General features: G+C 38.7%; 4 protein-coding genes across 7 annotated transcripts; 2 read left to right on the top strand and 2 right to left on the bottom strand.

Moving 5' to 3' along the window:
• Nucleotides 1–23770: 23770 nt before the first annotated feature.
• On the bottom strand, nt 23771–85110 carry ELAVL4 (ELAV like RNA binding protein 4; the record flags this gene model as incomplete). Of its 3 annotated transcripts, none has more annotated exons than XM_084290902.1 (7): nt 23771–24098; nt 28377–28415; nt 29809–30034; nt 30430–30583; nt 41142–41245; nt 63348–63588; nt 84994–85110. In XM_084290902.1, 7 exons carry the CDS (start codon nt 85108–85110, stop codon nt 23771–23773), a joined length of 1209 nt encoding a protein of 402 aa, XP_084147028.1. The 3 variants fall into 3 exon arrangements, with proteins under 3 accessions (XP_084147028.1, XP_084147027.1, XP_084147029.1); XM_084290901.1 differs by having other exon boundaries at nt 23771–24119; XM_084290903.1 differs by lacking the exons at nt 28377–28415; nt 84994–85110 and having other exon boundaries at nt 63348–63582.
• Nucleotides 85111–119797: 34687 nt separating this feature from the next.
• BEND5 (BEN domain containing 5) lies at nt 119798–702798 on the top strand (the record flags this gene model as incomplete). 2 transcript variants are annotated; one of them, XM_084291495.1, is made up of 11 exons in its annotated part: nt 119798–119844; nt 137692–137810; nt 167511–167635; nt 344662–344756; nt 487771–487987; nt 609824–609863; nt 684560–684693; nt 686387–686762; nt 693322–693470; nt 698049–698262; nt 702197–702798. In XM_084291495.1, 11 exons carry the CDS (start codon nt 119798–119800, stop codon nt 702355–702357), a joined length of 1677 nt encoding a protein of 558 aa, XP_084147621.1. In that variant the 3' UTR covers nt 702358–702798. The 2 variants fall into 2 exon arrangements, with proteins under 2 accessions (XP_084147621.1, XP_084147622.1); XM_084291496.1 differs by lacking the exons at nt 119798–119844; nt 137692–137810; nt 167511–167635; ... (1 more) ...; nt 487771–487987; nt 609824–609863 and adding an exon at nt 671521–671762 and having other exon boundaries at nt 702197–702784.
• A 363319-nt stretch (nt 702799–1066117) lies between these two features.
• On the top strand, nt 1066118–1102787 carry SPATA6 (spermatogenesis associated 6; the record flags this gene model as incomplete). The annotated part of the gene is given in 13 exon segments (XM_084290751.1): nt 1066118–1066242; nt 1071398–1071535; nt 1073077–1073125; nt 1074046–1074087; nt 1075452–1075576; nt 1080623–1080703; nt 1082867–1083148; nt 1084754–1084835; nt 1085787–1085827; nt 1086768–1086946; nt 1096076–1096175; nt 1098852–1098940; nt 1102607–1102787. Coding segments are annotated over 13 exon segments (1437 nt in total). The 5' UTR covers nt 1066118–1066194.
• Nucleotides 1102788–1115771: 12984 nt separating this feature from the next.
• On the bottom strand, nt 1115772–1136449 carry SLC5A9 (solute carrier family 5 member 9; the record flags this gene model as incomplete). The annotated part of the gene is made up of 14 exons (XM_084290855.1): nt 1115772–1115980; nt 1117643–1117790; nt 1122984–1123199; nt 1123739–1123907; nt 1125110–1125260; nt 1125442–1125549; nt 1126463–1126598; nt 1127403–1127608; nt 1128368–1128448; nt 1128670–1128775; nt 1131090–1131254; nt 1133151–1133255; nt 1135647–1135718; nt 1136321–1136449. The coding sequence occupies 14 exons, from the start codon at nt 1136447–1136449 to the stop codon at nt 1115772–1115774; spliced, it is 2001 nt and encodes a 666-aa protein (XP_084146981.1).
• Nucleotides 1136450–1153433: the final 16984 nt, after the last annotated feature.

Raw genomic sequence — 1153433 nt, forward strand, 5'->3', positions numbered from 1 at the left:
AGCATTTAATCCTCGGTTTAACATGTGATAGAGTTCAGAGGTGGATTTGCATTTAAGTAGAAGCTTAAGACAAGTGCTTTTCCCTCTAGTACAGGTGTAATAGGATGCTTTTGTCATATATAGTCCAGAAGAATGAGTGGCAAATGATACGTCACCCCAGAGCATATCTAATATATACTTAATATCAGGAATAGAATGAATTAGTATTACGAACAGCGATATTAGAAATACATTAGTTTTCTCATGAAACAAGATCTGTAATGCAGTTAAGACCACTTGAAAGTTTTTAGGTCTTGCTTTTGTTGTGATACAAATAAACTGGGAATTCATGGGATCTGAAAACCGGTAATGCTCCAGAACTTTGCACCTTTCTAAGGATGACTGGAAGAAGGGCTTTACAAATGCACAGCCTCATGGTTTAACTTGAATCTTTGACAAGTGTATATTTTAAAGTGTTGTTTTTCCTTCAGTCAACCCCATAATATACTTGTATGCTCAAAGCCTTACAAAATCAAAATTGCTATGGAGAAGGGGATGGATTGCCATATCCCTTCTGCAGTTTCAATTAAAAGGCCTGATCATCAAATGAACTCACTCTTTGGGCTTTGCAGCAGGTCCTGAATTGTCATTCACTTGCTAATTATACAGTCTGTGGTGCTGGTGATTAGGGAGAAGAAAATAAAGGCTGAGTTTGACTGCAGATCTGAAAGTGAGCTTTCAAAGGTGACAATTAGAGAAACCCTCTTTTGACTTGCAAAGTTGATACAGAGTCAGAGAAAGATTAAATCTGGATCCAGTAGCTTTGTTTTGATTGAGGGACATTTCCAGCTGCAGCTACACTTTGCACGGTTACATTTTTGCCCAATCAATATGCATAGCGGGTGGGCCATGCAGAATCCGCGATATCAACTGCTTACAGGGTTAGAAGTTTGCTTTCCAATCAGACATGCATGTTAGGCTTCAGTAAATCTACTGTACTGAATCTGTGAAGCAACACTTTCAAATATAAGGCACTATTGAAGTCAGTAAGTATAAAGAAATTGCGTTATACCGTATAATGGGTAATAACAAATTTTGGCAATGCTTTAGAATAAATGTTCTTCTGATATTGTTCCATTGCAGGTATTTCTACTGGAAGAAAATTCTGAAATTTCAAAATGGCAGAGTCTTCCAGAAGTGGAAATACATTGGTCGAGAGGAAGCGTAAGATCCCAAACTGCAGAGGTAAAATGAGAATCGATGCCAGCTTAGAAGTTGCAAAAGAAGTTGAAACAAACAGTAGGGTTTTTTAGGCATGAAAACTAGATAAGAGCGAGGAAAGTCACCGTGTCATTGGGTAGAGGGAGGATGAGTTTAAGGGTAGTATAAATGCTTTCAAAAAATTAGATGATTTTGTGCCTCAGTGTTCAATTTGGACAATGACTCTGAACTTGGATGGGAGAAAATTGGCTTTATGGGAGTGAATTTGGAAGGATGGAAATGATGCCTTTTGAGGTAGAAGTAAAAATCAAAATCAAGGAGTGCTGTTTCAGGGGATCTGCGTCACTGTAGTCAGAAGAAATTGGCATTTGAAACTGCATTTCTACTTGAAGGATATTTAGGAATATGTTAAAGTGGGAGTGGTATGCGAAATTTCAGACATGATTCCTATATTTAAGATAGGAGAAAACTGTCATCTAGTTAAGCATAGGCATATTAGCGTGACATCAGTAGCATGCAAGGCATTGCAGTGATTTTGGAAAGAAGAGCAATAGAAAACACAGCAAATGGAAGACGTGGGATAACACAGTATCAGTTTACCAAAAGCAGATTTACTGGATTATCTTGATAATCTTTCTTTAGATTATCCTGATCTTTTTAGACAAATAAAATGGCAATAGATGTGATGTATATACACTGTGAGAGAAGCATCTGACACAGAGCTACACGGAGAATCATTTGACTGGAAAAGATGAAGATTAGGCCTAGAATTGTAAAATGGGTAGGAACTGGCTAAAGCAGATAACAGATGATGCTGAAAGAAGAAATACCAAGTTAGAGGGAGATAAAAATGGAGTTTCTGAAGGCACAGTCTGGGGACGCATATCCGTTAATATTTTCATTAATCAACTAGGCACAAAAAGAATAAGAACCTGCTAGAGAAATGTGCTGATGGCTGAAGTTGGGAGGGATTGTCAATAGCAAGGAGGCTCAGAGCATACAGAAAAATAGAATATCCTAAAGGATTGGGGAAATATAAATGGGATTACATTCAACGGTTCAAGTAGCAAGGTCACGTAGCTTGGGACTAATGACAATTTCTAATATAAGGTAAGGCTTGTCAGTTGGACTGGTACAGGAGAATTGGGCATATATTTTGGCACTATTTCAAAAGAAGGATTTCTAGTTGAGATAGGGAAGAATTAATGACCCGAAGAAAGCTGTGGTAAGACTTCTGCAGGAATATGGTGACTACCTGTGACCACCTGTGTTTGAAAGAAACTCATCCTAGAAAGGTGAGTAGTTTGATGTGTTCACGGATTGTGCCTTAGCGTACTGAAGGCTTCAAAGAAGCAGCCATAAACATGACAGGAGTGAAGAGGAACATTTTAAGCTTTGACAATATTGTTACATAAACAAAGAAGTGCAAACTGCTCATCAGTAATTTACCCTGTATTTAAGAGAAGGGTTATTAATGAAAGATACGAGTTTCTGGAAAAGCCTTCAACAGGAGCAGTGGCGAGAACCCCTCTGACTAATTCAGTGATGGAAATGGGTTTGTCCGAGGGATTCAGCAGCATGTCTGCATGCTGTAGCTGCTCCAGTGGGCTGTTCCCATTCATTCTGATTCCACATTAATACAAAACCATTTCAGCTTTTAACCCCATATAAACCTCTGATCCAGAGCAGGATTATGACAATTCTGCAGCTTTAGCAAGCAGACTGGGGTGGCAAGGAGATTCTCCAGCCCTAGCAGATTTGGGATCTGGGGAAGAATGTTTTACCTATGCCCTTTGCACTGAGAAGCAAAGGGAAGCAATCAGCTGTACTTCATAACAAGCTGAAATGGAGCTGCTCATAAATAAGAGGTGGGTTTCCCCAGGTGTTCGGTTGACTAGTCGTTACTTTAATCCAAAATGTTTAGCTGAAAATATTGGCATCTCATTGACAAATTGAATGCCTTCCCTTCCCCCAGTCATTATGTTTTCTGGGTTTCTGCTCATATCTCTTCCATTTCCCTTATTCAATTTGTCTAGCAGAATGAAATGAAAACATGCTGACATTTTCAAGGAAATCAGATACTTCCCATGAAAGTTTCAATGGAAAATTTTCAGAGAGCCCTGAGGCTCAGGGGCTGGTTGCATCAGGGTGTGGCCAGCTAAATCTGCTGCCTGACTCACTGGGGGCAATGCCTTAACGTCCCTTAGACCTTTCAGGTGATTTACTTCTGAGAGGGAAACATCTTTCATGGGGAGCCCCGTGCTGTGGGTGGCACCAACTGCTCTCGCAGCGGCTCTGGCTGACCTTGCTGCGAGTGGTGCAGAAGGCTGAGCCCTGGCTGCTTCCACCCTCCCTTCCCTCCCCCTCGCACTGCGGAGGCACATGAGAACTGACCACAATGTAGCCCTAAATGTTTTATTTTTAACTTTTGCCAGACAACACGTGTATCCAAGGCCAAACAAAAAGAGCCGGAGAATGGGGTATAAGTGCTTGTCAATGTCAGACCCGATCATTGTCAAACAGGGGCTGGATTCTGCAGCTACGCTGCATACAGCGCTCCTGTTTCCTTCAGTGGTGCTCCCAAGCCACAGCGAGGAATGCCTAGAGAGATGGATAAAGGCAGACAGACATAGATACAGACTGACAGAATCAACCCCCAGATGGAGGTTGCTTGAATTTACCAGAAATTAAGATGCTGTACTGCTTAAGAAAGAGTTCCATGATCTCATTAAGTCTCTTTTGTGTCTCTCTTTTCATTTTATCCTCCACTTTCCTCCTAAAAAAGAAAAAGAAAAAACCCACATACACACACAAAAAAAAAATCCCAACAACTTTATGTCATTTGCAGATTGAATTAGAGGAAAATTGCCTATGGACTAAATAAATTGTTTGTGTACTTTTCTACTAGCAAAGTCCTGTACTGACGGCTTGTGTTTTTTAAAGGAGACGAAAATGCAGCATGTCACAGTAATGGCACATAGTCTAACTTGCTCTTGCAAATCAGGACTTCTTAATATTTTCCTTTTAAATAAAAATGCCATTTATCATTATCAAATGAAGTGTTAATGGAATCAACTCATACACAAACTCATGCATATATGTCTATAAATAAATATAATATATACATAAAAAAATCCTTACTGCAGAGAATGATCAAGCACCTTGTCAGCAATCCATATTATATTCGTTAATTTGATTCCTGCCAAAAAATCACTTAAGTGAGACCTTCTGATTTCTTTCTTTAACGCTTGAGGCTCCTTTCATCCAGGCAGTGTTTATTAACCTATTTCTGGAAATCAGCATAAGCACAAGCTATATTTAATCTGTTCTTTTCATGTGCTTTTTTTTTCTTCTTCCTTTTATTTTTATTTTTGTTTTGTGTGCATGTTTGTGTTTTTGTTTTTAATTCCAGTGTAAGAATTAGATACTGAGCATTGGCCACTGTTAAAAAACAACAACTTCAAATAGTTAGAACTGAAATAATAAATACTAAGGTTCATTATGTGTGTTTATATGTTTGGGGGGAGGAGGGGGTTCTGAATCCAGTTTAGTTCCAGGACTAATGGTAATGGCAGCAGGAAAAGTATACTCACCTGAAGAGTAATACTGGGACCTCATGGCTGAGCTTTGGGGTGCAGCTTCAAAGCTCTGCACTCTTCTCCCAGCTTTACTGGTAGCCCAGTTATTTTCCAAGGCAGATCTCTCGCTCGTATGCCTCTGGGTCCCCATCTGAAAAGTGGGTGTAAAATATTAAACTCCTTACTTAATTTGAAGTCTGGGATGACTTGTTGAATGTTAGAGACTGAATCAACCCCAAATTCTTTGGCAGAACCCAAAATAAGTATGGGTTTCTCGAGCCACTCGGTTCAAGCACATTCCTGAAAGATGTTGTACCTCACAAGAATCACTTGGATTTGTATATGTTGGTAAATAGAGTGAGTAATAAATCTTTGTAGTATTTATTGCTCTGCCAATATGTCTGTCTTGGCAATATTAAAAGATATGCATGTATGCTTATGAATTTTATTTCTCTTCAAAGGAGCCAGCTCCTTGCACTAACAATCACAGCTATGACTTGATAGACTCCTCTTTACCTGTCATGCCTGTAGAAATCTCCAGAGAATTAGAATTCTCATTAAGTGCTCTGGAAAGCAGAATTTAATCAAATGTATGCCAAAGCTCACAGTTAAAAAATATGCAACTATAAATTGCATTTCTGTAGAAGTTGTTGCAGTCCTACAGTGACCACTGAAGTCTTTTTTATTTATCGTACTATGAATACAGAATAGATAAAATTAAATCCTCCATAATCAATGGCTCCAATTTACATGCTTTACTTGTCAAAGTGACTTTCTCCAGTCCCCACAAAATGCTATATAATGTGACATCTCGCAAGTCTTCAGGAACACCCTAAGATGAATCTGAAAGATAAATATTGCAGTTGTGAGTCTTTCTGTCATGACTCAAATAATTTTAAAATTGCTAAGATGTATTCCTCTAACAATGTTAAAATTGTTCTAATGCAGGATAAAATGGTAGTTTTAGTCTCTGTAATTTTTATAGCAGCTTGTAATTTCCTTGCACTCGTTACAATTCTCAGCTCAGGAAAGATTACAGGAGAAAACATTTTCACTGGAAAGTCTGACTCTGCTGCTCATCTTCCCTGTGAAGAATATACCCAATATTTAGAATCTAAGAAGGCTTTTACAAGTTGTTTGGTGCTGTAAGTGTCAAAGTTAGACCATTTGGTTTGGAATAGTGTCATTTCTGGAGTCCGTTAAAGGCATAAGTATGAGCCCACCTCCTGGTTTCTCCCCCAAACAGCCTTTTATGAACACTGATGCACTCATCTGTATCTATTCTGTTTGGGGCCACTCACCAGCAGGCTGGGAGATTTTTGAGAAGTGTGAAATATCAGAGTGAAACATTCGTGTTCTATGTTTCTGCTTTGAATCAGCTTTAAATCCCCAAATTAGAAGAGCTGTGATTGCCAAGGAAGAGGTTTTTAGAAGTGCTTGAACAGTAAAAACCCTCAAAAAGCAGGTACCTTATGTGTACTGAGATCTGACAGAGTGCTGTTGACATATGTCACTATCGTTAAATACACGGCGCTGAAGCTTGGGCTTATTTGTAGATGTGTAACACAGTTATCCTTTCAGGCTGTCTTTGGGTTAGGGTGCTGTTTTGACTGTAGCTGTGGTGACATGACAGAGGGGAAGAACAGATATTTTCTAGATAAGCTGATAAAGGAGGAGAAGCAGAGTCATCCTTCAGGCTCATGCAGAGATGGGAAGAGGAGGAGGACAAAGTGGTGTTCAGAGAGACAAGGGTGAAGTTGTTGCACCAAGTCACACTGAGTCTGGGTCACGAAAAAGTGTCTACAGATGATGGTGTTCTGTCAGGCTGCACACCTACAGCCACTGAACCAACACTGCCTTTTTCCCGTGGTTGAGCTGGTGAGGATACGTTTCAGAGATGGGTACCTGCATGGGCTTAGGCGTGTCATTCTGGCATGCACAAAGGACTGTGCTCAACTGTATTGCTCCAGGGTGAATTTGTGGAAGACCCTGGGCAGATTGTGAAGTAGGAGGCCCTCTGGATTCCTGCCAGCATGCAGGGGAACATTTTGGCTTTATATCCATGGGGACAAACAGGCAAAGTCTCTGATTTCATGGGAGCTGATTTCACAGGACCTGCTGACTGCCCTGTGCCTCTCACTGTCCATTTGGGAACCACCTGGGTTTCCTGGACGGTGAGGGGTCAGTTTGCTTCATGTCAGTGGTTGGTGGAGAATTTCCTGCACCCCCCTCCCATCTTATCTGTCCCCAGAACATTCAGGACAATAACCTGTGCAGCCACTGACCTTTTCTCATTCTCCGGCTGCCAGGACTGGCTCTGAGACACAGGGCCCTAAATCACAAACCTAGAGAAGAACAAATCTGGCCTAACGCTGCCTGTGCCTTTGTACCCCCAGCTTTCTTGGAGGCAGAGCCCAAACACACACCTTCACTTTTCAAAGGCACGTTGCTGGTGCGCCAGTTCTGCAGTACCCTAGGGGCCAGCCGGATGGAGAGCCCAGAGCTAAAGTCAGCCTCTTTGTATGAGATCATGTCTTTTTAACTCATCTTCCCCATCCTTAGTGCCCGAAATTCTATAATTAAAAATTAAGACAAGTGGGTAACACAAACTTTTGAGCTAGAAACTGAGCGCTAGGCCTCCCTCCCCACCCACTTAAAAATGCCGTATATATTTTGTTCTTGTAAAGAGCTGTGGGATACAGCATCACCTCAATTGTAACGAAACAGCAAAGAAATTCCACATGGGGAAAGGTTTTCTGAGGGTATATTCTCAGTTACTGCTGAAGATTAAAAATAACTTCTCAAGCAATAAATTGGTTGAGACAGTAACAGGACCAAAATCATAGTGAAATCTAGTAATGAAATATTAATGCTACCATGTTAAGCTGGGAAAATCATAAAAATTCATTTTGCAGAGCTGCGTAGATCCTATTTCTGGTGTCCTGAGCTGGCTGGATTTTAGCGTGCAGCGCTTTCTACTTGTGTCCCATTCCTCTACACGGTTCTTATTAGCAGAAAGATGACCAACCTCTTAAGCCATGTAACAAGAAACCCTGTTGGAGGACATGCCAGCAGCTCTCTAGAATTGGAAGGCATGTTGCGAGTGACACAAAGAGCTGCACGTACCTGGTGCTTCGCTTTACTGCGCCGCTAAATGGCCATTGTAGAGCCGTGGCAGACGTATGGGGGGGATTTTATTTCTAGGGCAACATTATTTTGCGTGAAACTGAAATTAGATAAAAACTAGGTGTAAAGGTGTGTTTGAATTTCAGTTCCTGCTTGATCTTTGTGTGCCGAAAGGACCTCCCTCGGATACTCAGTCTAGCTGCAGGCTTTCTTTCAGGTCCTGGAACCTGCAGCTTTCAGAAGTCAGGCCAATTTAAATTGTGTAGATTTTGCTGCTTTACATAACCTGTTTGAATTCTGTGGGTTTAAAAACCTGCAAGGTAAATAGCTACATTCTGCATGTGCCTGTCCTCCTGGCTTGGGCTGGAGCTTTCATGTCACACCGTTAAACAGGGTGGAGGGAGGAAGCCTAGCAAGGTGCAGGCACGTGCCTTGAACCGTGCGTGGGGCTTTCCAGAGCTGAAGGGGTGGCTCATTCACTGTCCAGCCAAGGCAACTGCTTTGTTGGTGTCCTTTGTCCTCCAGCTTGTGTCAGCCACTGTCCCTTTCTGAGACACTACATTATTAGCAGTGGCCATAGCTCAGCTGGAGGTGGCTGCTTTGAGCTCATAGATGTAACGGGGACTGCATTTTGTAACACTGCCTGGAGGGAGGGGTATGAACCTCGCAGTCAGACTGGCACCATGTGCCCAAGAAAAATCATGCCTAGAGTCACACTTGGGCATGTTGAGGCACCAAATGGAGGAGCCCAAGTAGCTTCCCTTGGAGAGAAAGGGGCACCCCCAGGGGTGAAAAAGGAGTCTGGATCTGAGCAAGACAAGCCGGAGAAGCAGATCTCACCACAGCATCCACACCTAATGCAGCTGGTGGAGAGACAGAGGTGTGGTACCTCCAGAAAACAAAACCTGGATGAAGCTGAACCTGAGATGGAGTCTTCAAAGGGGTACCCAAACCCACAGGACTGGCCTCGTGCCCAGGACAGATATGGAGGCCTGGAACTGAGCTGCTCTAAGGGAACAGGCTGCATACACCAGCAGCCTGTGGCCAAATCCCCCTTCCACCCCTCACCCCAGGCCTGGGCCTTTCGTAGTACCTGGCAGCCACTGAGTTTCATGGCCAAATTACCTCCAGGACATCAATGTGCTGTGTGTGTGTGTGTGTTTTTTTTTTCTCTACTGAATCCAAGGGTTTGCTCCCCTTGAAGTCTCAGAGGAGGACTCATTCAAATCAAATACCGAGCTGCTTTGCTGCCTGCGTGCCAAGGATAAGAAAGCTAAAAAATAAAAATCCCAGCAGCATCCAGCACTGTGCCCGTGAGCATCACCTCACAGCCCTGGTCCCTGGGCGCACACGGACCTCACTGCCCTGGGCTTTGCCATTTGCTGCAGGCGCGAGCCTTGTGGAGCTGCCGAGGGGACACTGCAGGGTGGCTTTGCTGGGCGCGTGTGCCCTGGGGCAGCGCCTCGGCACGCTGATGCTCTCATGTGAGTACTGAAAGGCAGCAGAGAGCATAATCTGTTTTAATGGCTCCTTCTGCTGCTGCCGAATAGCTCCCTAGCTTGGATTACTTCTGCTGCAGGCACGATTAGTCAGCAGTTGACGGGGCAGGGGGTCTCGGTGGGGAGTCCATCGCTGGCTAAGAATAGGAGCCAGATAAACATTATTTTCTGGCTTATTGGGAGAAAAGCTTGCAGAGAGCAGAAAGTTTGTCCCTCGCTGTTTTCCTGGGTAGGGGTGCAGTCTTGAAGGCGATGAGACAAACACTTGAGGATGGCTGATAGCACTGGAGTGCAGCATAAACAAGGAAATGATACTGGATCCCAAGGCATGGGGGAAAAAAAAAAAAAAAAAAAAAAAAAAAAAAAAAAAAAAAAAAAAAAAAGAGAAGAAGAGGCCTGCTAAAGAGAGCTCAATATCAGATATATTTTGGAAGAAAAGCTTCCTGAAAATATGCGAACTCACTAAAACAAGATCTGAAAGGATGCACAAATGGTTCTCACCTCCTTCGCTGGAAAGAACTGGGCGTGTTGTGGGAATGCTTGTTCGGTGTTTGCCTTTGAATAACGACACAAAATGTAATGGTCAGTGGAGTTAAGCCATTAAGGGTAAATCAGCTCTGTTTCCACCGGAAGGCAGCCTGGATTACCCTGCAACACCGAAGCCATCTGTAGTTCCCACATCGATTTTCTTCTCCACGGCACCGAACACACAAAATCAGCAGGCGCCTTTGAGTGCTCTCTCAGCCGCATGGAGAAAATAGATAAAAGCCCTCTGGGCCTCCTGTATGTCCATGTGCGGCCTCACCTGTGTGACACCTGGCTGTGCCCGGCACAGAAAGAAGCACAGGCAAGCTGGGAAGCCTGCTGAATCGGCATATTTGCCGTGGAGGAGGAAAGACTGCCAGGAAGCAGTGACCTGCCTCCTTTCTGCAATGCACCGGCGTGTAGCCTCCCAACAGGAGCAGCTTTGTTTTGTGCCAGCATCTCGGAGACAGAGGAGGCTGTGCCCAATTCAGTGGAAATAAAAGGCAACCTCCTCTTTTTGTTATTTGCTGCTCTAGTGGAAACTCTGCTTCCCCTGATCCACCGCAAAATACTGTTTTCGTTTTCCAGGCAGCTACAGTGTTGGCCTTTGCAAGAGAAAATACCTGTTTAAGTGCCTTGGAAGGCACAGCAGCTTCTTCACTGTGCCTGATGTTTCATTGCATCTGACCTTGCCCTGACCAGGCGATGGCAGCAGCTCCGGTTACACCAAAGGCAGCCCACAGCGCTTCCAGATGCTGGAAAGCTCCATTTTTATCAATCAAGCAAAGGCCGAGCAGCACACGGCGGTGCCTGTGTCCCTCCTTTAATTAGACACTCCAAGAAGTGAGAATAGCATCAAATAAGGTGAGGTCCCGCTATTAATAACTAGCAATTTATATAGATGCTTTAAAAAAAGATCCAAATAAAAACCTGCCAGCTTCAGATCAGAGACAAAAAGAGCCTTTTATGTTTCTGAGCTCATCTGAGCTCTCAAGTCGGGGAGTAAGTCCACTTCGCAAAGCCACGACTGAGCTCCTGCCGGCCTTTGCATTCAGCATCGCTGCGACTGCTCACGTAGCAGAGGGTGAGGCTGCCACAAGCTGCCCATCCTGCACAGCACCCACGGCCCCTAGAAAAGCCACCGCCTTTATGAGGGGGCAGAAAACCCATCGGGACCCCCTGCCTGGTGGAGAAACCCACAGGAGACTGCATGCTCCTTCACTTCCAGTGCTGGGAAGAAAGGCAGCGTGCAGAAAGCCACAAATGTCAGAGGACGATGACGAAGTATGAATTCAAAGGTTAGTCCCTTGTTCCCCACAGCTGTAAAGGAGGGAATCACTGCCTTCCGAGATGGATAGCGCCATTCATCAGACACAGAGAGCTCAGTCCCTCGTACGGTGCCAAATCATCTGGACCTTTATCTCCCCGTCCCTGTGCGGGAGACAAATCCAGGCCTGCTGGTGCTTGGGATGGGGGATGGGGAAGAAGTTATTAGGAGGAAATTTTTGAAGCATAAACAAAATTTCAGCAAAAGGTTGTTCCTGCCATGACACGATTATAAATGAGATGATCAACCACAAAGAACATTATTCTTCATGGCTTTAGCAAAATGATACTTCTGGTCTGGTGGTAGAAGTAAAAAATTTAAAGGGAAAGGGAAGGGGTTCCTTTAAAAATTCCAGATATTTTAATTAATGCCAATAGCATTAAAATATTATGGCTTGAGATGCTTATGAAAAGTCTCTTTTATTCATTAAATTTCCCAGACCCAACATAATTAGAATTCTTAACATTCGTGATCTCTCGGCGTTGGCTTCCAAAATTAATGGTCTGAGTAATTCCTTACAGCAGATGAACTGAGTTTCAAAATAAATGTATTGTGGTAGTAAACATCAGCTTTTTTGTAAAGGTAGGGTGCATCATCTAACAACACTTTTGGAGAAGAAGAACACCCTCCATTTTCCTTCACCCAGATTTCCATATTCAAAGGACATATTAAAAGACTGGAAATTCTCATATGCAAAATTTAGGAACTCCCTGAACAGAAGCTGCCTGCACCGCTACTGCATGCAAATCCCGTTGCAGTTTTAGCACCACAGGTTCTTACTGCAGGTTGCTGCTTCATGTGTCGGGGAGGTTGAAGGGGCTGTGAGGCTGAAGCGGGCACGGGAGGGGTCCTGGTTCAGGCGGCTGGATGGTGCCCTGCAGAGCTGGCTGCTGCCCAGAGCCTGTGCTGTAAGCCCGGGAAGGTTGGTTAACCCAGACGTGTTGCATGGCGGTGCTCAATGTGTGCTGTTCTTTTTTGGCATCTCATTTCCAGGACGCAGAGCACTCCCAGCTGCAGCTCCTGCTGCTGGGATGTGAACCCAGAAGAGCCACACGGTGCTGGGGGCTGGAGGAGCTGCTGCTGCCTGCTGAGCAGGGCAGGATGGCACAGATCTTCTGGCAGCCTCCTGACGGTGACACTCAGGATGCAGGAGCCCATTCCCGGTCCTGGAAAGCCAGCAGGGATGGTGGGTGCAAATCACTTCACCTTCTCCTCTGCATCTCATCCTTGTTCCAGGTTTCTGTCTTTGCCTGGCTGGTCCCGATCCCCACCATTCAGGTTCGTTTCCCAAGGCTCAGCCCCCTTCTCTATGCAGCACCAGGCTTCCCACCCTGCACTGTTGCTTGGTCCCCCTGTCTTTGCACAGCCCATCAGTTAACATGTCCTTGATAATAACCCATTGTGGCAGGTGCGTGAGCCTTTGCTGCAGGCAGTGCTGCAAGGGGACAAGCAGCTCAGGCTGGGGCTGGAAGGGGCTCCCCCAGTCTGGATGAGCCAAAGGGCAAGATGAGGACAGCAGGACAGCATCTGCAGAGTTTTTAGAGTTCCCATGACAGAAAGTCTTTACTGAAGAAGTCAGGTTGGATCTTTATTTTTATTTTTCCAAATGCGTTCACTTGGCCACACTTGCTTGGACTTCCACAGCAGTAACGAAAGGCCCATCCTTAATGCAAAGGTCACAAGTTGACTAAATTTCTGCTCCCCTATCCAAAGCACGAGGAGACGTGGTGCATCTTAAAGAAGCGGATGTCAGTTCTTTTTCTCTTTTACCATTACAAAACAGTGCATTGTTCCCTGGCCTTGCCCTTGGGAATAGCTATATTGTTTTGGCTGAAGCTTTCCAAAAAAATTCAGCCTGAGGCAGATGCCCGGGATGGAAAATGACAAGTTACTGGTCAAAATATGACAGTTATAAGCAGCTGAAAGTAGGGGCTTGTAATTGGAAATGTCAGATGGTCTTGACAATAGGCAGTGCTACCAGCCCACCAAGCTCAGGAAGTTTGCTTAGGATTTCATGTGCAGGGAGAGGCAGCGTGTGCTCCTCCTCATCGTCTCGGTAATTTCATACATCACAAAAAGGAGCAGCTGCCTTTCCTGGGTGTGAAAGCACGGCAGGCGCTGCACTCCTGCTGCCGCCACCTTTGTCCTCTGTTCCCTGTCCCACAGCCCCATCAGCGTCGCTGGTGCTCTCAGCACCCCCACTGCAAGTCCCCTGAGTTTCTGCTCGTTTCTGGCCCTGATACCTGTGGGTTGGCCACTTGCAGCTCTCTGCCAGCTTTATCACCTGGCCCTTTGCCTTGAGAGGAAAATTTCTGAAGGCTCCAGGCACTGCTCGCCCCGACCCAGCCGGTCCCTCCCCGCCACTGAGCCACCTCCTGGGGGCAGATTCCCTCTCCAGCCACCCCGCGCTGCAGGCAGTTGCTTCACTTTCATTAAGTTTATATTTAACTTCCCCCCAGCAGCTGGGACCAGGAGGAGCAGGTTAGTGTCTCAGAGCTGGAGCATGACATTGAATTACCTTGTTGGTTTACCTGGCCGTAATAGCAAAAACATCCCAGCGCTATAGTTAAGGGTTTGTCAGCATTTCCATTACAAACCTCCTCTTCTCAAGAGGTTTTAAGTTAGCTGTAAAAATCTGTTCCAATGCACAAACTTAGTTTATAACTTGGTGTAGAACTGTATTTTATCTTTTAATATTGGAAAATACACACAGTCAGTTCAGAGTGAAGTACATACGCATTTACCAAAGAGATACTGGTCTTAGGTGGAGAGAGCAACCTGTTCAGCATCTTCTGTTTAATTTAGCTGACAAATACTATTACTCTGGCCATTTTCATGGGTAAGATATTGTAGTCTGACATTCTCTTCCATTACGGGCACACAAACTCCTCTAATATATGTTAATGTGATCATTCACAAGTGCAGCACAGTCAGTGTGGAGGAAACGTAAGAGGCCCGGCACATAGGCTGCTTGCCCTTCGCTTCCCTTTATTCCACGCACTGATTCAAGGACACTTCACTCATGCTCTGAAAAAGCAAAGCCTTTGACCAGCTGCCTGGCAGGGAGGACTCGGCAGCTGTGTCGTCACGGGTCTCTCTGCCCTGGCCTGCAGGGCACGCAGGCACCAGAGGCACAGCCTCCTTCGGGTGCCTTCTCCTGCCTGGCCCGGTCCCCAGGGCCTCTCCTCCCCTCCTCCCCCTCAGCCTGCCAGGTGCCGTGGGCAGGAGAAGGGCGGTGGAGAAAGAGCTGGCTCTCAGGGGTCCAGCTGATGATCTGTGGTTTCTCTAATCAAAAGTTGCTGTCTTGGTGCAAAAAGGCTGGGTCAGTGCCCTTCGGAGGAGCAGAGGTAGTTCATGTCACATAAGGATCTAACCCAGGGATGACATCTTTGGCTTGTGGAGGGGGTTGAACTCAGTACCAAAAAGCACCACGTGGTTGGCATGGGAAGGCAGCCCCTTGTCCCAGAGCCTCCATCCTGCTGAGGCGAGGTGGGGACTGGGGTGAGTAGGATGTGCCGTGCAGGGAGCCTCCACAATCACTGTCAAATAAACGTTTTCCCTGGAAATTTCTTTCAAATTTATTTATTTATTTATTTATTTATTTATTACGGACAGTTTGTTCTGTATGTGTTAATGAAAAGTATTTGTTTCAGAAGTATTTGTTTCAGCCTTTCTGGCTTTAGAAAACTTGTGGCAAGGCAGTCCAGGCCCTGGAGGCCCAGAAGTACTCCCATTTCCCCGTCGTGGCTGCACTACTGCTGCTGAAGTGACTCTGAGAAAGCAACTTGTTGTTAGCTAGGCTGCCTGGTTGCTTTTGCTTCCCCTCCCAGCCATCCCACCTTCCCCTTTTCTTGCTGCCCTCTCCTTGGTGCTACTGCTGAACGCCAGACGTGGTTTGCTCAGGGTGGGATCTGCCTTCAGCCACAGCTCAGCCCGGGGCCTCCGGCTGCCCTCGCTGCAGGTGGCTTCCAAGTGAGTCAGGGTTCTCTTGCTCACAGCTTTCCCTCCTCTTCTTCTCAGCTCCGCTTCCTTTTGATGCTTACCTTTGGATTCCCTTCCCGTACGCACACTTCCACCCCCGTGACAAGGCTCATTTTTCAGGACAGAGGTTCTATTTCTCATCAAAATGCTGGCAAAGATAAGGGCCATATAGGTCTGGGGACCAGCTGATGGAAATTCATCTAAATCCCTGCTTCCTGTCGATAGCCAAGGCTATGCAGGCATGGCTGCAAGCCCATGATTCAGCAACTTTAACTGATTAATCAAGTCACTTCATTTTTTATGCATGCAAGTTTGCCCAAGGCAGCTGTGTTCCGTCGGCTTCTCGTCAGCGTGTTAGCAGTGCTGAGGATGTCAAAGGGTTTGTGATACTGATATAAATATATATATATCTGCGTAGGTTTCTGATTAGGTTGTGATTTTGAATGCTCTTCAGTGGCATGCGTTTGGTTGATAGAATCCTTTCTGCGCATTTACATGCACGTTGTACCTCTGATGCTGCGTTTCTTAATTACCGATGCACTTTATCTGAGTAAAACACATAACAGGCCCCTTAGCATAAATTACACTCGGTGTGTGTGCACTGAGAGTCCTCCCCAGGTGTGTGAGGGGATAAAGACGTGTTACGAAGCACACGCGTCTCGGAAAAGGTTCAGGAAATCTTGCTTTCCCCAAAAAAAACAAAACCAACCTCGCAGCTAAACCTCATAAGAACAGCAACACAGAGCAGTTTTGGGCTGGGGTGGAGGAAAGCTGTGTCTTGTATTTCCTACCTAACCTTGTGGCACTGGGGGTGTGCATGTAGACTGCAGCTGATGAGGGACCTGGTAGCATCGCATTCTACTTTAAGGGAAAAAAAAAAAGGGGAAAAAAAAGGGGAAAAAAAAGGAAAAAAAAAAAAGGAAAAAAAAAGGAAAAAAAAAAAGAAAAAAAAATGAGAAAAATGAAAAAAAGGAAAAAAAGAAAAAAAGGAAGGAATTCTGTATTTTGGGTATCAGTGCTCATTGCAGCAGCCATTGCAATGCTGCAAAAGATGACTTTTTTGAGGTTTACAGCTGGTGAGGGTGTGGGGAGCGGGTGCTGGGCTCACAGCCCACAGCTCCCCGCGAGCACTTGGCCATCTCGGCTGCTGGGGCCGATTTGCTGAGCTCTGCTTTGGGGCTGTTCTCGCCTTCTTGTACCTAACCACGCAGTGCCCCAGTGCCTACTAGGTTTCATCAAAGAATTCATCGCCTTTCTTGGCTACGAGTGGAGATTCACCTCTGTGTTACAGCCCAGATGCTGCATCAAGGTGCTCGCCACAGCCCAGCAGCTCAGGCTACGGGACTTGGGATCGTGTGGCTCTACCAGGTGTAAAATTAAGAGCACAAATTAAGTTGGTATGTTAAAAAAAGGAGGAGGGAGAATTAGAAAATGAATGCTTGGCTTCAATGAAGTCAAAGGGATACAGATAGCTCTGTTTGTTAGATTTTTTTTCATGGCAGCAGTAGTTGTTGATGTTTATTTTCCCTCACTTCAGTAGAACAGTGTTTGTTAATAATTCTAATAATAAAACATCCACAACAATGGCGAGATTTGCCAATTTTTCAAAATTGTGGCTCAATGGAATTAATAAAAAAGGGATTCTTCCTTTTTCTTTCTTTTTTTTTTTCCCCTAAACATAGAATACCTGGTGTAAAGTGGTGATGCCCGCTGTGAGTGCCTCCATGAGCAGCTCTGGCCAGGAGAAGAATTCAAGTAACTTCATAGACTTTGCATTGTCAGTTGCAACAATTATTGCAAAAATACCCCCATCAAAACAAAACAAAAACCCAACCCTGCTAGAACTGACTCGCAGATGGACAAATTTGTTATTGTTTGCATGATCTTTAGCAATGTGTTTGCAGGTTTCCACAGCCTTGTTTAAATTCAAGCAAGGACCTTTTTGCACCAACTTTGCAGGATTTCATTTGTGAGTTGTACATTTAATTCTCCACAGCAGATGGTGATGTGTGGGTGTACTGCTGTATATTTGCAACAGATTCCTTATCCTACAAAATTAATTAAGTGTCTCATGTGCTGATTTAAAATCAGAATTGTATTGTTCGTAAAAAGCTAATTCTTGCATATCATTTTGCTGGGACCTGTGCAATCCACGCAAAACGTAGCAGACAAGAAGTCTAAGTGCTTCCTTAAAGCAAAGGGATGGTGGCAGCACCCGGTAGCCCTGACGCGGGCTGCCGAGCTCGTGCATTTGTGTGTTTAAAAGTCACTTAAAGAAAAATGAGGGTTTGGGGCCTCGGTGCCAGTTTCCCAGATGTTGCTATGACAAAGGCTGCTGGGGCTGGCACCCAGCGCTCACGAACACCCTGCACAGACACGGCTGCCGATTTCAGCCCCTTTTCCTTTGGTGTGTTCCTTTCCTAGGCAGGGATTTATCTGAAAATGATTGCTCCTTTGCTGGCGCTGCCTACAGTCACACACAAAGTTGAGGGGCTTTTTGGTGTTTTGCTTCCTCCCTGTCTGACCATGTCGCGTGTCTTTATGAACGCTTTCCCTGAGGCCTGCAGCTGCTCAGCGGCCTGTCTGGTGCTTTGGGGTCTCAGAGGAGAAAGAAACCGAGAGGGTGGACGGAGACACAGGGCAGCGGGAGGCTGCCTCGGCAGCCCCGTGGAAAATGGGGCTTCCTTCTCCATGGGGCCTCCGTCGGCAGCCTCTAGGAGGAAGCCCAGCGCCTTGGAGGCTGTGGTGCTGAGCAGGGACGTGGCTGGCAGGGGGGCACCCAGCACTGTGCCATGCAGGACCTGTCCGTGCAGCTGTTGTGGCAGCTGAGTGGGGTGGTTGTGTGGGGCACATGGTCACAAGAGGCTCCCCAGGACTGGCAGCTGAGGCCTGTGGAGACAAAACGTGTTCTGGTGACAAAGGACACCAGGACTGTCCCTCATGCCTGCCCCAAGCAATGTGCAATGTTGGTGGCTCCTGGCGTAGCAGGCCTGCCCTTGGCATGGTGTGCCTTAGCCCTGGGGGGAAAGAAAAGAACCGGCCTTGGGTTGTGTTTGCCTGTGGGCGAGTGAGGGGCTGTAGCTGGGGCAGGGCTGCTGGCAGCTACAGACCCTGTGGAGTGGAGTGGGTAAATGATTTAGGGTATTATTTCGTATGCTACTGCCCAGGAAAAAATGTGCAGCCCCTTAATATTTAAAACTGAACAAAACTGGATACGAAATAGTGTGGGCCCTTCAAAGTGTGCTGGCTCGGTGTTTACAAATGTTACTGGCTTGAGGATAACAAAATCTCAAACTTTGTCTGAAAAGCAGCTGTTTACTTGTGTGTAGTGTACAGATGTGTCCATGTCAACGTCTTCTCAGTTTTTCTACTGAAAGGTTATTTCAGAAACTTGCTAATCTGATCGTCAGAACGAACTGGTCTGCCTTCTTGCCTTCAGATGTGGAAGAATTAAATTAATTAGAGTGACCTGTCCGTGTAGTTGCTTTACTTCCCACAGCCCTTTTGAACAGTTGTCCCGGGTAGATTTACAGCAAACAGGCTTTTCTAAAGGCAGGTTTTGGGTTTGTGAATATAGAAATGATATAAGCTTGGTGACTCTTTCAGTAGAGTTAGGTTTCCATTCTCCCAGCATGTGGTTTCTGGTGAAGGCCTCAGACGTGTCTGCACAACAGCCTTCATGTTCTCCTGACTGCTACAACTACCTGGGACGTCAGTGATTTTTTTTTAGCACGGGGCTGGGAGCGTGCTTCTGGGTTCTGCTTTTTGTTTCCTTCCTGCAGAAGTTGTTGTTCTGCCCCTTTGTGATCTACTGAAGCTCACCCGCATTGGCTCCATCACCTCTGTGATTCAGAAGTCAGTTATTTTTAGACAAGAGATACTGGATTAGTCTGAGATGTCAGAGATTTTGTAAAGTTATGCTGGATTTGACCTTTCATTTTGCTCCGTACGTACAATGAATTACTGCTGTGCAGTGAGCTCAGGCTGAGAGATCTTTAGGGCAGGGAGCAAGTCTTTCTCTGTCCCCACAGGCTGACCTGGCTTTACCTCAGCTACCTGCAGCCACCGAAGTGGGACGTATGAGGTTTAACAGCCTTGCCTGCTACAGGAGATGGCAAAGGTGGTTCCTGGGGGCATCGTCTACGTGTGCCTCTTGCCCATCCTCATCCTAAGGCTGATCCCACACTCAGGTAACACCCAGGCTAGGTGGGGAGCATCCAGCCCTGCTCCAGTGGTACCAATGGAAACTGCTAAGTGTCAGAGCATTTGGCTGTGTGTGATTGCTAAAAACCATCGTCCCTGTGTGAGCTGAGTTCCCCATGTGAACATCCAAAGTCACCCGCTGCCCTGTAAGCCCCCCACCAGCCAGCGCCTGTCCCAGACCCCCCACGCTTCCACCCCAGCGCCCAGGCTGAAGTGGGAGACTTCAGCACTCTTCAACCACCCTCCCCCAGGTGATTTTCCATTTGTGCAGCAGGCTCACTAATTGCAGAAAGAGTGATTACCCTTTCATGAAAGAAATATAAAACTTGATTACTTTGAGTGAGTGCAAGCGAAATACGGCTCTGATCCCAGCTGGGCAGAATTGGTGTTTCAGTAAGAATTTTTAGAAACACTCAGGCAGGATGGGTACAGGGAGCAAAGGAACTGTCTGTGACCACTTTTATCTGGCACGCAGTTGTGGTGCTCTCCTAAGCAGGTCAGAACTTTACGTACCGGATCCTAACAGTGGCAGAAGCTTTTTGCCTTTGTTCTATGTGCATGTGAGCTTTCTTACAGCTCACATAAGCTCACTTGTGAGAGCTGTATGGAACAGAGAAATAGATACCTTATGTTAATGAGATGCTGAAGAACAGCTGAGCTGGGATTAAGTGGAAGTACAGAAATTGTCTGGATCAAAGTTCTGGCCCCTCCACAGTCAAAAAGAAGAGGACCGAGTGTCCGAGTGTCCAGACGTGGCTCTGCCTGAAGAGCAGCTGCAGTGTCCAGCAACTTCCACCTCCTGTCCTGACTGTGTATAGGACACAGAAGAAAGGAAAGGGTGGACACAATAGGTGAAGCTAACAGATGGTGTAGCAGACCCAGTGGTATTCCATTACAGGCACTATTTCCTGAGCCCTCCCCCCTCCTTTCTAAGAACAGAAAGTTTAGTTTTAATTAAACTCACTGGTGCATGTTATACTATTTCCTAAAGTGTGCCTATACGTGTATATACAGATAGATGGATGGAAGACACTTTTCAGAGCCAAGTCTTCAAACCGAACAATTGATTTGTGTATTTTACTGTGGAAGGGTCAGATTGATTTAAGGATTAAGGAAGCCATAAATTTAAGAACAAACTCATTTTGTGGCCAGAAATTATTATAACCACCATGGTAACTTAATCTCACAAAAACACAAGTTTATTAATAGGTGAAGGAGCTGAAGAACTGCACAGCCCATCCAGCCCACTGATATATTTTTCCTAATCTGTTGAGATTCAATGCTGCAGTTTTACAAGGTACACATTCTCAATCAGTGAGTGTTACAGAACATAAACATGAAGTGAATATTTGTATTCATGGGATTCAAACAAGTCAACTGAAAGAAATATCAACTCTAGTTATAACACATGGTGAAAAGAATCAAACTGGGAATGTGGTCAAATATACTGTTGTACAGCAGATATGTACACTTTTATATCGCGTGACATTCATAGCATGTTCATAGAAAAGTCAAACTAAATGACTTAAACTGTATTAATGTTGAAATTTTCTTATTACTTTTGTTTAATGTTGATATTGACTGAGTTAATATTCTCATTGTGTAAGAACACTGTATATGGTAGAAATCCTTCAGTATCTCCCACATTCAAATAAAGGTATTTTACTCACAGTTACAATTTGGTATTTGGTGTCTTAAATGGTACCTTAAATGGCAGATTCTTTCTATCCTTCAGAAGGAAAAACCACAAATAATGAACATGCTTAGTCTGGTCTGACTAAGACATTTGTCTCCAAGACCTTGCTTCTGAAATCATACTAACATCTCCCTCCTTTGAGGTGTGGCTGGGATCACTAAGACAGCTGAACACGGTTAAAAAGGTGGAAAGTCCATAGCCATTCTACACACTTTCATTTATTGTCTGGACAATTAAAGTACAAATAATTCAAACACAACAAGGTTATGAAAAAAACATTTACAATACTTTCCCTCAGAAATGATCTAAACTAGCAAGGTTATAACATGAAGTCATTCATTATAACTAAAGTATACAACTGCCTGGTCCTAAGAAAGATTTTTTAAATTATTATTATTATTCAGATAGTAAAACACATCGTAGAGAAAAGATTCTGACATGCCTTCCCCACTAATGCTTAGCAAATGCATCAAAACTTTCCCAGCAAACTGCGCTCATTCATAGCAGATGATGTATAAAGGTTTCCCTGAACATTGAATGAGTGTTCCTTTAAACTAAAATCTAACATTGTTAAAGTAAAAAACTGATAAAATTATGATGCAGCCTTTGCTTTAGTTATTTGTCTACTACAAAAGTTTGCCTCTTCAGTGTGAAAAAACAATACTTAGTCTACATGCAGTTAGTGGGTATAGCATGGAAAAAATGCACAAAATAAGCACAAGTTATAAATAACCATAACGTTTTATTACCATTAAGACTAAACTTGTATTGAAAAGATTTTATATAACAAGACAAGAAAAGCAATAGCAAATTTAACTATCAACTAGATTATGCATAGCGAGTAACTGTTTCTAGTACTCAGGGAAGAGCATGACCCTTTTTTGTTTTAAATATATAACCGTACAAAGCACAAACATACTAAAATGATCAGTGCACTGGACATGGGAGAGCACCCCCCTCAGTCATTTTGTTCCCTTAGCTCTGTTTTCCCCAATCTGAATTACATTAAAATAAAGACCCAGTTGTTTTCTTTTCTACTGTGCAGTAAGAAAAAATATTCACAACAAACATGACAATATATCAAACAATATTTCTACACAAGTTACCTTGATACCTCTGTCACTTAAGTATCATAAGAAAACATTTTAAGACATATACAAACAAAACTAGCAAAGTGTTACAACTTATAATAAATTAACCAAAAGAAAAAATAACTTTATATATATATATATTTATATTATATATACACATACACACACAACAAAATGACACAATAATATGCTTCTTCCCATAGTTTAAGTAAACAAATAAGTAGACTAGCCAAACTAGCTATATTTGATTTTGGCCATATGCATCACATCGGCAATTAAATAAATAAGTGTTTCAAGCAACATAAACAGTGTTCCAAATGTGCCAACACAGCCCAATTATATTAGCATGGGCTATAAAGTGAATTTGAAAATTCTTAACAAATTTAAAGCAAATGTATTCTTTCTAAACACATTACATTTAACTATGATACTAAGATATGTAAATAATTTCGTAGCACCTACTGCTCAAACCAAGGAAGTTTTTGATCAAAATTAATTTTTTTTTTTTTAAACTTTTGTTCTGCTGATATCCCATACTGATGACTTAAAGAAAAACCGTCTTGCAACTCATCTCCTTGCTTTTGGGTTTTGACTGTGGGTAACTGCGTGCCTGGGAAGAACACTCTCCCGTACTGTATTTAATATTTTTTATTACATGCTATGAAAAGATACGAAGATCATCTGTTTGTAGCCCATCCTTCAAAAAACAATCTACTAATCCAGTTTAAAACACACATCTTGATCTCTAAAAAGTTACCAGTGCAGTATGAACATGACAAAGTTGTCAATTTCCCCTAAATTAGCCAGTCAAAATATTTTTTCTCAAATCCAGATTCTCTTGTAAAAATTCTTTATATTTTATAAAAATAGATTTTTCTTGAAACCCATTTTCAGCAAAGAGACCACCTCTTTGGCAACATTGTTAATGTTATTTAAATTGTTATGTCATCAGGTATCCCCCTTTACCCCATTCCCTTAACAGAAGACTGTTTAGTTCACATGATATAAAAGAAAAAAGGAAAAATAAAAAAAGTTGCAAAATTATGTTCTTTTTTGCAATTTTTATTGTTCCTCTTTAATTTTTATGTGGGGGGTTTACCAATCTGATTGGATCAATGTTTTGAAAAGAAGAAAAGAAAAGAAAAAGTTTTTCTCGCTTTTAATCCCATTAGCTTGTAAAAATTGTTTTTTGTTTTCTTATTTTTTCAAATGAGTGAATGGTCATCTTAAAAAGACCCACCTTCAAGGAAGGTAGTAAAACTAGCTGGCCGGGTAAAAATCCCTGCACATTGTTATCTATGTATATTATATTCAACAACGACAGCTATGAAAGAACATTCAATGCATCAAAGGTTTTTTTTTTTTTTCTAAGCATTATAAAATCCTTTCCTGTTCCTCACAGGATATCCAATGTTTTAATACTTAGGCAACACTGGCTTATAAAGTCCATGGTTGAATATAAGCCTTGAAGAGTTTTTTTTTTGTTTTGTTTTGTTCGTATATATATTTATATATATATATTTTAGTAAGTAAGGATATGAAATTCAGGATTTGTGGGTTTTATTGGTTTTAAAGGAAACTTGCAATACTCTGTCTCCTAAACGGTATCCATTAAGGCTGGCAATCGCCATGGCAGCTTCGTCGTAGTTGGTCATGGTGACAAAGCCAAATCCCTTGCACTTGTTGGTGTTGAAGTCGCGGATCACCTTGACATTATTGACCGCTCCGAAGGGACCGAACAGCTGCCACAGCACGCTCTCATCTGAGTCGGGAGACAAGTTGTAGACGAAGATGCACCATCCAGTCCCAGTGTGACCGGGGATATTCATTCCAACAAGGCTCGTCATACCATCAATTGTGATCGGAGAAAACCTACCAAGTAAAAAGAGGGGTCTATTCTAAATATATCTCTTGGCACAAGCTACATGGAACCAAGATTTCAAAATAATCAAGCCAGTGTTAATTTAGGTTCTCAGTCCTACCTAGCCACCTTGGTCTCTAACTCTTACTGGAGTGGAAGGGAGCTACACTACATATAGAAGACCAAATCTGTGCATAAATGCATTTCCCTTCAAGAATAAGCCCTATTTAAAGGCATACAAATATCTAATAGAGTATCCTTCAGCATTTAAGTTAAAAAAAAAGAGCCTGTGTTTATGGCAGCATATACGAGTTCATTGAAAAAAGGCCTATAGGAATTTGCCATGTATTTCCACTACAAAATATTGTTTCAGAGCAATGGAAACTAATGCCTTACTTTTCAAAAGTGTGCTGTGGGAAAAAAAAACCTTCAAAGTTTATTTTAAAGATTACCATGAAATGCCATTGTCAGGATTCAGGTGAAACAGTAGCCTCTTTTAGCTGAAGATACTACCAGAGAGATCTAAGTGGTAGGTTTTAATTCTCCTCCTAATAGTCCTTAATTGACATTCAGTGAGAAAAAAATCTAGTTAATAAAAAAAGTCCTAAAGCCAGCCAAATATATTAAAGATTTATGCAGCAGTCGTAGAGTAAGTAAACAGTGTGTAGATATAATTAGTGAGCATATGTCAACTAATACCTTCATACCACGAGACTCCATGTCCATGACTCTTCAGGTAGTGAACGTAGAGAGATAAGCTCCTAGAAATCTGACAGAACCCTAACTTCTCCCCAAGTCTTGAGGGGTCTGTTTTGTTTATTTGAATGCCTGAATTAGAAAGCTGAAGCCAGGTAGTGTGTTTATAAACATGGAATAGCATTGGCTGGGCAGGACCTGTGGAGGTCATTTAGTCGAGCTCCAGATAGCCTCATTTCAAGCAGAAGTCAAATTGGCTGCTCAGGGCTTTGCACAGGGAAGTTTTTGAAGTCTCCAAGGATGGGACTCCACTCCTGGGGCCACCTGCTCCAGGGTTTGACCATCCTCACTGTCAGTGACTTTTCTCTTACATTTGGCTGAATTTCCCCCACTGCAGCCTGTTACTGTTGGCTCTTGTCCTTTTGCAGTTGACCTCGGAGAACAGCTTGGCTTCTTCTTCTTCTAACGCCCTTGTAGGTAATTCAAGACAGTCAGTGGCTACACTCTACATTTACCCTTCCTGAATTTTGCCAGGTTTGTTTCTGGCTTGTCAAGGTCACCCCAAAGGCAGCCATGGCCAACAGCATGCAGAGTGCCCCTACTCCCCCACATCAGTGTCATCCATTAACGCAAGGAGGGCGCACTGCAGCCCGTGACTCAGGTTATTAATGAAGATGTTAAGCAGTATCAGCCCTCAGGATCAACATAATTTTCCTTTCATCAGTTTGAAAAAAATATGACATGATTTCTGAAGCTACACTTTGGGATATGTTTTAAAATAACAACTGCGCAGAGGAAAAGTCTTAATAAAAATCCAGTTTCACATGTACCTTCAGTCTGATGAGTTTTAATACCAGAATTGAATAATAATTCCTCTGGATCTTCTGAGTGATGACTGAGGGAATAGAGGGGGGAAATCCACAGTGTAGCTAAGAGAAGACAGCTCTTATGCATTCCAAAGCTTCTCCTTTTATACTTCTTGTGTTTCCACACAGTATTCTGCACAATATTAGTGTATATTAAATAACCATAAAAGAAACTACACACTTGATGGCTGCTTCTTTGGACTCCTTTCCTCAAATATACATATAAAGTGCTATCAGATGATACTTGGAACATCCATCTCAAGCTAAGAAATATCACTGGAGTGTAGCTACACGATAAACAGTTTGTGAATGCTAACAGCACTGGATCCTCAGACATACATAGAGGTTTGCAAAAAGATTAAGAATATATGATAATCTTCCTACTGAAGTTCACTTTCACAATTCCTACTCTCAACATTCTTTAGTTCCCAGTATGTGGTGGAAAAACATAATTGTTCAGCATTGCTCTGCTAACCTACGGCATTTCTGTAGCTCTGAAAACAGAGGTGGCTGGACAGGGCTAATTTATTCTGCTCCTTCCAAAACACACCAGCATGGAACTGTAAATAGGGCAGCTAAGACTGAGAGCTTGTACAAGCCAACAGCTTCACATTCCTTTGAAATTTGGAAGATAGGACTTCAATCCCATTGCTGCCAAGTGCCAACTGTGCTAGTACCATGTGTAAGCCAGCAAACACTCGTTTTCTCCAATGTTGAAACTTAACATGAAGTACAGCACTAATACATACATTTCCTATAAGTGGTATTAGGAAAATCTGTACAATGCTCAAAGCTGTGCATATCAAGTGGTATTTTATAGCTTTGTTTTTCAATAAATGCTGCACTGATACAAAGGGTTAAAGTTTCATACAGTTCATTGAAGAGCAGCTTTTCCCTGGAAACCTTTTGGAGATATGCAGCTTTCAACTACCTACATACCATGAGCACAGGAGCTACTATAAATGCAAAAACATATGCATGAAACTAGTAGGTTACTGACAAATACAACAAAAGCTACTGCTAAGCAGTAGCACTGACTTATGCACATGATCTGAAATTACTGATCAATAAAACCTTCGTCCCACACCTGCACAGCTCATTTTCTATCTGTATTTCCCCACATAACATGAGGAAGGAAGACTAACCACCAACCCAAAAACAATACACTACAGGTATTTTAGAAGCAGCTTCCAAAGTTTTGATCAATACAGTATTTTTCTAGTGACCCTACGCCTGTAATGTGAGTTTGCTATCAAAGTTTAAGATTTGCTGGGAGGAGTGAAAAGCTAATTTAAGATGCCTAAACAATAACTGTTCAAAAAACAAACAAACAAAAAGCTGTTGTGATTCAAGACTAACACTGCAGAATCAAAACACTAAGGCAGACAGCCTAAAAAGGCAGGTAAGTCACTTTCTTTTCCTCTGCAGGTGATAAAAAATCTGAACTCAAAAGTCTGACAGTTAGGACCAAGCACTGTTTGTCCTACACAACATGCCAGCACAATTCTGGGGAAGAAATTAAAAGCCAAGGACAACTCCCTGAACACCACCACCTTTCTGAGAGCTTCTTGCACCTGACAGATACTTGATGCTAAGTTTTGCAATGTTTTTGGCATATATCAAGAAACAAGTTGGAGGGCAGAACACAGGAGGAGCAGAATGTGATGAATTCAGGTGATACAGTGACTCAGAAATTACCATCACCACTAAGTATATTGCAAATGAAACACAACGAGTGCTTTAGAGAAGGTATGCCACCTCTGTCTTGACCATTGCCTTCGGTTTCGTAAGTAGTCTTAAGATCTGCAATTTATTCGTACGGCAGCTACCACAGCAGTAGTTAAAATGTACATTACAGTCCACTACTGGCTAAAGATATACTTACCGTACCATTTACAGGATGAGCTTTGTTAAAAAAAGCTCAAACAATTTTCAACTGTGGTGAGTAGACCATTTCAGAAGATTAAGTGTTTTCTCATCTTAACTGTGGGGATGGCTGGACATCTTACATCAGGAGTAAGCCTGCCTGTATTGTGCTGTAAGGTTGGCTTGTGTTGATGTGTGCCATCCGAAGAAGCACTAACAATACGTCATTTTAGCTATCAAACATTGAACGTACTGATGAAACAGCATAAACATTTATAAATCAGCTGAACATTCACACATACAAGTACATACACAAACACACATTGCTATTTCAAACAAAAAATAAATCCCAAGCACCAAGAAAATGTCAACAAAGCATTAAACCTGTAACAAAAGAAACTTAGGGCTGATTAAGGTGCACACAGCTATATTTTTAAGTCAAAGTTGTGAAGCCAGATGTAACAGAATGAAGGTCTTAACAGCTGCAAGAAGAATTAGGCTGCTGTTGTCCAGTTAAGTTTTTAACTAATATCTGATCTAATAACATACAACTTAAGTTAATAGTTCTGTTTCTGGACAAAGTGCCATGTGGCACGACAACTGGAGTTTGAATGCTTGTAGCTGTTGCACCTAAACCATTTGAGAGCCCCACCTGTAAATAAAAAAAAGTTGAAAAACCCACAGAATGTGTGTGTGGCCTTTAAAGTAACAAAACCAACTGAAGTCCAAACTTAAAAAGAATCTGACATGCTGGTGGAAGAAAAGAAGGAATTAAAAAAAATAAAGTTAGTGAATTAAAAAAAATTGTAGCACCAATCTGTGCCAACACGGACATCTGGCAATCTGTGGAATTCTAATTACCTCTTTACGCCATAGGCCATATTAAGCAAATTGTCCAGCCTGAAAAGAGAAGGAGGGTCTTTGGGTTAATGTCTCACAGATGGCAAGATCGCTCAATGGAACTATTATTAATAGCGTTCCATTTTCAAAGAAGAAATGTTCAACAAGTTTCCCACACATCTAAGGAGTCTAACAACTTGCGGCCTGCTTTGTTAAGCTTGAGATTGTGCTTAAATTTCCACCACAGCATTTCAAGTAATTTTCATTTATATGAAGTCTTAAATAAAGCCTTAATTTTCATGGTTTGTTTTTACTTTTAAAAAGATTCACGTTTGGTTTATCTTTTAAGACAGCATTATGAAATTTTTGCAAATAATTCAGTTGTTTGCCTCATACTTACAGTTAACTTTGAAATAAAGCGCTACAGTCCAAAACTGATGGAGCTAGAAAATTTCCCGACTTTCAACTACTTTAACATAATACATGCTCACCACTAGGATGCATTCAGTAATTATCCTTAGCAATACATCGATCTAAATGACCACCAAGTTTCGCAAAATGACTAATCAACTGCTTTCCATGGCAGTACACTAAATAAGTCCTCTTACTGATGGACTGATAAAAAAAAGATAACCTCAAGGGACACAGCTGCATGCCAAAGATGTACTAAATTTGTATTTGCTTTTATATCAGTCAGACGATTGACTTTTTGCTATGATCTTATTTAATTCATTAGCACTTTGTCACCAAAAAACTAGAATCACTGTTTAATAATTCTGTAAAGCCAGTATACAACTCAGTTATGCAAGTATACACATTTTAAAGAGACCTTTAATTGAACGCTAGGTTGCCTGGAAGTTATTATAAAGCTAACAAGGACACAATGTATTGCAAACACTAGTTTATGGATCAGATTGAAATGGTATATTCAGAATGTGTAACAAAACACCTCCCAAAAGCATCTGAGGGATCATACCAAACACTAATACAAGGTCTCTTTATAGTAAGAGCAGATCTCAGGCTAATAAATTTAATGATACTGCTGCTGACTGGAACACACTCAGCTTTTTTCCTGCTACGAATCCACTGTCATTAACATCAAAGTCTAGGCTGCATCAAAACTGTAATAACATAGCAGAAAATAAAAGCATTACCAAAAAAATTGGGAAGAACAGAGTAGTCACTGCTCATTTGATTATCAGTGTAACTCTATTCTGTCCTCCCTTTTTCTATGAGGCTTCAAGAGATCCGATTGTACAGTACTTCATCTGTTTTAGTAAATACAACATGACTACTGCTGTCAGCAGATTTTCCTCCTCATTCTCCAGGAAAGAATATTTAATTTTACAAAGAAAATCAGGTCAGCCTACACAACTAAAAAGTATTTTCCTGTGCAGCACCTGCCCCACATCGTCATCACTGGTAGAACTTCAGTTCTTTTCCAGGTAATTACCTGAATCTCTGAGCCTGGTGGTGAAGTGGTCCAGGGTAGCGTCTGTTGGGAGACTGATACAGCTGTGAAAGGAGTGCCTGGCTTGTTTTCTGGCTGGGATTATTGGCAAACTTCACAGTAATTGGTTCTGTAGCACCACTAGGCTTCTGGCCATTTAGTCCCTTTATGGCTTCTTCTGCCTCTATTCTCTTATCAAAACGGATAAATCCCACACCTCGAGAAACACCTGGGAAGTAAGCACATGTGAACAAATGAATGAATATATGTAGGAACAGCTTCATCTATGTAACGATGAAACAATGTTGGTTTGACTTAGAAAACACACAGCTTGCAAATTCAGAGAAGTCCTATAATAAAGAAAAATGCTATTCCCCAGCTGTGTTCTCCATAATCAGACCCTACCATATACACAATCGTTTTAAGAAAAGTGACATTCTGCATTTTGCAATCCCTCATTAAAAAAAAGCAGGTACAACCCCAAGCAGTTATACCTATAGAGAACTGGGCATGCATTTTACATTAAAAAAAAATCACACCATCTTAAAACCCAACTGCCAGCAAGCATTTATAATTCTGCTATTTCCAGAAACACAGAGGCATCTAGGTAAGATTTATTTTAACCTGTGACTTGATCAACCAGAATCCGTGAGGTGATGATGCGTCCATATTGTGAGAATAACTGCTCTAATTCTTTCTGGGTCATTGTTTTCGGAAGGCCGCTGACATACAAGTTTGCATCTCTGATTGATGCTGAACTTGGACGGGCATATGACACCTATGGATTTAAGAAAAGGAAATGCATATTAGTAAGCAGAGCTGCCCTTTACATTTTAAATGGACAGATTGTTTTCTTTTTCCACAAGCAAGAAACATTAGAGTTCAGTTGCTTGAATAACCCTGGAGTTCAGATACTACCTGTTCGACAAAACCAGGAGAACCAGGAAAGGTTAGAAGAACAAAGGAAAAGCAAGAGAGACGCAAGAGAGACCTTGAAAACAAATGCAAGGGTTCTTTAAGTGCAGGCACAAAATAACTATTGTTCAGAGGTAGATTAGTGTGTGACTTCCTACGCACGGCTTTGTAAATTTACCCCTATGGGTTGTGGGTGTATGGATGATTTACTGTATCTAACATGTAATAACCTTAGAATATACGTCGCATTCTAAAGTTCCAGGATGCTTTTCTTCACAAGTCTGAAACAGATCAGATTATTTGCAGAGTGATCTTTTGTGCCATCTCTGTGTTTTCATCCTGAGCTGGCAAGATCTGTTCTGGATGAACAGCAAAGCACTGGTGAAATTACACTAAATGAACATCTGCTCAGGGAACTGTATACTGACACTCATTGTCGCATCTGCAATTTATCACAAGAAGTTCCCTTGCACTGTAAGCCCAAAACCAGACCATAAAATATTATGACCAAATAAACAAGGAAAGCAAGCTGAGGCATTTCATGCATGCTGTCAAGAAATTATTAAATCAAATCTTTAACTGCTCTTCTACCTATGAAAATATAAACCCAGACCTAAAAGAAAAATCAGATCTATAATTACAATATGTGCATAAAAAGCCTTCTGCACTATTAATATATTCGCTTAGAATAACACAAATTTAACAAAAATACTTCCCAGATAAGGCCTAATTGCAAGTATTCAGCACAGATCACGAAGAATTACTTCTCAGCACATCTGAAATAGCATCAGATCTAAACCTGAATATTTTGCACTTCATCCTGATTTATTTAAATATAAACAGATTGGTATGTTACTGTATCATGTCTTAAAATGCCTCTTGGAAGAAATAGGGGGGTCTTGTCATAAAAATAACGTTATCGGCAATTGTATTCCCCTCTTCCCCAGCCTTAGCCCAAACACAAATGATGTCAAATGGATGTCTTTGTGTTTTATGTGTCAAAGAGTTGTCTTTATGTGCTCCACACCTAAAAATAGATGTTGACTCAACACAGAAAATGATGTGAATGACTAATATTTGCTTCTACAATCTTCTGCGCATAATAGCAGACAAACTCTAAAGATTTTAGATTTTAATGTTTTTGGCAACTTCTTTTTAACTTACGTGCTTGTACATAACCTTTTAAAACTAACATTTCAAGAGAAAGCTAAAGAGAGGAGGTGGAAAGATTTAGGGGAAGAGATGTGCAAAAGGAGGTTAACTAAAACATTTGCATCAACTGAGGCAGGCTCAGGCGAAGCACACAGGCACAGGCAGGCCTAACGAGCAGGGAAGCATCCAGCAGCAGACAAGCAATGAAAGGGAAACGGATGGTGTGGAACTGTCCTGTACCACAGTGACTTGGGGCCACACAGCCCACAAGCTCCCCATGAGCTGCAGCATCCACAGCACTCACAGGCCCCAAGCATCTCTCTGAGGCACCAGGGCCAGAGCTCAGGTGGCACCACTTGGCTTCTAGCTAATGAACTGAGTCAGGTGCTTGCGGACACAAAACCAGGGGTTTCATCTACAGATACCGTACCTAACATCACTGCATTGCTGTGCTTGGTTAAAAAGTTACATGATTTTGAGCAGGCTCTGGAAGACCAGCAAGCCCAGCTGAAGTCACCCAGAGGTGAGGAACAACATGGCCGCCAAGCGTGAGGGCTGCATGCGGCCTGGGCAGTTCAAGCATCACCTCACAGCACCAGCCAGGCCTGGTATGATCACGATCAGCCCCACATGAAGAGCACGTCAGGACTGAATCCCATCTCCTGAGGCCAGGGAGGTGCCACCCATTTCACGCAGCCAAAACCACCCTGGAGTGTGTGCATTTCCACAATGTCCCCATGCTGTGCAAGCGCCTTACACTGAGAGGGCGCTACCAGGGCTCAGACACCTACAGCTTAACCTATTTCAGGAATAAGAGTTTAAAAAACACTTAAGAGCCTCTCTGGAGTGAAGGTAGGGACCTTACCTATTCCTCAAAACTGAGAGCTGCAAAATTAATAAAGTTCCTGGGAAAACAGCCAGGGGTTTCCTTTGGGTTTTCTCACTCTGGCACATTCATTAACCAAATGCCACATTACAGGGAAGATGAAAAGTACTGGGATATGCAAAAAACACCACTTCCCAGAGCACTGAGTGCCTGACATTTTATATATAGATATACACACACACTTTTACACAAGAAAGTAAAAAAGCCCTGCTCTGTTCTTGTGGGCCATACAGATACGAAGCAGAAGGAGTCTGCACAGTCTCAAATTCATCTACTCACAGCACATGTAAACATGCATCACCGCTCAGATCTAATTTTTATTTCCTCCTGAAATCAAATATTCAGGTTGCAGAGGAGCCTGGGCCAAAGAAAGAAGCTGCCAAAAGCAACTCAGCTGTCTTTAATATCAAGGAGAAAAGGTTGTGAGCTGAATGGACACAAGGCTAGTGGTGTCAATTATTTATCTCCTTTTGAATCTTTTTCATCTTCTTTCACAGGTCAGCCAATGACAAATCGATTGGTTAGACCATGCCATCCTGCTTTCAAGCTATTATTCAGTTAGTACTAAGGACGGGATGTCTTCCCATGTATAAACTATCAAAGGAAGAAAACATCCATCCTGACCCTCCACCTGACCAGAAGCAACTTGCACTGTGAAAGTTAAAATGGGAGCCAACACCAGCTCCCATTTTATCACTGAACTATGAAGCACTCAGGAAGGATACTGCATTAATTCTTTATATTCACAGTTAAGAACAATTTTTTTTTTTTTTTTTTGCTCACAGCAGTGTTAGTGCTGTATAATGAAACTGCTTGTTGAAAACAAAAAGAATACGGAAATCCCAGCCACTAGAAGAAATTCAAATAGATGAGCTAGAGTACGCCAAGCTGTCATTTGACTTATGCATTTTTCAGCACTGAAGTGTTTGTCCACTTGCATGCCCATTGGAGGTCTAACAATATTTCATTTCACATAATAAGTTTAGTCCTTCGCAGGGAAGATATTTTAATATTTTCTAATTCATTTCATGAATTATTTTTTATTAAATAGTTTATTATGGCTTACTGTATATATATATATTTATAGCAACTAACATTAGAGGTCAGTAATTCGGGAAAACATGCTAGCAAGGCTATTTCTCATGTGACATTGAACATCAGCCTGTGTAAGCGCTTCTCCAAAGTATGAGCAGCCCTCCCTCAAGAGGCTGCGCTGCTACTGCTCTCACCACACACTACCAGAGAATATGTAGGGTCCAGAGTTTCAGATTTTCCATGGTAATGAACAATTATTTTTGTTCATGAACACAGAAAAATCACCCAGTTAAAGCAATTATCTTCCCTATTGATTTCCTACTCATTTTTCCAATGCAGAAAACTTCTTGAAAAATTTTTAACCTCAAGACTTTTCAGAACATAAATTGATGCAGTCTGGTCTTTCCAAGTCAGAGAGCCCACAAAGGCACCTAGAGGCATGAATGCATCCCATTTGTCTTACAAGACAAGGTTCTGGATGTTATCGGCCACAACTTCAACACTGACACTCTTAACCATTTCACTGCTTCTCTAAGATGCCTTCATCTCACACATTAATCCTGGACTTCTAAGATGTTAAACCCATTTTCAGGGGTCTTCTAGAAGTTTATTTATTTATTTTTTTAAAGTAAGCCAAAACAATGTCTCAATTGCTGCCTGCTCCAGAGAGGTCAGGCATAATCTTTGCCTGGAGCAATGCCTCTGTGAGCAGAGCCACCCTGCCCTGGCCATAACGTCTCCTGACAAGCCACCTAACAGCTTGTGTCTTTCTGAAAACTTTTCCAAGATGATATACGCCTCTCACTCGGCACCTAGCATTGCTCACCTGGGGAATGCGAGACTAGACAGGAGCCTTTAATTGAGTGCAGCACAGCAGCACAGGCATCCCCAGCCACTGGGCCAGCAGCCGACAGTTCCTGCAGTCCCCAGGACATGTCACCAGCCGCCACCACATGAGGTGCAGTCGCTGTTAAGCAATGCCCTGGGCATCTTTCAGAAAATCCTTGTGTAACATGTTCAAAAATACTAAGCTTCACTGTGACCTTAAAAGTAATTTTGGAAGACTTTGCTTTGTCTGCGTGATAAGCTCAGATGTAGGATTGCTTGCGTGATTTTGGGTGAGTCACTTCACTGTTTTTTCTGTCCAAGGTCCAAACACACAAAATGGGAACAAAACTGACCTGTGCCAGCTGCCTCTTATTCAGTGGTATACACTGCAAGTGCTTGAGCACAGCTGGGCAAAGAGCTTCTTCACATGTGTAAGCACCATCCCACTTTTCCCCACATACAAGCAGATCAGTAAAAATGCACTACAGCTAGAAGAGGCAGTTTCCTCAGAGCCTCTTCCAGGCCCTCATTCGTGCTCTAATTCTGTGTAAAAATTCAGAAACCCTTCCTTAGAAAGCCACATACTTGGTCAAAACAAAACATGCACAGTCCTCTGTTCCACATGCTGAAGATGGAAGCCTAGAACGCCTTCACATCCCCAAGGGCACTACATTCTTCTCCCAGCCCAGGGCTGGGGACAGTAGGGGAGTGACAATGCACTTTAAAGCAGCATTGAATCTCTCCATGGTACTGGGACTAATTATGATTGCAGGTAAGATAAAACAGCCTGTCCCATCGTTTTAGGGGAGACATCCATAGATAACAACCTAGAAGCCCTCTGGCTGTAGCAAGAGCCGGGCTAAGAAATAATTGCTCTGGCTCTGTAGAATGAAAAGGAAGCTCATTGGCAAATGTGAAGCAGTTAAAAAAGACATTTCGATTAAGCGCAGATGCCCAAAACTAACAGGTAAAGACTCTCTGGTGCCTGCTGAAAGCAGCAGAACCAGATTTGAACCTTCAAATGCTCTGCTGAAAGGTCCTGTGAGCCACATCATCACTACAGGCAAAGGGATTTGTTAACCAGCACTGAAGTCCAAGCAGGTACGCAGACAGTACACAGACAGAGGCTCTTAAAGAGCGCTGAAGAGCAAAAAGTCAGTTTACTTAAGAGTTTCCAGATCTGTGGCATCCTTAAAGACTCCTATCCAAGGCTTTATCCCAGGGTGCCACAGTCACAGCAGACACCTGTTTATGAAAGATCCTGATTTATGAGAGATCCTGAGCTACCACACAAGCCATTACCTCGACGACAAGAGCTACCAAACCATATCCCAAACCTGCAGCTCAAACACACCTGCAATGTGAGTTTTCACAGGAGGAAGGAGTGCAGCAGGAGCTGCCCCCTGGAACTGCAGATGTGGGTAACTCCACCAGCACATACACTCAGCTCCTCCTTGCATCTTTCACACACGCACCGCTCCATCACAAAGTATGCATGCCTGCTCTGTGCCTCCTCTTCCTTTTGTTCACCCCATCTCCCTGTGTCAGAGCATCCCCAGACCTCTCCGCCCAGCCTGGCAGTACACCCCATTACCCTGATGGGAGAAGCTCCTGAAGGCAGGCTTGGGAGAACATCGGTAAAAAACTCAGAATTACATCTTAGGCAGAACATCACACTGAGGCTGTGCAACACTCAGACTCTGCTGCTTTCACTACCAGCGAGCCACCTTTTCCTGGCTAGAACTTGGATTGTTGGGCTGGTGTTTTTCCCCAGCAAGCCCTGAGCTCTTTGGGACTGGGTACAGATCCTCTTCCCACAGTGTGCTGCTGCAGCCTTCCTCCTCTTCTCCCTCCTCCTGCTTTTGCTTCAGCATCCTCATCTCATCGGGACCGAGAGGCAAGCTTTTGAGAAATGGCTTTGTAGGACAGAGGAAATCTGCAGCAGCTGTTATTTGGCTATCCTATAGCGACAGGATAGGCTGTAGCTTTGCAGACAAGCACAAAAGCTAGCATGGACAGATTTAGAGCCTGAATTTTGTAGAAATACTTGGTCTTTAGAAAAATACCAGAGCAACCAAAATAGAAAGTAGTACCGTTGCTACTTCATCTCCAGAAAATAAAGGAGTGTTTTCTCCCAGAGAACTATTCACTGTATTTTAAACTAGTGCCATCCAGTCCTATTGATCAGAAAATATGAGAATGGAGTACAAGTAAACATTTGAACTAACAATTGAAGAGTAGTTATATTCCACAGCAGTTATTCATTTAACCGAAAATTAGAAATAACCCAAGAAGCAGAAGCAGCCTCTGACAGTAGAGGAATGATCCTATTTGTTTGTTACTAAATCCATCAAACCTGTGAGATAAGAAGAGGGAATCAAGGGCTCACAGAACCCAGATTCCTTCTCCCCTCATCAGAGGCTTTTTCCTGCTCTAGTGGCTGTCACAGCATGCTACCTGCTCCTGCAAGAGAAGAACAGAACCAACCTACTTCTCAGGCAACAGAGGAGGAGAGGGGAACACAAAACCACATTTCAGGTGGTCATTTGCTGTTGTTTCATTTCAAACTTGCTTTTAAAATTCTGTTCTGTCCTTGTTCCAGTGTCCCCTAATGTGAAGCCAGGTCACCTGAATCAACCTGTAAATTGCAGAACATTTCCTTTCACTCCTTTCAGATGCCGGGCATTTTTTTTCAGGGCAGAGCAGCAGAGTTTAAGCAGTCTCTGCCCCATGCATCACACACCTTGTTTTCTTTCAGATACTTGATGCAACTGAATTGCTAGGCAATCTTCAACAGCAGCAGTGACCTTTCATATGCTTTTATGGATGGGCAAATTTAATTTCTAAAAATAGATTCAATTTCTGGAATATATATTTATTTCAACACATGCTGTATCATCTCTCATTCTAGACTATTTTGTAGAATTATGTCAAGCTTTAGCTGTAAAAATACAGTGAAGCCCTTTTTGCCTCACAAGATGAGGATGCCACGAAATGGCATAAATAAAATATGCACTATGATCAGCTGAGGAGGAACATAACGTGTATAACCTATTACCACCAAACACATAACACTTCCTTCAGTGCTTTCCCCCAAACGGATATTCTGTAAATAGTCACCTCTCGACTTTGACTTGAAAGGGCATCATTGACTTAAATAAAATGCACATAAATATTTTAGCTGCTTCAGTGGAAAGGGATTATTTATTGTAACAATGAAATAACAAAAAGAACATTTCTTCAGTTATTTTAGTCTGCACATTTGAGAGCAGACTGTGCCTAGCTGTTTTGCTGATCCTGCTATAAAGCAGTTCCTCTGGTGCCTGCATGGCTGCTTTGCAAGGCATCAGGAGCGGGAGGGAACATTCGGCTGCCACGAGACATTACAGAAGCAAAAAGGACAGGATTTGGGGACACATGCAGAACCTGGAGCTATTTAAAATCTTTTTTTTTTTTCTTCCATAGATAGGAATTAAGCTTTATGGGTCAAAAAACCAAGTGCAGATATGAGACCCTGGAGCCAGCTCACGTCCAGCCGAGGAGCAGGGGCCCACGACAGCTGGAGCAATGAGATGGGAGGGAGCTGGCCAGCAGCACCAAGGTGACCTTGGGGTGTGGAAGCAATCTATGTCTGTAAAAGGCCTCAAAAAACTTTTTGTGAGCTATCTATCCCAACAGCTCCCAAACAAAACACAGCCAAGGAAATGCTACCGCAGGGCTGTGGCTACCGAGCACCCGCAGACAGGCAGAGGCCAAAGGCTCAATCTATCCATCAACATGGCATTAGATTCGTTCTGCGCACAAAACCAAGCCATGCTCGTGAAGAAAACAGCATAAAGTAATGCTCGGTACTTTGCAGTTCAACATTACTTTAGCGTTTAATTAAGTATTTTTGTAGGCTACGAACTATATGCTACCAAATCCCTTTCTATACATTCTTTGTGAGGCTTTTTTAATGCAATGGAAGTGCATTTTTAATAACTGTAAAGGGCATCTAGCTAGAATAAAGTAATCAGCTCTAATAATTAAATATAGTAATTCCAGGAATTAGGATGCTTCAGAACAGGGCAATGAATCACAGCGAGCTGCTGGTAAGGGCTGTGTGGGGGCACCAGACAAGCTCGGGGAAGGCGGCGGCGCCGAGCACGGCTCCGCAACAGTTTGGGAACCGGGGACATCTCCTCCAGCAACACTGACACTGCCGGGAACGGCAAAAACATGATTCACTGCTTGGTTTGTGCAACCATGGGGAAAGCCTCCTTCCCTACCACACAGTACCAGGGCAAGCAGACCCAATTTAGGAAGTTTTTTTTTTTTTTTTTTTTTTTAAATAAAAAGGCAATAAAATTTAACCAAAAACCCAGTTGGGTAAGGTGAGAGAGTCACATGCAATACTGGAATTAAAAATTGAGTTAGAAATTGCTGATTTGATCTCGCTGTGTTTAAAGCTTGGCTATTTGAAGAGAAGGCTCCTTTAGGCATGGTTTTAGGTGACTCTTAATATTTACTTGAAAATACTTAAAGTCTACACAGTTCTTCCCAATCACTGAGGAAATTATGCAGCTCCTGTGCATGTAGGTTAGGTTAATCTCTTTGCTTATTATTAAATTTTAACAGCTTTCAAGAGCCCAACAAAATGTCATGTGTTCTATAAAAGTCTAGTAGCTATTAATAATCATGAAATAAACCCTAACCTAATAAACTATTGGTATTCATAAAATTTGAAGTGAATAAAAAAGTCCTGCATGAAATGCTTCGCATGGTAAGTTCCTGCCTAAAACAAAAAACTCACTACAAAAGGTAAAAAAAGGAAGGCATAATAGTTAATTTTGCTATTTAATTCAGTGCAAAAAGAAACGTAAAATAATAATGGGGGGAGGGTTTGGAGGATTATTTGATTTTTTTTTAAAGCTTCCAGAGGTCCTGTAAGTCTGGAGTGTCACAGCAACAATAACATTGTTGTGACTCAAAAAAGTCAAGAAAATAGGTGTGGAACACCACAGGTACTTATTCAGGACAACAGCTGTACTATATATACTTTTGCTAATGCTGAATATTATTCACAGTACAGATCAGTTTTTAATGCAACGCTTCATTTAGGTTTTTAAAGTTCTAGAGAATTTTTTAAAATGCATTTAAGAGATAGGCAAGTAGTTTCCAAATACTGTATTTTTTCCTGACAACAAAAATACTCTGGAGAGCAACTTACTGCTCAACTTTTAACCGTAAGCAGAAACTGCCGAGTCCAAGTGCTGTATTTCCACCTGCAGCAGCAGATAAGACATTAGATTCTGCTTCTTTTGCTGTACATATTCCTCTGAATTTCTCTATTTAACTGTACAAAATCATACTGTGAGCATTTAGATGCATGGCCCACATACACATCTATGGGATGAACCTGTTTGGTGTAAGGAATGCTTGGAAGTAGCCCTTTTTACGTGGTCCTTGTAACTGTTCCACTCCTAACCCTCAGCTCAGACTCTCTGCTCCTGCCTAGTCGGACCAGGAAAAAATTGCTTGAAATGGTCCTTAGAGATGCAAGAGAATTCAAATAATTTTGCCTTCAGGAAAAAAAAAACAACAATCTTTAGTAATAAAAAGGTAAGTACAACTAAGTACTGATGACACAGTATCTTCGACAAGACACAAATGTCAAGTTTTATACAGATGCTTTCAAAAGCAAAAATTCTATATTTATATTCTGTAACATTTTTTGCTTTGAAATACAAAATGAAGCATCAAAGGCCAGCAATCTTAAATAATCGAAGCCTTTTCACATAATTTGAGTCAGATTTGCTGTTTGTTCCTCTTCAGTTTTTTCATTTACATTCCTTAAGCTGTACTATTTTTTAGAATTCAGAATGTAGAAACCTTCTATAAGCTTCTTTAAAAAAAGCTTCATCAGCCATGCAGCAACAAACGTGACTGTAGAAATTTGCTTTTCTTGTGAGACCACTAAAAAAGGTCGTTGAATAACTAATGGTCTATTACAACAATGAAATGAGAGACTTCAGTGGGATCTCTAATCCCTCCAGTTTTTAAAAGAATAAATCAAACTAAGCATGGGGAAATGGAGGTTTTTTTAAATAACATTCTAACTTGAGAAGTGTACTTTCAATACCTCATCCTGATAGTGACATGAGTATCACTGAAGAATGATTCCTCGTCAAGGTACTTCCCATTAAAACACAGGAAAACATGTAATTTATGAATATATGGTCCTGTATTTTATACCTGTTTATGAATAACTGTATCACTGTGGCTATTTTATTCTAAATAGAAGTCCTACTGCAACATTTTAAGGAGCTTTCTGTTACTTCCCCCACCTTAACAATAGTTTCAGTTTTAGAGAAGGGTTTTAATTTTAGAGAAGGAGAGATTTGTCTTCTGCTGTTTCAAGGAGACTGTGGCTGAATGCCCTTTGCAATAGGTGATTAAAGTAGTAATGAAACTGCCAGAAACTGTTTTAACTACTTTCTCCTCTTCCAAATTGAGCAAGAGGCTTTCTGCATTATCTTACCTTTATGGTTTTGGTCTGGAGTCTGAGTCCATTTAAAGTGTTAATGGCTTTCTCTGCATCCTTTGGATCAATGTAGTTAACAAATCCATATCCTAAACTCTGCCCTGTTAAAACAAAAAACAAAGAAAAAAGGACTTAGTACTTTTTGTAAACACTTTCAAGTTCCTTTCATCACTGCTTTCCCCTATGGTCTTTATGCCATTCTTCCCCATTTCATTATCTTAAATTTTTACATTGGCTTCCCACCGTTAAGAACTGTTTTTCTGAAGATCCTACTTTAAAAACAAAATGAAGCAAACCTCCATGCTTCTCCAAGAGAGTTTACTGAAAAGTGTACAAGGCTTGACATCAGAATTACATAATGGTTTTGTGCCGAGCTCCCAATAAATATAACTGCTTGACTTGCCAGAACAGGAACGAGGTCACTGCTTAGAAATAAACACACAATCTTGCCACTGTTTATAAACAAATCCATAGGTGTTTAAAATGCAAAAGTTACGGAACAATGTTTGAACATGAACCTTAAAGCAGCTGACTGAGAAAGACAGCCAGCCACCTTTCTATCTGGTTTTATTGCTCTGTGAGCAGTCAGGAAATGGGAGGAGAAAGGACAGCTCAAATTGCACTAGGATAGGAGATTGCATTAAAGCTTTCCTCAGTGTATTAGAGATGACGGCAAAAGCAAAACAGCACAACAACTGCTGCTGCGCATGGGATGGCAGGAGCCCACTTCAGCAGCCAAAATCATTTCAACAGCTTCTGGTTTGCTAGCAAAATCTGTGTTTGCAGTAAAAGAAGAGACCTGGTTAATAACTGGTAATAACACGGCGCTAAGCAGCGCCACCGCTCTTCATTCACACAGAGCAGGGACAAAGCTGCGCATTTCCAAATGCTCTAAGAAAGCCTGTACTGAAAAGGCAGGTTTTCCCAAATCCCAAGTACCAGTTTTGCAGCATTGGTTCTATTAATGCTATGTGAGAGACCACAGCTTCCCCCATCCTTCCTCTTACAAAATAAATTCAGGAGGAGGTGCATGTTCAGAAAAAACAGGAGTCACTTTTTTTTTCCCCTTAGGGTACACGTACATAGAAGTACATAAACAGAGATCATCTTACTCCAAAAAGAAGCAGGCAGGCAGTGTCTCCTGCACCTCGACCACGCTGCTGCTCATGCCCCTCTAGGCACGGATGTGCAGGGGATGCAAGTGATCCTGTGAGCAGGCAGCGAGCAGGAAAATCTGAAAAATCTTTCCTGAGGAGGATGGCAGCACTTGTGAACATGGCCTGCCAGGAGATTTCTATCCACAGCAGCAATGAACAGTGACCCAGCTCCTTCTCACCAGGAGAAAGCCGAGGTTGTGAAAGCAGCTGCACATGAAGTGCCTTGATGTACCCCGGAGGCACGGATCCTGCCTCCCTCCCCAGCATAAGGCTTTGTTTCTTTGTCTCCTGGACTACAAAAAAGCATCTGTCTTTCTCAGACACCACCAAAAATGGTGTTTGCAGTAACACAAATACAGGGAGCACTTCTGTCTTACAAAATCAGATCAAAGCACTAAAAGCTGCTAACTATGCTATGGAATACCTTAAAAATCCATGGAAACACTGCAGTTCATTCCTAAAATGCCCACATGCAGGCGTTTGGGTACGAAATGGCTGTTTCAAACTACAATATATCGAGGGAGCAATTCCATCCAATCAATTTAACTTCAGACCAAAGTATAAAAACATACCCAGTTCTCCTGGAGAGCTGAATTAACCCCAGCAAAGCTATTCTTACCCGAGTTACACGACATTAACCAAGGAAGAACTGGAGTCTGACTGAGCAGAAATAGGGTAAAGATGCTTCTCCTGCTATGCCTTCCCCCTCCTCTACCTAGGATACTTTATACAGCCCCACTCCTGCACAGCTGAACTTAACCACATCCTTTGTGTATTTTGTTCGGAACAGTCCTAGGGAGAAGGGAGCCATTCTCTAGGAGACTAACCCCGTTTGGTGGGAGACAAAGGGAGGCAGAGGCAAGGATCAGGGCCTGGATACCCTGACCTCCTGCACTGTGTACTGACCTTCAGAGGTACGCAGCTACTACGAGTAGCAGTGAGGCACTGGGACTTACATCAACCTGTCTGAACACAAGCTTCGATGTCCTGACACTGCTATTCCCAAGGTGCAGGGACAGACCAACCTCTAAAATAGAGGATTCTTAATTACAGGAAAACAGGGGAAAAAATTTGACTTATTTCCTTGGACTTCTCCAGTCACATTGTTCAAGTTACTCAGGTATCACCATCTCCGATTCTCCCTACCAACTACAAAATCCTCTCTCCAAGGTGGAGGATAAGGAGTACCAACACTAACAAAGCTGTTTGCAAGCCAAGTTCTGCAGGCACGCATGAAGAAAACAATGACATTGTCATGAGTTCTGCTTATAGTAACAGGTACATGGAGATGACAATCTTTAGAGTATATACTCATGAACACTGAAATACCTAACACTTGACAGAACTGAAAGTTTGTGATCCAGAAGGTATTAGTTGTGATTTCGTATCAAATACATTAATTGCAATAATGGCTGTATTACATTCTTAAACAAAACCAGGATGAGTCTATTCAGCATTCTGAAGACTAAATTTCTGTTCATTAAAGAAAGCTTACAATAAAAAAAAAAAAATCCAAACCCTACACCCTTTGCAGCCTGCTGAAGTCCTGGTGCCGTTGCTTCAATTAGCAAATTCCTGTTGCTGTGTGTTGCCATATGCTTCACTTTGTACCGGTGAAGCTGAAGGGAATAAAATCTTTCTGTTAAGAGCGTGTCAGTTCAGAAAGATCTCTTGCTTGGTTTACTTTTTGTTCTTAGGTACTCAATATGCAGTGCATCTCCCCTAAATGCCAATGTTTAATGAAGACAGGTGTTGTTTTCCCCTACCCCCAACCTTGAAAATTGAAAAGAAAATAAACCCAGAACAAAAAAAATATTTTATGAAAAAGCTTTACGACTGCTGGCAGACATCATAAAGTTATAGAGTGCTAAACATTTACTGCTAAGCAGCAACAAAAAAAGATATATCCAGCTAAAAATATTATTTTCAAATTACTCTCAAGAGCAACACACCTTATGTCAGACAGAACAGACTCTAGATGTGAAAGAGCTAAAAATTGTTACTGGGAGAGAAAGGAAAGCATTTGTTCCAGAATACAGTGAAGAAATACTAACTTTCAGTGCATTCCCCCCTCATGTACTCTTATTGCATGCACTCGAAAAGGGTAACATTTCTTTGGACGCAATCTGGCAACACGAAGCAAGCAGCTGGACCTCTCAGTGGGATGCCACACAGACACTGAAGTTCATTCCCATGCTACACTTCCCAGGAACAGCACCGTAAATAGTAAATATTTTCTGTTATTTGGAATCTAATAGGTCATCGCATGCTGTGATTCAGTACGGTAGGCAAGAGATATTTCTAGATGATCTTAAAACACCACCTTTTTGTAGCACTAATACCATTGCTCTTTCAGAATGTTTTGTGTAATTTGAAGAAAATGTGCAGGAGACCTCCTACAATTTGGTAAAGAAACAGGTCTACAAGCTACTGATAACAGGATAAAAAATGAACATGTTTTGACCGACTTAGTACAAACAGACAAAAAACCCAAACACACAAAGACAAGTCCAAGCTTGTAATGTACATATTTCATATTTTCAAAGGCTCCATTTCGGACTTGAAAACCGTAAGATTAAAAAGAACCAAGATAAGGAATGCAGGAAAACATATCATGTTTACAACATTTAATCACACACCCCAAAACATGCAACTATAAAATAGGCTGTGCCAGTTCAAGTCCTGTACCTGCCTCGCTCTATAAGCCAGTCTGCTTGAGCCAATTCCATACTTAAAAGAGATGAAGAGGAAACAGATGGCAATATAAATTATAACAAAAATCCTCAGAAAAGAGAGAAATGAACCCAGAGAAGTATCTGACTAGCAAAGTTTAGAATATTCAGAATAAAAAACAACAACTTTTCATCTTTTTTAAAGGCTACAGGGGAAAAGATACTTTCACTCACCAATGGATAGTAAGAGTAATATAGCAGAGAGCTTGGTGTATAACTAAAGTGCATGAAGTACTAACTAGTAACTCAGGTGGACATTAAACAATAGCTCCTAGCATTGTATACATTTAAATGAGATGATCTGGACTACTTGCACAGAATAGCCCTCAAAAGTAAAGGGCAAACAGCTCCCTTGTGATTTTTAGTAATTCTTAAAGCACCGAGCAAATTCCAGGAGCTTGAAGGAAAAATTTTTGCACTGAAATTCAAGAAGAGAGGACTGGATAACCCAAGTAATTACAGGTCCGTCAGCCTAATGCTGAGCAAGACAAAATTACAGAATATTCGATACTGGACTCTAATAATAAAGAATTAGAGACGGGTAATATAATCAATGTCAATCAAATTAGCTCTATGGAAAATAGATTCTGTCAAACTAAACTGACATCCTTCTTGATGAGATTACAAGTTTGACTTATAAATTTTAAGAATGTCGATGTAATAGCATTGATAGACTTGGTCTTCTATAAAGCACTTGATTTGGTACTGCTTATTAATTGACTAAAAATTAACATGGTACACATTAAATGGATTAAAAGTCAGCTGACATACCTCAAACTGGGAATTGTGAATAGGAAATAGCCAGAAGAGGCGAATATTGCAGACAGCAGAAGAACGGGGTGACAGGAAATGATCCAAGAGGACGAAGCAATTTAAGCTCCTCAGCAAACTGCTCCAAGTAACTACATCCCTTTAGGTAGCACACACCCAAGATTACATCCCTACAAACCAAGAACTGCAGCATATTTTCCAAACATGGACTTATATTACTAGTGAAGAACTCAAATATATGGTGATAGATAATCAACCACATCAAGCTTATAATGCTGCCAAAAGGATTAAGTGATGCTTCATGGCTTAAAACATGCATTTCAATGGAGGAAAAAACAAAAATCACTGTATCTGAACTAGCTGCATACTTAGCTGCTGTACACCAGGCCTGGGCATGGAGCTTCGTGTATCATGAACACTGATGCCTTGGAGATTGTGAAGAGAAGAGCCATGGGAATGACTACAACTGAAACTCTCAACTGATCAACTGAAAGGTGATGGGCATCAGTCTGCCTGATCAGAAAAGGTCAAGATGAACCTTAATAGCACTGTAACAGTATTCACCTGACATACATTATCTTTTTTTTTTTAAATAATGTCTGTACCACAGACTGCAAAGTCACATTAAAACTATGGTCCCCACTACAAAGAGTTACTCATGAGAATGGGACAGTAACAATAGTAACTCAAATTGTAGTCTTGTTGTCTTTTGCCCAAATATAAAACCTAATTAAAGCTGCCTGTCTGACAGCCATAACACGACCGCCACTGAGTGCTGATGCTTTTCTTTGTGACACGGTATCTTCCTCTAGAACTAGGCCAAGTCTGACAGCTCATCTCGTATTAGCCAGGCAGAAGCCGTCAGACTGTAACAGCCTTCAGTCACTCTGGGTTTGGGACCAAAGGATAAAACACTCACCATGAATTCTCCAGGGCTTCCAGCTCCAATTTTCACCCATTTAAACCTCAACCAACATTTAGGGAAGAAACTGCTGCGAGGGTGAACATGTCAATTGAAACACTTGAGCACAGCCTACATGCAACTTCATGCATGCATGTCTTCACATGCTCTTGAACCTTCTCCCATGACTCTTAATTAGGGATGTTCCTAAAAATACTATCTACAGAAGTATAGCAAGAGAAGCAATCAAGTGAGATTCCACAGCGAAGTCTACCACTTTCCATCTTCTAAAGAAGAGCATAAGATGAGACTCTGATGTTCAAGGCAAGTCCCACTCCAGCTGGTAGCCCTGTTTCAAAGCACAACCTTGGAAGCCTCCAAACCATTTCAGAAGTGTTTTAAACACGTTCCTGGAAGGACAAAGAATGACTACGACTCATATGAAAAGCTCTATGAAGCAGGGGCTTTCAGAGAAGGTTACATAAATACCACTGAGAGGATGTATTTAAGACGTACAAAGAAGGTCAAGTGAATTGCTTTTTTTTTTTTTTTAAATTTCTATGACAGTTACCAACAAATAAAGCTGTTTACCTAAAAAAAGAAGGTAAACTAAGTAGAGAAAATTCAGAGTATCAGAAAATGCAATCTAATCATAGGGCTGATGCTTTTCTGTAACAGTACCACCAGCCTTACTCATTCCTCATCACTTTATGAAGGAGAAAGACCTGCTGTCACCCCAGAAATGCACACTGCAGTCACAGAAGCAAAACAGGAGGGAAGTAACCTCAGCACACAGCCCTGCTCAGACCAGATGGTCAAAGTAAGGCCATCACCATTAGCTTGTTGTAATTCAGTTATGAAAGCAACTTGTTCTGTGCTTAGTGCAGAACTGTCATAGTACCCATCTAGTCTACAGTTTATTTAGAACTAATACAGATGCTTTGTTTGCACTGACTAGGATTTGTTCAAGAAATGTTGTCTATGAAGAGAAAGCATCTCCCCCCATCACAATACAGCTATCACTTTTGTAAGAATTAAGGGAAAAATATACAGTCTCTTAAAGTACAAGTTAGAATTCTTTCAAAGAGATGCTCTTCTAGATTAGGTTAGCTGCATTTAATACAATCCAGCCTAGAACCTCAGATGTGCCTTGATGCTACAGTGCACCTATAGCTAAGAATAAATAGGGCTGCTTGGTTGAAAACAGTTATGAGCAAAATTCAAGTACCAGTAGATGCTTTTTCTAAAGGCAGAGAGGAAAGGCAGGTTCTATATTTGCATGGGAAAAACCCTTGCAACAGACAAAAATGACATTTGGAGTTGGAGTTTTTGGAATAAATAAATAAGCAAAATTTAACCCAAACCTTCATGGAAAACCCGTCTGCTACATAGGCTGAAGCCTAAGATCTAGCTAGAACACCTGTGAACACGCACATGCTGCCCTGCTCAGAAAGGAGAAGATCCCTCAGGAAACGATTCCCCTAAGGCCTCAAAGCCCTCATCCCCAAATAGCAAAGCTGGGCCCTCCCTATAGATCTGTAGGGAGAAAGTTTCCATCACTGCCTTAACCCTGGCAAAGCCAAAGAGACCCAGATAAAAGCTTGTTTGTCCTGGAGACAAGTTTTTTTTTGGGGTGTGTGTGTGACAGGTTCAGTGAGGAGTCACACACACTCCTGGGAGCTCTGTGCACTGAGGGCTTCACAGGCCCAGCCCCAGAGGAAGGGGCTTCCTCTGCACCAGGCCTTCACCAACCAGCACACTGCTACACGACTGAAATCCCCCAAAGGAAGCCCTTGCAAATGGTGTGCTACATCCCACGTAAAGCTCTCCCTCAGGGAGAAGATATGAGGGAAAATGAACCAGACGTACAGACACCACTCACTCAGTTTTAATATCTGAATGGGAAGTGCCAGATACCATGACAACAGGACTCGAAGAATAAAAGGGAAAGGAAAGAAGTGGTGCCCAAAATGTGAAAACAATCCTATGAACGCGGTAATTGTTTAACTGCTTTAACTACTACTGTACCTACCTGAACCTTGGCTCCATTTGGAAGATAACTACTGGGCCCTGAATATAGTGACCTCAAAAATGAAACTGAGCCTGCACAACCCAAAAAAAGCAACTGCAAACTCCCCACAACAGAAAACAAGGTCACTCAGCTAACACCCTGCCAAGTTAGAAAACTTGATTTCACCAGGCAGTGCCAGCGAAGATTAAAACAGCAGTTCTGTCCTCTCGTAGTTCTGACAAATCCCTTAATGCTAGACAAAGTCATTTCATGTCTTGATTTTCAGAGGTGCTGCTGAAGCAGCAGCTCTTATGGAAGTTAAATACCAATTGACAATAGTTGGCATTCTTCAAAATTAGACATCAAAATGGTGTTTATTGAGGTATATGAGGTTCATTTTCATTCTGAACCCTACATGTCCTTCCAGAAAACACGAAATGGAGCATGTTTTGACAGGCCCTGCTACTGTCTAGGCACCACTACTAGATCCTTCCAAAAACCCTGCTCCCACTGAAATTTCAAGAGCGCTTTCGAAAACACAATTACTGTTTTAAACTTGACTGCAACAGCGATATAAAACATGCCTACTCTTGCAAATAGTGCCTTAAAAGTATTTCTAAAGGATCCTAGCATTTGTAGCATTTCAGATATTCTGCATCTCATCTGAAAAACAACCTTGCTCTTACCTGCTTCTATACAGATTTCTAACGAAGTCAGCTGTGTAATTACTGTACTTGAGGACTTGGACTAATCTGCATGCAAAGCTTAAGTGTCAGTTTGAGACAGATGCTGCTGACTTGACTGGAGTCCTCTGTGGTTCCCATTACAGTAGCATGGAAGCATTTTTATCTCTACAACGCACCTTTCCAACACAAACATCACTTTCAGCAAAGTACTTTTATTCCTACTTCAGAGAATAGAAACTGAAAGACATGGAGATCTTCACGGAGAACTTGGACCATGGATGGACTAGCATTTAGCAGAACAGGAAGCTAAAGCTGTATTCCCCCCTTCCAAGACAGTAACCTTATTATTGGACGTCAGTGCTTTTGTGCGTTGTGCTGGGCTCGAGATATCTTGTAAACAACGCACACATTTCATGCTGTAGAATATATTAGCCTCTTTTGTTGTTTTCCTGTTTTTATCAAGTTTCTTTAAATGTAAAAATGGATTTTAAGCATGGGTGCATTCATAGTACTGCAAGCAGCTGATTAAGTGTGTTTTCAGAAGCCACTGCTCCTGACACACAGGACAACTGGACTTCGATTTCTGAACAAATATTTGGATTTTCTCCCCCGAGTTGACATCTCCTGCTTCCCTTTTTTCATCTTCTCCTCTGCCTTCCTTTAAGGAGCGCACAGCCTCTGAATTAGCAGCTGTTCTGAGAAGAGCAAGGCTGCACTCCTCCCCGCTTTGTCCCCGAACAGAACAGGGACTGTACTATAAAAATCCACTGTTCTGGAGACAGGCATGAATGGACAAGCAGCAGCCATGACTTATCTATCCCAAACAGTACATTCAATGCTGAAGAAGGGACGAATTGAACAGAATAATACAGAAGTGTGCAGGCTAAATTATAACAATATTCAGTAAGAAGTGAAAACATACTTAGGGAAAAAGTGAAAAACAGATCAACGCAAAAAATGGGAAGCAGCAGTGTGGAAAGAAATTTGCAACAGCAATTAAAGGAGTCACTGAATTAGATGATATATGTTATTTGTGGTAGGAAGCCTTCCACATCCAAAATAGGCTGTTGTCACATCACGGAGAGAGGCTATGACACTGCTGGACCAGTGGCACACTAAAAGAAATAGATCTAGCTACACTCCACTGCAATCACAAGTGTATTGGAGATGAGAGACAAAGCAACAAACTAAAGACAAGAGTCAGTTACCAGCATTTTTAAATCAGTTTTTAAATTTTCAATTTAAATTTAAATCATATTTAAATAAAAAATGACTTAAGGCTGAAGAACAACTTAAGATGCAAGATTAGAAGTGTCCAGCATAAAAACAAGTAAATACTATCCCTTGGTTCAACAGTGACTAAAAATGCAAAAGCCTACAGATGTTTCAAGTATGTAAAAATTATGACTGGAGAGGAAATACTAGAAGCATGTTAATTTCTCTTACACGTAACACCAAGAAAATCCAAATTTTATGGTCCAAAACCTAAGATAAAAGGAGGAAGAACCAGGCAGTCAAAGGTACATGCTTCATAACAGCAAATGCATCTTCCCTCCTGCATTCCATTCCAGAAGCTGTTCTCTGAATTCGAGAACAGAGTGGATGGCAACTCAGAAACTTAATACTGAGCAAGGGGGCAGGAACTGGTAGCAGAACTGACTTTTCACTGGTCAGGTCTCAAGCAGAGGTGCACTGTCTCCAGAGTACCATGATCCTACCACATTGTGCATGTGCACAAAATGGTGATGTCTGGCATCCAGAGGCCAAGTCTAGGTGAAAACCTGCTGCTGTAAAAGGCAATGGCAGCGAGTGGTGGGATGGTGCGGAGAGGAAAGACAGTAGAGAACCATGACACGGACCAGTCACGGAATAAGTTTCCAACTTTCATGACAATTGGAACAGCATTAAGGACATCCTGCCTTAAGACACAGAACTCAGTTTACAGGAGAGATTTTTGTTAGAAGGCAAGAACATGCTCTCCCATAGATGAACTACGTAACCGGAGGAATCAGGAAAGAAAAGGCACAGCTGAAACATGCAGTGAATCTTCAGGCTTGGGAGCATTTTGTGTGGAAATAACAGCCATAATGCTGAAGTCTTAAGAAAGTGGCAGAGGCACATAAAACCAAAGGGAAAATAACGTTTTGCAAAACAGGAATATTATGTAGGACATAAAATGCAGCAGCAATACATGAGACCTGGGTGACTGAAAGTTCAAAACACCTTGGTAATTTTGTCATTAAATGATTTAATTCACCAATGTTTAGGGTTTTGTACCTAAATAGACTGTCAAACAACAAAAAACAAAAGCCACCACAACGCTAAGAAATCTCACAGTAATTCTGAACAATGACTCAGAATACCTATTCTGTCTCAAACAGCCCACTAATTAAACTCTTTAAGCTCTACTAACCAGTTTTTCCAATGCACAGAGGAAAGTCATTTATTACAGACCGGAATACAAAATTTAATATTAACAACACAACCTGTGTCTGCAGCATTTTTAATCTGATCAGCGAAAACATAAATAAAAGCTGCAACCTGACATCTAAAAAGGTTAATCCATAATAGTTAGATTTACGTAGATTACTTCACATAGCATCTGGAAAGATGCTGAGAAAAGTAAAGCTACTTCATCATGTTCCAAAATGCACCACCTATAAAATTTTGCTATCTGTAAGTACTTGGACTGTAGCAAGTCTACTTAAATTTGCTTCAGTGTTAAAGCAGACCTTTCAAGACCTTTAAAATGAAAGGATTTTTTTCCAAGGTGTTTCAAGTGGTTATAGTATTCTACATAGATACTTGCAGGTAATAGAAGTAATGAAAAAGCAAACTGCTTAAAGCAGGAAACATTATGACTTCGTTGTGTGCATATACCAACTAGTTCTACCTGTTAAATTTATCGATGATTTCATTGAAAAGGCAGCCAGTTCTCAGTAATTGCCTTTTTTGGTCTAAAATGCAGGTTTCAACATACTGTTCTCAAGAATATTAGAATTATATTAGAAGGAACACATTCATCACTTAATTTTCCCCAGACTGAAAAGCAAACCTTTTCCTTTTTTAGAGGTGGCACACTGTCTGTATCAGCCAATAGCTTCTTCTATATGTCTATTTATGTGGCACTAGACATACCAGGTGTGGATATCACGACTACAAGCTGTTCTTGCTGGCTGACCACCACAGAATATGGTATAGATTTCAATACATGACTTCAGTAAGGAGACATTAGCTTTCAATGTTAAACATGTAGGTGGGTAACGATGGGGGATACACACATTTTTCTCCTTCCTTTTGTTCTCAGTTCAGCAAAGTACTTAACCTGGAGCAAGTACGTACCATAATCCTACAGATAACATCCAGATAACAAATCAGCTATTCCAATGCAGTGGAAAGCTCCAGGGCAAATGCTCTATCAGTCTGGCTCCAGAGCCGTTCACATTAGGGACTGTGGTTGTTTAAGACTGAAACTTCCAGAGCAGAAAAAAATGAAGTAGAGAAATGGGGAAGAGAGATGCATGGGTAAATAGAAATGACACAGATACAGCATGTAGGAGAATAGGAGAACAGAGGAATCTAAAAAAGGAACTGCTGGAGTATACTTCTTCCTTGCTATATGTCCTATCTTACCCTGCCCTACCTACCATCCTCCCAACAGGGAAAGTAAAACCACCCCGTACATCTAACCAACAGCATCCTAAGGAAGAGGAAGGCATTATAGGATGCCATAGCAAGAAGCCTGCTGATAGCTAATTTCAGGTGCTTTAACGCATGTGCAAACATGGACTATCTGTTCAGGACAGCAGGGACACTACACCTTTTACTGCAGAAACAGCAGCCCCTCCAGAACAGCAACAATTAATCATACTGGGGATGCTGCCATTTGTTTGCTTGCAGGTGAGCATGATACAGCTTCTCATCCATCTGCTTTTGCAACACCCCTTAAAAAACATCTAATTGAATAAATATTCTGGGCTCTTGTGAATGAAAATAATGAGAGTTCAGTTTTTTTTCTTCAAGCTGATATATTCCACTGATTAAACAGATGCTGTGAGAGCCCTAAGAACTGCAGTACTGGGTCAGAGCAGAGGTCTGCCTACTCCAATATCCTGCCTTCAGCAGCACCTGCAGATCAGTAACTTGTACTGAAACTCCTAGGGGGGAACATAAGCAGAAACACCTGCAAAGTCAGTGACAAATCCTGCTCAAGGTGAACACATCCAACAAACCAAAGTAGTGAGTCAGCCAAAACAGAACTGGTGAGCAGAGGCAAAGAAACAGCATCACATCACAGAAGTCCAAGTCTTTCTTCTACTTTCTCTGCATTTTTCTTCTTAGATTCAAAAGTCTCACGGTGAAAAGAAGAACCCTGAGACCATGGAACCACAGAGATCTGAAGCCTTGTATCTCAGCGAAACCTGAAATAGCAGGCAGAGATACCCCAAGGCCTGAACAAGACTTGAGCTTTACCATCTGTAGTTTAAGTCAGAGGCTGCAATGCCCTTATTTATCAAGGACTGTTCTAGGAGAGAAGATTGTGAATGAGGAGTCTCGAGAAACCCAAAGACATGCTTGGCTTTTGTCAGCTGACAAGCATCAGAGCAACTTCAAATAGACAATGGATTACTGAGCGTTATTGGCACTGACTACAATCACAAGACTGCTGTTGAGCTGCACACAGAAGTTGCTGGACATCCGATTCAGCTAGCAAGAGAAACTATCCTTTAAGAATGAGAAAAGATGGTTTTGTACCATTAAGGATGCACAGGTGTAGAGAACAGCGGTAAATCCTCCTTTCCAATGTATTATTGTAGATAATGACATAACTTGATTAGAAATTAACCCCTCTTAGCCGTAAGTCAAATTAAGATGATATCCTAAGTTTCAAAGCATTGAGTTTGAACCACTGAAGTTTTCTGCGAGCAAAAGAGAAGGAAAGGATGTAAAGCATGTCAAGGCCTCCATTGAGCAGATATCCCAAAAGGAATGCTACCTTCTGCAGAGGGCCCCTCACTTGAGAAGCATGGGGTAAACAGGTTAGCTTGATCACATAAATGGGTCCTCACTCAAGTCAGACACAGGGTATTCCAAAATCAGAGAAGACTCCAAAAGCAAATATCTGATGGATGGCATCTGAGCGGATGGAATCTGAAGAGGCAGTTTGCTTCATTCACTTTGTACATGTAAACTGGGCTAGCAGAAGATACAAAGAAGAGGATGAGAAAGCTGAAGATGCAGACTCCCATAGGCAGAAGATCCCAATCTGGATTGGAAGGTCTCAGGGTGACTATTTCCAGAAGCTGAGGTGAAGATCTTGCAGGGCTCTTCTGGCTGTGGGAAAAAGCACCTGCACTCTAAGTAGTCATATCATGATGATCAAATCATGATGAATCAGCTCTGCAACAGAAAGCGGCAAGTACTTTCTGGCTCACCAAGTCTGAGAAAAAACTATTGCAGGTAGGTCAAATAATCCTGGTCACAAATGTATAAAACACCATCTTATAGCCAAGAAGAAACTCCTACCAGTGTTAGTAAAAAGCAGAGTCTTGGAAAAGAGAGAGCAGGAGCTGAGAGCAGGAGCTAAGCCAATTTCAACGCCATTTAGAGTGGTTTTGTACAGGTAGTTTTTGTTCTTGAACAAGTTGTCTAGCAAGAGAACTAGGGAGATGGGCAGGGGTAACAGCTGCAGCACAGCTCTGTTGAAGGGCAGGTCTTGAGCAGAAGTGAACAGATGAAATGCTGGTAAAGCCAACCTTAGTGCCCTGAAAGGTGAGGTATCTCCTCATACGCTGTCTACTGCTGCCACAAAAGGCCCTGCCTCAGCATAGCTAGTAGAAACTGCTGCCAATCTCCCAGTGCTTTCCTGGAACTTTCCTTTCCTCCCCTTTGTCTTTGTCCTCCTTGGGCTAAAACGAAAGAAAAGGAAGTGTTAGGGACAAGGGACTCTGGGCTCTGTGTTTCCAGATAGAGGGGCACAATGGGTTAGAAAAGGGGCAAAATGCTGGAGGCAAGGATGGACTGTCATCAAACAGAGGGCTCCACCAACAGATCTATTTCAGCTGGCTCTTTCATGGTAGATGATCTTCACACAGACAGAAAGGGCTGAAAACATCTCAGACTGTCAGCAGATGCACTGAAAAGCCTCATAAATAGCCATCTATCTGGAGGTCAGATTCAGACCTGTAGGTGTGCTTGTGCTGTTGAGAAAGCCATACCTCTAATCCTTCCTCATTAAACATGATGGGAAGGTAATGTTACTTACTCAAAACTGTGAAGTTAAACTGTGAAGGATACACTAAATATGCATTAAATGCTTTTAATGCACTCCAGAACAGGTCTCAGAATTGAAACTGCTACAAAGTTAATTAGAAAGATTTTTCTTAGCACCAAGGGTCGTGCCTTCTTGCTTTCTGCCTATTTGCCCCAAAACTCCAATTGCTTTTTTTCTCCAAATAATCAAGAAATCAAAATTCTTTTGTTTGCCTGTGCAGAAAATGCACCAGACATCTGCAGAGAGGCAATAAAGAAAGTGACGGATGCAAATTCAATCTTTTTTCTCTGCGTTTAGAAGAGACATCAAATCATACCAAACATTTTAGAAATCCACTAAGGCACTCATTACTATTCCTATGTTCCTTACCCCACAGTGCTAATGAATTTAGTTCAGGTACTTAATGCAAACACTGATTTAGATGATCAATATTTGGCGATCGTCTTCAATCTGCAGCCCTTACAAAAGGATACGTGACATTGAAATTAGGTTCTTTGCTCAAGAAGTGAATGTAGTTTAGGAAATAAGAAGCTATAAAAATAAAATAACTAGGCCAGCAAATTAAGATCAACTTATTCAAAATCTTTAATGACATTCAGAACCACATATTTAGACTTAAAAAATAATTCTAGATTTTAGGTTTAAAAAAGACTGACACATCTGTTTTTACCATCTATTTTTTAATCTTTCACACACAATTGGAATTACCAAACAAAAGGATTATAATCAAATTAAAGCATGCTCTGTATTCCATCTGAATCAAGGAAAGACTCTTCCTTTTTCAGCTCCAGAACATGTTATTGCAAGACTTCTTGTTTTCTGGGCACTTGACTTTCAGCTGCAGTTACACTACTGTATCTGACCACTCCTTCCTCACTGCATTTTGACCATGGACTCAACTCAAAATACCACTCATACAAGTCTCCTTTATTTACTTAAGTACAGTGAGACCAATCTGCAAGTCAGTTCCTGAACAACCAAAGGTAGGTCACTGAATTTAGCATTATTTTCCAGCTAAAAGCACTCTAGTGTGTATACACACCCACCCCATCTATATAGATATGCAGAGCCAGCACTATCTATTCTTCTACCTGTATTTCAGGAAATAAGTCTGAGCTTTCAAGGAAGTGAAATACAGGAAAATTAAATACTTGCAGGCATTTCATATCCAGCCATACTTTCTGTGCATGTGCTACTAAATACTGCCTTTAAATGCAAAAGGAATTAAACACCAGAATTGTATTCACTTCGTAAATGGTGAATACCACAGTACCTAAGTGCTTTTCTATTCTGAAGGATTCTGTTAATTCTCATCTACCACTGGAGCAAAGCAATTGCTTTTGATGCTGAGACTAGTCTAACAAGATCTGTACCAAATAAGTGAACAGAGATCAGTGACTAGTTATCACTGCCTCAGAGAAGTACAAAAAAACCCCTTCCAAGTCAAGAAGGGAATAAACTACCTCTACAAGTTATTTCTCTCATAAACCCTCTTATTAGGCAGGCTTATGCCATGAGGCATGAGTTTACATACTTTCTAAACATTTTATAAATCTTATCTAACATAATCCCTACATTCTACAATCCTATCTGTTTAATGTTTAATTTTGAGTGGGCAAAACCGCTGGAACCAGTAATACCTGAAAATGGAAGGAACTTTCAGAGCACCACCAGTGAATAGGACAAACATAGAAGTAGTTTGTACCCAGATTAGAGTTAACCACTTCGGATTGGGTAACTTAAAGCTGGGTTTCACAGTGAGCTATACTTATCTGCGGATGGGTCGTACACTTAGTTTTCCTTCCCAACAGGAAGGATTTTTTGGTATACTCTTTTACTGAATTCTTAGAAACTTATAGAAAACACTGACAGTCTTTGTACGTGAAATTTTCAGTGAATAAATGTTCTGTCTGCAGTTTCTGAACATAAATAACTATTTCTTTTGAATGAAAAAATAGATATTCCTCCAATGATAAAGAAACACAATTTTACTAATAACTCAGCAATTTTCAACTTGGGGCTTTCAAATATAGACTTCACCATCTGTTACCTATTGTCATGAACTGTATTACCTCAAGGCCTCTTTCATGGATTTTTTTCACCTCAAGACCTCTTTCATGGATTTAAATTTAACCATTAATCTTGATTTTGCTTTGCAACTTTTCATTATGATTTTGGTTTTGGAGCTTTCAGAGTCCCCTCTTGATCCCAAGACGGGCACTGTGACCTCTCTCCTATCTACACTATCAGACAGCAAAATCTCACATTGAAATAAAGCTTAGCTGTTGCCTGCTGCAAGCAGCAGGCCAATACTAGAAGAGGTTGGTTTACTAAGGTAAGATTAAGTAGCATTTTCTTGCTACTGCACACTTTGTCAGACTCAAAAGCTTCCCTCCTGGAGAGCCTTACTGTTAGGCAACATGATTATACCTGGCTTTCTTCCCTCCTGCCTCCTAGGGTCACTGCCACAGTTTGCAGTGCCAATTAATGGCTTCTCCTGAGGATACAGACCTCCTCCAGGCAAGGCTCTCAGAAACAGCCACTGATTCTGGATGCTGAAATTAAGACTGCTTAAACAGGCCCCAGATTTCAGAAGGGACCAGATAAGCAACCTCTGAACAGAACAGTCCAGACAGAACCACCAGTTCAGCACCATTCACCGCCTACGCTTGGTTAAATAAATATCTGTGCCATGATTTTTTACAGCAGTACCTCTTAGTGCATATTGGTAAGCCACTTCTTATGCACAGAGCTAGGAAGAAATAATTTTTAATACACAGGGACAGAAGATGCCAGCTTCACCCTTCACAGATATAATTCTGGAGCAAAACGGGTACATTTTCAGCTTGCTGGGAGCAGAGGCAGAGCATCCACCACTGCAGGCTAGGAATTGCCTGGTGCCTGGAGAAGCACACAATGAACACTGCTCACATGGAAGACTCCTCCTGCACTCTCATAATGCTGCACTGTTTCTCATTCCGACATTTTGCTAGCTTCTGGTTCTGGGATGATGTGGTTCAACACCCGGAGAGTAAGGAACGGACAGACAATCCATTACTTCTAGACAGGACTACAGGCAGTCAGTACTTTTTCTCTTCCATAACACGCTAACACACAGATGCTACTGCTTTAAGTAGATTGTTTGTCTTTTCTGCCTTTTCACTGGGATCATCAATATTTATATTACATTTACGATGCCACCATTATTTCTGAACTACAATCTTAATTCAAGTCTATATCAGTCCTGTCATAATTACTTGAAATGAAAATGAAAGATGTAAATCTTTGTGTATAATCATAAAGGAATTCAAAAGGAACAATTTAAAACAGTTGCTTTTTGGGGAGAAGAGCAATGAAGTTCCTGATTATGCATGCAAAGAACATCAAATTGCACCACACAGCAGGAATATGCAAACTGTCATATGTTAAGTGATGCACAGAAATCCTGTATCAATAAATATTCTGCTTTACAGCGTGCCCGGATCATTTTAAGGTATGAAAGATTTTTATAAGGTATGAAATATTTGAGATCCAAAAATTTTAGATAGTGCTTATTTGAAGATCAGGGGCTACAAATTTGTGTAAGCTATAGAGAAACAGAAGTGTAATTCTAAATAGCTCAGATCAGGTTACCAAACCAATTAAGTTTATAACAGGCGTCCTCTTTTCCCCACCTGCAAATTTAGTCAACAAGGACAATGCGCTTGGCCAGCAGCAATCACAATGCTTCTGATGGCCACTATGCTGACTATATCTTTTGTTCAATCTTTTGACAAAAGAAGCTCAGCATTTCTCCTCTGAAAATTTTCTAATGAATTCAAGCTGTTCCCTTCCTCAGCTTAAGTCAGTGAGATTTATTACTAGCTTTCTTTGGGCAAAAGAAGAAATGGAGTGCATCTGCAGTGCTATACAGTTTAACGTCACTTGTAAGAACTGAGCCTCGCATCCATCTGAAGACATAGTCCTCCTCCGTAAAGTCATCTCCTTTCATCTAAAACTGTTCTAAAATGTTTGTGTCATTTAGTTTTTTCTAAAACTCAAATTCCTTCTCCTCATTTTTTTTTGAGAGCAGCTGATTAAACCTGAACAACTGGGTTGTTGGACGAAATATGCTGTAGCTATGAAATGGTACAGCAGGGACCAGTTTCACTGTTAATTTAAAATGCTAGAATTAATTAGGTAGTGTAAATGAAGAATTTAATAAGCACACTTTACAACCACAAGTTCTGCTTTTATTAAACACCCCTGCCAAATGAAGGCAACTATCTTCAGTCTGTTTTTCCTTGTCTCATTACCTTAAAATCTCTGCAGCGAAAAAAAACATTTTTCTATTGCAGCCCCTCCCCCATAATTAAAATGTATGCCTGACTTCTATCTCCTCTTTCAAGTCATTAGCATCTTTTAAAAATGCTACTGTATATCCTGCCTGTTCTGAGAAGCTACCAAACAAAACCGAAGTTTACAATTTTGGTTTTGAATACCAAATTAAAGGCTGTCTTAGAAGCTGTCATTCCTATTCAACTCAGTACGGTGTACTACCAAATTAGCATATTTTTTTTAGTAAAGGAATATGCTTGTTTAAACATGTGTCTTTCCAAAGCGAGGGGTAACATCACGAATCAATTTTCTTAAAAAAACCCTGCTACTGTTCTAAAAGACCTGCAAAAAGACTTGGAGCAGGTGATTACTGCTGACATATAATGTTTAATCCATTTGAAAAATAAAACAGTTCAGATCAAATTCTCTCAGAGGGATCCTATATATTTAACAGACTCTGCTTAGCTTTGAAATCCTTGAGAAAGTATTTTTGAGAGCCTAAACATTTCACAAGATCTGCACACTTGCATAGCAGGGCAGGGAATATAGAATTTAACTGGTTCATGTAAAGGATTCAGTCCAGCCTCTGAAATACATTCAAGGTTTGTCTAATATGGTTTTGCCAGGCTAGCTATTTAACATGATGATTTGGTCTGTGACCTTTTCTATGCCTCTAAACAGATGCTGAAACATTTGCTTAGCAGCACAAAACAGCATACACTTAGCTGTGATTTATTAAAAGAATTTCTGAACAAACAATGAAAAATTCAAAAGCAGACAAAACAAAACTAATTGTTTCAGACCTCCACCATCTCAGCTCAAATAGCTTAAGAACGCTATTTTTTCTGCAACACAACTTTACTGTTAAATAAATCTACAGTGATTTTTAATAAGGAAAAGAAGCAAAGAACCCTGAAAAGGTGGTCATTCCTGTAACAGCCTGCTAACATGCTTTGCCAGCCCCAACCCCCAAAATGCAAAACAAACATGAAATCCAATAAGCCTCACTTACATTATGACCCTGGAAGATGAGTTGGGTATGACCTCAGTATATTTCCATTTTATTACTCCTCATGTTCTAAGACCATCAAAAGATTATTAACTGCTTCTGGCTGACAACTCCATTCAATTTAGTAACTCCAATTTAGAGTGAGGAACACATACCCTGAAATGTAGTAATGTTGCACAATACCTTGATAATAGGCCTGAAGCTTTAACAGATTAAGTTGTTTGCAAAAATAAATGGCACAGAGACTTTGGAGGACAATTGTTTTTTTTCCTTGGTTTGGTTCTTATCTGCTTGCATCATTTCTTAAAACATGCAGGCTCCGAAATCATTTAGGGGTGGTGACCTCAAAGCATTTTTTATTTTAGAAGAATAGTTATGAAATATTTTACTGATCATAACCATTTATGTACTTGGTATGGAAATAAGAAATATAGGCAAAAACTACCCAAGAATATGTCTGTAAGATCATATAGGCAATTTCTCACATCTTCAAATACAGAGACAAAAGCCCAGAGATAAAATGGAACAAGAAGAACGCTGTTCCTAGCAGATGAAGTAATGGTTCCACTTACAAAGGCTGCCAATTCTACATGAGAACACAATATATAAAATCTCGATGTTTTATTTCAAGTAAATCCCCATGAATTTAAGGCATATGGGAAGAAAAAGCTACTGAAACATAGGACCTCGTAGGATCAAAACTCAAGCTAGGCACACTAGACTTTTGCAGACAAGGGTTAGTTGTTCAGTTCCATCTGAAATAACTGAAGTAACCTACGGTTCAATTTCTAAGAGCATATTCAAACTGAAAAGAAAAAAAATATATGGACCTAGTCTGGTAGCAGGTATCAAGGACAGTATGTCATATTGAGATATTGAGTCAGCTAGGCTTGTAAGATTCAGCTCTTCACATGGAAATTTTTGGAGAGGGATGACTATGACCGATTTTTCTTTTAAGTAAAAAAAAAAAAGTGAAGAATAAATAAAAAGTCCATTTTTCAATCTGTTTTTTTCCATACCCCCGAAGCTGCGTCCCAATCAGAAAATATATTGAAATAGATACATCATGGTCAACGTGCAAGAAGAAAGCTCTGCTGGACTACACTTCTGAGGACTTGAGCTGCCCTGGGGCTACTGCCATTTATTATGTGCCTTGCGTTAAACAAGAACATTGCTGTATGTCAGGAAGTAAATAAAAAAGAAACATTGCATGTTTAAAAGCACTAAGCAGATCTTCCTAATGCTGCCAATAAAACAGCTGCCAGGCTATTACAGAGGTAGGTATGAAGACTTGTCTTTCAAATTCCTTATCTTTGCACAGTGCCCCTTTCCCACAGAATGCACACCCAAGCTGCCTGGAGTGCATCCTTGAGAAGAGATGGCTCCTGTTCTGGAACCCTTCACTTCCCGAGGCTGCTGCTTTTCTTTATGCTAAACATAACACTGGTGATGCACTGAACAGCAGTGAAATTTCAGCTGTTCCCCACCTACAGTGCGAGTAGACACACAGCCTATAAAACTAACCTATAAAGCAAGCTATAAAAAGTCATTGCTCATCCTGCTGTTGTCTCGTGCATCAGTGATTTCCTGGTTGTGGCAGCAAAGATACAGAGCACATTAGGCACACTGGCACCTGTCCACACCTTTAGTGATGGTGCAGACACCTCTCCCCTCTTTGAGATTGAGATAAGATCTGTAATAGGAAACTTCTCTCATTTTGACGACACCTACAAACGGGTGCCATGTCATGCAGGAAGGGGTCTTCACAAATTAAGGTGTCTTCAGGGAACAAGGCTAACATTAACCAACATCCACAAGCATCCAAAAGAAATTGAGAGCAGTGGCCCCCAACTACAGACCACTACTGCTCCAGAAAGAAATGATAAGTGGGCTGTGAGGGACACAGCCATCGTGACTTTGAAGTGTTGCTAACAGGCAGAAGTTTCATGAAGGACGATAAGGTTCAAAAGAAATAATCAAAGTTACGAACTGTCAGTTTGCCATTTGGACTATGCTCTGCCATTCTGTGAATGATCAGGAATGCAGTATCACTGTCTGAGCTCTGCTGCAAGAAGTTGCATAGGAAGCATGTACATGCACACTGGTAATGTTTGTTCCTCCTCTCATTTCTGTGCACAGGCTAGAAACACAAGGCTTCTCTTAGAGTTGTTCTAGATCTGATGTGCATCACTGAAAACTGCAGGCCTACCGCATGAAGAAATTTACTGTGATATTTGCAGTAAGTCCCATGCTAAGCACTTGTAACATAAGCACTGGGATTTCACTGACCCTAAATGTAAACTGACCCTGATGTATGTGAAGGTGAACAATGCTCGAGAGCTTACCTGTGATTTTGTCTCTCACGAGCTTGCAGGATTCTATTTCACCGATGCTCCCAAAGAGGCTCCTGAACTCCTCCTGGGTCATGTTCTGGGGTAAATAGTTGACTATGAGGTTGGTTTTGCTGTCATCTGTGGCAGCCCCCGTCTGCATGGGGGAAGGGCAGTTTCTACTGTTGCTGGAGGGTCCATTGGTTGTATTGGAAGTAGGGCCATTCGACACCTGAGGCTCCATGGTGCTAATTATCTAAATCAAAATAAGAGGAAAAGAGAAAAAAGCCTTAAGTTTCATAGATACAATTGCTATTTTTAAAGATACTTACAAACGAATGAGTAGGTAGCATTCATGGCCAATTTAGATACTTCAACAAAAAACCCTGCTTGATTCCTCTGTTATTGTTGCAAAGTAGGTCATGCTAGTCTTTGGCTGTGAGCATATACTAAGATGCAGTTTAAAAAACCCTTCTTTTTTGTTAATGCGAAGCTGATTTCTGCTTTCATCACACAGCCATTTTCACAAATGTATATTTAAACCACATAAATTTAATTATAATTTAAGGTAATAATCATAATTAAAATTATAGTTCCATTAAATCAGATTAACTAAGTGTATGGCTCTATATGAAAAGGTAAAATATTTTACCTATTTAATAACGGTATCACAGAGTGCAATGACAACAACATTAACCAGGCACAGTCAATCTGCAAAGTGTCGTCATTTGGACTGCCTTGGGTTAATAAACTTTGTGTCCCAAGACATAACACTTCCTGGTTCCAATGATGACCTATATTCTCCAGTTATTTTTTTCGCTAACGAACTGACACCTCTTTAAATAATAAAGCCCTGAATTTGCAATCTTCCAAGATACAAAGGTCTTTAGATATTTACTGGAACCAGAAAGGTTTAATCAGAAAGCTTATCAGGCACAGACTAGAATTTTAACAAGTGGTTCTATCTTGAAACACGGAACTCTGATTTTCACCAAAGATACTCAGATTTGTACTCCGATTTTTCCAAAACATCATGCAAGAACCCATCCCAGCAAAGCAGACGTGTGACAGTGGCCCTATTGTCACCAGTGCTCCCTGCCGCATGGATGCAGATGTCTGCAGGGTACGGACCAGAGAACCAAAGTCTACAACACAACACTGCAGAGATGTCGATGAAGAACACCAAGAGCCTGGGCACTGCCCAAGTACCTGTCTTACAGCGCCCAGGCTGTCTGGGGCTGCCCACGGGAGGGCACCTAATAACAGATACGGATGAACCAAAGCAATGCAAATGGCAGCTTTTGCTGTCTGCTGTAAGATTGGCACTAGTGCAGCTGCACTAGCATCTGTCAAAGCCCATCCCTAGGACAGGACAGACAGACAACAACGGACTGACAGATGATGGTACAGGCTGGAGCCACAGGAAGGTGCACTGCAGGGATGGGCACAGCAGAGAGCGACCGACACTGAGCCTTGCGCTCGTCTCATCCTGTAATTATTATAATCACTCATGACTTAATTAGCTTTCTTTTTTAAAGCCAGGGAGGTACATATTGCAACAAATTAGGCTTGTAGTTTGGGGGGGATGACACTGAAACAGAGGAGCCTGTTCTAAAATTAACTGCATCACAGGTTAAGTTTCTAAATAGCTTATATGCTGGTCAATGGTGTTTTCTCTTTAAAATTGAAATGCTTTGGTGTTGCTTTAAAGCTTCATTTATAGAATAACCCCCCTTTTTAATCAATTGAAACAAGTTTTGAATTACTATTATTTTTGATTATTTGACCCAGAATTACCTACTTGGCATAGCAATTTCCAAATAAAAAATAAACCTTGCCACATTGTGTAGCAACAGAAAGGCCTTCAGCCACAAAGCCGAATCCTTTTGAACACAAATTCCCCAGGAACAGTAACCTCCTGGAAGCAGTCAGCAAGCCCACTGCCAATCTGGCCAGCCAAGCACCATCACCTACACCTTCCGTGAGGCAGCACCAACCCCACGCACTCGGCGTTCAGGGCCTTCTGTCTCACCCGCTATTAGCCACATTCCCTCTTACAATCCGATTTCATACATGTATTTACTCACACATACTAAGTCCTTTGGATGCTACTAAATCTGTTTAGCTCAGGAGTCCATCTGGAAGATAATCTTTTGATCTCCGCACCCCCAGCCTTACAGCGGACACTAACTCCAATCCTAAGCTCGCTAATAACCTGCTGCCCGGGTATGCTCTCCTCACTGTAAGGGTAACACTTATCCTGTGAGGCACTGCTTAGCATGCTCATATATACCGTATCAGTTTAATTAAAACAAAAGAAATCCAGTTCAGGTTTTCCCTGAGCACCACCCTTGTGCGTATGAAGCCTGGCATCCCTCCCTTGAGCCAAGCAGAAGATGGAGGCTGCCACCACACGGGATCAGGCCTGCTCCAGCGCTACGGCTTGTCCTGCACCGCTGACCACCACCACCACGCTGTCATTGCCTTTTGGCTGAAGGTGATTATTTCATACGCTGTATCAAATTTTCACCCCTTCTGCATTTCATATAGTAGCTTCCACACCAGGTGCTCCAGCAGGACAGTGCATATTTTCCTCTAATGTCTGTGTTCAAACGCCATTCTCTTTGCCAGTGAAAGCCTCGCAATTAACAAGGTACAGTCAGAAGGTGACAGGAAGACAGGTGATACGGTTAACTGCAGCTGTGTATTTAAGTCAGCTGATCAGATCATTTCTATTATAAAAGCAACACAGCAAACTGCAATTCTGGGGACTGGTCCTGCCCTTCTAAAGCAAACTAAATACTGTACCTGGTTTCAGTTACAGCAGAAGCAGGACTTCAGCACAATTCAATGAGAAAGGTACATCACCTATTATTAGCAACGGGAACAAAAGCTACATACAGTTTCCCACAATAAACAAAACCCCATGATCTTTTAAAAAGAAGTCTGTTTAAGCAAACAAAATTCAAAGCTGGCTGGTGTCCTACTTAAGCATTTTGCAAACTCTTTTTGGTTGCGTTTTAAACATGCTCACCTTCCACTCCATGCAAATAAATACAATTTAACTAAGATATTTAACAAATACTGAATATTAGACGTAAGCTGCTCAGAGAAAGCCTGTTCTTGAACAAATATATACTAGTATAGTATTTCTGAGTACCCTGGCATAAATCTGTGTTGTACCATGTACCAGGTTTTCTTCCTAGTTACTCAGCTCCAATTAGGTTTTCCTAATTATTAGATATTCAATAGTAGAAAGGAAAAAAAAATCACTTACTTGACCTTCAAATTATTACAAAATTGTAGGTTACTAAAAATTGATTTTCTATGTAAGAAATATTGATAGAGAAAAATTGTTAAGACTTACTAGAAAGGTTTATTATTTTTTTTACTGAATAATTTTTAAGTCTGTGCATAGTGATTTCTGTGTAAAAACAGGTAAGTACCAGAGCATGAATTCTTGTGGTCTCAAAGGAGTAATGTTTCAGCAGTACATACTGATTTTTATTAGTAAAGACTTAATGGTAACAAAAAGGTTAAGTCCCAGTCCCTTTCTTTGAGCATTGTCTTCTCCCCTACACATCCACCTCAAACTGTTCGGAGTTCAACATGCATTCACAAGGACACTGATGGTTGATGAGTGTGTAATATTAAGATGTTGTTGATCCCACATCAGTCAGCACATTACATAAGAGTAACTACATTATTTATTCAGAGGGTAAATTTTTAACATGCCACTCACTTTTTTTCTGATTTATAACACTAAGATTTAGATTGTTAATTCAATACTATTATCACAATATGGACATTTCTGAAATTGATACTGAGTTTCCAGGAGCTCCCTCTGATTATGCTTTAATTACTGGTAATAACATTATTTTATTGTTTTATAAAAAGAATACTGTGCTGCAATTAAATTACAAAAAAAGTATGAAAGGAGGCTATAAATCTACCTTTAGCTCACCAAGAGCTTATTTGGATACTAATAAAACAAATACAGAAACAGGACAGTAATCTAACACAGAAATGTTTTTAAAATATAAAATATACTATTATTCCTTTTAGATTAGTATTACACCTCTATACATGCTATATAAAATTGTTTTCATGATTTTCGCATTGCTTTCAGCGTTTTCATGGTTTTGTAGCCCTTCCTGAACCTCATTAGGTAGCTACTACTGGTCTTGAAATATTGCAGAAGATATGTATGCTGATATGCATTTGCTACTGATATAGCATCACAGGTTTTCTTTTCCGTCATTTTTTTTTGCCAGACTTCCGATACTGCAACATTATTTTCTATATACAGGTTAACAGTATCTTTGAAGAAAAAATAAAGTAGTTGCAAAAATACATTAGTTGCTGTTTTTGGACACTGATAATTTAAGCGCCAATATTTGAATATTCTATCTTCACAATGTTATTACTATTACTACTTTTAATCTGTGACTTAGGCAGAATTTCAAGACTGTGATTTTGTCAGTTAAACAAAAGCAACCCGTACCTCAAATTGTGGATATGTTTCATCACACTGCTGCTTATAAAAATTGCTGCTTGGTGTACTACTTTTCTCAGTATGGTAATGCATCAGCCAAGTAGAAGGTATTTTGGTTTGACAGATTTCACAAAGAAAAGCTTTGCTGCTCAGGAAGACAGCATAAGCTTCGCCAGTGTTTTGCAAAACACTGCTTACCAAAAGGCTTCGTATAACCCCTCCTACAAAATATCAGCAACAAATACCCATTTTAGCAACTCCTACATTCCAAATAATGTTTCAGAAATACTCCTGCCATATCTTCATATACATTTTTTCCAATTAATTCAATTAATTTCAATTTATTCCTGCTTAACTATTAGCTGCAACAATAATGCAAATACCTGTATGTATAAACAAAACTATTACAATGCTTAAACAAGCCACAATAACTGACATTAATCTTCAGTTGCTATTACAGTAAATGTGTGACATCCATCTACCATTACAAAGCACAGTTAATGAATCATTTAGAAAACTACCCACAGACTGATTAAGACAGTCTTATCTTCCTATTGCATGCATAAGCAATAGCCAATGGCTCCATAAATGTAAATATACATGTTGTATATTTACAAGATTTGTTCTCAGTAGTCTAAAAGAAGATCTGCACATTGGACTGAAAAACTGTCACATACATGCACTGTGAGAAGCTTGCATTCAGCAAATAATTTAACACCCTTTCTTGTTATCCGAGTTACATATGCTCTGCTGCCCATTTTCCACAATGAAGAGAAATGAATTTGAGATGGGGAAGAAAATCCAGTAGCAATTACAAATCTTAAAAAGATGTATAGGCACCAAAGAGATGTGTTTGAGACAGTCTTCCTAAAAAACACAACAAAATGAACAAATTTCTTCAGTCTACGAAGGATTCAGGAGTCCTTAAAATGGAGCTGTCCACATAAGTCAGAAATGTTATCTATGAATAATAAACTGTTCACAGCACCTAAATGCCAAGAAATATGATCATGGTAAATTACACCTCATGAACAATTCATGAGGTCTAATTTTATATTATTTCTAAGTGTTCATTAATGAACAAACTCAGAACATTCTCCCATAAAAAAGAATTTAGATAAATAATGCAAAGCTCTTACTTTATCTAAAAAAGCTCTTTAATTAGCATTGCAAGTTGTTTGCTTGTACATGGGAAAACAAATGGTGCCATGGCAGAGGTCCCATAGCCATCTCCTGAATAACGATGACAAAAGGAAAAACAAACAAAACCTCTCCAACAAAATAAAGTGTTTTTTTTTTTTTTTTTAAATCTCTCAGCATCTCTTCTTCTGAAGAGAAGGAAGTCAGGATGGCACAGAAATCTGTGTCCCACATCTTTCCTGCAGGTGGGAAAGGCAGAATTGTAGGAGCTGCCTGAGAAATCCAGCCACAGGCCTCCCATCTGCTTGCACACTTGTCTTTGACATGGCTATCCCCGTAAGGCTGACCCATACGTATCGCGTGGAACAAAGACCTGCACGATCAGGCCCCTCGGCCCAGGACCAGCAGCTGTATGCCCTTGCCCCAGTTTAATGATGCCACTTCTCACTTCAGTGGGATTAAGCCCATCGTGTGTTTTGGCCTATTTTTGCTGGATGGTAAGATCTTCAGGACAGATCGTCTTCCCACTGGAGTGTTTAAAAACAGTGATTTTTAACTATTCATTCGTTGAAAGCCTCAATTCCAGCAGGAGCAAGCAAGTGGTACACCTGAACCTTGCAGGCATGTTGTGTGCGCTTCCATCAAAACTGACCTTCAGAGAGGCAGATGATGCTGTGTGCAGCTCCAGCACAGATTTTCTTCTAACATAACTGTCAAATTTCACTGTCAATTACGTTTTTTATTAAAGCTTATGTACCACACAACTAGGCTTTGCTATTATTTACCTAATAAATACATCATGAACATGAAATAAAGAAGGAAAATGAAGCTTTTGAGCAAATCTGCCGGAAGGCAAATCCAATATCCCAGAAATGAATCGTTATCAAACCCTCCATATTTTGACATACTCCCCACTCATACACACTCTTAAATGCTCTATCTTTCCCTCCCTTCCAGGGGAAGTCATATTAAATATCTTAAATATAGATATAGCTGAAAGTCTCAGCTCAAAATGAGCAGTCACCAGCTCTGGCAGCAGGGCTACAGCCTTACAGAAATCTGTTTCAGAGTGCACTACACTCAAGTTGAAATAGTGTTTTAACATTTTCAGCAAGTTCAAATTCATTGGGTGCTCCAATAATTGTACAGAGCATCCAAGTGATCCAAATAGAGAACAAATGCATTCATTTTAAAGTTTCAGTTCAAATAAATGAGAAAATTGTTTTCTTTAAATTTTATCTTGATCTAATCCATTATATGCTTTTGCATAAATATGCTGAAGCAAAATATTTTGTCTCCGATTTGCAGCACAATGAACGTAAAGTCCACTTCCACTGGCAATATTACTTATTATCACAGCAATGCCTGAAGGATAGAACTGATGCCAGCATCAAGTCATGCTGGATGCTATAGGAATGGGTAGGCAGGCCAGGGACTTCCACTGCAGCAGCACAATAAGAACTAGAAAGGCAAACCCTGTTATTTTTATTTCAATTTTTGCAGAAGGTAAAAAACAAAAGGAAGACAAACCCGAGGAAAGCAGACCACTGAAGTCCTATCATGAGCTGTGACAGCTCTAGGAGTGTAACGGCCTATGCACAAACCTGACCTAGTCATAGAGTCACCTTCCCTCACAATATCAGAAAAAGCAAAACAGCATTATACACTAAATCACATTTATTTGAAGCTTGAAAAGTTTCAAGTTCCAATGAAGTATGGGATCAACAACTGTAGACTTGCTTTCAATGACAGAAGGGACTAGGTTAAAGAAAAAGAGGTATGTCACTAAAGTAACTTAAACATTTCATCAATAGCTAAGATGCAAGTAGAGGAAGCCATGCTCAGAACTCCATGTCCAATAACCACTAAGAGACAGTAAACATGTCACATACTTTGTATGGTCCCTTACTCTCACTGCAGGTATTCTGAGGCTAAGAAATTGAGAGGGGAGCACCAGTTAGGGTACTGCTGTTTGATCCTCCCCAAGCCTACTGAAAACACATAGAAATGGAGAGCAACGTATGGGCGAGCACTTCATGTGCAGCGATTTTTGGGCAGCACAGTATTGTTACAGATTTATCATATTTATTACCTCAACTCACAGTATTTGTTGTTCTTTATGAACTTCTATGAGGCTTCATTGCTGTTTCCAGCTTCTTCACTCATTGAGATGACTACGGAGAAGCCACGCATCCCATAAACCTCAGTACTGTCTGGCTATATTCTTCAGTGTTGTCCAAACATCTAGGAAAGTCTACATTAAGTGGGCTCAACAGCCCTGAAGCGATCAGGCAGTTGGACTTCATCTTTATAGGTCCCTTCCAACTGAAGGAATCCATTCTATCAGCACTAAGAGAAAGTAAAATGAAAGAACTAAGATAACAGGCAATGGTCACAGAAGTTGCCTACTACCCCTGCACCAGGTTAAGTCCTTTCACGAAGGCAAACCAACTTCTTGTAAGCCTGTCACTCAAAGCTTCTTTATTTAGACTGGTTTCACTGGAATTTGCTTGCAATCATTTCTGTCATTAAACTTGATTTACATATGAAAATATAGGAGAATGCAGCCTTGATTTCGCAGTACTCAGCCGCAGCTCTGGCATGCAGCTTTGGAGAGAGGAGTCACAGACAACACCCAGCAGAAAATGGACGCATCCCTGGCCTACTTGGTAGACCTCACCATCAGCTCAGGTCAAAACCCCTTGTGATTCCTTGTCCCCCCACACCATGGACCTGAACAAGAGTGGTGGCAGGGAGCTGTCCTACTTCTGTGCCAGGACAGGGCCACCAATGGCTCCTGCCCAACCATGGCCCTAGGGTGGCCTCTGCTCAAAGGCCTGTACGTGTCTGAAACCAGAACAAAGGCAATGCAGTCCAGCTCTGCCTTCTGAAGGAAGATTTACTTCTTCAATCATCTTATTTCTGCCAAATTTGTGTCAGACCACTCATAACAAAAGTTTCACGAGTCTATTTTATCGTTCTGTATTGTTCCTTATTCCCTCCTACGTTTTTTAAACTTCAGTCACAAGCTACTACTTAATTCTTTCAAGATGCATACAAAGGCCAAAGGGGTCTGAAGAAAAACAAAAACCAATCTCAACAGTAAGATGACATGTTTTTTTGATTGATGCTACAAGCCAAAGTTTGATGAAAGCATCTTTTTCCACCATGGACAGCATTTTATCAGACAGATGCCACAAAGGCAAGAGGTCTCCCCCTGACTGCCTAGTCATCTCTTTTTCAAGAGGGACAAACAAAAATGGTATTTAAATGTCTGTGTTATCAGGGTGATAAGAAAACCCAAAACATTAAGTATTTGAGACAAACCCTGAAAGATTGGAGAGGTTCTCAAAAACCTCAATACTAGACAGTAATAATACATAGCATGCTAGAGAAACACCTGAAACAGCTTTTCAGTGTGAAGGAGATACAACCTAAAAATACACTGAAGCAAAAGGAATGTAAATTAAGAATCTTCCTATGTTTTTTCTTACTTTCTGGATTTTATTTCAGCTTGGAGTTGTTTCCTAATCACCACCTACTTTTTTTTTTTTAGTTTACTGACCATATTACCGAGTTGCACACTGCTAATCTATATCTGAACTATATTACCAACCTGGGAATATGTGTGTCATACTGTGTACTCATGCACAGATTCCCACGGGTACGTATATGTAAGTGTAATAAGCAGACAGCAAGTCTTCAGCTGCTGTAGACCTGTCACAATTCCACTTTGTTTTTCCCTTTAAGAAAATAATCTAGAATCATTCGCAACCTGAAAGTTTAGACAGTGAAAGCTGTATTACAAGCCATGCTGTACAACCATGCTACTGGATCAAGATTAAAAAACCTAAAGAAGTCTACTTACCAGAAGCCAAGGCAAAGCAAGGCCAAAGCAGGCTCTCCATGAAGCCCAGGAACATCCAACCCCCACTGCTGTTATTACTAGCAAAGTTCTAGAAACAAAAGCTATAATTTTCAAAAGCCCTTAAGTAATTTAAGAATCTTTAATGTTTGCTGCAGTAGGATTTCAGCTTCTAAGCCATATATACACACTTTTTTTTTTTTTTTAAGTGTTGCCTATACATTTTTCATACAAAAAAGTGCTTATATTACGCAGCAATTCATAGCTTCACAAGACACACACCACAACCAAGGTATTTTAGGCTCCATCCTCAACAGGACCTTAATGAAGACACACTGGTAAATGCAATTAGGAAACACTAATCAACATGTGTACATCTCAACTGCTGGCAACAACATCTCTATGGTTACTGCTGCTCGCAGGTCTGAGACAGACCCTAAAATAGGACTTAACAGAACACAGGAATTTCCATCCCCTTCATCTGTAGTGTTAGCTCACTGCGAAGTAACAACTTATTTCCTCTCCTGATCTTAAACTGAACTGGACTAGCAATAAAGATGAAATTTACAGCTTTTCTGCAATTCACCTGCAAATCTACAGCCCTGTACCACACTAATGTTGAGGATGGGAACAACATCTTCATGAGAATAGGGATTCTTGCTTCTGTAACATGCTCTGGTAGAGCAAGTTACAATGAATTACTCCAAAGTAGTATGTCCATCACTATCTTAAGGGTCACGAAGAGAAAAATTAAGTTGAGGATTTGAGAAATTTCTGGGGGAAGAGTGATAAGGAATGACCTAATATACAGAGGTAGGTGTTTACTTTGATGGTATCACAAATATCTACACAATGGCTTAAACAAAATATGTTAAATGTATGGAAGGGACAAATATCAGTAATATTTATTTGAATTAGATCTCATGCAGAAAAGTACCTATGCTGAGATCAAAGACCATTACCCACAGTTTAATTATGCATTATTCATCAATAAAGGACAAAATATCAAGGACATACTCATCTGTCACAGGTCAGGCTAAAAGACCAATCCTGATGGTTTATCCTAGACAGAAACAGTGTTTGAAATAAGAAAGACACATACCCTAGGCCAAACCAAACATCTTCCTTATCCCTGGTACTAAAATTCTTCCTGAATTCCTGAAGTTTCCAAATAAATTCATATTCAAGTTCACCAAATCCTTACTCCAATAAACAAGTATACCCTAGACACCAACGCATTCAAAGATTTCAGAACTCCTCCTAAAGTAAAGGAATGGGCCCATGGTTAGCAATCCTGACTGTGATGTGGTTAGGCTAACACTCCCTGCCAGCAGCCTTAGCCCCTGCTCACGGGCAGGGCAGGTCCCAAGTCACCACGAAATAGTAACTCAAACCCCATACAACACATTTTGCTCAGAGGGCAAGAGGTAACCATTAAAAAATGGCAGCAGCGTTAAGATTATTAGGCAGAAGCATCTTAATATCCCAAACACAGTACATGTTACTCAAGTGCTTCAAAATAAAGAAAAAAATCAAAATAACTATGCTAATGCTATTTCTGTTGCCTAATTTTTCCTTCCAATATTCACCAGTCAGACTTAAAGCTTCTTTAGAGCTGAATTCAGTCCAGTGTTTTGCCTCAAAGAAGAGCTCAAAGAATCAACAGAAGGTTGTTTCATTACTTGTGTCATTATTAAAGCAAAAAAAAAAAAAAAAAAGAAAAGAATCACCTAAGCATCTCTGGTTGCTGGAGCATTCAGCTGAGGTGCCACAGTCCGCTCTGGGGTGGGAGCCTCGGAAGGGAACACAGTGGCTCCTGCCAAAATGGCTGTAAAGCTTCTCGATAACCACATATCACACAAATAATGTTTGATTTTTGCATATAGCAAAGACTAATCATGGAAATTAAACTCAATTTCTATCCCAGTGAGCATCTACATTTATGAACACTTCTTTCAGTAGTTTGGTAATGACAAGCAGAGACAATAAAAAAGGATTCTAAAAATACACTACTCTTTTTCCTGGATTAGTGTGTCTACAGTTAAATATAAACTGTGCTCTATAAATTATCAAACACAATGTCAAATTCTGAAGTGCACTCCGGAATCTCTCACAGAGCACACGAAATAGAGAAAATGGTAATTTTGTCCTGGCCCAGTTAGGCTGAAGAACAATATGCTACTGTGCTGGATCATGGCGCTACCTTCCATCGGTGGCCACTCTAAAAATGGCCACAACCACCACAGCAGTTGCGCACTGCATTTTTCAGGACCCCTCTGCATTGAGTAAAGAGATTAATTCCCTGAACAGCTGCTATTACAGGAAGGAAATCAACAGCAGTACTGCTACAGAATAGCTGGCACACGCACATTAGGAAGAATTTCCAGCGTTCACGCTTTCTGCTAAAAATCAACTTCCCCCTACTCATCTACTGCCAGTAACTTCATTTGGAACAAAGATATACAGGGAGCGGTATTGGAACTATTTTTATTTAAGGAGTATTTGTTTATGTGCATTATTACTTCCACGGCATCGTGACTGCGCCTTCTGCTCTGCAGAAATAAAAGGGGCGAGTCTGTGCCCACCAGCTCTTCTGCACACTGTAAGCAAAGAGGCACCGACCTCCATCTGAAGCTCCAGGTATACCAGCAGAAGGTGAGTACAAGGACAGCAGGTAACAACCACATTTACAAACTCTTCAATTGAGTGAAGAACTCGGTATCCCCAAATATCTGCTCCCAAGTACAGAACGCGTTAACACTTCACCACGGTGTAGGAGTTTAAACATGGGTTAACTCTGTGGAGTGGTGAATTTTGCATGACCAAACATAGAACTGCTCAAGCCTATGGAGCCCACACCACACCAGCTCCAAACGATGGAGAACAGGCACAGCCTCCTCCCCACAAGTCAGTGTTCAACTCAAATAAACCTATTAGTATTTTGCCTGTGTGGTTTTTACCATGAACCTCTCAAACCTGAGCTGCTATGAACAGGTTCATTTCCTACTCGCTATAAGCACATAGCACACATTTAGAGTTTAAATTAATCTGTTTATTAAACAGAAAATCCCCAATGTGAAAATTTCCAAGAAAGTTTAGCTTAATGATAACTCTGAGTCAAATACCAGTTTCGCTTTTAATAGCCGTAGAAAAATATGGACTTCTGGCAACTGTACTCATCTGCACCACAAGAGATAACGTGACAGTCGGCTCCTGGAATTCCACGTCCTCATTGGGCAGCCGCACACAACACTACAGGATGAGTCAGATCCAGCTTAAATTATGAATTGAGTATTGTTGTCTTTGCCAGTTTTCAAGTATGCAATTATGAAAGATTCATAAGGGAAGGAAAAATAAAAGAGGACAAGCTTCCTTCATCCCTCATGTACCTACAAAAGCTTTTAAGGAGCACTCAACCTGGGAGTGAATACAGAAGAGCCATCAGCTCCTCCAACCGAGCATGCACGCAATCACAAGCTGGCGCACGGGGCCCAGGCGCAGTGCGGTGACCTTCCCATCTTTTTTGGTCTCTACACAGGACAATGTCCTCACCAAGTGTCCCTGAGGACGCGAGACCCAGAGGGAGCCATTGGTTTCCCTTCAACAGCTCAGCCAGGTGCATGGCTGAGCAATGGGGTAGAAAGGACTGGCACTACTGGAAAGGCTCCAGTGGCACCAGTGCCTTCTGCCAGCACCAAAAGGCACCGATGCGGGCAGAAACCCGTTACGCAGAGAACCTTCCTGAAGCACTGAATTACAGAGCAACTTCCAGTATTCATTCGCATCTGCTCTGAAACAAACACACCGCATTGCCTTTACCTCCAAGACTTCTGGATGCTCAGAAGTCAAACACTCTACAGCCCCCATCCTAAAAAATGCTGGCGCACGATCCACGCGTTGGGAAAAACACCAACTGTAACATATGAGAGATTTCATAGCAATAAAAATGAATTTAGTATTAAGAAAAATAAATGAACCTGAGGAAAAGTATTTTTTAGAATTCAAGGACGCATAATTTCCCATCACAACAGCATTGCTGACGCAATTGCGTGTGCCTTAGCAACAAAGGCGTACTACAGCATCTTATATACATCACGACTCTAAATATTGTCAAAGCCAGGCTTGCATTTTATCGTGCAACTAACCCATTTTCAGAAAGGACACACAAAGGTTTAGCCATCTATCTTTTTCCCCTTAAGTGTTTTCTCTTAATATTCTATTTTTACTTCCCATTTAATTAAGGATTTGTTGCTGGTTCACAGCATTTCCTGACTTTTACAGATTTTCTTCACTGAAGGAGAAAGTCCTCACGTAAGACACAATCAAGGGTAGAACAATAGATAAAGATGCTCAGCTTCCTTCTCTCTACTTTATGGGGCCCTAAAGCAGCGATAATGCATTAGGAGACCCAAAACTGTTAGGAAAAACATGGATTACCATTACTGAAAATAAAGATAAACCTAACACCAGTGCTATTGAGCTAATTCTTAATGAATACATGCAAGCAATGTAACTGCTACCAACAAGACAGCGTTAGGTAGTTGCAAAAATTAATTGCATTCTTATTATAATCTCATCTGAAAGTATTTGATTTCTTACAGTGATGTTCCAACGCTATTGCAAATTGTCTGAATACTCAAATAAGTAAACAACAAACAGAAAGGTCTCATCTTCAGTGCCCCAAGCTATCATCCAAAACTGGTTATAATTAAAGGTGTGAACAACAAAGTAAGTAACAAACCTGCAAAGTCAAGGTTCTGAGAAATTAATGGGCATCACACCACTGCACCAGTTCAAATTTATCACTCATTATCTCCCTGACTAGCACAGTGCAGTTTCACGTATTTGTGCCTCATTCTTTCCTCCAAGCCTTCCCTTCCTTTTCTAGATGGCTAATTTTAGACAATTACTGCCTCTGACACATTGAGACCTTTTCTCCCTCCTTTCTTCTTGCTGTAAAGCTAGTGACCTACAAAAGCCCCCTGTACCCAAAATATTCCAGTATTTTAACAAGTAAAGATGGATCATTTGAGGGAAAGAAAAAGAGCAAGCAAGCAAATAGGATCTGAACGCCCATTTCTCCATCATCTTCACTCTACATTATCTCAAATGGTTAAATGTACTTAAATGCAAAGGCTAAGTCCGCATTAGATACCGATTTTATTACAGTTAAATCTATTTTACTTGTTGAATTGACACGTAACCCTACTCTTCACAAAATTCTCTGGAAAAGGAAAAATGTGTCCTGCTGTCTGAGTTACTCAGAAGTCCTACGCTTTCGGTAACCGGACATTCACACGCACAATTGAGGAGTATTACCTTACGGGAGTGCCCTTTCCATTCTCATCCCAATCCCAGTGTTTTCTTTAGCATCCGCTCAGATGCGAGAGAAAGATGCACATGCATGAACACACACACAAAATCCATGCACACTCATCTCTTCTTCCATCCTGCTCGGAAAGAAGAACAGAAAGAACGAGGGAGAGAGGAGTGCAATGGGGGAGGGGTGACTTCCCACCACGGATTAGCAAATTTTGCAAAATCTGGCCCATCGGTTACAGAGGTGCCATGCTTTTTATCATAGTCTCACTTGCAAAAAGGCTGTTTGCGCCCACTTCTCCCCCCAAACCCCAATGACATTGAAAAAAAAATACTGCAATGCAGTATTTGCCAGTGCATCCAAGTGTATCCAGTCAGCTGTCCCACAGACAAACAAATGTACATTTTAATGTGTCCAGGCATGTAAATTAGTTGTCTAGTGGACGCAGATTGCCAAAACAGACAAGTGGATTTGTCAAGTTATCAGCATCTCTCTCCCTCCCTGCTCTAATATCCTCTCTGCCACTGCCCATTTCTTGCCTGGGGTTCTTGCTGAAATATTTTGAAAGTGCAAGTTCCCACAGAAAACAACAAATTCCCCTGCCAGAACATGGGACACGAGCAGACTATTTCTTTTGAAAAACCTTTGGGTGTAGAGTGGCTCTAGGTTATGTACCAACACTATGACAATTACACACAAAATAACCTGCATTTAATTAATACATTTGCAGCATACCAACTAGAAAGGTTGATGAAAAGATAATTAAAGAAAAAAATCACTGTAACCTAGAAGATAATAAAAAACAATGCATTAAATATATGTAAGGTTGATCCATTTGGATTTTTCTTTCAGTAGAGTCAAAATATTTAACAGGACCAAATAAAGATGAGGAAGACTATTCCAAACCCATTCAAATGGGATTTTTAAATATACCCCTTCTAATTCAGTGTAACCATCCTTTGTCACAACAGCTCAGGCTCACTTTCAGAGAGCTCAAAAAAGGCAAAATTAATAAAAGAAAGCAAAGGAGGCAACCAAGCCAGTCAACAGTGGAGAGGCATCTCTGTATCTAACATGGGAACTTGATCAGCAAAGTACATGGAGACAGGATTTTAAACTGGGATTCACATTGCATCGATGTCTAATTGTAAATTTCATCCTGACTAGTTGTTCACCAAGACAACAATATTTAAAATATACCCTGTCTAAGGACAGCTACACTTCCTCTACCTTTTTATCTAAAAAGAAAACAGTTTTGTTTTAATCTTTGTTTGGTATTCCAAGCTATCTAGCTATTAATTTCACCAACTTAATGGCTATTTTTTTTCTATAGGAGGCTCTACAATGCGATCTCTTACATGCAAGAAGAGAATGTCACCATGTACAGGCAGGCTGTATTCATTAATATCTTCTTAAAACAAAGAAAAGAGGAAGATCGGGGCAGGAACACGTGCGCCATAAAACAAGGATTACATTATTTTTAAATCTTTGTAAAAATACCAAATTGAACAGAAAATGAAAATGTAACTACTAGCTGATGACTCTTAAGGCAAACAATGCAGCTGTGTATAATAAAAGGCACCCTTATTTATTGTCATGACTAAGTTAGCAGATTTAGAACACAGTACCTCTGTTTCAAATGGAAGAAAATCATTTGCACTCTCACGTACAACTGTTACACATATCAGAATATAGCCTGTGCATGTGCACAGATATAAAGCACACAATTTCACACTTGCACACACACCCTGAAGATTTTTCTCCCCTTTACATTGTCAAGCAGAGCAGTTTTCAGAGGGCCATTCAGCTACTTCTTTACAGGCAGGATTGCAGCAGAAACTATACATAAAACAAAGCAAATTAGAAGGGGTTTTTTTCTTTTCATTCCTATTTAAACCCAGCACTAACATCCCTGCTCCGATTTGCATTCGGAGTAATCATGCATGAGAGAAAGGAAAAAAAAGTGAAAAAATATCTGGAAACGTGAAGACAGAAAGAAAGGCGTGTTCTGTATTCCTGCTTTGCTTCTCTCGTGCCTCCTGATGTGTGATAGATGAGCATTTTCTGGGCAACCACATTTTTATATCTTTTACGCTACCGTCTATCACTTACTAGTCTACTACGCTTTTTAACACTTGAGCACCAATAGCCTCCCTTAAAGATGCACTTCTGCAATTTCACATTGTTCGCCACCACAATGAAAGACCAGCACAATTAGCGAAATATTCGGCTGCAGTTTAAGAAGTAAAGTTGCCACAAGGAGCCTGCCATTGAAAGTGGGTATTGCTACAGCAGATGGAGAATAGACGGTGGCTAAAGGTGGGGCTGGAGACGAAGAGGAGAATAATCTCGTTATTTTCGTAAATTCCGCTCAGCACATAAACCGTAGGATATGGTGAACTCCCCTGAACTGATTATTCTGCCATATAACCATCTGATTTTGTAAAAATACCAATATCACTTAACACAAAATCACTGCTTAGGGTAAATTCATTCTACCTACTGTTCTCATAGGGACATTTGCTGGAAAATTCTAAGAAATGATTTGCAGAAGCTATCAGCTGTGGGAGTTCACTATTATACCTCTGTCAACTTCATTCAATATAATTTACATTTTTTTTTTTTATACTGCCTCACAGGATTCCTTGCCATTTTTTGCACGTACAATTTCACAGCAGGGAAGGGGGAAAAAAAAGAAGAGGGAAAAAAAGATACCCCTCTTTCGCAGAGAAAGAACAGATGCTTAAAAACAGATTTCTAGAAATCACTGTAAGCCTGAGCCAGAAATGTAATTAACACCTATTTATAAAGAATAATTAAAGTTGTGACTGCCACAAAGAACAGCAAAGATAATCGAGGTAGCCCCTGCTTTTTTTTTTCTTAGATTTTTTTTTTTTTTACACTGTTTGCAGTATTCCCACATGATTGCCACCTGCTCCCCCACTCAGCTTCCCCTATGCTCGTTTCCCCGGCAACCTTTCATTGGCTTTTCCTCCCAGCTATCGCTTTCAGTTCGGCTGCTCAGTCTAATCTTATTTGTTTTACACCCATCACAACAAGCAGCGAGACAAAGACAATCCTGTAAGAATGGGAGAAGGCCGCCGCTTTGTTCCCCGCTCACACCGGGTACCCGGGGCGGGGGGGGGGGACCGGGGAGGGGTGGGGGGCATCGTGCGGGCGGTGCCCCCCGCCTCTCCCCCCCCATCCCCGCTCGGTGCTGCCCCTGCCCCCCGCCGCTGCCCCTGCCCTGCCCGTGCCCATTTTGCGCGCACGCTCCGCGGGTGGGTGGGGGGGGGGGAAAAGACGAGCACAAAAGAGCGAAGCGAGCGGGTCGGAGCGCTCTAAAAATAGAAATACTATTTTCACAGAAATGCCTCCGGGCTCCTTCCCGGCATACTGAGGATGAAAAAAAAAAATCACGAAAAAAAAATCCACAACAACAAAAAAAAGCCCCCCCATCCTCCTTGCTTCCCCCCCCCCCACACACACACCCCTCCATTCTTTCCACAAAGCCCCCCGCGCTACCTGCGCCTCACCGCCGGGTCCGCGCCCGCCGCCGGCCGGGGCCCCGCAGGAGCGGTGGTGGCGGTGGCAGCGGTGATGATGGTGGCGGTGGCGGAGGGGCCCGGCCGGTGCCATCGCTCGCTCCCTCCCTGCCTCCTCCTCGCTCCGCGGCCGCGCATCCCCCGCGGGCGGCGAGCGCAGCGCGGCGGGGCCGAGGCGGTTCGAGCCCCACCGCCGCCACCGCCGCCACCCCGGACAAAGGAGCCCCCGAGCCGGCCGGCCGCGCTCACTTACCATCTTCAAGCCATTCCACTCCATCTGTGCTCACCAAGATGGACCCTCACAGCCCCTCACCGAGTCGGAAGCAAAGAGAGCGTTATGTAAAAGCTGACATTCCTTCTTACAGCGCGGCTGCCCAGCGATGCAACAAAATCGACATATACTAGGCGCTGCAACACACACAAGCCTCCTCCTCTTTTTATGAGGTCATGACAGGAAACTCTTTGAAATACAATATGCAGCATTTACTGAAGCTCATATAAATCACTCGCTTTTAAAATTACCATACCTATTGCGCAGTCCACCAAAAGAAAATTACCAATCTTGAGGCTTCCCCCCCCCCTTTTCTTCTCCTCCCCCCCTCCCAAGGATTTTGCTCCGCATTTGTATCTCCAAAATGTCAATGTGGAAATTAACTCCCCCCCCCGCCCCTTATAAAAAAAAAAAAAAAGCCTCTTCTTCCTTCTGCATTTCGGTTAGCCACATACCAGCCTCGCATCAGAAACGAGCTTTTCTCTTTATTCTGGGAGAAGCCACAATTACCTTAAAACGACCGAGTACATCCTTTATTAAAGGACACGCACACATTAAATATGAAAGGGAGGGAGGGGGAGAGAGGAGAGGAGAGAGAGAGAGAGAGAGAGAGAGGGGGGAAAAAAGGGAGAGATCATGTACAAACACAGCAGCAGCAAGCCAAACCCATGTGAAAACACAGACTGAGAATGATGCAGATCTGGGGAAATCTGTATGTTAGCCTCTACAGCTACCTCTAGAGCAAACCGCTACGATCGAGCTTAAATCTACCAATACCTACCATAACCATTCTTAATGGCAAATATTGGGTCTTGAAAGGCTTCAACTCTTCTACAGACTGGCTAAGGTTTCAGGGAACTGATTTTTATTGGTGTTTGTTAGAGATCCACCACGCACAGCGCGTGTGCGGCGCGAGGACGCGAGCGGAGCCGGAGCGCGGGGGCGCGGAGCGGGCGCGGAGCTGCGCGGAGCGGAGCGGGCGGGCAGGGACGGCCAGGGCCGCGCTCCCGCTGCTGGCGCTGCCTGCCGGCGGCCCCGCGCCGCGCCCCTTTATGGCACCATCTGTCAGCGGCGCCCGCGCGCTCATTGGCCGCCGCCGCGCGGGGAGGCGCCGCAACATCAGGTGCTATTGAAAGCGGCCGCCGCCAGATTGACAGCGCCCATGGTTTCCCTGACCCCCCGCGCCACAAGCGCCCGCGCCCCGCGCCTCAGCCGCTCCCGGCCCGCGTGAAGGGAGCCGAGAGCCGATCCTCGGCCCGGCCCCGCCAGCCCCGCCCGGAGCGGGTGGGCGCTGCCCGCGGCATGGAGCGGCCCGGCAGCCTCGGCCCCTCAGCCCAGGGCGCCCCAACGGCGCCTTCTCGCCCGCCCGCACCTCACAACCCCGCCCGGCACCGCGCCCCCGGGCTGAGGGGAAAGAAGGCGCCCGGCCGAACAATGCGGGCTCGCCCTCGGCCGGCTGCCGCGGACAAAGTGCAACAACTTCGGCCCCCGGCTGCGGTCCCGCAGCCCTCTCCGGGCTGCTCGCCGATCCCGCACACCGCCACCCGTCCGCTCCTTCCCCTCCCCGAGCCGGAGTTGCTCTCCTCAGGCACCCACTGGCCAAAGTCACGGGCACGGCACCCCCCGTGTCACAACTGACCGTGCCTTCACGTTCACCTCCACTACAGCCGCCCGTACCGCGCTGCCAGCACGGAGGAAACGTTTAATTTCATCGCTCGGGTGTCCGTCTCCACACAGCCTGAGACGGTTCTTAAAAATTCAGTATTACTGCAAGCGGTTTTAAGCCTGGGAGCTAGAAGCTGAGGAAGCTAGGATGGGCCATGTTACAATCCCACCGAGCTCTGTTTGCTAGAGAAAGAAAACCCACTTACAAACCAAGCCCACTTAAACACTTGTGAAAATATGTAATCAAATAATTGCAGTTCTTGAAGTTTTATTTTTTTTCAAACATACAAATATGCCCTCAGAACCGTTCAGCTCAGAACTGACATTCTGTACATTTTAAATTTCTTTCAGCCACAGACACGCTCAAACACACAGACTAAACACACCAATAAAACGTATGAAATATAGTAAGGTTATAAAATCCAGCTACAAACAGACCAAGCCAGGAGAAAATCGCATTTAAAAGACATCATACAACCTATTTGTGGAACGAGCATTGAATTCAATTAAAATATGAACAATGTAAAAGGGCTGCAGAGAATTTCTCTTACCATACGTCTTTTTGAGCACATTTGTAGCTTAGCAAAAACTAGCAAAGATTAAACTAGTTTGGAAGACAGATTTCCTAACTCAAATATTTAAGTGACCTATTAGGCTGAACACACCAGCATTGAAACGCTACAGAGCTAGCATATTACCATTCATTCACGTGCAAATATACATCGAATATTAAAGTTAAATTTGTAATGCAAATTTTTTTAAACCCGGTCTCTTTCTGGATTACAAACATCGAAGAAGGAACCCAGAATTTTTTTTTTTTTTTTCAAGTCTTTCCAACTTCAGCCTACTTTGTTGCTATAAATTTGTTATGCATATCAAAAGATTCAGCCATTTTTCTGAAACAATAATTGCAAACTGCTCTCCTCAAAAACCAGCTATTTCATCACTCTATAAATCCAGGTACTCTGCACACTGACCACTTTCCCAAAAAGCACCCCACACATGCAGGCTTTCCAAGGAACACTAAAACAAACGCTCAAACATCCTCAGAGGCCTCCCTCTGTAAAGACAAAGGCAGAATCCTATTGTTGAAAAAGTCAACCTTATTCTCGTGTTTCCAATAGTACCATTTATCTTTCAGGGTAAGTGCCTGACCACAGCATCACAGTTGTGACATATTTGTAAAGCATCAAATTCTCAATACAGCCTCTCCAGAATCAGCCAGCAAGCCCCTCAGCAAAGCGTATTTTAAAACGCTATCTTCCATCCCCACAAAAAAAAGAAACTTGTCTTAAACAGCTAATCCAATATCAAAATGAAATCCCAGGGTTGTTTCCCAGCCCCCCCTCCCTCTCCTTACCATAAATGAGCAGTTTCTTGACTCATTAATGACAGTTTCCCTTAAAAGAAGTGATCTCATATCACTGAGCCCCTCTCCACCACGCATACATCCCAAAGGTTGCGGGTATCTTAGCATCAGTAGCCGCTAGCAAGCTCTCTCATACAGAGCCCAGATGGACTATACCAGAAGCCAATTCAGCGTTAATAACTACCTACTCTGTGCAGTTTAGAAGCCTTACGTGGCATAATGTCCTAGGCAACAGCAGCCGATTGAAACCGCAAATAAAAGACAACCCAATTCTCCAAAAGCATCAAAAGGAAAAGAAAAATGATAAATTGAAGAATGATTTTTTTAATCTCTTACTTTCAGAAGATTAAACTGAATCCTTCATAAACATATGAAAAAGGAGAAAAAACAGATGCTGCCCAGAAAAAGTGACAAAATATTACCTCATTATTTAACAAAGCAGCATTAAGCGTCCTGCTGATTTCAAACATCTTGCCACAGATTTTGGTTAAGAGAAACAGAAAGAATCCTTTGCAAGCCCTCTGTCTGCAAAGGGTTCTTCAATTTTCTTGCGCACAACAGAATAGTCAATATGTTATTTCCCTAGAGTTCGCACATTAAAACATCTAGTCAGTGAGCTGAATTTTCCCCTTATCACACAGTAGACTCCTGTTATATGTACTGCTCTCTTTGCAAGATTAGCCTGCCCCAAACATGGCTGTTGTTTAAACTATTCTTTAAAGTAACAGTTCACTCCATAACCACCAGGTGGGCAGTGTACACAGATTCAAGTAACCATCTTAAAGATTTTTCTTGGAATAGCTTTAGGTTGTGATATACAGCGTAACACCCCCCCCCCACCACCACATGCTTATCAAGCAGGGAAAAAAAAACGTATATATTTTGCACTCTTCTGTGGTCTTTCCTTCCCAGAAAGAAGCCCAAATAAAAAGAAAAAAATGAAAGCACTTCAACTTTTACCATTGATTTTTTTAAAGGGACCTTAACATTTGTGCAGGAGCAATTCATTCAGCAAAAATGAACTAAATGGTAAAATCCAATCAGTTCCGAGAACAAAATGAAATTAAAAGGGAAACACACCCATTGGAATGGTCTGTACTGCAGAAGAAACAAAATTAGCATCAAGTTCAGCATGACACTGTTGTTTCACAAAAACACAAAATTCAGCATACAAGTAATTCACATGTGGGGAGAGTCTGTTAGAAAATACGAGCTATACCTTCAAGCAAATTTGAAGACAACTTGATAAGATACTGCTATGACGTATTTTGGCTTAAATTCACTTATGAAATCACTGTTGCACGCATCAAAGCACAAGACAAATACATGGGAAGGATACACTTTTCAACAGTGCATAAGCCTCCTGATTTATCAAACTCCCCCCATTCCCACATCTGCAAGCACTTTTTTTGTCCTCCTCCCCTCTTTAAGGCCAAATACCTCAAGGAATACTTCTATTACTATAAAATATTTATATATAAACTCACCCAATGCTCTACAGCAACACCCAGAGGCTTGAATGAGATTGGGATCCTTTGTGCTAGGTGCCATACAAACATTTAAAGAGTCATTTCATACCAAATGATTTAGAAACAACACTTACAAGATTAGAACATAAACCAGAGGTGTGAGAAGGAACAACGAGCCAAGATAATCAAGCGTCTTCATGAGCCAGGATAGATCGCTATGAGAATTACAAGATCTCTGGCAACTACCTGTGCTAAGGCAGAACCCAAGAGGTTATTTACTGAGGTTAAAGAATGAAAGCATGATACAGACAAGGGCTTCTTTGGATTTTTCCCCTACAAAGTACCATCAAGTTAATTCTTTCATATATAGCAATCCTTGCTGAGTAAGTATATGCAGAGTAGTGATTTTCTTTGTTGGCCTTTAACTAATATTAAAGTGATGCAGTAATGACTTAACCTTCTTGAATATGTATTGAGTTTCAAGTCATCCCTTTTTATACAAGGAGAAAGGTTATTTGCATCGATTTCTGTTTGCATGAAATAAGCTTATTTTCTCATTCACCATATGCCTTGAACACTAATTAAAAGTGTCACTTTCTTCTAATGTAAAAGCGTAATCATTTAGTAAATAAGTACTCTTGGCTTTCTGGTCTTTGTGATAATCTATTTAAGGACTTTTTATTTCCAGGTAACTTCAGTGCTTTGATTACCACATACTCCTCTGATTTTGAGAGAAGTGTTTTATAAATATACATTTCCCCCCCCCTAAACAAAAAGAAAAAAAGCTAGAAGTGCATCTTTAAAGCCCCACACTCCTCTTACCCCGAGGCAAATCCATCCAATCAATATGAAACCATTCACATGCCACCATCTGCCAAGCTGTAGAGCAATGTGGCTGGAACAGACCTCTTATAAAGCAGCAGTAGTCTCATTTTCAGTCTATTAGGAAAGCACCAGAGCTCTCATGTGCAAGGGCACAAAACTCCAACTCCGACTCTTTCACACCAGTTCCTCCGTGCACTGCTGCAGAACTCCTGTAATTTTTGCTGCTCAAGTTTCCACACTAATCATCAAAGCAAGAGGGAGGAGAAAATGATCAGTAACAGTCCTATTTCACTGCAGTACAAAATAAAGAATTCAGTTTAATTCTATCCTAATATGATTATAGCAAACCATTTAAGTGCTGCTGCCTGTGAACCACAAGCTGGCATTTTCCATCTTCTCATTTCCCACTCTGGAAGAAGGCTAAACATTTATACCTAGGACTACGTTTATTCTGTCCTCAGACATTTCTATCATAAAGTTCATATTTTATTCTGATCAAAGAATATTTTGTTGTTCGACAGATGGGAAGGTGCAGGTAGATGAGGAACAAAGGAGACGCATGGGAGAATAGGAGGTGGATTTAAGCGATCAAGTGATTTAATAGAAAACAACAGGCTAGGAAAGGACATTACACGATCCAAGCACTAGGGTTTGCCCTATGCAGTAATTCAAGAACCTCTGCAGAAACAGTCTCCAGTTCAAGATATCACATCAACACTATCTTTAACAACACTGAGCTCACACGTAGCATTTTCATCAGCAGATCTCATAGTAATTTAAAATCTCATCCACCGCATACACCACTGGAAACCTCACTGCATGAGGTCTAGCTAAAAAAGAACAACAGAACACAGAGGGAGTTTATCAGGGTGCAAGCCCCTTACAAACATACAGGGAAACTATTTTGAAGCCATCCACAAAAATCACAGGGAAATATGAAGCTAAGCACGCAATTCTGGGATGTTCAAAGCCCTAACTCAGGTGGAAAAAGCTTGGCTGAGATGCAATGGACAATTTGGCCCGGAGTCAGACTTCAGAACAGGAAAAAAAATCAGTCCAACACATCAGATTGCCATTCTCTATGGCATGTGTGCAGGAGGTGGGATGGACCAGGGACAGAGGAACAGTGATCACTGAGCAGCGTACTCACACATACACAGCCTCCTCCTTATTTGAACAGCTTAATATCTGCTGTATAAACAAACAAAATCAGCTTATTTAGCTACTGAACAATTTAAAGAACTACCACCGAAATAAGACACCTTACCAGCTGCCCCATGGAAATGAAGCAGGAGTGTGTGATCAAGACTAATGTTGCATGACAGTGCAATTTTCTCTGGGCAACTGCTCTTTGAGGTTAGTAAATTCACATATTTGAGAGAGAAGAGTTAAATTTAAGGTTTCTCTATGATAAACATAAAATGCTAGTCACAATCAAACACTACCCACAAAAAGTTTAGAGATCCACAGTTGAAATAGTGCACATTTTGAGGCGATAGATGAAAAAGGATGACCAATGTGGTTTGGAGCTTATTTATTTCTTTCATTTGAAGAACCTCTCGGGAAAGCAGAAACCCATCCCTGCCTCCCGTTCTGCCTGTCATGGACCCACTGACAAGCTGCACAAGCCCTGGGCTGATGCAATGTAGTACCAGCTGTGCTGAGATTCCTCCTGATGCTGGTGAGATTAAATACATCATGAATCTACCTGGCAAGCCTGTCACCTTTTTGATCTGTGCCCAGAAAGAAAAAATCCAGGAGTAGCCGAGATCTAGCTCCTCAAAGATGCTGGAAGTAAAGACACAAGCAGCAAAAAAAAAAGAAAAACACAAAAAGAACAAAAAAAACTTTCCTACATACATGTAAGACCAACTAAATGAGGAATTCTGATACACAAAACTTAGGCAAGCAGTCCCTGTTCCCACAGAAGTCACAATTCAGCTGCTTTTGTACAAATATGCTATTTAACATTGCTTGCCCACTTTCTTTTTCATGCCTTATGAGATGTGTAATTTGAATGCTGCATAGCTGCTCTAAGTATCACACACCAATTTTCCAAAGATGTGTGTATTTGCAAATCCCACTGTGGATACTTATGTTCAAATGCTGGGAGACTGGAACAAAGCTCTCAAGGGCACAGCAGAGCACAGAGGTAACCAAATGAGTAGATGTAGATGAGTAGCTCTGATCAGGAGAGAAGTCTCACTGATATGAGATATCTCACATTCAAAGCTGGAAACTGGGCACCCACACTGATATGGACGTGCATGCATGGCAGTGAATAAGCACACACAGATCTAGGAAATTGGTGATAACCTAGAAAAGCTCCTCGAGTAGTTGTGCAAGAAAGAGATGCTGTTAACAACCCCCCTGGTCCTACATGCTCCTGACATGTAAAATCTTACAGGGAAAAGCAAGGAGGGGTCACTAAGGGGAACCGAGCAGGCAATGCCAAGAAAGGGGACAACAAACAAACCGGAGAATTTGTAGAAATACTTGGCCTACCTAGTAGGAAGAGGAGAAAGGCAAGAGGAAAAAGAGTCTACTCCTCACATAAAAGCACCTGCCATGCCAGCAAAGCCTTCCCATGAGGGTGAGCACCTGAGCCACCTGAAAAGGTGGCCAGTGCCCCACAGCCAGCCCCAGCCCTGCGCTCTGCTCCAGCTCCCAGCCAACACACTGCATCCCTCGGTCACATTGCTCATCTTCTCTGGCCAAAATTCAATACATTTTGGAGAACCAGTCAGCACTGCAAAACTGGGAAGTGAGATGCAGCCGATATGCTAGGTTCATGCAGCACTGAGAGATGCAACTAATTCTTATCCCCCCAATCCCTGGTTACTTTAGTCTCAGGAATACACATTTCAATACTTTTGGTCCCCTGATTTTGCTTTCCTCCTTTTAAATTTAGAGATATTAGAACTTGGATTCAATAGCAGACATCATGAATTCTGCAGCTTGCTTTGCGATTGCTATAAGCAGGATCCAACCCTACCTACGGAGAGAGTTAAAACATTTCTATGTGCTGCCAATTTTGCGTAATACAGTTAGCAAAGTTTCTACTGAGCACAAATGAAGAAGTTTTCAAAGATTTATGACTGCATTTTTAAAATGTATTTACTTGTAAATAATGAAAGGACCTAGACACTGTAGAAGTCTAGACTTACCATGGAGATTTACATGAGTTCAGCCATTTTTAATGCGTCTGTGTGAGCACAAAAACCCTCATAAAAATGTGAATAAGGTCCTTCAGCCAGTATTGCCTAATTTTAGAAAAGTTGATGGATCTAGCTTAAACTCATCTGTAATGGTGCTCTATATGCCTCGCACTCAGGCCAAATAATATCAATAGCAAGAACAAAGCTAAGAAGCTGAAAGGGGGATTAATGAGGTGATGTTTCCAAGCTTTGAGACAGCGATCAGAAGAAGATCTGGGGAAGAACGCGAGGTGGCTGGTAGGAGAACGGATCAGAGAAGAGGTGCAGCGGGAATCAAAGGAGCCTGACAAGCAGCATACAGAAGGGTTACGTCTCCTGCAACTCGCAATTACACAGGAAGGATGCAGAGCCAGGGAAGATACAAAAGAGAATAAAGACAATAAAAAGTGTCAAGAGCTATTAATTGTCCCAATTACTTCTCGTTAGAACAGCTGGCACTTATAGACTATTTTAATAACAGTAGGCAGAATGTAAACAAGCCTTACAACTTCACATTCAAAAATCTCAGTCTCACCTGGGTCAGACCCATCATGTACCTAGCAGTAATCACCATCCTACCCAAACACAAGGTGCTTAAAAGGAGAAAAAAAGTTTTAAGTGGCTCAGCTACATAAATCAAGCCCTCCTCATGTCCCGGAGCTTATTCTTGTACTTGCAAGCGTCTCTGCAGGAAGCTTCTCAACTAACCCATTTTATTCTACACCTTTCATTTTATGATAAAAAGTTAAGGGTTAAATAAATTGCTTCAAGTGCACCCCAAAACCAAAACTCAGGAATAAATAGCTCCCTTATGAACATGACTCATCTTTTTATTGTATAATCTGGATTCCAGAAGTGACAGTTTTATAACAGTAACAAGAACTAAGACAGTGAAGTACAGAGGGGGGAAAAGGTGGAAAAAACAAAGCAGGCACAGAACTGCAGAAAGGACCAAGGATGACTCTGAACTCTCCGCACTGACATACAAACAGGAAGGGGCCAGAGGAAAGCATCTACAAGAAAAAAAAATCACACGGGGCTCTTCTTGCTCTCTACAGTTTATGGAGCTCACGTCTTGGGATCTGGATGACTCTTACCTGTCAAAAAGCCTTCAGTCTTTCCTATCCAACTCCTACAAGTTTCCAAGTGCATTTATGATCTTCATTACACTACTTTTTACAACATCAGACATATCTTAGCAGGTCATTTTCAGCTTTCTTTAAACCAAGGCACATGAACAATGGGTATTTTAACATACACTTAACAGAAACCTATTTGAAATTCATTTACGGCTATAAGAACTTGTCTTAAGGCTTAGTTTACTAATAAGAAGGCTTGGATCACAATTCCCAAGCAATCCATAGTGTGCTTGGATTTCCAGGGATCCATGGGGCTGAGCTGCAGAAGCTGTCAGGTTAGCACAAGGGCTGGTTTATGTTCTGATCAGCAGCCCTGGGGTACTGCAGAAGGACTGACCTCACCTAACAATGCAGGTCCACAGCTGGGCTCTTCTCTCTAAACCTCCTCATACAGGCAATTACGACAAATGGTCTCACTTTCAAGGCACTCTTCACCCACCCTGCTCTAGGCATCTTAGGTTATCATGCTCTGGACCTCACCAGCAATGCATCAAGACAGTCTCCAGGGACTATCAGGGGAGCCTTGCTCAGCCAGAGCCTCTCTCTGGTCACACCAATGCCACCACAATATTTGGTGCAATTCAGCACAGCAGTTTTTAAGTACAAGCCGCAAGGAATGTGAAGCAAGTTTCAGACAGCCCAGGGAACCAGACACGGGATTAGGAAGCACCTGCATTAACAGCACCTGTATCAGCTGAACAAAGCCAATTGTGCAAGGCTGTGTTGGTCCACACTTGTACAAGCCCATCTCTGGAAGCACACAAAATAAAAGAGCCCAACACTTAGCAATCTTCATTGAGGTTTGTTTCATGAACTCCAAACTAGATGCTTCCTAATAAGAAAAGCTTCGACTCTGGACCATGACTCAAAGCCAATTCCAGCACTCCAAGCAGCAGAAGCCCAACAACAAAGTTCCAGCACATACAATTTATAACTGTTGAGAAAAGCAACAATCATATCAAAACAGCTACTCAAAATCTATCCAGCTACAGGCCATCACCCCGCAGTTTAAGAGTATTTCATTCCATTGCTTGAACACATTTATATTCTTCCAGGCAGTTTTCCTGATGTTTTATAAGGATTCCCCAATGCAACAACAAACAATCTTTCTTTTAATAGTATCACTGGATGCGTTGTAACCTGCATCTAGGGACACCCTGCTCTGCTCAGATAAAACTTAATTGTTCTTCTGACATCGAACAATGAAGGAACTTTAAACTCACCCAATAAGCTAACAGACCTCTATTTTTTACCATTTTCCATAGCCCTAGTGCCAACAGAAGTAGGTATCATGTAAAAAAAAACACTTAATTAAAAAGAGCATGAGTGACCAAAAGAATGTATTTACGTTGTTAAACTGTGTTAATGAAGAGACTGGATTTTTTTTCTGCTGTTGCAAAGGTCCTGTTTCCGTAAATAGAGGCAAAACTAACAAATGCAGTGATGCTGCATAAGATTTTAAAGTTTCAACTGTTGAGTCCTTAAAAAAAGCCTTAGAGCATGCAACTATTTTCTCTTACCCTTGATTCTCTCCTTCCTTTTCTATTGTCTGGATGATCTTTTCCTTTCTGTTAAAATATCAGGTAGCAAATCCATATGCCCACCATAAAACAGTACGGTTTGTTAGCAGAGATCTCAGCTTCTGACCTTTCAGGTTAACAGCACTATTTGAATTTAAGGCACAAATGAAACCATTAACCAGTAACCCCCACTGACATTGCTGATGACCAAAGGTGCTCAACACTGAAAACGAGGCCAATTATTTAGGTGCTGTCATCTGTGCAGGAAGCCACCCACTTCAGCTGGTGAGGAGAGCATCCCAGGCTGGTGGATGATGACATGGCTTTATTTATTCCTGCCTTTGTCACTTTTCATCTACCATATGCTAGGGCACAGTCTTCAATGCCACCAGTGCAGAATGTGGCAGTGTTTCCTCGGCACACAGATTACATTAAGCACACCAAACCTCTTTTCCTCTTCTTCTGGGATGAGATCATGACTTCAGATACTTCACATGCATAGCCTGTGCCCATGACACTAGGAGCTACAAGAAGACCCATGACAAGACTGCACTTCTGCACATGTTGCTGACAGATGCAGAATTTCCTGAAGCAAGGAATGGCCTGAATCCCATCACTCACTGCTCCATGTGGAAAGCAGGGCCAACCTTTCCATTATATCATAAAATCATAACAGCAATTTATTTAAAAAATCTGACAGAACAAGACAGTATTACATGTTTCCCAAGCTTTTAAGTAATGAATGAAGGAAAGACATCTGACATACAGTCACACCAACTATGCAAACCAAAATAAGAATAGATACTAAAAATCAATGTTGGAGGAAAAAACACAGAAGTGAGCATTAATATCTTGCTCCAAATGCTTCCTTAAAACTGAGGGAAATAGTTTTAAAAACCAACACCAAACTTAGTAAAAGCTTCACTTTACGCAGCTATTTTAAAACCCATGAAAACTTCAGTTTCTACACAAGAGACTGCTTGTAAGGTTCATATTAAGATGGACAGGCCAGATGCTCTGGTGTACCTAATTTGTCCATCAGCACTTCCCTCTCCTGTCCATAAGCTCAGCTTAACCATTCTGCTAGAGTGCGGCCACTGAGCAGCAGGGCTGACAGGTTAACGGAGAGGAGAACAAAGCACGTCAGCTGATGACAGTCCCGTACCACAGGAGGATCCCAAAAGCATCGTTTGATGCTAAATACACAACACAGCCTGGCAAAGTTTCAAACAGGTTTCCAAGAGAACAGTCTGCAGGGCACAGCATTAGGTTCAGAGACAAGCAAGCAGGGAAGCCTCAGGTCATGCTGTGAGGGAGCTCCCTGGCCTCACCTGCCCCAACAGGCCTCACCTGCAGCCTCCACCTGCACCAGGAGCATTTAAGCTCCAGGCCAGGGCAGGAAAGGCAAACTCCCACCTCTCAGTCTGTGAGGAGACCACTCTGTTTGAGAGAATGGATGGGAAGGACACAAACCCACACACCTACATTGTACTGACAGTGCACTTTCCAGGAGGACAGGGTGGGCTTCGACATCCCTGTAAACATCTGTAGGGTCAGATCAGCAAGAGGAAGACAGGCACACAGATCCAAGAAGTGCCTGTGCTGCACACAGCATCCTGGTATTACAGGGATTTCTTTCAACTGTGTGGTTTCATAAAGGGTAGCTAGTTCTGGGTGCTAATAACCCTGATTCAGAACTCTACTCAGCAATGTACTCTCATTAGCTAGACCATCTGTGTAAAGGGAACAACCTACGCTGTCACAGCACACAGAGCCTGGGGCTGACCTTAATATCTTCCCCCACATACCAGCAGAGGACAAGAGGAGAGAAGTCTGGCACCCATTTCTTTCCTTCCTCCGCCAGAGGAATACGTCTGGGCTAGCAAGAAAGTTTCGCACCCCTCCAGTCTCACTGCCAGATGTGGGGAATGTGGAGCAGCAGCTTCTCTTTCTCTAAGGTCCCACTGGCGAGGTGGGAAATTTGGATGTCCTGTGAGTGTGAAGGCATCACAAGGCTCTGACTTACTGGGAAAAAAAGAGAGGCTTCACAGATCATGTGGAATAAGCCTCCTGACATTCACAGCCACTGTAAGTTAGCTGATGGACTGGAAAGCACCCAGCATGACATGGAATCGCATGACAAACAGCACTTGCTGCTTTTGATCTTCTTGCTCCTTCCTCTGTACCACACACCTGTCAGCTTCAACAAGCCACTGCAAACTGCAGTGGGCTTTCCTGTAGGTTCCCCCTTCCCACATCCAAGTCCTATTCAGGACTTGGACCCCTCACACAACTACTGCAGGAGTAACCTTTCCAGCAAGTGTATATGGATCCCAGGGACTTCAGAACAGCAAGGACACATCCCAGCAGCACATGAAACACATGTCCCAAGACTTTTTTTCTACAAGTTCATTTTGAGTCATCCCTTTTTCATTAAACATCATTCCTCTGCAACTGCAACAGCCAACCACTCATCATATCCCTTAACAAGCTGAAGCAGATTAACTGCAGGTGTTAATACTTCCACAAAACAGCAAGCACGAGGAGTAAAGTAAGTCTTCTGTAACCTACAGCTTGGCCTGCAGCAGTGGTGGGCTTTAGGTAGGAGAACCCTCCCAGGAGGGCAAGGTTTGAAAGTCTTAGTGGGCAATATGCACTGAGGTGGGCAAGTCTTCCTTGCCCCCAGGGTGCCAGGCCATCTCTTTTGACCTAGAAAGCCTCTCCAATGGAAGCAGTTCTACTAAGTGATAACCATTTTTATATACCATGGAGGATTGGAATTCTGCTTAAGCAGTGAGCAACAGCTTAGCCAAATGTAGCTTCACGTGGTTACTGCGACTAGAGGCTATCAAGGATGGCAAAGTGCATGAATTGAGGTGTAAAAACACTCACTACAGGAAATTTGCAGTTATGCTTTCTTAATCAAAAGTACATACAGAAAGGATACACCATGAACAAGCTTACTGGAAAGGTTAGAAAACCCACCACTTATGTATTACCCATAAGAAAGCAGCAGGTGTATTTTTGTTTTATAGCAAGCCTAACTGAAGATAAAAATAAAGACAAACTTCAACAAGATGCAAAGACTCTTTAGCTATACATCGCATAGAAATATGGAGCACAACAGTTCACATAAAGTCAACTGTGTTGGAAATAGTGCATGAAATCCCCGAAGTGACAAAACTACTAGTCAGTGAAGAAAATGAAAGGAACCAAGTGGAAGAAATCAATCATGAAGAAAAGATGTTTTTTTCTTCTTTAAAAGGCAGGCAAGGGGCCAGATAACATAGGTGGACACACATGCAAAAAAAACATAGGGAAGCATAGGTTTAGCTAGGAGTACAGCAAGTGATATGTTTGATAATAAACCAGGAAGCAGGGACAGACTTGCTCTAAACTAAGGAATGACAGCAAGCACCGAGGGGTGCAAACAATTTTTCTTGCACTGGAAAAAAAAGTTGTTCTAATGCAAATGGATGAGCTGATTAACAAAGCTTGCAGAGACTGTTGTGAAAGATGGGTGAATGGAGAGAACCCAAGGGAGACACTAAGAGCATGTAAACCAAATCAGGGAGCAGCTGACTGCATTTAGAAGGAAGAGGCTATAGGAGCACTTAGAAACACAAAAACAAGAACATGACCTAGGCACAGTAAACATGCTGAAGTGGACAGGAATAGAAGGCATCTGTTCAATGTATTCTTAAACTGGAAACATACAAGTGCAGTTTCACAAATAATACATTTGTTATTACTTTTGATAATCTGAAGTGGGTTTGGGGGTACCAGAATAATTATTTCTTACCGAATTCTTACCAAACCCATGTAGAATCTGTATTTTTTTTTTTTCAGCACTAAAACCAACTGTTGAAAGGTGGGAAAAACCCTTAATTTATGGAAATCCCAAACTCACTCCCCCATGCATTAACTTTAAATCATTAGGGGAACAAAGGCTGCATATTTTCTCTGTTATGAGGACATAAGTACATTTTTCTTTAAAAATAGTTTACTATGTCATTGAAATTGCAGATGCTTCTGTGCACTTTGGGGACTTCAAACACTGCATCAATTATCTGAATAAATAATGAAAAGACATTGTGAATAAAATGGTTCATCAAGCCTGGTTCACAAGTCAATTGTTTTTTGAATCTGGTAATATACTATAATATTTGACAATATTTGACATTTTTGTTTTGCAAGAGGTCAAGTGTTTTCTGTGCTTCTGTACTATACGTGCTATGAACAATTTGTGAAGAAAATCAAATTGATAAAGTATAGAAGGCTCAAACTGTAACACACATTTAGATTCTCCACTATAAGCCTCTTTCCACACCAAAAGAAAGAAAACCACCAAAACCAGTAAATGCAATCAAATGGGACACATAAAAGCCTCACCAGCAGTTCAGGCCAGTGACCAGCACTTAATGCTTTAAAATTTAGTCTCTGACAAACCATGCTAGGTCAAGGCAGAACACAAAATGCCTGTTTGTTGAGCTATCGTTTCCAGAGAGTCTTACTGGCACCTGGAAACAGCACAAGCATAAGGCTGATTATCATTTCCGTAACCCCAGAGGAAAACTATCATGCAAGATGTTTGAGTAAGAGCAACGCTGTTCGAAGGCAGCATTCATAAACAGAACAAAGACTAAACAAAAGGCTAAACAAGTACATCATAATTAACAACAACAACCAAACTTTTAATTAAGATATGCAAGAAAAATCAAGGAGAGCTAATTAAAAAAACACAAGCGTATATGCTTTCTTAGAAAAGTCTGAATTGGTACCGTGAAGTAAACAGGCTAATTGTAAGTGATCACAATTATTTTGTCACCATTACAGAGTTCAGTCGTGATTTTTCTGCTTGCTGTTTAATCCTAGATCTTGTTTGTACTCCTTTGTTGTTTTGATGTAGGATTCTTCTACCCAAATTTTTCAAAAACACCTGAAGAAAACACTACAGAAACTTAACTCTGCATGACAGGCATATTTGGTAATTAGTTTTGAGGAACTTTCTTTCCTGCCTAGGACAGTATAATTCTCACAAGGCCAGAATTATAATTACTGTACACTCCCCCTATTCACCCTGAACAAATCCACAGCTAACTGCAAATGGATCCCGATGCATTGCCACATCAGTAACGCCACACTCCGCCTGTTTTCCTTTTATCCAGGCAGCTAGACCAATATAAAAATATGATGTGATTTCACACAGATTTAACTGTTAGGTATGAACTTCCCCTAAGGCCAAAAAGCAGTTACAGATAATAGGAATCTAACTCGCAGTATTAAGGTTTTACTTCTTTCCTCCTGTACTACCCTTCCATGGAAATACATCCGCTTGGATTACTTCTGCAATTCTTCAGAACTGTTACCAGGCTGATTTGAACACTAGGAGTTGGCTAATGCTGATAGAAACAAGCTGAGAAGAATGCTGACACAGAGTTATTTAAGAACTTATTTGCCATGCATCTCTTTCTAGAAAATTAATAAAGTTTACTGACTTCCAGCTACAGTAACCCCAGGTATGCAAAGGAAAAATAAAAACAAGTATAATAGAAGTTCCCACAATGCCTGAATCCAAACACCCAACTGTCTTGCAGTTAACAACTCCCATGTCTCCCTAAAACCTTGCTGATAAAACCCCATGCCCTGCCTACACAAATGCTGACTGTTTCTGTGTAGCAAGCCTTTAGCAGGAGCCATCCTTCGGAAAGTTATTTCTGTGGCTACGCTGCAGAACCAGAATTCTACATCTTAAAACACGCTCTTATATTCAATAAGAATTGACAGGCTTTCCAGGGATGCCCTGTTGGGGCCTATCTCCGCGCATCAGCCCAACGTAAGCCTTGAGCTGCCTGGGGATAGCCATCAGCCACAGGCAGCACACCCCGGGCCCCTCTGGAAGGCAGTGGGGGCACCCCGGGCTCTCAGGCCACAGATTGTCCCCTTCCCTCTGCCACGTGGCCTGGCCAGCCCAGAGCCTGGCAGCGGTCTTGGCTCAACCAGAGCTACTGCACGTCTTAACGTCAGCCACACTAAGCTTCTGAACTCAAGGGATTTCTTCCTCAGCAGAGGACTAATACATATAAGTACATAAAATCACATATATAAATGTAAATGTTTAATTTTGTATATAGTCTCTTCCATACGAGGACAAGAGGTGTTACCCACATTTAGAAAAACCCTTTGAGGCAGAAGCATGCATGCTGGTGCCACACAATCAGCGTGGCCCTGAGCCATGGTTCAAGATCCGCCACCTCCTCAGGCCACCCCAAGGCACCCCTGCCACTGAAGCCAGGCACACATTTTTCCCTGGTCCGTGTTTTTCTGTTCAATAGGTGGAATAAAGCAGAAGGTTTATGTCTATGCAAATGGTTCTTCCTCTGCATAGCAATAAGCCTCACATCGTAATTGATTTTTTTTTTAATGTCATTTAAATTATTTTGGTATGATTTATCTTTCCTTACTTTTTCCTAAAACATCTCAGAATATTAACAATGAAATAAACGTAATAATACTCTAACACCTTCAAACATTACCTAATTTAAAAATCTAATTTACTTTCTATCATTTAGGCTTCCTTACTATTTTGTATGTCACTCAGGGTGGATAGTAAAATTAGACTATCAGTTTCATTTCTGCTCTGAATACATCCCAGCTTGCGCTGCTCAGCCACTAGCACGGTGCTCCCATTTAAGCTTTCCAATATTCAGGAGGTTTTAAATAAATAAGCGGGAATAGGTTTAGTTTTATTAATATACGTATCAGGTGCTCTCCCCAGTTATTTTTATAAAAAAGGCCAAGCGCTGGCACACTAAAACTCACTGTTAAATAGAACTACGCGGCCTTCCACTAATATACAGAGGCAACAGAAGCCTCAACCTTGCCTTTTTTGCCCCATTTACGCCTTATTTACACATTGTAAGGAAAGAAAGCGGTGCTGAGCTTGGAGTAAACCGCTGCAGGAGCTGGCCGCTATTTAATTACACCCCCCAACACACACACACAGAGCCCCCCCCCCGGGCTCACCGCACACTGCACGCGCATCTTCCGCCGCGGCGTGCAGGAGGCGCGGGGGCGGCGGCGGCCGAGGCAGCAGCAGCAGGAGCAGCAGCAGCGCGAGCAGCAGCACCAGGAGCAGCAGCTGCAGCACCGCGCGCGACGGCAGCACGTGGCGGCGACGGGGTCTCCCGCTCTGCCGGGCGGGGCGGGACGCGGCACTACGCAGCGGCGTGAGGCGGCGCCGCCATCTTGGCAGCGGCAGCGCCCGGGCAGACGGGGCTGAGGGGGAGCGGGGACGGGTTTTTTATCCCCGTCAGGCGCCGTGGGGAAGCAGCTGCGCGCTCGGCGGCGGCGGCAGCCGGGGGAGTTCGAAGGGGGCAGCTGGGGTGGGGAGGAGCGGCGGTGTGAGATCCATGCAGGGGGAGCGTGGAGGGCGGGTGAGGAGGGGGAGAGAAGCCAGCGGGGGTAACGTACCCGGCAGGTCTGTGGGATCTGCTCCTTCCCAGGGCTGTCACACACGCAGGTGCCTCGCAGTTTGGAACTGTCAGTAAACAAAACGCAGCCGGCAGGAGACAGTGTGTGTGCACCCCCTGCTTGGAGGTGCTTCCTTCCTTGTTTCTCACCGGGTCCGTGACCCCCTCCAATAAAGATGTGCAGGGAAGAATTCTGAGTAGGTTAAAAAGCCTCTTTTTTCAATCAATGCTCGAGGAAAGGATAAGATGATGTGACACAAATGTATGATCGTGTGCCACAAATAGAACATTGTGGGAAGCTTTCCCTTAAACATAAGCTTTGTCCTATATTTTTTCAAACAGTTTATTTCCTTGCAGTGTAGGTCATTCCTAACATTAGGCTAAATTTAGCTGAAGATGCACCAACGGCAGAGACAGACTGCCTCAGAAAACAGGCCCACGGTCTCATTGCGTGGCCTGGTCAGGAGGCTGGATGCAAAACTATTTACATTTTTATTGACTTCCTCAGGGAGCTTGATTAAAGGTAATAAAATCGCAGCCATTTAAATAAAATATCTTTTCTCTAGAAAATTAAAAGTTTACAGTGTGGTATTCTTGTGCTGCAAACCATATATCCAACCTGCATTAATTTCAAGGGTATTTCTACCACACAGTGAGGAAATTCTAGCCCTAACATCTCAGGCCGTTTGAAGATCTGTACCTGAAACTTCAAAACAGGGGTCTAATCTCTGCTTCCACGAAGGATGGCAGAATTTGTACTTGTTTATGCACTTTGATTTTCAGTTCTTTGTGTATAAATTTAGCCGTGGGTGGGGTATCCTGATCCAGATTTTTCCCTATATGCTATACATACAGAAAGAAAGACATACACGGTTCTGTGCTAGATTGACAATGAATTACATTTGCTAGCAAATACTGGATCAGATCCATCTGTTTCAGAAATTAGCATAGCATCAATTTGTTTGTTTGGCTTCATCTGTCTGTTAGTTTGGTCAAAATTCTCATTTTAGAGAAACTAGCACAGACAGAAAGGACCTGTGATACTGTTTGTGCGGGCCTAAAATACATAAATACTCTAAAAAGTGGAGATACGAAATGCAATTATCAGAAAACCAGACAAAGCTAAATTAAGATTTATTTATTTTTATTTTTTTTTATTCTGGAAACAAGTTTGACTTTTTCGGTACATTCTAACAATCTTAGGATATGAACAATCTTCTACCCCTTATCACTATACTGATAACAAAGTACTTCTCTCTGAACCAGAGTTGAGTTGCTGTACTTGTAGGCGCACTGTGCCTTTTCTTTCTGTATTTTTTGACAGAATTATGGAAGTCCTTCCTGACTATGCAGCTTTGTTTTCAAGGGGTATTGGTATTCTTACAATTCCAAAACAATAGCCAAACTTAGAGCTCCAAAAAACAGCCAAGAAAAGATCATCATCAATCGATTAAATGATAAGGCATCACCCCATTAGACAACAGCTTTTTCTCTAAGCAGTTCATTCTGAAGTCCTCTATACTTGTAGAAAATGATATCTCTTGGAAAATTTATTATTTGATGTATATTGGGTTTACACTATTCAGTATTTTAATTATTTCCCTTTATTTATTAGGACTCTGAAAAATAATAAAAATCTACTTAATACTCCAGAACCTTATATCTACCACTTAATAGTTCATATCTGGTTACAGTGCAAATATTTCTCCACAAGCCTAGCAAAAGGTCTGCATTGTACAAATAATTATCCTTATATGGCATTTGCTTGATGATACAAGTTTAGATTCATATGATATTCCTCACTGCCTTTTAAAAATATACCAGAAAATAGTCATAGGAAAGTGTTCTGTACTCTTGAGAAGAGTACAGACTGATACTGCTATACTGAAAAGAGAATTCTAAGTAGATCTGTTCAAATATGAAGAAATGTGAATTGTAATTGTGTTTCTCACAACTGAATACTGCTAATGCGTGATCTAGGTATGTACAATGCAAAGTAAAAGATTTAGTTCATTTTCATGTTACATCTCTTAGTTACATCTCAAAACCAACAACACAAACACCTTCTAAAATAAGAACTTACGTTTCTCCTTCAGAAAAATGAGTCCTATGTTGTAGGCAATGAAAATGATGTGTAGTCTCAACTCAAAGGATGTGAGGGCTCATTCTACATGTGAATTAGATGAGCACCTGTGTTGCTTTGTCTATGTGCATCTACCTGAGCATCTAATTCATATTACTCCTCCCACAATCCGCCCCATTTCTTTGTCTAATCTGAGCAACCAACAATAGGATCTACAGAAGTTTAGAAACCTGCACTGAATGGAGGGGGCGTGATTTGCTAATGACAAATGGTTTACCTAGTTCACTGCTGAAATCATTACACCAAAGCAGAATTTTGCTTGTAATACTTTGCAACGAAAGAGAAAGACTGAAGTCAGATGGTGACAAAATCTAACAGCGTCTAAAGCTTATCTATATTTATAGATAATAAAGTTACCTATTTAAAACATAGCATTCTAAATCAATATATTGTTAATGGATACCACCATTTTTAGAATAAATAGCAAATGTTGTCAGAAGTAACTATGTATTTTAAGCAATGGAAAGAGAGTACAATTCCTTTTCAAGGTAAATCTAGAAACCCATTACAAAGCTTATCTTTGCAACTGACCTATAAAAGCTATAAACACATCAAAGGCATTGAGGACATCAGATACAAACTTTAATTCTTTACACCATCAAAACTCCCATGAAGCTAGTGTCCCAAGATCACAACAGTGAGCATGATCTAAATGCTAATTAACTGCATGGCTACCTTCATTCAGAATTTTCTTTTAAATCATGTTAAAATTTATTGAGTAGTAGTCTTTTTTTTTTTTTTTTTTTTTTTTTTTAATGTTGAATGTAAGGCAACACAGATTTTTAGAATAGGATTTCTTAGAGGTTTTCTTAGTACAGAAGAGAAAACCTGTAAGAAATGTCACTGAAATATATCCCTCTGCTTCAGGACAGCAGCTTTTTGTTTACAGTGGGCAGGATAACAGGTTATACTCGTGTCAGAAGCAAAGATGGGTGAAATTTCTTCCAGGTAAAGAAAGTAAAGATTCTAGACTTTCATACCAATTTCAGATATTAGAGGAAAATGTTTGTTGTTATCTTTTTGTCCAGCTCTAGCCATTAGGCTTTTAGTCAATCACAACACTACCAGTTTTAGTTAATGTTTTTTTATTTTTTATTTTTAAGAATACTTTACAAAGATGTGGCTTACTATAAATACTTAACAAGACATACGATTATCGTAAGCTACTGAATACAGAGGGGATGAAAATGCCAGTGGGTCCTGCTGAATGATTTAGCCTTAAGGTTCCTGCTGGTTTTACTCAGATTCAGAATGGTAGGAGCGGAGAGGAAGAGATAAATAAAACTTTTTTTTTTTTTTTTTTTTTTTCAGAAAGTAGGTGACATTGTCAGGATACTGATTTAAACCATGAAGACTCATCTCTGATCAGTCCTTTAGCTGATCAGAAGAATATTGTTATGAAGTGAGGCTGGTTAAGAACACTCAACACCGCCCCCCAAGTGGCATTTATCAGTAAATTTCTGCTTTTCTGTTAACTATTATTGCACCTTCTCTGAAGTTCTGTACATAATTTAGTCAGCGACTCCCACTGATTTATCACAGTCACTCAGACATGTTTTTACACCATTCATTGAATATTTCGGTAGAGGTCTAATCTCATTTGGATTTATTACGATTTATCTTGGATTAAGCATTTATCTGCTAAGGATTATGACCTATGCTATAAGGTGCTGATGAAACATAGGAGTTCAGGAACTCCTAAGCACATTAGAATGAATCAGCAATGTTCTTTTTTAACACAGACTTCGCACATTATCTTTTTTTTTTTTTTTTCAATCAACTTTGCAACATTCATACAGACACATTGAATAAGTATCTCATTTTAATTTAATACAGTAACCTGGAAAACTTAGCATCCAGTAGGAGTAAAGCCGCATTTAATTAGGAGCAGCTTAAAAGATCAGGCCTCAGACCCACATGACTTCATATTCACTCTGCCTTCAACAGTCAGTATAACATTTTTTTTTTCATTTTTTATACCAATTTAAATGTCTTTCATTTTTGAACTGTATTTTGGTGAGCCTTCCACTCCTACCCCAACTTTCTGCAATTTCTGATTTGCACAGATGGAAGCAGAAAAACAACAAGGACAAAGAACAAGGATAAATTCCTCATTTATTGCCTTTCTGGACTTATAAGATTTTTTTTTTCTTTCTTATTTGAATAGGTTCAAACTGCTTCCTCTGTTGATATACATGGTTCTGCACCAGAAGAAGTTGAGTGCAGTAATATTGTGTGATTAAAAGAAGTTGGTCTGTAGCTTTAGTTTGTGGCAAAGCCACCAACATATTCAATAGTTGCCCAACAATGGGCAATAGCTTCTAGCTATTTTCATGTTTAATTATTTGTATATTTATCATATTTTAGAAATCATATTTTATGCCATGTTCACTGACAAGCTTTAGAGATTTCCAGTGGCCACTTTAGTTTTGTATGCACGTTTCTGTTATAGCTTGAGTTTTTACTTCATGATCTTACAGCACAAAGAGTGTTTAAATACCTTGAAGCAGTCTCTGGTAATATTGGAAATCAGACCTCGGATATGAAACTGCACAATTTAACATGTTTACACATTCTTACTAAAGGAATTAGGAAGAAAATATATGATTCATTTCCAGTATATGTTTCTACAATTTGCTAAATACTGTCACATTTAGAATGTTCAATTATGTAACAAATGACTCTGCTGTAGTATTATTGTTCATTTTGAGGACTCCTCTTGCTAACCAGGGAGTTTACAATATGAACGTAACTGTAAAGAGATGAAACTTAAGGCTATAAAATGACACTAGCTCCTCTATGTCTGACTTCATGAAATGAAGTAATGTAAGTTGGTTTTGTTTATTATGAGAACATTTCAGAATTCACATTTCTTTACAGTGCTGGGATATAGCATGTTTTGTTGCCAATTGTTTTCTTATCCAATTGTTTTCGTATCCAATTAATATTCAGGAACTGCAGATTTATGGACGCAGCAATGTACACGAGATCATAGCTCATATTTCAGTTTTGCAGGGGAAATACTCAGCTGATAAAAAAATAGGTGAAACAGAAGACTGAGAAATGGATGGGCATAGAAGAGAATCCATTTACCATAAATAAAAATATCGATGAATATGCTGTAAAGATAAAGAAAGATAAAATTATTTTTCTGTAAAATATCAAATAGAAAACCATCTGGATTTCCAGAAGAGAAAGGTTCCATGGTGCAATGAACTCTTTACCCACTTTCACATGGGTACAAGAGTACAAGTGTGAGAAAGCAAAAAGCAAGTAAGAGGTATATAATGGGGTACATTTAAGTTGCAGTGGAATTTAGGATCAGAGTGTACAGGGCATTGATCCTAAAGTTGCTTCTGAGGTATGAGGATAGTAATGTTAGTTTACTGTCTTTTGTGTCTAAATTTGGTGACCTCTGCAAGCCCAACAAAATTCTGGTCTGTCTTCTCCTCCAGGTCACTGATGAAGACATTCAATGGCCTAGGCCTAAGGGTAGGCTCCCAAGGAACGTCCAGGCGGATGTTCACCCATCTACACTACAATGTTCCAACTTGGATACAAGTATGCATTGTGAGAGTTTGCTAAAACCCTTGCTGAAGTCAAGGTAGATGTTGTTTACTGCCCTCCCTTTGTACATCTTGCCATTTCATTGTGGAAGGCAGTTGTACTTGGTCAAGCATGGCAAACCTTGGTAAATCCATGCTGACTACTGTTTCTAGTTGCCTTCTCTTCCTTCTTCTCCAGAAATTGCTTCTGAGGATGTGCACCGTTATTTTCCCACAGTAGCAGATGCTGACGAGCCAACAGTTCTCTGGATCATCCTTCTTGCCTTTCTTTAGCATTATGGGCTTTTGGGTGGATTTGAGTGTGAAATCTGACTTTCACGTCATAGTTAAGAGATTTGACATAGTCCGTAGTTACATGCTCCCTATAAACTGGGACTGAAAAGTCTATAAACAGTTATTGATCTCCATGTGCTACTGGGGAAATTTTCCAAGATTGGTGACAGCTTGGAAAGCACTGGCATTTTAGAATCAGATCACTGCTTCACTTTTTTGGCATTTACAGTCTTGCATTGTGGCAATGAACATGTTAGATGTGTGTATAACAAAACAAAATGCTTTTAGCATTTTAGTATATTTTGTTTGAGCAATATGAAAGATGGAAATTTCCTGATACAATTCAAAATAATGGTTTTGTTTATTAAAGATCATCATGCATTAAGATGAAGTTGGGATGAGAAAAATGCTTGTTTGTGTGAAAATAATATCTGCTTTCTCAACACAAGCATCTCCTGAGGTTTCTTTGATTCATACCTGATTATGTTAATGACTAAACCAAGTTTTTACTCCTGTTAACACTGCAGAATGCCTACAGTTATACAAGAGTAAAAAGAATTTTAGACCCCCCTCCCCCCTTTTCAGTCCCCAACTCCCTTGGCAATACAACTCTCAGTTATTTTTTTATTCTAGAATTACTTACAATGATGAGGATTGATTTCAAGTTACTGTCTTCTGTAGAGATGGTCAAAGCCTTGGTGGTCAGCCACTGAACTTTCATTATCATTCAGGATGTGCTGTGCACTTACCTACCAAAGGGCACATATTACATGACAGCAAAGGGTGTGTTTACAATGTGTTAGTTAACATGTTATGTGTTAGCATGTTAACACTTGCTAAAATCACCTCTGCTGTTGGAAATCCCAAGCTTGTTTCACGCTGCCCAGGGCGGGAAGGACCTCATGCTCTTCCCACAGTGATTCCTCCAGCTGGTTAAGGACCTGCTGTGATGTATTCTGAAGGATGTTACATATGCCTTGCTTGGAAAGGTGATGTTTTCTGTCTATTGGCTGGAGACAGATGAGAAGGCGAAGTGGTGGGAGTGGTGCCTTGGATGATCTCTAGAGAAAAAATAAGGCAAATATGAATTGAAGATGAGCTGCATATACTTCTAGGTATAAAACTAATTGGCAAATCCAGATTTCTAATTTCATAATTTACTGTATTAGATTCCTGCACCACAAAAAGACACATTTTAAAATAGGTTTAAGAATGGACTAATAAGATTAGCTGGCTAATAATGTTTTAAGGCAAAAAGTATGTCATAGAAAATACCGTTAAATCTGAATCTGGAAAGAGGAAGCAAGCATTGCAAACAATAGGCTGCTTTGAACTAAGAACTTTGAGTACAGGCTGAAATTGTTCAAGATACAACAGGTTTTACTTAATTTCTATGACAGCATCAGTCATCCACAGTCTCTCATGACATGGGATATGTGAAGGTATCTTTATTCTGCCCTCTCAGCTTCCTTTAGGGAATGATTTGTGATTACTTATCTAGAATTAGGAGTACAGACACTGTTTCAAATGTCTCTTAAAATATGTGGTATTGCAAACAACGGATATAAAATGAGATTCACACACATAGCTTTGCTGGTGGCCAAGAACTGTGTTGCAATATGCCGGAAATCCAAACATCCTCCTACTCCCAGAGCCTTGCTGACAGATCTGCAACAACTTCTTTCTCTTGAAAAAGCTACATACAGAATAAGAATAAGAAATTGAGAAGCCTGCTTTTTCTGAGAAGCTAATTTAATTTATAAAATGGAAGGTTAAAGATTCCTCATCAGTATGAAAATCACATTCCTTCTTGATAATTTTACAGTTTCAGGTAACACATAGATTATCTAAAATCCCCCCAAAAACAGAAAGAGAAAACGTTGTCATCCTTGAAAAAGCAACAACAGCAATCCTTGGGATTAGTGTCATTGTTTTCTTATATAGCCATTTAGACCAACAAATCATTCAGCTTCTGCATAAGTACAGGGGTGTGCATTAATGGAACTTGATACAGAAATAGAGCCTTAGTTCAGCAGATCCTTCTATGTTGAAAAACCAATTAAAAAGCAAACACAAGGGAATGGAAAAACAAGTAACTTTTACAGGAATGTATTTTTTAAACAGAGCATACTTTGCAAGAAGTGCTCTATTAGATGCTACATATTTTAATTAGCTGTTTATAAAATCAGGTTGACAGTGTCCTTTAATTAGTAGACATTGACTTATTCCACATGTATTATGGCATAGTGAATCTTATTAAGATAAATGTTTCTCTCTGAAGATATGAAAAAAAATCCACTATCATTTGTTTGCCTACCAGATTGCTCACCATCAATATGTCTGTTATTTAAAATGATGAATTTTAGTCACATATTTAATTAGCTAATAGCTGATCTCACTGTAAGGTCTTGATCCTCCTTACATGTGTTCTTTCATCCTGAAAAAGTCTTTGGTTGTATCTTGTTTTTGAAGTTTTCTTTTGAAATTGTCTTTGCTACTTTCAAACTTAAAATGCAATAAATTAAATTATTAAAAGTAAAAATCATTGTGAAAACATTTACCATTTTGTGTAGTTTTATACCTACCGTTCATATTAGTAGAGGCTATGGATTAAAAAGAAACATTAAAAAAAATTAAAGTTAGTTTTTCCACTTGGGTTGCTGTAGATCCTTGGTTTCTGAGAAAATTATGTGTGCTTTTAAAGGCTATTAACCTGTTTAAGGTTTCTGTGCCTTTGCATATGACTGCTCGGTATGCAGCCTTCTCACAGATTGAGGTTGTTTGATGGCAATAGTTGGAAAGTACGGCGAACGTGCTTTAGCCTATTCTGAGTCAAGAGAGCTAATAAGAAAAAATGATGTCTTAACACTGTTCACATGAAAGATGGTAAAGCTCTCATGGACATTGTTGGTTGGGAAAGGGACTTTTGGGGAGATAATTTGTTATTAGTTGTTCATGGTACTTCATGGTACAAATGGTACTTCTCAATCCCTATGGATTATATCAGTGCACAGAGTAACATTCAAGGGAAAACACTCCCCTCTCTTTACAGAAGAGTATATGCCTCGCCTCTAAACCTCTTCTTTTCCTTCCAGTTTGCAGTGATGTATCATGCTACCAGTACCAAGAAGATAAGAAAGAAGAAAGCTTCTTCTTTATGGAGGTTGCAGTAGAATGGGTTATTGTGGCAAGTGTGGTGCTGCCAAGTAGAAACAGAGCCAGAGATGTTGCAGAAGTTTGAGGCTTTCCTACAAAAAACCTGGAGGCAATCTGTGGGGTTTAGGTAAGCCCAGGCTGCCAACAATTACAAAAGTTCTGAAGAAGCTCTGCGAGATGCATTTGTCAATGAACTTGCAGCTACATGGATGTGTATGCGACTGCCAATAAACTTGCATTAGCTTAACAAAATATCTATCTATCTATTTATGTATAGATATATAAATACCTGTATTACTTTTGAATGAACTTTCATTAAAAGGAAACTCTGTGATAATATGTGGTCACTGATACGAGTTCCTCAGAAACTACTATAGGCCAGATGGCACAAAATCAAACAATTTGCACTGTGAAAACAAAGGGCATGAGGGTGCCGAGTGCTTCACAGTGACAGACTAATAGCGTACTTCAGAGTAGGGTGGAATATCCATCAGGCTGTTTTTGCTGCTTTCAGCTTCCTCACAAACACTGAACAGTAATCAAGCTTCAATCTCTATGGAAAACTGGCAATATTACTTAAAGAAAAAAGTATTCTCTGACCTCTGGAGCATGTTATTACTAAGAGAAGGGCATAATTGACTTTTTGGATAGACAATTATTTGTTCTTGCTATTGTCCCGTAACAGCATGGTTTATAAACCTTATATCCCAGTCATGCAGGCAAAACTCTGTTACCTTAGCTTGCTGTTTAATTAGCTTTTACAATTGGACATTGTTTATATCCTAATAAATGTTGCCTGAGTATAGACTTCCCCTTAACCAATTATACCAGATGTTTTTCTGTGAAGGTCCTAATTAAATAGCATCTATTCTTGTGTTTGCTTTAAATCCTGCCTATTGTGTAAATCTCTGTAAGAGCACAATGCTATACTGGGACATTTTACCAACATTTCTATCACTTATTGGTTTGCTGACTGGTTGCAGCTGCTCCTTTAAAAGTTTTTGCTTACTGTAAATCTCGAGTTTACCCCACAAACATCAGGACTGCACATCAGGAAGGTCTTGATGTTTGTGGGGTGAGCTTGAGACTTGGGAAACCAAATCAGTTCTTTGCTCTGCAAAGTGGGCTTCTCAAATGACACAAAGTCAGGTATGACCCCTGTCAGGATGGCATAACGGGGTGGCTGGTGTGGTTACCTGCTGTTCAGTCCTGCAGTTTTCAGTACAGAATTTAAAGAAAGATGGAATTGACTTGAAAACCCTCCACTATAGAGAATGTCACATTGCAGATACTGCATCTGGTTTATGAGCAACTCTGCCACCTATTTTAATTTTGGTACAGTTTCTGGAACGATCAGCATCAGCTGTCCCAACCAGTGCTGTCTCCATTCTTTAGTCAGACTTTCAGTATACTTGGACTTCATCTGTCCTGTATAATGGAATCTTACTTTCTGACTTTTAGGTCAGATTTTCAGGTAGGATTTTAAGAGCTTTTATATTCCAGGTGCTGTTTCTTAAGAGCTAAGTTGCCACTGTTGTGTGTCCTCAAAATATGTAAAGGTGTAGAAGCCTCTGTCCTAGGTGAATCAGTGAGTTCTCAAACATATTATTTCAATGCTGTGTAAAAAAAAGTAGAAGAGAGAGATGTATTAATGAGAACACTGTCTCAATGCCAATCCTTATGGGTCAGAAGATTAAGAAATACAGTAGCCCATCTGCACTTCACCAAATATCTTAATTTAGGAAATAAACTAATTTATTTATTTTTATTTTTTTTTACTATGTGCTTCCTCCATCTAAACTTAGTCACTCTAATGTCATTACTAATGTCTTCATTTTGAAATTATCCTTTATTTTTAGACGCATTAGGTAGTAATTACATGAAATAATAGCAGCTTCTGATCAAATGCATACATACCTGGTCATTTTCTTAAGATCTTATTTTGAGGATCTTTTTCTTCTATAGGGCCACTAAATCTTGCAGGGAGGGAGGGCTATAGAATCACAGAATATCCCAAGTGGGAAGGGACCCAGCTCCTGGATCCACACAGGACCACCCCAAAACCAAACCATCTGTCTGAGAGCATTGTCCAAACACTTCTTGTACTGCAGCAGGATCAGTGCCATGACCACTGCCCTGGGGAGCCTGTTTCAGTGCCTGACCACCCTCTTGGTGAACTGGTGAAGATATCACAGATGCAAACTTTAAAAAGTCCTTTTTTTTTTTTTTTTTTTCCCAGACTATACCAAACTCTACCTAGAATTTGATATTACCTGGAGAAAATACCAAAAACTTAAAGAAAAGATGCTGTATGATTTATATCCTGAAACACATAAAATACTGATTTTAAAATGTTATTACAGACATGGTCTTGAAGCTGGACTTTTACCTGTCTCGAGATGGTCAGGCTGGAGTCTGCATGGGGGCACTAATCCCTGATTATCTTGCTAACCATCATCACTTACCACATTGTCCTTAGAGGCATAATGACCTTTTTCTCTTGAGTTCACATTCTTCTGCCATAGCAGAAGGATTTAGTATTTAGTATTAGTATTTAGGACTATATTAACCAAAGAACCTATACTCTTGAGGGAAGGTGGTTGGATTTGATAGGCCCCATATTTTGGTTTACTCTGTACCCTGGATTCCAGTGGGAATGGCTCTGACTTGCTGTTACCCTGTTTCTAAGCTGTTTAGAGTGCAGCTATGGACTTGAGTTTTCTTTATTGCACTGTTATTAAGGCTAACATTGCTAATATTTTGCACTAAAAGGACTTCTTTAGGTGGCACTACATGATTTATGGAATAATTGGCAAACCAAAAATGTTCCTGCACAAGTACAGCACAAAAACAAAGCACAAGGTGAACTAGGAGCTTGATAGCTGACCGCCTTGAACCTCTTAGTGCACTGATCTCAAGCCCACACGTGAACTTAACTACCACAGGCAATCTACCTGCAGCCTTTGAATTCATTCCTTGGATTCATTTAAAATAAAATAATAATAAAAAAAGACCATTGCTAGTCCATGTGGCTTGCATTAGCGTAGATCTACTTCACTACTATGTGAGTACTCATAGGCCTATATGATAGGAGAAAATGATAGTTCCTAGTCACTTAGTATGTCAAAAATATCCTAGGGAAGACAAGTGCACATTGGGGTGTGCCAGATGTTTACCATGATCTGGTGTATATCACAAATGTGAAAACTGAAAAAGGCCTTTTTGTACTGGGATTTTATTGTGTCTGTTGCCATGCTTAAGCTAACATAAGGTTATTGTGTTCTTAAGTAAATTCCTCCAAGGACTGTATCAGAATCATGTCAAACCTTCAGAAACATTGACAAAGTACCAGAGTATACATTACACTTAAGGTTTGAAAATTATGCAGATGTTCAAATGCCAAGAGAACTGATTTAACCTTTCATCTTTCCCAAATAAAGTTCACTTTTCTTCTGTATATGTATATACCTTTCCAACAGGAACTTAAAAATGAAGGTTCTTTATTTCCTGAAAATAATTCTAAAATATCGATCTTGCAATAATAAGGGTTTGCTCCTGTCCTCGGGTAACATTTCTTTTTCTGTTCTGTACCCAAGTGTCTGACACCAACCTTTCCCTTGGACGTCTTTCCTTTTCTCATCAAACGCAGGGCATACATTCAAGCCAACCCCTCAACATAGCTCCGCACCACTTAGAGGGACAGTAAAAAGCTATATTTGAGAAAGTGCTACGTGTTGGTGGTACCCTGCTTTTACAAGCTCAAAAGCGCTTGTGGAAGAGTGTAAAAGAATCCCAGAGTCACGAGTTGCTCACTGTCTGTACACAGTAGGGTTGTAATTTACAGAGTGGGTTCCTTCAGGCGGACTGTTTCCCCATGTAATTACACGATGCTGATGCACATCCTTGAGGACAACCATTAGGAACAAATAGTTCAAAGTAGCCATAAAATGTAAAATTAAAAAATATTTTCAGGAATGAAATGAGATGGTGCTTTGCCAGCATGGGCACAAATTGATCCAAGTTTTGTGATCACGATGTCTCATGTTTCACATCAGTTATCTCAGGGTAACTTTTTGATTATTTCTGAAGTCACGCATTGAATGAGGGGAGACACACTTTGACCTATCCAAACGAGCTGCATTTTAATTTTTCCTATGCTTAGAAATACTACAGAAAAATGCAAGAGGTGATATTATTTTAATACATTAATACATTAAAGATACTGTCCTGATAGAAGAAATTACAATCTGTTTTTATACATTACATAAAAATTGCAGTAATAAATGCTAGGGGAACAGAAAGAGTGGATTGAGTTTACAAATAATAAGATTACAGCACTTCTCTACCATGTACACATACATGTTTTAAAATTCACTTCAATTTTGTTGCCTCAATCTAGGAATCTAGGTTTTGATTTTTCATTTCGTCTCTCCCTCTTTTTTATTTTATTTTTAAAAATCATATTATCAGATTATAATTTCTGTCTGAATCCTGCAGACCATAACATCCTGGCTAAAAACTTGAACAGACTTTTTTTTTTTTTTTTTTTCCTTTTCTTTGATTTGGACTGCACCTACTCTACTGTGCCTCCACAGCCAATGTTGATGGCCTATTTCTAGCAGAAACGTTGTTGAGGCCTTTTATCTGACCGAAGTCAAAGCTGAAGTACTATATGTACACAAATGCATGCACTGCTTTATTCTACACTAGGAAAATAGTGTAAAAGAAGTATTATATGACATAATTACACCTGGATTTTTAAATCCCTACTTTGAAGAACATTACCTTATCATACACTGTACTATATCTGGGGCGTGTGAAAAGCATGCAAAACTTCTGCATTAATACTTTAATTTTCTATTCTAATCCAGCCTTAGCAGTTACTTAAAAACAATTCATGAAAAATCCATAATGCAACTTAGTGGGTTTTTTGTTATGTATAAAAAGTTTTCTTACTTTCCTTCTTTTTTATTTGCAAATTTTTTAAACGCTCTGAAATTATCAGGATTGTAAAATTGGATTTTTATTGATTTTCCTGGAAGATCTTTGAGGTTTCAACAGATATATATTGACAGCAGCCACCTCTAGTTGAATCGAAAGTATTGAATACATAATGCAAATCAATCTATTGTCAACATATTTGAATTATCCTCATGTTAAAAAAAAAGAAAAAAGTGATCAGATTTTTTTTTTTTTCCTGTCAGTCTTTGCTCTCGTGGTATTACGTTTTCTTATATTCTTATGGGCTGCAACAAAAGATAAACAAAACAATGGAATATCTAATATTTTAAATACAAGTAAGAATAAAAAAGTAAAATATGCTTCACAAGTCCCTGTAGATTATAAATAAATAAAGATAGCACAAATCCATATTTAGAAAAATAATTTCTTTCTCAATATTTGTAATGGAGTTGTCAGTCACATTAATTTTTATGTAAATTTGTCTAAGCTGATGAATCATAACTGAATAATTGCTTAATCTTCCCGGGTTTGGCCAGCATTTCCATTTGTATTTCCATTATCTCAATTTATTTTTATTTGTTTATATAATGGTTTTTAAGAGTCCACTCCAGAACCCATACCTAACATGGCAAAACAGGGGGCCTGACTCAAGTCACTTTCAGTCCAGCACAAGACGTGGATGCAAGAGACAGACAGAGATCAGAATAAGACAACACTAGTCACCATGACAGACAGTAATCTTGGCACACAGCTGACTATTCATTATCATTCCTTCAGTAGACATCACAGCATAGGAGATTTTTAGGGAGGGATTTGAAGGAGGAAAATTAGGTGAGTGGGAGTGAGAAGCAGCAGTGAGGGAAAGCATGAAGGTGCTGGTTTGAAAATGTAACAAGTAGAGAGTTATTACTGAATGAAATGTGTGGGGGGAAGACGTTGATTTCTCTATAGGATATTAAAAGATGATAGGGTGGGAATAAGCTGTGAAGAGCCATAAAAGTGAAGCAGCTTTTGCTTGCTGAGATGTTGAAGGAGGAAGGATACATTGAAATAAGGAATATGGCTGAAACAATGAATGTGAAGGTAACCAGTGCAGCAGTGTTTTGTAATGGTGTTCTGTTGTTTTGTGATATTCAAAATTAGATTATTAGCTCTGGAAGGGCAGTGACCAAAGACATCTTTGTAATAAAGAGCACCCTAACGTCTTTTCAGATGCTCTAAAAATGTGCAAATGAAAAGGAGCAAGTGTTTCTCCTGATTACTCTTTCCCTCATTCTTCAGTCCTTATTCTTGAAGTTACACCATTGAGGTATACTTCTCTTTTCAGATGAACTTTCTATATGAACTTTCCAGTTCTTTTCTCTAGTCAAATTAGCTTACTGTTTTTGGAAAGACTGCATATCATCTATATTTAACACCATTTCAGCTTGGTGAGGTGACTATAACATAGCATTAAACTCAGACTAAAAAAAACCTGACTGTGGCATTTCTGGGTTTTTCAAGTGTGTTAACTCAGAAGAGCTAATTTGACTGAAAAAAATGCTTTCCCCCAGATGTCTTTGAATTCAATACACATTCTTGCAGGTATCTGATAGAATGGCAGTTGGATGCAAAAGACCTTTGGATTAATATTTGTGGTCACCACAGAAGGAAGTCTCTCAGAAAAATGTGAATAAAGAGGTCATGTGAAGAACTGATATGGAAGGTTTCTCCACAGGCACTTAATTCTTAGAAATTTGCAGATGAAAAATGCTCTATGTGTATTAATAGATAGGAATGAAATATGGATGAGGGGACACTAAAGCTGGAATAGCAAGTAGAACAAAGGGGATAGGGGACTTGGGGACATGATAAGAAACCAGACTAGAGTAGCAGACAAAACTGTGTAAGACCTGGGAAAAAAAAAAAAAAAAGGAAAGTTTAGATAAAAACAACGAACAGCTGAGTATTATGAAAAAATATTTTAAGGTCTGGGACATGGCTACCAGGGAACCTAAATAAAAGGGGTTGTAACAGACAGGGTAAAGGATGACCATAAACAAAAAAGCATCCTAACTACTGAGATAGATATGGTCTGTATCTTCTCACAGACAAAGAGAAAGCCAGACTTGATAGCAGCTAGGCAAATAAAGAGGAAGAGAAGCAATCAGGTTAGGTCTATAGTTTCTGCGACAGATGTGCAGGAGGTACTATAATGTGCATACACGGAGAGGTCCAGAAGATAACATAAAGATGTTTTTGTCTATGTTAAGCTTGAATTGGTGCTGATGTTTCTCAACGGACATGCAGAACAATCAGCCATGAGGTGTGAATGAACAGAAGAGAGTACATGCAGCATATTCTGAAGAGAGGTCTCCCAGGATCATTTGCCAAGCAACAAACAAGGCCTGGGTGATTAGCTAGCCTGGGGAAACGGTATGAGGGAGAGGATGGGGGGGCTCACTGTAGTTCTCTGTCAGCAGTGAGACAAATCAGGCTTTGCAATATCCTAGTGTCCACCCACAGCTTATGAAGGCTGAAGAGATAAAAGTATAAAAATTATTTTCCAGAGCTTGAATCTCGGTGGCCCTTGATGACTTTTAAATGCTGACACAAAGCAAAGAACAATATGCTTGCTCCAAAAGATCTTCTGACACCATCACAAAGTGTCCTTAGTGCAATACTTCAGATAGGTGTTTCACGTCATTGGCATAGGAACATGGCTATATTTGAAAACTTGTGACTGTGGCCATCATACAGAAATATACCGAGTGAAAAGAACTAGATGAAGAGACCTAAGCACCACTGAAAAAGAAAGGAAACAGCAGAAGAGAACCTAAAAAACAAATGCTGTAGAAACAACCAGAGAAGTATGAACTGAAAGAAGGCTGGGATGCTGCAAAGGGCAGGGAGAAACAGAAATGATGAGGAGGTAACAGACTCTACAGAAAAATATAGGTGTGTAGAACCTGCAGGCATTACCCAAGTCAGTACCTTGTTAAGAGGAGTTACACTGGAGCAGAAAAAGCACATGCCCAACAGGAAGATAGGGAGGTGAAGAGATGTTTAAATAACAACATGTTAGATGGAGAAATATACAATTTCACTTCCCCTGATTTTTAGGCTTGGAGTGTTTCACTAACTGGTCATTGGTCTCTGTGAAGTGGTTATGTTAATTTACTAGATGTAAATAAACAGACACATAAATGTTTCCATAGCCATAAGCACAGCCCTGTCCCAGTCCAGTGGGATCGGGTACACCCTCAGCAAGTTTGCTGATGACACCAAGCTGTGTGGTGCAGTCAACACGCTGGAGATAAGGGATGCCATCCAGATGGACCTGGACAGGCCTGAGGGCTGGGCCTGTGTGAACCTCATGGAGTTCAACAGGCCAAGAGCAAGATCTGGGCCTGGGCAATCCCAAGTACAAATACAGGCTAGTGGGAGAATGGATTGAGAACAGCCCTGAGGAGAAGGACTTGGGGGTGATGATGAGAAACTTGACATGAGCTAGCATTGCGTGCTTGCAGCCCAGAAAGCCAACCTATATCCTGGGCTGCATGAAAAGCAACATGGCCAGCAGGTTGAGGAAAGGGATTCTCCCCCTCTACTCTGGTCTCATGAGACCCCACCTGGAGCCTTGCATTCAGCTCTGGGGCCCCCGGCACAAGAAGGACATGGACGTATTAGAGCAAATCCAGAGGAGGACATGAGGATGATCGAAGGGCTGGAGCACCCCTCCTAAGAAGACAGGCTGAGGGTGTTGTGGCTGTTCAGCTCAGAAGAGAAGGCTCAAGGGAGACCTTATAGCAGCCTACTAGTACCTAAAGGGGGCCTACAGGAAAGCTGAGGAGGGATTTGTCAGGGGGTGTAGTGATAGGCAAAGAGGAATGGCTCCAAACTAAAAAATGGTAGATTTAGATTAGATATTCGGAAGAAATCCTTTACTATGAGGGTGGTGAGGCACTGGAACAGGTTGCCCAGGCAAGCTGTGGAGGCCCCATCCCTGGAGGTGTTCAAGGCCAGGCTGGATAGGGCTTTGCGCAACCTGGTCTAGAGTGGAAGGTGTCCTGGCCCATGGCAGCGGGACTGGAATTAGATGGTCTTTCAGGTCCCTTCTAACACAAGCCATTCTATGATTCTATGATCTCCCCCCACGTCTGTCCATGTATGCAAATATACATGATTCTAGGACTTGATGATTGCGCTTTTAACACCATGCTCGTCCGATGGCTAGCCTTGCTTCTGAGAGCTTGGAGTTTGTATGCGCTGAGGACATACGATGGAGCTTCCATCTCAGCCTTGCATTAGTGAGACATGCATCATCAAACCCAGCACGCTAGGTCTTTTGGGAAACACACACATAATTAGCCCCTTTGCACCAAAGACTTCATCGCTGTATTCACCACATGGTGAGTGTCACCCAGTGGGCCTGCGAACACACACACACACAGGCAGAAACCCTCCCGTCCCCTGGAAGCCTCACTGTATTTGCCATATGGTCAGATTCACCTGCTAGGTCTGGGGGATGGAAACAGACGGGTAACACACACACACATAATGAAGCTCCCCACTGGGCTGCCTTAAAAAAAAATGAGAAAAACATAAAAAAAAAAAATCGCCATAACTTCCACATGATCAGACTCATGCGCTGAATTTTGGGGCGGGGTGGGGTGGCCACACAGCTATGAAGGCTGCCTTCAGGTACTGCCCGCGCTCCACCTGAGCTCATCACCCTGAAACCAGGAGCGGGCGGGCTCTGCCCCTATGGGGCGATCCAAACCCTAACCCCCCGCTGTCCCCGGGGCCCCCAGGCTGTAATTGCTCCCCCGTGGAGGCGGCGGGGAGCCGCGCACCTCGGTAACGAGCCCCCCTCAGAGCCCAGCTCCCCCCCGGGGCAGCGGGCAGGCTTTCCCCGGGGCGGGGCGGGGCCGGGCCCTGTCAGCGCCGCAACATGGCGGCCTGCGGGAGGCATGGGGAGGGAGGGAGGGAAGGAGGGAAGGGGGGGGGGCGCGGGACTCCCCTGGCGGTGACGTGTGTTGCCATGGCGACGCGCGGGCAGCGTCTCGCGCCGGGTGGGGGGGAGCGGGGGGGATGACAACAAATATGGCGGAGAGGAGCAGGACGGCAGAGACGGGTCAGTGCCGGCCGCAGGCGCCTGGGCGGGGGGAGAGGGGAAGAGAGGAAGAGACCCCCCCCTTCCATCCCTTTCTGCAGGGGGTGAGGGCTGCTGCTGGCAGCAGAGGGGAGGAGAGGGGCTGCCTGGCTCGGAGCCCTGTTCTCCGGGGAGCGGGAGGGGAGCGCCTCCTGGCTGAGGGGAAGAAGGGGTCCGGGGCGGGAGCCCCCTGCCCAGGGAGCCGGGGAAGGAGGGGCAAGGCCCCGTGCCTTGAGGTGAGGGGCACCTTCCAGGGGGTAAATGGTAGTGGGGGGTGATCCTTCAGGCAGGGGAAGGGGGAGAAGCCCCAGGCTCTCAAGCCCTGTCAAAGGGGGGAGCCCTGTCCCAAGGAGAGCCCCCCAGCCAGCCCACACGAAACGTGGGGGGCAGCCCTGCAAGGGGCTGGTGGGGCAGCCTGCACCACGCACCCGCCTGCCTGCACGGGGCAAAGGTGGTGGTGGTGAAGAGCAGAGCAGAGCGGTGGACAGGGGTTCCCCTCACGTGAGAAACCTCAATCTACTTTGTCCAGAGTGGAAAAAAAAATAGATATGAGGTTGGAATAAAAACTGCACCATGAGGCTGATGGCTTAGGGGGTGACCCACAGGTGCTGCTTGACCTGTCCCCGGAGCCCTAAGGAGTCTGGAGGCTGCAGAGGGACAGCCTGCTGCATGCCTTGCATCTCACATGTGCTATTCTGCCAGGGTCTCTCTAGCGGAGGTGCCAAGTGTTGTTCTTCCTATTCAGGACATATTAACAATGGCTCTGACTGTGTGTGTATGTTGAGATAAGTTTGTCATGAAACTCAAGTTTTGTGTTTCTTCCTGAGTGGTAAGAATCCTCTAGGTACAGGGGTCTTTCCTATTGTAACAAAACACTGTGAAGGTCTTTTCCACCCCACAAGAAAACAAAACCACCCAAATAATTTATGAAAATTCAAGTTATTAACATTGTGAGGATGAAACAAAGATAATGACAGTTTTTCTGAATATTTAATATCCCACAGCACCATGCATAAATTATCTAGCTTCCTGAACCAAAAGCTCATTTTCCTTGCCTGCTGTTAGCTGCTGTGCATGTGCATTTCTACCTCAGAAGTGGCTCCATGTTTAATGAAGATGCATTATCTGTAGAACTGACTTTGGATTTTAGGACCATTCAAGGTGAAAAAAAGTGATAACTACATGAAATGCTCTTGAACTCTGGAAAAAAAAAATACCATGAAGGCTATGTCTGAGTAGATTGGCTTAAGGTTCTTCAACTCCCTGTCTGTTTCAAGCTTGCTGTCTCTGAACACCCAAAACCACACCAAGAAGTTTATTATACATTAAACTCGTCTACAAGGCAGGTGATCTGTTTCATCTGCTGTGCAACACTGTGCTAAGCACAGCTGATCGGCTCTGACTGCACCACGGAACAGGGAATGCATCTCCAATGGCCACCATTCGACTTCGTCAACTTTCCTACGGACTTCATCCACCTATGCCTATGTCTTTGTCAGTAACTTTATATAAAATGTGATGGAACTTACCCACTGTTTCTGTATTAGTACATAAAGTTACATTTATATTGTGCTCACTGCTTTAATCTTTAAATTTGCAGCCTTACAGTATTTGCTTTTTATTTTTAACCTTGACATGAGCTTATTCACATCTGTCCATTTCAGCTAGGTAGTCAGTCACTTTCTCATAAACGCATCAATTCCATGAGATTGCGCTGAAATCATGTTTCATTGCGTGTCCTGATACATATCCATTTAAATTTTGCAGTGCCTGTCTAGCCATTTTGCAGCTGTAATCTGTGGGTCCCTCCTGTTTGGAGAAACCAGATGAAGAATTAAAACATAAAGAGTCAAAAAGATAACACCAAAAATTTTCAGAGATTCATGGGGCTTGGGGAAAGCGAGTGAAACAAATTTATGGTTCCCATTTTTAAGAAAGGGCATAGAAGGTAGGGTCTGGAAAAAGTTTCTGGTTTTCCCCCTTAAACTTCGGTTTCTGATGCTGTTTGAAGTGCAGAGAATGTAGTAGCTAGGGAATATTCTTGCTCATGGTGCATCCTGTGTACTTCCTATGTCCTCATGCTACGTCAGATATGGACTACTCTTGAGGAGATCCAGGAGTCTAGCTCCAGAACCTGCATTTTCCACACATCTAATTTTTTCTGCATTCATGCAGGGAGAGCAAAGCCATTACAGGAGGGCTGAACATTGTTCAAACCACATAAGCTGATTTAGCTGGTATGACGATATTATACTTGCTGTTTCAGTTTTGCAAAAACACCATGTTTTTATTCCTGGATTTGTCAGAGAAACACAATTCCAGAATACACAAACAATAGCTAAGTCTTATCTTTCCATTTTGAAATACTGTTATTTCTAATTTTCAAATGAGAAGACTGCATTAAAGAGATATTAAAGGTAATTTACCCATGCTTTATAGCAGCACAGATTACTGGTATGGAAGTGCAATTCTTCTCCTTGTTTGCTTATAAGGTATTTTCAATCTTTCTAAACTCTTAGCTTTGAAAACATGCTATGTCAAGTGCTTCTGTATATTAATTATGCTTTATGGAAAATGTATCTTTTTATCATGTAAAAATTTTGCATTTCAGTTTACCTTTCTTACACTGGTCATTATATGTACTGTTTCCATATAAAAATATCTTTTAATGATTTTATTCCTTTTTCATGTAGAAAATTTTTACTTCTGTAGTAGTTTCTACAAATTTTTATTTTTATTAATAGGGAGGGGTGTTAGGACACAGAATTCTACAAAGATAGAATGCTCTCAACTCTTACTGTACTGTTATACTTAGCTTTATTTTCTAGATTATGGTTTAAGCCAATCTGTGTGTTTCAAATGAGATTGAGATTTAATATGGAAGGTAGATTACTTCACATCTGTCTACTGCAGAGCGCATTATGTGGTATGATGCATGCTGGACTAGGCAGACATCTGGTCTAATCCATTAAAATAGTTCCTCTGTGTTCTGATGTTTGGTTAGAGCACTACAAAACATCGTGTTTTATTCTGGATTAATCAATCATTTCTCCATTGCACTTGGCTTCTTATTCTTACCTGCTTCCTTGGAACTGCTCAAATCATATTTCTGCAATAGGCCATAAGTTTGTTTGCTTGCTTCCCTAGGTAGGTTCTTCACATTGCAAGCTTGGAATCTAAATTAAAAGCCATTTAACCTTCACTAATGAAGTCTGCAGGAGAATGAAAGGGATTAAGTTCAGGTGCTTCTTGGTGTCCCTTCCTCATATTACGCTCAGCTGAACTTGATGTCTCACACCTTCAGAAATGCAGCATATAGTGAGATGGCCTGCTTAGTTAAGTTTCCTCCAAAAATTTAACATCATTTTTCCAATTCTGTAGCAAAGATGACCTTGTTAATTTATCTAAGGAAGGTTTAGGAATAGATCAAAGTGAGCACAGGATACCTATATTTGATATTTTTTTTTTGACTCATGAACCACCCTCTATCAAGATGTGACAATAACTGCATAATTGTTTTATCTTTCTGATAAATAGAAAATGAAGATCAGATGAAAGTATTTAACTTTTCAGACACAGATCTAGCTAAACTACATGGATCTTGCCTAACTACTGTGTTTTCCTCAAGTTACTGTTCTTCTGTTGGTCTGTGTTGTTACCAGAAGACTTGCCTCTTGGGGTCTGGCTGGCCAGAGGGTGTGGGTTATTCCTGGGCTTTGTAACAGTTGTCCCTCTTGGGATAGGTGTACGTTAGCCTGGATTGGAAGCTTAATGTATTATCCCATAGTTGCTAGTCGTTTTGTGGGTATTAGTATTTCTGGTGTTTCATCAAGTTCTTGTTGCTGAACTAATAGCGAAAATAAAAAGAAGATACTTATTCATGGTCCTGGATGGGGTATGAATGTGTCTTGAAACCAAAGGTCCTTGTTACTGGGACAGATTTCTCAGCTGGATGAGTAGGTGTTTCATGTTCAGGTACGTGTTGTGATAGTTACCCAACAGAGCCGTGTTAACTCACATTTCATATTAGAACTGGTAAGGGTTTTCAAAAGTGTTTGCAGTTGGGCTGGCCTGGCTGCAGTGAGGACAGCTTTAAACTACTGTTGAATGCTGAAACATTACTCAAAGTTTTGGTAGTAATTAAAATTTTTAAAATGCTTAGGGTTGAGATCATTGTTTCACCGATCTGTGTGTGGAGAGCCTGAGTGATGTTGTGTAAGTTCAGCAGTGCTTTCTAACTGATTTTAATGTGATAATGCTGAGCTAGACTGCTTTGAAAGAGAGCTTTTGATTATTCATTCTAAAAGAATAATTATTCTCTTAAAAATACTTAATCACATATGGTACAAACGCATTCTAGTATCAAGAACATACTGCTTTCTTTTAGGTGGCAGCAGCTGCTAAATAAAGAGCTGAACTGAATTAGACAACCAGTTCCATGGTCTTTTTTTTTTTTATTTTTATTAAATATAGGCCTTATGGGTAACTAGACTCTCTCATTCACCAGTTTTGTCATGAGGAAATTTAAAATAGGAGAAATCTCTTAATTATTTTAACAGTAATACTTGTAATCTCAGTCTTTAAAGTAACACCAAATGTCGCTGGCATTTCTGGTCTCCTAGGCAAATTTAATTTCTTAAATTTAATTCTTTCTTAAATTCCTTCTGAATGTTGAAGTGTATATAAACAACATAGCTTATTTCCTAATCTACGCAACTACATAGCTTTGCACTTTACTAGCCTGTACGCATAGCTGAATTCCAGTGTTGGGGAAAAGAAGTGGAACCTTGGTGCTGAAAGGGATCTGTCTCCTGTATCCTCCTATCAGCAGGAAAAGGTTTCAAGTCATGGAAATTGTAAGGGTAGTGGGCCCAGACTTGCAGATGTTCCCACACCATAAAGAGCTATTTGCAGTTGTTTATGAAATGCTGCAGGATGTATTTGTAAACAAATTGAGAATGTGTTTTATTCAACAAACTCATTTGCCAGAGCTTACTGACAGCATGGGCATGTTTTAACTTAAGCAGTTCAAAGTCAAGGGGATATTAGAGAGGTTTATTAGTAAATTTGAAGCACTCTAAGACCATTAACTACTTCAGCTTTTAGTGCTTAAGTTGGAGTATTTATTGAAGTAACTCACAAAAATTAATTATAGTTACTACAGAAAAATAATATAGTCATCATTGTACTATGTTGCTGATAGACTGATATTCAACTTATTTCCAACTTTTTCAATTATCTAGTAGCAACAATTCCAACTCCCCACTAGAAGAATTTGCTGAAGAGCTGCTAGTGTATTTTTGGTGCTGATAGCTTTGATCATGTTTCTATTGCATAATTTGCCAAATAAGGAGACCTAAAAAATATTAATGAAGGCTTTATTCAGCCAGAAGATATAATTTAAGAAAAAGAAAGAGAAACAGCAATGCGTTGAGTATTCCGGTTGCCACCTCTTAATGGTTTACCATTTCCTAGCCATGTTTCAAACAGTTTTTCTCTGACAAATAATCAAAGCTTTTGAAAGTTACTTACCTCAAGCCTCCCAACATTTTTTCTTTCCAGTGAAGTTCAAAGCACCCTATTAATTATTAGCGCTTGTGAGAGGAGGTTTCTGAATTTATAAAAAGTAAAATGAGACATATTGAGAATTTTAATAGGTTTTATACTGAAATTTGTAAAACAAGTTTCTGCAAGTTTCTTTAGTGTTTCTGTCACTGTATTTTCTAGGCAGAAGTCTCATGCAAAAAAAAAAATCAGATCAGACTCACAATGCATTTATATGGCCTACATTGCATTTCTGTCTTTTGAAGTTGAACTTTATAGATACAAAGCTCATTAAAATAGGTTTTAAATTCAACTTCTTGTGTTAAAAGGTAGCTGGCTAGATCTCCACATGGGACCACTGACAGGACTGGAAAACATAGATCTGCAGCACAAGCCCAATTATCAAATGGGATATCTAATAGCAATAGCTGTTACCTCTCTCAGAAGAACTGGACAACCTGTCTACACTCAGGCTGTTTTCCTTCCTGCTGCTCTTCTTTCCTCCACCAATATCTGCTTAGGAACAATAGCTATAAGGTGAAATGATGATGTAGTTATCTTCACTTAAAAAACAAACAACAAAAAAACCCTAGGATACCTCAGTAACAGAGAACACCAAACTCTGTGTAAGTGAGGCGCTACAGGATGCGGAGTGGAATTTGGCTCAGGTACTTCTTGCTGTCACTCAGATCCAGCTGCTGCCCAGCAGCGTTGCTGCAGGGTGTGGGCTGGCTCCAGCAGACCCCCCTGGGTGTTTGGACCATGCTACATCACTCTTGTTTCTGGTGGATTAACTCTGCTGCCCTTTTCCAGAACTGCATGATTCTATAGAAACCAGCTCAGATTTCTCGAGTAATCCCCCAAAGTAGTTGGCACGCAGAGCCATGACACAGCATTGCTATGTTTAGATTGCATTGTACCTGAGATAAGTCTTTCCAGGCTCAAGCTGTGTCTGCAATTAATCTACAGTAGAGGTAAAACCAAATTACAAGTAAGTGAGAGTTGGCTATAGGTACACGTTTTTGTGTTCATATTCCAGTTTCCTTGTTACGGTGTCTCTGAAACTCCTCGTTTTCTTGACATTACCACAGAGGCCAAGTTTGTCATTTAAGAGCTTGGAGTGCTCTTGAATTGTGGAGTGCTCTGCTTTTTTTTTTTTTTTTTTTTTTAACCTTAGATTTTTAAATATATTTTTTAAAGCATTTGTACTATTTGTCAGTCAGATGGTTTGTGAAACTCTACCAAGTAATAATCATGATTCTGATTTCATTTTGTGAATTGTGCAAATTGAAAGATGTGGACTTCATATTAATTCTAGGGCCCTGATCCTGCAAGTGCCTGTAGATGTGAGATTGTGGATTTTTTTTCTTGATGTCGCTGCTTTCATGAGTAAATCTATTCATGTATATATGTGTATAGTAAAGTGTTTTCATGATTGATTCTGGTTTAGGATAAGTAATGTATTAAGGTTAAAGATAAAATTTATACAGTGTGATACATATGGTTTCTAGTATACATATCTGTCTCTGTTTTTGCAGTATGGTTAACTGGCCTGATTCATAGAATTGTGGTGGCAAAAATCAACCATAGAAAAGGTTGTGGGAGGAGAAAATAAAAAATATATATATTTTAAGTATTATTATTATTACATAAATTTGTTATCTGACTTTATTTCACTTGCTAATTCGCATAGCTATTTACTTAGCAGTTGCTCTCCCAGTTGCAAGTGAAAACGGGCAAGATTTCGCTTTTACATATTGTTTCATAATCACCTTGAAAATGTGTTGAATTTCAATCTCTACAAAAACAAGAGGAAAGTCAGTTCCTGTGAAACACCAGAGCAGAACAGCAGGAATCCATTCCAAGGAAAGCCCAACAGGAATTATTACAGGTTTGCTGATGTGTTTTTGTTTGCAATAAGCAGTGAAGTTACTGTAGGATCACAGCAAACTTTAGAGCTGGATAACACCTATCAAATGGCTGTCATGTTTTCATGCATGTAACCTGCACATGGGGTAGCGTATACTCGATTAATGAAATATTCCTCAAATAACATATACAAATCCCGAGGCAGTAATTTTTTTGTTCTGTTTTGGTGGTGGTAATTCTCCATGTAAAGCAGGACTGTGAGGTAAACTTGCCTCTGTACTACTTACTTGTATCTGCAGTCTCTACTACTGCTGAATCACAGATGTTTTGTAACTACGCAGAATAGTGTTATATCTGCTGGTTATTTTATTTCTAAGCAGAACAAATAATCAGTAATTTGATCTCAGCTTTCTGTGTGTAAGTCTTCTAGTAGGTAGAGTTTTGGTTTGTGTTCTGAATACTTGAAATAATTTGTATGCATTTCACATTCCTATAAATATTGTATCAACATAGCATTTGCTTAGTTAAAAAAAAATGCTGAATATGGTGTATTAGTTAGCAGTGTTCTCTGTAGTTAAATTCCTGTTACTCTTGCATCAGCAATGTAGTTAATGGATCAAATGTGCTTTGCTGACATTTTTATATCAGGAAACAGGAATTCTGAAACAATATTTAAACCTTTTGCTCTACTGTACTTTGTGAATAAAATAAAGCACCACAATGATCTAATGTTTGATATGAAATTCTAGATTATGCTGAAGTGTTTATTATCTAGAGTAACTTCAGTTGTGTGAGTAAGCAATGCTTGGGTGGAAGAAATCCACAGTGGCTTAAACTTGTAGTTTGGAATGGACTGTTTCAGAAAGCAGAGGCAAAGACACTATTTGCAACTAAGAATTTACAGGAGTTGTTTCAATGATTAATTACGATTATGAAAGTAACAGTGTAATTAATTTCAGCAACAGGGTAAAAATATTCCAGAAGTAGTATTAAAATCCCTATGTTATTTTAGATGTATTCTAGTAGGTAAGATTTTTAACTCTTAAGTAAATAAATTAACATCTTCCTTGATGTGTCTGAGACTATTGTTGACTTGGCTGACAGAAGACATGCCTATCGCTAAATGAAAAATTAACAGGAAGCGAGGATAAAACCGTATTTCTAAGTTACACCCATTCAAGAGTCAAGGAAAAATAGAAGTGTGACCCTAAGAAGGATGCATGAATTAAGATGCATCATACATGGGATAGAAATTGTCAATTAACTTGCATCACCCTTACGTGAATCCACTATTACGTGTGAACTTGCAGGCAATCATTTTTATTTGTTACACCTAGCCCTAGCAGTTGCAGTGCTGTGCAGCTCTTTCTCTTCTAGTCATTTGTGAAAAATGGTGTTGAAGAGAAAGACACTGCTGTGTGGAGCTGCTGAGGTGCCTCCCCACAGGATTTTGCCTTCTCTGGGGCCATCACAGAGGGCCTGGTCTCCCCTGGCATGAGGATTCATTGCCAGTTAGTGGTTGAGTCGGGAACTGAAGTCATGCATTGTGACCACTAGACTTAGTGATATTCAAATACATGTTTCTTTGGACAGGTGCATCCCCAACAAACCTACTGTAGCTACTTGTTAAAAAACAAAAAATCAAAATACCACTGAGTGGTGGGTTTGGTGGAGTACCAAAGTTGTCCCGAGGGCAGGCTCACCAGGCCTGAGGATGAGAAAAAAGCCTGATCCAAGCTAGAAGTCACGGCTATATTACCTCAGCGCTGAACCTGAATTAATTTGCATAGTATAGTTTATTATTGCTGGCACTGCATTACATTTATAGCTGGCTTTATTTGACCCTTTTTTGGATCACAGTACAGCAGCTGGTGTTGAGTAAAATATGGTATGGGCATCTCTTCAAAGACAGGTCTGGAAAGCCCCTGCTAAATCAGCAGACGTAAGGATGTCAACGGTACTAGGAACTCAGTGTGAAAGGTGTAATTTTCATAAAGAGCAAAAACACTGTTTCTAAGTTTATTTAACCTAGGCAGTATCCTTGAAAGACTTGCATAGTACTTTGTACTTACTAAGGGACAGCTTTTGTGGGCAAGTATTTTAAAAGTGATTGTCAGGACTGGAGGGTATGAGACCTAGGACAAATAAAATAAAATATGCTTCAGCCTGTTGATAAAGCTGACATAAACATGTATCTCTGTTGTATCAAGAACAATTATCACCTGTTGGGTTGTCTTTGGTTTCCCAGCCCACAATCCTAATGAAGAGAGGCACACCAACTTAATGATTTACCTATTAAAGCTGAAATCTCTGTATTAAAGGCTATGTAGTCACAGGTCAGGATCATTGCATTGTTTGGTACATATTAGATGTTTTAGTTGCATCTAGCTGGCCCCAATGTGAGTTATTTTTAACATAAATATTCATTTTGTCATGACTTCTTTTTAGTTATGCTGTCATTAAAACAATTTAATTACGCTGTTCTCTTAGGATAAAGATGACCTGATTGGCATAGTGCACACTCCTGGTTAGGATATCATGAGCTGCTTGTTGCTTAATCACATGGCTTTCTTGTGGTCTTAAACCAGAAAAAACATTTATTCTATAATATAGAGCGCAAAACAAGGAAAAAAAAACAAAAACCTCTGAGGAAGTAATGTTCCAGTTTTTGGAATAGAATATGATTTTACTGCATAGACTGGAAGTGGGCAAGGTGTAGTCCACAGGACAGATCTGCTGTTGCTTTGTCAGTGTAAGTATGGATTAGGTATGGTGTGCTTCAGACCTTCTGTGCTAAACTGAATCTGCACCAACTAGAACTAACTGAACCATCATCTCTTGGCTGGTGCTACTGAGGTTATTCAGAAATATCTTTTAGTAAGCATATTGTAGGCAATCATTTTGCATTTAAAAACCTTGCCAAATAAAGGTTTTTGAATATACCCAGGATAGATGTGGGTCTGATTAGTGTACCTAACAGCCTAGGTTCGATATCCTGCTTTTGTTAAGTCAGTGCTCCGTACCTGGGCAGCTGCTGGAACCGTGGCATGGATATTTCCTTCCTTTCCTCTCACTTCTTCCATCTTCTTCTGTGTTACTATGAAAACAGGTGAATTTTTTTTTTGTAAGCTGTTTTTTTTTTTTTTTTTTTTTTTTCTTTTCAACATTATGCAGCATGGGAAATGTTTGTAGCATTTTAGGATGCTTCCAGTGAACAGTAGTGCATGACTCAACCACCTGCCTCTTTTTCCAGTTTTGCGGATAGTATCATGAGCTTTTGCCCTTACTTGACATTTTCTACTGACTGCAATTCCAAACCCTGCAATTGTCTGTGTATTTTGACTCAGTGTTTTTTGCAGGTCATGGGCATTCCTTGTCTTTGGGAAATCAGTTGCTTACAGGTTTCAAAAATGCATGGGATCTGGAGGAAAAAACGTTTACCTGTTGAGCTTCTGTAGTACCACACAAAGCATCTGCTTTAACTCTGACATTCCTCTCCTGCCTTAGAATCCTTAGACACAAAATTTCCTCATGCTTGGTGGGAAACACTACTTCCCTCACAAATCTTTTGGTGACCTAGAACTTGAATTTCTATGCACTCTTCAACTGGCATTGTGGCATCTCACATTATTTATATGCAGACCGAAAACTGAGCCATCTCTTATCTTCAAGAAAGGATGGGCTTGCTGATACAATTACCTTTTTTTCAGATGCAGCTGGGAGGACTAGCTGACTTCTGGAACTATTATTTACTGTTTTCTGCTAGTTGGGGATGTATGTCACGCATCATATTTTTGTTTAGAGTTTATATGTTTTATGCTTTTGTTTGAAGAAGTATTGCTACTATAGCAACTGTTGCATCATGTGATACCTTTGATATTATCAAATGCCAAATACTTGTTAAGGAATAAATATGTATATCAGATGAAATTGACTGATTCTTACAATATTTTTTTAAGTAAACTTATTTTTCAGTTAACATATCCAGCACTACTAACTTTTTTCATATTTTTCTACTTTCTGGTGATGAGTGTTTTAGTGGAGAGGTTAGAGATTATAAGTACAGTAAAAAGAGTAGTGAAATTCATATTTTTCTTGTTATTGAGTTTGCAGCACCAGTCGCTTTTTTTTTTTTTTTCTAATTTAATTTGGAAAAATCTGTTTATACCTTGCTGGACAATTTTGGTTTCACTAAAGGGATACAAAAAATTCCATTTGAATCTGAGAAGAACGTATATCCTTGGAGAGAGCTCACATTGAGGTAATAAATAAATATTCATGAAGTAAAGCTTGAAGTTATGCTTTTAGGTTCAAGACAGGAAACAAATATTACACATAAAACAAAAAAAACATCAACACAAGTTGACTTATTTTGTTTTCTTGTAAACTTATAAGATAATGCCGGCCACTGGGAGTGAGGAATCATTGTTCAGAGCTGTATCTGTCTGCCAGATGTTGCCTTCAGTTCAATGTTCTTCACTGGATTTTTGAAAGGAGTTATAATTGACCTCGGATTGGTAATTGGATCTCTATCTGGATCCATTTTTTTTTTTTTTAAATGGACTGGGTGGTAGAGGTTTATTGTCATCTTTTCATACTTAATCAGCCAGTAAATTGATGGCTTTGTCTTGAGCTAAGCACCTTCTGTACTTTTTTTTATTCCTATTTCCCTGCAGGCTGCCTACTATCTGCTCAGTATAAGCATTTAAGCACAGTATTCTTTATAGTACTGCCAAGCCTTTTGTAGAGACGCCTGCAAACATTTTTACTAATCATTGTGCTTTGATGTATCTGCATAGGAGAACAAGGCTTTTTCCACTCTCAGGTTTGATTGAGACACCCGTGCCATGCCTTCTGCATGAGTATATCGGTTTGGACATGTATATCTAAAGAAGTCTGAGGTATTTGTTTATATGTACCTTGCCGTCTGACCCAAAAGAAAAAGTTAATGTCGCATTACCCAAGGAATTGCATTAGGAAGGTTAAAAGGATAAGTTGTCTGGTAGCCTCTGTAGAAACGGTAACTTGTGCAGTAGGAGTTAAATGGCAAGCTTCCTTCCTATTTATGCAACCTACTGTAAGCTTTCTCCAGATCATAGAAGAGAGAGCTAGCAGCCTATTTTTCATGAGTAGTTTCAAAACTTCTGCAAAGCTTAAAAAGTACCTCGTAATCTCTGCTGAAATGGTGCTTGTCTTTTAGTTTGCATGTTTTCTTGGTTATGAATATCTTAGTGCTGCGAGACAGTCTCTTGACAACCAGTCTGTTGGTCAAACTGTGGGAGGAAAGTAGCTGAAGAGACACTTACTGTAAAGATGCTAAATCTCAGATTCTGTTTCTAAATAACAATACAGCATGTTACTATTTTTTAGAACTAGATTGTATGAGAATGCCACGTGATAATTAACATTCCCCTTTATCTGCTTGACCTGTGAAACAGGTTAAAAGTGACAGTATGGGCACAGTATCTGAATGTGAAGCAGCAGGTGTGGTTGGTACCATGTAGGGTATTCTGGACCCTGGAAGGGTTAAGACCCTAGTCTTAACATAATTTTTTTCCATTTCCTTTCAAACGATGGTGACCCTGAATTAAGTCGATTTCAGGCTGACAACACTCTGCAGTGTGTGTAGATTCTTAGGGTCATTCCTAATCCTTGCTGCAGGATACGTGGTTGTGAAGATCAAAATGACACTTGTTCTTCTTAGCATTTTTGAAGCCAGTGAAATTTAAATTCCAAGTTCTTGACTGCTGCTGCCTATAGGATTTTTAGGATAGCTCTAGAGCTTTCAGAGCTCATAGCAGGCATAAGTTCTCTATATTGTTGTTGCTGAAGCTTATGAACATTGTAATATAAATCTGTTATTAAAAAGATTCAAAGAACAGCAGAACATAATGAGTTACTAACAGTTCTTGGACTTTTCCCTACAAATGCAGATATAAAGTAATTTTGTGTTTTTCTGGTTGGTAGAGAAGACAGTTAGTGGCAAATCCCTCATAAGAGTTGCTATTCCAAGACATGAGTTGAGCAGTGTTCATTCAGAGACTAGTCACATTTAGGAGCTAATAGGAGATGTGTTGCCATCTGAACAAATTTCTGCTTATTGCTGAGTTCAGATTCACTTCTTCGCATGGGTTTGCAATAACTCTACTGCTCATGGCTGATGAGGGTCTTTGCTGGGATACTCGGACACTTTCCACCTCCTGGGTGATGAGAATTTTGTTATTAGATCTTTACATGCCAACTTAATCATTAAGTTTCATGATGTCACTGAAAATAATACGATTTCCCCAATGCATTTTGTAGACCTAGTGACTTGATTTTGGTATGTTATTCAGAAATAATTTTTTCTTCTGAACAGTTTGACCCGAAGTAGAATATCTGGATTGATCAAAACCAGTTAGAAGAGCTAGCCTACACTAGATTCACAATCAAAGCTTGATTCATTTCCTGTAAAGAACAGTGCAGCAGCAGTTATTTGACCATACAGAAGAGGTGAAGTTAAAATGAAAATTATCAAATTCAGAAACTGTATTTCATGTTTGTTTGCCCTGATGTAAAGGGTGGTGCCTTATCAACAGCAGTAGTAGTTCTCTAGCTATTGACAGAAGAATCAGTAGTAAGATGTATAATATTTTTGTTATAACAGAAAAGAAATTGAGGCATATGAATGCCATTTGTAATATTTAAATAAACTCTTCTACAATGTTAGTTGCAGTTATTGTATCTTTTCGTGTTACCTTACCTTTCTAATTGGCTATCCATATTAGGCAGTAAATCTGATTATAAGAATTATGCAGGTTTACCAGGAATTTTTTTCTGTGTCTGTTTTAATGTAGCTGTGCTCTCCTTCTACTTAATGTAGCATGAGGGTAGCTGCTGGCTGCCACCTCCATAGATCCTGAAGTTCGTCACAGCTGGAAGTGGGCTTGTTGTTTACTCAGTTCAGAGAATGACTATTATTTACTTCCTCCAGAAGCTTTTTTTTAAGAAAATGTACCTAAATTTGCATGATGTTTACTGTAGCAAATACTGTTTTCATCTCTGCTTAAATAAAAAAAAAAGTGTTTGCTTTATCATTTGAACTTAGGAGTAGTAAGAAGCTCTGAAAGTTTCTAAACTTTTCCTCCTAAGAATCCCAGTCCCTTTTAACTGATTCTGCTCATTTTTACTACTTTGATATGAAATATTTCCAAAGTGGCAATCATGAAGAGTGCAGACACCTGAAGACTGTCCAACTTTTATAGTTAGTTACAGAGATTTCAGACACCTACAGATTTTATACTTGATAGAAAATTGCCATTAAAGTTTAATACTGTGGTAAAAGTAAATCCTAGGAATTTGCTGTAGACTCCGGGAGTTTAAGCTCTGAAGAATTAGAGTAAAGTAGCCATGTGTCCTACAACCTATAAAAAAATATTTGACAAAATAAGACCTGTAGTATGAGAAAAATTCTTTGCCAAGTTACTCTTGCCTTTGCTTGTGTTATCTAACCTTTTTCAAAGGAGAACAGGTTCTCCTTAGGAGCAATGTACAATATGTTCTTCAGTTAATTCTTTTCTCCCCCTTTCTTTTGTTTGAGATTGAGCTATCTGTTGCATCTCTGCCTTTGGTCAGGAACACCTGCACCAGCTGAGGGGACAGGATCTCTTTGCTGCTCTGAGGGCTCGCAGCTCGGTGTAACGTAGCTCTCCATCTGAAGGCGGTGATGTATTCTCAGCAACACTTGCTGCATCCGCTGAACAGAGGAGCGTGAAGCTGTGCCTCTCGTAATACAGTAATGCGGGTGCAGTTTAGGCCTTTCCTTTATCACCTGAGGAGGACATGCCAGCAGGGACATATGCTCATGTGCTATATAGCATGACGTTCAGAGGCTGCTGTTTCACAGGTTTAGTGATTAGATGGTAACTCAAAATAACAATAAAATAGCTCAGAGATAACTCAAAATATAACAATACATTCTGCATATTCAAAGTACTGTGTAGTAAAGAACCTCAAAGGACAGGCTAATACTGTTAAATGACTATGAGGCCAGGAAGAAGAAAGGAAAACTTTTTGCTAGGACACAGTTTCTTGACAGCTTCCTTCTGCACGATGTAAAGATTGTCCAATTTGTCAGTTAGGTGGAAAGGGAGACGTAGCTGTATCCTACCTGCTTGTCCTACCACTCTTACGGTGGCAGTATTATGAATGGCATCTCTTCTGATTTCATCTTTATCTAAGTGGTGTTTACCAGCTATCTTTTAAGAATTAAAAGAAACCTATTATTTTTAGCAGAGACTTGACAGTGAGCATTTACCATCAGAAGCTCAGTCTCTAGTCTGTTGGCTCTCCATCTTCTATTCTTTCACTTTGATCCTTGACAGCTCATGTATTCTTGGTGGAGATCTACAGGTTTTCCCTGAGTTATATTTTTTTTGTATCCTTGTTTCCATGTGTTGGATTACAAATCATTATCTTGACTAGTTGCACCAGGTATATGGAGGCTCTTAATCAAAGTGGCACTGGACTGGAACTTAGGAAATGTTTTTTTTCTGTGGCTGTTGTTCCAAACTGCAGGCTGCATGATGCAGTGGGATGAATTGTATTGAGTGACATGATCATGGCTATACAGAGTCCTTGCTCAAGTCTGTTTGCCTCTGGTGTTACCAGCCTTTAAGCAAAATGTAGCAGCACTGCTGCCAAACTCTGCAGGGTAAAATACATATAGCTAAAAATACCAGAAGTAAGTAGCAATTTTACATTTAAAGAAAACACTTTAAATGCCCTAGATTGCTATCTGTGGGTAATTATTCAGTCTAAAACAAATAACTTTGAGGTGGCAAATAGTAATTTTGCTTAAAAAAATAAATACATGGTGTTTAATTTCTATTTTTTTTATTTTTTATTTTAATTATTTTTTAAATATGAAAAGGTCTAAATTGTCCTGGTTCTGTTACAGGACTTCTCAAAGAAAGTAAGTTTCAGATTTCTTCCCTGGGAAGACTATGAATTTATATGTTAAGTGTTGAGGTGGATATACATATTTTTTAATCCAGGATTTATATACCTCTTAAAATATAGGTGGATAATAGAAAGGCTGACAGACCCTTTAGCTGTGGTGTCACATACAATGATATAATTTGTTACCTCAGCTAAGGTGTTTTGCCTCAAGAGGTAGAGTACATTTATGTATGGAAAGGTCAGTTTTAATTAATAAGCTGTTTTCATCATTTGGGGTGATATGAATTGCTTGTAACATTAGTGTGAAATAGTTTTCAATATAAAAATAAAACAAATTGAGCTTTATGTCACATTCATCATCCCCCATAACCCATTTAAATGTCAAAAAATCAGTACAGACCAAAAGTCTATTTCTAGAAGCCTCAGTAGCCCTATTTATCAGAGTGAAATAAGATATTATCATCCCATTATTCCATCACATGCCTTATGCACTTGAAGACATACACATTACTTCTAGTTTTCTCTAACACAGAAGATAGTTTTTCTATTGTTACACATTTTTTGTCCAAACAGTAAATAGTGAAGAGACAATGTCAGAACGTACAGCTAGTTATATTATTATGTATCTCTTCCATTAAAATGTAATATTCATGTATAATGTAATATATAAATATTATTTTCTTCTGCATTTCTCAAATGAAAAAAAATCAGTCTTCTTTCATCGCTACTTGGAAACAATTTTTTTTCACACTGCAATTTGCTAGACAGTATAATTTGACTGTGAGAACAAGGTTTTCAATATATACACTAATGATGTATTTTGACAAAAATCATGCAGTAGTATTGAAAATTTGTCCTCATTTAATTATGAAATAAAAAAACAATTTAATTTTTTTCTCTAAGTTCATTTTCTGAGCTTTGTTTGCTGAGCAAGCAAGGCTTGCATCATCACATCTCTGTAAATGTATGTCTCTCCCTTCTAATAACTTTAAATTTTCAATTATGAGTGGGACTTAACAGTTTCAGAGGTTCTTAGTTCATATAAGATGCATGAAAATGGGCAAAATGATAGAGGAAAATGATTCTCTTAGAAAACATAGCGAGGAAGATGCTGCTGTAGGAGTTCAATTCTAGAGAATCCATGCAAAATATCAGAGAGCTCTCCATGTCAGAGTTCCAGTCAAAAGAATTAGATTCAAATGCAGATCAGGCTTCATTGCATGAGTGTTCAACTGCCAGACATGCAAGAGCAAGAAACCAGGCTGTGTGATTTGTTAGAGAAGCTTTAATATATGAGGCCATTCTTTTATGCAAATTCTTAAGCAAATCTTAACAAGAAATTTCATTTACCGGTGTATATTTTAAATTGTGCAAATTCTGTGTTATTTGGAAAAGCATGGGGAGAATATCCTTCAATTTTTTTTTATTGTTTTTCTTTTTCATTCTTATGCTTTATTTCTGCTTTTACTGCAACAGGTAGTGACATAGGAGGTGATGATATCATAGCAGGGAACGTGAGCAAGTACACTGTTCTCCCAGCTGGTTATTGTGGACAGCCTAAAAAAGGACATCTTATATTTGATGCCTGTTTTGAAAGTGGTAAGCATTTTCAGCATTACTTTATGTAACAGCTGCCAATATATTAATGCTTATTACTGTATTGCTAATTTTTATATATAAAAAAATATGTCTTAATGCTAAAGGTTTGTATTAAATACTGTTTTACGTGCTGATTCACTTCAGAGTATGACATAAAATCAGACTGCTCAAATGTTTAAAAAAAAAAGAAAAAAAAGAAAAGGGTATGTGAAGTTTGTCATTACCTGTAATGTGCTTTTTATCAGGTACATCTCTCTTACCCCATGTAGATAAATTAATGGGTTTTATTCTATTATTATATGTATTATTATCATATACAGTGCTTATTGTTAACTAGTCAAAGATGTAGGATATAAAAATGTTATTTTATACTGTAATTTTCCAGGTTAACTCCCTCAACAAAGTTTCAAAGCATTGTCTATCCTTGCATAGCTGGAAGACTTTAAAAATGTGTACTTAGTGTCTTTAAATATGGTTCTTATTTGTGTTTCTTGTGGCCAAATTCTATGCTGCTGAGATTATTGGAAGTTCTGCCTCTGATGTCAATAGGAGCAGAATTAGTTTTTGGGAAACTACATCAAATTGAAAGAGAAACTATTTTTTTTGCAAGTGTTATAGTTAGTATATTAATTTGAAGAATATTTTAAATCATGTATGTTTATATGCATGTTGGAGGTATGTAGTTAAATATATATATATATATATATATATATATATATATATATATATATATATATATATAAAAGTATGTGGCTGCATTTTGTGTTACATATATGTTTGTCTCCAGATTGTTAGCTTGCATCTATTATTATTGGCTTACAGACCTGCAGAGCACTGTTAAACACCATATGTACAAAAGGCATTTGGCAGGAAAAACTAGTTTCCAGCGTGGTTTATATGAGAGGTGCTGGTAATGCCAAAACTGCTACAGTGTTGTGTAAAATGATTTTCTTATAAAGAGCTATATCCCTAAGGGGTAGAATAGTGGCTGACAGTTCCTGGAAAAATATTAGATTAAGTTATTTAAATCTTCTGATAGCATTGTGTAAAAGGTGTAAATGATGCAGTTGTGTAGTAAAGAGTATTTTATTTTTAGAGTGTATATCTGAAAGTTCAGACAATACTTACATATTAAAAAAAAATACTTTGGATGATATTCATAATGATTATGAATTTATGATTTTTTGCATTAGAAAACGATTTATGAAATTAATCAGTGGGCCAAGCTGAGAAATTTACTTTATTCTGTTAAGCTGCCATGCAATGAAAAGGATCAATTGCAGCTATCAAATGATTTGTGAAGCAATGTGAATCATTCCATTATGGTTTAATTCCAATTTTTAAGCAACAGAATTAATTATATTTTTAAATTAAAATACTTCTGTAGTTCAAAAGTAATGCTCATACTTTGACAAGTACAGCATGTGATAGAGACAGGTGCTATATGAAATACTTAGTTTATTTACACAGTAGCGTGATGAGTCTCTGATGTTGCTTTGCATATTCAGACACCTCCAAAATACAAATATGAATAAAATTAATAACTTCATTTATTTTCTCATAATGACAACGTATTAGCAAGAACAATAATAATGTGTATACTTCATTTGTAAATTCACTTTAACTATTGTTTATGTCAGCCAAGTAATTGCTTACAGTACCTTAATGGGTCAAAGCAAATTAACCGATTATTGGATATTTTATTAAATTGTTAATAACTCTGTAATCTATCTCTTCCTATCTTCCAAACCGTAGAGTAAGACACTTATACAAAAATGTATTGATACGCTTTGAGTACCACCTTAAAATTGGCAAATAGCTATACATGATATACCCTATTGGATTTGCCTTTTTCATAGAACATGTTTTTTTTAATAGTTGACATTAATTCTGTAATAATTCCAAGTTACTGTTATCTTATAGACCTAAATATACTTGAAGGAAATACCTGAAGATAGAGTTGTGCTTCATTCATTATGATGATGATATTATTAAACGTGTCTGAAATCCGAGATCCCTCATACTTAAGAGGTGTTACAGGTTTTTTATAGTTAAATTTTCGTAAGGATTTATTTAATATGTATAAATAAATGCAATACAATTAAAAACAATAGTTATAACACATGATGATTGTAGCTCTCTATCTAATGTAATGTTAACAGAACTTGTCATTGTTTTATATAACGCTTTCACTGGAAGTGATCATGATCCTGATGAAACTATGATAGAGTGGAGCAAAACTGCCTGGACAGTGGTACTCGGGGAGTATTTGTTGATGGTCTGTTTTCAGGATAGAAGTTCTGTTAAATGTGATTCCACAAGTGACTTTCCTGTCTTTGGCTGCATTCCATGTTTTCTTGAAATATCTAGTTGATAGAACTGAAGGCTCCCTTCCAGACCAATTTTTCAGCAACTCTTTTATTTTGTCTTGCAGAAAGGGAAGTGCCTACCTTTTCGGAACAGATAAAGAATATTAAACTTGCAGAAAACAGGAAAAAAAGCATATAGATGAAGTGCTATGAATGCTTTATTTTTGTAATGGCTATCATTGTTCTATTAAGTAGCGTTGAGGAGTATGAATTTGGGATGGAGGTGTGTTTTTATGTAGTCCGATACGTCTGATATGAATGTCCATTTTGCTGTTTAGAGGGGCCTATTTTTTTTTTTTTTGATTTTATCATTAAAAAAAAACAAGAACAAAATAGACATAGAGATTTCTTTTTAGTCCACCATCCTGTTGAAAAGCAAAACATACTACTTTTGCTATTCCTGAGAGATACTTATTTTCCTTCCTCATAGAGACTTTCAGTGAGGAAAGTTTCAATGAGAAAGCAGTAATCCATTCTAATGCTGTAGTTTGCTCATTATATGAAACTTTTTCTTTCAGTGTAGAAATGTTCTTACCAAAAATGCATTATTTTCCAGTACTGTAGGTATTGACAGCAGATTGGTCCTTTCTTCTTTGACTTAGTGGAAAGCTATAATATCTTGCCTTGACCTTTCCCTCCTCACGTTAAATAACTGCTATTTTTTTCAATTGTTCCTCAGTGGTTGTATTTCCCAAATTTCCTATCATTCTTTATTTCCTCTGGACTGTGTCCAGCTGTTCCATGCCTTTCTTGACATGCAGTGATCCTAGGCAAACATGATACTCAGATATGCTGGTGCCAGTACTATGTATCGTATATTACATGATATGCCTTGCAATCTATTTACTTCTGCTATGTGACACAGTCCAATCTTTTTCACAATAGCAGGACACTGTTGACTTCTTTTGAATTTGTGATCCCTTATGTTCTCCAGATTCTCTTCAGAAGAGCCAGCTAACCAGTTTGTAGCTTGCACCTAACTTACTCTTAATTAATTTAACTAGTGAAAGAATGTTTGCGGAAAAATAAATACTGTCATTGTAAATGAAGAATGGTGGTTGAATCCTTTATCTTATAAATAACAGATGGAGGAGTAAAGGAGAGAGAGAGTAATTGACTTGCAAGTATAGTTCAAGCTAATGTTCTAACAACTGGAATCTTTCTTGTCTTTATTAATATTTAAGAATATATGAGGCCAATAGAAACTTTTCTTATACACTTATCAATGGCATAAAAGTAAGTGCTGAAAATTGAGATTTCTTGTATACCACAATGTAATTTTTGGATGCCAGTTTTCACAAGAAATATGAGTTACCTTCAGGGGAGAATGGAAGCATGGTCATCTCTGCATAGTATCAATTTGAAGGGAATAAATGTCACATTTGAAATGTGTAAATTTGTGTCAGTTATAATTCTTTTTCTTATTATTCATTAAAACATTAAATTTTCAATGTAGTATTGGTTTAGCAGCAATGCAGCGCTCTACAAATGTTTTTCTGACGTCCTATCTCCTCTGGCAAAACTGGGAATTTTGCAAAATATGGTGCTTCTAGGAAATGGATGTATTCACTCATGCTATATGAAGAAATACTTCCTCAGTGTGTCAGGCCCAAACTTTCATGGTGATTCAAGGTGAATTTGTATTTCAGACATTAGAAGTTTTGTGGATCTAAATGACTTTTAGTTTAGCTAGTTGCCTGTACTATCTTGTATTGTTGTGGTGCGTGTATTTCTGATGGTATCAATTTAGTCAGCAGCATCTTTGGTGTTGTGGTGACTATTTGTTTTTATTTGCTTAATCATGTTTGGAGACAATACCTCCAGAGCTGGAAAACTTTTTTTTTTTTTTTTTTTTTTTCTGTGTACTTAAATAACTGCTTTGCTTTCCTTTGCAGGAGGTCATACCATTTACTAATTTTAAGTAATAGACATGAAACCTTTCAAACGTGTTTTGCAGAGCGAGCAAAGAAAACGTGAAGCAAATATCTTTAAAGAGAAACTGGTATTTTTATGGTGCTGATGCCAGTTCAACCTTTCATGAAGAGCACCAGTCTCATCTTCTGGCTCTACAAAAGGGAGGATTTTCATAGTGATCCCAAAGCATGGCAACTTCAAGGGTTTGACCATAGCTTATGCAGGCTGCAGAAGTGTCTTTTATGTCAGGAGACAGAGAAAGGGAAGAACTCATAGCTGACAGTGACATAACTACTTTCTTCTAAGCCCCCAAACATGATGAAATAGGCCAGAGTACAATGAGTTGTAAGGTACTAGAAACACAATTGCAGCTATCCTGGAGCTCTGAAATGGACCACAAAACCTGAGAAGCTCATGGTCATTGGGGATCTTTTTTTTTTTTTTTTTTGTTCAGAAGACTAAAATCTATAGACTGTAGATTCTCTGAGTGTTCAAACAGTTTGAGTTCCTTGCACAATCATCTCATAAATCAGAAGAAACCTCAAGCATGCTGGATTCTTGGAGTACTCTAGAGGGTGCCACCAGACTACATGGATGACATGTTCTTTAAAGTGCCTTGGTCTGACTAGTCTGTCAACCCCTGTTCTAGGAGGGTACAAAGCATGGCACACACTGTCATGCATTCAGGCTGTGTTACTACTGCTACAGAAGTATACCTTCAAAAAGTCCATAAGAGATGCCAACCACTCAGCACCCATCTTGTTCACTGCACTGGTACTTTGATAGGACCAAATTTCCTCTGAGTTGAAAATACATTTATACTTGCAGAGGCTTGCAGACATTTCTTTCACACGGTGCAAAGACGGTATTTACAGGGTGTTGTTGCCTTTTCATCTCAGTCATTGAGTGCTTTCAAGATGGGCTTAAGATGGATATACCTTTTGCTTCCCCTGGCTCTTGACTTAAAGAACTGGCGTGTGGAAGAACATTGATGCTTCCAGCTGTGGCTTAACTGAAGAACAAAGCAAGAATTCAAATATTGTTCATTTTGTTTGGTATCATCTAGATTGTCAGTCACCTTGGGAGTGTTGGTTAGTAATTCCGGCCTGTGCATACTTCTGGATCAATCCCACCACCTTCTGTTTTGCATGGCAGGATGTCATAGGGAACATGGGAGGAAGCTGGAGTTAGGTGGTAGACTGTTACATGTTAAGTTGCAAGGGTGGTTTTTGTAACAGAAGAAAGAACAGAAAATAAAACCCTAAAAACCCAAGTCTGACAGTTTCTGCAGCTTGTGGCTCAAATTACTTGTTTTATAATTTCATTTGAGGATTGAAGGAATAAGGTTGGCTCAGAGAGGTTCTTAAATCTCAGTGTTCATACTGTTAAATACAGGGGCTTTTTATAAGGTTTTGAAAATACATATTTTGGCTTGTTAGTCAAATATAATGCTGTTTAAATGTTAAAAATACTGTGTTTCTTGAAATTAGAAATGAAGCTGCCGTCTGCTTTTATTCTCATTTCAACCAGAAAGTGGAACTCCGCCAAGAGTCATTAAATCTTCCATCCTTTGGATGAATTCTTATTTTTTTTTATGAAAAAAATGTTATGATTGGGTAATTTGTGTATTGTGGTTTATGTTCAAAAGGTTGTAATTAAAGTTTTGTAAAATTTTAGATTTGACCTCAATTACTGTAAACCTCATATTATTATGTTGATTGATACACAACCACCTTGCAGTGAAAATGTTTGACAAACATTGGTTTGGCTTTTCCTATAGTATATTTATCAAAAATTTCATATCAGAAGCCCAATTAAAAGAATTCAGTGCTGATGGATTGCAAATGATTTTAATCAGCTGGAAAAAGTTAAGATCTACAATCTATTAAGATATCTCATGTGACTGAGAAGTACTCTTGTATCATTTTTGTTAAGGTTTTAAATATCTTCCTATATTTCAAAAATAGGGTAATGTACTTATAAAACACTTTACACAACACTCAAACTTGCAGTAAGTGATTGTAATTCCGCTGATCTCTTTGTAAGCGCTTACAGGCATGAAATAGGCCATTGAGCTTTACCATGAAAGATATCTTTTGAACAAAAGCAAAGATAGTATAGGATGAACTGCCCTTTGGGGATGCCCGTGTCCCAGTTGCTAAGACCTAACATGTAACTTTAGGCAGCTAAAATTAGATGAGATTAATCTTACTTGTGATTACTAAAGTATTGTAAAATTTGAGTTCAGGCATTTATGAAGTGGGTATTTTTGTTTGTACAAAATTTAAAAATGAAGAATACAGATGTGATGCTGTTAACATAATGTTCAACAACAACAAAAAAGTGAAATTGACCCTACAAAATAGTTAAGTTTTAGCCATTTAATGTAGTATTGTAATATGCTTCCAAAATTGTGAATGCAAGCTGATCCTGAGTGTGTGTACGTTTAGGTGAACAAAAATAACCTTCTTCATCTTATTTCACTGGCACTACTATAATATCATAGAACAGGAATAAAGCAATACAAGCAAGGGTAATAATGGTAAAGTAATAGAAATAAAGAGTGGGGAAAAAAAACCACAAATATTTAAAGTTACTTTCTTCTATTGTATCTAAACACAGTAGAATAAATTATTTTTTTTGGAGCAAAAAACTAATTTTTGTTACAAATTTCCTGGTAGGCGGTGTTTAGCCAGAATCACTAAGTCATGTAGACTGTTTTGGCTTTCACTTCTATGTGAATACTCACATGCAATGTAGAAACAGAAGAAATGAGTATTGATATAATCAATAATGAGGTCTGTTTTCAGTCTATTTTTGTGGCATCAAGGTATGTCTGATTAATGAAACATTTTCATTATTTTCTTATATGTTGGCAGTTATTTATGCTCTATTTCACGTAAAGGTATTAAGTAGTTATTGCTACCACTAGGGATAATTTTACAAATGCTTTCCTTTTGTGAAAATGTCTGTTCCCAGTTCAGAGCAGTATTATTCTCTTGTAGTATCAATACTTGTGGACTACTGCAGGTTAGAAGTCACAAAAAAAATTAAGAACAAAAGATTGATTTTTTTTTTTTTTTTTTTAATGATGACCCTAGGCATAGATTAATGGATGTAGCATGCACAAAGTGATATCAGTTAACATATATGACATTACTCAGATGTCTCAAACTCCGGAAAAAGCATGTGAATGATTTATGGAATTGATATTAATCTCTTTCCAGTAAATGCATTACTAAAGTTACATGGGAAATTGATGTTACTACTGTAATGCCAAATTAATTTATTTCTTGCTAGGTCAGCATTTCAAATAGAACTAAATGTTAACCTTTTAAATATCTAAGCAGAATATAGCATGGAAGACAATTTTACAAATGGGGCAGTGCTTAGTGTTGGTGTGATATCAGCTAACAAATACAACATTAATCAAGTATCTTAACTTGTGGGAAATGAATATTAATGACTTACGGAGCTAATGACAATGTGATAAGAATTAGTATAATAGCATCAGTACAAAATTAGTGTATTAATTGTAGTTGGTGTACTGATTGTCATTTTCACAGTCAGTTTATCTTCTGATGTTCATGTTACCTTCTTTTTCAAGACCTAGCCTTTCCATCCTCCCTCTTTCCATGTTTGTACCCCTCAGCAAGCATAAGCACGGAAGAGGTTGATTTGCTGTTTGGCTGACCTAAAGAAGGAGCAGAATAAGCAACTGGAAATAGAAGCAGTCTTAAATGGGATAATTTTAAGTTCAGAGCAGATTTGCACTAGCCCATGTATGAGGAACAACCAAGTGAAATAGAACTCCTTGGTCTGGAAAAGAGACAATTGATGAAGAATGTCTCGGAGATCTGTAAAATCATAATTCTCCGTCAAAATTACAATGAATAGGGAACAGTGTTTCCCTCTTTTCTCTATAGAAAAACTAAGGACTAGCAGATGAAACTAGCAGTTGACAAGCTGAAAGAAAACAAAGGGAAATGGTTCCTCACATTTTGTTTAATTAAGCTGTAGAGCTTCCTGTTGTATGTTGTGGATGCTAAAAGTTTATATGTGTCAAAAACAGCTGACAAGACCAGGAAAGAAAAAATCAGTTGAGAGCTACTATACACTGACAACATTTCTGGCTTAGAAGTTTCATAAACTGCATGTTGTAAATTGAGGGACTGTTCTGGGGAGGTATCTAAATGATTGCTTTGTTCCATGGCCTTCTCTGGGGATCCATTTCTGGCACGGTTGCTGGGCTAGACCTTGATCTGACCTGGTACGTCTGGTTAAATGCTTAATATTTTTTTAGTTCGTACTTAGTAATCTTTTACATTTTAGTGTTTTCTAAAAATAGATTACAGGTTATATTTACAACATCATGCAAAGCTGTAATTTGGTCAGATAATAGGAAGGAAAATCTTACAGTTAATTTTTCCATTCAAAATAATTTTCTTCTGAAGGTAGTAGTTGAAGATGCTATTCTAACTTTAACAATAGATGTCCACAATCACACCTGATGCAGATCCTTTCTTAAGATCTATTTCTATACATTCTTGGTATGTATTTACATTTCCATCACTTTCATTTTTTTGGTGGGATTTTTCTAAACTTGCTCTTTGTCAGAGAATGAATAATAATCATAATAATCACCTTTGTATGAAATATTTTTATTATTAAGTTATTTTTGAGAATAAGCAGAATGATTTTCACATATACTAGGTTTTGAGATAAATTTTCCAGTTTCCATTTTTCTGGCTCTGTTCAAATTTTTCCATCTGGAAAAATGATAGTGGGAAATATAAGAAAGAATAGCAATGTCCCTGCCAGTATGAAGGAACATTACATTACACTGAACAAATATACTTATCTGAATGTACAATCACTGAAATAAATGCAGCTGTGTTTATTTCAGCATAATCAGATATATTTGAATATAAAATCATTGACATAAATGCAGCTGTGTTTATTTCAAACTGCACATGTTAATATGAACATGAATGTGACATCGGTTAATCACTTGTGAATGTATAGAGGTAGGTATATATAGTGGCACAATAGAGGCCTGTGTCTGTTGAAAGTAGCAGAAAAAAAATCCAGCTGAGTTTGTGATTTACCTAAGGATATTTATAACAGCATTGGAAGTCAGTGATTAGGAGAAGCAAAATTCCCCTGTAAAATCTGAATAAACCTATAGTTAATCTATAGAGAAACAGGTGACCTATTCTTTAGTTACTTACTTAATTGCTTTGAATAATTGCTTCTTAAAATAGAAAATCATGTTAGTTTTCAGCAATTTTTGGGTCCAGGTCAATCACTTCTGATGGGTGTAATTGGTAACATTGAAGATACTATCTTAGGTTTTTCTCCGATTTTGAGCGTTGAGAAGAGCTGCCAGCCACTCTTCAGAATTTCATGGTACTTGCTGGGTACTCACATCTAGGGAAAATCCAGTGAAGAGCAGAGCCAGTGGGAAAATTTTAGGATCATTTATTTTGTTAGGGATGCTTCTCCTTCCTGTTTCTCCACAGTAGTTCTGTGCCTTCCATGTCCTGTTTATATCCTTATCTCTGTCTTTTTGAATTAGAGCTATCCAGAATTAGAAGAAATTTGTAAGTGTTCTTTACTCTGCTTATGCAGACAGTGCTCTGTAGATAGATCAGAAAGAATGTCTGTACTCAGAATAGAATGTCAAGTGGCACCAGAACAGTAAATATTTTGGACCTAAGAGGTGGTGGAAAGGCTTTATTTCCTCCTTGGAGAAGGCTGAAATAGTCTGCTTGACTAAATAGCTGTATTTTGTTCAGTTCAATAACCTGCATTATTATTTCTCTTTTGGAGAAGACAGCAGCACAAAAGACTTGGTTCTTGACTGCCTTGCACCTTCTGCAGTGAATTTCAGCTTTGTGAAATGAGAGCAAAATGGTTGAGAAATGTTGAGCACTTTGCCTCAGTTTCATATGAACCAAATAATGAATGAAATTTAGGAAATTTCACATCCTGTATTATGTCTACTAAAATTTGGTGATGTTATAAAGAATAAGGAAAGAGGCTGAAGCAGTGAAAATAAAGGATGAATTGAGACATCTGCATCAGGTCCTGCACTCAAAGGCTGCATTGGCACAGCAGTGTGGTGCTGCCATTGCTCTGCTCTGAGCAGAGGGGTTGGACTAGGTCATCTCCAGAGATCACTTTGAAGTCATTTAGAAGATAACCATTTTATTCACCCTGAAATTAGAATATACTTCAGATAGGTTCTTTTTGTTCCTTTTTTTTTTTTTCTTTTTTTTTTCCCATCCTTTTTAATTGTTTATAAATTCTCAGCTACCTACTGTTCCAAAGTTAACAATCCAAATTAAGATCTTTGCTTGCTTGAGCTACCACTGTAATGCATGAAGAGGCAAAACTCTCTGAAATGCATCATGGTCTGTTATACTGGCTGAAAAACATACTTCAGAAGAGGTGCTTCTACATCAACTATAATTTTTTATTTTCTGAGTGATACTATTTGATTTTTAGGAGAAAATATTTTGCTCAGCTTAACAGTACTTTGGAAACATTTTGAATACATGTAGAGCTTTGTTTTTTATTGATTCTGTTTTGTAACCTAATTGCCTTCTAGGTCTGGCCTTTAGCATGCTAATTTTGATTTAGTGTTTGTATTTCTGAAAACAAACTGGGAACAAACCATATATTATCACTGTGTGTTCTTTAGACAGCTACTGGGATTCCAGATCTGCTGCCGTAATATAATGTGAAGGTAAATTACCATAATGCATTAAGGGGCTATTATTATATTCTAACAATTTGTGGTAAAATCACATCTCTGTTTTTCTCATCTGAATCCGTAAGATAACTTTTTGTTCATAAGAACTATGATTTAATCTCTTCTAAAAAAAAAAAATGTTTATTGGTGCTACTGTACTATATTATAAATAATTCATTATTAGTAGCCTTTTCAAAGATGGTAAATGAAAGTCAAATTTCTGATGTGAAAAATTTTAATCTTTTTTTTCGTGAATACAATATAAAAATACATAGAGCTAAGGAGTGATACATCTAGATTTTTTTCTTTTGTTTCGCTATTATGATAGCTTAAGAAATTATGTTTACAGTGACTTTTGAAATGATTGACTAATAAGTTTTGGAGATTTATATCCCTTTTCTGTCTTTTTTTTTCGTTCCATTTATTTATTTAATTATATTAAAGTTCATTTATACAAAGCCTTTCATGTATCTTTCATGTTGTTGTGAAGTTGTATGGTGACATTCTTTAATGTTGATCATATAAATGCATATATACCTGCACTGAGCTGACTGCCGCTTGTGTAGACATTCACATTAGGTATGTAGTAATGGTAGCGTTGCCCAAAATGTGTTTATACTGGATAAATACTGAGACAGTTAGCCTACACTGAGTTTTGTGCTGCTATAGGTACATTGTTGTCAGAATACCTGAGCTAGTCAACGTGACATATAATGATGCACTTATTCCTCTGAAATGCATTGTAGATATAGTTAAGACAAGGAATAGAATAGCAATGTAGTAATTAACCTATGCTTTTATCTGAAAAATAAAAGATGATGGCAAGTTGAAAACTTGTCTTTTGGTTATTACTCTGTGTTTCCTGTTATTCTTCTACATCAGTAGCTTCAGAATTGATCCATTCTCATTTATCCCAAACACTTATCCTCTTGCTTGATTATCACAACCTTATCCTGCCTGTTATTTTTCTTTCTTCTCTCAATTTTTCTAAATGATACTGTTGCAGTATCTTCTTTTCTATGTTGAGAGAATGTTGAGCTTCACTTTTTGAATGTGTACACTGAATGCTATATCAAATTAATGCTTGTTATCCTCATCTCCAGGACTCTGTTATCTTCCTTCCATTAGCATCTATTTTGTTTTTTATTATTCCCATCTGTGTGCTCTTCTTTATCCCTTTGGATTTAGTGATCCATTTATTTCCTTTCCTCATATTTGCATTTTCATCTAGAAACATCTTTGTCCCTTTTATTTCAGTTATGGTTTCCCGTTTTCACATAACTTCCCCTCTAAATATCTCTACTATTGCACCTGGAAATATTTTCCTAAATCCATCTTTCCAAAATTTTCCCTTTCATTTTTTTTAAATGATTTTTTTTTTAATTCACTTTTTTTTTTTTTTTTTTTTTTTAAACGAACCAGGATCAGAAACTGTTTGGTGTTGTCCTTAATCTGTCTGCATGTCTTAATCTGTCTACATTCTTTTGGATAGTAAGTGTATTTCTTACCACAAGCTTTGACTGTGCATGATAAATCTTTTCTCAAGCCCAGGCGATCTATGCTGGCAGATGCTCATGCTAAATCTTCAGGGCCTAGTTCTGGACAGAAATCATTGGGAAATTTCAGCAAAACTGCAGGGATTCCTGCTGCCTTGGATGAATTCGTAAGTTTGTGAAACTTTCTATGAATTAATAATCATGTGGCAATTGGGAAGATGCTCTTTTAGTCTGAGGGCTGGAGGTCAATAAGTGAATGCTAGAAGAAAGATACTGATTGGATCACATGAATATAAGAACATTTTGAGTGATTACAATCAGGTTCAATTAAAAGTGTCTGCTTGATATATCTGTAGTGTAACAATCATTTTGACATCTATGTACTTTTTAGGGTGCTTATGCTTATAATCTCTACTGCAGGAGATTGCTGTGCACTTTACAAGGCACTTGTTTTCATTTTATAGTTCAGAAATCAGATTTACAGAAGTTAAGGGAGTTACTCGGAGTTGCACAGTAGAATTGCTATTTGAAGCATTTTGACATAATCTTCTTTGAAGTACACTAATTGGATTTAAGCACACACCTTTGATTACTCTTTGCAACTGAACAAAGTATGTGTCATTCTGAATCACGGTGGATAAGATGGACTTCCCTTTGTGGGGATTCAATTTTAGATAGTATTTCAGATATAACAATAACAGGTTTTTTTTTTTTTTTTCAGTATTACAGGAAAACTTTAGTGTTGGAAAATTGTGCTAGGTTATCTACATTGACTCAGACTAATGATGAATGAACCAGCTGAGTAAAGAAAGTAAGGGAGAACAAGCATTATCTTTTGCAACCTATTCAATTTTGACTATTTTGATCTAGAAGAGAAGATAAGCAATACTGTGTGTTTGGAGAGGACTGTAATAAGCTTTGTTAACTTATAATAATAGCTGGAAGACTTACATTAAATTGGTGATTCACTTACAAAAAGAATGCCTAAGACAAAGTTGTATTACTATAATCTGATAATTGTAATTTAGTCTTTATTATCTATGTGCCTTCGTAGTGAACAAGCAAACGTAGGATAGTGTATTTTAGCAAAATCAAATTCAAAAGTGTATGAATTAGAAAATGTAAAGAAAATTAAAGTATAGGCTGATTAATGCAATCCGGTGTGATTAATGTTGGTTTTATTTCAGATTGGGTTCCTTGCTGTTAACATACAGCATGTAAATGCAAAAATTATAAGAGAGAAAGAAAGGGAGAAAAGAAAGATACTAATATCAATATGACTGTGTAATCCCTGGTTCTTCAGGATTTTGGAAGTGAACCTACATATGGACCAAAAAAACTATTAGCTTTAGTTTTTAATTAAAATATGCCTGATAATCCTTCCGAATTCCTGATACTCATTATGTTTTTATTTATAGAATAAAAATTTTTATTAATAAATTAATATTTACACCACTCCTACCCTCCTAGTGAACTAGAGCAAGCTGTCCACCTGTTCAGAATTATAAGTTTTTAATTTTAGTTATAATTTTTAAATTGTAAACTATTTCCGGCCTTACAGTGAACAGTGGGACTGCTGTTTTTCTTGTTAATCTGGGATGTTCAAAAGCAGAAGGCCCTTCTGTTGCTGACTTCCTTGCGTATCACCAGTATAACAGAAAGTTATACTTCAGAGAGGCAATGTTTTGATGTCAGTATGGTAAGAACATGAAGATGAAGACTTCTTAAATTCCTGGATTTGAAGATTAGCTTTTGAAACCAGTATATTTTTCCTTGTCTGTTTGGTTAAAACTAGTGTATGTTAATATATCTTTCATTTAAAGATTTTCCACTATTAATAGTAACATTTAAAAAGTGTACTATTAGTACATTAAATATGCACATTTTTATTTCTAAGTAAATAGAGAAGCACAGTTTATAAAAGTTAGATAGACTATTATTAAAATTAGCAAGCAGGAATAATTAATTACTTCTTAAGGTGATAATTGTTTTGTTATGCAACTGCTTACACAGCGTTTCCTAATGTAATAAATGTTTCTAATGCATTTAATAGAGAAAAAGATTTTTGTGTATCACAATGAACATGTTGTAATGTGCATGCATATAGATCCAAACTCAAAATTGAAATTAACCTTGGATGTATTTAAACAACAATTTTTTAATTAACCCTTTTATCTTCTGTTTAATATGCTTTATGTGTCAAAGGACGTATATTAATACCCAAGTAGCTTCTTATATACAGAGAATTATTTTAAGATTAAATTTTAGTATAAAATGACCTTGCTATGGATTCACTAACTGTACTATTACAATACTGTATATAAAAAAAAGTAGTGTTTTTTGTTGTTGTTTTTAATTGAAAAGGTTTGATACACTTTCAGGTTCTTACATAAATAGAGGTAAATTGGCACCTCTTGTTAGAAATCCAGGAAGACTAATTTTGAATAGAAATACTGCTGTGTGTATGTCATTGCTTTTGAAGACTTAAAAGCAAAATTGATCAAGGTCACTTCGTGTCCACAAGAAACAATAATACAGCTCAACAATCACTGTATTTTTATTGCTTTATGTTATTGATTTATTTTCTGTTTTTGTCAAATATCTTGTATGAAAACTTGGTTTGTTTTTAAAACACGTTTCTTTTTTTTTTTCTTTATGGATTATGGTGATCCTACCAAACACAGACCCAGAAAGAATAAATTTGGAGATACAATCAAATAAAAGATATATATTTTTTTAATTAGTCCACTTAATTAGAATCCTAAATAGAGCTTAACTGGACATGCTTATAGGCTGGAAACCTGTGGATAACAAAGAATTGCTAAAGAGCAGAAAAGTCACTATCTTATGTGATTTGCTTTGTCTATTAATGTAGGAGTATCTCTGCAGATCATGCCCATATAAAACCTAATCCTCTTACTGAGTTGTCCATCCCAAATTTTGCAAATAGCTTCTTGACTCAAATATGCCTCTGACTGTACCCTTCATTTCAGCCTATATATAGACATAAGTAATAAGAGAATAATCTGAATGCTCATCTTACAACTTCTTTCCTAATACAGAATAAAAATTACACAGATAAAACATTTCAGCTAAAGACCTACTGTAAAGTAAACATTATGTGCCTCCTCATTAGGAACCAACTGGTATCTGTTAGACCAGGTGCTACCTGTCTTTCTTAACAGATGGATGGAAATCAGACCTGCAGTATGATGGAAAGACTCAGAAAGTGAAGCTGAGAACACAATTATGAGTTGTGAGGCCACACATTCTCTTCCACATAAGTTCTGGGCTTCCTATTAGCCTAGTTGGAGGGAGCTGACTTGCTCCTATCTGTGGTGTTTTTACCGTGCTGGGCAGCTAAACACCACAACCGCTCTCTCACTGCCCCTCCTTAGATGAGGAGGGGAAGAAGTAAAGCCAAGAACAACTCACAAGTTGAGATAAGGATAATTTAATTAAAGGGAAATAATAATAATTATAAAAGATTATTATGAACTAAACAATTTAACTAAAGGGAAAAAAAAGGGAGGGGGGAAGGAGAAAAGGGAGGAAAACAAACAAATAAAACAAATGAAGGCTATGTGGAAGTGCAGAGGAAAGAAATTACTCTCTACTTCCCACAAATGAGTGATGCTTGACCATGTCTTTGAAGCAGGGCCTCAATGCACGTAGCCAGTGTTTGGGAGGAGGACCAACGTTTTCATGACGAGAGCCCACCCTCTCCCCTCTTCTTCCTGTTTCCACCTTTTATTGCTGAGTGTGACATCATATGGTATGGAATATCCCTTTGGTTGGTTTAGGTCAGCTGCCCTGGTGATGTTTCTCTTCTCACTTTGCCCATCCCCCTAGGAGGGATAGAGAGAGGCCCGATGCTGTGCCAGCACTGCTCAGCAGTAGACACAACACTGGTGTGATAACACTGCTGTTCCAGCTACAAGTGCAGAGCACAGCATTGTATGGGCTGCTGCAGGGAAAGTTAACATCCCAGCCAAACCCAGTACACTATCACATGGATGTAGTGAAATACATTCTCCTGTATCTGCATTGTATATCCTTTCAGTCCCCTCTGGATCCTCTAGCATCTGTTAGTTGCCTGCTAGCTGTAATATAAAGAACTGTTTTCTCAGAATGTTTCAGTTATAGTAATTCCCAGCCTGGACAGTCAAAAAGGCATTGCTTTGTTGACACTCAGTTGGCAGAGGTGCTGTGGTTTTATTCACTACAGTGGCAGCATTTTTTTTCCTAATTTGCCAAAGTTGAAAAAAGACTTAAAATAATAGTTGTATTTCATAGAAATTTTAAAGTAATAATTTCATGCATTTTTTGTGCATTGAAGATAAGCATGAAAAGTAACAGCAAAAATAAAAACAAAGGTAGAACTTGTTGGCCTATACAGTAGTATGCAATTTGCACTCTTTAGATACCTGCATGTCTGATAGACAAGGCAAATTACATTTCTTTCATGACTCAGGCACGGGTGCCTCTATCCAAGAGGACATACACATGTGGGAACTACCTTTTAACCAACACAGGAAGCTTCCTGTCAGTGTCCTAGAGTGTGAGAGGATGGAAAAAATATTTTATTTTATATTTTTGTCGCACTGTTGCCTCTTTGTTTAGATGCATATCAGACCAATTTTCGTATGTCTCTTAACACTGTAGAATCCAATTACTTTTGCTCATTGTACAACTAGTGTAACCAGAAATTTTGGGAGCATTTGATATACATGTAACCTGCCACACCCTGCAACCAAGCCATCAAGCCATTAATTTGGAAGTATTTTGGTGTTTACAGACATGGCTTTAGCAGCTTGCTTTGGTGGAGAAAATAAGGTTAGAAGATAAAAGCCTATAAAGGAAAGTAGCATACTTTTAATATACGTAATGATATAACTGAAGCTACAAATATACCCGAATGGTTACATATAAACACACTGTATGAATATAAATGTGTGTTCCTGAAAATTCCTGTTTGTATAGATGTAGCTATTTTACAAATCCCAACTGATTGATATTTAAAATTAGCATTTACCTTTAACATAATACATCCAATTGTGTACATCTGTCCAAGAATACGTTTTTGTTGCCAACTTCCTCTTTCTAACAGTTTCCTCCTGTTTCTTTACCTTTTCTTTTCCTTGCCTTCCACTCACCCCATGCTTTAGGCATTATTTGCTGATGAAATCCTCAGTTTGTGTTAACTCAGGGAATAAAATAGTATGTTGATGGTTTGGATTCCTGTCGGCATTCTGATGATCCCTGAGCAGAGTAACGTGCTGTCACTTTCACCATAACTGTCCAAGGTTGAGAATTTTATTACATCTTTAACATACTTTCATGTGAAAGTGAAAAGGAGCTGAATAAAATCCAGTTTGTTTGAGCTGGGCTGTGTGTTCACTTATGTATATAAGACTCCTTAGGAAACCAAGTTTAATTTTATTTGTTAATACAATTTTGTTCCTGCTTTATGACAATTATCATATATGACTTTTTTTTTTTTTTTTTTTTTTTTAACTGCCACAGTTTGAAGTGAGAGCATTAAGTTAAATTAATTTGACTTTGGTTGGCAAACGGTAATAGTAGTACTTTAACAGCTGTTTGCTTTCCTGAATTGTCCTTGGTGCTGAAATTGCTTTTGTATCTAAACAGCAAAATGTGTTTATAGGGCTACAGAATATGGAGATAAATTTAGCCTGTCAAACAGATATTATTGGGGCTTTTTCGTGCAGTGTTTCTAGGAGTGGATCCTGACTACAGTGCTTTAATTCCAAACCGTGCCTTTGGACATCTTACAGAACTGTTTGTGGAGCTTTTCTGTTTGATTTATGACCTTGCCTGTATGGACTTCTGATCAGATTTTATTCTCATTTAGTGCAAGAGGGGCTAATTATGAAAGTGACAAAGACTCTTTCATTGTGCTAAAGCTTTTTGAATGACAAAAAGGGGGCTTTAAATTAAAATGAACTTTAACAAGGCATTTTCACATTGAAGTGATACACACTCTACCACTGATAGAGTAATTCATTTTCAACCCTTTCTGATTCTATAAACACATTGTCTCACAAGATCAGTAATTTTTTACCTCTTGGGCTAATGAAGAGTGGATTGTAGACCAATGAATTCTCTTTTTGCAGAGCTGTTTTGACATTCTTAATTTTTTCTTAAATATCAAAGAAAGGACAAAGAGCTGTGATTTTATTGCATTAATATTAATAATCATTTATCTGCCAGAAAAACATTTAAATATCACTTGACATTTGCAGAGAAAGATTAATGTTTAATTTACTACAAACATAGAAATACTTTGAAATAAAAGGAAAACGCTTTTGGATTTGGCAAAATGAAAAAAGAGCCTAAAATTAAGAAAGACATTCAAATATAATAAAATATTCTAACAACAGCAGAAGACAAAAGCATGTTCTTGCCATTTAAATGTCAATATTTAAATTATCACTTAAAGTTAAAAAATTAAATCAACTAGATTGTTTAGTTAAAGCTTAAATTAGATATTAAAAAACCTAAGATGAGTGAGGGCAAGCAGTTGTTTTCTGTGTACATCCATGTTGATACAGGTAAGAAGGCCTGCTATAATTTTGATATAGAAACTCAAATTTTTGAGTATAAAAACAAACCAGCATAGTGTCATTTCTTACTTACATACAGTGCATTGGAGTAAAGTTGTGTTATAAACACTATGTTATAATTGGTGGTAAAACTGGAAGTCAGGGAGGGCTTCCAGAACAAGCTGATGACCGAAGGAAAGGAAAGGAAACTAGCAAGGCACAGGGGTCTGAAAATTATACATGAACAAATTGTGTTCCTGAAGGATCAAAATGCTGTATAGTAAATGGAAACACAGAAATCTCCTTGGTGTGGAAAAAGCATGTCAGACTGGGAAGTATGGCAGATGAGTAGGTGAATGGTGAAATTGTTCATCAATCTAATCTGATGACATGGCTGAAAGTGTATCTAGATTTTAGGGAAGTATATGTGTAAATTTTATCATGGAGATTGTAATATAAATATTTCACTTCTAGGCAATGAAGTACCGAGATTAGTGTATTAAATGAGAATAATATTTCTAGCCCCCAAACTGGTTTTGATTGCTAATGGCATAGAGAATCAAATTCAGTTTCAGTAGAAGCTGTATATAGGACTGACATCTGTAATGAAAGGCTATCTTTACATTAGAGCAGCATTCAAAGAAACTTTTGCTTAAGATACAGAAGGAAAGTTTTAGCAATAATATCAGCAATTTCTTAGTTAAAGAGAATTCAATTCAGAATCCATCTCAAAAAGCAAGATAAGACAATACCTGGAGCATTTCCATTAATACTCTTTCTTTATATATATATGTGCATGTATGTATGTATATACGTGTATACATGTAATAATAATGAAGTAAATATATTTACTGGTGACTTTGGAGAGGTCCTTCAGAAAATAATTTAACTATAGGTTTTGATTTGAATCTTGACTGATTGGGGTTTCTATCAATTAATTTTCCTCAAATGTCAGTTTGTAATTACCTGGAAAAAGTGGTGGTTCTGTGTATCAGGCACCGAACTAGGCCAAATGCAGGACTACAGTGTTGACATACAGTAATAAATGAACTGAAAAATTCTTGCTTGTAGTATGAAAGAGCTGTTTTCCCTTTATGTTATTATAATGTTCAGAGTCTTTGCAAAATCATGACTGTATTGAACAGAAAACATTAGAGAAGTTAGGGCTGCTGTAATGTACTTAAGAGTAAAGAATATGCTGCTTTTAATGTTTTTAACTACTTCCAATGTGTTGTTTGCACACCTGTGATGTCTAGGCAGCAGATAAATAGGACAGTGTTTTACTTTAGATACAATAGGTAGCAGTGGACTTGAATGATGTACATGTATATTGAGCATCAGGTCCTCACAAAGCAAGTAGGTACAAGTTTTTCCCTGCTACACACAATGGTACGCCCTATTGTGGTACAGTAGTTATTATTCTCTGATCTGCCTTGGTAGTTGCTTGCGTGGTTAAGGCTGTTGATGTTATAATTTATTTATTAGCTTATTAATTATTTATTTAGGCTAGCACCCATTATATGCTAAGTGACTTCCAAACAGAAATTTCCCCAAATGCTTTTCCTTTAAGAGCTTTGCTTTGAAAAATGTAATACATACACAGTAATGAGGTACCAGTTCTGATGGCATAGATTTTTTTAAAGAAAGCTGCGTTTCATGACGCTAATACAAAATCTCTTTGTATTCTGATTTTCCTTTAACAAAGGTTCACTGCCATGGATAAATAACTGCCCATCTGTCATTGGAGGCCTTTGGGGATTTGATAAAGAGGGAGTGGAGAAATCAGTAGTCTACTGTTTTTCTGTGGATTTGATGGTTTTGGTTTAGTGGGTGTGCAATGGCTGTCTTAGGGTATGGGTCTCTGATTTTTGTTCTTGACACTTCCTACTAAGTTGATGCATTTCTCCATTACTGCTTTCGGTTTCTTCATTTAGATTATTTCTTTTTTTGGAGTATTTATGCTGCAGTCTTGGGCTCTGCTGATATTTTTTCTAATTCTTAAGAATCTCACAGATGCTGGAGAGGGAGTCAAAAGACTGACACAATTTTTTTCATTCTTTACATTTTTTTCTACACAATGAGCATTGACATTTTATTCTTTACAGCACCAGATTTTTAGCTCCTTTAGCTGAAAGCATTAGTATTTATTGATAATGCCAATTCTGAAATAAGGTTCTTTTACTGCAAGTGATTAAATATCAATCAGATTTCATCAAAACTATAAAATTCCTTTAATGAGATTTTACAATATGATTTCTTTGTATATATTTGTTTCTGCTGTTTACACAATAATACTTGCTATATATTGGGATGTCCATTGCTGTTTTGCTCATAGTGTTTTTTTTGAACAACAACGATTGCTAAATATTTAAAACCGCTTGCTGCTGTTTTTCATTGTGCTCTGAACTGGCATCAGGACTGGTTCTCTTAATGAACATAAAAAGACAGGAAATATTTCAGTTCTTCTAGTTTTAGCTGAAAACCATGTGGTTAAAATAGGACATTTGTATCTCACGCCTTTATAAAAGAGATGTAGGCCCTTGTGTATCTTTTCTGTATATTCTTCCTACTTATACATATTTCTAATCCACTTTCACTAATTTTATTTGAAACACTTGTGCTTGTGTTGTCTTTCTAAACGGTATCATTTACTTTCCTTTTCTTTAAAGGAAACCTTCAAGTAGTGGGAGTAGGCTGCCTTTGGGACATGCTAGAACTTAAAAAAGATATTTATACTGTGGAATCTTTAATAGTATCTCTTCATTGCAAGAGAAGCCTTAAAAATACTGCCCAATAAATTTTAATGATGACGAGTTCTTCTCTCTTAAAGGCTTCTAATTCCCTTAATTTTCAGCATTTAAGACCATTCTTTGGCCTGTTTAAAAATGGCCTTCTACCTTTTCCACTTCACTCAGAGGCTAATTCTACAAGGTTATTTTAATCTAGTGATTCAGATTAGATGCTGCCTAAATTCTGCCTAAATTCTCATTCAGATAAAAGTTTCAATTTTTAAAACTGGTGGTGTGATTGGAGTGATATGGAGATTGGTGTGATATGGAGAAGCCATACTATTCACTAATATTTCCACAATATAACTTGATAAAAAGAATTATAGGTTTATTTATTACTCTTCTTTAGGTACTGAGAAATAGTAAATATAATCCCAGACAGTGTGGGCAAAATGCTCTTGGGAAATAGATCTACTGTACCCATAAGTTCTACTTATATCACTTGTGGGGAAAAATATTGGAAAGAGTAGATATCAGAGTAGGATCCTGAAAATGTATGGGAAATCAGATCGATATGAAATTATTCAGCAACAAATAAACAAATGGAGACCCGTAACTCATACACTCAAAAGATCAATAAGATTTATTTTATGCTGTATTTATAGATAAATAAGAAAAGTGTTAATGCTAGAATTTTCATGTGCTGTCAGTCACAATTAGATTTTATCATGTTGTCTAGTTATAATCAAAGCCCAATCAGAACGGTTCAGCTTCTGTAAGTTATGCATTAATATGTACATCTCCCTTTCCAGTGATGGGAGCTGGCCTTTTACCAACAGATGCTAAGAACTATGTTAGTGCTTTTTCCCATAAAAGTCTTTTTCACAATGAGATTCACAGGCTACTGATTTACTGTCCTTTGGATGTCACTATTGATAGAAACTTAAAACATAATGAAAACACAGCAATTTAAACTTGCTTAATTGAGGTGAGAGGACAGAAAAGAGACTACCAATACAAGTCTGAAGCATCCAGCTTCTCAAGCCAGGTGCTTTTGAAATGCTTTGCCTGTTTGACTTCCCTAAAGCAGTCTGGATTTTCATCGAATGTTATGGGCATCACTATTGTTATATGTATAACACCAGATATTTAAAAGAGCACTATATTCTTGAAGAGTGTTGAAATTTTTTTTAAAAGCATTGATATAACTAAAGCAGTGTAAATATTATTTTGTTTGGTAGATCTTAAGTGCAATTTTAATAATTTAAAAGTACTTAAATACCGTACACTTAATTTATATATGTATATGTGTTTTTTAATTGCATTTGTTTTTATTCAAATCATGTTCTTTGCAGTTTCAGGAATCTTGATTTGACATATACTTTGGGCAGGAGTCCAGGAGATGATACAAAAACAATCATAGGTTTTCAAAGATCATTGCTATTTCATTAGATTTCTTCCTATTTAAAAATCAAATGCTGTTTAGTTGTTGTTTAGGGCTATTAAAACCAAGCTTTTTTTTTTTTTTTTTTTTTTTTTTCCCTTCTTTTATGAATTCTTTTCACAGACAAAAAACATAAAGCTAGTGGGAATTTACAGCTGGTATTTTAGATGCACTTCTTTCACAAGAAATCTAATCTTTCACAGAAGAAAGTTTTTACAGATCTTGGTCCCTGTAGTTCTACTTCCATTTAGGACATATCAGTAAAATTTCTTTGCATTATCATCTCAATGTCTTTTGTGATCTTTAAGTATGAATTCCACTCAGAGTATTCCACACTCTACCTTTCACTTTATTTTATAAAATGCAGAGTTGTATGAAAACATAGATTAATACTGTTTGGCTGTCTTTGGACTTGGTCCCAGGATCAACTGGTGAAAATGATGTATATTCCAATCTGTTTCTTGGTTGTTTTTGTTTAAAGAATTTGTATAGATTGAAATGCAGCTGCAAGTGTATTAGTGATTTTTCTATTGCTTACTTGTCAAGATTTTTATTGTGTGGATGAAAAATAGTATTTCAAAACCTGGCAGCATATTGACAAAAACAGAAGAGCACTTTGTGTAATTCTCTTTTTGAAAAACTACCTCTTTTAGAGACAGAGATTGCCTCAGCTACTTCCATTCATATGTAACTTGATCAATAGATTTATTGATAGCTTTTAGCCAAGGTTTAATTCTTCCCCCACCCCCTCAGTTCACCATGGTGCTCACTTTTCTGAATTAAGAAACTAGAATTAGGCTCCTATAAGCAAGGCACATAATATGCAAGTGCTCTAGGTGTAAAAGGAGGCATTTGACCTTTTGTTGCTAATCTGTGACAGGTGCAGGCTATTTTCTTCCAAATGGTGTTAATTTTCATGTGCAAATCCACCCCCTGAAACCTGCATTCTATATATCCACCACAGGGGAATTGGTGGTCATCATAAGTACTGTAATGGACAGCTGAGAGGGATAATCACTGATATTTCAGCACATTCATGCTTGCAACTCAGTCGTTTTTAGTGCACTTCTGTTTTCACTGCTTATTAGGGAGGCTGAAGTTAGTTATTCATTGCTGGACAAAAAAAGTGTCTGAGAAAGTTCATGTGCAGGGAACAGCACATTGTTACAAATTAGTTTCCTTTACCATTTCTGGCAAACTCATTACAAAGTAATCGCGCCCTGCGCTGAAGTGCACTTCCTCTGGGACCAATAACTGTAAATAAGCAGGGCTGCAAGCTGGCTGATAAGTTGTTGTTCTGAAGATAACGGTCCTTTTTAGCAGAGTGTTTGACCTTTTTCTTTATATTGCCTCAGGCTTGTCTAAGACCCTCAAGGTCTATTTTTCATCTTAAAATTCTCTGTAGGAAAGCACAATGTGTGGTTTAAGAAGATTTTAGGATTGCTTAACATATCTATATTTTCTAGCATTTTTATGATAATTGTTAGAATGCTTAGTAAGTTCAGCTAGCATTTTCTTAAGCAGGTTTTCTTTCTTTGTGTAAAGTATACTTTTTATTGATGCAGGAAGCAATATATGTTAATATTTTATGAGGACTAAGTGTATGTTGCATGATTAATAAATAGTAAAGTTTTTTTTCTGACTTTTAAGGAAACTTGAAACATGCCACTGACCCCTTTTACTACTCACATTTTGAGATTATTGCACTAAACATTACTCTGTAAAGCAGTTTAAGCAAATATAATTACAAATTTCAGCTTGAATGATTAAAGAAAGGGACGTCTCTTCTTTTCTCAGTATGCTAAGAGTATTGAACAGAACTGTGACTGAAAATTGAGCATGTCTTAAAAACAAACCTCAAGGCTAAGTGAAAGTCAGTTTATAGACATTTTGGAATCTAATTTGTTCACATCTTCCCATGAGTTTAAAAAAGATCTGTACCAGTATATTTGTAAAGTAAAATAATAATAGAAAAATCATCTATTTTCAGAGTGAATAGGAGAAGTCCATAATGGTTTCTAAAGTGTTGGCTATGCTAACAAATTGTTTATTTTACTTTAAGATATAGCCAGATAACTATTTGTTATCTAGACGTGCATCCAAGCTGTAAAAAGAAAATTAAAACAAGAAATGTCTTTCAATGTTAAAGAGTTCAAATCTTTACTGCTTTTTTTTTTTTTTTTTTTTTTTCTCCTGCAGATCACATTACTTGATCAGTTCATTAATTTTACATATACCTTAAATAACATTATTAATATCTTATGCTTTTATGGTGTTATTCCACGAATATCATGCAAAACACAAATTATGCAGTATTGATGCTTAAAAAATCTTAAAATCTCATAGATCCATATTCTTTGTTTGTTGAATGGTGTGGTGTGAGCATGAAGTAAAGGAAATCTGATGTTCTAGTAGTGTGATTTTTTTTTTTTTTAAAAGAAAGTACTTGAGCAATATAGTTATGAACAAACTCTCTTACTCATATCATGGATTACTAGAGCAAGAATGTACACAACAAAAACTATGCAAGGGAAGGCATTGTCAGTCATGATACAACTACTGCGAACTACTGGTAGGTAGCTTACACAATATTGGTATTATCTAGCTAATAAGTTTATCATGCATTACATTAAAAAATGAAAAGACAAATCCTAAGGAACCTTATATAGAGAGTAAACAAATACAGTTTAAAAGTTTTTACTTGAGAAAAAAATGTTTATAGTAATTGTTAAAATATTAAAACGGTTTAATGGTTAAATGGAATAGTGTAATCCATGTTTAATTCCCGTTTCATAGTTTCTAATGCATTTCATTGTGTTACCTGTGGTGCTGGAATATGATTGTCACACATTAACATAAATGTATTTCCCGTGATTACAACAATGTGAAGGCAGCACTGAAAAATTATTTTTATTTATGAGATTATTGTTGGGAGGTTTATATACTTTCTTTGACACACAAAAAAACAAATTTCTGTGGTACTGTCCATTTTCTACAAAGCATGCCTTAAAGTGAGGAAGTGTTTTATTCTTAGAGTTCTAGGCTTCTTTGTACCAAAACTGCCGTCTTGTTTAATGACCTTGCTGTGTGGGTTGAAATTAGGCTGACAGATTGTGAGCAAAGGCTGTGGTACTACAAACAATGGTCTATTGAGCACGAGGAACTTGTTGAATTGGTTACCAAAGGCATCAGTGTTAGGTCCAGCCTATTTAGCATCTGGAAGACAGAAAAGAAATAGCGTGCTAATGAAATGTACAAACGATACTAAACTGCAAATGGCTGCAGGTGACTACGGCAGCTGACATATACTATGAAGAAGGCTAGTAAGAGGCAGTTCTGTATGCAAAAAGCAATAAAGTGAGGTACAACTCACAAAAGGAAAAAAAAAAATAATTAAAGGGGCAGGTGAGTATTCAAATCAAGTATTCGAGATAAAGATTAAAAGCAGTGTTGGGAGTCCTAGGGAATCCTGCACACAGTGATTAAATTGTTAAGGCTGTTGCTGGGTTTGAGATAGCTATGTAGCTCTTCCAGAGCAGACTGGCTTCCAGTGTACCAGCACTTCACCATCAGTGATTTCACTGACATCAGTAGAATTCTCCAGTGCTAGTTCAGGGATCTTACGGACTCTGCAAAGAATTAGTTCAGAGTGAGCCGTCTGCCTCCAGAACAGTTCAGATTGATATTGAAATAGAAACTGAAATGTTCAGTAGGTCAGAAATTAAGATTTCATTTTGCTTGCAGTTTGTTTTTAATGATCTGTGAATTTAAACTGTAAATTTAAATGCTTTTGCTTCCTCATTTGGAAATACTTCCATCAGAATTTGCACCTTCTGGTCTGTGCAGCAGATAACTTACTCCTTATGTGGAACTGTTGGGATCATTGGACACACGTATACCTAACAGTTTACATGCTGGACCTAGTTCACAGTCTGTGTTCATCCAGCTTGCTGCCTTAATATTAGAGGATCCACCAGTTTCACATGTGCAACTCAGGTTGCAGTGACTCTGGGTGCCCATGCATTAAGCTATGTCCAGAGAGAGCTGGTGACCCGTGACCTGAACTGTGGCCCGTCCCTATTATTATTTCCATGTAACCTTATTATTATTGTTTTGCGAGGTAATTGGAATCCAACCTATACTGCTAAACAGCTCGGACCACCCAGCTGGTCTCTCAATCTTCCTTCTCAACAGGAAGGGGGGAAGAAAATAAGATAAAAAAGCTTGTGGGTCAAGATAAGATGGGAAGATCACTTACCAATTACCCATTTAGTTCCTGGGAAAAATGAACTGAAAGGGGGGCTATTTTATTTTAGTTTTTATTTTATTTTATTTTTATTTTTATTTTTATTTTTATTTTATTTTATTTTATTTTATTTTATTTTATTTTATTTTATTTTTTTATTTTATTTTATTTTATTTTATTTTATTTTATTTTTTAAATTAAATTATTGCTGATTGAAATAGGGGTGAGTAGTGAGAAACAAAGACAAATTAAAATCAACCTTTCTCACCCTTTCCTCCTTCCCAGATCAACGTCACTCTTTCATTCCTGCCCCCGCAACAAAGATCACAGGGACCTAGAGAGAGGGCAGGTGGTCAGTCCCGGATAGCCCCTCTCTGCTGATTTTTCTTCCTCACATTTTTCCCCTGCTCCAGCATGGGTCCTCCCCAGGTCCTTCAGGAGATACCCGCCTGCTCCAGCACGCTTCCTCCCCAGGCTGCAAGGGTTTCTGGCCTGGAGCACCTCCTCACCACCTCCTCTGACCTTGGTGCTTGCGGGGCTGCTCCTCAGCTTTCTTCCCCGCCTGTGTGCCATGTTTTGTCTCGAATACACCTTCACAGAGGTGTCACCAGCGTCGCTGAGGGACCTGGCCGTGCCCTACAGTGGGGCCATTGGAGCAGGCAGTGACCAGCATGAAGCACTCGGCCTCTGCTCACAGCTTCTCCTACAGGCCTTGTCATTGCCTGGACATGGGCACCCTGTATGGCAGATAACTTTATTTATGTTTGGAAAAGCACTCACTGTACAATATTGCCATTTTTTCAAATATTTCATATTCCAAATGTATCCTTCAGGCAAGTGTTTAGGAGCAGATTGTTAGCATGAAGTGGTTTTCTGCAGCGGGAAACAGTGAGGAGAATTTTGTTCTGAAAAGAAGGCTGTGGGCAGGAAAGAAGAGTGTAACATTAAAAATAGGGAAGATTGGAAGTGTTCACTGTTCAATTGGTAAAGCCAGAAACAATTTAGGATAAGAAAGACATCCTGAAAATATATTGATGAACACATTTGAAAGTGCTTTTTTTCCCTGCTTCTCCACTCCAAGATAGCTGATCAGCCAAATTTTGCTACTTTTGCTTATATTTAGTAGTGTGTTACCAATGAACAATCATACGAACTGAAATGTGACTTGCTGAGGAGGGAGTTGTTTAGCTCCAGTAATGTTACAAATAACTATTTAATAACTATTTGAACCCAACACTATATATCCTACACCCAAATATATCAGGAATCATAAAAACAGGTTGTCTTAACACTGCTAATCTTTTTCTTGCATGTAAAGCAGCATTTGGGAATGACCCTGTCTTACAAGATCAGATAGGATGGGTTTTGGGTTGGATCAGGAAAATGTGAAATCTTATTTTTGTAGTATATAGATGAAATGGACAGTCTAAGCCTTGTCTTTAGATTTCTGGGCACATTTCAAAGGCGAAATGGCAAGTTAGCAATTTAAAAGCACTTAGCATGTTTCCTGGTGCTGAACTTTGCTTCTATAGCCAGTTTGGTTACTTGCTAAGTAATGCCATGGGGAATAGCTCTGACCACATTTAAAAAATTTATTCCATGAAATTCACCAGGAAAAAGCTAAAGTGAAACCTTATAGCCTCATTTGTTTCTGTGGAAGGAGGTGATAGTGGCCCCAAATGGTAAAGGAGATATATTAAGATGGCTTTTGAATAACAAAAGAGATGGAGTCCTGGCCATCTGTGGACACAGCACTGGCCAGATGTGCCATGTGAAACTCTGGGAAGTAATTTTAGAGGTACTTGAACATGAGCAGAAAATGAAAACTTTTATCAGAAAAGTGGGGAAAAAGTGGAATAATCAAGGAGGACGCTGAACTGAAATAATAAGATTAGAGAAGACAAAAAGTCAAATTGATTGAATAATAAAAGCCCTTGCAGACTTTTTTTTTTAATATGTATTCACATATATTTTGCATACTGATATGTATTATATATATCTTACTTTGTGGTTACTTACTTTGTCATTTAAAAATTATTCTGAACTTTTGTAAAGTCTCTTATACACATATATATTTTAAACATTGGAGGTAATTTTAAAAAAACTTTTCTCTGTATAGCTCCTGTTCTGGATTTTTTTCATTTATTGAAATACGTTCTTTTTTGTATGTTCTCATTAGGTAATCTTGGACGAGTGGACCACATCACAGAGTTTGAGTATGACCTGTTCATTAGACCAGATACCTGTAACCCACGCTTTCGAGTTTGGTTCAACTTCACTGTCGAAAATGTAAAAGAATCACAGGTATGTACGTAATAAATTAAATAGTACAACAACTTTAAGAAATGCTTATTCCAGAATATAAGATACTTTCATTCTTAAAAAAAAGAGATGCAGTTCAGGGATTGTAAGTGTTGCTTTGCTGTAAAATATGTTTCCTTCCTTCAAATTTTTATAAGTAAAAGCAGGTATCATCCTGACTAGATATCACCATATTTTTCAACTAAGATGTAATATAATTACAAAGATAATGTAACGGTTGAATTAATGGGTAACAGGTGTTGTACACTTCTGTTAATATACACAAACCAAATATATTTGTTAATGTATGAAAACGAAGTCCACTGTAGCTGTTCAAATACTATTACTCAAAACTTCATTTAAAATATCTAGAACATGAGGTAGCACTACAAACAGACATTACTCTAGTGTACTATAGAAGAAGCAGCCTGTCAATGTGACGCCTGTGAAAGAGGTTTGTCATTAAATGTGAAAGACCGTGATAAGCAACTGATTCAACTACTTCTAAATAACACTTTTTTCATAAAAATCCAAAACAAACAAACCAAAAAAACCCACAAAACACAAACAAATAAAAAGGGAAAGAAACTTCCTTGCTTCATTTATTTTAATTGTTTTAAAATAAGAAAAAAAAAAAATCTGTGCTTTCACATTGACAAATCCACAAAGATTTAATTCCACTTTTTGCATGTACCTTACATTTTATTCTGGCATCCTGTCATAGTTTGTCATAACCAGACTGTTATTTTCACCTAACGGGAAAAACAAACAAACAAAAAAAACCCCAACACATGTTTGGTAAGAAAAAAACTGTAGAAGCTTGATATTTGTGTTCCTATGAAACTAATATCTTTATATCCACCACTGTACCATTCCTGTTACAACTAGAAATCATGAAATTGTTTATCTATCTTCCTGGAGCCTGATACTTTATCAGACAGACCCTTTCCCCTGCTGTGCCTTAGTCAACTATGATCAAATTATATAGTCATGAGATGAATGGGAATCTGTCTCAAGGAGGCAAAGAGATCTGGTAGGAAGATACAATATATATCTAGTGCTTACAGGATATTTGTTTTCATGGTTGTCTACATGAAAGAGAACGGTTTCACTATTAAGTTTGACTTGTGAGGTCTGTTTTTATAATGTGTCTTCCTGTAATCTTTTTTTCATCTCTCCAATTTCCGTTAAAACAAGACCTGCATGAACGTAATCTAGTCTGGAACCTTATTTAGGTCTTTGTACTAGCGGACACGGACAGTATTAGTCACTGCAGCTCAGCTATATTAAATGAACGTTAGAAATTGCTATATCAAACATACTGTATAACTTGGTTTGTGCATTTTGATTATTTTCTTTTATGTTTTGCTAGAAAATAATAACAACCAAAACCATACTATTCAGTATTGCCTAAAAATGTTGCACAAATGCAGAAGTAACTTCAATCGCTTTATTTGTAAAAGTAGATATCTTACTAACTATATATAAATAATTATCTGTCTAATATTATACTTGTTTTTAGTGTGTCATATGTGTGTCATGTGGGGGGGTAGATATATGTATGCATTTACATGTCCCATCTGGTTTCAGCCATTTAGATGAAGACTCAAAGATAGTAGCTAAATTTATTAGTTTTATTCATTGTATACATTACATTTCCTTCTTACTGTTCCTCTTTTTTCAACCTCAAATTCTGAACTAATATACTTTGACTTTAAAAAAAAAAAATAAAAAAAAATTGAAAATGTTCTTATGCATATCTCTCCAGTCTGGCTTGATATTCCATACTAAAGACTTTAGTCACAATGAAATTAATTTCAAAGGTATCATGAGAAAACAAGCAACCTCCTGTCATCATCTGACTAGGAACACATAATTGTACTGGATACATTTTTGATTTAGTTTTCAGTTCTACTACCAGTTAGTAGAGATTTTTACAGTATGTTCAGTGCCCTATATTGTGTGATGAATCTAGAGAGAAGTGTTAAGAAGAAACTTCGAGATAGATATTCTTGTCAAGCTAACTACCCCTGCATTGTTCTGTAGAGTACTATTTTTTTTACAGTGCAGTTTTTATTGTCTTAAGCTATTGAGCTTCCATCACTAATGTCTAGAAACCCCTTTTCATAGACTTTTCTCACTGAGACTGTTGCTTGATATTTAGCCTAAAGCTTTCTTTTAGTTAATCACATTATTCCTTCTTGTAATTCTGCTTGTTAATAACTCCTCTTGGTACAAATAAATCCTCTTCATCCTTGACTAACATTTCAATTTCTGTAGATTATCACATTCTTCATCATTTGTCTTTTAACCTAGCTATCATGTATGGTTCTTTCAGTTCTCTATCCAATAGAGTACTTTAGCTTTAAGTGTTTAAGTATTTTTCTGCTTTGGGGCCTTTGGACTTTCATCATAAGTGAATCTTTCCAGACCTTTGATAATTAGCCTAGTTTCCCAGGGAAACAAGGCTTATATGATCATACTGTCTATGTTACACTTGCTAGCCTAGATTTTTGTGTGGCTAATGGTCTTTCTCCTCTTCTTTCTCCCTCAATAGCTTTTTAACTCCTGGCCAGTTTCAACCCCACTGGACAGGAATTTCTGTAAATTTCAGGAGAGCAGACTGCCAGATGGGCAAGAGACCCCATTAGTGTTCCCAATGGCAGAAAGGCTGTAGTATGAGATCATTTCTTATTCAACATCAGATAATCCACAGAGGAGATGTGCAGAAAAAAGTACTCATTGGAATTTGCATTTTTAAGGTAACATGAAATCCAACCAAGAAATCCAAATCCATAGCACTTTACGTTTTAGCGTCTTGCAGAACTTCTTGGTATTATTATTATCATTATTTTGTATTATTAATTATTATTATTATTCCCCTTCCAATTCCTTCAATATTTTCTTCGTAATGTGGAACTAAAATTGAATGGGCATTTTTGAGTACAGTGACATCCTGGTTTTTGGAGAAGAGACTGTAGTCCCTTTGCTCTGTAACTGTCTTACAATAGACAGCTGAAAACTGCAGCAGCCTTTTGTTGCTTTTATCACTATGGAAACCCATGCCTAATTTGTTGTTCACTATTGTACATAAGTCTTTTTCAGAATGATTGCTTCCTTCCTCATGTTATGTGTGTCTTAGGTTACCATTGTGCTTCGGCAAGAAGGGCAGGTAAAAGAACTAAGTTATGTAGTATAGAAATGGGAGACCCAGTCTTTTCAGAACTATTTTTAGCATTTGACAAGTTTATTTTACTTCATATTTGCTACTTTTCCCTACACTACAGCAAAATCAGTAGAACTTTAGTTTCATCGCAAACTGGCAAACAAGCTTCTTCCATATGACTTGGTCTTTCAACATCATACATTTCATTATCTTTTTTTTTTTTTTTTTTTTTAGCAAAGAAAAATTATAAAAAAAATAGCTAGTGGTTTGTATTTATGGGAAGAAAGAACTATCATATAAGATGCCTGTGAGATGTAACATTTGGCCTTTTGGTCTTCCAGTATGTTTTCTAACTTGCAAGTCAGTTGGTCTGATAAGATCTGAAATGTAGATTTCTTTAGTCACTTGTTCAGTGAATTCAATTAACACTGATACTGGAAAGAACAAAAAAAAAAAGAACTGATATGTTATATATAAGGCCTGTAATATGTAATCATGCATTGATTACTCTTACAACAACCATGAAAGGAAAAATGAAGAAAAGAGGATTTGCATGTATTCTGATGGGCAAAGCCTCCAATTTCTCTAATTATTCATGTGTTGCAAGCTACTGTCTATTTCTAGGTAATGCTCTATATTGGGCAGAATTTATTTCCTCTTAACATCAGCCTTGGCCCCTACAACACTGTCTACAATTTTGCTAAACTCCTTCTCTGTGAAATCAGAAATTGGATGAACAAATGTCACATTCAGTTTGCATTTCAAGTATTTAAAATAGACAGTGCTCCAGGTGAACAATTACTTCTAAGCTATTATCATTAAAGGTTTTAGTAGCAACAGTGATTTGTCTGAGAACTGAGAAAAAAAGAAATGTGTGTACCACGATAAATTATAAATATACTAGGATACCAGAATTGGAGGATTTTATAAATGAAAATAGTAATTATTTCTCCTGGGGGTCATATCCAAAAATTCTACCAAGTAGTAGGCATTCATTGTTCCAGATACTGTAGTCACTCTAGAAAAAGTTGATCTCTGTACTGGAAACCTTTGATAAATTTGAGAAGAGTTGAATAAAGCAATGTGATTAAAATATTAAAAATGTCTTTGAGGATATTAATTACTCTAAAGAACAGCAACCATATTATAGCATTGCCCATCTAGGTCATACAGTATATTCTGTATGTGTATGTATTCTGAAAAACTCTGCTGTCTGATGAATCATATTCAGAAATGAAATTTTCACTGAGATTAAAAAAATAATTTTCAACATAAGGGGTTTCCCAACAGTGTCAAATTTTGTTCTGAAAGTGTCAATAAACACATTATGAGTTCTTAATCACAAAGGTGACAAAACATACTGAGAAGGATAGAGGAGAAAAATAGATATTTGGCAACTAGGATGTGATCATTACCTACAGTTATGAAATCAATCCAAAACAAGGTTAAAATCAAAGAACAAAATGGTATCTACTTAAAGGAATTCTCTCTGTTCAACTTCAGTTGCACTTGGATTGAGAATAGAATATTGTTTGAAGATACTTTGTTTGCTTTTTTGTTTTTGTTATGTATGAATATAGATCAGGAAAAATAATAACCTTTAGAAAGTTATGCAAGGCGCAAATGTAAGACAGATAATAACATAACTGGACCTTATAAATGCTTAGAGGACTTAGAGTTAGTTTCTCTCTCTCTCTCTTCCTTTTTTTTTTTTTTTTTTTTTTTGGTTTGTTTTTGTTTTCCACACTTTTTTTGTGGGGGTGGTGGAGGTCTGGGGAGATGATGAGAGAAAAAAGCTGTAAAATCTCTAGTGTCTTTATTTCATTAGATTTTCAGTAATTATTTATTACTGTTACTGGATTTTTTAGTTTGCTCAGGCCTCTTATTACAGTCCTAAAAAAAACCACAGAGATCCTTAGTGGAGAATTGCTGGAAATACATATCTGTCTGTCTTGATAACATGAGATACATAGATAGTTGGACAACAACTTTTAAGTAAGTTTAGTTACAACAGGGTAAGTAAACTATTTTTTCATATGATATATGCCATTCTACTTCAAAAAATTGTAAGAATGGCACAGCCAGATTCATGATGCATATTTTGTAGATCTCATGGCACCATGATACATTGATATGCATGTGATACATTGGATACATTACTTTTTTTTTGTTTGTTTGTTTGTTTGTTTTGGGGGGAAGTGCTTGCATTGTCTGAAATGTATATTAAAAAACATAATGGATTATTTAAAAGGAGCCTTGGGAATATATAAAAGTAGTTTCACTGACCTCTACTTTGGAAAGTGATATAAGTTTGTTTTAACTTGAAGGTGCATAGGGTTAGACGAAATGTATAGTGATTGAAGTAATTATTTATTTACTGAAGAAGCTGTATGAAATGTTAATTAAATAAAAACAAAAGTGATGACATTTAAAATAGATTGTATGTTCATCTCAACATTTAAAAAAAGAAAAATCAATTGAACATACTGCAGTTTTGAAGAAAAATAATTTTGCCATTTTGGAAGCTTGTGCCTATATTGGTCATGTATAAAATTAGATTTATAAACGATGATTCTTCCAAGTTGGAATCCTTTCAAGTACATATAATTTTATTTTGGATCAATAATTTTGTTGTGCTTGGAATAGATTGAGGATGTGTGTGAAGCTTTGGTAAGTACAATATACTGTGCATCTCCATGAAATTATCCAAAGCTGTCATGACATGTATTATCCTTTGAAAAGTAATGAATACAGATAGGTTAGTAGACACAGACAATATTCAATACTAGTAAAACAAATGCTGTCCTGATGAAATATTCTCTTTTGGCATGAGAGTGTTAAATTCATAAACTTATTTTATTCCAGTTGTCTCTAAGAAAATTTTAGATGTCAGGGTTTTATAATTATTGCAAGCATACTGTATGTTTCAGATTTAACACTTGTTTTTTGCTTGCAGGAAACTAATGGCCAGGTGTGTTTAATTTCCTATTATGGTGGCATCTGTCACTCCAAATGTCAAAAATACATTATAAATGCCATAAACAAAATCAGCACTGTGATGATTTTGATGTCAGTGATGTGACACACTTGCTTTTCTTTCATTTTAAAAACTTATTTATTTATTTATTTACGATTAAATACCTACGTTTTTAGTTCCAGTGTTAATTGTCTTCTGTACAAATTTGATTTAATTCTGCTTTTATGATTGAAAAGTGTTAACATCAGAATGTGGAAACATAGAACTAAAGTAAAAAGAAAAAAAAGTCAAATTGAAGAAATAAAAGTGAAATCTTTAAACTTTCCTGCTTCTAGTTTTTTTTTCTTTCCTTTTTTTTTTTTTGACCTTTCCCATGCAGAATATTCTATACTTGAGCCACGTTGAGATACTATGCAAAGATTGTTGAAACCTGAAGATAAAATCAAGACAAAATATATGCAGATTAATTCACGTTGTGGGGAGAGGGAAACCATTTCCTGTGTAAATGACAGGGCAGATCTTCTCAGATCTTCCTGGGAAGATCATGGAACAGATCCTCCTGGAAGCCATGTTAAGGCATATAGAAGATAGGGAGGTGATTCAAGACAGCCAACATGACTTCACCAAGGGCAAATTGTGCCTGACCTTCTGTGATGAAGTGACTATATTAGTGGACAAGGGAACAGCAACCGATGTCATCTACCTGGATTTCTGTAAGGCCTTTGATCTGGTCCACTACAACATTCTTTTCTCTAAATTGGAGAGAGATGGAATGATGGATGGACTATTCAGTGGGTAAGGAATTAGCTCTCTGGCCACATTTAGAGAGTTGCAGTCAGTGACTGTCCAGGTAGAGATCAGTGACAAGTGTTGTCTCTCAGGAGTCTGTACTGGGACCAGGACTGTTTAATATCTTTATTAATGACATAGACAGTGGACTGAGTGCACCCTCAGTAAGTTTTTGGATGACACCAAGACAAGTGGTGCAGCTGATATGATAGAAGGAAGGGATGCCACCAAAAAAGAAATCTAAGAAGGAAGTAGTAGTGATATTCCATAGAATGTAATTAGTTGACAAATAATTTGGAGCTGAATAATTTGGCTACTGAAGTAGCCAGTGTTATGGCACCTGATTGTGATTGAGTGTATTAAGAATGTGCCTCCAGTAATTCCATATTCTTTTACCTCTTGGAGTTAGGATTAGAGAGATCCTGCAATCCTTCATTGCTCTTGTTTGCTACCTGTAATTCTAACAAGAGAACCCAATATGAACCCAATGACCGAATGTTGGGTCACTGTGCACAGAACGTCTTTTACATTTCTGACATATTACAATAAACAGGGAAAAAGTAGAGAAAACTTGAATTTTGATGGTGAAAATGGAAAAGTAATATAAAGAGGATAAGTAAATTCTTGAAAGTTAGTGTAGTGCTGTGTTATACTCAGTAAGTGCTTTTCACTTTGCTTGTGTGAAAGCAGTTAGAGAGATCAAAGGAATTGTTAAGAGCGGTAAATCTTTCACTGATCCTAAGCACCCATAACCTCCTTCAGAACAAGTGCCACAAGGATGTAGTAATATTATTGCACTTTGTTGAAAAGACCATGCATTTGATAAACCCTTTTAGCCAGTATGGATTAATTCATCAACCAGCAACTCATTTTTAATCCCAGTGTGTAGCACATTTTTCTGCAAGTGTCTTGGAAAGCCAAACATGACTCAGGGCTTTTGAGTCCAAATCATGTTGTTCTTGGATTGCACAAGAGAATCATGAGCAACTGGTCCTACTCTTAACTTAACTAGCCTAACTCACTAAATGACGGAAACTTACCTTCTTCAAAGCATGTAGTGTCACTACTGTTTATTCCAGGAAATAGCCTGGAATATAGCTCCAGAACATGGCATGTTGCGATACCATGGAGTTCCCACCAGTCTAAATTAGGTACAGGCTGTCAGAAGTCACCAAATTTGTTGTAGTGATTGCCTCCAGATTACTTTTTCAGAGCAGGGATAGATAGACTATATGAAATGTATCATTCTTATCTAATCTGATTGTACTTTTCGTAAACTTGAAGCAAGGAGTTCTACAGATTAATTATGCAGTTTGTATGAAGAGTACTTCCTTTTCTTTTTAAGATATATGGTTAAGATTTTGTGTCATTTTTGTGTTATAAGAAATTATCTGCTCACTTTCTGCATATATTTGTGATTTTATAAACATGTATTTCCACTTATACAGTTTATTCAAGTTAGTAACTTGTGGTCTAATTCGTCCCTTCTTCTGCAATCCTAAAATCTCTTCCTACAGAAGCTTTAAAAAGCCTGGGTATGCCCTATATTTACCAGTAATTTTGAAGGGCAGGTAAAAGAGATTTTTCTAGGAAAACAGATGTACAGCGACCCATCAAATTCAACCCTGTATAAAAGATATTTTTATTTTTGCCAGTGGAATCTGAAAAAAGCATTTGTCTCTATGGTAGAATGAGGTAGAGTATCTCCCATTGATTTTAGTGGGAGCAAAGTTAATACAGGGTTAAATGTCTCAGAAAATCCCATCCTAGTTACAATTACATATTTTGTTCCATTGCTATACCTCTTATAAACATATGCTTTATTTATAAAATTCTGGACGTATCAAGCTTTAAGTTTCATTTTTTTAAAGGAGGAAAGAAATTAAAAAGGTATGGTTTGAAGCTAATCTATTTTCTTTTCTAATGTTAATTGAAACTGAAGATTCTGCACTGTATAGGTCACCCAAGATATTACAATAGGTATAATTAAATCATTATGTTTCCTGCAGCCAAAAATATTTTAATCTTCCTGTTGAAGATACTGTGAAGTTTTCTGTAAGACAAAGGGAATGTGCAATTTTTTGCTTTAAGAAATTATGAAAAATAACATGGAATTAAATATTGACCCTCAATGTATAACTACTGTGTTTTTCATACATAACACTGTATCATCAACTGATTATAATTATAATGATCAGTACAATTTACATCAGTTTAAGATCTGGCCTGTAAGCATTAGATAGGCAATATCTACTGTTACACGGCAGCTCATGATGGCTTTGATAATTTTTTTTGTGAATTGAGAAGCTCCATGGAAGCTTCTAATTTTCATAGTGGCACTACCATGATGAACTGCAGCTCATTACAGTAAACTGATGGCAGCTGTTAATACTATTACAGGCAGAGACTTTTTATTTAAGGGAAACATTAGCCAGTGACTGGTAGATTTCTGACACAGTATTACATAAACTTCCTGTTAGGAAGGGGAGCAAAGAGAAATGGATTTGAACCCATTAGTATCAGAATTACGTGTCAGAAAGCTAGAGCAGAGTTCAATTTATTTCTGCAATAAACTGTAAGCGAGAGATTGACTTGACAATTATTTTACCTTACATTGCTCTGGTTGTTCTGAGATGACTATTCCAACATCAAATCATCTTGTTTGGACATCTTTTACTAAATAACATGCTAGTCTAAATATGCATTATGTTATGTAGGAGCTAAAACTCAGAATGCTTTTCAAGTAGAAATGAGTTTTTTATTACTATTTTTACTAAAGGATGTATATACAGCGGAACTTATTCAGTATAGATTTAAAACAACTGCATGTATTTCTGCTAAATCTAGTGTATGTTGCTGAATATAGTTTACATAGTCATTGAAAGGATAATCTTTCTAAAGCTTTTAGTAGCTTGGTGTAAGCAATATAAATAATCTGCCCCCAAACATTTGTCTTCTCTAAGCCAGTCACTGTGCAGGATTATTGCTTCTGTTTGTGGTCTCCTTTTTCCCCACTAGTTTCCCAAGATAAGTGACAACAAATTAATTAACCACTTCCTTACTATATTTTTCAGCTGTAAGAAGAGTATTTTATCATCATTTTTTCCTGTTTCATACATTTAACCTCCAACTGAACACTGAGGTCTGTGAATCCAGATTCTTGAATTTACACAATACAATGGTACAACAAACTTTTATTGGAATGACAAATACGACTGTATTTTTCTTGCCTTGAAATGATGACTTTCTATAGAACGTTTATTTAATTTTCTACAAGTGTAACTTTTTCTTTTTTTTTCTTTTTTTTTTTTTTTTTGGTACAGAGTTGTGTTCATTGTCCTCATACTACCTGGTGAAAACTAACATGAAGCTTCACACAAAAGATTTACTATTTTTTTATAGACTGGGGTATTTTTTATAGACTGGGGTATGGATTCTCCTAGCAGGTTTCCATATGCCTTTGCACACTTTAGTGCAAGACTATTGTCAGGAGTGATATAGGAAGTAGAATGTGGCTTATATTGCATCATCTTGGATGTTTGTATTCTGTTCTGTGAACTCTGGGGACAAAATTAATGCCAACATCAGAGGACTACAGAATATTGTGATTTATGGTAGGACATGCTTGCCCCTGCAACTTTACATTGATGTTGAGTGCCTTGTGTTAGATTTAAATTGCTTCAATATCCAGATTAAACAGAATGTCCTTCCTGGCAGGCCTGTGGGATGGCAATTCCATGGGTTTGGAATAGCTAGGATTCAGATACAGTAGCCATTCCCTGTGGGCCATCTCTTCCCTATGGCCGCAAAAGGACAAACAAATTTCTGTGAAGTAAAGGTTAATACAGCTACTTACAGAAGTAATTTGTTATTTTACATGAAGTCTACCTGTTTTTATCACAAAACTAATTTGAGTTTTAAATAAATATATATATTTATTTTATTATAAATACAGCCTGTATTATAAAAATCAGCCTACAAAAAGAGATTATATACATGTAGGAAGAGAATTTCATTTTGCCAAGAATTTCACATGCATAAATACAAATGAATATTCTAAATGTAAATGTTTGGCTAGATTATTCCTCAGGGACGCATATTGATTTCTGTTGTCACCCTTCAGTGAGATTTATTGTGGAGTACCAGGAAGTCCTTTCCAAACACATTCTGAAAAAAATGTAAAATATGATTTCCCTGACAGTCAGTGAAAAGAAATGGAGTGAATGTTAACAAATTAACTGTGTTTACTCCATCTTCACCAGTGTAAGAGTCTTTCAGCTTTTAAAAAAGTTACTTATTTGATGCTTATAATATACAGGTCCATATTGTGCTTGATGTACTAGAAAGTATGTTTTCAAATTTATAGCTTAGCAAAAAACAAAGCTTTGCAGTTCCTGATTTTTCTTTGTGTATCTAAAAGTAGAATTGTGTCTCTGTCACCATAGTGGGAAGCACTGTAAAATTTTGTAGCTTAGACTGTTCTAACAAGCAAGTAGTATGGGTCTCATGGTATGTGATGGCCAATTTTGATCCTAAAATAATTTTTGTGTTACCTTCAGCTTTCTAATAAACCTGACATTTTAAATTGTTGAATGTTTTTGTGTGTTTTATAATTTTGGATTATACTAATTTTACACTTCAATGGTTAAATACATATATTGTTCTACAAATAAGATACCTTTTTTTTCTTCTTTCTATTTAGAATGTACAAAATATATTTCGATGGTTTAGTTGGACTGAAGGGTAACAATTTTTTTTTTCCCACAAACTATATAATTTTATAGCTATCTAAGAAAATACCAAGATTGCTCAGTCTTAGTCTTAGTATTTTTTGAGCATTTACTAGAAGATTAGAGACTATGGGAATATTAGATTAATTGGAAAGAACTTTGCAAACTGTATCTGATAGAGCAATTTTTTTTTCAAGAATTTATCAAAAGTTTTAATAAAGCCATTTAAACTAAAACAAAGAGGACCCAGGCAGTTGCAAACAGTTTCGTTAATGTTATCTTTCACCTCTTATTTCTTCTAGTTATAGTCATTTGTGTAATCAGGATGTTTAGTTTGCAAGTAACACATAGAGCTTTATATAAGAAATGCAATAAATAAAATGCAGTCATTCTTATGTGTAAAAATAAGAAAGAAAACATCTATAATAGGAACAAATACTGGCCATCGTAGTTAAGTTGTAGTTTTAACTAATATTGATTGTGTGAGTAGAAATTAAACTTATTTTTAAATAACTTTATTAAATTTAAATTTATTTTTTCCTACTTTTTTACATAATGTTTTTATGTCTTGCGAATACTGTTAGCTTTAATTGTTGAACTCCTTGATAGTAGATGAGTGATAATAAAAATCAAGAACGTCTGCAAATTCAGAGCAAATTAAATTTGAGAGCTACAAAATTTGAACAGTTTTTGCTTTCTTGATAGTGTGATATTGTTAACTTGCCTTCATTTGTTTTATAAATAGTTAAAAACTATTAATATCATGTCACTTAAAGTACTGTCAATAAATTTGGTTTACCAAATATATTTTAATATATAGGAGATGACACTGCAACATTCCTGTACATTACTGTATTGCAACAAGATTTAAATCATATTTTCTATCCACTGCATTGCTTATTCTATAGGTGATAATAAATGTACAGACTTGGAAGCAAAACTTTGCTTCTGTTCTTTCAAGGGAGCAGTGATGCTTGTGTTGTATATAGATAGTAGTAAGGTTACAAATATTGAAATTACACACCTATGTATTTGTATTTCCTCAAAACATTTTGGAGTGTTTGGAATTTGGCTTTTTTTTTTTTTTTTTTTTTTTTTGTTTGTTTGTTTGTTAACAATCTTTCTCTGATATACTTGAAGGAAACAAAGCAGAAAGACTTTAGGAAAAATATTAATCTTTGTGGTAAAACTGGCTTTATAGAAGTCAAACAAGCAGAGGCATTTTAACATAATTTTCCCCTGACTTAAACAATCTTTATTTTATCACTTTGCCTCAAACTTCCTTTGCATGAAGTATGTGCGGGAGATACTTCTGAATTTGCATTTTCATTAGATTTAGCATTCAGCACCTAATGCCATAAATTTGTTTTTGAAACTCTTTAGTTCCCCTGAGTGTTCCAACATATTGAATGCTATTTGCTTTGTATTATGTTGGCAGCAAATCTGCAGTGAAAATGCTGTCAATATATATTCATAGCTAACATTGTTAACTAAAAGCAATATTGTTTTTCTATTGTAAGCTGTCACAAATGTTTGGCACCCTGTTGTGCAAGCCAAAAATATGTCAAAGAAAGGAATGAACATTTTTGAAGAAAACTGCAGTGATAGTGTCAAGTTTTCTGTATTAAAATACGGTCATGTTTGTAGAGACCTTTACAATTTTTAAAAATTGTGTTTTGTAGTAATGTAAAGTCAGAATATTGTGAGAGCATGCATGCTGTTACAGATATTATATTACATGATAGGAACACAGTAAACGATACAGCCATTTTGCTTTCTGATATAATGCAATGCTAATCAAGCTGTAAAGCTGTTCTATTGATCCCAAAGATTATTTTATTAAAAGACGTACTATTTGTGGAAAATGAACAAAATTTTTACCTATACCTAGATGTATTTTTACTTCTTTTTGTAGGTGAAGTGTATTATTAACAAGAACAACCACAAAGTTTGCAACATTTTCCTCGGGCAATTCTCTTTTTTTTTTTTTTTTGTGTGTGTGTCTGTGTGTGAGTTATACTGATTTTGTTTATTTGACTTTGTTTCCTTTTTTCAAACATTCATTCTTTTCTAAATAAATTGCTATTTTTTTGTATTTGGATGCATCTCATGCATAAGAACATCTCAGAATGAAGTACTTCAGAGAACTTCTGTGGGGAGAAATGAGGGTAAGATTAAAAGGAAAAAAATGTCTACCACAAAAATAACTGTGTTAGTGATAATAAATAATATATCTCCATACGTTAAAATAAGACAAATGGAGATCTTTTATGCTACTCTTGCAAATATGTTAAGTCAGAGAGCTTGTGACCTGAACAATGTAAATAAAAATTTTCAGATAATGTAGTCAAACAGGCTCAATGAAGTTTCTTTGCCATGAGCTGACGTACACTGATATTAGTCACAATTCAGCTGAGATCAGTGGAGAGCAGTGATAAATTAACACTCCAGCCCTGTACATTGCTCTCACTGAAGTATCAGAGCTTTACAAAGATGCAGATTTTCTCGTACTCTCATTTGTCCATGGTAACATTTTTCTATATTCACTTAGGTGAAAAGATTAATCCATAAGTAGTGAAATACTGAAAAAAAAACCTAAAATGTTCTCATTCATGACACCTTTTGTCAGTTTTTAGAAACCAATGTCATTTTCTGAACTTGACAAATCATAATGTGTTAAGTTTAGGAAATGTTTCTGGGAAAACCTCAATACACTGAATGTTTGATATGTTGTCCAAAACGAAACTTAAGTATTCTAATCCAGTGTTCAAATACAACTATTGGTAAGTCTGGTTGACCACTACTTTTTATCCGGCTATATACTGGTGATACATATACATTATCTATGATTTTTACACATATCCCAAGTACACTGATCACATGGCATGCTGCCAATAATAATTTAGGTATTCCTCTCACCCTTGTACTTTATGATAACCTTCTCCGATTTCTGCACTTATATGTACTACCATGTACAGATATCGTGAATGATTTCACAAAGTCCCTGTTATGGAATCACTGTTTTCAAACATTTTCTAAGAATTGCAAAATAACCCCAGTTTCCAATGAATTTAGTGACATTTCAATACAATCAGCGTGTTGGAAAATGGGACCTTTTATTCTCTTGCACCAACTTCTATACCTTTGCAAATGTATTTTCTAATAAGATTGCATAAACTTCAGAGCTTCCTGCAGTGAAAATGGATCAATGTATGACAGTGGCTTAATTTTAGTGTATGCTGCAAATATCTTATCATGAGGCATTCCAAAGTAAGTCTCTCTGACACTGGTTTTCTTTTTTATTGTCTCCAGTAAAAAAAGTTGAGAGAGATTCTTTCTCATCCTGTTCAGAGCTCATCTTGCTGGGATCATGTTCCTATGTCCATTTTGAGAAGGCACAGGGGAGTTGCTGAAGAAATGACAAATATAATATAATAAAGATTATAATATATAAATAAATATTATAATATATAAATATAAATATAAAATATTATAATATATAAATAAATAATATAATAAAAGAGACTAAAGGCACATACTGATGACTCCCTTTACAACTGGTGCTTATGACTTAGTTCTAAAAACTGTATTTTGGACATGAGCCAAATTCTTATTAATAAAAAAGACAACACTTAGTATTCACTTTATATGCAAAATCATAAGGTTTTCCCACTTCAGTTTTTCTTTGTTTCTTTTTTAAACTTGGATGTATTAGACGTGACTTGTGACTTCACTTCTGAAGGTTTTTTTAGATTAGAATGAGAAACAGTTAAGTGGACTCATAGACTGAGGGGACAACTGTATCCACCCAAGGAGATTCATAGTAGTTCCTAGAATAGTGTATGTGACAACGTCAAGAACCCACACGCTTGAAACACAAGCAAGGAAGAAACAAATCAGAGACAGGAGCATCTGACATTCAGATGCATCTGACCATCAGATAGTAAAGTACAATATACTGAGTGTGCCATCTCTAATAGTTCAGTTTTGCTTATTTTAACAGCCAGTGTGGTCTAACTTGGAGACAGAGAAGTAAACCTTACCTGCTCATGCTTCTGAAGCTTATGTTTCAATTATGGGAATGTGAAACTTGGAGGGAAATTCTACTGGCAATTCATAATGGTAGACACATATAGCATTCACTTTACAGAGAAAAGTGATTTTTTTTTTTTTTTTTTTTTACAAAAGAATATGCCATTAACTATACAAACGACACTGCTCTAAAATTAAGGTGATAACTTTGCATAGTGAATTTCATTACCACAGCAAGAATATATATATACGTGTATGTGTGTGTATATAGAAATCTAGAAAATGCTTTAATTTTTAGGAGTTATGCAGCACTTGGAATATGAAGTTAGTGCTGAGAGACTATCCCACTTTAGAAAATGGAAAGTAGATATTTCAATTCTGGATGAGGGCATTGAGTGCACCCTCAGTAAGCTTGCAGATGACACCAAGTTAGGTGTGTGTGTCGATCTGCTCGAGGGCAGGAAGGCTCTGCAGGAGGATCTGGATAGGCTGGACTGATGGGCTGAGGCCAACTGCATGAAGTTCAACAAGGCCAAGTGCCGGGTCCTGCACCTGGGGCGCAACAACCCCAAGCAGAGCTACAGGCTGGGAGATGAGTGGTTTGAAAGCTGCCTGGCAGAGAAGGACCTGGGAGTGATGGTTGATAGTTGGCTGAATATGATCCAGCAGTGTGCTCAGGTGGCCAAGAAGGTCAACAGCATCCTGGCTTGCATAAGAAGCAGTGTGGCCAGCAGGTCTAGGGAAGTGATCGTCCCCCTGTACGTGGCTCTGGTGAGGCCGCACCTCGAGTACTGTGTTCAGTTTTGGGCCCCTCACTACAAGAAGGACACGGAGGTGCTCGAGCAAGTTCAGAGAAGGGTGATGAAGCTGGTGAGGGGCCTGGAGAACAAGTCCTACGAGGAGTGGCTGAGGGAGCTGGGCTTGTTCAGCCTGGAGAAAAGGAGGCTCAGGGGTGACCTTATTGCTCTCTACAGGTACCTTAAGGGAGGCTGTAGCGAGTTCGGGGTTGGTCTGTTCTCCCACGTGCCTGGTGACAGGACGAGGGGGAATGGGCTTAAGTTGCACCAGGGGAGATTTAGGTTGGATGTTAGGAAGAACTTCTTCACTGAAAGGGTTGTTAGACATTGGAATGGGCTGCCCAGGGAAGTGGTGGAGTCACCATCCCTGGAGGTCTTCAAAAGACGTTTAGATGTAGAGCTTAGTGATATGGTTTAGTGGAGGATTGTTAGTGTTAGGTCAGAGGTTGGCCTCGATGATCTGGAGGTCTCTTCCAACCTAGAAATTCTATGTGATACTGCGTGTGAAATCATTCAGCACCTTGGCATGTCATGCCTGATGAATATGCTTAGATACTATCGTAGTAAGAGATGGTACTAGAAGTAGGCATTTCTGATTCTATATTTCATTCTATACAGCTTTAGCTAGGTTATGTTAGTTTCCTAACTTTCCTACTAATGTCCAAATTATTTTTTTTCTGCCTTTTAGTTCCTGATATTCTTTCCTTATCATCATAAATTAAAACAAACATGCAAAAAAACAAAATAACAGATCAAATGTATTGCTTTTGGAGTCCTTGACTGGCATTGTGTAATAAGATCAATTATAGTTCTAGCTGAATGTCCAACACATTCAAGTCTGAGAGAGAATGTGTTTTTCCCTGTATTCATGGTTTTCTAGGTTCTTCCAAGACTGTGGGGATGATTGAATGTAATGTTTCTCTGGAGAGGCAATATACTTGGACAATTACATTCACAGGGGAATGGTATGTTCTTAATACAATAATAAACTTATAAAATTCTTGAATAGCTCACAAGACAGGGCTAGTGAATATCGAACAGGAAATAGTGCATTATATAGAGAATAGACAAAATAGACTTTTTTGTCTTTAATGTGTCTTTTTGCTTCAGTGACAGAGAGATGCAGGGTCTTTCTATCATTGTTTAAGTTATTTTGGAAAAACAGATTTTATCATGACTAATATCCATTTTCCACAAAGGTGGTGTCTTGTGTCGTAGAATGTTTAACTTTTGTGCATATGCGAAATTACTATGCTCAGCTCATCCTAATGTAAAGCTTTGGACTTCAGAGCGTCATGATTGCAGAGCATCATTCTGTGTCCTTACAGAAATTTCTGAAGCATTTCTGAAGCTTTAGAAAGCTATGTGTCAATTTATCTGCTAGTTAGAGTTGATGTTCATTATTTCTTTCACTATATATTGTGAAGGGGGACCTTCTATTTTATTTATTTATTTATTTATTTTTTACTGTTGCTTTGTTAGATAAGAATTGGTGCTGCAGCAAGAATGAAGGTGTGTGAGCTATTAATTGTTTACAAATCCTTATTTCTATGGCTTTTCTACGTGTATTTATTTTCCTTCTATTACCCTTACATGAAATTAAATTGTATCTTTCTTTTTTATGCTTTAGAGTTTAGCCTTTATAAATGATGAAGGCCTGTTCCATGTGTCCCTTTGGAGAAGTGATGTCACAAAAATGATCAGGACATTTTTTTTAACTTTTTTTCTGGTAGCTACAACAGTGCTTACCTCTGCTGAGGAATTTATATGAAGGACTCCTCCATGATGTTACCCTCTTTTTCTACTAGAAGGAATGACTCAGAATTCTCCCGTGGGTGGCTGTTGCAACAGTGGAGCACGAAGACTAAGAAATTAATAAAGTAAATAAGAAAGACAGTAAATATAGACCAAAACATCCTCATTTACTGTTAGAAATCAGAGAGGAACAGTATTAAGGTACATAGATGAAACAAACCAGCATTTATCTACGGTGAAATCTATAAAATGTCTTCGATTGCTCAAGGGATCTTTAGATATAGCATTATTTTCTCTATCTTATGGATGACTTGACCACCTCCGCTATGAATTTTTCATGATTTTCCTGACCCAGCAGCTCTTGCCTGTGGAGAGAGTAATACAGTATTGATTTGGGTGTTAGGTTTCTGCCTTTTTTGCCACAACAGGATTTTTCTAGCCTAGAAACCTCAATCCCTGATTACTCATTAGAGACTACAACAACTTTTCTTAGATCTGGAATGTAAAAGAAGAATCACTTGGTTACTTTTGTCATGGGTAGCCTTTGTAGTAGCATTTCATCTCATCTTATCTCAATCAATAATTAGTATTGTAGTTATTAAACTTTCCTAATTGAATAGGCACTACTAGGCCTTCAGATTACAAAGGTACTGTTGTCTGTTTAACAATTAGTGTGTTTTCAGCAGAATTATACTAGTGATTTTGCTAATTTAGAAGCATATTGCAAAAGAGTACAATAAGTAGGGGTCGGTCCTCCTGCATTCATCTTTGCATTGATGTCTTGGTGACTTATTTTCTGTGCCTCTCAGGCATATTAGAAAATTGAAAGGAGGCCGTGATGTTGCTATTTCTCATTTAAAGTGTTTTTTTTTTTTTTTTTTAAATAAAAAAATCCATATCTTACATCCTCTGAAAACTTACTCTCACCATTGCCATGGAAACAGATTTTTAAAAGAGACTTAACTGAAATTTAGCAGCAGTTTTTATTTCTTTGTGATTCATACTTCATAAAAATGCAAATGTCAAACTAATACATGTTTTACCTTAATATTTTATATTACCATTTAGTCTTAATTGGTCTAAGTTTTTCTTAATTAAATTTTGAGCTTCTTTGAATGATTTTAAAATTGTACTATGGACCTATCCAGCTTTAAATTTTGTGTGACACACAATTTAAGATATTGTCATAGAGGAAAATCAATCATTTCGACCTGTAATCACAAGCACAACAAAAGATCTAGATTTAAAAAGCCTTTTGTCCTGATGGGAAATTTCTTGGCCTTTATAATCTTCATTTCCAGTGAAGTATCACAGCAAAAAGCATTTTATCATTTCTATGTTTTCCACTTTATTCCATGCTACTATGTGAAGTTGATTAGGGGATAAATTATGCTGTTCTCCTAAATAAAGCTTCTATTCATTAATCTCTTAAGAGGTGTATTTTGAATATCCAAAGCCACAGTGTGTGCACTGGTATGCATTCATATCAACAAGCGTAAGCTACATTAATTTAACATTTTATTTATTTAACATTTTATTTTGGTATAAATGTACAGTTGATGTTAGTAGTTTGATAATGAAAATGTATCTGGTGGTCTTCTCTGAGTCCCTGAGTCTTCTCTGAATTGAGATATCTGGTCAGACCTCACATAACATACCGCATCTTGCTATTTTAAAATGAATATTCAGACAATTAGAGCGGGCATTTTATTGATCAAGATGGAAATGCAATGATAATATAGAAAGACAAGCCTGTATTCTTTTGCTTTCAGTGTGCTCACCTGAAAGAATACTAAGGTACAGACTGAATACAACTTTGAAATTGTTTAACTTTAGCTGGTTTAAAAAGCTAGTTTAGTTAAACTTGTGCTACTGTGTGTTCACAATCAGACTTTTTTTTTTTAAAAAAAAAAGACTTTTATTTAGACTTCAATTCAATTAAGAATTTCCACATAAGTTTTGTATTTTTTAAAAAATGGTTTTAAAGTCTTGCTTTTATGTAAGCCACTGTATTCTTCATTATAAACAAGGTCCATCTTTGTTGATACCATATAACTCTAGCAAGACAATCTGAGTTTTACATAAAATATTCATGTGTTAAAAGCTTATTTGATCAGAAACACTTGAAATTTACTGCATGTTTATTGAATCATATTGAATCAAAGCTTTACGTATTCAGAATCCATTTCTGAATTAATTAATTAATTAATATATATATGTATTTTTTACCAGGATTGAAACATTCACTGGAAAAAATATTTTGTGTGAGTAGCATTTACTGTAAAGAGGATAATCAAAAAGCACATGCTGTGTTCACCCTCATTTGTGTACAAATTTTCATGATAAAAAATAACAATCGAAAGTTTTGCAAAATAACTCTTCTAGAAAGATAAATTTGCGTTACATTAGAAGATGGTTGCAGTGGAATCCCATATTCTTAAAGAAATATAGTGTTCCTTTTGAAGGAGATTTATACAATCCTCTAAAGTAGTGCCACAAATGTATTTTGAAATTAATCTTTGTTTTTGAAAATGTAAACATCAGAAGTTTTAACACAATGTCTTTTTTTAATTGAAGAGAATTTTGGACTATTGTAAATAACTGCTGGATATTTTCCTCCCTGCCAGTATCTTACTTGTGAAAAACTTGGAAGCCAACTACTTACCTTGTTCAAAATTTCAAAGTTTATGGAAGGTGAAAATTAGTTCCTTTTTTTTTTTTTTTTTTTTTTTAATTTTATACTTTCATGTTTTGTTGGTACACAAACCAACTTCTGTTGTGTTGTAGCTAGCTACACTGGTTCTTTGCTGGTGTAAAAAGAATTAGTTCACTACTCTTTTTTTTTTTTTTTTTTTTTTTTTTTTTTTACAACAAAGTAAATTAGTATCACTGACAAAAAAAAATTGTAATTAGCCTTCACTTTTCAAAGTGAAGCTAACTTTGTTATAGCCATTTTTGGCAAAGAGACTTTGGTAAGGCATCCAGTCAAACCTAGTTTTTTTCTTTTTTTTTTGGTGATAGGACTTTCAGCTATGCAACAACAGGATTTTGTATCACTAATATTAGAAAGAAAAAATTGGTGTTCAGCATATACACTCATGGCCTTACTCAGAAATTGTGAGTGCTTACAGCTTGATCAGTACTTATGGATGATAGATCCCTCAGTACTAAAATGTAAATTAGCTGCATTTCCCCTTTTTTTTAATTGTATTCTAAGACATTTTGAAGCAAAGCAGAAGGAGATTCCAGTTAGATTATGCTTTACTGTGGAAAAAGAAGTGTACTCACAGAGTGTATGCTGGAAGGCTTCTACCTTGATGATATACTTTTTGTATTAAGTAACTATTCTCTAACATTTCTATGTCCTTTATCTTAAAACTTGCATTATATATGCTCAAGATTTATAGATATATATTTACTTTCCGCAAACACCTTATTGAGATTATGAGGGTTATGGATGTGTGCTGAATGATAAAAGAGTCTCCAACTATATTTGAAGCTAAATTTAATGCTAATTTTCCCTGAGTTTAAACAGCATTAAATATTTATAGTAACCTGCTGGGTAAAAGGTAAGTTTTTTCCATCAGACAATGGTTGCATGAATTTGACCACTCAGTAGGGTCCATGGAAAAATGGTTTAAATATATTTGTGGTATTTAGTGCAAGTGAAAGATAAGTAAGTTTGTTGCTGAAATTGTCTATTATTTAAATATGTGAACCTGTAAAAAAAAAAAAAAAGTATCATTATTGTCTATATTACAACTTAATTTAAAAGCTTAGAAACATGTTGGTCAGGTTCCCAGGGCTGCCCACTCATATTTAGATGAGTGTGTGTAAAAGCTTTCTTTGTAAACATAGCAAGTCCTGCAGTTTGAGCAGTGTGTTTGCCCATTTTTGCATGCTCAGCCTATGTGCATTTTTCTGAAAAATAATGTGACATTCTGTATGGGTTGTGCTTACCACAATGAAAGAGAAAATTCTTCAAAATATAATATTCAAGAACATGCTCACACGTGCACTTACAGGAACAGTACTAGAGAACCAAAAAATACATATTTGAAAACTAATCAAATCTCACTTTTGTACTGAAATGAGCAAATAACAATGTTCAACAATGTCTTTACTTACAGACATTGTTGGTTCTGTATTAATAATCCCACCTAATCGTCACTGTCCCTATTTATAATATGTGTATGGTGCTATTTAGAATGCTCACTTTCTCCTTTTTTGAGTTACTGTTTTGGCCTCTCTGTAAAGATGAGGAATGTTTTTCCAAGTTAATGACAGTCCTCTTCTACACAAGTAAGATACATATTTACAAACCGTTGTTTTGAAATGTAATTGATATGAATGTGTTTAATAGTTAGACTTGAGTTCCTCATCCTGTACTCCTTAATTGAGTGAATTAATTAAGAATGTGTTTGCCCATAAAAGAGTGGATGATCAGACTCAGTGCTTGGTGTCACAAATAAAACTGAAAGTGAACATAATTATGTTTCACCTTCCTATTTACTCATTTGTTGTGTGCATAAGCATTCAGTTAGTTGTATGCAATATAGTATCTTAAACAGTTTCATTTGCACTTTGCTTTTTAAGAAGAGAGGAAGGGTTAAAGAAAAGTTAATGACTAGATAATGATCTCTTTCTGAAAGGCTGAGCACCACTTCTAATTTTCAATTTGCAGAACATCAGGGCAGAAAATACATTTCTGACAGTTTTTTTTTTTTTTTTGGTAACTATACTTTATTCAGATTGAAATTCTCAATGCAGAAAAACAGAAGTAATTTTGAGTATAGGTGTGAGAGTGTTATTCCTACATACATATATATTTATGGTATAGAGTAACGGCTGTAAGAAACATGATATGCAAAGGTATCTTCTACCTGTGTTGTTCTTTAAAATCAACAGACACTGATGATGTGATTTGTGATGTGATGATGTGATTTGATGATGTGATGATATGATTTCTTCTAAATCAGTCCATATTGTTGAGTCAAAATAGCATGGTTATTGCCCTAAAATTTACATAAGAAATACATTTTTTAAAAATTATTATTATTATTTATTATTTTGACTGCAAACAGTATGGAAAACTAAAAGCAGTTCAACCAGCACATTGCTTGATATAATTGTTCTTTCTGTGGGATTGTTTTTCTCGTCCCCAGAGAAACCCAACATTATATTCATGATTTGGATGAGCTTATTGAACAGTAAGCAATTGCTTTGTCTCCATGAGGGATTTTACTACCCAACAGCATGATCAGATAGAAGAATAATTCTGCACTTCTATACAGAAACATTGTGTTGCTACTGAATCAAAAGAAAACTTACGTGATTATAGACTTTTGATAAACATCAAAGAAAAGAGCTGTAACTGTGAATGCTGTATCAGTTCATTCAGAACTGATTCAAATTAAATTAAATGATGAACAGGAAGAGGTGCAACTAAAGATTTTAATTTTAAAGGGCTAAAATTTGAGAAAGGAGGGAAAGTAGGACATAATGAGAACTTAGGGGTTGAATGTTACCCCACCATCCAGCCCTCTGCACCAAACATATGGAAGTATCAAAATAATGGATGTGAAAGGGGCTTCTAACCTAGAGAGCTGAATGCTTTGTTATCACAAATTACTAAATTTAGCCAGCTAAGTTGTAAAATTAAGTATTCCTTTAAGAAGCGTGTTCCAGATAGTAGACTTCTGAAAGGTAGAGACTCTTGAATTTCTTAAATAAATCTCTTTATAACCACTTAATAACCATTTGTTCTTTTGTCTATATTATTCTTAAGAAGGCAGTTCTGCCTTCCTAATGTTTCTTGCTTCTATATATTTATGAAGAATAGTCATATCCATTTCTGGACCTCCTTTAGCCCTACAATACAGTCAGGCTATTAAATCTACTCTAAAGATAAATGCCTTCTTCTTACCTGCTTATGGAGCTTGGATTTATCATTTATTGTTTCTGTTTGAATCCCTCTTTCTTGAGCATGTATGACAAGGGATGAGATTTTTTTTTGTTTTAATTTTATTTTTATTTGGACTATGTCTCTTGCGATTTTTTTTCTCTTTGCTTTAGATGCAAGTTTCTGAAATTGTTTCAATTTTAAATTAAAGGTCTTTTCCATATTTAAACTGCGAGTGTTTTCAGGAAAGCTGACATTATTAATTATTTTCCATAATTTCTCACCAGGCCCTTTTGAAATATAGGATGCTGGCTGCTAATCTGTTATCGCATGTCCTTCTGGTTTCTGTGAATAGATTCAACTCATGATTACTTTCCTTAAGGTATTTTTTATGACCACTCTTCTGTTACATGTCCTCATAATTTGCAAAACACTTGTCTTAAACTGTATAGATTACCTACTTTTGGTTCCATCAATATTGTTGTTCATAATTCTGCTGTTTGTTTAGCCCTTAATATGTTCACGTTTACATGATTTTCCTATGTATCAAACCCATGTCTGCCTTAGTTTTGAATTATAGATCTTTTCATCAGCTATTCACCTTCAGAAAGCTTGTACTTCTAGAGCTCAGCTGGTGCCATTTCCACTATCCTGTCTATGAATATCTCACAGTAACTGAAAATCCCCCAAATTTCCTCAAAATTCCAGTCTTTGAATCATCTTTGATGTTTCATCACCCTTTTCACGGTGACTTAAATAATTCCACTGAGGATCACTTTTGCATCTGTGTCTTCAACTTCCTTTTCTTGTCTGGTGGATTTTTCTGTAACACATTCTCACAAGGAGGGGGCGATGTTGTTTGCCCTGACATGAAGAATAATGTGTGGAATTTTCCCCACACCCAGCAGGGTTCTTGTTGCCCTCAATTGTGTCATGCCATCTTTGTTCCTGGCATGCAGACAACTTTTCTCTTGTGCCTCTTTGAGGACAAACTCTTTCTCCACAGCCAGTTCTTTCCAGTGAGAACCCTTGTTTGCACGGTATTTTCGCATTCTAGGCTTAGTGCCAATCACACGATCTGATATTTCTGACTGAAGGTGTTTGAATTAGTTTTTATTTTTTATTCCTGCACTTATGCTCATTGCTTTCTTGGTATTTTTCAGTATATATTTCTATACATACCCTTAGTATCAAATCATTTTAACATTTAGTTTTTAGTGAAAGTAGTGAATAAATTTATAATGACGTGTGCTTATAAATGTTGATGAAATTAAAGGAGTTATGAGAATACAGAAAACAAGAAATGTTAAACTGAAAAGGGCGAAGACCATATCTGAAAGCAGTAAATGTTACTTTGTGAGTACCCATATAGTCACACCAATCAGGTTTCTGTACATGCATTTACAGGTTCACATAAAATAGCAGGTGCAGATTTTCAGTATCTCAAGCTATTTTACAGGACTAGAATTGTACTTCAAGGTGTAAGTGCACTGTCAGGACTGTAAAAAGAGTTGTTTATGCCAGACCTGTACTTTAGTTAGATCAATACATTAATTCTTTACTTCCATTAATATCAACTTTGGTTTCAATATCATGAGATATACATAAAATATTAATGCATTTAAATTGTGACTCTATATTTTCCTCAGATAGTCTGTGAGCAATGAAGTATTGGTGGAAATAGGGCTGTAAGTGTGGCTGTCACAGAAGTATTATATCAGATTAGTACTCAGCAGGAACTTTATCAAATCTTGGAAATCTGTGGAATGTGTTTCTTTCTTCTAACACCAGGTTTCAGCTGACATTTTTCTGTATGAATCCTGAGACAACCAAAATGCATTACAGCCAGTAACAGTTGTTCTACTAAAAATCCTTAAAGTCTCTTTCTTTTTACATTGCAATTCACTAATCCATTCTGCATTTTTTTCATGCAGAATGGTGATATGAGTAACTCATGAAAGGCTGAGCATGGTAATGTTATAACGACTGCCAGCATTTTCCATCTACTTGTTAGGGATTGATAAGTAGAATATTAATAGTCAAAGGTGAATATCATAGCAGATGCATGAATAGTAAATAGAAACAGGTAATGAAGTACTTGTTAAGCAACCTAATACAGACATGAAAAGTTACTTTTTAATGTCATATTAAGATAGAAAACTTGTGAATTTATCTACTGCTGCCCAATGACACAGCATAATGTTTAATGTGTGTGTGTGGTTGGGAAATGGTATATCATAAATGTGTTAAAGGAAAAAATGTGACTGCCCAAAATAGTAGGCTAAGTTTCACCTGTGTTCTACTAATAGAAAAAAACAAAACAAAACACCACAATGATTTTGGGATATATGAGGCTATTATTTTCTTGACCTTTAAGGTTTCTCAGAATAGTAATAACAAAAGATAGGAAAGACATATTAGGCATGCCATTGGCTCTGTCCCCTCAGACAGAGGTTGTGTATCAGCAAGTCTAAATTTGATAATAACATTTAGTAACTTATACTACACTGAAATATTATGTATTTCTGGTCTCACCTGTCCTTTTTTCCTCCAGGACTGAGACTCAGTTTCAGCTTGGTAATGGTAGTGTTAAATGATATATTGATGGTTATTTTGCTAGGTATTTGTTTTCATTGCCTTTTTTTTTTTTTTTTTTTTTTTTTTTTTTTTTTGTGAAGAATAGATTTTCTGTAATAATAAATTGTACTGAGAGGATTTGAAATTTATTTCCTCTTAATTTTAAATAATTTCTCTAATGTTAATTTTATTTAATGATTTAAATGTGAAATATGTTTATTTTGTGACAGGAATGTCAGGAGTTGCCTCATATACACAAGATTTTCATAATTTTAGCCCACAGCATCTCCATTGCGAATGGCAGTTCTTTTGCCTTATGAACAATGAACAGAGTGCAAGACCCCCTCTCAGGGTTTCAGACTTTGATTTAGATGAAAGGAATTTTTCAGGGATACGCAAATAGATTTTATTGCAGACTATTCTTTCTTCAGGAAGCAAATTCTTATAACTGCTGAATAGGTGAATTTTCAGCACAAATCAAAATTTGGACCAATGAAATAAAATGTTATAGCTGGATCTATAAATAAGAATCAGATTTTCATAATAAAAGCTAAAAGCTGAAGAAAGTGCTAACACAAGCAGTAGCATTTTAATAGTAATTATTAGGAAGTAACAAGAGTGGGATGTTCCCTGTGGGCAGTGGAGCTGGGAGCTGAGCATGACAACAGAGGCGGAGGTCTCGCTGAAAAGGGAAACAGGGCAAGCAAGCCTGGGGATGGTAGGCAAGTTCAGCCAAGTGTCTGAATTGCCATAAAAGTCCATGGAGACAAGCCAGTGTTAAGACTGGGTGAGAGTCTTGGCCAGTATCTAGCCATGCACAGGCATAGACGGTGTATAGCTCATGAAATGGTCAAGGTTGGGAGCCTGAGCTTAAATGCAGCTCCCAAATGAAGGGGGGCAAATCCCTGCATCTCTGAACAGCCTGAAAGAATACACATCAGGTCTGGCCTTGTCTGGGCTTGGGAGCTGAAACCCTGACATTAAAGTTTTACTCTTAATAAAGGAAGAAGCTCAGAAAAATTAGAGCATAAACAGCAATATTAATTTTTTATTTATTTATTAGGCCTTTTCCCAACTTTGAAAAGAATATTCAGATTATTAGGGACTAAGTAGCTGATTTTAATAATTGTTTGTAAGTTAATAGTCATTGTATTATCAGAGATTACAAATATTTTTTTCTCTAACGCTGATGGATTTTTACCCTCATGTATTAAGGGGTCTTATAACTATACATTAGGAAAACAAACAAACAAACAAAAAACACAACAAAATCAACAAATTAATTAAGGAAATAAATTCTGTCCTTTTAAAATGTCTGACTTTTTTCTTCTGGTTTAGATGAGCTGAAAGTGGAAAAATGAAGTGTTATTTTGGTAAAACTGCACAATCTTTGAAAAGACCTCTTTCAATCCGGAATTTTATGTTACTAAGGCTTTAATGGCAATTAAAAAATATACTTGTGAAAATTTGATAATTTTATCTTAAAATGCCCCAACTGCCAGGAAAGTACCAGGAAATGTGAAACAACAAACTCTGTAAAGAGAATAATAGAGTAAGGGCAAGAGAATCACCACACTAACTATCCTGGAAAGCCTTGTAAAATAATGGAACAAACGTTAAGGCAATAGTGTGTGTAACAATAAGGAAACATGAACTAAAAAGTAACCAGTTGTAGTCAACAAGTGTAACTGGAAGCATTTTGTTCCCGTTGTAGTAATTGGCAGACAAAAGCAGTAACGATAACAATAATAAAAGTGATTTAATAAAATTAATTATTTCTACAATTTTTTATACGAGTGTAAAACAACATATGTATTGTAGAATATAGAAATTTCAAAGTGAAAATAGAAAAACATGATTTCTATTTAGTCAAATGTGAAAATATTTCTGAGGACGGGCATAGAATGAAAATTACTGAATATACACAAAGAAAAAATAATTACAACCAAGATGAAACTGCTCACTAAAGCACTTCTAGATTTGGTGATAAGTCTAATTTTATTTGGCAATTTTACAAATGTTGTGGAGGAGGAATAGACCTTGAATTACATTCTTACATTGTGCTAAACAGGAAAGTGCTGTGTATTAATGAGGACAATAATACTTCAAACGTACTGAATGATTTTAGAAATATGAATGTGAGGTAATAATATTATTTCAGCTTGGATAGAACATGAGAGTATGAAAAAAAGAATCCCTTAAAAACAAATTAAACCATAAATAAAATATTTGTCATATATTTGAAAACTGAAAAATGGAGACTTCAGAAACAAAAAACAAATTATATGTTTTTGCTGAACTACATTACTGATGACTTAGATACGGAAAATATGTTCTTTTAAAAGGCCTTAAAAAAGAAGGGTATATTATTTTCGTGAATAATTTCATTTCAAAACTCTTCTTTCATTCTAATAAACAATATTTCCTGCAAAGTAAGAAATGTTTACTTAAATAGCTCTTACTCTGCTTTACGATGCAAATTATCATAGTACATTAGATATTGTAGAGTGAATTTCTCTCCAAATCTGTGTGATTGTTTGTATCTGCAAAAATGTGTTCTCAGTCAGTGATACTACTCTCTTTGATTCTGTAGAGATTTGTACCTTGATTAATTTTAAAATGAGTATGTCTAATGTAGGTAAATATTAAAAAGTTAGGAAGTGTGTGACTTTCTAGGACTGTCTTTATAGACTACTGTATTAAAAATATTCACAAAAATTATATCTGAAAATATGTTGAAGTACTATTGAAGTTTTGTGTAGTACACTAACTTTGTTTTTGCAGACTTTTAAATAATAATGTCTTCATGCATGAACGTGTCCAATTTTTCTTTTAGAAGGTTTAGAAAGAGTAGGCAGACTACAGGATGACATTTAGAATACTGTAAGTTTCTTGTGATGAGAAATAGTCATTTTTGCCATGAAATGAACTGATTTGTGAAGCTTGAATTTCAGTCCTGTAAGGACTGTAAGGACTTATGTTCAGTCCTACGTAAGTAATCACTTAAGGAATATTTATTAATTAAAAGAACTTTAGCTGAATGATGAAATAATATCAAAATGCATACTGCATTTTAATTTACTCAATTTACTCAATTAAAATAAATTACCACATTCTGCTTTCATTAAGTGAACACATATTATTGGCTTACTTCCTTTTATTGTTCTGAACTTTTACTTCTCTAAGTGTATTATCTTAACAAAGAATAATTTTCTTATATCTCTGTTTCTAATTTTCTTGTATTTCATTGCTTTTAAGTTTATCATATCTGTCACTGCCAAAGAGTGCTACATTTTTTAATTCAGTTTTAATTCAGTTTCCAAAAATACAAGAATTTTAGGAAGTGATCCTGATCCTGCAAAGCATAATGAAGCTCATGGATGACAGATTCTTATTTCATATTATATATGGTGCCTCACTCAAGCTCCAAAGAGTCAGTTTTGTAATTCCAGTTCTTACTGTCTCTATCTTGTACACTACTTGCTTTATTTTCCCACCACATTTGTGTGCAGGCCTTTGAGCGTGTTTCTTCTTTGCCTGTTGCCATGTAGTCAGAGATGTGGATGCTGATTTTTATGAATGGATAGTGCACAAAAGTGCTTTGTCAATCTGCAATAATACAGAAATCTATTTGCTGTTCAGTAAACAAAAATTTCAGCCATAGGCAAAATTTATAATTCACATCCCAGGTCTTTATCTTTGAACAGAAATATGTTGGAAATCCTGTTTTCTCTGGCATATTCAAGGGTATTTTAGGCTTCCTTTTAATGGCATTAGGAAAAATTTCATACAAACAATTCAGCAGTTTCTTCAGTGGAACACAGCTTTCATTTGCTTCTGGTCTGCTTTGGCATTTTCATTAGTAGCTTTGTCATAATTGTATTGTAACAATGACATTTCAACCGTAATATGAAGATAGGAAGCATTGTTGTTACAGATGATGGTCAGACTTATGAAGATAGTCTGTAGAACTTAAGCAACATAATTGAAGTAAGGTATGACAGTGTGAACTACAAGATTTAGCAGTTAATAAAATGCAATTTTGTTATAAAATGGAAGTAATTGCAAAACACAAAGCATGAGTTATTAAGTATATTCCTCATCAGCAGTGACTGTGAGGCATCAGTATGATGTATTTATAAACATGAATTTAAATATGTCAAATGAGGATAAAAATCAGGCATCAGCAAGATCTGTTGTCTCTAGTTCTGGTTACCAGTGTTGAGAAGGGGTTCATAGAGTAACCAGTGCAGAGAAATTCTGTTACATTTACAGATAAGTACAGAAGCTATCTTACAAGAAATAACAAATGCTTTCTTTACCTAACATCTATAAATTGTGAAGAAGTTTTCCCAGTTAATGAATAAGTTGTTTTATTTTTTAATTATGTTCATTAACATAATGTTTTTTTTTTTTTTTAATTAATCAATTATTTTTATTTGTCCAGTTGCAGCTTCTAACCGTTAGGTATCATTATGTCTTTCTTCTGTTAGAGAAAACAACTGTTTATAGCTCTCTGGCATTTTCTACAAATCTTCAGCCACAACACCAGTCTGTTCTAGTCAAAAGAAAATTGGTTCAATCTCCTCTTAATTCTTTTACCAACCCTTTTAATTGTTTGATTAGTAAGGGAAAATGGAGAATTTTGCTGCTTATGTTGTGCTTTCAGACTTCCAGAAAAAATCCAGTCTCTGCATAAGAATTGTGGCTGTATAGGTACATTTCTGTCTTCAGACATATTTTCTTTTATGTAGTTGGGTATCTTTACCGACTCTTTAATCTTATAACAGAGAGCATACAGAGCCTTTATAACATTATAAAAAAGTTCTCATGGCCTCAAAGTTTTGGACAATATTTACATCAGATAACCTAAAATTTAAGGGAAGTTGTTAAAACATAATTACATTACCATTCACATATTAAATGTGTTTACAGATATCTATATTGTGTTTTCCACCAAATGACACTAAAGTTACTGTGGCTTAGTGAATTGGGGTTTTAGAATTACAAGGCTATTCATTCCAAAGCAGTTTTTAAAAATTCTTTTATATTCCAGCTCATGCTGGTAAATCAGTAGATGATTCTTTAATCAGTAATGCCAGAAGAACTGCAGATGGAGACATTATTCTCTGAAGGTGCATATGAAGTCAAGGTTCTGATCACTGATGAGCATTAAAGTTTCTGGCATGCTTTTCAAAGATAATAGTATTGACTAAATATATTGACTAGATTGCATTTTGGCCTTTGTTTCTCATCTTATTTCTTATTTCCATCTTATTTTCTACTTTTGTTGTTAGATAACGTAAGTTATTTATCTGCAAACATATTCATTAGTAATGGTGGACAATGACAGTTTTAACGTTAAGCTCAAAATATTTATCAGCCAAACAGAATTACAGAACAATTGAAGCTTAATTTTTGAGGCTTAATTAGATTTCTGTGTTTCACAGTCTAGAGTTACATTCTGTAGCATTTTAGCCAGAAGATAGTTTTAAGTGGACAATGGAAGATGAATAAAACATTCATCCATGTATTTGTAATACTCTCCTGGTTGCCTGTCTTTCTTATCTGAGTATCCATCTACAACACTATCATTCACATCAATTTCACTTTTGATTTGTGAGTCCCTCTGTTTCAGCCCCTGTATATTATGTAAAGCTTGTATATATAAAATGCAAAGTTAAAGAAACTTTGGCTCTAAAAAAGTTGGAAAAAAGAAAAAGATCTAATGAATGCAATTCCCAGCAAAAAGAAGGCTCTCTTTTTGTCATTTAACCCAAAGTATGTGCATGCTTGTAAATATATAGGAGCAGAGAACTACACTTTTATCAATAATCAGTGTGTAGAACAAATAATGGAAAGCAGAAAGTTCAAAAAGGTTTATTTCATCTTTAACTTCCTTAGCAACAACTATTAACTTTTAAAATCTTACTGTAGTCTCTGGTGATTACCACAGAACCTTTCCACTCAGTGACAAAATTTGTGGAAAATCTCCCATGTAAACACAATACTTTCCAAATGCCAGGTCTTTGCTACCACCAGAGATTCATCAAGAGTGGTATAGGAGGTTATACTTCAAATAATGAGGAAGTATGCATTAAATAATTTTGGATTGAGATACTTGATGTAAAAATTACTGGCAGAGCAAGAGCTATTTCTGTTTGTTTATACTTACCAGTCACAAAAATGTCAACTGTAGAAAGGCAGGTTAGAATATGTAACTAGACGACGTACTGCAGGAAGTTGACATAATTGCTACCTCAATTATAAACAGGCATACGTATGGAAGTAGAAATAGAGCCTTTTTTCATAACTCCACCAAATGTGTACAGCTCTGAAGCTGAAAACACTTTCTTTAGTTAGCTGAAATAGCAGGTTGCATGTTATTTTCTCTTTAGGCCAGTATCTGTTAGAAGAAACTAAACAATATTCAGTCATAGATGTAAAGCCAATGCCAGGCTATCTAACATTCACAACACAGGAAATGCCATAGTTCAGGACTTCATGATTTCTCTCTCTCTCTCTCTTCTCCCCCCCCCCCTTTTTTTTTTTTTTTTTCTTTTTCTCGCTAGATTTTAATCTATGTTTTCCAGTTTCCGTGGACATTTGGTTCCAAAGATAACTTTAAACAAACACCAAAGAGGGCTAACAATATTTATATTGCATGTTTTTTTCTTGCCTGCCAGTATGGCTACGTGAATTAATAAAATATCTAGGTAATCAGGCTTAATCATCCTTAGATAATAGAAAATTTACAATTACTAAAAAATCTATCCTGCATATATCAAAATAAAGTGTGTTAGAAACTTTTAAAAACCACAGCATATCCAGAAAGAAAATAGCTTTTAGCTGAATTCTGTTAGTGGCTTTGAGGAGTATGGCTTCAGCATACACCAGAGGGGTATTCCAACATCATGGAAAGCTCAGAGATCAAGGCTCAGAGAAGTTGCCTCTCACACTGTGGACACAGAAGAGAAGACTAAAGAATGTAAACAGTTACACACTGAAGGGTATAAAGACAACATCATCAGTTAATCAACTTTATAAAACAGTGAATTACTTAAGCACTAAGTACATGTAAGATAAAAAATGAGGAGGCTAGGATGCAACACATAGTTGTATAGATCTGGTTGCTTACTTGTAATGCAACTTCCTAAAATTTTTCCACTTCTGCAGCATTTTCCCCTTAAGTAATCTTTTTTTTTTTTCTTTTCTTTTTTTTTTTTTTTTTCTCTCTTTTCCATTTACAGTTTAATCCATTTCATTTTTCCTTTCTTAAGCACTTCTGAGATCTTTTACCTTTTTCCTCTTTGACCTGGTCTAACAACTGTGTCCTAGCCTATTTCCCAGCTAAATAAAGCTCAAGAGTATTTGAATTCAATTTGGGCCCATCTTTATTCCAACAATGATGTTGCTAAATTAATATCATTATAGGTCGCTAAGAAACTGTATAAGGAAACAGAACATGGCTAATAAATGCTATTTCTTTTCTGGACAAAGTAGCAAGTGCATTGTTGTAATTGATGTTCAAAGAGATTACTCTGTCATACTGTAAATTCCAGGCACTGTGTTATATTCTGCAAAATGCTCATTTGACTTTTCTTTTTAAAATTGTTTCCCTTTAAGGGGAGTTTTTTTTTTTTTTTTTTTTTTTTTTTTTTTTTTTTATGATTCATTTAAACTTGACACATCTTAGTAAATGCTGAAGCACTGGGGACAGTATTTTTTCCCCATTTGCGTTTTTACCAGACATCTGTTTGTCTCTTAAGAGGAAAGATTCCCCACAGTAAACTGTAAAAGCAATGTGATTCTCTTTGTTTTAAAAAAAGAGAGTTAATGCTTTTAAAGTTTTTCTTATAGTTAAAACGTAGATGATTTAACTTTACTTTTTGTATAAAACAATTGTGAAATGAAGCAGCTATGTGAAATCTAACAGAAGCAGAGGTAAAAATTCAGCAGCAAATACTGTACAGTTTTAAAAAAGAGTATTTTATAAGTTTTATGGATAAAGAAGAAACAGTAGATACTGTATAATCCTGACTTAGAGGACTTTTGTCCCTAATAATATTATCATTAACAAAATGTGGAAGTAAGTTCTAGATAAAATTATATTACGACAGAATCTATACTGGTAGGGTATTGCTTTGAATCCAGAGGGTGGTTTTTCATAGTTCACAGTCAAAACATAAGAAAGTATTGTGTGGAACTGTGGTGTTCTGTTTCTCCTGTTAGAATTAAATTTTTAATTGATGACACCATTCCGGGAGAGATTAACGGTATGCTGAGGGACAAAAATAGAATTCAAAATGATCTGACAACTGGAGAGGAGAAACAGCATCCTGGAATGCAGAAGCAGAATCATAGCCTACACCACATGTGGAGTGATTTTTGAGCTCTGCAAAGCATGAGTAAGGCCAAGCTGTATCCAGTTTTGCATATTTCCCTTCAAGGAAACTCTGGACTGACTGTAGACAGCTAAAAGAAAGTGAAGGGAATGATCTGAAATGTAGTAGGTGACCTGTAAGGAAAAATGAAAGAACCTAAGCTTGTTAGCCTAAAGGAAAGAATATAACAATTGTTGTTGAACAAAACAACAATTTTCAATATCTGTTGTCATTTGTGATTAGGACAGTAAGTAATGGACTTAAATTGTTGCAGTACATTAGAATTGCTGAAGGAGAATTCAAAATAATTAATAGGTGTCTAACTGTGGAGGCAGTGATCCACTGGAATGGCCTTGCCTAGGAAAATTACAGGGTGTCCATCATTAGATATCTGTAATATAGATTAGAGAAGAACCTGTCTAGGGTGGCAAAGGTAGACCTGATTCTTCTGTGTGGTAGCGTGATGCAGTAAATGACATCCGAGGTCATTTGCTTAGAACAATGCTTATTTTATTGGTAAGTCAGACTTTAATTCATGTTACATTCATACTAGCAGAATCTTGATTTACATCTTGATTACCTCCTTTACCTTCTCATTACCTAGGGGAAATTAAGTAGTTTGCATTAAAATTGGCTTGCATATAGAACAATGTAAAATATTCACAATGAAATATGTACAAACTAGATAGTGCAACTATACTTGCATTCAAATTAGCAGTTTCACACCCCCCTGTTGACAAATGATAATCATAGGAATTAGTATGTAAACCTTAATGCACATATGGAAGCTTGATTTGCACAAGCAACTGAAAAATACTTGGTTTTACAAACACTAACTAATAAGTTTCAGAATTAAGTTATATTTTGGATCTGTCCTGAGAAACTGCAAATTGGGGCCCACACTTAAGCTAATTGCATCCAACATCAGTGAAAGTTGCCTTGTGTTGAGAATGAGGAGTTGCTTTACTGGATGAAGGCCAGAATATCCTGGTTGACTGAGTCTTATTTGATCAAAAGATCCCTTTGTTACATTCTAAATTTGAAAATCATGAGGTATGTTATGATTTGAGATGATCAGAGCATATCAATATCTTCAAAAAGTGGTGTGAGCCCAAAATGTTATTCTGTAGAGAAAAGGATTGGAAATAAGGAGGTTCTTTGCTCAGATAATTTCTTTACTCACTATCCAAGGCTATGTATATCTTTACCTCAGCTTTACAAGTTATAAAAATAAGACAATAGTACATATTGTATTCCATAAATAGAATATACATGTGCAAAATAGAACATGAATCATTGATATTATTATTAATAGTTCTTAACTTTTATTACTATATCTTAATTATTTTCCCCACAAATAAACACATCTGATGTAGAACTGTTGGTGCTGTTTCCCTCTAGGTTTGAGATACCTGTAGTGAAGTAATATATTTAAGGTTCTATTTTTTGTGTGAAATATAATAACTTAATGAAAGTCAGATGAAGAAATATTTGTATTTGTTGCATATAGAATAAAGTAAACAAAGTAGTCTATAAAATCCTTAGGGCTGTAAGCATCTAAATTAAGCCTTTTGGCAGAAAGATAAAGTTTGTGTACATACATGTATATATATTGATTTAAATGGGTCTTACTGCCAAGGCATTACAAATGGGACTGTCAGTGTAGCAGCAGAGTACATCAGCAGTATCAGGCAGACCAAGGAGACTTGGACAAAATTATAGTGGACAAATCTTATTTAAGAGCTAACGTAACTCACTTTTCTTCAGTGTTAAATAAGAAAAAAAAATACAAACTATAATTTTGAGGTAAATATGGTATATTATTTTTTAACTGCCACTAAAAATGAATTAAATTTGTGGTTTGCTCTATCTTGGGTAAGTATGTTGCTATTGCATTTTTTTTTTAAATGTCTTTTGAGGGCCTCTTTGCCAAATGGATAAGTTCTACTTATATTAAAGTAATTGAGAAATGTGCTTGTCTAACTTAAAGTAAAATATATTTGTAAAGTAAAATCTTTGTCCTGTTTCTTTTGCCCATTTCTTTTTCTTTCTCTCTGCTTTCAGTACTCATCTTTCTCCAATCAATCCTTCTAGTTTCAACCCCACCCCTCTTCTCTTTCACTTTGCTTTTAGATCTTTATAGATCTCTCTTTCTTTTTCTCCACTACTACCCAGTTATACACGCTTTTATGTTACAGTGGCATAAAATCTAATTGTTTTCTATTTAAAATAAATAGAAAAAAGCAAAATCTAAACCAAGTCCACTAGCCTTGAAATATATTTATTTTTTAAAAACACAAGCTGTTATATTTTTTAGCCATACAATAATAGACATCCTTATGGATGATGCTAAATACTCAGTGATGTACTTGAACTATTTTTATGAACCAGGTTTTTATCTTTAGATTTTTTCTTTTAGAAATGGGATTTTGTTCTAAGTTCATGAGATGAGAAGTGTTAAATGACACTTGTCCTTGATTCAGTTTGCTGCTTCTTCATGGTCCAAATTGCCCTTCATGCAGAGCTGAGCTTGTAATATGTACTCGAGATGCTGAGTAAATGCTTTCACTGGCTGTCCCTGGCTTACTTACTCAGCCAGTCTGAGTCACCTTCAAAACATCAAGATTATGTGTATATACACTGTAATAAATAACCACCTGCACTGAGGTAATGCAAATTGAATTTGTTGAAATATGGCCTATTATATTAAAATTTATGTTTCTATTATAATTTTTATTGTATGAAAAAAATTTGTCCTGTATAGAATTACTGAGAATATCTGTAACCATATATAGGAAAGCTTATCTTTTCTTGTGAACTGTTTAATAATAGAAGATACGTGCATGGTAAGAATCTAAACATCTATTTTTTATCTCTTAAAAAATTCATAGCTGGATTTTGTCATTCTTAAAGCAGGTCAAATAACTTAATCATATAGTACTCATGTACATACCCTAAATTGTGTATACATGATTAGAGAGTTGGTTTCTTTTTATACTTGAACTAGTTATTTTCTAAACAACGTCAATAGATTAGAAATAAATGTAAAACATTCATTAAAGGTATTTCAGAGAAAATTCAGCTGTAGGGGTGTTTTAATTCTGAATCTGTACAGAAGATAAAGATATGGTAAAAACAGAGGGACCATGCAAAACACAATTCAGAAGTTGGCACACCTCTAGCTTTTACTGGATTGAAACAAGGTACTTAGTGAACTGTGTAACAAACAGGTATTTTCCTCAATGAGAGAAATAATCATTAAAGAAAAAATCTGAAATCAATTGGTAAATATTCAGGCACTACATTAGCCTTATTTCATGCTAATTCAGCTTTATTGAATTCATATCACCATCCATAAAGCTGCCTCTGCTGTTCAAAGTAATATCCAGTATATCTCAATTAACAATGTGTTAACCTTTCATCCAAGTTGGCAACAAGAGTGAAGCTAAATAGATTAACTATCAAAAACGGAAATAAAAACCTAAGAACAAGAAGAGAAGTTAAAAATATTTTTATATCTTATAATCATTTTAAAAATATTATTAGAACAGACAAAATAATATTAAACTATGAATATTCCTGTCTGATAATACAGATAGTACATATGTTTGTTTTTAGATATTTAAACTAGTCTTATGAATATTACAAGAATTTAAAAAATGTTTGGAATAGCAGTAGGCCATACATTATATCTGAAGAGAATAAAAGCCTGTTCCAGCAGACAAATGGGAATTTTGACTGAGTCTGTTCTTGCCATATTTTGCGGGTTATTTTGCATTAAATGTCTGTGGTTGCTGTCCATTGCAAGAAATTAGAATCTATGATCTGAGCCTTCATTGCTATAATAGTGGCAATATTTTTCTATTTAGTTAAAATTCAAATTCAAATTGAATTTGTTTATTTTATAAAATGTACCCTTCTGCTAGAATAGTTTATAAAACTAAGGGTAAATAAAACCATTGTCACTCATATTTTCATTATTTTTAGTTCTGATTTTTTAATCCTTTGCGATGTGAATGGGACACTATCTTATCGGATTTGATCTTTCTCTCTCTCTCTCTCTCTCTTTTTATTATATCTTGTGAGTTAAATCAGTTCAGTATGGAGATGTTATTTTTTATTAATTGATCTTGTCTTAATTTAAACCTAAGAAACTACATGGCATTATATTTTTTATCACATGTAAAAGCACAAGTAAAGAAATCTTTGAGGTTCCAATAGCATATCAAACAAATGCATATTATAGTGAATTTAAACTTGAATTTTGTTGCTGTTGTTGTTAAATATAGCCTACATATCTCTACTATGTATTTTACTGCTTTAAGGTCTAAATATATGCTATAAATCATACAGGATGGGCTATATTTCTAAGTTAGTGTTGCTATTGATACCTTCACTCTTGAATCCCAAGTTTGGTTTCAGGAGTTTTCCAGTGCAATCTGATTATGGCATTAACACTTTTTCTCCTTTACTCACTAATAGAAATTGTGACTCATGAATGGAGGGACCATATGCTACTTTGAAAAGGCAGCAGGGGCCACAGAGACAGTTTATAAATGATCTGAGTAAGAAATGAACACAGAGCAATTAAGCTAGTTAGGAGTCCAAAGGTTTTGGGAAGTGAGGATGCTAAAATTGGTTCCCTTTAAATATGAATATAGAATTAAAAATTAGTAAAAAAAAACAAACAACAACAACAACAACAACAACAAAACACAAAACAAAACAAAAAAAATATCTTTTCCCCTAATGATTTCTTCATTCAGTAAAGCATGGTTTGTCTTCTCTTTTTAATGTGGGACAAGGAGTTTAACACTGGAAGTTGGTGAATGGCAGTGAAACTACAAGGACAGGAGTAGTGGCCACTCACATTAGGTCTTGTCACTGAGGAAAGTCTGTGCATTAAAGAATGCATACACAATTACCACATTAATCAGGCTGGTCAAAATAGGTGATCCACTGAATATCTTTGTGCCCACTGCCATTTAATGCTATTCACCCATATATCTGTTATAACCATTTAACACCACAGGTGTGCCAAGTGCTTTGCAGATAACCTGAAGATGAAGGTTCCTTTCTTAAAAACTTAAATTCAAAATATCCAGAATACTGATTGGATGGTAATAAATGCTGGAAAAAAAACTCAGTGTTTCTTTTACCCATACTTCTATTAATTTCCTGATTCTTATTTAGCTTTTGAGAGCTATTTTGGGAATATTTTTTATTCTTTATCGGGTCTCTAGAAAGCAGCCAATTAGTGATAGAAGAGGACATAGCCAAGGAAGGCTTTCCAGATGTAAAAGGCAAGATGAAAAAGTGCCACAGAAGAGAGCTAAGGTACAATATGAGTACAAAAAACAGACGGATTAAGATACAAGTGGTTTATTATAGTTACTATTTCTTTTGTAAATGAAAAAAAGTAAATTCAGTATTCTGCCTGTATTAATTACATACAGAGAGAAGAACATGAGGGACATAGTGCTGACTTAAATGCATGGGGAAAATTCATATTGAAGACATTTATTTTATTTTAAAATAATAATAATAATAAAACATCTTCAGAAAAGAAAATAAAGTTTCTGCTACTTCAGGGAACATCTGAGTTCTCTTAGAGAACCTGAGATGTTAAAACACGACACATATCTTTAAAAAGAAAGCTTCCACAGATAGCTACCTCATATTTAATACTGCCATGTATGAATAGAGGTTATTTAATTGACTGCTTAGTGGTAGCAGTCACAAAATTGATCCATTATTCTCTTTTCTTTTCCTCTCTTGCAAAACTCTTCCCCCTTCTCTATACAGAATATAAAACAATGTGACAAGGGCTAGACTGCTGGTGTATGGGGACCATACAATCATTCAGGCTGGCCAGAGTTGTCTCATTGTTTCCTTGTGCTTTCCCATATGTCTGCATCTATCTGTTGTCTTGTGTCCTGTACACAATGCTCCTTTGACACAGACCATTTCTTTCTTCTGTTTTCTGGCAGCACGCAGAAGAAAAGAGATGCTGATCAACATCTTAATTTCCTATACATTAGGGTAATATAAGCAATACACAACAGTAGCAAAATAATGTGAATAATGCAGATTTCGTTTTTGCCTAGATAAATGGAACAACATAACATCGAGTATCTGAAGTGCACTGCATATCTAAGTACCTCAAAATGCTTCAAGATTATTGTGATTCATTGTAATTGCCTCATGATATTGCCATTATATTGCAGTCATGTTATCATTTAAGTAATAAACATTTATCTTAGGAATGTTTGTGTGCACAACATAATTAGCTCTAGAATAAAGTGTGTTAAACATGAGGTGTGATTCATTAGAAGAATGATAGAATTTGATTTTTAAATTCTAACAACTTATTTTAACTGTTGCTTGTTAAAAGTGAAAATGAACAGTGAAGTTTTGTTAATTACAAAACTCTCATATAGAAGTTTAAGTAGTGATTGAAAGCTAGTATTTAAATATTTAAGTATATTATAATATTTAAGTATTTAAATATTAGTACAGTATGCAGTATAAATATTACTTAGATATTGTTGAGCTTTCCATTTCCTACCACTGAAAACTGTAATGAGTAGGTTGACATCTGACATATTTGTGATTCCAAGTAGGACTGACTGGTCTGAGGTCTTAACTAAGAAAGTCCTTTGTGTATCAAAAAATGAACTAAAAGAACAACTTAAACCAAATCTTCTTGGCTAAATATGACCTTTAGATTCACTACAAAAGTAATTAAGTAGCTGTAAAATAAAATAAACAAAAACATTCAGTTATGAAGATGCCAACCATAAAGAGAAGCTGAAAATCTTTATGTAAAGTCAACTGTAGCTTAAAAGTATAGTATACTGAGTTGTAAATTGATCGCTTGATTATTCCATTCATTAAAACTTTTGTGCTCTGAGGCCTATCTGCAAAAGCCAGTGATCTAACTCTAACTTAATTAGCTTGGTTACTAGAAGAAATATTAGCTCAAGATACAGCACTGAGTTATGTTGTGAAGACAGTACCCATGTCTTCTGAGTCTTGGGGTATCATTTCTTTGTAAGTATGACACCTAAAACCAAAAGAAACAAGCAAACACTGGAACTGTTAAAAGTGTAATTTTTGCAACAACTAGTAATGTTTGAGGTCAGTGCAGTGGACCATATGTAGAACAATCTAGTCTAATTGCCTTTCTCACTGCTGTTTTTGGGATGCTGTTTCTGAACAGTGTTAAATTTGAAGTACACTTCTATACTTACTCTTTGGTTACCTGTGCAGTGTCCTATTGGGTACATTCCTGCTGAGCTGCCTGAATTTTGTATTGATCTAATGGCAATTGCTAATTTAGGTGTAATTATATAATGTTTTCCATTGAAAAGAATCTTTTAAAACAATAGGGAAGAAATAAAAATATCAAGATATATATTATAGCATATTTCAGCAGATATCTAGATTTTTTGACTTTTTATGACTATGTTTTAACATATATTTGCAACTTTTAAAGTTATGCAGAACAAAATATTTAGTTTTTAATGTGGTTTGCCTTGAAAGTAAATTTTAAGGTTAAATCCTAATTTCAAATTGAGGTTATTTTGAAGGAGATTTACTCTTGTTATGAATGGGTTTTGTGTGGTTGGACTGTGTGCAAATGACGAAATCCCAGGAGAGTTAATTAGAAGTAAGATAAGCTTCATATAACCACAGTATCTGGACTGAGAGATTCTGAGAAATTTTAAAATGTATGGTATCACTGTTATACATTAAACTAGCATGATACATACTAGTATACATGCTAATTACTAAGATATGCACTAAAGTTTTATATATATATATATAATTTAGATTAAGTTGTACTAGGGAGATAATTTTTATGGATGGTGAATTGCAAGTTAGTTTCATTCCACTTTTGCTTGGTCAAAAATAATGCTTGTAATGAGTACATTTGCAGATCTCAGTATGCATAGCAAAAGTGGTAGCTTTTGTTTATGAAGATATTTAAGGACAGAAAGGATCTACAGAGAATGTTAGAAAATGACCTAGTTCTTTTCAATGCCACAGTAATGACTGGCTTCTTGCAAAGAAAGTTCTTATCAAAATTAACACCTATCAGCCATAACATTTTTCTACAGTGCTTTATCCATTGTATTATTTGTCTGCAGGTTTTAAAATTGGTAGTCAACATTGAGTACTCTGCAGCTTTGTGGGAAAAATAACTATCAGCTCTTTACCAGTTATTGTAGGTTAGTCACATTAGAACCAAATAAACATTAGAAACCTGATCAGGAAGGGACCTATCCATATTATTTTTGTCTGAGTGCAAGTCTATCCTGTATTCAAATTAAAACTCCACCCATCTTTCTGAAAGAATAAGATCATATATTCTTCACTTCAAAGTGATAAATGATCACTTTGAAAAGTTTTTCTGTGTTATGTTCTCTAAGTAAATGATTAAAGTAGTTAAAACCCAAACCACTAGAGACTATGAGGTGTCTGCTTTTTATTTTTATGTTTTTCAAAAGATTCGTGCACATAAACCCAAATTTTCCTTTATATGATAACTTTTTATGACAACTTAGATTGTTTCAGTATGGTTTGCTACAAAATGTAATTACTACCATTTCTAACTCTTTTGGAATTAATTTTAAAATTCTGTTAATCCAAATTAGTCCAAATAATCCTGTTAGTCCAAATAAACCCTTAGTCATGATCTCCTATCTTTGACAGAGGAGAATGTTGTCAAAATTATCTGCACTTATTTTAGCAATTCCTCATGTACTCTGAAAACATAAGGCCAGAATGTGAGCCAGAGTATTCTCTGGTTTCCTATGATCCATGTAAATTGCATTTCCCATATCCTTCTTGTCTCGACATAGTATCTCCTTTTATTGAGACAGAAGAAAATAAGGGAAAAGGATATGAGAACTCTGTATTACGTCAGCCAAAATAACTAGATTTGATACAGAGAAATGAAAATGCCACAGTTTCTACAAGAAGTTTGGTCTCCTGTTTAGAGTTATCTAAGTCCAGAGAAGGATGGAAAACTATGTGAGAAAAAGTATCTGGTTCATCAAGTTCTCAGTGAATAAAAAATAAATGTCAATGTCCAATATGTATTTATCAAAATCTGCCTAGAGGGTCAGAATTATATCTTAAGCTCACCAAATTTCATGCAAAAAGAAAAAAAAAATCATGAAAGTAATTTAATGTGTTTAGACTTTTTATCTGACTGGTAAATCTTTTGGGATGTTTGAAAATATAATATTAATGTAATCTCTGTAAAGCTGAAGTTTTTATTACATATTGTACTGTAGTAGTCACACAGGTGATGATCAAATAAAGCTTGGTAGATGTGAAATAAAGTATTACTGTTCTGGTTGATTTTTATTTTTTAAGAAGAAAATATCCTTATCTTCTTTGGAATTGGTCTCTGAATCTCATGATATTTTTCTCTGAGGAAATTTTATAGAGATGTGAGATACTCATAGGAAGTGGTACTCAATACGCTTTCTATTATTTGTTTGTTTGTTTGTTTGAATCTATGTATAGATATATTTCTTCACATTTTCATGACCAGCAGAGAACAGCTTCCTTCAGTACCGGGTAATTTTTGAATTCTTAGACCTATAGCGCTCAGCATTATTATGATTTTAAAGGAAACATAAGGTGTTGATAAAGGTCACCATAACAAAAAATTGTGAAAGTAATAAATAATGAAAAGGACAAGTGTGCATGCCCATCTAGGAGGGGAGCCTTCATCACAGGAAGAAAGACCATGAAAGAAACTAGTGTGAAATCAAGATGAATTAAGAACTGAATGTGGAGTCAGGAAGGGTCTGTATTAATTGGAAATACTCTAGAAGACCCAAAAGAATGAGTAAAACAATGCTTTGATAATGAGCTTTTCAGTTCAATAAATAAGAGTATAAATAGGATCACTGGAAATTGAAGCCGAGATGAATTCAGACAGGATTTTTTTATAACCATTAGGTTAATTAGTGTTGGAATGATTTACGATAGTCTGGTTCATTCTCCATCACTGGCAATTGATGGGTGTTTTCACCCTCAAATATATACTTTAATTCAAAAAAGAATTAGTACATGCCTGTATTATACAAAAGGTTAAATTAGATGGTCACAATGATCCCCTCAGGCCCTTAATCTATAGATTTATGAAATTCTCCAGATGCTTTGGTTGTGTTGCACTAGGCCCCTGCTGTTGGCCACTGCATCATAAATGCATACTAAACATACTAAAGTTTGGCTCACTTATGTGTAGCTGACGATTCTGTAGTCCTGAAGATTCTGAGAAGTTGTTCACTAAAACCTTCCTGAGATATGGTACTTTCCTGAGATAAAGTGGATATATAAATAGAAAGCTTGTCCTAGGGAAATGCAAAAAATCAAAATTTGTTGTCATGTAAATGAAGTGGAAATGAAGCTTGCATGACTGCAAACTCTCATATTTGAGAATATGCTAGAATCAGTAGCAATTAAGAAAACATTTCTTGTGTTAGGTTCTGTCTCCAGAATTTTATGTATGTTTCTTTGAATCAGCTTGTATTAGCCCTTGACTAGGGGTGTTGGACTGGATAGATTTAAAAAGGAATTAATTTTTTTGTGAAACTGGATTAAAGTTTCATATAGGCCAGTATCATTTTCTCCCTTTTAACACTTCAGCAACAACCTCACTGGTGTGTGTCTTGGAGATAACAATATTATTAATCATAGAGCTATTAATCATCATAAGATTTTGGCAATGAATTTGCTTCTTTCTTTGAAGCTAGAGCTATCTCAATAATATTGGGAAAAAAACTTGATTAGCAATGCAGTCACTCAATAGTAGCCAGTGTGCTTGAGGTATCTTGGCTCATGCGCTTAAGTGGTCTTTACAGAGTTTGCGTGAGTAGATATTGCCAATTAATAACTGAGTAGAAAACTCAGAAATAAGATCAAAACTGAAAACACCTTCACACAACTCTTCACCCTGTTCTTCACTGGCTTAATGTCACTCCTGATTCTTCTTCTTTCTTTTCTGCTGCTAGCAATGCAGGAGATATGGAGAATGGGGGTTGTGGTCAGTTCTCTGCTGCTCCTTCCTCCTCACATTCTTCCCCTGCTCCATCATGAGGTCTCTCCCATGGGATACAGTTCTTCACAAACTGCTCCAACCTGAATCCCACTGAATACAGTTCTTCAAAAACTGCTCCAGCATGGGTCCTTTCCATGGGGTACTGTCTATCAGAAACATACTGCTCCAGTGTAGGTCTTCCAAGGGCCAGAGTTCCTGCCAGAAAACCTGCTGCACTGCCTTGGGGCTGCAGCTTTCTTCACGGCATGTCAACCTGCTGCAGCATGGGGTCCTTCATGGGCTGCAGCATAAATATCTGCTCCAACATAGTCCTCAATGGGCTGTGGGGTAGACCCTGCTTTACCACATTCATCTCCATGGCCTGCAGGGGAATCTCTGCTCCAGCACCTGCAGCATCTCTTTCCCCTCCTTCTTAACTGACCTTGGTGTCTGCTGAGTTGTTGCCCAAGAGTCACACTAAACAGAATCCTAGTAGATCCAATGGTCTGTGGAGCTTCTCATGGCATATTCCCTAGGAGAGACCACATCAGTGTTCCATTTTGTTTTCTGTCACGTGCTTGTGTGTGAACATAATGAGGAGTTAAAATCTTCCCTAAGACGATCTTGCAAATGTCTTGCCGCATTTTAGCCAGTAAGAGCCTACTTTTATTTATATGCATGGTGTCAGAGTTAGAACACCTTGGAAGGACAAAAATATCTCTTCAAACCCTCAGATACAAATCTTGTAATAATAAAAATCCCCCGAAGAATAAATGCTACAGAAAGGAAGTTAGTCATTTTGCTATTAAGAGCTATATGCAAAGGACAGAAAACTGACTTTCCAGAAGGACTAACATCTTCTTGACAGATACAATTGGCTGATTTTGTCTATCCCCTACCTTAATGGATGACACCTGTAAAAAAAAGTAAATCTATTTTTAATAGGATAGTCTGCTTAAATGACCCAATTTCAAGAAGAGTGCACTTTCATGAATATTTATTTAATATGAAAACACTAAAGTAAACTAGAAACTGCATTCTATAAATAAAAACAGCCTGGAGGGTCAAACAGTGATAGACTGTATGATATGAAAGGTAATTTAGTATTACTTTATGTGCTAGGTTAGCAAAACAGATCTTAGTACGTACCTCACAACAGCAGCCAATATCTGTATTCTTACCTTTACACAGGCAGTAGGCAGCTTCTGGACATTAAAGCATTGAGATCATAGACCAACGAATGGATGAAGCAGATAATATGTTTGAAACATGTATTCTCATAGCTTGCTGTAAAAACACGTGTGCACACATGCAATTTTCTGTTGTCTTTCTATGCAGTTCTTAACATTCATTGTTAGTGTGGGTTGACATTCCAGTTTACAATATGGTTAGGCAGGAGGTGCTTTTGAGAGGGCATGTAGAGATGAATCTATGGTTATTATCCAGATTCCTGTCAGTCAATTTAATTCCATAAGTTGTTCCTATTTAGTGCAGATTTAGTTTTTTATTTTTTATTTTTTATTTTTATTTTTAATAGCAAAACAGCAACTAGTGTTATCGGATAACCTTGGGAGGTGAAATTAATACCAATTAAGACAGCAACTGGGCACATACGATTATTATGTTCTGTAAATATATTCACAAAATAACTAGCACAGTGAATCATATATTATACCAATAGGATCTAGGAATGAGCCACTAAGTACTATTCATTAGAACTACGTATTTGTTCTTGTGTCTGTTATGCTTACACAGGAGAAGTGATCTAGATAATGGGAAGACTAGTATTAGAGCAGAGTGAAGAATCCTACTCAGGTATTCTGACTCTTTCAAATGAACACGGGGAATCATTACAAAGAACTATTATTTTAATAATTTTTAACATAAAATCACAGAGTCAGAAAAACAACACATCTATACTGTTTATCTTTGTTCAAATTACAAGTAATTATATCAATGTGATTCCTATATAATTTTGTAATTTTTTAAAGTACGTTTGTCTTTTTTTGTGTAAGTGCCATCATGCCTTCTAGTTGCCCAATGTTGAATTTGATTCTTTATCCACTAAATCACTTGTAGTTAACTGTAAGATTTATTTTTGCTTTCTTTCAATACAGTACTATACCTTCATTTATGAAATACTCAGCATTTGAAACCAGGCAACATGATATCACTTTTTTTTTTTTTTTTTTTTTTTTTTTTTTAAGTAACACCAAATCATCACTTTTTTGGATTAAAAAAAATACCAGTTTGAATGACAATATTTATAGGAAGTGTGTGAGAACTGCTTTCCTACACAGAGACAAGCTATATCCAAACCATCTGGTTCCAGGGAGGCAGCAACTCCTGAACCCACCAAATTCTTGCAGGTTCTGTGTAGCAGGCTGGCCTGGGAGCCTTTTCTTGCAGAAACACAAGATATTTCCAGTTAGGTTTTCATTGGTAACTTGCTGCGTGGAAGCTAAAGCTCTGCATAGTATCTGTGGAAACTCTCAGACCCCTGGAGCCACTTCCTCTTAGGAAGTGTCTGTCTGGGTTCATTTTTTCCTTATCAGGTAAGCATTCCAAGCTCAAGTTATTTTAATATCCACCTATCCACCTAATATAGTAACTCTCATTGTCTTTGTCTTGCCTTTAGGATGGTGAATACTTTTTACAGTGTTGTTCTCCACTTTTTTAAAACTGCGGGAGGTACAGGAAGAAGACACAAACATTTTAAGAGCTGGAGAAAAAGCTTTATAGTGGGAGATTTAAATAGCTCAATCTGTTTATCTTATCAAAAGAAGATTGATAGGTAAAATGATTACAGTGTGCAAGTAAATTCACAGGAAGAAAATACTGGATATTAAAAAGCTTTTTTTTTATTAAAGCATAGAAGCATGGTGGAAACTAATGCTGGAATCTTACACCAGATAAATCAAGTTGGATTGAAGCACAAATTCTTACTGGTAGGTATCATTAACTTCTGGAGCAAACTCTTAAATTGAGGCTCTCTGTCTTGTGATTATCTTTGAAATGGGACTCTATATGCACAGGAAAAAAACATGTTATTGTACTAAATATGAGGGTGAGTGGCATGTTTAGTGACCTATGAGCTGCAGGAAGCTAGCTTAAACATCTTATGATACTTCTGGCCTTACCCTTTATAAAATCTATGAAGTGCCAAAATTCTCTTCTGTTGGAGACATATTGAGCCCACATGCTGAGTTTGTAAAAACACTTATGCACATGGTGAACCTTTGTGGGTTCCAAGATACTCAAAACCAGAAACGGGAATTTATTATTTGCCAGGACTTTTTAATATCATTTTGCATGACATTTTGCAGCAAATATCCTCATGCTGCGGTTCACTAGATGTCTGCTCACCTCTTGCAGCTGGTCATTTACAGAGGGTCTTGTTTCTCTGTTTTTGTCTAAAAATGTGTATTAAAAAATAAAAAAGGCAAAATACTCTTTGACTCCACAGAAGTCAAAGACAAGGTTCTAGCAAGCTGTAACAGGGCTAGGATTTCAACCTAAAATTTAACTAATGCTTTTGTCTTGATATGCACAATTCATATCTTCTCAGAAAGATTTTAAGATTTTATACATTGGTAGATCTATACCTTGGTAGATGTAGACCTTGGACTGCACGGTTGTGAGTGAAAGGAGAGTAGATTATGAAATTACCTCTGTGAATGCAAGATGGATTGCTATGAAGAATATTATGGGATCTTATTTTGTAGTATGTGGTATTTTACTTATTGTCATATTTTATTGTTATAAGGTTATGGCGGCACATTAAAATGTAGGACTACATCAGAATAAACTGGAAGCATCCGGTATGTCTTTATAAATACTGTAAATATTTTTATTTAAAAAAATCAATAAAATAAGAGAATGACTCTTATTTTACCAGTGTGCAACTTTTTCCTAGATTGCTACCAGTTTTTCATTTTCAAGTCCCTATTCTGCATCCTTTCTGTCGTACATCCTAATCTCCCTTTTTATAACACTGTCTCAGAGTGATTCATTTGTGACAGTCACAGAAGCATGCACTCCAACACCCACACGCAGGTAAATCTGCTGCGGTGATATATTTTAATTACAGATTTAGTCAGAAGTAATTAAGGTTTTATGTCACAGGGATAGCGGAGAGTTTTAAAAATTCATGCGGTTTCAGTCTTTGTGAGTGTGCAGTTTGTGACACAATGGCTTGCAAAACAAGAACGACCCCTTAGTGCTGTTAGATTAATTAATAGAAAGAGAATAAACTTAATGGAGCTAGAAAAGTGCAAAAAATTGTGTTTTTTCCACTGTATATCACACAGATGGAATGGTCGTCCTGGGATTGCAGCGGGGGACAGTAATTGCATTTTAATTACAGTGCTGATGGCTTCTGCTTCCTACCAGATGGAAGGCCCTTTTAAAATAGAGGCACAATAGCAAGCCTCTGCTTATTTTCTCTTCTGATGCTGGCTAACATAAAGTGACACAAGACAAAAGCTATTATGGTATGGTTTGATCAGAAAGACTTTATTCAGTGCTATAATACTTTCTAGTATGAAGCAAATCCATTCTATGCTGATATTAAAAAGACACTTCTTCTGTCTAGAAACTAAAATGAAAATATGCAGGAAACACCTACTGCTTTTATTAGTAACAATCATAGTTAATCACATTGTTGCTAGGTTGGTAATATTTATAGAAAGAAAGACAGACAACTGAGACTTCCTTTGTTTAGAATGCTTAGCAAAGATGGTTCTCAGGATGGCACCATACAGAACAAGGTATGGGTTAGACTGAAGTTAGCAGATGTAAAGTTTACTGTGTGTCCTTTACTTTACAAATATTATTGGGAGTTAGCAAACATAAAAGTGCTGATTGTGGAGAAACTGATGTTGCAGAGAAGGGTCAGATCTGTAAATAGTGTGAAAATTACATTCAAAGCTATTAAATTGCATTAAGAAGCATACCTTTGTAGATGCACATACAGTATTCATAAGTGAATAAATGAATTATATTTAATAATATTTCACCTCTTTGTCATAGTTAAAGTGCTTTATATATTAGTTTTCTTCAGCAATATGCCCTTTCACTGTCATTGCATCTTCAAGACTACAGTTTGTTTCATTGTAAAAATACGTATAAGAATCTTCTAACTGTGCTTTGAGTCTTAAAAAGTGCAGGTAGCAATAAATAGATTTGCTTCATAGTTAGCGTATAACTGATTTATTAAGCTGCTGCTTTGAGCCAAGGGTCATTCTCTTTAATCTTTGTATAAGAAATGCAGTGGGTACCTGGCTATAATAGTAATATTATTTAATACTTGTAATAATTAATAAAAATTAGCACATTGTAGATCAGAAAGATTTGACTTTTAGTGCTATGTTGCCAGCAACTCAGCTTCCTTCTGGGCAGTTTCCAATTAACCCACTGGAGTCATCTCTGTATTATCAAGGATTTATGCTTAAAAAAGAGACAGTGAGCAGGCTTCCCAAGGCGCATGCTTCAGAGGATGTGAAAATGTGGGGAATGCTTTGAAGGAGATTGGAAGGTCCAGCCAAATGGTTCTTATTGCCCATTTTCTAGCTCTGTGGAATCTGAATTCTGGTAAGAATGGAACATCTCTAGGCTGATTATTCTTGATAAAAATATTTTTGCATAAGCATTTACACAACCAGTATTTTTACAGCTGAATAATACGCGTACCATTTTCTTCTATAATAAATTTATATCAAGTTTATACTACTGTAGGCCAAAAGGTCACTTTGAGTATTACAGTAAAGGTTCAAAAAATGAATTACAAAGCAAGTAAAATATTCAGTGCTTTCCTCACTTTGGTCTTCATGAAATTGTAATCAGTTAATTTTTTTGTAATCAGTTGAAGTGGAACAGCTTGCAAGCCTGTTGGAAAAAGGTCTCAGAATTCTAAGTGATATTGACAAAACTGCAGGAGTGATTCAGTAAAGATAAGACTAAAGTGTGGTCTAACATCTAGGAAGGACAAGCAAGTCTTGAGAACAAACTGCAAAATCACTGGTTAGGGAGCTGCACCATCTGAAAGGAGGAGGGTGATAGAGAAATAAAATCTGAATTTGAATTGTAACTGAGTGGAAAAAAAATCTCCAAACAAACAAAAACCATATTACTCTGAAATGTGTAACTAGGAGTGTTGTATTTAAGACATAAGATAATTATTATGATTTACCTCAGGCATGTGAAGTTAAGATGAATAACATTTCTTACTTTAGTGTTTACTTCAAGAAAGATATAGGCCATTTGATGAAGTTTCAGAAGGAAACAGTCTAAAGGGATACCAATCAATCGTTCTTCATATCTTCATGTCATAGGATTTTACTCACAGAAGATTTAAATTAGATTGTAAAGGGTTTTTCTAACTACAGGGATAATCAGGCATTGGAACAGACCGTCTAGGGCATGAAGTCTCTTTTATTAGAGACTTTAAAGACATTCTTATAATCTAACCAGAGATGTGTGGTCAAGATGAAATTGCATTTATTTGAATGTACTGGATAAATATCTGTGAAGAGTAGTTTCTAGTCGATACAGTCACTGTTTAGTATTACCTCTTACAGTCTCACAATTATCTCCTGTTGTCCCATGCAAATTTTATTACTTGTGGTTCTTGCCTTTTTTGGTCTTGGTCATTGGTCTCTAATTACCTCTGTATTTTTTTATTTTTAGAAATGTAAAACTACAGTAACAAAACCATGCATCATATAAGTTAGCAAAACCATGCCTAATGTAAGATATGAAAATTTCTAGTATTGAAAATGACGTCTCTATTGGGAGTTGTGAAAGTGGTATAAAATGTGAATTTGCTTTTAGAGCAACTTTAAGTGTGGCCACAATTTTTTGGACTTCACATTCAATTCAGAAAAACAAAACAAAACACATTATGTTTAAGATGTCAAAAGAAAAACTACAAATGTGAGAAGGAAATGGCAAATAATTATTTGCTACAGTGTACTTAAAGATCTAAGGCCATGATGCAGCAAAAGAAACCACTGAAAGTTATAAATAGTTACACTGACATCAAGGTTAGTGCATCACTTGGTTAAATGCTCCCCTGGGTAAGATATGATCAAATAGTGTCTAAGGTTGGGAAAGGTACATGATAATGTACTGTAAAAATCTAAAAGCTAAAAATCCTGAAGGAAGAGAATTTTGTGACAGTGAAGGCAACTATTAAAAGCTAACGGAGTAAAAGAAAATACTAATTTTGTGCAGTATCTGGAAGTTAAAAATATCCAATTACATTTGAGATTGAAGATAGGATCATGAAATCAATATAATTTAGAATAGTTTTCCAAGAGGAGTGGTACATAAAAACATAAAGGTAGTATGAGGTCAGAAAAAGGTCATCTATAACAATCTTTTATGGCCATCAGCAGATGCTTGTGTTAGCAAATAAAAAGACAATGAGAATAAATAGGAGCTGCAGTACTCAACATTTACAAATCAGAAACAGAAAAAATATGGTAAAAACAATGCAATTTTTATGTAGCTAATTGTTGGAATGGGGTACATGACCTACATGTTAGAGGACAAAGATAATTCTTCATTTATCTGGTATATATGCAAATTTTTGCTTATCTTTATACATGTAGATATGCCGTTAAATACATGTGCTGGGAAGACATCGTGTTGACACCAGCTTCTTTGGAAAAAACAGAAATACTTGCTAAGTAGAAATTAAGTTTAGACTTATTTCTAAAGAATAAATAACGGTAACTATTAGTATGAGATGAAATTTAGAGTGGTCCCATAAGGGAATAACTCAGCAAAATGCATAACAGTTATTACGTTATTTCATTATGATAATGGGGTTTACTATTTAAAATCACTATTTGCAAAAGTCTGAAATGCCTAAGAACTTTCCAGTGTCAAGCTCCATATTTAAAGACATTTTTCAGGTACATTATTTCTGGCATTAAAGTTACAGAATTCTCTCAGGTGTTATGCACAGACTAGAGGACAAAGATGGCTTTAAACTTGGAAAAACTAAAATGCAGTTCTTTATGTGAAAATTGGTACTGATCATCACAACACTTGTAAGTTTTTCATATGATAAATATGCTTTCTGTATGTATACTTTTGTACTGATGTGTATGATAATCTGGCCTTCTAGATTTCAAAATATGAAATCATAAGTTTCCTTTCATTCTTAGATAGAGTGCAATTGCACAAAGAATATTTAGATTACAAGGAGCTGTACCAATATTGGCAGAGATGATGGACATTCCTATTAAATATCTACTTATTGTTTATATTATGTTTCTAAGCATAAATAATAGAAGATTCATCTAGATACCATGGTAATAGGTGCTATAGAAATTAGTTAAAAGAAACAAATATTTGACATGTGTATATCCATATTTAGGCAAATTGATGAATTTTGGCACTGTTATAAATTTCTACATTGTAGAGAAAGTTTGCCAGCAAGGAACAGAAGGAATATTGACTTTTTACTATAATGACATTTCTATCATATTAATTATAAACTCAGGAAATATTAATTTAATTGAAATAATACTGCTAAAAGAATTTTTTTCCCTAAGTTTAATAGTTTAAAAAAAAGGAAGGACTTGAAATACAGTAAAAATTAGAGAAAATAATTGCTAAGATTATAATAATTAATCTGAATATTATTGAAAAGTTTTTAAAAAATTCTGTTTACCTTATTATAACTCCATCTGACCACAGTGGAAGTAATATATTCTTAATTATCAATAAAAAAAATATAAATAAACAATAAATAAATATATATTATATTCATTAATTTATTTTCAAGACATGTCAATCAGCAATCCATCATATTTAATTTATTTTATTGATGCAATAGAAATGACAATAACCAAACTAAAATGGGATTCACAGTTCACTTGCCTTCCACATTTGCATTTGACAAACTAAATTCTAAAATAGATTACATTGTTTAAATTTAAAAAATTGAAGATACTGAAAGATTCTAGTGATGTTACTCTTAATGAACAAAAGAGACTGTTTGCCAGGTTAGTAGAAGCCTCAGGCATATGCCTCAGGCAGATGTTCAGCTGGACTGTGCTAAATCCAGGGTAAAAGCCAGAACCTGAGGGAAAGCTGCCTTGACTGAGAGATGAGAAGTTAGGAGATGCTCAGCATCTATTAGACACAGTATTTAAGTATAAAATGGTTTAAATGAACACTTGCATTAAAGCACACTATACAAACACACACTTGGAATGTTAGTTTATGCAAAAAAACATTGACAAAAAGGCTATAGCATGTGCCTTGTTTGCATCTGTAGTGAAGCTGATAATGATGTGAAAACACTGACTTCTATTTGATGTTGACGTGGTCTTCTTTTTAGGTGCAGAATTGGATTTTGATGCATCTGGCACATGTAGCACTGAGTGCTCTTGACCTGAAATGGTTTCCTTCAATATTCATGGCATCTTCCACTTCATATAAGAACATTTTCTTAGCAGTCTGCAAAGAGATGATACAATGGCCTTTATTGCCTCATTTTGTACTGATTGTCTAAATAATGTGTTTTACAAGTCTAGTAAGTGGTAGATTATTGAATCACGTAGTTTGTTCAGGGGTGCAAAAGAGTTGCTGTGTTTTTAACTTCTGAATAATTTGGGAGATCTTGTTTATTTATAATAATAATAGTAATTATTATTAAATTATTTGCCTAATAATAATAAACCACTACTTGGTTTACTGAAGAGTTATTGGTGGAAATAACTCTTTTATTTGCACCATTGAAAAAACCACAGAGCCCCTTAGTGGTTGTCACTACATACTAATTGCTATACCAGCATGCATATATTAGTTTACACATTTGTGAGAGATTTGGTGTGTGCACTACAGCACTGTTTCAGTTCCAGTATTGTCCCAGTGTTTATCTTTCTTACTGAGCACTCACAAGTAAAAGAGAGGAATGTCAGAAGGAAGCTTCTCTGAAGCACAGTGGCCTAAGGTCATCACAAAAGGGCTTCCAAACCTGGATCCTTCTCTTACATCAGGACACCTTTGAGTTTGTGAAAGGGGGCAGAATTTTCATTTTAAACAGGCACGAGATGTCGTAAGCATTAACAGTTCCTACTTTTCTGGACTAGCGATTCAAAAACAGGTTGAAGCATAATGTCTTACTCTCTGAACAATAACAACAGATTTTGAGTGTTGTTCAAAGTTGCTTTGGACTTGAGAAAATGGTTGGCCAATTCTTAAGTAGAATGGCTTTTCTATGCTGTAACTATATTAGATTCAGGGGGACTTAAGGTATCTAGAACTTGAGCAATTTCTCTGCAGGTTCTGGCTCTGACCGTGAGAAAAAAATTTGCACCACTGGTGAAGCCAGTGTGAAGCTTGATTTTGTTGTTGTTGTTAGATTTACAAAAAGTAAAATAATTGGTGCTGCTTTGTATCTACAACTTTCTTGTGAGAGACGCGTAGTAGCCACAGGGAAAAATTTCTTTTTCTATTTGTGAACAGTAGGTAGGTAAAACTGAAGAAATTTGGTTCTGGTTGTTAACAACAAAATAAAATGAACCCACTCTAAATTCTTTGCATTATTCCAAAGTTGGATTTTGGAAGCAGAGCTCTTTTGCACCAGTGGCATGCAATGATGAGGTCTGCACACACCTGTTCTCGTGAGTCTTATCTTAAATCCGGGCTTTCTAAAAATACAGATACACTTGGTTATTTATCCATGTTCAGGAGTTAGCTTTCTGCACATTCTTTCTAAATAACAGTTCTTATTTTTGTTCTGAAAGAGCTTTGTGTAAGGATGCAAAGTAGCATAGCAGGGCATGGTTTTAAAAGCAACTGATGCTTCTGAATGATATGTTATAGAGAAATGTATTCCACCTGTAATGGCTGTATTAACTCTGCCTTTATATAAAATATTTGTGCTTTTGTTAAAAAAGTATTACAAATTTGTTTCTCCCATTGTATGTGTAAAATTTATTACTGTATCATCAAATATATTATGGCTACATGTTGTTTGTTTTTATTATCTTTATCACATAACAAAGACAGTGTGAGAATTACACAGAAATGTATCTCTTTTCCAGAAATGTATTTATTTAGGCATGCATTTGCATTTTCTCCATATGTTGATTCGTCACTGAAGCAGGCAACTTTTATCTAAAGGAGGCCCACATATATAATACTATGAATATAAAAAAGACATTTATGAGAAAGTAGATAAATAAAACCTGCATAATAATAAAATGATAATCAACTCTGTATTAATTGCTAAAAGCGATGATTATGTTTGATAAAGCACTGAACTGAGACTCGGGAGATCATATGGACTGGTTAGGAGAGTCTGTTTGCCTCATTTTCCACACCTATAGAATGAGAAAAATGCTATTGACTTTCTTTGTAAAGTGGTTTTAATATTTAATGCTGAATAATGCCATAGATTGGATATGTATTGTTTATAAACTACAGAATACATAAATAAAAAATAAAAGTGTTGTTTTGTGTTTAGAAATTATCCAGAGTAAGGATTTGAAAGTATTCTGGAGAGTGTGTTAGAGCTATTAAAAAGTACTGATAGAAATTTAAACCACTTAAACTGGGGAATCAGTGGTATCAGGAACCACATAACTATGGTATCCATGACAGGACACATGAAAGAAAGGACTGCAGCACTGTAGCAGTGCCCTGAATTGCTTCCAATTTATTCTTCAGCCCCCCAAAAGAACTGTTCATTATATAAATCATGTTTAAGTTCTACATAGGTTGTGAAGTGTTGTCTATATTTTAATTTGATTTATGTATGATGAAGAATTAAGATGTGCATGTCTGTTTTATAGTCTGTATGTAGGTAAAAACAACTTCAGAAGATACCTATTTTTCTTCTTTCATCATTTATTATTGGTACTCTGATTCTTCATTATATTGCAGGAGATGAGTAGGATTGCATGTGAATCCTTTTACAAGTATCTTCTCCAGCATTACAGGTGCAATATATCATTTTCTTTTCCAACAACTCTACATAGATTTATTTCTAAAAATAGATATTCCCTGAACAGAAAATCAGTTCCACACCGCTCATTCGCATGTCCTAGCCCATTCAGTCAGGGTGGTTATTTAGAACATCTTCCACAGTATAGCTCACAAACTCAATGAGCTTGATGAGCACAGACAAAATAGAAATTATGACTTATGAAAGGCCATGGAAGATTTCTTTCCTGCCACAACAGCGTCATTATGCTTTGACAGTTCCTGTTTGAGTTCTGCTCTTCCTTAGCTTCCTAAGCCACTTTCTAGGCCAATCTATCACTAATAGTTTTCTGGTATGATTGTCTGAAAATATGTTCATGTAGGTCAGCTTCTTGAAATATAAAATTTGAGAAATAGTAGGAAAACAAAGTGTGATTAAAGTTCGTCTGAAAACCAGCTGTGCTTGTTTAGATAAGAGTGTTCCTACAGTTTTTTTAGAATACATGCCTCTTTCAATTTTTTTTGATTAATAATCAATATGGTTTAGTAAAAACTTTTACTCATAAAGGAATATGTTTTATTAAAGATAATTATTGAGGAAAAAGGTTTGATGATTCCTGACAGAGAAGCCGTTTTTCAGTCAAACTTTTTGTACATAAAAATATGTTTTTATCTCCAAGAATGCATGTGCATTTATACTACACAACCAGAGTATTTCTTTATAGACTGCTTCTGTTCTTGTACACCTCAAAATTTTCCACTAAGTAATATTTATTACTATGAATGCTTACAGAAGACCTATTCAAATATGATATTCATCTAAGGGAAGAGTAGCAAAAAAACTAGTATCATGATCTGAACAATATTTATTTGGTACATATCCATAACAAAGCATATAAAAAGAAGTTACAATTATTTATGTGAGAAATGGTCTACAAATGTAGCCTTCATTAGACCATCATGTCTACAATGATGCTACAGTGAGACTTTTTTAGCATTCATATAGAAAATTTCTTTTTACCAATTAAGTTGTAGCCAGTGTCAGTGAGATGGAAAAAAAAATGGGGGAGAATTATTTACAATAAATGGGGGAGAATTAAGTACAATCTGTAGTCATAAATCTACTTTTCTGACATGGGCCAGCTTGTGTTTCATTTCTTCCCCTCTAATTTTTAGGATAATACACTATGTGAAGCCAGGTTCATGTGCTTCAAACCAGAAACATGATTTTTATTTATTTATTTATTTTTCCACCAGCATTTGACACATACCTAGAATCAAAGACTGAACTTCTGTATTTCAGCATTTATTAGGGATTAATGTATAGGTGTGGTGAATTTTGTCTTGGATAGAATGCTGAGCATCTGTGTCAATATTTATACCAGTTAGGTTATTCATATGCACCAGTTCATATGCAGAGCAATAATTGGAAATTCATTTCTTGATTTTGCTTCATTAAAATTCTCAGCTACAGTGTTTTGTTAATGGGTTTATTGCCCTAATAAGTTTCAGTGAACACCAGTAAAAGAATATTAACTGCTATAAGGAGGTTTCTAAAGTTTAGATAAATGACCTGCTGTTAAAATATTGAATTACTGTAGTATCATGCACCTTCCAGAGACTATAAGGCATCAAGAGGAGTGAATTTAAGGTAGTAAAACAGAAAAGACTGATATTCTCTTCACAGGGTCATATATACAAAGCTTGACTGATCATGGTCCTGCAAAACCTGCTTTAGCTCACACTGTCTGAGTAAGGGGCTTGGACTAGACAACCTCCAGAGTTCTCTCCAACCTCAACTGTTCTGTGAGTCTGTGATTCTATGAATACAAAAACAATTTATTTGTTACATCAAAAATGAAAGTATTAAATATCACATTGCCCAACTAACAAATACTTTAGTCAAATAAAATGGATTACTGTCCCTTTCCAAATGCTGCCCCAGATTAAGAAGAACTATTCTTAATTAGGAATATTAATTGAAAACCTCTCCTTTCTCTACTGTTATTTGTGGTAGTGTGGGAGAGTGTTAATGCTTATAAACTTGAAAATGATAGTGCATTTTAAAAATGCTTTGCCTAATTTTATGTTTGAAATTTTAAACTATTTAAAGATTTTATTTCACTCACATACAGAATTTGCATGAATGTTCTGAAGTAAAGGTTAGTAAAAAACAAATATATTCTTCCCCTGCTCTTCAAAGCAGGGGTTCTGTCGTGCATTCTACCAGCTACTAGGAAGAAAATTAACTCTGTCCTAACTGAAACCAGGACAACATGCTCTTCCTAACATGTTACTTCTTCATGAAAATGTTATTAACATGAACAAAAATTTGATGAGATCAGTAGTGACAATCAATTATTTGATCACACTATAATATAGATTACATGAAGGCTCATGTACTGTTGCATTTCCAATAATAAACAGTTATGGAAATTATTTATATGAAATGTCCATACTGAGTAACTTTCAAAACAGTAATTTATCATCAGGTTCCCACAGAGATGAGACAACAAATGTAAAATTCAAAAATTCATACTGGATTTTGTTAGAAAGCATTCAGGGACCTTCAGCATTTTGACTATGTTAAAATACTTGGTCTATTCTCTCTGTGTTTACTGAGATTAATAGCCTTTGTTGTGATTCAAAGAACTTTAAATGTACTGTGTCTGTATGTAGATTTTCTGTATATGCATGCTTGTGGCACAACAGTAAACAATAAATTGTTTTGTCCATTGTGCATAATTTTCAAGGCTTATAATAAATCCCAATGTATTCATATCTCCTTAAACGGAAGTTGAAAGGGACAACTTTTATTTTATTTTATTTTTTTTCATAGCATCCATATGTTTGTTCTGATGTCTATTTTGCAACATAGAAAAGAATGGAAGGATATTTGCTTTGCTTGTATGGGTTGCAGGCATCTGGCTTGGTTATTCATTAGTTTAAGTAATATGTACATAATTAATGAAAGTCTAGTAGACATTAATGATTTTTTAATTTAATTATTACTTAAAATTTAACTGGTTTCTTATATTCTTACCAATATTTTGGCACAGATTTCATGGAGATTTTGATCATTACCTCATTAAAATGAGTGAGAATTAAGAGGTCAGCAGGTCTTTCCAAAGACAACCCTAAATCCTCAAAGATTCTTGTATGATAGAATAAAAACAATTAATTCAGAAAGTAAAACAGTCTGGTGAAAATGGTGCTTTTATTTACCTTCTGTGTTGTAAAAGTAAAAAAAGCGCATAATAGGCAAGCCTTTTAGTACTTTTAGTTCATAAAATATACATGAACTGATGGTGATCATGTGGAAAAATCCACTGTGTAGTCTTATTAGAAATGATAAAGAGTTCTGGGTCTTGTGCTCAAACCAGTAGGTCATATTGCCTCATTTAACTTATGAAGGTACTAAGATTATTTAAATCAATTACTTGGCATCTCAGTCTGAAGGCTAGGAACAAGACTGTCTCAACTGTGTCTATAAACTTCATCACCAAATTGAGCCAACCATGTAGTTATTGATTCTATTCTCTTGAAAAATTTTATACGGTAATATTCTAATGTTTCCATATATAAATAGTATGTATACGTTGCTTGTGTGTTTATGTCAATTTGTTTGATGTACAGAATATTAGCAGGCCATGCAAAGTGGTGTATTACTTGCTGTTAAGAAGTAGACAATTATTATTGGTTACTACACAGTGAAGTACCATAATTTCCCTCTATAGTTAGTTTAGGCACTGAAACAGAGAACAAGGTAACATTGTTGTCAAAAGGTGGTTGTGTAATTCATCAGGTATAGAGGCACAGAACAAGAAGTTTTCTGTTGATTTTTGGTTTGCACCTGTGTGGTCATAGTAGCAGCTGAGCCTGGGTTTAAATTCAGACAGATGAAGCAGTACAGTGTCCACAGGTATGGGCTAGGCTGTATTTCTGCATGGTGCATATTAGTAAGTTCAACTGCATTTTTTTTTTTTTTCCCTGTTGTTTGTTTTATTTTGCATGCATGAGCCAGGAAGAGCCCAGCTTGTCATTCAGACACCAGGTTGTGTTTACTTGGCTGGCAGTTAGAATGATTATCTCTTCAGTAGTAATTTAAGCAATTAGATATGGACATCATGGAAAGACAATAAACGTGGAACTCTAGAATGTTGTGTTTACTACCATTTTTTTCACTATGGGCCTATACACAGAAAGCCACCAGAAAACTGCTTATGGAGGTCAAAAGTTACTCTTCTCATTGTAAAAGAGCAGAGAACAATTTTAAAGCTTTATCTTTGACATAAAGACTGAGTGCAAAAGAGGAAACTTTTTGCTTCTTTGACTTCAACTTGTGATGAAATACACTGAATTTCAAAATATCACTGTCTTTTTGTACTTTAAACCCACCATACTTTCTAAGAAAAGAAAATTTATAAATATATGGTGTCTCACATTTGAAAGTTAGTCTGCCTGCAATTTTTATGTAAAGGTGTAATGGGATATGGTTTTGTTCAACCAGGGACGAAAGAGCTAATCAGTTGGTTTTGAGAAATGTGCATTTGAGCATCTTCATGAGACTGATATAGTAGGGATTGACAACTGGGTGATATGAGGATTAGTTTTAGGATTACAAAACAGGGTGTTCTGCTTTTATAGTCCATTGGGTAGTTAGTGGAGTTTTTGAGACTGTGAGGGCTTAATGATAGGAATTTGTGTAGTTATCAGAATTTTCTGTCTTGTTAATGCTGAGTCACTTCAGGATTGTAAAAGCTCATAACAGATAAAAGGAAAATATATGCAAAGCTGAGATACAACAAATGCTTGAGATACAACAATTGCTGCACCTCTCAAATGCATGAGGACTGATTATGGGCTACTGTTCTGCTGGAGTAGTTGTTGTGCTGTTGATTTCCCATGCAGGTTTCCTTGTGAGCATGCATGGTTGTACAATCTCTAAATACATAATGTCACATTGTTTTCAAGTACAAGATAATAATTTAATGAGTAGTGATCCAATATTTGGTTTTATCATGTTCACTGTGTCCCAGGCTACCGTATATGCTGCCTACTATACAGTATTTAAATGCTATGCTGAAGGCAGAATAATTAACTTCCTCATGGGCTTTTCTGAAGCATTCATTGCTGTAAGATTGGAGTGTCTTACAATGTGAAATAAATCGACACCTTAATGTGTGTTTGTTGAGGGGAGGCTATTTCTGTTCTCAAGCATATATAAATGTCAGGCATATTGTATATGCCCAGTTTGAAACATCTGAAGCTTGATTTCTTTGAGGACTCACTGGTATACAATGCTTTGTTTGTTTGATGTATAGCTCCCATTTTTCTTCAGTTGCAGCTGAGACTGCTCAGCCGTTCTGCAAATCACAAACTGGAAAGATGATATAAATAGGGAGCACCTGGGAGAATGTGCTGTTTAAGTTTCTTGCACTGTGTTTGAAATTTCTGGAGAAGAAAAGGGTTACATGTAACTCCACTTTGTATGAGGTAGATCTTGTGCACTCCTGCTGTTATGTTGAGGCTTAGGTGCAGCAATTTACAATGCTCTGAGGAGGCAAACGTTTGGAATTATTTATGATCTTTACTCAGTTGAGGCAGGTGGGTAAAATCATGGAAAAAAAACTCAAAATTGCTTAACAACATAGATGCCCAACTCCCATTTTCAGAAACACATAAATTGCTCATGAGCTTAGGTGCTTTTGGAAAATTACTTTGCCTTTTTTTTTTCTGGAATAAAGATGATAATATCTACATCATTGTGGAAAGACAAAATTTCTAATCTGAAAACTTTCTACAGGTAATTTCTAACAATACAAATTTAGTTGAAAGCTATTAAAGAAGAATAATGACTAAATATCTCATGAACAATATATAATAATAGTCTTTTTTATCTGTTATATAACAAAATTGAATCTTTAGATAAACTGCATCCTTTTGAGGCAACATCCTTAACTTTGCTGATGCTACCACCATCAGAAATTTTCAGTCTTATATTCTTACTTGAAGTACTGAGGTAAATCAGCTTGTCTGACAGATAAGAATACTTATTGGACTTGCAAAAACAAATTTGCAACATGTAAATGAATATGTCATACCATTTAAAGCTCTATATTGAATACACTGCAGGCAAAGGTATACCTGCTAAAGATGTACTATAGGACATCATGAGTATAACAACACAGTACAATTTAAAACTGATTATTTCTTAAATTGCTGTATGTAATTTAGTATATTAACATCGATTACTGCTAACAGCCTAATATAAAGAAAATACTTAAATTGCTTCTCAAAACTACATAGCAAAGGATGAAATAGTACAGGCAATATCACTTCTGAAACTGAAGAACATTTTCATAATTAGTAACTAATTCATATGAAGCATAACATAAAAATGCACTTGATTATAATTTGTTCTTTCCTTCCTTCTTTCCTTCTTCCTCTATTCCTCTATTCCAGCTTTCATAGGTTTGCTATTTCCCTTAAATACTTCTGTTTTCTGTAATGCTTCTCAAGGTATCTGAAGAAATTGTAATATAAAGTGTAATGTTTTATCATGAGAATAAATACATTACATTAACATAATGCTCAGTTTATCCAGGTTTTGACTGTGAACTGACCTGAGATCTCCAAACTGAGTTTTGCTGTATTTTACAGAGCTTGAGGTACTGATCTAATTACCTTTGTGCTTTTAGTCTCGTAAACTTATGAAATGCAGTCAGCAAATCAGGTATCTGGTATAGTTGTGACTAAAAGTTTTGAGGAAATTCTTCTTTTTTTTTTTGGGGGGGGGGCGGGTTGGGGGGTTGGGGAGTGAGATGGGAGCATGGTTAAAAACAACAACAAAACTGTAAGTCAACAGGACTGAATTCATCTGGTCTGTCTTCTTAAGTGACATCAGTCTTGTATTTTATCTGTTAATGTTAAGCTGAGTTGCACCAATATATTTTTCCTGGAAACATACCTGAACTTTATACAGTTTTCAACACCCATTCTGAAATAGAAACACTAGAATTGTGTATGCAGCCCTAGTATCAGACTTTCTAATGCCTTATATAATTTTTATTGTATTTCTTTTATTTATTTCCTTGTTTATACATTCAAGAATCAATACCCCTTTGTCACAGCACTGTATGGTTTTCTAGTGTTAAATTGCTTGTCCAGGATGAACCCTCAGTATTTCCTAGGTCTTTCATTTCTATGAAATATGTAGCGTAAGGCTTGTGTTTTCCCCTCCCCTCCCTTCCCCTCTTCTCCTCTATGTATATATATATATTGTACATGCTTATCTTCTAATATGTGCACAGGAGCCAAAATAGGTGATTCAGTTGACTTCTATGGCTGTCCTGTCCTTTGCATTATTTACTTGTGTTACCTGCAAATTTTATTAGTAGACTGAATCCCTGCATTCTGATGTATGGGTCAATATGTTCACCGTCAGTCTGCCTATCAATCTTTCTGACGCTTTCTTAAAACTGCTGATAGGTTTTTCCCTATTGATAACTATCAATAGGGAATCACTATCAATTCAGCAAGTTCTTATATTCTTTGCCGATATTCTAAAAAGTTAATTTTAAAGTTAGTCTCATGCAGTATGGATTGAAATATTTTATAAAAGTGCAAGTATATTACATCGGTGAGATTAACATTTTCAAGCCCACTTTTAGTTTAAAATAATAAAATTATTTTTGACAAGTTTCATTTTCTGTAAAATCATTTTGTCTGGCATTATTTATGTCCCCTCCTTTAATTCTTTATCAATTGAATCCCTTATCAGCTTTTTCTTCTAACCTACTCAGGATTGATAGTTACCCGGGTCATCTGCTTTGCCCTTTATGAATATTTGCATAATCTTCTAAGACTGTAAGAATTTGTATTTTTTCTCCAGTACTGCCAGATTTATTAAAAGCATTACCCATTGGTAGACAATTTCAACATCTCTTTAAGGTTTCTGGTCATAAGTTTTTAAGAGTAATTGACTGAAAAGACAGTTATCCAAATTAATTATTATTTAACACTCTGAAGCACAAGAGGTGAATCATTCAGTTAGATATAGGCAAAACTGTGCAAAACTCCAGAATGGCTTCAGATTGTCTGGCCTTCATGCATTGTAATTTATTTTATTTTATTTTTTTTAAACCTACTGTGACATTCTTGCCCTGATGGTTCCTTATGGTTCTCCCTACTAGAATAAAATAAAATGATTTCCAGCAACTTACATCTTAGATGACAAATGCCTGTTATATGTTCTGTTATCTCTATATCTGCATTTACAAGATTTATAATAAACAATTATTAATTTTGTTTGCTGCAACCAACTTTCTGAAGAGAACTTCATATAATGGAAATAAATGCTCTGTTTGTTGCCAAGTAAAGAAAGTGCAAGAAAGTACAATTTCAATGATCTTTTGTCATTGAGTCCACTGTGCTTTGGCCTTAACATCACTCATTGCTGTCCTGACAGTGATCATTCTTCTTTTTGGATAAGGTTAAATTTATTGCATCTTTAAGCTTTTTTTTTTTTTTTTTTTTTTTTTTTTTTTTTTTCCCAGCCCATTAGGGAATTGCTATAGAAATAAAGCTTATAATATTGCTTTTACATGCAATCCCTGCAATAATATTATCTTACACCAAATGAACATCTTGACTCTGTCTGTGTTAATGGCAAAATCATCATTTCATTTAAGTAGGGAAAGGATTTTTGTCTAAATCTTAATTCATTGTCAGACCCTTCCATTATCAAGGAAGAAAAGAAAATGGTCCCCTAATGAAATTGAATCGACTTTTTTTTTCTTCTTCAACTACAAACTGTAATTGCCACTGAATAGTCTTGAATATATTTTTCTAAGCCATTCACAATTAAACTGGGAAAAGGATTGCTTCTGCAACACTTGCAGGGACCCAACCTACAGAAGAAGCCAAATAGGGATTTCAGCCTTAACTTCTAACTTTTCATGTTGTGACTCCTCTTTTCTTTTGTGTTTATATGTAAGTCTTAAGAGAACATTGATCCAGTGTGTTAGTAGTGGGCATATTTCTGTCAGATATGGTACAAGTGGGATTTGTGTTGAACTGCAATTTATTTTAAATAGTGCCTTCTTATGTAAAATGACTTTGAAAACATTAGAGGCTCTTAATGAGTTAAATACTGGAATTAAGTACTGCATAAGCGCTCCAAGTTACTTTTTGTATTCGTAATAAGAGTTAAAGCAGAATGCTGATAATCAGAACAGCACTGAGAAAATGGATGCTTTTCAATGCTGAAATAGAACTTTGATCTCCTATTCTTTTTTTAATATTTGGTCAGCTATCTTTGAGCCCACCTGAAATGTCACATTCTGAAGCTGTGATTCAAATTGCATTATAGCCAAGTCTGGATTTTGTCTAGATACATGATGTATGTGTGCTTTTTCACACAGTTCTTTTTTATCTACTTTTCCCACTATGCGTGTTTCTGTTTTATTTTGGCATTGATTCTGCAGTACTACTCAGACATGCTCATGTGAGCCCACACAATGTGAGGTAGGTGCAGCAAATTGCACAATCAAGCTCATTAAATAGAATTTCACTTCCATAACAGAATATGACAGCTGTCAGTTAAAACTGAGAATTCCTTTTCCCAACAAGCACATTTTATTCTGATACAACATCAAAGGAGTTCTTGCTCCTTCAAAAGAGATAGAATAATAGAGATTACAATGGAGTTTATTTTAATCTAGTTTAATCACCAGAAAAAAGAAAAAAAAATGGTGTAGATATGAATTGATTTGCATGTTTGAAGCCACAAGGTGGGGAGAAGAAAATTCATAGCAACTGACCCACTCTTCTTTGGCATTCCATTTGAAAAGTAAAATGGGCTTGATAATTTTATTTTATTTATTCCATCTGGTTCATACAGAAACTCTTCTAAACTGAAAACTCTGTGCAGCATAGGCTTCAAGTTCTGTATGACCATTTTTGCTATGTTTGGATCATTGGGACATATTCCAGCACTGATTTGTGCCTGAGTATTTGCCAGAAAATCTAAGATAATCATAGGTAGAACACAGAAAGTGAACTTTCCTCTTCATTATGGCCTTTTTATGCAGTCTATAAATAAAGTAATTCTGAAGGTTTTTTTATGAGTTTTTCTACAGAAAAACTCATAGAACTTCCAGAAATAGTCTGACATTTTTATTCTGTCCTAAGTATGCCTTTTATGAATAACCATTATAATATGCAGATATAAAAAACAAAACCAAAACACAAATGAATTAATAACAACAACAACAAACAAACCTTCAAAGAACAGAAATATTGTATTTGGCCCTAGGACTAATTTATATATTTGTATATGCTTTTGATTGAAGTACCAAATTTTGCTAGCAAGTTAAAATTTCACACAGCAAATAAAGACTCTGTAGAATATATTGCTGCAACTTGAAAATGACCTCTTGAAGTTATTAGACAAATTAACGGTGGTTTCCACTTCCAAGGGCTAATAAAGGTGACCTAGATGCATGAGCTATGTTACATGCTTGTGAACTATTTAAATACTACTGGAACATACTGGGACAAATACCATTCTGTAACTGCCCTGAAATACGATGTCCATAATGACCACCAGAAACAGAATGACATGCTAGAAGGACCTCTGTCTGATTCAGTCCTGCTCCTGCTACATTACTTTTACAAAGGAGACATGTTACAGTGAGAAAGTGTTTGAAAGTCTGGCCAACGTCACAGAATAGCTGGTTTTATTTATTTATTTATTTATTTATTTATTTATTTATCGAGACCACATGTAATGCTCTGGAAAGAGGAGAAAGTTTATTAGGACTTCAGTCAAAGCTCCCACTGGATTAAGCTTTAGAAATTTGTTCTACAAAAGTGACATTATTTCTTCAGCTCTTCAGTGTTTCCTCAAAATTTGCCAAGTCAAAATGGCCTGTATTCATTATATTAACTTCAGTGGGAAGAGTTGCTTGTGTGGACTGTGCTTTACAGAGGTTGTCTCCAATAATAGAAATTATTCATTCCTCTGGACACATTCAGAATCATAACGAATTTCAACATCTGTTTGCATCTCTCAGAACAATACACAAGATCCGTGTACTACTGGTACAATTTGACCCATCTATTTAATGGCTTTGTTTTACTGGGGTTTTCACTGGTCCTCTACTATGGAGTAATTTTTGCTTGAATGTGTGAAAAAAGTTTTTCATGGATTATACAGAACTGTTTCACAATAGTAGAGCTCAGACCCTTGGAGGCCATGCTCTGATATAAAAATTGGAATATGAATTGACAAGTATTTGGAGAGAAATGTCCAAGTTACACAATTTATAGAACCTTTAGCTTTGTTAAATAATATTTTATTTAATAATAAACTGTTGCCTGGCTGAGATTAGAAAAAAATATTTTGATGTGGTTTGTGTTATACCCACTTCAAGCAGCTGTATATTTTTTCCTGTCACTCTCCTCAATATTAAATTTCATGTCTCTAAATGGTGTGAGTTGGCTTTATTTTCCTCAGTCAGAGCCTTTAATGTTTATGTTATTGATTCATGCTAAAAAAAGGAAACGATGAAAGGCTTCTTCAAGATACGTGAAATTTGATCAATTTTCTTCTTTTAAATTGGAAATACAATATGCCTAGTACTCAAGGATATGTGTCTCTAAGTGCAGGCGGTTAGAGCATACAGAATAATTTCCTGTTGTATTTGAATGTACAGGCTCAGCATCCATATTTTATAAACGCTGATGCTCTAAAGTTAAGTAGGCTAACATGGCAGTTTTGAAATAGTAATTTATATTGCAAGTAAGACATTATTAAAGTTAAATAAGTGTTTCACAACTAACTTTATCATGTATATTTTTCAAATACTTGGAGTGATATCTGTAAGTGTGGTTCTAGCACACAACTGTAGTTTTTGAAACATGGTTAGAATCTCTATCACTTTATCTTCAATATTAATTTTATCCTGGTGCACATGGTTATATCAATGTTAATAGGTGAGTGACAATTCAAGAGGGAGAATATAAACAAAAATGTATTTCTTCAATCACTATCTCAAGACTGTTAGAACTTGATTCTACCTTTGTTTTAATTCAATTTTAATCATGAGGGGAAATAACATTAAAAAAAAAAAAAGATCCTTATTACGTGTGACATGAGAAATCAGATAGGTAGAAAACTAGGAAACAACTTTAAGAAAAATCTGTCAACATACTACTTCCCAGCAGGCAGAAACAGCCACTGTGGCTCTTTTTCATACTGAAGACACAGAAAGAAATCCATACAGATGCTTTAAGGGTAGAAAAATATATTTTGGACCCTCCCCCCCCCCTAAAAAAAAAAAAAAAAAAAAAAAAAAAAGAATATGCAGGTAGAACTAGCAGTTATTAATATGCAGAGGGAAGGGAAGAATGAAGAGTGCAGAAGTGCCAAAATACATGGCTGTTTCTGCCTGCTGGGCAGTAGTATGTTGACAGATTTTTCTTAAAGTTGTTTCCTATAAGCAACTAAAAACTGAATGTTGTTTTTGACTTTTGGTATTGAAGGTATGGGCTAGGGGTTTTGTAGGGTGCTGGTACACCTCCTTTGGTTGCAAGATCTGGCCTGTGTTATAGGAAGAGGTATGTGTGTGTTTGTGAGGAGTGTAGTGCACTGGGAAGGATGATAATTCTGAGCAAGGAAAACATTGCTTTTTGCTAAATATAGGTGGCTCAAAAGTAGGAAGAGGGAGCATTAAGGCAGTGGGTAGTATCATACAAAAGAGAAGAGAGTTGTGGGGAAAGAAGACCCTTGAAGTTTCATACAACAAATTTATAAGTATCAAGATATCTAAATTGATATTACTGTGCCTCTGAATTATCCCTTTTTTAAATTTGAGGACAGACATTGGCACTTTAATACTTGGTAAATTAAATTACATAACAGAAAATCTCTGTCATTTGCTTTTTTGAGGACTATTATGTAAAAGTTGGCATTTCATGCTTTGATTTTTCCTTCCAATAACCTACATCTTGATCCTCAGAGTGTCATGTTTTACAGATTGGTACCAGAGGAGACGAATTTCTAAGAAGATCATAATTAGAGAATGTTCAAAGCATAATATCAAATAAATAAATAATGTGTATCTTTCTTTGTTTCACAGGGATAGATGCATTTTATTGCATATTCTTACTCAATTTATAAATTCTTGTCAGTCTTAATGGCTTCCTTTATCCATTTTAACAGAACTACACGTTATCCCTATTGTTCCTCATACTTGTTTCATTCTCGTCTTCTCTGTTAATTCCCTTCGTAATTGTTGTTCTATCTCCTCCCAGGTATTGACATAATACCTGCTGGTGAAATTTGCACTTAGCCCTGAAACTAGTAATCTGGACAGCATTGCTGTTTTCTTTGTTTGAAAACTTATAGGTTTTTATATTCACTTTAGTAATAAAGACAAATTCTATTTTTTCTTTAAAATACAACAACATAAATAATTAAGTCAAGAAATTATTATTAGATAAGCTCTTCATTATACAGGATCTAGTGTTCTTTATTCAAATTAATTAATGACAGTATTAGTACCTAAAAAGGTCTATAAGGTCTGTAGCATCCCATTCCGTTTTGTGTGTGATATTTCTGTTTTAAAGTGATATCATCCAACTGTTGCTAGATGAACATAGAGTTGAGTGACTAAAAGTCAATTTGCCTTAAAGAACTTCTATTAAACTTTTAATAAGAACATTAGTAATTTGCACGAATGACTTCTGTTTGTATTGGAGATGACCAAACTGTGTAAACTAGGAACTGAATGAATAAATGTAATAAATAACTCAGAGATAGTGCATTTTGCTGTGTTCTTTATTCTGTAATTGAAAAGGGTACTTTAGTTTAATTAATTATGGTGATCATGCAGCAGAATGTGTTTTGGAGTGTGTTTCTTTGTAACGGAAAAAAATCTGAGCAACATGAGAGGAACCTTTCTTCAACACAAAGGGGCAGGGCAAGAATCATTTTTTCATCTTTGAGACTTTTAGGATATGTAAATTATAAAACCTGAAAAATAAATCTTATTTTAAGAAAAAAAAAAATTAAGAAAAAAAAACTGAAAAAAAAATCTTATCCTAAGATTTGTTTGTTCTTTAGAAATTTAATTCTTTTTTCTCATTAGTCAAGTTTATCAAAATCTTCTCCCCAAGCTGTTTTCATCACTTGAATTGACATTTATTAGAATAGTTAGAATCACTGCCAGTGTTTGTCCTGAGAGGTGTAGGATGCTACTAAGGGGTAGCATGTTCACGTATACTTTAATGGGGAGTTGGCCTAAGAGCATTTTTTCTGCTAGTTCTTACAGAATTTATCATTCTTAAGGCTTTAGTTTTGCATCTCCAGGAACCTCAGAGCAAGTGAGTGATTTAGCAGTGCTCATTGTGTCCCAAATGCTCTCATGAAGCTCATTGTGTCCCAAAAAGAAAGGATGCTACAAGCACCCTGGAGATATAAATGGAGAAGATTCAGAATCCTTCCAATAAATCTGCTGGGCATTGTCATTGTGCCCAAACTTCTGAATTTTATTTTTACTTTTTTTTTGAGATCTAAACTATAAAGATTATAAGCTAGCTGAAAGAAATCTTACTGGAGCAGTACAGAGGCAAACCGATTACTTTAATTCATCCAGACCTAAAATAAGGGTGAGGATGATGTATTGCAGCTTTTTGTTTCATCTGAGTTACATTGTTTTTAGTTAGAATAATTAGCCCCAATTTCTGAGTAGGTATTAATTATTTAATATAATTTAGTTCAAACTTTTAAATCAAAGGTAGGCTAACTATGAGTCACATGGTCCTTTTAGTATTTTGTTTCTTTTTTTTTTCCCATTTCTCAAGCTAAACTACAGGCACCTGGAAGTTTCCCTGATAGGCTGTCTATGCCTTTGGCTTTAACATTGATTTCAGACTACGCTATATCTACCTCTGCCTTCATTTTACCTTTTCTGATGTCAGGGACATCTTTCCTTCCCTCATGAATATTCAGCAAGACCTGTCTACCAATAAAATGTATGTATATCTTGAAAAATGCAAAATCAAAACCTATACAAGCTGTGTTCTGTTCTTAGTAGCACTGCTGGCATAGCAGAGTGAATTTATTGAAGACAGCAGAGACAATCTTTACTGTCACCAACTGAGAGCAGAACTAGACTTGTTTTTGTCCTGTGTTTCACCAGTTGTTCTTCTGTATAAAGTGCTTGTTGTTACCTTGAAGAAAGTAACAAATGGAGATACAGTTTATGTCACCCAGTGAACTTAGAGTTTTGTTTTACCAGTGTATGCATTGCATGGCAATGGGATGTATGCTAGGACTTATGCCAATGTAACATGTTAATGACTTAGATTTTTAAGCTTTACTTATGTTTGTAATTGATATAAATTTAGTAGAAGGAACTCAGCCTCAGACAGACTTTAAAGGAGTCTTTTGTCTAACTTAACATAATTTCTTCTGTACTCCCAAAGTCTCTCTATTCATTTTACTCTGGTCTGTATTTTCAATGATTTCTTCTAGTGAGCTCCCTTTTTGAGTAAAAAGAATTAGCAGTTTAATTGCCACCTGATTTCAGAACTTTGTTTCCTTGACTGAAAATATTTCCTTTAAAGACAGCAAACCTTTCTAGAATAACTAACAAACTGATGTATAAACCATGTATGCACAAGACTCTGTTTATAAATTATAGATCTATCTAAGCAATAGTTATTGTAAACAAATCATTTTTTCTCTTTTATTTCCATATTTAACACTTTTTTCTTTATTCTTGCTTCCCCCCCCCCCCTTTTTTTTCCTAGAAGAGAAATTACAATAATAGTATTACAACAGTAAACTGTGCATATATTGGCCAGAATTGTCATCATAATCTTTAAACTTCTTTCAAACTTTTCTTTCTGAGAGAAACAATGTATCTAACTGCCACAAAGACATTTCAGCTTCTTACCATGTGGTTGACACAATGAGTCTTATCTAAGAATAAGAAAAGCTATAAAAAACTCTGGAGGGTTGTCTTTGTTTTGTTTTTGTGTTTTGAATAATAGGTGGCAAGACATGTTTGACATAAGACTACAGAATGATTAGACTAAGGATTTGGAGTGCAGCTGCACTGATGATATTTGGCAGCCTTATTGACACATTGTATTGCCTCGGGCTAATGATTCTTTGCAGTTTTTCAGTCATTTCTTGCAGTCTGTTTAGGGAGAAAACACTTCATTATATCTACTTTTGAGCTGGTTTCTATCCAGCCTCTGTCTCTCTCAACTTGTTGTGGCAAGCTGAGGCAAGTGACTGCAGAGTTGACTAGTCTGGTTCTGGCAGATGGGAGTAATTCTTTCTTGCAAAAGGCCCTTCATTGGCAACCTGCTCAAGACTTAATAGATAGATTATTTACTAGGTGATAGTAGTAGAAATCTTTTTCCACATTTGACTCAAGCATCAAGCATGCTTTATCTGCCAGTCATATTATAGCACATCAACAGTGATTTCTAATGTATGTCTGGGCATGCAGAATTATCTGATATTTGCCTACCAATGGCTTCAGATTCTAGATACTTACCTTTTTCCTCTTAGCTAATTAGTTTGTTTACCCATTCTTTGTCTTCGTTTTTATTTCAACTGGGATAAGGCAATCTCTCTGTCTTGTATTTGTAAACTCTGTTAACTAGCTACTTTTAACATACAGTGAGATAGTATTTCTGTTACCTTGGACAGAAGAAAAGCAAGAGCCCAGATGGAGCATTTTTTTTTTTTTTTAGTGCTTTACCTCAGGTGTTATCAGGTCAAGCACTGTATTTCTATAATTTTATTTCATAATCATTCTCCAAATCCCACAGAAATTCAGATTGAGAGGAAAAACATATTTGAAGTGTAATAAAGGCATTATTCTGCCAAGATGCATCTAGTTTATGATAATTAGATAATTATCATAATATATTTATAGCATTTGTAAAGCAAATTCTGGTGCAATCCATCACAGGTGTGACTTACCCAGGACAGGTTCAGGAAGCTGTATTCCCTATCTCCCTGTCCTACTCCTTTCCTTTGGAGTGACCTAACACAGTGTGTGCTATTGATACATAATGTGTTACAGTCAAGCCTCCCATGCTGGTCATCTGGACACAACCCAAATAATATTGAAGTAACATGTATAACAGTAATTGCTACTGAGTAAGTTGTTTAATGGCTTATAAATTACTTTTCACAGTTAAATTTTTTGGCTCTCTGACATATGTTGCTCACATGAATTTTATGACCCAGATACTGTCCTTACCACCTGAGATACATATTGGGTTGGAAGTAAACTTGTTTGGATTCATGACACCTGTGGCTATGCTGATTATGAGGCCACAACTGAACCACAGAGTGCTGTTAAAAATAGTTCAGTCTTCTGCCATGAGGCACATGCATATGACATATCCAATAGAAATCACAACAACTTGAAAAATTAGTATTGCTAGAAGATATGTAACTGTTCCTGAGGCAAACTTGCATCCTTAAATATATAATCATATTACACGTTTCATCATTGTTCTATAAAATGATTTTTTACTCCATGGTAAAAACAACAACAACAAAAAGTTAGCTTTGTAGGAACTTAAAGGTTTTTCATTCCCTTAACTTTGGTGCACCTAAAATAAATGTTTAGTCTGACGTCCAGACTTTATGAGCAATTTTGAGGCCATTTGGTCTAATCTGAATTTTAGAAAAGCAGCTGGGCGCTGCTGTGTGACAATTGTCACTGAGCTTTCCTGTCTCCTTGAAATGTTGCATTCATTTATGTTGATAACTATGCAGTCATCTGCAAATTAATCTTTACCTGCCCCTCCTCAGTGACACGTGGGTTATCCATTAGCTTGTGAATAATTACATTGGAGGCAATTTTGTTTTCCTGCACATAGTGCTAACTATTTGAGTATTCTCTTCTAGAATTCTTATAGGCTCAGACTTTTTTGGTATTCTCCCTAAGGTGAATTCAACAAACCTGGTTTGTTTGGGAAAAACAAACAAGCAACAACTTTTTTTTTTTTTTAATATATATATATATTTTCTTCAAAGTATTAAATTATTTTTTCAGAAACATTTCAAAACCATGATTCAAGATGCAGAGAAATGCAGGATATATATATATATATATATATATATATACACACACACATATATATGAAATAGTTTGCAATATTACTGTTATAAGTGACTTATAGAGAGGAATGAAAATAATAACATTTTGATAAATCATCTTTTACCATATTAAAACAAAGCAAAAAGACTTTTTGATTATTTGGAAGCAATGAAACAGACTTGGTTAGCAGTAAATTATGTAGATGTTTTTGTGGTTGAAGGGAGAAGAAAGTAAGACCAGAAACTCTTAACTCTGCACTAGCAATGTTGTTTGTCTAAAGCTTACCATAACTTCCAGTTTAAAAGAGGTTTAGCTGTAGCTGGCAATACATCGTGTATAGCAATCATGCTATAGTGCCTACATATAACAAAAAATAATATGAGGAAAGATGTATTCCACTGGTCAGCTTGTGGAAAATAGTTACATCCTTCTCCCTCTTCCTGACCATTGTTTGGGGAACAGAGGGGACCGAGAGAGGGCCTACATTCTACTTCTTCCTTTTTGATCATGAAAGTAGAATGTAGAAGTGGAGCAGAAATAGAAATGGAGAGCCTTATTGAGATTTACAGCCTTATTGAGAGAAAGAGGTGATGAACTTTGAATTAAATTCTTCTCCATTTGTTCATGGACTGGGAATTATGGCAATACAGCTTGGGTTTCCAACGCCCTTTTATTGATACATTTAGACACCAAAGAGATGTATACAGGTACAGTAAGCTCAGCAGCTGTAGCAGGATTGAGAATCTGATCATACTGTGAATGATTTGAAGTCAGTTTGTGTGAAAATATTTTTCCCTAATGAGAAAACCTGTTTGTTCATCAATAAATATTATCAAGGGTAACACAATACAGATTTTCCAAGCATTCCAATATATATATATATATATAAAGTACAGTTTCTGTTATGACAACACTATTAAATTCACCCACTTATAAATGTATGAGTAATCCCAAAGTTGAGGTATTTCATACAGAACAATTTATACACATATAAGTGAGTAGTACAACTACTTTTGAAAGAGCAGTCTGTATTTTTTTTTTTTTTCATTTTCATTGGCAATATCTTCACTTGTTTGCTCAGATATGTCTGACTACATATTACAAATTCTGAAATGTCAAATAGTTGAAAAATTGCTATCTACTTGAAGATTTGGTTGTTGGTTGCTGCTAAATAGGATCAGTTTTATGAACTGGATGTTTGCTTTTCCTCCCTCCACAGCATAGCTTAATCTTAATAACAAGATCAGTACTTTAATAGTGGGAAATACTTTGCTTTTGCTGTGATGTTTTCTTCATTGTAACCAGTCACTAAAGAACATATACTATACTAATGTGTGGAAACAAAAACTCTCACCTTTATTAGATTACAGTAGGAATCACATTGACCTAAGCCACAGCTGTATTTCATCTGATGTATTTTACTTGTGGCAAAGCAAAATGTACTTGTCAGTATCAATTTTATTTGAGGCCTAAAACCTGTGCTAAGTTCCCTAACACAAAAAAGATATTGGGTAGTTTAAATATAACTTTCTTTAAAACTTTTTAAAAATATCTCACAATTTTTGTACTTCAATCGAAAAGTTTTGGTGGTTTCTGTATTTTCCAGATTTGTATATTAATTTCTTTTTGCATTATACCATTGCTCCAGTGAAATATTGAAGACATGGAAGTATCTGCTACAGTGCATTTAGTTATTTTATAGCTATATAAAAAGTTGCAATGTGCAAAGAAAATTTATGTGACTTTTTCACATGATATATCACAAAGAGTACATTTTATAGTATCTCATAGAAAAAACATTATAATTAGTGCATAATAAAAACCATTTCCCTAAGAATAGAAATTAGCATTTTGGTCAAATGCAGTTCCTTAAATAAGATTAAAAAAGAACAAAATGAAATAAAAGAAACCTGCCTCAGTTTCTTCATCTGAATGAAAAATGAGTCAATGGCAGCAAACTTGCCATGAACATTATTTTTTCTAGCAGTCATTATATTTTTAGGAATTAAGTATAAGATTAACTAGATTTAAGGGTAGGAAACCAGCAAGTGTAAGACGTTCACAAAGCAGAAGTCTGCCACATTACAGGGCAGATGTACTTAATTTATTTGGTAGAGCAAAACTCTTCTCAGTAAAATATTTGGAATAAGATTGTTTCACTTTTAAAGAAATTAAAATTATTCCATCTCAAATCATAAGAATGTATTAACTAAAATTAAGTTAAGAACTTTATTTTAATTTTTAATTAATAATTTATTTTATGTAACAGGATTGCCTAGGGACTGAAATTTAATCACGATAATTATTTTACTTTGTATTTCTAATATTCTTTCTTGTTTTATTTAACTCGTGAAGTGGTATCTACTGTCAGTTTTTTTAGATTTCTCTTTCAGAATTAAAAATATATTATGCCTTGATTTGCTATGGCAATAATATGTCATTTAAGGAGTTTAGAAAGTTTCAGAAAGGTTTAAACTTCTACGTCGCTCTTGTTGAGAGTGGGTATGAAGGAACTCTGTTGAAAAAGTTCGTATAAACTTTAATTCACTTTGAAACAGTGGAAGCTTAAAAAACTGTGCACTGCGCTGACAGGAGCGGAAACCTCACTGATGTGTATTTTACACAGCAAAGTCCTATATTGCTGATGTTTTGACCAGTTAATGTTTATTGCATTTTTATTGTATAAATAAATGTTTTACATGTTCAGTTAGACAGATACCCTTAATTTAAAATTCTCAGTCACTTGCATGCTATGATCATTTGGAGCACTGTTTTTGACATTTCTCATCAATGCTTTCCTGTGCTTCCACAGTGACGTGATAATTTCTGGCTTTGTGTTTCTTTCAGGGGACTAAAAAGAGCATTACAAACATGTTTTTTAAGGGATTAATGCTTTTACTTCATAATGTCCATATCATCATGAGTCCTCAGTAACTGAGAAAGAAGAAGGGAAATGTCTGAGGGTTGTTTGCTGTGTGAAGTTGCATAATTACTGTGTGACTAATGGGGAGAATTGTGCTCAGTAGGACTCATTTCACAAAAACTGGAGCTTCTTACGGCTTATTTACACAAAATGAGTTAACTTGCCCTGACTTTAATGTTTGTCTGAAAAGCTATTATTTCTCCCCTTAGTACAGCAAGTTACTATGTTATGATTGACAGAATGTGTGCTTTATGTAGTTTTGGTGCCAGTGAACATTAAAAAAGTTATCCAGAAAGATTTTAGACCTAGAGGATTGTGCCTGATGGACTATAGGAGGACTACTGATGGCAATATCTTTGAAAGGTCATTAAGAGGATTTCAAGGATTATACCCCCTCTTTTTGTCTGGGTGGAGATTAGTGGAGGAACCTGCACCAGTGGGCATTTGGTGCAATCAAACCTGACTGTGGAGTTCTCTTTGTGCTGTGAAGGCAGCTGGACAAAAGGGGGCTTAACACTGAGAGCCTTGGTGTTGCTGTGCTTGGCAGAGGGAACAGGCTGCACAGAGGCAGGGCGAGTGACTTCTGGAAAAGGGCTTGGGTACAAAAGCGTAATGTCAAATAGGAGACAAAAGGAAACACTGTTATGTGCAGTTATTGAAGCAGAAGCTTATAAGGAAAGTCAGAGGGGGGATGAAAAATGTATAGGGATGTATATAGGGAAAAATGTATAGGGATGTATGTTCATGTATAGGGATAAAAAATAACAATGTTCATTTTTCTTACTTGCAGCTTTCCCATTTTACAAATCCAGGTTTAAGGTAAATAGGAGAGTGCATCTTGCAATAACACAAAAAGTACAAGAGGAACCGTAGAAGCAAATAAGATCAGTCCCTCACGTTTAAGATCATCTTTGATATTTGAGGAGAGGGAGAAAATTTGCCAAATTATGAAAATACTGAAGGAGGCACTAGAAAACCATAAAAAGGTCTATAAAAACAAAATCATCTGGAAATAAAAATGTCATCTATGATACTGAACACAAAAGGCTGAACATGGCTGTAGCTGATCTCCAGTTAAAAAGGAGTTAACTTAAGCAGGGGCTAAACAGGGAGGAGTCAGGCACTTCAGGATGTTTTGCAATAGCCTGTGCTCCTGGAGATGAATGTTGGAAGGTTCTCCTGGTGATGTCTGGCTATTGGTGGATGTATCTACAAGAGAGAAAAGGAAGAGGACCTTTCCTTTCCAAGTTAATCTGTCCAAACTGTAGCTGTATAAAACTTTTACATAGAAACCAGTTTTGGGAGAAAAAGGTCAAGTGTCTCAAGTTTTTCACTGATATAGGTTAGTTCCAAATACCTTTTTGTCCAAACTGAATGTCCCTACAAATTAAGCTGGAACAATTTGAATAGGATTTTATTTAATACCTGGATAAAATATTTCCTTTTGGAATTTGTATATGAAACTTCTCTCTACTTCTTGTTTTTTTGTGAGTTTAATACAGAGGGTCCTACAGACTTGCATGTCATGAGACCCAGATACTTTTTTTCAGCAAGGGACTCTGGTGTATCTGGGTTACTGGAACAGTGATAGAACTGCCAATGTGTGTTGACTCTTTTGTCAAAATATTTTAGATGTCTGCTGCTGCTGAAAATTCATCTAAAGCTGGATGCCAGTGTTTTATTCTGACTTGGAGTGAAAACTTCAGCACAATTCATATGAAATTCTATAGATTTTGTGACTGAGATTGAATTCTAAAATAACTTGTACCTAGAAGTGATTTTTAAAATGTACTGTAAAAAACAAAACAAAACTATCTTTGAGAAAATTATTTTGTGAAAATACCGATTACCTGATAATAGTGCTGATAATACTTGCTGACTTATTTGAAGTTAGGACTTCGGAAAATTTGTTATGAATGGTGTAAATTAATATATTCTAAAGTAGTTCTTGGCAATAACTTCTGTGGTGTATGCATGGGCAGAATCATAGAAAAGTTCAGTTTTTCAATTTTTCTTCTGAATGTCTTGCCCCGAAAAAGAGCCAACTTCTAAGATGGGTGAAGTTGCGCAGCGCCTTGTCCCATTGAATTTTACAAATGTTTTAGGATGGAAAAACATCAGAAAACAGGGAATGGTGTGTCAGGAGGCAGCAAGAACTGGCTGCTCCATCAGGTATGGGTGAGTGTCAAGGACGTCAGTGATGTTACAATAATTCCAAGGGTGACAACATGACTCACAGTACTTCACGGAGGTGATTAGTACAGGTATGGGGGTGGCATCTGGGTGAGCCCTGAGTCTAGACCACAGAGCCGACTCTGATGTTGATGAGGCAGGTCAGGTCCCTGTGGGGACCCTAGGATGGGCAGAGAGGGCTGTGGGGATGGGGACCGGTTTGGGATGCCAACCCAAATCTTGGACATAGCTAAGCAGGGAGAAAGGGAGGCAGCCCTCATTGCTGGGTCAGGAACTGACAGTCCCATTCAGGGCTGAAATGGGGTTCCTGGGCCTTGGGCAGGGGTGGAGAAGACTTTTTTCTTCCTCTAGGAAATTGAATAATTTAATATTTTTCTTTTAATGTTGTAGAGCATATCTAGTAGTGATATCTATAAGACGAGCTGCTCACGTCACTTGAAACTAAACTGTATGTGCATGTGTGTGTAGTAGAAGGCTGTAGGTTCGGGTAAGTTTGGTCTGAACATGACTCTCTGAGTCTGTAAAATATACAACAGATTTTGTCATTAAACTTTGTGTGTGTGTGAGAGAGAGATAGAGAGGAAGTTTCTATAATCAACTCCCCCCTTTTTATTTAGAGGTGATATTTTAAAACTAGAGAGGAATTCTATACATTGATATTCACTAAGGTATCGTATTTATATTTCATCCTTTTTTTTTTTTTTTTTTAATCCACCTTAATAGAATGGAATTTATGTGTTGTGTGTGTTTTCCTGTTAAATGAAGTGCTTTTTTTATTTTTATTTTTATTTTTTTTAAATTATATAAACCAAACTGAGGTGTTTGGAACTGAATAATTGTCTGTTACATCCATAAACTTCGTAAGGATTTCAGGAAGAACTGATGCAGTACTATTGCTTTAAAAGAGCAGTGATGCTTTGATGTGCATCCTCAAAGACTTAATGGAATAACCCTAGAAAAAAAGAATAACCCTAGTCTGGTGATGTATTTATTTATTTATTATTATTATTATTTTCTAAGTCTTTGTAATTTATATGTTGAATGGAAATAAAGTAGTCTCGATGAAATTAGTGTTGCTTCGGCCATTTTAGGTTTGTGTTTTCTTTTCCCATGTAATAGGTAAAAACATTATAATGGGAAATAAATATTAGAGAAACAAAAGACTTTTATACAGAAGGATTACACCAAAGTGTCTGCTAAAAGAATGAAAGAATTTGAGATATAATTGAAAAATAAAAATGAAAACACTTTCCATAGAATACTCACGAAATAATGTTCATGGCTTTGGAGTACACGAAGCAATAAATGGCTTTCATGGCTGATTAAATGCTGAAACGAAGCTAAGATGTTTGATCACTGTACAAGTAATTTATTTCAACACTATGAAACATGATTCCTATCATAAGACAAGATAAAAGAAGATACAACAATATTTCTCTTTGCTTGTGAAGGTCAGTTAGAACAATTAATAACAGGGAGACCAGATGAGTCAAGGGACAGACAATGGGCTCTAGACTGTACTTTTAAATGTGGGACATATGAATACTAAATAACCATTATTATAATCTGTTTTTCTACCATATGCAAAGTCATGCAGTTTTTTCAGTCCATTTCTCATGAAAAGTGTTTGCAGCATCAAAAGTCACAGTCGTGGTTGGCACATTTGATCCTGTTTCAGCAAAAAGACTAAAGAATACATTGACAGTGTCAACTGGGAGTGAAGTAAATGAATTTATAAACTCAGATTTGTGGAATTAGGTGTGCACAGTTGCCCACATATATTTGCAGACTAACAGACCATGTGTAAACACAGATGTATTCCAGGCTTTGGTTCATCTCACTTAAAAAATTTGGCTCATATCCTGTTCTCCTTGGGCATTTAAATATTTGAAAGTACTCTTATACAACTGAGTATTCAAATACCTTAGAAGTGAAATAGAATAAAAACAATGAAACTTCAGCATCATAAATCATGTAGTTTAAGATTAACAGAAAGATATATAACTTTATAAGAAAACCTATTGGGGGATTTTAAATCAAAAAATAAAAATGTTAAAATTACAAAGCTTTTTGTCTCTGACAGTCATTTAATAAATATTTTAATACTGTGCATTTGATATAGTTCCTATTATTAAAGAACTTTTATGATGAACTTTCCAAATTAAAAGGATAAAGACTCTGCACAGAATCTTAATGGGCAATTTTGTACACACTGATGTTACTACTTGAGATATTGCTGAATATTCTATCATATTTACATTCATATCACTAGAAATTTTCTTTTACAGGAAAACATGTTAGAAGGGCTAGCAAATTTCCTTTACCTATTGCTTTTATGAGGCAAAGAAACAAATTTTCTTGCTTTTGTGTAGTTCATTGTATTTTAGTTTGCCATTATTTTAAATATAGAATTTCTTCATGCCTACTCTATTTGCATTGTAGACATCCCAAGATTATAGTGTCTAGGCTTTCCAGGGAAGTAGTCAGGCTACCTGAGACAGTGGTCATGGCACCAAGCCTGACAGAGTTCAAGAAGCATCTGGACAATGCTCTCAGATATAGGGTCTGATTTTTGGGTGGTTCTGTATGCAGGCAGGAGTTGCACTTGATGATCCTTGTGGGTTCCCTCCAGCTCAGGACATTTTATGATTCTGTGTTTATTTCTATGAAGAGGGAATAGAAATTTGTATGTCAAAAACTCTTTTTTTTTTTTTTAAGGAAATTTTTCTCCAAAGCAACAAGCTTTGACAGTTACAGTAAGCAACATTTAATCAAAAAAAAAATCAGCAGATGAAATTTTCTTTTTTTTTTTTTTTTTTTTTTTCTCCTCCTGCTTAACCCCTATTTGGGCTAACTTCTATTTTGTCCATCTTCTTTATCCTGATAATTTCCAGAACCCAAACTGCTGGAAACAATTCCTCACTTCTTATCTATTTCAAAACTTACAGAGTTGCTTAAAACTCACTATGAATATAATAGACGATAGGTGTTATAGATGAGTCATGAATAAAAACCCTGTGAGATGGGATACAGACTGCTTCCATGCACAAGGTCCAACCTCTCCTGAAAGACATAAACACCATAAAGAAAATAAAAGCAGAATTAAGTTGAAGAAATCCCAACTTAATTCTTCCTCTACAAAATTCCAATGTAAACAAATGGGGCTCAATGTCAACCTCAGCAGGTAATAGTAATTTATTTTGTACCTTTTCTTATATACTTACTGTGTTTAGTTGCATTTGTATAATTCTTAATTTTCTGTCACCTCTGGCTTTGACAATTTGTCTGTACATTGTGTAGCAGTGACAGATTCTACTGCAGGATTGTACTTTATTACATCTCAGTGATCTGAGTTTTTAATTTTGTAGGTTACATGACATCAAGTGAAAAATGGCAGAATGAAGTATAGGAGTACTGAATATAGGCTTCCCTATACAGTATACAGCAATATTGATGAATTCTGGGAGTATGCTTCTACCACCATTTTTCAGTTGTGTAATTCTGGCATACATTGAGAAGAAACATATAAAACACTACTTCTGTAACATTTACACAATACTAAATAATTTACTTAATGATATAAAAATATTCAAAATACTTGCAATAAGTTTAATACATGTAAAAGGTTGTAAAATGTAAAATCCAGTTCTCACTCCTCCTGAAGGCTGAGATAAAAGTAAAGGGGCTGTTTTCCTTTTGCATGGCAACATATTTATAAACACTTGCTTTTGAACAGAAAATAAATTATTTGAATAAAAAAAAAAAAGTATTTTACTGTCGTGTGTCCTTTGACAAAAAAATCTGTTCAACAGCCTATAGAATAATTTTCTTAGACAAGTATAGGAAGAAAGCAAAGTGTCAAAGAATAATGAATAATTATTCATTATTGTCAATAATTGGTGAATAATGTGGTGAATAATCATACAGATGATGTGATATCGCAGAGGGAATCTGGATAATAGGATCCTCATATTATCCTCATCCTTACTGCAGGTTTTCATGGGAAATGTTACTTGGTTGTCTACCTAAAGTATCTTTCATTTCAGTGAGGTGTTGTAAGCAAGTTAATATCTAGGTAAATGGTGTTTGATTTGATTGGGAAGGTATGCTTATAGTCCCTTCCTCAGAGATGTACAGTTTGCACAAAAAAATTAGAAAGTACAGTGAGCCACAATAATATAATAGTTGTCTTGAATCCAAAATTTCACAGGCTCCTGAAGCATTGGAACAGATTTTTTAAAATTAATTAATTATTATTATTATTATTTTTATCATAGAAAGGAAGAGCGAGAAGAAGGGAAGACCTCAGTGACAAAATAATGGGTGGGAAAGAGCAAAACTTTGGACTGTATGTAGCATTTGAAAGTTTGAGTTTGTGGCATTTGCAGTTGCTTCATACTAATTTCTACAGGAAACTGTAGCAATGTACCATTGCCATTTGCAGTGCATGGCTTTCTGTGAAGCAGTCAGTCTTGGAACACTGTTTTGCAGCAACTCTGATTTAGGCAGATTGAGATCCTAGTGCTGCAATCAGGATCCTGTACTAGATTGGTATCTCTGCTAGTTTTAGTGCTCAAGGACATCTTGGCTTTCAGCTCTCCCCTGTAGCCTCTAAACAAAGATGACATTCATACTTGGGGAGTTTTGACATTCAGATTTATTATGAAATTCTAATTGGAAATGACTATTTGTTATAAAATAGTAACATTCACAAAAGTAATAATAAAAGAGAATAGTTAAGCACTGTGATGGTTTAATTAATGTTAGGCTAATCTTAGAATATCGTAAATGTCATTTTCTGTCGGCTGTGTTCAGGCTGAGCTTGGGTTTTAGCCCACAGCTCTGTGTGGTTGGTGGGTGGGCAGATCCTTCTGCCTGTGGATCATACTGTAGTACTTCAGTGCCCCTTCTTCTCTTTCCTATACCCCATGGATCAGTAAACATTCTATTTTCTTCTTTTTCTTCTCTTCCTGTTTCCCAGTGTCTGCTCATGGTTAATGCAGAGGCTGACAGATAGGTATGCAGGGAAGTCTGAGTACCTGAAATAAATACATATGTTTAATTATAATATCTATTTTTTTTTTTGTCTTACAGAGCTCTTTATTTTCAGTACCTAATAATAATACTTAACGCTGTTACAGCATTTACGATTTTCACAGCACTGTACAAACATTGTCTAATTTGCCCTGTCTGCTTGCTACAATACACATGTTAAGAGAGTTGAAGTGGAAGTTCACGTGAAAGTTCAGTACCTGAGGGCTTTCTTTTATGCTTTGCCACTTGCCCTCAGAGACTTGTATTTACCACAATCCCCCACAAATGTGGTACTTCCATTCTGTAAAAAATACAAAGACAAAAATTTGAGATAGTGCACAAACATTCTTATTTTCCCATTCTCATTCACCTGATTTAGATGCTCTACTGTACTCTTTATTTTTAGTCTATGCTTCTGATGTATTTTCCACATGAAACCTAGACCTAATCCCAAGTATTGCTTGTAGTACTGCAGCAGTCAAAGTATCCCTAACCCTGATTAGTCTGTAAGGAGAGGATCAAACTTTGAGATAATGCAAAACCCCGTGCAATGTTTCTTCTGGTGCAGCACTTCCTGTAAGACATGGGGAAGGATGACAAGGCATTCCTTATCATCTGGATGAAGGAAGGATGCTATAGGAATCTCTGTGGATCAAAAACCACAATTTATGTAAATCATAACAGCTGCCTCCCTGAAATTAAACAAATGGATTTGGTCCAACATGCAGTTCTTAGTGGCCCTTTCTGGTTTGGGTATACAAAAAGTTTCTCTTTGAACAACTAAGAAGAAATCTTACTTCACCTTGGGACTCTGGCAAGTTAAGAAGTGTAACTGCCTGTTTTTTCTCCTTACATGCAGCTTAGGTCAGAAAGTATCTACTGCAGTATCATTTGGATTAATTCATTCACATTTTCCAGTGCTGTTTTGTCATCTTGCCCATAAAAGCAGGGCTTCCCTGAAATCTGCAGTAAAAGATGAAACAATTTTACATGCCATTTCACTCACACCTCTAATAGGGACAATATTAGACAGTCACATTGTATTTTGCAACTCATTGTATTTTTCAGCTTGAAATTTCATATTTGATTTTAAGATAATATTTTTGTGAAAGTGCTCACATCTCTGGTTCCACCTTTTCTCAGTAAAATTATATATTTTACTGTTAGTGGAATAAGAATTTTTGGAATAGCACTTGAAGGCTGCCAGGAACCAACAGTGAAACTTTGAGGTATTCAGTCCTTTTATTTTACATAATATGCTGAAATAAATTTTTGTAGGCTTTTCTTACAAATTACAGTAGTTTTCCTATTATTTTCTCCCAAACTGATGTTTAAGAATAAGATCTTAAAATTTTTCTGAAATGCTAAGTATGACCCTGATTTTAATAATAATAAAAAACAAACAGACAACAACAACAACAAACAAAACAACATCAACAAAAAACGCTTATTCTACCTTACCTTTTCTTAGGTAAGAAAGTGTAATACAAAGAAGAATGTTTGCAATATGACTGGAGAAATGTTGAAAATATTAACTTTAATACTTAAATGCCAGGTGCCTAGAGCTCTCCAGTCTAACTGAAATTCATGGAAAGTAAAAAGCTTCCTGAAGAGGAATGACCTTCCAGGGATGGGCTGGGGAGAGGGGGAGAAGTCAAGTTGTTTGCTTTATTTTTTGGTTCTTAGCACATCAGGCTTCTTCTTTTTTTTTTTTTTTTTTTTTTTTTTTCCCCTGGAGAGAAGAATAGGTTAGACTACTACCAAAATGAAAGCTCAGTAGGGACTTGAAGGCACAGAATGGTAGCTATTCTTCATTCTGATTGGTAAATATTTTTTAGTATACATTTAACATGTAGTTGCTAAAGATGACTTAGATGATTTAAAGAATAATTTTTTTTTTTTTTTAATTTTTTTTTTTTCCCCTGTGGATATTCTGCTACTTTTGCAGGTGACATACAACTTGGAACTTATCTTCTTTTTTATGAATAAGAATACCATTTGAAACAAAAGTGATTACAGTGTTTTTCACTAATAAAATAGCACAGGTGTATGTTTTGCTTTTAAATCACTTATTAGACTTTTTTTTTTTTTTTTTTCCACAGCTGGGCACTAGGAGACAGTGTAGTTTAGTGAATGCAGGAGTGGACTGGTAAATTTTGTTCAGCCATTGGAGTATGGTATTGTTTGTGAAATCGTATTTTTTCAGACAATTTATCATCTTCCCCATTTTGGATTGTTTTACCCTCTCTTGTTGAAAGTGTGGAGTTAGACTAAGGTATGTAAACCATGACTTCCAAAGAATGATTTATCTAACTCATATTTTCCAAAGAAGCCTAAGACAGGACACAGTAATAGCCTTGAGGTTTGGCAAAAGCAATATCAGAATTTCTGGTTTCTCCACTTAAGTATGAAATGCTTCTGTCATCTGACAGGGCTGAAAAACAAATGTAATATTTTGTGGAAACACAACTAAGTCCAGCTCATTTTGTAGCACTGATCCTTCCTGGAATCTGATCCCCATCCACATCAAAGCAGTCTATCTTCTCTGCAGCAAAACCAGATTAGCTCTCTTATGTATATTAAAGAGAAAACAAACAAGTTCCTTTTCCTTTTACTGAGGTTAATGGCAGTCGCTCCCTGCTACTGTACTCCCAGAATTATGATAAAGACCCAGAAGAAGGTAAACATCTCCATTCCAGTGACTGTCTTGGCTCTTCTGAGATTGAATCCCTGCTCTTCTTCTTTTTTTTTTTTTTTTTTTTTCTTTTCCTCTTTTTCTTCCTTTCCTGCCCCTCCCTCCACCCCCCCCCCCCTTTTTTTCTTTTTTTTTTTTTTTTTGGCTGTTGATGTTTCTGTGTCAGATTGCATTTTATGATGCTCTTCATAGTCTTAAACAGTACTTAGTTTATTCTATCTTACACATGAGGTCATTCTTGGAGTCCATTTGGACTCATGTACCCACTACTGTTTATTTATGGATTTCAGATAGTTCAGATGGCAGGACTGAGAAAATATGTAAGGCTGAACTTATGATCTTCTTGAGCTGACAGTCCTCAACTCATCTTGAAAAATCTCTTCACTGTCTCCTAGTAACAGTGTATTCTGTGCTCGGAAGATTTTCTGATTTCAGGATCTGAGATAAACCTTTCTCCTAGCCCATTCTTTTGTGCCATACAGAGAACTCACCTAGTTTTGATCCTAGGAAGTCTGCCAGCGCTGTTTCCTTAATATATGTATATATATTATATATATATATATATAATATAATCTGTTTTTTTACCCCTTGCATACCCCTTGCACCCTGATTTCGAGTTTTATTGTTCATAATTAGAAATACACTGGGGAGCAGACACAAGTTTGATTTTACTCCCTGAGGCAGACCATTTCTAGGCAGCAATTTTTTTCTGTAGATATTGATAAAGACGTACATGAGGAGGGACAACTCATGTTTAAGCCTGAGTGAGGGTGACTTCAAAGTTAGCCTTAAGTGACTCTGTAGATATATATTAAAATAACTTTAAGGAATACACTACAGAGCATGGAAAGTGTAATACGTCTTGAAAATAACTTTCAAAAGTGCAAGAACATAACACAAAAGTAAGATAGGAATCATATAACTCACAGAATCTAGGGTTCTGCTATTGCAAAAAAACTCATAAAAGTCCTTTCATTTGAAATGCCATCTTAAAATTAATTGGAATTTTTCAAATATTTGCTTAGGGTGTGTATTTTTTTTTGTTTTCAGAACCGAATCATGTGAATAATAAAATAAAAATATGTGGAAATATTATAAAAATAACAGTAAAATTGCATTTATGTTTAATATAAAAAAATATATCCAACAAAGAAAAAAACAACATTGATTATTCTTATACAAACCTAAATAGTTATTAAGGTGCTGAACCTTTTAATAAAGAACTAGATTATTTTTAGAGCAAACGCAAAGTAACAAAACCCCTTTAACAAATTATCCTTAGGAGATTGTTAGAGTTTTAATCGGTTTCTTGTACTTAAACTCATTTTCCCAGCATGATGTACACTATCTATGGGAGCTTTTCATAAGAAATTCACACTATGATTACGGCACAAGCTATTTCAAGTAAAACATTGTGAAATGTTACTATTGTTTGGGCAGTTGGAACTGAAATGATTGAGTGAAGGATGATAGTTATGCTGCAGGCTAATTACATGGCTAATGTCTTTGCTTTACATATCAATAGATGCTTCTAGAGATGAGCAATAACTGCGACTCCATTATCAGTCCGATACAATGCACTTAAATTAGCCACCATTTATGAATACTATTAAAATAAGAGCTGGCTAGTGCTTAGTGATGTTGCACTTGACATGTTTTTTGTTGTCAGTCTGTAGATACTGCATATGGCATACTAGAGAGTTTTGACATGGACAGAGAAGATGTTTTTAAAATATTTTGCTATTAACTACACATTGATTAAAATCACAGATTTTTTCAATAAAGTATGAGATCCCAAAGGTCATTAAAACAATGGAAAAGAGGCATTAGATCTGAATGTTACCTTTCCAAATGCAGTAAGCTAACTAGAAAAGTGTTACACCAGTGAGAGGCTCTATAGTCAGCCAAATGATGAAGCTCACTGGAGCAATGCTAAGGAGTGCTCTGTTTCAATTTTTGATATGGAAGATCATGAGTTTACCAATTTTTCAGCTTTAAAGCCAAAATGGAAGAGATCATCCAAAGTCTTAAAGTGGTTGCCATAGAACTTCATAGAACTTAATGGATACTTAAGGAGCTATTTTACTTGAGTGCAAGGCTTAACACAGATTTTATGTTAAGCAAGATATTGTCTCTTTGGCATTCCCTCTGTTTTCAGTGTGTGTGGGAAGAATGCACTGGAATGTCATACAGGCAGCACATGGATTAAAAAGAATTAGGTTTTGCTGACAATATGCCTCTTCTAAGTGGCAGCTTAACTATTTAAACACAAAGATTAAAAAGGTGGGATTAATTATTAATCCCTATTAATCACAAAGTTCTCGTTAGACTGTTGTTGTCCCCTGTTCCTCCTCCCCAGCCCTCTCTGCACTTGGACAGCACAGTGCTTATCAGATGGTTATCAGTGCTTCTCATCTTTTGACAGTAATGTTGAATCCAATGGTAATATCCAGAACTGATTAATATCTGGTGACGGCAGGCTTTTTTCACTTGCTTAAACAACATCTAGTCTTCTATAATCTCAAATTTATAGACCAAACTATCAATCTTCAATACACATATAATTTTTGCTGTGCTATATAGCCGCAGAGGCTAGAAAATATGTAAATCGTACAGTCAAATTTCAAAATGCTTTCAAAAGCTCAGGAAAATATTATTTAATTAAGTGGAATCTGTTTATAGCAATCGTTGAAATTCATTATATTTCAGCTTTCCTTAAAATAAACGAAAAGATATTGGAGGTATCTAAGATGTGTCTGAAGAAAAAGATCAGTGTGTTTCCCTTGCTATCCATATTCTAAAGCAAAAAAACCAGGATCAGGTAAGAAAAAACGACTCAAATAATTGCTTCATGACACAAAGCAAAGGTATATAGGGTAAGAATATGCAAATCATAGACAAGGATTCGGAACCTTTCCTTAAGGAAAGAAACTGAAGGTTACATGCAAAGAATTGCTATGTGTATAATTGATGCATTATTCTTTAACTGAAATCTTCACTGAAGACTGAAAGAACAGAGAGATAACTATCTAATCTTTGTAATATATATTTATATACTGTGATCAATTCTTGCTTTTTTTTTTTTTTTTTTTTTTTTCCTTCACACTACGATAGACATGCTTCAAGGCCTCAGGGATGTTAAACGTTTGCCAGTTAAATATTTACAGTTATGATTATCTTGTTTCACTTATGGGAGTTGATATTAATATCAACTGTTTTCTTTGTTTCTTCACATCAGTCATATTTAAGAGATTGATTTTGTTTTTAATCAGCTTCATGTTGTAGTTATAGATACTATTATGGTTTGTGCATGTAAGCTTACTTGCTGGCAAAGTAAGAGCAAATTTTTGAACCTCCTCTGATTACTTTCCTAAGAAAGACTTCCCATACTTTTTTAAACTACCATTTCAGTAGAGGAAAAGTATTCCAGTATGGCACCATGTTGGAAAAAATCTTGGTAACTGAACACTAACAGACACTTTACCAACTTACAAGTTCCAGAGGAAAAAAAAAACAACAAAAAAATAAACGTGTCACTCTGACAGAAATGGTTATACAATTTGTTCAATAGCAAGTTATTCAATAAAGACCATGACTGATTTACTGGAAGAGCTAAACAGTGGAGTAAAAGATCTTTCTCTGAGAAGATACTGTGATATTGCCCTGATTGCTCTCGAGACTGGTATGCCTTCTCCATACTTGTTAATGATTATTAGAATAACATCTTCCTAAATTACAATAGTGATGCTGTAACTCCTGCTGTAGTTTAAGATGGTTTCCTAATAATGGTCTCAAACCAAAATTAGGGTCCTTTGAAGACACTTAGTGACCTTTTATACCTTCTTAATTTTTGAAGAGCATTTGCTAGTGGAGAATGAGAGACTAGGAAGTGGAGAAAATACTCATAGCAATCAGAACACGAACAGCAAAATGACAACATGGTTGAAGAGCTAATATATTTGTCCACAGTGAAAACTCAGTTACTTTTTTATGTTGCATTGTCTCTGCTCCTTATTTCTACTTAGAAAACAACTCTTTAGGTTAAGATATTTTATATTTATTTAGCATATCCAGCAAGTATTTTGATGGTAATTTTTGCTTATATTAATATAATATTATAATAACAATGCTTTGTGAGCCATATGGAATCAACAAGGACACAAAAACAACTTGAACACATGATAAAATGTTGTGCAGATGAACTTCATAATTTATTAGGCTCTGGAAACTACTGAGATCAAGGCAGTTTTTCCTGTGCTGTAAATGTTAATGAAGTGCTGAAGTATCCCACTAGACAGCTGTATCTTTTTCTTGCTGAGTAATACTGAGTTGAGGAGGGTGGAGTGTTGCTGCAACATTTTCAAAGTCCTATCTTAAGTACAGTGAAGTATTTTCTCCAGTGCTGTGTAGCACAGTTTAAATTAAAGATTAAGAACTTCTTTCAGTCCACAGACAAGTCTGTTATTACCCGAGCTAATGTTGAAAGATGCTCCTTTGACTCACATCAGAATGGATTGTGGATTGTTTTTACTTTGTTGAACCTTCATTTCTGCTCAGTCTTTTCCCAAATGGCAATATAACCTGTACAGATCATCTTTAAAATCACTAGGGATTATTATTATTATTATTTTCCCACAAAATCAGTCAGAGTATGACCTCTGCAGTCCTCTGGATTTGGAGGTTCCTAGTGCTAATTAAATGTACTTACTCCTTATCTCTGTTTATCTCATATCTGGTTGTTCTATGCCCATGAATCTGTAGTTGTTCAACCCTGTGCATCAGCTACTCTTTCATAACACAGAGGTGTCCTATATCTTTTCCAGATGCATGTTGAAAATTTTTCAGAATGTCTCTCTTAAGTTATATTTTCCCTTTAGAGCAAGATTTGTACCTGGATTTGCCTCTTAATTTCCCTGGGGAATCTGGGAAGTGCATAATTAGAAAATCTTACTTGGTTTGATTTTCGAATGCATTTTTCCCTTGAAGACTGCTAGGTTATTCTCTTAAATACATTTATAAGTTTCTTGCAATGAAGTATGCATAATGCTGCTATAGAAGTAAAGCTAGGCACATACCAAAAATATCTCCCCAGTTCTCAGAAAAATCCAGCAAACATAGGAAATGAGTACTGTTGTATTATGTATTAAAAGAAAAATAGGAGAATTTAATGCAACTTTCTTGATGGCCAATTATAGCCAGATTACCTTGATACCTATAATTTGGTTATATCACTTCAATATGTAAGTAAATACACTTTATTATAGCTTTATAATACACTTTATTATAGCTATATGATTTTTAGACCTTTTTTAGCAGTCCAGTCACAGTTCTTAATTCTTTGACAGGTGGAAACAATGTGTCTTATGATCTGTGCTTATTAATTTACATTTGCATGACGCTAAGTTCACTAACTTTTTGCTTCTTTTCTCTCTCACCAAAAATGTGAGTAATTGTTTTATTATGTGTTTCACAGCTTTTGTTATCTAAATACAATTAGATAAAATTATAATTTTAAATTTATTATTTTTAGTAAAAATAAATAATTTGATGGTCTCTGTAATGCTTTCTTAGATTAAAATACTGTTTTTAAATTAATGTTCAATGCAGCAAAGTAGCATTATATTGAAACATGCAATAACATTTCAAAGAATTTCACAGGTGGTTACATTATGCACATACCTTGGATAATTTAGTAGAAATTTATCTATGTGATTATCATCACATGTGATGCAACTTAACATCAATTTTTTTTTCTTGTGCCTATTATGTTTTCAAACATATTTCTATCCATCCCTTCATACACCTATGAAAACGATTACTCACGTCATCCTATACAGCTGTGAGGAAAGTCCTGGCATGGGTAAATGTTTTGCATTATCTGAAAGATTTTTGAAAAATTATGAATTCTATATGAGGCTCAAATTTGTCCAAATTGATTTTTTTTTTGACAGCACTGCCAATAATGAATTTTGTGAATTTTGTAAGTTTTAAGTTATCTTTTTGTTACTCTCTTTTCTGATTAATGCAAATGTGGAGAGTATTATTGTTTCTACTGGTTAAGTAATGATCAGTGCTCCATTATTTTAAAGGGTGTGATACTTAAATTCAAGAATAGATTATATTTTTTCTATACAAAACTATGTGCTAAATTTAAGTGTTCGGATATTCCCATCCAAGCTATCAAGAACAAAAAGCCTCATCATTAATGATGTTTCTCCCTATTCTACATGTGTATCAAAAGTCTTCAGGTTCATGGAAGAAAAAATGATGGTGTTCCAAATCAGAGGTGGTTTTAACCAGCGCAATTTAGCTCTGCTTGTTTAGTAGACAGTTTGCTGTCTTTTCAAAGAGCTGCCCAGATATCAGAATTTTTATACTTTGTCTACCAGCTTTGAGGATCAATTCTACTTTTTTCTAGTTCCATTGTCACTGGGAAATGGATACCAGAAAGAATATGAAATTACCTTAGCCAGCAGCAGAATATCTATCCCTTCTGTGAAACATTTTCAACATACTAACTCAAAGGATTTTCTCAGAACAGTTTATTGTGATAAGAGATTCAATCTTCTCTGTGTCCCAGAGCAATAGGGAAAGCTCCTGGCCAGTTTCTGGTTAAAGCATCCATTTAATGACAGACAACAGCATAGGAGTGTTTTGCATGAAAAAGCAAGGAAGTGTCACATCTGTTTCTTAATGCAAAGGGATGTTTTGTCCAGTGAAATAGTGCATCTTACAGGATAACAGTATCCATGACTTATCTCCTGTTCTTTAGAAATACATTGGCAAGTCATATCAGCAAACATTTCCCACAAAGTCAAAAATGGACAGTAAAGGATTTGATCTTTATGTCTCCATTTGATCAATGTGGGGTGGTTTTACTCAGGTGGGCAGCTGAGCTCCACCACAACCGCTCTCTCACTCCCCCTCTCCTCAAAGAGGAAGGGGGAGAAAATACAACACAGAGAACTCGAGGTTTGAGATGAGAAAGGTTTAATTAAAGGGAAAGGGAATGGGGAGGGAAAAGAGAGACAAAAGAAACAATCAGTCCACGTGGAAGCACAGAGAGAGGGAAAAAAATTATTCTCTACTTCCCATCAACGAGTGGTGTTCGGCCACATCTTGGGAAGCAGGGCCTCAAATGCGTAGTGGTTGTTCAGGAGGAACAGCCCCCTCCCCCACGAGAGCTCCCCCTTTTATTGCTGAGTGTGACATCAGGTGTTATGGAATATCCCTTTGGTTGGTTTAGGTCAGCTGCCCCGGCAATGTCCCCTCCCCATCACTTGCCCACCCCCAGCCTGCTGGCTCTTGGGGGCTTGGAAGGAGTCCTGATGCTGTGCCAGCACTATGCAGCAATAGGCACAACACTGGAGTGGTATCAGTGCTGTTCCAGCTACAAGTGCAGAGTACAGCACTGTGTAGGCTGCTGCAGGGAAAAGGTGACTCCAGCTCAGACAGACCCAACACACAATGGCATTGGATATTTAAATGCACTAAAGGCCTTTCTTGGATTTCTTACACCTTATAATGTTCCAGAGGAAGGTTTTTAGGGAAATACCTTTCTAACACCACATTCGGTAGAATTAAGATCCATCAAAACATTCTTCTTGTCAGCCTGACAGCTGCAGCTTTAGTGTAGTGGTGGTATTGTGCACTGCTCTCAGACCTTTCTCTAGGCTGAAAAAACCCAAGGCCTTCAATCTTTCTTCATCTGTTAATTTTTCCAGGCCCTTAATCATCCTGGTGGACTTCTAATGGAATTTCAGCAGATTTTCAGTGTCTCTTATGAACTGTGGGGGACCAAATCTGGATATGTTATTTTTAGTGTGGTCAAACAAATGCCAAGCGGAGTGGGATTTTTGTTTCTTATTTAAGAATTGATAAGAATCCCGTTCTTTGGCTAAATCTGTGTATGCTGACTAGCTCTATTGTAGATGCTTCTCAAAAGTAAATCTTGAAGGAGTTTACTTATGTTATAATAAATATTATTACCACTTTGCAGATGGGAATCTGAAGCATAGTGTGGTGAAATTATTTTTGAAAGGTCATCTCACACGGTGAGTCTGGGAAGAATCCAGGTATTGGTTTTAACTGAAGTTGCACATAGAAAAGGTGTTAAACCATGTAAAAAAATCAACCAAGCTTCTGACTTATTTGTAAAACAATTTATTTTTAAAGCTATCTGACACAGACAGTCACTGCAGAATAGCCTGAAATCACAAGCTGATCCTTTTGCTTCGGGTGTATGTTACTATATGAGTTCCTATCACATCAGATTTACTTTATCTTGTCACTGTACTTACAAACTCAACATTTTAAAAATTTTAACATACAAGAACCATCCTTCTCAAAACACCTTATTCTAACATCTAAGAAATAAATTGTGACAATTTAACAGTTGCTGCTAGCCTTGCTTTTGTCTTAAGGGTGTATATAGTGTGTTCCATAAATTGCATTGATTCAGGATTAAATTCTACTTTTATAATATACTGAGATGAGAGAGAGAGAGATACGCACATAGTACTTCATGTGATTGACTGTGAAACTTTACTTTGAGTTATCATTGTCAGTTTGGTGAATTACTTCACTTAAAATAGAAACAGGTCACATGGATTATAATAAGATTCTAAATGCTTTAGAGACAAGTACTGAATGGAGCTTCACCCTACAGAAATATACTTCTCTACCAAGAAATAATTAGTTTCTGATTGACCAGAACTCAGCCTTCTGGACTGCAGAGTAATGCAGCATGTGAAAATGAGCGTGGAACATACCAAAACCTCAGGCATAACTCCAATATGTTTAATTCACTGTAGCCTATTTTCATGGGTTTAAGCCACATCTTATTGCTCCCTAAACTGATAAAATGTAAACACCAAAAACAATGTTAGCAAATTTTTGCCTTGCCCTTCCTTTCCCTATTGTTATATTCTCAGTGAAGTATAAATGATTTACATTGGTAATTTAGGTGAGTAGGTAGAGTTTACAATACTTTTTCATAAGTCTTTCCTGAGGTCTTCCTATTGTGGTTTTTGGTTCCTCTTCATGCTCAGGTGGGCAAGAGGCACAAAATTGCCTCTCAGCTTCACCTTTACTCTTAAGTATGTTTTCTGATGTACACAGTTTTAGTCATCATCATTTTTGAGGATATCCTGTTCTCACAAAAGAAGCTGCCTTTTTTAATGGAAAAAAAACCTATTGTAACAGTGAGGAGAGACCAAGACCATTAAGGAGAGAGGAATAACAACAGGAAATTTTTTCAAGGGTGATCAAATGTGAAAAAATATTCCAGTTATTGAAAAACATTGTCATTAAATATAAGCTTGTGAGACTCAATAAGATGTATATAATACTTCAGAAATAAAGTCAGCTTGCAATGGCTGAACCAAATAAATACATATTAGAATGGCTTTTCTATTAATTTAATTCATATGAATTAAAAAACTAAATAATCTTCATATGAATTAAATTAATAAGTAAATTTCCTATTTTTATTAGGTCTAGCAATATTTTATACCAAGGAATTACATTTCATCCAGTATTTCAGAGTACTTTGTGGAGGTGGAAACTTATTCCATTTTCAGAGATTGTGTATTTCAAGCAAAGGGTTCTGGTTACTCAAGGTTACACAGGTAATGAATGGTAACTTAGGAAGCATATTTCTTGATTCCCACTTACCTACTGTTTTCACAAGAGAAAGGTAAACTATAGCTTCAAAGCCCTTACAAAATGATGAGAGCATTGTAAAGGCTTTTTTTTTTTTTTTTTTTTCTCTTGGCACAGAAGAGAGGACTTTATGTTATAACATTACTATTTTTGTTTTCCCTGATAAAAATATTTCTGTTAAAATAAAAATATTTATGTTAAAAATATATGTTAAAATATTATGTTGATATATAATTAATGTTAATATATGTTAAAAATATTTTCTGTTTATTTAGGAAACTAAAAAAAAAAAAAAGCTATATTCAGACCAACTGTCTTCAATTGTAGACTACATTCTTTAGTTGCTTTGCTGAAGTTTTCATGTATCTATGCAGTGTATAAAAACACATTACATTTATGGTACTCTGTGTGGCATGAAAGGATTATATAAGAGGAATGATATTGCTATAACAAAAAACATATCTCCTGAACATGCTCCTCTGTTTAATGTGTGAACTGATGTGCTTGTGTAAAATTAATAATCACTTGAATTTTTAACAATGAAAACACTGGGAAAATTACAACAGAATGATGGAAAACTATGCAAGTGAAAGTATCAGCTGGAAGAATAATAGCTTCATTTGACAGTGTTTTGACATCACTGATGTACTGTTGTCACTGGAGACCTTCCTTTCTGTGTTTGTGATATACTATTTCGATCCATATTATCCCAATAGAATCGCAAACATTGAAAAGATGTGATATGTGATATTCTCACTAATGTGTGAGTTGACATGTTGATTGTTCTTTCATATCTGGGTTTTGTGAAAATACTGTTTAAGTAGTATTCACCAATACTAATAAAGGATATACAGTTGACAAAGGGGATACAGGTGTTTTGGAAGTGATTAGCATGTAAAGAAGCAAGGTGGATTATCTACTCTATTTTGTACAAAGTGAAGAAAAACAAGTGCAGTAATAAATATGCTTACTGCAGTTCCTGTGTTAAACTAAAGACAAGTTTATCATCATCATTTAATAGACCAGTAATACAAGACTTCTTGCAACCTAAAACTTCAAGGTTCCTATTTTGAGGTGATGGCACATTATGGTTATAATTGTCTCTGATTTTTTGCCCCTGATTTTTATTTATTTATTTATTTATTTTTAAAGATAGATTTTGATTTTGTATTTTTTTTCTCCCAGAAGATAGAAAATCATCAAAACAAACAGGTGTGGGGAAAAGGGAAACAATGAAGCAAAGGAAAAGGTAAAAAGTCTGTGGTCAATGCAACTGTTATCAAAGAGTTCTCTCTGGTCAAGGCATCTATTTCTGGCTGAGTCGACAGCTTTAAAGTTTACAGTTTTTTTTTCTGGTATACAGTTCAGGTGCTCTTGAGTAATTCTGGGCAAGCATTCTTTTCTGTCTTGTTGTGCAACTTCCAGTTTTCTTTGGGTTGTAGGCTTTGTGGAGCACAATTTCATAGTCACGGTAGACACACTGGAGCAGGATGTAACAGCCTCATCAGGTTTCAAACTTCTTGCTGAGATTTCTCACCTCATCAAGTCTGCATTGTTATAGGCTTAAGCCTGGGAACAGTGTAGTGCAGAAGACCCTCAGAAACTTGGACTGAGCAGGAGGGAAACTGCTTAGGCCAGGTTAGCTGCCACTCAGGCACCATGTTATAAAGCAATGAGAATTAGGAAATACTGGTGAAACAATTCAGTAGAATAGCCCCCCCAAAGAAAGACTATTAATCTTCTGCTGTTATCTCATCTCAGAAGCCAAGTGATATGAGAAAACAGTAAGGAAAGATGAAGTGCTCCTTTCCTACAAAGCCTAATGAGTAAGTTCTCTTCAAGTTTATTATACAACATTGGTTGAATGAGAGAAAACATGGGTTTGAATTTCAGAACAGCACACTGATAGGGATTTCCATATGCAGTGATAACATTTGCAGGAGTTTCTTTCTTGCAACAAATGTGTATCTCTAATTCAAAAAGAAATACTCTTCTCCTTAAAGCTGCTGTGTCTTGGCTTTATCCTAGTTACTTTTCTCCATCCCTGACAAATAATTCCTGTTTGGATTACCAATATGGATTAAAGGTATCAGTATACATATCAGTATATATAGATGGGGAAAAAGATTTGGTTAGCTATCTACATATTGTCTCTGGAAAATGGGCTCAATTTCTTCATTTAGTTCACTAGTTACTATGTTTCTGGTAAATATTTCAATCCTAGGCATAAAGCAGCAGATGGGAGTAAAAATTGTGGGTGCCAGGATGTGTGGGAGAGGAAAGGACTGTTAAATTATGAAAGGGAATGCAGTATTCAGAGAGAATAGTCTTTGGAGGGAGAGAGTGGACAGGACAAAATCAAGGACAGGAATTAAAGTGTGTAATATAAGCAAAAAAAGAGAAAAAAGTGGGAAGAATGAGGAAATAGCAGACTACAAAAATCAATTAGATGAAGTTCACTGTAGTGCTTTGGAGGAAAGAGGAAGCACAGCATGAACGTAAAAGCTAACAGTGGGTGGAGAGCTGGCTAATGCTCCTAATCTGCTTCTCACGCCCTTTTTTTTTTTTGTTATCAGCGAGCTTGTATCTTTGACATCGTACCATGGGGAATTACATTTTTTTTTCCCCCAGAGGCTGAACCTCATAGGTTATTATGAGTTAGGTTATTAATCCAGCATTCATAGTAAAACAGGGTTCCACAACTTTGTTTGTCAAATGGTTAGAAATCAACATCTAACTCTCAGCCTAAATTTATTCATGGCTGTTTTCTACTAGAATGGTTGTTTTCTATACTTGGAATAATATATATATATATATATATAAAATTATTATATATATTATTATATATATATTTTTTTTTTTCAGAACACTTTGTTGCCTTTCTTTACACTCAACTTTTCTAATATATTTATATACACAGGTTTTAATTCTACTGAACCTTCATTTCACTATACAAAGTCCCATGTGAAGTCCATTGCGCTTAGCCCCTTTCCATGGTGCTTGAAATGACCCTACTGTTTCATAGTGGCTCTCTAAGAGCTCTGTTAATAGCAACCACTGTGAGTTCAATGCAGCATCTTCCTAATCTGCTGCCTTTAACATGCCCTGTCCCTTGGTAAAGCTTGAAACTCTTGACAGTTCCTGACATCCTATATATAATAGAAATAAAACAGGAGTTGACAGTTTGCAACATTATAAATAAATACCTCATACTGTGAGTGATACAAGAATGTTGTATTCCTTTAAATTGTAGAAGATGAGGCTTTTAGAGTATGTTACCACTGGCATTTTTTCCTGTAACAAGGGGCTTAGACTGGAGGCTAGGGAATGTTAAATAAATTTCTCAAGCTCTAATGACATCTATTTTTTAAAAAAACAATGTTGAATTGGAACCAGTGACCTTGTCATTGCAGGCATCACAAAATTTATTTTACAGTTTTCTCTGCTAGCGTTAGTAAAGAATATATTGTGAAGGAAGGCAGGCAAAAAAAAATAAAAATTGCAGCCGTCATTGTGTTAATTTAAATGTATATTTTTTCATGTCCAGTCTAATGAAGATAATTCCAGCACTCGAGAACCATTTAAGTGATAATAAACAAAATAGTATCTGATAATACAACTTTCTATTCATTGACATGAGTACAGTTAAATCATATTAAAAAAGTATCAAACAGAATTACCTATGCAGAATAATTTTAGTTTGCAATCTCCAAATTTCTCTGTCTTTTTTTTTTTAATGACAACCTCTTATTCTTCTTAGAGTGTTACTGTAAGCTACTTTAAGCACCCTATCATTAAACCTGAAATATGTATATATCTTCCTGCATTGTTAGTCAGATGAATGTGCTGTAGCTCTTATGATCACCTGAAGAAAATTATAACTTTGAGAGAAATATTGATACTGTAAATTTGCAAAATGTAATATGATCTGAAGTGCAAATATATAATTGTCTCCTATTATAGCTAAAAAGGATTTGATTTTCAAAAAATACTTCAGGGAACTTGGGAACAAATGATCCCTAAATTTGGATTTGAATTTATGTACCTAGTTTGTGTAATCTTTGAAATCACTCCACCCATTAGGTGTCTGAAGTCTGGCAGGTACCTGGGATTTTGCCAGAGAGGTTTTTTCTGTTTCTTCAATTCAGTGCATAGCCATAGCTGCCTAAGTCATATGCAAAGATGTAACTATGATCCTTATTCTGCAAATAAATACTCTTTCAGTGGTTCTTTGAATCATTTTAAAATGGGGGCATATATCTTACGCTCATATATCTTTAGCTCATAGCTAAATGATCCTAGAGGAAAACATGTCCTTTCAGTACTACTTGAGTTTCAGCATCCCTGGTTTCTCTAGCCTCTCCAATCAGTGACTCCCTGCTGAGGATTGCTGGGGTGCATAGCTTTTTCCAAGATATTTCTGGGGAGCTGTTTTCCACCTGAGGTGCATGTGCCTGCTCCTTAGGTACAGCATAGCATTAAAATTCCTTGGTGGCCCCAAACTTTAATTGTTGTTTAAATTTTTGGGGAAACTGAGGCTCTTAGACAATAATTGCACCAAGCAATGTTTTACATTTGCAGCTGCTAAACTGAATTAGGAAAAAACAAACTTGTAAGTTCAGTACTTCCAGTAGTCTCAAAATATCCATTCAGTAGTCTCCAGATATCTATTTTCCATGTGGACAGGTGCTAAAACTGTTTGGTGACTCACCTTTTTTTTATTTATTTTTTTTTGTAAATTACTTTTCATATTCTCAATCTCCCATGGAAATAATAAACAAACCTGTACCTGAAAATCATCCTAGTTCAAAAAATCCCTAAGCATGTAACCATGACCTAAGTAAGTAAATACTTCATTACTTATTCCACTATATGTTTCCGTATTACAAGATATAGTGATGTTGTTTTTACTAATTTGATAAAGTAAACTAGTAATTTGGTGGGAATAAAAAGGAAATGAATTGCAGTTTTAGTTTTTCTTTCATTTGTTATATAATAGATCTGTCCAATTATATGAGGTTTTATACTTTTTACTGAGACAAATCCTGAAATCCTCATTTGTCCCTTCCTCAGGACAATCTTCTTTTAACTTCAATGAGATAATAAGGCTTATGTTGCTTTGTAAAGTACTTTGAGATCTATGGTGAAAAAGATTTAAATAATATTGAAAGGGAAATTTGATTGACTTCAAATTAAATAAGGAAGTTCAGGATCCAGTTTATGGAGATTGCTCATTTTTCATCATGTGTGCCTTTATGTATTCATGAACTCTTCTTACTTCTGTTACATGTGTAGTGAATTAATCTGCCTTCAAGTAGAAATGTGTAGGAGGGATAGTTGTGTCTGTCCTTGGAGCAGGGGCTATCCTCCTGCTCTGGTACACAGTCTATCTCTTAATGGATATATTTGCTTACAGAATTACTTGTTTAAATAAATTACTTTAACATGTGGCTGAAGCATTACAAAGAAAATAGTTTCTTTATTCCATCTTGAGTAAAACCTGTCTTGAATAACAGTTTGTTCTATTTGCTAAGGCCGGGTAGGTCAGAACTTTAAAGAAGCCAATCAAGGTAGATTACAAGCAATTTTCAGTTTATAAACTTAGTAAAATTCATGAAACACAAATCATAGAATCAAAGAATGGTTTGGGTTGGAAGGGACCTTAAAGATCATTTGTTTCTAACCTCCTGCCAAATAATGTAGGTTATAGAAATAAAAAAAATAAAAAAAAAAATAATGAAAATACAGGCATATATTTTGAGAGAAAATGATAGATGAAATGGAAATACAGATGGAAAAAATATAATCATATCAATTTCCTATTGATTTTATTGAATTAGTCATAACTACCACTTAAGCATTTTGCAATCTACTAAAAATGATTTTATAGTGTAGAGATTTCATTTTATGAGTTTGAGAGTTTGTCATAATGCAATCAAAGCATTTAGGCTAACATCTTCATACTAGGAAATATCATCCACATAGTATTATATAATTCTTTTTGATTAAGGGTAATATTTTTAATGTAACTCTCTAGTTATGTATAAGTAACTTGATAGAAAAATATCAGTTATGTAAAAAGACAATATTGTGCTCTGGGACTAGAAAATAAATCGGTGAAAAAATAAGTTAAATTTAAGTAAGCATTGGAATATATATTGACACAAAGAAGATCTACTGCTACTTCCTCTGATGTTCATGGAAATCTTATGATTGACTTAAAGGAAAACCATTTTTGCACTGAAACAACTGATATAAGATTTTTGTGATCCTCTCTCTCTCTGTAAAATTTGTAAGGAAGAGGTAACTAGAGGATTAGAGCCACCCATTTCTGGATCATACCTTACATGAAACATCACACTCTCAGCCATTTGGGAGAGGAGGAGGAGGGTGGGTGTATGGAGGGGTGTGTGTAACTCAGGTACGAGTGGAGTAGCCAAGGAACTCTGCTTTAACAGAGGAAGAAAAAGATGCATCTTACAAATCACACAGTGATTTGTAACTTCTATGCCCCAAACCTGTTTTCTCTGGCATTGTGAGGGGATTTTCTCATGTAGGCTGAAGCAATATCATTTCTATTATATCTGCTATGATACTGACACTGCACTGTCAGCTACTTTTTGTACAGCCATTTCAGATTGAATGAATTTAAATGAAATAATTGTCTTCTTCTGAAAACAGTTGAAAATGGTTAGATTCACTGTTGCTTTAATGTCAAAACAGATTAATTTAGTAAGTGATCAGACGATAGATTGCATTGGGTTACACAGACCAAGGCTGGAAGGCACTTGAAACTCTGTTTCCATCCACCTGTTGGTAGAAACCTTCTGTTTTTACTCTATAGCACAGCCTCCTTAGGGATGATGATCTGAGAGCTGGATTTTGTGGTAGAATAATTCTTGCAAATGCTCATTTGAAAATTTCTAAACACTTAATGTGTTTAACATTTCAATGTGTATGCTTGCAATATTTGTGGAAACTGCAATTCAAGCTATATTGGATTCCAGTACACTTATTTGGAAGAATTTGATTAAGTATTGCTGGAATGTCTAAACTGCAGGCTAGTAAATTATATAAGACACTTTAGTCTGTCACTCTATCTATTACGGATGCAGTCAGAATTCCTGCTCTAGGTATTGACAGAGGATGATGCTGTGGTTTTGAATACTACAGCAGATTGCCATGTACTGACTTTCAAAGCTATTGTATCCCAGTTGTGGCTTTCATGTAGGGAGAAACATCTGGTTTCTTAAAATGTTCTGAACCGAGCAGCTGTATAATGGCTCTTTGGAGGTCAGATAAAGGTATCAAAGAGATCTTTCTCTTTTTTTCTTTTTTCTTTTCTTTATTTTTTCCTTTTTTTTTAAAAAAAAATTATTAATTATTATTATTTTTATTTATATTTTCTTTGTATAAAACCAAAGGTGTAAGATGTCATTATTTAATGAAAAAGAAAACACTTATTCAATGTTGGTAAGGAACAACACTTTGTAAAAGGAAAAATATGAAAATATGGATATGTCACAGTGGAAGCTTTGCATGGAGTTACTTAACATTTGCTCAACAGGAAGATTTGTTCTGTGAAGTCTATATACATGTCTTTAGCTGCTTGAGAACAAAATAGGAAAGAGAATCTGAAGAATCTATTAGAGAACGCCCTGGAAGTGCATCTTTGTGTGAGGAGGAGCAGAGGCAAAGATATTGTAGAATTAAGGGTTGTTCTACTTTGTGTTCAGAATACTTCCCCTTATTTTTAATTAAAACATTTTTAAATTATAAGCGTAAATATTCAAGAACAATATATAAATTTATTTCAGTAACATGATTGAATAAAATTGAAATTAAATATTTAGCATACTTAAATATGATCTTTATTGGTTCAAAACCACCTTTTTATCTTAAATTTTAGGGAGTCTATTTAGTCCTCACGAAACAAATTTTCTGTTTCTCAAACATTTGAGAAATGAATGCAAACAGAAAGTCATCCTGAAATGAGGGAGAGTTTACCTTCATGTACTCAAAGCATTAAATACTTTGTGCTCAAATAGAATATTTACATCAGTAAAGCAGATAGCTGAGTGTACAAATGAGCACTTACCTGGTACCTAATCAGCTGCTATGCTGAATTCCTGGGGATTGAGGTTAGCAGGTCAGTGCATACTAACTAAATACAATTTTAAGAATTCTCTTTAGTGTTTTAACTTAGGAGATGAAGAACAGTTGTAGGACTAATGTACAATACAGCTTTACACGTAAAGCCACGAGTAACAGGCTCTGTTCTAAAGCTACTTTAATTTGGTAAGAGTCTTTCTATTGACTTGGATGGACTTTGGATTGAGCTCAAAATGAGTATTTTTGCTTAAGTAAACAAGAAACATATGGTAGACAGCTGATTCTCTTTCTGTTGTTTGTTCAGTTAACAGCTTCGTTAGAATCACTACATTTATTACTGAGAATATAGAATAGGGATCAAATTAAATAATTTTCAAATTGCTTACACAAATTTATTGGCTTCTTGGAGGCAAACTGAGTAAATTAATCCCTGAGATTGGTGACTAAAATATCTTTATTCAGAATATTCATCCTTTGTCATCGAGGCTTCTTTTTAGAGGCTGTGGCTTTTTTTTTTTTTTCTTTAATTAGTAAACAGCTACTGAATCGCTAGAGACATTTAAAAATAACCTTATAAAATTCAAAATGTAAATGCATGTTTTGTGTTATTTAGCAAATATTTATTTATTTCTTTATGGAGTTTGCTGCAGGTGTAATACATCTTTTTTCCCCTGTATCTACAAAACATTGAAGACTTTTCTCCAAGAAGAATGCTTATTTCTGATTCTTTTCTTGCCTATGGCTGCTATTACAATATGGCATTGGTTGCTGATTGTCTTCTTCTAAAATACATTCTAATTTGCTCAAATATTAATATTAATATTAATTCTTTATTTTCAGTTTTTCTTGTCATGCTCTGTTCTTTCTTTTAATGTTTCTGTCTTCCTCCCTCCTCTCTTCCAGGATACATTGTGTTTCATACTGCTGTGTTATTTCATACTGTATGCACAGACAGCAGACCTCTGCTTGCCACAGCTTGCAGCACCATGAGACTTGACTTTTGTGATCAGTTCAGAGAACCAAAGGCTCTTTGATGTATTGTGGGGAGTGGGGTGGCAGGGAAGGTTTGTGCAAATTCCATTAAATACATGGGCCTCCTCACTGTCTTCCACATCATTGCTATTTATCAGTTTGCTGATACATGGATAGAAGCATTCTCTTTTTATGTTAAGCAGAGACATTGGAAAGCAATAGATACACCACTGAAGCTCATGGTAACAGCAAGGTATTTTTATAACTTTGAGATATTTTCACTTAAATAAAACAGGGTGGGGATGAGAATGAACAGAGAGGAAGAAACTATAGCACTCACATATTTTTGTAAGGAGAAAGATAACACACAAAGTGTATGTTGCAAGTTAATTAGGTAAAATGTATATAGTTGTAATACCTGAGGCCACAATTGGCAATGGCCAGCAAGGCACGTTACTTTGCAATGTGTAGACTTACCAACCTATGGAAAGACTTGGCTCTGTCTCTGCCTTGTCGAAACCATCTGTGACATGAGGTTTTAGACAAGAATAATACTCAGGAAGTTAGGAAAAACTGTGCCAAACAGCAAAGCATTTATCTACTTACTTATAGCTTGTTTTTATCCTTCACTATGGCTTCAGTGTTGATATTTATATCAGCAACATGATTTGTGTTGATATTGCTTCAGTCCAAGACAAGATAAGGGCCTAGACCGACAAAAGAAACATAAATGCATATGAATTGAGTATGTGTTTTTTAGTTTGTTTGTAAATATGTTAATGGTAGAATTCAACAAATGCATTGTGAATAAAAATGAAGATACCTACACTTAGATTCCTCCCTACAGCCACAGGTTGCATTTACATCTGCAAAGTGTACACCCTTGGCTTGAACCTGTAATTATTTTGTTCATGATGCTTCTGAGTTAAAATGTGAGTGCTAATTGAAATACTTACACCACTTTTTTTTTCTTCCTTTCTTTCTTTTTTTTTTTTTTTTCTTCTGTTGGTGTTACTGTAAATTACACCCACTTAAAGATGAGTTAGGCTACAGCTGTTGAGAATCTGCTGTACAACGCAGCATAGATTCTTTAAGGATATATGTTTTGGCTTTCACTAACAAAGGCAAGCTATAAAACTTATTGAAATATAAGAATATAAATCTGAAGAGATGTGGGGGTTTTATGTTTCTTGCTCTCCCATACATACTGATTTTATGTATGTACAATCACTTTCTTTGTTTTAAATCTTGAATGAAACTCATCAGTATCTATCAGAGGAGATAAAAAAAAAAAAAAAAAAAAAAAAAAAGATAGAGGTGAGGTGCTCATTGGGCACATAGAAGTCAAAACAAAGCTGTCCAGAAAAATAAAGCATCTCATAGCTCATACAGCTCATCAGCAGGCTTGACCCTAGGCAGCCTGAGAGGCAAGTTTGGCAAGAGCTCATGTAGACACAGCAAACAGGTTGCAAGAGATGTGCTGGGAGTCTCAGGAGACACCTGTCTTACAAGGCATTTGCTAGAGTATGGGTTCTGCATCTGCCTGATGGGCTGTCTAAAGTTACATGGACCAATGGCTTTGGTGTTAAGGCAATTATAAAAGGAAGGCAAAACTACCAGTTTCCATAACAATCCATACAAACTGCTGATTTAGTTTTATAATGCTATACGAAATGATAAACTCAATTTTGCCCATAATTAGTTTCACTGTTACTAGCATGTTCAGTGTCCCGAGTAGTCTGTGCAAGCTGGGGTGGAATGTAGCCATACAGTGAATTTAAAAAAAAAAAAAAAAAAAAAAAAGTGATTTGACAAATACTACAGCAGAGTAAACCTCATGTTTACATGATCAATTTTATTTAGTCGTTTCAACATTTTTTTTCTTCCAGAGGGATTTAGGTCTGAATTTCAAGCTATGCATCTGTTAACAACACTCATATATGTATAAATCTTGGGTTTGTAAAAATGTGTACTCCTGTATACATTGTATCAGTATCTAACATATTTGTAAAGCTTTAAGTTTGTGTTTAAATGAGACAATGGGAATTTACCACCAAGTGTAATCATCTCATCACCATCTATACATCTCCATCTCTCTATATTTTCCTGTTGTCTTGCATGTGGTAAGCAGTGCAGTGCAGGATCTATGTTTTTGTTCTATGCTTATACAGCATCTAATGCATAGCACTTGGCACAATGGAGTCCTGGCCAATGACAAAAGCTATGAAGTTTTATGATGATACAGCAAGTATTATTGTCAAATCCATATCTGTTAGAAAGTTCAGTTACATAAATGACTAGTTTGCCCAAGAGTTTTATCAAATATTTTATGTTGTTAAATTATTTATGATATGCTCATTGTCATACTGCTCAGCATAAATTTAAAATACAGTTTTAACAAGGAAAGAAAATATTTATAAAGGAAAACCAGAGGCAGAAATAAAAGTAATAAGTTAATGAAAATATCCTGGTAATGGCAACAATCCAGATGAAAATTAGCTCTAAGGTCATTTGCTGTTGTAAGGATGATGTTGCATTTGTATATACATGTATTATGTGTTGGATTTGTCCATCTTCGTGAGCCATGGGAGTAGTGGAGGACATAGACATTCTGAAAAGATTTTGAGGAAAAATTACCTTGAAGTACAATAGCCAGTGAGGAACATGTATACAGTAGTGCTGCTGGGAGGTGCTAATACCATTTCAAATTTCACTGGGGACTGGAAGAGCAAGGGAGAAGAAAACAGAAGCATTTAGGATGTAATAATAATGAATAACCTTTAAAGAATTGCTAGAAGACAGAGGCAGCAAGAATACACAGAAGAGTCCATGGCCCTGAAGCAAGAGCCCATTCATAGCAAGGTGTGCCATTTTTGACTGCAGAGAGCTATAGCTGTGCCTCAGGGAGAGGTCCCTCATGGGACAGGAAAAGGTTGTAATAAGTTCTTTCTATACTGTAAATATCATATGTCAACTCCATATTGGATCTATCCTTTACTAGTTTATGTAGACTAAAATGTCAGCAACATACTTCCACTCAGTTTTATGTCACCTTCACAAAGCAACTATTCTTGATAGCTATGTTGGTAAGAAAAACTGGATTATATGTGCTTTACTAAAAATGATCCAGAATATTATGGACTCTTGCTTTTATTTTATTATTCCATATTCTTGCAGGTGTTTTCTGGTTGTTATTGTTTTTGTTGTATTTATTTATTATTTTGACAGCAATTATCGTAAAATTAGAGCAGGTAGCATTGACTATGATCAAGGAGGCTTTTGTTTCAGAAGGGCATTGTTAAAAAGGCAGGGTCTTCTTTGGTCTTTGTAGCCAGTGAATTTTTGACAGTGCCACCAGACTTTCCAGACAATCTTTCTCCTGGGACATGGAAAACTTCAGAGAATTGGTGCCCACATGTCATTATTTTCATATGCTCAGCAAATCTGGCTGGAGATTTCTGATCGCTTTCACATCTATGGATAAAACACATTCAAAAACATTCAGTGACCAAATACTAAATTACTTATGGTAGCAGACACCAAGATTGGATAATATACTTGACATTTTTATATTTCATTTATGAAACTAAATTAAAGATGGCAAACAGGTGAAAAAATCTCAGGGTTGGTATACAGGGTCTTTGTGAAGCTCCTAGCTTTTTGCCAAATGCAAACATCAAATCTGCCTTGATATGAAGTGATGATTCCATCAAGTTCCTCAATATATATAACCTATATTCCCCAAGGTTTGAAAAAAAAGAAAATAATTGGCAAACCTAAAAGCTGCTTACCACAGAGATAAACATAAAGCAGAAGCAAATGTTCATATTGTAGCAGATAACTGGTCAAAAAAAATGTAAAAACTTCAACATGCTTCTGTTTGGAAAAAAATTTGAAAGCTTCTAAGACAGCTTGAAAACAGTCTCTGGCTGTAAAATCAGTGGTGTTATGCCATTCTGTAGTGAAGATGGTCAAATGCTGTCAAATTGAATGAAAGGAAAATCCTCTGTCACTGGCACAAACATTTCAACAGTTTAATATAACCGTCTGCCTAAAGCTCTAAATGAAGTTCTGCTCTCCCCCACATAGGAGCAGCACTAAGATCTACAGAGTTTTGTTTTTTTAAAGCTCTTGTGTAGACATCACAAGGTGAAGCATTAGGTCTCAGTGATATGCTTCCCCAGATATTCAAATGCAGAGGTCAATGCTTTGTCAAAAAGAAGGCAGAAAAATAAAAATGTTACACTTGTTTGCTAGCCTATGGGGTAAGGAGAAAATTCTTGGAGTTCAAAGACAGAGAAAACATTTGCCTCTGGAAACAAACAAACAAGACCACCTGTACTGTGTTAATTATGAAAATATCTTTTTTCTTTAGCTGTTGGACAAATCCTTTTCTGAGAAATGTCAGGCATACTATTGAGTTTGCTGAATTTCCAGTCAAATTAGATTTTGATCTAGATGAGGTGCAACCAAGTGTACTTTGCAGTCAAATATTTCTTGAAGTAAATGAGATGAACACATTACAGATTTATACAAATGCTTTTGGAGGTTTCTGTACAAATTCCTCTTTCTTCTAATCTTTTCTAACTTTTTATTTTTATTTCTTTTTTTTTTTTTTTTAATTTAAAAAACAGTAAGGATTTGAGGAACTTCAGTGCCTCAAATATTCAAGTATATATTCCAGCTGTTAATTGCACATATCCATTTGTTTTCAAAGGATCACATCGCATTCTATATTTTGCCCTACAGTACTTTGCTTACATGTCAGGTGATAAAATCCAGAGTTCTAGATGGATTTTGTTTGTGATAAATTATACAGTAGGTAATTAACCTCTTCAAAAATCAAAAATAGGTAAAATTAACCCCAAAGAGGATGCCACATAAATTCCTGAAATAAATCTATTTGCACACTTTCCTCCTTTTCTTGATGAAAATTTAACATAAGAGTTTCCAAATACAGCCTATTCACATGTCATGAAGTCAACATATCCGGAAATCAGAAAATATGTATATTACTTCCAAATTATTAGTCCTCAGTGATTTCTTCCATGCTCAGACTCTGCATACAACACAAAATGGTTTGTAATTTGTTCATATGTATTTATATATGAGTTTGCTCTGAGAAGCAAGGCAGCCCCTGTAAAATATAACTATTCATTGGTCTTGAAGTTCCCCTGTGCTTTGACTTCACCTTCAAAATGGGTTAATACAGCCTTCCTGAAAGTGATGGTGTGATTAAATTTCCAAAATATTTTTTCTGTTCCTAACAACTATTAATGAGAAAGAACGTTTAATGAGAAATATGAGTCCAGACTGGGACCACAGGTGACTGTTCTCTCTCACTTGTGTTACACTCCTAGCTAAGGCAAGTGCTAGGAGTATTTAAGAAGTTATTTAATTGGTTCCTAAGCACCTTACTTTTATGAGTGGGGCTTAACTGTGGAAATATAGGAAAGCACATTTCCTTGTGTTTGCTATCAGCACAGTAGCATATAAATGTATTTTAGAGAAAATCCTTGAAAGCCTCCTAAATTCTTACTTCTTTGGAAAACGGAAGACATTACCCTGTAATCTTTATTTTTATTAGAGAGCATTTCCCCCCCCCCCCCTTTTTTGAAAATTACTTTGTTCATGTCCCAATGTCCCATTAACTTTGGTGAGAGGTTCACAGATGTCTGAAGGAAGAATATATGATTTTTTATTTTTTTTATTTTTTCAGGGGGGAAGGAAGTCTTGAAAATAATGCCTAATATCTCATGAGATATGAGTGCTGTGCTCTCATAGTCAGTGTCACATAGTGACACTTCTAACAGAGTAGTGGGACAAACTGAGCTGATATTGTATCACCATCTTCTTCAGCCTTCTACTTTAAATCCTTATAAACAGGTTGGTTGACTATGTATAATAAAATGTGAAATGTGTCTGTAAAGTAAAAGCAAAACATTGTTTTCCATCCTCCAAATACCCCCCAAAAAGACAAAACAAAACAAAACAAGAATATTAAACAAAAAACTATACATTTGTTATCCAGGCAAGATTTATTCTTTACAGATTTATTCTGATGTGTCTTTTGTCCCCTCTTTGACATAAATGTTAAAATAAAAGGAAGAAATACTTTTCACATTACTTAATTTTCTTCAGGAAGCAGAATAATATGAACTAAAAATAGTTTGGTTGCTTTTTCTTGAAATGTAGTACACTTCTATGAAGTCTTTGTACTAGTCTCTCTTGTTTGAATCTTATTTTCATGAAAAGAATAGCCTGCAGAATACCAATGATGGTATTAAAGTAAATGGAATTTATTAAAGCTTACTGTTAATAAGAGCCAAATCACATCAGATTACCATGGATGAAGTTTACCAAACACTATATCAGTTTAATGAAAAATGTGTCATTGCTGCTATTATTTCTCAAAAGAAAAAGGGAATATCTAGATACAAAAGTATGTTTTTTGTTTGTTTGTTTGTTTTTTATGTAACACAATTTTTATAAGTACATTTTATCCATACAGACTTAATTTAATGATTATAACGGTTTGGTGTAATACTCTGAAATTATGCTTTTTCTTCTTTCAGAGGACAGAGTATGTAGAGGCAGAGGCACAGTCAACATTCTGTCTTTTAACAAAACTGAACATTTGACAGTGTAGAATTGAAGATGGTTGATGATGTAGTAGTACTTGTTATTAAGGCAGCTGGCTTCTGGGGGAAAATCCATTGGGTATTTATTATTGCTTCCTCTCTTTGTATAATGGCCTATCAGACAAGTATTTCTTTCCTTTTCATAATTATTTGTTTAGTTTATTAAGGAAAAAAGAATTCTGGTGACCATTAAAACTGAAAAAGTTTCAATTTCTTACACAAGTGGGAATGTAGTTCTTTTGAAAACTTTCTTTTTATATATTTATGGAGATTAAACATAGACCACATAGATTTGTTGGGAATACTATTATTGCAGAGTGCACCATCTGTTTTCTGTCTTCTAAGTCTTCTATGGCCTCTGCTTGAAGCCTGTCTGCAAGGATAGCTACATAGACCAAAAGTAAACACAAATGTTTAAGAATTGTCCGGCTTTCAGAAGCAGTGGCCATACCTGTTCTTGGCATTCCCTGATGCTTTTGACACCTATTAGGACATAGGGAATGTCTGTGTAGTTGACTAAGGGATGCTGCAAAGCACATTTCAGTTTTCAGTTCTTTTTACTGTTGGTGATGGTAATGTTTGAAACTGGAATCATTTGAAGAACAAGATTTAGAGGGACAATTGATATGTGAGAACAACATAGCTAAAAACCAAACCAAAACAAAACACAAAAACAACATGCAAGCTTTCTGAAATACAACTGTCTTGTTTTTAAATTTAAATCAAAAAGTAGTTTGTTTTACATAAAACCCTTAAGGTGGGGAATCTACTAAAAGCCAGGAAATTCAAGATGAAGGATGACCTCTTAACTCTTCCTCTTGTATGCATCTTTCAACAGTGTCAGTGAAGTATAGTGTCATCTTCCACCTTGAATTTTTTGGCTTTTGTCAGGTTTTCTCACAACTTTACTGTATTACGTGTTCTTGTGGTGTGGAGCAAGATAGAACAAATATATATTGCATCCTGAAACAGATCTGTATAAATTGTACGTCACTTAGGCTTGACATGGAGAGTAAAGAGATCAGTTTGTAGCTCAGCTGGAAAAGAGGAAATTATTCCATCCAAGCAGAATCCTCCTTAGAGAAAATCTTGAAGAAATTTAAGGATGAAGAAAGTGAGTTGATGTCCATAAGGAGGATATGGGTTCTTAAATTCTTTAATACTGTAATAATTCTTCTACAGGAAGTTGGCCTGCCATGTTAGCAACCCAACCAATGGTTCAGGTTTTGTTGATTACTACAGCACAGATATTTCTAATGACGATAGAATTGTAGAAAGCACTGTTGTATGAAGAAATCCCTCCTCACAAAGCAGATGGAATAAAAGATAAAAATAAAATATCAAAAAAAGTAAATTATGGGTTTCTAATCATGTGAAAGCCATGAGACTAGAAATTAGTACTGTAAAGTTAAAGTAACTTTAAAAAAGTAATTAAAGTAATTTTCATAATGTAAATTTTATAACAATGCAGTTTTACTGACCTTAGGATAGGTACTTCATAATTGCATGATTAAAAAAACATATATATTAAAAAAAAATTCTTTCCCCCCCCCCGCACTGTGTTTTAGGGCTTTAGGGATGATTTATTTATTTATTCATTTTTAACATATTGGACATTATTTGAATTTCAAATAGTGCTTTGTTAATGACAAAGTCTTTAAAAAGTAAAGACATTCACATTTAAGGTTCCAAATAATAGTAAAGTCCAATAGGAGACATTTCCATCCAACACTGATAGAAGATGGTAACTAGATGTCCTCGTCCACAGCAGTGGAAATAAAGAAGAGATTATGGCTTATAATAAAAACTTATGTTAATGAATGAACTTCAGTATTCTGAAGTGCTAAATCTACCTGCCAAAAAAAGATGTTATAAAACTCTTCTTTTTGCAACCAATGAGAAAAGATAAAACAACTGAAAATTGAATGTCATATTTTAAAAGCACTTCCTCCAAATACTGTACACATAAAGGTATCTGCACAAATTATTTAAATATTGTATCTGTTAAATAGCTGTGTATCTATGGCACAATTCTCTTTCTAAAATGCACAAAAATCCCACAGCCTTTGGCAAGGTATTTTAGCTCTTGATTCTCTCTCTCTCTTATGTTTATGTAGCTTAATCTGCCTCAAAGGTCTTGTTCACTTAAGTGTATGCTGTGAATTATTTCCTTCCTATGGCGTGCATGCCATTTCCGACCTACCCAATGGAAGACAAAAAATGTTTCCTCAAGTGTCACTGTTTTTTTCCAAATGGTGATTTTCATATTCTATATTGCAAAAAAAGGCTGTAATACATTCTAACAAATAGGGTATTTTTTGTAATTTTAAAGGAAAATGAAAAGGAAGTAAAAACTTATGTACCATCTGGTAGGATATAGGAGCTGTAGGTAAGCACACTAATAGTAGCTAATGCTACCATAACATGCTGTGTTTTCAGCTCTGGAGGCATCTAGTGATGAATTCTCAGAACATTTCCTGTGCTCAAGGTAAACGTTATTAATCTCTTTAGGGAACTTGCTTGGTCTTGCTGAGAATAATATCCATGTGCTTGCCAGCCTTGGAACCCCTAAAATCTGCTTAACATTGTGTCTGCTGAAGTTTGTTTTTTCTCTGTCCACCTTTTCTTTGTCTTGCCCTTTTGACCAACTCAGATTATGCTTTCCCAGAGAACCCACAGGGAAAAAAACAGTCAAGTAAGCAGCCTATTTATTCTGAGAGATCTGGGTGAACACAAGGAAATAGTAAGCTCCCATCAAAGTGTAAAGAAAGGCAGCTTTCCTTACAACTGCCCAGGCATTACCCCATAGAAATAGGAAATGTTCTCTGCAGTTTGTTATCATTGTAAATATACATACATACTTCCTAAACTGGAGTCTCTGCATGTTGCAAAGTTCTTATTAGCTGAAAGAGACAGGCAGCAGAAAGCGTAATATATTGTTACAATTAATGCTGTAGTCTGTGACTGTGTTTAATTAATTATTTGTATCACACTAGCAGTATGTTTAGTGTATAATTAATTAGCCTGGAAGCAAAAGAGTAAGGAAGAACAACTTGAAAACTGGTGGGGAAAAGGTTTCTGGCATATGATAGTTAGGCTGGTTCATGCTGTCTTTATTCATTGTGGAAGCTCCTTAAGGATTTTTTTTTATTTATATATTTTTTAAATATACCAAATAAATTCCTATACATTTGCTAAGGAAATTCAATACATTGCTTGCTCTATATGGAAAAATATATTAGTCCCAAATTAGTGCAAGATGTATAATACAGTTGCATGATTTTTTTTTTTTTTTTGGATATCTGTGTTACCTCTTAGGCAGGAAAAACATCAGCTCCTGTTCAGTATCTGTCAATGCTCCTAGTGGATGTGTTACATTTTTCTCACTTCCCAACATGACAGACACTGGGACTACGTCTGCGTCTTGGTCCTTCTAGTTCTGGCAGCTGAATTCTAATACTTGCTTGGGGCTTTCTCTGACAAGTGCGCTCTTTGGTAAGGATGCAAGGAGCTTCCCCTGCCTTTGCACTTAAAAGCACTGCAGAGAAAGCTCTGCTCCTGTTCCCTGGGGCAGGTGGACTGTGAAGCAGACAGAGGGGAGGCAAGTCATGCCCTTGTTTCTCTCCGTCTCTCCCTGGGCCCTTGGTACAACTCACCTGAGTTGGTGGAATTAGGGGAGCTGGTTGCATTGCACCCTTCCTGGCATGCAAACCAGTGCACACTCCGTGGAGACATGTAGGGGAGCTCAGCACAGCTCTGACATTTCTTCCAGGAGTGCTTAATACACCCTGCAATCCTGCCACCTGGCACATGTGTCTGCTGAGGTATTAGGACTGTAAGTGTGGGAAAACAGACCTTTGTGGAAAGATATGTGACGCAAAATGCACGTAGGTTGGGAATGAAAAAGAGATGACTTCATTAACTCTGCTTAGTCTAGAGTATTGAGACTACTGGAGTCAAGGAGAAATGCCCCTCTACAATTTGCTGTTAAAGTTTTTGCACCATTAACAGTAGGATTCAAGTAAATTAAAGCTAATTTGACTTATTGCAGTGTCTTTCACTGCATTTATCTGGCTTGCAAATCAGTGCCACAACAGGATGAATGAGTCTGTCATGATGACAGTCACACACATAAAGCATGACGTAAGAACAATGTACTCTGTAAGATTTCTACAGCGAAATGTTACCTAGTTTTGTAGCTTGCTCAATGCTACTGAAATCAGTGAATAGCATTAATTATTCAAATCAGGCATACGTTTTTCTGTCTCCAAATGGAGATCCCTACAATACTTACACTCTCTAAATGCAGATAATTAAAGACTGTGGTATGATTCTCTCCTCCCTTGACCCAAAAGCAGTCATGAGTAAAGTCACTAAGGCAATTGGTTACTGTCACATAAAACTAACAGAAGGTGTTAGGCATACAGTGAGATTCTTAACTTGTATATACTTGCATTTATTTGGGTGGCAACTTCTTTATATTAGTTCATATATATACGTACATATATTTATATATATATTAACTTAAATGGAAAAGTACCATGGCAATTCTTTTTTCGAAGGATAACAACAGCAAGTCAAGAGAACAGTTATGTTAATGTCTAAACAGTGGGAAGGAGTGGGTCAGCAATGCCAAATTTTATATATTTTTTTCTTTGTTTATTGTTACGGGTATAAAAGAACCTACCTTGCTTATAATTCACTAAAATGGGTCAATGACTGAGCTAGCAGTTGCTCTGAAATTACAATGACTGACTGTAATTAAGAACTAATTTGTAGTCATAAAAAAGCCAGATAAGGGGCTATCCACTTCATAAAAGATGAATATAATCAAGATAACTGGCACAGCTGGTGGCCATATTCTGTCCTCAGTGAGCACATACAATTCCCATAATTCCTAATAGGACTTATGTATCTGCCTCAGAAGGTGAATACTTTAGAAAATTTCCTTTAGATCAATGATTTGAAGTGTTAAAGCTTATAGAGTGATGGGGATGTGGCTTGGGAAGCACAATGCAGCTGTTTATTAATTATACAGCATTAGCATTCTGATTGATGTCATGTAAATGAATCAGGTAGATGTATTTCACTTTGCTAGAAAAAGTCAAGTTTGTTTCAGAGAGAAAATATCAAGGCTGAATGTGCCATTTCATAAATGTAAGCAGGAATTGACTTTAACTCAAGCCATTCTTCAGTCACATTTGAATTTGTGGACTTATTTTCCTTGATATCACAGGGAGACCTAGCAGCGATACCCTGTAACCTTTTCATCTGTGATAGTCAACTAACTTCTGTATGAAAACAGTCAGCTGTAGTTTTACTGCAGAAAATATATCTATAAAACCCTGTTAACTGTTTTCCTTATGCAAAACAGCAATTATGACCTCTTCGACTTAGCGCTTATTCTACAGAAATAAGCAATTGCCATTTGGCTCTATTCATTTTGTACTTTGTTTCACACTTTCTTAAGATGTATCAGCAGACTTTTAATTATCCTGCAAATGATTCTATTAAGCATTCTCCTTGCATATTAAACGCAGAAGACATTGTTTTGAGCTTCCTTTGCCTCCTGTGAATAGAATGTGGGCAGACATAGAAAAATCAAATTATTTTACTAAATGAAAACAACCTGAGCAGAAGAAATCATTTTGAATAATGACAGCTTGGGTGAGAGTGTCACCATTTTCTATCAGTTTGCTCTGCATCACATAGGAGCTCACTTGATGGAATGTTAAAAAAAAAAAAAAATGTGTCTAGTAAAAATAAGCTGTGACAGTCTCTAAGTAAATGTAATAAATCAGGAGGATTTTCAAAGGGAATAAAAAGTGTCATTTATGATGGTTACAGCTTATACGCCCACTATGATTCCTGTACTGGTACAGTTTATACTCTCCCATGGTAGATAAAATTATTACTTGATCTGTCAAAATGGAGTGACAAAATTTTTGTGGGTAGACAGCTTATTTAAGAATAGTAAAGTTCTATTGTGTATTTGCTATCCTAACTCAAAGTACTGTAGGAAACAAGAAATGAGGGAAAGCAATCTTTGTTCAGAAAGTTGATACAAAATTGGAGAAAAGAGGTTAATAGAAAAAATCTTAATATTTTTCCCACAGGAATCTGGAAAATAACAAACATATTTTCATCTGAAAAGTTATTATTTCAGTAGCATATGAGACCTAAATTCTAGCAGTTTTCCTATAATATAATGCATTTGTTAATGCTCAGATTTCACTCTGCAGAAAGTGGACTGGGTTAATCTCTCAGATCCAGGTGTTTACAACCCAATAACAGACTGATTTCTTAGTGCTATCTCAGAGTACCCCTTAGGTTTGCCAGACACCCATATTTGACCTGAACATTTGGAGTTATGAAATATTTATGCAACCTCAATCATTAAATATAGGGGCAGGTGCATTTCATTGCAGTTGTGGTGTAAGTTGTATATACATGTAGGTGGAAAACTGCTCTGAACCTTGGAAATGTGAACATTAAGTGGACTTCACAACATTTCTTTAAAGACAGAGGCTTGCTTTGCTTCAAAGTGTGATTAAAGAGAATACATTAGATTTACAAATCATTTCCATTTACAGTAGTACTATTTCTCTACTTTTTGAACGCAATCAAGAAGTAGCCAAGTCACAGTGTATAGCTGCTTGCACAGGTAAATGCACTAATTGAAAAAATCTTATGGCTAGAATTAGTCATCAAGGTACCAGCAGTAAATAAAGTGCAAATATTTTAACAATGGGAATACTTAACCTTTGGGATGGATTGTGAAAGAACATAATGAATTTGCCATGATTTGAAGTCTCTAAATTTTGATTAAGAGTCCTTCCAGCTCCTTAAACCCAGCACGAGCTACAGCTGAGACCTAAATAAAGGCCAGACATACTCTTCTGTTCCCTTTTTTTCTATGCTTGCACATTTCAAAAGCAATGTTATGGAGTTAAACTTCCTGTGCTAAATATGGAGTTGAAGTTATGTGCTCTGTTAAAAAAACATTTAGAGGATGAATGCATTTGCATATTTTCTGAAGATATATGATCACAGTTGAAAGGAAAGATGGTTCCAACATAAGGAATAAGTCCCATATTTCAAACTTGTTACTAATTCCCTGATAACAGATACTACAAAATCCCTCTGGACAACTTAAACCCCAAGTGCTCTGGAAGGAACATGGTTGTGAAAATTTTGGTGGTGATCTATCTACAGTGACTAGAAGAATCTTCACTTACAAAACAACTCCTTTCTCTCTGCTATGGCTAATTATTGAAGCTATTTTCTATTCACACAACTTAATAAAGGATTCACATAGCTTTGTTAAGGGAGAAAAGGAGTAAAGAGAGACAAAGCAATTTGAATTGTGAAGCTATTACCTTCCCTTCAGATGAAAGAAACGTAAAGTGGGCATCGTGATCTCCAAAAATGCCTAGTGAGATACTGGTTTGTGGTTACCTGTAGCAAACTTCAGCTTGGTGCTGCTTTTGTGACTGCAAGAATACTTGTTTCAGTGCTTGCTGAAAGTAGAGTAAAATTGGACTTCTCCCCATGAAAAAATGGGCATTCAAGGAAACAGAAAACATTTCCTTATTCCAACAGAAAAGTCAGCATAGAGCAGTCTCACTAGGCAAACAGCAAAATTCATGACAAAGGTAAGCAGAGGACATCAAACACACCATATATACTTTTTTTTTTTTTTTTTTTTTTTTCCAAGAGCAGAGTCTTCTAAATATAGATTATAGTAATTTACTTTCAAACAACTCATTTTCAGCATCTGACATGTTCATTAACCCCAGGTAGAAAAATTATTGTGGTGCATTAATTTTTCACCAATGAAGACATTAGTCATATTTGCAAGTATCATTAGTGTCTGCCACCGAGGTGGAAAAGTCTTACTGTCTCTCTCCAAATGGAGGATGCATTAGAATGTTAACTAGGGTCTGCTGAGTTCTGTGGGTTATCAACCCTTGCATACTTTTATGCATTGAATTTTAATTAGACTTTTCTAAAAGTACATCATTAAAAGGCATGTTTTATAAGTGAGTGGGACAGATATGTAATCCTTTAGTAAAATAAGGTAAAATGTACAAGGATTTAGTGTAAGTATTCAGATAGTTCTTCTGACAATATGAAGGGTACAAGTTCATATATTAAACTGTATGTGTGCTCAGCAATTGTAAGGAAATGAGATACAAGGTATTAGACTCCACAGAAGGGGAGGGAAGAAGGTTTCAAAAGGTGCTAACATCAGTGGGTGTCTCTGAAAGTAAGTGAGGTCAGAAAGACTTGAGTTTCTCTTCCCACTGTGTTGTGAGAAATTCCTTACATTATTTCTTTTTCCCTTCTTGTTAACATAGGTAATAGTAAAAGGTAGACTGTCATTAGATTATCCTGGGAGAGAAAAACCCTAGGAAGAACCATTAAATCTAAAAATTAATGTAAAGCTTATATGAGAAGAAATGAACATATGCAGGAGGATACAAAGAACAAGTATGATCACTGTCATGTACAGTAGTTGTATAATTTGTGATTCTGCACTAGATTTCAATGAGGTAACTACGGGTAAAGTTGGAAGAGACCTCTTGGGTAATGCTCATGTTGAAAAGTGTTTTTGATGGTTTTTCACATTGGATAAACAATGTAAAGAACTGGATCACATATACATTTGAGCAATATTTACTGTGTCAAACTGGATCACATGTAAATGTGAGCAATATTTACTATATCATCATTTCTTCTGTATTTAATTTCACACTGAGATGACAGTGACTCTGTGGAAACTGCATAAAACTTACGTGGCTACCCATTTTCAAGTCCAGTAAAGTAGTGAATCTATATGTTTAAATGTTATAATTGGGAACACAATTGGGAAATAAAGTCAAGAATGCTTTTGAACTTCATATATCAAAATAAGAATAATCCTTTCAGGGCTTTGTTGTGTTACTCTTGGGCTTGCCTTGCTTGTAAAAATTCAGTTTAACTGGTACTTAATTTAGACTTGCTATTTTATTTTTTTTTGCTAATGGTTTAAAATCTTATTTCTGATTATATTTAAGGAAGGAAACTTTGGACCAAACCTGTTTGGTCCTTACACTTATTATTTTTTGTACATATGAATGATTATTCGACCAAAAATTGTATGATGTTCAGATAGAAAAAACATAGTTTCAGGTGTTGCTTTTTTAATTTTGGTGATCTAATTTGGATGTTCGGTCTATAATAATAAGTCCATATATGAAACATTTTGTATAACCATTTTCAATACAGTTTTTCCTCTTTAAAGAGTTTATAGGAAATAGAGAGCTAGTTGAATAATTAACCCTTCTGTTATTTACTTATACCTAATTTTATTTTTTTAGCTTTTACACAATACAAAAGCTACGTATAGCATTTTCATTTATTTGTCTTTGAGCTCAGCCGCAGAAAGCTATTCTCATCTCTAGATACTTGTATTATTTAAGCACTTTTTGTTTTGATGGAAATTACTTTTGTAGGAAGAAATTTACCACTTTGACTGTGATCAGGGCCACAGCTCAGTCTGTAACATTCACTGCTGACATGCCTATTTCCTACCTGTCAGAATGAAATACTAATGGTAGGTCCTATCAATTCTGACATTGCTTTCTTATTTTTTATAACCAAGGTCACTTTGCTTCAAGTTTACATATGCCATGCAAATATAAATGAAACTATAAAAAGGATTTTTTTCCAACAAATTTGTGCTGATTGTGCCTTATTTTAATATATATATATATATATATATGTATTTCAAGGAATAAAGCTTTTGAAAAATGTAAAGCAATCGATAAGACACTTATTGGAAAATGGCAAAAAGGTGTTTTTAATCTTTATTATTAAATACTCATGCAAAATCAGACTGGCTAATCAGCTGGTTCTTTTCTCAGCATTTATGTTATTACATTATATTTAAATGAACTTTTGAAAGGTGCTTAAGGACTACTGTCTAACCCTTACAAAATATCTGTTCACAAAGTCTAAAAGAAGCTTTAGTCTCTGTAGGAAAGGGAAGTGATGATTTTTTAGTGTAAAAGACATTGAACACACCAAGGGAAACTTGCATTTAAATTCCCAAAGCCTATTTTTCACCAAATCTTTGTTCTTTAATCATAATTTTCATTATTGTCTGCTTAGTATCACATCCTTATATTTACACTCAGAAGTGCATTTATTTTGTCTATACTTCTGAAGATGTTAAGAATAGCACCGTGGGAAACCCTTGTTTTATCTGCATGCTCAGGTGTAGCACAGGAAAAGCTTCTAACATTACACTGCCAATGACCTCTATCATAATTTAATGGACTCTTTCAGTAGCCTGGCAGAAGTAATTTTGCCTGTTTAAAGCTAATATTTTGGGGAGAGTATTCTCGCTGTTATATGTTTCCAATTGCATTTGTCATATCTCATTCAAAATTAATCTATTTGATTTAGATGATTTTGTGTGCGACTTGTTAGCTTTTTGTTTGTGTTTTATCTCTAATGAAAAATTAAAATTCTGAATTTTTAGCCAACTGCAATAAAACTATTATAGCATTGCTCTGACAGAGACAGTCTTGTCATAACTTAAGGCAATATAAAGGTTTTGCATAACAAACTTCTTATTTATTGCAAAACTACGGAACATTGTATTTCTTTTGTTAAGAAATGTCAAAAAAAGGAGCAGTTTTCATGGTATTAAACAAGCTGCTCTTGTGATGGAAACAACACCACAGCACCTGGAATTCTCTGGAGCATCAGAATAGACCTTAATAAATAGTTTCTCTTGTGTAGTTTTTGCAAGGGAAGGAGTGGCTTCTAGACTTCTCCACTGCAATGTACACAATTTTCGATCTATTCCAGTTTTGAAATAATAAATTGATGAAATGTTACAAGAAAAGAGACTGGGATATTCAGAAAGAAACACTAGACTTTATAAACTAATGCTTTTTCATACTAGACAGGACAACGTTCCTAAGTTATATTCTTTCGCAGCCACCCTCATCCTTATTGTCTTTTCATATGAAGCAGAAATATTTTAAATTTCCCACAAAATAGTTTGTAATTTTGGTCTAGTGGTCACCTCTCTATTAATTATTCTTCTATTATTTCTCTCATCATGCTACTGTTACATGTAGTATTTGATGCTTGTAGTGTTACTTTCTGTCTTATAATTCCTACTTTCCATACTTGCTAGTTTCCTACCTCTTCCACAACTAGATTAAAGGTTTCAAAGCAGGTGAATTTTTCAGAAGGATTAAATATTTTTATTTTTGCCAGTAATATCAAACAATGAGTCATAATGCACAAACTTAGTCAAAGCTGCTTGGTCATATTTACCTTTATAAGATTTTCTAATACCACCCTGTATACAATCTGAGCAATTTCCCCTTCCATGAAGTAGAAATATAAATTTATTCCTACATTATAGAGCATTGTTGAAAAAAAACCACAATAGTTGTAGAGCCTTTCAAATGCTCATATGAAAGGTTCAAAATAGATGCGGAGGATTATATAGTTTAATAATGAGTGTAACTACTACTACAGGCTATATGCCTTGCTTGAGTAAAATATAAAACAAGTCAAGATTTTTCAGCAGCAATAAACCTTAATAGAACTGCCTACTCAGTGGACAAAAACAGACAATCCCCTGACTTTTAAAGCATGTAAGCAATTCCCCTGAATTTTAAAGCATTTTTTAAGGCATGTAAAGGACTGTTTAGACTATTTTCCATGTTGATATCACAGAAAAGGTCTCAAGTTATTCCCTTCTTGAGTAATAAGCCAAAAGCTCCTGTTGTAATGTGTGTATCCAGCATTGTATCTTTTCTCTTTCAGACAGAAGGGAATAGACTTATTTATTTAATCAATCAATCTAACCTATGCATTTCTGATGTACACATTTACCAGAGGTCTGAGCATTGTTTGTGTTGCTCTGATTTATAGGGAGTTCTCACTGATATATGGCCTTGATGTTCTCCCTCGTCTGTATTTTAGCTGTTGGTGGCTCTCTTTTGACTCTATTTGTTAAGTCTTGTTAGTACTAGGGTCTAAGTATAGCTCCCATTATTTTTAAGAAAATGTTGAAACACAAGCTCAAAAGGGGCTTTAGAAGTGCATAAATGAGAACTAGTGATGTGATAAGCACACATCAATTGGCTACTGGGGCTTTTTACTTCCTATCAAATAATAATTAGAATATTTCGAAGCTAAGTACAGACCTGAGACAGAAAATAAAAGAGAAAGTTATATAATAAATATGTTAATATAACATAATTAATATAATAATATGGATCTTCACTTGTGTTGCTTCACACACAGTATGGAGTTATGTATGCTTTTCCTTTGTTTTGCAGAACTGTTCTTTACAGGAAGTATAGATTGCTTTTTATAGTAAATGAAACTACTAAATATGGATTATGTAGGAGGTGAATTGGTAAAAGACCTGCAGAATGGCTACGTATTTAAATAAAAAAAGGAAGTGAACAATCTAAATCCTTAGGGTAGGGACAGTCTAAAGCATTATTTCAATCTGGTTTTGACCACAGACAAGCGTCAGGGAGAACTTCTAGAAACAAACAGCTTAAAAGAGAGGATATTTAGTAATACAAATACAGACTATAGTGGTGAATAACAGTAAATAAAATGCTAAATAAACATTGCCTAGAAATATCTGGACCAGCCACCATTATGCATATTTCTTGTAATCCATGTGTGAAAGCATTGACTTGAGCCCGTGTTTTAGGACCAGAAAGGGTGTATGGAAGATATACAGTTAACTATGGCTGCAAAAAATCTGATTTTGCAAAGATGGATCTAATATTCTTGCCATTTCTGCACACATATTGGAAACAGCAACAATGTCACTGACACATTGATGGTAAGACCAACAATTTACTGTAAGATATTTTAAATCCCTGTCCTACAAAGCTTTTAATATTTATAACTGAAGCCTTGCTCTCTTGTGACTATTGACTCTCCATGAGGCTAATTCTGCCATAAATATTTTTTCCTTTACCAATGTAAATGTTTTTGATTTCTTATACTCCTCACCTCCCTCTCTATATGCCTAGTGATCTTCTCTATAGATCCCTTCTGTCTGGATGACTGTGTGCATCAGATGGCAAGTAGTCGGCTGCTGGTTTACGTGTTGCAGGGATCAGTCCTTCACTGTTAGGGCAATGGACTGGATGACCTAAGATATGTCTTTCATCTTTATTTTATCACTGCAAAATGCAAGTGGGCGTGCAAATCCTAGCTCTTAGCCAAAGCCATCTGCTCAAAAATATTATACAAACAGACAAGGAAGGTTTAAACTAATTACAACTTTCATCTGTTTATAAAAACGATTCACTGCAACTACATATATCTGGGCTTCCCCTAGTTGTGTCATCTTCTAAAATACAAAAATCTCATCAGGGCACAATCTGAATACTCTGGACATTTTTTGGAAATATATGCACATTCCCCAGCCCAGCAAGAACACCAGCAGATTCTCTGCTGGCCGATAAGTTCAATGTACTCATTGTACAAAGACTGTGCATGTATATATATATATACATAGATATATATTTTATTTTATTTTATTTTATTTTATTTTATTTTATTTTATTTTATTTTATTTTATTTTATTTTATTTTATTTTATTATTTTATTTTTTTCCTTAGAAGATCACTGATAGCAATGTGGAAGCCCTACATCAGGCTATTTTATTTTTGCCCTTATCTTGTTTTTGCACATCAAAAGGCTTGTGTTTAGGGAATAGTTAGGGCTCACATTGATATACAGTTTTCTGTCTGGCCTAGGAAAATCTCTGCATGCACAAAATGATGCCTATGTGAGAACGTATTGTTTCACATAGGCTGAAGAAATTGCATTGAACATAGTTTACTTCTGGGGCTCTGAACCAACCAGAGTGAAACAGTCCTTCTAAACTTCCATCATCTCCTCTTTCTTCCAGTGCTCCTTCCATCCTGTGGACTGTCATATTAACAAAGCTTCTGGGGTAAAGTGAAAAGTTCCCCTTATTAGAACAACTTGTTCACTTGTTGCATTGCCAGGCTGTTCTGGACAGCCATTTTCCATCCTCAGCTTTGCAGCCAGATAAGAACTGCTGCCTAGCCCCATTCAGCAGGTCACTGAGCTCAGCACTGAGGCTGTACAGTGTTACTGCTGGCTTTCTAAGTGACAGATGGAAAGCCATAAGTTTTGTCACTAAGTGTTGCCTGAGCCAGTAACAGTTGTATGTGCAGTTCAGGGTGTTGGTGTGTTCAAAGTTTTATTTGTGTGTTTTTGTTGTGTTTGTGTGATATTTTAAAAAAAGAGGGAAAAAAAAAAAGGATCTCTTCAGTCATTGAAAAGAGCTCCTTTTAAAAATTGTATAGAGAAAAAAGAAACCCATTTACATTTTATTTTTTGTTGACAGAAAATTTCAACTTAAGTATTTCTGTCTATTATTATTATTATTTATTTTTTATTTACAAGGTTTTGGTCAGCTACGGCTTTTATCCATGCAAGTCGTAACTGCAAGATTTTTTTAGACACATTTTTTTTTAGAGGTATCAACTGCAGTGAAACTGTCTATCTAAATAAAAGGCAAATTGCTCATGGTATATAAGCTGAGAATTTGATCACTTTCAACATTCTCTAAAGTAATTACATTAGCCTTCTGTTCCACTAGTTTGTTTTTCAGCATGTAGAAATCTTTTGCTTTGAAAAGTTTTTTTAGGATGGTTAAACTACATATTCCAATTATGCATATTTATGCTGCCATTTACTTAGACTTTAGTCTCATATTAGCAAAACAGTAGAATAATGCTAAAGGTTTAACTTAATGCAAGATATGAGAATATTTGCTTAGAATTTGTGGGGTTGGTTTATTAGGAAAAAACAGCCACCATATTTAACTAATTATTGGAATTTTTAGCATTATAATAGTCAATAATTAACAATTTTACAACTGAGTTAATAAAAAAAATAACAATTAAACTTCCACATATGGCTTACTTTGTAAAGTTACCCTGCCATGCATAACTAACAGGTTTGCTACCACATGCCAAGGATAATACTGTTAATGAAGTTTAATGAAGCTGGTGGTTTGCCTGTTGCAAGAATAACATAAAATTCTTATTAAATATCAAATACAGTATAGGCTACAAATTATCTTGTATTTCCTTCTAATAGGCTAAGAGAAGAAAGACACCATGTATTGAGATTTGTTGAGAATTCTGGTTTCAGTGAGCAATTTCATCTTACAGTTTAAAGTGGAAGATTAACTGAATTTGGAGGGGAGTCACTACATTGCATAGGCATCTTAGTGCTATGACTAAATACTTGTCACTTTACGAGCAATATATTCTGATAGTAACGATACATCACCCTTATCTTCTGCATGTTTCATGTCAGTCAAATATTATTCAACCTGAACACTCAAAAGGTCTAGGTAACAACCTGAGTTTTCATGGTCATAAACTGTTTTACAAGCTCCAGGCTTGTACGGCTGAAATGGCACTAAGGGCAGGACTGTTTGTATCCAAATACAACCTAGTGGAGTCAGCTGAGCACAGTGATTTCTGCTTGCATGGGTGCTGTTATGATGGCAGGGTTCTGTAGAAGTGGCTGATGAAGGAGCAGAAGTTTCACTCATCACAGCCATCGTAGGTGAAGGCTAAATGCTATACAAGTTTCTCAGGAGCTAATGTTACCCAAGAACTGTCTAGAAAAGATGTATAATAAGGCTTGTCTAGAAAAGACATGTAATAAGGCTGAACACAAGGTTCTGTGAACCGGCAGCCCTTGGTAGTTTTTGGATAAAATGCCTTGCTTTTCAAAATTGCAGCTGTGTGGAATTTGCAGATGCTGTGATTGCAAGCCAGAGAAAGCAAAGGAGGGGGAGCCCAGAAGCCAGCTGTGATGCTTCAGTCATGGCTGAGTGAAACTGCATTTGTGTGCATGTCATGCTAGTAACATACAGTGTTGCTGCCCAAAGAACCTCCACATTAAGGAATTTTTCTGACTTCATTCACTTTTTAATTATAACTAAAATCAAAAGATCATGTAGATACTTGCAAAGACTTTAATACATTTGAAATGAAGTTTGATGGATATTTCCATAGTAAGCTGATGATAATCGCTTTCTTATCTGATGTCAGTGTTTTTACGTATTTTTTTTTTACATTTTTTTACTGTTCTTAAAAAAAAAGTTGAATTATTTTGAAAAGAGAACCTTTTCATGAGGAGATTTTCAACACAAATTGTCTATATTGTTTCATGTGCAAACTTCAGCTTTACCTTTTCAACTTCCCTGTAATGTTTTATGCCTTATGACATTTGTGTCAGATTTATTTTTGTTTCTCAGTGCAGGGTATATTCTTGTACAATTCAAACTGTATGTCATCCTTCTACTGCTAAAAAGAACTGGACAGAGGTTAGGATGTTATCTTTTTCAGACTAATTAAGTTCCAGCATAATCATTATACATAGGCTATATTTGCTTATTGAATACAAAACCTGTTTTGAGCAAGAGTTGGATGAGATAACCTCCCAAGGTTCCTTCTAACCTGAATTATTCTGATTCTATGAAAAGAAAAGGCGTGTGTTTCATTGTCTAAAATTCTGTTTCTGAAAAGTCAGAGGTCATTTTGATTTAAGGTAACAGAGCAGCAGAAATGGGAAAAATGAGGTTTTCCAGGAGAAAGCTGTAACTCTACTGTGGACATAACTAAACACATGCTTAAAATTCCTATCCTCCAGCCTCTAGGACCTCCATCCTACAGAAAATACCTGTTTTTTTTTTTCCAGATCATGTAGTCCACAGAAGGCATACTTGTTTTTCTCAAATGCAGTCTTATCTTGTTTAAAAAAAAAGATTGAAGTGGAAGACTATAATTTAAAAATAAAAGTCCCCACAGTTGCAGGTTGTGGAGAGCTCATACTGTATAAATTTTTTAGAACACAAATATTTCAGTGGCTGAGTTGATGGATGAACTTGGCAGCCTGTCCTCAAACGATCTGGGATTTTTAGAAAAACAAAAAACAACACCCTTAATGCCAGGCTCTAAACTGTATTTAATAAAAAATAGAGCTGTGTGCAATGTGCTTATTTTGCCTTTTTTTTTTTTTTTTTTTTTTTTTTTTTTTTTTTTCCCTTACGAGGCCCATTGCTGCATTCAGCCATTAGCCTCTACCTCATTCTGTCAATATCTAGGAAAGGAGAGCCAATAAGTTGCCCTGGCAGCCTTTAGGAAGATGTATGCTAAGGAGAGAAAAACAGCTACAACTTCCATGACTGTTTTAACTCTTTTTCATCTGGGTTGGTTGATCATGTTTATGATCAACCATTTAATTGAGAGAGCCTTTTGATATACCTCTAATGGGTATAGTGCAGGTCATGTGCCAATTCTGTATACAGAGAATGTATACAGAGAAATTTGAATCTATCTCCACATCTAAATTATTGCCCAATAACATAAGTTACTGTTTTCTGTACACAAGATTCTACAGAACTAACTGAGCAAATTATTAAAGCTCTATATAAAACTGTATAATGCAATTTCAAATAAAATTGTAAGTATTGAACTTCACAGTTTCTTCTCCTGCAGTTTCTATTGCCTTTAAGATTGGGAGCTGGAAGAAAAAAGTGCACGAGGCAATGCTTTAGTAAATATGCAGAAAATTTAAAACCAGGAGACTGGTCTTTGATTGTGTATCCAGCTGTGCAGTAGTTTACTGACTTGGTTTCTTCCTTTCTTAAATTGCTCTGTGTCACAGGCAGTTTCAATACAAAAATACACACAGCTGGCAATAAACCCACATGCTTCCTTCACTGCACCAGTTATAATATGTCAGATCTTGTGCAGTCAATCAACTAATGTTAAGTTACATAGCTTTATTTACCGTTGAGTTCTACAAACCAGTGCTCCATGTCATAACTCAAAAATAATTAGAAAAATAGTTTGGCAGGGGCTAGGGTAAGAAGAAAGCAATTTAATTTCTATACAGCTCAGGATTCATGCTCAGTTAATTACAGAATCATAAAATCACAGAAAAATTGAGGTTGCAAGGGACCTCAGGAGATCTGTAGTCCAACCTCCTTCTCAAAACAGAACCAGCTGTGAAATCAGACCAAGTTGCTCAGGGCTTTAGTGAGTCAGATCTTAAAAACCTCCAGGGATGGAGATGGCACAACCTCTCTGTGTAGCCTGCTATACTGTTTCAGTGTCCTCATGGGGAAAATGTTTCTCCTCCTATCCAGTGAGGTCTTCTCTAATTTCTAATTTATGCCAGTTGTCAGTTGTCCTCCCGGCATCCACCACTCTGAAGAGCCTGCTCTGTCTTCTGCATAACCTCTTTGTAGGTACAGGGAGCTTTCTTACTGTGGGGCCCAGAACCATCCTCAGTAGTTCAGTATCTAGTGGGCTGGGTAGAGATGGCTAGTTGCTTCCCTAGGTCTCCTGGTAATGCTCTTGTTCATATAGCCAAAGATGCTGTTGTCCTTCTCTGCTGTCAGAGCACATGACTGGCTCACGTGCAGCTTGCTCTCTCCCATCTAGTCAGTTCCCAGCTTGTGCCATTGCCAGGGACTGCAGAACATTGCATTTCTACTTGATGAGTTTCATAAGGCTCCTGTCTGCCCAGAACACCAGCCTGAATGGCAGTCCTGCCCTTAAATATGTTGATTGGTCTCTTGAGTCTGGCTCCATCAATCTGTAAAATATTGCTATACATTTCTAGTGTAGCCATATCTGCTATATTTATTATGGTACAAATGAAGTAAATAGCATTTGGACTCAGTGTTTTAACATAAATTTCTATTTATATTGTAGTTGCGAAGATATGATACAGAAAGCTTAATAAAACTAAACTAAATCATATCAAAATTTGAAATAAAATAAATGTATGGGTCAAATATCTATTTTATTTGGGTTAAATCTTAATTCTGACATCATGCTGTTGACATTCAATTACAATAGGACCCTCAGTGCTAGACATGTTGTTGAAAAAAGGATCATAGGTTAGTATCTGTTTCCTGAGTATGTTACTAAGTCAGTACAGAGGCTGTAAAATGTATGATGATGTCCATTTTACAAATGGTTATAAAAACTCTGAAAAATAATGGTTTGGTTCAGTGTCCCATGGGGCTGGAAAGAGAAGCCAAATCGCAAGTCTCATTCCACTGTCCAGGCATTAGATTAATCTTCTTTCTGGCAGGTATTTAATTCAGAATAGATTTAGATCAGAACTTTTGTTTGAACACAGTGGCCATTTAATCATGCCAAAATGTTTCCACTGTTCCTACTTTTTCTTTCATTATATTGTGTGCAAAAGAAATTATAATCAGCAAAGCACTAGAACTATCACCTGGCTATCCTGAATCATAATGAAATACTGTGTGGCATTTTACTGTTCCAATTCCTGATTTGTGGTTAAATTTGATATGCAGCATACTGAATTCACATTATTGTGTAAATATTCTCATTATAAGCTATAATTTGCTTTTGATCTGAGAAGGTCATAAACATGCCATCAGTTATTTCATAGTAGTATATAACAATTCATTGTTTTTTGCTTCACTTCAAATGAGAGGTATCTGCAGTAACTGTGTGGTAATGGCTGGCAAATGTTGACTTTTATCAATGGCTTGTGTTCACTTCATGCCTTCAGCTCCTACATATTACAGCAGTGATTGCTGTTTCTATTTTATTCTGTGGTGGTTTAGTATTATGCTGGATATACTACTTTGCATAATGTTATCAAATTCCTACTATTAGTCCTTGGAATATATTCATCTCAGATTCCAAGCTACTCTGAAATAATGGCAAGTTTAAGTCTAATTTGCAGTCAATCATTCAAGGTTTATAAATGATTGTCAACTATCAATTTCATGTTTCTTCAATTCTGCTCTGAAAAACAAACATTTACATTTTATCTGGTTTCTCTCCTGTCCGAAACTCTGTTTTTCACTCTTTTTTTGTTTTGTTTTGTTTTGCTGTTCCTTCTGGCCCTGTCACAATTTCTCCATGAAAATAGAGTAATGAATGTAGCACAGAAGCTTTTCTGAGAAAGTGCTTCAGCATTTCATGAGACTAAGAAGAGGAATTTGTACTCATACTGAGCCAGAAAAGGAATGAAGTAACAAGTGGCTCCTTTCTCATACAAAATCTTGTTGATAGGGAAGGTACCAAGGCAGCAAGAACAGAAAATAGTGTTATTTTAGTTCCAATGCCTGCAAATTAGAGCTAAGTACTGGTTGATATTGCCCCAAATCTGAACGAGTGCTTTGTAATAAAGCAGAAATACAGAACAGGGTGACTTGTTAAATACACAAGGTCTTTGGAGGCATGGCAGAAGTGTTCAGAAGTCCTTTGGACTACATAGTTCAGTTTAATTAGTCACCAACATTGCATGTCTGTGCTAAAACCCATGCAATTAAGGAAAAATTAGCCACCAGCAACTACTGTTTAAACCTACCTACAAGTCAGGTTTTCACAATACTGCAAGTAGCACAGGAGGTAGCTGTACTGTGCAAAGAGAAGAAGCCTATACAGTGAGTTCCTAACACAGAGCAAGGAAAATGACACTTCCCACCAGCAAGGTGCAATGAGAATCTGAAGCCCGGTGCTGTGTGTGTATTCTCTGGATTATGAAAGTGCATGAAATGATACCTCTGAGTTGAACTTCTAAGTGAGGTTGTGCAACTTGTTGACTCATGGCTTTTTAAAAGTTCCTCTTTGAGCTGTGTGTTAGCTCACAACCTTTTCATTTTGGTGTTACTAGTCCTTTATTGGGGCAATTTGCAAGAACAAGTGCAGAATGTAATCTAGGATTAAGAATCTTGATGATCAACTTCCTTTTTTTTTTTTTTTTTTTTTTTTTTGACACTGTTCTACTGGTGGAGTATATTCGCTTGTTCACTGTACTTAAGGCATTTTCTGAAAACCATCAAATAATACAGCCTTTATTATTTGCATTATGAGAGCATTAACATCTAAATCATGGATGATGAATGACCACACTGATGTCTGAAGCTGGTGTATCAAAGCTGCTTGAGCAGTCATGTTAGCTGAATGAACGGGTTCTTTCTTACAAATTTACTACTCAGAACCATTGTTACATGCCCCTTGAAATGTATAGTGAAATGATGAACAGGCTTTTGGTATTATTTGAACTCTTCATATCTGGCATCAACTGACTGATCCTCTTTATGTATTGATTGACTTATTGATTGATTTTCACCATTACAAACAGCATGAGCAACACTCATATCCTTTTTCTTTATGGAGAGTCTGTTGAAAAACAGTTTTTGTGACTTTAGACAGATACTTCTATGCAAGTTTCTCCTGCAGAGTCAGAATATTGATGGGATCTTCAGGGATGTGCTGTGTATTTAGCCCTGCTGACACTGAATTTATTCCAGCCAAAGGTGTTTTAAAATGACAACTAAATATGTTTCTGGAAAAATACATCACTAATAGTTTCTCAGTAATTTACATAAATATTCAGGATGCCCTTCACTGGGATACTCAACTTTTTCACAATAGGTAGGTGTATTTACTACCTAAATTACAGCTGAGATTCCTAGCCTGCATTTGCTGTGTGTTGTTCTAATAATATTGGAGATTAAGCAAAGAAAGCCCAAATTTTTCTGGCAAACTGCTTTTGGCATCAGTTTGTCTGGAAAATCTTCATGTGGTTCATAAAAATCCATTTATTTCCACTGTTGCCTCACCTGGCAGAATAACCCACATAACATCCTCAGGCATTCATTATGTATCTGGATAAGAAAGTCTCATAGTTCCTTGTGAACATTTTTTTATTATTTCTACCTTGACATATAGGTCAGATAACAACATTCACTTTTTTTCCCCTGACTTTTATTGAGAAAAGGACACAAATTAACTCTCTTATTTGCATTTATATTTAATTGGTGAGAGATCTTTTCTCTTTTCTGAAGACCAGGGAACAGATTCGTATCCAGATAAATAGTTTACCACTGTCTACTTTTGAAGACCTGTTAATTAAAATGTGGATATATGCCTTTCAGGATCTGTTTAAATATGCCTTAAATGTCATAGTATGAATTTTTGCTTTTAGACCAACAGCATACAAAAATGATGAAAATAGACATTTGTAAGGCAATTTTTGTAATAGAAGAAATTATTTTTCAAAATTAACAAAGAATGTAGAAACCATAATTTTTTAAAACTTTTGTCTGTGAATGCTTCTTAGTAATTACATAATACTGTAGAGAAGTCCATTACTAATATGCATTGTTATTGTTTTTGCTGTTTCTTGTTAGTGATAGGTCTGTACATAGCTATCCTTTATATACCATACTAATTCTAAAACAAGTATTTGCTTTTGCTGAAAAGACGTGAAACAGAAGACTGAGGTAGAGGATCGTGTCAAAATATCTGAAAGTCAGCAGGAAATTCCTTTCTAGGAAAAAGTTCAACATTTCTATAGTGCCTTATTTACTTCACGATACAAGTGGGGATTAAATACTGCCTAGAACTACATGTAAAGCTTGCATAATCCAAGAGGAGGGTGAAACAGAAAAAAAGGTTATGTATAAGTGTAAAATTGAAGCTGGGACTAACTTCCCTAGCATTCAGGATAAGAGGAGGTGGTAAAATTTGTTAAAGGAAGATGTCTTTATGCTTAAACACGCTGGTTAATATTCTAGCCTGAATAAGTCAGGAACAAACTCCCACCGATATCAGTGGCACTGAGATTTCACACTTTAGCTGAGGGAAGCAGTAGATCTTCTTTATTTCCATCTTTCTTTAGAACTCTGGATAATAAAATAACTCCAAGGAGCTATTTGCTTTGCATTTGACTTTGCCCATGGGAGATTTGCTTTCCACTTCAGTAGGTGTACATCAGTCCCTTCCTGCCACTGCCTAGCATCAAGAAAGGAGGTTTCTCCTGTGTGTGTGTGGAGCTGCATCCAAGGAATCATAATTTTTCTTTCCATGCTTTGTGATTACATCAAGAGGAGGTGTTTATAAACGTGTTATTTTTATTTGAGGTTTTACTAAGGATGTGGTGTTCTGAATCAATGTCTATTTTAACATTAGTCACTGTACTACAGATAGTACTGCCAAGTGACTAGAAACAGAGCCCAGCAGAAACCACAACTGCTGGGAATCCATGGTGGTCAGTATTTATGCTCATAAGCCGCAGGAGAAAAAAAAAAAAAAAAAAAAGAAGGAAAAAAGAAAAAAAGAAAAAAAACAAAGAAGGAAAAAAGAAAAAAAGAAAGTGGCGTGAGAACAAAACTCTCTTGGTTTTGATTTTTTTTTTTTTTTTTTTTTTTTACATTACAAATATGTTTTTAAAATTTATTCATGGGTGATATTTAAGCTTTCCATCCCTCCCCTCTCCTCCCTCCTCCCCTTCCATTCACAATGGATTTTTTTTTTTTTTTTTTTTTTTAATTCCTCATTTAACATTTTGTTTGTGCATGATATTGCATTTCTCTTTAGGAAACACCAACAGTCAGTATTCCACAGCTGCAAAGTTACTACTGTCTTGAGGCTGATACAGAAACAGATACAGAGCTATAGTCTGTTTAAATGGAGATTAAAATTTTATGTAGCAATTAATGGTTAACTGGGGGTAAATGATCCAAAATTACCCAGCAGGGTCTTTGTTGAACAGAAACACTGCTTAAAGTTGCTTGTTTACTAACAGTCTGATGATGAAGAAGACTTTTCTTTTTGTATATTCTCAGGTCCACTTAGAAGCTAGGATGTGCTACTTTGGTGCAGTAGGACAAAGATCAGAGGTATTGTAACTTGCCCTGGACACATTTACACTCCTTGATACACCATGTTAATGCTTTGGGATCTATGACCACCCATTGAATACAGCTGACTGTTGGAAAGTGCTTAATCTCCCAGCTCAACAGAGACCTAATAAAACTGTGATAGTTGAAATGCAATGCAGCCTTCACAAAGTCATCTTCCTACTTCTCGGCACTACATGGAATGTATGAAGGCCCATGCATTTCTTTGCCAGTTTGATCACACAGGAAAATTATCTTCCTGTCCAAAAATGTATGTTCACCCACATTCTGTACATCAAAAGTGATGAAGGTACTGGTTTAAAGCTGACAACTTAGGGATGGGCTCCTAGTTTTTGGAAAAAACTTCTTTTGCCCCTTTGTCCATACTTTCGTGTCACACTGGGAAGGTGTGACAGAATATATCTCCTGGAGGTGAAAAGAAGATGAAAAGAAGAAGGGAAGGGGGACACGAAGATCTGTCCCATCTCTTTCGAGCAAGCTTATTTGTTTTGTGAAGTTCACTTAAATAGGCAATAACTACACTTGTGACTTTAGGTTACTTATTTACTATGCTTTTTTTTTTTTTTTTTTTTCAACCAGATTCCCCACATACTCTATGGCACTGAGTATTGGTACTGTAAATACTGTGAAAAGGTAAGTATTGACAGAAAGTGTTACAGAGAACCTAGGTCAAATGCTTACAGATGGTGATGACCTGGTTGTCAGCCTTGAGAGAGTGTATGAAATAGTATAATGTATGAAATGGTAAAATTCCCCCCCCCCCCCAATTTCCACTGCAATCCTCCTAAGTCATCCACTAAAATAAGACTTCAAACAAATAAAAGTAGCGGTTAAATCATTTGCTGTGCATTAAATGTACAAATACTGAAAATTAAAATCCTTCTTGCAGCATGCATCCCAAAAGGTTTAAAGATTGTTTTGTATGGAAGAGTAGGAAGGAAAATGTCTGTCAATGCATGCTATATATGTTAGCTGTGAAAAATATTTCATAGACTTGAAGAATAGAAGGGAAAAGAATCCTGAGGAGTGATACAAAGTGCTGATTGGTTTTCAATACACATAGATCAATTTAAAAATTAAAAGAGGGGAATATCCAATAAGTATTTTATTAGATAACAATTACCAACATTTTCTGTAAAATTAGATTCATAATGTACACAAGTATCCCCCCAAAACTGGCCAAAAATTACAAATAGCCACTGATACAAAATTCAAGCGTAGGCAGATTAAATTTCAAAGCGACAAGCCATTTTGCATTTGCTGGCAGGAGCTGGCATCTGTTTTTAGATGTAACATCCTCAGTGTAGCTGAAGAGCCTCTCAGAAAGAACGTTGCTGGGAAGAGCTCCAAGCGAAGACAAAGCCAGGTTTGCAAGATGTGAAAGTGAGCTTGCATTAGACTTCCACCACTCAGCAAGACCTACTGTGTGTAGTGAGCTCAGCGAGGTACAGAACTAGTTCATATTTGGCAGAAACGGGAGTCACTTGAGCTTGAGGTTGTCATGATCTTTTCCAAATAGCTCATTACATTTGCAGCTTCCAGGTGGGCTGGATGATACTCTTTGGTCTTTATTGCTGCTTTTTGGATGACTGGGATTTTCCCCTGATGTTCCTCAGCTTGACTGTGTGTGACAGTTCTGGCATTGTCTTGGCGAAATCGAAATCTGGCAGAGAAATGCCAGAGCTAAGGAATCAGATCTCATGTTACATGGTGTCTTTACTGACACCACACTGTTAAACTACTCAGAAAGACAAGATAACACTTTCTTTTTCTTGGCCTTGTTGCCTTGATCCAGTACTTGCATGCTGAAGTGGGACTGTCAGAGCCCTGACAGCTGGCATGATGACACACATAGAAGCATCTCCAGAGCTTATTTTTCAAGCTAATTCTTTAAAGGGGTTGAGGATGTGAATGACAGTGTCTGCCAGGCTCCACTGTACCTGAGTCAGCACCAGCTGTTTCCAGCCAGAAAACTATTCATGATTGTTTGTTCTTCACCAGGCTCTTCAACACGTAATATGTGGCCTTCTGTGTTGTGACTATGCCCTGGGAGAGCATAGTTTGGAAACAAAATTGTTAGTGTATTTATAGTTTCCAAGTATTCAAGTGGTAATAAACCTGTCTTCAGTCCTTGAGAGAGATTTCGGTAAGAAGACTCATTGGAATGATCTTATTAGGAATGATATGTCATTCATGTAAACACAAAGGGATATGTAGAAAGTATCTGTCTAATCACTTTGTAGTCATCAACCAGCTACAGTAACAGCATAGTATAAGGTCCTTTCTGACCACTGTGTAAAATTCTCTCATTTCTATTATTTGGGCATGTCCAGAAAGGCATGCTCTAACCATGTCTCAGCTGCTGAAGGCGAGGTCATGCACAGCACAGGACTTAAAATATTTAATAACTGAGTGAAAAGAGAGTCTGAGTGGTGACATTTGGACACCACAGACATGCTGGTATTTTCTGGTTTTAACATGACTGCTCTTCATAGGTAACCTTGTCAATGTACTAGGGAAAATGAGGACAGAATCACAGAATCATCTAGACTGGAAGAGACCTCTAAGATCACCGAGTCCAACCTCTGACCTAACACTAACAAGTTCTCCACTAAACCATCTCACTAAGCTCTAAGTCTAAATGTCTTTTAAAGACCTCCAGGGATGGTGACTCCACCACTTCCCTGGGCAGCCTATTCCAATGTTTAACAACCCTTTCAGTAAAGTTCTTTCTAATATCCAGCCTAAACCTCTCCTGGTACAACTTTAGCCCATTCCCCCTTGTCCTGTCACCAGGCACGTGGGAGAATAGACCAACCCCACCTCGCTACAGCCTCCTTTAAGGTACCTGTAGAGTGCGACAAGGTCGCCCTGAAGCTGGCGGAGTATTTACAGTGGGAAGGATGATACTGAAGTTCTAACAAGCACAGCACTGACCCAAAGTTCAGGTACACTATTATAGGTATTCATGCTTTCTCAGACAGTGTAATTTTCCTTTGGGAGAGGAGCTGTCTGATGGCACCTGTTGTATCTAACATCCATAGTCTTCATTCTTTTGCAGATAATGACCTTATCCTTTGCTTTGATACTTCTATGACTTTGCACAGTTTCAGCATACTTTTTTTTTTTTTTTTTCCTGGCTGACATACAGCAACCAATATAACAACCCTTTGAGCAATGTTGACTTTCTTCTTCTCCTTCTCCTTCTCCTTCTCCTTCTCCTTCTCCTTCTCCTTCTCCTTCTCCTTCTCCTTCTCCTTCTCCTTCTCCTTCTCCTTCTCCTTCTCCTTCTCCTTCTCCTTCTCCTTCTCCTTCTCCTTCTCCTTCTCCTTCTCCTTCTCCTTCTCCTTCTCCTTCTCCTTCTCCTTCTCCTTCTTCTTTTTTTCTTTTTTTTTTTTTCTTTCTTTTCTTCCCCTCCCCCATCTGTGTCTAGTTCACTAAGTCCCCTTTTTTTCTCTTGGACTTTATCTAGCTGGATCCAAAGGGAGGCATCTCTTACACAAACAATATTTTGGTCATTACAGTATTTAATAAAGACAGTGCACTTAAAAAGTGTTGAACATCCAAATGATATGAGGCTAAGACTCCTACATTCCCAGACTTCAGTACCCAAACAGTGAAAAAAATAGTTCAGACAGACAAGCTTTACAGAAAAAAAAAAAGAAATAGGTCAAGTGTTTTTCACATCCTTGTGAAACACTTGTATCTGTTCTTATAAAAATAACTTGTTGAAAAAAATATCTCATTTATATCCTATAGAACGTGATGAAGGTTGGTTGCCATGCAGTGGGACTCTACTTAAATAAATCGACTGTATCATGTATCCCAATTACTTTCACCCTAAATGCTTTTCCAAAGAGTACTTAGGAAAAAAAAAAAAAGTCACTTAAAAGCATGCAAGTGATCAATGCCTCTTTGATTCTAACTGCCAGATAGTGAGTTAGGTAGTTATTTTTATCTAAAAGTTTTCGATCTAACCATACAACCTAGAAAAATTGATGTTTGTGATCAGGAAATTTTACCTTGGAAAATAAAAAGGAGTCTACAACAATACTGGAAACATTTTCTGAGCTGCAATAATTTTTGGCTATAGACTGTCCATAAAGAAAGTATCTAATTGTACTAGACGCACTTTGGAAACTTTCCCAGAGGAATAATAGATAAGTTAACGGAGCACTTTTTAATTTTGCAAAGTGCACTCTTCCTTATAATTTACTTAATATAGAAATTTAATGTACTGCAGTTTACTGAACAAATTACATTTAAAGTATTTTAGAGTTAGCTTGAAAGCTTTGCTTTGGTAGCCAGTTGGACTTTTTTATTTGATTATCCAGATAAGGACAAGCAGTAACAAAGTTCTCTGTCTTAAGTGGTTCCAGGGATTATCTCTCAACCATTACCACTGTTAAATGCAGAATTTAAATTCCCAGAATAAAATAAAGGAGTACAGTACAGTGCTTTCCTGCGTCTGCTCTAGTTAATACTTAGTTTCCATTTGACCAATTCGAGAGGACTTCTTATTTATTCTGTAACAGCTTTCATGAAAGAGCTATAACTTTATGTAATAAAAAATAAAGTTATGGGAAAATATGAGAATGCTGGAAATGGATATGACCAGAATCAAATGTCTTCTTTGCATGCGCTGCAGTACAGATAACCAAGGCTCTTCTTCCATTTATTTGAGAACTTCCCCAAAAGCACAATTCTGAATTAGAAACAACAACATATATAACTTGCTTTCATTGAATCTTGTTATAGACACGATTCATCATAAATGATTATTCAGCCCTGCCCTGCTTAGGGCAATCATATAGTTAAAACAAACAAAAAACCAAACAACCACCACCACCAAAAAACATAACACAATCTGTTTTAAAAATTATGTTATGGTTTTGTTATCAGACAGAAGGTCAAATGACTGTTTATACTTGGAATGCCATAGACTATGGCACAAATTATCATAGGCTTTAAATTAGCATGTTAAAAAATTTCACCTGTTACCTGAAGGAGTAAGATAGAATTGTGACAGAATCCTCTGTAAAATCCTCATTCCAGAGGATTTTGCTGTCTTCTGGACAGCCTGGGATGGTCACAGAGAGCACTTGGAGTACACAGACTTAAACTTTATGAGAAGCCAATGCAGAGAGCAGAGTTTTGATGTGTTCTTGCAAATCATTGTGGCTGAAGCACTGTTGCGTACTGCATTGTTTGAAATTTCCTATGAATGGTTTCTCTATCAGGAGGAGTCATAGAAAAGACAGGGCATCAAAAGAAAGGAAGTATATCTGTACCTTTTGGTGTCTGCTGCTGTTGTCTTCTGCAAATGGGAGTTTGAATTTGTACAGAGATGGCTGTGGCTGGGAAGAACCTCATAGGATGTGGGAGAGGATGGCAAGATGAAGAATGGATGTAGGAACTAGCATGACAGAAGACCTCGGTAGGCATTAATGAAACTTTGTCATCACATTAAGCATGTGATGTAAGAGATCACTGAAGTATTTTATTTTATTTTATTTTGTTTTGTTTTGTTTTATTTTGTTTTATTTTATAACACTCAGCACTGGGCAGGGCTGTTGTCTGCAGATAGATTGTTGATATGCTTCAGAGCTTGAATAGCTTTTTGGTGTTAGACTTGATGGCTGGAGATGAAGAATTAAGTTTTCTTCATCTGGAATATAGCCTCAAGATAACCTCAGAGAAATATTTTATGCTTCTTTTTCTTTGAAAAACATATATATGCTGTTTGCTTTTAGCAAAACATATAAATGTTTGAATTATATAGATGTTTATTTAAATTTATAGATAAAAACACCACCATGGAAATGGCCTCATGAGATTAACATTCAATTAATGGATGATTTTCTCTACACAAAGATTTTATATTATCGTTATTGATACTGAGAATAATTAGTCGTAGAAGTCTCTACTATCATCAAGTTGAAGAACATGACTGTATCTAATTAACACTGATGTGTAGATTTGAGTATTGCATTTTGCCTAGGACAGCAATGCAAAATCCCATGTTCTTGTGAAGTATGAGCTTCAGTGACATCATGTGGTCAGGACACACTTTGTTTTATCTGAAAGAAGGTATTTTCAACACCTAAAAATGAAGGCATACTGCTTTCTGAAAACCGTACGTGTTAAATATGAGTATATAACCTATAGCTATAGCATGCCATCTACAGACCTTAAAGACTGTGCTAATGACATGGACCTAGTAGAAAAATTATGGTGAGAAATTAGAGAGAAGCTGAAAAAAAATATCAGTTTGGATCTATCTCATAAGGTGGTTCCTGAGTTCAGAGAAAAGCTAAAACTACTCTTTTAAACCAGGGAATGGCCAGCTGGGAAAAGTAGCAGTCTGTTTCCTTATAGGTCCTTGGAAATATAATTTTATCATTTGACTGCTGGATGTCATTTCTGCCTGCACTTGTGGATTGAGTCAAAAACATAGTTTAGATATATCAAGTTGTTATTAATTGCAGACATAAAAAAGATATTAAAGGTAAAGATGTTCATTAATTTCCTTGCAATAACTAAAGTTTTTATATTTCCAGAGGCCTACCCTTTCTTTGATGAAGTACTTTCCATGCTTTGGCTCACTCAGAGTTTTCTGCCATCTCAATGAAACTGTACTTCCACAGGGGAAAAAATATCTTGATAATGTTGGCATAATGCATGCTAAGTTGTTATAAAGGAAATGAGCTGGGTGGGTACATAAAATAGTTAAGATGGATCACTCTCCACAAACAAAAAGTTTTATTTCATCTGTGGTCTAAAAAGGCTTAGGTCAATGTTTTATTTTCTACCTTTTTTATTTTCTGCTTTTTTTTTTTTTTTTTTCACCTTTAGCAAATTGTTGTAAGAGACAGTCTTCAGCGTGTCAGGCAATAGCAAGTGAAATTAATGTGGAATAATCTCACAAATAAGGAAGTATGTAGATTTAGTGTGCAGATTGACTTTTTGTTTAACAGCTTATATTCCAAGCCATTATGCACACTGAATTTAATTGCAAGGAAATTAATATACAATGTCTAAAGCAATAGCAAAAAACAAACAAACAAACAAAAACAACAGCAACAAAAACATATAAATTTCTGTTGTTTCTTGCTTCCTTTCAGCTTTTCTCTTTTGATGTGCATGTAGTTGATACAGGTCATCAATTGTTTTTGTAGAAAAATAGTAGAAGACATTTGATAAAAACAACTTTAATAGTTTTCTGAAGATGATAAAATGTACATCCAAGGAAGTTTGATTTCACAGAATCACAGAATTCTGTGATTCTGTCATTCTGTGATACATCCAAGGAAGGTTGATTTCTGCCTTTAATTTATACATTAACATTTTATTTTATATTTAATGAGTGTAGTGTTGGGACTAGCAATTTGAGTGAATTTTGTTTCATTTTTCTGTGTAGGATGTTACTGCTGCTGAGTGTTAGCAAGTGCATCACTAATATACATTTAGAAGTTTTTAGAAAAATTTTAAACAATTTGTCTCTTTTCTAAATAACAACTGTTGTCATGAGCTATTTTTCTGCCGTATTTTTCTCACGGATCTCTAGGGAAAAATTAATATTTTCTCTTAATGTGTACCAAGACAGAAAGGTCTGAAAGACAGACTTAGATGTCTAGGAATACAACTCATCTCATGAGTATTTGGTATTAAAATCTACATTAAAGTGATGGTAGGAAGGGTGAGCAGATTTGAAAGCTCACAACCCAGTAAATTCTAAAAGTCTTAAAAATATGCTGTTTCTTTGTTTAGATGGAAATTTCAGAGACTTGATAGCACATCAACTGTGAGATAAGTTGGAGGTGTGAAACAGCACAGTCTATCTAGCTCCTTTTTTTTTTTTTTTTTTTTTAACTCCTCCTTATTTTATTCAGGTGCATTTGCAGTCAGAAGCCTCTTATCAAATGTGTGCTTACAGTTGAAAATGACACACCTGCCCAGTATCTATGGTAACAAAGGCTCTCTTCAATCTCAGACTTCTTGGTGCTCTTTTCAGCCTTTTTATCCCCTGAAAGAAAAGATAATAACAAGTATTTTTAACAGTTAGTTTTAATTTCTGTTGCTAATTCTTTGTAAATTTTCTGTAGAAATCTGAGCATTTTACCACTATAAGCTTTTATCCACTGATTAGAATAGATTGGCCTTTTGCAATGATGCAGGGTTTTTGTTTTTGTACTTGCAGATATAATTGAAAAATGCAAGCTAGAAATGGTAAAATAAACATTCTATTTTTGGAAAAGAAGAACTCCAGTTAAACGAGAGTTACCAATGATACTTATTACTGCAACAAAATCTTCCTGCTTCTATAGATTAACATAAAAAACTGCATATCTATGCGGTTGCTTCTAATCAAAATTATAAATAAACTATTGTGGTTTTTATTTTTATGGAGAACTGATCTTGCCTTCCAAAAATGTACTAAGTTTTTCCCTCCTGTTGATATTGATTAAAAGGAAGGGTGTAGTTTCTCAAAATATCAGTTAGCTTGGATGACTACACTGAATCAACACACCATGGAAAATAATCAGATTAATAACTATCTCTTTATTTATAAACCCTGACAATTAAAAGAAAAAAATCCCAAACATAAGGTCTGTTTATCCTCTTAAAACCTCTCTCACTCTTTTCAGTGTTATAAGTACAGTCAGTATTAGCTAAAGAAAAGGGCTTCAGTACCATCTGTTTTGCCTGGTTCTGAGATTCTTTCAGCAAAATCAGAAGACAGACTGGGCATATTTTGAGTTTAAGTGGTATTGTGTGTACGTTCTTTTAAATCAAGGTGAAGAGACAAGTTCCCCTGTGGAGTTCAAGAATCACTTAGCAAACCAGATCCTTGTCAGAAAACATAACAATATTCTTTCTTTATAGTGCACTCTATTCAAGGCTGCCTTTCATAAGACTACCCATGACATGAGGCTGCTATTCTTCAGTTCCACCTGTACTCCTATTTCTTATTTGACAAGCACCTTCCAACAAGTGCAAAATCCTTCACTTCTAAGAACTGTCTTTTTATTAAAATGTGTTATATTCCTTGTCTGTGTCCTACCTATGAAACCTCATAGACCTAATCTACTTCACAAAGGACTATGGGTCATATTTGTCTCCAGAATAACCATGTAAATCTCAGTGAATTCACTGAAGCTACTGTATATTTATACTCATGTAGCAGAGCAGTGATCTGTTCCATTCATTGAATGATTTCTTAACCACTGCATCATTTTATTAGCATGGTTGAGAATGTGATGATTTATTATTTTGTTTTCATTAAAGCTCATCAGTTTTGGATACCCAATGCACAGTATCACAGAATCACAGAATTGTAGGTGTCGCAAGGAACCTCAAGCGATCATCAGGTCCAATCCCCCTGCCAAAGCAGATCTAGGATGCCAAAGCATACACTAGGATATGTCTAATGTTTTAGGCATGGAATTGTTTCTTAAACAAAATTACTGAAATGCAAATTTTTATCTGAGCCTGTGAAAAGTGTTGCAGATGAAGGTGAACAACTTGCATGTGTCTGTGAAGAGAAAAACAGTAGATGGATTCAAAGAGTAATAGGGTCAAAGTATCTGACTGGAAGAAGGAACTTTGCAGGAGCATCTTGAAGAGCTATGAAAAGTCATGATCTATGATCAGAAAAGACCTGATGATGGGTGTTGTGACATTATATAAAACATTATATATAAATAAATATATATTATAAAATATATAAAATAAATATATATAATATATAAAACAGTGGCTGAGAGGATTCACAGCTTCAAATGACCTCTAGCTCAGTTGCTGGACACCCAGATGAGGTAGGAGGAAAATTTGGAATCTGTTCTGGTTGACAGTAGGACAATGGTTATTGATATGGGCAGTAGGGCAATGGGTACAGTAGGGAAATGGATACTGATATTTCCTGAGATTTAAGACCAAGATTTAATAATCTTATTTCTTAAGTAAAGAAAAAACACTTTGAAAACAATAAACTTTGAAACCTTTTGTTCTACTATTTGTTTGGGAAGTCAATTATTTGAACATGTCTGTTGCACATAATTCATGCCTTATATTTCCTCTCTACCAGCTAAATCTAAGCATTTTCCATTTTTGCTAGTTTTTCAAGTGTGCATATGGTTTTTAAGTGTATGCATTGGCTATGCAGAAAAGGGTTAGGGCAGTGCTTCGCTTCCATGGAGTTGGACATGCTTATAAACCACTCAGCTGGACCTCCTGGAGGGAATCCAGAGCTGAGAGGCAAAAGTGGGACTTCATAATGTTAAGGCAGCAACAGCAGCACCAGAAGTGATGCTGCCTCTCTGGTGAGCAACTTAGCTAACGCGGTGTCTGTTGGAGGCAGAATAGGTTAGACAGGACAGCACAGGATCTCTGTAGATACTCTACTGGGTATTTTGCTTGCCACCTATGAGAAAACCTCTCTGTTCTTCTATTCAGACTCTTCTTTGGATGTGAACAACACTGCTTACATCTTGATGCTTAACTTCAGGAATCTGCTGAATGGTTGACCTTCAAATGAAGTTCAAAAAAGGTTGACATTCAGGACTGAAAACCATAGGCAGTTTGTGCATATACCTGTATATGAACATGCATATATTCATATATAGAAATACGGGTGTATTGAGTATTTATATATTTTTTATAAGTATATTTAGACACTGCACTTTATTCCTCTCATTTAGTGTCTACTTCTCTATTATGGAGTCTATGCAGGGTAGTGACAGCAGGGAACAGAGGTCAAAAATATTAATAGGATTATTTAATATTATAAAATAATTATACTTTTCAAGGTTATTCTTATATCCTAGTCAATAGCAATATCATCACTGTGTCTTCATGTAATCAGATTATGCTTAATAAAATATAATGCTGAATACTCAAAATTAAAATGAAGATGAAATAGGAGAAGAAGATTGTGATAAAGAAAGTAAAGTTGTCATTGTCTTCATTTTATCAAATAATATCTACTGAACAATGGTAAGGCTCCACATTGGCTCTGTGGCCTTGTGCACAGAGGTCATCCAGAGATAACACATCTTTTCCCATCACCATTTCAATTATCAGGTTGTTTTCAAGTTTTTACAGAGCTGACATGAGCTTTAAAAGCCATGGAGCTTACTGCTTGGAGGAAGGCAAATTTCTCCATTGAAAATATGAAACAAAACATAATGACCTACTTAGTTTTACCCAGTTCGGAAGTGTGGGTGTAAATACTCTTTCTTTCTTGAAGAAGATGCTTGAGAGAAACTCCTTCTTTCGCTTTTCACAGCCAAAGGAGAGAGCAATGCACAAAGAAATCCGTAAAGGAGATAAAAATGACTGGGGAAGAAGCTGAAGGCTGGGAGAACAAAGGAATGATAGTTAAGGGGGAGAGAATGTGATTGCTCAAGAAATAATTAGACTTGTTACTTAATAAATAGTGTTTCTTCTATTTATTATGCAGTTAGAGCTTGTTTGGTGTCTGTGAGGAAATAATTGATTTGACTTTTAACAGACACTTAATGAGTTATAGAATAGCTTAGAAATCTTCTTCACACTGTGAATGGAATTGTTTTCAGAGCCGATTTGTGAAATTTGTGAAGACAGGCCCAGAGTTCAAAACCAAAAGTGAACTCCTACATGGAAGGTTTATTTGGATCATTCTTCATGCTCAGTCTACTTGTAGAAATTGGGTTAAACCTTTAAAACTATTTTTTTCTTCTTAACTTAAGGGTGTTTGAGACTGAGATGCTGTTGTGAGGTTCCCTTTGAAATTTTGTTTTACAAGTTGCTTCATGGTGATTAACAATATCATATCTGTTGCATAAAAGAAAACAAAGGCAGGGTAACTTCATTTTGCTACACAGTAAACTTCTTATGGATGTACTGAGAATCATTAATTTTGGCTTAATTTTATTTTAGATCGTTAATAGCACATAGAGATTTATTTGTTTGTTTGTTTGTTGTATGGAGATTACTACATGCAGAAGTTATCACTTTTACTGCATTTCTACTCTACCTTTAGCCTTGTTACTTTAAAAGAAGGTATAAAATATCTCTTTTGCAGATTCAAGTGCTTAAAATTTACTAAGGAAAACGTGACTGTGATCAGTTACCAGGCTGTGGTTAAAAGCTGTTTCATTTAAAATTGGAAAGAAATCATCCCTTCTCCTTTACTCCAAATATAAGGGATAAACTGGACATATGGTCTTTAGAGTCCAGGTGGGTTGTTGTATTGTCACTCAGTTGATTAAGGCTGATTTGTAACTGTAAATTTTGGGAAGGAAATATAAAAAATGAGATTGCTTTTGCAGCTTTTGATAAGAACCTCTCTGGTGAACAGATAAATGAAAACAAACAAACAAAACCAGAAACATTCTACCATTATACAATATGAATATGTTGTGCATAATTTGGTAGATGCTATGCCTCTCTGTAAGTCAGTATACATTTTTAACAATGAGAATAGATTTTTTTTTTAATAAAAGGAAATTCCTTTCTAATAAAAGACTAATAAAATATAAGACTGACTATGGGTTATTTTTATAATAGAAGCCAAGGATAATGAAAGTGAGGGATACAGAGAGTTGAAGAGACTGACTGAAGGAACCAGTGTATTCAGCACATATAAAAAAAACTACAAATACCAAAAATGTCATGGTTACTCACTTAACATGGTTTATTACTTTTACTGCTGCAGCATTGAATGAGCTGAAGAACACTGCTAAGACTCATAGAGAGTATTTGCATAGTCTGGGGACAGCCAACATCCTTAGTCTTCAGTGACCAAAGGCATAGGGGCATCTAGTGACTGGGAACAAATTCAGAAAGTATTTGCAGCAGTGGGAGATATTCAGCATTTGGATCAACTTAGTAGCATCATGGACTTCATCATTTTAAGCCTTTAATCAATATGATATCTTTTGTAAACATACACTGTCTAACAGAAGTCTCAGGTTTGATGAGAGTAATGGGGTGATGATATGTGCTCTGTGGAAGGCTAGGTAATCATTTTTTATGAGAAACAAAACACAGATTCCATAGCGTTTGCAAATTCCACTTAGTCATCCTTCTGTAGCTCTTCTTTTTTTTCAAATTAACCAATATTTTCTTTTGGGTAAGGCCAGAAATGAATGTAGTAGTCCAGCTGGTAGGTTGCAGATAAAAAAAAATCATAAAAATTAATGTTATACTTCAGGTAATTAGGAAGTTTGCTTATTCTATCATTAATTGTGCAGCTGTTTAATTTAAATATAATCTGATTCATAGTGTTAAAGTTTATTCCAAGCTGCATGTTACTGTTTTCCCTGCAGTCTGCAGCATTTTGTCAGGGAAATATAAAATCCGGAAATAAAAGGAAAACACTATTTTTTGTTTGCAAAATTACATGTTATGCCTATGTGTAATTTTTTTTTTTTTTTTTTTTTTTAATAAAAGGAACTTGAAGTAATGCAATTATTTCTACTGGGAAAACCCCTCAGGAACAAGTTGTACACAGTAATTATGATTTTAGACCGAGCTGACATCTTTACTAAGTTCTGTGTTATCTTACCCTCTATTAAGTATGTTCAGTTTTTGAAGTGGGTGTTTCAAATGTCTTCTCTTAATTATCACTGTGTAACCGAAGAAAAAGTACAAACTCACAGCCCCCTAAATGTGAAGACTGTTTTGATTTGTTTTGTTTTGATATTGCTTTTCACATATAAATCATATAGACACATCTGCGACTGAAATGGGGATAAGCCTCCTGGTGTTATCTTATTTCTTAATTGTAGGCTCTCATTTTACAAGGCGTGTGTTGACTCGGTCCTTTCCTTATCATGCCCTCCTCTGTTGTTTACTTGCATATTTACTGGCAAAGCTGCTTATATTTTAAATCTATCTAGGCAGAGCAAGCTTTAAAAATGAATGTCATATTTGTTTTAATGCAGAAACCATTTTCTTTAGCTGCACATGTAGGTGTTTTTTTTTTTTTTTTTTTTTTTTTTTTCCTTTTTCACACTAGAGTCATAGAAATACCTCCTCCAGATAACAGAAGGAGGCAGGTGTTACTGAGAATAATCTTTGTGAAGAAGTGGAACCATTATTAAAAATACTTTCAGATAAATGTCAGTTTTTATACTTTCTGATATTTAACTCACATTTCAACTTTCTTTCTTTCTTTCTTTCTTTCTTTCTTTCTTTCTTTCTTTCTTTCTTTCTTTCTTTCTGTGCATGAGGGGGCTCTTTGAAATGAGACAGTAGGATACAAAACAGAGCTGCTTTTGCTGTTATGCTACTAGTCCTGAAGTCCTGCACTGAGAAAGCTTTGCAGGACTTTGAATCTAAGCAGTGTATTTTTCACCTGACTGTAATATTATTAGGAATAAAATCCTATTGCATGGCCTGTGGTTGGATGCTCTTTCACCTTAGAACTTAATAGTTCTTTGGCGCTTTCCACTTTATTGCACAAAATCGCATGCCATTTCATTTGCAAATATAAAATGGATACTTTATAATAGTAAAAAGGTAATAAAGTTATAATGTTCTGTTTATAAAGTAGATACCTTTTTTCCACTGGTGGAAAAACTGAAAAACACAGTGTTTAAATCAGGAAGAACTAAAGACAGCAATAAGAGAAAGCTGCTGCATTGGCAATGAAGCTGCTCTTCCCTCTCTAGATATTCTTTCCTGTTTATCCATTATCGCATGTATAACAGTAAGTGCATTTATAAACGTTTCATTTGGTGATCCTGGTGTTTTATAGATATTAATTAGTTAAGACTAGTAATAATGTGAGGAGACAGGTAAGTGCTACTATTTCTGTTTTGCAGGTGAAAAATGGGGTTCAAAGAGGTCATGTGATTTTCCACAAGGTTATGAAACTTATCAGTGTCAGAATCAGGGCTAAAACTTGCGACTGAACACTGCTTCCTAATAGTGCTCAGAGACAAATCAGCCTCAGATCTCTGTCACAAATTTGAGAAAACATTTTTCCTGCCACAATATCTTGATTAATCGACTTCTGCTTGGCAGTACATGTGGCAGCAGTGTCTCAGATTCCCAGTATCCTGTTTTGTGAACCTTTTAAAGGTCTTCTTCATTTTGCACAGCCGTCATATCCTGTCACAGTTATTTAATGATTAAGTAGAAAATGCATTTTGCACCTAAAGTGTGCCAAATAAAATGGGCAAATGTGAAATACAGCTGGATGAAAAAGAAAAGGTCATACCTTGTAAACAGTACTGAAAAGAATCTTCCAGATGTGACAGATCCTGACTTTAGATTGTCTTTATATACTGCAGTTAGCTGTGCATCCACACAATGAAAAATTAATAGAACATACCCTGAAAATTTTGGAAAACAAACAAGAAGCAGAAGTATTTGGAAACATAGAAAGTGGTATCTACCACAAAAGTAAGCTTAAACAATTCAGTTCTGGTAATTTAAAATATTCTGAAAATAGAAAGCAAATTCAGAAGACACTGGGTCTAAAGAAGCAGCTGGAATTTGTAGCTGGAGTTTAAAGGAACTACCTTCCTCAAATATTTCTGTATATGTTTCTAGAAAACTTATGGTAAATTATGCATTTTGCTGAAATTTATCTCAGTTTATATACAGAGCAAGAGGAAGAGGCAAATGAGAATGATATAATCCAAGTTTCCAACTAATCTAAAAATCTAGTCTCAAAAAAGGAAGACAATGTGCAGTCCTTTCAAATTTTTAAGGCATGTGTCTCTGAAATAGGTACTAAATTCAGAGATCCATTCTGCCTGATTTCAGAAACTCTTAGAAACATTGTTTTGCATGTTATGTCTATCTACTAGACCAGCAACAGCAAATAAGTAATAGAGAGTTTTGAGAATTGTGCTCTGAGTTTACCCATTGCATCTGAAATGTCATTTAATGCATATTTTTTCGTAATTTTGTTACATTTACAAAAAAATAAAATAAAATTATTTAGAATGACTTGTGTCTGTGTTTTTTCCACTCTTGATTTATCAATCTTTTAGGAGGAGAGAAAAAAAAAAAAAAGGAGAATGTGCAAAGAACACCTTATTTTGCTGACTAGTTCATGAATAATTATTTTTATTTTTTTTCCTAGTAACATCTTCATCATGAAGTTATTTTTTCTATGATACTTGTCTTTCTAATTAGTATAGATAAAAAATTAAAAACAACATTTCCCTTTTGGATAGAAATAATAGGCTGGCATACTTATTTTTTTTGCACTGTAACACATTTAGAAAAATTATTTTCATACAGTTTTCTCTGAGAGGAGTATTGTGGTCACTATATATGATTTTTATTGTGAAGACTAGAGTTTAAAATTGATCTAATATAATCCCATCACAACTGCATGTATTTTCATTAACTGGTATTTTTTATGTACTCTTTAGAAAGCCAATTTGCACTGTCTGAAATTTTAATACTATTTTAAACTCTGTATGAAAAAAGGAAAGACAATGTCAATGGCAACTGAATGGCTAAACTAAGGATTAAAAAGAATTAACAAAGGATCACCTGGCAGGCCATAAATGCTCACTTTTGGATGCTGAACACTAGCAGAAATCTGTGGTCAGAAATCTCAATGGGTGTCACTTCTCCTCTTGGAGCCCAGAACAGTGTGAACCAAACTGCCTCACTTCTCTTGTCTAGACAAAGTTTTACCTGGCTTTATTCAAGGATCTTTTCCTCAGGCCTCTTGATACTTATAGCGATGATACTCTTGAGCCTGCAGCCATACAGAATCTGTAATAAAAAGAATGAGATACTAGGTATGGCCCTGGGAATTTCCTGCACTGTGAAACAATACAGGCAGATAGGTGTAACCCTTTGAGAAAACACTTGTGGAGGCTTCTGCAAATGAATCCTACAGGCTTTGTGGCACTGCACTTAAAACATTTTACCACTGGGAATACCTCTGGAACTGGTATTTTCACCCAGACTGGAAGCCACCATTTAAAGTGTAATTTTACATCCTTTTTTCTTAGTAGCACCTCGAGCTGTTTATATGTCATTGAATTTAATAGTCTGTTTTCATGCTGCTGCAGATTTGCACAACACTCCATTAAATAAGTATTAAAAAAATGTTGCCAGGTTTTTGCAAATGGGTTGAGGAAGCTGGATTCTTCATGGCTTGAAAGATTGCTTTTTGACTGTTAGATAAATTTGCTGGGTGTTTGTGCTGACATTATCCACAGTGAAATGGTTAATAATAGTAATATCAGTGAAATAACAAGTGCAGGTCACTCAGCTCACTTGTCACCTTTACATGTTTGTAGACAAGGGAGGAAATAACAGTGTATTGGATTGTATTCTGTACATATTTTTAAATTGTTAAAAGTCATAAAGGAGGAATACTTCATCGTGATCATGCTGGTTCTGTAGCAAAGGGGAAGAAAAACAGAGTACTTAAATACCAATATTAGAGCAAGAACAACACACTGAGTTAACTCTAATTAAAATCAGACTGTAACACAGATAAATCTGTCATTACAACATGTGCCTTTCATGTTTCCCTTCTCACTGCTTCTGGGTAGTTTTAGAAGACAAAGTATAAGAAGATAATTTATGAATGTGTCCAAGTCTTGCTATTTTGACTAAAAGTTTTGTAAAACTTTATACAGTCCTGGACCACTCACATGGGACTCCCATTTACATCTTTACATTGTTTTACAGATAGGACTAAACCTATTTTTTAATTAATTAGCTTGTAAGCTTTTTGTGGCAGGGACCAACGCATTGCTACATCTCTGTACAGTACTTAGCCCAATGGGATCATAGCTTATTATTCCTATCAGAGACAGCTTAATTCTTCTCAGCAGCGTAGGCAAAATTGAATTTTGTTGTTCCCGGGAGAGCTGACAGGGTCAGGCAGGTTTTCAAGGGGATATGGTGTAGGGGACATGGAAAGCTTTCAATGTTGGGAGTGTTGATACATTTGAAATTGTGAGAAGTTCAGGAATGCTGCAGAATAAGGCTGGATTATTACAAACACTCAAAATCTACATGAAGGTCATCATAGTATAGTTAATGTCCCATTTGTTTGGGCATCTTTGGCTTTGCAAAAACCAACTCTGCAAGCAACAAATACACGGCCTAAAATGATCAAGTAAGTATTTATTGTCCATCACACACACAAAATAGCTAGGATTTAATGAGTTTATAAACTTACTGCCTGGAAGGGTCTTTGCTGCCTAGAAGGGTCTTTTCTGGTCAGCAACATCTCTGATGGAGTCAGGAAGGGAAGGGTTGCCCTCTGTGTCTTGTTGGAGCTCCTCCCTGGTGTTTCTGAGTTGCCATCTTCCACCTACCCTGACATGAGCATGGATACACCCAGTACCAACAACTGAGCAGCACGGGACTCTCAGCTCACCCAGGACCAGAATAATGCTAACTCAGACTGCACTGGGGCTGGGATGGTTTCTGGCAGAAGTTATGGTATGGATGTTACCCAAGCTCAGCTGTCTCCAACATGGGATGCATCACAGCATCAAGTGTAGAAACAAGGGCTGTGTTATGTGGGTCAGTGAATCACGGAGTGAAACAAAGGTAGAGGAGATGGAGACTTTCCAATGTGAGAGAGTGAGTTGTTTTGCGTAGGAGGGCCCAACAAGCATGGCATCTTGTCCTAGTTTCTTAAGACCTAGTCATGCTCCCCAAAAGTACAATGTCAAGCAGGAATTGTCAGAGGAATGCCAAAATAGAAACAGTATGGATCATACATGTAAATATAATTCTAGCATAGCTTCCAAAACCAGAACTACTCCAACTTTTTTAGTTGCTAAGAAATATCAAAGTATGAAAAATGATAAGGTAACTGCAGCAAACTGTGTTATACATAGTCATTCAGATAGGTCACCTGATTGTGAAGGAAAATAGCATTGTCCTTCAGGATTCAACCTAGCTAAAATAATATACCTTACATCTGAATAGGATTTTATTGCCAAAAAATGTGCTAGTTCTTTTCTTCAGTTGAGGGAAAAAAATTTACTAAAGGCTTGGTTGAAAAGCTGTATTCTTCTCCATGGATACAGATATTTGAAAACAATATCAAATGTTTTTAACACTTTTTCATTCCTGCATGGTTATTTGATTACTTTCAAGAAGAAAATGAAAGTGTCTTAGAAATATCTGGAAATATAAAAGGCAGAGTGTGACCAAATGGTTTGAACTTTGAAAGTGTGTTACCCTTTGCAGCTGATAATGCTAACATTAACTTAGAGGCACCAGTCTGCTTGCAGACTAACAGAAAATAAGAATAAATATTTGCTTTCAGTTGTTGCCCTTTTCATAATATTCTGCATGGTATAACAAAATAGTAATTATTTATAGACATGAAACAGAAGTCTTGATAATATTTTTCTTGCAATATTACCAGCATCTCTGTTGGTCAGCCATTAAAATATGGAAATGATGAGGCTTGTCCACTGAATAATTATCATTATATCCTGCAGTAGAATGGGTCTTTTTTTTTTTTTTTTTTTTTTTTTTTTTTTTGGTGTTGCTTTTTCAGTGAGAAATGCCCAATTTCGATCTTAGAATTCTTTAAGAATGAAAAAGAAGATCATGATTCAGAGTTGGTTAAATGTGACTGAGGCTTCTGACAGAATGTTTTAAAACATTTTCTGTTTCTGATGCTGTCTAAAATTGGATCTTTGCTCAAACTTGACATAATGCCGTAATTAAAGAATGGGTTACAACAAAATATTTATGACAAGTTCTTCTGTCAGAAATGTAACTCATCTGAAAACAAATCCTGATAGAGTGGAAAGAAAGGAATAAAGTTGTATTCAGTAACATGTGTTTGATTTCAGAAAAGGAAATTACCATGGCCTGTAGTTTTCCATGCATGCTTCTGGAGTCTTTAACTAGGAAATGTTTGATCTTGAAATACTTTTTTCTCAATATCTTAAAATTTGTGGAATTGATGTCTGGTTTTATCTTGAAATACATCAAGACAAAGAGTAGCTCTTTCAGTAATGCATGTAAAGGACTTTATAGATTTATTAAATCAAGACACATTAGTAAGTTCCAAAAATGATTGTAAATCTGATTTAAATAACATGTTCCAGCTTAGGGTAACTAAACTGAATACTCAATACCAGTAGTAATGTGCATCTGAGAGAAAAACATGACACACTATGTAAAATGCTGTTTATCTGAATGGTGTTATAGAATTTTCTTCCTGTGTTAGCTACCCAACAGCCTCTTATCTAACCATGTGTAGATATTTTACAAGTTTTTTGTACCCAAACCAGTGACCTCCCCTTCTACTAATACAGCAATGTTCTTCAAATACTGATATTCTAGCTGTCCTTGTTATTTTAGCTGTCATTCCTTACTTGTTTGCTTCTATGAATGTGTCAATGAGTCCCAGTCAATCTACTTGAGCAGAATAATGCCAGTGAGACCTAAAACATGGCAGAATGTTGTAGTAGAACAACATAACTTCTAAGATGTAATAGCTAGCATGCTAATAGTTACTTAAAGAGAAAATGTTTTCTCTCTGATAAAAAAAAATATAATTTTGGGAAGTGTCAAAAAATAAACCTTTTCAAAAGACCCCCCACTCTCACCTTTTGTAAATTTGAATCTCCAGTAAGTTGAAAATGTTTTGTGCTTCATAAAGGGAACATTTGAAGTAGAAGCATTAATTTCTACCTAATATATGGGCTACGTATATTAGATACAATATAATAAATATAAAATACGCTTTGAAAATGCAAGACTTTTGTCTGGCTGGAGCATATTAATAGGCTATAAGAGAAAAATGGTGTACTTGAGATTTCAGGGAAACTGGATTTAACTTGTTTCTGTTCAAAATGTATATGTTTTCCTTGGAAGACTGTTCATGCTGTATTTTGTACATGTTTGTCCTGTAGAGTGGTAGGGGCTGTGCTTTTCTTTTTGGGAATGCCTTATAAATTCAATCTTGTTGCTGTTTTTAATTTTTAGTATTTAATTGATCATATGTATGAAAAAGAATGTGCATTCTTTTCTTTTTCTCTCTCCTCTCACTTTTTGTACGATATAGACAGACATAAATCTGTTTCTATTTTCAGATACTTAGATTTTTAAGAAAAAAGCACCAGTACAAATTCTACACTACAAGTTGTGAGATAATAGTATTAGAATCTTGTTATATAATGACACTATATAATGATACCATAATGATACACATATCTGGATCTTACTATTTGTATAAGAAAAATAAATGAAAGCTCTGCAAGTATTTAATTAAATACTGCTCAAACTACTTTGGTGAGAAGATGATTGTCTTGATAGTGGAATTTAAACCCTTATCTCAGCTTTATGACTTTGGACATTACTTTCTAGTTGGCAGCAAATAGGAAATTTCAGCAAAAACAGCTACAAGCAGGCAAATATTGTAGACAAGCTCACTTGCTGCTGCAGTACTGTGTAAAATCTTCTGAGATATGATTAAAGTTGAAGCCTAAATGGAGATAAAACAAATAGGACTAAGCTAAATCTAAAAGGTAAAGCTGAAGAGGTTTATTTATTTTTAGGCAATGAGATTACTGTTTAAATTGCATTTCACCTAATTATGTGACCATTATGTCTGTTACCTCTCTGACATTAAGTTACTATATACCACAGATTCCACCAATGACTTTTTGTAGAACACATTTAGGACATTTCGTAGAAGAGTTTGTATTTATTTTTCTACTGCACAAAATGATTTAATTTCTTTTTGAACAGACCTGTGAGTTAATTTATCTGATTAAGGATTAATTATGATAATATGTTACCAATGATTATCTATCTTCAATGTAAAAATCGAAAATATATTTCATATATTACAGAACTCTAGACTAAACAGCTTGATAGCTTTTGATCTGGTATTGACCTGACATTTTGAAAGTGTATTTTTGATGAAGATGGTGGCATTATTTATTTATTTATTTATTTTGTTTATGTATAGGGTCACCATTAAATGGTCATATCTCTGCAAGCAAATGTTGTGTTATAGAGCACATTTTGCTCACAGATGAAAGCTGTTTTTCTTTTTTTTTTTTTTTTTTAATCTAAGAGAGCTAATCTTTTATACACAGTTCATAAAAGTTAAACTGACCTTTTTGTCTTTTTTGTGGCAGTAAACTGTGCAGCTTAAACACTTATTAAACCCTTTGTAAGTGATATGACAGAATTCTGTCACAACAGTTTGAAGCATGAAAGTAAATTAATGTTTATACCAGCTGAAACCATTCCTGGTTTCCCAATGAGTACTTCAGTACAGCAGATAGCTTACTTTTCATATAAATAAAAATACATATCAAGGATAGGACTTTCAAAATATTCTGACAAATTCAGTGTTTGTAACAGAATGTCATGCAAAGGCTCAGAGCTGAATTTTGACACTACAGACCAGATTTAATTTTTTATTTTATTTCTAGAATGTCACAGCTTCTATTTTTTTTTTTTTCTGTAGTTTATTTCCTTCCCTTTGTATTTACTCCTACATAATCATTCCATAATCAAATAATTATCCATTAGTACAGCTGAGGGAAACATGAGAATGCTGAGACAAGAGCAAATTAGTTAATATCATCAGCAAAATCCGTATTAAGTGTCTAGTTACTTTAACACGTTCAGTTTAAAAGAAACAGAACCTAGCTGTACTTGACTTAAGGGAAATTAAAAAAACAAACAAACAAAAACAACTTGAGGAGGAAATCTCTATGTTAATATGACCATATTTAAATGCATCCACTTTCACCTTTTGTAAGTTCTAAATCACAGTAAGTTGCAAGTATTTCCCACTTCACAGTAGGAGCTCGGGAGGGAGAAACATTTATTTCTCCCATCTAATGTGATTAAGAAAAAATACTGGTGAATGTATGACTTTTGTCATGATATATATCAAGGGACAAGAGGAAAAACACATATGCTCCAATTATGATTTTTAGAAAGAAGAGTTTTTTGGTTTTCTTTGAATTTAATTTGAATTTCTTTGAATTTAATTAATTTGAATATTAATGAAAATGATGATGATATCTGATAATGATTTATTTGGGGATACTCCATCTAGATTTTTCAGGATTGACCATACTGTCTGAGGAGAAATAGGCTTTCATTTAACTGTGTATATGTAGGCTTATGTACTAAGCTGAGCAGAAATGACATATAATTGAAAAGAACAGCTATGTGGCTGAGAGTAATGGAGATTAATTAATGTAGTGTTATTGCTAGAGAATTGTTTGTGATAAATTTTGCAGTTATTTTGTATACAATGGAAATATGAGAGACTGGATTATAATTGTCATGGGGTTGAAGGATGTCCCAGTTTATGGTCTCTCACTATTGCATTTTTCCTCCCTAAATTGTTTTTTTCCCGACCAGATGTTTCTTCCTGTACTTAGTTTTAGTAAATGGTTTAAACACTTGACATCAAATTCTGTCATTGTGTTTTATGCTGTTTTAATGCTGTTTTCAGTAAAATTTTTCCCTATGCATATCAGGGCTGCAATTGGCTGGCCAAACAGGATTTGTTCAAGACAGGATTTCAACCTGGAACAATAATGCAGCTTTAGCATCTTTCCTAAGAAAATCCCAGTTAATATCCTTAATTTATTCTCTTATGTCAGTTTTGATTATGTTACAAGTACTATACAGTTTGAAGCATTGGCATAATAGTAATATTCCACATTCATAAAGTATTAGAATTTCTCTATAATTAGTTCAATTTGTAATTTAAAAATATTAAGAGAGAAAAACAGCTTTTTTTTTTTTTTTTTTTTTTTGGGAGGAATTGCATGTAAAGGATGACTGCAGCAATATTAGTAAAAGGCAGGAAGCTATATCATTGCTAATCAATCTAGAGAGCTCTGTCTCTTACAGATGTCAATACAAAGTTAAGTGCTAAAATAATTGTAGTGTAGGCTTCCTCATAATTACTGTTGTTCATTTGGTATGTTGTGCAAAAAAAGAGAAAAGAGGAATTTGCTTTGCAGTCAGCAGTCACTAATCTCTAAGGAGAAGGAAAGAAGATAGCAGAAGGCTGATAGTCATCCATCATTCCTGACAATTTCACAGCCTAGAATAACTTGACAGAGACCCAGAACAAAATGTTGTTGAGAATTGAATGCTGCTAAGCTGAGTGAATTGACTTTCTGATGTCAAAGAAGGACCTGTTTGAAGTGGCTGATGATTTTCCTTTTCTGATTTCAGAAACACTGATGTTTAAACTGCTTTGTGGTATGAATGCTCAAAGCAGATTTGGAAACTGGGGAACAGTTTTGAAACTTTCTCTCTAAGTATTTGTAAGGACTTTATTAGCTAATATGATTCTGGTCAGAAAGTATGTGAGTTTGATCACAATAGTAAAGAGGATTTGAACTTTGCATCTTCTTGCTCTAGACAGTCAAGAAGTGGGCATAAGGGATCCGAATTGTTCCTAATGTGTCTCAAAATAAGACATTTTTGAAGGATGTGGCTCATGTCACTTCCATCTCTCTTTGGGGCTGTACTAGCTACTCTTCCACTATCCTTGGAAAAGTCTTTGATAGCAATTTATTACTGGTCAAACTCTGTCTCTTTGCAGAATGTGGGAATGAATTAAGTGTCTTTGAATGCCCATTGTTCCCCCTCCCCCCCCCCCCCCCCCCCCTTTTTTATATTAGTTAAAACACTCTTGCATTGTGTTTAGAATAGGTAGAAATTCTTTGCATTAAAACATCAGAATGAGGTAAGTTGTGACACAGTTTCCATTTAAGTATGTAAAGGACATATTTTTCCAGCTATTTATTTAGGAAAAAAAAATGAGGTTGTAAATGTTCCTAAATTATGATAATTAAACATTTATTTACCAATAAATATTGCCGGTTTTATCTAGTATTGAAAGACTAACCTTCTAAATTGCTTACAGCCATTAAAATGTATGAAGAACACAGACTGCAAAGCTTAAGTGGAAAAACTCTTATTTTGTAAAAGACACTTTATATTTTACAAGTATAAAAGAAACATAGTGTAAATAGGATGTGTGGGCTAAACATGCCATTACTGATCAATAATGTAAAAGGTTTAGCAGGTTTATTTGTAAACTTAACAGCACAGATTTAGTCAGAATGGGGCCCTGCACTGTGCATCCAGGCTTTTAAATGTTAGGAACAAGGAATTTCATTAGTATGGAAAACACTCTGCTGCCACTCCCCAATCTCTTTGAATTGTTTGCCAATATATTCTTACATTTCTGTTGTGTATGCCTTTAAAAAAAAATAAAATTATTATTATTATTACTAGTGTGATGATTAGATGAATTACTAGTACAGTGCTTCATTATTTATTTAACTTTACTATAAATTAGCATAAGGAACAGATATTTTCAAAATGCTTTGATTCCTAGTAATGGTGTTATAGCTACTATATTTATGATCACATAGTTATAGCCAATATAAAAAAGTTAGAATATGAAACCTACTAGTCTACTACATTTTGCCCTTCTTTCTATTTCCTTAAAAATATAATATATGATGCCTAATAGACTGAGGCATAGCTCTATGGCTTCTCTTACAAGATATAAGCAGCAATGAGAAATATAAAGAAGAAATTGGTGAGCTAGTTTTATTGTATCTTGGTGCTAGAATTAAAACACCAAAATGTTGTGTACCACATTGTTATCCCATTTCTTCTCCCTTCCCTTCCCCTCATCACAAAAAAGAAAAAAGCCTGAACTTTCAAAAAAGTTAAAGACTTTCTGCCATTTGAAGTTTAGGACAATTTTATTCTGTATTTGTCTAGAACTCTTACCTAATCAATACAGTACATCCAAGAAGAGGTTTCTAGGGATAAATGTCATTGTCATATTCTAATCAGAATATACTTCAAATGATATCAAATATTTTGTCTGTCTTTCTTAGTTAAGCTTTTGTTTTACAATAATTCAGATATGAGAGCTTCACTGAAGACAGTTTTCTATATATTATTTACTGACAGTTATGCTGAATATTACTGTGGTATAGGAATAGAAATCTTTTTCTCTGGGACTAAATGTTTCAATGAATGGACATATTTGGGCTATTATATAGATTTTGAAAAAGAATATTTGAAATTTTAATAATTCATTCTTTAATTTATTTTTTAGTTTCAGGTTGTAAATCAAAAGTTTGTTTGCAGACTGCAGATTCTACAATTGATTTTCAAGTTATCTGAAGTTGTCATCTGTCCGACAAAGATATTTTGTTTGAGATATTCATCATTTTGTGACGCTTGTGTTTTGTTTACACTGCTCTGGTCTTTCACTTCTGGGACTAAAAGTTGCTTTTGAGGTTTAGGCACACCGCAGGATGCCAAAAAAAGCATCAGATTCTTCTGTATTTGAAAGATTTTGGGCCATCAAGAGAACAAAAGCTGCCAGAATCAAACCTGAGATCTGCCATTATAAATAAGGCACTGAAAATTCTTACTGTGAGAGGTCGTCCCCTGGGTGAAAGAAATGAATTGCCCTGTTTTTTTTTTTTTTTTTTTTTTTTTTTTTTTTTTTTTTTTTTTATATAAGTAAAATCTGTATATGCAATGATATATTTATTTGAGAAACTCCTTTATATGGAACACATGGAACACATGTATTACATTCTGGTGCTAAAATAACCATTTTAGCTTACTTATAGGCTATCAAGATAAAAATAAATCTTAAAATCCAGTTGTAGTCAGCAATATGAAATTCTTTGGACAACAGCTGCCCTGCTTTTGAACTATAATTTATTCTGCTAATCTTGTATTTATATATGTAAGTTTATGAAATGCAAAGATTTTTTTTTAATTTATTTTTTTATAAACACTAAAATTTTAAAATTTATCCAACAATTTGACTGTTTCCAACAATCTGATATCCAACAATCTAACTGTTTCTCAGAATTAAATTAAATGAAGATATAAATGATCATTATTTAAAAAAAAAGAAATCTAATAATTAATACAAGTCTTAACAAAAGGGAATAACTACAGTAATTTAAAATATTTACCATTGATTATATTTGTAATACATATGATCAAAACCCTGAAACAATTTACAGAAGTCTTCGTATATGAATATTTATATATGAATGTCTTTGAATTCCTATGCTTGTTTGCAGTTGGTGAGGACATAATGAAAAACTACTATAGTTACCACCTTAAAACTTAGCAATAAGATCATACAAGCAAATGTCTATACCTATGTTATTTCAAAATGATCTATAAGAATTGTTCAATAAAGATGTTCCTTACATGTATAATTCTGCTTTACTTGTACAGTGGTTTTTTTTTTTCATATTTTTAATAAAAAAGTTACAAATTTGGAAAAAACTTCTATAAACATGAGCTGTGATACACAATGTGAGAAAAGTAATTGTTCTCTCTGAAAGAGGGTATCTGACTGCCATATAATTTTACAAGGTGGGCAGTGTTTAGTAGGAACAAACCTCATGGTCACATTTTTATCAGTGTTTCATAAAAGTTGCCATGGTACAGACAACAAACACACAATTACTATTAAACTGCCTTTATACATAAAGACAGCCCAAGCTACCTGTTATGAATGGATTATTTATACATGGATACTACTCTGAGTTTGTTGTGTTTACAGATTCTGCAAGCTGTGCTGAATTGTCACCTGAAGAAAGAAGATCCATGTTTCAGGGAGTTTTTTGGTGGCAAAGTTGGTACTCAGTGCTATCACAGAGAGTGAATGACTCAGCTTTCCCACGCTGGGGATCACAGCAGCTGGGGTGAACACAGACTGTTAAGATTACTTTGATTTATGCCAAGGAAATCCCTAATGATCTGGAACTAGGGCAGAACTAAACTGTGCATTTTACCCTCTTGAGACACATTGTGTGCTCTTCTTGCAGCTGACATCCCAAATCTGAATCACCACTTTATTTCTTACAGTCACATTAACATCTTGAATCTTCATTGCTGGAGTAGCTAAAATTCCAGTTGACATCAGTGTCAAGTGTGTAAGGAGCACAGAAAAGTGTTCTCTCACCTGATAGGTATTTGTGTTTTGTTGACAGAGCACTTGCAAAATCTTGTAGGAAACTTCATTATTTTTGAAATTCATATTACTATTTACTATTTGTTGAATTCTTCTAATCATACCACTGCATACACTTACTTTTATTCATATTTTTCTGCCTCTTTTGTGATAAGTGGATTCTTCCTCCTCCCTATGCTTGGCCACCAAAGTAGTTTTGCAGATTTTTGACTTTCTGATACATAGTTATAGGCTGGCTCTTGGTGCAGCATAAGTGATATGATAACTATAGATAAAAGTAAAATCAAAGGAAGTCTAGTCATATACGCTAGAGTTTAAAAAAAAAAGTCTATGTAAACTGCATTAGCATTTGGGGATACCATGGTTAGATTTTCAGTCAATTCTGGAAAAGTAAAGGTGGTCAGTTATAGTTCCCAGAGGCATTGAGAATGTCTCAGATCTCTAGTCAAAAATACTTTTCCTAATGTAATGTTGATAATCTGTATCTTCCGCTGTTATGACTTTTAACCTCTAGGAAATATTAAAGGAAATGTCTTTAAATATTGTTTCCTAAAAACCTCCTCTAACTCTTTTCCAACAGTCCAAGATTGAAAAACATAAAGTGTGAAAGGTCTTTTGCATTACTATGGCTAATATTGAGATATGATATAAAGATACTATGTTATGAAGAAATATTATCAATTTTCTAAGTTCCTCAGAATTTCAGCAACTTTCCATATTACATCAAAGGGGCATATTAACAAGTGTAGATTTAAGATGTTAACATGCACTGAGCATTTACAGTAGCCTCATAACTATAATCTGCTGCAACTGTTGTTTTGCAGAAGAATAAGAATAGAGATGATATTTTCTCTACCAAGAGGACACTTTGAAACAGATTTTTACAATAGCTTTTGGAAGTGAGCGGAGGTAAAATCAAATCTGTAAGATATTGAAAGGGGCCTTGGTCAAATATGATGTGATTTCTTCTGAGAAGATGTTCAGCACTGTACCATGTTTATCTCTTTTTGGAGACTCATTTTTGGTGGAAATTTACCAGAATTTGTGCTGAGACTTGCTCAGTATCGAAGAAATGTTTTCGATAACTTAATATAATGGTTTGAGCAAAGTACTTCAAAGCCAATAAGTATGAGTGATCCACTCTCAAATTCCTTTTATTCATACAAATTTCAGATTGATTTACATAAACTACCCGAAAAATATTACATTTAAAGTTGATCTTTACCAGTAATAAAAATGTCCCTGCATCCCAAAGCTGCAGAAATGTCACTTCCAATCTACGGTGATTAGTTGTGAAGTATAAATTGTACCTATGGGATTTTGGTAAATCCAGCATCTTTTTCCCATATTGTTAGACTGTTTTAACACCTGAATCAGAAATCCACCCTTATTCAGGAAGGAAGTATGGGTGTTTACTTAACTTGAAGTCTCCAGGAATGCTTAAAAATGCAGCTAATTATACATGTTTGAGAGTTTTTCTGAATGTGAATGTACTTTAATCCATGTTCAAAGCTCAGTCAGGACAAAATGTAAGTTTTATCTATGGCATTAAACAAAAAAAGAAAAAGAAAAAAAAGACCAAGTGGCCGGACTGCAGCTATACTGCATGCCCCAGGAATAATAGTTATCTTTGTTTTGTTGCAGTTGTTGTATGTTTGGTTGTTTGCTTGTTTTCCCCTTGAAGGTGGGGTTAGTGCCAGAAAGGAAAGACATTTTTGTTATGCAACTGCAGCACAGGGCACATGGCTTTGGACTCTGAACTGTCATGTTCAAATCCTCCCACTTTTGTTTAGCTGTTCTCCTGTTTGTGACATTGCCAAAACAAATTTTTTAACAGACTGCAAATCACCTTTGCAAATGGACAGAGACCATCATTTGAATCCAACAGTTGGCATTTCAGCATCAGAATGGGAATTTCAAAGCCAGGAGGACATTTTAAGTATCTCCTTACTGTTATGGTTAGTTAAGCGAGCTGTGAGGTCTTATTCTAAATATCAAATAGACAGGTACATGAAAATAGCAGGAATTAGATCAGATTTCCTTCTACTTAGCCCTGTTACTAACCCTGTCTACTAGCCTGTTACTACAGAAGCTGGACACTTAGGGTAGTTTAAGCAGTGAAAATTGAAAATACAAGAAATTATGTACTGAAATACTTTAGAAATCAAGCAATTTTTCAACTCAATACTGCAAGTTACTAGATGTTGATGTTAAAATCGCAACATATACTAACATATCAATTACGTTTTCTTATAGAAATAGGTGTATGTGTAAATGTTGCAACGTTACGAAAGGATTCAGCAAGAAAGAGAACAACAACAAGTATTTTATCTTTGCTGTGAGAATAGCAAAGATTATTAATTTTATGAAAGAAAACAAGAGGTTAAATGTCATAACAATATCCCTTATTTTTATGAAATTGATTACATGATAGGTTGTATTTTCCACAAAACACTTATTTATTTATTTATTTATTTCAGTGGCACTGCAGCTTCTCCAGTAAAGATCCCATTCCAGTTTTGTCTCAATATAAGAAAATCACAGAATATGAGGAAACCTTTAGTCCATTACTATTCACAACCATGCATGGCTGAACATAGAAGGTTCAAAGGTTTCATTGTAACAGCAATAAAAACACTTGAATTAAAAAGAAGAGAAAACCAAGGACCTCTGTGAATAACCTGGACACAAAGCCCATCTGTGCTTAGTTTCTGGAGAAGTAAATAGAGAGGTTTTATACATTTGCAAGGCTAGGATCCCAGTAACCTAACCAAGACCACTGTCAGTAGTAACAAGTAGTTCTAGATATCAAAATGTCTTTGTTTTTGCAGCCCTTCAGAGAACACTGAGGCAAATATATGTTGCTGGTTTTGAGCTCTCCCATATATTCTGTCTTTCTGCTTTCTATGTCTTGTTATGTCCTTCTTTTCCCCCACAGGTTTTTCCCACAAGCTCCAAACAAACAGTAGCTTTTAACTGTGAAAAATGCCAGCTGCAAAAATCCAAAATAAACAATTGCTGGAAAAGCTTCATCCAAATTTCTTTCTTAACAGGGCTTTCTTTATCTTCCTTTTGCTTCTTGTAAGGACTCATACATAAAAAGAATTTTCATTCTCATCTTTCAGCCTGGGTATCAGACAGATTTCTGCCTTTGTGTTTACATGCTATTTAAATTGTGATTATTACCTTCTGTGTTTTCAGGGGTTGAGCAAAATCATGATCCATACAAATATTGCTACCTGTCTGTCATCATTAGTGCCACTCTCACCTTAAAGTATTTTAAAGTCTTAAAGTATTTCCGTGGGAGTGTCAGTTGTCAGCACTCCACCTGCATGCTTTGAGTACTTATGGCTGTTTGGTTATCCATCATAAATGGCTAATTTGTTGATAAGCGTATCTCTTGTCCATAAGAGAGGCTTTAATTCTGGATCATAGGCTGACTGTTGTGCTTCAAGAATGGCCTAGAAATATTGAAAAGAGCAAGTGATCATAACACTCCTATGAGTAAGTGCTTTCCATTTCATTGTCCAGTCTACAGTAGCACACCTTATACCTGTGCTCGTAGGCTTGTATTTATTTATTTATTTTAAAAACAGCGGTTCCCTCAAACAATGACGCAGTCGGTATTCCTGCTCCTGTTCCCTTTTTTCAGACCGGTCTTGTTGTTTTGAAGCCTCTTGTGAAAATTGTGAAAATATTTTATTCATAGCATTGTCCTGTGTTTTTTTTTTTTTTTTTTTTTTTTTTAATCACTAGAAATATTTAATTATTATTTTAAAATCCAACCAAACATTGCAGAATTTCTTCTCGCTGGATAAAAAATATTCTACCAGGAAAAGGAAAACTTAAGTCTTTTCAGCTGCTTCCTCTTGAGGGATGTAAGATATCAGCAAATTTTGCAAACATGTTCCAGAACAGCCAGCTGTTACTATCCACCTGCAGCCATAATATTGATTGAAAAGAGTATGGAACCTAAACACGGATAGCTTTTGTAATTATGTAGAAAGAGTTTAATACATGACTATACTTCAAATGTCATCTGGCAATGGTTGCTACATGGCATGGAATACATTAGGAAATAAGATAGCCTGTTTAGAAAGTCTCAGTGAAAGACCACCCACTGTTTCCTTATTTTCTATTTCAACTGATTCCTGAAAATACCCATATGTACTGAGAAAGTCAATGACAAGACCAACAGGGCTCAGGTGTCCAGTCAAATACAAGATAAAATGTTGATTACATATTCCTGCAGCACTACAATTTGCTAGAAATGGTTCTTTGTCTAAAGATTGTGCATATATGAAAAGAGAAGAAACTGAAAAGTTTTTTTTTTTTCTTTCAGAGCTGATTAAATAAAGATACCTTATGTTTATTTCTATTTCTATTTTTTTTTATTTAAAAATTAAAAAAAAATATATTTTTTTTATTAAAAAAAAAAAAAAGAGTGGAAAATGTTTGGAAAGAAGCTTTCAACTTCAAATCTGCTTTCAGTACCTCTGCAGCCTGGATATACTCCCTGTCAAGGCCCTTACTACTTTCTTTTTGATGAATCAACATGATGCAATATATGTCTTGTGACAGAATTGCAGTTCTTTTAGAGATTTTGGCCCAAGGGAGCAAACAACCCAAGTTGGTCTAATCACACCACTGCTGGCTTTCTAAATAGACATTTCTGAGTTTTCAGCTGAAAGCTTCAGATTATCGATGTTCAGATGAAAGTAAAAACATTACTAGAAAGATGACTTCTGTTGCTAGGGAAGGGTGCTGAATAAAAAGTTTGCCATTTTCCCAAAATATGTTGAATGGTGACTCATTTCAGCACTTTGAGTGACTCTTGCCCTCTTGCCCAATATTTAGTTTTGACATACCATGCAGAGAAGCCAGATTAGTGGTATATAACATTAAATAAACACACAGAATAACACTAAACAAGGAAGAGTAATTTCTCCTGAGATGCCTTTGAAAGCTTTCTGATAGAAGATGACCATCTGCATAGTATCCTCTTCCCCATACCTAGGTGAGGTAAGACTAATATGAACAGTAACATTATGCACGTGAATTACTTCCATATGCAAGTGTTACATTTGTGTGTGTGGGCTTAAGTGTTATAAGGAATATCTGAAATACACAGACAAATACAATGATAAGCAAATTTTATACTTGGCAGAACAACATATCAAAGGTTTTACTGCAGTAAAATCCTTTGAGTCTTATTTTAATGCTGCTCTTTGTAACATAGCATTTCTCTAAGTAACTAAATGAGGACCTCTACCAAGGGAAAAAATCCTATAATTCACAATCTGTAAGCCATTTTCTGCATCACTTTCATAAGACTTTGTTATTTTACAAGGACTTGACAATTTCCAGTTAACAAGACACAGGTGCAACTGATTAGTGAGTCTGGTGGAGCTCTAGATGGTCCCTAACATCCTCCCTCAGTAGGTGAGTATTTATTTTCTCCTTCTGAGCACCAGCAGGTTTTGAAGACTCCTTAGCTGAAAAAAAAAAAAAAAGCTGAATGCTATCAATGTTAAAAGCTTTTCCATTTGAAATGATATATATTTCTGCAAAGGGAAGAAGGAAGTTATTTTATTTTATGGGTTATTTTAAGATGTTAGTGGTAATGAACGATTTAAATTTAAAAAGGCTATGAAAGTGACCTTTGTAAATCTTCATTGTGGATTTTGCACAAGACTTGATAGTTGTATCATTTGTGTTCTTCAGCATCTATAGTAAGTGTAGGTAATGCTTTTTTGTTGTTGTTGTTTGTTTTCCATTCTCTGTTTTGGAGTCCCTCTAGTATAGTTTATTATTATATAACTTTATATAAGGTGCTTTGTCATGAAAAATCCCCAAAACCTCCTGACACAAATATGGAAATACCACCCTTTTTTGAGAGAAGACACTAATCTGATGTCATTAGTTTCTCACGTTCAGAAATAATGAGTCGTAATCTCACAACTCATCGTAATCTCACAACTCTCACAATTTAAGAAGTTCATTTGTTTGACTTCTGGTTTTATTATTATTATTTTGATAGAATATAATTCTGAAGTAGATATGCTCTTACAAGGGAGGAAAACTTGCAGTTATAAAAAAAAAGAGGAAGGAGATTACTTTTTTTTCTCTCTCTCTTTTTTTTTTTTTTTTTTAAAGTATATCCTAGCTCACAAAACACTGCAGGTTTCAGGAATTCCCCAAACACCATAGTATGTTAAAAAAAATAAATAAAAATGACAGAAGAGGAAGTCAATGGGTGAAAGTGAAGTAAAGCCCCATAGTATCTGGAATCTCTGGATCTTTAATGCTTATTCAGAGTGCAAGAGGTCAGACTTGGTTTCAGCTGAAAGGTCTTAGCATTGCTACTTCATGTCCAGCTCACTTTAGTTGGTTGAATGATGAAATTGTTCCTGCCTGACTTTGAATTCTTAGTCCTTATGCACTTTATCAGCTTATAAGGAAAGTTGTATCACACTTGTAGCATGCAGCGTTGTCCTGTGCATTGTTGTTATGTTATTAAAATCAAATACATGTATATATAGTCCTTAAAGCGTGTTACTTAAATACAAATAATGCTTAATGCTTCCTATTATCAACCCTGTTCCCAATTAGTTATAATTTCTCATATTTGTAAGAATTTGGCAAGAAATTTTCTGTGCCAGGTGTCTTCCTCAGGCTGAATTTTGTGGTGTTTTTTGGTTTGTTTGTTTTCTTCTTATACTGTCAACCACAGAAACTCTGTTATTCCTAATCAGTTTGCTAGGGAAAATCATACAAAAATCAACTTGGCAGTATTTTTAAAAGGACCACGTGTGACCTTCTCCTGGGGGAAGGCATTTAGCCTTCGGTGGAGTGATGACTTGTCTGTTGGAGATCTGTTTCAGTTGGTAGGTTCAGATGAAAAACCTGCCAGAATGAGTGATTTACAGTGAGTTTATAAGTTTTATCTTTAATGTTTACATGGACCTGTTGGAATACAATGTCCAATATGACCATCCATGCTTAACACTTCCAGCTCTGATCCCAAACCATCCTGACGTGTGCTATTCCCCTCCAAAAATCAGCAGTTTCTTCCAACTGCAGTCAGGAAATTTTGCAAAGTTGTGGCAATGAGAAAATGTGTGATAATCTATAGTCATCTTTTTTTGTTTGTGTTCAAGGTTTGTCTTTATCTCCCTTATGCTAAAATAAAAAACACAGAGCATCCCTTAACACCTGATTATTTTTAATTCCTGAAATAACTTTTCAAAGGTCTACTGGAAAAAGAACACTTCATCAGTAAATATTAAGGCAAAGGCAAGACCAAGTCTTCTCTTTTCTGTCTTAGTGATTTTAACCGAAAGATACCTCCAAGACACTTAGTGCGGGCGTTATGGAAAGAAGACGTCATCCTTCTTTCAGTAGGCATAATGTATCTGTGCAGTCTCATGTTCTTCAACAGCTGTATCAGACCTGACAACCCGTGCACACAGCCTGATACTGCAGCAGACACCTTCATGTTGCTATACCTTCAGTACAACCTGCTGTATGCCCCAAAATGGTTTGGTTGTACTTGGCAGTCTCCTGGGAGGCTTTTCTGCATTGTGCTTGTTCCACCTACTGTTGCAACCGTTTGTCAGAATGATGCTGTAGATTGAAAATACTGCATAACTGAAGTGAAATCACATAATTACTGTTTTTGGTACAGTGTAAGTTAGTATATTGCTTCTTTTAGTGGTATTCTTATGCTCTAAAGTGAATACAAGGAAGTATTTTTATTGTAAATTTCTTTGTTGTTTTTCTCTGGATTGGTACTCTGGAGACCAGAGCAATTTCTAGGGAATTTATAAGCACATTTTATCTAGTTTTAGTTTCTTAACTTCACGCTTCTTTTTTTTAAAAAAAAAATCTTTTTTTTTTTTTTTTTAATTTATTTTTTAACACCTAGATTATATTGTTCATTAAATGTCACATATTGTCAGTCTTTATAATTCATGAAAAAGTACAGGGTGAATATTTTCTTAGGAGAGTGTTTCAATGTAGATAGTGTATATCTGGCGTTGTTGCTTTTAACAGTTTATAACTGGCATGTTAAGAATGTCTGTATAGACAAAAATTAGACTAAAATATAGATTTGTTCAGCAAATGTTTGCTTGCTGTATCACAAACTTTTATTATAGCATTCGGGTCAAAGATGTTTGCATACCTTATTGAGCAAGCTGCATATTTTTTCTGGCTGAGGTGTGTATACTGTAGCCATTACATTTTTGCACACTTCACTGACTGAGCTGCATGGACTACTTTAACTATCACCTGGAATACTTGACTGAGTTCAGCTGCTTATTTGAGCGCTTCAGTTTGTCTGCTTTATTACTTCAGTGGTGTGTGTTGATAAAGTTCTGTTCTGTGCTGCTAAATTTTTGGTTCTGCCAATCTAACTATATACCGTGCTGAGAGAAACGCACACATTGCTAACTGCTTACTCTGCAGTGAACATGAGTGGTGGAAATGTTATAATCTGCAATGCTTTGTTAAATGAGCTGCATATTTTTGTTTTTATATATGTTGCTTACCCAGTTGTGTACATTTGCCGAACTCATTATACAAAATAAGCTTGATTGGAATAAGAACATTCTCTACCAGCTGTCTGCTCTGAGTCAGTATGTAACAAAATTAGCAACTTTCTCTTTCCAACAGTGGCATGATTGCATCCAAAGTTTAAGGCAATTGGTTTGGAGATCTTGTTTGTTTCATTCACTCTGTGCAAACATCAAGATTAACAAACCAATGTGTTGCAACTTAATTTGTTTTCACAAATATGAACAGAGTTAAGTAACAGGAAAAATTCAGTATTCTAATACAGAAAAATGATTCCATATGTATTATGAAATTTATGCATTTATATATAGATCTAAATATAATTATCCAACTTAAAGCTATATATTGTAAACATAAGATGGAAAATAACCAGAGACCTCTCAAGATGTATATTTCATCAAATAAGCAACATCTTAAATACATACAATAACAAATACAGAGTTCTGTAAGTCAAATGCATGTGTATATCAAGAGTTATAAAAATAAACCAAACTCATAACCCTTAGAAAAACTCAAAATACTGCTAAGCACATGAAAACTCATGTGCACAGATATGTAGCTTACTCATTAAAATTGATTCAAAATTGAATCAACAGCTTCAAGAGAGTGTTTTTCTCAACTTCGTAATTTTGAGTCACTTCCAGTGAAATCTACAGATTATTAGATGTTGTTTGACTAATTTGCAGAGTTTGCATATGTAGCAGCTTTTTCTTCCATTTACAAACACTTCATCTCTTCTTAATTTTTCTCAAATACAGAGATGCTTAATTAAAGCTATATAGTTTGCCTCGATTCTTATCTGCCCCACATACAAATGTAACTGTACCTGGCACCTGTTAAGTGGAAGCAACCAGTAGAGGAACATTAAGTTTTAACACGCTATTGTCTGAACACATTGGCTGGAAAGTCCCAGATTTGTTTTTGTGAAACTTTACATATAAAAGCTTAATTCAATTTTGTTACTTCAGTCAAAATTTCTTGATTCTAAGATGTGGCCATTTATTTCTCAGTCTTCTTATGAACCATTATTTAACTGTAAATATTATAATAGTTCATTTTAAAAATAAATGTGTGAAAACAAATATAATTTTTGGCAGTCTTTACTGATACCAGTGGAAAATAGATTTAGTGAGAGAAATACAAATGGAATGTATTAGTACATCCTAGAACATTTTATCAAATAAACCTCAATGATTCTATGATCTATGAAAATGAATTCAGTGTTCGTTTTAGTTTTTCTGTGTACATTAATGTTGGATATCAGAACTATATGAGAAACCAGGTATAATGGATTTAATATCTCTAAAGTTAATAGATGAAATGAATTAGGTCCCAGCCAGACTTTCTTAACAGAAAAAGCAAAAATAATTATCCATAAAACAATTTACAGTAGATAGATGGTAAGGAAGAAGGCTTTGTCTGTTTCTTCTCTCAGCATGAATCTACTTTTGGTGTAAATCCATTACCAGTAAGGATCTAGATTTTTCTCTTCCTTTGAAACGTTAAGTACCAGCTACAGACTCGACTAACTAAAGTTATCAATGTTTGCTAAGATCAGAATTGTGCCTTTTTCCTTATCTATGATATTCAAACATATGATGGCTATGTGTAATTTCTGGTATACTGTGCAGTTTTTGCTGAAGAAAATTTTTCCTTTTATCAGGGGGCATGAAGAGAAATATTATTTTCTCTGGTGAAGGAAAATCAGATCTAACTTTTCCTGCTGCTTTGGCAGGTAGAAAGAGGTAACTAAGAAGCTTTAAGAGATGAAGGAGTTGGAAGCTTTTCATGAGGACCATTTTCCTGTCCCTCAGATTTCCACCAACCTCTCTTACATTAACTGCAGCAAACTGGACTTAATTTCTGTTTTCAAATCTGAGTAAACTATCTCTTTGTTTGGCTAGAATACCTATTGGAAATCAAGCATACTAAATTCAAAATATATGTTCCATGTACATTACTCCTGTAAAACAACATGGACTATCAAAATACTGGGAACAGACATGGTATCTGTTATGAGATCTACTGAAACTAAAAGTACCTTGAAGCATAAGATACATGTCTATGCCATGTATTTTCTGTATGTTTTTATGCAGCTGGCATATGCAGTATGCATTAGTATTTCATAACTTATACCTGAACTTTTTTTTTTTTTTTTTTTTTTTTTTTTTTTCCAGAGGGTAATTTTCAATGTTGTTAACTTCAGCAAAACAAAAAGCCTTTACAGAGATGGGATGGCTCCAATGGTGAAATCCACAAGCAGACCAAAATGGTAAGTTATTCTTTCAAAGGCTTGCTTGTTGGGAGAAAAGCACATTTTACTTGGAACTATTCTGTAGCAAAGACCTTCTGGCTCAGGTGCAGCTTTTGATAAGAATGGGAACATATTTTGATGCACCAGTGGCATCAAAGGACTGGTCTCTGTGGAGTGTATGGACTGGGTGAACTCTGGAGGTTTCTTTCAGCCTTGCTGTTATGGTGTGTGTTAGCAGCTTGTTTCAAGTAGTGTGACTGAAGCATGACATTGGAGTGAACTGAACATTTGGGGCTTGAGCCAAATTGCTGTTCAGTGACATCCTCATCACCTGTTAGCACAGTCCATTGGCCCAGTTTTGGCTTGTTTCAACTTGCATTCACAAAGGTAATGCCCGCAAGCACTCTGGGAGATGGACTATTGGCTATTTGGATTTGGTCCTGCTGTTTTGGGGAGAGTTTTGTCAGAGTTAAAAGGGAGAATGTGAGCTTTGCCATCTGAGTTGACCTCATGTGAATGTGCAGTCTCTGGTCTATTTTATATTCTAAGATACCTGAAGGCCAAACAACTTGGTCATAAGTTACACAGTATATACAACACAGAAATTCATGCACATATGACACCTATATAGATGGTACATTTTCTCAAAATGTGATGAAATGTCTGCTGTGAGCAATAATATGTAAATCTAATGAGTCCTAATGCATGCAGGACTCCCAAGAATTATATTATTTGCCTTTAGCTAGGTTTGTTTGAATATGGAGGTTAGGCTGTGTACAGCAATGTATCCTTGTAAGCCTTTGCAGCTGGTACTCTCTATTGGTTAATTAATAAAACATTTAATCAATCTCCACATAATTTGAGTCTTATAAACTTATCTTCTTAAAATACTTGAACTATCACAAAATCTCCATCCACACAGTCTTAGTATTGGTGGTCATAAAATCACTTTTATTGTATCACCTCCTATTTGTCTGGACAACAGATATGGCTGCCTGTCTTTTCAACTAGATGGTAAGGTCATTTGGAGAGAATACAATTAGTAGATGGAGTCAATTATAGCTCAATAGGAGCATGTAATAACATTGAAAATTAATTAAAAAAAATCCATTGTGTTTAGTGTTTTTGTAGCAAAAGTCATGTTAATTCTGTTTACTGTTTAACTTCAGAAAAATCTTTTGGGGGCATTTCAGGGCAATGTTTATCAGGCATACTTTAATCATCTTTCAGACCTCTTCCTTCTCTCACTGGGGTCTGTTATTTGCAGCTAAGTATATATTGTGTTAAGTTTATCTATAAATCAGATATTGCTTTCATACAAATTTTATGCCTTAATTTGGTTTCAAATTAAAGTGTAAATCTTAGAAAACAATGCAAAGTGGGCTTTTTTCCTTCCCCCCCCCCCCCCGAACATATAGGCTTGTTCACTCTTAAAACTGATTTCCCTTCCACTTCCCAGGAAGCCTATTTATTTTTGTACTTTATATTTTTAGGGGGTGTATTTTGCTTCTGTAAAAGTGAGGAATGAATAGCATTGCCTGGGGCCAGGCACAGTGTAGGCAGCAGGTGCCGAGAAGCTTCCTTTTACATGGCTACAACCATACTTTAGTTTTAGTTCTGTTTCAGAAATCCTAGCTCTAATTTATTTCTTTAAAAAATCGTAATATTAAAATACATTTTTTATTAGTCCATGTATGAAAGCGTTGTTCTGAACTTGGAAGGTGTGTTTTAATTCATGTTATTATCAGGGGCCTCAGTCATGTTGGTGTCCTCAGTATAATTTTGTCTTGATGTTAATAGGAGTTATATGTATATTTTCCAAGTGGGAAAACACATGCATTATTTTTGGATATGTGTTTTCTATTAAAGATGTCTTCCACTTGGATTATGCTTTTTGCAGTTACTTCTGTATCTGTTTCCATGGTGTTCCAGGGAAATCTGTAAATAAAATTTTCTGCTTCTCTGTTTGCTGAAATGAAATGGGATTTCCAAGTACTTCTTGTACTTCCAAGTTCTTAATACAGCATACAGGTACTTGTAGTCTTTAAATGTGAGTAAGGCAACATATGGCTTGCATTGATTTGGTCCTGTATGGCACTTTGTATAAATTAGTCTAGTAAGCAATACTGAATTGTTCACTGCTGTAAAAGTCCTGAGTTTTACATGAGGATACTCAAGATTCAGGATTGAGGATACTCAGGATTCAGAACTGTGGAAAAAGACTAACTCTTCACCTTACACTTGAAACTCTTCACCTTATGTTAAGTTTTAAATCCACATAGTATTTATATGGGTATAATGTAATTAAATTAGAAAAAATATTTTTTTATTTAATGTAATTAAATTAGAAAATGATATATTAATTATGGGAAGATGAGGAAACACAACAAATTTTAAAATCAAGTTTAAAGAAATAAAACTACGAGAAGCTAGGCTCTACAAATATTCTGTAACAGAGCTCAGTCCTTCATCTATGAACTCTCCTGTACTAAATATTTGAAGAACGCATCATTATTGTACCTGCCTGTGGAGGCATGTGATCTGTAGTGAAATTCTCCCACCTTCCCCTAGCCATGCTGACAGAAGCAGTGCTGTGTCACACACAGCTATTCCACTCCATTTTTAAATACAATCAGGTTTAAGTTTTATGATGTGTCAATTTTTCTTTTTGCATTTGAGCAGTGTTATGCACCTCTTATTTAAATAAAAGTCCCCACTATATTCAGGATAGAATTTGGCCATATATCTTGAAAAGCCCTGTGTATCAGAAGTAGATTGGCCTCCAGGGACTGTGAATTTTAATGTTTGTTTTGAATGTGTTCATGGCTCCAAGCTTTGCAACGTTTTGTGAGTTTGATTCTTGACTCTGGAACAAATCACTGCAAAGTGCTCTTGAAATAGAGAGTGTGTCAAACACAGATCAACATTTTTGACCTGTATTCTCTTGCCCTGTGGGGTAAGATCTTTAAATGCAGTCAGCATCAAGGTTCAACTCAGTGTTACTGATGTAAATGGAGTATATCACTGTCATCAAAGCACTCTATGTGGACACAGATGTTCTGGTGTTGACATATTCTTCTCTTTTGAAGTAAGGCCAAACATTTCCAGTAATGAGCTACTTAAAAAGAGGAAGCAGTATGCTGAAGGATAAGGAAAAAACAGATTTCATGGTAAAGAAACAGATTATATTTAAAAAGAAAACCAGAAAATTTGATTGAAAAGATATCTATGTTCCACACACACAGTGATGGTTTTACTGAATATTCATTCCCAGAGGGATAGAGGCAAAAAATAAGAAGTTGATTTCTGAGTCCCTCTTCCTATTCTTCTGTGGTTTTTTTTTTTTTTTTTTTTTTTTTTGTGGACATACTTTTTTGACATTAAATAGTATGGGGCTGTGTCAGTTATATCACTCAAATCTCACTGCATTGAACTGCAGTTCATACATAGAAATGCAGTGTTGTCATATGATGTTACATCAGTTGTTTTTTTTTTTTTTCTTTTCTTTTTTTTTTAAGACAAAAGTTTAAGTTTTATTTCAAGCCAATGGAATGTGCTGCAAGTAGTCACTTAGCATTTTTTCTTAAAAGTATCTGGTCATGTGGAAATATTACACCAAGATTTTAGGTATTTAGTTTATTTATTTTTTTTTCTTGGTAATGACTAATACAAATATATAAACTGAATGTAAACCTGTTTTGCTTGGGTCTTTTTGGATTGTTTAGTGGAGATGAAGTATTTGAGGGGAGATGAATTAGATGACATTAATTTTTTACTATGCTAATACAGTTTCTACTTTAATCCTTTTTTTTATGCTTCATTCAAACATGACTTTGGTTGCAGTTTCTTAATCATTTCACACCAGAAACATCATTCGTGGAAGCTATTAGTAAAGCCTACCATGTGGGTATGGCAGTGGAAGACCATTTAAGTACATGTACTGTACTATTATATTGATTCTGTGAAGTTTTACAACTTTCTCAAAGTGAAATAGAAGAGTGACTCGTTCGAGAGGCAGCAGATTTTCCAAATGATGAAGTGAGCAAATATTCCCTTTGGGCAGAGAACAGCTATAACTCTTGATTATTCAGTGTGAGCATTGCCTCATTGGGGACATTAGTTTTTCAAATTGTGCTAATCTTTTAAAAGTAACAACTGGCCACTCATCACCTTAGGTATTTCAGCAAGATCATGTGCAAAACTCTAATTAGTATTTATAGAACAGCAACTCCTCCCAGTAGAATAGTAGCAGTAGCTGGCAAATATCTGGTTGACACCTGTTAAGTCTTCAGACATCCATTGTATTTTATTCTGCATTTCAAATGAGCAGAGAGCAGTAGGTGAGGTCCCCATAATTAAGGGATAAAGGATAATAAATAACATGATTCCTGAATGGATGAACACAAGGTTAAAGGCTGTTCTGCACTAGTGATGCTGTACTTCAGGAAATGTTTGTATGGAAGTAACAATAGCTAAAATATTACAGAGCCTTCAGCATACAAGAGAGGATTTATGTGTAGATTTACATGTGTGTTGTTTATAATGTCATATTTCAAACTGCTTCTTGGCAAAGTAGTCACTTTCTTTTCTGTCTTTTATCTCACTCAGCATCGATGGTTTTTAACTGGATAGCTGCCTTTGCCAGCAAGCACTCCACTACCTCTGTTGCTATAACATCTACTGTTAAATACTCACAACACATTGCTTCTGTAGCGTTTTTCTTTTCCAGTAAACCTGGGAGTACAGAAAAACTTTTAGGTAATTAATTCAAATTTGAATCTATATGTATCTTGGTAAATATTGTCATGATGAGGAACTTTGGTAGACATTGAGAAAAGCAATGCAAGTTTTATGAACAATACTCCCATATGTTCCATTCATCAGAAGGGGACAAGACTGAGAAAATCTGAATTTTGAGTAGCTAGATCGTGTTGATTCTTGCCAAGTTTCTTTAACATTTGTCTACAATGCAGTGTTACAATCACTACCATGTCTACCAGGCTGCATAATACATTCAGAGACTTTCAGCAGCATTTTTAGTATGTATTTATATATCTTTAGCCATAAGATAAGCTGTTTGTGAAATGAGCTGTCATTTGTGGTGAAACAGTTTGAGAATAAAGCACTAAATATATATATGGCTTGCTAATCCGAAAGACTAGTAGTGCTTACTATAAGATGTGAAGTGAGCCAAGGTTAGTGATAACATCAACCTGAATTTAGGTAAAGAAAATGAACGTGCTGTTGCCACTACCCAATTTCTTCCTTTGCCTATTTTACAACCTTGGCTGCTCTCTGGAAGTGTGTGCCTTTGCCAGTTTTTTAATGCAATGTGTGCTTTTTATTTTTTTTTTTTTTCTTCTCTGAGAGAGCTGGTAGGAATGCTTTTGGAGTTTCAGAAATATTTCTCTGAAAATACATAGGCTTGTGTCAACACAGGTTTTGGCAGGTGCCGACCTGGTCACTAAGAAACTTCCTCCACTGTTCTGGTGTAGTTCTGTGAAGGGTCATTATGTTGGGAGCTGGTTCTGGTTAAAAGTCTTATTTCAAAGAAGAGAAAGAGGGTTTAGTCTTAGTCTAGTTCATCATAGATTGAGCTGTATGGGTGCAACTGGAGGAACAGAGGTAGGTGCGAATAAGTGATTGTAGCAGTGTCAGGGGAATGAGGTTACCAGAAACTAGAAAGATGCCTAGGCAATTGTTTGTGGAACCACAGGCTCAATTTCAATAGTCTGTAACATTTTACTTAGAGAAAATAGGGAAAAAGAGATTGCAGTACTGACCACTTAAAATCCCACTTTGATAAGCTGGAGGCATTTTGTCTTGGTCTTACTGCAGCTCCTTGAAAGACAGTAAGGTGTTTTCAGGTAGTTTTGAGGTTGGCATGTATATGAAAGTAAAATAACTGCCTCTGAAGTCAATCCCTGGGTAAATTAACATTTGTGTGTATATTGTAAAATAACAAAACAGACCCAACCAATCTATAAACACATAAATAGCAAATACTTCTTTCTATTTTCCAATCCAGCAAAAGTACTTATTCCCGGGTATATAAAGCAAGTTACATCTCTCTCTTATCAGCAACAGCTTTTGTGGATATAGATGAAAGGTTATGTACTGCTGACACAAGGTATGAACTGGATCCCTACACTAATGTGTTTATTGTGTAAACTAAATTGGAGTAGTCTACAGCAAGAAAGAAAGTTACATGTTATCAACTGGATATTTTACTGGAAATTTAAGATGCATGGAATTATATTGGGGAAAATTAATAACAAATAAATTAGATCAATATAAAAGAAGCAAATGAATATTAAGATTCAAAGAAAATAAGAAAGAAGCTCCAAATTACTGCTAACCCATTGTTTAAAAACCCTCGATAATTTATGTGTTTCCTCATCATTTATCTGACTGATCTCCTATAAATCAATTTATTTAGATTACAGCAGAGTCCAAAGGCCCCAGTCAGGATCAAGACTCATTGTGCTTAGTGCCATGGAAACATATAAATAGACAAAGCTTTCTTCCGAAGTTATGAAAATTTTATGATTGATTTCAGTAAGAGCAAAGTTAGGCCAATACTGAGCACTTCTGAAAATTCCATCCTTAAAGATTTATTCGAAGCAGTAACTGTTTAAAAAATGACATACAGCTTACATAAGAGTCTAAATATTTGATGTTTATAGTATTTACATCTAAAACACCAGAGGCTATGTGCTTTAATACCTCAATCTGTTTCCCATATACTCTGTCAACATGAGTTCCCTGCATTGATTGAGGGCACTCTGTGATCCCTAAGGTTGTATTCATGAAAGGTTACCCTTGGTACTACTTTATTCATGGAAGGTTTGAAGCACATAGGAAACAAATGGGTCTACTCTTGCTAGGTGCATTTTGTCATCTATAAATACTTAATTACTGGTGTATTGAAGGAAAATTAAAAATTTCAAAAAGATGCTGTTGCCTGAAAATAGTTTTCCCCATCCCCAGTGCAAACCACAATGAACTTTGCAGCTGGGAGGATTTGTGGCAGTTTAAAACAACTGTAGGTTCTTCCCATTACAGTCCATGGAATTTAGTTTAATGGCTGCAAAATATGACCAAAAGCTTTGCACTGGATCCCATCCAGTCATTGTTTTTTCTTAGGTGATTGGCATTTAGCAGAACTGATTTCATTAAAATTGTTCACAAAATTGTGACCCTGGAATGTTTTCAAAAAAATAAAATAAAGGTGTAAAATTAAGGTGCTTTCCCCCCAAATAAGTTTGTAAGTTAGATAAATATGGGCAGCAGTGAACCCAAAGAAGAGTCAAACTACCAAGAGGACACTGCAGCTTTTCATTGCAATTTTGTACTTTGAACTAATGGAGTGACACAGAATGAAAATCACCTCAGTTAAGAATGGCATTTATCAGCTATAAGTACTTAGTAGTAAGAGCCCTACACATACAAAGCTGAGTGTCACCAAGAAATGTACTTGAAAATCAGACTGTTAACACAAGGCTATACAAATAAGAGCCAAAAACTGTAATCAGAAAATGTAACATCTCTTTAAGAATGTTTTAATGGTCTGAAGAGTGCTAGACAAGTTGAATTTAGCAATCATGACAATAATTTAGAATGCACCAGGACACAGCAGTCAGGTTATATTTTGGCTTTCCTTCACTTGGCCTTGCAACTTCAAAGATCTTTCAACATATTTTAAGAAATACATAGCACTCCTAAATTTACATATAACAAAAAAGCATAGGATATTCTTGTATATAGGATAATATATCAGAAATAAAATATTAGGAAATGTTAGGGCTGAAAAATCCAACTTAGTATTTTTAAACGATTGAATCCTTACCTTGCTTTTCATTCACTTTCTATGAAAAAAAATATTTAATACAGAGGAAAGGGTAATGGGAACTGTTAATTCGGAATTTCTGATGGGTGAGATCTCACCTGATATTTGCTGTGCCATGATAAAAGCCAAAACAATGGATTCCATTTCTCTTAATGTGATGGAAAATAAGACAAACGTTTTTAATGTACTGTAGAAATTGAGAATGGTAGAAAAAGGGGTAAATGAGTAAGTCAGTTGATAATGCAAGAAAAATGTTAAAATATTAGGTGCTATGTCCTGAATTTTGTCTCATGTTTTGACAGTGGTATATAGAACCAAAATATAAAACTCTATTTTTTACGCTTTGGTTAACTAGGTTAATTTATGAATTAACTTTTGTATGACATGCCATTAGCTAGAAAGAATTACAAATTTAATGATAAAGATCTTTCCTGCATCTCTAGATGACTGAAGCAGCAGTTAAAACTTTTTTTTGAACTGCTTCAAGAAGGATTATTGAATTCTAGCTTGAAAGTGAAACTTTGTCTTCCTGCTTCACTCTATTAACCTAGCAAGTGTTCCCCTAGTGTGTGTGAGTGTTCCCTTGCATCTCAGGTACCCTTGCTGTTGTGTTCTCAGAACCAATTCTTATGGTGATATAATGCTGCTAGGAAAAAACCTTCCTGTTCATATATTTTTGTCAAATGGGAGCTGAAACAAAGGTGATGACCCAGTTGAGAAAACGCATCCCAGATAACATAATCAACAGATTAAGATGTTGCGGTCCTCTGCTATGGTTGTGAGCTGTGGCAGGAGAACTGCTTTGCATCTTTGGGGAAGAAACGCTGTGCTAGGAGAGGACAGGGCTCCTCTGTTTCCTTTTAAAAATAGAAACATTTAAAGCACACATTTAGGTGACACCAATGAATGTCCATGAATCTTAGAAGTAATACAACAAAGACACAAAAAAAGATGCCTGCATCTATCGTGTGTGCTACAAATGGGAGACAGATATGTCAGTGTGCTCTGTTTACAATGACCATAATGGTGTTTCTCCAGCTCCCAAATCCAAGTAAACCAAACTATTTAAATGAAGCTGCGTAGCGTGTATTTCAGCTGGACTGCCCTGTTGAAGAGCTAGGCTGAGGGGGCGTGGGTTAGGCCTGGATGTGGCAGGAACAGCTCCACCCATCTTCCCTCAGGAGCTGCCCATGCTCCCCTCTTGCACTGTTCAGGCTGTCACTGGCAATTTCAGAGTGCTTCTCCCCTCCTTTTTTTTCCACTTGGTTCCCACATGCTACCACCTATTAAGCCAGTCCTTAATGCTGCCAAGTCTGGAGATGAAATGGTAGATGTGGGTGGCAAGGCAGGTCAGGATTTGCTGTCATGCGTGTTCTTTCTGAGGCACCTGCAGGTGTGTAAGTGTGTTGTGGGGTGTCTGCTCTGCCACCATCTGCACACAGGCACTGTGGCTGAGGGAATCACATCACAAGAAGGACAGTAACAAAAAAATTGTCTTAAAACAACACAAACTATGGCAAAACAAGTGTCAATAAGCAGTTCAAGAATTAAACTGTGATTAAATGTAAATTTGTTGGGGAATTACACTGGGTAACTGGACTCAGTGAGTTCAAATGGTGGAATTAGGAACTTGACAAATTAATTGGGAATTGCTATTGAGATTCAAGAATAAAATTGTATTAGCCTTTTATTTAAAATTTCACTATTGTTCAGCCTTTTTCAGGTGCAGATAAAAAAAAATTGTTCTTATTCTACAAAGAATTTTGCAAAACAGTTTTTTGGAAATGGGGTACCCTTCAGCAAATTTATGGGAAAGGCCATTACAGCTCCAGATAAAAAGAGATTCAACTTGAGAGGGTGAATTCACCGTAGTAAGAAATTGAGGAATATCCAAGCTAAAGTAGTTTGCCCTGTCTTTTAATATTAGACAAAATCCTCTCCTAGTATTTTTCTTAACATAGTTAAAAAGCACCAGTACTTCATAACTTTAAGACGAGCACTGAGACAATAATTTAACTTTGATAAGGAAAAGAAATTGTACCCGTTTGCTACTCTGCTGGATAGTTTTATGCTCTAATCATTGTTTTTCAAATATCATTCATTGTGATGAAGCAGGATACGTAAGTTTGTGTGTAGATTTTTGTTAGTCCAGGAACACAATTCTCTAGGCTTTCGTGAGGGATAGCCATTGTCCTGGAAGTGTTGGTGGAAGGGATTGGGGTACATCATGCTTGTAAAATGGTTCATGAGATTTGTGAACTTGGAAAGTGACTCAGCAAGGGTAATAGTACAGCTGCAGGTGCTGTTCACCTTCAGGAGAAGCTTCTATAACTAAATACAAAGTAAGACAAGATAAGCAGGGATGGAAGTGTACTGTTTCACTGCATATTAACCCCTGTGGTCAGAAATCTGATATTTTTTTCTAAAAGGATAAATCAATTAGAGTATATATTGTTTGTGCACCAAGTGAAATGAAGGAATTGATTTAGATGGGAGTCATGGATATAAATGGGCAGATAATTATTAATAGTTCAGTCTTTTGTAAAAATAAATTAGTCTTGTGTTGCAGTACTGTATGTTAAACTCCTTGTGCATATGTGGTTATGGCAACCATTACCTTTGTCTGCAGAGCGCATTGGCTTTAAGACTGTTAAATACATGCAGTCTTGTCCTTTCATGATACTGTAATGTGAATGGTCACCAAATGATCATCTGGAGGAAAGCTGTTTGTAACTTGCACTGTTGTGCAATTGCAAACTTAAACTTTTTACTCAGAGCACAGAGGTATGTGAATAAAAAACCACCAGGCGTCAGAAGAAAGCACAAGTAGCTTTTATTTTAAGAGTATTTGAGAGATATAACCCTGCTTTTCTGCCATTATCTCTTAGTAAACATGGGTCTTGAAGTTTGTACATCAGCCTGAAAGAGAATGCTAAGCTGCAGGTCTGCCAGTAAAGAACCTAGTTGTACAGTGTATTGTGCATATCAATATTTGAAAAATGTCTCAAAGCAGTGTGTAGGAGTCAGTCATTGTGTTTTTCTATTTCTGTAAGTGTGATCTACTGAGAGTTCTTACAGATCTATTATAAGTATTCCCTCACCCACCCTGATGTGAGATACCCATACTTTAGAAGTTAGTATCTGTGATCTGTGTGGCTGGTGTTCTTTGACAAGAGTCTCCCAGTACCATGAACATGAACAGAGTGTTCTGGATTTGTCATTTCTAATACTCTTCAATGTGTATCTGTGTACTATGAAAGTATAGAAACCAATAAGCTAGATGATTCATAAATGTCTGGGGTGTGTGTATTCGTGTGTGGGGGATGCTTCTTTAGTTTGTTTACTTTTCCTTTTATTTTGGCAAAAATTCCAAGTTTACACTAAGACTGGGCTTCAAAAACATATCTGAAGAGAGGAAATGAAAGACTGGATAAAAATGCAGAGAAAATAGTAGCCCAGAGTGAAATGTGTGACTAACTCTGTCTGAGGACTCTTGATACTAAAATTACAGAAGGAAATAAATTACATGTTGACTGCATGGTTTTCTTCCTGTCTTAGAACCATAGAAACCAGGATGTCTTCTATATAAAGTAACAGTGAACTTAACTGTAACCATGCATAGGAAACTGTATTTTAGTTCTTAAGAGACTCTTATCTTGCTTCACAATAGAGCATACATTTACATTCACAGTACTGCCACTGTGTGGCTTTCCCTGAAATTCTGCGGTTGAGGAAAGCTGTTCTCTACCAAAGCGTCAGGATATTCAAAGCATGTGTGCATGTGGGAAAGAGTGATTTAGTGAAATTGCATGGTTGCATTTCAGAGGACTTACTCTTCTGCTGTTTGTTTTGTTTTGTTTTTCCTGAAAGGGGAATTTCATGTTTGTATATTTGGACAGTAGAAATTTTGTTGTTTCAGTACCTTAATATTTACTGTCGAATCCAAAGGGTTTTATTTATTGTTTTAAAAGCTGGTAAGCATGTTTAGGTTCAAACCTAAAAGTTGTCATCAATTTTCTTTTAAGGTTTTAATTCTTTAAAAGTACAGTGCAATGAGAAAATACATCAACTGACAATCCTGCACTAACATAAATAAAGGCTTTCATCACTGTAATTTAAAAGATATTTCTCTTCAAGCCACCTAACGTGGATTAAGGCTTAGAAAGCCTTCTGGTAAGTGAAGCTGGGATACTTTACAGATAATGCACAAGTAGTGTATATATTCACAGACATTTACAAGTATCACTAATATATTCTGTCTGACAGTGTGAGACACATGCATGAGAAGTTAATGGTCACCTCAATAAAAGCTATGTATTGAAATGTTTAAGATTAACTTTTAAGTACAGATATTTTGAATTCTACTTTCCAAACGAACTCCCTACTCACTTCTTAAGCTGGTATCCAAACATTTTTGTTTTGTATTTTTATGTAAATGTCATTTTATAAACTATTTAAAATGTCACAATCCTCTGACACTTAGCACAATACTTATTGAAGTTGAGCTTAAACAATTTAAAAAAAAAATCCTTTAAGTCAGTTGTATTAAAATATCTTTTTACCATGTTACTTATGGTAGAGGAGACTTAAAGCTCAGGACATACTAAACAATACTCATTTACCTTCACTTTCTGCAAGGCAGTGTTGGAAATCTTCAGTCTTAATTTTGAATTAAACAGCTGTGTTCTTGAAATGATGATTAATGAGACTTTCTTTTGCAGAATATAAAACTGGAAATATATTGACTTTTTTTTCTTTTTGTGTGTGTGTCAGATGTAAGTGTGGCTATGTAGGCCAGAGTAAGAAAATTAGGAAGCTAATAATGACTGCTGTTTTTGACAATTTGACTTCTGTTCTTCTTGTTTGGAATTTTATTTTCTTGAATGCAAGATACAAGCTTCTGAGAGAACAGCGCCTTGAGAACGAGTACAGTATGCAGACATGGGAAATCAGCTGTACTCAGAAACTGAAGCCACATTTCACTTGCACAATAATAATAAGCTAATTGTGAAGTTTATAATTGCAGAGGAGGAAACTATTTTTATTCAGTAAATAAGACTTCTATAACAAGTAAACGAAGAAAAATTACTGCTACTTTAAATGATGATACCACACTTGGATTGTACAACTGAAGGTGATATCTCAAAGTACTATCCAGTCTAATAGCTTAGCCTTATCATATCATGTATATGGATGTATATGTATATCAATAGCCTTATCATCCATGTATATGGATGGAAACAATTGCCTTGGGATAAAATGGAAGTCAACTGAGGTAGAACAGGGGATTTAAAAATAGTGAGATCTTGACAGGTTTTGAAGACTAGGATATCTTTGCTTGGGTGTTTGTGGGGCTTGTGGAGAAAGCTAATTTTAGGAAATTGGCTAGCCCTTACCAAGGTGGTTGTAACATTTCTTTGTCTTCCACTCTGTTCCATCCCAAGATAAAAATATAATGCTTATTATCACATTTTACAGGAGGAGAGATAAAGGCAAAGGATAATAGATTTTTTTCAAGGTCATTGTAAGGATCAGCTTTGGAGCAAACTCAGATTTTTTTTTTTTCATTCTGTTTGCTTCTCAGTTCAGTGATCTGAAAGGAAGAAAAGGCTACTACAAAATTTACTGCATTACACTGTTACGTTATTAAATTAAAATTTCATCCAATATGGAGCCTGGCTATAAGCAGGTCCAACTTGGTTTGGGGTATTTGCTTATTTTTATTTTCTTCAGAGTTATCTCTAGGAGTTTTAAAAAATAAAGCTATAAAGTTTCAAGGCCTTCACAGTGCAGATTTTTTTCCAAAAACAATTAATGCTCCTATCAGGATTTAGCAGATTTTTATTTGTAAAGGGATGTTTATATTCATTTATTTTAATTTGAGACTTAGAATTTGCATCGCATATTTGTAGCAGCAAACTTCTATATATTTCTGAAAAATCACTCTTTTACCACCTCATAATGCATGCATGACTTTTGTGTTTTAAACTTGTCTGAAAATATATCCAGGCACGAAAGAAAGGGGGGGGGGGGGGGAAAAGGGGGCAGCAAGAAACTTGCCATAAACTCCAGAACAATTAAACTCAGAGCTCTCTTCCAAATAAACCATTCACTGGGTCAGTAGAGCCCGCTAAAGATGGTCATCTAGATCCACTTTAGACCCACTTTTTGCAGGGCTTTCTGCCATAGGACTTCTGCAAAGCTGTGAACCATGTCTCAGTTCTAACTACCCAGAAAACCTGGACATTGAGTAAGTTTTTGTTTTCAGAAGTTTCCCAACTAAGTTTGAGCAACTCAAATGAAGGTTCATAATAGAAAGGTTGCCATACCCTTCGTTGAAGTGATGTCACTATAATGTGGCATATTAAATATTTAACGTAGTTTGCAGTAGATAAAAAGCAATTTTGTTTAATTTTTCCTAAATATTAATGCTATCATGCACCTTAATCCTTTCATTATAATAAAAATTTGTTCAAGCTCATTCTTATTAAACATTTTCTAATTTATAGGATATGGATGTTTTGCTTCTGATTCTAATAAGTAATAAGGCCAAAATGCCATTGTAAAAAAAAAAAAAAAAAAAAAAAAAAAAGACAATGCTTATCTTCCAAGTAACCCAGCTCAAAGTCTTTGAGTTGTCAAGGAGTAAAATCAAATACCTGCAAAACACTCAGTGAAATGACCTGGAAAATAATTTATAAAGAGGTTGCTATTCATTTCAGAGTGAGGAGCATTCTTTCCTCTGTATCTCTGAACTGCAGAAAAATTAAGGACAAACGATTCTCCTAGATTAGAATTAGTTTCAAACCAACTTTTCTGTGAACCCTAGAACAAAAGTGCAGATGGCAATTATTTATGATGCTAATTAGACTTGTTCCTCCAAACAGTTAATAGGATGGCTAGAGGCAGTGAACACTTGATACAATAGCATTTCCCATAACCCATCTGTTTACATCCAAAAACAGTGGCAAGGTATAGTGTGCACATGAAAATTTGCAAAAGGTAACCTTAAGACAATATAGTTTTGAATTTTAGTATATGTAGGCAATATTATACTCAGTCCACATATATAGATGTCTCCACTAAGTGCAGTAAAGTCATAATTGACAGCCAAGGAAGGTCTAGACCATGTTTTGTACTGGGTCTGATGTCTCCAGCGTGCTTCAGATACTCTGTTTACTTTTCTTTCTTTCTTTCTTTCTTTCTTTCTTTCTTTCTTTCTTTCTTTCTTTCTTTCTTTCTTTCTTTCTTTCTTTCTTTCTTTCTTTCTTTCTTTCTTTCTTTCTTTCTTTCTTTCTTTCTTTCTTTCTTTCTTTCTTTCACATGTAAAAAGATGTGGAAATTCACATGCTTGCTTTAAGACCACATTTTTCTAATTACGCAGCTTGTCTTTCTTCATAGAATGACTTTTTAATTTACAATGTCCACAGGCCTTAGATGTACAGAAAAAAAAATATTAGCTTGTACAAACTTTTTTTTTTGCATGGCAGAAGTAATTTTCAAAAATTACAAATTCATTTAAATATTAAGCTGATTTAAACAGTTTTTCTTTTGGTAATTCTTAGGCCTGCTGAATCTGATGTTACTTGATTTTCTGAGCCAATATACCTCATGCAGAATAAATACATAAATATTTCTGTTGAGAAAGCAAAGAATGAACTTTCAATATAAAGAACTGAGTATAGTGGCAGTAGAGATTTTGAATACAATAGGTCAGTGATTGTTTTCATGTCAGTATAAATCTGGAGAAACCTTTGGATTTAGCTGAAGTTATTTTAGATTTATACAACTATAATGCAGGCTACTTACCTCTGCTGTTATATTATGGGATATTGTGATCTCGGTCCAGCAAAGCACTTGCTTAATCTTGAAAATGTGAGTAGTTTACTGGAATCAAAGTTAAACACAAATTTAAGTGCCTTGCTGGTTATAGTCTTCTCCTCTCAAATGCCAGCAATGTTCAGGCTGAGGCCAAACTAAAAGGGAGGTTATTCTTCCTCTCTACTCTGCCCTTGTCAGGTCCCACTTGGAACCTGAGGCCCCCCTGTACCAACTGCTCAAGACACTATGCTTTTTTCTTCGTGTCCTCAGAAAATACAGGGAAATTTTGTGCTTAATTTTACAGGTGAAATAGTGATGCTATTAGTCTTAAAAGTTGTCTATCTTGGTCTAAGATGATAAGTGTTGCCTGTATTTCGCAATTGTCAAAGTGGCACTTCTGTTCTCAAGTGCTCTGGTCAGAGCACTTGAGTAGCAGAGTTCAAGTTGATAAAATACAATTTTTCCATGGTATTTGTGACTTTGATTTCTTCTACTGGAACATATTAGAGCAAGGAATCTTACTGTCCTCTATAAAGAAATGGAGAACTTTTGTCAGTGACTGTGATGAAAACCAGTAAAAACTGAGAGAAGAAAGATCAAGAAGAAAAAAAGAGATTTGTAATAGTAGGAGAAGCTTTAGAAGAGGGAAGAAATTATGCTAACAAATCATCTGTCCTAACAGAACCATAATGCAAAACAGAATACCTGCCTTTGTGAAACTGAATATTTACTTTATAGGTTCCGTGGCAGTGTCACATGATGGATAGCTAAACTCTCTCTGAAATCAAGCGCAAAATGTTTTTCCTAATTCTGGACAACAAACAAACAAAAAACCCTACTATGTCCATCTAAGTAGAAAATGCAAAGAGCAACTTGCAGTTCTTGTAGATGAGATTAATATGGTAATTAACTAGAGGCAAAGATATTAAGACATCCCTGATCATACTTGTGCCTTTAAAATTATACATTATTATACATTATCAAATTTAATGAGAATCCCAGAAATCTCATGCTGGATTTCTTTCTTGTGCTTTCATGTGCTTGAAATAAAAATTCTCAGGAAAAAAAAAAAATGTGTTAGCCTGAACATTTGTGCAAAGGAAGCAGTAGAAGCCTTACTATATAGAAGACTTGAAATACTGCTCAGTGGGATGGAATGAAGAATCCTATCAGGACAAGGAGCTAGACTCCCACAACTTCAATCTTTGTCCATGTGTAGTTTCTCTCCAAATATTTAGCTTTACAATGATGTGAATATGGGAGTGTTTGATCCTAGTTTAGACCTCTGTGAAGCAGAGCATACATGTCTTGACAGATTCTACTAAGGACTTGAGGAAAATTATTTGTTAAGATTATACAGTACACATTGCCAAAGTGTTCTGCTATATCAGTGACAAAGCTATGAATGTTTTGTCTGTAAGTGTAAGGTTAGTCATTATAAACCAGCTTTTTATTCAAATTAATAGGGGTTGACTTCAAGTTAAAACTGTAAATGAGGTTTGCTATTTCTGATCAGCATCTTACTGAAATCTACAGATGCTTTGGCCAACATTTCAAATTATTTCCTATTTATCTATTTCCCCAAGTAAGGGCATCAATACAAATTTAAGTGCTTTTTCATTTATTATAGTGTTCTATAATCCTTTTAAACATGAAAGAAAGGAGGGCCATGTTCTATGTATCCCACAGTAATTACAGATGAACATAAATACAACCTATTCAAAGAACAATAAAAGTGAAGGTTTGAGTCTAAAAGTGAAATTAAGATTTGTTATGGCCTAACAATAATTATAGTGGTTTTTTTTTTGTTTGTTTGATTGTGTTTTTTTTTTTTTTTTTTTTTGTTTGTTTGTTTGTTTTTGTATACCTGGATGAACCTCAGGACAAGAGGCTGAGTCTGATAAATCTCAGTAGCTTCCTAAATGTCAGGAAGTACCTGGCAAATTTGCAAGAAAAATGTTAGTAAAGGGGAAGAAGTTGACATCAATGTCATATGTACATAAGGTACCTTGATTTAAATTAGATATGTATGTTTAGACCTCAAAAATAAGTTGTTTTTCAAATAATGAAGTCCTTAAAGTTCTTGAAGATTTACTAAATTATGACTGTACTCTTTCTGTAACGGAAACATTAATTCAACAGTTTTGCAATGGATTGGTAGAATGTTTTATAAGACATTCATGCCCTTCTTTGCAAACACCAACTTAACAGTAATTTGTCTTGAACCTGTAAAGATCTTTGGAGATGAAGAAAAATAGTTACAAAACCCATGGTGCTGTATGTGAAAAATATTGGAGCTCTATTTTATGTATTGCTTGGCGTATCAGAAACTTTGCACCGGTAATTGCATTGTCAATCATGTAGTGTCCCATTGCTAAAGAAATGGTGGGTAAAAATATAACCATTCATTTTTTTTAAATGGATAAAAAATTGAGTTTTATAATCAGAAAATAATGCAAATAATTTTCTCAAAGAATTAATGTGTATTGCACTGCAAGATTACCATAAGCAAATTAAATCATGAGTTGTGCTCAACTTCTGTATTTTCCATATTTCCAGTCTTTTCCTTAAACAGTCTGAGCTACAATAATGTCGACTGCATACAACTTGAAACCTGTAGAAAGATTATAGTTGATACAAGCTGATGTGTTGTTGATGATCTCAGTCTGCAAGCTGTTTAATGTTAAAAGTTCTACTCAAACTGTCAGTAGAAAGTCTATGAATAATTTCAAAAACTATCCCAAGCTTATCTGTTCTCTTGCTTCCAGCATGCTGCTTTTAGTAATGAAACTAGTGGTCTTATAGATGCTTGGCTAGTTGAAAAGTGAGTTGGAAGCAGTTTCACCACAGCTGTGAAAGATTGAGATGCCTCCCTTTTTCTCTGCTGGAACATTTAACACTCATTACCAGTAGTAGTGAGACTCATATTTCAACAGACAGTAGTGGAAAAAATGTGTTTGTTTTTTTTTTTTTTTTTTTTTTTTTCTTCTGTGTGTGGATGAATGCAGCATGGTACCCAGATTTTGATCTCATTCAGGCAATCCACCTTTTCTTGGAGCCTTGCTGACTTGCATGCTTGCTGCATCTTACAGCGTTGGTTTGGATGTGCTTGCATGTGCTGTTTTAAAAACATCTGCTAATTTATTGTGAAGAATTATTTTAGTCTTAAATGCTTAATTATTTGTTTTACATAGCTTTTTTAGTACTAAGCGCATACATGAAATTGGACTTTCTGCTTTACTCAAAGTTCATTTGTATGGATGGTTTATTCTGTAATGAAGCATGATTCAGCCCAGGCTTTTAACCTTGCCTGTTGGAAGTTTTGAAATACCAGTTGATCTCCTGAGATATTTGCCAGTGTCTTGAAAAATCCTTGTGATTTTAATAATGTGGTCTCAACTAAGCTCAAACTAGATAGGCTTCTTCTAGTCTTGATGATAGTCTAGCAAAAAAGAGTGAGGAGATTAGGTGATTATTTCTGATAACCACCCAATAGAATTTCAATTTCTTTTTCCATCTAGGAAAATGAATGATATTTAACAAAGGTTATTATTGTAAAGGGCTATTTGTGAAATCATTATTAATTTATTGGGATTTTTTTTCAGTTATTGAAAGGCAGATAAAGAAGCAGAAAGCATAAATGGGCAAATATTTTAGCTAATTCTTTTGGGCCATAGGTGTACTTCAGCAATGCAGATGCAAAAGAAGATATTTGGGGTTCTTAGTATGCAAAGTTCATGTTGCCTTAAAAGAGTCTGGTCTGTAAGCATAAAATAAGCACTCTAAATAAGCTTATTAGAAGCAATACTCTTTGAGGTGGACTGTTACCTTTTTAGTAGAAGGGTGGTTAAGTAAAAGGTGATCTACTGTTGTAGAGTCATTACTTTTGATACTTACTATGATACCATGGCAACATCAGAATTAGATGCAGAAAATGGGGCAAGCAGTCTGGTAGAAAGTAACGAAGAGTACAGAGTGTTACAGGGCATCTACAGAAGGACTTATTAACAAGAAAATATGCTAGGGTTCTGGGGGGGAATTGGGAGAACTGTAGAACCCTTTTGGGGAATGGCTTCAGTAAGGTATTTGTTAGTAGGAAATGCTGAAACTAGTGAAAAAAAAAAGTCTTATCTAGGTTGGTAAGAGAAGTGGGAACATTAAACTGCTACTATGGAGGGGTAAGTGACTTCTGGGATGGGAAGTGTTAGAGACCAGATAGCTTTGGGAATCCATGAAAGCTTCAATTTATTTTAGGTAGAGGGAATGAACAGTTCACTACTGCTGTGCACATAAGTTCAACCATCAGTGTCCTAATTAGGTCCTTTTTGTTATTTTTTTGAGTGTCTGAAAGCAGAGTATAGTCTTCTGAATTGTAAGAGCTGTTTTGGGTAATCTGTTCTCTGATTTACTATGTAATCCTAACAGAAGACACAGTTATTCACTAATATTGTTTGCAGTGCAGAAAAGCATAGCTACTGTAGTTTTGATAGACTGCAATTATGAAGAATAACACTACAGAAGTGCAATGAATATATGTTTCCAAATTGAAAATATTTGATGGTCATGCTGTCTCAGTATTCGTGTCTGAGAATTCAGCAGACACAGATTATAAAAATACAAAAAATGAGATTAATGCAAGATCATAGGCATCATTACATATGAGACATATAGATGTAGACCATAGCAAACGTGTTTTTGCTTCTCACAGGAAGTGTTTGTGCTCTGTTTCAAAGGGTTCATGTACACATTACAAATGTACTACAACAATCTTGTTGGTTTTGTTCCTTGGCTCTTCTGTGTTGCATGGGTATCTATGTACCACTTGTACAGCTGGAGGTCCTTATGTCAGCTGATCACAGGTAGCAGGTTTGGATGCTCTCAGCTTAACTTTATGAACTGTTGGGTATTCTCAACAGTTGAGACCTGCTGAAAACACCTTATGACCTGTCAAAATTGTTGTGGATGACCATCTCGGGATTACGGAGTTGGGAATGCTATCCTACCATTTAATTTCAGAAAGAAAGGTTGGAAGACATTGCTTATACAATTGGTTGATCCCTCTGGTGTGAGGAAATAACCTTGTGAGAAGCAGACAGCATAAAAATATTTTGTGTATGACAAACACGTTATGCTTACTGCCCACCTTTACGTTATGATGATTGTATTGCTGGTATGACAGCAGCCTCAGTATAAGCCTGAATTTGACTATGGTCTATAATCTCATTATCAGTCATTACGTCCTTTTCCTCAGTCTTAACGGACAAGATTTGCCAGGTTTCTATGTTCTGTTTAGAGTCAGGGTTCAAGGAGAGCTATCAGTACCAGATGAGGATTGAGCTAGGGATTGCTTGAGGGAGCTTGACCCACTCAGGGAGCCAATGTGTAGCATCCAAAGTGATGAGAGTTGGCAGATGTCCTAGAGAGACCACTGTCTCTCCACCTTTGAAAGTTTATGAAAATTAAGGGAAATTATTGGTGACTAGAGAAAGACAAACATTTCACCCATCTTCACAGACAGCCAAGAGGTCTACACAGGGAAACGTATGCCAGACAACCTCACTCTGGTCACCGGGAAAATCATGGAAGGCATTTTTGGGCATGTGAAGGGGATGGTGTGTGAATTTACCAAAGGTAAATGATGCATAACCAACCTGATTGCCTTCTCTGATAAAATATCAGGAGTTCCAAATGTTGGCGAAAGTGATAATTTATCTCAAATTTAACAATGCTTTTGACATTGTCTTTGAAAATATTACTGTAAGTTGATTTGGTATGAGTGGGTGGACAATTAGAGAATCCTCAGACATTAACTCAGTTATCGGAATGTCAAATAAAGACTTTGAAATATGTAAGGGAATTCAGTTAGTCCAGAGAATTATTCAAAAACATTCTGTATATTTTCGAGGGATGAAGTCGGCTACTCTTTGCAAGAATCCAAAGCATAAACAGTATTTAATTTTATTTCTTAGAGGACATGCAATTTCACTTTTTAGTGTTCAAGCCACCAGAAGATAATGAAGAACATGCATTAAAACTACAGTAATTGTGTTTAATATTAACATTACTATTTTTGTTGTTTATTTAAGGTTATACCCACTCTATATTAGGATGTCATCAAACACTGGCAATGACAGTCTCTTTGTTAAATAGGAAATTCAGAGCTATGGTTGAAACTCTACTATTCTCCTTTGTAATTGACAACAGCATATTTTTCATTAAACCATTTTTATATTATAAAGATAAATGTTTTAAAAATATGCAGTATATTAAAGATTGAACCAAACTTTAGATTCTTAACATGTGATTGTGTGGTGACCTTTTGTCCTAGTTATATAGCCTATTAAGTCTTCTCAAGGTTTCTTTCTCAGTCTGAATGGGGAACTGTGTGGTTAAACACAGTCATGAAAGTCAGAAAATGTGTTCTGTTTGCAGCTGTGAGTGAATTAGAAAAAAAAAAAAGGCAATAACACTTCTTGTTATTGCTTTGCTTTTAATTGACTTTATTGATAGGTGACTAGTCTATGAGCTGGGAGGTCTCTTGGGAGAAGGAAACTCCTCTCAAATCTGGAGCATGTGCTATGCCTTCCTTAAGCAGGCAGTGGCCAGCTGGGAAGGTGCCAGACACTTCTGCTTTGTTCTGATTTTCTCCTTTCTTGTACAATAGCTCACTGAATACGTGGGAATATACTTTCAGCACAGGCTTTCAGCCACATCATCTTGCAATGACTAGTTGCTTATGAGAAACTACATTGCATGAGGATGCGGACGAAGTTCAGTCATAGACCAAAACAACTTTTGTCATCTTTTCCTGGAATTTATGGGCACAATGCACTCTTAAGTGGCACCTATGCTGTTAGCAGCTCTTGCCTCTAAAGCTGACGTATCGTCAGACTTAAAGTAACACTCTATAGAGCATACATGGTTTATTAGGGCTTAAAAGTAGTGCAATCTTAAGAGGGTGGGATGTGGGGAATTTGTAAACTTGTGTTTAATTTTAATTTTTTCTCCCTCATACTTAACAGAATACTGTTGAAGAGAAAATTTTGGAATGTCCTTTCTGTCTTAATGCTACTTTTTTGCCTTGCAAGTAACTGCACTTCTATGACAGAAGATATAATAGTAAGTGGAATTTGAGCTGGTGTAAGATGCAACTTCCTGGGGAGTTGCACTAAAAGCAGTTTCATATAGACAAAGGCATGTGGATCTGGTTAGAAAAACAACTGTTTGATAATCAATTTCACATAGTGGATGAATTAAAAAATAATCCTGATTTTCTGGACTTGATGGGGGAAATAAAAGGTGAACATTTTACTCCCCTTTCTTAAAAGCCAAAAGTGGGGATTAAGACTGTGAGAAGAGCAGACACTGATCTAAAGGATTTAAAGTCCAGAAGAGTGAAATGCATACCTGCTGAGTAATTGAAGGAGCTGGTTAACACCTATTCCCGCCTACTTCACGGACTACTTCAGCCACTTCCAGAGTCTCCCCAGCCCTGGGCTTGTCAGTCACTTGAGCTCTGTTCCTCTTCTTCGTCCTGTGGTTCATGGCTGCTCTGTGCTGCCACAGGACTTGGTACCTGGCAAGTGAAAACAGCCGCACTTCAATGGCAGGGCCTTGGGAGTTTTGTGGGAGATTATCATTACCTGTAACTGTTGCTTTTTGCACATGCCCAACATTGTTCCTTAGCTTTCTGTCAATTTGTTTTTGACTATATTCATCATATTTTTACAGACTTTGATGTACTGTTTATTGTCTGCATATGAGTTTGTTTGGATGTATTTTGAGCTGTTTCAGCATGAAAGTTCTCCCATAAATATAGAACTTAAAATGAAAAGCTGTAAGATGTTACAGTATTATAAATGAATTATCTTGAAATAGACCAAAAGAAAAGGTGTGATACAGCCAAAGCATATGGGATGAAAACAAATGCAGTCCTTACCTCTGCATTTGTATGTGAGCCATTACATTTTTTTTCCTTTTTTTTTTAAATTGCATTAACAATTCCAGATAGACATTTAGTCTCTGAAAGAAAGGCCCTTGACATTAAGTATACTGAAAGGTCATTGAACAGTCATAGCTTTCTTTTAATTTTAAATGCATTTATCCAAGAAAAATCAGCACTGATGTAACATCTGTTTTTCAAAGGGATTCTGTCTTCTAGCTGAGCTGACCGAGGTTTACAGAGGTCAACTGAAATGCCTAAGGTCACTCAGAGTGTCAGAGTAAGGGGTGAGTATCTGAAAACATACTGGAAAACAAAACTATTCCCCCTTCCCCCCCCCCCCCCCCCCAGGAATTACAGGATTCTCTTTTAAACTTCTAGGTAAACAACAATATGGTTCTGAAAAAAAAAAAAAAAAAAAAGAAGAAGAAAGGAATGTTAAAGATGGTGACTCCTGTTGTGCTGACTACTATTATTACTATTGATACTGTGAATTATTTGTAGAGGTTTCTAAATTCCTGTCTGGAAAAATAAAACAGTTAATATATTGCAAAAGCAACAAATACTGTTAAGGCAGAGGACTGAGATAGTTCACTGCTTTGTGGCTACACATCACCTTTTCTAATTTGTTTCTTAATACTTTTTCAGAGATTGACTTCAGTTAAATTACACTGTCTAAACTAGCTGATGAGCACACTTATAAAATCATAGCTATTTTGGGAATGAAAGATCCTCTACCCCGTCATTCAGCAGTGAAGGAGTATGTTGTGATGACTGATTAGCAGAATACATGCATTCTTACAAGGAAGAAAACATTGCACTGAGGATAAAGTACAATTTTAGCTTTGAAAATCTGTACAAAAATGTTTTCAATATTGTAGTGATATCTTTCACTTGTGTTTTCACATGCATTTTAATCTTCCAACTGTAAAGTCTTGCAGTTTTGTTCAATTCAACAAATACTACCATAAATAAAATTAAGAAAATGCAACTGATTTAAATGAGTGTTTTGCAAAAGCAAGTTCTGCTGAGAAAGTATGGAGTCAATACAGTATGTTTGTGTTAAAAACTCTGAAGAATTGGATTAAAAATAATTAGTACAATTAATTTTATTCTCCATTCAGTATATACCCAATTCCTGTTGACTTCTGTGAACGTGGAAGTGTGTAATGTACAAGGAATACAAATTATAAAATTTAGTGTCAGAAAATGAATGCAGTTCATAGTAAGTTTTAAGAGGCAATCTTAACAAATTAAACGATTTTAAAGGTTGCCAAGAGTACCAAGAGTAATAACAAAAAACTGTTTTTGAAGGAGTACAATCACATTAGTATTGTTCACCTTCATTGCTAGCAACCTCCCCCCCCTCCAATACCATAAAATATATATATTGTAAGGCTATCTTTGTAAGTTCATATGGAAAAAGAAAATGTGAAGAATATATGGGAAATATGATATCCTTTGCATATGATAGGATACCAAAGAGTGATTAAAAGAAATGTGACCTTTTCCCAAAAGTGATGTACTTTTAACTTATTCTGCCAATTTTATGATGTTTTATTTGCTATTCTATCCCACAAACACTCAATTTGTCAGAGGAAAAATAAATAACAATTAGAAATTCCCCCCACCCACTCTTTTTTTTTTTTTTTTTTTTTTTTTCTGGGAAATTTGGTAGCATACAACTCTGGGAAAAAAAAAAAAACAAAAACAAAACCCAATGTTATTTCTCAGAAGCACTCTAATGTTATTTGGTGGGACATTTTACAATCTTATTAAACATTACAGTTCTTTTGTTCTGTATTACATCTGCGTTGGCCAATAAAATGTCTGGGTCAAATATTTTTCTTCTGCTTTTAAACTGCATGTATGTGTTTGAAAAATGATTTTGCTGAAGTAAAATGCAAACTGATCAATCATACAAACAAGACAAAACTCCCACAGAGCACATGGGGAAAAGAACAAAGATTATTTTTGTCTGTCTAGTTAGAATTTTGCATATGCTTGAATATATCTGACAGGTTGTTTGTGCCTTTTGGAAGATGAAAAAAGATAAATATATATATAAGGAGAGGAAGAAAGAAAGAAAGGTGCTGATGAGTACAATAGCAATGTTGATTTTCATACATTTGGGGTGCTGACACAATTCGCAAGTGGGAAAGCAGACTGAATAAGTTGTGTTATGTCATCCTTGCAAATGAAGATAAATGTCTTGTGCTTTATCACTCTGGATTATATTCCGCAGAGGAAGATTTCTTAAATGGATTTTTATCTTTATACTCCTTTTTTATTTATATATGTGTTTAAAACATAAAGGAAGTATTTGAAGATTTGAGTTAGAAACTGTAATGCTCAAAAGCTTGCTGGGCTTCAGCCATGTAAGTCTCTGAAATACTGCTAGTATCCTGTAAAAGGGAAAAAAAAAAAAAAAGTTCTATTCCTTCTACAATATGTAGAGCTACAGGGATTGTAAAACTTCTGCTGAATGGGAATATAACATGTTTATGGGAGCAAAAACACAGGCCATAAAAAGATTTGTCTTCTTTTGCTGTAGTTAAGAACTTTAAGGAGATAGAAAATGAGTTTCAGTACCTGATTTGCCATATAGAATTACACTGCTAGATTTCTTTTGGCTCCACTGGAATCATATTTCCTTAATGTGGCTTTAGTAGTGAACCTCTACCATATTTGGTTTCGGTGTTCTCTTGCAAACCTTTTATATGGCATATTATGTCTTTGTTGGTATGTGTGCCCATTAAAAACAAGATCCAAATTTGCACATCCAAATTTTAAACAAGTACAGAGAAATATTGAGTGGTCTTGCTTAGAAATGCTAACATACAAATTTTCCTGAATAGTTCTAAAAACCCACCCTGAATCCAAAGCTTGAAGCAACTCCACTGAGAGAAAACGCACACCTACCTAGACAGTGGTCTGTTTCTATGCCTTTCTGACTATTTAGATTTATAAAACAATGCATTTCACATTGTATCTGAAGCCTCAATGTATAGGAAGGTTAAAGAACAAAAAATACTAATGATGGGAAATAGAAATTAGGTGAGCAAATTCTATGTATTTGTATACATTATTAAGATGGGCTTAAGGACTGGACTGAATGAGCTTTACTATGGGAATATCCAGAGAGCTCAAAACTGGTGGGTGACTGGCTCAAGACTGACTGGGTGGTCTCCAGAGAAGGGAGAGCAAATCCGCTTATTTTACATCTACAGAAAACGAAAGATCTGAAGAAGGAAGGAAGAGATGTCAGGTCCTACTCTCACGTGTGGAAGGATGGATTGAAGAATTATGTTGAATGAGAAGCTTGAATGTGTTTTGTTGTGGAGCAGAGTTATGAGAAGATTTGTGTGAGCATTTGAGCTGCTGTTGGGTGCTAACTCTGAACCCCAAACCGTTTGAATGTCTAATGAAATGAGCTTTGTGTTCAAAATGTTGCTCAGACTTGTTAATCTTTGATGGAAGAAATCAATCCTTGTCTAAATTCATGTGACCCATTTTGAACACTTTTGGGGAATATATGTGGTGAGGTCAAGAAATTTCACATGGTTCTTCTCATTAGCGTATGCACTGAATTTCTGCAGCTTGGGAGACTATATATTTTCTCCTCTGCAGTGTAAGGCTCTAGAGATATAGCCTTTAAACCTTTCTGTTTCCCTGATTTATGTAGAGCCCTAATATCCAACAAGGTCAGTAAGTGTCCCTGTACACCCACTATAACTGAGGAAGTTCTGCCTCTCCCTACCCCAGGGGAAATTTGCAGCATCAGGTGCTTCCTAGCTAGCATTTGTTTCCAGGGTGTTCTTCAAAGAGAATTTGCCAGCGCAGATTTAAAAACAAACGCTACTTACATTAATTCTTCTCTGGCTTCAGGAGGGAAAGTTTGGCAGCATACCTGCCCTGTGCCCATGGCCAAACTCCTCCCAGTTGCAGATCTTCAGACCTGTAGAGAACCTCCTGTGCAGTCCAGCTGCCTGAGCCATGGGGCACCTACCTTCCATTGCTGTGTAGAGAGAGAGAGATTTGGGTGCAGAGACCTCTTGTTTTGTGGAGATCAGTATGATTTAAAACTACTACGTCTGTGGCAAACAAGTTACTCTATGAACAATAACCTTTGGTTTTGTAGAGCTAGCTGAAACAGAGTCAATCGAATGTGAAAGAAGCTAATTAAGAAATGGTAGACCAAAGTAGTCATAACAGTAATTTCTTTGGCTTCAACGAGCTTATTGCTTGGATGGGTTTTATTGGAGTTTTTATCATTAATACAGAAAGTATGCCTAAAGTTAGGAGTTCTGAAGTCAAAGTTGTATTCCACCTCTGTATACTATTTGGGATATTCACAAAATGCTTAAAACAGTTGAACAAACTTCTACTGGGTCCCTTACGTTCGAGCACTGAGACTTGTTGAACTTCTAAAAAAATATCCTACTTAGTCAAGTCAGCTGGTTGCTCTGCTTTTGAGAAGACAGAGTTCCCAGAGTACTAGGTGATGTGCTGAGGATGTTCTTGCATTAGTGTTTGTTTCTGAATGCAGATGGTCTGTGTTTATAACATACTTTCTCGGTCAGAAAAGGATGGAAAAAGCTGCTTTGTGTAGCTGCTTCTGCATCTTCTATTTAAATGGCATTGGAGACTTTGTACCTTACTCACACTGAGATGGCAGAGCCCTTTTCAGGTTAATTGGTTTGCCTCTCCCTCAGTTTTCCAACTGAGTCTGTTTATGAGATTCTAGAAATTATATTGTGAGTCCCTCACAATCAGAGCTCTGCAGAAACCAGGTGTGCAGTGCGAGTAGCTACTTGAGCTGTTCCATTGGGCTGCAAGCCTGAGTGGTGCACTGGCTTCCAAGACCTCTGGCCTAACTGAGAGGAGTTCATCAAGGGTACTGAGCAGATGCATCTCTAAGGTAATCTTGACATAATTAAAAACAAAACAAAACGAAACAAAAAAAAACACAAACCAAACCAACAACAACAACAAAAAAAAAAAACAGAAACAAACATAAAAACCCTCTTGTAATGCCAAGTACTGGGATGAATAAGATAGTCTTGGTATTTGTCAGGTTTGGCTAAGGTCAGATCTGGAAAGTTTAATTATTTGGAAATCTAAATGCTGTTGAAATCCTTGGAAATTTGGTGTCTGCCTCATGGGGATCTGGGCCTGAATGATTTGCTTACAGTCACAAATGGAGAACAAACAGGAACTGAGCAGAGAATTCTCAAATCCCAGTACAGAGCCTTTACCATTAATCCTTGACTAATCTGGTATCCTATGATCTAGGTTTCACTTCAGCCAGCTGCTTTCATCAAGTCATTAGTGTCATCTGACACTGGGGCGGCTGGCCAGAGTTTAATGCATAAGTGTCACCTGCATGCTTCTCTCATTTATACCCATGGCATCGTGTGATACCTGCTAGCAGCTCAGCATAAATACAGATTACAAAATGGGAAGAACAGAGTTTGTGAACTTCAAGAAGAAAAGAGAAGGTTTTGGATCAGAGATGTTGGAGTCTGAAAGATAAAATCAAAACTGCCAGAATCGAGCACTGTTTATGTAGATAACAGGAAGGTTACTTACAGGGGACATACACAAAGCATCTGCATTTCTGTATTATACATGCTATGGAGAGGTCCAGGTGAATTAATTCAGATGACTTTTTTTTTTTTTTCTTTTTTTTTTTCTTTTTTTCTTTTTTTTTCTTTCTTGGCTGGTAAAAGCTCAGAATGATTTGCAAGGAAATCGTTTCTAAAGTGATATTATAAGTAATGAAATGGAAAAAAATAAAAGTATCAAAAGAATTTGAAATACTTATAATACAACCCTGATATTTGAGAAGAAAATGCTAAGCAATAAAGGGGTTGAGTTTCCACACCACATATTGCATAGGAAATTTGGACACACAATCTTTTATTTGTTTAATGGATTTTCTGTGAACATCTCCCATTAATGTTTGTAAAACTTCAGCCTGAGAAATTTAGCTATGGAAGGGAAAGCATTTATATTCATTAGATGAGAGCAGACTTTTTGCTCATGATTTGGGTGGAATTTAAAATGATTAATGCAGCTTAAAGTAGTTAGGTGATAGGAATTTTCTAAAACATTTTATCTGAATCTAATAAGCCCTCATGGGGATACAAGAGTGTATGATGCATATAAGGAAATTTAGAGTCAGTTTATTAAAAACACATTTCCACTTTAATGGCGTTCTTCCACTGTATGTTAAGATTACCAGATGTTTTACCATCTACTGCAGCCAGTCTGTAGAGACTATAACCATATGAACCCCTTAATCTGAGAGGCCCATCCTTTCATTATAGAGATTGGAGTTGCTGTTTACTAAGGATGAAATAAATTAAATATTTATAGGCAAAGTTCAGAAAATCCTTCAAAGAAACTTAAAATGTCTTAAATTTCTGCAACAAGAATCTCTCTCAAGAACCTTTGTCAAAAACAAACAAACAAACAAAAAAAAAAAACAACACAAACAACAACAAGAAAAAACAATCAATGAAACCAAAAACTTTCCTTTTAAATTGTGGCCTCAAAATTCATAATTAAGAACTTATGTGATTTTTTGTAACTATCAGGATGCGGAAAGTGGCTGTTTAGTCAAATTTTATGCAGAATGGTAATTTGTACAACTCAGAATTACCTGAAAATAAATGAAATTTCTTTTCGAAGTTTTCATCCTCATAATGGTAGAAATGTCAGTGTAAATGCCTGTAATAAATCTTTTACTGTGTTTATAGTGGCAATTAAAGTGGTACACTTACTTCTTTAGGTCATTGGTAAATCAGCCTTTGCAGCATCACTATTGGTGCATTCAAAGCCAAACTCACTCTTAGATTGAAAAATAGTATAATAGTGTTTCAATTATCCCGGCATAGGTTATCCAGCTGATGGATGGGAAATAGGCTGCAGGTACCAGGACACTCACTCCTGCTCTGAATGAGTCATTTTGGCACTGCTGTGTGAAGTGATGATACCAGCTTGGAGGCTCAGGAGGTCTGATTCAGCATTGCTACTGACCTCTCTTTTCACCATTTTATTCCTGCCATATTTTTTGCAGAGTAATTTCCAAGTGAAGGGTGACAACAGGCAGTAAGGTAGCAAGTTAATTGTTCCTTAATCCAAAATTTGTTGCACACCCTTCCATATCATGTTTACGATGACTTGCAGATATTATTTGACTGATCTACTTTGAAGAGTGTATTTTACCGAGTGAGAGAAGCTGAAATTTTAAAATTAGAATACAAAAAGATGAATATGATGAATAACTATTCCTTTAGAATTTGGTATGGTGAATCTAGTTCAGAGTACTAGATCTACATCTATAGTAGAAACTTTCTCAAGATAACATTACACTGAAGTTGTTATGCTTCCTGCTTATCTGTAAGATCTAGATTATAAAAATGCTAGGGAACTCTTCATGTAGTAGGTAATTTTTCAAGATTTTACCTGTTCTTTTCCATGATCATTGCAGCTATGCTGGCAGAAATCTGTAGTCTTGACATAGCCTGAAACTATATTCACCTCTGTTCTTCTTATACCCAGTCTCCTTCTTCTCATAAGGGCTTACTTTAATGTGGCTATAAATTTTCTGAAGGAACATTCTGAACTGAATGCCACAGAAAATAAACCACTGTGATATAATGCAGTAGTGCTTTGTTTCTCAAAGGACATAATTCAGGTCAAAATCTAGTATAATTTGTTTATTGTTAATCCTGTCTTGACTGTAGAGCAGATAATTAAAAAAAAGGACAGGGATTTTTGGCTTTTAAATTTAACTGCTGGTTACATTAGGAGAGAACATGAAGGGATTGGCAAAGTGGTATGATGCTGTTGGTGAGGCTCTTTATTTCAGATCTCAGTATCACCATGAAGCAGCACTTTGTGATGGTACTCAGCAGTGCTTACCCTGCTGTACTGGCTACCCAGGTTGTTACAACTATGATGTACAGCTGGCAGTATGGTGTGTACGTGGATGTACCTGTGGAGACAGATGTTGGGATGTGACAGTGAAATCTGAAATTATTCTGGGCCAGTCATAACAAGGATGGATGTTTTTAGACAGGAGACATAGGAAAATAACATATTTTGGGGGGAATGGGAGGGTGGGATGGAGTAGGGAGGACAGACTGAATAATTTTTCAGGGAAATAGTCCTCTACTTATTCAGTCAAAATACAGAAATAGCAATTTTCATTTTTATTTGCCTTTTCACTTGCTATTTTTGTTTTTGTTTTTGTTCATTTATTTTGTTTTCAGTGGTCTACTTTAGGCATAATGTAGTAAGTGTTTAATGGATATTTCCACGTGGAGCAGAAGTCTTCTGTAGTTTAAAGTCAAAGTGTGTGTGTATGTGTTTGTTTTAGAATTTTATTAAAAGGACATCCACTCTTCAGGTGGAGAGATTTCTACCCACTTTTCTGCTGTCAGACTGTGCAGTTCTAAACATCTCCTTGAAATACACACTGAGTACTTCTTTGTAGGTGCAGATGCTTTTAAAAAGTGCCTTAAAATAAGCACAGAATGAAGAAATTGCCACCAGATGAGTGAAACTTGGCTGGTCTTCTCTAATTTCATCTACATATGCACACCTCTGCAATCATAATAAAATATCATTTGTATAACCTGCAACGATCCACCGATACTCAAAAAAATGCCATGTTATTGTGAGGCTGTTGAGGGTTTTTATAGCCATGTAGTTCTGTCTGTACTTCTGGTCAGGCTATATGTGCAGGCAGGCAGAAGGTTAGAGAGTGAACCAAAATTAATCTGTCCTGCTTGGCAAAAAGTAACTTTGCTGCAAAAGCATGGAGGCAGAATAAAGATTTGTTCATCCTTAACTGTTTGAGGCAATGGACTCTATTGAGGAGCCAGCAAAGCCTGCCTTTTGAGGTAGAGGATGGTAATTAGTAGTAACTATATAGCTTGATAGCAAATTACAGAAAATATTCTGGAAGAGGATTAACTGACGATTCCTGATCCTTGCCTTATGAATATACAGGAAATATACTATTCTGGCTTGTAGAAGAGTAACGAATCTGTAGAAGTAGAAACAATATGCACCACACCAGATCCATATTCACAACTCCAAATGCTCCTTTTCTTTGCATTCCAACATCCCAGATGGCAGATTAGCACAGTTTAAAATTTTCAGCGTGCTTACTGAACTGGTTTATATATTATTTTGTCCTCCCTTCACCATCTCCTTCCCACTTAAGACCCCACCATTTAATTACCTATGGGTTCTTATGGAGAATGAATTGACAGGATGAATGACAGTATACATGTACAGGGTGAGAGATTTCACTTTGTAACCTTGTTGGCATACAGTCCATAGCATCTCTAATAAAAAGTCATTATAGCTCTCCAGGCTTTTCAATTACTGTTTTAATTTCTTTGCCGTGTTTATTGCTTATCACAACAGGGGCTGTTACTTGGATTATCTTTATTGTTACATTTTTAATGATACTGAAAGACACCTTAAATTTTTGTTCTGTAGAAGAGTTAAACTAACTAGAGGAGAAAAAGTCCATCTGTCATGGACTTTGATGGTCTCCTAGTCGTCCAGATTCAAAAAGAATAAGCAGAGAGGTCGGTTCAGGTGGTATTAGACCCACCAATCTGTAACTGTTTTCCTCAGATGAAATAGTCATTCTTATTTTAGTATATGACAAATCACCGGTGAGTGAATCAGATCTAATGAAAAGAAAGCTGAGCTTACATGTATTTTAACTGAGTAAGAATTTAGTTGTTTCATACAAAGACAAACGTAACTATCATAATTTACTTTCAGCTATACTTAACGCTTAGGTCAATGGTGTCTTGGAATGTTTCTTGGAAAGTCAGCAATGTGTCGAAGTATTTTCACCTAAATATATCAAGGTTCACCTCTTGCAAGTGGGATTAATTTAGTGTTCTGGCCACATTCCAAACCAGCTAATTATATTCTTCCAAAGTTTTCCCTCAAAGTTCCAATTAATTATCTTCTTCACTTCCTCTTCTGAAGTACTGTTGTGTCATGTTGTTTCTATGAAATGCCTGATAGTGTCTTGCATGTAAAGTGGCTGTATTTCACTTATGAAGTGTTGCTGTAGATAGAGGGTTGTATCCATGACCAGAAAGTTTCAGTATGATGCATTGATTATAGGCAAGGTATTTTAAATATAGTGATGATGAAGCTGGGTCCCAATATTCATGCTTAGATTATAAAATGAGGTGTGAGTTCTTTTTTTTTTCATCAGATTATCATACATGTTAATCTGCGCTCAAACTGTATTCACCTTACTCATTGTGAATAATATCTTAAAAAAAAAAAAAAAAAGAAAAAGAAAAAGAAAAAAATCCTTCTATGGAAAGGTAATTGATACCAACACATGTATTGCTTAAAAGGTTAAAAATGGATTTTTCATAGATCATTCAAATGCATACCTGTATATCAGCTACTCTCAGGTTACCAGGATTTCTGTTCTTCTCAGTTACGCTTGAAATACAGGGGTTACAAATGTTTAAAAAGTTGATAAAAAGTGTGGTTTTATTCTTCCTTCAGGAAAATGGTTAAAACACTTCTGATTCCAAAACAAACAAATCTTCAGGAGTTTGGTATATTTCAAATCCTTCAAAGTAGGGCTTTATAGGAAACATTAGGAAGTTTTAAAGTTAACATTAATAGGGTTTGCATATTAAAAATGACTTTTGGGCATTTGGTTTATGCCCATAGCTGTCTTTAAAGGATTACAGAAAGAGTGATGGGGAACATCAAAACACATAGATACTATGTAGTGTTATAAAATTATTTCACTGAATCAATATCATATTGTGTTGAAAATGTAGTGGAAATTGAGTCACTAGCTTCAATTTCAAGTACGAGAACAATAAATTATAAAAGTAGAATATAGTATAGATAGATTTTTCTACAAACCGTAGCTCAAGGTGCACCTCTTTCTGAGATGCTGATGCATTAAGTAGGTATCATTTCTTATTGTATCTGAGTTTTACATTAGTACAATCCTGAGCAATAATTTGTGACATGAGTCTACGTTTAGTTGAAAGAATGAGTAGAGAAGAGAGGTTGTTGTTGGGAGATACTTTTCACTGTCTTTCACCTGCATATTGATAAGCTGGCTTTGAGGTATCTTTCCTGTTTGTTTGCAATTGCCAATTCTTACTAAATTGTTAAATTGCAGCAGAACATCTTGACTGCATTTTATAAATTCACAGCCACTCTACTTAAATACAGTTCTCACCCACACAGAGTGGGTGAGACAAAAGTCATAGCAGCAGAATATCAGCAGTTCCCACAGAAATGACAGCCCAAGCCGTTAGTTCATAATATTGAAAAATTTCCCGAACTTGCAATGTTTCCTGAGGGAATGTCAGAGTTGGCATAGATTTCTGCTGCTTTTCTCTAATTTTTAACCTCTTATTACAAATGAAAGCTTGTAGGGCTTTTTAACAGGTGTTTTTTGCCTGGAAGTACATGACAGAGGTAGAAACCCAGGGAACTGTGATGAAAATTAAACTCAGCAAATCTAACCAGTCTTAGTGAGAATGCAGCAGGGAATAGCAAATCCTTAGTGAAAAGAGTTGATGATTTCTTAATTAAACAGGGTTGCAGAATTAGATCTAACTTTAAACTTGAAATTTAAATGAATTTCTTTGGTGAGGAAACTCTGGCTTCTTGAATGTCATCCTAGGTTTATTTCTTTTTCAGTGCTGGCATGAAATGTCATAGTGTTCTGTTTCAAGTCAAAGTAATAGTTGCCTATTTCACACAGAAGTTTTCAAAATCTGGGGGGATAGGCTTTTACTCCCTTATTTTGAAACTTTCTCAAAAGAAAATACTAATTAGTGATTTTATACTCTAGACTGCAATTCAGAATGAAAGCACATAACAGGAAAAGAATTTACATCTTTGTGGGTTGTGAGTACTCAGTTGTTGCACTGAATTGAGTTGGCAATATTTAACATAATTGATTTTCAAAAGATGAAGTGACAGCAAATTTCACAGAAGATCTTGGAGGCCCTTGAAATCAAAGACTAAGGTATTATAAAAATCAGTTAAAATCAAAAGAACTGTTATTAGGGAGGCAGATAGAGATAAATGCTTCTTTTGAAGAAAACTTTGGAGTAAATATATGAAAATAAATGTGATGTCCCCATTCCAAGGGGTTGCATTTACACCTTATTCTCTCCTTTGCAACTCAGGATCTCCCTTATTGTAATTCTAAAAACTTTTTAGTTTGTGTGGTGGGGTTTTGAAATGGATCAAAGTGCATTAACTGAAGTTTCATGAATAGCCTGATGATTTTATTTTCAGTCTTTAGAAGATTTGCTGTGAGTTGGAGGTAAGCAGGATTAAGTGAGCTTTTAATATCTTGTCACCATCACCTGAACATTTTTGGCAATTGTCAGCTGTCCAAATTTTTATGAATGTAAATCTCTACTTAGTTAGCATCAAAGACTGTGACAAAAAGTTTTAAGACATTGTGCTTCGTGGTTTCAGAGGTCCTTGGCATAGATCCTCCAGCAAAGGGCCCTGAGGCACTTCATCTGAAAATGCAAAAGTGATGCTGACTGGGGACGTGGCAAGGCCAAGGTGCCTTAGGGAAATGATGGTTCACTGCTTCTGCAGGACAGCTTCCCTTGGATGATGCCAATTAAGCTGTAGCTGTCATTTAAAGTTGCTGTCTTCTGGACTGTGCCTCCTGTGCACAAGCAGGAATCAATCAGTCACTTGTTCAGTGTTATAAATAAAAATGAAGATTTGTGGTTTTGTATATGTACAGAAAAAAAAATAATAATCCAAACCCAAAGCAACAAACAGACAAAATCTTGCTCATTTCCAATAGTGGCAATGATTTCTTGGGCTGTTTCAGGAAATATGTAAGTCAGTCATCTCAGAAGTTTCATTTATTAGATAAATTAAACTAATTCCACCACTTAAAAACCTTTATAAAGCTGTGAATTATTTTTAAATGAAGGCAGTATCATATCAATAAACAAACATGTAAAAAGCTATAGAGTAATCAGGTTTATTGTTTCATAATAGGTTTATAAAATTATGAATACCAGAGTTTTATTAATGGGACTTTTAATTATCCACTGTAGTGAAGAGTGATGTAAAATATCTAACAGCTCTGCTCTGCTAATTAATATGGGGATTCAATGGTTGTTAATTAAGGGCAAATGGGACAGGACTAACACAATCCACTTTTGACTATGATGAATAAAAAGTCAAACCAATAGCTTATTTCCAAATTAAAATGATTGATAAAAAGTCAGCTCAGAGCACAAGTCATTCATCCTAAGGGAGCTACAATTTTAATGTTTAGACAATACAAAAAAGAACATGTCTTTAGGCCTTGAAATAAAAGTAAAAGCTGCAAAAAGCCTCAGAGGGCTAAAATACAGATATGCGAAACTTGCTGTTATATATTTAACTTTGTGCACAGAGATTATTTTCAGATCACGTTCACTTCTAACAGATTTTTAAAAAGCTGACATATGAATGAGTAACTGTTTGCAATATATTCAAGTGAAATTATCCATTATTTGACTTTCTTCTCTATTTATCAGATATTCTGAACAGCACTTTACGTACTGAAAAAACAGGCAAGGGAGAAGGGAGAAGCAGCTTGCCAGGAATTGGCTTATCAGTCTTGCTCTCTGCAATAATAGCAGTCCATCCTCTTCTGATTGCTGTCCATTCCTTGCTTTCCTGTATATGCCTAAACATAGGAAACTTCTGTTTAAAATCTTCAGAAAGTTAAAAGTAGTATGTATATCATACATACATATATATGATACATATATCATAGTTAAAACTAGTATGTATAGCAAAGCCTCCAAGGTAGAATCTAGAATGTCTGGTCATGTGCTTATGTGACATAATACATGAAGAGACTGTAGAACTTCAGTAAGGGCATGCGAACTATTCAGGGGACCTGTAGACAGAGATTCTCAGGTGGCTGTTTTTAGAAATCCTGAAAATCTGTGGATTTAAATCTTTCTTTCTTGCTACCCATCCCTTTTGATACCTTGCCCAGGACACTGGGGAGCTATTCCCACCTGCTCAGCTTCCACAGTCCAGACCCACCTCCAGATACTAACATATGCCTCCTATCTCCTCTTAGGTCACTCCTTTAAAAAGTTTTCTTTTTTTATGTGTTAAATTAGATATATTCACATGGGGTGTATCAAGAGTTTTGATGTGGTATGTAAAGTCTCAATCTTCATTTCCCCTTGCCTTAAGTTGATTAAAACTTATGTTTCTTGTGAGGAATATCTTGCTACCAAGATAAAGGCTACTGTGTTTTGGGATTGCTTCTAGCTGTTTTGTTACAGCAATGGAGTGTAATCAGAGCAATGAGTACATTTTATGAGAAGTCAGATGTCTTAAATGTGGTTTCATGGGCAAAGATTTCAGGAAAGCTTGGGCCTATTAGGAAAAACAAACAAAAAACCGTATAATTGAAACATGCATAAAAACAAACTACGGAAAATCAGGAAAACATTTTGTCTTTATGAGAGTGAAAGGTATGTGTATGCTATTTGACATACTGTGAACATAATTTGCATAGTTTAATATTAATTTTTAGATTTTGAGATTGGAAGAAATCTTCTACAGCACATTGTCTTGTCCTCTTCTGTCTCAGGCAACTATGTCACACAAACTTTTCTCAACCTATTTTGTATTAGAAATAGCTACCTTGGGATGATATTTCAATGCATTGACTCTTTATGGTTAGAAGCCTTCTAATTTCTAGTTTAAATTTATTCATAATCATTTATTTTTTTTATTTTGTTCACGGCCACTTCTTTTTTTCTATTCTAGCACTGACCTTTAGCTTCTCTTCCTCCTTTGTTTTGTATTTACCAATAAAGAGTGAGTGTTTTGCATTTTTTTAGCAGTTTTATTATTATTATTATTATTATTACTATTACTTTTCTAAGCAAGCTGATTCTTACAGGTTCTGTTTATTTATACGATTTTCCTTCCCAATTATTTTGATATCTCTTCCTATTTATTTTTCTACACAGGAATCCAGCTAGGGCCTTGTCGGTGTTTTATGCAATCCTTTGAAAATTTTCTTAATCTCCCCTGGAAAAATACTGATTGCATCCTATCTGTGATCATATTTACCTTTTTCTGTTTGTTTATCCATATCATTTTTTTTTTTCTTCCCCCACTTTCCTGTTTGCAGCATTTGTGATTTATAGTATAATTTCATTTTAATCTCTAGATGCATAGCAATTGCAGTTTTGAATTTCATCCTACCTCTATTGATTTACTCATCAAGATTCTCAGTTTCTTTAAATGTGATATCCTAATCGTATGTGTTGACATAAGATTAGAAAGTGTCTCCTTTTTGTTCATTAGTAAATTCCATTGTATTCCTACCTTTTTGTAGTGAATATGAAAAGCTTGATTATGAAAAGCTTGATTCTAGTGACTTTCATTTCGGTGATGGTAAAGCAAATTATTTATTTTTATCATTTGATAAAACTGTGGGGAGTGGGATCCACCATACTTTGTATTTCAACAGTATCATAATAAATGTACAGTTTTAAAGTTAATATTTGCTAAAGTATCATGAAAAGGAAAAAGTTCATGGTACGAGCCAGGAAGTACATCACGAGCACTTTAGGTTTTAAATGTTTAGCTTTATTATTGCCAATACATAAGAGCACATATATGAAAAGCTATATTAGCAATAACATTTTCTTTAATTAATTTTTCCATGAATGAATTCCTATTAGAAATTCATTCTTACAACATTGTATTGTGTTGTGATGCACTTTGGTGAAATTAACTCGAAGAGCTGCTCTTTGCAATTTTAATATTCCACTGGGTTTTCCATTCTAGAAAACTCATTATTATACATGTACAAAGCTGAAAAGAAACAAGAGAGAGGCATATTGTGTGAATAACAGTCAGGGAAAAGAGACAGCTGGCATGATAATTTTCTAATAAAGCTTAGAAAAGGCTGCTGTGTCTTGAAAAAATGAAAGAGTTTTAATTTGAGTATTCCTTTTGTTTGGATTTGCTTTGTACTAAAAAGTTCTGAATCTTATTCACACCTTTTATGAATATTAACTGAAAAACAAATATATCTTGTCAAGTCCTTCTACTTGGTAGGTGCAAAAGAATCAGTGGTGTGTAGCCAGAGGGGGGATGGTATTTCTTGTTCTTATCCACTTTTATTCTCCTCCAACCAGACTGTACAGTTTGGATTTTGATAAATAGAGATCTTCTGAATCATGGACAAGTTATTAACACATGGAGCCTTTAACTATCTATGTGCCGAACTGCAGCCTCTAATAGGTATTTGCATTTTTTTTTTTTTTTTATTCTTATCACATTGAAAAATGTGATTTTTGGAGATTGTGCCTAAAAGCCCTTAGTCAGCTGTAGTTCTGGGCTTTGATTAAGGAAGATACTGGACAATGGTCATAGGAATTAAATGTTTCATCTGTGACCTTCAAAGTCATGCAAATCTTTTTACTTTAAGTAATTTTACCCCCATATATAACGTATTAAAGACTAGATGCTACCCTCTTACAGGCTTTAAAAAAATAGATGTATATGTATATTATGAATATATATAAGTATTTCCAATAAATTACAAAACTCAAATGCACTCCCAACTTTGAGAGGCTCTTAAGGTGAAATTTTATATTAAAATGGAGGGAGAATAATTAATCTGTTAAAGTGAAATTAGAAGCACCAAATTCTGTGGTTACTGCTGCCTTTCAGCAGTGGATTGGCAAGATACTAGTCAGCATTGAGTAAACTGTACATTTCTGTCTGGTCTTCTCTTTTGTAAGGCTTTTAGAAAACATAATGAATACAGTTTTGAACACATTTTCATAACAGTGTTTTTAAAATGTATTAGTCTAGTAAAATCCATTTTTCTATTATTGTCTTGATATATTTTTCTAATGCATTGCCCTAATATTAGATTGTCCTAATTCTTTTCTATTTACATCCATTCATCCTTTTTATACAATATAATATTATTGAAATTAATGAAGTTACTGCTAATTTATGCCACAGTAAGAAAGGAATCAAGCTATCTGGTATCACAGTTCACAAGAGAATCAGTTAATTGCATTCCGTTAGTAATTAATATAGAGGAATACGAAATACTAATGTTTTGTAAACCACATATTTAATAGCCCTTAGTCTCAGTGGCTATAGGGCTATAAGTGACAGAAAAACAAAGGCCTTGACGTATAGATAAAATTTTTACTGTTAAAAACACTGACAGAATTTTTGAATTCTGTGGTACATAGTCACTGAGTATGTGGCATTGATACTGAACTCCAGATATTTCTGATATTTAGTTCAATGATTAAAATGAATTATTGTTCCATTTCTTCTGTTTTATTACAATGTAGGTTGTTTATTTATTTATTATTATTATTTTTTTTTTTCCCAGTACCTGAGCTATTTTTTTAAACCCATTTTTCTGTAAAACCTCGTCCAGTGAGCTGTATGTATCGCAGTGGGTTGCAGTCACTGGGTTCAGTTTCCCAGAACACCACGTAGGTAGTTTCAGCAGGTTCAGTGCTACAGGTGGCAGGATGTCAAAAAAAGGTTCAATTAAAACTACACACCAGCTCCACTGGAGGCAGAGATCGAGTGACCCAGCAGGAAGAAATCCTAATGATAAAGCCAAGAGAGTTCATGTTAAGAAATCTTTCAATTTAAATCAAGCAGTATGAGCTCTGTCCTGCTAGGAGTGGGATAGAAGCTCCCCACTTAGAGCTGGAGCCAGAAAACACAGGTACACAAGGTAAACAAATGCTAGTACTGTTTTTCCCCTTGGTCTGTAGGCCTAACACCTGCAGCTTCTCCATGTAGGCAAGGCACTTTACATCTAAAAATCCCATTGGTATATCTGTTAAATTCATTAAGTCGCATCTATTCCTTCATTTCATTCTGTCTGCTGGCACATGGATTTTAACTGGATTGTGATGATACTGGGTCTGATGGCACTGTGGAAGACATGAATTTCATTTGCCAGAACACGCAGATTTTGAACGCGAGTCTGCTAAAAGGTGGCTTTGCTGTTCTGAAAGACATGTCTGGGAGACTCTGAGATTATTTTCTTTTTCATGCTTATGTTTTCAGTTAATTTCACCTGAGAACATTACTTTGTGTCTGTTTTTGAAAAGGTATGTTTCCAAGCTCCCCCATTTCATTTGTTGCTGAGATGCAACTGTCAGCCCTAGAGCCATTCCCTTACCCATGCTTTTCTTAGCCTGTCTAAGCAGTTTCTTCACTGATGCACAAAACAAAACACCATACATTTAGTGTACGTTGAGAACTGATTTAGCTGTCAATAGATGATAGAGTTTTAAAATACAGCATATAAAACCTATCTGCAAAGTTGAAAGTGTCTTGCAAAATTAGCATTTTAATGCCAGTTTTTTCTTAGTGGAGACTATATAGAAGTCCTTTGAATTTTAGGATACATTTAAAAATAAAAATTGTCCTGTAGAAAAATCCAGTCCAAATCAATCAAGAGGAAACAAGTTAACCCATTAGTCCTAGTTTCGTTTCCTGGAGAGTGTTTGAGTAAAATATCATGGAACTGACATTACCTCTGTTATCTCCTGGTGATAATCTAATGAACCATCTTACATGGGAAGTTTGGAAACACAGCCTGTGTCAAATTGTTTGCCATGATAACTAATTCTGGAATGATTTTAGTTATTACAACTGTTTTCGGGAGCTTACAGTTGTGATAACTGTGACATGCTTGAAATAAGGGGGCTCAGCTTTGAGAATTCTCATTTGGGAAACAGCATTAACTCACAACTATAGGCCCTTCTCCAGTGTCCCACTTCATTGAGAGTGGATGGGGCTGGGCCAAGAAGGAAAAGATATGTCTGAATATTGAATTGGGCCTGACACTTCACAGGTAGCACTTGCAGTTGAAGTAATACTGCACCCAATGTATTTCCTCCCCGCTTCATGATTTATTGCTACCATAAAGTCAGGCAAGAAGTACATATTTAAAGTGTTGCCTTTTTTTTTTCTTTTCATTTTTTTTTTTCCACCAACTAATTTTAATCTTTGACTTTGAATGACAGTTTATTTGTAAATTAAGAATAAGTGTGAGTAAGAAGAAATGGATAGCCCAGGTGATAGGTAACAGACACAGTCTTTCATTTGTAGCTTGCCAGTTCAAATTTGGCCCGGGTCTGTATTGACAGAAATTCATTATCATCTGATGGTTGTTTGTGAGTCTGTGTGAAAGGAACTGATGGTATTCACATGCAAAAAAAAAAAAAAAACAACAACAAAAAACAAAACCTGTCACAATTACGTTCTTTTTGGCAGCCTCAGTGAGCATGAGAATGAACTTCCCTCTGACATCTTAAAGCAGTCTTTGCAGATTACGCTTGAGGCAAATTGGCAGAAGGATGTTGAAATTCGCAGACACTCTCTGTCTTTTGTCTAGTCAAAGGACCTTAAGCCTATAAATGAAAAGAAACAGAAGTGTCTTCTACATGGCCTCTAACTTTTACTTTTTCAGGTGCCCAATGTGCAATTGCTGTCCTGTGATTGCTAGAGAATACCAAACATCCACAGCGGCTTTAACTGGATAATGTGGGTGAGGCCACTCTCCTTTTAAAAATGTTTGTTTCAGAGATTTGTCCTTGGGCACATGTAAGTCTTCCAGGCAGAAATATAGTGGAGTCATTTTTGTCCCTTAGCCTTGACTACAGTTTGGCAAAAAGAACTGCCAAAAGCCAACAAACTACCAGAATCCTGTAGCAAAGGTACAGACCAAATCTCTCAGCAAAAAGCATTTTCTGGGCTTGGTGATATTTAACTTAATTGGGAAAGTGCAGTATGTCAGTATGTACTTTTCCCACACCCTATTCTGTCTCTTTTTGAGATAGTCATACCATTTCATTTCAGCAATACAGAAACCTTCAACCAGTAAAGGATGTGCCAGCCAAAAAACATCACTGCCAACAATTATATGCTAGATGTGTGTGGGCAATAACATATGCACTTAAAAGGACTGAAAAAGAAGGTATGCATGGTTCTTAACATTTTATCTCGAGTTTCAATGTCTCCCTAAAATTAGAATTAATTTCAGACACCAAAAAACCTCCGGGAACAGAAAATATAGGAGCCCTGTGATGAACCAGGAGATCTTCAGACCACATTTTTTTTCTGTTACAAGGACATGCATAAACAGAACTGTATTTGTTACTCCTTTAAATAATTAACGCTTCCAGTATATTTCAGACATTGATTATCTGACCAGTTGTTAATGGACAAAGCTAGAATGCCTTATGGTATTTTTCCTTTATTTGTACTTGAAATATCTAATAACCTGAGCATATGTCAAAACACACGTAGGTACAAGAAGTAGGATTTCAGTGGTGACTGGAGTGTGACATGACTCATCTCCAACATATAAAAAATAGACAAGCTGTATTATAAGGAAAGATTTAATGCAAAAACTGGAGAAAACTGGAGAAACACTGTATAGGATACTTTTATATGCTTGTATAGGAATTAAGATAATGAGATCGAAAAGGTTATTATCTACTGAGGCAATTTCTATTGTATTTTTAAGAATATATTTCACCCTTAGTCCGGCATTAACTAGATTCACTATTGTCTGTTGGAAGTCAAATTCAGGTCAAATTTTATTTTGGCTAAGATGTAGTTTTTAGTTCTTAGGTGTGTTTTTTTGTTTTTTTTTTTTTTTTTTTTTTCTTCAGTTCACATACTGAAAAAGTCCTTCTCAAGGCTGAATTTGGATATAGTATGTATTCATTAAAAACAAAGGATACTCAGTGGAGTGCTGTGTACATCTTTCACCATATATTTTCATAAAAGGTGACTAGCCTTGGCACAGGTGCACAGAAGGTCAGGGAAGAAAAGAACAAACATACCAGAAAAGCTTTGTTTGTTTATTCTAGTAAAGTGAAGCCTGAAAAAGGTTAAGATTTGCCTTATAAATATATCATAGGATTGATGTTCAAGAAGGAAATTTGGCATCGAACTAAAAACAAATGGGTAACACTGTCAATGAACAAATGTAGACTGTAAATTAGAAGTATTTTTGAATACTAGAAGAGAAAGATTTGAAGCAGACTTTCAATAGTAGGTGAATTCCAATTCATTTTTAGTTTGAGACAATTTTGAAATCGATTAAATGGTATGCTTTTTCTTTGGAACTGTGATTTAACATGATGCAGGAAGGTTTTTCTAGTCAGAAGGCCCATAAACCCAGAATGGGAGGGTAGTAACTGGCTTCTGACTCCTATTGTAGCTGAACAGCTTGAACAAGAGGCTATCAGTTTTTCTTTTATGGGTCTTTCACACTAGAATATGAAATATCTTTGGAAAAAATCTTTTAGATCACATCCTTGTCATGACACAAAATGAAGAGGTTTTTGACAGCATCAGTTCTATGAGTAGCAGCATTTGCTGTCTTGTTCTGAGTGTGGGTGTGCTTGGGCTCCCCAGCTGCAGAGCTCACAGCTGCTTGGGAGCAGCTCTGAGTATGGTTTCCATTAGGGGCATCAGAGGTCCTAAGACCAGTCCATCTGCAAGCTTGAGAGAAGCTGTTGGCCATTTAGTCACTGCTGAGGGCTAGTTGTAGTCTGTTGTAATCAAAGATATATTGGGTATTTTTACAGAGCATCTATTTGCTTGGTTTTAGCTCTGGCTTTAATGCCAGAGTCATTTTTAGCTACACGCATAGCAAGGAATTCAAATTAATAATCAGGTAATAATCAGCACTCAAATGCTATGTAATTATCTATAATGTTTAAGGGTTTAGCATGTGCTGTAAATGTTTTTATTTTTAAATGTGATTTTTTTTTTGTTGTTGTTATGTGAAATAACTGTTTTCTTGATTTTCGTTTTTCTGTTTTATTTATTTATTTATGCTTCTTGAATACTGTCAGTATATACAAAACTGAGATTTTACATCTTACATTTGCTTGTATTCTACAGTTATACCATATGTTTGTAAAAGTAAAGCCTACCTTTGGAACTTGTAGCAATATTGCAAAAATTAATAAATATCATATATGGCTTACTATTGCAGCTGTATATTACAGAAAAATGTATTCAGATTGTCTCTATATTACTGTTGGCTAAAAGAAATGTTATTGCCCAATATTTTACAAATGATGCAATTTATCCTGTTACTACTATAGCTGCAGCAACAAATACCTTCCTTGAGCATTAGTCTGAAAGTTGTGTACTACGAGTCTGGTTAGTATCATTCATGAGCAACACTGATCATCAGTCACATAACTGCGAGTTATTGATAAACATCCAAATCTGTAAATAAAAAGTGCCTACTGTTCTACTCTCCTGTCTTTGATTGGAGACACATTTCCCAAAAAGACTGTGTACTTGATTTTACACTATTGGATCAGGTGATTCAGTTACTTACAAGCTCGCTAGTATTCCTTTGGGGGAAGCAAACAATAAATGTTTGAAAGTAGCTGTGGTACAACAACTAACCTGTATCAATTTCATCTTGGTGTTCATCAGAAAATGAATGTTTGTGTCTCGCTTTATGCAAAAGTCATTTTAATGATGGATTCTCAACAGTATGTTATAATGTTTCTTTTATATATATATATTTAATTTATTTTTATTACCTAGATCGTTATTATCAGGGTAGCACATGCTTAATCAGAAAATGTAGTTCTTGTTTGTTCTTAACTTTGTCTTAAAGTGTAAGAAAAGTCACCATTTTGTACTTAGAAAAGAGGGATCACACTTTGCAGTTCTTTTATGAATAATCCTTATGATACCAATGAGCAAGAACACCATTCAAATGACTTAATGTATGGTGTACTGAATACTGGTTATTGGCTATTGCAATGAGGTTTTCCACTCTGTGATTTATGTAGGAACTAGTTTAAAAATTTCTTGAGCAAAGCTTGAAACCTTTTATATATTTAAATTTATTTTTTTCTTGAGGTAAGACTTAGGATTGGGGCTCTTGCTTATATGTCAACACAAGCCCTTCTTCTAGTGCTGATAGTATGGAAATTTCTCATATTTCTTGTCACTGAAAGATGATACTCTGCTGGTTGTGTATGGTGAAGTGTGCCCATACCCTTAGCCTAGGGACAAGAGAGGGACAGCAGTGTTAGCTTCCAGGAGAGGTATGGGCAACTTAACACTGTCTGTTGCCCCCTTGTTGAGGTGGTCATCCCCAGCTGCAAACGGAGCCTTAGAGCCCTCTCACTGTGCAACTTTGTCTTTACTGACAAAGGAAAATAGTATTTTTTTGATGCTAGGGCAGATGAATGTGAAGCTTAGTTGGCCATGATTCATGTATTTGATTATATATTCTGTTTTGATAAAATCTTGTCATTATTGTATTTGAATATAGTTAGCTAAAAGTGTTGAATTCACTTTGTCTTGTTTTATACTGACCACAAGGTCATGGACAGCATGATGTTAGCTAAGTTGTTTCCTCACAATCATGCTTTAAATTCTGTAGTTAAACAAATCCGAGTACAGAATAAGGGAAGACTGTTCCCACACTTTCATTCCATGGGGACCCTTTAGTCCTTTGTCCTGCTGATTTCTATTTTGAAAATAAATTGGAAAAATCTTTTAGAGGAAAGACTTTAGGATATGAAGCCTTTGGGACTTTCCAGTTTGAGAGAAGCATAGTTTTATTTGCCTTTAAATAATAAAGTTTATTTTTTCTCTTTAAGTATTTATAACAAGTGAGACTGGGATTTACAGTATGAAGTACAGAATTCCATTTTCCAGAATGTCCTATTACTTTTTAATTACTATATGCTTTTAGAAAGTGATAATACAGAGTGCTTAATCATTCAGATTAATGAAATAATATTTGTAGAACAGGCAACTGCTTTTTATGAATGTTGGTTTATGTGTTATGTGTCTGACTAACAGCTGTGCATCTCATGGCTAACCATTTATTCTGCAAATTGAAGAAGAAAACAGAAACTGGAGTAACTAAATATGCATTCTTGTGAATTTTCACAATGTTTTTTTTTTTTTTTTTTTTTTTTTCTCATTGTCTTATTTTTTTGAACTCTTCCAGCATTAAACACAGTTTTCATTGACTTTTTTTTTTTTTTTTTTTCAATCTTAATCTGGAAGTCTCAAAGCACTTGATTAATTTTAATTAAATTTTTATATTACCTTAAAAAGTGACTTTTGAAAATGGCGTTTGGGGAATACTCTAACCAAGAGGTCATTTCACAATATTATTACTACTCTGAAGTGCTGCCGAGATTTGGCTTTCATTTCCTCTGCCTTTGGTTGAAATGTAAGATTTGAAATGAACTGATTTGAAATGTCAGAAATCAAAATAAGTTACAGGAACTAGAAAGTTCAAAAATTATATATTTGCAGTCTCATAAAATATTATAGTGAGTCACTTTTAAAAGGAATATTATATTGAAAGGCACAAAGCACTTAGCTGAATTAGGGCTTTTTGGTATCAATGCAAGAAGTTGCTTTGCTGAGAAACAGATATGTAAATCTGTCTTGTTTTCCCAGTGGGCAGTTGCTGTTAAAGTATGCCCCAAAATACTGGGAATAAAATAGGTGAATCCTAGATCCAAGTGAATTCCTCACACAATTAGCATATAGACTGACTGTCTCTCCCTCTCTCCTTTGGGGAGAGAAGTTGCAAAGGAAGAACAGCAGTCTGGATTAGGAGTGCTCTATTAACTTACCTTTTTCACTTTTTCGCTAGTCTCTTATTCTGGCATGGACTCTGAAATGCATTTCCTGATCCGTATATCACTTCTCAAGTAGTGAGCTTAGAATCCCAGGTGCAGTTTCTGCATAAAGCAGCAAACGCCAGCTTTGGAAGATCAAAAAGAATCACTTGTGACTCATCAGTATTTTAACACAAAGGTGATTATTGATGAGATGTTCCTAACATTCTTGGCTAGTCATTTCTTTAAACCTTACTCATTATACACATATCCATCTTCCTGACTGAGCCCAAAAATGTTTGTTTCTATTGGCATCTTTCGCCAAACACTAATCTTTTACTGTTCTGATGCTGTGGAGGTGGTGGTGGTGTGTGTGTTAAATTTTAAAACTATATCATTGGAGATACAAAAGAAATCATGTTAACATTAGTGTGAGTGTTGATTTAGCCCACTGAATCACCTGTTCCCTCTGCTTGGACTCCTGGGCAAGTTCATAATCATTACCTTTTAGGCTAAAAGATAACAAATGATTTTTTTACCATTGTAGTAGGGGCTTCATCTTTTTAAAAATGGAATGCCCAACTGTATTTCCCCCCCCATTCCCCACGTGCCGGGAGGGCACTCAACACAGGGTCTTGCCCTCAACCTGATGTTTGGTGTGTCTGTTTAGCTTTCTGCTCTTGTTGAATTCTGATTTTGATGGAAGTTGCAAGGTGGGAGTTGCTAGCTCAGAGATGCTACATCTACCTGCTCCCTGCCCTGCTGCAATTCAGGGCCTGCCCCTGTGCTGGCATTGCTGTGCAGACTACAGGCTGCATATCCCTGATTTAAAACCTGATGTAGTTTTCATTAGTGCTTTTCAGACAGAATACCTTGAAGATATTCTAGCCCTCAGTCGTAAATTCATGAATTAAATGGTCTTCTGAAAGCCTAGTCCTAATTTTTCGAAAGGTTTGTCCTTTATCAAAAAATACCACCTTGATTAACATTCGGCTCAAAAGGGACCCAGGACTTGAAGGTAAGATGAACAGTGTGATTCAGACTGCACACTGCGAGTGCTGTGCGTGGAGGCTTTCACAGTGCCTGCCTGCAGTAGGGAGAAGAGCCTTGCTGCAGAGAGAACAGATGCATTTCAGAGTCGCCCGCCAAAGGGAGTATATTATGCTCCCTTTTTAAACTTTCCCAAACACACACCATCTGTTTCACACTAGATACTTATAGGGTTTGATCAAATTAGAAGTCATGCTGAAAGGGAAAACTAAGGTTAGCATGGACAGCTTTCTTAAAGCTACAGAAGTTGTGGCTCTGTTGCATTAAAACTTGAGTACTATGCTTAGTAAACTGGATGAAACATTGCAGGTTATTGACATTGTCATATGCATGTGTTCAGTAGAGGATCAATATTAGTAAATGTGAAATTCAGAAAATATTCTATATAGTGAGAAAAGACAAGTGGTGGACATTACGAGTGGCTGTTAAAAATGAGAAAATAGTGAAGCAGATGTTGACTGGTTCAGAGTAGCTAGTCATATATGCCTGACTGCAATAACTTCTGAAAACACTGGACTTCAAAATCTTCCTTCTGGCAAAGGAAGGTAGGACCTAGTCTCAGAATCCATGCTAAGGAAGTCACCTAGCAATGGTATGACAGTGATGTGAAACTGAAACTAGCAGAGGAATTTCAAAGTAGTGCGAATTGAATAAGGGTAGTTTTTGTAGTTGGAAAGGAAGGGTATGGGAAGGGAGCAGAGGCTTACAAGTCTTTCACAGGTTTAGTCAGGCAACAGGCTTATGCTTGTTTCATTTCTGAGGCTCTGATTTGCAAGGGAATTTAGTCATTGCCTTGTTCAGCATTACAAAGTGTGGTTTCCATAGCTAAAGCCATGAGACTTCAGGAAATGGCATCGCTTCTGAATATAAATGCTGTGGTTGGATCTTAGTGTCCGTGACTGCGTTCAAGGTGTCAGATCTTATGACCTGTGTGGCTTTAGCCAAATCCAAAGTGAACTTCCTTCCTGTCCTTAACCTTGGTCGGTGTTCCCTGTCAGGGTCTGGATACCAACACATAAACCTTGTGGGGAAAACAAAGTTTTGCCTCAAGCTGCTGTGGTCCTATAACCACTGAAAAAGCTCAATAGGCATTTAGAACCAGCACAGTGGTCCTAAAAATTTAGGGCTGAGCTGTTAGTAGTGTACAAGATGTGGTACAAGTCATCTCTTTTTCCTGAGACAAAACAGTATAAAGCCTGAGAAGCAACTGAAGAAAGCATTATCAAAAACTTTGTTTTTGCTGTGTTAAGATTGTTTTAGTTAAATCTCAGGCATAATCACAAAGAACATATGTCACAAATTATCTTGTTTTGAAGTGTTGTTTGGTTTGTCTGAGACAATTCTAAAACAGAAGTATAGACACATAAAACACTTCTAAAATAATGCCAAAACACCATGGAAAAGGCTGTGTTGAAGACATTTCCAAGCCATCTAGCAGTAGGAAGTTGAGGATTTCTTTCTGTTTTGAGCATCCAAGATCCAGTCATCTCAAAAACAGTTATCCTGCATCAAAATGAAGTTTCTTGTATGATGGTCCTATAGTTGAGTAAACTGCCAGATGTAGGTGCTTATTTATAACAAATCTCAGAACTCTGATCATCCATTACTACTCATTATAACCATTCATTTAATGCATATTTTAGTAAAACAAGAAGTTTAAGAAACACTTTTAAATCATAAATGTTTATACTAGCCCTTTGGGCAAATGGGACAGAGCTGAGAGGGCAAATTTGGTATAATATTTTGAGTTGTTACTCCAGTAGAATGTTGCTTGCTTCTTTACTTACCCTTCGTGTTCCTCTTCCCTCCCACCCCCTTAGCCTTCCCCCAAGTAAAAATAGGCCTAAGACATCTTGCAAGAATTTTAATTATGTATGTAGAACTTTTCAACTTAATAGCAGAAACTCTAACTTAAAGGAGATTGTTCTGTTCACTGCACTTGTGAAACCAGTAGTCATTGCAATTTTTACGCAACATCTTGATTACATTCCTTTAGATGATAGCATTTTTCTAAAAATGAATTTCCTTTTAAAAGATAATTTCAGAAGCCTACACTGACATTCTACATAAGTGGAATGTGATATTGTCAAACCAGATAATCTATATCATCACAGTCATCACAGTATCTGCACCAAAAGACTTCCAAAGCAATTGCTGTGGTTATTCCTGAGCTAAGGGTATTTAGATGAGTAATGTTGCCAGGATATTCTTTGCTGATTAGAAATTAATTTCAGATCTTCAGGTCCATGATACAGATTCACATAGGTATGATCTAGAATATTCAAATACTATAGTGGTATGGTGGAAGAGGAATTGGTGAAAGAACAGCACACATCTGTCAAAATTTATATCTTTACCTTGAATTATTTTTGTTTTAACCTTTCCTTTAATCTACATGCTTCTTGCTTGAGGCAAAACAGTCTGCCTTACAAAACCATCTGTGTGGTTTCAAGACTTTCATATCAATGGACAGGCCTAGAATAAGGCGCTATGTAGCAATAGGCAATTTGACAGAAGCTTTGACAAATTGAAGGTAAATTACAACATAAGTAATGTACCATTGAGTGGAGTAATATACTAATTATATTTTTATGCCTGATGACTGAGAGACAACTAAGAAAGAAGGCAAAATCACCAGTCACACTTGTTCAGAGATGCCTTGAGAACTCCATCGTATGTTCTGGCAGTTTGAACATTAAAGCTTTAAGGAACAACAAGAGATACGGTTACTCAGCAAAAACTTTCTTTAATGTTTGCATACGCTTCAGACAAACTAAATGAATGGATAATAAAGTTGGTTCTATGTCAGGTTGCAGTACCTGTGTAGTACATCAAGCAAAGTCCCACTGTTGGTATTGTTGGTTGTCTTTTTTATGGTATTAGAAAATATATCAACTAGCCGGTGCAGCATTAGCAACTAGACCTTAAATTCAGTGCAAAATATGGCACTTTTTCTTAAATTTTTAGTAGGTCTGAGGAGTGGCTGTGTGATCTAGAATCAGTTTCTGAACAGTAGGGAAGAAAATAGTGTGATGGCAAAATTTACATATTAGTACCAGAGCTAAGCTTTAGACAAAGTACTCTTCCTCCAAAACAAGTGCATCTTTAGTGAGGTCAAACACATGGGTCAGCATGAGCTATTATGGTACCACTGGTGAATTCAATAGGACATTACAAATAGCTGGAACTCGATGGAAATTGTCTGAAATGAGAAACGTTAAAGTAAAGATTGTAACACAAATGTAAACAGAGTATATCTATAACATTCAGATCGTCTATGCTTTGTTGCTGGACAAGTCTTTTGCTGCGTTTGTACAGCACAGAATCACAGAATCACAGAATTTTCTAGGTTGGAAGAGACCTCAAGGTCATCGAGTCCAACCTCCAACCTAACGCTAACAGCCCTCCACTAAACCATATCCCTAAGCTCTACATCTAAACGTCTTTTGAAGACTTCCAGGGATGACAATGAGGTCTTAGTTGATAATAGGAGTGTCTAAGTACATACAAATATTGGTAAGCATTTTTATTCCTAGCTGAGCAAATTTAACTAAGAATGCTTTCTTCAGAAATGCAATATTGAGTGAACAGACCATGAAATCTGTCACTTGGCTTTTTTCTATAATCTATCAGGTTTTATGTGCTTTTCCTATAGTACTTGGTTTAGTTATAATGTCTCACAGGGGCACTTTGCAAAGATACACCCTGTTTTTATTTGCAATTAGAGCTGTTGTCACTCTCCTTAAATAATGCATTTCATAATTTAAAGCAGACAGGGAAAACTAGACAAACATGAACTTAAGTGTATATCTACAACACTCCTGTATGGAATTTTAAAATGATGGTATTGTCATTACTTTCATTGCTAAATCGATGTTCCAAATACAGTAATCAAATTTAAGACAGGGGTTACCAAAAGAGTTTTCACTGAAAATTGAAATGTTTGACATTATGGGCTTGTTTATAACTTACCAAGTAGCTGACAAAACACAAAAAATATGCATATTTTTATATTACTTTTCAATTATAATAAATTTGCCAGATCTGTAAATCTGGCAAGCCATTCCCATTAGTTTAAGAGAAGATAGTGATGGATAAAAATTGGAAAGAGAACAAAGCCTCTTAAGTATAGCTCCAGTCACTATGGTATATAGGTTCTTATCTACAGGTCACTAGGGACAAGCAGAGTTCTTTCAATGTTTTCATAGAGATTTGGATATTGCCCACAGCAAAAAAGAGCATAAGCAAAAAGCCAAGGATTTTTGAGAAAGTACAAATCTGGATGTAAACAGTTTGAAGAGCTTCTTGCCTGGCTTGATGGCAATTCCAGGTATAAGCTTCTCTTTGATGGGAGAGAATATAAAAAATAGCATTACTAGAATATGAATAAAATATCAGAGGCTAGGCTCTTTTCTTCTATTGACAGGTGTCTCATCTTTGTTAAAAATAATTTGAATGATATTTAAATATATATTTTATAATGAGTCAGGGTCTAATTTAGTAATTTTTATCTGAACCACATGTTCATGGTCAATGTTTAGTAATGTTAAATAGATTTATCTATTATTATTGTTATTTTTATTTTAACTTGCAATAATATTCAATGCTTGGCAATGGAACTTGCTTTTTAAGGTTCTATGAAATATATTGAACTGATTAGGGTTCCCTTAAGGCAACATTTCAAATACTCTTTTGAAAAACATTCACACCAGCAGGCAGACTGCATGTATTTAAGTTCACATAATTTTTTGGTTTCCTTCTTTAGTCACTTGGATCTTATAGCCTCAGTCAGTGAAAAATCTGGTCTAGGTCTCTCTTACAGAGATCATTGTAAGGGCTTTCCATAGACTTCAGCTGGAGATAAGTTGAACTGCATTTACCTATTTTGCAAACAGTTGTAGACTTCTCAGTGATATTTCTTGTACTTACCTGAATGGATCAATTAATAAATAAGAACTCCCTGAAGTCCTGTTCCTTAAAGAAATGTATTCTGACCTGTTGCATATTCTCACCTGCTCAACAATCAAAGCACTTTAATTAAACAAATGAGCATAAGTGCCTTCAAGAGTCAAAAAAACATACCTGAGATGGAATCTGGGGAAACTTCCTTCTGAAGTCAGAGAACATGACACAGTAACAGCTAAGCAATGGGGATATGGGAAAGGAACTTAGGATTCAGTTCCATTTGTGACACAAATGTGTGCTTAATTATCATACAAAAATAGTGCATTTCTAACAAACCTAGATCGCAGTATATGGGAGTTACTAACATTTACTGTTAGACAAGATTTTTAATGTACTTTCCTTTCATTCTTTTAAAGTTAATACAATCATATTGTTCTTATCTGTTCTGGAAATAGTATTCTCATGTATTTATGCATTTTGCTGCTGTGGAGCATAGTCAGGAATCAGTCCATTTCCATTGCCCTTCATCCTGTCATCCTGTCATCGTGTCATCATCAACTGCTGTGGCCTCTCATTAAACAAACCTGGCATCTGCAGGCTCCAGATGTTGATCTCTGGGAAGAATTTTTCTTACCGTAACATATGGACTTTAGCATCCCTGTCTGCTTTGTTTCCTCCTTTTTGGCTTTTTCAACTTGTTTGCAAGATGCTGATACACTCTTAGTTTTTTTTTGTTTTGTTTTCTTTTGTTTTGTTTTGTTTTGTTTTGTTTTGTTTTGTTTTGTTTTTTTTTTTTTTTGTTAGGTTCTTTATATATAGCTATCCATGCTTTCTTTATATTTGTATTTATGAATGTGTGGAGAGTTCTTTAGTAGTTGGAAATGTTCTTCTAGCAAAATTTCTGGATCTTCATAGTAAACTACAGCTATGGCAGCACGTCACTTCTCTCTTGCAGCATTCTGGGAAATTGAATATGGCATAATATAGATCTCTTTGTCATGATACTGCATCAGTTTTTGCTGTGCATTATCTAAATGTGAATGTAACCTCCAGAAAGTAGATGTTGGTAGCATCTGAGAGTAGCTAGGCAGTCTTATAAGTAATGTATAGCAAAAGGAATAGACAAAAAAGCTGCCCCACTGATTGGAGTATCAAATAATAATAGTCCAACAAACATACTGCTATGTTAGTGGGGTAATAACACAAGAATATGGAAAACATGAAAGGTATTACTGGTTAAAACTGAAAGATTTTAGCGAGTAAATTTTCTAGAATAATTTGTTTTATGGAAAGTTTTTGCTGAGATCATGCTAATTCCTTTTTAACTGCTGTCATTACCACTACAGTGCTGTATTTTAACAACTCCCAGTTTTGTTACGGCTGTGAACCTTTCATAGTTTCTTTGTCCTTAGGATGTCAAACATGAAAGGGAGGCAGTGTCATGCTGTTCATGAATTCTAGGTGTCTTGATCCTTGATCACTTTGTTAAATCATTAGAGGGAGGTCCCTCTGGGAATTATCAAAAGTCTCTGAAGAGTCACTTATGAAAATGAATGTACATCTCACATAACATATATCACTTCCAATTCTGTGTAGAGTCAGGCTTCTCTCTGAAATGTTTCCGAATGTTAATCAGTAATCAGGGCACAGAAATGGCACATGCTGCTGGGCTTTGAAGCTATTCCTATCACATGACTTGTCACATCCTTAGTAATACTTTGCATGATTTTTATACATATCCTATTAGGCTTTCTTGCTTAAGGACTTTAGATTTCAGCAAAATACTTGACAGCACCCAACTGTTGGACATTCTTGAGAGTTTCACATCAGCAAAGTACAAGGTGCCACTTGACAGCTCCAATTGACTAGAGGATTTAGAAGTAGGTTGTACTACTTGTCTCTGTTGTAATGGCATTGCTGGGTAGCTTTTCAAAATGTTGATGCATATCTGTATTCCCCAGCCTGGATACTGTTAGATTGTACCCCAACAATTCTTCTCATTTGTTTGAGAGGAGAGATCCCAATACTGTATTCTCTGTTTTGTAGTGCTCCATAAAGCTGCAGCCCATGAGTGGGCAACTATTTCCCTTATAATGTTCTGAATTTGCTTCTCTGATGGAAAATATATCATAAAAGTAGTACGTTAGACCAGGTTGATGTTTCTTGATGAAGTGATTTTTCCTGCAAAAGAGCAGGATTATTTTTTTTTTAATGAACATTTTCATGTACATAAAAGGACCTTTTTCAAGGAAAGTTATTTAATTTCAATCAATATTGTTTTAGCCTTATATATTTAGTTGCTCACTATCTGTGTATGTTTTAAACTGCTTAAGGAAAAAAACTAAATTGTTTTAATGTTAGGGAAAAAATAATAATTTCCTGTGTTACGGTAATTCATCTTGGCCAGATTCTTTGCAATTTTTTGACTTGCTCTCTGATTTAGAAAAAGAATCTAGGTATAAATTACAAATTATTCTAATTAGAAGTCCAGTGTTTCTGTAGGTTTAGTTCCTATTCTGGAAATGAGAAAGGGAGTCATACAGTAACCAGAGAATCTAATAAGTGTTGGGGAGACTCTTTGCTCTGTCCACTGGCTATAGGGAATGAAAAGTGGAACCTCACTGAAAACTCAGCTGAACAAAATATTGTAATTAAGACTAGATTTTTAAGCATGTATTACAAGAAACAGAGTGAAATGGGATGAGAAAATACAAAATTTCCCTTTAAGTACTCTAAATATTCTTCTTCTGTCTCATCTCTTGCTTGGGGCGAGCAGAAGTTGTTTGGGGTTCTTAAACCCATAATGTAGCTATAGAAAGTGAAGTAGAAAATAATACAGCATGATTATAAAAAGTTGGTGAGGTTAGGTGGGTCTTTATCCCCTTGCAAAACTTACTGTGGTATATGTTAGCAGTACAAAATATCAGAATGTGATCCAGATTAGCAAGAAACCATTTATTTAAGAAACAGGTTCCAATTCAAATATATATAAATAAAATAAAGATCTTTCTTGTGGTACTAATTCTATGTTGGAAAAATAAAATTTTCAGCAATGTGTTTTGAAACTTCAGTTTTAAGATTTTATACTCATCTTTAATAACATGCAACTGAAGAAGCAGTTGAAACTACCAGCTGTAAATTAGTGTTTATGATGATTCTAATATAACTGAGAAATCAAATTAGTTTTTAGCAAAGTCTAAAGCAGACTTTCACTGCATTTACAGCCATTATTTCCTCTCACTTGCTGTGTGTGTATATGCATGGGGCTTCACAATATTTCTAGTGACAGAAACTGAACTTTTTATGACTAATGCTTGAAGTGAATTACCAATACCTTTACTTAAGTGGTGGTGTAAATGTTGCATGTTAAACAGATGTTTTTTGGTCTTATATAGGGTCAGGGTAAAATTAAAATTAAAAAAATGCATAAAAATTCCTAAATCTTGTGGCCAAACTATTTTGAATGAATAACTAGATCTATTCTAACCTCTAGAGTCTATCACAAGTTTATACCTACAGTCAAAGCATATGGAGAATTTCTAAAATATTTTAAGTCATTGCATAACATGAACTGAATTTAGTGTCAGTAAACTGATCTGATCTAGCATATTCTACATTATTCTGCTCCTCTTGCCCCTTTGGTAGAAAATCCTTCTGATAAGTTCCTCTCCGATAAACCCCTGTAGGAGTGTAAAAGAATATTATAGAAAGAGAAATTATAGAAACATCGGCAGTGAGGTTAGTTGCGCTCTTATTGAGGAGCACAATCACTTCACTTTTGTGCCAGGCTAGCCAGAAGCTGAAAAGGGAATGTGTGGTACCATTTCTTATCACACTCAGATAAGGAGATTGCCTTCCACAGTTGGATAAGAGGCATTTACTGAAGAAATTATTCTGTAAGGAAATAACTAATGGGAAACAGACCTGCAGTGGACATAAGAAATATCTAAAGATGCTCTTGGGAAGAACTTTCAGCTATGCAACGCTAGCAGATACAATTATAGAGGATTGTGAAACCACATCTGCCAACTGAAATAACTGGCAGTGAACAAAAGATGATGAGTGAAAGAAAATAACCATTGGCATGGTTGTGAAATGCATTATCTAGTCATTTCCAGCATCTGTAACAGCAAGAGCATTCCTATTTTATTTGTGGAAGCACATGCAAGGTTCAAATCTCATGGTACAGAATGAATTTGTAGAGTTACAATATTTTCTTTTTCCAGTTTGCATTGCATCTCATAATATTGAAGAGGAAAAAAAAAGGTGTGTTTTTATAGTGTCTAGAATCACAAAGAAAGAATTGTATACTCTGGAACAGGTTTTCATTTCTCTTTCATTCCCTGGAGTATATATTGAAGAATGATTACTGGTGCATAATTTTGTCACTGGCTAAATCCGACCTGACCCTGTCAAACTGCCAGAGTCACTTTCTCTACTTGAAGATCCAGCTTCCTCACAAACAAAAAACCCCTTCCAATAAGACCTTTACCTGTCATACTAGTATTATTTGGGCATACTAGTTTTATTTCTGTCATAAGTGGCACACTATAGCCACTACTTTATATATATACATATATACATATATAAATAAATAAATAAATATATTTTTAGAAATGTGTATGGAGAGGTAGACTAGCCAGAGGTGTGAAAGGGGGAAAACAATTTAACTTGTTTGCAGACACAGTGACCTCCATACACTGTTGTTGTATTGGACACAAGTAACAAAGTAGAACTATGGAAGGCCAAATCAATTCATAAAGCAGCCAATATCTTCAAGTATGGGGCCACATCTCTGGGTACTCTGCCTGCAAATGAGTTTCTCTTAAGGTAGCTACTTGCCACCAGAAGGTCAGGTTAAGTTTGGATTTAAACATGTTGTGTGATATCATAAGCAAATATGTGCTAGGAAAAGCATGTTTTCTTTCAGGCTGGAGCTTAATCTGATGAGTATGTCTGTCTTTCACAGACAATGAAAACACATGAGCAAGCTTTCCTAAATTACAAACTAATCTGCTTTCCAGTGACTCTAAAATATATTTCTGAAAGTACAAACAGCTGTCTGGACTAATTAAAATGTTAGGATTAACCTATGGTGTGCTGTTGTCCACGCTTCTAGCAAATGAGAAAGGCATAGCAGAAATAAAATGGCCATTTAACTGGTACTGCCCTAGAATGGAGTTCTTAAGTAAAATATCAGATGACTTTACATGACACACTTAACCTCTGAAAGCTTCTGACTGCTGCATCCATTCCTTAACTATAAGTAAAAGTAGTGGTCCACATTATCTGAAGTAATGATGTTCTTAGCAGGAGAAGTTCAAATCTGCTACTTCTGGTTTATAAAATCAAATGTTATTTTTAATGTGGCATTTTTTAGTAGCTGCAGTAGGTGAGGATTGCTTCACCCCTACAAGATCACTATGTAGTGATGTAATCTAGTGGACTGTGTTTATATATATATATGAAATATATGCATATAACCATACATCAATTTATAAAAATAAAACAGTATTAAGGTAGCAAAATCATCTCTGTGAAACCAGGTTTAAGGATATTGGACAATCTTGTTTTGGATGCCTTTTTCCCTATAAGCATAACACCAGACTTCTGATTTGTATATGCTTCATGGGCAATTCAGATGCATTTCTGTTTGGCTAGCAGCATGGTGTTTCTGAGGCAGGGACTGTTGGGTATCTAAATTCCCACCTATGAGGCAAAGGTTTGCAAAGGCTGACATTGCTAAGCCATCAGCTGCAAATCCAGTTCAGCTCTGTTACACAGTGGAGGCCCTTGAGGTCAATCTGCTTTCTTTAATCTACTTCTGGGCCAGCTTGTCTTTTTCCCTTCTTCCTTTTTTTTTCCCTTTAATTTCTTAGGTCTAGCTCTTGTCTTCTGTCTTCAGAAGGCTTTCTCCTCCACAGTGCTTCATCATCAGGAAGAGAGAAATCAGAAGCATGGGAGGAAAAGCTTCTCGCTTATTTTCCAGATCAGCAACTGAACCTAAGCAGAAAAAATGACAGCTTCCACAAATCAACACAATTTTTTTTTGGTGGATTTTAGTTGGTAAATTTTAACAAACTTGCACAGACATGAGAAAATTGTGATTTAATGAGTTTGTAACCTGTCTAGAACTCATACAGGAGCCATGGGAGAATCGCAGAATCTGAACATCCATTGCGGGAAGTTTTGTCTTAGATTGTTAAATGTAAAACATTAAATCATTAATTTTAACAACTGAAAACCTCTCTTAGTGGGTAAAGATTCAAGAACCTTGAAAAGCAGGTGCTTTCAATGATATCTTTAAGTCAGCTAGTTTTGCAGCTAGAGAGAACGAGCATACTGTATTTAAAATCAAATTTTGTTTTCATTTGATGGCTCTGTCCATTACCTGTTCAGTGGTTTTACACCTGCAATATGTAGTTATCACAGTTAGCTTATACTAAAACAAAATTTTGTATTTTTCTTTAAAAGCTGAAATGTTTTTTCTCTGTTTCTATCTTAAAGTTGTCCTGCTTCATTGATAATGTAATTGATTTCTGTGGAAAATAATGAGTAAAACAATGGTTTCAAATGAAGGCAAAGAACAAATGAAATTCCGAAAAATGAAGAGCTTCCAAAAAATATATGCAAGAAAATACCAAAATCTGGGTTTTGTATAAACAAGCAGTCTAACCAAAATGTTTCTCAAACTTTCCCATTAAGTGTGAGTGGGTCTATAAGTTCAGTGTGCTGATGTGCCTAGATGCATGTGGTAAAAAATAATAGGCTAATAACCTATTAGCATCTGCAATGCATTTGGAAAAAAAATGGAAGCCATTCATCGTTGGTCTGAGGGGTACTGTAAAACAAAATGAAAATTCTATGTTATTTCTAGAAAGATGGGGAATTGAACCTCACTTTAAACTATTGTATTATTACCACAATGGAACTATCAGTCAGCCAGACAGACATATTAACCAAGCAAGCCATAAATTCCACAAGATCTTTCAATTGTACTTTTCAGGTTTTTACTTGTAGCTTTCTTAAAAGCTATTGCTCTTCCACTGGCATCTTCCCATGTATATAAAAGTTCTGCCAGCTTTGACCTTCAAAGTGGACTTTTTCCAGTTGCTTTCTATCACTTTCTGAAGTTACTGTGCATATCATTTGCACAGTGCAGCCATCATCAATCAAGCACATGTCACTAAACACTGTCCCTATCTATTGCCCAGTGTCATCTTGGCTCTGAAAGTTTCAAAAACTATACACTTGACTTCCATTGATCTGCATTTTAAATCCATATTTAGAAAGAGCCCCAGCACAAGTTAGCTGGTATTTCCATGACATGAATGATTTTATCACCGCTAGCCACTCTTGCTGGTCAGCTCTTTAGGTTTGATAAGCCTGTTGACAGGACTGCATGGCTTATTAGGGAAACAGCTTGTGCGTACCCCTTCATTACATTACCAGAGCTGTTATGGCTTGGATGGACTTTGGTTACTTGGCTAGTGTAGGAAGGTTATTGCAGACCCTCAGAATACTCAAAACAACTGATCTCCTGTACCCTGTTACATGACTACCAGCTTTTGGGAGCTTTTCACAAGAGGGAAATAGGATATATTGACATTAAAGCAGGAAAATGTACCCCACCAATATTATCAGTCCTGGTGTGCATAGATCATACTTACCAAAAAAAAAAAAAATCACGATATTGGCTGAAAAATTGTGAGACTGAAATAACAATAGTTCTATGATGAAAAAGGGCCAATGCAAAGGGTAAAGTGGGAATAAAGAGAGCCCTCAAAGGGAGATACAACTTCCAGGAAGGTAGGACCATTGATGGGGTGTCTTCACCCCTTTAGATTTCCACCAGCTTTCAAACACCAAAGGTTTTCCGTGATCTTGGATCTCTCCTCAAAATACTCGTAGCTCCTTTTTCCTTAGTCTCTAAAAGTGAGGACAGTTGGTAACAAATTCAGCTAATGCTAAGAGCTTAGCACCTAACTCAGTGCCAAGCAAGTGTGTATCCCTTCCTTGTAACCTTGCATATGAGAAACCATACTGTACTAAATGCCTATTTCCATCCCCAAATCTGTGCTGCTGTTGTCCTTCCTTCCTTACTGCTGCTGTGTAGTAGCTTACTATTTAGAGCCTTTCACTTAAATATGGGAAACTTGACTTCAGTTTCTGTCTGACGGGATTCAGGATCTCATTCCTGGATGAGGTCTCTAATCTAGAGGCAATTTGGAAGGGACAGGAGAATAATCTTGCCTATCAGAGCTTCTTAATTTTGCCAGGAAGTGAGAGCAAATGTAGGCTTGATTGTAACCTTGTGACTCTGTCTTGCCACTGTGCAGCAGAATGGTCTAGTTTCCAATAATTTTAACCTTATTAAATGGCTATTCAATGTAAAATGCAAAACAGTCTTTGGGAGCACAGACCACCATAATAGGTGAGTGTCAACCCAAGGACTAGCACTGAGATACTGCCTTTCCCTTTTCTTCTGTCCTGCTTCTTGGAGCCAAATCCGTTTCAGCAGAAAGAACCAAAAGAGCCTCCTATGTTACTCTCTAGCATTAAGGGGTAATGTGCTCTGTGAGGGGTGGGCTGAGGTCTCCTCAGAGAAGTAGGCTTTGGAGGCAAGCCTTGCACATCTTTAGTGTGAATACTTCAGCTGTAGTGCCTTTCTTCATGATGAATTTTGTGAGGAAGAGCTTGTCTGGGGCTCACAGAAGAGAATCCCAGCAAAATGGGGCTTATGTGATGTAATTTAGAGGTTGAGGACTGGCTTCTGGTCTTGGCTCCTCCTCTCCCATTCTTCATTTAGTGGTGGCAGTCAACGTGTTTCATCTTGCGTGCTGGCTGATAGTGATGCTGCCTCATGCATTGGACAAGGCTATGTTTTCCCAGTAGGTTTTCCGTAGATCTGTAACACTTACGGCTTTTTTTTTTTTTTTTTTTTTTTTTTTGTACTAGTCTCATATTTATAATACAAATTTTGCTGCTGAAGAGAAAGTGTTGTGCAGCTGTGTTCTGTTACCCAGACATTCATTTGAGCCTTTCTGTATTAGAGTGTAAATTTGGAACACACATGCATAAGCAATAATGCATTAGTAATTGCTTAATAACTTATTAGAGTCTAGCTTCTATTGAGACGCTAGGGAAAAGCTACAGCCAATTAGTTGTAAGAGGGCGGTGGAACAAAGTTAAACTTTAAATTATTGTTGGAAAGGTGAGCTGATAAACTTTAGACTAAACTAGTGTATTAGCACTACAATAGAACTATCAGCTCTGTATAAAACATTAGTATGACAAATTAGTGCTTTGATCGTGCTAGATATAACCATATTCATTTGTTTAATTAAACAATCTAGGCTTTTCTCGGTATGGGTCATTTTAAAAAATGTTAAAAATAAAATTAAACACATAATTAAGCTGACAAGAGATAAAGACCCTTGTGCAGCAAGTTGAAGGCAGTTAATTTATAAGGAGCCTGGTCCCTGAAGGCTGTGTAGTTTATTAAAGCTACTGAGGCAGAGATGTGATAAAATATTTTATGTAGTTCTTTAAAGGCTAAATTGCTCTGACACTTTTAAAGTCCATGGGATACAGTCAATTAGGATGTCTTGTTATCATGTTTTTTCCTCATAAAGTAATCTAAACAAAATCCATGGTTATGCTGATAATTTCTTATAGTTGCTGCAGTAACCTTTTTTCAAATATTTTACTGTGATACATGTAATGACCCTCATTGCCCACTCTGGTTGTGATAAAGCACGTTGGAAATGTTGCGTCTGTCCCCATGTGACTAGGTAGAGATGGCAGACTAACAAGAAGAGGGAGGAAAGTTGGAATTTCAGTCAAGATCTAAAAGCCATCTGGTCCTAGAGGTTCCAAGGTTCAGTCCTCCAAAGATCACCGTAGACTTATCAAAGCAAATGCATGTGAAGGTGCTGTATGAGGAGAAAGAATGTCCTCCCTTAGATGCCTGGAGCTGGAAGAATATTGATTAGGTATTTTCCAATACTTTGGTCTGGATTTGAAAATAAAGGGTGTTAAAATGCCTATGAGAAAATGTGTATTGCATAGTTCAGTTTCTTTTCATCAGCTGATGAGTCTATTTTACCAACTAATGATCTGCTTTCTCTTAGGGTTAGAAATATGAGTGTGGGGTTAGAAATGAGTTTTAAGAGGTAATTGCAGTAATACTCTTATTTTTGGCAAATGTTTGGCAAGTATTCTCTCTGATATTTCTGAGGATTGAAGGTGTTATTTTTCCTTTCCCTTTTAATGGGATACTTCCAATTTCTGTCGCTGCTGCCTTTCAGCAATCTTATGTCAATTCAATCTTTTATCAAGATCACGGGGGCAGCTACTAAACTTCTACTGGACTTTAGAGAGGTTTTTTTTTTTTATATCACCCTCCACTTCTAAAATGAACAGGAAGAGGTGGAAAAAAAAAAACAACACAAAGGATATCAAGCCATATTCTAGAGAAAGGCTAAGCACTACAACTATCAGAAAGGGATTTAAACCAAAACGATTACTTATAAAATCTCCTCATTTTACACAGGCAAAGATTTCCAAAGGATATCTCACTTCATAGAATAAATCAATTAAAACCATTCCCCACCTTTTGTACTCCTGGTCATCTCACCTTCTGAAAAGATTTTTTTTTTTTCTTATCTGATGAAATTTCTCTGAATGACAAGTCCTGTATTTGTCATACTGTGCAGTGTGATAAGGGGGGTTGGATGGGGATCCCGTTATAATTCACTGAAGTATTTTTACACACCCATAAGTGTCTAAAAATGCCCACCTTTAATAGAAGTATATTTGCAAACATCTTTATAGAAATTTCTTCATCAAATAGAATTTTATCTGGATTTTGCAGTGTCTGTGGGAGTTTTAGAAGCATCACTTAAATCAAAATTGAAAATTCGGGAGGGGGACGCGGTTAACCATTTGTCCATAGCAGTGAGGTTTGCAACTGTCAAAGCTGTATTAAAGAACTGCAGCCAAATACTCCGTTACAAAATATCCTTATAGAGAGACAGAGGGAGTGAGAGGGGTTGACTGCTCAGAGATGGGTTATTGTTTGTTCTGTAAGCAATGGACCAAAGCAATGTATAGCTTTATATCCATTTCTGAAGCTTCTTGTGCTGGGTATTGTAAAGCTAATAACAAATCACCTGAGACTTAAATTCACTACTGCTCAAGATTTGCTTCTTTCTCATGTTTTAGAGTGGACCTATCAAGCACTGAAAACAGAAAGAGATGCACAGATTTTCTACTAAACTTTTTTTGGGGGAAAAGAAGTCATGCAAATGGATTGATGATATTAATCTAGAGCTCCTGCCAGGCCTTATAGCCTGTCATACTCCAGATTTCAGAAATCTGCATTGCAGATCTTAAGGACAGCCTCAGATCACAGAAAAATAACTAGCAATGAGGGATTCCCAAATGAATTTTCGCTGTGTCTGCATATTCCTTAGCTTTCTGAACTTCTATTGCTTTTGACTGCAGGTCAGTTTTGATTTATCATTTCAACTATAGTTTCTATATGAACATAAAAAGAATACAAATTTTTCTTCTATCTTATTTGAGCCTGTTAGAGAAAAAAACTCTTTTTGACTGAAACTTTCTCACTAGTTAATTACATTCAAGTACTCTGAAAGGTTGTATTCACTAACCCATAAACACAATATTTATGAAAAAGATGATTATACCATACTTTAAAAAGATGTATGCAGGGTAAACAAATTGTTGTAAGTAAATTTTCCTTTTGTTTAGCATAGAAATTTTTAAAGCATTGGAAGTTCATGCTTGAATGCTTCTATTTTTTTTTTTTTTTTCATAAAAACTACTATGGTAGATGAAACTGAATATTCAGTATTTGAAAGTAAAGGGAGAGATTTGGTTCACTGTGGGATAATGAAAACTGAAAAACAATTGTTACTGCAATCAAGATCTTAGCTACAAATAACTAATTTCACTTCTCCTCCAATGCTCCAAAATATAGTGCTTATTGTTCTTAAAATATTTATGTTTTTGAATTATTTACTGAGCAAAGGACGCTTGCAGTCCTTTAACATAGAAGGAGATGAAAGATTATTTCATGTCAACATAACAGAAGACAATAATAAATCCTTAATGTAAATAACATGCCTCAGAAAGAATTGTGTATTATTAGTCTTTGACTAGGTTGCAGCTGGGCTCTCCTTGTGATAATATTTTTTTTCTAGCAGTGTGGAAATACTTGGTTTGAGTGAACAAAGTAATCCAAAGTCTTTCTGTAGTTAGTTTATTTTAGAAAGATACTTGAGATAGTCACCTTGTACTAGTTTTAGATTTGATTGCAGAGAAGATATGAGAACATGAAAACTAGAAAACAATGATTTTTTTCCCATTTCTTTATTTGTGGATTTGCAATATTAATGTGAGCAGTGTGAATTCTGAGATGTTCTGTTGTTTTGTTTGGGAATAGTGGGCAAGTATTCCTGTTCCTGTCTAGCCAAGTGCCACCCTTCTTTCCTTCTAATTTTTTTCACAAAATTTCTTAATTTTTCAGTGATTCTGTCTTTATTTCAAGTATATCAAAGAAAACCAGCAACAATGAAAAGCATTCCTTAAGGGGGAGGGGGGGGGGAGGACGGATGACAACAACAAAACAAAACAAAAAACAACAACAACAAAACAGAAACAGGATATTTCTATATGGAATTACTTATACTTGAAAACATTTTACCTGCTATGTATTTCTCCTTCTCTTGTTTCCATGTAATTGGCATAGTCCCCTCCTTGCCCCAGTTTTGTCTTGAGCTTGTACTCTTTTTCAGACTGTAAAGAGCTCAAAATGAAGGGAGTCCTGGACACTCCTATGTAGGAAAATATTTAGTTTCAGGATGTTGAGACTGAAGGTTGTGTTTTCCTGTGTTTCTTTAAACTGTTATATGTCTGAACATTATTAGATGCAATCAGAAATCAAACTTGTACTGTGTACATCTTGGAAATTCCCTCAGAATGTGAGACAATTTAGAATACACTTTCTGAGAATGTGAGAATTACTAGCTTCATACAAATCCAAGTATCTACAGTCTGGCCCTCATTTTGTAAAACCCTAAGTTTCATGCAGATGGAAATCCTCTTTCTCTAGCTTAATCTCAGAGGAAGTGTGTACGGCCATGTAGTCTTCCACAGGCTGCAGACATCCAGGCCTACTTATGACAGAGTAATGCAGAATGCTATGACAGGGTTGAGGTCAGTATGCCAGCTTTTGAATTTGTATTCCAGCACTTCCTTCCATCAAAATCTAACCCAGGTAATCTAACATTTTGCATCTTCAAATTCATATTAAAATCAAAAATAAATAAATAAATAAAAAGGCAGCTCTATTTTTAATTCAGAAGCCAAATATAATTCTGTACAACTTTCCAAAAATGAACAATATCCAGCATAGAAATTGACACTGTGGAACGGAGCAAGAGTATAGCTAGCCAGTAATCTCTGAGAGCTGGCAATTTAAAATCATTCATAGGCATTTAGGCATTAATGGAATACATTTCTCACATGGTGGTTTCTTTCTAGCCCCAGCAATGATGACTAAGTATTTTAAAAATCTGAAATATGGGACAAAACAAAAAGAAAGGGTAAATGTTCATAGAGAGGGGATAATGATCACAAATGTTTTCCTTGTGTTTCCTGCAGAAAGGCCTGTGAATGGGGCCTCAGACTATATCCTGCTGTCATTGAAACCAATTAGATTTTTTGCATTAACTTCAGTAAGAGCAAATGCAGGCCCCTGGAGATGAAGATTGCTGTCAATATAGTATAAAAACTGTTTCATTTCAGGTCATAATGGAGACAGAGATGTGATTCTGTCTTCTAATCTGGTGTAGAGTTTATATAATGGAAGGAGAAAGGCACTTTAATCTGGGGGTTACAATGATTATAGTTTGTGTCTTCTAAAAAAATCACATGGGAATTGTTCTATTATAAAACTATTGAGAGTCTTTCCTATACTAAAAGAACAATCATATGATTTTGCAATTACTGATTTTGTGTGGTCAAAGAGTAGCTGAAGCACATTCCTTCTTCTCTGTTACAAAGAACAGATACTTTAACAAAGCTGCCAATTTTTTTTAGCATTTTTTAGGGGTATGTGAAATTTCAAATGCAAATGGAGACTTTGTTCCCCCAGCCCCTGCATAGAGGTTCAGGGTCTTGAGAGATGTGGGAAGACTGACTGGTGGTGAAGGCAGGCAAAGAGGTTATTGAGGACCTCAGCTTCTCATGTCTGGTGTTACCAGTTCTCCCCTCTCTTTTACTGGAGGTGGTACGCTCTCCTTGGCCTTTATTTTCTGTCTAATGTCAGAAAATCAAGAATCCCTTCTTGTTATTCTTTGCATCCATTGCTGAATTCAGTTCCATCTGTCCAGACAGCAAATGGGTGCTTCAGTGCTTGTCAGCAAGGCTTCTCCAATTACTAACACCCTTCGTGCTTTTTTGGTGGCACTGGTTCTAATACAGGTGGCCGGTTGGTCCAACATTGTATAGTTGTCCTTTCCTGGGTCTTGATTCATGCACTCTCCTTTTTCCAGTCCCAGAGAATTGTGTCTGTTGTGTAGGGGCACTTCGGGAACAAGGAGGGGGGGGGGGACTCTTTCTGCTCTGAGCAAAGACAAGTCCAGTTTCCCTTCTCTTATGAGTCATTCAAGTCTGTCAGCTCAGAGATGGAAGCTAGCTTGCCTTCTGGAAGGACTGAAGGCAGGGCTATCGGTCTGTGTCAGCGCACAGTATCACGAATCAACCTCATGTTTGGATTGCTGGATACTATATTGCTTGGTGATCTCCCCTTGCATCATGGCAACTTGCTTGAAAAGTTTGTTGAGCTGGGTGCACTTGCACTCATGACACTTACCTCTGCCTCCCAGCCCTAGGGGAACTTCCAGATTCTGGAGATCCCTGCAGTTGCGGGTCTTGGCAGCTTTTTCAGTCTTGGGAGAATCTAAACAAACATTCTTTTGTTGCTTTTGGTGCACAACCTTTGTATGACTTCGTGCAAAAATTTTGTTCTGCAAAAGTGCTTTGGGTATATTTCTTGCCTATTTTTCCCCTCAAGTTAGGAGCAAAATTAAAACCAAAAATCAATATTTATTTTTGGAAAAAAAAAATCCTTCATTGTGTTCCTTTTCAAAGACAACCATGCTTCCTTCAGAAAGGAAATAGATACTCTGCAGCAAAGCCTATGACCTTGGGAACTCCTGTAACCACAGGCAGAAAATAACATGATTCTTGTTAGCCATGGTTGAACACTATTAAATAACGTCAGCACAACTGACCAGCTTGTTTAAACCATGTCCTAAAATAAGAAACTGAAAGGAATTGTCAGCTTTGTTCTTCAGTGGCCAGAGTTTGCTTTCTTCCAGCCAAGCAGGCTTCCAGAAGACGTTGGGCTTCTGGCTGGTTGGAGAGAGGCTGAAACCTGCAAGCTTTTAGGAATGTTGGCATCCTGCTGACCCGGGAGGCACCATAAGCTAAGCAGCAAAAAATAAGGCTGGTCTCTGGAGCTGGTAGACAGGCAGGAGTCCACTAAAATTCTGCCTGACATTTGCTGAAAGATTAGAAATGGAACTATTTCTACAAAGTGCCTATATTTTGATATTCAGTGAAAATCATACATGAGATTTCTGAACAGCTTTACCTAGGTATATTCAGAAGCATAAGAAGTGAGGATGTAACACAGTGTAGTCTCTACTAGCAGTGTTACTTCTATGAAATAAGCTTGATGGGACCTCTGTGGACAGATGGGGCAAATACCTTAACTCTGACACATTCAGGGTTTCATTTCTATCATCCAAAGTTGCTGGGACAAATGGACCCCTTTCTGAAAAACGTGTCTAGAGGCTACTGATACTATGCACAGATAATCTGCCTTGTTTTGCTTCACAAATCAGAAATAGATACAGTAAGTGTGCTATAAACTAGCACATGATATTCAAAATAGGCAAATATCAGGTGATGCACATGAGAAAAAATAAAATCCTAACTTCATGTACTTATGATAATATGTTTTGATCTTATACTGAATGTTTTGGAACAACGTATTCTAATTACAGTAGGTAAGTTTCGAGGGTATCTATTCATTAATGGTCAAAAGGCAAATCAAATGTTAGATATTAGATAGGTAGATATATAAGGAGCATAACAAAATGGAGAATTACACTATTATGTGAAAATCCATGATCTGCTGGCACCTTAACTAAGAGAATCTCTTGTGTCGTGTCTTTATCGGTCCCCTCCGCACTCCGCCTGGCCCAAGTCTTCAGAAGGCCATAACTGAACTAAAAAGGGCTCCATGGAAGTTCCTAAAAGATAAGCAAAGCTTTGGATGAGTTTCTGAATTAGAAATGATTAAATAATTGAACATCTTTCAGTCTTGAAAAGAGAGGACTGATGGTTATGATAGTAGTCTATAAAATCATAGAGAGAACAGATAAGACTTGGTTGTTCATATTCTTTTCACAGTATCTTGTCTAAGAGCCAGGGGAAATCAGATGAAGGTAGCAAGAGCCAGATTCAAAACAAATAAAAAGACATGGATTTCATGTAGTGGGTAGTTGATCTTGCCAAAAGAATGATGGATGCTAGAAGTTTGTATTGGTCTAAGGGGAGACAAGGCAAGTTCATGGAGGAGAAATTCACAGAAGGTTAACTAAACACGTAGGTATCATATCTAGTTCAGGAAGTCCCTAAGTTGAAAATAAGTGGAGCCTGGGTGAATATTAGGGGAAATATCATTTATACCTGTCCTGTTTCTATACACTTCCTTAGTTGTGGCCGCTGGTGGAGACAGAATACTTCACTAGAAGAGTCTTTGGTCTCACTCTGTATAGCTGTTTTTGTGTTCTTAACTACTTCCCAAATTTACCTGAATTTGAGGAATTATGTATTCTGTATCCTCAAAAATGCTATTAAACACTTCATACTTGGAACAGTAAGTCTAAATCCAAAATGCAATTTCTGACCTTGATGTGAACCTTTTAAAATGTGGATGGGAACAGAAATTCCCTGGTAGTAAAGATATCGTAATCAAACCAAAACTCTACCTGAAGGTGCAAAATATAACCCCAAAATTTAACACTGACTTCCCTTTGCTGGTTCCCCTATACTTGTTTGCATTTCTAAGTTTTTAATGTATAGATTAGTGATTTGCAGAAACTGTTAACTTTATATTGAACAAAGTATAGGGCCATTTTAGACAATGTGCTTTCATTACTGACTAAATTGTCATGTAAAGTCATTGAAATGCACTCTGCATTATTAAAAATAAATCTGGCAATTTATGCTAGTGATATTTCAAATGAGAAGTACATCAAGAGGCACATACAGACAGACAGAGACTGCACTGTATCTGGTGGGCCAGGTGTCTATAAGATAATTTTTATTGAAACTTTTATGTGGGGTATTGCTTTCATTACTTCTATGAAAAAAAAAATCCTTACATCCTTACAAGGCATGTTTATTTATATTTTTATATTAAAAACTTGAGGTAAAATATATCTCAAAAAGCTTGCAAAAGTAAACCTGGATCTTGACATTATTCTTATGATTTGACACAGGAAAAAAGTGGAGTCTGGAAAAGGGGAAATATTTGTAATAATCTGTGGAATGTTTTAAGAATTACTAATGCTTGTTTTTGAAATTGTAATTATATAGATTTTAGAAATTATTCTTGGAAGTATTTGAGAACATGAAATTATTCACATAGAAAAAATATTTGAATGCTAAGTAATATATGTAATTGTAAATAGGCAAACAAAAATTCCAGATGAATTTGAGTGACTAAAAAAGCTTTTTCAAGACTGCTTTACTAAAATGAAGGATCTGGAAAGTGAAATGTTGATCTCTGTCAGTTTCTCATTTTATGCAATTTGTTAGTGGTATACTGGGTGTAGCCAGTGTGTGAACTCAGGGCTAGCCATGCAGTGATGAAACCCTTGCCAAGCTCTTCTGTGAGTTTTCCTGGCTGGAGATTCCCTGTGTGATTTTCAGCAGTGGTTGCGTATGATCTGCATGGAGCTGGTCATGACCCCTTCCCATCCATCTCCATCTTCTGGCTAGTAAGTTGTCTTAAGCACAGTTTTGAAAATGAGTTCACAGGAAGTGCTATTTTTTCCTTGAAAAGCAAATGCTGCATATTCCACATAGAAGATAGGGATTACGAAGAGGAGAAAGGGAAAATGTCCATGATGATTGACGGAATGGGCTATGAAACCACTGCTGTTAACAACGTAAGGTTCGTTTAATAAGGCATCAGGCTCCAATTCATAAAACAGCCATTGCCACTTTGCAGTACATCCTGGGCAGTCATCACACAGCCTGTCTGCTCGTGCCTGACAAATGAGGTGAGACCAGCCCCTGTTAAGACAGATGCATGTGGGAGCCATCATGCTAGATCTGGGAGCACTTCGTAAAGGAAAAGGTGGCATTGTCTACTGTTTATGCTGCAGATTTGTTTAGAAACATCTGTGGCAGGAAACAAAACTAGAAGTATTTTCCCTGTCTTTAGCTCATAGCTTGCTACTGATTTTCCTATTATTTTATGAGGGTGGACGAGCATGAGGTAAATAGAACCCAATGTTACCATATTACATATACAGTTATTACTATTTTAGAAAATAGTGTAATTTCTTTTCATTCATTTCTACCACTTATTATGGAAGCCTTTTCTTTTGGCATCCTTGAAGCATAAGTATGCTGTGATATCTTGCACTAAGAATCATTTTTCCCTGTAAAGCTTTTGAAGCATTACAGAATCTCATTTTTTCTAATCAGCACTCTAGTTTCTTGTGGGCTAAAATTAGGCTTCCTGTCTCTGGCATGCGAGGCGTCAGTGTGTGTGACCTTCAAGCTGCCATCCGGCCTTGAAGTGCAATTTTTGCATCGGGAAATCTAGAGGCAGCAGCTTTACCCTTTTTTTGCAGCAGCAGCAAGATCATCAGAAACAGTCAACTGAGCAGCAACTGCAGGCGTATCACTCACGGGGAGCCATGTTACTGTGGTGCACAGAGAGCTCTCTAGCACTGAAGTGCTGACGTAAAACAGGGATGATTCTCCACTGCTCCCTGCATTCTTGCAAGGTGACCAGCCCAGAATCTTTGCCATGAATATTAATGGATAAACTATAGAATGATGAAGAATCAATACTTTAATCTGCATGCAGATAATGTGCATTCCTTATGCATTACAAGACTGCTGCACTACAGTGTGTCTGAATTCCACTTATACGCTAAACTCATCTGTGAGCTCTCTCCTTTTGAATTATGCATATATTACACAGCCTGTTGCCTACAACAGATTTATGACAATCTCATTGCACCTATGCAAATCTTTTTTAGTTTTAAGAATCAAGCATTTAATGTCTTTTCTCTACTGAAGGAGAAAAATCATTGTGCAGAAGTGGATACAAAAAGGTTTTATTACTCACGCTATATACTCTTACTAACTTTCATATTAGTTCCACATTGTGTCTGGTCAGTCAAATGACCGTGTTTGTGATTTTCTCAGCACTTTGTTCACTGCAACTACAGAAAGGCTTTTTGCCCTCTTTTTCTTTCACGTATCAAGCACAGCAGCTGATAATAACAGAACTGAAGTTACAGCTTGGTAATCAGCTTTTTAGGTGATTTTAATTATGATGGATGAAGAAGAAAAATGGCAAAAACATGCTTTTGGTAGTACTGAGCAAATATGACATGGAACCGATACACAGAGCTTATATTACAGATCTGTCAAATTACCCAAGGATAATTTGGGTAGCTGGCAGATTCCCAGCTCATCAGTTCAGTAGCACAGGCAGCACATGCTGGTTAGTTTTGCTTGGGCCTGACATATAAATGTCTGACCATCACCAGAGCAGCTTAATTGATAATGGACATCTGATTTGAAAATAGGTGTGTTCCCCTTTAAACGGTGGCTGTCACATTACATCACGTCACATCACATATGTCACGTCATGTCCCATTAAATCACATTAGGTGCTGGCATGATGCAAGATAGCATGATGAGGGGCTAATGCGATGTGACAGCTAATACCTGCTAACAATTTGAGTGGGGGGTGTTCAGACCTGAGCGTGTGCCAGGCTTCAGCCAAACGTGTGTGAAAGTGTGCGAGGTCTTTACTCAGAGGTTTCTTCGAAGGGTAACCGTGGCAGCTGCCCAGCTCCATCCTCATAAGCAGCAGTGGCATGTCGTGTCAAGTGACTTACGGCACCTTAAGGGACAGGCTAAGGAAAAGATTAAGGGCTGTCATTCTGACATACAGAAATTTGACATATATGGCTTTCATTTCGCAGCTTCTGGCCCATTTTAGGTGCCAAAGCACTCCGGTGGTTTGCCTAATATGAAAGATTAATTTATAAATCAGATGAAGCCTTGATTAACGCAAGAAACTTCAGCTAAGTGATCTACTAGAAAATTTTCAATAATCTGTAAAACATGCTATACTGTTTTAATGATCGGGTTAAGTTTTCACACAGTGTTTATACAGCACCCTCTGGGATCTCCACAGGTTAAATTACAGTATATGCAAGAGTGAGTTATGGCTTGAGTAAAGGCAGTGGGGAAGGAACAGAACATGCAGCTTCCATTTTTCATCGCTTGCACTACATTTGCAGCAATGTCAGTAACATAGACCTTGGGGAATCGGAGTCATTGCGAAATCACAGGGGAAATTTCTCATGTAGCTCTTCCCAAATATTGATTGTTAGGCAATCTTTGAAACCTGCTATGTAAAGAATTTTTTTGCTTGTAGACTGCAGGGATGCAAAGGTTTCTAAGTTAAACATAACACAAGATAAAAAGTCTCCTAATTGGTGAGGTTTTGCCTCGGGACTGTTGTTGTTGCTTTCTGCACTAAGTCTTATTAAAATCCTGAATAATTCCTGTGTCCTGCATTATCTATTTAAAGACCTGATTAGGCTGTGGGATATTTTTATTTTATTTATTTTTTTGTCCCAGTCCATTCTTTTTGGACCTTAATTTAATGGGAAAAAGACCAGTCATTTTCTGGAATTGCTATGACACGATCATTTAGAGTATAATTTAAAAACCCAGAAAAGTCTGCATCAATCATGCATGTACAGTAATTGCTGTGATAGCTGTTTCTGGGTTCTTAATTGTTATGAAACATTAGGACTGTATGTCCTTTTGTAATCCTTCTTGATAGCCTTTTAGCTTGCACCATATCTATGTCATATCCTCCACTTCATAGAGCATATCAGTCTCTGAACAGGTAAGTCCTTTCAAATGCTTTACAATTCTGGTTTCCTTAGGTACTTCAGGAACAGTTAGAATGGTCATTATACTGAGAATAACCATTTTTCAACTAATTAAATTGATTCTGATAGCTCTCAAAATGTCATGACTTCAGCTGTCCGGAATCACTTGTGGGAAATGCTAAACTGGCACTAATCATTAATGACGGATTTTCACCCCTTTCTAGGGTTTACTGTAATGGGATATGGTTAAGATAATCTTTTGAGAGTAACTTGGAGTCTGCATCTGGTGCAGAGTCCAGCAGACCCAGGCCCCTCTTGGTGCTGTTGGTTAGACTGAACCTGTTTCAATCTCGAGTAACCTAACCTCTGAAATTTTAGAGATGTTATTTGTATATTCTTTTCCTTGTTGGCTGTGTAAGATTTGTCCAAGTTGCTATTACATAGATGAGAAGCTGCACTGGCTTTTAGTGTTACAGAACTCCAGACTCTCTTAAGGCGATGTAACTTGATGGAACAGTGGGATGAGAGCAGCATTGCTGCTTTGGGGTATTGGTGTGCTAAAAGCCAAGCCTTCCTGTTTCATTGCAGTGATGGAATTAAGTTGAGCTACTTCCTTACTGCTGTATTCAGATGGTGTAAATTCCACAAGTCTCTGGTTCTTGTGCTTCCATTTGACTTAGTCACCCTGAAAGCCTGGAGCCAGTGAAGATGATATTCCAGGTGCAGTGCCTGAGGTGGAGTCTGAGCAACTCACAAATGGCACCAGATGTAGGTGCACAAGAATGCTGAGGATTTTTGGTAAAGCATGTACAACTCTCACCTTTTGGTGACCTACCAAAATCTGTACATGGTGCAAAATACATCATTTTGATTGAACACTCTTCCAGTGATTCATTACTTTGAACGTTTTTCTTCATTGAGCATGGCTGGTGTAATTTGTTCATTTAATCCAGTAATTTATTTATTTTCACTTTTAATTTGTTGTGTTCCTAGAGACTATGGTTTGTGGATGCATCAAATAACTGAAAATATGTTATCACAGCTGTTGTGTTACAGCATAAACAAAGAATGAGAGAACAGTGGCTTGTTATTTTAAATATATAATAATTTAAAAATATATTAGGTTAAAATATTCAATTAACATAAATACCAATAAATCCCTTCCAGACTGTAATGCAGATGTACAGGCTGTATAATATTTGAGTTTACCAGTAGCAATACTGACATACTGTTCTGGTTCATATCACCATCTATGTATTATCTGTCCAGTCTCCATTATACATTTTTTGTCTCCACAACTCTATGAAAGCTTGCCATCCCTCATCTCCACTCTTATCTGCTACTGTACAACTAGATCCTGCTCCTTGCTGTGAATCAATGTGTCTTTTCCATCATCCTTTTCTGAAATAACTGATGTTTATGATTGTCACTTTAGTTTTGTTTTTTATTCATTTCCTATCCAAATGGTCTTCTTTTCCCTGTTCTATACATTCTAATTCTGCTTATTAAAGTAGGAGGATTTCATCTGAATACTGTATTTTCTTTAAATCCCCACCAGACCCTCCACAATGCATTCCTAGTTTTTCCTTATTCCACACACCAGTATAGGTTGCATATGGGTAAAGGCAAAAATACACATTAGCATAGGGAACTTAACTATTGAATGGATAATCTTTAGGGAGAAGTTTTGATGGTATGGTAATTTAGACACCGTAGATGATGTAACAGGCTAAATTCTATGGCACTCTCGGACAAAAAAAAAAAAAAAAAAAAAAGGCAAAATAATTCTCTTAATTTGAGTGGAATGACAGTAAGGAGGGATGAAGTTGGCCTCCTGAGTTATTTTTATAGAACTGTTTTAAAGACATTCTCTTATATGTCAAATCGGCACGCGAAGACAACAATCCCAATGTATGGTGTCATCTGATAATGTGACATGGGTTTTGTTGTTTTGTTTTAAATGTCTTTTGTTCCTACAGCAACTTGAGCATCCCTTCAAAAAAGAATTTGTTTTTTTATTCTATGTGGAGATAAGTATATGGAAAATGAGTACTGTGGGCCAAATGGTCTTTGCCTGTTCCGATGCTATTTCATGTTCTTCATCTCAATTACAGTAGGTCCTATGGAGATAACTGTGCAGAGGATCACAGTAGCAGTGGGATAATGATGAACGTGAATGGCTGCCTGTAGTAGAAGCCCCAGGTGATGGGGATTTGTGCAGTATGCAAGCGTTTTGTTTCTAGATGCTAACATTTATGCCAGTGCTTACCAGTGTGACTGGTTATAACCCAAAAATTATTGGAAAAAAAAGTGCAATAGCAAAGGTGCGTAATAACTCAAGTACTTTTGTGTTTCAGTTTTAAAATATGACATATTAGTGTATTTTTTTTTTCTTTTTCCTTAGTTTAATCATTTTTTACAGTGCAATTTGGAATAATCTTTTTCTTTTCCAATGTGAGACACACAGGGTTGTGAATGAGTTAAGAAATTTTTGTCCCTAAATTGAAGGAATGGATGTGTCATTATTCAGCAAATTATGGAGTTCATTTCCAGCAGCATCAGTGTGACATCAGGGCTTTTCATGTGGTGTATCATTTCATCAGACAGGAGTTAATTTCTAAGAGTGATCCAGCTCCAATGTTGGTTTCACTTTATACTGCAAAAGCTTTTTCAGTGTTGGCTGAAGGCTCAGTAAGAGCAAGAACAAAAAAATAAGCAGAATGACACATCAAATTATAACATAATTCACTGAAAACAGAGTTATGCAATATATTACATTTTACATATTTTACAGTAATCTTATTATTTTTAGCCATGGAAAATGTCAACCAAAATGCTATCATTTTTCCCTTAAGAGAAGGACTTTTACTTGAGCCATGTTGACAAATGTTAAGTAATCTGTGAGTGGTCTAGCACTTTAGATTTTTGGTGTAAGGCCTTAGAATTCTCCACAAAATACATAAAGATTGGTGTTTTGTCATCTTGACAGAAAGGTTCAATCTACTTACATATTTTGAAAAACGGGAGTTTTCACATTCTCTACATGTCCCAGGTGGTGCATTGTCTCATATCATTCCTTTCCTATCTCTGGAAGAAGCAGCCACCACTGCATTCAGATCAGGGAGCGTCCTCCACCACCCTTCAGAAATAAAGACTTCATTGTTTTGCCTATGCAGAAAGGGGGTGAATTATGATTTATACATTCAAATAGTTCACTTTGCAAACTTGCTGCTATTTTGACATACCCTTTATTTTTCTACCCACTGTGCGTGGCTATGGTTTCCCATGTGTTATGTATGGCACATGAGCTGTCCAGCATGTTAGTGGGCATCTGTGCAAAATTGCAGTTTTAAACACAGCTGCTGGACTTTTGCCAGCTTCTATTACTGGTTACATGCAGAGAATGACAGTAGCAGACAAAGCACCTACCACAATCTTTCATTGATTCGCACTTTTCTGTATTAAATGTTTCCCTTTAGATGTTAATTTTTTTGTTGACTGGAACACAAACATGCTTCTAGAATTATGTATCTGTAGTCAAAAACAAGATCATCCCGAAAATTAGTATTTTATGACTTATTCCTGTGCTCATTTTTATGTTTCAGCTGTAACAGTGGCTGTGATGCTAGTGCTTGTCATGGTACAACACAAAATTGCTCTAAGATATTCTGTCAGTTTAAGTTGTTTAAATTAGGTAGTGGTAGTGAGCTGAACCCAGAAAAATTGAAAGTAAGTACACAATCGAGTTAAATAACCTTTCTTACACTGCATACTCAGTAATATAGATGCAGCTTATATCTGAACATGTGTACATACATGCACATTAACAAAAAATGACTAAATACCCAGGTCTATAGGCTTGTGAGTTGTTTCTTTACAGGGGATGTCAAGAAAATGGTGTCTGCTTTTAAAATGAAGCAAATATGCACAGGGAAGAATAATTGACAATTATGCTGCCACCTTTTGACTGTATTCAGTAGTTACAAGCGGTAGTTGCAAGACATTTAATCCAAAGTAGCAAGGCTGAAAAAAGTACATATATACCTCTATAGAGGAATAGTTATTATATAGAAATAGAAATGTATTGATGCTAGACATTTAGCTGAGCAGGTGACCATATCAGGTACTATATTTGATGTACAGCTTTATTAAGCAATTTTGTTCAAACTGTGTAATAACTTATACATTTAAAATGAGAGGACTGACAAAAATGATAAATAAGTAATGAATTGCAGCTATGGTCTATTCATTTTCTGAACGTATCAAGTCTTTACTGTAATACATTTTTATTAAATTTACTTTAAATCAGGGTTGCCCACCTACTCTGTTGTTAACCAGATCTAGCTCTTTTGCTCTCTGCTACCCTATTTCCTAGAGGTTGCTCAGAGGTTCCTCAAGTGTCTGCAAGTCACCTTGTGGGACTGAAATGTGAGCATCTCCTCTCACACTATGTGTGAACATTCTACATGACAAGGTTTCATACGTATGTCAGACTGTGTGATCAGGCTCCTTCCTGGACACAAATGCCAACATAGGGGGAATGTCTCCTTTCTAGCTAGGTAGCTAGCTGGTCTGTAGACAAGCATATGGTGGTGTGTAGTCCCCATGTGCCATGATAAAGTAGTAGATAGCCTACCTGGTTCATAAGTCCATGCTGTGAAGTCAGATGTTATGCCCACTGAAGTACTTTTTTTTTTTTTTTTTTTTAAAAAAAAAAGCTTATGAATACTAGATTCTGAATTTCAGCATGGAAGGTTGGTATATGACTGTCAGGTCTGATGCTTATTTCTTCATTAATCTTGAGTGTTTTCCTAGATTGTCACACCATAAAGCATAGTGCACTGTGCCAGAAAAATGTTTTACAATTAGTTCTTCGGGGATTAAACAGTCTAATAATAAGGTGATGGAGGCCATATAAATAACTAGCCATATTAAAAAAAAAAAAAGTTAAAAAAAAAAAAGTGCATTCTGAGAATAATTTGAATATTCAGAACTGTTGCCAGTAGGGAGATATTAAATTACTATGCTATAGAGATCATTTTGTAATAAATGAACATTTTCTTCACAATGAAATTCTGTAATGTGAGAACACGGATATATGCTTCACTCAATCATAGGCCAAACTCACTGCTGCCATAGAAGACAGTATTATCCTGGCAATACAGATGTTTGAACTCATTAGGGAGCTAGTATATCTTTTTCAAGTTGAAATTTATGTAGGATTGCATCATACGAAGGTTGACTTTCAGATTAATGATATCCTTGGGCCTAGATTTGTGTTTAGAGTAGTGGGCAGCTGAGAGCCACAGCTGACTCAATAATGTGGTAGCAGGCAATATATGTGAAGGGGCTGCCAGCAAGGGAAGTGTGGCAGGAACAGGAGCTGCTAGAAAAAGCAAGCTGTGTTTGAATCAGTGACCCATACTTGAAATGTTTTTTAGCATGCTAACAGGTAGAAATGTATACTTTCCAATTCTCACTAAGAGTGGGAAATAAGGACCTTGGAGTGCTGGAAGTTATTTGTCAGGAGTGATTAGCAAGAGATGAGACTTATAGGAAAACCATTTGAGAGGGAAGCCATGGTCCCCCCTGCAGATAGGTCAATTATGTAGCAGCGCAACTGCAGCAGCAATACAGGGATGGTCACACAGAGCCCAGAACTCATCACTGGGGTTAGCATTGCAGGTAAGCGGTGGTGTTATTAAGAGCTGTAAAACTTGTTTCAAAGCCAAAGGCTGCCAGTGGGTGTGAAACACTGGGTGGGAACTCTGGAACAAGCTGGAGCAATTGGAGAAAGGAGGCAGAAGTCAAGTTTAGATGGTCCTTTGTTTTCAGGCACATTCTCAGACTGATACACGAGAAATCAGGTTTCTAATTCCTGATAATGGGTGATGCGCCTGATTGCTAATACTTCAAGCAAAAATATAATGCACAGAAGTGTTCAACTATTTCATAAGACTGTCTCATGAACAGATTTTGCTCATTTGCAGTTGAGTTGTTTGTGCTTCTGTTTATGTCAGATACCCATTACACTTTCATTTACACTGTGACAGTGTTTGGCTATATCAGATTCTCACCAACTCAAGGCAATTAAAACTGCTGGCCCAGTGTCACTTGTCTCAAAACATACTCAAGCATAATATGATTACTGCATCCTGGCTTTTAAGACTGAAATGTGTATTTAATGGAATAGACTGATTATAAAAAGGCTAGATAAGTGCAATTGTTGAAAATAAGATGAAAAACTAAGTGTGATGTCATCTAGCCTGATACCTGCACAGAAATTTCCAGAGATGAAGTAATATTGAGCTCATAATGGTAAAGTATCGACCTAAATGATATACGCACACCCAATTCTAATATGCTGTCTTCACCCATTGGTAGTTGTCCCCCATAACAGACTAAACTCCTTAGAAAACAATAAGAGCCTGGATTTTTTTACTTTTATAGGGGAATAGTGTATCTTTAAGTGAGAAAGTGAGAAGTGAATTATACAGCCCAGAAATGTTAATGTTGACTGCTTAAAGGTGAAGTAGGTCAGCTGGGTGAAACCCTTATCACCAGTCAGTTTTTTGTTTTTATTTTTATTTTATTTTTTTTTTAGCTTATGCCTTATTTGCTGTTGTTGTTGACCCCAATTCTAACACATTAATTTGTTGCCTTCTGGCCTGCCTGAATGGACTTGAACTTGTTTTCAGTGTGCAGCCATTGGGGGAGTTTACACCATGTGTAGATCCTATGGTAATTCATAATTGTGAGGCCTACCAGGCCTAGACCCTATGGTAGTTGATAATTGTGAGACCTACCAGGCCTAAACCCTACGGTAGTTGATAATTGTGAGGCCTACAAGCAGAATAATGGTCTCTCCAGAAGTCTGACTCCAGGACCTGAATTGAATGATATGTCATTTCCAGAAGGCCATGACCTAATCTTTTTTTTTTTTTTTTTTTTTTTTTTTTTTTTTTTTTTTTCTTCTCTAGAAATACTTGTATGTTTTACTGACGTTTTACTGTTTTCCTGTCTCATCTGCTTCAAAATGACAACTGTATGTGTAGAAGAAATACATAGTTTTAATCAAAAGTGTGGTAGTGGTAAATTCTATTGATGTCTGGTGCCAAATATATCAATAACGTGCTTTTTAACTGATTATCATCACTGCTGGTCCAACCTTGGTATCTATACCAACCACTTTGTTATCACTAGAATAGATGAAAGTCGATAACTTGCCACAGAAAGTGTGAGAGGGTAAAATAGCTGTTGACATCCCCTAATTTTACAGCTGCAACTATGAATAAATTGGAATTTTCAAAATCTTTCCTTGAAGTCTTTGTTCAGTAAAACTTGTAAGAACAGGGTTAACTTTATGTGTGCATTTAAATTCCAATAAGTTTTAAATATATCTGTGTTCTACCGTGCAGAGTTGAACTAAGAAGTGACCAGTTTTTTGCTATGCAGGCTCAATTTAGCAAAGCTTTTAAATATGCCAAACAGCAAACATCTGGCCTGTGATTGCACTTGTTTAATAGCTGCCCAAAAAGAATGATTTTAGGCATTCTAAATCTCTGTAATTTAGTACAAACTTCAGGTATCAGTGAGATTGACTACAAAACTTCCTGAATTAAAATTGTCCTGAATTAAAATGGAATAATCTCTTTTACCTGTGGCAGATTTTTTTATTATATTTTTATTTTTATTTTTTTGGTCTATCAGGGGTAAAAATATCTACTGAAGTACCTTAGTCATGGCATTTGTTTGTTGCAACTCTTAATTCTTTTAATATCCTCATAAAAATGATCTGAGCAGGGGTAAATGCTATGCCTGAGTTAATTTTCTAACTGTCTTCAGAGCAGTTTTTGTTTGTTCCAGCTCAGTGTTTAATACCAGAATTTTATTTCTGCTTATTGAATGTTATTAAATATAGCTTGGGTTTTCTACCTTCAGTTTTTGCTTTACCAGTCTTTATGGATTAACATTAGGAATCTTTTTTTCCTATGTGTGCATTAATGAAAGTTCTCACAACCTTCACATTCAAATAATTTAGTTCAGTAGATGATGACTCAGATGTATAAACCACTTGTTTCTTTCCTTGCAATTGCCCAGCTTCCGGGACATACCAGGATCGTTCCCTTGGATGTTTCATTTTAGCTTATGCTCCAGTTTGGCAAAATAGCCGTATCACTTGCATTGCATATAATTTCTGACAATGCAGCTAAGAGGTGAATCATTACAAACCAAAAGGCATGCTTAAGGACATCTGTAACTGTTGCCAGCTTTTTGGAGGGGGGCGATATGCGTGTATGCTTGGAAGCCAGCGAGCCCATCTATCAGCTGCTTCAGATGACGTAACTACATCAAGGTTAAAGCTTGAGCTCTTGATTCCTTTCTTCAGCATGGGATTTCTTTTTATTATGAAGTATTAGAACGGGCTCACAGTAGAAATCTATTCTGAGTGTATTGTAGTTGAGGGTAGGGCAACACTGCCTCAGTCACATTAGATGTTCCCAATCATGTATGTTTTACTCATCATCAGTCACCTCTACATGTTCCTGCTTGTAAACAATAGCTAAGGTAAGTTCTTAGTAACAGAGGGATCTTCCTTGCTCCACATGGGGAAGAGTTAAGGGTGCACCTCTCTTCACTCTCTCACCCTTAAAAAAATCTTCCCAGGTTCATCCCTGCTCAGTCTGTCTGCTCCATTACCAAGAAGGCAGAAAGGTTCTACCGAGTTCTAGAAATTGTGTGCTAGTTCTGGTTTCAGCTGCGATAGAGTTATTTTTCCTCTCAGTGGCTGGTATGGTGCTGTGTTTTGGATTTAGGATGAGAATAATGCTGATAACACACTGATATTTCAATGTTGTAGAGCGGTGCTTACATGGAGCCAAGGTGTTTTTCAGCTTCTCACACTGCCCTGCCAGTGAGGGGCTGGGGATGCACAAGGAGCTGGGAGGAGATAGGGCCAGGACAGCTGGCCCAAACTGGCCAAAGGAATATTCCATCCCATATGGCATCATGCTGAACAATTAATACGGTGTTGCTGGCCAGGGTGTGTGTGTGAGGGGGGACTGCTGCTTGGGCACAAGCTCCGCATTGGTTACTGGCTGGTGAACAACTCCAATGTTCGTTCATCACTTTGCTTTGTACATTCTTTTATTATTATCATTATTATTATTAGTCCCTTCCTCTTCTGTCCTATTAAACTGTCTTTACCGAATAGCTTTTACTCCAACTCCTGTGCTGGGCCCTGCAGCCACTACAACTCCTACGCTGGGCCCTGCGGCCACTCCAAATCCTGTGACAGGCCCTGTAGCTGCTCCAAACCCTGTGACAGGCCCTGTAGCCCCTCCCACCACTGTGACAGACACTGCAGCCACACCACCCCTTGTGACAGACCCTGTAGCCACTCCAACCTTTGTGCTGGATTCTGTGGCGACTCAAACACAAGTGCTCGGCCCTGCAGCCATTTGAATGCCTGTGCTAGGCCCTGTGGCCACTCCAACCCCTGGGAGAGATATTACAGCCACTCCAAACCTCGTGATGGGCCCCATGGCTGAGCCAGAGAATCAGCCTTGGCCAGTATCATTACCCCTACATGCAAGATGAAACAATGAATGTGAAAGTTTATTTAGTAAGGAAGGAAGCTCCTACTCAGACAAGGAAGGAGGAAGAAGGTGAGGCAGGCTACTCTGAAGTAGCACCATCATGGGAACAGGAGAATAAAAAAGAAGATACTGTACAAGGAGATGAGCTGTGAGATATTTAAAAATATTTAAGCCATTGTCCAGGCAAGCACATTGTCACCTGATTGCTCCAATGCTGGGTTAATGGGGCCAGTAGCCTAGAATTGGAGTGCAGGGCAGCCAAACAGCTTGGACCCCTCTCCAGGGAAGGGGGTATTGACAAGGTGAATAGAAAAGGGGTACGAAAAAGTCAGCAATCTCCTGTAAAGAGTCCAGTGAAGGGCCACAAAGATGATACAGGGCCTGGAGAATCTCCCCTATGAGGAAAGGCTGAGAGACCTGTGTCTGTTCAGCCTTGAGAAAATAAGATTGAGAGGGGATCTTATCAATGCTTATAAATACCTTAAGTGTGGGAGACAAACAGATATGGCCAACCTCTTTTCAGTGGTTTGTGGGAACAGGGCAAGGGGCAGTGGCCACAAAATGTAGCACAGGAAGTTCCACACCAACATGCAAAATAACTTCTTCACAGCGAGGGTGTCAGAGCACTAGAACAGGTTGCCTTTGAATATCTCCTTCTCTGAAGATATTCAAGACCTGTCTGGATGCCTACCTGAGCAACCTGCTCTAGGGAACCTGCTTTGGAAGGTGTGTTGGACCTGATGATCTCTGGAGGTCCCTTCTAACCCCTACAATTCTGTGATTCTGTGATTAGCAGTAATGACCTGGAAGGACTGAGAGGAACCCACAGTGTGTGAATTGGCTAACCGGCTACATCTGTATGAAGAAAGTCTCTCTTCTTCTCTACAGGCTTGCTTCTTGGCTGTAAAGAAACTTTCTCAAGAGGTCCCCCAACTCAAAGAGAAAGCTTCAGAGAAAGTTTTTCCCAAGAGGTCCAACAGTTTAAAGAGAGTATCTCTTCTTCCCTAACTATATGAACAAGTATTGCATGTTAGAACTTCAATACAAACTGGAGTCAAAGGCAACCAGGTGGTACACCATGGTCTGTGCCCCTAATGCATTTTTCTTGATCCCTTTGGCAGCAGAGTGCAGGCCACAGTTTGCTTTCACTTGGAAAGGTCCTCAGCACACCCGGAATTGACATCCCCGGGGATGGAAACATGACCCTACCATTTGCCATGGACTGATCCAGACTGCACTGGAACAGGGTGAAGCTCCTGAACACCTAAAATACATTGATGACATCATTGTGTGGGACAACATAGCAAAAGTTGTTTTTAATAAAGGGAAGAAATAGTCCAAATCCTTCTGAAAGCTGGCTTTGCCACAGAACAAAGTTCAAGGGACCTGCACAGGAGATCAAGTTTTTAAGAATAAAATGGCAAGATGGATGTTGTCAGATCCCAGTGCAGGTGTTCAACAAAATACTGGACAGTACTGGAAAATGTGAGACCCAAGCATGATGTAGATGGTAAGAATAAGGGGTGAGTGGGTATATTGCCACCCCAATAGGCAGCTCATTTAGTCAATGAGCAATTTTGATCATACTGTACAATAGTTAAAAACACTCCAGGGCCCCAATAACCTTCTGCCTCTGAGGCCTGATCTCTGTTACCTGGCCTCATTTTGAAGTGCCAAAGATGAAAATGGTGATTCTGAGAGATGCAACCAAAGCCCAAAAGCCTCTGTAACTGATGGCAGAAATTTGTGAAGGAAGCTGCTTCTCTGACGTGCCCATATAGCTTATCATAGAATCATTAAGGTTGGAAAAGACCTCCAAGATTGTCTGGTCCAACCATCCCCCTAACACCAATATTACCCACTAAACCACGTGCATAAGCACCACATCCAGCGTTTCCTTGAACACCCCCAGGGATGGTGACTCCACCACCTTCCCAGGCAGCCCGTTCCAATGCCTAACCAGTCAGTGTAATATAATTCTGTCAAAGCTTTGGCTTGTTAATTTTTCAGGATGAGATCTGATACACTTACTGGACAGGACATGATCAAAATATTTTGTTTCTCTTGCTACAGTAATCTAATTGTCAAAATGTAACACGTCCCTTTTTCTGGAGCATAACATCCAAAATGGCATAATTTGTCTAATTAGGAACTCCTGGTTATTTCATGAAAAGAACAAAACTTATGAGTCTAATTTTATTGCTTAGGGAGATAAATACCTTGTTTAATATGGTTTTGGAAGTTTTATTTGTTTAAATTTTATGCTTGACTAACCTGCACTCTATTGATACCAGTTAAAATTACTCATTAACCCATATAAGAATGTGGAGGTGGGTATTTGGACATTTTTCACAAATGTCCCTGTGAATTTTCACATGTAAAAAATGCCAGAGATTTCCGAATTCGAATGTATATGATTTGTCTGGTGGTTGTTAATGAAAAAGAAGATAAATGGCAATCTCCTGGATTCTTTAATGTTCTGTTTTAGATTGCATGAAGAATACATTTAAATATAGAAACATGAAAGGAAAGGATGGATGATTTTAATAGTTTTAAAATGACTACAGTGGCAATAGTTGCGTACTCTGTATTTAGCTAGACATGGCAAATTCCATGTATAATGCATAGCCTGTTGGGGTTTTTCATCTACAGGCTAATATAGATGCTAAGAAGGGGGGCTCCTAAAAAGGGGGTTATATGCTTTTCTTCGTTGCATCAGATTGTTACAAGCATCTTTCTTCTGACTTGGGAGACTCTATTTTCAGCTGTTCTTCCCAACAGTGTCTTCCATGCTCTTCTTTGAATGGATCAACACTGCAGAAGTATTTGAGAGATATTCTCTATGTCAGTCTTTCAGTTAGGCACACTCAAGGTTATGTCAAGGTTAAAATCCTTATTTTAACGGTACCAGGATAATATTTTACCATGTATGATTTAGCAAGGAGAATATGCTTTCTAGACAGCTCTGCATTAAACTATCAATGGTTTCTGTGGTCTTGCGTCGTGGCTAATTCAGGAACTAGTTATTAGTGTGGCCAGAGAAGGAGAAAGAACTTCAGAGAGACTGCTTCGCTAGCAGATGTTGCTGTGACTGTCATGCTGTGACACCCTAATGGTGTCTTTACATGTGTAATCATGTAAATGAAGGCTGGAGCATAACGGATGGATATAAAGGAGCTAAACTGATTTCTTCACTTTCATATTCAACTTTTCCAAGTTGATGATGCTTTGAGGAAAAGCGATGTGTTAGGAAAGTAATGTGCAAGTGGCAGACATGAAATGCATCTAAATAAAAAGCCTTTTAGTACTTCTGCTTGCAAAACACTGACTTGAGATATGAAGTCTGATATGATTTTATGTCTTTGTACCAGAGAGATTGCAATGTCAATAGCTGCTTGCTGTATAGGTAGCTCACTGAAGCTAATGGCTGGATTTATCCACTTCTCTCAGGCTCAGTGAGCAGCAATAGTGTCCTGTTGTTCAGAGATAGCAGCAGCAGTAGAAGCTGTATTCGACTGCAAGGAATGGCCTGGGACGCTGAACCTCATGAAGTCTGAGTCAATACAGTAAGATGTGTTTTCCTGAGAATGCCCAAAGCCATCACTTTTAAAACTGTCTGTACAAGGAGCAACAGAGAAGGAAGGTCAGGGTGATCTATAGGGGTTCCACAGTATCTGCCTGGAAAGGGGAACTATATTCTGCTGAATATGAAGAATTAAATTTAGCACTGGTATTAGATGACAGAGACCATATCAATCACTTGAAGAAGGTAACTGGAACCTGGCATCTCCCAGATCCGTTACACATGATATTTTTATTATGATATTCACAAGTAAATTATCATTGCTGTGTTGATGGAAGTCTATGAGCAGTCAACATAACTGATAATCTACAGTTTGAGTGCATAAATATATGCTTGAAATAAAAATTGGCACTGAAACAGTGGAATGCTGAAATTACGTTGGGCACCAGTGGCACTATTGTGTTCATAGTTTGCTCATGGTGAGCAGTGGAGAAAATGAGGGCTGGCCATATATTAGCAGAAGGTGAAATGCTGACCAGCTGCACCTCCATTTGCAGGGGTGACTCCTGAATAAGGAAGGCTTGGGAAAATCAGTAGTTAGTAGGGCCAGACACATGGGTGAAAGAACTGGGGGAAGGCATTGGAGAAATACCTATGTATGGGTAGTACAGGTGTGCAAACATGTACTTCTGTTGATACCATAAATTTAAGGTGCACCATATGCTTTCCCTAGGTCCTTAGCCAAGTATGCTGGCACAGCTTTAAAAAGAACATGAATACATAGGTAGGGGTTCATGTGTAAGTCGTAGAGGGGATCACAGACTGCAGCTCTTGTTGCATCCTGCTGCTAGTGTGCATATCAGATGTGTGAAGAGTCACTGAAATGAGGACTTCCCAATTAAGAATTTGTGGATGCCTCCGTGCAACAAACTGGTTTGACCTCACCCTTGCTGTTGATGACCAGCTTCAATGTGGCGTTTGAAGCACCAGGGATCAACTTCTGTGTGCTCTGTGCATCTGGAGTAGATTTCCTTGCCTATTTCTCTGTTCATCTTATGATCTCAGAAAGAAACAGCACCTGTCCCTCCTTAAACAAAAACAAACAAACAAAACAACAACAACAACAAAAAAAAGTATGCTCTGGAAGGAAATGTGTTGTAAAAGAAACTCAGTAATTCTTCCCCATAACAGCAGCACTGACGGGTGTTGCTGTAATTAAGAAAATGGCATAGTCTGTTGTACAATAATAATCTCCTGCTGCTTCATAAGTGTTGAAGAATTTATTTTCTAAGCTGGAGACATTGATCCTGTGGCAGTGTTTTGTTGCCATAACTTTGTTTACATCATAAAGGAAAAGTGATAGATGTAATCATTTAATTTATGGCACTAAGAAGTGCCAATTGCTCATTCTACCAGTATTGATCCTAAGGCATTCCAACTGGCTCACACATCAGACCTCTTAAATTTTCAGATAATTGGAGACCCAAGTAAAAGTATAGTTTGGTCAGCATGATATTTCCCAAATCCCGTTGTCTAATTGGTTGCACTTTTTAATATGACCAACATGTTAAGTAGTCATTATTAAGTTAGTTTTTGAGACAGCACTTGGTATAATAAACTAACTTTATAACAACAACAGAAAAAAAATAATTGAAGCGTTTGAGTACAATTCTTTGCGATTTTTTTTTTTTTTTTTTTTTCAATGGGAAGTGTCTGGATGCTCTTTAGGGGCAAATATCCATCTTACTAGAATCGTTTTCAGAAATAGGATCTTGCGTGCTTTTATTTATTTCCATTTTAGTTTACATTTTTATATTTATAATATAGGGTTTCTGTGAGGGTATGTGAATATCCATGATCTATCAAGAAGGCAAAATAATTAACATTAAAAGAATATGCAGTCTCACAATAAGAAAGAGTTATAAAACATGAAAAAGAAAGTGTAAACCTTTTTAAAGATTTCAAAGGAGTAGCATTTAGTATTTGTAAATTCAAATTAGTAGGATCTAAAATTAGTGAAAACACTATTCAGATAAAGTTTGTGTTTAAATGCAGCTGTGTGGGAGCATTAACCTTCACAAAGTTTTAAATATATTTGAAAAGAAAACCCACCAAAACCTAATTATACACCATTTTACTTCCCACCAGCTTCACTGAAGAATGAAGAAATTGCCCTCTTTAGGTCCTTTTCTAGTTTATTCCATTAAAAATAGGTCTTTCTTCTGCACAACAGGAAACACTGAAAGCCTGGTTTAAAATTTCAGGAAACTCCCTTTATTTTTGATCCTTTGAAATTGTAATGTTAATACATTTTCAATTAAATATGAACAACTCTCTGTGCATCTCAGCATGAAATACAAAGGGATTTTGGGACCCTTCCAATTACTAAGGCTTGAAGATTTTTCTTAATTATTTAACTTTTGCAGTATTTCTTTTTATTTAAAATAAAAGTTGTGCTGTGGGGCTCCCTCTAAAACAGAGATGAATATGACAGTATTCTTTTTGCCCTTTCAAGTAATTTATCATTTGAAGTCTGGATGGAAATTTGTCTGGTCCTTTTACTCTATTGTGCTTTTGCTAACTTTTAGTATCTACTTTGCTGTCCAAGACAGAAGCTTTTTTATGTTCCTGAAGAAAGGACAAAGACTTATTCAAAATGATAATAAATATATGCTTGGTTATTTTATCTTCTGTAAATAAATATGTTCATTCGATTGCCACAAAATGACTTGGACATCTCCCCAGCCAATTTGGGCCATTAGGATCCAGCCCTGACACTGCACTACAAAGTGTTGATGAGTGAGAAAAACATGCTACAGTGTCTAAATATGACTTTTGCTGACAACAGTTCAGAGAGAACCTCAGATTGACAGATGTTGGCTATACATCTAACTGTGCCCTAACTGTGAATAGCAGAGCATGGGGAGAGCAACTAACACTTAAATATAGGTGACAGCATCAGTAACAAATCATTATATTTGATTGATACCATTTAACAGTTATTGCTTTCTATCAGTTGCATGGAAGAAACAATGAACTAATAACACCCAATATGGACTTCTCACTTCATGCTCTTAAAATGCTGTTTCATTAAGTAGCTGTCATCTGCACAGCTGGGTGAAGTTGGGAGTTCAGGGTGCTGCTTCCACCTAACTGTGACTGCCTGGGTTGTGGCAGGTGTTGCTGAACAGCCAGCTGTGGGTGGATTCTGTGCATTTCAGATTCCTATTTTTTAAATTGTTTTCCTAGAAATGGGATTTTTTTTCTCTCCTCATTTTGTTCTGTCATCTTAACAAACATATTCTGTTATGTTACAGATGATGTGTTACAGAGATGATCAGATTTCAGTTTTGGTGACAAGTGCATCCATGTCTCTGAAAATGGTATCAGTTGCTGCAATCATAAAGCAAGACAGTATACAAATAGTTTTGTTGGCCTATAACATAATGCCTGAGAGGTTTTATTTGTGTTTTTCTCTTATGTTCATTAAAAAAAAAAAAAAAGGTTGTGAAAATAACATATAAGCATAGACAAGTGATATCTTCTGTTACTTCACTTTCTTTTATACAGTATCATGTCCAAGGTGGTCCTGGAACTGTGTCATGTTATTAGCCTGAGTTATATGTTATATAACTCAGAATATAGGTTAATTGTTTTCACACTTGCATTTCTAATCTGTTACTTCAAAGCTGTATGTATGGCAATAGCATGGCATTTGATTTTCAGTCAGAAAGCCTCAATTCTTGTACTGAAATAGGTATGCAACATCTTTAGGTGATCCGTAATGGATTTATCTTTCTGGCCTTAGCTAGGAGTGAAAATCATGATGGTAGTGTTGGAGCTTTGACATTCAGACTCTGGCATTGACATTTGTTGTTTTAGGAAGTCTCGATATGGAAGTCAAAGTTCGTCATATTTAGTAGTAAATCACTGTATATGTCCCATTCTCTATTGGGGTATGGGGAGTATGATCGGTTTTGTAAAGACAATATTGCTGATATTTTAGTATAGCCATAGATTTTTTTTATTTTTTTTTTTTAATTCAGAGAAAAATGTACAGAGCTGGCAAGCAATTCACTATGGAATTTGGAGTTTTGTTTCCTGGTACAGCAGTGTGTTTCATATAGTTTTATTAACTTTTGTAGTTGGATATTCTGTCCTGCCCAGGTCTGTATTATCCAATTATACAGACTGTATAATGTCCAATGTCTGTACTGTCCAATTATCAAACAGTTGAGATTTCTGCCATATATAACAGCTTGTTGAATGAGCTATATGGTCAAAGTAACATTTATGCCTATTTCTTTATTTTTTTCAACTTCTTTCACAAAGGTGGTGGTATGCTAAACAGGATTCAGTAAGTTCATTACTCACTCGCACAGGAACGAGACTTAACTTTCTATTCATTCTTAGCTGGATGGCAATGAGTTGTGCAGATCTGTTCCAGCAATGAGGAGGTGGTACCTGTGCATACAGAGTTCATTAAATGTGTTTCGTGGCTCTTTAGGAATGCAGCTGTTGGAGGAAGAGGGAGCACAAAGGGGTGGTGGTTCCTTGGGGCAGTCCACCAAGGGCTAGGAGAATAAAAGACTCTTTGATACTGCATAGATAGCTTATGGAACAAGTAATGTGAAGATATGATGTGTTTTTGTTGAACAGTTAGCTTTATGCTCAGCCCAGCAACAGCTTGTTCTTCTAAAATACACAATATTTTAATTTATTTATTTTATTTATTTTTTTTTATTTTCTTTGCCAGTGAAGCAGTAATTTTTGAAGTTAAACTTCAAACAAGAAGTTCTGAAGGTATTTTGGAGAAAAGAACAGACAAAAGTAAATGTTGAATAAATATGTCCTGTGAAGACTGGGATCTTTAATCAAGCATTCTACCTTAATTGGTGCTTTTTAAAGATTGGCTACTGTACTTTTATAGATCACGTGTGCTGAATATCCTTGAGTTACTCTTGAGAGCTTTCATTGATGACAGTTTGGTTTAATTTAGCTACCACTACAAAGAGATTAGGTTGTCAAGAAGATATCATTGGAGGTTTAGGGATTGCTGAAATCCTTCTGAAATGAAAAGTAATATAAACTGTAACTTTCTTTGATAGTTCTTTCATGAAGAAACTGGATGAAAATCAACCACAAGGGAACTTCTTCTTTTCTGGACAAAAGAGAGAAAAAAATCTTCTCATGTTTAGCAGTTAATAAAAACTGAAAAAAAAAAAAAAAGTAAAAAGAAAAAAAAGTAGCTGCAGTTACTAACTTAACTCCTTAATGCCAACAGCTAGGATTATAATATATATATATATATTTATTTATGGTAATAGTCTATCCAATTTTCTGTAACTGTAATTATGGTAGTTGAAGGTATCTTTCTATCTAAATATTATTTTTGCTTATTTCTTTGTTCTCTTTGCAAATGCCACTGGCTTGATTCTTCTTTTAGATGTAATATGAAGTTAGAGATTACGAACAATGTGGAACTGGTAGCTTGAGAAATGGTGCCAGAAGTTAGAGTTCACATGCCAAGTCCACTTACTGCGTGACTCTGCAGAAAGCTATCAACATCGCCTGCAGCTAATGTTGGTGATTTTAATAGGATATTTGATGAACAGAGGCAGCCAAGACAGACACACATTTTGGTTAATGAAACAACATAAGCAAGGGACCCAACACTGAAATACTCTGCATATTTTTCTTTTCTAGGTCCCCTGATAACAAACATGGTTGATTCATTTGGTTGATCTGTATGTGAAACTGTTTGGGCAAGCTTTAATATGTACAGTCACTTCACTTTGTTTGAGCACTCTGTTGTTGATGGGAATATGCCAAGAAAACCTGTGAAACTTTTTTTACTTTTTGTAATTTTTAGACAGATTGTCAATAGTATATAGTTTTGTGCTATAACAAACAAGAAAATAATCAAACAATAAAAAAAATAAAAAGGTCAACATCGCACTTTTAAGCTAAAAGATTTTAAAGTGTTTTTTTTTTTTGTGTTGTTTTGTTTTGTTAGCACTAGGTATAATCATAGGCAAATGATAGGATGAGTATGTCTGACTTTTCCTTAGTTTTGTTTTTGCAGCTTACATTTAACTGAAGAATTCAGACCCACTTTCCCAGTGCTAAAATGAGCACAATCCTTCATTTCCTGTAAGGAGACCTGGATTCAAAGTCATGTATTGTACTTTATTTGAGAGTAACTAATTGTCCACTTTCTATTCCATTTCATTTTTCCACTTCAAATGATGCTTTCTTGTGCTGTATCTGAATTCCAAGTAGTTACAGTTTTCCAGTATACAAACTGTAATAAGGCACAGTTGTAATTAATTTCACCTTGCAGGATGGCCTTGTGATGTGCTCAGTCTTCTAAAGTCACAAGTATGAAAACTGAGCTCCTTGTCCACATAAATGGAATATTTTTTTGAATGCAATTGTAGGAAGATATTGGCTAGTTGGAGGGTTACTGAAACTATGAACCTGCAATTTCTGACAATTTTTTATAATCTCTAGTGGTTTTATCTGTCTTGAGCAGCATTCTAAAAGTTGTTTCATAGAAAATTGTTTACGCCACTTTGTATTTTTTTTTCTTGAATAGCTGTGAATCTTTAGCTGTATGTGCTGTTAGCCATCTTGTGCAGTGAGCTGCATTATCTTGTAAACATTTAGCTTTATCCTGTGAATTTCAGCAGATTGGTACCAAACAACTATAATTCAGTTGGCATAGTTTCAAGCAAACTGCATCATAAGTGGCTACAGAGGGTTTTCATTTTATGTCAGAATGTGTGGCTTTTGCCCGCGTAATCCCCAATAACCTTGTCTCCCCCTGCCACCATCATGATCATGCTTTCTGCTCCTTCGTTTTGGATGGATGTCATATGCTGAGAAGCAGGAATGCCAGAGAGAGTCTTCCCCTTAATTGTTCATGGCAGTATGAAAATACCAATATATTAGCCATTGATGGAGGGGAAGCTGGTTGTGTCCTTGAGTTTGACAGTGCTCTTCCTGTGATTAATTCTGAGATTATCTTGTTTTGGTCCTTTTCAGAAACTAGCTTAGATCAGGGGCTTACTTATGGCATGCAGGTTAAGAACAGCTGGATGCTGGGATACAGGTTTGTACATAATATTCCTTCAGGTGAGGAACTGCACTTCATACTTGTTTGCAGATCAAAGAAAGCATCAGAATGCAGCTTTGTTTAAAAGTAGCTGTAGGCAGCACTGAATTTGAAAAAGTAAACTTGACCCATCAGAGAGCTACATTTGCAGCTTTCTAGCTGACTGCTATTTATTGTAAAACTGAGCAGTCTGTAAATTTCTAATCTTAAAATGGCATGGTGTAGTTTGAGCCTGTGTTTCTAGCACAATATTTGATCTTGATCTGCTCATTCTGAGCAGCAATATTTTAAGCCTTTGCCGGCTGCTGTTGATATTAAAATGTATGGAGGACTGGAGGAAACATTGTAGAATTCAGTGGTTGGTGTGGTAGCTGTCTCTGATTAAAACCCCTGAACAGCACAGGAGATGCTTGAGAAATTCTTTATTGTAACTGGAACATAAAATGAGCCTTCTTCCTACATAAGGCAAATCCCAAATCTCTCTGGAACTGTAATTGACTCAGAATGTGATTAATGTAACTTAATTGTCTTGACTGTACATACATCAGGCACATCACCACCATCTGAGTCCAGGGTGCATTGAATCGCTGTCTAATTTCCAAAGGCACTTTAAAGGATGTCATCCTCTTTGTCTAGACACTGACACCTTTTAAGATGAGGAATACCATGTTCAGCAGGAAGACTGAAGTGTGCGTTGCACCTTGTTTATACCAAAGATCTGATTGCTGCCTACAATACATTAGGTACATCAGAGTGGCATTTTCATTCATCGGTGCCTATCTGAACTGTCACTTGCAGACAAATTGAAGAGACTGACAAAACCTTCTTCTTTTTTAACCTGAAATGAAAAAATATATTAAAAATATTGTCCATTAATGGACAGCAGCATATGGCAATAAATTGCAAAGCTGCTCTCTGATACAATCTTAAAGAATAAAGTAGAAATACACTTATTTCACTTAGAAATTCTTTGTGTAAGCTCAGCTATAAAGTTTCAAACTGAAAGTCATTTTTGTACAGCTAGTGAGTTAGCTTCCTGGTCCCTACAATTGCAGGTCATTAAGTAGGTGGTGATGTGGTTTAGTTCATCTGTTTTTTTAATATGTTTGTGCAATAAGAAGGTAATAATTTCATTTCTTTGTCAGTTTGCCCCTGAAAAGGAGTATAAATACATTGAACCATGAGCTAGAGCATGGTACAGGGATTCAAATTGGTGATAAAAGCAGCATATCAATAGGAACATATACACATGTATACATTTAAAAGGACATTTGAATTTTGACAGAAAACATTAAAGACATGAAATTCATGGTTACAAGTGAGGTGTGCCATATGTCCTCCAGCACTTAGACACAAAGATCACATTAACAGAGTAATTAAAGGGCACCCTGTTGTGGCTAGGTGGTGAAGGACATATGGTGTATCAGGACTAACCATGAATTTTGAAGTTTGTATTATTTTTGGTCATAACCTTGTTTGTTTGTAGTTTCTGTGCAATGGTATATGTTTCAGTTGTGTTGGATATTTTGCTTTCAGTACAGATTTCTTTTTGAAGTAGTCACCCTGAAAATTTCATGTTATTTATGAATCGTCTATTTTAATCTAAAGTGACTTAAAATATTAGTGTCACAAAACACTGACTTTTGATAATGGGGTATCATGTGTTTGCGGCTATCCTCCATTTCACACTTGTACTTCTCTATTGCCAGTGTAAAATACAACATGTGGCAAGCAGACACTTGGAAAGTGTCGATTGTTGCAGGCAGATTCTGCAGATTCCACCTGCACTTGAAAAAAGAGCAACTAATTTTTTGCCTCTTCTTCTTCCTTTGTCACTAATAGCATGTATTTTGCAGTCAAAATTCAGCTGAGAATTTTGCTGATGATGTGTAAAGCAAAATAGGATCTACTTTGCACAAATTCAGGTGAAAGATATCCAGCTGGAACATTACAAAAACATTGATTTATCTGTAAACATACGTTATTCAGGGACCCAGACAGAGTTGTTTAAGGCACTTTATTTACATAGTTGAATTTCTAAACATAGCCGTCCTCTGTAAATACAAGTCTGGTGGAGATTGAAAATCTGCGTATAAATAAGCCTATTGTTTTTGAGCAAACAGAACAACTCTGAAAGTTTTACTCTAAAACAGCAAAGTCAACTAGCTGTCTCAGCATGAACTGTTAGTTGAAACCAGGCATTTGACATGTTTTTCTACCTGGATGGAACTGATCAAGGTGAAATGTGAGGTTGGCCTAGGGGAGAAACTACAATGGGGGGCTGAGCACCTCAGGAGATTCAGGCCTACCAAGATTTAGGTCTGAGGGCACTGGTTGCACCTGAGATGCCTGGAACTTCTGGATAACTGCAGTCACTAATGCAGCTCAATACGTAAACTTCAACTGGCAAAAATACCCTAACACGTAGTTTTTGATGTGCGTGCATGGCACAACGAGCAAAAAAAAATCTTGTCAGGAGTTAATTTGGCAGATGTCCTCCATCTGCTTCCAAACATATAGTAAAACCATAGTTTTCTCCCTCTTATTCTCTAATATCTCAGAAATTAAAGCTTTTACTTAGAATGTAAGGTGATATTCAATATTTTTCTTCTGCCTCAGTCCTAAGAAAGTTCCCTAACCAACCAAATTTTGATGACAATCTCATCCTGTGGATTCCAGTTGGTTCCACTTTGCATCAAATATTTGAACATTACCAAGATTGGAGACATTAGCTGTGCTATGGTAGACTGATCAGAGCTCTGAATCCAGTGCCTCTTGTTCACAGTGTGAGTAATCCAATCAATGCACTGCTACAGAAAAGTGGGGCCATGGCACCAATGAATATAGGCCTGACCACATCTAAATTTCCAAGTGTCTCCAGGAGACTTCAAAGAGATTCAGGTAGCTGACTGCAAAAATCAGATCGTGGAGAGTCAGCACATGACATTAATGCCTAAGTCCTTTAGCCTTTGAGCTGTCTGATAGTTTTTAGTGACTTCAAGGTTAGGTAGCCCAGAAAAGTCAGTGGACTGGAGAGTTGCTCAGCACTCAGGTGGGCTTCAGATGCCTAAACAGACTGGATTCAGGCTTCATGGCTCAATTCCTTCTTGTTCCTCTTGTACAGAGTTCTTAATGCTCATTGCAGCAGAGGGTGGGGAGTGAGAGCAACTAACCCGAAAAGATATCTTACATCTTGAGCAGTGAAGATTTGAACTGAGATACACTCAGGCAAAGAAACAAACAATGTGTTTTGCACTCTCCAGTAGTGTTCTGTCCCATGCTTCATTGTGTAGAGGGGGAAAACTTCATTGCTGAGCATAGTCTCATTTCAACTTTGGCTCTTAGAGATGGTTTTATGTGCCCAGTTCCAGCACATGCCTAACCACTACTGCATCAATTGTTAAGAAACAAAAGAAGATACAGAACATGTCTTTCCTAGGTGGGAAACCAGTTTTCTCTGTGTAGTGCACCTTTGTGTTTGGTACTACTGTCAGCCTTACGCTGTGTATCATGAAGGGACCTGAACTAGCAAAAGTTTTCAAACCTATATTGCCATTCATAGTTACATTTCTGTTTTTACTTTTGTTTGAATGGGTGTTAAGCCTGCCATTTTACGTAGAAAAACATTTAATTTAGCTGTGGGATATTTTTTTTTTTTTGTAGAAATAAAACACCCGTCTTGGCCTAGAACAATTATAGTCTGTAATATCTGAATAATGCACCGTAGCCAACTATAACCTTTAATTAGGTTTGCCTTCAGAACATTGCCAAATGAGAATCTGAATGCAGACAAGTGTCCAGATCTCCTTTTTGGCATCTTCTTTAATATCTGTGGGAGCTTATTTTGAGCTTGTTATGCTGTTAGCGCTATATGCACCATTGCTGTTAGTAGCTGTTGTACAGAAAGGGCTTCAGTTCTGAAAGGTTGTTTTACAAACTGACTTTGCTGGAATCAAAATTTCCTCAGTGGATTTTTTTATTTTTTTTTTCCCCTGAGGGTAATAAAAAGAAATGTGCAAGTTAGCAAAAAGGTAAAAGAAAGTTATAATCACTTAGCCCACCAAATCAGGGGAGACTTTTCTTTATGATATCTTATTCTTGGATTTTCATATACTCTTTTGTGTTTGAGAACAAACAGAGGACGTCTTAGAGCACAATTATCTGGAAACCTCTTCATTAAGAGTTTTAAGAGACAGAGTTTTTTAACTCAGGAGGTTTTGTTTGTTTGTTTGTTTTACTTCTACATTTTTTTTTCAATATTTCTACTTTTTTTTTTTTTTTTTTCAATATTTCTCCAAGCTTTCACTGTCTTAAAATTTCCTGTGTTCAGGATGGACTTTCCAGAGAGAAAATCCATATCCCCGAGACTGGTTCTTGATGAAGATATGGAAGACAGTGGTCCAAATATTTTGTTGGCTTTATCACAGCCAGAACTTCAAACTAGGTTCTGTTGTACTGTGTGCAGGAACAGCCATTGCCAAGCTGCTTGGGAATATATTGTCTCTTGTGGTGGTTTCCCGAAGAAGGTTATGTTTAAATAAGTATTTATTAGATGGGAGTATGACTTAAGTCTCTCTGCTTTCCAATTGCTGAGCAAGGAGCTCCTATTTTATGTTTGTAGATTTTTTTATTCTCTATTTCCTGTGGGGGGAAAAAACAAACAAACAAAACACAACAACAACAACAACAACAAAAACCTGTTTATCTGTAGGTGTAATGACAAGTGTAGCACTTCACAAGTCAAAGGAGCATTTCCATGACTTTTAATAGGAAAGACCTCTTGTGATATTTTTATATGCCAAACTATATGCATTTTGTCCTTTAGTGATTCGTACCTGTTTTCTTCAGTAGTGCTTTTTTTTTTTTCCTTTTTTTTTTTTTTTCCTGCTACCTATTGTTGTATTGCAGTAGTGATCCTTTATGGTGGACAGGAATACTTCATAACTGCTGCTCTCATCCAGGAACTGACTGGGATGTAATCTCTATTTTGTAGCTCCAATCCTAGACTGTACTTGAACATAAACTCTCTGGCATCAGGTGTTAAGTCTTATTCCCTTGCTCTTTGGTTTTAGTCCCACATCCCTCAATTCTCAAGCCTGTACCAAGTTTTTGAAAAGATTTCTGTCTTTTGATAGAAATTGAGGAATAAAATGTTGTATTCTAAAGCAAACTCGTAGTGATTCACTTGCTAAATTATTTGTGTAGTTAACATTCTAAACACACAAAAATAGAAAAACTGGCATAGATAACTTCAGGGAATGTGCTATGTAAAACACATCTCCCTGTTGAATGCACAAGGCAGTGGTCAAGGTTATGCTAGTCACATATTTTGCTGATCCCAGGGTCTGGCCAGCCAGAAATAAAGCATGAGGATATATCTTCAGGATGTCCCTTTGGCTTAACAAAGAAATATGCTGATGCTCCGCAGTGTTTCATTGGGATTTAATCAAGGACATAAAATCTGAAAAACAAATAATGTTTTGTTTAGGGAAGTTTATTGCTGAAGCCACATTTTTGCCTGTTTTTTTCCCCTTCTACTTTTTTGTTGAAAATGGTTCTAGGGGTAAGTTGAAAATTTTACGGGCAAATGATCATGCTGAAATGATAACAAAGTCATCCTTTCCCTGGCTGTGGGGACTAAACAGGAGTTTGGCAAATTTCAGCACTACTTAATTCTGATGCTGATTTTGCTGTTTGCCTAACTTCCACTTAAGGAAATATAAAAGACTTTTCATTTAGTAATGAGATGTGATTGAAACAACTAACATTGTTAAATTGTTATAAATTGAAGATTTAAAATAGAAATGCACAAAAAATGTGAATAAAAAAAAAAAAAAAAAGAAAACTTCAATTTCATTTCCTTCTTTGCAGTTATTCAGTTGTATTATTCAACCTATGTGCAAATGCAAGGAATTGTATGTCTGAAGATTCAGACCTTTCACACACAAGTTCATTGCTTTCAATGTTGTTCTGTTTAAATCAGTGCCTAACATTACTTTTAAGTCCTTTGTATACTTTGGGGTATTTACGTAGGCTGTTTGTGTTGGAACCATCTACATGAAAGAAGCAAAAGTGGAGCACTGTGACCAAGACCACATCACACAATACACAAACATACCACAGGGGTTGATGTCATGGTAGTGGCGTGTAGGGCATTAGGACTGATACTAACATTTTCTCACATTTTTCCCACTCTTACATGCCCAGCTCACATTAAGCCTGCATTTGTGTAACTCCATCATCTATTCTGGGTATCTCATCTCAGCAAATGAAACTCAGACTCAATATGTTATCAATGAGACTCTGTTAATTGCTGATGTTCAGTAAAGGGGTTTGGAATATTGGCTTCTTGAAGACGTAGGCAGTATTTAAGAATGCAATGACTGGATCCAGGAAGTGTTCAATTAATTTCAACCTAGCATTGAATATTTCTCCCATCCAAGTCAGAGTTTACACAGCTCTAAATATTAACTTCTCATTTGTGTTTAGGAGGCAAGTCAGATACTGTAAATGAGCAATGGCAAAATATTGGAATAACAGTGATATACTATGATTTTTTAAAAACATCTATTTATAGCATGCTTTCTACTCTGAAGATTGGGGGAAATTAAGCTGGGATTTTTATTTTTTTTTCTGTTCCTTGATGAGTGTTAGTGAAACACATTTGCTAACAGACATAGAATGTATTTCCGTGTTTATAGTACCTTATGGTAGGTACTCCTGGTACAGTACCTTATGGCATTTTATTTAATGTTTGTGATGTTTTCTGATTGCTTCCCAGATAATTTATTTTTATTGGCAGCTAGCTTAGTGCACTCATATGGAAATGAAGCTGAACCAGGATAACTTTATATATCTACAGAATTTCCAAACTGTTTAAAAATGCTAATACATTGTTCAGTTCTTTACTGCTAACAAATATGATTTTAATCAGTTTAAATATTATTTTAATCAGTTGAAAAATTCTCATTGAGAAAAAATACATAGTATGTAATTAAAATAATACAAATAAGATACAATAGAATTATTTTTTTAGCTGAAAATTTTAAGAATCTAATGTTCCTGGAGTCATTTTCAGTCCATCTGCACAGGTTCAAAATAGCATGTTTATATTTAAGCCATAAAGGGCGGACTCAGCACAAGTTATAAATGTTCTTTCTTCTTTTCATTAATAAAATATTTCTCAGGTATCTTTCTCCATTTTCTTTAGATGCATCAGTTCATCTGGGTGTTCACTCCTGTAGCTCCTCTTTGCTGCCAAGTATAATTGCAAGTCCCAGAGCCATTGGCAGCTCTGGCTTAACAGAACCTTATTTAAATCACAGTTAAAATAAAATCTGAAGCAACACTGCTATTTTGTTTTTATAGTGTTGTGTCTCATGTGATGATAAAAAAAAAATAAAAAAAAAATATATATGACTTATTAAATAACTCAACTTTGTAAGGGCCTTTCCAGCTTACAAAATACACCACAGTTGTCCCTGTTTTAACGTAGAAAATAATTGCAGAATTTCATGTAGGATTATTAAGACAGAAATTCCTTCAACTGAAAATATACTATAAAAGTGTAAAGCATTATACAGCATTTTCTTCAGCAGATGTTTTGCTGTTTTGTCACTGATTTTAATTAAGAATCATGTGCCTACCATTGTATTTTATATTGTCTAGTCACGTACAGGGTTACTTTTTAAACTCCTTCCCCTCTGAGGAGCAGATGGTTTGAAAAGCAAGACTTAGTGTGACAAAATCCAGCCTCTCACTCCTCCATTGTTCAGAGCTTTGCCCTTGTTCCATGTGGCATGCTATCTAATGCTCTGCACAGCCCACTTTTAATTTGCTCAAATGGAGTATTTTTTGTTGCATTTCTTGGGAAACAATATGAGAAACCATATCAAACTAGCTCAGTTCTATACTGAAACATTTCTTTTTCTTTCTTCCTCTCTACCTACCTATCTATCTATCTATCTATCTATCTATTGCTACAAAGCAAGATGTTGTTTTTGTAGTTCTTACTTTTAGTCGTTATATTCCAAGTTAGTGCTAAGATTCATAGAGTCTCAAGACAGTTGGAAGAGGGTAGGTAAACAGACAGGAAAGGCAAGAAAGGGGTAACCACAACAAGTAATACCCAAAGTAATAAACTGGGGTTCTTACAGACAATGGGTTAAATGTTGGAACACAAAGAGACATCTTATATATTTTGCTCATTCCAAATACATTTTAAATGCCAAAATAATCTCTTCTTCTATCCTTACAAATTGATTCCAATTTGCTAGTCAAAGACTGTAATGAAATGACTCAAACCATAATCTTATTTCACCAAGGAGTTTGCTACAGCGTTTTTTATTAATTACATTCAGACTGCAAGAACTGTCAGAATGTTAAAATTCCTAAGGATAGTTTGCCAACATCTATCACTGGATTAGAACCAGCTCTGCAAAACCTTCAGCAAAATAGATAATATTCCATCATAAAATCAATAGAACTAAGCAATGTCAGCACAGTGCTGACAGTTCCAGCTAAAACAATTTATAATTTTTAAAGAAGATATATCTTAAATAGAAGATAAGCAGCTTTTTTTTCACTTGGTCCATCTTGAAAAATACAGCCACTAAACAGAAATCAAATGTAAACATTTTGCTACTGCTTTGTGTTTGTCAGCCCTGCTTGACCTTTCTCTATTTACCCAAATCTTCCCTACCACAGTTTTCTGAGTTGAACAAATACTTTATCTTTTGCAAACCGTATAGTATGCTATACTGATCACCTTACTAATTGCATTTGCTGTACGCAAAAAGGTGTCCAAGATGCTGTTTTATCTCCTCCTTCCCTGGAATAATGGCTTCTAGGAAGAATGAACAATACCAGGGGAATAAAATGATATCTGTGGTGATAAGAATACAGAAAGTGCTGCTCTTCTAGATGCTAAGAATATCATGTGGTCATCTGGTATTGCTTCTCGCAGAACACAGATTTCAGAATAATACTCATAAATGCTTCAGTGACCCCAAAATGTCAGTCTGGACGTATCTCTAAGAAAGGCTTCCAGTCTTGATTTACAGATGCTGGGTAATAGACAGTTACTCTCTCTTCAGATCTTTCTCAGTGGTCAATAATCTTCATGTTTGAAAATATCCACCCTGTTCTTAGTTTGAATGGCTTTTGCTTCAGCTTTCAATCTGGGCCTTTGCTAGCCTTTTTTTCCCCTCTTCCTCTTCCTGTTGAAGTGCTATAGTTGGGACTATTACCTTCTTGTAAATGTAGCATCCTTTTTGTTAAACTGATAAGGTCATGTTTTTGCAGGTGTGTCTAACAGCAGCAGCTGCAGGTCACCTACAGCTACTGCAGTGTCACAGGAAGTTAGCTTGGGTACTGCTGGTAATATGATCACAGAGGCAGTCAGTGGGAGCTCCTAGGCATACCCATAAAGCTGGAGAGGATGAGCATGACCATGCTGTCTGACATCATTCAGTTACAGCCAATTTGTGGTTATCTCCACAATCTCCAGGATCAGCTGTGATGTTATGTAGACATGACCTGTCAGTGAGGGGCAGACAAGATGCAGTTTTTACCTCTTTTCTGAGCTTTTTTTTTTTTTCCAAATTTTCTTTCGAAAGGTGGCTAACGAAACTATTCTGCCCGGTGGTAAAGACTTGAACTCATTGTGTATATGTAACCTACATTCTTTCTTGCCGTTCCTTGTTTGTCCGTTGAAAGACCCTATTACCCTAGTTCTTTCACCCTGTTCAGTGTCTCCTTATTCTAGAATAAAATTGCTTTGTGGTTTGCTGTTATTTCTTAGTTCCAAGATTTTGCATTTCATATCAAAAAGCACTGCTGTGTTCTGCAGAACAGGTATTTACGAAATGCAGAGACACATAGTTGAGCTAACTGGACAGAACTGGGCAAACCTTATATTAAAATATGTAGTGGTGTTTTCTCCATATCATTATTTTCAAACTTTGGTGTCTTATGAAGATGTTACCAGGCAAATTGCCATGTTTCCTAGTTTATTGGTAAAGCTATCAACTAAGAGCAAAATTCCATGAAGCTCAGACTAGCAATATTTTGTGGAATGATTCTGTATGTAAAGTAACTTCTCTGGCTCCATCAATGTAGTCAGTTTAATTAAAGTAAATGGACATTCATGACTTTTGTCTAGTGCTGTTTTCATTCTTCATTTTATTCAAGAGAAAGCTAAACATTTTGAAAAAGCTGAAGAACAGTGTGTTGACAGAGTGCCCGTCTGTCCCATAGACATGCCGAGCTAGCTGTAGGACTGAAAGCAGTACTTCTGCTTTGATGTTGTGCTGTCCCTTGCCTGCTTTCCTGAGAAGTGGGGTTTGTTCTGTTCGAGGTCCTTTGCTAAGGCACTTTCCAGGACACGTTAGGATTTCTGTAGCCTCACTGTTACTTCAGGGATCTCTTAGCTGGTGTTACTTTGTTTTGTGTAGGTGTCCTGTAATCTTTATGAAACTGTAGAGTCATTTGTTTGAAATGACATGTCCTCTGCAAATCATGTTGCTTGCTAGTGATTATCATACTGTTTTCTACCTTCCTGCTTTTTGCCTGTCACCTATATGTTTATCTGTGGATTGCACATAAGGAGATCAGTTGTTTGAGTCTTTCTGTACTTCAGCTCTTCATAATATATTTATTGATATCATTATGTGTACCCACAGGACTTGTTCCTGTTCAGTATTAGTGACTGGATACAAAGTTGGATGAAACCGGGCTGTCTTAATGCATCAGCTCTTACACAAACACATACCTACTCAATGTCTTATTTTCTGTATTTCCTGTCGTTGGGTATTTGACCCAGCTGGAAAAGTAAATATTTGCAAATCTGTCATACCTTGAAGTTTCATCCAGGTTCTAGAGAGGAGTGTGATGGATGAGTCAGTCTGTGAGAAATCCATGCTTTTGTTTGGATTTAGACTGTAGCTGTGTGTAGTTGTTGAAATAATTTTCTTCTGCAACTTGAAGGCTTATTTTTCAGAGCGTCTTTGAACAAACAGTTGGGAGCAATGATTTGCCAAACTATAATTAAAAGGAAATAGACTCATTCTGGGAAGTGTAAACAATGTGCTAAAGATAATAAAAATAGGGTCTTTAAACTGATCAATCTTGAACCCAGAACAGGACTTAAGTTTGCAAAGAATTTATTTGCTGGGGTGAGACTCAGCATCTCAAAGGACTTATGCATTTAGTGACCTGCAGAAGCATGTGCAGTTTTTATGGGTTTGCCAACAAATTTGTGGAATTTTTGTCCTCAGCTGTACCAGCTCCTTGTTGCTCATTGACATACTGTGCCAGCAAATTCATAGTGTTTTTTTTTTTTTTTTTTTTGGTCTTCAGCTGTGTATTAATCAACTCCCTATTGCTTGTTAACATACCTCCTTTTTCCTATCTGTGATCACAATTTATTCTTTATGAATAAAATTTGAAAGTAAAATCTTGTCCTATCCAAAACTAATGTCAAAACTTCATTTCTCTTAAAAGCAAAGCAATAACTGAAGCCCATGACTGATAATGCTGTGGTTTCCTGTAACAATGTCCTCAGAACAGCTTTGCAGAATCTGTTATCTTTAATCTGAGAACAGTGGGCCATATTTCCATACTGAACTCTCATCTCATGTTTTCCACTTGTCTTCTCTGATCTTGAATTCTTTGTTAAGAGCTTACAATAATATCCTTGTATTTTCATTCATCCAAGAAACTCATCAGATACCAGAAGTGGTAGCAGCGACATGTCTCTTGGGAGGAACATAGAGATACTATTCAAGCATGCAGGGATGGGGTTAGGAAAGCTATGGCCCATCTGAAGTTGAATCTGGGGAGGAAAATAAAAAGCAAAAAGAAAACTTTGGTATTTCAGCTGTAGAAAAAAGACTAGGGAGAATACGGACTCACTGCCAGTGAGGTGGGGGATCTGGTGAAAAAGACATAGGCTGAGGGACTCAATGCCACCTTCTTCATAGCCGTTATGGTAAGACCAGCTTTCAGAAATCACAGGTCCCTAGTATCAGAGGGACAGTCTGGAACAAGGAACAAGGAATACTTACCTTTGTGGTGAAGGACCAGGTTAAGGAACATCTAAACAAGATGGACATGCAGAGGTCCAAGTGCTGCCATTCAGAGGGACCTCGACAGACAGTGGGCTGACAGGAATCTCCTGAAGTTCAGCTAAGGGACGTACAAAGTCAGGCTCCTGGGTGATGCCATGCAGTATGGGCTGGGGAATGGCTTGGAAAGCAGCTCTGTGGAGAGGGATCTGGGCGTCCTGGAGGACTAAATATTGGACGTGAGCCAGCAACATGTCTTTGTGGCAAAGAAGACCAACAGCACCGTAGGTTGAATTAGGACCAGAATTATCCGAAGGATGAGGGAGGTGATCCTCATGTACTCAGTGCTGGTGAGACACACCTGGGCTGCTGTGTCCTGTTCTGGACTCTTGAGTACAAAAAATACATTTGCAGTGCTTGGCCACTAAGAGGATTAAAGTCACAAAGTATCTGTAACACAAGGAGAGGCTGATAGAGTTGGACTTGTAAGAATGGAGAAGAAAAGGCTAGGGGGGATCTTGTCAAGTTCTACAGACACCTGACATGGGAGACTAAAGAAGGCAGGCAGATTCTTCTTGGTGCACAGTGAAAGGAAGAGGTAATGGGAACAAACTGAAATTCAGGACATTCTATTTAAATGTAGCAAAAAGCTTTTTTGGATGGTGAGGGTGGTGGACCAGTTTGCCCAGAGGGGTTGTGGGGTCTACATCCTGGGAGACACAGCCTGTAGCAGGTGAACCTGCTCTGAGCAGGCGGTTGGACCACATGATCCCCAGAGGTCCTGTCCAACCTCAGTCATTCTGTGTCTCTTTAAACTCCAGAAAGAAAAATGAATGAGAAGTGGAAGATTTTCTTGGTTAGACTAACAGCTTGCTGTTTAACTTAAAATATGTACAGTCATTTTTCTCTGAATCACTTTTATAATTATTTTGATATATTTTGTCATGTATTATCATTTTGAAATATTGGCTCATTCAGAGACAATTTTTTTATTGTTTAAAAAATGTGTCTTTTTGTTATATTTCCAGGATGTGTAATGAAAACATAAAAGAAGATTTGCCTATGTAGTTTCTAAATATCTCTTATATAAAATTCTTTGCACTATGAAAGAAATTCTCTTATAAAGAAATATTTATCAATAAGTTATTTTTTTTTTAGTAAAACTGCCAGACAGATATAAAGTGTTTCTTCATAATTGATCTCCATGTTCAATTTTTGATTTTATTTTATACTTTTGCATGAATGCTGGGCTTACCAGGATCTTTTGATTCAAATGCACTAATGCTGGAAATACTAAAAATAAATAATAAAAAACAACAACAACAACAACAACAACAAACAACAAAACAAACAAACAAACAAAAAAACCATTTTCCTAGGCATGTTTTTGGTGTGAAGTTTATAGTGCTTACAGGTGAAAGTTACTGCAGTTAATTTTCAAGGCTGTAAACTTTTGATGGGCAGTGTAACTTCTGTGGTCAGTTACGGGAAGGACACAGGTGTGGTTTCACATCAGGTGTCTCTGCAGGCAGGACCTGTCTGGAAGAGTCTTTCAGCCTTTCCCCTTCCTAGGGGTTTGTTTCCTCTCTTTGTTTCTGCACCTGGTGTTGAGATCAGGTTATAAGATGACAACAGAGGTGATTTAAGAGGAAATTTGAAGGTTTTTTAAATTTTTATTTATTTATTTATTTATTTATTTTACTCCTGGATCACTTTACTGGTTAGAATCCAGTCCTGACAACAGACAGAAGGATATAGTTGGGACACCTTATTTTAACTTCACTACTTGATAGCTTGAGTCAAGGGTTACACCACTTTTATATTAACTTTTTTTTTTTTTTTTTTTTTTCCCCAGTAAGCTATACAACTCTGTGTGTAAGAGAATGCGTAAAGATCTCTTGGTAATCTGATCAGTACAAAAAATGTTTCCACTTATTTATTTTTATTTTTATATTATATTCTTATATTATATTATATTATATATTATATTCTTATATTATTCTTATTTATGTTTATTTTTATTTATGTGTGGAAATCAATCAGCCAAGCTCAAATTTGCAGTTTGTTAGCTATACTGAATAGAAGTGACCATGCAAAGAGCTAGCAGTGGTCAAGCTCCATCAAAGTGAGTTTTAACACCTAGGGTAATGGCACCTTTTTTTTTTTTTTTTTTTTTTTTTTTTTTTTTTTTTTTCAGTGAAAGGATCTGTTTACCATTTTACCTTCTTGTTTCTGTCTGCCGGTTGGTAGTAAAACTAGTTGAATCTCATTCTGCAACAAATTTCTTTTTGCTTCAGTCAAAATCAAGGTTTTTATTTTTAGTTTTTATAAATCAGAAAATATGTTTGACAAGATTGGTTACAACTGTGTTTACAAGTCATAATCTTATAGGAATCAGAGCTTTCAACAATTCTTACTTTTGATGCAATGTTTGCTTGCCTTGGTGTGGAGCACTGTGGTACTATGTGTTTGTATTACGTTATACTGTGCTATGAAAATGATCCTTGGAACAGGAGTTGTGTACATAGCAGGAGGGCTTGTTTGCTGCCTTGGATTGTGTTTTATTGTGTTTTGTTAAAGGAATGAGTTGCTTTCTGTGGTCTTGATGTGAAGATGATATTTCTGAAAGCATTACCCTACACTGAGCTGGTTACATTATTTCAGGCCTTCAGAAATGTGAGAATAAAAATGTTACATCTTCCATATATGCATATCCTACTCTGGAGAACTACTTTCTTCTCCAGAATTCACACAACCATGAGGTCCACAATGTCTGTTTCTAGTAAAAAAAAAAAACAGATTAAAAAAAAAAAAAAAGTTGAATGACAGCATCTACCAGCATTATTGGTTGTTGTTATTGGCAGCTGCAAGTCTTCTAGGATTGTGAAGGTGACCTAGGTGGGACTGTGGTAATTTTTGGAGCATATTATACTACCTGTATTCTTTTTCCGGGTCACTGTCTAAGACATTCCAAATACCTACAGAGTGCCTGGATTTGCATACTAATTAGTCTGAACCAAATATTCATCACATCCACGTTGAAGTGATTGGTTGAAGATCTGATTAACCTTTAAGTAGCTCAGTCACTAAACAGATTCTTGTCTAGCTGATGGGGTAATATCCCTGCTGTATATATTTCTTCTTCTTCTAACACAGAATTATTCCAAAGAAATGCCCAGTGCCTTCATTGACCTTAGTTTTGCACAGTGTAAAAATCTAACGTAGAGCAAAACTACCACAAAAGAAACAGTAAGCCATACTACTAAGCTAAAGGAAGACTTCCTTGCCTTTGAGGGAATTGCTGAGACTATGAAAATGATGAAGGTTTTTTTGTGTCTTATTCTATTGCTATGGTTCACTAACATTAATCTTTAAAGGCTATGGTTATGTTATAATAGAAAGAAAGTCATGTAGAAATAAAAACAAGTTTGCAGCGGTGTGGGAAGGGCTCAAGTCACTTCCACTAAGCATACTGAGGCCTGTTGAAGGGACAGCCACTGTACTGCAGATGGACCTTTTGGTAAAATCCATGGCCAAGGTTATTGGAACACTCCCATAACCTATTCAAAGATTTTAAACTGGCAAAATACTCAGAGTAGAGGAATGAGCATAAGGTCTTGTGTGCACTCCTGAGCAGACAAATATGAGTTCTGTAAGCTTGACAAAACCCAAGCAATAATGCACAATTTGTTAAATAAAATCATTAAAAATGTTGTAGTAGTATATTGGCAACATGCACTTATCAAGAAAATGTACCTAAAACAATAAACTGCTTTCAATAAATGAGTCTTTAATATCTCTAAGCATTAGAATATTTAATTTCAATTTTAGTGTTGTGATGGGGAAAGTAAATTAACTTGTGAAATTAATCATTTTATTTTTAATGAAAAAATATAAATACAGAAGCAATTCTCTATCTATTATATGACTTGAGGGGATGATGACTTATATTAAAAATACTATTTCGCTGGAATTTCTGTTACTATTTGAGATAATTTAATTTGTGTCATTTGCATATGAAAATATGCAGTGAACTAGCAGCAAAATAACCTTTACACAATTCTATAATAGCATAAAATAGAATACATTACACTTTCAATTATTAAACATAAAAATGCTCCATCTAATTTTGCAAAGAAAATACTTGATATAGTTCAAAAAAACTGAAGTTAAAATTCTCTATACAAACTTGCATCAGATCTTTGCAATTTGTCTTGCTTTGTTATCAGTCAGACATCTGAATTAGTTAAAGGTATTTTCAGGTATTTTATTCTGTAGCTTTTCCTTTTTAATTAGCTTGCTGAAGCAGAGATGCATTCTGTGCTTTGCATGCTTTCCAGTAAGGTCATCTTCACAATAGCTCATATAATTTACTAGAGATGGACACAATAGAGTGTCTTATACCTGTGTGTTACGCTCCTGTCATATGTTGTAGTGCTCCTGTGGAATAGACATTTTCTCCAACAACCATTTTTCACTGCCATATGAGTATCTTGCTAATAGATCAACCATCAGCATTCTTAATTAATGTTTCCTTTGTTACTATCATTGAAGACTCTCAGCTGATTAGTGCCTTTAGCTACAAAAAGGGTGGGCTCTGTTTCTTTTTCATCATTATTTTGTCTCAACTACTGGTACATCCATCATGATAAATGGATTTAGAGTGTAAGAATTCTCTTGGAATGGGCCAGGATGTGGCAAACATCAAAAATATGCCACTGAAAAAACTGATGAATGGCCATCTGATCTGATGTGATTTGGGCAGTTTTCCTAGACCCCCAAATAATGGTTAAGAGTTGTTCTAAAGCTCCTCCCAAATTCATCCCTAATTAAATGCACTATATTATTATAATATTCTTTTGTTTGTTTGTTTTTTAATATGGTTCAGTCTGTCCTTTCATCTCTGACAGGTTAAAGAATAAATCCCAGGTTACACACCAGTATTCTAGCCAAAGGGCCATTTTTCTTCTTAATTTCAAAAATATTAATTAAAAGATTATTTCTGCATTCTGATAGCCAGATTCTTTACTCATTCTAAAATTATATATCTTATTTTCTCTAGCTTCTGGCCAGATAACTGAACCCAGATCTACCTCATTGATTCAGATCATACACTGACTAGATCTTACTCCCTCCTCTTGAGAAAGCCACCGCAGGTTTTTGCTCCCATCAGCAGTCTCTTACGCAGTCCTTCCCTATCACGTTTATTAAAAACAGCCTCTTTCCAAAATGTTGGCACTCTCCTCCTGTGTTTACAGAAAATTTCGCAAAGCATTTGGCCTACATTTTAATTGGCTTCTGGAAGGTTTTTCTTTTTCTTTTTTTTTTTTTGTTTCTTCTTTTTCATTTTTTTTTTTTTCATATATATATATATATACATACATATATATATATTTGAGGTACTGTGGAGGCGTATCTCCTTTAGTGACAGCATGAAATTTTGGTGAAAGCCAAGAAGAAACAGTGCAAGACGAGGAATTGCTTCCTGCTCCTCTAGTTCTTTGCACGTGACTATCTCAGGATGTGTAGCCCAAAGCAACAGAGGAAAACTTCCTTGTGATTTAACCCTGCTGTCCTTTGTCTATGAGGGCTGGCACAAGCACAAATCTATGCTGAGCCCATGGGGTGCAATTCAGCTGCTGACAGTGACTTCCTGGAATTGCAGCTAGTTCCCGTGGGATGCCAGAAGCTCTCCCGTGATTACTGGGCTCCCCTATCTCTTACAGTAATGTTTTTTATTCTATGAAAAGAACACCTCCCTCCAAATAATACTCTCCCTTCCTTATCAGTTCTCTTTTTCCCTTTGCATGTCTTATAATCTTGAAATGGCTCCATTCCTCCTTTTGAAACTGTTCTAGGCTCACTTACAATATGCAATATGTGCATCTCCTCTTCTGAGAGTGCCAACTGTTAGGTCTTCTCAAATGGCCACTAGTCTCGATGTCCCAGTAAGACTGCCCAGTGCTTTCTGCATAATTTTATTCAGAGTGTTTACTTTTTAGATACTCATATTTTCTTTTTCAGTACTTATTTCTTTTGGAAATTAAATCCCAATACATTCGAAAGTAGTTGTTTTAAGACGGTCTGAGTGTTTTATTCTGAATAAATCCAAACAAAGTTTTTCTTACTTCTAACTCTTCCTTATTTTTTTTCTTCTCTGGGATAAAATGTGTTTGGAATAGTTTCAGGCATTCCAAAGTTACAATTTTACATAAGCACCGTTATTTTCCAACTGTAAATAAAAGTTGCTCAGTTCTAATAGTGTGCCTTTTAGTAACAGTTATTAACAAGTATTTGCTTTGTGTTATTCTTATTCTGTAAATTTTAGACAGTAAAGAATGAAGGATAACTTCCAAGAAGGAAGCAACATAAACGAAAACTTTTTAAAAAAAGAATTATCATGAAAGACTGAACAGAAACATATGCAGATCAGATATAATAACAAGGAAAGGTCCTTATTTCTCTTACTATCAAGATAAAATGTAAGAGGAGATATGCTAGCTCTATTCTGATGTTGATTCTTCGTCTTCCCATTTTATATTACAGAAGGGTTTCATTCTATAGTGCAGGCAGTTTACCTCTGCAAAGAGAAATGGATTACAAACCTTCACATTTCTCAGCTTTTGACAAACAAGAAATCAAATCAAAAAATCTATTAAAAGATGAATTAGCTTGATGCTCCTGCACTTTCTCAGAATAGACACACACATGCAACAAAAGCTCATTATCTCTATCTAAAATCATAAAATATGGGTGTTAGTCTTTTAAAAATAAAATTAAAATGCCATTTTCTATACTTTGTAGAAGGTACTAGAATTTCAGTATGTGAGTAATACAGTTCTGTGTAGGATTTATACTGTCTACCATTGTAGCTTGGAACGGAAACTTTATTTTGTAAAAGAAATACTTTCTATAGAAAAACAATAGGTCAGGAAACCTATAGTAATTCTGATTACCCCTCAGGTGTGATGTCTGTCAATTTTGTGGGTTAATCAGGAGTGAGATAGAAAACAAATCCAGTTGAAAGAGCCGAGAGGAGGCAAAACAATTTTTCCTTTATCTGGTGTATCTCTAGTGAAACTTTAGCCTGAAGAGTTCAGAATAAAAATTGGAAGAGTCTGCTGAGAAGAACCAGCAGTGTCGCAGGTGGCCACAAAGTTGAGCCCTCATGAGAAAACTCCCTGGACCCAACTGCCCCATGACTCAGTATCTCCTTGTGATTTTTAGCAAGCTCTAGACAAAAGACCTTTCTTGTACCCTAGGCAGGTGGTCTTTGGAGGGTCCATGCTGTCCTCAAGTCTCCTCTTCTTCAGAGAGTTTGAAAATCAAATTATTTGTTTTTCTCTCAGTTGTTCCCATCTCCATGTTTATTGCCTTATAGACCAGTGCTGTAATTTCATAGATTTATTGTGTATAGATTTATTGTGTAAAGTTCTGAGTCTGTGTGTGATTGCTAAATCCAGTACCTCAGAGTTCTCTTTTTTTTTTTTTTTTCTTTTCTTTTTTTTTTTTTTATAACAAAGGCTAACCTGTTCTGTCTTCTTCATGCCTCAGGTATAACACTTCCTTCTCATCTAAGTCTTATGGATTTCTGTAAAATACGTGTTTTGTTTTAATACTTATTGTGACTCTCTTTTGTGCATTGATCTTTATATCTTTCTGTGTATAGTTTGGAATTATTGTGACTAGCAGATTTCCTGAGGACAAAAACTGAAATCCAGGTTTATGTACCGGAATCATAGTCCTGGCCTCCAGAGTGTAAGCAGACACAAATCTTTTATCTGAACTGCAATAGGGCCCAGAGATCTCACTGTAAGAGTAAGTTAACTTTTTTAAAGATCCATGGCAGTCAGATGAGGGAAAGCAGGCCCTTTTTTGATAAGTGCACAGAGTACCAACAGATTAAGAGAACTGACATTCTCTTAAGAGAGAATGTCAGCAGACCAACACTTTTTGTTATTCTCATTTCCTTCAAGAATGGCATGAGGCAGAACTATTCAACAAAATTGTCAATAGTTCTGGAATAATTTCCATCTGTGGCCCTTCTTTAGTGGCCAGATGCTGATAACCAGAGCCGCGTGGTTGTGAATACTATGAATACTGAATATCCTCTGTGTTTTTAGTGACAGTGGAGCTGTTTGAGAAGAGATGACAAAACATAACTGGCGTATACTAAAAGACTTGCATCAGACAGATACTTTCAATGTCACATATCTGGCATTTACTGGAATACCTGTTCTAATGAGTGTCACTCACCATCTAGCACGTGTCATTGCATGACTCTATGCCAGTTCTGTTCCAAAAAACGTTGACTGCTGCTCTATTCTGGGCATTGATAGGAAAGAGAACATTTTAATGTTTCTGAAAAGGGATGTGTAATTAGTTTTTGCTGTGGGATGGTATTTCCTTCTGCAGAAATTCCAGGCAGGTTAAATCCTTCAGACTGCTGATGGCATGCTGAAACCATTGCTTTTTTACTGTCCACATATAGATCATACAAGGACTTTATGCCCCCTGAGGAATGTAGTACCAAGATGTCTTCTGTCTTCTCAGGAACATTAGTGGGAAGAGCAGGATGAGTGAATGTATCCCATTGGGTCAGTTCAGCACACAACTCAGATTCATAGATCAGAATTTGCACATGGGTGGCCTTCCTTAGAGACATAATACAATATTGCTTGCATTCTCTGTAGCATTGAGAGTATGCTACACATAGGTGCAGGAAAGTGCAGATTAGAGTATAAAAGTCATTTCTCAATCTAGTGGGGGTCCTGTGTTTATTCTCTGAGGCTCTTGAAGAGAGTCACCAAATCAGTAGGTCCAGTCCTGCCCTCCTCCTGGCTGGCAATACTGCCTTTCTGTAGCCTCAGTCTTTCAAGTAGAATAAATGAATCTCACCATCTGTATTTACACCAGTTCTCTCACCAGTTCCCAGAAAGCTCTTATATTGCTTATATATGCAATACTTTAATTATATGGAAATTCACCAGTCACAACTTTAATGAACAACTTTTCTTGTATTCAAATGAATAAGATGCTGATGGCTGTTTCTTTGTACACAGCAAATGGTACTCATATGAAAGCCATAGTAAATCAACAGCATAAACTGATTTAATCACTAATTTGTTGCAATGACTATTCCCATACCTATCATAACGCTGTGTATTTAATTATCATTTACCCTAATGCAGGTATGCTTTTTGGGTTATATCTCCAAGTAGGAAAACTGTTTAAACTGTTTTTGAATTTTTTTTGTTGTTGTTTCTGGCTTTTTTTTTTTTTTTTGGGGGGGGGGGGGGGTCTTTTTCTTTTCTTTTTCCTTTGCAGCTGGTAAAACTAGCAGCAACTAGCATGTGTCTAGTGATTAAGACTTTTTCTCTTTGTAATTGTCAGATTGATTGGGACAATTGAATGATAATGAAAAACAGCTTGTTCCCTCATTTCCAGAGGTGACACTTTCTGCATAATACTGCAAAATATAACAAAAGGGTTTTCTTGGACGCTGCTTAAAGTTAATTGACAGCATCTGTTGTTTGGAACAACGGAGAGAAATAGCATTCCCTTGGCTCTTGGGCACGTTACTCAGGATTAGGCACTGTCATGCCAGCTGATATCTGAATACACTGTATCTATCCACAGGGTCTTAGCTGGGCTTGCTCTTATGTTGGGGTGTCCCTTTGTAGATATCTGAGTTGAAAAAATATATACAGTTGAATAAATTAATGATAGATGTCATGAAAAATATATGGTCCTCATAAAAAAAAAAAAAAGAAAAAAAAAGGATAAGCCAAATAACAATAAACAATGGGGTTTGAAAATAATTTAATGGTTATGAACTGTCTTTTTAAAAGTATCTTTATTTCAAAAGTCTAACCACAGACTTCCAGTGGCATTTTATAACTGTTTGGGGTCTATATATCTATAACAGCAGTAATCACTGTGAGCACAGTGCTTATTTGCCCAGGCAGATAAAATTCTAAATAGATTTGAAAGCATGTGAAAGATTTTTCTTTTTCATTCTGCATTTCTCACAAGAAAAAAAAAAAAAAAGAAAAAAAGAAATGCAGGCTTAATTTTGCTCTTACACTGGCTGAACACGTTCTGAGAGCCTGAACATCATTAAATATGTACATCCTTATATCTTTTGGCAAACTTTTACATTGCTGCTCTTCAGTCAGATGTGCATTTTTCTTTATGAGATTTAATATTTCTCTTCTAGAACATTGATCAGTGTCCAAAGTCACTTAAGACCAGTGGAAAAATCAATAGGGAGTGCTGATTGGCTGGCGTGGAGGCTGCTGCTGCAGCTGATCACCAAGAAAGCAGTGATTTGATTTGATTTTGCATTTTCAAGTCATTCTCTTTCTCTGTACTCTCTGTCAGTAAACTTTGAAATTGCTGATTTGAAAATAAATGAACACATGTTACTGTTTGAATCTGTTTCTTTTACTGCTTCTGGTACTTAACACAAAATGGCCTACACAAATATTAGCTTTATTATTGCTTAGATGGCTGCAGGGGTGTGGCAAACTCCTAGCTGAACTCAAGGTCAGATACTTTATGATGTAAACTCTTGAAGTCGAGATTTGTGTTTACATGGAGGGTTCATCAATCATCATATGTTAATGAGCCAGTTTTGTCATCTAATTCTGGCAAGTAATTTGAAATTTTGTAGTTTTACTCCTTTGTTGAACTCAGTTCTGTAGACAGTCTGATATCGAACTGATTGTAATCAGAACCAAGAAAATATTTCCTATTCTATGCTGTAACAAACAATATGTTCTAACGTAAGATATGCTTTATAGTGTAAAATATAACAAATTGCCTTTTTTATTATTCTGATCTCTTTAGATATTGGTACAATTACTGAATTGAAATACCCTTGCTTTTTCTGTTCTATTTAGCTTAGATGCTGCGCTGTATTTCATGTGTCTGTGTGTGTACATAATGCTTTGGAGAGGAAAGGACTAGAAATGTTAAATGTTATAATAAAGCTTGCCATGTCTTGTGTTAAATCAGTTGATTTTAAATTATGTCTATGCCTTTAAAATATGTCTCTTTGTATGTATATACGTATGCTCACATGTGGCTATTACTGCATGGTGTATATAATAATTTATAAACTAATTCTTAATTCATATTTATCATTAGGAATAGCTATACCAAAACAGAGCACCGTGTTCTGTTTCAGAATTAAACAAAGCTACACAGGCAAGGATCATGTTCTTTTTAATATCAACTGAATTTTAACACTTGTTGTAATATAAATGATGCAATACTCACTTTCCTGTACTCACACCTCTGCAACAGATCCAAATGGTGTTTTAAAGAGAAACTGTAAAGATGTTAAATATTCATAAAATGTTAACGATGCTACTACAATATTGAGAATCGTAGATTTAAAATTATGTAATTTGAAAATGCTTAATGTAATTGAAAATATCTTAATGCTATAAATACTGATATGAAAGTCCAGGAAATACATTCCTCCCATAATACTTTCTCTTCCCTTTTGGACTGGTTAGGGCTGATCTCAGCAGTGTCAGTAATTATTATTCTGATGACTTGCCCCTGAAAGGCATTCGCTTGTACCTGTGGGGACAGAGAATCCATTTGCCTGGCGCCGGGGAGTCGGAGGCACAGGCTGGCGCCAGTGAAGAGAAGGGAAAGATGATTAATATGTCTTATAGATTCACTGCCTCTTCACTTGTCCTAGACCTGCCAGTAATTCCACTCCCCTGTGGTTCCACCTTGATCACAGATAATGGAGGCAGATTGAAAGTTTGAAGACACAAGCCTTTCTCTCCTCCTGAACTGACATTACTCACCCGGGCTAAATGAGCTGTACAACCACTGGCACCTGCCTATGGGAAGATGGGAAGGCATCTCAGTGCACTTAGCAGTAATGCTGCAATAAAGCAGCAACTGTACTCTAATTAACCACCAGGTTTCTTTGCTTTCCTCTTTTTTTTTTTTTTTTTTATTTCTTCTTCTTCTCCTTTTTTTTTTTTTTTTTTTTTTTTTTTTTAACTACACAGCAGGCTACCATTAGCAAACCTATGATATTGCAATGGAAACAGGAACATGTGTTCCTTCACCTTTGCAATTTATTATTTCATACCTATTCCTTTTTTTTTTTTTTTTTTTACAGAAATGTATAATACAAGGTTATTTTGTACCAATAAGGTAGCTGTAGCATTCTAAGAAGCCTGACTATGAATTTCAATGAAAACATAACTGTATAAAGAAAATCTGAAAAAATATTCTTACATAGGTATGTCTTCTTAAAGATAAACCCCTTTTATTTATTCATTTTTTTTTTGTAAAGCTTACTGGAATTTTTAGGCCAAATGTCAAAGTATAATAATCTCATGAGACTGTCTTTGCCAACCAACTTTTAACAGAAATATGTATATGTGTTCTGGTAAGAAAATGAGGTTTATTTTGGAAAATACAGCAATAGTAGAAAATGAGGTAGTTATCTGTGGTGGTGGTGCTGTATTTTTTAGGTGATGTGGCAACATCGAGGACTATACATGTGTATATGCCCATTTTGCATCTTACTTTTAGATACCTTATTCTGAATCAGAATGTTATAGAGAAAATGTTTTCTTTTTTTTCTTTACAAAACCAGACTGAACAGGACATATAAAAAGTTTTTGCAGTGGGAAAAGACATTGTCTTTTATATTCTCCAGAGAGATAAATCATAACAAGAACCTCTGAAAATAAGCTTTTTTGTGTGTGTGTGTGTGTGTCCACGAAGAACTTTGCTCCTTAGTTTTCTGTGTCTTAGGGACTGAACATTTTAAAAAAGATACCTGGTTTATTTTAAAAAGTCTTTGATTTCTTGGGAGGAAGCCTGACAATCCTTAATGGGCATAGTAGTTTTTATATACCTTTGGATTGTTTTTATTTTGTAGATTTGTAAAAAAAAAAAAAATAAAAAATAAAAAATCTGTATTGTCTGAGTAGTGCATAACTGTTTAAATCAAGTTAAACAATATGGCATATGTAACTGTGCTTCTAATATAGATGCTCTAAGAATCTGTACGTAGTTAAAATGTATTCCAGTTAAAAGAAGAGACCCATACTTTCTAAATACTAAATATTATAGAAGACCTGAAGGCCAAGCTAGAGAGCTAAATTTCAGAACTGGGCAGAAAGCCTGCTTTCATATAAGAAAAGTGATATCAGTTTTAAGTATCTAGGGTATTATTATGAGGAAGGAAGAGAAGAATGAATAGAGCAGTCCAATATATTTTCAAATGCAGTACAGCCAGGAGTATAAATTTTAAAAGCCTTTTTTTTTTTTTTTTTTTTTTTAGCAAAATAACTGCTAGGATGCTGTATAAAATAGGAAGTGTTTACATGCTACAAGGTCATAAAGAATAATTTTGTCAGCAGCAGAGAATATAAAATCTATACACAAAAAAAGAAAATCTCTTTGTCATTGCTCATCTCATGTAGCCACTGGGGAGATATCAGTTTGGGGCTGACCTTTGAACTTCCAATTCCTGGTCAAGCTAGCTGGCTTCTTGAAAAGATTAGCTAATGCAGCACTAGGGGCAACCATATTAACAAGGAGAGAGAATTGGGGTTATTGTCAGAAAAAACATGGCCCATTCATATGGAAATTCTGAGCTCAGAATTTGTAAAGGTCACCAAGCTGGTTATAGGTAAAGGTTGATTTATCATAACAAATAATGGGGAAAAGTTTTACTGTTTTTTCAAGGGAAAAATACTAATATTAATTTAAAAGAAAAAAAAAAAAGAGAAAAAAACATGACATATTAGAATTTCATTATCTGGTTAAGCCCCATTAAGAACTTCATAGCTGTGGTCATTGTCAGATAGAAGACAACTTCCACTGGTCTCCCTGGATCAAGGACTGACATAGAAAAGCACAGAAAGCACCTTTTAAAACAATACTTTTTATTTTTTATTTTTCCAGGAATAGTTCCTTGACAAACTCGGTTTTAAATATAATAGATGTGATAATACATCTGGTTATAGGTAACTGAAAAGGTGGCAGTGTTATAATTTAAAAGGAGGAATTTAACAAATGGAAAGATGAAATTACTTTCAAAATATCATAAAACAACATATGAGTACTGGACCAGAACTATTTAATATCTTAATCAATGACATAAACTGTGGGATTGAGTGCATCCTCATCAAATTTGCAGATGACACCAAGCTGAGTGTCAGTTGATAGGATAGAAGGAAATGATGCCACCCAAAGGGACCTGGACAGGCTTGAGAGGTGAACCTAATGAGGTTCAAGTCTAAATGCAGGGTGCTGCGCCTGGACCAGGGCAATCCTGGACATGAATACAGACTAGGAGAAGAATTCATTGAGATCAGCCCTGCGGAGAAGGACTTAGGGTTCTGATGGATGAAAAGCTTGACATGAGTCAGCAGTGTGCACTTGCAGCTAAGACAAGTTAATCAAGAGCTAAGACTGGAGGCAGTCCATTCTCCCATTGCAGCCACTGGAACACTTTGCTTTTTCAGCAGTATCGGCTTTGTGAAAGGCATGCTCAGAAATGCAGTCACCAATTTGTAGTAGTCAACCTGAAAATACTTGAGAGCTATTAAGAAATAACCTGTACTTCACTTGCTATGTAGGGCATAGAGCCTTGTGTGAAGATGTTTTCTTTTTGTTGTGGGTGCCATCTGCATGGGGTGGTATGTAGGCTAATTAGCTATTTTAATTGAAGGAAGATCCATGACACATGATTAGCTATTTCAGTTGCCAAGAAAAGCAAGGACACTTCTCGATTTTTGAGCAATGGAGAAGTGTAATTTTTCTATTTAACCAGACCTACAAATTCTCAGAAAAAAAAAAAAGAACAAAAAAGCATACATAAAAATATTGTCCTTTTTTAAAAACTATTTTTTCTAATAATAAAATATTATTTTGATGTTCTTAATTGGTTCTTTATTGCTAAGCCAAAAGAATAACTACAATCATGTATGTGAGTAGAAGTGCTGATCTAGCAAGAGATAGTATAGGGCATAAAGTATGTGGGAGGGTAGACTTCATGACTGCATGTTACCTAAAAATCACTTACCAGTGGTCAACAAAATCTATAGAATGAAAAAATATGCTATTTACAACATCAGTAAATCTGCTTTATTACTCACAGAGTTGTGGGGAACAGACTTATGTTTCCTCATTGGATCTGAATATAGCACACATGCAAAAAAGAGAAAGGCAAAGTACTTTCACAGAACCCACATAAATATTCACTGTATATGTACAGTTTGGTACTTTATTATTGATACGTTTAGGGGAAAAAAAGCATAATATGTTTATTTATTTATTTATTATACTGGCAGCCATAAACACTTCTAGGCATAGTGCTGATTGCCATCAGCAGTTCCTGGTTTACTGTGGCAAGCAGTTCTTTTAGATCAGTGCTACTAATGACAGCAAGCATTACATGTGGGGGGAAATGTTTCAGATTTTTTTTTTTTTTTTTTAATAATGCTGGATAATAATGGAATACTAGATACTAAGTTTAGATGTATAATTTTGTACACAGTGCCACCTGGAGAATTTGGGAATAAGGTTTTGAATATGGGATTATTTTTGCTCCAATTTTTTCTCATATTAATTTAATCTTTTTAGGACTATTAATGAACTTTCTCTAAGTCTACTGTGTACTGTTACCATTTGATATATTAAATTTATGTCTGTATGTCTGATCTAGAAGATGGATATTTGCAAGGGCTTTTGTGAGCATCCTGACTGTAGTTCTTGAAACCTAATTATAGAAGTTGTCAAAGTCCTTACTGAGCTTTACAAGCATTTGTGGTCTTTAAGATCCTATGTTTTGACATCTGAATTTCCTGTTTACTTAAAGATCCATGTCAGTACTTGTCCATAGGTACTTCAGTTGTAGTCAGTAGCAGAGTCCTAAGCAATGTGTCCTGACAAGATCTATAAACTGAGCAGTCCTCAGCTAACTGTTGTGCCTGATCTGATGAGTGTGATTGGAGTACAACTAACTTCCTAAACTTTTTAGAAAACAAATTTTAATATGGTGATTGGGGAGAGAAACTTACCAAGGTCTCCATGTGCAGGAAATCACCACTGGGCTGCTGAGACCTTTTTTCCTCAACAAATCACTTAATCGCTTCATGTAGAACAGAACCATGCATGTAAGGAGAGAGGCCATTCCCATCATAGTCCAGCTGACAGCAGACTGGCTAGTCCATCCCCTGAAGGGAAACCACTTGGTCACAAGAGAGAATTAGTACAGGTCTCCTTCACGGTGGATGAGCATCCCAATTATTGACATAACTACTGACATGATGCATAACAAGTGATATAGCCATTGTCTCCAAGGTCTGCATGTTGGAAGAAAGGAATAGTTTCCAAGTTTCTTCTTTAAGTTGGAAGTGTCTAATCCCATTCAGCTGTAGAGAGATGTGATTCATATTAGGCAGAAGAAAGTAGCATGTGATATTAAGGTTGACTGTCTTCATGGTGAAAACACTGCCAAGCATAGGAAAAGGCTGTTCAGAGACATTGTACAGTCTCCATCGCTGGAGGTTTTCAAGACTTGATGAAGTAAAGCTCTGAGCAACCTGCTCTGATCTCATAGTTACCCTGATTTTGAGCAAGAGGCTAGCTTTGATGATCTGCTGAAGTCACGTTCCAACCTGAATTATCCTGTCATCTGTTCATAGAAGAGAGAAGTGTGTGAAATGCACTTGTCCTTGATATTTTCTGCTGCTTCTTACCATGTGTGCTGACTGTAGTGGATCACATTCAGACATGTCTAACTCTATGTACTGGATAAGCAGCAAATACACTTTATTTAGGTTTGTGAATTTTGTTTTTAGACTTAGCTTTAAACAACCAGCCAATGTACTAGGAGTCTCTCATACAAAACCACTTTGATCTTACAGCTATACAAAGAACGCTGGAAGAAATTCAAAGTAACTGCAAGCATTCCTGCTTCATTACAATTCTGGGCAGACTTATGGAGGCTTTCAAGAAAACTTGTTCCTGTACTGAACAAACCTAGGGCTAGGTTTTTGGGAAGACTTACTCAGTTTATGGCTTACATCAAGGTCATAAGAGATATTTGAACTATGCATATTTTCTGCATAAATCATTATAGTTTTGAACAAGTGTTGTTTTGAGAATTTGTCTTTATTTATACTTATACAGGTGTTTTGCAGTACCGAGATTCACAGGTCAAAATCTCTAATTTTGGAATAATGTCACGGTAAACAAAATCACAATAGACAAATGCAAAGCAACATGAAATATTAATATTTCTAGTGTTTTTCAATCTATTTTCTGGGTTTCTCTTTTTTTTGTGTGTGTGTGTGTTTTGTTTTTTTTCTAATTCAAAGGACAGTTTTCAAAGGTTCTGCAGGAGATTATCTCACACTGCAAACAAGATACTCAAATAGAGGATTTTTAATGTTCTTAGCAGTTAAAATCTTGATATTCAATTTTGTCCAAAGATCTTATCATTCTTCAAGAGCACTTTACAACTGAGCAAAGTTGGTGAAGCTTTCGCAGTAGAGTGTTATCATCAGATGGCCATATTTTTTAACTATAGTTGAAATCAAAGAGATGGCAGATAACTCGGTGTTTTAAAACTGTGAAACTTAGTATAATGCACACTTGAAATAGGCGATGACAAGAATGAACTAAAAGCCACTCTCACTCCTTCAGTGGAGCAAGGTAGGGCAATTGCTTTGGTCACTAGGTTTATTTGGTTCCCAGTACAATAGGATTCCATTGGCTCTGAATCAGAGAAAGGAAGAGAATGAAAGCTTCATAATAAACATATGGCAACTAAATAATCTCTTTCTTTGTAAATTTGGATGTCTACTAGAACTGTCAAGAGCTAGTATGAGGATTTTTAAATTGCCTTTTCTTTCGAATATTTGCTATAATGTTTGCTATCCTGAGGGGGGAAAAAAAAATGTTTTCCTGCACCTATATACAGGTTTTCCAAATCATAGTAAGGACCATCTCTTAGAGAGGCTAGGGGTCCTGATTAGAAAGTTGGGATTTTCTCCAGCAGTAAGTTTCCTTCACCTTTCAGTGATGACCTATATAATTTCCCCTGAAGAAACATTCTGCTAAAATCTGTAGGATCCTTTAACAAAGTGGTTTGTTCTGGTGCATAATACTGTCTCTTGATTTCTGTGATGTGAGGCAAGAAAAGGACCAGAGAGAAAAGTGGGCATGCTAAGGTTACCTCTTCATCATCATGCAATTTTGTTATGGGGGCAAGGTGAAGTCTACCTGCATCAGTAATCTCTGTGTAGTTCCAGAACTCATTTGTTTCTGTCCATGATTTTTATTTTATTTTTTATGCAGAAGGGGAACATATGGCCCTAACTCCCTCACTTGTTTGGAGAAGAATGGCAAAGCAGAAAATCTAAACTGCTTCAAGTCAAAGCCTTTCATAAATTAAGTCTTTTTTATTCCTCTTCTCCTCTGACTGGCTTAGCATTTTCCTTCCTGTATGTTGTTTTGGTGTGTTTAGTGTCTACATGTGAGAGCGGTGACATTTATATGAAGTGAATCTATTAAATTCTTTATAATGAATAGCATGTAACTGTAAAACATATACAGTTTTCTCATTTTACCCTCCTCTGGGAGACTACGACAACATTTTGGCAAGTAGGAGTAAACAGCTTTGTGTTGGCATGCAGTAAATTAAACTGAGTAATTAAAATCAATAGCAAAACACTAGCTAGGCAGAAAGGTCATATAACACAACAGAAAACTGTTGGGTAGCATATTGCAGGAAATCAAAATAAATTTCTGAACTTTTCATTATTCTTTACATGCCTGAAACTAGTCTTAAAAGGCTTGTGAGACACAGCAAGGTATTGATAGAAACAGGATCATTCTCTGAGATGAAATAAAAATATTTAAATGCTAATGTATGAATATTTGCAGCTTACAAGGCTGACAGGCACAGTGGAAAATATAAAAGAGGTCTTTAATTTTACCACTATTATCCAAAGTTTTATTTGTTTAGGTTGGCTTAGTGCACGACTTAGTAATACCTGAAAGAGCTGAAGTCAGGTATGGGTCTCTGTCAGTACAAGTGTCAGTTACAACATTTTTGTTAAATTCTCCTTGGTCAGCTGGCTGACCAGTAATGCTCTGCTGCCGAGGGAAAAAAAAAAAAAATACACCAATGATTTGTGAGGTGTTTCAAGTATTTGTCTTGCAGCTTGAGAGAGGGAAGTGAGTCAAAATTTGTAGATCAAAAAGAGCAGTAGTCCCAAAGTGAGCAACAGCTGCAGGACCACGGCCTAAAAATTTAGGGGAGATGCCAAATTTTGAGGTACACATCAGGTCTTTTCTCTGAATGTGATACTCTACTAACTAGAGTATTTTTAAGGTGCTGTTCTCAATGAGTGTACTTCACTAAGGGCCATGGGTTCCAAAGTGAAGCCTATTGTAGCTTTTTGCTTTCTTTGCTGAATAAATGTGTTAGCAAAGGAGGTGGTGGAAGGAAAAGAGATCAAAGGACTTGGTTCTGGGAAAACTGGAGATATAAGATGGGTTGTTTAGGAGTGGTTTCTTGGGACAGTCTGGAAAAGAATCAAAAGCATAGCTAACCTGGTAAAAGTATTCTAATTCATGAAGTCACTGTAGCGGTGTTGTTGCAACTATGGTTATGAAAAGATATAAGAAAGTAGATGTAGCTTAAAGGTAATATATTTTATAAGACAAACTGATTGAGTTGGTAAAAGCAGAAAGCTTTATGGTACATGACCACTTCTGACTGGCCTTGTTTCCTTTTTCAAGATCCATCTGATGTTGTAATAGACAATGATACACTGCCTTTCTTATGTTTCTTGAATTTGCCAAATCCATTGACTCTCTCTGAAGCAACTGACAGAGAAGATGTCTTGTTGTGTCATCATTCAGAAAGTAGGAAATTTTGCATTTACAAGTCTTTCCTTGGGTCTTTGTTTTTGGGTTTGCAGCAGTTTTCCTTTGCAATTTTGAAGAGCTTTCCCTTACTGTGCAACCCCTGGGATGCTACGTGGCTACTAACTCTCAGCTGATCAATAGGTTTTATGGGGTAAATTCTGAGTGACAGTGCATACATCTGACAAATCAGAGCCTTCAGCCAGTCACGTGCTGCACAGATAACTGGGAAAAAAAAAAAAAAAAAAAAAAAAGCACTGAGTTATTGTTGGTGCATGTATTCCTATGTATTTCTGAGATCATTTAATTTCCATTGTTTGTAATTTCATTTTTTTTTTTTTTTTCTGCATCCATTTATATTGTCTGTTTTGAATTTAGTTCTAGCAATTTTAAAATAATTACAGAGATAGGCAGTTTTGTACTGGCTGCAAGATAGCTGTGTCTTGTCGTTTAAAAGCCATACTGTATTCTAATAAATGAGTGCTAGCAACTGGTTGAGAACAGCAACTGTGCAAATGGATCTGTCGCTTAAAGTTGTGTTCAGATTTGGTTTGAGTTATGAAAATGACTTGGCCTTTTACCCTATTCCCTTGAGAATACGTGTCCACATCCTACAATCAACACAGGCTGAACACAAAACAGGCACTCTCATCTCCTGATGGGAAACTCCAACGATCTGGACAGCAGGAATATTGCAGGTTCACATTAGCTGTATTAGCGGTACTGCGTGTGGAACATGTATTATATCCACCATAAATGGTTTAACTAGTCAGGTCCTCATGTTCAGTGAATATCAAGCTTCATGTTTCTGAGACAAAGACGCAGAGAGAAAAATGACCATGATCATATCCAGTTGAAAATGTTGTAAGATATTACATTCAATTTTTTTTTTTTTTTTTTTTCCCAGTTCTAATCCAGGTAAAGATATGTTAAGAGCTATTTTTTTATTATTTATTTTTTGGGGTATTTTCATTTTTAGATGTATGGGACTTATATATGTTTATGTAGAGATATATATAAATTGTATGAAAACGATCAGAAATAATTCTTGTCCTTCTCCTGCCATGTGTATTAATGTAGTGTGTGTGTTTGCTTTCTAAAAGTTAGCTGTTAACTTCTAAGACCTTTCACTATATTTTCAACTGACCCTGAATTTTTATAGTCATTGATGGAATAGGAAATGACATCTACCTTCCTGTCTGTTGATTAACCCTAATTTATGAATCTTATTTAAATCTATGGCTCACATTAAATAGGACTGCATCTGCTTAAAGCTAAGCTAATATACAACTGTAGGCAAAATGAGATTGATGCAGTCTTCTACAGAATTTTCTAACCATTCTTTAGTAGTATGTTATGCAATAACTTGATGCAATTTTAATTAAGTTCATGTGTGTCTATTTTTCCCTGTTATCACAGTTAAATTTTTTTAATCTTAATTCAGTATTACATAGCTAAATTTGCTAAAATACTAACTGTTATAGCTAACACACACATGTATAGGTGTGTATAACACCTCAATATGTTCTTGTCACATTAAAGACCAGAGGGACAATGTTTGATACATGGTACAGCCTGAGAAGGCAATAGATATGAAATTGTGACTCTTACTGAAAGCTTTTAAATATATAAGGTTACTACAACCTACATTTTCACCATTTGTGTGTTTCGCTTGATAGCTGTATAAATTATATGTCAAGCACTCTTACAAATATTTTTTATAAGAATATTGACAAATGTTCTGTCATTCACCTGGAAATACACAGTATATGGAACATTTTGTAGACAACTTGCTTATAAAACTTTTTGTATCCCATGTTGTTTCCTGTTACTCACACCCCCCATTCTATTTGTCTAAACATAAATATTACTGCTTCTTGATGCTATCTGGAAGGTTTTCTAAATGTTTTTGAGATACTTCAGCCTTATTCAAAGAATCGCAGAATGTTTTGGGTTGGAAAGGACCTTAAAGATGATCTAATTCCAGACCCCTGTCATGGGCAGGGACAACTCCAACCAGACCAGGTTGCTCAAAGCCCCATCCAGCCTGGCCTTAAACACTTCCAGGGTTTGGGCAGTATAACTGGAAATTAATGTTTGGGTCAAACCTTCAGAAATGTGGAACAGATGAGTTCCTGAGGTGTCATAAAATAAAACCCCAGAAAACTTTACTTCAAATAATAGTAAAATGCTGTGACAGTCCCACTGGTTTTTCTGTAGGTTAATATTCTGTAAGCAGAGATGTAGAGTTATCTAACATGTTGATAGTAGTAGTAATAGCGTAAAACCTTAAAAAAAAAATAAAAAAATAAGAACATTATTTCTGCCTACTTTGCAAAACAGAAAGACCAAGCTGACAGAATCAATGGTATCTTGTTTTACACAGTTTTTACTGAAGACTGGTATGTATGGCTTGAATTACATCTTAGATTTGTTAGTGCTTATCAGTACAGGAAACACAAAAGACTGTCCAAATATCTCAGGATCTTTTCTGTATTTCATTTTCTTAATTTTAACATTAGAGATTGTAACCTAAAATTCTCCAGGGTTTTGTCTGCCCAGTTTCTCCTCATCTGCATCACACACAGTATTAGGAATGTGTGATTATGGGCCTGGACTAGCCACAGTTGAAGCATCTGCTTAGATAATCTCATTGATTAGGCCCTGGAAATGCAAACATTTGAATAGTGATTTCAAGAGTAACCACTTTGGAGCCTTACAGTGTGTACCTAGAAATCATTGAAGGCACAGTTTTTGCAGGTGCATTTGTCACTTGGATCTCAGACTCCCTGCTATAAATCACCATGCCTCTTCCCAGAGTATGCTGAAGATTTGTCTCAAAGAATATTTGAGTGGTGAAGAAGGGAAAGGGTCTTCTATTGTTTAAAATGCTTATGTTTCCTGAAAGTACAGAAAAAAAAACACTTTTGTTGACAAAATATGAAGTTCTGCATTGCACTGGTGATCATTGACATGTATGAGTCATGTTGCATTTGCAGTTCATAACCATACCCTCCTGATATATCAGCCTCTTCACTGACCTCTAAGCAGTATGTACATTCTTCTGCTATGTTTTATAGTGGTGTAAAAAGGAAGGAAAGTGTATAGATCTGTCAATACCTTTACCAGCAAGAAAATGTAAAGAGTCTTTCAAGATAAAACTAAATAAAATTTTGTGTGATTTATCAAAGCGAATCCTACATTCCCTTTCCAGTCCTCATCAAGTCTAGTTATATTTCAGAAGAGGGTAAGGGAGGTAATGCTCTTGTATTCTAAACAAACAACATGGTGAGTGGGACAGTGCTTTAAAATATGCATAAGGCCTGCCATTACTGCATTTTGTGACACTGTTCAGGTAGAAGGAAAGGAAAGGAAAGGAGAAAGGAAAGGAAAGGAAAGGAAAGGAAAGGAAAGGAAAGGAAAGGAAAGGAAAGGAAAGGAAAGGAAAGGAAAGGAAAGGAAAGGAAAGGAAAGGAAAGGAAAGGAAAGGAAAGGAAAGGAAAGGAAAGGAAAGGAAAGGAAAGGAAAGGAAAGATTTTTCCTCAAATGAATATATTTTTTAATGCTATCAAGAAAAATGATGCTGGAACTATTATTGTGAAAAATTGAAGTGGCCTGGTTGATATCACGCATCCAGTTTGGGAAAACAAGATTAGTGCAACACATACCATTTTTCATTTTATCTCGTCTTCAACAACACCAACCACTGCAGCATCTCATTTTTTAACTTGGTGTTTAGGATGAGAAATCCCATGTGTGTACAGTTGCTTCTGGCTGCCTGGTCCTCCACTCCTGGCTTTCCATCTGCTTATGTGTTTCCTTCTGTACCATAAATAAGAAGTGACTGAGAGGGCAAGATACTTAGTCTCTTCAGAGATCAATAGTACTCCATGGGTCAGTAACGAGGAATGTTTGAAAAACAAAAGAGGGAGGGAACTGTGTTTTATTTCCCCTGTAGACTGAGGCCAACAACTCTGGTGTGGGTTCGTTTCTATTACCTAGGGAAGAAAGCCTGATAAGATTATTTCTGAACCAGTGTCTTCTGGTAAAAAGGACCACTGTGAATAATCTTGCAACGAATTAAGTATAAAGAGAATCTTTTTGTTGTTGTTCTTATTTAAATGAACCTTTTAATGTCTAGGTGGCCATCCATACGCTTTCATCCTGGAGTTGAACTTAGTAGGGAGAGAAGTTGTAACTGTCATGTGTTGGAGTCTTTTGGTTTGTGAGCCAGAGCACTGCTGTGCTGTTGCACGTGTCCACTTTCATCTTTGAAGAGAGAGGCTTTCTGTATTTGTTGTTCCTTTTTTAGCCAAGAAAACTGAACCTTTTCATTCCAGGCTCCTCTATTTTCCCCTCTGTGTTTAATATGATAGCTCTGAGTGCTGTCTCTGCAAGGGATAAATGAAGGACTCAAAGGGTGGGTCTGCAGAGCATAGTGTGGGTTTAGCCCTCGAAGTATTGCCATTGTTAACAGCAGCCCATGTGCTGCTGGTGGTGGGGAAATGTGAGACCTACAGGCTCTCCTTGTAGAAGGAGAAAAGTGAGCATGCTTGGAGATGGTTACTCTGTAACACCCTCAAGAGTAGGTTGTTTTTATTTTATTTTATTTTATTTTATTTTATTTTATTTTATTTTATTTTATTTTATTTTATTTTATTTTATTTTTATTAAATAGAGGAAAGTGGAAGGAGAGAATATGAAGGAGCTTGTGGAGGAGAATGGAGAAGAGAATGTGTCTGTGCAAGATGGGTAGCCCAGGGGAAAAAATAAAAAGTTTGCAATGCTGAATTTAAATTATTTGCCCTCGCATTGTCACATCTTGTACATGTTTTAAAATGATGTGCTTTCGTGCAAAGAAATCAGGTGGTTCTACATCATAAATCATCCTTTATAGCAAACAAGTTTTTGGAGGTACCTATCTTAGACCTGTTATTTTCTGGGAATAAAAATGAAGAACTATCAGAGACTGAGAAGATGGGGCAAATTGATTAATTAAAAAGTAGTAAATCACCATCCCCACATGATTTATGTGTAAAAGAATTCTGAAGAAGCTTAGGAATGAATTAGCTGAACTGCTAAGATTTGCACTCTCATTAAAACCAAGCTCTGTTCCAGAGGGTTGGCAAGTATCTGGGGTTTATCCTATATTTAGACCGGTAAGCATTACATCTGCACATTGCAAATGGTCAAAACAGGAATTTAAAAGGGAATAATAAAACACCTGGAAGATCACATTGTTAGAGACTTTAATGAGAACAGCTTCAGCAAAGAGAAATCATGTCTCAGCTTAGAACTCAGTGAATGTGCCCGTAAAAAGAAATAGGCGAGGCCATCCAGATCAGACCACAAGTACCTCTTGTCCAGTGCCCTGCTTTTGACAGTGTCCTGTCATAGCCACGTGGGAAAGAGAAGAATAAAAAGGCTCAGATAACCCTTTTCCCCTGGACTTGATTGACAGCAGCAAGAGCCAGCTTTGAATTTAAGGGGGTCACTGCAGACATGCTGACATCATCTCTTTCCCAGGGAAACCAGTACTGCCCTTCCTGTTGTTTAGAGGAGTTTTCCCCCATCAAAACAGGAATTAGATGGCGTAATAAACATTATATTCTTAAAAGAGGAGTTGAGTCTGACAAGGTAGATGCACAGAATAACAATACCACTTAATGAAGTATAACTATAACTATAGTTTTTTCATCTAACAAGGCAATTGCTGGTCTACCAGCTCATTTTCAACAACCATGATTCACAATTTAAGATTACCTGGTATTGCCAGTTAGCCAAACCAAATGGGATGTGCTAACTTGCATGTATTTTAGCTGCTCTTCACTCCTCCAGCCATACATTTCCCTGCTAGCCATACGTAGTGCTTCTGCTGGCCCCAGCTCCTGGTGCTCTGCAATCTGTGGCTCTCACCCAATGTTCCAGTTAGCTCCCACCCTTCTTGATGCCAGGTTTTCTTCTTTGAGCCTTTGGAAGGGTAAGGACAGTGCCGAGAACCAGGGAAAGCTCTTAGTCCATGGGAGAGGCTTAAGCAGCCTCTGGTACCCATACATCTTGCAAATGACTTTAACTAAAGCATCTTCCCTCTCTCTCTCCCCCTCTTCCCTCACCCCCCAGGAGTAACCTTGGTATTTTAGTGCTTTTGCCTGAATTGATTTACTTGGATAGAATTAGTTGACCTAAACTTCCCTACACTTTCTCTGCATAAGCAAGTAACTCCCTTTCTAACATAAATGCCTTTCAAAAACATAATTACAATGCATGGAAAAGGAAAGTGTTTCTGGCTTGTTTATCAGTCTTTTCTGTTTATCTTTCTTTGTTTCCATTAGATGCAAAGATATCCTTTTCCTTCCCATTCTTGGGAAGGTATGCCTCACCTTTAAATTTCAGTTACAAGGCTTAGGGGGAGAGCTGCCTTATATAATGTATTTTGACTTTTTAAAAGCTTGTGACAAACTCTATCACAGACACTGCTACAAAGGCTAAGTAGTCACATATGGAGACAGGGCAAGTATCATCATAGATCAAAAAACGACAAGGAGACAAAAAGGCAGAGGGCTAAGTGGGCAGTTTTCATCACAGTAAAAGGCTAGCAGCTGCGTTCCTTAAAGTTACCTATCAGGTCATATGCTAAATATATTTATTAATGATCTAAGGAGAGAGGTGAAAGATTGGGTGTAACACTTACAAATGATGTAATTACTTAAGTAATTTAAGCCTGTAACACAGTGTTAGAAACTTCTGAGTGATCTAAAGAAGTTACTTGAATAAAGAAGTTCAGGCTCGATAAATGAAAAGTTAATATGTGGAGAAAGCTAAACAAAATCCTTATCCTTTAAGTGAAGGGCAAAAACAGAATATTGCTGTTGGCAGTTCCATAACAGAAACTACTTGAGATGTGGTTATGGTGGAAAAAGTGAACAAGGTGCTAGAAGGCGTAAGAAATGGGACATTAAAAATGGATTACTGAACTCAGGCTTCATTGCGTGGAGACAGAGGATAGGATAAAGCACAATATTATGGGTAAGTTTGCCCAGCTAACGAAGTCTGATGTCTGGTGACAATTTCCTGTTTTCTTTTGTCTTTATCCTGTTCATACATCATCTACTCTCAGAGATACTGTGATCCTTAACAGGAATAATATGCATTGAGAAGGCTCAGGCTTCCAGGAGGCTTCAGGTCTTCTTAAAAACAGCTCAGTAAACAAGCTACAACTGGTAAAAACTTATTTCATGTCCATTATCCTTCCTTTGGTAGTGTAGTCAAATTTCACATCAAAATGACATAAATTAACAATCTCAGCTTTGTATTTAGACTGTGAAATCATCAACATTTTTAACATGGATTTTAAAATTCAGACATTACTGAAATACTTCCTCAAATTGGGGCTCTTAAGAGACCTATAAATTATTCTTGCATAGAAGAGAAGTCACCTGAGAATAACCTAAATGAAGTTAACATAGATTTTAAAAATTATTCTTGCAGAAGAACAGGGAGTGGTGGGAATAGATGAGCAGATGGGAAAGAGAGAAGAGGAAAGTGAAGAAAAAGCTAATTAGGTAATTGAGGCTAAGAGGCTATTAGAGCTGACCCAGTGGTCTACTAGTTGTGCAGTCCAGGGACTTGAATTTGGGATTGAGGTTGATCCCTTGTTCCCAGGACAACACAGGCTCCAAACATTGCAAGAACTCAATTTTATAACCTGTATGATCCTATAAATATATGTTTTCCTGTAAACATAATCTGGAGGGATTATATGTCAGATTATAGTGGAGGGAAGAAAGAATGATGGAATAAAATGCTGAGTTTGGACATGAAAAGACAAAAATAGTATGCTGATGGGTGATGATCATTTAGTAAAAATGCTATTCTTGTCTTCTTTCAGTCTCCTAACCTATCTTCATTGACATGCTTTTTTTTTTTTTTGTATGGTTATTTGTCCCTGATGTTGGTATATTCAAACTGTCTTCTGAAGTTGTCAGTAGACTTCTTATTTTATGGCCAGAGTCTGGTGTAGGTCATAGCTAGGACAAGCATTGCCATGTGGTTTTCAGATTTATATGCTGAGGTGGAGCATTTCTTGTCCTCACCTTTTCTAGTACAACATTATTTATGCTGACTTAATTCTTTTAAATCTCTCCACTCGGACAGTATTTGTGGATATTCTGTTTTGAGTTGCTTCTGAAAGACTGATTTTTCTTTTCCACATGTTCCAAACTCTTTAATGGCAGTGATGCAACATTCTGAAATGGTTCTCCCCCCAGCTTCTTTCATTACCTTATCCAGTACTACCGATCAAAAATTCTCAATTTTTTCCAATTTAAATCCTTTAATTTATTTAGCTTAACCCTGTGTTTCTTTCCCAGCAGCTGAATTTGGGGACAGAAATGCTGGCCCCTGCTGGCTCCTGTCTCCTTGTCTTGCTTTTATGACCTCTTCAAAAGATTGCAGTGCATGTATGGCTGATTCCACCATGTTCCTTTCTTATTTGAGTATTTGTGTGAAAAGTCGGCTTTTCTCCCTCTCTTTCTTCTTTCCTTTATAAGTACTGCATAGAGATACTGCTATTGAAGCAATACGCCTGTGGTCAGTAGGCAAATCATATTTCAACAGCAGAAAAAATCAACACTATTCATTATCCCTGTGGTTTAAAACAGAGTTTCTGTACTATAATTATAGTATTAGAACTACTGGTTTGGAGGAAAGTCACTGCAGTATGAGCTTTAGCCACTGGACAGAATACACAAAAGATGGAAGAGGGAGTATAGTTTTGGCTATAATGTAGGCAGGAGGGAGAAAAGAAGGTAAATCTGCTGCTTGTCCACTGGAAACCTCATTTGTACCAGCTTCTGGCAAAAGGTTTTGGAATTCACTGACAACTGATAGCTTCCCTAAGACATATTATAGTGTTTATGGCAAAAGAGGACACTGTGCCAAGTCTGAACCTCAGTAAGCATGCTTTGTATTTAGAGTATATAGACTATTACCTCACACAAAACTATGTTAAGGTTTGGAGAACTTGAAACAACACTTCTCTTCATCAGTGTTGCCCTGTCTTACATGAAGATGTTTAAAAGAGTCATTCAGTCATTTTTTAAAGGAATTATTTCAGATCATAATTTAGTTAGGTCATAATTTAACAGCTGTCACATTTATAATGTTATGCTTATTTTTGTGAGTCAAAGGGTGATGATTTCATTTTTGGCAGAATCCAGGAACAGGATTTAAGCGTTGCTTTATATCTCATGATGGTGATCTGCTAGTAGGGACTCACTTCCTGACCATTCTACACTGCTTCATTATTCTTCCCACAAAGTACACCCTTTCCTCAGCCTTTTCTTGCCACTCTTTTGAATAATGACTTCTACTGATATTCCGTGGTTTTATGTAGAGTAGTTTCATTATGGTTTTCTTACTAGTATTATCATAGGATCTGCAAGACTGGCCCATGGACAAGCACTATGTTTCTGGGAGATATTCTGCAAACACAAAACAAAGGACATTTCCCATTGCTATATTCCATTTATTGTTTCTCCTCACCACTGAATTTTACTTAAAACTGCACTGTGTTGAAGATACAGTTTTGTTTAAAAACAAACAAAACATAAATACAAACAAAAAAAAAAACATTCTTAGCAAGTTCTCCCAAATGTATCCAAGTGTGTAAGAAATACGGGGAATTATTCTCACAACATTTGCTCACATAAATCTGTTTCTCAGCTCGAGCTTTCAAGCTCTAAAACATATATTTTCTACAAACATTTAAAATGCTGATATTCTTTCCCCTACCCTTCAAATTAAATGTGCCTTATTATTGTGCTCACTTATTTAAGAAAAAAGGACAGTTAAAACTCAGTGTTTTCCCTTTGAAGTTGTAAAGAATACAGAAAGCTTACAAGCAATATTTGTGTAATTCATTATTATTTGAATTACCAAGCAGTCTTTATAGGGGTCACTTAATTATTTCAATTAACATTAACCCTTGAAAGCTGTGTTCTTAATGTCCAGATTCTCTCAGTGTTGTGAAAATCATCGATATGCAAAAAAAAAAAAAAAAAGAAATCTTTTTTTTTTTTTTTTAATGTTTAATAAGAAGAAACCAGCTATCTGTATAGGTGAAAAACCTTGAGTTTCACAGTAGGCTGTGCAAGATGATAAAAATATTCAGAGAACATTCTAATAAATATTAGCAAGAATAAAAGCAGGACTTACTCTGCAGTGTCTAAAACTGAGTTAGTTGTGCCAAAACCCATTCAGCTCTCCGCAAAAAATATTTAACACCACATGACATATTCACTGTCACTCCATGCTCTGTGAATCAAACATAAAATTCTGTGCAAGAAAAAAGAGTATAAACTTATTTTGTCACAAGTAAGCTAGGAATTTTGAAGATGGTCATCTCCACTTGTCAACAAGAATAAGCAAGAAGAAAGATAACATCTTAGACTAACAGAGAAATGAGTCAGTAAGGCCTTCAATTTGAAAGGGCTGCCTCCCAGAAGAGGAGTTTGCAGTGCATGATTAACTTCCTTATATTTTCTCCAGAGTTTGTTGGATTTTTTGCAGTTATAAATAGGGACATCTAGCTTTAAGAATAAAATTTGAACACTTGGAAGGAACAGCTATATCTAGTATTTTGGGTAGAGTCAATAAATACCTTAAGGTTATTTTCAAAATCAGAATTACATTTTGCGCTTCAGATCTCTTTAAAATTTAGATATAATTTCCTTTGAGGTAGTGACTTAGTCCCACCCTTACGAATAATATAAGAAAGCCTGGGAATTAGTAAAAACTGTGAAGTTATATCCCTACACCTGCAAACTGATGACAATTGAAAATGATCACCACAGTGTGTCACCACAGCTAGCACTACGTTTCAGTCAGATCCACTTGAGCATTTCTCTGCAAGTCCGATCACTTAATTTTTCTTTTGGCCATTGATCTTTTACAGCACCTGCAGCTTTTTGTTTTTCCTCCAAAGATCATCATTTTACTTTGAAGTCTACTGACTGTGATATGTCTAACCCAATCCTGCAGAGGCAAGGAACTGAATAATTACTTCATGAGTGCCATACCAAGAGCGGTCCAAAGACTGTTTAGGCTGCTCATTAAAGTCATTGAGAATTTGGCTGGGCAAGAGCTCTCTGCTTTAGTCATGCAATAGGGGAAAAAAGGCCCTCTAAAAATTGTTATTTTCTAATTAGTTGTGTTGTGATATCACACAAAGGCTCTAGTCTTTGATTAACACCCCTATGTGTTTAAAACCTCGAAAAGTACTGACACCCACTCACATCACTCCCCAGTTTCTTCCTTTTGAAAACTGGGAGTTCAAGCAGTAGAAAGAAACAACAACAAAGGACATAAATTTTAGGTTTAAGCTCAAAGATGTGCTAATCTAGAGATAAAATGAAAATTATTTTCAAAATTGAAGTATAGTTAGGATAAACTTTTCAAAAGTCACTTATGTGTAATGCACCTTACTGCCTATTGTAGTAGCAAAGGGTAAAATCCTGGGACCTCTGAAGTTATCAGGCTTTTGACTCTGACTGAGGGCTCCAAATTTTCCAATAAACTAAAAAATGATCTTATTACACTCTACCAAAAGAGAGTAAATGTCCTGACTGCAGACAGCAATGAAGCAAGCATATAGAAAGAAAGAAGTGTGTGCACACTAAAATTACCAAATATGCTAGGTTGAGAGTGTATGCTTGTCAGATACTCAAGAGAAGAGAAGACACTCAAACCCACTGGGTCAAGTTTTGACTGGCACTGGACTATGAGAGTCAAAAATAGAGGGAAAATTTCCATTCTGTGCTTCCTTCTTCTTTCTCTTGTATTTATTTATTTATTTATTTTTGACAGAAATAATTTTGTATTTAAGACCAAACAGCCTGAATTTGTTTCAAAAGGAAGTAAAATACTAAGCTTCATTTTTGCAAATATATTTCTAAAAACAGAGTGGAAATTAGTGGCCTGCATGTTGTGCTCTGTGGCTTTACTTAAGAATCAGGCTGGTTCTCCTTTAAATAACTGCTCAGAAGCAAGGAAATTCAGGCAGTTGTGTATCAATTAACAGGGTGCAATTCTTAGTGTGAGCTGCCTGGAAATGCAAAATGACAAATCTGAGTATTAAGCTTTCTGCCACAGTTTTTCTTTCTTACCTCTAACTACAAATCAGCTTCATTGTGACTTACACTGTAAGAAGTTGGTGCATTTCTGCAGATCCATGATAAGATATTTTTCTCTGGTAAGAAATGCAGTTAAACTCCACAGTCTGAATCTGTCCCTGCCAGGCCCAGATGCATTAGTATTCTACTGGCAGCTGCCTGTAGGTAGGAATATTGTTTTTGTCCATAACCAGAGGGAACAATCAGACTAAGCCGTTCCCCGGCTATAAACCAGCCAAAGTAATTGGGTTTAATTTTAATTTTTGTAATAGCTTTAAATTAATAGGAGCAGCTGCTGCCACAGTGTGTGGGTGTCCTTTTCCAGAAGGCATAGAACAAAAAAGGGAAAGAGTAAACAATAGTGCGTCTAGGACACAAAGGTTAATTCAAGAACTGAGCAATGTCTTTTCGTTATCAAAAACTCAGTTGGTGATATCTAGCACTATGTCTCATTTTTTTCTTTTTCTTCCTCTTTTTTTTTTTTTTTTTTTTTTTCTTCTTTAATTCCCAGATAAGATCTCAATCTGATTAGGCTTCTCTGTGTAAAGATGTGTTGTTGGTATCTAAACACTAACTCTCTTTCTCTATATGACTCACAAATAGATTAGCAGTGACAAAGTGCTAGGAGAGATAAAAATAGATTCACAGTGACAGGAGTACTATTATAATTATTTTTGGAAGATATGGTTTGAATTAAGAGTTAGGGCACTTTCTGCCCTGAGAGGGTGAATTTAAGCCTAGGAACTGAGGATGGTTTCTGCTGTTGTGTCAGACACCAGATAGTGAAATGTCAATACCAGATGTCCTAGACATCAAGATTAGCCATAATAGCCAAATGCAGCCATAAAGTGATGTGTCAAAGTGGATAATAAAACAGATGCTTAGCTTTTATAATGAAGGGGAGAGGGAACAAAATATCAAAAGTGCCTTTAATACATTAACAAAGTTGTCTTCAACTTGCTTAAAAGTAGAAAGTTATTGAACCAAGGAGAACTATGTGTCATTTAAACATTAACTATCAGCAAATGAATTTCAATTAACATTAGGCTTTCTAAAATCTTGACTTTCCTCCTATTGGTCTAATTTTACATGAAATTTTTATTTCATAAAGTGAGGCTTGTCCTTTATTACTTCTCCCATGCTAATTTGGAAACAAATAAAGTTCAACAACTCAGCAACATACTGTTTAAACTTGCATTATAGTTTGAGGATTGGGAGCTGGAATACATTTACCCACTGCCATATCATCTGCTTGATTTGAGATTAAATGAGGGATGTCCTATAGCACTCCAGAGTAAGGGTGAACGATAGAAATATGTTAAGATACTGGAGAAACCTATTAGGTTAGGGTACTGCATGCAGACGGTTGGTGGCATTTTTTCCATACTACAGCTACTTTAAAAAAAATAAATGTAAAGAACTATTTTATTTTATCCTTGATATTTGTGGCTTAAAATTCATTTTCAGATATTAATGATAAGCAAGTGTCTTATTTAACCGAAAAATGCTGAAGCAAATTATTGAAACTCTGAAAGTTCAAGAACCAGGGCAATAAAAGGGGCAAATAAATTCTTATTTCAAGTCTAATTAACTGCATCACTGGCTCTTTATTGTACTTTTTCAAGAACATCTCAATTCCTTTCTGTTTCTCTTTGTAGCTTCTGAGTCTTGCTGATCAGACTCCTTAACTGCTGCTAATTGGCAAACATGTACTTCTGCATAATGAGAGGGTTTTGTCCTCTATTTCATATTAGCAATGAAAGGCTAAAACTGATGCTCTGCAGTAGACCAGTTTCTCGGAACTATTACAAAGAGGCACATTACTACTGCTATGTCTGTAAATCTTATTATGTTTTCCCTCACCAAGATGCTAGTTCAGCTGAGATCTGCTCCAATCATTAGATGAGACCTGTTTATAATGTTGTGTAATTGAATCAGTTAGAGTCTGCAGGACCATAGTGTTTTGTTGCCAAACAGGACTGGTAAGTTAGTTACATCAAATTACAAGTACATGGCATGACTAGAGAATCTCCTGTCTAAATAAAGCTAGAAAATCCGTCTATGAAATGGCAAAGGGGCACAGACAGAAACATTGAACACCTCTGGTCCATAGAATGTTTGTGTCTCTGAAATATTACTCATTTCTGTTTAGAAATAAAAGAATGGCTGAAGTTGGGTGGAAGATATCAGGCTGAGATTTTTTATTTCTTAAATAAATACCATCTTAATAACAATAACATAAATGTCTCTGCTGTAATTATTTACCATCATGTATATTCATTTTTATCATGTCAGCACTATATGCCAGAACTCTTGAGGAGGGCAGCAATTCAATTTGGAACGGGACCAGATAACCTTTTCTCCTTCACTTTCTAATTCAGGACCAGGTTATTTTCTGTACCCAAAGATTTTTCATTGTTTTCCCTTAACAATTTATCTATTCCTCTATTCATTGGATACATCCTGTATTGATATTTATCCATGTTATTGATATTGATCCATGTGTTGATACATCCTGACTAATAAGGGTAACAAAGATATCCTGAAGTTTTTTAACAGTTGTGTCAATGTTGCCTTGTACTGACATTCCTTCACAAATTATGCCTTGTCTGTGCACTGACTGATGAGTCAGTCCCGTATCAAAGGATGTAGCCACACTCCAACCAGAGGTTTGGCTGAAGCCTGTAAGCTATGAGGCTGCAGCAGCTTGATAGCAAAAGAGATGGTATTTTAACTGCCTGTGCATCCAGCTTGCAGCTTGGGAGTGGGTTTCTGTGGCTGTGTGAAGCTCTCCCCTGCTATGGTGACCCTGCAAGCTCAGGCACTTGGAGAGAGAACTCCAGCACAGTAGCAGAGCTCAGCATGGGCCGCAGTATGGAAGTCCTCTCCATAAGTGCTCTGAAACCCAGTCTCTGGAATCTGCTCACAAGCTCCTGCACTGCTCAAGTTAATTCATTTTGTTTACTTGAGAGGAAATAAAAACCCCACATAGCTTTTTAATTCAGATTTCTTATGAATGTGTGTATGTATGTCAATGTATATATGTTGCTTTTGTTTTTTAGGCAAAGAATACCCTCTAAAAATGTGTATTACTATCACTGCCCGGACCACAGGAAGAACTATGTCATGTCATTTGCATTTTGCTTTGACCGTGAGGATGACACTTATCAGTTTGCTTACTGCTACCCCTACACCTATACTCGCCTTCAGCACTATCTTGACAACCTACAAAGGAGGAACATGGACTACTTTTGCAGAGAACTGCTAGGACTCAGTGTGGTAAGTAATAGGCACGTTTGCCAACTAGAAGGCTTCATTAGGAATGTCTACCCTTAAATGCTTACAGAGTATAATTCATCATCCCTGCTAAGGTAAATGCTCACAAACATTTGTTTTTACTGCTATCAATGACACATGAAGTAGCTTACATGGTGAAATAAAGACAAATGCTAATTTAATTTCACATAAAATATTTCCTTTGCGATATGTAAGACAGTGCTACAATTCCCATGTAGGATCAATACACCTCTGAAAACATTAAAGGAAGAAACTGAAACAGCTTTATTGAAGAAATGTGATTTTTATATTTCCATTTGTCTTTATCAAAGAGCTTTTCTCTTCGGAAAGAAATAAGTATCTTTGGAACCACAGTATAGCTTTTTCTAGTAAAATAATGCAAAAACATTTTAAAAACTACTTATTTACTCTCTTAAGAATGTCTGCTTTACTGGTTTTAATTAAGAGAAGTTTAGTGATCTCAATATAGAACCTAATGGGCACGTGAAAATGACGTGATAATTTTGGTACAGGAAGGAGGGTTAATGGTCAGGTTGAACTTGTGCTCGCTTTGCTGTAACCTTTCTCTGAAATGTTTCCTGTCCTGAGGATTTGGAAATCATGACTCAGCCACTCCCATACCAACTCAGAAATCATCAGAGAAAACAAAATTTCAGCAATATTTTTCTTATTCCTCTTTTGCTTTCTCAGACTTTGTAATGCACTTGTTCCACAGTTTTAATCTCTTCTCTGAGATTTGATTTGGTCTAAACTTGTACCGTGTGTGTGTGTGTGTGTCTGTCAGAAAAAGAAAAGATGCAATTCTTATGAAGGTTGCTAGTCTGAGCAGCCAGGGCTTTGAATAGAATCTCAGTATATATTGTGAAAATCAGAATAAAATCATATGAATACTGGAATAAATAATAGGCTTCTACCATTAGAACAGGTCATTGTGTTTCCTTTGGTGGCATAAAACTTTTAGGAAAAAATCAATTTATAGTGAAGAGTAAAACCGAATTAACAAAAGAAAGCATGTTCTTAACCCTTTTGTCAGTTAAGTACAATTCTTTTTCTAAAAATGACTATTAAATATCCCTGAACCGACATTAATTATTAATCATTCCAATTAGGGGAACAAAAAAAAAAAAAAAGAAAGAAAAGTAAAATCTTCAGAGGGTATGAGGAAGGAGCATTTTAATGTGTGTAGGGTTTTAATTATTAATCTTAGAGGACAGAGCTATCATTAATTCTATGACAAAACTGAATTTGTTTCCTTTCACTCTGAAAACAGTGTATAAACAGTCACATTTGCATATTCATCAAAACCAGATCTGATTGATTAAAACACTGAGATGGAAGGATATGTCTTTTATCTGCATTTTGACAGACAGTGCTATAGTCTTAAATCTTGTTAACATTGTGTTACCAGTAGTTGCTAAATATTATTTTTCATATTTCAGCAAACTAAACAAACAGATGCCGTTCAAAATGTGGCAGGAAATGTGCTGTGTATAAGTCCTGATTTTATATCTATATGTACACACACAGTATGTTTTGCAGAAATTGATATAGTAACATTTTGCAGCTCACCATGCTGATATGTATAAAAAGCTTCTGAATCAGGCTTGCACTGTAATCTTTGTAAGTAACATTACAATCTCAGAGCATTTCTGGCTTTTCTCCACACACAACTGTCCTTGAACAGCTTGGTAATTTAATGTCTTTGCTGAGCTTGAATAGACAATTTCCATAAGTTCTCTGCGAGTTAAATATTTTAACATAGAGCTTTGTTGCTATCATACATCTTTAAATGGTGAAAAACAGGATCCTTCAGTCTTCACTGCACAGTGCTTCATCAAAGCAGAAGCTGGCTGTACTTTAGAGAATTGCGTGCCATATAGCATAGATTTAGAGCTAAGAAAGGGAGCTCCATCCCTACTCTGGCCCCTTATGTAAGATAAGAGGAATGAGATTGGCATAAAGAGGCCCTTAAAAGCTCTATTCCCGGTGAAGGGACGATACCCCTGGTAGTACATGGAGAAAACAAACTTAAAGATGCCTTCTGAGGACAGACTCTGAAGTCCTCATGCCAGGTGTAGGGCTCAATCAGGGTTAGCATGCTGGGAAAAGGCTGTGGCATATCTGCCAAGCTGCCATGTAGCCACCAATATCCTTTGTTTCATTCCAGGGGGATTTTATAGCTCCCTGCAGCAGTTTAAGATTGTGAGGATGGAGAATGATTTGAAACAATTTCAGTTCTGGATTATGAAATTTTGAACTGTGCCTCTTAGAGACAACAGAATCTTGCCACTGATCTTTGTGGTTATTTTTTTCTTTGCAGTGGAACAGTAAAATGTGAGTCACAAGAAACCATGCTTAGATGATTGCTCCTGAAGGCTTTCTGAGTGCACATTTTCCTGCATGTAATGTTTTCAAGGCAATCTAATTTCTAATCTAATTTCATATTTTCTCTAAAGAAAGTACTATGCCTCCATTAACTCCTTAAATGCTTTCACTAATTCTATGAAAATTGAAAGTGAAATATCAGTATGGGACATGTAATTGTCATTAGGATGCAGAATGGCAAAGTGGTTCAGAGCCAAATGGCAAAGATTCCCATTGCCGGTGTGAATGGATAACTTAGCTGTTCTATTTCTGACCTTTTAACGCTTAAACTCTTTACTTCAGAGAGCTATCCCACATTCTAGATGTGCCAAATGATCTTGAAAATAGTCTCTCCTGCAAGCCAGCTATGATGGCCATCCAGGTGTCATTTAAACTGCTGTATTCATTCTGCCATTGTTGGCCTTAGGTAACTTCAGACTTGGTGAGGATTGTCTAAAGAGATCATAAGTTTTAAATCTGTGAGCATTTTTTAAAATTGTGCAATTAGTTTTTTGCATATTACAGATGTGTCTGTCATCTTGGCAGATATTAGGTGATGCTATACAGCATAATATATTGAAAAATACTTCTTATATGTCTGTGAATATATAAGCAGAGGCTCCTTTTATGATAATTATACGATCTTATTTGCAGTAATAGTATGTGCATCATTATAAACTATACTGCAGAGTTGGCAAAATTTTTGTGTCATCATTTGAAGATGGTGGTTTAAATTAGTTGTGTATATTTGAAGTATGTAGACAATAGATGAGACCTGTACCTCTACCAGCATTTCACTATTACACATACTGAATTAAATGAGATTTGGAGAGCCTTACTTAGCTCCTACAAATTGCCACTTGCTTGGCAATATTTTTATTGCTCTCTCTAAAAACAGACAAAATTGGAGACAGATACTTCCTTTCACCCCATTAGGCAATGGTGCCACCAAATTATGCTTGAGGAGTATTGCAACTGTACATATAAACCACAAGCCTCAAAGGGACTTCCACAGTGCACAGAGACTAGAATAAGGAATCCTGTTAAATTAAATATTAAACATACATATTTTAAAACAAGTAGGCAATATGTCTAATGTAGAGCTCTGTAAGTGAGCCAATCTCTAAAGTCAGACATGAGATACTGAGTGAAACAGATTGGAACACAAGGTGCTTCATTCTGACTCCCCACCACCTCAGTGAATGCTTTTAATTTACATAAGTTGCTCCTAATTTATGCTGGTATCAGAGAGATCAGAATCAGGCCCTAAGACTGTGAAACTGCACACCAGATGTCATATTGCTGGTTCATTGATCAAATATCCCTTATTTGCTGTCTAAATGACTTGGTACCCCAGTTAAAACAGCTAATCAGTTCTACTGATATCTACTGGTCCATTTTTAACTGCTCAGTTATGACTATTTTAAAGCATGAAGCAAAGAAAATAGACAATTTTTCTAAGGTTAAATTTCCCATTTTTGTGTTCAGTGTTAGGTTATGTAATAACTGTTCTATAAAAGAAAAGTAGACTCTTCATCTCAAAAAAGAAAAAAAAAAAAAAAAAAAAAAAAGGAAGGTACAGGCTTCAGTGTGTTGTATCAAGCCTTGGAAATCATGTTGGTATCAGATTCTGTACTTTCCAATGGATCTGATTGCAAATAGGTTGAAATGTCATCTAAATGTAATTTGTGGCAATTTACTCAGCCTGAAAAAGGCCACAGAGATAATGATAAAAAGAAGTAAACTGAACTTCTCATTTCTCTAAAATGCAAAAGTGCATCTACACATACATTCAGGGCACGTTCTTTCTATTCAGTGGTATATCTATTTACTTATATAGTGCTGCTGTTTCCATATGATTCATAATATGGATGTTATCCCAAAACTAAAAACGAGATTTTAAGTATTTCTGCGAACATTTTCTTAGCGGGTTTGGATATCAGTAGAAGCAGAGTTGGACCTAAAAATAATACCACCAAAATCTCTGTCTGAAATAAAACATGATTTATAGTATATAATACCATAGCACATGCTAACAGCAAAATTATATAAATAACATGAAAAATAGCAGGGAACTATTCTGTATCATCAGTTCTAAGGCAAATTTCTTTGTTAGAATTTAAAGGAAGTTCTGAAAGATAAACTGGCTTGTGGAAATCACAGAGAAGGAAAGACAGGCAAAAATGTTGCTATTGCAAGTTGCCATCTGTCTTTAGAATATATACAACTGCTCATGGTAAAAACAAGAAATGCTTTGGTTTAAGTTGGCAGCAAAATATAGTTTTAGAAAAAAACAAATGCAATAAAATCAACCTGTACAGTTAATATTGTGCAAGGTTAATGCATGTATAAGCTGGTTCTCTCTTAAATTCCAGAAAAAGCACTGCTTCCTATAGAAAAATCATTTCCAGAAGGATCCACATATATTGCTGTTTATCTAATGCTAAGTAATAAATCTTAAAATCATAGAATATCCTCAGTTGAAAGGGACCCATGCCAGTCACAGAGTCCAACTCCTGGCTCCACACAAGACCATCCCAAAACGAAGCCATCCATCTGAGAGCAGAGTATGAAGTGTATGAAGAACATACAGATATTTTGAAGATATGTGGCCCTAGAAACCATCAATCTCCCTGGATTATATTCATTCTTTCACTCCCATTAAGAGAAATTTGTTTTCCTTCTTTGTGGCACAGCATTAGGCAATAATTACCATGTAGACTTTGATGCTGAATGTACTTACATGTAGGGGAAATCGTGCTACATGGAGCTATTAGATACATTTGCCCAGTAGCACTTTACTGCATTGACTCTGCTGGGATTTTGACTGTGTTTGAGTTGGCTTCTATTTAGATCTCCAGAGTAGTGACAGTGTAATTCATCTGTGAGACCAGAGTTCTATTTTAATGTGTTCTTTAACTGTAGACCCAGAAGATTTTTAGCCTGGCCTTCTTTACCTGTAGGGGTGAGATCTCGGGATTGAAGGCTTATCTAACAATGTTAAAGTATGCTCAGGCAAGAGGATTTGTATTTATGCCTTTTAATTTAAACAAAGAAAGAAAGAATTATTTATTGATTTAGTTTTATACTTCCTATATAATGTAAATATAATGTATTAAAATCTCTAAATACCTTAGGCAAAATCTTATTCACATAATTTGTGTAAACTGTACATTGTTCTGATGCAGAAAAATATTTAAACAGAGAAATAAATCTAAGCCTGTTAAATAGTCCTGGTGAAGTAATTAGCACAGTTCATGGGATCAATTTAAATGTGTGTAAAAGTACCTTTGGATCCAAGGTCAGAACAATCAACACTTTGCAAGATCAAGTGCCCTAATGTTTTGCCATTTTCTTGCACTAACACTATAACAACTTGAATAAAGCAAAGAAAAACAAAAATACAAATCTTACACTTTAAATCCAGGTTTCTGGCCAAACATACTTCTTATGAAATAAAAAAGAATAATGATGTTTTCAGTCTCTTATGAATGAAAATGGGTCTGCTTATTGGTTGATTTATATTTCAGTTATTTTTAGGTGTGTGTTTCAGTAACCTCACAGGGTCTTGCTTATCTAACATGTCACCTTTATGTACAATGCACTGAGGCTGAGAGCTAAGTAAGAGATCTGGTGGTAGGATATGGAAAAAATTATTTTTACCTGTCATTGGTAGACAATGGACTTGGCCAGTGGCTTCATTCACTCCCTGCAGTGTAGCCATAAAGTAGATTTACAGTGAGGTACATGTCATTTGAAATAATATGACATGTTATTATATGACAATATTATAAAATTCCCACTGAACAAGATTTGTAAGACTTTTATCCAAGATGGTGAGGTACTTACAGGTTTACAGGTAGTTACTCCCCCTTTAAAAATAATGTAAAAAATAAAACATTTAATAATCAACTAAAAAAAATATTTGTCACAGTCAGGATTTTAGTGTTTTGCAGAACTTTTTCCACACTCTCTTGAAATTCATCTTTCCTCTTGTAAGGGTATATAATAGAAAATTATATATATATATATTAAAACAAAACAATACAAAACAAAACAACAACAAACAAACTTGGTTTAAGAAAGCATTTGTCTACTACTACATTTTTGGATGTTTCATTACTTGACCACATTTTGTTGGAGAGAAGATGGTTCAGGTAATGTATTCTGCAACCCTTTTTGCAGCTCTCTATAAATATGTTGAATGCCCATGTGTGAAGTGAATTCCACTACTGCTCCCTAGTCTTTTTTTGTAGAACACCTGTCAGGTGTGCACTTCAGGCCTTCTGCATCAAGGATCAATGCTAATCCTGGTGTTCTTTATCCCTGCCTTGCAGATGCTCAGTAAGACTTTATCTTGGTTGTCCTTAAGCCTTGAAGGCTGAAAGCTGTCTCTAAAAAAACCACTTCACTTTCTATGTCAGAAGGGAATCTGGGTTATAACTTTATATCACATAGGAATGAGAAAATAAAGAAATAAGAGAAGATTTTGATACAGATAACATAGACCAAAGAAAGTATAGTTCACATGGCTCAGACTGGCTAAGCGTTTCCTTACTCTTGACACTAAGCATTTGAATATGTGTACTTGGAAAGAAGAAATAAGGCTCTCCACAAACTAATATATTTATAGAAAGCACAGTTGGCTGATACTGTTTATAGCCTTGATTGCAGTGTGGGTTTAGTGGCCCTTACTTTTCTGCATTATTAGGAAACTGTTTCTGAATCAAAGAATAGTGCAAAGAATACGAACATCAAGCTATCATGTAAGGGAAGCTATTGTTATCTTTGTTTAAAGACTTCAAGTATATTCAAATTTATTTTAATTTAGAAAAATGTATTTACAAAACACATACAAAGCAACTTGCAAATAACACGAGGAGACTAGATTTTCAGTGCAAAGCAGTAGGTACTTAATTAAAAGCTTTTTGTTTGTTTGCATTGTTTTTAACTTAAGAAATATAAGATGCAATTTAAAACATTTTTATTACTCCTCAAAAGAGATCTTACATAGCAACTAATGATATTGTTACATGAAAAGAACTGCATTCCTGATAAGAGTTTCTATTTCATGTTTTCAAACAGCAGCTGAGCACCATACTGTGGCAGCAGAGAACAATCTGAGAAATGAAGAAATGAACACAGATTGAAAAGGTTTTGGTTACATGACACTTTCAATTAAAAAGAAAAAAAAAAAAAAGTCACCACTAGGCCCACATTGAAAAGTTTTCACTCAGAATTCCTTAGAATTGTGGACATGCCTTTTTAGGGAAAGTTCATTTTTTATGAAGTAACTTATCTGGTGTTATAATAAATATGTTACATGGAAGAAGACAATGGATGTATATAATCAATTTCAGGAATTTTCATAGGTACACCTAAGAGAAAACAGTTCCAGAAATGAGATTTCTCCCACTTGTTTTAAGTTTCCCATTAGTTGCATCCAGTTTTGCAGTTATTCTTAATTAGTTAAATTTTAAGAGGAATGTTACTTTCTCAAAATCAGACCTAAAGAATGTTATATATATATATTTAGTTAGTTAGTTAGTTATTTTTCACTTAGACTTGATGCGTTAAGGTAGATTATACTAATGCATTAATATCCATCATGATATATTTCATCAGCTTCCTAGTTCATTAGTAACAGCTGCATATTGTTTTTATTATTTTTAATTATTTTCAGAATTAAAATGTTAACTAGTCTCCATATTTATGAAATCTGCAGTTTTGAAATATGGAATGGGAGAAATTCATAGGTCTATTAGAGAAAATCCAGGCTTGTTTTTAGAGCTTTTGCTATGATAGCCTCAAAAATTGTGCATAAATGTCACTGAGTTAAGGTTCATAACATTCTTCTGATGATAGTGTCATTAAGCCACTTAATAGGTAATGAGATTACTGCAGAAACTGAAATAAGATAGAATCTGTATGTGATGAAGACTGATATTCATTTTCTGAGCTTATCCATATTAAACAGAGTTTGTTTATAAGGAGTTCCCCTTCAGAATCCAGTCATTTGATTAGAACATCGTGGTCAGGACCATGGACAGTGCATCTGATTTGTCTCTTCAAGGAACTCACACTTTTTCACGTACAAATTTTTAAAAAATGATAATACAAACCTGTTCTTTCAGAAGTTTTGACAGACAAAACTAAAGGCAAACTTTTGATAGTTACACACCAAAAAGTAGTTTGATGTTTTGGAAACTAGGCCGCATTCACAACTGCTGAGGTCTTCAAAGTGTGGTCCACAGTGTTCAAAAAATAATTAAAAATGAAGACTGTAAGTTTGCACAGTTCATGCAATTCAAGACCTAAGGTCTGTTTTTCTTATTGGCCTTCTGAGAGAGAAACACGACCAGTAAGGTGTTATGTCTGATGGAAAACTTATAGGAATGTTGGAGATGACTGATTAAGGGCACTTTGTAGATTAACAGATGAAGACTAAAACAGAGGTTGATGGTACTATGCTGAGAAAAATAGGAGGCTTTTTTGCACTACAGTGAGATGCCTCAAGATTTATTTTAAACTTGGAGATTGATATTAATCCAAACTGTGAATATTTCAAAATCTGAAAGGCGACGGATAGGGCAGGAATAGTGTTACTACTCCCAACAGAGTGTTCAAAGGCATTAAATCTTCTTTGTCTACAGTGAATGGAAATGCATAATTTCCATATTGCCCTGTAGTCTAGCTTCCTCTATAAAGGTTAAGGGAAATGGTCTGTACCTTTACCATGCTCTAGTCAATCTAGTTACCAACGTAAAGTATCTTCTGCTTGAGGACCTCTTATAGGAATTAATGGTATTTTGGGGTTCCAGAGAATTTGAAAAAGCTTTATTGTTATTATTATTATTACTATTTTTTATTATTATTTTTAAATTGCAGTGGTCTCTTTATAAAGTATCCAGACAGTATATATTCTCACTCTAATAGAACAAACTGCTCAGCGTGTGAACTCAGGAAAGAACATGTGTTTCAGTGGTATACTTTTATGCAGTTGTCATCATCCTTACACAATACTGTGGCAGCACCAGATTTGCTTTCATATCCTGATGATTTTGAAATCCTTCAGAGTTTTAGAAATAAAACTGCACTTATCTACTAGATTTCATTTATAGAAATAGATAAGATTTATAACAACAAATAAAACTGCAGAGCTTCCATGGCTGTCCTCCCATAAATGAGACTTAGGTGCACTCAGACCAAATAACATTTTAGACTCATATTATGCAGACTCATGGAAGGATAAAGAAAAAGATAACATATTCCACATGGTCAAACAGAATTCTTATATGTCCATCTTGGCTGAAATTCCCATTAGCCATAGCAACCAATGAGAGAAATATGCAGCAACATATAACATCTAATTTAATGCTGACAAAGATGTGGGATGTATTGATCTGTTTGGCAGAAAACTTCATTCTTTTTCATTCCTATAATTCAGATTTTCTCATTACTGGACACAGATGGCAAAATATAATTTTATTAACTATAACCATTTGTTTTGCAGTTCATCAATTAAATTCCAAAGAGTACAGAGACTAGTTCATGCCAGCCATTAACAAAAAAAAGTTAGTATCTAGAGCTATAATACAAATGGCTATAGATGTTGCATACAGTGCTTCAAGATCATTTGTTGCTATGACAGTAGTGAAGAAGAGTAGCTGGGGTCTCTGGAATCTCAGATTTTCCATGTTCCCAGAGAGTTAGAGGTAAATACAAACTCTCTTAGAGAGCTGAACTTCATTCCTTCAGAACTACAATGAATTAAATATGTGTCTGTTACACAATACAAAATATACTCTCTGTTCATTTGAAAAAAAGGAAAAAAAATAGTTTGCAAAGGTCCTGGACAGCAACGACCTCTACTCCCAACATTAATATTAAGCACCAGGTAAATGCCAAGCAAATAAACTGAAGACTTTCCAAAATCTCCAGTATCAAGCACAATTTTGGTAGAACTGAACAAGAAGCACATTTCAAAATCCTTCCCTGATCTCATGTATCTTTTTCTTCCATTTACCTGATAAGATGTGCACTTTATATTCATTTATTTATTTTTATTTTTTTTCAATATCTGGTAAACGAATTAGATTTTGGAAATTATTAATTGTACCAAAATTGTACCTAAGAAGTTTCTTGACTCTTTTGATACTCCAACCAAAATTTACTCTGAAAGGAAGTTCTTTCCTGTAGCTGCTGACCACTGAGTAATTGCTCCATAATCCCTCTTCCACTCTCTCCCTAGAGAATGCCTGTTTTTTATGTCTCTCTCTCTCTATATATATATTTAAAAAAAAATGCAGATAAGCTCTTTTCTTTCATACTGGCACTGGTTTACAGTGCCTGTGATAATGCCAAATCACATCAAGACATTTATGAAGATCATGGACTGGTGGTGATTAACACTGATAAACTGCTAGCTCACAAAAGGTACCTTCTTAGTTTCAGAAGTTGCTGAATTTAATTTGAAATCCAGTCCAAGTGCTAAGATATAGCCTGTGCTCTGATAGCAGCCCAGACTATATAAGCTATTGGAAAACAATGGATGTATCTTTGATAGAATAGGGAGCCCATGTGCAAAACAGACAATACAGAGCCTTTAGCTTCTTCAAGAATTGTTATTGAAGACAAATTTGCTAGAAATAACAAAGGTATTTGGACTTTGAATGTTTCCTTTCTTTGACTCAAAAGGACCCTGTAATGATTGTAAGATGATGATCATTGCCTACTGCAAAATTTATGTGTTATGACAGTAAATCTGTAGTAAACCTCTGGAACTGATCACACATCATCATATCTCCCTAACCACACTTAACTTACCAGTGTACCACTGATGGCAGATGTATTTCAACAATGATTATGGATAGGATTCCTTACATACTATGTTCTGTTTGCCGGGCCTACCCATCTGCATCCCTGTTTGCAGCCAACAAGAATACAAAATTTTGCAGATTTTGTTCCACGGACAGTCGGAGTCAAATCTCTTTAGGAGCCACCATCACCATGTCACAGTTGGGTAAACTGATTGTTGTTTACTACCGATGATGTTGAATGCCAAAGGAGTAAAACAGTTCTTGCATAAACAGATTACGCATAGCCAAGACTTGATTTCAGATGTCCATTCTCTCTTGTTCTAACATAGGATTGGCATGAAAAAAAATAAATCTCCTGCACCTTAAAACATTACATGGATGTATCCTGATTTCATAAGCAAGTTCATTGCAAGTTTAAACATGCTACCTAACAATAAACTGGAATCTACTAGAATGGCATGAATTTCTATTAGGAAAAAAATATTGTGTGATCATTTTCAATTTTTCTATCTACTAGTCAATACTACTGTTGCTAATTTGGAAAACCTCCTTTTTTTTTTTGTTTTGTTTTGTTTTGTTTTTGTTTACAATTTCATATAGCATCTGAAAACGCCACAGTCAAGTACAGTTTCATGATATTGCATTCAGTTTCTATAAAATCTGTCAAAGGCCTTTACAGTTTTTTTTCACTATTATCAAATATACCTCCGTTGTTTCTTTCATTTCTCATGACACCTACATTGAAGCATTGGTCACAGTCTCATTACTCTCTCTCCATCAAAGTTGCCTTCCTTTTGAGTGTAATGTCTGTTACAGAAGCAGTGGTGCAGGGAGAGCTATCTGACCTCTCCTGTGCAATGTCTCATTGTAGCAATGGTCCTAGATTACATTCAAAAAGTTTTCTCTCTTTTTTTTTTTTTTTTTTTTTTCCAGAATTAACAAAATTATTAAATTGTCTGTGTCTTTCCTTAAGCTTTGGGCTAGTTTCGAGAGTGTCATTCACTGATAAAATTCTAGAACAGCTTTAAACTTCTTCTTTCACACAACTAAATTCTTCAGTAATCAGCTTGGTTTTATTATCTCATTATGTGATTTCCGTAGAGGTCTCTACTCTTAACAATATCAAAAACCAAAAAACAACAAAAAAGAAAGAACACAGAAAATACAGACAGCAACTGTTCCAGTATTACATTGCAGATAAATCCTTACTATCTGTTGGACAAATCAGTAGGGGACCTATTGGAGTATTTTACTTGCATTATGTGTTTAGTTTTGGTTTCCATTCTGTATTTCTTGTTATAGGACAGTTCTGCCATAGTTTTTTCTTCAGCAGAGTAAGCCTTCATTTATATGGTTTGCTATTTGGAAGTCTATCACAGTATTGTGTGTACAAAAGCAACATTGCCTAACAAATTTTAAAGTTATGTACAAAGAAATGCCTATTTCATGTACAATCACCATGCACTTATTTGTAGCTCAGGTTCATATAATTTAATATGTCCAGATAAAGCAGGAGCACCAGATCCATGGCCAGGAGTAAAATCCAGGGAAAATTGGACATAAGTCTTTGAGAAAAATAGATGAGATCATCAAGTTGCTGTAAGATACGCATAGATGTTTTCAATTGCTGTTTGTCTTTCAGTGTCACCTATGAGCCAATGATGACATACAGTCTTTGTGCTTTCCTAACATTCTGAAGACACTTGTGACAAATAGGGTCACATAATGATGGTGCTTACCAGATTTAGGAATATGTATTGCTACCATTACTTCAGAGGTCACTTTTAGCTTTTTGAACTTCAAATTAGGGTCCAATCATCTTCAATCCCACTGTGTGTTTTGGAATAATGTCTCTGATGAATGAAAGATATGCAAAACTGTTTTGTTTTTGTTGTCTGTTTGTAAGGTTAAGGTTGTAAGGAGCTAAGGTTATTCATTTTCTTTATAGATCATAAATAACTGTGAAATAGAAGAGCCTTATCAGAACTGTGTATATCAAACAACTTGAATGTGACCACGTATCTGTAGAATAGAATTGAAATAAGCAATAGATATCTTTATTCTGAAATATTTTGCTATGTTAAGACAAGCCAATGGTATTTCACAACAATAGTTTCAGAGGCCATTTTTTATTTATTTTTTTTTCATTCCTGTACATTATTCTCAGCAGGTATGCCAAGGAATACTCTCAGAAGTGCCTTCATTCAGTTTTAAGTCACCTGCAAGTCCCTACTACATTCAGTGAACTTTCACAAGAAACAAGATGATTGAAAGCTTGCAGAATTTATATATAGTGTTGCATTTCCAGAATGAATTTCCATCCCCTTATGATTTGCAGTTTATGAATCTGAGACATCTATTTTAATAAATCCCAAAACAGGATTATTTCAGTCATCCTGATCTTTATTGAAACTTTCTGAGCACGTCCCTTGGAAGACAAGAAATAGTGAAGAGCTACTGTTGGAATTCAGGAATATCAGAAAGGAGTAGTGTCTCATACGAAAAATCCAAATGTCTGAAAAAAACTTGCTTAAACATATCTGCCATTGTTAAGTTTCTGTCCTCTTGAAAGTCCCTAATCTGTTCTGGGAAGAGAAGTGTGTGCATTTGGTTTCACTCATCAGAGAGCTAAGAGACAGAATAATGTTCAATAGTGATGTTAATCACAGCACAACAGTTTCCACTGAAATGACTCTATAGAGGATTTATTCTCCCATCTATGCAGGTGCATAAAGAATTCTCTTAATGGGTGGTGCATATACTCTGGTAAAGAATAGACCTTTTTGTATTAAAATTATATGTCTTGGGTTTTAACATAAAAACTGAAAAATCCCACTGTGCAAAACTGACTTAAACTCAATTTTCATCTCCCCCTCTTACAATGTCAAGATGCCTGAGTGCTCAAGTGACTGAATAAGTACTAAATATTTAATGCATGGAGGTTACATTAACTGAGTCTTTGATCTGAAAATTCTTAAAAACATCTTAAAAGCCCTTCAAAAACGGGTTAGTATTTCATTACAGTCACTTAAAATAGATTTATTTTATCAAAACATCCTGTCAGAAACCTCAAAGCTGTGATTAATAACCTACAGCATTTTGACTAAAGCATCTCCTAATACTAGTTTCTTAGTGTATCAACAGATTGCCTATTGTGGGGAAAAAAAAACACAACAAAAAACAAACAACAAACTATCCAGCCTTGTCACCTGTGTTTGACACTTGCATGTATTCAGAGTTTCTCTGCTTAGTTTCAGCAGTTATGGACATAAGAATTCACAGTGGAATTCTTCATATTGGCACTGTTCAAACAGAATGTATTTAATTCTGACATTAAATTACCTTATGTATTTGTTTATTTTTCTTCATGGAGTTATGTCTGTAGGGCAGTTTTCTACAAGTGTAGAAAGTGTATGGTAAAACTTGCAAGTGTTTGGGCAATAACAATGAGATAGGTAAATAACTGATAACATTCTGAAAAAATTCTGCTTCTTTTTTCATCTGTACAGAGTAATTTGAGAGAAATCCTGGCTGTGCCATGACTGTTATTTTGTTATTTAGATTTTTTTTTCTATTATTATTAGTATTATTTAGTTCTCATTTAAAGGCAACAGACTACAGTATGATATTGCATGACTGTTTGCTAGACATGTAGATGACAGGAACATACACAGATACAGGTTTCTATCTGATGAATTTCCATTGCATCCAGCAGACCTGTTTCATAAGAGAACTTGAGCCACCCAAATCTGTCTTTCCCCCTTGTTCTTTCCCATTGGGTTTGTGCATCTGTAGATCCCATTCTGTAATTCCCACTGTCTTTTTCATTCTAACACAATGTGAGCACACAACCTATGTGTTCACACAAGTTCCTTGAATGGTTTCATCACAAACAACCTGGACACTCTGCTTTAAATTTTGAAATGCAGTTCATGAATTTTTAGCTCATTTCTACCTCTTAATTTCATACTAAGCAGTGGAAAGAAAGCTGAAAATATCAGTTTAGGAACTGGTCTGATTCTCACTCCTTAGGAACTTGTAGATTAAAGACAAATGTTAAGCACATTCTGGAATACTAAAGGAAGTTAAGCACTAGATTTTGAGCTCACTAGCATCCTGTGCAGTCATATGCTATTACTTTCTCTAAGCAAAAGGTAAGAATTTCTTCTTTAGCCTCCCCCCAATACTAGTGAAAGGCACATAGCTAAATCGTCAAGAACCACTTTGAAAATATATTCCTTTTTTCTTAAGGGAAATGTATTTTTGTCATTATATAGCTTGTGTCAAGCATGTTTTGCATATAAAAACCATGTGTAGATTGAATCCTGTTATATAAAACAAGGCTGGCTTTCTGTGGAGTTCTTTTGTAGTACTAACATTAAAAGGGTTGTTATAAATAAAAGTGGAATATAATTATAAATGCCCTTCTGAGGAAAAAAAAAATCCTTGATTACCTTTGAATTCTTTTGCCCTTTAAAAAGGTTATATTTAACTGGTTCAGTTTCTTACTTGATGTTTCAGTTCCCAAGGGAAATCAACCTCCAGTACGAACTATTTCAATTGGGTTACATGACTTTACTTTGTGTCTTGCATTTGTTAACAGACAGGTTATATAACACTGCAGGCTAAATATACAGTGCTCTGTTTTCAGCTACCATTGTTACTCTGTGTTTGGAGGGATGGTCAGTGAGGTGGGAAGTGGTTTTCAAAATTTCAGCTTCCTTCCTTCCTTCCTGCTCAAGTAACTTGACAGTAAAGACCCAGAAGTCCTGTGTAACTATAGATCTTAAACTATAAAAATCTGCTTAATATTTTGACATGCTACCTATTATCCATGACCAGAAAGAAGTGGGTCAAATTCTGCTTTTACTCACGGTGGTATGAAATATGTTAGCACTGTTGACTGGTAAAATTTCCTTGAGTTTCCGTGTTGTTTTCCATGTTGAGTTTCCATGTTGTTTCCATGTGTGTGCTACCTCACTGAAATGCTGGGGGCTGAATTATAGGGGGATATTTTCCACTTCTAGGTAGGTTGTTGTTGAATGCTTTTAGATTCATTAATTTTATATTTCCATCAAGTAGTATGTTTTTCTGGTAGAGGAAATATGTTTTTCTGGTAGAGATGAAAGGACCTTTAAAGATATATCAATAACAAAAGAGAGAAAAGAAAAAGGGTTTTCATCCAGGGTGTGTTTTTGTTGTTGTTGTTGGTTTGGTTTGATTTTATTTTGGTGGGGGTTTGCTTTTCCTTTTAGTCACTGATCAATATGCCCATGAGGGTGCTATATTTAGAGAAGAAAAGCAAGCAAACAAGAATCTTAACTAACTAGCTGGAAGTTGATTGTAGCATGCTGGTGCTCAGACAGTTGATAAGAGAGGAGGAAACATTTATGCTGAGAATCAGCAAAAGCAGGAATGTACTTTACCACTTTGCTTATTTCATGTCACAAATCCAACATACTATACATAGGCCCTGGAGATAAATTCAGAGTAGTTTTTTAAATTGCATGGCATAAAATTTGAAATAGGATGGATAACGAGATATGGCAAATGATATTTTGATTCAGAAAGCAATAGTGTTTGTATATGAGAGACTACATTCATGGCAAAAGTAGGAGTAAATTAGTGAATAGCATAACAACAATCTGTAGATCCCTTGTGCAGTATACGTGGCACAGTGGATGCATCCACCAGCTGTTCTGGCAGCTAATTCCTTGCAATAGATATCATGTATATAGTACTGTCATTTTTACCTATATAAATTCAGAGAGCTCAGTTAGAACTTTATTATTATTATTATTATTATTATAAATTATTTAGAAAGGATATTTTAAAAATATGTACTAGTAGATCTGAGTTGGTAAAGACTTTAGGCCTGGTTTCTGTTTTGAATTGATTTGGGATTTTCTTATTTATTTATTAAAAATGTATATTCTATCCAGAATGATTCCATTCCTAGAGTATTTCAGAGCACTGCTGAGTAAGTGAAACTAGCTGTGTATTTCTTCACAGTCACCAGCGCTCTTGGAAGGCACCCTTATTTTTACACTTGCTTACTGATTGATTTTATATATATGCATATATGTATATTTAAATAAAGCTTTTGTGCTTTTTAGTGTGATTTTAAAAATGTATTTAAAACAATCAGTTTAAATTTGAGGATCTCATAAAAGAACAGGATGTATTATAAGTTCTTCTGGAACATTTTTTCTTCCCCCTCCCAGAGCTTATTCCTTTTATTCTTTTATGAGCATGTCTTGTCTTGTCTTTATGCTCAATAAAATGCTGTACCACATGTTCTGTGTGAAAACCATACACTGACAGATTTACATTAAATGAATTATTTCCATCTTTTTTTTTTTTTATTATTAGTATAAATTGCTTGCAAGCCTCTTTCTGTAACTTAAGTTTATGTAAAGTTTTTCTTTAAATTAATCCAGCTCTTCCTTCTCCAGTCTGGTTTACTGGATGCCTGAACTTATTCTGTGTTCAGGGCTAGCAGTTAGTGAAGTTAGACTTCCAAGAGGAAGGAATTTTGAATTGTATTTGCAGTTCTGTGGTGTTTTTTTACATTATCATACTTTGTTATTTTTTGGGGGAGTTCTATTAATATTTGTAAAGGAAGTTTGAATTAGACTTATGAAATATTCACTGACGCCTAATGGACCTAACCCCTTTAAAAGACACAAAAAATGTTTTTTGCTCATACTCTTTTGCATATAACTATTTATTATGCAATAGGTTGAATTTCTTGTTTACTGTTCCTATACTCTTAAGCATTCATATACCTGCAGGGCTGATGTTGCTCTTTTTAAATTGTCATGTATCTAATTTATTTGTTACAAGTCACTTTAGATATGACACTTTTTAATTATTAGCTAAATTATTGTTATGTTTTAAAATGTGATAGTGCAAAACACTCTGAGAATTAGCTTCAGTCTTAATGTATTGCTTGTGGTATCTCTGTATGTCTTACGTCCTAGAATGCACTTGATTGTGCAACATATTCGGATAGCTAGGGAAGAATGGAAATATGTCTTGAGAAAAATGTCCCCCTCCATAGCTTTTTGCGTAGTTGTTACTTTAATCAATATCAGTAGTAAAGACCCAGTGTGATCAAAGTCCTGTTTTTCTCAGACTCCTCCTGCCTGTAAAGGCACTTTCTTATCTGCATTCAGTAAGTGCCCTGAAGGTCTCCAACAGCATCCAGACTTTTTATTGCCTTTAGCTTATCCCCCAGCTCTTTCTGCCATGTCAGCCAATGTGTTTACAATTTACCCTATTCAGCATCACCCAAAATCAATCTTGCCCACTTATTCCCTACTTTGATTTGCTGTGTTAGCAGACCATGTATCCTAATATGCAAATTGCTTCTTTGGTTTTCTTCAAGCTTTTGGTATTTGGAAGCAGATTTCTGCAGTTTATTGCAGAAGGAACTGGTAAGATTAGCTTTTGTTTTGTTTTGCTTAAAATTGTTGTCATGACTATGTTACTCAGAGCAGCAACTTGGGAACAGGAGCTCTCAACTGTTCTTATTCTCCACCATCTTCATTAATATTGCTCTAACATCCAACCTGTAGCCAGAATAATAGTGCATACACTCTGTGGTTTTTAATGTTCTTTGCATCAGTGTTAACTTTGTGTGTGTGTGGTAAAGATCATCTAAACCTCGTACTTCAAAATGATTTTATCCACGGACGTATGAGAGTTAAACTTTCTTTCCCTTACAGTTTTCATTAGACAGAGACTTACTGGTACCATGGCAGAATGCTCAAATAAGCATTTTAATGTTGAATAAAGGTCAACGCACTGAAATTTGAAACCATTAATCCTTTTGCTCTTAAAGAAGGCACAACTTTAACAGACTAAATAACACATTAAATAGCAGACTTAAAGTTCTGAAGAGAAAAAATGTACCTTTAAATTACCAATTTAGATTTCTAGAACTTTTAATTTTCTGTTGTTTTAAGCAACATAAGGTTATTTTATTCTTCTCTTCTCTTCTCTTCTCTTCTCTTCTCTTCTCTTCTCTTCTCTTCTCTTCTCTTCTCTTCTCTTCTCTTCTCTTCTCTTCTCTTCTCTTCTCTTCTCTTCTCTTCTCTTCTCTTCTCTTCTCTTCTCTTCTCTTCTCTTCTCTTCTCTTCTCTTCTCTTCTCTTCTCTTCTCTTCTCTTCTCTTCTCTTCTCTTCTCTTCTCTTCTCTTCTCTTCTCTTCTCTTCTCTTCTCTTCTTCCGCTCTTTCTTTTCTTTTTCATTGTTCTGGTTGAAGAGGATGTTCCTGAATTCATAGAACTTTGGAAAAAAAGTCCCCAGAGTATGAAAAGACCATGTGCAATGGGGATGATGCCAGTGCTTTCAGGTCACAATGATTATATCAACCTATGAATTTAGGGGCCCTCTTGTTCAGAGGGAAAAAAAAGTTCAGGCTCACTTTAAATTAATTTTTGGAATTTGAACAGTTGTAGCAGCCTTCTAGGACATCACAGACAGTTAAATTAAACTTGTATTGCCTTGTGTTGAACTTTTAACCTATGCATGACTGAAGCTTGTCTTTTGGGAAGGCACGGAGTGTCTTGATTTCAAGACAGCAGGAAACAGACTATCTGCTCCTTTGGTAATTTGTACCAATGTCTGATTACTCTCACTGTTAAAAATGTAAATCTAATTTTTGAGTTGAATTTATATTGGGTTATATATTTATTTGGTTTCCTCTGGAAGCTAATTTTATACTACAAGATTAAGAAATCATTGCTTTTTGGAAGATGAAGGGAAGGAAAGTTGATGGTAATGCAACAGATTATAGTACTTGATTCTCACTTCAAGATTCACTCACTTCTCTCCTCAGCCATTAAGTAGTTCCTTTTTGGTTTGTGATGCATGAACTTCAGTTTTGTAGTACTCTTTTTTTTTTTTTTTTTTTTTTTTTTAAATAGGGGTTTTAGACTTCCATCATTTTATTCAGCTATACAAACCCTATCTTTGGAAAAAAAAATATGTATTACATCCTACTCACTGATCCCTCAAGAGTACATGCAAAGATCTCATTGCCGAAACATTTCAGCTCATGGAATCAGGGAACTGCAGAAGACTATTGGGTGATCTTGATCACCTTTTCTGCATGGAAGGATCAGCTTTTCTAAAATCTACCTTCAGTCTCCCTGGTTGCTCTTTAGGTTCCTTATGTCTTGCCCTATCAAAAATCAACACAGAGAGCATTTTTTATTATTATTTATTTATTTTGCTTTTTGCTTTGCAGAAACCTTTTATTTATATAATTTCTTTTTATTATTTAACAACAGTAATTCATTAATTTTTTACTGATAGGTATATTTTCAAGACTTTCATTGTTTTAATCAATTTCTTGTGGATTGTCACAAGTTGATTCTCATTTTTTGATGGTGCAGAACCTGAGACTGGATTAAATAATGCAGTTGCAGCTTTACGAGTGCTGAGTGGAAAGATTCCTTTTTGACTTGCAATCTATACCTAATTAATACATTGCAGTAGGACATTTGTCTTTTCTGGAACAAATATTATATTGTTGATTGATTAGCCAGCATGTGATCCAAAACAACTTCTCATTTTCTACAGAATAGCTACCAAGTCAGTTCTTCATCACAAGCAGTTAATTATTCTTGGCTAAATACGTACTGTGCATTTATGCCTATTGAACAAGCACTATGGCTTCCAAATCAGCTCTTTCAATTCAACCAAGGTTATTCCAAATTCTGATCTGTTGTACAAAGCGTTCAAAGTGTTCCAAGGAGGACACCAAGAGAGACTCTGACAGATTCTCACTTTGAGGTAATTTTCATGTTGATTGTAGTGGTATGTTGGTAACTGCTCCTCAAGCATAATCTAAGACAGTGTCACACCCCCTTGGTACTGTTTTCAACTGTATCATGCTTCAGTGGTTTACTTAGAAGAATACCATGTGGAAGAGGGTCAGAAATATTCCTATGTACACATGACATCTGATTCTTTTCCTATGTTCACAAAGTCTGTTAACCTATCAGGGAAGAAAATTAGATTGCTTTGACATGATTTCTCTTGACAAATCCATGTTGGATGTTAGACATATCTTCATTGTCTTCCAGGCACTTTGGCTATCTGAGTATTTTTCCATGAATTGAAATAAGCTGTTTGTCCTACAATTCTCAGTTTAGCTTTTCTTTTTTCTTTTCCTTTCTTTTTAATCCTCCTTTGTAAAGATAGACATTACTATTGCCCTCTATTTGTCTTCCAGTTTTTCCATTGTCCTTTATAAGTTCTCAAAGGTAAATCTTAATGACTTTGAGATTCTTAGTTAGCTTTTTAAGTACTGTTGGATAAAGTTCATTACACTCAGCTTGTTTAAAAACATCTACCTTACCTAAGTACTCTGAAAATTATACCTTACCCATTTGAGGCTCAAGTCTCAAGTCTGGCTCTTTGTCAGCAATATTAATTGTGATAGCTATGTGACTGCAATTGACCTTATAATAAAGACTGAGGTGAAAAAAAGATATTCATTAGTCTTTTTAGCATCATCCATCATGTTCAATTCCTTTCTTAAGGAGTGGACCAATCTGCTCCTTGATCTCCCTCTTACTGAAGTATCTATAAAGTGATTTTTCTGTGCTTCTTGTCCCTTGGTGTTTGCATGTCATCTTATACCTACTCATTTGGATTTTTCCTTGCACCTAATCATATAGAATTTGAACCGGTCCAAATAGTGACCCAGTTTGTGTAACTAACCTGCCCCTCATAATCCTCAGAATCCTTCAGTGCATTCAGTCTGTCTTGTCCACAGATGACAGCTATCACCTTTTCTTCTAGATCCTAAAGTAAAGGATTGGACAGTGTGAAGGTAATACCTATTTTTGTGGATTTCCATCAAAAATACCTGCATTTTATGATAATTCTTTACTTCCTGGTTCTTGGAAATCACCTTTAATTGGTTCTTAAGCATTGAACATATGCTTTATTGAATTTATGGAATTACTTTTCTTGTTTGAACTGAGATTTTTAATCTTGAAGAAGTGGAAATCCAGAAGTACAAATGGGAAGAAGGTAGGACCAGAAGGCTGGATTAGGATGAGTAAATGATTAAGAATATAGCAATATACCAAACCTTCCCTCTTATCTGTAAGAGAATATAGAAATATATATAGAAATTCATTTGTGAATCTGGGGGAAAACAAAGCAAAACAAAACAAAAACAGAGAGGACAAGAAAGAGACCTCTGCATGTGCAGCTTCCTTTTAAAACATATATCCTTAATATGTCCTTTTCTGGTTTCTCCTCTTTCTATGTCTCTGATACAGACACACAAAGCTCCACCAAATGAATGTCCTAACACTTACACCTACAGCTTGTTCCAGAAAAATACCTAAGCCCATGGAGCTCAGTTTATTCCTAGCCTTTGAATCTGCCAAATGTTTTGGATGGTGGCTTCCATTGTTTTGGTGATCACACTTTATAATGCAGTACTATTGCTTTTGACATTTATACTGAATGAAGAGCAGATTCACAAAGGTCTATGATTGCTCATAGATCAAAGACAGATTTGCTAGCTGTCACCAGCCCTGTCCAGTATAATGATATGCATTGACAATTATGATGCTAAGTGCATTGTGATTGTTTATAGATCATTTCTTGATTTAACCAATTGAAGTAGCTATAATATCACTGGTGATACAACAAATATAAGGAGAGAATAAACAATTTGATTAATATTGTGAACTAATGAGATAGGCCATTTGCTTACAAGGAAACTTGAAGGTTAATCATTCATACTCTAACAAAAAAAAAAATCAGACTTTCTGAGATCATATTATAGTTAATTGAAGAAGGCAAATTCTAAGTATGAGTCATCCATTACTTACTTGTAGCCTTGTTTATTATATGACTAGATCTGACTTGCCAGTTAGGATTTCCTCATGTAGAAATGCATTTCTCTCCATATTTGGAGGATAGCAGTGAATGTGGCTCTGTCACATTTCATTACTTTAGACTTTACTCTGTTTCATTTCACTCTGCAGTAGGACTGCTTCTGAAATGGGATTATTGACCCCTACCATTGATCATGCTGCCCCAGTATGTGTGAGTGTGTGTGTGTGTGCAGTTAGTATTACTATCAAAATATGAACATCTGAAGGTAAAAATAATACATGATCTGCAGTGTAAATAATATCTATGGATCTTTGCTTTTTCTTTCTTTTTTTTTTATCCCCCTTTCTTCTGAGGCTAGCTTAGTCTGTCAGCAGGATGAAAGGAAAAATTGCTACACTTGTGCTAAATTTCCCCTGGGAAAGTAAATTATGGACAAGCCTCCAAGGACAACCCAGAAAGAAAGGGATAAGATATTGATGCACAGCATACCTCTCACTCTTTCTTCCTTGTCCCACAATTGAGCGCTCCTTCAATGAAAAGTTACGAGTTCCTTGTTAAATTGAATTTCTCTCCTCCTTGTCTCACAATTTATTGTGATGCTGAAAATTTTATAACTTGGTAAAAACTGGCGGCAGCCTCATTTGTCCCCACAAGAGGTGATCCAGGTTTGAATAGGTTTTGAAACAGAGCTATGAATGCTCACACTTAAAGACAGATAGACATGTCAGTTCCTAGTTTAAAGGAACTTTTTTAGTTACTGTATTTTTTTCACCCATTTTGACTGTAATGCTTTTTATTTTTATTTTATTTTATTATTTTTTTTTGGGGGGGGGAAGACAATAAGACTGTGGAAGAAAGAAGAAAATTTTAAACGGCGAATGAATATAATTTTATCAGGTCTCTCTAAGCATTGTCTTTTGATTTTTTAAAGAGGTACTGACAAACTTTGCCTCTTAAATTTCAACATTTTGGTGGCCACCAGAATCTCAAGGGACAGTTTTAAAGAGAGCTTTTATGGAGATATTTTTAGCCATGTTCATGGATGCTTTGGTTGTTGATTCTCATATTGATACGCATCCTTCTTGGTTTTACTCCAAATGTTGTGACTAATGGCATTGAAAATATGAACCATACAGCTTTGATGAAAGTGCATTCTGGAAGGGGTTGCACACTGGGCACCCTGTGACTCACCAAGAGATGGATCAGTACAGAATTTAGTCAACACATAGAATCAGAAACAGACAAAAATTAGTTACTGTAGCACTGCAGTAGCGTCCATTGTATACATGTATTGATCCAACTAAATATGCCTGCATAACTTTTTCCCTAAATGCAATTTAATAATGGACAGAAAAGGGGAGATGTTAGATTTGAATTCTTTGGGGATTTGGTAGCGGTCTCTCTCTCTCTCATACTCATGAGAAGAAAATGGAGCCAACAACAAAAACAAAAAAAAACAAATGTAAATGCTGGAATTGTTCCACTGAAAGTAATGGTGAGGGGAGGGAAGAATGAGTCTGCTTTCATCCTCAGATACTTTGATACACCAATATTTGACTGTTATGTCCTACAGCTCCCACAGCCTCTGTTGTAGCATGGCTCTTTCTGTCCAAAGGAGTACTGAAGTTGTTAATGCTTACAGGTTTCCTAAGTATTTCCATTTTTTTCTTGTGTCTTCACAGTTTAACTGATGTGAACTGACTAGTGTGTTGCTGTCTATCTGTCTTTGTAAGATTTGCTCATGGTGGTGATAAATCCCAGCTTTCACTGACTCTTGATAGCATAGTGGGGTGTGTCTGCATTTTGGTTGGAGATACAGCAAAGGAAATAGTGCTGTGAAGGGACTGTTCTTTTGGATGTTCAGGAAGAGCTGAAGTGATGAATTTTCCTGATGCTGATGGAGCCTGATACTGCAATGGATCAGAAAAAGCCGTTAGTAGACTGGCTACTAGACACATTGTCTGGTTTCTCAAAATGGACAAATCTTTTGAGACCGACCTCTGATAGCCTTACCAGTCCTTGGTATGGTTCCTGTTGTGTTGTCATATAAGCCACAGCAGAGGTTTGGATGGAAAAAGGGCTTCTAAAAATTTGTTAATACTCTAAGTGAACGGTACCTCTCGTATCAAATACAAATGTTGGAAAGAAATTGCTTTGTTTTTTGTTTGGTGGTTGTTGTTGTTTCCCCAGGAGCTGTAGTGATGCCAGGTGCTTAATTCTGGTAAAACAGAAAAAAGAAAGACTGACGTGCTACATGACATTCCAGTTATGGAAAAAAAAGAAATGTAGCAGATTGACAGGCCAATAAAAATACACATTAGGTTTTTCTTCCTTCCAGGGTTATGTGTGTGGAAATGTGGGACAAGAAAAGGATGGGGAGGGTGAAATATGTATGTGATTAAATATACAAGCATACACATATATGTACTCATATGTCTATGTACACAAACATTAATTCAACAGGTAATGATGTATTTTCTAAAAAAAAGTAAAAAAAATGCATCACCATAACTCAAGTTGGGCCTGAACTGATGTTACAAGTGAAGCAGAATTTCTTCTCTGTAACTTGTTGTAAAGTAGAGAAGCCCAGGATTTTTTTCCTTTGTGCTATAGTTTTAATTCAGAAATATGAGTAGCACTTTGCTTCTGTTGAACTGTTTGCATGATACAAAGACTGGGAATGTGAGGATACTAAGAGTTTAAGTTATGAAGAAAATAAAGCTCTCTAAATGCTTAAGATGGATTTAAGAATATTAATCAAAAGTTTTATGTAACTTGTAAAAATGATCTTGAAGTTGGCAGTTAAATTATATAATATTATATTTCATTATATTTCAATATTATATTTCAATAATATTTCATGTTGCATTTTGGATTTGATATCTTGGTTTGAGCTCAACACATGAAAAAGGGAGCAGTATTTTGGATGAAGTCACCCTCGTAAGAATGTCTGCTAGTCTGAATTTGCAGAGATTTAAGAAAATAATGCAATTCACAAGTAAAGCTTTGGCTTCATTTCTTGGATGAGAAGATTGAGGATTGTGTCAATTTTGTGCCTTGGAGATAGTTCTACCATTTTCTAGATCCTTGAAACACTTTTATTTTTATTTTATTTTATTTTATTTTATTTTATTTTATTTTATTTTATTTTATTTTATTTTATTTTATTTTATTTTATTTTATTATTTTATTTTATTTCATTTTATTTCATTTTATTTTATTTTATTTTATTTTATTTTATTTTATTTTATTTTATTTTATTTTATTTTATTTTATTTTATTTTATTTTATTTTATTTTATTTTATTTTATTTATGTAGGAACACATTGTAGTGTGGCCCATTGGAAACTACCTTGTTTGCAAGCAAGTTTAGATTTCTGATAGTTCTTTCTCAGTTATTTTTCTTAATCACCTGGTTTTCTGTGTTGCTAGGTGCTACCCAAAGTATTTATAGAAGTCGAAATGAAAAGACTCTAACCAAAATGCAGCACCTATTGTTGTTTTCTCTGTTACTCCAACAGCACTGTTGCCGTATTCAGTCTTTTTCCTGGCTTCTTATTCTTACCATCAAACTCAGTCTTCCTTTCCCTCTCTCTGCCTCAGAGATTCTCACTCCATATTGCTGGTCTCTGCTGCTGCTTTTTCCTAGCTTACTTTTATTCTAAAAATCAGTCCAAAGTGATAACTGACTTTGCTGACCATTGCCTTACACCTGGCCTCCACTGTGCCTGCAGTGCCCCTGTGGGTAAGCAGTGGAACCAGGAGTTCCAGCAAGTCTGATAGTGTTTGGGGTAAACAGTGATAATATAGGAGTGCCACACACAGAATAAGGAAAGATCTACCTTTGCTACAATTTATATAGCTTTGCCACAAATCTGTCATACTCAAGAGCACAGGTACCTTTGTAACGTGTAACAGAGAGAAAGGAGGCACAAAGGAAAATGTCAACCAGTTCTGTATGCCTTCCCCCTCCCCCCTTCTCCTTCCCTTCCCTCTCTTTTCCTCAGGAAGTTATTTAATTGCCTGCAGCACTGTGAATAATGTACCATTTACCTGTAGGCAATTGGGAAAAGAAGAGAAAGGGTGAGTAGTGGCAGAGTGGCATTGCTGGTGGTTGGGGTGCAGAAGAGGTTTTGATTATTTATTTTATTTATTTATTTATTTATTTATTTATTTATTTATTTATTGAGACTGGCAAAAATAGAGTGGATGGTGGCATAACCATTGGAAGAGACAGTTTTAGATGGTTTTAGGACAGATTGGGAAGTGGGATATATGTGTACATTGTGAGAGAGGCATTAGACACAACTGTTAGAAAAGAGAATCTTTAGAAACAGTGCCCTAAATCATTAGAAATAACACTTCTGGCTGCAGCCTGTAAATAATTCTAGGACAGCCTTTAAAATTGCTGAGTACACTGTCCAAATATTCCTTCCAAGCATACTTGGAAATGATTGACTGCCAATAACAAATAGTAAATAGCCTTAGTGATACATGCCTTATGATTTCTTTTTCCAGTTAAAGAGCACGTTCGTTTTTACATTCATAAGATGAAAGTTTCATCTATTATAATATAAAACTACATTACTTATGTGATATATTAGACACCTACATCTGTACCTCGTGACTATAAAAGTATTTTACCATGGATGAAGAGAAAAAAGTATGTAGATTTGGATTCTACTTTACAACTTTTGTTGTTGTTGATGGTGGTGGTGGTTTGGTTTGGTTTGGTTTTCAGTATGTGATACTGGGAATACTTTTCAAATAAGACACTTTTGTTTTTAAACAAATGTACTTCTGTGTGTTTTCTGTCTCCCATGAGTTTGAAAGAAGATGACAAAGACCATAGATCTACCCTTGTGCTGTATGACTACAGTATACACAAATGGCTTTTGCCACAGTTTTTCTCTTCTATATAGTTTTTCTTGCTATCAGTTAAATAATCTATCTATCCATCTATCTATCTGTATATATATATATATTTTTTTTTTCAAAAAAAGGCAGTTCTTGTACCTCCTGTTTTCAAATGTTCTGCACTATTACTGGTTAGCCAGAGAGTCAACATGAATTGCAACAAGAATTTAACTTTTCTAGCACTGACATTACATGAGCATGAGAAAAATAAATTGTACATACACGAGTATACATCCTGTTTATTAGCTAAAGCCCCTCTTTAAATACTTTTTTTTTTTTTTTTTAATGTTAGTTGTTCATCAAGCAGCTGTTTGAATATGGTACATTTTATGTGCACTCTGTGCGTATTTATGAGTATGCAACCTAGCACTGAGGATGGGAGAATCCTTTCCCTCCTTTGGACCTGCAGAAGTCCCCAGATACAAATGGACCTAAGCCAGCTGCCCTCTCAGTTTCTTACCTGGGGTTGGAAGTGTTTTTAATTACTTTCTCTCCTTTCCTGCTCTTGGGAGAGTAATCTTTCCCAGCTTCATTCAGCCAAGCATCCTAGTGTGGTTAGCCAAGGAATGACATTTAGTCTATAGCACTACTTAACATTCCCCCACAGTGTGAGGATTCATACTTGAAAGTGCTTGAAGGAGAAAGAAATGTAACAGTTCTTGTTCAAAATGTGTGGTTCATAACTACCTTATCACACTTTTACCTAGTGCCTGTCCCTCATCTTGCCTGATGGATTTCCAGGGAGGTTGAGAGGAAATGATACTGTAGGATGTGCAATTTTTCTTTATGGTAATATGACTGGTTTACTTCAAGGTACTCATGTGCCCTGCAGCTGTTACTGAGGTCAAATACATCAGTAGCTACTTTCCAGTGTTTGTATGCACACTTATAGAATCATATCCATCTGATTGCTACATCTCAGAGAAGAACAGTAAAGTTCAGAAACCTTTTCCCTCATATTTATTTATTCATTTATTTATTTATTTTCTTTTTCTGCCTTGTACTATTAAAATGAATAAATGCTGTCATTGCTTTCAAAAGAAGGAACAGGTATCTACTTTCCAGTGGATGTGATTTTTTTGTAGTTTGCTTTTAAATTTGTATACAGAATTCAGAGTCAAACAAGGGATATTGCTCTGTGACAAAGGAAAAGCAAATGACAATTTTCTGAATATCATTCTTCTGACATCCAGTCTGAATCTCTTGTGATATACTTTGTTAAATTTTCAGGCATTCTCAGCTATACTGGACTTTCTCAGAAACTTCAAATATTTAGCACCATCAGACCTGGAGAGGGTTGTCTCCAAAACACCTCGAAGGTGAGAAAATAGTGACAAAGTTTGAGTACTTTGAGACTGACAGTTTTGGGTTTGCTTTCTAATGCATGTTCTAACTTCCTATGTCTGCAAAAATACGCATATACACAAACACTTAGATTTTGTGTACTGATGTGCTCCAGGAGGTAGATAGTGATATATCATCATACAGACATAATTTCATCCTGGGCTACTTTAGCATAGCTGCCAAAGTCTGGTGCAATTGTGTGCATAAAAAAACCAAGGTCCTTAATGCAATGGTCAAGCCATTTTGTACCTCTGTTAATTATTAGTATTAGTCTCTTTCAGAAAAAAAAAAAAAGTGTTCTCTAAAACCTATTTTCTTTGTCATCAGCAATGCCAAGTCTCCTTTTGCCTGGCTGGGTTAAGAGCCAAGCTGCTCAGCTCTGTCAAAACGGAGGCATTTCTGTATGAGTGCCAATGCAGAACTTGCTAGTTTCTAGTTAGCTTTACAGCCACAAAATGCCGAATGAACGGGATACAAGTGGCAGCTGAGGTTCACAACTCAGGATCGCAGCTCTGGGTTTTTGTACCAGAATTCATCCTGATTTCAATTTTATGCCTTCAAGTCCTTTTTTAGACAAAGTCCCAAGCAATGTGGTTGACATTGCTGTCAGAATATAAGCTCACTTTAGGGAAGATTGTTTCTTTCCTCACTTAAAATGGCATGTATATATATGACTACATAGTCAGAATAGATCATTTCTGTGAGGACATTCTCAGGACTCTGTATGGTCTCTGTGATCTTTTGAATAACAACAGTGAATATTTACTCTCCAAGTATGTCTGCACTGCGCAACATGCAAACAGTTCTGATTTCTGAGCAAATTTTGAAGCAGACTGTGTGCTACATGCAATGTGATTGCTATACTGTTGTTTATGTTCAGTAGCCACTTGAGCTCCTGTGAGCTCTCTGTGCTTTGCTGCCTGGTGGCACGTACCCTCTGTGTCAGACCCTTTGGTGGGCTGCAGTCTCTGAAGCTGCGCAATTTGTCAAACTGGGAATACCTAGCAGGAGAGGCATACATCAGAGACTTATCTGGTGTGTGCCTCCTCATTGCTTACTGCTGTGTGTAGTTAAGAAAAAGGGAGTATGATGGAAACACTTATACAGCAAATACTTCCAATGCATAGAGTGTCATGGGAGTCTGCTTTTATGGCAGAATCTGATCCAGACCCATGGTGCATCCAAGGATTGTTGCTATAAGACTAAAGGAAAGCACAGGAGAAGGTACTGTCTGTTTTTCTCATTGTCAGGTGAATATACCACCACCAGCATCTTGAAAATAGTCCGTTTAAAGCTTAGTTGCCAAATCAAGTGGGTGTCACTGTAATCAGCTCTGTGTTTACCCTAAACAGTGCGTGTCCTTATTAGTGCCTTTTCAGTCCCTTCAGACATGCTGATATTGATTGAATAAACACTAACGATAATCTCAATCAGCAGAAAGACATGATACGCACACACACCGTAACCTCGATGTTACTGTCAATAATGCTGGAAGATTTCATTTGCATCCAACACCTCTGCACCCCTACCCTTGGTATAAACATCATAGCGTTGTTTTCTCAAACTGCTTTTACATTCTCTTGAGTGTTGTGCTTGCTCTGATCTGTTCTCATGTAGAAGTTAGGTGTCTGTTCTTTGTCCTGTTCTCTGTTCTACAAAAGTATCTTAAAACAGCTTACGAATGCTAATAAAGACAACAGTCATTTAGCTGTGCACAGCCATGCTGCTCTGCTCAGGACAGAACATACACTATTCCCTATCCAAATGAAAGTGCAGGAGGGAGTTGAGGTAGGCAGAAAGTACCAGACTTGGAGTTTGGCTGGGACATGCTCCTATTACAGGAAGAGGCAGAGCACCTTTAATTATAAGAATGGTCAGGACTACAGTTCTTGCACTGTAGATGAAAGATGATATTTTGTACCTTCTAACACCATTTCAGAGACTTAGTTCTGACTCATAATAGTGGTTGGAAAACTGTGACCTGCTGAGTCATAAGCATCTTAAAGAAATATTTATTTATTTGTATTTTAAATTCCATGATGCTTATATTGCAACATCAGAAGGCAGTGTGGGAACAGATATGAAGACTTTTGGTTTGGTCATGTTAGAAACTAAGGGAAAGTCTCAATAAAATGCCTCCATCTTTGGTTTACTTAAAATGTCTGTTTTGTTGGAATGGCACACAGAATAACCAAGCTTCAAACTCTGAACTGTACAAGAGCTCGTGAGCTCTGTTTTGATTCTTTCTTACATGGGAAGAACTCCATTCCATGTGTGACCCACTATATAATAAAAGCAGAGAAAGCAAACAAGATCTGTTTTCTTTGACTTCTCTGCCTGCTATCTGCCTGTCTTTCATGGTTTCTTTATGCAAGCAAAAATATTTTGTGAAGCATGAAGCCCTGTGGCAAATGCTAATCTAACCAACAATCAGGAGAATAATTGTTTTGCAGGCAATATTCTCATTCTGTAATAGAGAACAAAAGCCTTGCAATTAAGACAACAGAACATTAATAACACACATTTATCATTCTATATGAGCTTATTATTTCCAGTTCTTTGCAAATAGTTTTAATTTATATACCATTCCTTACAAAGCTGTACATTAATGTGATCTGCATTGCTGGGTTAGTATCTAGAAATATTTTTAGCAGCTTGCACTATAAAATTTTCTTCTCTGGATTCTTTGAAGGACAGATCACAACCTTGAAATCAAAAAAACAGTCTTTCTAGCCTGGTACTCTCTGTCATCCTCTTCCTTGGGTCTAAGAACTAGATTCTATTTTCCTTTTAAAACAGAAAAAAAAACCTTAATTTTCATCTCAGTGTTAGCATGTTTGTTCTTCTCACCCATCTCTTTTTGCCCATTATTTTCAGACTTATACGGTGCCGTCATCTAACTGCTTATGCCTAGCTGTTCTTTCAGCCCTCTGCTTTTACAGGAGAGTCTGCATGATTTCTTCCTATGCTGTCCCATACGTCCAGGCTATTTTTTCCTTCTTGGTCACTGTGGCTGGGTTACTATACTTGTTTCTCATGCATAATCCCAATGTTACTTTCTCCTTTGGTCTCTGAACCAGATGAACTTCCTGGGAATAGAGCCATGACTTCACACTGGTGTCTCACAGCTGAAGAACCATTTACTGAATTCAGAGAGAAAAAACTGCATACAATAAAATGTTGCTGCTGATTTTCAGATGCAGGTACTTAAGACAGAATTCTTATTGAAAGGGCATCTTTATTCTATTTTAGCTACACTCCATTGCCAGTGGTCTAGTCTAAAAGCTTGTGTAGTTACCACAGTCCCCCACCTCTATGCATAGAGAGCTGAACAGTGGTAGAATGCTTCAAACACTAGTGAATGTTATGCTTACATTCATACATACTCTTTAGAAATATACATGTTTTGTAAATATTGAGGGAGTGGGTGTCAAAGGATTGCTTTAAAATATTGTAAATCATATATACGAATATAGCTAGGTTGTGACTAATTTTTGTCTTGCTTTGGCTGTTACAATTCGCTGGCTGAGATCAAGGGAATGAGCATGTGAATAAATTACTAATATTTAAACAGAGGTGTTAATTTGCAATGCATGAGCTGCTCCATAGTAACTGCTTATGTGCATGCTCTGACCTGGTGATAAATGAAAGATATTGTCAGTTAGTTTGCATCAGTTAAAGTTAGCCCAAAGAGAACAACTCTTCTTCAGAATTACTTGTCTCTTCTCCTTAGAGAGTATTTGCAGTGAACTACTCATGCAGCTATGCTGTTAGGAAAAATATAAAAGATAATGGAAGATAAAAAATGGAGTTAGAAGTTTGAGAAAAATATTTGCTTATTGCATCTAGAATTGCAGCCATCATAAATTGAATGAGATAACTTTCCCAACATAGTTATTGGCTTTGCAGAGTGAAAAGTGTATAACATCTGTGAGATCAAGCCCTTCTATTTGATCTTTCTTATATTTGTTTAACTCCAGTTTGTTGGCATTTTTTGAGAACAGATTCAATTGTCCAGAAGTGTTTTCTAGAAATCTTTTAGATACCCTTTACTATCTGAGTCATTTGCATTGGTCTTGCAAATATGACACAGATCTATAGGAGAATAGCACCTTTCCAAACTGGCAATGGGAGGCACTTGCAGTCATACAAAGTTTCTATGTTCAGGCCTTTAAATTAATCCTTGCTGTCCATGAATTTATCCTCTGTATTTCTCCTAATCTTAAAAGTTTAGTGAGCTGAATGGCTATTTAAAGGCTTTGATATCTGATGGTCTTTCAAACCAAAATAGAAAAATATTTGATATAATCATTTTGAAATATATGAACTTGTATCAGAAATATCATAAAAAGCATTAATTTGGGAAATTTTTCACTGGTTTTACTCATTTTACTCGCTTTGTTTACTCAGTTTACTTATCACTGGATCTGAAGAATTCACTGTTCTTCCTAACCAGTATTGTCAGCTCTCTATAAACTGGTGACACAGGCAACAACCTTTAAGAAACAGTTAATGAAGTAAAAAGAACCTTTTAACAATCATTAATAACAACCAATGAAAGATTTAGTGTTCTAACTTGGATTCCCAGATCAGTTTTGCCTAATTTCAGTCTCTGTGGAAACCCCTTTATCTTTGCCAAGGTGCAGGGTGATTTATAGATGGTGGGTTACTAGGCTTCAGAATTAGTATTATTTATCCAGGTGTGCTGCCCTGATTTTTAATACTTACCATTAAATGTATATATACGTATTATTTCATATGTTCTTATGGTAAAAGGATGTACAGGTTAGATATAGTCCCACAAAAGAAATTGCAAAGGATGAAGATAAACAAGGGAAAGACAAAGACATCAGAACATGGTATAAAATTTTCATAAATCTAGACACTTGCAGGAAAAAAATTAACTCAAAGAATAATATGTTATGCTGCTAGAGACACAAATGCTATAGGAATATAGAGAATGAAAGAGAAGGACAGGAGTAAGGGGAGTATACCATTTTGTTTCATTTTGCTTTGTTTTTGTACTTTGAAAGACTGAGTTCAAATTTGGGTTTGACAGTGAGATAAATATAGCAAATATATTTTCCACTGTTCCTTTCCCAAACCAAAACAAATGTTTTGCTCCAGGGTATGTTTGGAACATACAATAAATCAGTAGTAAAAGGAAAAAAATATTTAAACACTACCAAAGAGTTCTTGCACATCCATTGCTATAGCATAATGGTATTCTAATGCTAACACATAATGTGGAAGGAAAATAGGACACTTAGGGAAAGTAGCTTCTGTGATAAATTTGATGTATTTATTTTGGAGGGAAAGAGTGGGTCTTATGACATTGTTTTATTTTAATGATTTGAGTCTATAATAGCAAATAATTTCTTATCATTATACAAATGTGATGTGAGTAATTTTTTTGTGCTTCTCTAAACTACATGGTGAAACGTGTGTGGAGAAAGATCCTCCATTGAAGCAGTGAGATTTATTTATTTATTTATTTTTTAATTAGAGTAACTTCAAGGGCTCAGTGTATGTAATTTCATTTAATCCAATGCTAGTCCAACCAAACTATATAATAAAAGCTGTTTTGAATTGTATTTTTTTCCATTTGTCTTTTATCTGAGTTGTTGAAAAATTGTTGTTAGTTCAGGCACATTCCCAGTTTGGTCTGTTGATATAACCAGTACATTTCTGTTTGAGGGAAGCAAAACAGGCTTCAGTAGGAGTTCACATACTGTTGGGATCTGGAATCATTGCAAATTAAATGGCGTTATATAAATTTGCCCTTCAGAAATTTGCTTTGGGAATTTCTAAATCCAAATAAAAAAGTCCTTTGTTGCCAGTTAATGGAAAAGTTGCAACCAAATGATATAAAGTACATGCTGTTAGGTATTAGTGCACAGCCTCCGCAATGTTACTAGGGGGCTCAAAAAGCTGGATTAACTATCTTTTGGGAATTAATTTTTTTATATCGCTAAATATGTGGTCAACCATACAGCAGTGTGATTAGCTGCCATGGATTTCTGTTGGCACAGTATCACTTTTACTCAGTATTGTAATTATTGTATTTTAGACAGGTTAGCAAAGCAGAAATCTTAGCCTGTAGTTACTTATTCTCCACTATCTTTTTGAAAAGTAAGAAAATAATAATAATAAAAAAAAAATATATAATAATACCTCTCAACACTTTGTATAATTTCCCATTACTGAAAATGTTCTCTATCTCAGAAAACACATAAAGACCAGATTTTGCCCTCTGGAGGCCTGTAACTTAGTGGTCAATCCATAAAGCTTCTGTTAAGTAACACAGTGACTTCTAAGTATTTCTTTGTCCTTCATCTCTGTTCCATTTAAAGGAATTTAAGTATCTGAGTAGAAACGAAATGAACTACAAAATGAGCCATTGCTGATACTTTTGTTCTCTGAAGTCTGGATTATTATAACTTTGTTTGGTTTTCTCATGTATTATGGGCAATTTGTCAAGTAGATAACATTAGTAGAATTGTAGTTTTAAAACACTTCTGATCACAATCTATTTGGCTGCAGTAGGAATGTGAAAAAAGTTGTAAATTGGTTATTACCCTGAGTGCATTTTCAATATAAAAAATTCCTCCTAAAGTGAGACAGAAAAATGAGAACTTAAATCAATGAGAAGGTGCGTGCTTACTGTACAAACACAAGGATTCGGCGGTTTCTGTGATGTATTCTGTGGAGGGTAGGAAAGATCACAGACCATTCCCTTGCAAAATAATCAGTTCCAAATTAAAGAAACTGCTCTGTCCTAATGTGCGAACTATCTGCAGTAGCCTGAGGCTTGTTTCCTGCCACATGAGGAGTGAGAAAAAGGACAAAAAATAAGCATTGGTGATTGGCCAAGTTCTCATCCCTAACTACAGAATGTCAGGAAGACCATGGTTGAGACTAAAGCTTTTATATATGTCTGTTTTGACTTTACCACCTGTTTTGTACAGAATGAGGTCTCCTCGAGTGTGAATTGTAACCGTCTTTAAAAGGACAAGGTGACATCTGACGAACAAAGATACGGATGTTAATGTAGGACCTACACATTCAGCTAATTACATTGAACACAGTTGAGTATCCTGAATATACGGTGTCCAGGGCTGCCTGAATTCTATAGCATATTGTGTGTACAGTATTCTGCACAGCCTGGCAAATGCTAGTGAATTCAGTAGCACTTCTGTGGCAGTAATGACATGTAACCATCTGTGATTTCACACCTGCAGAAGCCAGTGTCAGCTGTTGAAGTTCAGCAGCCCTGGCTTTGCATGAATTTAATGGGAAAAAAAATAATAATAGAAAAATCACTCGTTTACTAGCCGTGGAATGCAGGTGACCCCTTCAGTGAACTTTAAGGTCTTACATATTATAGACCAAAACTGTTCTCCAGAGAGAAAACCCTACCAGACTGCCTCTCTGATTAAATACTGTTTGTACACTGCAGTGCTTTTATAGAGTAAATAAGAAGTTTATATAAAAATAATATCACTGGTGATACTAGGACACTGTTTAATGCTCCCACTAGCACTGGGGACTTTTTGTGCAGGTGTTGTGTGAACACATGCAGGAAGGCAAAACTCTCCTCTGAAATACAGAAAGTGGAAAAGGTAAACAGAATCACAGGACTGTGAGCTGGCCCGACAGGCTGTACTGCAGCACCATGGGGAATCCAGGAGTAAAATCTCTGTCTTGATTTTCCCACCAGTGCCTTAAACACTGCTTTATACCATCTGTCATTAAAATGAACACGTTTGGTTTGCTTTCTCTAGCTTCAGACTCTGCTATCACGCACTCGCATTATATGATTTTATATAACTAACCTCAGAATAAATACAAACTTTGTTTATTCTGCTAACAAGAGAAGTAGTTCTATTAAATGGGAACAGATTTCAGCTGTTTCTTACCAGAATGTGTGCTGAGCTTGGTGTTTCTCACATGACCACTCTGATTCATCACAGATGTCGATGCATTGTTTTCTATATCCTATAACAAAAGACTTTTGTGGGCATATGCAGGCTCTATAGTTGGTACACACGCCACCATCCTTTTCACTGAAGTACTACTGGTTAGGCAAAACATTATAAAAGGAGATCTAAAGGACTGTGGGACCACAGAGCTGTGACCTAGTATATCATGTAGTTTCTATAACATAAATATTTGGTATTATAAAAATTGCTTTCTGTAGATAGATGCATATTTTTTTTAGTTTTCTACAATGAACTTGACCTAGTTGCTTCCTTGCTAAGTGCTAGGTAACAGGACATTAAATGCTTTAAATTCTAAGGTGGACAAAGAGATAAAAATATTTTAAAGATCTTGCTAACTTTTCCAGACTTAAAAGCACATAAGAAGTGTGAGAAAAAATGTCTGGAAAAAAGATTTTTGCTAGGAGGAACAGAAATAAGTTATATTTTAAACCAAGATTTTCCCATACTGCATGCTCTTTCAGAATTTTAAAAAGCCACATCACCAAATCTTACTTTTTTTTTTTTTTTTTTTTCCCACTTGTTCTACTTTTCAGTGGAACAATTAAAAAGGTTCAAGGATGATTATGATTTTTTGAATAGTGAATGAGTCAAAAAATATTAGTGGCAAAAATTGCCCTAATGTAATGGCAGTTTCCTACATGATGACAAATGTGATAGATTTGCCCAACTTACTGACACCAGATAAATGATCATTTTTCCCAATTTTTGCCATTATGTGATTTAAACAGGAAACATACATTGCCAAGAACACACAAAATGAGTGAATGATTTTCTTTATCACAGAGGCTGGGGTGAGATCAATTTCTTTAATAATAGTTTGGTAAAAAATGATAATACTTTAAAAATTTTGGTAACAGCCTTTGAAGCCGTGCTATTTCAGATGCAGAATGGGAAATGATCTATAGCCATTGGAAGGCAGACAGTGTAGAAAGGAAGAGCTGATAGAAAGCTGAGTCTCCGTGCTGTGAAAACTCATGAACAATTTAGGGAAAGTTAATTATAAAGAATTCACATTAAGTTATTTAAATCTAAGTCTGTTCCTTTAGCCCTAATTAGGTTGTTTGCAGTGCAAGTTACAAGTTACAGTGCAAGTTACTAGTGGAACTATTAAAAATATTAAGGCTTGTGTAAACCTGTAAACAGGTGAGTGGTCCCTTAGTCAAAAAAAAAACCTAAGGGACTTATTTTCTTAGACTAAGAAAATAACTCTTTTCTAAGACTTATTTTCTTAGAATAAGGAAAATAACTTGCCTACTTGCCTGCTCTAGTATCAATGCACTTACATAAAGCATGCTTACAGACTCACAAGGCTGGAGGCTTAATTAGTAGTTAACCAAAGCAATGAAAAAACTATTACTAGCAACTAAGAACTGGATCCCATTCTCAGTTTGTTTCCAGTACCGTAAGAAAAACTTCTTTTGAGTAGTTACTAGAAAACTTCTTCTCTGGCTTCTCTAAACTAATATTAAATAAAGATGCTAATGGATGTGATGAGTATTTTTAATTTCTTTAATGAGTTTACACAATAACAGTGCATAATTTATGGGATTAACATAATTAGGAAAAATCAATAACAATAGTAAGATTCCGATATGCTAGCATTTAAATAGTACGTGATCGGGCCAGTCTCTATTTTCAAGATCAAATAGAATATTTTTCAATGCTTATGATATGGCTGCTGTATTTTATTTATTTATTTATTTATTTTTGCCAGTTGATTATAGTGTAAAATGAAAACCATTCTATGGTATTGTAAATTTATTTATTTGTTAAGAATGTGACTTTCGGTACTACCCTGTGTGTCTTCTGCTGCATTTAGTGTATTAAACTGTGTACAAGAGCATAAGGGCTGTACTGAATAAGGGAAGTCAAAGAACCTTTCTTTCTTTCTTGACTACAACTTTCTTATCACAAATTATCTCTTTTAAAAATATTTTTTTTTCCCCATATGCAGTAGTGTACAGTGCTTTTGTAATCTCATTCTACTTTTAATGAAGTTAGAGAATTCTTTTGTATAGTGCTTTGTGGACCTGCCTTGCTGCTTCTCATTGTGTGTCTTAACCTCTTTATTTGCTTGTTTTTCTTTTCCACTCTCCATAGTATACTTATTATGTTTGTAAACTGTTCTCTCCTCCCCCCTTTCCCTCTCCCCCCCAAACCTTTCCAGGTTCTATACCATTTCTTAACTGTGTTTTAGATCACCAAATTGTTAGTGATTTCACAAAATTTATCTCTTATGGAAATGAGCATTCTTCTTGCATGGTGGCATAAACTGTACTTGTGTCCTAAATAGTTTTTCAACACTATTGCTTTACACTTGCTTTCTATTGTGTCTAACCTTGTAGTTCACTGTGTTTATTGATCTTGAAGGAACTCCTTTGTCTTAATTTTTCTCTTCTCTGCCTTTCTCTTCTCAGAACCTCTTAACTGATCGGTGTCCTTTTCGCTGCTCTCTTCTTTCCTGTTGGTCATTATCAGACCCCAGCCAGCCTTCCTATGCTTGTTTTCTCCCAGTCTTGCTGCTTAACAGAAAGGTGCTTAGCAAGGAAGGAGACTTCCCAATGAACTCTCTCATTCTTTATGTTTTCCCTCACTTCTCCAGCTTATTTCCTGTCAGTCTTGCATTAGAACACAGATTTCTAAGATGTGCCTTAGACTGACATGCCGTCTTCATTTTTGTGCATTCTGTCATCCCTGAAAGAAAATCATATGAGTGCCTGACTACTTTCTGGTTGTTCCTAGAGTTTTATGTCATTTTACATGATTATGCAGAGACTGAGAAAAAGGTTTGATTTGGGAGTTCTCATTTTTCTTGCTGAATATGCACAATAATTGAAATCACCTAATTGAAATTGATAAACAAAGAAATTACATGCTGTGTTTTATTTCTTTTTGTCTGATTTTTTTTTTTTTTTCCCCCAGGGGTAAGAAAACTTAGTTGCTGACACTAGTCTAAGCACTGTCTTCTTGAAGTAGTTGAGGTAGCTCTTTTATGAGAAACAATTTTATCCCTTGTTCCTCTCTATTTCTTTCAATGGCTTTTGTGTAACAAAATCAAGGGGCAAGTTGAACCAATTATCACCCCCTTTTTGTCCATTCCTTAAATGCGTCTTAGTCACTTGCTCTGAAAAGGAAGTCAAGAGGTAAATAGCTGAATTTATTCTTGGATGCCATATAAGAGTTTAAAGGTAAATTCTTTGCTCATATTTTAAGGTTTCTTCAGTCCTTTACTACAAGACATTTGGTTATTATGGTTATTCTCTGAGTCACAGTTATTTTAGATGAATAGTGTTCAAATAGGACATAAAAATAATATCCTGGGAGATAATGAGGTAATCGGAAAAAGTTAATGCAATGCAGTTGAAAGAAGCGATCCACAAAATTTGGACAAAATTGCTTCTTGACATGGGTTGTGTAACTCATCAGACTTCTTAATATCTAGGTTTCCTTTTAAACATCTTAAGTATTTACTAAAACAAAATTATTGAACTTTTAACTAAAACATGTGCATCATTGCTGTAATACAAATCTAGTAAAATAAATTGCCAGTTGCAGGGCAAAATCATGAAGTAGCTTGTATTTGTTGTCTGCACAGGTTTTTAACATATCTGCTAAGTAAGGTTATCTCAAGTTTTCAACAAGAAGGTATGATGAGAAGAGACCGAGGGATACATCCCCAGAAAAATGCTTTCTTCTGTAAGACTGTCAACATGCACTCTGAATGAACACCAAAATAAATAGTTTTATGAAACCTTTCAATTTTTTAATAAGTCAAAATACACTTTTCTGACAGCATAATTTCTTTTCATAGTGGGCCTTAAATCTGCACCACTATAAAAGAATAATGCTACAGTAGATCATTTGTGAAAACTTAATGAAAACTGAGTTAGTGAACCTCGGAGTCAGTAGACCTTGAAATTCACTTCCAAAAACTAATTTGCAGTAAAGGTATGAGAAACATATTTAGACATGATGAACTTTCAGTCCTCTGTTAGCTAGGTGCAGAAGTTTATCTTGATTAATTATTTTTTTCTTTTAATTAATTATCCATGTAGGTAACCAAAATGTTGTGAGTTACACTTCCATTAGTGACACTCATCCAGCAAAAGCAGAATTATTTTTTTCTCAACTTGCATAAATAATCTAATACGCCAAATTACAGTATTTCTTCGCTCACCTTCACTGTGTATCTTATCTATCATTGAAGATTGATGGGCTACTCTAGATATAATTCAGGCAAGTGAAAAAATATAACCTTTGTTGGCAAGTAGTAACTATTTAAAAGCACTAAACATTAATTTTATGTGAATGTAAATGCTTCACACACCTATCAGTATATATATATATATATATATATATATATATATATATATATATATGAAATTGTAACAAGCGCAGTCAAGAGATCTTTCATTGTCACTTCAACTTTCTGCTTTCTGTGTGTAATTTATGTAGATACAAGTTAGTAGCAACAGATTAGCCCCTGTGTTGAAGAAAAAGGAGGGGGACCTGCACTGACTTCAGTGGGAGATCCACAATAAAGAATGGTATTATGTTTTGATAACGTCAATTTATTGTCCATTAAATAAGAACAGGTTAGCGTAGATAAGTTTGTACTCATAAGCTCTGCAGTAGTGCAACCTCTTAAGTGAGATTCCTACCTCAGAAAATGAAAAATATTTTATTTTTAAAAACAATTTTTATAAAATAAAAATTTCATCTCTTTTATCACAACTTCCTAGTGAGTAAACTTTTTTAGCCTTGAGATGATTGGTCTTATGACTGGCAGCTGGACATGAGTCTTCTGTATTACTTTCCAAGAATCAATTCCTCAGTTCTTTCTGGGACTTACATCAGTTGCCCCTATAAATTGCAAAGTATGGTTTTGTTGATTTTAATGCTATTTCTCTCTGGTTCACTGTGAATAGCTTTTAAATAGGCTGTGGGAGTTTTTAACACCGTAAAGTCACTGTTCTTGGAATAAGAATGATGTTTAAAAGATACCAGGCTGATTAGTTATTACTTTCAGCTTTCAAAATCTGGTTTGCAGTATATAAAAGAAATCTAAGCTCATGAGACACTGGAACTCCAGGCTTACAGGCCAGTAGACTTTGATGGTAAACTTTCTGCACATTCTTTTTCTCAATAGCTTTTCTAAATCTAGGTGAGTGCAGATTACTGAGAGAGAGGGGAAGCACAGTTATGTTAGTTCTGTTACAACAAAATCAAGTCCAGCTTAGTTTGGCTCACTGAAAAACAGAAATTATTAGATTTTGTTTTGTTATCTCATCCATTGCAAAGCTTTAAATTCTGATAATAACAAATAATAGTGAACAGTTACGTAGCCATTTTTATCAATAACTGAGCCCTGCTTGAAGATGAATAATATATATTTTTCCTGATTTTAAAGATGGAGTAAATAAGATGAGTACTTTCCCATGGTCAAAAAGAAAGATAGTGTAAGGTTGTTTCTCAGACTCATTCTTCATCCACAAAGTCTTTATGAATTTCTTGGTTAATGCTGAAATATGGTTTAAGGTACTTTGGCATTTCTAGATGTAACAGGTAATTGTCTCTCATTCTGTAATTCCATGTATCCAAATCAGTTTGCTCCAAACCTAAACTTTTGAGAACTATCTTCTAATTTATATTGTCTCTTATATTTCTGCTTGGAAATTTCTTTTTGAATGTCAGCTGAGAGTTCTTCTATCTATCAATACAGTAATGTACTCTGATCAGTATCTGGTGTCTGAAGAAGAGTGAGGGAAGGCCTGTGCACTCTACTCTTTATGGCAAAGGAAGAGAGATTGGTGTTTCTAGTGTTTTTTGTTTGTTTTTGTACAGATTTTAGCAAAGTGGACTGTATTCTTAATAAATAAATAAATAAATAAATAAATAAATAAATAAATAAATAAATATAAATATATGGGGTTTATTCAGTCATTTTTTAGGGAAAAAAAAAAGGACTTTCAGGCATCTACTTAAAGACAGTTGGTGGGAAATATAGCCAGGTAGAACAACTAGAGTAAGGTTGCCACAGAAGACAGTAATAATTCCTTGGGTCTGACACAAGTATAAAATTCAGGGGGTTATTTTTGCTCCAAGCTATTTAGAGCTTTTCCTAGCTCTAAATAAAATGTACATTTTTTTTTTTTTTTTTCCTTTCCAGTGATGGCCTGATTCATTCTAGAATACAATCGTTCCCTGTTTTGTTAGAGTTCTTAGAGGTGGTTTGCAGCCCAGTAGTCCCATCCTCTTCCCCTTAAAGTCATTGACAAAATTCTTGTGTATTGTAGGCAGTGAGACTGGACCACTAGCCAGATCCACAAAGGATGTAAATGTGCTTACCTTCAAAGTAAAGTACCTCCAACCTGTTGCCTCCCACCTTCAAGGAGGTGAATAGTGACTAGTTTATTGAGATGAGATTGAACTACCACTGAGTAAAGTGCTTTAATATTTACAAAAAATAAAGTTTTATGGGTACAAGTCATTTCTTTGTAATAGTAAAGAAAAAAATAGTACACAAAAATGCATTACTGGACAAATGAGTTGAGTGTTCCTTTTTCTTAATTAGATAGATAATGCCCTAATCTGTTTGGTATTGTTTCATGTCTCTCTCTCAGTCCCTTAAAAATACTGAGATGAAGTTATCACACAACTCCAGATTTGCCCAGCTTTGTAGTCCAAATGTAAATCATTTAATGAGAGTGCTTTTCCAATCATTGCACTTTAATTGGCTCAAGTGGAAATAAATGACGCATGTCAGTTGCAGTCTTTTAAAACTTTTCAATGCAAGGTATGACAGGCTGATAAAGTGTGTATTATTGAGCAGGATATATTTTAAATATTATGCATTAGTAAAGACTACAGATGGCCTCCTTTCACTGGCTGCTGTGAAACTCTCCAATCAGCCTTTGCCCACTGTTTCTCACAATTAACATTATGAACCAAAACTATTTGTCCTTTGAAATTATTTTTAGTTAATATTAGAGCTTATTTTCTTAAATGACTTTGTAAAATGATAATAAAAAGGTAAGTTTTCTTTTGAGAAATCTAATTGCAGAATTAGGACTGCTTTCTCATAAACTGGAGTTAACAAAAATGTCTTCCCATTTGAAGGAGTGAGGGAGAATGCAGTTAATTTTACTATGGAGTACTGATTTATTTCAAAATACTTTTTCAGTTATGTTTCCATATTATATAAAATCTCAAGAAAAAAAAAAAAAAAGTTTTGTTAGAACACTGTTGCTTATGTGCTTGTATCTACTAATATTGAGATAGTATATTATAAATGTATGTATCAATCACTAGGATCCTAGAATCTAGAACCCTTCACATTTTACAGAGTTGAAGACATTCCAGTGGTCTTGCATCACTTGCACTGGAGTGGTTTCTGCTGCAATCAGCAGGAGTCTTAAGTGTGAGTCCCAGGAAAGAACCAACCCTTGACATCTCCATTCTTTGCTTCTAGAAGCATTTGGAAGAAAACAACTTACCAGTGTGCATGTGATAAATTCAAAACACAGTAGGGTTAAGATATGTTTGTTATCAATTTAATCTAGTTAAGCATAGATTCAAAGTACAAAATAAGATTAGTTTAATTATTTAGTAAACAATACATCACTGCAAATACCACATCAGAGTGGTACTCGCTGTCATAAGCAGAGGTTAAATGCAGAATGTGAGGTGAAGAAAGATTTATTTTTTTTTCCTGTGAGAAATTTTGTTTGGCACCTTCAATGATGTCACAGAGAATGGATAATACAATAAATAGTGATATTTAATCTTCATTTTTAAAAAAGCAACAGTCCTGCCATTTGTATAGCACCATTATATTGCTCTAGCAGAGCTTAACAAAGACTTGAATATGCAAAACATCCTTTTACACCTACCTGCTTCTCCTGCTGCCTCAGGTTTAGAGTCATTGCCCAGATGCCTGAAGTACAGGGCATTTTTACGGTGTCCTTTGACACATATAATGCTGACATATCCTGGAATTCCTTCCAGACAGCATCAGCCACAGTATGCAATGCTGGCCTTTAGCTGGTTTATCTTGCTATTTGACCGGGGATTTAAAGCCTTTATATGTGGCATATCCCAGATTTAAAATAAGAGACCAGGACAGTGCTCAGTGAAACAAGCAGTGGGGAAGAAAGCTGTTTGCTGAGAAGTAACATGTGCATTGGGATCCAAATTATGTCACTGTGACTCTGGATATAAAAAACTTCCAGTCCTAACTTAAACTGTCTGAATCATCCTTCCAGATCCAGGAGCCTAGTGTGCAGGTGTAGAAATTAAGCAGCTTGGTTCTTAAAATAGCATGTGTGAATATGGCCTAAGTGCCTTAAAGGCAACTCATTTTTGTTCATCACTGCTAATTGCTAAGTGAATTTTAAGGTTCTTCACTGTGTTAATTACAGGATACTAAGAAATCCCGGAATGAATCTCTGTGAATTCAGAGAGCATTGCTATTGCTATATGCCTCAGTCTTTAATTATGATAAAATTACAATGGAATTGCCTAATTTTAAAACTTCAGTTTTTAAGGGGGAAGAAAATAGAGCCAGCTCCTGTCCCTTATACAGCCATAAAAAAAAGCTATTACTGTATGCCAGCATTATACCAGCCTGACTCATCCTTCAGATGATCATCTTCATTACAGATGAGGATAGATGAATCCAGTGTGGAGGCGGTGTTTGGCTCATATAAGATTCCCACACCTCTACAAGTCTTTTCTCTGTGGCCTACATCCACCGATACATAAATACATGGCTAACTCATATTTTGGGATTAGCTTTATTAAGTCAGGAAACACAAAATACTCTTTTCTCTATTGCAAAAAGCAGACATTGAAGAAGAGTTTTGGAAGGGGAACTTCTTTGCATTAGGATAGAAGGAAACATGCATTTTGATTGCTGTACAGGGAGTTATTTCCACGAATTCATAGAAAATGATCTGTGGCCGTTGGTTCCTTCAGGCACATGTGCAAATAGAATCAAGTAGGGTAAATAAGATGCCAACCAACAATATTAGTGACCTTGCAAATATTCTTCCAAATCATGCAGGGACCTTTCATATACAAAAATTCTAAGCTACATTTTTCAGTAAGTCTGTAGCCCTGTGGGTCAATTAAAATCATGTTGTTAAGTTAATGTGGCAAAGAAAAAGTATCACTGCAAAATAAAGCATATTCTAGCATATTCCATGATAATAATGAGCCCTGATCTTTCTTCCCTGTTTTGAGCAGCTGAGTAATAAACCTTGTTGAGACTTCACTTGATTGATAGATGGCTTCTATCCAATGACTCCAGATAAGACAGTAGGGAAAAAGCAACACAAAAACAAGAGGGAAAAAAATAAAACCGATCTCAGGCTGTTATGGTCTGATGGCTCAACGTGCTATTTGTGTCTGCCAGCATATTGATTCTTTGCATTTGATAGCACTAAACTGGCACTTCTACCGACTGGAAGGATAGGAGCACGAATGACAGAGTGGAGAGAGTTGGTGCCTAGTTTTTGTAGCTTCAAGGCAAACAAATATCAGGCAATTGTTTACTTTTGATAGGGATAAAAGAAACTGGTGAAGTTGACTGTTGGCTACTAACATCACATTTTTCAGGAAAACCTTTGAATGGTTTTCTTCTTATTCAGCTCTAGAGAGATATTGTAATGCTGAATGACCTTGTGGGCTTCTCTGTGTGTGTTACCAGCAAACTCACCAGATATATGTGTGTGCATGTGGCAGCACTGGGCAAAGCAAAGTGATGTAAATTAGTACTTACATATAGAAATAAAATAAAATTAGCAATATAATCTATACAAACTAGTGGTTACTTTTGAAAGACTGTAGAATAAAAATATTTAATAATTTTCTGAATAAACATTACAAATAATTTACAGGGAAAATCTTATTCACAGTTCTACATGATTAATTTGGATTCAGTTTTCCTATATACTCAAACTCCTCTTCATATCACTAGGTGCCCTATGCATGACGAGAGAACAAAATATTACTAAGAGGATCTTAGGATCTTCCATGTACATGACACGCTGTTTTATGTTCAGGATTTATAGAATAAATGAATTGAAATTCTTGGATCACTTTATTTTGATTTATGTTGTCTTTTTGTATTTTTTTTGACTGGGTGAACATTGCTTGGAAAATCCACTTAGATGACATACTAGAAAATCTGATGTATTATTTGCAAGGGGTCATTCCTATTTATTTATTTATTCATATTTTTAAAAGAAATGTCTTTGTGCTCCATTTAAGCATAATGACTAACATACACAGTAAAGATCTTTGAATTCTTCCTATTTTTTTCTCATTAATAGTCTAGATTGCTGCTTAGAAATGTATTATACTGTTGGACACACAGTTGTGGAAGATGTAATCGGCACAGATACTTACATGTCTGAAAAATACCATTCAGACAACATTTTTCAGATGTTGCACATAGACAGATTTTACTAGAAACAAACAATATCTAACAGTGTGTGGGAACATTACAGAAGTCTGTATTTCCTGTGTGTGGGTTAAAGATTTAATCCTTTATGTAATATGAAAGGCACTGTAGGTTCCTGAAAGGGTGTATGCATTCACTGAGCCAGAGAATAATTATAGCACAGTGAGTTATAAAATTGATGTTTCCATGTTCAGTTTCATTGTCTTGTTGTAGCGTGTGTCTTAATGGATTAATTAGCCTTCCATTAGTGTGTTTACTCTGGGAGGTTGAGTAGTACCTGCTTGCATTTATCTGACTTGTTTTTTAACTATTTTATGAAACTTGGTCTTATGCAATCATTTGATTGCAAAATTCATTCCTAAATGGAAAAAAAAAAAAGATGAGGGCAGGAAGGAACAGGTGTCAAAGTATCAAGTCAGATGTCAGATTTTTGTAGAGTCACCAATCTGGGTATTTAGCAATTAACTTTTATTTTATTAAAAGGAATTGATATACGTAAATTGGTTCACATTTTTGTCACAAATGCTACCTTTGTTTGTTTTGCCACATTTATTCTTTCCCTAACTCCTACTCAGCCAATGTTGCTCAAGAACACAAGCTGCAGGTTTTCATGGTGTTGATCTCAGCAAATTGGTATCTGATGTTTCAGTCTGTTTTTGCCTTGGAAACCTTTGAGGACTTTTGGCCTTGTTGGGATGATTGCTTTTCCCCTTTGTCTGTCCTTCCAGGATAAATGCCATCAGAGTGAAATTATCAAAACAGCTGCCTGAGTATTGATTCAACAAATATAGCCAAGGCTTCAAATGAGCTGTAAAGAGTAGCAGATCTAAAAGGCTTGAGTGTTGCTCTGCTTATACAGCACCATCTCCATTCCTTATCCTCTGCAAATACACTTGGTAAAAAGATGTGGGGAATTCCAACACCATTCCAGGTTATTCTCACTGATTTCCTCTAATTCTTTATACCTGCTCTCTGTTCCTTATTTCTGATGGTTGGTTATATTTAGTATTTATGTCAAAGCCAGTCTGTGAATCATAAAATAACCAAAATTTCCTTTCCTACATGGGATGAAGTAAGGACTTACAATGAGCAATTACTGTACCAGTTGCTCTAAACCAACTGTAGGTTTTCTGCACATGGTTCTAACATGCTGTACTGGCAACTTTAACAATATTGACATTAATTATGGTAGATTTCAGTTTTGTGCTAAAAGGAGGGTTTTGATGTGAAAGTAGATCGTGTAGGGGCTGATTACACCAGGGAAAAGTTGTGTAATTGATAGCTTTTACAAGCTTTCTTTTCTGCCAGAGAGTGTATCTTCTGTACTTGCTATACATCAGGAGTAGCAATAACTGTCCTGGGTAATGCTCACAGCACGGCTTTACTGTGTGACTGGCAGAGTGCAGTGGGGTAATGATTCTTGCACTTTTCAAGACACTCCTTAGAGCAACAGAAGCAACAGAGCTGGATTCTCTCCTGGGACTTTTCCTTCCTCCTCTGCTCATCCCACCATTTTGCAGACACAGCCAGTGCACAGTGTGAAGGACACTCTGATATCGCATTTGATTTAATCGTATATCAATATTCGTCCTTTAAAACAGCCAAGCTGTTGATGAGGAAAGAAGCATACATTCCATTATTTCTTTAAATAACAAGAATGAACTCTTCAGCACAAGTGAAAGCAGACCATATGCCTTCCCTTTGGGTATCCCTTGGCACTGAGGTTCTGGCATCGCACTCCTTCATGTAGAAGCCAGCAAAAGATGTTTAATGGCTTTCAGACTCTGAAATGAGTTCTGTGGCCATGTGTGTCCCTCTCCAGTTGTCTGAGAAGATGAGCTTGAATTACAGCTCAGCCACTGCTGCCAAGCACTCTCCATTATTCCAGCAGACCAGGTTGCCAAGCAGGATTTATGGTCCTTTTAACTCAAAATCAAGCATGGAGCAGCAGTATACAGACTGTATACCAGAGATTCTTATCAATGGAACAGGACTCTCTAAAATCAGGGAGATAATCAAGTCTGGAACTATCACATTGGTAATTGGCACCACTCAAAACATAGTTAAACATAAAAATACAAACTAGGAATGAAGAAGAAATGACTTTGGTTTTGCTGTAGATTAAATGCACTATGCAAATAATAAAATTTTCTTTCACATTAAGATTTTCTAACCTCCTTCCCTGCCCTCTGTCCATGAAGTTTTGAATATACTTGCAATACAGTAGCACTTGTGATTGGGTACAATCTTGATAATTACAATTATTTTTAATCGATTGTGATCTGAGGCAAAGCAGGCTTGTCTGTTGCTAGTAGCAATAAAGCTCTGAATATATTAAGCTTTATTTTTCATTCCTATGAACAAAGAGACAGTTATGCTATGGAAGTAAACATTGTCATTCAGATCTAAAAGAACAGTTGGTTTCTTCTGTGATATTCATAGTTTAAGATTCAGTTTTAGCATGAACCACAAGTGTATCTTTTCAGTTATTTATAGCCAGGGGAAAAAAAAAAATCAAATCATTTTGCAGTGTTCTACATATATTCACAGAAAAGATAATCTACATAACTGCCTATGCTTTTGTATCTCTGCTAATTTGAATACAATGTGCAAACACTCACCTTGGAAAGATTGGGTCCTGGGGGTTAACATATTAGCTCTTTGTTTCCATTGCTATGAAATGTCATTGCCACTCAATAATTATATTAAATAGTTACACATATAAATTATGTGGAAATAGTTGTTTAATAGGCAGACAGAAATAAATGGCATAGCAGCTATAATTTTCTTGATTCTGTTTTTCCAAAATGTTACCAATTTGTAAGAGTCTCTTGAATGCCCCTGCCAGAGCTACAAATGGTGCTGTTGACCTTTAGTGTAAGCTCAGAAACAACAGCTGTAAAACACAGGTAAATTAGAACATGGTTTATGTCAGTATAATTACAGTATCTTTGTACAACCCAATAAAAATAAGAAATAGTGAAAGAAAGAAAAACATTTGCTCTTTACCATTCAACATAAACTATTCAAGTATTCAAGCAAATTAGTCTTTTGTGATATATAACTGCTGGTGGATTTTACTGGGTGTTGGACTCAGCTCCTGTAAACAGCTTATCTAGTGAATCCTTTAAAAATGTATCTCTCTTCCTGTGACTGTGCTAGACACAAGCACCAATACCTTACATGTTATATGAGAATCTGCTCAGATGTTTTGGTAAAAACTACTTTTAGCTGCGTATCTTGCCCTGACTATTGTGAACATGTATTTTTTTCTTCTTCTATTTCATCTTGTTGCTGAGAACAAAGGCATTACATTTATGTTACGAGGCAATCTAACTAATGGCTAAATTAGTGGTATTCAGAGGATACCAACTAAAGCTAAATTTGTATTGATGTTTACAGTTTCCATTAGACTTCTGGATGACTAAAGAAACCAATTATTAAGCTGAAATAATGAGACCTGATATTCTCATGTTATTCTGCCATCTAAGGCTTTGCTGAGAGAAGCACTACAGAAGTCATCCCAGGTTATTAAAAAACATCCATGGAAAATATGCTTCCAAATGTACTAAACCCTTAGATAAATAAAACATGACTTGAACAAGCCTATAGTAGAAGCTCAACTGCTTTGTCACAGCAGTGTCTGTCAGTCCTCACTCAGTGTGTTCATGGTTTGCTAGTAACTCCATTTTAAAATCTGTTCCTTTGGTTGACATTAGCTGGTTTTAAGCATAAAGAAAACCTAAAATAACCTAAAAGGAAAGACTGTTTTTATTTCAGTTCAGTAGGAAGGGAAACAGAGGGAAAAACGAGGCTCTGGTACTGTATACTGTGGTTGAAAATGAATGTTTTCCCTCAGGAGGTCTTTTGGGGACTGGTCCACTTTGGATGAGCAGGATTTGTTCCTGTAGGACACAACTTCTTGGAGATGGAGGGCTTCATTTCTAAATTCCACACAGCAGTTTGGATCTTCTATGCCATGTTTAATTACCTTTCAAGAGAGGTTTAATATGAGAAGGAAGCCATATTAAAGGTGAACAGGCTGACCTGCCTGTAGATTTTGGAAAGCAATGATATGACTTTGTGTCTGGTGATTTTCTTCCTGTTCCCTCTCAATCTTCCAGCACATGGAGTGCAACTGCCTGGAGCACCTGACAGTGCCTGGAGGGTGGGTGTCCTGTGTGGGGTACTGCCACAGATGGGACAGCTCGTGGGGTGGGAAATCTCTTCCTCTTAGTGCCAATTTACTGGCAGAAACCATTATGTGAGAGGATTCACATCCCTAATGTTGGCAGATCTGTGGGGACAATTGAGCCTGTGGAAATCTCTGGCTTTGTGCACGCTATTCATTGTGCTCCTTTGACTTAAAGGCTGCTTTGGCTTGTGTAATTTTACAAGCTGCTGAACCAGGACCTATTGATATTTTAAAAATAATTAAATCAGAGTATTGAGTATTAAAATGCTGCCTTTATGCAGTATCTACTTTTCATATTACAGCGTAAGATTTTCACTCTACTTTTGCTATTATGAATCCATTACATGTAAATGAATGAATACTATTGTTAATAACCATTTACAGCATACAGTGTAACAGCTCCAAAGGAGCTATTAGAGTTTACTGTATGCTGTGAATATATATGAAGAACAATACACAGACCTCAGCTAAACTGTAATGAGTGCATTGACATAACATCAGCTCTGAAAGAATCTAAGACTCCATAGCATGTGAATGGCAAAAAAAAGAAATTCAAAGTCCAGACTCTTCTCCTTTAAATCACCCAGCTACAACATTCTGTGATGGGTATCATTACTGGTAGCAGTTCTGCAGTGTTGCTTGTAATGGAGAACACAACGATTACCGCTTGTACTACAGAAGTCAGTGTTTAGCTTACAGTGTCACCTGTTATAGTTCTGGGATAGCCCTCACATTTGGGTTATCTTGCACATCAACATACAGTTTCACTGCAGGAAAATAAAATTTAATGAGAGATTCATTCCTTTACATACTAGATTTGCAGTATTTTATGAAGAATGCAGTCTAGGTTTGTGTAGGTAGGTGCGCTCTGCCCAGAACAACATTACAAGAAAATGTTTGTTATATATGTGCATGTCTCCATATTAATGGTAGAGCTTTGGCCACACCTTCAGTACAAATGCATTTGAGTAAATACAAATATGTCTTAAGTTTAACCCAAGCCACTGCAATATAAAATTATTCTTCTTCTAATATAAACCCAGAGGTAATTTTTTTTTTTTCAGAGGTAAGATACGTTTTTGTCTCCTTGCTAATTTGATTCTAACACTTCTGTGACAAACTTTATGGTCTACTGCCTCGTCATCGATGTGGTAGTGGACTGTTCAGACAGAACTGAATGAGTGCTCACAAATTGCTTCAGTTCCTACATCCATTAGGCTGACCAAGGACTTGCGGTTCCTACTTTTTCAATTATGTTTTGTGTTTTAGTTTATTGCTTTTGATTGTAGCTTTAATCTGTTCTGGAGGTAATGTACTGAAATTCTTCATGTTCATTGACCACATTTAGGAATTAGTGGAAATTGAAAATTAAATGGCTGTCCAAATTCGGTGCTAGTATCAATACCCTTGGCTTTTTATTTTCATTTTTAGGGCATTTCTTCATCATGATGTTCTACTGACTTCCCAAAATATGACACAGATTATTGCTAGCTTCCACAGAGCTGCATGAGGAAGGGCATTGAGGTCATTTTGTAACTCCCGTTTCTTCTGAGCCAGTTGTAGCTCCTGAAACTTTTCTGAGGGCTAGATGTGCTCTCTAACAAGCAATCCTTGTGGTGCTTGCTTTTCTGAAATGCAGGTGGAGGAATAGTAGAAAGCAAAGTTTTGATTTTTGGAGTCCAGATGCAACTCTCAAAAATCCAATCAGCTCCAGAGCACTATGTTGCCCAGAGTTTCTTACTGTCCATGACTGTGTGTCCTACAGATCACAGTCCTGAGTTCTAGTGGCTCAGTAAAGTCAATAGCAAAATTACATTTGATATTTAAGTAGAGGTGATTTTTCGTCACATGGAAAATGTGAAATTCTCTCTCTTGTGAAGTCATAATTTGAATTGTTTAAGACAAAGAAAGAAACATAAAAACGGAAAGAAAGAAAGATTTTTTTTTATTTTTTTTTTTTAAAAGCAAATATCCCTCTGGTGACAGGGATTAATCTCTTCAGGCCAGAACATGAGTGAAATGGAGCAGTCCTGCATCAAAATTCTTGGCACAGCCAAATGCACACTTTTCAGTTTAAGTTTTCATTGGGGGAGGGGGTGGGGAACTAGTGAATGTGCAGATAGATAATTGCCACCCTGGGCATTTATTTTTATATTTCTTGGAGGTATTGATAAAACATCTAGATAGTAATTTCATTGTAAATTTGTTCTGTGTGTTTTCCTCTGATACATCTAACGTTGTAAATTAGAGCTGCTCCTTCCTTTATTATGTGTTTCTGATGGGAATGTATAAGATCATACCTTCATTTACTGTTTGTAAAGTTTACTTTTTTACCATGCACTTAGGGATCAGCAGTCAAGGAGACTGTTAAAGACCAAAGCTAAAAACACAGCATTATGGAACTGTATTGCTTCCATGGCCTTTACACTACTGTAAGTGTCATACTGTGCTGTTATCAAGACAGTTTTAACAAGTGGACTGTCTGGCAACATCAGAAAATCATCACCATAAAACTTATTCTCTATTTTTGTAATTTCTCTTCTCTAATCCAAAACTAGTCGACTGTTATTTTAATATCTGTTTTCTAAGCACGTCTCCTTTAATTAGGTCCTGTACACTTCTTAGATTTGTTTCATTGCCAATATTAAACTGTTTTCTGTATAGCAAGCAGATTCCAAGGCAGATGTCCAATCCTTTTGGATTTTGCTTACTGATTGTAACAAATTTATTCCTTCTTTCATGCAAACATAGAGCTAAATTCTTTTGTTGCGCAACAGACCTACACTGAATATCTGTAAAACCACAGCAACACAGCAGGAGCTCACAAGCATTAGTGGTAATAACTTCCTCTGGATAGCATTTGCATGCATTTTACTTCAGGTTTCTAATTTGTAGCTCTTCCATTTCTGTGGCCAAAAATTTGGCTCAAACTTGAAATTCACTTTGTTATATGCACCTTATTCTAAAAGACCCAAGGTAAATGGGCTGTTCAGAAGGCTTCTCAGACAAACCAAACAACCAAACCACTCAGTTTAGAAAGTAGATCAAGTATATACGAATAGACCATAACTAGCAAAGGGAAGAGGCTTTCAAAAAATGTATTGTTAGATACATCAAAGATACATTTTTTTTTTTTTTTTTAATTTATACTTATATATATGAGTGTATTATATATATATTTAATTTTAATAATGTTACACTTATATTAAGATCTAGATTCATATCTGGTGTATGGGCTGATATAAAGAATTGCCATAGATGCTTGAAATAGCCAGACCCCGGTATTGTTTGCTCTGGATCCCAAGCAGCTTAGTTTTGCTAAGTGAAAGAGCAGAATAAGGTTATGCAGGTAGTATCAGACTCTTGATTACTATTCTGCTATCTTTAAGTAAGGACTTTAAAAACTAATATGCTGAGAATGAGTTCTTGGTTGTATTTGAAGTTTGTGTCATCTTAACAGGTAGGTTCCCAGAGGTCCAGCTTGTACATCTGCATGTCTCTGCAGACCTATCAGCCAAAGCTGAAACTGTCAGCTGTCTGTATTGTATCTGATTTTCCATATTATAAGGTCACAATCCATGTTCTTTACAAAAGACATGTGAGACAGCATTTCCAACTATGTTTGGAGGAAGCGGCTGCTTTTCTAAATAGCTAGAAGCACTGTGAAAATCAGCTACAATTTACACCTTACTTATGCATAATAGGTCTATCCTGACTCTTCAGACTAACTGCACATGCACAGAGTGGTTTCCAATGTATGAGCAGTGATTTGGCTGGCTTTGTTCCAGGCTGGAGAGACTGGAGCAGCCCTGTTCCCAGGGCCTCCGGACTCCTTAACACTGACCATGCTTGAAGTGTTCATTGTGCAAGTAAACATGCACACAAATTCAATAAGCCTGCTTGAATGCATGAAGTTGCACATGGGGTGAGCATTCACAATGTTGGGACCATACTGAGCCCAGCCAGGTTGCATTGCTCTCAGGCAATTAACTCCCCAAAAGAAATAAAACACAAATGTGCCATTTCGGCCATTCTGTGTGTTGTTTGTAAGTACTGGAAAGGAGGACAAAGCACACACTTTTAACAAGCAACAGGAAGAGTATTTGTTTTGTTTTGTTTTGTTTTTCTTTGTCCTTATTAAGACACTCTCAACATGCCAGAGCTAAGAACCTTTAATTTATCACCTTCCTATGTTTGAGGCTTTATTGCACTCATTGTTTAAGCTAATGCAGGTGGTAGTGCCTTGCTTTGCAGCTGGTTCTGCTGTTACTGATGGTTGCAGTTGATGGCTTTTTGTTTTGTTTTGTTTTGTTGCTCTTCCCCTATTTCCCAGACATATAAATAGTTGCTTCAGTTTATTTCATTTGCATGTATCAGTTCTTCATCATTTTATTGCCACTTCTCTGCTGCGACTCTAAAGGAAGAAAAACATCTATTCCCTCTGCCCAGTAAGCTTTAAAACTGATTCTCTGTGCTACTGTTGTTGTTTGTGTCTTTTTAATGCAACATCATCTATTGTTTATAGTGTATTTACGAGCAGCAGAGACTTTGATGCCTTTTAGAATGAAATGTCTTCACTCCTTCTAAAAGTCTCCTTATGTTTTTGTAAAGCACTAAGTATCCTGGTGGTGTTCAAAAAGAGGAACATGATTATTAGCACAGTGGAGAGGAAGAAAACTGTCAATCTAAAAATGGTTGCTCTTACTCAGCAAATCCTCTTTCTGTATTCTGAATCATCTTCTGATGGCAGTGACACAGAAAGCTTATAGTAATCTTTATTACACCTGCTAGTACTGCAGAGTCAATAGAACTCTAAAAGCATAAGCTGTTTTTTTTTTTTTTTTTTTTTTTTGACTCACACATTTTTGTATCTACATCTTCAATCTGGAAAGAAACTTATGCATGTTGGGTACAACTTTAGGTATCAATTAAGAGATTTAGAGCCTCAGTGGTATTTTCGAACCTGACTTAGGTACCTCAGGGATGAAAATCTCTTGGCGTTTTCACATCAATAAGAACTTTCAGGATTTTTCTTTGATCATAAATTCATTTGGTGAACATATCTACATATGTTCAAAAAAGTGTGTTCAGGTTTGGGTCCAGGTATTACCATAGCAGAAACTGGTTATTGGACATTAGCAAGAAGGATATGGTATAGATTCATGTTAAATTATATTGAATAAAGTAATACCAAGTTCCAACCATTCTCAAACAAGTAGATGAAAGGTAAAATTAATTTTTTATTGAAAATAATAAGCTAATATGGAAATTAAGGTCATAAAATGAAAGTCAGTGTGAAGAAAAAACAATCTAATTGATATTAATTTTTTTAATACTAAAAGTTACAGCTTGAAGACTCAAAGGGCTTTTCAGAGATGGAATGTGAGCTGCTTGCATTTTCATGAGGCCAACTTTAGAATAATGTCCTCCCTGATTAGCACAGTGAGCATCATTGCATTTAATTGGGTAATGACCTCTGCTTAGTGAATGTTATAAACTAGAGTGAAATTTGAAAAGAGGTACAATAGCAAGCTGCAGTAATCATGTTTCTATTGGTATTGCCAATTGAAGATCATGAATGATAAACATTAAACCACAACATGTAAACAGTTTTTTTCCCTGCAGATTTTAGGCTCAGACCGATCACTTGTCTCTCTTAATATGATTTGTCCTGGCTATTGAAAACAAGGACTCCTCCCTCCCCCGATATCTCTTCTAATGTAATTAGCATCTAGTCAATAATGTTCAGCATTTCATTTTACCGCTTTAATTAACAAATTCAATTTGTTCAAACCGCTGTGAAAACAAATTAAAAGCCCAGTGAATAAAAATCTCTAGTGCCAGAGATGCGTCTAAGGTGTTCACCAACACTTCCACTGTTAAAAGACCTGCAGTGTTTTTTTCCCTTGTAAAATTAGTGGGATTTTCAAAGCTGGTTCTAAGTTTTGTTCCACCAGAGTAAATTCAGATTAATTATGATGGGGTTTGTCTGCATTTTTAATAGTCAAAGAGATGGTCTCACACTCAAAATTCAAGTCCAGGAAACAAAGCAAGGCATTCTTGTGATTCTGCATACGCTGTAAATGCCGAGCATTTCCAAAGCCTTTCCTAAAGTTCCTTGTTGCTCTTCAGAATGCCACTTGTGTGCCTCTCTCCCAGGCCACGCCAACAAACTGCAGCAGGCATTTTTGGTGCAAACACATCAGAGTCCGTACCAGCCACAGCAGCCTCTGTAGCGGCTTGTGTGTGGCCCAGACAGAGCTGCTGCTTTCTGCTTTAGCGTTTAGAAAGTGGCATGTCCTGGGGCTGCAGTCAGGGAGCCCCATGCTGCTTTCACACCTTTCCCCATGTACCAGCCCCAGCAAACTGTCCAGCCTGCGAGGGAGGGCCTGTGAGTCCAATAACATCGTGCTTCACTTTCTTTTTTTTTTTTTTTTTCCTCATCTTCTTTTGTAGATGAGAGCATTTACTGTACAAACATTGGCAGAGCTCTAGAAAGGTTGAAACAATACAGATCGGGTTTAATAACTACTGTAAATGTCCCGCGAACTTGGTCAACAGACCAGCGTATATTTATGCACGATAAACACAAACAGGCGCAGCCCCCACGGCTGTTTGGAGGTCGGCCTTCCCTTCCCAAGGAAGGTCACCAGCAACTGCGGGCTTTCTGCCAACATGCAGCATTTAGCTTTGCAATATTCATGCAATGGGTTTTTAATATTTACAGCTTTAGATTTGACACAGCTCTCCTTACGTATTCTGATTGCTTTGGCTTTTTCCGAGACCTTCCTGAGGAGGCTGGTCTAGGAACAGGGTTAAGCAAGTAAATGTTAGCTGCTGAGAAGAGCCAGGGCTGGAAACAGGCTGCTGAGGTGAGCATCATGCCTCCAGCAGCCAGGGGGCCCTCAAGCACGGAAGTTGGTTGAGGTTGGTTTTGCAGACAGGCGTGGAAGCGGTGGGCTGTGCACACCAGCACCCCATGACATTGCTTCATTTGGGTGCTGTGGTGCATGATACACCCCCAAGTGCAGGTTGTGAGTTTGCCTTCATCTGGGGAACCAGCCTGAGTGCCTCTCCTTTATCTTTCTCTATCTGTAATATCAATGAGATTACTTTGAGAAATTTGGTGAATATTGGCTGGTGGGTGTGGTGGTATGGAGGGAACTGACAGACAAGAGGCGATTTTGTTTTACCTAAACCTCACTTCTACAGGAAGAAAGGCTGAAAATTACCCTCAGTTTGGTGTGTTTTCATTTGTAGTGACTCCATAGATGATTTCCCATGTCCAGATTTGAGAATGCGTGGTCTTTACTACTCCATCAAGTTTATTTCCAATTACAGGTGCTCTGAATTTCACGAAGCTGCATATGAGCACTGCATTTGAATTTTTTGTAATGTGATCATTCCTAAAAAGGAAATGAGAACTTTACTAATTTCAACACTGTACAAGAAAAATGGTAGTATTTACATCAAGTTGAAGTACCAGAGGAGGTAAAACTTGAGATGTTTGAATGAAAAAAAAAAATGAGGTGAAAAGCATAATCATGTATTCATGTAAACAAAATTGAGATCTTCAGATGGGAGTGTTTTAAAGAATCAGTGTTCGTATTATCCACTCTAATTTCTCTGCAGTGGAGTCACCAATCCCTATGTTTCATTTAAAATTGCCATTATAATATTTAGAGACGTACTGGTGGTGGTGTCTGTGTAGATCTATGTCATCTCTGCCCAGATATGTATAGTTCATGTCTGTCTGTCTCTCTTGGTTTCTTTTCTTTTCTCTTCTTTTTTTTTTTTTTTTTTTTTTTTTTTTCCAAATGTAGCCGCATGCCAAATGGTATAAATTATCCAACCATCTGTCCCCCTTCATCAAAACCCCAAGGGAAAATAGATCTGAAGTGCAGCTCATTTTCACCAAAAATGCCAGTTGTAATAGATCCTCACTTTTGCATCCATTCAGCTCATAACTGGTGGGAAATCCCATAGCCTTAAAATTTTTGGTACTAACTCAGACCGTTTAATTAGCAGGTGGCCACTTTTGCTTCTGCTCAGTGATGGCAGCAGCTCCTGGACCTTCTGGCAGGTTTACTGTCACCTCTGACCAGTAGAGGAGCTCCCCCTGCCTGTTACTTCTATAGCATTTTTAAAAGGTATCTGAACTGCTCACATTTTCCTGATACTTTCTTTCAGATTGAAATAATTTTATCTAATTATACATCCCTCCCTTAATTTTCTGTCTTGTAAAATAATAAGGAAACTGATTTTTCCGCATGAGTCAATTTGCAAATCAAGCAGCCTTTACATTATTTCCCTGTCTGCTGAGTTTCTGTGCTGAGTATCACTGTCTTGCGTGTGTGTTTCCCCCACTCTGTCTTTCTGACTTGTCAGCTGAAGTTGAAATGCTAATTGAAATCGAATCGGCTTGTCAGTGTGTTGCCACTGTGCTGCTCTCCCTCTGGTATGTTTAGCTGGTGTGTTCGCTCACTGGGATTTAGGAGCCTTTACACTGAGGGATTGAATTGTATCACACAGCGAATCAAACTTGTTGAACCTTGTGGTCCTCTGTAAACTTACTGTACTGGAGGTATCCTACAAAACCACATCTGTCTTTTTAACTGCATACAAATACAGATGATGAGTTTGAGCGAAGGCAGTTGACTCTGGGACAGTTCTGAAGACTTAGAAATTTCTTCTTTTTTTCTCAAATTGTTATTAAATGGGGAACTCATCAGCTATGCTTCTACATTGCTCTCTAACATATCGCATGCTCAACTGATCTGAAGAGATAAAAAGAATCAGATCTCAGATTAGGACAGCTTCAAGTGCAAAGATCCTTCAAAGATATCTAGTCCTGGTGGTATGATGATTTAGTACCACTAGAGCTTTATGACTGAGCTGAAATGAAGTAGGTAATCTTCCATACCTCACACACACAGAGCCACGTATACACACACATGCAAACTTCATCTTTTGAAGGGATTCATATGACTCTTACAGCAGTCTTTAAAATCTACAGAAGATTGAAAAGTGTCCATGGTACATTTGCCAACATTACACTTGTGTCACTTCAGGAAGAAGGTAAAGTAAATAATTTATTTCCACACATTAGTAATAAACATTAGTCATAAACATATTAGGGAGGAGCTTTTTTTACTGGGCCTGTAGCCAATATGTCCTTGTTTTTGTGTTAAGTTTGTGTAGCAGTACGTGAATAATACACCAACAACTGCATGTTTCCAGAAGTTGCTGTGGTCAGTAAGATCTGGCCTGAGTGAATCCAAGGGTCTAAATAAACCATATAATTCTGGCTTGTCCCCAGGATATGCATCTGGATAGATTTTTCGTTAGTTTGAAGCTTACCAATTCACATTTCTGCATGACTACTTTTATGCCTATAGACAAATATTTTTGCAATTGAAAACAGGAATGTGAACTCAGATTTTTGAAGTTCACTTTTGTTAAATTGGCAGTGCGATAGGAGTCCAGTCATGATAAAGATAAGGATATAAGTAGAAGAGAGAAATTCATATGCATTTTGGTATGTGAACCTCAGTTATCCTTTGAAAATATTTCCTTTGACTCTGTAGAAAGTATGTTAGCTGGAACTGTTTACCTTGCTACAGAAAGAATTTCCAGATAGCAATTTTTAGTAAAACTGTGGTCTTCTAGCTTATCTTGGTGTGACAGCTCTTCCATTTCAGGCAGATTAAGATTTTTTTTGCAAAGTACACTGGATTGGTGGCAATCCAAGCTTATGTCATTTGGCATAAATGGAGGATAGTTATTCAAAGATGTATTTTAGTGCTCAGGTATTTGATTTTTTTTTTTTTTTTTTCCCTAACGGAGTGGTCCTGAAATAAATTTTGTTTATTAACTAAGCACATATCATTTTTCTATTAGCAGAACTATTCAACCCTGTTATCCTACAGATCTGTTTCCACTAACCCCAATTCTCACCCTCACCCCAAAACATGCTCCATGAGATCCAGTGGGTGGAGGAAAAAACCTGTGGCTTGTCCTGAACTCTGTGTTCATGATGATTATTAGGGATTGTTGCCAACCAACAGATATAGGAAACATACAACTTGATGTCAGCGGAACACTGTATTGGATCTTTGTCTTCTCTACCCTCCAGACTTCAGGAGGAAATTAGCAATTATTGAGATTTGTGTTCCCTCAAATGTCACTGACCATCAGGTTCAAAATCATTTTGGTATCCTCTGGCTTATAATGACAAATGAAGTGATAATTTTGCCCTGATTCCTCAGAAGGCCTACGTTCCCTGCAAGAGCTGTATTTGGAGCTTTCTCCAAGTGTTAGTCCAGGAAGGCATTTAGAATCTGTTTGCCTTCAGCTTGCTATCTGTAAAACAAAGATAACGGTACACCTCAAAGGTGTATTGTCATGCTTAATCCATTAATTTTTATGAAGTTACTTTCAGCTTCTGAGACGGAAGGCACTAAAACAATACAAAGTATTATTCATACTATTATTATTTTATGAGTCATACCAAGACTTTTCTTCCTCATAAGAATTCCAATAAGATCTCATTTCTTCATTGCACAGACATGGTCTTAAGTTTTCACGTTTCCTCAGGAGCAAACAACAATTGTTGAAGTGACTGGTACATTTTTCAGAGATGGGTTCAATGTTCAGTTCCTTTTTTTGTTCTTAACTGTGTTGATATAATCTGACAGACGCACAGAGTTTGATACCTTCCAATTACCTGTGGTTTGTAATGTGAACTTGATAATTTTGCATTTCTACAAGCTCAGGTTAATAACCACTGTGGCGAGGCTAAATTTATGGATTTTTTGGTCTTCCAAGTATGGAGAGAGCCTTTATAACACATTTAAAAAAAAAAAAAAAAAGAGAGAGAGAAAGAGCTGATTACCTCTAATTGATGTTTTATGAAGGTATCTGTTCTAATAACATCAACCTGGGTAGGAAACAAGGCACAAACAGGTGTGTTAAATAGATAAACAAGGACAGATGAGGGTTTGGTACAGGCGTGATGATAACTCTGAAACAAATGCATTAGCATAAAAGCAGAAATCTTAGCTTGCTGCTTGCCTAACCAGTGCCAGATTGGAGTGACTTGTAGCTATCACTCAGAGGCAGAGGAAGGTGTTAAGAACATGTTTAAATGAGAAGATGATGGCAGCTCTACAAATTTTGACAGTCAGTTTATCCGATGCACAAGTTCTTTGCTCTTTGTTCTTCACCAGTTCCCGAGGGGCTTGATTTTCAGAAGTGCTGAGCACTTGCAGCTTCTATTGACTTCAAGTGGAGTTTTAAGTGTTCTGCACTTGTGAAAATCATGCCCAACTGGATTAACACAAAGAGGTTTTTCTTTCAACATCAGCCAGAAATCTCTTTTCTTCCTACCTGACTTTTCCAGCAAAATACATTTACTGTTTCCTAACACAGGCAAAATTGTATTATTCTGTGTTACTTGGTGTCTTACTGAATATGTGTTGGACTTTATTATGCATTTCTACCATTTCTCACAGTCAAAGAAATAAGAGATGGAAAAGACCTGCTAGGTCAGCTACTCTATGTATCCAGTAGTTCAGCATTGTTCCTTTCAATATGTTTTCCTGTGCTTTGTCCCACCAAAATACTGGAGACTTTTTGTTTAAGGTTACAGTAACAAAGGCAGAGGAACATTTTATCTTTCTTTAAAAAACAGTACACACATTTGAAAGGAAAGGAAAACAAAATAGAGTATTTCTAATTCTCCCTCCAAATTAAGAAAAATACTATTTTTATTTTACAAAGGGTTATTCTCATATTATCATCAGAGGCAGCTGTGGTCATTAAAAAGTAAGAGTGTAAGTGCAAGATTCTTTGTAGATTATATTCTGATTTAAAAAAAAAAAAATCAATGCAGAGCAAGGATGATCTTTTTCTGTCTTTATTTCTGCTCTTTAGCGATCTCATTGGTCTCTCTCTCATGATTTCTGGATGCTTCTCCACTTTGGCATGTGACCAGGGATGCAAAATACCCTGAAGACTACATCCAACAATGTGTTTTAGTTCCACATTCAAATATATCTTTGGCCACCCTGTTCCGGAGAAGTCATTGCAATAGACATAATGGGCCATAATTCTGCTATTAAATCCAGGCTGATGATAGGAAGAAGTGTAGTCATTCCAGTAATAAAACTGACTGCCCAGTACAATATAGGCTTTCTCTCTCCCCCATCTGCATTAAATATAGTTATTGGAAGAACAATTGCTGGATACATTTCAATAAAATACTTTCCCATAGTACTGTTTTCTAGGGCAAAATAATTTGTTGTCTGTTTTAAAAACCCTTACAAAAACAGCTATCTTTTGAAATCTTTGTTATTTACATGATGAATCTCTCTAAAATTTTCTAATAGCAAGATAATATTTGCGTTCCTAAATTTTCCATTGTTATATCTATTTAACATATAATACCTGAAGATTTTTGCTTTTATTATTATTAAAATATCTGACTAAAAACTGGAGGAGGAAGGTAACCTTTAATTTATACTCCTGCTCAAGGAGAGGTCTTTTTATAGTTACATTCGTGTCTTTTTTTTTTCTCTCTCTTTTTTTTTTTTTTTTCCTGTGGATCATCTATACTATTAAATGGTTTTTTATTCCAATTTAGGAGACATTTCATCTTTAAACCTGTACTTACATTAACTTTTGTACATGGTTGCCCAGGCAACAATGTAATTGCATGAAACAATGGCATTCTCCTATGTACCATTTATGGCAAGTTTGCATTTCAAAAAACTTCTTGTCTTATCATCAAAGCAGAATTTGTAACCTTCTGACAGCTGAAGGAATGTTCAGGGGCCTTGATTCATATTCATTTTCCCTTGTAATTTTAATGGGTACCGTCACCTTTCATTTTCAGGGTAGTTCTTTTTCCCCCTATGATAGTTACTGTTTTATATGAAAATTCTAGAGCAGGCAGAAGAAACTGATTAAAAAATAGCTCCAAGAAAAGGCTGTGAGTACCATTCTTCTAGCTTGTAGCCTGTGAAATTGCCACTGTTTAATTGATCTCCTATAAGCTTATCTTTCCAGTGAGATGTACCATTATTGTACATTAATCAGTGCCTCCAGACATTATCACTGAAGTAACCAAGAGCTAATCAAGCAAGAATGGAGCTGGCAGACGCCAAGATGTCACGGATGCCTTGCTGTGTACGAAGTCTGTCAGAGTTTCAGCTTCCAAAGGAACCTGTTTTTGCAGGGCTGCAGACTTTGTATAACCTTGTCATAGCAGTGGAAGAGGGGGCAAGCAGCCTGAATGTCAAATAGGTGGGCCACGTGGGGAGCTGACGCTCGTAGAATCCTCTACATGGCAAACAACAAAGTGACACTGTAATAATAATAATAAATGATGCTGTTTAAGAATAAACAAAATGTTGACATGTTGATTAGTTTTTACTAAATAGCAGTTTCCAAGGGAAGAAAATCAAGCAAAGCAAATTTACAGTGGAAAATATTCAAAATATATTAATCAGTCATTGCAAAGTGCCACTAGAAATTGCATTCCTGCTTTTTAATTGATTTTATTTTATACATGCTCATATAGAATAAAAAAAGGAAAAAGAAAAAAACACCCCTCTGAATTTTCCTGAATGTTATTTCTGGCAGCTAGATACCATCTTGGGAAAATAACAGAACAGAAAAACAATACAGAAACGTACAAGAATCATTTAATCAATTTAACTAAAAGTATGCTTATTCTTGGAGAAAGATGTATGACACTTTACTGTCAATTGACAGAATCTGTAATTCGGGGTAGAAGGGAGCCTAAATTATGAAGGGAAGCAGCTGAATCTTTGTGCTGTAGGTTCTGTCATGTGAGATGAGTTTCAACTGCTGGCATGTCTGGGCTGCTTGCTTGCTGGCATTCAATGCCTCGATGGCATCCTTGAAATACTTGCTCCTGCCATCTTTCTGCTGGTAGTAGAGAAGCTACTCCAGTGCTGGCATCAGCGAGGTGAAGCTGTACTGGGGCAAGCCTGTTTGTCAGTCTGTTAGTGACATTCATTTGTATAATTTACGCAAAAAGTATCAGAGGACCTGAGACCTACAAGTACATGTATACTTGAATTGTATCACTTACGAGATTCACAGACAACCCAGGGGAGCAAGAACAGGGGAATGGCTTTCCTCTTCAACAGGGGGCAAAACACATAGCCTACGGTTGGGACTGGCATAGAGCTTGTGAGGCTTTTTGCTTCAGATCTTAAAATGTCACTATATTTTTCATGCTGTATTTTGTTCTTAGTTTCCAAGAAATTGTAAATTAAAGACACTGTGAGAGCATTAATAAACAGATCTTGCATAGTTTTCACTTTGTAATTCCACTGACTTCTGTTGATATATTCCAAATATAAACAGGTAACAGATCAGAATTTGCCCACTGAATACAGTATATGTAAAACACTGAACCAAATTGCCTGCTGGCATACATCCACTGACAAGAAGGAGTTTTGCCAAAAGGTAGTTTGGCTCATTATAGCTAGTAATTTGATTATTAAAAAGTGGAAAAATAGTAGTAAGAGTTGCTAAGTGTTATTGATCATATTCTCAAAACTATTACTTCCATGGAGTGAACCTTACAGTACTGCTTTACAACTCTTATTGATTTAAGTGAGGATCTTATATTCGTGATGGTTTGCAAGACTAAGGTCATTAATGAAGATGTTTTTTGTTGGGTGGGAGGAAAGGATTGGTTTTGTTTAATTAAAAAACCCCATGAAATAGAAATACTGCAGAGGGATGAATGTTTCCCTTTTTGAGTATAAACATCTTGGCTTCACCTCAATGTTTATTTTCAAAAACTGCCTAAGTTTTGCTTCCATATTTATCTAACAGCAGGGGATCATTATCTTGTGACAAAGTTCTATTCCACTGACATTATCTCTTAATTAGAATTCATCCTTTTCTAGTTCTATGTAGTCAGCCTGTAGTTCCCACAAGCCCCATAAAGCAATGCACATTTTTGGAGGGAGAGGGAAGAGGGAAGGTTTTGCAGACCATTAAGAGCTGTTTAATAAGCAGCCTGATGTGGAAAAGGCTGCTTTTATTCTACATTGGCATATCTGTGCAGAATTGCTGATGAAGGCCAGCCTCTCCCCTCCCTTACATCATGCCAACCAACTTTAAGTGATGTGCCAGGCCAGGAGAAAGGGCATCATCACAGTTGAGAAAACAAATTGCTTGTCTTTAGGAGAAAAAGAGAAGAATCAGCTTATGGTCGTAATCATGGTACACTTGAAAGGTAGTGGTAAAAAGGTAAAGACAGGTAAAAAGCAACCTTTTAAGGTGCAGTGAATGTGCACCAGGATCATAACCATCAGTGGCATCATTTCTATTGCTAAGGTCAGTCACTGTGATAAAGGCACTTGCAAATTTCCCTTCTCTCAGAAAATATAAATAGCCTTATTCTATGAAGCCCTTCACAAATGCATATAAGCAGCCTGACCCCAGAACTATGTGTTTGGGTGTGTAAAACAAACAAACAAACAAAAATGAAAATCAATAATGTAGAAAAGTTAAGGCTAGGGCCCTGTTCCTACATGATGATTTTTGGTTATCTATTGCAACGAGCCTTACATCACCACTAAAAACATTTTGATGTCTGGGCAGTGATCTCTCAGTGGGGATATTAAAGTAGGAAAGGCAAACGGATATTAATACCTCCATTTCCATGTCCTGCATTTCAGTGAGTAGAAATGTGAATAGTCCTTTCCACTGCTGCTTGAACACACTGCATCTTCTGAACTAATTGGCATCTCCTACCCAAGGTCTGCCTGCATAAATAAGAGAGCTGTATAGCTTGGCAAAGATAGTAGAACATTTAGCAGCTGCTATGTAACATCTTTTTCCTTTACGTAGTGCATTACACCAGACACCACAGAAAACAGACATAAAACTAGGAAAAATAATAATTATCCACAGAATAGCAAGAATAGTCACTGCTACTGGAGTAGTCCTTATATAGAGAATCAATCGTGAAACTCAGAGCCACCAGATGTAACAGACCAAAAATATGGGAACACTCCCCTAGATCCTTGAATGCATAACAAGAAAAACTTGAGTACTAATTGTCTAACAAGTTTCAGATACTATTAAAACATATGTTTCACCATTAAATTATTTCATATTAGGGATTAGGGAGAGACCAAAGGGAGTAACCTTACCTGAACAGCTGTGTGAAGTAAGGCTTTGGGGCTTTTTCTCATTTTCTTCCAAAATACATGCTCTTAGACGTTTTTTTAAGGAAAGAACAATGGAGAAGATTGGTCCATGAGATTCATTAATTGTGGCAATTCCTATGCTGGCATGATTTTTTGAAATGGTTTCCTGATAATGTTTTGCTATGAAGTAGCACATGAAGATAAAAGAAAATTCCCTTAAAAGTCCCTAGCCTGTAAATTAGCCCATGTATAATTTCACTTAATGTCTTAAAGTGATGTTCCCAGTTCTGCTTTTCACATTCTTATCATCTTCAGTTACGCCCTGTGAGTTTGTTCAGATGTTCAAACCCTTTCTCTGTCCAGAGATGCAAAGAGGAAAAACCACAAAAGATACAAAAGCAAACTATTAGCAAGTCTATTAAATCCATGGAAGTTGTGTCTAATTGAAAAGTTTGCTGAATTTATTTAATGATTTGGTGCTACTGAGAGCTGTTATAACTTTATTTTATTGAATTATGCCATATCATTCTCTGTTGTCAAATGTTTCCTTAGTTCTCATTAAGCCTATGATTTATGCTAATATTGTATCACTTAAACAGATTCCTCAAGCACTGTTTTATTATTATTTGTTAATTTATGAAGCATAGTTTCAGTGTTTTGTGGTACTTTAAAATATTAAGGAAGGATAGAATATTAAACAATCAAATGCATGCTGATACTCAAGGATAAGTCAGCTTCAGGGAGACAGTGTGTAAGGAGATATATAACATGCCCCTCAGGAACATCTGACAGTTTTCCTAAGTGGTGTCTTCCCTTTTACAAGGGCTCACATTCCTTACAGTTTTAACCTGTATTTCAGTGGAAACTGTTGAATTTATCTCCTTTCTGTAACAAAACAATGTGAATCGGACGTTTTACCTTATGTTGCCAAGGGTAGATTTGCTGAGTTCTTGGTTTTTGATACTCTTGTTCCAATCTTGAAATTTCTAAATTGCCTTTACTACTACTACTGGAATCAGTAAGTCTATATTTCTTTTAAAATTCCCTGCTCTTATATATATTCATAGAACATACATGTTATGCTAGATGGATATGTCCAGACATTCACAATGAAAGTTCAGATCAAACCTTTTGGAGACCAGGTTAAGTACAGGAGTGCACAGTTTTCTACTTTTCTCCAGTGTGGCTCCTGGGACTTATATCCAGTAACCATTGCAGAGGCTGAATGGAGAAACATTCTGCTCATCTGTTGGCCTCTCCTTTAGCTGCATCCCACTCCCTGCTTGTCTCTCTTTACTTCTTGCACTCCTCACCTGGTGTGGCGGGAAGATTACATCTGTGTTCGGTCTTCTCCCAGTTCATCTGACCTGATAGAATTACAATGATTTCTCTGCTTTTTCTCTCCCCAGGACAGGTGTTTTTTTTTTTTTTTTTTTTTTTTTTTTTTTTTTGTTTTGTTTTGTTTTGTTTTTTGTTTTTTTACTTTTACACATCTGAGAGGTGTGATAGAATCTTGGGACTAAACAGGTCATCAAACTCCATCCAGTTCTTAAAATATAATTAGATGCTGAAACAAAAGCAATACATTAGTGCTGACATCATGACATAAATATCCTGTCTGTTCTTTTGTTCCCCCTAATTATTTGCAATGCATTTGCTGTGTTACAGGAAGCATTTATTTGCAATGCATTTGATGTGTTATAGAAGGCATTTCTACATTTTTATCTTTCAAAAAGCATTGCTATTGTTGGTGCTTGATTTTTAATATGTGGGTTTGCAATTTTGGTACGTATCTGTGAGACTCCAGCCCCGCTGGAAGGCTGGAGAGAGCAAGGCCTTCTGAGTTGCTGATAGCGACATTGTTGGGGAGCCTAAGACTCCTCTGCCAATGCTTCATTTCCATTGCTTTGTGGCTGAGAAAGCAATCTGGACTGTGAAAGTATTTAGTTAAACTTTGGTATATTTTCTGTAATCTCTGAAGGTATGCATTTCCTGACTGCAAACAGATAGGAAGTCATCTGCCCTTCTCTGTCTGTATCTTTCTCTGTTTTCTCACTGCATTTAAATCAATATATGTATTTTTTTGAAGACTAATAATTACAGAACAACATACAACTTGGTCAAATTTTGGAAATGAGATCTTATGAATGGAAGGAACCAGATGATTTGAAACACAACCACCTAACTGTCATGGAAATCTTCATAGTAGAATCATAAACTCAAAATGTTTTTTTTTTAAATAATGTAGATAATAGCTTTATACAAAATTAGTTATCACATATAGAAACTGAACTATTCTTCCAATAAAAGATCTGAACCAACTTTGATTTTGTATGATGCATTTTGCTTTCATTTAAGGAAACGAAATATAAGTTTGTCAGCAAGTATCTGAGATCTTTGACTGTGTATGCATCCCATAATGCCAAACAGCAAAGCGCTTATAAAAAGTCCTCTAGTGGACTTAGTGATATTTGTCTCCTTTCTAACACTGGCTGTTCTGAAATTCTTCCAATTTCATTTGTTGTGAAAGAGAAGAATTAAAAGCACAGATTTTTTTTTTCCTGTTTTCAAGTTCCCCATTAGTGGTCATTATTTTCCTCCTTTTGTCCTTTTTTTCCCCCTTGCAATTTTGCTGTGAGTGATTCTCTCTGTCATCTTGCCGTAAATTGATTAATACTGCCCACTGATGCAGTGCACCACATGGCTAATATATCAGTTAAATGGAAACAGCAAACACCACCTGCTCCTTCAGGCAAATGGCACTTTGGAAAATGGAATGTGTAATCAATAGAATTAAACCTTAAGCAAAGCACTGCAAACAAATCCAGGGGCAAGGTCTTTTTAACTCTGTGGTATGAAAGATTTTTCCTTAAAAAAAATAAAAATCTGTTTGGCTTTCTTTCAATATATCAATTATTTCCCTTGTGATATACAGTATTCTCACTATAACTGTTCTCATACAGTTCTGTATTACTTGGATCAAAGGTGATATTTTTATATGAAAAGTTTTAGATGAGTCTGGTTCCCTTTACATGTTGGAGATTTAAAGGACCAATGCTTGTCAATGGCAGTGATAGGTAATAGGATAAATCCTTCCCACTGATGGGAGATAAATGCCACTTGAATTTCACTTTCAAATCTGCTAGAGACTGCTTAGCATTAAGGCATTTGCCTTGTTTGTGAGCACTTTAAAGATTAAAGATTTGAAAAGCAGATGCAAAAGACACACTGAACTTTTCAGCTGATGTCAGAAATATCTTTGCCTAGTAAATATGTTTTAGAAGTAACAAAACTGATCAGCTTTGGTTCCCAAGTGAAAGAGTAAAAATTTGAAAGAGGTATTTAAAGGGAAGAGTTGTAAATACAAAGGACTAAACGAGCAGAGACCTCTTGCAGTTTGAATACAATGAGAGAACGAGGCCTAAGATCATTTGGAAGTAATGTTTAACTGATACAGGAAGGCAAACCATGGCTTGGAAGACTTTGGCTGCCTAACACAGACTGTCTATTACCTATTTTAGCTCAGCAAACAGTTAAGGAAAATTAACTTTCTCCCTGGACATAGACTCCTGTGGATCAGAAAAGGCTCTCAGGATACCTTCTGCATTCAAGTAGCCCTGATGGCTGCAGCCACTTCATAAATCTGTAGATGAAAGCCTAGGTAAAACTCCTCTTACACCTTATTTTGTATTCCCCACCTGTAAATTGACACATCTGTGCGTTTGTTTAGAACTATATTTTTTTCAGATTTTTACAAAAATAAATAAATAAATAAATAAGAAGGGCAGTCATTAGTACATACCAAGTGACAAGCAAGTAGTCAGCTACAGTTGCAGGAAAATAGCCCGGGTCTATCTCACGGCTGCTTCTAACAACTCACAGCAGACTCCATTCTCTGTTTGTGGTGTACTAGTAATTACCTTCTCACTGGCAGGATTTAGAGTTTGGTTGCCAGGGCCCAAGCACCATGTAGCAAGTGTTTTGGTAATGAATAAAGACGGCAATCAGCAGCAACCTGAGAGCTAGCTGAATGAGACAATCTGGCGGGCACTGAGGGGGTCCTGCTGGCTTGCTCAGATGGGCAGCAGGCAAGGATGAGATAATTGATAGGAAAGGGTAATGAAAGGAAAGGAAGTGGGAGGGGGGAGAGAGAAGAGAACAGATTTAGAAAATAGACAAAGATTTTGACCTTAAAGCTAATAGGCTACTTAGGATATTATTTTATAAAGACCAGAATAAAATGAGCTGGCAGCTGAATGTCAGTACAAAATAGTCCTTTGTGTGTGTGTGTGCTTGTGTGCATGTGTCAGCACACATGGGCGTGTGGTGGACTGGGGAGGGAGGAAATCCCCACATGCAGATTTTAGATGATTTCTAGGAAATAATAGAAAAATATGAGTGGTTATTGGTAGTACCCATAGTATTGCAATGTTCTCTTACCTACGCAGCCCACTAAAACATATCAACCTGAACATGAAGTCTGGAGCTTATAGGAGGGAAATTCAACAAAGAGATGTGACCTAGACAAATTCATGTAAATAAGGAAGGGTTTCATGTTTTGGAAAACTGTAGTCTGGTGTGAGGGTTTTTGAAAGCAGTAAAAAGAGTTTCACTGATTTTTGAAGACCTTAAACTGTTCTGACTTTGAAAAACTAAGTAGATATTTGTCTTATAATCATCAAAGCTATGAAAATCTCTGAAAAAAAAAAAAAAAAAAAAAAAGAGTATTTTCAGTTGCAGGACCTGGAAAAAGGGAGATGTTAAGGGTTACAAATACGGTTGTATTTACTTTTCTTTGCAAATAAATCATTTACTTAGTCTGTCCTTCTATAAAATAATTACTCCTTCAGCCTTCACAGGCATGGGGAAAAAAACACAGATTAAATCCCTAGTCACAGAAATCAAACACCTCCTAAGACACAAGACAAGTTTTGTGGAAGAAAGCTCTTTTCCTATCACTTTGCATTCTTCTGACACAAGGTGTGCTTCCTCACTGCCTTGTGAGCATAGGAAAGGATTAACTTTTTGCATTGATGTTTGTTCGTTTTTAAGAATTAACACAGAGTTTAGGACAAATAGATAGGAATATGGCAGTGTGAATCAAGTTCTAAGTGGAGATGTTTTATATTTGGTGATAGGGCTTTGTTTAGATCCTGTTTGTTTGTTTTTGTTTTATTTTTTGTTTGTTTTTTAGGATACTATTTTGATTAATATTGATAAGCCCATTAGAGCCACACCCCTAAAAATATCTCTTCATTAATCCATGTATTTGCTTGCTTATTTTTATTCTTAAACATATTATGTAATTTAAAGCAGGTCATCTTACCCAGATTTTAAGGTATTAGGAAGATTTCAAGTTGATATATATATATTTTTTAATGTTTTCTATCTCTCTGGTAAAATACTGTAGGAGCATGTGATTTGCCATGTTATCAGGGCTGGAATCTTTGCAGGTCTGATAAATCATATTATCTTAATCTGAGGGAGTAGTTTGATAGGAAACCTCAGTATTGCTCGTGGATCTCAAAAGCCATATTCCTGGTGATTCAGTAATTAATGCTCCTCTTTTGAGCTGATCTTAAATAAGTTGTTACAAAGTGCACAGTGGTGCTAGATGTTCTTGGTTTGGGGCAGAGGTACATCAGCACTTCGGGATATTTGCTATTGAAAATGTACTATGTTAGTTAGAACTTAGACACAAATGCACCATTTTCCTGCCCAAATTTCAAATAGAAAAGGTATTCTTCACTTTCTGGGATTTTGAAAAATTTCATGCTGTGCTACTGTGTAGAGTTCATCAGTGCACTGCTTTCTGAGAAATATGGAAACATGGTAGTGATAAAAGAAATTATTCCATGCAGAGTTTTACAAAGCGCTTTGGGATCCTTTGAGATAAAAGATACTATATCAGACATTATGATAGGTAGTAGTTATTAATATCTGTCATATTGTGACTTTCTCAATCACTTTTATTCTGCTTGGAGCAGTCTCAGGAAACTCTCTTTTACCCAATTTGCCATAATTGTGATGTGACCCATATTGTACCCTCCTTTCCAAAACCTTTTGAAATATATTATAGATGCTCTCCACGACCTTTTCCTAAAAGCTTTTTAATTGAAATGTTGTCATGCAGCTTCCATATTTAAGATCATTTCATATTTTGATGGCTTTCAAACATAAGTTGAAAGTATATTACAAATAGGGAGGAGGGTAATGGAGTTGTTTTTTCTGGGGGCCTTTTCCAGACACAGCAGTAAGTGCTCCATCTAGTGCTTCACTGGATGTGTCAGCATGCTGGATGGTCGGACACGTCAGATTCGTCTCCATCTTTCAGTTTACAAAATAAATACTGAGGTTGTAATGATTTACTGCAAATGCTACTGCTGAAATTACACACACACACAGAATGACTTGTTACCATATAGGATTAGCAAGTGTGTTTGCATTGACTACAACTTTGACTGCATCATGCTTGGATGGAAGGCTACTCTTTGCTCTGAGGAATATGGTAGAGGTTGTGAATGGACTTAATGGGATTATTATTTTTCTGGGAAGGGATTGTCGGCTTGGTTTGCAATTGAGCAATGCTTAGTGTAACAGAGTCCTGTTTTCTTGTTAGTACATTATGGCACTATGAATTATTATTGTCAAAAATAATAGTACTTTTGGCTTGGTAAAATGAGTTCTATGACTGAATTAAAACTATTCTCTAAATGTTATTATCTGATTCTATGAATGTCTGTGTAGAGGCTTTTGACCTCCAGAAATTCTAATGTTATAAGCTCATAAACTACAAGGTAGTTCAAATATATTTTCTTTGGAATGAGGATCAGTCAGAAGTCCAGACTGGGTAATTCAGATTCAGAGAAGAGGAGAGAAAGCTACATACTTAACAGCGACTGCATCACAAAATAAACATATAAACTATTTCCTTTGAGACGTAATACAAAGAACCATAAAATTCATCACAGTGAGTAGGCAAGGTACAAAAGTGATCATCACCTTTTTGCTGAATTGTAAGTAGAAGCTCTTACAATAGCAAATTACATTATTGCTTCATAATGACAAAAATCTAAACCTTTACTAAATTTAGCAGAGGACATTATTTATTCTACTAGAGCACAATGCTATATTGAAGTTCAGAAATGGATTTATTCATGCTACAGCTTTCTGTTGTATATTCTTCACAGAGGTTTTCCACCAGTTTCATCTTTTGACCTTCCACACGTGAAGAGGCACAGGATATGCAGCAAAGATCAGTCACTGCAGATAAAAAATCTGCAATGTTGATTAGATGAGAGAATTATTCATTGGGCCAGATTCTCTGTGGTGTAATTTTACTTAGCTGTATTGAATTCATTGACTGATCTTTATTGACCTTATCTCTTTGACTTCATCGTGGGTATTCTGATCTACATCAGCTGAGGATCTGGCTCTCAGTATTTAATTTGCACAATAAATGATAGAAAGTCTTTAGAAATGGAATCTGCAGTGTAATTAATGAGAACTGATGCTTAACATTGGATCCTTTCCCAATAGCCTGTTATGCAGCACTAAACATTATGGGCCAAGTACTGATTTCACATTTTGATGCCAAATTCCTATTGACCTCAACAGGAGCTTCATGTGAGAAATGATAGCAGGATATATTCTATTATTTCTTGAAAAGGTCAGTGTTCTGATAAAAGTGGATGAAGCTGTCTTTTTCATAGCTGTCAGGCAACTTGGCTTAATGTAGTCACAGAATCTCACCATGATAATAGAAATCTGGCATGATTGCCTTTGTATACCACATTGTAGCTAACCATGAATCCTTGTCCTTGCTTTATATGATGGCTGAAATTCAGACTTTTTGAATCAGATATTAACAACTGGAAGTATTAGTAGCTCCAGTTGGAGAAAAACATGTCTCTCTCACATGCATTAACCATTTATATTTAGATTAATTTAGTCCTGAGTTCTTACTCCTAGATTTCGTGTTCTGTGCATGAGGAAGGAAATTCTTGAGTAGATTTTTGGCTCTTGGATAATAGTAGAGTAATAACTACAATTCAGACACTGAACAGCATTAGCTTACAGAGAAAAATCAATCTGTTGCTGGTCACTCAACATTACTTCTACCTCTGGCAGACTAATCAAAATAGTCTCTAAATTTGCTATAGCTGTTATTTACAATTATTATAGTTCTGTGGCACCTACATTTTGTCCGTGATTTTTGCCTGCCTCTTGATCTCCCGAATTGCTTTTTAAGTGTGCTCAGAATAAAGCTGTTTTGACTGTTTTCTGATGTCCTGCAAGGAGACTGCTTGTCCCCATAAAACACCAGAGGATGGTAGAAAAATACAAAATCAGAGCCATAAAAAGATGTGGCACATTTTCCCCTGCAGAGGGGTTAGATGTGTGTGGAGCCAAGCTGGAAGATCACTAGCTCCATCTACTCCATCCAGTCTTCCTCTGTAAGAGCTGATCTGAAGCTTGAACTCCTTGGCTCACTCCCTTTTCATCCCCTCACTTTCCATTGATGCAATATACCTTATTACCAGAAAGACAGGAAGGGTCAGATACCTACTATAAGGTAGATGAAAATGTTTATTTTATTTAGTTTTGTTTGGGGGGTGATGGTTTTTATTTTTTGTTTTTGTTTGTTTGTTTTAAAGTATGCGTCCTAGGAAGCAACAGATCACTTTGGGGAAAAAATGTTATTAATCTCAGTATCTTGGTTTGAGAACTGGAAAAGTGGTAACCAAATTTGTAGATTGTCTTCTGAATATAATTGACACTGTGTATTTTGTTGTGTTTGAACAGCAAATGTATGCCACAAGCCCAGTTTCCTTAATATAAGTGGCTGGTTAATGAGAAGCCCCATTGTGGAAAACTTTACTTGGGCTCATCTTGTTCACATCACCAACACAACACTGGGATCATTGTATTGCATAATATATTTTCCAGTTTGTCATTCCCAGATGAAAAAGTATGTATGGAAATGGTTAAATGAGAGGCCTTCCTGTATTGTTACCAGTCAGGACTGGGAGAAGGAAATTGAGATTTTTATTTATTCATTTATTTATTTTATTTGCTTTAGTCTCGCAGTTTCATGGGTGAAGTCCTTTGCATCCTTTGGCTTTCTTTATAGAACAAGTATTGGTCCAAAATGGGAGTCCATGGTGTTAGTGAGCTGTGACACCTACTGGCTTTCTGCTTTGGGTCAAGGTATTGGTCTCCCTCTGTAAATGTCTTCAGCCCTAACTGATCCTGTTTCAGCATTTTTTCTGAGATTCGCTCCAAGCTAGGAGCTTGATCTGGGGCTTTCTCAGTAATCAGTAAAGAAAAAGACACTTCCAGATTGAATTTGATCTAAGGTTAGCTCAAACGCTTTCTGGAGGTGTCTGTCTCTCCTGCTTAGTGGTACACATTGCTTAGGGTGACTTAACTCCTAAATAAGGTGTATCAATTCAATTACAAAAGAAAGTGTTTCCTCCTTAACCTAATCTTGGGACGAGTGGATCTACAGCAGTGTAAAAGAGAGGGAGTTGTTGCTAGAATATTTCCTGGAAAGGAACCTTGATTTTGGAAAATACTTCTGTTATCTGAAATAGCCTGCAATTTTTTTTTTTTTTTTTTTTTTTCTTTTTCCCCTTTGTGAGGTGTGTTCTAAGGCTATATGTGTCCCTAAGCTTTCTTAGGAAAATGAGTGGAGTGGCATGGATATTTAAGGAGTGGTGTTGTTTGGTTAAGACTTGATTTCTGACAAGCCATGGGACTTGGTAAGTTTATATTTATTTACTATTACAAAACCTGTCTTCTGTAGTGAGTAGCACAGAAGCTTCTGTATGGACTTCCTTTTTGGGAAACAATGATCCCATCAAATTGCCAGGATGACTCATGCTAAGTGTTTGAATCATTTTTATTACACTGCTGGTGATGACTTGGAAGTCAAGTTTTTGGTCATCAATTTATTCTGCATCTTTTATATTGACTGACCCTTGTATATCAGAAACATGATCAGTTAGACGTTTTTATGAGTTCAAGGAAAGATGTTCTGTGTAAATAACATCTAGTCAAGAATGAAAAGCAAAGTGGGCACATATGACCTGATAATGTATAAGTGTGGTGTTTTGAAAGCTGTATTTGTTTTGTAGTATACTAAATCAGAGAACTGGATAAAGAGATTGCTCAACTAAAATAAATACACACTGTAACGCTAAAGGACTAAAAACTTTTATTTCTATGCAGAGATGGCTAGGTTCTGAAACATAACTGAGAACTGTTTCAGGGGAAAAAAAAAAAAAAAAAGATTGTAAAAAAAAAAATTACAAGCAGGCAAACCTCCCCCACCTTTTTTTATCTTTTCTGCTGTGAGTATGTTTTCTACATATTTCTGTCTTGGTTGTACAGAAGCTTAGAAAAGAATAAGTATTCAATTAGATTATTTTAAAGTAAGTAACTAATAGCCTGGCAGTGGCTATGTGTATACTGCACAGGTAGCACAGCTACACTTACTTTTCCAGGATTTATTTTTTGAGACTATTTAACATATCTCTGCAAATCTGTTTCCTGATTTCTTTTATAAGTCTCAGATATGCTTTTAACTTGGTCGTCCTTTACACTGAAGCCTTAACCAAGAATGTTGGAAGATATTAGGCAAATATGGGCTTGGAAGCTGAGCAAATAACTGGGTGATTTTCCCCAGTACTTTGTTTAGTGTGAGTAACACTCTTGGGTGACATCAGCTTGGGCTGAGCACCCCTTCACAGGTGAGGTGTAAGAAAACAGAGTAAGTAGTGAAAGGTTTGATCCCTGCTATCCCCTTCCTCTCTATCCTTCCCCCCAATCACTCTGATTTACAAGTCCTGTTAAAGAGCAAAAAGGTTCACATAGGTGCCTTTGTGAAAGGATGCTGAAATATATTATATTTAAACACTTCAAGTAGATGCATATAAATACTAGCTTCCAAATTGCTAGCAGCATTTCAACCTTTTTATCTCAGCATAAGCTAAATATCATGTCTGCACTTTCTAATGAAGAAGGGTTTTTTTTTTTTTTCATCTCAGTTGTACTTTAACCACTACTTTAGACTGTGTTTGAGAAACTCAATAATATGCCTGAAGAAAAGCCCAAAGAAAAAACCTACCCTAGAGTCTGAGTACGTTTATCTTTTTTCATATTAGTTAAGGGTAAAGCTTGCGTGTAGTCCCATTATAATCAGTGGGACTGCTCCCATTAGTATGGCAAGCAGGATTTGGCCCTTTGTTTGTGATTACACATTCTCTGCCTGGTCTGTTAGACTGAAGGGTATAATAAAATTAAACTATTGGATTAGAATGGTAATTTCCAAACACAAATCAGCAAGGGAACATGATTACATTTGCTCTTAGGGGATAAAGTGAAACATTCCTATTTCTCTCTTGGTTTATCTAGGCTGCCTATTGGAAGTAATCATGTATCCAGACAAAAATGTGAAAAAAACGTAGAAATAAGGGCAGAAAAACGTGTTCCTTTTAGGAAAGAAGGAAAAAAAATCCACAGATTCTTTTGATTCTTCTTGACGTTTAGATCAGCAACCACATCTGAAAGCTAACAAAAATCATTAAGGCCTGCTCCTGAACAGATTTCTTCTGTATGGGACTAGGAATATCTTTTCCATATGAATAGCTCTCTTTATACGAATAAAAAGCCACATTTTTATTTTCTTAATGAACTAGAATTGTTACTATAACACCATGTAATCTGGAAGGGAAAATGACTTCCAGTTTCAGTTTGGCTGTGGTTGTTGGGCACTTGTGAGTTCATCCAACCCAAGATGATGAGAGCATGGTTTATAAAACAAATATTATTCAGTGTTCATATTATTCTGGTGTTCAGCACTAAGAGGTGGCTTTTGTAGGGCATGAGCTTCCCCTTGTCCTTCCCCTTTCTCTTCCCCTTCTCCATGTAAAAGGGCAATCTGCACATGTTTCACAGCATATTTACTTTTTTCAGGGTAATATAAAAACATCAGAAATTCCCTACTGAATCAGATCATGGTCTAACTGTGCCCTGTCCCTCAGTGGCAGCAGGAGATGCTGTCTAATGAGAGTGGATGAGCCTGACCACTGTCTGCAGTCCCTTCCCCTCCCAACCCCTCAGCAGCCGTGAGCACTGGATTAGGGACATTAGAGAACACATCCCTGCCTATTCTCTTTAGGATCTATTTGTGGACCTGTTGTTCCTGAGTTTTCTGACCTCTTTTTGAACTTGGCAATGCGTTGATAGCCCCCTATGGCAACAGATTTCAGAAGCTCAGTGCCTGATGTTTAAAAAAATACTTTTATCTGTTTTAAGACACTGATCCATTAGTTTAGGTAAGAATGGTGGCACCTGGTTTTAATTGTAAGATATAGTGAGTAACAGCTCTGTTATTCTGAATCACTCTTACCCACTACCTCCAGGATTTTTTAAACCACAATCACATCTCACAGCCTTCTCTTCTACAAGTGGTTAAGTCCTAGCAATTTCACAGTCTCCTCATCAGGCGGCTATTCATAATTCATTTCTAGCCTTTCTCTGTACCTTCTCTCATTCTGCTGTGTCCTTCTCAGGACGCAGAGACCAAACATGCATGCTCATGAGGGTGTATGTAGCAGCAAAAGCATCCTGCCTTGTTTGCAACATTTTTTTCCCTTTTTTATTTATATTTTTTTGTTCCCAACAACCTGTTGGGGATTTTTTGTCTGTCATGGCAAATACAAATGAGAAGTAAATATATGATTTAGTTCTTAACCTGGATGGGGAGGAGTGGGAAGAAGTAGTTTACTTAAGCTCTACATTTTTCTGGGTGAAGTCTTTAAATAATCATTCAAATACAAGCTGCAAACTGAGCTATTGGACATTTTCTTGCTTTTTACAGGTCTGGGATTTTCTCTGTTCACAGTTTAAGAAAGCAGGAGAAATGTAGTGCCAATGGTGATTAGGATGGTTTATGGTTAATGCCAGTGGTTTATGGTTAGGAATAAGCAATAGAGCAGATTATCTTAAAGAAATCTGTTTCAAGTAGCTTCTCTGTGGTTTATTCTTGTTGTTTTTCAAATTAACTGCTACTGAAGCTGGACCAGTTTAGGAAAGGGAACAGAGACCAAATAGACAATGTATACTCAGTTAAAATGATACCCAAATGTTTTTAATACTCTGTCATTCTAATGGCCTACAGAGGGCATATCAAACTCCTTGTAGACCAAATAAAATGATAAACATCTTCCCTTTGTCTGACATGCTGCAGCTGTTGCAGCCTTTTTTTTCTTGTGCGATTTACTTACAAATCAAGACATTTTGTTAAGGCAGATAGATACAGTAATTACTGGTGGATTAACTAGAGATGTGAGCAGAACAGAGGGGACTGCACCAGCAGTTGCCCAGACACCAAGCCAGGACATGTCCAAAGCACTTCCTTGGATCTGGGACTTGCACAGGGATATGTCCAGTGAAGGAAGAGGAGAACTGGGGTGCACTGCAGAGCATACACTGGCCTTCTTGCAACAACTGGAAGTCACATTTTGCTTTGTCCTACAGGTACCCATAACTATTTGGCTGGTATTATGTTCCTTTTCATGCTTCTTGACTGACATAAACAAGTGGGATTAGGTGCAGTACAGACACAGACCAAAAAGACAATCTTTGTCTCTCAGTAGCTTACGGTGCGTGTTAAATGGGATGACAATATTTTTCAACCTCTTAAATGACTGTGAAACCAGAATTGTCCAGGGATTCAGATACAGCTGCAATGGAACTGTATATATACTGAAAAGGATAGATAGTTGGGTAGGAATAACTGTTCTGGTCTCTGTTAAAAATTAAGTGAACTAAATTTTATGTATTGTACTTGCTGTACAGGAAAGTACCCACAGAGTCTTCTGTACTGAACTCCAACCTACCACAGTGGAGTATGATGAAGTAAACATATAAGGCCTATCTAACAAGAAATCAGTGGAAAGACCTTAGAAATCAGTGAGTTTCCATTTAATCTCTGGAATTTACAATATAGTCCTTTTAAGTACATAGTGATGAAACTTATATTTCTATATACTATGTGAGGTTAAAAATTACATCGTTACATTCAGGAAATGGAAGAGAGAGCTTGAAAGTGTTTTCAAAACATATTGAGAAGACATTTTGGTGGTGCACATCATAGCAGTTCAAGTACAGGCAACTTATTCAAGTAGTATATAAGCCAGTCTTCTTTCCTTGCTATAACCCACAGCATTCCTCAAGCTCTTCTGGGAAGAGAGTCAACAATAGTAGAGGAAATGTGTTTTCTTTTCATGGCATCTGATATAGAAAAAAAGTGAAATCTTACACAAAAAAACTATCTGCCACGTTTTCAAATTGCATGGCAATCATGTTCCAAGCAAGGAAGTACCCTCTGAGCCCCCTTGCTATGTGTGGTTAGTGGCATGATGAAGTATTTTATTATGCTCGAACACAGAGAAGCATATTTGCTCAGTTCAGTCTGACAAAGAGACTTGGAAATGAAAACTGCCATGATACTTCAGTCCAGCCAGGCACCAGTGGAGTTAATGCGTTTCTGCCGCATAAACTGCAAATATATGTAATATGGCGTGTATAGAAAGGCCACTGAATCTTTAAAGGGAAACAGGCAGAGCTAATAGGTTTCTTTGAATATAAACATCAGTATATATTTTTGTGACTCAACTCAGCATATTCTATATGGATTGTAATTTTAAAATTAGTGGTTGGAGGGAGAGATAAGCACCATCAATAAATTAAACTGTAACCCAGCGGTTTAGTCATGAAAGGTTAAAATAAACTTGCTTGATTGATTATGAATTTTAAACAGTTTTTCTTCAATGTAATCAGTGCTCTACCAATGTCATTGCTCATTAAAGAAAAGATTTTCATTCCATCATTTGATTGAGGATGTTTTTTCTCATTTGCATTTTGCTTTCTACCGAGTAAGCATCTTGCCTTCAGAATTATTAGATTTTTTCCTCTCTTGTCTGTCCATAAAAGCCGTAAAGTGGGATGGAGCAGTGATTTAGAGGGATACTACATAAAGATTGAATGAAGATATTGACTACCAGGCCCTAATGCAAACAGGACTGTCTGACGGACTGCCTTTGACAGAATGATGGAAGGGGGCCTTGTGGCCTACTTAGCTGCCCTTCTAATTGGCCTTTATGAATATTTAATGAAATCAAGATGAAATTCAATCAGAGCTTTTACCTGCTGAATCTTAGGGAAAAAAAAAAAAAAAAAAAAAAAGCGGGATATTATTAGATTTTCCTAGCCCTTGTATACAATAAGACTGTACTGAAATTTCTGTATGTTAGTCAGGTGGCTGAGATGCTTTCTATCCAGGGACTTGGTTTCTTCCAAAGGAATTAACCTTTTTACCACAAAAAGCAGCACGATTTTCCATTTGCATGCATCACTGGTATTTTATTACTGGCATAGTATAATGTTTAAGCCATAAACAAGCAACAGCTATTCCCTTTGAAAACATATCCTTAGCAAATTCTTAGTCTGTGCCAATTTGAAGCCTTTTAGGGAACTTTGAGGTCATATAATAGTTTCAGAACTACATAATGTTGTAGCCTAATACTTTGTGCCACATTGGTTGATATATGGGAGAGAATTTGCACGATCTCATTTCTCAAACATAATCTAGGTTGCATCAATAACATTACATTATAGCAATGAGGTATAAAACAGTCTGACAGGCTCCTGCTGTAGTACACTCTTACATTCATTTAAATGTAGATTTTGTTTTTCTGAGTGGAATGCCAGAAAAGCTTTTCATAGAAGCACAATGGACAGATTAATCTATAAATGGTAAATTCAACAGTGAAGAAGGTTTTCCCCATTTTTAGTATTGTGAATTTTATCTTTCTCCCCCAAGATAAGCTGTTTATTCACAGTATGTTGCTTTTATGCATTTTCAGTATCATTTTTTTGGACAGAAAGGAGTTTGGTACTCAGAGATAAACACAGCATGTTAATACTAAGCAATGCATGAGTAAAACCTTATAGATGTGACTAAATAAGAACAGTTCAATATTGCTGTTTAAAGGCTTGATTTCTTTTCAGAAAAATACTTACGTGGGCATCAGTAATGCTCCCTTGGCTCTCTAATGCTGATGTCACCATGTACATAGCACATACTTGCGCAATAGACAGGTGCATGGTATTACTAGGTGGGGCATGGATGAATACTTCCATCAATGTTTAGATATGTGTGACTATCTCTTTCTTAACATGTATAATAATGTATATATGTATATATGTATATATATATACTAATGTATATATGGATGAGATATCTCAGCCTCTCTGCTCATTGGGAAAAATAGTGGGTTCCTTGCATATTATTGCCCCAAATCCTTGTATATTCTATCCATATGGAAGGGGTAGAAAGCACATATCTTCTCATACATCTGAGAAAAGAGTACATACCAGATGCTGAAACTGAAAAGTACCTTCTGCAGTATTCCTCACTAACTACTCCAAGTATTTTGTCAAACTTTGTTTAAATAGTCTGGAAATATTAATGTCACAGGTTTACTTTCAGTAGATTGAACACATCAGTTTGTCTTCAGACCAAATAGATATGCAATGGATTTCCACACACAGCTTGGACTGCTTATTTAAACACAAGCCTTAGCAGTGATAGTTTAAAAATATATATATATATTTCGGGTTTTGCATAAACATGCTTAAAAGGAAATGTATTTATTTATTTATTTATTTATTTGTATATGCAGGACAACATTTAGAAAGATAAGTATGCTTGTTTTCTCAGAATCTTTATCCAAGATAACCAGTAGACTTTGGACAATGAACAGCACGTCAGTGAATGATATATACATATATATATATAAAATACTTTAGAATTCATTCTATTCATTATCCTGTTAAATATCAAAATTTATTTGACATTCCATTTTAACATCTTACTAGTCTGCACTTGTAGTCTTGGAGTTTCATTCTGCTTTCACTCTTGTCTGAACCCGTAACAGTGACCTCCATGGTACTAAGACAGAATAATTTACCAAGTGAATGATACAGTATGAGAGACTATGAGGATGATAATGAAGTTTATCTTCAAGTTGAATTCAGCTACTAAGGAGAGAAGAATTCCTTCTTGATGTTGATCAGAAATTAAAGTAGATGCTTTAAATTGGGAGGGTATTGCTAACAGCACTGGAGGTTATTTGAAGATGGTAAAGTACAGCAGTGACTCTTCTGATACGCTGAAAGGTGTGAGATGAATGAAATGTGTCCTGATTTACTCTTAACACATTTCAAATAGAAAATTCATTTGTTGTGTACCTGTACATATTTATTCCCTCATTACTTCTTGGCAGAAACTTGAACAGCTTGAGAATCCAGCGCTATCTAGAAATCATGGACTTGATATGAATCTCTGTCCATCCTAGGCAAAAGAACAAACTGCTGATTATTTCATGGCTAGTTATCAGTGTGTGAATGCAGAATAGAAATCAGAAGGGTTATTAGCTTATATTCTAGAAAATTAATATTTTCTAATAACAAATAGGGTGCTGGTCAGCAATAGGCTCAGCATGAATCAGCCCTAAGAAGGCAAACCACGTTTGGGGATGCATTAAACACAGCATAGCCAACCAATCAAAAGAGGTGATTCTCCCACTATATTTAGTGTTTTCAAGGCTTCACCTTAAATATTGTGTACAGTTCTGGGTTCTACAATATAAAAAGGGATATTAAGGTCTTTGGAAGTGTTCAGAGGAGGGTAGTAAAGCTGGTAAAAGGCTGAAAGGCATGTCCTGTCAGGAGACTCGGAGGACTCTTGGGTTGTCCAGTCTGGAGAAAAGGGGGCTATGAGACAGCCTCATTGCTCTGGAGCTCACAGAGGAGGGGAAGTGCAGAGGGAGGTGCTGGTCTCTACTCCCTGGGAACCAATGGCAGGACATGTGGGAACGACTCAGAGCTGCACCAGGTGGAGGGTCAGACTGGACATTGGGAACAATTTCTTCACTGTGAGGATCACTGGAACAGGATTCCTAGAGGGGTGGCATCAATTACTTCTCTAAGTTCTCAGAGTTCAAGAGGCATTCGGATAATGCCCTCAATAATATACTTTAACTTTTGGTTAGCCCTCAAGTGGTCAGGCAGTTGAACTTGATGATCCTTGAAGGTTCTCTTCCAACTGAACCCTCCCCTCCCCTTCCCTCTTCTCCATTTAAAATAAATTAGTATTATTTGCTTTTTTAATTTATAGATTTAGAGATTTAGGGAGTTATTTTAAAGGCCTTGGCAAGATAAAGACTGGGGCTTGGGACAAGAAGCTAAGATGACTGTTCTCTTTCTCTCTCTTCGTTGTGGAATTGGGGGAAGAAATTTTAGGAGTCAAAGAAAGGAGGAGTAAATGGAGTCACCAGAAAAGCAAGGGCAGTTTGTGTCCCAGGATAGGAAGCAACAACAGCATGTGCAGAACATGCAACAGCAACATGTACTGAATAAGGCTAAAACACTTCTAGCACAGCTTTGTCTGAAAAGCAGTTGTGATACTTGTTTCAATACTTACTTCATTATATTGTTTCTAAAAATGAACTCGAACAAGCAGAATGTTAAATCAAGAGCATATATACATATTCAGATAATCGATGTCTCATTCTTCCAAAAGGTAATGTGCGTTTTCCTCTGTAAGAGATCTTTGCTCCTTTATTTACAGAACTGAGGACCGACTAGTGTCAACTTCTTACTATTGGACCTGAGGGACAGACTCCTGGGATCTGCTCCCAGATGTGTAGCTGATTTTCTCTGTCATCTTGTGTATATATATTTGGAGGTTGGACTCGATGACTTTGAGGTCTCTTCCAACCTAGAAAATTCTGTGATTCTGTGATATCACTCTTACCTCACTTGGCCCATTTGTAAAACAGTAACCGCACCAAATCACATCAATGGTTTCCTTTGTCCTGTAACCTGTAATGAACTGTAACAAACATATCAGTAAGAGTGGCAGAGATAGCAGGCAGTTATGGTATAACATAACTATAGCCAAATTTTTCCCTACAAATATCAGAAAATAGTGAAAGTCTTATTTAAAGCATGAGCTAATTCCTCTATTTCTTTCTACCCCAAAGTAAACTTGAATATTCTCATTAGATGTATAGAAATCAACTAATCCTTGAATCACACTGACTTTTCCTCTAATAACTTTTTCTGCTGTTTCAGAGATTAGCTGTGCATAATATAAGAATTATGCATTTAATATTTCAAATGTTCAGCCCTTCTGTTTTATAGAATGGCCCTTCTCTCTCATAATGGTAAACGGCAGTCAACTTCATCCTTTTTTACCACTACTATTTTTCTATATCTTTTTTTCTTCCCCTCTAAATTAGGAAGCCTCAGTCTTTGATATGTGCTCTGGTGATATACAGTCTTCTGTCCACAAGACTTGTTTCATCTGCTTCAAGCAGTTAGTGCTGTTTGAGATACAGTGACCAGAACTTAATGCAGCAGGTAAAGAAATATTTATAACATCTGGAGTATTATTTCTGTCTGATAATCAACTCATATCTTTATGCTTTACAGAACTGCTGTGCAGTTCACTGTCTGTAATGTATTTTCAGATCATTTGAGGATAAATACTACTAGAAGCAAGGTACTATGACAGTATTATCTGGTGCTTTGTATGCCTAAAAAGTGAATTCCATTTCCTGGATCAGAAAGAAATGAGACCCATATCCAAGCCTGTGTATTATCTATATACAAATTCAGAATACTCTGATCTCTCACCCTCAGAACATGATACAAGATCTTTCCTCAACTGATGTGGTATTAAGTTGATTAGAGATATTTTATCTAAGAGTATCTCTGGAGTCCGAAGCTCAGCAGTCAGAGTTTGCGCCCAATTTGGTTTAGTTTAATCCTGCTCTTCCAGCAGAACTTCACCAGAGGTTCTTTTTCACACTTTATAAAAAGTAGAGCTGAGCTGGAAAATGACATTAAATACAAGTTACAAACTCATTTGATTCCAGTCAGAATTGTATTCAATAGTGATTGGCCAACATTTATAAAAACAAAGCAATAAATAGCAAATATGACATGATGCCAATAAATATAGTGCTTTCACTGTGCATTGGATAAGAGATCTTTATGGAATTAAACTTTCTGTATATATTATGTACACACGTATCTTCAGCCAACTTGGGGAAAAAGAAAGAATATCACAACTTCACATATGCAAGTGATCAAGTTGATAAATTACACCAAGAGCCTGGTAGCTGAAGTTAAACAGTTTGAAATGAGATATGAGACCTTCAGCTGGTATAAATCTGCTAATGCTATAACACCTGAAGAGCTGGCCCAACATCCTTGGATTAGGATAAGACAGAAAATTTTGTGCAGTAAGACAGAAAATTTCAAGCAAATTGGATTCTTTCATAGTTGCTATTATTATGAAAAGGACAATTAAAGGGGAGGAGTGGCGTGTTAATATTAATAATATAATATGAAACAAGCAATATAAATTAATCCCAGAATATAGGGTATAAATGTTTCATTGTCATGAATCTAGGAAATAGGATGCATTTCAACTAGAATGCATAGGAAAAACAATTACACAGATGCATGTACATTATTGTATTGCAAGGAAATAAATGAAAACCTTAAATTATTACTAAATAGCTACAATTCTTTCACCCCTTTTTTTCAGTTTTGTCAGGAATAATGACTATGTTTTTGTGCCAAAGGCAAATATGTATTACTCAGACTGCTGGTTCAGGACTGAAGCCTATGACAGTATCTTTAATAATATACAGTCTATTTAATATCCGCTTTTTTGTGTCCTGCACAACTTATAATTATTGCCAGCAGGCAAAAAAAGGAACAGTAGGGGAAAAGAATACAGTGCAAAAATCTTTTCTGATCACTAACAAATGGTATAAAAAAGATAGGCAGAACATATTAGAGACGGTGTTTGGATTATAGTGAGTGCAATGAATTGTACATATACTGTGACAGTTAAACCTGGAAAAGATCTTACAAAATCTCCATTACATCACAAGAGATAGAAGATTTATAAGATCTGAAAACCTAAAGCAAAACCAGTTTCAGCCTGCAGGCCCTTTTGGAGTCCAAACTGTGCAATTACAGGTGCTGCAGATGGTAGAAAGCTGAAGGCGCTATTTATTTTTTGGTGGCAGACCAAAAGTACTCACACAGATTTAAAAAAAAAAAATGCTTCTTATTTGCTTTTCTCTCAGTGTGCCCTCAGCAGTGCATTCTGTGGTTGCCTAGAAATGGATAGGTTTTAGAAAACCGACTCCAAGTTCAGGGGCCAAATTCTCTGCTGGCATAACTCCACCAACACTAATGGTGTTAAGCCAGCAGAAAATTTGGCTCCAAATGCTGTCTGATTGGATAGTCTGTCCATGGGCTCCAAGAAGCCCAGAAATTTTCAGTATAGTTTAATTCAGGGTAGCTGTAGAGAGTGAATATGGGCTGTACTTTCTATAGGAAAATCAGAATTAGAGATGCTCTAGGGTGTGAGTTAGAAACACAACATTTATCTGTGTTACTAACCATTCATGTTTGGAAGACTTGGCTTGAAGTTGTAGGAGTTCTGGAGTGAGGAATTTTGTAGCCAAGTGTTATTTATATTTCCATAATATAAATACCAGGAAATCGTGATACTGGCTCATACTCACTGTTCCACTGTGGGTGTCTTCTCACATGACGTCCCCAGCTGATCAAAACTAAGACGTATTGACAGAGCTGTGGTAGGGTTGGCAATCTGCAGTAATAGCCTGCCCGGTACTAGTTATATATCCAGACACATTTATTTCAGAAGTACTGTTTCTCTATTTTATTTTATTTTGTTTTATTATTTGGTAAATAATGACTATGTTGGCTCCCCATACAGTTAGATTCTTCAACAATTGATATTTGTAATTTTTGAGTGTTTTTTGTTTCCTTCTGGACATGTATACCGAGATTTGATCTCTCAATATTTTTATGGTATTTTGGACACTAGATATTTTTAGTAATTGGGACTAATATTTAAATAATGCCTAACTGAAATCTTGCTTAATAAAGGTCCAGGTCACCTTATAAAGACTTAGACCTCTAGCCCAGGTCAGCATTTTCAAAACCTTATTAGCTATTATTTTAATTGGTGGGTCATAAAACGTACTTCTTACAGAAATAAAAAAAGTTGACAAAGATATGCATATATAAACATTTACTTATTTATCTACAGTAACTGGAACCAGTCTAATTGTCTGCCATTGCCTACTTTAGTTTGCTGGATTCAGATGGATGTGAACGCCTTCTTTGCCTCAGTCTTTAGCGGCAATACCGGTTGTTCTCTGGATACTCAGTACCCGGAGCTGGTGGAAGGGGATGGGGAGAAGGATGTGGCCCTCACTATCCATGAAGAACTGTTTGGTGACCTGCTACGGCACTTGGATGTGCACAAGTCGATGGGGCCGGATGGGATCCACCCAAGGGTACTGAGAGAACTGGCAGAGGAGCTGGCCAAGCCACTGTCCATCATTTATCAGCAGTCCTGGCGATCGGGGGAGGTCCCAGTTGACTGGCGGCTAGCAAACGTGATGCCCATCTACAAGAAGGGCCGGAGGGCAGACCCGGGAAACTACAGGCCTGTCAGTTTGACCTCAGTGCCAGGGAAGCTCATGGAGCAGATCCTCCTGAGAGTCATCATGCAGCACTTGCAGGGCAAGCAGGCGATCAGGCCCAGTCAGCATGGGTTTATGAAAGGCAGATCCTGCTTGACGAACCTGATCTCCTTCTATGACAAAGTGACGCGCTGGGTGGACAAGGGAAAGGCTGTGGATGTGGTCTACCTTGACTTCAGCAAGGCTTTTGACACCGTCTCCCACAGCATTCTCCTCAAGAAACTGGCTGCTCTTGGCTTGGACTGGCGCACGCTTCGTTGGGTTAGAAACTGGCTGGATAGCCGGGCCCAAAGAGTCGTGGTGAATGGAGTCAAGTCCAGTTGGAGGCCAGTCACTAGTGGCGTCCCCCAGGGCTCGGTGCTGGGGCCGGTCCTCTTTAATATCTTCATCGATGATCTGGATGAGGGCATCGAGTGCACCCTCAGTAAGTTCGCAGATGACACCAAGTTAGGTGCGTGTGTCGATCTGCTTGAGGGTAGGAAAGCTCTGCAGGAGGATCTGGATAGGCTGCACCGATGGGCTGAGGTCAACTGCATGAAGTTCAACAAGGCCAAGTGCCGGGTCCTGCACCTGGGGCGCAATAACCCCAAGCAGAGCTACAGGCTGGGAGAGGAATGGTTGGAGAGCTGCCAGGCAGAGAAGGACCTGGGAGTGATGGTGGATAGTCAGCTGAATATGAGCCAGCAGTGTGCTCAGGTGGCCAAGAAGGCCAACGGCAACCTGGCTTGTATTAGAAACAGTGTGGCCAGCAGGGCTAGGGAGGTGATCGTCCCCCTGTACGTGGCTCTGGTGAGGCCGCACCTCGAGTACTGTGTTCAGTTTTGGGCCCCTCGCTACAAGAAGGACATCGAGGTGCTTGAGCGGGTGCAGAGAAGGGCGACGAAGCTGATGAGGGGCCTGGAGAACAAGTCCTACGAGGAGCGGCTGAGGGAGCTGGGCTTGTTCAGCCTGGAGAAGAGGAGGCTCAGGGGCGACCTTATCGCTCTCTATAGGTACCTCAAGGGAGGCTGTAGTGAGGTGGGGGTTGGTCTGTTCTCCCACGTGCCTGGTGACAGGACGAGGGGGAATGGGCTAAAGTTGCGCCAGGGGAGTTTTAGGTTAGATGTTAGGAAGAACTTCTTTACCGAAAGGGTTGTGAGGCATTGGAACAGGCTGCCCAGGGAAGTGGTGGAGTCACCATCCCTGTAAGTCTTCAAAAGACGTTTAGATGTAGAGCTTGGGGATGTGGTTTAGTGGGGACTGTTAGTGTTAGGTCAGAGGTTAGACTCGATGATCTTGAGGTCTCTTCCAACCTAGAAATTCTGTGATTCTGTGATTCTGTGATTCTCTTTAATTGAGAGTGAATATGTCCTCCTGACATCGAATATTTACTTAATATTGTCAGGGGAGATGGTTTGATTCCAAAATTGATCTCTACAAATACAGTTGTATCTAGATAACTGAACATGAGTTGCCGCTTGTATTGTTTATTTTATTGTGTCTGCTTATTAGAGAATGTGGCGCTGTCTAGATTGATAAGTTTGGCCAAGACTCTTTACTGCAATCTTATTTCTTTTTCTAGTCTTAATACTGTACAACTCTTTAGTTCTATCTGTTATTTCTATGCAATCTCCAATCTATGATTTCAGGGGGATTTCAGAGTAAATAGAGACTTTTTGTTACTAATCTTATTCTTTCACTGCTACAGCAACAGCCTCAGAAAATAATTTACAGAATGCGGTAACCTTCTCCCCGACTAAAACTAGTCACTGCTTCTCTCACTGTTTTCGTACTGATGTGGACATAAAACTCCAAAGGTCTTTTTATGAAAAGGGCTGGTGTGAGAAAAGAAAACTCAGTGGTTTTCACAAGCAAGCCAGCGCTCACTGGCGTGCTCCCAACAAATGCTTTCACTGGCACTGGTGCCCTATAAGCACTGAATTTGTTTTCTGATACCAGGCTATTTATGATTCTCGTGTGAGGCATGACAATCATTCATCATTCTCACAGGACAAGCAAACAGGCCAAGACCAGTACTAATACCGAGCACGTTGTTACCGTTGCTCGGTACTAGATTTATTGGTATCATATCTTTGAGAGTAACAGGAGGTAGCTCAAAGCCATCCGCTACTGCAGCTATTTAATAAAACTACTCTCCTTTAGTTGCTTTCATATTTTAATCCCAAAACAAACAGATTAAGGTGAACAATGAGAAGTAGCACTACAGGGAATACAGAACTGCATTGGGATGGAGAGCTGGTTTCATACCTTTCAGTTATTGTCTATGCTATTGACTCTCTGTCTTATGCTATAGGGTTGCAATTCTCCATTGCTTTCCTTAGCCAAGTCTACTCTTTATTTTTCAAATATATCTGTGACTCAAGGAGAACATGCTAGTCTGTTGTCTTATTGGGAAGAATTCTTCTTGCATAACTTTATCATTTAGATTTAGGCATCTAATCCATGCTCATTGTCCAGATTTCCTCAGTAATAGATGGAGAAAGAAAAGCACATCTATAGGGCAATTTATTCCATCTTGAGCTTGGTGTTTACGATAGATAAGATTAATTGTCCTTTAGAGGTGCCTGTTTCTATCCTTTTAAAAGAAGCCTAGTTGACCAGATTAGCTTTTATGCCTATCCTTTAAAGATAAATGAGATGGACCTCATACACTGTGACTTGACAGACTGCCATTTTCAAAACTTGTCTATAAAGACAAAGTTCTCTTGCACATTTAATGATTGAGAGACCATAGATGGCACAGCAATGCTGGAATCCTGCTTCTAGCAGAGCACAAATTGTCAATTTGTATGATTTCCCTTAAGGTATTTCTCTAGCTTCACAAATTACAATTAGTTTTGTTCTAGCTCTTGTATTTTACTGAGATCTAGTATTTCTTAACTTTACTAATATTTCTTCTTATTATTACAACCTGACAAAAGTTAATATTTCTTACTCTAAATGTGCACGATGGACTTACAGAACTATGTGAAAATGAGGGAATGCTTTTACAAGCTGTTATTTTAAACTCCTATTCAGAACAGCAAAGTCACTTCATCCCTGTCATTCTTTGTAGAGGCTTTATTTACAAAGAGGCATTCCCATCCCAACAATTACATAGAAATAATTACATTGTTCCTGTTGTTTCTCACATTAACTGTTTCCATGCAATGGGTTTTTCATAATCATAGAATCATTCGGGTTGGAAAAGACCTCTGAGATCATCTAGTCCAACCTTTATTTACTTATTTTTCTGATGTAGTTGTCCCTCATGGATCAACTATGACCATTCAGTATAACATAGCTATTTTCTTTTACATTCTGTGTACTTGCTCTTATGAAAGCAGAACAATTTGTAAGGAACAGATAAAGTAACAAGTTAAGCATGCATGCACCTGATAACTAGAAGGTTATAGCTCATTCTCTCTGAGTTTACTTCTATCTGTCTTGTTCTCTTGTTCTGTGTTTTTCCCCTGAAGCTGCAAAAGCATCATGACATTTACCTGCATACATTTTTGTTAAAGGTTTTCCTAGTTACTGAACTTACAAACTTTGGAAAGGATGTTCTTAAAACAGTTATATTCAAACACATGACAATATTTTTGTTTGTTGTTTTTCTGTTTGTTTTTTATTCATCTTGTTCACATTTTTTTTATTATTTTTATTATTTTATTTTAATCTTTAGTCATAGACAATTTGGTTGTGCAGTACTTGCTTACACAACTTTTCTGCTTTGCTGTGCAACCAGGGCAACATAAAGGAGCCCCTAACCTCAATGCTGAAATAGAGCCTCAGCAATTGTTATACACTTGTGCTAATGAATACAGGTATCTGGCACAAGCAGCAGTGCTGGATTTCAAGCTGCTGGAGGTGATGACTTTAGAGGCACAAAGAGATCAAAAATTACAAAAAAATAAAAAATAATAATAATAAAAAAAAAAGCATTCCATTCCATTTGGTAGGACTCTTGTTTCTTTCAAGCTTAATTCAAAGAATTTGACCTGTTGGATATGTGGCAATGTTTGTATCAAGAGTTCTTCCTGTTCCTTCAGGAGTCTCAATATCTTACATTTCTTCATATGTGTTATTCAAGCTTTGTCTTCTCAAATAACTGAAGTTAATTGGATTTCAGAGAGTAAATAGAACAAAATGTGTTCAACCCTTAACCTCTTTTCCTTTTCCTCTCTCTCAAGTTATGTCCATTAATGTTGACAAGCTTTCTCATTCAGATCCTCCAAGAATGCCAGTACTCATGAGCTTATATTTAGTGCCATTTGAAATTCATCTGGCTTGTTTGCTTGTTATTTGTGTTTATGTAATGTAGTTTAAGTATTTCAAAACTCTTTTCCCTATTTTTAGATTCTTCTTACTCTATAGCATCTCTTGCTAAAGAGACTTAAACTTGAAATGAAAGTTTTTTTCTCCTTTCTTTACTACTCTGTTGAGAATCTTCCTACCCAGGTAAAGTTCAAAATACCTAATTCAGAAAGAAGTATCAGCAACCAGGTGTTTCAGGTAAGTAGCTATCTTCGTGTGCCTTCCATTCTTCACAAACTTTAGGGTGAGATTCATTTCACCTGGTGACAAACCATAGTGGAGACCTTGTTCAAGCAAGCCATTTGGCCTTCTTTTTAATGGCTGGCATGGAGAATCTCTTGAAGATGATTCACTCTCTCTTACAACATTTATCTGAGAGAAGTCAAATGATTCATCCTGCAGGGCTGAGTGATTTGCGCTTTCCATCAGTAGTAACAAATGAAGATTACTGGCTTACACTAGATGACTAGTTAACTAGTTTTTTAAATGTATAAGATTGTGAAATCAGTTAGTTCTATGAGACATGGAATACATATATACAGTCTTACCCTCAACCTAATCGAAACCACTGCACCAAATGATTTCAGAGCAAGAGATATAGCTAAATTTGGTTTGGGCTGCCTCAATAATACTTCAAGTTGACAGTGATTGTGGCATAGCACCTTACATTTTGAGTGAAAAGTCCAAGTAGCACCCTTATCCCAAACTTGGGACTATTAATCCCCAACAAACATTTATCACTTGTTCATCACAAGTTCCAAATGTAATATAGTGTACTTGTTATAAAGATACAGAAAAAAAAAATAAAGTGTTGACTCCTGAACCAGGCTTAAAAATATTGGTAACTGAGGGGCTAGCCTCACTGTCACGCTAAGGCGTGTAATTAAAGAGGCTGCTCACTTTTGGATAACTATGTAATGTTGATGGGACTCATCCAGAGTAGGAGCCTCACATGTGTGTTCTGAATTGCCCTCCTGATCAGTTTTTCTTTATACTGCTAAAAAGGGAGACTAGCCAGCTAATAAAAGCCCTTAAATTGAGTACCTAAATTTAGATACTATCAGTACAGCAGCACAGCTGAACTGAAGTTTCAACAGTGAATGGATTCATCATTTTGCATCTCTGTTCTGTAATTGCTCCTAATTTGCAGTCTAGGGATACAAACATTGCAACTATGTGGTCTTGCTCCTACTCATTTTCTGAAGATGCAGATCTAGAACCATTTACGTCAACTGAGAATTTATCCCGCAAACTTTAAAGAAGTACAGAAATTATTTATGAAAGGTTTATTAAAGATAAGCTTTTTTTTTTTTTTTTTTTTTTTTCTCCATTTTATGCACAAGAACATTCTTATTGTTCAATCTCTTTGAGTAAGTATTTTTAAAATAGCCTGGTCGTAATATATTCCGTGTGTACTTGGGATCAAATGCAATTTATTTCTGGATATTTATATGCAATTATTTTATCCAGGCTCCTTCCCCCCTTTAGCCATCTTAGCAGTGCCCAAGGTTACTTTCGACCAACACTGATAAAATTCATTCTCTGATTAGAAAATAAAGTCTGATATCAAAACTCCATGTAGACTGTAGACTTCCATTGTTATAGAGTCCTTATTGTCTTGGGTTTGTAGGCTGCAATCTTTGGAATATTGAATTACTCCTTGAGCTTGCTATACTCTCTTTTCCACTCTGCATTTTAAAAAGTGTTCAAATATGATCATTTTGTGGATGCCATTTGAATACCAACAATTTTTTTCTAAGGAGGAGCAGATGCCAGGAATATAACTACTGCTCAAAGACTTCCTTTAAGGTTTCTTTGCTGATAGTTTAAAATAATAATAATAATAATAAAAATCCAGTTAGTATTTTAGAATTATCTCTAATTTAAAACACTTTAAAATACCTGACTATTTATGACTGTCATTATATTTATAAAGGAAACCATGTAATGACCATATAATAGGTAGAGCACAGCAACTTCAGTGTGAGGTTGATTTCTATAGATAACCTCCTAAGAAGTTACTGAAGATCATACAAGAAATTTATGAGAAAACTAATAATAGATAACTGATATTTTAGACATGCTATCATCTACCTCTGATATAAGTGTTGCCCAAAATAGCCTATGAGAGAAAAAGGAGATTTGTTCAATAGTGAAAAGAAACAACAAATATTGTTTCTGTTATTTCACTATATAGGCATTATTATCAAGCCACATTGCAAGTAAATTTAAATAAAACTAATTAACAAAATCACCAAGATTTTATTTTCCTAGGAGTTTAATGAAGCATCACCTAACCAGCCTCATCCACACACACATAAATAAATAAATAAATAAATAAATAAATAAATAAATAAACAAGCGCTGTTTTAACTAAGTCGTGAAGCAGTCAGCAAAAGGATTTTACACATCTTAAGTAGTTGAATGAATTGCAAATCTGGAATTTTAGCAAACCTGCACTACTAATACACATACTGATATTCTGATATTTAAGGTGTGAGTTCACTAAAGACAGACTATACAGATGGAATAATGCTGGCCCAAAGCAGAGGACCAAATAAAAAATAACAAATAGTTGTTGAATTTCTTAATTAGGCTGTCTCTGCTGAGACCTCTTGAACTAAGTTTACAAATGATTCTCCTTCTAAGTCAACACAGCTACTCAGGGAACTGAAAACTTGTGGCAAGCATTTTGCTGCCACCAGACAAGTTTAAGGAGGGGGAATTAAATACTGACTGCGTTGAGGAAGGGACTGAACTTTTCCACAGTAGCACAATGCTGCCAGCTAGGCCAGCCACAGCTTGTTGCACCCAAAGCCCTTGGGACCAAAGCTCCTATTAGGAAAGGAGGAGGCATGCAGGAAGAGGGAGATGCTGGAAAAACATTAAAAGAAGTTTTTAACACGCAGAAGAGCTGAGGAAAGTGCGCAGCTATTGTTAGAGAAAGGAACAGTGACAGTCAGCAGGAGATTGAGCAATACTAATCACTGCTAAATCACTGGAAGATGTCCCCACTAAGCAGAATTGCCACCCCTGCTAACCAGCAGTCATTGACATTAAATATTGTGGAGCTGAGCTCAGTTCTCTCAGAGGCATGCTGATTAAAAATGCCCTGATGAAATGGTGTGTTCTGTAAGAAGTGGTGCTTAGTATTTTGTCTTCATAATACTTTAAATTGCACTATATCCCCACAAGGTATTTCGCCATTCTCCATTAAAAATGGGTGACTGACTTTCAGAAATATAGAATCACTGCAGTACTCAGCTGACTTCACTTGGCATTTGTGAATGCTAAGACAATTTTTTAAGAAGTCCCTGAGTTTTCATTGTTTGCTAAGTACTGTTTTTTGTTTTGGTTTGGTTTGGTTTCTTTACTATACCTTTTTTCAAAACCTATCAGTATCTCTAAGTCACTCTTAATATGTCTTGCCATACATTAAAAGTTATACAAAAGGCCAGAAACCGTTCCTTCCACATCAGTGCAAGATATTATGGTTCATTTTTTTACCATGCTGATTTAAGCTTTCACAGCAGTAGCTCCACTAGGGTCTAGAATGGGTTTTCATATCATAAAAGCACAATATTTTAAAATTATTTGTATTTTAGATGATTTTATGAAGTAGTTAAAAATTAGTCCAGACTGAAAATGTTTTCTGCAATCAATGAAAAAATCTGGTAAAATGTAGGAAATATATATATAAAGAACTCATTGTTGATCAGAGAAAGATATGAAAGAGAGGAAGGGAGTAAGAAAGTCTTCCTTTTTCTTCCCTAATCTGTCCTGCACTATACTACATTGTGGTTTGTACATTGGGGGATTTTTAGAGTAACGGGAAAAATAAGTAAATTATGCTCTCTATTTTACTGAAGAAAGTAATTTATTTTTTACAGGAATTCAGTAGAATCTTTCCCAACCTAGTAAAAATAATTACAGAGTAGAAGAAAAGCATCAAATCCTATTTTTGCATGAACAGAGGAGATCCTCTCTGCTCATTGTGACCTACACTGCTCATGGAGAATGACCATGTCCTTCTGTATTTCCTCTTCCCTGTACATTCTGAGGAAAAAAAAAAAAAAGACACCAGCACACAAGGCTTACAATTCGTTCTTCTTTTGAGTTTTTATCTTGTCTTATCCCATCCTTCCTTTTAAACTGCACACCTTTGGAGTAAGAATTTGTATTTGTCTTCTGCAGCCCCAGGGACATTCTCTTTACTTACCAATTCAGATGAGGTTTAAATACTGTACAGTTAGCACAGTGAATGAAACATATAGGACTACATTGCCCACGAGGAATTGTTAGAGATGATGGGAATTTCACTGTTCTCTCTCTGTGCAGAGGGTGAAAGGAAAAGAAGAGCAGTAGAGGAGGTTAGGCAAGATCTACCCATGGAACAAGCTATAGAAGAGAGATTTCAGTGCTCTTGTTAAGTGCCCCAGGAGGCAAGTGGCTACCTGTGCAGTTTGGATGAAGATTATCTACTTCAGCCTGGAAAACATGTTGCAATAATGTGAGTCAAGGTCTGTCCCTGTTCCCAAACACTGGAGGGTGGGTTTTTTTTTTTTTTTTTTTTTTTTTTTTTTTTTTTTGACATTGTGGGATCTGAACATCTTCCATGTGAAGTTAACGTCAGCAGCAACACCCATAATTTATTTGAGAGAAAATTAATATTTTCTCTTTTCAGCTAAAAGGTTTGCAGGTTAGGATGTTGGGGGTGGTCTTGTTTGTTTGTTTCAGTTTTATTAATATTGTAAATTTGGTGAAGAAGGTTGTGGAATGCTTCACCTGCTGAATGGGGAATTCAGGTCCTGGTACAAAGCTTCTCCTTTGAATGGGCCAAGGAAAACCTCACAGACCCAAAGCACTAGTGACCAAGAAGAGCTCTTTTCAAAGCCATCTGTGTTTTGTTCCTCTTGAATCTGTAGAGAACCCCCTGAGGCTTTGAAAGACAGAGGGCACTGGCACAGTAGTGAAAAACATCCCTCATCTTCCCCATCACTTGACTAACTCACAATGTTATATAGCGAAAGAAAGCTGCCTCAGGAAGAGAAGTGCTGGAAATCAATATTTGATCAGATCTGTTTGTGTTTATTGACATAAAAGAATATTTCACAGAATCACTAAGGTTGGAAGGTACCTTGGGAGATCGCTTAATGGATGCTTAATGTCAGTAAGTGTTTTCTAATTTGATTGGCCCTTTTTCATATACAGAAATGGTCAGAAGGTACTTCTGCCTCCAGGCAATGATACCAGCTACAGAGGAACTCATGACAGCCACTTTCAGTGGCAGCTGATAAAGAAGCCCCAGTTGGCAAACACAGTACCCACACGTAGATTGGGCTAACTGTTTTTATATCTCTCTTTCCTGGATGTTATGCGATATTCATGTAAGGTACAGGGAAGAATTCTTCTGCCCTAATACTGGAGTTTATTCTAACAGTCAGTGATACAGAGACCAATTGCCCATGTAATGAATCAAAGTGAAATACGAGGTTATACCTGTGATAAGAGAAATATTGGTAAAATGGGCACTATTATTCAAGGTGGACATTCATTTAGTAAGATATTTCTCCAGCTTTCAAATTCTTGTGCAGCCAGTGTCAAGGTTTACAGTTTGCTAACACCAAGTTCAGTACCTGTCTAGTCTTGCAAGAAATGATTTTTATTATTTACTAACAACAACTGGAGATTCTCTTTCACAGGAGAGATATGCATGTCCCCCCACCATGCTTATGCTATTTTGAAAGTTTTTTTGACATGCAGTTTGCAGATGACTCTGAAGGTAATTCATGTAGATTGTTTCTTATATCTCAAACAAAGGTCAGTGGCTCCTAAAGTGGTTTTGTAGGTTGGGCTAGACCCCATAGCTGCAGTTTGGACTTGAATGCAAATGTAGCCTTTTTTTTTTTTTTCCTTTTTCTTTTTTTTTTTTTTGATCTTCCAAAGCCAGTCATAACTAGTGTGCTCCTTCTCAGAGTAATGACTTCTATTTTGAGACATGATACTTGAGACCAAACATTTATGATCACTGAAGAAAAATCATTAGATAATTTATTCTCTTGAGGGATTTATAGTGTTCCTGAGATATATATCACTGAGATATATATTTGGTGACAAATAATAGGTAATTATCATAGATAGTAATAGATAGTCCTTCTGTAACAGCTAGTCATATTCTAGGTGTATTTCTCTGCAAGTATATTGCACATTATTCTCTAAACACACCTCTTCTGCACTCAAAACTGCACTGCCAACTTGGGTAGACCTAGTCTTGAGTACATACCAACAGGAAAGTAACTGGAGCTGAATGGATTTCAGAATGAGCTGGAAAACTTGCAAGGACCAGTGCAGCACTTCTTCCAACATGTTACAAATTATACAGTTCTTTCACTGTTGAGAAAGGGGAAGAATGCATCTCACAGAGCTGTCACTGCATATTTGTTATCAAGCATTGCTGTAGCTAGTTATTTTCCATAGCCCTATTCATACCCCATGGAGTTGAAAACTAGTTTATCATTGTATCTGCAATGAGTATGTGAATGCTGTGGGGAGGGGCAAAATGGAACAGTGCTGAAAACAAAGGGGAAAGAAAAAAACAAATACTCTAAGCTTTGGATGGTAAAATGCCAAGTGATAACAGAATATTACATATTTTGTTAACAGTGGTTTTATATGAGTTGTTTAATATTGAAGAATGGAAGAGATAAGCATATGTGAGGGAGCAGGGATGAGAAGTACAAAAGTGGGAAGAAAAAAAAACAGGTTTGAAGATGCAGAAAGTTGTCTGAGAACTGATTGTATAATATATGTACAGACACCTTAAAAGATCAAAATGGCTGCTGAAAGTGAAGCTGTAAATAAGATTCTTTAAGAGAGGTTTCTACATGCCCAGTTTTTTCATGGCTGTCTTCTTTCTGTGCCATGTTTTTTCCTTTCTGTTCCATTGCCCAGAAAAGGCTGTTGGGAGCTCAGACAGGGTTGCTGTGCATGCACAGTAAATCCAAAATGTCTGACATGCATTGCTCTGACTGTGCAGAAATAACTGTACATTTCAGGCTGATATGGAGGATGGGATTGCTTTTTCTTTCTTTTTTCTTTTTTCTTTTTTTTCCAATTCATTGAACAAATGTGTTAAAGAACTAAAATGTGATGCTTTTCCGTTTCACCAAAACTGCAGGGAAATCACTTTTTTTTTTTTTCTCTTGTCATCAACACATTTTCTTTATTCATGTAACAGTAGGTGTCATTTTTCTTTAATTATGCCCAGCTATCATATGTTGCCTTTATTTGTTGAGAATGTTAGTTTCAGGGAAAATAATTTAGACAGTTCCATTTTTCAGGCAACAATACACTAAATCCTGTGCTTACAAATTGCAATTAGATAAGAATTCTTCCTTCCACAATCAAATGTGGCAGTTTCTTACTGGAAAGTAATGATGAATCAAACTTATAGTGTAAAATGGGAAGATCAAAGCATTCAAAGAAAATGTAATGAAGAAAATACACTTTTATGGCTTGGCATTTTAAATGTCCTCTGTTATATATCACCACGGCAGCACACAATAGTGTAAGTCTTTCTTTGGGAATAAATACAGATTAATGCAACCTCATTTTCTGTGTCAGAATTTACTTCTTACTGTGATGATATTTCTTCCTGCACCCCCACATACCCCTCTCTTCCCACCCCCAGAACTAAAAAGTACTTTAAACACGTTTAGCCTGTCAACAAGCTTTTGCTAAAGGGTTTTGTAGCCTTTGGTAATGACTTCTAATTTACGTGACTAATTATCCTGGGATAAATAGAGATGAGGTGCTTTAGGATAAGGCTAATCTGCATGTCTGCTGGAAGCTTGAATAGTGCATTTTATAAAGATACAAAACTCAGCAATGCAATGAAATTAAGGTTGTGACAAAAGGCAGGCAAATTTAAAATGAAAGCAAATACTTCTCTTCATAAGCTGTTGTGGTTGGATGTGAGAAAGACACTGATGGCATGGCATGAAAAGAAGTATCAGCCCTGATTCTGGAGTTTGGGTCTATACTGAAGCTTGAAGAGATTTTGCCCGTACTGTTTGCATAGATGCATTTACATACAGAATTACATCATGATTCATAGTCTTCAGCACTCATCTTGTTGTGATTTTGATGCCTTATTCTTTAAAACCTAGTGGTCATCTATCTATGACCACCTCACCCCTTATTACTGCCACAGTATAAACAATCATCAACATATGTGCATACAGCAAAGGGCAATCCCCACATAAAGAACTTAGAATCATAGAATCATAGAATACCCCAAGTTGGAAGGGACCTATAAGGATCATCAAGTCCAACTCCTGGCACCGCACAGTTCTACCCAAAAGTTTAGACCATGTGACTAAGTGCACAGTCCAATCACTTTTTAAATTCAGACAGGCTTGGTGCAGAGGCTACTTCACTGGGGAGCCTGTTCCAGTGCACAACAACCCTCTCGGTGAAGAACCTCTTCCTGATGTCAAGCCTAAATTTCCCCTGCCTCAGCTTAACACCATTCCCACGGGTCCTATTGCTGGTGTTTACAGAGAATAGGTCACCTGCCTCTCCACTCCCCCTCGTGAGGATGTTGTAGACCGCGATGAGGTCTACAAGTCTGAAAATTAAGCTCTCGACACTGAAAGATGTTATCCCAGATGAAACAAACTTATACTGGTATTAGAGGAAAAGAACGAAAGAAAGAAAATAACACCTTTTCTGCTGAGTAGAGAAGTCCAGTTTTCAGAAAAGCTCTTGAATTTAGAGCTTGGCCTCCACAATACTATGCAGAGCAATGCATATGGACTTTAGGAAGTCTAGTCTCATTTTCAAAAGTGATTTAAGGTGATAGACTTATAAAGATGCTTTTACAACGTCAGTTGCAGATAGGTATGCTAGAAGGATTTGTTTCAGCTATGTTCTGAAAAATTTATAATGGTTAGCAGCTACATCCCATGCTCTCATTTCTGAATGATTTTCACAGCTGAAAATGAACAGGTGAGAACCACAGGTTCTCACCTGTAAGCTTAGAGGTGGGCAACACTAGACTGTACCTGTTCATGTAGGCATGCCTTTAATTCTTACTGTATTGGCTGTTAAGATCAGCATCTTTAGAAATGATTGGCTCTTTTAACCATCTCACTGCTCTTGAGATGTTAAAAAAGCCCAGGTTTCCAGGGTGTGCAAAATAGAAAAATTAGATTTGTGTTTAGGTACGTAACCAAAATGGTTTTTATATTGCATGAATTGCTTTTGAGAACACAATGTCTAACTCCTTTAGGAGCCCACACTGCAATGCTTAAGACATCTAGAGCTAACTTGCCCAGAGCAGGGAGAATGACAGATTACTCAATTCCCATTTCAATTACTTAACCACAGGATCATCATTCTACTTCACTCAAATTGTGGTATATTGATTTCTGTTGTGACTCAAAAGATTTTAATTTTTAATAAAAAGTTAGTGTGACATACTTTTTACGTATATAAATCTAGAATAATCTGCCTGTTGCAGACAGAGTAGTTAAATTGAAAGACTCCATAACACTTATAGTGTTTATAAAGAGCTCTCCCTGAGTTCACCTAGCCAGTACCCTCTTGCTTTGCTTCCCCATATGAGGGTAAGCTTTGCTTACCCACAACAGTAACACAAAAGCCTTTGAGGCCTAGACGAGAGAACCGTAACATAGGGAACTTTCAAATTTCAATAATTCTTGACAAAAACTGCTAAAAACTCTTATGGTATAGAACTAGAGTTTTAGAATATCAACTGATGTAAATTACAGCGAAGTAAAGGGGAAAAGTTCACCAAACGCTTTCACTCTTTACTATTTGAGGTCAAATTAATAGGTCTAGGTTTTTGGTGTTTGTAAATACTGAAGAACTTGCCTGAAATTGCTTTTAGGCTCAGCATATTGACCTCAAACTCTGTTTTTCTGAGAAGTGTGGTAACAACTCAGTTGAAGAAGTTTCCCTTGAAAATTCCAGCCCTCTGGTCAACTGAGAAGCCAGGTGTAACAAGTTTGGTAATTCAGCTGAGGTTCAAGGCACTGCTTCTTACGGTGTGATCAGCATCTTAGAAACCCTATATGTAGGCAAAATCTTTTGTACCAGCAATGCAAATATGAAAATAAAAATAATCAATGTTTTTCAGTTTAACTGCTTAACTATAACCCAGAGCTTCCATGGAAGAGCTGCACAGTCTAAGCTGGCCTTTATATTCAAAGGAAATTTCTGGGGACCCTCTGTACTTCTTGGCGCACATCCCAGGAAGAGACCAGTTGGTGAAACAACACTTTCCACATTTGTTCTTTGGCCTTTCCTCTGTGACCTATTTTCTTGACTAATCCTGTGGGCTTTTTCCCAGCCAATTCCAAGTTTCCTCTCTTTCTGGCTGCTCCTGACCAGCCCTGTAACTCTCAGCTCCCAGGAAGATTTTGTGGGAAAGAGCTTAGGAGCTTTGCATGGTTTATCGTGGTTTCTGCAGAAGGGCAGTACAAACATCAGAATGCAAGAGCAGCAGCCTCCTCTGTGTTAGTAAATGCAGATGGTCTATGCAGACAAGCTCTTCCCTAAAACAAAAGATACAGGCAGGAAGTCTGTATTATTGATGCTGAGGTTCGTAGTCCTGAAAGCAAAGAACTCCTAGGGAGCTTTATAGTGGTGATCTGTGATGCTTTTCTGTTGTTGCCAAAAGAGGGAGCCCTCATAGAATTATATATGCTCTTAACAACGTTTTTCCTTCTGTGATCTGCTCTTTAAAAAGGTCTGAATGTAGGACAGCGTGCGTTTCTTACAAAGCTTATAGGCTTTTTGGTTTAGAAGAAAATAAGTCTGTGTCACAGGTAACATGAGCTGTGAGTTTTGCCCTCTTTGGATTCTTAGTGACCTCAGGTCACAAAGAAATGAGACATGCTTTTCATTTTCAGAGTTACACAGCTGGCTGATATTATTAAGTGGTTTACATTAAATACCGTATTTTAGCATTCCAGTTCTGGAAATAACGATCCTGCAAGATTGGACACTACTGGTTGGGCACTGGATTTATTTGAAAAGATACATTAGGGTCTGTTCTAATGTGAGCCGCATTCTGCATTCTGTTTCTAGGAGCTGGTAGGTATCAAGGCTGGTGTCCACTTCACCACCTAGCAATCTCAGAATTATTTATTCTGAATGACAGAGTTTGAGAAGAGTGAGTAGGATCTTTCCAGTTTGCCTGGTGATGTAAAGGGTAAATTAGCACCGGGTTTATTTGTAATTGCTTGTAGGGTGTCCTTCAATAAACTTTGGAGAGGCTTTAGGAATGCCGCTTTTTACTGATTTTTACCAGTGGATTAGGTTCAAAGTGCTGAGAAAGTAGAGGCACTTTTATTACTGTTTATCTTTAGGGGGAAAGCCTTTGTCTAGGGTTTGCAACAGAAAACTGCATCAAATAATAAGTTTACCAGAGAGACTCTGTGAGTGTTGATTCATAGTTCACCCTTACCTCTTTCTGAGCCTGAACTGGCTAAAGGGAATGCTGGCCGACACAAATTACTAGTGTTTTAGGTGATCTCTGTCATCTTTTGTGAGCCTGTACTGGTCCCTAGACTAGGTCCCTTTTGAAGAATTTTTCATCCTGATGGCTTCAGTGACTCTGTGGCACAAATATCCAACTTGGCGTTTGTTTTGCACAGCAGCTCTCTTCCATCGACATATAGTTTGAGTGGACGTGGCATTCCAGCATTTCCTATCTTCCCAAAATCAAAGCCAAACTTACAAAGTAGCCTGATGCCATGGGAGTTCAAAGCCAGTAATTGGGCATTGGGATTTAAAGAACGTACTTTTATCTGATTATTTGAGATATTTTTTTCTGTAATATTTTTAAATGTAAATTCAGAGGCTATGGCATGGCTTGTCTTATTTAGACTTAAGTGCTTAGGACCAGATTCTCAAAAATATGTTAGCACATTTTGGTGCCACTCCTAGGTCAGCTGTTCTGAAAAATGTCACTTTATATGTGCTGCTCATGGCAAGAATGGAGCTCTATACAGCAGAATTGTTGCATCAGAGTAAAATCCAGTTTAGAATTGCATATGGATGATTTGCTGTTAATAGGTATTGTCTGAAAATTGCCATGTGATTGTTGTATTATAATAGCAGTAAGATTCAGAATGAGTGCAGGGAGTCAGTTGGCTGAGAAGGGAAGGATCACATTTAGGTGATAACTTTTCTTTCTCTTCTCCATTATGCTCTTGTTGTCTTTTTGAACACTATTAGCATTCTTAGTGCTGTAAAGAAACATAAGGGAGATTTAGGGGCAGGAGCGAAGTCAATTGCAATCAAACTACCGGATCAAACAGAAGAATCAGCCCCAAAATAATTTTATGCATTTTCTTTAAAAGAAGAACATTCAGAGTTAAGACTGAAATGGCCAAAATGGGTGTTTCTGACATTTTATGGATGTTCTGCATAGGTAGTGTGCCTCCAAATATTGGATGCTTCTATAGACCATATGTGCTGCAATTCCTAAGCAATACAGCAGATGTTTTAGGTGATCAATTCAGAGCTCACTAGCTTTGTTTAGTTCTCCCCATTCCCAATTTTACATGATGTGAATGTGCCTGTCATCATAAGTAGAGAAGCAGTTCCATATTTAAAAATCTGTGCATAAGTCAAAATTGACACAGTAACTATACTAAAACACTCCCCAGCCTAGAAAATCTCATGTTCCTCAGAACACAAAACACCTAATCAGGAAAAGCTATGGCCAGTAAAAATTAGCTTTGTGTGGCAAAACTTAACCTTTTTGTTTATTTTTTTTTTTTTTTTCTTAAGTTTAGGTTTATTCTACAAGTTGAATGAAAGCTGACGGTTCTGATTTCTTTGCTGAGCAGAGGGCTGGTTGAGCTGGTTAGCTTGCTTATTTGTTTTTAAGAAAAGTTTAATCTTATTTCTCTGTAATGTCCTCTGAAGTCAGCTTCCTAATGGTACCTTTTTTTACCTGTAGTTCTTCTCTTAACGCTTGCTTCTTCACCACCTGTTTTGTATGGATTGTTTGCCAGCTCTTAGTATACAAGTTGCCTTTTCTGCCCTAAGAAATTTTAAACCACATATTCCCCTCTCCCTCCAGCCCAAAGCTTTTCAACATTAATCCTAAATTACTTCACTTATTTCCAGCCCAGGTGATCCGAAGGCTCTGTTTTATCATTTTTCTTCATTAAAAAGTACTTTTAATAATACGGATTCTATTGTATCATTTGACCTGTTTTGTCTGTTTGTTTGGAGTTATAAAACAAGACTTGAGCTCTCATATTTTTTCCAGTTGTAACAGCATGGACATGTATCTGATGCCATGGCTAAGACAGTAGAGAAACCTCTCTGCTGGGGTGCATTGGAAGGAATAAACTGGCTGTCTGCTAACACCTGTTCTCCATTAGAGAGGCTGGGACAGGCAAGGGTAAGGTGAGGTGTGCCACACTGGCCCCTGGCTCTCGGATGGCTAAACCTGCAGGGAAGAGGCAGAGTTACATTTAAAAAGGAAAAAATGTTCTCTGTCTTCGGTACCAAAAAGAGAAAATTCAGCTTTCTGGGAAAAGAAATGTATTGACACTTAATTTTACCACTATAAATAGGAACATTTACATTTTATTGTTGTTTTGTTTTGCTTTGCTTTATTATTGTTATCATTTTAAAATAAGTCCTGAAATATAACTGCCTGAGACAATAGAATTCAGGGTAAGAGCAAGGATACATTTTCCTCACATGCTTACTTGAGGAATCTTTTTTCACCTTTCCTGTAACTGTGAAATTGGTTTGAAATGATGGACTGATACTTCCTCATGAATTACTCTTGACATACCAGAGCTCTTTTGCTAACTAAAAAACTCTTTGGGAAGGCAAATGTTTTTCCAAAGACAGTATGCAAATGTTGTTGCTGTTAATGTCTAGAGAACCAATTTTTAAGGCTAATGTTCAATAATTGTTTGGAAACCTATTGGTTTTCGTCTAATTGATGAAGAACATGCATAACTGCAATGGAAGCAATTTAAATGCAGAACCATATTTTTCCAAGAAGTGGAAGTTTCAGAATGACTAACAAATCAAAAGTAAACATCCACATTTCAACTTGTTTAGATAAATACATTTTCTGTGTAACCCAAAGAACAACTGCTTTGCAGCAGATTCATGGCATATTTACTACATTCTTGGTTAACTGTTTTCTACGTGTACATGAATAAATCTCAACTTTTGTCTTCTGGAGACGTAACTTTGAGGGATGTGGTCTGCTTTCAGTGACCATCTTAGCAAGCAGAATTAAGGAAGTTGGATGGACCGTGCCATGGAGCAGCTGAGGCAAACCCAGCAATATTATATAAAATTGATTAATATGACATTTGGTTCCCTTCTCTCTTCTACAGAAGTCCCCGTGTTTTGGGTGCTTATTGGCTTAGATTTGTCAGTTATCAGGCAGGCTTTTCACAAGTGTTTGTTTTGTGTTTTTAACCACTAGTAGATGTATATCACATAGCAGGTCCCCAATGAGTTGCTCATAGCACAACTGTAAAAAAGCGATAATTTGAAGCAGTTAGCAACCAGGCTAAAGAAAAGAGGATTTCAGTTCTCTTATCTCTGTTCGCTGTACAGGACAAATGTTGTTCCTTATTTTATTAGTCAGAATAACCTGACATGGACCAAAGAGATGAGCAAAATAGTAATATCTGGGTGGTATTATTTGCTTACACAGATCCATTTGAGGCTGCTCTTGGGCAAACTAACTCTACTCAGTGATTTTGATGAACCAAATTTTTATTTTCTCCTTGAATATAACATGGTGTATTATATAAGAAGTACACAGCTCTCTTCAACAGTTGTGAATAAAAATTTAAAAGAAATGCCCCTGGAATGTTTTTCATGGATTAAAATGCTCAGGAGATGGGTTTGGTCTAAAATGCCAAATTTTGGAAAGGAAATCAAAATGTTCAGATCTGGGTGTCTGAGGCTAAAAGCCATGCTAGTCCTGGTAGCCTCCTTTTTATTGATTTTGCAAACAATTTTAAAGTCACCACACATAGATTAAATGTGAATCATTCTGGATACTACACAAAGGCAGAGTGATTCTGGAAGTGGCTGTAAGGAGTCTCATCACTCCTTGTTAATCTTTCAGAGTTTTAGCATAGGATGCAGCTTTAGTGGACATTGATCCAGGTACTGTGATGTTCAAGATGTTCAGATATAGGGATTTTAGCATATACAATAGAAAACTACTGAGGTATTGCTTTAGAAATGAATGAGAAAGTGTTGAGTCTGTTTGGGAAGTAAGGTTGTTCTTACCTGTGGGATAGCCTACACCCACAGCTGCCATTTGACTTCCCCAAACTGTGCTTTCAGGAGCTGTAATTGCATTTAGAAGAATGATGTTGGACTGCCTCAACTGGTTTATTAAGTGAATATCACAAGCAGTGGTCTGGTTAAGGGGACGGGGGGATAGAAAAGAGAAAGTTTTACATATTTAAACAATAGAAAAACTCACTGCCATGGATTGTGAAAGGAAACAGACTCAACCTGAAATTAGATGAAAAGCTTGAAATTAGATGAGACCACAGTAGTAGGACATATAAATTTATGTATTTGTCCATACATACTAGATTCTAATTTAACTTTTCACAATTATTTTGATCATGTTGTCTTGACTTATATATGACTAACATGGATTTTTGCTCACTATAGGGTGAAAAGACTGTTAGATAAAGCAGTCCTCTAAACTACCATGTGGAGACTCTCAGTTCTCTCTCCCCCTCTTTCCTGCCTGTCCCTATTGCAGAAAAGTCTTTGGCTACAAAGCTGCCTTGGCAGCTGGAGCAGGACTTGGAGGAATGGAGTTAGCTGTCCACATGCTGCATGAGAAAAAATACTGCTTTTGTCCAGCTGTTGTGCAAGTCTTTTGAATCTGATATTTCCAATTTACTGATTTACATTCCCATAATATTAGCTGTATGAAAAATGCAGATGAAACTGGGCTATAGCACTTCAGCTGCATGGAGGAAATGGAAAAAAAAAATGAACGAGGAAAAGTGAATGTGACGAGAGTAGAGAGCCAGTGAAGTCACAGCTGAAGATTAGGAACTGAACTCCTCCAGTCTGGTGCATTGGAAATCAGTTTCATTGACTCCTCTAATGCAGATTTCCTTCAGCTCCTCAAAGGGATGCTTCTCCGACTAGGCACCCACGGCAGTAGTACTGCTGTGTTTCTGTCAGTGACAAATGCTAGCTTGGTCCTTGGATAGGTAAGGTAAGTATTTTTCCTTCAGTAGCTGCAATACCAATTGCCTATATCAATTCCTTGTCTATAGGTAAGGTGTGCGTATAGTTTTATGACCATTTACAATGCAGAAGTGAATAGACACACTGTGGTATATACACACATCCGCATGCAGATGCATAATTATTTCTGCATGTTTTTCTGTGACTATATACATATATATATTTGTGTATACATGTGTATGATTGAAGTCATTCTAACTGGAAAAGTAACTTTCAAAAAATAAGAAGTTCTGTCTTTTCCTTTTGAATGCTTGGAGCTGTAGGTGTGAGATGGCTTTGAAAATGAACAGTGATGGTTCAAACAGAAATCACTAAAGAAGGATTTTGTAGGTGATATAGACTGTAAATCTCATGCATACCATTCACCAGTTATAAAGTTCTCCCAGTATTTATTCTGCTTTGTGTAATAAAGAAAGCCCAGCTACTTTAGGCTTGCAGGTGAAAGTTTGCTCTGCTTGTAGAGCTGAATTGTGCACTACTGAAAGTGTAGGTTTTTTTTTTTTATGTTTTTTGTTTGTTTGTTTGTTTGTTTGTTTGTTTTTTCTTTCTTTTGGGTTGCTGTTTTTGTCTTTGTTTTTCTAAGTTTCTGACATGTTTGAGTGGGAGGTACTAGAAATATAACGTACTGTTGAGGCATTCTTCTAAATAAAATGGCATGCATTACCACTGTGTATGAGTCACGCAGTTGCCTTTAAATATTGGCATCTTTGAGTGGAAAGGGAATATATTTTGAATGTTTGCAGAACACCTTCAAGCCCTGAAACTGTGACCTGGAAATTCCTGTGCTGTGTTCTCACACAGCTCATCTGTATCTCAGGCAAACTCCAATACCTTAAAAGAAAATAACACCCAAGATAAACACATCCAGGTAATTCACACAAAATCAGAAGCAAAAGCAGGGAGCTCTTGGAGGGAGAAGAGAGATGGGACTCCGGGGAGTCAGAGAAAATGGCAACGAAAGAAGTTGTCTTCTCTCATGTTTATTTTCACTCTGTTGGTGGATCATAGGGACTTCTTAACACATAATTCATAGGTTTTATGCATGAAAATGCAGCAATTTTTAGAAATTTTATATTCACAAGGAAATCTACTATTGTGCTGCATCTTTTATGTGTCTTTTTCTTCCTTCCTTTTGTATTGCTGTCCTTATGGTATGAAACCATGGGAGGCCTGTTTCTTAAAAGTTTATCAAAGATGCATTTCCTTTGGCTGGGCCCAGGTGTATTAGGGATGGGATGCTGCCAGTGCTATAATACAGAGCTTTGCTGCTTGGTTACGTGCTGCCCTGAGCAGAATTCCAACACGGAGTTTGAGCCAGCCCAAGTGTAAATGCATACTGCTCCCTAAACCAGACAGTATTTAACTTCTTCCAAATCAGAAATCTTTTAATGAGAATTTCTTGTGTTTCAGAAAACTCCCCAGTAACTCCCTCAGAGTTCTAGTTCTGATTTTCTTCTCTCTCTCTCTCTTTTTTTTTTTTTTTTTAATGAAAATTTCAAATTCCAGTTCTATCAACAGTGATTTCCTAGAACCCAACATAGGTCTCTTTCCTCACAGTGTGCTGTCTATTCTGGCAAGATGGCAGTTTGTTGAAGTATTAGGCAACAAGAAGAAAGCAGGACAGCTGCTTCAAGTTGCTACTTTGGATGTGGATGTTGGAGCTTACATCCCATTTCAATAAATACATAGTTACACAAAGCACACAAAGTTACTTAGTTACGCAAAGCAAAAGAAGGGTTAGGAGAATTGATCTGCTGGTTAGGGTGTGCATAGCTGAAGTTCAAGCTCAGAGTCCAGATAGAGCAGATTAGGGACAGGAACCTTTGGTTTTTGCCTCCTTTAGCATATGATCACAGGCTCCTACAATAGCATAGTTAGTTTTAAAATTGCATATGTTGGGAGTTAATCTGTCTTGTCTGTTATCTAATACAACCCATAAACAATGGCTAATTAGTCAATAACCCATTACTGCTATAGGTAGATATGCTTTGTTTCTAATTAAACATTCATTGAACACTGTTGTTTACCCTGTCCCCCACCTGCAAATGGTGGACTCTCAAAGTTCATAATTGCTTTCACTAATCTGTCCCTTTTTCTGTCCAAATGCTGCTTCTTTCCTTCATAAGACTTAACATACGACAGGAATTCACAGCTAAAGAATGGCTGTGCAATGCCTGAGAAGCAATCTGCATCATGTATGGATTTTGGTTGTTAATAGCACTCTGTGTGGTCTGTATAGGTTTTCCTGCCCTTGTTTACTCTTTTTTTCCAAAATAAATAAAGTTTAAGGAGATGAGTTTATTAGCTCCTGCTGCTTAGTATGTACTTTAAGACATAATCCGCTGTTTGTGGCATTACAGTAATCTCTATAGGCATTAAGTAATTGATGTCACAAGCACAGGATTATAACCACGGCTCTGCAATTTGCATAATAATACACCAAACTATGAAAAACCTGCATGGTGGTTTGTTACCAAAACAAACACTTTAAAAAGCTGAGTTAAATTGTGGAGTGAGTAGATCCCAAATCCTTGCAGAATAAGTATGCAGGCTTCATTTAATACATGCATGCAGCCACCTTGTTGTTATTGGAACTACAAGAGGCTGGAGTCAAACCTGGATGTGTCATCAGGCTGCCAAGACCATGGAGAAATGGGCTTTATCCTCTTTCTATGCTTCTTGTAGGCCCAAACTTTTAGGGGAGAGCAGAGCAAAGATGAGATATTGGTTATATCATCCGTTCTCATTCCCTAATCTTTACTGGGGCAGAAATAGTAGGCTGTGTATATATGCCCTATGCAGGATGTGGGATGACTACAGCACTGTGCCTGTAAATTTGCATCAGCATTTCAGGCCTAAATTAAGTAGGAAGGTGGAAGCTTATGAAGTTGGGAGCTCTGAGTCGTTTGCCATTTGGGTTCAATGAAGTGATTGGATTTGCTTGGCATATTTTGACATGGCTGAAAGAGACAGCACTATTAAATAATCAAGGATGTCCTTCTATGCCCTCATCTGAGAGGGTGCAATGTATGTGCATAGTATACATCATTAACCATATAGTCACTACAATTCTATCTTTCGATTACTTCACTGAGGTGTCTGAGGATGTTTCTGTTTGTTTTTTTTTTACAGAGGCAGAAGCATAGGAAAATGTAAGAGTTCTTCTGTTGTCCTAACGCTCATTTGCAAAGTTAAGGATCAGTTCATATACCAGAGCAGCTTGTTCCTCCTCTCTTTCTTCCCAGAGATAAGAAAGTCTTAATGACTTTTTCTTGTGATTGCAAATATTTCCTAGTGAATTGATGGACTTTTTTTTTGGTTCCTAGTGGTTCACTGAGACTCTGGATACTATCTTTATGAGTGCTCTATATGTAAATAAGGCAATTTATAGATAAAGCACCAGCAGATGTCACTCAAGAATACATGGAACAGACTGAGAATTGGTGTGACCAATAAAAGTGATGATGCGTATTGCAAATGGCCTCCAGTGCGCAGCTGCTCAGGTTACTCAGCTCCCATAGCAGTTGCTTTGGGCAATGATCTACTGATACTAGTGGTAATATGTTCACCAGGGCTCTGAGGCTGTGACCTACTCCTACTACTGCCATAGGTACTAGGGAGTGTTTTTACGTGCCCAAAGATACCTCGCGTGGCTTTTCAATGTTTCCTGAGCCTTCATTGTGTTGATATTATTTCTAAATAGCTTTTGAGCACAGCACAACTGTAAGAACTAGGGAGCTTGTTAATAAATAATACATTATGTATGAGTGTTGTATTCTGGAGATAAATAGTTGAAGCAGGGAGAAGGATATGTTTTAGCTACTTGTTTGGCAGTGTTTCTGAAATACAGGAAAGTATCATGTATCCTTGGCACTTTGGATTTTGTGAAAGAACTGCTCAGGTGTCAAATATTAAGGAGAAGAATATGTGAAATGTAAGGATGAGTAAAGTTACTTAATAGATCAGCACTGACTTTCATTGTTTGGACTTGGTCTTGATTCTAAACCAGAACTGAATTACCAAATATTGCAAAGATCAAATGTGTGTAGAGGTCACTGTTTCAAATGCTCATTATAGCTCTTAGCATGAGTGATAATATATCCCAAACCACTTTATAAATGTTCCCCCGCACCTATACTATCAATAATTGATTCCACAGACTAAGCTACAGGAGATGCAATTTACTAAAATCCTAGTCAAGTGTCAACAAGCTGACTGGTTCATTTTATCATTAAACCAAGGAATGTTAGCAGCTAATAATAAAGCAGGTACAAACGTGAGATCTTGTTTCATTATATGAACAAAACTTATGATTTCAGGATGGAAAAAAAAGATTGTTGCTTGGCATCATATTGTAACTTTGAAAAAAAAAAAAGAGCTTTAAATAATCGGATTATCTATTTTAACAGGATTTGAATTAGTATTTTACTGGGATCATTACATAAATTGAGATTCTCTCACTGGCAATAAGTCTTGCACTCTGAAAGAAAAGAGTGTGTAAGTAGAGAACCTCTCATTTGAGAAGCTAGACATATGTGAAATGCTCACATAATTATATTTACTTTTTATTTTATTTATTTTTTTTTTACTTTTTTTTTTCTAACACTCCTTCTTTATCTAGGCTTTCACTAGAAAGATTTTCCAGATGTTGATTATCCCTGAATATTTCTTAAACTGTCCACAGCAAACAACAAAAAGAAGCTTTACACTTTTCTGTTACAGAAGCATCTCCTGCATATGAGCAGAACACACCACAGTGTGCAGCTTGTCACCATGTGGCAGTGCAAACGGGTAGGATACAGCCGAAATCTCTCCTTGTCTGCACTGTTCCTCTCTTCCTCCCTTATCTCTATTGTAAATCCCCACAGTGCAAAGCTGAGGAGGCTTCTGGTGCTGCTTGAGTGCTGCTGTGTTGTACACACGGTGCTAAGTCGCATGATTGGGATCTCCTTGAACTTTTGTCTGAACTTTTGGAGATTTTCATGAAGAAATGGTATAGGATAGCTTTCAAAGGCACTGACATAACTCAGTGTGGCATTAATAAAGGCCAGAGAAATGTGAAATTCAGCTCTACAAACCCTTCAATACATACTCAGCTTTCCTTTGTGCAGAGATGCACTGGTTTCAATTACTCTTATGTCAACACAGTCTGTTTATAGAAGAGCACTAATTTAGAAGTTAAAAGGAAGAGGCAAAATTAGCAACAACTTGTGGCAAATCTTCCAGGGAAATGAAACAAAAACAAACAAACAAAATAAAATAAAAAAAAAAAAACCACATGCACTTTATTTCAATTTTAAACTCTCTGAATTACATTGTGGATTGAAGGTGGTAGGAAGAGACACCTGTTCAAACCACATTAAATTTAGATAGAAGAGATCGATAGCAGAGACCAGGCTGGGTAAAATACATTTAGGAAGACAAAGCTTTCTTGTGGTCCCAGGGACTCAATTCCAGCCTTGTGTGGGTGGACTATGGGAGGAGATGCTAGTGAGATGGGCAGTCTGTCCTTGGGTTCATAGGTGCAGAAAATAGTGCCTGCAGAGTGAAGGCAGTGAAATGGCACAAACCCAACAAGAGCCTGCCAAAGCTGAAGTTGATCTCAGCTCTGGGCTTAGGATATTTATGTGGTGACTCATATAAAACTATAGTTTTAGAAAGATAAATAGATAGTCCCGGGGCAGGCTTAGATGCCCCTGCAGCCTAGGGAAAGCCATGCCAGACAACTGCCATCTCCCAGGCCATGGGATGGGAGAAGGAGCTTCCAGCAAAGCATCTTCTTCTGTGAGATAATCTGGGTGGCTGCCTGTCACCTCCATCACTTCATTGGATGTTGGGGGCTTGGAGATGATGAGCTGGGAATGAAAGTAGGGGTAAGGATGTCTTTTGGATCCTGGCTAGAGGGGGAGTGTAGGAGCAGGAAGATGACTTTATAATTGCTTTTTTTATCACTCTTTCTGACTATATTGACTTTATACTTGACACAGCTTTGGCTGGCAAGTGAGGCCCAGATACATTCGGAATTAGATATGACTAGGCTCATTCTTACATGAGAAGAAAATCATCGGTTGCTACAGAAACAGCTCCATATCAGTCTCGTGGGGCATCTTTGCATCTGGCTTTTTTTCCTTCTCTTTTGCTAATCTGTAGATAAGAGTCAAAGCAAGTGCAGCACATCCCACATCTATATAAAAGGTTGGAGGAACTCGGCAAAGTGTGAAAGAACATCTCATAGATAAGCCAAACTTAAATGAATGAGTTAATTTATACCCCCCACAGTATTTTTTTCCTAGCATTGCAACTCTCACTGAGTTAATTGAGGTGAAAATTAAATGGCACCAGTCAGAAAGTGTTTTAAAGACCACCAACATCAAGGAAGAGAAAGAAGGTACTCAGAAAGGGAATTACTGGGAAAAATATAGGAAGCGATATAAGGAGTGAATTAGAATCTGTCAAGAAAATTGCATATGGCAATGGAATAATATTCCATGCTCACTTTTAGGCAAGTTGTTTAACATGATAAATTAGGGAATTCGTTAAAAATAAGTGCACATTATGGGTGAACAGGGACCATTCTGCACACTTTAGACCAGATCACCAGATAGGTTTTTCAACCAGTTTTCTAAAATGTAATGAATTCGTGATGCTTAATAGATTAATATTTATTGAGTGAATCAATGCTTAATTTATTAAAAATTTGCCTTCCTTGTATTTTAATATGATTTATTACTCATCAGTGCTTATTGCATTAATTAAAGACTGTGTTAATTTTATGGAAGTGAACACGATCTGCTGCAGGTTTGTTGCAGAGCCCTGCACTGTAGGGACTGTGCCTCTGGATAGTACCAATGATGGAAAAACGCACAAGATGGGAAGCCAGGAGGAATTGCCAATGGCCTCTTCATGCCTTTGGGCTTTCAAATAGCCAGCAAAGTGAAAATGAGGATGCTGCCCCTTAAGGGTAGGACAGGATTGTAGCACTACAGATACTGTGATAGAGTCAATCTTCCTGTTTGCCTTTTATACATTATGGCTGTTGCTGTGGAAATCAATTCAGTGTTTCTCCTGGAATGCCTTTTTGTCAATGTAGGTGAAATGCACAATTAGTGATAAGGGAAACTGTCACATCCCCTCATATCAGGAATGATAGTCGTGTTTTATAGCACTCAGGTAGTAATTCTTAGGACAGGAGGTTGCCTGAAGATCAGGGTAGTCCCAGGCATCTCGACTGGGGTACTCCCAAACATCTCTGCAGGAGCTGGTGTTTGAGAAGTGGAAAATTACTAAAGGCAAAACAAACAAATAATAATTATTAAAAAATAAGCCAGACATCTTGAGATACGTCTTTCAAGAAATCTGTCGAAACAGGGAGAGGGTGATCATGCTGGAGGGGGGCAACAGCTGCAATCTGCATCTTTCAGCATTGAAGGGAGAAGAGGATTATAAAGCCCTACAGCCGTGATATTTCTGATGCCATTATTTTCTTAATCTTTGACACTTTGTGTAGTGTCTTTCTCTTTAAATCCAAATTCTGTTGCTTTTATAGCTACTCATAAGTGTGCCAGTAAGTTTTTTTTTAAAAAATCCATATAGTTACTAGTCTGCTTGCATCCAGCTGAGCCCTGGAAACTGCAGAGAGCTAACCCCTGAGATGTGAGAGCAGGCTTGAATTTCCGGAAAGTGATTGGAGCCATAATTAGTGTATTTTTACATGTTGAAATGCATGATTCTGAAATGCACTTTGCTGTTTCCTCCTCTCCAAGGCTTGGGTAAGTGTGCATAAGCTTCCTTTGCTGTGCTAAATTCAAGAAATCTCTTCAAGGTCTGTTGAAGGTCAGAGCAGAGAAATTTCTTCTCCCTGGGTGCCCTGGTCAGGCAGCCACCACTGAGCTCCAGCCTGGAGCGCTTGGGTGGAGCCAGTGCCAAGAACCTGGTGGCATTTCAAATCCCTTGCAGCAGTTAGGTGTTTGATGCAAAAGATCAGTGCTGCTCCACTTGAAGTCACAGAAATAACTTGTGCTTAAAGTTCAACGCATACACAAATATTTCCTGTGGACCTATATATATATTTTTTTTCAAGGCCAATTTGAATGCAACATCCTATAAGAAAAAAAAAAAAGTTTTATATTTTGTTTAGTCTATTCTGTATGCTTTTATTTTCTTGCAGCATCAAGTTAAGCCACTTAGGTTTTCATTTAATGCTTATTCTAACTCTAATAACCTTAAGTCAGGACTGGGGACCAGTTGAGCTACCCGAATGTCTCTCCATTCAAACAATAGAGTTTGCAACCTTTTTTAATGTAGGATATTTATATTCCACCTTTTTTTTTCCCAGTGGAGAAGCTTTCACAGAGTATAGGTTTTGGATATATGTTTTATGCTCTAGCTGTTCATTAGATATACATCATTTGGAGTTCCAGTTGTGCCAAGAAAAGTAAACAAAGGTTCTGGCCCAGTGGGTGCTAAGCCCTGGCATTTCATATCTTTGTACATATAACTCAGGATTAAGGCATGGGATCTATATAAAATTCAACTCATTAGGAGACATTTCTTCTTACGGCTCCCACTGGGGAGGTGGGCCCTTGATTTGCGTTATTGCTTACTTTGCTTTGTTGCTCCCTGAGAACAACTCTGGGGTTAGCACACCCCGGGAGAGCAGGGACAGCATTTCTGAATAGCTCTTGCAGAGGCAACGCAAGGCAGTGGGGCAGAGTCCTCTGCTCCCTTTTACCATTAGCCTGGCATGCATAGCTTAGGCTGGCCTTATATTTTATAATAAAGCAAATGTCAAACATGCTGCTAAAGCCATACTCAAAATGCCTCGCCAGAGCTAAGCAAACAGGGAGTACCTGTAAAAGCAGACAGGAATGAGGTTTCTCTCTAAAATGGTTTGCGTTGCACAAGAGGTAAGGTCCCGAAGGCCAGGAAGGTTTCAGAAAATATTTTTTCAGCCTCACACCCTACTCAGTTTCCCAGCAGGCCACGTTCAGCGTTGGCATGTAACTCAAGTATATTCAGTGGATGATCAGCTGTGTCTGCACGCTTGAGCCAGTGAAGCTTTACTTATAGAGAAATTATGAGTTTAGAAAGGAGTTTCATCAGTCGTAATTTCCAGGGAAGAGTGTTCACTGTAGGGAATACCAAGTCAGTGTTTCCTCCTCAAGGACTTTCAGCTGTCACCGAGGGAATACAGTGAATGTAATGATGAGAATTAGATTAGAAAAAGATCAATAGGGCTGACAATAAATGAAAGTAACACAGACATTATTGAGAAGATTAGGAGAGAGAAATTAAACTGGACAGTATAATCTGAAATGCCAGCTAGACACACTAATGTTGGTCAAAGTTAGGGAGAAGACAGTAAGTTAAAAAAGCGAGGAAGAAGAGGCAGTAAGAGTCTAGTCTGCCTGTGAGATGGGGGCTAGCCCTGCCCTGTCCTGCTCTCCTGTGATGGAGAGCACCCTCAGAAAGGTTGAAAGGATGATAATTGTCTGTTACATGTGGATTTCAGTGGAAGGCCACAGAGATCTAATGGTGGAAGAAGTCTCTCTAGACTGGAAACATGGAGGAGGTAACAGCTTTTCCTACATGGTAAAGGGGAAGGTGAACCTCTGATGCCCCTGGCCACCATCAAGGCTTTGGTGGCATAGCTTGTTCCGGGGGGGGGGGAAATGTTAGTAGAGGTTGGTTTACCTGTGAAAGTTTGCAGCCATTCCAGAAAACACTATTCTGTTTAAACTTGGTATTTGCCATCACAATCCTTGTATTTTGTGATCTGTACAAATATTCAGTGTTGATCAAGACTGGCAAGCTTTAGGGTGAGGGATATCTGGTGGCAATGAGCTCCATGGGCTAACTGTGCTCGGCATGAAAAGAAGCTTTCCTTTTATCAGTCTTGAGTTTGTCTAGATACCGTTACAAGTCTTTGAAAGGTTTACCCCAAGGCAATGTAATTGTGTTTGATCACATACAGGCTATGAGTCAGTGATTGATATGAATAAAGAACTTAGGGTTTCTTGTCTTGGTTCCTCGTCTCCTTCCCTGTGGAATCATAAACCACTTTTATAAATATATCGGTCCATCTGTGCTTCTAGCTATCCATTTCAAGTATATGCTCCAAAAAAAGAAATAGTAACACTTTATAAGTGCAAATAAAAACACATTAAAAGGACTGAGCTAGTATTTTTTCTTTATTCCTCCTAAAGTACATGTGGATCCCATCCAAAAGAGTAACTGTGAGCCATGTAACTTGTAATTAATTCTGCTATAAATGTCAGAACACTTACTTTGCAGGTCTAAGATGACCGACTAAAATTAGTCCCCTTTTAACAATTCCTTTTATAATTTGTTTTTCAGCAGAGACGGCAGCTTGACCTCCTGACAATAACCAGCCCTGGTAAGTGAGCTCTGCCGCACGGCTCTCTTCTCTTTTCTTAAAGAGGTGGTTGTCTAAATGTGGTGTTTTTTTCCCCCCCTGTCTCTGACATGCAAAATGAAAAACACTGTTCCCCAGAAAATCTTTCACATAATAACAAGTGACAGCTATATTGTGCTTGGCAAAGCCCCGGGCAGTTATCCGTTCACAGAGCTGCCTCTTCAGACCTTTACTCTATGAATTTGAGTGCTGATATTTCTTTAAGCCTCCTGGGGTTACAGTTAGAGGTATGTCTGCAGGGCAGATGCCCTCAAATTCACAATGTGTTCTCCAGTATCACAGAAATGTGAGTTTGATTTTCCTTGGTGGCAAATGTGAGCAGTTTGGGGAGCAATGGCATACTGGCCCTCTGTGTGCATGGTAGTGAGAGACAGGAGGTCAAGGCTTCGTTCTGAAGAATGCCAAAGTGGGTCAAAAAACATTTAGGTAAAATTGAAATGCATTAAACTGCCTTCTCCATAATGGCTTTCTATATTAGCCTGTTGAAGTGATAAAACAAAATGTGTTATACTACAAAAATGTCGGGCACCTTGGCATCATGAGTTTGAAGACCTCAGTACTGTGATTAAAATGCCGGTTGTTTGAGAAGTGCTTCTATTTGATCTCTGCTCTTAAGGCTGCGTGGCTATTAATTTATTGTTATTTTTCTGTCTCAGTTTCTTTCCGTAAGCAGTTTCTTCTCAGTTTCTTCTGTAAGCAAACTTACAGAAGTTTGCTGCCCAACAGCTCCAGATGTATGCTGTGCCTGAATGGTGCTATCTTTTGGTTAACTTTTTGTTTTTTCAGCTGTATGTGCATATTAAGCTCTCAGTTTGCCTTTAACTGGGAGTAATGAGTTCTGGCTTTAACTGGGAATAACGTGTTAGCGAAAAGAACAGGTGTTATGGGAAGTGAACAAAATGTGACACATTTGCTTGGATAACAATTTTGCATCAATAATTGTTCTGACACCCTAAATGTAGATATCATCTGTGACATGGTTTCTCCTTCACTAACCTTGTTAAAATAATAAGAATTAAAATAAGGAGGAGGAACACTTTGTTGGGACAGATGTTTGAGGCTATTGGCAATTGCATCACATTTTTGCATGTTCACTTTTCATGCAGTTTGCAATTATGTTAATGTATGCTCAGGGCACTTGCTGATAAAAGCAACAATACAGTGTGATACAGCCATTGTCACTATTCTGACTGTAACTTCAAGGACAAACATGGCACTTTTTATTTTTTTACATTTTTCATATCTTCAATATTGTCTATTTGTAGAGGGAAAAAAAAGAGAAAAAAAATCACTGAAGGTCTTAATCATAACAGACGCTCAGATCTTGGATAAGGGTACCAAAGATCACCCTTTTTTTTTTTTTTTTCTTTCTTTCTTTCCTTTTTTTTTTTTTTTGTTTTTTTTTTTTTTGTTTTGTTTTTAAGAGAAAAGAAAGGTTGGGGAACAGAATAACCTAATATGAGAAATGTCTGCAAAAGGAATTTATGATACCTTTCTTGTAATTTTGGATAGAGTATTCACTGGAACAATGAAAGGCTGACTAAGCTGAGTTTGTGCATAGGTGTGATTGCAGTAAATAGCTATGCTTCAGATCTTTCAATTTAATACAGCAACCTACTAAATCAACACAGCAATTAGTTGGAACGACCAAATAGCTAAATTTGAAAGCAGCTTCCAGTGGCTGCATTGGTAGATGTGCTGCACTAAAAGGGGGGAGAAAAGCTTTCCACAACATGTTTTTTTTCTGAAAGATAATTTTTACCCCTAGGTATTTAGCCAGGAATATACAATAATTGGTTACTTAGGGGAAAAATGTTTTTTTTCACACCACAGTTATTGAATTGAGCTGTTACAACTTTGCTTTCAGTAAGGGCATTTTTGAAAGGAGCCTGGTGTTGGATCAGGCCAAACTAACTTAAGAGCCTAAAGCTGAGATTTTTGAAAGAAGCTAACAGAACAGAGTTAAGCACTTAATTCTTAGTAGGATGAGAAAATATCAGCCTGTGGATTAAAGGGTCTAGTTTGGGCCCTACAAATATCAGAAAAGTAAAAATTAAACAAAATAACAAAACAACGACAAAAAAAAAAAAAACAAAACACAAACAAACAAAAAAACAGTCTTAAGGCTTTTACTGACTTTGTAGATTGTAACTTTTTAATATTTGAGCTTTAGCTGCAAGATCTGACATCAACAGTCTGTTTTTAAAAAGCTGTGGTGTCATTTATGATGGCTGAGATCAGCTATAATCACTGTAGTCCCTTGATTTAGTGATTCAAATTAGGGACTGGGCTGTCTATTTGCTGCTATTAATCCCTGGGACTTGGTCCTGTGCTCCACCTTGCCGTGGGCAGGCAGCCTTCGTTTGCAGTGAAGGTCACCCAGCCTTATTTATGGGAAAGTCCTCCTTATTTATGGGAAAGTCCTCCACATCTCCCAGGCAGGATCAGCCACCAAAGCCTTACTGCCTAATTGTCAGAACAGACAAAAAACTTCAAAACCAAAGGTCACCTTTATGATCCACATGTCTGTCATGATGAGTATCACTTTAAGTGTGCAAAATTTCCTGAACCAATTTTTGTTTGTTTAGTCAAGAGTCACTTGGGGATCCCTTGTGTGTGTTAAAATAGCTCTTCTCCATATGCCACTACAAACTTTCCAAAAATTGATCAGCCAATTAATGAGATTAATCACAAGGTAAAACAATGCTGTTAATGTAGAGGAAGGAGTGTTGAGGTACAAGTGCTGAAAGAATCAAAAGAGTTTGTGGGATCACCGAAACCTAACGTTACCTCATGGCAGTTGAGATGTTTCCCATGGCCATGGTCGTTGAATGATTGCTCGGGACTTCACTGGTGGGTTGGAAGTGGTGCTTGTTCCTCCTGCCCCAAACCCAACCCCTGCTCACAGAGTGCTGGCGACCTGCCGTGGCTTCTCGCCTTGCTCCAGGTTGGTTCCAAGTCCTGAGCCATGTGTGCGTGGCACCACAAAACCTGGTGGAACAGCATGTCTGTGTGTTAAACTGAAAAGGTATGCGTCATTAATCTCTATCCTGGACTGGGAGAATTCTGGAGAGGGAGGGGGTAAAAAAAAAAATAAAAAAGGAAACAAAAATAAAAGGAAGAAATGAAGAGGGTGAGAGCTGTAGCTCCAGCTACATGTTCTGTATGCAACATGCACAGCTGACCTGTTCCAGCGCTCCTAAGAAAACAGCTCCGGAAAGCTCCACAACGTGCCCCAAACTGGAGGAAGTCTTTGCTTTGCTGTGCATCTCCAGAAACAGCCAGGCACAAATGATGCATAAGCTGGGAGCATGCCAGACTCCCTCATGCTTGAATATATTCCTTTGAAGTAACTGACACTCATGTAAAATGTGGAGGGGAGTTCACAACTCTGCCTTACTGCTGAGTAGCTGGAGGAATGTTAAGTTAAACTTATCAATGCTCTCGCCACACTCCTTTCTTCTTGCCCCTTGACATGCAAGTTACAATTAGGCTGTAACGCGCTGTACGGTTCAGGCTGCCAGGTTCAGAGCTGATGTGCGCAGTGGGCTGGGGGAAAGATTTTAAAAATTTATTAGTAGCTGGCAGGGACGTGCAGGCAGGGAGTGGGACATAATGAGGTTTAAGATTTGGTAATTTAAATTTTCTTTAAACTTAATCTTTTACCTCTGAAGTTGATCCAAAGCATTTCCTCAACACTGTCTAGTAGACCTTGGGTTTTAAGACTGAATCTTCAGGTGGTTTAATTCGGTTTTGCTGTGGGCAGGAGCTGAGGGCCTGCCCTTAATTTCTATGTGATCATGTTCTATAACACTTTGCACATGCACATACAGTCACACGGCATTTTGCAGTAACCATTCAATAGCTGCAAATAAGATATCCCTGTTTCCATAGCTTTTCCATGGAGACAAAGCTTTTTGCATCTCCTGTGTTTACAATAGTAATATAGCTTTTCAATTTCTCTTCTCAGTAAGGTAAGTTCATCTCCCACGGAAGTATTTTTTAATTATTGATACCATAAATGGAAGCGTGTTGGAAACTATTGGCTTTGAAAATAGCTAACATGTGATATTATCCTAGAACCATCAGGAAAATTCTTTTGAAATTCTCTTTGATTCAGCCATCCTCAGGGCTTTATCCTTCTCCACCAGTCTCTCTACTGCCAATTTAAAATAACATTCTCTTGAAATCAGTGCAATGTCAGGAGAAATTCGTCAGGACCGTAGGTGCATGTTTCCCAGATGTATATAAACCTACTACATTTGGCAGCAGTAAATTGATTGCATTTAGAAAACCTGTGGTAGCTGAATATTCCGTAGTGCCCAGCTTGGCTCCAGCATGGAATATAAAGTATTTTAAGTTTCTTTCAGCTCTGTTTCAGGAGAAATAAAGTAAGAGCTGACTCCATAATTCCTTCCTCTTGATTTACTCAGATTTTCCTCTGACCACATTAGAGGTTTACACATGCTGACAGAGTGAAATATTCCTGATCACTATAGAGTGGCACAGAGATTCGATCAGAAATGTTAATAGCTGTGTATGTGCTTCCCCCTAATATTCAAGCTCTTCAACTTTTAAAGAGTGAAAAAAAGCTTGATTTTAAAAGTATTTATCAGACTGATCTATGTGGTGAAATATTCTCCCCCTTTTAATATCTTCAGTGCTGCATGCTCTAAAAATGTCTCCATTTCATTAATTTGTGATACACTGCTACACTGAATTCTTTTAAGGTGGCTTTAGTTTCTGCCATACATATTTTACTGCTTTAAATTATAGATATAGGACTGTTGCCTAGTTAATTTCCTCTGGTTAGGAAAATATATTTCTGCTCTCCTGGTATTGCATAAAATGATATGTGGGATTTGCTCTATTTTTTAGCTGATTAAGTTTTGCATTTCTACATATTACTGCTTATGAGACCTCAAGTAAAACTAAGCAAAGGAAGGAGAATAAGTTTTATAGTATATTTGAAAGTTTCATTTAACCATAAATTCCACCACTAAGCCCCCCTACAAGACTTTTCCATTACCTTCATGGATAGTCTGACTATCTACTTCTTTCTAATTGAAGCATGAAAATAATATGAACTCAAAGTCATGAAGCTAGAAGACAGGTATTAGTAAAAATTATACAGAGTAATAAAATGTGACAGAACATTGTTTGCTGCTAAAGCTTAGGTGCTATTTTTGATAGTCCTTATTAATTAATACTACATTGATTTTGGACTAAGTATGTGTCAAGGGATAGTGTCTGTTTTTTTTAAACAGCCTAATGTAATTACTGCTTGTGTTTGTTAGTGAAACTTCATGTGCTATTTTATTTGGAAAGATGGTGGAAAAAATAAATAATTTATCTGTCCAGCAATAACTGAGTCTTTCAATGCTCAGTGATGGATAGGAGTGAAACTGTATCATGCATCACCATGATGCTGAGGTTAATTCTCCCATATGCCCACCATAGTGTAAAATATCTTGGAAGCACCATGCTCTACGAGGCAATAGACCCCAAATTGTTTGTAAAATCCCACAGTACAAAATCTTTGTTACCATAAAAATATATAAGCTGAGGTATCAGCTCAGAGTGAAATTAGTGTTGTCAGTCTTAGCTGAACCCTAGAATTACAGGAAGACATTTGTTCCGTACTTGATGATCCTTCAGCAAGATGATACACTAACAGCAGAGAGAAAACATAGGGCCATTTTATTGCCATTATGTTGGTTCTGGCTGTCCTGAGCCTGATTAAGAAATTTGACTGTATCCAATTCCTCATCTTCACCTTCACAGTATCTGAACAGCTGTAAAAATTTCCATTTGCTCTGATAAGGAGAAGTAACGTTGTTGCTTGTAATTATTTATGCAGATCAGTATGTTCCTAATTCTTACTTATATCTCTCCATTTGCTTGGAAGGAAAAACAAAACTAAGGTAGTGATGCTGCATATTCACTGACCAGTGTTGTTTTTCCTCATCTTTTCCCTGTGCAGACAGTCCTCACTCACAACCTGTCCCAAGAGAATAAAGTTCACCCTCGCCTGTCTGCATGTCTCCCCTGATTTATCCCCATCTGTCTCCCAAAACACCACATATATCCATCTCAAATGTCACAGTTTTGAATTCTGTTGGAATGACAATTTTTTTTTGGTCCAATGATGAAACCAGAGTTTTTTTTTCCATTTAGTTACTAAACATTTACTTTTAGTAAGACTGTTTCATCCCCACCTTTGCATTTTTAAAAAAATGACCTTTTTTTGGATACATGTAGAATAAGTGATATTTGCAAAGTCAAAATAAGGCTGCAGAGAGGATATTCTAAAGGCTAATCCATTACTTTTGAAGAAAAATATCAAGCTTTTCCACAATACCTTATTATTATTCTGGGTCACCATGATGTTTCCATGCACCTTGGCATGTCCCTTTAATTGGATCCTTACATAGGAAGGTCCGGCATGGCTGCATTGAAAGCTGACATTTCTAACTAACTGACCTTTTCAGGCCCAGTGATACTCCTATAATGATTATCCTCTAGCATTGTTTGGACACAATACCACATACTTCACAGCACATAAAGAATATGTGCTTTGAGAACTATTCAAAATGCCCAATCTCAAGTTAGCAAAATGAGAAAATTGGGTGCAAACATTCATCAGAGTGTTATTGTGCAGATATCGATTTGAATGCCCTTTCATTTCTCTGGGAAAAAGTGTTGTATTATAGAGCTCTAAATTAACTTCTGTTTTTTTTTTTTTTTTTTTTTTTTTTCTCTTTTCTCTTTTTTTTTTTCCCCCGTAGGTATAAAAAGGTCAAATTCATTCATAAGGCTGAATAGATTTGCAGGATATAAGCAATAAGATAGCAATCAACCTTCAAATAACCTTTAAAGAGACAGTATCTTTTCTTATGACCAGTAATTGATCTGCTCATTAAGTCCCTGCGTAATCTTTGGGGCTCACCTAGGCAAAAACGTGCAAGCCCTGTGACAAAAGGATGTCAGCTAGAACAAAACAGGAATAAATCCTCATGTGGAATTATAAATATTTTACAGGTTTGGGGGTGGGGGAAGGTGGAGTTGATGAAAGGCTTGACATTGTGATGGGAATTCCTCAACTTGACTGTCATAAGGCTGAGTGAAAAAGACATAGAAAAGACCTCAAAGTGTGAGATTGGTATTAGTGAGGGTGACGGTGCTACATGTTCATACATGCTGAGCATATCTTCCACTGCCCTTATGAATGCGGTGGGTAATGTGGGGTGGTGGCGGCTGGTACCTAGAGTGCCTGTCCCCAGAGAGCCTGCAGCACATCAGGGCTGGCTTGTCACCCACTACTGTCATCCCACGTCTCAGCAAAGCCAGGCTGCCAAGTAATGGCTCGCTTTGCACCACGAGGAATTTTTGGATGTGTTGTGTGTGTAAGGGTGGTTGATCCTCCCTGCCTACACAGCAATAAGACCCTCCCTGAGGGCAGCCTGCTGCAGCCTTCACAGGACCTGGGCCACGCAGCTTGCTGCTCCTCCTGTGGAAGCCAGGCACATGCAGAATGCTGGGGACTTGCTCAGGGAAGCAATATCTAGCCGGAAACTCGCCGAAAGTACTGGGATTGTTATTTAAGATACCTATCGGGAGATTAGTGTTCTGTCCGTGTCCATATTTCATTTCTGCATGTAAATCCGTGTTATGTTTTCAGTATTATTTTTATGAATCGTGCATACACTGAGGACTATCTGTGCATAATTGATTACAAGGAGTTGTCTTGGCGTTTATCTTTGATCAGATTTTTCTGAAGCAGCAAGCATCCCAGGTGACAAAGCTTTTTATGCTGTAAATGTTTGCACATAATCTTTCTGTAGTACTTCACAATGTGCAGAACGAGCTCACTTAGAGTGAAAATGAGCAATTTTGTGCACAGGTGTATTGTTTTTCTCCTTTTTTGGGTAACCATGAGAAAAATTTAAGATAATCTCCCACCACCACCCCTCAAAACAAAACAAAACAAAAAAAACACCCCCCAAAACCTTTATAGTATTAGGTGTTTTTAGAGAGCATGGATAGCTTCCTTCCTTTCTAATGAAATTTTAATTAGCAAGGACATCTGTATGGAAACAGTCTCTTCACTTAGGAATTTTTATCTGTCTGTTTAATTATCTGCTGAGTGACCTGAACAGGACTTAGTGAAAAATCAGTGTATTCTGAATACCTCAAAGCCAGCAGGGGATTATATTGACATTACAAAATGGAGTGCAGCGCAGAAATGCCTGAGCCAGCAGGCACCTGCCCAGCAGCTCTGCGCAGCTAGCAGCAGGCTCACCAGCATGGGCCCAGGTGCCAGCAAAGCCCCGTTAGCTGGGTGCTGTGCCTGCGATAAATAAGCCCTGGCTCTCGCTGGATTTTGCTGGCTTTAGTGTGCTGTCATTCCAGTGCTGCTGGATTGCACCTGGACCTGAACCTTTACTTCTGAGGTGTTGTTTTTTTGTTTTTTTTTTAAACCTAGCTGGGCTCATATATCTAGCTGTGGTCCGTTTCTATTTTGGTAGCACCCATGTGTCCCAATCCACAAAGATGTCATTGTGCTGGATGAGCACAGTGTGACACCAAGCTGCCCCTGAATAGCTGGTAACTAAAATAGACAAAGCAAGGGGCAATGGGCAGGAAACATGGACAGAAAATGTCAAAAATAAAGGATGATTTTAATAGAACTGCCTTTTATTTTTGAGAAGCTGCCCGTTGCTGTCTTTGCCTTCTTCTAGACTGCTGTGCCTCTTTGCTACCCCTGCCCTTCAATTTCTGGTGTAACAGAATGGCAAAACAGTGATGCTGATACAGCTAAATGGATGGGGCTGAGGAAAAGGGGAGCTGGAACTGCACAAAGAACCATTCTTTAGCTCATTTGTTTCTAGGAATTTCCAGTGGGCTCATTTTTTGGTATGCAGAACACTTTCTGTAAAAGCAGTCAGCCAAGGTCATTGGGAAACCCACAAGAAAGGATAACCTAGAGCCTTTATTATTATTTTGAGCTTGTATCTTGAAGGCACAAAGGAGTTTTTAGGAGAGATTTGAATGGGGAAGGTGTGATGGCTTTGCAAATTCAGACTGAATGTGCAGGATAACCTGCGGTGGAAAAGTGTCTTGTTCATCACCCAGCTCAGCACAGTATTGTAGGGAATTATCTGAGATGCTGCTAAATGAGATAATGTGGGTACCGTGAGGCAGTAGTATCACTGCAGTGTCCTTAAAAATCAGGTTAAAGGAAGGTGAAATACTCACTTAACACCACAGTCTGCCTCTGACGTGGCATGTGCTGTGCTGTCTGTGCAGGGCGCTGCGAGTGCCGGGACAGAGAGTGCTGGCAGAAGAGCAAGCATGCAGGCAGAATGGGACAAGGTCTGCAGCGGGGCCTGGGGAGGGCAGCGTAAACCACGAAGTTCACATTTGCTGGGCCATACAAATGAAAATGAATATAAGTGTGTTTGATCCATCCAGAAGACAGCAGGGGATTATATTAAACTTGATGTTTTTATTACATTACTCGCCCTGTTACTCAGCTGCAGCCATTGTCCTTATCCTCTGGGGACTACTGGAAGGAAGAATCATCTGTAATGACCCTGATTTTCCTGCCTGTCTCTAGGACAGCCTCAGAGTGATGCTAAATTTTGCTGTGCTGCCATCCCCTGCGCTCAGCCTGCCTGGTGGCTGCTCCTGCCAGGGGCTTGGAGGGTGCAGGGCCTGCAGTTTGATGCCAGATGAATCCTCATCTGGTCACTCAGAGCAAGTCTGCTCTGGGATCTGATCCAAAGCACTCAAGTGGCCTCTTATGTGGGCCAAACCCCCTAATCATTGTCTATGATCTGACAAAGCTGACACCATGAAGAAATTCCTTAAGTGTGTGATCCTTATCTCACCCCCCTCACTCCACCATCCAGCATTTTGTTAGTCTAGCCCCAAAATAGCTTTTTGTAGTCTAGGAAAAAGTTCTGGAGTGGCCTGAATGTCCAAGGGCAGCTGCTCTGGGCTGGAGCACTGGTAGCAGCAAAGCAAAGCAAGATGTCCCCATCACCCCTGGGCTCTCACAACAGCTGCACAGACACTTGTGGAACCTGGACAAATGCCTCCCAAAGCAGAAGCCATGGCGCTGTGTGTTTGTGCCGAGTGCAAATAGAGATGCTATATAATAGTGCTGCTGCTAATAAATATAAACCGTATAGATGTCAGGTTGCCCTGAGAATGTATTCTCCCCACAAACCAGGCGTCTCTACCGCGGTGTTCAGGAATTAACTGCAGGAGTATTACTCTCTTAAGGCTTTGTGTTATAGTTCTGTTTTCTTCACCTTTAACCCGACAATGGATTATGACCATACTTTCTCTTATAACTAAATGCTCTTCTGTCCTTTGACAAAACAGATTTGTGTCTTTTCATAGCTTTCTGTAGAGGGCTAATAATACATGGGAAAGCTTTACTGCCCACAGGAGACTTTGCCTGGCCGTAATAATAAGAAACACTGTTGAAAAGTCATGATCAATGTTAATTCAGTTATTTTTCATTTTCTTTTTTTATAATGAAATCTTCTACTTTGTGCATTTTATCCAGTGCTGCCCCATGAATTGCTCATTGGAGAGAGGGGTCATTGGTTATAAAAATGAATTCTTGTTGTTTGTCCTCATACAAAAATAACTGCAATATTTTGAAATGATGAATTCAAGGGAGAAAGAAAAGTGGGATCTTGGATGTACAAAAGATGTAAATGTTGTTTTCTAGTTTTTATGGTTCCCAGATGCCTCCTCTAATTGCATAGCTAACCCTGAGTTTATTAAGTTATTTTCCAGAGTCAAACTCATTTGTAAACATGTCAGAATAAAACCTAAATATAAAAAAGAAAAAAAAGAAAGAAAGAAAAAAAAAAGACCTTTGGATTAGAATTCTGGAGTGATAAACAAACTAATTTAGAATGTATTTGCATGTAATTTACATGTGCCAAAATGGTATTGCATGTGGTTTGTAAACACAGGTCTTGAATCCATTTAACATTACAGAATAGCATAGAAAAAAAAATAATAATTGTAGCTTAAAAAAAAAAAGGTTAAAATAATAAAAAGATGTCTTAAAATGGCCCATGATGTTTGAATGTGACTCAACGTGCAGAAACTGGTGAGGAGAGATAAGCACGCAGAGTAAGCTGTAAATTCTAGCAGCAACATCTGTAGTAGTTAGAATACTATGTTTTATAGCAATCCCTTACCTCCCCCCATGGACATTACTATGGCATCCAGTATATTTATTATTCACTGTCTGTAAGAGAGGTTTTGCTAGCACAGCCTTAAAAATAAGGTCTGTTTCCCCTTTTAATGTTCAGACTTGTTCATGGTTAATGCCATCAACTTCATTTGAAGCATCTTGTCCACTTTGGCCTGCACCTTTTGGCACAAGATGACAATTTATAATTATCCTGTTTATTACACTGCCTCCACTTTGCTAGGCACAGTTTTTTTTTCTGGAGAAGACCTGCCAGTCATTTCTCATTGCAAATCTTCCCATCTGAAAAGAGGAGACAGAGTTAGAGGGGGAGAAGGTTGTGCAAGGCAGTGAGGAGTGCTGGTGGTGGGACTAGCAGTGAGCTGGGTAGAGGGGACATTCAGGGAAGGAGAGGCTTGGAGCAATGACCACATGGAGCTGGAAAGGTCTGGTCAGGAGTGCTGCAGGTGCTCAGGCACCTGAAACAATAAGTTTCATGTGCTGGTTATTTCTGCTGCCAGAAGGAGGCCACAACTGAATTCCCCGCATTTTTTTCAGTTGAAAATACAGCTTGTCAAGAGGCAGAAGGGAAGGTACCGTCTATGCCTGTTGCTTCAGAATGCAGGACAGAGAGAAACCTGATCTGGGGAGATCTGAGGTAGGAGGACAGACATCATGCAGATAATAGAAAGCTTTTGCATATATCCCAAATGAAGCAAACCACTTAGATGAAGATCAGTGAAGCTGGAGCACAGGTATATGGTGTAAAACCTGCTGACTGAATTGACTGTGGGTTTTTTGTTTGTTTTTAATGTACTGTTCAACAAATGAATGTCTTCTTGACAAAAACTATGTATGTCATGGCTAACTTTATCAGCTGAGTCCTGAAGATGAAATGTGAGGCTGGCAATTAGTACCAGTGACCAGCTGTGAAAACGGGAGTTTCTTATTTATTTTAATTATATTTTTGTTCAAATATTTGCACATTTTATCTCTTATTTATTGGAACTTTTGCTATCATTTCAACAGCAAAAGAGACATTTCAGATTAAATTTTTGTACAGCGTGTAGCTATTTGCCAAGTTAAATGCAACAATGAGCACCTGTTTATATAAAAAGTATCTATATGGACTTATCTATATGATCAGTTGCAAAGCTGGACGTTGGATTGCATAGCTCATAAGTCTAGCTTCAAACCTTATCCAGTAAACAACGGAATGACTTTAGAAATCTGTAGTGTGTTCCTGAAACTTTAAATGATTCCATTTTGTTGCCCTGTGCTGCTTCATGGTTCGCTATCAATGGCTGTAGAACCTGGAGCACTCTCCTGTTTCTAACCCATATCTTTTGTTCAGAGATGATCAGTTCCAGAGAGAAATGCTGTGTCCGTGCTGGTATTACCTCCAACAAATTCCATGGCTAGAGGAAAGGCACCTAGATGCAAGTGCAAATACCACAGAGTTGAATTACAGTTGCATTTGTATTACTGCCAATGGTATGGCCTAATTTCTTATATTGTAACTCAGGCTGTCCTGTGCTGTTGTGACATTGCTAAGGAACATGGAGAAGATCAACACAATTGAACTTGTGTTCTCTCCAGAACATGGGCAGGCAGCTCAGGCAGACAGACCACTTGGGAACCAAAGCTAGAACCCTTGCCTTTTCCTGATTTCATTAAAATGTGGCTGGCAGGAGTGATGGTTGTCTGTGACAGACTTACCTTGGATGAGGAAATCAGAAAAAAAAGTCACTTCTCCCAGGATTATATTCCATTATATAGAAGTTAAGAACTCTAAAATGAATGTATGCCCTGTCCCAGATTTCTATGAAGTAGTAATCTAGCTTTTACCACTCAGGAGTGATATCTCAGATTCATTGCAAATGTCTGCTCAGAGCAAAATAGCAGTCAAAAGTGCAAAGAGAATATTTGAGAATAGTAGGAAAACTGAAGAACAAATCAGATGTAACAATGCACTACTCACAAAATAGGCAGTAGAATTAGCAAAATACAGTGAAAGGCAACAAGGATGATCAGTAAAATGGCTTCCATCTGGAAAGAAATTGAGAAATGTGATTTTTTTTTCTTTTCTGTAGGATCTGCCACTACAGTAAGTAGAGTTTAAACTCAGTTTCTAAAGTTCATGTGTTTTTGTTTGTTTGTTTTTCCCATAATTAAAAATGCTGCAACTAGTACCACATAACTCTATTTTGAATGACATGGTGTTGGATAAATACAGCAACAAGTACAAGTTACTACTGGCCTAGAAGCTGGTGGTAGTTTTGTGAGCAGAGATCATAACAAGTTTATATTCGTTTAGGCTGAAGAGAAGGCAACTGCTACCTGTAATCTCATTTGTTTGAGAAGGACTAAATTTCAGCAGCTGTAGGAAATTTCTGGCTAATATTTAAACAGAAAATGTGCAACACCACTAGGAATTAAAACTTAAATATATATCCTTAATAGGAACAGGAGGCATAAATAACTGTCAAGTATAAATAATAGGAGGTAATTAAAAAAAAAAAAAAAAGTAAAAGAAATGAAGGAAAAATCCATGTGAAGCTAAAAGTTATAGTTGTAATATATTTTCTAGGATCTATTTTATTCAAGACATACTACAATTTTACAGGTTTTAATTCTTACTGATGATGAAAAAAAAAAAAAAAAGGCAGGTGTATACCATAGGAGTTTCTTTTGGTTTCTCTCACCTTGAAATGCTTTCAAGTCCAGTAATAACTGAAAAGGATGTTGTTTTGATCTCTGGTACAGATAAACACTCTTAAATCAGCAGGCTGAGACATTTGTTGTACAGGAGTCCTAAAGGAGCTGGGATCACATCAGATGTGATGCCACAAGTAATTAGTATATCTTGGTACATGGGAAGATGCCATTTTATTGTGCAAATACTTGGAAAGGCAAGTAGGGTGACTTAGGTTACCATGGACTGGTATTTTGACAACAGCCCCCAGGAAATTAATGAAAAGACTGATGGAGTTTTAGTTAGTCAAAGTTAAACACGAATGAAAGGCAGTCAGCATTTTGTGAGAGAGGATTTGTCAAACAATTTGTCTCAGCCTTTGAGTATATTATAAATTTAGTTGAGAAAGTTAGCTGCATAATCTTTTGAAGGTGTTTGATTTAGAACCTTACAACTTTTTAAAAAATATAGAACATATTAAATAGGTTAAAGATCAGTCAGCTGCCACATCTCACAAGTCATTCATCATGGGAGAATCTCGCTTGAACAGGGCTCTTTTTAATGGGTTTCTTTTCACGGTAGTGGACCCAGTGCTATTGCTAATGATGATTTGTTGGTGATTAAAACATCGCTGTTGAGTGGTAAAGAAAATGTAGAGAAGCTAGTCATACAGTGCAACCTTGATCTCTTGACAGGCTGCGTCACTTTGCACAATATACATTTCGACATAGCAAAATACAGAGTTCTGCTGCTTAAAGTGGGGAATGCACCCGAAGCCTGCTTATTGGAGCAGTATTGATTGAAAAGAATTTGGGATTCTGATTGACCTCATCTAGTAATTAAACTAGATGTAGCTTGGAAGGTTATATGCCAAAAACATATATATATATTTTAATAGATACGAGGAATTAGAATGGATCAGATTATCAAAAATATATCTTAAACTCTGTGTACTATATACTGTTCTGGTATCCAGGGCTGGCATTAAAGTATTGGAGAGTGAAAAAACTACAAGAGTTTAAACTCTGTTTGGATCATCAAAATGCAGTCTGAGAGGTGATGTGATAGCATGTATTAGTACTCCCCTTACAGCACAGTTTTAGGGCCTGCAGGTTTTTTAGTCTAACAGAGGGTAAAGCTGAAGGCTGGATGACAGAAATGAAAAGTCAGCACTGGAATTAGCTGTGAAAGGAAGGGGGGGTTTCTTCATGCCCTCTTGATTTAAGGATGTCAAAGCTGGCCCCTGTTTTAAAGATGTGCTTTGAGCCAGCCCAAATTATTGGAATCAACATGGGGTAAATGAATGACACTGTGGTCAACTGCTACCTACATGTTAGTCAGGTGCATCATTCTTGACTTAACAGTTCTTGCATGTGAGTGAAAATGTAGTGTTTTTTTTGTTTGTTTGTTCGTTTTGTGTGTGTGTGTGTGTGTGTGTGTGTGTGTTTCCCCCATGGGACATTTCATACTGAATTCCTTCCCTTCCTTTTCAATGAGTACTTCTAAATTGTGCAGGCGTATTTCAGAAGAGATAGTAACCTCAGAGTGGTTTCAAAACCCTGTACTTCTTTTTGATACAGTTGCTTTGAACCACTGTGGTAATTCTTCATGATAACACTTTATGAGTTACTGTAGTATTAAAGAATAGGGGTTACAAGAGTGAGGAAGAAACAAAACCCTATGTGAAATCTATGGACAACATGAACACCAAAAAAAAAGCTTGTTCTGAATCAGCAGAAATGTTCTTATACCCATTTGTTTTGCAGCAAAACAGTTGGGCTGTAAATATCTGGGGAGTTGAAAAGATCACTGGCACTGCTGTGATAAAGGAACACAAGATTTTGTAGTAGCCTAACGCAACTGCTCACAAAAAGCTGAGCAGCTTGGAGAGGTTGTAGATAAAAGTAGAGCTGCCTCATTATCTCCCCTCACACTGATCAAGTGGCCATTACACAGAATGGAAAAGTATCAGCTTATCCACTCCTTGCATATGTACATTGTAGTAGTTTGGCAAAATAAGTGTGTCTTCACACTTAGTTGAAGCATAATAAAACCGTGTCTGGAATTTGTCTAATCTTCCCGTTTCAAGCCAAATTTTGGTGCAAGAAAGAATGGAATTTTTCAAAGGGGAAGAAATCTGGGGCTCTGCCCTTCATCACCATTACTAGCCTATGGGAGGCACATGGTCACTTTGAGACATTTCATACATCATTGCTAGTTAAACCCTCATCCTTCTCTGTTATTTTTTTATTGATGTTGTAGCATTTTGAAAGTAACAGAAAGAAATTCAAATGCAATGTAAATAAGTGAATAAAATAAAACTGTGAAGCAACCAAACTCAACAGGAGCATCTGAAGGCAGGTTTACGCAGAGTGTACTCAGTGTATGTGTGTGCGTGTTAATACAGACAACTGATCCAAATTCTTCTTTATTCATACATAATTTCCCTTTTGTATAGCAGCTTTTTGTGCATGTTCATGCTTGTGTCTGCACAAATGAGAGCTATACTCAAAGGCTTTAATGGAAGTTACATCCCTGTGCACACAAAATAAGAGGTCAATTTAGAAGCTAGAATCTATTTAGAGCAAAGAACTGTCAAAAGATACTCTGTGTACCTATCATAATCAGGACGAGAATCCCATGGCAACACACAAAGGTGTTTCGTACAGCATGGTATAGACTTTAAAATGTAGTATTTACAGTAATATTACCTATACTGGATGGAGCGTCAGCGTCTGGACTAGTACTCTTCAAGGCTGGTTCAAATCGTATTGACTTGCTTACTATGAAGGGATGAAATCACGGCTTGCCTGATTTCAGATTGAAGTAGGTAAATAATTTACAGCTTTGTTTTGCTCTGAACCTCTATGTAATATTCGGGCACTGTCAAAATGGGCAGAGTCAGAAGATAGGTTTCTGGAAAGATCCACCCTCTAGTCAGAGGAGATAAACGCACCTGAGTGTTACCAGCGTGCGATCAAAGTGGAAAGTTGTTATGTCAGTGGAGAGCAGCATAGTTAAAAAAGCTACCAAGGAGTAGTGATAACAGGCAGATTAACTGAATATGTAAAGTTTTACTGTAGCTTCACCACAACAGCAGAGCTCAGAAGTAAACCTTCAAACGCTCTGTGTATTCTTGCCTGACTTTTAGGTGACCAATTACACCATGTACACTAGCTAAAATATTTCATGCTGCATTAAGCAAGGAAGACATAAACAAGAGAGTAACATGGGAGTAAAACATAATAATTTGTCTGTTGAAGTACTGTGAAGTTAATAGCACTATATGAATAATTGGGAAGATGCAGAGAAAACAGAAAATAAAGACCTGGATCAGCCATGGCATTGGGCAGTCTACCAAAAGTGATGTTTCTGTTGTGCAGCTTTCCTCATCTACTTTGAACAAAATGTCCAATGTGATGAATTATGTCTGGAAATCTATCAATGTCCCAGAAAATAAAAAGTTGTCAAAAGATATAAGGATATGAACAGAGTGAACAGAATAGGCATGCCTCTGAAACAAAATTGTATATTACTCTTACTTTAGACACGGGACTCTGACAACATCTCACCAAAGTTAAAGGTCAAACTAGAAGCAGAGAGCTCACAATGCTAAACTAATAACATGGAAGAAAAATCAGCTTGCATGATGCTGAAGGTTCCTTTGCTGCTTTTCAGGATGTTTTTATTTGTGTAATTTGAAGTTTGTCTTTCCCTTTAACAGGGCAAAAGAATTTAATGGCTTTATATTGTTTGGAGTTGAGTGAGTGCCCGTAGGCTTTTCCTGATGAGGAAAGTGATATCCTGAGGAAACATACAGCAAATTACAAACAAAACCCTTATTAGTAGTGGCAGTTACCTCCTGTAGGAGGATTGATTTGGAATCCCTGTAAAGATAGTGCTCTCAGCAAGCTCAACAAATAAGAACATCTCTTAGGAGTTCTTATTCAAGTTTCCTTGGTGGTAACATTCAGATTCAAAACAACTGAAGCAAGGTGCTGAATGTCACAGTGTCAGAGAGATTCATACTGTAAGTTACACATACACTCCTTTTCTCTTGTAACTGCAGTGAAATAAGCTGCTGCTTCTGCTCATCCTTAGAGTAACTACGACGAGCAACCAGGGTTAAAAGATTTAAGGTGCTCTTGCAGAAATATAGCATTTTCTGTGTGGGTCATGACATTTTGTCATGGCTCAGAAACCAAAAGAATCATTTTGATCCATCCTCTGTCTGCCCATCCAAAGAAAGGGCATGCAAAGAAAAGCAGGAGGTAGAGGTATGCAAACAGAGACTATCCCAGGGCAGCAAGCAGGTGCTTGGGATGCAGGAGGGAGGATGTGGACATAGTCTAGACTATTTGATAACAGCAAGGTGAAGCAGCAGACTTATCATTTTTGGAATCTTTTTCTAAAAATAAAATGATTTTATTTTCATATGTAAGCAATGTAATAATAGACTTGACAGGAATTAAAACAATCTGCAGTACTTGTTTTGTTTCCTATCAACCACTACTTATATCACAGCAGCAAGAAGTGAATAGTACCAAAATATTTATTTCCTCTTTGACACATACAACTAAAATATCTGAAAACATTTGTTTTGAAGATGCAAAGAGCCACCAGAATGATGACAATAAAGAAAATGCTTGGATTTCATCCCAAATCATGTTGCTCAAGCTATGTTTAGATTTGCAAATTGTGTGGACTGACAGGTATGGATTTTTAGAGCAGCACATTTGGTGCTAAGACATCATGCCTATGCTGTATATTTTTGAGGTTTTTACTTTGGATCTGCTCTAGTCTGCTCCCCTGACTTGAATGTCTGTCGGTGGTTGGATCACATCTTCTGCTTTAATTTCATCTGAGGGGAATCCATTTTGTGTGCTCCAGGATTGCTCTGTGATGTGAGCCAAAGCATGATAAGTGCAGGTAATAAGACTGGCTTCAAAACTTGAAGTGCTTAGGATGTCATACAGAGTAAGTAAACATCTAGTTAACTTACTCATTGTTAAATGATTCTCCCAAATTCCTTTTTAAGTCAGAGCATCACCAAAGTGTTCTGAAATTAAATTGGTTTTAGTATTGTTTAATTTAGTGAGTGAAAAATCACTGTTAACAAAGTAAAACAATAACTATTATTTTAATGTATCATTTGGAAAGGCAAGCATTTAAATATTTGCTGGTTTATGTTTTGAACAATATTTAGTAACTATTAGCTCTGTCGCTGGGAGGTTGGATTTCTGCACTTGATAAACAAAACAGTATTTCAGATGTGAAACCATTCAGAAATGCCATAAGTACATCTGTTAGTTGAATATGCTCTCATGGCCTGAATTTTTCACCTTGAAATGTATTTGACCTTTTTTAAAGGTACGTTAATTTTCAGAATAAAAATAAAAAACAACAACAACAACAAAAAAAAAACAGTGCTGGCAGAACTACAAGCTTACCTGCCTTCTAAGAATTCACACATTGCTTCCTTACAATTCAGGTGCAAGCCTTGAAAGTTGCATGCAATATTTAAGGCTTTTGCCTGCCACTGGATATAAGTAGGAATTCAGAAGTGTCTGCTTACATTTCATTGCATGTATGGGAATAGCCTGCTGTAGGTGCATCATTGAGTATCTAGGAAGAGTCTCCTCTCCAAAACAAGATTTCAAGTCATTTTTCAGAGTTTTCTGATTTGAATTAATATTGCTCTTGTATGTATGTAGTATATTTTTTAAAGGGTAGGAGGAAAAATAAGAAAGAAAAAACATGTCACACATGAGGACTTGAACTGCAAGGTATCCCAGCACAGTATAGTACTCCGGTGCCAAATGTGTTTTTCTTGTCAGGCAATGATTGACACCGATTGGTGGTGGAAATGAAGTAGTAGGTTAGCTGGATGCCAGTTTGTTCCTCTAATGATAATACTTTGTTTGTGAGCAACTCTCAGTAATCAATTCATCTCACTTCAATAAGAGTCTAAGTATCATTGACACTGTATTTATGCATATATATTTTTTTCTATATTAATTATTTTTAGAGGTTTCCCTTTTATGAAACATTTTTTTCTCTTCTCCCCTGGATCTTCTAGGACTTATTCAATGGTATAAAGGATATTTATAAAGGGTATTTAAAATGTGATTACTATGGGGGAAACATTCAAAGAATTTGATCAGGGAGCGGATTGAAAGCAATAAGAAGATTTTTTCATGATTTGTTATTCATTCATCTGTTTAATTTTGTTTCCTTAAATGGTCTGTAAGAAGAGAAGTTACTTGATAGAAGTCTGAAGTAATGCCAGATGAGAGGCTGATTTACTCCAGAAATACTACTCTGTTTAGCAGATTTGTTTGGATGACTTCTCACTTGGTAGCAGTCATTCCCTGGTTAGTATAAACATGGTCTACCTTCCAAGGTTACTCCTCATTTAAGTAAGTGCTCTACTCTTTTACACAGTAGGTATCAGCTTTGGGACTGTGAAGACCTTATAAAATGACACAGCAAAGTCACTACCTTCTGCAAAATCTGGTACATTAAAAATGTCTGTGAACATTTCCTCGGTTTCATCACCGCATTGGTCTTTTCTTCTCAGTGGCAGACTTAAAAAATTTGACAGGATAACCTAACACTTCCAGAACGGTGTTAGAAGCAAGATGCTCCTCTGCATAAGAAGTCAAAATAATATTACATAAACCATACTTCTTTTCCATAAGCATTTTGGGGTCTGGGTTATGTTTTGAATTTTAATGGAGAGTACGCTGAATACTGACAAACAATTATTTTAGCTTTGTAAGGTCTTTTATAGGTTCTATATGTAAATTGTGCCTTCTGCTTGTTGTGATTTTTGGTTTGTTTGTTTATTTTCCCTGTAAGTGAATGCATTTGTAGAGATCCACAGGTAGGCTAGAAGCTTCAGGTGGGGTGTTTGGGCACAGAACAGACACAACAAAACCCTTGCAGGCTAAACTGTGTCCCCATGCATCTCAACTCTTCCCCTGAAGGAGGAAAGCTAGAGGAAGAGGGCAAGTCAGTCTTTGCCCATTCAGTCTTGGCCTTTTCACCCAAGTCTGTCAGCAAGGGTGTTAGTTAGTGTCAATTGTGACAGCAAAGAATGGGACTGCTACCGCAAATATGTTTGCTAAGCCAGTTTGCCAGCAAACAGGCTGCAGGTGGACATGACTTTCATTTGCTATCAACTTGGGCTGTGATGTAATGGCAGACCTAAAGGTAAAAACACAGCTGTTCCCTGTGCTCCTCCCATATTCCTTTGTTTTAAAAGATATCCTGGAAGTCTGTAATTCAAATGTTTCATGTTCCTATTTTAGTTCTTTCTTTCCCTGCAATAGACTGCTCTGTAAGTATTTTGATATTGCTGAGGATATTTTGTTAAAGGTATTTGGGGCTTCTATTTTAAGGGATCAAAGGAAGAAATAATCTGGGCTTTTGCAAATGGATGCATGACATTGATGTTGTATCTTCAGTGAATTGCAGAATTTATGTGCTCAGTCTGCTCCAGAGGCTATTCTAATACTAATGTGTTTTATGCCTTAAAAAGTCCATAACCTAAATACAAATAGGAATTATGGCATGATTTTACTATTTAATTGTTGAGAGTTGCAAGGTTTTGTGGCCTACCCTAGTTGTTCATGTCATGGTTTAGCTTCACTCTTGTCCATTTTATTTTTTTCTTTTCTTTTCAGTGTTTTCTACAGTCTCTGGCATTATCATTTCAATCCATTGATTCTTTGGCTCTGGGATCACCCGATACTAAGGTCTCATTTGTACTCCTCTCCACCTGTTTGAATGGCAATCAGAGACCCCAGCTGCCAAGTTCTGCAATATTTTGCTCAGTTGAGGATTGTGCTGGCATCAATGCAGATTTCATTTAGTTATGCTGGCAGCTCTCACACTATCTCTGGGCTTGATATAGGTGCAGACACAAGTGTTTTGGTCACTTATTCTTTTTCCATAGTTTAAAAACATGTAAAAAATGTGCCCAGGCAAGTTGTTCCTTCATCCAAATTTACTTTATTAAACAGGCATGCCATTTCTAAGGTGGAGGCATGCAATTGTGCTCTTCACTTGGCATCACGTTCTCGTGCTGGCAGAGATGCTTGTGCTGCCCTTGGCATTCCTCCTCTATGTTTTTCTCTATCACTCTTGGGGTGGCTTTGGCAGCTGCACTGGCCAGATGCAAAGCTCTTGCCTCTTTTCCAGCAGAGGCATGTGAGGTCTGTGTAAAAAGCTTTCTGGCAGAGACTCTTCATTTTGCCTGGCTCTGCTTTGCTTCCCCAAAATTTGCTCCCCATCCTGTGGCGTGCTGTCTCCTGACCCACAGGCAAGCATGAGGAATTCAATTGTGTGGGGTGGGCTTTTTGAGAGAAAGCAGCTTACCTAACACACATGGAAAGCCTTATTACTGCCCGTCTCTGCTCCATTTCTGTTGTATAAACAGTTAGTTTGACATTTGATGAATTTGTCATCTTTTATCTTGTAAGCACAGCAATACCATGCACCTCTTTAGAATAAGCAATTCTGTTAACAGCAAGATTAATAAGGCCTGCTTGCAAGTAAGGATTTTCTGATCTCTAATAAGTAGTGAGCTCATTCTACGAATTTTCCCCCGACGAAGACATTTTAATAGTCTCTCCCCTTGAATGGTCTTTCTGTTTTCATTAAAAAAAATGCGAAGAAATTTCTTACCTTGTAGGATGCTACATTACCCTTTGTCTAATAGCTTGAAATAGTTCAACAGGTTCAAAAGTCATTGTAACCAAGCATGCTCCAGACAGAAAATGGAGATATAGTTTTCCTTAATCTCTGGGAAAAGTTCAGGACAAAATCAAGAAGGAATGTTATTAGTGACCTCTGCCAAGCAGTCCAACATTGTCCTGGAGCATTTGTGCTGGCAGCAAGCAGTATGTTTAATTTCTCTCCAAATTTAATTATTGTAAGTGGTCTTTTTGATAATAAACAATCAAGATCCCCTTTTGGAAGATTTTGATAAAGTTAGTAAACTTGGTAGTCTAATTCCTTTAATATATTTCATAACTTTAAGAAATTTCAGTTAGCCAGGAAGTAACTCAGAGCCAGGATAGTTATGGGGATTTACAGCTTCTGCTCTGGGTGTCACACCAGTAAACTGTCCCACTCAAGTAATGTTCCTGCTCCTTGTGATTTCATTCTTCCTAAATCTTTCTGGTCCACTTACCTGCTGCACTTTTAGAGTTGTAGGAGGTACCTATCACAGAAGCACTCAAGTGTCACATACAACATTAAATGAAAGCAAAAGCTTAACTCTAATAGCACATGCTCAACACCATCTGCTTTACTGATAAAACTGTTGTTTATGCTGAAGTTTTCATTTAAAAAAAAAAAAAGAGAGAATCGCTACTGCTACCATAGAAAATCCAGATCTAAGATGCCTTGCCTAATGAAGGAGGTATAGTGAAAGTGGTATAACCATATAGAGGAGGTGCATGTTCTGATAGTCAGTTAGGTAGAGTGCCACGTCCAGAGACCTTCAGCACCAGCAGTGTGAAAGCAGGAGGCTGCCACGAGGGATGCTGGATGCTTGGGATAGCGATCAGGGAATATTTCAGTTAGGTCAATAGTTTTACCCTATATAAAGACCACAAGAAAATCTAGCCATCATGTTTGATGTTCTGAGGTCTCTGAATTGCTATATCAGTGAGGACTTCATAGTTAATAGCCAGTACTTCAGTTTGCACCTGGAATGAAGCTGGCAGTCAGCATGAGCCCAAGAGCAGGTGCAATGTGCTCTTGTCCATTTACTCATCCTCTGTGGCAGGCAGCCATGTCCTGCACCAGCTGAAGCTGCCAGATGTCCTTCAGGTCAGTCCCACACCACACGCATTGCAGTAGTCAAGAGTTTTGCTTGCTGTTTGTTTTTGTTGACTGTTTCTACTAGTGTTGCTACATTAGTCTCTGTCTCTTAGTTTAAAACCTCCAGTATTCTGCATAACTCCTGGGGAAGGATGAAGGGACCTGTTTTGAGGTGGATGTCTCCTATTGCTTGTTAATTAATTTATTTATTTTTTCCATCTGATGAAATGTATTTATCATTGACTTCTTTTTTTTCAATTATTATCTTCAGTGAATCGTTTGCTCATCTTGAATTTTATCCATAGGAACAGTAAACTTTCCTATACCAAGAAGTTCCCTTAGGTTCCTACAATATAGTACATTACATTCTGTAATTATTACATTGTTGTCTTCCTTTTCTTAAACACAAAACTCAGTAGTGCTGCCTTTCAAGCTGAATTGGCAGAACCTGCTATATGGTAAACTATTGTCATGCAGTTCAGGCTTTTTCTCTAATGGCAGCAGTTAGCTAAAGTAACATTTCAGCCAGCTGACTGTAAGCATAAGTTGTAATTTTCTAAGACAACTTCTGATTGTGGTGTTTGCCTGCTTCATGAGACAGTGAAGAACATCAAACGTATTTTCATAAATGTCATACATTTTAATTTACAGTTCTAATCAAGGTATATGATTAAAAGTTCTGTGGATAAACAGTACTTGATCACTGGTTGGTATTTTTAAGAAAAACTATTTCAAATTGAAATACTTCACTCTCCTGAGGCCAAGCAAAGTGGAATACATATATTTGTTTGCTTATAAGAAACAAAGGAAATACTGGAGATTGTTGAGTGACAATTTTACATTCATGCTCCATGCTTTTTGCATTCATGTCATGGTAATTCTGCATATGTTCATTTCAAATGATTTGCCTTTTTTGTTTTGACTGTTCTTTCAGTTGTTATTAGAAGGGCAGAGTTAAGGTTACTTGACCTACCCATATAATGTGCCCATATAATTTTTGTTTGACCATAGCCTTAATTTTGCTTTCCTGAGCTCTTAAGATTTTTGTTTTGTTTGTTTGTTTTGGTGTTTGATTGTTTGCATTGTTGTTGTTTTGCTTTGTTGTGTTTTGTTTTTAAATAACTATGCACATTCTTGCAAGGTTTATTTCTTTTATTTTGCTGATCTCTAGTCTTATACTACCATTTTTCTTCTGTGTAAGAATAAAAATGATTTGTTTGGATGGCAACAATGCCTCTTTCTGCAGTCTCAGGTTTAAAGAGTAATAAGCTTGAGTATATCTGTTTGTACTTTAATAATATGCACATCCCTTATGTGCCTATGCTGCTGTTTCACTGAAGTTAACCAGGAGTGCTCTGAATCCTCATTCACCAATCCTTCTCTTCTCTTAAATGTCATAGCTGTCAGCAATGGAGTGATGTAAAAAATATTAACACAACATTTTCTAGATTCTTCTGTGATCTGCTGCTACTTTCCCTCATGCAGCAAGTGATGAGAATCATTCAGCAGGGACAACTTAGAAAATGATAGCAGCTGAGTAAATCTGACTCACAGAATTAAATATCATGGATCAAATGGGCTTGTGCCAAACTCTCCCACTGGATTTAATGTAAGACTCTGACCCTTGTGGTATTACAAAAGTGGGTCAAATTTTCTGTGCCTGTACAGCAGGTCTTTTGACATTTTGCCCAACGCCAGTGTGCACTATCAAAGGTTTTATCATCAGCTGCCAAGGAGATAACTACAACTTTTGAATTCCAATAAAGAGTGTAATTGAATGGACTGTGTCTCAAGAAAATAATAAGGGGGGGGATGGATAATGGCTCATGTTAAGCCTCTGTGTTGCAACAAGAAAACTTGGCAGCAAGACTCAACTGGAGTCTGGATGGCAGAGATGACAGAATCGGAAAGGAGGTATTTTTATCTGCACATTGGGGGAAATTTCAATGCCCCTCTCAGTGCCCCCCAACCACCATTGGTTTCAAGGCCATTCTGTTGTGTCCAGGAGGTGCAGGTGGGCCATGCTGGGAAGATGGCCTGTAGCTCAAAACAGGGCTTTTCTCCTTTTTCTCCCCATAAGTACTAGTGGCCTAGGCCTGATCTTGAACGTTCACCTCACTCGGACTCTTAATTTTAATACAAATATTTCACTGTCCTATTTCTTTCCTGTTTACTGGCTGCTTGCAGTCCTCAGCCCCGAAGATCTGATGCCCACTTTTCTCAAATTAGTAATGGCGCACAACCCCTCATGTGAGGTAGAGCAGATGAAATTTTATTCCTGCAGTCTGCATCTCATGTGATAGTGAGTCCATAGTTTTGCATTTTCCCTCTCTTGTTCATGTTGCTCTGTTGTGGGAGTTCCACAAGCTGGAGCTCAGTGAACCTGCAGTTCTCAGCGCAGTCACTTTTCCCATTTCCCATATTAGTGACACTACAGCTTGTCACCATGCAAGTATTTATAGTGTTGCTAACTGCTTCATGGCCTCAGGCAGGGGTAGAAGAACAACCAGTGTTGGATATCCATTGTACACAGCAGGTCTCGGTTCACCCAAGGCAATGGTGAGGTACTGCCAGAGGTATGGGGCAGCCTAATCGTGTGACAGCCAACTTTGTGATTGTCAAAGCTTGACTTTTGTCCAGAGTGAAACAAAACCAAGTCTTTCAAAATGGCGATAATCTGCCTTATACTACCAGGGTGATACTGGAGGGGATCATTTATTTGTGAACACAGAGTGTAACCACAGGCTGGTTGCAGGCCAGAGCCAGCCTCCTTTGCAGCTCTTATAAGTCTTAATTCTGGCAGCACAGAAGTTAATAGTTTAGGAAAATTTTGCTTTTTTATAATTAAGTCTGTAGAAGGTAGAAATCAACAGTACAGTGCGTTTTCCCAGCAGAGACCGTAAATTAATTAGGAGCAATTTGCTGTCAGAAACAATTTCCATAATTTTAAGTAAAAAAGCAGAAAACCCATTTTTATCCTGAAGTGATTTAACTCCTGTGAAGATGAATTATACAAAATTGCGATTTACCTGCTCCTGCCTCCTGGTACCTGGGAATGATGTGGATGACAATTTGGGTGGTGGTTATTATTGCTGGGGTAGAATTTCTGAGAGTGATGCCCTCTCTTCCCACCCCCCCCACTGTTCAGATCTTGACCTTTTCATAACAGAATTGTCTTTGACACTTGCAAATTCCTGTCAGGAGATAATGAACAAATTGCAGTGCTAATCGAACACAGGCCTTTTCCAGGTTTTTGCCTGATAGTCACGCAGCAAAGGTCACAGTCTAACTAATGAGGGCTTTGGGTGATACCTACACAATATGTGGGCTTTTCTGAAAGGCCAAAATTTATGGGTGCCACTTGGGGACAATTCAGCTATCACAAGCATCTTAGAAGTACAGGAAGGGATGATCCATCCATCACTAAAGCCCCATTATTGGACTTAAACACTCAGCCTCATATGCATAATTGCCAGACCTTGGGCTCCTCAAAAGGCCTCAGTGTCATTATGATAGATCCTCCTCCCTGTTTACCAGGAAGAAGGAACGTTAGATGGTCCATTGTGGCATTTAGTATTTCAGCCCATCAGGATTTTAGGGTGATTTGCAGATATCAAGTCATGGAGATGCTGATTTAAATGAAGGGAACATTTGCAGAACCATAAATTTGTCCTATGAAGTCTATTATGTGGATACCTTTCTGCAGCTGATAAGCATTAAAAAATTTACTGCCCCATACTTGTATTTTCTCCTTTTTTTGGTGGCCTTTTCAGTTGTGAATATATTTATTAGTCCTTTCTTTCTTTGCTGATGTACAATTAAAGCAGTCTGACCTCTAGCTGCCAAAGGTTTCTGTAAAATACATTTTAGAAACTGTGGTTTCTGGAGGATAAAATCTGCTGTATCATTAGTTCTTGCTTTAAAGTGACACGTATACTTTATTAAAACTATTTCCGAATATGTGAGAATTATAGGCTGGAGATGAAAAGGCACTGGAAGATTAATTAGGGTACTATCCTCAAAATCTGCAGGTTACCTGCAGAATATTAAACTGGGCTGGAGAACAGTAATGCAGTAAAGGTGCTTAGCTACTTTCCCTTCTTCCTCAGTGTGCTAGCACCAGATCACAATCTGAGCAATTACATTTCTGTTGGTCTCAATGCATTTCGATCACATACAGTCTGATGCTGTTTCCTCTCATTAAAAGTTCTGAGGGATTGCCATGTGCAGTTAAACAGCTGCTGCACTTCAGTGCCGGGTGAAGCGATCCCTATGTGTAGCTGATAGATCAGTTTGGCTCACACTCTAGGATGCTGTGGGATGTAAGGTGCAACATAAATGGATGTTATATAAATATTTTTCAGTACTAGAAATACAGGGTGTAGCAAACGCTTGAATTAGAGTTGATAGAGTAATTGGGATATATGTTTCCCACTTGTGTGGTGCAGTCTGCTAAATGCCACCCAGCATCACTGTACACTTCTAGATCCTCAGCAGAATTTTGAGATGTGAGTTTTGTTGAAGTCTGTATACTTTTTTTCTTCTATATTTACTTGAAAAAGCTGCTGATGCTTTTTTTTTTTTTTTTTTTTTTTTTTTTTTTTTTTTTCATTGCTTAGATGACTATCTTGAAACTGTCTGTTTATTTACTGACAGAATCCAAAACACCACCAGCTGAGGATTTCTGTTTCTGTACTGTGACGCTTGCTAAATGTCTGGGTACCTCTTAGCTCACAGAACTGTTGAAAGGCAATGAAGACACCCTCTCCTGGTCATCCCCTGAATGCACAAATTTTAAATGAGCTTGCAAGTTGTCTTTCACGTGTGTGTGGTCTTATTTAAGATTGTGTGGAAATTAGTGCTTGCTTGAACTCAGAGTCTGAGACAGTGCAGTGAGACATCTCTTTCAAACTACCATCACCATGTGTCAAATGCCAGGTCTGGTTAAGTTTTGCTGGATGTGATAAATTTGGACACACCAGTCCATGGAGTGGGAATCATCTTGTGGAACAGGATTTGAGTACTGCCATCAATACCAAAAAGTGAATGACTCCAGGGTTTATCTGTCCCTAAAGTTTTGTTTAGGGTTGTGTTGGATTGTTTTGCTTTAAGTCCATGCATTTTTGTTTTGAGCCACTTCGTAATCTCCTCTCCATGTAAATCCTATGGCCGTGGCTCTTCCTGTTTGTGAGGAAAGCACCAGAAAGATCAGATGTAACTCTAGTTGAGTGATGAGCATGTCTGGGTTGTAGGAGCAGAGTATGAGAAAAAGATCAGGGATATTTTGGGGCTTTGTTCTACTAATATCTTCTGCTTTGTGGAACTTTGTACTTCTGAGGGAAATTGCCTGCGATGGACTACACAGTCCATTTCAAATCAGTCAGCTCCTTCCCATGCAACATCTATCATAAACCCTCAGATTTCATTAGTGTGTGCAGCTTGCCCTGATTCAGAAAGTATCAGCTGCTGCTTTGGCAAGGCAGACACTGGCTGTTCCATGATCCCATTTGGAAATAAATATGTAGAAACCCCACAAAAGCATGGAAAAAACCTTTGTGTATATGTCATACACAGCCTGGATGCATTAGCCATGACAAAACCTCTCCAAAAATATACATATATATTTTCTGAAAATGCCACAGTGTTTCACTCATAACACATTAAAATTTTTGCTTTGGACCACTTAGGCACTGCTTAGATATAATCTCTCTAGCTCTTCAAATGTTCAGCTGGTCTGCCTTCTTACAACATCCTTTGACTTGTCTAAGATCCTGTGTTCTTGCAAGTCATGAACAAGGCATTTTTACCATAACTGGAAAATCTCCTTCATCACGACCCAGCCTCCTCTTCAAAGTCTTCCTTAAGCCTTCCAAGTTTATGCACTGCTCTAGAGCTGCTCTTAGACTAGCAACTGTCAATTTTAACCCAAATTTCCAGTCAGAGGTTTCTTCAGCCAGGATGAATTGAAAATGCAAAATACTAGATCAATAGAGGACCAGGGATAAAAAGTTTGATTTCTTTTTCTTAGAATTAGCCCAGGATTTGGAAGGTTCCTTGCATTCCAGACCTACCCTCTACAGATTGCTGTTTTCTCATCCTTGTCATGCTCCTGGTCCTGGACATGAGGATAGCTACGCTCCCTGAGGTTCACTGAGCTGGTTGTGGCTTTCTACTTGAAGTTGAACACAACACACATGAGCTGCAGCCTTGCTACTAACCCCCAAATGCCTCTTACCTATGAGCACAAACTCCTCTTTGGACCATATGAGCAGTGATGCCCATGTGTGGGATGTTTTGATGCATCCTAATCTGGATATACTCTTGCTATAATGTTCCTGAAGCCTTTTTTGAAAACTTCTGCTAAACCATTACAGAGAAAACTTCGAGGAGGTTTGCCAGGTGGGGTCCTGAGCATATTGATGAACAGCTTGCATAAAGCAGCGCAGAAGTTCTTCATTGTCAGACAATTCTGTGACTGAGATGATCATAAAATTCTCTCATTAAGTCCCTTTCCTTCCTTTTTTTTTTTTTTTTTTTTTTTTTTTTTTTTTCCTTCTTCTACAGAGGTCTTAAGAGGTCTTATCTGCTATTAAGCAAATGGAAATGTTTTTGCCATGGGATAGGAGAAAGCTTCACACCTCAGGCTGCTAGGAACACACTGATCCCTTGGTGCAGATGTATGGGAGGAAATGTGTGAACTCTCACAATGTAAAGGTGTTAAACTTTATCAAATGGACTCTTCTGAAACCTCTTGGAGACCTGCTGCTACCCATTATAACAGAAATAATTTCCATCTGATATTTTGGAGTACCAAAGAGACTGTTAACATTGTCTGCTGATGATAGGTCACCTCTTCTTAGGTCCATTTGTGACTGCATTGAAGAATGAATCTGCAAAACCTAAACTTTATGAAAGGGGGAGACTATTAGGAAATTAGGCAGTTTGGAGACAACTCAGCAGGAATGTGAAAAACCTTTTTGAATAAAATAAAAATCTAGTGTGGTCTGAAATGACATACAGAGCAAAAGCTTTATAACTTCAGGAAGAATATTCCAAAATGAATTTGATTGACTTTGTATACAAGTATTTAATTTTCTACTATTTGATTACTGTTGTTAAGGTCAGTGACAAACGTTATTGCAAAATAACAACCACCTAAAGAGAAGTGTCTGTGGACCTGATAACCCTGGTATGCCTAGTAATGAGGAGTCATGTAAATAACATAATGGTGTTTGTGCTGAACAATGTTCTGGATTTTAGGAGGTTCTAGTTTGGCTGAGCAGATAAGTAAAAGCAGAATCCTATAATCTTTTTTCTATAGAGTGGTGACAGTGGATGGCAGCGCAAGGCATATTTTAAGTTTAAAATATGGTATGTACCAGTCTCCCGAAGGGTCCACTGACCTAAGAGGAGGTGATTGATGCTGGTGGGATTTTAGCAGTAGGGCCCTCTGACAGTTCCAGCTGGATTTGCTTTGAAACATCAGAAGGGTATTGGATTCTTCTATGGACTGTAGCTTATATAATAATATTAACAGCAATGTGTTCTTAGCCTTGATATATAATTTAGAGTAGTATTTAATTAAAATTGTTCCCAAATGGGGCAGATCATTGTAACTGAGAACATACGTGTCTTGGAGAGAGATTCAGTGGAGGCAAATCATAAATTTAGCAATGTCCTATATATTAAACATTTTGTGAAAGATTGGAGTTATGGGAACAAATACTCCAAGCAAATGAGTAAAATTCCTTGTGTTGTTTGTGGGGAGGAGATATTGTTTGGCCCAGATCCAAGGAAGTGCTTAAAAGCGTGTTAAACTTTAATGAGGTGAATAGTCTCATCTCTGTGGTGCAGAACATTTAGGCTTAATTTTAGGCGCATGCTTAACTTCTTTGCCAAATTGGGGTCTGAAAAAGAGTTATGCTTTTGCATTTGAAAAGTAGGAATAATATCACATGACTTCTATATTTAATCACAACTACTGAAGGCAGCTGGGATTTTGAATACAGAATACTTAAAGCAAACTGTTCTTGATCAATCCATAGAGAAATACTCAGAGGGAGAAAAAATATATACAGTAAATTTGAATAATGAACAATTTTGAGGAAATTGCAATCTGCTTGCAGACATTTGGAGAGCAGAAAGGAAGCTAAATTTGTTGAGTAAGTTACTTGCTGTGATCTATTCTCTTGGCTCTAATTAGAGGGAAGTGAGCAGTGAGGGAACCCAGAAAATGAGACTGCTGTGGACTGAAGTGCCCAAAGAGAAGACTCTAACTTGGAAGGCTTTTTTAAGTGGATTATTTTTCCCCCAGTATTCTTTAAATAGGAAAAAAAAATGATGCCTTGAAAAGTTCATTTGAAAGGAATGCTAACTGGATAAACAAACAGAATTGATTCTTGACAAATTCAACAGAAAACACTTGTATTTTCTTTGGAATTTAATCTCTTACTGTAAGAGATCACAGTAAGACTAACTGCATCAGTTAGCAGCTGACAACTCTGTATTTTATTTGATATTTTTTTTATGTTAAAGTTTATTACTACATTACCGAAGTATTTTCAATGGCTACTTCAGCTCAGCCTTGCTCATTAATAGAATGTAATTCACAATACAGCAAATAATTTTCTCTTCTGTCTTTGCACACATTATACATTGAAGGTTGCTGTGTGAAAAACTAAAACCTAACTACTCCTATTGTTTCCTCTAAACAAAGCTTGCTGCCATTAAATGCAGGCTCACACCTGGAAACTATTAAATTCAAACACTTCTCTAATCAGGCTGTCTTTTACCTGCTAAGAGGTCTGCAGCTATAGTCACGAGAGCAGAAAAACTGACTCTTTGGTGAAGGGCAGAACAGTCCCAGACTGCTGCCAAAAAACATTTCTGTAGGAACACAGAGCTCTCACTTGTCCTCCTACTCCAAGCTTAAGGTGTATTGGTTTGGCCTTATCTTTTTCCAACACAAAATGCAGCATAGCAGTGTATGCTGATATAAAGACATGACCAACTGATGGAGGGGGTAAGTGGAGCTTCTTCTCGCTTGCCACCTGTGCAGCCTCCTCCAAGGTGGCTCTTAAACTCTTTTGGTAATTTCACACTAGAGGGTAGAGTCAGGACCAGCTATTCCACAACGTTGATGAGCTCATATTCCCAAGTTAAAGTGGATATTTATATACACTTAAAGTATATGCCATAGGCAGGCTGACTGCATTTTAATTGTTTCCGTATTTCCTTTTAATATAACTTCCATTCCAAATTTCCAGAGCTTATAGTACTTATTTTTTTGATTACTGCATCACTGCTCTGAATTCTCTTATGGAAGCTCCGCTTATACACAATTAGACATGACTGCAATGCCTGTGTCTTAATACTACAACTAGGTGAAAAATACAAAAGCAATAGTTCTTCCCCCACGCATGCATAAAAAGGAAAAAAAGTCTGAAAGTACTAGGGTGACTACAGATTCTTACAAACAAAATGATTAGATTTTAGTCCAATGGTTTTCTGTTATTCAGCTCCAATAGAAGGAATGGTGCCTGTTGTAGCTTGAAGTCTTGGCAAATGTCAGGACCTCATTCCTTCCTATTTCCTCTCTCTACCAATGACATTCTTGTTCGTGCCACTCAGATCCATGTTTTTTCCCCTTGATTTCATTCATTGTATTGTAGCCTTGCAGGATTGTTCTCAGGGTAGAACAGCTTGTTGAAAGGTGTTTATAATAACAATTACACCTACTCCAATCACTAAAGCGTAATCTTTATCTTAATCAAAAAAAAAAAAAAGAAGAAGAAGAAGAAAAAATATACATCACAAACTACTCCAAAGTTCTGCTTGAGTTATTTTTCAATTACAGCAGGTGAAGCAGAACGAAATTGTTACAGCCATTTATTGATTGTGTTACTATCCATTAAGGTACAACAGAAGAAGTCCATCATATTGTGTAACAACTTAACTATTTAAAATAACAAAGGCTTCCTATTGTTTCTCTTTTTGCCATCATCCTGACGAATACATTCTACTTCTGTGCTGGAAATCAAGTTCAGGAATCATAATGAAGAAATTTTCTATTCAAGTTGACATTATTTCTTCCCCTAGCTATTGAAATTATTCAGCTTTTTTGTTGAAAAATAACTGAAGCAGAACAAAGGTAATGAAATATATTAATTATATTAATGATGTTTTAGTGAAACTGGCTGCTTCCTAAAGAGGGTGCATATATAAATATAAGAGATTCTATCAATGTGTAGACAATTAACAGGTAATACTGTCACAGTAGTAATTTTAGCTGCTATGAACTGTTCAGCCATATGACTGACAAACCCTCTGAAGTTCTGTGGTGTAGAGCAAGGTTTACTGAGTCTTCTACGGTGGGAAGATGCTCTTTGCTAGGGGGTGAAGCCAGTAGGGTTGTGTGGTATGACAGAGATCACAAGTGATGTGATGAGATGGCAGCATTTAGGTGTTGCTGGCAGCATGTGGGAGGAGTGCTCTCAATCCTGCAGCAAAGTGGTTCATAAAAAAGGTCTTAAACTGGAGCTTGTAGGTGTTCCTAATGACTGGATACCAGTACCCAGAAGTAATAATGATGATGTATCATTAAAACTGAAGCGCATGGGTTGTTGTCTCTTCTGCCCTGAGTCTGATTAAGGTCTTGAACAGACTGCTAAAACTTCCCTACAAATTTTGTGTGCGCGCATGTATGTGTGTGGTTCATCTTGTTGGTAACCAAAAGGAGAAGACTTTCTGGCCTTGAGTGGGACTGTGGTAAAAACAGGTCCCCCAAATAGCAGAGGTGTCCCCAGGTGACAAGGAGAGGTCCTGTCCCACAGTGCCAGCCCCCGCTGCTCGGGGGAGGCAGGAGAGTAGAGATGTGCACAGTGTTACTTCTCACAGGTGTTGGGAAGTCTTGCTGCATGGGATCAAACCCCAGTATGTCAGGCCTGTGTAGTATTCACTTTGTTTCATGTTTATTTTCCTGAGTTCTTACTTTCACCCACATACAAACTTAAAATTCCTATTGTACAAACAAGCAAAAAAAGTAAGAAAATAAAAATGACAAATAGGATCCCTATTCTACTTCCACAAATGCTAGTAAAGAAATTATTAGGACAGGAACAAGAGTCTCTGTGGTATTGACCATGCCTTAACCTTGTTGCTGCCTCTCTTCCCACTTTCAGTGTTCAGACCCTTCTTCCCTAGCACTAAAAACTTGTGTTGTGGCAACTGCTAACAGAAAATAGCCATTGTCTGTTGCTGAAACCACAACTTCTCTACACAAACCTATTCACTACACATCAGCATCAAGTTTCTTTTAACTACCTTGAAGTAAATTAGAGTTTCTATTGCAAATGTCCATTTAAAGACAAAGTGAGGGTGGCATTCAGACTAGAGTGTGTCTTTGTAGTACAGTTATTTAGATCTTCAAATCCCTAATGATCATTTTTTGGTTTTGTAATCATTGGAAAGTTTTGCCAATTCCTTCATTCTGCTCTGCTGTCATTGTGCGTTTGTGCTCTTGCAGCTCTCAGATGTCTTTTATTTGACTGGTACAGTAAATACCTGTCAAACTCCTAGAGTTCTTTCATCAAAGAACCCCTTGATCTCCATAATTGATGCTGAAATGCTCGCTACAAATACCAGTTGTGTGTGTCAATGTTCTTTAGGATAGGCTTGAGAAGTATTTTTGTAGAGGAATGCCTCCTGCATCCGTGCAGTTTGGCTGAGGATGCACTGAACAAGCAATAATGCCCACAGGACTGGGAAAACAGATTCCCAGCGCCCTGTGCTTTCAGGAACTGTGGCTCTTTCTGAGCCTACAGAGAGGTTGAAAGTAAATATAAAACACCTTAAAAAATTACCATATATATATATATATATATATATATAAACTTCTCTGTATTTCTTAGGTAATAGAAATAATTTCTTATATATAATATGTATATACTCTGTTAGGCAAAATGGCATCTATGCGATCACCACAGAGCCCAGTTTGGGTCTCACATTAGTGCAGTTTCACTTCACAAGCAGTGCTGATTTCCTGGGTGATCAAGTAAAAGGTCACAGATAACTTTGTTTCACTGAACCAACAAATACCAAGCAAGCGTGTTGGGTGATTGCCCATCAGGGGTTAATTTTGTTCTCAAAGCACATTTGGGACTGTGTTCAGGCAGCATACAAAATCGAGGCTGCGAATCAAAGAAAGCAGGCTATCTCTTCCCACAGATCTCGCAGCAGAATTTAGGAGCTGAACGATGCAACATGTGCATAAAAGCTTGATAATGTTTTTAAAACATATCACTTGAAATATGTTAACGCATATGTTCCTTCATTTAGAACTCTTTCAAAATACATAGTTTGGCCCTTCAGCTTCATACCCAACTCATTATGGCTCATATGCATACAGAAACCTTTCAGATTTTTTTTTCCTGGTCTTTCCCTAACACCAGAGTGACCTTTCTTTCCTGTGTAAGCCTTGCAAAGTCCCTGCTCTTCCTTTACTACTCTCCCTCCAGCTCTTTCAGTGCCATTTCCAGTCTGGTGGCAATTTATCCCACCAGCATTTGCAAGGGTGGCAGCTAGCTACAATCTGCCCACGGCAGGACACAGCTTGCTCTCATTTCCAAAGTTTAAAGGTTTCCCATGGTTCAAATTTGCCCGATAGTCTGTTTGTGACTTATTTATTTTTAATCATCAGGCTGGGTATTTTTATTACTTGTATCAAGATTGGATGGATAGCATAATAGAACCTCCACTCTTATAAAATTTTTGGTCAAGTAGGCAAATCAACGTTCCATATGAGTTTCACTGAAAGTTTGAAATTCAGGTGAGAGTGTACGCAGTGATGCACACAAGCTGTATATGAAACCCAATCTAATTTCTCAGTCCCGGTAAGATAATGTATTTTCAGTATTTTTTGTTCAAATACTTGGGGAAAAGCAGACATATCACTGCTCAGAAGTTCCCCAGGTAAGGCAAGGTAACTCTTTTCATGCCATATTTTCAGTTAAATAAAATATGACCTTTGCACAGTGCTGTAAATTGGCCTTGAGCACACCTCTAGGTGGAATTACCTTCACTTCCCGAGTATAGCATGCTGCAAGCTTCCACTGAGCTGTCTGTGCATGCATACATATTACAATGCTGATTTTGTAAAGTCTCCAGTTACTCAGATGTATGGTTTAATCAAATCAGGCTCTTTCCTGATTTCTGAATTTTATATAATTTTGCTCTCAGTAGTTCCCTTTCAAGGTCAAAAGTAATCTCTGTGCTTCTAGGAATATTCTACTTGCAGAACTTTTTGATGCTATTATGGTTCATGATTTTTTCTTACCAGTTACTGGGTGACAAGATGCTACTGAAGAATACCTGCAGGAAGCAGTGTTCTTGATCTGTCTCATCTGGTGTAAAGTGAGGTTGTAAAAACTTCTGTTTTAATTATCACTATTAGATGACTTCCCTGTGTACTGGGGTCATGAAGCCTGAGTCGTGAAATTTCAAAATACCAGGTGCTGATTGGGGTGAGAGAAACTAAGATGCTCACTTAGTCTTGAACATCTGAGAGTGCCTATCGATGTGACCTAGTACTGAAATGTGAGAATTCAGGGAAGAAAGAACAAAAACATTACCACAGTTTTTTCAGCCGAAGTCTAGCACTGAAAAGTTGAAAATAGGCTTGAAACAGGAAAGAAGTTTCCACGTGAAATCTTTTTTGTGGTTACCAATCTGTTATCAGAATTTGAACCTTGCTAGTTTAGCCTTTTATTTTGTTTCCAAATCAACAATATTGATCTTTTAAAAAAAAAAAAAAAAAAATTCCCCACCTACCTTTCTTGCTCACCATCTTTGTTTGCTGCATACCTAATCAGACTGTGAACAAAACATAAAATACAAATAAATATTTCAGTGTGAACTACAGATCCATTTCTAATGCCTTGTAGATTTGCCATGTTTTAGAAGTAAAAGTTTTATATTTGATTATATTTTGATAATGTAGTAAGCACTACAGCATATTCTTCTTTTCCCCCGCAACATATGGGGCTTTTTGTTTATTGTCTTTCACTAATTTTCAGTATTTTCCTTTGAGCTTTTGACAGCAAAGGCGTACACTTCCCTCTGCGGTTTGCATTTCTTCAGAAAAACACTAGGTGAATTTGAGTAATTTCCTCTTGCAAGCATGTATTTTGTTTGAGAGTTTAGGTGAATTATATTCTGCTGATTAGTGAAGCAAGTGCTGTGCTCCATCTGCTAGAGAATGGGAATGGGATATTTATAACGTGATGGATGTCACTGCTGGGTGGGTTTGCAGTGCTTCAATATGACTAAGCGGTTCACTAGGGCTGTAGGATGCTTTGTATGGTTTCTTTTAAAGAGGACACACTGACTTGGGGATAGGGAGCATTACTGCAGAACTGTGCCTTTGTGCAAGAACTAAACTGAAGTGTTCAGCATCAGGGACAAAGCCAAGGCATACCACCATTTTAAAAATTAATTCAGGAAAACAAATGTGCAGAAACAAGGTTTGATGCACGTGGAATTTGATTTCTCAGTTATACATGAATATTCAATGCTCAATTTTTCCCCTCAGAGCAATTAGAGAAGGGAAAGATGTCAGGTCAGTGAAATTTCTCTTCTGCACTTGTTGTGCTGCAGTACCTAACAGGATGCTTCTCTTGTCATAGTTTGCTCAGAATTACCTTCCCCCCTGCATTTTAAAAATTATTCTAAAACATATACCTTTGCTCATCACAAGAACTAATGGGTATTTCAGTGCTGCAGAAATGCTTTGTGTTGTTGTTACGGTGACATTAGTGAATGCATCCATGTGTTTCAGTATTCTGAATGAATGCTACTGTTCATTTCTTGACATACTTTTCCTTACAATATGAGCAGTGACTATTTTTCAGCTTACAGAGATGACATAATTACAATAAACCAAGAAGTTTCAAAAAGACCCCCAAACCAGGAAAACTCCAGCAGAACTGTGCAAGGATGTCTTAGTACTGAACCCTGACGAAATCTGTTGCTCTTTAAAAGTCAAAGGGATGTATTCTGCTCTTTAGTAAAGCACTTATTTTTCTTAAGGTCATACAAAACAAAGCCCATTATTTGAATAAATGTCAGAATAATATGTCTGTGATAAAATATAGTATTTACTCGCTCTCAGCATTTGAACTGTGACAAATCTGAAAAGGAAATCAACAGTCACTGTTCTTGTTAAATAGTCCTTTTAATATTACAAGTACATTTACATTGCTAGGCCCATGTGTACCTTAATGATTCCTGGAAGCACTATGACTTGGCCCAAAGGGAAGCACAAACCAATACTTTATTTTGTGTGAATTAAAAGCAGCTAAATGAAGTGAAGGAAAATTAAAAAGTATTAGGCAAAATAAAAATGCTACTGTAAAGCTTATATTAAACACTTCTACAGTGAATAAAGACTGTGAAGGAAAAAATGAACAGCTGATTCATTTATGTGAATGCTGCTTACTGCAGTCTCTTGGCTGGTGAGTGAAGCATGGAGGTATCTGGATTCAGAGCTCAAACAGGTTTGGTCCCTGTTGTCAACCAGAAAGGTTGACCATGGGATGGTCAGCTCTGCAAACAGGATTCCATGCGCCACATCTCACAATGATCTCCCATGTAGGTGGAACAAGTTGACCATTTAAAATGTTATTGGTAGTAGATGGTGATCTGCCAGCTTGTCTGGTGCTCCGTGAACATTTTCTTTCTTCCTCCTTGTGGAAGTTAATATCCTATAAATAAGCTAGCTCCTGCTGAGGTGGGTGGAAATGGGAATAGATTCCATACAGGCGTAATTCATAAACAAAGTCACACAACACCAGAGAACCTGATGATGATCTCCAAGCATAATAGGCTACACTTCATTCACTCTGAACTCTTAAAAGGTGTTTTCCTCCATCATTTATTTCTGGAGATTTATATTAAAGTACTTTTTTGGGAAGTATTTGTAAGAAGTTATCTGCATTAATAGCCTGTGTGTGGGGTTTCATGATCATACCAAGGACAGGCAAGAAAGTTGATGGACAGGTGTGCATGGGGTCTAAATGACCATGAAGGCGGTTGACCTTCCAGATAAGAGCAGCATATAGGACACTTTTGTTGGGAGCCAAATGTCCTAGTTTGATTTTAGTGTCAAGGAACTTCATCCAGAAGTCAGGTGTCACCTAACAATCAGGACAGGCTTTTTATTTTGATAGAAGTGTGGGAGAGTAAGCTAGGAGGAGTCAGAAAGTAGGACAAAACTGAGGCTGTGGAAGTTGATATTGGAGGCTTTGTGGCAATGAAGACAGATTGTTGCTTTCCTGGCAATTACTAGGAGAGAGCAAGACAAATTAAAGAATAAAAAAAAAAACTTGCTATTTTTTTAATAAAACTTAACTCCTCTGAGAAACAGAGAAAAACTAAGGAAAAGTGAGAGAGGAAGTAGTAGAGTTGCAGAGTCTGGGGCAAGTGTATAAAAGAGAAAGCAAATGAGTAGGGGAAGAGGGGTTGTAGTAGATAAAAACAAAAGATGATTCAATGAAGTTCAGATAAAACATGTAATTATGCTAAGTTTTGAAATGATTTTTTTTTATGATAGAAAACCAAAATGTTTCAGTTTTTGGAAACGATTTGTAGTATTGTCTTTAAGACACTTCCATATTTTGACCTTTTTCTTTTCTTATTTGTTTGTTATGACTTGGAAATGAAATACTTGCAATGCCAACCTTTCAAATGCTATGGGAATCTTGGATGGTACCCAGCTTATTCAGATTTTATTGTACCATAGATCCCACAGAAGAACTATACTGCTCTTCCAACAAATTACAGTGTGTTGTTTCTGAACAAAACTTCCCTCTCCTGCTTTTGTTAGTGAGCCAGGATTTTTACTCCAAGTGACCTGGTGATTCTGTACATACCCTGCAGAACTCTACTGGTGATGGGGGTGACTGCTTTGAAGAGGGCTAATGTGAGGGATAACAATCTCTGAGAGTGGGCTTGGTGCTCACAGTGAAACATACACTGGGAAATATCACTGAATGCACTAGTGTTATATATTTAGGTTCATTTTCTGCTTTTACTTATGCCTTCATATCTCTTATTTTCAGGTCATTTAAATAAGAGACATGTGGTGGGACTCTATCATTTAAGCAAAATTGGTATTCTGCCATCCATGAAATTGCATGGACACCTTCAACTTATCCCGAAGTGCAAATTATGTGTATTTCTCTCCTTTAAAAAGTCAATGTGAATAAATGCTTAAAAATATGGGTCACAAAAAGCATTAAAAAGGATATATACATTTTTTCCCTCCAGGGTTCATTTTCTGATTTCCAGTCTTTCTGACCCTCCTTCAAAGCACATATATCAAGTTGAATTGTTGTTGACTAAATAACAGGAGTATTTGACATGCTTACCATCAACTTATTGTTTTAGTCCAGATGCTTTTATTCCTCCCATTTACTTCTGCTGGAGTAGCATCTTTCATATAAGCTACATCTATACTTCCTAGCCTGTCTGTGGGAGCAAGCCCAGGATGATGGCTTCATGCGTTCCCAGCCCACAACTGGTATGATCATGGACTGTCTGTAATTTCACTGCTTGTAAATCCCAGCAGTGTCCAAAGGAGCCTGTTTGACTTCTCAGCCTGATGGCTATGTGACAATATTCTACCATGCTACAGGATGTTCATGGCCGTGCCTAGGCTATCTGTGGATGCATCTGAGGATGTAACAGGGTATAATCAGGATGTGAGTTTACAGGAGGAAACATCTCACTATCATGCTTTTAATCTCTCCCCAAATCCAGGCACCTGAGTTCAAATGCACTCAGGAAAATATGGTGTAATTATTGGGTTTTGTAGAACCAGAAAATTGTGGCTTCTAAATGGCCCACCTTCTGTTAGCAGCCTTATGTTAGCACCTAACCAGCAAAGGGGAGTGGACCTCATCACTTTCTACTACTACTACCTGAAATGGCATTGCACCCAGCAGAGTGTCAGTCTCTTTTCTTATGTGACAAGTGACAAGATGTGAAGAAATGCCCTTAAGTTGTATCAAGGGAGGTTTAGACTGAGTATTAGGAAGAATTTCTTCATGGAATGGGTGGTCAAGCGTTGCAACAGGCTGCCCAGGGAAATGGTGGAGTCCCCATCCCTGGAGGTATTTCAGAGACCTGTGGACGTGGCACCTAAGGGACATGGTGTAGTGATGGGACTTCAAGTGATGGGACTCATAGGTCAAGTTGATGTGAAACTGGTGATCTTGAAGGTCTTTTCCAACCTAGATGATTCTATAAATATGCCACAAAGTCATTTACAATCAAGAGATTCTTCAAGTTACAACCTAGTCCAATTTTCAACCCAAAACAGGGAAACCTGTACCATGCTTGAGGGATGTTTCTCTAACATCGAAGGACAGAGATTTCCTGTTCTCAGTGAGAAGCAGCCATGGTATCTGGTGGTCTTAGGTCAGAAAGGTCTACTGATGTCTAAACTAAATTGACCGTGCTGAAAGAAGAAATCCATTGCTTCTGCCCTCTGCAGAAGACCATTACAGAGAGTAAATCATTCCATTCTTTTTCTTTTTTAAAAATGTTTTTAAAAACTCCGAAGATCTGATTTTTTTTTTTTCTTGAGACTGAAGAAGGTTTTTTTGTTTGCTTTTTTGTTTTTATTGTTATTTTTTTCCTTGAACCTCTTCTTGATACCAAACAACTTCACTCCTTACAGCCATTTGCTGTGTGTCACCTTTGTGAACTCCTTTGCTCTCCTGGATTTCTTGCAGAATACTTTTTTCACTGGTCCAACTAAGACCTTACAAATGCTGTGTATGGTGAACAGATGACATCCCATATTTAATATTTGCCTCATTTGTAAAGTTTGAAGCTGCCGACTTGTGTTGACTTTCTGATTTAAAATATGCCATAGTTTTTCTTACAAAACAACGTTCTCGTATGTTGTCTTCTAGCCTGTATTTGTGCAGTTAGTTATTCCTTATGTATAACCTTGTCTTTATTGATCTGTCACCATTTTTTCATCAGGCTCTTTCTCCAATTTCTCATGCTCATTCTGAATTTTAATCCTGTCCTACAATATTTTTTGTGGTCTTTTCAGCTTGATACCAATGACAGAGTCCCTGAAAATGATGAAGGGGGAGGAACAGGATACTCAGTCTGGATAACTTATTTCCTAATTCTGTCATTTATTATGAATTGTTTGGTCTCTATGAAATGCTGTTAGTAAGCTGATGCCCATAGTATCAGTAAGATGTATGTTTGGCTATTATTTCTTAAGGTACATTGCTTATGAAATATTGAACTGTTATGAAAAATTATGAAACATTGAAGCTGAAGGTGACAAACAATGGCAAAATACCAGTATGGATAGAAATTTTGAGTTCAGCAATCTGAGTAAACAGTAATACCAGATGTTCGCAAGCCTGGAAAGCAAAGAGCAGTTAGAGCCTACAGAAAGGTTAGTCTGCAACTTCAAGTTTGTATTACTATTCCAAAGACTGTGAACATTTGTAATTTAATCTGGAGTTAACTGCAGTTTGGTTTCTCAGGATTAGAAGATAGCCATTCAATTAGTTAATGCGTGTGCCTACACTTAGAAATACTAGCCTAGCTATTAAAGATGTAACACCTTCCTCCGCTTCTCCATGTAAGGTGACATGCAGGCTTGTTTCTGCCTGCAAGGTTAGGATGTGTAGTGGGATCTTTTAATAATCCCAAATGGCAGGACCTGCCTGCTCTGTGCTGTCTAGAAAACTTTGATTTGCTCTTCTGGGCCTGCTCCAGGTCTTGAAGATGGTGCAAGTTGGATTAGATTTTAACAAGGTAGAATAAGATGAATATATAACAAGTCCTGATCCCATCCTTATGTCGTTTGAATGTGCTACAGTTGTTTCAAGCTTCCTTGCTTCACCTGCTTTTCAAACTGCTGCTCACATCCTGTTGGCTAAAAAAATGAATGAGTAAAAATACATTTCCTTACTGGTTGTGACCGAATTTATGACTATTGAGCCTCCAACATTCAGTTATGATCCATCCCATATATGTAATAACACATTTTCTGCAGGTGATGAGGTTTCTGTAACTTGTGATGAACTGCAGGCAGCACTTCGGTTTATTTTGTAATGCTTCTTTGTGTGTACCTGAAAATGGGTCATTTTTCTCCTGCAAGAATCACAACAGGTATCTCTGCAGGGGGACAGCCAGCAGTTGGACTGCATAGGGAAGGAGAGATGCTGCCATTAGTTTTATTCTGATTAAACTATTGCTGCAGCTGGAACATACCTACCTAGACACAGGCATTAATCTTGCCAGGTGAAAATTGTTTAGTGGAATAAATAAAAAAGATGATGATGATGATTGCCTCTTTAACACACATGTAGTGGGGGGAAAGGAAATCAGTCAGCTGTGGGTTTTGGTTTGGGGACAGCAGAAATTGTTTCCTACCAGGAACTTTATAACAAGAAGTGCCAGACTTCATCCTGTATGTATCAGACTATCATGGCATTGGATATTAATCCTGATGGAAAAGGATTATGTGATTTTCACAGGCACTGAGATAGATTATCCTTTCTGGGCTGGTTGGAAGGTAGCGAGAGTCTCTTTCTGTAGATGCTGGCAGGGAGTGGAGTGCTCCTGGGAGAGCAGTACCAGAATAACCGAGCACAAACAGCACTTCTGACTTGAACTTTCTTTTCACTTTCCCTTTATTTCCGTTGTTTGAATGTGCTGCCTTTGAGGACTTGCTTCTTTGAGCAGGGGCAGTGGCGTGGACTGTGCTGGTATGGGCTTTGAGAAGTCTGCCTGCTAATAAGCTCTTTGACACACTGAGTAAAAATACGTTAAACAACTTGTAGGAGAGCATCACATTTTAAAAGATGCTGCCCGTTCCAACATTAGAGATTTTGCCCAATATTTTGATAAATAATGTTTTGCCCTTAGTTGTGGACATGACTGATAATGGTGTTTCGCAGTATCAACTTTAGCCCTAGTAAGTCTGCTGGGTTTCACACTGGATAATAAAAGAGAACCAGCCACGGTTTTGCTGGTTCAAGCGTTGGATCCTGCCCAGCGCTCACCAGCTGAGCTGCACTGTACCAGAGCACAGCAATATGGGGCAGATCTGCATGTTGTAAAATAGTGCAGCTTCAGCCAATTCATGGGGTACCAATTTACAATAACCGAGTCATTTAAAATAGAACTATATAAAAACTGCTATTTTTAACTAGTTAAACTCCTAGGCTTGCACTGGGACACTGTAGCCTGGGACTCTGCTGAGGTCCATATAATTTTCATCACTTATTGTTTTCTTTGATATTGGTAGACTGAAGTATTAAAGAAATATGAGCAAGTATGGAAGTTTACAAATACATATTTTAAGCTCTTCTGTATTTGCTTTCTGACTTCTGAGAAATTTCATACAGAGAATATTTTCTCAGACCTTCCAGAGAGCAACTTATTCTTTCTCAAAGTAGGTAACCTCAGCTTCTCCATAGAAACGTACATCTTTCCCCAGTGCATTGGAAGGAAGCTCATGGACTGGACACCTAGCTTTCAGACAAAGTAAAGAAAAATGAGGAAAAAATCCCTGTCTCCCTAATGTGAATGCAGAAATCTTTACTTGTGATGTTAGTAGTTTCTGCTCCTTAAGTCCGCAAAGTGCCCAGTGAAAATTGATCTGAAAATAAATGTGTAGTGATTTTTTTTCTGTTCCTGAATTATGCATTTAATTAATCTCAATCAGTTTACAAAATCCATTTTTTTTTACTCAGATTAAAAAGCAAATGCTTTGATAAATAAATCTAGTAGCGCATGTAGGAAACTGTTTATGATTGTTGCAGTTAAGGCCTGTCAGCTACTCAAGTGTATGATTACTAATTGCCCAAGTTTCATCGAGTCAAAACACCATAGTTCTATGTTAAGGATGGAGTCCAAAACTGAGTCCTTAAACTACCAGATAAACTACTGTACTGCAATTTAAGGAAGCATGCTGGTTTTCACTGCCATAATTCAAAAATTTGTCAATAATTGAAGACATCATGAATAGGCTTATTCTTAAAATCCGGTTAAGCTTGTTCTTTTTTTAGTAGTATTATCATTTAGTTATTTATTTTGGTTGTTTTCCATTTATGCCCAAATCCTGTATGGACCTAAGAGTGCAGTGTATAAGCAGCAGATGAAGATAACTTAAAAAATTAAAATTGATCTACTGATTTGAGTGAAACTCAGGCTAGACTAGCCAAAAAAAAAAAAAAAGGCAAGTAAAACCTACACAACGTGATGATATAAATGTGTACAAGAATTGCAAGCATTATGTGTATACATACACAAGTGCAACCATTCCACCTCCCTTGTCTTTGCAGTAATGCTTTATATTTCATGATACATCTATGATACATTTTAGCATCCCACATTTGTTGCCTAGTTGCATTTATATCATTCCTGTTTTTGTACCCATCTTCCCAATTTTTATGAAAGTTAAAGTTACTGCAAAGGGACAGTAAAAACCCTTCAGCTTGTATTATTGCAACTATCTTGAACCAAATTAAGATCTCATCTAATTTTTTCCTTTTTCATTTAGTTGCTACATTTCTTCTCTTAATAGTGCTAGCTTTGTGGCTTCAAGCTGTATTTTTTTCAGGAGTAGTTCAAAAATACACACCCTCCCTTTTTTTTGTCTGCTAGCCATACTTCTGTCTGGCACTGCATCTAAAAGTTGCTGTGCATAGATTTTGTTACCGTATCCCTCAGTAATGTAATAACAGCTTTCAAAATAAAATCATTCACTTTGGGATTTTTATATATATATATTTTTAACAGTACTCTAGCCATTATTTGCAGAGGGGTATTATTGAAAATATATCTTTAATTTTCAACAGGCAGCAAGCTATTCAAGAGGACTAAGGTAAAGGACTTTACCTTAAATAAAAAGTCCTTCAATAATAAAGTTACCTTAAATTTAAAAAGTCCTTAAAATAAAGGACTAAGGACTGCGTAACACTATGCAGTGTGAGTTGCTTCAGGCTGCTAGAAGGCTCTTGTTCACACTGGGCATATCAAGAGCCGTAACACAACCCCTGGAATAGTTAGCAGTCCCTTTCTCAGTTACACCGTGATGTAAAAATAGTCGCTCAGACTAGCAACCAGATATCTGACCTTATAATGCTCTACGTGGAAGCTAATCATTTTTACACTTATCTTGCTTTGTTTTTCCCCTGAATTATTGCAGGATATTGGTGACTTTTTGAAGAGAGTTTCATTGCATGTGGATGAATGTGAGGCTGGTAATGGTTGGAGACTGCAGCAGGGGTTCTCCCTAAACTCAGGTCTTTATTAATACAGGGGCATAGGTGGAGGGAGGATTGCTTTGTTTTAGGTGGGAAGGAAGAGAGATTTATATTAACATTGTGGATGTTTATCATTGGGAATGATTTTTTAATGTGTCTTAGAATTCCTATCTGTACATGAAATGGAACAGACATAAGGTAAATATAAAGGAATAAATATTCAGGCCATGCTACTGCTGAATAGCAATTTATGCATTCAGTGGATTTCATGCATCCATCAGTGATAACCTGCAAATAACTTGTTATAGTGTGCCTTCTGAAACTATGAGATTTTATTAAATAACAATTAAAGGAATAGCACACCTTAGGCAAAATACCTACAACATGTGTCACTCATCCCTCCAAAAGAATAATATCAGTCTCTAAAAATGAGGGAAGTGAAAGGCAGTTTCCAAGGAACAACACGTTCCTTTAAATTCAAGGTCATTTAATCTCAAGGTTGATACATGAGCTACTTAAATATGGTGTTCGTAAGATTGCTATCAGACTTCTTTCTGTAACCAGTGAGTTTTGAGACCTTTCGTGGACATTATCTTCTGCATCCCTGCTTGGGTCTGACAGCAGTTACCAAAGTGCAGTAGAGTGCTTAGGAACCTTTTCTGTGGCTGCTCACAATTAAATCTCTTGCTCTTTGATTCCTTTTGTTGCTTCTTTGTCTTTTCTACTTTAATGCTGAGCCTGTTGTCCCTGATAAGGCCCACATAATCCAAATCTTTGTTTTGGTACATCTCTGCAATCTCCTGTATCCCTTCCAATATGTACACTCCACCCATCTTCACAACGTCATCATCACGATGTAACTGCCCAATGCCTTCCAGATGCAATTTTCCAAATTTTGTTTTCCTTATTTGAACTTAAGGGGAACTATTAGTGTTTTTTTTTTTTTTTTTTTTTTTTTTTTCCCTTCCTTCTGCATCATTTCATAGACAGCCTGTTGCCCTGGGACATTTGTCAAGTCTGAGAGAGTCAACCCCAAAAATCTCAGACTGCAAACACATAGATATTGTGTCCTGAATATCCTGATTAGTCATATATGCGAATCAGAGCTTTTTGTTTCAGTTGTGTGAGTTGCTATTAGCTGCACTGGGCTTACGCATGATAGCAAATGCTATGTTCAGCCACAGGTATTTGTGGGATCGTATTCTATGACTGTAATCTCTTTTGGACAGGGAATGTGTCAGCGTTTTATAAAGGGATGCAAAGATGTGTGTGGCCTATAAAAAGTCTCTAATTAATGTTGCTCTGTCAGATGATTACAGGAATATATAGATTGAACTAGCATGAGGCAATAACCAGACTGATTTTATTTAGCACTTATGAGGAAAGGATGGGAGGAAAAAAAAGGGGGGGGAGAGTTGTGTCAAATGGTTCTTGATGGAGTAGCTCTTCACATGGATATAATGCCCAACTGTTCAGAAATACTCTTGAGAACAGAAGTATGTCCTTGCGGTTTCTTTCCCAAATTCAGACTGCTGCTCGTGTCTCAGACTTATCTCCCCTGCTCTGTGTATAAGATATTTGGGATTTATGGGTATTCAGAAGTTTTGTCTTTAAATTCCACCAGGTGTTTCACTGGGAACTTTGTAAGCATCAAATCGTTGAACTGTTTGACAAACTGAGGAGAAAAAAAATAATATAAAAAACAGAGAAGGCCAATAATTCTCTTTTATGCAATCTAGAAAATAATACTACAAAATATTACATCAGCTGTTGGCAGCTGTAGGTTGGTTTGCCTGGCTGCTAATTTACTATCACAAGTGCTCCAGAATCCTTTGTAATCTAACCATTGCTATTTATATTCATAATGATTTATTTAAAAAGTCTGTGCACGTCAGTAAAAGTCACCAAAAAAAGCAAAAGGAAGATTAGTTGATTGAAAGTGCATAGAATAGAGAAGAATAACCCAATAATGGAGTTGAGATAACGTTTATACACAGTAAATAACTAAAAGGGAGAGAGAGAATAGCTTTATTTTCAACTCGTCATACAGAAGGCAGAGCCCCTGATTTTGGCACAAGACGGCTCCCGTCAGAAGCTATTAAGAGCCAGGAAATATTTCCTCGTGGCCAGCAAGGAAATGAGAAGTTGTGACACCTGCACTGAGATCACAGGCATCTTCCTGACGTGTCTCGAGAAAAAGTCTTAACTGTCTGATGCCTCTGTTCCTCTTCTGGTTGTAGGGACACCTGATTCTCAGCTGTTAAAACTTTAATTTATTTATAAAATGTTTTTCTGTAGAGAGCCACAATGATGCACAGCAACTTTATTCTGTTTGTGGAAAATGCTAAGTTAAGGGAAAAAAAACTATGAAGGATTGTGTAGTGGAGCGCAACACTTCTCAGTGTTGAGTCTCTAGGTCATTCTGAAGCAGAGATTTGAGCGGTGTCCCTTAGGATTTGCTGTTATACATGCTGAAATGATCAATCAAGGATAAAAAATGGACTGTTCTCATCTCATAGATCATTTCACAGTGAAACAGTTAAACTCCTGGCTGCTTTCTGGAAAACAGAGATCTGCATTAATAAGGTGACCTTATCAGAGCCATCCCTGGGGGGAAGGGAGGGAGAAAAAAGGTTGTGGAAAGAAAGTGAATCCAATTGTTAATCCTTTTTTCAGGGAGACTCAGATTCCTGAATGCAAATTACTTTATATTTAAATTGTGTGAAAGCACAAAAGGTTCGTGTCTACAGTTGACAGTTATTTCATTAGCTGACTCATGGAGCCTTGCAAATGGTTTCTAGTGTTAACTTTCCTTGAATTTGTTTTCTTTGTTCTTAGCAGATCTTGCAACAGCGATCATTCTGATTAATGTATTCAGCTCTACGTTCTACTCCCAGTTTGTGTTTTTTGCAGCAGTCAGCATTCCGGCCTAGGTAAGGTGAGGATGCAAGATGACTCTAGTGCATCTCCTGTAGTGCTCATCTGGTCGGATGGCTTCCAGATGGACATGAGATAAGCACAGAGGCCACTGTAATGTATTTTACATGGGAGCAACCCCAAACACAAGTTAAAAAAGGACTTGGCGTTTAAATAAGCTACAATATTATGTGTAATAAGGTGTAAACTTTTGGGGAAAGGAGAATGGGTGGACTAAAGTTCATCAAGTCTTGTTTTAGGCTTCTGAAAACCAGGTGGCTGGTCTGTGCTATGTGTTGAGGAACCAATCATCAGTTCATGCAAGAGTTGTTCTTCCTATACCTAACTGATGTCTTCCTATACCTAACAGTCTCTCCTCTGGAGGTACTGACTCACCATTCACCTAAAATATGAGTTTCAACTTGCTTCTGAAGTTTTACTTGAAGTTTAAGGCGGATCCTGTCTACCCCACCTACTGAACTAGACCAAATACCATCATCAAAGCAGAAGCATCTCTGTAAAAATCAGTTATGTAAATTGCTTAAGTGCCCCAGATATAGGTCAATTATGCAAGCAAGTTACCTGAGGCCTGCAAGCTCTTTGTATCCATTGGTTCTTTTTTATTTCTTTAACTCAGCACATTTTTATTCTTTTTAGGATGTTTTGGCATTTGTTGTTGCAATCAATCTGCAATTTCTTGCTGATGCGTCTTATTTTTATTTTTTTTCCCAAATCAGTGCTTCAAGCGTTACATTGTTCTTCAACCTGCATCAGGTATCTAGTCCTAAAACACAAAGACATCACTGGCCTGGGCCTTAATTCTTCACAAGTCACTTGTCTCTGTTATGCTCCCTGAGAGTTGCATGTTCAGGAATCCCATCATGGAAAAATCCTAGGACAAAATGCTTGAGATACAAAGGCAGAGCCTCAGCAATAAAATCAGATGTTCAGGTCTAACCACTCCCATGACGTAATGGAAAACATTGCTTTGAAACTGGTGTTTGTGTGCGGGGCACTTGAATCCATCAGAAGTCTTTTTACTTTCTTGTGAACATTTTCAAGCCATTTTCTATTTTTATAGGAAATCTAACACACAGAGGGGTTTGGTTTGTGAAATAGAGAACTTGTTTTTTCATGTTCAGGTCTTTGACTTTTTTTTTTTTTTTTTAATTCTGGTTTTACATGGTTAACTATAAACAAAAAAGGGGATGGGGGATGGAAAAAAGATCTCAATTACTGTAAGATAGGCTCAGGGAGAAAAGAATGGAAAGGTAGATCATTAAAAGGTTGATTATTTTTTACCTCACAAGTCAAAGTATTTTCCCCTGTTCTAACTCTACTGATTTCAAAATAATTACAAAAGGATTTTTTAGCCTCTTTCTTGGATTTATACTCTTTTTAGCAGTAGATATTTAAATTTAAAAAGTGAGAGACAAAAACAAGGATAGATTGGAGAGGGTATCAGGGAATTATAATAGTTGATGGACACTTGAAACCCAAGGGGAAGGGAATAACAGAATGACTCCAGCTATATCAGTTGAAACCGAACACTATTGATCATTCTATTTTGAACTTTTACTTTGAAGTAAAAATCTTTAAACAAATATTTGTAAGTAAGATTCCGTCAAACTGCTTTTTCACACACAATTTTCACAAAACACGAGTTTGGTGTATAGCTGAACAGCTCTTCCAACTGATCTCAAAAAATTGTTCTGATCTGTTCACCCACAATAATCAGTAACATTGAAAACACATGTTCAACATGAAAAATATAAAAATTTTAAAGGGAGAAGTATTACTTTCTTCTGCTTAATCTTTAAGTTTTTTTTTGTTGTTTTTTTGATGCCAAATGGTAGGCTTTCTGAACACTGTGACAGAGAGCTGTTACTTGTGCACAACAATTTCAATGGTTTTGGTTGAGTTTTAGCTTAATGTATGAATCCCACGTTCTTGCTGTCACGAAATCTCCATTTTACCACTTTTGCAATATTGCTGGCATATGTCTCCAGCTGTCTGCTGCTGACATAGAATTGCTTGTGATTATCTGATGCTGAGCTGTTCTGCTCTGTTTTTGTGTTTTTAATCTCTCCAACAATACCTGAATGTGCTGTGCAGATCGTGGTTATTGGGGCAGAATACAGTCGTCTTTGAATTTTACTGTCCCACACAGAACATTAGAAATTCTAATGATCTTTATATCCAGATTGAATGTAAGCTAGATTTTTTTTTTCTGATTTTGTAATTTAACATTGCAGACTGTTGACTTATTGACTATAATGTTAGCATTTTCCAGATTGGCAGACAAATTGCCTTGTAGGAGTGTCTATGTATGTATTTATATATCATCCAAAGGTTGAACTGTAGAATAGATTTTAATTGCCTAGAGAAAACTTAGTAAATCATTTCACTAGGAACAAAATTTCTAAACTGAAAAGATGGAAGTTAAGATACTGGAACCCATGTTACTTTCCAACTTAGAAATACAGATTACCGAGAGTCTTCCACTGATGTATGTTAAATAGCATCCCAAAGACATTGGTGTCATTTCAGAGGAGTCTTTAAGAGGAAATTCTAATATTTTTAGTCTTCCTAAGTATGAAGATTATATTGATCTTGGTATTTCAGTGAGGTCTGTAACTAAAAATAAATAAATAATAGTGGGGCATTTATGCTCAAACCATTTTTTTTTTTTCTTTTTTACTTATAATTGTCTTACAATCAATGTAAAAAAAAAAAAAAGTAACACAATATAAGAGACTGCAAGTATGTTCACTGAGAATGTCTCGTTGGAGGAAACATAACCTTGGAGGTATTTGAGAGCAAGTCTAATTGTTAGTTACATTTCTTACTTCCCACTTCAGCAACATTTTTCTCTCTAGAATACAGACCTCAAAATAAATTACTGCAGAATAACGAGCTTCCCATAAATCAGCTGATTTACAGTAACTGTCCATGTATGTGCTCTTACAATTGGTAAATGTGAGTTAATTCAAGGTAGTTTGCTCTCAGGGGAATAGATTTGTTACACTGCAGTAGCTTGCTCACCTGCTATGCTTCTGCCTTTATAAGTGATCAGTTAGAAGTCAACTGGAATATTATACATTGAGCCTGAGATTTGGAGACACATGTATTCCCTTCCTGGTGGAGGGCGGATGAAGAAAGCAATGTTTACAACTGGAGGCGCAGAGTGGAGTTCTGAACCCCTTCAGCCAGATGAAAGGGGGAAGCAAGTATATTCCTTGCCCTGGTATGAGATTTTTGATATAACGCGGGAGATACCATGGTGGTGCCCTCCTGGTCTTGCTGGCCACTTTGTAAAGATCTCTCTCTCAACCCATGTTTTGAAAGGAGGTCTGCATATATGTTCAGGTGAGAATTTCAGGCTGTGAAAGAAAGAAGATGGAGGCATCCTCTGGCAGTCCTTGCTCCGTGGAGATGGGAGTTCCAATGCACTGTGCTCCATGGTTTCTATGGATGGGATTTGGGCATCTTCCACACTAAGCATGGATGGTATTTGAGATCTTGTTTTGAGACAGCCCTGCAGGGTAAGGTGATAACTCTTTAGGATTTCTTGGACTGCAACATTGCATGTTTCAGGCCCACTGAAAACATTCTCTGAGTCCATTTCACAACATGAAGTGTGAGTGGGAATGGCTATTGTCCCTGTTCTTTGTGATGAATGGACTTAAACATAATACTGTAATAGTGGTCAGGAGAGATTTCAGTGAGTTTTGGAGGCACTGGGGAAAATCAAAATATTTGTCACACATGGTGTGTAAAATCAGTGAAATGCATCTGTGGGTGATAGCTGATCACTCAGGTAAGTAGAAAAGCCTCAATATAATGTTTTTTTTTGTTTGTTTTTTTTTTTTTTTTTTTTTTTTTAATAATCAGTAGCCTTGTTTGTAGTCATAGTAGAGGATTAAAGACTGACTGACTTGCCCTTGGAGAATGACTATGCCTTTCCCTCCAGGTCAGAGGCAAGGCAAATAACTGTTGTCAGTAGAACTGTCCTTTCTTGTTAAGAGATGTATTGATTAATCACTTTTCATAGGTGGGAAACTTATCTTAACCATTATTAGCAGACTTCCCAATGAGTTGACTATTTAACTTTTTAACTTTTTAAGCAATTAACTATTTAATTCACGTGCTACTGCACTGACCAGCTTGTATTTGACCCGTTGAATAAAATTCAGACTTCTCTGTGGTCTTTTATTGTATGCCTTGTGTTTTTGGATAAAAACTGTAGGTTTGCTTTACATTTATGATCACTAAATACTGTGGTTATTCTCAGTAGTAACATCTCTTGCTTGTAATATAATCCTTGTCTCCCCACCTATTTTATCTTTTCTATTTTATTACCTCTTGTATGTACTAGTAAATAAAAGGGAAGCAAATTTGGAAGATAAAGGTCATTCAGAAGAACTGCTGTGTGTATCACATCAGAGAGTTTAGAAGATTATGGAAATATTTACAGCTCCAAAAGAGTCAATCTGTACACCAAGATTGAATTTAGGAATGGACACAAGCCCTTATACTCTATCTGTCTGGAAAGACTGGTTTTACAATATTTTATGGCCTTGGAATTGTAAAGCTAGTTATGATGAATTTAGTAAAGTCTGTATACTGCGTTGTTCCACTGTTTCTTATTTCATTGACATTATATTTTCATCAGTTTGGACTGTGTAGTATCTGCAGACAGTGTATGTTCAAAATATTGGATTGCTGTGTTTTTGCATACAAACCTTATAAAGAAAAAAAAATACCAGACTGTATGTACAAGCATCAAAATTTGATTATATGCAGGATCTAATCTTAATATCACACCATCCTCTCTGAAAAGCGTTGCAAGAATATTTCAGTTCATATTCTGAATGGTATGTTTCTCTGCAGTTATTTCGCAGAATTTTTATTCCTACCAGGAGAATATCAGTACATTGAAATGAATAAAAATGTATACACTAAATTGCTTATTCAAATGTCCAGCTTTGATGTTTGTGGAGAATTTAAGCAGGAGGCAATATAACCTGAGCTTTGTTTTATTGATAAAAGAGGCTAATGGGAGTTACAAAACAGGAAAGAATGAGAAGTTGTATAATACGCTGGAAATGTGAAAAAAATGCAGATTTCTGTTATTAGCTTCCACAGTTCTATTTGCATAGAAATATACTAACGTCTGGATGGCATTTCATGCATGAACTTGATAGAGCATCCTTAAACATATTCATGTTAGAAGAGTGCTTAAAGGGAACCTCAAACTTGAAAACTCCCATCTTTGTTTAAAAATAAACCAACACAAAATTAAACAACTATAGTTTCCCTAGGGTATTTTAGTACAAGGTATTTCTTTATGAAACAGAGCTTGCTTTGTTATGAAGAATACAGTGACAGCCTATGAAGGGCCCCCCTTTCTGATCACACTTTAAAAAAGATCCTGATTCTCCTGAATGTTAAATATTATTGTACAATAGATGTTGCTCAGGCTTTTGTGAAAAATACTAGCAAAGCATGAAGCCCCTTGAGAATTAAAACAACTCTTGGGTTTTCAGCTTCCTATGCCTTTTTCTTTTTTGAGGGAAACAACTTCCTTGTAAGTAGGGCAAAGAGGAATGCCAATTTTCTTTGCTACGTGAGATAATAGGAGTTACCCCTCGTTGAAGAACTAGAAGAATTCCTATTTGTTGGAGTCTGTTATAGGTAACACATGAATTTCTGGGAGTTTGGCAACAGCAACTCCTTCCAGTTTTATATTTTTATATATATATATATATATATATATATATATATATATAAAAAATTTGTGTATATATAAAGATAAAAAATTCACCTACTTGTGCAGAGCAGGTTCACTCCATTTGGAACTTGCAAATTGTTGTATCAAAGATATCTGGTGTTAGTAGGTGTGGAGTGGTTCACAGACTATATCAAAGATTTGCATAGCAGTGATGACCTGCATGTTTAGTATCTAGCATTTGCAATGTTCAGTTTGCCAACTGTAACATATTATGTTCTATTAATTTAAATTTTATATTAATGAGATACAGCTGATGACAGTATTTTTCTGAAATATTACAAGGGTTATTCCTGTTGTGTTATCTCCCATTGACCTTCCACAACAGGAATTTTACATGCTCACATTAGTTCTTCAAAAGAGTTGTTGGTCCACCTCTGATTGTGACTTTAATCACAAGAAGCAGATTTGATCTTCTCTTCTGAAGTGGTGAGATGTGAGCACTATTTCCTGGGAGTATTTTATACAAACGCACTTCAGACTGAACTATAGCTATCCTTGAAAGGGATTAGAAAGGGCAAGACAAGAATATGAATTAAAAAGCACTGGGGTGTGAAAACATTTCGCTTTAAGCACTTTTGATTCTGTCCTCACTTATGCAACCCCACTCCTGATGATTGTCAAGAACTTTACAAAAAGGTAGGACTCATCCCTAGAGTCTGTCCCTTCTCCCGCTGAAATCAGACTTTCGAAGGAAAGTGGAAGTGTGAGTATGTGAAGGTACCATTCTGGAAAAATGCAGTCGGTAGTAGTTGACTCTTTCTGTTGTACATATCCCATGTTATTTGTGTGAACTTCTCAAGCAGAATTGACCTATATAGAAAAGGGTTGTGGGACTGTCTTCCCTTGCCAGTACGAGACACAAATGCTGGTTCAAGATGGGACAATGCTGTACAGATGTGAGAACTGAAAACCAAAATGGAAATACTATGAAAAAAGGTTATGAGTCCTGTCTTACTCAGAATCTCTGTATAAGCTAACCATGCACAGCGTATAGTAATTATAATTTACACTGAAGCCAGGTTACGTAGTGTTTAGTCCTTGCCAAATTACAGTCCCTTTGGCATCTAAGGTAAGGAAGGAATCCAGTTCCTGCAGTGGTGCAAAATCTATATATGTAAATCTACATCTATAGTCATATTAGTAAAATTACTGTAAAGAGCCAACCAAAAGTCAGTTTAAACAAAAGAAAGGAAAATCTCAAATTAAATTTTCAGATTTACAGCTATTTGTAGGTTGAAACCTTCAGTGGATGTTAGCAGTAAAATCACTTGGACTGCAGCGATGTCTTCAGAGAAGGTCTTGAAGATGGTGGCAGTGGTACCAACAGGACATCTTTTAAAGGCAAGTCCATGCCTGCGTCAGCTCAAAGAAAACATTGTCTCGCCTACTTGCTTCTCTCAGGCAAGAAATTTATAGTGTGGAAAACAGCATACTGCCTGAATACCGAGGATGGCATTTAGCAAGATTTTGAATGGTATCCAGCTGGGTGGGAGCTGGAAGTCGCGATGCTTTGAGGGTCATTTGCAGCTCCCAGACAACCCAGCTCCTGGCCCCCGCTGAGCGAAGAGCAGGGTGAGAGTGAGGACAGTTGCTGCCTCATGCTGAGGCAAGGTAGTGCCGACTGGCAGTGCCTCCTGATTCCTGTTGACTTTCTGTAAGCACGTTTAACCTGTAATTTGGAAAAGGAAAATACAGTCTGGCATCCATTCTTGAAGGGTTGCCAGTCCCAGATCTATCCATTGCGTAGCCTGACAGAATGGGAAAGATAAGTGTCTTACAGACCAGTATCCACAGCAACAGACACTGGAATTTTGTCTTTTCAATATGTACAACCCCCTAAAGAATATAATTATTTATTGTCCAGCTTTATAATAGTAATAATGGCCTTTACGTTGGGAATTTTCAGCAGTTAATGACAGTCTGTCTTTGTCTTTGGACCTTGCTTTCTCCAGCCAGTCATTAACAGCAAGGAAACTGCCTTCTCCAGTGGTCACTTTTGCTTAATCATTACGTTGTCTTGCTGCAGAATGTACCAGCTACCTCTGGGAAATAAATGTCTCCTATGTGAATGGATCCATAAAATGTTCCTTAGGTTTCATTTATTTGAAAAAATATTCTGCTAGGATGCACGAGTTTAATGTAAAAGAAGATAAAGTATTATCAGCCCCAAGATAGGTTAGATCACCCTCTGGAATTGGGACTAAATAGCCTTGCAGTGCTGCCCTTCCTCCTGTGGGGATGGTTCAAGGCCACAGATTTCAAAAGATTAAATCTTAAGAATTTATCTATGTAATCTAGGTTCCCATACACTGTCCTTTTGGTATTGGAGCACTTCAGAAATTATATGTGGACACAAGCATTTTCTTGTCCATCTTCTAGGATCGTATAGGAACTGGACCTTGTTTTTTATGTTTGAATTTTATGTGTAATCATTGTGACACTGAAAGCAGAGTATGGCAGTGGTGTCTTGAGAGTTAAAAATTATTAATAAAAAAAAAAAGCTGAAGTGGGACCAAACCTTGGAAATGCTTGCATTGCCCTGTCTAGATAAGTCCCCTCATCCCATCACCTTCTCCATTTCAAAACACCTAGAAGTTGTATATGATTTTTTTCATGGAAAGATTCATTTATACCCAGAAATGACTTTATCTTTCACTTTATCAAAAGAGGAAAAAATGAGATATTATGTAACTGATCAACTTGAGATGTTTTCTGACTACCTGATAGAACATATTCTTGGTCAAAAACTAACCGTATCCTGAGTGGATTGAATGTGTGTACTTACTTAAGCCTTTGAACTGTCTTCAGTTCCTGAACATTGTTAGTCATTCTTTAAGCTTTATGACTTTAACTGCTATTGTTAAAATGCAGCGAGTTATCTAAACAGTTGTGAACATATCTTTCTTTTGGTACTTTCAAGCTCATGCAACTGTTTAAGAAATGTATTACTTTGAGGATAAATAAGTTTTTACCAGAAAACAATTAAATTTTCTTAATAGTGCATTTAATGTGTGGGGATTCCTACTAGTAGCCCAGCATACAATTATTGTTGAATAGTCACATAGTATTGAAGCCCCTCCATTTGAATGGTAAAAGAAAATGGGAGTTACTTCATCGTTAGATTTAAAACCAATATGGCATCCCTTGAAAGTTTGATGTTAAACATGGAAGTAATGTGACTGATATGTCTAATTTTAATGTTTTGCTGTGGAAGAGATTTAGCACCTGCATAACTATTATTGGTACTATTAGCTTTTCATTTTGTATCTTTAAGTGAAAACACAGAGTTCCCATCAAAACAGCAGGCATCAGTTTTCTGCTTTAATGCTATTTTTTTGTACTTTTCAAGAAAAATAGCAGCAGAAAAATGTAGGTAGTGTTCCAGGAAACAGCCACTCACAAGTCCTTCAAGGGCTGGGACTGTGCTTTGTGGTTTCCTGACTCTTGGAGTGACACTTACTTTTTAAGGTAAGGCTTCATTTGTATTTTGAAAGTATGACAATCTCCTTCTCAGCAGGGTTTTGTTGTTTCTAAAAGGCTGGGAATTGCTAAAGGATTTAAATCTGGTGAGGATACAGTCATTCCCTTAATAATGAGCTTTCAAACCTACGCCTGTAAAATAGCTCTATGTCTTCAAGCTTTAGGTTCTCTGGCTAGCAAGTGCTCAACCAACTGGCTAACCACTAGCAGAAAGGAGGAAGGTCTGAAGGAAAGGAGTGCTGATACTTCTGTGTTTGTATTCTGTGCTTAAACTGATTTTTTCCGCTGCTTCACAGCTACCCAATGCAGATTATTTATAGATTTCAGAGCCAGAAATTAACACAGTGCCTTGCAGGCAGAAGAGAAATGTATGGGATCATTATTAATTCTTTAGCATTATAATGCCTTCTGGCTCAATGTGTGTGCTGGGGACCAAGTGTAAACACACATTTGTCATTCCAACCCTTAATCTGTTCCCAAAAATGTCCTTCAATGGAGAACTGTGAAACAGCTTTTCTAAACAATCTGAGACCTTTTTTTTTTTTTGCCACTGACACAAAGATCTTTATAGCCTTTGCTGTAATTGAACCTTCAAATGTAAAATGTTGCGAATGCCAGTTTAGTGTTCCTTTTCAAAAAAAAAAAAAAAAAAAAAAAGCAAAGAAAAAAATACACACTCTGATGCTACTTGCCCTTACATGAACGCTTTTAGTTTTCTTTCATTAGGGGAAATTACCCAAGTCTCCTTGGTACCTGAAGAGATCTTTCCTCTTCTGCATCTACCCTAACCTTTGAGTCCCGAGCTTCTTTTCGTTTCTCCTGTTATATCTAGTTTCTCCATTTTTCTGTTTTCCTTTCCTTTTAACAGCAGCCTTAGATGTTGCTAATAGATTTCAGCTGCAGAGGAAATACAATCCCAATAAGACTCAGTGTACTGAATCCCTCACTAGCCACTGAACTTAGTCGGACAAAATTGTCCTTCATGTAATTTTAACAGCGTCCATGGAGTAATTCCAGCCATCAGTCTGTCCTGTCATCTTTCTGCAGCTCCTTCTACCTCCATTGTAACAGAAGGTAGAGGATCGCTACAGCAGCCGTTATTGTTTGATCAGCAACACGGTCTTTGCTGGAATTTCATTTCCCGTGCAGCCTAGCTACTAGAATACATTTGTCATCCATACTTTGTAGCAGACTTATATTTGCCTGTAATTACATACCAGTCTGGCAATACTTTATTGTTAACATAAAGTACTGGCGCTTAAATCCCAATCCTAAACTGAAGTATTTGCAAAACTCTGTAATTGCTAAAATAATAAAGCTGCCATTTTTGTATGGGAAGTTTACAGCCTGTTTCTGAAATACTTGTATTGGCTTAACTATACCTGTATGTGTGCCTTATGTTTTCATGGGCTGCTTGAGATAGACAGCCTTCTGCTACGCATTTCTGATACCTTCACAAATAGCTGAGGAGGGAGGGGACCTTGAATCAGAATATTCTGATTCTGTGACCTCTGGACATCAACTTGTCCATAATCTCCTCCTCAAGCAGGGCCAGCTAGAACTGGCTGCCCACAACCACGCGCATCTGTCAAGTTGTCTCTGAGCATGCAGGAGACTCCATAAGTTCTGTGGTCAACCCATTCCAGTGCTCAGTCAAAACTTTACTTGATTTTTTTTCTTCCAGGTTGTGGTCTACTCTCATGTACTTAGAAGCCTATAAACGATAACCAAGAACAACACGTTCAGCGTAGTTAAACTCAGGGCAGAAATACTGGCAAATGTTTAGGGATATGCAAACCAGGAAAGTATTTTGGATTAATTTTGTGGTGGTATTTTGGGTTGTGGTGGCATTTTGGGTTGTGTTGCCTTTTTCCAAAAATAGAGATACCCTTCTCTCGCTGTCGGTTACTCATTCTGCTTTTATTTTGGCCTCTAAATAACTCTATTTTGTTGGGCTGCTCTCAGGGCTGGGCCAAACAGACTTCAGTATCAGAAACCTGGGCCAGATTAAGCAATGTGGCTACTTTCTTTCACACAGGAGCGTGAAAAGATCCGTAACTGTGCTTGTGTGCGCCCAGTAGGTTGGGAATTCGTGCTCAGAATGCCACGGGCACTGCTGTCAGACAAGGACAAAGAGTTTCTGTGGTGTTTTGGGGGACAGAGGGGCAGTCAGGCGGGCACCGGCCGCAACCGGGGGCCGGGCCTGGCGGGCCGGGCCCCGCGCCCTCCCTCCCGTCTCCGTGCGCTCCGCGCTGGATTGCTCGTGCCTTATCCCGGCGCTGGCGGCGCGGCCAGGCGAGCTCAGCCGAGCGCAGAGGCGGATTTTGAGGAACAATAACAGAGCGGGGAGCGCGGGACCGGCGCGGCCGCCCCGCCCGCCCGCCCGCCCGCCGCACCATGTACGCCTTTGTGCGGTTCCTGGAGGACAACGTCTGCTACGCGCTGCCCGTCTCCTGCGTGCAGGACTTCAGCCCCACGTCCCAGCTCGACTTCGACAACCAGAAGGTCTACACCGTCTACCGCAACCCCGAGGAGGCGGACGAGGACGACGAGAGCCCCGGGGAGTGGGGCGAGCGCCTGCTGCTGCACAAGGCCCAGATCCTGGCGCTGGCAGGTGGGCGGCGGGCACGGGGATGGGGCTGGGGGGGGGCCGGGGGGGGGGGCTGCAGCCGCCCCCTCGCTGCTGAGGGAGAGGGGGGGAGAGCGGAGGAGGGGGTGGGAAGGGACGGGAGGGGGGCGGGAGGGGGGTGCTGTGGGGCTGGGGATGGTCCTGGGGCTGGTTCTGGTGGTCCTGGAGCTGGATTTGGTCCTGGTCCTGGTGGTGGTCCTGGACTTGGTCCTGGTTCTGGTCCTGGTCCTGGTGGTGATGTCGAGGTGAAATTAGCCCCCCACACATACATACACACACTCACACTCACACACACGTACTCGGGGGCCCCGAAGTTGAGGTGTGGGTGCGCGGGGTATTTATAGCGCCCGCAGTCCCCGCTGTACGTAACTCTGCGGCTCTGGGCAGCGCGCTGCCAAGCCGGAGGGGTGCTGCTTTATGTCCGCGCTGCTTGTGTAAGTCACTTCGCAAATAGGAAGGCAAAAAAAAAAAAAAAAAAAAAAAGGAGCCAGACCTCTCCGCTGGGCTCTTGGCTTGGCTGCCTGGTGCTGGTCTCACATTCAGCTTTCATACCTCACCTACATAAACCACTGTTAAGAACTGAACCCGCTTTTTGGCCATTGGAAGGTGCTCCCCTCCTGCGTGGCCCCAGGTCACGTCTCGCAGCACGTTGCCATGAGGACTTTCTGTAGTTGCCTTGCAACGATGCGCTGCCCTGCTCGGAGTTGGCGCACCTAAAAAGTTTGAGGTTGTTTGTGGCAACTTGCTGGCCAGTGCGGGTGTGTCCCACCCGCGGTGGGAAGATGGTGGCTGACGGTTGGGCTGTCCCTGTGAGGAGCCAAAGGGACGCTGGGTTTGGATCCAGAGCCCTCCGCTTGGGAAGGAGAAATGCTGGTTACGTCCATTTCCCCAAGTGCAGAAACTTGGGCCTCAGAAACTGCTCTCTGGCACTGAGTCCTGGGAAGGCAGTGCCTGTTTCTCGTCTCTGAACAGGGCAGCTTAGTGCTATAGTCACGTAAAACTAGTGTTTTCTTAGTTATAGTTTTATTTTTGGAAATAACAGTTCCCAAAGTGGATCAAGTTGGTGGTCCGTTTAGGCCTGGAGTCAGCGACTCATGCCAGTGTCCTGTTTACAGCAGTGGCCACAAGCAGGTGCTTGGAAAGAATAAGAAAAAGGCAAGCATGTACATCATTCCCTGTAAAGCTTTTCCAGTTTCTGAACAGCTGCCACGCCAGGAGTTCAGGGTAGCAGGAGAACCCACTAGGCAAAGTTTTTGTTGTCCTGTGCCACCACTTCGTTTGTGTGTCCTGTCTATAGCAGAGCAGAATTTGTGTAGGACGTATTTCTTGCAAGTTACCTGCCAGATACATGGAAGACAGCAGTGTCGCTGTTTGGGCTTTGCTTGGCCTCTTCTCAGAGACATCCCACGTGGAGCTCACCTTCCTCTTTCTTACTGGGGAACTGCAGTAGCAATGTCCTTTCTGTTCACCATGTTCATCTCAACCCAAGTTAAAAGTTTGACAAATTCTCACAGCGGATTTGCTCACATGGTGAGCCTACCAGGTTGCCTCAGTTTGCCAAGTAGTGAACCCAGCAGAAAGTGCACTTACTTCTGTCAATTTCCTTGTTCCAGTCAGGTTGTACCTAAGAGAAGTTGTTTTCTGTGCAGTTGCTCTTTGCTTCATCGCACTTGAGCCAGAACAAACCAATGCTGTTTCCTCCAGGGAGCAAGACTTGTTACTTAAATTAGTGGTTTGCACTAATTGCTCCTCAGAGATTGCAGTATCTACAGGAGATACTCCTAGTGAGCCAGGAACACAAAGAAACATACAACTGTCTTTATCACATCTGTCACATCTCAATATACATGACTGTATCTGTGTTTGACAGCCTTGGAGAACTTCTCACCTGAATCCTTACTTCTGTTCTTCGTTCCTCCCTCCAGTGTGTAAAGATACTGTAGTTGAATTCAACATATGTTATGTACAAAGGATTACTTACTTTTAAAGTTGTCACTTCCTCCCCAAATTTTTAATATAGGTGTTTATTTTAGAGTGGTTATAAATACTGGTGAGAAAACTTGATCTTACGTGAAGACCCTTCAGCAGAATTTCTGGTTTATAGTGACCAATTCAACTTTTACAGATTAGCATCATGATTTTTCTTTTGAAACAAATTTTCCTTTTCTACGTTGTTTAAAAAAATGATAGTTTTAAAACTTTTACCCTCCTTATTTTCATCAGGAGTTCGCCAGGGATAAATAAGTTTTCATGCCCATAGTACAAACTTCTATTGGAGCTTTCTTTGTGTAGATAGTTCATGAAACAATTGTCTTGATTTGAGAGAGTCTAGAAGCACTTCTTTGATCTTTTGTGGTGAGGTTGAATGTTTGGAAACCTGCACACCTGTGAGAAATGCTATTGACGCTGCAGGGCAGAGGGAACTGATGTAAAGGTATCACAATTTTTTTTCCATTTATTTTTTTTTTAAAGGGTAGTGTGTTGGGCATGCTCAGAGCATCACGTAATTGTGACAGACTTGGTATGTTGGGGAGATAAATACTGTTGTCTTCTGGATACTTCAGTAATAAGCAATATGTAGTAGTATGACAGCAGTGATAGACGAGCTGGGAGCAGGTGTGTGCTTTTCTCATGCCTGTGTGTGTGTGGTTGGGACCTGCTGGTGGTGGCGGCACGCGTTGGTTTGGGAACCTTTGACTTCTTCAAAAGTTAGCCCAAGACTAACGCTAGAGCTAGGAAGGTTAACCCCAGGCTAGGACAGTTGTAGACATTTGAGCCATAGAAGGCGTACTGAAACGAACGTTCTGTTCCACAACAAGTTCAGTATTTGGTTAATAGGCAACTGTTGTTATGTAGTAATGAAGGAAACGTTTTATTTACCTCTTGAATGGAAAATACAGCTCAGCAGACTAGAGTTGCACTGTAAAGCAGATTTGGAGGTGACATGTTAACTGGTCTTTCTCATCGAGAATACAAAAATAGGCAGCTTTTCAGAAGTTCGAGTTTGTCTTTCTGATCATCCACATCTCTCGTTTTTTCTTCCTTTGTGTCCTTTCGTCAAAATGCTGACAAGCTGTTTTCTGATCCCTAGTGTTGAAATATGTGTGCCACTTGCAACTTTTTCCACTGCTATCCATTATAGTCACTGGGAGTTTTGTCTCTAAGTGTGTGCACCTTTTAGGAGCTTGTATGATTCTTAGATGACCTTACGGGAACCTTTCCTTGCTCTACAAAGTGATGAGTATTAGGTGGAACAAGCAGAGGTACAGGGACTTTAAAAAGTTTATTACTAAAGGTTGCATTTGTTAACAAGTTAATAGGGACTACTTCCTAATACATTCTGACTACAGTAAATTATTTTCCCTACCTGCTGTCCTTAATATTTCCCACCCACACAGTCATAGCAAACTGATCTCCATCAGATTCTTACTGCAGTTCCCTACCTGCCACTGCAGACATGTTAATACCTGCCTGTACCCTTATTCTTTCTTGCTCCTTTATAAAATGTTATGCTCCACTTTTTATTAAAATAGGTTAGGTGATTTAAAAAAAAAAAAATCTTTAAAAGCCAGTGCAGCTCATCATGAGCTAATTTGCTGTGTATTTCAGAAGGTTGTAAAATCTTTGTTCCCAGAACAATTTTAAACTATATGATTTTTGTTGCTGAGTTGGGAGTAAGTTTGAGGGTGGATACACCTGAACAAATTGAAGCTGCCTACTTTGGATAGCTGCTGGAGGAGAGGCATTGTCAAGTGCTAGAGCAGGTGAAATTTTTACAGGATGAGATTTTAGATTTTCCCAAGAATATACAGAATTTAGGTCAGGAAGTGATCTTGATGTATAAAATTCATCCAAGGCTTTTATTTGTATTTCTGCAGGCTTGTGCTTCTTTGTGCATTATTATTTTTTTTTTGTTATTCCTTGCACTATGTGGAGTAGGCAGAGCAGGGCATAGCGGTGCCCACCTTGCGCCCATGTGGCAGCCTATGCTCAGACACAGGGCAACCAGCAGACTGCATGAGCTGTTGTGGAAGCTGCGAACTTTTCTGTTCCTAGAAAGCTCTAGGTCTGTTTCCTGTCATGATGTGCAACTCAGGCAACTGCTTCTTGGGTATTCCCAGTGTGACCCCAAGTAAAGAAGTGCCATAGGAAGCCTTCCAGTAGTAGTTGTGGTTCCTCCCAGACTGTGTTTTTTGTGTTTTTTTTTTTTTTTTTTTTTTTTTTTGTGTTTTGTTTTGTTAGTTTGTTTGTTTTGTTTTGTTTTGTTTCTGGGATAGCTGTGGAGTACCTATGGGCTGACTGGGACTTTGAACTCCAGGACATCAACACGTGTCTCTTCCCACCTGTGCCTTGTGTCTTGCCTTGTGAGTGGCCCTCCTCTAGTCACTGAGTGGAGCTAAACCCAACAGGGCACACGCTACTGAAGCAAACTTGTTCAAAATATGGTCTAGATTAAATTTATGTGCATATTTATATATATACATATCTATTTCTATATATTACTTTCTGCTGTGATATTTGAGGTGCAGAGGCTCACCAAACCATTTTGCGTGTATGTCACAGAATAACCACATCACACTCTTCAACAGAACGTGGTAGTGTTCATACCACATGAATACAAGTGTGGTGGTATTCATAAAGAATATTCAGAGCCGCATTTCACACTCATCTTGTGTTTGATCCACTTTATTCTGAACTATTTCAAGATGAAGGGTGGATTGTTATTTTTTCCCCCCTTTCTTCTAAATTTTCCTGTAGGAGCATGTCTGAGATATAAAGGGCTTATACAAAGGCACATCTTTATCATATCTGTATGTTCAGCATTGAAGCCTTAATAGGGCACATTAGCGCAAAGCCAAAAAAAAAAAAGGGAACTTTTAAAACTGTTGCCTGTAACCCTCATGATAATGGTTATCGCTGTATGTCATCAGCGGCATAAAGTGCCAGTAAAAAGGCGTTTAAAAAGAATGTGTCTGTGTGAGAAGATTTTACCCCCTAGTTTTCTCTTTTCCTTTATCTCTGCATTTATTCCAGAAGGAAATATCTTTTTTTGTTCTTAAACCATTCTCAATTGACCTGCTTGCTCCTCAGTCACATTTGCTTTTTGCTTCTGAACAGTCGGAAGTCATTTACTTACGTATTTTTGTGACACTCAGGCATACAGGTCACCTACAGTGTTATTTCTCTTGATCTTTGTATGTACCTTATCCCACATAACACAAGTTAAGCTTGTAAATGTTGTATAAGCTTAACTATGGTACAAGAAAAGTATGAATTTCAGGATTTTAATCAAATTGACTTCAAAGGTAGTGTGGTGATGGTAGCTATGGTAACTAACACTTACTAATTAAAATATGCTAAAATTTGCAGGGAGTGAAAAGGGGAATTAATGTAAGTTAATGTTTTTGTTTTCTTAATTTGACTGTAAAACCTTTTTTTTTCCATGGAATTGCCTATGTGCAGTCAAGTATTTGCTGGTGTTTTTCATTCTTTTTTTTTTCTTTTTTTAAGAAACCTTTTAAAAATAGTAGAGCCTGAACCACATCATAATTTTTGTATGTAAACTAAAAGAAATACGTGAATCTACCTGCTATTTCCATAGCAATTCATTCTTCAGTCAGAGAGAGTTGTGGAGGTTTCCTGGAGAGTTCCCTGTAGGCTGCTGCTTCATTCTGTGCTTGAATAGCTGGTGAACTCTTGAACTTTTCGAGAAAAAAAATGGCTTTCATAACATAATTTTGTTTTTATAAAATATTTATCATGTCCAAACTTCTGAAAAGTAATTCCCATAGTTGCGTTTCCTATATAGGTACAGATGAAAGATTTAAAAGATTGATTTTTAATATTCTACTTGCTCGAAAGGTTGCTTTTAGTTTGCTTGTTTTTGTTTTAATTTAATGGTAATAAAGTATTACTGTATTTGTTTCAGAAAGGATTAAGAGAGCTGCTTTAAAATAGCTATAATCCTTTATGTTTGACATGCTCAGGATATTGTACAAATATTAACAAAACTGCACAACACTTCAATGGGGTAGATGGAGACATTGAGAGAGGTTGAGTTATTCAAGGTCAGTATTTAAGTAAATATTGGATCCAAGATTAAAGTTCTCCTCAGTGTAGTTTAAAACAACAAAAGATTTCCTGTTTCTCAACCTGATGTCTTTTCTTTACTTGATCTTGTACCTCCATTAATTTCTACTGCCACCAAATACTATTCTAATACCACTAAGAAATTAAATGGAAGAAACAATTTTGTTGTTAAAGGATGATAATTATTTCTATCAGAGTTTTGTTTTTAGCCATGTTGCTTTGGCTAATTATTGTTGGAGAGACTTTTTTTTTAACTTTTGTGTTAAGAAGTACTTTCTATTATCAATATGAAATATGAGAAGAAAGATAACTTCACTTTTTCTTGCAATACAAATCTGAATTTAGCTGATATTCAAATAACAAATCTGAACAATCTGCTGATAAATGAACACGTGCACAAGGAACGTGTTATAAAAATAGTTGAATGTTGTCCTGTGTTTTAGAAACAAGACTTCAAATAGGTGTCCACACTGATACAGTCTCACTCTTTGCAGTATTAAACTGCATATCTCTGTTCCACTAGAGAAAAAAGTGTAGATTCAGACCTCAACCTTTGCTCCTTTGTGGTGGGTTTGGTTTTATGAGAGCAGCTGCGGGTTTGTGAACGTATTTTTTCTCTGTGAACATATCTTTATTACTGTATTGATTCTTAATGAAGGAGAGATAGTCTTGAAGTAGGGTTTCCAATGGAAGTTAGAGGTGGAAGTTGTTTTTATTCTGTCCTCTACTATTGTAGGCATCCTCCTCCTTTCTCTTGCTCTTTGGTCTGTAGCTCCTATTTGCAAGGCAGGCATCCAACGGCTTGTCCCCATCATCAGCGGGCAGCCTTGATTCAGGCTTCTGGCATCTCGTCCCTCTCACCAGTCCTCTAACCTAACAAGTGGTACGTCAAGACCTTTCTATTTTGCCTTTTCCCAATTCCATTAAGAATTATTTTCATTCTGGCTTCTATTCACTCACATAAATAAAATTCATAAGATTTAACAGCTTCTTTTTTTTTTTTTTTTTTTTTGGCTGGCTCCTCCAGAGCATGCCCTTACCTTTTTGTGCCTTTTGGCCCTGTTTGTCACAGTGTTGTAGCTTGGTATGTCATCCTCCCTGACTTTCAGAATCCTCTTTTTGTGCTGAAGACATTCCCCACATCACTTGGTTGTCTGTTTCTGTGTTCTTTCTTGGGAAGAGCTGCAGGAGTATTTAGTTCTTAAATTTTGGGGGGTGATGTTAGCCCAGATGATGACAGCTCACAGCTCTGCCTTTTTAATCCTTACTTTTCTCGTTGACTCAGATTTCTTTCCAGCTTCCTTCTCTGTAATCCTTATGCAGAAAACTTTCTTTCAGCTTAAGCTTAGGATAGCCCGAGATATTTTCCTACCATTTCTGTCCAACTAAATGTACTTCATGTGTGTGTTTTCACTGTGCCCAGTCTCTCTCTCTCTTTTTTTTTTTTTTTCTGGAATCTCTTTTTCAACTTCCAATAAAGCTCTGCTCCAATCTGAAGGAAGAAAAATAAATAAAACAATATAGTGAATTATTATATCCAAATGACGAATTGACTGTGCCAGCACCTGGTGGATGCCTCTTGGCCTACTGCCCTCCTTTGACCTACGTCAGGTTTGGTGGCACGTCACTTACTTCTTCAAGTAAGTTTTACATTTCTGCAGCCATCCGTTACCCTGTGTTGTACACTGTTGTCGTTCTGAGTTTCTTCCACTTTGGTGGTGGCCTTAACCTCCACTGCTTCTAGCCCTGGGGAGTTTTACATGAGATTTTTCTTCCTCTGTATCCTGAACACTTTGAGAGCTAGCAGGATCGTTGCATTTTCTCAGATCTCTTCTTCCTCTTTGCTTGCAGTATATGAGCTAAGAACGTCGTTTATGATTTTCCTTTTTCCATTTTCAGATAAACTAGCTGCCTTTTGTTGTTGTTGTTATATTATCGTGCTGTTTTCATTTTCAGTCACAGCAATATTGATTATTGTTTATTTGTGCTTAAGTGGCACTTAGGAATCCATGCCCTGTGGTGCTTTCTGTGTGTATTTGTTTTGAAGCGCCAAGTATACCTTTGCCTGTGGGCTTTCTGTTTTGGTTCTTGAGTGTCTTTCTCTCTACTTGTGCTCTTTAAGTAGTGCAGAGCCTCCTGAGGCAGATGATGTTCGCAGTCAGCACTGAGGCAGCTCAACACAGCAGCGTGGGGGGAATTTGGTGCAGGTGCTGCCCATATGTGTTGGGTATATGCCTAAAAACGGGAAGGGCGATGTTACATTTTTTGAACTGTCAGTATATCATTTTCCACAAGGGGTGGAATTTTTTTTTTGAAGGCTTAGGGGAAGGATGAATTTTGCTCAAGGTTCTCTCGTTTTATTATTATAAGATTTATAGCATCACCAAGCCGCTTGCTTGGACTGATCCCAGACCTGCCATCCCTCATCTACTCAGAGTGCAGCGCTCTCTTCCTCTAGTTTTCCAGCTTTTACTCCAAAGGTGGAAAAAACAGCACTTGAACTATTTTTTCAAAGGGATTAGTTTTTTCAGTCCTTACTCCTAAATTAGAAAGTAAAGAATGTTTTAAGGAGACTTGGAGATTTTTTTATAGTTGTACTCTACGTCCCAGGATAGGGTGTGCAGTTTTAGATCACTCACAGAGTTTTACTTGAATTTAACCACCTCATTTCCTGCCCTGTCAAATTCGCTTTGTCTGCCTCAGTTCCCTGCTGCTGCAGGCTTGAAGCTATTGCATTTTGGCCTAGATCTGCCCATCCTGACACTGAAATGAAGGCCTGACTGTGAAGAAAGCGTTCCAGGAACAGTTTATCCTTCGCGAGTTGATACAGTCTCTTAGGCAGGGTTGGTTTTTTGGCCTTTTTTCCTTTGGCACTGCTGAGGCCGGATGTCTACCAATGCTCTCTGAAATGTCTCTGCAGTTGGCTGTCTTCTGGTACCCTGTCTTTTTGGCACTCTGGTGGGTGTCCACGTGGGCTGGGACCGCTGGCCCTGGAGCCCTGCGCTTCCACATGGCTGGCCGGCACGATCGCTCCATCCCGACCTTTTCCTGCAGCGCTGGTATCCCAGCCTTCTTGGTTCTGTTCACCAAATCACAAAATATAATTTTATTTGTCTGATGTTGTGGCTGCTGTGCACAAAAGCGGTTTTTCCTAATTTATCAGAGCGCGTGTCTTCAGCATGTCTTTTCTTAAAGGACAGAGGGCTTCAGTGTTGTCGTGCTTGCACCACAGTTCTGCAGCGCGTATTTTGTTACAGGTACCTAATTAGCTGTGTTAAGCGCTAGTTCTCAGTAGCTGGTTTTGCTAAATCGTTTATTCCACTTATAGGAAAAACAGTAAGCACAACTTCATAGCAATCTTCTTGTGGCCATCCGAGGGAAGGTATAATGTTTAACTTGTAGTGAGGTTTAAATGACTGGGGACGAAGTCTAGCCAAACGATTCACATCATTTCAAAGAAGGTTCAGTGACAGCATTGCTGGGACTGCCTTTCACTTTCTTAACGTGTTCTGTGGCTGCAGTCGCTGAATTGCATCTTGTTCAGTCATTTAGGTTCATATCCTGATTTGCTTCTGGCTCAAAATTTGTGTGTGATTTGCATTTTGCTGGATTCCTGTTTTGTCCTTGTCTTTTGTAGGCTTGCACAACAGCAGAAACGGAGGCCTAAGGAGAACTGCTCGAAAGGCACGTTCATGTTTCTCCTCCCCCTCCCCCTGCTCTACTCTCACTTCCCTCCCTCCCCTTCCCAAATTCCATTAATATTTACAGAACACGAGCCAGTACTTCAGCATTATCCTCAAATTCAGAATGAGATTTTTCTGGCTCTGTCTGCAGCTAATGTGGAAGACAACAGACGTTAGAAATGCACTTAAAAAAAGGAAAAACAAAAGACCTTTCATATCCAACACACTGGATGAATTGTGTTAGGTTTAAATAGGCCTAGAAAGAGCTGAACATATGTAAGAAAATATTATATGTAATTCCATTGGAAGACAGAGGAACATAACATTTTTAGCTCATAAAGTAAATGAAAAAAATACTGAGCTTTAATTTACATAAACACATTTTTACCATTGTCTCTTCAAATTTAGTGCACGTGGGGAAATGAGTTCTTCAACTTACTGGCTCATTTACAGGTTAAGCAGTAAAATCAAAGAGTCACACAAAAAGTTTTGTCAAACATAAGAAAGACCTGTGTTGGTAGTTCTGCACCGATAGTTTAAAAACTAAGCATTTGTAAGGAGCTATAAATAAACTTGTACCTTCAGTCCACCTGTAAAGTTTTGCAAATACAGATTTCACACACAAACTGAGAAATTGGGAGGGGAATGGAGAGTGAAGAAGTCAAATAGCTTTATTTGACCCCGAGCTAGGTATTTTCTTTCATTTCTGTTGTTCAGAGTATTAAATATGTTCTTAACCTCTCTAAGTTGACTTAAAAAATAAAAAGCCAAAACCAAAAGATAAATATTTCTGTTCTTCCAAACTGTTTTTATTTTAGTGTTGTTTTATTTGTCAGAAAGTATTTGCTGACTTGACTGTAGTCCGCACATGCACTTACTCCTTGGCGACCCTTTCTCGTGACCGTTTCAAGGCTTTCTTTTCCCTGGCTGAAGAGTGGCCAGGGTCTGTTTCCAGTTTGCCTGGGGTTCTGGCTAGTGTTGACCTCAGGCAGTTGCCAGCAGACACTTTAGATAACTGTGAAGCAATTGGATCATGTCCATCTTGTTACGAGGCCAAGGGTTATTTCAGACCATAGAAGCAGATCTACATCCTTTAAGTGTAGAAGGAATTCATTTGCATGTTCTGTGGGAGATGGTTTGGCAAAGCAACCTGGAGAAGCTGTCTCTGCAATGAGAGTGTGCTCAAAGGACTCCTCAATCTATCAGGTGGCCCAAAGTATGTAGACACAGAAAAAAGTAGTTTTTCATTCAGTATGGGTTTTTGAACTTCTCTTCTGTGAAGGTGCCAGTACCTATCAGCCTGTTTTTCAGTCTCTAAATTTTTAGATTTTTAAATAAGAGCTCCCGTTTTCTTCTCTGACAGTGGAAGTGAGCTATCTTACTCTTCTGATGAACCTACATTTTCCAGATGAATGAAAATGTAGGTTTTTGTCTTTTTGTGTGTGTTTGTTTTGTTTGTTTTTGTTTTTTCCAAAACTGAAACAGTTGGATTGCCTTTTGTTTTACTGGGATAAGCATCCATGGTGCTCTGGGGAACAGAGAATGATCTAAAATAAGCCTAGCTGTTTTTCTGTTGTTTATCTGTTTCTTTTTTGCATCTGTCTTAGTATTTATTGCTACCATCTGCATTTCATTTCAGGTTGTCTAATGTCTTATTCTGCATTTTCTGTGCCTATTCTTTTTACATAGCCTTGGGCTGTAATATCACCATTTGCCTACAAGAGATCCATTTCTATCTGTAACAAAATGAATTGCATTCATCTGTGTAATTCATTTCTAATGAATGCCTCACTCCTCATTAAACAGTGATTTACCTTTGTTTCCCTTTTCTACACTGTCAACACAAACCATTCTGAGGTCCTGTGGAGAGATGCTAATTTGAGAAAGCAAAAGTCAATGCAACTGAGCACTCAGAAATGCCATCCTCATTGGCACTTTCAAAAATATTCATGGGACGCTTTCTGAAATACAGTTTGCAGGTGGATAAGAAGACTCAAAATGTTTTCTTATTCATAGACTTCCAGTGCACAAATACAACACTTCAGAATTTAAATGCATCTCTCCTTGTCAATGTCTTGAACAGGTAGACAAGCTTGTGCTTTTATTAAGACCTTGTTTGCTCTGCAGTAATTTTACAGATCACAGGCACACCTGGGGGGATGATACTCTAGATTCCCTGTCCCCTCTGCAGCTTCTCAGAACTATTAAAATTTTTCAAACTTATTTTTAGGAGGATGCTTTGAAATACTTAAGTCTTAGAAATTTTAGAGTCTTTTGGAGTCAAAAATATTTTACTTCATTTTTGCATGAGATTCAAAGATTAAGATGACCATTTATTGGTTTCATATGTCTCTGAAGGAAAAGGATTAATACTATTAAATAATGAAGTAGGGGTCATATAATTATTTTGATACAGATTTGGTCTATGTGCAGGCTTTGCTGCAGTGCCCATTCGATGTGTCCTGCAGCATCCACTTTTCCTGCCCTGATCATTGCAGAACAGCAGAATCTGCCATGTTTGCAAATAGATCTGTACTGCTTGCAGATGATAGACAAAGTGTAGGGTAAATTACCAAGTTTATTTTCGTTTTAAACCTAAGCAGAATTTGAACTGTAGCAACAGATAATGAATATGAAAATACTGTTGGTAAATATAATTTAAAGCAATACAGATGTTTAGTAGGAAGTTGTCTTATTTACAGCATCTTTAACACTTACGTCAGTGATAGTACTACCTACTTGTTAAAACTTTTGATGATTCCAATAAATTTAGCTTGGCATTTTACAGTTATTTGCGCTTGTGTTTGGCCAGATCAATCTCCTGTTGAAACTCTAGAATTGTCAGTGGCTATCAGTTGAGTTACACCATGGATTAATTTGAGGGGATTGAAGCATGGGAAACTTTTTTTTTTTTTTTTTTTTAATACTGTTCTTGCCTAAGTCATGCAGCATTTGGAAGTAAGAACGCTGATTAATGTAACAAAATTTTATTTTTAATATACGTTTTAGAGGACAAAACTGACCTTGAGAACAGTGTGATGCAGAAGAAAATTAAAATCCCCAAACTCTCTCTCAATCACGTAGAAGAAGCTGGGGAGGTTACAGATTATGGGGAAGAAGATGTGGAGCTTAGACACAGTAAGGTACTGAAGTCTTTCCTTTTTTTTTTCCTTTTTTTTTTTTTTTTCCCTTTTCCTCCTCCCTCCCTCTTTTTTTTTTTTTTTTCTTTTTGAAGTTCTTGGGGCATATACAGCTGTTGTAGTTTAAGAATTCCAGGCCTGCTTTTGATCCCATTAAAACATTGTGTTTGTTGTAATTGGGTCAAATTGGGGGTGGAGGGATGGGATATGGGTTTTCAGAAAACTGATTTATTTGCAAACATTTTCCTGTTTATACAGTCTGCACAGCTTAATTGTCATTTGAGATTTTTTGGAACAATTCTTTCATTTTGCCCAGAATGCTTTAAAAATGACCGGTTGCATGAATACTGAGCAGTTTGCAGTGGCACTTTTGACCTGTTGCGTTCTGCCTGTTTGGAATTGGAAGGGGTGCCCTGAGACATCCCAAATACAGCAGTGGTTGAGAAGACAGACTGACGAGACAGCATCCCTCCATTATTGTTGCCTGTTGCATTTTTAGGTCCAGATGACAGAAACCCACTATGTAACTGTATTTATTTTTCGATATCAAATGATTTCTTTAAAAGTCTGCCAGCCTTCAGAATAACATACTGCTCTGTGGCTTCATGTGTTTTGCAGATGCAGGAGTGATACTAGTATGTTTCTTTATGGTGGGCCAGCATTTTTTTAGAGCATGCGTGGAGCAGGCATAACATCAAATAATCTCATTTTCTGCCACATTACTCATGGATATTGTGGTATGGGAATTGATAGTGTCAGCTTCTTGTCTCTAACCTATGACCTACATTTGCTTTCCTTGCAGTTGCTTGGAAGTTCAAATGCTTTTTCCACATTTGGCCAGTAAAACTTAGTGACTTTTACCCATGCTGTTACATTTTAATACTACTATCCTGGCCCCAGGAAAGAGGTGTGCTTTAATTTGTAGGGTTTGGGTTTTGTTTAGAAGACTGAAGGTAAATTTCTGCTTAGAGTTCAAAGGAGATGAAGCCTCTGCAATGCAGTACTAATGTAGAAGAAGTCAGTGGATCAAGGAAATGAGACTAGATGATACATTCTGTCTCCAGTTTCAGTGTTTACAATTCCCTTTCAGTGTGTTCTGATAGTGTTAACTCAGTCACTTGCATCACCCAACTGGGTGATGTACTAGAGGAATAGCCAGAGAAGGCTTTGATTCCTAAAGTGTGGGAAGGACAGTCCCCCTGTGTACAAAACAGCTTTCAGTGGTATGCTCCTTTCATCTCTGATGTTTTTACAGGTGACAAACACAGCACATAATTGATTGTTTCTCTTACCAGAAAATTCATTGTTGTAGGAAACCTAGATGTTAGGTGTAAACTTTAAAAGAAAAAGAGATCCAGATCCAGTATTTTCTTTAAATAAATTATCTTTGTGTATGGAATCAAGTGACCTAAATACACTCAGCTTGCTTGCAAGTGTTGCACAAATGCAGAAACAAAGGCCTTTAACAGCCTCAGAAGTTCATATATGCATTAAGCTGAATTACACGTGCATGCTAGTTAAGAGGTCTGTCTCCATACAAATCTGTTAGGCAGAACATTTTTGCAGGCAGTCTGTCATGTCTTCTTTTTCTTTAAAAAAAAATAAAAATAAAAATATGAACAGTTCACAAATCTGTAGAATTTAACTTGTATTAAATCTTACTGCTCTTCTAATTTATTTTTATTGTAATGTGCAGAGGCAAGATGGGAGGAAACAAAGTGAAGGTACACACAAAAGCATCGAAGCAGTTGTTGCTCGCCTTGAAAAACAAAATGGGATGAGTCTCAGTAATACTTCCAGCCCTGAGGAGGCTTTTATGGAGACTTCAGAAGGGATGAACAACATGGACGATGCTGTAGTTCCTCGGATTCTCTATGAAGAATTGCTGAGGAGTTACCAACAGCAGCAAGAAGAAATGAGACACATTCAACAGGAGCTTGAGAGAACGCGGAGACAGCTCGTGCAACAGGCAAAGAAGCTAAAGGAGTATGGGGCACTCGTGTCAGAAATGAAAGAGCTCAGAGACTTGAACAGGAGACTCCAGGATGTACTGCTTCTAAGACTAGGTAGTGGTAAGTGCCGGACTTAAATGGGACGAGTTTTAATGAATTTTGCAAGTGTGATCAATAGTAATGGAAACATTTTTGAAGAATAGCAGTGGTTGTTAAACTGGACATTGAATGTTAAAAGGGTTTTCTGCTATGGCTGTACAATATATGTCGAATTTGTATGATCTGTATGTCTGGGTTTTTCTTTAATGATAGTAGAGGTCTTTGTGCTGGTTTGGTTGAATCAGAGTTCCGTTTTAAGCAGCTGTATTTTAACAGGTCTCTGAACTTCCAGTATATGCTGAAAAAGATAATAAAGTTTCATCTGCAAAATATGCCAATATGTTCCAGTTTTAAAAAGAAGAAAGAAAAGGCAGTACAATGAATATTTGGGCTAAAACTATTCTATTCCTTTCAGTTAGGGATTTTGTTTTTTGTTATGTGACTGTGTTACCTTCAATTTTCTGCCCCCTCTTCCCTTTAGTGGTACATTGGAATGTGATATACACCTGGGCTTCTTAGCAGTGGCTTTAAACAGCCGTGCTATTTAAAAAAAATAGTGGATTGTTAAAGAATAATTTAAAAACCATTCTATATTAGTGTCCCATTATCAATACTTGTTACAAAATACAGGCTTGTGTAATTTGGATTTAAAATTTAAATATCTTGAATCAATTGCTAATTTGTTTTGGTTTATAACAATTATTTAACGGTTATGTTGGAATAAATGGGAAAAAAGACAAAATAAAAATTTCATCATTTTCATTGAAGATGGTACCGTGGAATACCTTCAAATATTTTACTGATTTATATTTGTTTGCTATTAGAATGTGGTACTGTTGTGTTGAAGGAGATTTGCTTGGTGACTGAAACTTGGTTAAAATTTGTGCATCCAAACTTAGCATGCTGTGTCTTATGTCTGCGTTTGTGTATCTGGAAAATTAATTTTTGCATGTAAATTGGATATCGGCTCTTCTACTTGACTTGAACGAATGCATGCAATGCATGGGGGTCCGAACTCCATTCATGTACAAACTTGAACCCAAGAGAGCATGTGCCTGTGCATGCATTAAGGTGTGTCTGCAAATTTGGAGCCAGGTTCTCGAAGTAGCTGCTGAAGATTTAAACTGGGTGTTTGATTGTGAATGCTCATCATTATTACGCTGTGCATAATTAAAATGTCATTACTTATTATAAACATTATAGTTAAACTTTTTAAATAAAACTAAATAGGCAAGATTTCCACAATCTGCAAAACACAATGTGGTTGGCAGTAGATTCCAGTGAGCTTTCTAAAAATTTTCCTTGGATGGAGAGATGTTTCTTCATCTGCAAGTAGTTAGCTAGAATTTATGTGAATGGAGCACCAGCCAGATGTTAGTAGGCAATGGGGCTGAACAGTGTAAAATACCAATTTGACTTGACAGCAGTTTGAGTGGTGAGACCAGCAATGAAATGAAGGCAGCTTCTGAATTCTGTCTTGTTTCTTTCACTTTAAGAAAGGAGGGATGCATTTTTACGTGAGCCAAGTCAAGAAAGCTTAGAAGAATAAAAAAATCTTGAATAAAAAAATCTGAATCTTCGCTCTAAGTATTGGGCCAGATTTTCAATTGTATCAGTCTGCCACCTGCTTTGCAGTTGAAAATACATCTTCATTCCATTGAAGACAAGTTTTTTTAATTTAATCACATACCTGGGCAAATATGAATTATCAATAACTTCCAGAAATCCCTTGTAATAATTATTTGTAACATTAAAACATTATGGAGGTGGGTTCTGTCCTTAATCCCTTTGGAGTTTGATGGAACTTTTCATGGACAACAAAGTTAGAGTTTTGGTCCTCTGGGCTGTGTCGCGTGTGTGTGTGTGATGTGGTAATTCGATGTACTAACTGCTGTTAATTCTATTGCCTTTCCTTGTAGTCTTATAGTGAAACAACCCAGTTCTAGAGAGATCAGTACAAAATTCTGGAAAGATTAGACAGGGAGACATCTTCAGCAAGTTATTAATTAGAGAGTCTGATGACAGTCTGAAAAAGTGCTAATTTTAATCAAGAAATAGATATATAAAGACTTGTTTAGTCTTCCTTACTTTACAGTTTTAAAAATGAGGTATATTTGAGTATGTGAATAATCTGTGAAAATTGTTCAGAAAATATATTACATCCTGAATTTATCTTCAGTTGTTGTGGTGATCTCTTAAACCTAGAGTTTCAAATTACATGTAATTTATGTTACGCTTTACTTCTAGCAAGCTGGACTTAATGCAAACTAATTGCATTTCTGTTTCACCTTGGAGACTTCTGATTTCTTTGCATGAGATGACAGCTGGTTTGTGCTGATGAATTGCAGCTGTGGGAAACGTGTGCCTGTTGCCATTTTAAACTCGCAGATCAAATATAGAACACCCTCTTGAGCTAACATTCAGTCAAGTATTCAGTCTTCTAATTTCCCATCGATATGTCGATTTCAGTGAGAAGTTAGAAGTCAGCGTATATCCAGACCTGGCCCTTCATCTCTGATACTAGAACTTGAGCCACTCGTGTGGGAAGAGTGGGGTTCGTCATCTTTCACGTGGTGACACTGAATTGCTGTTTGCTTTAAAAGAGCCTTGAAAACAGCTATGGCAAATGACAGTAGTGAAATCACTACTGATACATAGGGAAAATATTGAAGATTTTTTTTATGATTTTGGTATACTGTTGCCCAACAGATCGCTTCCTTGAGGACATGGGCATTTGACCAGGGTTCTAGGCCTCAGCACGGTGGGGGAAAAAGGCTGACAGTAGTGGAAGAGGTTACGGTATCCCTTACCAAACTCCATGAAGAACGCGCACAGCCAAAAACTCTTTTCCCTTGCCTACTTTGAGATCAGGAAGCCTTGTAATCATAGGCCTTTTCTGTTTTCTTTCCTCTGTTGCACCTGAAAATGCACTAATTTACCCTGTTTGTACTAATAGAGAATGAGGTGATTTAGAGAATTACATCGATGACTCTTTCCTGTAGGCCTAATTTCAAATACTCCTTAGATTACAGAAGATAAGAATTTCAAAAACTTTTAGAAGTAGGGGATCTCCAAGTATGACATGTACGGTTTACTATGATTGTACATGACCAGAAATAGTGAAGTTGTAGCAGGGATAATGTTTTGGTGTAGTTTTCCCTCTGATACATACTGTATTTCCTTGTTACACTGCTAAAAATTAACATTGCTTTAAAGCCTGAGAGTGTATCCACCTTCATTCAGTCACAAAATGGTTATTTTTATCATGGTCTTTTCAGCGATGTAGTTTACAGAGTCTTGGGAGTGACAACAAGATAGGGAGAATGAAACGGTATTTGTGTCGTACCACACACTTAAGCAACTACCATTATTCAGCTTCTCTGGGTTTGTTTGGCTTTTTGATGGAGAGAAAAAAAAAAAAAAAGCCACGTTTCTGTCAAACAAGAGTACAGGAAATACTGTTTATAAAATATTACCACTTCACAGACTCCTGTTGTTTTCCTACAAATCTTGGTAGGCTGTGTTAGCTCAAGAGGTGTTAAAGAAAAGCCTTCTGCCTCTTCATACAACATTTGAAGTTGGTGGCCTCTCAGGGAAACTTTACAATCAGAAGGAGAAGGATTTTTTGTGATAAAACATTTGTGTCCTTGTTGCATTTTGAAGAACTGTCTTCATTTTTTCATGATCCATATGTAATAAATATGTTGTACCTGTACTCCGTTCTGGTGAGGCCTCACCTGGAGTACTATGTTCAGTTTTGGGCCCCTCACTACACAAAGGACATCGAGGCCCTGGAGTGTGCCCAGAGAAGGGCTACGAGGCTGGTGAAGGGTCTGGAGCACAAATCCTGTGAGAAGCGGCTGAGGGAGCTGGGGGTGTTTGGTCTGGAGAAGAGGAGGCTCAGGGGAAAGCTTACTGCTCTCTACAGCTACCTGAAAGGATGTTGTAGGGAGCTGGGGGTCTTCTCACAGATAACTAAGTGATAGGACTAGAGGGAATTGTTGTGCCAGGGGAAGTTTAGGTTGGAAATTAGGAGACATTTTTTCTCAGAAATTATTAAATACTGATACATAAGTCAAGCGATGGAACAGGTTGCCCAAGGAGGTGGTGGAGTCACTGTCCCTGGGGGTGTTTAAGGAAATGTTGGATGTTGTGCCTAGGGACATGGTTCAGTGGGTGACGTTGGTAGTAGGGGTATGGTTGGACCAGATGATCTTGAAGGTATTTTCCAACCTTTATGATTCTATGATTATTATTAAGCCTACTTTTTATGTCCCTGCCCATTCATTTCTTTACAATAAGATGCAGAGCATGAAGCTTCAAAGAGAGAACCTGAAGTACCGTGTATGGTAATTCAGGCACACAAGATCCAATAGTACAAAGGCAATAATGCAGGTTGTATGTCTTTTTATGTCTAATTCACAACATGTGGGGCTGGAAATTCAGTCTGCAGTAGTTAGTGAAAGCAGCCTACCTAGTTAGAGGTAGATTTCTGTTTGGGAAGAAGAATCAGCAGTGTATTAATGAAGACAATGTAAGGGCTTTCTGTTGGTGATTTCTAAGCAGTAAAGCATGAATTGCTATAGAGGTCTTTCCAACTTGTTAGAGCTATGGTTACTGGGGACTTTTGTCAGCTATTTTTTCTGGGGAACTCTGGAAACCAAATCCCAGCTCTGTCAATACATTATTACAAGCACACAGTGAAAGACCTAAATAGTTGGTAAAAATATTTAACCTGAGATAACTGTTTCCTCCTAGGAAGAAAGTGGTTATGCTTAGGTATTTTCCTCAGTGTTTTTCAAAGTGTAAGAATAACGTATTTGAAGAAAGCTCAAAATAGTGCTCTGTTGAAGAATGTGCTCTTAAAGGAAGAGCTAAAAGTTCACTTCTCCATCTAACTTCACACTGGCAATTATGTCACTGCATCTGCCAACGCGAAGATTTGTGCAAAGACTCTGGATGGTTCAATCGATCAAAAACTTTCCCCCATCTGACTCATTTTAGCAGTCTCAAGTATAGAAATTTCAGTTTGTTTCAGTCTCACTGTTCCGTATGCATGAGAATTCAGGTGCTTGTTAAGGTTACTATAAAATTGCAATGCAAATGGTCTGTTTTCTGCAATTCTTCAGTTGCGCCATGTTTGCATCGCACATGGCTCTTAAATACTGTTCTTAAGACACTCAGTTGGTAGCTCTGCTGTGTGGTCGTGCGAGTTGCCCAGGCAATTTCTAGTTGTTCCTCAGCACCAAGTGGCAGTCATCTGAAAACATTTAGCTAGCTACGTAGGAGCAGAATGAGCTATAGGATAAATGTCAAATACTGACAATGGAGGAAACACTGATATGACTGTGTACTAACCTGTGAATGAAACTGCATGAAGTAGGAGGAATGAATACTTTGGTTGTTCCACGCACAGGAATTATTTAAGATGCGTGACCCAAGTTCTGGTGCCAGGCTGACTTGCAGAGTTAGATCAATTCAGGGCTCGGCTGGTGCATGATGGTGACATGCTGACTGAATTGTTGAATATATGCAATACCTGGTACAGTGTAGTTCTTACAAGTGGGTGAGTTTTTCCTTATAGCTGTTGGAAGGGGGTAATAATTGTGGTGTCCAGGCCCTGAGCTGGCAACTTGGCCGTTAGTGCACCACCCTCCTGCCTGGAACCTCAGCGGCTGCTGGAGCTTAGGGACATCAAGAGACAAGGGTAGGCTTGGGGCCAGAGCTGGTTCGGAGCTTTTGGTTTAGCTGCTGCAATGAATGGAATGATGAAATCCAGCTCACAAATTATTTTATTTTATTCTTCTGCCTTTCTAGGAACGCTTTGTCAATTTGACCTGGAAAAGAAAAGATGATGACTGACAAAATAATTATCCTCTTTTGAAGCCTCAAGCATATGATTAACATTATTCTATTACTTAAGCTGTGCTTAATTTTTGTTGATTACTTTAAAAATAAAAATCGGTGTGGTGAATAGATTGGACAATCAAAATTCTAATTTGTGCAGGTTTTGTTTTTATAACTTTGAATAATCTTTCTATGCATGATACTTGAGCATAAATAGCCTAAGCCTGTTTCCTTTTCACCATTGCTGTAGATCCTCACTATTTTAAATATATCTGTTATATCTAAAGAGACTTCAAATTTTTACAAAATACATAATGCTACATGGATAACTTATATAATTATCTCAGTAAATTATGTAGGTTTCTACATAACTGTATAGTAATTCTTATTTGGAGAATTACTATTGTTCTTTCTGATTTATGAATTCTGTGCCATTCTAGCACAATATCGATAGTGTGCATTGAAGCAATCTTATCCATATCTCTAATTATCCTTACATTTTGAGAATAAAATTAAACATTGAAATATAAGCTAAATATTTTAATCTATATAAGACAGAGTTACTTATCCTGCTTTTACGTGTTGATGTTCTCAAGTAGGATTTTGGTTTGGGCTCTTTCTGACTTTACAATGAATGTGACTACTGTGATATTTTACACTAACCACTGGTGATGAAGTAATTGATTTCATGTTCTCTGGGATAGCAGACAGCTCTCTTTTCTTAACTGTCTAGGACCGGCCATTGAGCTTGAAAAAGTAAAACCAGAAACAATTGAGCCCGAACCTGAGGTACAGAAGACCTTCAGTGAGGAAGCAAATACATCAACGTATTATCCTGCCCCTGTTCCAGTAATGGACAAGTATATTCTCGAGAATGGAAAGGTATTTTATATTAAATACAGCATGAATAGTTTGTAAATGTCCTTCAGGTGATTTTCTTGTGGAATTTTCATACTCCTGGGGGTTTTGCATGGTTGCAGTTTGTACAAACTTTCTCAGTTTTTGCGAAGGTACACTGTTATGATGAGAAAAATGAAGGAATTATACAAATATGAACAGCAGTGAAAATTATGTTCAGTGATGAGAACATTTAATGCTGTGCAACACAAGCGATATGATGATTAAGTATGCATGCACTAGCATGTTTGCATAGTCTTCAGTTGGTGACATACATAAATCCGTTGAATATATACCAAAGTTGATAATGCACGTTGTAAAGTTACATTAGTCTATTTAACAGAAATACCTTTTTTCTTAAAAGGTCTTTAATATTGTAGTGTGCTGTACTCATACTGCAGAGAAACCTTCATGCTTTGGTTGAAGTACAACAGCTAATTATGAACTCTGGGATGAAAATGGATGCCCTTGGATATGGTGGGAGCATTGCCATTGAGTTGAGCTGAAGTAGTTTTATTTTCCAGATGCTTTTTTAAAGTTGATGAAATACCGTCTAGGTGCAGTGTGCCAGCACCTGACTGATAGTTTCTCAGACTTCAGTATGTTTAAGACATTATCTGCTCATCCACAGAGGCCTGCTTTTATAGCTGTTGCCATTATGATTAAATTAACGTTATATTTCTTTTACAAAACCATATGTCCTTAAGAATTGTCTATGCAGATCCTGTCTCTTAGGATATGTATGCATTCAGTACCATAATCTGAGAACCCTTTAGAAGGAAATGTCCATTTCAGCCTTGACACGGAGCCGAATTTAGTGATGGAATAGCATGAAATACTACATTTTCAGATCTGCATTAGGAGATTGACTGAACAAGTGCCTGTCTTTCCTAAAGATGATTCAACGTAATTGTCGAGGACAAAATATATATGACAAATGGTATAATTTTGGCAGTTTGACAGGTATTTGGTTTAGATAGCTTTTCTTGCCTAATATATTTAACATACATCATTTGCTTTTTTTTTTTTTTTTTTTTTTTTGGTGGATATGATTGCTGATGGAAACGTAGCATGTATTACTGTGACAGTTTGGTTTACTTTGCTTTTTTTTTCCTTAAGGTTTGTAAGCTAGGGCACGTCCTTTAGTATTCATATGCAGCTTTTTCTGCACCTTCATTTCATCTGCCAATCTCCTGGCATTTATGCTGCTGAAGTTTTTTCTCTCTCTACAGATACTAATCTCTCTTTAACTTGGCTTCTGTAGTTTTGGGGGTACTTCTAATGTTTACCTATTTATTGGGGTTTCAGCCGGATCAGAAATGTGAACTTAATAATGTACTTAGAGTATTGGGGAGATTTTTATTTTTTTTTCAGTTTTCCTGATTTGTCCCTTTTTTTTTTTTTCTTTCATTACACCTTTATTGACATACACTGCCAGAACGGTGGAAATACTTTTTTAGAACTCCTACCCTGTGTGGCATTGGATTTGATCTTAGCAGGATTCTTTCCAAGCAGATAAATCTTTCCCCTCCAGAGGGACAACAGAGTTACTGAACAAGAGCTGATGGCATTCATTGTGAAAAAAGAAAGTCCAACTTCTAAGATACATTTAAATACGTTGCACTTGTTAGCACAGTTACAATGGCGAGCATTGCTTTCAATTTGCTGCTGTTTTTGTTGCACTGTGCTTAGAGGTTGATCCTGCAGTTGCTGAAATCAGGGGCAAAGTTCCCGTTGATTTCATCAAGCCAAGGGTCTGGCCCATGGGGCATCTATTCCAGCAAGGAAGAAATGAGTTCTGAATCAGTGCGGTAAGCTCCCCGTAGCTTTGGGAGTAATAGGAAACAGTACCAAGCCTGTTCGAAGAGAGGTAAACTGAGACATGGACAGATTAAATTCCTTGCTGTAACAGTGCTAGAAATAGAAAAAGGGAGACATAAGATTTCCGTGTCTGTGACTGTCTGTCACGTACTTGCTGTTACCATAGGTGTTTCATATCAGGGATCACTTTTTTAATAAGTGAAGTATGTTCAAAGAAGAGATGATCTGTCTGCAACATAAGTATTGAAAATATTTGCTGTAGCTTTATTTTTTATTTCAAATAATTTAAAGCTAATGAATAATTTACTAATTTAAAGGACTAAACAATCTGTAGCAAAGACAAACTCTTACCTTTGCAGAGAGGAGTCAGATTTTTGATCAAATGAAGCAGTCTCTATGACTAACTTAATACAGAAATCCAAAGTTTAGCATCACAACATTCCTAATCTGCTATTTTCTAAGTAACTGTTATGTTTGTTTTTACAGTTAACTTTCCATATTAAAACAGAAATAGCTGAATTATACCTGTAAGGTGTCTGTTTTCCGAACACAGACTGCATAATCTGCATGAAAGTGTCTCACAAAATATGTAGAGAGCACCAAAAAAAATGTGACTTTTCCTAAAGCAATTATGGAGAGGCTTGACAACAGAGAAGGAAAGGAAAAAAAGGTGTTCGTGTTGTGCTTATTACTAGTTCCATTTCTGTCTGTTACAAAATATAAATGCCATGTGGATTTGTGAAAAGCTTCCTAAAATCCTCTTAGTATAGAAGTTTCTGCAGGAGAGGCAGCTTGATTTATGGTTTTATACTTTGAGGAATTTTTGTATTTTTTATTTTTAACAACATAGTTTGTAGCTGAACCATTCATATTTTTCTGTGTAAGGTTTTAAACAGCTAGTTACTTTTGAAGGATGCTGTAATAATAAAATGTTTCTTGAGGCTATATCTGCAATAATAATTAAGACAGGTTCCAATTTAAAGGAAAATGGAAGTTTGTGTGAATACGGCCTGTAAAATTATGGCTATATAAAATTTAACAGTAGTTTTGCCCAGTTTTCAGTGCCTTTAATGGGACTTATGTGATAGTGTTCAGATCTGTATGAGGAGGAGACAGAGTTTATGTAACACCATATGAAAGGAGTAAAATCACAAAAAAATAAACTAAAACCAAACCAGTTAAACCCAACAAGGTCTCCTAATACAGTCATTGCTATAGAATTGTGTTCACAGGATTGGTTTTAAATGATGGGGTGGAAGTAAGCTTTTATTACAGAGTTAGTGTTACAGAAAGAACCACCATTTGATCACATTTTATGAAACCTGAATATGAGATACAAAAATCTGGTCGATACATATTTTGGGTATTTTCCACTTCTGCAGAATTATCTGACAGCAGGTTGTATGATCTTCTTTTTCAGTGCAGTGAACTCGTATCAGTGATTAGATTAGCTAGGTCATGCCTTATCTTGTCATGGGTGCCGAGCAAGTGTGGGTCCAACAGAGTGACGTCCATCACCATGTGAACAAGGCTTGCTGTGTGCAGGCAGTGCAGGTGTCTGCAGTGTACTCCAGGACCTAGGAGCACAGATTTGTAAGGGACAGATGTTATCTGTGGTTCTGCACAGGGCCAGCATTTGGATCCAGTCAGACTTACTGGCTGTGCTTATATCAGATCCATGATATATCAGATCCATGCTGATTACTGGTGGAATCATTTTCCTTGCTGTTGCTTGACAGTGGCCTGGTTATCAGGAGGTTTATCAGCTTGAATGTATTCAGTGCCAGCCTAAGGACAGGGCTCAAGTTCTCATCCTGCATTCAGCTGAAGTCCGGAGCACTGGGAAGCTTGGGGTAGAGATACTGGGTGGTTCCATGGATGTTAACCCAGCACAGTCAATGCTGAACAAGGATAATAAGTGAAACTAGTCTCAAGCAGCTGCCTAGCTGCCTTTTGGAGACTATAGTGGCTTTATGCTGCCTTTTTCAGTGCTCATATTATCCTGCTTTATTACTGTAATGAAATATCTCTGCTCCCTGTTGTCTGGGTAATGGAAAATTTATGATGTTGCAGCAGTGGGTCATTGCCTTTACCACAAAACAGTATTCACCTGTTCATGATAGGCGAACTTTGTGATAGAATTTGAGTCCCACAAAACTTCCAAAGTCTCTTGATTTATGCTGAAATTGGAGCTCTCAAAATCCCTCCTGCCCATCTAGTTACTTTAAACAATCAGGCTGAATTTTGCCAACAGGCACAGGATATGGCTTAGGAAGTATTTCCCTCTCTACGGCCTCCAAAATATGCTTTGGGTCCTTTTCAGCCACAGAGAAGCTTTCATGTTAAAGAAAATGTTTTTTATCTTGCTCCTGCACTAGGCTGGTGCAACTGCTTGGTTTATACGCTGTGCATATCTTTATAATAATACTGGATGTGTTTACAGTTTCCTTCTTCTAGTTCTCTTTTCTAACAACAGTCTTTGAGGAGATAGGCTTGGGGAGGGGAGGGGGGTAAAAACACTAATAGTAATAAAAATGGTAGAGTAAGAAGAACTGAGGGGGAACAAAAAGGAGGAGTAAATCCCTGACCCAGAAAGTTGGAGAAGTTTCAGAATCAGGCTAAATGAATTTGTTTAGCCCTAATTACTGTTGTTATAGTACCTAATATTAATGTTCCTACAGCACGTGGAGACTGTTGTGTGCTACATACCATAGATAAGTTGTTATTATTACTACCTTCTAGGTCCATCTTGGCAGTGGAATTTGGGTAGATGAGGAGAAATGGCACCAGCTGCAAGTAACACAAGGAGATTCAAAGTATACAAAAAATCTAGCGGTTATGATTTGGGGAACAGATGTTCTCAAGAACAGAAGTGTCACAGGAGTTGCAACCAAAAAAAAGAAAGATGCCGTTCCCAAGCCACCTCTCTCACCTCACAAATTAAGCATTGTCAGAGGTAGGTTATTTGAAAACTTTTGCTTCCTGCTTTGGAGTTTAACCATTAATCACTGAGTTGAAAGATGCTTCATCTCAGCTCATGTAAAATTAACTGATTAAAAGCTGTAATTAAAATTGCTATTGCATTGTCAGGAGCATACTTATCCAGGAAAAATCAGACCAATTGCAATAGCTGCACACAGTGCAGGCCTTCACAGTTGAAGAGTTGTACATTGACTTCAGTAAGGTTCTAGATCATCACTCTGAACCGCTTGCAGGACAGGACTCTGAGCTTGGAGAATACCATGTTGTTTTGGAATTCGTTTGTAACATTATGATCTTTTAAATGCACGTAATTGCTTTTAACCATCCTGAGAGTAGCTTTAGCACATTCTTCCATCCAGAATGTAACTCTGACGTGAGGCACAGAAGTCATTATAGCTGCGACTATAAAAATATGCATGCCTTCAGAGCTGAGAAAGAATAGCTTTACACTCTAAAGTGGAGAAACTATAAATAGTAAAAATTAAATGTTACGCATGAATTAGAATTTGAACAGGAAGTGTAAATCACTGACCTATCTGGCAGGAAAAATTGCAATGACACTTTTAGTAACTGCAAGCCTGAGTCCATGCATGTAGTACATAGAGAGAGCAGGCCTTCTGTATTTAAAATGAATAGTGAATTTCGGTCCTTTTGTATCATCATGCTTGTGTTTCACATTCATTTCTGTCTCTCTTGGTATTTTAGGCTTCTTTTAAAGTTAGAACTGAGTCAGTTCCTCATGGAATAAATACCTAATTTGGATTTAGGTTTTGTGTCCAGGCTCAATTGCAGTAGGGCTGAAAGAAGTCTCCCTATTATAGTTTCTCCTGCAATTTGCTTGAGCTTTGTTTTTCTGTATGTCCTGTTCTTAGTCACTATGTGCTCTTAACTACGAACTCTTTTAAGAGCAGTTCTAATCTGCTTTGCAAGTATCATGCTTTGGAAGTAAGCAATACAATTCCTCTTTGAGTTTGTGCATGTGTCTGTGTCTGTGTTGTGGGGAGCTGATCTTCCTACTGTTGTCTTTCTTACTCTGTAAGAAATGAATACAAGAGGTTTGTTTTTTTTCCCCCACTAATCTGTTTTAAGAATAAATATAGAAATGCAAGCTGTTCCATACTGAATTTCTAGTTCTGGCTGGGATCTATTGGTAAACACGTAAAGCAGTGATGTGCTGGCTGCGTAAGGAATCCACTCAGTGGCTGTGGCTACCCTTCTCAGCTTCTAATGGAAAAGAGAATTGGTCACCCAGTATACAGATGCACTCTTACAAACCCACAGTAAAAAGGGATGATTGTTCATTGGAAAGAGCTTTCAAGTTTCCCAGCTGGAGGCTGTTGCTTCTCAGTGCTGCTGGCAAGGTTGCTTATGTGAGAATTTGCTCTTTTACTTCAGTCAGGGCCAGTCTGTGTTGCTTACACTGTTTAAATGCTAGCTTTCTTCTAACTCATCTTGTTTTGACTACAGAGAGTTTGGGAGTGCACTCCAGCAGGCACATGGTGAGAGGCAGATGGAGCCCTTCCCTTTGTGCTCTTCCTTACCTTTACACACCCCAGCAGTTCAGCTCTTCCCCACCTCCTCAGTTTTCTCTGTTTTCTGTCATACTTCTGCTTCCTGCCTCAACCCACATTTGAATTCTACTGTTCTACTCACTGGTTTTCCATGTTCTTCTTTTCAGTGTTTTTTTTTTTTTTTTTTTTTTTTTTCCACCTTGTCTTTGACTCCTTTTTTGTTGGACTCAAGACTGCACAATCTCCTCACGAGCCAGTTAAACTGCATGGCCAGTACTTTTAGGTGGCAACAGACAGAATTCCTGTATCAGTGGTACTGGGCAGTGTACAAACATGATTTCCCACATCGTTGTGTCCTTTTCATTTGTGTTAATGTTAGCAGGTCATCATGTCATCATGTCAGCAGTGTCTACTGGAAAGCTGCAAGTAATCAAATGCAAAGTTATAATGTTATGGAGAAATAAAGAAGAAAAAAAAAATGAGTAGCAAGTGGACAAATGGTGAAATGTGAGGAAGCTAGTTGGGCAATGACTTGGTCAGGCATCGCACGGAGAAGTTTAGGTCCTTGTTAGTCTTTGAGGTCTACTTGGATCTTTGGTTAAGTCAGAAATAAGAAGGGGTATCTCTACGCTTCTCTACAATCAAAAGACAAAAGCAGAACCCCTGAATCACTCTTTGGAGACCCTGAGCGAGCATCTTTATGTAACTACTAAATGATGATTTCTGCAGCCCCTCGTAGAAATGGAAGAGAAAGAACTTTGATAATCTTTACTCACGGATCTATCTGGGTCATACTGACTTTAAGAATCACAGCTGGTGTGTAAGTTCTGTCAAGTAATTCTTTGCTTGACATTGTGGCTGTAACAGTTATTTTACTGGAAGTTCACCTTACTAGGTGTATCTGCTGCAACCTTTTGGCAGTATTCCTGAGACTGATGAAATTCAAGTTTATGTCCTACAGACATGCTGGATATCTCCAGGCTCTCAGTGACATGCCTCTTCTTATTTCATATTTCTTATTTTCGTATTTCAAATCATAGTTTAGTAATAATTAGCATTTCAGCTATCAGGCTGCATGGTGAATGATTTTATTTTATAGTTATATTTTATTTTCAGTGTATATCTTGCAACATAAAATTCGCATTGTTTTAGATGTTCTCATTGGTGGGCACAGAATAATGTATTTAAGATAGATTTCTGAGTGATAACATTAGCTCTTCATGTGTCTGATATCTCTAGCTTCTTTAAAAACTCTCTACTGTATAGTATGTAATAAAGAAATTATAAGTGTGATGCATGAGCACTGCTATAAACCTTGTTAACACAAAACAGCCTTTATAAAACTTCCGAGAGGTTTCAAAATGAACTACGAAGCACGCATAGTACTTAATTTTCATAACTTTTAATGTGATGCATTAGAAACGTTATAAACTATGTTAATTAAGTGATAATCTCTGTGGCTTTCTGTATATGAAGCAATAAATGGCTACTGGAATAGATTACTAGGCAAAGCAGAACAGAGTTTGTTTAATCAGTGTGAGAAGCTGTTTATTACTAGTAGCCTACACAACAAAATGCATTGTTCTGGTTATGAAACCAAAAAAGCAAAACCTGCCTGTCTCTGAGGATTTGAGTGTGTTGCATCAGTTTCAGTAACCTGTGCTGAGTCTTGGCACGAAACTACTGACACTGAGGAACAGAGTTGTCTCTACTCATTGTCCTCATTGCTTTGCAGTTATTGCTGTTACTTGCTTGTTGTATTACAGTTGAGTCCACAAAGTGCATTGTGCAAATCTGCGGGAAGATGGCTCTCGCACTGAATAATCTACTAATAAAAGCGGAGTACAAAGTATGCCCAGGGACAGGGCATACAATAAAGATGCAGACATTAATGTATGTTGTACAGATTTAAATAATAATAATAATAATAGATCACTAAATGCCTTCTACTGGTTACTGCTTGTCTTGTTAGCATTATCATTTACTGAATGTCTTAAAGGTGTGATGATATAAGTGACTCACAGGGACCTGTGAGGTCTGGTGAGAACATTCATGTGGGAGAAGATTCTAAATCTGCTGTGGAGATATAGACAAATGCAAGAGTTAAGCAGGCAACACTGAAATTGTAAAATGTTGGAGATAGCATTGTTTTTGTATAGAAAGCTTCTTAATGTAGTCACAGCATAACTAAAAGTTTGTCATGCCACAGATTCAACCCAGTTGAAAAATCTTTCTCTTTAAGAAAATAGCCAGTGAATCAATGAATGCTGCAGTTGTCTTGCAATAAATATACACAGTGCTTACTCAGTGTTGTCTCTCGAGTAGTCAGCCCAAAACAGGGCTATATTTTTTTCTAAAAATAGACTAATGTCTCTTTTCTTTTTTTTTTCTCCCCAGAATGTTTGTATGATAGAATAGCACAAGAAACTGTGGATGAAACCGAAATTGCACAGAGACTCTCCAAAGTCAACAAGTACATCTGTGAAAAAATCATGGATATCAATAAGTCATGTAAAAATGAAGAAAGGAGGGAAAGTGCAAAGTTCAATTTGCAATAAATTTTGGATTTTTAATAAAATCTTAGTGTTTTACATAAGTGTTGTTTTTTTAATTTGTGTGGCATTTTTGCTAATGGGAGAAGCTGCCCTGAAACGTTACTCATTCTATAACTGATTCATTTTTTGAGCAATTTTGTTAAAAGCCTTACTATAGTGTAATCTGCTTTTAAATAATGTGAGATAGATTGTAAGTCCACTCACAATGAAACAGTGAATTTTCAGAGTTTTTTTCCAATCAGATGCAGTATGTAACCTGCAGTTCTGTATATAGGTTGTAATTCTGCAAACACAAACCCATTTTGCCTACATTTTGTTTTACTGGAGTTAGTGAATCTAGGCTGCAGTAAAAATCTGTTCAAAAGGTATAACTGTAAAAATCCACTTTGCTATTGAAAAGGATTTTATTGTATTTTACAAAGTGTTTTTTCTGAACTGAAATTTTAATCGTTTGATTTTATAAATATTTGTCTCAATCTCTAACAATATATTTGGTCAAAAACACAGAAAGAATGCTGCTTCTTCACTTACTATCTTGTAGTTAGATCACTATTGCCGTCATAGTTGCAAAATATCCAAAGCTATAAGTTGTAAAATCATGATAATTTATTTTATATATATATAGAGAGAGAGAGAGAGATCTAAAAACAGTTCTTTTTCAGGCGCCAAGGCACCTTTCAGATTTCTGGTTATGGTACAAAGCTCTTAACTATGTCCGTGTTACTGTTTTTGAAATAATAATTGTATTTTTAAAAGATTTAAAGATTGCTACACTATGGCAAGAGTATGTATACCAGAAAATCTAGTACCATTGCCCCTTGAATCTGTAATTTAACAACAGATACTTTTAGCATAAACTTGAATTAGAAATAAAAAAAAAAAGCATTTAACATTGAAGTTAGACATGCGACACAGACATAAGGAATAATTTGTTGTGTCTGAATTATATCTTAAAGTCAGTAACTGAAAGTAAATAGCCTTAACTCTTGTTTCATGCAGGATGTTAAGAAGAAGATTTGTAGAGATAACTTAGGGCCTGTTCTGATGAGTCTTGAGGTTTTGTTATATGTGTGATTTTAGTTAACCTTCCATTTATTTTCCATACACAGGCGTGATTACCTACCTTTTAGCTCGTCTGTTCCCGAACATCAGTGTTTGTTTCTTTCTACCACTGCAATCTGCTTCCTGTAGCTTTGAGACACTTGCCATTTGTTATCGTCTTCCTTTAGTGCTGGCATACCCTGACGCTAAGCCTGTTGCAATGTCCTGTGTGTGCAGATAATGGGAAGGGAGCAAAGCGAGTGTTCCTTCAAGGGCTGGAGTGGCTTGAGGGGAGGAGGTGGCATGCTGGAACTGCAGTGCCTGCTTCAGGAGAGGTGGGGAAAGCAGCCCGTCGTCTATTCCTGCACACCACGTGCTTAAATGATGTCTTAATTTAGGGCATAAGCATTTGTTTCATGCTTTCTAAGGTGCAATTTTGTGATAGGCTTAAGCCGATCCAAGTGTGTCATGCTGCCAAAAGAGTACGCCCCGCTTTCTCTGCCCGTGGCCCTGCGTTCCAGCCTCATCCCTTAAGCCGGCACTTGTGATTTTACACAAGGCTGTCAGATCACACCATTTCCAAGGTTCATTTCGTAAGGGCTTGTGCCAACAGGATGGAGCCAGGGGGAACTCGTAGCGAGGGTTGAGGAGAGGAGGAGTGTCCTTACGGTGGCTTATGCTTACTCTGAAATTACTTTTAACAGCCTAGCTTGTCTCCTGTTAATCTCGAAGTGTTCTTAGGTAGTGTTTAATGAAGTGCATAAATGTTTATGCTTCCTAATTTGGGATGCTAAATAGCAAATTAGTGTTTATAATGTCAGTGCATGCATCCTTTTATTAATTAAAGAACAAAATGGAGATAACATTGGAAAAACACTTAAACATCAAGCTCCCACTTTTCAAGCGGACTTGTAATTGTACAACATTGTGTTTTTTTAAAAAAGTGGTATTAGGAAAATCCACCAGTTTGGGGGGAAAATGTCCATAATTTCCTCAGTCTTTTATGCCTTTAGTACTAATGTGTTTCATTGTAACATCTTTAATGAGAAGATCGTGCCACACTTCTTAGGAGATAAGCCTATTTGAGACAGCGTTTTGTAAAACCTGGGAAAAGCAGATTAGAATTTAATTAGAGTGAGGATTCCAGCCTGCCCCCCAAATTCGGAGATTTGTCTGTAAAGCCAACATCATCTTTCCAAGGTTTCTTCTTGACAGACTTGCCCCATTAGATGTTAATCCTGCATATTGCTGAAGAATGTCAGTGTCGTCTTTGAGGAAGGTATCTTAGAAGTCTTCGTTCGATTTATCACCCCAGGTCCAGCAGGCAATTTTTGGCAGAGTTGAACTGGAGTATTGTGGTAGGACAGAAAGGTTCACTTCCCTACGGTGTGTAGTGTTGTGGGGCTAATTCCTTTGGATCGGGCAACTGAAATTTAATGTGAGCATCACCTGAAGTTTTGCTAAGTTACAGTAAGGGAACAGGACATCATAAACGCAATACACCTCTTTATTGTATTTTAACTTGAAGTAAATGTTTGGATTTCTGGAAATAAGCTTTCGCTGGTTGTAAAGCAATTTGTGGAGGGCTCTTTAATGGGTAGCAGGTGTGTATGAATAACATCTTCGCACTTAAATTTACTTATTGCTCATTTTTTCTCTCCCTGTGAACTCATATAAAGACTGTAGAAGTCTTTCCCTACGTGTCTGTTTCCAGTAGGCAAATAGGCTGCAGTTGTCATGTGTTCCAGCATTACCCAAGGAAAAATACACATTTTACAGGGGTGTGCTTTTCTGAATTGAGGTACTGATTGATAAATTAGCTGTGGATTTCATTTCACTGTTTTATATTGCATTTCTGACCAATACTGTTCTTGCTGGTGCTTTCATTCTTTGGGAATTGTGCCTGCCTGTACATAGTCTTTGTTTGTTCCTAATTTATCTGCCATGAGTCTACTAGAAAACGTTAAGCAAGAATAGTACCTGCTAACTTTATATCTGTACTTCATGTGAAACAGGCCAGACTTTTTGACATAAAATGAAATAGGACATATCACAGCCTGTAGTACTCCTGATTCATCATTTTAAGGTTTGTGCTCTGCTATTGATTCATACAGTAAACCTGGATTTTGTAAGTAGCAGGAAAACACTGATTTAAGAGGAACTGACTTTTTGTCCAGATCAATGGATACTGTTTCTTTTTTTATTATTTTTTGTCTTTTTTTTTTTTCCATCACAGAAAGAAGGTATCACTATTGTATGAATAATCTGCGTCCTTTGTTGCCACACATTGCTGCTGCAGTTTGTAATATTCATGACCTGATCCATACTAAAAAGCCTCTGGCGCTCTTGTAAGGAAGCAAGATTAGAGTTAACAAAAAGGGCTTTATTTTCCATTAATGATTTTATAAGGGAAATGAGCTATTATATTAAAGGAAACAATCCTAACAGAGATTTTAATACCTCAGTCAAGATGCCTTGCCACTCAATTAGGAAAAGAAAGCTAGTATTTATGGAAGAGAGAAAAAAAAAATCATCAGGATCAGCTGTTACAGAACAGGTTTGGATTTAGTGATGCTTCAAAGAGGTAGAAGGGGAGGTGGTGCTTTGGTTATATTGTCATTATTTTTATTTTATTTTATTTATTTATTTTTAATACAGCCAGACTAATGTTCTTATTTATTTAGTCATGTTGAAGTTTAGCTACCAGCGGAAGGAATTTGAGGTTGCATTTGGGTAGCTGTTGAGCATGACTGTGAAAAGAAGACATGATCTCCCTGCGGGAGGTAACTTCTGTGCACTGCACCTTTGATGTTCTATCTGATAGATTGCTGCGCTGCTGCTTTGTTGTCTTAAGTGTAGATTATTGTTCTCTTGGAAGTTTTAAGTAGCAATAAATTGAACTTTATTTGGTTTTAGTGAAATTGTAGAGATAATTCAGCTTCGCACTTCCAGAGTTTGTAGACTTTCTTAAAATAAAGCCGAGTGCAGTTCATTGCTAAAATAATACTACCTTGATGCAAAACCTGGAAGGAGTGAAAATGTTGGAATTAGGACAGCTGTATTAGCTGTAGCCTTACTGTTTGTTAGCTGCATTCATTACTCTTGAAAACCCAAATCTTGGCTGGTTTCTGGAAGGGAAAGCAAGGTTGTGTCATCTGGAGAAATGCTGAGGATTATTTCAATATTCCATCTTTTGGTGTGAAAACGGCTAATCTTCAGAAAGACATAAAGATGAAATTTCTGCTTCTCCAAAATGAGGTGGTAATTTTCTCAGTCTTCTTCAAAAATATTTGTCATTATGTGCATGCCTTTAGTCTTGGATTGATGAAGTCATAACATCAATTGCTTCAACTTTATTGGTGTCATTTTCTTCATCATAACAGTGTGGGGTTGTAGAGTGATTCATTCAACACTGAGGCAATAAAAATGCTATGAAGTGCAATTATTGCATGTTTCATGCTCAATAGCTAATTTTTAATTTCACCATCTTGGACACTTTTTCACCCCCTCAGGCTTTCTAAATAGGAAATGAGAGTCATTTGGACTTCTAAAACAGGAACAGTAATTCAAAAAGGAATTAATTTACTTGACTGTTCATTTGCTTTACTTTTGCAATTATTTCTGCTGTTTGTGTTTGAACAATAACTTTCACTCTGTGCGTCAGATACCCACTTGTTCAGTCCTGGAGTGAGATCACAGTCCCGTGGTTGTGACATCAGGTGCTTATCGTAAACATGAAATACCTCACCTATGGCATCAGAAGTTCCATTATGACTGGGTCAGAGCAGAAGTGAAAGTGAGTCTGGGAGGAAAGGAGTAAACTTCCTCCTACTAAGGAGGTAAATGATCTCCAAGTTTTGCAGAACAGCAGCTTTACATTCCTTGTTTACAGGTAGTAAAGCCTTAATGGAGCTAAACTCCTACTAGTTTTTTATTTTCGATGTTTTGGGCTAGAAATTTTGCTGAACACCCAAAAGGAGGTAGAATGGAAGGGACTTTGCTTTTGTTGCAGTATAATAATCGCTAAAAGTCCTGTGAAATACAATAAAAGAAATTATGCTTGCTGATATTCATGCATCTCTTACAGTTTCATGCTTTTGGAGTGGAGAAAGATGTAGGCTTCCAGGGATGGGGTGATTATCAGAAGAATTGGCTGTGAACACCCTTTGGTTCAATCAGAATGAATGTAAAGGGTGTATTGGGATAGCAGGATGGAGCATCTTCATAGCACCACGTCGTGCTGGCACCAGGCTCCTCCACATGAGATTCAGATGAATGAAAAACCTTACATGGGAGAGTTTCGTAATCTTTCTTTTACAGTCAAATACTAAAGTCTTACCAAATGTTTACAGAAATAATTTTACTGAACTGCAATTTAGTTAAAAAATAAATTGTATTTCCATGTGTTTTCCATTTTTCTTGTATTAGCAGGATAGAAGTTTGATGGGATCCATTTTTCTCGATGTTTAATTTGGAATGTCAGCCCACTGGTAGTTGAAAGTTGTCCATTTGGGCATTTTGAGTCTGTGATCCAGACGTGCCGTGTTCTTCCCTTTCCATATGGAGTCCTCTGTAGGGTTTATGGGAATGCTTGGTAAATAATAATTCTCAAAATAAGCAGGATTGGAGGTGGGTGGAGCAAAGCACCTACTTCTGAGTTACTGTGTTCCATGTTACCATTTTTATAAAATGTCTTAGGTTATGAAATGACTAAAAAATACTCCTGAAAGTGGGATTTCACATTTTTACGTCGGTATGCTTTGACACTTGCTAGTTACTTTGTAGTTGCAAGGACACTTTCATCGTTCCAGGACCAATGTACATTCATGTAAGTTCTACATTTCACTGTATATCCATACAGGAATAAGCATTTGAGGATGTAGAAATCTGGCAGTAAGCAGGAGTGAATGTGATGTCACAACATGTCCTCTGCTGTGTAGCTCAGTGCAAGGGATCACCCTCCGTGCTAGAACAAGGCAGGACAACATAGCGGGATGGCTGTTCATTAGGTATATTCCCCTAAGGGGAAAGGTTGCTTATTGGTAAATATGTGCAATTCTGTGGCTTTCCTAAATTTAAAGAGAAACTGAGATCCACTCAGCAGCAGACAAATGAGGAGGAGGACCATGGCTGGTGGTGCAGGCTGCCTAGGAGCAGGTCATGGAGGAGTCACGTATGCCTTTTCACCTTCCCGCAGAGAATTAATACATGCTTTTTTAGATGAAGTGAGTAACCAAATAGCAAAATTTCAAGCAGATTGACTGGCATTTAAGGTTTCAATCAGTGAGAAGTTTTATTAATTAAAAAAGTCCAATCACTCATACGTGCCAGGAATTTAACCTTTAACAAGTAGAGTAATCAGCGCTTTCTTCTCCAGCCAGGGACCTCTCTCTCATGCAGTTACAGCTGTATGTTTACAGATATAATATGCCGCTATTCTGTATAACTCTGCGCCATGTAAATCCACAAATTGATCATTTTTCTGGTGTTGGCCAGCCCTATCTGTTTTCCTGGTCTTCTTTTTCTGCTTGTTTCTTTTGCGAGTGGGAGATGGTCTTATGTGCTTGCTGTAAGGGACAGAACCATTTCACAATTCACACCTTGCAAGCTGTCAGCAGGGTTCTGAAGTGAAATACCTGCTTGTTATTCCTGGAGATAAGTGACACAGAGCTAGAGTGTTTCCTTAGGAGATCTGCAGCTCTTCCTGTCACCGTACGCAGACTTTGCAGTTCAGGGACTTCACACAGCAGCATTTTATTTTTTTTCTTCTTGCTGTGCTAAAGCAGAGATTGCAGAAAAGAAAATTTTACTCTTTTATGGTGGTCTCAAAGTGGTGAGATAGAATTTCCTGTAAATAGATCTTTTAGTAGTATTTCCCAAGTGTTCAGTCCTCAAAACAAGTTCTCCAGTGGCCTGGAGGTTTCCCACCTAATAGCACTGCCTGTGAGCTTGGGTTATCATTTCCATAGTCTGAGCAATGGAAAGCGTTAGGCACTTTGACAGATTATACTGATTTATGACTTTAAACTGCCTCCTGGGACTTGCTTTTTCCATTTACTGTATGAAAAGCAGCCAACCTGTTGATCTCAGAAAGAAAGAGCTATTTTAGGATCCTGTGATCTAAGGACAGTTGGGAAGTGTCACCTCAGCTGTTGAGCTACAGGTGTGAAGATGGATGGAAAGGCAGGCTGTGGTGTCTGCTGGTGGGTCATTCAATGAGATAGCGCGGTCCCCCACTGGAAAGCCTCAGTTGCTCCTTTGAAGAGAAATATTAGCTGGACTGCAGCCTTGAAAACACATTTAAGTGTAAAATCCATCTTTTCCTTTAGTAGTTTATTCCAGTGGGTAGCTATCTCACTGCTCAACTTCTGCCTTATTCCTGTGCAAGTTTTTCTGGCTTAGCTTCCAGTTCCTGGTTCTTGATTTGCCTGTCTTAATATTCTCTTGACTCAGTATTACTCTGCCTCATTAAATTCTTCACAATAAACAGCGTCTTCTACTCTTCCACCACTACAGGTCTCCTAGGTGACAGCTCATTTTTGTAATATTTTTCCTTTATGCCTACCCAAATTCATTTTAGTTTCATGGAAGTACTGTCTATAGAGAAATTGTTGATAGTCTCTTAAATACAGTATTGGGCTTAATTGATGTGTACTATCTCATGTTTTAGGATACATGACACTTTGTTTTAGAATGTTATATGCACAAGTTATAATTTGGGGCACACTTAATTTGTCTCTATAGGGAGAAAAAGAGAGTTCTGCTGAGCCAGGCAGGGGGGTGACAGTGTGGGACCGAGCTGAAAAGAGCAACAGGTGACCTGTGTTTCATACAAAAGAGGACAGTGAAATGATAAAGCAAAAAGATGGTAGGCTGCAGTCATCTTACTGTCATTTAATTTTATTCTGTCTTTAGCAGAGGGGTTTGGAGTTTTATTTCTTTTGGTGATACCTACGAACTGAAAGATGAAAAGTCATTTTCATTATGGTGTTATTTGTGTTCAGAAGGAAGGGAGGGTATCGTTAGAGACATAGTCATTTACTGGAATTGTGTCATTCTGGAGTCTCCAGCCAAACCACCATACAGGAATTGGACCTGCCAGGTGAAGAGTTTGCCTCAACCCTTGCTATGTCTACTTTGATAATTTAAAGGTTGCTTTAGGTAGGGCTTGCACATACTTTTTTTGATTGTGCCTGCTAAACATATATCCTTAGTTAACTTCAGGGACAAGATGAGGAACTGCTAAATTCCTCCACTAAGATAGTTTAATAAAAAAAAAAATTATTTGCTAGATTTCTGAAGGTCAAAACAGACTTAAATATGTAAACACAAATTCTATCAATGTAAAGAAAAAAAAAAAAAAAACAACTTTTAATTAATCCTTCCTTAAGAAGTCCCTTCCTTCATTTGAGAATTTTGAATAGTATCAAACAGGCTTCTTCTAAATTTCCTTCATCATCTCTCTAAAGATTCCCTGTTAATTTAGTAACTTGTAAATGTTATGTGGGTTTTTTTGTTTGTTTGTTTGTTTGTTTGTTTGTTTTTTAGATTAATGCTATTGTAAAGGCATCAGGGAACTTGCATACTGCACCTTTTGAAAAATAATTAATGTTTCGCTTTTAAATGCCTATTAATATTTTTGTGATTCCTCCTGATTTTGAAATGAATGCCTCTGCCAAATCAAAGCTCACATACTGGATCATCCAGGTGTCATTTATGAAGAATGGACAAGACAACATCACGGGGCCAGTGAAGTTCAAATGATGACCCACACCTGATGAACTCAAGAAAAAAAAAAGACTTGTAATGTTCTGCCTAATGTGGGCTTCCTCCCGTGCTGGGGGTGACTGAAGGGTGGCCATTTTCCACGTGACCCGGGAGGGGCTGTGTAGGTTTTAACTAATGAGAAGCTTAATGATGGGAGGGATAAGATTTGAGCAGTTCCAGTGCGTGTTGAAATGCTGAGCGTGGAAACCAGTTGATTCTCGTATGATCCCACCCCAGTGCTGTGGTATTAATCACTCTGGGCAAGGACTTGGTGATGTTTTGCAGGGTTATGGGTGGTGCAGAAGTTGCTGTCATGGTCACTGCTTACCTGACTGATCCTATCTCCTCTTCTGGAGGTCAGGTAGAACCTGTACCCAAAAGATTTCACCTTTGTGGTGCAAGATGTTGCCAGTTTTTCATTCTCTTTCAGGAGGGAATTTGTTGTCTCATCATAGTCTGAACCTTGGTGGGTTCCAGTTCATCCACTACCTACGGCAGCTCAGCTAGTGCCACTGCTTTGCTAGGGAGAAAAGGGCAATGCTGCTAGTCAAGAGGAGAGCCGCTGTGCCCTGCCAACCTCTGCAGGTGACAGTGTGAGCTGGTTGCCCCAGAGGTGACAATAGTGCTGAGACAATTCTGGGATCTTTCTGAATCAGGTTGCATTTGGATCTCCAGTACTTCTGTGGTGTGTTATCTACCATTGCACTGTCTGTAGCATTTAAGACTCTCCTTATATGTTTAATATGAAAGTTAATGGTGGTCAAGTGTATTTTTTTAATGATATACAGACTATAGAGTCTGGTACTTGCACTTCTGGATGGGCTTCTCTATAGCCATTGCCATGTCAGAAGTTCCTCAAGCTCTTTCCTCAGTAAAGCTACCTAGCATTTTCTTCTCCTTGAACAAGGAATGTACCTGCAGTTGTTTTTCTCTGCTGATAACTGGGACCTGAGCAGCTGTATCTGTTTGCTCCCTGGTCTCTAACCCATGACAACTGGAAGGGAAATGCTAACTTGATCCCATCTGTTTATGAAACCAAAAATAGGTCATCTTTGGCTGATTTTATTTTTCCCTCTTTCAGAATCTTCCAATAAATTTTGTACATCTTGGCTATTCAGACAGTTCTGCAGAACTTTGGGATCTTTTGTTGCTAGCTAACAATCAAACTCTTTTCTGGTATTGCCTGTACTCTGCATATGAGAGTTATCTATTTGTACTGTCAGAGTCCCCAAATGGAATAACTGGAAGAACCGGATACAGCCTAAAAAGCATGATTAGAGGAATTCATATTTGTTATTGCAGGGTTTTCTCTTTATTAAATACTTTAGCACCATTTCAGTAACCCATGACATCTTTTGAGAATTTTGCTAGTAGTAACTCATTACATCTGAAAGGCTTTATAACCAAGTCATCCTTTCTTGTCAGAGACATGGAAGATGAATAGATGGATCTTGACTGCAATTTCCCATCTCAGGGGAAGTTCCTTCTCACTGCCTGTGGTGATGCTCAGCTGCATCACTGCTTTTAATTGCCTCCAGGCTCCTGCAGGACTCTGTGTGTCCCCTCTGGCATGACCTACATCCTTGCAGAACCATGAATCCCTCGGCACTGGTTAGTGGAGTCTGAGCTCGGGACAAAAAGTCCTGTTGTTGCGAATCCCTGACTGTCTCCCAGGGCTGTAAGCTATGTGCCAAACTCTTTCTTGTGTCCTAAAATTCATCTAGAGTTCTTTTGCCTGTGGAAGGATACAAATGAATTTTCTGTATTAAAGATGATGGTAGAAAATGTGAATGTTGTCTCGAGTGTTATGGATACAAAGTGTGTTAATACAATGAAATCCAGAGAAGGATTCATTTTTTTAGAGTACAAGTACCTTAACAAATCACGAATCCATACATCGTAATGTATATTTGTTTTTCCCTTGGGAGAGGGAATAAACAGTGAAGTAACGATTCCAGCTGTAGTCTGGATTGCATCACTTCAGGTCACATCAAAGGCAAGTGTATTTCTGTATCAGATTATTCAATTTAATTTGGAAGGCTTAGCCTAATGGAGGAATAAAATGATGACATTTAGGGTGAATTAATGTAAATATTACAGTCTGTTATGGAAAGGAAACATTTATAAAATATAAGCTCAGCTTGTTCATTTTGGCAGTGGGAAGTATAGTACTCTTTTCCAAGAATGTCTGTTCCGCCATGAATTCTTACAGTGAAGCTGTTTGGCTGTGCTAAAATAGGTTATCCCAAAACCTAGAGAGCTGTCAATTGCCAAGGTTTTATTGAATTTAGGTTCCTGTTTTGCTCTTTCTCCATGTAATGGTAGATAAGCTTAGAACATAATTCTTCAGGACTTGTTTTTTAACCCTATTTTCAGTTTGATTTTGTTCCTGAGGAAATGTTGCTACCTTGTCATAGTGTGTTTTTTGTTTGTTTGTGTGTTTGTTTTTTTGTCTTGTCTTTTGTCTTTGTAAGAGATTATGAGAAGTCACATCCACTCTACCTTAACTAGACTGAACTGCCCTTTAAATTTTACTTGGAAGATATGATCACTGATCCATCTGCTTATCTTAGTTTCTTCTGTACTTGTCTCTTACTTGATCAGTGGTGCTTTGTGCTGAATTTTATCTGAGGTGGTAATAGTGCTTTACACAGGGACATTATCACTCTAGAAATACTTTTCTCTAGAAATATCTCCTGCTCTTTTCATGGCTTTGTCATGCTGAGGACTTTTAATTTAGTGGTAATCGATGACTCTATTGAGATTGTTATCCTTCCTTTGGGTTTGTGCTGTATACCAGACTCCCTATCAGTCTGTAGGAACTTGTATTTAGATTGTCAAACTTAATCACACCTCCATTATTCCATTCTTGAAAGTCATCTTGAGGGATCTTCTCTTTCCGTTTGTTATATGCATCATTGCAGGCCTTCAGTGTGGTGCCATTAGTAGATTTTTCTAGCATGCTCCCTCTTCCTCATGCCAAGGGTGTATGCTTAACTAGTGCTCATACGAAAACTACCTGTGCCTTTTATGTAGATTTTAACCTATTCTAAAACTATTTGTAAACATTTAATGGAGATTCAGGCTGTCCCAATAGATTAAATACTTTTCTAAGCAATAACTGACTGATAATGCTTAGAAATAGGGAGCTGGTTAATGGTTCAGTGTCACACCTTATGTCAGAAATTAGTACTGAAGATATAATCCTGGGTCCCGTGCTCTGAAAGTCAAATAACACTGTATGCCTTTTATCAGGAGACTATCCAAAGGCTTTTAGAAAATATATGTCAATGCAAGCTTGAGACTGAGATCTGGAAAGCCATCTGTAAGATTATTTTAATGGGAACTGAGTTTCATAGCCACTCTTGGGTAGCTTTGCAAACTGAAGCCTGGATATTTTAGCCACTGATATTTTGATTGGTATGTTTTATTGGGCTACTACAAACATAAAATTTTCCTGTTGCAACACCAGGATGAATTTTGCCATTATTTTTATTTACACATTTATTTCTAATATCTCTGAAAAATATATAAAAATATCTGAAAAAATATCTCTGAAAAAAAAAAATATATCCGTGTTTCTCCCTGATGTCCCCAGTTCTGTTTGTCAGCATGGTGTTTATTGTGGAGATTAATCTCAAAGCGTGGGGTGATTGTGAGCTTAAGTGATAATGCAGAGTGAAATCTCCTAAGGAACCAAGGTACAGAGAGTGCATTCATAAAAATATAAATACTAAGAGTCACATCTGGCTGTGCAACATGGTACCTCCCTTGTAGTTTGGATTAGCATAATTTATTCTGCTGCCTCAGCACCACCTTGTCTTGCTTCATTTCTCCAGAATACAGAGCATACATGCTTCCACAGAAGTTGCCACTTCAAGGTTTGTACACAGCTTTACCTGTCTTTCCTGTAAAGCCAACCTCCTGCCTTTGAGCCAGGCCTACCAGCAGAGGAAAAAAAAAAAAAAAAAAAAAAAAAGTAGAGAGTGAGAGAAGAAAGGGGGGGGGGGGAGCAAAAAGGTACCTTTTCTGTAAGGTACCTTTTCTTACAGGGTAAGACTGCCCTGGTAGAAAGCTTGAATACAGTGTTTTTCCCTAGACAGGATAATCTTCTGGTGATGAAGTTTGAAATTTGCAATTAAATCGCTTCAGTTTACAAATTATAGCTTTGTGTAACTGTTTGTGTGTGAGAGCTTTTGGTCCATAGCAAATGCAAGCTTAAACTGCTTCTCTACAAGCTGAGGAAAGTCAAACTGCTTCAGGGTTTGGCTGTGAAGATGTGCACATGTAGGGTTTCTGTGGATCCTGACACATGGTGAGAACAGGAGCCTGTGTGCTGCCGGAGGTGAGATGGATGCCCGGGGTCAGAGTGAGTTGTTTTATCAGCATACCATGGAAAAAAAAAAAAAAAAAAGCAGAAATGGAGCCTGTGAAGAATTCCATTTCCCACAATTTCACTTGAGACCGGAATGACCCCAAACTAGTCTTGTTTGTGGGATTTTCCCATTTTACCCTGTCAGCACGTTATTTCATGAGGTTGTAGTAATTTGCAACTGAAACGGCTGCTCTGGTTTCCAGCTGGGAACTGGTGTCATCCCACCACAGCCACTGGCTCTAGCCCTTTCTTTCTGTGCGGCCAGTGCACTGCTGTGGCTCCATGGCTCCACCAGAGGACTGGTCTACATCTCTGAGAGGAGACCAGGGCATCTTCCCTTCTGCCTGGGCCTCTGCTTCTGGGTGCTTGTCCATGGGCGCTAGGGTAGCACACTTTCAAGTAACAGCACTTAATTCCTTTTTAACTGCCTGGGTCATAGCCCAAGGATGCAATGTACTCCGAAAGCTGAAGGCCTTTCTGCATTTCCCAGTCCTCCTCTCATTGAGTGAGCCCTGCCTGAAGGCCAGCCCTCAGCGCGGGGCTGCGCTCAGCGCCATTACAGCCAGCGGGTTACAGACCAAGCGTGCCGGGAAGGAGGCTGCCTTCCCAAGGGACACGTGGCAGCAACTGACGGATTGAGCAAATCCGAGGTGGCCTTGAGGGGAAGTTTCTTTTGTGAGATTTCCTAGTATGGTGTGTTTACATTGCTGTGCATTGTGAAGAGGATTTCTTATGAGCAGCTTTTAATCTTCTCTGATGTGGAGTGCAAACACTGTTTTGACATCAATCATGCTAACAACACATTTGTACATGGAATAACAGTCACCTTTTAAATAACTATGGGAATCGCAAATACATGCTGACAGAAAAATGTGTTTAAGCAGTTTCAAGTCTGTGCTGTAATAAGCAAAGCAGCCATTGTATTCCACAGAGCTGCATGCTCTAAATGCCTTAAAGAAAAAAACAAACTCTAACGTGATTCACAGTAATAGAACAGAAAGTGTTTACATATCTCAAAACATTCTGTACAATAATCATTCCATCTTTTAAAATTTAATTTCAGCAAATTTGAATCCAAATGAGATGAAGTCTGAAACATAAGCTTTCGTGGTAAGGTACAATTCAGCATGTAATCTTTTGCAGGTGGCTGCTATTCGTTTATTATTTGTATTTCCATATTGCTTAGCAACCCCGGTCCTGGACCAGGACCTGGCTGCTGTAAGTGCTCTGCTCGCATTGATGGAGCGGATGGTCGCTGCCTTGCGGAGCGCGCTGCTTTGAATTGGAGCCAAAAGTAAACTGCTGATTTCTCACTCAGTCCTCTCTGAATGAGGAAAAATGAAGGCCGACTGCAACTCGGTTATGAGATTACCAGTGTAGCTCTTGCAGTAACCAAATCAATGCAAATATCTGGGGGCCTCTCAAGCATGCAGGCTCAAATGTAGGTAGTTTTTCAGACTTTGTTTGCTGATGGCTGCAGTGGGGAATGCAGAGGGGAGCGCAGGCGGGGTTGCTCCTCTCCGAATAACCATTCACTGATGCAGTTGCAAACAAATATCTGCTTATGCTTTGCAAGACCCTGCAATTAAAGACAAACAGCCTATGCCATGTTGCCAAATTCTTGATAATAACCTCTCTGCAAGTGGCACAGCACACATATCCTTCAGACAACTGATGCACGCAACATACATTTGCTTGACATGTTACATAAGTCAACATTTACAAATCTGTATCCAAGTCCTTGTTTAACCTCTTAAGTAGAAATGTCCTAGTTCTTCAAGGGAAGCGGGGTTTGTAGAGAGCAATTATACCTTCATTTGAGAGCTGGAAAGTTGGAGAAAGTAGACAGACTTGGTCTCAATAGATTACGAGTGAAATTTTTCAGACACAACTGTTCTTGAGCTCTTGAAAGTTGGATGGCTGCTGTGGGGCAACAAGAAGTGGCTTAACATTAGTGGCTTTCATTTGTCAGTCATGGACAAGCTCTAAAAAAGGTCAGGTTCGTAGCCCTGCTGCAGGCAGGATGCTGTGCTCTTCTCATTTGCTCCATGGTTTTATGAGTTGCTGTGGCACCACAAGCCAGGACAGGAAGCAAATGATACCTGTGGCTCCTGATGGAGATTCAAAACCTTCATATAAGAAAGATGTGTTTGCGTTTACATGAGGAGAAAGTTTGGACAATAAAACAGTAAGAACTAAAGCTTGAACAGTGTTATAAGGCACCGAGGGGTTCTCCAAATCATGGCTATGTTCAGTGCTGTGCTGTGATGGGTTTGGTTCTGTAGTGATGACAATAATTAGCTTGCCTTTGGTACTGTCCAGATGCCACACAGGACCAGGCTGTGACCAACCACCTCCAGAAAAGCTGTCTCAGACCATCTTTGGTTTGCATGTGGTGGCTTATTTTAATAGCAGGCTCTTATGCACAGAGGTTCTACCAGGGAGCTACATAAAATGCCTTTGTATCAAGAGGTTAAAAAATGACTTATGTTAATTCTGGATTCCAGCCAAAGTTGCACAGCTGTTTTGCTGAGGCTGGGAGCTAACAGGCCAAAAAGAACACACGCCGTTAAAATATCACTCTCTGGAGAGGCAGCTGTCAGTGAACCAAAAGTGAGGCAGGTTTGACTGCAGCAAATGGTCTGGGAGACAGTGGTCCATCTATGGTGTTTGTGTTACACCTGGGTGCCCTGGGAGGGGAGAAGAACTGTCCCTCAACATTATGGTGGGCTCTCATTGCTTGTGGTAATGAAGGACACCATGAGCTTTCGTTGTGTGGTGGTGGTGTCACTACATGAATCTATAATGACTATGGATGATAAATACCTGATGCAGAATTTATTTTTTGAGGGGAGGAGGAAGCAAATACAGGATTTTAAAAAATGTTGAATTATTGCTATTCCCAAAGCCATAAGCTTCTGTATTTCATTTCACCAGCTGTGGTTACTAATTCACTAGTCTATAACTACCATTTGTAGGTAGCCATTTTAATCACTAAATAATGTCCTATTCACAGATCAGATATTGCTCTGCAAATGCCAGGTATTTGGACCCTGCACACAGTGGTGCATGCTTCTGGTTTGAGCTCCCTTCAGCTTTTCTATCCCTTCTTCCTCTCTGCCCATATAAATCTATATAAATCACAGAGAATGTGGAAGCACAGTTCATGCATACATCCTTTTCCAGTGTTTTTACAAGTTGAACAGACTTACTCCTCTCTACTCATCTACATAGAAATTCATTGTAACACTCTAAACTTTCCCAGAAGAAATGTAGGACCCAGTGAAACTGCCTGTCTGGATCGGTCAAGTCCCCTCTGTCAGAAAATGCTCTGCTGAACGCTTTCTGATGCCTGGCTGCATTTGTAGTCATTTCTACAGCAGCCGTGACATATACAAATGTAAGTGCTCTGTTAATAAAGTGACATCTTTTCAACCTTGAAGTCATTGCCGTTGGACATATTGCATGCTGGTTAAAAATCCAAACTGCCTATATTTTTCTGTGTTTTCTGAATTTGTCTAACTTTGTTTTACCTGGTGTGACACTAGATAGCATTGTGTTTGGCTGGAATACAAATGAAGTGCTGTCATATGCAAGTCAGTCTAAAGGTCTAGGGGAGAAATGTGTAAAATAAGTTTGGGGTAGGGGATGTCATGAATGTCATTTTATTTACTATCTTTATAGGCCTACAAATCATCAGTGATAACGATGTAAAACAACAAACATCAATTGTTTCCCTACCAAAAAAGAAGCATAGGTTGTGAAAACTATTTTAGCTTTTAAAGGGTCTTGAGGTACAAAAATATAAGTCCTTTAAATAGGAGTAAGGCTGAACAAAAGGTAGGAAAAGGTAGACTTTTCATGGATACTCTGGTGAACTCTGATTCTTTGTAGCCGTATCACCTGTTTTCAATTAGAAAAGCAGGGTGATTTCAAGCTCCCAATCCAACTTGGCTGTGAATTGAGGCAAACAAGTGTTGTATGCTTCTTTCCAAAAGAGGGAAGGGAAAAAATCTTGCTATAACCTTCCTGTTAAATACATCTAAAACTGATGTTTATTCTGTGTTTTTGTGCTCATAGCTCACAAAACCCTTTCAGAGATGAAGACCTTGCCTTTCCTGCACCAGAGGCTTGGAAATGAGAGACTGTGTATGGCAAAGGTTTCTTAAATTCATCGTCTCAGTTGTTTTCAGAGCTGTGAATCTTAATCTTCCTTCCTCCTGTTGTAGTTTCCTGCCTATTGGAAAAAAAAAAAAAAAAAAAGATGTGATCTATTATAAACACAGTCTGTGTTGGTACTTTTCTCTTTCAGAACATTTCATTCATCTTAAAAAATGCTTGCCCTCACTGCCTGGAGTACCATCCCATCCGCCTCTGCCTTTCAACTGTAAATGCATTGCATGAGCTGTCTTCGTTTGGAGGTCCTTCTGCCTGATTACGTCCTAGCTCATCTTTGATGTGAATTTTGTCCTTTCTGTGTCACTGAAATTTCTTCTATACTTGGTTTCTTCTGTTATTATTTTTTTTTTTTTTTTGCTTCTACCTCTCCCTTTGTTTTTTACTTGTTTCCTGAAGGATGGAAGGATGTCACCTTCCTTTGCTGGAATACCAAGGGGCTACAGAGGTCTCTTTTTCATTTATTTTTGAAAGTTTTCCATAGTAACTTCATAGGTAGCCAGCTGCCAAACTTGAGATTGATTAAGAAATGAAGGGATGAAGGGAGGAACTGAGGGTTTTACAAGGCAAGGCTAGTGAGTATGAATGGGACATAGTCATACTGCAAGGAGGGCAAAAGGGTAGGGATATAGGCTGTTAGTCTGGAATGGAGTAGTGAGAAAAGGAGCTGGGGATGTTGGGTGAGGAGAAGGTATCAGGAGGATGCTGTACTGAGAGGCTAAAGGATGAACTTGGAGTGTTGTGGAGGGCTTGCAGGAAGAACTATGTTGGGAGGCAGGTGGGAGATAGAAGACCTGAGCTGCTGAGAATGAGGCTTTGCTAGTTGTGCTATATATGGAGGAACTTGTTTTAGCTGCAAGGTTAATAAATGAAGAGAGAAATGCCTGCAAATTTGAGGCACAGAATTTTCCAAAGGCAGCTCAGGGCCGGTGAGGAAAGAAAGGCGGAAGGATGTGTGCATGTGTGTCCTTTGGTAAAGGTCTGTGGTTGCTGGGGCTGCTTGGTGGACAACCACCCGAGCAGGAAACTGTGGGTAACACTGTCCATTGAAGGGGACAAGAAAAGTGTAACAAGGAGAATCAGCCCAGGGAAACCCTCTGAAGGGTTTTCCCCCTTCCTAGTGCAGGAAGACCAATGGAAGTGTTCGAGTGCAGCAGAGCGAGTATGTGGGCACAGGATCGCAGCACCTACAGGAACAGATAGATAAAGCCGTGCCTCTTTCCTTGTCACCAGCACATCTTCTTCTGCAGCTGTGCCAGTGCCAGTGGGAAATTGCCCTCCTCAGACCCAGCACAGCTATGACAAACTTCATCATGTTTTCTACTGGCTTGTCTCATTTTAGACAGAGACTCTGCAACTTTTTCAAGAGGGTGTTAATGCATAATGCAGCCTGTGCACTGAACTGGAGGCAGGGAGAGATTTTTATTATTTTTTTTTCTCAGTATTGATGTCTTTTTGTAGATTTTTAAGGCTAGAAGGAATCATTATGATATGTCTTTCTTCTTAACCTCATCCTCTGGTTTCCACAGCCCACCTATACCCTGCTCTGCAGATGCTTCTGTTCTGCAGTTCTTAAACTCTTGTGCTTTGCCATACACTGGAAGTAGTGTGTATATAACTACTACATGAAGGCCACTGCATTTAGAAAACTAGAGACTTAGCCACATGTTGGCTTATATCTGGAGTAGAGAGGTAATAATACATTTCTTTTTGACCCTACTTAAAACACTAAGTTAAAGCAAAATCTCTGTGGTTTGTTTTTTATCAATATTATTATTTTATTTTTATTATTAGAAATTAAAACACTAGCTTCAGATTTTGATTTCCCCCAACACAATCCATTTTGTCCGAAGTGTTCTGCTATTATATATTAATGAAATCCCCTGGAACCTTCAATTACTGCAATTTGTGGAGGATACTATTTTCCTGCAGGTCTGGCAACTCAGAAGACCGACATTTCAGCCTTTGTATGTAGGAGAGCATATGACCAGAGTCAGAAGCTGATCAGTCTAATGTCATCTGACAGTGGGCGTGTGTGATTTCCCAGCACAGAAATCAGGGAACTATTCAAGGTTGCTGCACCAGCCATGATTTTTTCTTAATTTTTTAAAATTTTTCCTTCTCGAGTTAGAGATTGCAAATGTCAAAAGAAACTGGTGGAAGCCACTTCCAGAGAAGCAAGGAGCTGGATGCCCATGTGGCTTTGCCATTCTGCAGGTCAGGAGCTCTCGGTTTTGGATGGATCCAGACCTGGGGAAGGAGAGGAGAAGGGAGCTGCTGTGTTTGGTCCCCTGTGGCTCCCAGCTCTTACCCTGCTGCCGGCCACTTCTCTCGGGGTATAGGTGAGATGGTGCTCCTGCCTGGCCTGGCACCATGAGATCAGCTGTCCCCTTCACACTGCTATGTAAGGCACAGTGAAAATACTAACCCGTGTTACTTTTAATGCTCTCTCTCAATAGTCAAAGATGCTATTTCTCATACAAGCAAGGGATTTTTTCCTATGATTTTATCTCAGCATTGTCCCTTTAGACAAAGCCTTTTGTATTCTGTGATAGCTGGGATGCTGGTCCATGTGATGAGCACTCACAGGGGATGGAGGGACCATGGCTGCAATAGGTTTGTTCAGCTTTGCTCACACTATGAACAGGCTGCAGTGAAAAACTTCTCTGCCTTTCGTTCTCTGTGTTGCCTTTTGATATTAGTAGGTGACAGATTTCCACTTCTTAGCGTTTGCTATCTGCTTTGTATATGCCATTTGTTATCTCCTTTGTATATGACAACAGTGTAAGGCTTTTGTTGTACATATTTTTAATAAAAAAGCCAAAATGTTTGAAAGCTAAAACGGATATTACTTTTCTCATGGAGCATGCAGCCTCCTTTTGATAGCCTAAACCTTCGATGAAGTGCGTTGTAAGCTAGGATCTGCAGTTAGAAAGCATTTACGTGTTTGGGAGAGGGCGTTTTCCTTATGATAGGCTAGCGGTTGGGTCCTGGAGATGGAGCGATAAAGAGTTATAATTACAGGTAGTGCTGAGAGGTGGCTATCAGCCCTTGATTCAAAGCTGAACCCTCTCCAAATTGCATCGCTTGGATTTGGTGTCTGGCTTTGTTCTGTCACAGGGATTGCAAGGCAAGGCTGGACTCGCTGTAATCGACACTCCTCACGCATAGCTGTGGCCAGGAGAGAGTCCTGTCCTTCACCAGGACCCCGGGATGCTAGATGCTGAGGCAACATATCATAAAAGGGCTCCTGTTGCTGCACAGATTTTGCAATCTGCATGTGAGGTATGGCACAAGAGAAAGATGAAGGAAGCTCCTTCACCAGGAAGCACTGAGACGGTGTTGTCTCACCATTAAAGCGATCAGCAGTGGTTTCAGCTCTCCCACAGGCCAACCACTGCCAGTGTTTCTGAAGGTCTCTTGAGAGTTTTGAAAGCCTTTGAAAGCAAAGGCATGACCCTAATGTTTGATACTGTAGGGAAGGGCAAACCAAAACTGTGTACTACTGTACGCTGTACTCCTGCGAACTCTTCTTTCCACTCTGATGTTTGTCTTCTAGGCCCTGGGCTAGAATATCTCCACGGCATTTCACCTCCTGGCCCAGAGCCCATCGCCATGCCAGCAAAGCAGTGCATAACCTCGCATAAACATGCCTTGTTATGAATGACTGGAGAAGATACCACTACATATCTGCTTCTGCCAGAGGGCACCTATCACCCCCAAACAAAACAGCAACACCCCATATCTAAATAAAACAGGTGCTGCATCAATTCTCAGCACCTTCGGTGTGCCGACATTACAGCTCTGACTGGGGCTGCACACAAGCCACTTGCAGTCTGGAAGTATTTCCTGTTTGCATATTTTCACATAGGGAGCTGCACATTCCCCTGTCTTCTCCCCTTTTAAAGTGCTGATTTAAAAAATAAAAAGGACTTCTCCATAACCATGGACTTCTCTATAACCCATAAATCCCCATGTCATTATGATTTTCACAGTGGCCAGGTCTTGCATGTCAGTTACCTTGCCTTTCTATGGGATGTTCCCACTTCTCAAGCTCCCTGTCCGTAGCAGCGAAGGTGAATCTATTGCACAGCCATTGAAGTGAATCACTGGCTCTCTGTTTCATCACTGACAATCTGCAGGGCCTGCATAGAAGTGCCTTTATATCACAGAAAGAAAATAATGAACTTAAAAGGAGAAGTGCTGGAGTTGCTCTTAGTGACGGTTCTTCCAGCAGCATAGTGCAGATTGAAGCACAGCTACAGGAACAAACTGTTAGTAGCAGATCTAGGAAGTGTTCTTCCCTTGTAAATAAACTGCAGAAACTCCTCTCTGTAACGTGGTTATGCCCTCTGTGAGAGAAAGGCATCTGTTCAAGTAACCCTTGGTGCTAATCAGAAGGTCTGAATCTGCTTCTCAGCTCTGTTCTCACAGCTCTCGCCTGCCATCTCTGCCTTTGGCTCCTCTTTTCACCTCTGCTGTCTGGGCTGGGGTGGTTTGACAGAAGCGAGGTGAAGCTTGGTGCTGTGTAAGACATTTGCCTTGCTTAGCACTGAGAAGGTCGAGCATCGAGTTTGCTGCTGGATCCCCATTTTCAGGGCAGCATGTGCTCCCTCGCCAGTCCCGGTCCCACAAGAACCTCCACCCGCCCTGTGTGGCAGCAGGGGAGGATGCCCCCAGCTTGGACAAGTCCATCTGTGCACAGATCTGATGGCAGATCAGCCTGTACAGTCTGATTTAATGTAGCTACAGGTAGCCTCCACTTTGGGAAAGATTCTCCAACTCACAGCATTGCTCCCAAGGAAAAGGGCATACCACTAAAACCCCCCTCCTTGTTGCATGCACTTTTTTTTTTTTGTACAAGATGTCTGTTTCCTTTTATGTCTCTTAGACTTCATGTAGCATGGAATTGCCAGGACTTTACACATGTATCATGTGTACTGAGTGACTTAGCGAGAGCACGGGATTTAATCTAAGTGCTGCGACTGCAAGTTATGAATTTGCTAATTAACACCTAGCCTTGGCATTGACTTCTGATTACTGAGGAAATCCCGTAACTTCTTTTGCCTGGGATTGCTCTTTAAAACAGGGATGCTAATCTTTATGGACCTGATGGGTATGCTATGCCAATTCAGTAGTTAAGATTTTCAAAGCACTTTGAAGATGAAAAATGCTGAGTATTATTGGCCTTTTATCTAAAAAGACATTTTAAAACATGAAGCTAGGGAAAGATCTGCATAAATTAATGCATGTGTTGATTATGCTCTATCTTTCCTTTTCATCTGAATGTATTAAATAGTGAGAAAACTGTAAGAATTTGTATCTTTCCTTTTCATCTGAATTTATTAAACAGTAAAAGGACTCTGTGAATTAGTAATCTAATTTGAACATCAAACCAAAGGCAAAATTCTTCCTAATCCATCTTGCAAATCTCTCCTCAGCAGTAGAGATTTCTTGCATATCTCAGGTTGAAGAATGATTTTTTCAGGCTCAGGCTCGGGTTTTGATACTTTCTGGATTGATGAGACTTCAATAAAGAATTATTTTTCCAGATCAACCTCAAAGGTTAGTAATAACTCTCTACTATTTAGTAAAATAAATAAGGAGCATCAAGCCAAACTAAGTTGCTAACCCAAGTCAGTGATGTTGAACCGGGTAGTTTTCATTACCGGGTAGAGTTCTGCTTTATAAACTCCAGTGATATTCTCAAAATTTACTAGAATAACATTAGTTCAATCAACTGAGCATTTTCTTCAGTAAATATACACGTCACTAGGCAAAGTTTTGCACTTTCTGAGATTTAAATCACACTCACAAACTGTTTTAAATTCTTAAGTGCAAGATAACATGATGGTGTGATTTGGTTCCCAAATGTGAAATTTTGGAGAGATGGACATCACTAATTTTGATAGAGGGAATACATCACGAAATCTAGTGAAGAATTCTTCTTGATTTGAGGTGTGTTGCAGCTGATAACCTCAATCTTTTTTCACCTTCAGTTTAAAATTGAGAGGAAGAGTGTAAAATTACAAATATTTGGTGAAAATCTTTGAGGAGTTCCAAAACTTCTCAATGAATGAACATACCATGTGGTGAATGGGGACAGGCCCCTGATGGGTCGATGGAGGAATGGCTAATTTCCAGCTACTTTGGGAAGTTTCCCCAGAAGTTTGAATCTTTCCAGCTTATTGCTAATTCCAGGAGCAGAGATATATTTGCTTTTATGCAGACAGCAAATTAAATGAGAAAAATAAAGATGTTGTAGTTATTTAGTTGGTTGCTTCTGTTTTGAAGTGTTGTTGGTTTTGTTACAATTTAAAATAAAAGACATTCCTTGTAATAGCAAAATTCTCATTTTCCAAAAGCTTTTATCCACACGTCATCATCACCAGTTTCCCCAGTGCCAGGAAGAGTGCCTGCAGAAATGGTCTCAGTGAAGGTTATTTAGGTTAAGGGCCTGCAATGAGCAGCCAGAACATCATTCCAGCCTTCTCATCCCCAGTTCCCTGGACCTGAGACCTCGAGGTGAAAACATAGCCCCTAATACCTTGTTGGCAATATGATATCACTCTGGCAGTGAGACTCAGAAGAGGTATTTGTATACATTCACTGTGCTGCGAGGTTCCTTTTTCTGATTTAAAGTAATTTCCTCTTTGCACTGTGGTGAGATGTACTGGATGACATGTACCTCTTTGCTGCAGAGGAAAAAATAAACCACAGCTTTTTCACAAAAATGAAAGAAGGCTTTGGTAGCCACTGGAGTAGCTCTAAATCTCATCTACCAGTCAGTTTGGTGTTCAAGTAATTAAAGAGGTCAGGCACAAAAATATCCTGTACCTGGAGTTTTGCCAGCCTCTTTTTCTCATCTCTTATCATGCTTGTCCATTCGGGATTCTTCCACAAGTTATATTCATCGTGTAGATTAATGGTCTGCAACTATTAACAACAAACTTTGATGCTACAGAGTGGGAATTGCTTGAATAAACAATTTCACAAGTAAATGGAGTCACAGCTCTGAACCAAGAGAGCTCCAAACTTGTTTTAATTTACAGAGGTCAAAAAAGTAAATGGGATCATTGCTTAGGGAGGGAACTTGAGGAGAACATGCAGCATTTATTCCAACAAAGGAATGGAAGGTGAAAAACTGGATTGACTTCTGGAGTCTGATTTTAATTGGCTTTATTCCTACCATTACCACTGCAGTGGACAACCATTGCAAGCAGGGGAGAGATGCTGGTACGTATACTTTTTTATTTTTTATTTTTTCTTGGGTCAGATCAGATGAGTGGAAATCCCACAAGGAATGAGTGGGTTAGAGTTTGCTCTGGAAAACCAAACAGAGTGGGAAACAGCAAGGAATGAATCCAAAGCATATGCTGCTGCTTGGGTTTTCTGAGCATCTTTTTCCCAAATGCCCCACAGCTGCTTGCAAGGAGGTGTTTTTTTTTTTTTGTTTGTTTGATTTGTAGTCTGGGTTATTCACGCAGAGGAGCAGGGTGCCATTTCCAACCATTTTTAATTGCAGAAGACTGTCACTTCCAATGAACAGGCATTAGGTTTTACTGAATATTTCCTGAGAGATTTAACAGGATATGAGGAGATCACATAAGTATCTGTAAAACATCCTACATAGCGCTATTCACTTTGGGTTTATTTACAGCCCAATTCAGTTGCCTGTGGTAACAGGGCTGTTTCTGCCTATTCATCAGCTCCCATCCACTGCACCCTATCTGTACCTCCCAGGCAGGAGGTGAGGGGCTGTAGGGCAGGAAATGTACAGAAACCCTGGCAGCATTTTGGGAAGGGGTCTCACAGTGTGGGCCATCAGGATTCCTGGAGGGCAAACAGGAGGTACAGCAAGTGCAGACCTGTGGGAAATCACCAACTACTGGTGAAATCGTTTGCCCTCAGTGTGGTTTTATGCTCAGAGTTGTCAGGAATAATGGGAAAGTTGCTGACTTGCCTCCCAACCCAGCCAGCTTCCCATCCCTTTGATCATCCGACTGCCGTGAATGAGACAGTGCTCAGCAGCTCGACTTCAGCATAACTCTTGGCAGTACTTGCACAGCTCTACCCATCCTCCAGACTTGTTTTGTGTGCTCTGGTAAGAGCTTGATGTCCCAGGCAGAGACACTGGCTCTGCATCCCCTTTTTGTCCTCACTCAGTGCATGGGGATCGCTCTGCTCTTTACAGCTGAGGTGATTGCAGCAAGGATGGTTTGGTCTCTTCTCAGCTGGATTGTTGGACTTGAGGATCTCCATGGTCTTTTCCATCCTAAATGCTTCTTTGATTCTGTCAATAAGCCAACACCTAAATAGTGTTAACAATCAGCACCCTCATTAGTCAGGGGATGCCAGGGGCAGGTGCAGATTAAGGTGTGAGGCCTCTGCTGTTTTTTTGTCAAAGGAGAGGCTGTGCCTGTTGGTGTAATGCAGCTGGCTACCTCCAGCCTTGCTTCCTAGTGAGCACACATCTCCCTATCGAGGCAGTAGAAGAAAGCTCAGACACATGCACTGCCCCTGTAGCAGCTTTCTGAATGAGTTGTGAAATACCGTGCGGGCGCTTCCTATTGATAATTAAAAGCGACACAGATGGCGATGCCTGCGATGTTTCCTTAAGTCACAGCAAGTAACAGAAAATGAAGTGATAGTTTTAGGTGGTGGCACATGTAGCTTCAGGTGTTTGTTTAATATTCAGTGTTCATGCTCTGAGAGATCTGGGACGTGCTTTCAAATGTTACTCCATGGCTGTGCATCACTGCACATTTTTTTTCTTGTTTTTCCTTCTCCGGGCCCGACAGATGGTGATGTTTAGATTAAAAGTAATTTCTTTATCAAGAAAACACCCATGTTATCAGTGATTTTTAACAGGAGCTTCATTTGTTGAACCAGGACATTTGTGGAGTGGAAGTGTCTGAAATGGATGGAGGGTTTTAGAAAGACAACTAGGAGGGCATCGGTGTACAGGAGGGGAGGTAGGGATAATTGCATGCTGGGGTTGGGAAAACAGGCTTCTGTGTCTTCAGTGTCATAGGTAGGACCTCAGAAAAAATAATGAAATTTTCATTTTTAAAGGCTCCTAAGGAGGCTCTACAGCCTTTCAAGCATATTTGTATCAAGCCTGTTTTATGGACTAAAACCATAACATCTTGTTAGTTAGCACTAAGTGCAACTTCTCCACACAGCCCTGTGTTATATCATGTTCTTCTAGGGAATGAAAATGTCAGTCGAAGGAAAACAAATTTTAATTCTGCCATTAGATGCCGCACATTTTTTCTCTTCTTTTAAGTTCCTATGGGAAGGTAGATAAACCTTCAAAAAATGAAAATACACTCTCACAAATTATTCTGCTTTTGGGGTCATATTTTAATCAAAACCATACCTGCCTTCAGGAGAAAAAAAAAAAAAAAAAAAAAAAAAAAAGTAAAACTGATTGAATTTAATAACTAAAAGAACATAAACTGTCTGCTTTGAAATGTATAATCTCACATGACATTTATTTCATAATGTGATCAAATCATATATGTTGTTATGGGGACAGTCTTTATTAAAAATGCCATTTACTTTAACAAGCGCAATAAAAAGAAACCCATACTTTTTTACTGTGGCAGAGAAAAAAACTGCTATTAAGCTGCTTTCAGCTAAATGAAAACATCTTTCAAGACTTGTTCTAAAATATTTAAATAAAGTGCTATGGAATTTATTCATTTGCTGCCTTCCAGCATGAATAGAAACCCATTAAATTATCTTAAATACAATAAATGATATAGAAGAATTTGTTTTGGTTCACAATATCCTTTGCTGATGAAGAATAAGATCATTTAAATATAACATTTTAATATAGGCCTGTAATTATGTCATTGAAAGCCCAGTTTCAAGCAGAGCAAAGTATAGAGCTAGCTCTCCAGCTGCAGCCAGAGCCTCAGATAGGCACCTAAAGGGAATTGCCAGTTGACGTCCCCATTAAAAAGGGAACAACTGGGAGACCGTGAAGCACATATGGCTTCAGTGAGGCGAAATGCATGGCCTGTCACCACACAGAGGTGTCAGTGAATGGGAGGATGACTTCCCTCCCTCATGGGAATATGGTGGGGATGAGGAGGAGTATGGTGCCTTGTCCTTCTGCTGGAGTTCCCATAGCAGATATCTCATGGACAGGAGCCTGCGGTACCGTGTGAGCCAGGTGTATTTGAAGGCTGATAATATTTTGCTTATGCTTCCCTCCATGCCGCTCTGGAGCAGAGCTTCTTCCGAACTGCTCCAATGTGATGGCCCTGACCCACAGTTTGCCCTGAGGTGTTTAAATCACCTGAATTCCCACCCTTGGTAAATCAGGATTAGTGAGGGGGAGTACTGAATGAGAGCTTTTCAGCCAAACAGGACATGGGCCAAACACCGCATCATAGTGTCTGGAACCTGTCCGATTGTGAGGACAAGGCAGGGTGGGACAGGGGTGGCCCTTGGCTGGGATACCAGAATCAGCAAAAAATATGCAACGATTGCATTATTGCAGCTACTTTGTGGGTTAAAGTTAGGCAAAGATGGCCTTCCATTATGTAAAATTCCAGAAGCCAGACTAAAAGGGAATAAATATATCTAAGTTCACTTTGGAAAGAATTCTCACATTTAAGTTATTCTCTTTTCCTACCATGCTGGATTTTATAAGGATGCGGGGGTGCACTGTAATGAAGTTAGATTTTGTTCTCCACTAAAATGTAAGACTAAGGGGCGTAACATATCGATAATTAGCTCTGAGAAGCTAAAATGTGCACAGCACCTTAATGGGGTGAAGGGCCTTTGTTACAAGCTGGAGGAGATACTGTAATTGTTCCTTCTGGTTTTAAGCTTAGGGGGTGGAAAGGAGGGGATCTCCATTAGTCATTATTTCTGCAGTTGTCTTGCACTTCCTCCTTAAGGAACAGGGGCAAACACCTGGAAAAAAAAAAAAAAAAAAAAACACGGATTGTCAGTTTAGTTTCAAAGAAAACTCACTTTACAGTATATGGAAAGTGCTTTATCTATGATGCTTTCTTGAAGAAGTCTTTGAAGTTTCTATCTATGAAACTTGTAGCTATATAGGTTGTATTTATAGCTGTTAGGGAAAGAAAAAGTTTTACAATTGGGTCAAAGTCCACTTAGATTTTGTCTGGAAAGCCACAAACTTCTTTGCTGTGGGGGAGGTCATGATGCTGCAGTAAATAAAATGATGAATGTATTATTGGGGAAAAAAAAAAAAAAAGTGGAAAATGTACTTCATTGCCTGAAATCTAAAGCCTCCCCTTCCCGATGGCTGTCATGGAGAAGGCAGGGAGTGGGCCTGCATCCACTTTTGCCTGCTCCATGAGGATTTGATGCCTGGGGACAGGTGGGAACAGCCCGCAGCCTCCAGGAGCAGTGGGGCAGGGTGCTGGAGGCTCCAGCTCCACATCTCGTGTTCAGATACATCATATACTGAACAGAGCTAGTGCAGGGACTGTGGACACTGTCCCGCATGATGCTTGCAAAGCTTTCTACTCCTTCCTGTTGATTTCTTCTAGGTCGTGCTATTTGACCAGTCTTAAAAGCCTATAGAACATTTTCCCTCTCTCTGAGGAAGCACATGCTCATGGTTTTCTTTTTTTTTTCTTTTTTTTTTTTTTTTTTTTTTTTTGGGGGGGGGGGTGGGGGGGGGAGCTGCTTCATCTACTGTAGTGTTTATGCAGTCCCCAAAGTAATAGAGCTCAGCCAGGCTTTCCACTGGCTTCCCAGGGTTGCCTGCAGTGGTGTCCCATGAGGTTTGCTCTGACAGTCCCTGCAGTCCCCCTGGAGCACAGAGGGGCACTGACTGCATTGATTCTCGGCAAGGAAATTCACTGTGAAAGGCATTAGGGACTTCAGAATGAGATGCCACAACCAAGCTTCTTTCTGAAGTATCTAAGAAAATGCTGAACTGTACTTTGGGCCTGAAAGTCAAGGAATAGTTAATGCAGTTCCATGACAGCGGATGATGCTAAGGTCAACAGTGATCAGCCAAATAAAAATAGCACTCTCTTGTCCAAAAATGCAGAGGGTTAAGGATCAGTTTTAACCAAATACTGCTCCCAAGTAATGTTTACTCAATAACCAGCTAGCACTGATCACAGCCTTGAAGATCTGTTATAGGCGGGGAACGAGGTCTAGGTATGATAACTAAATTCATGTTTACATGCACACCCAGAGCTCTTCCTGTTTCTCAGGAGGAAACAAAGATTCTTGGTCACCAAAGTGGATGGATTTGCCAGACTTATGTATGCAAATCTGTTTCAAGAAATAAGGAAACACAGCAGAAATAGTCTTTAAAAGTCTAAAGGTGTCAGCAAGGCAGAGTAATGCCCTTGAGTGGAAGTGCTTTAGAGTGAATCATGGTTGTGCAACTAGTTTACCTAAACTCATTTTAAATCAGAGGAGTGACAGGCCCAGAACACTAAGTGATAGAGGATTGCTCCGTGATGTTCTTCGAGGCATCGGGTTGGGTGGAGCGCAATCATTTCCTTCTAAATTGGTTGTAGTCCCCTTTCAAATTGTCAGAGTAGTTTTCTTCTGCTTCGTTGCACTTGAGAAGCAGGTGGATGGCAAGCTGCTCAGCCTCGTTTGATCCATGTGCTGCTGTTCAATGGATAGAGCAAATCAAACTGGAAAGGCTTTCTGATATGGCTGTAGCACTGCCCTGTTCAGTGGCTGGATTAACAATGGGAATGTGTCTGTGTTTCAGACACAAGGAAATTCTCTAGTTTTGCCTTTCTTGGGGCATATTAAAGAACACAAAGACAAATTTAGCTCCTTGGTGCCAAGAATGGTAAGTGTCAGTGTGACACTTGAATGCAAAATATACAGTCAGGCCATCACTTCATGAAGCATTAACTATCCATCGTTTTGGAGCACAGAGTGCTCTAGTTCCTGAAGTACACGAGGTTTCATTTGATCTAGATCCTAGATCACTTTGGGGATTTATGTAACCTCCTATCCCATCTCTCTGAGTTCCCCCATCTGAAAGAGAGGGGAAAAACAACTTGGCAGTGTTGTGGGGCACAATCCATGGAAGTGTGAAAATTTTTCTGAGTTCCTTGCACTCAGTATAAGGGAGAGGCACAGCCTATCTCAGTGGGTTCCTATGCTTTCTTCCTGCACTCTGCAAGAAAACATAAGTTGCCAACGCACTCTGTTTTTGTTTCCTTTAAAACTACGAGTGCTGGCTTATTTGAAAATTCACCTGAGGTTTAGGCCATAGGTTGTGAAACAAAATGAGAATGGAAAGAGAACATTTCTTGTCAAATGGTTTTGTGTTCTCTCATAATGAGAAATCAGCATCCTGCAAAATGAATTTGCAGAGAAATTCCTTGGAGCTGTTCCCTACCTTGATCTGAGCAAAAGCTCAGCCTGGTTCAAGAAAACAGTCAGGCAGCAACCTGAAGAGCACCTCTGCAAGTCTGCTCTCTACTCTGAATCTGACAGGGTGCCTCAAAGCAATGACATGAGCTTCACAAAACACCCAGACACATCAAGGGTGGTCATGCAGACTAGGTAGCAATATCTGAGGCTTCTCAAATGATCTTGTCTCAGTGACCATCTCAATGGACAGTAAACCCTCCCTGCCTTTGAAGGAACCATACAGAAACTGTGACCCCTGAAGCAGCCAAATGCTAGGAAAGATGCACACATCAGTGATGCTCTTATTCATCACTTTTTTCTCTACAGTAGCTTGGAACAGAATGTTTCTTCAGCATTTCTGTGCTTCACAGGACCAGGAGACTGGGTTTGCTTGTGTGCAGATACGTGATACTTAACTTTTTATACATGCATTTGTATTTATATTGTGAATGTCCACCTGACATGGATTTTCCTCACACTGAGCAAGGCATGCTCAGTTAAGAAAGGCACAGGCAGCACCGGTAGCGGACTGGGTTTACATACTCCCTGGCGACAGTGCAAACTGTGTAATCATCTTCTAATTTTGAATGTACTTTCCTTACTGGCGTGGTGTGCCAGGAGACGGATGTGTGTGCTGGAGGGCTCGGATGCAACGTCTGGAGGAACAGGGAGGTCAGCTCCATCAGCAGGAGCTGACACAATGATAGAGGAGGAAGAAATGACACAAAAGTGTGGAGACAGAAAGCAGTGGCCAGGGGACTTTTACAGCACCTGCTTTGCTGTGTGACGATGCTGGAAAGGACCAGGTGTTTGGAGATGAGAGGAAAGCATTTGTATGTGTGTGTGTGTGTGTCTGTGTCAGGGGGATATGCACCTTCACAGACGGATGCCAGTTGCTCCTCACTGTCCTGCCCACAGCACGGTGCTGGTGGCTCTGAAGTCACACCAAGACGGGGGCATGGCAAGTGCAGTGGGGTGGGCATGGCTGGGTGTTCCCCCCAGTTCTCTCACATACCCTCAGGCAGAAGACACAGAGCCAAGCTGGGCAGTTGGGCAGCCCCAGTCTCCTCCCCAGTCCCAGCAGGGTGGGCAGCCCCAGCTCATAAATCGCCACGGGAACCTGCTGGCCTGAAAGAGGCTCCACGTCTAGTTAATTTGGGTGCTGTCGGTGCCAGGTTATAAAGCCTTCTACCACTCTACAGCATCGGGATTTTCTCATGCCATTTCCTGGTGGTGGCCTTCTCCGGTGAGGCTTTCTCTCTCTAACACTTTATACAAATATAAAATGTGGGGAAGAAACAAAATGACACATAATTCTTGACACGGAATAGAATAAGGCTGGATTTTCATTTAAAATCCCTCTACCCGCAGATACTGTGAATTGCAATGGCACAAAATTGTTAAATTGCTTTACATTTGGGAAACCTCAGTTCATAAAAAATTGCTAACAATTTATTTTTGTACTACATGGTTGACATCACTCTCTCTCTTTGCTGGTTATATACTTTTTTTTTTTTTTTCACTGCATGTCTGCTGAGATTCCAAGAAAAACCCAAGTGTGTCATACAACATTGCTTTCTGATTTGCAAGTTAAATAGTTTACATAGGCAAAAATGTGGAGCAATTGGAATATTCCCTACCCAAACACTTAGGGACTCAAACTGTACATTTTAGCCTGGCAGGCCTCCACTGATATTTTTAGCTAGGGAAAAAAAAAATAAAAAAATTAAAAAAAAAATAAAAGAAAAGAAAACATTTTGAAGTAACAAGGAAAGACAGATCAGATCTAAAAAAAATAAAGCTAAAACACTATTGGGCATTTTGATAAATGTTGTACTTTCGGTGCTAGTGTATATGTTGCTCTGTGTATAGAGGAATGCAGTGCATTTAGACTTTGAAAGTTTGGGCCCTTCTGAAATGAATGTTCCCGAGATGGGGTCAGTCTTCTTGCTGATTCATTTAGTCTTTTGGAAACAGGCAAACCATCAGGAGCTTTCTGCTCAGAAAGATTAGCATTCATAGCCTGCTGTTTTTTAATTAAAAAAGCCATTTAAATACAAGGGTTGGGGTTTCTGCCAGCAACCATTAAAAATACCTGTTTTGTAATTATCCCCCAACCCCTTTTCCTATTTAATTCTTTTTTTTTTTTCTTTTTTTTTTTTTTTCCTTTTTTTGTTTTTCTTAAGTTTCTGACAGATTCTCCTCATTTCATCTACCTGCTCCTGTGGCATTGCACCTCCTGCTAAGGTTAGCAGCTGGCTGTAAATCTCATGCCACCCCTGCTGCAAGCAGCTGGCAGGAGGTGTGGGAAGGATGTGTTCTGCATCCGTTTTCCAGTGACTGTGCTGATCCTCTGCCTCCTGTTCAGAGGATTAGGGGCACCAGCTGAGCTCTGCTGCCAGCACAGCCGCAGGACTGCAGGGACATCATTCCACAAGGAATTCCCTCAATGTACGTGTCAGCATCTGCACACTCGGGAAGGGTGGATGTCGTGGGTTGGGTGGAAACTTCAATAGGTATTAGCTAATTAGTATGCTGGGTGGTCAATATTTATTATCTCTGTCTCAGGGAGATTGGCTTGTGGGCAGTTGTACAGACAAACTTTCAGGAGCAGATCCTCAGCTATTGTAAGGCTTGGCTGAATTTTTCTCTTTTACCCAGTTCTGTGATCACCCTGGGTGCCTCCATGCAGGATGCCTGTGGTATATTTGTAGCAGTAAATACGTTGTTAGACAAGAGTGTTTGGGAATATTTATATGCTTATTAAAACAGAGGTGACCAAAGGCATTAACCTGAGTGGTGGTTGCTTTCTGATTTCCTGCTGAGGAATTTACACCTAATGGCTGTTGTAATTCTGCTTGGAGTTTGGCCTTGGGTGAGTGCAGAAACCTTGGCCCATGATAGCTATGTCTCCATTAAGCAGACTTTTTTCCACCAAGCTTCGAAGATTTGTGCTGCTCTGCAGCAGTGTGTGGGGTCATGTATGTCAAGGGGTGAGGAGAAAATTCCTGTTTTGGTGTCTGACAGGTGACTGACAATATATGGGTTCATTTTCACTCAGAGCAGCAGTCACACATGCAATATTTCAGCCTGTCTGATCCTCTTTTGCCCCTTCATCTTCTTCTGCCCATTACTGTCTTCAGCTCCATTGCCTCCCTCTCTATCTGCAGCTCTCTTGATTCATCTTACTTTTCTGCCTTTTTCTTTTTCTCACCAAAGAATCCCATAGCTGAAATGTTTGCTTGGCAATGATCTCTGCTTTTTCTTTCCTCTCATGTTTTCAAATGCACCTTCTGGATTAAAATGGGGAATAAAAATCTGGCGTTTGAAGATTGAGCAAGGGCAGCGTTTATTCTCTGCAGAGCAAGGCTCTGTGCGGAAGCTGACAAGTACAGCTCTTTCCTTCTATTTGCATAGCGGATATTTTGATTCAGCGTGTATTACAGAGGCTCTGGGCCACTGGAGCAAGAGCTCATCCCTGAGCCCAGCCCAGCCTTGTGTTCCCCTTGGAGCCAACACTCAAGTTGGTGGTGAACGTCCTTGGCTACACCTGGCTCTTCTCTGCAAATGTCCTCCTGCTGCTGCTGCAGCATCAGCATGCCTGCACAGAGGGTGTTCTGTTGCTGATAACTCACTACAGCAAGGTTCAAGCCTATCAAATCACGTAAGCAAGATTATTACTGACTGGTTTGGTGTGTTCTGGTGCCACAGAAGGGTGGAAGAAATTTCAGGTTTGGACACCATGAACCTGAACGAATGTTACCCTCTCTTCTACTGCCCTGCTCCTCCTGGCTACTTCAAGCTTCCTGTGCTGATGTTTCCTTCTTCCACTTCTGCAGCCCTCTGGCTTAATGTTAGTGATATGAAAAGTCTGTGTGATGATAGTGCTCTTGACAAGATATTCTGCACAGGATAGGAGCAAAAATTTCCTGGGGCAGACTGTTGGTGTTATACCACAGGCCTGAATGTTGGTGTTAGGCCTGCTGCCTAACTTCCTCCAGTGAATACTTAACACAGGAATGGTCTCCATTTCATACAGCTGAAAATTTCCTACTACAGTCCTCAAATTGCATGCAACTTTTTCTGCAATATATTCAGAAAGTTGTATTCTACACAAATCAATAGATGAATAAAAGTCCAGATGCCAGCCTCTAATTTGTTTTTAAATGCATACATCTTCTAGACTTCTTTTTAATTTTCTGGTGGTAGTTTTCAGTTGTATTCTTCCAGTGAAAATGATCCACATGATGTTTTACAAATACACGAATACAGATCTCATCTAATTTATTGACTGTATAAAAGCTTAGTAAAAAATGTGGGAAAAATATTAAGGCTCATAAGTGTCTCTATTCAAATCAGCAATTAAAATTGGCTTTAATTTGTCGTGGATATGCAGAATAGTTCTGAAATCCCACTTAGAGTGATTATGCATTATGAGATAGCTACCATCCTGTGCAAAGCTTGTGAAGGTAGTTTGCTGCTGGGGAGTTCCCTTTTCAACCAGTAGTTCCTCTGATGGGGTAGCTTAGTGGATCAGCCATCCAATTGCACTTGCAGCATAAATGTAAAAAATATGGCAAAACCAAACATTAATTTTGTTTATATTTGCATTTTCTCTTTGCAAACAGTAGTTGGACTCATGCAAAGTTACGTCTAGGTTGTAGAGGCATTAGTACCCTCATGAGGAGGGGCCACAAAGGCACATGTTGTCCCTGTGTAGGGCCAGACTCGCCAGGCACCTACTGTCCTTACCTCCCTACACTGTTCACAGGGCATGCTGCAGAGTGGGAGCAAGGGACTCGCTTTAGTCTCTAATCAAAAGTGTTTTCAGAAAGGCATCCTTCTTACTGAAAGTGGACGGAAACTCATTATATGGAGCATTCAGAGCTGCTGGTCCTCTTGTTAATTTGTGACCCTCTAGCCTCTGTGAATTATTCCCTGGAAAGGTGTCTTGTTCTCAACCCACAGCACCCTCCCGTTCTCTCTGCAGAGCCAGGAATAACAGCATCCTGCTTCCTCCCTCGATTTACTTCTGCTGGTAGAAACAGTGCCTCTGTCTAGACCCCTTGGAGAGAGCAGCTGGGGAGCATGGCAGGCTTCCACATTGACTCATGCCTGCCCAGGCCAGCAATGGCCGAGGCCAGCCCATGCTGGCTGGGGACCCCCCGACTGCCTGGTTAAACTCATCATGCAGGAGGGCTCCAGCAGCATCCAGGGCTTTGCCTCCAGCTACAGTGAGTGGGCATTTGGGCATTAACCCAAATGACTAATTCTGTAACTAACCTAACTGTGAAGTGGGGATTGCAGCTCATGATTCAGAGTTTACAGGAGGAGCCGGGCCTGCCAGATCAGACCCTTTTACAGCTGCCAGGTCTTAAGGTTCTTTATTCTTAGTACTAGTTTGCTGTCAGAGAACAACCATGAAAGCCAATAGCAAAGTATACATCTGATCTCATCTCCTTTCAGAGCTGATTCTTAGATAGGATGAAGGCTTTTTACTGCTTTTGGTTACTAGATAAGCTCACATGCTGAGAGCTCTAGGTGGATCTGAAGGATCAAACCCTGTTTATAATTCATCTGTGCTCAAGGTGAGGCTATGTGATAGAATTTCCATTTTTATAACTTCGCTTTTTTTTTTTTTAAGAAAAAAAAAAAAAAAAAGAAAAGAAATGAAAATACACCAAAGAGCTTTGTTCAAAGAGCCCCACCTTAGGAAATGGCAGAATGAAGTTGGTTTTGGTCTCTACTGATCTCTTGAAGAATTGTTTTAATAACCTTCTTTTAATGTAGATTTTGGGTGTGCAATACATGCAGAGAGGGATGTGCACTAGACCATGTCCGTAAAACACAGATCTTATTAAGTGCCAAAGTCAGTCTCGTGTGGGCTGACAACAGCTGAAATCTGCTTCTTTCCTTGTGCCATTTATATTTTCATTTGGGATTTCCATATGGTATTTCAGGTGTTTACATTTGTGCTTTGTTGATTTTGTCATCAAAGCAAAATGCAAAGTTAGTCCTTATATGCAAGGTGCCACATTGTGGTTGGACCTGGAGAATAAATAATTCCTCCATTGTTGCCAATGTTTTCTCTCTTGGTCTGGGATACCCTAAACATGAACACATCAAGGGATTGGCATCTAGGTCTGGAGAAAGCCCAGATGGCCTATAAAAAGTGAGAGATGGTGAAACATCATGTTTTATTATGCAGAACAGAAGATACTCTTGAAAAATAATGCACTTATGTCAGGTCTTAGCACCTTGGGGAAGATCCTATCACCATCCAAGTTGCTTTCCTGGATGACAAAAGTCTGGGGAAGGTTGCCAATGCCTGTTATATTGAACAACGTAATATATGCACTCATTTATTTTTTATTTTTTCTTATTGTAAGCAGTTTTGTGTAACACAAGAAAGGTATTGATAGGTTCTATGCTTCCTCATGGGAAAAAGAAAAAATGAACCAAAGCAGTATTTTAAGTGATATAGTTATATAATATCTTTGTTTAAAAACTTAAGAATCTAACTACCTCGATGCTCTACCACATAATTCTGCAGGACATGTGAAACACAGCATAGTACAGCACTTAGTCTGTGGAGGATTCCCTTGTCACTGTCAAAATTGTTTTAGAAGTCTAAATTAATGCATAGCACTGCATTTATTAAAATGTGAAATAATCATAAATTTTTCATTCTTTGTACACTTAAGCTAATTTTCACATAAATGAAGCACTTGGCAGTTGAAATTCCACATATGGTTGACAGTGATGTTTGATGTCAGAACAATGCCCTAAGCTCCATGCAAATTAAACGTATTTTAATTATTCTGGATATCCATTCTTCCTTTACAGTGTGTCTAAGTAGAATATTAAAAGGGATTTTAAGTCTAATGTATTGTCAGCAACTGACTCCAAGAGCCAGGGTGAATCCTCTTGCCTTGCCTGGCGCTAAAAGGGAGGTGACCCAAAGTGAAAACTGTAAAGGGCAGAAGAGAAAGCAAAACTTTTCTTAAGCTCTGGCAGACAGTCTGGCTTAATGGGAATGCTCTGAAACTCTCCCTCCAGCAGCGACCTTTGTGGCTGTTGGACTGAGCTGCAGAGTCTCTTGAGAACACAGAGCCAAGCCAAATGTAGACGTGGTGCATTGGGAACAGGAACTCAGGCCCCTGCTGTAGCTTCCCTGGCACCAAATTTCAGTACTTTGTAACACAGACTCTGGGTTTCCATTGTAGTGATGATTCCCTGATTTTTTCTTGGGCAATTCTATGGGCAGCATTAATAGCAATAGTAAGCAGACTGCTGACATTTTGGGCATGAATCTGGAAACATCCATTTTTCTCCCAGTTTTGCAGCAATTTTTAAGAGATCAGGAGCTGGGCATCCCTGAATTTCAGTTTCTCTTTCGACACTGCCTTGTGTGGTTAACATGTTTACTGAAAGCAGGTTTCTACAGCTATCTGGTTGAGTAAAGGCAGGTAACTAAATCCACCAAACAAATCCATGGTGGTGTTTAGGTGTCTTCAGTTTCTCACAAGAAAATTAAAGAAATTCAAGCATTTAAAAAATTCTCTGAGTCTCTTTCTAAAAGATATTTAAACCAAAATTGAAAAAAAACTAACCTAGTGTATCTAGAACATGGTTGCAAGGGTATTCAAGTCATTCTCTCTCTCTGAAACAAATGGGGGTGAACTCCAAAATAAAAGACTGATTTCTAAGTGGCAAAAGAGCTTTTAGGGGGAAAAATCAACAAAAGCTTGTGGGCTCCAGTTTAGGTAAGTTAATTGTTTTATTAACTTTGCTAATGAAATGGAGAAAATTTCTAAAACTGGGATCAGGCATATCCCCAATAAAATTGAAATAGTATTACACATGTCCTGTAAAGATATTGGGCAGATGATTTGAGTCAGCTCTGTGTAAAGTCCAAAACCAGTATGAGCAATATTTAATTCTTTATCATTTCTGATGTTGTAGGATTGCTTAGGAACATTGAGCATTGCTTGTGAGCATTGCTTTGTTAGTCTGTTTAGAATGTATTTGTAATTCTACCACTATTTCTGGCTACTTTCAGCCATAAATAACTTGATCTTCTTAAAAAGTTGGAAGCAAATAAACATGTATAAAGTGAATACTTATGGTCTTTAATTACTGATTGAGTCTTTCATCAGAAAATAATTTAGTATAAAATATTCATCCTCCAATGAAAATTAAAAGTGATGTTCCAAAATGTTGAGGAGGTTTTCTGGAATTTCAGTGGAAGCCAAAAATTATACCTTCTCCATATTTAATAATGGTTGACTTTAAACTAAGGAAATGGGTGTCCAGTTTTCCTTGGGTTATTTTTTCCTATTTGCCAAACAAAAATCTGATCCTTTTGCTAACTATGACCTTTGAAAAACTTTACTGTTGTGTTCAGGTGCTTGTTTTTCTGTAGGTGGAAGGATCCTATCACCACAGTCAAAAGCATTTGCCATAGCCCTTGCTCTTGAAACAGGGACAACTGGTGTTGCCTTGAACCTCACTTCTTGTTCCTGCTTTTTTTTTTGTCATATGCCATTTGGGTAAATTTAAATCTCTGACCCCCTCTAGCTGCTGGATAGAAGAGCTCCTTGTCTCCTTTCCTTCTCTCCTGCTGCAGAGATGGAGAGGGGTAAAGTTCTGAGGAGGTCAGGGCCTGGTGGAATCTGCTTCTCGGTGCTGTCTCCTGTCTCCCTGCTCTGGCTCTGCTCCCCACTCCAACCCCTGAACACCTCCACTTCTGGCCTCTAGCTATTCATTATTGTCCCAGTGTCAAAATGGGAGTCCTGATGGTTCAGCATGCCCTGGAAAAGCTTTAAAAATATATTAATGCATTTGCCTGGGTATGTTAATCTCTGCTAACTTTAATAGTTCTTGCTGTATTTTGCTGTTCATTTCTGGTGGCTACAGGAAGACTAAGAAAGACATGTTGCCCCGAGGAAGATGTTAGGAGACAAGTCTGAAGGCACAAGCCCAATGAACCTTAATGGCTTGAGAGCCAAAAAGTAGCTAATAAGCTTTTAGAATATATGGAGTCTTTCTTTTTATTATTATTTTTTTTTATTTTTAAAGCAGATACAAGCACTCCAGTAAGTTCTGGCTCCTTAAACTTACTCCAGTAAGTTCTTGCTCCTGTGGATTTCGTGTGGAGGAGCAGCTATTAAAAATGTGCAGAGGCACTGTTGAAATGAGAAGTAAAAATTCTGACACTGTAAAAGTATTTTTTTCTCCTCTTAACTTTTCCTGTTTCAGCTTGAGGAATGAAAGCTTCAGTGCACTTATTAACTTAGCAGTTAATGAGATCTTGAAATGGGGACATTTTGCTTTGCTTTCCTCTGGCTCATCACGCTGCCTTCTCTTTGGAGAGTGGCCACAGAGTGAAGATGAGGAAAGAGAAGTGCAGGACTCATTTACGTGCTTGATGGTTGTTGTGAGCAGATAGATACTAAGTTGGCTTTGCCTCAGCTCAGCCCTTCCCCTGTGTGTGTTTCACGCTTGTTTTTTTGGCAACTTCAGACACAGCAAATACTGGTGGGTAGTGTGCTGTTCACAGGCAAAATGTGCTTGCAAACTTTTGCCAGCGACCTCAAAATGCGGATATAAAACTCTTGGAGTGTGTCTCTGTTCCCTTTCTCATTTTAAGAACCTCTGCCACATTCTCTGCTTGTGCCACTACAATAAAAGATATAGCTGGGAAATAATCTGGAGCACTAGATCAGGGTTCAGCAAGAAGTTTGCAGTTAAATAACGTTGACAAGTGTCACATATAGGACATGACATGAAAAATATGCATTACTGATGGAGAGCACATATTTCTTGTTCCTCCTCATGATGAACAGTTTCCAGCAGGTGATGAGACTGGAGTATAAGATGTGAGAATACATGTAGGTGTCTGTTTTGGGGAAAAAGGTGAGTGTTAAAGAACAGTTAGAGAAATTGATCTTGCTTAAACTGTCAGAAGATGGAAATATATCAGAATACCTGAGCACTGGACTGGGTTTCAAGCATATTGGGTGACCCCATCAGTTCAGTAAGGTTCATTCTGAGTAGCTCATATATTTCCATTTATGGAGTGAACTGTTCCTCCAGTAGCACTAGAATAAGATGCATATCAGGTGGGTTTCTATGTCTATGCATGTGTGTGAGTGTATTACTATTTTCCAAGGTGCAAAGTGTGAATCCAGTTTTAGAGAGAAGTTGATCTGAGATAGTGCAGGACATCAGGGATGGCTTCATAAAAGAGCTGGCAGAAAGATGACCAAAGGAATTGTGCAATTTTCTGAGAAATTAAACCAATGGTATGAATTTCGATACAGCATCAGACCTGGGTCCATGCAAATGCAGTGCTCTGAAAGGAGAGCGAGATGCGTATAGAGATGGTGTTTCAGAGTATGAAAGAGAGAACACCTGCACAGGGCAGCAGGACCCAAATAAAGTAGAGACTCCTCTGTCCCTCTCCTCTGAAAAAGGCCAAGATGAACCTGGCACTTCCTCACACCAGGAGATGGAGTTCACTTCAAGTGCTCTCACAGGGCTGATGGGCTTATGCCTTGCCAACAGCCTGGCAGAGAATGTGCCCACAGGGCAGAAAGGTGCTTATCCCTTTTCTATGCAAGACTACCGCTCACTTATCACTTCAATTCAAAGCCAATGTTTAAGTGAATAAACAACCCTTTTTCTGTGCTTAAAGGTTAATAAGGTTAATGCTAGAAAACAACGAAGCCTGAGAAAAATGGTTCTGTATTGACTTGCTACCTTGGAAGTATTTAACTGGCTGCTTTGCAGAGGCAGCTGGGGGGACCGACTGGTGGCTATCACTTAACAGATTGCATTGCTCTAATGAATTGGTGGTCACAGCAGATACTGTTGAGGATGTGGCATCTAAAGATGGATGGGATTGCATCCTGAGTTTTCTTTGCTTCAGTTGCATTCCTCCTCTTTCTGCTACTACTGCATGCTACTAATTGTTCCATTAGGATTGAGGAACAATGTCCTAAAACTAAAGAAAGGACTGTAGATGTGGCAGGATAAAACGTACTCTCCCTTGGCTCCTCACTTACAGTGAGAACCACTCAAGCGATTTCAAGAAGATTGGGGAACAAATTTCAAGTGTTGAGCATGGATTGCCCTTCTGTTGCTCTTGATACTTCTGGGATGGGGGTTAGCAGGAAATAGCAGAGATGTCAGCGCATGTAGAAATAGCAGATGAATTTTCACAATATATTCTCATCAAGTGAAATACAAATTCTTTTACTGACTGGTTGAAGAGCCATGTGAAGATGCTGAGAAATGGCTCTACCTATTGGATGGGCTAGCAAGATCACTTTACTCGTGAGATGAAAAAGGACATTGTGTGTCACTGGCAATCGTATATGGTGTTATTTTGGGAAGTGCTAAGCAACCAGATACTATGGTTGGTATGAGAACCTTTGGACTTAGGATAATTCTTAGAAATCTCCTTGCACGTTTGTACAAGTAGGGAGGGAACTTTGTTTACCCAGGAAAAAAAAAAAAAAGGTTCTAGGGAACACCATAAATTAGTAGAAGAGTTTAGCAGCTTTAAAAAGAAATATTTTCCATTTCATTGTTACACCAAACTAAACCAAACACTTTTGTTGCCTTAACAGGGGAAAAGGCAAGGTCCTGGATATTGCATCATTGGGAGTAGGCAGTGGCAGCAACAGGAACAGCTGCAATCATCATCATCCTTCAAAATCATGAAATATCACCCTGACTCTTGGTTTTGTAAAACCCACCACTGTTTGGCTGTTGGCTGAAATGAATGAAATTCTTCCCTTGGTTGCCTCCTGCCTGCTGCTCAATAGCATTAAATTAGAACTGGGATTCTTCTAAGAAGCAGTCTGGAATCAATTGCAGTATTGATGTCATTCCAGACCAGAGACAATCAGCATGTACTCAATAAGTATCTTTGGCTTCAAATAAAGAATAGTGCCTTTAGCTGCCCAGTGAATTAGTGCCTGGCTAAGGTGGAAGGGTCTTGCATTTTCAACACACAGGAGAAAGAGCTGAGGTGCAAGGGGGCCTGTCAGGTGCTGCAGGCTGTGGCACTCATCTTTCCAAAGGCAGGTGCAGGAACATGGTGGCTGTTGCTGGAGTTTCTTATGGTGAGCATTGGGACTAGATTATCCACAGCCCAGCTGAAAATACTGGTAGCTTTTTTCTTCTTTATTTAACCCTCAGTGTATTTGCAGTGCTGCCATTTGTATGGAATGCTTTAGGAAGTTTGGGAAGTTAGGAAGTAACTAGATATTCATTCCATTCAGAAAAGGAAATTAAATTATTCACCCAGGCAGGGTGATCGAGAGAAGGAGAGCAGTTGCTGAACTTTGCCACACTACCCTTTAGCTGCAGAACCGACATTCACATCTTAGCCACTTTGGGGGTAAACCATGAAAGATAAAGTGCGTATGATTAATTTAGTGTTTAGTAAGATTTCAGAGGGCAAATTTATTCCAGACTCCACTGTTAAAGCTAAACTCTTTAAAAAAATGTTTTTCTAGGCCTTTAATTCATCTTGCTTTTCATAGTATTCTGTCATTTCCACTATAGTTAAATATTTTGTGTTCCTATTCAGTGTAGCTGGCATGTTTGGATTTGTGTACATACACAATGCTTGCAGATATGGGGCCTGAAGGACCGATCCAGGTAAAGCAACTTAACTGTATAAAAATGCCTGTGAGTGCTTTGTGAAGCTTTCAAAGGCTCTAAAATGGCTGAGCCAATTAGTAAAAATTAGCAGTAGGAATTGGATGCTTTAGAAAGTCTCCATGGGTCTCTGTCTCCATCCTTATGCCTGTGAGAAACATTAAGTGCCTTAGGATCTGAACCAAAGGTTCTGGAACGCTAAAGCAAATACACATTAGGTTTTGTGACTTGGAGGGGGAACCAGGCAGGGCACACGTGTTTGGGCAGGACACACTGTGTGCATCCATCAGCTGGGTCAATGCACATTGAACCCAACTATGGCTTGGAACCAGGATTGTAAAACTTTAGGATGATCTGGAAGAGAGAGGGGGGTGAAATGGGATGATAGCTTTACAAAGATCTCACAGGTTAGGTGGCAGCAGTGTTTTTTTTTTTTAATCTTGGTCATTTTTGGTCTTTCCCTTGTCCCCAGTGGAGATATCCTGGGGTCTTCTGTTGGGATCACAGATTGCACTTCACATTTTCATCTGTGAACGTATCAAAAGCTTGCTGGAAAATAGGTAAGGTTCAGCACTCGACTGCACACCTGGGCTGGGTACAAAAGCTGCCTGCTTTGAGATCTCTCCCTGCTGTATTAACACTGAGATTCCTTGGCATCACTATGTTTTTGTACCATCACTAATGTTGATGTAGGACAATTTACAGTGCCTTTCAGGATGGCAATTAAAGAAGCCAACAACCACACAGTCAATTAGTGGGGAAAAACAATCAATATAACATACAATGAGCCCTAACTAGCTGGAAGACAATTAAGACAGTGGAGATAAAACAGTGACCAGTGACAAGTGCTAAATCTCTTGCCAGGAGAGTAGGTGAGAAGGGAACACTTGGTCCCTAGGGACAGATGTTTTTTTTCCTCAGCCTTGCTACTGACTCCCATCACCTTTGCCATATCTATTAAGTGCTAAACTATTTGTGCCGTATTACTAGTCTCCTTCAGGGACATAGGTGATATTTCATGAGCCAGTGCGAGCTCTTCTACTGAAATAGCAAAGGGAACATGGGCTTTCACATTTTCACATTTCTTGTGAAAACAGAAAAGAAAAACAAAAAAAAAATCAAAGAAAAAAAGCAACAAAACAAAACCTCAAAGAAACACAAAACCTCAAGACAAACAAACAAACAAACAAAAACTCAAAAAGCACAGAAACAATTTTCCAGGGTGTGAAGGTGTTGGTTTTTGATTGTTTGCTTGCTTTTCTTCCACTTTAACCCAATAATGAATTATCATTAGTCTAACGTGGATTGTACTGTGGCACAGGTAAGGAAGGCCATTGCTCTGAACTGCTTTGGGCTTGCAAAGAGCAAGGGAAATGCCTCTGTGCTGGCACCGGGCCACTGTGGACATGGGCCCCAGACAGACAAGTGATGCATGTTGAGCCTGACAATGCCCACAAGTATTTGCTGAAACAGGAGTCATACAACAACTTATGCAAGTATGCCCAAGATTAAAAGATTTAATGTTCTCTGTATCTGCCAAAGGCTTCTAAAACCCAGAGGGGGTACTGATGTGCTGAGGGCAAATCTTTTAACTGTAGTATCCGTGTCTTCTTGACTGATCTGGTATAGTCTTGAGGAATATTATATAGGTTTAATGTGCAACAGCATCAGAAATGTGTTTCCTTTCTCTTTGGTGCATTAGTAGTGTCGTTCTTAAGTGTTCCTCTGCTACCCTGCCATACTGCAGGAGTGAAAAGTGCAGAAGTTCATGAATAAGTTATAACCTGTACCCTATTAATAGTCCCACTGATGATATGTTATGGCAATCCTCTAGCTTCCCTCCCCACCCTCTGGCTTAACTCTTCCTCTGCCTGTCAGGAAGCTCACTGTGAAAAGCATTCCCTGACACTGCTGCCAAAGCCAATTGCCCTCCCAGATGATCTTGGTGAGCTGCAGCCTGGACTTGCACAATGCCTATTTTGTTCTTTGTCAAAGGGAAATACCTCTGGTTGTTGTCGGAGTACCTGGTTTTCACTTGGAGTCAACAGATTTGGTATTTTCCAGGGCAGAACCACCATTTTTCATTCCATTGTGAAACACATCTAGTGCTGTGATGCCTTGCTCTCAGACAGGGTGGTAATGGTGTTTTCCAAGGCTAATGTTTAAAGCCATTATGATAATCAGGGAGGTGTCAGAGGTTGTTGGTGGAGCATGGCTGAGATAACCTTATTCAACAGGCAAGAGAATGTGTCACTTAAACAGAACTGTTAAGCTTCTGACTTCTAAATAATTGTCATTAAGAGCAAGACAGGTTAGGAAAATGCTATGTGACCTTATGGAGGTGCTTCCCTGAGATATGGGGGGCTTTCATTGCATTAAGGTTAGTGCCATCTTTACAAGCTTTTATTTACTGCTGACATGAGCTTCTGAGCTGACCAAGTCTTCCTAATTTTATTTTATTTTTTCAGAGTGTTGCAAATGTCTCTCCAGTCCTGCTCAAGGAAAATCATTCCTTGTTTCTTCTTCAGGGCTACATTTTACTCCTCCATCCCTTCTCCAATTGCATCACTTATTTCATCCATTCCATCTACAATAGAAAAACCTTCAGATGAGTAGAGAATAAGATTTAATAATTAGAAAATAATTGTAAGCTAAAGCTTCATGTTTGCCCACATCAGAAAAATTGCATAAAACTAGAGAGTAAATTTGTTGGATGCTGCTTATTTTATTCTCACTGACCTAGACCCAAATGTACTGCCTTGCCGGCAAGATTACACTAGAGCTGGTCACAACCAGATGTATTTCAGCAAAATAATCTAATATTTGCAATACTGGTTTCAACCTTCAAAAACTTCGTGAAACTTTTTGAGAAAATATTTCTGAAAACCATTCTTAGAGTTGGGGATTTGAAATTTTCCATACACCATGTGCACAAGTACAACCCAGAAATCTGCAGCAGTTCTCAGATGATCCTTAAGCTCCTCACCAAAAAGGGCACCTGCCTTGCTGTGAGTCTTTGCTGTGTTGGAGCCTCATCAGAGCAGCTGTTAGATCTGAAAACAGGTAACCTTGGGGGGAGCAGTAGGAACTGACACGAAATGAGAAATTGTTCCTGGAAAAGGCATGATGATCCCAAACTGCCAAAAGCCTCTAAAAATCAGGTTAGAATAACTTTGAAAGTACTTTCTGTATGTAACCTCAGATTTCCCAGTCGCATGTGTTGAGTGGACAAAATTGAACTTTGTTTCTTCCCTATTAATATACATAAGGATTAATTCTAATTTTATGGGAGAACAAGAGATGGTTCATTACTAATGCAGGATGCACTAGGATGCTAGCTAGATTTATGGGAGGGAAAGTGGGGAATTTATCCAGTATTTAAAAACATATGCCCCACAGATTTTCTGGCACCACAGAGAAAAGCTTTATAAGCTAGCCCAGATAGATGGAAAGCTGTGATAGGTCTTCAGCTGAAGGCATTGCTGAGATATTACAGTGATAGTCATGTTAGAAAAGATGATAGATTAGATGCAGCCCCACTGGAGGGGGCATGTGTGCACAGACTGCTGAGTGCTCTGTGCACATAGAGGCACAGCTTTGGAGCCATCACTTAGCAGCTCTGAAATGTCTGTACAATTTTTTATGCTGTAATTTTGTATTGTTCATAAATATTCATAGGTACTGCTGCTTTTCTTGATCATATTTTAGTGAAGCAGCACAGTCTGTTGGTTAGAAAATGAAACTTGGAGCCAGTCGGAGCTCCAAACCTCCACCCCAAATGCCACTGGATTCCTGGGCAGCTGTAAACTAGGCACTTAACCTCGTCCTGCTCCACTTTTCCTATCTGTAGATTAGCTATCGCATTAATAAGTGTCTTCCTTGCAGGGGAGCGGAAGGGATTAATTAATGTTTGCAGAATGGCTTGAGCCCCTCTGTTGAAAGGTGCTTCAGAAGTGCAAATGGATTATTGTTATTAGGACGCTTCTCCACACTGAGTCACGCTGGAGTGAAACACTCGGCTCTCATTAACTATCCTGGGGCTGAATCAAAGCGGGCAGCGAGACATCGCTGCGCTTGGGAAATGGCTTTCCCCTTCCCTGCATTTTGGACAGGTTCCACCTTGTTGAACCCAGCAAAGGTGGAGAGCAGAGCCTCAACTGGTTAGGGTGAAAGGGGGAAGGGCAGCAAGAGTGGAAGTCCTGTGCTTTTGAGGAAAATCGGCATTGAAGTCCTGGGGACATTATGTTAATGGCATTACTCAATTTCTGGAAGCAATGCTGATTAAATATTCATTGACTTTGATTATACTGAAATTAGGACTAAAGCGTGAACTCAAATTGAGTGGAATAATGGCAGTGTAAATAATGCATACTTTCTAAATTGAAAACACCAGCTTGTGCTCTGCTCCCCCTCTCCCCGCCCCCTCGGTTTGTCATTGTGCCATTTGTTTAGGAGATGATTATACTGATGTGTGCATATCTAGCTATCGTTTTTACCAGCTGGGGGAAAATGTGAAATTAAAGGTTTTCCACATTGTTTGCTTTTCCTTAGTATTGGAAAACAGAAGTAAATACAGTGCAACAAAGACTAAGCTAGTTTCATGAGAAGGGGTTAGAAGCTGCTGCTCAGCATCAGTCCTCTGTAACTCCACTAGAGGATAAGAAATGCTGGTTGTAATTGGGCCCTTGGAGAGAGAGACCAGGAAGCAATTGATGTGGGAGACCACAGCACAAGCTAGAAAAAGGTTAGTCTAGCTGTCAAGGTGTGAGCTGGGGACTTGGGTCAGTTCTATGTCCACCAAAGGCAACTTGTGTAACCTAGAGGACAACATCTCTCCTGCCCTGGGTGTGTGCTGGAGGCTGAATTGTGACCTTTCATGGAGGTGAGGTTTTGAAGGTGTCTTGAGGGTGTGACAGTGCTAGCAGATGTCTTTTTCTTGCTGATAGTGCCTAACTCCAGCACTTACCTCTGGACGTTGCAAAGCCTACCAGTCTCTGCTGCACGATGTTGGTTGCATCGGGTGATGGCCACCTACCTGCAGCTGGCTGTGCAGCGCCCCTCTGCCACCTCCTTCCACCCAGTCCCCTCTCTGCGGAGGGGTAAGAGCAGCAGCTTGCTTTCACTCTTCACTTCCACTAGCCCTGATGGAGCCCCTGCTCCCACCCTAATCCCACTGGTTTTGGAGGGGCTTGTCTGGTTCTGGAGCAGTACATGTGCAGATGACACACTGTATGCCCCTTCTGCAGGCCTTTTTGCTTATATTTCTGTTTCTAAAAATGCATCTTTTTGGCTTTTAGGCAGGTGATGTGTCAATAGCATCTTAAAAAAAAATCTTTTTAAAATCAGAAGCACATTATTTTACATACAATCCATAATGCAGAAGGTGCCCGGCAGCTCTGGATGGCAGGCTTGCCAATCAGGCAGCCAGTGCACTGGGAGCCAGGAGCTGCGTGGGTTCGTCGGGCCCAGAACTACACACTCCAGAAACCAAACCAGTGGTTTTTTAAAGTTCACATGCTGATTGCAGAGAAAAAGCCCATTAAAGAGCAAATCGTTTAAGGCACAGCCTTCCTTCAAGCCCCAGGGAACTTGCTTTCTGTGACAGCATGATGGAACGGTTTCTTATTCATACTTGGCTTTTCCCTACGCAGCAGGCCTTGTTGCTACCTGAGATTTACTCTATTGTGAAATTCTCACTGGAAAATAGAAGGCAGAGGAACCCGCACCTGATCTACCCTTTCTGCTGGCAGGCAGAGACACGGCTCCTGCCCCTTCCTGACTGGGGGCAAGATTTGGAGCAGAGGATAGAGGGGGACAAGCACAAGGAAGATGGTGCTCAATGCCCGCATCACTGCAGCAAGACTGCAGACATCACAGAGGCATAGACCCTTCCAAGAGTATTTCCATGAAGTTGATCAAGGGGCTGGAGCAGCTCTCCTATGAAGACAGGCTGAAAGAATTGGGGTTGTTCCACCTGGAGAAGTGAAGGCTCCAAGGAGACCTTAAAAAAAACTTTCCACTGCCTGAAAGGGGCCTGCACGAAAGCTGGGAAAGGACTCTTTGTCAGGGAATTCAGGGATAGGACAAGGAGGAATGGCTTTAAACTAAAAGGGGGTAGATTTAGATTAGATATTAGGCCCTGGGCCCGTGCAAGCTGTGGATGCCCCATCCCTGGAGGTTTTCAATGCCAGGCTGGATGGGGCTTTGGGCAACCTGGTCTGGTGGGAGGTGTCCCTGCCCATGACAGGGGGGTTGAATTAGATGGTCTTTAAGGTCCCATCCAACTCAAACCATTCTGTGATTCTATGATTTCTGCTTTTCTTTTGACCTTGGTGTGTGTTCTCTTCCCCACCACCCAAGGCTAGGAAGCCTCCAGGAGTGTCACTTGCAGTGCCAAGCTAAATGAATCTGCCCCTTTCTTGCTCCTTTCCAGCAGCTGCTCATTTCCCCGCAGGCCTTGCAGAAGCTGTGATTTGCCCTCAGTCTGTGTTTCTGCAGCCAGCCTTGGTGTGGATGCAGCCTCCTTCTACAGCTGCAGTGTGGCTCCATGGCTAACCCAGTATCATGCCTGCTGGCGTGATGCATAGACATTTCTGCCCATAAACCTTTCCCTCTTCAGGGGTGTGCTGTACAGACCTGGGCCATTACCCCATGCGATTCCTCTCAGGGCATTGAATTAGTGGCAAATGTGTATTTCGGTGCCAGGGATGAGGACATTCCCTGTGTCACTGTCCCTGCAGGCAGAACTCCCCCCTGCTGTGGCTGCAGCGGGATGGACAGGGCAGATCAGCCTGTGCTCCTCCATCTTCTATGGTAAATTTATGCCTGGAGTGATTTACTTAATCCACACGTGATGCCATGAAAGCAGATGTGAGGAGGAGCTGCATGCCCTGCTAAGTCTCATAGACTCCTGCTTTTCTCCCCTGACCTGTGAGGTTATGTTGATAATTTAATCACATCAATTAGATTTGTTTGGAGCCCCGTTTTCTTAGGACTTGCTTCTTCATCCTCTTCTTTGACCCATCCCTCAAGCTGTCATCAGCCCGGATGGGGTGGGTGTTGGCAGTTCTGTATTTTATTTATTTATTTTTTTTTTTGTGTTTATTTTAAATGACCACAAACTCCCAGTCAGAAAAGGAGGCTGTGGGGCATTCTGCACCACAGAATCTTCTGTGCTGTGAAATATCTCTTATTAAAACTGTTATTCACAAATCAAAGCAAAGTTGCCAGCTGATTAAAACTTGATAGGCTTATTTTCTTTCCAGGATGAATGAATGCAACAACAAAAGCATAAAGATTTGTCTTTTTCCTCCTTAGGAATTTCCTCTTTTAATTTCACCACCACAGCAAAGGAGGATAACAGCACTATTGCCTATAAACATCTGGACTTTAGAAAGTTAACAAAGTGATTTTTGGTATGCTGAATGATAAACAAATGCAAGGGAATTTGCACAGTTATAAAACAGAAATTTATTCAAGTTTCAGTCTGAATGGTTACAGTGGCTACAGTTTTCTGATTTCTATAAACTAGCAGAATTTTATCCAAAGCCTTAAGAGTGTCTTGGACTCATTTGATTCTCTTTAATTAAATATTCAAAGTGAGATCATCCCACCTGAACAGCTGGCCAGGCTCCATATTACTACTTTAGCAATAAGTATCTGAGTTATCTATTAAAATAAATGTAAATCTCCAATAACTACTTGATCTTAGGAAAAGATGATACATTGTAAACAGAAGTCATTGGACTTTTTTTTTTTTTTTTTCTTTTTTTTTAATAAAAGGGGAAAAACGTGTGCTTCCCACAGAGTTCTGTGTACTTGAAGAGCTCGTGGCTGTGCTTTGAAATCAGCTGGGTGTTTGACAAGTGTCTCCCTGCAGTCCTGGCTGTTCCCAGGCTCTCTCCTGCTTTCAGCCGGCACCTCGGGGGACATGCCGCGTGGGGAGTAGGTGAACAGTCCTCGGGAGCTGCCTGCACTACGTGATGTTCCCCAGCTGTCGTGTGCTCCTGTGTGGCATTTTGTTAGGCTTGCAGACAAACACAGCTTGCCTTGATTGACATGTTGACATGAAAGTTTCCTTTCTCTACTGTAGCTCACTACCAAACTAGGAAGTCAAAGCATTATCTGTAATGTCCCGGGTCAAGTCTGCTCTGAGCCAACGTGCCAGTAGCTGTGGTGCAGGGCACTGCGTCACGGGATCTGGAAGCACTCAGAGGATTGTTTTCCAAAAGTTTAAAGTCTGTATCTTTCCTTTTCTTTTTTCCAAATCTCTTTGCAGCCTGGCACGGCACACACGTACTTAATAATCTCAGCTTGTCTCTGTGTAAATAATTAATCAGAAAGGGAAAATAATATAAATCCTAGCTATCATATTGCTATTAAAATTGCAGAAGCATTAGTGCATCCAATAAGTATTGTTTCTGTAATTAGATAACCTTTCTGGGCTGTATCAGCACTTAGAATAGGGAACATATGACCATCTGCTCAGAGGCACCCATGGTAGGAAGGAAGAAGCTTTGTTCCATCAGGAGACATAGATTTCCATGCAGAGGGAAGGAATTAGTCCAGCCCAGGAGCAGAAAATTTATGCCTCTTGGTCCTTGGTTGAGAGAAATTGTTTCTCGGAGGGCAGCCCTGGTTGAGGCAGGGGAGCTGTGCTAATACAAGGTCAGGACCAAGTCACTCCCATGTTTTGCCCCTCCTCTGCTGTACTGCTGAGGGCTGGGGGCAGAGACCCAGAGCTCAGAGGAGCTGTCCCCTGGGCTTGTTTTTAACCTGGGATAATCATCCCTGCAGAGCTATGAAGTGAAGCGGTGGGGCTGGGGAGTTGAGCTGAGTAACTGGGGACCTGCCAAGCCTTTTCCTCAGATTTTTACTTCTCCCCCTTGATTGCAGAGCTTCTGCTCTCCAGGGAAATAAGCACGTGCCGGTGTGACTGGCAAAGTATTGCCTGTGAATTTCTGTTGGGCAAAGGTGGGCAAATATTCACTATTTCCCAAGCTGTGTAACCAGTATTGCTTCTCTCTGCTGTTGCTTCATGCCTATTAGCATCTTAACATCAGAAAGGCATAAATTTACAACTGTGATTTACTTTTTGCATAAATGATGCATCCTTTTGCTGAAATGCTGATAAAATCCCATCAAGACAGTGCTGAATTTCTGTAAGAATGGCATTCTCAGTAATACCAAGTAATTCAGTTTTTCACTCACAGTTTGAAGTCTTAGTACTCATGGCACACAACCAGGCTTTTGTATAGGGCGCAGTACTATAAGAAAATTATGCAGAGTATTCATCCCATTGAAGGAGACGTGTGAGAGCTTTTTACAACGTGTTTGCTAGGCAACTCAGGCTCTCCCCACAGGGACGTAAGTGGGCTGTACCTGGCTTCCTCCTGTGGAGAGACCTGGGTTTAATTCTGTTTTACTGTAGATTACATATGGAAAGGAATCTGGCTCTGTCACCACTCTCATTACTGCATATTTTTTCCATATGGCAAAACTAACATATGGTTAGTGGAAATTAGGGTATTTCTATTGCACAGGTCCAGGACTGAATTAGAATGGATGGTATTGCCCAGGACGGAGACATATGGACAGATGCTTTAGGAGCATCTTATTTAGCATTCGTCAGATTTATACGTGGGAATAGTCAATTCTACTAACTCGTAGTCTCAAAAGTGTGAAGCTTCTCCACAGATTAATTCTAACTGGATTTTTCAGGGGATCCTAAACAGATTAGGTATCAATACCATTACCTTTTAATGGGAACTGGACACTTTTCTTTATTAGGTTCTTTTGAAAATCTATCACTGAAAGATCAATCGGTGGAATAATTGAAATTGGACTGTATCTTAGTTGCAAACAACTGGCTGAGGTGTGGGGCTACTTTCAAGCATCTCAATCACTCTTGAATGGTTTGAAAAAGGCGTGTGTGGGTGCTGGCCTGGTGAGTGAGCTTCACAGCCTCTGCTCTCACTCAGATATAACTGCTTAAGAGAATTAACCCCTGCCCTCTGCTCACCTCCCCAAAACAAAACCCCAACAGAACAGATTTTTTTTCACTTTCTCTTTCTTTGGTGGCAATGATTTTGGAATTCTAGTTTTGATAGAAAATCTCAAACCAGCCAACCTGCCCCATCAGTGAGGGGCAGGATAGTCCATGCCTCCAATCTTCCTCCACGGGCGTGTGAAAGTCTGGGGACTGTAGTTCTGTAAGTCCAGCTCTTTTGAAGGTTTTTGAGTTCTCTGGGTCTTGCTTTTTTTCTCCCTCTGACCTTTCTGTAGCAAACATCTATGTGTGTATGCATATTTGCTGTTACAAATGAAGACTGAAGAAAAGCTCTTCCTTTCTTGTCTGCAAATGAGCAAAGGGAAAAAGAAAAACAAATGTGTAGTGACACTTCCAGTGTGGCTTTATCTTTCTTTGAATCATTTGATGGATGAAGCTGGTCAATCATCCAGAAGCTAGTTAAAGTTGTTACACGGGATGAGGACTCCAAATCAAAAATAAATTATCCTGCAGCTGCTTCTGAGTTCTCCAGCATGTCCTATCACGAGGGCGCTCCTTGTGCAAAATTTTCAATGGGTAACATGCTGTTTAAATAGCTACTGATTAGCACACTGCATGGTGAGCTCAGTGCTTCTGACAGGCAGGTTAATGGTGGGTTGTGGGGAATCTGCTTTTCCACAGGGGCAGCACCATGGGTCTGCCCACTGCTGTGCACTTGGACCTTTTTTCCATCATAAAACACGTCAACTCTGCCACGTTAGCCACAAGTGCATTGTAAAGGGATATGTGCTGGATATGAACCACTGAAACAATTTAGTCCTTTGTTCACATGAGCTGAAGAACTGATTTTCAGCATGGAAATCCATACGTGTGTGTGGGTTTTGATCCACTGTTAGTAAATGTTTCCTGGGTAGTGATGTGTAAAACAAAATTAATACTAATATTCATTGAAAGTGATAACGATTGAATTGCTCCTGTTACAAGAAGAAATGAAATATAGTGTGTAATTTGTTGAAGATCAAATAGAGTAGCATGTATTAATTTTAAATTGTTACCATTTTTTTAATTGTATTGCACCTTTCCAAATTGCTGCTTTCGATGAGTCTTGATTCCAAACCTAAAATTTTTCATTTGATTATGTCTTATTCTTGTGTCTATTGATGTATACTATGTGAAGTCCTGGTTCTACACTTTTCTATACTTTTTCCACTCCAAATCCAAGACTGAATGACCTTTAGATGATTTTAGGAAGGTAATTTAAAATATTTTTTTTTTTAATAAATTTATAGTTGATACATTGTATGAGCAAGAGGAACCCTAAGCAAAACTCTGCAGGAAACAAGGTGTTAGTTTGCCACACCTGGCGCCCCTTAGCAACATGTGTTACTGGTTTGGGTTTTGTGCCACCAGCTCAACCAAGGAGTTAGGACATAGGACAGCTGAAGGGTGTATCCCTGAAGTAGGGGGGCAGAAGCAAAAGAAGGTGCTAGTTGGTGTGTGGGTGACGCGTTTGCAGGTAAGCTACAATGTGATTTGTTTGGTTATCCTGACTATTAAGATGTGTAGTTTAAGAGGAAAATTTTACCATTTATTGGGTAATTTTACCATTTATTGTCTCGGGCCCTGGGGTTTCTGCAAGGAACCCCAGGTTGCAGGATTTTGTTTTGGTTGCAGGATTGGTACTGATTGTGCAGGTATGTGTGAGTGCAGCTTGTTCAACAGTGGTGCATATAAAGGCAGTGCTGGGCTCTTGCTAAGTAATGTTCTCATTGAAGTAGTCTGAAGAAGTCTCATTTAAAGTAGTCTTTCCAATTTCCACAATTATAAGAGTCATCCTCCAGCATGTGTGGGAGAAGAAGGCCTTAGCAGTGAACATCCTGATTTTTCTCTGCAAAAATACTCTGTTACTTTATATAGCTGAGGACACCTAAGGGAGGTTTTCAAGAGGATGTAAAGTTGGCTGGATTGGAGTTAAAAGGAGCATGTAAGAATAAAGGGAATCATTTGGGAAGGCCTTACTGTATTGGGGAGCAGTACAGAAGCAGAGGCACTACAGAATACCTGGTGCCTAAGGCAGCACTTGAGCAATCCTCTGAGGCTTCTGAATGTGTATATATAAATATTCCTCTTTTAATTATTTAAGTGATGGTTTGACTCTGGGATGAGCAGCTGCCTTTGGAGGTGGAGCAAAGATGAGGCAGTACATAGTACCTGGTTCTGGATGCATCCCTGGGGCATTTGCCAGGTCTCCATCCCCTCTCTCAGGGTGGGCTCCCTTGAGGCTGGGTGTATGGACGCCCACCAGTGTTATTGCCACAGGCAAAACTTCCTTGGGGCATTGAGCCTGGAAGTTGGAGCATCCACAAATGGAGGCTTCATGTGGAGCACCAATGTTCATCTGCCTGTTACCTGTGCTGTGTGGCCACATGGGCTGGGATCAGCAATGTCTTTGCAGTCAGTGCTGGAGCTCACATGTGTAACCTGGTGGACTGCAGAGCAGTGAATCCAGACTGAGCAATGTGGTTTGTTGCAAAGGGAGCACCTGATGCTACTGCTGGTGTGCAAATGGGAGATGTGGGGTCTTGCTGGTGAGCAAATCTGCGTTTCCCTAACTCCAGCTCCCTGATAAGGCCATTAGCCTTGCACCTTCTTCTCCTCACTACTCCCTTCTTCCACTGTACAGTGCAGGCAGTCCTTCATCGTGGTACTGAGAATTATTTTCTTGTTTTAAATCTCAGTTTGAAAATGTCAAAGTTCATATTTAGAAGAGAGGGAAGTCTGGGTGCTAAAAGCAAGAATGTTCTTTTTAATTAGAGTTATGCCCTCAAGCAGTGAGAAACCATTATGTTTTTATTCTTCCTCTGTACTTGTTCCAAAACCTTTTACATGATCAGACTAAAAGGTAAGTGCAAATGAGTAAGCAGCTAAAGGAGTAAAGCAGATACATTAAAAAAAGGGGGCGGGGGGAGGGGGGAACCTGGGGAAATGACTAAACTTGCTATTTTATATTTATGAAATAACTGACATTTAAGCTGTGCTGCTGTTTCTACGACACAAGATATTTGAAAAGACCACTTTCCTACCTGAACGCTGTGCTTTGGGTTGTGTGTGTGAAACTAAGCACTGTTTGTATGACATCTTCTAGTATTTTCAGTAACATGATGTGATGCTCAGCCGGGGAGGCTGGAGGAGATGCAGCTCTCTGCTACCACACCCTGTACAGCCATGCATGCACTGGTGGGTGTGATGCCCCTGTGGATGTCCAGGGCATCTCCCCCTTGGATCACAGTCAGACTTTGGGGTCCCACGAACACAGAGGGCTCTCAGGAACTGACTAAAGCCATGGGAAACACGAGAAGAGTAAGAGCCTGACTGTTTCCAGCTGAGTTAAACCTGATGTTCAGGTTGCTTTCCCTAGGACAGTGCTTTCAAAACTATCTGCAGCCACCCTGGGTGGGTGTGCAAGGGGCAAAGAGGGGGGATGTGGACCTCTTCCTTGACCATCCTTGTGCTATCAGTGCAATCAATGGCTGGAGGGCTCTTGCCATGCTCGTTCCTCTCTGTGCAGATGTGGGCAGGTTTCAAAGGCTGCAGGAAATCCTTTTTGTTGCAAGCAGCCTCTTCTGGCTGGTCTGCCAACAGCACCATTTGCTTTGGTCTCATAGCACTGAGGATTTGGTTGCAGCCACAGGCTGCAGTGCCTTGTCCCCTCCTCTTGCCCAGCTCCTCCTCTTCCTCAGCCACTGTCCCAGCATGGCAATTTGCTCCTGTAGCATCAGGAAAGAATTTATTCCATCTTATTGCTGAGTGAGCTTAAAGCCTTAATGAGCCTAATGAATTTTGGGAATGAAAGACATTAGATCGCTTGTATAATTTATTGGAATGCAAAAATTAAGACATTTGGGAAAGAGAGCAGTGGGTATTTAAAATAAAAATAAAAATCTTCTGATGCATTTTTTTATAAAACATTAGTAGATTCTGACTTTTTTGGATGGCACCCAGAGAAGTGACAGGATATTTCTGGGGAATGGGTAATAAACATATTCGGATTAACAGATGCTGCGTTAGGTCTGTGTCACTTTCGGTGCTGGAGGTACATGGGATTGACCCGGACACACCAGATCTAGGTCATGCTGGGAGCTTCCCAGCTCTAGCTGGGGGTGGAAACACCAGGCACTTATGTGAGCTTGTGCACCAAAGCCCTGCTCATGTTACAGCTGTATGGCTCAAATTGTCTGCTCTCTGCCTGAGCACTGTGTGCCACGCTTGGGGGATGTTCCAGTATGAGAAGAGGTACCCAGCTTTCCTTATATTTGTCTATATTTGTCAAATCCATTTACACAACCTCTGCATAAGCTGTTTGCCCCCAGATGTGTCTGTATGTGTGCATAAGATAGAGCACTCCAGCAAGCGCATTTTGCAGATCCATTCCTGCATAAATTATATTTACGTATTACATGAAAGAACACATCAGCCAACGTGCAAAGCTCAGGCAGGAAACTTTGAGATAACGGAGGGGGGAGGAAAATCTCACTTTTTCTGGTTTATGTTTTTCCTGATAAATATTCTTGCTGTGAGTGTTATAAAGGAGGATGTTATTTGATGCAAGATACAAAAATAGAAGGTGCTATCATGGAGAGGAAGGCACTTCATTTACCCTATTCCGTCTTTGTCACAGATTGTTCTTTGTCTGGGGCAGTGAGGGGAAAGGCCTTATTTTCAGAGGCATCTGTGGCTTTATTTTAAAGCATCTGTTTTAACCTGGGCCAGAACATGGCTCCAGGTTAGGCTGCCTTGGGAGGCTCAGAGCCCTCAGGCTGGCAGCGGAGTGCTCCCTGATAAACTGCTTTGCAAAGCTGAAATAGAGGAGGTGAAAGCTGCAGTTGTGCATTTATTTTTTTTAGTGTATTGGGTGTTGAGAATTCAAACCCAGGGCTAGGAACCCATGAATGTGATTCGGATTCATGGCAGTCAGTTGACCCAAGAGCCAAGCCGTGCCCACGTGGGCAGCCTGAAGGCTGCGATGCTGGACGAGATGTGTGGGTGGCTCCCTGTGTGTTGGAGACCTGACCTTGGCTGGTGCCTCTGCATCACACTGCACACAATAGTATTGCCCAAACTGGAGGAATTCTTGTTGTAATACCTATCTGCAGAGGCAAATTGACTGGCAGCCACCAATATATTCTAGCTTTGAAGCAATGCCACAAAGCTAAGTTATCTTATTAGTGATGCCCAACAAAGATGCAATGTGGTTGTAGCTGTGCTTTGGACCTCTGCTTTGAAGAACAGATGCATTGTGTATTGAGAAACTTGCATGTGCCTGGGACTCAACTTGTGTGAGAACTCAGGAGGATGAAAGGGACCATGAGGAGGGTGATTTAATGGAGGACTGGTGAAGCCCGACTAAAGAAAACTGACTTCTGTGTTTTGTTTTCTCTTGCTTTTGCTGGTTCATTAAAAACAGTTTTATTTACTTTAAAGGTTTTGTGTTTATTCCCACCACAAGGGACAGAGTAAGGGAGGACAGAGAAATAGAAAAACATTTTGATAGCAGTTGCTGTCTGTCTAGATGCCAGCTTTCTTCAGGGAAAATCTTAACTGGCATGCTAGCTTGTTGAGTCCTGAATAATAAATAATAAGGTGCAAGGTGGACAGATGGGTGATGGATGAGTTTTGCAAGACTTAAAGGGAGGAGAATTTCCCTTTCTTTTACTGACTTTTTTTCTTAAAGCCCAAGCCCTGTTGAAACAAAAGAAAACCAGATTCTCAGCTGCAAAAATCCACATCCTCCCATTTAAGTGGCGTTTGTTTTCTTCCTCCTAGTTGAAATGAAAGTTTGGTTTATTTACAGTAATTGCATCTCCAGGCACAGCGGTGCCAGGGATGCCTGAGCTGCCCCGGTGGGCTGGGCTCGTGTCATCCCCCAGGCACTGCAACATGAAGCAGAGGGTGTTCGCACAATGTGCTCTCTCTTAGTGACACTATCTTCATTTTTTTCTGTTCTCTGTAATAATGAACCATTTGAGTCTGGAAATATGTTTCGGGCTGTGTATGGCAGTGCGATAACAAGTGGAAATGTGCATCTGCGTTTATTTTGACAGGGACCATCTCTTGTGAAGGTGTTTATTGTTGGCTCCTGTTTCCCTGTGTGTTGGCAGTCACCTCCGTTTTCTGCCATGTAGAGGAGATGTCAGGATTTCACGGCCTGGACTTTTGGATTCCCCACTTGTAAAGTGATGGGGGATTATTCCTGGCAAATCCTCCTCTGGAGGACTGGGTCTTTTCTGTGACATTGAACCAGCTGAAGAGACACCGTGTGGCACTTGGGCACTTGCGCAGGGCTGAGTGTGTGTCCGAACACCCCTCCACCAGCTGAGTTTCCAGCTGCTCCCTGAGAGGAGGTGGGGAAGCCATGGTGTAGGGAGCAGTGGAGCTGGGATGCTGCAGGAGGAAGCTCCTCTGGCCCTGTTGTTCTGCAGGGAGCTGCTAGAGCTAGATCCTGTCTCTCTTCCACTGGGCAGTGGTGCTGAATGCTCACTGCTTCCCTGGAGTATTACAAGAGTCAAAGATGGGTTAAATGAAGGAAATCTGGTGGCCTAAATAGCAGCTCAAGCTGCATGATCAAAGTGTCTCTAGTGCTGCTGCCAACTTGTCCTTCATGCTCTCTCAAGAGCCGAGTCAATCCCCGTCCCCAGGCAGGGACTTCAGCTCTGCCCAGAAGATGCAGCTGGCTGCCTTCTTAATGCGTGTCCCCAGGACTCAGCCCTGGCCTTCAGCCTGAGCTGCAGCCCATGGCTCAGTTGTTCTCACCTAGGCTCTTTCTCTGTGCACTCACTGATCCTGCTGTATTTGGCAAGCACCTGGGAGCTGGGGGTGAAGATGTCTCATGGAGGAATTTTCACTTGCCAATGTGTTGGTGTAGCCCCCTACCTCCAGACTTGATGTGCTCCACTGAAGCACGCCCAGTTGTAACAGGGGAGCTCAATGAAGCTTTTAATGGGCACAAGTTGCTCTGGCAGTAAGACCAGACTTGTCCCCTCCCTGTGCTAGTGACCCTGGTCAAACTCCATCCTGCGGGCTGTGGGATTATGAGCATGTGGACTCTGGGTGACTTTTGTGAAATGCTGTGTCTGATGCAAACTGCATAAGGGAACTTCTAATCTTTCAATTAAAAAGCCAGCTGTAGAAGAGGCTGTCTCAGCTGCTCTGTCTTGATAAGAAGGAAAAGCTTTACAGTGTGCTGTCAAGTCATCCCTCCTTCATGCGTGCGCAGGTCTGCTCTGCCAAAAGCAGCCAGAAACGCAGAAAGAAAACCTCACATCAGTTTCATCTCTTTATTGAAATCTATCTTGTCTGACAGCGAGCCTTTTGAAGATAGGTGCTTCTCACCTGTAGAACTCACCTAGGACTTGCAGCATCCCACCGCTGTTGCCTGAGGTCTTTCCTGTGCTTCCTTACTGAGACTTGTAGCCTGAAATTCCCTCCCTGCCTATTGAAATATGAAAAACAAAATAAACAGCGGGCCTTTGCAAAGGTCTGGTGGTTAATCCCAGGCACACCAGTGTTTAGGCATTAAAAGCATTGTCATCCACTATTTACCTGCTGTTGGGAGAACATGATGTTTAAGTTGATGGCAACGGAAGAATTCCTACATGTGTTTCTCCACTTGTAAACATTTAGGATGAAGGGAAGCAACTGCCTTAGGTTAAAATAATAAAGTCTTGCCGTGGACTCCTGGGTTACTGATCAGGAATTTCTATTACTTGAGCAATGTTTCTAATCAGCTGAAATAGCAAGTGCTGTGTTAGAGGATTATTCTAGGAAATGAGTATTAAGTTTGATTATAACATTGATTTCGCACTTATTAAATCCTAGCCAAAGAAGGTGTCTAAGAATATTATTTCTATCCCAAAGTGTTTTGTTACAGGCGGCATTTGTCCTTGCTAAGCCTTCTCTTAAGCTGGTGGTTATCCTTTAAGAACAGTGTTCATTGACTGAAGTGAGTGTGCTGGAATGCTTTCTGAAAAGAGGGAAGCACGGACATTTAAACCTCTTTCCCATGCTTGCTGAGGTGCCTGTGTGCTTGTGTGTGTGTGTACATATGTACACGCCTTTAACTGGGCCAGACTGCCTAGGGACATGGGTCACAGTTATTCCAGTGGTCTAGGGTTTTGGAAGACTTCAATGGTTGCTTGCTTGGAGAGTTTGTTTAGTACAGTTAGTTTAGGACCTGACTCCAAGGTCTTAGCATGCCTTCCTCTCAACACTAGAGTCTCCTGATGAGCCTTGGGGGGAATTGGTGCTACCAGGGCTCCAGCTGTCTGGTGCAGCAAGAAGTGAGTAGCACAAAGTTAAATAAGCATCTACACACTTCCTTGTTTGTAGAAATTGAGGATGTCTACTGTTGAGGTTACTTAATTTAGTGGTCAGAAGTGATTGTTGTATCTCTTCCCATACCCCCCACTGAATGGCTCCTTCATCTGTTGGTTCCATCATTGACTTGATGGCTCCTAATTACTCATGCCATTAAATGAACCATGACTTTTGCTTGATTTAAGGTGTTTCTGCTGGGAAAATGCCCCATCCTGCCTAAACCTGCTAGTTGGTTCTGATCCTTTAAAGGGCGGTGTCAATGTGAACATGGGCTCTGTACAGTGGGTGGATGGGCATGCACAGTTACAAACCCACTTGAAGTTTCAGTGGTTGAACATAAACTTATCATGGTCATCTTGTAGGTTTTCAGAATAATGTCGCTGATAAGTGTCACATGGAGCTCCATCTACTGGAGATGCCTACTGAAGGCTGTGGTATGGGTACCATTATGCCACCTGAACCTCAGTAGCAGCCTGGGTGTGTGCTCTTTGCTCGTGACAAGTAGATGGTGATGCAATTCATCTACTGATGATATTGGAGAGGGATGTTGACTGACCTAGCCATAATGCATACTTGTGGGGAAATTTCTAAACCAATGTCTAATGTCTGTAAAAAGCTGGATCCTAAGAGGTTAACAAGCTGCTTCCTATGCAGCAAATAAAGGCTCTGTGCCAAAAGAAGGGGATACCAGCAATGCAGAACGTGGTGGTCTCCTTCTGAGTCAGCTAATCTATAAACGTTAATCTATTATGCCAATTAAGTGCTTAGAGAAGGTGAACCATTATGTAAGTACCAGGTGTTGTGGGAAGCCTGGGTCATTGCAATGCCAAAGGTGCAAGCTGATGGATGGGGAGATTAAACAGAGGTCTCCACTACAACTGCTCATTAACGATTCTGTAGCATTTTTCATGACAGAAACCTTCCCAGGGAATTGAAGGTGAACACCTGATCAAGGTCTGAGCTTATTCTTTCAGCTGCTGGTCAGTAAAAATTGGATGCAATGCTGAAAACCAATGCTACATTTCTCCGCTAATCCATGAGCTATGAAAAACACTAAACCTGAAGGTAACAGATGGCAAAAGAATAATGATGGATCCAGTCAACAATAATTTCCTGTCCTATAATTTCTTCTGGCTGTGGCACTATGCTGGAAGCTGAAAGGCTGAGCTAATTTCCGGACTGTACCACGGTCTTTCTGTATGATGTGAGATCAGATCATATAGGTCCATGCTCCTCATTCTGGATGCCTGGCTTCACTCCCTGGAGATAATTTGAGCTGATTGTTCTTCCAGTACTGGCTGTGGCTGGGGCTGGATGTGGGTCCTTGGGCTCAGTGCAGAGCTTGTAGCTCCGCTTGCCGGCAGCTGGCTCAGCGGTGCTGAGCAATGCCTGAGTGCTCTGGAGGTTGGATCCTGGGTGATTTGGCCAGTGACTGAGCAAATATCCTGAGCCAAATCCCCCTCTCCTAAGGCCTGGGGTAGTCCTCAGCCAGGCGGGCAGGCTTCCAGGGGTGAGCGACTGGTGTGACTGGAAGTGGAGGCATCCGGAGTTAATGCCTGTTGTCAGCTGGAAAGGGGATGGGAACGTGCCTCCTTTACAGCAGCGTGATGCGGCCAAGTTAGTTAACATTTATTAGGTAATGATGAGCTGCGCTATTGAAATGCCTGTAAATAAGCAAACCATCTACAGATGGCCACTTAATAGGCTCTGCTACCAGGTTGTAATACCTGACCCCGTGCGCAGATGTTGCTTTCCTGGAGCAGCTGTGCTTCACAGGTCTGCTTTCTGCCAAGGCAGTGTTCCCCTCCTGCAGCAAGGAGCAGCTGAATTTCTGCTTCTTGAAGTCTATATGCATTCTCCCTGCCCACCCCAGCCCTGTTCCCAAGGTATTATCATTTCCACAGTTTGTTGTTTGGAAAAGCAGGCTGTGGTGCCTGTCATCTTTTGTGTGTGCTTTGTCTTTGTGCCAGCTCGCATCCCGAGGAACTGCAAAGTGGCACCCGCGCTCTCTGTCTCACAGCAGGCATGTTTTGCATTTACTGACACATGGGGAGTGACTGACTAATACTAACATGAAAACAATTCTGACAGAACAAGGGCTTGATGCAGGGGGAAAAAATATCCAGAAAAACAGAGCGTGTGCAGCATATGCTATTGCTTTCACCAGTTCAATAAATATTTATTGTATTTCTTATAATTGAGTTCCTCCAGTGTAAACCTAAGTGGAAGAGAGTGTAAGGAGAAGTTTAGGCAGATGGCTTTTTTTTTTTTTTTTTTTTTTTTTTTAAGAAAACAAAAAATAAAACAGGATCCCCTACCCAAGCACACCAGCAGAGGTTTCTCACGGTACAAATGAGAAAATATTTCAAGAGATTTCTCCCAGCAGTGTGAGTGTGGATTGTGGGGGAACAATGAAAACAATGAGAAAAGCAGCGTAAACAGCCCCCACAGACCTCTCCCCACTCATTTGGGACTTGGTGTGGCTTAGGGCTTTGGGGCAGAGGAAGAGGGGCAGACCCTAAAAAAAATCATCTGTGGTTAGGAAAAGACCACAACTGAGACAACAGTAACAGATGGGCAGAGTCATTAAAGACGATAGGAAAAAATACCTGATATGGTGGGAATAAATCTTAAAAAAAAAACCTGTAGGTCTCCTGTTGACTGGTTATTCTGCTGGATAGCGCTTCCCTGGCCACTTTTTCCTTCATTTCTGAAGCTGATTGCTGGATCTGGTTTTCTTTTTTTGGTCTGCCCTCTCAGTTTGTCTTGGTTGAGCTGTGAAGCCCAGCTCCTTGGATTTAACGAGAGTCTTCAGGCTGTTTGGAATTTGTCATTTTTAATGCTGCTTTTTGGCAGAAGCATCCATGTTCTATGACATTTCCCTTTAATTTAGAGCCACTTTGGAGCATCTGTAAATGGTCATGAGATAGGAATTTTAATTGTTTTAATTATGATCCTATCTTTCCCAACCCCCTCTCTCCAGTGGACCTTTTTACACTGCATTGGAGAGAATTTTCTTCCCCCAATACATTTTTCACATACTGACATCTGGAGACATTCATCAAAGAATAACTTCCACTAGAAACCAAAAATCCATTAATGAAGCTGGAACTATTTGCATAGTAGAAATTATACTTAATAACCTTTAAGGGGAAAACTCGCGTGATTGATGTAGAATACAATTATAGTTAATGGTCAGGGTGCAGGGGTGTTAAAGCCTGTTGTTTTTCAGATCTGCTTTTCAATTTCTGGCACACTGGGGCTAGTGCTCCTTTGCAGGGCATGGGAGCTGGAGGAAAGGGCTGTTCCCAATAACCGTGCTGAAGGGCATTGCTTGGGGTGCACATTGTACACACAAGCTGCCCTGCAGAGGGGAGGAGGCATGCAGCAGGGTTGGCTTCTGGTGGCTGAGCTCCTCAACAATGCCTGTAGAAATGCAATAGTATTTATTAACTTGTTTGGGGGTGGGGGGAAGCCATTTATATGGGCTGCTGTTCTAGGAAAGAGGAAGAAAATGAGATTTGCTTCAGACATGAGTGTCTGATGCCCGCTGTGTTGGCCTCCCTCTCTGTGAAGGGCACAGGGAGGAAACATTGCATGCGGCAGCTGTGGATGCGATGGAATTATTTGGAAAGTTCAGGTATTTCATGTATGGTTCCGTCCCACAAGGATGGGTTAATGGAGCAGGCAGGAGCACAGCCCGGAAGGTCACTGAAGAGAGGAAGCGTGTACAGCTGATGCAGATGCTGATCGTGTGCCCTGCAGGGGAGCTGCCTGGGGAGGGCCAGGGCCAGTGCTATTAAAAGAAATGGCTTTGCACTGGGATGGAGGAGATAACTGGGAACAGGACCCATGAGTCTCCAGGTCCATGCTCCGGGATAGAGCTTGGCTTGCTGTCCTGAGCTGTGCTGACATCCTGGTCCCAGTGGGAACTTGCTGAGGTGACTGGGGATCACTTGGTAAGTCTCTGACTTCACGGCACTTGTATGCCTGTGCAATCAAGTGAGGGGGCTGCTCTCTGGATTCACAGCAGATTTTGAACTTTGTGCTGAAGTGAGTGATGTGTCTGCAGTTTGGAGCTGCTTATGTCCAGTGCAGTCTTAATGTTCATTCTGGGATGTCGGTACCCAAGGATGGCAAGTACGGAGATCTTTAGCAGAGATCTATCTCAGGACAATAAAAAGTGTTATCCCAGGACAGTAATTACGTTACTGCAGAGCTGCCTCCTCACCCCTCTGCCCACCTGGGTACAGTTTCATTCCCAGCACTTGGGTCCTAGCCTTTAGTAAAACAAAATTAAAAAGAAGAATCAATTATTTTAATTCAGTTTAAGGGCACAGTAGCTTTGGCTGTGTTTGAGGCATCACCCAAGGTGAAGGGCTGAGGGAAGAAGATGGGTATTTCAGTCTGGGTATGTTAGAGGCAAAACAGTGAGGAGAGGCATAGAGGAACCTGAAGTATTTACGGGCCCTCTGTTTGGTAGGGCTGGCTGCTTGATTTCTTTCTGAAGAAATACCAGTCCTAAATTTCATTTCCTTTAAACCCACAAAGCAACAAGCAAGCTGTTATGAGTGAGGGAGGAGAACAAGCTCCCCTGGCATGGGTCTGAGCAGGGAGTAGAGGACACCTGTGTGTCACCACCAACTTCCCTGCCTGGTGTGCAGTGTGGGACTGCTGGGGAAGGACAGGGGCCCAATGCATTTCTCACCACAGTTTCAGCCTCATGCTGAAGGCAGTGTGTAGGAGGCCGCTGAAGTTCTGTATTCCTCTAGGGATTTCCGGATTATGGGGTTTGTTTTTCTGTTTTTAAAGGGATCAAAGTTTCTAAGCTGATTTTCATTCAGATGTCTAACCGATAGTGGTGACAGCAGAGGAAATCAAAGGAGGGGAATTATTGTCTGTGCGTCTCGGTTAGTCATTCTTCTGGCTGCCTTTATCTGCGAGAACATTTCTGTTCCTTAAAGCCACACTTAACATAAACATAAAACCTTTTTGGCAGGTGGGCTCTGTGCTGGTACTCGGATTGCTGGATTTCTCTGTGACAGATGGAGTCTTTGTCCCTTTCAGATCTGGGGCTTTGCACTCGCTTTCTGTTTTCAACTGCCTTTTTATTTATTACTCATCAAAGGGAAACCACATAAAGGAAGTAGGGGAAAAAAAAGAATATTTATTATTTTTCAAACAAAGAAGTACTAAAATGAAGACCTTCTATCAATAGTTCATGATTTTGGGGTCATTTCAATATGTTATTGCAAGATTTTCTTTAACCAGAGTATGATTTACTATTGCACGTCAGCTTGCAGTTTAGAGCTGTGGGATTCTGACTGCCGAAGAATTTGCCCTGAGAAATTACCATTGGTCATGATAGTGGACCATGACTTGGCATCCTCATAGATGGTGACTGTCAAGGTAAACTCAAGCTGACTTGCCAGTGCCAGTCCTTGTCTACCCACAGCATAACCTGGTAAAACTTCCCGGTACAGGCTAGCCTGAATATATGAAGTAAGCTTTTCAAAGAGGAAGGTCTCCTCACTGCATGGCCTGTTTGCCACTGTGTGCGCTCTATAGTCCTGCCTATAATTGCACTGCGAACGCTGTGCTGGACTTGCCTACCTTGGATTAATGCATGGCCTAGGGGGACCTCTTGATGTCCAGACTCCCCATTACTCTGGAAATTCAGGCTTGAAGTTTAGGGCATGGCCTGGCCTTCTGTGGAAGGCAGCTGCGAAGAAGCAGGCGATGCCTGCAGCTCTGGCTGACTGAAAAGGTGCGAGAAAGGCCAGGCACAGCTCATCCTCCCACTGCCCCCCCTCTCTGCAGCAGGCTTCATTTCCTATTCCAGGCACGCTGGTGCCTCTGCCATGGAGTGGGAGTTTGGGGAGCAAGTCATAGGGCAGTGCTGCCCAGGAGGCATAGGTACCCAGCACACCCCCTGCTGCACAGGAACAGTCCATCTTCCTCACTGTGCTCCCATTAGACACCCACTCAAAAAAACAACACCAAAAAAAAAAAAGCACACAGCGTGGCCAGTTCAGCCAGGAGTGCAGATTTCTGAGAAGGCAAATCAGCTCACCTGCTGCAAGCTAAGATGAGAAACAAGATGCCTAAATCAGGACCCCATTCAAAAACTAAGTCTGTGCATGATTATTCTTTGTCTTACCACTCTGAGGATATTTAGAGGACGTTACTGACTTTCACTCAGATCCCAGAGCAAATCGTGGATTGTACAGTGTGATAAATCTATTCTGCAAAGGCATGCCTGGACCAGTCTGAGGCATGTTTCATTTGTATTACAGTGCCATTAGGTGGCATAAAAAATATTAATTTGTCAAGCTTCCACTTTGCACTACACTTGAGGTAATCCATGAGCCCACTGCAGGATGCTGCCTTTCACCTTGCACTGCTGGGGCTGAGCAGCCTATGCAGAGCTCTAGGTACACCCCACATCAGGGTTAGACCTGTCAGGTGTGTACATATGAGCTGAATCTGCAGTTGTGATGCCAAAGTACAGCTGTGTATGGGGGCGGTTGCTCCAGCCAAGGCTGAAATGCAGTAGTCTGTGGGGTGAAATGTACAGGTTAGGTTTTTGACCAAATTGCTTAGGATTAGTGGCAGATAAATTTAAGCAGAGATGAGCAAAGGGAAACCAGAATTACTCAGGTAGCAGTTACCTTGCAGAGTTAGGTTCTTCCTCTTGCTGAAACCATCCTGGAAATATGTGATAAGGCTTCAGTTCTCTAATCTGATTCTTTCTTCTGTCCCCTTTCACTTTAATCTGATTAGTGGTGTGGGCTGTGAAGTGATGCTGATGAGGTGGCTCTGGTTTGGGGAGAAGCTCTTTCTCAGAAAACCAGCAGCACCATCTCTGATGGAACACAAGTTTGAGTTTCATTGACAGTCTCCGGCTGTAGTACTGATCCAGCCAGATGGCTTAGCCTGCGAGGTCTGATGGGATCGTGGGCAGAGACAGCGAGAGGAACAAGTGGATTGAGTACTATGGTTTCCACAAAACAAATCTCACAACCATGGATAATTGAATAGATCTTCTCTGTGCTTATTCTAGTTTTGTGAGCTCCAGAGACGCACTTTAAAGTGCTTCATTTTACCCCCAATTAACTTTAATTCATCTTGTCTTGCGCTCTTGAGAATGGAAACCCTGCCAGACTGGTTGTCTTTAGTCTTTTTTTTTTTTTTTTTTTAAAAAAAAGTAAAAAATGTGAGGTTCACACTGATTGCACCAAATTCTTTAAAATAAGATCATTCGAGTGAACTATTAAATTTTCACCTCTATGGAAATAAGGCTCTGTGCGAAGTGGAGAGCCTGACAAGTGATTATTACTTTCTGTGCAATGTAATGGCCTTGAAGTACCATAGTTTTTCTTTCCCCTGTCAGTTTAACTCATTCACTTGGTAGTGTCTAATGAGTAATATTAAATGCTTCTCCCAGAAAAATCAACATTTTAGAGGTAAGTTACTGTTATCCCATTTTGCATTAAGACCAGGATGTATTAGGTACACCTGCAGTTCTGGTTTGTCACAGATACGTAAAACTTGCTTTGGAATGGCACTTTGGAAGGAAATAGCAATTTCTGTGGGTACAAACATGGCCTAAGTAATGCCATTTTGCATAGAGACTCCATTTTGTTTAAATGACCAGTTCACATACTTTTTTATTTCCCTGTCTCCCATTTTTAATATACAGAGATGCCGATTTAGTCAGACCTTTGACTACCACAGTGAGCTACTTTGAGCGTGTAAGTGCAAGGAAAAATAAAATAAAGGCGTGGATAATACTGAGGAAAACCAGGAAACAATGCACTGCAGATGCAGGGCTTCTCAGGAAAGAAGTTAAAGTAAACAGAAACCCCTTGGACATTGATTCTTCCAAGACACAGACATTTAAATAGGGTCAACTGAGCAGTACTGTGGTTTGGGAGTACAAGTACAGTAAAATAAGAACATAAGCAAGGTTGAAACTAGAGAACGATCGAGCAATTTACATGTCTGCTTTGTCTTTGACTGAAATCCTTGACAGCAAACTTGTGAGTGAAAAGTTACTCTTATTCCTTTGTTACTCCATTTAATCTGGCAATAAAGTCTCCCATATAATGAGCACTTATTATTACTGCCTGACCACCTAAAATTGCAGTGCAACAAGAGAACACCTAATAGCCAATATGTTATCCCCATGGAAGGAAATGATCCATTAGCAAAATGCTATAAACTGGCAGGCAGGAGGGCAGCTAAGCATTTTGACCCTATTAGCCTGGAGATAGGAAACCTGGTAATCCTAAATGTGATTGCCTCAGAGATAAGTTTAATTACTGAAAAAGTGAGAACTGCAGAAAGCCTGAAAAAAATAAATCCATCTTTGGAAGAAAAAAGAGGCAATATGGTAGTCTAGCAGCTAGAATGGGGACATAAAGCTCCGTAATTAGCGCAGTTAATCCTCAGGTGTTACTAACATGTATACTGACTCTCCAAGGTGTTGTAAGATGACCTCTTGAATATTTTTCTGCTTCACCTTTGTTTCCTTTTAATGCCTTTCTCTATTATTTGCATTATTCCTAAGCTCTGTATGCTTGGAAGTATGTTGTCTCCTTCAAGTTAGTTCAAAGAAGGTCTGGTCATAGTTAATTCGTGATCACAAGAACTCCGTAGTGCCCTTAAATGTGGCTGTCATAGGGAAGTTATGTTGTGTGAGTTGGGAAGATTCCTAGAAACCCAAGAACTAGCCCAGAGGAAGTTTCAATATCAAACATCATGGCTACGAATTCAGTCAAGCAGCCAAGTGAAGTGCTGATTCAGGTTCTTTGTGGCATGCACATTTGAAGGGCTGCTCTGTGCCATTCCTTTGACAGTTAATACTTCTGGGAAGGAAGGTCTAAGAAAACAACTCTTCTTGCTGCAGCTGGGATCTGGAGGTGATAGTATCACGTGACAGAGGTATGTCATTCAAGTTCCGTGTTCTTAGATCTGTTTCAGTGCTTCAAGGGCAGTGGAGAGTAGCTCAACTTGTATGACTGTACAAATGAGAAACATCTGTATTACTTTGCCTACCAGGATATTTTTTCAACTCATTATCCAACTCTATTTATCTATTGGTAGCAGAAGTAGCATTATTCCAGATTATTATTCACTTAGTTCCTTGCTGATGATTGTAGTTGATCAGTAGCTGTTGGTTATTTTTAATAAGTGTTATATGTATGCTGCTTGAAGTCATAAGAAATTCTTTCAGCAATAGGTAAGAAATCCAAAGATGGTCATAAAAATCTTAGCTAGGTCAATGTCTGAGCAGTGATACATCTTGTACACCTTTGTGTGACTGTCTGCATTGAGCAAGTTAGTAATTTAGCTGAGGGTTCGGATCTGAAAGTCACCATATGTCACCAGCTCTGAACAAATTTCTTCTAAGATGCAAGGTGCTTGTGAAGGTACAGAGAAACTAGTGCAGTTCTGCTGCGATATCCTGAACTCAGACAGTCATGTCAAAACCCACAGAAATTCAAGGTTTAGAGGGTATGTGCTAAAATAAATGGTGACTTTCTCATACTGTGACTCATGTGGCTGTTTGTGTGTCTGTATCTATAGAATAGTTGAAGTTAGACATGGCAGAGATTATTAAGACTTCACTCTGAAGTGAAAAAGCTAACCTGAAGAGGAATCTCATGTTAGGAGCATGGCTGTGGATAGGGGATAAGGAAATGGTTGATGTCAAGCAGAGTTGAAGGTGATGATTCCTGACTTTTTTTCTTTTCCTCTCTTTTTTTTTTCCCTGGGCTTGCTCAGGAATAAGATTAAGAAATAAGTCAGTCAGATGTCAGCTGCATCAGATAAAATCCTATCCAATGCCAGCTGTACTGTGGTGTGTTTTGGGAAGGACTCATCCCTTTTCTGGAAGGGTTTGGCTCACTCAGAGTGGGTCCCATGTGTTTGATCAGTAGCATGAAGAGAGATGGCTATTAAATTTCTGAAACTACCTGTTGTGCAAAATGGTGAGAGCCCTGAGAAGAGATTCTTGTATAGATCATAGTACGTTGGAGTGCCAACTCAGGGAAGCAACTCAGCGGAAGCTCCACAAATGTGTCCTCAGAGCCTGGTTAGTTTAATGTTTTAAACTGTTCCAGCAAATCTGCATGAAACAAAGCACTGACTGTTTCCCTGACTTGGAGGAAACTTGAGCAACCCAAGCCAGCAAAAAGCAACCTTCCCTCCCTGTGAGATGAAGGTGGGGGAGAAAATGTTGTGTTCCTGGAAGCTTTTATCTGCTGTCCCAGGAGCTGGAAGTAAAACCAACTCCTCTCCTTAGCTGGAAACCAGTGGGACCTTGCCATTGTTTTGTCAAGCATGATCAGATGGGCAGGACAAGTGAAACTTCAAGGCATGGTTGCACGTGTTATCTGACCCAACTGGTTTATAAAACAGTCACTGATTGAGGAGAAATAATTGTGCTCTTTACCATCTCAATAGACGAGTATATCAATCATGGGGAGGAAAAAAGCCCAAACCGCTAATTGAAACAGCGGGTGATTAGCAGCGGGTGCAGCACCCGCTGTCGTGGCAGGGAAACCAGTTGTTAAGGAATCACTTGGAAAGGACCGGCATCGCTGATGAGCTTAGGGAAGAGCTGTGCCCTTATGTCACCGTGGGAGATGGACGGATGAACTGGGACTGGAGGAGGAGGCAAGTGACCCCTGTTTGGTGGTAATGCAGACAGCTCTGCTGGGGTGCTTGCTTTGTTGCTCCTGGGCTTTGGCATGCCATCGCACGGGGCGACTGCAGAACGCCTCCAGTGCGTTGGAGATGTCAAGAAGACCAGATGTGAGAATTTCACGTTAATGCGCTGACACAAAGCCTGGGGTCATTGGTAATATCTTGAAGTAACAAGTGATTGTGTAAATACGTGTCCCCCAGCCGTCTGCTTCTGTTAGACAGCGCTGGGTATTTTATCACGAATTAATCATGCATTCTGACAGTAGCTGGAGTGGCATTTTCTGCTAAACTTATCCCTTTAATTAAATGTAGATGCTCCATCTTCAGGCTGACAATCTCGGGACACCTGTTTAATTTTTTAATTGGGGCCAATGGTTTGCCTGTTCATCGTGCTTTTCTCTTTTGCATCTTCTCATCCCCTCACATGTTCACATAATGCACTGAGTAGAGCTACAGATATTGAACAGGACAGTCTGGGCTGACAGCTAAGGTCACTTCAGCGAAGAACTGGAGCACTTGTGTGCTTGAACTGAGAAGGCTGCTGTATCTGTTAAATGCAGATTGACAGAAGTGTCCAAGGGACAACCTTTCTTTTCTATAGGAAATGTTTAATTACTGCTTTGCATTCAGTGGAAATGCTCACAAGTTTCTGCAGTCGCATCTCCCTAAATCATCATGTGTCTGATCAGTTTTGAAGCAGGCTAGATGGAAAAGAAGAAATGTTTGAGAGATTTATTTATTTTTCTGGAGGGGGGGGATTTGGAGCATTAAAATGGTCCTTTTGATTCTCTTAGAATCCCAAAACAATGAGCGAGCTTCTTTTCTTGTGAGAATCTAGATGCATTTTCTTTTGCTGTGTGTAATTTCCAAAAGCTGCTTTGGAAATATTGTCTTGTTTAGTGATTGTTTTGAATCAAGTGTTTTATGCTTCATTCCTTTTAAATGGAAGATTTTGGTGTTTTTTGTTGGATTCATAGAGCTTTTTTTTTTTTGAGGTCAGATATTTTTTTGAAGTAATACTCTGCATTTCCAATGCCTTTCCAGTTAATGATCTTTGAAGACCTTACACATTGTAATTAAGCTATACATCACTTGAGGTCTGTTTTCCTACAAGGCTGCATTGCTCACCATATGAGATGGCTGCTGTTAGTGTTCCTCTGTGGTGGGACTGTAGGGTCTTCGCAGCCATCCAGCTCTGAAGATGCAGCTCCCAGTGTAACTATCTGTCCTGAGTACTTCAGTTCAGTAAGAAAGAAAAACAAAGCTCTTTCTGGTCACTTTGCACCTGCTTCTGCAGAGCAGTTTGCAAGGTAACAGCTGTCAGGTGGCTTCTTCTGGAAGTGAGGCCTGGAATAATATCCCAGTTACTCAATTGACTTAGGTCAGCGTACACCAGGGCTGTGACTGCGGTTAATTCATGTCGCTGTGCCTTGCGCCTGTTCATGTTGCTGGTAACTGAGGCTGCAGCAGGAAACTGTCCCCTGAGTGAAGTAACTTCACTTTACTGGTTTCTATGATGCAAGAGTTGTTCAGAATCTTTCTTGTTTGTCTCATTTGTGGCAGCCTGCCAGAAGCAACCCTGTGCTACGTTGCATCATGTCTGAGTCAGCTTTGTTGGGCCAGGGTGCCCCGGATTGCCCCACAGTGCCTTAATGTGATACCGCTTTCCTGTTCTGGCACAAAAAGAGAGGTGTCTCTTCTCTTTACCTGTGTTATGCAGTTGAGATTTTCTAAAACTGTGGGAATATATGTATTTTTAATGTGGATATCGCTCTCCTGTTGAAGCACTTGCTGCCTGACTTACCTGAAGCGTGGACTCACCAGTACTGCTGATCTCTGCAGAGCTTCACCAAAGACAAATGTGCAAGGCTGGGCCTGAGATCACAAACAAAAGGTGAATTTCAGGTGCATGCACCATGCCTCAGCTCAGGCTGGAGGGGTGGTAAATCTTCCAGTGACTGTCAGAGGGCTTTCAAAGAAGAGATGTGTCAGCCTGCAATGAGGAAGTTCCTAGGTGATTTTTTTGTTGGATGGAAGCTGAAAGTGGAGAGAAACTATCTCAGCTTTGGGAAAGGTCCTGCTGCTCAAATCCAGCAAGTCTGACAATGGGCAAAGAGTTCCTCCCTCCCTGCTCCTTTCTCCTGCCTGTGCTCTGAGTACCACCTTTGGGAGCAAGGCAATGCTGTTAGCACAGTGATGTTGTGCCTGGAGGTTTGGATTTCCCAGCTGTGATGAGGCTGTGTGTGCTTTCTGGGGGAGCAGACTTTGTGTTCAATGCCCTATCATGTTCAGCAACTCAGTTATTTACAGGCTGCTTTTTTTTTTTTTCCTCTTTTTGCCTTTTAAATTTGTTTTAAAATGGTCATGTGCTTCAGGATGTGTGGGTTGTTTTTTACTTAAAATGTCCTCACTTCCAGAAAAAGGCTTGACAAGAAGTAGTAAAACTTGGCTTTTTTCAGAAACGCTCATTGACAAATATTAGAATGGGGCACTAATCCTCTTTTTGGTTGTGTTCTGTATTCCTTTTTTTTTTTTTTTTTTTTTCACCCAATGTGGCACAGAGCAAACTCCTTGGGGGCTGGAGAGAAAGCAGTCAGCGACAATCAGCGCTCCCTACTTGAGTGAGCAGGGCTGAGTGAGAGTATCTGAATGCGGAGAGAAATGGAGTGCTGAAATTTGAAATCTAACCCAAATTTGACAGCTTTTGGTGAAATATAAAACTGGACAAATCCTGATATTTATTTAAAGCGCTGATGACCACCTCCAGGCTCTGTTCTGACAGTCAGACCTCTTACAAGTCTCCAAAGTAAAGAAAACTTGACTAGCTCTGATCTGCATGCTCCCAAGGCTTGGCTGTCTGGGTATTGCTTATGCACCTTCCTCTCCAGGGCTGCAGCTGGACTCCGTGCCTGTGTAGCCACAACATGAAATACAGCAATTGAAGGGATTCTTCTGGACCTTTCTACCCTGATGCAGACCACTGAACCAGTGCGGAGCACTGTATGGAGCCATTCCCACGTCTGGCAGTCATGGCAGGCTTTGATGTGGAGGTTCATGCTAAAAACCCAATGTTTAAGAAATATTTTCCCTTTTACCCTGGGATTTGCCTAGAAGTGGCTGGTGTCTGATAACCCGATAGCATGTGTGAATGAGCTGGTCCCAGTCCAATTCTTAATAGCCATCTGTATTTCTCTGCATCAGACCGTGATCTAGCTCAGTTGGTCTGATTAGCACAGCCCTAGAGAAAGCCACTGGCTAAATATCACAGCGAGAAACCTTAGCCTCCAGCTCTGGACTGCATCCATCATGCTGAGAGGTAAAGGGATGCTTTTTTTTTTTTTTTTTGTTTGCCACCAATGATGCTGTATTTGGTCAGAGTCTCTGTTTCTAATCTAAAATGTCTGGGGCCAGGTTCTGATTCCCTTAACTCTGGCTCAATAATAACTTAATTTGCCAGTAGCCCTACTAGTGAAAATAATTAGAGAGTAAAGGATTATTTGGTGTGAAGAAAGGTGGAAGAATTGGGCCCTTGATTAAAGCACTAAAAATAGCTTAATAAAGTTTCAAAGAAGATGTAATTACTTCTTTTATCTGCCCAGCTCTTATCATTTGTGAAAGTTACTGGATATTTCGTGGTGTGTTTTCAGACCTATGACTTGATTGCATATTGCAGACTCTTTTATGCAGTTCCTGAACATTGCAGCAATCTCTGCTTAAACAAATGTAACAATGGCAGTCAGTACCTATTGCATTTGCTATTTTTGTCCTGTCAACTCATGCTTTCAAAAGATACAACTTGAAATCAGTTTCTTCCGTATTTATTCACCACCAGTGAACTCCCAGATCAGATTTGCTCAGGTTTAAAGTCAAAACAAGGTTTCTGTACCTGCTGGTGCTGAATGCTCAGCCTGGCATCTAAAGCTCAAGCTGTGCTCTTTCTGCCTCGTGCGTTATCATGTTGGCAGTCACGGCTCTGGAACTAGACTCACTGGCAATTTTGCTGGAGATGCAGAAGGTGGAAAGAATCTAGCTTGCTGGTCTATGTGGATTTTGTTTTTGTCAGAACAGTAAATATGCGTTACATACAACTCCTTTCTGTCTCACTCTGGGATAGCTGGGCTGTTTTAGGGCTGCTCCAAGCTTGCACAGGTGCTGTGGAGGGAAGAGCAGGACCATAGACTTGGATCAGGCTCTGATAGGCAGCTATTGGTGGTACTTCAGTGTCTTTTTAACTGACATTACCCTTCTGATTAAAAGCAAACAACAACAACAAAAAAAACTTCTTCAGTTTATAGTCTTTATTTTTTCCTGATGCAACCCATTAAAGAGAAACAAATGGGTTTACAGTAGCCTGCAGTACTGTCCGATGTGCTGTGGTTGATGTATAAGTGACAGCTTGACAATTTTCTATGTATTTTCTCAGCAAGGCTCTTTTTAATTGTTAGGTTTTCTCTCCTCCTTCCATTAGTGTGATGTACTGTAGCTCATGGGATTTTACACTAAATATTTCATGTTGAGAAGCAGACTTTTTCTTGCTCATCATGGTTTTGATTAGAAATTCTACTGATCCCTGTCCAATAGAGCCCTTACTAAAATTCAGTTAGGGAATTAATAACTGAAAGTGCATGGAAACTTTTTGTCTAAGTAAGGACAATGGGCATTCTTATGGCTCCTTAGTCTCCTCTCTCTCAAACAACCCTTTTTGTCTCTACAGAGACATGAATTAGTACTCTAGTAGGAAAGAAAATTTTACTTGCTTCTTGCCAAGTTGGTTTTGGCTTGAATGCCCTGCTGAGTGCATGGGATATTAGGAGGAATAAACTGTGCATTCTATGTTCAGGAATGTTCTGGGGTCTCCACTTATTGCAGTATCTTTTTTTCTCTCCAAGCTTCAGTGTTTTGAATCTTGTTGGAAGACCTGTGGCGGAGGCAGAATGACAGTGAGAAAGTCAATTCTGTTTTTTGAAAATATAAATAAATAAAAATTAGTCCAAAAGTCAATGTAGTTTCCATATGTTTTTATAATTTGGTTGGAAAATCTATGTCTTTTTCTCTGAGGTTGAATCAAACTTTTCCTATATATATATATATATATATATCTCAAAAAAGTCGTGTTCCCTCCCCCCCCCCCCCCCCCCCCACACACACAGTTTCTTCCTTTGGGGCAAAGACTTGAAGTGTGCAGTCTCAAGGAGGCCAGCTGCCAGTGCAAAAAAACATAAGCAGAAAGGTCTTTCCTTTAATGGCAAATAAATTCATTCATTAATGTTGTTGATTGGTTTCATGACAAAATATCACAGTGCAAAACAGAGCTGCCTTGTCTTCCATCCAGGAGCTGCTTATCAGCTTTGACGTTACAAGCTATTCTGTCGTATGTTTTCAGAGGATTGTGAAATTTCTTAGAGCAAGTGGCAAAAGGTGATTTTTTTGTTTCTTCAAGTCTGTGCATGCCAAAATCTTGACAAGGTGAAGCCCCATGTAGTGTATTTGCTGGCATATTTCCTTGCCCTTCTGAAAGTCTGTTTTGATTTTGTTGGTTTTCTGCTCTGTACCTTCAAGCAACAATTCAACTTTAACAATGCATGTGAAAAACTCCACAAAGAGCTACTTCTATGTGATGGCTGGCTCAGAAACAACTCTTTTCTGTGACTTACATCCCTACTCTCAGCTGCCAGCTGAGACTTATAGTGCTTGCTCCACTGGATAGCGGTTATACAAATTGTACTTGTGTGGGCAGCAACTGTCAAGTCCTCAGCCGAAGTACTCAGTTCAGAGTCCTTAAGACTTTGTTCCCATGATTTGTTTTTATGGCTTCCCTCTGTAGCGTGTCATCATAACTTTGGAGCTGCTGATTGCCATCAGCTAACCAAATCTGACAGAAAGGTGGTAGTCCTGAAGATGGGTTTCTGAAGTCTTTGTGGAAAATAATTGATGGGATGCTCAAGGCATTCTCCTATGTCCAAATTGGAAATGGCAATATAGGCTGAGCTGTTTTTAGAGCAGAGAATACTCCCATGGGAGAGCTCTTGGGAAGGCCTGACTGCTGTAGAAGTTTCAGCTGAAGATTGTACCATCCTGGTTGCCTGCTTTGGTCAGGGATAAGATGCAAGTCTGCTGGGAATTCGGCTTCATCCTATGTGATCTTCACGGTACAGTTTCTGGCTTGTGTAGCTGAGTGGGACACATACTTTGCCCTGAGCAGATTTAATTTCAGCTTCTGAGGCCTTTCTGTGTTGGTGGTGGTCTGCAATTTTTGCTCTTGCTCAGGCCTTTCATGGGGTTTTAACTTCTCTCTTCCCTCATCAAAATTTCTTGTGGAGGCCTTGTTAGGAGCAGCAGACAAATGCTGACAGACTTTGAGTGGCAGCTGAATCAACCCTCCGAGCAGTAAATCCTAATTCAAGCCATGTTAAGCATTTTCATCTGCAGAATTGGGCTGGGAGCTGTGCGGTCAACAAGCTCTTTAGTGTGTGAGCTTCCCAAATTGTTCTGCCTTTAAAACGATGTCTGTGCCCTAAGGGCACGGAGCTTGGAGTGCGGATTGATGAGCCAAAGGAGTTCCTCAGTGTAGGAGGAGGAAAGGTGAGGGGAAAGCAGGGGGCCTCCCGAATTCCTGAAGTTTCTGGTTGTGGTTGTTTCTCAGCTGTTTGCCCATATTTCTATTTATGTGTAGATTTTAAAGTATTGGGAAGTGTTGGCTGGGGGAACAGTGCAGTTTTGGAAATGTAATTGAACTCTGATCTTCAGCTGCAGTGTGTCAATAAGAGGAAATCTCGATGAAGCTGTAGTTTGATCCCAGGGTGAGAAGTGTTTGTCATGTCTTCTCCAGGGGTTTGGGAAACGCTGTCCTATTCTGTCCCTCATGATCACAAAAGTTGTTACTGTCTTACTCTCAAAATAAGCTTCATTCCCTTCTCCCTGTAAGCCCAATTTTCTGTGCTGCATTGTACCCAACTCAATATCCTCCAAGCCTCCTGATTTACAGGTGCTAGGAAATCTGCAGCCACTGCACTGTATCCATTTAATGAGACTTCATGCGATTGCTCACCTGCTTGTGGCAGATACCACAGCTCAGATTTCCTTGCTGTCCTGGCATGTTCCCATACTTTATTGGATGCTCTGAGATTAAATCTGGTTTCACTTCATAAAGTGACTCTGAAACATGGATGCAAATCAAAGCCCAAACAGATGCAGTGAGTTGATTGTGCTATGTGTATTTTTTATTTCTTTGAGTGGATGAATTTATAGTTGCCCTAATGATGTTTGGCTGGTGTCTGAGCGGGGACAAGGTGGCAGGTTGCCCAAAGTGCTGCAACTGATCTAGGATGAGGTGGGAGCCTCCAGGTCTGCGAGAGGAAAGGGACTTGGCAGGCACAGTGTCCCACCTTCTAATGTCCTTGGCTTCAGGAACTCTTCATGTCTTTAGCAGAGAAGCCCAGTCAAGCCCAGCATGTCGTAAAACAAATCTGCTGCAGATGAAAATGGCATGTTTGCTTCTTAGCAGATCCCATTTAAATGGCAGCGTGAGCCTAGATATCATCTGCTGTGTGCACTCTTTGTTCTGAGCTTGTACAGACGGTGATTTGCATGGCCATCATTTCCAGAAGTGTTGTCTGCCTCAGACCAGATGTTCATCATTCCTCCTCTGAGACCCTGTTCTTTTCTTCTTGTTCCTTATTCTTGAAACAAAGCTCCTGCAGACATTATCATCAGGAATGCAACTCTGCAGTTTCCTTTCGAGTGACACGCATCCAGCTAATATCAGTGCAGCTAATGGTGCCGAACCCTCTCAATAGCAACTGCTGCCATTCATGCTGCCAGTCCCTTCCAAACTTGTTTTCCCAGACCTTTGTATACCTACTTCCAAAATTGAGTTAAGCCACACCCTGCCATGAAAACAAAACAAAAAACTACCCAGAGGAGCGTTTAATGAAGGTTCAGTGTGAATGCTGATGTCCAGTTGAAAAGGTCTTATTGCTGCCAAATGGGTATGGAGTGTTGCAAAGATCAGCTGCCAATCGACTCGGGCTGGGGATTGCAGCAGCCCTCCTGAAGCTGATAGGTGTGACATTGGGTGGTCAAAGCTGAGCATGAGCATGGCCACGTGGTTGTAGGCTTTGAGGACTAGATTAGAGTAAGTCCTATTTTATATCATGACATACAGCCAGAAACTTCTTTTTGTAATACACCGTGAAAAGTCTTTTTTTGTTTATCCTGAGAGTGTGAAGCCATCTCCAGCTTGTTTTGTTGCTTTGGTTACTTTTACTGTATTTAATTCTGTCTCTGGAGTTCCCAACTCCTCTTACAGTAAGTGAAACCAAGTCATCCACTGGGAAAAGACAGATCTTGAACTGCAAAAACAAGTTCAACGTGTTATACAGGGGGAAAAAAAAACTTTTTTTTGTCTGTTTACATCTTCTACCTCCCACCTACTGTACACACTAACATGTGTGCATGCAAATAAAATTTTGGACAGAACTTTTTGTATACTGTTCCTTGGCTAAATAGGGCATGTAATCCCTATAGCAGGATTACTTTAGGTTATCATGAGGTCTTTGAAAAGTTATTGTTCTTTAAGTATTTTCTGGATGCTGCTGTTGAATTTGATCAGTTCCTTTTACAGATAGCAAGAATCCTGTCCATTACTTTTGTGCCTCCCTTTCTGCAGTATGGGTCAAATGATGCAATTAATTATAAGGAAATGAAACATTGCCTAGTGTTTATTAGGCCCTGACAGTGTGGTCTGCGCCTCACGAAACAGGAAATCGCAGTTCCTGCTTCAGTGCTCCCAAGCACTGAGCAGAGCAGTGGATGTTACATCCAAGCAGTGTCTGGGATGGATCAGATCACCAAAGCTTGGTCTTAAAGCAGTAAATGGCTTTTTTTGTTACAATTTGTTGGTGAATTGTTTTGAAAGGTTTCACTGAAGCAATGTCCCTCTGGAAAGATATGAATGGAAGAAATGCAGCCAGGCACATAGCAGTAGCCCTTTACGTGCATGGGAAGGGAGGTTTTGGCCAGAGTGAGTGCAAAATAGGAGTTGGTTGGGAGGCTTAGAGGGAGTGTGGGGTGTAAAGGCAGGGGGAGGAGATGAGAGCCGAGGTGCTGGGGGGATTAGGTTTCTGTGCATCAGGAGAGAAGCCTGGCTTTAGTGTGGTAGATGAAATGAAGCCGATGGAGGGATTCAAAGACGAGAATAGCACAGCCCAGTGCAGGAAAAGAACAGAACAGGAGAGGAAGAGCACTGGGCAGGTAGCAAGTGAGAGGCAGAAAGCACTGAGGTCAGACCTTGGATGGGCAGTGAATATGAATTGGTTTCCAGAGACCTAGGTGCAACCTAAACTCATGGTTTGAGCAAGTAAAAAGTGAACAAAAGCAGATGGCAGGGTGGCTTGACTCTGCAGCTAAATAGGAAGGTTCAGTGGTTAGCAACTTCATTGTTCCCGGGAAAGCACTAATAAAAATCTTTCCAACTGTGTTTTTCCCCCCACTCTATTTGGGAGCATAAAGCATCCCTGGGCTCACTCAGCCCTGACCTCGGAAAGAAGAGCTGAAAAAGGACAGCCAGCACATTTCCATGCACTGGGCAACGTTTTGCTGTGTCACTTGTTGCTAATGGAATGGGTTGGATGTTGGGAGTCCCCTTAGCTCAGCACACAGGTGCCAGACCTTAGTCATGAGCAAATAAAATGAGAGTAGAGGTAAATGGGGAGCCAGTGCAAAGACTGCAACCTGTCTTGCAGGAAGTGGGGTGTTAGCTCCTGCATGGGTCTGGCAGCTGGGGCTGCGCTTGACAGTGTGATGCCTGCTGAGATTATAGTCTCTTCTTTTCTATTTGCATTTTCTTGGAGGTTGATTTACATAATGTAATGCAGTAATGAGATGCTGACACGTGGCATGGTTGAGTTCAACTCTGGAATGGCTTATTTGCATTAATGCCAATCAGTTGGTGCTGGCAACTGGCTTTTTATTCAAAAAGGGAATCTTCCAGGGCTCCTTGCTAAACCTGCCAGCTAATCAGCAGGACATGGGACATCAGATTCTGCCTTGTATTGCATTGTTTCTGGATTAAGACTCTGAGATGGAAATACTCAGGAGAGGCAGACACAGAAACCCAGCTGGAATATTTCCCTGATTGCTTGTTGATGTATTTTTCAAATGGCTTGTGTCAATGAAGTGAGCTGATGCACATGCCAAATTCATATTGAAATTGCCCTGTTCCTTGCTTCCTAGCACAAATATCCCCCCACCATCCAGTGCTTTGTGCTGTATCTAATGATGTCCTCTCCTGACACGCTGCTCCCTGTAGTGCTTGCACTTTCTTTTGCTGAGGTTACTCCATGGGTTTTCTGCACCCCTTGTGGTTGGTGAAGACAGTGCTAAAACCCCCTCAACATTTTGGCCAGCTAATGGCCTGGTTTAGGGTTTGCTGTGTATATGTTGGTATGCACTGGACCAAAGATGATGAGCAGCATGTTCAGCTACAGTTGTGAAACCTGAAGAGCGGTGCACTCTGCCAGGTCTGGAGGCTTTTCTCAAAGAGCTGGAGTGCAGGGCTTTGGCTTGCCTAAGTGCCAGATTAATGTTTAAAAAAGACTTGGGAAAGTTCGCAGTCATGTACATTGTGAAGTCAATAAGCAAGTTATGTCAGGTCTACCTAGCTGAAAACATACGGTGGTCCTTTAGTCCCCCTTTCAGCTCGATTATTTGACTTCTTGTGTGATTTTTGTTTCTCTCTCTATTCCTTCATTCCCCAGCATTGTAACCACACCTCTGTGTGCCTTTTTGTGCACTGTAAGCTAAATAATATGGATGAGTTTTATAGCTGCTGAGATTAAATGAGACCTGGAGTATTTCAAGAGGGACCAGGCCCCTTGAGCAGACTGGAAAGGGCCCAGGCTTGCATATGGGCAGCAGGCTCTGCTAGTCGATGAGGCTGTTCCCACTGCGAGGGTGAGCAAGCCCTCGATGTATCAGCTGCCTGCAAATGGTTATAAAGCAATCCACCACAGATTGGGGAAAGGTTACAAACATATGGAATCACTCATTTGGCTATCTTTGAGCTCGAAACCAAAATAAATCTGTGCAATTCACCCAAAGTATGTGTAGGATACAGTGTCATTTTTAGAGGCCTGCTTTAGAGGCTGGTCCTAAGGCAGGGTGCTTGTGCTGGGGCCTCCTCAATACAGGCACGAGGCATGCAGGTGAAGCTCCAGCTAGTTTCTGTGCCCACAAGGTGACAGTGATATGGTAAAGCATCTGATGCTTAGAAATAAACTGTAGCGTGTGTGTGCTGGAAAGTCATCAAAAAATGATGCAGTAGGTGATTCTGTGTGGTCATACCTTGAAGTAATTTGCTAGCTGAGTGCTCTGTCTGGGGTCCTGGGAGCCTGAGGTTGGGGTTCTCTGTGGGACTGGTAAATCTGCTGGTTTTTTTTTTTTTTTTTTTTTTTTTTTTTTTACTTAGAAGTGGGATTGTAGTGGTCTGTGTATCTGAAGATAGCACTCCTTTCTCCTGGGCAGAATTGCCAGGATTCAAGATCATGGGTGAGGACATTGCCTTCCTAATCAGCAGATGTACAGTACAGTACATGGTGTAATTTCTTTTAATTGCAAATAACACACATCACACTTGTCTACTGAACAGAGCAGAACCAAACATTGCTTGCTGCCAGTTTCTGAGCTGCCTTTCCTGGCACCACCTGACCTGAGGGCTGTTTCTCAGCTCCCTGCTGGTTCCTCCTGCCCAGCCAGCAATGGCTCATAAGCCTGGGCACTGCCTCAGCCTGCTGGACTTCTGATTCATCAAAAGTTAACATATCGCCTTCATGTTTTTCATGTATCATTACATGGCATAGCAATATATACTTACATGGTACTATAAGGTGGTGGAATGTATGGACGTGCTGTTAGTGGAGACGTGTCCAAGATGTAAAAATGAGATTAGATTCTTAGGCTTTGTGGTTTTTTTTTTTGTTTGTTTTTTGTTTTAAGGATAGGTGCCTCTTCAATGAGGCTTTGCCCATCTGCTGTGGGTGGCAGTGCTCTTTATATATGGTCCCAGATGTTCAATTGGTAATGGGTACTGATGGACACCTGCCAGTTTGGTGTCAGCTCTAGCAAATGAAGTGTTTTGAGAAGTTCATGTGAAGGGGTGGAGAAGAACAGGGAAAAGCAGACATCATTTAAGGACCTATCTGATCCTGACTCCTACGTGACTGTCTGGAGTGGAAGGGGGCACTGATTTGAGCAGTCCCTTCCAGTCCTTGGACAGTGATTGCTGACTTGCAATTACTTTTTGCAATTGCCACTCTAAAATGGGTACTTACATAAACAGGCATGAGCTGAACCAAAACAATCGTGTAAGAAGCTGGACTCTACTGGAGGCTGTTTCTAGTAGCACTGTCTGCAAACAAAACAAGATGTGCCGTACAAAACCTATTAAGTCGATCTGCTATATTTATGCTTTGTGTATTCAAGAACAGCATGTTGCTATGGGCCATCCTGTAATCCAAATTGCCTTGTAGGGACTCAGAGCTTTAAACCATTCCAGAAGTTTCACAGCACTTTCTTCCCTCCAGAGGCCACCTGGTAGCACTGCAGATTTTTACATGTGATTTTCATCTTAGGTCTTCCCTAGCTATGTATAAATCATGGTAGCAAAATTATCTGAGGATGCAAGAAACTTTGAAATACCCCTCTGGGGTTGGGATGGAACCAGGCCTTTCCCAATGGGATTTCATTTATCTTTCACTGGGGCTAAATTCTTCCCTTGGATCTCTTATGTTGTTCTTCAAATGGTTTAAAACCATTTTTGGGATGTTATGTAAATATTTTCGTGTTTGAGGTGCTCTGGGTCAGTTCTGTCTGAAGTGTTGATGCTGGTTTTGAGGTATTGCAGGCACTAATATTTCAGCTAAAGACTAGGCAATTATGAAGATGTTACTTGTATACTTCCTCAGTATTGCCAGGACAGAACAATTTATCCTACCCTGAGACCTTGCCAGGGCAGCACACTTTGCAGGATCAGGCTCTAATGCGGTGTGGATGGTAGCCTGCTGCTTCACCCTCAGCACTGAGGGGGAGCTGATGGTACCCAGGGTTTGGACAGGTTCAAGCCCCTGGAAAGTGGTAGTGGAAGAGATTAAAGCTGAGTCATGCAGGAGAGCTCCCAGAAAGCCTTCTCAGTCTTTTCTAGTCTATTTTTCCATTTAAAATAAAACAACAACAAAAAAGTATGCTCACTGACAAGGGGCCTAACCATTGCTCCCCTCTCGTGAGAGAGGAGAACTGGCTTGGAGAAAGGTGTTCTAGGTTCCTTGTCCCATTCTCACAGAGGAGAAGGATGTAAAGTAACTATATGCTCTCTCCAGGCAGAAAAACAGAAGGTCACATTTGGGACTCGACAGGGCTACCTGAGGATGCTGTTGCCTGCTCCTTGTGTGCCAACTTGGGCAATATACAGAGAGCTTCTGTGCCTGGCTTGGAGCTGTGACTGCCCTCTGGAAGGGTGAGAGGATAATTCTGTCAGCATTGGGGGGTCCCTTTTTACAGATCTGAGAGCCCTGGAGTTGTTTCGGTTCTTGATAATCAAAACAGAAGTCTCTAAAGGAGATGGGAGTAGAAGCTGTGTCCCCTAAGGGGATTCCAATCCTATCATAAAATACAACATTAATTAGCAACTTATAGCTATTGAAGACCATAGGAGACTGTTGCCTTTGGGAAGCTTTGGAAAGTGTTCTAGTGCTTTAGTCTTCCCTGCCTCCCCCTGATATCTGGAATAAATGAAAATTGCTTGTGGTAAAATGATTTGTCCTGCTTGGTGGGACAAGACGTGTGGAGTCAGGGAAAAGTAGAAGAGGAATCCAGGTGCTAAGACCGCCAATGCAAAGAACCTGCCACCAGGGCAGGCATTCAGGAGCTCATAGATAGCAGGCTTCCTCAGTGGCTCTTGCTTCAGCAGTCACTCTCTGGGCATCCAGGCAAGAAATTTCTGGTTCCCCTGCAGTGCTCAGTCTGCCACATGTGGAGGCAAGCAGTAAATAAGGTATTGTGTGGAAGCAGGTGCCTGTTATATCAGGGTAAAACATGCCCCAGGGGGAAATTTTCCAGTGCTAGGAGAAAGGCAATGATAAAAGCATCCAGCAGTGAGGCAGTGGGAGAAGCACAGCTGCTTTCAGGTACACTTGGCTTAACAGGACGACTGATGGAAATGTGGTGTTTTCCTCTTTTCGGCTGGTAGTCAGCAATTTCTTCTGCCCTGGGTTGCTGTGGCAAACTGTGCTGTTAGCTGGGGCAGTAATGGAATAGGTGCATGTGCGATTAGTCATGAGATAAAACGGAAAAGCACTATTATTTTGTTAGGATTGGCTCAGCCATTGTAGACCTGCACTAATAGACATTCAGCAGAATTTGGCAAAACTACAAAGTGCAGGTTAGTCCCGAACCATGTAATTTACTAACGTTGGGCATTGGGGAAGTCTTTCAGTAAGCAGCTATTTATAATATCTAAAACTGGTTGCTGATCAAAGATTTTTATTTTTTTAAAGTATTAAAACCAATGAATGTGTTACTTGATATCAATGGTGGGTAGGAACAATTCATTAATGCTGGTCTAAGTGGGCTTTAAAAAAATGTACAGAAATACAGCAGGTGGATGATGCAGAGCCGTTCCATCTTTCCTTTAATGTGGGGAAGTGGAACATAATTGCATCAAGTAGTGGTTTTGAAATATCAGATGTCCATTAGTGCATAATTAAAAAGTTAATGATGTGTTGCCAAACATGTGATGACCTCTTTTTCTCCGCCAAACTTTTAGACACTTACTGTGTTAGCTTCTTGGACTTGCACATGGAAAACATGTACTGGTGGCAGCATGCTTAGCTGTGTGTTCTTAAAAGGTCTTGTATGGCTTAGGCCTGTCTATATGAAATACTGAAGTCCCGGAAACAGATCGAATGTCCTTTTTTCATATGTTCAGCGTTGCAGTCATTAATTTTTGCTCTTGCCTTGAATATATCTGGACCCAGCATGTCTAGGCTTCCTTAAAACATGGAAAGCATAATAAAACCAAAAGACCGTTGATAAAAGGGAAATTCTAAGCTGTCCAAGGATTTAAATATATATTTATATATATATATATATATATATATATTTATATATGTATATATATATATATATATATAAAAATGAAGTTTACTGTAGCAGGACACGAGGACATAACTGAGACCAGGATTTAGAACCCAGCAATTTCACATGCTTTTATCTGCTGCATATATAGTATATGATTGTCTGAAAGAATAATTAATTACAGATCTACCTTGATCTCTAATTCAGATAAAACTGACTAGCTTAGGAGAGCTAGGTTATTAGCCAATGTAAGTCTCTTGCAATAAGCTTGGATCCAAATGTGGACATTTTAATTGAAAATGGTTGCTGGATTAGAAAGGAGTGTTCTTTTGTTCTTTTCTGACATAATATATTATGTTAGGTCAAGTTCCTTTTGGCTCTTATTAATAAGATGACTGCAGTGATGATTAAAAATAATAATCAAAAAATTGCTCTCTAACTACCAAATCTCTATCAGGACAGTGAGTGTTGTCTAGGGTAAGCAATTGCACGTTCTATCAGAACTAATTCTGGCATCTGATTATGGCCTGACAAATAGCTTGTGCACATTGTAATATTGATACTGTCTTTTGAAGTTTGTCATGCCATGTGGAAGACTCAGTGCATACATGTATTTCAGTGGATTCAGTAGGTTTTTCAAATTTCCCTTATCATTTGGCAGCTACAGTTTAGAGACTTGATGTTTTTTTTTAGGATAGTAAGGTGGACTTTCAAATGCAATCAGTTTTTATTGTCCTGAATCAAAATTGAATTGTCTTTACCTGTGTCGTGCATACTCGTTTGCTCCTGATATCCTTTTCTTTACTATGTTCAAGGGTTGTTTTTATATGTCCTTTTATTTTGATCACCAGCCCTCATTGTCTTGCCTTCATCCATGGTACCTTTGACATAGATCTACCTCCGTCTTTTGAAAGATTAAGTGATCTATCTATCTATCTCCTTTCTTGTTCTTTTTTTTTTTTTTTTTTTTTTTTTTGGACATAGTTAGTTTCCCCTGTGAAAAATGATGCTTGTCTTCTAATAAAGATGAGTTGTGTTATGTACTGCTCTGGAAGGTCTTGTGGTGTTACCTTTAAAAAGTTGAATTTGCTAGTGCTGCTCTAAGGTTTACAGTTTGACAAGATATATGTCTTGCTTTGTTAGTCTCAAAATGAAAGGTCCTAGGTTTTTAGTGCTACTCAGGCTACTACTCATGTTAAGAAATATATACTGGGTCAAGTTTTTGGTGTGTCTAACTCTATTCATTTAAACTTCTTTGGACTGTTTTGATTTATTTTATCTTAGTACCTGAAACATCAAACTTCTGTGCATAAGGCTGAATTTTTGGGTAAACCTGTGTGGTGCCAGGAGTTGGACTCGATGGTCCTTTTGGGTCCCTTCCAACTCGGGATATTCTATGATTCTATAAGTTAAATTATGGAATGATTCAGAATTACACAGAATTTTATAAGGAAGACAGGCTTGTAACAAATTCTTCTACCTCTGAAACTTACTCTTTTCCTACCCATCACAATCTAATCACCGGTAAACAAAATAGAAAACTTTGCTAATTCTTCTCCATATGAGATTTTTGAGGGGAGAAAAAGAGTTTGGAAAATTTAAAAGTTATAGAACAAAATGTGATGCACCAATTCCCCAAAGAAACACCAAGGTACTTAAGTGTAAATGGGAACTAGAAAGTGACATTTTCTTCATAATAGCCAAAATTTTTTCATAAATATAAGAGGAAAAAGAGGAGACTTTTTTTCTTATTTAAGAAAATATTACTAGATTCCAAGCCACCGGAGAAATTATTCAAGAAATTGTGGTTTGTGTAGGGGAAAAATGGCTGCTGTGAAGTTGTTATGTTAGTGTGATCTGTTGAGACCAGATGGAAGTGCAAGTCACGCAGCTCAGCTCTGGCTGGGGAACATCTGTAACATGCACAACTGCCCGAGATGCTGGAGAAAAGAATGTGTTCAGTACCACCTCTGCTGGGTGTCCACCAGTGCGTCTCCACTAGCTGGAAATGTATCTTTCATGAGTCATTCTAGTCATTCTTGACTGGAAAGTCTTGCATGTGAAGCTCCACAAAAGTTTAGCATAGTGCTGCACTGATGTTGTAATGTCTTTCCATTGGAGTAAAAGAAGGTTAATTTCTGGCTTTGTATCACTCTTAGCTATATTAACTTTTGAACTCAACTGCAGAGCTTACCAGAAGGGATCCCAGGTGCTACATAACAAATTCTTTTGTATCACATGGGAAGAAGGCAATGTGCTAATTCATCAGGTACAGGGCATCAAATGGTATTTACTGTCACTCTGATAGCCTTTCAGGAGTTCCAAAATGCTAATATTCTTTCTGCTACCTAAGAAATATAGAAGAAGTTAAGTAGGCTTACTCGTGAAAGGTCTCTGCTGATGTTTCAGAGCTTTTTTGTTTAAATTGGAGCTTTCTAACAAAGTATCTTTATACAATGTTTTGGGAGATGAATGGTTTCTTTCTTTTCTGAGATTCTTGTTTGCAGAAGAAAGGAAAATGAATATCCAGGTCTGTAGAAGGTTTCACAGAGCAAAGGTCTGTCCTGATTAACTTTATTAACTGTGTAAATGAAAGTAAAGTCTCTGCTTTTAGCAAAATTATCTCAAGGAACGCGTTCAGATATAACTTACTAGTGGTTGTACAATAATGACCAGTATGATAAGAGAAGCTCTAGCCTTTATCAAGGTATTTGTCCTGGAGGAATCTGGTTGGTTAGTAATCATATACACTATTGAGGCAGCCTGTGCACCTTGCTAGCAAGATAGGACTTGCTGACTGTCTCTTCTGCTTTTGTAACATATGACCTTTTATATGGTACAATAGTTGCGGCACTCTTCTGAAAAATTGGTGTGTTAATATTCTGTACAGCTGCTAAATGAGGTCCTACCAAACAGGAACACTGAATCCTGCATCCTCACTTGTGTAAATGGTGGTGGTCTTCAAATGACACGTAGGTCAAACATGTGGGGAGGGAAGACTTGGGGAGAGGGAGGTGCAGGGGTAAATCTATAGTGTTAAATCTTTCTAAGCTTGATTACTTCTTTCTGCAGATCTTAATATTTAAGACCTAGGACCTAGAAATGCATGGGAGTGAGACACCTTGACAAATTTAAAGAGCTGAAAGAGTGATTGTGAAAACTGGACGGAAACTGGTTTCACCATTTGACAATTTACGTACTTAGAAGTATTTCCCATTTTGAGCTGGATGAAACTCTGGAATGTTGTGATCAGTGTGGAGGACTTTTTTTTTTGAGGGGTTGAGCTAGGGGAGGGAGGATTTGCTGTGTCCCTCTTTGAGAACAAGGGAAAGAAAATAAGCCATTTGTATTTTAAACACCTCTCTCCCCTCCCACTTTAGCTATAAACCAGTCAAAAACATGAGGTCACCTGGAAAATGCAGATATGATATGCATGAACAGCTGGGAAACTTGAAGATGATTACCTTAACTTTGAAATTCAAATTGTGTTAAAACTAATCCTTTCTAGCAAAACACTTTTTGTTTGAATTAATTGGTGCTTTACTTGATTTTATTTTCCTAGATAGTACTATTTATTTTAAACTTTGTATTTAAAGACATTATCTTTGATTAATGGCTAAGATATTCCATAAGAAAGCAGATATTTTTTCTGAGGTGAAATATGTCTAGAATATGTAGTAAAGAAAACCTAGGAATCATGCCTTTACCTACTCTTTAAAAGACTATTTTTAATCTTGACATCTTAAATAACTGTTTAAATCATCTACAAGAAGAAATATATCAATACCATGATCTTATATTTAAAAAAAAAAAAAACCAGCAGATGTGACTGGCAGAGTATGTGTATTTATAGCTTCTCTATTGCTGCTGTAATCTACATTCATTTCTGTGACTCCAAAGAGTTGTACAAGCAAGACTGCATTTCTTAAAAGCATTTGAATGATTACTTGTTCATGTCAGTGTGTGTAGTGAAGCAAGTGAAAATTCTTTTCGCTTCCTCTGCTAATATACCCTGTAAGTAAATACTGTTTAAAAATTATCACTATCTTTGGTCTACATCATGCATATTCTGTAGAAAATGTGGTCTTTTATGGCCTTAGATGAACTTTTTTTTTCCCCTGTCTTTTTAGAAATGGAAAATGTACTTCTTTTTAGCAAAAGATGCTGTCAAGTATTGTAAGCAGTTCAATTAGAATACGCTTATTTTAGAAGGTTGCTTAAATGAGACTTAACAGCGGGAGAAAGCGGTGCAAACTCTCTCTTTTAGAAGAGTGGTGCACCTGTGTTCTGATACATTATGCTCCTGTGAAAAATGCAGGACTGGGTCTTTTTGGAGCACTCATTTAGCTGTTGGCAAGTGATCGAACCTTGAATAGGTTGTGCAATATGTGGAAAAGTCTGATCTCTGGTTTCTTAAACTAGGAACTGCAAAGTAATAATGAAGGAAACAAATTTGAGTAATGCAGTGAATATTGTTTTGGTTTTGCACTTCTCATTCTTATTGTTCCAGACTGAAACCTGCCTCTGTAGTGAACTGGGTTGATCAGCTACCTAGAGATATTTCCATTAAAGGTTTCTGCTGCAATATCATTTTAGAAACTGTTTTTTCAGTTTTCATTGGAATGAAAATGTGCTGACAGTCACAGAGAGAAATCCATTCTGAGCTATATTTTCCCAGAGGATTATTTTTATTACTGATGTACATGAATTACAGTAGGATGCAGTAGCTAGATCAGGCATGAATACAGCCCTTCAGTGTAACATTTCAGTCCTACGATTAATCTAAATCTACTCAGGCATCTAAAAGCAAGTGAGAGGAAGAAGGAAATGAAAGAGTAAAAGAGGAAGAGGTGATCTATCCTGGGAGAATGATTTATAGTTTTCCAGAATTATGCTGTGATCTTTCAGCACTGAAATACAGGCTCTGGATGCTGTAAGGGAAACAAAAAACTACTTCAAGTGCAAAAAGCTTTCTTCCCCAGTGGAGTGGGGTTCAGGTTCCACCAAAGCATGCCAGTGACCTGTTTTTCCACAGCACATATACAATGTGATAGATAAGGCTGCCTGAACAGGGATGAGTGAGATGTCAAGGTCACTGAAAATTGACTCTTCTGCTCACCTTGTTCATTGGCAGAGCCTTTATCTTTTACCTCTCTTCTACCCTTTTTTGCCTTCCACTTCATATCTTAAAAAACATCTAGAAATGTTTTTTTTAAGGTTATGGTATTTCAGGTTATGGAATTTCATTGTCCTGGTTATCAGGAATCCAGGGCCGGACTCCTGCACTGAGCTCTTTCCCCTGTGTATTGTCTTTTGCAGGTGGGGAGGGACATTGTCACTTCCCCAAGCAAATGTGCAGTGCTCAGCGCAACAGAGTTTTCCCTACCCTCACTGGGGGCCTCCAGACACAAATTAATAAAGATGATTTTTACAATTTTTTGGAACAGTCACATCTGATTAAATATATTCCTACCATGCTTTAAAAAGTAATTAAAAAAAATCAATTTTTAAAGACAAAATTAACCACACGGCACCTGCTCTGACTTTTTTTCTTAAGTAGCACATCTCTGCTGATGCTTGACTGCAGTGACTCATCATACGAGGCTAAATCAGCCATGTAGAGTAATGCAGCGTGACTGATTCAGCCAGCTCTGATGCAGCATGATGAGAGTAACTTGGACCTGGAAATTTCAACGCCTTCCCCCTTCTCTCCAAAACTAAGTACAAAGGGAAAGTTAAACATCTTTCCAACAGTTAAGTGTTTTGCTTAGGGGAATAGCTTTTGTTGTTGTTTTCTGTCAACTAAGAAGCTCATGTTTAAGAAAAGCATTAAGATCCTGAACCAGAGCTATTGAGGTATCTGTAGGCAGAGCTTGCTAAAAACATCCAAGCACAAAGTCTTCAGTGCCTTCATCACCTCAGACATGTACCCAAATGCACAGTGAGGATTTTTGAGGATAATTCCTTAAAATATTACCTTGTGCCGTATAATACATAAAGTGTATACACAGGCTTTATGTACTTTCACATGTATTCACCTTTTCAACTGCTGCATTTAAGACATCTGACTAAAAACCTTATCTGGTTACTCTGCATCACCTGTGCCACAGTAGCTGCCTCAGTGGCAGCTCTTATGCCACTCAGACCAGGAGCTGTAGTATCATTCTGCCTATGTATGTTCTGCAGAGATTTAAACTAAGATAATTTCCTTCACAATCTGAGTATTTTGAATCACTGTAACAGCCTCAGCTGATGCATGGTAGCTTCTCAGGCTCAGTAATTTGATCATGTGTTTGAGCTTTTATTCTTGGATGCTTTGTGCATTTCTGCTGATGCTAGCAAATCTGGTTATGCACACCTGCCACTGAAATTCAAATCAGACCTGTAGAAAATCAACCAAATGTTTGCATTTTGAAAGGAAGTGGAGGAGCAGTAGGTTTGGAGGCAAAGAGTGAAGGCCTCCTGTCTGTGTTGTGTGTTCTCATTGACATCAAAATACAGTGAGTGCAATTATTACCAAACCAGACTGGCTGTAGTTTGCAAAGGGGAAATGTAACCAAATGATCCTATAACAGGCCAGGGAATATAATAAGGTAGCTTAGGGAAAAAAAAAAAAAATTGTTTCCATACAGTTCCTAAAGTGGAAGAATAGAGAGATGAAGAAGCTTTGCTAGCCACCTGTGCTTCTCCAGATGTTTGGCTGAATCATATCAGAGTACCAAGTGTGAGAGTCTGTTACTGTGCTTTCTAAATTAAGGCTTTAAGGAAAATTTAGATCTTAGGGTAATGATGAGGAACTCTGCTTACAAAGTACTTTCTCCATTGAATATGATCCCTGTGCCTCTTTTCTTACTGAGTATCATTGATTTTTAGGAGTCTTGCAACACAGATGCTCATTGTGCAGATGCTCTTTTGATCAGTTTGAAGTGCTACCATGGTGTGTGTGTGTGTGTGTGTGTGTGTATATATATATATATATATATAATCTTTCTTCTGTAAGATGAGAAATTCACTGAAGAAAACAAGTTTGTCTTGACAATTGCCTTAAATCCTAGATGGGATCAGCTTCTGAGGCCAGAAAAATCAATTGTCAACCCTTAGTCCAACAGAGCATCCTGACAGACTACATCTGACTTAAATTTTCTAATATTTCCGAGAGTTTTGATTTGAAACAAGATATTTCAATGTCAGAATCCAGTAAATAATCTCTTCTACCTTCAAGTAAAAGGAAAATTTTCATTATAATATATATAGATATTTTTTCCCCCCATCACTGTTCTGTGAAGGGTAAATAAGAGCATCAACACCAGCTTCTGAACAACAAATGCTAGTTCAAATCCCTCTTTGCTAGGTGTTGGTTTCCAAATACTTATCGATTGCATTTTTTTCTCAAGGTTTGCTTCATAATATCACTTAAAGATTTTTAGATAGGATAATAATGATTGTGATCTGTGAAGCACTGTGCAGCTTGAAGAATGTTAATGCTGAGCATAACCAGAATCCTGATCTGTGTAGTGATGGCAAAACACTTGCAAGAACTGGACTGTTAGATATGATGGCCAGCACTATCGACTTGAGTGTCTTCTGTGGGGACCAAAACTTAGTTTCTGGTAATTATGTACAAAACATATGTGTTCCTTCCTAAGGAACCTAGAAAAAAACAACTCGTAAATCTAAATTTTTATTCTTATATATTCTTCAAATTGCGAATAAGAAGAAATTGGGAGCTGTGTAATGAATACTGAGGAACACATCTTTTCCCTTGGAGTTGCTGTCTTGTGCTTACCGACTACATGCCACAGAAATCTATATAGAATCTGAAAGAAATACCTGAATCTGGTTCTGTGTGTTGAAGGGAGAAGAGTTCAATAATTAGTGTCATCAAGCACAGCTACAAACCTTAACCAGGAAAAAAAATGACAGCCAATACATTGATAAGAGCGCAGAAAGACCGAGAAATTAAGGTGTGGGTTTGGTTTCTGGTCAAATGAGACTTTCTTGGATACAGGATGAGAAAACTGTTCAGCAAAGTGGAATGCATGCTCAGAGAATGCATAATTCAGAAATTAAAAACTTCACAAATTTCCTTATTAAACAAAGCAGTGTTCAAATAAGCTGCACAGGCTTTGCAAAAGATCAGATCAGTGGAATATTTTCTTGAACTTGTATTTCTGCACATGCTGAAAATGGTACTTTTCTGTAGAGCTCACTTAAAATCCAGTTTATCTCAGTTTTTAATGTGTTTTGCTTAATTTTGAAATTTAAATAGCACTTTATTAAACATAATTAAATTGTATTCATTGTCTTCTATGAAAATATTAAATATCTTTACATTTTTATGGAAGATTTCTGCAAATGTCTGCCTGGTTCTTTCCAAACAGACTTAGTTCATGAGAATTAATTTAAATATTAAGCACAGACTTAAGGAATGGTTACTGTGAACAAGTTAAACGATAGTTCTGTGCATTTTTCTAGTCTTAAGCATAATTATACCAAGTTAGTGATACAGAATTTCATAGGCTATGCAAACACTGAATTCATGTCCCCGCTGCAGTCCTTTCACTCTCTAGGTGTTAACAGAGTGGTGTTCTTCTGTGTCTTGTTCTTCAGTGGAAATTCTGTTGATTGATTATGCTTGTTCCCTAGGGCCTGAGGTTAAATCCCAGGTTTAACTCTGTTGGGATGTGATAGATGATCTGATGTTGTCTTCAGCAGGAACCAATTTAAGCCTTAAATTCTTGTCAGGCCCACTCTCTCTAGCATCTTCCAACATAATGTCTCTCTGGGCTGAGGCTATCTTCCTGCCCACTGCCACTCCTGTAGGATGTCTGATTTTTTTTTTTAAACCCATGATGATTTTCTCTTATAAACACTCTTCAGCAGCCTGCTATTGAAATAAGGGTCTGCTGCTGCCTCATCTAGCAGTGTGTGCAGGCAAAATTCTTGAAGCCTCTCTTGGGAGAATGAGGTGTGGCTGGGGTTTCATGCCAACAGGTGTCTGAGATAAGCCAGCAAGGAGCACAGCAAGTGGCTCTGAAAGCAGAACACCCAGTGAATCCCCCCTGGAGAGGGGATGATATGCTGGGGCCCTATCACTGGCCTCTTCCCCTCAGCAAGGGATAGGAAGTCACTGCAGCCTTAGCTGGGGTGTCTGCTTCCATGTAGACCTCAAGCTTCAGCAGCTTGTGGGTTTATCTTGTCTTGTGGCTGACATTTATTAAACACGTTGCACATTTTAAAGTATTTTAAGCGAGGGGTGACTTGTGTAGCATTGCATAAAATAGCATAAGGTTGAAAGGGTCTTTTGGAGGTCATCTAATCTGATCCCAGTCAGTGTGGGTTCAGTTACCAGTCAGGAACTGTGTCCTTGGATAAGCTGTGGAACACCCTGTGTCCTCTTATGTGTGTTGGTGCTTATCTCACAGGTAAGGATTAATCAGTGTTGAAAAAGTAATTTGAGATCCTTGATGAAAGCTACTGTGTAAGAAGAAAATGTGACTGCACAGATTATGATCACCAGCATTGCCTTTTGTAAACTTAAGGGAAAGTGGTGGGAGAGTGTTTAAAGAGGGGGAAACACTCTTCTGTATTGTAATTGCAACATAAAGCACAGGTACCCCTGAAAACCCGTGTGTGTTTTATCTTACATATGTGGTTATGTAGTTTCATTTATCTTTGCAAGAAAATGACTGTTCTTGCTCCTGAGACCTATTTAAGCGATTATGACCCAAGTTAGTTCACAACAACCATCTTTTACAGTGCTTAATCAATAAACCCTGAAAGCAAACTAATCTTCACGTACTTTCAGAGGCAACTGCAGGAAAATGAGAATTGTCAGATAAAGCTGGGGATCAGCATTCCTACCTCAAGGCCAAGGGTCAGATATTAGTACACAGATTGTAAATACAGTTCAGTCTAACAGATGCTAAAATAAGGGTAGGGTATGGTGGAAAACTACACCTCTAGGGGACAACACTTTAATGCATGCAATAACTGATAAGATAAGCTTCTTTATTACCAAAAGAATGAATTTTAAAAACCATATATAATTTGTCTTCATGCTCAGGGGAGTGACAGAGGAGAGGGGGACTATTTGGTGGAGATAAGTGGATCACTGGAATATTGTATTAATATTGTGCTGTTTCCTGAGGATACTAGATATGTTAAAGGAGGAAAGAGAGAAGTACCCCAAGTAAAACACAAATCAGATGGATGTTTAGCATGGTTTATTTCTTTTATGGAAAGTTTGCTTCACATAAACTTGATTCCCAGTATGGAGTTGTTAGCATTTAAATGTGGAAGAGGGTACTACAGAGGATAGTATATCATGGATTACTAATACCTTGCGTGATGTAAACGGGCAAAGTACTGCAGATGCCTTCCTAGCATCATTAGGGAATCTGTACTGTAGCTTTAAAAAAGCAGTCTTTTGAAGTACGCACAACATCTCATTGTGTGTTCACAATTAACAGAGGGTTAATGATAGTGACAGTATTTTATGTGGTGAGTAGTCTTAGTCCCACTGATTCACTCTTCCTCTTGAACCTCAATTTTTCTTTAATTTCATCATTCTTTTCACTTTTAAATTGTGAAACTTTTGAATGAGGAAAAGAGTGTAAGTGTATTTGTTCTTATATGCACCTGGCCTATAAATATATATATAAATAATAAATACTATTCCTTTTAAAACATAAAAACAATCTTCTGTTAGTAGTTTCTTCCCTATTTTTTTCTAAATGAATTAAAATGGTGGTTATTCATTACCCTTAGTGTTGGCAGAGAGGATACCAGTCATTTGACATGAAGGAGGGTATCAGCTGAAATGAAGATCTTCTGTATGTATTTCTGGAGGAGGAAAAAAAAACTTTGTGGCACCTAGTTTGTATGTTCTTTCTGTCTATGTTGAAGCAAATAACAAAATCTTAAGTTACTGTCCTTCAACACTACAATATTTTTTAGTAATCTTAATGGGGAAAAAACTTGCGCTTTTCCCTGAAACATATGTGTATGGTCTTGCATTATACATACATTTTTTTCTTTTTGAAAAATGAGAGTAGCCACCTTATTAATTATGAGAATTTGACATAGTGAAATTGATGACTCAGTAGTAATCTAATACTGTCTGTAATTTTGAATGTGCTGCCTGCAAATATCCCCCTTGTCCACTATCTTGTTTGACTGGGATGCCACTAAATTACTATTCCTTGCCAGAAAAAATCATTAGGTGGAGGGCTTTCATGTAGCTTTTCATTGGGTGAATAATTGAATTCCTAGAGGACCTATCTGATTGGAGGCCACAACTTTCTTGTAATGCAGTCTATATAAAAGTAGCATAAATCCTAGTGGGAGATGAAATGATGCATTTAAAAGCAAAGAAGGAAACTGCAGTACAGTCAAGTCTTTTGATTGTTCACTAGCCAATTACCTATGTTATTTAGAAATCATCTTGATCTTAATCTCTTAAAAAAACCTTTTGTATTGGTGATCTCATTCTACTTAACTTTGCCTTTCAAATATATTTGTATATATCCTAAATAGAATGATTGCTTTGTCCAATTTGCATCTCTCTCACCTTATAAACTTCTTTTTCTATGCCAACTTTCTGTTATTTCCTCTTCCCATTCCAATGCCGTGGATAATTGATGATAAGCTTTACAGAGGAGATTATGATAACATTGTGTTTCATTAGGTAGGAGTTACACAAAGTGCTAGCCATGGCAGTAAAAGACAATGGTATAATTCTTGTGCCACAATGTGTGGTGCAAGAGGTGACCAGAAACTTACCTTACAGACAAAAGCAGAATTATATAAATCACTTACAGCTGTTTCACCATCCGTTACCCAACCTGACAAAACTTTTATTTGGCAGATGTACCGTAACTTACCCTCATGCCCTCCTTATATTTGTCCTTCCATTTCCTTCTCTACTGTGAGCACGCTGTTCTAATGGCAGACTAGAAGATTGTGCTGTTTAAGTAAATTTCTTGCAGAAATAATTGTCTTGAAAATATGAGGCGGCTTTGCAGGAAGAAGCAGTGAGACAGAGAACAAAGTTTGAGCCCTATAAAATACTGAGACATCTATGTATCTGAGGAAGCTATTCCAAGATGTCTTTGATTACTCTTTGATTGCAAATGTTTGTTGTCCCTGTCATTATTACCTATCTGGTGGGCTCAGATTGATCATACTTCAGATTTTGCTTGTGTCAATGTTAGTCTTTGTGTACTGTACTCTGTTAAAGACCACTAGAGGTCTTTATTATTATTTAGAGGCCTCTATTAGAGGCCATTATGACTTAACATTGTACCCTTTCATTAAAGGTGGTTCAAAGGATTAAAACAGTTAAATATATTCAGGATTAGCTCTTGGTTTTCTGATCAGCATGCTGAGACATGGAGTGCTAGTTCTCTAAATATTTGTTGTGACATTTTTACACTGAATTAGTGATCTGCAATTGTTGAGCATGTGTGAAGAAATGATTCTTAACAATGAAAGTAATTCAAATAAACCCATGTATGTGAAGAAACATAGGAGGTCATGAGATGAGCAAGGGCTTGAGTGTAGGCCAACAGCAGTTGTGCAGATAAGAAAGTAAAAACCTGCCATGAGCTGGCTGGTATGGCTAGATGTATTCTGGTGTTTGTAATGAGACCTTAAACTGTTTAGGGCCTTAAAAGCTAAAGATTCCTTTTATCTGAGTTTTCTACCTGCAAATCAAGTATCTGACAGTTGCTAAATCTCTGCAAAAAGACTATGACAGAGCACAAGTGTTTTTACTGTAATAAATGATGTGAGAAAACTTCGGGTACCAATGAAGATGATTAGATGGGTGTGATTCTTTGAATCAAGAGCTTTTGTGTATAGTTTTTGTTTTGGGGGGTGTTTTTTCTTCTGTGATGGTATCATGGCTACCATGGGTAGCTGATGTCTTGGAACTCCTTTTGTGACTGGGACAATCCTACCATTCTGAAACTCCCCTGAGAACAAGGATTATTGTGCCCAGCTTTAGGAAGTCTCTGCCACTGAAGAATCAGCCTTTGGAAGAGTTTACTAAGTTATAATTAGGTTTTCTGTCTGTGGAACTTCAAATTGTACAACTTCCATGGATATATATGCGGTGCGTTTTGCCTCGTTTCAAACTCCTGCCAAGTTCTTGCCTCAAATTTAAGACATCTGTAGGTAGAAAGAGACAGCAGAGCATTTTAACTTAAGGGAAAACTTATAATAGGAGACATATTTCTACTGTCAAAAGCTCAGCCACCACTCATCTGTAACCATATTCCCCTTGGTCACCATTCAGCAAGGTCATCACACCTTTGTAATGGGGATAAGCAGGGGGAGGTGTTTCTCTGTTGGTTTGTAGTGGTGTTTTACTCAGAGGGTAAAGTGATGAGAGACAAAATGACCAGAGAAAGCATGCATTCATGGGAGTTCAGTGGATTTGCGTGCTGAATTTTCAACTATTGAGACACAGCTTTAAATACTACTCTGACTTTCAGATGAAAACGAGTGCACAGCTTGCTTGTTCTGATACTGATTTTGCACCTTCAATAAAAACGCTGCAAGTTTTGCCTTGACAGTCTGCTGGTGGCAGATTTACAAAAGAACATATTGCTATTTGGGTATTTGTAGTGACAGATGCCACATCAGTACTGTGGAAGCCAGTGGTCAGGAGTAGGGTGAAATGTTTGAGTGTATTTGTTTTAGAGAAAGCCACTTCCTGAGGAGGGCTGGTTTACGCTGACTTTCTAACACCACTCTCCATTCTCCTTTCCCTTCCCAAAGTGTTTCTAAACACAGGTTTATTTTTATCCAGCCAGGAGAAATCCACTTGTTCCCCATTTCACCTAGCTTTCTCCTTTTAGATGCATGTTTGCCATTTACTGTACTATTATGAAGAACAGTGTGAAAGGTGTGAAATTGCATTGTGTTAGTACAACACGTTTGCAAGTTCTTTCACTATAGAGAACCAAACAAAAATCCCAGTACTGTAGGGAGGAAAACAAAACAAAGAAACAAACAAAAAAAAAAAGGGGTCAGGTTCAAACCATGAGGGACCATCCTTCAGCCAGCATAAATTGTTACTGCTCCACTGAAGCCAATGGAGCTATGACCGCTTCCCTCAGTTGAGAAACTGCCATGAGTCACTGGCTCATCTCTAATGGCACTGCCAGGGGACAAGGTGGGTGGAAGGGAAAAAACAGGGAGGAAGGTTGATGTAGGGCAGCAAGCAGTATTTTGTTTTGTTTTTGTTTCTTTTTTTTTTTTTTTTTTTTTTTTAAAGAAGCTGGAAGTGTTAATAGAAACTCTCTCCTGTTGCATTCTTATGCAAAGCTCAGATCTGAAGGTTACCTGCTTCCCCAGTGACTTGAAATGGATTTTTTTGTAATCTCTTCAATCTGTCTCTTCCTCTATTTACAGAACATAAAAGTAACCACAAAATGCCACCGTTTTTGAGCAAATCTAATCTGCCCTTCCAGTAATACCAAACCACACAATGATTATCTCATTTTCTTTTTGACAAATGCAGAATTATTGGCTGGTGATTGTCAAAAAATTCATGTCTCCACATCAGATAAATAAGAGTAAAGACAAAAAAAAAAATATGAAACACCAAGTGTAAGAAGTAATAGGCTAATGCATCTGACTGGTGACCTGTTCTGCAGAGTTAGTGACACAGAGCAGTCCCATTTTTTACACTGCTTATAGCTCTTCCACTCCTTTCCTACTCCCTGTTTTAGTCATGAAAGAATAAAAAGGCAAGAAAAATATTTGCTTCTGTATCAGGGAAAACACTTTTAACAAAAAAAAGAAAGCCATAAAATAGCCTGGGTTTGGACAGCCTTCTTCAGGAGCTCTTTGCTGAGAGAAGGTCAAAGGTTTCTGGAAGGGAGGGTTTACACAGTTATCTAGGGGTGGAGAAAGAGTCTCTGTGAACCTGAACAAATGTGGGATGCAAACAGAAAAGACAAAAACATCTGTTCTAGACTCCTAATTGTCAAGGACTGAGAAAGGAAGAGCTTGTCCTTGGAAAATCCAAAGCATCACCAAGTTCAGAGAGAAATAACAAGCAGTTAAAACGAAACATTGACAGTCTCAGTAGGGATGCTACTTCTGCAGCAGGTACACACTGCAGGACTGCCAGCACACCATCGACCAACCTGACATGACCACTGAAAATCACAAGATAACTCTTTCCCTGAAGAGAAGCAAAGAAGTTTCACTGCATGACAGAGCAACCCATAACCGTATCCAAGACAGATGCAGCACCTCAGATACTCAGCTCAGAGGAAAACCATCTTCTCTCCCATTCAGATTGACTCTTAGTGCTAGAAGCCTCAGGTATTTTCAGTGTGTGCTGACAAAAACAAGGTGTGTATATCAGTCCCAGCAATCATGCAGCATAGAGCCAAGCCAATGCGAGACTCCCCTTCACCAGTACTGGCAGCAAATGTTACGTGGAAGGTCATTGTAGCCCTAAGTAGAGGAATAGAGAGCCTTTTGGCTTTCTGGAAAAATAGTGGAGAACAAGTCTGAAAAAATGAAGTCCTGAGGGCACAAGGCAGATTGGGCAGGAACAGACTCAAGCTGACACTTAACCTTTTTGAATCCATGGGATTCAGAAGGTAAAGGTTGAGTCAGGCACCTAACTGCCTTCTCAACTTCCACCCAGGATTCATCCCACCTGACTTCAAGTATTTAAGTAAAGAGCCAACTATTTCCACAGGGCAAAGCAGGTCTTTGTGGGTTCAAGCACCCTCTGCAGTTTCATGCCTCCTTGCAATGACTGCAGTGAGCCTGGAGTCTCCAGCCTTAGCAGCTCACATAAGTGTTCTGATTCTGCAAAGGCAAATCTTTGGTAGAGTCTCTCTCCATGAAATAAAGATCAGTCTTTTTCGAGTGCTATCATATCCATGCTTACCCTAAGCAACACTCAATATGAAAACATCATCCTGCTCCTGCTTTTCTAAGGGACCTCAGTAAAAGCCCAGATCAATTCACAGATATGGTTCTGGTAGTTGTACAGCCTACATTTTATTCAAAAAAAAAAAAAAAAAAGCCTAATCTAATGCACACCTTGGGAATACACAGTGCTGGGCCAAGAAGTGGCATAAACCAGGTTTATATGGTGCAGACAGTGAAGAACTGAAATGAAAATACAGAAGTCCTGCCTAGGTACAACAACTGCATCAAGAATCCCCATTACAGCCATTACGTTTTATTCCTGCACTTTCATTTTCTACTGTCATGAGAAAGACTCCAAAGGCATATTTGCATTACCAAGGTGTTACCAAAGTGGAGTGAAACAGCTTAAAGTTTCTTTTATAGACAATACATCTATTCATGGTAGATAAAGGGATTAAAGATCCTACTAAAATCCATTAGAACCAGGAGTAATACTGCCACATATAGTTTTATTTTGCACTTTTATTATACCTTTCCTCCCAGGATCTTAGAACACTTGTCAAATAAGAAATTAGGCTCTGTTACTTTTCCAAAATAAAATAAAAACTCTACCTTCAGATAGAGAGGACAGCTACAGTGACAGCTGAAGGTCACACAGGAATAGAGCCTGGGCACTCTAGCTTGTGGGTTTCTGCTCTAAAGCCCATTCCCTTTTTCAATTAGAGGGATGACAGCACCACATACACATGGTACTTAGGGTAAACATTTGTCTGAGTTCTTCATCTCCTCCTACCATTATCTGCACCATTTTTATTTGAATGCCTCATTTTTTTTTCCCAGAGTTTTCTGCAAAATTCAAATGAACCGTGAACAAGAGAATGAGAGGTTTATTGAGCCATAGCAGGCTAACACTACCCATGTTGCTGCATGATTCGAATACTTAAGTGGCCCAGATGCTCTAACATTCAATTAATGAATTCTGGAGATCTGGGAAGGGGGTGGAGGGAGGGAAAAAAATTACACAAGATGTTGGCTTTGCCATTGCATTATCCTAGGTATCTCACTCTGATGAAGGTTAATGAGGAGAGTTCAAATGCTAAGACATAATTAAATAGCAATAATTAAAGAAGCTGACATTGCTAGAAGCAGCAAACTGAAATAAAGTAAGATTGTTTCCCTTTAAAAGAAAGTAGGCAGTTATTGTTTAAACACAGCCCTAGCAGGTTTGTGAAATGGTTTCCCATCTTCCAAAACATGAGGCAAGCGCTCATTAATTGGTACCATTACACGTTTAATGCTGTTTGCCTTGCCTTCCCTGATCCCATTTGCCTATTTTTGGATGGTAGCCTCAGCACAAATGAAGCCCATTTGGCAAGACTGCACCCAGATCAGAGACAGGCATGTGGTCATCCTGGCTAATGCACAGCTGAAAGGTGTTCCTATACTCCCCAGGTAAGCATGATATGAAAACTGACAGATAAAAGAATTGTAAGGCAGGCAATGCTCTGACCCTTAATATTCTGAGATCACAGTCAATGCAAGGCATAAAAGCTAAGTCAGTGTTTGGAAAATCGAAGTATTCAGATCCTGAATACTGTGGATGTTTTTGGAGCACTGGCCATCCCTGCCTGGGTTATGTGGTATGCAGCAGAAAGCAGAAAAAAGAATAAGCAGTTTCTAACATGTTTTTCAAATTAATTTGCAGCTGCTAGTTAACATTCATCTTCTTGTTAATGACATCAGAACTTCCCACTGTTCAGAAAATTTCACTGATTTACTGAGCACTTAAGAATCACTCAGCACTGTCAACAGGGCAAGCACTACCCTGGTAAGCACAAGTTTGCCTGCTGTTGAAATCTAACTCTGGATTAATGGAAATCAGGTGAGATGATCCTGGCAAAAGCAATATTCACATGCACTAGTATTCTCAAAGACAGCCATCCCATCACTTCTGCAGGCCCATCTCTCAAATGGGTTTTCTTTATGGATTCTACCAGGTGGATTGTTTTAGTGAGCAGAATGAAGGACAGTGGAAGTGCTATATAAATTTGTCAGGTCAGAAGTTGCATTAGGCTCTACATGTGTCCTAATGCTGCCTCATGGATTTTGCAAGGAAAGTCAAGCCAAGAGAAGAAATTCCAGCAGTGGAAATTGGCATTCCAGCACGGAATTCATTCAGTGATGAATGAATATGAGGTACAGTATAATTTCCCTTTGCAGATAAAAACTGGATGATTCCATTTTTAGCCCCAGTGAAGAATCCCATTTCCTTCCAGGACTTGCTAGGTGCCATTAGTTGAAAGATCTTTTGTTAAAGGAATATTATCAGTCCCCAGATCCAAAAGAATAGGCTGAAATCATCTGAGCTCAGGTGAATCTCATGGGCTACTAAACTGAACCAGAACATTGGACCCTGAAACTGGATCTGAAGTTTGTATTTGTTTCTAGAGTGTAGTATTGTCTCGCAATGGATGTGAATCTAAACTGCTGCAGAAGGTGGAAAGATGAGGAATCTTTGTCATATGCATATCTTATGTCAACAAATCAGTTTTTTATTCTCCTGGATATTTTTGTGAAAGAATGGAAATATTCTGCCAGTGGTGTGGCAGCGTTCAAGGAAAGATTGTGTTTTTATGCAGAGTAACTCTGTGCATGTCTTAAAGCTTTAGTGAGGAGCCAGAACTGCTGCTACAGAAGTACTCAATGATAATATTGATCACTTTCATGCAAAAATGTTCTCTAGTGACAATTTGCATAATTTTGGGTAATTGTTGAGTAAAAACAGGAATTTCTGGATGCTTGTTAATCCAAACATAAAAAAATATTTGCACTTGAGCTGTCTACATGCAGGGGACTATCTCAAGAATAATAAAGGAAATCAGATCTTGGTCTATCATACTTGCCTGTACCCAAGAAAAAAATAAACTGAAGCTGTTAGGATGAAATAATTGTCAAGCTCAAATGTGTAGGTGTCAAAAATATCCACCAAACAGTATTTATTTTGATAAAAGATTCATAGATCTCTTTTCACCCATGGTTTAATTAGATTTAAATGAAAAATATTTTTATGCACAGGAGCCCACAGATGGAATATTTGCTCTTCCAAATACATCAGGTGATTGCTCATGTCCCCAGATTAGTAATATTTAACTTACGTCTGTTAAGCTTTTCAACCTTCAGAAATGAACCTTCAGTTTTTGATAGTGATCTACCTGGTGCAGCAAGCTAAGTGAATTCCCAGTCACAGTTTAGGTTTGCTTTACTGTTAGTTACAGGGACTTCAAGTAGTAAGGTGCTTTGTTGTGCTGACTAGTCTACAAGCACATGGGAATCCTGGAGTTACTGAAGTTAATGGCAGAATTATCTTTTTGTTCACTACTTCATGCTTAAGGAAAAATACCTGAAAGGCCTGAGAATGTAAACAGACAAGGCCTATAGCTAAACATGGGAAAGAGAACTGAAAGGTCAAAGCAGGCTGTTGTTTGTGCTGTGGTGAAGCTCTGGGGCTGAAAGACTGTTGAAGTGTACATCAGCTTCATTGGTTGGTTATGGGGAACTAATTTTTCATCGCAATCCTTTAGACTCCTTTCACTGAGGTTACATCACTTCAGAAACTAGACGTGATCTTTTGTTTGTTTGTGATGGCATCTAGTTGCCCTGTTCTCATTACATCCTTACACAAACAATCCCTCTGCAGAGCTAGTTGTCCAAGTATAAGCAGTGGATCTTATGAAATGTCCAGAATTTATTTCTGGACTACTCTTCTGCTGTCAGTGTCTCTTCATATAATTCCTTGGCTCACCTGTTGCTGTAGTAAGGAACATATTACAGGGGTGTATGGTTTACATTGTTATCATAATAATGATCTGTTTGGTTGTTTAAAAAAAAAATCAAATAAATATAACTTTGTGTAAGCTCTGCACAAAATTAGAAAAACTGCTGTAACTTATATTTACTGTTCATCTTGTCAACCATGGCAGTGTCCTGTTGAGAGGTTTCCTGGTGTCAAGTGCACTTTCTTCAATACGAAAAGGTATTTGTATTTGTAATGAATATTCATACAATAAAGACATAGACAATCCACAAATAAAACATTTTTTTTTAGCCTAACAAAAGCAGTACCATGAGAATTAATGTGCAGGGAATCTACAATGGCACATTCATAGTCCCTCATCACAGGAGCCAATGGGTGCAACTCTGCCCAAATTGATGGAATGGCTTTCATTTACCCCAACAGTGAATTTGTTTCGTACCCAGCCAGACCTACTACTTTTTGACATGAATAGATGGGAGGATCAGTCCATTAATGCAGAAGATTTAGTAGCTATTTTGTGAGTTTTTGCCATCTTTGACATTTCAGAATGGAGCTTAATGATGCAGCAGTTTAGCATAAACAACCTGACTGCATGGGGACACTTCTTTTCCTCTTTCCTCTACCTTCTCCTCTAGGCTTGGCATTCTCAGTGTGTATGTGACTTGGGACAGTAGGGTCCCTTTTCGAGTGCACCTACAGTCTCTGCCACAGCTGTTAAGCTTTCTTTGTGAAGCAGGAGTTCTACAAGGGTACAGGTTAGTTTTTCAGAGCTTAAAATAATCTCGTTTCCCTGGTTCCTCAGAAGATGTTGTGTTTAAAAAAAATAAAAATTACATACTTTAATAGAAATACTTTTCCTTCATTAAATTAAATCTCTAAAGCCCAATAGCATTTTCAGTGCTTATATGAAAATGCCAGTGGGGATTTGAGATTAAAAGCAGTATTTTTGTACAAGTCAATGAAGATCTCAATAGGAAAGAACACTCTTCAAATATAAATTCCTCCAGTATCGAAAAAGACAGATTTTCTACTTAGGTCCTTGATAATACTTCTCCCAGCCTTGTTATGAAATTCTGTTTTCACATATCTGATATAAGAATGTTACACATTAGCTCTCCGTTTAATGAAATCTTATTAACGGTGCCTTTTTTATTATAGAGATATGCCAAGCTACTCAGATTTAATTCATGTTTAATGGTAAACATGAGGTGCTGTGACCCATTTGTATGCAGCTCAGGTTCTCTATTTCTATCCAAAAAAGGAGTAAATGGCATGTTAAAAAGTAAAAGCATAATATATCCACTATTGACTTACTGGTATCATCTGGACATACATTGTATGTGTGACCCACAGCCAGATAAAGTAGGAAAGGAATGGATTAAAAACCAAAATGTTCAAGAAAGCCTTTTTTTTTTTTTTTTTTCTTCCTCCCCCTGATGTCTCCTGTCCACTCAAGCAAATAAAACCTTGAAGTCTGCATTTTTGTAGATAAAATACTGAGTGATCAAGGTGCAGATTTTGGAAAAGTGCTTTCCAAAATTTCCCAGTGAAGAGGAAAAAATAACAAACACCTGAGATATTTTTAGTAATATATGCATGCAGATGTAAAGTTATTTTCCATTAAAGGATATCAAAGCAATGTTTAAAACCAGGTAATTATTACCAGTGTTATTAAACTGGGGGAAAGTAAATTGAGTTGTAAATGTAGGGGTACAAAAAAGGAGTTGTAAGTACATACAACTCCTGCGCCAATTTTGAAGGCATCTGAGCTGATGCTTACAGGAAGCATCAGTCCTTCAGTAGTCATCCGTGTTCCAGAACATTCAAAGAATGAGAATTAGAAAACCAGCCAAATCAAGGCACCCAAATATGAAGCCCTGAAGAACAGGCCTTGAATTCTGTCCATATCTTAAATACACTTTTTAATTAGCACTGAGAAGGCTTTTTGACTCACAGTTGTCTCCTGGAGTTAGGCAAGCCATTCCCCCTAACGCTCCCATTCCAGAGGATGATTGGAAGAAACAACTTTTTGACCCAGCCTCCATAATCTTAGTTTTTCCAGACTGTGTTCTAAATCCGAGCCTTGAAAGCATGCACATCCTCAGGCTGTAGAGCTAGGAAGAGGCTCGTAATTCTTCATGCTGAATCTACTTTGCTTTCTGTCACCCAAGTTGATGTACAATGGGTTAGTTGTTGAGCAAAAGTAATCATGATCCTGTAAATTAGTATTAAGGGTGTCAGTGTGGAAGGAGGCAAAACAGGATTCTGCTGTGTCCTTTTTTAATGTTAAGCATTCATATTAAAAACAACAACAACACTTCTGCAGTGTGATATGTTTAGGGTACTTTTGGAAGTGTGAATATAGTTTCAAATGCTATCAGGCAGAGCTTTGGTTTGGGGACTTTCTGAGTAAGTACTAAAGAAAACAGGTGGTTGCCATTGTGCTTTTACTGCTATGTTTTGTTTGGTTCCCTTCCATTAGGTAATATTTAGAAATGCCTGCTGAAACTAGTGGGAGAGACAGAGGCATGTGCATTTTTGAGGGGACTTGGCCAAAGAGAGAGCTCTGTTTGCCTATGGATATTGACATCTCCTAAAGTAGGGGACAACTGAATAAAGGTTTTTGAAGATCTAAACTTTGGGCTTAAATGGGATTTAGGTTACTTTAGTTGTTAAATCTGTTTGTGGATTTATTCTTGAATGTCTTTTGAAAGGTTACTCATCAGTTTGGTGGAGGAGCAACAAAAAAACACACAGGATTTCTGACTTCAATCCTCATGTTCAGACAATGCTACATCACATATTTGATAGAGGAAAATGACCTTCAAAAAGTTTTCATTTTAGAAGCTTTCTGAAAATTGGGGTAGTGGTTTGGGCTCAGCCTTGACAACTTCTGAAAAATCTCTCCAGGGTTCAGTCTTAAATGTCATCAGCGCGGACATGACTGGTTTGAAAGATTTTTCCACAGTGATGAGAAAATCTCCTTGTACTTAATGGCACAAACTTTATTTTTTCTTCTTTGCCTTGGAAATATGCAGTCTTGCAGTACTGCATTGCACTAGCACTCTGGAAACAAAACTGTTTAAATCAATTTTCACTCTTGCTTGCTGTCTGTATGGTAATATTTGTGGAACCTATCTTTCCATTAGCAACAATTATTATAATCAATAGATCAAGAATGTAAAGATAAGGCAAATTAGGGGTAATCTATTCTCTGTTTCTTCTAAATCAGTTCTTAAACTCAGAAGGCAATCATTGCAAGTGCTGACCTAGTTTTTCATTCAAATTAAGCTTTTCTGTCATTTACTGGTAGCTTCTATTGAAAAAGGCCATCAGGATTAAGGCCATCAGTTGCTGTTTTTCTCCCACTCATCTGGAGTATCTATTCATTTTTCTTTTATCTGAAATAGCTCCAAATCTGTCAGATGTCTTCAATGTGGAAGAGTGTTCAGGTAATGTGGCTTCCATCAGAGATGTAGGTAAGAAGAAACAGGGTCAGTCCTCACAGCCTGGTAAGGACAGGTTGATGTGGGGAGTACAAATGTTTTGCTGGCAGTCATGCCAATGACTTAGCAGCCTGTGTTGGGTGAGCTGTTTAACCCACCTATGCTTCAAGTATTCATCACTTGAATGGGCTTGAAATTACTTTTTTCTTACTGACAAAGTGCTGCTTGAAAAATACCTTTGCTATAGCCTGAGGGATATTTAGGAGGGATTATCAACTCCTGTGCAATTGGGGGACACTTAGCACAAAGAGGGATGTGTGTGGTCATGTTGTATTCACTGATTTCTAACTCCATGAGAAACCCCAAGGCTGACTGTTTGCTCTGAAGTCTACCTTTGATAAAGGCAAGTAATGTTCAATTCCAGCTCAGCTGAAAGTCATTAGCATTCTCCTGCTGTATTACATGCAGATTTTCCTGGCTCACAAGAATAGCATTACATGGAGTATGCATCCTATATCAGCAAAAGAAATGCATGCATGCAGAGCTATAGCCAGGGTTTATAAGGTTTATTAGATGATGTTCCCTCCTCCACATTCTCTGTCCTTATTTTCTGCTGACATTCCCCCTGGCTGTGTTTTCCCTTCCTCACTCTTGTGTCCTTTCAACAGATTGGGGTGAGAAGGGTTGTTTTTACTTTAAATTACTTAAAATCAACAGCATATTCTTTGATCTATCACCATCCTGTATTGGCTGACCCTCAGGTGCACGGACGGTGTGTAGGGTAACTATAAACTCAGTTCTGTAGCCTTGGCTCACAAATTCAAATGTCAAGTGGTGAAGTTCCCTGTGCTGAAGGAACATGGATACTGCCCTCGCTCAATAGGAATAGCTGAGTAACTAAAATTGTATCAAATGACATAGTCATGCATGTTGAAAGTTTTCCTCTATTTGTTCAGAAATGTCTATATCCAACCTAGATGATCTGTGCTATCACACACCATGTGTAAACTGAGTCTCTGTGTGCACCAGTGTAATCTGGCTTTGTATGGTATGGTACAAAGAGTGGCTAATCTTCTCTGCCTACTGTAATTAGTCTGGGTCTTCCTATTTACATCAGGAAAAAAAAAAAGGAAGGCTTCTGCATATGCAGAAAAATGTCTGCAGAAAACAGCTTGTTGCTTAAGTACAATGTTATACTTATGAATTTATGAATTGTTGGTCACTGAATTTGGTCATCCAAACACAGTCTCATGTGTACTAGTAACTGGCTGGTTGACTGCTAACAGTCTACACTCCCTATCTCCCAACCCTGTGTGGTGTGTTCCTTGCTAAGGCTATGAATGCACATCAAGGAAACTGCAATGTTTCTGGACACACTTCCACTTCAGTCATTGCCACTTTGATTTGAAAAACTGTTGCTGGCTCCAACCTTTTCTGTGTTTTAGAGGTTCCTAAGTAAGTTGCATCAAGTGAAACTGGAACCTAGAGCAAAACTGTGAGATGCCTAGTTGAATACCAGATCATTTTCAGCACAATGGTAAGGTAATTGAAAGCAATACTCTACAAATGAGGGTGTTCTGCATGAATCTTTCTTGACTAGCATCCAACCTGTGTTGCAAAGTCTTGTTAAAATAAAGATAAGGCTGAGGGTAGAAGAGCTTATGAGCTGAGTGGCTGAAAGGGACTTGGGAAGATTGCAGAGAAGATGGTACACAAATGCCATGATGATCAGCAGGCAGGGTCAAAGACCTGAATGAGGTAGGAAGATACAGGTGGGCAGAGAGGTTATTTAAAGGTCACTGAAGTGATTTTATTGCACCTTTTTCCATTTTTGTGGGTCTTGGAGAGTCTGTGCAACATATGCCATTGGCACCCTTGATAGTGTTGGATGGATAAATATATCACAAATGAATTGCAATTAACGAAGTCCTAGGTTTTGTACTTTGGCATTGAATAGCACCTCAAGTTCAAGCTACTTAATTAAAGACCAGTCAACAATCTGTCAGTGCTGATGGAAGCAATGACACCATCTCAGGATGTGGCATCCCTCTGTGATGTCAACTACTGTCTGAATTTTTTCTTAAATTTTTAGTAAATATCCCCATTGTGCATACTGACTCACACTTTGTATTAATGAGAAATGTAAGGCTTTAAAAAAACAATTGCACTGTAGCCTCATTACTATGAAAAATCCATTACGTGGAAGTAATTTGTCAAAGCCAACTGTTTAGTTGCTGTAATTTACATATTTATCAAGTTTGATTGGAATGTAATGACTTTGACTTTCTTCATTTTTTTAACCTTTCTAACCCTCTTTCCATGATGAGGGCATTTCTTTTTTCTTCTTTATGGAAAAGGGCAAAACGTAATTCAATTTACATTCACTAATAAATATATGTATTAGGTTCAAATTTCAATTTTTTTTTTTTTTTAATGTTGGAAATTAGTTACATTTTTGTTTTTATGTGGAAATTGATGTGGGATCTTATCAATCCACGAAGCTTTTGTCCCTACCAAGGGATCTGGCTGGTGAAGAATAGACAGCATAACACTGAATGAGATAATGAGTGTCAAGATATGCAGTTAATATTGGATCTCCATAATTCTAGTAGTTGAAGGATCAGACACGCATGGGTTTCCAGCATAATCACATGATTTATTATGGATGATTACTTTCATTTGCATCTGATGCTGGGAGGCTTGTGATGGTACACCAACTAGAAGCATTATATTCCCTTGAATACAGGGTTGGAGACCTAGGAGGCTGCTAAGGACACTGATCCACACAAGCATCTTACACCCCAGTGAGCTGTTACAAGACAGGCAGATGGAGGTGATGAGAGTTTGCTATAGCAGCTGATACTGGGAGTTGTTAAAGCTAAGCAGCGTGGTACTGCTTGTTTGCAACTGGCCTCAAGTGAAGAAATCTCCCTGCTATGGAAAAGGCTACAAGTGGCTGCAAGAATGACAGGTGAAGAGCAGAATGCCAGCTCTCACCTGAGCATTGAAACTTTCTATATAAAAAGATTGTGAGGACATGAGAATTGAGCTTATCTGTGGTGAGCTTGTGCGTATAGGTTCATCTGAAGGGGTCAGTTCATTCCTCTGGAATATTCCAAAGCCTAAGCAGAAGCTAAAACAATGCATGCAAAATTAAGACATTTAAAAATATGTAAACACCAGGGGAAGAAGCAAGTGAGAAGTACTGAAATTCTGCAAAGGAAACTGCTGGGTGAATACCAACTAAAATCTCCTTGGGGTGAGATAGTGGAATAGTTCTCAGCACAAGTTGGGTGCTAGCCAGACAAGGGTGGTCTAGATGGGCTGAAAGGTCCTTGCTAGATCAAATGTGAAAGGGAATACAGATATTTTGGTGACTAACTTTGAGAGGTTGTGAATATCAAGCAGCAGGTGGTCAGACACAAATATAACCTCTGTGACAAAAAATGATCTGCTACAGGAGCTGTGGCATCCAGTTCATCAGCCCATTTTCTGTCCTCTGCTGCTTCACAGCATCTCCCACTTGACATTCCTATCTTTGACGTGTCCCATCCTTTAAATAAATGATGACGGAGAGTGATCCCCTTGAGCTTCAACTTGGAGCGCGTTTTTATTAATTTATTTCTTGCTGTGCTAGGTTTCTCCCTCTCCACTTTTAAAAGCTCCTTTGACTTTAATTAAAATTCTCCATAGGCTTATTGCCTTGAGAGAGAGAGTGCATGTGTATAAATTGGTTTTAACAGTTTGCTGACTAGCTGTGTTGTACAAAGCTTGCACAGCCTTCCAGTATATTTATGCAGACAAAATGATTGTTGCATAGCATACCCAATATGCTATGCCATGTGATTGTACCCCTGAAATTTATTGCTAACTAATGATGGGACAAAAAGCACAATTAAGATTGGTAGACACTAGTGCACTAGTTAATGTGCCTGCTTGCAGACATCTTAGAGAAAAATCATCTGTGTGAGGAATTGTTCTCAGTTCGCAGAAAAGCAGGTAAGAGGGGAAGAGACATGGCAGCTTGGTTAGAGTAGGAGAAAGTTTTGTGCATCCAGGTAGAATTTAAACGTTTATTGGTAACTGCTTATGTAATAGTATGTGTGTGGGGAGTTATAAGCAGTGTCTGAATCAGGATGGTAGCTTACTTAATTTTTCATCTTTAATGAGGAATGAAGGTGCCCTATGTCTGGGCATGCATCTCACCATTTTCCCTTGAAGTAAACTACAAGGGTGTGACAGGATTTTATCCTCTTAGACTGCTGGATGTACGATACAGGTTGAATATTCTTAGTATGCTTCTGTCCAAGGTCATGTCTGTGATGCTTGCTGATGATAGGTCATGGTCCAGTGTGTAGAATATATACACATAAGCAAAACTGTGTAGAACTGTTTGGACTCCTCTCACACCACAGACTCCCTGACAGCACATCCCTCTGACTACAAACTGGGAAGAGTGAGTGAACAAAGCAGGGGCCTGGCGGTATGTCCAGGAAAGGTGGTAATTCAGCTTCTGATGTGAGAGGAGATGGTTTCCACCCTCTCTGCCATCCCCTTTACATTAAAATGAACCTGCCTCTTATCCTGATTTGAAAACAATTACTAATATTACAGTAAAGACGGATTTGCTTCTGTGCTGCTTTAGAGATGTGTACAAGTGTTTCAGGCCTGTGGTAAGCTGAGGCCTACCTGTGTCCACCATCTTGATGAGGTATTTAATTTGGTACATAAGATTCTCTACTGAGAATCTTAATTTTTGGTGCTACATGCTCAGGTCTGAACTTTGATTTCAGGCAAGCTGTGAATGTGAAGAGGGGCTATGCACTGGTGTCTTTCTCATCTTGCAGACTCAACACTCTCTCTGAAGACAGTGTTAGTGCTTCCTGGAGAGGTCAGAGTCATGATCTGAGGAGCAGTGTTCTTCATGAATCTCATTTCAGCAGGTTGCTTTTTATTGACTTCTAGCTCAGCTACTGAAGAACACACTGCCATAGTTCAGTAAAGGCCAGAACCTTTTGCAGAACACCTTGCATGTCCTGCCTGGGATCACTGCTTTCAAGCAAGGTCTTGTACATGGAAGGCTTTATTCTGCTTAACCCTGTATCGGTCTCTTGCCTTCCTCCCACAGAATGTCTGACAGACCAAAAAGAAGAAAAAAAAAAATCACCTCCTGTGGGGACACCCCATGCTCACTTACAACTGGTGTTATGGGAAGAATGAGAGAATGGTTTGTGGTGTTCATGTCAATGTCTGAGAGAGAGAATATAGGAGGCAAATCCAGTGACTGTGTTAGTTGCATTGCGGAATACTTTGTGCTTCACTGCTCCCCTGGGTTTGAGCTGGCAGAGGAAGGAAACCTTGATTGCTTTTTCATTTCTTTTCTCCTCAGAATGATCTATGACTCTACTTAGAACAAAATACATTGGGAGGTAACTACCCAGCTATGTCCACCATTTTGTGCTTCTCCAGTCTTTTTTCCACTACTGTTCACGTTGAGCTCTTGGCTGTTTCTGAGGAGAATGAAGGCATAGCCCCAGTGGGTGCTAGGGTGCACAGCTTTCTAAAAACATCTTCTGTGACCCATACATGTTTTTCTGCATGTTTCTTTTCTGTTTATCCATTGTCCTTGAGAGATTAGAGATACTGGACAAGAGGATTCAAGAGTTGCATCTCCGGGCAGCTGCAGATGTTCATTTCAGAACTGCTTTTTTGGAAGGATCTGTGGATGCAATGATGTGGCTCTGCATCTCAGAAGCTTAGTCTGAGTACAGCTGTATTGAGATTCTCAGTCCTCTTCTGTAGTTCACATGTTTATGCTCATTTTTTATATGGGGAAATTTTAAGTACTGAAGTTAATCACAGACAAATCCACAGCAAAACTGGAAAGAACAGAACAAAGGTGTCCTGGCTGCTCCTGTAACTGCTGGACTGTTCTGTGAGTGGTTGGTAATTCCCTCTTTGCTATCTTGGCTGAAATTCTGACATAAATTATTCCCTTATCTTTCAGCCCATGCATACTTGTAGCAAACAAACATAGCCTTAGCCCTCTCCACTGGAGAGAGCTGATAGAGAATTGCTTTATAGCATGCCCTAGCAATATCTTTTGAATCCCTGGATTTTAAAGACAAACTGAAAAGATACCAGTGTAACTGTAGTATTGCAGGTGGAAATATCTTGCATCTGAATATTTTATTTTTATATTTTATTTCTCTCCTTTGTATAAAGTGAAAGCTACTGGGACAGCAAGCATTTCTAGAGGGGTGATAGCTGTGAAAAGAGAGAACAAGATAGGTACCAGTTAGCATTGATTCCTTCCCTAAGATGAGACCCACTTCTCTTGTGGCTGCAGGCAGCTCCTCAGTGTTTCTGCCTATCTTCACTATCGTGGAGTTCAGTTAAGAGAATTCTGTGGAATGGCTGAAGATTTTTATACTGCCACTGGTGGTAACTGGAGAAGTGCTATGTACATAAACTACTGTGTTTGTCTGGTGTACGATTTTTAAAAGATAAATGCTACATGTTTTGGTTTTAGTTTGCAACATGATATTGACAACTGCAAGAAAAAATGATGAGTGCTGTAGATCAGAGTTTATTTATTCAAATATGAATGGGTGTGTTCTGATTCTACAGAATTTAAGGAAATAGTATTGAAAGGCACACAAACAAAATGACTTCCAGAAAAAGATGGCTATAATGCTTTTTCCTGCAGGTGAACTTTATTTTCTTGTTCTATACCAGCTGAAGGACACAAACATTTTCTGGGATTTTGGGAATGATTTCTGGGGTTCTGGGATTAGGCATCAACTTTAACAAGATGATATATAGCTTTGAGGAGACACATTTGATGTACCACTTAGCCTTCCCATAATTTACTGCCTGTCTGTGGTCTCTGGAGGACAAGGGGTTTATCTACACTCCAACCTGACTTTATAAATAGCAAAGCAGGAGAGGGAAAATGAAAGCAGGCTAGGGACCTGTCTGCTAAACTGTTATGATATGACGGTGATGCAGGTAGGTGACATTAAATGCTACTGTCTGCATCCTTAATTATGAGTTGTCATCACCTTGGCCATTTGAGGATGATAATGTGCTGTTCATATTCCAGATTACTGTTCTTATTCATAGGACTGTATGTTCTAATGTTCAAAAGAGTATGTATAATTTAAAAACAAAGCCTCAGTTTTTGGTGGGAGTGTTTCTTCAGTGGAGAGGAGGAGTGAGGGAGGATGATATGAGCGTACCTGGAATGGTTTTATATGTGGTTAATTTTCCTGCCTTGGAAGGGTGGCAAGCTGACAGTATCAGACCAAATGGAAAAACAGTTGCTTCCGAGACTTAATGAAGATTAAAAACAAACAAGTGGATCTGGGAGGTAAGGGGAATCTTCATCTACAGTTGCTTGCCATTTCTGATTTTGCAAATAGCTTCGCAGTGTCATTTGATCTACTTCAGCGTAATTTTACCAGGAGATACTTCTGGCCTTTTGTTTTACAGTCAGATCCCTTTGCTGGGCTATTAGTTTGAAAATGCGGTCAAGTATTAACATCAAAACTGTTTATGTAACCTCCCACTGCATGGAACCCCTCCAAAATACCCTGCAATTGAGGGAAGGATGGGGAAGGAGAAGATGAAAAGCAAGAGCTGAGCAGAAATAGTGGCTGCTCTGGGATTTAAATAGGTCAACTAATTTCAGTAAATAGAAGTTAGGCTGTTGATATATGCCCATCTAGTTAAACCGTCATCGAAGTTCACTTAGCTGCAGTCTAGCAGAGGTTGCAGGCCATCAAAGAGATGCATAAGGCATTGTTAAAAAAGACTTGAAGGAAGAGGAAGGAAGAACAAAGAAATAGCTAGGCAAGGAGATCATACAAGTATTACACTTTCAAATTCCTTGTGGCACTGAAATGTGTTGATAACTCTTCGAACATCTACCTTCAGAACATTGAGTCACACGTTCCTGCCCTTCCCCTGTGTTTGTCCCTATAGGATGCTTGCATATACCAGAAGTCTAAGTGTTCCTTTTTCCCTTTTCCTGGAATATATTTAATTTCCTTTGAACAAGAGCAAACCCAAATCCCAGGGCCTCTGAATAAGGGGGAATTATGGTGGAGGAATACAATGAATGTCTTAATCCTGTGTCACCCTGTCTTTGAGACACTGTGTTACATTAAATTGATTTTGCAAATGAAAGCTAAAAGCTAAGCAAAAGCCCCCAATCTATTTTGCCTAAAGATGATTTTAGTGCTCTTTATGTTCCCCTAAATGACAAACCAATTTGTTACCTGCCTACATAAACATTTGCCTATATTAGTACCAGAAATGTTTTATTTTTATTAGCCCAAACTTTATCTTTTTATGAAGACACAAGGGCCCAATAAAATTAGTGTGCAAATATAATACCCAATTTGCATTTTTCTGTGGTCAGCAGAAAAGCTGAGCAAAATCAATTTGATATTAGGTCAGCATATACATCAATAAAGCATACGCACACACAGGACCATTGTAATGGTCCCTGTAATTTCTACGCTGCCAGAGTAAAGAGATTAAATAATATTAAATGCCCCAAAATAGCTTTGCTTTTAAGAGGGATGTAAAAAGAAAAAGAAAAGAGACTTTGGCATAAAATAGGCAATAAAGGATAATAGTTGCACAATCTCCAACTTTAAAACATTGTGACAATGATCTCAGAAGCAGGCTTCCTGCTAAAAGGCCCCAGTTCAGCAAAGCTCTTATGCCAACACTTACGTTTAAGCCCATTTTTAAACACAACAGAGATCTGTCGAACTAAATCACATATTTAAGCACCTGACAGAGTCAGGGCCAGAGCCTGAATGAAAATTTGGAACTTGAGAGGGTTGGATCCAATTTTGAGTGTGATGTGTAGGACCGCTGCTTGGTAGAGTCCAGGCACAAGTGAGGCTTTGCTAAACAAAATCCTTCTGTGCTCCAGGTGGGACTATGTAAGCATGCTTGGAAGGTGAGGGGAGTCAGTGAGCAACAAAGGCACTGTGTGGAGGTGCTTCCCCCTACACAGAGCTGACCTCCCATGGATGCTGTATGGGAGCCAAGATCCTGCTTCCACCTCCACCACGAAAATGTGACTAGGGCTAGATGTCTGATTTGAAGAACCTGTAGTACAGTCTTTGCTCTGCAGTACAAATGGCACCACTTTTACCTTCTGTACCACTTGGTTTCTTTGCACTGTTCACACAAGGCTTAAAGATGTTGATGGGACGTGGCCTGCAAACCACTGGCAAGAAAAGCTTGTGTTTATTTGACTCAACCCAGTCTAGTGGTGCTTGATAGAGACCAGAAACTGTGTTCTTTTGTAGTGTGTGTTGCTGAGATATGTACTCCTACCTGAAATGACATTTGTGACCAGAAGTAACAAAAACAAATGGAATTAGGTGCTAATCTGGTCTCTCAGGAAAAACCAGAGTACAGTAAATGCTGCTTGGATTGGATTTGCTAAAGCAGTTTAATGTAGCAGAGACTAGGCAGCCAGGACAGCAACGACATCAGTGTTCGCTTTCAACGCAGATGTTACAGTTCTGTTGGACAGACAAGCCGAGACAACACAGTGAAGCGTAATGCAATATAGTTCTTTTTTATTTCCTCTGTGGAGTCTTCAACTTGCAGGGTTTTGAATACAAAATGCTGGCAACAGCCCACCTCATGCTGCAAAGTCCCTGGGAAAGGAAGACTGGAATTTGTTTTGCCAGTGGATAGATGTATTTCATGAAAATGTGTGGGCGTTAAAATCAAATGAATGCACGTTTTTTAGGATAATGGTTTCTATTTCTTCTGATTAGAGCCTTCAGGTCTAGTATGAATGGGGTAAAATGTGGGAGAGGAGAAAGGCAAACCATTTCTAAAGCCATTATTAGTACCTTGCCCCAGCTTTGCAGCACTCTGTGAAGGATCGGAGTTCATTTCCACATTCTCCTGCATGGGCACCAGTTAAAGGCTTTCTGAGGTAGACTGCTGGGATGAGACTTACTCTTCGTTTGTACTTCACCAGCCTTAGCAGTACTAATTTGGGAAATTGCGCCAATACCATACCATGGCTTTAGGACCAGAAACCTGCTGTCTCTGCAGTCTCTTTCTGAACTGGCATGGTAGCAGGAAAGATCTCCGATATTGAACAAACTCTATTTCAGTCCTGTTACAGATCTTCATTTTGGTAGTGCAAACGTGATTTCATAAATTGATTATTTCTGCAAGAAAATTCTAGTTACTTAAGCTACTCCATACAAATAGTTGTTTCTATGGTATTATAGAAGCATAAAAATGAAATGAAAAAGGTTAATTGAATTTTCTGCCTTTCCATGGAGGTTTAGATTGTGATTTGTCTTCTTTTGGTAGAAAACATTTTCTGAGGGACTCTGTTTTAGTTAGACTTGTGTAATCTGTAACCAAGAGTAGAAGTTTTCATTTACCAGGTGAGAGCTGAGGGAGTGTTGCCAATGAGACTGCTTCAAGTGACCGATTATATGTGCTATAGTGTTGGAGAAGGAATGTGGGTTGTGGGCCAAATAATGCATGTTGTATTCAGAGAGCTGAGATTTGAGTTGTTTGTTAGCAATTAAGTGGGTTTGTTTCCAGTATGATATTTGCCTGGTGTTTATCACCATTGTGATAAACAGAATGTGATTTCTGTCACAAAATTTGTGACATTTTTATCACAATGTGCTAAACATTGTGATAAAAGCAGAATAAATATTGAGCTGAGTTTAATAAAGTTTAAAAGAAAATGGTGGAGAGGGTCAAAGCTGTCATAACCAAACGCAAAAATCTCATCCTCTAAAAAGTTTCTTAGTTGAGAAGCTGCTCCAGCTCCAAACGGGCCAGTATTATGCTGACCACTTTGCTGAGTAGTCATGTTGCTGAACATTGCTTTTGTGATGAGTCTGTGCCCCTTTAATGATTTTTTTTTTTTTCTGAGGAGAAAACTCCTCCTCTTGCAGGTGTCATCCCAGACTTCCTCTTTTGCTCATTAAATTTGGCTTGCTGCTACATCTCCTTCCTCCCACGCTAATCAATGTTAATGCAAATGATGTGGGATGGTCATCAGATGATGTTGTATTCCTTTTTGCTGCCTCCCACTTTTCCTCAAGACAGAAGTGACCCCACCAGCTGCTATGTTTGTCAGAGACATTCTTATATTCCTTTGCCTCTGGGGCTCAGAAACACCAGAGTGGTGAAACGAGAATGAAAGAACAAATGAATGGTTGAGTTGCAAGGTGAGCACCTGTAGGGCATTTAGAAGGGCTAAATAAATAAATAAATAAAAACCTTGCTGAGATCTGTTGTCCAGTTGTCTCCTGAGAACAACCAAAAATGTACTGATTATTTCTGTGATTTTTTGTTAGGTGTGATTTACTACTGGGTAAGCTGAGCATTCATAAGACTCAGGAAATTAAAAACAAACAACCCTCAGGTGTTGGTGTCAGGCTCCAAATATCTTTCTTGTTTAAGAATGTATGTATGTAATGTATAAGCCCAATTTAGAAAACAAACAAACAAAAAAAGTTTGGATTTAGTTTTCAGTTGCCTTTCAGTGAAAAAACTTTATTTCAGAGTAAAGATTTAAATTGGATCCTGCTGTGTCTAGTATTACTCCTGCTGTGTGTTCAGATCTAGATAAGATATCTAACTGAAGTCCTGACCTCTTATGGTCTTTTAAGTTCCCAAAACTTCTTTGAAGGGGTATAATTTTTATTTCCTGTTTGTTAACGCTGTCAGTGCACAAATAGGGAAAACATCCTGCTTCACCCATGAAGCATCATGATTTCAATAGTGTGGGATTAACCCATGGAAAGTTGTGTTAGGATCTGTCTTCCTTCTGCTGAACTGTAATTTGAAGGGGACCCAGCTTATTTTCCAGGTCCATGTTCTCTCTTCCTCACAGAATTTTGCTTAGTGCACCATTAGCCACCTTTTATAGTCCACTTCAGAGGTTCTTGCTATTTCATGTAGCAAGGCAAGTGATTTCCTTAACATGATTCATATACTTACTGTTTCTCCACAGTTTAATTCTTTTTTTTTTTTTTTTTAACGTCTCTTTCAATCAGAGCAGATACAGACCCAAGTAGTTAAGAAACAAAAGAACCCACAAGCCTCCCCCCAAAAAAAAAAACCAAAACCCGTGCTAATAAGTATCATTTGTTAGCACTTACTGTTGTTTGGCACTGCTAAGGTTTGTATCAAGTGTAATGCAGGGTGCAATTGGCTTTACGATGTGAATGGACCCCCACTGTTCTTCTCGGTGCCCCAGGGGGACATTTATCACAAGTGAGAGAGCAATTACAGTGCAGTTAAACTCACTGTAGTAAATCTTGTTTTTTAAAAAGAGAGCTAACTTTGTTGTCGCAGGTTTGGCTGCGTGTCATTAGCTTTGCAGCCCTTGTGCAGTCTGCTGTTATGGCCTGGTGCGGAGACCCAGTGACGCTGCCTACTTTAATTATAGATTGCGCTTATTTATAATGTATGACCAATTTTAATAAAAGGATATGCTTTAATATTAATGTCCCTGTGTGTCCTACATATGGGACCCGGTTTAAGGATCTTTGTCTCTCTTTTTTTCCCCCTCTGTCACCTGCCACCCCCCTCTGCTGCAGCGAACCTGCGTCCAGGTGCAGAACAGAAAGTGGTGTTCATCACTGCGCGTGTCCACCCTGGGGAAACACCATCTTCCTTCGTGTGCCAAGGTGAGTGCCTGCACTGTCACAGTTTTGTGACAAAAATGAAAGATCAGATCTGGTTTCCTATGGATGCCCTTGCTGGATATGCCTAATTTTGTTGGTCTGACAGAAGGCTGAGTTCGTGTGATGTGTTTTGTTTTTTTTTTTTTTTTCCCGTGGTGAAGACACTAGAAGACTCTCTCACCTCTACCCAGCTGTATGTCTTTTTGAAGTCAGTGGGAATACATTATCGCTGAGACTTGTGAATGTTTCCAAAATTTGATCAGAACTGGATAGTGGGCACTGAGGTTATTCAGGAAGACTTGACAGCCTGACATGCACATATGCAATGTGATCCCATACAGCTCCTTTCTGTAGGAAAACCAGTTGGGAAAGCTCTGAGAGCGGTTCTCCATTATTTTTTCTTGCTTTCTACTATTTTCAATATTTTTTTCCACTGCAAAGCAATGGCCCTAGTTCTCCGGTGTAATTCTGAGAGGCCTCTATTTGTCTGAAGCTGCTGCTCAGAGGAGCGCAGCACCCAGTGGCCGACAGCTGTTCTCTGCACAAAACATTCCTGCTAAAAATAGAAAGCAAATTACCCGGCTTGTATTTATAACGAGTTATAAATCTCAGGCTTGTGGGTACAAATAAATAAATAATCCTTGCGTGTGTTCATATAACTTCATTGTATAGGTCTGAAATATTGTACTTATGGTATGTGATTTTTCTGTGGTGATAAATTGTTGATGGTGTAAATCAGCATAACTTCCCCGAAACCAAGGGAATGTGTTAATTTACTGCATCAGCTCGGGTATGGCCCTGCCTAGCCAATGAGTTGCATCAATCAAGCATATGCAGAGCTTATTATATTGGCTGCTCGTAATGCTGCAGATTGGTTTGCAACTGGCCCTCTTGGTACCTAAAGACCTCAGTGTGGAAGGTCTGGAACAGTTTCATGGTCTTCTGTGCACTTCTCAGCCTGGCAAAGCCCCCTGTCTGGCGTCTCTCTAAGGCAAAAGGTCAACAGCTGTCACTTCTGCTGTCCTAGCCCGATGGGCTAAGAGGATACTGGGCCTTTTCTCATCAGCTTGTGTGCTAGCAAAGGTAAAATGTTTCCTTTAAGACAACAGGGCTTCAGGCTGAGAGCAGGGAAACTCAGCAAGTGCTTCATCTCCTGCGGTGGCATAGTCAATGCAGGGCATTTTAGTATACATGGTGTTTGTTAATGAATATGGATTTTTAATTGGGTGCTTTGATTCTGTTTGTGGCTGTTGGCATAGCCCTGCAAAATGAGGGCTGAGGCATGCTGCTGAGGTGGTATTTGTAAATGAAGCTATTTTATTTTTATAATGGAGAGTTTATTCGAAAGGGGAATAAAAAAGGAATGTGAAAAAGTGGGTGGCATGTTTAGCCTGATGAAACAACTGGATAGAAGTCATGCTCTGATTCTCTCAAACTGTTTTGTAGGAAAAGAAAAAATTAAAACAAGAAGAGGGGGGGAAGCAAGAAAAAAATAGGGGTCAGTCTTGGAGAAGCACATCAGAAACTTGCTGTGACTGCAGTTATAATGCACGCTTGACTCACTTGGAAATGCACGGATCTGAAGGCACTGAACTCTGCTGTGCATCGAGCCATTCTGCCCAGTGCAGATGAAGCTGCCTTGTGTGTATAATTAGTGTCAAGACAAGTAGAAATGGCAAACATTTCAAGGCTGATGCTGTGTTGTTTCTAGCATTGCCAGATGTGAAAGTGGGTGCTTGCTCCATCTTCGGAAACTTTAGCGTGGGAGAGTCAAAAGAAGGGATGAAAAGGATCCCTCGGGCGGTCAAGTGAAGGCATAATAAAGAATTTTATTTCTGGAGTCCTGGGAGGCATTTTGGCAGAGTTAGATGCTGCAGATTTAATATCCAAATGCAAGCCCAGTGCATACGGAATATGTCAGGATTTTTTTCCTCAGTAGAGAAATTTGTTCTTGAATACTCGATTATACTCACCACCTCGTGTATTAAGATATGGAAGTTAGTCCCAAAGATTCCCCAGGTGCAAGCAGAATCTCATGGAGGAGCAGAATTGTGACTGTCCAAGCCTGGAGAATCTGCCAATAGAGGAACCAGAGATAAGTTACAAGCACTTCTTTAAAAAAAAAAAAAAAAAAAAAAAAAAAGTTTCATTCATTTCAAGGTCTGTCTTCCTCTTTAAGGCACTAAGTGCATAATTAACTCCTTACCTGTCTTCTGGCTAGCAGAGTCTCTTCCTACTCTCTTTGGCCTGCTCTCTGCTGAGGATATACAGCTACATGTAGTGTCAACACTGACCTCCTGGGGCTTGACGCTGGCTTCCTCTTGTCTTCCACTTTTTGGTTAGGCAAGACATCCTGAGAAGGAAGTTATCTAGCCTTGATATACCAATATATACTTGGTCCTGACTATTGATCCTTTGTCTTCCACATAGTCAAAGATGAGACCTAAACAAGGATCTTTGTGTAACTGTGGGAGGCCATAAATGCTCCTCTCCATTCAGAGCTGTATTGTTTCTGTTATCAGTTTTCATTTTCCATTATGAAGAATCTACTGAAAACTGGGCTTTGGATACAAATACCCCTTATCCTTGCAGATGTTATGAGTGTTGTAAACTTGGTTACACACCTTATTCTCCTTACAGCTGTGGAGTGCTAGCAGCACTAGCCAGACCTCCCTAGAATCATTAAACACCTCGTCTAGCAGTTAAAAACAAGTGCCATAATATTTCACACGTGGTGCAGCTGCTGAGCTGTAGCTCAGTTCCTTAAAAGGCAGATAAAACCCCAAAGAGCTTCTTCACAGACAGATGGATTAAGAAACTTTTGTTTCTGTTCTGGTGTTTCAAGAGTTATTACAATGCTTGAGGTTAGCCTTTTCAGGAAGTTTTCCTGATAGTTCTAAACTGCTTGTTGGGAAGTTTGGGGTCAGAGATGGAGAGTTAGTCACCAGACAGTATATCACATGAGTACCCTTTACATACAAAGGTAGAACAGTGCTCTCCTCCTCAGGCTGTGATGGTGATCATGAGCATTGACGCTTGTCATGTTTGGGGCTGAGGAAGTAGGAGTAGGTTGAGGATGAAGAGGCCTCTTGTTTTCAGTTTACTCTTACGGACCATTTTCAAACAGATCAGTCACTGCTCCTGCAGGGCTTTTATCGTGCAACAAAGAAACATGACAATTCATTTTACAACTTGAATTCATCTCTCTTGGGCTGTTCTGATTTCTGAGAGGGCCTTCTGAAGTTCGGATAGGACCAAATATCAAATAATGCCTATATACTTATGCAGCGTGCATGTGTGTAAAATGCAAAATCCATGTACAAGTCCCTACCATCCAAAAAAAATGGTGTTAAACCAGCTTTCTAAATGCTTGGATTTCATTCAAGATATGGCAATAGGAATATTTTTTTCTAGTGTTCTTTTAGTCTTATTTTCCTTCCTCTGGCTACTAGACTTGCTTTGTTGGAGAAGGCAAATGCACGTGGAGTGTTGCAGGAGACATGGTAGCTAGCAAGTTTAAATTTTCCTAGATGTTTTTGTTTTTGCCAGCATTCAGCAATTGCAAATTTCAGCATGTCTAGATGTATGTAGGCATGTACTTTCCTCATAAACTTAGGATCTTCTGTTAAAAGGATGTTGTTTTTCATCTCTGTAATATGTTTGCTAATGTGGCATCCACTATGCCATTTAAATCCAAAAATTAAAATTTCTTCCCCAGGCATTTTACTTCAAAGTTTCCTAGACTGGGAGCCTGGGGTTGAAGACCTAGTGCAGGAAGGAAAGGAGAGGGATTTGCAGATGCTGAGCATCTTGTACTAAATGCAATTTGACCTGATGCTGACCTTGAAGCTTATGGGCTGAATAGGGAACAGCCGTTAAAAAGAAAATGTAAGGAAAACAGACACCTGGGACTCTTATCCATAAGAAATGGAGCAAAAATGACTTTTCAATCAATCTCTTTTCATTACAGCTGTTTAAATGAATGCTCCCTCTTGCTTCACCTTAAATCAAATGATATGAAATGAAAAACCAGACTATACCAGTCAACGTCTTTTTTGGTTTTCTGTGAGCATTCTCAATCTGCGGTTTTAACCCCCACCCTCTTGCCACTAGAGGGCAGGGAGAAAAAAAAAAAAAAAAAAACACTTTTGTACAATTTTTGATTTAAAGTTTGAGAAATGGCGTAGAAGGGAACAAACTGCCTGAAAACAAGTTTTCTACCAGCTATCTCTGCTATTGTATAATAATTCACCAGGCTAATGGGTTATTGAACTTGCTCTCTACATGACTAAGGTACTCTTCATCTCTGTGTGCTGTGAAGGACCTTATTCTAGGACAGACTCCAAGATATCCTCTTAGAAGTGGTGGCAGTTGTCTGGTTCACTTCATGGAGGCAATGCCTTCAGATTCTTTGAATTTGTTCCTGGAGAATCCCTGAAGAGCGAAGTTGCTGCAACAAGACTGGAATTCGTTTTCTTTTTGCTTGTAGAAAAGGCAGCTATATATGCAAAAAGTCATTTCTGAACTTGTTGCTTCTGCTTGGAATTTCTGCCAATCTTTGTCTTTTATTATGAGGAAATAGGAGGAATAAGCTGTGTCTGGGTTAAAAGCTTTTTTTCTACCTCCTTCACTAAGCATAAATCTTTGGGCATTAGGGCATAAGTGATAGTTGAAAGACAGGACAAGGCATGTTTTAAATGCAAGAGTAAATGCAGCTAATGAAGCCTTTACATGTGAAAAGAACCTTTCTGAAGTAACACAGGTGATGATCTTGGTTAGCTATTTCATGGGGATAAATTTGACCTAGAGAAATTAAACTGAGTCCTGTAGGCATTGGTATAGGGTGCTTTGGAAGCAGCAGGCAGCTGTGCCGGCTAAAAGCACTGAGTCCAGAAAATGCCTGTAGTGATAATGATGGGGGCCTCAGAAGCTTGAAGGCATTATCTGTTGCACTTCACATCAGACTGAATTTGTCTAAATAAATGCAAGATTTGCATCAGTTCTAACCTCGTTCTAGATGCATTATTTGTGATACTCTTCCTTCTAGGAAGCCAAATCTTAATTTCTCAGCTATGTTTCTTACCAGAGGAGGAAACCAAATAGGATTCCACAGCATCTGAGTATTACACATGCATATTTGTTATATTACTGTGAGGTTACACTTCTGTCTTCTCTGGCAAATGAAAGAGACTAGAAACAAATGTGTATACTCTGCTGGCTACATCTAGGCTCAAAGAAATGAATGCTGCCATACTTATCAAGACTTAGCTTGTGGTTCATCTTTGGATACAGGAGGGTGCTCTGCCTTGGCCATGCAGCAGTTCTGGTGATGCTCCCAGACAGGAGTGCTCTTCATGGTACCATTGCCAGTGTCTCCGTTTGTCAGCTGCTTTTCTTGTAGCAAAGAAACTGAACTAAACAGAAGTTCCACTTGAAGGGAGTTTTATACTCTTCCCACCCCTAAGGTATGAAAATGCTGAGTTCCCATTCCCTTTCAGTATTTATTGTACCCTTTACGAATCTCCTTTTTCACCTGCAATCCTTAGGTAAATCCTTAGGCCATTGCACATTTCTCACCTAGAGGTGACAGGTCTTGCTCAAAAAAGAGCAAAATCTTTCTATAAAATTAATGGTATTCTGCAAGATGTTATGCATAAGTTGTGGCAGAAGTAGATGGGAACACTTTTCTGTTCACTTAGACATAGCTTAGCACTTCCAAGTACTGAGGGGAACATGGTGAACAGAAGTTGCAGTTCATGGTCTCTTTTCTAGGGGTTCAGGAAACCAAATGATAAGTAGACAAAGACAACAGAATTCAGCAGCCCAACCATAAAATGAGCTGCAGGGCTTTCTTAAAGTTGTTAGACTGCATTCATCCTTCTCACTAAGACTTTTTTTTTTTTTTTTTTCCTCTAAGTGCACAGCTCCTAAGCTTTAATACAAAGGGAAACACACTCTCCTTGACTTCTAAAGCAACATGAAAAACACTATTGTCTGTCCCTTGTAAATCTCCTGGATGGGATTTTAGTGTGAAGTATCCCAGGGGAGAGAGGTTGTTGTAAGAATATAAAGCGTCCATATTGGAGTAATGGAAATAAAAGCTCCTCTTAAAAATGTTGATGTAAATAGACCATTAGAAGAATTTCTGCTATGTTAGGTGTTATAAGATACCACATCTTGAATCAAATCACTATGGTATCAGGCAGGCATGAGAGCTTACATGACTGGTTTCCTGAGCTGGAGAGAACTTTTAATGAGGTTAAATTTCTCTGGCTATGTGGTTTTGTGGCTCACTCATATTGTGTGCTTTTTGGATGTGCCAGTGAACCCCTGCACAGAAGAGAAGGTATGGAAGTGGCAGGGTGGGTGTGGGAGTTGCACTCTGCATGAGGAAAAAGGAATCCCCTGGGCCCATGAGAGCCAGGCTGCTTTGAAGGAAGGAGTTGGGGCATCTGGGGAGAAGGTTGTGGCCAAGACACCTTTTGCTACCAGCAGCAGAAGTTGCTGTCTTATCTCCTGTATTCCCTCAGCAGCAGTGGGACTAAAAAACTGGACTCACTGGGCAGGCTCACCTCCTGAGTCTAGCCCTGCACGCTCGCTTTTTGTCTTCCAGCAGAAGGAATGGATCGGTCTTAACTCCTCATCCCTGGGACAACAAGGTCAGCTTTGCCTACGCAGCTAAGAAATGTCAAGTGGTTTTGTTTGATTCAGTTTGCTCTTTGCCCAGGGCAGGCCTTTGACTACCTCTGCTTAACTAATCCTCTTTACAGTAATCAGAGTTAAAGGAGCCCTTGGTCTTCAAGAGAGAGAATTGAGAAAAGCTTCACTGCACAACAGCAGGCAAATTTGCTTTGTCTCCGGGTGGGATTGCCCAATTAATCTCTTAAACATACTGTTTTTGCAATGTTTCTTGACTGCTCGTACTTCTGAATAGCATTAGCTTAAAGATCATTTCCTTCCAGCCCTAACCAACCTGCCTGTAGGGCAGAGCACGTCATCTTTGTAACAGCACACTGTGGCACTTTGTTGGTTTCTGAGGATAGGAAAAGGAAAAAATATTGCTACAGCTGAACTTCATGGTCATTTAGCTTTCCTTAATACGGTCTGTTTTTCCAACTGGAAATGGCAGTCCAGGTGGATTTTTAAGATGTTCTTCTCTTTCCATTTATCAGTTAGGTCAGGACCATTTTACATGCATATTGCTCTCTGTACGGCCATGGGCAGCAAGTTGTGCTGTTGTAGGGAGAGGTGCTTTGCCCATGCTGCCCGGCTTTCCTGGGCCTCCACTGGAGCCCAGGCCTGCTGGAGCTACTAGATGGCTTGCTTGTGGCATTGCCAGCAGGGGCTGTGCAGCTGTCCATCTGGCTAAGAGCATCCATGTCCTGTGCAGGTAGGTTTCCCCAAGAAACTGGGTTTCACATGCATGGGACAAAGGGCTGCTAGAGCTTCTGGTGCTAGGGGAAATCCCAGGGAGAAATCCTGAAGTCCTGCCCCAGTGGAATTGGAGCAGGGCGTGAATATGCACAAATTGGAACAGGGCTGGAAAAAAACAAAGGAAGTTGGGGGTTGTCTTTAGATTTCATCTGCATGGCTCTCCTGTCAATGACAAGGAATCGCTGATAGTGAGTAACTGTCATTAATTTCTAGGAATTAAATCTGTGAGCTGAAGCCCTTTCTGTAAGGGCTATAGTGTGTGAGATGTACTGATCAAGCTGCAGCTGTTGTGCTGGTATCTCAGGCTTCACAATTAGTTCTCTCTTCTAGTTTTTATACTTTAATCCTTTTCCTTCCCTTTCAGTATTGTCCAAGATCTTTCTCACAACTGATATTAATCTTGCTGGTCTATTGTTTCCAGCTTTGTCTTCTGACCCTTTGTTCTTTGCCTGCCCTGGCTCGGTTCAGCTGAATTGAACTTTTTGTTTTCATTTTGTTTTCAGTTCTTTTGTCTCCAAGGTGCCCTGTGCTTGCCTTCCTGCTCCTTCTGCGGTGCTATAACTGCTGCTCTGAGGAGCTGGCATTCATGTGTGACTGGGACTTGGCTGCTGGAAACTTTTCTTTGACACAAGGGCACCTGGGTGAGATTCTGTCTCTGCCCCTGCACAGATTGCTCACATGCTTTGTGTGTGCCTGTCGCAAGGTATTGTGTACGTGTTTATAAAGAGGCATGTTTCCTTGACTTCTGCAGCTTAAAGAGCAAAGAGCCTAAATCTCCTCTGGAGGGCAAGTGGAAGGGACTCGTGATAAAGGCGAATTCCTGCCTGAGAGAACAGCACTTTGGGGAAGTCATCTTTGCTCTTCCAGTGCTGTCCCGCTTTGCACTCTGAGGATTGAGAGGAGGGTAATGGGGCACATGCTTCAGCCAAAAGTGGGCACAAATACATTACCAGTCCTGCTTAATTTTATCTTAGAAGAAATGTAGGCACAAATTGCTTTGAGGGAAATGTTAATACTTGGGCAAACCTCTATTAAATACTTGGTGGACAAGGAGTTAGAATGTGGATTTGGGATGATTTTGAACAGTTGCATGGTTCTCTTAAAAAAAAAAAAAAAAAAAAAAAAAAACTTTACCAGGAAAGTTGGTCCCTTAATGATAGATCCCTATAGTGGCTTTAAAATAAACTGTTACTCTGCACTGTGCATGTCAGTCTGGGGTCTCAGTTTGTTCAGTGTTTTCAGTGGAACCCCCCACCCCTGATGTCTGTATCATTCATGCAACAAAAGAGGCTACTTATTAAACTTACTAAGGTTGTATTCTTCTGGTCAAGATGTTAAAATTCTATCTATTTGCTGTAGGTAAATGTTCTTCGTCTCTGGTGAGATGTGAACTCTTTGTTTTTTTTTTTTTTTTTTTTTTTTTTTTTCTTTTTAGTGATGTTCCTAATGGCCAAGGGTAAGAGCAGAAATAACACCTTGACATTAGCTTATGTGGTCACAATGCTGCCAGAGTCTAAGCCCATTGCTGTGAGGAGCTTGGGGAGAAGTTTTATCTGAGGGCTTGCTGGCACTTGGCTTGCCGGCACTTGAGAGTTCATTTACATTTGAGGCAGGCTGTGAACGTAGAGTGGAGCAGACTATTTCTTAAGCAATTCTTATTCTGGAACAAGAGCATCTTATTCCTACTTAAATATGCTTCAAAGTAGGTTCTGTAATGAGCATCTCCAAACAGAATTCTTTAGGAAATGCTGTGGGTTTTTTTCTTCCTAAAACAGCAACAAAATAACTCAATGCTTAGAGAACCCCTGAAAGTTGTATCTTGCTATTTTCCTCCCTTGTGCTCTTCAGATGGAAATGTGTAGTTTATACTCTCCTGGAGAATTTTACCTCTTCACAAGCAGAGATGTCAGTTGCTTGTGGCAGCCCTACTCACGTGAGGACAGTTTGCTGTCTGGGTATTCCTTCTTCATTGCTAATTACTATCACCTTCAGGATTTTCAGCACAGCTCCATTTTCACAGTAAGGTTTTCTTGGGGGTTGTGTGGAGATGGTGGGTTTACAACATATTCTGCTCTATAGCAGCCAGGAGCTTGTATTTGACAGGCAGTGGCCTGATTTTTTTTTTTTTTTTTTTTTTTTTTTTTTTTCTGTAGAACTTATTTTTGCCTGGATACTATGCACTGTAAATAAAAGAACAGATCCCTCTTTGTTGATGTGGGGCAGACTGCTGCAATGCTTTTCTTGTGTAGACATGTGGTCACCTTGTTGCTTTTTTGTTTTTGTCTTAATAAAAAAAAAAAAAAAAAAGCAAATCACAGAAAAAAGCTTTTCCCTGCTGGAGACTGGTGTAAAGCAGCTACCCAACACGTCCCCTCCAGCAGCTCTGGAAGCAACCTGCAGATACACAACTTTCATCTCAAATTCAAGGGGAGAAAATTCAAATGCAGCCAGCAATTTCTTGGCGATTGTGTCTTCCCAGAGGATTAGGTTTTTGTTTAATAAATCACTTTTTTATTTTTTCCCCAGTCTGGTCAGCTCATGAGTCACCAGGAAGTAGTTCAGGTGTCGCACACAGTCCCAGCTTTCCGTATGTAGAGGCTGAAGTTAGACTTTGCTGTGCAGATGGTCTTCTGTGCTTCATTTCATTTTTGACTATTCTTTGATGCTGATCAGAATTGCTCAGCCTCCACCACCAAGGGAGAAATGGATGCAAACCTATTTTCTCCCACAGGCAGTTGGTTTTACTTGTGTGGTACTTCCAGGTGTTTTTCTGAGGTGCAAACTCAGGGTAAATATTTAGCTTAGTACCTCGCTTGTGACAGTGGCTACTACCTGTGGACTATTTATTGAAGGTCAAGGCAAGTTAAGAGAGATGCCCCCCAATATAGTCTTGCAGCACTCTACAGCTGAAGGAATCTAGAAAGGACAACTGAAAGACTACTTCAGCAGTGGTCCTCTGGTCTGTGATAGAGCTCGATGTGCCTGCCTGCTTCCTACCTATTGCTCCTGGGTCTCTACTTGACTGAACAGCACGTTTTCAGATGTTGGAAGCCATTTTTAGAATGTGTTTAAAAAAATATTTTTCATTTTTCCTAGCATTATTTATGCAGTGCCTTTTTTTCTTTTTCACTGTGTATTAGATTTTCATATGTAAATGAATTCTGCCTCCCTCCAGAGAAATCTATCTTTTGCTTTCTTGGTTTATAGCACATTGTTTGTTTGGACTGATCTATCCATCTTCAGTAGTTCTTCTTTGTTTTCTGAAGAGTTCCATAGTTCCTATTGCTACAATAGTTAATGCCATAATAGTAAGAGCACAACATGGCTGCTTGTTTGCACTTACTGAACACAAAGAAATGTGCTATATGACAGGTCCTGGAGAAATGGGCTAGGCCATCCATGCCTCCATTCCCACTTCCAACTGTGTTAAATCAAGCCCACTGGAAGCCCAAAGGTTCCTGGTCCCCAGAGAAAGGCAGAGCTGCCAGGCTTTGAGGAAGTAACTCTGAGCATAGAGAGTGTAAAGAGTCCTGGTGAGACAATTCAGCAAAAGGCTTGAAAGAAGTGTTGTCATCTTTGGCTATTCCTTGCTGTCCAGCAAACTTTAGTGGTTTCCCAGGCAGAATAAAGTCTGCCTAGTCCTCCCTGGTGTTTCTTTTTTTTTTTTTCTTTCTTTTTCTTTTTCTTTTCTTTCTTTTTTTTTTTTTTTTTTTTTTTTTTTTCATTGCTTATAATGCTCTGCTGGGAATCTTTTCCCTGGTGTGGGCAACTTGGGAAACTTTGCACTTGTAGTGCAGTCCCCTTGTTGGCCCCAGAAAGGCTCCTGACATCCAAGTCTTCAGTTGTTATGGAGGGGAAGAGAAGCATTGATGGTGGTGGTGCATTGATGGTGATGGTGGAGCATCAACAACATAATAGCCTAGACCCTTAACTCCAAAACTAAAAGGGAAAAAAATGGAGAGAAGTGACTTTTTTTTTTTCCCTCTTCACTAGTGCTGTGTGAGCTGTTGATGTGTGGCTGAATCTCCCCTTCAGGGCCATGGCCAAAAGACTGATGTTTTGTAAGTTGATAAGGATAGCAGGAAATAATGCAAGGATTCCTGAGTTAATTCTGCAAAGAATAAAAATGCCTGCTTAACCGTGGTTCATGCATTCTGGATCTTCCTATTCTGTGTGCATTTTCCCCCCTTGCCATCAAGCCATTTTTCAGGATTGTGATCCTCTTGTCTTACACATCAGGGAAGGCAGAATCTCCCTGAATATTTCTGTTTTAGCTGTATTGAACATTAGTTAATTCTGTAAAAATCGAGGGCCATAATCCAGCAAATATTTTTCGTACTGTCTGGAGGACTTGCACTCATGGGAAAGACAGACTTTGAATAATAATGATGACCAAACACATCTTCTGAAACAACATCTTTAGAATTATTCTGATAAATCCCAAGTAATTCATTAATAAAGCAAGATCATCTGATTCCTGCAGTGTTTCCCCAGGAACTCTTTTGTTTTCTCCCAGGAGGAAAAGAGAGGCATCGTCCAGGGCATGTTGGTAGGCTCATTTTGATGCAAAGAGAACTCCAAGCTCCTTACAGCATATTAGGAAAATTAAAGAAAACAAAGCTAACCAACAAAGCCACCCACTCAGGTTGCTCTGTGCACTGAATTTATGAACCCTTCGGGCAATCCTGCCGCAGCTGCACACTCCTGCTGATATGTCCTCTCTTTGACAGCCTGACACGTTCTTTCAAGTCGATTCCACAGGTTTTGCTGTTGTGCCAGTTTTACTGGAGAGTTGTATGGCTGCCTGCAAGGCCTGGGGGAGATTAGTTTGTAGTTAAGCAAGCTACATCAGGGTAATTAAGTGGCTGAGGTATGGATTCATCACTGCAGAGGTCAGGAGGCAGTCTGCTCCTTTCTGTTTAGTCTTGCACTTACCAGACAAATCCTGTTTTGGCCTCACTCTATCCCCATGTGGGTATATATATATTTTAAGTTAGTGGGAATCCCATTGCTGTACAGAAGAGGAGACAGACATCATGAAATAATGGGGGAGATTAACCTGATGTACCACCTGCACTCATAGTGAGTAACCGGCTGCTGCTGGGGAGAGCACAGGAGTCCCATGTGGCCAGAGCTGCAGTGGGTTGAGGTGGTTGGTGTCATGAACATCCTGCTGCTTCTCTGATCAAGTGTTCAAGCAACATACTGCTGCCGCGAACCCCCAAGGTTGAAGCTGTTGAGAAGCAAGCTTTTTTTCATAGCTCCATGTCTTTTTCTAAAGTCTGAAAAGACCCAGAATCCAAAATCAATTGCATCAAAATGGGTCCTGAGGCCATAAATTGCTGGCTTCAATGAATGGGAGAGAGGTTCAAACTGCTGGGTTCCTCCAGGTCTCCAGCTGTTAAACAACTGCCAAAACATGAAAGTGAGTCTTACAACATGCTAGAAGACTGTTTTTTTTGTTTTGTTTTGTTTTGTTTTTTAATCAGAGTAGCCTTACTTAAATATGACCTAGAGGATCGCAGTCTTTTGTAATGAGACAATCTTTGTGGTCTTCTCTTGTCTAAGTTCTGTTGACTAATTTTATATTTCAAGGAGGACAAGGCTCTGGTAATAGAAAATCTGGAAATTTTTCAAAGTAGGAATAGGGCTTGCCCTCACAAAATTCTTAATTTTCTCATTTGTGGTTGACAACTTCAACAGGCAAAATTCAAATACCACATTTTACCAGTCTGGGGTGATCTTATGAGAAACTACCTGTGGTTTCTGCAACACATTCGGAATTCTTTGATTTCTTTAGAAGAAAATATGTCAGTATGCTGAGAGTACTGAAGCCTGCATTTCTGAAGTGGCCAGCAGTTCTCATAGTCTGGAAGGTTACTGGAAGGTTTTCCATCTTAGCCTCTGCAGGGGTAGGTTTTAGAAAGTGCTTACATTTGGGGCAGGCTAGGGGAAGCAATGGACTGTCAGTGGCACAGATCTCCTCTACTTGCATCTGGGTGAGAACAGAAAAGTTTCAGAATTTGCACAATACATAGCAAACCTTTTTATTGTTGCCACTTGCCACGTTTCCAAGTATAGTCAGCACCAATGAGCTTCATGAGTTTGTTTGAAAAATCCATCTGCTGGTTTTGGCCCCGAAGATTTTTTTTTTTTGCATTGCTACCCTGCAGATCCAGCCATTGCTATCTCAAGTTGAACGTGGTGAAATAGCAGACTCTGGTAGCAACCTGCCAAAAATCAGCAAAGCTAGAGACCTCGATCAGGCATTCTGGCTCGTGATCCCACATCCTAGCCACTGGGAATGCCAACTTCAATTATGTTTTACTGGCAATGTATATCTATATCTTCTCAATACTAAATCAGAACATTGTGCTCCAGCCCAGCACCAGCAGTTACATATCCTCCAAAGCAGATGTGAATCTTTTTATGAGGAAAGAGCCACAGTTTGTAAAAATACATAAGAAATCCTAAATGCTTGCCACTAACCTTTTTGCAGCAAATTGATTCTACTTTTCTACTGTTGATTTGTGGCTGATTTGGTTCCACTTGTATCCATTCCTTGACTTGGTTCCACTTGTATCCATACCTCTACTTGGTCATCCTGCTGGAAATACATCTAGAGCATTACGTTCTGGGACATGGCTATAATTGTTCAGTGTTTTGAGGCAATGTTTGCATGGTCTAAATGTAAACATCTAGCAGAAAGAGTGAGATGTGAAAAGTAGATGGTGTAAGTGTATCCCTTTTGTGTGAAAACAAGGAGTACCAGTGTAAGTAAATTCAAGCTGTTTTCCATACTGCTCTGTCCCACACTTTCTTAATCAGCGGACTCATTAAAATGGGCAAGAAGGCCTGTCTAGTGGCATCGTATGGTCCGTCTTATCTAGAGGTCCTGTCTGGTTTTACTATTGCAAGTTGTTCTCAAATTATCTTTGATTTTGTAATCTCTGTGTCCTTTGGGACTCTAACAGCAGAAACATCTTCTGTTTCTATGCAACAGTGTGAGGAGGATTTTTATAACTTCATTGGGTGTTCTGGAACACTTGAAATATTTGGGTCCCAGAATGGCCAGCGTTGTTTAATTATAGAGCTGTGTGATATTAATGCAATTACTGCTTACTGTCTTCACAAACTATGATCTGCTGATTTGTCTAGAGAGACCTGCCACTCTGTTGTGGTCCTACAATAGAGACTTCTTTCCCCTCAGATCATTGCGTGCAAGAGAATATGTTGGACAAACCTGGAGGGGTGGCATGCCTTGATTTGGGTCAAACATTATACCCTGCTGGCAAAATCTGTTTGGGAGGCTCTTGACTGCTGTTCTTACCTCTTGTCTCCTTTGTGGGGTCTTGTGCTTCAGCCCCACCAAGTGCCAGATAGATTAGTTGTGATGCTAACTGAAGGACAGAGGGAGGGGAAAGGTCAGAAACAAACACTGTGTATGTTTTTTTAAAATGATTCTTTAAATCAATTACTCTGTGCTTACTGAGCACATTAAAACTTGAGTTAAAATCCATAGTGCCTTGCTCTGCCATTTTAAGCATTTGTTGGTAGCTGTTATCAATTCCTTTGCACGCAGCCCCTACAGCAGAAGCAGAGTTTCCTCTGGAGCTGACATTAGCACTGTTTCACTGGGCTGGCAAAATGCAGTGAGCTAGCGCGTTCCCTGGGAGACTGGCTGTTTTCCATTTATTTCACTGTTCTGGAAACAGGCCTAGCTGTAATGGCCTAACATATCTTAAAACAGGGAAATTACTAATTCAAGTCAGTGAGCATATTTTCATTTTAAAAGAGTAACAAATTAAATAAACTCCCTGCATTTTGCATTTGAGACCTCAGTGTTTCATCTGCTGTAATCTAATTCACCCATTCATTTCCTGCACATTCATTTTATCCTATTATTTGAGATTTCCTTTGCTTTTAATCCTGTGTTTTGAAGAGACAGAGTTACAGCAGAGAATAGATGAGAGAGAAATGGTAAATAAAAGAACAAATATGCCATAATATGGCTTGATGTTCTCCTAATCAATATGCTTATCATAGCTGAATCCTTAAAGTTACGCATGCAACTTTTGTGGCTCAGGCTGATTAAACTTTGAAGATAACTGAAATGGAACCATGTGTACAATCCATCAGGTAGCTGTTGCTATTTGTTTTTAAAATAGCAGTGATGGATGAGGATTTAAAAAATCTTCTGAGATGACCACAGGGACCTAAAGACTTCTCAGAGTGCTTTTAACCAACCGTGCTCAAGTAATCAGATGTTATTTAACACTGAAATATTTACTCATCTAGCTGGGGACAAGTTGTACCATGATTAAAAGGCCTGGTAATCCAGATAAACAGGTCTGTATATGTTAGATGAACCATAACTAGGAATGCATCTAGTTCACCTTCCTAACTCTGTATCGCCTGTCTTAATTGGCTCCTGTTTGTCCCGTCATGGGTAATTGTGTCATTGAGTCATTGCCTCCTTTGAGAGCTTCACATCCATGGAACTACTGGCAACTTCCTTGTATCTTCTAAAACTTGACTAGTTTTTGCCATGTGGCACCCTCAGGTCTGTGCAGCTCTGCCCTGAGCCTGTCCTGGGGGAAGGTTAGATGAAATCCGAGCATCCGACTAGATGGAGCAGGGACTGAGCTGAGAGGTGGAGTCTGATGAATACTTGCTGATGTCTGTGCATCGTATTGCATCCATCTCAGTGAGAGCATTTCTCTTGCACTTATGTGTGTACAGACGAGGGCCAGAGAGGGAGCTAATGAAAAACATGTGCTGCCCTGGATCTTCCCACTCTCTTGTGATTGCAGTAACTCTGGGGCATATGCTTGCAGATATGCATCAGGATTGGCAACTGGAAACTGTTGACTGACATCCTTCAGGCACTGAGGTTTCCTTCATCCAACACTGTAACCAGCATGTCTGCTTTAGTACTGCAGTGCTCCTGCACCGCTCATATTTTAATAATTTTGATTAAAAGCTTTTTTTTTTTTTTTTTTTTTTTTTTTTTTTTTTTTTTTGGCACGAATTCCAGAAGGACTTCTGGAAAGACAGACAAACCAATTAAAGCATCAGCTTTCAAATGTATAAATTCCTTCTGTATTGACGTTAGGATAAGATCCTTTGTTTTTTCTTTACTTCTAACTCCTTGTCCCCCTTCTGTCCCAATAAACATATTTCTAAAAACAGTGTGTGTAAAAAAATAATAAATAAATTTGGCAGTCTGTTTTTAGGCATTAAGGTGGGGAACAGCATTATGAGAAGGAGTGGAGTCAGTATCTACAATGATCCTGTTCTTGTGGATCACTCTATGCGATGATCCTATGTAGGCACAATGCCAGTGACAATGTGACATTAGATCATGTCAATAACCCTGCTGTGAGCCAGGTCTGCTCATTTATCACCACTCATGTGCTTTTTTTCTCTTCTCCACCTCTTGCTGTTATATTTAATGCTGGAAATGATTCAGGTGAGACATTATTATTTTATCTTTTCTGCCTACTGGCCAGCACTGGAGGCTGTACCAGAAGCACAGGTACCTATTCTGTAGCCATCACATCAGTATGGCATTGCTATGACCTGTGATGTAGGGATCAGTGTGAGTATGACACCTTTCCCACCATGCTGGGTTGGAGAATTGTCCTTCATCTGTCATTTTTTCTCTGTATGGCCACAAGAAATAGGGTGAAGGATGAACAGACAAGGGCCCCTTGGCCAAAAGAGTTTCTTCACACCCAAGTAGTGACAAAACAGTGCCTTGCTGTAATTTACTGCTTGTGCTCTGTGAACACAGGTCTAAGCAGCTACAATAGCCTGTCATCTGGTATGTTTTTATCATTGCATTAAAAAAAAAAAATCCCAAAAAGACAAACCCCACATTCTTATTTTCTACAAATGTGCAACTATGCCTTTTGTATTTATTGAAAGGCCCTGTTAAAGGACAGAGAAACAGTTTTATACAAGCATGAGCATCCAGAACTCTTTTCCAGTGAACATACACAATTGTTGTGTTAATGTTCTTTAACCTGCAGGCTATGGTAAGCTGACTGCAGGACATGAGCAGCTACTCAATGTTAAGAAATGGGTCTGAAGATATTAATCACTTCTTTCTTGGCATATACTAGACACAGGGCAGGATATGTTTGCATTAGCAGTTGCCATATTGCATTAGTATCTGTGGTAATCAGATTTTCTGTAATAAGAACAGGGCAAATGTATTATATAGTTATACTATTAAACATATTGTCAGACAGTGAAAGGATGTGATGAGGGAGAAACAAGGTAATACAGGGATTGCCTTGGAAGGAGTAAATATGGAGAGGTCGTGTTGGAGATGGCAGGAAGTTTAAACAGAGTTTAAGGCAGTTGATTGAGGAAATGCATGATATGCATGATTTCCGCTGATTTTTTTTCTGGGTAAGCAGAGAAGGTTGCTTTGCCACGTTATGAGAGGAAATGGTTGGAGAGAGTGGTAATGAAGCACCACGAGCTGGTTTAGGACAGAGACATTTCTGGGATCTGGTGTTGGAGTAGGCAGAGGTGCTGAGCTGCGGAAGGCAAGGAAAATTCCAGAAAATGTGTTTAGCCTCAAGAAAGAATAATGACAGAGAAGTAACTCTAAGTAGAGAAGGTCTGGTCCTGATTTAGCACAGTTTCAGTGAAGCTGTGTTTGCCAAGGACTGATTAAAAAAAATAAAAAAATAAAAAAAATCCACTGTTAAAATGTTGGGAGTCATTATGACTGCATATCTAAAGGCTTAAAGTTGTCAGCATTGTTTTCTATTTTCTTTGTTCTCAGTTCTTTCTTTCTGTCCCCTCACAACAACTATGAAAAGCTCCTTGAAGTTAATGCAAAGACTACAGCTGATTTTTTGTGGACTATGGATGAGCCTCTCCTTATGTCATGGCTGACTGCTGATTTCAGAGCTGTTCTGGTTCCAGGCAGCATCTACAATTACATGTTGTTGTTGTTGTTTTTTTGTTTGTTTGTTTGTTTGTTTTTGAAAAATAATTTTTTTAATTACTTTTCAGATACTAAAATAATCTATATTGGTTTCTTTCTTTTCATTGGAGAACTTTTGCACACTGTAATGTGCTTGAGTAGGCCTATTCCATCATGTTATCTGTTTTATTTTGAAGATGCTTCAAGAGCCATTACTCAGCTACTGGGCGATTTTCCTTGATCTCTAGCTGTAGAGATTTGTTTTTTAAGAATCCTTGTCTTATTTTTCATAGCTGATGTGACTGATTCAGATTGGATTATTTCATTTGACCCAAACATGAGCTGTGGTTTGAAGATCCAACCAATCTGTGGGCAGCCTTTTTTTTCTTTAATAGCAGACTAATTGGCAGACCAATTAATCTGCTCATCTGTGAAGAGAAAATTTATAGCAATAAGTAGTTCTATTTCCAGAAGTCATTCTCTAAAGTAACATTACAGTGGCCTTGTTTACTTCATGCCCTGCAACACGATCCAGTGCTTCAACAGTAGCACAGGTCAATTAGTGGACAAATTAAGCAATTATTAGCCACTAACAAGGGTGACTGGCATCATTACCCTTCCTGTTTACCAGCAAACTGTTATTTTAATACAAAGATCAACAAATAAATTAGGGCATCTGTTGTATTGCCATGTCTGCCTTGAAGTAAATGATATTAAATGGGCTTTGGTTGCTGCCAAATTCTTAACCCCCGCCTAATGAGATACACTGATATGTCTCTTGCTGATTATAGAAGCTGTAAAATTTAGTTTGTATTGATTTATTAACAAGAGGACCAAGTTCCCTGGGATGGTATTTTTTAATAGTCTGATATCTGTCTTTTTTACTTTAAATGTTATTGATCTGGAGACCATCAGATTCCTCTGAAAGACAAAAGTTTATGCTAATTGTATTGATTATTTGGATGCTTACAATATTTTTATGGTGAAGTTCATATACATAGATGTACATTTTTACCTGATGCTTCTTTTTTTCTTTGGAACTGCCTTTGTCCAGGTTAGATTTCTGTGAGTCGATTCTTTTTCTCTTGCTTCTTCTATCATGGGGTAAGACTTGCTCAGGTTTAAGCAATAGTCTTCTAAATAAGAAAATAAAGTAAATCTCCTTCAAATGGAGGACTGTGAATGCAGTACCTCCTAACAGACTGAGGGCATATTGGGAGATGCTGGGTCTCTTTTGCCACCCAGCTGTTGAGTGTCCAAGGTCAGTCCTCTTCATTTTTGTGAAGAGCGAACACTCAAGCTATATTGGCTTGTTTCTTTTAATTGGAGAACTTTTGAACATGTTTATACAGAGCCTTTCATGTTACAGCATGTTCTTGGTTAAGGAATAGTATTTCCCTATGCAAGGCTGAAAACTGCAGCTTCTAGTTACCGTGATGCCTTTGCCAAGCTCTGAGTGTGGCTGCAGCAGTAACAGAAGGAAAGTGAGTAGCATCCAGACAAGACTGGTTAAAGCCAGAGAAAAACCCCAAGACATTGGGCTCTCCTGTTGTCACGTGAATGAAGAGCAATTATGCTGTCCCCAAGGCTCCTGCTGTATGAAGAGCTGTTGCAAGTACTCACTTGGTGCACCACCACATCTCCTGGCAGTCATATCCCATCAAGGTCTGTGGTGAAGTAGAAGATCATACTTTTTCAAATTAACAGAGCCCTAGTGCAACATTTATACAACTGTTGTGGCCTCTGTGATAGCTCATGTGTGACCTGGGTGGAGCATGTTCTGGACATACTGATCTCTGGGAAATGAACTCTTCCATGTCATTTAGAAGACATGAACTGCTTCAGGGTTTTGAATCTAGTTGCAAGCTCTTTAAAGCTAAAACCAGTGTAGTGTCTCCAGAAGCCATGACCTAAGCTCAGGGTTGTATTCCTTTAAGTAGTTTTGAGCCCTCCAGGTGTGCTTACTGTGGATTACGTTTTAGACACTGCCAGAGAACAGTCAGAGCAGCAGTTTAACATAGCTAAGTCTTTCATGTTTGCATACAGGCAACCTGGTTATTTGGGGTCTAGCTGTGTCCCTGTCGTTTCTTCTTGTTCTTGCTGTTGTATAATGAACAAAAGACACAACACCAGCCAAAAAGCAGAATGATGTTCAGTTTCCTTTGTTGGGAGGAGGTAACGGCAGAAACATTTCCTGAGCAATATAATTATGTATATGCTAATTTGCCTCAGAAATTCAGGTTTAATCTCTTTTCAAGTGGAAGACCTGCTTACAGAAAGGGACTTTCTCCTCTTCAGGATTAATCACTAATAGATGAAAAAATTGCTGATGTTTAGAGTCAGTTATATCTCAATCATCTTAGATATTTCACAAACCTCTTTTTTCCTCACTTATGCCTCAGTAAATTAGAATTCATTCCAACAACAGCATTGGTTCAGATTTGTTAATATTTGAAACACAAAGTGGGCCTTAGGAAATAGGCCAAATGAAGGAGCAGTCCAGAATGTGAGATTTTGGTCCCATTTTTATTGTGTATTTCAGCCAAGATACAAGCAAGTGTGTTTAACCTGGCGTGTACCTGGGTTTTAGTTTGTATGTTTGTAAAAGTATTGATTGCATCAAAAAATCAAGTCTATAGTAAACTTTCTGAAGTCAGCTAGTCAGCCATGCCATCTCTTCTGTGCTGAATTACTGCTTGTTATATCTACTCCCTAGGGCTTTGCCCTGTCCAGCACTAAACGTTTCTGATGACGGGGTTCCACTCTTCCCCTGGAGAGACAATTCCACAGTCTAATAGAGATTGCCATTAGTGAAATTTTACTGATGATCAGCCTTAATTTCCCTCTGCTTAATTTTATCCAGTTACTAGAGCATAGTGATTGATTTATTCTGGGGAAATTCAGTAAATGGTTCCTGCTTCACAGGATGGACCTCACAATAAATAGCAAATTGTCATGACCTATCTGTGGGTGTCCTGAGATTACACAGGAACTCAATTTATCCAGACATTCATTCCCTGGAAGCTATTTCTGTCGGTACCAACTCAGTGGGAGAATAAGCAATGAATCCAACAGCCTGCCTCCTGCTCCAGCCTGGGAGCTCAGGGTTGTTCAGCTGCTCCTGAGCACTGGGCCCAGAGGCAAGAGCTCCGGTGGGGTCTGGTGCTGACTGTGCCCTGCAGAAGAGCACTTAGGATCTGTTTCCCCCATCGCTTGCCTTGGTTCCAGGGTAAGGGAGCTGCATTGTTGAAGTGGAGTTACTCCTGTTTTTAACAGGTGTAAAGCAAGTGAAGAATCTGACCTTATCAATTCTAGTCTAACAACCCCACAGTTTCCCCTGTGCCTGGTATAAAGTTTATGTAACTCTCCCAGAAATAGTGGGACATCTTATAACTCTTACACATTCAGATGACCTGATCCCTGTGTTCACGTATCAAGGGTAGGTCTAGACGCATGCTCAAAATAATTTTGAGGTGCCTCAGCTCAACAAATTGCTACTAGTGAACTGAGTATGAGCCCACAGATGTGCTGGCTATGTGAGGTGTTAAAAGTAATTTTTACATCACCGTTTCACCACTTACAAGGAGGGATGTTTTGTTATTGTGGCTCAACTGATGAGCAGTAACTTGTCCCTCCGTGGAAGCTTGGCTGCATTTGATATTTTGTCTATACTGTACTTGTGTTATCAGGAGGGACTAAAATTATTTATCCTTAAATTTTTTATTTCTGGAGTATTTTAGAAGGTGAAAAGGGCCAAATTATTGCAAGTGGTTCTGCTGGAAGAAGGGGTGTTGCCAGGAATCAAGAGGAATGATCGTTTTAATTGTTTGTGTGAATTTTCATATAAATACCTGGAAACTGTTGACGCTGTAAACCTCCCTCTTCAAACTCACATTTTCTTTTTCTCAGGTATAATCGATTTCCTTGTGAGCCAGCATCCTATTGCAAAAGTACTGAGAGACCACCTGGTATTCAAGATTGCACCTATGCTCAATCCTGATGGAGTATACCTAGGAAATTACAGGTATGGTGTGGACTATGAATTTGCATATTTTTATATCTACCTTATATACCCTGTCCTGTTTTGTCACTGTATGGCTAGTTTCATTTCATTTCTCTTAAAGTGGAGGTTTTCACGACTGTAAGCTTTCTGAAGTTCCCATCGAATAAGGGGACTCAATGGCAAATTTACTTGCTTCAGGAGGTAGAGGGCAACTCTCCAAGGCAGCAGGATATTTGCTCTGCAACCCACCTGTAGATATGGGAGCTAAAGTCAGCTTAGAGTTAGACCTTAGCTGTGTTTTATGAATGCATTCATTATGCTGCTCATCAGCCTCTATGTAAATGTGTCAGTCAATCACAGTTTCCTTCAACTACCCAGATCATCTATTATAAAGTCACAGATTTCAAACTATTATTGTACTGTAATAGATAGTGATACATGGAATGGAATAATCATCCACCCTATGCTAATTTTGCTTCCTTTTAGTATTTGAATTACTGCTTTACCTCCTCCGCTGTTGAGAATGTATTCAGATAATCTTTTGTTTTCCCTAAAATTGTTTGCTCTTAATGTGTTTATTTACAAAATAGATGTGCTGCTGGAGGTGATAATGAAAAGCAGTTGATTAGCTGATGATTTGTTTGTGGGGGCAATTACATCTACCACATATTTCTCAGGGGCTTCTTCAGAGAACTGTAATATACTGTACGTGGTTTTGCTTACAGTGCAAGACTAAACACAGTACGCTGAAGCCAGGCTACTTTGAGCTTTGATCTAATTAGGTATTGCATTGCTAAGCAGAATAAAACTGGATTATTGTGTGGAAGGGGAGACCACTGAGGAAGAAGTTAAAAGATGCAGTTTAGTGTAGCTGGTTCTGTTCTTTGTTTTGATATGTGGTTCTTAGCCCTCCTATGTTTTGCTTCTTACTAAACTGAAGTAGTAGAGAATTACCTGGGTAATTTCACGTTGTTTATGTACATGTTTTATATGTGAAACTTCCAAGGATACATGGTCTCCCTCCAGCTACACTGATACTCCCTCAACTCAAGTAATCCAAAAGCAGAGCAATATCACTGTAGTGGCATCTCAAATTTATCATAAATTCTATGTCAGTTTATGGGAATAAAGCCCTTAAATGGCTGTACCATGTCACACTACATTACTGTGGTGCAGGTGCCTTGCACTGAGGAAACTCCAGTTGCAATTAAGTAGCTTTCTTTTCATACCATAAATTCTCCTGCCCTGTAGGTTTTTCTCCTGCATTGTTATTTATACCTTTTCGGAGGCATGTAGCTTTAGACACGTATATGGCTCATAACCTGAAAAGCCATCTGGGAGCCCAAGTATTATAAAAAGGCATGTGAATTCAGTTGGAATTGCTGATGATATGCTATTGTTTCAGCCTTTTATGAGATGCAGAAATTTCAACCCTTCTGAACTAAAAGGACTTTTAATGAAGTAGTTGGAAAAGCATTTGATTTTCTTGCAATTCTTCACTTTGTTTACAAAAAGCCTAATGTAACTAATAACTTAAAAACAGGATAATAAGCAAAATGCTACCTATTATCTTGAGAAGAATATTAAAAAGCCTAGTAATGTGCCAGCATTGTAGTTAACTAGGGCTGAGTGAATAATTTACAGCAAACTCTTTATTTCCTGCTCATACAAAATCCACAAGCACATCACAATTTACTTGCCTGAATTTGCTGGATAAATTTTTTAAAAAAGTCTCTAAGGATCAATTGCTAGTATTTGAAATTTTAGCTCTGTGGCTTCTATGTGATTGGTAAGATAAGACTGTTTCATCTCTTTTGGTCTTTTTTCGGATTAGCACATAAATAGGACTTTCAGATTTCCTCAGTGCAGCATGGTATAACACAGGTGTATCATCTGGGGACAATCCTCCTTGTTTTGCAAACAAGGTTTGTGGTGCCATAGGCAGCGAGAGCAGCTTTAGTCATTTGAACTTCTACTTCCTGTTATCTCCCTCTTTCTCAAAGCAGCAGCTACTGACTGTTTCTTTGGTTCATTGAAGGTGCACATTCAGAGCTATGCAAGCTAAGATAATGAAATGGGTAATTAAACCTCATGCTTGAGTTTGTAAATTGATCTCCCGCCAGTGTGAGAGAGTTTCTTTTACCCCACCAGCACACAGCTTTGTACAATTGGCAAAGTGTACTGTTGGATGCACTTGGCTGTCCTCTGAAATCCCAGGCGTAGTGAGCACCATTAAAAGCCTGAATGTGTCAGCAGTTCTTGTAGAAGGGATGGGATATGCTAGTTCTTGTGTTCTCTGGACAGAAACTAATCACTCATTTACACAGGACAATATGGTAACAATTGGCTGGTGGAATTTTCTTCATTGTGCCTTTTGGAGACGCAGGACTCTTGTGGATTGTGTGGGTCCTGTGCTCTTCTCTGAAACCTGTTTTCCTTTGTTTTGAGTGCTTGTAAACTGAGGTCTAGGAGTTTAAGCTAAAACTGCAACAATAATACCAATAATTGTTTATTATCTATAAATTGTTGCTCGTTCTCAAGAGAACAGGCCAAATGGGTTGTGATTCTACAGAGACTTTCTTGTGGTGAAATGTTCATAACCAGCAACAAGTGAGTTTAATATCACAGCTATAAAGCACAAGTGCTCAAGGCACAGGAACATCTGTGAGGAAGGTTGTTTATTTGTTGCACGTACATTGAGGTGGGTCTAAAATGGTGGGTCATGGAAATGAATATCAATTTTCTGTATAACAGGATGTATGGAAACAAGGTGCTAAACTTTACTGATGTATTCAAGTATATGCAAGTGTTTGAGAAGTGCGTTTGTAGATGCATAGAGTTGGGAATAAAAAGGCAACGTGCCTTATGAGGCTAAAAACTGGTTAAGCCTCCTCTCTAATTTAGAATGTTTGGGAAGTCTACACAGTTTTTTGGGGAAAAAAAATAGAAGTTGTGATTTGGTTGTAATTTTAGAGCATAAATCTTCTAATAGAAAATGAACTAATATGGATCTCTCTATATCTATTGATTATGTACACAGACCAAGAGAGCTGGTGAAATCACCTCTACTAGACTTCATTTGCAGTGAAATTTCTGACTGTTTAGAAATCAGAACATTTAATTTTTGCTTTCATCCATCTTTTTTCTCTAAAAAGAGTGAAGAAATGGAAATTCATGGGGAAACTATGCTACAATAGATCAGAGCTGGCTGGAGTTGTCTGAAATGTTAGGTGCAGAGAAGCAGAGCCCTCAGAGTGTAAATTCACCTGCAAGCCAAAGTGCTGAATGCCTAATTGGGATTGTTCCTGCTTGCAGCACTAGCTGTTGTTTGCTGGTTTGCTAGCACCATACCCTTCTGTGAATATAACTACTGAACTACACTCTTTCTTCAGTGAAAAAAAGCTCCACAGTCCTTTTCTTGCCACACTCTACCCAGCTCTTTCTAACATACAGAATAATGATCGGGACCTGCTGTTTATTATGTCCAAGGATGTAGGGTCTCTCCGAAAAGAGGAAGACAGGCTTGATCTCCTACTTGAAGTTCTTTAAAGCCTGGTATTGCTGTACTTCTAAGTGTAACTGGCTTTACAGACAATGGGTAAAAAAAGTTATGCTACATGGGCTAGTTAATTAAATTGCATAGGAGTAAGCCGTAGGTTGTCCTAGCTGAAACTGTGGTTCTTTACCAGATTGGCCCTCTGTTCTGGCTGGTAATTTGTCCTCAGCTCTCATCCAAATTGAAAGACTCTTTTTGATGGGGATGTGGCATGACTTGATTTATTTTATTTTATTATTATTTTTTACTTCACAAAAGAACATGGCAAAAAATAAGTATATTTTTGAATTTCTCCATTCCTCTGATGGATTAAACTGTGAAACAGTTTTAGGAAGTAAAGGAAAACTACTGCTGCAAAGAGAGATTTCTTGACTTTTCTCTCAGCTTGTGCTATAGCATTATCATCTTCTGAATCTATTACCGTCCCCGGGGAGGTGGGGTTAGGCTAGGAAAAAAAAACGTGTTCTTGATTTAAAAGTCGTGCATCCCCAGGCTTGGCCTGAACTTTCCTTTATCGAGAGCTTGTTCTTAAGCTGGCATTCTGCAGCTGAATGCTGAAATGTGTCCCTGCAGGCGAGATGACTGTACCACACTGTCTTAGATTAGTTCCAATTTGTCAGCCTCACCTTCTGGAGATGAAACCCCATACTGGCACCGAAAGGGATGTGTTTCTTAGTCTGGGCAGCTCTCCACCGAGGTACCACAGAAATGCCATGACGAGGCACTTGAAATATCCTGACTTCTCTAAAGGCTTTGTTGCATGACCCACGAAGGCCCACCCTTGGCATTTGTGTTGCTTTTGATCGGTAAGCTGTGACAGTGTCACCCTTCTGTAAATTAAAGCCATTAATTAGCTGAAATATTCTAGTGATGACAGACCAGAATATTTTTCTAGCTTGATTGTAGGGTCTTCCAGAGTTCGTGTGGATGGGAGAAAGAAGGCACACACCAATTCTAATTCTTTCTTCTTTTGGTGAGAAGTACGACATTTTAGAAGTCACCACAATCTTTACTTTCTTGCTGTTGTGGGGGGTTAGCAAAACAATTTGCTGGATGGAAAGGAGGCCAGCCCTAACAGAACTGGAAAACCAAATTCACTGTAAATGGTGGCAGAGTCCATATGGCACCGAGAGCAGTTTGGAGATTAAATGTTTTGGACAAGTGGTATATTTTGTGCCCCTCAAAATATAGTTTCATGAAGGCTTGAAACTGTTTGTAGAAGTGAGCTGACTTTTGCAATTTTTTTTTTTTGAAGTGAAGAAAAAAAAAAAAAGGAGAGGGAAAGGCTAGAGAAACACTTTAAATGAATAATTTCAGCATTTTATATGGACAGTCATTGTTTGCTAATGGCACGATCTGTTTAAGAACTGGCCTTTTTTTCTTCAGGTCAGTTTTGAAGAGTCTGAAACGTAAAGAGAAAATTTGCCTTCAGATCAAATGAAACAGTTGAAATTGGTCCTAAATAAGTTTCTGTGGACTTTATTTCTGTAACTAGCAGTCCAAGTTCAACATCCCTGTTCACATGTAATAGAAGAAGGGTCATTCAACAGTAAAAGTATAAGTGAACTTTATCCAAAATGGTTTAGCTTTAAATTAGAACTGTATGTTGTGACATTGCAATGGCTGATTTTGATTTTTGATTATAACATTTTTGGGGTATATGCTTATACCTACATACGTGCCTGTATGTTCACAGTGGCTGCACACACCATCTCGTTCTTACAACTTGTCTAATTGGGAGACATGGTTACTCATGTGCATCTTGTCATTTGCATAAAATCTTTCGATTATTTTTCATCTATTTTTCTGGTGGGAAGGTTTTCCTTAGCTTCATTTCATGCATGTGAAACGCATGCGTTGCCTTGAATTGAAAAACAGAGTATCCATCTCAGATGACAAGATGAAGCTCTCGATGGAGTTTATTTTTCCTAATTAGGCGTTTGTCATTGTGTATTCTATATAACAACGTATAAGTAAACAATCATGGACCTTTTGAATAAATTTATTGGTTTTATTTATGTTACTGGGCATAAAAAATCTATAATTACCAGGTACAGCCGCAATATAACTGGTATTTAATGACAATTACTTTTTGTTACCATAGAAATGAGTCCAAAGTAGTTACCTATAATTTCTCATTCCCAAACCTCACACATGTTGTATTGCAGTATTACCATAGTAATTGCCTATTAGTCATCATAAAATAAGCAGTTACCCAGAAGATATCAGGATAGTGTGAAATTTCTCATCTCCTTCAAACTTGCAGCACATGCCGCTTCTCGTCTTCCTTCAGTGGGATTTTGTTGCAGTGACAGAAATATTGGTGGTACATTAACCCAAGGGATGAAAGGATGCGATTGAGAGAGAATTATGCTTTTCCTGAGTTGGTGTATTTTTAGAGTATGTTCCATCCCCTGAAAATAGAGCACTATTTCTTAATATTGAAAAACAGGGATTTTTCAATCCCATGAAATGGAGATTTGTTCCTTGCTTTTAATTTCCTATGGTGTGTTTTTTTTTCAATTCCATTATGACCAAAGCAGAGGCTGTACGCCTCGAAGGGTCTGTGAGAACAGCCATGCTGCCAGAACTCACAAGCCTAGTGTCCACCAACGCAGCAGTGGATGGTGCCAAGGGAAAGGTAAGAGCTAAAGTTGCTCATTGTGCTTTCCCCCAGGTACTTTATCAGTTTTCCATGATTCTTTTTTCAGACGTTTCCTGAGCTGATGGGATTTCTTCCTAGTTAAAGTGTAGTGGGTTTGTCTTCCTCATATTTATCTGGTTTGTCCTCAGACAGTAAGTGCTAGCACTTTGTCTCCTCTGGTCCAAGGCCATTCAGCTCCTGCCCTGCTGCAGGAAAGGCTGCATCCTTCAGGCTGCTGTGAGCTTCATGGACTTCTCAGTAGCCCCTCTTGCACCTTGCTTGTCTTCTTAATTTAGATTCAGGGCACTGAGGCTCTTCCTGCCCCTGCCTAGATCACATTTAATATCACCCATTCCCTTATATTACTTTCTTCCACGTGGATGTGGGAGGGGATGAGGCATGGCAGAAGGCTTTTTGTCCCCCAGCTCCCGCTCAGCATTGAGGACTGCTCAGAAATTTTCTGTGCCAGTCTTTTTCCTGTGTACACTTACATTTTTTTTTTTGCAGCTCTTGTGCAGTGTGCTGGGCTGAGGTCCTGAAAAGCAAAGTCAAGCATGGATCCTCAGCTGTGATACAAGTGTGCAGTGGTCAGGAGCAATAGGAAAGAGTGGGGAGGCAAATGAGTAGCAAAGGTTTTATCTGGCCTTTACTTCCATCTGGCTTACATCATTGCTGTTCCTTTCCTGCTTGGAAGTTTTCTTTCCATTGTGCTTTTATTGCTCATAGTGCTATGATCACGGAACAGTTAAGGTGGTTCCTGTTTTGCTCACTACTAGTTAAAAAAGCTTCCTTGGGTTTTAAAAAAATAAAAAAAATAAATAAGAAATTTGTCATCCTTTATCTTAAAACAAATACCAGGCTTGCAAAAGCATTCCTATCTACTGCCATTGAAAATGCTCTTTATATTGATGTGGTAACTGCTCATTTAAACCATATTACAGCTCCTGAGTATTTTTCAGTTGCTATTGATGTGACAAATTCTCTTGCACAGAGGACTGCACCAATCAATAGAGTCAGTATATGTGCTTTAACAACAAAGCCACATGCCTTGGGGTTCCAGTTGAATCTGAACCTTTTAGTAGCATTAAATAAAGCTATATTTATTTTGCTTTTGGTACAAGGAAAAAAAAAATCTAAACCCAACCTAATTTAATACAACTTGTTGCAAAGGCTTGAAGGCAGTATTATGGGACCATTTCCACATGTGATGAATACGTAACTAGTGTTGGAGCTGCTATTTTGTTGTTGTAAGTGAACCCTTCTCTTTTAGTTAGATTGATCTGGGACTAGACAGTAGCCTTTTATTTTTAGATGAGCGGGGAGAGAAGTCATAACAAGAAATATTGAAATCATAGCTTTTTTATATCTGCCATTATTCTACTGAGAATGAGACATGGTGTTCTTAAAGAGACAGGGCTATTTATTTTCTATTTAAATAGGACCATTTGTGATTATTACCTTTGAGCTGTTATGCAGAGAATAAGCACCCAACTTGTGAGTCCCAGCCAAGTGAGTCGAAGTTTTGTACCTGAGTAACGTTTGTGTGTATTGATGTGTAGGGCCCTATTCTTGACCTTCACTGACTTCATCTTTGCATATTTTTATCATCTAGGATGTATTTGTATTTGCAATTAAAATTAATTTAGTTCAGGTGTGTGTTTCTTCTCCTACCCTCCTGAATAGCAGATCTTAAGTCAGAATAATCATATTTGTGTTTTTGCTTTACTTTCAGTTAAGTAAATATATTGGGCTTTCTTCTTTTTTTCCTCTCATCTAGCTTGTATCTCTGGTGATTTGAGCTCTTCCTCATAGTAAAAAAAAAATAAAATAAAATAATAAAAAAAAAAGGAGCAGTCTCCAGTGTTTTTGCGTTCTTTTTGTGGGTGTGTTGTGTTTTGTTTTGTTTTGTTTTTTTAAATTTTTCAGATGACTTGCAGTTAACTTCAGCTTATTTACTATAGGTCTTTGCTTTGGTTTCCCCACCTGCAGTTGAGGAATAATATCTAAGATTATATCTCATAACCAAGATTAGCTGTACAGCTACATTTATTAGTTTGTGTAAAAAACCATGGTGTGTTCCTTTGCTTTGAGGCACTATGTAGGTACCAAGCAATATTGTTTAGAAAAATGTTATCTTTAAATATACCTGTGCAATGAGAGCAGTGTTTTATTGTTAGTTTTGCAAGTGAGGGAAGGGAGAAACATGCTGAGTGGGTCTCTGCCTAATGTTATAATGAGCTGAGCTCTACCACTTCAACAGCAGTTGCCAGGCCACAATCCATGGCATTTAAGAACTGATAGAGAAGACTGGAGGGCTGCTCAGAAAGGCTATTTGCCAGACTCAGAAAGCCTTGCTGTGACACAACCCAAGAAGTATGCGGTGTATTCGCAAGTGCCATTTGCTGGTATGGTTTTCTGAGCTATTTTCAAAGACAGGTGCAAGACATGCCTGTAACTTTTTGTTTGTTTGTTTTTATTATTATTATTATCATTATTATTATTGGCAGTCTGCAGGCAGCTGCCTATACATGGCATGGCATTAGCTTCTAACAGGCATTGCACCTAGCTGCAGTTGCACCAGAGTCCTCCAGCAGTTGCCAGCAGGATTCTGACTCACAGCAACAGCATGGGCAGGATAGGTGTCTGTGGGGTGCTTATCCCAGCAGATGTTGTGTAGTGTGAAAAATGCTTGCATAACTGCTAGCAGTGGGGACAGTCCAGCTTCTAATTCCCAAAGCTTTGTCTCCTCCCTTCTCCCAAATGAAATTAATGATACCACTCCTTTGCTGAAGGTCCAGTCCAGGGAAGCGCTCAGCAGTGTCTTTTGCAGGGACATCTGTGACTCAGGAGCATGTGCGATTTTTCTGTGGGCTATCTTCCCCTTACCTCGCCCTTTTAGTTTTCCCTCCTTAACATAAATTACTGACCCAAATAAAAGGTATTGTTCCTTGCAGAAATCAAGAGCAGCCAAAGCTTGGCATGAATGCTCTTGCTTTTGTCTGCATCGTATGGGTCCTGCCAGCAGCATCACTGAGTTGTTGTGGATTCATCTGGAGCAGATCCCAGAACCTGGAGTGTTGATGAGGTTGAGCTCAGCTCCAGCCCTGCAGTACGCTCCCGTCCTGGGATGTAAGGACTGCCTGAAGCCCTGCCAACACCCAGGCTGTACATGGGGATTCAAGCTGTCCTTGTGCTGTCAGGGTTGTTGAACGAAGTTCTTCCTTAACTAGAATCCTCCATCCCTCCCTCACTTTGTGAGTCACCTTGGAAGAGATTTCTGTCCTGGCTTCTGTCTAGTATGGAGCAACTCGACTATGCTCTCCTGACTCCTGAAGAGATCCTAGATGCTTCTGTTGGTCCAGAAACACAACCAGGCTACTTTGTATTTTAGCTTTACTGGGGTATATTTGAGTGCCTGTTCACACCAACAGGGTTTGTCTTTGCAACAATTAAGTGAAAAAATATAATCTATAAATCAAGGGAATAAATATTTTTCTGTAGAAATGACCGTGAGCTCAAATTTTGCATTGATGAGAGCACCTACTTGTCCTTTTAGGGGAACAGATTAAAGAGGGAGAAAGAGAAAGGTGTTTTCTCTTCTATCCATGAGCACAGGAATGTCCAGCATGTGCTTAGTCTGTATCCCCATTTTGGATTGTTTCACCCCAAGTAGTACCTTTAGAATATTTTTCATCATGGCTAACATTTCAACTCCACTCCCCCTTATTTAAGCAATGACTACTTACCTAGACAAACTGCTTACCTGCCACCTGTCAGGGAAGGCAGCTAAGAGAAAAGCTTTGTGGACAGAGACCCTGGTGTTTTCTGAAGTTGCAGCCATTCACAGATAACCAGCAGCCAGTGATCACTCCTGTTGCCTGTGTAAGAGTCCTCTTGCTTCTGGTCCATTTGCATGATGTTCTGCAAGCAGATGGTTCAGTACTCACCTTCAGTTTATGGTGGATGGGTTTATTACATATCAGTGTAGACATCCTGTACTCCTGTTCCAAATCAGGCTGTGTGGGTAGGGAGAGGGAAACCCCATCCAAGTTATTAGGAAAACAAAAGCAGCCTAAGGGAATGTTTGTATAGGTTGTTTTTTGTTGTTTTCTTTTCCTCCATGACAGCTGTTCTTTTTTTTTTTTTTTTTTTTTTTTTTTTTTTTTCTTTCTTTTTAAATTGCAGCACTTAAAATGATGGCAGCTTGCTGTATAATTTATAATATTAGTCCTAAGGGCAGTGTCATGTAAAAGGAAAACAATCCTGAGACAAATCTAAATAATAAGCATCCATTATCTAAAACAATATTGTACTAATAACATTTGTATTAACATACATATTGTATTAACAGCATTAAATAATCTGATGATGTGCATCACTTCTGATGTGTGTAAAGGCAGGTGCCTGCCTGAAGTTCTCACTCACACGTCTTGGTCAGCACGTTGGCTGTTGCACATCTTTGTGACACAGAAGAACCTTGTTTTCACCCTTCCCTGGTGATGCACCCAGTGTTCTGTCTGCAGACCATACAGTTTTGCTTCGTTAATCATCATAGGTGGATTCTCTCCAAAGAAACATGGCTAAGTGTTGAGTCTTAGGAGTTCACAAGCCCTTGAAAAATAGTCTTGGTGCTCATCTAAAAATTTAGGTTGCATGTGTAAAAGAAACTTTTAATTTAGCTACTAGTACACAAGTCTTTTCTGCTGAAGTAGAGAGAGATTGGAGACCACTGTTTCACAACTATTTTAAGCTAAGGAAAGCATGTGCTGGCACCCAAAGGGGCAGTTCAGTTCTCTTTTCCCTCCTGGCCATGCATCCCTGTCATCTCCTTTGTGCCAGGACTGGGTCTTGTGTGGCAGTGCTATGAGCCAGAAAAGGACTGATCCTGCAGAAAACCAGCCTGACAAAGCAGTTCTCAGTTGGCTCCCTGTGCAGGCAGGAAAATGGAACGATGACAGGAGGGAGAAATGAGTGGGGATAGATCCTGTTTTAGTAGCATCTTGGGTGTAATGGGCTTAAAGTAATTTTGAAGCTGGAGCCTGAGATCTAGGTGGTAGTGGTGCAGTTATTCCAGAGGCCCTGGAGACGGAGGACAGGGGTGACTGCTGATTTCCTGGGTCATTTTTGGTGTGTTCAAGAGTAGTCTTGCCTGTATGATCCGTTTCTTAGGGCTATTGTTTACTAGTAGGTGCAAATGATTATTTTTACTGCTTGGGAACAAGCTGGGTGGCTGAACGTGCCTATACTGCTCTGGAGAACTGGGGCTTTATGGTGTCAGGGGCTCGAGACGAGCTGTTTCCATGCAACTGTTATGTCCTGTGACATGTGGTGAAAAACCGCCCATGAAATCCATTTCTCTCCCCACCCCCTTTAAATACAACAGCCAACATAAGTGTGCTGACACGGCAGAGGGAGCAATTAATCTCATAGCAGATTACCTCTTCCCTGCAGCCTCTGGCGCCAGGCAGAGGGGGGATGTCAGGATAGCCTGGGAGGAGGCAGATGTGACAGCTGATTGACAGCTGATGGCTTTGCCTGGTTGGTGCCTGGGAGCTGGAGGAAGAGTGCTCTGCTGACATGGAGGGGTTGGGGTCAGGAAAGGGATGGAAGTGACATTTCTGGTCACAGCTGGAACCATAAATGCAGTAGCCATCTCTGCCAGTGTGAGTGGGACAGGTATTCTGCCTCTTCTCACCCTTCCAGGCTGGAAAGGATGTATATTAATAGAAGGATTCGCAACTTAACGTGCAGCTACTTGGTGTTAACCCAGGTCCCCAGGGAAGAGAAGAGCTTATTTCAGGTTGCGCAGATCATAAACCTGCTGTCTTGTGTGGTGCGTGTGCTCTGAATACTAATGCTCTCCTTCCCTTTTCTTTACTGACACAGCCATTGAGCTGATGAATTGTATAGATTATACAATGATAATGGATGGGGAAGGGGAATTTCATCTGTCTCTTTAACCAAAGTATGAACAGTAAATCCTGCCTGTTTGTAGAGAACAGCTGGATTTCTAATAATGCTGGAATGCTGTTGTGGTGGGGAGCTTAGGTGCCCCCCTCCCTTTCATCGCTGCCATTCAGATATCCAAGTGCTTGCAAAAGAATGGAGCTTCCCAACACCCTGAAGCTAACGTAGCACTGATCCCAGGAGCCTGCCAGCTCTGTTGGTTCTAAGAAAAGCCTGAACTTCTCCATGGTGCCCCTGTGCGATACCTTTGAGAAGAAAGGGAGACAGAGGCCTTGCATTTGGTTCTCCAAGTAACAGCTGGGTGGGGGAACGGGTTTTCCTTGTAAACAAGACTGGTCGCTAGTTGTGGAATGGGCTGAGCTGTGACCTGGCTGTGTAAAGCAGTGAGTAAGCTACGTTAAGGAATGGCTTGTGATAACGTTGTGTTCATCTCTGAGAATCTCAAGAGCTTCAAGAAGGATGTTGCGAAAGTGTGCAAAGTCTCCCAGGTTGGCCGTATATTATATTATATTATTAATAATAAATTTTGTATATTGATTTCAATTGCATCAGGCCAGCAAGGCAGCCTGAATGCTTAGATGAGTGATGATGCATTGATGCTGTGGTGTTGACCAAAAACCACAATCCTGTTCTGTTGGCTGCTGTACAAGTGCATCATAAGTGATCCTCACTTTCACAAAGTGCTTTCAGAGTTAAAGTGTGGCACAGCAGGTGGACAAGGCAATCAAGCAAGCTGTTAGAGCAGGGGAAGACAAAGTACTAAATATAATAGGACGAGTAATGTTGGTTTATATATATATATATATATATATATATATATTTTTACATTTGTGTTTTTTCCACTGCCCTCTGGTTAGTGGCAGGGAACACAATAGAAATCTATACAATCAGGCTAAAGAACTTTCATTTATTAACTGATACTGGGATTTCTCTAGATTTAGTGAAGCTGTGGAAGGGAGCTTTCAGTGATTTTGGATAGGTTTGCAAAGGAAGGTTGACCCAAAAGGTGTTTCTTCAGCATGTTCTTCTGTTCTTCACTGGTTGGATGCAACTGTGGAGCTCTACCCATCTCCCAGTGTAAGCATCATTTCAATTCTAGCTCTGGGATTTTTGTTACCCTGTTGCAGCTGATCAGTATTATGGTTCAACCCATTGTTTTACATCTGTATTAAATTGTCTTTTTGTGCAGCTGGAGATAGTTTTGTTCAGTAGGTTTTGGAAATCCAGATGTTCAAGGCTCAGTCAATCTTCTGGCAGCGCTTGCTAGTGAGGAAGCTACACAGAATATCCATTCCATGCAAGCACTCTCAGCAAGTTTTTACCCCAGCAGTTGTCCTTGGATAGATCTTCTGTCTGCTCTTCCAAGACTGAAAAGAATCAATTGACAAACTGCCAGTCTATCTCCTTCACTTTTTGCTGTGTCTTAGCAAATCTTCTGTGCGTTTTCAGCTGCTAAAATCTTTTTTTGTTTTTAATTCTTCCAGTAAGGTTTACTTTTAGATCTTCTGTTGACGTGAGAGGAGGAACTGATGTTCACGTAGGCTTCCTCTTGACATCTCCATCTTGCTGATGCTTTGCTAACTTGTGTAAAAGAAAGACAAGTCGCATCCAGGAGATGTACACTGTTATTGGTATGGGTAAGAAGCAAGCGCAATCCCAGCAGACAGTTCTTATTCCTTACATTGGTCACCCTTTCAATTACAGATCTGATCTGCTAAAGTCTTGTCATTCTCATTCTAGTTTCTGTTAATGAAATGCATTTAACTGTCAGCTCTTGTTAACGGTAACAACACAGCTGAGGATTCATAAATTCCCATGGAAGTCAAATGACTGCTACCTTAGAAGAACTCACTCAACTACTTTTTCATCTTGAACCTGGAGGAGGAGACAACCACAGCAGCCTTGATCCAGCCAACCAGGATATTTTGAACACTGAATTTATCTCAGATTTATGTCTGATTCCTGTCTGAAAAAAATCTAGATCGATATTCTAAGAACCCTTTTTTTTTTTTTTTTTGGTCCATGCCATCACTTAATTAAGCTCTTTATGTTTTGGGTCTCTCAAAACTTATTACTTGTTGACAGGAATATTCAAAAAAATTCAGCTTCTCAAAAGACAGTCAGACAAACGCATTCCATAGGTGTGCAAACGCTTGTGTTTGGCATGGGTTTGTCCCATTCTGAAGAAGCACAAGAATGAAAAGAGAATTAGAAAAACTGCTATATGGCAGGAGTGTCCTGGAGCTTAGTTTTAGGGTAACAGCAGGTGAAGGAATGATGTGATCTGAGACAATACATGTATGTGGGGACCCATCATAGGATCTGAGTCCATACTTCAGAAATATGGTAACATGAAAAAAATGAGATACTTTTCAACATAATACAGGAGGGCCTAATAGAAACAAACCAAGAAGTTTTACACTGATGTTAAAATAAATAAATAAGTCCTTGAGGGGATGGTTAAAGACTGGTGTATTTTCCCTGACAGAGTATTTTGAAATCAAAATATTTTCTTAAAAGTTCTTTTTTTTGGTGATTTTTGGTTGGTTGTTTGCTTTTGTGAAGGGGCATTGCCTTAAGGAGGTGTTTTTTTGTGTGTTTAGTTGATGGTAGATTGTGAAATATGATCAGTTAGCTACTTTCTAGCTTTAAAATATATGATCTTCAAAGTACTGTTCAGTGCAGATGGATTTCTTTTGCAAGAAGCCCATACGCCTGATGATCTTTTGGTCTTCCTTTAATATTATACACTTCCGAAAAAAAATGGATATAGTATATACTTAAATCATTTAATCTAATTGAAGTGTTCTACAAGTTCTGGAGACAATGCCTTCCTTTCAAATGACAAATTCCATTAGAATCAGTAGAAGCTAGAGGCATTTTCTTTCAACTTTCTCGTGCAGAGGGCTTTAAGGTTTGATAACATGTAAGCTTAATAGGGTACAGAAGAAACATTATAAAAATAAAACTTGATAATCTCTTAGGAAATCCAGTTAACTTCTATTGATGCTTTCCTGAATGCATGGATTAAGCAGGAGCCATTGGGTTGAAGATGTATGAGCATTTTTTTCTGGAGATCTAGGTTTGCAGAAGGAGGATGAAGGTCAGCTTTGATCATTTTGATCAATGTTCACATGAGCAGAAATGGTTTGTACCTGCATTTTCCTGAATCAGTTCAGTTCATTAGAGATGGGGCTTTGTTTTAATAATCAAATGTGGAAGAAAAAAATAATTGAAAACATACAACCTCTAACCTATACAATAAAAATGGTCATAGAAACAACTAAGTTGAAAGTTGGATTTTCACAGGTATGGAACTTTCTCTTTTGATCCCTGTTTTAATGCTCTTTCCCCTATAGGTGCGTAGCTTGTGGCTTTTGGGCAGTTCTCATCTCCTGCAGACCAGGCACCCAGTTCTGATCCATAAGTGTTGATAACAGCTTGGCTTCCTAACACAGCTATTGCCATCAGATTTTGTTCCTTTGCGTGAATGAGTCCAATAGGACAAGAGAGCCTAAACCAGCTGCAAGTAAAATTTCCCAAGGGACTGCCTGCAGGCATAAGTGCATCAGTGTTGAGACGAGCAGCTGCCTCTGTCCTGTTAGCTAAAGATCTGTTCTGGGGCAGGATGGGGCACCTCGGGACGCACAGCATATGAGGAATGGTATTTGGAGGAGAGTGCTCAGCTGCAGGACAGAATGACGCCTTGGTGTACTTGCTTTCTTTGTTCTTTTTCTTTCTCTTGAGACTGTTAAACTTATCCAGGGAACAGCCTGGAGTCCTAAGCTTCTGTGTCTGGTTGTTTAAAGAAAAAAAAAAAAAAAAAAAAAAAAGAGAAAAGAAAAAGAAAGGCAGAAATCTTTGGCAAATATTATTTGAGATGTTTCTCTTTGTTTAAAATTTTGTTTAATGAATGGGACTCTTCTTGATGCTTGTAAGCCATCATTTAAAAATTACCAACCAGCAAAAAGCTTTCTGTTAAAGGGCACATTTGGAGAATACCCTTAATTAATATACTTTATATTTTGGTTAGCCCTGAAATGGCCAGAAGGTCAGACTTGATGACCTTTGTAGGTCCCATCCAAGAGAACTGTTTTATTCTATTTCTAGAGCTAGCTTGGTAGTTCTTCTGTACAAAAGTGGATTAGCTTTTATGTGAAGATATATTTCTGGGAACAGTCGATGTCGATCACAAAATCCTGGTAGTCTCTGCAAGAAATGATTAGATCTGTAAGTAACAAGAACATAACAGCTGCATGTATCAAGGCTCCACTGGAAACTACATGTATTTCCAGTCATCCTACAAGATCAACATGTTTTGAGTTGTTTTCAGAAGTCTCTTTATCCCAAATTTTTAAATAGTGTCTCTAAGGGAATTTGGTTATGTAGCATACCTCTATAACTACACTATATAGGAATCTCAGTCTTTTAACCTCCTGAAAATGATGGAAAACAGGCCTTTATTATACAGACCTGAACAGGAGGAAAGGTGCTGTCATCTGCTTTACTCCCTTTTTAAGATACCAAATCCACTGCACAGAGATCAGGAGTGAAGACCTGGTTTCAGGGTTGTAATATTTAAATGAATGATGAACTTCAGTGTAGTCCTGAGAGAGGACTTAATGCAAATTCTCAAACTGATTTTGGTGATTGGATTAGCTTTCAACTAAGGACGCTTTCTTTATTTTGAGTACCTGTGTTGATGCGATTTGCTCACTGGTTTTGAGTACCTGTGTTGATGCGATTTGCTCACTGGTTTCTTGTGTTGTGTTGACATGCCATTGAAATGTACCTGTACCTATTTTAGGGGAAAATACTGAGTGGAATAACAGATGCCATTTATTAGTCTTGACTTCTCTGAAGCCCTCATGAGAGTGCAGGGAAGGCTACATGAATGTGGTCCACACTGGGATACTTGAGGTACCCCTGAAAGACCTCAGCTGAGTCACCGCACTAGTCCTGCGCTCTGCCCTAGCTCATACGTCTGGTTGCACTGACTGTGCTTTTGGAGATTTGAAATAGGGGTGTGGAAAAGTGTCAAAGATCAATCTGAGGTTTGGAAAACATCTCTTCCACTGCAAGACGAAGGAGAGAATGTTATTTAATATAGGAAGCTGGTGCCACCATCATGCACGTGTTCAGGCAGAGCAGTAGTGTAGGAGTTGAAAACTTTTGCAGAGGAGGATATGACAATAATATTTCAAGAGTGAAACTTTCAAAAAGTAAAGGAAATGGTTCAATCTGTGAAACAAGCTACTGAGGCAAATAGCAGGTTGTCCTCTCATGAAGCCTGCAGGTGAAAACCAAACTTTGTCCTTTATGTATCTGTATATAAAGGATCTGTATGTCTGGATATAACTGTAGAAGCTTGGTGTCATTGGATGGTTCATTATTTAAATCAGTCTAGATGAATTTAGGCTCTGCCCTGGCATTTCAGAATACATGAATATTCTGAAGTTCTTCATAATTTTCAGGGTTCTTCAAAGTTCACTTTTCTGGTTGAGTTCTGTGAGGCTCTCTAAAAATCTTCAAGAGTATGCTCTGCTCCTCAAATGATCAACAGGATTTTGCAGCACTTGACACCCTGCTGACCAGGGTTTCCTTTTATAAAAACACCTTCAGCAGAGATAGAAAACTTACTGAGAGAATGATACAAAACTGCAGAAGCAATAATTATACTCATTCATGTCAGAGCTCTCTTATAACAAGAAATAATGAAAAAAACATTTACTGTATCCTTTTTCATAGACCAGTAAAGGATAATATAGTCATATTCAAAAGGAATCTTTCTAATGCTCTGTATTGCCTTCATTAGCACTTTTTTCATTTCTCATTTTACAACCCTTTTAATTGAAAGGGGTGGGAAGGGGGGGAAGCATATGAAGTGTTCATTTAGGAGGAACAACAACTAAGAAAGAAAAGTTTCCTCCTAAGTATTATTGGTTCCACTACGATATCACGAATACTGCTGCCACTCTATTGCAGCTCCTTGGATTAGAGTTTTCATTAAAACCTTTCATTGAATGTCTTTACACACTCAGTTTTTTTTGGAAGTCTCATTTCATCCAATTAACTTTTCTATATCTTTGAAGTTCAGCCAAGATCAGCGAGACAGTGACTGCTGCTTCCTGGGAAGCCACATATAGTAGCACAGAAGTCACATAGGGTAACAAGGCTCATTTAGCTGCTGCAAAAGGAACAAGGAAGATTCAAGAGCCCTTCAGCTGTGGAGACCTTTTGCCACTCTCAAGTCTCATTGGTTAGAGTGCTGTGGGAAGGGACTAGCCATTTGGGTGCTCTTTTGGTGGTCTTTGGCAGCATACATGAATTTAGTTGCCAGAGCTTTGACTATTAATGTGATTTTAAATTTATATGATAAGCAATTGAGTATGCTGTATGCTTGCATTTTTAAGAGGGATGAAGTATCCTTGTACACAAATTCCTTGGATGTAGAGCAGCATTCAATGGAGAACAGACCTGATACGAGTGAAAACAAGGTAGTGAGCCAAAGCTCTCGACTTTCCCCCCAAAGGGTAGACTCCCAAAAGTTAACCTAATTAGGGAGGGCACTTAGGCCATGGGGTTAACAGCTGTTCTGGAGGCTACAGAGAACTCCTTTAGGAGCTGAGGTTAGACTTTGGAAATAGCTCCTCATGGGAGTATGCAGGAAAATTGCTGTGCACGTGTGCATGTATGTGCACAGAATTCAGAACAAAGGGTTTAGATGCAGCAGCACAGACAAGGATGGAAATAGGTCAGTCAGTCGTTTAAGTGCTCTCTACATGTTCCTGCTCTGTGACAGCTCTGAGTAGCAGCTGGAAGACAGCCTGGGATTTCATTTAGAAGCATGAACCAGAAGAAAAAAAAAGAAAGGAGGGGCCATTTTGCTTGTTTTGATGCCCACGTGTCCCATTTTCAATTATCCATCTTATCCACTCTCACTGGGATGCAGTGAGATGCCTACAAATGAGCCATGAGAGAATTTCAAAGGTTTCGATGCTCTGTTCTGAAAACTTTATGGGGGAAAGGGGGAAATGCTGTGTACCACCTTGGGTTGTGAAATTTTGGCATGAAATTGCTTGAGGATGAAGTTTCCCTTGGGATTCTAGTACTCTGAAAAATCCAGACTTTGTGTACTGGATCAGGGGGATTACTATTTTCAAGTTGTCAGATCTTGCACTATAGATTCTGATTTTTATGTAGTAGGTATCAAAACACCTACAGTTACATAACTTAACCAATACAAGATTGGTGCATTCTCTGTTGTTGGCAGCTACTTCACAAACTGTAACATTAGTCCAACTCAGGTTTCAATTTTATTTTGTATATCTTTTATCCAAAAGTCAATCACCTACTCTAGGCTGGTGGCCTAGAGCTGTCTGTGGTCAGTGGTGTGCTCCCAAGAAGCGATTTGTATCATCTGTAATAAGTGGACTAAACTGCTATCTGGACAGATATCTTGAGCCCTGGTAAATTGGGAAGTGGGGGGTAAGGATGAGATTTGTCTGCCTTTAAGCTGTTTAACGTGAGTCAGAGGAGTCTGTTCTCCAGCTGGCATAAATTTACTGATATCTTTGCATATAGCTATCAACAGAGTTGCACTGACCTGCACTGACTGTGGATCTGGCCCACTGTTTTGTGTATGTGTTTGGTGAGTTTTTGTTAAGTATGGGTGTACCAGATGTTGCTAGCACCAGACTCTAGTTTGGGCTCAGTTATCATATCTGAATGGTCAGTCAGATTCCTTATTAGCACTGAAATGTTTCCTAACAATGTGGGAATTGCTACAGAAGAATAAACTGGCAGGTTTATTTAGCTAGTATTGTGCTTGTGAAAAGAGTTCATATGGGATGCTGACATTGATCTACTGGTCCCAGCAATGTGTCTCTGTGGCTTCCCCCTCCTTTCTTTCTCTTAATTTTGAGATAAATCCAAGCAAACAGGTAAAATTGTGTCTCATTTTTGCCTGGCATTCCAGTATTTATTATGATGAAATGGCTACTTTTGTGGGCTGAGTTTGGATGGTGCTCTAGAAATAGCCATACTTTGTGATTGTTTCTGCTCTCTATATGTCATAAATGTGCAGTAACCTCTGACCACTCTGAATGCTCTCTCTCAGGCACTTTGCTTTTTGTGACTAGGTGCATGCTCAGCAATTCCTTTCTTTCACCTTTACCACTTTTATTCTTATCCTGCTTTTCTTTACTCCACATTCCCTTAATCTTCTTCATTTTGTATCCTCATAGCTGGTCTACTGCTTTGATATCTCTACCACTAAACACCAAAATTGTAGATCTAACACATTTTATGTTATTGGACATAATGCTTTTGGATTGTCCTTCTTACCCTCTTTGCAGATTACTGTCTAGTCTTATTTAATGCGTAAGTTTTGTTGTGTCCAGAGCTAGCTACTGTTTTGCATAATACTCCCTTCACTCCCTTAAGTTTTCAAGTTTGTCTTGAAAATTTCTTGTCATTTGCTCAAACACTAAAACAAGCAGTATGGTGTGGTGAAGAAGGAAATGAGGCTAAAGAGATTTTGGGATGTTGTACTTTGTCTCAAAACGTCCACTTCTTGCACTAAAGGATTGATAACAGCCATACAGCTTTCGTTTGAAATAGGAGTTTGGTTTTTACAACATTAATTTATCTTCCAATTTGGACAAACTTTGAGCTAGTTTAGCCCTCCTAGTTTGAGCAGCGTGACCACAGAGATGGCTGCAGAGCACTGAAGATGCTGGAGTTCCCAAATGGAAGTCATGACTTCTAATTCTAGGGGTGGGGGAGACCAAAAGAGCTATGAATATAAATTTGGAGAGGGAAGTTTTTGTCTTTGAGAATTGTCCCAATTACTGTGCTGATTGCCTCAGGTGTAAGCCACATTTCAGTTTCCAATGATATACTTGCATATTGTTCATTACAGGGAAGCAGCTTCAAATTTTTCTGAAGGAGAAGAAAGTTGATAATTGGCTTTTTTCTGCTTTACATCTATCTCTGAACCTCCATCTGATAGTCATCTTGTCAAAACTGTCAAGACAAGTAAAATGCAAACTGCCTTTTTAGCCCAAATAATATATTGTAAGCTTTCCGGTTAAACTTGAATATTGCATTCCTGGAAATGGGGATAAATCTGTAGTGTTTGGGCCAATGAGGGCTCTTTGGGTTTATTCATTTTTTCCACACGTGCATTCTGGTTAAGCCATTCCGTTACACTGCAGAAAGTAACATCAACACTAATTTGTTTGTCTTGGCTAAAGTTGCCTGCCACAGTCCAGTGCAAGTTGCTTTTTCATGTCTGGAGATAATTCTGCTAACTCGGCATATTTAGCTGTCCTGTGTTCACTTGGTGAATGCCATTTGCTGTTTACTCATGCCTTGATAAGTACCCTTGAGAAAACATTGGTAAATTTGGAACTGGGGTTCTCTTCAGGTAAATAATGCTCATTGAGATCTCAAATCCTTGTAGCACTATCTTGGATCTTAAACATTCAAATGAAATTCTTGTGAGGACACGCTGTTTTGGCACACTTGTTACTTATGGCTGAGTCTGCCTGTACTTTCTGAGGGAATGACCTTGCTTGGAATAGCGATATTTCCTTTTCTGGCTGTATCCCAGAAGCATGGAAGGATGCACACAGTTAAAATTAACCAAACATTTTTCTGCTTCTTGCAGGGAGAGAGGTGATTTATTTACTTTTTGCAGAATCCTGATTTCTATTTATGACCCTGTCAAACAAGTCCAGCATGATCTTGGATGATTCACTCAATCTCCCTCTGTTTCTCGGTCGTCTTAGTTGCAAAGTGAGACTAATAGTATGCACCTGCCTTGCTGCAGCAAAAAGATTTCATTAATGCTTGTGAACTGTTCCAAGAACCAATGAAATGCAAACCATAGATGCCCAAGTTTTAGGAGTTTTTATTAAGCTCTTGAAGTACAAAGTTTTTGGTTCTGGAAAATAAGAAGACTCTAGAATTCTAATGTCTTAATGCAAGATCTCAGTCCCTAAATAAAGGTTACGTGAAATTGTTCTTATTTTGACTCAAGCTTCGCTCTGTTGATGTTGGGTACCTAGAAATAAACTAAATAGCCATTCCATGCAGTGAAATGGTCTATCTGCTTGATAAAGTGTTGCATTCTTGTGACCTAAGGGGAACACAACACATCACTAAACCTGTAACTAAAGCATGGATTTCTATGCGGGTGGGGAAAACAGAGAAGTAGCTGCTGGGCATGATTACAATAGCCAGCGTGGTGAGGATGTCAGCTATTTATGCTCTCTAACTAACTGGGATTTGATGTGGGATAAAATTCCTCTTAAGATTTTTTTTTTTCTTGATGCATTTAAATTCTGTTCTTTTTTTTCCCTTCTCCTACAGAAAAAATGTTTCTTCAGAATTTTGTTATGTGTAGTTTGTTAGAATGTGTTATTTTTGCCTCTGGCACTAGCATATGGATTTTTCTGTGTGACAAAATAGCAGTGTATTTAGGATTTTTTGTTCCACCTGTTGCTCAAGATCCCCAGTTTTAAATCCCACTCGTTAGTTGGAATTGTTTTCAGGCATCTACTGTGACACTTGATGATGTTACAAAAAATGTAAAAATTCAGCGTGTGAGCTGCATAATTTCAAGTGGCTGTCCAGATATCAGATCTTTCTTTTCTGTGGATTTTTCTATCACCTTGCATTGTGCTAAACAATAATACTAATCCATTCAATCACCTTGAATATTTTGCTAATCTGTACTTATCCTTTGAAGCTATCTTCAGTATTTAGATAGGAAATGCAAGCTGAGACCAGGGAAATACAAAGTGATTGTGATGTTCTTTTTCTTTTGAAGGAGGAAGCATTTGATGTCGTTTCCTTTAAATGCACATGCTTTCTGATTTGGTCTCATGTTATTGATAATCATAGACCATTTCTGTGCTCTGCTTTTGTTTAGGAGCTGTTACAAAGCAGGATCCTGAATCTTGCTTGCCTTCCTATGTGACAATGGTATTAGTATGTTATTTCTTGTATTTAAACTCCTTCTTGGGATGTTTTGCTCAGTGTTGTGTGGTGTCTTATGACTTTATGGATTTTATGATGGTGTGATCTCATTTATGTACCTTTCATTCCATTTTTATCATATGTTTAGAAAACAGATGGAATAAATGGAAGAAAATGCCTGTGTCCTTCATTCAAACAAAATATGGGTTTGCATAGGAAGTTGGAAACCATGCAGGAACTTGGCCTAATTTTTGAAAGTATGTTTTGAAAAAAATAATTATCCTCCTCCACCTGGATTTTCATCTTCCTTCTCATCATTTTGAATGCTGTTGCCAAAAGTGCTTTCTCAACGTGAAAATCTTTCTGGAATTAAGTGGCTTCTGGATCTTGACGATGCAACATTTTGATGCATGTGTTTGTCACTTCCTGATTAGATTGGTATAACTTCTGCTCTCTCAGGCTCCTCTCAAAACTCAATTCATAAAACAGAGTTTCATACAAGATGCTACCGCTAGGGTGATGAAACAGTGAAATTCAATCATACCACGCATAGGTTATCCATTTTCCAGAGGCTGATGGGAGAGATTGGATTTTCAGGGCTCTTCTGGGCTGTTTTGTTTTGTTTTCCTTTGTCTCTGTTCTTGTCTTCCGGGCTTCAATAAATTTTATTTCAAACTGAAGTTATTTTCATCTCCTCTTTTTTCTGGCCGTAAAACTATTTTTTCCATGTGCTTCCATTAAAAGTGAGTCACTTAATTTTGTAAGCCTTAGATTTGTTTACCTCCATCTACTCTTTCAAGCACGTGCGTGGTCAGGGTGACCCATTTCACTACTGTCAAAGTTTGTTTTATTTGATTAATTCCACCCTGTGAGTTTGAATGTGAATTTCAGATAGGGATACCACAGTGTTCTTGGCAGGCATTCAGGTCAAGCCAGTATAGAAGAGTGATTTGATTTTGAAAGTAGTGAATTGCTCTTTTCTCTACATGCCTCCAGTAATCCCATTTCATGGGCCTTAAGAACAAGTTGCCTTGAAATTTTGTCAGGAGGCAAGAACAAGAATCAGCTTCCAAAATACTCAAAGGTGGGAGCACTAACTCCCCAAATCAAAGAACTACTTCAGTCCACAATGGAAGTCACAGCACTCAGATCCTAGTCTTAGCTTGAACAAACCAGGTATCAGCACTGCTGAATAGTTTTCTGTCTTGCCTGTCAAATATGGAAGTACTTCGGTGCAAAATATAGCTGAAAGGACTAATTCCTGAACCGCCTTGGGAAGATGACAGTGGGATGTGATGGGAACACGAGACAGTTGGGAACACAAGAACTTTATCATATATAAGCAGTGGGCTCAGGTACAGTATGAACTAGTATTTATTTTTGTTCATGATTCTTCAAAACAAGCTTTCCATGGGAGACACCACTGGTGCTGAAGCAGTAACAATCTGTGCAGCGCATCACTGCTTTTAATGATGTGAGAATAGAGAAGCTAATGGGAAAGTCAGCTGGGGAGGTGGTCTTTCTTAGATTGTCTGCTTACAGCTTAAAGGAGTGTCTATACAAATCTGAAAGAGAAGAAACTCTCTCTCTAATCACTTCATGATCATCTTTGTCAGCTAGAAGGTGCAGAAATGGGACACCATCTGAGGTGACTGTTTTGAGTCTTGGTCCTATGCCAGCTTGCATACAGGTAAAGGACAAATTTCTGAGAAATAATGGAGAGGGGAAATATAAAAAATTAATTTATGCTTTTCAGACTCATAAAGAGACTTAGCTGAGTGTATGCTCTTTAGAAGCTATTTCTGTTGCTTTCTCTAGAATCTGTTCACCCATTCTGAATTTTAACTCATATTTTCAAAAGGTCATGTTTGTTAAGGAGAAAGCCACATTTGACAGGGCTGCCTTATTTTTTTATTTTTATTTTTAACAGTCTGGGGGTAGCAGCATACAAGAATTGCTGTTACAGCTCCTATGAATGAAACAGACAAGCTTCATCTTTGTCTCTAACTTTCTTAAGGTTTTAAACAATTCTTAAAGTGTTCTCTTCGCTCCAGGCTCTCTAGTTCTCAGTCTCCCTGTGTGTCTAGAGGACACTGTCAATAACCTCCTCCCACCTCTATATTCTGAGGATGAATTGTTTCATGTTTGTTTATGCTAAGCTATGAAAGCTTGAAATTGAAATCTGTTTGCTCCTCCACTTCCCACTCATATATGTTCTCATTCATTGTACATTTTTGCTATGGGATTGTATCTCAAGGGTGATGAACTGTGTTAAACTGCAAATACGCAAAAGAAAAACCAAATCATTCTATAAGACTGAAGTCTGCTGTTCCACATCTGGGTTCTCTGGTGTCTACTGAGGTAGGAGCAGCAACTAAAACTTTCCCTATATTTGGGACTTTCATAGAATTATAGGAAAAAGATTTTTATATGGACCTCTGGAGATCTTTGTTCAGACTCCCTTCTCAAAGCAAATCTAACTTCACTGATACATGTGTTACTTGGGGCTTTTTCCAGTCACGTTTTGAAAATTGCTGTGGATAGTCTTTTTTTTTTTTTTTTTTTTTTTTTTTCATTTGTGTATTTTAAGCACGGATTTTGTTACCTAATAAAGACTTACTTCATTGCATAATATTTTCTTCAGTTGACATGTTCATGGGAGCACCCTTTCAGGCAAAAAGCCAAAAACTCCTTTCCAACTTCCAATTTGTCTGACATCTATGTGTCTGATTATCTGGGGGAAACTGTTTCTCATGGTATTGTCATGTCACTGTACTTCATCTCTAGTCCTTTTAGGAGGACAGGGAGCCAGATGAGAAGAGCTCTGTCCTGGCTGGACTTGCACGAGAACTTTGTTTCTCCCTCCTTAAGCCTTTTTCCCCTTAGACGCACAAGGAAGCATACATTTTATGAGCATTGATAATCCTCCTTACCATTATGTCCTTTTCCATTAAACTGAGTTAAAATTAGCCATTGGGTTTAGAAGTTAGATGAGGGAGGGGTAGAGAACAGACAGGCAAAATCACACCTTTGTGCATGCTCAGTACTGTAAGGGTTGCACAAATCTTATTTTCTTAAGAGGCCAGACTGACAAGTAGCTCTTCTGTTGCTACAGTGCAGATGTGACATGGAAAGGAAACTCTGAGAACAGTCAGTGAGGAAAGGCAAATAGTATTGGGTACTGCAGCACGTGCAACCACATAAGCATTAGTACTTTTTAACCCTGAGCTGATATTGCACTATATTTGCTGCTGTGGCATCTTACATTTCACAAGCCATAAGCTTAAGAGAACAAGTAAATATAAAATTTTGATCAAGTAATACTGGGCATGTGTTCTACCTATTCACTTTTTTTTTTTTTTGAGCAACAGTTGACAAGGTTGCCATTGAACTTAATAAAAGTTCTCAACCATATTTTTTGATTTGCTAACACAACTTTAATATATCCATGTATATTAGTGCTTTAATATTCAATAATAATTTGTCTGATTGAGTGGAGAGTTCACTGGAAAAATAGTATAGACCATAAAGCAAGAGGGGTGCAGGTAGACTGAAGGATGCAGTCTTGTCTTTGACAGTTTGAAGCTCTCTGCCTTCTTCAGTTACATTTGAAAGCAAAGCATCTCAAGATGAGAAGTACAAAGCCAGGTCCAATGATGTGTCATAATTTCGTATTAAATGGTCTCTTAAAGGATTACACAAGAAAATAAGATCAGTTCTGTATGGCAGGTTTAATTCTGGACTGACAAGAAATTTTCACTCATATTTTTGGTTAACAGATGCTTTTTTGATCAAACAAATTTAATGTACAGGGTGTGACAACAAGTACACTGAGGTCAGCATCCACCTGAAATTTCATGGTCTGCCTTTGTGAAGGTTACCTGCAGATTTAGTTTGGCATGGTATCTCATCATGAGCTCCTTTTTTCAAATGTTGCATATCTTCAGTAATTATTGCATTCTTCTATACATTGCAGAAAATGGTATAATTTTCTTTTAACTAGAAGACAAAAAATTGCTTTTCTGACCATTTTTCACAAAGTGCTTGTCTTGTAGAGGTAACAGTAAAAAAAAAAAAAAAAAAAAAAAAAAAAAAAGCTCAAAATCCCTGAAGGTTTAATTTTTTTATTTTTTTTTTTCAGACTTAATATTCTCATCAGGATTCTCAAACTAATCTTTCATTGTACCATTAGTCATTGCAATGAGTTGTTTTCAGTGCTCTGGAATCAAAATGTGTACTTTTAGCTTGGCTCGGTATCAAATCACATTCTGCTGGTGCGTTGCAGTGATTGATAGAAGTTACAGTTTGAGTGCTTTTACACTCCCATTCTTCTGCATCGGGCAAGCATCTGTATCAGACAACTGACCCATATCTCATGCGATGGCACCAAATCCCCTCATACGTTGTTTTGAGTTAGTAAGAGGAGATGTCATGGAATATTATGAGAAATATATCTTTGCCAGGTACCTTGCTTTCTAGGGTGTATAGTGTGCTTAACCGATGGGACTAGTGGAAAATACAGAGCCTAAGTGATATGAGGTAAAATTGGTAATGGAACAGAGACCACTGTGCTGTTGTATAGTTTCCCCTCCTCTGTGTTGTTTGGACTAAGGCAATACCATGCAGTGAAGCTCAGATGGTAAAACTCTGCCCCTTAAATTAAGAAGTGATTGGAAAAGATCTGAGCCTGATTTAACTTCCTTTGAAAGCATCTGGTCTTTTTGTTGATTGCAATCAGAGACAGATCAGGGCTTTATAGCTTGTCTGCCATCTTCTGAAATGTTATGTGACAAACAAGGCACTGGGATTATTTTTGTTATGAAATGTTTGTTATTTTATCATAGCAGTGATTATGAAAAGAATATTTGCATCATTCTCAGAATTTCTGGTGGACTTTCCAAAGACAAATGCTCAGGTGTTTTGTTTTCTTTTGTCTTTTTTTTTGTTGTTGTTGTTTTAAATATACTTGGCCACATTGTCCCTTTGCTAAATGCACAACATTCAGTTGGCAGGTATTAAAACAACCTAATAAAGTAAGGTTAATGTGCTCTCTTTAATTAGATAGCAATATGTAACACACCCAGTGGGCCAGATGACCTTGGAAATTAAAGTGAGAATAGAGAGACATTTGAGAGGAAAAAATCTTTACTTACAAGGATTTGTGTGTAGAAAGAGCAAGAGGAAAGATTCACTGATACATATATATGTAGATGCGTGTGTATATATTTATACATATATAAATAAAAACTCAGAATTTCTCTCATAAAATGAAGCTGGGTTATGTTATTGCTCTTACAAGTATTTCAGAAGCGAATGTTAAATGAGCAGTAGTGTGACCTCGTTGGAAGCAAATCTCACTGCAATTCAGGCTATGTCAGAAAACCTTCCTGAGATTCCATAAACCACTTAAACTCCATCTATAGAGCCTAATATATTCCCATTGCTGTAGCACCAAAGTATTTTATAATCCTTCACATATTTCCTTTCAAAACACCATGGAGGGTCGGTAATATAATTATTTTTACAAGAGGAGAACTGAGGCATTGCAGTTTTTCCATAGGCTGCATAAGAGGTCTCCACAGTCTTATGTTATTGCCCTAAGTGAACCACTGAGTCATTTTCCCCTCTTCTAGAATATTATGAGACCTGGGCTGTTGTTCAGGACTTTCCATACAGTTATAAATTTTTCACCTAATAGGTGGCAAAGGGACTCTGTATTGGAGCTCCTGGCTAATGAATGTACCCATGACTCTAACTGTGGGTGAAAGTTAGGCTATAACTAATGAAGCATGGGTAGGCTGCTTGCAGACAATGGGTATGTGTTGAGTAATGCTGCGCAGAGACGATAAAGGGGCCTTCTCTTCTGCCAACTCAAAAATGGATGGATATTTATGTACCCAATTCAAAAAGCCATTTGCAAGCTGAGCTAGTTACAGACATGGCAAGACCGTGCAGGGATACAATCAATATCCTGGCTGTGTATGAGGGTGAGAAATACCTAAGTGTTAGAGCCTGTTAGCAAAGAGAGTTATAAAAGGAAGCCAGGGATTGTGCTCTCTGGTGCTGGGCAGTTAAATCTTGCTAGCCAGCATTCAGCTAGCAGGCTGCCAGTCCTGTGCTGCTTTTCTGTTTGCTGTCTCATCAGAACAGAGCACATGTTCCTAGTAGTTTGTGTATCAAGTCAAACTCTCACTTCTGGCTATCAGAGGATAAGGCCTTTGAGATACTGGAGATGGATTTCTTCTGGCTGACTTCTGGTGTGGATCTACTGAGAATGTGTGAGTACCATCACTGCCTTAGTGTAGGTGTTAGTTTGGGATTCAAACAGTCTGACAAGCTGCAATGCAGTGGTGTAATTGGTTAACTCTGTTTAGGAGAAAAAGGGCGAGATCAACTGCTATGTATGAGAGCAGGGTCTTGGACAGAGTTCACTGCAGCAGTAAACTCCAAAACCAAGCAAAATGGGCCAATAAACATATAACCAAAAACACCTGAAACCCATATATAAACTATTAATAACATGTTATAGGAACCTACACCTCTAACTGTCCTAATTCCTAGATGTGGCTGTTTCTAATATTCTAATGGCCAATGTTGTCATTTCAGGTCATATTTGGAGAAACCAGAAGCCTTGAGTATGGTCGGCTTCAGCTCAAATCAGACTGTTAGATGGTGAATACATTACATGCTACGTGAAGTTTTCTTAAACAAAACAAAACAAAAAAAAATCTTTAGCCTCTCAGATACAGCGGTCCAAATTAGTGTGTGTCTTTTTATGGATTCACTGTATTCTGACTGCTCTTCTATGAACTGGGGACAATGTGGTTCCCTCTTGTACCAATGCAGTTGGGAAAATAAGTCCATCAGTGTTTATAAAGCAATTGTGTCCTGCAGTGTTAAGCACTTCAGAAAAGCAATGAGGAACTGAATAGCTCTGTCTTTGGAGGAGGCTTTGAGTAGCATGCAGTAAGCAGGAGCCTAGGGCTGAATATAGAGCAATAAGGAAATGACAAAATATTGAATAATCTACTCATTAATGAACAGTGTTGATCCTGTGTGTGGAATAAAGCAAGAACCCTGTGGAAAAGGACTCTGTGCTCTGGCAGTTGAAGACTGTGTCATAATAATGACATACACAGGGCTGAATGAAGGTTGTATGCGTCTGTGCAGCTGTGGCATATCCAAATTTTAAGAGCACAGATTTGTGACATAAAAGTTGGCTCCTTTAACCACCACTTTTGATGTGTAATAGATCTGATAGTAAGACCTGAACCATTTTTGGGGGGTGTTCATTTAATACAGGTCTAGAGGGAACACGCTACTCATTTCCTCTTCCCTGCAGTTGTTTTTAAGCAAGACTGCTGACTTCATCTGACAAGACCTATGTGAAATATGCATTGTAATGTGAGGAAATGTTGGTGTACAGCAGCTGGAGTGCTTGCTAATAACTGAGAGGTGGTGTGTATCAGATAAGCTAAATAGTCTTAGGAAGGGGCAGAAGTGGGAATGAAAGCAGGACTCAAGATAAGCTGTGTCTTGGGAAATGCTTATGTGTGTGTTGTTTTCTGCGAACACCAGTGATGAGTTTATCTTATCCTCCCCCCAGCCTGCTAAAGGGTACTAAACCCAGGAAGGTAGAATGACAAAGAAACACAAGTAGTTTATAGAAGGTCTGCCTTTCTGAATGGAAGGGTTTGGGGATGTTGTGTGGAAGATATGAAATGTCAGGAAGACTGGGAAGGAGAACCTAGAGGAGTTTGGTCTGCTGACAGCACTCAGAGAGGTGGGAGTTGGGTAAATAAATCACATGTGAAGTTGGAATTCTCTTTCTCCAGTGCTAACAGGTTGTGATCCATGGATCGTGGATTCTATTGGGAAAGAAAGTTTGTATATGTTACACTGCGGTCTATGTATATGAAATTTCTGAATGGTCAGTGTCCGCAGTGGAAATTTTTGGGAACCCAAAAGATGTGAAGAACTCTGCTGGTTTCTTCTCATGAAGTGAGCAATATGTTTGGGTTTGAAAAGGCCAAACAATGAATCAGGCTTTAAAATGGAAGAACTGTAGGTGTTCTCAGTTACTTGCACCTGGGTATGCAAGATTGATGTGCCAGTGTGACTCAGCACCCCAGCAGGGAGCAGGAGTCCCAGGAACACCTTCCTGGGGCAGGATGGGCGACACCCGCCCCTGAAGAGTGGACATTTGGAGAGACCCACGTGTGGGGCCAGACACACCCTTCTTAGAGAAGGGCTTTGCTAAACTGTGACTTGTCTCCCTAGGGATGTGCTGGTAACTATGTCCCTTAAAAAATGGAGAAGTGGACTGGGTATAATGCTGGAGAATGTGCAGGGAGACCGTGCTAATGATCAGCTCTTACTGTCTTGCATCCCAGAAACACATCAGGATTCTCCTATACACGGGATGCATTTTTATTTCCAGTGCTCTGCTTCATGCCCAGGAATCCTTCTGGCATTACTGAGGACTCAGGGTGTGTAGGGAGAGCAAAATACTGGAATTGAGATGTATCCTACAGATCAGAGAAGGGAGTCTGCCCATGTCAGGTGGGGATGTGTATTCTCCTTGGTGCGTGTGTCTGTAGCGCCTATTACCAGCTCTGAGAAATGCATGTATTCATCAGAAGGAGAAAATATCCCTTTGTGTTTATTCTTATTTAACATTGTTTACACAGAAAATGGAGAAACACATCTTTAACCGTCATGTACTATTTAAAATTATGTCAGTACACCATGCAGCGCTCATTCTGTAAACATCTACTCCACCATGTGGTCTCTGGTAGCTAATGCTGTTCTGCTCTGTATGGCCACTTGTGTTCTGCCTGGAGCACGCTGCAGTGGTTATGTTAAATAGCCTTTGTGAAGGTTTCCAGAGCTCTAAATTAAAAATGCAGAAAGCTGGGAAGGGGGGAGAGAGTTGGGAGGGGGATTCTCTGTAACTGGAGTGTTAGAATGTCTTGCTACTTAATTGCCTTAGAACATGTAGGCTTGAATGAATCCTCTTTAATGAATAATAGGCAAATGCATAAATCGCAAACCCCAAGCACCCGCATGATGAAATGCTCGCTAATGAAGACTCTGACTTCGCCGACAACAGCAGGTGTAGAGTTGATTTGTAAAATGCCGTGAATATAACAGGTTTAAAATGATATATTTATTAAAAGAAACAAGTCTTCCATGTGTTCCTCTTGTATTCGCTCTCACACTGCACACCTACTCTTCCTGCTTGATATTGCAGGCTGCAGTCTCTCAGCAGTTCTTTGCCGTTACTCTTGCCTCGAAGTGCAACAATAGAGACCAATTACCCTCTGTCTCTGCTTGTATTGCAATAAGCCTGAGGTCCCCCCACTACCTTTTCAATTTCAAATCCTAACCCTGTCAGTAGTGCCATTTGTGGATTTGAACTCCCTGGCTTTGTGTGCAATATTATCTAGAGATTCACCTGGTACTGATCCAATGAACCAACGCAACCTTACAAAGCTGAAGGGAAGAGTGTAGAGTTTTCTTTGTATTAAATCATATGCCATGAAAAAGGATTTCTTTAACTCTTTTCCTCCATTATTCTCCATATCTCACCTTGTGGAAATGGGTCTGTTAGCAAGAGACTCGGACTCACATAGTAGGAAAAATGAATAGGGGGGGGAGAAGAACCCAAGTGAAAGGAATGCAGAGGTTCTGGAAGTTTCTGTAACTTGGAGATTCCAGAAAGAAAATACACAGCTTGAAAGAATAGGAAGCAGCCCTAAAAATAAACCTAGTGTAGGCCGTGGTGTTACACCTTCCTCGGCTCTAGCAAGGAACAAGGATTTTTTCATTAAAGCAGCTGCATAGGAAGTCCTTAAAACCTGTGTTGAGTTAAGCCCTCGGAAGCAAAGAGGTTCTGTCCAGATGATTGCCCAGCAAGCTGAATGCTGGTCTGAACATCTTTGGTTTTACTGAGTGGAGCTGGTAACCTCTTGAGATCTGGCTGTCTCCCAAGTAGGGAGGATAAATACTGCAAAATATTTCAGTTTCCATTTCAATTTTGAAACTCATTTGCTTTGACTGAATTTGCACTGTGTTTATGTAAATTTGTAAACACTGTAATAAATTTATCTGCTGGTAGAAAATAGAAATTTTAGAAAAAGGCTGAAGAACATTTGTGAAAAGCAAATTCTAATTCAACAAGTGTAACAACAGAACCTGATTTAAATGTATGTTGTCACAGAACAGAAACATAGTAAGTGTAATATATATCTAGCAAACCCTAACCATCACAATCCAATATTCAAGTAATTGTTAACAGCTTAAATATTTTAAGATGTATGTCATTTTTTGGGGTCAGCAATGACTGATGCAAAGCCCAGGTTTTCACAGAATGAATGATAGCCACAATCAGGTTATAGCAGCAGTTTGCTACTACATTTTATTTTTATTTATTTATTTTTTTTTTGTAGAAAACTCACCAACTCCTGATTCCACCTCTAACTTGTGGTAGCCTGTGTATGTCCTTCTTATTTGGCTCCATGTCAATACTATCATTACTAAGAGCATTTATGGGCATGGACATCAAATGTCATGAAATGGAGTGTTTTCTGATGCCCTTACTCTAGAAAAGTTCACTTCCTCCATCCATTGCTAATTTTGGAACCACTTTTGTCTTCTGTTGCATCTGTTGGAGTCTGTAATGTCTCCTGTTTTGGTCTCCTCCACATCACTTTTGAAAGATTCAAAGATTATTCTTAAACAGTCCTTTAATGTTTTTTTAGGGGGGTTGTATTTTTTTCACTTTGTCAGTTTTGTACAGAATGCTTTATGTCACAAAATAAACTTAATCTCAGTAGGACAGATCTGGGGAATACTTAGTTATATGAGGAGCCACACCAAAGCCACTTGCAGTGTAAGTGAGAGAGCAAGCTGGTCTTAAATACTGAAAGGCTCTGTATTGCATTAGAACATAATTGTTTCCCATTGCAGAGCTGCTGTTTCCAGAACATACCTGTGTTTCCACTTTGCCTACACAATGCTTGAAGCAGAAAGTAAACAGTTAAGCAATGGAAATTTGCAAGCATTGTGGACTGGAAATGAACCATTATAAGCTTGGTAGGGGGAATTAAAAAGCAGTGCAAAATTCAATTCTTAAGTTATCCTGTTCAAGTGCTTGCATTGGAGGTACTACCACAAGGGAGATCACATCATCTGGGAGAAAGACAAAATAATGAGTGTAGGCATGTGGGAGACTCTTACTCTGTGTTTTGGTCATGTCCTGATATACGTGAGCTTTGGGAGACAGCTCCACATGTAAAAGAGTCAATAATCAAATCTGAAGTACTAAGGAACACAACTTGATGTTTCCTTAGAGAGACCTCAAGTTTGCAACAGATGAATAAAGCAAAAGTGTGGTGGATACAAATTTGTCTTTAGGCCAAAAGGGGGGGGGGGGAAACAACACTTATAGGAGAAAAAAATGTATGCTGTTCCCAGACTGGAAAGAAATACTAATGCCTCCGTCAGAAATTGAATTAATTGTTCTTACATTGATAAAGATGTGATATATCACATCAAAGACTAGCTAAGTGATATCTGGAAATTAATTTGGGATCCTATTAAATAGAACTCAGAGGAGCTTCCCAAATGAATAACTTGTTTGTCGAGCATTGTGTTTTTTTTTTGTGTTTACAAAGTCTTCTTGAGTAAAGACAACTATTTTCAACTGTTTCTCTTGCTTGAAATGAACTATGAGATTCACCACTAACCAGAGATTAGTGGCAAATTTAGCTAGTGCAAATTGCAATGCCTTGGTATCTTTCATAAATTAGTTATTGTTTATTTCTATTCCTTATAGGGATGACTTATACAATGCTATCCAAAAAGTCCTAAGTCCCAAATATAATATTGACAATCAATGTATGAATTTAAAGTTTAGTCTTGGTGTTCTGTAGCTTGCCCACTTTAATGTGCTTTGGAGAGTAATATAATGGAATCAAAATACACTTGCTTTTAATAGTGTTATTAGTTTGAAATAAAACTAAAACAAAATGTAAATGGGACACTTCATCCATAAGGGGGTATGAACTGATGAAATGAAAACCACGTGATTCTGTTCTTACACTGGTTTTGTCCCAGTGTAATTCCATGTATGTCTCTGAAAGTACCTCTGATTTTATATCAATGTCTGTGAGATCAAAAGAGGGTAGGATTAGCTGAGCTGACTGGGAAGAGTTTATATTAAGACCAAAAAAAAATGAGGGTGGTGGGGGAGAAATCTTCTATAATGTGTTTTGCTTTATCATGAACTGGAGACAACAGTCATGATTGTCTGTGGAATTGTTGGGGTGTCCAGAGAAAAAGCACAGTTGCTCTCTAGATAAGCAGACTGGTGATGACCAAGATAAGGTGATGACTTTCTCCAGCTCATCTGTGGTTTCATCCCTTTGCTTTTCTGAGCATTTCACCTGTCTCTAGCTTTTATTTGGGATTGATATACACAGTCATTTGTTTCAGCTGCTAGAGAAGTGGGAGCATTTTCATTTCTTTTTGCCAGTTAAACTTATGGTTTTTGGTCTCTAGATTCTTAGAATTTTTGTTGGAGGATAGTGCCACTGGAGTAAATCTCTGCTGTTTACACAGGTGTGTTTAAAAGATTAAGGTTGAACAGACATTCTCATAATAGACCAGGGATCAATGAAAGCTCTTGTTTTCTCAAGAAGATTTAAGGCTTAGCAATGAAGTTGATTTTTTTTTGTTTGTTTGTTTGCTTGTATTATATAGAAAGTTGCATTTGTGTCTGAGCTTTTATTATTTCTGTGGACTTTGTATGATCTTTCATAGAATTCCTGAGCTGATTTCAGGTCCCAATTCCTGAAGATCTGCTTGAGCTTCACTGGTCCCAGACTCAGACTGAGACAGTAGAAGGGATTTAACTCCCAGCTTGTATCAGTGGCCAGAGATTGTCTAGGTGATCTCTGCAGTAGGCAAGGGAAATGATTTCCCCCTCATATCTCTGCCTACTCTAGATTTTTAATTTCTTGTGCATTCACCCTACCACCAGCACACTGAGTTTTAATGGGGCTTCACCAGAAGGGAATATTACTCGATGGGACTTAGAGCAGCTGAATCAAATGTAATGCAATGTACTACAAGGGAGATGAGCCATGGCAGGAAGGAGAAGCCAAAGTGGCATATATGTTTCACTGACCACAAGATCTGATGGCCAAAAAACGTTTTAACTTTGTGTCTTGGCTGGCTAATTTTCTCATAGGCAATTGCAGGAGGGAAGGAGACTGAGGCCCTGGGTTAGTGAACAGTTGCATTCATGCTTTAAATCCCTTAAGCACATACTTAATGGCCATTGATTTCAATGCTCTTAACAGCTTTGCTGAGTCAAGGCCTGACTGAGGGCAAAGTAAAGGCCTGGTGATGCAGTGCATGAATTATCCTTATAGCTTTAGAACCCCCAGCTGCAGCTCTGAAGAGACTTGAACCTCGAGGGCCAGGCAGGCTCCTCCAGCACCAGTGTGGCAAGCTGGTAAAAGGCAAAGAACAGAGGGAGTATCTATGTTGTGCATGGGAAGAAGGCTGAATGGCCAAAGATGTAGTTATTTCATAGATAGTCAGCTGCTCACATTATTTCTAACAGTGGCTGTTGCTGCAGGCTTTCCTTGTCTTCAAGGGGGAATTTTCTTTTTTCTTTTTTTTTTTTTTTTCTGTAAGAATAACTTATTCAAATACTGCAGCTGCAGAATACAGCCCTAATTCTACATCTGAAGCCAGGAGGAGCTACAGCCCATATATGTCCTTTGTGTTGTGTTTTTTCTTGTATGTGCAGGTGCTCCCTTATGGGGTTCGATTTAAACCGGCACTGGGCAAATCCATCTCCATGGGCTCATCCCACCCTGCACGGAGTGAAACAGCTTATCATCGAGATGTACAACAACCCGGTGAGTGGGGAGAAGTAACACCAGAACAGCCGCTCAGCTAAGGTACTGTCTGTCTCCTCCTGCGGGGTTGTGAGAGCTGCCAGCAACTCTGACGTGGCTTAATCCAGTGGCAAACCAAAATAAGAGAGAAGCAAGCAAACACCACCCCCACTGCATGAGATCAGGGAACATCTGAAGTGCCTTTTGTTGCAGGAAGCATCGGAGTGGAGAGAGCAAGTGAAATGAAGTTCAGCTCAGATTAAATATGAAATAATGCTGAAAGCAGGGCCTAAATTCAATCGAGCTGCTCTCGTGATGTCCTGAGCTGGATTTGAAACAGCAGGCCCCCCAAATTGAATTACTGAATGGCATTGATGCTTAATCCAGAGCTCCGGCAGGGGTTGCTATGTAGCGTGCAGAGCAGGAGGAGGATAATATTTGCAAATATTATATAAATACACACGCACACACTCGTGCTCACTCAGAAGCAGAGGTGTTCTTGAAGGTGAAATCTTAGCTAATCAGAGGAGATGGATTGCAGAGAATATGGAGAAGAGGAGTGGGAGGGAGGCAGACAGCTATTGAATGTTTGACATCAAAGTGCAGAAGGATTATTGAATGTGGCACCTAAGGAAAAACTGCTGAACAAAGATGGAGATGGGTAGGAAAAAATCACTACCAAAAAAATAAAAGGAGATGTTATAGCTTATTATTTTTTTTCTGTGTGGAATTCCTGAAATTTGTTCTTTCTGTCTGCCTCACATTATGGAAATGGCATTTGAATCTTTAATTCCCTGGATTTTTATTTTTATTTTCTTTCAGTTAATGTATTTTTTTTTTTTTTTTTTTTTTAAAAAAGGGACCTAGTTTGCCTTGTTAATAAAGAGAATAATTCTTACTGCTGGCTACATTATATACAGAATAAGAGCTTCTTTACTTTAACTCCTGGTTTTGCTAGTACATCTTAATTGAACCTTTTATCTTCCAGATAGTAGTAATACCTGTACAGAATGGGTTTTAGGCACAAAAATGGTAAGTTTATAGGTAGGAATCTACCCCATATTTAGTACACTATTGTATGTAAAATGTTTTCTAAGACCACCAATTGTTTGGCTCAGAATTTTTTCTGTTCTGTTTGTGCAGCACCTAGCACTGTGCTTGTGACTATAGCTCTTAATATATCTTATATTAGAATGGTGATGATGGACAGTAAAGCAAGGAGCCTTCCAGCTAGTTTGGTCTTTCTTTTCTTTCCTGCTCCAAAGAACAAGACAATTTCCTTCTTGAAGATGGAAAGAGCATGCAGGCTCCTTTGTCTGAGCAGAAATTTTGTTTGTTTGCTTGTTTTGTTTTGTTTTCCAGGGACAAAGAGGTCCTTAAACATTACAAGAAGGTTAGGTGTAGGGAAAATCCTATAGCTCATAAAGCGACACATCTCAGCACTATTAAAAGTCACTGTCAGTAAAATAAAGCTATTCTTGGGGGAAAAATTCTTTTCAGCTTTGTCCAATTCCAAGGAAGCTTTGAAAACTCTGGTAGTTTCCTGTTGCCCTGTGTGCAAAGAATGAATTTATTTGCTGTGGTAGCTGAAATGAAAACTCAAAAGAAATGTCTGGTCAGAGTTGTTATGAAATGGAAATCTTTTTCTCCTCCATCTCTGTCTCCCACCCCTCTGTGGTGATCAACCTGAGATGAACCAGTTTCAGTTCATTTCCTTCTGAGGGAAAGAAAAGGAACCTTTCAAACACAAATGTAACATTTCATTTTCAGGGTTATTTAATTTTTTTTTTTTTTTAAATGCAATTTAGGATTATTTTTTTGATTAAATTACTAGAAAAGTTCAGATGTCTCTTCAGAGTTTCATTTCTCAGTGAATAAGCTATTCACCAAAAAAAAAAACCTCTTTTCTGATTTTATGATCCCCTAGTCAATACCAACCTTTCTGTCAGTTTGAGACCCTCAGCAACACAAGAAAGGATTTTATTTATTTATTTATTTATTTATTTATTTATTTATTTATTTATTTTCCAGGCAATACCATATTCTTAGTCCCTCTGATCCCAGTTATATTTGTATGAAAAGACCATATCTGAAGTTCTGGGACAAAAGGGGAAAATATGCCACTTCAGACTGCTAAAATTTTAAGTTCTGTCCAGGCATAGAGTGTAACTTTTAGATGAGTAGCACATGATAGAGGGCTGGCTGCATGCATAGGTGAACCAGTTGCAAGGGGGCTGTTGTCAAACTGTGATGGATCGGGGAATATACATCTGAAAAGGTTTGTCCTGCCACCTTCTCTTCACTTGAAGTCTCCCTACACTGGGAAATATGAAATGAAATAAAATGCAAATTAATGGTCCCTGCAAAATATTGTAATAACCTCAGTTTCTCCCCCTCCAGACAAGATCTGTCTTGAGGAGCTGCCCACAGGAGAACTGGGTTGTATGAAGTAGAAGTTCAGCTTCATGTTGTTGTTCCAGAATGGCTTGGTGCTGGCCCTTTAGATGTATTCATTCCCTTTAAATCATTTAAGGAAAATTAGCTGCCATAAGAGCATAAAACCACATTTTAAGTGTTGCTGTATAGGAGGATTTTTCTTCTACTGCCGCAGTATGGAAGATAAGCTGTTTCCTTTGAAAAAAAGTTCATTCTAGAGGGGGGAGGATGACTGACACAGAAATAAGTCAAGTGGTTATGAGGCACACACACAATACTATAGCGACAGTGATTCCAGCATTGAATGGTCCAAGGCTAAGTGTTTACTGTGGTTATTGTATAAAAATAAACCAATGCATCTGTAGTTCTCTTTTGTTCTCCTGGGTTTTGCACAGATGCTTATTTAAAGAGTTTTAAATTCTGTAATGACCATATCTTTAGGTGGAAGTGGATGGGTGAGGACACTGGAGGTCAAAAACTTTGTATCTTTGTCTGTCATTGATTTTGAAACGATTGTTTTTGATAGGCCAGCACAGTGAAAATGACTTACTATGTGTACTGTGGGGGTATTTTCAGCTCTGAAGCTAGTCACTATTACAGGCGATACTGAAGTGACGAATTTACTTGTCTACATCTTGAACAGTTGGCTGAAGATTCTTGATCAGCACAACAGGATTTAAACACATGAACCATCTTGCTGACTTCAACAGTGTTCCTTGTGTGCTTATGGTTAAGCAGGATGTGTTTTGGATAGGTGGTCGAGTGCTCAGCAGTGGCAAGCTCAGAACATGGATGGTCTATGGAAATCAAACAGTGCTTATCCCCTGGTATAACATGAGGCCTCCAAGACAGAGAGCAGTAGAACTACTTGATTAGCTTCGTGTGGCCATACAGCACCTATCCTGAGGAGCAACTGAACTGTTTAAAACAGATTTAATGAGTGGACTTAGGTAGCATGTTCAGTGTTGGCTTAGTCCCCTTGAGTGTGTACGTTGCAATGTGGTCTTTAACCACAGGGGCTCATAATATTCTTTTGTTCAGCCCCTTGCCTCCCTGAGCTCTCCAAATGGAAAACTTTCACATAGTAAGCAGCTATTCAGAGTTTTGTTTTAGCTTGTGTTCATTGTGGAGCCCTGTCCTGTATTTACTGTGTTTTTCAGATTCTGCATTGAGGATAGGATTTTTAATCTCCTTGTGGGCTTATTATGTTGCTTATTGCTATACCATGAGAGCATTTCAGAGAAATTAATTATTTTTCGTGGCACCTCCGTGAGAGACAATTACATTATCCTTGCATGAATCGGGAACAGAGGCAGAGACAGTTATGGCAGAAGTACCTACTCATTTGAGATAGATAATTTAAGTTGACTGGGACCAGATTAGTTTCATGTCATTCACCTGTTTTCTATTGCCTGTTGTCGTTGAAGCTGGAGTCCTACATGCAAATGTTTCCAGTATTAGACAGTATTCACCTTGTGCCCTGAATGAGCTGGAGACCTGACGGGGGGGGGGGAGAGGGACCAACACTTACCTGATGTGTGCTCGTTAATTATCACCTCCTTTGTTATGCATACATACACCAAAGTCTTCAATTATTTTTTTCACAGACAACTTTACACTTACCATTCCTTACTTTGGAGTGTTGCAGCCTTTACAAACTTTTAATACAATTCCAAGTGAAAGCTTTCCTTGATTTGAAACCAAAACATACAGCTGAAACGTAGCCCCAACGTGCTGAAGTCTGAGTCATCCTCTGGGCTGGAACTGCTCTATCCACCCCACAGACACCTGTCACATGGGCTGATGAATTAACTGATGGCAATCTACTATTGCTGTGCACTGGCATGAGGGAGGGAAAGAGATGCTTTGCCTGTGGGCTTTGTGGGTGTCTGCTGACAACAGAGTTAATAATAAGGGATGAGTAAACATAACACTGCAGACTTGAGGCTGGCTTTTAAGACTGAATAGCAACTTTTCTGGGTTTGAGAGCTTTAAGATCCCATGTACTGGCTTAGATTTGAACTAAAGCATCATATATTCCCAGTCTTGCTGTGTCTTGTTTTTGATCTGCATAGGCTTGGCTGTCCAAGCAGTAAGACTATAGAAGAACAAACACTTGTCTAATAAGCAAATGTAACTCCTGATTCTTTGGCAGATGACTGCATTCCTCTCCACAGTAATATATATATCTTCTTGCAAGCATATTGGACATACTCCTTGTTGGTTCTGTGTTGCCATACATCTTTATATCCTTTAGAGACAGGTGGATATCCTTCCCTGGGGTTGGTTGTCCTTTGTACTTCATGCATCTTCACTACTGCAGGAATACTGCAGAGACAGCTTGGCCAAAGAAAAAGGCATGAGATGATCTGTTTTCCAGCTTGCTTTCTCTGCTGATAGTCCCAGACACTAGAAATCAGATGAGGTTGAATGTTTAGTGGTGTGCAAAGAGGTTAGCATAGCCAGTTGAGGAGAAATGCATTCTCTCCCTGACAATCCCTAACTCACTGGAGTTGACTCTATTGTTCAGCTAAGTGGTTTCTCTAGGTTTCCCCACCATCTTTGCCAATGGATATAGGCTCAGACCTCCCCTGTGCTCACACAGACATTCTTTTCACATTGTTACTCATTCTGGTACTGATCTCTGATCATCCCCATCAGGAGATCACGCATTCTTATCCCTCCAAACCACTCCCCATCTCTTTCAAAGATTCAGTTCAGTTGCTAGCGCTTGATATAGGCATCCAGTCACCACTGCCCTTCTGCATACAGCTCTCACTGACTAGTATAGTCTTCTTTCACTGTTTAGGCTGGTGGCAGTCACTGCTGTTGTTAAGCAACTCTTTTCCTAGGCTTTCCATAGCCACACCTATAACATACTGTCAAGAAAGGTAGTTTTGACTGTGCAGGATCAGTGTTCGGATTGTGGAAATGCTAGGGGAGTGTTACGTGTGCTACAGATCCAACCCCCAATGCTCTTTGTTATCTTGAACTTTTGTAGGGATGAAAATCAGAATTTTATTTTTTCTAGTGACCCTGGTTATAAAGGCAGTGCCATATTTTGAGGGAAGTGTTCTGATTCCATGGAAAGCTAGGTCACAAAATGAAAGATCAGAAACCTTTAGCTGATACTTTACAGCTTGCAACTATCCCTAATGGCAACACCACTTTAGTGAACTCTGCCTCCATTCTCTCTGCCTCTGGCAGTGCTACATCCTTCAACAGACAACTCTGCATTAAGAGGGGAGAAGAGGGGAGGAGGGAAAAAAAAGGAAAAAAAAAAAAAAAGCTGGTATCTTAGATGTATATACTTTGCTGGAGTGTGACATAAATTTTCCTTTTGTCCGCCCTGCAAATTGTGTCAATCTTAGAGGCTCTACTTCCACTCATCTCATGAAATGATGTTATTAGTATTATCATCAGTGTGATACTGGATAGTTGACAAAGTATAATAACAGATTTTTGCAAGAGTTTCATATCAAAATTGCACACTTAGGCTTCTTATACTATAAGCCCACAAGTACTATTACCTAATCTAACATTGGAATGACTGGAAGCAATTGTTTTCTGCTCAAAAATTCTTTTTCCCTCATAATCTTCCCTGCTCCTGTTATGAATTGGAGCAACAAAGTGGAATATATTTCACTGCAAAATTATAAGCTGACTTTCATTCCAGCTGAAGCCAGTTTGGATGTTAATAAATGTTTGGAAAGGCTGTGGGTTAAGGCTTGGTATTGCTCAGAAATCACTAAGAGCCAAACGAATCAGCTGAGGTCTGCATCATCTGGTATATGGAGTCATAACAGATTAACAAAGTGTAATGAGATCTGTAGCATAACACGCTACCTGGCTCCATTTTGCTGTTAGCAGAGCCCTTAGACTTCCTTCCCCAGCTAAACAACACAATGGTAATGAATAATCATTGTTAACAAAATATTGAATTCTAACAACCTACTAAGAGGCAACATTCAGTCCCTCAGACATCCTGGGTTGTCATTTATACCTGATGGTTTTCACTCAGGCATCAAATCAACTGTCATCAGGCATCAATTTTCACCAATAAATTAGTATTGTGCATGTTATTCTGAGCTGTTTGTAGGCGGAATGGCCAACATGCTGCTTCTATTTTCTCTACTTCTGAAACTAGAGGAGATACTACCTCTTCTTATACCGTATGTGTTCAACTAGGATAACCCTGTGGCTGCTTTTTGTGATGCTTGTGCCACTTTGTTGCTGTTGTAGAAATGCCCTGTACTACTTCCATCTTACCAGTCCCTACTGACTGAACAGTAACTTTTTAGAATTGTGAATATAATTCTTATTTCAGTCCTTTGTTGAACAAAATGCCAGTAAGGGCGACCCTTCTTTCACTGCTGCTAAGTCAATATTTAGCAGTGGAACGGATGGATCATTGTCTGATTCCATAGCTTTTGCTAGCAAGTGCTTTGGATTTTGGCTTTGAATTTATTTTCTTGCATTCTGTTGGACTAGCATAGTAAGGGTTACTAATGCTCCAGCTAACATTATACTTCATACAAACTGTTTGAAAATATTCCTGTTAAGCTCTTCCTATTGTTAAATATGAATACATTGCATATCTGCTGACAAAAATAAATATCATGTTCACGACCAGTTTGTTAGCTATGGTATCTTCTGGTAAGTGGTCTTGTGGGAGTGAAAGAAACAGTGGAGAAGAATTCCTCTCTTTCTTTCACTCAGAAAAGAAAGATTTAATAAACCTACTTCACTTTGTTATTGGGATAAAAACAGTTGTGCCACTAATACACTCTATATTTCTGCTAGTTAAAGCAGTTTCTGATCTTAGCAGTTTCTTTCCCATGGTCTTTTAAACACATGCAATACTAGAAGGAACTTGCTAGCAGCAGAGCTAGTTAGCTACTAGAATAGATTTACTGGAGATGCTGAATCTCTGCACTGGAGGGTTTTATGGCGTTTATTGGGAAGGGTTTAGATAGAGTTAAGTCAATTCTGAGGCAATAGAATGGAATTCTATAGGTTCTCTTCTGATCTCCGATCAATCTCTTCTTTTCACCTTCTCTTGGATTTGTTTCAACATGTAAACTGCCTCTATGCGTATCTTCATACATACAAATGTATATATAAAAGCGAATCTATAATTTCTTTGATAATGTCTTAGCAATCATTGACACCATTAGATGAAGTCCCACCTAGAACCATGAACTTCTTAAAGTGATGGTTGTGGAAGGAATGTGCTGTTTAGGCCACCCTCTGCAAATAACCTTATTTTTGTAACAGCTCTGGGAATTACAAACCACATTTAAACTAACCTAGACAAGCCTTTTGTTTGTTTCTGTTTTGTTTTGTTTGTCACAGTGATGTGTTCATAATCTAGCTGTGGACATTGCTCTGTTGCGCTTCTGTCAAACACTCTAGACTCCCTTGGGAAAGTGTTTATACCTAGCAAACTTCTTTCTGTGCTCAGTGTGCTAATCATATCACTCTGGTAATCTCTGGCACAGATATTCTTTTATTTTTGTTGTTGTTGTTCACACTTTGGTAATATTTGTAGCTAGAGTAGGCACTGTTTCAGCTAACTTAGATCTCTCATAGAAGAATGAAACATTTCAATCCCAGAGAGCAAAGCCAAAATGTTAGCTTCGATGCAATGACCGCTTTTGTACCTGACACTTCAAAGCTGCTTCAAAGCTCCATTACATTCAAACATGTTTGAAGCATCTGTAGACAAATTAGCATGTGGTTCACTATCATATCTCTTAATTGGTACCCTATTAGTTAACCCTTTCAGTTTCCCAAATGTTGCAGTAATATTTGCAAACTGTCACTTGGGGCACCTATGTGCAGTAGCTCTTGCAAGTGGCTGCTCTACCCGTCTAAATCAGGCACATTTTTCTTTTCTGTACTTCACCATTCTGAGAAATCTTTGTACTGCTGTTTTTTGTTTGGGGCAGACATGTTAGTTATGACCTCCACTTTGCAGTGATCTGCTGTACACCTTATTATCTTTTCTTCTGGGTGTTTTATTGCTATTACATGGAACTTGCGTTGTTGCTTTCTTAGTTTTAGCTCAGCAACCCTGTGTCTTTCCTCAGCTCTGTAAGGCCTTTAGTCAAACTCTTCGTTTCTTTTACCTTGGATCAAAATATTATCTATCAAAGCTTTAGTACCCTCTCTACCATCAAAACACAGTTGTATTTTCCTGGGACGTGCCTGGGGGGCTGAACACAACTCAAAAATCCCTCTGAGGAAATAGTGTCTCCTAAAATAGTTTTTGAAGATATACAGCCATGTTCTCTGTTTTTCTAGGGGCATCTGCCAGCACCCTGCTGATGAATCAGAACCATCACTTCAAAGAATTTACCCCTTGTCAATGGAGGAAAATATTCCCTTTATATAATATACACATTTTTTTGGTCTGTGCATACACCAGAGGTTCTGTATGGATTTTTTTTTTCTCCCTCTTGCATCTTCTTTCTGCTTCTACCTTCTGTAATTCCTACAGTTGTAATGTTTTCAAATTCCTTTTTTAGTATCTGCACTGGGGAGAGTAGCATTAATCAGGGAGTGGCTGACATGTTCAGTGCTGTGCTGAGAGTTTCGCCGAGCCTGGGAGACATGTTTAAGCTCCTCCTCAGTAATTCTGGCTTCATGTTTCTCCTCCCCTTCTCTGTTTTTCAGGGAGACACAGGGTTTGAGATTTTTTATTTTTTTTTACCCACTTATGAAAAATTCCCCCTTAGAAGCACTTGCAGGAGAGCAGACACTATAAACTGTGTCAGAGTCAAGGTCACTGACAAGTCTGCTTCAGTCGGTGGCTGCATTTGAACTGATGAGCGCTGAGGAGGATGAACTCCTGCACGATGCAGCAGTCAATTCCAGCTGGCCCTTGCCAGAGCTTCGTAGAGATGGGGCTTCTCACAGGATGCAAGTGAAAATGCCTGGAACGAGCTGATCCATTTTATTTTTTGTACTTCAGACAGCACTGGGAACATGCTCTTTGTTCATGCAGCTCAATTTTCTGCCTGGGATTGCGTTTGCCTTTTAAGACATAGGGGCAAAGTCACTGCCAGGGCTTTTTTATTTAATACAAAAGAGCTCTTGGTATTCAAAAATGATTTACAGACAGCTGGCCAAGTGTTTGACCTAACTATGTCTGTTCGTGCTATTCTACTGGTGCAAGATAGCTGTAATAGAGGCTTACCCAGCCAGTGGACAATTAGCCCAATGTATGCAATGAAGATGGGAAAAGTGAAATGCTGATTTTAAATGAGGATATTGACATAATAGCATCTCAATCAGTGGGCACTGGAATAGCAGTGTAAAATTACTCACGAACAGCAGAGGAAACTAAGCCAGTGGAGGAGTGACATTGTAGATAAAAGAAAGATCAGAAGCAAAATAGGGGGAAAAAAAAGTGGTGGTGGGGGGGGGGGGGGGGCAGGGGGGCAGATGGACAACACAGACAGGAGGCTGGAATCATATCAACAAGTACCAAACAGTATCACAATCTCTATGCATTAAAGCATCATGCCAAAATGGGATGGTAACAGTAAGCATCCTTTTAACAGCATGCTAAGAACAACCAAAGAAGCTATGAGGGCTCAGAGGGTAATGATGGGGGCTGGGTAAATATCATGATGATGTTTTATGTGAAAACTGCATTTATATTCTTATTTATGTTCTTTAAAAAATGACTTTGGAGCAAAAAAAATAAAAAAAAAAATAGAGAGTTCAAAAGAGAATACTAGATTTTTTTTTTTTTTTCCGTAGCAAGGATTAAGTCTTGATTGAAGATGTAACTGTCACAGAATCATTCTGTGGTAATAAACATGCTCAAATCCATCATTCCTGGTGGAGCGTAAAAGCTAAAATGTCTTTAGATTTTCACATGCTTTTGAAAAGGGAGCAACATAAAATGGAAAACTAAAAGGAGTAGCTAAAAGGGCAAACCAGAGCAAAATAACACTTTCAGGTGACACGGCAGCTATATAAAAACACTATCTTAGCAGTGCATTTTTCTACCTTTACCGTTAGGGAGTAAGTGTATTAGCCCTTTTTGAGAAACTCCACAACTTTAAAAAAAAAGGTCACATGAGAAGTTTCCAAAGGGGAGTATTAGACTGAAGAAGGCCATTAGCAGTAAAAGGACACTCTTTGAAGTCTTGTCCAAATGAACTGAGGAATAAACCCCACTGCACTCTAGCAAGTTAAATGCAAAACTGTAATAATATAGGACAAAAACAATTTTGAAGAATAACTTGCTAAAGGCATGAAAACTAATAATAAAAACTTTTTCAAACACATCAGAGGCAAGAAGCATGCCCAAAGGTCTATAAGGTTGATAGATGATCAAGATGTAAAAAAAAAATCCTCAAGGAAAGAAAGGTCACTGCAGAAATGCTAAATGAATTATTTGCTTTGGTGTTCACTTTGAGAAGCCTAGAGGGAATTCCCAAATTAGAGCTGCTTTTTATAAGGCGCAAGTCAGATAACATGGAGAAGAGTGGTACAATGCTACATGTAGTTTTGGAAGAGGAATTTATGCTTCTCAAGCCTGTTAGCTGTTTTTGCAACAATACAAACATATTAAAGTTATCAAAAATAGTGAAGCAACAAGTAATCTGCCAAAGACTGTTAATACTGTGTCCAGAGCTGGCAGATCCAGAAGATGCTAAAAACAGGGATGCTAGTACTTGGAGCAGTATTGTTCATATTTGTGATTTTACTTGTATTGTTTTCTTAAATGTCCTGTGTGGCAAAGAATACTTCTGCTACCATCCTCTGACAGCCTTTTTTACTGTTCGCAGGAAAAAGGAGAAAGAGGTGGCTGTGTGATGGCTGGGTTAGACCTACTGCTTTCATAGGTGATAGCTGTTTTGTCTAAAAGAAAGCTCTGTTCTTCCCTTGTTTTTACTTCTGCAGTCCCGTACTTATGGTGCCTAAGGTTTCCTGAACCTTGTTGGAAGTAGTGTGCAGTGCCGTACAGTATCACTAAACTGCCAAAAAAAAAAAAAAAAAAAAAAAGTGAAACCATATTCTGAATGTGAAGAGGGAAGTATAAAGACTGTATGATATTCCTAGATAAAAAGAGAATTATCCTCAAACAATGAAAGCTACTGTATTGTCTATCTGATAACACACAAAGTTACAGACTAGTTTCCTTGATTTCTGGCCATATCTCATTGCACGGTAGAAATCCCAAAGAATTCTGCAGATCAGATTCTCTACTGCTTATTTCTATCTTGTGCCTGTTTTACTGTGCCATTCAGAGCTTGGGCATGCGAGCAGGAATCCCGGAAGGAGAACACAGCAACTGCCTAACAGTTTAAAGAAAGGTGTAGGAACTAATGGATCCACTGTGGATATTTTAGGCAGATAGGCTTTAGTTATATAGTAGTTGACCAGAGAACTGAATGAGTAACACTGTTGCTCTTGTGAAAAGTATAATAGATATCCTTTATAATTTCAAGTTGCCAATGTCTTTGTCTTTTTGAAAACTCGTCCTATGACCATTATAATGAAGCAGAGCTGCTTCCCGAGTTATTATTTTTCTTAAACATGAAAAACTGCACTTTTAGACTTGCAGGCGTCAAAAATAGTTTAATGCCTGTAGCATTATTAGCTGGAATTTGTGGGCAGCAACCCTGCAGTTTTGCATATGTTTTCTTGATCTAGAGCCCAGTTTAAGCTGTTGAATGGGGTCTGTGTCTGTAATGTTCCCTAAGTGCTATTATACAAAGAGATTGCTTATTTGAATCATTAATCAGTCTCTGGATGGCTGTGAGTTCTTATATTTCATGGCTGGTTTTCATGATGTATGTGACCTATTCGTAACGTTGCTCAAGCTGCACTGGAACAAGACTTAATTTCTCTTCTTGTTAAAGCTTTTCTGCTGACTGCTTTTGCTACTATATGCTTAGAAACTATCCCAAACCCTGAGGACCACTACATGCAAAAATCTACTGCAAAGCTTCTTCAGAAAAGAAAACTATTTTAGTAGCTTAACTCTTTCAAGCCAGTGTTAACATGATAGATTGTTGTTTCCTATGCAGTTGTGTTCAGTCATCTTTCCAGAACCTGATTGCTATTTGCCTAGCAAAAAAAATCCAATTAAAATTAATGCTTTAATTAGCAGAATTTTAATTGTCTTCTTGTCAGTAGATATATCCTGATGTTGGAATTTTACAGCATCAAAGTTGAGAATAGTTCCCATCTTATAAGTATTTTGAAGGCTTCTACTTGTTGTCTTCTGCAGTGCTGACACCGGTGGATCAATAGGTTTTTAAAACCAGACAGGAATCACTGTGATAATCTAGTCTGACTTACAAAGTACTAAATATCATCCATCATGGTTTTCCTAAATGGGCATCAAAGTCTGAGCTTCCCCAACTTCTGGTGGCTTAGCTGTTAGAGAGAATGACTGATCTAAAAGACCTCAGACATTTTATCTCACAGGAGCATCTGGAATGTCAAATCTTTCTCCAAATACCTTCAGAAACCCTGTTCCTGTGCTGGTCAGTGGTTGTGTTAAGCCCAAACACCCCACTTCCACCCCCCTTTTTTCTTTTTTATTTTTTTTTCTTTTATTTGATTTTCTCTTCAGTGTATCTACCTTATGGGAACTGGCATATAGGAAACTTCACAGGAGAGAAGGATTACCAGTCTGGTTCATTTTGATGGCCTGAGCTGCAGAATCTGATCCTGTGAATGATGAGGCCACCTGAGTGCACAGAAAACCAGGGGCACTCCAACAAGTGAGCTGCCACCTTAATTTTTTGGGGGTTACTCGTGTGTCGGGGTGACTCTTCTAGAGACAATGCTGTTATTTTTGTCACTATTTCTTAAAACAAGGGAAGAGAAGGGATCAAAATTTGAGAACTAAACCTTGACAAACAAGTGTATGTCTGGGAGAAACAGGATTGCCTGTGTGTAAACAGCAAAGTCAAAGATGAGCACACCACAGAGAGTTTGCAGCAGGGAGGAGAGGGAGCAACGCACCTAATATTGCTGAAAAAAGCTCCGCAAAAAAAGTTGCGTGCAAAGTCTGTAGAATGGATGTTGCCTCTCTCATTGTAGTATTTTGGTCTGTTTTACCTTTTTAATGCTTTGAAGTATAGAATTTGATGCTTTTTTGGTGTCTTCAGTGGTTTAGCTCAACAATATCACTGCAAGATATGTAATGCTAATGATGTTATCATTTTATTATGTCAAATAGCCTGTTCCTTTAAATGCTTTTTATTTATGGACCGTCCCCTACAAGATCATTTTCTAAGTGTGAGAATGTCTTGCATTTAGATTTGGGTTTTCAAAAGTACCTTCTGAAATAGGGTCCTGTCCTCTCTCATTATATCTTAAATGTGAAGTTCAAAAGCAAATTAGGATTCAATGCATGCCCTACTGAAATATAGTCACCTTTGGAAAAGACCCCATCAGTAGAGCATTGTTTGAACAGTGTAGACTTGTATGTTGAAAGAAATCTTTTTCTGTTCTGAGTCACCTAATCTGTTGTTTTGTATTTTTTGAAAATAAACTGCCTCCATCTTAGTATTGGTCTTCTGCTAGGGAATTTGTGGTGGTTTATGACTTCCCCCAAAAAGGGTATTCACTGTAGAACTAAATCTTGGCAGAATTAGATTTAATCATCTCTGATGACTTGTAGTCTATGGAAACATTATTGCTTGTGCTTGGTTGGCGAGTCTGCCCTTCAGGAGTTGGTTGTTCTCCTCTTGCCACAGTTAACTCATGCAATAGAGACAGCTTTTTATTGTTTATGTCCCTTGGTAATGGCTGTATTGATCTGGCCTGATGTAAACAAAGATTCACAGTTTGCCAAATGTTGCTAAGGGTACCAGACTATTGCTGCAACCAGCAGACGTATTCCATCATTCTTCAACCTTGGTGTATGAAAGCCGGAGCAGCAAGATGCCACATGTTGGTGACTCAGGAAAATGGCACATGCCTGTACCTGCTGCATGTCAGACTCAGATGTTTCTAAAATTAGGAAGAGTGTATTTTTTTGCCATGTTTTTTGGTCTGCCAATCAACGCAGGAACATTTAAAGGTTAGCCTAATTTTTATTTGTTTGGAAATGAAAGCCACAATGACAGTGCTGTGCAAGAACATCTTTGAATTTTGTTAATTTGTTGATTTTGAATAAGCATTCCTTTCTTCAGGGAAAAAAAAAATAAAATAAAAATAAATAAATAAATAAGGCAGGTTGCTGAAACTGACCTGATTGGGAATAAGAACCAGGAGGAAGCTGGGCTGTTGTCCAGCCTGACAGCTCAAGGCAAATCACTTAATTATCTCCTCACTCACCCAGTTTAACAAGGAATTTTCACTGGAAGGCAAAAACTAAGAGAAAGGGTTTTGAGACAAAATTCTTACATGCAGCAGCTCAAACTAGAGCTACAGAAGTAAGAACTGCTGAATCTACTAATATTGCTTGGGGGATCAGGATCTTTGTTTAGAAAACAATTTAAATCTGTTTACCTGGTTCTTCAGCACAAAATCCCAGTTGTTCTTTGAAATGAGAATTATTCCAGCTCTGCAATGATGAATACATCTCATCATGACAGAACAATTTGATGGGTTTTTGACTATTTTTAAAAACAAGAGGCTTAAGACTACAGTTGGGAAGGGGTGGTGGTGAGAGAACAGACTAGCTATTAGATCCTTAGGTGCTTTTTCCCAGAGTCCAAGATGGAGGAGAGATGAGCTGATATAAAGGGCAAACTATTTTTTTTTGTTGTTGTTTGTATTGTTGTTGTTGTATTTTGTTCTCCTTGAGAGCCGGAAAATGCTGATTGCTTGATCCCATCTTATCCTGGTTCTAGTCTGTTAATTCCAAAAATCGTTCTCCAAGTGGCGTGGTTACTTTCTAACAAGATTAGAGGGAGAGAAGCAGTGAACCACTCTAGAGACACTTGGAAGGTGTGATTTGGAGTGAGTTGGCTAGAGAGTAGTGCAAAGAGGCCTGTCCGACCTTTGCATATTATTGTACGGATTTTACATCTGTCACAGTAGTGGATTCTTGTTTGCGAAAACAAATATTTAGCTATTATTGGCTGTGTTAGTCAAACTGATGTATACCACTGTTGTATAATGTGATATCCTGTACAGAGTGTTTGCAAAAGACTTTGATTTCTGCAGTATTGTAATAGTAAAGGGCAATGAAAATTTATATCATAACAGACATTGTGATTTTATGTTATTAGTGAAAATAACTTCAAATGCAGTTTGCTAGATCTGAAATGGAAATTCATCCAAATGAAATATTAGTTCAGCTTTTGGTCTTGTTCTGAGAGCACCAGTATCTTCCACTGAAGTCAGTGGAAGCTGTAAATGATGATTTTGTCTGCTTTTAGCTGTTCAAATTGATTTATGCTCTGAACCCATTAGTATCTGTGCACCAAGAGCAGTAGAAGTGTATGTCTCTATACATATATTACACATATAGTAAGCTTTATGCATTGTTTTCCTGTTGATTGTGTTTTTTAAAAAGGGTATTTATCTGCATGTTTTCCCCTTGGAGTTCTGAAGTATGACTGGATCTCATTATACTCCAATTTGGGGAAAGACTGGAGGATTTGGAATAAAGCTTGGGAGCTGTTTACCAGGCCATCACAAAAACTGTGGTCTGCGTTCTGTACCCAGGCCCAAAATGCAAAGGAGAAGCTGCCATCTGGCTTTGCAGGCTGGGCAGCATCAAAGGGGTCCATGCTAATTGGATCACAGCCTCACAGTGAGCTGTAGGGAGCTATCCTGCAAGAACTCAGAGACTGGCTGGATGACCTGATAGAAATTTTCCTTCTCTAACTTGTGTGAAGGAGAGTTGGCTGGAATGCACTGCCAGCTGCCACCCTCTTTCAGGACACTGGAGAGAGAATAAAGCTGAAGTTCAACTAACTGGCTCTGTACCCTGGTGAACTTTGTTATTAACAATGTCAGTGCCCTCTAAAACTGCACTGGGACTCAGTGGGGTATTTTATTTTTTTTTTTATTCTTTTGGACTAGAATTTACAGAACAGTCTGTGGGCAGAACATATTAAATTATGCCATTACTTCCTTCAGCCTGGTAAAGTAGTTGTAGTGATGCATAGGTGAAGATTAAAATGTTTGCTTAGGGAATTGTTACATTTTACAGAGAATGGGCAGAGTGATTCTGATTTGCTCTAGGGTTTTCAAATGTTTAAAGTCATTCTGACATCAGTACTCGCTCCCTCTGTACACTGAAAACCCCTCAGGTCAGTGCTTGGCAGCCATCTATATTGAGCATGGGAGTTGTCCTCAACATCTTGTCTCTTGTTGAACCAAGCCCCTGTTCAGTTCTCAGCATTACAGTTTGTTCACTCTCATTCAGTCTTCAAGCCCAGGGAGTTGTCTGGAGCGTCAGTTCCTAGCTTTGGTAAGAGGAAGCTTCAACCATTTGGTTTTCAGATAGGACATATGTGCACATGGGACCTTCCAACACACACCGCATTCTCTGTCCTGGAATGGCCCTCTCATGCTTTTTGTGCCCGATTCCTGGCCAAGATGTCTGGAAGTTGGAAGCAGTTGTATTGCCTAGGAAGGCTCCTAAGAGAAGTCTGCTTGAGGGAAAAGGTGCTCTGGAGGTGGCTTTTGGCGTGACCTGTAAGATGAGATGTAATTAGATGGCAATAACGACTGTGATGGAAAATGACTTCCAAGGCCAACCTGAAGTATGGACTGTGCACACATGGCTGTGGGTCAAAGTTCTTTTATCTGGCTGTCCAGATAAGGTCTCTATATCCATACTGAAGATGAACAGTGTGATTTCCAGCACTCCTGGGCATGGGAAGGCACACTTGTTTTCTGAACATCTGAAAATTAGTCTGCTTTGGCTGTCATTTTCATAAACAAAATAGCTAGTTCTGGTATTCAAGCGTTTAGATGCCATCGCAGCTTTTTCTGAACTTCATTATTTCAGTGCCAGTAAACTCCATTTATTTTAACTTTTCCCTGTTCCTCAGAACTAATTATACTTTGCAATCCTTACTTTTATCATGGTGTTAATCAGCTCTGAGCATAAAATTTAAAGGGGAAGAAGAAGGTAAGACAAAAATTTAGAGGGTAAAAGGATTAAACACTAAGAATATGGAAAGCGCCAATTTGGTTGTAACAGTGTGACATCAGAAATGCTACTTGCAAAAGGAGGACATTTTTAAGATCTGTTTTTTTCTCCACTAACAATACCTTTAAAAATGCATCTGGTAATGGCCTCAAGGATTGTAGCTTTCAGAAACAATTCTGAGATGGGATTTGTATGAGAAACCTTGCTGAAAACTCGTTGAAGGTACAAAAGGACAAATAGCCTGATAGGTTGGAGAGCTGCCAGGCAGAGAAGGACCTGGGAGTGATGGTGGATAGTCAGCTGAATATGAGCCAGCAGTGTGCTCAGGTGGCCAAGAAGGCCAACGGCATCCTGGCTTGTATCAGGAACAGCGTGACCAGCAGGGCGAGGGAGGTGATCGTCCCCCTGTACTCAGCTCTGGTGAGGCCGCACCTCGAGTACTGTGTTCAGTTTTGGGCCCCTCGCTACAAGAAGGACATCGAGGTGCTTGAGCGGGTGCAGAGAAGGGCGACGAAGCTGGTGAGGGGCCTGGAGAACAAGTCCTACGAGGAGCGGCTGAGGGAGCTGGGCTTGTTCAGCCTGGAGAAGAGGAGGCTCAGGGGTGACCTTATCGCTCTCTATAGGTACCTCAAGGGAGGCTGTAGCGAGGTGGGGGTTGGCCTGTTCTCCCACGTGCCTGGTGACAGGACGAGGGGGAATGGGCTTAAGTTGAGCCAGGGGAGTTTTAGGTTAGATGTTAGGAAGAATTTCTTCACTGAAAGGGTTGTTAGACATTGGAACAGGCTGCCCAGGGAAGTGGTGGAGTCACCATCCCTGGAAGTCTTCAAAAGACGTTTAGATGTAGAGCTTAGGGATATGGTTTAGTGGAGGGCTGTTAGCGTTAGGTTGGAGGTTGGACTCGATGACCTTGAGGTCTCTTCCAACCTAGAAATTCTGTGATTCTGTGATTCTGTGAAATGGAGATAGAAGGGCAGACAGAGGATGTTAGCTTTCTCCTGAACTTCTTATAGGCATTTTAAAGTAATTTTGAATAACTTCGTGGAATACAGGGGAAACAGCTTTACTGTACATTGGGCAATACCTGAGCAGGCTTGATGTATTTTGCAAGGTGACACCCTTGGATGTAATAATGTGGATGGATTGAATTTAGTAACAAAACAAATAACACACAGGTTATTAGGCTGCCCGTGTTACTCATGACCATATTGCAATCAGAAAAACTTTCTATTCTTAAATCTGCTGCAAGCTGCTATGGAAAATCCCATCTGTCTCAGGAGAGCAATGCAGGAGTCCAGGGAGTGCCACAGCAGGCATGGCGCCAGCTTGCTTCAGAGTATGCAACCTTGCTGATCCATTAAGGTGGTGTGCTGAGAGCTGAAAACCTTCTAAGAAACAGTTCATTAGACTTCTCAGGGGAGCTGCTGACTCTCTTTGTGGTATTATGGGATGGGGTGACCAACTTGTCTCCTTTGAGGACTTGTTCCCCTATTCATTGTCCAGCAAAATGAGGAATCTTGAAACTAGAAACCCTACCCAGTCATTTTTAAAGGTCTATTATCAGAAAGGAAAGTTAGTTACAAATTGTGCTTGAGGGGCTGCCTGGTGCCAAGTGGCCTTCAGGTATTCAGTAGCCTGGCAGCAGCATTTCACTGCTTGAAGGAATCGTAGAGCTATGTGTGAGGGATAGATAAGACTGTTTGGGAAGAAATGGCATTAATTCTGAATAAAGATGCATCTGCAGCCTCCCTGCTGGAATATAATCCTTGCAGTTCTGGGGTTATTTCAATCAGCCTTAAAAGATCGCCTCTTAAATCTGGCTGCCATTCAAATGAATTTACCCGTTTTAGTGGTACCACAGCCACAACCAGATGTGGAGCATGCTGCTGTCCCCACCACAAGATGATTTATTGATTTCTGTGCTAGCTGAACTTATAGAACCAAAGGAAAATAGAAAAGGAAGGTGAGCCTAATTTGAGGGGGAGGAGGAGGGAAGCAGTCAGGAAAAGAAAAAAAAAGAAAAGATATATCTCCATTGAAATTATTATTTTGTAAGTATGTTATGGTTGGTTGAGTCTATACATGGAAAACTAATCCACTGTTGTTACCAAAGCTACTTACTCTGTTCTCTGGTAAAATTTGGTCCCCTTAACAACGTGTAATTGACATACGTGGTGGGCAAAGAGACAATTACATCTCCCCACTCTTCTCTTTCAGGGCAACTGACATTTTAAAAGTTAAGCCTTACATTTCATGTCCATTTTGCATTGGATCAAGCCATTCTTTCCTTGCTCACCAACCCCAGGTCAGTTTCTAAGCCCTGTCAGCATGAAGAGGAAGGTGGAGGTGCTCTCTGTGGGGAGCATTTGCTCTAGGTGGTTCACAGACTTGAAAATGACTTGTCGCTGGTGTGACAAATGTTTTTCTTTGCGCCAGGAATTGGCCTGGCCCTTTGCACATTGAATGAGCAGATGCCTAATTAGCCTATTATTTACCATGGTTGAGATAGCTGAATTTTGATGAAAGAGACTTTACTTTAATCATTGATTCATGACACAGATGCTCATACTGTGCATTAAGCTGTTTAACCTTCTGCAAATATAGTTGCCCCATGCACCCTTTCATAAATATCCTGGCAACTGCCCCGTCTTCCTTCATTCTCTGTGAGGGAGAAGCTTGGGAGCCCCAGAATTGGTCTTTAGTGCTGCTAATGTGTGCATCAAATGCAAGCAGAAGACACCGAATGGCATGAGGGCACTGTTTGGCTCAGGCATATGGCTATCTTTCAGGGGAAGAGAGAGATCCCTATGCTAGCATGGAGCAGGGCTTGCTCCAAATCCTGTCATTCACTGCCGGAGTCCAGAAAGCCAAGCTAAGGTGTCCCACTGAACAGGGCTCTCAGGGCATCCCTGTTCTTTTGGGACAGTAGCATGGCTGGAAACCCAGGAGCACAGCTACACGGAGGTGGGATTTTTTCAGGCTCCCCTGCCACTGCTCCCAGTGTGGCTGTGTTAGGCAGACCCTATCCTCCTCAAGTTTTCATTGTCTTCTCTGGAATGAGTGGTGGCGACTCCTGGAGGAGGCTCAGTGCTAGTCTGATCACTGCAGCTTTGAGAAAGCTGAATCTCCACTTGGCAATAGCTCCTTCCTGTATTCTCCATCTTCTTTTGGTCTTTGCTTCTGTGTAGATGATATTTCACTATCAGAAAGGCCAGTTTCTGTGTCAGAGAAGTTCAGCCGTGGTGATGAGCAAGGCTGTGTGCCGCCTGCAGCATCCAGTGCCATGGTGGGTTCACAGCTGGAGGGCTCCTTACAAAGTAGCCAAATCTGTTTTAAGCAGGTGCCAAACTTCTGTAGAAAGTACAGCAGAATAATTATCCGATGCTTTCTAAAGGCCTGAAACTTTCTTTCACAGAACCCTCTTACACAATAATGCCAGACTTCTCTAAATATGATCCTGAATTCAGGAGAGGATTGGCACAAATATCATTCGAATGAGCCAGGTGTCCGTAGGAAAGCAGATCCTTTTTAAAAGGCTCTGAGAGCCTTTTCAAATGCAGTTTTTATCCACCTCTTCACACCCATCTCCCCAAGACACATCAGTTCTCATATGCTCTCTGCTTTATCGGTTATGTACTGTACATCCAATGGCTGGTGAAGAGAGGAGCCCAAAGAGGCAGAGCTGTAACAAGAAGCTGGATAAACATCGATTGCATTTTAAAATCTGAATAATTGTTGGGTCTGTACTGTTAGGAAGAGAAAAGGAGTTAAAGATTTGCTCTCTGTTTGGTGTGATAAATGGCACATTCTATGTAATACCGATGATGGATGCAGCCTGAAAGGTCAGGGGAATTCCCAGCACAGGGTCTGACCTTTATTTTACTCACTTCTCCACACTGAGTTTAGAATAAATTCACCAGCCAGAAGGAATCTACCACTGGAGGTTTTCTCTTTGTGTTTTATTTTTGAATGCGCTCTTTCACTTTAAATTCTTCTTGGGGATTTTTTATTTTTTTAGTAACAGGAGGAGGTGAAGAGAAGGGAACATTTTAAAAAATATTTGGAAGATCTCAGCGGCTAAACAAATAGGGAGATGCTTTCTTTTTTGGAGCTTTGAGATTAGTCATGCTGCTGTCTGTTTTGGAAAAGTGTTGATATCGTAATAGAGAACCCAATCTTGTGTTAATGTGTATGGACTGATATAGCCTTCTCTATACTGCAGAAATCCTTCAAACTGTAATAAATTGGAAACCCTTTATTCTGAGAAGAGCAAATATCAGAAACCAGCATATTTTTCCAACTCCCAGTCACCTAACTTTGTGCTATCTTCTAGAGTTTTGACTCACATAAACCCCAAAGACGAAAGGATTTATAAATACCACTGACCAAAGTTTTAGCAGAACAAGTTAATGTGAATAAGTTAAGGGGAAAAAATCCTCAACTGTGGGATCTATTAGGTTGCTGGAATAGTGTCCCAAATAAAACAGAAAAAGGAACTCATTTTTTAAGTGATTGAAAACAGAAATTCTTAGCTCTGTCAGGATTTTGACCCACTATTCAGAAGTTTCATAGAAATCACATGCTACTCATAGTACATGGTCCTAACGAAGAGCAAATGCAGTTGTGGAAGATAGGGCATTAGAGCAACTCAAATACTTCATGGAGCACAGGGGGGCCCATGCCTCTAAGGGGATCCTCAATGAGCTGGTTGAGTAAAGTTATGTTAATGGGGAAACTGAGCTGCAGACAGGCATGGAGACTGCACTGGGTGCTTCCACAGCACAAGTTGAAGTCACCAGGAGAAGATGAAAAGGCAACATCAAGCTGAAAATGTTGCTTTCCTGGGAAATGGCTGTAATTAAATTGAGAGCAACCCTTTCTCATGCTAGTAAGTGACACAGTACGGCATAGAAACCACCTACCTTTTGCCCTGCATGTTATTGCACTGTATTGTCTGTGTTTATTATGTGCATTTTGTTTTACATTTTTTGTTGTAACAGCCAACATCAGCTGAACTCCTTTTAAAGACTGCTGAATTTTTCATATGGCTGGCAGAGGTCTGGAGGAAGAGCAAGCTAACACTGGAAGTGACAGTATTCCTGCAGAATACATGTGTATAATTGCAAAAGTTTCTTCTTCAAGGAAGTCTGTGGGGGTAAAAAATGGCAGTCTAAAATACTCCCCTAAATTACAGTGCTTGAGCAGCAAGACAATCTAAATTTTCCCTCACTTTCTGGTATACATAAATGTTTTCATGTATTTGGTGTTGTAAGGCAACACCACAGATTCTTTAGACAACACAGAGAAGACTTCATGCAGGTATTCTGCCGGAACATGTGGAATGAGGTGTAATGTTATTGTGGCCATCTTGTTGGTTTCAGAATAGAAAAGAAGCAAGGCTTTTAAGAAAGTAGTAATATTCCTTTGTCCAGCTGGTATTGTTAGACAAGGAAGGCAAGTTTGTCACTGTTTTGTGACACAAAAACTCTGCCAGCAAGTTGCATCTTATGAATCACATCTAATACCTGGAGAGCTGGGATGAATTTTTATCTGGGAAATATAGGTTCTTAAAAGCTTTATTTAAATTACATGGATGATAGCTTTATAACCAGGTGTTTGTAACAATTTATTCAAAAATTTTGGGACCTACTGTGAGTATAACTTATATCTTTCCCATCCAGTGTGGTGTTTGTGAAAAAAGGATGGAGGTACCATTTTTCTTCTTTGGAAAAGTCTCATAGATGACACAGGTGAGGAGCCCGTAGCATTTGCTAAATGTTATTGGCTATTGTCCTCACATTGAACCTGACTCATCTGAGGGAACTGGGGTTTGTTTCTCTGCCCCAATCTCAGCCCAAGGAGGTTCTAATTGTTAAAAGCTTCTGAACATACACATATAACAAGAAGAACAACCCAACCAACTGTCCTTACCAGTTTTGAACCTGTCATAATGAAGATTTTTCTTTTTTGAGCATAGGTTCCCTATTCTGTAAATCAGTGTTAACTCATTACGTACTTAAGAGAATAGATCTTTCAGAAGAAATCTCCACAGTAATCCTACTACAAAGCAAGTACCTGAAAACCAGTAAGATTTCACAAAATATTTCCATCCCACTTCCTTCCATTAATTTCCCACATATGTTTCAAATTATTTCAAAAATACTATCATTTCTAAGCTGAAATTGAGGAGAGCACTTGCAGTATAGAAGCTTTTGTGCTTCTTGAATTTGAGCATAAGTTCAAAAGTGGTGCATAAACTGAATAATGTTTTTTTAAAATTCATTTGACTTGTTCAACAGTTGAAGTAGATTCCCATCTGAGTACTACTGAAGATGACATCTTCAGTTTATTCCATCTAATGAATATCATTCGTAGAAGACAGTAGGCCTACTTACAAAAAGACTATATTGAAAACGTGATAGAAGAAATAAATTAAAAATGAAAAAAAAAATCAAATCAAATGAATGGTTTCTACCTTTTGCATATAGCTGTTCCTGAAAAGAATTAACTTTGACCAGTTAATCAGTACTAACATTTATTACTCAAAATGTTATCCCTTTTGATCTGACAGGCTTGTTTGGGATAATTTGTTAAAGATGACAAAAAGGCTCATATGCTCCTCATTCATTTTGACCTTTCTTACTATTAGGAAATTAATTTCAGAACTGAAACAAATGTATTAGTGTTGTCATTAAGGAAAAAAAAAAAAAAAAAAAAAGATGAATACCTTGCCTTCCTTGCCTTCAAGCTGTTTCTTTGTATTAATCCATCACCCTGTAACATGATCACTTTTTGACACATAACATCCTACCAAGATACCTTCGACATTCACACCAGCTCTTATTAAATACTGCACATAAATTCTAAGTGCTGGAAATTATTAATAGAGAAAGGTGAATAATAAAAAAGTATAGATATAAGAAATACATGGAGGGTAGAGAGGCTTTTTTTAATGAGAAGGTTTATCAGCTCTGGATATGTGGTTTTAAAAATTTTAAAGGGTAAAAACAGACATACTCCTTTTATTATTGTTTTCCCTTGATAATGTTTTATTTTGTAACTGACAAAACAGGAATCAATAAATACTTCCAATTGGTACCTTTCTTACTAAGAATTTGCAGGTTTTCTTTCATGTTTGCTTAGTGGAAACAAGTTTTGATCCAGTCAGATTTCAAAAGCTGAAAATGTGTTTTCTTGTAGTTGTAGCAACATTTGTTTGCCTCTATTTCAATTTAATATTTACTGCTGTTTACCCATAATTCTCACCACGTCCTCCCCCCAAATTGCCTGTAGCTCTCAGAAATGTGTTGGTGGGTGCCTTAGTGAATAACAGTCATGAGCAATCCCTTTTATCCTTTTCAGTTGTATATGAAAGGAAATGTTTGAGCTATATGGACAAATTAAATGATGCTCTCCTCCAAGATGCAAACTACAGACTAGCTAAGCACTGGTGGCTGTCAAGCACAGTCGCTGGGTATGAGTATTGAATTGGAGTCGTAGTTATTAATGAGGACTTAAGCCAGGCAGGGTTTGAAGTTCAGGTAGGATGTGAATAAACACTCAAAAGTTGGGATGCTTGTTCAGAAGAAATATATATACTCTTCATATGTGTTTTTCAAAACTGTGAAGCCCAGTTTTTCAAATTTCTGAAAGGGTCATGACATGGAAAAGAATAGGAATCACACTAAGATATTGTGGAGATGCTTTCTTATCAAGTACACTTAGCATGTGTCGGGCTCTGGCTTTACAGAGTTAGTTACATCAGGTAACCAAAGTACTGAACCTTAGCAGATTCTTTTCAGTTTGGGAATTCCACCTTTCCAAGAAATCCACATAATACATGGATTTTAAATGTATCATTCGTGAGTAGACTAGAACAGAAAGGTCACATCACCTGCATTTTAAATACCATGTGGATAAATCAATCATTATCACATCAGAACAACAGCACCTACTATTTTGCAAAGATGAGTTCAGCAAAGTGCCAGTTGTTATGTGCTGCAGTTATGTTTATGCAGCTACCAGCAGCTGCTGTTTTCCATTTTCATGGCTTAAATGGAAGGCAGACTCATGAAACTGAAGGATGCTTTTTGTTACTGCTGGTGCTGCTGTTTACTTATACTGTGAGATTGGGCTAAAGAGAATGTTAAAAATGATGTTTAGCGATGGGAGGGTCTGCAACCAGGGAAAAGGGAAGGGAGTTGTGAACAGGTAGAGCATGTTTGTATTGGGACATGACAACACTAAAAGGGAAGGATTTGTGTGCCAGGCTATACCATTTCAGCTGCCTTGATCATTTGAGTCCTAAATCTTCAGATGGGAGTATAAAGGTGTATATGGTAAGGGAACACTGGCCTTATTGTGTTGTTTTGCTGGTTGTTTGAAAATATATTAAATAAAAGTATTTATGCTAAGGTTAAGGGAAAAAAAAAACGTACTTTGTCCTGCCATTTACATTCTTGTTTCAAATAGTGAATAAGAGACAATAATTTTCCTTGAATGGCATTTGAGGAGCAAGGTTACGTCTAGAGAAATGAGAGCCAGAAAGTCCAACTAGATGTTTAGAAGACTTTATGCAGAAGGAAAGACATGATATCTGCTAGGAAGGGTCAAAAAAACCATATGCCATAAAGAGTGGATTAGTTATCTATGCATGAGAACCAGTCAAAGGCAAGGCTATTGTATACATAGACTGCTTCAGCCAGGAATCATCCCCTGGCTGAGCATCTCTCTTTGCTGAGGACTGAGTTTCCTGATAAATTTGATTTTTGGTACTTGAATTTATTTTGAAGTATGAAACAAGGGAGAGGAAATATATGAATAAATGTGTTAGTGACTGAAAACCACAATTCTTCCCCTCTTTACCCATTTATATTTTTTGTGTTGTGTTCAGAGGAGTTGAAACTGTTTTTGTTTGAAGTTCAGTTTTGTTGTCCTTGAAAATATCCTTTCTGGCATGTGAACAATCATGAGAGAAATGCAATCCAAATATAGGGGAAATTTACAAACTGTAAGGATAGACTGAAAAGCAGAAAAAAATAGTGGTGATTATTGAGAGCAACATTTCAATCAGAAATATAGCGTCACATATGTAATACTCAAATACCATTACTTATTAATTTATTATTATTATGAATGTATTTACTAAATTGGCTAAGTAAAGTAACTTATATTTTAGTTATTTTTTCTCTCTCATATCTCACATCACTGAAATTGTGTGAATACCTGCTCTCTGGCTAATATTTCAAAAGAAATAGTGAACAGATATATTGTTGAAAAATTTGCTAGGGATTTGCTATATATCTGTAAGACTAAACGCACTGAGCTGCTTGTACATTCCAAAAGATAATGTCAATGTGATCTGGGGGTACATGTTGCCTTCTGAAACTAGACCCCAACTGATCTTCAGTCACATCATTGCTGTCAGGGGGCTTGCTTGGGAAATGCAGATAATCGTGAATCACCTGTGCTGGCTTTGTAGTAGATTTTTCATTCCTCTAGCAACTTAGAAGACAGAGATGGGAACAATCTGTGAGATTAGCCAGTCCACCCCCATGGCCAGCCAAGTTGTTTCTTACCCTACTGTGTTTTTAAGAAAACTCTTCACTCTGTTCTTAGTTATTTTCTTTACTGTTGCAGTGAAACCCACTATTACGCTGAAGTTGTACTTACTTAAATCATACACTGACCACAAAGGGTCACTCATTCAACAAACCCCCAAGATGCATTTTGAAAAGCCTTTCCTTACTAATTGTCAGTCTGCAACATAACACAGAGCTCTTCCCATAAAGGCACCACTGAGAGCAGTTTCTGCAGTCTCAGATGTTTGGTTCATATTTAGAACAAGGGGACGTTTCAAATGACAGTTGTTCTTTTTCCTTTCCAGTGTATTAGAAATAATGAAACAGTTCCGTGTAGCATGTAGGACACTTTGTACTGCACACAGGAAAATGATCAAGTTAAAACATTATCAGGAGAGTTCAGGTTCTAGATTTTTTTGCCCTTTCTAAGAATTGTGAAATATATGCTTCAGTTTTTATTAAAATGAGTTCTCTGTGTGATATTTAGCTTAAACACATTTTAAGGATTTATTTTGGTATGGCGTAAAAACAGAAAAGCACAGTTGTGAAAGACGTACCTTTTCAGACAAGATGATGTTTTGTTTTGTTCCCTGAAAAGCTATGTGCTCTGTCATAGTCCTTCTCTAGCTTGGAAGGCTTAGGAAGTAACACTGTGGCCAGCTCCACTCTCTTCTTTTGGAGAATACAGGACACTGCTGAATGCACACCCTCTGTCAGAGGCTGAATTCCAGTTGGTTTCAGTAAAAATGGGATAAATACATTGTTTCCTGGTCAGCTTTCCATGTTGATAGTCAGAATCATTTACTGTTGAACACAGTGCTAAAATGTCAGCTGAGCATGACTCCCCATGCAGCTAGCTGGTGACCCATCGATTCAGTGACTCAGAACAATGATTGATTGAGAAAAATGATCGATTCTGCAACGCGATCGGCGTGCCACTGAGCTCCAAACACAACATGTGATCATTACACCCAGTAGCTTGGCTTCATGGACCACTCTATGCTGCTTCCTGGGATCTCAGTTTTCTCCCATCATCATTAAGATGCTGAGGGATGGTCCATAATTTCTTCTCAGGAATGTAAGAAATTTAAGCAGAACAAGCTACTCCATTTCTCATGCCATAGTGGTAGAGACTAAGTGGGGGATCAACTTGAAATTAATCTCTTTCTTATAAAATCTTCACAAGATGTTCATAATTTTGGAGTCTTTTGGATTAAAGGAATAGAAAAGAATGACAGCTCTTGGGAAATAATTTGTTGGTAAAGAAAGGTAAAGCTGATAGAAGAGATCTGCAAATCAAGCGGACCAGTTCAGTCCAGTCCAGCTGATGGCCTGAGGCTTCATTTGGCCAGCAAGATCCTTCCATCTTCTCTGTTCTCTCTCTCCTGGGAATAGGCAACACCTCAGCAGCCAAATCCCACCTCCTGGACCTTTGCATACAGTTGGGGTGCATCCACTGAGGTGCAATAAGTGGGAGTAGTATAAGGACTGCTGATAGGCAAGGTACGGAGGGAGAGGTGGCCGTGTCTGGGCTTGGGTTACCTCTCCTTCCTTGCCTTGCCTATCAGCAGTCCTTGTGCTGCTTGGTGGGGTTGCAGACAGGTGATGGGAGACAAGGAGTAGCTGCTGTGCTGATGATGCTCTGAAATCTGCTCTCTGCAGCTCTTATGGGGAAGCTGCCTGGGCTTTTCATTTATTTTTCTCATTGTGAGCTTTTAATTCAGTTGCACTCAAGGACTGTGTGTGTTACTCCTTGAGGTTTCTTGGACTCCTGTGGGAGTGTGACTCTCTACCTATTGCCTTCTTAAATCAATTCAGACAATCCTAGAAGGAGAGCCTGACTCAGGAGAGCCAAACTAACATCCTTCCTGCCCCTTCCCCAACAGCATGATGCTGGGGAGAGTTGAGGTTGGAATCCAGAGCTGAGCTCTTTGCTCAGACCCTCTTGCTCTATAGAAGTAGGAGATATTATTGGCTTATTTCCCCAGCTATGAACACACACTTCCTGCAGGTGGTTTCTGTACTTGCACTGAGAAGGCAGCTGTAGTGTTCAGCCCCCCAAGCCACAGAAAATGCTAACTGTTCCTTTAAAACATCTGCACAGTGACTTTCCTTTTCCCTTGATCCTGCTTCTCGCTGCCATCTTCCTAACAAGGGAGTTGTTACCCAAAGACTTGTTATCCCTCTCTCTGCTGACGACTCGCCTGACAGCTCTGTCTGTATGTAAATTAACTTTTTTTTTGTTTTATTTTTTATCCAGAGGCATTTTGGTTTTGGCAGTCTCATCAAAAAAGCATATTCTGCTTTAAATTACCCCCAGTTCTCCAAAATGCCTCCCACACCACGCTTAAAAATCATTCTTTCTTTTTCTGATCGGGAATTTCAGCAACACTTTAGTCTTAAAATAAATGGCTTGTTTGCAGTTGGATACTCCCCCCACGCAGACACCTTTTGTTATTAATATGTGCACATCTGCTTGTCTAATTATTTGATCTTCTACGTAGAACCAAAAGTCATATTTTTTTTAGAAGTTCGTGTGAGCCGATCACAGAAAATCTTCTTGTTTGGGGTCACAGCCGCTTTCATTCCTTTGCCTTTTGGGCAGCCGTCCAATGTCAGTCACTTATCATAAATAATCAGTCTCATCAGGTTACTGCAGAGATTCAGCCAATTGCAGACACACAGAGGGTAAATCTGGCCTTAACTCCAGGCTGAAAGTGGCCTTTCAAAACTAATTTGGGGATTTACAAAACGACAGACAGGCTCTCCTTGTGTGCTGAGATGCTTGCTCGTTGTTGTTGCTGGTTGGGTGTTTTTTTTTAATTGCCTAGTTAATATAATCTGACACACTTCTAATGGCCCGCTGGTGAGTTCAATAGGGTACTCATTTTCATCAGGTGCTGGTAATAGGGTAAAGGAGCTTGGTTTAAAATCTGTTAAAGATGCAGTAATCTTTTTTAAAAGCTCACTGCTAGCAGCTCTTCTGGAGTCTGTGCTAAAGGATATTAATGTCAGGACTTGCTTTGCTACCAAGCTGAGTTCTGTGTGCTCTTGTGTACATTTGGTAAGTAGGAAATTGCCAGTCCTTGTGACAAATCCTGGAATGGGGATTTGGGATGCAGAATTTGCAGCTGAGGCAGAATAAATTGGGGCCCTAGGAGAAAAACCCAACTGAGTGTTGCAGAAATACCAGAGGTTGTCTGTGAAGTCCAGGTCTGAGAGCAGGGACAGATCTGTTCCCGACTTATCTTTCTTTGGGCTGTGTCTGTACAGGGAAGAAATTCTCCATTTTTAGAGGGTGTGCAGGGAGGTGAAAAAAAAACACTAGTAAGCCATAGGCTGCGTGTCTAGAAGCTCAGGTAGGAACTAACCAGGCATGTTTTGTCCTGGGGTTAAGTATTTGTCCTGGAGTTATCTGGTGTCCTGTGTTATGGCCGTTTGAAGTCCTGAAACGTTTATTGTTTTTCCTGATATCGTGTGATATACTTAAACATTTCTAATATTCTTTAATTCTTTGGATGCCCCAGGAGCAACTTTTGACTCTATTTCTAATTGAGCAGAAGCTGTTAAAGCTGGGGTCACAAGTAGAAAGTCTCACTGAAAATGATGTCTTTTTTTTAAGCTTGCTTATTTGATATTTTTTTCTCATATACTTTGCTTCTTTCCAAAACATTAGCCAGAATGCTAGACCTGAGGAGGTCCTAGACTTAAAATGTTTCCCATTTGTGCATGCTTTTAATTTCATGTTCTGTTTTGCCTAATATTGTGTTTTTGCTTAAGAAAATCAGGCATTAGTTGAATTTTCCTGTTTGACAGTCCTGTTTTAGAGTGAGAACTTGCATAATTCTTCCTTGTGCCTTGCTGTGAACTTCCCTTCTCACATATCTGAAGGGAGGAAAACTGAGCTAGCTGTCAACCCTTCTACACTTTTGCAAATGGGGAGGGATCAAAGCTGTGGGTTAATAGCTTCAAAATATATATAGATTGGATACAGCCTTACACCTGAACTTTGAAGCACAAACTCACTTCTAATTGCAAACCACTCATGCTTTATTGAGGTGGTCAGTGTTATTTCATCAGAGCCTTTTGATTTTCATGGTTTGTTGGTACACATATTAGTAACTGAACTGCCGCCTGTGCTCTCTGATCCATGCAGTGTGCCTGCTACATGGTCTCCACTTTTGTTGCCTGTGTGTCTTTGACACCATGAACTGAGGTTTCCATAGCATGAAATATGATGTAGAGTGTAGCCCTCTGTAACTTCATTGCAGATAGACCCCACATACTGCACATGAAGTAGTTATCCACATAACATTGCAAAAAAAATAAATAAAAAATGCTAGGTCTCCAGCTTCCAAATGGTAGCAGGAGGGGGGACATCTGAACTGTGTTTCACAAGTCTTTCTGCACCTGTGCAGGTGTCAGTCTGTCACATCCAGCCACCCCACTGCCACGGCAAAGTGTACACAGCAAAGAGCACAAAGCAACAGCAAAAGTGATGCTTTCATTTTGCAAGGGGGAGTGGACTGTGGTAAACCCCTGAAAATGCCTGTGGACGCAGTGAGCTATAGGAGTGCCCTGTCCTGGGACATTCAAGGTCTAAGGGCCAGAGATACTGATTTTGTTTGGTATCAAGAATATGCTGCTTTCTTCCTCTGTTTTGTATTGTGGCTGAGATGGTAAAGCCTTGCTTGCGCCCTTGTATCACGTCGCTATCCCTTTTATTTTCTTTGTGATCACCGCTGGAAATTTTGTCCGATTAGAAGAAACTTTTACCTCTATTAAGCCCCCGAATCTCCATCAAGCGTCTGATAGACTGGGCCCTAACGGCAGCCGCTTTACTTCTTTTCAGGCACCATCCATCAGGCTGACAGTGACTGCCGATGGGCCAGTCATATTGTCTATATTTCATACACAAACATCAGGCCTGCTGACAGCACTTTGCACACTCGGAAATTGCTTTTGCTGTGAGCTGAATTTCAACTAGAGCTTTTTTGCTGGCTCCATCTCTCAGTGTTTATGACCCTCAGGAGCAGAGGAACTGCTGTGAATAGATAATGCTGAAAGCACTCTTGTAGCACAGAAGGTTTCATGTCTGAAGTATTTAATGTTTACAGCAAATTTGGTGTTTGTTAATTTGCATTTTTATGCATTCCTTAAAGAACTGTCACCTTATTCTTCTGCTCGTCCTTTGTACAGATGTGTGGCAATTTCTGCTGGGGGGACAGTGCTGATAGGGGTGGGGGGAAAGAGGAGAAGAGGTGTTAAGGGATGGGAAGAAGGCAGGATAGAGTCACAAGGTGCTCCGTGGCTTGGGTACTGAATCAGAATAATGCTACTTCAGAGGATGGGAAGGAAAGGAATGTAAGCAGTGTAAAGTTACCCCTTTGCACCAAACTGGAGTAATTATGATTTATAACCCATCATCTGTTTAAAAGTCAAATGCATAGCATATAGGAAAAAGACTAACCTGGAAGAGATCGTGTCTGTTTGTCCTTTCCTTTAAAAAGCAGACAAATTATTTTCCTTACTGGAAAGGACAGCTACCTGCTAATAATGCACTCCTCCCAGCAGCTGCATTGTGTTTCTTCTTGGTATAGAAATGCTTCTGCTGGGCTGTAATTGTTGTGTTTGTGCACAGATGTAGGTTTTCACTTGGGTTGGTACCTAAAGTACCGTGTGTCTGTGGGTAGGCTGGAGTCTTTGTCTATACCACTGTGTATGTTTTTACAGGAAGAAATGTGTTTGTGTTCACCTGCATGTTTGTTTCCAGCTATCCTTGAGAAAGTTTGTGCCTGGGTATTGTTCAGAAACTGAAGAGTGGATGGGGAAGAAATAAAGATGGCTGTTTAGAAAGTTGTGCAGCAGTTTCAGTTGAACTATGGAGGTCACATAGATTAACCTATACCTACCAAATGTTCCCCAGGCAATCAGAGCACTCCGGCCAGCCAGGCAGTTTTATAAGGACTGTAAAGAATATACAGAGACATATTCCTGTAAAACCATCTCTTACCTGAAAGCTCAACGAGCCATGAAATTCAGGAAAAGAACAGCCATTTCTTGGGAAAATGTAATGTTAAGTGTCCCAAAATTAAACTCCAAGCCAGTATATTTTTGATGTTCAGCTAGAGTGACCTATGTTCAAGTAATATTAAAGAGAAATTTTCAGAGTAAAAATCCTATGTTAACAGGAAAAAAAAATCTCAGACTTTTCCACTGTTACCAGGAATGGCTTATTATATGTGTTGAAACTGAAAGATTTAAAAAGCATTATTTATTCTTTCATTTATCCTAATAGCTTTTTTTTTTTTTTTTTTCCCCCTCTGGTCATTTTTCCAGCTTAGAGGGAGCTGAAGACTCAACTAGTCAGTTTGTCTGCATATGTGCAGTTGATTTTACTGTCATGCTGTAGCTCAGCAATCTTCTGTTTAGGTTGCAAACTATAAAAGGTAACATTTAATCTCTGTGTTCTTTTTGCCAGGCCCGACTGACATTTGTGTTAGTGATTTTTGTTGTGTTGTTGTTGGTTTTTGTTTTGTTTTGTTTTGTTTCTCTACCCTTTTGCACTTTAATTTTTAAATGGAAACTGAATGTTGTGCCTATAGCTTCCTGACAGGGTTAAAGAATGACACTTCTATTTCAAAAATAATTTGACTATATAAAAACTGTGGGGCAAAACTGATTTTCAAGAGACATTATTTTATTGATGATATATTGTATGACCTTTTGCATGATTATTGTTGAGATATGGGAATAGCAAAAATATTTCCTGCATTGATTTAACCCGAGGTACAAAACATTAAATACAAGTAAGGGCGGTTTCTTAAGTAAACAGCACCTTTTCAAACAACATGTTATGTGGATGTTCCTATTACAATAACTCTTGTGCATCCCTCCTGAGACACAATGAAAGGGAGTTGTGTTCAGGTCTGTGTAATCACAGGCTATTTGTAGTACAGCAGTTCCTGGGAGCTCCTGTTCTGATCAACATCCCATTGAATTTGTGCTGCCATACACTGTGAGCAAGTGTCTTCCATGAGAAGGTTGTGATTTATGAAGATTAGACAGACAGGCATTCTGCAATCCCCATTATAAAAGTGAGAGCTGAGAGGAGCTGCATGACTTGTTGAAGGTCAAATGCAAAGACCGTGGCAGAACCAAGGAATCAATGCACGTATCATTTCGTGATGTGGAGGCTTCCTGCCCCTTCCATCTCTGCTGGCTGGGGAACAGTAGAGACAGGGCTTCCCAAAGCTAGCATTGTGGCAGGAGTACAACATTCAATGTGTGATAAATGAGCACATTGACTCAGGAACCAACCACGGGAATCCACAAAATGTCAGAGTCCTGGGAGATATGCTCCCAGGTAGCTGACGCTATGTCCTTATCACGAGTTGAGTGGAACAGAGCCAGAATTGTGTTCATGTTGGGATACTTTATGTGTCTACTCTCAAAATGAAGGAAACAAGGTTAACAGTGTAAAAGTGCAGAAAACAGTGTTCATATGCAACTGTTTCTTTGAAAACTATTTTCCTTCTAACTCTATCCCTCCATGCATTAATAATAGAAGTCGGGCTCAACTGTGAAGATTTCCTGTCTCACATAACTTATCCAGAAGAAGCAGAAGAGATTAACAGCACTCCTCTCTCCATGCCATTTTTGCTGTTACATCTACCTTTGCTCTACTTGAAAATGGCATTTAACGTGAAAAAGATCTCAGTTCAGTACCTGGAACCTCTGCCTACCTGTTCAGAACAAATAAGAGCAGAGGCGTAATGGAGAGAAATTGAAATCTTTGGTTGACTTCTGAAATCCTGCATGACCTTGGGTAAGTTGTTTTAACTCTGGGCTTCAGTTTGCCAAGCTGCAATGTGATACCAGTAACTTATTTAATTTGCAAAGTGTTTTAAGATCTGCTAAAGATTAACAGTGTCACAGGGAGCACAAACATATTGAACAGTAACCACAGTCATCTGTGATGCTTATTGAGTCTAGTTTCATCAGGAACATGGCAGTGGTGGCTGTAGCATGTGAAATGGTAGGCGAATAAATTGGGAATCTATGATGGGGCCATCTGTATGATTTCACTACAGGAAATTTGACAGTGTTCCCTTTATCTAACTGTAGTGTGAAGGAAGAGGAAGGATGCACAGCTATTATACGATGTAAGTTATGATAGGCTGTTTTAAGGGAGAGAAAGAATACAACCACTTAACTCTTTGATAAATCTGCACATGGCTGTTAGAATATAAACAGTTGTGAAGCAGTGAAAGAAGTGTTTGATGGTGGTTTTTATCAATTTCTGGGCTCCTCAAAGAGGAATAACTGGCTTTGGGGAGTCATGGGGACTTTGACTTTCAGAAGCAACTATCTACGATACTAGGCAGTGTGATAGTCCAAGGCCATAAAATACCCACAAGGTCCCCTTTGATGTAGAGAATGTGTGGCAGGTTCCACCTCCACAGGGAATCTCATTAGGTATTGCTGCAAGGAAGTGAAACAGTCAAGAAGCTACTCAACCTCTCTCTTTTCTCTCATCGTATTAGCCATTGGGAAGCAATTTTCTTTTGTTGTTTTATGATCTTTAGAGATGAGCTGATGATCTCAACCCTGTTCTCTAGATAAGTAAAACCCATTTTGAGTCTTTTTCCCCCCCTCATTCTTGGTATTTAAAAACTACTTTCCCAGGCCCTGTTTTGATAATGCTAGTATCTACAATGTATGTCTGAAATTGTAGGAAGTCCTATAAAAGCTGTATTCCATTTAGGAACACTGGATCCTCATATCTCCCTTTCCACTACACACATGTATGTGCGCATACAGTTAATTTCTAGTGTGAAAAATAACTTTTCAAAACTCCTGAGAGTATCCAGTGATTCTTTCGGGTCGCTCACTGCAATACTTCCATTTTGGTTCAATAATTTCTAATCGGCTGAGATCACTTAGCAAATATGTATGAGAAACTTATTTTTGCTGTAAATAAAGATAATTTATTTCCATGTCAAAAGATAAGTAATTTTTACTTTACTGCTAATCCTTGTATTTTCTTCATGAATCTACAAAAATGACAATAAGTTTGTCATGGAAGGGAGACCTAAAAGGTGTGTAATTCCCGTGATTTCTTCCCCTGGAGCATTCCTGATTATTGATACATTCTGTCACTTAAGATTTACATCATTGATTAGTGTGATTTAGAGTGTCATAGCTTTGCATTCTTTGAGCCTTTCTAGCAAAGCAAGCAATTTAAAGTCGTAGCATGTGATACAAGATTTCAAAGCAGTAATTCAGCTGCAATGTTATGTTTGATCTAGCATTTACTGCCTACCTACTATAACAACTGGCAGTTTATAAACTTAGAGATTAAAATGATGAGAGCTTTAGAAACTCATATAACAATAATGAAGTAGTGTATGAATGCCTGTGATTTTTTTTTTTTTTTTCTGCAGTTTTCTTCAAAATCCTCAGGTATTTGGCAGATACTGGGAATGTTCATGGACATACCCGGTCCATGAAGTGTAGATTAGCCATGATAACTAAACCAGCGAGAGTTCAGACCCTGATCACAGTGAGAAACAAGTGGATGAAATTTAGGTCAGGCCATATCAGACAACATTTAAATTCCTGTGTCTGTGCTGCTTAAGAACTGGACTCGGGTCCTCTCTGTTCCTGCTACGGGGTTCTGAATTTCATAACCCAGAATTTTCATAGTGAAAGTTGTTTAACGGTTGTCTTGGCCAGAGGTGTGCCTTGGCTTATCAGATATTACATTACCGTTGTTCCCACAGAACTAAAATTTCCCCAGGTCCTTTCATGCAGCCTATCTGTAACATACCTGTTGACATGAAAACAGAAGTTTTAAAAAAATGTAATTCATAAGAAAAGTCTAATTATTTGTGACATTTCATCCATCATGTCCTAAGCTTCTCCAGAGGAAAGTAGTAACATTTCGTCTCCTTGACAGCAAACAACACACTGACGGACTGAAAAATGTTCTGCTATATTTCAAACTGCAGCATTTATGAGTAAAGAACAAGTACAAAATAAATAGCAAGAGTAAAGAGCAGGAACCCATGTAAGTAGGGGGCAGAAGCTTAGAGAGCTTTCTAAAAGCTTTCTCTTGGTTCAAAAAAAAAAAAAAAAAAAAAAGAAAAAAAAAAACTCCTTCAAAAATAACCAGAACTTCTCAGGGTAAGCAATCTGTTGGATGGAAGCTATAACAATACCACTCAGCCCAATCTGCATGGACTTCCCTAACCACACCTGCAAGGAGATGCCTTGGGTGGTCATTGCAGCATAGTGCAGTTCATGGAGGGCAATAGGAGCAACTGAAGACAGGCTGGAAACTGCCTTTTAGGCTACCCCCCTACTTCTATCACCAGCACTCCAGGACTTGAAAAAGAGTGCTTATGTGATCTGCAGGGCAGAGAAGCATAGCAAGGCTGTGGAGCCTGCCCTTGTATTTTTGTTTTCCCTGAAAGTAACAACTAAGCCCCTGAACATTGCTGTTGATTCATACAAAAAATGATTTTGCTTCTTCGTGTTCTTTCCTTAACAAACCAATCTAGCTAATTCCCCATACTGACATAATTATCTCTCTCTTCTTTTAATCTCTCTCTTCTTTGTTACTGGTAGTGGTTGTGTGCTTTTTTTTGTTGTTGTTTGTTTGTTTGTTTGTTTTTGATGATTATCTGATAGTGGATGACCTATCTCTTTCCACATGGCTATTGTGGTCCTTCTTTCAGACCTAGATGTATCTGTTTCAAAACTTAAGGGTTCCTCCCACTTCAGCAAAAAAGTAACTCTATTAGTAACCCCTATTCCTACAAATGTGCAGATATTAAATTTCTACTGTTTTCCTCGGTAATCTGAGATCTCGTGTCTGCGAAACATTCAGTTTCCATACACTGATGGGCTGTGAAGGTCATCTATGGTAGCATGTGCGTACAGCTCTTGAGCTGTTTTTCAACTCCTTATGGTGTGCTGTTGACAGATCTCATGTTCTCCAGATTTCATCATTTAAATAAGCACCAGGGACAAAAGAAAAGTGCAAGATCCCCATGTGAGGCATCAATGGAATCTTCTATCTTGGGAGTCTAATGAAGAACAGTAATAAGCTGGGGATTTTTGATGTTGTTTGGGTGTTCTTTGTTTTCTGATCTCTTGTTCTATAAGAAATCTGTGCTACAGCTTCTGTTTGTAAAGTATCTCTCCTTTTAACTCTGAAAAGCTGCAAATGTTCTTTGCGGAAAATGCAGGTTTATGCAGACATTACTAATCTTTTATAGGGTGGAGGCTCTTTCATTTCCATTCTTTTTCTTTTCCTTTTCTGTTATGCGCGCACACAAAAAACTCAAGAGTACATCATGAGCCGAACTGTATTTTCTGTTTATTGCCACCAGGTTAATAACAGTAATGGTGCGAGGAGAAAATGAAGTGTTATGTAAAATCCTGCATTGCAGATTTTGGTGCTGATGCAAAGAGCTCAATAAAGTGTAACACTTTAATCATGGAGATAAAATCACACAGCAGCTTCACAGTCTTCCAAGATGCAGAGCCTTAAGACAAAATAGAATTGGGAAGAGAAAGAGAAACTGACAATATTATTAAGTCCCAGAAAAGTTAGGGAAGAAAACAGCCCACTTTCTTTTCCTGTGACGCCTTGATTCAGTCACTGTATTTACAAGATAAACAACTGAAAATGTGTGTATATGAATTTCCTGGTATTAGAGAGAGCAAAATGCCACAGCCTTATACACAACTCAATGACATTTACAGGAACCTGAAAACCTTTTAAAAAACAAAGCAAACAACTCCCCCTCTCCCTGCCAAAAAAAAAAAAAAAAAAAAAAAGAGAGAGAGAGAGAGAAAACAACAACTATAGCGTGGTATGATGGTATATATTGTTTTTTTCCAAGTAGGCAGGCAGCCAAACATCTAGTTAACTATAGTGGCAAGAAGTACATATTCAGCTTGCTAGCATAGAAGACAGCTTGATTTTGGATGGTGCTTATACTCTGTATATCTTTGACTGGTCTCTGCATCTTTGAGCTGGTCCACTTGCTGTGAGGCACCTGACTGCAGCCATGTGCCAAGTTTATTCTTCTTTGAAAAATGTTTCCTAAAAATTTCTATTCCCCAAATCTTGGCTATTAAAAAGGATATAATAGTATTTGAAAAAATAAAAAATAAAAAAAAAGGAAAAACAAACAAACATGGAAATACCCAGTTTGGGGGCAAGAAGAATGCCTTGGTAACTCAGACATGTCATGTAGCTTTGTTCCTAGTATCTGCAAACAGAGGAGCTGAACACAGGGAGGGAATCTCTGTAGTGGAGCCCAGTGACTGTCTGGCCCCACCCTGGAAGATGTTTCTTCACACCAGGGTGGTGCAGCACCAGCAGAGAAGCCATTCCAAAGAAGGTACATACTCAGTGAGAAATGTAATTCAGTTTTAGATGGTGCCTGACCCTTTGGGAATCAGCAGCCATTACCTGGAGCAACACAGCAGCCTGATGAGTCACATTGCCCAGTACATGAGCAGAACGGAGGTGGTTATACCTTAGCTTTATTGCTGGGGCTCCACTGGCTGTATTCTGCCTAATTCCTGCCTGTTTGCAGCTGGTTAGAGCTGCCTGTTTCAATTTATTGCATAGTTATTCCCTTGGGTAAGATTTAAGGTTAATTCAAGGGCATGCTAAACCTTGCTGGGGCTGGAAGGTAACCCAGAAGGTTGAGTGTTTCCACCAGCTGTGATAACCATGTGCCTATGTTTGGGACCGCTAGGTGAGAATCTCCTACAGAGACAGAATCAAGCATACATATGACTGTTTTTTGGTAACTGATAAACTCTGTCATCACTGCTTACCCATGATATGCCCATCATAAAGAGTGCCTGATTACATGGCTGGTTTAATCCGTATAGCATGAAAGCTGACATTTTATATTACTTTATATCCTCTTGTCCAGCTGAGTTCACTTGTGTGGAATTAACAGATGTCAGATTTGGACGTTATGGGCATGGATGCCACAGAAATGTGTGTAAATAAACCATCCCTCATGTAGTATTGTTAGAATTGGTCATGGTAAGAGATGGCAAAGGATGGAAATGTTTCGTAGGATTCCATAATAGTAACTCATCGGATTGTGGGGATAGCTCAGGGATGCATCAAACTGACATGCCTTTGGAGGCTAAAATTGTATCCTAAGGGTTTTTCTGAAGTAAAAAAAAAAAAAAAAAAAAAAAAAATCCTGCTTTTACTGAGATAATGTCTAAGTCCAAGAACAGTACCTGTTTCCCCATGGTGTGTTACAATATTCATTACCCTTTGATGGAGTTGCATTAATGGCCTACTGATCTCAACGTTTTCTCAGTTTTATCCAACATATTTGGGGTAAAGGATCAGGTAGGCTGTAATTATCTATGCGTCTTGAAAGACTGCATACCTGGTGGCTGTAAGCTCATTCATCAAAGTGAAGGGGCAGTGGTTCTAGGAAACCTACCACGTTGTGTCAACAGGTTTTGTTTGCTTGTGAAGATTGCAGGCAACTGGATGGATTTGAAGAGCTGTCTTTTTAAGGGCAGAAATGAATAAAAACAAAGTCCTGGGGGGGGTTAAAAAATAAATAAAATACCCAAACACAAAACCTCTGTGAAGAGTTTCTCTGTATGAATCATACAATTGATTCTTTGGGTGGGGGGTGATGTATGGGCAGCTCAAGGAGCTGATTGGGCTGGAAGAGAGATGCCTCCAAATATTTAGACTTTTTTTTTTTTTTTTTTTTCATCTAGCTGAAATGGTTCCCTAGATGATAACATGGGTCCCCAGCAAACTGTGCCAGGTTACGGGGTTACGGTACTGCGTAGACCTGGAAATGCGTGGTCACCCATGAGTAGGTGAAGTGAGAAGTGGGAAGGGTGGAGTTCTTAAGGCTGTCCTTTTTGATGAAAACATGCATGTGAAAACAGAGGATCAGTTCAAAATGGGGCTGTGATGCCTTTCTGAATGAAAGGATGGTAACAGGCATGAATAGATTGATTGAATTAATTGATGTAGGTACTGCTTTTAGGTTGGGAAGCGCTAGAAACACTGGCACCATTTGATGCAGAACCAATAGACTCTTTTGCTCTTTGTGAGGGTAGCACAAAGGGGAACTCACCAGAGACAGAGGGACCACTGCAATAATGAAGTATGTCGGAATATACTTTCCAATAGCAAGGTAGTGTTTGGGATAGTGTCCTGGGAGACTAGAATCACTGTCTGCAACTTTGAAAAGAGCAAGTTAGTGATTTCCTAGTGCTGGGTATGTAGCGATAGCACTCTTACCTCCCAGGCATTTAGATTGTGTGTGTGCCTTTTCCAACCATTTATGTACTATTTCATCTGCTTTTAAAAAATACAGCTAGACCATTTTTACTGTGTATTTTTTTTTTTATCCCATTTTTTTCATGTAGGTTTCTCTCAATATAACACACAAGTGAGTTAAAAACAATCAATGTAAAGACTCACAAAGTGGTGGCTGGATCTGTGGTTAACCCTTGTTTTAAAAATGATGAGGTTCCTTTTTTTTTGCCTGTGTCCTTTTAACACTGTGGGTCAGCTCTATGTCAGAAAAAAAACAGAGAGGGGCAATCCAGCCCTGGATTGAATAAGCTGCAGTGGTAGGTCACCTGTTACTTGCTGGGGTGCTCCAGCCAGATAAAGTGGTCAAAAATGTTGCTACATCCTTCCACGGACTGGGATGGCATTCTTTGAGCATGGCACTTACAAGTGTATTTGTTTTGATTGACTCCCTGGTTAGAATTGATACTCACTTTCCTTGCCAGGAAGAAAAGGGGTGTGGGGAGAAAGAAGTTAATTGCTGACAAGCTTCAAGGGTCATCACAGTATTTGTCTCCACTTCCATTCTTTTACAAAGGCTTTAATGCTGTGTAATTATGGATTTGTTCTAAGTCTTCTTTTCTCTTACAAGCTGATCACCTCATGCCTTGAAACACTTGTAGTAGTTCCAGCAAAGAAACCAGGGCTATTGTAGCACAGAAATCTCTAAAATTGCAGTGATTTTCAGTTGGACACTGACCCACTGTACATCTGAAAATGTAGGTGTTGCTCTCAGGGAGCTGTTTGGCATAATTTTCTCTGTGGGGACAGATCACAGCTTCTGCTGGTCTCAGCTGTTGGGCAAATCCCCATCAAGTCTAATAGCCAGTGCTCCTTTCCCCTTGATCAGCTGGGCTTTGGTCAGTGCTGAGTTGAACATTGTTCACTTAATGAATAGCTCCCAGAATGCAAACTTCACCTGTTATCCTTCCATTTAGGAAAATTGAGAGTTTAGTCTTTTGTACTCCGCATTCAAGAGATGAGAGGGGAAAAAACCACCTAAATGCCTCCATTTAAATGTAAATTTTGACTTTTCACGTCTGCCTAAGTAGGGTGTTTGTTTTTATAAACAATATGTGTATAAATAAAAGCCATGGAATTGAAAGAATAAAATCCCTTTCTTGTTGATATTGATATATTTTCCACGCAATAATCTTGCTCTCATCATGTTATATATTTTTCTGCTTCTTTTTACTTTAAAACTAATTTTGCTGTGAGAACAAGAACAGGAGATCGTTAGGAGGAAATACTCTGGTGCTGGCTTGCACGGAGAAAACATGCCATCTGCCTAATGTGTTTCATCTTGTGTCAGCCTAAGATTTGTTGTTTGGGTTTAACATGCCAGTCACTAGCCTCGAAAGAGTTCAAGCAGCAGCTCTGACACATATCCTGGCTAGGGCTCCAAATCCTTCCTGCCTTCCAGGCACTCTGCTTGCTGTGAAATAGGCCTCGAGATTTTGGGCAGAAGGTGCAATTCCCATCACCTATCATGTCCATGTATATGAGTACTACCAGCATTTGTGCATGGAATTTAAGTGGTTTGGGTTATATTTTCAGTCTTTGTTGTGTCATGCTGTCAAGATCCAAAAGCAAAGACCCAGCCCGAAAATGGAGTGTGGTGGTGGGTCCAAGAAGCTGGTGGACGAGGATGTGGTGGTATCTCCCAAAGGCAACCATGCAGTACAAGTTTTACCCTTCCCTGCTGTGTTAGGGAAGACCTGGAAGAGCCATTTGGTGTAGCGCTTGAGTCCCAAAATCAGAATAGTCATTCAGTTGAGCCCTGCTCACTCTGAATGGAGAGGTCTGTACTGTGACTTGTGCCTCATCACTAACTTGGTATATGTCCCTGCTCCAGCGTGCATTGTGGACTTGTCTGCCGGCAGGAAAGGGACATGTTTTGGGGCTCAAAGCTGTCATCTGAACCAGTGAGAGACCGAGGTTCAGAAACAGGCCCTTCTTCTTTACCAGATATTTCTTCTTCTTTAGTCACAGACTTTTTGCCTGATAAATGGATGGCATATGTCTCAGCTGGGTAAATGTAGCTGGTCATATTTTGTTACACTGTGCGTAATAAAGACTTTAGCTTATTTTGTTATTAAGAAAAGAATTTGGCAGACAGCTTTAAATGTCTGCCTAAGGACAAAATGAACTGAGTTTTGTAGATAGCTGCTTTTTTTTTCTTAATAAATAAATAAATGGAAAGATTTTTATGTTGATAATAAAAATAACTAATGCAGAGCTTTTTCCACTAGTGCCTGGAGACATGGACAGATGTGGGATTTTGAAGGGATAAAGAATTGAATTCTGTTGGCAGGTAGTTGCTATAAAAATGACTATCCTTTCTGCCTCTTATTACAGACCAACATTCAACAAATGAAGAGTTTCTGAGAAAGCTAATAATGACAGGATCAGGTTCCAACCACCAGAGATAGCAGAAACCTCCTCCCTTCAGAGAAATCTGAAGTTAAAGGAAAGTGGTTGGGAGAAATGGGAGCTTTATTAAAGTTTACTAACGGACTTTCTCCGACTCACAATGTGATGTGTGGGAGCATGGAGGAGAGCAAACCAGTGGGGAAAATATAAAGAAACAGAATGAGTTCACCAGAAGTTTGGTTTGCCCATGAGTTGTCTGCTGAAGTTTTATGCGATTACTTTTCTGCCTCCAGAGAACTTTCATTAAACTGTCCTATATATTTCATTTCTGTCTTGTTTTGTGGTCTGTTGGAATAACAGGATATTCTTTTGGGACTTCTCTGGTTCCTTTGGTTAGCAGAGTTGGTGATGCATCTTTGGGAAGGCAGGTCAGCTCTTTGGAACCATCTGGATGTGTTACCCGACATTAAGAAGCTGGGGCAGATGTGACCCCTCTGTATTTTCACTCGAGTTTGGCAAGTGGCTAGCTTATGTCACATCATATAATTCATCCAATTATGGGGAAATGTCTTATTCACTATTTTTTTTTTTCCAATACTAGCTTTTCTTGTATCCAAGTAGTATTCAGTGTTATAGCTAAAGCTTAGGTCAATCTCTGGAGGGACTATAAAGCAACAAACTCCAGTGTAAAGTGTTAAAAGCTACTAATATTGTTGACTGCCATTTTTTCTTTAAAACTCTGATACCATTGCACTGAGTTGTTTACTGTCCCTTCTCTTGGCATCAGACTATTGATTTGAAACTTTCCAAGTGGCACAGATTTATATAAGGTCTGGCATATCTTCTCAGTTGAGGAAAAAATCAGCGAGAAAGAAAGGCCTCTAATTTCAGTGGTAAATCAAGGAGTTTATGTTAGGAGTGTAGTTACCTTTGTCAGTGACAGAGGAGAAACCACTAGATTGATCCAGATCTAAGTGGTTTCATTCACATGTTGAAGAACCTATCTTTCTCTAGGGACTGCTGAGGTAGTACAGGGACCAATACAATTTTTGCTTGAACAAAGACTGCCAGCCATTTGTTGTTAGGATTTTGCATTCACACAGCAAATTAGATGATGGAAAAATGAAGTATAACACCATAGTATCAGAAATTAAAAAGTCAAATTCATCTGAATCCAGATCTCCAAAACTAACTAGAACAGGAAGCTGGCTCCTTAGCTCAGACTGGGAGGAAAGCATCACTTTGTAGAATCACAGAATGGTTTGGATTGGAAGGTACCTTAAAGATCATCTAATTCCAACACCCCTTCCACCAAACTGATGGACAGCATATTTAGAATTTAGTTACTACCCAAATTGTTTCATCTATCAGAATATCTTGACAAACCAGAATTATATTGTTTCCCAGTGTCGTTGGATTGTAGGACTTCTGAAGCCCTACAATCTGTTCTGGCTTCTGAAGCAGTCTGTAAAGTATATCATAGACCTGGGCAATCACTCTAGTATTTGGTGACTCAACCTGAAAACAGTACATGGACCATCAGCACTGATGCTGCGTTTAGGAGAGCAGAGATCAAACATTGACCTGATACACCCATAAATCAGAGCAAATTGCTTTTTTGTCCATTATAGAGAGATGTAAAACAGGGTACAAGGATGAAAATGAGGTTTTTTTTTTTTTTTTTTTTTTTTTTTATATTCAAAGATGAATTTTGTATACACGCACACTTATAAAGATGTATATATTCATGCACAAGAAAAAGCTGACACAAAACACCTACATCTCTAAGTCAAGCAATGTCTCTGTGGGTCAACTCCTACTGTCTTGGATAGGAAATACATTTCTTCAAAGAAACTATAGCTTTGTTTAGTTCTTTGTTTGTTTGTTTGTTTGTTTTTTCTCTTCAAATTGTCATTCTGGTTATTTCTTTTACCATTGTGCTGAATCTTGAGCCCCTGATGTTCTGCAAGACCTGGATCCTCTTTCTATAGGAAATGTTTTTTAAAAAAAGGCATTCCCCAATATGTTTGCAAGGCATACATTGCCTTTGAGATCTTGCCTTGAGAATTTACTTAAAGACACCATTAACTGCCCTGCTGTACTGTTTGATGGTCAGAGCACAAGGTGATAATGCCTGCAGCAGCACAGTTGCCCTATCAGCCAGTGTGGGTTGGGGAATATTGGAGAGGAAAAAAAAAAAAAAAATCAGATGCATCTGATGCTGATAAGTGCCTTGCAAAAAGCATGATATGTTGTGCTTACAGTCATAAAAGCAGATCCTTCCAAAATGGCCATTACTTTTTAACTTTTACAGCACTGTACAGGTAATAAATACCACTAGATGTAAAGCACAGAGGAAACATTCTGCAGTTCGTTGGGAAATGCTATGCTGATCTGAAAGGCTGAGCTGTCTCTGAGCCAGTAAAACTCAAGGAAACCTATTCTTCCAGCTGCGGATGAATCTTGGGTCAAAAAGAAGATATCATGGACAGTTCTTTTTTTCTTTTATTTGTTAGCATGCTGACCCTCCCTCCAGTAGCTATGTCTGCTGTATAGTACCTAATCTCTTTCAGTGCCCTTGTGTTTCCGTTTATCAGCTTTCACTTTTATCTCTTACTTGGCTGTGCTTGTTGCCTATGCTGAGTACAAGGGAAGAAAAGAAAGTGGCAACTTTCTGAGGAACAGAATAAGACTAATGACTGTGGATGGCTTCTGCTTGTGGTGAGGCTGTGCCAGGAAGACAGAGAGAGATCGTTAGTTTGCTTTTCAGCTGTCCATCGCTAGTAGAGCACATGCGCAGTGTCCATCCATAGCCATCCTCTCTCTTTCCAAGGAAATAGATGGCCACATAACTTTGGAACAACACATTTCATGTTGTTTCTTTCCACCTGACTGGACAGGTTTACAGTTTGCATACATTTGTCTCTTTCTTATTCCACATTCATCTATGTAGTGAGGGCTTACTTAAGGACTACCACTACAGGTCATCTCATAAGTCTAACTAATCTGATTTTCTGCATCTTTGTTAGAAGCAGAAGATGACACTTGGGGGGGGGGGGGGGGGCATCAATATGAAAGCTCGCATGTGTAAAATGAGCCCTCACCTTTGATGTCTACCTTCTACTAATCACTGTTTTTGAGGCTTCTGGATCTAAAAGCTTTATGTAGTGAGGACCTACCATTCAGTAATCCCTCTAAAGTGGTTTAAACTGTAGAAATATGCATGTTTTTTTTGCCAATAAGCAATGCGTTAACTTTCTAAGAACTACACAAGTCATATTCTGCAGTAGAAATTAAAGTTTAATTGGAAAATAAGAACAACGATGTTGCATCAAACCGAAGGTCTGTTTGTCTCAGTATCTAATGGCCTATTGCAGATATAAGGGATAGACTGGAAGAACAGGGCAAAGCCTCCGGCAATGTGTAATCTGGGGATTTTCTGATCAAGAATTTGTGTTCACTTCTTTCTGTGTGTTGGTAGAATATTTTTATTTGAATTTATCTAATTGATCCTTATGTTTTGGCCAAAATCTGGTGGCAATGATTTCTGCAGCATAAGGTAATTTTAAAAGTACTTAATTTTGTTTGCCTTAGGTCTTCTGCCTGATGACTTTATATTCTGTCAGCTGTTACTTATTTAATGAGAAATCATGAATAATGCCATATATTATTTGAGAGACTAGAGAAATTTGTTATTTGGAATTTTGATTTGCTTACATGCAATTTGTTCAACTGGATTAGTCTCTAGAAAATTAGGGGACAGCAAGTCATAATTCCTATATTCCATAATTCCTCTCTTTTTAGCCTCTTTCCCTTTGTAATTGGAGGAGAGACAGGAAATGTCTTTGGGCCTTATTTATGTACTTACAAAGTAAAGACTGTGTACCTTAGAAGATTCTGCAGGGGTACAATTAAAAGTTATTTGTAAAACACAAATTGATTAATGCTTCTATGAAGTGAACAGGTACTCTTGGACTTAATATAGGTTCAAGTATATAAACAGCAATTAATGAAGCCTGGAGACATTAAATGACTTGCCTATGGTTACACAGCAAGTGAGTGTCTAAGGAACAGTACCAAGGAGTGCTAAATTCCCTGATACAGCTGCTGGGAGCATTTCAGCAGAGAAAACTTGCAGAACCAGACAAGAGTGAAACTGAATCACCCAGTGACAACATGGTCACTTAGATATTTCGGTTTTGTCACCCAATTTCCTTGCCATTAATTGCCAGAATTACAATGCTGCTTCAGCTCTTCTCTTTTTGTAGCTTAAAAAAAAAAAAAAAAAAGTACGGTTCTTCCCCTCTCCCAAAAACTTGTTGGTTATTTTTCCATAATTCCTTTTTTTCTGAAAAGCTGTCTTTCTGTAAAGCCAATGCTGTTGCAGACAAGTGAGCAAGGCAGGATTTCCAGAGCTTGTTCAGCAGAGCATATGGTGGTGGATCCAGATCTCACAGGGCTTCCGTGTCAACATGTGCAGAGCAGGGATGTGAAAGTGAGGTCTGAGATAGACAGGGCCAAGTGAGATCATCAAAATTTAGTGTGAGATAATGGACTGAGACCCAGTACAATTCCAGTGTTTTATTTTTATTATCCAGGCAACTAAAGTCTTCGGGGCTTGCTGAGGTCAAATCCCATCTCTCTGAGTGTCTGTGCATTGTGTTTGTTCCTGTATAAAAGAAAGAGAGAGGATGTGACAGAACAATGACTCTCCTTGTTCAGAGTTACCCTTCTTGTTTTGGCTTAGGGTCAGTCCCAAAATCCAGAAAGAATGTATTTCTTGATTCCTATTCATTGAGGGTAAAAATTTTACAAGAATTTTCCATGCAGTTGACCCAAAAGTCTTGTCTAAACTTGATCTGGGTCTTAAAATTGTCCCTTTGGCCCCTTTCTAATTTAATATGCATTTGAACAGAAGTGACTTCTTGATAGAGCCTTTCACCCCCAGGTCACCCTTTCAAATCCAATTCAGGCCTGTCATGACCAAATGTTACCGCCATCTGACGGCTCTTCTGCGTCCTGTGTGAATTTCTGGCTTCAGTCCAGTAGCTGGTGGACAGGTGCCTGAATTGCAAAAACTGCCAGAGCTGACACTAACTGAAAGTCTCTGCAGAGAGGTCAAAGAGTGAATCAGCCTGGCAGATGAATTAACACTTAACTTGTACGCGGAGTGATGCTTTATATCTTCAAAGCGCTTTACAAACGTCAGCTAATCCTCAGGAGGTGTTGTTATCTGCACTGGCAGGTGAGAGAAGCAAGCAGATAGAGAAAGAACCAGGGTCAGAATATGCATGTTGCTGATCTCCCACTCCGGGGCCAAAACTACACATTTAGCTCCTTTCAGGCCTACTGATGGGCACAGCAGAGCAGGGTTCAAGATCACTGAAGGGGGTTCTTCTGCGGATAAAAGCATCCCTTGCTTTTTAAGAGGCATGATAGCATTGATGGACATGTCATCCTTTTGCTGTATGAATCCATGGAACCAACAGAAGTCTCTTCTCCATCCTCTTTGAGTCACTAATGATTCATGTCAGTTTATGCCTATTAATAAGAAATATCATTCAGATTGAGAAATTGGCATGTAATCAGATGGGTAAGCCATTCAAATGACTTCTAAATGGCAACTGGACTGGAGTGGTTGAATCCAAAAACCATCTCTCAGAACATCACTGAAATAATTTGGAAAAAAAAAAGTGTGAAGTGTCATGAAGAACCGTTAGAAGGTCATGCAAAATTAGAAGGGCATCAGTGTTTACAATCTGCGTTTGCAGGAACACTTAGACATTCTCAGATTGTACAAGGGTTTGTATAAGAATAAGGAGAAATTGACTGCTCTGCATGGTATCAGTGAGAATAAGAGTGTATTTAAACTGGCATTTTCCTCTTCACTGGAAACAAGAAGAGGAAATATTGTTTTAAAATATTTTTAACCTTTAGAATTTTTTTAAAAATAGTAAACCACTTTTCTACTTTTATTATCTTATGCAAATAATTGCTTTGGTTGCCATGGTGTTGCACAAAGGTGAATGGATCACCATGAGATGATGAATGGAAGGAGAAAGATGAGGTTGTCCCTATGGTTACAAAGGAGAGTCGCATATCTCTGAAATACTGCCTCTAATACGACATGGCTTACATCATCTGCAAAATTGGAGAAGACACTGTGGGCCCGACTTGCTGATCCTCTGGAGTTTATAGAATGGTAGAGGAAAATATTGGAAATATTTTTTAAGGGTTTATGCTGTCTCTTTCAGATTTATGGGAAAAATAGGGGGAGAAGGTAGATGTTAGAAAAGTGATTTGGCTAAAATTCACCTTGCCAGGCATCCAAATTTGGATATTTCAGGGGAGGTTTGAATGTATGACACAGCAAGACAGCCCAAACTCTACCTCATGTTTCCTTGTGTAGTCAACAATAGATGAGTGTTGTGCATCCCTCAAGAGTGATCCAAGGCACTGGACAGAGTTTCCTGGAGCTGAGAGGGTCAGGACTGATGGTTTCTAGCTGAATATGGACTGCTGAACATTTGATGCTGAATGCTCAGTTTTTCTTGATTTTGCTTATTAGCATGTTGGACTTGTGTTTTCTGGTGTCACCTGCAGGAATTGCCAAAATATGAGCATGTGGTATGGTATGTACATGAAGATGGATATATCTGAAACCTTTGTGTAATTTTCTTTTGAGAGATTCTGGACCTGAGGAAGCTTCAAAGAGATGGTCTTTCTGGGAATTTCTGAATCTTTTCCAAACTAAAAAGGGCAAACTCCTGATGTGGTGCCAACTGTTGTATGTCCATTTGCTTCAGTGGCTGAGCAGTAAGGCTGGAAAGTCTGCCTGGAGGCTGTTACGTTCACTACAACTAATGACAAGCCATGGTTTTAACAACCGTATAAAACATTGCAAAGAGTTTATCCCATCCCCCATATCATATATTGGCCTGAAGAAGTCTTTTGGACTGTCTTTCTAAACCAATTGCTATTCCCAAGAATTAATAAAATCCATATTGAAGTGACAGCTGGTGGACAGAGCTGGCTTTTTCCTGCATCACTTGCCTCTCTAGTGGCCCATGTTCTGGGGTTGATGCACAGTTATCCTTTTATTACAGCTTTTATTGATTTTTTTTTTAATGTCAATTTCCTTAAGAATCATAATTGCACTGTTCAAAATCTAAGTTTGGTTATATTGGCACTAGCTGTTAACATCATTCTTTTCTTTTGCTCTTTAAGTACTGACCTTCTAAAAGCATTCAGCTAATAAAATAAAAATGCAGACAAGTTGAGAATGTTTTCTCAAAACACTTCACATGGCAACATGCACCTGTTTCTGTGCTATTTTGCCTGTGTCATGTCTTAACAATAAATATGAGCTTTCATTCTTTACCATGGTTTCTTTCATTTTTCCCCTCCCTAATTTTAATGTATATTTCTCAAACTGTCAGAAACTTTATTCTGACCCAGGAGAACAGTGAAAATTGTGTGCCACGAAGGCAGGGATTCAAATAAACTTTAGAGCAGAAATTCTTTCACTTATTTATTTACTCTCTTTTTATGTGGTAAGAAGCAAGAAGAGGCAAAGACCATTCTTTTCAAGAGAGAGAATGTTAACTGTTGTTTTCTAGGAAGTGGGGTTCAATGATTGTCAGTCTAGTGAGTGTTTTCTGTTTTGACACAGAGAAAAGAAAGAGCAAGTCTGCCTTTGTTTTCTCCAACTCTGTAAGCTGGGTCATCCAGGTAATTACAGCTTTACTTAAAAAAGAGAGCATGAGAGAAATTCTCTGCTGCTGCTTGTAAGCACAAAGAAAAGACACTTGAGGGAATTAAATTGCATGATGATTTTTATAAGGCATCTGAATCATTTTGCATTCCACCTCTAAAGCAGAAAATGATGAGTTTAATATAATATTGTAGGATGTAACTTGTAAGTCTCTCAGAAGGCAGCTACGGCAGCCAGAAATGTTTGAGCCTGGTTATTCATTATTTTCTGCTTAAAAGCTGAAGCAAATGTGACTGAGACTTTGAGCCACATCTAAATTTATTCCCATTCTTACTTGTAGATGCTACTGCTTTATAAGCCATAACCAGGGTGGGTTCTGCTGTGTAGATACCATCAGATGCCCTTGTGGTTTAGCAGCAGATAGAATTAGTTTATATTTTAAGTGTGTTCACATGCACATATGTAAATGCACACATAAATTTATTAACTTCATTTCCAATTAAAATTCTCCCTATCTCCAAGAGAAACAATTTCAGGTCAGCTCTCTGCTGATTTTTTGGAAATTCCCACCAGTAGGTGACATTATATATTTAATAAAATGCTAATTCTGTGATCCTACCTAAATTACAGGAGACCAGTAATTACGTAAAAACCTTCCAGAAAACCTCAACTGAAATGTGAAACTTTATTCCTGTACTTAAATTTCTGATGTAGCAGTGGGTGAAAGCTTCTACATGTAAAGTACTTATGAATATGCATGTCTCTAAAGAGAGAGAAGAAATACCATAATCGTTTGGGAGAATATTTTCGTTCTTTTGTGAAACACGTTTGCAAACAAATCACCTGCTACTCAGTGGCATGAGTTGGAGAACTTTGAGTTAACATCCAAGTGACTGGGCTGTTATTGTCCATTTTAAGGTCAGAATATTTCTGTGTCTGTGAATAAAGAGAATTTTTCCATTAGGAACTCATGTGTTATATTAACAATGCACTGAGTTATTCTGTTCTGTAACAGAGAATGCTCAAGATGTTTCCCTTTGATAAAATAATGAATGTGATCAGAAGAAAAGAAATGTGAAACACTGAAATACTGATCTGCTCACATACAGCAGTGTCTGGGAGTAGTACATTTAACTGGCAATTACTTTAGTGGTGTTTAACAACTTACTGAATAGGATGGACAATTGCAAATTGGCACTATATTTAGTGGGCAGGAATATGTGAAATTGAGATTTTATATGTTCCATAGCAGGTTAAGGAGCAAGGACCAGCAGGAGAAAAAAAAAAAAAAAAAAAAAAGTTTATATAGATATTGTTGGCTGACATAGAAAATTACTTTTGAAATATGTTGGGAATGATTGGGTAAATGGTTTTAATCACTTACTAGGTGATGAGTTATCTCTTAAATGTCATGGTTTGCTTTTCTTCAAAGAATCAATTTATATCTGCAAATATTCTGGATGATAAAGAAAGACTTTCAAAGAAACTTCAGCTCTCTAAGAGACTGTCTAAAATTCTCAAGGACAATTTTATCAGCAAATTTTTAGCAAGAATGCTTGGAAAGTTTAGAAAATATTCTCTAGTATCAGACTGGATGGCTTGGTCAAATGACTTGGTCAAATGAAAACTAAGTTGAGGCTCAGCTCACACATATTCTACAGGTGAATTTTTTGCTGGTAAATTATTTTACTAAACTGTGCTTTTGTGTGCTTGTTTGTAGACTCTTTCCTTTGGAAACAACTTGAGAACTTCTGAGAAGTACATGTATAGTACAACACCTCAGCACAGATCATACAGTCTAAGCCATCCCCTTCAGTTTTGTTTAACTCACAAATTATGCTAGTCTATTGCTGTATGTCTTGCTATGTTTCTCAATTACTTTATATCAGTAAATACGCTGCTATAAAGAACTCTATGTAGTTCTAAAATAAACATACCTTAGGTCACTGACTTCTGTGTGAAGGACATTCATGCTTTAGAAATATCCGTTGCAACTAGGTTGTCTCCTCACTTCAACATCAAATCACTGTTTTAAGACTTTACAATGTGTTAGGTTTTATGGTGATAAAGAGGTGTACATCTATCTCAACAAATTCTGTTTCTGATGGGAAATTATTTTATGGAAAAAAGTGTTATACGATCTTGGTTTTAATTTGTGTGTGCTTAGAGAGGAAGGAAAATCATATGTGATGTTTCATCTTGTTGATGCTAAGCTTTCTCTAAATAGCAGATGCATGCTTTATTGCACTGTTGGTCCTCTATAGCACAGCAAAATGTTTTTGCAGTAGCAGACAATTTATTGTTTTAGAGTCAAATACAATCAAATGTTCCTTTTCCTGTGAAGCATGGTCAGATATTGATATTACATTAGCTAGCATCTTAACATAGGAGAGGCTTAATAAGATACAGTATTACTCTCTCTAGGCTGTTTAATTAAACTGAACATTCACTGCGTATTGTACATTGCTTTTCTGCCAAGGGAAAGTAAATCTGTATCATATTAGTATCACATACCAAATGATGTTCTCCCCCTGTTAGAGACTCTCTAGAAGAGCTGACGCTGCTGTCATACAAACTGCTTTTTTAATACATTAGACTGCCTTGTTGCTCAGTATTCTCCAGTAGCCTGAGCAAGCTTTGGGTGTAGACCAGGTACAGCTGGGGAGTTGCATATTGCATTTTACTGGCAAGGGGTATATTTATTTGCCACTGAGAGGTACGGGGCTGTCTGGTTAAATATCATAATCCCCTGTCCTGTTAACAGAGCTCTGCTCCTCCGTCCCACCATTGGGATCTACTTTCTGGTGGCAGTTCTTACTGGCCAGGGTGGCCAGGTAGTGAGGTAGGTTTGTTGTTATCTGGTCGCAGAGCACAGGCTGTTAAGGACCAGAAGTTGCAAGTGTTCGGGAAACTGGGTAATTCAGTGGCTGCTGCTCCGGTAGCATTTTCTAGTACTGGCTGTTGCCTTCTTACTGCTGTCAGTGACACTGCACATGGTGGTCAAGGTGAATATTTGATCTTTGCCATTGCTGGCAGTGCAATGTCACTTATGTGAGGACAAAAATGTCTTTCTGGATGGGACATTTGAGCACTGTTTTTTGTTTTTTTTTTTTGTTTTTTTTTTGGTTGCCTGGCACTGAATTAATTGCCAGTCGCAGAAGGGTATGGGGAGAGCAGGCACGTCTGTATTAGGGAGGCTGGTGTTCTCTTCTGAAGCAAGAGTAGATGCAGAATCACATGGAAGCTACAAGGATAGAGGTATTCAAGGCACTTGCTTTGGGGATTTTTTTTCTGTTGGATTACTACAAAGCAGAGTAAGACAAATTTCCAGGCAGATTAGGTAGGATTAGAAATATGTGGTATTTTTCTTTATAAACTGAAATAAACTGCATTGGAAATACTGAAGAAAGTCTTATTTACACAGTTTTGAGCCTGTCTTTGCTGGCTGAAAGGGTACATCTGCATATTGTAATGCAGAGCCATTCAGAGATGCCTGAACAGTCATGCTCTGGAACTGGAAGGTACATGCTTTTATCAATGGCAAGGAGCCCTGTGGCAAAGAGGACAACAATGCCTATCTGCACAGTATCCTGTGCTGCATAAATGTTCCAACCTGCTGAGAACAGCTAGAGGAATGTTTGTCAAGGCCTTGAGCTGCATCTTGCACACAACCCCAAGAAGACATGAATGGCTGGATGCATCAAAACAATGGCTTTGGTGTGGCTCTCTGACACTGGCACCATGGGTAGACTCAAGGAGGGCAGTACTGGATTTACAGAAGGCTTCGCCTACATAACACAGTTGTGATTTATCTCACGCTGTGTTGTTTTGTTCTGTTCTTCCCCTCAACAGAAGATTAACCTGGAGTTCTATATTGACATCCATGCCCACTCCACCATGATGAATGGCTTCATGTACGGGAACATTTTTGAAGACGAGGAAAGATTTCAGCGACAGGCTGTTTTACCCAAGCTACTCTGTCAAAATGCTGAAGATTTCTCTTATGTAAGCAATGTTTCTCTTAATTCATTTGTGTGTGTGTGTCTAATTTATTTTTAATGATAAATCTTTATCTTAATTGAATTATGTGAATTTTATTTTCGTACCAATAGAGGTCTACTTAAAATTTTTGTCATGATTAGACACCATCTTTCCTCTTACATTCACCTTTCTCCTAAAGTGATAAATTTTGATCTTGTGTATGGTTATTAGACACATGAACAGAAGCATGTTTTTCATCTTCTGTATTATAACCTTCAGTTGTGATTTATTAATGCACTTAGTTTTTATCAGAAGAAGTTTTAGCTTTTGATCAACTGGATTGGGTTTATTGTTTTTATATGATACATTGGTAAACTTTTGACTCATATACTTTAAATAATGGTATAACATCAAATGACCCTCCCTCCTGCCTCCAAATGATTGTTCACCACTCCTGGTCCATGTTATACACCTATGGGGCTGCCAGCTCAGCTGCATCCAAATAGCTCTCCCTTGCTCTGTTTCAATCTACACACTCCAGGTTTGCTTCAGTGGACAGTCTTTTAAGTAACAGTTGTTTGGTGCCCTGGTTTGCTTTGACTAGGATAAGGAGCGTTTACAATTACATCTCAGCCAAGGCAGTAGGAACTTTCAGACATGAGGCAGTGGATGACATTTGACAGCCATATAGTGGGAACAAGCACCGTTAAATATCACTTTGGAATCCTGCACTGAGCAGAAAAGAGTGCAAGAACTTACTGTTTGGGTCCTGATCTTATGTCTGTCATGTTTCTAACCCCCTTTGTTACCCACGATACATTTTTACCATTCCTGCTACCCCCTTATTGCTTATACTTCATCTTCCTGGCACAGAGAGATAAGCACAGGTCTCCTACAGCTGGGCATGATGCCTGCCTCCTCTGCAATGCCATCCCAACCAGCCTGTGGCAGAAGTGGTAGGTGGAGGAGGACAGGAACCCTTCCGTGTTGCATGTGTTTAGCTCTACAGAAACAAAATCTGACACCAGACTAAAAAGCAGACAAGTCTGCACAGCATAATTGGAAAAAAGGCCATTTTCATCATGGCAGGAATGCTAGCCTGAAGCTTTCTCATCAAGAAGCAGTAGAGAAATCTTTTGTCTTGTGTTTGTGCATATTGCACTGTGGAGCTTAAGAATAGAAAGTGGGTATTGAAATGGAGCTGTGCCACTGTTTTCTTGACAGATCTGTTCCAGCAAAAAGGAAGAGGAACCAAAACTCCTGACTCCTCTCTGTTCCTCTAGTCTATGGTAGTTTGTTTTATGAAAGAGTGGGAGAAAGTTTGGATGGGTTGCTGGCACTTCTAAAGCAAGGCAGAAGATATCTTTACTTCTTGTATTTTCTGTTCCAAGGAGGGAAGTTTCTTATAGACTGAATGTTTCCTTCTTCTTCTCAGGATGTACCCACAATAGCAGCTGGCTGGATATTTCCTGGTGGGGTTCTGTTGCTTCTTCTGTTACCCCATAGTATTGGTACCATTACCTCATAGGATTGGTTAACCATTGTCTGTTTGGGGGGATTCTGGGAACTGCTGCAATTTGAAGTTTTCTGGAGCCAGCCACTGCAAGGGCTTCTCAGAAAACTGTCCAGAGCACAGAAGGCTGAATTGATACTAAATAAGAAGAAAAAGCAGATGTAGCTGTTCCCAGATGTTTGGAGCGTGGGGAAGCTGGGGTAGGGTTTGAGAGCCTGTTTTTGTCAGTGAAGATCTCAGTAATGAAGTTTCTTATCTGCACCTGTTTGTTTTAAAAAAGAAGAGTTGTTAAGGGGGTGCTAACAGATCATAGCTATGAATACTTCCAGTTGATAGGAATTTACAAATTTTGTACTCCTGTGTGGGACATCTCTCTGTTACTGTGGAAGATTGTGTTCTTTTAAGTGCAAGTCTCAGTTGGCAAAGGGAAAATCTTTGAGAAAATGACATAGGATAGAAGCCAATAACTAAATAAACAGAGCAGTCTCTCCCTTAGACTCTCAATCTCCTTTCTGTAGAAACCAGCAGTCAGGCATACATGTTGACATCCAGTGCATCATAGTTTGACCCAGGTGCTGCTTGTACTCAGTGCACTGGGCTTTCAACCTACATTCTGCTGATCTCTTGAGACCAGAAACGTTTCCCCTGCCCTCCATCCAAGCCATTCTTCTGAGGGCAGTAGAGGGTGTAGAGGTGTTGGAGGAGGAGACAGCCACAAAGTGTCTTGTGTCTGTGAAGCAAGAGGAGTGAATGTTACTGCTGGGTCTGAGTGGGAAAGTTTCTGTTCCCTTGCTTTCAGCTCCAGCCATGTGGGTTATGTGACTCATTAGAAATATCAGGGGTGAAATTTGCCGCTTGAAAGAGAGGAAAAGAATCCAGAGCTTCCTGCGTTTTCTAAAAGGGGGGGAAAGAAAATTGTTGAAGATTAAAAATAGTGTATGTAAATATGCCCTATTGACTGCTCGAAGGGAAGGGGAGAAGTGCATCGTTAACATTACCAGGCTGGTGTTTGAAAGTGTGGGAATGGACCACTGTTGTTACTAATTAATTTTCCAAAGCTTCAGGAGGTCTCATTTACATTGTATGCTGCTGTGGCCATTTGTTGGGATTATAATACTTCAACAGCAGCACTTCAAGTGAAAACTGGCGGCTGCATGAAGTGTTGTCCATAATTGACTAGCTCCATGTCTTCACACAGCACAGAGACAATGTTCCATTATGTTATCCATTGACAGTATCATTGAAAAGATTACTCTCCTTAAAGCATCTGTCAACCTTGATTGATTTACAAGGGACAAAGAACTGAAAAGGTTTGAAGTGCGGGTACAATTTTTGCCACCGTTTAGCATACATAATGGTTCTCCTTTGATGTCAAAAGCTCATCTTCTATTAATAATGCAGAGGGCTTTTGAATGCAGGCTACTTGTATGGAGTTCCACACTAATAACCTACTTGCTGTGAAATGGGATTCACTTTGGAGAAGCAGTCATTTGTCTGGGTTTTACATGTTCGGAATGAATCCCGACTCAAAGGGATTTCTTTCAGTGCTCTGCATGATTGCAGCTGAGCCCGGCACGGGTTAGGGAAAGCAGGCAAATCCTAGCCTACTCCTCCAGCCGAGAATCTGGCAGAAATCACGCAGCCAGATGCAAAGGAGCATGAACAACAAGCCTGGATGATGCGATCAAATGCCTTGTGCCGTTTTGTCTGGCAACCTTCTATTAATATACTTTAGAGTGCATTTCATGCCTGGACTGCTTTCTTCACCTGTCATTTCCAATAGGCCTTTTTATTTAAATGACAGCATCCGAGGGAGGCAGGTGATTAAAGTAGGGGATGTATAGGGGATTTGTGCCTGCATGGTGTTGTAGGACCAAAGGCAAGTCACCCAATGTCTCTGTACCCTGTCTGCTGAGTAGAACACTTAACCTCACAGTATGCTGGAAGGCTGACTGCAGTTCGCAGGTAAAAGTTGTGAAAGGGAACAGAAATTCTTCATTTCTGTGTGGCTTCAGAAATGGAGGCCTGTCTTTGGCTTGGCTGTCAGCACGTGAAGGGGAAAGGGAATGAAAGAGGAACGAGGAAGTTTTGCTCTCAAAATATGTGAGAGATTCTTGGGAAGCTGTCTGGGGGGAGGGGGAAGGACAAATTCTTTAAGGAAAACATTTCATGATTTCAAGGTTTAGAAAGGCTATTTTTACACACTGAGAAGTAAATAGAATCAGTATGAAAGCTCTAGCAGTGAGAGCTGACAAGCTCTTTTGAAAGGCTGACTCACTGGGTTTTAGGGAGCAGCTGTTGACACCACGTCTGAGTGCATTACACATCAGCCATGGCTAGGAGTTGGTGCGGTGTTTGGAGGGGTGTTCTTCATTTGACCTTTCTTGTTCTGGAGAGTGGATTAGTCATCACGACCAGACACAAGCACTTGAACATTTCAAGAACCTGCTAGTCTTAGGAGTGGCTAATTTCGACCTTTGTGACAGTATGAGAAGAGACCATCTGTTCTCTCTGGTTCATTTAAAAGAAACAACCACAGCCATTCGTGGGTAGCTTTATCATTTTGTAAGGACTGCTTTTCTTTGCAGTGAGATGAAAAAGACTGGCCTTTTTAAGTACTTGGCTTAATCTCGTGGGGTTTGTTGGTTTATTTTGCTTTGCTATTGTTTGTTTTGTTGTTGTCATTCCTTTTGGCTCAGAACTGGTGGTATTTGGGATACCTTTGAGTTCTCATATAATTTTTTTGCTTTCAACCTCCCAGCAGAGCAGCTTCTATGAAATAGTGTCTGTCCTCCTTTGTGTGCTGTGGTTAGCCAAAGACCCTAGTAGAGACTTGGGATCCCATTATGTTGGGCACTGAGTTAACCTTCTGAGGAAGTCTGCAACTCCCAGAGCTTTCAGTCATGCTGGGAAAGAGAAGGAGAGAGGGTGGAAAGGGTACTCGCTTGGGGAAATCACAGAATGAAACCCAGGTCTCCCAAGTGCCAATCCAATGCCTTTGTCAGCAGTTCACACAGCCTTCCCCGTGGTTTATGCTGTGCTGCATAATCAGTAGTGAAGTTTCTGAGCAAGGACCTGCCTGCTTCACTTTGGGAAAGGCAGATCTTTGAGAGTCATTGTCTTGGCAAGATGAGAAGACTCAAACATGAAATGGCCTGGCCTATTACTTTCTGTTGTTGATTTTTTTTTTTTTTATTTATTTTTTTTTAAGTTCATTTAGACTTTTTTAGCCTGGATATCTAAAATTGAAACAATCAATTCAAAGATTTCGATCTATTTGTATTTTCTATTGTTTTCCTGATCTAAGTCTTATTTCCACAGCACAGCCTTAATCTGTCCAAGCTTTCTAAGGGAAGCTGTGTTTCTTCCAGCAAACCTCCTCCCATCTACTGGCTGTTATCACTTACCCTGGCTAGACATCTCCTTCTCAGTCTTTTGATCCCTGTACTAATCCCAGTGTATTTGGGGCCATGTCTGAAACAAGTGCTGGCACAAGTGCCAGAGGGAGTAATAATAGCTGGTGAACATTCAAGGAGCAAAACTCAATAATCTCTTCTGAAATAAAGAAGTACAAACTTGTGTTGCATGTGGCTGAGAAGGAAAAGGTGAGCAGTAAGAACGTTGCTCACACCTGAGATTCATCCCAAAGTAAAATCCAGACGCAGTCCAACCACCATCTCCTAAATGCTTCTCTAATGTTTTTGACAAAAAGATCATTGTCTCAGAAAGGCAAAAGTTGTTGTGTTCAGGTGGGCTTTATTAACATCATAAAAGCTTAACAGATCTACTCCGAAATCTGTTAAAACTTGAGTACAAAAAATGATCCTACCTCCTTTTTTGTTGTCTTATACCAGGGCATTCCCAGGAAGACAAATACAGCTATTATTTGCTTTATCGCCCCTCTGGGATGAATTTCTGCTCACTGCTTCACTTCTTGGACAGTTTCTCCATTTCTTTATTTATATATTTATTCTTGGAGATTGGGAAAAGGGAGAGAGGAAGTGTGTCTGGTGGCACAAGGAACAGAGCGTAAAGCCTGTGCTTCTGAGTATGATAGGTTTGGGGATAGGTTTTGGTCTCACAAGAGAGTCATGACTAAACCAAACTGCTCTGTTACATTGTGCTGAGCCAATCCACCCCTTTTTTAACACAGAGGGTTGAATTAATTTGTATTTTAAAGAAAAGGGGGGGGGGGGGGGGCAGTAAATGGATTTTCTTTCTCTACTTTCTTGCTGTGTTGTTTGTGCATATGAGTTGACGGTACCTTTTTCATCCCCGCACAGGTAAAAATTTTGAATAGGCACAGAAGAAACAACTTCTCATAGCAATTTTATGGCATATTTTCAAAGGCCATCATTATTCTTACCTAATGTCAAGGAACTGGGAGCAGGTGACAGACTTCCAGAGTGGCACAAATGAAAGGAGCTCCTTTACATTCAAATGCAAGTCATCTCTCTTGTAGAGTGGTGAAAATTTCACTGAGCTGGCACAAACAGTGCCATAAAGGAGAGGTAGAAAGTAGGTTAAGAACTGTGAGCCTCACCCCTTCCCAGGATCTCTTTCTGGGTATTATCGCTTTAAGTGTATGATATGTTAATATATGTAGAATAGAAATCTGATTTAAAGAACTGTTTCTGGAGCAGTGAGAGAGCCTAAGAAGACTGGATGTACATTACACAGCACCTCCTCATGGAGAGTTGTAATCTATTCTGGATCTACAAGTGAGCAGAACATCTCTTTGCCATACTACAAACCACTTTTCCTGCAGACTGTTCAAAGCAACTGCATGCATGATGGTTGAATTTTCCTTTCTGCTTCTCATTGTCCTAAGTCTCTATCATTTGTATAAATGATTATGAAAGCACTCCCAGGAGACTGCATACACGCTCATAAAACTATTGTAAAGAGAGGAATTGCAGGCTATTGCTAGAGGCTATTTTATTGTATATTTTGAGGAAATGTCTCATTTTCTACTGATGAATAGGGAAACTGAGAACTCCAGAGATGCAAGTTATTTTCTAAACGGCATGATTATTCTGTGGAGCTTAGGCTAGGAAATGCCAGCTTTGGCATCTTCAAGGAAGGATGTGCTCTGGGAAGCTGAGATTGCATTGTTTTTTAAGAATAAATAAATAACAGGAAAAGCAGATCATTACCCTGAATCATGTCCAGTTCTGTTATATGTTATACATCACTGGTCAAAGCTTGGGCTGGCTATTTGTAGGGAGATAGGCTCCAGACATTCTCTGCTTTGCGGGTGATGGGTTTGGGTGTAGGTTAATGTCCGGGTAGGCGGCTACATGCCTTCTGATGAGAGGGAGAACCAGGCTCACTGAAGAAGAAGCTGAGAGATCCTGAGGACGTATGTTTTGGAAAGACTACATCGAGTCTGTGTATGTGAGGATGTGTTTGGGTTGGCAGATGCTGGTGATAAGAGGAACTCCAGCCTAGGCTTGCTTAAAGGATGGGGTAAAACCTGCCTCCTTCTCTTGCCTTTCCTGAGTAGGTGGTGATGGGCTGCCAAGCCCTGTAAGGGTGTGCTCGACTGACCTTGTGAAAACCTCAGGTAAGGCCGCTGCCACTCTGCTTAGCTTGGCTGCAGAGCGTTGTTTAAGAAGCTCTCTTAGAAGACCCACTGCTTTGATTTGGATTTGGTTGTGCTAGCTGTTGTGGTGAAGGCAGTAAACTCAATAAACAACTTCAGTGCTGTAGCACTCATGGAGATGGGAGCTATGAGTACATTTCAGTGCATGAGAATGAATTCTGGGGAATGCGAAAGGCCAAATTCCCACTCTGGTGCTGCCAGTGTAACTGGTCCAGGGTGCAGAGACAGGCAGCGGAGACCTCCAGCAGTCCTGGAGCCAAATGGCAGAGCACTGTACGGAGCCAGCACAGATAATGGGAGGTGAGAATAAAAGTGCAGCTATCGTGATTCTCACAAGTGAACTGCCAAAACCCTGAAGCATGAAACCCAGTTGGTTTTTTAACCACTGAGCTTCTGAAAGAAAAGCTAATTTGGTTGTTTTGGTTTTGAGACATAAACTGAGAGCTTCTAAAGCTCCCTCCTTCCACCTCCTCTCTTAATGGCCATGCAAATATGTGTTTTTATCAGCAAACTTAAGCAGGCATGACTGAAAGTCACTTGGGAGGGATGGGGAGGGGGAGAAAGATGTGGTGTTCCTTCACTACGCGTTAAAGGAATAATGGAGCCCCTCAGGGAGCAGATGTGTGTGTGGTGACAAAGTACTTTTTAAACTATTATTTCTCTGAGGAGAACTTCACTTTGAAACCTGACAGTGCCGTGCTAGGCAGGTCGTCTTCATGGTATTCCTACAGCATGATGCTGCCTTTAAGGAAAAGGTGATTGCTGTCTACTTTCCACCAAGTAGGAGGAGGAAGGAAAAATGAGCCAGGTAGTAGAATTGGTGGAAATGTCTTAGGATTTGAGAATATTTGGTTTTAAGGTTTCATTTTCAGGCTTTTCTCTTTCACATTCTTAGGACTAGTCAGATCTCCTCTGTCTCAGACTTCTGCAAATCTTTATTTTTTTTTCCCTTAGTCCAGAGAATATTCCCTTATTAAACCCAAGGTTTGCTGCCCACCTCAGTGCTTCCTACCAGACACAGAAGTTATGAAACAAAAAGCTGTTAACTCTGGAGCTGTCAGCAAGAAGTAAGAGCATCCTGTCACAAGAATATCAACCCAATCTGTCTGTCCCTAAGGGATTTGAAAAATCTCTAAGTAATGGGATCCCTATTTGAAACAATCCTGAACTTTTCAAAACCTCCTCTACCCAAATTTCAGTAGTCACAAATGATTTTGAGATTGAATGTGTTTCTCTCCTGTGCATCAGAAATGCAGCAAAGCTGCAAGGTGAGATGAGTCAGGGAGTCATTTTGAGCTCTGCTGCCATTTCATCACATCTCTGCTCCCAGAGTCCTTCCTCTTTACCTGCTGCCTCCTTCAGATCAGCTTTCTGCTACCATCTGCCTTTGGGATTTTCTTTTCTTTCTTTTTTTTTTTTAATCCATCTACATTTCAGATGCTGTCTGCAGCTTGTTTGTAAAATAAATTGGAAGAGGGCTGCCTGAAAGCAGCTTCCCGAATGCCATGATTTCCATGTCTCCAGACCCAGTTGGCATGGAGTTGATAGTCTATCACAAAAAAACACTAACACATATGCTTTCCAGTCTATTAAGAGAGTTAATGGAGCTGGTGAGAGGTGGGTGTGAGAAGAGAGTTAAGTTGGCTTTGGAAGTGAGAAGTTTCCTCGGTGCTTCCAGAGAAGTAAGGAGCTAAGTTTTGCTTGTAAGATAGCGTGATGAGCTAGCAGCTGTGAAGAGTGGCAGGGTCAAAGCAGTGACTGCTGGGCACACCGTGGCAGCAATTAGTTCTGCCCATACGGGGAAAGTGAGCTGCCAGTTGCACCCCTCTTATTGCACCCTGTGGAGGGGCTAACAGAAGAGTCACAATTTGTAATATCACAATTTACAACCTTCCGTGGCAAAGATTGCAAAGACGGTGCATTTCTGTGCTCTCTTTCTGACTTCCACAGACTTCAATAAAGCACTCTAGAAAATGGGAGTGAGTGAGTTATAGTTGGTAGCGTAAAACTCTTCATAGAGATAGATTTGACGTCGCCTGGGCTCCAGTCCATTTCCCAATGGCACATCTATTCTTCCCTGATGACAAGTGTGTCGTTCCTTTTTTCTAGAGCGCTAACTACTAACTTTTTTATTATCACTTTTTTGCTACACTGGGACAGTGAGTTGAGGGCTCAGAGAGGTCAGACCTCCAGAAATAAAGCTTGCTCTTCAGCTGCGAGAGCAGAATCAGCAGAGAACTGTGATGAGGTTGTAACTGAGTTGTAACCTGATTACACTTGGCCACTGTTGGTGCTGGTGGGTGAAGAACATGAACCAATTTGTATGCACATTCCCAGTTTATCCCATTAGTTAAAGTGCTTATTACTCACCTGCAGAATGAGCAAAAGGTGTGGCAGGTGGTGGTTTTTTGTTTTTTTTATTTTTTTGGTTTGTTTTGAATTAAGGAAGGGATCATTTCAATTGTGAAATAAAGCTAATTTCCCAAATGGAAATGGCATAAGGTGACCCAGAATATTTTTAATTATATGTTGTAATATGAAACCATTCTATAATTATGAATCCTCTTCATTTTTATGTCGCTGCTCTTCTCCAGGGAGGATTTCTAACAAGATTCTCTGATTTTGTGAGAGTACAATTGAAAACGCTACATTCCTTTGTAAAACAGTTCCTGGACTTACCTCAGCTATCTACACAGGCATATGGGAAGGATGTCTTTATTCTGAGTATGCAGATACTCTGTTTGTAAAGACAAATGATCTTGTGGGAAACATTTGCATGCACACTAGAGCTCAGGTTTTTGAAACCATATGCAGTTTGCTACTTCCTTCCATGGGCACATAAGCAATCAATAGTTTTGCAGGAGATGTGAACAGCTGGTAAAATGTATCTGTTGGATTACAGGAACCCCCTAGACCTTGTTAAATCAGAAACTCATCTTTCTCAATCTGTCATAGCCTGTGACCAGATTTCAGGCTGGTTGATGATTTCTCCCCTAATTCATTTCTGAGTTATCTGTACCTTGTAGTTTCCTTTCTTGCTGGGTTAGAGAAACACCTAAAGATTGATTGTAAATGATGTGCAGTCTATAGCCTGGTTCCCATGCTGGGAGCCTGGTAAGGCCTGACTTGCTCTGTGGTTATCCCTTGATCCTTTTTCTTCCTAATGTGTTTGGTAATTTCAGAAGACAAAGATTCATTCCCCAATAACTCTTGTATAAGGGTGCAATGTTTTTTGTACCATGTCCTTTTCCCTTGCCATCAGTGAAAGGTAGAACTGATGCTCCCATCCATCACAAGCTGGACACTGAGCCTGACTGATATTTCAGCCCTTTTGGGCATCTCATCTTTTACAGAAGAGTGGGACCAGATTTACTGGATTTTGCCTTTTATTTTTCCTCTTATGTAACCTGAGGCTTCCTCATGATGTTGCAGGACAAGTGCACTGTGAATACATATACACTGAGGAGGTGATCCCATCATTGCAAGCCCCCACCAAGCAGAAACTTCTCAGCATCCAAGTCCATCAGGAAGCCTAAGGAAGAAGGTCTTGGGCAAGTTCAGTCAGATATAGAGCTGTGTTATTTTCCTTTTTGTATTTGGAGCCCCTCTTCTGACTTTGATACAGACAAGCAGAAGCAATCAGTAAACTGCCTGCCCTTACTTGGAATATGGACTGCTCAGGGCATTCATTCCATAGCTTTTAACAGGACAGCGGAGCAGTGCCAAGGAACCAGGAGTATCTCTCAGCCATATGGAAGCTGCCTGAGCTGTTGAACCTGTGATCTAAGGGGCTGAATTCTCTAAGGAGAGTCACTGCGTGGTCAAGTGTTCTCAACAGCCAAGAGACAATGCTGTCCTGGAGACAGGGGTTCTGGCACATTGAAAGGTCTGACCAAGGGCCAAGATTTTTTTTTTTCTTCTTCTTTGAGACTACTCCAAAAAGAACTTGCACACTGATTTTTTTTTTTTTTTTTTTCATATTTTCTTCCCACCCATCTCTTTACTACAATACCTGAATAAGGTCCAATTGGTTTATGAATTTCTCTATGCTGTCTGGAGGATCCTTGTAATTCCCCATGGGAAAACCAGTCATACAGAAGGCGTTCAGCAGAGCATGGGGAGGAGGGATGAAATCTGGTAAGGAGGCCTGGGAAATCTGCCACAAATGCCTGAGATGTAGAGAGAGAATCAGAAAACCTTGAGGCTCCCAAGTGTGTGTGAGGTTCCAGGTGTAGTTTTCTGATGTGTTTCTTCCCAGCAGAAAGTGGGGGAATCCTTCACCTTTCCTCATCTTACTCTTTCAGCACTGGATTCTTGTTGCTTGGCACCTCCTAACCCTGAGGATAGATAATTTGTTCACTGAATTTTCTCACGCAAGCTGGGAAGCAGAGTCCTTCTGTCAGCTTTAATATATATGTGTGTTTTAATAATGAATTACTGTTGATTTTATACAAATATCTCTAATTAAGAACTTCAAAATCTTTGATTTTTTTTTCCCCCCTGCTTCCCTCCCATGCCCACCCCCATCCCACCCTCCACAACCCCCTTCTCGATTTTGTACTTTTTGCTGCTGCTGCTGTTGACACTCCCATGCAATTCAGCCTTGGAGAAATAAATATTTGTTTAGCTGTTCTCCTGCTGTGCCTGCTCAGTGCATTTGCTTAATGATGACTTGAGTTCAGCTTTGCAAGGGTTTTAGAGCAAGAGATTCAGAGAGAACAACAGACTCATTTGTGGACAACCTGACCCGTGTTCTTTCCCCCTTTTCCCCAGAGTAGAGTTTGATTAAATAAATGTGAATGCAAAAGGCTCCTTCTTTGCCACGGGTTTTCATAGTCTTTGTTTCAGCATTATCAGTTGCCAAGATCAGTGCTGGTAAGCAATCAATAGTCTGTGTGTTTATTTTTCCATCCTATTTTTCTTGAGTTGAGACAGTGAGTAGAAGGTTGAACTCAAGCAAGTACCTGCAGTCCTTCCTTGCCACTACTTGAATTGTTTTGAATCTGGAATTTTCTTCTTTTCATCTGAAATACAAAATCATGTTCTGGCTTGTAACATTTATTCTAGAGCCAAGCCCAAGCTGCTGTTTCCAAACTTGCATGTGTTCATATTTGAAAGGTTTACATTATATTTTCTCTCCCTCACCCTCCTTGAGTCAAATCAGAGATCTTTCTTCTTAGTGAAGGTAACAAGTTGATCTGTGCCATCAGACTTTTTGTTGTTTTGTTTTGTTTGCAATATGTGGACAAAGTTAACATTCAGACTCTACATTTGTGCATCTAAGTGAAGCCCCAGCCCTGGAAGTGTAGCACTACCCGGTAAAGAAATGAACAGATGATTTTATTAATGATGTGGCCACCATTTGAAGGTTTGTTTTTGTTTTTTTTTTCTTTGTACAGGTGAAACTGGAACTTATCTTACAAAAAAAAAAAAAAAAGAGAGAGAGAGAAAATAAAATAAAATTACAACATAAAATAGCATTATAAAATGCTACTTCCAAACTCTGGAAAGATCTAAATTTTGTTTTCTTTTTTGGCCATTTAAAAATCCTTCTTCGAATTATTTACTTATGCTTCACTTCTGAAATATGTCAAGTATAATTTTGCCAATAACTAGATCCAACTTCTGAGCTATTTTCTGCCAGAAAGCAAAAATCACTTCAGTGAAGTAATACATCAGATCTCTCTTCATCTATTTCCAGCTGATGAGGTTTCAGCTTATAGCAGAGATTGTTTTTTATTAGGCCCTGAGTACATGACCTGGCACTTGTGCAGCTGAGTTTCATCTGCGTACTATCACTCCAGTTCTCAAAGTCATCCCACTGCTTTTTTTTGTATGATACTCAGAGCCTCCTCCATAATGATGATTCATTCCACATTGTGTCATCAGCAAATTTTGTTGGCATGGTCCTCCTTTACCGTGCCAAGGACTGTGATGAAAATATTATGTAAGATTTATATCAAGAATAATCTCTGAGGAATTCAACTAGTAACCTTCCTCGAGCCTGATTGAAATCATGGGAAATACAGATATAAAAAGGAGCTCGTGTCCAAACTGTATCCCAAAGATAGATGGACAGATACCTGACAGATACTTGTCCAATTTGTTCTTAAACGTAGTTGATGAGATTCCATAATCTTCATAGATGTTCTACGTCAATCAGTACCTGAGTTTCCTAACTATGGGAGCATTTCTGTCCCCAATGTCTGCCCTGAATCACTTCTCTAACATTTCTCTGTTTTTTTTCCTGTGCTGAGCAGTGCCATGTTCTGACACATTGTCTTCTTCTTTGAGCTGGCTTCGTACATGCTTCGTACACCCATATTCACCAGCTGATGCTTTTGTGCATTAAATGTTCCACATTCATTTGAACATGAAGCACAGTCCACTGAAATCAGTGTGTACTTGAGGCAATCCCCAAGAGTATGATCATCTTCCTTTCTGCTTCTGATCTTAAGTGAAGACAGAGCTTTCCTCAGTTCCAGAGTCTCGGTAGTCTTTTGAAGACTTTGCAGGTATTCAGAGAACTTTCCCTCTTCCAAACCTCCTTGAATATTTCATTCCACAGAACAAATTAGCAATTAATTTCTCCATCAGTTCTCAAGAGCGCTTTATCTCCCTGTCCAGGTATTCAGAGCATCCTCAAGTTTCCTGACATGCAATTTGAAGAAAATTATATGATAAGTATATAGCAGAATACATTCTGTGTACCTTTTACCACAAAGCTAAATATTATGTTACCACAAAGACGACGTCACATTTAGAAAGCTCTATATATAATGCTAATGAGAAACCCAATTCCATCTTACTCTAATTAACCTGGAAAGACTTCCTTTTTATAACATGAGAGCCTTGAAAACATTCTGAATGCTAATAAACCCACAGGTATTTCTTTTTTTTTTTTTTTTTTTTGTTGTTGTTGTTGCTTATTTCAGTGTTAGCATGACTCTCTCAGTCTACAGGATTTTAACATTTTGAATGATTGCATCTCTTCTATTTACTTATTTATCTTATTTACAAGAAAAAAAAAAAAAAAAAGTCTTATATCCCCTGGTTTTGATAAGATTTGATACATACTAACATTGTGTTAGTAAAATAAGATGCAAGGTTCAATAGGAGGACCCCCTGGATAGCTCAGATAATTCACCGTGGGCACAATGGCTGAACCGTAAGCTATATGTTAAGGGTTCTTTACGTTTCTCTGGCAATGTGAAAGTCTCAGTGCAGAAGATACTAAGACTTTCTACACAGTCAAACCAAGTTGGATCTGCTATGCTTCTTTTTTTTCTCCTCTCTCTAATGGTCATTAGGTTGTGCTAAGCCCAGACTGACTCAGTCTAATGGTTATTAGGTTTTTGATAGGGTCTGGTAGCCAAAATGAAATCAGATTCCATTTTTCTGTTTAGTCGGTAGAAACAGGCTCTAAGACTTAAATCAACCTGATGATCTCCCCTTGAGTGTCAAGATGTCATGCCTTCAAAGGAAAGCTAAAACTCATTTATGGAAATACTTGGAATCCTTCCCTCCACCCCTCAAATGAATAGCCATAAAGCTGTATGGTTCTTAAAGCCAGATCTTCAGTAATAACACAAAATACTGTCCTTTGTACTGTGCTGCTAACGCTGTTAAATAGTGTAGTATATTTTTCCACCCAGAGAGCAACATCCAGTTAACATTCTAAGTTAGTGATGTGGAAATTTGTGTGACCTAATTTAAAAACTAATCAAATATCTTAGGTAAAAAAGTTTCACTAAAATGTAAATACTATTGTATTTCTACTTTGCTTAAAGAGTCTAGGATAGGGAGTTGGGGGGAATGCTTATGGTATAGGAGAATGCAGCAGAGAGAAGGAACTAAATATTTAAATAATGATCCATCATAACTTCTGAGATGGAGGGTCTGGAGAGTTCCCTTTTGGCTCGTGCATAAAACAGGCTTTCTTTAAGTATTATCCAAAAGGGAAGGAGAAAAGCTAATGTGACTTGTGAACTGAGATTAATTTTGTGAAAGTTTGCAAGATGTTATTTATAGCCTATACGCCAGAATTGTATTTCCATTAATGGTCTCTCCAGGCCACCATTGAAAAATATCACGGTCTCAAATAACATAATTGGGATTCGGCAATGTGAACTTTGCTGTTTTCTATTTTAACAGACTCCTTCCCAACCCTTCCCTTGTTCCACTCGTGAACTCTTCATGTCTTTGTGTTCTTTCCTCTGCAGTCCAGTACATCCTTCAACCGAGATGCTGTGAAAGCAGGGACAGGCAGGCGTTTTCTTGGTGGGCTGTTAAATGATACGTCCTACTGCTACACACTGGAAGTCTCATTCTACAGCTACATCGTGGCTGGAACTACAACTGCTGTCCCCTACACAGAAGAAGCATGTATCCTTTTGAAATCCTGCCTCCTCTTGCAGCGCACGTGAACTGAGCACTTAAGGTAAATACTTCTATCTCAATAAGAGTTTGCTGAGATAGGAACACACAAGTAGAAATGTGAGTCTGCTCCTGATGCTTTAATTTCCCTCATATTGATTCTCCATACTGTGGAAATTCAAGAAGAGAAAGGCATATTAGATCAAATAAGCTATTTCCCTCTTGTAGGAGATTGTCTCACACACTTATTATAGAAACTAGTCCTGGAGAGCCTCTGATCCATTCCCTTCCACAGTCTTCCATTTCTTTCTTCATTTCTCCCCTTATTCTCTCATTATACCTGTGTTTGTATCATTGTTTTAATAGCAAGTTGAAAGTACATCTTTGGTGCTGAGTTAAAATATCTTCTCTGCCTTTGAACTGCAGCCAAAAGGCTCTAAAGGGTCCATTAGGTTCTGCAGCTGCCTCAGGGCCAGATCTTTAATACTGGTTGACAAAGAAATGGAAAGCAAGCTCTACAAATAAAACTGACAGAGTTGTTCGCATTTTTGAGGACTTGTGTACATGCAATGTCTCATTGCTCAAAAAACACGTATCCATCTGGCTATCTCAGTGTATCAACAACTTGTAGAATTCTGGTCTAATGATCTGTTTTTATGTTTTTCTTTTACTTTTTGTCATTGTGCTTAATCAAATAACTGGCACCCACACTTTAAGCTTGGGCGTGTTGTTTCATTTTGTCATTCTATCTTGGTAGCTTTTGAAGTTTCCACAGGTTTAGAAATATTGCAGAGGGAGGAAGATTAGCTGTGATTGCCTATTTACCTCTCCACTGCATTTTGGAAGTAGGGGAAGGTTTACAGCTTTAGGGTAGCGAGGGAAAATTTTTCATATGACACATAATTCTTCACTATCTGTGTATGTATGCACATGGTGGGAGAACCGGGGAGCAAGGAAAATAATTCTTAATCATTTGGGTGTGTTTTTTTGTTTTGTTTTGTTTTGTTTTGTTTTTTTGGTTTAGTTTCTCTTAAAGCAAAATTTGGGGGAAGAAGGGGACTGAATATATCAAGGTGATTTAGAACACTTTATCATTTGAAATACAAGCTCCTTTTTGCCCAGTAAGGTTAAATATCTCCAAGGAATAACTTGCACAACACACGTATATACTGCATCTTGCCACTGAGAACAAAATGTTCATGTTGTTAGGTTTGGGTACTTATTTTCTTATGTTGGTATTTTGGCCTTTTAAGAACATGTGCCTTAGTTTCACTTTTAATTTTCCTCCTCACTTAGTACTCATTGTACTGACAACTGCTTATTTATCAGCCTTATTTATCAAAAGCAGTTTTAGCAGTGAGGAGTGGGAAGAGTCCCAATACAAATGAGATCACGATTCCCTTGAATACATTTTTCTTGATGACTTGTAGGTCATGCTGGCTTAGTTTCTTTTTCCATGAAGGTTTTTTATTGTGCTTCACATTACAGAGGTTTTGGGTGTGGGGTCTAGTGTCTCTACCCATTTGCTTGGTTTGTCTTCTTCAGACAGCTGCGTTATTCTCAGCTTGCTCATTGTACCCGTCATTAGCAAGCAGACTCCAGTTCACAGATAACCTTCTTGTTGGTGAGGTGTGGCAAACACAGGTATTGACTTGATTTCCACAGTCCCAGATTTACCTAGCTGAGTGAAATAGGAGAAAAGAGTGGTTTTGACCAGACTGGCAGAGAGCAAGCAAGGAAGACTGCCCATGTAGTATGCACTGCTGGCATTTTGCCTTGGGTAGGTTTTATTATTTCCTTTTCAAAAGGATTCAGGAGGGTTGCTTATGACAGCTCTTCCTCATGTGTGCAGTTTCCTAGTTAGAGAAAGAAATGGAGCTGCTTGAGGCAGTCTCTGGGCTGGTCTGCTCTAACACAGGAGCGGCTGGATTTATGCACACTGTATCCTGGCAAGGGAGAAGTTTCATCTCACAGAAGTGCCTGTGACCAAAAGTAAAACAACTGCAGAATGTTCCCATTTAGCTTGAACAGTTCTTCCAAGCTATTTGCAAGTCAGTGATTAATTAATGCTCAGATTTTTTAATGGACCTGAACCAAAGACACAGGCAGTCAGCTCACATTGGCCTCCAAGGACAGGCGTGCTTCTATTAACTATCTAGCTACATGCAGACAGCAAGTCAAGCAAATAAATGAAGAAAATACAGTGAGCCCAAATACCGTGAACTGGTAGGGAAAGTTTGCAGGAAATCTGCCTTCAAAGCCTTATTTCTTAGGAGTTTTTTTTTGTTGTTGTTGCTTTGTTGTTTTTTTTTTGTTTGTTTGTTTGTTTTTTACTTTTTTAGGATGAACATCCCACCGTGATGCTATTAGGTTATAGAGTTGTTTTATTGTTGTTTTATTTCATTTTTGAATAGAAACTGGATCAGGGTGGCTGAAATTGTTCAAAGCTTACAGTGTTAGATGACAAAGTACAAACTGAGACTCAGCTTCCAATTTGGAGAATGGACAGAATTTATGCAACCCACGGTCTTGAGCAGAGCATATAGAGGACACCATACCCCATATTCAGAAACGAGCTATACTAGCTCATGTAGAGATCAAAACAACTGATAATCTCCAGATTCTACAAAAGTATTTATTTAGCCCAACATTTTTCTAGAGTTGCCTGGTAGAAATAAAGCCATCTGACAGGTGAGAAAACTGAACAAACTGTGAATAGTCTTCTGTTTGCACTGGTGGCATGCAATTCTACCTGTCAGCCTCTTTCATTTACAGCATTCATGGCAAATAAGATCACAGTACCACCCCCTTTCATGCCATTGTACAAGGGTATGAATTTTTTTTTTTTTACTCTCTTCATGTTCCTTTGGGCTTAGGTGCTAACACCACAGTCTGTACAAGCCTTTATGTGAGCCTGTATTAGATATGTTTCTACACTGGATAAGATTATGCATTTTGTTCAGACTTGCATGACTGAAACATACTTAGCAATTGGTGAGATAAATGGGTACCTTACATATGTGAAAATGGGAGATGAACTTTCAGCATAATAGTGTTACTTAAATTCTGACATTGTCAGTGTGGGCAGTAACTTTTTTTTTTTTTTCCAACAAGAGAAGAACAAAATTAAAAATAGCAAGGGAAGGTATCATTAAAAGTGAAAATCTTTTCCCAGTTTCTCCAGTTAGTATGACTGAATATATTCTCCAAAATTAATACCTCAAAGATTGAGCATTCAGAGGATTACATCTAGATTGTTCTATTAAAAAACAAACAAACAAACAAAAAAAGCACAGAATTTACTTTAAATGAAATCTGGGAGTGAAGGAACTTCCATCACTCTGTGCAGAGTGTGTGTTTGGGGATCCCAGCATCCTATGGAGTGCTGGATTTCTGTTCTCTTCCAAAATAAAGAGAGCTAACATGGTTGTATGAATGTCTTGGGCCTTTATTAGCCCGATGTAGGTGATGGCTATTGCCGGAGTGCCTCTTGTGCTTTGCAGGATGGAAACACTGCATCAGGTGTAACTTCCTGAATGTCCTGTTACACGTTCTTTAAGAGGTATGTGTGTGCTTGGTAGGTCTGTGTCTAACTGATAGGTACCCTATGATAACGTGCTGTAGATAACAGTGAATGGACTTTGTTTCGAAGGCATAATAAAAAGATTGTAGGCTTGTTGGAAGTAAGTGGACAGAGAAATGTTTAAAACCCTTCTCACACATGCACATGTTTGATGGCAACTGATTAAAAGGTGGCATAGCAACAGTTTGCTCAGCATCAGGTAATGAAGCTTTAAAATGAGCTGATACGCTTCCATAAAATACCATGTTTTACTAGGCACTTACTGGGCTTATGACACAAAGCATGTAAACTGTCCACAGCACTCGCCACCAGCAGCTCAGCTGCTGAGCTGTCTGGATACACACCAGCCTCAGAGCTGGGCACGGAGCAAAAGATAAAAGAGGGGGAGGAAGGATGAAACCCCTGGAGGACTCAGTGCTGCTCTGATAGCACACCCAGAATTGCTTTTTCACTGTAGTCGCTGAGCAGCAGCCATCACAGCCTGACCTGAGAGTGGCGAGTAAAGGAGCCTCATATCAACAGTTTTCAAATCTATTGGGTTCATTTTTTTAGAGTGTTTGAGTAGGATCCCTGCTGCACAGCAGGCAGCCCATAAGAGAGCATAAAGGGTTTCGCTCCTCCAAAGCCTTGCCACAAGGTGGAAGATAGAAATGATGGAGATGAGGCAAGAATTGGTATGATTATAGCCCAGTAGCTGTAGAGAGAATAACATGTCCTCAGCTGTGGTGCGTTTTAATCTTAATGGTTTCTCTCAGGTGGGGGAGGCCCCCACCCAAAGACAGGCCTTTAATCATCTATGTATATGGATTTACTTGTTGAAGTCACTTCTGAGTAGAGCAGGAGATGGGGTGTCTGATGGAATGATTCTCCTTTGTATGGCTAAGTGCATCAATTTACTTCTTTGATTCAAAGCCCTCAATATATAGAATGAATTTAATGATACTTCTTTTAAAACAAACAAACAAAAGAACACTTTGGAAATAATTGGTGAAGAACACAGAAGTAAGAGACATTCCAACTATTCTCACAAGGTAAGTCTTTTCACATCACAAACAGCTGAGAAATGAGTTAGATATTTTAACGCTACAGCTGAACCAAGTTGCAGTGATATGATTTGGTATTTTCTATTTCACTGTATGTGTTGAACTGGAAGCTTTGCATCCATTAAACAAGGCACAGTTGCACTGCTAAACTCTCTGCTGTGCTTATGGACATAAAAGATGTCTTTATGTGGCTACAGCTTGCGTGCATACTGGTACATGCAGAATGAAAGCTTAGATTGACTGGAGTCTCTTCAGGCACCTAGCAGGTACTTGAATCTTGGACTGTCAGCACAGTTGGGACCACCAGGTTTGCTCTTATTCTTAACTTTTAAGCCTGCTGCTTGACCACAGGGGATTTGAGAACTTAAATCCGCTGGAGGAAGCAGTCATTTGCTTATACCCAGATTCCTCTTTGAGTACTTGGATCTCAGTAGATGCTTGTCCTGGGGAAAAGAAATCTGTATGCAAACTGCAATTATAGTAAAGGCATCTATAACTTTTAGAGCTTCATGGATCTGCCAGTCCTCTAGGGCAATGTACTTGGCTATTTGGGCTTTTTTACATTTCTGTTTTTAGAAACTGCCTGCCCTGATCCTCCTTGCCGTGTTAAGAGAAGATCCTCACAAGCCAGATTATAGCCCTTGCAGGTTTGCTCCCACCCAATAAAGGCAACATTACTAGCAAAAGCCAATGAGGTATGAAAGGCTGTGCTGATAAAGCTGAGGGAGCTCTGCAGAGGTTACCCAGTGTGCTTTATGTTTGAACTTGAGTTAGAGCTTGTTGCCAAGATGATTTCCAAGTCAGTCAGGCATATACTCAGCAAAAGACCTCCAGAGGTCTACTTCTTCATCCTTCTTCTGTTAAGCTCCTAGAAACAGGCTCCTTTCTGTGTGTTGCAAAAAGTGGCATTAATCCTGATCCTGCAGAGATTTCCCTAAGAGTGACCTCCTTGCACATCATCTCTCCACTATTCAGTTCTTTCTCAATACCATGTTTTGGGCTGTCTTTGAGGAAAGAAAACAAAATCCTCTTTCAAATCCCCAGTCTGTGTGAAAGAGTGTCAAGGTTTACAGCCACAATTTCAAATGCTCTTAATATTACTGGAAGCATAGAGTTAAATTATAGGGTTGTAAAGTTACTTTATAGTGATAATGCTGTCAAGCATCAATATCTCTGCCCCAGGGCACCATGGAAACTCAGTTAATGATATAAGAAGCTGATATTTTTCAGGGTTGCAGCTGTTGGCTCATACCCAGAAAGAATCTGCGTGTTTGTTCGTATCAGATATATACTGGGGGACCTGCTCAAAGAAAATTAAGAAACAGAAAAAGTCTGTTTAATGACGTGCAGTGGAATGAAAGTCAAAAGTAGTGTATGGTGTTCCCATACATATACCTTGTTCCCCCACAGAGTTCAATACACTGGACAGTGCTGTAGAGATATACTTAATTTTGCTGTAAGGGAGGGAGTTGGGGGGAGGGAGTGTGTATTTGTATGTAGATTTGTTTATCTAGTCGCCTGTAGCATTGACTGCATCAATCTATGCAGACACTGTCTGGGAGTATCAGTAAAGAAATGGAAATTAAGGCAAGTGACTAGAGTCAAGTTAGGAATATCTATAATTTTTGTAATGGATTTCTTAGTGTGTGCATCCCAAAGTGCTTTGATAGACTCAGATGAAAGATGCTATAAAAGTGCAAAGTGCTATTATAAAGGTGAGTTTTTTTTCTTTTAAAGAAAGGGTTTATTTATTTATTTCTGAAATGCAGAATATCACTCTTGGAAGGTATCTTCAAAGCATTTCTTGGGGATTTAACTATATGATTCCCATTACCTTTTGGCTGGGAGCCAGGTATCAAACACCATGCACATGGGGAAATGGTCTTTCAGTTAACTGCTGCATTCAGAGTGGTCATGAGTAACTGGGTCATTTCTCTGCGTGCCCAGGTGCTTTGCACACCTCCTGTTCTGTAAGCATTCACGTGGCTTTCTGTGGGGAAGGAGGGCAAGCAGGTCAGACTCACAGGCCTGTTTTATATCCAAGTGAAAGGAAGTGTACAAACTGAGGACCTAGTCTGGATGAAGCATCAGATGTGCTGTGAGCCCACCTGTCCTGTCAGGCACAAGTCAGGCTGAGCAGCAGGTGGGCACTGGGGTTTGCTCTAGAGCTGTGGTGTCCCCAGATGCTGTGTGTCATGAAGGAGGGAACCCATAAGGGTGTGGTTTATTTTCCTTCCTCTTGTGTGCACAGGTTGCTTTCCTGAGGATGCTAAGGTGCAGGGAAGAGAAGAGATGGTTGGTGTGGGACCAGAATATAAGCAGGCTGCGTACAGAAGTGGACTAGAAGCTCAGAAATATTCTCAAGTCAGTTTTAGCCATAAATACAGGAGCTTAGCTTCTTTGAAGAGCAAGTGCAGGAAGATTTCAGAAGCTGTGAGCCTGGGCTAGGGAATTTGCACAGAGTGACTTGGGAGCTCTCAATATTTACAATCCTATTTGGGAGTAGGGACCCTGTGGACAGTTGGAGCATAGTGTCTTACAGAGGCACATGTGCAAATATCATCCCTGCTTTCTGCCAGCCATCTTCGATTCAGTGCTGGTGGAGAATGTGCTCTTTGGCCCAGGTAGGGCTATATCCAGCGACAGGAGAAGACCGATACCTATAAGCCAGCCAAGATGAAGAAGCCCAGCTCCAAAAATGATCTTATATCCAATTCAGCCTTTGGGGTTTCATCTCAGAGACTGTATGTTAACTGGTGCTAGACTGTCACTAAGGCTTTACTGATCGAAATCCCCATCACTGCTTTTCATTCAAGCTATCAATGGCTTGTGGTTGCTGTAAGGCCAGCTTAGTCAGTGGACTGTAAACACAAAGCTCTGTAATTCAAAATGTTCTTGTTGGTGGTATAAAAATTAATTTGACTGTTAATAAACATTGTTACATTTGTCCATTAGTATTTCTTTTACACACAGGAGAAAATAACTTTGACCAACCTCAAGTGATGCTTTCACTGAATGGCTGGAAGGTGAAGTTGATTTACATGACTGATTGCAGAGTTGTGGCTAATATATATAAGGGGGAAAGCTCCCTCCATGCACAGCTATCCCTCTTGCATCCGGTTCTCAAGGTCTTGAACACTTTTCAACTGGCTTTTCCGTAAACCTGTGGTTTTTTTTCTTTGTCTTATAAGCAACTTAGACAAAACTAAGCATATGGAACTGATAGCAAGGCTCTTGGGTGCTCAGAACACCATACAAATGCTATTAGACCCGTAGTTAAAATAATTCTTTGGTAAATGTTAAATTCCTATTAGTAACACTTGCTAAACTTAAGTGCAAAGGAAAGGGCAAGGCTAATCTGAAAGGCAACGGAGAGCAGGGCTTAAAAGTTATTAACAATTTGTTGGAAATGTCTGAGGGGGGTGGTTAATATGACTAAACAGTAACATCTGTGGGTTGAAGATTTAGGTTGGGAGAGGGCTTTAGCCAGTGATGTGCTTTGGAGCTTTCCCAAATGTCAATGGGAACAAAGAGAAAAAAGCTATTCAGGATGAAGCAGTTTTCAAAAAGCAATAAACAGAAAAATTGCAGTTGGTGTCTCTTTGATAGGTCTCTGCCTGCTATTCTGCTAGCTTGTACTGGTGTTTGTGTGTCTCTGCGTTTGTCATATTTCCCTTCTTCTGCCTCTTCGCTTTTGGCTGGGTCTTCTCCTCTGTGCCTGGCCATTTTGTGTCCGTATCCTCACCATCTTTTTTGTGGCTTTAGGTCATTATCCCTACCCCTTGCATGTGTCCTCCATGACTTTTTGTCACCTCATTGGATTTTTTGCAGATGGTGTTTCATTGTTCAGACACGCCCAATTTCTGCTTTTTGCCCACTGTGTGTTTTCTTTCAGCTAAACTATTCCTTCTTTTATATTTTGCCACCTGAAGGCTCAGCAGGTCTTTTTGGTGATTAAAGGGAATTCTAGGGAAGGAACAGAAGCTATTTTTTACTACTACATCTTTAGTTTCTCAGACCAATATCCCAAAAGGGCATCAGAGACATTTTTTTAGGAAACTCAGCAAAGAAATTAGTGTCTTGCTATATGTGTATCTGTCTGTCTCAGCTGCTTGACCAATTGCAACCAAATTTGACAGTGATGAAGGTCTCAGAGATATTACATTCCTACAAGTTTCATGAAAAATAGCTGGCTGAATGAGTACAGAGACCAAAATTAATCTTTCTACTAGGGACAGCTGCATCTCTATTGTTAGAAACCAGAGGAGGATAGTAGGAAAGTCGCAGGAAACAGATCCCACATCTCATCACCCTCCTGGGCCTGTCATTAATGACTAGAGACCATACTTCACTTTCCTTTTCTCTGCAAGCTTTTATTGCTAACATCTCTGAAAATCTTAAAGGATATCTCGTGGCATCCTGAAAAAGCAGATTGCATCCTCTCCATCAAGCCACTGTTGAAAGGGGTGAAAAACGTGGCAGGTACAGTCCATGGGTGAAATGAATACACGTTCAAGGCAAGGCCGCTACGTGCTCACCCCAAGCCAATAGCTTTTCTTGTAACCTAGAAGTGACACTTTGTCCGGGGCTCACAGCAGCAAAGTCTGAGCATGTTTCAGTCAGAAAGTAAAGATAATCTGCAGCTTTGATCTAGTGTTCAGAAAGGTCACCTTTGTGTTCCTGTAAGAGCGGGATGAGTCTGATTTTCCCATGTCTCAACTCTTAATGGAACAGCCAAATCAGCTCAGATCAAAATCAGTTCTCCGCAGCGTCTCATCTCTGATAGAGGCCAAAAGAAAAAGCCTGAGAAGGATATAATAATAGAATAAGCAAATAATAATACTTCCTCTGAATATTCTCCCAGCTTCAAGCAATTAGTGGTTTGGGATCCCACAGCTATAGATGTTGATTATGTCTGTGGTAACACTCAATGGATTTGTCTCCCATGAACCTGTATGAATTTTTAGTATACACAGCACTCCTTGCCAGGGATTTCCACAGCTTAGCAATGTCTTGTTTGTTTTAAACCTACCACCTGCATGCTTTATTTTGTGATTCCTAATTTTTACACTGGAAGTGGCATTGATCCCCATCTGCTTTCCCCATGGTGCTCATATCAGTCCTCTTTTTTTCCAAGTTTGAAGTCTCCTAGCCTACGTAGTTATTCTCTGAATATTTATCTCGTACACTGTGAGTGGGAAAATATTACCAGATCAGAATCATTTCTGGAGTTGGTATATCATCTACACTTTCCTTCCAGATATACACAACTCTGTGAGTTGCTAAGCAATGGAGAATCAACTCCGATGACTCTAACGGCAGTGTATGTACTTGCTGTGCACTATGGTTACTGCTTTTGCTCAGGATAAATCCTGCCCTGGTCACACAAGCAGGTATAAGCAAGAAAATGAGAGATGCAGCTTTCAGCTTCAGAGTACACACTGTAATCATCGTGTGTCCAGTTCCTCATGCGCTTAACAGTCTGTGTGTGTTTTGCTGTACTTTTCAATTTCCTACAACTTATGAGGGATTCAAAGCCCGTTAAGTTAACTGAATTTCTGTTCGGCATAGGCTGGGGTTCTGGTCATATGGTGAGGAGAGCCTAGGAATCAACTGCTGCTGCATGGCTTGTGAAAACTGCTGTATTAAAGCAACATCCCAAGTACCTTGCTTTCTGTCATTATGATTGGTGTGCATTACTCTTTCTTGGCAAACCAACTCCTGGATTACATACTCCCACAGTTGGGTAGCATGTATGGTTCTGTCAGGCTACTTACTACTTTCTCTAAAACTAAGCAACCTTTATTAAAGGAGCAGCTCTCATCTGGTGCCACAGAAGACCAAAAGACAGGTAAAAACCCATTAATCCTTTCTTCATCTCCCAGTCCCTCAGAAATCCAGTGTGTAGATAGCTACTTGAGACCCCTTGTGTAGCAGAGCATCAAATATGTGGGTCTGGTTTCTGCAGACATGTGGCTGAAGCAGTGTTGAAGAAGATGTACAAAGTGAGATTTCTTTCCACCATCTCAGTACATGACCAATCTCAAACTTCTTTTCAATAAATCCTTAAACAGGCTACTCAAGCGGAATATAGGAGGCTTAATCAAGGTAGGGGATGGGAATGGCTCAGAGGATTCAGTTTTCCTCCTCAGTGCTTTCTAAAGGAGGGGCAGCTGGATTGCTAACACAGCTATGTGGTAGAGCCAGGACCACATGGTTTTGCCAGCCCAAGGGAAGAGGGTCTATAGTACTTTGGTCCCATTATTCCTGTTTTCAAGCCTTTTTATCTTTGAGTTGTTGTGGATTTTTTCAAGGTCTGGTAAGTGGCTGGTTCTGTAGACAGAACATAGCTTCAAACTCCTCGTCTCCTACTGTGTAGTAGCAGTAATACCTCACCTCAAGAACACCATGACTGTGTCTGTTAAGTCTCACATCCTCATATTCTTGCTTTTTTAGGATTTAAGCATTTGATACCATAAGGATTTAAGGTTGGGCCCTTCCTAGGCCAATAGAGTTATCATCCTAGTGTCCTTTCTTCCCTGCTTAATGATTCCTGTTTGCACTGCATCCCTCACATGTCTGCCAAGTAGAATTTGTTGCATTGACTTTCTTTCCAAAGCCCGCCAGGAAGGACAGCTTTCCTTCAACCAGGATGCAGAAAGGGCCTATGTCTCCAGAACCATCAATATTTTTCTTGAGATGATAAATGAACTGCCAATAAACTGAGGCAGCTGCCAGATTTATCTGAGAAACAGACCTTCAGACCCAATTTGTCCGTGCTTGGTTTATTTATGTGTCTGGAAACTTCGGAGAGGCGAACAGAGGACTAGCCATTCTGGGGGAGCCACTGAGAATTAGATGGTATAGATAGATGAAGTGGGACTTTATGGACTGATTCAGATACATTAGCTATTACTCTGTGCTAGCGTTATCTCAAACAAGAAAATGGCTTGAGATTCATCACTGGGAACACCACAGAAAAGAAACAAAAGTCTCTCAAAGCCAGACCTAACTTCTCATACTTGCTGTATCATTCAATTTGTTTTTCTTCATCTCTTCTCATCTTTCTTGCCTACAATTCTTTTTTTTTTTTTTTTTTTTTTTTTTTTTGCATAACATCTGAAATTTTTGTGTTGTTGGCACGATTTTTCTAAGGAGATGAGACGTGGCTGATCATGCTGGGCCTGGAGGGATGGGACCCATGTATGCACTGCAACAGGTAAGGTTTGTAGGGACACCAATCTTTTATTGAACTGGCTGATACAACTGGAAAAAGCAGGCAGTATTTAGTTTTAGGGCACTATTTATCTTCTGCTGGGCAGTTGGCATGTGTGTTTCATATACGTTCGCCATTCACCCCAAAACTTCTGAGCCCATTTTTTGGTTCCAACCAAAATTGGTAGAGAGAGACGGAGTGCTCAGAGGTATTATATTTGGAAATTTTTTCTAAAAATAGAAAGGAAAGTCTCAGCTAATGCCTGTGTTTTGGGAGGAACAGGAGCAGGGACAGGGCATCGGTATTTCCACTGTTAGTGGGGCAATTTAATTTCAATGGGGGATGTTAAGCAAGGTCAGGGAAGCAAACCCAGTGAAGATGAGCACTCAGTGTCCACTCTGAGGAGGCGATTGGAGGCCCAGCAGCCTGGTGCCCCTCTGCGCCTCCCAGTGCAGCCAGGTTGGGCGTAATGAAGTGGTTTCCCCCTCCCCACCTTGCCTGCCTGCCTGGGTCAGCACCAGGCAGCACAGCTCACGCTTGCCTGTAGTTAAAGTGCCCTCTTCTGGCACGAAACGTTTCATTTCTCAATGGCAGGCGACTGAAGAGAGGTGGGTGTTTTTTTCTGATGGTTGCTGAAATCAAGAACAAAGCAGGTTTTTGCTTCCTTGCTTCTGCTCTGTGTCCTGGGCTGCCTCGGCAGGCAATAGCGGTCAGTGAAGGAGCCTCCCTGTCGTACCAGCCTGCCTGTGTCAAAGCATCTCTGTAGGACAGTGCTATGATATGAGCTTGTTTGCATCTGAGGTCATTTAAAAAAAAAAAAAAAAAAAATCCTCCTTTTTTTTTTTTTTTTTTTTCCCTGCCTTATCTTTAGCTGATGTAAATCAGGAGCTGTGTTGATTTACACCAGCTTAGAGTTCGGTATCCTTTGCCTGCTTACATTTTCTACTCTCTGCTGTATAAATCATCTCTTGGCTATTCTTGACCTGTTGATGTCAATAGTTTTCGCTGTGGAGCCCTTTGGGATCTAGATTTGACCTGTATTGATTAGGAGGGAATGTTTGATGATGAAATGCGGGGAGAGGAGAATGTGCAGCCGCTGTCAGAGAAGTTCCCATGCTATGCACTCAGGTGGGAAGGGAAAGTTTTGATAAAACTTGTTAATGTGAATTCAAGGTTAGCAGTACACAGCACAGCAACTGCATCTGTCTGCAGAGGGATTTAAAATCAGCCTTTAATAAGAAAAAGGAGTTTCCTGCACTGCTTTATCGCATCAGTTACCATCAGAGGCCTTTGCATGTGCTTTGGATTTTTCTCTGTATTTAAGGAGCATTTCAAGCTATAATTGATTATAGCTGAATTTGTGTTACAAAGTAGGGAACAGCAGGTCAGGGCATTTACGCTATGAGACGAGACTGCGCCTGATTCCCATTTAGATCCTTTATAGCAGAAGGGTAGTGTTTTTTCCCCTGGTAACAAGCAATGTCTCAGCTATTGAGTACAATGCTGTATTAATAATTCTGTACTTATTGTAGGCTCTCTGAATGCAAATCCTTCACACACACGCTGGATTGGCATAAGCCAGTTTGGGAAGCACACATACGACTTGCACTGCCCTCCTCTGGGTTTACAAGTAAAAGGAGCTGGAACCAGGTTTGCCAGGTTTTGCAGTGTGCCGAGCTAGAAGCAAAAATCCAGCTTCTCCCTTCAAGGTGAAAAGGACAGGAGAGTCTGGTTTTGGTCTGCTCAAGGCTCTTCCTTCCGTGATCCCTGCTCTATTACATGTTACATGCAATTTAAAACTGTCATATGTTGGCATGGCATCTTCATGGTCACTTCAGTATTAGATATTTAAATGAGGTTTCAAGACTGAAGTTCAGGAAATGCGACTTCTAATCATGTCATTTTATTTAAGCTTCATGCCCATGTTTCATCCTGCATTTTCAGTCCTGGCTACTTAAATGATATTTAGACAGAAACAGTCTGTGGCTAAGTACAACACCTAACACAAAGAAATCCTGCTCTTGCTTAGACCCTCACAGTATTACAACACCAAACCCAACAGTATAGGGAGGGAGGTAAGAGCACGTACAAGAACTGAGATAAAACAAGCTCAGAGTTTCCAAACCAATACGAGTTGAGATGCTTAAGTAATTAATGTGAACAGACAACATTGAAAATAATAGGTAGTACTCAAATTTTTACCTTATTACTTCCAAAGTGATTATCCTCGTACGATAGACGGATAAAGTGAACTTGCGTGAATGTGAATTCACTGAAGTGAATTTCACAATTGTGAAAATGTGTGAATTCACTAACATGTATGTGCATTAAATGCTCATATATACCAGAACTTTCTTCTTTAAGTATGTTCTTAAGATTCGCAAAGCAAATGAATTATGACAGAGAGAAGCTCTCAGGCCTCTCTTTGTCGGGGGGAGCTCTGAACAACCACTGCAGGGAATAAAGATGCCCCTCTATCAGTTCTCTGCAGATGGCCCTAGAACTGGAGCAGCCCAGAGTAATGGTGCTGAGAAGTTGGTACGATAACAAGGCAAAGCAAAGTATAGCCTAACAGGATGACAGCACAAGGCAGCAAAAATAGGTGGCTTTTGTATGACTATAATAGCACCACCTGCTTTCAGAACGTTAGTCATCCCGTAAATGTGTCCATTCCAGCGAGTATCCTTGAGGGAGCTGACACAGAAATCCATAGAAAAGAAGCACTGAATCTGAGCAGAGAAAGGGGAAGAAGCACAGGGACTCGGCAGGCGGAAAGCAGCCTGCTGGTGGGGGGAAAGAAGCAGCCTGGAAATGTGTGCTTGCGTGTGGGTGTGTATGGGGTAGCTGAGGAGAAGTACGTATGCTTCTCAGAGGGAAGAATTTGTTTCCTTCTCATCACACCTCAGCCCCTGCTGTTTTCTTTGATTTTTCTCTAGCAGGGCCAATCTAGGCACTCAGTGATGACAAATAACCCGGTATTACAGGGTGACATGCACAGTGACACAATAATATGGAGAGAAGAACCCAAAAGGACAGAGTTACCGTGTTTTATTTATTTCTCACGTGTGTTCTGCAGTGCAGGCAGTTTTGGAAGCCAGTCTCACCAGTCCTGTGCAGCCTGGTGGAGACTTGTAGGGGAGCCAACCAAACCTCAAACCTTGCTACCATAAACAGTCTTTTTACTGGTGAGCTGTGTTTGCAGTGATCCGGTAAGATGTTTTGGTCCTATTTTGATAAGGGCATTTTGGGACCTTCTGTTTGATCCGCGTTGAGGTGTAGCTCTGGGTTTCTGGATACCTGTATTCAGCTGTGAGCTCAGTCACTGCCTGGCCTCAGGCGAGTTGTGCAATCTTCTTCCCCACATTTCCCGATTAGCAGGCTTTCAGCTTTGCGATCATAACGGTTTTTTTAACATTGCATTTGTGTGCAATTTCCTGAATTTTGTCAAAGCAAACTGAGAGGAAAAGTGTTGTTGTGCTGACACGCACAGTACATCAGCAGGGCCGAGCCTTCGGCTTCAGCACACAGGATGCTGCTGCCTGGGCTAACAGAATAGCAGGTTGTCATTCTCTGTTGGACCAACATAAGGAGGGAAGAAAGGTACATTTTGCCAGAGGGATTCATGGTCACTTACTGATGATGAGGGATGTTAAGACTTGGTGATCTGAATTCCATTTGTAACTCTGTAAAGAGCTTGCAGATTCGGTGCTTTGCTCTGCCCGTCCTTTCCTCTCCCAACCCTCTCTTGGATAAAAACACAGGAGAAATGGAGAAATGGCGTTGTCTAGACGATAACACAGGGCTAGGACACAGTCTAGTGAGATAAAAGGAGAAGGGAGAGGCACACAGAGAAGTGATTTGCCTAAATCTGCACAACCAGATCTCCTGACTCCTTCACTCTCCCTCCTGTGGCTTCTCTTTAGGAGATGAAGTTGATTGATTGAAATTGCCCTTTTTACTGATTACCATTTTAATAATCTAACCAGTAATGTCAGAAATCCAGCATGAGGGATGTTTTTTGTGGTGGTGTTTTTTTTTTTTTTTTTTTTTTTTTTTTTTTTTTTTTTTTTGTACAATCTGTTTGTTGCTTGCATTTCTCTCAGGTGGGCACCAAAATTGGACTGGTTGTGTTCTCTTTTTATTTATATTTGGTTTTGTGTTCTTGTCATCCAGGCATAACATAGTGTTACTGCTGCAGCTGCATTCTCACATGACAAGGGAATATTCTTATTACAAGGAAGTGAAAATTAAAAACAAAAACACCTCCCCTCCCAAAATAAATGTACCTGCAGAAATAAACCTTGAACTCATAGGTCTTGTGAAAATCTCTGTGTATACCCATACACATTTCATGGTCATCTTGTATGAAATTCCTGCTTTCTGAGTGTGGGATGGGAACTACTGCTATCTTCTGCTTTGCCATTTCTATTTCCTCCCAACCCCCTTGGCCTGTTTTCAGTCACTTATTCTGCCTCTTCTGACTGTAAGATCTCTAGGGAGGAGATGGCCTTCAGTGCTGACAGGGAGTCTTTGCCTTGGAGCCTTCACTGACCACCCATTCCTTCCCAGTTTTAAATAGGTGAATAATAACCCAGCTTCATGCCCTGGGGTTCTAATTCTTGATGAGTTTTCCCACATGCTGTCAGAGTGCAAATAAATAATATCTACAAGGAAGGGGGACTAAAATCATCTTGGCTCCTTTCACTGAAAGCCAAATGGCCTAGTGGCTGGAATGAAGAAAGGATATTCCTGTTCCTCACTCATTTGGCTGACAAAGTAATTATTCAGGATAATAAATCTTCACTGGAAACTTAGAAATGGAAGAGGAACAAGAGTGCTTTCAGACACGAAGCTGGGAGGGGATTTGTCTCTTCGGAAGCCCAGCCCTTGAGGGACAGCTCAAGGCCCACAGCCACTCCTGCCTGCTGGGTCCAAAATGGCTGCTGGTGGCTGTGGCTGTGCCCCATAACTCAGCCCAGCCATGCCCTGGGCCCTGGCCTGTGGCCTCTGTGCCTGTAGCCACAGGCCTAGGAGCAGGGGCTGTGTGTCAGCCCTGGAGTGGCCTTAATGTGCACCTGAGCAGCCTGAAAAGGGGCCAGGAATAAATTGCAGAGATCTGGAGCAGCTGCCTGCCTGCTGTGCTCGCTCTTTAACCCTTCGGGAGCTAGTGCTTCCCACAGCCTCGTGAGCAAACAAGGACAAAAGAAGCAACCACAGAGCTGAAACATTTTATTTCCCCTACTGGGCCTGCCAATTAACCCTGTCAGGAGCTAGAAAACCACACTGGGCGCATCAACAGAAAATGAGCTGAGGAGGGAGAGTGTTGCAGAGACCTAATCAGCTCTCTGTCTCTCTGGAAGAGCTGAGCTGTGGTGCAGGGACAGCGGGAGCGAGTTTGCAAACACCTCTGCGCTTCAGAAACCGCTGCAGGGCAAACAGAGCCACGGAAGGCCGGCTCCCGGTGGGAGTCTGTCTCCGAGCTGTCTGGCTGCCGTGTGTCCGTCCCTTTGCAGATGCCGCAGTTCCTGCTTCCACCCCAGCCCCCCTGCTTTCTCCAGTTGCTGTATTATCTTTGGTGACTTTAGAGTGGGTTTGGGGGCTTTGAAGATAGCTGGAGGGAAGAAGGGAGGCCACAAAGGCCTCTCCTTTCTAGGTCTCCCTGTTTGGGACTCGTTCTGCTCTTGATCAGCTTTAGCACTTGGTTCTGTGTGTTTTCCCTGTGGTGTTCAGTTACCTGTTTCTCTCTTCCTTCGCTCCAGGTAGTAGAAAACCTGAACTGGACTGAAAATAGGAGCAGCTGGATGTGTTGGATGAAACATGGGTCACACAGGATGTATTTGTGTGTTCCCCTTTGGCAAATGTGCCAGATGCTGTGCAGAGAGCAGGGCTGAGCCGAGAGGCAGTGGATGGAGCAGGGCCTCCAGCTCAGTGTCACTGCAAGGGAGGCTTGGTCCATTCGCTGTGAGGATGGTGAAGAACTGGCTGTACATTTGGGCTGTTTAGCATCTTAGGTGTGAGTTATTTGAAAAAAATCAGAAAATTTCCTGTGGCATCAGCCTGCTGTGTTTCTATCAAAATCATCCAAGTGATATCAAAGATGAAATTTGTCCCACAGTCACCTCTATAGCCTTTAGGGCAAGTATGGTCTGCACGCACAACCAGCCAGGGAGGTGAGCCCAGTATTTAGTTAGCTTTGCACACGTTCTGTTCTGCAGAAAGCAGTCCCTCCTTCCACTTGGTACTTTCTTTACTTTGGGAATAAAACTCAGGTGTTGACTGGCTGCTGTGGGCCCTCCTGACTGGCAGAATGGTCCCACATGCAGTTAGGGGTGAGCACAGCCTTGGAAGCCCGCTTGCCTCCCCAGCCTCTTGCCACACCACTCGTGCACTCCTGGTCCATAACACTGCTCATTGCTTCTTCTGGTTCCTCTTGGGTGCTGGTGAGCCATGAGGGACTGCCACACAGTGCTCCTCCCTACCTTTGCAGTAAAAGGTAGGAAGGCTCTGGCACAAATGAGAAAAGAGGAGCCATTTTGGAGCTGAGCTGTACAGAGTTAATATTCTGACTCTCAGGCCATGAAATCAATCATCCAGGTGAATTTGTGGTCTCTCAAATTCATTTTGGGCACGACACGCACCTCAGATGGAACTGGCTGCAGCTCTTGACGTCAGTAAATGCTTTCTTCCCTTCAAAAGAGCACAGCCTGGATTTCATCTTGTTTTTACACCTTCACTTCTCCTTGTAAGGCTCATTGTCACCACCGGGTCTGGTGTCATCCAACTGCGGCAGTGAGACCAACACTCTGTGCTGCAGAAATTCCCAGAGCACAACACTCGGCAGCTGCCAAAGCTTTCTGCTGGCACCTGCTCAAGGCAAGAGAGAGAGAAATATCACTTTGTCTGCCTCCCTTCATTGCTGCCCACCAGGAAAACAACACAGACAGCACTTTGCTCCTTTGCTTGAGAGACGTGCAGGTTGGACACCTTCAGCCTTTTTGGCCTGTTACACAATCCATGCCCCCTTTGTCTCATCCCACTTTGTCCTGGTAGCATTCCTGCTGCCCCATCTCACCATTCTTTAGAAAGCCAGCAGGGAATAGCATTTTGCTATGCCTTTTTTCTGCAGTTTCCCACCTGCCTTTAAATGGCACAAGCCTAATTGTTTGGGGCATTAAAGCAGGTGATGGCTGCCTTTGGGCAAACAACAAAAATACTTACAGCAAGGCAGCCTTGAAGAAGATTGGATATTTTTGATGGTTGTTGGGACAAATTTCATCTCACCTTCTTCCTCCATCTGGCTTGATTCCCTTCTGACTCATGGGTGGCTGCTGAATCCCTGTGTCTCTGTGTAAATTGGGTTGGTAATAAATGTATTAAATCCCTTCCTTGTGGAAGAAACTCTGCAAATCAAGAATGTCAGCTCTTGTGCCTCTTGCTTTTCCAGCCAGCTTAGCTGAGTAGCCAGTTTGAATGACAAGAGGAGGCATCCTAAATGCAGATATTACAAGGTGTGCATGTGGGAAAAGGAGTGAATTTAGTGCTTGTAACAGGTCTGCAATGAACAGTACAAAATTGGCTACAGGTTCAGAAAGGCATTGTGCTGATCCTTGCCTATTGGAGCTATCTCAGGCCTTTCTCTGAAACTGCCAATGAGGGGAGTGGTAATGTTTGTGTATCTACGGCTGATTCAGTGGGTGTTCTGCTGGCCTGGGGTGCTGATGTGGGCACACAGTGTGGGCCTAGTCTCTGGTCAGCAAGGTCATTGTTTCCTGAGACCTACTCCAAGCAGCAGAAGCAGCAGCAGGACTGCCCCCAGCCTGTGAAGCTGGCTATGGCACTTTCCCCTTCCTCCAGCAGGCTGTAAGGCCTCAGCCCCTTCCTCCTTACAGCAGCGAACAACCAGCCTGGCCTGGGAAGGCTGAGAAAGCCTGCGAAGGCCCGTGTACTTACGGGTGAACTGAGCAGCTTCTTGTTCCTGTCTTTTCCTACACCTGATGGGTCTTGTTTCTCATTTCACCTGCTGCTCACCCCACGTTCTCCCTTGGTCCTCAAGCTGAAGCATGTTTCCAAGATCTGCCTCTGTCACTTGCTCTTTTAAATGCTGCCAAGCTCTTAAATGCCTTGATATTTGGTCGCAAGGAGTTCCACTGGTGATCAGTGCATACAGGGAGTTTGGTGTGCTGAGCAAGCCCTGCACAAGAGGTCAAGACTTGCCTGGTCTGACCCCTATAGAGCAATGGTAGGCATTTTGGCAAAGCTTTTGCTTGACTGAAGAGATACAAAACAATGCAAATAAAACACGTATAACTTCATCACCCTAAAATGGCTTTAAAATGCATAGATACAGTATGAAGAAATGTGTTATATTTATTTTGAGCTATAGTAGGAAAAAGATCCTTTCCTCCTAGGTAAAGTGGTAGAGATGGTATAGAAATGGGAAATAATAAATGTCTGAATTCTCTTCCACTGGACAGAATGTAGCCACATCAAGTAGATGGTGTGTAGCAGAAAATTCAGGCAACAAAACTACCCAAACTTGTTTCCATATCCTACTAGGAGGAAATGCACAAAAATATAATAAAAGGAGTCATGATTTAACAGATGAGAGTGAACAAGGTAAAAAAAAAAAAAAAAAATCTTTCTTCCTGATGCTATTTGTACCACAGACCATAATACATGGAGGTTAATTCTATTTCAAAATCAGGGTTCTGTAGAGACAGGCCAGTTCATTAGGACAGGCTGGAATTAAGGACACATTTTCTATGCATCAGAACAGTTCATATGAGGCTCAAGACTTGACTGGTCTGACCTCAGGCAATGCTATGTGCTTTGATAAAGCTTTTAGTGGCAATCAAGTTTTACTGAATAGTACTAGAACTGAAACAAACCAAGAGATATAAGGCAGAGGAAATGCTGAAGTATCCACCCAGTTTTTGCAATCAGGTCATCAAGGACTTCCTGTTCCAGAGGCTGCATCAAGCCATAATCTTTAATAGCCACTGATCTACTTGTCATTCCCAATTCAATATCTAAATATTAATTACAGCAGTGACTCAAAGATCAGGAATCTGCAAATAACACAAAAATACAAGAGGATACAATAGCTTGAAAAGAAATAAGGAGATGCTTTTTCTGAGCTTGCTCTTTAAAAGAGGCAAGAAATTAATTTACAAACAATGAACAGAGCACTTTTTGTTGGGCAGTCAAGTCTTGAAAAGCTTGAATACCCAGGATTTCAGAGGGCAGACCTACTGTCTTTCCGCTAGTTCCCCACTGGTAATGCAGCACTGCTACCTCTCTCCTGATTCAGAGTGCCCTGGGATGGGTGGAGCTGATGCCAGCACTGTGATAGCTGCCCAGCAAGATTTATGACCTGGCAAAGGTCAAATGCCCCCAGCACTGGCCTACAGCTTTGCATTGTGGTTTTCTAGGTGCTGTATGCCCTCTAGTAGAGGAAAGTGCATCCCTTGTGACTAAACGTGTGGCACTAGGTCAAGAAAATGATAAGTGACTTGCAAAAGACGAAGTATGATGTACTTTGAGTTTGTGTTCAAAAATGGCTGGGATCCACTTCAGAGAGGATAGTTTGTAGAAGTGGTGACTTTATCATTTTGCTTGTTATCCTAAGAATGGCAAAGCAACTTAGAATTTTAAAATATGTTGGTTAATTAATGGTAAAGCACAATGGCTGTCATTCATCATTTCTCTCTCTCTCTCTCTTTTTTTTCTTCATATGTGGGCCTTCCTGTTGCTTTGTTATTGAATTGTGTTAGGGAAAAAAATCTTTCTCTGCCTCTTTGGATGACTGGCAGGCTGAGATGCATTCTTATGTGCAAATCCTCTTAATTGCTTTCTAAACTTTGCCCACTTGGGGAGTAGAAACCTCTGAGTGGGAGGGGGAAACTTGTACCATTCTTCAGGTTTTGTGGTCCAGAGGTATTTAGCTTAGGGTAAGGAACAAAATGCCTTCTTGGCTGTTATGGCAAAGGAGATGATGCCCATGAAAAGGTTCAAAGTGGAGTTCAACAACACAATTATAACACCTTGACAACGTTGTAAATATTTAACTTAGAGTGGCTAATAGATTATTCTAACATGGAGTTGGTGATTGAAAGCCTACCCCAAAAAAAGGGCAGGTAAGGAGTTCTTACTGTGTAAATTGCTTTCTGGCCTGATGCCACATGCATTGATTGAAGTCAGGAGCGAAAGTCAGTATTACTATGAACTGAACACTGAAATATCAAACCATTGTATATATTAGATCCCAAATCTATACTAACTAAACGTGCTTTTCATTGTCCTTGAAAGTAGAATAAGCTCAGGGAAGAAAATGGGAGTGGCTCTGAATTCCTCATTTTGTCCATTTTGTGATTGCTTGCTCTGAACAGAGGGGAAAGAAAATGAAACTTTCGTTTCCTTGACTACAGCACTTGTGATGTCATTTGTGTTGTATTTTTTATTTCCCACCCCCCTTTTAGGATCCTTTCTGATCTCGTTCTCATCTGTTCTCCTTTTAAAGCCTGCATTAGTCCTATAGGTCTTCCCACTGCCCACTTCACTCTTACAGCATGTATCACTTTGTCATGTCTAGGTCAGTCACTTCTCACACTCAGTGTAGTATATTTGTCCAAAGATGTCCAAAAATGTTGTGTAGTCTGGTTTTAATGTCTGAATTGAACAATAGACTTACAAAGAGTTACTTTTATTGCTTCTTATAAAGATGAGGAACAGTCCAGGAAAATTTTATCATTATTATATATTTGTTTTGATATATCAAGCCTGCACTATGCTGCTGTGTCAATTGTCTCTGCTGGAGTGGATGGTGTTAGGAGTTGTGTTATAGTTCTGTAAAATTATCCCCTCCCTGCCTTATCTGCTAACAGCTTTCAAGACCTGATTGCATGGAAAAAACTGTCCTTGCACACATTTGGGTGGGAGGCACTGGAATCAATTTTGAGGTCACATTCAAATTCCCCAAAAAATCCCTTCTCTCAGAAGCTTGGTTTTCATTTTGGAGCTTGTCTGTATTTTTTATTATTATTATTTTTAACTCTAGGACTGTCAGTGTAAAACAGGAGTGGAATTTCTACCTATACAGCCATCCTCACCAGGAGGCCAGAAGCAAGCCCACCCACTTTCTGTCTGGCTCATGCAAAGGTTACTGCATTCACCTTTATCAAGGTCCTGCTTACGTTCAGGCTTGGCAGAGTATTACCTATGCAGTTTTTTTTGCCAGCCAAAGACATTACAGTAAGAGTAGATGCAAGTTCGTTTTGTTGCTCTCTTTTGGTTGTCTTTAAGCAACCCAAATGTTATTTTTTTTTTGCTGTTCACCTTGATTCCTTTCTTAACTTAAAAATGAATTAGATGGCTGTGCCACCTGGTCCTCATCAGAAAAGGCTACTGTCTTCCTGCTGTAGCCGTTTTCGTTTTCCCTTGCCAAGGTCCAAGGCAATTCCTATTTTCTTGCAAGGTCTTGCAAATAAATTGTATTGCTTTTGCATTTGTCAACATTAAGAGTTATTTGCTGCACCTTGTCCAAATTACCTAGCAAAGCTAAGGACTCTGTAGAATTTCTTTGTTTGCTTTTCTCCTTTCCCTTCCATGTCCACTTCCCCAATTTTGTGTTGTCAGCAGGCTTAACCAGTTTGCAGTCAGCTTCTCTAAGCCATTTATATAAATTAGGCTTAGCAGGGGTTCCAAGGATCGTGTGGCAATGAACATTACTTTGCATTTGTTGACTTTAATTTTCTTTTGCCGTATGTTGACCCAGTTCTAGAGTAGATCTAAATTGTTGGGTATTTCTTGGCTGCCTTTCTCACGTCCATTATATGGCCCCACTGGCAACTGCAGGAACTCTGAAAACGACATCGCTTGAAGCCATTTACTCAACCTAAAACTAGAGCAGGAAAGGGGCATATTCACTGACCTAATTCAGTAGGGCTCATCATTTAGGTTTAACGATGACTCTCTTTTGCTGTTCTGTAGCCTGATCACTATCTGTTCTCATTTACTACACTAACTCTTTGCAAAATTTCTGCTGAATTTGCAGCTTTCTGTGGAGTATTTAGCCAAGCTGCCTAAATAAGCCACAATAAATTGTATCATGTGTACTCTTTGATTTACTTCCATCTCCTTCCAAGCTAAGGAATATTTTAATAGTTTTTGCCATCACTTATTAACTTAAAAAAAAAAAAAAAAAAAAAAAAGGCACTTTGATGGAGATCAGAAGCCTGTACTTATTTTCAAGCTACTTACAGTGACTTGGTAGTAATAAGAAATGCTTTCCACTTGTTCTCTAGAACCCCATGTGCTGATCCGTCTCTCAGGGACAGGTCCTCTGTGGTGGTATCAGCCCATGCCACCCACAGCCGCTGTGCCCTCTGAAAGTCTCTGGAGACTGGGAGGAGCCCACAACCCCTCCTTCCACCTCCACTGGTCTCTGATCAGGTGCAAGGGGCTGCAGGAGGCTTGTCACAAACTGACCTCTGCCCAAAAGGAGAGATCATTAAAAAGGAGATGATCATTAAAACAATTTATTTTAGGGCTCATTTACCCTGCTGTTTGCCACACATGCTGTGGTTCTTATGACTGCTCCAAGGCTGTATCTAGCAGAGCTCCCAGGAGGGGGAGCATCATGGATGTGCCCTCAGGTCTGTTGTAAATATGAGTGAGTTGATCACATCTCTGTTTCTTTGCAGCTTGTCCAGGACTCTTAATGCTTCAACTTAACAGGAATGGACTGGTCCCATGCTCTCAGCTTCAGGGCCTTTACTCACCATCAGTTCGAAGCAGCTGCATATATTTGCTCCTGGGCTTAGGGGAGAGAAAACCCTTCTTGGAGCTCTCCCTGGGATCACATATTTCCATGCAATCTCTATATGAGATCAATGTTTGACCCAGTAATTTTATGGACAGTATGCTGAAATTAGACTTGCACGACATTTTCAGAAAGGAATATAGATACTACAGCATCCTAATAGCCTTCCTTCCTGTTCCAGCCGTTGAGTGGGTAGGAGACTGGAGCAAGTGACATTCCTGCTTTTTGAAACTCCATTTTCTAGCCTGTGGATGCCAGGGCATTCAGATATTGTTTGCCATGTTGCCACATCTCCAGTAAGGATTTGTAATCTACACACAACTCAGATAAAACAAAACAAGGGATCTGCAGCACTTGTTTTGCTGCAGTGTTGGAATAAAAACTGGGGGATTGTGACTTTGGCCATACAGCACCCAAAAGCAAGAAACCTACCCCTATTCTTCCAAGCAAAGTAGTTCCAACAGGTTCGTTGCTTTCCCCAAGACACCCCTGGACAGAAAAGGCAGGCTGCCTGCCCTCCTCCTGTGCCTCCTGGAACTGGACTTCCAGTGAGACAATCAGCTTGTTTCATTTCTCCAGTGAAAGGACAGCCAAGGCTGTATTTCAATACATCAGGAGCCTCTTGAAAAGGTGAGGCCCTTTCTGTTAGTGCTGTAATGGAAGAGAAGCCTAAAGAGAAGAAATGTGACCATTTCAGGGGCACAAAGTCATCGCATTTCTGCTGTTACATTCTGGGAACAAAAATAGCAGGGACAGGTCCCAGCTGCCGGCCACAGTGTGTTTGAAAAGGTTATCAAGACATTATAGCATGTAAACAGCAGAGCTATTAGCTCTGAGCTGTGAAAAGTTTCTAACCTTCACCGCGAAAACCTTAAATTATTTTTGAAGTGTTAATGAAAGTCAGCCCTCCAAAGATGGATGTGGAGCATGGAATTGCATTAGACAAATGGCAGTAACGTTTTAAGAGTTTTTGCTTTGAACCCCCCCCCTCTGAGAGGATCAGAGGGGGGTTAGAAACCAGGCATTTTCATCAGCCTCTTTTTCGGGGGGAAGCAATGTGTGTTTTATACTGAGCTATTTACAAAAGCACGCAAACATTGTTTTGTTTAGTGTGTGGTTGGGACTTCCAAAATCTTGGAATCGTTTTGATGCTTAATGTGGCTTTAAAGCTTGGTTTGCCCGCTTGGTTCAGGGGTGAGCCAAGGGGCCTGAGTCATGAGATGTGATGGAGATACCTATGGGGTGGGCACCATCCAAGCTGCTTAGCAAATCCCCACCCACTTCAGCAGGGTCAAAGCTTCTTTCTGTGTCTTTATTCTCTGTGTATGCCCTTTTAAGATCTGAAAGGCACATAATAGCACCTGGTACTGATCTATGTGTGTCTTTTGTGCATTTTTTTATGTAATTAAATTATTTAATCACTAATTAACTCTCGTAGGCACTCAGAGAGGAAGGTTGTGCAGGGTATGCTCTTCCTCTTCAAGTGCCTGTCTTAGATGAGCCCTTTCCAATACATATACAGCCAGATTTTAATGCTAATATATCACCCCAAGTCTGCCTGAAGCAGCACAAAATGCTGTCTCCAAATCACAGGTATTCATCAGGCAATGTTTAATTTGGGAGAAAGAACAGTAAAGATCAAAGTGTCTTCACATGCTGCAGTGGTTCTCTTCCATCCTCGGTCATACTTTGACTTTGTCCATGTATTTTTATTATTTAGATTTATATGAGGAAAGATGAATCTTACCGAGCCTTTTTGGTCCCATGAGGAACTTTTATAAATATTTCATTTGGGATACATTCTACAGTAGATACGTAATTCTGTGGAGGATGGACCCAGGGAGAGCGTGGTTTTGCTCTGTTGTGCCCTGGAGTACCTGCTAATGGTTCATGAAAGAAGATCAAGAAAAGAGACAAACATGCAGACTGTAGCTGGATTTAAACGTTAGGTCTTCTTGAGCAGAAATGGGTTTCAGCAAAGTCCCTTGCACTGAGCAGTTTCAAGTCTTGGTACAGCTTTTATTGTATCCTTTGGGTTCTTTCTCTGAGACCCATCTGGTCCTTTTGCTTCATTTGCACATTTTAGCAAGCAGAGTCAATTTTCTGTAAAAGGCTTATCTTTCTTTCAGTCTCTTTTTGTTGTCAGGTCAGATATTTCCCCTCTCCTCCCCTTTTTGCAACAAGGGGGAAAAAACAACCCTTTCATTAGTTCCATAACCATTTCATGCATAATAACGTTTTAGGCTTTTATTACTCTGTTGAGACAAAGCAGGCTCTGATGAATTTCAATTCAGCACAGAATCGACTGTGTTACAGTGTCTAGTCATACAGAGAAGAAAACCTCTCTCCAATTCTGGAACAGGTTGAAAGACTAGCAACTGTGATTATAATACCAGAGTCAATAAAGCTTAAAGTTCTGTCTGGCTTCCCCACTAAGGAAGGTGAAGCAAAATCTTCCTACACCCCCCGAATCAATTTTAAAGCCCTTGCACAGTGATGACGTTCATTGGCATTTTCATGGCATACAACATGGACTCATTTTTGTGCTGAGTGTGTTCAGTCAAAGGGGCCCTGGAAGTCCAGGCAGATTTTGTTAATGAATTACTTTCTGTCACTGCATCTTCTCCTAATCCTCACCTCAATGTTTTTGAACTTTTATATTTATGTTTTCATCTTCATTTTTATTTTCTTTTTAAATTCTCTCTCCTATTTCCCTGGGGAAAGTACATGGAAGGAAAGCTCAAAGTACAAGGGCATGCACCACTGAAGCTGGAACACGGAATTGCCAGGTGTATTTGGGAGTCTTTAAATAAGGATTTTTGGTATATTTTTATGTCTGCATGCAACTGCAACATTAAGCTTTTCTCTCCAACTGTGAAACTACAATTGCAATTTTTAATGAATGCTGGGGAAACCTCAAATAATTCTATGGCTCCCAGAGCCTAGGATTTTACGGAAAGTAGTCTAGACCTGCAAAAACCTGTAATTCTTTGTAAGGCTGGCTGTATTGCCTGGGAGAAAGGGGGAACTGGGTGAAGATGGCAGGTCTCTCTTTGATTGTGTGCTGTGCTTGAGAGTGATCAGATATCTGAGCTGAATGGGTGAGGTCCTGGCCACACGACTCCCCAGGTGGGCACTGCCACCACGCAGCTCCCACACCTCTGGCTGCCAGGTCCCCCACACAGTGCTCTTGCAAGGCCACTGTGGCTCAGGAGGTGAGGCAGAGGGATGGGAAGGGACACTGCTAGCCTTAGGCACCTTCTTCATGTTTTTCATTTACCACTTTACCAAAAAAAAAAAAAAAAGTGAGTTTGATCCTCAGGTAATTCCTCTCAGTACTTGCCTGTTTGTGACTGCAGGAGGATTTACTTTGCCAATCACTGCGTGGTGCCATTCACTATCTAGAGTGAGGATAAAGCTGTCTTGGACTTGAGGCCTTCTTTTTTTGCAGAGTTGTGTATCCAGCTGTTCCCTGGATTTGTCCCACCTTTGCATTATTTGGTTCAGTGATGGATGGTTTTGCATCTTTGCTGATCTCTCGTGTACTTGTGTCGTTCCAGTGCGTTTTCCTTCTCTGTGGAAAGCATCAGACTAGTTTGCCAGCGGAGCTCTGCAAAGTCAGATATTGCACAGGTTAGAGAGAGCCTGCTTTGATCAGTCAGGCACTAAACCCGCATTCAGGCTAAGCAAAACCCTCCTTGTATTATTCCTCTTGGAACGTGAAGTCAAAGTAACATCCTTCAAAATAAAGTGTCATGGAAAACTTCTGTAAAAGAGACTCAGGCAGCCAGCAGCAGGAGCTTTGAATTTGAATTGCCTCGGAAGACTCCTACAGCTACTTGGAGTACCACACAAGCTTCCAAAGAGTCGGATTCAGGGAAAATTCAATGAAAGCTTCACTTTTTTTTGGATAGTAGCTGAGTAGAAACCGTTTGTTTAAGACTCTTCTTGTCCTCGCTTTGAGCCATGCTCTTGTGAAATGGTTTGCATGGGCTGAGTTCTCCTCACCAATAGTTGTGTTAAGAATTTCCTGCCCTGTGGCCCTCACATGTGAGTTGACCAGCATATTTCAGGAAATGTCATAGTGCTCTTCCGAGATGGGGGATGATGCTTGTCACTGTGCTTAAAGTAGGTGAACTACAGCAAAAGATGGTGAAGGTTTTTAGAGGCATTTAAAGTGTGGAGAAGTGTTTCCAGAGCCTTTGTAAAAAGCCTAGTCCTTGAACCCCTTCTAATTGCAGCAATGTGCTAGGAATTCTGGTCACATGTGGTGGTTTTAGCTCTGTTTGTGCACCTGGCCCAAAGGGATCTGTGGCGTGACACTGTAGGTTCAAAACCCCATGCAAGCAACCCAGGCATCTGGGTAATGTATTGATCGAGTTTGAAAACTGTAGACACTACCAGCCTTGGAAAGGGAAGGCAATGGGAGAGGAGGTTAGCTGTCCCTCCCCATCTTCTCTTCACTTAAGGCTTTTGGATCTGTTGGGGCAGAGGCCCTGAGACCCCAACTGCCCTGTGTTGCAAGGCAAAGTCGCTTTACAAGGGTAAGCACTTGATTCAGAGCCTTGTCAGCTCAAATTGAGCTTAGAGTGTTTTGGCGGATGAGAATTTGGCCCCACCATGTCTGCTTCCAGAATGTTATTTCATGGTTACAGTTTGGACAGGGGGGAGAGAAAGAGATTTAAAAAAAAAAAAAAAGGAAATTAAAAGAATAATAAAATTACAGACAAGTTGTGTGAGGGGTTTAAATATCCTGCTCTTGGCAATGTAGCTTCGTTTTCTGTAGCTTCATTTTCTGTATAATCCTTGCTTTACAGATTTTGTGAGGGTAAAATCTATTCTTCTGGGGAAATTTTCCACCCCATTTGTATCCAAACCTCTTGACTCTATTGACATTCATGTCTTCAATTCAAACCCAAATTACAGTGGCATAAGCCTCCATTTAGTGATGGTGCAGCTAAAAAGGCTTTGGGATTTGGTTTAGCTTTGCTGAAACATATCAAGACTGCATTCAAACCTTCTCCCAGCTGATTTGTTCTGGAGCTCCTGAAGAGAACATGGTTATTATTCATTTCATAAATGTCTTAAATCCCCACCCCCTGCACCTGTTTTTATTTTATTTTTTTTAAGATTTCCTTCTTTGTTTGTTTTATTTTGTCCTTGGCAAATACCTTTTTTGTTTGTTTTGTTGCATCAGTACAGATGTGCAAAGTCACTTTGCTAAATATGAAGCACAACTGAATGTTTTCAGTCCTGGTAGTTATTGAGGAAAAAAAAAAATCAAAATGGGAGGGGAAAAAAAAAAAAAAAAAAAAAAAAAACAGAACGAAGAAGCTGATCTGATGATTAAGCCAAAGCAACCCTAGCAAAGGATACTCTGCTCCTGAATGTGAAGTGTGTGCTTTTGGCAGAGCCTGGCTCCCACACCAGGACCACCCGTCACGGCAACACTCAGGAAGGAAGTTTCTTGATTTGAACTAGTTTAGGGAAGTCCCCAAATAGCTGGTGCTCTCCTCCTCCCCATAGCAGTGGGCCAAACCCCAGCTGTAAGCTCTTGTTTCATTGGAGTCACACAAGACCATGCTGGCTTGTACAGCCTTAGGAATTGATGCTTTTCAAAGGCACAGTTGGTCTTTCAGCCTGAAGTGTTGCCACAAATCTCTTTACTGGTGTAATTTGGTCTGAAACATCACTGGAGAACCCCAATGAAACAGCGCTGCTGAAACTCTCGGAGGGCTGGAAAGTGGCCTGAGGACAAACGTGGCCTGGTAGGGCCATGCTGTGATTGTGCCATAATGACATCAGTGACAATATCAGTTGGTCTCAGTCACGACCCAGCTGCTTGTGACTTTGTGTGCTGTTATTCCTGTTACCTCCCTGCTTCTGCTGTTCCTCCCCATTCCAGATCTATGCTGCAGTCCCCAGCTCTTCAGAGGAGCAGCCTGTGGTTGGCAGCTTCCACCACGCTCCCTGACCCTACCTTTGCATCCTTTGCATCGCCAGGTAAAACCAGCATGTATTAGAATATTAATATTTAACATTTAAATTTAATATTTAACAGTATTAGATCTAGAAGCAAAACCACCACTGGGCTGTGGGTTTTTTCATCAGCGTGTAATAAATCATCATCAACATCTATTTTGTTTGTGTTTCCATAGTGAGATAGGAGCATCATGAAAAAAAAAAAATAAATTGAAGGCTTCACTTTGTTTTTATTTCATATGCTAGGGACTTGCTTGCAGAAGGCAGAGTGTGAATGCAGCGGGGGATCCCCAATGCAATCAGAAAGCCTCACCAAATCCAGGAGGGGGTGTGCTTACCAGCCACAACAATCCAGAGGAAGCCTGGAGTGTTCCAGATATTCTAGTGGCACTTGATGCGTCTGCCGCTCTCCCTGAGTGGCCCTTCTCTAACCTGTGTTGTGGCTTCCCCCTGCTCAAAACTGTATTCTCATGCTTTCCATCCACCATGGCTGTGTGTCAGTCCAGGACATTTCACCACTTCTTCCCGGGAGAAGATGCGCTCCTCATACTCAGTGCATATAGGAAGAATTTCGTTGCCCAGTGACTAACTGTCTGCTTGAAATCTGGAACGTGTCTTGGAGGTTAAAAAGACCGTGTACCTTTCCCCCTCTTTGGCAATGGCAACCGTGATCTTTGTTTTTAATCAGAACTGTTCTTACTAGTTGGCTCGCTGTGCAAAAGCACTGAGCTGTCTGTCTAGCCATCACTCTGAGCCTGGTTAAATTAATATTAGCTCTGAGAAACAGGTAATTATTTTCCCTGTTTATTTGGTTGCACCTATAATTATTGCTTTACCTGGTGGGAGCCATAAGCTGTTGTAATTATGCTTCGTTAAAATGCTGATTAATAACGGCTCGCTTCTGAAAGGTGTGCTGTGGGACTTGCTTTTCCCTGGCTAGGTTTATTAATTGTAATGTAGATCTATGTACCTATCTATTAACTCTCAGCTAATATACATAGCAATAATGCTAAGGTTATATTTCAGCACCTAACTCAGACTCACTAACACTAGGAAGGAAATCCAGACCTCAAGATATTTTCTTCTCATCCAACATGGATTCTCTCTCGCTATGAATCTATTGCACATTGCTAAACATATCTAGAAAGGACAAGGTGAAAAATGATAGCAAGTGTGCTGTTGGTAAAGAGTACTTCTGAGCTCCTTTAAGATCGTGAATTTTAGATTGTTTTGGGAAGGAAGGCCAACATCCTCTCCATTTTACAAGTCATGAACATGAGGCTTGGAAAATGAAGTGGGCATGTTTCACAGGAAAAGCAGTGCTAGAGTTTTGGTCATTGATTCTCTGGACTGTAAGATACCTAGATTACACATGCTTGCTTATGAGCACAGGCTTTGCCATGGTTTAGCTAGCCACACAGTAGCAGCAGGCCTTACTGTCTGATCTTCTACAAGGCTGAGAAGGAGGAGTTTGACTAAAACCTAGCTCTACCACCTACCTGCTAACTTTTGTAGTGTTGCTCTGAGATAACCACTCCTACCTTTTCATTGTCCTTTGTCCATGAGCTTTGTTATCTAGCTGAAGCAGGAGGTGAAAAATGGTGAACCATCTCAATCAAAATGCTGCTTTCTCCTTTGAGGCAGAACCAGGAGGTGTCTTGAATTGTTTGACAGTGATTGCTTTTAATACAGTAACAGAATAACCGTTGAAGTGCAACATAATTGTAATATTTAATGCACAGAAGTTGGGTTGTTTTCCCAAAGTTTTTTTGGTGTTTGAGTTCCATCTGTATACGTATGTGCTGCAGAGAGCATCCTGCATTGGTGTTGGCTTATCTGAACAGCAGGATATATTTGTGGTGGTTTCAGTATCAGTGTTCCTACTGTTGCTGAGTGATGTGGTGGCTCTGGGATTCAGTACTTTGAAAGAAATAATTGCAGAGTTCTTACGGTGTCACCCACTTCCCCAAGGATACCTGCCTTAGAGGTTTGAATCCTGCCAGCTTGGTACAATTCCTTTGTTTGTTTGTTTGTTTTGTTTTGCTTAGTTTTTAGACCAAAACACATGGTCAAATTTTCACTTTGTGGTGAAAATAATGCAGACTGACTTTGATTTGAGCATTCCTTAGTCATGAAACACTGAAGGAATTCATAGATAAGGTTCGCATTTGGGCGATCCCTAATAACTTAATAACTTGTATTAATCAAGCATACTGTTGAGAGGTTTTTTTTTTTTTTTTTTTTTTTTTTTTTTTTTTTGCTTTGTTTGGGCTTCCTCCTCCTAGTTTTTCCTGAGTAAATGTTAACGTCTCAGCCCAACTAGTACAGAATCTAGTCACAACAAAGTGCCTTCTAATAATTAATTATCCACTCTTTCGACTTTGTGTCAAAATCTGCAGCATATGAGGATCTCTGTGTGTAGAGGACGAAAGAAGTAGCTGATGGCAATGAGTGTGTTAAGGATGATCGAGTGGGCAAGAGCAGCCAGAGCTTACTCTAAGTGAGGCAAAGATTCAGTCCATAAGTCCATGAGATTGAGTCTATACATCTTCATTAGTGCTTCATGCCTTAAACATGGTAATGGTTTCAGGAGTGAACACTGTATTTGTACATTAACTTTTTCACCTCTGAATACCCTTTTTATACCTGCTTTGCCTGGAACAGAACTGATACTGGGATCATTTACTGGGCTGGTCCCAGCCTTTGTATGTTCCCTGTTCTTGACTTCAGTTAGATTTGACTGTGTACTTAACTCGTTGCAGAGCCTGTTCTTCTCATGGCTTGTCTTGTTCAATGAAGTCTTATTAAGTACAGTTGTATGGCAGGTCTGATACAGGAGCTAGAAATTAAGACTGCAAAAAAAAAAAAAAAATTGTAAAGTTTTAGTCAGAGACTTGTGTGAGCCGTACCACAACTTATACAGAAACATGGTAAAATAAGAGAAAGTTTATATCTGAACTTGGACCTTGCTCATTAAGTCAACCTTGTTGGACTTAATCTTTAAAATGGAACCTTCACAACACCTGAATGAGCAGAGCTGTTTGGGTATTGCAGATGTGCCTTCAAATCTTGACTTGGTAACTGGAGTCCTTTAGCACAGACAGGAACAGTGATTTCAAAAATGGTGCAGTGATTTCAAAAATGGTGCCGAGTGCTCCTCTGCTCATCTAGCATCTTAGACAGGGATGAGCAACCCTGTCCCTGAGCACATCAGACATTCTGCAAAGCTGAAATACCAGCACTAGCTTAGGATGATTATTCCACTTTCCTCACTGACCATAATAGAGATTTTTTAGCACAGACTACTGAATAGTTTCAACCTCCTTCATATGAACTCTATTCATATTTTCATGGATTTGTCTCGTTGCAGTTTGATTATTTTCTTGCTTATCTGTGTTTATTTGTTAATCATACCTAAGTATGCCCTCCTTCATGTTCCTAAGGTAAAGGCTGTTTTGTGCTGCCCTCATTCTGTTCTCTGTCCTACTGTGAGATGCTTGATTAAGGTATGTTGGCAAAGCTCTCTTGAATAATTTGTGTCTGTTCCCACTAGGCAGGCATATGGCTGAGTTTGGAGCTGTGTCCACATTTTTGAAGTTAAGGAGCACAGTAACAGAGCTGGGGATGGTGTTAGTCAGGATTCAAGCTATACCCATGCTTCTAGTAAACACCAGTATCAGTGTTAACCACAGCTGGCTGTAGGTTCATGAGAAAAAGTTCCTGGCAACCACATTAATTTGAAAAACTATTGCCCTCAATTTACTGCTCACTCCTAGTGTGACATGGGGATGGGATTACGTTAAGCTGAGAACTTTCTGTCCTAAACCCAGGCCTTCTGTCCCATGTGTTCTTGCTTGCACACCTTGAGTGGCTGAAGCACACAGCACCCTACTCCTGTGAAACTGCTTTGCTCCCAGGGGTGGCTCATCTGGTGCTGCTTTCTTTCAATAATCACAGGTAGATTCACGTAGTTTTCAGGTAGACTTATTTTTAATGCTACCTGAACATTGTTTAAGGCAATGTGTACCTGCAGCTTTCCACTCTTGGCTAAAGGATCATTTTTTTTTTTCTTTCTCCTTATCTTTGGGACAGCAGAGTTTAATTTTTCTGCCAGTTCATAGATCTTGTTCCTGCACCCGTGCATGTCTGTGATCTGTGCTCTCTGCACCTCCAGGGAAGGTGTTCTTGGCTTTTAATGAAGAGAAATTGTGAGTGAGAAAATAGCATTGGCTTAAAAGTCATGAGATTTATGGCAAATAAAGGCTGTCATCTTTTCTCTGTCAGCTCTCCTGACTCCTCTTGAAGCCTTTTCTGCAACCAGGAGGGTTGAAAATTTACCATGGCTTTCCTTGGCTAACATTCTCCCTTCTCATCCCACTGGAAAAACTAGGCTTTTGGTAATGCAAGTGGTGTTGCAAAATATGTTGGTGCTGTGGGATTGTCAAGAGATCAGGAATCAAATCCCTGGATAATGTGCTGATGACTGTTATGAGGACATAACAGTGTCTGGTAGCAGAGGACCTTGTCATTTTTGTGTTTTCTGCATAAAGGGATGGCTGGTAAGAAAGGGATTTTTTTTATTCAAACATTTTTTCTCTCTCCCTTTCTAAGAAATATTCTTATCAGCCAACTGATCTAATCACAGGCCAGCCGATATCACTTGTGTGGCTGGCTGTACTGTCCTATTAATCTCTTGAAAAACAGCAAAAACCCTTCAGCCTTGCTGGCTCAGTTTTGGGAAGGACACAGTGTTATTCACAATCATTTCCAGCTAAGGTATAAATTATATGGAAAAATTGATACTGCATATTTTAAGGATCTTGATTTCTTTTTTTTTGTTCCCTTCTTTTTTCTTTTTTTTCTTTTTTTTTTTTTTTTTGTTCCTATTAGACAAATGAATCATGCAAGCGAGTGTTCCCTGCAATGCCACTAATTGATGGGATGCTATACAATTGCATTGCAATAACAAAACACTTTCAGCCTCTGAGAGATTAGTTGCATTGGCCTGGGATTAAGAAACCTTTGAAATCCTGAATCTAAATTACCATTCTTTTGACTGCTGTTTGTGACGCTAATTAGCTGTGTTAATTGGATGTTTTGATACTTGAAGAGCAGAGCAATCCAAATCTTTTTTTTTTCTTTTTTTTTCTTTTTTTTTTTTTTTTGGAAAGCCAAAATTATTAATGAGTTTGGCAAGGAACCCAGAGTTTATTTTAATGTTGTACACTCCTATATTCCCATTTTTGTTTTAGGTTGGTATTTTTGTTGTTTTTTAATGTTGCTATTATTATTTTTTTAAGCACTCTGAGTGAGTAATCAGCGTAGGAGTGAATGGTAAATGTTTGAATGTGCTTTCCAACAGAGAGCTCTGATGCATCGCTGTCTCCAAATTATTGAACTGCTGGAGAGAAAATATATCCAAGCCAACATCATTTGTATTGTTGGGGAAGTGGGGAGATAAAGGGGGAGAAGTGTGAAACAGATGAAGAAAATTAACATGAAGCCATTTAGACAGAGGGGCTTCCTTTATAATCACACTGTAGGTGATCTGAAAGGAGCTCAAATTTAGTTTCATCTGGGTTGTCATGTACTAGCTTGCTATTCTTGCATCAGGCATCACGCTGGCTTCCCAGTCTCTGGACTCATAAGAATGAATCGATGTAAATAGTTGCATGGGTTTTGAGGAAAGGGTAGAAATACTCTACCTTGTAGGATCAAAACTCATTACTCGCTTCTGCTACGTTCCTATCATATGGCTTTATGGTCTCGGTTCAGTTCCGATAGACATTCTTGGCAATGGCCCTTCTTTGGTTCTGAGTTGTGGGTTTTTGTTTGTTTGTTTGTTTGTTTGTTTTTAATATATTTATATAGAGAGAACAGCAAATAAACAATAAGCTATGTCAACTTCTGGAGGAACTGAATCACATTTTACTTTGAACCCAGGCCACGTTGTGATGGGATTTTGGAAGCAAACACATACATAGGCCATGTCGTAAAATTAATGTATAACTGGTGACTCTGTGCCTGTATCTCAGTGTTCTCTGGGACCTGAGGTAGGGTGGCACATCACAGAGGTCCTTGTTTTTGTTCACTGTTCATCAGAGGCCAGCTGGTAGGAGGACTGAGAGGGCATTGGTACAGGGGCTGGTGCTGTCTCTGGCAGAAAGACAGTGGAGGAGATTTGCAGTGCTGATGCCAACATCTGCTCTATAAAATACAGGATTGGAGTAAGGATCTAGGAAAGGATTTGCGTGTCTGAAACAAATTCTACAGGAACTTTACACATATCCTTCAAAATTATGTTCTGAAATGGCCTGCCTTCTAAATGCTACTTTTTAGAGTCCATCTTTTAAAGCACTTGGTGACGCCGCTCTTCATTACACAAACTTTGTCTAAATGCCCAGACTAACATTTCTGTGCCGTGCCATGTGCCTGGGAGTCCCACTGTTACTGAGTCTTCCAGCAGCTCTGGAAAGGGCCCGGTCTGACCCCCAGCCTCTGAACAGACTGCATCCATTGGCAAGTCAGGGCTCTTCCCAAAATCAGATGCAATTGCTTTGTTCTGGAAATGGAGGTAGGTAGCACCTCTGGTGGAATCACCTTTTAATTAAACACCTACCCCCAAAGCAAGGCACCCGGATAATATCTTCCCAACCTGGGCAGTACATTCCTGGCCATGTGATGGGGTGGTTTGAGTTGGAGCATCGTACTCTCAAATTGGTGCTCGTTAAAAGGAGTAGATCTTAGCAGGTAGGACCTTCTCTGGCAGAAGGGAGCTTGGAGGCAATACCTCACTTTCCAGGCTCGTACATAGGATTTCTGTTAAAACATTTTGACTTACAAGTGGAAATAAGTCCAGGGCTGACAGTTTGTGTGGATGGAGAAGCCGTCTGTCCAGCCCTGCTTCAGGCACGGTGGAGCAGGAGGATTTACAGCGATCACTTGTGCCTGTTGTTTCCTTCTGGCTCTCTCTGTGGAGCTCCTGCTCAGCATACAGATCGCTTCTGTCACCTCCTGAGGCTCTCTCCGTGTGCCGTGCAAGGAGCACAGAGAACGGATCCTGCCCCGTGTGTGCTACCTGAGCACTGGCCACCAAGAGTCAGGTGGGTGTCTGTCTCATGTACCTGAGGCCTTTAGGGGATTTGGCTCTTTTTTTGCTCACCCTCTTGCAGCTGTGTTTCTTTCACAAGCACAAGCACAGAATTCACACAGTTACACTTGTGGTGTTGTTGAAATTTTACTTTGAGTTTGAAAAGTGTTTTCTGAAGACTTGCATCCAGTTGGAGCACCATCTGGATGGGACAGGCCAGAGAGACTCGTCTGCCTCTAAAAAATCACTGAGAGAAAAAAAAAAAAAAAAAAAAACATAATCCAAATTTTAATGTGTAATTACGGTGTGAAACAACAAAACCCCAGCTCAGCCAGCTTTTTTGCAGCTTTGTGCTTTGGCCCTGGGGACATCCTTTTTCCAGGGGGGCTGAGGGAGTCAGTTCCTGGGCAGGCAAGAGAAGCGAGACACGGTGGGAAGCTGATGGATTTGATCTCCAGGGCAGGAGGGTTTTTATTTTTATTTTTTTAATGACTTTTCAGTCTCCATCTGTCAGCAGATTCATGTGCTGACATTGACAACTGCTTTAGAGGAAGCAGCACCTCCTGGCTTGGTGGCAGCCTGCTGGTGGGAGGGCAGAGGACGGGGCTGTGTGTGTGAGTTTGTCTCTAGGGGAGGCTGGAAGCCATACAGAAGTGAAATGGAGCCAGGTTCAGATGTCTGCAGCCTAAACACTTCCAAAGCAGAATAAACAACATAACATTTCAGCTTTTCACCGGGAACAATAATCAGCTTTCTGTTTTCAAACAGTTTTCTAAGAACAGCCCAAACACAGGAAGGGCATCAAAACGGCTTTACAAATGCTGAGCTTACACGGAAAATCCTTTTGCAAAATGCTTTTTAGCAACAGCTTCTTCCATCTTTCTTAGTGTCAGTTAAAGGCAAGTGGCCCAGCCAGCTGTGCACTCAGTGAGGGGCTGATGATTCTGAGGGTCCACTGAAAATGTGTCAGATCATGAGTGAGGGGCTAGATTTGCTTGGACATCTCTTGATCTGCCTAACCCCTTGTGATCCTAAAAAGCACTCCCTTAATAACATCATTGTGTTTTTACGAGGTGTAATTGCTCCCACCTTCTGCAGACAGTCTGACTTGTCAGAACTAGGTGATCTTTAAGGTCCCTTCCAACCCAGGCCATTCTGTGATTCCTGGCATCACACAGACCAAACGTGGCCACAAATGCCAAGGTCACGCAGGAACTCAGCACCAGAACCCTAAATAATTTTCCAGCTCAGCCTGACTTGTTCAAATGCAGGCTCAGTGATCTGTGGCATTCCTGAGGGCTCAGCCCTTGCAGTTATTGTGGACCACGTTTCTGACACTTGGTATTTCGGATGAATGCATCACCTACAATTCATAAAGTAAGAGGGGACAGCATCTGAAATGTCCTCTGTTGTTTGTCTGGAGCAGTATCCTGTGCAGAACTTTGAAAATGGTGCCCTACAGTGCATTCATTTTTAATCAGATCTTGCTTCGCAAAGGTTGCTGCATCCAAAATCCAAGGAATGTGCTTGATACAAATATTTCTAGCCCTGGCTTTCTCCTGACAAGAATATGCTTTCCTCCTAATTAAGGCTGGTTGTCTAACCAGCTATTCCCACTGCTGACTGCCAGCAATAATGCCCATTGTAGTGTGGGTGGAAAATATGCAGTTTTCAAATCTCATTGATTCTGTAGAGTTTTACATTCTCTCATGAACAAGCTGCTCATTCTCTGTGGAGGAAATAAATAAATAAAATGAGCCAAACCGCTCCAGCAGCACTGTGGTCTCTGCCCACATTTATGGAAAAGATGAGGGGACATTTACCTCAGTGTCCCTTTTCTTCTACATGCTCAACTCCCACGGTCTTCTTTTTTTCTAATAGTTTCCCTACCCCCAGTCATCCCTCCACATCTGATTTGGTGGATTATTTGACTGCACGGGTTATCTGAGGATTTATTTTCCCAGGCTGGTACTCTCAAATGGGTGTGAATTATCTGATAGGGGGATTAAACACACGAACATAAAGTAAAGGCTGTCATGGGGCACCCCAGCCCAGTCCAAAATGTTGGCTGTGTACATGATGATTATTAGCAACTCATTTCACAGTGGCCCTTTTGAACCATAATCACTGATTCTAATTAGTGATCTAAAAAGGAGTGTCACTGGCATGTCCTGGGGCCAGTCAGTCCCAGCAAGGGCTGAGGTTTTCATATAAAATCTCTGTGTTAGCCTCTTTTGCTGTCCTTTGGTGAGAGAATGTGATTATATTGTGAGCAAGAAGGATCAGAGTACCTAGATTTGAAATTTCAAGTGATTGATCATTACTCTCAATGCCTTATGTCTAATTGGTATTTTGAAACACTACTCAATTTTTCCTTTAAGCCTTAATGTGCTAGAAGGCGTTGTCAGAGATTCCTGCTTAGAGAGACTCAAAGGATGGACTGCACTCGCAACTTATTTGACTGATATGCAGGGCATCCACCTTGCTAAAATATGGAATTATAATAAAAGAAGATCCTTCACTAAGAACACATTTATTTTTCTGGTGCTTTACACCGGTGCGTTGGATATTGTTGGGATATTGTTGTTTTCTGGTAAGGCAGATGACAAAAGCTGTGTCATAACCTCAGCTCTGATTAGAAATGGACACACACTTTCAGGAAAGGCAACAGAAGCTGTAGGCTGGGAATAATCAATAATTGCTCTTTTGGCAAATAGATGACCCTGTGGACTCACAGAAAAGATTTATGGAAGGCAATGTGTTTTTCTTATGAAAAAGAACAATAAGGGATAAAATGTCTGTTCCAGAACTGTCGTCAGTATATAACAGTGCCTGATTTAAACCGAAATTCTGTTCCTTCCTCGTGGTGTATTCGCATTGAATGTGATGAAAAGGCAGGCTAAAAGTGCTGTGAAAAGAGTATGCATGCACCACATCAAACAATAGGTTCAGTGATGCTGTGACAGCTGCCAGTGTGTCTCATTGTACAGGATGTGTAGGCACATCAACTGGTTAGTGAGTGAAGATTAGCACAGGGAGCGTAAAGAGAGGAATAGGTATTAGGGATAAAGTAGCAGAGGAGCCATCACGAAGGAAGACTCATGTTTTAGACCTTTCTTCAGCCCTGAGACGAACGTGGAAGGCAAAAAGAATTCATAGCACACCTTGGAAAACACTAAACAGTGTCTTTGCTAAAACTGGCATGGTCTGAAGAGAAAGGAAGTTTCCAATTTCCCTTTGGTTTTGAATTCAGAAGTCAGACCATCTTACCTGATACAGCTGAGCAGGGGGAATCATCTGGCATTACTTCCCACCTGGAAAAATTAGACAAGCCATTTGCAGCGAGCACTGAAATGCTGTGACTTTTGAACCACAAAATGTGGATCACTTGAACACACAGTAAAGTACTGAAAGCAGGTGAAAACGTCCAAACCAAAGGCTCGTAAAATGTGAACAAATATTCATGGGCATTTGTTTGCATTACCTTCCAATCTCTGTGAAGAAGCCCTTTAAATTTCATTTTGAGATGCTCTGGTGGTGTGAATACCTGTGCTTTAATTTAGTTTGCTTTAGCTCCCAGGAAGGTCTATTTCCAATAGTGAATTGAACTCCGAATCCTGGCCTGATTGATCTTGTCTCACCTGACAAGTCACAGTTGCTATTGTTTTAGTGCCTGGCTTGGTGCCCAAAAATGTACGTATTTGTACAGGCGTATGACTTGCAATTCTACTAAATGAAGCAATACAAATAATAATAGTTTTCACTCTGAAAGAGCTTTATAGCCATCCCTGATTTCAGCCTCATGCTGGCTCTGTGCAGTGTGCTGCTAGGATTTATTATTGTTTGGTTTACGTTGAAAGACCCAGGTTTTTCTGTGTAAATTGGAGCCCCCTCGTGCTGGGGACATTACAAGTGCTCAGGAATGAAGTTCAAGATGCAACACAGACAAAGGGAAGAATAAAGGGGTCTACTGCTTTGATTTACAAGGTTAGGGAATAAAACACACACAAAAAAAGTATTTGTCAATGGGATCGTATGCCCTCTCACAAGATGGGTCCTATATGTCAAGCCACAGTGGGAGCTCCTTTGAGAACAACGGTGAAGCCTGATGTGGCAGAGGGTCGGACAGGCTCTCCTGCTCCGTGACCCTGCACACTCCCTGGTGAGACAGACCACAGTCAGACTTTGCAAATACATCAGCTGTGGGTCTGATTGACCCTGATTTAGACTGTTTACAGAAAAACAATTGATTATATCTTTATCTCTGTCTCCGTCATCACTGCCACACACACAGACAGAACTGAATATGTGGCAGAGCTGACCACTTAGCTGGCTGGGTATGCTGTGAGCTGGTGAATGAGCTGAGATGAGGTGACCAGCTGATAACAAGCATCTGGGATTACTGTATCTCCACCACATGTGAAGCCCCCTTTGGAAGTCAGGCCCCTCGTGACATGCACAAGGTCATCTAGAAAGTGTCTGACAGTGACAGGAACCAAACCCAATCCACCTGGTGACCCAGGCTGCTGTCCTGCACCAAGAGATGAAAAAGAAATGTGTTCTCATCTATCTACTTATACCAGTGTAATCCAAAACATATTTAGCACATGTATAACTTGAAACAGTAACGCTATTCCATGCAGGAGTATATTGATTTGCAGAGAAGGAATGGCTCTGTCAGAATATGGAGCTTTTATCCCATGGACTTATTTTCTGCAAGATGTCAGGCTGTGTAATCCTGCACCGCTACGAGCCTGGCTGCCATTGGAGGAGGCTGACGGGTTTTCAGCAGTTTCTTAAGCTCTACCATCCCCCATGAGCATTTGTTCTCTCTATGTGTAGGTGGATTGATTGCTAGGTAGCTCGGTAAATAGGTTGTGAAAATAATACCTAATTGACTTGATATTACAGGTGACTTGAAGGAGTTGGGAAAACAATGTCAATTAAACAGCAAACATGTATGTGTATGTCTGTGGATAATGTTTTTAAGTGCTTTTGGAAGTGGAAACTCCTATAATTTGAAATGCTATGCAGCTCTGTAGCGTATTTATTTGTTTGTGTGTGTGTGTGTCTGTGTAAGTGGTAAACAGAGCTAAAGCTGTAGTTTAATCAATAGCTTTTCCATAAAATTCACCTAAAACAGGGCCCAGCTCAGCAGATGTTGATGGCTGAATTTCTAAGATGTAAAGACCTCTGGCAGATATTACCTGTTATTCTGGATCTCTTGTGTGCTCAGATTTTGGTATGCAACAGCTCACAAATGAATACAGCAAAGTATGCTCTTTAATACTAGCAGTGCTCCGAATCACTTCAGGTGATTGAATATTGCATGAGAGAGCTCCTGAATATATGCTGGATATCTTAATATAGTATTTTCTTAGTACTGCCTGGGCTACAGGAGAACTTTGTAATCCAAATAATATGGCAACCTGACTGTCCACAAAACATCTATCATTTGCTTCTTACTAAATGTGTATTTGTGTTAATTTAGCATCCATGGCATCTCATAATAGACCAGGATCCCACTGTGCTAACTGTTGTATGAATGTAAGGCAAAGTCTGTGCCCTGCAGAGTTTGCAGTCCAAGTCTCATTATCACTAGTGAAGATGCCTCTACTGGTGACAGCAAACTAAGTACACCCATTTGTTTTTAGTTTAGTTTGTGCTACAGTGCTAGCTCCTAGTTTTGGTTAATAAATCACCCGTAAAATGCAAACTCATTTGTTATTTATCAGTATTTGCTGAATGGTCTGGACAAAAAACTACCACCATACAGCTTCTTAGAGAGCTGCTTACAGTTGACTCTTCGTTGTGTAGTGGAGCAAACTAGTCATATGATATGGTATCTGTTCTTCCATCTGCACAGTGTTGGTTCCATTACAGAGTTTTTAGGCAGAATAATCAGGCTTTTTGCTCTTCTTAATTGCTTGAGATTCAATGCTGCTCAACATTCCAGAGGAAACAGGAGCACTGTTGAGGGGTGCCAGATACAAACCCTAAGGAAAAGACCATCCTAGCTGTGAAGGCTGTCCAATTCAGATGGACAAATGTATTATGGGAGAAGAAAAAGGCATGTGCAAAGTGAGATAGCAAATAAATTGCAGAGTCAAGAACAGAACTTATGTCTTGTGCCTGCCAAGTCAGTGCCACTTCTTCCCAGGTACGGTCTGGAATTTGAAACCTCAGCTGCAACATTCAGGATCACACTAGCCCCATACATTATAAAGGAGAAAAAAAAATCATAGATAACTAGCATAAATAACCTGAAATTTGCAATAAAGAACATAATGGCCACTTGGATTTGTTAGTACACACTTCAGCCATTTCTACCTGGTAATTCAATTTGTGAAGGAAGTACTGAAAAATACGAACTTCTTTGGTAGTTCTTCCAGTATCAAACACTGTCCACAGCTTATAGAGAATATGAACCATTGTAATTTTAAAAGCTTTGTTTAACTGTGACTGATCTTTTCATGAGGTTTTAGGAGGAAATGAAGGCCTGATACGGGGACAAATGCATCTCTAGGCCCATCAGATATTATTAATGTATAATTGTATGCATGTTTATGTTCCATAAGTTATACTTTTGGGATGTTTACCTGATTAATTAGTGCTTTTCATATATGAGTTTCTCTCATCTGCAGGGACCAGAACAGATTCTTTACAAAAGCATTAATTCTGTAGTTGAGATCAAAATACTTAGTAGTATTTTCACAGCATACCATACAGTGATGAGTTGGATTTGTCCATTGCTTTTTAAATGGTCAAGCTTCAAGTTGGCCTCAAGTTATCCCACTTGGTTCTTGGTATAAATCAACACTGTAATAAGTTGCTCTCATAATGATAAAAAAAAGGCCCTGCTTCTAAGGCTTATCTGGAAGGAAAGAAGAAAGTATTGGCTCTGAAATTGCCTGGTTACAATCAGATTGAGTGAAAATTGGAATATAATAAAATACCTGAAATTACATCTTCTTTGCTTCCTTTTATGCATGCCACTAGCTAGTCGACACACTGTATTTGCTGGGTTCTTTTGCTGTCTCTGTCGTTCCAGTGATATGTAAGAGAGACGAGGACAGAGAGATTTTTAGCTTCAATGCAGTATGGTGCTAAAGCTACTGAAATAGCACAAAAAGTGTTTCCCTGAGTGCCTACAATAAGCAGTAAAAATAAACACCAGTCAAAATGGCTCCAAGGACCATTGACTCTGCTTACCTCAAGGGTAAACTAAATGTTTTGTGGGGTCCAAAATATCTATGTAGCATCCTTTTGTAGCTTTTATTTTTTATTCTGCATTCTGCTAGAAACCAGAAGTTAGACAGGCCAAAAATAGCTAAAAGGACTCCACCTGTACTCACCTGGAAGTGGGACATTGAACTTGCCTTTTCAGGAGTTGCCATGGATCCAAATGTTGAGTGAAGTCCATTCTTTTACTTCCCCAGACCCCTTCACTAAGCACTTCTGAACACACAGAATCAAGTCTGTGCTTGCTGCAGTAACTGCATATCTGTCTTCCACTGGCTCAGTGGATATAAAAATAATAGTCTTTTAAAAAAAAATCTGTATGTTCTTCTTTTGTGTGATATATAATACTAAATCCTAACATTAGTGTTTGATGTTCTGGCAGCTGTCTCACCTAGACAAATCACGATGCAGGTGTAATGGTCTTTCATGTCCCTGAATTTCTTATTCAGACCTTTTGGTCTTTGTTCCTCTCTTGGACTTTTTATAGTGTTACTGTACGCCACTAAGCAGTTACAGCTAAGTAAAGGTCTAGAACATTTTAGATCCTTTGGGGAAGGAAACACTAGAGCTGCTATGTAAGATTACTCCAGTTCAGGTGTTTTTATTGGAGGAAAAGGGGGTTGTAAAACGTGAGGAAAGTATGGAGTTTCAAAGCGTGCTGTGAAATTTGGAGGCATCACTAATTAAAAGGAAAACATGTCTAAATCCCCATGCCAAATCCCATAAAATTCCATCGCAAAGCTATTGACAAACTTGCTTTAGGCCCAAAGGTAGTGGTATCTAAATGAAGAAACTTAGTTCTCTCAAAACACAGAATTTATATCAGTTTAATTACATCAGATAGAATTTTTATTATTATTATTTCTATTTTTATATGACTGTTTCTCTAAAACTACTAATTAAGTACTGTTCTATCTTTGACATCTCTTAAAAGGATTTAGTGTCTCCTTCCCTCCGAGATTAAACCACACGTGTTCAGGTGCATATCTGTCTCTTCTAGAAATGTGATAACATTTTGAGAGAAGTCAAGCCCGTGGTCATGAAGTCTTTCTATCTAACATTTCTGATATTTTCTTATTATTATCCCTTTTATTAAGGGATTGGTCGTGGTCCTTTACTGCAGGAGCAGCCTTGCTGGAGAACAGTGCTAGTTTGTAATGCACAGTTCACTCAGTGTAGTGTTAGTGCTTAGGATACTGCTGGAAAGGAAGGCACTGGCTTTGTTTTGCCACCAGGGCTGGGAGGAGATGAAGTTATGCTGCCATTTCTGTAATACAGAGTGCTTCTCCAACAGAGTCCAAATTGAAGTTTGCAACAATCAAATACTGTGTAGAAGGTTCTCGCTGAGCATGTTTTCATCAGAAACATTTTGAAAGTGGTACTAACTGTTCCATCTTTCCCTTAGCTCAAACACATGAAAAGATTTTTCTTAATAGCTGTCAGAAGTGGAGCTGGCGGCTCCGTGTCTCCATGCGTTCCCATAAGGTGTGTAAAAGAGGTGAAAACTGATGAACAAAGAGGACTTAGTATCCATGAAACTTTTTGCTACAGATATTGAGCTGTGAAGCTTAGGAAAGAGAGATATTACTCTGGCAAATATTTCAGTGGGGATCATAAAGAAAAATGAACTAGATATATCATTACTTCGAGAAGGCGATGCTGAAGGAGGTATTTAGCATACAAAGCTGGCTATCAAATGTGGCTTAAAGAACAGGCAAGGCTTGGCCTGATGAGTCTTGTGGAGTACTGCAGGGGAGCCATCAGACAAGGAGAAAGAAATAGTTTGCTAAGAGGTATCCAAATGTATTGGGTACTTGTTGTATGAGGCATGGACAACTGCTTTGGGCACAGGTGCCTGATGTCCTGTGGCAAGCTGGGGGGGATTCAGGGGATGATAGGAGAGTTTTAAATGCTCAAAGCTTAAAATTCCTTATGGATGGAAATTTGGTAGAATAAATTGAAGAAATGATGGTGCCTTGTGAATGAAAGTCAATTTCTTTGTATTTTAAACAGCTCTCAAGAGGGTAGCCTTAATCATCTCTACAATGTAGTATCGCTGGGTCTCTGCTCTCCACATGCAGTTGAAGCATGGGTGTATCAGGCAATATGCATCGTGGAGAACCAAGCAGAATCAGAAAGTGGGAGCTGTCCTTTGAGGGTCTGTCAGCCTGTCCCAGCGAGGCAGCAGATGTGCACCTGAGGTTCTGCTGGTCCTTTACCTTGTACCTTCATTCTGAGATGGATATTCATGTGTTGTGTGGAAGTTTAAACAAAGCTTCATTTTTTTTTTTTGTTTCATTGCTGTTCTGCTACAAGCACAAAATATTGAGTGAAAGGTGCATTTCCTCTCCTTTGGCTTTACAGTTCTTTGTACATTTTAGATGCAGACAGGCAGGAGTGTGAGTAGGGAGTTTCTGACCATATTTTTCCATCGGACATGGTCTACAGTTGTGCTTTCCTTACCTGTGATTAGAATTAATTACTGCTGTTTCCACTATGCATGAAAGAGAAGAAAGCTGAAGGTATCTGTCAGTGGTGGTTGAAACAAAATGAGAAAACAGGCAAAAGAGGACAGAATTGCTTTTTGAGGCCGATGGATATTGAGTTAATAGTTTTGCTACTTGCTAAAGAAGTATTTGTCTATTCTGTACGTACCTCCCCCTCCCAATCAATAGCAAATCAACCTGACAGACTCCTGAGACATACAGTGTGCATATAGAATGGAGATAAAAGCAAATGAGAATCTACATTTGCATGGAAAGTAAATGTCTCTGAATAGGAAGTTTTTGATATGTTGGTAAATACAATCCCATTGGTTTTATTTACTTATTTTCTTTGTATTTTTATTTTGGGTGTGTAATAGTTTTTATTTTTCCCAGATTGCTTCAGCATGCCATGCAATGCAATGCCACTTTTCTCCCAGTGAGCTGCTATTTCCATATAAAAAGTAGAGTGTTTTACAGTCAAGTATATATTTTTAACACTGGGGAATTTAAACTGCACCGTGTATTTGTAGAGGCTGCTCAGTGCAAGAGCTTCCACTTGAGAAGATCAAACAAATTGGAGAAATGTTTGGGAAAAAAAAGAGAGAGGGAGGATGCTATTCAGAAAGCAAAAGCAGGAATCTATACACAGGCAGGAAGAATCAGCTGTACAGAGCGAGGCAGGCAACAAACTACTTATAAAAAGGTTCTGGGAGCTGTGGATCACCAGCATGACGCAAATTCTGCTGTGTGTGGGGAAAAAAAAAAAACAGCAGTCTTCCTCGGAAATAGGTACTAGAATGACCCCTGTGCTTTGCTCAGCATGAGTCAGGTCACGGCTGGGGCACTGATTCGTTCGGGGTATGTGGTTTTTTCAAGAAAATGTGTCGGGAGAAGAGCTGCAGAAACAATTGGAGATCTGGAAAACAGGATTTGAGAAGAAGGGTCAAAACAACTCAGAGCTGTTTAGCACAGGAAAGAGCAGGATAGAGGGAGAACACATTACAGTCTTTAAACACCTGCATGACTACAAAGAGGAAGGGAATAATCTGTTCTCCGTGGCCATGGTAGTTAGGAGTGATGGGCTTAACTTGCAGCAAGGGGTGGATTTGTCTGAGACACAAAGAAAATACAGAGGGTGTGATAGCAAGGTTCTCAGTTAAGCAGTGGGATGGGAGGCTCAGGGACCCCATTGCTATGTTCAGAACAAAGGGGGCACCCATCTGGCAGGAGCTGCCTGAGCAACCTGGGGCAAAGAAAGGAGCTAGATAACCTCAGATGGTCCTTTCCTAGAAGTCCCTGTTAAAATTTAATTTTAACAGGTCCATTTGATCCCCAGCCCCTTTGCTAGACTGCAGATGTAGGCCCGGTGGCCATATGATCACTAGTGTGACTCAGAGAAGCTCTGTGACAGGCAATTTACTTCCTTGGATCTACCACCCACGCCCTGCCGGAGGGTTAGCTATCTGATAAAAGAGCTGTGCGTCTCAGGGTGTCCGTTCCAATCTCGTCATGGTTAACACTGCTCAGTCTGCTCCTATAAACCTTCCTCAAAAGCAAACGGGCAGAATACATTGAGGATCTGCCGTGTGGAAACCTGTCAGCCTGAAGCAACATCTTACTACCCAGCAAGAACCAGGGCGGGACACACAACTGGCTTTATATCGGCTAACAAGTAGAAAAGATAACTACAGCCGGATTTTGTCTAGCAGCGGATGGGTAAAACTGACTCCATCTCTGTTCTCTGTTCGTCTTCTCTGGCCAATTCTTTTTGTGTTTTTCTCCTTCACTGCTGCCTGCTTTTGAGGTTAGGCCAGAGACTGTTGTTAATCTGGGAGATCGAGGTCCTGCAAATCCAAAAAGAGGTGTAAAGAATGGAGAACTAATTTGTTCTATTGTTTTCCAGAAAGATTGTGTTACCTGATGACTGTAGGGGAAAGAAAAAAAGAAAAAAAAAAAAAAAAAGTAACCTTGCTACTCAGTTCTAGCTGAAATAAAGACAGATAAAATATTCATAGAGCAACAGTCTGTAGATCCTAGGGTCAGTTTGTAATTATTGAATACCTTCATTTTGGAAGCATCCTTAGCAATAAGCTGTGGAGGTAGGGAAAAAACAAATCCTGTTTGTAGTTGCCTTTTCTGTGAGTCACCTGTTAGCCCCACCAAAGGGAGAACTGCTCAGGATGGAAAATCCATGCATAGAAAGTTTCAAAGACTCTAACCTCTTAAATGTCACCTATATCCTCCTTCCATTTCTGGAATGCTAGATGTTGAGTTTAGGTTCCTGAAACTACTGTGACCAGTGTGCCAAAAGCCACAGCTGACAGTCCCCTGTAGCGCAGTTTGCTCAAATCCCATGCTGGTGTGGTAACCAACAAGCACATTTGTGTTCCTTTATTGTGTTATCTGCTTTCTGCATATACATTGACATACTTTTATTTTTGGCTTATATTTGGGGGAATCTTGCCTAGTTTAGAGGTCACATGTTCCAGTGCTCAGGATGTGACATTTCAGCATCGTGGATCTCACAAAAAGCCACAGGAGATCATTCAGAACAGGAAAAGAAGGCCTAGAAAATATTGTTGTGAAAAAGTATGGTCAGGAGCAGATTTAACTGCCATGAACCCTGTGTCAGGGGATAAATTCAGAGCAGGCAGGGTATGGAGAGGGTTGCTTGTTGAAACTCACACCACCTTGCACTACAGCTGATTGCTCTGTGCAGCTCCTAACCAGGCAAGGCTCTGCTTCGTGTGTACAGCTTGACAGATTCACAGCCCAACGTGCTGCCTCTCTTTATCTCTCTGAGTGTGGTACAAATCCTAGTTATTAAAAATCAAGAACAGAAAATCAAATTCTAGATGTAATATCAGTCCAGGTCCAATTCTGAGTAGGTGAAATAAACTGACTTCAGACACCAATGGACAGTTGACTGCTGCACAGTAACACAACACAATTTAGTACAATTTTCCACAGTTGACATATGTTGATCAATATAGGACTCAGAATTTAACAGGCATAGAATTTCAATTAAACTGAATTACAGAAGAGTATAGTCATCACCATGCTAGGAAAGAGGTGTTTTAGCAAATGAAACAGACAACCCCACTTTCTGCATGCTGCGCTGCAGCTGGTCTGTGAATTAAAAAGTGAGCTTTAGCTTTCAAATTTTCATCAACACTTAATTCTTAACCAAACCGTATCATTAAGGTAAATTGTTTTTTTCTTTTCTTTTTCTTTCTTACCTTTTAGGTTACTATTGGGGCGTTGAAAAGGATACAGACTGATTGCCTCTAGGCTGACAGGCACTTTGTTCCATGGGTGGGCACAAAGCAAGACAAGCAAACCCATGCCCGGGTGGGTCAATTCCATTTTCCTAGGGTTGGTCAGCAGCTGTGGTATGCTCAGCTGCACCGATGGGGGCACAGCCACGTACACGTGCTGTGTTGTTATCCATATGTATAAGAAACCTTGTGGATGTGCATTTCAGGCCTGGTGCTCACTGAAATGCAGCAGTGTGGATGTGCATGCTTCAAATGCCTTCCTGTCTGTTGCTCTTCAAGTAGACACTGATGGCTTGAGTTCAAAAGACATCACTTTGTGGTTTTGTCTGTCCCAGTGTCCACTTACTACATCGCGAAACAATTGCAAATGCTTATAGAGAACCCAACTGCTGTCACTTGGTGACTTTTATTGTCATTACAGAAAACAGCAACAAGAAATCAGCTCGATTCAGTGAGGTAGATGAGTGGATTTTGACTGAAGTTAAGAGGCAGGAGTAAAGCAAGACAGTCATGAGTGACTCAATTCTTAGCTCTCAAATTTGCATTGTTGACATTGCTTCCCAGCTGTGGCAGAAATGTTTGGTGCATGTTTCCCCAAGCTGAATGAGAATGTAGCATAGCAAGAAGACAGGCTGCTATTTACTGAGCTGCAGTTGGGCTGTTTCAAAAGGACGTCTCCCAGATACCAAGAGGCAGGTCTGGGTTTCCCTGAAGGAGCAGGTGCTTTCAGCTGCCTCCAGCTTGTTTTGCTCTGGAGAGCTGTTGAGTGCAGGCTTTTTTTTTTTTTTTTTTTTTTTTTTTTTGAGCACAATGCTCTAAAATGCAATCAGTGTGAGACAGTTTTCGTGTTTCTGGGCTCTTCAATGAAACATCCATTACCAGCCAGGCCACCAGGGTGCGGGGAAGGGCTAGTAACTCCACATCCAAAGATGACCCACTGTCTCTGAGACTCCACCGGTCTGATCGTGCTGTATTTGAACGCCCCAGAGAGTGGCTGTGAGGTACTGTGAATGGTGTGACATATACATGGAATTGCTTTTATACCTTATTATGAGAATGTTGTGCATGTGTGAGAATTTAGCGATGGATTAACAGCCCTGAAAAGTCGCATCCCCTGAAGAGCTTATCCGTGCCACTGTCTTAGCACTCGTCTGGAAGGACCAACTTTAGAGGTGAAAAGTAAAGACCTCTCAATAGCCCACTGAGTGCCTTGCTTCTCTGTGAAAACAGGCAACAAGGGTGCCAAGGTGCCAACCCTGGCAGCAGGCTGTGCCTTGTGGACACATTTCCACTGGCAAATAGACCTAAGACCACCTGATTTCCTTTAACTGCATGATGTACATAGTGGCCAAGCTTTACGAAATGGTCACCTGCTCCAAGCTGACCTGCTGCAGCGTTTTGCATGAAGCTCACCTGAGCTTCATGCCCCCTTCAAAGCCCAGGCCCAGTCCATACCAAAGCCCATGGCACAGCAGGTGAGCCACGTTTATTAATGTGAGGCATGGTGTTGATTGTCTGAAGGGAAGCACTCTGCAGGTCTGTGAGGTGGCCTCTGGGACCTCTCTGCTTCCTTCACGTTTAAAGTCTCCTGCAGCTTTGGATACAGACAAGATCTGTATTTTAAATAGTTGTGCTGTGTTTTCTCTCTCTCATCTACTTTCTCAATGGGTTCTTCCTCTTTGAATATTTGGGATTTGATTCTTCTCATTTAGAGGGTAGCTGACATTTCCAACATGCTGCACTTGAACTTCCTACCAAATGGCATTAAATTCCTTTCTCTGTGGCTAAGGATACCTCTTATTTACATAAGAGTCCCACCATCCCTGCATATGAAACACAGTAATTGCATAGCATCTTCTGTTAGCCTGGCAGGCTCAGAGCCTAACAAACAGCACGGTGGCTGCAGCCACTTGGGTGTCCCCTGCTCCAGAAGCACAGTCTGGAGAAGAAGCACAAATTTTAAGTCACACCTCTTACCAGGCAGGCTTTGTATCTTCTGTGGCTCATGAGGTAGTGGGATATATCTGAATCCTTTTCTGGACTTCAAATCAGTTTCATTTTTTATGGTACATATGGCTGTTGGGAGAGTGGTAAACCTTTTGGGTGGGGAATCTTTGAGATCTTTCTGCATTTCCTCCATAGCACTTTCCTGGCATCAAACCATTTTCAAGTCACATGCAGCTGGGGCAAGCTGTGGGTTCTGCCTCTTCAAGACATTGTAGAGCAGCACTGGACAGGCCACACATTTCACGAAGGGGCCCTACAGCACCGTTGGTAGATCTGTTTTGCAGTGGAGTCATGGCAGTGACTCCATCATGGCCCTAACCAAGGTCAGATCACCGAGGGGAACTTGAAGTGCTGAGGATTAAAATATCTGCACATTTGGACTCTAGTTAAGCAGAGAGAAATACGAAAAATTCACCTAGGTACATAATATATATACTGATTCTCCAGCAGCCTGTTTTCCTGCCGCAGTATGGGGACATTCATTAGTGCGACTGGGCGTGAGCAGTGTAAATCTCCTGTGCTTCAGTGGAAGGATCAATTGCGTTTATATGACATCCCAAAGAGAACAGTTCTAGTACAGATCAAAAACTATCTGGGCCAAGTAGGGCCTTGCTCATTTTACAGGCTGTCTTCAAACAGATACTGTTAAGTTTTTTTATTAAAAAAAAAAAAAAAAAAAACTTTTTTTCTTTCAGGAATTACTTTTTTTGCTGTCACTGACACTTCTGTGTGAAATAAATGGAGAGAAAATACAGTCACTCTCTCCACAGCATTGCTCTTTTCCTGCTTTCTGCAGTACCTGCTAATTAAATGGTTTGTTTGTTACATTTCCCTTCTTGTATGAAATTTATTTGTAAAATAAAGCAGCCAGACTGCAAAGCCACAAACCCTTGCTGAGAAAGTCAGAGGCATGTTGCCCACTGGAGAGTGCATCTTTTGGGTTTCAAATTTAAGATTTTCCTTTTCTGTAGGACTGCAGAAGGTTATATCCATATTCCTGGCTGACCCCAGGAGCAGTGCTGTAGGATAGGAAGAGAGCTGAGCTGCTGGTGGTCCAGCACCACGGTTAACACTTGGGAATGATTCTGTTCCTTATGCTGGCTCCAAAGTTTGCAATTATCTTTTTTTATTATTATTTATTTATTATCCAAGTAATTACTGCCCAGTTAGAAGCCTGATCCAGGTCTTGATGGATGCAGAAGAAGGCTTCCCACTGTGCTGAGGTTTAGGTCTCTCAGTCCTTTTGCTCAGAAATGCTTATTAACAGAGCACTCAGAAAAAAAAGGTTGATCTCCAGACAGCAAATTGAGAAATTGCCAATTGGTGGCATTCAGGAACCTCTGGGAATAGAGCTTTGCTGGGCCAATAAAAGTTAACTCTTGTTGACAACCACCAGCTCTGGAAACGGTTTTTGGTAATGGTAGGGATAGTCAAGAAAGGTGAGTAGGTCGTGGCGGGTCAGCGCACCAGAAATTATTATTGTTGGTTTTGTCCAAAGACTGACAACAAATAACAAGAAGGCTTGACTTTTAATGGGAATGTTAAAACTGAATTGAACTGCAGCCCTGTATGTATTTTGTGTTTGCCCACTTTTGGCAAAGCCAGAGGTTGTGACCCAAGGTCGCTGCTACCTGATGAGAGGGGAGCTTGCCTCGGGGCATGCTTCTTCATTCCTGCAGTTACAGAAATCCAGGGATGAGGTGAAAGGAAAGGATCAAACGTGTTTATGCTTAAATCTGTGAGCCTTGAGTGAAGGTTATACAAACACCTAGGAATATAAATCTGGAGAGGAACTATGTACTTACTGAAATAGAAGAGGAAACAGTTTTGTACAGAGAGGATAAATAGTTCAAACAAACCTATATTGCCCCTAAAAATATCATCCATCCTCCTTTAAACGTTATTGCTGGAGAAGTCTTGCTTTGAAATCTTTCAGAGCTGCACCCCGAGGAGGTGCTCTTTAGGCACCTGTCCTGGCTTTCTGCAAGCACCAGCCTGTCCTTTCTGTTTTCTGCAATGGGCTAACAGAAAAGAAGGGTCCAGTTTCTACCTGACACCTTCATCCAGCTTGAGGATATCCTCAGACATAACTGGGTTTGGAAACATTCTGATCATAAAAAATAAATGAAGGTGTGGGCTAAATCTTATTTCCCACTGTTCCTGCTCTCACTCATCTCTGGCATCAGTGTTTGATGTATGTAATCAGCTGATCCATGCTGGAAAGACTAGAAGTGAAGGATGCTCCTTTCTATTACAGATTAGCAAAACGGTAGAGTAGCTTTGGCCTTATGAGATTTGAGATAAATTGACTTAGCCCACATAACTGCAAGCTCACAGTTTGCTGGACAGATTGTAGTCATGGGTAAAGTTTCTTTTGGATCTAGTTTTGCTGCACAGACTTAAAAGGAAACTAAAGTATAGTGTAGATTTTAACTGAATAGTGTTCAGTTTTGGTCAGTAATCAGGCAGTATCAGGTTGCTTCACCAGCTTTCCATCATCTTTTACTGCAGAAATCCTGCATAACTGCAAATTCTCTCCAGTTTTTCCTCAATCTTGAGCTCCCAGGTATAGGATTAAGCTGAAAACTGATTTCAGCACCAGGATCTTGCTGGCTGTGTACAGCACGGAAATCAGGGAGGCAAGTTCATACTGGGGATTTGAGTCCATCCCTTTCCCTTCCTTGTCCTTAGTAGCTCCATATCTATTTCTTGCATAGCTAGATGTCGACTCTCAAAGCGAAATGTTTCATAACATGCTCGTGATCTCCCCTAAGCTGTGGACTGTGGCTGTCTTTCTATTAGTACCATTTTTGTAAGTAATGTACAAATGTGTGTTTGCCCAAGGGTGTCTGCAGGTGCTGCAGGCAATCTGGATGTGCAGAACCTGTCTGTCAGGATCTGAGGGTCGAATGAGTGTGTGCCATTTGAATGGTGGCTTCTCCTGTGCTGCCATCTGGCTCCAGGCTGCTCTTGCTGGGCCTTCAGCCACAGATTGATTGCCCCGGTGCACCCCAGAAGCATCGCCGCTTTCTCAGCACGTTCCTGCAGTCAGAGCCACCACTCACAAGAGCAGCTTTACTTTTAAGAAGCAAAGCCTCAAGGAGGTAGGTACAGGTAGGAAGTAATCACCTAACCAGTGGATGCCTTCTAGGTTCAAATGATAACTTGACTTTACCAAATCTGCTTCATTCCTCCTCTGAAACCCATCCTGTATCCCTGTACCTTACTTTTAGTCTCCTGATTAATTTTCTGCTGTGGTGCATTTCCATATGAGTTTAAAGCAGTCCTGGTTTGCACAGGCTTTCTCCTGTTGTAACTTGTGTTTTTTTGGTTTGTAACTTTCTTCCAAGTTTATCCTTTGCTCCCAGCCCTGCACACTCTGGTTTTCTGGCTATTTACTAGGGCTGCTTTTTTTTTTTTTTTTTTTTTTTTTTGAGTCATTCATCAAATTGACTGATATTGATGTATCTTTTACTCTTTCACATGAAGAGGATGGGAGGAGAGGCAGGATTTGCTGGGAACAAATACACTAGTAACGTCCCATTGATCTGAAAGGCATAAGATAGCTGCCACCAATTCCTGACAATAGGAGGCAGGTTCACAGTCACCTCTTGCTATTATTATGGGGAAACTGAGTCAGAGACATTACAGCTAGTATTTCACGTGAAAAATCTGGATGTCACTTTAAGTGCCTTTATTTTTGATTTAGTGCTTTCACTTTGAACTTAGAATTATATTTTTTGGATTTGTATCTGAGTATTTTGGTTTCTCTGACCTCAGTTGATGCCTGGATGGGTGGTCTGGGCTAAGAATCAGTGTGTCTTGGTTCCCAGTCATTTGCTTTACTAGTTGTGCTGCCTCCCATCCCATGGCGTTGCACACAAACTGTGCCTCAGTTTCCCTGCCTTGTAAGATGTTGAGCTTGCTTAATTTGGAGAGAGGGTGGAGAAGTGGTACATAACTTAGCCTGGATGGTGAGTGGAAAATGTGGAGGTGTCTGTAGCTACTGTCTATGCAAGCTGTGTGACCTTTGCTTTTAACAGTGCTGCAGGACGTGTCCCTTTGCAAAACCCTAGAGAGGCTGCATGCAGGGGTCTCTATCACCTGGACCCCAGGAGCTCTGGTCCATATCCAGACAGGATCCTCATCACTCACTGAGCTTTTAATTCCTTAGAGAAGCAGAAGAGACAACATTCAGCAGCTGGTTATTTCTTCCTTTCCCTCAGTCCCTCACACCGAGTGTCAGTTAAAAAAAAAAAAAAAAAAAAAAATGGCAGAGAACTGGCCATTAGCAAGGAAAACAGTTTAGGGAAGAGACAAAATAAAAATGCAATCAATTATCTCTCGCCGTGCCCAGGTGTGTGGGTGCAGTCAATTTTCAAAGTCATCGAGAATTTTAGATGAGAAAAGGGAAGCTGTTCATGGCAAATTGCAAGTGTTGGGGGAAGGGGGAGGGAGAAGGAGAGAGAAAGCAGAGAGAAGAGAGAAGGAGAGATTAATTTCCCTCTTGAGTGAGAAGTGTGTTTGAGACAGACAGATGGGCTGTAAATACTCCAAACCAAGGACAGGAGCTGAGACGAGGGAGAGGCTGGTGATTGAAGTGTGACTGTGATGGAGGCAGTACATTTCCTGGCCAAGGTGACTGGTTTTGTTCCGAAAGGGGGAGATTTCTGAGCTGCAGCTGCCGCGCTTCGCATCAACCCGGACCAGGACAGCGTATTTAGACTTGATAAGTGATATCCAGGTCCCAGAGGGGTTCTCCTTAAGGGTCAGCTTCAACTGCCTGCCTTGTAAGGGAAGTCTGAAGGGGGAGAGGGGAGGGAGGAAGAAAGGAAGGAAGAAAAAAAAAAAAAATAAAGGAAGGGGGAGGGGAAGGAAGGAAGGAAGGAAGAGAAAGACGCTCTTCTTTCCTCGTTAAAATTATTGAGCTGTCTACAAGTGGCGAGCGAGGGGCCCATGTGACCGGCAGTTAATCACATTGCTGTGAAATGTGACTGCTGCTGATAATGGGATCTTTCCTTCGGTAGAATTTCTGTTTCAGAAGTAGTGATTTTCACAAAGAAAAGAGGTTGAGGGAGATATCGTTTCAGATCTAACAGAGCCTGTATACATTTTCTTTAGGGAGAAAACCTCCCTTTTCCCTTTTCCTTTTGGCATCCCTGTTTGTATTATTATTACCATCATCAATGTTTCATTTTCTCAGCCCAAACTCGCCGAGTACAAATGTAACCCAGCTCTGCTCTGTCCGCTAGCAGATTAGTTCCCATTTAGTCATAAAGTTAACCAACCTTGTTCCAATCAATTAATCCCTAGAAGCTTTAATTTATTGATGCCCTGGTCTATGCTAGCTGTCGAGAAGATGAACGTCCTGCTTCAAAATGAACTGGTCTGCCTTTCCTCCAAGATGCTGGAATTATAAGAGGATGGTAGTAAATAAGCATTTAGAAATCCCTTCTGTGCAATCAAAGGCAACAGCAGCACAGAGAGGAATAAAGGGGATTTTAGCATGCATGAAAAACAGTGCAATAAATGAATCAGAAATACGGGACAGAAATAGCAGGGCTGTGGGATCAGCTGAGCTGGCTGTCACAAAACTGATCTAACGTGCGACAGGTTACTGCGGGAGTCACAGGCAGGTGAACAGGTGTCGATCTAGACACCTTCCCACCTTCGGGCGTGGTTTGCCAAAAACTACTAATCCCCTGTTTGCAAGCCTGAATAACTTTCACCCCTGTTCTCCAGGTCTTTGACTGGACTCAGTGGTTAATCCAACATGAAACTTCTCTGAAGCATGCTGAAATAGCCAGGCGTCTCCCTGTTGACATCCCTGCCTTGTGGTTCAGGTGCTCCTAAAGCAGATGCGTTAGTCAAAACCAGTTAGAGTTGATGTGGCTGCATAAGAGAGAGAGAAATGGAGCATCAAAATCATTGAAATGCTGAGGTTGTTTCCATGTTACAAGATAGGAAAAGGACCTATTTTTAATTTCCTTTCCATGTTTTAAATAGTAGTTGTTATTAACACATGTTCTTTTCTGAAAATACTAGATTTGGAAAACAAAAAACACCTTTTTGTTAATAGAAATAAAAATTAAAAAACACCAACCAAACAAAAATAGCAATCAGCTCAAGTGTTTCTGGAAAAGCAAAAAAGTACAGGCTGAGGTGCTCAGAAGGGCTTAAATAAAGGCCAGCTCTCAGCTCTTGTGCTCTTTCAGCTATAGGACACATTTTGGCTCTTCTGACAGTTTTGTCTTCTCTGATCAGCCTGGCGTATTCTCCTGCCTGACAAATGATCAGCAAACAGACCCATGTTTTCCAGCTGCATCAGCTCAAAATGACTTGCCAAGCAATTTTGGGGTGGTTGTTTGATTGTAAGCCGTTCTTCATGGGAGCCACGCTTTGACAGGCGATGTGCTTCGAGGGGGCTCCCCGCTCCCGTGGGTTCGTTTCCTTTTTCCTGCATTGGCTGAACATGGGTGAGGTGTCTCATGCTGGTTGTGAGAGGGGAAGCAGCAGAGCACTTATTTCTTGCAAGCTGTGAGAAAAGCAATGTGCTGCAAGCACAAATGTTGCTGGAGAAGAGGGATTTTCTCATAGAAAATCTTTGTGGAAATATTGTTGATGATATTCCCTCCTTGTTGTCCTTTCCAAATAATGCATCCAGGCTGTCTCGTCTGAAACGTGAATCACCTTGAGCAAGGACAGGCATGTTCTTATGGACCAAGCCAGGAAATTGTTCCTTTTCTTGTTTGCGCTGCTGGATTTCCTTGGTGGGGTTGGAAACATCACATCCCTTTTTGCACCTTGGTTTAATCTGCAAACAGAGGAGCCTGTGGGCCTTTGCAAGGTTTTTACTACCGGCAGGTGGAAGTAGTATTGTTTGATTTGTTGTTGTGACTGTCTCTTTATGTCTCTTATCACCTGCATTAATCTTTTTATTTGGGAACACCACTTGCAAGAATGTGCTGGGGAAATGTTGGCTCCCAGCTTGGTACTTGGTGCTGCAGCAATGTGCCTGTGTGGTGGTCCTTTTGGTTCTCAGTGGGCTTTGCTGGAAGCTGAGAAGGGAAATTGGCCTTGCAGATGGCTGAGCTGTGTTTGTCCGGTGCTGTGCCCAAGCTGATTTGGGCAGTGAACTGATGTGCTCAGCTCGGGCACTGCCCCTGGCCGAGGTGGCTGCACTGCTCCTCTTACCAGGAGAGGGGTCTCTTCACTTGAAGTATTTCTTGTATTCTTCCTTTGCACACTTGCCGGTAACAAAGGCAGGCTGTTAGGGTAGGTTAAGTTTGGTCTGACCTGGTTTGGTATTTGTTGTGAAAGAATCTTTTATTCCTCCTCTCTGCGTGTTTTTTTTTTTTTTTTTTTTTTTTTTTTCTAGACAGGTCAGAAATTCCCTGTGCTTTCTGCTTTCCCTGCTCTTTCTCTGCTAGAATAGCTTGGGTATATTTCTCTATTAGCTGACAATCACTTGCTTCAGTCCCTGCAAAATCCTCTACAGAGCAAGGACCAATTTCCTGGACCCTCTTACTATATTGAATGGTCATCCTACCAGAACACAGTCCCGTACACACCGACTCTCCTGACCGCTGCCAGGCCCTAGCAGCATGGTCCAGCTGCCTTTCCTTCAGGTTTCCAGCATGCTCGAGGTAGGCCTAAGGGCCCCATTTGAATGCAGTTCAAGATACATAGTTCTGCCTCATTTCCAGTCTCACGGCTTCATTCTCTAACCTGTCGTCCCTTGTCTCCTGTTCCTGTACCCCGCAGCACTGCTGCCCCGCTTGCATATGCTTCTTGCTTCCCCTTGATTGCTTTTTGCACTTCCTCCCTTTGCCCACACTGGCTTGCTTTCGCAGGCAGTGTATTTATTGCTAGCTGGCAAACGCAAGCACTTGGACATACATTCAATTATCTTTGAACAATTTCCATTTACTCTGCTTTTGCTTTTCTCCCTTTCAGTTTCACTGAACACTGCCTGTATTTTCTCAGAGCCTGTTTGACTGCAGTACAGCCTGCTTCTGTTCTCCCTCCTTTTTTTTCCTTTTTCTGCTTTTTTTTTTTTTTTCTTTCCACAATTCCCTTGTTTTCATTAAGCTCCCTCACTAGACTCCGGTGACCGTTCCTCCACTGCTGCCCTCTCTGTACATTTTCACTGAGAAGGGTCCATGTTTAACCTCCGTGTGTTAAATGCTCCCTTCACCTGGAAGGAAATCAATGGTACAGGCAGATTGGGGTTTTATCTACTCCCCCACCCCAAAATCTCTTTCTTTTTGATGTACAGTAATCTCCCCCTCCCTGGTGGTTTCACTCTCACCTGTTTTTCCGTTAAAACCTGACTTAGGCTGTACTTTTACGTCAGTGGAGTGCACTGTGGAGATGATAAGGGTCACGGCTGCTTACCGTTCAGGTGAAGGTATGTTGTTGATCTTCGGCTCTGCTCTCAAGTACGTAATCTTCCCCGAGAGCTTGCCTCTGCTCAGAGTTGCTGCTTTCCACTGCTTGTTCTCCCTTCCCTCGGGCTGGTAAAACATGTCTGTATTTGGACCGACTCTTTCATAACATCTCTTACGTTTCTATAAGAAAGATGTTTTGATTCAGTGTCCACAAAGAGATGGGATATGGCAGGAAAAGAAAGTAGTTGATTGTCCATCTCAACAATTCTCCAGACTGGCTGGCTTTGTGGAAGAGTTGCTTTGGTCGAAATCTTCAGGAACAGGGAAATATCTGCAGCACAGAGGTACTCAAGCTATTTTTAAACAAGCTGGCTTAGGCACGAGAGAAACAGCATGAGGTGAGCTGTGCACAGACACACGGTGCTGTGGTTTGAGTGCTCCTAACGATGGTTCAAGCATCTCTGTAATGCACCACGAGTACTTTGGGACTGCAGCACAGAGATACCAGCCTGTCACACAGCAAAGGGCTTCTCTCCTCCCGGGGGGCTCTCTGTACCAGTGCCCCTTGACTTAATTGAATTCTGGTCAGCGAGAAGCCATACAGCTATCTAACGGATTGGATGCATGAAATTTATGAGCAAAAGTGGCAGAGGGGAAACTACCACCAGGTGAGAATGAGCCACGTATCTGAGCTGTCTTCCTCCACAACTGCATTAGCAATAAGCTAGTGATGGGAGCTGTCTTGATGATATCTCCTTTAAAATCTCTACTTCAACCCACCTGTGCCAATAGTTTGTAGGCTCCTGGTGAGTACAGCCCTGAGACAGAGGCCTGGAGCCTTTCTCCTCTAAGTGCTTGGGTATCGCTTACTTATTGGGCACGGAGCTAATTGAAGGGTAGTTAATGCCATCAAGCTTTGGGATGTATTTATATTTTTAACTACATGTAAGTGATTATCAACATTATAAATAATTACAGTCTGCCTCCCAGCCCCTCTGCTCCATTCCACCCTGCTAATTGCAATGCTTAGATCTCAATGAGCTCATTATGTTTTGTCGATATTCAGCTCTTTGGCTTGCTCACTTAGTAGGGACTGGGGGGGACACAAATGGGAGCTAAAGACTGAAAATGCCACGCTCCTAGGGATTTGAGTTAGCGATCATCACCGCTTCATCTCTATGCGCAATTTATTCAGAACTCCACCTTCCCTAATAAATTATAGATCCCTCAAAGGGAAGCTTTGCCAAGGGATGGGCAATTGTCTCACTCGGGGGGGCAGGGGGAGCCCATTCTGTGCTGTATTGAGTCTCATTGACATCTGGTCCTCACAGGACTGGATCCCTCCTGCCCCTCCCCTCCGCCCGTCTCCTTCACACCTTTGGGGAAGCATTAACCTTTTCAACATGATGTATGCGAAAGGGCGACAGTCAGGAGTGGCAGTTCCTAATGGATCCTGTTTGTTTGGTTGTTTGTTTGTCTGAGCTGCCTGCGATGCTGTCCAGACCTCTTGGAAAAGCAAGCCAGAGTGCAACCAATGTTTTAATTAGCAGCAAAAGGTGGAGAGGCTTTTAAAGAACAGCGTTTGAATTCAGAAATACCGAGCAAATGAATGCGGGGCAGGGGATTCAGGATTCAGTCCAGCTGAAGACGGCAGCTTGTAGTGACTTTAAGGAGGTTGAATTTTCAATCACAGGCCATAGTGGTGGGTGGTGAGATGGTTTTGGTGGTCTTCTGGGGGTTGTGAGCTACAAAGGGCCTTAAAGGTATCTGATTCCAACCCCAGGGCCATGGCAGGGACACCGTGCACTAGACCAGCACCTGCCTCTTCATGCTTCTTATTCTTCCTGACAGTAGAAGTAGAGACTGGTTGCATCTGCCTTGCTAAGGACTGAGAAATATCCCCATGGAGAGGGTGCTTGTACAACATGATCTGAACCTAGAGAATTGAGTTAGATGGGTACCCCTCTGCCTACCTACCCCTCAGTCTTCAGGCAGGATCAATTCTACTTGTCCCTCTCCTCATACCTGTTTTTCTAATTCTGCCTTGCCCTCTGCAGGAGATATTTTTTTGCATGTTTCATTAGTCTTATCACTGGAAAGCTTGCCTTAAAATCAAATGACAATTTGTTTTCTTGTGAAATAAGACCTTTGTATCTTATCCCATCACCAGCAGATGCAGATAAGTTTATCCTCTTATACAGCAGCCTTCACCTGTTCACAGCATCCTCTCTCTTCCCTGTTTTGTGGTCCAAAAGTAACAAAATTCTACCAGTTTTTCTTCCTCAGGCTTTCTGGACTTCTGATCATCCTTTTAAAAGTCTCTTAAGTCCCCTGACAATAACGCTGAAATTAAACCAACTTCAGGAGCGTCAGAGGCTGACTCTTCCTGGTGACTCCACAGCCAAATGTTGCATCTCACAAAAGCCTGGGATGCAGCTGGAAGCTCGGCCATCCAGCTTAGCAAGGCTGCTCACTGAAGAGAGGCATTCAATCTCATCCCTGTGTGTCAGGGTGTGCAGCTGCAGCCAAGTCCTTTGGCACCCGTGGGTGAATATTCCCCGGTGACGTGATGCAAACACCAGTGTAGGAGGTGGGTCTGGGAGGGGGGTGTTGGTGGTGCAGAGGTCGGTGCTGCTGCATCAGCTGGGCTGTGTGGCCATGTGAGTCCTCCACAAGATACAGGAACCTGTGAATGAAGGCAAGTTCTGGAATTAATTAGTTATTAATAGCAATATGGGGATAGAGATGGGGAATGCAAGCGGACAGTGAGACTGTGGCAATAGCAAAACAGGATGTAGCCTCAAAGTACAAGGTTTTTATAGGAAAAAAAGTAATATTATTGGGGGTTTGTTTTACCAAAAGAAAAAAAAAAAAAAAAAAAAACGATGTAGGAGGCAAACAGCCTCCTGTTCCTGTTATCTTCATCCACCGGGACTGTCACTCAGTTCAGCCTCTCATTTTATTGCACAGGAGCTGTGCCAGTGCAGCAGACAGGCCTCACCTCCAGAAGGAGAATGTGAAGGGGAAGTGATTTTTATAACCATAAGTGACACTCTGGAAAATGGAGAGATGCGAAGTTGCTGCTCAGGTCTCTCATAAACTACAGAGGTTTGTGGTTGTATTATGGTCACAAGCATCTTGTTAGGAAAGCCCTTTTCACCAGAGAAAGCAGTGGCTCTAAAGCTGCCCCACCAGGTAATGCTGAATCCCCTCCCAATTTGAGATGCCCCCTTTTATAAATCAAGAGCCTCTCCCACACTGACTGCCTAGCGGTGTAATTCCAGCCACTTCAGCAAAGTCAGCTGTTGTTTTTGTGACAGGAGACAGTGGGGCTGAAGTTTGGCAGGGGTTTATTCCCACCCCATAGGAGAAGTAAGCAGAAGAGACAGGCAGTGGAGCAGGGGAGAGCTGCAGACCTTTCCAGCATCTTTATTTGGACACAGACATGCTGCTGCCAACAGTCCTTCCCTGAGGGACATGATGTAGGAAAGCAAGCCAGCTTGGGTGAGTAGCTTTTCTAGCAAGGGCTTTGTGACAGCAGTCAGAGGAGTGTTATTTGTGGCAGGGACTATATATAGCTATACGTGTGCGTGTGTAGATTAAATATATATGTGTGTGTAGTCCCTTATCGCTGCATTCCAGCTTGAGTGTAAAACACAAAGGAAAAATCAAAGGTTTTAGAAAAAGCTAAATTTATCTGGGAATGAGAATTATAATAGCAAAAGAGGAAATTAATTGGGGGGACGGAGATTACAATAATATTTTACTCCTGCCTTACAGAGGCAAAAATAGCATTCGTTTTCTCTACCTACTAGTAACAGCCTTAATTCTTTCCTGTCCTTTGCCAGCATCACTTTGGAGCAACCAGCTACAAATGAGGTGTGTCTGGCTGATGTGAAGAGAGCTTTGGCCCAGCTCATGTGTGTCCCCTAAAGCTTGAGCTCAAGAGCCGGTGTGCACCTTTGAGTCCAAGACAGAAAAACAAACAAAAATAAGGTCTTGGCATGCATGCCTCATGTTCCCCATCCAGAAGAATTTTACTTCATTTAACTGTCATTGTCCTCTCATCCTTTAATGCTACTCGAGCTCAGGCAAAACACCCAAAGACACCTCCATCATTGATCCACCCCTTGAGCCGGACCTTTTCTGCTACTCCAGCTCAGCCTGGTCCTTGCAGAGAGGGTAATGTGCCTGTCTTCAGTTTGTCCAGGCACAGATACCATTGTAAAACCAATCCCCAGGTATTTTTTCATGCTCTGACAGCCCCGGAAACATGCCACTCCCAGCAGAGCTTTCTGCTGCCTGCAGCCTACACCACAGTGCCTTATTCTGAATCAATACTTGCAGATACTGGAGATAACACAGGGAGAGAAATACATTAACGTAGCAGAAGAAACAAAGATAATGATGTTTTTCATCCATTTTTTTTCCTTCCTTCCCTTCTTCCACAGAATAAGATTTTATTTTCTTTCCTCCCCAGTTCTCCATGATCTGCACTTAGTAAGGCTCCACACTCTTGAATTATTTCACACTTTCCAATAAAACCTTAAATCTTTTTAAAAAACTGCTTATTTTAATTGAAAAATTTCAATCAATCAATTTGCCCCTTCTCTACCCTCTCTCCTTCCTCCCCTCCCCCAAACAGACCCATTTGCAGTAAATAATCTGTAGCCAGACTTTCTGCTCTAAAGAAATAAATAATTCTGAATTTGCTGAATCCCGCCTGATCTCCCAGCCTTAAATCACTGCACATTGTACTGAGCTCAGCCAAAATGTTGAACACACTGAAGCATGACTATTACTTGCAGCCTGCAAGTGTTTTTAAAGGCACAGCCTCTGAGGCCGTGGTCCTTTTTCCTCCCAGGACAGTCTGAGAGAGGAGGTGAGCCAGTTGCTGAATATAAATTGTCTCTTCCTTGCATTTTGCCCACTACAGATGCAGACGATGCCTTGCCCTGAATGGACTTACCACAGACTGACTGAAGGCAGGAAGAATCTAGTGGGTCTCCGAGCAAGTCCTTAAGGAGAGGCATTTTAACTCTTTATCTTTCCTCTACCCGAAAGCTTTAAAATCAGTTACAGGCAGGTTTATATCACAATGGAACTCAATTCTCACATTTCATAATTTCTTAATTTCTCATATTTCTTAAATCCTCATATTTCATAATTTCTTCTTTTTTAGGATTTCTCTCCTCAAGGCTACTGACTCTGTCTCAAAATGCAAGCTGCAGCTGAAGAGGGAAAATGCAGCATGCAACAGACTACTGATGCCTAGTTATGAGTTATACAACTCATGAGCTTCCAACAATTTAGAGATGAAAAATGGTTTATCCACACTTTGGTGTGTTGAAACATTCTTTTTACCATTTATCTTGAAACTGATTTTGTTTGGGTAGTGGTGAATGTTATGCACAAAGCTGTGAGTGGAATCTCTAATGAGAACTGTTAGACGTGAAGCGATGGGTGTCATCATGCTTCAGGGCTGAGCTGTGATGGACCAAGAGCATCCCAAAAAAGTTCTGCTCATGATTTTCCAGTGTATTTTGGGAGTTTTAATTGGAATTGGAAATGCTTGTACTCTTCTTGCATTTCTAACCAAACTGAAAACAGAAGCTGTTAACACTTAAGTTTACTTGCTGCTTTTCCCTTGTGCATTTGAGAACATCAGTGATCTGAGAAGATTGTGAATGCTGTATTTTCACTTGGAAATTGCTTCCTTTCCCCTTATCCCTTTTCAGTGTGTCTGAGAGAATCAACTCTGTAATTTTCATTGACTGTGTAAAGAGCTGAGGTCAGCTAATCCGCAAGGGCTCCTTCCCAGATCTGGCAAGTGACCAGAATTAAACAATACAAAATATCAGAAACGTTAACATCACAAGAAGAGACATAGCCTCATGTTTTCTTGATACTCTGACTACAGATTCCTCAGATAGTAATGTGAGACCAGTAAATACTGGATCAAATTCATTCTGGGACAATTTAGCAGGAGCTGTTATAACTTCTTTTTTTTTTTTTTTAGGTAAATCATTTTTAAAGTATATAAATATAGAGAGTGATGCTGGTGCGGTATTTTCATGAATTAAAATCTACTGGTGCTGAAATTCACCCTTTCTGAGACTTTCCTTTTCAGCTGTGAGCTCTGACCTCTGCCCCTTAGATAATCTCATCAGGAGTCAGTGCTGCCAAGATATTAAATAAACCATTTTCTTTTTTCATTTCACAGCTTAGGCCAGATTACCATTTACAGGAGGGCCCATTTCCATCTCCCAGTGGCGTAGAGGGACTGTAAGATGAATAAAATGTAACTTGCACAGAGCAATGTGAAGATGGCATTAGGATAATGGAACAGCAGAGATGTCCCTGCAAAATGATGCTCATAGTGCAGGATAAATGGCATGTGGATTCAGAGGTAAAAACAGGCAGTGTTGCATTTCTAGTGCTACTCTGGTAGTGTCTGAGACATCTCACATCTCTCTGTTTCTGTGCTTGCTCTGGGTGGCCTGATTTTCCTGCCCTGTCTGCATATCTTAAATCCCACGGTGAATTAAGTGCTCCCCTTTTCTGGCCGCGTGTGGCGGCAGCTCTGCAGGTCAGTTTTGTGCAGAGGTTTTCATCAGCAGCCAAATGTGTTCGGTTCAGTTGGGTGGCTTCTTCGCTGGTGCTGTGGTGTGGCAGAGGGAGAACTGGGGCTCCAGGCATTCAAGCATGTTTCCCTCTGCTCCCCATCATGGGCATGGGGTCAGGGGCTCTTGACTCTCTCCTGACAGTGTCTCCCATCCAGCAACTCCACCTTCTACCTGCTTCTTTCTCTACCAGCAGACCCCTCTGTTCCCCACCCCAGGCATTAACCAGCATCTGCCTGTTTCTGTTGAGTTCACAAGAAGGACAGATGCGAGAGCTGATATTGAAATGAGTTCATGGGAAATACGGCACGGTCCTTGCGGCACACTCCCTCCAGCAGAGATAAAACCCCGCTCTCCAAGATACCTGTTCTTCGTCCTCCCCTTTCAGAGGAGGAGGGAAAATTACAGGCCTCTGATTACTCAGGGAGAAGAGCGCGCAACTTCCATCTTCGTAATTTCTTCCACCACAATCAAGCATTTCAGGAAAAGGGCCTGAAAGCCTGAAATAGTCAGCCAGGGGGCTTTCCACCCAGCTCCTTCCTTGATAACACACAAGAGGAATAAAAATGAAGACTTGTCTTTGCCATTATGTTTCATTTCCAAAAGCATCTGTGCTGTCCGGTCATGCCTTGGATCAGGATCAGAGGCTGTTGGGAATGGAAATATTCTCCTAATGTGCGAGAGGACTTGGGGAAAGTCCCTGTGCCATTTCCAGGCTGGCTGTATTCAGAACATTGATAGATTTTAAGGCCAGGGGGGACAGCTGCAATTCTGTCGCCTGACCTCCTGCCTCCTACCACGAGAGGCTGTGACCAGCAGTTCCCACATCCAGCCTGGGCCTCACACTGGAGCTATGAGGAGCCCCATCCTCACTGACCATGGCAGACCCTCCCAGGAAGCATGCCCACGGACACCTCACGGCTCTGCAAGCTGACAGCCTGGTTTTTTTAAGTGCTGTCCTGCCCAGGCCCTGCTCCTGCAGAAGTCGGTAGGAAGGACTGGGTCAGTCCTGTCTGCTCCCACATTCCCTTTTAGAAGTTCCTTCCTTTGCTAATGATTTTGAAATACGTAACCAGATATACCGGAGCACGTGAACCTTGTTTCCTGCACTGATGGTCCTGGGGAAGGGTGTATGGTCGTCAGCACCCAGATTTGCACTGTGGTAAGTGATCAGGAAAAGCCACAGAATAGCCCCCCACCAAAGTCTCTGCATTGTCCCAGTCACGCTTCATCTGAAGTGTCCCCCCACAATTAGAGGTGACATGGGCAGCATCTCTTACTTGTCAAAGGACAGTGGCAGTCCTGTGAAACAAAACAAGTAAGTGACTGGCGAGAACAGCTCTGCTAAAATAGAGGACTGGTTCTGGGTGTAATATAGCACGGTAATATAGCACTGCGGTTTAAAGCCGTGTAATGCCATTTTCCATTAGAGCTCTTGTTCATGTCAGGAAGGGGTTTGATCCATTGATGGAAGCTGTTATAAACAGACGAGAAAACCTCATCCATATTTCTCCTGAGATTGTATGAAGCTGACAGTATGCTCACTGACCACAGTCATCTGGGACTCTCCCACACAAAATAACCCTCTTTTCATAAATAACAGGATTGTTGTGGTGGTGGACTGAGATTTGCTGTAGAATTCAGTTTTGTCAGACAAAGAGCTTCTTCTGGTTTTTAATTTGCGCTGTTAAAAAGATTCATCTTTCTTTCTCTTTGCATCTCATTTTCCTTTCCTCTTTCTTCCTTCCTTTTTTCTTTTTTCTTTTTTCTTCTTCCTTCCTATCTATCTATAGAACTTAAAGCTATTTGTTTGAAACAAAAGACTTGTGTGGGTCTGGTAAGTGGTGCCTCTGAATTGGAAGGTCACGATTTTAAATCCTGCTTAGGAGTAAACTTGGACGAATTCCATAAACTAATAACCCAGCGCAGTGTTTCAAATTGATGGAGGTGCTGTCCTCTAGATGAGACACAAAAATAGAGATCCAATCTGCTTGGCAGGGACCCCACAGGACTTATCAAAGATGAGTGGGGGCTGCTAACTGTTCTGCCCTTGTCAAATCCTCGCTACCACCACAGCTTCTCTTCCTGTTCCAAAGCAATGACTCTGGACCTTATGAAAATGAGATGGCGAACTTGAAGGAGCCATCCTTTTTCTAATTATTTAAAGCAGTTCGCAGTGTCTGGCGAGAGGGGAAAAGAGAGATAATCCACTCACTTGAAAGTGGAATGACCGTGAATTTCAAAAAGCAAAACAAAAGCGAGTGAATGGTGCCACCATGCTCTGCAGCAGCGACATTATTAAATGATCAGTGAGCTATTAAAGCAGCAACATTTAGTACCTCCCCTAATGACTTGTACCGCTAACTGGTTTCCAAATTGAGATTTTTATTGCCTCCACACACGAACAGAACAAGGCTGTGTGCTCGCTTCTGGAGCCTCCAGCTGAAGCAGACTGTTCACAATAGGATCAGTGAATCTTCTCAGTCGAAAACTAGTAATGGCTTGCAAGATCCCCACTCCTCCTCTGTCCTGTTTTCATGCCAGGGCCAGCAGCTTCAGGGTGTGAGACGTGGTGAGGATCATAAGTGTGGGGGATTTAGCAGAGAGCCCCACATGATTCCTGTCTTATCTGAACTTCCTAGCATCTGCAAAATTTGGCAGCGTTGTGCATGAGCAGACTGTTCCGAAATCTCCCCAAAAGCACTGATGCCATTCAAAGAGCTAATGCTGTTCTCACAGCATTTCCAGGAAGGAAACCAGCCATGGGGAAGCCGGTTCCCACTTCCAGGTAGAAATACAGAGCATGGTGAAACAACAAATAGATGGAGGAGGAAGGAAGAGGAGAGGGGAGGAAGTCATGGCAGCCTGTGGGGGTGGAGATTCACCCCGCTATTTCCACTGTGCCTCTCCCAGACGGATTTCTACTGCCTCATGGGATCTCCTGTGATGGGAATAGCTGGGCAATGGCCTTCTGTCAAATGTGGCTGAAGTTATGTAGAGCATTTCTGTGAGCAAAAGCACAGCATGAGTGGTTGCAGAAAGAAAGATGATTAAAAGCCAAACCAGACCAACTACCCAGAAAAGGTAGGTTCTGGTTGTAGCTGCAGTTACTTATGTGCTTGTGATATTTAGCAAAGCAAAATGGAGTCTGGGTCTTCTGTGCATGTGAAATAAATGCAAATGTCATTGCTTTGATTTGTTTTTCTCTGTCAGTTGTGCAGGCGTGTGCTGCCCGCACTGTCTGAGTGAGTCAGGCCATTTCTCGCCCAGGCTAGGCAGTCACAGGGAGAGGCTGTTATTGCTGTTTCTGTTTTTATGTATCAGGTGCCTGATTTCTGTGACAGAAACTGCTCATCCTTTGCGGAGGCGGCCAGCAGAGCGGTGGGGGTAGGATGGCTAGAGAGGCTAGTAATAGAACACGCACATTTTTTATCCCATGCTGCTTTGAATCTCTCTCCAGCAGCACTGACTGCGAGTTGTTCCCGTGTCGTGGCTTTGCAGTAGCCACATGTGGTGGCATAAGTTTGCGTGTGCAGTTTCACCCCAGGGTCTGTCTACTGGTGTGTCCATGCTCTGCAACATGCCTTTGCCTTTCCTCGTAAACCTAGCAAACAGGAGGTCTGTGTGGGCTGCAGGACACAGTGAGAACTGAAGGAAATGGGGCTGGAGGGGCATTAGGGGCCCTTCTATACTTCCTTTCCCTAACTTCATGCAAAGCCAGTTAGACCTAAGTCCTTTTTATCTGCTATGGGTTTAACCTGTTCTTGAAGACCTTAACTCTGGAGATTTCAAGATGTGCTTAGGCAGGTTATGCCAGTTGTTAACTGTCCTTGTCATTAAAAAGCTTTCCCCAGGATCTAATTTCAGGCATAGAACTGGGTTCCTCCAGGTCAGGGCTGAAGCAGAGTTGTAAGGCACCGTGGAGGGGCTCACGTAGCCACTTCCTGAGCTGCACCCACTCTCATCCCAGGGCTTCGTCCCCCAGGACAGCAGGTCAGGCGTTTCCCACCATGTGAACAAACGTGATGTAGGGAGACAGAGAAAAGGGCAGCAGGGCCAGTTCTGGCAGATGAGCCTTCTGAGAGTGGCACCGACAAAATGTCCTAGAGACTTGACTGAGTCCAATTACCACTTTGTGTCTTTAAAGTGCCGAGTAAATGAAAGAAACTACAAGATCAAGCCATGTTAGTCTTCTCAATCCCTTAAATGTTTGACAGCCCTCTCCCCTTCTTTCTGGCTTTCTCAGACGACTTTGAACTCTTAACCTTTGCTTCTGCTTTGAGCTCACAGCTGCAGAAACCAAACTACCCCCAGCCATCCCCAAATTCCTGTAACAATCACAAAACACTTTCAAAGCGATGGTGCCCTCCCTGGAACCGATAAACTTGAAGCCGTCTCCAACTATCTAAACTTTTGTGAGCGTACAGTTATCCTCATCTGTTGGTGCTGGCAGGCTGCTGCTCTCTGGGTGCTGCAGCAGCCGGTGCCGTTTCACACAACCCCTTGTCCCTGTCCATGCAGACAACAGCCATGAACACCAGTTGTTTGGGCTGTGCTGCGCCGCTGGGCAGAGGAATATAGATGCCCGCAGCACTCATGGTATTAGGATGGCAATTAATGTACCCAGGAAGACCCTGAAACAGAAGGGATGGATCCATATATCCATCCCCAGGTATGGCAATGGAAACTAGAGAAGTGGGACTGGATCACTGGGGAGAAAATTGGTGTCAGGAGTCATCCTCAACCTCTTTATCAGGGCTTGACTGCAGCACCAGCAGAGCTGGTGGCTGGCTAATAGTCTTTGGTTGCAGAGGTAGAACTAGAGACTGAGTCATGTCAGTTCGACCTCCCCTACAAATAAATAAATAAATGATAAAGAGATTTCACAGTGATGCCTGAACCTGATGTCTCATGCTCACTTGTTTTGATGTGTCTAATGTAAGTGGGCGGGTAATAAAAGCTTCATTTAGAAGCTAGCATCTTCACAGGCACTGCTGGAAGCCCCTGGGATGCTGCACTTCTGGAATTTTCCTCTAATGGAAACATCAGCAGATAACTATTGATGAAACAGAACATGCATATATGCACACAAAACAACTCAGCAACGGTTTATTTCCTTGGACTGCTCAGTGTCTGATCCAGAGGCGTATTTAGACTCCCCAGGTTACGTACCCTCCTCAGCTTCTGCATCAACAAACCTGAAACAGCTGTTTGGGGCAGCATCAGGGTAAAAAAAAAAATGTCTGTGTAGGCATCAGTTCAAAATAAGCAATGGAGGGAGTCCTCAGCCCCCACAATACAGCTGTGGATAATGGCATCCATTGCATTTCTTCCAGTTGCTCATCACCCTGTAGAGGATAAGCGGGTGATACTCTGTAACGGGTAGGTCTAACGCTGATGTTTCACATGCAGAGGAGGTTTGCCCCATAGATATATTGGCTAGCAAATTATTTTTCAATTCAAACATGAATTATTGAGCTTCTTTTTAGGCAAACGAGTCTTCAGGAGGTTCAGGTGCCTGCAAGGTCTCTGCAGCAGTTTTTATGGGTAGCATCAATGTGGTGTTGGGTTTGGGTTAGACAAAGCTGAAATCATGGCTAGTGAGGTGGGAAGAGCTCCCGGTGTTACTGCCGACCTCCTCAAGGTAATGTATAGCTCTCCAAGGCATCCTTCCATTTCAGTGCTAAAACACCATTTTAGGTCCTGAATGTACCACAACTAAAGTAGAGTGGATTCTCCTAGGACAGTGTGGGAGGTCTCTGCTCAAGGTGGAGGGCTACAGCTTTAATCCCAGTGTTGAATTTGTGTACTGGTCCATGGCTGGTTCATACCACGACATCGTTGACCTTGTTTCCTAGATACAAGCACAGAAATACTGCCTGTATCCAGACATTTTTAGATATTTATTTTCCCTGAACACTGAAATTGGAACGCTCCTTGGTCTTGTCTATTACCTCACGAATGCCACAGGGATCTGCAGCCAGGCACTGGGAGAAAGGGAGATTGCTTCCTCTTGTCTGTGGTTTTATATAGCATCTGCCTCTGAAAACAAGAAGCAAACAAGATGACCCTCGCTTTATCTGCTTATGTAAGTCATTTTGCCTGAGGTCTGAGCACTGTGGGATGGCTAATGTAAAACTTGCTCATGCGTCAAATAGCAGTAATTTACCTCTAGACTCTGCTTTTTTATTATTATTATTTTTAATTATTTCCAGAAATGCTCCTTAATTAAAAACTTACAGATATGAAGCTTGGAAGGAATGTGGCTAGGACATTCTTGGACTACTACAGACTGAACTCCTTGGTGGAAAGACCGCTAGCACCTACTCCTAAAACTCGGTAGGTCAAAAAGCAATTTCTCTTGCTTTAGTGGGGCTGCTTTTTTAATACCTTTCATGACTAAACTTCAGTGCTGCTGCATTATGGCTTTATAATAAGCGTGCCAGTCTAACTGTGCTTATTTTATTGAAATTCCATTCGGAAATAAAGCATTTATGATCAGGAAAGATACCTGGTTTATGCCTGAAAAAAATATTCAGGGGATTTTGGAGATATCAATATCTTTCCTGAATTCTGTCTGCTACACACCAATCTCACACCAGTATCTTTAATGGACTTACCCTTCATTTATCTCCCAACAGTGAGAGGAGAATCAGACTTGCTTTATTTTGAAAAGTTTTAATTCTGGAAGTGAAAACTTTTCAGTGTTTCAGGAAACTACTGGCAAGCCTGCACTGAAGGCAGCGCTCTTCACCTTGCCTTGGACCTGCTGCAGTGTTGGCAGCTGGATGGCAGTTTCCTTCTGCTGGTGTGACCAGGACCCTTTGCCTCAAGTTTCCCCCTCACCAGTCCTTAATCCAGCTTTACAGACAGTTTAGTGGCTGTCTGTCCAAAAGTAAGTCCTTTTTGGACCTGAAGTAAGGCTACCAGTGAGCGATGCACAAAGGTGTGAAGAAAGGGCTTGAAATGCACTGCCCTGCAGTGCTGCTGGTCTTCATTATGGTGTTCTTTCAGCATCTTACCTTGTGTAAGGAGCGGGGGTAAAACTACTAAAAGTGTTGGTTGAGAACTACCATTATTTGAACAGACAAAGCCTCATAAGAACATGGAGAAAGGAGCAAAGAACCAAAGCTCTTATTTCATGGGAAACACCATATTCAGAATTTGTCTCTGTTCTGAGAACAGAGCAGTTACACCTGCAGTATCAAAATTTCCAGCTAAATGCATTTGGATCAATTGGAATGTTTCCCTTGGATTTCAGCTCTTAACAGCATAGCCAGATATAATTTATACTTTACAATCGAAAATCCAGTTCCAAATTGAATTGTTCCTCTCCACCAAGGAATGCAGATGAGCCTTGAAATTCACTTTCTTCTTTTCTCTTCTTTTTTCCCCTTAAGAAAGTAGCTGTGGGAGCAGTTGCTTGTTTACAAAGGAATACTTTCCTACTGAAGATCTTCCATTGATGCCTAAGATGGATGTTACAAATATCAGCCCAGGCCATAAAGCAATTGCTGGAGTACCCTTCGGCAGCCTTTAAAAATCCTTTCGGTGCAGCCATTCTGGCAGTTCCTTATATATGTGGTCAGAGCCAGCCTGACTGCATTAGGTGTTTAAACACTCTACTTTGGGTCCATCTCCCTTTCTCTGTTCATGATCTTGACACAACAGTTTAGGCTGGCTCAAGGAGGATTGTCAGCGCTGCAGCTCTGAATGCTCTTATCTGCAGAGACCTGCAGGGTTAGCAGAGAAAAGCATCCAGCATCTTCCTTTCCTCCAGAAATTGAATGTATCATTTCTTTCAGACTCCCAGGGGCCACAGCCTCCAAGGCTAAAAACCCATGACTATTACTGAACCTAATTACCACCTGACAGCAAAGTGCTTTTCTGTAGCATCATTCAGTTACCTCATCAAAAGGAATGTTTGTTTGCTTTCTTCATTTTAAATTAAAGAACCACTGACAGTGGTAACTGAAGCATTTTAATCTCATCAAATATCCATGTCCATCTCTATAGAGACAGCCACGCCAGCAGGAAAAGATACACATCTATAATCAGGTTGAACAGAGCAAATTTCTCTCCTTCCCCCACCAGAATCTAATGGGGTGAGGGATCTTTTGTTTGGGGAGTGCTACCTCACAGTAAAATCCTAAATACAGTAAATGTTCAGCCCAGAGCCAACAGATGTTTAAGGAATAGATCTTTAAAGATTCATGTTGTTAATTTCCTCATCGCTTTCAAATACTGGCTTTTCCCTGTAAGAGACAAATGCCTTCTATTTGTATCCCGTGTTTTGTCACCTGACATTTGATCAGAGCCTGTATATATATAAAATGTACATCAATGAAATGAAATTTTCCTTTGAAGCTATCATGTTAACTGCAAACCTGTCCAAAAGAGAATCTTGCAAACTGCTGGGGAAGAGGAGAGAGATGACTGTGGCTTTAAATATGTCTTGGCTGGGCAGTGGCACTAGGAAGGGATTGGAATATGGAAACTGATACTAAATATCTGTGTAATCAGGACTAATTATATGGTATGGTTATTAGCTTGAAACAGGACATGTTGTGCCCACAGTTTATGAAAATATATTAAAACATTACCAGATTCCACATACTCATTGAAAGGAAGGAGCAGAGTTAATAAACGTGTAAGGGACAACTAATTGGCTGCTTTGTCCCAGCCTACTACAGGCAGAATGATTTCTGTTTGAGGGAATTAGTGCAGCCAAAATGTGTGATAACGATAGCCCTGGAAATAACAACAACCTGAAATGCTTCCAGAGCACATCTGACTGAAGGATCTTAAAGAGGGAAGTGTGTATGTTGGTGTCATCACAGAAGGAAACTGAGGCATAGAAAGCAAGAGATGGTCCTGAAAATTGCCGGAAATATTTCTAGTGCTCGGATTCAGGCACCTTTTCATAAAGTTTAGACCTCTCAGGCTCTCTGACAACAGCCATCGTGGAGCATAGAGAACACGGGCAGTTTATGCTGGCCACGGCCTGCCTTAGTGGTTTCTGCTCCCTCTGCAACCAAGGGAACATCTGGGTAAGCCTCAAGTCCCCAAGTACCTCAGAGCCCTGAGGAGACTTCTGGGCTCTACGCTGACTCCGTAGAGAGCCAAACACCAAAATGAAATGCTTAAAGGGCATTTTATCACCAATTACTTCTCAGACAATCTTTTCTGTCTGTTCCACCCCCACCCTGCCCACAGCTATCCTGCCATGCGGCCTCCCTCCCACCACAGTCCATCCAGCCTCTCCCAGGACCCTTCTTGCTGAGTTTCCTCTAGCCTTCCCTCAGCTTCCCCAGGAGCCTGGTGGCCACATGGGTTTTCCCATGGCCTGCAAAACCCTGTGATCCTAAACGAACGCCCAGTTCAGGAAGATAAGGTCCGTTGTTATCAGCATGCTAAGCCACTATTTTCCTGAAGGTGATGTGTCTGCTGCAAGATCGGAAAGCATCGATGACTCAGCTAGGAAGGGCAGAAAGGTTAGAATATTTTCATGTGTGAGCTAATGAATTAAAAGCCTTGCTGAAACTGCTGAATGTTTTCTAGAGTGATAAGCCTTCAGAGAGGCTCAGAAAAGTCCACCCAGCGCACAAAGACATCTCCCCAAGGTTGGGTTAAGTGGGCACAGAGCAGGAGAGCACAATGCCGACAGGGGCTGCCAGGTGGCAATGAAAGTCCATGCCCTTCCTCTCCTCTTTTTATAATGTTTTCTTTATGCTGCTCAGTAGCCAGCAAATTCTGCTCCCTCTGCACTCACTGGGAAGCATCTGACTGGGCCTCCCTTTGATGCCATCAGTGGCACAGGCAGCTCTTTCTCTTGCTGAGTCTGTCCTGCACACACCTCTCTACTTGTGCCCAGGTAAAGGTTAACATTGCTTGGTTTGGAAGCAAAAAAACGTCCTCCACTGTAGTCTGGTAAAAGACAAAAAAAAATTGTATGAGATAAAGAAAAAGCAGAGTACAGCTGCTAAAGTAGGAAAACAGAAATTTTGCAATGCAAAAATTTGCAAATGCAAGTCACCTTGCACACTGCCTGAAGCCTTTGCCCACACCAGCATCGCTCTGTTCTTTCACTCCTGGCTCATTGACTGTGCAGCAGAGCCGTGCTCCAGCGCAGCGTCAGCAGAGTTCCTCTTGCCTTTCTAACCAACTTTTTTTTTTCTTTTCTTTTCCCTTAGAGCTGCCAGCTCCATATTTCTGGTTTTCTGGGCAACTGGAGTCCAAATTATAGAAACACTGAGTGCTTACAGCTCTGACTGAGGTTATGGGAGCTGGGCTTTGAACAGACATCATGTCAGTACCCTGAAAAACCTCACCTTGCCAGCAGAATATTCTGCAACTCATTTCTGCACTGGGTTTTCCTTTAGGGGTGTAGGAAAAGAAATTCCTTCCTACATGGGAAACTTTCAATTGCTGCACTGATACACGTGTAAGAAAAGTTCAGGAGAAGATGAATAATTCTAAGAGCAGGCATTTGATGGCATGCAGCAAATAATGCCTGGGGCAGCGCACTGAACAAAAAAAGGACAGAACAAAATATTGACTGGCCCTTCATTAATTGCTGCCTGTCCATCGTGCCCTGAATGAAGCAGCAGTCTTGTTGAGGAAAAAGTAGGCTGTGATGAGGTAATTAAAGACTGTATCAGAAGGCATATCCACCAGGAGGTTGAATTAAAATTGCTCTGACAGCCTTTATTCTGGCAATTCCTCCTCTTGCTGCTTGACTTTGCAGCTTTAATGATGATGTATGAGTTCACAGCTGCGTACCCACCTGGATAGAGAGGCCCACGGGGCTGCCCTGTCATCCTCGGAGGTGATGGGAACCATCATCTGCATCACGTCGGGTGGAGATGGGGAACATCTTCCCATGGACAGGCACAGTCTGACAAGGAGGTGCTTCTGCTGGGATAACTCAGTCTTTCATGTTTTCAGCCCCGTCTGACACAAAGGAGATGTTTCCAGGGGTTGTGTGGTCTTGCAGGCTCAGGCTGATGCCATCCCAGGGATTTTCTGCTTTGTGGCACGTGCTGCATGGGGTTCCTTCTGTCCCACTGGGTCTGGGATGTTCTTCCCAGTCCCCCCCTTTCTGTCTTTCAGAAAAAAAAAAAAAATCCTCTCTATGCTTTAAAGACATGCCTTCAGGATTTTTGAGGTTTTACTTGCATCTGTCGGTGCTTTCTTTGACCTGGCCACGTCTGAGACGAGAGCTGGGAGTGAAGCCACCTGCCTGCTTTATGTAGATGGCTGCTTCTTGTCATTCTCTAGGGACTCTGTTCACTGTCATCCCCAGCTCACTTCCTCCAAACTTAAACTGCTATCTTGTCATCTTTTCCCCCAACATTTCGAGTGAGAAAGCAGTCTTATAAATATATTGGGAAAAAAAAAAAAGTGGAGATCCTAGCAAGAATTACGAGTTTTGTCAGGGTAATAGTGATCTAGAACAAATTTGATCTCTGTGCAACTGAGATCCAAAATACTCCAGAGCTTCCAGGGCACAGTAGTGTTGCAATTCTGTGGAAGTGGGAAAAAAGAAAATCAGGCACCTTTTCCTTTTGCTTCTCTCATACTGAAGATGTGGCTGGCCATCTTTGAGGCGTTCATCTCTTGGGCTCAGGTGACAGGGCATGGGCATGTGTTAGTATAGGAAAGTAGGCTTCCCAGCCCTGTTAGTAAGCAGGGATGAATGAAACGTCTGTGTGGGACACCCAGACTACATGTGCTCCGACACATGGGTAAGGAGGCAGCTCAGCCTTCAGCTGCACGTTTCAGCCACTACTGCTGAGACCAAGTTTGGTGTCTCCTATTTTATTTTATTTTATTTTATTTTATTTTATTTTATTTTATTTTATTTTATTTTATTTTATTTTATTTTATTTTATTTTATTTTATTTTATTTTATTTTATTTTATTTTATTTCAAAATAAAACTGACTTGGGTCTTCAAAGAGAAGTTCCCCAGAGCAATCCTGAAGACATTAGCAGGTCTGGCCATTTCTCTTGCCCACGGAGGATGCACACAGGCTCTTCACCTTCCCGGGCTACTTGTATCAGCACTTCACCCTACTACAGCCTGAGGGTGTACGCTATTGGCAGCGTCTCTTGAATTGTGCAGGCACAGCAAAGTAAATGGTTTATTACCCTTCCTCCAGTGCTGTTCCAGAGGAAGATCAGCAAAACCACTTATAATTTGTAAAGAAAGGAGGAAATGAAGTGAGGGTAGGAAAAAAGTCAGCTGAAAAACCCTCCATCACCAGCCTGGCTCCAAGGGAGGACTGCAACCTGTCTTGGGGATTTTACCAGTTCATGGTCAATGGGTGCCCTATAGCACTGTCCCTTTTGTATGGAGAAGTAGACAAGTGGCACCAGACTGAATTTAAGAGCCTTCCCTGTGTCACTGTCAGGGCTGTTTGGGCCTGCAGTGATGCACGATCCTACCAGCTAGCACAGAAACGCTGCCAAAGCCCGCAGACTGTCTTACCTGGCTCCCTTCGTGTTCAAACAGTGCAAATCTCATATGAGTGTCTAAAAAAAGCCCTGCTTTTTTATCCTCCCACGTTGGCTGGTGCACCTTTACAAGGAAAAAAAAAAGAAGCAAAGCAAAAAAAAAAAAAAAAAAAAAAAAAGCAAATAAAACTGCTGAGGAGTCAAACAATTTCAATCTGATTTCCAGGGCTGTAAATGGCATTAGTAACGGGAACACTACTATGGTTTAAAGGCAAATTATATGTTTTGCCTCAAAAATTAATTTTTGTTTTTTCCCCCTTCTCTATTGGTAATTATAATCTGTCAGCTCACTCCCACGCACGTCTGCACGTTTTATGCAACTCTTGATACTTGTGGCTGTCATTACAGAAAGCCTTTCAGGTTTTAAACTGTGACACATTTGCGTGGGTTCAATGAAAAGGATCCGTTTGCAGAGTTTGGGGAGATCTGCAGCGCTTGGCCGGCTTCCAGCAGAGGGCTCACCAAAACACCCCATTACAACAATTACCTTGTCAAACACTTAGGGACCGGAGCACTGGCTGGAAGGATTTCACCCTGGATTTAAGCACAGGCAGTCTAAAGCACATGCAAACAGCCAAATACACTTCGGGCTTGGTTATGCTTTCAAACCATCCCTGAACAAAGGATGTGTAAAAACACACGCCTTCAAGACTGGCCTGGGGAGCCAGCATGCTTGCCCAGCAGGGGAAAATAATCTGCATTACTGCATGAGGTAGACTGGGTCCGTGTTAACAATCCCTTTCAAAATGAAGGTGCTGTCAGCTTGTTTAATTCAATTTTCTCTACCTTAATTTACTTTTGGAAATGAGCTAAATGAATGAATTGAATTATGGCTACTTTAACTCTGGAGGAGCATATCCACATAGGAGCTTACTGTGGTTTCACTAATCAGCTTTACGTTTACACCCTAAATGTATTTGGATTAGCTCTCCTGGGTATCCTCATGTAGATATACCTAGACGTACCCACCTGCTTTTCTCTTTCTTCCTTGGGCTTGCAGCTCTGAGGAAGCCAGGGCCCAGTAAGCAGATTTACAGCATCTGTGTTATTTCAAGCCTCACCCCTGTGTGGACTCTCCCTGTTTCCAAAGAGCAGGGCAGCGCACTCCACTTTGAAAGCACAGAGAGCTGCTACGTGTTGGATGGGTTGACTTGGGTAATGTCTGGTGTACATAGCATATTAATCCCAATGTCATATGTCTGATTTGAACTCAAAGGATGGTCATTTTCTGCTAGCATCAGGTGAATGCAATGCATTATTCTCCTTAGAATATAGAAGGACTGGGGACAAGATGAAACCTCTTCTCATCCTCTTTACAGCTTTCTGCTCCAGGGTCAGTAAAGATACACAACTATGGCTGGGTCCGAGCCATGTGCGGTGCTTCTAATTGTGACTACTTCTCCTTCCCCTGTGTGAAAATGTGGTCCCAGTTACAGGCGAATCATTCCTGCTTCCACACGGTGTCCTTGAGAGGAAGGTGTGCCTCGCTGCGGTGAGCTGGGGAGGGAGGGCAGGAACAGAGGGATGGAGGACAAGTAGCAGGATCCCCTCAGTGGCACGGGGAGAGACACCTGCAAACTCTCCTGAGGAGCAGGCTCAAATACGATGCCTTCTCTATAAGCAGTGTGGAGCAATCCTTGCATTCAGAAAATTATGGACCCGGTGAGACTGCCAGGTAGCTTTGGGATTCCCCATGCACCAAGCCAGTGGGCTTTGCATGGCCCAGAAATCATAATCTGCTGTATGGGTGGCCATCTGGCAAACATGTATCTGTGCTCGCTTTCTGGAAGTAGGCACTGGTGATTGCTCAAAGAAAAAAAAAAAATCAAGCCTGCGGTAATGGCTGAGGATTTCTGACCTTTGCTCTAACATTGTAAATTTGTTTTTATAGCTTCTAATTGGCCTTGCTTTGGAGCACGCACATTATCTAACTGCCAGGGTACTGGCTGTCATTATCTGCTGGGCCATTTGATTTGTGTTTTTTACGTTTGAAACTTGTCAGACAATCCCAGAAAATACTGCGCTCTCCTTGCAGTGTCAAATACGGGCCCGGTTAATTGTGCATCCCTGAGAGCGAAGCATTTGAAGTAATCAGGCATTGATTGTTTAGCTGAGATGGCTGCCCATCTGCAACGGAACCGCCGCTACTCCGGATGGAGGGGAACGTGTAAAAATTAGATCAGCAGATACATGACAGCAACCAGATTTCTTGGTTTCAGGGATCAGAGGTTAGCCATTTCCCAGCCCTGATGATTCATTTTTGATCCCACTCACGTGGCTCAAATAACCTCGTTTTCTCCTCCCTTTGCAGTTTAAGCACAGTCTTCTTCTGTTTTGGCCCCCTTTAATATGCTAGCTGCTAAGTCCCTAATTAAAATCTGTCGTTCCCCACCTCAACATGTTTTACCAGGTTGGAACTAAAGTCAAGAAACGTGTGTGTGAAAGAGCTCAAAATGCCAGAAGGGCACAAGTGTGCTTGGGGGCTGTGAGAGTCCTCACCTGCTCCAGGGCAGCGGCTTCGTAAACCTCAGCTCATCTAAAACATCAGCCTGGTTTGTCAGCCTGCTGATTCATTGTAAAACCTATAAGGTTTAAGTATTCCTAGCAATTAAAAATGCTGATAAAATTGTTTTAGAGGTGAACATGGGAAGTGTATTTGGTGTAAACATTTTTGGGACTTGACTTGATGGGCTGAGGAGCTAAAGCAAGCAACATCCCCATTTTGCAGAATGTGGAGAAGAAGAAAAAAAAAAAAAAGCATCAGTGGAAACACCAACATGCTAGGCCTCAATATGAGCTATGCTTCTGCTGTATTTAGAGAGAAGCAATTTTGCTGTTGAAATCAGAGGTTGGCATTTTTTCCCATGGGTTCCGTAACTCAAAATTATGTTGAGATCAAGCACGTAGTGGGTTTTTTTTTAGCAGTAAAGGTGAATGTATTCAGATTATTCAAGTGGTGATTTTTTGGATGTACAATTAGTTGACTGTGAGATGTGGTATAAATTTGGTATTGTAATTGCTATGCCTCTGAGATTTCAATTTGCAAAACAGTTTGCATGGCTGCAAGATTAACTGTTGTATGTGCGATGAGCTCGCAGCAGAGCTGCGATCTGATCATGACTGTCTGTCAATTGGCTGTGCATCCAAAAATCACTGCCACGAGAACCTGGTGTGAACAGGGTGCTTGACACTCAGGATGCTTCCATTCAGTGAATGCTTGGATGTCTGCTAAAAAAGGACAGTGTCTAAAAATCCCACCTGTAAGTGCCGCTGGTTAACTAAGGTTTGCTTTTTTGGTGTTACCTGGATGATGAAAAAGGAGGTATACGACCCATTTTTCTCCTCTTTGCATGTTTTTATGTTGCTCCTTCTCTTGCAGAGAGGAGACGGGTTGGGTTGCCTTTCTGGGAAGGAGGTTCAGCAGTGATGCTCTCGTGCTCTGGCCAAGTGGGTGCAGGGAAATCAGTGCCTCTGTAGGGGTGAGCCCTGCCCAGACGGTGCTTCTCCTCCACGGGGCACGGGCAGGCTGTCAGCAGTGACAGGGGCAGCCCCAGGGCAGGGGATGGGCTGACAGACGTGCCTCCCTATGTTCTGCAGGATTCTCTGTTTGGTCCACAGCTGCTGCCGCGTTTGGGTCTCCAGCATCATCTAGGAACCTGTCAATGTAATTATACACAGCACCAGAGAAAGCGCTTGTTCTCACTTCTCTGTGCCTCTCAGGTCTCCCTCCCAGGGTCCTAATTTATTTATTTTTGTCTCAGTGTTTATCTCTTCAAAATACCACTGTGCCGTAGGTTGGTGATCGAGCTGTGGAGATGCAGTGGATGCTGAACTGGTGGCAGCTGTGACAGCAGGGGGGAGGGGAGGGCTGGTGGAGCAAAGCCCCCTTAGCCTTGTGCCCCATCGGTCCCTATATTATTACAATTCTTTTCAAATGCATTTTTAAACCTCTTACTGCAGATAAAAGCAGAAGCACAGACAAACACATCTGCATGGGGGGAAGGTAGCCAGCAATATGTCGCAGTGGCAGGAAGGTTCAGAGGCGCCCAGTTCCTCGAGTGATTTGGGGTGGAGAGATCGGGGAACCTGGTTTCCATCATAGCTCTCTTCACTGAAGCGTTTCTGCTTCCGTGCGGGTTTGTACAACACCGAGCACCAGCCGGGTTTGGGGCTCCAGCTGCTGCGGCAGGCTCAGATTAGGAGGTTAGGAGAGAGTCTCTCCTCCGAGTTAGGAGGGATGTCTCCTCTCCACTTGCCTCCTGCCATAGCAGCAGGGGTGAATGAACAAAACCAGCAGCATTGGGGGCCGCTGGCAAGGCCAGGAGCTGCTTCTTGGCTCCTGCGCCCAGCTCAGAGGCACCTTTGCAGCTCCGGTGTGACCTGACAGTGCTGCAAGGCAAAGGGCCTTAGCAGTTAGATGGACAGACAGACAGACAGGCTGAGGCTGCCCACTTGTCTGTGCCTGTCATTGCTGCGAAACACAACTGGCAGGAGCCGGAGGGTGGCGAGAGAGCTGGGATGTGATATGGAGGATTTTAATTAAGGCCTTTAAGCAACGAGGCTATGTAAGTAAACAGAATAGAAATGCTACAGAATTAATGGATAATAAAGGCTAGAGATTTCCTTAAAGTAGCAAACATCCAGCGTGCACGCTGTAAACACACCCCAGCAGCACTTTGTCTGGGAAACCCGCAGTGATTGTTTCAGGAGCCAAGGCTGCACGGAGAAGGTGTCTGCTGCCCCGGACAAGCTGCGGGAAGCCACGGAGCTGTGCTGAGCTCAGTCCTCAGCCCCAGAACTCCTGGGGCAGTGCTGCAAAAGTATTTTGTATTTCGTGTAACTCTGCCCCTCAGAGGTCAGCAGTTAACCCCCAGTGCTCTGCTCGGACAGCAGCCCACCAGGGGCTGGAAGTGCCAGGCCCCAGACAACAGCGATGGCTGCAGATTTCAATTACCTTAAGATATTAGGATTTAATGGGCATGGTGAAACAGCCAGGCTCTTTGAGTACACTGGTTTGGATGGGTGCTCCCCAACCATGTGGCGGGAGTCTGGGGACATCAGGGGCTGTGAGCTGCCCTGGCAGTGGGGGCAGCGCAGAGGCGAGCACACCTGGGAACCCAGCTGTCCTGTTAATGGTATCTGCCCCAGGAGGAAGTGTTCACACTGATACAAGGGGTGTTACTTGGGGGAAATTATGTGAAATGTTTCAGGAGTGTGGGGGCTGCAGTGAGCTGTAGGAGCTTTAGCCTAAAGGGAAGCAGTGGGGCCCATCTCTTGGAGAGCTCAGAGCTGGTGCAAAGCCCTTGAAGTCTCCTGGAAGGACTAACCCTGCTCTGGCCAAAGGGACGTGGGCCCAGCTGGTCTTTAACCACCTCCAATTTCTCTTGAGTTGCCAAAGCCTTGTTGCAGGCATGCTTCCCTGTGAGATTTACACATGGCAGCTCCTCGGAGCTCAGCTCATGTGCGGCTAAACTGCCGCGGGAGCAGCACAGCGTCTCACAACATCTCTCTTTCTCTTCCTTTGGCAGGAAAGAAAAGGAGCCACTTTTTAAAGGCGCTACTCCGCAGGGTCAAGGGACTGGCCACGTCGGCAGCAAGCTGGAGAAGAGGAACCAGACACATCCAAAGGACCACTCTCTCCCCACACAATGAGAGGGGAGAAGAAGAAAGAGAGGAGAAGAGGGCTGGTCTGTGGGGCAAGGAGGAGGAGTGCGGCTGGGGTTGGAACTGCTGATGTTTCTCTTTTTTTTTTTTCCCCAGATAAGTATTTCTAAGATAACAAATAGTCCAAGGGGGAAAGAAGGAGAGGGAAATTAGCTAGAAATTTTACCATTGATTCTTTTTTATTTATAGATGGTAAATCAATTTCAGACTTTTTTTTTCCCCCTCATCTCTGGGAAAATAAAGAGTGACCCGATAGATTTAGAGAAATCATTTGCAGTGGCTGAAAAGCTATTTGTTACAATGAGAAAGCCTCCCCTTCCTCCACCAGCCTCTCCTGCTCTCTTTAAAGGGGTAATCCATACGATGAGCAAATGAGGGAGTCCTGGCTCCCCTGCTGCCCCGTGTGATGTCTCCTCTTTTACTGTCAGGCTCAGACGCTTTTATGCCAATTGCATGCAGTAGCCCAGTTAGCTTGCATTAAGAGAGCCTGATAAATAGCTTCTGGGAGTCAGGCAGGCGCTCCTTGATGTGCCGTTTATCATCCGCTGCATGGCTAGGTTTTTTGCTCTTCTATCAGATCATTTGAGGGAAGTGGTCATATGAGAAATGTTCCTGATGTCACCTGTCAGGCTGCAGGCATGAAACTCACTGCAAGACCTGTCTGACAGGCAGAAGCCATGGTCCTCCAGCAATAACTGGTCGGGGTCTAGAAGGACTGGACTTCCCAAAAGATTTATGACTGAGACGGTGTCAGCTAGGGGTAGTGCTGAAAGGGATGAACCAATGATGTTGTGCTGCTGTTGTAAATCTCAGGTGGAACGTCACAATCATCCCATTGCATGGACAGCAAGTGCTATGTCTGCTTGAAGCCACTGTCATCGGGCAGCCTTGTCTCCTGTCTTGTGTGACTTACTGGAAACATTTGTCAATGATGTGGATTTGAAGTGCAATGCCAGTGGTTCTCAGACTGGAGAGTAAAAGAGGGTGTCTGGGAGGGGGGTTGGAAGTACCTCTCAGGATTGAGAAGGGACGGTGGACTTAGTGATGGTTTGGAGAAGAGAAGATGCTGAGACCCAGTGGCTAGGAAGGGAAAAGATGAGCCAGGCTGGGGTTGGAGAGGGATGCGTGAAAGACCGAATGAGCTCTCCTTTGTGTGGGGTGCTTTGGGGTGCTTTTGTGTGGGGTGGCCTTGAAGAAGTAGCAGCCCCAGACATTCCTTTCTCTAGTGAAAGACCAAGGTTGGTTACTCCTCTTCTCTTTCCCAGGACTTGAGCTTTATTATTGAGGAGCAGAGGCAGACTCAGCCGGGCCCTCACCTTGCAGATATTACAAAGAGCTACCTGAGAGCAGCCTGAGTTGCATACATGCAGCCAGGAAGCCAGTAGGCCCTCAGATGTGCTCATCTGTCTTTGAATCCTGTGTCTGTACCATTGTCACGATGGATGGAAGGGAGTTCAGCATAAGGCCCTTGTCGGTCCTTTCCATATAAGTGAAAACAAAGCAAGCAGGGTTAAGGCTGATGTCTACCTTCTGTGTCTCAGGACCTCACACCTACTTCTGTAGCCCTATCGCACCCCCAGACAGCCCTCCTGGGACCCACTGGCACATGATTTCCATCCAATTAGCATAACTGCAGTCAGAAGGAGTGAGCAGGTATCATTCAGGATAAAATATTAGGCTTTGCATGCCTGTGAAAAAGGGCAAGCTACTCAGGATCTGACAAAACTTGAGCTGATTGTGTCTGTGCATTTGCCAGCTGTTTGCTGGGCTTTTGTTAGTTAAGTTTCTCTCTGATAAGGAGAATTTGGCTGAAAACAAGCAAGAGATATCTCACAGAAAGGAGAATGATTTTAAACACCAAACAAACCTGATATTGTCAGTCTTTCAAGGTGAGGGAGTTAACCTGTGAGCATTTTAGGGAGAATAAAATGCCCTCATGTGATGAATTCCAAGGCATCCAAAAGGCACTGTGCTGGCTTTCTGTCTCCAAGAGGAGAGTAATGAATAGCAGTGACAGTGCGATAATTAAAATGACCTCTTGGAGATATGGATTAGAAGGTATGCAGAGGGGGGATAAGTTCTCCTTTGAATTAATCTAGTGTTAATTTATGACTATCGTTGGGTTTTATAGGTTTTGAGGGGAAGACTTTCAAAGTTGGTTTACTGGGGGAGAAATGTTCCTTTTGTGCATGCATTGGGAAAACATTTGCAGAATTCTTTATTATTTATTTTTGAATGGTTCTATATACACATGCATATATATAACAAGAGAATTTCAGGTATTTGCTTAGCAACTAAAGGATTTACTCTAGAATTATGAATAAAGTAATAAAAGCAGCTGTGGAATGTGTGTGTTATTTCACATCCATTTTTTCTTCCCCAATAGTCCCCAGAGTCACTTTGAAACCAAGAAGAGGACAAGCTGATTCTGGGAAGCCCTTGGGCAGCCCTGCTATCAGGTGTCAGAGATTCCTGCCATCTGACTTGTCAGCCTTTTAAGTTCAGATTTAATAATGGGATTTTCCTGAAATCGCTGTCTCTGCTTCTTAATTGTCTCCTGTCACCCATATCTACTCCAGAGCATGCAATTTTCAACTTTCAGTAGAGACCTAATGCAGAATCCTCATCTCTACTGGAGATGCTTCCCTTCTGCCGAGATATCCCAAGCTTCTAGTCAGATAGAAGGGACAGATTGGAGACAGTTACCCATATGGGAAATGATGACATCCCATTTGTCAACTCCCATGTTGGTAACCTTCTTCCCATCCTCTCCACCTGCCTAGCAATACCATAACATCCAAACATAAGGTTATCTGCCAAGAGCATCTGCCTTGCTCGTCAGTCGGGCAGCATGCCCATTCTGGAGCCCACCCTCCCCATCCTTGTTCCAGCACGTTTTGTTCAAAGTCTTTGCTCTCGCGTTTCACTCCTGTCTCAGTTTGTCTCCCACACCGTCTGGTCCGCTAGCAGCCTCAGCTGCCCAACCCATCTTTGCACCTCGACATCCTTCCTGCGTCCCCTCTGAACCCTACAAAGTGAATCTATAGGATTTTCTCCAGAGACTCACCCCTGCTTTTGTGGTTCACCAGTAAAGCATGCTTCTTGAAAGCCCTTCCTGACCAGCTGAGGACAGGAGCCTTCACTGTTGGCTCACATGATGAGGGCTTGCACATCCGTGGGGCAGAGCGTGTGATGTGCACACACCGTTTTACAAATGCTTGGGGACGATCATGGGAGGTGAAAGTATGAAGCATTCAGTGCCCAGTCTCTAGTTCAGTCTCCCCCATGTGAACACTGAGGTCCTTATCCACCATCCGAGCAGACAGATCCCACTTCAGAGCCTTCTTCTGGCCTTCCAGCTGGCGTTGTTGGAGCCTCGTCTTCCCAGATAAGCAGATCTGTGTATCAGACATAAGTAATGCACGTTGTACGCTCAACAAGTAATTCTTTCCTAGTCTCTCATGTCAAGTTCAAGGTAAGGCAATATCAGGGATTTTGAAAGTTTCAGATACCAATACATGGCCAAAATTGGGTGTCTGACTTGTCAGAAATGAATTTACTTTCCAGAACAAATGCGTGTGTTTATCTGAGCCCACGTGGTGGGCTCTTCTTGTGGGGAGACCAGAGCCCCGTTGCACTGCCCTGCCTCTTCTGCTCTCTGCCTGGGGAGTTGGAGGGCTCTCCCTTGGAGGAGGAACAATGAGTTTACTTTTCTTTGCACAGGACTGGGGCATGAATATTAAAGTGCTGAAATTAACTTGTTTTCTGTGCATTCTGCTCTCCTGACAAGAAAATCCTGCTACAAACCCCCACACAGGCAGTCTAACTGCATTGAATTGGACCCTCGCTGTGAGGGGATTATATATTCTGATTGGGGCTGCGTTTGCAATTATTTTCTCTGCCACACCAAAGACCTTTACTGCAGAGCTGCAAACCAGTTATAGGAACATGAAATGCTTTGACTTCTTCACTAGGGAAACATTAATCCAATCACAGGTTATGTCCATTACAGACTATGGCAATATTGTATACAGGAATTCCCGGGAGAAGGTTCTACAAAAATTGGAATCTCTCTATAACCATGTTATGAGATTTACTGGTGTGGATAAAATGGGCAGAGTTAAAATTACCAGGCTGGCTATCTCTAAAAGACAGGTGAAGTCTGCTGGCTATCATTGCTTCATAATATTACAAATGGAAAAGCCCTGAAGTAATTGAATAACACATCTGCAGAAAAAACCTTGTGAACTGCTATAACCTGAAGATAGACTGCAAGGAAACAATGTATGTACAGCACCTGGTTAAAAGGAAAAAGATGCTTTCCTTACCTGGTGCAGGAAGATATCATAAATGTAGATACAGACTCTCTCTCTGGCTCCTGTATTATATGTTTGTGTGCTTTATAAATGTGTGTGTGTGTGTGTGTCTATCTCCTTTTCACATAAACTAAGTTAAACCAGTTTCCTCTGCAGCCTGAAGCACAGTGCTGGATGGTAATGATTCATAAGCAGAGCTCACTGTGCCTCCTTTTGTACTGGAGGCTGCTAAAAACATTTGGCATGGCTGGTAAAGGAGCTGATTTTTGTCCCCTTAAAGCCTCTCTGTCCTCACACAGAAAGAGATTTCAAAGAACTTTGCAGGAGTTGATTAAGGTTTTTCCCTGTGCTTTAGTACCGGTATGCAGTGGGCCGTAGCGCCAGGTTAACAGCAGAGAGCAACTTCACGGGGTCTCTGCAAGGCCGGGGCTACACGGTGCTGTGTAAGTGTGAACCTTTCAGAGGGTGAGGATGGCCCACAGCCTGCTGACTTGCTCAGTACCTCTGTGTAAACACAACTGGGCCATCTTCAGGCATGAAAGAGCCTGGAAGGCTTCCTGCAGCCACAGGCTGCCATCCAGACAGAGGGGACCATCATCTCGGCTCTTCCCTGGAGGTAAATGCACTGTGGCCTGCACGTTTGTGGTGTGTGAGAGGAGATTTCAGCTCAGACACGAAACATCCTTCTGATACATCCTCCCCTGGTTCCGCCTGGGCCTGCAGGAGCCCCTCTCATCACTCATGTTCTGCCCCATCTGGTGCTCCAAGCAGAGATCCAAGGGCATCCGATGGGAGCTGCACCGCAGCAGTACGGCAGCCAGGATTTGTCAGAGCTGGTTAATTCAGGGAACTGGGATTTATTCCATATTTCCTGCGCCTCTCCATGGCAGACTAACACACTCAGAAGGAAGATAACGCTTTAGAGAGAGCAAATCTGGAGGGGTTTGAATCCTCCTGTGATGGGAGCACAAGGGAGGCTGAGCTCATGGGCACTGATCAGTGATGTACTTTAAAAAGATTCGAAATCATGGCCTCTTTTTTCATAAAATTGTTCATTAAAGAAGTTATTTATCATTAAAAACATTTGTTAAATATTAAAAAATATGTTAAAATGTTGCTTTTCCAGTAAGGATTGAACTTTACTCTCTGGAAATAGTGGAAATAGAAACCACCCAGCTCTAACTTAAGCAGCAGCATCAAGCGCCTGGGTGTATGAAGGAAGATTTTCTTACCAGCCAGTGTTTGGAAGATCAATAAAGAGCTACAGCAACTTTTGCCACTGGGGAAGAAGTCTTTCTCACAGTCAGAAGGGAGCCAATATCCTCCTGTGATCCCCCACTGCATGCACAAAATTATACTGAGGGTAAGGAGTCCCCTGTTCATTTTGCACATTTAGCGCTGTTACACTGGGTGCCTTCAGCCAAAGCAGCCTGAACAAATGCTGGGGATCTGTACACATTTCCCTTTGGTGCTAGGTGAAGGCAGGCAATTTTTTGGTTTCACTCCCTGGCTGTACCACGAAGACTACTGGGGATTTTTCTGCAGCATTTACGCCCCATTTCAAGGAAGAATGAAGGAATTTCTAGAGGTGTCTTTTTTTTTTTTTTTTTTTTTTTTTTTTTTTAAGGTCCTTTGTTACCCACGTTATGGGATGCAGTTGGGAGATGCCACCTTACTGAGCTGGGCTGCAGTAAATGTAGAGGCTGCTAGCTCTTGTTTGCTTTGCTGAATGCTGAGTGCGGTCCTTGGTGGGGAAGTTATTTTCTGGCAAATCCATGTTGTACTCAGCGCTTTCATTTCTTCCTCCCCTGAGGCAGATTCCTTTCCCTCTTGGTTGGTCACACCTCTGTCACACTCCCAAGGAGTCTGAGCAGCTGATCCTGAGTCACAAAGTAGAAAATACACAGTGTGTCTGGGCAGGCTTGATGAAGAAGTAGGAGGAAGAGGAGAGAAAGAAGGTGGAGAAGCACGACTTAACTTTAGCTCAGGAAGATGCTCAGAACAGAGGGATGCTGTTAGCACTGGAGCAGCCCTTGGAGAGCTTGCAGCTCAGCACTGAGGGTAGGGTGAAACCTTCCAGGTCAAGAATGGCTTTGCTTTTCTTCTAAATGAAGCCAGGACATCACCCCGCAAATCTTAAGTGATCTTCAAATCTTGAATGCTCAGCCCTTCCATGGATGTAATGCTGCAAGATTTAGGATAAATAGCACAATATTCCTTTCTGTGATTCATCTCTACCGTTCAAAACCCCACAGTAAGCCTACCTCATACGAAAGTTGCTTTATACAGCTTCTTTTCCACGTGAGGAAACATTCATTTCTCACGTGGTGGCCCAAGACTCAGGCAGCTGTGAAGTGAGTTGCAGTAGGACACCGAGCCAGGGAAGTGAACGAGACCCCATGCAGCCCAGCACCCAGCTGAGCAATGCCAATGGGTGCTTGGTGAACACATCACAGATGCTCCCACAGCAGTGCTAGCAGAGGGTAAATGGTAATTAATAGTGGCTGTTAAATTGAGTTTATTCACATGTCTCAGCCTTGAAAAAAGTGGGGAGAAAAGTTTCTGCAAATTATTTTCTCTTCTGTCACTCTTATGTTGCTTGTTTGGTACGTCCCTTTTTCCTGGACTGAGCTATCACTCAGCTATCCTGAGACATCCTGAACCACACATCGGAGGGTTTCTGACTGAAATGGATGTAAACATCACAGTCCCCAGGTAATTAGTTAGTTCCATGCCCAAGATACAAATGTGGGATCTGTGAGATGATGCAGATTTCGTGAGAAGTTGCATGGAGAAGAACCCCAGAAACCCCCATGACCCTCGCTGTGATCAGGAGCAGGGTGTGCACCTTCTGGGTCAATTGTGCTGAATTGAGAGCACCTCAGGTATAGTTTGGAAAAAAAAAAAATGTTTTCATCGATTTAGAAAAATGGTGGCTAGCTGCACAGTGTGGGGCCAGAAGTGGAAACGCAAGCCCTGTTTTGTGTTAGAGTGCCATTTAGCATGGGATGTGCCAGGTTAAAAGGAGGGCATGCTGTGAGATGGGGAACCTGTCCTGTGAAATATCAAGGGCTGTCAGAGCAGCCAGCGGTGGCCAGGGTAAAGTTGTCTGAATTTTGTTCCAGCCTCCTTACTCTCTCAGTATCCAGATGCCTGCAGTTTGTAATAAAAACATGTTCATGCTGCAGGCAGCCGCCGTAGGTTCAAAACACTAGACTTGACCGAAGGCACAACTGAGAGGGACAAAGAGAAGCACATTGCAGCACCTCTGCCAGCAGTTTATCAGCACATTGGTGGCCAGTGTCCTGTCTGTGTTTGATACGGAGGGGATGGCCAGGGGCAGCAACAACCCTCAGATGCTTTTGTAACGCCTTACGCTGATTATGGGACTGCAAAGTCATGCTGAAATGCATGCAGGGCAAAATCCTTTCTTACTGTGAACTCCCTGGGTGAGAAGTTAGAGGTGAAGTAATGCAAATAATGATGACAATCCCAAGAATTTATATTAGCAGTGCTATGGACTAGCCCAGCATTTCTGCACTTGATAAAGACAAGCATGTCCAACACATTCAGTTCTTGGCTGCCCCAGAGCACTTTTGGGGCTGTTGTGCTGCCCACCATGCATCGGGTCCATCCCGATTCCATCTGGGCAAGTTCTGGCACAGAAAAGCAGTTCTGTCCCAAGCAGGGCTGCAGGGCGAATCGTCCATCAGAACAACTGCACTGACACCAGTGCAAAATCATGGGAGAGACTCTATCCCCGTGTACTTTTAAATCATCAAGCTAATAAGTACCCTGGATGATAAGATGTAATCTTTTAAATGCAGTATGGATTTCTTCCCCCGAATTATGCATGATAACATCTTTAGGCGTGAGCTTTGTTTATTTATTTATTTATTTCTGAAGGAGCTGTCTTTTGGTGGTGGTGGAGATAATCACTGTGGTTTACAACAGGGAGGGAGGCCGAGGGAGGGCTCCCTGCGGCTAGACAGCCTCTGCTAATGGCCTGGAAGTTGTGGTGTCTCCATCCTCGTACAGATTGAAAACCCAACAAGACACAGTCCTAGGCAATCTGCTCCAGAAGACCTGCCTTCAGCAGAGGGGTTGGACAGGATGCTCTCAAGATCTTTTCCATGCTGGGATTCTGTTTCCTGTTTCTCTCATCAATTCCTGGCTATTGTACCATTGCTCAGCAGCAGGTAGTGTAATAATAGTAATATCCAGGTCTCCTGCAGCATTTTTCACTCCTTGATCCGCAACGTCTCTACAGAGGCTGGTGGTTCTTCAGCCCTTCTTAACACCTAGGGAAACTGGGACAGTCAGAAAGCAAATGATTGCTTAAAGACGTTAAGGAAGATGGGGCTAGAGGGACCGAATCTCCAGAGTGTCACCTCCCACTCCCGCACCAGCACAGCAACCACAACACCTGTGCAGCCGAATTTTGAGAGAGACGCCTGCTGTGCCCAGCATCCAGCTGCAGCAGAGGCCGGAGGGGCGGGAGGCAGCACGCTGTCCACGGCAGCAGCCCCTGGACTGTAAATCACAGCAAATGAGAGCTGCTCCTGCGCTTTGCCAGGGAGACAATAGAGCAGGCAGCTCCGCTCTGGTGAGCTCAGCTGAACCACAAACAGGCAAGCTGGTGCTTTAATGAAGGTGCGTTCGCGACTGCTAAAAACAGCCTCTACCCACCAGTGCTGCAAACCCCAGGTTTAGTTTCGGTGTATCACAGGATTTTTATATTTCCAGTGATTCTGCAGGTCTCAGATTTGGCCAAGTTACAGAGCATAACAGCAGAAAACTGCTCTTTATTAATAGTATTATTAGTATCAGTCCCTACAGATTGATGTGTCTAACGTCGCGCACACACACACACACAAATCCTTAACTAAATCTTCCATTGCTATAATTTGATGTCTCAATGTATTTTGACCTATTGACAAATACACCTTTATAAAAATATATTCTCTGATTTTCACATGAATATTGGAAATCAAACAGAAAGGCAGATGTGAGTGCACGTCTACATACACGCAAGCACAGAGCCCCCACTTTATGTATTTGCTTAAATCCCCCATCCTGACAAACAGCAGTGATCTGCTTGTTAGTCTTTTGGTGAGCTGGATAAATATACGGGCTGTGTTTGTATGGTACAGGGGAAGGCAGCAATAGCCATTTATAGACAATTAATCACAGCCATGTATTCTTTATTTCCTGTTTATGGGTGACACAGTGGGCTGAATTTCAATCAGCTCTCACGATGGTGGGTTTTCATGTTCCTGCTTTCAGCAGTTAACACTTTAGGGGTATCAGGAAAGGAAACTAGAGGAATGAATACGGATTGGGGTCACTTTCTGGTTTTAGAGATGATTTTGCTTACAGCCTTAAGAGCCGGAACAAACTGATGTCTTGTGAGCGTGGGCTTCTAGGACGGCAGCCTGGAAATGGATGCAGTTCATGAGAACAGGTAACCCATAAAAATATATACAATGGTGAACCAAGTTTAACTAAAAATAGCGTCGGAACCCAGCTTTTCACTGTCTCTACCTAACATACTGGAAAGGGGCTGGTACAGCTAAAGTTTGGCACAGCACGTGCTGTAGCTTTCTGCCTCAACCTTGCTGCCTGTAGAGCCCAGCAAGGCAAATTTGAAGATTTCCCACACAAAAGTTATTGCAGAAATGGCTCCCCCATTATTCTTTGCTTTTAAGATTAAATATGCAGTACAGAAGAACAGTCGTCAGCAGAGACAATCTTCATCCCTTTGTTCAAGGAATGCAAAGAATAATTAACAAAGCCCTGACCTCCTCTCCTCAGATGATGCACAGTTTGACCTTTACAGTACTAAAGTGGTATTAAGATAAGAATCATGTACTGTATCCTGACCTCAGTTACACCATGGTACGTCTGAATTTGGCGTCAGACAACTGAAGTAATTAGAATTGACTGGGACTAAGACTGGCACCAGTGGTATTTGGTATTTCTAGCACTTCTGTCCAAGCTGGGCAGTGGGATCCATACGCATGACACCCTACGCATCCCATGTACGATGCAGTTGTTACGTGTACTACTAATCATGTCAGGCAATTAAAATGGAGAGCATTTCAGAAGTCTAGTTGGCCATTTACATCATATAATTTGGCATAGGGGCCAGATTGTCCTGGATGATTTAGATACCTAACTCAATCAATGGGTATGAGACATCGAAATGCCTTTGGAAAAAAAAAAAAAAAAAATCCTGCAGCCCCTAATCTTTAAATTTCATCTTTAATTTTGGAGTGAAATTGGTGCTTAGAAAATATAGCTCAGGGAGGGCAGGGAAAGAAGGATCCAGTGAGCAAAACTGAAATCTCGCTGAGCCAGGACTGCCATCAGCTGAAGACGAGATGAGAAATTAGCACACAGCTCAGGCTGGCTCGCTCTCAGGAATACATTGACAAAATTGATGCAGGGATATGACGCCATCCAGCCCCTAAAAACCTGCAGCCCTTTAAAATGAGGGCCCCTGGGTGACAGATACTTTTCCAGGCATTAAGACTCTGGCAGCCCAACCAAAGTACAAGATCAAGAAAGTAAATTTGAAGGAGTTACTTTATTACAGATAGCACTGCCTTTTCCAGATAGCCACGCTTCAGTTAAGCCCACCGAACCAAACTCCACGTTGCAATTCAGTCGGGAAAAGTAGCTTGCCCTGAGATATGATACAGGACAAGCAAAATTAATAATTTTGAGATGTATCATCATAAGAAGAATGTGAGGAGGTTTTTCTTTTTTCTTTCTTTCTTTTTTTTTTTTTTTTTTTTTTTCTATCTTTTTTCCTTCTTCTTGTTATCAGGATGCTTTTACCTTCAGATTCTCCTCCTGGGCTACTATTCAAACCCAAACTTTGTTCATGCTGCTTGGATCCAGTTTTCATGCCCTAGCATAAAAACAGGTCTCGGGAAGAGAAAAAAGCATGATGTATATACAGTGGGCCAAGCAGAGAAGAGTCACTTCTGGTCCAGGGCTGTAGCTACTAATAGTAAGAATTTAAGTGATTTTTGTAAAATGAAGATTTAGCCCATAAAGGAGCATGGGGATGTGGACAGTAGAGGTTGGAGGAAAAATGAACGCTTTGAATTCAGCCTAAGACTGCAGAAAGCCACTCTGAAACTACCACTGGCCTCAGATCATCCTTAGTGTTGAGATGGGGAAGCTTTGGCTGCCTTTGGTGGGGTGAGTGAAAGATGTCAGTCTTCAGAGCTGCCAACATCCCGCACTGGAGCTCTGTGTAATTTGTGACAAATAAAATGGGATTTACACACCCAGAACTGCTGTGCAAGTACAGTAATAGAGATAGATAACAAAGAGTTTTCTCCTGGACACAATCCCTCTTGGGGCATTTTAGGCTATTTTCAGGTAGCCCCATTTGAGAAGAGAACACTGCTTGCACTGCTTGTCTGTGTGTGAGTGTGCAAGAGCGCGCGCACACACACACACACACACACACACACACACACGTGCTTGGGCAGCTTCATGTTAACAAAAGATCTCTGTTGATTTCCTAGCATGACCAGTTTGTCCTCTGCTACACCCAGAAGGTGTGAACAGCATGGAAATGATCTGCTCCTCCTGAGTAACAACAGAACCCTTATTTAGCATGCTGTAGCAAAGGTTATTAAAACTGCCTGCACAATTTCAATGTCCTTTTTTTTTTTTATTTATTTTATTTTATTAGGAATTAAAATTTCAGCTCCCACATGTGGCTTTAAAAAAAAAATCTGTTTACATGTCAAAAACTCCACACTCATTTATAACAAATTACCACAGGCTTTGTCTACAAATGTACACAGATTGATGGAGTGGGGCCCAAACTGTGGTTGCAGACCAATGACCTACACATTGTACCAGCCCAGAGTCCACAATGCAATATCTGTGGGGACCACAGCATAGGATCCAGCTGGCAGAACATGCACAGCCCAGTCATATTGCATGAAAGCTTCATCCATTTTCTCTTGTTACACTGTGCCTTCCAGGGACTACTGTACTAGAGCAGCCATTCAATTTTCAAGGGTTTGACCATGCAAGAAGCAAACTGGCACAATTCCTCTTCAGCACTTAACCAAGTGAATATTAAAGTCAGATGTGTATTTGCCTGGTAGAACAGAACTGCCCTGGTAGGGCAGTGGGATCAACAAGGATGCTGTGATAGACCCTTACAGCATGGGTCTGCATTGTGAGGATCCTTATACTAATTAACTTATTTCTCTGACCTCTAAACCAAGTATTTTTTCACTTTCTATCTAGATCAACATCCAAAGACAAAGCATCTAGTGAAGAACATACTAAAATTTGAGCTAGGCCAGGGGGTCAATGAAATTCAAGGTGGCAGCATCAGTCAGTCACCTGGGCACACATCAGCTGAAAAGCAACCAGAGAAATCTTCTCCCCTTGTCTGTTGGTTTTAGTTCTACATCAGGCCTTTGCAAGTCACATCAGCAAGTGTGGTCCCCAAACCTCTTTGGTTTAGAAGAAAAAGCTGTTCCCAGGGCATCTTTTTGGAAGCAGCAAAGTTGCAGCTTTAGATTGATGTTCATTTTTATTTGCTGATCATAGCTAATTAAAAGAAATTAATAGAAACATAGCCAGATCCAAAAGTTTATTAGAAAAGAAGCACTGTAGTTTAATTATGCCACTGTGTTGTGTATGACACAAAGCCCACTGAAATCTGAATACTTGATGATCTCTGGAATTTGACTAAGAGCTCTTCGGCCGTAGGGAGAAACTTGACAATTACTAATCTACATATGCTGACAATCTCTACATATCAGGGGCCCCGTGAGGGTCTTTAATTGCTCTGTAAACTTCAAACTGGAGTGTTCTTCAGCAGGAAAAAAACAAGATGCTGCATTCGAGCTGAAGAAGAGTGGTAGTTGACATGTTTATTAAATATCCCAGGCCCTGAAGGACTGCAGGGTGGAAGGTTCTCTGGGTAGAAGTTATAAATGCAGCATCAGGCTTATTCAAGACAGAGTTACATGTGAATGTTCACGTGCAATGATAGTACAACGTGTCCAGGAAAACTTTCTGCAAAAGCACTTCAGCAACTCCAAACTGTACTTCTATTCTCTTGCTTTCACAGCCTATTTTGCCACATTTCTGTCAGCTTTATGACTATGCACACAAAATGTTCTCATGATTTGAATGGAAGTGGACAGTAGATTTTATAAGGTGCTGACCAGGGCTTTTTCAAAAGCAAAATATGTGACATTTGCTTTAGTGTTGTATAATGGTAGGCAGTGAGTTTTGTTTGTGTTTCTGGCAGGGGAGGGGCTTCTATTCTCCATGATACCTTCAAACAGGGACTAAATTTATTCCAGAAATTTCAGTGGGTTTGGTTCAAAATGTAGCTGCAGGAAAACTGATAGTTTCATGTGAGAAGTGATAGTTTCATATCCCTTCCTCCTAATTTCCAGTTTGACGTAAGCTCACACCTGAATGATTAAGGTTACTCGTGTGTTATGGACAGCACAGAAGGTTATCCTGGCTCAGCCTCCTATTGCTGGATTCACTTGATGGTGTCGGCTGCGATGTTCACCTTCTACATTGTCGACATAATCTCCAAGCAAATTTTGATTGCTTCATTTCTTATTTTATTTATTTGTATTTCAGGAATGTCTAGTTATCCTCCCACTGCAGTGAGGGTTCACTGCCCCTCCTGAACCAGCCACAGAGCACAGGGACAAAAATAATATTGTCATCCCCACAGCTTCAAGTCAAAATCAACCAGTGATATGACAACCAGGAGAGAAAAGCTAACTGAGAAGTGATGGTGTCAACAAGCAGCAGCCACTGCATGTGTTTCAAATGCTTTTTAAAAACTCTGGTGGAGAGGTGACTGCCCTAAAAATAAGGCAGCAAAAGAGCACACATGCTTGCAGGCAGAGGTATCTGCTTAAACTGTGAATGAGGGACACCTGAGTGAGACATGGCCTGGATGTCCACCCGCTTTGTAGGCCGCAGCCTTGGCACCACCAGCCATGGGCTCTAACCTGGCAAAAAAGCCATCAGACATGGCAGCACTGGTCCTGCAGAGGGGCTTTATGAAGAGTTTTACCCCTTCTGGGGAGCAGAAGGGACAGACAGAGCTTGGGTTGCAGGCAGGTGGGCAGTGCAGCGCCAGTCACTGGGAGGACACCTTGCCATGCAAGGAGGCCGATCAGGAGATAATTGGAGGGAATAATTGGGACCTGCCCAGCGCCAGCTTCGTTCTGGGCTCTAACAACACAATCCAAACCTCTGAATTTGGGGAGGGAGAGTGTTATAGACGCAACGCATTAAACAACCTTAACTCCAGTGAGCAATGGCACCACTGTAACACTTGTTTATTAGCAAAATGCATCTGATCTCAAAGGCCTGCATGACAAGTTCATTACATATCAATTTAATTAGCTGATTTACATTTAATTTACATTTCAATTAATGTCTTTAGCAACAAAACGTTGCCTTAATAGGGTAATTGCCTGTTAGGCAATATGTAAAAGAATAAATAGTCACATTCTGAGGAAGAATTCCTATTTTCAATTTTTTATTACCATAAATAACCTAAATAATTATTGCTCTTAAGGGGCCACGTCCCAGTTCCCTTCTGGGCCTAATTATAAAGACTTAGTACCTCATTAAGCAAAATGGTTTCAGAGTCACAGAAAAGCATTACTCTAATCGTGACTCATTAGTTTCAACAAAAGAGGAGAAAACTGCAAAAGTCGGCACATTTCGCCATATTATTCTTGCGGTTCATAAGCAGCAGCACATTTGAGAAGTGGCTGCTACAGCTGTGTAGGCGTTTCTGTCGTGGAGCCCTGCTTTCAGAGGGGGTTGTGTGTAACTTTGGTTGTTAAAAGAGTCCTGTCAGGCTGGAAAAGCTGGCACACATGGCCCTGGCACTGAGCAAGGAGCTGGAGCAAATTTCTGGTTTTCTGTTCCCTGAGAGTTCAATTTTCCCCATGGGACCACACACAGCATGGCTGGGTTGGAGGCTGTAAGGTGGGATCCATCTTCTGCCATGTCAGAAGGATTGCTGTCACCTCCAAAATATATCGCAGTGCAGAGAACGAGGATGCGGCCTCTAGGATATTTGAATTCAGTGATGCTACTAAAAGCCCTTCATGGCAGTGCTCCTTCCTTGTAACCTCTATGGGTTACTTTGCCACATGGATCCAGCACCGTCCGTCCTTCAGCAGCCAGCACAAAGCCAGCATGAGAGCATGAAGCTAGCCCAAGCTGGCTCAGTGTACGTGTCTGCAATACCACTGCACCCAGCGACACAGAGATCCAGGACCGATGACTCAAGCGGAGGCCTGGACTGCATTTGTTGAAAATGATGTCATACAAGCAAATGAAAAAGGGACTGATCAAGGTTTTCTGTAGCAAATGATAAACTCATAATATGCTATGAATACATAGAGCTTTTAAAAAGAAAGTGTTTAACTAATGAGGAAACAACCTTTCCATAGTTTCCTCATTAACCTTTAAACGATGATTCAAATGTAAAAGACCTGTACTCAAACACTGTGCTATTCTTTCTTATGCTGCAGATAAATCCAGAGCTAGAAATTGGATTTCTTAATGGTAGTATTTTGCAGCTTGTAAGAACAAATAGCCTGTGATGTGTTTTGTTGTTGCTGTTGTTGTTTGTGTGTGGTTTTTTTTTGTTTTGTTTTTCATCAGTGGCTGTTACCTTTCTTATTTTACAGGCAGCACAGCAGCACAGTAATGATAAGTGATGTTTCATACCCCACAGCTGTAAGGAGAACCCCTGCCCTCACTGCCCAGCCATCCTGCTCTGAGATGTGTTGAAGTTGGTGGTGGCAGTAGCAGATTTTGGAATTCATCTTCAACCCCAAGGTCTTTAGACAACTTGAAGCTGTTAAGCAAACACTGCGCAATGCTGTGCCAGATCTCACCTGGTGTACCTCACTTAGCTCCACAGGCAAATTGTGGACTGTGTGCCTGGGCAAATTATTGCTTGGCTTTTCCTGTGACAGGGTGCTGTATGTATGTACCATTAGACAGTGAAAAAGACTTCAGGTTGGAGTCAGTTTCTTCTAACACTAAATGCACCCTTTCACTAGGATAAGCAAAACAGTGCTGTCCTTAGAGGGGAGCTGGGGGTGGTGATGGTGGACAGAAAGAGAGAGAGAGAAAAGCTTCAATTTCCAAAAAATTTCTTATTACTATACGAACTTAATTGCTTAGACTCAGATATATCTCCTGGTATTCTGCATTTTATTTTTGCTCCCACACTTGCTGGGTCTGGAATTCTCTTCTGAGCTGCTAACTCAATTTTTGCTTTTTAAAGCTCATTTAAAACCTTTCCTACTTCCTCTGTCTGTGATTAACGCTAATCCACTCACCCCTTTCTTTTCCTATGGCTTCTTACATTCACCCCTTGCTGCAGACTGCAAGAATTCTAATTGGCATCTGCTCTTCTTTTTGGGTTTCCATTTTTTTCTTTCTTCCTGCTCCATTTTCTCTCTGTTGCTATATGGGCTGCTCTATGCCATCCTGTTATGCTTTCTAGCCTAGATCTGCCTAGTGCTCTAAAGGATTTGATGATTTTCTTTAGGACTGACTCTAATAATAGCCACAATCCTGCCCCTTTACAAATCTTCCTTACAAAGAGAAAAAAAAAAAAAAAAAAAAAAAAAAAAAGTTCTGCCCTCCAGAGTGAATTCCATTGAAAACCAAAAGTTCTTGTTTAAAAAAAAAAAAAAATCCTTCTCTGTTCCTGATGGATTGGAGAAAGTTTAAAGGAGTAATGCTATAATTTATGAGGAACTTGAGCATAGATCTCAGAGCACCCTATTAGACAGGGTAACTTCAGATATTATTTAAAGAAAGAATTTCAGTTTTCTTCTCTAATAGAACACCACACTACAATTTTAACAGAAAACAAGCCAGCCAGAAAGTCCTTCAGGTTCTCTAGTGACTTTGCTGTTGTCAATCAAATTAACATGGAAGATGCTCAAACACTGCTACTTTAATGGGCAAGGGGACAAAACTCCTGCCACACTGCAGAGAGGCTTTTGAAAAAACAAGCAGCTAGATGCCATCTGAGCTGGCTGAGGCTAATGGAAGCCAGAGCCTGGGCCTACAATGGGATGTGATCGATTTGGGGCTTTAACTGCCATTTCAGATGGCCCATGCCTCAAACTGTGATTTCTCAGCTGCCTATTCAGCTGCTGCACTAGCCTGGCTGCCCAAAGGTGAGGCTTTTCCCCAAAAAGGCTGGTGTCTGATGCTCAGAAGTAGCTCAGCAAAGACCACACTGAGGAGCTTGGAGCCCAGGCTTTGCCTTTGCCCTCTGGGCCTCCCCAGCAGGAGGACTCCCAGCCCTGGGGAAGGTTGGGGTGTGCAAGCACCGGCTGTGAGGTGTGGGAGATGGGCCTTGGCTCTCTGTTGTCACTTTTCTTTCTGTTTGGCTAAAATAAGTTTTGTTCTGACAAGGGCATGTCTTTAGTCAGCTCCTCATTTTCCTCTGGAATTGCTGGAAAATGGAGATTTACCTTTTCCTTTAAGAGCTGGTTCCAGTGGTTCCTAATTTCTAATTCAAATTCTTCTAGCTTCAGTTTCTAGCAGCTGGCTCTTGCTATGCCCTTCCCAGTTATAATAAACAACCATTTAGTATCCTGTATTTTCTCAACACAAAGGTATTTATCAACTGTAATCAAGCCCCAATCTTTGGCTCTCTGCTCAGGCGTCTGTGCTATCGCTGCTGCAGCTAGAGCCCATCACTGCCAACCTTCCACATCCACTGCAGCAGACGGGAGCCCGGTCGGACGCTGCCCAGCCGGCTGCTCTGGATTCCTGCAGGGCCAGAGCCATCATCTCTGGGGTGGCAGAAGACTTGGCAAGAAGAGTTGGTAGTTTCTGTGTCCTCCGCTAGTATCATCTTGAGTTGCTCTGCCAACCTACCAAAGTTCTTTTCTTTGCTTTTTAAATACAAAGCTATACATGCATAAGGAATAAAACGCTCTAATTTATTCTACAAAAGTGTTCATCAAGTGAGAGACAGGACTCTGGGAAAAGATTAAGAGCTTACATTTTTCATTTGACTTATTTCACATAAAATTTCATAGAGGATAAAATGATGGGAGGCAAAGAAGCAATGATATTTCTGTTTTATCTCTGTCTAAGGACCATAAATCTTTCTGAAGTATCATTAATTATAGCAGCGCAATTCACAACGCTATTGTTAAAGGTCTATCAGCAGTCCCATTATAAACCCCCTATTTTCAGGGGTTTATAACTTGGTTAGAAGAATTTTGTTTCAGGCAAAAACTTTGCTGGGGCAACGTCTCCATCTAAGATAATTTAAAAAGGAAAAAAAAGAAGAAAAAAAAGTAAAAAAAAGTAAAACACAAAGGAATGTATTACCTCTTTTGAATTGATTAACAGAGAGCCCAGGAACCTTCTAGGGGTATAAATCTAATACTGTATTGGCTGATTGTATCTGTACCATTTGTGAATTCATAAGACTGAATGCATTGAAGTTATCTCTTAGATGAATTTAGATCATTCCTTTACAAGAAAAGTTTCCAATTACCACAGCTGAATTCAAGATCTGGAATATTCCTCCAGTGGCTGTAATCAAATCAGATTTGATTTCTTCCTTAGCTAAAGCCAGTCAAGAAAGAATTTAGCAGAACTGGAAAACAACTTACATGTTAAGAATGTTAAAGTATATTTAGGTAGTTTGCCTTTTTTTTTTTTTAACTTTTTGTTTTACTTTTTTTTTTTTTTTTTTTTTTTTTTTTTACTTTGCAGGCATGACTTGCATTGAGAATCGGTGAAGGTTAATGATCACATCCACCAAAGTGAGTTTTGGCTTAGCAGCAACACAGAGGACTCACTCTGTCATGTCTGAGCCATGGTGAAATGTCGGAGAGTTGCTGAGTTTCTCCAGCCGTGCAGTAGAAAACGCTCTTCAATAGGCTGGGAAGAGACTGGGAAGGCATGGGGAAGATAAGTCATGGCTTCCCCTACAGAACAACATGACCAGGCACCCTTTGCCTGTAGCAACTTGTAGGTTCATCAGGAAACCTTGAGAGCTCAGTCCAGTTGTGTTCTTGCAGGTTAGGAAAAAGCAAGGCAAACACAATACACCGCACTTTGATGGGATCAACAAAGTCATTGTGGTCTTTTTCTAAAGCAGTGGATATTAATGAATACTAACTTCTGAGCAACTTTTTTTTTTTACTTTTTTTTTTTTTTTTTTTTTTTTTTTCCCTCCCTGCTTTAAAGTAGAAAGATTAGATGAAAATGTATTTTGTGAATCATCTGCTGACACCCTCAGGTAATCTCCATCCTCTGTCCTCATCAATAATCTAACATTCTACCTTCTGTGTTACATTACTGTCTGCAGTAATGCAATTCACTTTGGTCCCCTTAGATCCTATTAGAATCTCTCACATTACAAAATTCTTCCAGCTCTGCTGTACAGTGCACTGGGATTGTTTAGTCTTAACTTCTTCTGGCTGTTTTCCTCAACTACAATTCTTTGCACAGGAACTGACTTTTGTGAATTGCTCATTTAACCTAGCACTGAGTGAGAAGATCAAAATAAGTAATGCACATGGGTATTGTCCTACGGGGTCTCTAAAGCACTCTGATTCTGCTTTGAACACTGGTGAATGTATCTTGTTATAATGAGTTCCACTATCTAAAGTACTTTCTTCTATCAGTTTTGATTGTTGTCTTTTAATTTCATTGCATGTGTCCTTTGAAAGGATAAATAGGCATGGGTAAATAGAAAAATCCATTTTTACATATTATTCAATCCCTTACGTACCTCTTTTGTATTACATCTTACTTTTCTCCTCTCCGAAGTAAAACAGCCTTAATGTTTTGTTTGTTTGCTTTTTCTAATATGGAAATCTTCCCATATCTCATAATTTGTTGCTGTTATTTGAGCAGATGTCTTCCTGGAATTCTCCACAGTTATTGACAAGACAATCACTCTCAGTGATGATATCTAAATAGAAGTGCTTGATGTGCATTGACTGAGGTCTTTTTTGGCTTCTCCGACAACATCAAGGTCTTAAAGTAGGCAGAAACGGCTCTCCGACAACACGCTTACAAGAACTGCAGTACAAGGTGGAAAAATGTGGAAAGCTCTTTTATCTCCTTCATTCTTGTTGCCAGAATGCCTGTGAAATACCACTTTTGCACCCAGTGTAAAATGCCACTTTGCACCCAGTGTTATGCTTCCTAAGTTTGAGAAAACCATTCTTGTCTTCTTAACCAAAAATGAATCTCTGACGAACTCGGCGATGTGAGATTCACTCTCTGATCTCCAGTCTTATCTGATTCATTTCTCTCTAATCTGCAGTATTTTTTAGATTCTGGATTTTGGAATATCCACTGTTTGCAAACGTGATTCTTCCTGTATTTCCTACCTACCTATGTTGTAGCATATACTGATATGTTGAAACTCATGAGGCCTGACCCTCTGGACCGCTACAACAATAGGGTAGAATTCTTGTGATAATTATCTTAAACCAGGGCAACTTCAGTCTTTTGATAATTACTCCTCACTTACAATGATAGAAATAAGAACAGAATTGAGTATTTTGATGACACTAAGCTTCTTACAGTAGGTATGTGGAAGGGGCTGGAGGACTGAAAAGGAAGAAGCTTTTAAATGGAGGAGATTGTAAAAACATTAACATAATGCAAAGCTGTCATCCAGGCTCTTGTATTACATGGAACTAAGTATAAGTAGCGTTACAAGAAGATTTACTTTTGTAAAAGCAAAGGAATTCACATGTTTTCACAGCAGGGAAACTTTATAGCAGCTAAAACCTCAGGTCTATTTAAGTAGCATGCCCTTTGTGGTTTTGCTTATCAGTTTTGCTTATTAGCAAATGGATTTGTGCTGAAAGTCCCCTCGTTGTCCCCAACTCCCTGCATCACTGTTCCCGCAGTGCAAATATAAGACTAAATTATGCACTTCGTCATTACCAGGAGGTCCAGATGGATCTTACACTGCTGCAGAACGGGCTGGACAGGAAAAACACTGCAGAAGCAGCAGCAGCAGCCTTTCCTTCCAAGGCCCAGCAGGGCAGTGTGGAGAAGTTCTGCAGACCAGAGGGATGGAGAAGCATCTCTGTGCGTAATACTCCAGCTTACCCCAGGTTTTCCCTGGTTTACCAGAGAAAAGAACTGAAACTCAACACCATGTTTTCACTTCAGAGAGGCTTTCTGTCCTGCCTTGTGCTTGTTTTTCAAGGGTTATAAAGTACTTCTGTTACAGGGCACTGTATGTGGATATTAAATTTTCATCACAAACATGATGCCATTTTTGATTTCAGTATTTATCTGTCTTCTGGTCTTATATGGCCACACTTACAGTAATATCTCATACCTCACAATCATTAACATGTTATTTAGCCCTCCAAAAAGTATGTGTATGAAAGGTATCTGAAAATAAGCAATAAACTATTTTAATACCGTTACCATCTGAGCCCTGGATCTTTGAGAATTTCCTTCTCATTAATTCTGAAAAGCTGTTCATAACCTCGAGACTGATAATGCATATAAAATGTCTTTATCTAAGTGCAAACCCCCTTAACCTATGTAGCAGAGGTGTGCAATTAAAAAAGGGAGTTTTTTCCAGCTCCTAAATACAGAATCCTACCTTTTGCTAAGACAAAAAAGGGAAAAAAAAAAAAAAAAGGAAAAAATAAAAAGGGAAAAAAAAGCTTGCTTGTTTTTTTTTTTTTTTTTTTTTTTTTTCACAGCTATTACAGAAGTCACAACAATGTCCAGAGAAGGACTACAAAGATGGTGAAGGGGCCTAGAGGGTAAGACAGAATCACAGAATTGTAGGGGTTGGAAGGGATCTCAAGAGATCATTGGCTCCAACAGTCCTGCCAAAGCAGGTTCCTTAGAGCAAGCTGCCCAAGTAGGCGTCCAGACGGGCCTTGAATATCTCCAGAGAAGGAGACTCCACAACCTCCCTGGGCAGCCTGTCCCAGTGCTCCGTCACCCTCACTGTGAAGAAGTTCTTTCGCATATTGGTGAGGAACTTCCTGTGCTCCATTTTGTGGCCCCTTGTCCTGTCCCCACAAGCCACTGAAAAGAGGTTGGCCAAATCCCTCTGTCTCCCACTCTTACGTTAAACACTGGCAAGATCCCCTCTCAGTCTTCTCTTCTCAAGGCTGAACAGACCCGCGTCTCTCAGCCTTTCCTCACAGGAGAGATTCTCCAGGCCCTGTATCATCTTTGTGGCCTTCTGCTGGACTCTTTCCAGGAGATCCCTGTCTTTTTTGTACCGGGGAGCCCAGAACTGGACACAGTACTCCAGGTGAGGCCTGACCAGGGCAGAGTAGAGAGGGAGGATCACCTCCCTTGACCTGCTGGCCGTATGAGGACGTATGAAGACGTATGAGGAGTGGCGGAGGTCACTTGGCCTGTTCAGCCTGGAGAAGAGGAGGCTGAGGGGAGACCTCATCGCTTCCTCACGAGGGGGAGTGGAGAGGCAGGTGCTGATCTATTCTCTTCAGTGACCAGCAATAGGACTTGAGGGAATGGTGTCAAGCTGCGACAGGGGAGGTTCAGGTGGGATATCAGGAAGAGGTTCTTCACTGACGGTTGTCACACAGTGGAACACACTCCCCAGGGACATAGTCACAGCACCGAGCGTGCCAGAGTTTAGGAAGTGTTTGGACTGTGCTCTTAGTCATATGGTCTGAATTTTGGGGTAGACCTGTGTGGTGCCAGGAGTTGGACTCGATGATCCTTATGAGTTCCTTCTGACTTGGGGGATTCTATGATTCTATGATAATGAAAATAAGGCCTGCATTTCCAGTCATTTATTTATTTTAAAGGATTGAAGTCTACAGATGAGTATCACTAGAAATAGTTGATACCACTACTGTCTTCTCTGACATCTAATATTCTCTCCATTCTTTTTTTTTTTTTCTTTTTTTTTTTTTTTTTTTAATAAAAACAAAACACTTTGAGAGTGGTGATTCTTTCCAAAGCACTTAGCACTGTCAGCCTTTGAAATTGTAAAATTAAAATAAGCAAGGCCAGCCACAGGACACATTTGAGCCATTGTCTTCTTTTGGAGGCAATGCCTGATGAGTTGCTTCAGCAACTCTACAGCAGAAGATGTAAAGCTTAGTGATATGGTTTAGTGGAGGACTTGTTACAACCCCGTTAGGGAAACACCCCGTGAAATCAGCGGGGACAGTGGTGTTTGAGATGAGCTGCACACATCTGACACAGGCACCTAAACCCAGGTGCAACCCCAGGATGCGCCCAGACAAAATTAATAACAATTAAAAAAAAAAAAAAAAAAAAAGCGAGGTGCAAAGCACTGTGGGAAGGGGCAGCGGCGCAGGGCATTGTGGGAACGCCGGGCACAGCTTAAGGGCGGCTCCATGCGGGCGCGGCGCATGCGCGGGGGGAAGGCGGAAGTGCTGCTGTTGCCATGACAACGGCGTCCGGCCTGCGGCGCGCCTGAGGCCCAGCGGGCCAGGAGCCGCCGGACCCCCCCGGCCCGGCCCGGCTCCCCCCGGCCCCCATGGCACGGAGGGCGCTGCGCTGTGTCCTGCGGTTGGAGATCCGCGAGGTGAGTGCCCGGCCCCAGGAGGAGGAGGAGGAGGAGGAGAAGCCCTGGGGATGCGGGGGGAGCTGCCGGTGAGGGGCCGAGCCCGCAGCAGCTCCGCGGGGAGGCCTCGGGCTCCTCACGGGGGGAGGAGCTGCCTCAGCCCCTGGGGGTGGCCGGCCCGGAGGGGTGCTCAGGCACGGCCTGCTGGGCCGCTCGGCACCCGCTGGCTGCTGCCGTCCGGGCGTGAGGCCGCCCGGCGGGCGGTGTGCTGCCGCGGTGCCTGGTGCCAAAAGGAGGAGGGGCTGCGGCGCCCCGCGGGAAGTTCAAGTGCAGGCCCAGAAAGTGCACGCTGGGAAACCCACCCGGTTCCTGGTTAATTGACTACCATTGTTCACAAACTTGGAGGGCTGCTCTAAACACAGCTCTGAGTTTCTCAACGTAGGTGGTGAGGGTGTCACCCTAACCGTGTTGCTCTGATGGGTTTGCATAATGTAGAGGCCTGCTTTTTTCCTGGAAAGCAACAGATACTCTTAATTCTGTTCCTCCACATGTGGGTTTGTGTAACACAAAGACCTGTTTCCTTTTCCTGGAAAGGAGCAGATGTACTTTCTTCTTCACCTCCTCACATACCAAGAGAGATTACAGGGATGGTGTTCTCCCAGGGCTGGGCTTCTTCACCTGTGGGGCATTTGTTACTCACCCTGCTCTCAGGCCTACAAGTAATAATGGAAGGGGACAGAAATCTCCAACACAGATCTCAGTGCCCCTTTCAGCATGTGAGTTGTTGAGCCATGTTCCAACAGCACTATGTAACTTGTATCAGGTAACCCTTTTAATAAGTTATTTAGTCTGCTTTTTTGGACCACTTATTTTGCCTTTTTTTCCCCATTGAAGCCCTCACTTCATTCCTGTGATGATTTAAAAACTCTCCAGTCTCTGCTAATACCTTGCTCTTACACTCATGTCAGCACTGGCTTTTTGCTGGTTTTTTCCTTTTTTTTTTTTCTTCCCCAGTGTTTGCTCTCTTGATGTGTTTTATGGGCAGCAGTTCTATCGTTTCACAATTCATCGTTATCAGATAAAGAAACCTGATTCTTTCAGTAGTATTTTGTATGGCAGGCTTACCAGTCTTCTGATCACCATAGGGATGGGTGCTACTCTTCCACTTTGAGTTTGCGTTGATCAGGGTTAGAATTGAATTCAGCCTTCCAGATGGGGTCTCCCTGTTGCCTTAGATGATGTCAGGAGAGGTCCAAAATTCATCCTTTATATCTCAATGTTAGTCTCTTCACAGCTGCACTGTGGTTATACTGTCATTTATTAACACACTTGCCTTCTCTTCAGCCAGCTTTGAAGATGAGCTCCCCGAGTAAAAGAAGAAACTGTTGTTAATACACAGTAGGTGTATCTCATTCCTGTTTCTGATTTTTTTTCTATGTCTTTTTCTCTACCACTGATGATTTCTGAATTTTAATTGGAAAATTTCATGAGCATAATCTGACTTCTTGTGCCAGGGTCATTAAAATATTTAAAGACATGGATTGCAGGGCATATGGATGATTGTTTTTCATAGTAACCCTCAAACTGATGCTTTCCAGTCTAGCCTATTACTGGTGCTGTTGTTTGCCCAGTTCTGTACCACCTTAGGACTTTCAGACTCCTATCTTCTGCATCGTAAATAATAATTTGTCACATGGCATCATATGATGTTTCTGATGTCCAGATAAATCAGATATCCTTTGCCCGGAAAACAGGCTTTCAAGTAAAAGTTGGGTTTTGCTTGACTGGTCTATTTTTATTAAATATGTGCTGCTGGGCTTTTTTTTTTTTTTTCTAGGCATGTTTTTCATCCATATCCTTTGGTCTTTACTTTTGCTTGTTTAAGTATTCTGATTGAGAGGGTTAAAATTTTCCAGGACTTTTTCTGCCTCACATGGGCCTTTCATTTGCTATTTTTCAGTCAGCTGGTGCTATCCTTGTTTTCATAACACAGGTTTTAGTTACATATCCAATGGAGCGAGAAATATTGCGTTCTTTCAGAACCTGGGCTGCAGGTGATTCAGCCTCCCTGTGGCTCCATTACCTAGGCACATTGGGTCATTTCCATAATCTCATTCTTTATGTTTTTTCTCCTGTATTAAGTATCACGAAAAGCAAGGGAAAAATATTCAGTTGTGTTTGGGACATAGTTTGTTAATTCTCACATCCTGGTTGATTTCTAATCTTACTTTTTCCTTGTTTGCTTTATTTATGAATAAAGCCCAATCTGTTTGGATTTCTGGTTGGTTTTCCTATTTTTTTCCAATGTTCTACATATTTCTATGCCCCCTTGGAAATCCATCCATTCGTGTCGAAAGTTCTGTCGTATTCATTTTTCCATTGCTTTAGGATATGTGTTCTAGATTGGTTTTGCTCCTTTTGGCTTAATAAAATTCCAGGGTCTTTTTTTCTATCTGAATGTACGAGCTCTTTGGTTTATTTCATTGCTAGCTTTCCTTATTTCTGAAAGGCTGCTCTTCTAAAATTGAAAACCTTAGTTAAAGACCTTATTTGGTTTATCCTGCCATTAATTTAAATTGAATAATTCATGATTGTCCAGACTGAGATTTCATTGTTATTTGTTTTCTGAGACTAATTTTGGTGCCTACCTCTGCTGCTGGCATTTAGATTGCTCATGTAGCAACAGAATGAAATTCACATTATTCTTCATGTCATTGCTACTTGGAGAATTCACAAATGCGGCAGTGAAGTAGGTAAAGCTTTAAGCACTAAGATGAATTAATAGCGTTGTGGATTACTGCCAGGTAAGGAGACTAAAATGGCATCTCTTCACGTTGAGAAGATTATTTTTGCAACTCAAAGACCAAAATGCTATTCTTTATGGAAGCTTGCACTCTACAGAAGTTAATACTGTCTGTTGCCCTTCGTACTGAACTCTCCCTGTGTGGTGGCAATGGGCTTTTAAAAACATTTTTGTGGGGACAGGACCTTTTTCATTGGTTGCAAGTGCATGCTGCAGCTTTAGGACTTAGCGTAGAGGAAAAACAGTTGTATGGAATTGTGATGCAGTGGAATTTTGTTCCTTCCCATGAGAGGAATTCAGTGATTTTTGTGGCAGAATGTGATGTCCCAGCACCAGGGATGGTACATGTTGTCTGTCCTTCTGACAACTGAAGCAGAGAAGTCTGGGGTAACGCTGTCCCAGCCAGTTACCTTCACGAGTAGTCCTGTTCATTGGTTTTAAGATCGGTTAATTGCAGCACTGATATCCATCCTGCTGAGTTGATCCATAGGTAATGCTATTACGATTTTTATAACGGTTCCTCATCCTGCCTGAATGGTTTGCAATCAGGTAAGAACTTAGCTTGTCTCTTAGGTGTTCTGCAGCTCCATGCACCACATATTGCAAAATGAATTCCATGAACTGCAGGTACATACCTGTCATTCATTTTTGGAGCTTCTTTAAAGTTTCATGAAGATGTAGATTTGGTGTTTTAGCCCAGGCAGTGGATTGTGCAGTTTTTCTCCAGGATAATAGAAGAACAAGTTTCTACATGTGCTGATTTGTAAGAACTTCCTTTCTTCTATAGGATAGACAGAATAAATGTCATCCAACTTCTATTTGCAGTTTTATCACACCTGATGTCTTCAAACCTTTCACTTTTCATCTCAGAAAGTAGGCAAATACTGGTTGCCTTCTGTAAGGTGTGAAGTTCCAGCTAAAAAGAATCGTAAATTCAAGGAGAAAAGCCTCAGCCAAGCTAATAGAACTTGTAGTGTGTAGTTCAGGGGATCTTGCCTTGTATGAATGAAATCTCTCTTTCACTCACTTCCATCAACACTTGCACCATGCTGTTTAATGATAGGCATCCTGTTTCAATTGGGATGTCCATTATATGACACTTCTCAGATCTGAAGCCTTAACTTAATGGAGAGGACACTTTTCTTTTTTGTTGCCATGTTGTTGTTTGTTGTTTTTTTTTTTCTTGGATATTTATGACTAGAAACTTTTTTTAAAGGTTGTACTGTATAGCAATCTACAACACACTACAGATATTATTTTTGTTATTTTTTTCACTGGAGGCTGTTTTTTCTGCTGTTTATATAATTTTGGGTTAGATCCATTAACAATGTCTCAAGTAAACATTCATTTGGGAGTAAGAGACGGTAACCAAAGCACTTATTTTAATTCCTGTCACTCTGTTCCTTTGTCTTTCTGCCTTGCAATTGAAAGTCTGAACACTTTCTCTGGCAACCTTATGTTAGAAGAGACAACCTCATTTTTATTATGCTGCTATAAAAAGTGAGCAGTAGAACTGAAGTGAAAGGTGACAATTCTTTGGCTGGGTAATAGAATAAAACCATGTGGCTTGGGAAAAATAGCAAATAGTTTTGCAGTGATTTGTGTACATCATTGCAGTAGAAACACAGGTAAGAATGTTTGATGTTCATCAGAGCTTTAAAGGCATACCAACTTCTTACTCAAGGAATAAGAATGGCCCAAAGAAAGTCAAGATATTAGTGGCAATATCTGGTAGCCTAATGACGAGTCTTCCCTGCCTTGAATACACTCCGGGTGGCCAGACTTCTTTTATAAAAATTTGTGTGACTTCCCACAGTAATGGAATAACGTTTGCTTTTTGTCACTTACATATACAACTGCAAAATTAATTATAATATTGTGAATAAACTTGTATTTTTTGATGGTTGGTCAGAGCATGGAAATCTAAGCATGTAAATTTACCAGCTTCATTCTCTCAATGGTTAGGCTAAAATTTGATATTTTTTTTTCTCTGCATCATGTAAACTTCGTTCTAGATTTCTGTCACTCTTTGTTTAGAATCTGATGTGATCCTTGATGATTAAATCATCATTAAATGCACACACATACTAACCTGGAATTGGGATACCAGTTTTAGGTTTGGCTGAAGACCAATGGAATGTGTTTACTTACAGTAAGAAGAATTTGGTCGTGGTTATTTTACAATGGTGACAATTTTTTCTTGTCACTCTGTACAAATAGAACTGCTTTAGAAATGTTTCCACTCTAATTCATTGTCACCTGACTCTCAGCAATCAACCATTTCAGCCTTGACCATTTCGTTTTTATCCTGAAAACAGCCATTACTCCTGTAACTAAAGTTCAGTTTTTTTAATGAATGTGTTACTATTACAGATAACTTGCCCTGGAGTGCAGCTGAAAGACAAAGAGGATCTCTATCTCAGTGTCTCTCTGCTTGGGCAGTACAAAAAAACTCGGTGCGTCCCTGCAGCATTTCCACTTTTCTTTCAAGAAAAACTAGTGTTTGAAAAGGTAAGATAGTGTCAACTTCTGATACAAGGCAAATAAAACTCATCCCACACTCACAGAAACTCATTGCGAAACCCCCAAGTGCAAGTAATCACACTGAGGATGGCATAGTATTATAGCTCCTGGTTCTCTTGAGCACAAAGGAGGCATATGCCTCCCTTATCCACACAGTGACTTGAGAAATATGCATACTGAAAATTTATAATATTTTATTTTTAGGTGTTTGTGCATTCTTACACGAACTGGCCTTTTTCAGTGTTTTATTTCCTAGCATGGAAAGAACTAAACTTAGTTTTAAAAACAATGGCAAGGTGTAAAACAAGGGTGGTAAGATATGGGAGAGTCGATTTAATTCAGCAGAAAATAGGATTACAACTCAAGTCTTTTTGGTGACATCTTTCTCCCTTTCAGTTACTTTTTTCATGGTTTGTCACCAGAATTCCCAGGGTAGTACTCTGACCTTATAATTTATAGTTGTTTATCACGTATTCTGAGTCCCCACTTGCTTCATTATTAGTACCACAGGGATAATGAAACACAGAATCTTACAGATAGGATCTGGTTTCTTGACTACCTGTGCATAATAATACTTTGCCCTTTCTAGTTCTTTTCTTTTAAGCATCCCCTAGCACTGAAAACCAGACAGAGTAAACATCAGTGATACTCTTGTGATGTAGGTAATACAAAAACAATGATAATTTTGCCAACCACCGAAGAGTAAAAGATAAATAAAAAATAAAAGAACACAATATTTCTTTAAAGGTAAACATCCCACAAACTACTTAAGAGAAATGTAGTGAACACTGTTTTGGCTGTAATTTAAGGGAACTGCGGGACACTAGAACTTAACTGCTTACAGAAGAGCTGAACAAGAAAGCTGAGAATAATAAGTCTTCTTACAAATAGCTATTGCATAGTTCTAGGTGCTTGTGGGGTAGCAGTACTTTGGTATTTTTGAGTGTTTGGTATGTAGAACAGCAAAGTGATTTACACCACTCCTCACTTAGTGCAGAATTTCAGGGAAGCCTATTACCTGCTTAATATCCTCTGCAACTTTTTTCTTTTTCAGAAATTCCTCTTCTATTCTTTGCCGTCTGTTCACATGTGGTTCAGGTTAAAAAAAAAATAAACTGAACGATACTCTGTACATGAATAGTCACTCCCATGAAAATTAAGCTTAAAGTCATCTATCAGAATTCTAGTGCATCCAGCAATTTACCTTTCTCTCCTGAAATTTTTACAGACAATATTTATCTCTGTTCAACTCTTCATAATGCCTCCTAATTTAAATATGGAGAGGTAACCCTGGAATGGTTAGAAAGCATATGACAAGAACTGCTAGCTTTCAATGAATTTGATCGTGTGCCAAATGATAATTTCAGATTCCTTTCTTTTTCCAATGGGGATAGAACTCTTGGCAACCATCTGAAGCAGGGAAGAATATTGATTTTTATTTTTTTCTTCTTCCCCCAGAGGTCCATCTGGTGATTTTTGACTGTGCTGTTATTTTTATTCATGTATTTATTTATTTATTTATTTTCCAGACATTTGCTGATATAGTTGATCCTGCAGACCTTGTGAAGTTACTGGAATGTAGGTTCTGCTTTTTATGCATATTATGTTGTATGCATTTATGTCATGCTTGTACAGTTTTTAAACATGTTTTGGAGGTTTCAAGTATGTAATAGTTTTATCAAGGATCTGTTCTCTGAAAAGTTAGTGGGTAACCAATATAGAATATCACATACTAAAAGTATTTAATTTAAAATTTTTTATTACTTTTTTTTTTAAAGCTAGGACACTAGCACTAGTGGTTTTTCAAATTAGATATGTTGCTAGTGTAGGCATAAGTTCTTGTTGGTTTTTGGATACTACAACTTTACCCAAAATGCTGTTAACTAAGAAAATGCCTCTAGAACATAAAGTATATGCTTTAGAACAGGAGAAGGGGTAAAAGTCCTAATTAGTAGGATGACCAGCTGGTTATTCAGTCAGGTAATGGATTCCTCTGACAACTTATATGATTGTTTTTCAAATAATATAAGCATAAACTTTGATTTTCTTGGTAAAATGATTCTTTTCATATATTCTTTTCAAGAAAATGGTTTGTATCGACAGTAAGCAGTCTTGCCACATGTGGAGTATAATGAGACAGAACTGACCCTAAACTCCAGGAGTATGCTCCCTAATACATGAAGTTATGTGAAAAAGATGTAACACTTGCATCATCTTTAAAAGCTATTTTCAAAGGACAAACGTGGCAGCAGATGGAACTTATCAAGTTCTTAGTCAAATTTAGACTTGTCTTTTGTACTCTGCTAATGCCATTTTGTTCATCTGTAATACTTACACAAGCTGTTCTTAATTTTCTCTTATTGTTGGTGTTGCAGAAATAGCGTGACAGTGTACAGTGCTATTAAGGTTAAATCAGTGAGCATTTCTTTTTTGACAAAAATTATTTCTCATTTTAGTGTGTTTTTTTAACTAATGAAAAAACTTTTCTTCCTTTCTAGTTGACACAGCAGTACTTGAACTAATACAGCTGGTTCCTCCAGGTATTGTTTCAGTCTCTTCATAAATTATGCAGTTTAATAGGTGAATTTCCATGAGGACATTGCCCATTATAGCACAATCACTTTTTTCAATACACAAACAACATAGAAAGCTCTTCAACAAATAGTCATCTGAATATAAAATGTTAATAGATCAAGAGGATCTCATTCTTGAAGGAGAGTAGTAACTGAATATTGAAATGTACCATATTCATGCTTAGGAAAGTGATAATATTTTAAAAATGGAAAATAAACTGAAATCACCCAACACATCACGTATTAGCTGCATCACAATTCACTTGTGAAGTGTCTGTCTGTGAAATTTCAGAGTGCATAATCTTGTTCTCAGAATGACACTTTTTTTCCCTTCCATCCTAATGGTGACCACTGGGAAAAATCTTATCCTCACTATAAGTATTACAAGTCTCTTGGGATATGTGATGATAATAAATAGTGATTTGTCACACTTCTGTTATTGGTTTGTGTGATTATAAAAATCTATTTTAATGAAATTCAAGTATTCCCATGAATAATGTAAGTCTGCATTTTATTGGAAATAAAGTCAAGTTTGAAAGAGGACTCATTTGGAAACTGGTATTAAAAACACTGTTACTTGTTCTCAGTAGTTTCAAAGAAACAATTGCTTTTCTCAGGTGATGCATGAGTCTATTTATACAAGCAAATGTACTGAATGTGGATTTTTGTGGGAGGGTAAAAGATCTTGTGTAAGTAATTTCGGGGTCAGAGGTAGATGTTATACACCCCAACGAAAGCTGGCAGAATGACTGTAATAGCACAACCTAAACCTCTTCATAATATGCAGTCATGGTTTTTCCTTAAATATATATATATTTAAGGAGGTTTTTAAAGAAGAAAGTAGCAAACCAGGATACTGAGAGAATCTTGAGGTACTGATTTTAATGTTGCTTGTATTTTCTTCTGACAACAATGCCAGTTTTCAATTTAAGAAGCATCAATATTCTGTAACATGGAAAAAGTTTTTCAGAAGGGATTGGCTACCATTAATAAAACTACTAGTTTCTTCTCTGGCATGGAAGGTAAAGAAGGAAGAAAAATCATTGAAGTAGTTATTGCCATGAGAAAACGTCTGTATCTTAAAGAAGATTGCCTTAACAGCTCTATATTTCTTTAAATAACAGCAAAACATACTTTCAGGCTAAGTTTCTGCACATTTCTGTGCCTGATTTAACTAGATGAGGTTATTTCCTGGAGTTATTTCCTAGCCTTGCTGCTAATTTGTAAAGAACAAAATTTATCTTAGTTTGAATATGTCTTGTGTGTGACGTCTGTACTACTATATTATAGCATTTTCTGTTTCCCAATTAAAGTATATATTTTCTTTTTAGTAGGAGAAATTCTAGCTACTTACGAAGAAAATACAAGAGATTTCCTGTTCCCTGACCCTAAGCTTACCCGTTGGCACCATGGTTTAGATCGTGAGATTTTAATGAAGAGGTCCTCTTCTTTTACAGTGAGTGAATATCTGTGGATTGTATTTATGGTACAGTGTGTTTCACTGGAGAAACCCGTTGAACTTCTTCAAATGAAAAGCGATTTCTTCTGACAGATTTTGCCAGTTCAGGTGTTGAATGTACAAATCCACAGTTGCACTTCAGCGAAGGTATATACATTTTTTTTGAAATGCTTCAAAAAGCGTTTATTGTGGAAAAGTTAGTTTCCAGTTGGCTTGCAGTGTGGTACCGTGACATGTCTCTATTTCAATTTAATCCATGGTGCAGTTGGTAGATGAAGGGATGCAAGAGAAAAAGAGGGAGACCTTGTACCGACTCCATGGTTCTCGATGGATAAACCACGTAACCCTAGTTTCTTTTTAGCACTTTCAGACCATTTTTTGTACTGTTTAGGACAATGCCAGCCTCTACAAATTTATATAGTGCTATGCCATCTGATCTGTGGGCCTCCCCAACATCTAAAATCACCACTAAAATAGTGAATGAAATTTGGCTTAGTGTTGTATGATTGTTGTTAAGTTCCAGAGCCTGTTCCTCAAGGTCTATCCATAACTTAAATCTACAGTTTTACAAAAGCCTATGATAAATGACAACTAATTGGCAAAATGAGTGCAATGAATTAATGTTAATTTTTTGGAGATATGGGCTCAAGTACATATTAAATGAAATACCCTTTCATAAAGTTTGACTGTTGAACATTAGATATCAGTGGAGTACCTCAGGAAGTCATGTCAAGGACGATGGAGGTGATGTAGGAGATGTTTTGGAATTTGTTTCGTGTGTCTTATTTTGGTTAAGTTGTACTAGTGTAGTGACAGGATGTTTGTATTGGGACTCAGTTCCCTTGTCTGTTGTGATTGGATTAAAAACAAGTTGTGGGGGTGGGAGGAAGGCTGATTAAAGGTCATTGGTATCGTTTAACTGGTATAATCTTTCCCCTGCAACGGCAACCTGGAAATTGCCCTGTCACTTGCAATTAGAAGTGCTAATTTGGTGTGCAATGCTCTGCTGCATTTGAATGAATTCAGGCTATGATTTTATGATATAAAATGTGTGGTTTTACAGCAAGCTTAAGCTGTCCCTGTTAAAAAAAAAAAAAAGCCATTGTTTTTAAGTCATAGTGTCTTATGTTATTGGTGGCTCAAGGGAGAGTGAGACCACAACAGCCTCCATTTTGATGGGTTTTAAGTTACCACAGCTCAGAACCTAGCTTGTATCCTGCTGTTTATTTTTTCTTTTCCATTATTTCATCATTCTTCTCTGGGTGTAACCACACTATTCAACAGTTCAGGGAAGTAAGTGTTAAAAAATATTTATGTCAGTAAAACCACACAAAAAGGATGGCCTTAAATACAAGCTGTTTTCAGTACAGTTCTCTAGATGGCCACAAAAACAGTTGTTCTGGTATTGTGAGTGAGGAGAAATACCTTAAGAAGTTCTTGGTGTTGCAGCTTTATTCTCTTAAACTGAAAGCCTGTTCTGCAGAGCTGCTGCAACAATCATACAGTAAATTTGAATGAATTTTAAGTAAGTCTTCACTGAAGGCGTGCTGGAGTTGTCTGTTATTTTTTCACTGTTATTTTAAAATGGCCTTTTGCTATACGCAGGTCTTGGACAAGAATGTTGACATTTGCTATGTTAGTTACATAAGTGCTTTACACGATTCCTCTATTTTTGAATGGCATCTATATTATAAAAAGTTAGTGAGACATCCAAGATTCCTGTTTTGTCGTATTGTTGCTTATAGAATGGTTTCTTCCTGGTTTTGAAAAAGAAAACAGATAACTTGGTAATAAAATAAAGTGGAATTGCCAAAATGGTTTTAGATTTTTTGAAGATTCAGAATAATGAATCTCTAGAAGCAGAGCCATTAGAGCAGTTAGTGTTTTGTTTTTGTGTTTTTCTTTTTGTTGGATTAAGTTCTTTAATACAAAATATGTATTTTCTAATAAAAAGGTGTCATCTTTTTATCAGCTGTGAGAAGATGTGGTCAGAATCATTCAGATGTGCAGCTGAATTATAACACTGTAGTAGCTTTCAGATGTTGACTGATGAAAGACAGAAATGTCCTATGTCCTCAGGAGTAGTGTAAATGAAATCCATCTCTGCCCTGAAATGAGGACTGCAGAGAAGCATCAGTTACTCTGTTCCATCTCCATCAAAGAAAATCAGAACAGTTTAAGAAAGGATTTTCACATACTGACCCCATTTTCAGGAATAATAAAGAAGCTGTGTTTGATGGAAGTGGAGGGAGGCTCTCAAAAGTACTTGTGGCTCCTCTCCTTGGTTGTCAAATGGGATAGCAGTGAGGATTTTTACCTCCAGAAGAAGTGCAGTCTCAAATGTCTCCATCTTCTAGTGTTCCCGGAGCTTTACTGGCAAGTACCTCCTGGCAGCACCGTAGCACTGAATGTAAATGCTAAACAAAAGGCAAAGTGTTAAACAAGATCCTGAAAACCAAAATTGCTCATGTTATTTCTATGCTGGTCAAGTTGTGTTCTTCCTGCATTAAAAACTTATTTATGGCTAGCTGAGATGTTGAGTATTTTTGACTGACAGCTGTGCTTCAGAGGCACTTTGCTTCCCAATAAATTTGTCTTTTATTTAAAAAAAAAAAAAAAAAAGAGGTAGCAACAACAAGGTTACGGTTGTGGAGTTCAGATAGCAGTGTTAATCAGACACTGCTTGTCACTGCCTAATCTGCCAGTTGGAAGGAATCCCAAGTTGAGAGGATCAGAACTCCTCCAGAAATCTGGCACTTGGCTGATAATGTCTCTGGCTAAATGTCTTATGAGGCTTACAAACACAATACGCGTACAAGACATGCCTCGAGTTATCTCTCCTGGTCCAGTGCTGCCCAGCTGAGGCTTTTTCTGGCTCTTCTGTATTTCTCTGCAACCCTTGCCTTTCAGAATATGTTTATGCCTCAACTGGTGGTGACTTCTTACAGACATTCTTATCTCCATTCCCCACCTTCATGCAGTATTTGCTATGTAACTTAAAACATTTTCTTTTCAGTTCCTCTATCTTTCACTAGCATACCAATATAAGACCTTCTACTATGTACATATATACTTTTTAAGCTATGGACTTGTCTTTGTGCTCCTTACAGTTAAAAGCACTTAACCAAGTTGCAAAGCAGACTTAATCTCCTAAATATAAACTGCTTTTACAGTTTTCCTATGACCAAGTTAATAGTATATCCATGTCACATTTGTTTAATGACTGGTGCAGGAGGACTGATAAGTCTGCTGAGGGCTGCAAGCACCACTAAGCCGGTGGCAGAGGAACACATGCCCAAAACTTTCTAGCTGGACTTTCATTTACAGACATGTTTGGGGCTATGGAACAGCCTTTGCGTATAATATCTTTCAGCAATTCCCAGTTTGGGAGTTGTAGAAAACCTTTTGTTTTTTGTTAGCTACATTACCTAGTTAGCATAAGTTACCTATCCACTCCTGTATGTGAGAGTGCTATTCTGTATTTCTTCTTCACAAACCATTTCTTTGAAGAAACCACAGTTTTATGTGATTTTTTAATTAGAAGCATGTAACAAGTCTCTATTCATTCTCATTCTCTGTAAGAGACAAGCAGTAGGTGCTCTGTTGCTTTTTATAGAAGACTTACTAATTCTGATGTGTCCTTTTTTTAAACTGTTGATAACACTTGACAATTCATTAGTAGTAAAAATGAGTTGATTAAAGACGATCAGCTTTAAAATCTCTTTTAAATGCCGTAACTTGACTTGATTGAATCCTGGACTCTGCTAATTGGTGTGACTGAGCTTTCTTGGCATTTTTGTCATTTTATTTCCATAATCTAACCTGAAACTTAGATCATATTCTCTTATGGGAAATCAGTGTGTGTTTAGACAGGTGGTAGGGAATAGTTTGGTTCAGTAGTAGCCTTCACACATGAAGTTCCTGCTAATTCTCAAGTGTGGGATAGGGTCACCAAAGGACTGTCCCCTTTCTTTGTTTCTCTGTAATTTTGTGAGTTCAGATGAAAAAATGCCTCTGTGCACAGGTGCATGGGAACGTGCAGCAAGTTCTCATTGTGTTGAATGAAGAGCGGGATGGGAAGTTCTAGGGAGACTTAAATTCCCCTTTGTTTCTACAGAGCTGTGCAAGAGGTGCATAGATGATTCTTGCTTCTTTCTAGAATGCATGGCCTTTAGTTCTTATCTGTGCTTCTCAGTGTTGCTGCTTTGGGACGTAACACTTGTGTGTCAAAATCTCTGCTATTTTTGCCTAATAAATTTTGTATGCATTAGCCAATTCTAGGCAAATTTAGCAGGAAGTAGGGCTCTCAAAGGTATTACATACCTTTATATGGCTGCAGTAAAAGATGAGTTCAACAGACTATTAGCCATAAAAAGGCACGGGGACCTGCTGGCCCATTAGTACATATGTGCCAGTTGACCAGGAGGTTGGATCCCACAGAATCTAAACTGTTCAAACTAGGGCTGTCTCTTGTCAGCCATGAGTTTAAGAAAGGATTAAAAAGAAGTAGAACATGGGAGAAAATCCAGAGAAATCAGACTTTGCCCTGAAGGTTACAGAAAAAAGGAGATTCTTAATGGTACTTTAACAAATGATTAATTATTTGCAATGTAACTAATTTTCAAAATCTTTTTACAAAAAAAAAAATGCACAGTTGAGGCTATTTATAAATAACTTTCCAAAGTTAGCAATAATGAAACTTCTAGAGCGTGACTGGAATTTTTATTGATGCTATATAGCATGGCATGAAAAATTTTTAAAAGTGCTTTTGACAAAGAAATGTATTGAAATAAAAGTCAGACCTTAATTGTTGTACGAAAGCAATATAATCATCTGTAATTGAATTGTCAGAAATGCAAATGTTAGCATCTTGACATTTACCATTGCTGTTCTGTCTTTTCTAATTATCTTTATTAAAGGCTGAAATTAACAAAGGAAATGGCTGAAAATTAGGAATGGTTTGTTACATTAGGTGACATTTACTACTTTGATACCCTTTATCTCGAGTTGGAGCTTGATGTTCAATTATTGTCTCTCTTCTAGGGAATTGCACCAAAATTGAGATTTTCTACGAGCTCCCTTATTACAGAAAGTCTGTTAAGCTCAGGAAGGAGTCACATACAGGTTAGCATAATTTAATTGTTTGCAATTTAATTTCTAGATTTAATATTGATAGCCTTAGTTCCAATTTTTGCATGTGCTGTTCACTTCGAACTTTTCTCATTCTTTTGTTGTGGTTAAAGCAGTTGTCATGGGTGCTTGACAACTTGATTAAATTTTTAATCAAGTATGAGTAAAGAGTGGGTTTGGTGCATGACAGTAAATGTTGAGAGTTCCCTGAATCTGAAACAATTATCAGCTGCTATGTTCTGTGATCAGCTGAAGTGTCAATCCCTGGTGCATTTGTAGGTGGGAAGATGCCTCCTTACCATTTCTCACTGACACTTAAAATTAAGATGGGACAATGAAAGCTAGGTGAAGTCAGAGAAGGTACATTATCAAAAACAAACCAATTGATTTAATTGTTTTTCATAACAATATCAGTAACAGCAATGGAAATGAAGATTTCTATTGAAAAGGCTTCACCAATATTAATCAGGAAATGCTTCTTCTGCAATGGGTGAAGTTAAAGGCAAAGTAGCTGAAGAGACTGGGGAAAAGAAAACACTCTGTATTTGTTCATTTGGTAGCGCTGTTTTCTGGTCTCACTGGTTTGTGTTTTTGTTGGGTTTCCTGGGACAGGCTGTCACACAAAGTCACTGTCACTAGATTATTGAGAAATTGTGCAGTATCATGAAAGTGGAATGGTTGTTAGGAAGGTATATGTGCAAAAAGCACTAGGTGACTTTGACCTGTTTGTGGCATTGCTAGTTACTAAGAAGTTTCTTCCAATTTTATCAAAAGAAATATATTGAGACACTTAAAGGATTGAAAAAATCAGTGAAAATTGGCACTGACAGAAAACTAACCTTGTTGAAGGTAAAGGGCAGCTTGATTTAAAACTAAAAAGTGTCCTTAAAAGTATTTAATGTTACAAGGGGCACATCAAATTTGCATGTATTGCAGTGAAGTTATAGAGAATAAGCCAGAAAAAGCACAGTTGACTTCTGTTGAAATTAATCTCTGAGAACTAGGTCCATTTTTGTTTGGACTGGTTTCATACTCTGGCTCACTACTAGCTGCAGAAGTGTTGGTACAGGCATGAGAGAGACAGTGGAGTGAACTGCCACTGTGATGCCAGATTTAAACTATGTTGATCAAAAAAAAAAAAACCACACAACTTCATCATTAGATGAGAAGGAAAGACACAAAGGCAATGTTTGGACGTGGACACTTTGCTCCTGGGTTATTCTGAACTGAGGCAGTACAAGCAGCATTCAAATTTAAGAGTAGTGTCAGTTTCCTCAAGCTCGAAAAGGAATTTCTAACCAAAAACAAAACAAAAGAAAAAACTCTCTTGCTGTTCTCTTATTTTTGAGCTTTTATAACATGGGATTTGGGGCAAACTCTCACCAAAAAGCCTAATTACCCGTATTGTGGTATGTTAAAACATGCTGCTACGAAGTAGTCTACTAAGAGTTGCATAGTCTAGAGTTCCTTGACCTATAAAGCTTCTAGAGTAATTGCAAGTTCATTTAATTACAAGAATTAAAAAGGAATGATGATGTATTTCAAGCAAAACTTCAATATTTGACTGAGTTTCCCAGAATTTGTTCTCCAGCTTTCCCTTATTCTGCTGTATGTGGGTATTTGAAAAACAGTACCAACTCGGAGATAAACTTTTAAGGCAATATTTGATAATGGTGTGATTTTATAAATCTTGGTTTAAAAGAAAAAATGCATATTTTGGATGTAAACTGCCATCCTGAGCAATAAACAGATGTTTTGCCACCCCTTTTGCAAAAGTATTCACGTCATTTAAGACAGTCTTTTAAGCAGGTAAAGTTGGTTTTAAATGAACTTGCTACCAAATTCGGTTGTTTTTGTTTTTGTTTTTTACAGTCTCTATATACTAACCCTGTGAGCAAGTTAATTGAGTAATTATTAGACACTTCAACATTGCTACATGTTGGAATTTAAGGTTGTTTGAAACTTTTTTGATTTTAGACGAAATGGTAAATACAGTGTTGCTTTTTTATATTGCTGTTTGATTATAGTTTTCTGAGAGGAACTTCAGCTGACATAGCATCTATTTCTGTTAAAATTATTAGTTCCCTGTTTCTGTTATTGTCAGAGGTCTTTGTTCTGCATGCTGTCAAACCAGGTAATTTCTCTTTTTCCCTTTAGGATGATTTGAATTGGGTGCATCACTCAACCCCAAATGGAAAATTGCAAACAAAGTTGCCAAAGAAAATCACACTTTCACCTGAGAAAAGCAGGCACAGCATAGTGACAAAGAACTACGAGCAGCCTACAATAGCTTCTAAGTCACGTTCTCCATCTCCATACACAAAAAGACGAATGTGTGAGCTATCAGAAGAAGCCAGGCAACGATTGGCCCATTTAAACCTTGGTCCTTATGAATTCAGAAGAGAAACTGATAAACCTCCATTTGTAGTTAGACGGGTTTGTATTTTCTACAAAGTGCTTCTAGCTTAAGCTGTGATCAAATATTGTTCTTTCACTAAATACTGCTCCAAAAATTCATTCATCTCTCAGTTTAGATAAATAGTTTTTCCTCTCTTTACTAGTCTGTCGTATGGTGATTTAAATATAAAATTAACTAAAATAAAATTTCTTTTATCTGTGTTAGTAACAGACAAAGATCAAATTCTTTCATGAATATCTTGGTTAAATTCTCTGAGGCCCCATTTCTTTTTCTTCCAGTGCACTAGACAGGATAATAGCTGTATAAATTCAACTTGGAAGTAATTGATATTAGTATTAAAAAATCCTGAATAAGATTTTAAAGAAAGAGTGTCTAGTCACATTATGAACATTTACACTACCTCTCTTTATACTTTGTTGGCATCCTATGATCTTTGAAACACTTCCTTTGCTCAAAGCTAAATCTCTAGTACTTTACTTACAGCTGATAACCACCTGCATTTAGCACCTGCATGAGAAATTTTTACTAAATGTATGTAGAAAAATCATTCTGAAATTAAGTAGTTATTTAAATAAACTGAGTAAAGCACTTTAACAACTAGGGGTCCTGATTGCTCAGACTCTTGGATGATCGTTTTCTCCAATAAATTGTTTTTATCTTATTTTTTGTTACAATTGCAACAATTCTCTATTTCTTAGAATACCTCTTAGAATGTGTAGGGGCAGAGATGGAGTTGTTCTGACTCTGTGCTGTGACATTATGATTTGTCTACAATTTTGGACACTTGTCACAGCCGTTGAGTATTTAATTCAATTTGGTCCTCACATTATTTCATTTTTCTAGTTCATGTGCAGATAGTAACGGCTTGTCAAATTCTAGAATTCGTCCTCGAGTTTTCTTCTACTTGTAGGTACCTTTTTAGAAATTCAGATTAACCTTAATAAGCCATTAATTATTCATCAACCTACTGTTTCTCTCTCAGATATTTTTCTTTTAACTCCTGTTAATCAATTCTTCTGGTTTTTGATCTATAGGTGAAGTTCACAGTTTAATTACAGCACCTGTAAACACTCATTATTGATTTTGGTTGCCCTGTTATGTCTGTACAAAAAGGAAAAAACTTGTCTCTTAATGTACCATATCCTGACTGTTGTAGCATTCTCAATCTAGAAAGGCCACTTTTAGGGCATCTCAACTGCTCAGATCTCTTTTGACTTGGAGATCTTGCGTTGCATGAAGATTAAAATTAAATTATGTTAAAGTGTAACTTTTCTAATTAGGAAGAGTAGCACTTTGAGATCTGAACTGTTTGGAATAAATATGTGATATCAAGTACTATTTAAAACGTTATAGACCTTATAGATGAAGGAAAAACTGCATTTTTTCCTTTTGAACAACATGACATTGAGCGTTCTGGACCTTTCTAGCACTGTTTGTGTATGTGAGATAATGCTTATTGTATAACATGAACAAAATGTTATGAAAATATTTTAAAATAGTATTTGATTAAGAATACATGGCTTCAGAAAGCATGTGCTCTTTTAAATGTAAATAATGCAAAATACATGTATAGATCAAAATGTCTGATACTGTACATTTTAACAGTAGTTTTGCTCCAGGTAGAACAACAAAGTCCTGGTACTGATCTTCATGCCTGTTGTACCCTGAGAGAAAGTACAGTGGGAGCCTGGTCCAAGGTAACGCATGGTCAGTATTTAGTACTATATCTCTAATTAAAGCTTTTCCTTTCTCCAGTAGATTAGTAGGTTTTTGATTTTGTTTTTTTTTTTGTCTTTTACATTTTGTAATGGGGAAAAAACTGTTCCTTCTTCTTAGGAATAGTAAGAATAGTGAATAATCCTACTGCTGCAAAAGCAGGTTTTACATATTCCTTTACCTTGTGAAACTTGGAACATAGTTCTACATGATTTAAAAAAAAAAAAAAGCAGGAGCAGAAAATACCGAAGTCCAGGCAGATGCTCTGTTCCACTTCACCTGTTTTGATTAGTTGCACAGAGAGGAGCAAATCTGCACCTCAGTCAGTGGGTGTGTTGGTCAGGCTTGGAGTATTGATTGTTTTGAAGTTCATGGGCTTACGTTACTCCAAAAATGAATAATGTTTCTATTGGCAATATTTGTGAGTAGTGGATCAGCGACATGCAATTATTAGTGATCATCCAGGATACACTTGTGTATAGGCTTTGACACTCATTGATAGCAGTAACTGAGGGTTTTATTAAGGGTACAGGACAAGAAAAGGAAGTATGCTAACGTTTGATTTTACTGCACGTGTCTAGCAGTATGGAGATTTTAATGAGTCTCATCAGTATTTGTTTGCTTTGTCTCATTTTTATTGTGCCTCCTATAATTATGAATAGTTGTGTAGCAAATCATTTTGAACTTATTTTACATTTGATCTCTGCAGTAGCACTGGGTGTAGGATTTTAAAGGCTTCACATTCCCTTTGGGGTTATACCTATCAATCTGTATCAGCTAGATAATGTAACAGACCTATTATCATCTGGTACCATTATGTACTCACAAAATGAGTTGGTGGTCTTTGGCTAGTGGTTAGGAGGATGAAGTCTACCTCACTGCTAGTATCTGGATAGTTGAATGATCACCTTCTTCTGGGATACATCTTTTTTCTTTCTCCAGATCCTTCTCTTCTCGGCAGCTACAAACCCAAGAGAGCCAAAGTGAGTATTCTGAGATGCTATTGTTTACAAACTGTTTTTCTGGGGAAGCCCTGAGTGAGAAGAATTGTCCTATATGTAGGTATTTTTGAAACTTTATCTACTGTACTATCAAACACAAGACAAAGGACATTTAAAATCTGGCATAACTCAGTTTAGCTCTGCTGATGGATTATTTACAAATAGAAATGTGAAACTTAATGCTCTGTAAGATATCCATGCCTATAGGTACCAGACTTACTTTTCCTTGCTATTAAGGCTTGTGACAAGACTGTAGAAGAGGCTTTAAAGGCAGCTTACAATTCCCTTCGTGGTCATTCTGAGAGGAAACTTTTTCAGAGGAGTATACAAAAGTAGCACTAGTATAAATGGCAAGCCACTGTTCTGTCATTCCACCTTTGTTTTTAAGGTACTAGCTGCTTTGTGTATTAAGTGAATCTGAAGATAATGTCAGAGTACTTTTGTATTTGTTGTAAAATAAGGTAACCTATGGAGACTTTTCAGGTTAAGAGGAGTTATGAAAAGAGTACCTAGTATAGTGAAGAGTGAGTAGAAGATTAATAGATAGGCCTGAGTTTTCCGTGGAGGAAAAAGCAGTTGTGAGAAAAATATTTCTAAGAACAAGGGGTCACAGACTGGGGAGAGGTCTGAGATTTGTGTGGTTTAAACTCCCAGGCATCGCTGACTCTGGTCCTGGGAGAGATGGGCCTTCAAACTGTGCAGTCAGAAAAAGGTGATAAAAGGCCTGTTACGCTGACTTGGCCATAATATGGTTTGTGAAATGGGTATCTGTGCTATTCCCCAGCAGGTAGATATTCTTGCATATATGGGAAGTGTGTAACGCTTTGGTTTTAAATACAAAATTGTACCTCTTGATACTCATAATAAATTTTAGCAAGGCTTGTTGGTGTCTTTTCATATTTTTCCCTTGTTGTTTTAACAGGCAAAATCTACTCATGGAAAAGACTGTGACAGCTCGTCTGATGTTTGTAATGAGGATGTGATCTTGGGTCCACCTAACAGACAGTCCCTTTCTGCTGGTTCATTAGTGCATTCAGCACCTTCAGCATTTCAGAAGCATTCTCCAAGTTCGGTGCTAAATCGATCTTCTCTAAGGGAAAGGTAATGACTTGTTTTTGTTTGTGAAATTCTGGAATCATTAACAAGAGCAGATGATAACAGTATTGCATGACTATAGGTTTTATGTTTGGAGGATACAGGCTGAAGAGACAGGAAATCTTTCCCCATCAACTATCTTGTTTGACTTTTCCTCAGTAGCTGTGTCTGCCATCACTTCTCTGCTTAATGAATACAAAAGGAATAATATGGCAATGAGAAGGATCTTTGACATCTCTGTTGCTAACATTCTCTGAAACAATGAAGCCCCAGGTTTTGTGCCCCCCTATGTCCATCACATCTAAAACAGAATATTTAAATAAATAATTACCGTTTAAGTGGGAGTTAGACTATCAGGAATATAAATATAGATGTTCATCAAGCAGGATGCTTTGGAGGCATTTGGAAACATTTTTCCCTTCTGTCTTACCCTACTGTTTGTAAGTATATATTTGTGGCTGTTCTGTAGTCAGATGTGTGACCCATTTTAGTAACATGCTTGGACTAGCTTTAATATAGGCAGTGTATTATTTTCTAATCTTGCTGTTTTATTGACATCCTAGTATTTTTGTTTCTTTTAAGCTGAAGCATGGGCCTCTGTAGCAATTCTATGTATATTAATTTCTATATATTTATTTTCCCCTTCTTAGTCCTCCACTGACAGCTTCTAATATCCCATAGTTTGCTGGATTCCAATCCTGAGGTTAATATTTTGGGCAAGTATAGCTGTTACAGTGTCTCATGAGGGTGGCACAGAAGAAATGTGAACAAGCAACAGCTTTTTCATGCTTAAGTCCTCTAATCCTTCAAGGAGAGTACTCCCTACTTCCCACTGAGTAGAATGTGACCTTGGTGCATGATGTTCTACTGTACATTCAGCTTAATAAGTTACTGGTTGGCTTTCTGGTAGCAGTAAAGTTGTATACAAAGCTGGGCCTGAATAACAAAGTACATAAAATAACTTGAAGAATCTGAGAATTGAACTGATGTGCTGTCCTAAATTCTGAAGTGTTTCTCTGAGGAGAAACTACTTGGAGACATACTTTGGCAGCTAGTTCACACTTGTTCCAGGCTCTTTCCTCCTTGTTGCTATTGGTACCTCACTTAGTGAATGCTCAAAGGGTGCATTTTGTAGCCTACACACGACCTAATGCTTTTTTTTTTTCCAAAATGGAGAAACTGTCTGTTTTCTCTTTAAAAAGAAAAATGACAGATGGCAGGGGGCATTGAATTTTTAATACCCATAAAGATTAAGTTGGTGTTTTAACATCATCTGCTTGAAAACTGGCTTGTTTGTTGTTCTGTGTAATAGTGTTTCTAGTGAACTGTTATGTAGAGATTAGGATGTCTGGAATTTTGAGGAGGGTTTTTCTTGTCATGTTGTCTACCTTCCCTCTGTCATTGTGCATTAGTTGCCCATGTCTGGGAAAGAGGTTGTAATGGTGATTTTTTTCTTTAATGTGGTATGAATCATTTTTTTTTAATTTAAATTCACTATCTTTAAAGCTGACAGAGTCCTTTGTATTGATAGCAAAAAGTATTGTGTGCCGTGAGCTGCTGTTACATGCATAGTAACTTAGTCATCTGCCAAATAATCGTAATGTCTGAATGTTCTTGCTTTTTCTCATTACCAGCCCCTCTCCAGAAGAAATTTGTGATCTTGTGAAGTTGTTTTTTCTTATTAGAACAAATGCTCTCAGCTCTCCAAGGATGTAACATCTTTTTATGTGAGCATTTACTTTTGTCATCAAAAAAAAAAAAATCAAAATAAGGAAGTAAAGGGCATAGTCTAAAAAATTTGATCTTTGTGTCCATGCTGCTGAGATAACGATGGATTTAGCTCACTGTATATAGAGACTTGTATCTGGAATGACAAGCAAGGATCAGAGGTCAGTGTTTGGAAATGCATGCAAATATTGCTGTTCAGATCATAGAAATACAGAGAAAATCAGTACTACTGAAACTATAGCAGTGTTAGTATATTTGTGAGAATAGTCTTATCTCAAAGTGATTTGGAGTTTATTTCCTCAATTTTATTTTGAATTGCAAAGACAAAAAGCTTAGCATATACAAGCTATTTTTTTAACACTGATCAATCCATAGTATAAAACTTAACTCCACACCCCGACCTTTATTTCCTTTTTTTTCTCCTCTGTTTTTAAAAGGAAGTGGTATGGAGTTGGTGTCTGCCATCTTCGGAGTGCTTCCCCAGAACACTGCTGAATAGTCGCTAAGTCATTACAATACCTTTCAGTGATACAGAAATTGGGATCTTGCATAAGGTCTTGTGAACCTTTCTGAATCATTTGTAGCAGTTTCCATTCCCTTTCTGTGAGCCTGCTAGAGAGATCGCAAACCAATCCTCTTGCCTCTTCCATTGGATTTGAACCAGAAGTAAAACTAAAACAGTTCTATTGTTGGCCAAGGCAGCAAGGTTTTGAATATTTATTTTTCATATTTTATTTTTACATTTTTTATGCATGTCACCTAAGGAAATCATTTAGTGTTGCAAACTGACTGTAGACAGAGTGATGCAGCTGTGCAACTACATTTCCTATTTGATTCTACCTCCTCTGCAGAGCAATGATGCATGTGTGCTCTTTAGTTCCTGTCCATGACGTCTGCCAGCTTCAGTCAATGCAGTTAATGTTGCTTGCCCCCATAGACTGCTTGGTTGTGCATAAATAAGTATCCTATATGCTTTGTGGAAGAGCATTAGGGCTGTGTTCTCTCAATGCTGTTGTAGGAAAGGAAAAATCAACTTCAGTCCTTGTTTTCATAGTGCATGTATATCCTTATGCACCCCTAGAAGAGATGGTGTTTTTCTTAGGGACTTCCCTGCAGCAATGAAATCTGCAGCAAAATACAAAGCTGAAGTCATCTTCCTGTAACGAAAGGAAACAGTGAAGTGGATTCTGTAAGCTAATGGCAGAAGTCCTCTAATGGAGCATCTCTGCTGGCACAAGAGAAATCCTATTCACAAGAGACTACTCCAGTCAGAGCAGTATTTGACCATTTCTGTTATGTTGAGACGCAAAGCTACTTGTGTGTTTGGGATCAGTGGGTTCTTTTTCCTACCCTGGACATGGCAGGCTTTTGATTTTAGTTTTTATTATTGATTTGAAGAGTGAATATGCTCCTAGAGTGAAGTCCATCCCAATGTCTTTTTAATGTTCTCCTGGTTGTACTGCTGAAATGTGATCTTACCTCCTATAAAATTTAACAAAAATCTAAGTTCTGTTTCAAGTAAGACAGGGTAACTGTGAATCAGGTACCCTTCTGTAATATCCTTGTTGTTTTAATACCATCTTTTTGTATTATCTTTTTCCAAGTACTAGGGAAATATCAGCATGAAGTTAGATACTACTATTGAAAGACTAAATTCTACAGAAAGTCCTTGAAAATTCCAGTTATCAGAAGCTTTGGCTTCAAAGATCTTGAGATGTCACTCGAGGATCTTGGCTACTGTTACTAGTTCTGTTGCGTAGCAAAATCCAGACCACAGGTAGTTCACCTAATATTTTAGAAAGTGGAATGCATCCAAAGACAGAGTTAACATTTGTGAGAATGCACGTTTAAGTTCTGAGAACTTCCAGCTATAAAGTGGAACATAAAAAAAAAAAAAATCAGCCTTTTCAGAAAAAGGCTTGCTCTAGGGAGAAACTGCAACTAGGTTTCCTATCCTTTTTTAGCTATTTAAATCTAGTTATTTTGGAAATTTTGGAATTTCATGTGGTCGTAAGATTTTTTGAATCTTCTGTTTTTATCATTCTCACCTCTTGAGGAAGTTTACTTTTTTGCCTTCTCTAAGCTGATCTCTGGAAGCAGCACTTGAAGATCAGTTACTTCGTGTCATGTTCTGCAGTAGTGCATAAGCCTCATTTTGTATTTTTGACCAGCTTCTCTACTATTTGTCATCTTCATTGGTTGATTTTGCAGCAGCAGTAGGTAAATTTGAAAGTGATTGCTGTCAAAGCCTTTTTGTGTATAAATGAATAAATTTAGAGAAGATAGCATAATCTGAAAGCTTCCAAAGAGTACAAGAAAGTGCTGACCAGTTCTGACATGCCAAATGTTTAGTACAAGAATGACTTGAACATCTGTTGAGGAACTACTCAGATATTGGGCCTTCCTTGAAATCTCAGAAGCTTTCTACCCCTTGGGATTCATGATATATGTGAGGATGATTTATTCTGCCTTAGTTTTAAGGGCTAGGTATAAAATTTAGGGGGAGAAAAGAAAGCATTTGTGAATTTTGAAACTCTTCGCTGCAAATGTCCGTAGTGCTTTAAGACCTACCAGTAAACAGGGCTTTTGAATATAAGAGAAACTACTTAAAAAGGATGAGATATCCTTACTTTTTTTTTTAAGTTTCTTACTGAAGATGAAGAGTAAATAGGCACAGCCAGACTGTCAGCTACTGCTTCCAAATTTTTAAGCTGTTGTTCTTTGATTTGAGGCCTTGGCTGTACGTAACTGTTTCTGCTTCATAGTAAGTATCCTGGCATTGTGGAAGCAGCATGCTTGCTCACTTATTGTGAGCATGTAAGGATTTTCATGTTGTTACACTTTCATTACAATTCACAGAACAGTATGTACCAATATAGTTTATACAACACTTTGTCAGCATAGTTGCGTTTACACTGGGGTTTACAGCCATCAGAAATTTTCAGAGAAGGCAAAACGAAAGTGCAACCTCTGTCAAGTAGACCAGTAAAACTCATTAAGCGTAGCTCAGCCTTTCTATTGTGCTTCTGTTCCAGACCACTGTATACTGAGAACCATGTTCATTTTACAGATTACTACTTCATGTCCTTTTAAGTGAAATAAATTCTTTACTTACTCTGCATGCTGTATAAACACCTACTTGGATATAAAATCTATGACTTTTTTTTTCCATTTCAGAGTTAATTACGTTAGAGTTTCCTGAAAATTTCTCTTGTTCTATGCATAAGTTCTTGTAGGTTGTTTTATTTTGTAGTTGTTGGCTTTTTTGTTGGCTTAAGAGTTATTTCTTTCTCTCCCTTCCCCTTGCCCCCAATTACAGTGGCGTCCTCTCCAATTGTGAAGCTGGTACTACAGTACTTCATTGATTTCTGTCCTCTGCTAGTTTGTCCTTGTATGTGGTTTTGCTCAGCGTGAAGTCTGTGTCTTTGAAGCTGATGAATTCTTCATGGAGGCCACATGCACAGAGTTGTTCACAAGGCTAGGAGGTGTGATGGTGGGGGAAGGGGTCACGATAGGCATTGCAAATATTCTGCAGCAGGCTTTTGCATTAATTCTACTGATATGAAATGTATTAGTATCTCCTGCTGAAATGTGATATTAACATTTTCACTATGGGCAAGTGAATGATTGGATTGTCTGACATTTGAAAATTCCTATTTATTACTGCTCTCAAGTATGCAAGCTGCTGTTTAACTAGAGTATATGGTTGGATATATCCTGTTTGTATTCGTAATGGAGTATTTCATCCTAATGGATAAAATTATATGCAAAAATAGCTTTGATCTTTAGCACAAGATCTAGACTCTGTGCTTGGCTGCTTTTTTTTTTCTATCAAGGTAGATGTTGTCTGCATGACCTTAAAAAAAAAAAAAAATCCTTATCTCATAAAGAAAATAAATTCTTTTAGTCACATTACAAGGGAAAATGGTTCTGTTTCCTTGATCGTACTCGACACAACATCTTTGAAATTAATCTTGAGAAGTTCTCTGATTGATCTGGCTTTTTCTAGGTCACTGAGCTATATTTCCAAAGTGTTTATACAATCTATTGGAATCAATAAACAATTTAAACTGATGTAACTGCAGAATGTTTGCAAGTCCCAGGGAAAATTGAAAGTATGACAAAGAATACAGCTGTAGAAGTTTATTTCGTTTATCAGGACAAACAGTCATTGAAATGAAATGACTTGCCTTTCAACATCGCAATACAATACTGACACCTTAATCACATAAATAAATAGCTAGTCATTTTAAAAACACATTATTGGTCATTTTAGGCAAATGGAATCCCTTTATTTATAGTTTAGGAAGCTGTGCTTTAAAGCCTCTCTTATAAAACGTTTCCAATGGGGGAGTTAGCATATCATAAAAAGGTTTCACTTCAGATTATGGGTGTTGCATTTCAAGGCAGGATTTCATGTTAGTGTGCAGTTTGGTGGATGTAAATATTAACATTATGACTTTAAATGTGACGAAGACTTAATAGTTATTACTAAAATTAGACAATGACAATACTAGCAAAACTAATTAAAAATAAGCTGATACTGTTTTTAATCATACTTAAGGTCTAGTTTTTTTTGTAAATTAAATTTGGGATGTGTGTGAGTGGCTAACATTTCTTATACCACAGCGCACACTAGTGGATTGATCAATAAAATCACCTGGAGAAAGAAATCTAATAGTTCTTGATTTAAGTACTTAAATTTCCTTCTTGCAGACATGGTCAGATATTGTCTAAATTAATACAATCGCAAGCTTGGGCTTTCGTTTTTTCAAAAGTAAATACATGTGTCTCCAAGGATATTTGTAAATTTAAGATTAATATCAATGATCTGAAATCTTACATAGGAATTTCATAAAATTTATTTCCCCACGGCAATCTATTCCAACTTCTCAGCTCCAGCAACTTGAATGTTGGAAGAACAGCAGCTGCTGTATAAATAAGAGGGAAATGCCATAACTTCTGGAGTTATAGAGTCTAGCTTTTATTTGTTAAATGGGAAATGAGTTCCTATTACTGCACCTAGAATGCAGATTTTTAAACATGCATTTCAGAATTCCCTTCGTGTTAGTGTTTGTAAGGGCCCATAGGACATCTTAAGATGTTTTTTGGAGTTTCTTGATTCCTGCCTGATACGATTTATTTAAGTAGTGTGTTTTAGCAGGCGTGCAGGGTTTGGTTTTCTTTTATTTTTCAAAAACTGCCAGTGATACAGCACTTGCCTTGTAATGCTGTACATCAAACTGTATTTGACTGTGTTAAGGAAATATATATTCCTGCCTGTTAAGTGGTTTAGGCCTCTATTTCTTTAAAGACAGTGCTTTTCTCTCTTAACAGAAATTTACAAACCGCTTTCCTTTCTTTTCGGAAAAATTATGAGATCTTTTAATGCAACAGATCGTTACATTCTAGTATGCAAAAGAATTGAACAATATGGATTTGCCATACGTGCTGTTGGGTTTTAAATTAATTGTAAATGTTCAGGATTCTAATATGAATGTTCATCTGTGGGTCATTACAGGCAAGGATTTTCACAAAGCTGGTTATAACAGCAATGTTAAATGTCATCAGAAGTATGGAAAATACATCCCCCTATAGATTGTATGATTCATTCTTCCAATATTCTGCCATTTATTGGCATCCTTTATTGGAGAAAAACAGAAGCATTCAGAAATGGATGATTTGATTTAAGGAAACTCATAAATGGGCTGAAAATATTGGGGGTGTTTAGAGAGATTTTGGAAAGGTAAGCAATAATAAATGAGTGTGTAAGTTAACTAGGTACAAGAAAATAGAAGAAGCTTATGTGAAAGCAGAGAATTAGTCACTTTCAGGGCACATTTTTAATCTCTGATAACAGAAAGAATCATCCAAAAGGTTTTAAGGTGTTCCCAGCCCTGTCTGCATTACTCAAGTCAGCCTGGCACTTCCCATTTTCAAGATCCTGTTTCCATTACTTTTCATGTTGCCAAGTAACATGTTTTGGACTAAGACTTTCAATGTATATTTGGTTTGTCCTTTTTGGAAGGAACTGTACTGTTTCTTAGTAGTAATGAGATTTTCTGGAAGTTAGATAAGGTAAACCAAGCTTGATATGACCAGGCTGAGATCTTCAGAGGGAAGAGGGTCAGGGAGTGTGATAAACTTGGAGAGTAAAGATCAAAAGGCATTTCCAGTCCCACAAACCCCTCCAGAGCCCCATGTAGAATCAAGGTCCAGAGTCATGATGTTTCTCTGCTGCACTGAATTTGTGAAGCCAACTATTAAAGACTGTCCACATTTCTTGTGCTCGTAATCCACCCAGAGTATGGCCACCAGTCTTGCTGCTGGGTGTTTTTCCATTGGATCAAATTACACAATCTGGGGCTGATCTACAGCTGGCTGCTTGGCTAGTGACCCATATATATCTTAGCATGAGTTTTAATAAAAAACATATCATGACTTTTTATTTTCTTCATGCAAATCAACTTCTTGGATGTTAGGAAACATTGAAGTGAAGATGCACATTCTTGATTTAGTGCCTTGTTTCTGTTCACTCGGATGAAAAGTTTACTTACTCAATCTCACGCTCCCTTTTCTCCAGTGAATCTATTTTAGATGTTGATCTCATCTCTGTATTTGTTGGTTGGTTTGTTTTGATAATACATGTTTGAGTGTACTAAAGTCTGGAGATTGGCGTGTAAATTATCCTATTCTTAAAATCTTGTGTGCCTCCCTTATCAGTAGTTATTCTAAGACTATTAGGTAATTTCTGCCAGCTTCTGAACTTGCTGAGAAGATTGAAGGCTTCTTTGTATAAACTGGGGGGGGAAGTGCTGCAAAATATAAAAGAATAAAGAATAAAATCTCAGAGTATTGGGTTTTAAATCACCCATATCAAGGAAACTACCTGTTTTTTAATGTAAACTTCACAACTTTCCATCATGTGGAATAAAGATTGTGAATTTGCTGTTTTTGAACTCCATAGGCTTTCCTGTTTGCACACATTGGGGTTATCTTCCTGTTGATTTATTTCAGTGAAAAGAATTTCATGTGTGTAATACTTCCTTTAAAAAGCGAAAAATGAAGCCTGATCACTGGGAATAGAATAACTGTATAGCTTTTCTGTTCTGTAGGGACAATACAGGCATTACAGAAATATTACTCAAGTTACAAAATCATCAACATTTTCTGTGCTTTGTATCTTATACTGGAATTGTGGATGCATGTTGTTTATGCAGTACTTCAAAATGTTTCTTTACTTGTACCCCAGAGGACAAAAAGAATCAAATCCAGACATTGTATATGTTCCAAATAGACAGAAGTAATGCATGCTTCATAATTTAAAAAAAAAAAAATCAGAGTGAAAAGCAAGTTGGAGCTTTTCAACAAGGAAATATTTCTTTGTTTTTCCTCTTCCTCTTGCAGATTTAACTCTCATTGTCCTCCACCAGCAAATGGAGATGAGATCCATAAAAGAGTGAAAAATATCTTAAGGACACACTGTGCTAGACAGCGCCTAGTATTTGTAAGTTTGACTCAAACTAAATACTTTCTTTTCTCCAAGATGGTTGAGGAAGACGATTGTGCTTACAGTCTTGGATCTGTTATGATGTCTTTTCAGGCAAACTTCATTGTAGAAATGGGAATTCAGTACATAAGCTGAACTTTTTCATGCTGGTTTCAGTGGCCTCCTCATGTGGACCCTTTAGAGAAAGGTGGCCTCCTCATAGGGTATAGAGGACAATTAAATTTTCTTTTTATCTGGTTCCCCTGCTTTCAGTTTAACCAAAAAATATGTTGGAGCTCTATTAAAGTACATGAAGGGCTTAACATGTTGTGCAGCTGCACATCAACAGCTGCTTGTGTCCAGCTGTCTGTAGAGCTAATATTATGCTTCAAATGCGTGCTTTTTTTCCCTCCTAATTATGTGGCTTTCGATGAAATCTAATGAGGCCATGCCTGGGACCAGAATATTTTTGTCCTTGAGGCTGATGGAATTTTGAAGTGTAATTTTAGTCAGATAGCAGTTTTTGCTACTGTGATTTTGAGAAACTCAGTTGTGGTACAGTATCTCCCTGAGCAAAGCGTTGTACAAGTTGAATGACAGGATTGTCCATCTGCAGAGAACTTAAGGTCTTAAGTGTGAGAGGGGGTAAAGGAAAGGTAAGGTAAAAGGATATAAGGATGTGAGTAGGTAAGATTAAGATAAGGAGCTCTGATGAAATTATTTTTGTCTGACAATCTACCACACCGATGTTATTGATCGGTTCAAAGAGAGATGAGTTACTCAAAGTGGGGAAAGATCGTTTGCTTCAGTTTCTCCTTGTAGAAAAAGGAATGTTGACAGAAATCTGCCTTCAAAGGTTGCTGCAGTTTTAAGTCAGTATCGTCCCCAGCTGTCCATCTTACCCCTCTGCCAGAGTTTACTACATCAGTGGGAAGTGTGATGAAGAGTGTGAGAGCCTTGCCCACCTCAAAGTTCAATGCAGAAAAAGTAGATGTAACACTAATTTGATGTTTGAACTGTACTGGCTGGGAGGCAATGACTTCAGAGACTACAGTAAACTCCTGGCAGATGTCTGGGGCAGTAAAAGAAGGTTGTTTTCTTAGTCTGTTGCAGCATGATATACCAAAGAACCTTGGCTCTGAATTCCCTGTTTACTTAGTTTAAAATCAGGTCTACTTCCATTGAGGCCCAAAATCCAGGCTGCATTGTTATGCAGTGGATGGATGAGGTAAATGGGTCATCTTGAAAGTGAGGGAGTAGCAAAGGAAGTGCACACAATGGGGTGAGTAGATTTTTGGCTCTGGTTTGGATCCTCTTCCAAACTTTGGGAGTTTACAAAGTATCTCTTACTCTTTTCTATTCCAAAGAACATAATGCTAAACAACCTTTCCCAGAAGCATCCATCTGTGTTTTCCAAAATTTAGTTTCCATAGTGCTCTGTAAAAATAGTGTGACTGGAGCTCTGCTGCAGATTCCTTAGGGTGTCCACTGTAGCTTTCCACTGTGACATTCTGACAGTATCATAATGTTTCCATCGTTCTTTGCTTTCCAGAACATAATTTGCCTCAGGCAAATTCTGCAGTTTTATTTACCACTGTACCCCATTTCCTCTACTCGGTGCTTTATAGTCTGTGACTGTCGAAGGAAGAGTTTTCCTGTTTACAAACACACACATTACCTTTGTATTTCACCACAATAAATTGTTAGCTTTTTTCACACCCATGCTCCTGCTATGCAGCTTATTCTGCATCTGATTGCCATCTACCACTGTCTTTACTGTCTTTTCTTCAAGTTTTGTGTTACCAACAAGTTTAATTATTTTAATTGCATGCTCTTTTTCCAATTATTTGTGATGTAGTGTGAAAGATGATTTTGTTTACTGATCTTTGCAGCTATTAGCTTCTGCTAAAAGCATCACTTAATACCATCTCTTAAGTAGTGTCTTCTCCGTCCACATTAGCTTGAGTGTGGTTGAGTGTGGATGGAATTTCTACCATCCTGTCTCAGGTGGGCAACTGGCTTGCTTCAAATGAAGTGTTTCGTTTCGTGCTTACTTAAGAGGCCAAATATGGGTTTATTAATATCTAGATAGTATTTCGAAGGTCAGATTGCTTCTTAGCAACTGTTAAGAATGCCGCTGAAGGATCCTTTGGTATATTTTTTAAACTTATTTTTAATGTTGGGTAAGCATGTTCTTAGCCCTGTGTATGGCATGGATGTATTTGGATAGATAGAAACGCTTCTACTTGGTAAAATCCATGATATGGATAACAGTAGCTCATTACAAAAGTTGTTAATTGATTAGGGTTCTTTTTTGGTTCTCTTTTCCCCCTCTTCTGTTGCTCACTGCTTTCCTTTTGTTTCTTGTAGGTTTCATAGTATTTAACCCACGTGTTTGGGGGGATTATTGAAGCTTATGCTGTCTGCATGGTTCTTTAGATCTACAATGTCTAGAAATTCTTTCCAGTTTATTACCTGAAAAATATTAGCTGAGTTGTGCTGAACTTAATTAAAAGTGTTCATAAATGGCATTTGGCTCATTACACTTTGTCCCTTTCTCCCCCATGAAATGTAAGCACTTTAATAGTTTTCTAAGTGGAAAGAATGTATTTTTGAAATGAGATCATTGTAATCAGAAACCAAGGTAATGAGAATTTGATTTTCTGGTGTGCTTTTTTTTTTTTTTTTTTTTAGAATGAAAGTAACTCATCAAAAGGAGACATGACTAAGACAAGAGACTCTTCTCATAAAGCACACTTATCCATGAGTGAACTGCAGAGCAGGTATGGAGTTTCTCTCTGACCAGGAGAGAACAGTCATACTCACGATATTGCCCTTTAAATTTAGCTAAAAATTTCTCTTCCTATTTTGAGCTGTTATATTGCACTGGGAAAAGGCTTCCGTAGGAGTTAGTCCTAGCAAGCTTTTTCACCTAAAAGCAAAATACAGTTAATTATCATCATACCTTTCATGGTGTTTGGAACTGTCAGTATAGTCTTCATAAAATTCTGATTTTAGCACTGGGCTTGGTCATAAAAATGATCCATGGGCAGTAGTTGTTGGATTTTATAAGCCAGAGCGTACACGTAACTTTAAAAATATCTATTTGGTGATCTTTCATTAAAATTATGGGAATGCAAAAATAAATTGAAACTTACTTAGTAATAAGGCTTTTGGGTGTGTTTTTTTCCAAAACACATGCTGTAAAAGAGAAGCATCTTAAAAAAAAAAAAAAATGCAAATACATAAATGGTCTAGTGATTCGGTGTTTTGTATTTCAGAAGACATTTTGAAAACCTTGTTTATACGGGTTAATTATAGTGTGTGCTCCTCACATATCTAGGTTTTTATTTTAATATTTACTTAAGACACAGAATATTTTGGTATTTGACTTCTGTAGAAGTTATCAGTCCTGATGTTCTCTATGTATGTGCACAGTATTTTGTAGAACATTTGGGATACTTGTTCGAAGAAAGATACGAAGCAATGCAAAGCATTTAGGGTTGTATGGATTCTCCATTTTTCTTTATATTAAGACAAAATCCTAGAAATGTGGTGCTAAATTAGAGATTGTTTGACATTTAAAAAAATTATTTTAATAATTAAAGTGATACAGTATTTTATAACATAGGCTTCCCAAATCACCACTGTATACCAACAAAAAGAGGGTTAGTTCATTATGCATAGCATAGTAAACTTCTGCTTGAGATTAGTAAACTCCAAAGAGTTCATCTATTTATTGGCTTTTTTTAATTCCTGTAAGTTGTGGTCACTGCTGTTCAAGGGATCTAGGAAGTCTTAGATTTTTACAGAAAGTGAAGTTGTTAGTTTTTCTGTTCCTGTGCTTGGTCCTGTATTCTGCATGTAGCCTTTTTGCTACCTTATCCTTTGTCCTGACAGCTGCTGCAATTAAATTGTGTAGGAGATGTTTCTGAGAGAGAAAGTGCAAGTTTTTGTTTTGAGGCAGCTTTGGGAGTTTGAGATTGATGCTGAGACTGCAGACTATGAAAAAAGAAGAAACAAATCCTAATACTAGAGAATCAAGAAGTGATGGGGATATAAAATGTGGCACTCAGCTTGGGAAAGGACCGGTCCTTGGGTTTAGAGGCCAGCAGCACTAATCCCATTCACTGAAGGGTGAGAAATAAAAAGACTCGAGGACAGTCTGATTGCCAAGTGTTTGCCACAGTGCTCATAAACAGGATACAAGGACAGAGAAAGAGTTCATAGAAGGACATGGTACTGTCGACCAAATGTTGGCAGTAAAGCAGATGATTGAAAACCACTGGGAGCAAGGAAAAGGTCCATGTTTTGTGAAATATTTAGTATATGATTCACTCAGAAAAGAACTTCTGGGACTCTTAAAGGAGATGTATGACGGAACAAAAGCATATGACAGGTATTTCAGAGCAGGGAGTTGCGTGCAGAAATCCTGCTGTTAATATGATTTGTGAGTGTAATTCCCAGATTGCTTAGCTCAGGTTGTCAGTTGGTTTCCAGCTGAGATAGGAGAGGGACTCTTCTCTAGGTTGGTTGTATCTATGTCCACACTAGCGCTAAACATCTCATGTGCAAGGTCTGGCTAATGGGAAATGCATGCACACACACACTTAATTCTTTTTTCAGAAACAGCATTAGGAATTTGTGAAAGTTGCTATTGTTCTTTGAGACTTTTTTACTGTAGTAAAAAGTTGGGTTTTGAGTGTCTCTATGTAGATTCTGCCTTTAGTAGGAAATGAAAGTACAAGGCTCAATACAGGAAATGGATTCTAAGAAGAATGATGCAAAGCTGCTTATTGTGTAGTTGCAAGTGCTGCTCCCAGTGCCAGGCTTATTTGTCAGACTGAAAATTCTTAGTCAGAACTGAGGTAACACAAACTGCCAAAAGGAGGAGGTAAAAGTTCAACTGTTGATGGGTCTCCAGAGTATTGACTTGTCTACATTTAACACAGGCCTATATAACTTTTCTATTGATTTTGCTGTTTGGTAGGTTGGTTTCATTGTGTCCAAGCTGTAGAGCACAGATCACCCTCTCCAGGATGATAAGCAGGTTTAAATTTTCCTTGTGCTGTTGACTGACTTAAAATGTCGGGGCTTTATTTTTATTTTTTTGAAAAGCATGAAGGTGACCTTTCTTCCTCTTTAATATTGGAGTCACTTAGAGATTTTGTTGTTTTATGGGGTATAGATTGATACCACCATAATACTACTTTTGTTTTCTATAGGAGAGAGAGAATCTTGGAAATGTGAGTTTAAAAAAACGATGATGCTGATTTTCCTTTTCTTACCTCACCATTTTCCCTTCTTAAAATGAAAACCTTATGTTTTAATGGAGCTAGCTGCAAGTATATTTGTGTGTCCTTTGACACAAGCATTCCTTCTTGTCATGCATGTTTATTGATATGAACTTGAGGACAAAGTTTTGAGGATTGGTTTGACCATAGTAGATTAATAAATGATAAGTTTTACATTTTGTTATATACATCTCTGTGAAATGTATTTCATTTCCTAAGGGAAGATGGTCACCACAAGCTTCATATTTTTGGTTTCTTTTTGTAGACTGAGAGCCTTTGTGAAAGGCTGAAGATAACTCAGTTCTAATCTTTAAGTGTCATAGGTGCCTAAATCTCCAAGCAGATGTGAAAAATGTCACTTTAGTAGTCATTTTCTGCTGATGATTTTTCATCTGTTTCATACTTTATTACAGTAAAATAACTCCTTTCGTTATATAACACAATCTCTTTCTTTGAAAGTCTCAAGAGAAGCAAACAATCATGAAGTTTAGCTATACACACTTCAGATTTGGCAGTGTTTTGCAATGATTTTCAGAGAATAAATTTCACTTTATAGATAAAGGAAATAATATCTCAAAGCAACTAAACTATGAGACTGTGTTTGGTATTAAAACAGTGACACATAAGATGGGGTGGGGAAGGAACACCCGATTGCCATTATATCATAATGTGTTTCATAGAATACTTAATCCAAGATGCTTCCGATAGACCACTTTACAGCTGCAACCACAGTAATTTAATATACCTCTGATAGATTGTCTTCATATTGAAATAGCTGCTTGTGGTTACATTTTGACCTTCAAAGGACACAGCAATCCTACTGTGTTGCTCTTGCATAGGCTCAGTGCCTAGTCACACTGCCTGTCAAAATACAGCAAAATGACTGCATGCTCTTTTAGAAGTAATTCTCTTTTTATTTGGGAGGTATTGCCAAGTCCACAAGGATAGGTGGGGGAGAATTTGTGTGAATGAATAACGTAAGGTGGGTTTCCATTTCTTAGATGTAGCTGCAGTGCAGTTTTTATTTCTGTCTTTGAAAGGTAATCTGTGGTTAGCAGCTTTACATTTGGATTTCTGCTTCTGCATTTGGATTTGTACGTCTGTTTCCTCTTATCTTGATTTGATCGTTATTTTATATCTTCTTTGTGTTGACAGTTCACCAGTGCAGCGGAACACCACTGTTCCATTGGATAATGGTGAATACTGGTCCAGTCGTGCAGCTGTATACAAAGGGAAGTCTCACAGAGCAATCTTTGAAGACAGTCTCGAGAAAATATACAGAAACATGTACCGAAAAGCTTCTGGCATTGTTTCAGACCAAAAACCACACTCCTGATAGCAATCTAGCTGGAAATGCACAGTACACAATGTTGATATTTCTTACGAAAACAATTTTTATGTGACAAATATTTGTACTCTATTTTTAAGGTATAATTATGTCTGGGCAGGCTTTTGGAGAAATGGGGTTTTGGCCTGGGTTGCCACTTGAATGCTATTAGCAGAACCATATGCACCCCACTACCCCCTGCATCATTATCAGGAGCAACACCTCCTCCCTAATAAAAAAAAAAAGTACAAAGCCAAAAAAAAAGTACAAAGCCCCTCCACAGTTAATTAAGATGGTGTTGCTCCTTTGAGACTATCAGAAAATAGTCATTTGAAGACAAATAGGTCTGTTGGACATTCCTGCCTGACATAAGTCAGGTTTCAGCTGCAGTCAATTATTATTTAAATAATTAAATCTGTTCAGTAACATAAATAGAATTGGTTGAAGAAGCAATATGTCCCAGTGTTCAGAGAGGGTGTCTGAGGGGGAGGCAAATGCAAGTGTTGATATAAAAGCGTCTGCTCTGGGAAAGAGGGAATTGGAATGGTTTTCTAGAAAATTGGGTTTGGATTGTTTATTTTTGAGAAAAGTGGAAAGAAAACTCTGATACTGACCTACAGATATGCTTTCAAAGTAGTTTCAAGCACCTTTAATCACAAATTTTCAAATAATGTCAAATTTTAAAAGAAACCCACCCAGATCTTTGTATCAGAAGAAAAGTTGTCTTCACATACCCTATGTGTTTGAAAGTTTCTAGGTTTTCTTGAGTGCAGTCATGACATTTACCATTATACTTGTGATTTTTAAAAATACAGATAGGAAATGAGTGGGGAGGGGGAAAGACTGGAGCTAGCCAGCAAGCTTGTATACCCAGTACGGGCTTTCTGAAGTTCCTGCATCACAATCCCACCTAATTTGGAGCCTGTCCTTCCCAGCCTGCTGGGATCCTGTTGGCAAAAATCGCATCCTTTTTGCTAAAGGCCACCAAATGTTCATCAGCAGTTCAATGCTTTCCCCAGGGATGGAACCTTTTCAGCCTTGCATTGAACAGATCCCACATTAGCAGACCAGGGCAAATTGCCCATCTATTGAAAAGCAGAATGTTTTAAAAGGGCAAGAGTGTCCATCTCCTGCTTCCTTTTAGAATGGGGGGGGGGGAAAACAAATGCCTATTCTGGCTCCTTCCCTGACTGAGCGAACAGATTCAGTTACACCAATGCCATATTACCTGTTAGGATTGGATAAAGGATAAAGCTTGCAGTACAGATGGCAGAACATCTGACTGTAACCTGCCAGCATGCAAAGATAAACAAAAAGTTGGTCTACTCTGCCTTCTATCCTTTAATGCTGAGACAACATAATTGATTTGAGAAAGCAGTTGGTGAGCAATTATGCTAGTGGGAAAGCACATTGAAAGGCTGTGTGCTTCTGTTTCAGGAAAGGGGACTCTCAGAGGAAGTGTCTTCCATATAGACATTTCTATTCCTTGTAGCAGTTAAACCAGTTGAAGTGGATTAACACTGATAACTTCCTGTCCCTGATGCCATTTAGCACATTACTGCTTTCAAAGGGCATTAGCTGCACAGTCTTATGGATAAGTGTTGAGGCATGCTATGAATTAGTATACTTTTTTTGCAGTTTTGCAAAATAAAACTTACCCAAGCCATGCCACTGAAGGCATGATGGCTGTATTGTGCTACCAGTACCTGGTATGCATTCATTAGTATGTTCCTACTCTTTAGTAGTCCATAAAGGAAGAGTTTTTCTTGCTGCATATGAAAATAAATATATCCAAATGGTTCCTAAATAGGCACAGAATATTCTGAGAGAGAATTTTCCAACCTTTTAGCTTAAAATTAAAATCTGAAATCTGAAAGTTGCTGCAGTTTCCTGTATGTGTTTGAGCCTTAAAGATTTGCTGTTCTTCTCATGATGACCCAGTTTTCATTCAATATTATCTGTGTTTGCCCTTGCTGGTGTCACAGCTTAATGAAAGTTACTGTCTTCTAAAGGATGGTTCTCCCCTTTGGCCTCATCTCATTCTATGATAGGGAAGTACTGTTTGTTTTTTCCCTCCTTGGCAATCCAGCATTGCAAACTTTAATCCAATTAGCTCAACGTGTAGGAGGCTGAATGCTGAGGCTTTGGGGTTTTTTTTGTGTGAAGGAGTAAGGATGCAAGTTGCCTTGAATTCAAGACATGATGAGGGAGGTTGGAGGCCAAAGTAGAAAACCAAGGTAAGATTTCTGAGGGGTCCAGAAGCAGGGGGGTATATTGTTTAATTCCCCTAACTAAAGAAGCAAAGCATACAGTAATACGGCAACCTTTCTTCTTCCATCAAAGGCTAAAACTAGATAGGAGAAAAAGAAGAAAGTGTCATATATTGAATTCTGACCAGCATGAATATTGTCACTGAAGCCTTTGAAGGCAGTGTAGCAACAAATGAAGCAGATAGATCATGAGTGTTGGCCCTGCTCCAGCTGCAGAGGGAGATGGTGTGTATGCCTTTCTGAGTCAGCTGCTGCAGGATATGTGTTTCCCTCTTGGGTCAGAGTCATTCCACAGCTTATATGCTGTGATATGGCACAGTGCTTTTCCAAGCAATGTGCTGGAAATCCCGTTAGTTAATGGAAATTTTTTCTATGAAATGTGACTTAAGTCCTGAAGTACACTATCTGTCCATAAAATCTTCAGGCCACTTGGTTGTTTAAAGCTTTTGGCCCCTTCCCTGTTTCCTTAGCTACCTCTTCTATTAATACGCATATAGCTCAAGTGCACTGAGCACTGCTGCTCCTTTGCTACTGCAGTGTGTGATAAGTATAGGTTCAGGCAGCAAAGCAGTGTAGTAATAAACTGTAATTGTTTAGTGCACCTTGCCTTCTAATACAATTTAAATCACTTCTATCAAATGCACATTTCTAGCCTCCTGAGTGGAGTTTTAAATAGCATTTTTTTATGCTCATTCCCACTTTTTTCCTTCCCCAAAGTGGTCTGTTAGTGACAGTGGGATGGTGTAACTCCACGCTCATCGTTTTACCTTCTGAAGGAAAGCTACCTACTTGAGTCTAGTAATAATGGGCTAGATTAAGAGAGAATTAGTGCACTTTCTATCAAGTCTCTCTCTTTCTCTTGTCCTCCCCAAGCTATTACAACCCATGAGTATTTTCACCAAATGTTTTGCAGAATCCAGTGTTGCTTGCAGTATGCAATCAGTGTAATATTTTAATGACTCGTTTTAATAAATCAGAGTTTGCTTCCAACTTGCTCCCTCTCCTCTCTCCTATAGATCACTTTATATAGCTTAGGACCTTGGGATGGCTCAGTAGGCAGGTAGTTTGTCTACTCATTCAGTAGGATGCCAAATCCTTTGCTGAGTAATAGTTGCTTTGGAAATCACTCAGTCATTGACCTGTTGCGGATTAAAGGCAAAAATGTCAAACTCTTTAATGATTTGCCTTACCAAAGTTTTCAACAAGAAGAAAGGAAGCTTAAATTGGTCCGCTGGGGACAAGAGGCATAGGGATGGATAGAGTAAGGAACAGCTTTGTGAGATAGATGGACAAGAGTGTTCATAGCCCAGATCTGAGAGGCTTAGATGATGAGTGCTGTTCTTTAGACTGTGCATCACGTCTGAATTTTACTATTGCTTAGGGGGTTGCCAAAATGGTGAGTGGAGAAAGAAATTACCTATAGAGGTTGGGAACCTGTTTTGGGGGTAAAATAACAGAACTTCTACCTCTGCTCAGTGTTAAATTAATAGTCTGTGCTAAAATCCTTCTCATTGTTACCTCAGCTGTAAAATGGGGAGTTTGTGCTCCACTGAAGCTTAATTAAATGACTGTAAAGTGCTTTGGGATCCTGAAGTGAATGTTACAGAAATTATTTTGTGGAAGCCTGGCTGAAAAGTCCCATCTCATCTCCAGGTTACTAAAAAGACCTTATTTTAATTTTCCCACTTTTATTATTTTTTAATTAGACAATTATTAAGCAAGTCTTAATCTTATCAAGATAGAAACCTGGTAAATTTAAGAAACTATTGAAAAAGACAATGAACTACTTTACTACATGTGCTTTCAGGAGTTTGTCTTTACCATGGATATCCTAATCAGCTTATGTCTCTTGTATGATATGGGTTCATTAAACTCATACTAATTGATCTTTGTTTGTTTGTAATCTTAATGTTTTAGCACTTTCTTCTAAGAAGGCTAACCAGCACTATTAACATCTGTCATGTTTTGTTCTCATCCTCTTCCTAGGAAGTAAGGGGTACAAAGGTGTGTGCAACTTGACAGTGGAAGCATTTCTGTGGTGTGTTGTAGGTTTGTCAGAGAAAGTAAGTTGGAAGGAGTCTCTGCCTTTTCAGTCTGTTTGCAAGGTATTACATTATGTAGTTCTGATCTTTCTCATTTTTAGTATTGTTTTCTGGAACACTGAACTATGCAAGAATCTTGTAAATCTTATAATATGTAATGTCTTGGTCATAGGAAAGCCAACCATGATGTTAATTACTTCACTGTTACAGAGTGATCATTAGCAGGATGCTGACTTTTCAAGAGATTTAAGAGGCAAGAAATTTGGGGAAACTTTTAAATGAGTGAAAAATTAGCTTCTTCACTGCTTAATTGTAGTGAAAACGACTGAATCTAAGAGAGAACAGCATTTCTGTGGATGATCTTAATGAGCTACCTCAGTAACAAAAATTATATCTGGTGTAGGTGAGGGTCTCTGGTAGCAGCAGAGAGCCAGTCTTTGCCCAGTTCCTTTGAGTTTCAACAAATAAACTAGTGTTGTGGGAAGTGATGAAGAGCATCTAATATCCTTGTTTCTGTTATATAGTGAACAATTAAACACAAACCCCAATGCTTTTGTCAGTTTCTACTGCTTTGTCCATGGAATTCAAAACATTGTCAACCAAACCCCTTAGAAGTTGAGGCTGTAGCTCTGTTAGCAGTGTTGGCTTGCCAAAGACATTCAGTTTATTCCTTGTTTGTCTTCGGTGAGAAACTCTGAAGTGCAGTGATAATTTGTTTGAACGACATGGAGGAACAGTAATCCTTCTCCTTGCTTTATCAGCGTGGAGATTCTTTTCATATTTCTGTTCAGTTCTGGGTGATTGTTTCTGACAGAGAACTCTGCATGAGATGCCATCTTCTCACCTCTACCTCTTCAGGGGAGGGAGCCTGCTGTTGCTAAGCAAGGTCTCTTTTGGTTCACAAAGATTTACAGAACCTGAGGATACAGCACAAAAACTTTGTTCTACTATCAAACACTGATGCCACTGAATGGACAGGACCACACGGGGTGGGCGTAGGAGGTTGAAAGTCAGGGTGAATCTGGGGAGTTGTTTGGTGAATGGCTTTCCATGGGTTATGGATAATTCATGGTAAACAAATCAGCGTACCCCACAACCTGTGGAACTTATAAATATGTGTTGAAGTAACCAAAGCACCAGTTATGTTGCTGAATGGTGGTAAATTCTAATGCTTATATTTGTATTGTCACACCGACTTCAATTTTGGGATGTTGAGTTAATTGTGTTGCTACTAAGGCTATGTGCATGAACTGCTTCATTCAGTACTCCAGTAGTAAACATTTGCTAAGAGGTTGCTTTCCCTGCTTGCCTTGTTTTCACCACAGTCATCTAGTGTTTACATACATTTTAGCCTCTGTGCCATTTTTGAAGGCTTTATTTGTCTCATTTACGTTTTTGGTTTGGATAATACTTAAATATGAAATCCATCTGTGAAACATATTGTATATTCACGTTGAGGGGTAAAACCAGTTTTTAATTAAAATTTTATACAGCGCTTGTATTTCACTTTGTCCTGTTTTATTATGAAACACTTCAATCTTCCTCCTAAAACACATATGTCTTGTGCGTTTCAAGATGTTCCTTGTTGCTCATGCAGAACCAGTTTCTGAGCTCTGTCAGCAGAGTGCCATATGTTCTGGGGTTCATTTAGCTTCTCTGGCGTTTGTGTAGGCAGCATATTGGATGTAATGCAGCTAAGCTCTGCTCCATTCTTTTCTTTGTAAACTTGTCAAGAGATGAAAAAACCAGGGAGAAGAAAACACTGAATAGTACTTGAGTGATTTGAATTATCAATAAGTTGTGGTAACTTGGCCAATCAAAACTGAGGTTTCTTGTGTACTTGAGGATTTTCCTTAAGTGTGGCTTATGCATAGCCTACGAAGTGATGCATCCCTCAGTGCTACCTGGTATTACACCCAAAACGAGTGCTGGAGATTGAGATATAACCCAAGCCATTTGGAAATGACAGGCATTATAAGCTCTCTTAATTGTGCACTGATCTGTTAGTTTTAAATAATAATAAAAAAAAAAAAGAGAGTAATAGCAGATGGGCATGTGAAGGGATTGTGCCTCTTTTTGTCTTCTGGCTTTGTGGAAAATAACTCTGCCCTGTTTCAATGCCTGGTACTGGAAAGGCAAATCCTGCCTGAGACTGTTGGTGCCCTCATGGTAGTGTGGTGTTTTTTCTTTTTTAATAATTTTTCTTACCGATCTATTTTTTCCTTCCATGTCCCCCATAAACCAGTTGGTACCATCAGTCTTTAATATACCGCTGGTATGCAGGAACACAGCCCTGACTGTTTATTGATAGTAGTCATACATTGTCAGATACTGATCTTATCCGCCAGATGCTTTTCAGAACTGCTGTGGTGACTGTGACAGAGGACCAAAGTATTCCTGTGATACTGTAACTAGAGCTTAAAAAAAAAATAAAAATAAAGGAAAAAGAAGAATAAACTTGCTAGCAGAAGTAATGCATATTAAACTGTTTCCCCTTTAGTGAGGTGTGAGGCCAAAGGGGAAGGATTTGAGTGGCTGCTTGATACGAGTGCTCGGAGGAGTGGGGAGGGAAACTTCTGCAGTCCTGCCCTAAGGTCGGTCAGAAATAACCAGCTGGAGTGACATGAGTGTAAACCTGTTTGAAGTGACAGGCAGCTCAGCTCCTGGGACTCTATTTACATATGTTTAAAACAAACAGAAAAGCTGCCTTTGTTCCCCAGGAAAATTATTTACTTGGCATTCAGCTCATGTATAAACTGGAACTTCTTTCATGGAAGACGTAGAAACAAAGCAACTGACATTTCTGCTTTGATGTGAGGCTGAAGCGAAGATTTGATTTTGAAATATGAAAGTAAACTGAAACTACCTCCAATTTAAAGGTGTTTTTTTTAATGACCTTAAAAGTTTTGTGAAGTTTTTTTTTTTTTCCACTTCCCTTAGGGATAAGAAGAAATTATAACAGTAATCTTACTTATAGCTGTAAGTCTACAGAGACAGTGGCTGTAGGTTAATGAAAAATTGACACTGCTACTTGCCTGCGCTTCCAGCAGAATTTTTTTCGTCAAACTGATGTGAACTATTGCACTGCGTGAGTTGGTTATGAGTCTCACATATTAAATTGAATGCTGCTTTTGCGGAAGCCACGGGAGCGAGTCACAGCTGAATGTTTCAAACAGCATTCCTGTTTTTGAATGAATGCAACAGAAATTAAGGGTTTCTTAAAATGGTTGCCCTGGCCCCTCCCTCCACACCCAAAAATAAAACCTGCCTGCTTAGGCTAAACCAGAAAGTGTTCAGAGGAATTGACCCCCGATGATCTCCATCTCCATACTGCACCCTGAGTGCTGTTAACCCAGTCTGACAGTACTCTGGTGGAGGGACCACACTGCAGAGTGCACTGAGTGCTGCATGTGCAGGTGCTCTCAGGTTTTGCCTACACACAAGTCCTGTGAGGTACTCAGCTCAATCCCTCCTGCGTGGCACTGGGGCTCCCAGGGGGACATCTTGTGGCTCACAGAGCGTTGTGCCCTCTCCAGGAGCATTTCTGCAGTGTATTTGAGGACAGCTTGCTTCGTTCACGGGAATAGTGTGCGTAAATGGCGTGAACTTAGCAGCTCAGGCTGACTTGATTCGTACTCTGACATCTTAATATGCTTGTTGTCCTTGGCACGGTGGTGCCATCTGGTCTTGCTTGGACAGCTTATCTGTAATACTGCGCAGCATCATATGTTAGCTTTTGCTTATGAAATCTTGGGCTGTGCTTGAATGGCACACCGAGACTTCGGTGCCAGCCTTTGACCAGATGGCAACTGCTGATACAACATCACCCCGTCTACTGTGATGGAGGTGGATACGCAGAGGTGCTGGAAACTTCATTTCAGACAAGGGTGGGGAAAGCATGAAGACTCCTTCAGGCATTATGGGGCATTTTTGGTCAGGAATCGGAGATGCCCATAGACTTCCTTGTTCCACTTGAAGGACTCTGAACCTATAACTGATTCTGGAAGTGCCCAGTACTTGGGTCATGGCTGTTTCAGGGCAGAAGCATTTTCCAGCTTTCCTATATGAGTTTCAAGATTCACTGGGTCAGGGAAAGGTGCAGAAAATACATGACTTTGAGGGTTAGGGTACACTTGGGGAAAGGCAGAGAAAAGGCTTTTCTTATTTGCTAAAAATTTGTTACAGACCTACACGCTATTGATGACTTTTTAAATTAAAAGGAATCAAGAAGACTTTGTTAAGTAGTGATAAAATGTTTGGTTAAACGCCAACCAGTTTAACAAGTGTGGTTTTTGTGGCTCCCCAGAGATACACAAATGAACACTTGGAAATCCTCTTGCCAATACATCAGCATTTTGAAACTGTTAAAGCTTGAGGTTTTAGCAGGGTTATGCTCTTCTGTCTGGGGTTTAAACCATTGCTCCTACCCTAGTATCTGGGTAAGATAAAATGAATCCACTGAAGGTAAGAAAGTTGGCTTTGTTGGAGTGTTGGAGAAGCACTTCTTGACTACATAGTTCAAAATTGTTTTAAGCAATCTATGCTTTAAGCACAATGCTTCCAGGCAGAGGGCTGTGGAGGGGAGTGGTGGGATTCCCCTTGCCTGAGATGGCCAGAGCTGGGAACGTGGGGCACAGCAGTGGAGGGAAGTTGAAATTCATGGGTATGATCAAAGTACTTCAAAAGCCATTTTGTTGTTTGTTTGTTTTTGTTTGTTTGTTTTGCGTTACTATTTGCAGTAAAACTAGGAGGGAAATTCTGATGTGTTCCTTGGTGTGTATTTATTTTTTAAGTATTTTACTCAAGGGAGGGGAATAACCCAACACAAAAGAATAAAAGAAACCAGCCTATGTAAGCTCAGTAGGTGTGTTTCTTTTCCTAGCAGTGACCAGAAGGGTGCTGGGACACCGTCAGCCAGGCCTCACCAATGAACCCACAACTCCCCTCCTCTCCCTCAGATCTCTCCGAGTTTTACTCTGATGTTTGACTACATGGAGGGCAGTGGTCCCTGCAGGGATGAGAGGTGGTGTTCCTGGGTAGGATGCCCTTTAACCCAGCAAGCAGTGACTTCCAGCTGCGCTTCCCCTGAGCAGGTGAGGTCTGCGCACGCTGCTCCCTCTCTGTCCCAGAAAATGAGTGCAAGGAACCAGAGAAAGCATGGAGCTAACTTGCTCTTCATCCCGCTAAAATGTGTAGAGTTTCATTTCTTTCCTTTATAATAAACAGTGCCTACCATAGCGTATATTCTTTTAAATAACATTTTAAAATATTTTCCGGTAAATTAAAGTGATGACATGTTTGTAGGGTTCATTGTTAATTTCATTTCCTTTGGCTCAGCCAGCCAGATAAAATGCAATGTTATTAATCTTTGTATAAAAGAAGATCCTTTGCCGAACAGTAATAAATGATCTTGATAGATTTGTCAGGAAAATGAATGATAATCATTTGCAGATAGACACAAGCCTAGTATGGAAGATTAATAAGAAAATATGTATTGGCATCATTAATAACATCTGCTGCCAATGGACTTGTATATTGGTTACAGCTCCGAAAGCAATGCATTCTTGTTAGGATATTGCCATCCATCACGGGCGGTGAGGAGCGAGGCCGGGCCGTGTCCCTGCAGCGCTGACAGGCGGCTCCCGGGAAGGGCTCTGAGGAGCACAGCCGCAGCCGCCTTCCCGGGGGGCTGTCAGCACTGCAGCCCCACGCTGCCGGGCTCTGCCTCTCCCAGTGCCAGTGCTAAAGCCTCTTCTGGGCCCTGTGACGGTGCTTCTTCCTTGCTCTGGGGCTGTAGATGGTTGGATTCGTGGATGATCCTGATTCCTTCAGGGGCTGTGCCCAGAAGGTGCTCCAGCCCGGAGTGCTGCCTGCAGCAGCCGCAGCTCATCCCACCTCATGTATCTCTAAAAATGTTTCTCCAACCCTGCCACAGGTGTTTAAGCATTTGTGTGTCTTCAACTGACGTGACTTTGAGACAGACCCTCTCCTTTTGTGGATGCATAACATGTTAGGAGGTGAAACTCTTCACAGTTACTGTGTTGGAGTGTCACGGGCCTTGTGTTTTGGCCTTGCTAATCCCTCTTAGGAAACGAACATTTTATTTTGGGCATATAATCACTGCACCTGCAGAGTTTCAGGTGTGATCTCGCTCCTTTGCAAACTCCAGCATGCTCCTGAGATGCTGCCCAGAGCTGCAGTGCTCCCCGACGTAGCATCACCTGCAGTGCTGGGGATCGAGACCCGTCCTGCCATGCCCTGTCCTCATCCCTGTGCCTCGATGACATTCAGGGTGAGTCTGAGGGAGAGCAGAGGGGCCAGCAAGGCCCCACTTGGTGCAAGGAGGAGAGCAGGAGCTGGAGGCACCGTGTTCCTCTGTGACCTGTGGGGAGACGCACATTGACCAGAAATTACCAAGGCTGGGAGATGCAGAGGGGAGCTAGGATGTTGGCAGACAAAAAGAAAGGAGCAGAGGGACTAAAATGAGGAATAGTATGGAGAGGAAACCCTCCTCAGCTCCAATCTTACAGGGAGGGAAAAACTTTTTTATTTTTGATGTTTTTTGGATAAATATTGTTCTTTCTTGGAAAACACACAGCAAGATGTTTTGAGACAACTGGTTTATTTTCAATAAAACATTTCAGTCTCCCCTTTCCCTGATGTTTCTTTTTCTTTTGTTTTGCTTTCATGGTTCAAAGCACAGTAGTACGGCACGTAAATTTACCAATGAAATGAATTTCTCCTGCGGGGTGCAGAGCTGGCTGCATCTGGCAGTGCGGATGTCACCACTCTTCTGTGGCCACGCTCAGGGATGCAGCCACATCTCTCAAAGTATATTAGTTCATTTAACTGACATAGGCATCGACATTTTAGAGGTACCATTATTTGGGATCCACAGGGTGAGATGAGGAGCAGGAGAGTCAGGGCCGTATGTCCATAGATAAAACTATTTGTGTCATTAAAAAAAAAAAAAAAAAAAGCTTATTAAACTCCACTTCTATTCTCTGCAAAACTACTCTTTTCTCCCCTCAAAATTTAATCTCAAATGTTAAAAAAAAAAAAAAAAAAAAATCTGCTGTGGTATTCCTCATCCTGCTCTGTGCTGCTTTTCCCATGGCTTTAGAGGATGTGTGGTCCAAAAAGCCAATAAAGCCATTGAGCTAAGTGCTGCTGAGGGGCTGTGTGGCTCAGGAGCACTCAGCGCTTCGCTGCTCCAGGCGAGGAGGCGCGAGCCTTAGTATTTCTAAATGCATTAGAAATGTGTCCATTATTATTAGGCATTTACCAGCTATTAATCACAGCTGGTAACTTGATTTCCTCTAAATGTTTTGAGGCACCCTCTGATCTGGGCACCACCTGCTCAAAATTGAATACTGGAAAGGCAAGGCAAGCTCTGCAGCGTGTACCTCCTCCCATGGGTACAGATGGGCCACTGACGGGGCTGAGAGTTCCCTTATTTAAAGAAAATGTACTTTTTCATCTTAAAAAAAGTGTTTGTATTGATCTGCACACACACACACAGACTGTCTTGCACAGCTGATTCATTCTCCTCTACCCTAATAGAGGACAAGTGGGGAAACCATGACCTGTATCGGGTAGGCACAGGGTCTCGTGTCTCCTCTCTTTGCAGGATCATCATTCACCGTCTTCATCTTCATGGCTTTGTGCTTCACCTGATGCCCTCACTCCCTGCACAGCCCATGCCCGATAGCTCAGCCGTGCCCCTCCAATGCTGGAGCACAGAGGGTCACATCCCCATGGGTGTTTTTAACCTTCTTCAGGTGCATGTCCTAACCACCACATCGTGATATTAGTGTGGGCACTACCACCTCTTCCTACGGAGGTGATTTAAAATGTGACAGCAATGCCACATTTCAGGAGGGTACCAAGGGGGGATCAGAGAGGCCTAGATAGAGGTGACCTGGCACAAGGTGTATTCATTTTCCCCACCACAGCCCGGACACCGTGGTCCCAAGGAGACCTTTGTGCATCAGTTCAAGGATATATAACCACAATAACCCAGAGTCGAAATTGGCTTTGTTACTGAGGCACTTTTATTGCTGTAATGCTGTTAAAGGGCAGGATTGGTGCGGTGAGTAAACAGGCTCATGCTGCGAGCGGGAAGGCCGGGGGGCTGGTGGGGGACCCCGTCCCTGCTGCCAGTGCCAGCTGGGGGGGTCCAGCACAGGTCCTGGGGGGCTGCAGGAGCATGGGTTGTTGCTGCTGAGCTAAGCCAGTGCTCTACGCTAACCCTGTTTCAATTCGGCCATACAGAAACCTGCGGTAGTGCTTCACACCAGTGTAAACCAGGAGTCCTTCTCCTGCAAGCAAAGTCAGGTCGCAGGAGAGCAGTGAGCACCACAGCCAGGTTTTTCCAGAGCCGTTGCCCTCTGCCAGGCTCGGCTCTGCACCTTTTAAAGCTGCCCCCAGGCCTCTTGGCTTGACCCACACGTCCTGGATGCGACCGGTTGTGAGTCTCGGTCGCACCTTGTCTTAGTCATGGACCAACCGAGCCCCGCAGGCATTTCCAGCAAGCAGGGCCTCCGGGGACAGCCGCCCCAGGCACGCCAGCACCACGGGGACCATCACCAGAACCTCTTTCACCTGACGCCTCCAGCTTGGACATGAAGTTGAAAAGCCCTGAGAGAAACCAAAGCCATGTGCTGCCGCCTCACCCCACCTCAGCCGAAATATCCCCACAGAAAGACATTAATGGTCAGCAGGAGAACAGCGTTAACGTTGCAAACAGTCCTCCACAGGGGCTTTTCCTCGATGCTGGTGAGTCTCCGCTCCAGGGCGGCCTTCTCCTCCTGGGACAGAGTGCGTGCGGGGCCAGGGGACAGGCCGCAGAACCACAGGTAGAGCATTTTCCAGCAGGGAGGCCTGGGTGCTGTGAGAGATGGACAAAATGTTACTGCCGGGCTGGGACACGGCCCTCCCTCATCTGTGTGTCAGCCAGCCTGCGGGGCCTGGGGGCACTTCAGGTGGGACAGAAGATGGAGATGGGAAGGGGAAGCAGTGAGCTCTGCCATGTACAGCACAGCCTGATTACTGCAGGTTGATTGCAACACCAGTTGTTAATTAATGGAGCTGTTCCCCTTCCTCCCCAACCCAGCTTCCTTCCACTTTCACATATTCCTGACAGCATGATGGTCCATTTAGAGATCTCCTGGCTTGTTTATTACACGTGACAGGCCAGGTGAAGTATGTGCTTTAATTGTCAGTCCTGTGCTGTGTATATTGCTCTGGCTGTTCTTTCCAAATATAATCTCTTTTTTTTTTTTTTTTTTTTTTTTTTTTTTGAAAGGTAGAAGGCCTTGAAAACAAGGTGTTACCCAAGGAAAAAAATCTCATTAAACTGTCAGATCCTTTGTTCTGTATTTCCTTTCCCATCATTACTATTCACCAAATTACCAAGACATTTGTTTATAAAAATATGAGCCAGTTAAGTGAACTAGGAATTGATAAAAACTAATAAATAATGATGAACAGCTGCATTCAACTGAAACCCAAACTTACTCTAATGGGGAAAAAAATGAGATTTCTTTTATTTGTTCTCTTTTGTTTAGCTTGGCTGTAATTGGTACCAGTGTCCTTTGGCCTGACCAACAAAAGGAGGGAGTAGCAAAATCTTGTGTATGTGCCTTTCTTCTGAGTTCTTCTGCTCTGTAACCTTGGAAGGTTAAGCTCAAAACCAGAAAGCTGGATTATTATTTTTTTCACTCTGAACAGAACTTGCACATGTAGCATTTCCTGCTACTCTTCGGACCATAATGCCATTTTGATGCAGGATATTACAGCAACGCTGAGTGAGTTTGGCCAGCACAGACCACACAGGGGCAAGGAGAAGGCATCTCGAGCACATGGACAAGGGCTTTATCTCCTGGCAGTGATGGGGACAGGAAGGGACACCATCTGTACGTGCTGGTTACAGAGCCTGCCATGAGAGTGCTACTACTAGCTGCTGCTTTGGTTATGCTTGCAGGATCAATACAGATCTCCTCAAAGGCATCTTGGTGAGACAGAGAAATACCTGCAGTGTCATGGCACAGAGCCCCAGTGCCAATGGGCCAGGGAGCAGGGTCTCAGCAGCACAGACCTCCACCCCCAGGGGGGCTGTTGTAGGTGGCTATTGACCCCCATCTGAGGAGTCCATCCTGCCTTCAGGTGTCCAGGCCTGAAGTGCCAAAATAACGCTGCAGCCTGGGCAGGACTGCACCAGGGTAGTTCACATGGATAAATGACTTCATTGGGAAGAGGAGCAGAAACATTGTACTTAGTGGTGGGTTTTCTTGCTTTTCAAGAACAGTAGCTCCTTTGAGCCGTTCATATGATTGTGATGTGGAAGTAAATGCTAGCAGATACGTTGGGAAGACCAACAGCCACACTTCCATTCATCACATCTCTGTAACTGGTATCCCCATAAGTACAAGTCATGGACTCCAGTGACTACAACAGGTGACCTCTCATGAGTTTTGGAGGGCACATGTGTGAGATCCTGGCTATGCATTCACATGCACATGAATGTGCTTGTCCACAGTCAGGCACCTACCTTCCTCCTCCTTATTGCCCAAATCTGCGCTTTCAAGCATGTCGCCCTCTCCATTGGCTGAGTTCATCTGTGCTGATTCACTCTTGTAATTTCTCAGGTCAATGTCAGGTGATTTCTTGTGCCTTGTCCACCATGTCAGGCAAGCAAGCTGCAAAGAGAGATGGAGAACACACAGGTTATGGCCTGCCCGTCCCAAACTGGCATGTAAGTCATGGCCCTCTTTGGGGAGACAGGTCCAACATGGTGCTGGCAGAGGAGTTCTAAAGTGACATTTTTTCCCCTGCTTTTCCCTCATCTACCTTTTGTGCAGAGACCCACACACTGGGGAAATTAAAAAAAAATAAAATAAAAAAATTAAAAAGCTGGTATCATCCAGTTGGAGCTGGAAAGCTGAAAAAAAATGAGTTAATCTAGTTTCGATCCATCTGTTTTTTGTTGTTGTTTTCTTTTGTTTTGTTGTTGTCATTCTGCTTAATCAGTTCCATCCCTGTCTCTACCAGAAACCTTTTAGCAGACACTGCGGAAGCAGACTCCTTTTTGCTCAGCTTACTGACATGAAATAATGATGAAGATCTGTGTCCAGAACAGCAGCCTTCCAACAGGGAAAGGGCAACAAAGTCAATTAAAAGGGGGAAAAGAAAGAGAGAGAAGGAATAAAAAATTAAGTTAAGATAACCCTCTCTGTTTATGGCCAGCTACAGACAGCAATTGTACCCTCATCACAGGAAGATCAGCTGGGTGTTAGCATGCACCTATATGGCCATGGGGACACTGATATCTAAATGGCTCTGTGGGACATGGGGAGAGACTGGAGGATCTTGTGTCCCATCTCAGTTGCAGTTTAATAGGAGGAGAAAATCCAACATGAACATTAAACTCCACAGTTGAGACAATCTCACATCAAAGCAGAAACCTGCCCTTCCGAAGGAGCTTACCTCAGGGCTCTGGGTGGGACGAGCAGCAGTATTGTGTCTCTGCCCTGTGACTGCAACAGCACAGAGGGACAGAGCCATGGTGGAGATAAACAGGTCACAGTTTGCAGCGAGGGCAATACCATGCATCAGACCAACAGGTTTAGTCGCAAGAGGAAAGGAATGGGCACACGCTTGTCTGTACAAACGTCTCTTCCCTCTCTCTTTTTTTTTTCTTCATTTGTTGTGTTGGTGTTTTTATTTATGTTTAACTCCAGTTTTCTCTATTGGTCTAATACAAGACATTACCGTGCTCTGCATTGTCCTTTCAATGACAAGCCATGAAGGATCTGTTCTGGAAAGGCTTTTGTGGCTGCAATCTCCTCTGCCTTACAAAACTAGGATGTCTGAAGCTCATGTCCTGGGGTAGGTCTGAACATCTTCTCCTCACTTAGCCACAGGAAGCACCCAGGGATGGGTTCATCCTGCAAACCCCACATCAGTCCTTTTGCCAGCTGCGGGTTAACCATCCTAGGTGTGCAGGGCTTTAAATTCAAGCTGCAGCTGCTGCTTGTTTGGCCGACCATGCACGCTGAGCAGCTTGGTGGCACTTCCTAACTTCTGCATGCTGTGACCGTGGCAAACAGCAAGGACTGCACTCATCAAACCCACACAAGGTTCACGGCCTGCACTCCCACGGGATGGGACCAGGGCAGCGGGGCTGTGCTGCTGCTGACAGGCCAGGCAAAGTCGTGCGTTTGCCCGATGAGCGACTGCCTCCCTGCTCTGCCCCTATGGAGATGAATGTCTTGAACAGGTCACTTACAAAATAACGTGAGTTTAATTTTTGAATTTTACACACACAAATGTAGGCAGCAGTTTCCAGCTGACATAAAATGTTGCATAATTTCCAGAAGATTTATAGCTTTATTTAAATCATTTTCAACCAAGATGAGCATTGGGCAGGGCTAATCTTTCTTGTCACGATGTGCTAAATTGCTTTGATTTGATGATCCTCATCTTTCTCAAGGATTCTTTTCTCTTTTTTTTTTTTTTTTTTTTTTTTTTTTAATCACTTAGAAAATGTCACTGGAACATAGCAAAGTTTCAGGGTACTAAAGCGTCTAAGAAACTTTTTTTCCTTTCACTTCTCTTCCCATGTGTCACTGAGTGACTGTCACTTCACATCTCAGTGAAGCCTGCAGGGGCTGGAGTTTCCCTGGGGCTCAGACTCTGCCAGGTGGGAGCAATTCTCAGCTGGAAGCAGCATGGACACACAGGTAACCTCCTCACATCTCACCACCGAGCCACACAGAGCTGCTACTTTGCTTGTGGCCAACCTGTTCAACAAGGCAAGCCACCACCCTAGAGGTGAAGCCTCATGTTGTCTACAGCTCCTCAGCAGAGGTTACAAAACGTTTTGCTCTCAGTGGCACCACGGGGTGCAGGGGGAGCACCAGCCTGCCCCGCTGCAGCACCTCTGCAGTGCACGGTGTGGGGCCAGGCCAGCCACAGCTGGATCAGTTCTCCTCCTGAGCTCTGCACCTGAAGGAGATGCTGAATCCAGACCTCAGCACACTGGGAAAACATCCCCAGCTCTGGAGCACATCAGCTGGAACTGCCTATCCATCAGCCTGTCAGCACAAACCCTGACCCCTGGGGACGTTACCTGCCTGCGTAGCTCTCTTTTTGTGGGCTGTTTCTTTCCCTTTTCACCCCCACATTCTCCTTGGACAAGGGAGTTTGCAATAACTCAGCAAAGTTTTTCTTTTGTTGTTTGTAAACTAGAATAAATCCTTCTGTTCCGAAATGCCATCTGGCACCTGACAGTTGTGTTTCAGCTTCACAGTCTCAAATTTAATTGTAAGCTCTTTTGCAGGGTTTTCAAGGACGGCGTGACACAATATGGACTACCTACAATGAAGACATATGAACTCTGGAGCATACCAAACAAATTCCTTGCATACTTGTTTTCCAGCACAGCATCAATCACCACAGGGATGGGAGAGTGTCCAAAACAGCCGGAGAAAATGCTACAGCTTGCAGTTCTTGGATTGTAATTCATTTAAAGCCAGGCACATTAGCTGTACCGCTCTAACATCAGATACAAATCTCTTTTCTCCTTTTGCTCATTTGCTATCTGAAAAGAATTGGGATTCAATATTTAAAGTTGTCCAGTGTAGATCTTCAGCTGATGTAAAGTGGCATAACTGTGCTCAGCAGCTGTTCCTGGTCTTTGAAGGCGATGAAGCTATGCTGATTTACATCTGCTGAAATCTGATCTATCACTATATTTCCTTGGCTTTTCTTTTGGTGGCTTGTTTTTTCTTTTCCTTTCACGTGACAAAATAAATGGTGTAATTTCTTGCCCTTATAAGGTGTCTTTCATCATTACTTCTCGAAGTGCTGCACAGATAAGGGCTGCCAGAACTAGCCCCACACAATGTTTATGGGTGGCTATCTGAGGCTCTCAAAGCGAGTTGTCCAGCACCTGGGACTGGGAAGGGCCAGAGCTTCAGGCAGCTCTGGCTAGGATGCCTGCTGCCCCTCAGCCACCGTCACGGCGACATAAAATATCTTCACTACAAGTTTGCTCACTTGCATGGCAAAACCCAGCAACTCGAGGTTGCTAATGGCCACACAAAATTCAGGTGCTAGCTTGGGTCCAGGGGGGCTGACACATCCATCCCAATTTCTACCTCCTGCTCTTCCTTCTCTCAGCCTTTCTGTCCTTGAACCATCTCAGAGTGGCCACAGAGCATCTCATATCTCAGCATTCCCATAGCACCTCGACAGGACACCAAGGGAAAGCACACCACTATGGGTCACCGTCCAACCCTGTTGATGTGCTCAGGTCCAGGGAAAAAGTTGGGCTAGTCTGACCAAGGAAAAATGAAAGGTGCTGGTTTTAACACTGCCCACTCAGAGTCATGCCAGACACGCAGCAACCCAGCAATATTGGCACCTACTTCAGCTTCCCAAGGGTAGCTAATCACATCCTGTATGGTATTAAATATGGTTCATAAAATCCAGCTAGCTATGATATACAAAGCTTCTTTTGTCTAGCAAGTTAGGTTAGGCAGGCAAGTCCTTCTTAGGACTTGGTTCAAGTCTTGATAAATATGTTACATTTTTTTTCTAGGTTTTCATGCATCTACAAGACTTTTCTTCTCCCTCCTCCCCCAACACATGCACTCCTTAGAGCATGTTTTAACTGTTTTTATACCTCAGAGGTCAGAGTAAAAGCCTTCTGGTGCTGCGGCCAGTTTTTTCACTTTCTGAACTGTTGGTATGATGTTTGCTATTTGCCAGTTCTGTGTTAATGCATCTTATCTTGCTATTGCTGTGGGCAGGGAGCACTGAACACGTTTAGTTATCACAGGTCAGATGATGAGTGGAAACTCATTAAACCACAGTAATTAATTGCTGGCAACCATCTGGCCACCCCTGAGCAGTAGTGAACAACGTAAGCTGCAGAACTAATGGTGCCTTCTTGCCAGTATTTCTCTCTCCCATGTGGATCCTCTGATAGCTAATAAAAGATGAGACTTTATCTCAAAGCAGACACAAAGGCAGTCTCTCTCTCTCTCTGCCTCTCCTCTATCTGAGCACCTGCTTTCATGTAATCTTTAGGAGCTGGGTATCTTTGACACCACTAACATTCAATCAAACATTGATGGTGCTGGTTAATGCTTTACAAGTTATGAGGAAGCAACAGATAGAAAATGCTGTGACAGCATCACTCTCATTTCCTCATGCAGTTAGACAGGGAAAAAAAAAAAAAAAAAAAAAAAAAGTCTTTTAAATCTATCCAGCAACCTTTGTTTGGAGGTAGATGGCAGTTTTGTTATATTGACAGCTGCTTTAAAACTTGGGACCGGGAAGAGTTGCTTTAAGGTTTTATTATATAAAGCCTCCCAACTCTGCACCATGTGAATGTGTTAAGTAAAAGAAAGTTGTGCCTGACTCAAAGTTATTAAATGTAATTGAGATCACATTGGGACAAAATGTTATTTTCCTAAATGCCCATGTTGCAAAAGATATTAATCTTGTTTGCCTGCAAGATTGATGCTGGCTCTGCTGAAACAGGGTATATGCTACAATTAGATATATTTAATTCCTCCTCAGCAGTGCTCCATAATATGATTTCCTCTCCTTCCCCCCTTCTTCTTTTCTTTCTATTCCAGCAATGATGGGCTGTGGTGTCTGCCCAGCTCTAGGCACAGCATGGAAACTCGCACTCAATTTCAAGCACTCAGTGCCTCGGGAAGCATTAACACTATGAGACCTGGGGAACAGAAAGCTGAGGAGCAAGTGCTTCTTTGCAGCGTATGCTTTACACTCCACTTCTCAGCCATGGAAGGAAAAGAAAAGGACAGATTTCAGAGATTTTTGGAAACCAAACGGGGCTTCTGAGAAAAGTCACTTACCTTTTCTTCAGGGATTGGGGGGGTGCAGAGACTAACAAGGACAATGACAATGGCAGTGAGGACGCAGAGGATGAGTGCAAAGTAGAGGTAGTGCAAGTCCTTTAGCACAGCTGGTCTTCTGTCCTCCTCACCGCAAGACGGTGTGCTATAAATAAACTCGATGATCATCCGAACGAGTCCAATAGCCAGCCCAACCACAAGGCCCCAGAAAGCACCCTGAGAAAAGGCAGACATAAAGAAGAGGTCACTGCATGTTACCCTTGGTTGAAGTTCCCTTTCTCTGCCTTTTTTTTTTTTTTTTAAATTCAGCTCTTTGATAGACCTGATGGCATCTTACACTGACATTCATTAAAGGAGGATGTTTTCAGTTTAAAATCCTCATTTTTCTCTTTCTACTCTTGAACATGGAATAGATAGAGCACAGACAATGCAAGAGTCTCCTCCTAGCAACAAGCCTCCAACTAGACTTCGAGGCATCCTCCCTAAAGTGTAGAACAACCTTGGCTTTTGTGATTTCAGAGGAGACTGCCAAGAAGCACCACTTGCAGTGGCTTCTTGGAAGCAAACACACATGCACTAGAGACTGGGCTAAGCTCCACTAATGCATGCCAGGAAAATTCTTTCTAATTGTCACACTTTAGCTGGACTGGCTCTGAATCTAAGGAATCTCCTAAGCTAGGTAGTGAAGGGGAAATTATTTATTTATTTTATCAAATTAAATATGTGCATCAATTGGTGTTTTACATCCCACTTACCGGCTCATTAATTCTCTTGCAGAAGATTGCCAAGATAAAGAGAGCTGTGATCGGTGGAGCCAGGTAGCTGGTTATAGACTGAATGTAGTCAAAGAGCTGGCCACTGTTGGCTGACTGAATGATGGGGATCCAGAGAATACTGATGACTACCAGGATGAGGATAAAGACTCTGGAAGATGAGTATGAAATTGTATTAGCTCTATAGTTGGAGGAGTCTACCTGAAAATGAAATTTTGCAGCAAAATAAACTTACAATTGCTTTCAGAATTTCCTAAGAATAAAACCAGAGATCACTGTCAAGAGTAACATGGACACAAGTAAAGACAAAATCATTCTCCTTTAGAAGGTCAATTCAGTCAAATCCCGGGGTTGATTTCATGGATTTCAGAGTGAGCTGCGCTGGGACTTGCAGTCAACATGCACAAGAGATCCACAAGGGCCTGGTGACTCTCACCACGAGCTCGGTCAGTGCAAGCCCCTCATCTCCATGTGTCTTAGAGAGTGACATGATCTTCAGAGGACTTCCTCTTGGATGCAACAGAGGAAGATGGAAGCTGTGATCATTAGGAATTTTTCTGCCACCTCTCCAAGCAGATAACACGCTCAGTCTGGTGTCTTTGCCAAATTACAACACATTCTCTGGTTATTAAAACTGCTTCTGGGATCTCAGGTGCATACTACAATCCTCCTTCATCTTGCATTGCATGTTGTAGAGGTTTGCCCATATTGCTGAACAGGAGGTATTTTCCCTTTCACTACTTCACAGCAGTGGAGCAAGCTATTGCCTGCATCCCTCACCTGTCCCAAAATGAAGTTTTGAAACTTCTTGCTAGCTTGTGACTGGAGAGGGAAACACAGTACAAACATACAGAATGCAGCTTAAATTCTGCTATCAAGAGGAGAACTTTATATGCCCCTGATATAATGCAGTGCTAAAGCTTGCTCGTAAAGGGCACTATAACTTATCACAAAGATAGAGAGCTGGGAGGCCCAGCTCATCAAGCCTGCTCTTTTTCATGAAAAAGGAGCAACTGCAATGTATTGCTCCTGTCTGGTGCAAAAATAACGTGTTTTTAAAGACCTCTGGTGATGGTGACTCTAGAGTACCTTTGGTTTTTCTAAAATACAGATTTAAGGCAGTACTTATGCTAAGTTAAGAGAAGAGAGGGGCACTGATCTACTTAGCACAGTGTTTCTCTCTGACTACATCTATCTGAGGTGAAGCTGGACAAGGTAATGCTCTTTCCCATGCTGTGTTCCTCTTCTATGTTTTTGGCACCAGTTTTTTCTTAGTGGGTCCAGACTGAAGAATGTAAGTGCTGCAGTCAAAACAGATGATGACAGCAACAAGACACAAAGAAATGTAAGGACCTGCCCACGATCATCAGCTCCTGCTCTGAAGCCTTTTTGCGGATCCGCTGCCAGATGTCTATAACAAAGAGAGTGCTGCTGCTGTTGAAAATGGAGGTGAGGGAACTCATCAAGGCTGCCATCATCACGGCAATCATTAAACCCCGGAGCCCTGGTGGAGAAAAACATGGAAAAAAATCAGGACTAGACCCTTTGGATTCCCAGCACTCTTTTATCTTCCGGCTGGCTGGTAACTGCAGGAAGATTTCCTTATCTTTAGGATGGATAAGGGCAGTTTGATTCTACATACAGCCTGGCTCAAGCCCACCTCCACGAATGTAAAGTTTTCTCACCATCAGGCATGAGCTCAATCACAAGTTTGGGGTAGGCAATGTTGGAACAACCCACTGCTGCTCCACAGACCCTTCTACAGATGTCTGGGTCCACGCAGCCCACTTCATCTGTAGGATACAGGAAAATAACAAGAAGTCATGTAAACGCTGTTGAACCATAGGACACATAACTCAAGGGAACAAATCTTGATGCCCTGCGTAGGTAAATATAAAATCAGAGGTGAAGTTGGAATGCAGCTAGAGCAAGTAGAGCTTAAGAATTTTTTTTTATGTCCTAAAATAAAGGTGAAACTTTGAGATGACATATTGCAGTTCTGTTCAGGGTACTGACATAAGTCTCCTGGATGCTACGTAATTGTAGTCCTTGATGATTTGTTATTTGGGGGAACTGCAGAGCTTCCATGAGCCTGTCAGCTGGGTTGCCAATGATGCTGCAGGCTGACTTACTCCTATTTCATGAAGTCTGGAAGCACGTGAGGCACTTTCCTCCAGGAGCAGTGCTTCTAACCAGGACATTCTCCCTAGGAAGTGGCATGCTCTGGAGGAATGAGCAATGACATTTCCTTGGGAGAAAACATGAGGGGAACTCTTGTTCTTCCACAAAGGAGGGCTGTTTCACATAATCCACCGGGAACTGCATGAATCTGTGTGGGAGATTGCCAAGACTCTCACCAAATAAACAATGGAAGTAATCCACAGGACCTAAAGGGCAACCTCAGTGCTTCATATATTTCTTGTCATCGACTCCGTCTAGATAGATATACATAATGCCCACAGCATGGAGCTCTTTGTTCTCAGTGGTACAATCTGCCCCATTAGGATACCCCCACTAATTTCTTCTGCTGTGGGAGCACTGGAGGTGGAAGAAGGGCATGGGAACATCTGTGCACAACAGGAATATATACAAGTATACCTGCAAGACAGCGGAGTTTCTGAGATGTAAAAGTGCTGAAGGACCTGTGTGGGATTAGTGCTCATAAAAATTGTAAAGCCCTATGGTGAAGAATATGGGAAGGCTCACCTGGATAAAGAGCTCTGCTGATCATCCCTGGCATGACGATGAAAAACATAGGGAAGATTTTCAAATATCCTCCCAGCACCGATCCACCTTTGGCATGGGAGAGGTTCTTGGCAGAGAGCGACCTCTGGACTATCACCTGCAATTGGTCAGAAAGGGAGCGGGGAGTAAAGCTGGAGCACTGCAGAGAGAGCAGGATCCATCTCTCCTCTTGTTCTCATGGATGACTTTCATGCGACAGGATCCCAGAGTGTTTTGCATGCCAATGGCAACTTTCCCATCTCGGTTGACTGCAGCCTGCTGCCACTGCTCAGAGCTCAGTGTACAGGCTATGGCAGAGGGCAGCATGGAAATTTCCTTTAGAGGAATCATTTCGCCCTTGACTGAAGTGAAGCCACCTTGAGGACTGGGGACAGCAGTTACAAAGCAGTAAGAGACAAGGAATGAAGCAGACAAGGATGTTTTGGTAAAAGTTCAGTGGTGGGTTTTGGTGATTATCCCACCTTGAACAACGAAAGCACAGTTTCTTAAGAAACAAATACAGTTCTCCCTGTTGTAACTTGGATAGGGATAAGAAACGTGAGACCTGCTGGAATATGAGCAGCTTGTCTGGAGGTCTGCACAAGGTCACTGCAGAACCAGCTCCAGCTCCCCGTTTTTGTAACCTCATTGCACAAACTGCATGCAGACCCCCAGTACTCACCAGCCCACAGCAGGATAAAGACATGAAAATAATCTGCTCACCCACCCTAAAAAGCTCACAAAAGTAGCAGCTTGCTGAGAAGGTGGAAGGAGAGAACTATTCAGGTCTAGTCCAGTAACAGAGGCAGTAACTCCTGCACAGCAAGACACAGTCATGTTTCAGCTCACAGATCTACAAAGTGAGGAGTGGGTTGGAAAGAACATTGCAGTGGGGTGCCTGAGAGGGAAAGGTTTTCTTTACCTGATCAGTGCACCAGCACCAAAGAGCTAGCACGGAGAGGCCAAATATAAGTCCAGGCCAAGGAATGTCACCTGTGACTGGGTCCCTGAACAAATGGAAGGCATCTTCACGTGGGAGGTGACAGGTCGTGTTTGGGACTATCACCTTTGGAATCGCTGTGCTGTATTTCTCCTTCAGGCCTTCATACCAGCCAACTTTTTCAAATCCTGAAAAGAAAATACCAATGATTTAATGTTATTTCCTTATCTGAGTCTGATGATTGCTTTTCTTTTCACCTATCTTCCTCTCATCTCCTTTCTTTTCATTCCACCCTCACTTTTGGAAGTCAAAGTGTGTACAAGAGTAAGCTGGATTTTGCCCAGAGTCCTTGTGGTTTGAACAGCACATCCTGGAAGAGGATCAATGCAGGAAAAACTCTGTCACCCGAATCCTCACAGTGTGCTCAGCATCTAGCCTTTGCCAATACACCTTCCGAGAACTGGAGCAGGAAGGTATGCAATTAAACAGGATATATCCGTATTTCTGTTTGCCAAGGAGGCTTAAAGCAAAGACCAATGATGGTCAGTTCCTTGTTGTTTTTTTATAATTCTCAGTTACGCCCAGGTGAATCCACAGTAATCCACAAAGTCAACAAGGAAAGTCAGCAGAGTTACTCTGAATTTACATGAGCATAGTGAGAGCTGAATTTGTCCCTGGGGATGCAGTTTTGCAAGCTTGTTGGCAGCTCCAGATAAGCTCCAACTGGCAAGATGAACTTATCCAGGACATCACCACCATACAGTTAGTGCAAAGGACAAAGCAAGTCTGGTTTGTTGGTGAATGAGAGTTGTACCAGCACCACTTCTGTGAATGATTGAAACTCATTTCTGCACTATACCTGAAAGGGTAAGGTGAGGTACCCCATAAGGTCTAACGACCTTGGGATCATTAAACTAGTGTATGATGTCCCTGCAGATTCCCCTTACCTATGAACATGAGGACCAAAGCTCCCAGTATCATGATCAGGGTCTGCAGCGCATCTGTGTATATCACAGCTGTTAAACCACCTGTTAGGAAAAACAGTGAGAAAACAGTGTCCCCGCGTACATAGAAACGGGTATTCCACCTGGAAAAAGGCTTTCCTTGGCCCCAGCTCTGTGATTTCAGAACAGATCCACTGGGAAAAGCTGGTACTGGGCTGGACCCCAGGACACAAGCCCTCCCAGGAAGAACATGGTAAGGGGCTTGCCCATAGCTTATAGTGTTTATTTTAAAATTTGTTATTTACCAGCTATGGTGTAGACGGCAGTCACTGCTAGCAAGACTACAGTGGACAAGTAGAGGTTCCAGCCCAAAGAGATTTGGATGAACAATGCTCCAGAAAAAATGTCTGTCTGGAAAATAAATTCATAATAATAATAATTATAATAAAAGTCTGATGTTAGCTCTGCTTTGTGTAAGTGCAATCTCATAGAGCAGCCTGCAGCCCTCTGCAGATGAAAGCGTTGACAAGCTTCACTGACAGTGAAGCCACCCATGGTGAGCAGCATCCCATGTCATGGGGACATCAAACCTGTGCCCATGTATCCACAGAAGGAAAGGTGGAAATAGCACAGACCATGTTCTGCCCATCACCATGTCCTGGTGGCCAGGAGTCACTCTCAGCTTGGAAGACCTCTATAAAGTGTCACTGCTATCTTGCACCATGTTTTATTTATCTGAAAAGGTCACCAATCTGCTTTTCTACTTACACTGTTCAGCATTAAAATGACTCCAGTAAAACAGGTTATACCTGCTGAGGACCTCCTTAGAAATATAGCAACCCCTACCACCTCTGTTTTGTTTGGACCTTCTGCCTGGGAGAGTGAAACCAGAAACTGAGTGAAACCCAGAATTATACAGATAGCATCGTTCAGATGTGGAAGGTGATAAGGGAGATGTGTATGTGTTGGGAAATCAATCTGAAGAACGCTTGTACACCTGGTATGGAGTGAGGTACAGGCAAAGACATTTGTAAAACAAGACAGAAGGGATGGGACAAGATTTCTCTTTGCTGTGCCCCAAATAAGCAAGCATCCAGTGTTGCTCCTGATCTCTGTGACCCCGAGATGGGACAACCACTACCAGGGCACTACAGGAGCCAGCAAGTCTTCTGGTCTTTGACTTCCCAGCAGGAAATGCAACCAGCTCTGTAGCTACACAGGTTGAGTCCTTTGACAGCACTGTTTATTGAGATCTCTGCTTTTCTTTGCAAACAGGGAGGACTCTGCAATGACCTAGCTGCTAACTTACACCTGGGCAAAATGCACAGGAAGAAAAATCCTTCTTGTAACCAACTGCCGGCTGTCCAGCCAGCCGCTAAATGAGCTCTCTACAAACAAAGGCACTGCTTAATAGAAAGCACCTGTCATGCCCATAAACTGCGCCAGCCACATCCGTCAGCCACGTGTGAATTAGCTGCACGGAGGAGAAACCACTGAGATGAAACAGCAATGACTGGGGCCAGGGTCCTGCCCTGAAAGGCATTGGCAAATTCTGCTCTGCTGAAGGTCATTTTGAAATATTGGTCTTTTTCCACATTGTGCATTGAGTGTGTAGCTGTGCACACTGTTGTGCTATTGCAGGAGAGACTTTCCATTTGTCCAGTTTTGCTCCAGACATCTCTTTCCTAGACATCGTCCTGAGAAATGCTCCAACTGCAGAGAGCAAAGCTCCTGGGGGCAGTGGTGGCAGCAAGGGGCAAGCAACATGACCAACAATTGGCCATTAGAGGATGAAATCTATCCCATGCACCCAGCCCTGAGCCATCTTCCAGTGCACCCCCCAGGAACCGAGAAGTAATAAGCCTGGGGCAAGGACACTGAGGCCGGCTGCAAAAGGCACATGGGTGCCTCATCTTCATTCAAAATCTTCTAAGGCAATTTGACGTCTAAATACTTCAATGGAGTCTAGTCAAAACTGGCCAAAACAAAAATTTTCAGTCCCTGTAATGGGCTTTGAAATACAGTCCTGTCCCTCCAAGGGCACAGGTAGTTCTTATCAAATCTCTGAACATATGTTCTACCTCTTTATTAATGGCATTTAAATGAAATGAAATACCCAACAGCTTACCTTGCATTTTAACTACCAACAGGGTACAACACTGCAAGCAATCCAGAAAGGATAATGAGTTTTGTCTTAAGCTAGAACCTACCCCTTTTGCTATACCCTCCTTATACAACACAAGTGACAGAGAGAGAGAGGAATAATATCCCTAATGCTGAAAACTCAACAAGAACAACAGCAAACTAATCACTAGGACTATGCAGATTTATGATCATTTAAGAGGATTTCATATCTACAGGATGTAACCAGCCAGATGCTCAGATGGCGTAATGCTGCAGTTCCCCTGTCTAAATTACCAAAGGTTTGACTTGATGGAAGGGAAAAGGCAGGTTGTGGTACTTACACCATCTAGTAATTAGCTGCTATATCCCTGTAAAGTTCTCCCTGTGCATTGCTCCTTAATGAGTACTCTCTCTCTCAAGGTAAATCTCTATGATCAATGCAGAGGCAGGTATTTACTTAAGCAAAGAAGCACAAAATACACTGATATTGTTTCTGGTAGCTGAGCTGGTCCTTCGAAGGACATCTGAGCTATCTCTGCATTGTGCCAGGATGCCCTACCCCTGCCCTAGCCACAAAGGTTGTGTTCAATTAGATACATACGGATATCTTGGTGAATATATAGAGAATGAGGGACAGTACAGACATGTAGATTTGTATCCTCTGCCCTCCAAATCTCTTCTGCAGGTACTCAGGCATGGTGACCACTCCAGCTGCGATGTAAACAGGCACAAAGATCCAGCCAAGAGCCAGGAGTGCCCAGGTAGCCTGATAAAGAGACAGAGAAAATAAAGGCACGTGATTCAACACAAGAACACAATTCTCATCTTCCCTTTCAGTGGACAACTTAAGAAAGGAGTGTGTGGTGCCATGCAATGTATTTGGGAAGTACTTGGATTTTTTGTCCCTACTCAGAAGATGAAAAGACAAATGAAAGCATTATCACAATATATTTAAAAGTTTCTGAGGTTTTCCTCTTACACCCCATGCTTCTTTGTCACAGGTGGCATATCCATTCCTTATCTGGATCTTTTGGGCAAGATGGTGTATTCTGTTGCTCCGGGTCTCTAAAGATGATGTTGTATTTGGTGGCCTTTGAAATCACTGACTCTGTGGCAGTGAATAGTTAAGTGATTCAGAGAAGGATTGAAGCATCTGTTTGTTGCTTGATTAGCAAGTGATGAGGCTGAGGCAGCAGCCTCCCTGCAGAGCATAAAAATAAGCAACAGCAAGACTCTGCTGGGATGTTCTCCTTTCAGGCTGAAGCAGATCTGCTTCTGTTGCGGGTAGATAAAGGGGCAGTTCAGTTGTTTTGCCACAGGTGAAGAGTCTTAAAGGCATCGTGTATTTCCTTTCTGAAACCCAGCAAAAGCCCAGAATGGAGATCCAGAACATAAATAAAAGCCACTGGGTTACCAGACCTCACTTCCTGGATGTTCTGGACATTACCTTTCTTCCAAGTACCCTCCATTAGTCCAGATTTTACTTTGATTGGTTATTTAAGTTATCAGAAATGAAACTGAGCCCTGGGGACAGAGGTTGAGCGTGATTGAAGAGAACAGCCGTGGTTCCTGCAGTGGCAGAGATTGGCTTAGGTAAAAGATGCCCATATGATCCCCGCAGCTGAGTGATGTCCCTTGCCGAAGGGAGAGAATAATGGCATATCCTAAGGTCCCTTTCCAATCTGAAAGAAATGAATCTAAACTCATGAAGCTAGATTTGTCCTGACATACAATCTTGTCTTCATGGGCTTCTAAAATTACTTGAATAGATTTACTTAAAATACAGTGATATGTCTTACATGCACCAGCCTGAAAGCAGGCTCAGGTTTCTTCACAAAGGACTTGAAGGTGATCTTAAGGGTTTAAAAAAAAATAAATAGCTGCAGTGAATAGATATCCCAGGAAAGAGCCTTTGGTGGGCTGGGCCCTGCCTGTGCTTGGCAAGTATCCGGCACTATTAGCAGGCTCTGCTGATACAGACAAGAGATTTAGAGTTAGGTGAGTGATGTTTATTGTGAGGCTGGCACTAATCTCACTCCTCATCACTGCAGCTGAGAAATTTCATTAGCATCACACACAAAGGGCCTGGTTTTCATGCTCTGTGTGGTGTCAGTGGCAATTTTCCAGGGCATTTCAATAGGGCAGAATGAGACTTGCCTTCGCACCCAGATGTTCACCCCAGAGACGTCACATTTTGGCAGCTGACAGGTGAATGCAGTGTTGCCAATTCTCATGGTTTTGCATTGAATTTAGGAGTACCTGCTGGTTTTTTTTTTTTTGTTTTGTTTTGTTTTGTTTTGTTTTGTTTTGTTTTGTTTTGTTTTGTTTGTTTGTTTGTTTGTTTCAAAGTTCCTGTTCCCGGAATCCTGTGATTATCCAACTACATTTTCAGCATCTATTATCTTTTAATCTTGATGAGTGGTGACTAAAGCTTACAAATATAGCCATATGCTTCCAGGAAGGTCAAAGAGCATCTAAGTGGATTCCACTTAAAACTAAAATAAAGACTTCATGTTTCTTAGGCTGTCTCAATTTCTGGAGGCTTCCCTTCTGAAATTTGAGAACCTGGAGTTGCTGATACCAGTAGCATCAGGTTTTGGAGATGAACCCACAGTCCTTTGTAAACAGTGATGTTTTAGTTGACAAAATAACAGGCTCTTACATTCCACTCAAAGCCCCCAACAGCAAGGCCCCCAGCTGCTCCAGTGCCTGCCAGGCCAATGAGTAAGCCACTGCCCACATTGCTGGACATCAGAGATGCTCCGATCTGAAACACACAGCACAGGCACACAACACAGAAAGTCATCCCAAGGAATTTCTCTATTAGCCCAAGCACTTCCCCCAGGTGCTCCCTTTCCCCAGGATGTCATCTCCTTGGAGGTAGGTGGCTGGGTGTTACTGGAGAGTTGGGTTTTCCTCCCCGAGAATCAGGGTTTGCTTTGGCAAGGGTTCTCCTGAGATAAATGTCTGCTCTGGGGGAAACGGATGGGTGAGGGAAGCCTGGTGGCAGCCACAGATACCTCAGTGTCTATGAAATGTGATGGATTTCTCAATTCCCTTGGTACACAGCCAGCAATGTGCAACCTTGTTGACCCTTTAGGCTTTACCTCTCCACAGCTTGCAGACATCCCAGCCTCTTTTAAGTCCTGCACTGAACAAGCATGTGGTGGTTTACAAGGCCACGGCGACATGACCACCCTCTTGAAGCTCCTCCTAACACAAGATGTTCCTGAACAGTAGCAGGGACAATGTTGGCAACATGTAGTCCTTTGTGTTTGTTGTGTACACATAGGTTCAAAGATATTCAGCCCTGCAGTAGGCTGGAAAATACTAATTCTTCAGGTTAACTTCGATGCTGTCCCTACCATGGCTCATTGACACCCTAATTGGAAGAATGCAAGCTCCAAGGCAATTCAAACTGGGCAAAGACTATATGACTTAATTAATACTTTAATTTGGCACAAAGCCTCACCTCCCTTCTGTATGCCAATGCCAAATCCCTCTCAGGGTCAAACGAGATGTTACCTAAAGTACAAGTCGAGCCCTTTTCTCTCCAGAGGAACTTTGCTTTCAGCTACGTCTCCTGTGAGGAATTTTTCTCTTAGCACTGCTAAACTTGAAACAAAGACTGATGGAATTTGATCCGCTTCTCACCTCTGAGCAAGGTAAAACATTAATATGGCATGAACACCCACACTGAATCCTGCCAACAGCTCTGCCTTCGTGTCTGTCAAAGAAAACTCCTGATTAGAGAGCTGGCTGCTGCAACATGAGTTTGCAACTTAGGTAGGGAGTGGTGTTCTCAAGAACTGTAATCTGCTTTCCTGATATCTATATCAGACACAAAAATACAGAAGATGATATATTGTACAGGAGCAGCAATGTAACATCAGGGTTTATCTGAGGCTAACACAAAAGAGACCTGTCACCCCTGTAAAAAGAAATAGTACATATAAGCCAGTCATGTACTCAAGGTGAAGGCCACGAGGAACTGAGCCTGCAAGAAGTGCTGCAGAGTTGGCTCTCTACCTGGACAAACAACATAAAAAGTGAACAGTATTAGAGGTTGCTATGGACCTAGGACTGTAAATCAAAAGAGCCAAGAGCCAACCTGTACCCAGAGGATTCTGTGGCCACCTGTGGTTGGAGCAAAAAGAAATAAGAATTAAAAAAATAAAATAAATAAAATAAAAGAAGAAGAATATTGTTGGGTGAAAAATACTCCATTTTACTGTTTTTTAATTATTCCCCTCCTAATTAGAAAAAAGCATCAAGTTGTGCATTTTCTTTAAATGTCACTTGGCTGAGCAAAAGTGTAAAGAATGTTTAAGAAATAACATATTTGAGAGACAGATGTATCTCTGATGGAAAAGGCTGAAAATTTAGCCTAGTGAATTTATGGGCAACACACATGCAAAGAAAAAAAAAAAAAAAAAAAAAAGGAAAAAAACAACAGTGTTTTGGTTGAGAAGTGCATTCTGCTACTCATGACTCACTAGAAAGATATATAGTGCTGGAGTTTGGCATTGGCTGAGAAGGATATTTATTCCTGTGGCATTTTTATTCCTTTCAAACTTTAAATTATCTTTATATGTACCTTTCACTCCCAAGAAAAGATGCTTTCAATAGATTTTTTTTCTTCATAGTGAAGATTTATACTTTGGTGGTTTGAAGTTTATATCCTTTACATCGTTTGTCAATAATCTCGACTTTACTCTAAATAGTAAGGGCTCAGAAAGTCTTGGGCTTTGGGATTATTTTTTCTTCAGTCTCTAAATGCTTTTTTCACTGGAAAGCACATTCCTAGATTACCTAATGCTGTCTTGGCTTTGGGGACAATGGAATCTTTGGTGAGTTGGGGCCAAACACAACTAGGCAGTCAGAGCTCTTCCACATCTACCAGCATGGACATTTTTATTGCTTACTTTAGCAGAGAAATTTAAAGATGAGAAACAACTGAAGATGCTGAACTATCTTTTTGGTCTGATAGCACTATATTGCAGCTCCCTGGCAAAGTTGCCTGGGATGATTTCTGGTGGATTCTCTTTGTCTCAGGGGCACAGAAAGTGTATGGATGGGATCCCCACACAAGGCCTGCCCTCCTTAAATAGAGAATTACTTTCAAACCATGAAAAACAGAGGGATGCATTTCACTTACAGGCCACCAGGTCATGGATCGTCCAGCAAGGAAATAACCTCCAATGGTTCCCCGGCTTGCCCGTATTGACGACTGGAAACACAGGAGAAAGAAAAAGCTTTTTCTCCATTCACCCACCCTCAGGTCAGACCCAACGCTCATCCCAGCAGCCTTGAAACACTCTGTCATTCCTTTCCAGCAGCCCTTTGCTTGTGTGCTTCTGCCTCTCTTCCTGCAGGCTTCTGGTAATATAGGTTTGGAAAGAAGCCACTAGTACTTATTTAATGTCTTCTCCTTGAAAGTACACATTAGGAAGGAGAAAAACACTGTAGATCTCTATAAAAGAGGCCTACACAAAGCAACATGAACTTATAATTGATAACAACTTTTCCAAAGCTTTTAACATCCTGTTTCAGTCTTTCCACCCCCATCCCCAGCTTTCCCCTTGCCCTGGTCTCCTGCCCATGACTACTTTGCAGCACAGGAGGCAGGCACCTTCCTCAGGACAAGCACCAAAGCTGTCCGCATGTGGGGATGGAGACTCACAGATATCGCCTCCCCGACCTGCTCAGCAGGGCCTGGGATAACGGTGTGTGCAGGGGATGCCTTTTGCAGGCAGACACCTTTGTACCCAGCAGGGGAGTGGGGAGGGTCAAATGCTTGCAGACCTAACCCCTGTAACTTCAGGGACTCACCCATATCCCAACAGCGAGGACAAAGACGAAGTAAAAGACCACCACGATGATGTCTGCCACCCCAAAGACTGCCTTCGTCTCCCCTGGCAGCGCAGGCGGCTCCGTGGTGGCTGGGGTGGGCTGGCTCATGGCTGTGAGAGAACTGCTGATTTTCTCTTTCACACTGGACTTTGGCGCACGTTCGTCTTCATCGCTTCCCTTGTAATAATTAACAAGGTAGAGAAGGTGTGAGTGGGGAGCCCCGTGTTGTGGAGAGGCCCAACGGGCGGTCAGCAGGCAGGGAGCACACATTAAGCTGTGCATTCACTGCACAGATAGCAACAGGGGGAAAGACAGGAGAGGAGACAGCTGAGCCTTCTCGGCAGGCTCCTTGGCAGCAGCAAAGGAGTTAAGCTGCTTGCGTGACAAGCAGAGTCGCTGCCAGGTCCCCTGCGTGACACCAGGAAAGCTGCAACAGCAGCAGGAGCAGCAGCTGTCTTGGGCCACAGACAGGTAGGAGGGGGCCATGCCCCATGCAGTGACAAGCTGTGAGCCACCAGACCCTCCTCCCTGTCCTGGCACAGCAGGGCCATTCCCCAGCTCCGTGGGATGTTTCGCTCTTCACCCTGTGACACTCAGGGTGGGTAGAACCTGTGCCTCCACCTCCCTCTGCTCTGGGACCCTGCTTAGAAGCACTGGGGGGAGGCCATGAAGGTCCCTGTGGGTGCTCGAGTTGATGGTCAAAACACAAGTGCGGGGGACAGGCAGATGGACGCAGCCCTGCAGGAGCAATCCCCCGAGCCTGGAAGACTGTGGGGTGGGGAAACTGTTTTTTCCCCCATCTCATCTCTGCCATGCTCAGATGTGGCTGCAAAGGTTCCTCCTGCCCCTGCCTGCAGCTGTCTAGCACCGCCAGCCCTCCGAGTCAGGGAGCGTGTCAAGCCACCCCCCTACTCCCTTGGGACAGCTCTGGGGGGGCTGCCCAAGGCTCCTTCTAGCACCGAAAAGCTGCTGTGGAGCTGAAGCTGGCACAAGCCTTCTCCTGGCAGTCCCCAGACCTCAAAGCAGAACCATCTCTCACCACCCCGCCATGTTCTCTGCTGTCCATAGCTGCCTCCTCCCCACGAAATATCAAGTGGGACATTTAAACTTATGCAAGCTTCATTTGCGCTTGGTTGCGAGAGAAGCATCAAACCCACTCTCTCATTTTGTTTTATCCCCATCTCTCCCAGTGTTTCCTTGCAAATGCTGGCTACCTACTTGCTAATTAATTGCACTGCTAACGGACGGCCCCTGTCCTCCCCCGCTCCTGAGTCTGAAGCTCTCTGGGAGCGGTGCCTCCCCATAGTCTCATTATCCACAAGAGGCTTTTCAAGACTGAAATGTTTCAACAAGCTGAAGGAAAGTTACCAGAAATTAAATATCTGGAAGCCTAAATCCCCTGGTGCAAACAGGCAGCTCTCTGCGCACGGTGCTGATTTACACTCACCCACACACTTCCCTCTTAACATCACAGCACCCAAAAGCAAAAAAAGACAGTCTCTTAATCTTGAAATTCATCAAATTCCTGCCCATGAATCAAACAAAACCAGTATCTCCTGTCTTCCCAAAGCAGAAATCCTACTCTCTGTGGGGGTACCCAACCCAACCCCTTTCACCCCACCATCCCAAGGCCCTGAACCAGCACCAATTAACACAGGCAAGCACTTGAAAGCTTGCGCCCTGAAAAGTAAGTACACCTTGCAAGCCATTCCCGGCAGCTCCAAGGTACCACAAGCCATCTGAACCAACAAGAATGACACTGACTTCTGCCTGAAGGACCCTGCCAAGTGTTATTTCGCTGAATGCACCGTCCCAGGCTGTAAGGGCTGACCCCTTGCTAGTGCAGCAGGGTAGGACTGCACCGCCTGCATCTCCATTGAGGATCATACCTTGAGCCTGTCTGCAGCTGTGCTCTTCTCCTCTTCAGGGCAGTCCTGTGACCCTCCTGTTGCTGGTCCTGCTCATGCACTGCTCCGTGGGGCTGGCCGTGGAGGTGTGCCCCTCCACGCCCCCAGGGACACCCATCCCTGTCCCTGCCCCAGCCGAGGGGATGACACATCCCAGTGACGTTTGTGTGGCTCCTGGCCCCGCTGCAGGAACCCCGGGTGAGGAGCGGGTGCATGGTGCGAGGTGCATGGCTCTGGCAGCCCCGGCAGCAGGGCAGCGCTTATCTCCTGCTCACCATGCTCTTAAGTCAACATTGGCAGGCATTCACCCCTGGGAGATGTGGCACTCCTTGCCCTGGGAATGGATGGGGCGGAGGAGGAATTCAGGTGCCCAGGAAACAATAAATATTCAACACAGTGATGAACAAACAAGAAGGCATTGGAGTGAAAGCTATTACAGCAGCAGAAGCCCGGCGGGTGCCAGCAGGCAGGTTTCTATTGATTCTGGGGGGGGCAAATTCGTTTGATCCCACTTATCCGCAGGGGACATGGCAATGCACCTTGAGCACTCTGGTTAACTGCACAGCGCCCTCCCCAGCAGGCAGAGCAGCTCAGAGCCTCTCAGTCATGTCGGCAAAGCCTAATTTTGCTTCCCCAGAGCCAAGGGACAGGATGACTTATTTCATCCTTGTTGGTAGTGGCTGCAGAAGAGCTGGGCGTGGAGGGCAGGGGTGGGCTGGTGAGCATGGGGGACCCATGGCATGACCAGGATCTGGTGGAGATGTAACGGGCACATAGGGCTGAGCAGAGGTGGGAGATAGAGACCTCCACCTGCATCTCCTCCTCCTCCTGAAACACCTTTCCTTCTCCCTACAGAACTTGCTCCTTTTTCAGCCTCTCACATGGGAGCATAGCTTGCAGCTGGGGGGCAGGAGGCAGCCCCTGCAGCTCAGATGGTGGGGTTAGGGATACCTGACGTGCCCCATCTCCTTGGCCAAAGCTGGTTCCATTACCACTGAGCCCTGCAGCCACAGCCTTCCCCAGCACCACAGTAACATTCAGCAGAGGAGCAGGGCAGACCGCAGAGGAGCAGCAATCCCCCAAACCCCACTGTTTAAGCAGTATCTCAGAGCTGCAGCCCACCTGCCGGAGCCCTCCTGGAGCACAGCAATGCGGCTCCATTAATGTGCTCTGCTCTCCTTGCAGTAAAAGTGACAGGACGTTTAGTGTCCTCTTGTGGAGTCTGTTCTCTGACTCATGTCACAGCAGCTGAGAATGAGCCCTTCAGGGACTGGAAATTATAAGCGACGTTTCAAAGAGTGCAGCTCAAAAAAAAAAAAAAAAAAAAAAAAAAAAGTGCTGAAGAGCAAGTGCTTCTGGAGCAAAGGATGTTCGGTTAAGTGACAGGCAATTATTTTCGCAAATGTTAACGAATAAATGGACTTCCTCTTCATTATGAAGCTACTTCACAGTCGTCAGCAAATAGCTCCAATGACAATTAGTGAATTTCTAAATAGATTGAGGAATTAGCCTGTATACAGATAACAATGCAATGAGGCAAGACAATAGCCAAGCCTCTCTTCTCACCTTACCTCCTGGGGGTATTTTTTTCTGCAGGCTGGATGGGAGAGGCGTTCAGCTAACCTGTATTTTCTTCTCAGCCCTTTCTCAGAGGGAATGACTCTCAAATAAAATCCCACAGTTTAATTTCGGTTTGATACGAATGAGCTTTAATGTATTTAATGTTTAAAGGCAAGCAACTCTGCCTGCTCCCGAGGAGCAGCCTGGTGGGGAGCAGGCAGAGGCAGCGGGAAGAGGAGCAGACCCCCGGGAAGCCGCGGCGGTGCTACCACAGCTCTTTTCTTCCCTCTGCAGGCCACACTCCGATTTTCACTCCTGGACTGTCCCATAAGCCTGGAGCAAGTCCATCAACGCTCCTTGCGTTCTATTATTATTATTATTATTATTATTATTATTATTATTATTATTATTATTATTATTTTACCCTGGGGTGAGTCAGGGATAATTGCTATGAAGTCAGAGGTATAAACACCACGCAGAAGAGCCAAGGAAGGTGCTGGTTTCAGTACCTTGGTAGGTTTCTCTACATGCCCATCTCACCAGGAGGGATCCATGCATTGGAGGTGACACCTGCCTGCCCTTACAGTCACTTACCTGCTCCTCACTCTCTCCTGACCATCACCTGCAGCTCCTGCCTGAACGCTGTGGACCACTGACCCTATCATCTGTGTATACATGTAGATTAAGGAGATTCTTGGCATACAGGTCAGTTTCAAACTAGCACACGAGCTGATATGCCCTGCGCCATGTGTGGTGCTACCAGACGTTTTAGTCTAGGTTGAAATGAACATTTCTGTGAGTGGAGCCTCATCCCACCTGCTTTTTACTCCAACTCCATCACCTGCCAACCTGAAGAAGGGTTTGTGCCTCCATGTTCAGCTGAGCTGGGAATCTGAGAATCTTCTGTGACCGCTGGGAAATCCAGCTGAGATGCCACAGGTGGAGTTTCAAGTTGCACTTGCCCAGAAAAATAATTCTAGGACCGAGTAGACTTAGGCTGGATAAAATATGTCATATTTACAGAGTGACTTTTCTGACTGAGAGCCAGACTTTGAAAGATATTAGCAAGGGTAAAACATTAAGTGACAGAACAAGGACACTTCAGATGAAGGATGTTGTTCTCCCTTTAATTTACTTCCCTGTACAGCCTTGCAAAGATCTCAGCAGAGTAAGTGTCCTTATTGATGGATACGCTATCCTTGTTAAGATGGGACAATATACTTATTTACAGCTTTCATCATTGTCACGACGGCACAAAGCAAACAGATATAACTAATGAAGATTTAGCTATTACGTAATGTCTTTGTCAAATCCATGCAGAAGTCTGGGTAAAAGCCCTGGGAATAAATCTTTTTTCTAAGAGCATTTTCAGCGAATTTAAGACATGAAGGGATCTGTGTGTAGTTTATGTTAGGACTCTGGGTATTGCTTTTCTGAAAAGATGGTTCAGGTTTGGAGTGAAAATGAAGAGATGGTCTGAGAAACACCAAAGAAGAAGTGAAAGCCATGCAGACCCTGCAATGTGGGCTGTGAATTACTGTGTTCATGGTGATGCTGCACGATGAGGCCATTGTGAGCTGTGGCCACTAGCTACCACAGTAAAATGAAGATTAAAAAATAACGAATAAACCAGTAGAAGAAGTGGAGGAGCTGCAATAAGAACACATCCACCTCATTTCTTCGTCTCCGAGTGCCTCTGAAGACCACAGCCAGCCAAGAGGGAGGGCAGGAGAAGGTGAATCTTGCTGCCAGAGTCCGTGATGCTCCACAGCAAAGCAGGTAAGCTAATGCTTCACAGCCCCTGCAAAGGGTATGTGCGTTATGTATTTCAGGTACAACCGGTTTCCCTTGATGTTGTCCTCCAACCTCTTGTCTGAGAACCATGAGGAACTTAAACCGATACTGTAAAAAGCTGGAGGTGGTGCACGATGACCTGGAAAGCTCCTCCAGGACAGGTGAAGGGATGGGCTCATACCCATCCCTCTTCCCCGGTATGATCTTGCACAACCCTCTTCCAGATCACACAGCAGGGAACAAAACAGTCATTGCTGAATGATTTTGATAAGTGTTCTGCAAAAAAATCACTCCCTGTGCACAACTAAAAAGTGATGCAATGCATTTAAATTTTCACTGGGTGGCCCATTTCAAGAGAAAAGGCTCCACAACAAACCCACAAATGTCAACAGCCAGAGTGTTTTGGAACTCCAGATTCAGACAGGTATCGGCAGCTTTGATCCATCTCTGCTTGGTGACTGTTTAGAAAATCCTTCTTCATGTCAGGGAAAAAATGGCAAAGAAGAATTATATCCTTAATCTTAGAGTTAGGAGTTGGAATAAGGACATTCTTCCTTCTGACAGATCAGTCAATGTTTGTGGGCTTGGAGGTGGTTTTCACTGGGAGGCAAAGTGTGGTATGAACCTGCTTGTTTAGAAAGACTGAAGTCCAGCAGAAGGAATCACAGACAAGTTTCTTCCCAGCTGGCACTTTGTCCCAAAGTTCTGCAGGCCTTTTATTAAAATTACACTGTATTCCCCATAGTCTTCTGGGCTCCTTTGTTCCCTCCCTCATATGCAGCTCCTCAAGCAGTGTCTGTTTGCATGGGGGGACCCAGGGAAATCATTTCTGCCTACACCATTTGGCTGCCTCCCCTCCCTTGAATGCAGTCTTGAGAGTCTGGGGCAGCAGCTCTTGCTCCATGAGCAAGCCTAACTGCTTGCCATATCGGAGTGAAAGACGGTCATATTTCATGTCACCTGTCTGCAGTAACCGTGTTACAAACTCTCACAGAACTGAAAATGAGATCCACATCTTCTGAATCAAACCCTGCAACAGCAAGACCCTCTGTTTAGCTCCAGTAAGAGCCTTCTGCAAAGCCTGTCGATCCATTTCTAGTTGGGATGTCTTTCCAAAGCAAGCTGGACAGATAAGATACAAATTCTTTTCTTCCCCCCAACTAAAAAGGGGCATTTTTGAAGGATGCTGCATATCCTATGACCAGCTGATACAATAGATGCCAAAAAATGCTAAGGATGAGGGATATATATGAAGTGAGTACAGTCTTTGGAGTGACTATCCCTAAGGAAAAAAAGCAGCAAGGAAGGCAGAGCTAAAATGGTTGCTGAAAGAATGAAAAAAATCAAACTTAATGGTTTGTTACAGTTTGTGGGGACTGAGGAAACAAAGTCTGGAACTAAAGGAGTTGTCAGGCAGTGAGATAGGGTTACATTTCCTCCACATGGAGCCTGCAGTGCTGGCTTGATTAGGCGAAAGAACTTGGGATCGCTACAGAGAAAGCCGCCTTGCTCCCTGTCAACTTGCAAAAGCTAATCAGCATCCAAAGTGACAGCTCCCTCCAGGGCCAGATTTCTTAAAACAAAACTAAAATAAAATAAAAATAAGAAGTCTCTTTGGTTGAGTTTCAAACCTAGCTACCCTACCAAAAGAAAAAAAAAATTAGAATGAAATAGAAAGACTGTGACATTCTCCAGCAACACCCCCAACACTAATCCGCACCGTGATAATAACTTATATGACTCCTATACCTTGCTCAAGCAGCTTGTATCCTGAGGAATACATCAGACTTGATAAACTACTGCCATCAACTTGCACAGTGTGATGAGACTTTGTGTGGGAGGATGCTGCTGTTTTGTGATGCCCTGGAGAAGCTGAGGACAAAATGTGATAAAGAGACCCATGCGGAGATGAATTTCTAGGGGAGGGTTTTGCGTACATGGAAGGGGAATCATCCGGTTTGGGACTCTGGCCAGGACACAAGAAATAATGCCCTTATTCTTGGCCAAAGCATCAGGAGAGTTTTGTTACTGCCAACTCCAACCCTTAAAAATTCTTAGGTTGGGGGCCAAAATCGAATGATACTGGCTTAGATATCTTGAGGATTTTTTTTTCTTTTTAGCAGAGAAGCTTTTCTTTTTCCTTCAGATTTCTGTTCCCCAAGGGTGCATTTTTATACTTTTTTTCCACCACAAGGAGTTCTAGCAGCAAGTCTCCTATTTGCATGAAATTTGGGATGCTTATTGCGATACCATGACTCCAGAAACTGGCAGAAACTGGGGCTTTAGAGAAAATAGAAGGAGTGATGTGTTGGGCCTGACGCAGAGGACAGATACCAGCCGGTGGTCAGGCCACAGGCCATGGCTGGCCACCATGTTATGTGATGTACCTGGCAAGGGAGGAGATAAGAGGGGCAGCTGTGGGCAGGGAGAGAGTGCTTCCAGGTCAGCCAGAAGTCCAAACAGCACCATGAACCAACCATTCGTGCTGTGGGGGCAGTCAGTACTCATGCAATGGATTTTGGACCACTCTGACTTGTATCTTCACTGGTAAACATGCAGCAGAATAGTTCTGAAGTTGCACAGTTCATTGAAAAACAAACAAGACCACAAGACAGACTCAGGCTCTCAATAACAGCTCCACTTTTTGTAACTTGCTTTTCTGTGCCTAAGTGACCAGAAAACTGCAGAAACATATTTTAGCAGATTGTTTCCCACCTCTTCCCCACCTCCCCAAGGTAGATTCGATATCCATCCAGGAAAAAAAAAATAAAAAGCTTCCAATAAATCACAGTTTACTGCCATGCTTAAATCCTGCTTGTCCTTCAGTGCTCTGCTGTACCAGGATCAATTTCCCACACACACACCTCGCAACAAAGTCCCTTGAGATCAGGTGACTCTTGTGCATCGCATTGCTGGGACTGGTGTGGGATGCTGATGGCTGCTGCAGATCCTGGTCCCAAGGATGCTCAGCTTCTGTGCTGGCCAGGGAGACGTGTCCAGCAGTAAAGCATTGGCCGTCCGGCTCCGGCACGGCGCAGTTACCAGCAGATGGCAGCTGGAGATCGCAGAGGTGCTGCTCCACACCAGTAAGGAGGGAAATTTGGGCTTTCTCCAGCCTCACAAGTGCAGCTTGTGAATAATGGGTGACCTAGGTGCAGGCTCAGCCACAGCAGCGGGCAGGGCCACAGTCTTCCCCCTTCGCGGCCTGGTGCTGGGTGCAGGAGCGTGCACCAGCAGCTCCGACATGGACAGAGAAGGGGCTGGGGAGGACACGGTGCTCGTGTGCCCGTGCATAGGAAATCGGGAGATTCACAAGCCACGTCTCCTCCTCCTGCACCCTGAGCTTGAACTCTCAAACCACATAATCATTTTGATCACATTTTCTATCTTGATCCAACCTCAGACCCACATGTGCATGTCCCAACCACTCCCCAAAATCATTTTGAGTGAAGTAACATGGAGTATAGGAACAATCCCTGAGTACAAACAGCTCCTCTCACACCCAAATCCTCACATAACACATCATATTGCCATTCTATGGCAGTTCCCTGCAGCACAAGGCCCAGAAGTGAGTGCTTCTCTGTTTTTATCACTTACTGCTCTCATTTTTGGGCCTCACTGCTTAGAGAGCCTCTCCCTCCATCTCAGCCACTCCTGCCACAGAACCAGGTCACCCTGCCACGCTGCTTTTCCTGCTCCAGCTCCACCTCCTCTTTTAAGATGTCCTTGTTCTTGCTCTTCTTTTTCTCCTCCTTCTCCTCCTCCCAGTCCTTTCTCCTCCCTGTGGCCATCCGCACCCACAGCTTATTTTCAGTTCCCCTCACTGCATGTCAGCAGACACTGCACAATGTAAAATAATGTCTGCCTGTACAGGTGAGACAAAGATTAGGTGGTGGTTACCCCTATAGGGTGACACCTGGGGAGCCCGTAGCACAGCCAGATCTGGGTCCACCGTCCCCCTGAGCCCCAGGAGGATCCCTTCTGTCCTGGCTCCTTGCAGCCTTCCCCAGGCAGCACAGACGTAACTCTCATGCAGAAGATTTTCTTGGTAAGGACAAAAAATGGAAATATCCTTTCTCCCCTTCCCCCAGACACCAAAGCTTCAGTTCTGCAGGAGCCGATGGGGCCAAGAAAGGGACTGGACAGCACATCAAGCACTACTGGTTTAATCCAACCCCAGTTTCTCATTTACCAATGTCGGCCTCCTATCCAAGCTTTCTTTGGCTTTCATCTCTCCTTTTATCTGTGTGCTGTCTCTGGTTTGCCCCTTCTGGTTGCTATTGCTTTGATCTCTTGAACCTCTGTAATCCAGAGCCGAATCCATGATAGCTTAGGCCAAAGAGTTTGCACGTTTTTACTTCTATGACAGTCTTTACATTCTTTCTTTCTTTCTTTCTTTCTTTCTTTCTTTCTTTTTTTTTTTTTTTTTTTTTTTTTCTTCCCTGAAACTTCAGGCAGATTTCCTCTGTGCAGAGAATGGACATTTTAGGTGTCCAAGGTGGGTAAGTGTCCCTTTTACCCTTGACCTCTGCGTCCCTGTGCTGTTGGTTTTGGTTTCTTCCATCGCATGGTAGTAGTAGCTTCCCCTGGGCAGGCAAAGGGCTGTACCTGGTTCGATGAGGTCTGCAACACCCCAGGGCTGATCACATTGTTTCTGCTATGCAATATTAACCAAACCTGAAATGGCACAGAGGGTTTCTACTGTTCCATGAATAGTTTAATCAGACAAGCATGGGGGACACAGAGGGAATCTGCAAACAAACTCATTTGGTTTCAGCTATTTTCTCTTCCAAAGGGTGATGGCAATTCTTCATTTCACCGTGGGTTCAGTGGGAAGAGGAGAAAAGACAACAGCAGAAGAGTGAACAGGAGCCTCACTTTTTAATTAAAAATGTAGGAGAAGAAAAACACTAGAAAACACAGTTGTCCTTTGAACTTCCTAATTCTTCACTGTAAGGGCCAGTGCCTGCGCAGAGCCTGTCCGAGGGCTCTCTCACAGCTTTGGGGCCCACACAGATGTGACATGGCCTACATGGACACGACACGACATGGCCCAGCATCTCCTGCCGCACGCAGGACAGCCCCATGCCCAGCCTCGTCTCAGGTCAGGGAGCAGCAGCCGCAGCGGCAGCTCCCTTGCAAACAGCTGCCGAGACGAGGGCCCTGCTGCCTCTCCTCAGGCTGATTCCTTTTGAAAACAAAGCACATAGCATCGGGCCTGTGTTTATTTTCCCCTTAAATTAGGGTGGCTTGATTTTAATTGAGAGATCTGCCAGAATAACGCATGCTTGTGCAGCTGTCATCAGAAATACATACTTGTTTTTCTTTTTCTTTTTCTTTCTTTTTTTCTCTTTCTCTTTTTCTTTTTCTTTTTCTTTTTCTTTTTCTTTTTCTTTTTCTTTTTCTTTTTCTTTTTCTTTTTCTTTTTCTTTTTCTTTTTCTTTTTCTTTTTCTTTTTCTTTTTCTTTTTCTCTTTCCCTTCCTTTCTTTAGATTTTACATTTTGCATTTTACATTTTATTTTTTGTTTTCCTTCCCTTCTTCTCATTGTTTCATTTTCTTTCTTCCTTCATTCCCTCCTTTCTTCCTTCCTCCTTTCTTTCCTTCAGCTTGCTCCATGCAACCCTTTCCAAGCTAAGCTGTCCCAGTTACAGACAAGAGACAAGACAAAAGGGAAACAATTCCCAGGGGAGCTCTGGGGAAACCAGCTGAAGTGGAGGTGTCTCTTTCTTTTGCTCCCAGCCCTGTCCCCTGTAGCTTATGTGAGAAAAGGATGCTGTGCTTCACCTTTCAGGGATCTAATGGAGAGTGAGCATGAGACAGGTGGAGCCTGGGTATATGACACTGGGAATGACTCTGAAAAGAGCAGTTCACCAGCAGGGAGAGGGTAGTACAGGAATCCTGTATGGCAGTGCCACCCCAGCTTCTAGTGACATCTCTAACCCCTTGCTTTATATCAGAGAAATCTACCTTGTGCTGTGGAAAGGAAACAGGAAGATGCAGCCCTTCCTGGTCCTTTTTTTCATGTCTGGAACAGCTGTAAAAAGACAGTAGCCTGAGAAATTGGCTGAACTTCTTGATGCATTCAGCTGTCTAACTTTATATTTGTCCTTTAAATAACTTGCCAAAAAACAAAGAAGCCCAAAACAACCAATCAGAGGGAAAAAAAGAACCCAAACAAAACAAGAGAGACTTCCGTTTCCAGCCTTGCTCTTCTGCAGTGGCTGGTCTGCAGTAGTTTAATCTAAAGCAGGCTTCGACAATTGCTGGAGAAAGCAATGTCCGTGGTGGGTATTTAGAGAATGGGACTCGCCTGCCGTACACTATCCAGGGGTTTATTACCTGCTGAAAAAGCTTAATGTGCTTCAGGTGCTACGTGATGTCCAGATGCTGTGGCAGAAGCAGCTTGGAGAGTGCTGGTAATAGAAATACTGCTGGGTGAGCGCAGACACATTAGTGCCGAGAGTGATGCTCAGTCCCAGCTCATCCATTCATACAACAACACAGGAATGGCCAAACTGGTTACGACCAAAGGTCCACCCAGCCCCATCCTCTGTCTATGGTAGCCAGCAGGTACTTTAGGAAGGAAATTAGAACAGGGCAAGCACATTGCTGCTCAGGGCCAGTGATTTGTGGTGCTGGGATTTCCGGAGCCAGATGTAGTGTCTTTGTATTTAATAGCCACTGATGAATTTGGCTTCCAGGAACTTGTCCAGCTACTTCTAAATCTTTTCATATCCTCAGTTCCCTGTAGCAAGCAGTTTCACAGCTTAGCAACACATATCAGTCTGTGTTGCCCATTGTTTATTACCTTGAGGCTGTGTTTTCTCTGTCAGATGACATTTAAGATTAGACAGGTCATATGGATGGATGGATGGATGGATGGATGGATGGATGGATGGATGGATGGATGGATGGATGGAGTCTGAAATAATGTGGATGTAATGATCAGAAGTATGATTACCAGTAGGCCACAAGCAGGATGTATTTTAGGAGCAGAGACACAACTCCTCACCTGCCTGTCTGTTAGTAGGTCATGCGCTGCCATCTGGTTTGTGGACAAAATGAGTTTTTGAGAGCAAACAGGAACAGAAGGGTAGCAAATGAAGGAATGCGGGAGAAAATGTGTCTGTCAGGTAGAGAATGCTGTGACTGAAGGCAGCATCCCTCGTTAAGGAAATAGAAGTTGTATTCCAACAGCTTATGCCCACGTTAGGTAAGTAAGAGAGATTTGCAGGCAGTGGGTTGCCTGTGAAGACTTGGAAGCAAGACCTCAAAGTGGGAAAGCCTACAGGGAGAAAGGATATTGCATTCTTACTGCACATGAAAGGGCTGATTTCTCTGGAGGTCAGTGAGACATACCTGGCAGACACTGTTGTCCCTTTCATTTGAGAATTAAGAACTTTATTGTTAAAATCTACCAAGCGGCTAAGCATTTGCAAAGTGGAATAACATCTTTAAATAAGTCACCCAAGGAGTTCATCTTATCAAAATCACCTGCATCACTTCCACCTTAATCAGAAGCAGTAGTTGATGGGAATTGTTCAGCAAACTATGTCTCAGGCACAGGGGAATTAGAAATTATGCTGAAATTCACATATGGTAAAGGCGTCACATTGCTGTATTTCCTCACCAACACAACTGACAGAGCAGAAGTGGGAATGTTTTCTACTTAGACTCCAATTTCCAGAATTGCTCAGCTCCCATTTAGGCAACAAAGTCATTGGCCAGATGTGGAAAGAGCCAACAGAAGGGTTGGTGCTGAGCAACTGCATGTCACCCCTTCCTTGAACGAGAAATTCAAAGCCTTCTCAGATGCCTGGCAGCTTTGTCCAAGGACTATTTATGGATCCAGAGTCGTTTTGAAAGCTGCATGGTTGACCTCAGGCACATGATAGACAGTCAGCACATTTTTCTGGGAAAGTGGAGTACAAGTCAAGATTTCTTGTAACTTTTTTTTTTTTTTTTGGTTCACCTGACACATGCGTTCTGAAGACAGTGAAAGATGAGAAAATAATATGGACTTGATAAATGACCAAAAAAAAGTTTCCGATCTGTAGCGGTTCCCATTATTCTTCTTATTCTTGGCATCAGCAGAGTTATGGCAATCTTTCCTCCCCCCTCCCCAAGCTCTACTCCCCCTTAACTTTTTTTTTTTCCCTGCCAAATTCACAAGAGTGGCACCTGGGATCATTTTGACCAATGGGAAATTGATTGAGGAAAGTTGCCTCTTTTCAAATACATTTTCTCAAGGGACTGGAATGAATGAGAATCATAGTCATAACATGGCTAAACACTCTTTGTTTAACTTAATGCAATATAATAACCTAAGTGTTGCAACACAGCTCCTTGCTGTGACATCCTTTTTCCATTTGCTTAATTTTCACCCCAAACACACGCTGTTAATAAGCTGCTGAGAAAATACAGCTCTTGTGACAAAATCCAGAAACTGAGACCCTGTATGGTGTGTTAGATACACAACTCTTATTTGGACTGGCAAGTGGCACTGAGATTGGTATTGCAGAATAGATTCATTTTTCTTGCTGCCAAATGTGATGGACAGATGCAAAAGGAGGGTTGGGGAAGTAGATGGGAATAAGCAGAGTGCAAATAAAATAAAATCACTGACAGAAAGTAACGTGAGTTAGAATAGACATGTGATTGCCTGCAGGGAAATGCAGGATGCGGGGTACTTTGTCAACAGCCGAAGTTAAAATAAATGTCACACTGGCCCCGAAAACTGCAAGATTAAACTCCTCTCGGTGATTTATATTTTAAGAGAGAAAAAGGCAGACAGACACCCAGTGACTGGGCTCAAAAGAAAGCCTCCTATTGACTTTAGTGGGGTTTGGAGCTGGTCCAGCGCAGTAAAGGTTCAAATCTGATCTCTGGAGTCAATGAGTGTTTGGACACTGATTTTAATCAACAGAATCAGGCTCTTAATCAAAGTTTGTTTTACATTTCCTGCTTTTTTACTCTCTTTGTAGCAAATCTGGAAGTCATATTTGTTATTTTGGGGCTAACTGAAAGTAAATAAAGACTGCCATAAAATCTGTGACATCTTTAAATTAAAACACAGTTTAACTAAGGAATATGACTAAACCTTTCCTTTTCATTTTCTCCAACCAGCCCAATACTTCAGCAAAGTTTGAAATAAATTGTTTTTGTACAAACAGTAATAATTTACAAGTTTCACAAATTGTCCTGAACATTGTTGGGGAAGGAGGTTAACTAACCCCAAAAAATAAAATAAAATTAAAAAGTCCTTAAAAAGAAATGCAATCCTGCCTTATTACAGAAAAAGTACAAAATAGTGTATTCAATGTAACTTATATAAAACAATTTATATGAAAAAAAAAAAAGACTTGTGACTAAGTGCAAAATAGGAAATATAATGAAAATACATTAGCTCCCAGATTTTTATCCTTCCCACACCTATAGCATACTGTGACTATTATTTCACCAGGGGTTTTCAAACCACATTTGAAGAGCATATTCGCTAGGCACTGAATTCTGAGGTCCAACTTGCAAGAGCAATGGCAGAGTAACAAACAATAGAAAATGGCAAGTTCAGCTACCCAAACCCTTTCTAAGAGTCTTAAGCATGTTTAAACTAGACCAGTGTTTGTGGAAGAAATATTCAGCACCTTATTTCCTAGACAGAAAAGGTTGTGCCCACCTCTGTTAGAGTAGATAGTTCATAAACACATAGAAAAGAAAACAGATAAGTGCTATCAAGTCTTTCTACCTTCTGGAAGATCTTCTATCTTCTGTCCTATGACTGTTCAGGGACTCTGGTTCTTCTCAGATTTTTGTATCAACTCTGGACAATTTGGTATTGTCATCCAAGCCAAAGCAAAGATCTCTTGTTTGACATGCTTCCTTTAGGAACACTTAATTAGCAACAGAGTGGGAAGATTACCCAAGTAATCTACAAGGGATGGTTAATTTAAGCTTATTTTGTTTGGTTATACTCTTTTCTTTGTTTATTGGAGGAGTAAATTTTACTTTCAGCCAGTCACTCTGAAAGCTGGAGCTTCAGCAGGTTGCACGCAAACTGTCTTTAAAACCACCACAGGAGACTTCGGTCACCAGGCATGGCCATATCACAGAGGTGGGATCTTCCTTCCTCATCCCCATCCCTCTTCTAGCCAGCTGTGCACAAGCAACCATTTAGTGACACCTGTGAAGGCTTTGGTGTAAGTACAGTAGAAGTGTAAGTAGAACTGTTCCCATATTTCATACTTATTTGAAGCTCAGTGAACTCACATTTCAGTGTTAAGGCAAAACTGCAGCTCACAGAGAGCTGCACTTTACTGTGTTTCTTTAAAAAGTCTCTAACCACAGTCAGATTTCAACTCTCAAAAGCATATGACTAATTAAAGGAAGAAGTCCACCAACTTTCACTTCATACAATGACTAAAAATATTACTGTCTTTTAGTTTGTACTTAGTTTTCTGTAGCCTATTGATTGTAGATTTTTTTTTTTTCAGAATCTCTTATTTTTATCTGCTAACAAAAGAATAAAATGGGTGATTAAAAGTTTCCAGTGTTTCAGAAGTTGTATCAGACTTTGTCAAAGAGCTCCTGGGCAGTTCAAAGAGCTGTCTAAAGGGATTATAGCTCTTTCTTGTTAGTGGGGTCCCCTACATAAGAACCAAGCTCAGCAGAGCTGGGTCAGAGCTAAGGTTTTGTGAGCACTGTCCTTTCCAGGAGTCAGGCGAAAATCCTTCTCCATAAAGCTTCTTTTTTACGGTTATGTGTCTTGCATAGGACTATAGACAAAAGCCTCTGGAGCAGAAACTTCTGGTGGACAGGAGCCAATATACGGAGCAGGTATTGTTCTGGCCCAGAGACCATGGCTGTGATCATCGAGGAGAAGAATGACTAACTCAGTGGGATAGCTAGAAACCACATAGCTGAGATGACAAGATGTCTTGATACCAAGACAAACAAAAGAAAGAAAAGCTAAAGACAAGAAAGTAGGTAAGATGTTTTCCCTGCAGTTGAAATAAAATGTCCACATAGCAGTTGCTCTACTACATAAGTATTAGCAAAAACCTCTAGTAAAGACCTCTACTTTGGTGAAGGTAGGCACTTCTCAGAGCTCCTTACTGTGGGAGATGAGAAGTCAGCACAGCAGTGAAGTCTTACAGGCCTTTGGGTTGAAGGATGAAATCACTCAGGAGAGTACGGGCAAGTTTGTCCACATATGCCACAAGTGGAGAAAAGCATGAATCACAAGGACAAACAAAAACTACAAGAGCAATGCCCAGAAAGGCAGTGATGTCCATGAGGCTGGGATTAAATCACATATTCATTGCGTCTTTTGTTTGACATTAAAAATAACTTTAGAGCAGACTTTGTGTAACAGCAGCATTGCTGGAAAGAAAAGGTCCTGAAAAATGTCTTCATACTTTTCTATGTATGTGTATAAATATTAAACTGCTTTCCTTTCAGAAACACCACTGAACTCTGTGCTTGTTTGGATGTTGAACCTGGAAACTTCTCAAAGGTTTTGCGTACGGATAATTCATGAGTTAAAGCCCAAATTGAAATGCCATGTTACAACTTGTAGAAATGTTAGACAAATATAATGACCATATTTTCCAGTTACCTAATACCCACTCAAAATATAAAACCCAAAAGAACGGAATTGTTTTCATTGCTGTTAACCAGACAATATCACTCCAACTAAATATAGTAAGTGATGAAACCAATTTAAATATTGTCCAAGTATTTAACACTGTAAATATTAGACTTAACACTCCATAAAAACAGGCTTTGATGATGAAGGCTGACAAAAGGAGACTAGTTAATTGCAGATTACAT

Source organism: Netta rufina (genome assembly GCF_964035555.1).
Source record: "Netta rufina genome assembly, chromosome: 8".
Classification (NCBI taxonomy): domain Eukaryota; kingdom Metazoa; phylum Chordata; class Aves; order Anseriformes; family Anatidae; genus Netta; species Netta rufina.